The following is a 1153433-nucleotide window of genomic DNA, read 5'->3' on the forward strand; positions in this document are numbered from 1 at the left end:
AGGAGGTTCTATTCCGACTAGCGCTGACAGTACCCCACCCCCTGTTGGTTGCCTGTGCCACCCCCTTTCCTCCCATCCCAGTAAGTGTCTGTAGCTGCCTGCCATACCTTCAGATATGCTCCTCGTTGCTGCCTGTTGATTTGAAACCTATGTACTAGTATGTACTTGCCAACCTCCAATATGGGACTGGCCCCATGCTATGCTATGCTAACATTATCCATGCATTCATGTGGAGCTTGCCTCCTCCGTATCCTGTGCCAGGCACTACGCACTTACCCATTGACCCTGACCACGCATATATGTGTTGTTGCTGCCTTGCAACTTTCTTGGGTGGCATCTGCATATGCTTACTAATTTTGACCACGCAACTGTTTGTAGCTGCCGCCATGCAACATGTGGCTGGCACCATGCCCTTTCTTACTGATGCTGACCCCGCAACTTTATGTATCTTATGCCATGTAAGATGTGGCTTGCACCATATACTTGCCCCCAATCTATGTAACCATTGTTAAGCACTTATTGGAACTGTTGAAGCAACATGTATGTATGTATGCCTTCTAATGCACTTATGTAACTAACAAAAACAGTAATTGTTCCACCTGGTGGATGTGCTGCTAGCTCACAGAGTATGATTAGTTATAACTAGTAAGCGATTGCAAATATCACAATTGTCCAAGTCAGTGTAGAAGAGTACTTCTCAAGGGAGACGCGAATAAATATTTGATTCTATTTTATTCTATTCGTGTTCAATTGCCAGAGTGATTTGCCAACACGTGTTTCGACCTCCACAGGTCTTTTTCAAGGCAAAGCTCAGATGTTTTGTCCCTCCATTGTATGTATGGACGTGGTCAATGTAGAAAAGAATAATCAATCAAGACTCTGATGTCCTGTACGTATATTTGTGCTAATGTTTCTGCTAAGCCAATCAATGGCAATCATAAACATCTAGCCCATGAGTGGCATGATCCCAAATAGTCTAGCGTCTGTTTGCACCATCCAAAACACACCAAGTCGCTTATGTAACTAAGTAAGCCTTCTTAACATCGCCACGATGCCCGAGTACAGTTTGGCGCTTTACAAATTCAAATAGATAAATAAAATAAAAAATATATGCAAAGAGAGAGTCAGTTCGTCTCCACCTACATCAATTGTCACACATTTAGGGAAAGACATTATGTTCTTAGGGGAAAATCTAATGATTGCAACCTACTCACACCAGGGATAGAGGTTTCCAGGACATGGGCCTTATATCTCAAGTTGAAACATTTCTAGGCCTGTACAGAAAGTTCTGTAGTATGTTCTGACCTTGTGGGGAGATCTCACTAACTTAGTACATGGGTGAGGCTTGGCTGTGCTCTGATCCGTGTACTGATCAAACTGACTGGCCTAGCAAAAAAGTGCAGGACCCTGTCACACACAGATCTCTAAGCAAGCAGGTATTTGAAGAGAAACATGTACAATTCTACTGCATCCAGTCCTGTGCTGGAGAAGTAGAGTGAACTGGCTCAGGCTAATGAAACCCACAGCATTTCTTATTTTGTCTGGTGTACAGTCATCTGTCCAGTTTCTAGTGCCTAAACCATCCTTGGTGCACTAAACCTTCTAGGGGCTCAGACAAAACAAACCTTCGGCAGTCTCTCTTCAGTGGCTTGCCAGTGCGGTTCAGGCCTTGCTCCAGTGTTGCAACTAGCGTTGATTAGGGTACCGTCTTTGCTCTAGCAGGTGGGGAGCCGGGATCCTGAAAAACATGGAGGCCAACTGTTACTGGCGGATCATAAGCTCTTATCTACTCAGGAACCTACAAGAACTCCAATCCACACACCTCCATGCTCTTCTCAGATCTTATAGCTCTCTTCTGCCACAGTTATCCAACAATGGCATGGGCCAATCAACCCACCTTCTCAAACAAACCTGCCTCTTACAGTGGGTATAACATCACAACTGATTCTGCTATGCTGGGCCGGAGGAAGCACACCTAAGCCCTTTCTCCCAAGCTCCTTTCTGGCTGTCACCTCTTGCTCTTTAAATACGGGTTCCATATTTTGTCATGGAAATCATTTACTCCCAAAACATTAGGGGCCTCATTACAAGTGAGGCGGTAAGGGGTTAACGGCGCCGGTAAAGGTGCCGGCGCCATTAACCCCGTACCGCCTCATTACGAGGTTCCCTCGTGGGACCCGCTCTGGACGTCTGGTCAGACCAGACGTCCTTTGCGGGTCCTGCGAGGGGACCAGCATGCTAACAACGGGCCCGTCATTAACGGGGTCGTAGTTAGCATGCTCCCCATTCCCATTGAGCCCTCTGAGGGCTCAAATGGGAATGGGGATGGTTCGGGTCTGTGTTCCCTGAATGGGGAAATACTGGGCCCTCCAAGGTCGGAATGCCCCGGTATTTCCCCATTCAGGGACCACAGACCCGAGTTTGGAGGCAGCCATGCCCTTATTAAGGGCATGGCTGCCTCCAAACTCGTAATGAGGCCCTAAGTGTGGAAGTATTTTGACTTACTGAAATGTGAACACTATTACATTTTTAGGCTTGGAATTGTATTACTCCATCTCCAAAAAAGTTAACTGAAGCCCTGATTGACCCCATTAAATATATGATCAAGTAGTAATGCAGTTAAAGTTCTGACCCCACCGAATGTAGTTTGCCTACTGACCCTACTGAATGCAGGGTCACCTATTGAAGCCATTGAAGGTATGGTCTCTTAAGAAACCCACTGAATGCATGTAATGCCCAGGTTGAATATAGGGTCACTTACTGACTCAATTGAATGTACTTTTTTTTATTTTATTTTTATTGTAATATATAGTTTATTACAAACTTTATTACAACGTTTCTCTTCCATTACTTTCATGTATCCCATTTACTCTAAATTCAAAGCATTTCAAATCTAATATACTATTTAGGGTCGGCCAATTTTTTCAATTTTTCAGTTCAGAATTTTGTCCATAAAGTTTTTAACTGATCATGTTCGATACACCGAACTCCCACTTAAAATACGAAGCCACCATTCATCTATATTCATGTTCGTTGGTGCAAATTTCACCAAGATGGAGGGATCGCTGATCTTTAAGCAACGTGCATTCTGTTATTAGATGTTTTATAGATTCTGTTTCAGCCAAACAGAATCTACAGCAGTCGTCCTTCGTATCCTGGTCGTGTCTCATCATCAACATTTCTTTAGATTTAACGGCATTCAATCTCAATCGAAGAAAACCATTGCGATGATGTCATGACGGAAATTGTAGTAGGTACAAAGGCATTTTATTCAATTTGTTCATTGTTGGACCAAGCTTTGGGGCTGTTGCTAATCATTCGAACTTGGCCACGTTTTGGATCCATGACCACTGTTATAACTTTCTTTTCGCAATTTGTAGCTGCATCAACAGGGTCTCCATCGGTATGTCGGCCGCTTGTAGGATCGCTTTTAACCGTTGGAACCATAGCATTAGTAAGTCTAGTAGCCACACCTTAACTGCGCCACCGAAATCAATTTGTATCCAAATATGTTTCCTTAATCCATGTAGTGGTTTTCAAGTGAAATGTATTGCTTGCTTTTGCCCATTGATTGTTTACACGTGTTTCGGTCTCTCCAGGGCCTTTTTCAAAACAAAATATTAAGGGCAGGTTTGTTCATATCCATATTCTTGTGAAAAATATACACACGTCAATCAGGATATTACATAAATAAAAATAAATAATAATGAATAATACAATTTGTAATTATTTGTACGGAGTGGAGAGGCAAACATAAATAAGGTTAATAGGCACCATTAGTTATTGGATCATGTATCACACACATGACAATACGGAAGACAAAATAGGGCAAAACAAATAAAGACATAAAAAGAAAACAAATAAATATATCTGTAAATATATGTACATATTAGTTTGCATCCAAATTAAATCACAGTTCCTTACGTTGATTTATATTTCACATTTTTTAAACCCATTCTACTAAAGTAATATTCTGAAATCTTGATCTGGCTTGATAATTAGTGCCCCAAATGTTAACCCATATAGGTTAGTAGTGGGCTTTGTTCCATGTAGGTGACCCCGCAGCATGCTGCAAATGGTACAATTTGAATTATGGTATGCACTTTTTTCTTTTCTATTTAGGAGTGATGTAAAGAATAGAGCCTGCTTATCATTTTGAATTTTAAGTCGGTCACAGGATAATCCCTGTAAAGGTCTGACACCTGAAATGAATTTTCATCACAGTATTTTACGTCCAATCTACTGTGTATAGCGTGCATGTCAAAATAGTTGTGAGTAACCTTGTTAGCAAGGATGATCCGCTTGGATCGAGCGTGTCCGTACAGATTTAGTTTCTGTTACAGAGACGCGGTATTAGTCATGTACTTGTATGTAAAAAGTATATTCCATTACCTGTCTGTCTCACGCGTGTCCGTGCAGATGTTAACTCTGTTACGGAGACACAGAGACAAAGCCCTTAGCATTTGTTATTAGCGCATGTCCAAAAATACAGGTTGCGGACAAAAATATACATCCTCCAGCCCCTTCTTACCTGTCTCGTGTACGGGCAAGTTTTCTAACGTGTCGGTCTGCTACTGCTGAAGGCACAGGCTGACGCGCTCCTCAATGTATAATAGTTGCACAGCAACAAATGTAGTCCCTCTTTAGTGTCTAGCTTGGATTTACTTGGTCGCCATGTTGGAAGGAGGAAATATCGTAAATATACCATATAGAAAACAACTTCAAAGCTCCTGAGCGGCTGAATAATGGAGTTTCTGTATAGTCAGTAGTTCCCAAATACGGCTAATCGAATGAAGTATACTAATATTCCTGAGTGCCAACAAGTTTCACAGTTGGTCGGGTTCCACAATTTCTTTAATTCTCTTTGGGGGTCATTACGACCCAGGCGGTAAGTACGCCAACTTTACCACCATGGTGTAAACTACGTTTACACCATGGTGGATGGCGGATTTACCGCCCCATTCCAAGGTGAGTGGGGCGGTAAATCCCCATTTCCCATTTTACCCTTCCCCATTCCCATTTTTGCCCCATAGGGAATAATGGGAGTGGGGAAGGCGCTAATTACGCCACCGTAAATTACGGTGGCGTAATTAGCACCAAGGCGGTTTAGCGCCATGGATTTTAACGGCTGCTAAAAGCAGCCGTTAAAATTGGAATCAGGCGTTAAGGGTTAACGACGGCGTTAACCCTTAACGCCTGAGTTGTAATGAGGCCCTTTATCACCATTACTTAAATTTAAAAATAAGCACTTTAGGTTCCTCTTAATAGGAAAAATTCAATATTGATGTATAATCCTCTGGTCGTGAAGCTTTCTCATTTTTCTGATTATTGTATGTTGAAAATGTTTTGTAATTGTGTACCACCAGTATGCGTGCTCGCGATGCGGAGTCCCTTTACCTACAATATCTAAATCTTGAAGGCATTAGTCCAACCTCTTCCCATTTTTTCATCCATAGTGAGAAACATATATATATGTATGAGAAGGGGAAAATTCAGAAATAAACAGGGAATGGGAAAAAGGAGAGATAAAGATGATAACTGTAAAACACATTACCATTTTATGTAGTGTGATCCTGTGGTGTGTCTGGATAGTCCCACTTGTTGGTTTTACCTATACATTCACACTTAATACATACACATAAGGATAATATGCATACTGTATTACAGTGAAAAAATATTTTTTTGATAGTGCCATCAGTTAACTAGTATCCAGTATATAGACTATACATTAATAGATTGTTGGGTACTAGTCCTAATACACCAATATCTTTTATATTCCACTTATATATCACAGAACATGTATCATCTCATTGTCTTGATTCAGACCAAAATCAATTGATCTGAATTTACATATAATTCTTGCTTCCATCTATCTAAGCCTTTGCTCTAGGTTTCCTCCTCTTCTGCCTAATTTGACTTTCTGTAGACCAATGAACTTTAAGTTCTTTTTTATCATCCATCTGATATTTGAGTTGCCAGTGTTGAGCTAGCGGCAGAGTTGGATCCTGGCTGCCTACTGTTGCGAAATGTTCACGGATACGGATTCTTACTTCTCTTATTGTGCTTCAAATATATATTTGCTTGCATACACATATTATAGCATAGACTATATATTTAGAACGACAATTTATGATTTCTTTGATCTCCATGAGTTCCCCTTTCATCCATGAAACTCGTCGTTGGTTCGTGGGCATAGAGACACATAGTACATGTCCCACATTTTCGAAAGCCTGTTGCCTTTATTCCTAGCCAAGTACTAGTAGGTTCCGTGTTTATTTCCGGAGTAATGAGGGACTCACAACCATCTTTATCGTTTTAACTTTACGAAAAGTCATCCTGGGTTTTTCCCCAATGTATTTTACAAGATGCGGGTCCAATTTCAAAAGGTGCCAATTTTTGTTGAGTATTTTCTTCAATTCAATGTTTTCTTGACTAAAAGTAGTTATGAAATGTATCTAATTCTGTTCCTTTGTATTTGAGTGCAATATTTGTTACCAAAGTTTTTTCCCAAGACATTTTTGTTGCTTTTTGTCTGGCCGCTTTGATACATGCTTTGGAATAGCCCCTTTTTTTAAAACGTTCTTGTAGGAGGTCACATTCCGCTTGAAAATCTCTATATCGATTACAGTTTCGTCTAGCTCTGATGAACTCCCATGTTGGAATATTCCACTTCACTGGCCTGTGATGGCAGCTCTGTGCATGTAAGGTGGAGTTGACCTCCGTTTCCTTGCGGAAAGTCCATGTAGACAAATGATTTCCATCCACAAAAATCATCAGATCCAAAAAATAGATTTGAGTTGCACTTTCATGTCCCACAAATTCAATTCCCAGTTCATTTTGATTAATTCTATATTTGAATTCATTTAGCTCAGTGCTTGTTCCATCCCAGATTAGAAGAACATCATCAATGAATCACATCCATAATTTCACATTCTTCGTATAAGCCCCATCTAGATATACTTGCTTGTCTTCGTACATCCCCATGAATAGGTTTGCTAGGGCTGGAGCATATTTGGTGCCCATAGCGACCCCTCTTCTTTGCCTGTAAAATTGGTTATTGAACATGAAAATATTATTGTCCAGTGTGAATGATAACATTTCCTTGAGCATCTGAACATGTTGTTAATGTGATGCAGAGTCATCTTTAAACTCATATTCTATAGTCTTAATAGCTGCCGAGTGCTCAATGATGGTGTATAGAGAGCGTACATCCCAGGTTGCCAATAAATACGATGATTTCCAAACCACTTTGTTAATGATCTTGATTGTATCTTTAGTGTCTTTGATGAAGGCCTTTAATTTGGGCACCCTTGGTCTTAAAGCATTGTCAATGTACTCAGAGACACTAATTTTTTCACTGTAATAAAGTATGTATATTATCCTTATGTGTATGTTTTAAGTGTGAATGTATAGGTAAAACCAACAAGTGGGACTATCCAGACACACCACAGGATCACACTACATAAACTAAATAGAAAAGAAAAAAGTGCATACCATAATTCAAATTGTACCATTTGCAGCGTGCTGCGGGGTCACCTACATGGAACAAGGCCCACTACTAACCTATATGGGTTAACATTTGGGGCACTAATTATCAAGCGAGATCAAGATGTCCGATTATTACTTTAGTAGAATGGGTTTAAACAATGTGAAATATAAATCAACGTAAGGAACTGTGAATTAATTTGGATGCAAACTAATATGTACATATTATTTATTTATTTTCTTTTTATGTCTTTATTTGTTTTGTCCTATTTTGTCTTCTGTATTGTCATGTGTGTGATACATGATCCAACAACTAATGGTGCCTATTAACCTTATTTATTTTTTCCTCTCCACTCTGTACAAATAATTACAAATTGTATTATTCATTATTATTTATTTTTATTTATGTAATATCCTGATTGGTGCGTGTATATTTTTCACAAGAATGTGGATATGAACAAACCTGCCATATTTTTTTTTGTTTTGAAAAAGGCCCTGGAGAGGCCGAAACACGTGTATAGAATCTATGGGCAAAATCAAGCAATAAATTTCACTTGAAAACCACTACATGGATTAAGGAAACTTATATTTTCTTATTTGGAGACAAATTGACTTCAGTGGTGCAGTTAAGGTGTGGCTACTAGACTTTGTAAGAAACCAGGGAGGGGGGGATTGGCCCCTCCTAAAAAAACAACACACAAACGCGACACAACCCATTAAGGTGGTACATTTAGGTCGCTGGCATAAGAAGTTGTACCCAGAACAAACCCCCAAAATAACTACCTTAATCATAGCATTAGTAATCCAGCATACGGACAGGAGTCACTCGGAGCGAGTATTTCATAAGCTGGTTCTGGCTTTGGCATAGTCATATTCCTTAAAAGTGCCATGGATTTCCAGATAACAGTTACATACAGCTCATCTATTGCCCCTCATGTCTGATGGTTGTCATTGATATATGTTTTGGCAGCCTTAGTACTCGTTTCCAAAAAGTCCCTTCCAGTTGAGACCAAATTCTAAGATCTAAATTCCACGCTGCTTCAGCTCCAAAGGTTATAGCAGGTATTACTTTTTGTAAGTAGAAGATCTGTACTGGATTTAGGGTAAAATTTCCATATAAGATGTGGAGTTGGGCGCCTTGTAATGCCAGAGTTCTCATACACCGAACAATATCTTGCACCCAGATCCATTCTCTTATGGATTTATTAATCATTATCCCTAGGTATCAAATTTCAGCAATTTCTTCGATTACTTCATTATCAATCTTCCAGCAGAAGTTTTTATTTTTTCTTCCTTTTGTTGGACCAAATCTCATGATTTTTGTTTTTTTCACATTTATTTTGAGTTCATTGTCATTCATGTAGAACTGCAGTTTTAAGAGCAATCGTTGCAGCCCTATCTGGGTGGAATCGACCAGAACTAAGTCGTCAGCATAGGTTATACAACTAATGTGATGTCCATTAATTTTTGGAGGGAAGCACTTTACTTCATTTAGAGCCACAGGCACATCTGCAATTAACATCTTGAATAGACATGCGGCAATGGGGCAGCCCTCTTTTACCCCTTTGTACGTCTTGATTGGCTCTGATAGTTCTCCTTTTTCATGTATCCTTAGACTGATTGATGTCGTTGTGTGGGGTGCTATAATCGGCTGTAAAAAAAATTCCGGGCTGTCCCAGTTTTTTATTTTTGCCACAGCAACTCACGATTTATAGTGTCAAAGTCTTGATGAATATTGATAAATGCCAAAAAAAGGTTTGTCCTTTTTTCTAAAGATTCCAGTTTTAACAGGTTTACCAACATCAAGTTGATTTCAGTCCCAACACCCTTTTTAATACCTTGCCAATTGTATCACGAAGTGCAATCGGGCGATAGTTGGCTGGATCACCCCGATTGCCCTTCTTGAAGATCAGAACAATTATCGCCGTTATCCAAGAAGATAGTATTAACCCAAGATCTTCAATTCTGGAGAACAACTTTGCGATGAAAATGGACCACTCATATTTGTGTGCCTTGAGCATCACATTGACTACACCATCAGGCCGAGCAGCTCTCGAGTTTTTTAGCTTTGCAATCACATCACTTATCTCTTCCACAGTCTCATCAATGTCCGACCTTACAGCAGCTTCCTCTGGGTCAGTTGAAATTGTTTCTTTTTTCTTCGAAAATAATTTGTTGAAGTGTTTTTTCCAATTGCCTTCAGCCACACCACTCACCATAGAGTCAGCTTGGTTTCTGGAACCTCTTTTCAAGATGCACCAAATCTCTCTAGAGTTATTTGATTTTATTAGAGACAGCATCACCTTGCCCTGTACTTGGTCACGGAAAAAAGAAAAAGCTTTTAACCAATTTCAATATTTTTGCTTCCGTTGTTTGATCTGCCCTTGAATGCCAGTGCCTCTTTGTGCTTTGAATTTTCACATATCCTTATACACTTTGTTTTCCTCGTTTACCCTCATACTCCATTCATGAGTGATTGAATGTACTGTTACACATTTACCACACTGATTCTGGTTTCACCTATTGACCCAATTGAAAGTATGCGCACCCACAAGATCATGTTCCCATTCCCAGTCTACATATTTTCCCCTGCTCCGATAGCTTGTAACCTGCAAAACCTCTCATGGGGCATAAACTCCTCTAGCTGTTCTGGAAGTACCACTTACAATTATTCACCGTACTCCTGTGATTCGTCACAGCAGTCCCCCTCTGCCCTTACAGTGCACTTATATGTCCTCCCTCTTCCACCAGCCAAGTTATCTTCCACTTTGGATTAGCAATTGACACACCATCAAATAGCCTAAACGGAGTCCAACAGGCACCTCAACTTTTTGTCACACCCTTGCAAGCTGACAGATTTGCTGTATGCTCTTCGGCCTGACATCCACAGTGGGCATATTCCAGAGACTCAATCAAGCAGCAGTCATTTGGTGGAATGCTGGGCCCATATGTCTTGCAAGATGATATCCCGAATACAGGAGAAACAGAAAAGAATCTTTATCCAGATGAAGTGAAAAACATTGTGATGAAGAAGGGACTGACATCCAACATTAAGAAGTGATGAATTAAGGTACCTGAGGTTACATATTTGGGCCACAATATAAACCAGGACTTCAAACCAAGGAAAAGTCTTAAGAATATCAAATTGTCAATTCTTGAATCAAGCAACAAGGTTCAAGTCTGTTTTTGATTTTTGGTGTAACTGAATATTGATAGAACAAGAACGTTGAGGGTATTTCTGAAGAAGGTGACAAAGAAGGGGTAGCCTTTTATGGTCTGGTCGAAAGAATTGTTTCCTCAAAGGTAGAGTGCAGGTAGTGATAGTGAGCAATCTCAAATGGAGGGCAGTTTTGGGCAAGGCAGTCGCTACCTGCTACTTTATTCCACATGCAGTGATGGGAGTTGACCCTTCACCCTCATGTGTGGGGGCATATTGACAAACATAATCCACTTTGGATGCAGAGGAAACCCACAATCCATGAAGATTTGGATGAGGTAGTGGACAAAGTAAGGTGACAGAGGCGGATTAAAAGCAAAGTGTACTTTGGTCTTAGACTCAGACTAAATAGATTTAGCATGGCGCAGGCTATAAGAGTGAAGGATGCCAGCTACAATGCTAAAAGTATACCAAGGTGAATGGCAGGAAAAAAATCATATGCATGGGACAGTGCACGGCTACTGTAGAGGGTGGAAAATCATGAAGAGAAAGCATGACTGCAAAGGTAAGGAATATCCCTATTCCCCAACCCCGGGAAGCACAGCCACATTTAGCACCTATGCAGCATAGTTGTTTAGTTGCGCCACACCACGTTAAAAGGGTGAGGAAACCACCCATGAAGCTCAAAGACTACACTTTAGCCATACATTTCTTCCAACCCTGTCTGCCTTCTTTTTGCCAGATCTAGCATGCCCAACATGCTCCCTCTTTTTGTGGCTTAGCGGGGAGATGTTATACTATTGGCCTTTGTTCTACCATCTAATCAGCGTCAGCACTCCAGTTGGTGTTCTCCATTTCCTAACATACTAAATGTTTTGTTATGTCACCTGCCTGAGATTCCAGAAGGGTCAGATGGTACTGGAAGCTCTTTGCGTTCACACCAGTAAAGGTGCATGTAGTGCATACTGGCTCAAGACCATTACAATATATCTCTTCTCCCCTACTACACCAAGCTAACACCTCAGACAGGTGTCCTTTAACCAGATCAAAAGTACCTTGATGTCAATGACCTATGTGACTCCCACCTATCTGAGTTCACAGCCTTCTCTCCCCAGAAACGTCACTGGCTTTAACTTTCTTGACACTGCCCAGCAACCCAAACTCCCCAGTACTCTTAACCCCATTGACCTTTCTGCAGCCTTTGACCTACCTTCATGTATTGCCCACCTCCTGAAATATAAAAATTTCTGATCCCACCCATCTCCAAGTGGGGGTTCCCCACATCTCTGTCCTTGCCGCACTTCTCTCTACCTCCCACACCTTTTAATAATCTCGTCTACTCATCCCAGTTCTCTTGCCACATATTTGCTGATGCTCCTTAAACCTGTTTCTATCTTTACCCCATTCTCTCTTCTCGAGTCCCTTTTTGTCGATCGGTCATCCGACTTTGTTTTCTTATGCTCATCTCAAGCAATGCCATTTACTGCCATGCTTATCATGTACCACCCCTTCTTCCCACCATCACATTGTTTCCCTCTGATGTTCTTACACCAATGCACAACCTCTGCACCTTGGAGCGTTCTTCGACAGCAATCTCAAATGACATGTGTTTCAGCTCCACTATGACCAATGCAAAGCTTAATGTGTTAAACATCATGAAAGCCCACCTTTTCTCACTTACAACTCCACTATTACTCCTATCTCCATCATCAATCGTTGTTGACTCACCTAATGGCCAAGTTTCCTCTTAAGCATCTCTCTTTACTTTTTTGCCTCCTTTAGAAGGATTCTGGCTCATGGCCTCCATGCCAGCTGGCTCTCCATGCCTCATTGATCACTCTTCAAATTCCTTCTGCTTATCTTTAAATCTGTCCGTGGCCTAGTCCAAACTATCGAGCCAACACCATCGCCCACTACTCCCAACCTCATACCCTTTGCTCTAGAGCGCTACACAATCCCTTGTTCTGGATTTCGTGTGCTGCCTCACACTTCTGCACCTCTTTTCTCTTGTCCCTCTCCACATGAACTCACGTGCCTTTTATTGAAAATATCACTGCTATCCCTTCATTCAGATCTGCACTTGAACTCCATCTCCAATTCCTCGAAAGCCTGCCCTAAAAAATTCCCAAAAATATGAAATTGGGTTCTTCATGCCAGAGTCCAGCCTCTAAGCGTGAGACCGGCTTTTGAACCTGTACTCCTTGGCGGTGTAAGCGTGTTGCCGCGGAGCTATCCTACCAGCCCTAACTTCATGTGGATACGATCCTCTCTCCTGTTGTAAATATTGTATATTTAATTACGGACTTGCATATTAATATCTGATGATCATGTATATACTGTGCAAAAAGATGCTGTCACTCTGTACTAGCCCTTGTCACCACTAGAACCTTCCCCATCTAACACCTGAAGCATATCACCGACCATTCTAAATTACCCTGAAATGGATTGCTCCGCTCATTGGTACTGTCCACATATACAGCGTTTTTGTTCAAAACTCTCACCTCATGACTGACTAAATTCAAATGTGAAACCCGTCACAACTGGCAGACGGTGAGAGCAGGCTCAGGCTGCTCTGCTCCACTTTCGCAATGATGCTATGTGGGCAATTCCAGGTAACGTCATCAGCAGAGGGTGGAAAGATCTAGAAGCGGAAGCGGAAGACAGGAAACTCATCTTCATGCCAACAACCTCCCACGTCCTCCTGTTTTGCCGCATGTGCAACGGCCACCGGCATCAGTTCTCAAAATCTTTGCAAGTAGAACGTGACCTGAGAAGGATGCGCCTGGCAACCAGAAGCTTCATGAAAAGAGCAGGCAAAAGAGTGAAATACGTAACTATGCCCATTGTCGAGAATACTCAACAGCAGCGCATCCTCGTAAACATCAAGAGCTGAGCCCCCAAATAACTGCACCTAGAGCACAGAAACGTGCAGCATGGCCCTTGTGAAATGAGAAACATTTATTGTGAATCTTGTTTTGTGTAAATACAGATTGTGAGTGCTCAGCAACTCGTGCAAGAAAGGAAGCTGCAACATGGACATCACTCAAGGGTTTATGCAGTCCGTGAATTACAAAACTATGTATTCACTGTAAATATTGCAAGAGATTAACTACTTATTTAATAAAAAGAAATTAAACGGTGTCTGGTCACAGTTTTCTGCAGACTGGTGTTTTCAGGTAAACCTCTGGCGGGAGGAACCGCTGGGACCTGTTCCCTGAAGAACGCTTGATTTGATGTAAAAGGCACCGGTAGAAAGGATGCCAGACGTGCAATGGTGCAGGGGAAGGTTCTGGCCTCCATTTGTGACTATTTCTCCTCATAGTCCTTTGGATAGATACTAGACAGAGAAGAGTGCTCTGTGTCTTTGGGAGAGAAGTACAGAGTCCGAGCACCTGTTCGGCAAGTGGCATCCCTGTCCTTTCCTCTTCCCGGGGTTGTCCATCAGTCTATTGAAATGAGCCGTGTTTCTTGTAACTGAGTCCTGGTCGCTGCAAGTGGTAAGAAGGGTTCCTCATCAATTGCAGACTGTAAGTGGAGTGGTTTCAAATTGCAGACTTGTCTTTCCTTGGAAGTATGTGTTCTTAACAAGCACAGTGTCCCCTACTGCAATGTGCGCGACTGTGGCGGGCCAGGGTTCATGGGTTCATTTTGGTAAAGCAACCTTTCGTTGACTTGTTTTCTACTTATGGTCGCCGGAGTCCTTGAAATCTGTCACGGAATCATTGTCTTGATGGGACGTCCATTCACACATGTGGCTGGGGCACACCCAGTGGAGGAGTGGGGAGTGGTGTGATACTTGCGCAAGAAATGATACACTTATTGCTTACTGTCCGTTTTGCAGGCAATCCAAAATACTTTTTTCAGGGTGAGTACGAACAGCTCTGCGTCACTGCTAGATTGAAGCCAACAAGCAACGATCACCTGTTGTCCAATGTCTAGGTGCTCAGTGTAGTCACAGAATTCATGCTATCTTATTGCCCTAGGCGAGGATCTTTAAGTTCGTTGGTTGAAGGGAAGGATTTAGTAAGATACGATGGAATTTTGACACATGGAGAACTTGTGTGTATGACTGCGGAAGCTCACAAACCATTTATCTGGACTCTGAATCTGCGGGTTTTGGTCTTGCTCATCCTGTTACATTTCATACACGAAGAAGAATTTGTTGTCCTTTAACTCAATGGGCCTCATTCCGAGCATGGCGGTAAGGGATAGCGGCCACCGCTAACGAGAGCGGTGGCGGTAATCCCTTACCGCCATACTCCGAGTTCCCTTTGCGCCATGGTGGTTTTAACACCTGCTTTTAGCAGGTGTTAAAAACCATGGCGCTAAGGGACCTTGATGTAAATTACGCCACCGTAATTTACGGTGGCGTAATTGACGCCTTCCCCACTCCCATTATGCCCTATGGGGCAAGAATGGGAATGGGGAAGGGTAAATGGGGATTGGGGAATTACCGCCCCGCCAACCTTGGAATGGGGCGGTAATTCCGCCATCCACCAAGGCGCTGCAGGTCCGGGTACGGCGTCAACCAAGGCGTTAATAGCGCCATTGGTTAGCGCCGTACTCGGAATGAGGCCCAATGGCTCCACTTGCCACTTCATCATCTGTTGCAAGTTCCAATCTTCGAACACTCGGTTGTCTGTTGGAGGGTCTACATGCTGAGCACTTTGAACGACTTTCAAAGCGATTGAGTTTCATACGGTATTGCAGATGTAGCCACTGGCAGGGCAATTCTTCAGGTCATGGACTTCTCCGCCACAGTAAGAGGAGGCCTACTGTTCGCTTGGGGGGGAAGGTGTTGTTTTTTACTCTAACCGCATGTCAGCCCTGTGAGATGCATACAGTTGGCGAACTGTTGATGATTTGTGCTGGTTAACTGCCTGTACCTTTTCAACCACTGGTACTCTTTCAGCTACCTGCTTCTCAAATGCAGTGTCCATATCTGATGGATGTGAGCCTGTGTTATGAAAAGCCGATGGACCTGGTCGATTTGGCATTGCTGGCGTCACATTTCATCAGTCTATCGGACTACTCCCAAGATGGCGTTCCATACTCCCAAGATGGCGTATCATACTGAGTGTCTCATTCCAGCCCTGCAGGACGGAATACGAGAGGCACCTCCCTCATACCCGGAAACAGTATTTCTGAACCAGAAGCCAGGACCGCAGTGCGTTGCTACTGCTTATTGTGGTTGCGCTACGTGAGTTATCGAAGAATAGTTTCTGAACATTCTACTGAATCCTTACCTTTCTTCCCGACATCTTTCGTTCCTTACCTCCCTTTCTTTTGTGCTTCCAGGCAATCCCCTTCCACGCGTCTGCCGAGCTCGGACGCTAATCTTGCCGTTCCTAAGAGAACGCTGACCCCTATTCCGAACGTAGGTGCAGTTCCTTATCAAGTATCTAATCTGCGTCTTGCTGGTATCCCTCATTCAATAGTTTCTTCACTCTTGTGTTAGCTTCCTTCTCTTCAAAAGAAGACCAGTGGATACAAAACTACAGTACCCAGAATTCTTTCCACTCATGCCGCGGACGTTCTCCTTAGCGCTTTTGGTAATCGGAGGTTCCTAACAGATTAGTTATCGAGTCAAGCTCCCCCTGCTTTCAAACCAATCCTTTCCCTTTTCTTGTTCCTAAAGGAATCGACCGTGTTTACAATCAGCAAGACTTCCTGCCAGACTACACTCTTTTCAATCATATCCATATACCGGAAAGGTACCTTAGTTTCTCTCTCCACTCTTACGGTCCCATATTGGAATTGCCCTATTAACTCTCCTTTTCTTATTTTAGTTCCATCCTCGAGAATTAGAAAATACCTAGTCCTACATCTTTCCATTCCAAGGGGGAAATCAACGCTCACTAGCGACGATGCCTATTCCTCCAGACCAGCGCACTCAAGCCACACAGGGTTTTTTCCCTTTCGAGGGTTTCCCTGCTGTGGTCTCTTGTTGCTTCATATGTGAGCGCAAAGAGAGTGCGGCAGGTGAACTTCTCATCTCTACTAGCAGTTTCGAAAGCAAGGTAAGCTACATTTCTATTTGTACTGTCTATCTGCCAACACTGAAAGAGCGGAGTCATTTGACAATAAAGGTTGAAGTAAGATTGAGATAACAGCCTGCTAGGTCAGGGTTTTGCACCATTTAAAGGATTTTCTGTTAAGTTCCCATAGAGTGTTTCGATATTGGACCTGCACACTTGGCCACCTTGGCCAACAAACTCATGATTGGCATCGCCCAGTTTGCAAGATTTAGTGAGGTGACAAACATGTGCGTGGAAAGTGTGGAAAGACTCGCCACGTTGGACTGACGCAGGTTGAACTTCTCGTAGTACAGATTGATTTCAGTTTGAGCATGCACTGTCAGCACAGCTGCTACAGTGGTGTAGTCATCATCAGTACCAGTGTTGTGAAGTGAGTCAAAGTTTCATGGGTGTCGTGAACAACAAGATGGTGATGGGTGGAGTGCATTACTCAACAGTCTGTATCACTTATGGCTTTAAGACAGATGCTTAGCCTACTCAGCCGTTGCTCCCGCTTGGGACCCTGTGAGGACACACCTGTGATCATGTTGAATGGTGGCAGCAGCGAAAATCTGGAATTGTGGGCCTTCCTGCCAATGGCAGGTGCCACAGCAATGGCAGCAGCGTGAGTGTTCTCTTCCAGGCCAGACACAAGGAGGGTGTGCCAGAAACTCTACAGATGTTTCAGGTATACAGTAGTGCATGGCAGGCCGAAAGGTGACAAACACTGCTGTCAAGTAGATTCTAAGTGATCCGACCGCAGCTGAATTTGCCGCGGCCGGAACGTTTGCATGAGAAACGTGCGAACTACCAAAGGTTTGCACCCTTATCATGCAAACACACATACATACTCACACCCACACACACAACACACCCATAACACACCCCACACCCTCAACACACCCCCTACATAAACAAACCCTGCTTACCTTCTTCTTCACGCTGGGTCCCTGCAGCACAAGTTTCCTTTCACTTCCGTGATCGGGAAACGGCGCTGCAGGGTCCCTTTCTTTTCCTTTTTAACAGAAGGCTGTGGGGGTGTCCCCGGCAACCCCTGTTCACTATACTGTAAAGTATAGTGAGCGGGCGATGCGGCGGACCGCCCGCAGCCCCTGTTTTTTTAAAGGTTTTTTTTACGGAAGGCTGCAGGGGTGTCCCCCGCAACCCCTGCTTACTATACTATAAAGTATAGTGAGCGGGGCGATGCAGGGGACACCCCCACCGCCCCTGTTTGTTTTTTCTACAATGCTACCACCAAAGGATCGAACTTTTGGTGTTCGAACCTTTGGTGGTGGAATTTTTAGACCTAATGGTTCATGCGAACCATTAGATTCGGTCAAAACGACCAATACCGTCAAGTAGAAGGTGGCTATGGTTACCTGTGATGAGGGCAACAGCATTTGGAGACCTGTGTATGTGGCAACGTTCAGAGATGGCTGAGGTGGTGGTATCCAGTCATCTTCGCCACCAGATGTTCAGTCGTTGGTATAGCCACTTTGTAATTAGCGCGCGCAAACTACAGTAGATGGGGTATGATGTTTGTTTGTTTCCTGTATACTGAATCACGCGCACAAGTGCAAGGGCTGGCCCTTTATCATTATGGATCAGGATGTTCAAGCATCATGAATCATGCCGATGTGCAGGCATATGTGTATGCATCATGACGGCTTTCAGAGGAGTCCATCATTACTATGGGCCATTTATTTATTTATTTATTTATTTATTTGTACATTTGTAAAGCGTGCAAAGCCCAAGGCAACTAACAAAGTAGCTGTTTGTGATGAGCACCATGCAGTTTCATGGAGCAATATTGCCTTGGTCTGCACTCATAGGTGATTACCAAGCCAGTCTTTGCTGCTTTGGCAACACTAATGCGAGGTGCCTTGGCTGCTCTGCCTGAAACCCATTGGATAAACGTCATTGTTAAATCTGATGGAAATAAGGTTCCGGACTGTGAGTACACTGCTCAGCAGATGAGTTCATTAGGTGAAAACCACCCATGTCACATGTGGGCCTCCTTACAAGTTGGCTGGTGCGGTAATAATGTGCCGGTAATAACGTTTAGGTTACCTCACTGGCCAACTACAAGTTTGCCAGCGGGGCACCTGATTTACCTCCAGCTAAGAACTGGAGGGAACTCAGGTACATTACCTGCAAAAATCACTAGTTTTACCGGCACCAGTGTTACCTGTGCCGGTAAAGTCAGCAAATCCCTCATGGAGTCCAATGGGACTTTCTGGAATGGGGATTTACAACCGTTGCTGCCACTTTAAATCCAGTGGTAATGCTGCCGGACCAAATAGCAGTAACGTTACTACAGTTTCATGGTATCTGGGCAGATTTACTGCCCAGCTACCACCAAACTCGTAAGGAGGCCCATTGTCTGAGACAGCACTGCAGTGTGTTGGAAAACCTAAAGTATCTAAATCAAACTGAGTACCGATAAAGTATACAACTCCCATCCCCACCTAAAGATCTTTTTCAAAAAAATAAGCAAGCCCTATTACATAAAAATGAATTATATGCAAAATAAGCACTGCACACAGATGTTATGCCGCAAAAAGCATGTCATATCACTTAAGGATTTCACTTCTAGCAAAGTTTGCACATTCTTGCTCTGCGCATGTTAAAGTGGTATAGGATGTGTACTGTGCTATGCCCATCTCATCTCAGTTACATCCCAAAGGAGCACATATTTTAACAAAAATAAGCGTTGGAAATCTAAATAGTTTCAGCGTGTGCTGTTGTTTATCGCATTTTACATGTATAGGCAAGAATGCAGCAAATACTCGCGACCCACATATCAGTGATTCCAAACATGCCTACAAGTTAGTGTTCTAGACACTTAACATTATTAGCACTAGACATAGAATAAAGACGTAAGTTCACTGCGGTGTATGGAAGTCTTTTTACTATGTCTATCACTAATATTATGTGCTTGCTAACACTAACCTGCAGACATGAATGGAACTTCCAGGTGTATGGAGGGATTTTATATGTAATTATGGTGATTTTAACAATGTGCTTGGAAGTTGGTAGGAGTTTTAGATAGGCATGTTTGGGTGGATAGGGGCAAAGATTCTTGATAAAGGGTGGACGTAGGCAGTTGTTGGGTAAGATATGGCTAGGCAGGTGTGGAGTAGGGATGGGGTAGGCAGGCATGGGGTCGGGGATTGTAGGGTAGGACATGGTGCAGGTAAGAATGCATTATAATGGGCGGGGGAGGGAGGCACAGGGTTGGCAAATGTGGGGTAGGGTGGGACCAGTTAGGGTGGGGAAGTATGCGGGTAGGCATGAGATCGGTTGGGTGGAAGTAGGCAGGTGTGGGGTACAGAAGGGGTAGGCAAGCATGGGGCAGGATGGAGCAAGGTATGATTAGGCAGGCGTGTGATAGGGTGGGTAATTGCATGTGTGGGTTAGCATGGGGGCAGGGTGGGCAAAGCAAGACATGGGGTAGTGTGGGCAGTGGTCGAAGTGTTCGAAAAGAAGTAGTGGAACTATGTTCCCTACTGGCCTGCACCGCTCCCCACAGACCGCATCGCCGCGCCCCCCCCCCTCATGCACAATGAAATCCCCAAAACACATGTGCCTGCTCTTTAAGGAAATGTCCTGTGCAGGGCACTAAAAGTGCAAGTTCCAACCTCTTCCTACACTTTTATTTTAAAACGAAACCGTTCCGGAACGGTTTCTTTTTAAAATAAAAGTATAGGAACGGTAAAACTTAATTAAAAGAGGTAGAGGAGCACCGCTCCCTACCACTCCCGCCCACTTCGACCACTGAGTGTGGGGGAGTGGAAGGCAAGGCTGGGTGAGGTAGGCAGGTGTGGGGTAGATGTAGGCAGGCATGGGGTAGGGTGGGTGTAGGTAGGTGTGGGGTAGGGGTCAATAGCAAAGTGGAGAGTGGGGTAGGATTATGTTATATTATCTTGAATTTGTATAGCAGCTCCTGCTATGGGCCCTGTTTGTCTGTCAGAGAGCAACGGAGTAGTATGATAGAACATTATGTAGTGGTAGGGAGGAGTGAAATCGGGCAGATATTTGGCTTCAGGTTGAGGGATAGATGAGATGCTCAGGAGACATTGGAAGGAAAAGATGGAGGAGCTATGTGTACAATTGGACATAACTTATTGTGGGACTCAACTGTATTCTGTGGGGCGCAGCACTGAAAGGATAGACAGTTGGAGAAAGGTGTTTGCTGCGCCTGGGCATATGTCTGGAATTCACTCATTGGTGAGCAAAGGCATGTTGAAGCCATGCCCAAGAAGATACAGATGGCAAAGCCCTTCTACTTCCTTTCCTATGCCCCCAACAAACATTTGAGAGAGATTGCATAGCAGAAATCATAATTTGCCAAATTTGAACAAAGCTCCCAGAAACGTGAGAAAAGTTCAGCCGTGTTGTTTGATGCCGCAGAGATGCAGGCTTGAATAAAGACAATTTTTTTGTGTGGATGCAGAGTCGATACTCCCACCCTATCCGACCCTATGAATGCCTACCCTTACCCTAACCCAAGCCTACATTCCCCCTCCCTCCTCTGTAATATTCCATCACTGCCTACCCCCACCCTACTGTATGCCTTTTTACCTGAACCATGCCCCGTCCTACATACCCCCATGCCTGCCTAGCCCCATTTTACCCTATGCCTGCCTACTCCCGCCATACCTCATGACTTCCTTCCTTACTCAACTCCTCATCTGCCTAAGCCCCAGTCTGCCAAAACACCTTTTACCCTGCATCTGCCTAACTGCACCCTGCCCTACACTACCAAACCCCACCTGGCCACGTACATCCAGAGACACGGAAACTGATCTTCTGAACACATGTGAAGACCTGATCTGAAATCTTGACCCCAACACTCCCTCTGTCCTCATTCTTCTTGGCTTCTCCTCTGCCTTTGACATGGTAAACCACAACATCCTGATCACACCCCGGGAATCACAGGTCAGGCTCTGGCATGGTTAACCCCCTTCCTTTCCGACCGTCCATCCAAGGTGGAACTAGGGTCCTTTCTCTCTACTATCACTCTTTCAACCTGTGGTGTTCCTCAGGGTTCTAACCTATCACCCTGGTTCTTCAATGTCTACATGGCTGTGCAGGCACGTGTTACTGCCACTTTGTCCTCTAACGTCCAGTGTTATGCGGATGACACATAACTCTCCTTCAGGCTACCCTCAGCCACCTCCTCTTCCTCACTCATATCTAACTGTCCGCAATTCAGTCATGTTGTGCTGCAAACAACCTCTGCCTCAATGCCAGTAAGACTGAAATTGTTCGCATTGGGACTCGTACTCCCGCTTTCCCATTCTCACTCTGGCTGGCCTCACTTGGCCCTGCGGCCGCACCCACCTGCAAGGAAAAAAACCTTGGGGTCATCTTCGACTCCACTCTCTCCTTCACCACTCACATTTCGGACATTTCTGAAAAGTCTAACTACCAGCTGCACCTCCTCAGAGGTACTCCTCCTTTTCTAACCTTCCCCCAGTGGCTCACTGTCTCCAGAGCCCTGGTTCTCTCAAGGCTGGACTACTGCAACAGCCTCTTTCTCAACCTCCCTGCCTCTGCTTTGTGCCCTTTGCAACTCATCCAGAACAGAACCACAAGATGTCTCCTTGGCCTCAAGCCCAGGAACTGCATCTCTCCAGCGCTGAAATACCTCCACTGGCTCCCTGTGGCTGCGAGGATAAAGTTCAAGATCATCTGCATTGTCCACAAGGCTTTCTGGGTCTTGGGACCTACCTATCTGCAACAATACCTACCTAAATACTGTCCCTCCCGAGCCCTCCGCTCACCTACCTCCAATCTTCTGCGAGTGAGCCTCCTTCTGGAATAGCCTCCCTGCCACCCTCTGTCTTGAGCCTGATCTCCTTAAGTTCAGGAAACTCCTTAAGACATTCCTTTTCTCATCCTCCTTCTCTCTCCCTCTACCCTTCCAACCTCTCTCTCTGCTCTATCCCTCTCCCCTACTTTCCCAAACAGCTTGCTGAATGGCTGCCTGGTGGACCGCAGAGTTTCACAGGTCACCGGCACCCTCGCCAGTCCTCTCGCACTTGCCTCTGGGCCTGCAATTGTCTCATCACTACTGCACTGGTCAATGACCCGCGAGAGTGCATCTCTCATCACTTACCCCAGTCTCTGACTGACTGGGCACACTAGGACTCTACCCCCCGCAATTTGTTCCATTCCCTCCCCGTTTAGATCGTGCAAGTGCACAGACAGTACCGGAGAGGTCCTGTACTGTCTGTGCACTTGCACAATCTAAATGTACCATGCCTTGAAAATGGTCTATTTTCCCTGTCTTCCCTCCTTGCATGGTGGCACCTAAATGCTCTTGGAAAAACTGCAGAATCGTCGCCAGACTATTTGCTGTTATCTACACTGTTAACTGTACTATATGCACTTCTCTGCCTGTGCAGACTTGTATTGTTCAGAAATTCAAGGGCTCGGAATGACAGTTGTGTTTCCCCTTGTTCCCTCCCTCTTTGAGCACTTTGAAACACTGGCCTTGTGTATAGGCACTTTACAAATAAACATTACCATACCATTTAGGGTAGACAAGCATGAGGTAGGTTGGGATGAGAGAGTGGAGCAAGGTACGCATACGCAGGAGTAGGGTTGGGTTGGGTCAGGCAGGTATTGGGTAGTGCATGGTGGGGAAGGAGGCATGGGGTTGTGTGAATCAGGGTGGTGTTAGGCTTAGGGTAGAGTAGTGTAAGCAAGTGTAGATTAGGGTGGATGTAGGCAATGTGGGGCAGGGTGAGGGAAGGCAGGTGTGGGGTAGGGAAGGGTGGATGTAGGTAGATGTGGGTACAGGTGGGAATGGGATACGGTGTGGGTTGGAAGGTGACAGGGTAATGTGGGGGTAGCAGGCATGGGGCAGCTTGGGTGTAGGCAGGGGTGGGGCAAGGAGGTGTAGGGTGAGACATGGAAGGCAGGTGCATTGTAGGGTGTGTTTAGGTATGTTTAAAGTAGGGGACACCATAGCAGGTGTGGGGTAGGGTAAGAGTGGCAAGCATTGGGTAGGGTTTTGTAGGGAGGGGTAGATTGGCATGGGGTATGATGTGTTAGGGTGGGACTAGGCAGGTATGGGGTAGGATGGGTGTAGGTAGGTGTTTCGTAAGGTGTATAGGGTATGTGTAGATAGATGTGAGGGAGGATGGGTGTACACAGATCTGTGGTACGTAGTATAGGTAGGTGTTTGAAGGCTTGGGGTAGACATGTGTGAGGAATGGTGGGCTGGGGGGCAGGAGGATATGCAGTAAGGTATTGGAAAGGGGGTGGGTGGATGGTTAAGCAAGGCTGATGTGGTAAGATGCATGTAGTCTGTGCTAGGGAATGGGTAGGCCAGCTGTGTTAGGGATGTGATCATGATGGATGAAGTGCTAGAGTGGTGGCAGAGAAAGTGAGGGACAGAGGCTGTTTAGTGGCAGGGAAAAATGTTAGCGTGAAGGCAGATGAGAGGTAGGTCAAGAAGGTAACGCAGAGGTGAGGAGGTAGGCTTTCAGTTTGGTTTTAAACAAATCAGTATAGACTGTTTCTCGGATGTCCAGGGGACGATAATTCCATACATGTGGAGCAAGTAGAGAGAAAGATGGAATAGGAAGAGAAGGCACAGGGAGCGTAAGGTGCAACAAGGGTAGTCGAGGAGGCAGAGTCGAGATTTTGAAGAAGGCTTGTAGAGTTGGATAGAGGAGGATAGATACAGTGGTGTCTTATCGTGGATAGATTTGTAAAGCAGTAGAATAAATGTAAATCTGGCCCTGTTTTACATTGTCAGCCATCCAGCCTGGTGACGGTAAGAGGAAGTAGGTGTGAAGTTAAGGAGTTCAAAGCGTCTCCTAGTTGCAAAGTTAATGGTCTTGTCAAGAGGCCAGAAAGCATAGTTGGGGAGACCAAAGAGGATGCTGGCACAGTAGTCCTGTTTAGAGAAGGCAAGAGTGGTTAAGAGATGATTGGCAGTGTTGAAAGGAAAGAGGTGCCTGATTTTCCTAATATTTAGGAGGTCGAGTCGAGCCGCCATTGCAGTTTTGGAGATGAAAGTACAGAAGGTGTGAGAAGGGTCATAGATGATGCTAAGGTTGCTAGCTGAAGAGGAGTAGGCGAGAGTGTCAGGTGGGAACTGGATAAGCAGGGGAAGAGATGAGAGAGAGTATTTGGCAGGGAAGAAGAGCACCTCTGTTTGGTTGAGTTTACCATCAGAGAGTCTGAAGCCATCCAATATTCAATGGCAGATAGACGGTTGAAAGTTTTGATAGAGAGATCAGAGGAGAGTTCAGAAAAAGAGAAGGAGATTTGGGTGTTATCAGCAAAGAGTTGGTACGCAAACCCAAAGGAGGAGATAAGTGCCCCAAGAGCAGACAAGTAGAGTGTAAAGAGGAGCGGACCCAAGACAGAGCTTTATGGAACACCAACAGTTAGAGGAGTGAGTTGAGAGGTGCTGTTGTTCCAGGAGACAGAGAATTGGTGAGGTGCCAAGTAGAATTTAATCTATGCAAGGGGTTGATCGCAAATCCAAAGAAGAGAATATTAAGAAGATCAGAGTGATTGGCAGTGTCACAGGCAGCAGAAAGGTCAAGAAGAATTAATATAGAGGATAGGTTGGAGAGCTTAGCAGAGGCAATGAAGTTGGAGACATTCATTTGTGCAGTTTCCGTAGAGGAACAGGAGCGGAAACCTGCTTGTAGGAGGTCTCGGAGGTTATGGATGTTTGAGAAATGTGTAAGATGGTTGAGCACAACCCTTAACAGCACTTTAGAGTAGTGTGGAAGGAGAGACACAGGGTGAAAGTTAACTGGTAGGTGCGGGTCAGCCCCTTGATGTTTTAGAAGAAGGAAGAACATGGCCATTTGAAAATAGAGAGAAAGCAAGCAGAGTCGAAGGACAGGTTGAAGAGTTCAGTGAGGTGAGCGGCCACTAAAAGGGGAAGCAGAGGCATCTTCAGTCGCTGTTGATTTTGGTGTACAGTAGGGGACCTGTATCTTGCCGTGCATCTACAATATTTTCATGGTGCCCTTCTTCACTCTGTTGGATCAGGAGGGCATCATGTTCACCAACTACGCCGACGACAATCAGTGTGTCGTCCCTGTGACAGGGAATCATACCAGTGATGAGGCTCAACTGAACAGAGTATGCATTGTTATTGAAAATTAGATGGCCAAGATCAACCTGGCGCTGAATAAGGGCAAGACAGAACTCTTGTTGGCTCCTCACAGATCTGTACCAAGCTGGACCTTTTGTATGCGAGTCTCCATCTCAGTGACGTAAAAATAATCCCTTTAAAGAAAGTCAAAACACTGGGTGTTGTTCTCGATCAACAACTCACCATGAAGGCCCATGTGGGGAGTATTGTATCATCAGCAGTCTACTATATTGAACTTTTAACCCATCTCAGGCCCTTCATTAGACTGGCCAAAGCCAAGGCTGTAGCCAGAGCAATTATTGGTGCAAAAATTGATTATTGCTGCAGCCTGTTGGCCTCCATCAACAAAACAGAGTTAAAAAGACTCCAGGTCTTCTTGAATGGGGCTGTAAGGGCCGTGATGGAGCTCTCCCGCTGGGACCATGTGTCCGCCGCGAGAAGAGGGCTTCATTGGCTCCCGGTGGAGGCCCAGGTGCACTATCGTCTTCTAGTTACCACCTTTAAGTGCATCCAGGGCACTATGCCCTGCTACCTGCAACATTGTATATTTGAGAAAACCCAAAGCAGATCTCTTAGATCAATCCACTAGAAATTCCTCTTTATTCCTAGATGCAGAACTAGAATGGCTGAAAGGGGTGCATTTTACATCTTAGCACCAAAGGCCTGGAATGAACTCCCCCTGGATCTTAGATGCCAGCCTAACCTGGCTTCCTTCAAAAAGAATCTGAAAACCTGGTTGTTCGCCTAAGTCTTGACTCTTTTCCCTCCATTTTTCTTTGGCTCAACTCTGGCTTTTGCTTTTCATGTTTGTCAGCGCCCTAATGCCTCCAGGTCCAAGGTCAGCGCAATATGAATGTTTTAAAGTAAAGTAAAAAGTAAATTAAAGGGGCAATAGGCTTGACTAGTTGAGGAGCAGTATGTCTGATCGAGCACAAGAGGGGTTAGCCTTCATCAGTAGAGCTAGGACTTCTTGAGTATTGTTGTGGCGAAAGTGGGAGCCAAAGGCAGAGGATGATGGTAGATTTGGCACAGTGTAGAATGTTGAACGAGGGAGTGTGAGGATGGTCAAGAAAGAGTCTCTACATTTGGAAATGTTTGCAGCAAAGTATTCAGTTAGGTTATTAACTGTGAGAGGGAAGTTGATAGTAATAGGTTTAGGAGGAGTCCGTTTCGGGTGCCCTGTGGCCAGCAAGGATGGTTCGAGTAAGAGTCATTGAGGGTGAGGTAGCATTCCTTTTTCGCTCTGTCACGAGAGGTAGAATTGCAGGTCCTCATGCAAGTGGGGACACCTCAATTTGTGCAGCAACCTATGCATATCTGTGAGGAGAGAGCATATAAATGGGGTGACCCAATGTTGAGCACACTAACTGGTTGCGGTTGATAACTGGTTGAGGTAATCCATGGTTGAGGGCACTGAGACAAGAAGGAGTCATATAGTAGGGACTGGACGCTGGAGAAGGCAGCATTAGTGAAAGACGCATTAAAAGTGTGAAGAAGAAGAGAGAGAATTGTAGGTCAGAGAGAAAGGGAGGAATGGCAGGTTTAAATTTCCTTTTAGTAACAGGTGAGGAAAGTGGCAAGGCGAGGTCAGAGGGTGGAAAGGAGATGGTGCTGGAAACAATGGAGTGATCAGATAGGGTCAGTTGAGTAAACCCTGGCATAGATATACATCTCTAATAAGAAAATGAAAAGTGTATTTACCTATCTAATGAAAAAAAAAGAATAAAGTATTACACGTGATAAGCAAGACAATTAAGGTGTAATTGAAACAAATGATCTTGCCTTAACAACGCCTTACTCACATGTGAGGTTGTCTGATGGATTTGTTTGTGCTGAAGGCAGGCAATTAGTACTGATAAGGCTACAGTCGCAAATGCAAAACTACTTTGGGTTTGAATCGAATGTTCCGGTACAGGAAGGACTGACAGAATAGCTACCCCATCAAAGGAAGGCCTGAAGGTGGATATCCGAGAAGAGTTCCTTAACCTTCTGGTGAAATGGGATTATGGCACTTTAAATGACCCTCTAAACACCCCCACCACCTTTATCATATCCAATTGCAAGATGGTAACTCAAGTGATTGGTTCCACAGTGCTGCATAAACCACTGTAAACACTTTATACGGATATGTGCTGTTGAATGTTGTATAATTCTTTTCAGGTGAATGAGCCTGAAATAGGAAGGTGTATATGTAAACCATGTGCCCGACAAGTTGATGTAAAACGAAAACACAGTTCGAGAATGTGGGGTTACAGCGATGGTGAAAAATCATAAAATACAGACAAAGGGCCTGATTCTGAACGATTTCAACTGGAGCAAATTAAGAGATACTTGTGAGCATCTCACATTTGCACCTGCCACCTCATGCCCGATTCTCAAAGGCTTAAACCTGAGAGAATCTGGAGATGCCTGGAGCATCTCTGGGATTCCCTAAGCAAGCACGTGCGGATCTCATGTGCACGTGGGCATCTCCTGGATGTTCCAGGGATAGCCATAGTTGCGCCAGTTTTAGGCTTTGAGGATCAAGGTAAGTCAAAGACCGTCAGTGATTTTCTCCAGTGCAAATCTTTTAGAATACATCCCCTAATGCCTCAGCATGTGAGCATGGAAATGCTGCTGTACACAGGAGCAAGCACCGGTTGGTAAGGTAAAACAGTCTGCAGATGGGGAGGTGGCCAGAAAAGAGATACACTCTCACCTCTCACCAACACACTCAGTCTCGGCTGCCCTGGTTCCCTTCTCTGCAATTCAATGAGTGGCCCCGGTCAGCTGAGCATGCACCAAAGCCTTGTAGAGCATGCATATTTGGGCCTCATTACGGCTTTGTTGATGTGATAAAAATGTGGCGGTAATTCCGTTACACCCAATGTTTTGGGCAGTAACTGAATTACTGCCCCGTTTATCGAGTTTGGAGGTAAAGTGGAGGATTCGTGAATCCTCCACTTTAAGTTCAATAATTGACAGCCATACCACACAGAACTACTGTTCACTGTAAATCGAGCAAAAATCTCCATGGACTCCTTATAGACTTAAAAAAAAAATGGGATTTACACCTCCATATCACCACTCCTCATCCTGTGGTAATGCCATGGGACAGAGTGGTGGTAACGATAGACAAGTTTGCGGTGAATCAGAGACGTAACAAGGCCATTAGTATTATTTTTCTTTAAAAGGGAAACACTTCAGAAATACTCTTTAGGACTGTAACTGTGAAGAGGTTACCCTCAGCTTCCTTCATTTTCTTCAAAGCATCCTTTTTATAACTACCTTGCACTCTACTCTTGATGAACGGTCAAGCCATTTCAATTTCAGTGCAATGTAATATTTTTCAATGTACATTGAAGTGCAATGTACAATTTCAGTACTATTCATGGGGAAGCCAAACGTCTGATTTTCAGAAAGATATTAAAACATGGCTGTACAGACAACCAGGTTTCTAAAATCACGACTGTGCTTATCTCTTTTTTTCCCATTGGCCGGGCAGTTATGGAGGGTCTTGCTTTGTCAATGTATTTATCAAGGTGTTCAACATGGCATGGCTTTAATGCACCAAGTGACCGCAGGGCCGTCAAAATATAAGGGCGATTCTAGATGATGTGGTGTATGCGATGTGATCCTGGTCACATGAGCGAGGGGAGACCTGTGCCATTTGACAGGAAGGGAAATTAAAGACGGCTTTGCCCCGGAAGGGCTAAGTCGAGTACACCTCCACCAGCTCGAAAGTGTCTTCTTTTGTGCTCCGATGTGTGAATGCCGAGTGAATGTGCGAGCACCATCTGACCTCCAAAATTGCACTGGAGACGGGATTAGAGTACATCACAGATGACAGCCCAGTTCATCATGCGAAAAGAGGTACCGTTTCTGCTATTAGAGATCAACAGCCTCGAGGTCATAACAGTAAAAACAAGTAGCATTAAAAAGGATTCCTATATTTAAAATACCAGCTAATTCCATGTTGTGATGACATGGAATGTTCACCCCATAAAATAATGTGTGGAGAAAATAGTCCATGTTTACCTGTAAGGAAGAGCGTTGTAACTAGAAGGTGTCGTTGTCATGTGGCCATGGGGGACATGGCTGCAGCAGACCACGTGGGGGAGAGATGACATGACATGATAGGTTATTTATAACACGCTTAATACCCAGAGGTTTCTAAGCGCAGACCCAGGGATCGAACCTGTGTTGCTGCGTGTCGTCTTGTTTTCAAGGCAAGCACATTGCCGCTGAGCTATCCTCCCGAGACAGAAAGCCCCCAAGGCATACTGCTCCAGGATAGTGCCCACGGCCTGCATGCCCAGAAGTGAACGCAGGTAGGATGTAGTGAGTGTGGGCTTCTGCACAATTGCCAACGAAGCATACCACCTGGTGGCATTGAACAAACACACAAGGTACCCAGTGGTGGAACCAATCAAGTCCACAGATGCAGCTTCCATAACAACAGCACTGGAGAAAATGTTTGCCGTCCACGGCATTCCCTCATCGCTCAAGAATGACAACGGCCCACCATTCAGAAGCAGAGTTTCAGCAATTCCTCAACGACATAGGGGTTTGACACCACATATCACACCGTACTGGCCTCAAGCCAATGGAGACACTGAGAGATTCATGGCCTCCATCAGCAAATGCATACGAATCGGTAAAGACCGAGGATGACCTTGTCTACCAGAACTGTATTATTCCTCAGGTCATACCGACAAACGCCTCACTCGGTCACACAAGTGAGCCCAGCGGCCCTCATGTTTGGGGTGCCCATCCAGGTAGGACTTCCTCTACACCACTCCTGGTGCCCCCCCCATGCAGACCTGGACCGAATGGAACAGAGGAGGCGAGAGCATAACGCAAGAGAAGATCGAACGAGGAGAGCAACACCAAGCATCCTGCAGGTTGGAGATACAGTGGTGGCCAAGAAACGAGTCACTCCATGCAAGATGACACTCACATTCGAATCAATGCCCTGGACAGTCGCTCATCGAGACCATGAGCTGATAACTGCATACCGAGACTTGGAGACAGTCACGAGAAACGTGTTCCACTTCAGGCAGATACCAATCACCACGTGGCAGGAGAAGCCCCGATGAGAGCAGACCCCCGGACTCCAGAACAGGTGCCTACGGTAGAAGGCCAGGAAGAGCCCACGGAAGCACTGAGGAGAAAGCCTGAGAACAGATGAAACTCCAGCAGACCTCACAAGGCCTGACACCCCGCAGAGAGAAGGCGAGGGAGGATACTCGCTCCATCGACGACTGAAACAATACACGGGACTGCGTGGATTCATCCTGAATGGTATATACCGGAGGACCAAAGCCGGGGAGAAGAGCAACAACCGACCATAAGACTCTAGTAAAGCTAGTTTCAAGAGCAGCCTCCGGACATGTGACTTGCGGCAACTGTTAAAATGTTTAAAATGTCTATGTTTGTTATCCAAGTTGGAGAGGGATGTGATGGTCATGTGACAACGGGGACGTGAATGTGGGAGACCATGTGTGGGAGAGATAATAAAAGAGAGACAGAAAGCCTGTGTGGAGTACTGCTCCGAGATCGTCAGCCAGACATGTGTGTCTCCGTTATTTTTCTGAGCGCGGGGCCTGCATGGTTCCGCTCGCCACCGCACTTCACCACAGAAGGGTGGTGATTCAGCGTAGTGCAAAAGCATCGCCACATAACATAATGAACCCCCAAACATGGTGCAATTTTAAAAGGGTGGCGGGTGTAGGAGAAGAAGCACAAAAGAACAAGCGCCCCAGCGTCAATAATCAAGCAGGCGCCCTCCGCACAGCTGTAACGGAGCCGCATCCTGGTGCTCTAAGGGTGCGTGATAGCAGTCCGTGGGGCTTGTGTTTGTACAGTGCTGAATTGTTTGCAGCTCCAAATATTTGTTCAATTGAGAAGTCTGAGAAAAGTTTATTTAGCTCCGTGTCACCTGCCCCGACACTTTCAGTTGCTGCGCCATTGTTCAGAACAAAAGATCGCGAGGCACCCAGGAAAACAGACGTACGTGATTTATTGGCCACAGAAATGCGGGCGAAACCATATCTCTCTCTGCGACAATGGGGCACTTGAAATATCACGCCGGTGACTTATTGGCAGCGGCGCCACCAAGGGCTGATCCATGGCTGTTTATTGGCTACGATTTCTTCGTCCTGCGATGAAATGCGCAAGATTGAGAAACGCCTGTGCAATTCTGAAAGGAAAGGAGGAAGGAATGCAGGAACCTCTTCAACAGGGTAGCTTTGGAGTGAAATGTTTGAAAACAAATGTTAAACTGCTGAAACGTGTGCATTCTAATGGCAGGCCCTGCAAGAATGTTGTGTTCATTTCATGTGACAATGACTTCAGGGCATCCATTTTACACGATGTGAGGGGATTAACTGTCTAAAGGAGCCCGAGGAACACGTTTGCATGTACAAAACAAGCATGGCCGAGGCGCTCCCACTTTGTAGTTTATTAATTAACCTTCCTCAGTATTTCGACTCGAGGAATAAAAGCTGAATATCAGGGCACAAGTCCTAAACAAATAAGCATTTGGCAAAGCCAGCAGTTTTGGCTTTCGTGTACGCATGGGAAACGCATTGGTCGGGCACACTCATAATGTTACTACCATAGCTGGCAAACCTCTCGAGTCAGAAGGGCGGGTGAAAACACATCATTCCGTTTTGGGAGGGTGAGAGTCCATTGAAGAGAATGGGCAGATAAGAAGTTTGGCGGGTGAATGAACACTTTCTGGTGGGTGAGTTGAGAGGTATGTATTACTTGCTCATTAGATGGTAAAACATCTGCAAAAAGATATGAGTTCCTGGGCACATGCTAGCTGTGTCTGGCACATGTGTAAACACAAGCCAAAGCTCGTGGCTTTGCCAATGCTTGTTTTACTACGTTTTCAGTAAAACGGCATGCATACTGCATATAAATAAAGAAGCTGAAGCCACACTTGGTAAAGACATTTTTATTATATCAGTAGCAAATGTATAGATGCAATTAAGCCATTAACTCATTGTAGACTGCTTTGACAAAACACAAAGTTTGACATTACTGATTGATAAAGCTATCCCAAAAAAGAGCCTAGGAGCATGTATTTTGGGCATGGAGAGGTGGGTAGTGGATGGAAATGGCTATAGGGATGGCAATGGGCTGTCAATAGGTGGGTAAATAGCCAAAGAGCAACCACAATGGTCAATCACGCCATCCTGATCAATCGACTCTGTGAGAACCTGGGCATCACAGATCAGGCCCTGGATTGGCTGACCGCCTCCCTCTTGGACTGCCCCTCCCAGGTCCAACGTGGTCTCTTTCTCTCAGCCACCTCTCTCTTCACTGGTGGCGTTCCCCCGGGCTCTATCCTCTCACCCTGGTTTTTCAACCTCTCCTTGGCCCCTTTGGCCCACCGGACCAGTACCTTCTCCTCTAACCATCAGTGTTATGTCAACTTTCCTTCAGGCTCCCCTCAGCCTCCTCTCCTTTCTCGCACATTCCTGACTGTCTATCCGCAATTCAGGATTGGTGCGCCTCCAATGATCTCTGCCTTAATGCCAGTAAAACAGACATCCTTCTCATCGGCACACCTTCACCCCTCTTTAATGCCACCCTCTGGCTGGCCTCCCTTGGCCCTCTTCCTTCGTCTTCCTGCCAGGCAAAAAACCTTGGTGTCATCTTCGACTTAACTCTCTCTTCCTCCCCTCACATCTCAGACGTCACAAGAAGTCCCACTACCAGCTGCACCTCCTCAAAGGGACTCCCTTTCTCACTTTCCCCCAGAACCTCACTGTCTCCAGAGCCCTGGTTCTCTCTAGGCTGGACTATTGCAACAGTCTCTTTCTCAATCTGCCTCCATCTACTCTCCGCCCTCTGCAACTAATCCAAAACAGGACTGCAAGACTTATCTTTGGCCTCAAGCCCAGGGACTCTATCTCTCCAGCCCATACATCTCTCCACTGTCTCCCGGTGGCTGCAAGGATTAAGTTCAAAACCCTTTCAATTGTTCACAAGGCTTTCTGGGGCCAGGGCCCGCTCTACACCCAACGCTCTCTTCCAAAATACCTTCCTTCTCAAGCCCTTCGCTCAGCTACCTCCAACTCTCTGCGGGTTAGACACTTCTCCAGGCAGAGAGTGGGGGGTAGATTTCTCTCCTTTGCAGGTGCCTCCCTCTGAAATGGCCTCCTTGCCCCTCTCAAACTTGAGCCCGACCACTTGATGTTTCGGAGGCAGCTCAAAACTTTCCTCTTCTCCTCTGCTTTCTCTCTCTCCCTCCCCTGCTGGCCTACCTGACCTACCTCTCTGCTGTACCGACTGGTTGCTTGGCTGCCCTCAGAATCTCACTGGGTACCGGCTCTTTCTTGATCAGTCACCCCTGCACCGCCCCGGGCCTACCACGCACCTAGGGGCTGTAACTGTACCCCTACAGTCCCTTGTTCTCCTTGCATTACCCAGAGCCGCGCTGTCCTGGCTGCACTTCAGAGCATTGCTGCCGTTTTCCCCTCCCCTCTCCCTTGCACTTTCACCGCCTCTCCCTTTCCCATTGCACTTCTCGTTCTCACACTTGCACGATATGAACAACACAAGGCCTAGTAAGATCGTTTGTCTTCTCCTCGCTCTGTCTTCCCTCCCTTGTCTTCTTGTGCCTAGAAACGCTTGTGTACAGGCACATTATAAATGACTTATATCATATCACAAGCAATGTGTCCCTCCACATATTCCACCCCTCTTCTAGCTGTAATTGAATCCAAAAGTTTCGGCTTACACTTATTATCCACAATTAAAAAGTGGGGGACTCATTAACCTATGTAATGACAAGTGAAACAGGCAAATGTCACTCAGATGGTCTTTCCCAATAAAATTAAGACCACAGGAAAAGTATGCATTCTCTCACAAAATTAATCAGGAACACCAGAAAAATAACCCAACAGAGAAACGTTTCCAATATTGTTGCTGCCAAATTATAAAAGGTGTGCACCTCTAGGACCAAAAAAGATGGTGAAATCCTAATATTTTCACTTTCATGAACATACCTTTATGTGATCTAGTGGGAAAGAATCTTGCCCCTAAACTGGACAATATTGGTTCTAATCCGGCTTCCGCACAGTTTGAAGCAGGTAAAGTGCTAACTGGCACTCCTACTTAAGCTGCGCACCGTTATACGGCTATGCATAGAGAGATTCACCTTCTATCAGAATGTACAAATTTAACACAACCTCCGGCACCCCTTCCCACTTTCATTCACATACGATGGTGTTACTGCCAACCGAACCAACCAACAGTATATGCATGTCAGCTGACCTCTGGTGCTATATCAAGTCGACAATCTGCTCCACAAACATTCTGTAAAGGTGAGGAGTAAGGCTTTTGGCCATGCACTCAATAGTCTATGCCTTGCCCACACCCACCCCAACGTAATGCAGCCATGCATGGCATCATGTGCTCACCTAACACACTGCACACATGTACCGCAGCCACTGCCACTACTACCCAACCTCCACACCGCAATACAGCTATGCATGGAAAAATAACACATCCTCCGGCATCCATTGCCACATTCATTCACATAGTATGTCTCCCAGCTCTCTATTCAGTACCCAAAAGCAATACGTCTTACTGCAGTACAGTAGTCGCCACTCCACACAATGGACACTACGCAATCCTATGCGATATGCCTTTTATCCCGTATCCACTTCTATGCACACACTATTGAAGAATTGCAGCCACTTCACACACTGCAGTATCCATGCACATAGAAGGTGCACTTCAACCCTACCCTCTCCGATACTGTCAGTATTACAACACTGCACTCAGTGGACTGTTCACTCCAGTAGCTGCAGCCATGGAGTAAACACTGTAGGATGTGCCACGAAGCACCACACAAATGGAACAAACCATCTATGCAATGCTGACGAACCACAAACAGAAGGGAACAATGTGAAACCTAATTCCAACCACGGCACATAGTTGTCGCTGCAAGTCCTCCATCCACGCAACACACCGGAGTACATGCTATCTTACAGTGTGCATATTACTGAAACTGCACTGAATCTGCATCAGGGCCACTCACCTACCCCGGTCCGTGGCCCTGCCACGCTCCCCTGCACTGCCTACCTGGCAACCCCTGCACTGTGGGACTGTCTCTGTATCCCTACAGCCCCTCCTCCCAGCACTTGTCTGCACTTATCTTGCACTTGCCACCAGCTGGCCGTTATTATTTATTTTTTCTACTAAACCTGTACTGCATTTCTCCTCTCCCTTTCCCCCTTGCACTTTTCCCTTCCCCCCACCCTGCACTTGCGCGATCTGAATGACACCTGGCCTAGCAGGATCGTTGTCTGTCTCTCCTTGCTCCCCCCCGCCTCGTCGCGGCTTGAAACACTTGTGTATAGGCGCGTTATAAATGCCAAATCATATATCATATCATATAATATCATATCATGTGCAATGCACTCCCTTTCTGCAATTGAGCTTCCACCAGTCACCACGGAAAGAGGTCTCTGCGCCAGCTATCGTGCCATAACGAAGCTTGCCTGCATGCAGCACACATTGGAGTTGGCAGCACACATGGGAGTTCACTGCGCAGAGACCTGCGAATTGGCGCTGTATGCAAGGACACTGCAGGCACATCAACGTCTTCGTCCACCTATTGACATATCTCAGATGATTCACTTCTCACTCCCCCACCCTCTCCATTCCTTCTTCCCATCAACACATGGCGTAATATATGTTTTGCAATGCCCTCCCCGTCTGCTATTCAGGTACCACCAGTCAGCACGGTAATAGGTTGCGGAAGGCTGTCTGCATTCACAACACATGGTAATCGACTATACAGGGACCGGGGAATTGGCACAGTACGCACGGATACTGCAGGCACACCAGCGTCTTCGTCCACCTAAGAATCACCTGTCTCTGATGAACCACTTCGAACCACTTCTCTCTCCCCCACCCTTTCCTTCCCCTCTTCCCACCACCACATGTGTACATTATGTTTGTCAGTCCCTTTCAGCGCCACACTGTCCTCCGTACACCATGGCAGCGTTTCACCAAAAACACTGACGCACAGCACGCTTCCCTCCAGCCAACCATCGGCCGCGTCCAATGTTCGCCGCCAGCACGGCATATTGCAGGCCAATGAACCTTCTGTCCGCGGAGCAAACAGGGAAATGGGTCAGCGGAGCGGAGCCAGATATCGCTCATTTTTTGAGACGTACATTTCAGTTCTTTGCAACAAAAGTACTAGTCGGATTTCCACCAAACACACAAAAGCACGCTTTCTGACCCAAGCCCCCGCTCCTGCCGCAAATTTGGTGCAAATCCGTCCAGCCGTTCGGCCTGTAGCCGTGTGCAAGGTTTTCCCATTCAATCTATGGAAAAAAAACATTTAAGGACCCCCCTATAACTTTTCCCCCCCTGCACAAAACCTCACCAAACTTGCCGAAAACCTTCAGAGCGGGCCATATACTTTTTTTGCAAAGTTTGGTGAGGATTCCTCCAGGGGGAGCGAAGAAATAATCTGCCGAAAAAGTGGTCTTCCTATGAGTTTAGTAACTTAACCATAACTACACGGCCCCTACCGCGAGCCGTGTAATATATTAATATATAGTACACACATTCCAAATTTCGTTTTGGGAAGTTAGGGCAGACATGCCCTTAAAAATGTATTAATATAAACATAAAATTTGCTGAGAAATTAAGATTTTTCTCCAGGAAAAAAGTTGTGATGTATATATTATAATATTGTTCTAAAATGTTAACTGTCATGAAATGCAGAAAGGGCTGTTTTGAAATCAATTGGACCAACACTGACACACATACTTGCAAAGTGGATTAATTAAAAATGTGAACAAAGCCTGTGTTAAATTCTGCTTAGCAGTTAGATTGCTGAACAAATAAGGGTCATCACATTTAATCAATTTACAGTTGACGTGATCCAGGCTTCTCGGGAACAGTCCCAGGCTCCACACTAGTTTCATTTGTATTTTCTGATGCATTCAAATTCTCATGCCATCATCCCCAATCCTTTATTAAAAAACTAAACTAAACAGAACATTACATACAAAGGGAGGTTCTCAGGCGCGACGCATTCTTACTTCGGCACTAATGAATCAATATGTCTTTTTATCATAAAAATGTACTGGATTTAACGTGACCCTTTTTTCAATTAAAACATGAAAACAGCGAAAGGGGAATTAAACAAAGTTAAAAGAATGTGGGGTCTATTGGACCCTCCATACATAATAAAAAAACTTTAAAAATGGTATTTTCTGCTGATAAAAAAAGCAGTGCCAGCAAACTTACCAATTAACCGTTAATAGAAACCATTATGACCTTTCCCCAAATGCTCCAGCCGTCAGTCTGCTCTGCCACAAGGATTGGGTACAGACAGCTATACTTGGAACATAACAAGTGCTGCTGATTGGCTAAGCGCACGCACTACGATAGAGGCAATGAAAAAAGGAAGGACTAACATTCATGGGACAATTCGCTCTAACTCTTGCCTTGAGTAATTGGGGAGTTGGGCGCCCATTCCATGGAGGGGCGGTACTAACAGTAAATCCTTACAGGGATCGTGGGGTCCTTCTGTGAAGGGTTCGGGAGGGAAACTGTACATGGGGCATGCTGCACTTTCTGCATCTAGCAGCTGGACAATTCAGAAGTGTTTCTTCCCCGTTTTACAGCCATTATGCTATGTTCTCGTAAGGTATGCTATGCTACGGATATGTGCATTGTCACCATATCCCATTGATATGGCCTTTCAGGAAGATATTCCTGACCAGGTGTGCGTGCCTGTATTGCATGCATTTGCCACAAAACGAACTGGCCTTCTGTCTGAAGCCTGATGCTTGACATAGACAAGCATCAGCACAGCCAATCGTTTTGTCTTTTGTAGAGGTGTTGTAAAGGCCTCCACCAAGCACTGTTCTGCCATGACCTGACGCTCGCACCTTATGCCTGGATACTACGTTCATTTGAGAGTTATTGTCATGCTATACTTGTGTGCCCACATCACAAGCCAAGTATCGCTATCACATATCAGCATTTGCAATTCTAATCACTTGTTCCCCCATCATTTCCAGGTATTTCCATAAAAAACACAGATCCCGCTATTCCAAGTTAGCTTAGAAAGGCTGGATTCTGATATATCCTCTTAACTCACCACCATCTATTTCCATTATTCCCAGCAAGCACAGTATTGCCCGATTTGATTAAGCCCGGTTAATAAATGGTATTACCCAAATTGTTCGTTTACAATTGTTCGAATGAACAATTGACCGAATTTAAAGGGTCACAATTGACCTTTTCACAATTGACCGAATATATATATATATATATATATATATATATATATATATATATATATATATATATATATATATATAGGGGTTTTGGGGGTTTTGGCGTTGGGTGGGGGGTTGTGGGGGGTTTCCCCCACGTATATGGTACAATTGAGCTTCACATTTCGGTCAATTGTGAAAAGGTCAATTGTCATTCGAACAGTTGTAAAACGAACAATTCGTATACAACCTTATAAATACAAGGCAGTACAACCCTGATTCCAAACCAAAAGGTAAACATGGTTCACTCAATTGCCGGTCTCGCTTAACGGCAGAACCAATATTGATTTTATGTTTATTTTATTGCATTTGGACGTTTTGTAGTGTGCAAAAAAAAAAAGCACCCCTTAAAGGCGCTGATGTAAACAATTGAACAACACAGCACAAGTAAAACAGGATAACATAGTAATCAGGTGCCAGAGATTGGGCTGAGTATAGAGTGACTTTGAAGTGATGTTGCAAACCAATCAGCCCTCAATATAGGAGAGACTCATCCGGGGAGGGTTGCACGCCTGACTGTTTCATTCTATCCTGAGGCATCCCTGCATCTGTAAGTAACTGTACTTTTTAGGAGGAGGCGGAGAACAAGGTACACATCTGATAAACTATAGCACAGCCGTAGGAGACTGATTCCATGTTGCCAGGGGGTAAAAGGGCTATGGATGGGAGAGTAGCGTGAGGAATTGCCATCTGGCAAGGGTGTGGAAAGTCTGGCTTTTTTTGATTTTTGTTAATTAATCAAATGAGGCGGGTAATTCCACCGCTGTAAGGGTAATCTGTCAATCGGATTCCTCTTTTATGAGCTCCCTGTCAAAAGTATGGTGTACACCCGTGCCCTGCTCCATCAGTAGGCTGATTTGTAGCACCTTCTCTACCAGTGGCACAGAACAGATCCAGTGGACACAGGTGCCCACTTGACAGCTGAATTTACATCCAATTCTCTAGAGCGCAGGCGGTGCATTTAAGACTTGCACCCGTGTACCAAACCCCATAGTTATGCGAGTACGGTCCTGCTGGCAGAATAATCTCTACAAATAAGCCGCATCTGAGTTAAGGTATGGTGGATGGTATTTCAGATAAATATTACAGATACATCAAATTAGTATCACACATGTGTCAGCCCTGGCAGCACTGCTCAGTTGTGACAGGATTATGTGTATTTCCCCCAAGACAGGATGCCATGCTGGGGGTTGCCTCCCTCTGTTCCTTTGTGAGAACAGGTAACACTGTCCCCAGAAAGACAGTCACTCTACAGGAAGCAGTTCTGGGCGCAAGAATCAAAGGGCACACCCACTCACAACAGGAGTATCCTCACACTAGGATATTGCATCCCAAAGGGACCTTTGTTCCTGTTGAAAAGGGAAGGGGTTGGGGTTGGTGTAGGCAGCAGTTGCTCTTTACGGTTGGAGGAAGGTTCCACCATCTTGTTTCTCTCTACCTTTTTCTTTCCTTCCTGTCCCCTCCACTTCCTGTAGCACAAAGCACTTTGGGTGTGATGTCAGAAGGCAATGCCCACTTGTTCAAAGGACAGGGAGTGGGTCGCTATAGCAGGGTAGCTTTAATCCAATCACCTGGAGGCTCTTGCCTTTAAAAGAGTGGGTCTGTCGCCACTTTTCAGATTCACTTTGGAACAAACACCTAAGTGGAATTTCATTCAATCTCTGTTGGGAGAGTTGACTTTCCAGAACCCTCCACCAGTGAGGTGAACGCTGAGTGTCCAATACAGAGGAGAGCCTACTCATCCCCAGGGCACATTGTGGGTGAACCTGCCGCTAGAACAAGACCTGCATCACTGCCAGTGACAGTGCTGCCCAGGACCTTATTGTGGTGAAATAATGTGCACAATCATCCCTTGCTGGGAGCCCGAGAACAGGTCCCTGAGACCCCTGAGATGGATTCACAGCAACTGAGATGCCAAAACAGCCAGGATCCCTGTTCTTCATCACATCGAACCGGTCGAACTGCCGTAGAACTGAGTACACCGCATCTCAAACTACCATGACCCTTCACAGCTAACCTTGGCACTCTCTCAGCTCCTTGTTGCATTTGCTGCCTTTGAACCACCACTCGTCCCGCTGTATCTTCACTGCCAATCATCATCACCAGTCTAAACGACCCTTTGAGTCCATGAGCCCAGACCATTGGACGCTACATCAAATCACTCGAACTGAACCTGCACATCCAGTCACCGTCCACTTCGCTGTCTACCCGCCCATCTAACAATCACTGGTAGCCCTCACAATCCGCAGCTCCTCAATGGCTTCATCAAACTGATTGCACAGACTAGCACATCCAGTCTCCAGACTCCTTGAATTAACCATCAAACCGAGCATAGTGGCCATCACAATCTATTTTTCTTCAAGCATTGCTTACAAACCACAACAAACTCCCGTTCAACCCTGCTCACCACTGCTCACCATCTACAGCAACACAACCTCTGTACTCAAACAACCTCAACCACACAAACAGCACTGAAAAGCTTGTTTTGCCAAAGTCAAAACTCCAAGAGGGTACTATTGATCTAAAACTACCCTTTTGGTCCATTTGGGTCTTTGAGACTGGTTAGGTCACTTGTGCACAATTGTCCTCAAGACATATCCTTTTTCACAGGACATTGTGGTAATAGAAATTGCATTTCACCACTGTATTGTGCAGCATTCTCTTCTTTCTGCATATTCTCTGTTCTTTCCACAGGGATGGGTTTCAGTACAATTGTTCTATTTAGTTTTCAGTGACAAAGCAATGCAGATGGCATTTTCAATTTAAGTATATACTTTTATAAAACCTTCATTGGGCATTCCCTTCATTTTAGGCTGTGATACTTTGCTGTTTGGCTAACGTCTGGATCGTATTCACATTCCTCTTGACAGTATAGCCTTCCCTCAGCAAATGTTAGCACAAAAGGCAAAGGAGGTATATCTCTTGATTGTCCTTCTTTTACATTTATGATTGGGATCCCTGTTGGTTTGTACAGGTGTGAGTGCTGAGAAAATGGCTTTTTTTCGCTACTCAGCCCCATACTCCTCCAGAGCATAAGCTGTTTCATCACAGATAGTGCTTTGAGGGGTGTAAGTGCTGCCTTTAGAAGTTTAAGTGCCCGTGCCTGTGCCAAGTCATTAGGTTTAAGGACTAACAGATGAGGAAAGGAGAGGTATTCATTTACTGACCTCTTCTATTAGGTGAGCCAAGTGTTGGGTGATATCTTGAAACCTTTAACATTGGATTCCGTTTGTAGATGAGGAGTAACAGTCAGGCTTATCGGGAAAGCCACCTATACCGACCGAAACATATGTAGACTGTGTTTATAAGCCTTGTATGAGACTTAAGAGATATACATACCATTAGTTTTGGATATATGTGAAGAATTCAAATACCTTTTAGGTCTTTGTTAGAGGGTCTCATAGAAGAGAGTACCCATATGTATATTAGGGTTGGCATTGGATGTGTGTGAATGTGAATGTGTATGTATGATGGAATGAAATTGATGATGTCAAATGCAAAGAGATTTAATGTGATTTTTCTGACAAACAGTATTGTTTTTTTCATGTTTTCTAATAAATATATGTTGTGTATGAACAGTGTATGTTAGTATTATCCTGCCCACCTCATTGCCAAGGTCCATTTTCTTGTTTATTATTGGTATGTGAGGGTTCAGTAATAAGAGGCTGACAACTGTTCGAGGATTTATCAATATATGCCATTTTATTCTTAAAAGAAATATGTTTAAAAGGCCTCAATATCACTACTCTGCTGGGGATCTCCCTACCCAACCAAAGCTAAGGGAAAACACTGTAACGCAGTATAACTGGCCCTCACAATAAGCAACAAATACACGTAGAAAATATATGGCAATACAACATAACATGAACAGCATTGACAGTCTATGAATAACCTTCTAATGTCCTGGGGATTTCCCTTCCCCAGGATTCAAGGTCAGTTCGGTTAGTGTTCAACCAAAGAAAGTGTAAAGGTTTGTTAAACAAAGTTCCAATGATAGAAAATCTTTTCTCTTTGATGAAATATCCACTTTCCACTTCCACGTAATAGCCCCAATGGTAATCCCAGTCACAATGCTTTGTTACCTCTTCAAGAAGACTTGCCACAGTTCAAAAGAAAAACAATATCCACAACTGTCAGTGATGCACAGTTTTTGGTTAACAGTGGGTATTTTCTTTGCTACCGTTCTAGAATTCACAATGGTGTATTTGTCCGGATGACTGCTCAGTGCTGCTACTTTCACTTCAACACTTCATTTCTATTTGATTCACTACAAGATCAGTCACCTTTGTCTCACAGTACACCGCTTTGTTTAGACTGCTACATGGTTGCATCTCGTGACACTTAGATATAACACCACAGCTTTGCTTTAGTACTTTGGACTACTACCACAGTGTCAGTGATGTATACATCTAGACAGGCTTCGACAAGACATACTTCAAAGTACTTTAACAATGTATAATTGGCAAGGCACTCTTCCTCTGAATAACTCTCTTCAAAAGGGACAGCCTCTTTGCCTTTGTTGTCTGTCTGCCACAATAACAACCCAGGTTGCCTTTAAGATTCACTTCTCTCTGTCTTACACAATCTCTGGCACTACAGGTTGTGTCAACTTCAAAATAGTCTTTACAAGCAGCCAGTTTCCCTTCCCCAACTTCACCTGCACCTTTCTGCCAGTTATCAGCCCAAGTAATTACCCAGAAGCCGTGTTGCCACTTCCTTAGCTACAGGTAATGCTTGCACACTTGTATCTCAAGACAATGAACTGTTATTAACTTCACAGTACAGTTAGATTGCTCTTTAACTCTGAGAAAGGTGGATTTTACTGTTAATATGAGGAGACTCTTGGCTTGGGCAATGCTTGTTCTCTTCAATAGTGTATACATGTTGACTTCTTATAAATGAAAGGTATGCCACATTACAGTAAAGAATAGGATTCAGTCTTTCTTTAAAAATCATGATTAGGCACATGCAACCACTTCTTAATGTAGTTGTCAAGGTTTAAAGATTAGTATAGAATTGTATTCCAGTGTGACTGAAGGATAGAGTTCAGTCCTCCTTTGGGAATCACAATTAGGCACACCCACCAACTCCTTGGTGTCGTTTTTTTTAAAGCAAAGGTTTCAACAATGGTATTGTCAAAGTTAGATATTCAGTAATGGTCTTTGCAGTGTTCACCCTTCTTAATTAGTGACAGGCGACCACTCCTTTAGACAGTAACAGGCTTTTAAAGATTGAACAATGGGTTTAAGTAGCATTAGCTTTATAAGCAAGTAAAAGGTACTTTCAGATTACACACAATTGCTACATTTCCATTGTTCTAGTATTTCAACTTCAACAAACAACTTCTATTCACTTTAAACCATGCATGAGTGAAGATGGACCAGGATACTGTTACTGGCAATGCTTGTGCAAGGTATTATAACGCTGTACTTCACTTACCGGCTCCTTTAACACTTGCTCTGTGGGTTGCACTGCTTTCCTGACTTCTACCACAACGTCTACTGCTTCTGGCTTCTTAGGGACCCACACCCTTCCTTTGTGAAGGTGCATCCAGTCCAGCCACACGTTTCGGCAGCCCCTCTTACTCCTGAGACCCAAGGCTTGACAACTGCTTCTCGCCTCGTTCTCCAGCCCGTTCACTGCATGGCAACCACAGCAATCAGGTTCACATGGCGAAAGACAGCTCTCCTGGATGCCTTCCGCTGCACAGCCTCTGCACTTCAGAATTTGGGGCAACCGGACCCACTCAGACTAAGCAGGAGAAATATGCTTTGTCCACGTTCTGTTGTCCCTTTTGTTCTCCCACTTCTTCTTGGTTTGCCATCCTTGTGCCTTCTTCCTTCTGCTACTACTGCTACAGCTCACATTCCAGTAACATTTCCAGCTCCTTGCACTCCTTCCAATCGCCTGCACATGAGGGGGCCTTTAATGCCTCCCAGGTTCCTTCAGTCGTGGGCTGTTAGACTTAATTGCCTGACTATTGCAACTGCATGCCTCTTCAGCTTTCTTCCTCCTCCCAGTACTCCTGGGATTATGGGTCCCTTCAATAAAGGTGTTTCCATCAACATTCACTGCAGGCAGCCGACGCGAGGTGAGAAAGGCCATCCGGGCCCTGCACACCTCTATTGGTTGCAACTAGGCCCCCAGACCCCCGGCGCATCCCTCTCCCACCCCGCACCCTCTTCCTGTGTCCCGCTCCCCTCCCGCCTCCCCTCCCGCCCATCCCCGCTCTGATTGGGCCGTGAGCCCTGGCTGAAAGGGTCTAGCGACCCTCCTCGTGCCGGCCCCTGCATTCACTGCAGGCAGCCGACGCGAGGTGAGAAAGGCCATCCGGGCCCTGCACACCTCTATTGGTGGCAACTAGGCCCCCAGACCCCCGGCGCATCCCTCTCCCACCCCGCACCCTCTTCCTGTGTCCCGCTCCCCTCCCGCCTCCCCTCCCGCCCATCCCCGCTCTGATTGGGCCGTGAGCCCTGGCTGAAAGGGTCTAGCGACCCTCCTCGCGCCGGCCCCTGCATTCATTGCAGGCAGCCGACGCGAGGTGAGAAAGGCCATCCGGGCCCTGCACACCTCTATTGGTGGCAACTAGGCCCCCAGACCCCCGGCGCATCCCTCTCCCACCCCGCACCCTCTTCCTGTGTCCCGCTCACCTCCCGCCTCCCATCCCGCCCATCCCCGCTCTGATTGGGCCGTGAGCCCTGGCTGAAAGGGTCTAGCGACCCTCCTCGCGCCGGCCCCTGCATTCACTGCAGGCAGCCGACGCGAGGTGAGAAAGGCCATCCGGGCCCTGCACACCTCTATTGGTCGCAACTAGGCCCCCAGACCCCTGGCGCATCCCTCTCCCACCCCGCACCCTCTTCCTGTGTCCCGCTCCCCTCCCGCCTCCCCTCCCGCCCATCCCCGCTCTGATTGGGCCGTGAGCCCTGGCTGAAAGGGTCTAGCGACCCTCCTCGCGCCGGCCCCTGCATTCACTGCAGGCAGCCGACGCGAGGTGAGAAAGGCCATCCGGGCCCTGCACACCTCTATTGGTGGCAACTAGGCCCCCAGACCCCCGGCGCATCCCTCTCCCACCCCGCACCCTCTTCCTGTGTCCCGCTCCCCTCCCGCCTCCCATCCCGCCCATCCCCGCCCATCCCCGCTCTGATTGGGCCGTGAACCCTTCATCACTGGTCCTCCCAAGGCAGCCCTCTGCCCGGCAGCCCCAGCGGCTAAGGGCCCCATGGCCAAGGGCGGCTCCAACCGAGGCGGCTCCAGGAAGTGTCAGCAGGTGTCCGCAGGGGACGCCAAGGAAGCCAACAGACACCACCAAAACCGTGAGTGTGGTATGGGTAGGGGAGTAGAGCAATCACTCCACTCCAGAAAGCCCATGCCACTCTATCTTACTAGACGGAATTGTGAAAGTTAGCATGTCCACCCTAGAACTGTGAAAGTTAGCATGTCCACCCTAGAACTGTGAAAGTTAGCATATCCACCCTAGAACTGTGAAAGTTAGCATGTCCACTCCTAGACGGAATTGTGAAAGTTAGCATGTTCACTCCTAGACGGAATTGTGAAAGTTAGCATGTCCACTCCTAGACGGAATTGTGAAAGTTAGCATGTCCACTCCTAGACGGAATTGTGAAAGTTAGCATGTCCACTCCTAGACGGAACTGTGAAAGTTAGCATGTCCACTCTAGAACTGTGAAAGTTAGCATGTCCACTCCTAGACGGAATTTGTGAAAGTTAGCATGTCCACTCTAGAACTGTGAAAGTTAGCATGTCCACTCCTAGACGGAATTGTGAAAGTTAGCATGTCCACTCTAGAACTGTGAAAGTTAGCATGTCCACTCCTAGACGGAGTTGTGAAAGTTAGCATGTCCACTCTAGAACTGTGAAAGTTAGCATGTCCACTCCTAGACGGAATTGTGAAAGTTAGCATGTCCACTCCTAGACGGAACTATGGAATTTAGCATGTCCACTCTAGAACTGTGAAAGTCAGCATGCCCACTCCTAGACGGAATTGGGAAAGTTAGCATGCCCACTCCTAGACGGAATTGGGAAAGTTAGCATGTCCACTCTTAGATGGAACTGTGAAAGTTAGCATGTGAAAGTTGCATTTAGAAAGTGTGCCCTACAGCCTCTCCTTCAAGCTTAGAAATGTGCCCAATAGCCTCTCTGGTAAATTGAATTTAGAAATGTCCCTAATAGCCTCGCTGGAAAACTGAATTCAGAAGTATCCCCAATAGCCTCGCAGGAAAATGAAGTTAATAGTGCGCCCAGTAGTCTCTGTGGAAAATTGAATTTAGATATGGGCCCAATATCCTCTGTGAAAGCGGCAATTAGAAGTGTGCCCATTAGCCACGCTGTGAAAGCTGCATTTAGAAGTGCTACCAATAGCATCTGTGAAAGTTGATTATAGAAGTGCATCCAATAGACACCCTGGAAAGTCTCAAGTAGAAGTTTGCCCAATAGCCTCTCTGGAAAATTGAACTTAGAAATGTAGCCCAGTAGACGCTCTGTGAAAATTTGCATTTAGAAGTGTACCCAATAGCCTCCGCGAATGTTACACTTAGAAGTGTGCCTAATAGCCTCGCTGATAAACTGAATTTAGAAATGTTCCCAATAGCCTCTGTATGGAAAATTGTACTTAGAAGTTCGCCCGGTAGCTTCTCTGGGAAAGTGATTTTAGAAGTTTGCACATTGAAAGAGCATATAACCATTCTTACCACACCCCACGCTTACTCTCTCCTTTACATCACCACTCAACTAGAACACAGAGATACTATGACACCATTCGGTATAACTGTTCCCATACGAACATCCACCGCTTACTCCACATCATTCTATGTAAACACTGCTGGTCTCACACCCCCAGCCAGGCGTTTTCCTCAGGCCTAACGCAGCCACATCCGTTCCGGATAAATCCTGCCAGAACGAACACATTCTCCTGATCTCTCAACCACCACACCTACCAATAAGAATCAGCTATTACATGTGTACCGCACGAGCTGCACACATATCCGGTGCACACACGCACCTTTTGACTCTCCCTACTCTCTCTACTGATCTGAACTTCGGTTCCCAAGGGCGTTCAACCTACCAGCGCCTTCAGACCATACCAATAGTATATAAGGCGCTATATAAGTGCAAAATAACAATAACAATAACAATAACAATAACAATTGAGTTAATTATCAGGGCAGATCTACTTCCCTTAAACTCATTAAAAGATGGACTGTCAGAATCCGTTGTTACAGAGGAAGACATTTGATTTAAGGCATTTTGTCTAGATCCTTTTTGATTATACCTTTGGGAGAAAGGAAGGTGTTTATCCTGAGATACTTTGAAACAACTCTCTGTTAATAAGGCTTGCTCAGATTTAACAGAACTTGTTCCACAGGCCACAGATCTTATATGTGGGTCGGGGACATTATGATGGGAAAATGCCATTACTTGTTTTGGCAATCCAGAAATTCACTTTCTGTTAGAGGACAAATGCTGTGTCTCATCCCACCGGATCTCCTCACCACCCTGTGTCCTGTGTTCTCCCAGGTGATCCTCCTGCAGTACACTACCCCCAAAGTCACAATCAGGAAGCGTCTGCCTATCCCTGACCATCTGGGAGGAGACTTTAGGCAGGGTTTCAATGAGGGATCTATAGGATTCTTCACAGATAGAAATGGCAATAATACCATTACTGCTCCTTTTTGACGGCACCACCAAACTGTTAATAAGGCTAGTAAGTGTTTAACCCATTTCTCAACCAGGAGCTATTAGAGGGATTTCATGGTGTGACCCCAGGGTTTGAGGCTGAGGACCCATTTTGCAGCCTTATTTTGGATCAACTGAAAGTGCTGCTGGTGTTTGTTGAGACCTAAACAGAGGGAATAACAGTAGACAAATTGTGATACTATCAGGGTTTTGATTACCTCCGTTGTATATGGTGTGTTAAGGTATGGCAGTGCTTTCCCATGGATGTTTCTATGGTGTTGCTCTGAGGTTGGGAGGGGGTTTGTTCTAAAAAATGAAGCCCAGGTTCTTGACCTTCCTTTTTCTGTCTGAGGTTGGGGCTTGATGCATCATGGGATGCCATGAGAGAGGTAGGTTGGATGGGTGGGAATAAGGAAGACTAGGATTCGGTTTTGTAGGCTTTGAAATAAAGGATTGTCTAGTTTTGATATTTTTGGAGGAGTGCAGTAATGTGTTTATTGTTGCCGTTCTGAGAGTCAAGGCTCAGGATGACTTATATGCAATTCGCATAAAGTTTAAATGATAGAGTGAATGGGTCATTTAGATCAGCCAATGGTTGTAAATAGACAATGAAAAGCCAACACAGATATAGATCTGTGGGGGATCCCACAATAGGTGGGGAACATCGCGAATTCAAAATCTCCGGGTTTCACTCTGGTAGTACGCTCAATGAGATAATTAAATATTCACTTGCGGGCTGTGCTTTCAATGTCCATTAGGGATTAGAGCTTATGCAGGAGGATGCAGTAGTTTAACATGTCATAGGTAGGGGGGAGGTCAAGGAGAATAGGAACCAAGGATATATCACTGTCGAGAGTTCTCAGGAAGGAATCAGCAGTGGATTGTGGAGGCAATTTCTGGGGACAGTGAGGATTTGGCTAGAGAGTGAAAGTGGAACGGCTGTGTGAGTGTGAGTGTGAGTGGCAAGGCTGGTTAGGAATATTAGTGTATGGAGTGAGTGTGAAGTGGAGGGTAATGAGCGAAATGAGAGTGTTTGAATGGTGCGGAGTAGGAATTAGTAGTGTGGAGGAGGGAGTAGTAGTGTGGAAGAGGGAGTGGTAGTAAGAAGAAGGGGGTGGTAAAATCAAACAGTGGAAGCAGGGTCGAGAGAGTGTGAGAGACATCAGAGGAGCTGGGGAGAGTAAAGGCGAGATGAGTGGAGAAATAGTGTTGAGAGAGAGGAAGACATCTGGGAAAGGAGAGAGTGAGTGTGAAAGGCAACATCAAATCTAACAGGTTGTCTGCAAGGCACACTTCCCAATGTTCCTTTGGAATGCTAAGAATTGGTTAGAGTAGGGAATTTTAGGAGTCCCATGAGGGAAAGCAGCCAGATAAAGCCAAAGACCTTTAGGTTAGCATCGCAAATTACCTAGTGATTTGTCTAGTAAGGATGAAGCAGTCACTAGCACTAACCTGGGAATAAAGAAGTCTGGGCTAGGGAGGAGTTGTAAGCAGACGAGAGGGAGAGAGAGACGAGCCTTGCTCCATTTGAATGCTTAATAAAAACCCTTGATGTGCCGTTGAGCCTGGGAATGATTCTTGTGTCATCTGTGCCAGTCGAAAAGGGCAACCTCACTGCCGCTTTTGTAGGTTATTTTTGAATTAACCAATTTGTATCCATTAGGGAGGAGGGTGTCGACTGAAGTGGTGTAACTATCAGTACACCATGTTTCACGAAGTCCAGAAGGGGAGTATTGTGCTGTGCAATGCACTGTTTAACGTTAGTAGCATTTTATAATAGTAGATCTATACTTGATTACATCAAAGATGGGGAGGTGAGGGTCCTTTTTGGGGTGGCCTGCAGAAGGCATGAGATGTGTTATGTGGAATCAGGTACCATTCGTCAATTCTCCAATTGGCTATTCACTATTTTCTAATGTGGTTAATTACCTGTGCCCCGTGATAAGCAGTTCTAGTTGTCTGGGGATTTGGTGCATGGGGGACTTGCTCTTTGTTGGAGAGTGAAGGTACAGGGTTCAGAGGGAAACTAACATTCCTGAGTAAGTTACTTAGGTTACACAAGACTTTGCCTGTATCATAACTGTCCAATTACTAGAGATGCTAACCGGCATCTTATCTGTATTGTCGTACAGGGTTCTCACCCCCCATTCGGGAGCCAGAATTTAAGGGATCCTTAAAATGCACACTGTGAAAAGGTTCTGGGATGAGCCGCCATGTGTCTATGTTGATAGTATATGCAAGTACGTCCGTGAACCATTCCTTGTTTTTGATTACCGAGTAGATGTCAGCAAATGGTTTATCTGGATTTGAAAGGAGTATTTCTTTCTTGAACTTTTCTTGGGTTGTTATGATATCTGAGCCATGACAATGTTGTTATGATATCTGAGCCACACAATAAGTGGGGAACCCTGGGTGTAGATTGAGGAACAAGATTAGTATAGCTCGGGGGATTACAGGTGTCAGAACAATGCAGATTAATGTATACACATCATCGCCTTGGCCTAGTAAAAATTGACAAAGGTTAAACAGCAGATCAGATTTCAATATACAATTGGGTAGACTATACAATCTGTAGGGTGGTAACTCTGCCTAAAGGAATAGAAATTGTGACATGTCCGCCCCATATCTAAAGGCGATTAAAAATCCCCAGAAATGGGCCAAGTATGCCAAGAGGATGTAGACGTTACCATTAATCAATGAGGTAATTAACACATTAAAAAAACTCTAGGATGCAAGTTGTTCTCGGTGTATGGGATTTAAAACTAGTCAGTTAATCCTAAAACAACAAATTCAAAGCATATGAACTGGAACATTAAGACAAAGCAGATCATTGTGAGGGCAGTCCAGGAGAGAATCATGTGTTCAGAATTGAGAGAATCTTGTAATGTGGTGGGACCCACCTGAGAGGAACTATTCTGAGGGGATTGTTGATGTAGAAGGGGCACAAGGAAATTCTGTGGGCAGGCTGGGTCAAGGACCTTGCTACCACCTGCATACAGTGATTAAGCCAGATCTCATTTAGCCACAATGTTTCATTATGTTTTACATGTGTGTCTTATCAAAAGGAAGTACAATAGATCTTTCAATTAACTGCAGGAATAGCTCTCACAAAATGGCAAGGTTTGATTTAATTGGCACTCAGATGTTCTGAATAATTTTCAGAATGGCCTGGTTAATCACAGACACCCACGTTATCACATGGGAATCGTGTACCATGAAATTATGTGCAGACTTTTGTAAATAGCTTTCTTTTTTTATTTATTAACATTTCAGTCGAGCTCGGGCATGGCGTTAAAATGGATTGGAGTGGAGTACAATAAAGTACATAAGAGTACAACAATTTATGAAACAAGCTAAAGAAGACACCATTCAGCAAAAGGGCCACTCTAAAATACAAGAGCCAGAAGGTTTAAGGCAGTTTACACTCTATCCAAATACATGTTCTGTTAGAGACAAACAGGACGCTTGTAAAAGCATGAGACAGTGCTCCGAGAGTGGTATGGTCTCAAGGCGAAAGATCTAAAATATATGGGCAACATTGGTCAAAGATCCTCCAACTTCAAGAGCCCCCAGAAATCCTGATTTTAGAAGCCAGAGCTAATGGAGTACCAGAGTGAATCGGATTGCTGGCAATTTAGGAGACTTTGAAACAAATGCCAGCATTCAGCGGGAGCCAGAGGAGCTGTCCCAGAATCCAGGAAATGTGCCTGAATTGTCTGGCCCTCAAAGCCAACTTGACTCCAACATAAAGAACATCTTTCAGTGGTGAGAGAGTGCCCTCTGAGATGCCCTGCACAGCCAAGTTACCAAAATCAAGGCGGGAAAGGACTGAGATTTGAATGGGAAAATGAAACTTAGAAACAGTAGCATAAGGTAAGGGATAACTCACGAAACCAGGACATTGATACCAAGAGAAAAAGAAAAGCAGGAAAAAAAAGAATTTCTGTTTGAGATGTGTTGAGTTTAAAAAAGTGCCAAGCCAACCACAACTCTATCTTGTGTAGGCTGTGCTCCAACTGATGGATGTTTTGAAGAAAGAAGCCACAATAGAGGGAAGTTTTGAGTTCTGTGCAATATGGCGGCAGTGACCTGTTACGTGTAGACTTCCTCATAAGCGGGACCCTGCTGCCAAATTTGCACTCCGCCGTGCAAATTGAGTAATCGCTGCATGGCACATACGCATGGCAGGCAGCATTTACAGTGGATCCCTATGGAGATCTCCTGCTTTTCGCTGAGGCAAAAAGCCGGCAGACTCCATAGGGATCCCCAGCATTTGTGCAGGCATGAAAATCCCTCCTGGCACAAATGCTGGAGTATTTGTATGGCGGAGACCAAGGGAGGTGGCGGAAATGTGAGTAATGTTCCGCCCCTCCTCTCCACCATACAAATTGAAGAAAATTAACCGTAACCGGAATCAACAGCATAAAAGCCACTGTGTGCAATTCACACATTGGTACATAGGGATGCTTTGGGTCACACCCTTTGTTCAAAGAATCCCCACAACCTCCAACAGATTCTAAGGAAGTCTTCAGACAAGCTGGTGACATAACCAGACAAAGGCTTCAAGGCCATCCAGGTGCCAAGGTTAGAGTTCAGAAACACCATAAAAAGTACTGAGTGCACAACTTGCTTCGGCGACTCTGGGCACATGTGACCCATAGGGCCTCATTAAGAGTTTTCCGGTATCCTGCCGGTAATTCCGGCGGGATACTAGGAAACTGCCCTTTCCGTCTCTGCCGCCCGATATTCTGATATCACCAGGATATTATGGACGGCAGAGTGCTGGTAAGTTCCCATTGCCATGGAGTCACATAGGACTCCTTGGGATGGGATTTCCTGAATCACCAGCACCATTATGAAGTCAGGCCTGATCTGTGGCCCCCACCGGCAAATTTGAAGTGTGCCGGTCTGGAAAGTTTTTCCAACATTTTTTCCAGACCGGCACACTCCTAATGAGCCCCATAGACAATGGAAAAGTTGCAGGGAGTAAAAAGATACTTGTGAGCTTTAAAGTCAAAAGCAAGTTTTGATCAATATTGCCAACCTCGAAAAAAGAATTGTGTGTTATAAGAAGGCTAGACCGTTACAGATTGTAACAGAATGACAGATTGTTGTGCATGGTGCCACCATTTCACCAGCACATTGATAGAGGTTGGACCACACTTCACGGAGCCATGGTTATGGCAGTACACCCGACAGAGCAGGATTTATCCCCACTCCGTCCAGGACTTCACATCTAATTTTCTAGACAACAGCTTTGGCTGGCCTACATAACCTAATCATTGGCAAAGCATCGAGCCACCGAGCAATCTCTCAAGAGTGAGGGGCGGGCCACTAAGAACCAGTGCAATAGAGACGCCACAGTAATTCAACCCACTGTGATATCAGCTTCTTGGTCTCCCAATGTAATTTCTTCCCTATTTGGCTCCCGTATGTCCCATTGTAATATGCGTAGTTCACTCCTACCTATCACACTGTGACCTTTTCTGGCATTTTGTTGGTCCTTAGGAACCCCACCAGAACTCTGTCCTCTATGGCTTGCCCAAGACAAGTCATAGAGCTCTTCACTGGAACTATTTCACCCTCCATATGCTTAATACTCAAGGCTGCCTGATCTGTATATCTTCCTTCTTCCTCATATTTTCTCACTCTGTTTCAGGATCGGTCGTTCCACGCTATCCTCTGCCAAAGACACCAGCCCCACTAGAGTACTCAGGATGTCTCCTAACAATTACCTTATCTGAAGGACCCCCATAGCAGCGACCCCCAATGGGCACCCTAATAGAGTCACTGCCACAGCCACACCGGATGGTTTCTCCCAAGTAGCGCATCGGACCACCACTAAACTATCCCCAATAACATTCTGAATTACTGTCTTCAAACACACCAGATACATACCAAATAAGCCATCGATAAACAAGCATTGAATAACTCTCCCAAAAGACATCAGAACACCACACCTCTCCAACCAACTCCACATATCACAGTCCTGACCAATACATCTAAGCACCACCAACTGCCTCAATGCCTTCATGACAAAGCATCCAGAAACAGGCCCGCCTACAGTAGTCATGTGCCTCTGAACTGCATGCCTCAACACCACAGCAAAGCGATCTTGCATGTTCTCACTCGCTCTACTACCCTAACCCACCACCCCACTTTTTCAGAGCCACCATATCACCAAGCGACCATTGAAATTTCAGGGGACGTTGTATAAAGCCCAATAGCATAACATAACCTTATCGTATGAAATGGTAATTAGGTCAAGCATTGGAAAATCCAACATTTCTGACTTTTCTACAGTAAGGCATGTTCCCCTTAGTCACATATTTTTAGCATTACAACTTTTATATATTAGAAGTTTACACAAATTATCTCAATAAAATTAGTAACATGGTACTTAGTCTTTACAGTTTCTTTACAAAACATTATAGCATTTTACTAAGTTCATACATGTGTACTCGTCACTAGTCAATCATGAGTGATGATTGACTCTTGGCGAGTACGAAATGGTTTGCTCTGTGCTGTCTGCAGGTGGAAAAAGGAGAGTGAGAGTGGCTTTTAATGGATGACTAGTGACTTGTGTAACCCCCCTCATTAAAACATGAGGTAACAAAAAACCTCTGTTGAGCCTGTATGCAACCCCTGCAGCATGAGAGACGCCTCTGCACAGACACAAAAATAATTATTTTAGTACCAAATCATGTACTTTAAATAAATGTTAGGATTATGTAATTAAGCTATGAGCCAATAGAATAGAAAGTACCCTGTAAGAGGCCATGAGGAAGGCCCTCATTTAGACTGGTAACGCGGCTGGTAAAATGCCCTGTGCAACACATAAAAAAGGAATAGGTAATTGATAAGTTATCAGGTCAATTCATGTAGTAATATCTTTCTAGAATTTGGGGTTACCAGATTCCTTTGCTAGATGCTAAAATATGTAAACATCTCACCCATTACCAACCCATTAGAAACCTGCGATCAGACACTGCACTCCTCCTTGTCATCCCTCACTTCGAATCGAAAAGAATAGAGGACTCCTCCTTCTCCCTTCAAGCTCCCACAATCTGGAACGGAGTTGCCCTTAGCATCTGCCGCTTGGAGGATTACTTTGTCTTCCGGAAGACCTGGCCTCCCCCCACCTCCTGGCGAACCCATGCCACACTTCAGGTTATTTACCCCCCTGTTAGATAGGCAGCAATGAACCTCCTCATAGAACGTACTGAGCGACCGAGAGAATAAACCCCAGCAGATCACGGGACAGAATCTACACCACATCTACGAAACCAAGAAACCAGCCAGGACACATGGGTGCCTATCGCACTCCAAGACGATGGAAGATAGTCACATGCACGGCCACCCACTTGTACGCAGCTGCTATTAGGAAAACAAAAGATACAAATAAATAGGTCCAAGGATGCTAGGCTCAGAACAACACCTCCACATGTATTATCAAACTCTGCATTGCTAAGGAAGGAATCACTCTTCAATAGTATGTTGTAGAGATAAATCTCATTTTTTTTATATTAAAGTTGTGTGCAAAAAGACATAAATCCAACATTTAGAGAAATTAACCATCAAAATGGTTTGCTAAAACAGAACAATCAGACAAAAAAACAGAAAGGTATTTACAACACACAGTGCCAAAAAAACATTTTTTGGGACAATCTCCAAATTGTGTGTGTGCAACAAACCCGACTCCTATTAGGATTTGCCAAGAAATTCACATATTGCAGTGTACATATTCAAGTTAGCATTTGTGGAAAACACATAGAACAATGGTGGGTACACAAAATTATTTTTCTTGCGTAAAGAGCATTAATGTGCTGTAGTTTTGGGGGGAGTAGTGCTGCTGCTATTATACACTATTTGAAGACACACCGCACAATAGCTAGACACATAATCATTCTCCTGCACTCGCATACTTTCCCAACAACCATCCACAAGCCAGGTCGACATAGGTCACACTCAAGGTTTTGGCCACCCCCACCTATTGTCGTATTGGCTAAAATACACACATGCATTCTAAATTCCTCTGACAAATCTGCCATACCTTGGACATTGGTCCCCTGAGGGCTTTCACCTACAGCGCTTTGAGGCAATACCAATGGGAAAAGGCACTATACAAATGACATTGCATTGCATTATACGGTTTGAAAATGGTACATTCCTCAATGCTGTATGAAACAGAGCTCAAGCCAGGATCCCCACCACAAACATTTCTGCAAATGGAACATTCTGAGCTGAAGGACAAAAAGCGTTTCTGAGCCGAATTTGTCAATTGACAGTTGGTGAGGCAATGGCTGACTGATGGTGACAGTGTGGCCTGGTGAAGTCCTGTTGGCCTAGATTCCTATGCTGATCAACCAAACTGTGGAACCAGCATTCCTACACCTGGCTGCATCAAGGTAGTCCCTCATGCTGCCCATTCTGCTCCATTACTGGGACGTCAGATAGGTAGCACCTGTGCTGCACTGGCCATTGGGCTGGTGAGACATCTGTGAAGCTGTGAGGGAAACAGCTCCAGAATAAAGATATCCTTTAATTTGTCATTGGAGCTGCAGAGTTGTGTTGCTGTGTCCTCTGGAGCCCATTGAAGTTCAGTGATATTCTACTGTATGGTTATCTGCTCCCAGAGCTCCGCAGTTGCCCATCTGAGGTGATCCGAGAAGATGAGCAACTTTGGAGCACCTGGATCGACAGTTCTTGAGGGCGGGAGTGTCCAGGTTAATTTGTGTACCTTGTTGTTGTCAGGCAAAAGGTGTGCCTGCAAGGCTGCAGGTGCAAGCCCACTTTATTTTTGGGCATAAACCTCATTTATGTATTTATTTATTTGTTTGTTTAGTTTCCAAAGACACTTTACAAAACACATAAAACACATAAAACATAACACTGTATATAAAAACGTTATTAAAAACATACACACCATCATAAGCTTTTACCTAAATAGTCAATCCATAAAAATATTAAAAGCTTTAAATTGACAACGCATTTGCTTTATCAATTAATACTTATTCTTCTAGGCGTTTTTGTGATAATTAACCACAGTTGATACATGGCAATATGGACTTTTTGACTGTGTATTAAGGCAATACGCCCAAAAATCATCACTCTTTATATAATCATGCTGTCATGATTCCTGCCCCTCATGTCCCCAGCCCTCCAAGATGTCAGGCTGGAGCCAGGCCACAATCACCTACATGGCCCTCAAGGGCCTCTCCATCCCTCCAAAGACCCACTTGGAGTTAAACTTGGAGTTAGACTTGGTGCTTGTGGCACCAGACTCAATCACTCCCATAGGATAACATTGGGGATTGGACTTGGAGTGCATTGATGGGACAAGATGGATGCCCCCACATATTTCGGTTCCCAGAACTGCATGTGCAGTCTAGTCTTTTGGGTGTGGTTCAGCCCAGAGACACCTGGGATACCCAGAGACTATTTAAGCCACGCCCAGGCTGAGAACCATGCTTTGTGTTTTCTGCACCTGCAGCGTGACACTCCCCGTGTTCGGATCGGTCTCCAGTAGGCCTGCATCTTTCTTCTGCGCTCAGCTCCTGCAAGAACAAGAACACCGTTAGGAACCGCCTTACCTTGCGGCACTTCTGCCCATCATTCATCGCTCCTTCTGTTCTGCGGGCATCTTCGGCGGTGTCATTCCCATCCCGGCACGCTGCTTCCTAAGGAAAAGGGAAAAGAACAGAAAAAAGGCATTAGTAAGCATTCAGCAAATCTTCGCTTATTTTTAAAGACTGTACGAGCTTCAAACGCTTACCTGAATCCCAGCCACTCTGGGGAAACTCTGTCTCCGGAACTTCTCATCCATCTGCAAGAGGGAAAAGACACTCCAGGTTAGTGTGGAAATATCTAGAGGCGCTGGATACCGCGCTTACTCACCGCATTTCTTCTTCATAACCGGCATCCACGCTGAAAACGTTGCGGCACCTAAAAGACACAGAAAAATAACTCAGTTCAATACAAACATGAAAGGGTCGCATTGCGCATCGCGCTCTCACTCACCTTCAGTGCTACTCATCTCAGCAGCACTTCGCCATCCCCGGATGCCGGCCATCATCTAAGGAAGGAAAGGAACGAAGTTAGAGAACTGTTCAAAAGACTCATTATACTTACCTGTCGGACTCTTGCCAGTGAAGTAACTAGGCAGCAACGAGCCTGCATCAATCAGCGTGCCCCCGCGCTGAAAGCAGGCTGGAGAGCACACTTTCCAAGAAAACAAGGTGAGCTGTGGATCAAAGGGAAGGGTTGGACCCCAGGGAAGAAGAGGTTCAAGCACACAGAGACAATAGGGAGTTAAACTCTACCAATCCTGTGTTTCAGGCCCAGTCTCCAGTCGAGTAGACTCCAGGGAAGGGTTCGAGGTCGTAAGAGGTCAGAACAGGCTGAGTGACGTCCCCGTGGATACCAGGTGAGCGTTACAGAACACAAAGCCTCACATCAAAATCCACCTGGGTGTCATGGAAACGTCAGAAACTGACCAGTTAGCCCACATGTTGGGGCAGTGACGTTCCAAAGTACATGCAGCCAGGCAGGAGACCAACACCCTGAGGAGAGAGCTGATAGTAGCCAAAGAACGCACTGATGATTTAAGCCGGAAACTTCTTCAGTCACAAGCAGGGCATGCACCATTGCCGGGAAGCGTGCCCTCGAGGCCAGCACCATCAGCCAATCCTGTTCAGATAACCCTTCCTGGGGCAGTTCTCTTGGCCCCGCCCGAACGATTTACGGGGGATACCAAGAGGTTTGCAACGTTCATGAACCAGTGCCGCCTGCACTTCCTTTGTAGACCAGAGGCCTTTCCGAATGACCAATCACGGGTCGCTTTTGTGCTATCCTACCTGAGTAGCAGTGCGGCGGACTGGTTTGTACCCTTTGTGGCCCAAGACAATCCTTTGCTGCATGACTTCAGGGTCATTCAGCAGGAGGTGGAAAAGCTGTTCGCCCATCGTACTCATGGGCAGGCATTAGACAACAAACTTCTGTCCCTACGCCAAGGGAATCAAGACCTATTAACATACATAGCCACGTTCAATAGACTCGTAGTTGAAGCAGAATGGCCAGTGGAGAAGAGAACCACGTTATTTCATCGGGGGTTGTGGGGGGAGCTCAAGGATGTTCTCGTACAAGTAGTGAACCCCCCGAAAGACTGCTCAGAATTCATTGACCTTGTTGTTCAACTGGATCATAGGTTGCAGGACCGAAGAGCAGATCGAACCAGACCGGACCATCGCCCTATGTATGTGCGTTCAAAGGACAATATTGCCCACACAACAGAAGGTCCAGGAGAACCAATGCAAATCGGGGGGGGTCAGATCCCCCTTGACTAAAGCGGAAAGGGATAAAAGGATACAGCAGCAGTTATGTCTGTACTGTGGAAGGTCAGGTCATTTCCTTAAAGAATGCCCTGTGAAGCCACCGAGGAGGACGGTAGGGGCCATGGACAAGGAAGATACCATCAAGGAATCGGAAAACTCCCCAGCCCGGCAAGTGTAGGGGTCCACTGGTCGAGAGAAGAAAATGAACTACAGACCTCCCATTTTGCACTATCTGTGGTCTTGATCAATCACCAACAACAATCTCGTATGCACGCAGTAAGAGCGTACATTGACAGTGGAGCCGTTGGGAATTACATCGACCAGGATCTTGCGGCAAAGATGGGGCTTCCGTTACACCCTAAATCAAACACCAACACTGTTACCACTGTTGACGGCACGGAAATAGCTTCTGGTCTAGTATCCCAATGCACTGCAGCTTTAACCCTTCTGTTCCAGGATGGACACCAAGAATCTATCGTTTTTGACCTCATTAAGGCACCACAGTTCCGGTTGATTTTGGGAATGCCATGGTTGGTAGCTCACAATCCTCGAATCGATTGGCGAGCAAAAGAATTGGCCTTTCCCAAGACTTGCGCCCACACATGTTATCGCCAAGAGAAACAACCAATAGACACCAGAACCTCCATGCTTGCAACTGTGGCAATCGGCACCCTACCAAGTGAATACCAGGACTTTCAAGATGTCTTTCAGAAAGAACAGGCTAATACCCTGCAGTACCCTCGGGCCAATTGAACTAATATACAATGTTGGATTCATTGTTCAAATTTACTTGGTTCACTTTTTAATATTATGCATATTTGTAATTATTTTCAGACATTATATTAACATATATTATTTGAATTTGCGAGTTTTGACTAGGCGCAAACTTTTTATGCGACCCGCGGGGGAACATGTGTCCCATACCACGGGATCGCAACTTTCTCCTTCTCTTCTTCCGGGACTCACGCACGGCGCCGTACACGTGACCTAAGATCACATGTACGGAGGGTGCTTTACTCCTTTTCTTCTTCCGGGACTCACGCACGGCGCCGTACACGTGACTTAGGATCACATGTATGGAAGGTGCTTTACTCCATTTCGTTTCTACTTCTTTTCACGAGGGGACGCGGATCGCACCGCGTTCTGAATATGACACGGGCTGAATAAAGGGTGCACACAGACGAGAGATCATGCGGGTAAGAAAGCGGTACACTGCTTTATGTTGAGCGCATGATGCAATATGGAATTTGGTATCTGGGATTTGTTCTACCTTAATAGAACATCTGGTTTATTCTAACTGACAGGCTAATCCAGGTGGGACGTTGCTTTGAAGGAGAATGTGCCAATTGATTTACACTCATAAATTTTGGAATGGGAAGGTAATGGTCTACATTTATTAACACTTCTACTGGTGACCTGGGGTTGCACTACTTCGATCGAGCCATTTCACTTTCTTCCAGAAATCTCGGGCTGTTTAACACATCCAAGACGTCTATACACGGCTTTCAATAATGGTATTTTATCTTATTTGACTCTGGGAATTTGTCACAAATTGGTGTTAGGGAATTGAATTTTAATTTTTGCTGGGTCTACGGTTCCTAATGAGTTTTAATAATCTGAACACTGCATGAGACGATCTTGATATAGTTCAAGGTTCGACCCATTGGGTGCTGTATTGTGTGCAGTGCCGGTTATGGATTGGCACCTGTTAATTACATGCACGAATGAAAAGAGGGAAGTGATACACACTGGTGTAATGTGGCATGGAGAACCACATGTATACAGGTTACATGTTACTGAGGACAGTTTTGGGTAACACACTCATGTCACTAATGGTTTTGAACATGACTATAGAAGGTATTTTTCTTATTAGTCTAAACATAAATTCACAAACTGTCACATGAGGTATTTACTGTCAGAATTTTCGGACTTAATTCTAAATCGTGTTAATTATTATCTTTCATGTGCTGTCTTTGATTATACTATATCCAACCTGCCGGTAACGTATATTTACATCTTTTAATAATTTTGCTTGTATGTGCTTTCTGTACTTTGTGTCCTGGCTTATTGATGGGGACCTTTCGGCATTACAATATTGTATACACACACATGCTGTACAGAGCTTTGCCTTGAAAAAGACCGAGATAGGTCGAAACACGTGTTGGCATTTTTACTCTGTGACGTTACAACATACCTCGGACGCTACGAAGATTAAACTTATGAAACCTTCATTTTAGTGGCATTTCAGAACATTTACTGTTAAGGAAGTTTGCAAGAGGATCACCTCTTTTTTGAAGTGTTTTGGTGGGAGCGCATCCACAAAGTGGGAATACCTAATGTCATTAATACCCTGCCACCGCATAGACCATACGATTGCCAAATCGACCTGATACCCGGTGCACAAATCCCTTGTGGGTGAATTTACGCACTCACAGAACCAGAAAACCAGCACCTGAAGGCCTATCTTGACCAATACCTGGCCAATGGGTTCATACGTCCCTCGAAGTCTCCAGCAGCCAGTCCTCTATTCTTCGTACCGAAAAAGGTGGGGGACTTGAGAACGTGCATCGACTATCGCGCACTGAACCAGATTACCGTAAAAAAACGCTACCCCCTGCCACTGATCCCTGAATTGCTTGATCAAGTCAAAGATGCCCAAATCTACACAAAACTAGACCTGAGTGGGGCATATAACTTTGTTCGCGTAAAACAGGGGGACGATTGGAAAACTGCTTTTCGCACCAAATACGGCTTGGACGAATATCAAGTAATGCCCTTTGGCCTTTGCAACGCGCCTGCAGCATTTCAATACTTTATGAACAATGTCCTACGGGAATTGATTGATGTCTGTGCTCTAGTGTACATCAACGATATTCTAGTATATTCCGCATCAAAGCAGGACCATTTTAAACACGTCCGATCCGTATTGGAGAAACTCTGTCAACACCAGCTCTACGCCAAACTTGAAAAGTGCTCATTCCACGTCTCCTAGGTGGAATTCCTGGGCTTTATTCTCAGCCCAGATGGAATCCGAATGGATGTACACAAGGTAGATGGTATCCTGAACTGGCCATCCCCAAATTCATTCAAGGGGGTTCAAAGTATGCTGGGTTTTTCAAACTTCTACTGCCGGTTCATTCCAGGATTTTTGCAAATCGTGCATCCCATCATGTCATTGCTAAGGAAAAGCAACAAAAAGTTCCAGTGGACAACAGAAGCCGAGGAAGCTTTCCAGGAACTCAAAGCAAGATTCACATCTGCCCCAATCTTACGCCACCCTCGCCCTGATCTCCCATACCTGGTGGAAACAGCCGTCCTCTCACAAAAGGACCCCGAAACGGGCAAGTTACGCCCTGTTGCCTTCTGGTCGCGTAACTTCACACCCCCTGAACTCAATTACGCTATCACAGACAAAGAACTCCTGGCCATTAAGTCAGCCTTTAAGACATGGCGGCACTACCTCTTGGGCACCAGACACACAATCACTGTAATAACTGACCACCGGAACCTCGAGTACCTAAAAACGGCAAAGGGCCAATCCTCACGACAACTACGTTGGGCTCTTTTTTTTGCTGAATATGACTATGTGATTACATTTCAACCAGGGGTGAAAAACGGGAAGGCCTATGCCCTTTCCCGTATGGGGTGGAAGAGCAGGGGTATCAGACCCCTGACCCAATAGCAATCATCCCGAGTGACAAGCTCCTAGGAATCACAGCAACCATAACTCAGAAAGAATTACATGAAGAAATCCAAAACCTGATGAGTCCGGAGCAATTACAAGCGTGGAGTGCACAAGGAGAACATTACATGATAAAAGATCAGTTGCCCTACTTCAGGAATCGTTTATTCTTACCAAACCAAGAACTACGAGAACAAGTCATGTCCGGTTATCATGATTCCTTGATCGAGGGCCACCCCGGAATCGCTAAAACCCTAGCCAAGGTAAAACAAAATTATTAGTGTCCCACGTGGCGTAAAGACATTATCCAATTCATCCTATCTTGTGGAGTGTGTGCTCAAAACAAGTCACCCAAGCAGAAACCGGCTGGGCTATTACAACCATTGGAAATCCCACCAGGACCCTGGCAAACGTTGTCCCTCGATTTTATTACTGGCTTAGCACCCAGTCAAGGGTTTAACATAATTCCTGTGGTCGTGGACCTATTTTCAAAAATGGCACATTTCATTCCCCTCAAGGGGCTCCCAAATGCTTCCACTCTGGCAAAGGTATTTCTTAAAGGGATCGTACGGCTCCATGGGTTTCCTTCAGTTTTGGTATCAGACCGAGGTACTCAATTCGTATCTAACTTCCACCAGTCACCATCCCCAAACGGATGGTCAAACTGAGAGGACAAATCAGACGCTCGAGCAGTATTTGCGTTGCATGTTACACCAAGCTGAAGGAAGCTGGTTCGACCTATTATGGATAGCTGAATATGCTTATAATAATTCCCTACACACCAGCACTGGGCAGACACCCTTTTATACCATGTATGTCAGGCATCCACGTACTTCTGAGTTGGATGTTCCTACAGCCCTCGAAATGCCGGCAGTCAAAACCTTGCACACAACCTTTTCTCAGACCTTTAAAAGGGCAGCTGAACACCTACTTCAAGCTAAGAATCGCCAAAAGAAGTTTGCTGATCAACACCGAGCTAAGGCCCCCAACTACCAAATGGGAGACAAAGTCTGGCTGGCGTCTAAACACGTGTCATTAAAGGAACCCAAACTTTCCGTCCAAATTACCTGGGTCCATTCACCGTCACCTCCATGATAAATTCTGTGACAGTCAGATTAGCTCTGCCGTCAAACATGCAGATTCATCCTGTGTTCCACGTGTCTCTCCTTAAACCTGTTTAACCTGGGACCCGGGTAGCAACGCCAACGCAGCCAGTAGTAGTCGCCGGGGAGCCAGAATTCGAAGTCAAGGACATCCTGGATTCAAAGTACGTCAGATCCAAATTATACTACTTAGTAGACTGGAAGGGGTATGGTCCACAAGACAGGACATGGTAGCCTTGTGAGTACATCCATGCACCTCGCTTGCTTAGACAATTTCATCAAAACCATCCAAACAAACCAGGGCCAGACAGAAGAGCCACCTTGAGAGGGGCCTTGGGGGGAGTGCTGTCATGATTCCTGCCCCTCATGTCCCCAGCCCTCCAAGATGTCAGGCCGGAGCCAGGCCACGATCACCTACATGGCCCTCAAGGGCCTCTCCATCCCTCCAAAGACCCAATTGGAGTCAGACTTGGCGCTTGTGGCACCAGACTCAATCACTCCCATAGGATAACATTGGGGATTGGACTTGTAGTGCATTGATGGGGACAAGATGGATGCCCCACATATTTCGGTTCCCAGAACTGCATGTGCAGTCTAGTCTTTTGGGTGTGGTTCAGCTCAGAGACACCTGGGATACCCAGAGACTATTTAAGCCACGCACAGGCTGAGAAACATGCTTTGTGTTTTCTGCACCTGCAGCGTCACACTCACTGTGTTCGGATCGGTCTCCAATAGGCCTGCATCTTTCTTCTGCGCTCAGCTCCTGCAAGAACAAGAACACCGTTAAAAACAGCCTTACCTTACGGCACTTCTGCCCATCATTCATCGCTCCTTCTGTTCTGCGGGCATCTTCGGCGGCGTCATTCCCATCCCGGCACGTCGCTTCCTAAGGAAAAGGGAAAAGAACAGAAAAAAGGCATTAGTAAGCATTCAGCAAATCTTCGCTTATTTTTAAAGACTGTACGAGCTTCAAACGCTTATCTGAATCCCAGCCGCTCTGGGGGAACTCTGTCTCCGGAACTTCTCATCCATCTGCAAGAGGGAAGAGACACTCCAGGTTAGCGTGGAAACATCTAGAGGCGCCGCATACCGTGCTTACTCATCGCATTTCTTCTTCATAACCGGCATCCACGCAGAAAACGTTGCAGCACCTAAAAGACGCAGAAAAAGAACACTGTTCAATACAAATACGAAAGGGTTGCATTGCGCATCGCGCTCTCACTCACCTTCAGTGCTACTCATCTCAGCAGCACGTCGCCATCCCCGGACGCCGGCCATCATCTAAGGAAGGAAAGGAACAAAGTTAGAGAACTGTTCAAAAGATTCATTATACTTACCTATCGGACTCTTGCCAGTGAAGTAACTAGGCAGTAACGAGCCCACATCAATCAATGAAAGCAGGACGGAGAGCACACTTTCCAAGAAAACAAGGTGAGCTGTCGATCAAAGGTAAGGGTTGGACCCCAGGGAAGAAGGGGTTCAAGCACACCGAGACAATAGGGAGTTAAACTCTACCAATCCTGTGTTTCAGGCCCAGTCTCCAGTCGAGTAGACTCCAGGTAAGGGTTTGAGGTCGTAAGAGGTTAGAACAGGCTGAGTGACGTCCCTGTGGATACCAGGTGAGCGTTACACATATTGATGTACCAATGGTCCTAGCAGAATCATATATTCTGAAACCAGCATTTTACATTCAGTTAAAATGTGTTTAGCTGTCTCGGGATGTGCCGGGTTCTTGCACATACGACACAATCTGTCTTTCTTTGGAATACCAAGCTGTGGTCCAATTAAGGTGAGGATTTGAAGCTGGTTTATCCTTAACCTTAATCTAAAGGCCTGCATACCCATATTAGGGCATTGTCTAAGGTACCCCTGGGGCTGGCGATAGTTATGCACAACACCTGCTATATGTGTATGGCTCTGAAGGGACTCTACATACCTGTAGTTTGCACCCCAGTCCCACAGTCTAACTTTTTTTGTAATTACTCTGTTCAAGGTCTCATAGGATGTACCCCTTGTAAAATCGGGGTACCATCCCAAGTCCTCAAACAGGTCATTTACCAGGCTACCAAAACCGTCTTTACCCTGGGCTGGGACTGCCATTAGACTAAGTAGTTGGCATCTAGGGTTTATATAGGTTTTAATATGTAACAAACCTCTTCTTCTCAACAATTCCGCTTTAAGGGAAGTCAAACCAAATTCTAGTCTGATGTACTGTATTGTTGACGAGGGCTTAAGTCTCAGCAGTTGCTTCCAAAAACGGCCCTCCACAATATCTAGCCAGGATAAGTCGGCCATGGCCAGGGCTTCTAATCCATAGAGCACTGCTGGTCAAAATTGTGTTTATACAACAACATTATTCCCTCAAGGGAATACCCTGTCGTGCCCCTGACAAATTTACAAATTGATCGAGTCATCCTACGGGCTTTTATCTTTTTTGTTTCAACAATTTGCCTGTAGGTTGTGGAACTATCGATGTCCAACCCAACCCCAGGTATGGGTAATGGTCCACATACTCGATTATTCCCAGCTCACGTTTGAGTGTTGGCCTTTTCTCCTTCTTTGCAGATACTGCCAGAACTTTGGTCTTTTTCATGTTTATGGTTAGATTATTAAGTAATGCAGGCTCTAGAGTTTTTCATCTTTAGAAGTGCTCTTTTTACCTTCTCAATAGTGAATAATAAAATAATAAAACCTCTTTTTATTCCCTCATCATCTTACACTTGTTTTCCCTATTACCAGGTGAAGAAAGGCTGTCTTCCATGAGCTGAGGAGACAGTCTCTAAAACCACTTATGACGCCTAAGACTCAACAAGGAGTTACTGGAAAGTCCTGGGAAAGAACTGCATAGATTAAACCTCTGAGGCATCTGAAAGGGGTTATGTGTGATTTATCTAGAGTCACTGGTATCCTCAATGGAATCTGTATATATTTGTTTAATAGTAATGCTCTAGCCCTTCTTCGTGTTTATGGTTGTGTCATACAATAAAAATACAATGTTTCAAACGGCCATCCTGTGTAACATTATTTGTGATCCAGAGTCTCTGTGTCTAGCGCTGTGGTTACTTGTAGAGCCCCTCAATACTCAAAAGTGGGGGTAGGGCATACACTCACCATGGGGTTTCTAACATACCAAAGAATTCATGTGGTATACCTCTGTTAGGGTATTAATTTAGCGCAGACCTAGCTTACAATGATAGGGGGAAGAATAAGGTTAGGGAGCATAGAAACAAGGGAGTAGCGATCTAACAACAGGGGAGGGAGAGCAATAGTCAGAAATGAATCTACAAGTAACAAAGGGAGGAAACAGTCAGGATCAGACTACCCAGTCTCGGGTTCGGTGGGGAGTGGACGGTGTATGGACCGATGTGTTAGGGGGAGCCATTCCTTGAAGAGGAGGGTCTTGAGCTCCTTCCTGAACTTTAGAAGCGAGTGGGCGAGTCGGATGTTGATGGGGAGGAGGTTCCAGATTCTTGGGGCGTAGACACAAAAGGCCTGTCTTCTGTTTTTTTTCCTTCCTGCACTGGCAGAGTTCAAGTCTGCACATGTCCTGACTTCTGGTGGATCGTAGGCCTCTGGAGATGCTGAGTTTCTCAGTGAGGTAGCTTGGGGATGTGACAAATCCTACGGATCCCACACTAAAACTCTGTCTAAAGTCTCCTCCCAGGTGGCCAGGGAAAGGCAGACACGTCCTAATCCTGACTTTGGGGGTGGAGTACTACAGGAGGATCACTAGGAAGGAGACAGGGCCCAGGGTGGTGAGGCGTCCAGTCGGATGAGACACAGTATTTGTCCTCTGAATGAGTCGTGCTGCAGCATGCAGGACACTTCTCAGGGGAGCAGGGGTGGGTGCCGGAGGCCTTCCAAAAGGGCATTGCCACCATCCAGGTGGGCGGGGATCAAGGCTTGAACATCACATCTGAGATTAAAGACTTGATCTTGATACCCAGCCATTTGTATCTTCCTTGCTATGTGCTGTTTGAATGAGCGGTGTCTGTCGATGTCAAACCCAAGGGAATTGGGACAGGTGGCGTGCTGGGGTGTGAAGCCCTCGAGGTGCGTGGCAGAGACAGGTCTGGATATCTGGGTGTTTGGTGTTGTTGGTCAGCAGTAAGAATTCAGTCTTGGAGGGGTTGAGCTTCAGGTAAGCACTGGCCATTCATGACCGGATCAATGGCCTTCAGCTTGTGGATGTCTTTGATGGAGGATATATTGAGGTAGAGGTACTTATCATCTGTGTATTGGCGGATGTGGATGTTGTATGGAGCAAGGAGGGTTCCAAGTGGTTCCATATAAAGATTGAAGATCACATGGGAGAGGATGGGTCCTTGCAGAGCTCCATAGGAGATGGGGAGGGTTGGTGATCTGGAGGAATCCATTTGTATAAACTAGTGGTGATTTGCAAGGTATGATTTGAACCAGCTGAGGATGATCTCGCTGATCCACATGCAGCGAAGTAGATTGTTGTTGAGTATCTGGTGATCTACTGTGTCAAATGCTGCTGAGTGGTCAAGGAGAACCAGGAGGCACGGATGGCAATCATCAATGATTTTAAGGGCATCGTCGATCACCTTTACAGTAGCCATTTCTGGGCTGCATCTGGGTCTAAAGCCAGACTGGTAGGACTGAAGGAGGTTGTTGGCTTCGATATGTTGAAGGAGTTGCATGGCTACTGCTTTCTCAAGGACCTTACCTAGAAATGGAAGATGGGTGATGGGGCGGTAGTTGCTGAGGTCATCAGGTTTCAGTATTGGTTTCTTGAGAAGCGGGATGATTTGTCCGGTCTTGAGGGTCGAGCAGAAGGTGCCTTAAGTTAGGGAGCTGTTGATGAGGAAAGGGAGGAGTGTTTCAGCCAGAAGTGTCTTGATTACAGAGGCAGGGAGGATGTCGTCCGAATATGATGTGGCCTTGAAGGATGCTAGAATGACAGTAATGTCTTCCACAGTGAGTGTATTCAAAGTTGTCCAGCTGGTTGTGGTTTTGCAATATGGAATGTATAGTGTGCTGCCAGTTGTAGCGTTGGTGTCTATGGGCCTCATTACATGGAATGCGGTAAGGGTTTACCGTTACCGGTAAGGGTACCGGTACCGGTAAACCCTTACTGCCTTACTACAAGGTCCCTTTGCGGGACCCGACCTCAACGGCTGGTTTTACCAGCCGTTAAGGTAGGGCCCGCAAAGGGACCTTGGAGGCAATTGCAGTACCGCAATTTGCGGTACCGTAATTGCCACATTCCCCATTCCCATTTGAGCCCTATAAAGGCTCAAATGGGAATGGGGAAGTGCCATGGTGAATGGGGAATTACCGCCCCCACACACCTTGGTACATTCACCATGGCGGACTCGGTACGGTACCGGCGGCAACTATGGCGCTAATAGCGCCACGGTTACCGCCTACCATGTAATGAGGCCTTACGTGTTGGTAGATTATGCTGATCTTATTAATGAAGAGGGAGTTGATGGCAGTGGCTTTCTCAGTAGAGTGCAGTATGGTTGGGACAGGCAGAGGGTTGATGCAGTGCTTGATGGCTTTGACGAGGGCTCTGCTTTCATTGTTGGCCTTGGCTTTGGTGTTTTGCTAATAGTTGGCCTTGGCAGTGGAGGCCAGTCATCTCCGTGTAGCACAGAGTTCCTTGATCAGGGCGAGGTCAGATGTGCTGCAGGATTTTCACCAAGTCTTCTCTTGTTTCCGATGGTTCGTTTGTTGAGTTCTTGAGTGTACCAGGGTGCAGAAGGTGTATGCTTGAGGGTGCATTCTTTCACTCGGGCATGGCAGTTGATGTTGGTTGTGAGGGTGGTGTTGAGTTCTTGAAGGAGCAAGTTGCAGTCCTGGTTTGTCAGAAGTAAATCAGCCCATGTGAAGTGGAGTTTGGTGAGGGCTTCCATGAGAGCATCCACTGGGACGTTTGTGTCAAGAGTGGCACAGGGTACCCAGGTAGGTTTTGGGTGGCTGTGCTGAAGTAAGGTAGCAGATAAGCACACACAGCAAGAAGTTCAAAAGAAAGAAGAGTAGGAAACTGTAGCTGTGAGCCAAAAGGGGCAAAAGATACAAAGGTACAAACAGACTGGATTCCCTCTTGGGGTGTATGCTGAAATGGAAAGAGTGTTCCACGAACCTTAGGAAACTCCAGCCTTCTGCACAGATTGCTATAACAGAGGCACACGCTGTATGCTCATGGCTGGGAACAACAGCAGTGGGTGTCTGTAACATTGAAAACGCGACAAGGGAAGGGGCAGAGGTTGCCTGCGGGAAACCAACAGGCAAGCTCTGTACAAAGGGATTATATAAGACACATGAGAAGACAAGAACAGATATATCCAGTGAAAAGGAAATCAATGAGCAATCTAGCAGAAGGAAATGAAGGAAAGGCAGTTAGACTGAAGTAGATAACCTAAGGTGGAGTACAGAGGACTCAAGGAAGAGAGCAAGGGAGCAGCAGTCAGGAAAACAGAAGGGCTGCAAAGTAGGAAGCAGGTCTGCAGTCAAGAGTGGGACTAGGTGCAGGCAAACTCTAGTGGACTGCGGAGGACTGTACTAGGCTGCAAGGCAAGGTTTCCAGAAGAACAGGACAGAGAGAGATTGGTAGGAGGCGACAGACAGAGAGCCCAAAAGAATAGGGCCGCAAGGTAGGGAGCCCAGAGGAACAGGGCTGTAGGCAGCTAAGTGTAAAACAGGCTGTAAGGCAGAGGAGTGTAGCAAGCCGCAAGGCAGGGAGCCCAGAGGACAAGGGCTGTAGGCAGCGGAGGGAGCAGGCTGCAAGGAAGGAGCCCATAGGACAAGGGCTGTAGGCAGCGAAGAGGTGCAGGCTGCAAGGTAGGGAGCCCAGAGGATAAGGGCTTGGAGACAGCAGAGGGTTGCAAGCTGCAAGGTAGGAAGCCCAGAGGACAAGGGCTGTAGGCAGCCGGAGTGAGGCAGGCTGCACGGCAGGGAGCCCATAGGACAAGGACCGTAGGCAGCCGGAGTGAGGCAGGCTGCAGGGCAGGGAGCCCAGAGGACCAGGACTGTAGGCAGCCGGAGTGAGGCAGGCTGCAAGGCAGGGAGCCCGGAAAGGGCACTGGATCAAAACAGGATAATTCAGCAACAGGAACAGCATACAAAGTAAAGGGTCAAGGCAAACAGGAGCGGGGAGATCTCAAGATGCAAGACACTGTGCTCCTGCAGGCAGCTGCTTATATACAGTCCTGCCCTGTTCTGAGGCAGGCTAATTGACAGCACCTGGGGCAGCACACCTGAAGACAATCTGCCTCCTCCCTCTCTGGTCCTGAGCAGTTGGAAGCAGCACTGGCCGCTAGGGCTTCTGGGGATTGTGGTCCCAATAACGATGAATGAGAATAGCCAGGAATTGAGGACTGTAGCCAGGTACATTATTGTAAATGTAGTTAATTGAATAAAATAAGAAAGAACCAAAGTTGAGCAAATGGAAATAAAAGACCAAGGCGTGAAAAGGAGTTGTTCAAGGAGTATTAGGAGGATAAATGAGTACCAAGTAGTCCATGATGTTTGCCAATGCGTGTGCCAGCGGCACGGGCATGACAGTTTGTGAATGACTTGAAGGCTTGTTTGCGGGGTTTGCTGGACTGGTGTGGTGTGACTAGTGTCAATGGGGATAGCCAGGTGGTCTAACCAATCAAGCAGGATTGAAGAGATCTGATGAAGGGTGGGCGGAGTGGTAATGATGAGGACGAGGATATTACCTTTCCTTTTGAGTTAGGTCTTTAATGTGCTGCGTGAGGTTCAGATTGTTGCGTGAGCAGTGGTGATCTTCATTCATTGACTTTGTATCTGGGTTGCCAGGGATGTTCAAGTTGCCAAGGAAGATGTTGTTGGCATGTGTGAGAGACATGGTGATGACCAAGTCCATGAAGTCTTCGTTGAAAGAGGTGTTAGGCTTGGTTGGTCTGTAGATGAGGTAAAAAACGGGTGGTGGGCGGAGCAACTGAGTGGCAGTGACTGGTCACATAACCAGCAGCCTCCTCAATGCTATCTTGGTTAAAAAGTTTCAGTACACCAAGAAATGCTTAACAGCTATAATTAACAAACACCTGTTAAACAAATGCTTTTGAAGCCAGAAAGTTGAATTTAAATCATCTTACTGCGACAATGACTTAGAGAAAGACCTTGGTTGATATACATAATTCTCTAAGGATGTCTATGCATGGGTACTGCACATGTGCAAAACCATTATTTCCATCTCCTCTAAAATTCTGTGAGTGAGGCCCTTGGACTCGAATGAAGTGACATATTTCATAGCCTTTTTATCCTCACGTGTAAATCCTTAGGCTGTCTGAATTAATAGATACGATTCTTAGTGACAAATACTTTAATGTTCGGGTCAGTGTTCAGCAGCAAGCCCAGTGTTCATTATGTTCACTGAATGGTCTTTAATTTCGTGCAAATAGCTAGTAACCCTGATTGGTGCCATGTGTCCCCTTCCCCCTTCCAACAGGGACATTTCAAAAGAGTACAATAGGAGTGTAGCTGTTATTCCATCTTGGGATGATAACCTTTTATCAGAACAGAAAAGTATGTATATGGTTATTCTAAGTTTTAATGTGATATGCTCCGCTCCTTAAGACACGTGTGACATTTTTACTATGACTACACTAGAGGCGGTCATTAGAAATGTAACATTGTTAAAAGAGCCATTAAGTATGTTAGTAGAATTACATTATTTCTTTCTTAATAGAGCCTTTTGTCGAACTAAACCTGTGCATTAGTTACATTATGGAAATTACACAAACACTAATAATTCCCAAAAAAGAGAAAGTAAACACAGTTGTAGACCATGCAGCCCAGTCCTCCGGTCCTCCACAAGGTCTTCCAGAATGCCAGCATCCTCTGCAGTGGTGTCTATTCGCAGCCCCATCACCTTCATCCCTATACAGGACAATGCCCCCTCAGTGTGGTGCTGAAATTCCGGTAGCAGATGCAATGATAATGTATGTCTCCAAATAGCAAGCCGGCCCCCATCTCGGGGCTGGAGGCGGTGTGCTGCTGCTGCCCTCATCCCACTTGGACCCATTAAAAAAAAGATCACAGCACCCCCACATCCTCTTCAAGAAATCTGTGCTGTTTTTGATGGACCCACAACTGTCAGGAAGGTTGGGTTGGCTCTTGCAAGCATGCATCTGACACTGTAACTCTCGCCCACAGAGTGAGAGACAGAGAGATGGGCCTCATTACACGGACGGCGGTAACCATGGCGCTATTAGCGCCATGGTTGCCACCGGTATTTTACTGAGTCCGCCATGGTGAATGGCGGAATTACCACCCTATTCCAAGGTGTGTGGGGGCGGTAATTCCCCATTCTCCATGGCACTTCCCCATTCCCATTTTTGCCCCCATAGGGCTCAATGGGAATGGGGAAGGCGGTAATTACGGTACCACAAATTGCGGTACCGTAATTACCTCCAAGGTCCCTTTGCGGGTCCCGTCCTTAACGGCTGGTAAAACCAGCCGTTAAGATAGGGTCCCACAAAGGGACCTCGTAGTAAGGTGTTAAGGGTTTACCGGCACTGGTACCCTTACCGGTAAACCCTTACCGCCATCCGTGTAATGAGGCCCATTGAATGAGACAGAGAAAGGGTGCTACACCGGCGTCCATTATCTCAGCTGTGGATGCAGAACTGAAGACTCTCTTCCCTTACACACCCTAGTTTGTACTCCATCAACAAACCCTGACCCTATTCACCGCTCGCTGTGCTGAATCATTTGTGAATACCTAAAATGTCATGCTTGCGTCACCCCAGCAGGGGTCGCCCTAGAACTTGCGGGTGCTCGGGTGGAAAGAAAGTTCTTGGCCCCCTCCAATTTTCACATGTAGTGACGTCATTGGAAGGGACACAAGAGGCATATGCGCTGTAAACATGCAAAGCTGTTAATTTAATACAATGAAATGCAATGACCAAAACAGCATTTGCACATCAAGATAAAACCTTTTGGGACTTTTTGTAGCTGAAAGCATCAATCATGCCACTGTAATGCAAAGACACAGCAACATCTCCTTCTATCGAGAGAAGGGTGAGTCCTGACAGACATTCCTGAGTCATTTTTGAGCGCATGTATGTCTTTATTAGCTTCATGCGAGAGAAGCAACAGTCACTGGGTTCGTGAGGAGTGCACAATTTCGATGAAATGTCTTCTAGTCTGTTCTTGTAAATGTAACATCTAATGCATTCTTTTGCTCAGGAAGAACAGCAGCAAGTAAGGAAATCTCCTGAAACATGTCGGTACCATCTATGTCAGACAATCCAGGAACAGCAGTCAAAAGAGCTTTTTGATCCATACAATGATTCTGTGTGCCATTAGAAAATACTTTATGTTCCAACTTTAAAAAAAAAATGAATATAAAAGTCCCAGATGTCCCTGGCTTGAGAGAACAGTTTGCACTTTGCTCTACTTTTTGCTTAAATATGTGTCCCTATTTTATATTATTAACTGTATTTATTCTTATCAGTTATAATAGTCTACTTTCTTGCCTATCACTCCTACTCTGGTCCAGCACTCTCTGTATAACCCCCCCCCCTCCTCGTGTCCTCTCTGCTTTCTTGCCCACATTTCCCACACTAGCCAACTGCTGCCCTTATGCTTTATTTCCCACTGCTCCCCACCTGACCCACTGCTCCCCATCTGGTCCACTACTCCCACTTGTGGGCACCAACACTCCTTGCCCTCTGCTCCCACTGTGCACCCACCATTGCCTCTCCCTTACTCATTTTCCCCATGATATTGTGACGTTATTTTTTTAAAGAAAAGTTGAGTTTGGTGCACATCAAACGTGTTTGCAGGAGTATTTTTAAAATGCAGATTTGGGGTATTTTTAGCTATTAGCAGGGGGTCTGAATATAGTACATTTATCATCAAAAGGCTGCTTATTCTAGAGGGGGGAAGGACACTTATTGTGGGGACTGAATTCAGACTGAATTCAGGTGTGGATAGTTTTATTTTTGTTTTCTTCCAATGGGAGATGAGCTCAGCCCGAGCACATCTCCCATCGGAGAAAAAAAAAGTTTTTAAAAATGGCCCCACCATTAAAATAGAAAACGCACCAGGTCCCTTTTTGGATGACAGCAAGCATGGAACACATGTTCCAAAATGGCTGCCTAGTCCCTTTTCTATTTTTATGGCAGCAGACATTTTTTGATATTTTATTTGAATCAACGTGAGGGCGGTGAATGCACAATCGCTCCTGGGAAAGGCAGATTGCGATTGGTCAATCTGCCTTTCTCAGGTGCGAATATGGTTTCCTGCCCAAGTATTGTTTCTTCCTAAATGGAGGCAGATGTGATAGATGGGGGCTCTGATGCACTCTGAGATGTAGCAGTGGGGGCCTGTGATGCTTTTGGAGATTTGACAACAGGGAACATGTGATGCGTTCAACCATGAAACTGCACTCTTTTGTAAGCGGACGCAGCCTGCTGAAAGGTGCTTTTGATTGTGATTGCAGGCTGCGCATTTATTTTGATCAAAGTGCATGAGTTAGATGCCCGCGAGTCCCCTCAACCCCCGCGCCTGCTGCAGGGCCCTGTACCACTGCATAAAGTGCCAATGCCACAGGCCAGCTCTGCACCCCAGTAGGTGGGTTAAATCCCAGTGTCCCCATGCAGGAAGATTGAGCTCGGGTGTGGAGTCATCGAGACACAATCAGATTTTAACATGGACAGCACCAAAGCAGTGGCAATGCCACCCAATGGCGTAACGCCCCCCCCCCCCCGCGTTGTGGGGGCCCCACCAGCACATGCCCTGGGAGGGGGCCTCACTTGGAGAGAAGAAAAAGGACATTTTTTTTTTCAAAAAATATATATATATTTTTCTTTTTGATTTCACTTTGCATTCATAAAGAAATTATTTCTGTAACAGAAATTATTTCTTTATGAAGGCAGAGTGACTACAAAATTAAACTTTCTTTTTGAAGTCCGAGGGATCAACCCCACCCCATGCAATGGAAGACCCTAAGCTAGAGGCCTCCATGTCATGGGGTAGGGAAGCCCTATGACTTCTTTTTAAAGTCACTCTGCAGTCATAAATAAATAATTTCCGTTATGGTTCGGTCCTTAACGAAAATAATTTCTTTATGAAGTCAAAGTGACTTCCAAAAAGAAACAATTTCTTTTTGAAGTAATAGGGCTCCTCTCAACCCCATGATGGGTGCGTGTGTGAGTGTATGGTGAAAGGGTGTACACTTAAATGTACGGGTGACTACCTGGGTGTGCCTGCATTGTGAAAGGGTGCACACTTAAATGTATAGGTGGCTGCCTGTGTGAGTGTATGGTGAAAGGGTGCACACTTAAATGTATGGGTGGGTGCTTGGGTGTGTGTGCCTGTATGTTGAAAGGGTGCACACTTAAATGTGCGGGTGGCTGCCTGGGTGTGCCTGTATGGTAAAAGGGTGCACACTTAAATGTATTGATTGTGCCTGTATGGTGAAAGAGTGCACACTTAAATGTATGGATGGCTGGGTGTTCATGTGTGTATATGGTGAATGGTGTGTGTGCTTGAGTTCAGGGGTGCAACAAAACCTGCATTTCGGGGGCTAACCCTTCAAATGTTGGGAGAGGAGCTAACTTCACAGGCGGTAGGGTAGGGGCAAACTTATTTGTGTGGGGGCATCTAATGTCTTTACGCATTTTAAAGAGACTATTCTAGTGCAGCTTCAATGTTGCACGCAGTTAACTCTCTCCTTTAAGGTTGAAAGCTTCCACTGATGGACAGCTGTGACAATTGAGTGGTCTCCTGTTCCCTCTCTACCCGTTCAATCACTCCCCTGGCATGCAAGTACTAAACCCACATCACGGTTTCAATTGCCTAAAAAATGTGACATTTGACTGCAGGTACTAACAGTGAAATGCTTTATGTTCGTAATTGCGGAGCTATTCCTAACAGCGAAACCCAGGTGCCATTTAACATCTTTGTCCTGTTCTGTCCGGCAACTGCTCTGAAGGTCAGCCAGGTTGAGTCAACATAGCCCAACATTTCGTGTGGGGGGGGGGAGGGCAGAGTTCTGAATCCCAGTCAACTCAATGGTGTTGCACCACTACTTGTGTTGAATGCCTTGATTACTTATTGGTAATCTTCATTACTCCTAGCCCTATTCTTCCTCGTCCCAGTACTGTGTATGAGGCACTTTGCCTCATACACAAGTACTGGGATGAAGTAGAGGCACATGGAGGTACATGGAGGTAATGCCTGACTTAGCTACCTGTAATCTTCATTACTCCTAGTCCCACTCTTCCTCATCCCAGTACTTACCTATGAGGCAAGGATTGTGCGACAAATCATAAATGTTGTCTATGTCCAAGCTAAGCAGGCATGATATGTGGTATTAGTGGCTAGAGAGGCATTTGGGTGCAGCCAGTCTAGTCATTGCTCAGTTTGGTGTGACTTTTTTTATAACTGGGAATTTCTGATAAAGGAGTCCTGCTATGTGTAATTACCTGGCTAGACTGGCATTTGGGTGCTGCCAGACTGGTCGTTTCTTAATGGGGCATTATATATTTTTCTGGGCATCAGTGATAAAATGATATAAGTCCTTTATCACGCGCCTGTACTCAAGTGTTTCTAGGCGCGACAAGACATGGGAGGGAAGATAGAGGGAGGACAAGACAAACAATCTTACTAGGCCTTGTGTCATTCAGATTGTGCAGGTGCGAGAACGAGAAGTGCAAAGGGAAAGGGAGGATGGAAGTGCAAGGGAGAGGGGAGGGAAAAACATGGCAGCAAAACGCTGAAAAGTGCAGCCAGGGCAGTGCGGCTCTGGGTAGTGCAAGGAGAACAAGGGACTGTAGGGTTACAGCCCCGAAGTGCTTGGTAGGCCCAGAGGCAGTGCAGGGGTGACTGATCACGAAAGAGTCTGGACACAGTGAGACTCTGAGGGTAGCCCAGCAACCAGTCGGTACAGCAGACAGCTAGGCCAGCAGGGGAGGGAGAGAGAGAAAGCAGAGAAGAGAAAAATGTTGAGCTGCTTCCGGATCTTCAGGTGGACCAGCTCAAGTTTGAGAGGGGCAGGGATGCCTTTCCAGAGGAAGGCACCTGCATAGGTGAGAGATCTACCCCTCCCCCACTCTCTGCCTGGGGAAGTGTCTATCCTTAGAGAGTTCGAGGTAGCTGAGCGAAGGGCTTGAGAAGGAAGGTGTTTTGGAAGAGAGCGTTGGATGTAGTGTGGGTTCGGGCCTAGAAAGCTTTATGGACAATGCAAAGGGTATTGAACTTGATCCTTGCTGCAACCGGGAGCCAGTGGAGAGATTTCAGCGCTGGAGAGATATGATCCCTGGGCTTGAGGCCAAGGATAAATCTTGCAGTCCTGTTCTGGGTTAGTTGCAGAGGGCAGAGAGTAGAGGAAGGTAGGTTGAGAAAGAGGCTGTTGTAGTCCAGCCTAGAGAGAACTAGGGGCTCTGGAGACAGTGAGCTTCTGGGGGAAAGTGAGAAAGGGAAGAGGCTGTTTGAGGAGGAGCAACTGGTAGTGGGACTTCTTGGCGATGTCCGAGATGTGAGGAGAGAAAGAGAGAGTGGAGTCAAAGATGACAACAAAGCTTTTTGCCTCGCAGGAAGGCGAAGGAAGAGGGCCCAAGGCGGGTTGCCAGAGTGTGAGAGGGAAAGCAGGGGCAGGGGTCCCAATGAGAAGGATTTCCATCTTACTGGCATTAAGGGAGAGATCTGTGTATGCGCACCAATCCTGAATCGCAGATATACAGTCAGGAATGAGAGAGAGAGCGGAGAGGAGTCTGAGGGGAGCCTGAAGGAAAGCTGAGTGTCATCTACATAAGACGAGAAGGTAGAGATCAGGTGGGCCAAAGGGGCCAAGAAGAGGTTGAAAAACCAGGGTAAGAGGATGGAGCCCTGGGGAACGCCACAGGTCTGAAGAGATGTGGCAGAGAGAAAGGAACCAAGTTTCACCTGGGAGGGGCAGTCCAAGAGGAAGGAGGTCAGCCACTCAAGGGCCTGATCCTTGATGCCCAGGTTCTCATGGAGTCGATTGATCAGAATGGCGTGGTTGACCGTGTCGAAAGCAGAGGAATTATCAAGTAGGATGAGGACAAAAGGAATGCTGTAATCAAGGTTACAGAGCATATCGTCACAGGTGTTCAGGAGAACAGTTTCCATGCCTCTGGCAGCTCTGAAGCCAGACTGATGGTCATGGAGACAACCAATAGATTCAATGTGGAGAGTAAGCTGGAGGATGGCCATTTTTCACCAATAGTTTGCCCAGGAAAGGGGTGATGGAGATTGGGCGATAGTTTGCAAGGCAGGCAGGAAAGGCATACGGCTTCTTGAGGAGTGGGTGCACAAGGGAGTGCTTAAGGGGAGGGGGGAATGTTCCAGTGGTGAAAGAGTGATTACAGAAATCGTCCAAGGCTGGAACGAGTGTGTCAATATGGTCCTTGATGGTTCTAGAGGAGCAGGGGAGCACCTGTTTGGACAACACTTTCATAGATCGGACTTGTCTAGAAACCTCATCAGGTATTGTCAGAGAGAAAGAGGAGAAAGGAGGAAGAGAAGTAGAGCTGTCCAAAGGGGGGCCAAGAGAGGAAGAAGGAGAGGAAGAGGAGATGGGGGACAAGATGTCCTGAGTTTTAGCAGAGAAGTGAGAGAACAGAGCCATACAGAGAGCCTGGGAGGGAACAGGAGAGGTAAACACTGCAACAGGATTGACCAGTTACTTGTAGATTTTAAAGAGTTTGGCCGTGTTGTTACATGACACAGAGACGCAGGCTTGAATGTGTGTTCTCTTCTTGATGAGTGTTATTGCTTTGACTGGCATTTTTGTGCAACCAGTCTAGCTATGTCTAAATGTGGCCTGGCATGCTTTACTGTAATGTTATTACATGTCTACACTGGTCTACCTTGTGCAGCCAGTTGGATATGTTTTCATTGTGGTATGGCATTTTTAATAGCAAAGCATTAATGTTCCTGTGCACTGTTGGTGACTTGCATGTATTGGATTTGTGTTACCCTACAAAACCATTGCAAACACTCTGGCTTTTTAGCCAATTTTTCTTAGAAAGTGTGCTGTATATTGCATTAAAACACATATTTATATCTTTCTCCTAGTGCAGTGTGTGGCATACCCCTTCAACAGCACATTGTTGCGTATTGCGCAAGCGTGATAATCTAGGCCGGCCCAGAGTGTGGCACGACCCGTGCTTTGTTGCTGAGTCGGGGGCGCCCCCTCAGCATGGCTCGCAGGGGGGGGCCCACATTTTGTGTTTCTCCACTGATGCCACCCATTGTGGAAACACGGGTGCTTCCCTCCACACTGCCAGACAGAACTCTTAAACACTGGGGTGTGGCCTTGACTCTTCAAATGACAAACGTTCTTTGCTTCCACAATGAGGTCTTTATAGAAGATTAAAGCAGAGTGTTTTCTGCTCTCTGCCTCGTCACGTATAAAAACAACATAGAGCAATACTGTTCTTCAGGCCCAGAGCTATCACCCCCAGTGCACAATAAGGATCCCACGTTACAGTCACAGGATTGCATAAGCCAGTTGCCAGTAATGCAACAGAAGCTCAGAGTAAGTGTTCACAAGCAGGAAGCAGCTCTGTTATCAAGTCATAAAGACAAAGCAACGAACCACAGCATTTCCCCACAGAACAACCGCTCAAACGAATCCTGAGCACGGCTTCATCACAACGTTCAAAGTCACATCATAAAACCATGTTAAAATTGTGCAATTCGAACTTCCGTCACTATTCAGTAATGAAGCAAATAATGATGAAAAATCATTTTAAATCATTTAAAAACAATGTAAAAGCTCTATTCAGACGTGTCAGTCAAAGAGAATGGGCCTCATTACGAGGTGGGTGGTAAGGGATTACCGGCACCGGTAAGGGCACCGGTGCCGGTAATCCCTTACCGCCCTACTACGAGTTCCCTTTGCGGGTCCTCACTTAACGCCTGGTTTTACCAGGCGTTAAGGACGGGACCCGCAAAGGGACTTTGGAGCTAATAACGGTACCGCAATTTGCGGTACCGTTATTAGTGCCTTCCCCATTCCCATTGAGCCCTATGGGGGCTCAAATGGGAATGGGGAAAGGCCCTGGTGAATGGGGAATTACCGCCCCCGCCAACCTTGGAATGGGGAGGTAATAGCTCCATTCACCAGGGCGAAGTCGCCCTGGTGAATGGATTTGGAGGCAGCCTTGGCGCTAATGGTTACCTCCAACCTCGTAATGAGGCCCAATGTACCTTTTTTGCCATGTCATAATTTAGACCAATGCATTGCAATTATGAAAAATTCAGCGGCCATCAAAATAGCATTCTCATTAAACCTGGATCCCAATTAGATTTGAAAGAGCCCACATGCATGTCCCAGGTCAAGGCTATCTGTTATTGGGGTGCTGACCACGGCATAAAGCATTTAAAACTGGGCAACTCTGCACTAGATAAAACCAAGATTTCAGCACCGGGATCAAATAGGACCTTTTAATATCATTCAGATCTTGGGCAAAAAAAAAATTATAGCGTGATGAATTGAGTGTTTTCCCCATACTAATATGTGGGGGAAATGAACCACCAGCGACTGGACTGGAGTGGTCCAGCCGCTAGCCAATGTGCTTCCCACAAGGTGATTGAGGAGGGATCCCGCCAGCTCGCTGTCCCCTCAGAGACGTGGTAGTAGTACATCCTCAGAGGCGAGATGGCTTGAAGGAAGCCTTGCTAAGCGTTCCCACACCCCCGGCACTGGAGCACCAAACATGGAACCACGAGAAGAGTATTCCGCGAACCCAAGATGTTCTCGGGTCATGGAGAAAGAGGATCGAAAACCTGTCTCAAAGGGAGTGAGCTACGGAAGGCTTTCATACTGCACGCTACAGGGCTCAGAGCGCAGCATGATGCCCGACAGTGTGGAGAGACCACATAAACTGCTGAGCCACTCACTGTCTGGAGAAGAATTCCAAGATGGCACTGCATGCCACAGGCAGCTTTGAAACCTTGCCAGCCCACATTAACTGCAAAGAAGACTATCAGGTAATAACCCAATATTAGTGTTGAACTAATAATAGAATAATAAGAGGGATTATGGATTCCCCAGGGAATAACCAATTAGGAATAAGATTTCAAAGAAGAATGGGGAATGACCTATTAAGAATAACATTAGAAGCCATGCCCCAGACTAAGGAGTAGAAAACAAGACTGGTAATGTGAGAAGTGGGACTGGAAGCAGCACCGATCTGGAGGCCCTGAAAGGAGAAGCTGACCCGGGTGATTGGAGAACACCTCTCAAACCTTGAGGGAATTGGAAATCCAATGCCTAATCCTTTTCACCAGTGACCATAAGGTAAAAGGGAGAGGGGCCTGACTCCTGGCTGGAGGTTGACCCAACATCAGCTGTCTGATGAGGATCCTAATGAGGGGACCAGGGGATACCCATTCCTTTGAATGCTAAGAAACCCAAGAACTAGGAGAGACCTACAGTGAATGTTTAGAAACCCAGGATCAAGGAAAGACCAACTTTGAATCCTGCGAAATACAAGGTCTGGAAGAAGTCTCCTCCGAACCCACAGAAAAACAAGGGCTTGTGTGAGCATATGGGGGTTTATTCAATGCTCAGGAAAAGTTTGAGAATTGCAAGCAATACGGGTTGAAACTTGGGCGAGGACTTGACAAGAATTGTGAAAACAGAGTGGCCTGAAGGAGAGACCAGACTGTGAGTAACAACTGCAAGAACCTTCCCTGAGGAATACTTCAGTTTTGTTGTGTTAGACTAGGGTTGGACTTTGAAGACTAGGTTTTCTGAACCTTTTTGTTTGTTTTGGAACAATCCTTGGACGATTTGCCTTGTTAGCTTACAGTAACTATGAGGCTAAATGACTTGTTAAGCTAGGGGTTCGAACATTTTCATGGGTCATCTATTTTGAGACATTGCTTTGTAAGATAGGGCGTCTCAAGGTTTTTTTTTTTACCTTTGATGGATTAAGAATAAGGAATAAAGCTTTTTTTCTACTGCCCCTGGCATTTTTTCGTACTTTGCATGCCATGCGGCACAGTGCCCACCTTCTAGGTGATTGACATTCACTTCCTTTTGGTGTTTGACTTGTAAGAACTGGTTGAGAACTATATAATTTACACCAGAATGTACAAATGTGTTTGTCACCTTGAGAAAAAAAAAAACTTTGTGTTGATCAACCCTTTTAACTGTTTGCTGTAGGCCAATCCTTTTTATTTATAGTGTTTGCCATACAATCTATAGGTATTTACCCAGCCCTCACCTAGCCAAGCCCCCTAATGAAGATACTCTGTTTAACCACAACAAGTCATTGTCACAAGAGTCATTCATGGCCTTAACCCAATGTCAAGACAGGTGTCCCCAAATCAAAGAAACCAAAAAACTGTCTCAACAACGGACCTTCTCCTATACAAGGTTAATGAGCTTGCATCCATCTGGGAAAAGTTGGCCACTTTGATCAGCCTACAGACAGGCGGGAAGCCAACATATTCAATGTAGTTGTTTAAAAAAGCAAAAATGCTTCATTCAGTTGCATTTCTCTGGCTTGGCCATATACTGATTCACAAAGATAATTTTTGATAGTGTTTGCAATCATTAGCTTCTGGTCAGTATTTCAATTATGTCTGCTTAGAATAGGTTTGACTGCCCCAAGTAGTAAATCATGATCAACCATGGGAATTCAACCACTCACCTTTTTAGTTATAATATCTTCAACGATTACTTTCATCATTTGAGCATCTGTGTTGGTCCAAATTGAATCCCAAATAGGGACCAACCATAGGCACTGATTAACATAAGGTACTCCCGGGCCCCTACCTAACAGTTCTTCTGTCATGAACCAATCCCAGGATAGGCACACCCCCACCTGTACTTCAAAGGATACAAGTTGAAGGTCAGACCTCAAAGATGCATGATGAAGATATCCAAATCTGTAGATATCTGAGCCCAGACGGTGGGAGTCTACTACGGAGAGACTTGATCAATATCAGACCTTCCAATTGATAAAACCCTCTGTCTGATATGAGTTACAGGCAGAGCAAGTGATCAATGGAAAGGGCAATGAACATGAGTAACCACCAAGCTGTGAGAAAACAAATAACACTATGAGAATGATGTGTGTATAGTTCAATCCATTAACAACCCCCTCTGAACCCACACTAACCTGTTGGTGTAGTCCAGATAGCATCCACGTAGAACTCCAAGTAATCCGTATGGGAAATCAACGCCAAGGAAGGGAAGGTTAGTGAGGGATCTATCCCGAATGGCACAAGGGTTGCGCTAGTGCCGGGTTGGTGCACCCACGGATAGCGTCTCAAATGTCATGTGCACTATAGCTATAACAGGAGAACAAAGTCCAGAGTGGAATGAGTTTTAATCCTCCCTTGGAGAATAGTTTACCATCTGAGTAGGAAGTTCCAATGCCCTTGAAGAAATTAATCCTTGAATCCAATACCAAAATATATTAGGCACAACCCAATACTGCTTGTGGAAGAATGCCAAAAAGGATGCCAGAAATAAACAGAATAAATCAGGCACAACCCCAATACTGCTTGAGGAAACTGCTGGAACAGAAGGCCAACACTTGCAGCTGCTGGTTCGTCTCCATCCAAAATAATGAACAACAAAGGCAGCAGGCCAAATGCCAACCATGGAATGCTTACTTGATGATTCTGGTCGGGAGACCAACTCGGGATACACGTTCGAGGAAGAGGCAGCGCACAGAACACTGCTGGAAAGAACGTGAGCAGGAACGTCCAGCTTGAACTGGAAATTGACAGAAGAGGGTTTCCAACGAGTCCCGGTCCACGGCAAACAGAAGGAAACCCGGAAAGGCTGAAGACAAAGGAAATGACTCTACGAGCCGAGGCTTCAATGTTAAGCCAAACGAAACAACAATCAGAAGCAGTGATCAGCTGAAGCCGTACGCTTAAGTACGTGCGATTACAAAGTCACGTGATCCGAACATGAGTCACGTGAACTTAGCGGCGTATCCACTGCTGATGCTGCCGCCTACCAGGAAGTGCGTCAAAGAGATGCCAGTGGGTGTAGAACAGTCTAGCCGTTCTATCTGCTGTGCGCATAGTTTGTTGACAGGTAAGCGCTGGAGCTGCATGAACAATGTTACGAATAGGCACAGTTGTGACATTTTTAGTTGTGATGGTGAAGACCATGTGAAGATATCTGAGGAAACTTTGTTCCTCTTTTTGTAATTGTGTGTATATATGGTCACAGGAAAATGAATCCGCCCCATTTGGCTCTATAAGCATTTAGTGCCACCAGTTGATTGGGACCGCCTGACACTTGCACTGATTCAAGTTCGCTCAGTGACTGATGTATTCTTTATGGTGCCTCTATTTGAAAGACTAATCCCACTGTAATCATCTGTGTTTTCCTCTTTTAGATTATTTGCCTCTGGTAATATACTCCTTTGCGTTCTTCTATTTGTTCCCAGCTACATGATGATTGAATTCTTGATGTTAATCTTTAGTTTCCTTAACTCGCCTTAAACTGCATATCCTGAAACAAATTTCTGGAGGAAGACCAGAGATCTTCATCACCTGCATAAGATTAAAGAGGTGGGGTGTCAGCCTGCAATTGATGGCATATCTGCAGACACATTCATTGGAGCTTTACCAATGCCATTGACATACAAGAAAAACAACAGGGGTGCCAATAGGGATGCCATCTTACACAACCACCATTCTGAACTTGACTGAAATTGCTCTGTCGGGCTCAAACCTTACTGACACCATCAGGTTAATGTACGACTGCAAAACAATGCTGCATAGAACCTCATCAAGGGGCACATCCCTAATCATTCCCATTAGATGCCCCTAGCAATAAGGTCAAGCACCATGCTTGAGTCCATACAGGCCAGCTCCAAGATGGAATTTCTCTTCATAGTTTATTTCTCCACAATAAGATGCAAGTGTAGGCACTGTTCTACTGTGCCCAAAGTCTTGTGAAGGTAAATACAACAAAATGGACCAGTGAGACCGAGGATGGCAAGAAACTATTCAATCTTGATTACAAAAAAATTATCAATCTATTTTCATACATCACAATTATTTGGTGATACTCAACCAACATAGGTTCTAAAATATTCAAATAGTACATATATATATATATAATACCTCATACTGCACTTAATCTACTCCATCTAACATACTCACTCATACATACACAAATTGTGCTACTCCACAGTACATTTTAATCGGTCATGTAACATACAAGACATATAGCAAATGTTCATAAAACATTTTTTCCTACCCTTTCCTCCCCTGTGTATACTGGTCTCTCTATCTCTTCTACAACCAATGTTGTTGTCGACACGTGTTTCAGTCGGAGTGGGCGGGCTTCTGACTGTAGCCCTCAATTTTATCCAACCTTCTTCAGGACGGAAGTTGATAGCTTGTTGGGCCCAGGGACATCATTTCATCAAAATGCCAGGTATAGCGGAAGTGACATCACGTGAGCCTTGACCCCCTGATGACATCACAGGAAGTGATGTCATTTGACCCCACCCCAAAGTGATATCGCGGGAAGCGATGGAACACGACCTTTCACCCGTTGACAAAACAGGAAGTGGCATCACATAGCATTCTACACTATGTAAAATATGGTTACGATATCACTGTAATGTGTACATTTCATTCAAGAATGGAACGCCACATGTATCGTTAAGATCAGTATGTATATGCCCATATTACCAAATTACTGTGAATGCAAGCAGACGTCCATGACCAAATAATAATGATGTGTTATTATATAGCACTTAGGCTTAAGCACTTTATATAGAAAAAAATATACACCCAATATCACCCAACCTGTGTTAGTACTCATTTATCGACCTCAGAAGGATGAAAGGCTGAGTTGAGGATTTTAAGAACAGACAAAATCAGTGACTCACCCCCTGAAGTGTGCCTGAAATAAACCTTTAATGAGTCTAGCAATTATTGTATAGAATTCCAGAAAGACGCATTATTTGGTTTTCCTATTCTTTCTTATTTAGGGTCAGTGCTGAAAGTGTTAGACTTGTGACACTCATGTTCTTATTTTTCTTCTTTTTTAAGGGGCCTGAACAAGAAAGCCAGCCACTCCAGAAGTAAAGAGCCACATGGTGCTGGCCACAGCCCAGGAGCTTGAATTACAAAAAAAAAAAAATGTTTTGGGTGTTTTTTTTTTTAGAGGTTGCAAGGGAGATCACAGAGGTTGCAAGGGAGAGCTCAGAGGTCGTGCGACCTCTGGCGAACCCCAAATGACATCCATGGTTGTGCCTCACTTCTATATCTATGAGTTGGAAACATCATCTCCAAACAACATTCTTGGAGGAGGTTCAAAACTATGGACCCAATCCTCAATGCTCATGCGACCCGATCACTTCTTGGCAGAGCTAGCTTCTAATGGAGAGACTGGTTATGAACTGTTTCCCCTTGCTTCCTTGATATTTCATGCACTGGCTACCAATGACATCCTCACTCATCAGCCGGAGGGTGCCAGAGTGGTGAGACAATCATATGCCTAAATAATTCGAAAAGAAGAGGAGTGTGCTCCCTCTGTCGTGCAGACTCTCAGCAAATTATGTTATTGTCACCAAATTTTACAAATGGTCTGAACTCTACTTTCCAAGCACCATTCATGGTTGAGCTATATTTGCAAACTCTAATAGTCCATCTTATTAGTCTTGTAATATTCATTTATTCAATGTCCGTTAGGGTACATCCTAGTGCCACCTGGCATCCCACGGGGTTTCGCTCCAGCTCTTTAGCTTACCTGGAGGACCGTGAGGGTACCAGGTACCCTTTATTTTGTGATCAAAGTCCTGTGAAGCCATATTGCACATCAAACAAGATATCCCCTCTCTGACACTAGTGCTCAATGTGAAATGCGGGACCTTTTACCATAACCGTCAAAGTGGAGCCAATCTTGGACATGGGGCGCCAGAAAGTGGGGTTCTTTCGATAGCCCTTTTGAAAAATGGGTACAATGACAGCTTGTGACCGTATGGGTGACAAAAATGGCTGTATAAGATTTGCTTCCAAAAGTCACCAAAATTCTACATTTTCCTTAAATAGATTCACTCTGGGACTGGAGTCAAATTACTTTTATGGCTAGAAATTAGTTTAAATATTATTTTCTTATTAGCCAAGGCACTTAATTATTGGGAGCTATCCTCAAGGAGCTGGGGGAATATTATCAATTTAATCACCTCTATTATAAAGGGAACTAAAATGATCTACTCACCCTTCCAGCGAGATCATTGCACCAGCAGGGATTGCTTCATTTCTTACTGGCTGACCAAAAGGCAATCAGGCCAGTGCTGTCGCTTTTACATCATTCCAAAGGCATGCATTATGTGCAATCTTCGCTTTTCTTCCGATTTCCTTGGGCATGGCTCTTCGTCTCCTAATCTCTGCAGGTTCTTTGGTGAGATCTTCATTGACAGCTAAATGATCAGACATAAATTGGCAGAATGTCCTTGAGTACCAGCCACGTTCTTGTCTAAGGCCTCCCTATTTCAAGACAGCAGTTGCCCTCCTGCAAGGACCTCAAATCTCTCCACCATGTACATCAGCTTCCTCATGATTAGTGGCTAGACTTGTGTAGATGTCCTCTCTGGCAGTGATAATCAAACGTTTGACATTCTGGCCTTCATCCTGGTGATCTGAACTGTTCTGTGCAAATTTGTTCTGACACTCAGCTCCCAGGTATTCCCAATTAATACCATGGGTTTTTTAAACCAGTGTCACTTCATAATGAAGATCAGAGGATCATGGTCGCTCTCGATCCTAAGTTCCATCACCATGTCCACAATCTAGTCCTATTGCTCAATTGTGCTCAGAATAGAGTCTATCAGGCTGTTGGCCCCAGTGCGATTAAATGTCGCCATAGCAGTTTGTCGAAGAAAGCATTTACTTTTCTAAGAGACATTAGATGTTCTGCCCCCAATAGTTGCTCACTGTCTATATCCTGATTCTGTCCCAACATTGTCCTTACGGATATTCCTCTGATTTAACTGTATAACCGATCATAGGAAATTGTGTCCTCGGAACCCCCCCTTAGCATTGGTACTACACACCCACTTCTCAGCACTACCATTGGTCACTTTCACAATTCATCATTACACACCTTCTTCTCGCCATAGAGGTTATTGTAAACATTTACCACAAAATGGACTGTTTTCATATTAAACACAGTGAAAATTCTTCAGAAAAGGTTAAATTCGAATGAAAGAGCTACCCCAATTTACAGAGCCCCATATTTTCAATTCATTTTAGCTTTGAAAGCGGGATTGTGGGGGCATGTTCGTCCTCGAACAAGAAGCATTCCTCTGCCCATGTTTCCTGAAGTAGGATATGCCACGTGGAAGTACTTTTGAAGTGCTGTTAACTGGCGCCGGGTGCTGCTGAACGCCTTTTAGAAGCTGCCGGTGTTTGTATAAGAGCTGCGTGAGACTTTGGCTTCTGGACCTGCCAGGAAGTCTTTATTGGTTGCATGCGTTTGCCTGACCAAAGGAAAGAAAACAAAGGGTTGTTCTTGTGATGCTTCCTGCCCCCTGTTGAGGGCACGCCCCCTGGCTTGCATAAAGTACGAGCATCCAGCGCACCCGCGCGCGCACTATGAAAGTACTTTTGAAGTACTGTTAACTGGTGCCGGGTGCTGCTGAACGCCTCTTAGAAGCTGCCGGTGTTTGTATAAGAGCTGCGTGAGACTCTGGCTTCTGGACCTGCCAGGAAGTCTTTATTGGTTGCACGTGTTTGCCTGACCAAAGGAAAGAAAACAAAGGTGACTGTTTGTTGGCTTACTAGAACTACACCCCAAACGAGACGAGAGACACGAAACGTAGTGCACGCAGTGACTCCTCACGTTGTGTGCGGGGACTTGGCATTTACAACTGCATGCTGGGACTTGGCATTTACAACTGCGTTGTATTTACGTTGTACTCACGTTGTATTTACGTTGTACTTGTGGGAGGGGGCACAGCTCGAGGGTGTTTAGCCTCTTCTTTGGATAAGAAACGCCTCCTCTTCGACAGTCATGATTGATGCAAATTTTTAACACAGTGTCCAACAACTAAAAACCCTTCTCTTTCCTTCCTTCTTTGAAGGTGTGCTCTTGTGACGCTTCCCGCCCCCTGTTGTGGACACGCCCCCTGGCTTGCATAAAGTACGAGCATCCAGCGCACCCGCGCGCGCATCATGGAAGTACTTTTGAAGTACTGTTAAGTGGCACCGGGTGCTGCTGAATGCCTCTTAGAAGCTGCCGGTGTTTGTATAAGAGCTGCGTGAGACTCTGGCTTCTGGACCTGCCAGGAAGTCTTTATTGGTTGCATGTGTTTGCCTGACCAAAGGAAAGAAAACAAAGGTGACTGTTTGTTGGCTTATTAGAACTACACCCCAAATGAGACGAGAGGCACGAAACGTAGTGCACGCACTGACTCCTCACGTTGTGTGCGGGGACTTGGCAACTGCATTGTATTTACGTTGTACTCACGTTGTATTTACGTTGTACTTGTGGGAGGGGGCACAGCTCAAGGGTGTTTAGCCTCTTCTTTGGATAAGAAACGCCTCCTCATTCGACAGTCATGATTGATGCACATTTTTAACACAGTGTCCAACAACTAAAAACACTTCTCTTTCCTTCCTTCTTTGAAGGTGTGTTCTTGTGATGCTTCCCACCCCCTGTTGTGGACACGCCCCCTGGCTTGCATAGAGTACGAGCATCCAGCGCACCCGTGCGGGCACCGTGGAAGTACTTTTGAAGTACTTTTAACTGTTTACGGTTTGCGGTGCGCGGGGCGCTGGATGCTCAACATTCTTCTATGCCGATTAATTGTTAAAATCCATTTCCACAACTTAAAATTGAGGCTGCTACCCAGGGCAAATTGGAGGTTGGTAAACTTTGACCACAGGTTTGAATGGCTAACATAGTGTCCAATTAGGATTTTTCTTTTGAGCCCGCTTTCCCACTTGCAGAGGTTTTGCATATAACACGTATTATTGTATCCTCTCGTAATATCCAATTTTATAAATTGTCGACATTGAGGCTACGCTGTAGTCCCAGTGGATGAATGGTAAGATTTGGTAAGATAATGGTAAGATTTCTAATGATGGAGGAAATATTTATCGCATTATGCTAATGGATGGTTTGACTTGTAAAATACACATCCTTTCAACATAAGAGTCTTGACAAGATCAAATTAACCTTAAGGGCACTTGACTATTTGCAGCATAGTCCTTATGGTTTACTCCTTACACAGTGGCTGCCCCCCCTGCAAAACTGTGGTCAATAACAAAAATTCTAAAAAACAAAAAAAAATAGTCTTGCCTAATTGTTGTTGAGACGGCAAACATGGACCAATATCAGGTCGTACAGAGTATTCCAGCCGTTTGGCCATCTGCAGCGGCAAATGACATAATCTGCCATGAAGTGGCATTTGCATATGCACGATTGCAAGCGGAATTGGAAACTCCAGCCATGCCTAAATTGATAAATGCTATTGGGGAGGGTGCTCCGGCTCGTCCGTCCTCTTCTAGGAAGAGTTTCATGAGTATGCGAATGGACGAACCATCAATTACGGGGGGCGGATCAAATGACCTAGCGAATACTTCACCATCCGATAACTCCATCCTTGCCCCGGCAGTTCTTGCGGCCCTTGAAAAACGGGTCTGCCTGTCGGATGGTTCCTCTACTCCGGTTACCCTGCCTAGTTGTAAACGAGCTGATGTTCATTTGTATTGTAGAGAAAAGGCGTCCCTGGATATCTCTAATATCTTTCCCTGCTCAGTGATGTCCAGTAACCCTCCAGTCTTAACGGAACCGCCCATGGAGTTGCCTCTGTTGTTTAAAACAGATTCAGCCCCATCGGCTGCTGCGGTAGCCTTTTCTCCTACCTTGAGGCCTCATATGCCTCCTTTGGGCTTTGATCTCTTGGATCCTTCAGACGACCTGCAGTCCTTAGAGGCCTCGTATCCAGTTTTAACACACATACTGAACCTACTTGATAAAGGTCATGATTATACCCATTATGAGCTTAGGGATTGCAAGTCGTCACTGAATCAAATACTATTCAAACTCAACAAATTGGAGGGCTTCATTTTTGCTGAATCTCTCCGAAAGGAGGGTTTAAATCCCAGTAATGATACACAATCACCTGTATTAACTGACAACGTAACAAAGGTAGAATTTGCAAACATAGCTACTCAAACTGAATTGAATGAACAAGTGGCATTGTCAGCTAACATGCCCTCAACTCGGTTGAATACCTACTCATTTGCGCAATCCTTTGCCCAAACGGTTGCCGCTCCCGTGGCCCCTGTTCATCACCACATTCTGACTCATGCCCAGTTATGCCAAATGGTCAGCACGAATACAGAGAAGATCGAACAATTACTCTTCTTTGTTCAGAACAACCCTGCTGAATGTCTAACGGGATGGGAAGTGATGCAAGAGGATTTGGAAATGGATGCAATTTTTCATCCGGATAGTCCTTCTGCCTTGACCAACCTTTTTCTGGAGTCTGGGACCGAATTAACGGCCCCAGATGAAAAAATCAAGGCAAAGATTGGTGATTCAGCCAGTGCTGGCCAATTCTTTACCTCTCGTAAAGAAAAGCGCCTATTTCTCAGAGCCCTAAAGAGGAAGGAAGATCGGCAGCCTCTGTTCTCTGTGGTAAAACCACCTATCTCAAAAACAAACAAAAAAAGAAAAAATGACAATAAAAAAAATAAAAATACTGGTTCTGTGCAATTTGATAGTATTGCACAGGAAGCTAAACAGTCTTCTGTAAATGATCCAGGCACTGCCACACATGTTTCCTCTAATGCAATAAAGGAAGCCTCACAGCCTCTCCTTGAAAGTACAGCGACGGGCATGCCAATTACAAGTCACAAAGGAAGAAAACATGCGTGTAATCATAAAGAATCAAAAGGGCCTACTCCGTATGGCCCCCCTGTGCAGCAGGCTAATACACTGATTACTGCTCAAACGCAGCTATCAGCTTTCTTTAAGCCTATTGCGAGTAAAGCAGTACAGGCAGGTAACAAACCACACCAACCTCCCTCCCTTCATGAAGAAGTAGAAATGCAAAATACACAGTTTGATGAAACAAATGGTCGCCCACATTCTATCCATCCCATGGGAAGGGACATGAATCTTGAGGATCATGATCACACAAACATGCAGAATGTCTCTCAAATGGAAGGTCAACTTATAGCAGAGATGCCACCTGACCGTACGGATGCCTTAACGTACAAAAATAAAATCACTACATCGTATCCACTATCCTTGTCTGGGAATCTGATCCAAATATATGTGGAAATAAGCGTCTAAATCGATCTGCCTTGCTGAAAATACTTAGGTAAATTCCAGCCCTTAGGACGCTTCATTCAGATGATATAGAATGGATCATCTTGCCCCAAACCCAAAACTACAGGATGGTGTGCAAGGTGCAATCCACTATCATCTCCAACCTGATATGGCAACACAGTAGCGAACTTCTTACGATCGGCCTTCAACCGACACCATTTGAAATCCTTGATGAGGCCATAGTGTTCAACGAAACACCTTTGAGAGAACCCTCTCCAACCCCAAAATTGAAATAGCCCATAAAGATCAGGGTGGTATCCATCCGGAAGTAATTAGCCAACTGGTTGCCCTTTCAAATGCTAGCAAGGATTGGTCATGGCTATGTTCACTGGCTACCACATTAAATCCTGCTATGGGCAATACTCCCACCTAACAAGTCCCATAAACTTACCATATTCTCATGGAACTCATGTGGTTTTTCCAATCTCCTCTCTTGGTTTAATAAGAAACCCGATGGTATAAACTGTGACATACTGTTTTGTCAAGAAACAATGGCAATGTATAATATCACACTGCATGGTTTTTTAGTGCCCCAAAAAGTGGTTGAGCGTGGTCCAAGTGGATGCCCGTACGGTGGAATTGCAATTTGTATAAACACCAAATTGCATTTCTACATTCATGAAGTTTATGAATCTTCATTGTTTATAGCTGCTGTTATATCTTTTCAATCTTCTACAGGGGAATACTTTTTATGTGTATCCCTATATCATAACCCAAATTGTTCCAAAATTAACAGTGCCTTTGATCAGTTAGACACACTTTTAGACAAAGTACTCACCAAATACACTGCATGCTGGATAATTATTGGCGGCGATTTTAACGCTGAATGTGGGAAGAAACCGGATAACATCATAGCCAATGAGTCACCCCTATCCTCATACGGAAGGGGAGTAATGTGGAACCTGCATCTAGAATCCTGGGATCTAACATTTCTCCCTAAGCAAAATATACGGTTTGATTACACCTGGAAGAGAGGATCATTTAGATCCTGTATAGATCTATCTCTGAAAACCTTCTAGAATGTTGTACTGATACTCTTACAACAGATCCGGAATGTGGAGATCATATGCTAATTTCATTAACCATTTCAATAAATGCTGCTGAATTAGCCCAGGATCCGAATCAGGGATTATTAGAAGTTGACAGACCACATCTCACAATAAGATGGAATAATCGTTTAGGCGATAGAGTCAATGCTTACATGGATAAATGGCTTGAGGGTTCTCGGGACAGTTTTGGAAAGTTGCAATTAAATTACAAAGATCCAGCCAAGTACCTGCAGATGTTAACGTACACATTGGCTAGGACCCAAAACGAAAACAGCAATTTGAATACAACAAACCAACTAAATGCAGAATTGCGCATTCTAAAAAAAATCAACTGTACTGCAGACGAATTTGCCAAGATGAAAACATCGATTTGTACTACATATCGGAACAAATGTAAAAATATTAAACGTTACACACATAATCTGGTTAATCAACAGATAATTAACTCATTATGTCGAAATGATCGTAGATCAATATGGGCAATTTTGAGGTCAGATGCTTGTAAACTTGATAAAAACCAGGCTTCCACGATACTTGCCGCAATATGGGAAAACTATTATGAGAACAAATATGCAGTCACCCCATGTTTTTCAATTATAAACTCAATTATTCCTCCGACTCCAAAACTGCCAATAATCCCCTGGTCACTCCAAGACATTGAGTGTGCCATCAATGCTCTGAACTATTCAAAGGCAGCTGGCCCGGATGGGATTCCTCCCTGTGTTCTGAAGCGACAACCATCACTTTGGGCTGACCTATTGAAAAACCAGTTTGACAAAGTGCTTTCGTCCTTAGTTATTCCATCTTCATGGCTGGGTTCTATTATTGTTCCCATTCCCAAAAAGGGGGAAAGGAGCAATCCAGCGAATTACAGGACTATTGCACTGATAGATGCGTCTGCCAAAGTATTTGCCATCTTACTTTTACGGGAACTTCAATCATTTTTGAAAATCAACAACATCCTATCCCACTTTCAGATCGGTTTCAGAGCACAGATGGGACCTTCCCTTAATGCTACATTGATGGCGCATATACTTGCTAAATCGAAGATTCCAGATACAGGGCCAATATACATGGCTTCAGTGGACTTAACTGCGGCCTTTGATAACGTAGTACGCGGTTTGCTTTGGCAAAAAATGCGGACGATGGGTATCTCTGATCATCTTGTCTACTTAATTGCCAAATTGCATACCAACACCGTATACTTCATCAGAGTCAATATGGCTGGAGCTACTACGGGACCTATTTCGACTGCATTAAGGGTCAAACAGGGGTGCAACTTGGCTGCTACCCTGTTCAACTTATATCTCTGCAGTATTAATGAAATATGGTCGCAACAAATTAGCTATCCAGCCAGACTAGGCCAACTAAAAATCCAGTGGCTAGCATTCGCGGATGACATAGTCAACTTCGATCGAACACCGTCGGGCCTGCAAACGAAGCTTTCACTGTTCGCCGAATATTGTTTATCCCATAATCTGCAATTTAATGCAGGGAAGTCAAATATCTTTTTATTTAATAACCTAAAGAAAAGGATATGCCCTAGAAATTGGACTATTGGCTTTAGCTCCTATTCCACGGACGGCCACAATCCGTTATTTGAGCTACTTGATATCCGACTCTACCGCATTATTAATGTGGAAAAATACCTTGAATCAAAAAGCAAAAATACTAACAACACAAATGTGCCTGATACTAGCTAAGTATTGTAAGTTCTCACTGTCTCTATTATTTGAATTTTACACTCTTAAAGTCGTGGCGATATTATTATACGCCCTTGACATGTGCTTGGCCAAAATAAATCAATTTTTAGACCAATTACAGGGTCGCATTTGGAAGGACGTTTTGCGTCTCGCTAACGCACTTCCAAATGCGGTACTAAGACAGGAATTAGGATTGATATCACTGTCTGCCCGTTACAACTGGCGACAATTAACAAACTATGCAAAAATGCTTTATCCCCTCAATAATTCTTTATACGAAGATTTGGGGAGGATGATTAAAAATTGCAATCCACCTTCCATTGAACAATATCATAAAAAAATGGAAGCCCTTTTGGACGAGATGGCGCTTACTTCTGCCGACCTAGAATATCGCCAAGCACACGTCAAAAATCGACTATTCGCCCATGATTGGTGTAAAACCCTAAACGCTATGGAAAAATATAAGTTATACAAAGAATCTGGGAAATTCGCCACGGTGCTTTTTCCACGCAAGTCTTATCTTCAGCAATTTCCTTGTCCCATAGCAAGAGGCATCTATCTAAGATTCAAGCTAAACCAATTGCCAACATTACAAAGAACAAAGAACAAAGAACTGGATAAATTCAGAGGAAACTGGGTCTGGTGACACATGCAGATTATGCAAAGTGATGGACTCACATGAAACACTTAAGCACTTGACCATTCACTGCACATATTTCGAACCACAACGTAATGAAATATTCGAAATCCAACACGTGAATGATACAGTTGAAAGTAGAGAATGGCTGTGGATAGCATGTATGTGGGGATTAACAACTAAAGTTATTTTGAGAACTACGCGTTTTCTTACTTTAGTGAATGTTCAATTAGAAAAACTACAACTAACTCAAGTAACCAGTATGGGCCTAAAATAATATAAAATAAAAAAAAAATTTAATATCAAAATAAAAAACTTCATAAACACAAATTATAAATCTTTCTGGAACTGGAAACTTGAAAATAGGTCCTTACGATTGGTGGTATAGACTCCATATTGCATTGTTTATCTAACTTTAAACCTGAGGGTCATGAATGGAGTATTGTCTTTATTATATTGGATAACTTTTATGTACTGCGATAAACTAGAGTGTTTTTCTTTTAAGTTTGTATTGTTTAACGTGAATAATTTGAACTTTTAATTGGAAAGATTGTCAAAGAGAAAAAAAAAATTGTATGGAAATTGTATGAAAATTGCATGGAAATTGTGAATTGTAAGAAAACTATGTTGTAAAAGTTTGGTAATCAAACTATAAACAACGGTTTGAATTAAAAAAAAAAAAAAAAGAAGTAGGATATGCCACAGTCACTTAGGAACAAAAGCCAATCATCATCATCCCCAATCTTCTTCATCAACCTGCGACACTCCATGATCCACTTTCGCTGGAGACCCTCTATCGACTAGTATCGGCTGATGTGGCGAAATGACCAGGGTCGGCTTGGCCCCTCGGCCTTTTGGCCCGTGGCTGGGCCGCAATCGTCCCTGAGGAGTGGGGGCCGGTTTCTGGCCCTGGCTGGGCCGGTTTGGAAGAAAATAAAATGCCTTTCATCCTTCTTAGGTTGATAAATGAGTACCAACACTGGTTGGGTGATTTTGTAAGCATATTTGTTCTATAAAAAAGAGCTTAAGCGTAAGTGCTATACCATAACATATTATCATTTGGCCTTGGACGTCTGGTTGGATTCACAGTAATTTAGTGTACTTTGGAACAATGCTATTTGATGCCACTTCCTCTTTTGTCAAGGGGTAAAAGGTTGTGTTTCATCGATTCCCGGGATGTCACTTTGGGGTGGGGTCAAATGAAATCACTTCTGGTGATGTCATCAAAGGTCAAGAGTCATGAGGCGAGGGGTGGGGCACTTTTTTGAGGCAAGGGTTGGGCCACTTTTTTTGGGTGACCGGGCCTATTTCTTGTCCCAGTCCGACCCTGGAAATTACTAGTACTCTGCATGAGTACAAGAATGAGTAGTGACTAAAAAATCTGTTTCAGTGATCCCAGTCATGAAAGGAAAACAAGGCACAACGCAATAGTATACCTCCTTCTCCTCTTATGGTAACATGGGCCGATGGCAGTCTATACTCTTACAAGGGCTGCGAGCTGGCACAGAAGTGACCCAAACAGCAGTAGTACAATAACCCAAAAGGAAAGAATGTCCAATCAAAGTCCTAGAAAAATAGTAATATTTAATTAAACTAAAAATACAACCAACTAATAAAGCCACTAGCACCCCCACCTCTGTAGGTATGAGCAGAGAGAATACAGACTTCATAGCAAAAGGGGGAACTCTTGGCATTGAAGACAGGGTCAGACAGGCCAAGCTCTGCAGCAATGTCTGAGTTTAAGGATACATATTTGGGAAAGGTATAGAGTGATTTCTAACAGGTCACTAGGGACAGGGACAATGCAAATGCCTTGTTTACTTGTCATTGGGGCTCAGCAATGTCGGGCCAGGCTTCGAGGTGCTATACTGCAGTGGCAAGTCGATTGACTCGTGATTGGTTTCTGTGGGCTGAGTCAGCATCGAGATGAATTGAAGATGCAGGCAAGCAAATTGAAGCACTAAGAGTGTCAAAAGCGACACCACAGGGTCCGTGGTAACTTGAAATGTGTAGAGCATGGTCAAGCTTGCTGGAAAAGTGTCTAGATGTGAAAACTGGGTTTTGGGTTGCCTATGGCTTCATAGGTGCTGGGACGCTCATACCAGGGTCGCCAAGGTGAGTCCTCAGTTCTGCACTTCTACTCTGGGAATTGTGTCTAGCGCCTGCGGGGGTCCTTCTCCTCCAGTGAGCAGGATCCTGGATCCAGTGCACAAGAAGCAGATAGGTCTTACAGGACAGCACCGTCACCCCAAATGTTCCTCTTGGATGGTGAGGGCAGCAACTTGCCTCCTGCTTGAAAGACTCTGGTCTTCACCTCTTTGGCAGAGGATATTGCAAAAGACTGTATTCACAACCAGGTTCCTGGGAATCCTTTTTCTTCCTTCAAGAGTCCAAAGATGAATAAACTAAGGAGATCCCCCGACCCTCCTTTTATACAGGCGAAATGTCACAGCGGATTTGTTCACTTCTAGCCTTCTGTAAGGGCTCCAATTAGGTATGCTGTGTCCTTAAGTCCTTTGCCCTGTGATGTAATACACAGAGTGCTCTGCCTGCAGGAAGTGGGGAGGGAGGGATGGAGGACATTTGGGGAGCCCCAGTAAGCTCCAAGATGGTGAAACACATCTGTAACCCTATCCCGCGCTATGCTAACTCCTCCCACTTCTTGTTTGCCCACTTAAAAGATTCTGTGCTGATCAGCACCCGGGTGAGTGTTGGCCATTGTATCCAGGCAGGCTTCCTTTGAAACACAAATTCCCAGCTAACCCCCAGAGTAATATGCTGCTCTGGAAAAGATGTGCCAACCATTCTCAAGAGGTTGAAATGGAGGGCTTCCTGCACTACACCCAGATGGTTCCTGGGTGAAACTCAGCTGAGACAAACTGAATACACACCCACCTCTGTCAAACAAGGGTCACTGTCCACCAAGCTGAAAAATTACAACAAAGGCGTGGGGCTTATAGCTGTGTAATCTCAGGAGCCACCATGTCAGACCAGACACGGCTTATCTATAGAATGTCTGTGCACCAAGCCCAGAGGTCACACAGTTCTGACTTTAGGAAAGCAGTGCCTGTGATTACAAAGGCAACCTCCTCCACCCACCCCACTCCCCACTGGAACTTTGGGCTGCAGCAGGTTGCATTCAGGAATGCACATATGACCTTTGGCCTGTCCTGTTGCCACTGCAAGGCAGTTGCCGGGGGTTATCAGTTTTTTGGCATGGAACAATTATGAAGGTGATTCTGATTTAGCAGAGCTCACTTTCAGAGGCCAAAATACCTGTAACATTTTATTAAATAAAGATTAAATAAAAGTTCACACTATAAAGTCCTCACATATTGCAGTATGTCACAGTCCAATAGAGAACGGGTTACTGGTACAGCTCTGTTTCCAAATGACTGCGGAGTAACCCCTTATTAGATGTCAGTCGATCAGCCCGATTGATTTCATCTCCCTACGTCATGGGGGCAGACCTATGTGTAAGACTTGTAGGAGATTGTGCTTGATCTCCTCTCGACAAGTCAGTTTCATTATATCCTTCCCGGGACCTCCATTCAGGAAATTAACCAGTAAAAGAAATATTGAATTTCAGGTGGTATACTACGTTTGTGTGTGGGAGATTAGAAAGAACCTAATTGGAGCAGTAACATGCTTCAACAAGCAAAATGTCCTCTGTTGACTTAGCATCGGCGTGAAACATGCCTGGAACTGACTTGGGATCATTAAAATGAAAACTGCATAATCATTTGGAATGCTTTTATCTTGAGTCCCCTGCGAGGACACCTTGCTTACCCCCAACAGGTTCCTCGTGATGAATCATGTGTGGCCTGGTGTCAATGGTAACCGATGCAGAGTTATTCTCCTAAGTCTTAGGGTTATAGTCTTGTTTATGTGGATCAAACGCAGAGACATGTGTGAGGGCCGCCGCATAAGCTGGGGGCAAATATCAAGTGATCAGTGGCCTGGCGGGGTTAAGAGTTTCTAAGAAACCCCGCCTCCATTGTCGATGGCCTCCTGCGTCGCATTCCTGCCTTGATTCACAGGATGGCGATAGCTGGACCTCTCTATCCTCAAGAAGAGGGCTGTACTCTCGGTCTGAGCCCCCATGCCTTGATGTAAACATGATTTCCCACGGAAATATGTTTGCTCCAATAGTAGGGTTTCCACAGTATTCAGGTTCACACATGCCCCTCACAATTGATTCAGATGACGCCAAACTCGTATCAATATAAGACTCAATGGGGGTTTCCTTGTGGCATTATATAGGGAATTAGAATGCATTTTCTTAAGGGGAAGTGAATATCATAACATTGTGTGCAGCGATTTTAACTGTCGCCTTGGTGCCCTTAAACCCCTTCCCTCCCCCTTTGGTCCTTCATTTTACGCTTTTATGCTCTGTTTCTTTGCTCAGCTGTCCCGACGGTTGCCAGTCATTTGGTCAAAAACAATTGGTCGACTGGACAACTGGTCGAATCAATTTGGTCGAAAACCAAATGGTCGAATTTTTTTATTTTTTTATTTTTACCCCTTTTTTGGTTTTTTTTGGGGGGGTCCCCCCCAACCCCCTTTTTTTCCTTTCTTTTTTTTTCTACACGAAAACCCACAAAACACATATATAAATAAAATAAAAAAATTCGACCATTTGGTTTTCGACCAAATGACGTCGACCAAATTGCAGTCGACCAGTTTGTAGTCGACCAAATGACTGGACAGCGTCCCGACTTTGGATGATTTGATGGGATGCATTTTTTTTTTTTTAATACCACAGTTTATTGGTTTTTTCGAAATACAAAACATACAGCCCCACACAGTGGGGTAAACAAAACTTCCCATACCCGCCCGCCAACAACTCCCCGCTGTGGTCCCTTACCAACGAGCTTCAAAAACATGCCACAACATTTTGTCCCTTTTGTATTACACCCACCAGTCCATCTGCAAGTCTCTGGGTAGCGTAACGGTACAGTATTCTTCCCAACTTTGCCATATTTTTTGTGCTTTTTCTGGGAACCCACTGGCAGTATAAACTCTCTTTTCCATCGCGATGCAAATATCCACGTCCGTGATCCATTGTTCAAGGCTCGGTGGCCTCTCGGAGCCCCAAAGTTGCGCTATGTTCCTTTTGAGTATCGCAGTGGTGGTAGATAAGAGCGCTCTCTCATACCTCGTTAGATCATTGTCTCCTTCTATCCCCAGCAATAATTGCTTTGGATTTACAAGTATCCGCTTGCCCATTACCCTTGACAGTTCATCACAGCATTGTTGCCAGTATTGTAGAATGATGGCACAGTCCCACAGGATATGATAATAGGAGCCTTCCTCCCTCTTACATCGCAAACAGTATGGATTAGTAGCCTTTCCCTTCTTGAACAGTGCCACCCTTGGGTAATAAATCCTATGTAGTATCTTCAGTTGAATTAATCTAAGCCTGGAGGAGATTGTTGATTCTCTAGGGTACATCAACGCAGTCACCCATTCCTCTGGGAGTATATCACCTACCTCCCTCTCCCACTTGGCTTTCAGGCTCGACAGTTCTTTCGTAGCAAAGGAGTTAATAGCACTGTACATTGTCGATGTGACTTTATGTTTAAGCAGTTCTGGGAATACATTACGTTCTAGTGGAGAGTAATCAGGTATGTCACTCAATTCAGGGAGATGGGCCTGCAACGCATGTTTGAACTGGATATAGTGGTATTGTTCGTTGGGTGGGAGTGCAAAGGTTGGTCTTCCCAACTTTGCCATATTTTTTGTGCTTTTTCTGGGAACCCACTGGCAGTATAAACTCTCTTTTCCATCGCGATGCAAATATCCACGTCCGTGATCCATTGTTCAAGGCTCGGTGGCCTCTCGGAGCCCCAAAGTTGCGCTATGTTCCTTTTGAGTATCGCAGTGGTGGTAGATAAGAGCGCTCTCTCATACCTCGTTAGATCATTGTCTCCTTCTATCCCCAGCAATAATTGCTTTGGATTTACAAGTATCCGCTTGCCCATTACCCTTGACAGTTCATCACAGCATTGTTGCCAGTATTGTAGAATGATGGCACAGTCCCACAGGATATGATAATAGGAGCCTTCCTCCCTCTTACATCGCAAACAGTATGGATTCGTAGCCTTTCCCTACTTGAACAGTGCCACCCTTGGGTAATAAATCCTATGTAGTATCTTCAGTTGAATTAATCTAAGCCTGGAGGAGATAGTTGATTCTCTGGGGTACATCAACGCAGACACCCATTCCTCTGGGAGTATATCACCTACCTCCCTCTCCCAATTGGCTTTCAGGCTCGACAGTTCTTTCGTAGCAAAGGAGTTAATAGCACTGTACATTGTCGATGTGACTTTATGTTTAAGCAGTTCTGGGAATACATTACGTTCTAGTGGAGAGTAATCAGGTATGTCACTCAATTCAGGGAGATGGGCCTGCAACGCATGTTTGAGCTGGATATAGTGGTATTGTTTGTTGGGTGGGAGTGCAAAGGTGGCAGCTAGATCCGCAAATGCTATTATTCCATTTTTTTTCATCACATCGCCAATTTTCGTAATACCTAGTTGGGCCCATGCTTGCCATTTAGGGAGTTTGTTCACCTCCGGGAGATGTCTGTTGTTCCAGAGTGGTTGTGCTAGAGTTAGTTTTTTATCCCAACCTAGGTATTTATGTGTATCTCCCCAGACTAGGGTTATATGCGACAACATGGATGGGTCAGCGGGTCGCTCCTTTTTCCGGTAGAGGAGGCTCATGATGGGTCTTTCCTGTGTGTCAGTGGGCCTCATTACGACCCCGGCGCTAAACCAAGGTGATATTAGCACCATGGTCCATGCCGGGGTCCGCCATGGTGAATGGCAGAATTACCGCCCCATTCCAGGGTTGGCGGGGCGGTAATTCCCCATTTACCATGGGCCCTTTCCCGTTCCCATTTTTGCCCCATAGGGCTCAATGGGAAGGGGGAAGGCGCTAAGTACGGTGCCGCAAATTGCGGCACCGTACTTAGCACCAAGGTCCCTTTGCGGCACCCTACTTTAACGGCTGGTAAAAACAGCCGTTAAGGTCGGGTCCCGCAAAGGGACTTCGTAATCAGGCGTTAAGGGTTTAACGGCGCCGACACCTTTTACGGCGCCGTTAAACCCTTAACGCCAGGATCGTAATGACCCCCATTGTCTTGTATTATGTTATGCAGTAGAGTGGTATCCCCATGCAATTTATCATTCACTATTGCCATTTGACTGGCCCGGTAGTAGGTCTGTAGCCGGGGGAGTCCAATCCCGCCCTCCCATATGGATCTTTGTAGGGTAGAAAGTGCTATTCGTGGGTGCCCCCCTTTCCATAACAACCTCCTAAGTGTTTGATCTATCTTGTGGAACTCATTGGGTGCTATTGGTAGTGGTGCATTTTGTAGTACGTAAAGAAAACGGGGAAAGGCCATCATTTTGAACATTGCCGCGCGTCCCAGTAATGTGAGTGGTAGGGTGATCCAGTGGCGAACATCATCCTTGAACCTGGTCGCCACTGGATGTAAATTTTTCCCCACATAGTCCATTAGTTTGTGTGTGATTTGTATACCGAGGTATCTGAATTGTTCCCTTTCAATAGGGTAGGGGCACACATCTGGTATCGCAATGTCCATATGCTTCACCGGGAATAGTATGGACTTCGACCAGTTGACGCGGAGTCTGCTGAACGCTCCATATCTCTCTAGTAAATGCAACACAACGGGACAGGAAACCCGCAGGTCCGCCAGATAAATTAACAGATCAGCCGCGTATAAAGACACTCTGTCTTCCCAGCCGTCTGCCCACCTGAAGCCACTCCATGTTTTCGTGGATCTTAACAGGATTGCTAAAGGTTTGATTGCTAACGCAAAAATCAAAGCTGACAGGGGGCAGCCTTGTCGCGTGCCCTTACCTAGCTGGAAGGGTTCAGAAGTATACCCATTCACTCTTGTTACTGCTACTGGAAGGTGGTATAGTAGTTTAACCCAACTCATGAAGTAAGGGCCTATACCCATTTGTCGCATTATTTCCCAAATTGCCTCCCAGTGCACAGAGTCGAAAGCCTTTTCAAAATCTATGGGCAGTAGGGCTAGGGGGTTTGGTAGCTTAGGTGTTTTTTCTAGTGCTGTGTGTAATCTATATATATTTTGCCTGGTGGATCTTTGTGGCATAAATCCGCATTGGTCCGGGTGCACTAGTGTATGTATGATGCACTCATACATACACTAGTGCAGCCGATTGGCCAGTACTTTCGCCAGTATTTTAGCCTCGCAATTAATAAGAGAGATGGGTCTGTAGGAACTGCACTTGTCAGGTGGCTTATCTGTTTTGGGCAAAACTATTATTGTAGCCTTTCTGAGGTCAGGGGGGAGGCAACCCTGCGAGCGCGAGTGTTGAAAAAGGCACAGTAGTTGTGGAGAGATTATGTTTGCACCTATTTTCTTCTATATTTCGACAGGAAAACCGTTCGGGCCTTGGGTCTTCCCTGACTGAAGTTCTGACATTGCACAGGTTACTTCTTCCTCTCTGATTTCTAGTTCTAGTAGGGCTGCCTGTTGCTCGTCTAGGGTAGGAAGGGTAATTTCTTCTAATATATCGGTCGGTGGCAGTGCAAGTGGTGCACTGTACAGTTCAGCGTAATATTTAGCAAATCCCTCCGCTATGTCCTGGTCTGTTACTAGTGGGTCTGGTTCTTCTGTCGTTAGTTTCCTAACTTGGGTGAGGCCTAAGTCCCTGTGCTCCAACCATGCCAGAATTTTCCCCGCCTTGTCCCCAGTTTCATATATTTTCGCTCGCATTGCTGCATGCGCTTGTTTTGCATTGTCTAAGGCTATGTGCTGTAGCTGTTTCTGTGCTAACTGCAGTGCACGTTGTGTCTCGGGTAGGTCATGGACCAGGTGAGCAGATTCTGCATTCCGTACCTTGGCTTCAGCTGCATGTATCGTTTCAAGGTGTTTTTTCTTGTGGGCTGCAGTCCAGGCTATGATTTCACCCCTCAATACTGCTTTTAGTGCCTCCCATAACGTTGTTGGGCTGTCCACAGAGTCAGTATTTATTTCAAAGTATGTTTTCGGTAACTTTTTGTATGTGTTCCACCAATTGGGGAAACCCCAGGTAATAACCATTCAGTCTCCAACTGGGTGGGGGGAGTGGCCTGCTGGTCTTAATCGTTAACATGAGTGGGGAATGATCTGAAATACCTCTGGGGAGCAGTTGTGCGTCACATGCCTCATGTATGTTACACATTGGTAGGAAGAAGTAATCCAACCTGGATAGCGAAGCATGTGCACCGGAGTGGTACGAATATTCTCTTGTATCGGGGTGTAGGGATCTCCATGCATCATGTAACCCCAGTGCATTGGTAAATGTGGCGAGTTTAGTGCATATATCTGGGTTTCTGGATCGTACGTGTGTCCTATCCAACTCTGTGTTCATGACTTCGTTAAAATCTCCTCCAATCAATGTGAGGCCTTCAGTGTTGTCAACAATTAGGGGTATAATATCGTTAGTCAGGGGGGTTAGGAGGTTAGGTGGTGCATATACAGCAATCATAGAGATGGTGCGTTCCCACAAGGTTCCCGTCGTGTGTACATATCTACCTCCCTGGTCCTGGGTGACTGCAGTGGGGCTATAGGGGAGTCTTTTGTGTACTAGGATCAATACCCCACGTGATCCCATGGTGAATCTGGCATGAAAGGCTTGTCGGTAGTTTGTGCGTCTAAACAGTGTGCATCTTGTGCCCACCAGATGTGTCTCTGTTAAGAAGGCCACATCCGGTGAGTGACGGTTCAGTGCTTGTAGGACTAGGAGTCTTTTAATACTATTTCCGAGCCCGTTAACGTTCCATGTCATCACCCGGATGACTCTGCTTTTATCTATATTGGTGTTCTGCGCCATGTAACTTGTGCATGTGTGGTGTCAGTGTATTGTATATCTAAGAGTGTTCCATGATCCACCAACCCGGGCAGGGATTGAGCTGGATCGTACATCTGTTGGTTCAATGTCGGGACTCGTTTGCTCTTTCGTTCCATGCGGGTCAAACGTGAAGGAGTTATTGCCATGCACTTCCTGAACTTGATGTAACTTTTAACATAACAACTCACACCCTCCCACCCCCACCCTATACTCCCCCAACCTGAAGCATCTGTCGCCCAATACAACAATCAAACATCCTGTCAAACTGACAGGTAACTCATTAACTAATAATCATTACCCAAGTCTCTGTGCTTTTGCTTTAACCAATCTCCAACTGTCTTACTTTGTTTGTTCCATTGCCAAACTGACTGTTCGTGGTCACAGTCTAAGTTGAAGTTCAAGTTCCTGGGAGGTGGCCTCGGACGACCGCCGTTGCTATGTTGTTTTTGTGATGTTATTTGTGGTTTGGAGTGAGGGTGCATCATCCTGGCTGGTGCTCGGCGGGCTCCACTGCTTGTTCTAGAGCCACTGGTTCCATGTCCGCCGGGGGTCTCCCCCGGGGGGCCCGGTTCAGGCGGGCCGGGGTCTACCTTCCTGTCTCTTTGGTCGCGCCGGCAATTCGCCCTCAATGTGGGTCTCCGCCAATTTCCAGGCCTCCTGAAGGTCAGTGAAGTGTGTGGTCGTACCTTTATGATAAATCTTGAGCTGAGCCGGAAATAGCAGTCCGAATTTCACTGTCATGAGGGATAGCTGCCGCTTCAGTGGTTCGAATGATTGTCTTGCGCGTTGCACTTCTTTCGTGTAATCAGGGAAGAAGGCTATCCGGGAGCCATTATATGTGACCGTTCCCTTCGCACGGGCCATCTGGAGCAGCGCATCCCTATCACGATAATTAAGGAGCTTAGCAATTACAGTCCTAGGCAGCATTCCTGGGATGGGCTTGCCAGAAGGTATCCTGTGGGTGCGTTCTACTGAGAAAAATTTGGAAAAGGAGCGAGGGTCATAAATGTCTGCTAGCCACTGTTCCAGGAACAGTTCCATGCTCGGTCCCTCCGTCCCCTCCGGGATTCCAAGGATACGCACGTTGTTGCGGCGAGACCTGCCCTCGCCCTCATCCACTCTGGCCTCCAGGGTCTTCAACCGGCGCAGTGTCTGTGACAATTGTTGGCTGATATTGCTAATGTTGTCCTCTGTACCTGAGATGCGTTGTTCTGCTTCACCCATGCGAGAAGTGAGTTTTTGCAGGTTGTGGCGGAGGAAGGACACATCCGCTGCTATACTGTCTATTTTCATTTCCATGGAGGTGCGGGAACTCGCAATGGCCGCCATTACATCTTTCAGAGAGAGGGTGTCCTCCGCGTCCGGAGAGTTTGCCAGCGGTGCTTGATCCGTTGGTTGAGATGTCGTGGCAAAAGCATATTGGTCCATTCTGATTTGTATGCTCGATTTCCACGGTTTGTCTTTCCCCATGACTGGGGCGAAGTGGGTTTAATGCTTCGTGCTTTCTGGTGCGCTTCTGTGCCTGTTTCGCTTCTCGGTAACTGCTGAGGTAGAAGTTGCGTTTGAGTGCTTTCAGGAGTGTCCCTGCAGGCGCCGGTTCCGGATCTATTGTTGCCTCTCTGCCCAATCTGTGGAATGCAGATTTTCTCCAGTTCTCCTCGCGGGGGCGTGAGGCGAGGATAGGATGGGCCGTAGGCCGCAAAGCCAGTGCCACTCACGGGGGGAGGCCGCCTCACGCCAACTTGAGTCTCTTGCCTCGTCCCCAGAGCGGAGTCCCAGCCTCACCGCCAATCCAATGGCGAGCCGTTACTCCAACGAGGTTGGGGGGGAGGGGAGAGAAGTCGAAAGGATGTTCTCCGGTCCGGAGGATCGCGCACTCCAGGTGAGGGAAGGGGGGATCCGTCTGCTCCCTCTCGGAACAGCGTCCCTTTCTACCGGGAGGCACACGCAGCGTTGTGCTGTCCGCTCCGCGTATCGCCCGCCACTCCCGCTGCTCCTTGCGTCTCTCCCTCTGTCCTGGACCGTAGCTCTGCACACGTTGCCTGCCTCCTCGGTGTTGGGCACACTAACCGGGCGATGGCACAGCCACGTTCCCAGCCTCTTCGTGGACGCCACAGCTCTCTTCTGCAGTTCCACTAAGTTGCGGCGGCCACCTTGGTTTCACGCTTTCACGCCCGATCGGGTTTCATTGTCGTTGAATATCTCGGTAAGAGGCTGGCTTTCTGCTTTCAGGCTCTGTGTACCTGTGCCACACCTTATCCTCTTCGCCACAGATGTGTTTGAACCCAGATATGTTCCACCGAAAAGGATGTTTAAACAGGATTTCGTCGGCGGCCGCTGGAGCTCCACGGACTCACGTCCTGCCTGCTCGCATGCTGGCCAAGCCCTCCGATGGGATGCTTGACATCTTAATTTTTGGAAAACATTCTCTTAGGGGACACTGTTTGTGCTGCTGTGGCACCATGTATTCTCATTGTACATCAGGGGTCTCCTTTGCTTGTTTCCGGTGCATGGCGATGTCACGGGCGCGACTTGAATTTGCGCCTGCAACTGATGCATCTCTTTCAACACCTGTGTTGGCTAGTGAGCTCTGACCTACACACCCCTCTCTACTCGCCCCACCCCGAGGTACATCCCTCGAAGTGTAAAATGGCGTGATTTGGAACTGTCTGCTTCTTTGGGCATTTCTAACTAAAGTATCCAAATTAGACCCTTATTATGGGTTTAGTACTGCTGCTCATTACGAATTTGGTGGTATCTCAATGGTAATACCACCGAGATACCACCAAATGCTATTACTGTTACTGCCATTTGGTTTGGCGGTATTACCACTGGCAGTATTACCTCTGGCGGTAATACTGCTGGATTACAGTGGCAGTTTGGGGGTGTAAATGCTCATTTTATGGAGTCTATTGGGGATTTTTGGCAGTATTACCTCTGGCGGAATTACCAGGTGGTAATTCTGCCACTTTTTGGAGGTAAAGTGGAAGAGTAACCTCCAGCATGAAGCTGGGGGTAACCTGTCTTTACCTCCAAATATCGGTGCTATTACCACCCGGTAATTGCGCCAAAGGTAATACCGCTGTGCGGGAAAAATTGAGGTAACAGAACTTCCTCCACTTTTTCCCCCACACTGCCAAACTCGTAATGAGCCAGAGTCTTTGGAAGTACCGTCCGTTTGACTGTCCCTCCCATTAATGAGTTTTGCCACCACAAACTGGAAAGTCTGCCTGCTTTTGTGTAGAAGTAATTAATTCCACACAAATGCGGTAATGGATAATGAATGACACAACGCGGTATTAGCACGTGTTGTAATACTGCATGAGCCCCAACGTAGTCCAGTAATACGCCAAACTCATAATAATGCCCTTAGAGGAGAATTCATTGCTTCCATGTCCTTCCATAACTGGGGCTGCTTGTTCCAAAACGTGCGGTTCCAAAGCTCCGCAGGCGCAGGCTTCCCTTTCTGCCTCCCTATTTCCTTGCTGACGTTCTTTCCCGCGCGTTTTCCCTTACCAGCGAGTCGAGGGCGTACAAGGCAATGAAGAGTCTTCTGATTAAGGACATCATGGAACATGGCTGGCAGCCATTATCTCTGCATGAGCTATTGAAGCAATTATTTCCAGCCACCCCTGTCCATGTTTACCAAAGAACTGCAAATATCACATCGATGCACGTTAAAGCAGCGGGCCATGAAAAAATGTAGAAGCCATTTTTGCAACTCCAAAGAAATTAAACAGTAGCCACATTTGAAGCACAAACATTTGTAAAACCAACAGTTTGGGCTTTTCAATAGGCAGACATGCATTGAAGAATGTGAATAGCCTGTAACAGGTCTTCTACATTTTATATGGTGACGTATTATATGTCATGTATGTAAGTCTTGTGTTATACAAAGCCTGTTTGCCTACAAGTATATCTAATAAACTAAACTTTGAATTGACATGTACTGTTCAGCTATTTTTAACATTGCAACTTTCATGTATTGTGCCATTCTAGCAATGATGCCAATAAAAAGAGTGGCATGTTACGATAGGCCTTTGCGTGTTCTTTACCCAATGAAACAATAACATCATGTGGCAACTAGTCTTCGCATTGCCCATAAAAAAGGAACAAAATTGAGGCAAGCTTACTGATGTAATTTAGGGGTGTGTTATGGAATGCTGCTCTGCTTAAAAATCAAGTGACTAAAGGCACACCTGGCTAAGATCTTGTATTACTCCAGAGGGCCCTTGATAGGTAAAATTAACCCATTAACTTCCAGACAGATGTTTTGCAATCAGAAGTGGCTGTTTTAAATCACTTAAATAATCTAGATATGGTGCAACTGAGTGGCCACAATTAACCCACCACATGTGAGGCAGCTGTTTTGGCAGGCACAAATGACTGTTAGAAAAATTTAAGGATGGCTGGAAGGTTTTGAATTAATTATAACCACTGGCATTTGTCTGGGCCAGACCTGCCCAGCCCCCCCAGACCACAATCTTTCAGACTGCCATGGCATTACAGAAGGGGAAAGATCATATGCAAAACAGGCTTCGTCTCACCCAAAAAGGGGCCGTTCATCCTGATCTGCTAGGTCACATCTTTTCTGCACGTGACCATCAGTAACCCCAAAAATGTTTCCAATAAAAAAAAAGATTTGGACCTGACCCATATCCCTGATTGACTCATTAGCAAAAATGTATGCAAAAGTCTTATCATGCTCTTTGGAAAGATAGGTTGAAGAACACAACATCCTGTCCAATGCGCAGGCAGGCTTTAGGAAGGGAGTGTCAACTATCGACCAGGTCTTTAGGCTGGATCTTATTTTGCAAACATGTGTTACTTTTCAAGACTCTGGGTAAGGCTCTCGTAACTGTGACTAATGTCCGGCAGAGGGACTCCCAGGACCCCCTTGTTTTTTGCATATTTGAGTAACTTTGGGTCTCACCCTAAGTTACATGGGGAATCCAGGCGTGGACCCCTTGCTCACAAGTCTTAGAGAGGCACAGCTCCACCCAACTGATGAGATCCAACCAGACCGAAACACGTGTCTAGGGTTGCTGTTGGTACTCTTGTTCAGAGGAGAATTGCCTAGCATTTCGGTGCTGGACTGCCCCAGGGCAGGACAAAGACTGATATGGTTTGGATATTTCTCCTCTGTGAAAGATAGTGAGCTAAAGAACCTGGGTAAGGCTCTCGTAACCAAAACTAATGTCTGGCAGAGAGACTCCCAGGACCCCCTTGTTATTTGCACTTTTCAGTCCCAACCCATCTAGCTGGCATTTGTGGACCTCCAAACGGCCTTCGACACTGTACCTGGAAATACATTGTGGAAGGTCTTGGCTGATCTGCAAGACCCTGTGTTACTTAGTAAACCCATTAAGACTTTTGTATTAAGGGAGTGAACTATCAAATTCATGCCCAATTGAGATAGGTGTAAGACAGGGCTGCTTATTGGCCCCTCTCCTGTTTGTATTATATATCAACAGTCTAGGTCATGACATGTTTGTGTTATCACTGGATGCCCCGTGATTGGACCTGTTAAATGGATCCTCCTACTTTTTGCAGACAATGGAGTGCTCCTATCAAAGACCCCTGTAGGTCTGCAACACCAATTGCCGACCTTTGGATCACTCTCCGGTTAAAGGCCTGACCATAAATACCTCCAAAACAAAGGTTATGACGTGCCGCCCTACAACTTGCCCACTTCGAGCAAAGCCTACATTTCATCTGAATAACCTTCCGTTGACGTCTCTGGAGAGTTTTGAATACCTGGGAATAACATTTGGCAATAACTTGAAATGGATTAACCAGATTGAGAAGAGTTTTCTAACAGCTGCCAGGCAAGCAGGTTCGGTGACTGTGTTCTCAGCGCGATTCTGAGGTAGGTCAATCTCCTCGGCTATGACAGTAGGCAGGTCTCAATCGTTCCTGGCCATAGTTCGTGGAGCAGGACTGTGGGGCTACACGTCATCTGTTTCTCTTCAGATAACAGAAAACACATTTCTGAAGCGTCTTCTGGGTACTCCTGATAGTGCTCCACCTGAGCCATTGGCCTTTGAAGTAGGAGATGTCGAAATCAAATATATATAAGGTGTTGATTTAGCCCTTGCTGTATTGGCTCAAGATTTGGGCTTTGGATGAACGTGCCGCATAACAGAGAGGGTTCGGTAGATGGTTTAGCCCTGGATAGTGCAAATGCTCTGCCGTGGCTGAAACATGTTGAAGTGGGAGAATGGGAGAAAAAGCTCCCCCCAATTTCCTCGCGACCATGGCCCAGAGGATCGCGGCCTAGACACCCACCACGAGATGAATTCGCCTACCTACCAGACGACCGAATACCCTGGTTCAAGAACATACGGATATGCCCACCAGCCTGCCCACCAGCCTGCCCTACTCAAGCCGACACCTGCGGCATGGATGAACTCAACTAAGACCTCAACAACAAGCACCCACATTGTTAGAGATGCCATGACGACCTAGCCAACTGCCAAGAACACACGTGCCACCATGCACACTGGACACTCACACACCAACCCACACGAAGAATATAATCAGTGCTATGACGTAGGTGACGGATACACCCACTGACGCGCATCTTTATTATTTTTCACATAGGTTTTCCGAAATGCAGAAACGCAAGACGCACAAAGCACTCGCTTACACGCTTGCTGACGCTTCTCCCGACCCTTGCATCGTGATGAAAATATAACGAAGGCATGATACTGCCTATGAAGCCATGTCGCACCGCAACACAGGTGCCGTGCATTACACATCCCCACCTATGAACCAGGCCCAAGTAGGCCGCAAGCAAGAGCCGCCATGAACACTGAACGAGCAAGAGTACAAGTGCTGACCATGCAGAACGAGCCCAGCGAGAGCTGACAGCCAAGGGAGCGATGTTGCAACTTGTATGCTACCAGCCGACACCAAGGTCACACCTGTAAGCAAAGCCAAGCACGCAGAAGCAAATACAACTTTAAATGTGCAGAATTCTGCCTCAGCCACGGTCTCTCCTCACGTGACCAAGCCAACCTGACAAGGTGCCAGACCCACGAGGGAGAAGTCGCCTGGGTCCCACGTCTGGGACACAGGCTGCAACAATGAAATGACCCAATGGACACCTACGGCGATGGGAATGGTCTGCTCTCAGGCCTATGAGCAAATCTGCGCATTGTCTGCACGAACACATAGTTACATATTGTTGCTAGTGACAGGTACACTGCGAGCTGGGAACAACGATGGTCCCAGGCTGGGGGGCTCGCGAGTGGACCAATCAGAACATGGGGGCACTCATCACTGACGCCACTAACATTAGCCAATCATTAGGGGTCTTTGTGTAACAATTTTCAAGTATCTAATAGACAGGACAACCCAAGTATACCACCTGACTGACCCTCAACCACTAATAATGTTCTCTATATGTATGCTATACTAACCCTACCACTCGAGGAACCAATCCAGAGTGGTGATAGGTTTTTCGCTAACTTTTCCCAGGTGACGCAAGTAGCGCGTCATACTGAGCCCCACGAACTTTGAGAGTCTGGACGGACGCGTACGATCCTAGACCCATCCCTGCCGTTGTTCAATAAACAGCAGAACCACCTTGCTTCTTGCGTGTGTCTCATGCTAATTTTTGGGGAACACGGGAGTTGGGGCCTCCCAGCCCGGAGGTCCGCAGACGGCCCAGCCGACCCCGGGAGAAACACCCCGACAAGTTGGAGGCACTGCTGAGATCTGATTACGATCTACCTTTTTATTTTTTCCAAATACTCTCGTTGCGAGGAGGCCCAGCAGCGTGGCCCCCTCTGCCGCTGCCCCCTTTTTGAGGACTACAGGACCATCGCGGAACTGCGAGAAGACCGGACAGCGCATTCCGGATATTGGCCCTCGGGAGCCGGTTGAGAAGTATCCCGCCCGCGGTTGGCGAGTGTCCAGACGTGGTCCAGACGAGGGAAGGTGGCGAGCCGCTTGGAGGGGTGCACGCAGTCGAGCGGCCCCGCATCGAGAGAACTTGGTGAGTATGTCACACCCAACAGCAATGTGAGATTGTGAGGGAGGGGGGAGGAGTGAAATAAGGGCGGTGGGAGGTGTTACTAAGGTGTGCGGCGAAGATTTGATAAATTAGTGTTGACGGTGAAGTGAATGGTAGCTGGACAGGCGCGAGAGCCGTCCGCTACGTCACGGAGAAGGGTGGGCAGAGCAAAAAAACATCACGTGCGGCTGCTCGTAGACACTGATTGGCCTAGGTCGTGACCACCTGTAAGGGTGTGTGTGTGTGTGTGTGTGTGTGGCTTCCAACGAATTGGCGGTTATTGATCAATGAGTAGATGAGGATCCCTATTGATCGAGCAGCGAAACTCGATAGATAGATGACGTTTTCCTGTAGGCGGTAGCTAACTGTTTGCCTAATACGGAAGCTAATTGGCTGGTTAAGCCCTCCTGTTGAGGGGCGTATCACACGCGAGGCGACGCAGTGTGCGCAGTCTGATTATATTATTGGTTACCTTGTTCCAGGCGTGACAAGAGGACAGCTGTGGGGTTAACGGGGACAAATAGCAAAACTTATTTCGAGCTTTCTGAAGTGTAAAAGATCTTACCGATAGTTTTGGAAGAGGTCGGTGACGTCACCCGTAGGGCTTTCATAGGATACCTCGACCACACAGAATTGTTGAAGAGTGGTGGGGAAGTGAATAGTGGTGAGGGGGTGGGCACAGAGGTTGACGGCCACGTTAAATCCGGGACAGGTGGAGAGGGGGAAGTGACCGTGCACGGAGAACGCCGGCCACGACGAGTGAGGAAGGAGGAGGAGGGGAGGAGAAAAGTGGGACGGCTGTATAAGCACGTCACACAGGGCACGCAGCCGCAGGGGGCTTCGTGCGCCTTGGCCGTAGGGGGCCGTAACAGTATTAAGGAAGAAAAACAAAGACAGCATATTTGCAAGCGTTATATTTGGCTGTTTTTCTTTTAGCGGACGGTCGCAAGTCCCCAAACTACGGGGCCAGGTAACGACTACTATACTGAAGGGAGCTAACAACACAGTGTAACCATGTCATATGGGTTAGGATCGGGAGGGTGGGGGAACACCCTCACTACCCCACTACAGCATATATGTAAAACACTATCAACCCATAGGGAAAAACTGATCAAATACAGCATAGAATGGACACAAGGGACGGACAACAAAATGACGACACCCTGGCCGCCTAACGGCAGTTTCGACCCATACGTCCAACACTCGCTACTGACACATATACATAACACATACAAGGGGAAGAAGTTGACGCACCACGTGGAGGTGTTTAACCTATGGAGGATGTTCCAGGGGTCCCGACCAGGACCAACCGGAATGTTCACTGTGGAGGAAACGAAGGAGGAGAAGAAGATTAAGGAGGAAGAAGGAAATGGGGAAAAGGAGGTTGAAAGCGCACAGTGCGCGGGAAGAGGCCGAGAGGGGGAGGAAAAGCTTAGCATCTTAAATGAAACAGAAATAAAAAAGGAACGGACCGACGACATGCCTTTAGCGAAAGTAGTGAAAAAGGAGGAAGGGGGCTTATATCCTGTAACGGAACTACGAGAAGTGGTAAGGAAACAACTAACGGCGGCTGAGGAGTATTCGAACCCAGCGTACAGCCCACCACCATATACAGCTACAAGTGGCTACACAGGGGGGGAGGTGACAAGTGCGGTAGGCCCAACATATACGAAGATGCACGCAAGGGAAGGGAAGACTAGTGAAGAACCAATCCCAACCATAGGACACGACGAGTGGGTAGCTGCGCAGGTGCTGCTAAAATTGCTAGGGACATTAACGGGAGAAGAGAAGGAGGTAGTAAGGAAAATGAGCGAGGACGATGAGAGTAGCAGTGAAATAAAAGGGGAAGAAGGTAAAAAGAAAGAAGGGGAGCTGTTACGAGCAGAGGAGGAGATGTTGGAGGAATGATTGGCAGAGTTAAGAAATGAGCAAAACGCCCTGATCAAACAGCTTGAGAGGGAGGAACGAGAGAGAAGGAGGGAAAGGAAGGAAAGTAAGGATGAGTTAGAAAAAATGAGGGAACGAACTGAAGAACGGAAGAGGGAAGCTGAAAGGATGAAGGCGATAGCAGAAAGGGTATCTCGAGCAGCACAGCGTGACAGGAAAAGAGAGGAAGAAGAGAAAGAAAAGGAAATGGAAATATGGAAGAGGAAAATACTATCAGAAACCACCAAGAAATACGAGGAAGGGAAGGTAATAGAAAGCATATTAGACAGGGAGAGAGAGAGATGGGAAAGGAGGAGAGAGGAAGAAAATATATTAGAGAAGGTGAGTAGTGAGGTGATGGAGGAATTAAAAAAGAAAAGAGAGGAAATAGGTGGTGAAATAGTAGAGAAAAGGGAAGGGGAAAGAAGAGATAGGAAAGGAGAGAGTGGGGTAAGGAAATATGTACGCAGGGACGCAGAAGTAGAAACAACATCAGCACAAAGGGGAGCAATTGGTAAAGAAGAAGTGGGAGGAACGGATTTAATAGATTTAAAAACAGTGACGATTAGGGGGAAAAAGACAGATTGGGGGTTGTCGCTCCTGGATGATTTTTGCAGCGAGGAAGAAGAAGGAATGGGGGGAGAAGGAAGAAGCGGCGAAAGGGAAAGCTTAGACAAATTGTACATCACCCGCACCAACAGGGAATCCCCATGGGCATGCAGAAGGAAGGAAGAGCTGGGGGGGGAGTGAGGAGAAAGAACAAGGAATGGCGGGAAGGCAAACACGTGCAGCTACACCCGCATCATCCCGTCCAACATGTCCGCCCACACCCGCTCCTGAACACACCCCCTACGCCGGCAGGCTTAGAGATCTCCCCGGACGCAGGCAGGAAGAACGGACACACACACCCACATCAAATAAAGGAAATAATAAGAGAAGGGGAAGAGATGAAGGGGAAACCGCAATGAGCGGGGGAAATATGGACATAACAGATGACGTAGACGACACAGAAGAAGAGGAGGGGTATACGGACTCTACACCGCGGCAACTGGGGGGACAGATGGGACACAATCTAATGCCAATATTGGAGAGAGGGGGGGTTAGACCACAATACGTCCCTTGGAAGCATGCAGATAAGGACAATATAAAGTGTAGGCTCCCATCACTAAGTGGAGGAGCGGGAAAATGGATATATGAGATGGAAAAACACACTGCAGGACAGAAACTAGCAGTAGGAGACCTGAAGGGCCTACTAATATCAATATTAGGGGATGCGGCAGATGACATCTGGAAGAGAGCGGGTTTCCCCGGGGTCACAATAACGAACACATCACATGCCGGGGCGCCATTTGCGAATTGCAGGCATGCATTATGGCAAGCACTGAGGGTACAATACCCAGACACCTCAGACATAGGAGCAATTACGTCACGCAAGATGCGTGAGAACGAAGATCCTGTTGATTATATCCAGGAGATTCAGGAGAAGTGGCGTATGGAAACTAGAGAGCAATGGGACAAGACACCGGCAATATTTTACCACATACTAATACGAGGGCTCCCGGAGGCAGTACAAAAACAATTGAAGAAAGTAGTGGGGAAGGAAGCAAAGGCTTTGCCGGAAATACAACTGACAATAGTACACCATTGTAGGACGTGGCAAAAAAAGATGAAACAAAAGGAAGAAGATAGAAAAGCGGAAGAGGCTAAATTAGTGCAGAAAAAACTGACTAAGTACACCATGGAAGGTGCCCTAATAACTACACCAACAACAATGACACCAAACCCCACGCAAGTAGTGGCCGCGCAGGATCCCTCACAAACACAAACACCACCACTACCACAATCACCACGAATTATAACACAACAGCTGCCACCACCCCCACCATACACGGCTAACATGGGAGGAGGATACATGGCATCAGGAACTGGATATTATAATAACATCAGGGTAAGGGGAGGAATGATGAGGGGGAGGGGATATGGCTATCCTGCACAACAGCAAGGGGGAGGATTCCGAAGCTTCTACCCCACTGGGCAACCAGTGTACCAGGATAATGCAGGAAGTTTCCCATGGCAGACCAGGGAACCACCTGTATGTTGGGTTTGTGGAATGTTAGGACACATGTCACGTACATGTAGAATAAGACCCTCCACACCAGCATGGCGGGAACAAGGACAACAAGGGCCTACAAGGGAGCTGCAGGGTTACCAACAACTGCAGGGGCTGCCACAGAGCAGCACACAGCAACAGTTAGTAACACAACAACAGCCACAGACATATTCACTACCGCAACAACAGGTAGCAATAACACAACAACACCAAGTGCAGCCAGTGCAGCAGCCCACTCAAACACAGGACCATAAGGTAACCTCCACCGATACACAGCTACAACAAACACAATTGGGAAGGGTGACTGTCCTGGGACACAACCCTTACACAGGAAGTGGTCAGTCATTATACCCACAATAGGACAGCCCACAGACATCCTTGGTGTGTCCCATCCTGTCGATAACACCTAATAGTGCGGAGGAACCACGCATTGAGGTAACGATAGGTGACAAAAAATTATCATTCCTTGTTGACTCTGGGGAAACCCGGTCTTGCATAAGGGAGGGTAGATTTAAGATGTCAGGTGAGGCCATGAACACCCAAGGATTCTCTGGGGCTAGGGGGTTGGTTCCCTTTACTGATAACATCTCCTTATCTATTGGAGATTATGACATGTCTGTCCCGCTCCTGTATTCAAGGGAATCACCAGTGAACATACTCGGGAGGGACATAATGAGCAGGCTAAATATGACAATCTCCTTCACGGAGGATGGCATAATTTGTTCCACTCAGGAATAAACATGCTCACTGCACGACAAATACTGCAAGCATACTGTGGACAGACAGTAACTCGGGTTGAGCCAGTGGATGGCGAACTGTTCCAGTATGGAACGGACATGGCATTCGCCTGGATGCCAGGAATAGAAGGAAAGATCTGGAGGAGGCCATCAGCATATTTGTTCAGGCCCGAGACACCAGCCAATGAACCAGAAGGGAAGGTGATTTCGGTGAGCATCGAGAGTATTATAGTAACTGCTGATTATATCGCAGTACATGCCCAAGACCGGGAAGGGAGAGCATGGAGGGCAGTGATAGCCCTGGCTGAGGGATGCAGGCTCACCCAGGTGTCTGATGAGGAGCTCTTTTCAGAAGACAAGGAAGAAGGTGAAATGGTATTTATGATGAGTGTAGATATATGGCTGACATATAAGCAAGTGGCACAGAAAATGGCCATGGCACTTGAAGCACCCGCATCTACCCCAGTTCCCTTTTACGAGGAAGATATGGCAAAAGTTCCAACATCACTGTGGACCACCAGTCCCTATGACGTGGGCTGCATAAAGAGTATCGGGGGAGTAAGAATAAAGCTGAAAAAAGGTGCAATACTACCTAGAATGAAACAATACCCACTATCAAAAGAGGCAGATGAGGGCATATACGAAACCATAACGGCCCTAATAAATAATGGCATATTGGTACCATCAGAATCACCATGTAACACGGCCGTGTACCCAGTGCGCAAAGCTAAAGGAGGGTCTTGGCGTTTTATCCAGGAACTCAGACCCTTGAACAACATTGTAGAAGCAGAATACCCCATAGCAGCAAACCCGGCCACAATATTATGTGGAATTCCGGCAGAGGCCTCACGGTTCACAGTGATTGACCTCAAAAATGCCTTTTTCTCAATACCCCTGCACCCAGATTCACAAGACTTGACAAGCTTCACATACAGAAACACAAAATGGAAACACACCAGGTTACCACAAGGGTACTGCGAGTCACCCTCAATTTTCAACAGAGTAATACAGATGGACTTGGGAAACGTTGAATTGGAAAGTACGGTGCTGCAATATGTTGACGATATAATAATTTGCAGCACAAGCGAGAAAAGGTTTAGGGCGGACTCATTGAAAATGCTGACAGTATTGGCTGAAAAAGGTTACAAGGTAGACAAAGAAAAGTTACAGTACTGTCAGGAACAGGTATTATACATTGGTCAACTAATATCCCAACACGGAAGAAAGATTGCACCACAAAGAGCACAAGCTATATCAAACACGCCACTACCACAAACGGTGAGGGGGCTGCAGCAGTTCCTGGGATTGTGCAACTACTTTAGAGCATGGGTTTTTGACTACAGCTCATACATAGGACCCCTACTTGAAGCATTGAGAGAAGCACACAAAGGGGACAAAACATTGGGGTGGACAAGGGAAATGAAGGAGGCATTTGACGAGTTGAAGCACGCCATATCCACTGCTCCGGTACTAGCCACCCCAGATTATGAACGGCAGTTCTTTATCTTTTCACATTGCAACTCAGCAGTAATGAAAGCAGTATTGACTCAGAAAACCAGCATGGGACACAAGCCAATAGCGTTCTACAGCGGTCACTTGGACCCTGTTATGTTAGGTCATTTCCCTTGCGAACAGAGTCTCACCGCAGCTGCATTTGCGGTAGAGAAATCATCATCCATTACAATGGGGTGCCCAACCACACTATTTGTGGAGCATGCGCTGTTTGCAATATTGAATAAGCCTAAGTCCACACTAACCACGCAGAGGGTGTCAGGTTATGAGATCATTTTGTCTAGACCTAAACTGTCAATTGTCAGATGTAGTACAGTTAACCCAGCAAGGTTTATAGCGGAAGTTATTGAGGAAGGTGATTATGCTCACGATTGTACACAGACTATCGAAATGTATTCATGCACTAGAAAAGTTGAAGAGGATGCACTCAACGGTGGAGACATTTTGTTTATTGATGGGTCATCAACAATAGACCAAAGTGATGGGATAAGGAGAACTGGGGCAGCAGTTGTAAAAATGACAGAAGATTTGATGTATGTCCCGATGAAATGTGTGCAGTTACCACAGCATTATTCGGCTCAAGCAGCAGAATTGGTTGCACTGATCTTGGCGTTGAAGGAAAGTGTTGGCAAAAGAGTTACTATATATTCTGATAGCGCATATGTCACGTCAACTGTCCACTCGAGGTTGATAAAATGGCAGAGAAGGGGGTTTAGGAGAGCTGATGGCACCCCAGTGTACCATCGCTAGTGGTGCCCCAAAAACATGTGAATATGGCCAACTTCCCCAAAATGGATGAAGGGAACAAGAGGAAGAAGAGATCTGTACAATCACAGGAGAGAGAGAACAACAACAACAACAATAATGTCCTAAACAGGAAAAAGAGACAAGGAGAACCCCTGACAGGAAACTACCTGTGGGGAAGGTCGGAAACAGCACTCACTTCTATCCCACCAGAACACAGGTTATTTAGCAGGGCTGCTATGTTCTTCTCGTCAATAATACACCCTGGACTACAAGCTTATGCAAACGCTAAATTGCTCCAGATAACCCGATGGGAACTAATGATGACGATTAATTCAACAGTAAACGGATTCAATGCAATAAAAGAGGAACTGCGAGCGGTGAGAATGGTAGCACTACAGAACAGATATGTATTGGATCTCCTCACAGCGATGGAGGGAGGAGTTTGCGCAAAGATAGTACAATCATGCTGCACATTTATTCCTGCTAACGATGCCGATAATGGTACACTCACCGAAGCAGTATCACAACTGGCCCAGATGCACTCCAAGATGATGGAAGAAAGTAAAGGAGTAAAGAAGGATGATAGATGGTTTTCATTGTTATGGTCATGGATGCCATCATGGCTGTCGGACGGGCTGAAGATAATAGTTGGATGCATAATACTGTCTGCAGCTGTATTGATTGTAATAAGGTTTTGGAAGGCCAGGAAGGCACACACTACAGACAAAATGATCGAAATGGTCGTCATGCACCCCTTGATGCCAACTGACGATGACCAGCACACAGACGTGATAATAAAGGAAAGAGAGAAACTGCGCAGACAGATCATCGCCAATCACTTAGACCCACCATCCGTAAAGCTTGAGAACCCAAGAAACCTGAGGAGCTATATTGGAAGATGGGTATACTGCAAACCGGGAGGGGGCTGTGTATACATATACTGGTCATTTGAAGACCATGTCAACCACTATGGACACCTGGGAGGAGTGACTAAAATATGGAGAGTAAGAGGAGATAAAGAAAAAGATATGTTTGTGGTCGACAAGTCGACCAGAGGGGGGACTGAAGTGGGAGAATGGGAGAAAAAGCTCCCCCCAATTTCCTCGCGACCATGGCCCAGAGGATCGCGGCTTAGACACCCACCACGAGATGAATTTGCCTACCTACTAGACGACCGAATACCCTGGTTCAAGAACATACGGATATGCCCACCAGCCTGCCCACCAGCCTGCCCTACTCAAGCTGACACCTGCGGCATGGATGAACTCGACTAAGACCTCAACAACAAGCACCCACATCATTAGAGATGCCATGACGACCTAGCCAACTGCCAAGAACACTCGTGCCACCATGCACACTGGACACTCACACACCAACCCACACGAAGAATATAATCAGTGCTCTGACGTAGGTGACGGATACACCCACTGACGCGCATCTTTATTATTTTTCACATAGGTTTTCCAAAATACAGAAACGCAAGACGCACAAAGCACTCGCTTACACGCTTGCTGACGCTTCTCCCGACCTTTGCATCGTGATGAAAATATAACGAAGACATGATACTGCCTATGAAGCCATGTCGCACCGCAACACAGGTGCCGTGCATTACACATCCCCACCTATGAACCAGGCCGAAGTAGGCCGCAAGCAAGACCCGCCATGAACACTGAACGAGCAAGAGTACAAGTGCTGACCATGCAGAACGAGCCCAGCGAGAGCTGACAGCCAAGGGAGCGATGTTGCAACTCGTATGCTACCAGCTGACGCCAAGGTCACACCTGTAAGCGAAGCCAAGCACGCAGAAGCAAATACAACTTTAAATGTGCAGAATTCTGCCTCAGCCACGGTCTCTCCTCACGTGACCAAGCCAACCTGACAAGGTGCCAGACCGACGAGGGAAAAGTCGCCTGGGTCCCACGTCTGGGACACAGGCTGCAACAATGAAATGACCCAATGGACACCTACAGCGATGGGAATGGTCTGCTCTCAGGCCTATGAGCAAATCCGCGCATTGTCTGCACGAACACATAGTTACATATTGTTGCTAGTGACAGGTACACCGCGAGCTGGGTAAAACGATGGTCCCAGGCTGGGGGGCCTGCGAGTGGACCAATCAGAACATGGGGGCACTCATCACTGACGCCACTAACATTAGCCAATCATTAGGGGTCTTCGTGTAACAATTATCAAGTATCTAATAGAAGGGACAACCCAAGTATACCACCTGACTGACCCTCAACCACTAACAATGTTCTCTATATGTATGCTATACTAACCCTACCACTCGAGGAACCAATCCAGAGTGGCGATAGGTTTTTCGCTAACTTTCCCAGGTGACGCAAGTAGCGCGTCATACTGAGGCAAAAAGGGCCTGCGAGCCCCACGAACTTTGAGAGTCTGGACGGACGCGCACGATCCTAGACCCATCCCTGCCGTTGTTCAATAAACAGCAGAACCACCTTGCTTCTTGCGTGTGTCTCATACTCATTTTTGGGGAACACGGGAGGAGTTGGGGCCTCCCAGCCCAGAGGTCCGCGGACGGCCCAGCCGACCCCGGGAGAATCACCCCGACAATGTTAAACATTTGTTCACGGTACCGGATCCTGACTCCTTGAGGTGTGATCCTTCCAATATTAATTCACAATCCAAAGCAGCTCTCGAAGGGACATTTTATGATTGGGTCTTGGGGGGCCAGACTAGATGTTTGCTACATTGGTCGACTGTCAGCAAGCTATTGGGTGTTTAAATCTGACTTGGCCATGGAGTTATAGCTAGTCTACCCAGTGGGAATGACGAGGAAATCTTTGTTTATCAAATTCTGCTTGGGTGTCATCTCCCCCTTGCTAAATTTATGAGACACTAAAGGAAGGGATCGACTGCGTTTTGTCCAGTATACACTACCTTAGTGGAAGATTCATTGCATTTTATGCCTTCTTGTCCATTGAATAAAACCTTGAGATGCAAGTGCCCATGTGATTAGTACTAGGCAAGAGGCTCTTACAGTTATAAAATTATATTGGACACCTTGGACTTTTAATGCGGTTTCTATGTATTTATTTACTGCTTTTAAAAAGAGGGAGATCTTTGTAAAGAGTGTCTAGATAATTAGGCTTTTTAGCAGAACTGTTTTCTGTTTGTATAAAGATGGTCCGCTTTGTCGGTTGGCAGACGTTTTCCCTAAAAATTGATGAAATAGGATGTTGGAAATCAAGTTACTGATATCTCTGTGAAAATCGATTATTAGGCTAACTGGATGGAATTGTGCAAATATTTTGTTGTGTGATTGTATGATCTGAATGTATAAATGTTTGCTTTTATGGTGTACAGCCGAAATAAAGCTGATTTGATCGACTGGTTTCTGACTCTGTTGGCATCGGCAGTGAGGTGACGCTTGGGTTTTTAAGTGCAAGCCATCATGCTTCCGCCTGTCATGCCATTACAGAGAGGGGGCAAGACAAAGGCTGGTTTGCGTGTCATCTTTCAGCTCCTGTGATGGCATGGCAGGCTGAAACACAATGCTCTGGAGGGATGTCTAGAGTGTTGTCAATGGCTTTTGATTCAATCCGAACCTTTCAGCCATCACTCTTGAGTATTCCAGAAATGATCGTAACACCATGGCCAGACAATATTACAAGGGATTGGAGATAACAGAGTCTACTTGTAACTGCCCTTTTACGACAAACCCATGCCGATGTCCCTGACTGCTCCGTGCACTGGTCACCTGGCTACCCTCTGAACTCGGTCCCAGGCGCCTCCTTGGCCAGCTGCCCTCACACTGCCTCCGGGCTCCCCCAGCGCTTAGGGTCTGTACCTGTAACCCTACAGTCCCTTTCTCTGCACTTATGAGCCACCTGCTGCGGGCACTTACTATGTACCTGCGCTTCGCCCCTCCAGCCCCCGGCGCTTCTCCCCTCCATCTTCCCTGCACTTGCGCGATGTGAATGACACAGGGCCTAGTAAGATTGTTGTTTTGTCCTCTCCTTTTGCCCCCTCCTTGTCTTGTCGCGCTCTGAAACACCTGTGTACGAGTGCGATATAAATAAAATATCATATCATATCATTGAAACACCTGCGTATAGGCGTGTTATAAATGTCATATATTTCAGATCGTATCATAAGAGAGTGACATAACATAGGCTTGATAAACATGATCAGAGCACAGTGTCCCCCTACAAGTGTCATGAAAGAGTGTCACTCTACTACACAGTTTTCTAAAATGTAGTTGTTTTTTTCTCTTAGAGTGGCCACTAAAGCGAAAACTAACATGGGAGCATAGTGCGTCATCCACATACTGTGACGAAGATCTACACGTGACATTATGTTGCTGGTGATTCAAGTGCTATTCTTTACACTGTTAGATGCCCCCGTGGTAAATATTATATTGGCTACCAGCTGGGATCTCTTCCTTTGCAGCATATGGCAGCTGGCGGTCCACACCTCCCCCAACTCTCACTGTGTGCATTGCCGCCTGCGGCATTTTCCATAATGCTGCGTTTTCCCTCATTCTTGCCATATTACCACTTCTCTTTGGAAAGGCGCTGTTCACGATGACCTACTGCCCTCCATAAGTGAGTTAAGGGTCAACTAATGACCGGCATTGCCTGCACTCCGTGGGTGCCAAGTCTTTCACAACCCGAAGTACTCAAAGCCTTAACATCCACCGAGGGCAGGCAACGCCGGCCATTAGTTAACCCTCAACTCACTTATGGAGGGCAGTAGGCCATCGCTTTGTTCAGTGCATTGAATAGACCATTCTGGACACCTAGTTTTGGAATTTCCAGTACCTTCAGGGGCTAATAAATGGAGCATGAGCTACATGCCAGGCAGGGGTGTTGCTGGGTCTGGAAAAGATCTGGGGCTGCGTTAATGTCGGGACTGTCGGGGCGTAGGGCCACCTAGCCTTTTTGTTGCAGCCCATCAGCTTCTATCCGGGGCTACAACCAAAAGACCTGGGGCTATAGCCACGAGGGCACCCCTCTCCCCCCCCCAACCCAGCAACGCCTCTGATGCCAGGACTGTGGATGTGGACTTTCTCTTATAGTCTTTCAATGTCGACATCTGCTTTCCATTTCATTGTAGCTCATCTCCTGTCAGGTTGTGCCGATAGATCGTTTGGTTCACTGTTGTGGTGAAAGTACCATTTGGTTATCTTCACTTGGACCTGTACGTGCAATCCTCGCTCATTAAGACTACCAGTGTCACCAAGTCAAGTCACCCAGCCACGTTCTGCAAGCCCAACATCTGGAAATCATGACTTTCAAAATCCATGCCTGGTCGGATGGAAAACCTGGACAGGATCTGGAAAAGTTGACCCTGGATTCAGTTAGGCTGGGGAATGCTACAGAGTAATTCCGTCCGGGTCCCTAAAGCGTGAGAGAATATTTACCATAATGTCATAAATTCAAATTATACATATATGGCTCACGAATCACATGGTAGACCAATATGTCTTCCATAAGACCCCTTTCCTACTGAAGGAAGACTCGACCAGACCAAAAGGATGTAATTGCCAGTTTGCGGTCAGGAAGAGCATGAAGACCCGAGTATTTACAAACCTGGTGAAGGACCTTAGCAGAATTCCAGCCTCCCTCCCCCAGTGAAACCTCTGAGGGCATCAGCAAGTGCAACCCCTTCCTGCAGTCAGACCAATGGGAGAAACATTCCAACTGATCTACAGGCAGTAAAAGGGGTTATTCAGCCTCCCCAACCCTCAATCGGAGGATTCAGCCCCCACCTTGGGTTTGCAGGAGTCAGTCCCATCGAATTCCCAAGAGGGAGAATCTTCGGCAGTAGAGATGAATAGAGTAGCTGCCACTCATTCCGTGTAAAAAGCATTCTGGACTGTATTTCAAGATGGCTGCTGGTCACTGTAAGGACTTTCCCAGAGGCGCAGGTCTGCAAAGTCGCCCTGCCATTGTGCACACTATTCAGATCCATCATGTGACCGCCCCAATCAGACGAGAGACATTCAGTACGAATTCGATGTAAGAATTGGCACCCAGCACAGCTTTGCAAGAGAGTTTTGTAGCTGAAGGCTGGTGTTGTGTACGTAGTACACAGTATGCGCATGCGCGGCGTACACGCCGCGCATGCGTAGTTGATAATAAAGGCGGCGCCCGGCAGTTGGGGCCGGAGCGCCGGGACGAGCAGTCGCCTTCGTGTCTGTTCCTGCGCAGCGTTGCTGCGCGCAGGGCCTGTACGCCATAGGGGCCCGCATGACACCGGCGGCCCCCCCGATCATCACACTGGCGACGAGGAGGAGCCACGGCCCACTCCCGTGCCCGGCTGCAACGCTGTGTTAAGCCCGCCGCGTCACGGACTAACGACGCACCGGCGGCCATTTTTTTTTTTCTCTTTGATCCGCTCCCCGTCACGTGCGGCGACCGTGGTTGCGGCCCAACAGGGTGCTCGTGCGCCACTCGCCGACGGCGCTAGCAGAGAGGAAAAAAAAAAAAAAAAATGTTTGGAACACCCACAGTCTTGCTGGTGCAAGGCTGTGGCACACAAGAAGAAAGAAGAGGATTTCGCTCCCACCACTACCACAAGGCCACATCTACCACCTGTGAGTACCTAGCAAAAGAAAATGGGTGACGGCGCAGACGATGAGGGTGCCGCAGCCCCGATTCCCCGCAGAGCCCGCAGCTCCCTAGCCCCCATGCCAGAGTTTGATGCCACTGGACCCCCTTCCAAGCTAGGACCGAGGTGGCTGCTGTGGGTTAAAAGACTGGACATGTTCTTCAGGGCAGCAGGGGTTAACGACGATGATGAAAAGGTTGCGACCATGATCTATTCAGCAGGCGCAGAAGTCCACAAGATCTATGACTCCCTGACCATCCCCGTGGTCACTTATGACGCCGTCAAGCAGGCACTTAAAGACCATTTCTTACCCATGGCCAATGTGGATTTTGACAGGTTCGTCATGGGCGCTGAGAAACAGTTAGACGATGAACCCCTGGACAAATTCTGCGCCCGCCTGAGACACCTGGCGACCTCTTGCAGATGGGCCGACGAAGAGGAGATGGTCCGCAACCAATTACTACAGGGGTGCAGCTCCAGTAAACTTCGGAGGCAAGTGTTGAGGGAGCCTGGCCTAACCCTCCAGCAGATCCTGGACCTGGGCAGAGCACACGAACTAGCAGAGGCCAGAGGCGCGAAAATGGACGCTGCCTCGCGACCAGGGCACAACGAAGACGCATTTGCAGTAGGACGGTCGGCTGCGAACAGGTCAAGGTGGGCGCCGAGAAAGCCCGACACCGCGTCCGCTCCAAGCACCGCCCCATCGTGCTCGAACTGTGGGTATGACCTCCCCCACAGCGGTGACTGCCCAGCCAAGTCAAGAACATGCGCCCGGTGCGGTATACCGGGTCACTTTTCCAGAACGTGCCGTGCGGCTGCCCCTGTCACAACGACGAGAGGACCGGAGAGAGTGGGGCGAAGCAGTTCCCGCAGAGTGAGAGGCATCTCCTCCATTGATCAAGGCCTGCAAGACCTAGATCTCGCAGAAGAAGAAGAGGAGGAAGAGGAAGAAGTCTTCTTCATCTCCAGCATCGCGAGATGTTCCAGCACAAAACGCCAACCCAAATGCACCGTCGACATCAAGGGCACTCCCACCCCCATCCTCATCGACACCGGGGCTTCAGTCTGCGTGCTAGCCACCAAACACTACGTAGCCCTGCCAGGCCCACCAGAACTGTCGACGTCAACAGCGAGGATATATGCATTCGGTGGCGACACCCCCTTACCCATCCAAGGTGCATTTATTGCCCCAGTATCGCATGGACAGAACTCCATCAAGGCAAGATTCTTCGTCACCGACGTCAGCCCCCATTCGCTGCTAAGCTGTGCGGCGTCAGAAGCGCTCGACATCGTGCATTTCACATTTGGGGTATACCATGCAGATCTTAAGAGCATGCTACACAAGTTCGCGAGTCTCTTCAAGGGTATCGGCAAGCTGAACGCAGACCCCATTCGCTTGCACATCGACAAATCCGTAAGGCCGACAGCCCTCAAGCACCGCCGGATTCCATTTCACCTGAGGGCACAAGTGGAGGCGGAACTGCAACAGCTAATGGACCGAGACATCATCGAACGGGTAGAAGGGCCCACCCCGTGGGTTTCACCCATCGTAGTGGCCCCGAAGCCGAAGCAACCAGGGGCTGTACGCATCTGCGTAGACATGAGGCTACCCAATGCTGCCATCAAAAGAGAGCGCCACCTCACGCCCACCCTGGACGATATCGTTGGAGAACTCCAAGGCGCCAAGGTCTTCTCCAAACTAGACCTCAGATCCGGCTACCATCAACTAGAACTGCACCCCGAGTCGAGGTACATCACTACGTTCACAACGCACGAAGGATTGTACCAATACAAGAGACTCAACTTCGGGATCTCATCCGCGGCTGAGGTCTTCCAGAACGCAATAAGAGGAGCGTTGTCCGGCCTGAGGGGTGTCATTAACATGTCCGACGACATTCTGGTCTTCGCCAAGTCAGAGAGCGAACACCTTAAAAGGCTGGAACGCACGTTTGAGAGACTCCAGGCGGTAGGTCTTACACTACACCAAGAAAAATGCGAATTCCTGAAAGATCGGCTGGAATTCTTTGGGTTCACCTTCCATGCGAACAGCATTTCACCTGACCCCGGCAAGGTAAAAGACATAAGAGATGCGCCTCCGCCCACATCTCCTGCAGAAGTTCGGAGCTTCCTGGGGATGGTCAATTACTGTGGCAGATTCATCAAAGACCTAGCCTCCCTATCAGAACCATTGAGAGCACTCACCAGGAATGACGTACCGTGGCAATGGACAGCGGCAGAACAAAGATCATTCAATGCCATCAAAGAGGCCCTGTCAGAGCAGGAGACGATGGCCTACTTCCACCCCAGCCGGGAATCAGAGATCGTGGTTGACGCCAGCCCCGTAGGTCTAGGGGCAGTCCTCATGCAGGCCGACGAACTGGGAGCGATGAGACCCATTGCCTACGCCAGCAAGGCCCTCACCGACACGGAAAGGCGCTACTCGCAAATCGAGAGAGAGGCCCTTGCCATCCTGTGGGGATGCAAACACTTCAGGATATATATCCTCGGCAAACCCGTCGTCGTGGTCACTGACCATAAACCCCTGATTCCCATCCTGTCAGGCACCTCCTCAAAGCCGCCTCCCCGGATCGAAAGATGGATGCTATCGCTCATCGAATACAGCGTCAAGCTGGTGTACCGCCCGGGCACCCACAACCCCGCAGACTACCTGTCCCGCCACCCCGGCACGAGGGACGCCCAGAATCCGGTAGAGCTATCTGACGCGGCGGACGCCGTGCATCTCGTCGTCGAGTCAGCCCTGCCAGTGGCCCTGTCGAGGGAGAACATTGCAGATGACTCGAACTCTGACGAAGCATTCTTGCGAGTGAAAAGAGCGGTTGCCACAGGGGAATGGCGAGACGTCCTCCTGAACAACGCCAGAAGACACCCAGAGACGCAGAGGGACCTGCAACTGTTGTGGAAGGCTCGACATGAGCTCTCAGTGTCCACGGATGGCCTACTGCTACGAGGTGACCAGATCGTGATCCCCAGATCCCTGGTCACAAGGGTTCTCCAGCTAGCCCACACAGGACATCAAGGCATGGCCAAGATGAAGGCGCGCCTGAGGCTGAAAGTCTGGTTCCCCGACCTGGAACACCGAGTGACCGAGTTCGTAAAGGCATGCATCCCTTGCCAAGCCGCGAGTCCGGCTGAAAAGAGCCCGCCCATCCAAGCCATGCCACGGAGCGACGTGCCGTGGGGTACTGTCCACGCAGACTTCGGCTCGACCGGCAGAGGCCTACACTTCGTAGTGGTAACAGACCAGTGGTCAAGGTACCCGGAGGTGGAGCTAGTAGAATCCACCGCCAGCGATCACACCATCCTGGCCATGGACAAAATCTTCGCCACCCACGGCTTCCCGCTCGAGATCTGTTCAGACAACGGCGCTCCATTCCAAGGGCAGCGTTTCGCCAGATACTGCGTAGAACGAGGCATCAAACACCGTAAAGTGACCCCACTGTGGCCAAGAGCCAATGGAGAGGTTGAACGGTTCATGCGGACCCTTAACAAAATTTTTCGCATCTCCGTCAATGGAGGGGAAGACCTGCGCCATAATCTGATCGAATTCCTCCGTGAGTACCGGTCCACCCCACATCAGTCCACCGGGATCGCGCCCGCCGAAGCACTATTCAAGCGCATACCCAGAGGGCTGATACCGGAAGCGGGAGAGCGACGCCCGGGGGTGATTGATGACACACAGGTGGCAGCGGACAGGGCCGCGAGGAACGAAAAGGAGACAGTGAGGCGGAGGCTGCCGGGAAAAGAAATAGCGGTAGGAGACACCGTCCTGGTCCGAAACAGGAGGCCAGAGGGGAAACTCTCAATGACATATGAAACACACCCGATGGGTGTTACCCACGTCAAGGGATCCATGGTCACAGCGGCGAACGCGCGTGGGACAGTGACCAGAAATGTGTCCTTCTTCAAACGCATAGGACCAGTAACCTCTGAAGAAGAACTGGACCCTGGCCAAAGGCAGGCGGCAGAAGCACCACCAGAGGACGTCGACACGCCCGGAGACCCTGCGGAGCCAGAGAATGTCGAACGGGGACCGCCCAGGTACCCCCGCAGAGAGGGGCGCCGCCCTCCACAAAGGTTCCAAGACTTTATTATGGACTCAGCGACCTGAGCAACAAAAGTCTGTTAAGTATACAATGTTTGAGCCACGTTGGCCCCATGTTTGATGGTTTGTTGTTTTGGGGGGAAAAGGAGGGATGTTGTGTACGTAGTACACAGTATGCGCATGCGCGGCGTACACGCCGCGCATGCGTAGTTGATAATAAAGGCGGCGCCCGGCAGTTGGGGCCGGAGCGCCGGGACGAGCAGTCGCCTTCGTGTCTGTTCCTGCGCAGAGATTAGAGTAGAAGCATTGGAGGAGATGGAAGCATGAGCAGAAGGACTCGGGACAAGGGGAAGGAGGCTGGAGGGAGGTTGCCAAAGAGCCAGAGATGAGGCTGGAGGTGATAGAGAGTAAGGAAGTGTTTAAGAAAGGGTGTGGAGGCACACAAAAAAGAATCAGGCAGTTGGAGGGACGGCCAAAGTTGGAGAGAAAGGAGAGAGAAGTACAGAGGAAATTATGATTAGCAGAGAGGAGGGAGAGAATTTCGACAGGGAGGATCGAGGTGACATCAAGCAAAGGAGAAGCAATGTATTACCAGGGAGGTTGGAGATGACAAGGGAAGGGAGTGGAGGAGTATAGTCAGGAGAAAGTTAGAAACGACAATAGAAGAGAAGCAGAGAAGGGTGTTAAGGAGTATGTTACGGACGAGACTCGAAGGTGTGTTGAGGAGTAGGAGTGCATTTAGGAGGTGGTTGTAGGAGAAATCAGCGAGAGACATAGGAGTGTGTCAAAGAGAAGGTTGGAAGAAGAGTTAAGGAGGAGGTAAAGAACCAAGAGAAACTCAAGAGAGGGAATTGCACCCTCAGCAAAGAGACTGAGACAGGAAGCTGGGTGGAGGTATGCACACATGGAAGAGCAAGCACCAAGGTGATGGTAAGGCGAAAGAGAGGGAAGGCGAGTTGAGGAGTGGAAGAACAGGTCACCACAGGCATAAGACCATTGCGACTCATTAAAGAGGTAGATGAGGATGGGGTGAGCCAAGACCCTATGATCAGGAGGTGGCAAGGAAAAACACAACCAGCCTATAGAGTAGTTCTATTGTGCAGCCTCCTGGTGTAAAATGGTGTTATATTGCCTGCTCCTGATGTTGCCAAGGCTAACCATTCAAGGCTACGTATGGCTCAAGAACCAGCCAAGAATTATAAGCTGAGGAGCTAACCAAGGACCTAACAAAGAAGAATGGAGAATGAATGACAGACAAGGGAAAATATCAAGAGAAGGTATCCATGAACTGGGGATTTAAACCACAGAGACATTTACATAAAACCCAGAGACCTTTAGTTGGTATATAGAGAATTATTTGGACCCAGAGAGTTTTATTTGAGCCCAAAGACATTTGTCTGAGGCCCAAAGACTTCCAGTTGAACCCAAGAGACTTTTCTTTCCACCTTTTTCCAGTACAACTTCGGGGAGGACACTCAAAACCACCCTAACATCTTGGATAAACAATTTGAAAACTACTTTCATGCTGTGTCATATGTATCATTAATTAAATATTGCACTTGTACACCTCTTTGGAGTTAAATTACAAGCTCTTTGATTTCACAACTACACCTCTGCTCTGTTCAACAATATTTACCTCTGAACCAAGATGTATAATTGGTTAAGGTGATTACTGTTTTAAAAGACACCCCATCGCAACAATTCTTAGGGCCTCATTATGAGATGCCCGCTAAAAACAGAGTCATTACCGGCATGGAGATATTAGCGCGTCCGTGCACCCTTGATGCCACTAATAGCAGCTGATTACGAGTGCGCCAGCATGCGCAAACCCCATGCCGGTAATGGCTACATCACCATGCGCTAAAGGCCCTGCAACCCCCTGATAGCGCCATCACGGGACCCGCCGATACCGCCTCCGCCAAGGAGCAGCCCCTTAATAATGACCTGGTAATAACAACATGCTAATACCGGGGTCGTAATACCGGACCCGGAAGTAACGTCATCGCGTCGGAATGGGAAATGCGCCGTCGGCCATCTTTAAAAACACAATCCATTGCAATCCTCTCAATCCAGCAGTGCTACAGAGGAGGGAGCAGGGCCATAGCATCCATCATGTCGAAGGCTAGCCACAGAAAACGACCCCACCGCCTGAGCAAGAAGCGCTTCTCCGATGAGGAGCTAAACATGCTGGCTGATACCCTTGCAGCCCATGCAGATGAGGTTTTTGCTAATAACCTCAAAAGGGAGGTCCAGCTGAGGAAGAAGGAAATCTGGGAGTAGGTTGCACACAAGGTGTCAGCGGTTGGCACCACCCCAAGCACAGTCAAAGACTGTAAAAAAAGATGGGACGACCTCCGTCTCAGGGTCCGGAGCATCTTGTCCAGCAATTGCAGGGAGGCCGTGGCCACCGGCGGAGGTGCCCACTCACCAGTGAAACTGATGTGCTGGGAATAAACCTGCAGCACGACCATCCAAATGGAGTCAATAGAGGGATTTGGCAAAATGGAGACGGGTGCCGCGACATCGGGAGATGGAGGTGAGTGACCCTGCAAACCCCAGTAGGCCAAACCATGACGTACTACAACTGATGTGAAAGTGAGCCAAGCCAAGGCAATGCATGACCCATTATACATACACACATATACAGAGCCATGTCCAGATGGAGGCCCAAACCCTGACACAATGAAATGCATGCTGTGTGCCAATCCCATTACCAGCAGACACCCAACACACAGGGACCATTTTCATGTCATACATCACACAAACCTCAATGCAATGGCATGCCACCTGGTACGCATTAGTGCCAAATGGAGACGCCACGGCTTATGCCAATATGCCCCCCCCCTTGAAACTACCTATAAGATTGCAATCCATGAGAAATGAAATACTGTACAGAACAACTCATGGATCTCGCATGTAACACCATCACTGATGCCCTGCATCTCTTCTTCCCGTACAGGCACTGATGCAGAAGGTGAAAGTCAGGACCCTGCCCCAAGGCCATCTACATCCTGGGCCAGACCACAGGGCACTGGCTATTCCACCTCAGGGGCAGCACCGCAGCCCACAGTGCAACCCAGGGCATGTACACAGGCCAAGTAGGCTCATGAGGAAACCACAGCAGCGGACGAGACTGCGATTACTGAGCTGCCAACAACAGCTGAAGGGGAGGCTGATGGTACCCAGTCCGCTGCCACAGGTTCAGTGGGTGAGGCAGCAGCCACAGCCCCACTCAGTTATGTGGATGTGGAAGCGGAGGAGGAGGTGGACCTTGATGGCACAATCCATGTGGAATGTCCCCACACCCCAAGCCCCCCGTCCACCCCCCAACACACCACGCAGGGCACACTGTCCAGCCCCATGCTGGATTCTGCAGTTCAACTGCACAGTCCAGATCTCACAACCACTCCAGAGGCCAGCCCTGCAATGGCCCACCCAGCCGCAACATCCTCTACCTCCTCAGCCCCCACTGACATGGAGGCACGCCTGTCAAGGGTAGAGGCCCGGCAGGACTCGATGATCAAGCTGGTGCGCCAATATGTGGCTGACGGCAAGGACACACGCTGAGAGATCCGTGGCAGTTTGGGGGCCGTCATACAGGTCCTAACCAGCATGCTCCAACACATGCAGCGCCAACAACCAGCACCGGCGGTGCAAATCCAATCCGCATCCACCCCGTCGTCCACACCTGCAAGCTCCGCTCCCTCCAGCCCTGTGCGGATGACGAGGCACAGTGCAAGGCAGACAGAAATGCTCCCCCGGACACAAAAAAAACCCAGAAATAATGTGGGATGACAATGGGTGAGGGGGAGGTGGTGCTGGTGGTGTAGAGGTTATAAAGGGGGTGTTTATTGGGGGTTCTGGGGTGTTTTGGGGGGGGTATGGGGTGTCTTGGGGGCAAGGGGTGTTTGGGTATTTTGGGGGTAGAGGGGAGGGCGTGTGAGTGGTGGAGGGAGGAAGCACTATTTTGTAATTTTTCTTAATACACCCGTTGTGATCAAACTCATTTGATGCCTGGACATTGTTAATTTCGTGCGTGTCCATTCAAATCATGACAGCGCACAGTGCCCAACTCCCCACACACCCTGTGTCCATGTCCACACGGTCCCAGTGCTCAGTGTAGCACTGGCACATAACCATCAACGTCCCTGTGGTTCAGAAGTAATTGTCAATTAGTGATTAGCGTACAGCACGGCCATCTTGTGCATCACGTACAGGCAGGGGTGCTGCTTCTCCTCCATCATCATCCTCACCCGGTGCATGCATGTCAATGTTAGGTGGCAGTGGTACATTTCTCCGGATGCACATGTTGTGCAGCATGACACAGACCATGGTGATATTTGCCACCTTCTCAGGGTCATATAGGAGTGCTCCACCAGACCTGCTTAGGCAGCGGAACCGTGCCTTCAACAAGCCAAATGTCTGCTCAATCACGACACGGGTACGGGTATGAACCCGATTGTACTCCTCTTCGTGCCTGTCAGGCGGGTTCCGCACAGGGGTAAGTAGCCACGGCTTCAAGGGATAGCCCCCATCACCTGCATGAGAGCACAAAGAGGTATGTGTGAGTCAATCTGAGCTGACACCTTTAGGATTCACAGCCATGGCCGCAGCTATTTGGTGTTGACATGCACATGTCGCTGTATGTATGCACACAGATTGATTTGATGCATTGTGTACTGCAATATGGTCTGCTAGTGTGGATTGCGTTGTACAGATGATGCAGGGTGTTCACTTGCATGCTGATGCGGATGTACTGTGGATGCGGAACGATGTCTTGCCACCCATAATTGCAGTGTATGCTACTCTGAACCTAATCACACTAGCGACATTGGCACACTTGTAATCATGTTTAGTCATGCATCGCTTGACATACCCATGGTGGCCTGCTTGTGTGTCTTGTATGTTGTCATTGATGTACGGCATTGGTCTTATGTATGGCATTGATGTGTCATGTTCGGGTTGGGATGTTCAGGTCAACAGTGTTTAGCTATGAGTGCATTGTCCACTCACCGCCCATTCCCACCCAGGTGGAGTATGTATCCCGACAATCCCATTCAGGTGGAGTATGCATCCCCCCAATCCCACCCAGGTGGAGTATGCATCCCCCCCACCTCACAACCCCGATGCACTTCCATCGGCCAGTCAGGCAACTCACCAAGCAGCCAGGCACGTCGTCCAGCATGTCGCTCCATGTAGCGGGGTAGCGTGGAGTTACGCAGCACCATGGCATCATGTGTAGATCCGGGATATCGGGCACAACAATGTGATGATCTTGCTCGAGTCACATACCATCTGCACATTGATGGAGTGGTATTGCTTGCGATTGCGATACACCATCTCATTGGCATGAGGGGCCACCAATTCTACATGGGTGCAGTCGAGGGCACTGACGCAATTGGGCATGCCTGCAAGTGCATGGAAGCCTACTTTGGTGTCAGTGAGCTCCTGGCCAGTCCGTGGTAGGTGAATGTGGATGCTTGCATGCTTCAGGAGGGCAGCATGTGGGACAAGAGTGGTTGTGATATGCCATGCAGCTGGCCCATTGTGTGCTGGTAGGTGCATGTGGCCAGGAAGTGGAGCACAGACACCACCTTTAGTAGAGGGGGGATGGCAGTGTGGATTTCTATCAGGCTGACAATGTCGTTGTGTATCATGTCCACTATGGTGGTGATGGTGTCCCGGTCCAACCGTACAGGGTGTGGATCTGCTCAGGGGTTAGATTGAATAGACTGGGTCTGATGCGAGGGATTGGTGGCTGCCTACATGTTACCACTTGCTGCACTGGTGGAACTTGCTGGGCCTGTCTCACCCTCCTTCTCCTCCTGCGTCTCCTCCGTGCTGCCTGTTGTTGTAGCTGTAGTTGTTGTTGCTGTTGTTGCTGTTGTCGCTGTTGTTGTAGCAGTACAGGCATGTCCTCCAGCCCCATGATTGCAAGAGCTAGTGGGATCATTTTGGTGTAGGAAGGAGTGTGGTGTGTGGGTGTACTCCTTTTGTACTGGGACAGGCTCCATTGACTCCACCTGTGGTGATTGTGTGCACCTGTGGCAGTTGCCTGCACTGCAGCTTGCTATTTGCGGGTGGTCTGTGATGCCTGTATTGCCGCCGTCGTGCGGGTCCTAATTACCACCATCGGGATGCCGGTAAGTGCATGCCTGCATAACTTGTGATGTCCTCCTGTTAGCGGCATCCCGGTATTGGCGCCGTGAAGGGGCGCGTAAGAAGGCATATGCCGGTAAGAAGGGGCACGGTATGGGCGGTGGCGGTATTGGCAAGTTGTCGGCTCGCAATGGCCCGGACCCATTAACGATGCCAGTAATGCCATTCCGCCTTCCTTTTTTCGTTACCTCCATACTCGTAATGAGGCCTTTAGTCTCAAAGTACAGCATTTGTAGCATGGACATTTTTGATGAGTCATTTGGGGTGTTGCGATGATCTGCAGAATTTTCTGTGGCTGTGGAAACAATTACACAGATCTTGTTTGTCACCACTGTACAGTGGTTGTCCATGATTTGATCGAATCTGAAATGTCAGAGGCACCCCCCGCACACCCCTACTTACTTTTTGGCGGCACAATTCAATGTGTGCCGCTGATTACTCCATTCCTCAGCAACGCCGGTTCCCTTCATTTACGTGCATGGGAACCAGCGCCGCAAGGGTCTTTTTTTGTTTTGTTTTACTTTGCCCCCCACTTTCCTTTTTCTGGAAGCAGGGGACACATCCCCCAAGTTCCATAATGTCGATCAAGAGAAGCAGGGTACACCCCCGCAAACCCCACTCACCTTGATCGACATTATGGGAATTTGGTTATTTTTCCTGTGCCGAATTCGGCATTTTTGTCCATTCGTTGTTTTTATGGTTGAATATTTTTACGGATACCTTGTACAGTTGCTGGACAGATTGGCAGTACAGTAGTGATCAATCTTGTCTATTGGACACTGTACCTGTTTGCAGCAAACGTGCCAAAAATCCATAAACATTGCATATTTGCACTCAACAATTATCAATGTAACAAGAATAAACAGTTTCTAGAGATTTTATGATACAGGTGATACTAATCTCCATAGTTTTGGAAAGCTCCACCCAGTAGCTCCAAGGTATCCAAACAAGGCTTTACTCGAAAATGAAGACATTTTGGAGAACGAAGAATGGAGTCAAAGGGGATCCAGTAATAATAGGAGAGGAGGTGAAGAGAAACCATTTTGACAATCCTCAATAACTAATTGGAAATAATCTATTCAAACTAGCTTTGTGTGCCCTCCAACATCACTACCAGCAGCCACAACTCCACGACTGACCATGCAGATTTAAAGTTCCACAACAGCCACCTGCCTGCCCATGTTAATCCTAACCCCAGTAAGTAGAGGAAATTGATCCGTCTGTTGGATAAGTCTATGAAGGCCTTACTTGCATCCACACATGATGCCCTTTTGATATTTTTTCTGACACATTAATGAGTGACATAGGCTATAGAAGCTTTATAGAGTCCGCCCCAGAGCCCGAATGGGAATTAAATGCCCTTGCCGCACTCTGGCCTTGAATTGCTCGGTAAGGCTCTGGGAGTGGGTCTATAAAGCTTAACTGAAACCACCTATTACAGGTGAGTTGTGACCTCAAAATGCCAGCTGCCAGAACCAGTACACAGAGTGAAAGGCTGGCAGAATTCCATTGTACAATAAAACAGGTAAGGTCTCATTATGATTAGTGTGTTAAAAGTAGAAATAGTAGTTTTTCGGAATACTGTTTTTTTTAATGCTACGCACAATTATAGGCAACTCATATGCAATGACAACCACCTATTTTATGTTGGAGCTATTACCTCCACAAAGAGTAGTGATATTGCACAAAGAGATATTACTACGTGCAGTAATACCGCATGTCCCCAAAGGAGCCTAATGTGACTCCAAAGTGGGGAACTTTAGAGTCGCAGTAGTCTAAATTGCCAGCAACAGCAAGGAGTGAAATTGAGATTAGATAAACCAGAGCTAAAACCAGCTCCTGGGTATCCAGCATTAACCAGTGACCAGAAGCTACCACTGGAGAACCAGAAGCTAGTGCATAGTCTCACGCAAATCTAACTTCCACATAAAATGCAAACTTTTCATTCTGTCCCTTATTAATGACCCATCATGCTTGAAATGTTGTATAAATGTGTCTGAATGTTTATTTATAGTTTGTCCCAAACAAACAGAGTTAAATTCATATAGGTGTGTTTGTTCGGCATCAGTTGGCTTGGGGAGCCAAAAGTAGCTCATGGTAGCTGTTGTGTCAAGCTAACCAGGCTCTCCTAGGCTACAAGCAGGAGCTAAATAGCCATCAGAGCCCCTCAATTTCGAACCTTGCAACAGTAATGGAGAGTAATATTGCGAAACTCATAAAGAGGTCCTCAAAGGGATGACTAAATTCCTTTCTTCTGAACTACTTTTCTCCCACAATCCAGGGTCATTAGTTGGCAAGGAGATATTTACGGTATAATGGTTATTCAGTGCCCCACTGAAGATTATGACAACAGACCAGGAATCTGTATGTATTTCACCACTTTATTCAAAACCACAAAGGTTGCTTTTAAATGTATTTGTATTAAACTTCTTAAGCAAATATTTGCAACACACTACAAGCTGGTACATATCTGTGTGTTGTTTTTTCTAACCATACACATTGTAAATCTTGTCTTTCTTTCTACAACTGGAAGATGTGCTATTTCCGAGTGTGCAAGGGGCCAAGTAGCAAAGGGAATAATGGGGTGCAAATGCACTATAACGAATATCGAGACTTCCCCCCAGCATCTCCTCCCACTCCCTGTACTTCTCTACACCACCCTCCTTGGCCCCTTCTAAAGGGACCTGCAAGGACCTGCCCCAAGCATCTGTCCCCAGTTTCTCCCCCTACTCCCTGTACTCCTCTGCACCCACTCCCCCTGGCCCCTTCTAAACAAAAAAAAAACACAGACACTCTTTTCTATCACTTGGTTTCATTTTTCTCTGGTCCTTTGTGTGAGAGGTAAGATTTTCCATGCTTTTCTCTGCACTTTGTAATGTGATTCTGAGTTGATGTGGAGGAATTAATGGACCGTGGTGATAGGCATACCTCTACCTGGTGCCACAGAGATCAATATGCTGAATATGCTGAATATGCAGTGCAAAGTTGCCTAATTTATTTAAATGTTTAAAGTTTGGTATAGCACGCGTTTTGTATATATGTACATATGTATATATATATATTCAAGAACAAGACTTTAGTTGCAGGAACGTTAAGGTGAGAACTTAACACAAGAAAACTGCTGAAATTCAGCTAAAGCCACCTTAACTTTGCACTCACTGTTGCGCAGCCTATGACCACAACAATGACATCACAGATCACATCCCTGATGACATCACTAATTACATTGCAACAGTAACTGCCATTAAGCATGGCCTTCAGCAATGGTCACTGTGCATGGCCAAATATATTTGAATACATGAATGTGTACTAGTCACGCCCTTCAGTTATGGACAGTGGTCACGACCTTCACCCATGTTCACTGAATATTTAAAACCACTAATAGGCTACCTACCATAGATTTTGGCCATTACCAGTAGATACAGATTTCAACCATGTTCACTGCATATTATATACACAGGTCAGGCCGTAGCCGTGGACTTTAGCACAATACTGGCCAGTGGCCACAATTCTAAAATATAAATGAGCCACTAGCCATGGCATTTAACCTTGATCAGGTTGTACATCTTTTGGCCATGTCCAGTGTATTTTTTTAAATATAAAAAATGAAATAAGCGATGGCCTTCGGCCGTGCCGACTGTATATTATATACACTAACCAGCCACTAGCCATGGTCTTCAACACTAGCCAGTGGCCACAGCCTTTGGTTGTGCCGACTGTATATTCTAACATATTAATGGGCACTAGCTATGGCCTTTAGCCATGGCCACTGACTACAGCTTTCAATGTTGCCCACTGTATATGTTAAAACAGTGATGGGCTACTATGCATGGCTTTTAACCATGCATAGTGGTATTTTTGAACACTAGCCAACCACTAAGTATTGCCTTTGGTGCTGGCCAGTGACCCTAACCTTTGTCATGGCCAAGTCCACAGCCTAAATTCTTATTAAGGTAATCAAAGATTTCATGAGCTAACATAAATGAGGTTATTTCTAATTCCATTATTGATGTAATCAGTTATATTCAATGTAATTAGTGTTGTCACCAGTGATGGCATCAGTGATGCGATTTATAATGTCATCAGTGTTCTCATACAACATCTAATTAGTGATGTCATCAGTGATGTGATCTGTGATGTCATCATTGTGTTCATAGGCTGCCCAACACGGGGTGCAAAGTTAAGGTGGTTTTAGCTACATTTCAGGGGTTTTGTTGCATTGAGTTCTCACTTTAACGTCCCCGCAACTGAAGTTTTTCCTTGAATTTCAAGGGTTTTGTTACAATGTATTGCTCACCTTAACATCCCTGTAAGTAAAGTTTTTTCCTTGAATTTCAAGGGTTTTATTACAATGTATTGCTCACCTTAACGTCCCTGCAACTAAACCTTTGTCCTCGAATTTCAAGGTTTTTTTTTACAATATATTACTCACCTTAAGATTCCTGCAACTAAACTTTTTTCCATGTATATATATATATATTTTTGTAATGTTTTATAGCCGCACCTACCAAAGATGCATGAAATGAGCCAATAGGACGTCGACCTCACTTTAACGCGGCTACGCATCTTCACGCCTAATCCGCCAGCCAATGAAATCCCGTGCTGCGGCTCCATGCCTACACATGACTTTTATGCATGTCAACGAACGATCCAATAACACATTGCGATGTATTTACGTGTTTACGCCGTTGTCGTTTGACATAACCCATGCGTGCAAAATGAGCCGATAGGACATCAACCTCCTTTAACGTGGCTACGCATCTTCGCGCATGATGTACCAGCCAATGAAATCACGCGCTGCAGCTCCGTGCCTACATGTGACGTTTATGTGCGTCAATGAACAATCCAATCACACATTGGAATTTATGCACGCGGATACGCCCATGCTGTTTGCCGTAATCCACACGTGCAAAATGAGCCAATAGAACGTCAATCTCCTTTAACGCGGCTGCGCATCTTTGCGCATGATGCACCAGGAAATCATATCACACGCTGCTGCTCCACACATACATATGGCTATTATCCGCGTGAACAAACTATCCAATCACACATTGCGATGTATTGATGTGGGTACGCCCATGCTGTTTGATGACATCTGCGTGTACAAGACTGTCCAATCAGCTGATGCGGCAGTCTGTAGCTGCAAATAATCACCACACCCACAAAAAAGAAGTTTACTTTTATCATTGCTTTCTGTACTTGCTAGTGAAAGGGTTTCTGAGTAACTGCAAGAACTTTTGGCACTTTACCCCTTAAATTCTTCAACCTTTTTTTCGAGTTTTCCCCTAATCATATTTTCCATTGTCTTGTGATTTGTTGAGTTTGTCTATTTTTTATCAACTTTTTTTTTCTTTAAAAAAAAACCTTTTCAGTATTTTAAGGCATTGTCGTGTTGTCATTTTTATTATTTTACATATCCCTCCCTCTTTGGACATTCCAACATGTCCAACCATGACAGTAACAGCAACACAGAGGAAGAAGGCATCTGGAATGAAAACCACTGCTGACAGTTGGCACTTCTTCCAAGTCAAACAACACTGTTCTAGAAAAAAGGCAGAGGAGGTTCTTTTCACATTCTGCAATAAAACTCTACGCTGTGGACCTTCCAATGTTCCAATTCAAAGCCTAGGAATAGCTATAATGATTAACCATCTAGTGCAAGTACACTGGGATGATGTTGATGATGAGTATCGGAAAGCGCATGAAAACCATTTTAAAAAATGGATGGGTCCCATTCCTTGTGTAGACAAAAATCAGCACAACCTGCAGAACCTCCATCCACCAGTGCAACAACATCACCAACTGGAAATGAAGCCTCAACTTCACCAGCAGTGACAACTGCAGAGACTGTTCTTTTACCAACTCCCGATCTTTCCATGATGCACGGCATGTGCAAATGATGCCCCGAATGGATAGTCAAAGGAGATTGTTAGGACCAGGCTCCATCCTTGGTCTCTACTGGATAGGTGATGGGTTTTCCGCCAACCAGGAAGAGCAGCTCTCCAATCAAGACATGGCGACGGCCTTCTGTGTTTTGTCAATCATTAAGTCAATCCATCTTCACCAAACAAAACATGGTGCTACCCAGGAATCGTCAACCAACAGATCGGACCAGATCCGCCCTCCACAACATGGCATCGGAACTCCAGTCTAGTACGGAGCCCTCGGGAGAGGAGGCACCTCTCAAACCACTGAGATAAAGCAGTCCTCCTAGAACAACGGGTTGCAACTTATCCCCTATGTGGTAACGCTCCCTTGTCTTCCGTGACTACTTTTTCCTGTTGTTCCAGTTTCTTTGCCTTCACGCCCTGCTCATCGTTACCTCCCTTCTCAACTTTCCCATTCTTAGTTTAACAGTTTTTCTGTTGTAATTTGTGGGTACTTCCAGAATGCGTTTGCCTCCATTCCCGTGTCCACTGGACTACTGTACCTGTGGTTATACTCAATCCAGCCTTCAATTACTGCTTCAGCCTCAATCCTGTGCAGCTTCTTTCTGCTCATCCTTCGGGCTTCACAACACCTCCAACTCCGCCAAGTGTTTTCGCTCCTACTGAAGTTTTTCTGTGGGTTTTTACTTCTCATTGCCAGCTTTGTCTGTGTTCAACCAGACAACCCTGGCATCGAGATAGGAGAGGCCTTATTGGCACCACAGAAAGACTGCTGAGAAAGAACCTTGTAAGCAAAAGTCTAATAGTGATGTCACAATTGAGCAATGGCAGATGAAAATCGCTGAACATCAAGTATGATATGATATTATATGATATTTTATTTCTAGCGCGTCCATACACAAGTGTTTCAGGGCACAACGAGGCAAGGGAGGAAAACAAGGGAGGACAAGACAACTATCTTATTAGGCTCAGTGACATTGAGATTGTGCAAGTGCAGGGTAGAGGGAAGGGGAAAAGTGCCAGGGGCAGGAGAGGAGAAGTGCGAGACATAGGATCAAGACATAGAAACAAGACATAGAAAAAAGTGCATCTATCTGGTGCTAGTGCAGGGAGTTAAGTGCGCAGAGCAAGTGTTAGTTAAGTGCAAGTAGGGGGACTGCAGGGTTGCAGATACAGCCCCAGTGCAGGGTTGCCAGGAGGCAGTGCAGGTGCAGCTGGGAGGGCAGGGACCTGGGTCTGTGTTTCAGAGGGTAGCCAGGTAACCAGTGCAGTAACAGACAGGAGATCAGCAGGGAAGTGGAAGATGGAAGGCAGAAGCAAAGAAGAACATCTTGAGGTGCTTTTGGAACCGGAGATGGTTCTACTCAAGTTTCAGAAAGGCAGGGAGGATGTTCCAGAGGGAGTCACTGGCCAAAGAGAGAGGTCTGCCACCAACTCGTTGCTTAGAAAAGCAACTGACCCTCAAGGAGTTGGAGGTGAAGGAGCGAAGAGCTCAAGAAGTAAGGTATTTAGGTATTTCAGAAGAGAAAGCTGGAGATATTTTGGTGCCAGGCCCCAGAAGGACTTGTGGATAATGCAAAGGGTCTTGAATTCTATCCTTGCAGCCAATGGGAACCAATGGAGACATTTCAGTGCTGGATAGATACGATCACTGGGTTTGAGGCCAAGGACAAGTCTCACAGCCCTGTTCTGGATGAGTTGCAGAGGACGGAGAGTAGAGGCAGGTAGATTTTAGGTTGTTACAGTAGTCAAACCTAGAGAGAACCAAAGCTCTGGAGATAGTGACAAACACAAGAGTGTCACCTCTGTTTCGTTGCGCAGCCCAAACACAAGTGATTGGATACAAAGATAGTTCAATATCAAAATCCGAGAACAGTGTAACGAATCATACTGTACAAGAAAACCATCTTCAGCCAGCGGGCTTTATGAAAAAGATTTTTTATATAGTCCAATATAACACAGAACTGCCGACACGTGTTTCGACCCTAGACAACGGGTCCTTTTCAAGGCAAAACTGTTCATAATGTGAAAGGAAAATCACATGGAAACATGTGCACAAAGTACATTTGAGTCAAAAAACACAAAATGTCAAATTGGAGAATTATTTTGGTCAAAATATAGACAACAAAGGAAGGGATGGGGCCAGAACCCATCAGGAGAAAGCAAAAAGAATGCATATGGATGCTAACCATAAGAAACAAATGATGAGATAACATATAGACAATGTAAAATTAAATAAGGTGTTACCATTAAAAATCAGACATTCGACGGTCAGGGTCCAAAGATGTAGTGTCCGATATTGCAATCATGCTCTGGAGATAGTGAGCTTCTGGGGTAAGGAGAGGAAAGGAAGAATACCTCTAAGGAGGCGCAGTTGGTAGTTTGACTTCTTAAAGATGTTGGAAATGTGAGGAGAGAAGGAGAGTGTGGAGTCAAAAGTAACCCAGAGGTTCTTAGCCTCACAGGTGGGAGCAGGAAGAGGGCCAAGGGAGGCCAGCCAGAGGGTGGCATTAAAGAGGGGTAAAGGTGTGCCTATGAGAAGTATCTCTGTCTTACTGGCATTCAGACAGAGATCATTGGTGATGCACCACTCTTGAATTGCAGATAGACAGTCCGGGATGAGAGAAGGAGAGGAGGCGGCAGAAAGGAGCCTGAAGGCAAGCTGGGTGTCATCCGCATAGCACTGGAAGTTGGAACAGAGAGCAGAAATGTGGTGGGAAAGAGGAGCCAGGTATCGGTTGAACAACTAGGGAAAAAGGTTAGACCTCTGGGGAACACCACAGGTGGAGAGAGAGATAGCAGATAGGAAGGACCCAAGTTGGACCTGGGAGGGTCGGTCAAAGAGGAAAGAAGTCAGCCCGGCCAGAGTCTGATCAGTTATACCCAGATTATCACGGAGCCGGTTGAGCAGGATGGCATGGTTGACAATGTAAAAGGCAGAAGAGAGATCAAGTAGGATACGTACAGAGGGGAGGATAGAATTAAGGTTAGAGAGCAGGACTTCACGGATGTTCAGGAGAGCAATTTCCATGCTTCTGGCTGCTCTGAAGCCAGACTGATGGTCATGGAGACAACCAACAGATTCAGTGTGAAGCTTAAGCTGGGAGATGGCCAGCCTTTCCAGGAGTTTGCCCAGGAAGGAAGTGATAGAGATCGACGATAATTAGCCGGAACATAGGGGGGCTGAGGGTTTTTTGAGAAGATGGTGCACAAGTGAGTGCTTCAGGGAGGAGTGGAAGGTTCCAGTGGCGAAAGAGTGGTTGCAGAAGTCAGCCAAGGCTGGAGCAAGGGTGTCAATGTGGTCCTTGATGGATTTGGAAGAAAAGGGAAGGATCTGCTTAGATGGGGTTTTCATAGATCAAACTTGTCTTGAAACCTCATCAGGAGAGAAGAGAGGAAAGGCAGTGAAGGAGGGGGGTGGCCGCAGTGGAGCCAAAGGAAAATGAGAGAGTGGAGGGGGAAGCAGAAGAAGCTGAGAGGGTGGACAGGATGTCCTGGGATTTAGAGATGAAGTGAGAAACAAGGGCCATGCGGAGTGCCAGGGAGGGTACAGGGGAGGTAGAGACTGCGGCAGGATTGGCCAGTTCCTTGCAGATTTGAAGGAGGTCAGCCGAATTGTTAGATACCGCAGAGGTGCTGGCTTGGATGTGAGCTCTCTTCTTAGTGAGGAAAGAGAGTCGGTATTGCCTTAAGATTTCCTGTCATGCTTAGTTTTATTTTTTAAGTGGCAATTATTTCTCTCTCTCTTTAAAAAAAAAAGAAATACTAAAAAATAAAAAATAAATATGGTGCATTTTATTTTACTTCCCTATGTTATTTGTTTCATCCTTGTGTGTTTTCCTCCCCTATTCCACCAGTCTCTCTTTCCATCCCCCAAAACACCCCTTTAAGGGCCACCTTTACATGTTACAAATCAAATTGAACACGGACTGCAAAAATATATAACAACATTGATTGTAATTTATTTTATGTAGTTGCAGTAATCAAAATCCCCCAATTCTTTGTCTGTAGCCACGGTTATACTGCTAACAGGTGAAGCAGTTTAGCTGCGAATAAAATCACCCCAGTCGTTGCTCGCTTTAGCCGTGTAAGCAAAATCCTGTAATTCATTGGCTGATGCTGTAGCTGCGACTACAAAAAATAATATAAACAAAATATTCAACTCTGTGTCTGTACATATCTGCATTATAGATATATATGTATATATATATATATATATATATATCATATTTATCAAATAACTTACCTTTATTCATGTTCTCTTCTTTCTTCCATATTATCAACTCTGAAACAAAATGAAATGAAGTTTATAACAAAATGAAAACAACATTATTTATGTTTGTTTTTACATAATGGTACCAAATGAATACTGATTATATTCCCAGTACACAACCATTAACAGGTTGTAACCATTAATCATACTATATACGAAAAAACTCTTATGTAAGAGAAATAAATCTTCTGTTCAATTATTTTAACTATTTAACAATAATTATATATACATACACAAAGTATACACTATCACACTTTCTACAAGTATATGTATATAATAACATGTACAATACAAATGTAAACAATTAAAAAAGAAACATTGTATCAAAACACACCCTTCACAAAATAACACTTTCAAAAACGAAGAGCTGCTACAGTGCAGTGTAGGAAGAAAATGTAGTATTATCACTTCAACTATACTAACCATTTAGGTAACTACGAACTGAGTTTTGCATCAGCAAATTCTAAAAAGATTTGCCCACAACATCAACAGTTCAAACACAGATAAAGCCATTTCACTGCAATTTAGATATGTTAAAATACCGTACAAGCATTATTTAATATTAAATTATGACAAATTCACAGATTAATTTATGCAACCTTAACCAGGAAACCAAGACTTATAACCTATCTATGTCTTCAGTTTTACAATTAAATAACTGGAGACATGCCAAGGTGTAACATTAGTTTGAGTATTAATCTTTTTAAAGTATAGCCATGCCTATAATTCACATAATAGGTAGAGAATAAATACCCTAACAAATGTCATTTCTATACTTCTCATCAAATCTTTGTGCGTCTTTTGTTTGGCCATCTACACACATAAGAAGTAGAAATGACATTTTATAATGTTCACATCATATTTAAATTTCTTAAAAACTATGAATTTGTATTTAAACTTCTATTGGTACTGATAGTTGTATGCAGTGTGCAATATATTTTTTACTATATGAATATGCATTCTAAATTATAAAAATGATATCAACAGTGCCATTTGATAACGTCTTTCATAATTTGGGGTGCGGCCTCTTTGGCCACCTACACACCTAAGGAGCTAAATACAATTTTCTTAAACCTACCATACAAAATAGAAAAACATGCACAGTTAAATGCCTGGATTGATTGGACAACTTTTCTGAAAACTTCACAATGCATACAGAAGACATGTATATATATAACAAACTAAGCCTTTTTGTACTTTATGGTTTTTGTATCTACAACCTACAATTTATTTGTTTCATACACTCCCTCACACTCGAAATAATGTACATAGAACCATGTATGCAACCTACCACTTCTAGGGAACACTTGTACATATTATAATATACAGTGTTTTATACAATAAAAACAGAAGTAGAAGATTGCAGAATGCTGTTTTCTCTTTTGGTTTATATACTCTTCAGAATATTACATATACATTTATTTTGTATAATTTTTATAAAGTACAGTTTAGTAACAATCCATCTCCTACTTTGTATAAAACACGTATTACCATATTCTTCCATTTCAAACTTTTATTTTGCACGTTCATATTCACAAAGCATATTACACATATATTTCAAAACTTTGGTTCTAACAACATTAAGGAAGCATTCTTTAAACTTTTTGGCAATCTAACTTGGTGTGTTACTATAGAGTCATTACAAACAAGCCAATCTACTTTTGTACGCACCCATGTCGTGAAATGTCCACATTCAATGTATGCCCCTTCATGAAAAATAATTGCACATGTTTTAAAAGTCTGTTTACTAACATAAACTTGACCACATTTACAATTCAGTATTGATGTGTTAATTTCCCTATCATGTACAGTGTATCTTTGAAACATAATCAATGCATACTTATTAAAAACAACATTATGCAGTGTTGATTGTAGATTACAGCCACAGTCACTGCATTGCACATCATGCAATGCTTTATGTGCAAGATCAGAAAAGTGTTCATTTTTCTGATTAGGGATATGCACATACACACATCTTTCACAGAGATCTAGAGTAGCATAACCTTTCTTACATTGTGGACACATATGATTCCACTCGTAGCTAATTCCGACATACCCATCTACACTAACAGTTTTCTTCACTAATAAATCAAAGACAGTAATGAAAAATTATTGACTATCTTCCTGTGTATTTTGAGAAAATTGTTGATTTCCACTTGCAACAGCTACTACATTTCGGATTGACATTGCCAAATGTAAACTGTGCGGTTTTTCATCTACAGATATTTTAAGAAATGAATGTTCCACACATAGCTGCTGTGGAGGCTATATCTTGCATCAATGGAGTCATTTCAAACAACATACACAAAGCTGCATTACAATAACATTCAACTCCTGTTTCATTACTAAATCTGCAATGAGAGTATGTTATAGTTGAACAACTCTCCAACTCTGATACATTATTTTTTTTGTTGTTTTACAAGGACTGATTTCATTTGAATGTGCTTTCATTGACTCCTTATGTTTCCTGGATGAGTGCTTTGCAGGTGCAGGTATAAAGTTCAGATGAGGAGCATACAGTACACATAACCTATTATATTCTTCAATGCAAGAATTGTTATTAAAAATAAAACTTCTATATTTTATTTTTCACACGTGGCAAAGCTACATATGACATTCCTTCTTTAACCACTGTATGACAAATGTCAGTAAGTGCTGCTTCTAAAGTCAACCGTTGTGATTTATGAATAGTTATTGTATAAGCAGAGTATAATGGAAACGGTGCTCTTTTCACAAAGGTATCCTTAAAAAGCATGAAACGTGCAGATGTCTGAGACATCAAATGAGTTTGTTCTACACGATCAAACTTCACTTCAATATGGTCAATAATTGTACTGTGAGGAAAGGTGTGAAATGCAATCACTCTTCCCATGACTTCATTGACTAGACAAATTACCACATTCAAGTTTCTCTTTAACATTACTTGTGCATTGATGCACAGTTTTAAAACTCCTTCCAGACCTGCTATTTTAGAAATTGAATTCTCTGGTTGACCTAATCAAGCTTTTGCTCTCTTATCCAACTATGAAGGCATAACATGACCATCTAAAACATCACATGATTTTATCTCCATAATATTTTGCTTCTTTGACAGTAGCATTGTAGAGTTAAATAGGTTACACTCTGCAAGTGTGCACTTCAAAGCAACACAAGAAAGATTTATTTCCTTAAGAGTCAACATGACATCAGACTAACTGCAATCTGCATGAAACATGTTAGAAATCAGTCTCCCCTTTAATACTGATTTCACATTTTCCTCAAGAAGAACTATACGAATCATATTAATAATTTTTGCATACTCTAAGTCTGCAGATTGCCTCATATTAATTGTAAGCTCCTGGAATTCAAAACAAGTCCAATGGTTAAAATAAACAATACTTCCTATACTTTTTTTTGTATCCTTAGATTGCAGCATTCTGAAAACCAGTTGACCTTTCACAGGAGTTAATTGTAACAAGTATCCAAAAACAAGTACATGTTTACCTCCAAACAAAACGTTGTAGTCAGGCTTTAAAACTACGTGTGCTGCACTTCATACAAGTTTCCGATACTGTAGTTTGTTATCATGTTCTACTGGTAGCATCAATAGGCAATGTAAAGTAACACCTCCTACATTAAATGCTGCTAAACCTACTGGAGCAGTTACAATTAATGGCACAGAGGAATCCATTTCATTTTGGATCATAGCTCTTATTGCATGAATTAAAAAAGATGTACCTGTCCCTGCTTCTCCACTAACATAGAACAATACAGGTTTGCATTGCACACAAGAACATTCACACTTTTCATCCAGTAAACCATGTAAAAACCTATCTTTAATTTTTATAATAAAGTTAATTTTGCTCTACATTAAGTTTACTAACAATTTCATCACAATTTGCATCTGCATCTTTACTTTGTTGCATTGCACTTTCTACTTCCTCCATGAAAAGCTCAACATCAGTTTGAATAATTGGCTCACCAGGCACATTTTGACTTCCTACTGCGGACTCTTGGCTTCCCTTCCCCTGGCAATTCAGCTGCCAAAAGTTCTTCTTGACATAGTTCTTTCTCCAGTAACTTCAAGTACTGCTCACATTTTGAATATATAATTAAGCTTTTTTTTAGCAAAAAAATATTTTTCATAAGTTTCAAAACTTCCATGCAAATCACTCTCTGCACACCATGTGAAAAACAACTGCAAAGGATAACAATAAAATAATTCCATTTTCTGTGCAGTTTGGCAAAACAGTTTCATGTGGTTAATGAGACTTGCCTTGAGACTTGCTTCTCATATTGCACTAGACAACCACTAGATCCATGCACTTTAAACTGTCCTCTGTCACTGTCTGCTTCAACACTTGGATATGAGTAGTGTTGTGCTACTTCATATAAACAAAGATCCTCCAACATTTCAAATCGATTGGGATAATATGTATCAATCAAGTTGGTTTTCAAAATCTCTGTACTGTCAGGTACTGCTTCAGCTAACTGCTCAATTTCACTCAAATGCTTCAATACCCGATTTCTAGTACTAGCTGGTCCAAGCCTTAACCAAACTATGTTAATGCTACCTTCATACATAGGCAGACTAGTTAGCCGATCTGCAGCTTTGTAGCTACCACACTTTGTATGTGAATGCATCTTCAAACCAAAGCTTGGAAGTTTCTGACTAAGACTTTTATCTGCAGATAAATCTGCCCATACTTCAGCCACATTGCTCTTTTCAGCTTTCATCATGTATGCTGTAACATAACAAGCAACAGCTGTTGAATCATCAACAATAAACTGTACATCAGTATTTGCATTCCACAGCTGAGTAATGACAGGATTGTAATCATTATTGGATTGGCATTCCTTACTTTTTTTAAATTATATGTATTTCTTGGTAACTTACCTGTAACATGGTGTCGAACAGATGACATTAAACTGTTGACTCGGCCAACTGGTGTCAATGGCCTTGGAAAACCAAATCTCCACTAAGTATGGTACTTGTCTTTACTGGATGAGGGGTCTTCAGGGAGTGGAAGTGGGACAACGACGGTCGAGATGCAGTGCCCCCTTCCTTCTAACCCCTTTTCCCCGTCCTACCCCGTAGGATACTTAGAAGCTTTACCCCAACCCCTTTTCCAATACAAACACTTTCCCACACCATGAAAGACAATGGGCTAACACCGGAACCATTTACCTGACATGTCCCATCAGAAGGATCAGGCAGAATCAGGCAATTGAGAATGACTACACACACCTCAATGCCTTTTCCCTTCTCTACAGGGATAAATGGCAGAGTATGAGAGCACACTTTGAGCAACGTCCAAGGCACGAGGAAACAGCTACACCGGACCGGCAGTTCAAACGGAGGAGAAAGGCTGCGAGACCTGGAGGGATGCCGAAGGAGGAACAGCCCTTGCCCTTTCCAACTCAGACCTGCGAAGCCTCCGAAAGGGAAATCATAAGATCGGGAAGTCCAGCTGGCGTGTTGTGTGACAGGTGTCAATGGAACACAGGGCTCCCCCGTGCTGATAGCCAAAGTGGGAGGAAGCGCTTGCTGCTGTGGTGCTGGCCTTGACTCCCAAGACAACAAAACCCTGACAGTTCAGCAGAGCTGGTGAGTCGAAGAAGATAGATAGTAAAACCAAACTATGCTGGGCCCAAGGTTGCAGGCAGCAGTCTTGTTGAACAAAGAACTTGTGTAAATGAACTTTAAAGAAACCCTAGTAAGAGCGTCAGCAGCAGAGTAGACAGGCATCACGGGTCGTTCATTTGAAGGACTCTAACTGAAGCCTTTTTTTGGGTTGTGTTTTTTTTTTTGTTGAAACTACGAAAGCCAAGAGGCATCAGAGAGGCCAGAGAGAAGTGTCAAAGTGGTCCTACGAGGGTCGAGCAAAACCCCTCCAACACTCGAAAGTCTTTGACATATTGTAGAAAAGTGATAGAGCTGTAAAACTGGCAAATGTTAACCCGTCTGTGAATTGAGGGTAAACAGTGATGTCCCCGTGAACATTTTGACGACAAGTGTGAACCCGGCTGAGGGATATCCACAATGAATAGCAGTTTAAAAGACATTGAGACTTCTGAATGATACGCTTTTGAGTGAAAGGCCGTACTGAACCCGATTGAGGGAGGCCAACATTGCAAGAGGGATCAGAGCCTGGCTGAGGGGGATCCAAAGGGGTGAAGAAAGATTACCAAACAAATCTTTGTCTGTGTATTGTTTTTGGCACAGCCGGCCTTCTAAGGCAAGAGGCTTTGCAGGAAAGAGACTTGGCCTGAAATTGTAATAGAAGAAAATTATATATTTTTAATAAGAACACAGTCTCTGGTCCTCAGCATGCAGTTTCTGCAATACATTTATTGAGTTTTTCAGCATATTGGGCATCACATTTGTTTAGCATAAACAGATGACTAAACACCCTTGAACTGTGATCACTTGTGTCTGTCTTTACTGTTGCCATCATGAGTTCCTTACAATATAAAGTGTAACATTGCTAAAAATGTGTGATGATTAAAACGCGATACACTTACAGGATCCATAGAACACAATTCTCCTGGTGTTATGTGTTCTATATTTTCTTTCTGTGGATTAGTTTCACGAATCCACTCTGCAAGATCATCCCAACCATACTCAGCCCAACTTAAAGTCACAAACCAAGTTGGAGGTCCCAAGTTTCTGATCATGCATCTAACCTCAGAGTGTCTCCTATACCAATATTCTTTAGTTTCTCTCGTTGTAGCAAGAATATTCAGAGGTTTACCCTCTAACACTTCATTTTATCTTTCACCTGTTGCAGCATCTCACAAACAGAAAGATTTTGAAATCCAGTTCCGTTCTGAAGTGTATGAGCAAGAGCATAACATCATGTTGACAATTCACTTTCGTACAATAAGTGAAAATATATATTCAACATTGGTGCAGAATCGGGAATCTTCCGAATACATTCTTGTACAACGATATTCTGAAGCAGAGATTTGCACCTTCCGATCATCCAATCTTCCTCCAGTTGAAAAAAGCATTGGGAAATAACGGCTTCTAATGTCTTTTCCCAGATAGTGATTGGTGTACCTTTTGTTGCTTTCATTTCAAAAAATTCGAAACTATCGCCCATGATTTCACATGAGTGTAGAGGATGAATAGTCTAATGTTCAAACAAACAAATCCCTTCTGCAACAGATAGACGCAGAAACTGACCGTCACTACTTTTGTTTGTTGACTCATCATCAAGCATAGACAAGTCTGGTACAGTCAGACTACCTTTGTATAAATCATTGTGCTCCAATAGAAACGCCAATGCGTTTTTGACTTTTCCAATATCTATAAGCGGTTGCCAAATGCTCTTATCTTTAGTGGCAACACCATTTACTAAAACAAAAAAAGAATCTGCAATGTCACGCTTCACTACTAGAGTGTTCACATTTTCTTCCAAATTGAGAGGTAAATACACAACTCTGACTCTCACACCTTGCACTAATGATTTCTTAGGCAGATTTGACATCTTTGTTTGCAATCTAACAATAACTTGAAAAGGATGAACAGTTTGCAATGCAATCGCTTCAAACATGGCTGCCGTCTCCTGGAAGAACACAACAATTATGTCCTTGGTCTCACCGAGACATGGTTCACAGCCAGCTCTGTCACAAGCTTTGACACTCCTTTCTGATGGCTACAAGAACCTCTCCGCGCCCAGATCCAACCGCTCTGTTGGGGGGTGTTGCCTTGTTCTTCCCTGAGTGCATTCCTGCCTCTATCATTCCTATGCGGGCCTACTCTTCCTCTGAATGCCTGGTCTGTAGGCTTTCCCTCTCTCCTGGCCACACTCTCTCACAGTGGCTACTATCTACTGGCCACCTGTTCATATCACCTCCTTCCTCTCCGAGTGATCTGACCTCTCCTCCTCCCTCCTGGCCTTGACCACTCAATTCCTCCTCCTTGGAGTCTTCAACATCCACCTAGATGCTTCCTGTCCCACCACAAGACTCTTTCGTAACCTTTGCGACTCTCTCTCTCTATATATTCTTTGATCTGGCCCGACTCAGCCATCAGGGCACACTCTTGATGTTCTTATCTCCTCTGACCTCCCCCTCACTAGCCCTCTCACCACTCCTCTCTCCTGGAGTGAGCACTTTTTCCTCTCCTCTCATTTCTCGCTTTCTTCCCCACAAGCCAAGCCCACCCCAACACCGCCACCCACCTTCTCAGTCATTTGACCCATGAAGTGTGTGTCAGTTGAGGCTTTCGCCGCCTCCTTCTCTCCCCCTCCTGTACCTCTGGCTGACTCACACCCTGACACAGCCCTTACCCTGCTCCACTCTGCGATCTCTGATACTCTCGACATACTTGCCCCTATCATGAGGATTCGCATGAAGTCTAAAATCAAGTGCAACTCCTGGTATGACTCAGAGCTCATCACCCTTCAACGCAAGTGTAGGGTGGCTGAGAGGAAATGGTTGGCATCCTGTACAGCCTCTGACAAACTGGCCTAACGCCTGCTCCAAAGGCAATACCGACTCTCTGTCCTCACCAAGAATAGAGCGCACATCCAAGCCCACGTTTCTGCGGCATCTAACAACTCGGCTGAACTCTTTAAAATCTGCAAGGAGCTGGCTAATCCTGCTGCAGTCTCTACCACTCCTGTGCCTTCCCAGGCCCTCTACACAGCCCTGGCTTCATCTCTAAAACCCAGGACATCCTGTCCACCCTCTCAGCTTCTCCTGTCCCTCCTGTAACGCTCACCTGATTACCGTAGAGGCGCCGGTCTTGACTGGGCGTATACCGTATCTTAAAAGGTGATGTGCAACACACGGCTGGCTCTTTGGGCTGGACCTCTGTGCACTGTATGTCTGACTTGAAGGGTGAGATGTCTGCAGATAGAAAATATGGGATTAAGGAACTGGGTTATTGAATGTCTCTCTCTTCTTCCCTTTCTCTTCTCCTGTAGAACCCCAAAGGTTAACGCTCTCACCTTAGGTAAGTGAACGCCATGCTCTCCATCTGCCTCGGGGCAGGGTGCTGTAACCAGTTTCTTCACTGGATAAGGGGAGCAGGCCTCTTGACTTCAGAGGACTGCTGTCCGTCGTTTACTGCACGAACGGTAAGTTTCGAGTAACTCTAATGTCTTTAAAGTCTTTAGTAATGATGTTTCTTGTTTTGCAGGGTTCCGGCGATGGCGGATGACGGGCTGAAGTGAGTTGAAGATGGAGCCCGTGTGATGAATAGAAGCGCCTGGAAGCACGTAAGTAAGCGCTTGTTGCCTGCTTCACGATGCGCTCTAACTGTCTTTTTATTTTGCAGGTACAAGTTCGGAGCGGCTGCCGGGTGCCGGAATACCCACTGGGTTAGATGTGGAAAGGAGTAATGGCACGTGAGTATTAAAGTTCCCCAATGTCTTTAAACGCACCTTGTTTTGTCTTTCAGATGCGGGATGCAGCGCCGAAGGCCTCCGGAGCGCACGAAGAGTAGGTAAGCCTTTGTCCTTCAGATGCCGGAATGCACCGCGAGGCGTTGGTGACAGCCGATGGACCAGGTAAGTGAAGAGCTGTCACTGAAGACCGTAATGCTAACCTGTTCTTTCTTGTCTTTATAGGTGTTGCTGAAGACTGGATTCAGGATGGTAAGCCTTTTTCCTTAGGCTCAGGATCAGATGCAGAAGACATGATGAGCGTTCTGCTGCAGAGGATGCAGAATAACGCAAAGCAAGATTCATCCATCGGGTGTGGTTTAAATTGCCTCCTGTAGTGCTTAGGTATCTCCTTCCACAGCCACGCCTAGTAAGAAAAGAGTTCCTGCTTTCCAGAAGAGTTCCAGTGTTCTGAATCTAGGGAGTGGCTCCTGCCCCACCCAACAGGAAAAGTAGTTCCAAACAGAAGAGGATCAGAGGCTCAACTGGCAGGCAAGTAAGCAGCATGGTCTGCTGCAGGTAAGTCCACCCAAGCATTATGAGCCCGGCGCTTCCAGCGCTGGGACTGGGCATATTTATGAGCCTGGTGCCACTGGCGCCAGGACTGGGTCCAAAAGGTCCCAATTGGGACTGGTTGGCACTCGGAACCTGGGTTATGGATCTGCTTCCATGGGAGTTGGGAAAACCCTGACCTTTTGGAAGCAGAGATCATGACACCTCCTTCCACTCTCTCCTCTTCCTCCGCCCCCCCCTGCGGCCACCCCCTATCCTTTCTCGGCCTTTCCTCTCTTTTCCCTGATGAGGTTTCAAGACAAGTCCGATCTATGAAAACTTCTTCTAAACAGGCTCTTCCCTGTTCTTCAAAAACCATCAAGGACCATATTGACACCCTCGCCCCAGCCCTGGCAGACTTCTGCAACCACTCTTTCACCCCCAGTACCTATCTCTCCCCCCTGAAGCACTCCCTTGTTCACCCCCTTCTCATGAAAGCCTCAGCCGACACCTCCCTTCCGGCTAACTATCGCCCAATCTCTATTACTCCTTTCGTGGGCAAACTCCTGGACAAGCTGACCATCGCCCAGCTTAATCTTCACACTGATTCTGTTTGTTGTCTCCATTACCATCAGTCTGGGTTTAGAGCAGCCAGAAGCACGGACACTGCTCTCCTGAACATCCATGAAGAACTGCTCTCTTACCTTGATTCTAATCTCCGCTCTGTCCTCATACTACTTGATCTCGCCTCTGCCTTTTACATGGTCAACCATGCCATCCTGCTCAACATGCTCTGTGATAACCTGGGTATCACTGATCAGGCTCTGGCCTAGCTTACTTCTTTCTTCTCCGACCAACCCTCCCAGGTTCAACTTGGGTCCTTTCTCTATCTCTCTCTCCACCTGCGGCATTCCCCAGGCATCTAACCCTTCTCCCTGGTTGTTCAACCAATACCTGCACAGCTTGCCCACCTCATTGCCGCTCTCTGCCCCAATTTCCAGTGCTATGCATATGACACCCAGCTCGCCTTCCAGCTCCCCTCTGCCGCCTCTTCTCCCTCTCTCATCCCATATTGTCTGACTGCAATCCAGGAATGGTGTGCCGCCAATGATCTCTGCCTGAATGCAAGCAAGACAGAGATCCTCCTCATCGGTGCACCTGCACCCCTCTTTCCTGCCACTCTCTGAGCAGTCTCCCTTGGCCCTACTCCTGCTCCCACCTCCGAGGCTAAGAACCTCAGGGTTATCTTTGACTCCCCTCTCTCTTTCTCTCCTCATATTTCCGACTTCTCTAAGAAGTCGAACTACCAACTGCACCTCCTCAGAGGTATTCTTCCTTTCCTCTCCTTCCCCCAGAAGCTCACTGTAGCTAGAGTTCTGGTTCTCTCTAGACTTGACTAATGTAACAGCCTACTTTTAAATCTGCGTGCCTCTACTCTCCGTCCTCTGCAGCTCATCTAGAACAGGACTGCAAGACTTGTCCTTGGCCTCAAGCTCAGGGACCGTATCTCTCCGGCACTGAAATCTCTCTATTGGCTCCCAGTGGCTGCAAGGATCAAGTTCAAGACCCTTTGCATTGCCCACAAGGCCTACTGGGGCCTGGGACCAAAATATCTCCAATTTTCTCTTCTGAAGTATCTTCCTAGTCGAGCACATCGCTCCTCCACCTCCAACTCCTTGAGGGTCAGACACTTCTCCAAACAACAAGTTGGGGCAGATCAGGCTCTTTAGCTGTTGCCTCCCTCTGGAACAGCCTCCCTGCCTCTCTGAAACATGAGCAGAACCATCTCCGGTTCCGGAAGCAGCTCAAGACTTTCCTCTTTGCTTCTGCCTTCTCTCTTCTGCTACCTTGCTGATCTCCTGTCTGATACTGCACTGGTTACCTTGCTACCCCCTGTACCACGGGCCCAGGTTCCTGCCCTCCCATGTTGCACACCTGCACTGCCCCCTGGCAACCCTGCACTTGGGACTGTATCTGTAACCCTACAACCCCTCATACTTGCACTTATCCATCACCTATTTGTTCTGCAATTAACCCCTGCACTGCCACCTGCTGGTCACTCTTCCTGTTTTCAATGTTTGATCCTATGTTTTGCACTTGCTCCTCCATCCCCACCCCTGGCACTTCGCCCCTTCCTTCTCTCCTGCACTTGCGCGTTCATTCTCAATGTCACTGGGCCTAGTAAGATCGTTGTCTTGTTCCCTCTTGTTCCCCTCCCTCACATCGTCGCGCCTTGAAACACTTGTGTATAGGCGCGATATAAATAAAATATCATATAATATCATGTTCAATTTTTTGAAGCACAGAAGGGATATCAGGCACTACCATATCATTCAAAACACTTCTTGGAGGAGTACTTCTTTGATTATAAAACCCAACACAGTGTCTACAAACAAAGTGCCTCTCTTGTGACAAATCATTCTTCTACAAATAAATACCAATAACGTTCTTTCCAAACATTTTAAGACTTATAAAAAAGTGCATCGACAAGATACGCAAACAATGTCAGGTCTTTCAGTAGAAGACAACTCAAACATTGCAATACTTCTTTTATACTGTTGTAAAATCTGATCCATTGAAAGCATAGGTTCATCATTTCCACTTCCTGTAAGTGTTTCATCTACATACACATAGGGCCTCATTCCGAGGTTGGTGCTAGTCATGGCGGTATTAGCGCCATGACTAGCATCATTACCGGTACCGTGTCCGCCCTGGTTCAATGAGGAATTACCGGTCTAGTCCGACCTTTGCGGGACTGGTAAATCCCCATTGAAAATGTCAATCCCCATTCCCATTGAGCCCCAATAGGGCTCAATGGGAATGGGGAGGGTGCTAATAACGGTACCGTAAACTACGGTATCGTTATTAGCTCTGAAGTCCCTATGCGGGTCCTGTCCTTAACGCCTGCTAAAACCAGGCATTAAGGAAGGACCCGCAAAGGGACCTCGGAATAGGGCGCAAAGGGATTACCGGCACCGGTGTCATTACCGGTGCCCGGTATCCCTTTGCGCCCGGGTCGTAATGACCCCCATACTCTTTTCAGAGTTGGACTTGGACAAGAAATAGGCCCGGGCACCCAAACAAAAGTGGCCCACCCCTCGCCTCAAAAAATTGGCCCAACCCTCACCTCAAAAAGTGGCCCACCCCTCGCCTCAAAAAAAGTGCCCCTCAAACCATCATCCGTGAATCGCGTCAATTCATGACTTTACAGAAAATGCTACTTATGGAGGGTTCATGTGTCTGTTGCATGTTATGTTTTGTGTAAACGCTTGAGAAAGTGATAACATTCCTTTTGTTCTTTTGTTTTTAAAAAACATCTTCACATAGCTTAATACTTATTTTGCGGAACCAGACTCAAAGCATGTCTACTCGTTGCCACCAGTAATGAAAATAGAGGTGCATTTAATAAGCAGTACAGCTCAATGCTTACAGAATAATGGTTGCACTATAAAGCCTTTCTTTTTTTCTAAATATGGGGCAGCATTCAGAGTCTGTTATGAACGCATTGAGTAGTAAACCAACATTTGGGGCACTTGGAGCTAGAGACAGACCTTTCCTGGAACAAGTGACAGGAGACCCTTGCACACCCTCGTGGCAGCAAGCAAGCATTGCAGGACATTCACAGCGGAGATGAAAATGTGAGCATTTGTAATGTACACATTCACATCTGCTTTGTGAAAACATTATACGCAGTAGCTGTAGCAAATGATTCTGAATGTGGAGGGAAATACATACGCCTATTAATAAATGTAAGCTTTTCTCTGTGTGTTTGTCCAGAAAGGTCACCTGGCCCAGAGGTGCACAAACTGGTAGCTGTGGGATTTGCATGCAAATGACGGATATGAAACAGTGGGTGGTATGCACGCAAGACTCACTCCTTTATAATAGCTGAAAATTGCTCAGGCAGGTTTCATAGTGTGACTGGTGCGTGTGACTGGTGGCGCAGTTCTGGGCGTGATACGGTGAAGTGTGAAGAGTGGCAATGCACAGAACAGGTGTATTTGTAGAGTGCTAGTCTTGACACACATTTTGTGTTACCCAACTCAATGATATTCACTGCATGGACCCCGGAAGGATGACGTGCCAAAGAGGCCTGCTGAGATTGGACTCAGTGGCCATGGGCTCAACACAGATCACAGATGTATTCAGTCATTAGGAATGGGATGACATATTGCACCCCGGTAATTCATTAGTAAGGCCACACAACTGGGCCTGTCAATGCTCCTCAATGGAGATTAGCAGCAGCAGCAGGCAGCCATGCAAATCCATCACTTTGGCCCATGCAGAGCTCTGCACTCCACTGGTTTGTTTAACCCTGACTTTTAAACCCTTCTCCACCTGCCCCTGACTCGCCACTATTTTATAGACTCCGACAATTAATCCTGACTTTCCGCAACAACACCGGTGGTTACACTACTTAGACCACACATACAATTTACCACAGAGCCATAGCCTTGGGTGCCTCTGCTACTTCAGCTAATTGTTAAGCAATGCTTTATCAGCACGCGCCTCAATCGCGCAACCTCAGGCCTCACCTGCAATGGGATTACTAGAACTGTACAGACAGAGCGCTGGCAAAGCACCTAATTCCCGACATACAGTACCCCATTTATCTCCCACAACAATCCCACACAGTCCCCTTCCCTCCCCTCTGCACAGCCTCAGGAAGAACCCTTCTTCTGCGCCTTCTCCCTGACTCCCTCCCCTCCAGAGCACTCCAGCTGAGTCATGTTCCCTTTCAACACTTACCCCCTGGGAAAACTCACCCCCATTCCATGCCCCCTTAGCCTAGCAGGTATACTGCACCCAGCCCACCATACTCACCTTTTAGACACATTCCTCGACCTGACAACCTCCCCTCTCACATTTCTATCCTAGAGCCCAGTGGGTAACTCCAGTTACTCACTGTCATGTTGTCTAGTAACGCAAAAACATGTTTACGAATAAGCTTATAAAGAATCGCCTTCTCATTGGCCCAAATAGTCAACCACAAATCATGACATAAAGCAGTGTTATGTACGACAACTTGGATGGAAGCTGAGGAAAACTCCCTTAAAACCAAAACGTGCAGTTTTGTTAAACAATCCGAATTGGAAAGGGAAACACAACTCAAGGATGCAACAGGGACACCTATGTGTATGGGTCGAATGCCAACAAGGGTCTGTTGGAGCCCCCCAAATAAACGGAAGGCGTAATCGTTTTAACATTAAACGACATGGAGGCCAACATTGCTTTACATGTCCCATTAGCTTAATATGACATAGTATACAATTAGCATACAAATATAACAGTGTATACCAAACCTAAGAAAGAATAGCGTTTTGCAGCAAGGTAGAGCATTAGGAACCCAGTAGCATAGCACAACTATGCAGAAAGAAAGCTGGCCCTGAGCATACACGCATGGCAGAGGCCTCTAAATCCTGTAGCCGGTATCTTGCAGTGCATTGTTACGGTTTTCTAATGATATGATTGGTTATTTATAACGCGCTTAATACCCACAGGTTTCTAAGCGCGGACCCAACATGTGTTGATCTGTGTCGTCTTGCTTCCACCTGAGCTATACTCTCGTGACGGGACAATGTACATTGTATTCAAATCCGTTTGCATCCACATCATGCTGAGAACTACTGTGGCCTTGGGAGTTGGGACATGAAGTCAAAAGCCAGAATGAGAACTGAATTGCAGGCTTTATAAAAACAAGGGTTTGCTGCTGTTCTTAATCGCTGGCATCATGAGATTTACCCACCCTTGATCCTCCCACTGTCCTTCTTACACATGAAGTTCCACCTAATGCCTGTGGGCTGAATTAGGTTACTTCATATACTGTAAAAATCTAGGGGGTCTCAGGAAAACAGCAGGTGATGGAGCAATGCTCTGCTGAGTGATGCACTCAGTGCTATATTACCACGTACGATCTGGCAATCATTCCTGCTGATGGTATAGAATTGGCAATGGTAAATAAGAGTGATGATGAAACTACCACCAGCATCACGGCTCTTCTTGCCTGTATTTAATTAATTAGGTATAATGAAGTTGCCTTCCCAGCGCTTGAATAATGCATGCAATTATGACCAAACTCTCAATATCATTCGGGGTATTAAAATCGGAAGACTAAAAAACGGAGTCAGCCATAATAAGATTAAAATTAAGCCTGTGGCCCGCAGCACATGGATCTCTTCAGTGAGTGCATTAGACCACTGAGCTATTTTTCCCAGACATTCACCTGTTGCCCTAAAGTTACACGCCAGTAAGTGGGCGCTTAGAAACCTTGCATCTGCAATTACACTCAGGTCCCTGCAGCTGGCACTCAACCCACAGTATGAGAGTAGTCACCACCACTCTGGCTTGCAGGTCGCAATTAGCCTGCTGGAGATCAGATAACTATGTGTAATCTGCTATTCAGAGGTCTGAATGCTATAATAGCTCAGTTATTGCGTGCCTTCTGGAGAGATCGATGTGCAATCTTTGGGGGGGGTAAAGGGTTTTGTTCCAGGCATGATAGTTCAGTTGACTGAGCTGTGCCAGGCCAGCTGCAGAGATAAGTGCATAACCACCAGCAAGTGCTCAGCAAGCATTGTGACACAGACATGGTCACTATAATGACAAGATGAAAAGGTTGCAGAAAATGACAGCTCTTTGGGACTGGGGATTGGTTTATTTCTACCCAAATGCATAGCAGCCCATTATTTTAATGTAAGCCCTACATTGCCTGGCAGGGCATGCAACACAAAGCATAACCTGACATCTATGGTCTGACCTCCCCCCACCCATAGTGAACCCCTGAATGGGAACTGGCAAACTTTAGACACACACAATACCATTACTGACTACCGACTACCGAGTGATAAAATGTAGTCACTCTTAGGTGCACAATGTTAATGGGAAACATTGGTACGTGCCCTGGCTCTGGCCCTGACGGATCAATCTTACCTGTGATTTGTCACGACTCACGAGTCACAAGTATCTATAAAAATGTAGCCCCCTCCGGTCAACAACTGATGCAACCGGCCTGTTGCTGGTGCTGGGCTGGCTCACTTCGGTCTACTCTTCGGGCCGGGGTTGGGTCTGCTGCTGCTGAGCTGGCTCCTGGCTGTGGATGATACAGTGCAGCAGTGTCGTCGTCTCGTCAGTCTTGGCACACACACTGCTGGGCTTGCTGCCTCATCGTGGCCAAAAAATAATGCTTATCCTGAGAGAGAGTCACCACGTGTCCACCGACTCCACCACTCCGGAATTGTGGTGGCACAGAGTCTGTGTCAGCCCCCCCAGCCCCAGGTACAAGTTGCTTTCAACTTTGCAGGGCAACAAATTAGTTGTTGTTACTTCCTGCAAAGTTGAAAGCAACTTGTTGTGTGAACTTGGGGGGCAGCCCGCCCTGAGCACAGCCCTGCAGGCAGGAGGATACAGAGGGAGCAAGCAGCCCAGCCCGCCTCCTGCTGCAGTAGCTGCTGGTGTTTGTATTAACACATCATCATGGGCACATGCTCACAGGGCCACAGCGGCCTGTTGATGCCGCCGCCGGCCTGGCTCGGCCGGCCCTCTACAACATATGCATGCAGTATGATACATCATGCATGCATGCATCCTGATTTCGATGCATGCATTTGCAAATCATCAAAGCAAAGTAACAACGTGTATGTTGTTGTTACCTTGCTTTGATGAATAATTATGCTCCCTCCAGGTCAGGACGGGACCAGCATCTCCAGGCTCCAGCCACTGGCTGGCCCCCCAGAGAGAGTGTCAGTTTCTTTTCCGGCGCCCGAGGCGACCTGCTCGGGCCACCCCCAGGCCGCCACGGCACACACACTGAGAGCATCTCGTGAGTGAAGCACATCAACAATTCATTTTTTTTTAAAAAGGCCCAACTTGGGCCGCGCGGCCCGCAGCAGACACACTAGTCTCAAATAACAATTACATTTTTTTTAAAAAGGCAAAGCTTGGGCTGCATGGCCCGCAGCAGACACACTAGTCTGCAAATATGTTTTAATAAAACAGAAAAAAAATGGCCCCCAGGTACTCAAAGGTCATCGGCCAGTGGCCGATCGACCGATACCGCCAGTCTGACCCTGACTCTTTTAAATGCATCATATTTATCATTTGCATTATAGAAACTAAACTTTCTACAGTTCCAGTCAAAAGTATTTGATTTAAAACTGCAAGAAACATACTTGGTGTTTAGCACTCATACAGGTTAACTACAAGTTATCTCATTTTAGTATTATGTGCAGCCAGCATCTGTGTATGATGAAACTGACTCTTACATCTACTTTTATCAAGACAAGCTAAAGAATGACCCAAAAGTCCTGTTTTTTCACAAACTTCTTTTGATCTGTCTTTGAACATTATCATTTTTGTGCAAGACTTGCAAAAATCTCTTTAACGCTTTACAAGAAAACATATCGATATTGCACAAAACATTGCACGTCCATACCTCACAATTCTTCTTTGGTTTTTATTTCTGACTGACCTACACTTTCCATTTCTGTATTATCACACTGTACAATTGCTTCTTTTTTAGAAATCACCCCATTTCAGGCTTCATAGCTACATCCACTCTTATCAATAGCTGGGGGAACATTCTTTTCTTTAATGTAACTCTCCTCAATAAAACATATTTCCGTATGAGAAGTGTATATCCACTCTCCAGCAAACACGTCACAAAATTTGAGTAGAATGGTGTAGTCACCTGAAGTAATTTCTTAAGTTTAAATACGAAAATGAAAAATTTTCTTTTCATATCAAAAGCTTTCTTAATTATTACATCTACTTTTTTCATTTGCAAAAAACGATTTACCACATATCTAGATTTTGGTTTCACACTTCTCCAAAGATGTGTAAAACCTCGAGAGTGATACATTTTCCTATATATATCTTTATGCTCTGTTTCAAATTGATTTCAACGCTGCGGGATGTAAAACCCTGTGTCCACTCATCAGCCCAGGCGTAATAATGATTTGCATCCTGGAATTTGCCTGAGATGCGAATAATTTTCTTGTTTTAATTTCTGTGCAGCACATCACTCATCAGCAAAAAAAACATTTAAATCAAACTAGGTCCCTTTTCATATGACAGCGGCCATGAAAATCCTGTTCCAAATTGGCTTACATCATTCGAAAAGGGACCTTCAGACTAATCATTACTACTGCTACTCAACAAAACCTATCAGCATGTACATCCTCCCTCCACTACCCATCCCTACCTTCACTAGAGTTTGAATGGCCAAGTCCCCTGGACAGCCCCATAAAGCTACCTACCAAACCTAATCAATAATACCGTAATCCCATATCACTATCATTTCTTAATTAATACCTCACATACTCTACTCATAACTTCTGAGTACAATTCCCAAGAAACTTCCAAATAGATGAAATGTTCACTGGAATAAAACATGACAAAAATTGCTGTCATTTCTTCATTCACATTCATCAAGGTGTTCCAAAATAATATGTAATACATCTTTGCTTTCATATACCAACCAACTATTCATTCATCTCTGGTCTGTCTTCAATTCATGAGAAAGGTTTCACGAGTAAAGAACTGCAAAATAATGCACTGGCACTTAGTCACTCCACCCAGCTCCAGTGTTCACACCTTACAAGCCTTTCCTTAAGAACTGTAGGCCAACTCCACACAAACAGCATTCAATCTACTGCTAGTCAAATAACTGTGCTCTCTCACAAACATACTCTCTTACTCATCCTCATCATATAACATGCAAAGTCAAGCACCTCACCAATTTCTACCTATTAAACAATCATAGGGCCAATGGCCTGACCTACTATCGTACATTTCACCCACAAACTAATCATTACTAGTACTACTACTACTCAACGAAAGATATCAGCATTTATGTCCTCCCTTCACTGCCCATCCCCACTCCACTAAGGTTTCAATGGCCAAGTACACTGGCCAGCCCCAGAATTCTATCTTAGCAAACCTCATCAATAATACGGTTTCCCCCAACCCACTGTGCACCCCCATTCATTTTACATCTCCCTATGTCAGTGCATTGCGTAACAACATATTGCATTACATACCATGACACCCAAACAGATTCCCGCCCTTCCAAACCACACCATTTCCAAGCAAATGGTAAAACTGCCAATATGGTGTTGATTATTTCTAAATTACTACCAACAATTACATGAGAGTGGACAAAATGCCCCATCTACACCTCTCCCTGAAGGCTTCAATAATGTGGAATACTATTCAACATCTCATATAGCATAGATAACCTAAGAAAAGTAGAGTTTCATTAACTGGGCTTTAAGTTTGCCATGTTGCTTATATATCTGTGCTTGGGACCATACCTTTTTGAATAATAGGCCTAAATGAAAAGTTAGCTATTCTTATAAACCACAGTACCCATTTCTAACATAACATAACACATCTTAATAAAGCATACACATATTAAAAGAAATATATGCACAAACCATATGATGTACGACCTCATAGCTATATAGAATGATTCAGACACATTTGATATATTACTACACAAAACCTGAAATACAAAAGCATGCTAACTGAACCACCTCACCTGTTTCCACCTATGTAAACATCATTAGCCAATGGCCTAACCCACTATCATACTTTCACCTACAAATCAATCACTACTACTCAACAAAACATATCAGCAAATATGTCCTCCTTCCACTACTCAGCCACAATCAGGCTAGAGTGTTAATGGCCAAATGCCCTGGCCAACCCCACAGAGCTATCCTAGCGAACCTCATCAATGATACTGTTGCCCCATCCCACTATACATTTCTTCAGTAATAACTCACATACCCTAACCATAACTTTAGACTACAATTCCCAAGCAACTTCTAAAGAGAAGAAATGTTCGCTTGAAACAACATAATATAAATATGCATCACTTCTTCATTAACATTCATAAAGGTGATAGGAAATATTTTCTAACACATTTTTGCTTTGAGGTAGCAACCAACCATTCATGTATCCCTAGTGTGTCCTCAATTCATGAGAAAGGTAATCATAGAAAAGAGCTGCAAAATAATGCACTTGCACTTAGTCGCTCCACCCAGCTCCAGGTGTTATACCTTATAAGCCTTTCCTTAAGAACTGCAGGCCAACTCTAGACAGACAGCATTCAGTATACTGCTAGTCACATAGCTGTGTCCTATCACAACCATACTCCTCCTACCACCCAGTTAATGAGTCCTTCTTAATCATCCTCATCAAATAACATGTAAAGTCAAGCACCTCACCTGTTTCTACCTATTCAACCAACATAGGTCCAATGGCCTGACCCACTATCGTACATTTCACCTACAAACTAATCACAACTACCACTACTCAACATATGATACCAGCATGTATGTCCTTCTTTCACTGCCCACCCCCACTCCACTAGGTTTTCAATGGCCAAGTACCCTATGGAGCCCTAGAAAACTATCTTAGCAAACCTCATCAATAATACTGTTTCCCCCAACCCACTATGCACCCCCATTCATTTTACACCTCCCTATGTCAGTGTATTGCATAACAATGTATTGCATTACACAGCATGAAACCCAGATTCCTGCCCTTCGAAACCACACCATTTTCAAGCAAATTATGAAACTGGCAAATATAGTTGTTGATTATTATTTCTAAAAGAAAAGCAAGTTTGCATTCACCAGACGCACTGCCTCATAAAACTTCTCAATTTTAAAGCCACATTCAAACACTTCCCCCAATTCGAATACAGTACAAAACCAACACTATAGGGTCACAGAAAAACATCTTAATATTCAACTACAAAGCATAAACAAAGCCACAATATTTACTCCTTGGTTCACACTAGGGTTTCTAATACACCCGCATTCATATCACATCTTCCAATGTCAATGAGAAACGACCTTTATTAGTAAATATATTTTTTGTCACACATAAGCATAGCATAAGATGTCATACGGTGTCATCACTCTCCTAAACACTGGAGTAAGATAGGGAAAACCCTACTTTCCAAACAATACTTATAAACTTGACTAAATCAAACCCCTAAACATACTTCATTTATCTTAAAAATACAACAATTCAAAATGTACATAAAGTATATAAAAACACACTATCACTCACCGTCATCTGCTCCAATTACTGAATACATCTTCATAATAGCCAAACACAGAACATGTCTACATTCTGGAACCAGAATGTGAAAAGTTCACCAAAAGGTCACTTTTATAGCTTTCATAAATCAATAGCACAAAAAGAGAACTGTAGAAAGCAAGCAAGTAAAATATGCAACACATTTTTATTACAAGCCATATCAATCAATAAACCCCAACACAATACTTTAAAAGAATACTATATACAACATTTACAAACTATATAAAAACAAATGTTTTTCCCCCCTAATTTACCAAATTACATAACTGCGGTTATAACCCCGGTTACATGACGAAAATCCACCTATAGACGTGGTTACACGTACATTTTTCAAATGTGCTGAAAAACAAATATTACAAAGGTTTCAAAATCAAATAACACTAGCCTTCAGGTAAGAACATCCAAACAGAAACACATGTTCATCCATAATATCAATCATCCATAATATAATATGATCACTGCACCAAAATACAGACATGTATAACCGGGGGTACAACCAACGGGTTTATACCTGTGACTACCAAAGCCTGCCACAAAGTACGATGTATGATAGGAGCATTCATAGCCTTCGATCAAGTCAACTGACAGTAATTGCGGCTACCTGTAACATTTTTACAGATTCAAAAAGACATATTAACAAGGTGTATCAATTGAAACAACATATAAAGGTACACATGAGGGCATAGAATCAGAAACACATGTGGAATTGTGTAGTTTAAAATCAATGCAACAACATGATCAATGCACAGAAATTGGAATCGCCAAGCTAATGCGATGGTCATAGAAGCAGCTACACCCGCCACAAATACACAATATCCCATTGGCTTAGTGGTACTGTGGCTATACTCCGTCTGACAGGGCACAACGTTTTATTGGCTTCTGTCGTAACCGCAGCTATTTTAAAAAAAGGCATCAAAGGTATTTTCTTTTTCCAACATACACATTCTTTGGGTGGCTCTTAAAAGAGCCATTGTGTTCTTTTACCAATATATAACCAAACAATATATTTTCAATCTGAGAAATACTCTTCAGCTCTATTAAAAATTCAATAATCTTGGAACATTTCTCTATGCTCTTTCTTTGGATGATTCATTCATTTTCTTTTCCCGTAGAGAAAATAAATGTACAATCCATCTAAAATAACATTATAGAATCAAGAAAACCTTGTAAGCAAATGCTTTGAGAACACATCACCTATGTCCTCAACATCACTATGAACTCCATTCTCAAAATTCTCAAACTCCCCACAATCTTCTGAACAATGAAAATCCTCTCCTTCTAAAATTGACTGCATGTTTCAAATATCCAATCAAACAATAAATATACCCCAAAAATACCACAATCTCCTACAACTACACCTCACACTCAAGCAATAAAAATGTACTGTGTAGTGTGAGAAACCAAAGGTTATCTCACCTATTAGTCCCCAGGGATATCTCTCTCTCTCAGGTGGCCTGGGATATCTCTCTCTCAGGTGGCCTGGGCACAGCCATCGCCTTTTGATACAGACCCTGTGGGTTGACCAGTGCAAGAGGATCACCTGGGTGAAGGGGTCTTCGGGAATAGGGGTGAGACAACCGATGGTGAGACGGGGTATTCCTCTGTTTCCCATACCCATGAACCATCCTATTGTATAGGATTGTCTAACATCCCAACTTCCCCCCTTTTTCTACACAAACACTGAGCCGAGGAAGAGGGTGACTGAAAGTAAAAGGCTAACCCTAACACGTCTCATTGGACATGTTCTGCTAATTAGGTCAGGCAAAGTCAGCGACTTGACTTTAACTACATACATCTGATACCCAATAGCTCTCCCCACACGTATAAAAGGCAGAACATAGAGACACACTCTGAGTAAGGTGGAACACAAGAAGGTGCAGAACTTCTGGGGTGAAGGCAAACCTACTGGAGCAGAACAACCAACAGAGGGATAAGAGCAAACGGTAGAAAACCCCAAGAGATCCCTGCAGGAGGTTGTTGTCTCCAAAGAGCCATGAAGGATACACGGAGAAGGCCAAATCCTTGATAAGAGGACTGCATTGTGTTTCAAAGGTGCCAGCGGCCCTCCCTGGTGAACGGCAGAGTTGGGGAGGTGGGACCAGCCTGTAGTAATCACCTTGACTCGTGAATTGAAATAAAAAAGACAAAAAAGGAATGCAAGCAGCTGGTGTGTTGGCGAGCAACATGAAAGGCTGGTGTGTGTCAAGGAAAGATTGAAAGTGCAACAGTATTTCTCACAATTGAAGGCTGCACACGTGCGGGTGAGAGACGAAGGAAGGCAGACATGTGGGGAACTTTTAATGAACGATAACTGTGTAGCCACTGATACAGCGTAGCGTAGTGGTCTGGCGAAAGGAAGTTGCCCACTCGGAAATCTCTGCGAAACGTGAAATGTTTTGTTATAAAGCGACAGTGGATGAACTCTAAAATGTGTAATGACCAAGAGTAACCCTGACAAAAAGGGAAGTGAAAAGTTGAATGTTGGACTTTTGCGCTGTGATACTGAACTACCCATACCAAGAGACACTGAGTAAAAAACGCAAGTGCCTGAGTGGAAGCGAAAGTCAAAATGTGCCCTCCCCTAAAGAATGTGAATTAAGCTTGGGGAAGGGAACCCCTACAAGTGCTGTGATTAAAAGGTCCCTGCCCGATTGAGAGAGACCCATGTGGACCTTTGCTTTGAAAGGTCCGAGCCCGAAGAAGGGAGACCGATCTGAACTTTTTGTTGAACTGTGAAAGAATTGGTGAAAGCTGGAATACATGATTTACTCTGTGCTGTCAAACATGGGAAGCAGAGCTGACTCAGCCACATTGATTCTTTATGTTTTGACACTGATTTTCCTTTGCATACATATTCTCCTTTAGACACATTTTGTATCAGAGCTAGGGCAGGCATTGGGTTTTTGATAGTCTCTAGGCCATCTTTGATTTCACAGAGACTGACTACGACTGTGTTTTGTTTATTATTTGATGGTAAAGAATACTCCCATTCTAGCTACAGGACAAAGTAGGAGTGTTTCCAAACCCGAAAATTGAATGAAGGTTTGAAATGTAATCTGTAGTGTCAGTGTCATACTTATGATACCATGCCTCCCTTAGAGTAGACACACTCTTAATACAATAATACATTAAAATCTAGTTTTATTGACATATATAAAAATCACTCAAGTAAATACATTCTCTGATAGGTTCAATAATGCAACAGCATCTGAGGTACTTGACATCCTATTGGCAGCCACCCCACCACACAGACAATGAACAACCAATCAGAAAGAACATAAAATATTCCACCTTCGCTCCTCGTGTACTCGTCCTCCATTGATTCTAATATCTGAAGTGACAAGCAGTATTTCTTTCGACCACACTAAAATGGAAATCTACATACTGGAGGAAAATTATCCTACAGAGAAAGCCATTAAAAAAGAAGATGCTGAAGAAAATGAACCAGAAGAAAATGCACCACATTCAGGATTTTGTAAATTCATTCTTTATATTTATGTAAAATGAGACTAAAAATAGCAGTTAAAGGAACAAATATCAGTCACCAAACAGATATACTTTATCTATCTACTATCAAATGTGAATACAACCAACACAATATTTTAAAGTGTTTTATATCTTCAATTGTTTAAAAATATTTTAAATACTTTCAAACAGATGAAGAAGTCATTCAAGTTTCAAAAAGAATAAAGCAAGAAGCCCCACAAATAATACCCACAAAACTAATCATTGATTCATTAACAGCATTAAAACAACTATTAATTAATATTTAAAAAGAAGGACAATCAATGAAAAGGGACAAATTATGACAAATCATGGACAGAAAAAATCCAGATGCGGCTAAAGAAGAAGATGTATCATGTGACCCAACTAAAATAACAAAAAAACACACAAGCACATCCCCCCAAATAAATCTGTTTTCAACAACCTTTGTTTCCATATTTATTTACCTTTTCAAATATGTAGCCTCAGTTACAAAAAAATCCAATGATGCCCCAAATCTTGTAGCTGTGGCTATAAGAATACATGTGTTTCTTTTCCTAAACCTAGTGTAAAATGTTAATTTCAAAAGAAACAGTCAAAAAAGAGTATATAAAGAGTGGACTTTTTGCACATTACTGCTAATGCCTTGGGTATAGTTAATCAAGACTGTGTCTAGGAAACCCACCTAGTTGTTGCTGAGAGTACCCCCACCTCGATCATCCAACAGCCCATTGGACTACACCGCAGCTGCGGTTATTCATCCATGTTTAAAAAAATAATAATAATAACCTTCTATCTGAAAAAAGAAAACATAATCAGTTCAAGGACACACACACTTTCATAAACACAATTTAATACACATTTTTATGACCCTCATATTTTGTATGCAGTGCATCACATGCACAATATAAAATACAACATTCATGCATTAAAATACTGTTGTTCTCTTCGCACATAGTAATCATTGAAAAAAAAATCCAACTTGGATTAAAAAAACAATACAACAATATAAAAAAGTATAAGAAATTACCACTACAGGAAACAAACAGGTATATATAAACTGGGTGAAAATAAATAAAGAACATTATTCTTGGAAGTTGCGTACAAAATATGGGAAGGTTAAGTAAACTTTGAGAACCAGAGAGAATAGGGTAGGATAAGTACACTTGGAGAACAAGGGATAGAAAAGAATAACACAGGTAAAAACACTAGTACTATAACCATGATAGGTAACAGCAGTAATTACATTATCGGTTTGGTTCTGAATCCGCCACCATCAAGGAAAACGACAACTGACAGGAATCCACTGCTGACAGCTGGCACTTCTTTAAAGTCAAAAAACACTGTTCCAGAAAAGAGGCAGATATGGTGCATTGCACATTCTGCAACAAAACTCTACGCAATGCACATTCCATTATTCTGTCTGCAGCATCTCCATCCACCAGTGCAACAACATCACCATATTTGACTTACATGTCATCTTCCCTCATCACTGGAACTGTGAGCGGTGGTTGTACAAAATCAACCACCACACATTGAAAGTGCTGCTACCAACAGTAGACCGGTTCACACATGGAACAGTGATCTCAGAGGAAGAGCAAGATGTTACATTTGTTTTTGTTGCAATTGCCTCCGGCCCAAGCGTGAGAATGCAACTACAAAACTTTCAGACACATGAGAAAAGGTGGGAGCCCTGTGCGCGTTGTGCGCAGCGCTGCTAAGGGGAGGGAAGCCTTTTTTTATTATCGCAATGAGGCCTACTTCAAAAAGATGGAGTTTAGGGTGCACAAAATGGATGCCATGATTCCCGCGCAACAGCCCCATCTACGCCAATGTCAGCATAAGGCTGATATTAACATAAGGGCAAGGGAGGCGTCCCCCACCATTGGGAGAGCACATGGTCCAGGCTGTACTGAATATATGGTGGGGGGCCCCAATGACCCCTCACTCCCACACATTCCCCCCTTTCGTTGCATCTAAAGTAACACACTATTTATTATTCTTATTTCGATAATACTCCGCGTCCGCAACCACATCATCCCAAGCAGGTGTTCCTTTTATTGGCATCCATGCCCTACACACGCTTCTTAAGCTATGGCCCTTCCTTGTGTATTCATCTGGGGTGCATGTCATATAAATGCCTCCATCCCCATCCAGGTCCACCCACACTTCCCTGTACCATTGCAGCTCCATTGGTTCTTTTATGATGGTGTGATATAGATTATCTACCCTGTCCCCGGTCTGGCGATATACAGCTCTCATGCGATACTTTGGTGGGTTTGGTTCTTCAGTTTGCATTTGTGCATCTATCATAGTAGCCACCGTTGTCTGTCGGCCCATTGTTACCATCATCATTGTTGAGTTAGGCATAGATTTTCCACAGCATCGGGTACCTAGTTGGCACACACAGAAAAATAGTAAAATAAAAACGATGACAGGAACAAATATTTTCATCACAGTTTTGAACCAGGGCGGTATCCAGTTGAATATATTGTCAAACAGGTTGCTTGGCTCTATTCCTCCATCTTTCGACATCCTCTCCCCCAGACTGTGTACTGCTGAGATCACGTGGGAAAGGGTACCATTATCTGCATCTTCAGAGGGTACGAATGTACAGCATGCGCTCCTGATTTTTCGGCAAACACCGCCGTCCATCGCTGTGAGAAGGTCTAGGACGTACCAGTTCTGCATTGTCATTAGGCGCAAGGCGCGCAGTTCCACCTTGATCACATTGAATCCGTCTTCAGTGTCATTGGCCAGTTGAATCAGCTCCCAGCTGACGAACTATAACCATTTGGCGTTTGTTCACGCCTGAAGTCCTAGCGTTAGGAGGAAAGCAAAGAATGTCTCTGTAGAGTTGAAAAGTTTGTACTTTGACGGGATCTCAGCGAGGAGAGCAGACGATTCATTGGAGATGTAGTTCGGTGACCTCTTTTTGCGAGAGAGTCTGTCCTTTAGGTCACTTTCTGACAACAGATCGTACGAAGGAGGTTCTGTTATTGCTAGTTGGGGCGCTGCCGATGTGTCAGCCAATTGCCCTGCTGCCGATGTGCCAGCTGAACCATTTCCTCCTTGGATATGGCTTTCTGGGATTACCATCAGAGCTGAATGAAGGGTGGCCAGGGCACATGTACCTCTCCATGATGCCGGTAAATGCAGGTGGGCTTGTTTGCCACAGACCCAATACATGTCCATTAAAGCGGCTGTACCTTTTTTCATGTTCGGGATAATGATTGTTTTGTTGCACTGCTTGTTGACACCCATGGGCACCTTCCCTTCTCCGTGAAAGCAAAGCTCCTGTGGTATTTCATTTTCGGTCTTGATGGGTTTTTCTAATGCGGTGACCCAGGTGAGTTTTGCAATGTGCTGCAACCAGACAGGAGCACACGTTTCTTTGACCCATTGAAAGTTTTCTTCAGTTAGTCCCCTGAGTGCTTCAGCTTTGCACTCGATTGTATCGTCATGCCATTTGTTTTCTGTGAATCTTGTTGCTTTTATGACGAAGAATGGTTCTTTGATGCATATTACTCCCTGGCGTCTGCTTGTGCATGTTTTCTCGTTCTGCAGCAGTTCTATTGTAATCGTGTGTGCCTGGAAGGTGCTCCGAATTCTACATAATACGAGATGAATTAAACACTGGGCATCTGACAAGGGTACTTCTTGTGGTACAAGTATTTTGGGTGTGCCTGATGCATGCGGTATGAGAGTGCAGACATAGCAGCTCTCGTTCGTGGCTTGTTTTGCTGTAGCACTCTTGTCTGAATACCATTTATTTGACTGGTCTGGGTGGCAGGGGTCTTCTATTTCATCTAATCCCAGGCCATGGTAGATGTCATATATTTTCCCTCCCGCCCCCCTTTTCTGCCTCCTCCTCCTCCCCCCTTCCTGGTCATTCATTGTTTTCACTTTTCGATAATTTATGGGAAAAACTCCTGCCCATGCTGTGTCATTGAATTCATTCACAGTATACCCAACCTGTAGTTCTGGGGCCTCTGGGGTAGCAGCAACATAAAAGTGCATTATAGTTCCTTGTGGGGTAGGTTCTGTGGCTGTCCGCACATCAACATTTATCAGGTTGAATTCATTCTCCCAAAAGTAATCACCATCATACTGATTGGTTTCATTGTCATTACTTGGGCTTATAGCAGCAAGTGGAAAGAGGGGGGGCTGTTGTTGTGCGATTAATGCGCAACGTAGTGAGGTTTGTATTAACTGAATAATTATTAACAGAATAATTATGTTTCCACATTGTTTTCACACCTGCCCATATTAGTATTGATCCTTCTCGTATTAGCTGTGCCCCGCACTCCCCCTTTTCCTCCACACTGAAAAGTACAGTATAGTACCATGCCATAAAAAATAGCATAATCGAGAACAATATTGCAGAATATTTTATGCCACATTCTAAATTATAATATTTATTAGCTCTGTTAACTACCCTATCACTAGCTAAAATTGTGCTGTTATCTGTGATTGCACTCCTTTCGGCTATTGTGTTACCTAGAGGGGCAATGTGAAATTGTTAAGTGACAGCCATACATTTCATTATTCATTTCATTACTTTTGTCATTTTATCAAAAATATCTACTTGTTGCTAAATAATACTTTCTATGGTGTGCACACCTTAATGCTATTTTTCTAAATTTCTCATGCATTCCATTGCTATTATATTTCTTCGTAATTAACATCATTTTCTTTCAATACTTAGCATCATTTCTTTATACAGGCTGTTAATTGTAGTTTAATTAAATGGATAAAGGAAGAAAAAGGAGTGTGAGAGAGAGAGAGAGAGGGGGAGAGCGAGAGAGAGAGAGAGAGAGGGAGAGAGAGAGAGAGAGAGTTATAACTATTTTTTTCTCATTGCTTTTCAATTCTTCCTTTTCGTCATTTTGCTCTTTTTCATAGTTCCTTTCCTACCCACTAGCAATTTCATTGCTGCTAGTCTGCTCGCATTGAGGGATTGCACTATCATGTGCTCTTCTCACATCTGACAGATGCACCCAATATTTCAATCCCTTAACTGTCACAGCAGTAGGTGTGCAATAAATCACTTTGTAAGGGCCATGAAATCTTGGAGAGTTCCACCTCCGAACAAAACTTCGAACAAAACTTTGTACATACACATTTTCTCCTGGCATCAACTGACCTTTTGGACTGTCTTGGGCTGGTATTGCAGTGTCTATTGCAGCATTTCCAGTAAAGGGTGGTGCAACTTGTCGTGCGCGTGTCAGCTGAGTAAGGTATTCCTTCAATTCTTCCCCTAGCACTTTGGCAGCTCTGTGCGCATCTGAAGCTTTTCTTATTGGGAAGAGAGGCATATGAATACGCCTGCCCGTCACCATTTAGTGCGGGCTCAAATGGTGGTCTTTACTTGGCTGCGTTCTTAGTTGGAACAGTACTAGGGGCAAGCAATACACCCGGTTCTTTTTGAGCGTGTTGCACAACTTTGATAACTTACTTTTCAGTAGGCCGTTGATCTTTTCCACCATTCCATTAGCCATTGGGTGATAAATCGAACACAGTTTCTGCTTGACCCCCAGTAATAACGTTACTTCCTTGAAGAGGTCATTCACAAAGTGCGTGCCATTATCTGATATTATAACATCGCATATGCCCCACCTTAAGAACACCTCCCGCAAGAACTTCACAGCACACTTCGCATCTGGGTGGGGGCATGCTCCAGCTTCTACCCATCTTGAAAAGGGACACACTATCACAATTAGGTATCTTGCTCCATTACACCTTTCTCCCATATCTGCGTAATCAGTATGGAGCTTTCTGAACGGGCCCACAGGACACGGTAATGTGCCTCGTAGTGTTCTCAATGACATCCCTGAAACTGTATGTCTGACAGATGGTACATTCTATAGTGAATTTTGACAAATGTACAAATGTAGGTTCGGAACAAACCAATGTTCTTGTATGTCTGCTGCAATATGTTGCTTAGTTACATGTGTCAGGAAGTGTAGCTGTTGGAACGCCACTTCCAGCAACTCCACTGGCCTCACCACCTTCCCTGTTAGTTCCTGTCTCCATATTAAATCTGTTGATGACTGCTTGCACCCTCTCTTGGCCCATAGTTCTTGCTCTTCTACTGGTGCGCACCTTTGAAGCTCTATTATTTGCAATATTGGTGTATGGTTGTATCCCTCTTCTAACGTGTCTGTACTCAGTGTTTTGATGATACATTCAATTGCTAGTGGGACATTGAAATACGTGGCGTCTTTCGCTGCTGCGTCTCCCAATGAGATCACGTCTGTGTTATTGGTATGGGCTTGGCATTTCACCACTGCTCCTACTGATGGTTCTGCTAGTGCATCTACCAGTTCATTTAGCAATGCACCATGTTGTACTGGTGACCCATCTGCCCTCCGGAACCCTCTCCGTTGCCATCGTGACAGCCCTGAGTGAACTGTTGTTGTGGCGTATGCCGAATCTGAATATATCGTTACTGCACATCCTTTAGCAGTGCGCAACGCCTCAATTAGTGCAGTCAATTCTGCCGCTTGTGCAGAGTACTGAGTGGGAAGGCGTTTTTGTACAATGATCTCATATACCTCTTCTTTCATTCTTACAACCGCCACTGCCACATGTTTTTCTCCTGTGTCACTATCTATTGATGCTGATCCATCTATGAAGTATATCTCTCCTTCATGTAGTACATTTTCACTCGCTTTTGGAATGTCATCCTCTTCTCCCTCATATGTCGCACAATCGTGTTCCTGCATGTCTCCTACAGTGCATGGCTCAGAAATGAATGTGGCGGGGTTTACTGTTTTGCACCTGACCACATGGACATTTGGACTGGATATTATTATTTAATAGGATGTCGCCCTTTGTGTCGTTAATGTTGATTTTGATCCCTCTAGAATAGCAAAGAGTGAGTGCTCTGCATATAGGGTCACTGAGCATCCCATCACAATGGTGGCGCTTTTTTCGATTGCAAAGGCCACTGCAGCGAGAGCTTGTTCGCATGCAAAGTGTCCTTGAATTACTGAATCCAATGTTCCGCTATAATAAGCCAGTGGCTTGTGACCTAGAGATGTTTTCTGTGTCAGCACTGCAGTCATTAAGGTACCATTGCAGTGTGAAAACAAGTAGAATTCTCTGTCATAATCTGGATTCGCGAAAACTGGTGCGTGTGCAATGAGATCTTGCAATTTGAAATACTGTGTAATCATCTCATTTGTCCATTTTATTGGGATATTATTCTTTTGAGCTTCCTTCAGCTCTTGTAGCAGTGGGCGTGTGTATGCCGCGTAATCAAGTATCCACGCGTGGCAGTAATTACATATGCCAAGAAATCTTTGCATGTCCTTTACTGATTTTGGTATTACCATATGGCGTATGGCTGCTTCCCTGTCAGGCAATATCCTCTTGCCATCTTTTGAAATTAGCTGTCCCAAGTAAAGCACTTCTGCTAGGCAATATTGCAGTTTGCTTTAACTACTTTGTACCCTTTCGTGGCCAACAAATTCAATGATGTTATGGAATCGGCCCGCACTGCTCTTCACTCTTGCAGCAGACAAGTAAATTGTCTACGTATTGTATTATTGTGCTTTCTACATCAATTTTTCTGAGATCTTCATGCAATATCCTATTAAAAATGCTGGGGCTTTCACAATATCCCTGCGGTAGTAGTCTGCAATGTTCATATCTGTTTCCCCCCTAGCGTGAACGCTGTGAGGTACTGGGAGCTTGGGTCAATTGAAATTGAGAAGAAGGCATTTTTCAGGTCCATTACGGTGAAGCATGTGGCATCTTTACGTATGCTACACAATATTGATGCCGGATTAGGTACTAATGGGAATTCTTTCTGCATGACGCCATGAATAATAATAATAATAATAATTTGGCATTTATATAGTGCTACAAACCCTCAGGTATCTGAGCGCTGCGTATTATTACCCACGGTGTGTGCTGCTCATTTATTGACCTCGGAAGGATGAAAGGCTGAGTTTGGCCCCGCCGGGATTCGAACCTGCATTAGCAGGCTCTGCACAGGTGTCAAACGAGCGCTCTACTCGCTGTGCCACTTGACCAGCTTGGAGTGGGCACTTAAGTGGGCGTAAGTCCTGGATCATCCTCCAGGCCCCGTCCTTCGCTATTTTAATTGGAAAAATCGCTGTATTATATGGTGAATTGGATGGCACTATTATCCCTTGTCCTAGCAGGGTGTTTATTGTTTCTCATATTCCTCCCTCTGCCTCCCTTGATAATGGGTACTGTTTTACTCCAGATGGTATGGCTCCTGGCTTTAATTTTATTTTGATTGGTGTAACTTTATGTAATAGCCCTACATCATGGGGGACTGTGGTCCATATTTCTGGCAGCACCTTCTCCATGTCATTCTCAAATATGGTGGGTGGCAAGTTAACATTAGCCATGGGAGGATTGTGTATTTCCCTATGCTGTATCACGATATCACAAGGTATGCTTATCTCCATTATTATTTCCCCTTCACTCTCACTGTCAGTAAACAACTCTTCATCAGTTAGCTTGCACAACATTATGTTTGGGTCTATGCACAGTACTGTTCTCCACTCGCACCCATGTGTGTTCAGTCCTTTTACTGCGATACGTTTACTTGAGACCTGCACCCCCTCTAGGTCAATAGACAAGTGTTCCTGGCACAATGTCTGTATTTACAATTGGGCGGAAGACAAAATCTGAGGGACCTCCACTCTTTCCTTGTTATTTCTGGCACCACTCGTGCTAACACCTTTATACCGTAAATGAACATATCCATGTCAATGGACACCCCTCTTACTGCAACTTCGTTTGTCGTTGTGCTGATCATCAGCATCGCCCGTATAGGGCACACTCCTGGGGTTGAACAAACTATCCCCCGCTCAGTAAAGGAGATCGTCATGTTTAATTTACTCAGAAGGTCTCTTCCCAACAAATTCACTGGCGCGTCTTCATGATATAGTAGAGGTGCGCGCACTGTTTTTCCCCCTACTGTTATATCAAGATCTTTTGTGTAAGGAACTTTTAAAATAGCCCCAGAGAACTCTTGCATTTACAAATTTCTTCCCGAGAGCGGGAACCAGCCTTCCATGAGGCATGGTTTTCAGCTCCAGAGTCCACCATAAAGATGAATAGTTCATTGCCTTTCTCTGCTTCCACTAGAGGTTCCTCTTCTGCACGTAGGGTAGTGGATAGGACTGGACATGCAAGTGCTTTCTGTGGGCTGTCCTAATCTGCATATGTCTCCGGGTGCAGGTGAGCCATTAGCGGATGTTGTAAAAATGTTATTGTTCGCATTTCCTACAGTATATTGTCTTGCCATTTGCTGTTGCATACCCCTCTGCTGTGGTTGTTGTTGGGGCTGCTGTCTTTGTTGCATTTTGGGCTCATTATAATATTGCTCGTTTTGTCCACCCCCTCCCATAGGCAATCCATACGGGCTTCCTGGATGTGGGTGGCCATGCTGTTGTTCATTTCCCATAGGAGGCCGTCCTTGGTAATAACTCATAGGTCGCATTCTGCATTCTCTTGAATAATGCCCCCACCTCCCGCAGTTCCAACATGACCCTTGCGGTCCTCCCCTCATCCCGGGTCCTCCAAATCCTCTATTTCCCATTCCTCCGAATCCCCCTCTTGATCCTCTGTACTCACCTCGTCATCTTGCTGGTCTCCCTTGCCATTGGGCCCTCCGTACTGTTCCTCTCCATCCCACTGCTCTTGTCCACTTGTAGCCCATGTTACGGCCATTCTGGCTGGTACGCTTCACACCCCCTCTTCTCCTTCACCGTTCCTGTCGGTTGATGTTGTTGCATTCAGTGCTGCAACCTTCACTAATTTATTTTGTACTAACTTCGCCTTGTCTGCCAACCTTCGCTGTGCTATCTCTTTTTCTCTCTCTTTGATCCTCCTAGAATGGTGCACAATTATGCTTTGAATCTCTAGCCAACCCTTGGGTTCTATCCCACCTATTTAGTCCAAGGCCTTCTGTACCTCCTTCGGAAGCCCTTTTTTGATTATGAAGTAGAACAAGGCGGTAGATTGATCCCACGCCGTACCCGTTTCACTTCTCCACAGGTCTTGCACCCGGAGGATGAATTCAGTAGGCTCCTCCTCCTCTCCCATAGTGCTCTGCATCACTAAGTGTAAGTCTGGAATGTCTGGAAACATTCTCCGCAATGCATCCCATACTTGTGCTCTAACGTTGTTAAATGGCGATCCGTCATGGCGGTCACAGCTCATTGTCACTCCCGGTAACCCCGCCTTCACCCACACTGCGTCTGCCTGATCACAAACAGCAGACACCACCAAACTTTTCACATCCCCTATTGCCAATGGTACTCCCGCTGTGTTCTTTTCGAATGCATGTATCCATTTCCCCGCCTCACCTGAAAGTGGAGGGAGAAGTTTCAACAAGTCATTCTTATCCATCTGTGCCCACGGTATGTAGTGCAGCCTCCCTGCTCCCTTATGTATCAGAGGCATTTGTAGCTTTGTTTTCCCTCCTTTCTTACTTACCGTTCCCTTCTTTGTTTTACTTACCAGCATATTTCCTACTCTTTGCCTTAATCTCCCTTGCCATCTTGGTGCGGCCCTTTCATCTTCTTGGTCGAATGGGAATGTCAGCAGAGATCCCGCCACTGCCGCTCCTCCTTCATATTCGTCTAGATCACTCCAAACTTCCTCTACGTCCTCCTCCTGTTCCCTTCCTTCTTGGTCATCCCGTTTCTGGCTCTCTAGAGTTGCTCGCTGTATTATTCTCACAGGTTTGCCATTTAAGTGGAACAGAAACCCACCTGATTGCCATTCTTGTTCTTGCCCTTTTGGTATTGGTGCTGACGGTGGTGGCGGGGTTGATGTGGATCCCCCTGTGCCACTTGGCGGAGGTGTGAGGTCGCTCAATGTTAATGGTGGTACTTCCCCTCCCCCTGGCAACATCTGGCCCCTGTCGCACAAGGCTTGTAACCGCGTTATCTCCAATTGTGCATGCGCTAGCTGTCTGTCTAAATCTCCTGTTAACCATGCCAAATTTCCTGGTGGGGCACTTGTTCGGCCGTACAGACCCTCCTCTTTCATACCGGGGCAGTGCAGTGGCAGATGCCGTTGCCGGGGTCATTGGTGTGGTGCATGTTGGCACATGTAGGGGCTCACTGTATCCCACTGCAGGCCTTGTCATCAACGGGTATATTTTGGTGGGGTCATTCTCTGTTGTGATTGTCGTGCACTCTCCCCCTGTAGCCCCATCTCCTCCCCCCGGCACCTTCTCTTTTTCGACTATCGCGTCCTTACTTACCTCACCGGTAGGTGTTACTTCCTCGAACATTCCCCCCAGATCTAACACTTCCCGTCTGTCCTGCAATTGCTTTCCCCTGTATTTCGCGAGTAAGTTTGTGGATACTAGGTCCAATACCCTCTTGTCAAAGGATCCTCCCTCCGGCCATATAGGCGTTATGCTGTCTCCTTTTATTTCCACCACCCATTGATCATGATACTTTTGTATTTTCTCACTATACAAAGGGAGATCCTGACAAATGTGTGCAAATGGTGTTGTCCCTCCCATGATAGCGTCTTTGTACTCTTGTTTTTGGTCACTTCACCTTCTAGGGATAAATACACAATCAATCAACCAACAATCTCTATTTTGTGACACTTCTTAGTCCACCTTGTGTAACCTTTTGGCTCCAACAATATTCCAACAACCTTTTTACTTACACCACCTTCCTGGGACCACAAAGTATGTCAAAAAGCATTCACCATTTGCCAATATTCAAAATTTTTATCATATTACTCACACATTTCATTACCACTTTTCTTGATCAATCTTAATTGTTTTTGATTCACAAATGCATAGGCACTTACTTAACAGAACAACATGTAACACTGTCACACATAAACATAGAACACATAAACATATAACATGAACTACCTTCGCTTTGCTCCCTTTCTTAATTGTTTCAGTTTATACCTCTCAACCTTTCTTTCTCATGCACTCCCCACCTCTAAGCCCCCTCAATCTTCCTCACCAAGAGTTCTGCTCACACGAGGAAAAGAATATTCTAAATTACTACTCTGAGTCTACTAAATATATGAGACTGCTACTGTTTTCTCTTTATCTTCACTTATTTACCTGCAGTGGACGAGACAATGCTACGCGGCATCGCCTTCTACCCCCTTCAGGCTAGGATCCCTTATACTTCTTTACCTCTTTTTTCTCCACAAAAAAACTAATGGCTGTATAAAGGATAGGTAAGAAAAAAGCCTCAGTAACATTCACACAGACCCTTACTTCGCCCTAACATTTATCTTCCCCACTTCGTTATCTGTTCCCCTTCTCCTAAACCCTCTTTTCTCCCTCTGAAACTTTCGCAACCGGTACTCACGTGTTCAGTCGAGTGGTCGAGAGCCACCATTCATGGTCTATCCACAATCTGGTCCGCACCCCAACCAAGCCGTGGCCCGCCTCGGCGAGCAGTTTTTAGTTGGGTATTCGGAAAATGGGAACCCTTGGACCCTCTCGTTGTGCGCATGGGCTGGTCAACCGCGGAGGCGATGGTTTTGCTGGGGGGCATCCCGGATCTTGACGCACGGCACAGGGCCTCGGGGCACCTGTCCCAAATTACGTTGTGGGGGGTCACCAAATGTAAAGGCCCATCTCTGTCTTAGCACGTGCAATATAAATAAATAGACACACCCCAATCGGGAATGAGACTAACAGAACAGGTTGCGAGAGTTAGTCTTTTTTTATCAAGAATTGGCATCCAGAGAACTCTGCTGCCTGAGAGCGCTCTGGCAAACATTACAATTACATCAGTTTATCAAGGCAAAAATCGTCATCAATGACATCATGATATAAGGGATTTCACAGACACAGGATTGGATAAACATTAGGTAACATATGTGGCTTTAGGCTCTGCTCCATCCGGATTGGCTGCTCTGTTGGCGGGAGGGGGAGCGTTACGAGGTCCGTTCGTGTGTGTCCAGGCGGGGTGAGGGTCAGGTCGCTGTGAAGCATGGTGGCCCCTAACTAAGCTAACACGAGATACTAGCATTAGTCATGCACTAAATAATAGTCACTACTGCTCCTTTGAACAAATCATCATAAACATATAAGTTGTATACATATGATTACACCATAATTTATTAAGACTTATATGGAGTACCGGGCTCAGGGGTCTTGACAGGTGTGATTACATCGACCGTGGCGTGGGTCTGAGTACATCAAAGAAACTAGGGGGCATGCTGACATTTTGCTAGTTTGAGGTGCAATTTACTGTGACAGAGGTCTGATTTTAGTTGGGGGCACACCGGGGTGGGCTTCATGGCAGGGTCGCATGTCTGGCACATCAAGAGAATACCTTGCAAGGACACAGGGTTACACTGGCAGTAATTTTCCAACAGCGAGGGTGAGGGGGAACGGGCAGGTTTGTGGAGATGGATAAGCTACAAGGTCTGGCTCAGACCGGTTCACACACGGAACAGTGATCTCAGAGGAAGAGCGTGATGTTACATTTGTTTTTGTTGCAATTGCCTCCGGCCCTAGCGTGAGAATGGAACTACGAAACTTTCAGACACATGGGAAAAGGGGGGGGCTCTGGGCGCGGTGTACGCAGCGCTGCTAAAGGGAGAGAAGCCTTTTCGTATTATCGCAATGAGGCCTAGTTCAAAGAGATGGAGTCGAGGGTGCACAAAATGGATGCCATGTGTCCAGCGCAACAGCCCCATCTACGCCAATGTCAGCATAAGGCTGATATTAACATAAGGACAAGGGAGGTCTCCCCCACCATTGGGAGAGCACATGGTCCAGGCTGTACTGAATGTATGGTGGGGGGCCCCAATGACCCCTCACTCCCACACAACATCGATACAGCTACAATAAAATACAAAAACAAGAAAATAACTAAAAGGAACTTGCAAACCACCATCAATTCAACTACCTCACAAAACACTCAAAAGACCTAAGAGTACTGCATACCTGAAAGGAGAGAAAAATAAAAATGAATATAATCAAATAAACCTTCAACCTCACTAACATAAATACAAAAACTAAATTCCTGCATGTAAATGTCATTAATTCACAAACTGATTGTTATAATTTCATATTTCTAAAACCTACAAATATATTAAATCCCTGCCACACAATCAAACCAGATGAACAAAATCATAATGACCAACTGATACCAGTGGTAAATTTAAGTAACACACACAAAACTGGAACTAAACCTTAAAAACTTTAAAAATACATTAACACTTACTTACACAGCAGCCACACTCCTGCCATGTGCACAGTGGCGGTTCTGGAATCAAAAGGACAAAACTGCAGAAAATGGTGGCTTTTATACTTTCCAAAATGAATACCAAAAAAAGAGGACTATATTCTAATAAATCTACTAAAATGGATGACACATTTTCCCTAAAACCTATCACAGACAACAACACAAATAGAAAGTACCAATAACCAATAACAAACAATGAAACTCACAGAAATAAAATTAGAGAACACCTAACCAGATCAAATACCAAACACAAATAAAATTCTGGACTGTATCTTTCACATAACAATATGATAATTGCACAGAAAATGAATGTTTATGGACGTGGCTGCAAATATAACAGTGGCTATGGGTAAAAGCAATTAAATGACAATAAGGGTTGACACAACTATGCACATGCTATTCATACACACGGTTATACAATAGCCCTCCATGGTCGTTTGCTGATAGCGGCGGCTTTTTGCAGAAATTATGGATTTATAAATGTATTTGCACTCCACCAAACTCCAAACAAGTGTCCCCAACATGCCTAACAGCCCCCTCTCCACTTCTCATGGTCCTCCTCCACTGCCCTAGTCTCTTACAATCCTCCAAAACACTCACTGCATCTAAGATGCTACCCCACTCAACATTTCGGATAACCGCGGCTACCACACGTCCACAAACGCACGACATGCCATTTGTCCTCATATAGCCACAGCTGCACGGGGACCCGTACCTATCCGTGCTTAGCAACGCCACGTGTTGGGTGGCTCCTGGATAGCCTTGAATAATTACAGCAGTGCCATCAACCAATTAGAGACTACAAAACACACACATCCTACAAACTCTGCTCAAACAAACTACTAGAAATTCAAACTACAAATAATGTTCCTGGAAACAGAGAAAGCCTGCAGATATCATGGCTGCTTTGATAACTGTGTGGATGATCGAGACAGTTGGCTGTTTTGGTTACTGTTTTTTGTGAGAAACAAAATATTATCATGGACCTTGGTATGAGAGATTTTACAATTAAATGGTTTGGTTTGGGGGGAATGCGTTGATTCCAAGTTTTTTCCAAAATTGTTCAGTCTGAAAAGTACAGGGAACCCAGACATCATGCTAATTCATTCTGGAGGCAATGATTTGGGGAATGTACTAAGTGTGCCCCTTTAATGATCAAACAAGACATGGCAAAACTAATGGAACTATTTCCTGCTTCATATTTTAGAATGTGACTCAGAGGCAAAAAGGGAGGTGGACCACCAGATTTAATGGTAAAATTGAGAAATCCTAGGGAAATGCTAATATAGCAGTTTCAGCATTCATGAGAGACCACAACCAATTATTGATTTCGAACAACAACATACAGTACTACATGACCAATTTCTATAGACCTGACGGAGTACACCTAACTGATGAAGTAAATGCAGTGTTCCATCAAAACATCAAAACAGCAGTTCCGATGTGCTAAAATACTGCAATCAGTATACCCCAAAACAGTCCTTTTAAGGACTTATTATGACATACAAATACACAACTACAATACCATTTTTAAAAGGAAGTTTTTTATTATACCTGCGGTTACATTTCATTGACATTTATCATAACCGTGGTTACAAAAATTGGTTAGGAAAGGGGCTCACTTTAGGTTTTATAATACAACACAACTTAAAAGATCAATACAGTACAACACTACTCATGTACTTATGTAAATCAGCTGAAAATAAAACAAGCAGAGAATAATACATAACAGTAAACTGGGTAAACAAACATTTCACAGACACACAACATGACATCATAAGTAAGACCACACAACGTAAAATACATTTTACGGGGCATATAAAAATACAATATGATTGATTCTTTTTATATTCATTATGTTAAACTAATTTCTTCTCCTTTTCTCCAAAGTCTCACATATTCAAAGGCTGAAAACACACAGCCAAAATAAAAAAGAGTCCCAAATAAAGGCCATGGTCAGTGATTTTTCACCCCTGACGTCACCCTACCTATACAAATAACTTTCAAAAGAAATGAAACATTGACACCCCAAAATATACAACTGCGGGAACAGAACGACTCGTACCTGTGATTATCTGTCGTCCTTTGTAGCCTCGGATATAGCCATGAATATCAGCAAGACGGCCGGAAAGAGAAATGCTTTCCTGCTCCCCCAGCACCTCACCAATTCCACCTCATCTGTGCCACCTACCCCCTCTCCAAGGATGGCTCCTCCTCTACCATGCCCTTTCCCTTTCCCCCCACAACACTGTTTGTGTGACATAGATTGCTTTCAGATGTCGGCTATTTGCAGCTATAGCTGAGGCTACAGAAAGCTTTGTGTTTCAAACTCAGTCCTTAGACAACCACCAGAATTTCACTTGGTGACCTCTAGCCACTCCCACCCCACCTCTAGCCGCAAGGCATTTCTATGTTTTTTCACCTGCAAATAGCCTTTTTCCTGCATTTAATTTTCCCATATCCTCGGCTATAGCCATGGATATCGGTTTGCATCGAGAGAAAAACAAGATGTTCGCCATTACATTTCTAATTCTATTTTTGGGAAGGGGGCACCCCCTTCTCCGTCAAATATTTAAATAACTACTGCGCAGAATAACCCCAAACTATGCATGGATCGCGAGTCAATGCTTTGTGCCCAACTTGTTTCAGACCTGGTCCAAATCTGTCTAGCGGTTTGGGCTGTACACTTTGGCAAAAATTGACCTTGTTTGTCTGTGGGAAAATGAATGAGAAGTAGGCCGCACATTTGTTTTTTTTTGTTTTTTAAACTTAATAACTTGTTTATTTTTTAATGAATCTTTACAAACGTTTGCAGTCTGGGGGGGTGCGGGTCTTTAATCACTTTTGAAATTTCGGCCAAAACCATTACACAAAATTTATTAATGATAGATTTTTGAGGAGTTCCTATGGGAGTTCGAGTCACCTTAACTATAGGGTGGAGACCGCCGCCCTATGAAATATATATTATATAGATAGATAGATATAGATATATATATAATTTTGAATGTGTTGCAGACAAATTGTTTAAGCAGTTTAATAAGATACATCTAATAATATTAAATATGTATATGTAATATGTAAAGCTTGCCACAGCTTTAATTAAGTGATGCAGTGACAGCTGGAATTCTATTCTGTGCTGGTCCAAGCAGGAGGCATTATGATGTCACAACTGATGGGTAATAACTGATTACAGAGCAGTAGTGATGCCACTTTCTTATTTCAAATCAGTAGTGATGGCAGAACTAGCAGCCTGTAATATGTGGGCTAACGTACCTCCTACCATACATTGTAAGGATATTGCATGTCACCAAGGATTTTCGTGACCAAATAGAGCAACGAGGCTGAAGGACGAGTTCCTTTATAATGTCACAGAATTCCAAAGTGACTTGCAATATCCTTTTTATTTATGGTAGGGGCATTTTCTACATTACTAGTGTGAAAGCGAAAGTGCGTAAAGAAAAGAATTTTCACAGTGTTAATATACTATGTGGTACAACAGCTCCCTCTAGCGGTGACAACAGGCGAATTGGGCAGTCTCTACTGCATAGGACAAACCTACATCTGGCCTTTTATTATATAGGATAATGCCTGGCCACACACTGTCATTCTCCTTAATACCTCGTCTCTTCTCTTGCATAATATAATGTAACAGATCTTCTATGTGCTGATCTATATAATCAATATAGAATCTGTTTGGATTTGAAAAAGCAAAAATGCAGCTTTTAATGTGTTGCAGAAAAATAGTTTAAGCAGTTTAATAAAATGTATTTAAAAAATGGGGTACTTTACATTAGTACCCAGCACTCACATCCATGGGATTACACTGAAAGGTGATTGCCTCATTTCTGAGCCATACCTCAGTGTAATCCTGTGGACGCACCTACGTGCACTGCCTACGATCGTTCCTGGCGGGGGCATGGTAGCCCCTTAGCCAATGAGGAGGCTGAAAACAGGCAATCCCCGCTCCGAGCCTCCCCATGGCTGGAGGCAGCCTTCGTCCCCTGCTGGGGACTCAGGTACGTTTTATTTTTTCCTGCACCCACCACCCCTGCAAACTACCCCTTCCCGCCCTCCCAACCCCACTTACCTTCTTGTTTCTTCTTTTCTCGGTAGTGAACACACTGGGAACACTTCTGTTCCCAGCCCATCCACTCCCGATGGCCGCCATGGAAAGGGAAAACGGACTTCATTTTCCCTTTCCTAGTGGCCATTTTATTTATTTATTTTGTTCTGTTCCGAACCGCGGCAGCGGTTTGGAACAGAAAAACATGCAATTAGTACCCCGGGCCGGGGTACTAATGGCAATAAGCTCCTCCACAGTGGGCCAATACAGCCCACAGTAATGCCCCGGGGCCTTGGTAAGGTCCTTGGGATGCTCGGGCCTGTAACTACAATGCCCCTAGGGTGGTATTGGCCCGCTGTCTCGGGGCTTATTGCCCCAATAAGTAATAGCATGCAGATTCTTGCTCACATGTTTTAAACTCCAGCAGTTTACAAATTAAACATTCTACCATCAACTGCTCCTTGTCAATGAATGGCTGTAAAGTGACAGAGAAATATATTCTGCCAGCAAGGAATTTGAAAAGCTTTTCAGGGCTTTAATTCATTGCTGCACCGACAGCTGGAATTCTCTGTGCTGGCTCAAGCAGCAGGCATTGTGACGTCACACCTGAAGCGTAATAACGGATTACAGAGAAGTAGTGATGCCATTTTCTTATTGCACGTAAGTAGTGGTGTCACAACTAGCCTGTAATAAGACCATTATTTACAGGCTTTTATACGGGCATTGTAGACTGACCTGTATTATATTCACATTTATCCTGGGCCTGTATTTACCCCTTACTTGCCATTGAATTATACAATCTCAGTTATCACAGTATCCTGGGGCACCTGCATCCGTGTATAGTAATCGAGAAGCATGTTTATCCTGGAACTGTATTTGCCCATTACTTAACAGTGAATGATATAATCTACTTAAGATACCACAGTATCCTTGGTCACGTGCATCCTGGTACAGTAATCGAGAAGCATGTTTATCCTGGAACTGTATTTGCCCATTACTTAACAGTGAATGATATAATCTACTTAAGATACCACAGTATCCTTGGTCACGTGCATCCTGGTACAGTAATCGAGAAGCATGTTTATCCTACTGACGGGCTCTGCAGTGTGTCCTGGCACACTGTTCTAAGGGCATTCTCTTTCTACAGCATTACTCCCAGGCCACATTTATTTTGGCACACTAAAAACATATTTCCTGATTTAGAGTTGTGCTTGAATCCTTTGTAACCTCGCTCTGAGGCTCATTTGGTAACTATAACCTTTAGAGGTATCCTGGCTGGTAGGCATCTGTTTGATAATTGACTTATAGTGTATCGTTAATGCTATGCATGTGAAATTACATGAACACGCCTGGCAATCCATTTATGTTGCAGGAATAGCTAAGCATTGGATGGAGGTGTAAATATGTGTTGCATTGGTTGTTGAAATGTTTTTTAAAATGTGAAAACACACACACACACACGATTATAATAATTATAATCATTTGAGTTTTCATATAGTGCTTTGTTTCTCATTTCCTCTGCTTCCAAGAGCTGTAATCAGTGAGTGTTCTTATTACTCACTTCAATGGTGCTCAGTTTTCTTCTTCTCCTGCCCGACCGCCAATCTCTGCCGCGCTGTCAAGCTGCCTTCAACACTGGTACTAAAGCCATCAGCTAGAGAGCAGGTTGAAATGTAAGAAATGTCATTTTTGGGCAAGACATAGAAACACTGTTAATGACACCTGAAGTAAATAACTGATTTTTTGCATGAAATGTGTATTCCAAGAAGGCGGCCCCTAAGCTTTGGAATCAGCTTCCCCCAGCTTTACGAAGCCACTCCTCCTTGATGGCTTTCTAGAAAGACCTAAAGACACTGTTATTTTCTTAACTCACAGGTGCCGTTGACTTCAATATCTCTACCCATAGTGCCCCCCTTCCCAATGCTGAACATCTTTTTTTGTTTGTTTGTCTTGTAAACCTGGCCGCGCCCTAATGCCCATGGGTCCAAGGTGCCGACTGCAAATGTCTTAAAGTAAAGTTAAGTAAAGTAATACCTAATAAGAATTCAATTGGGTCCACATATTTTTGCTCTGCTGGACTCCGCTCTTGTGGATGTAGGAGGGTTCACGCATGGCTGCATTTTGAATGCTTTCGTGGAGACGGAGTTACTCGGCCTGAGTCATTCTTCTTGGATGGAGCCAGTCAGTGTGTGATTGTTTCCGGGTGAGAAACAGTATCACAGGCTATACAGTCGCTGGCTTGGTGTTCCTCTGCAGGTCACACGTAGAGAAACACAGCTGTGAACCACAGAGCTCCTGGGCACTCCTCATCTTGGAACCTTATATGCTTGCCTTTGGGATATGCTTAGAGATCAATCACAGATTCGATAAACAAATTAGTGTATGAATATCACTTCTATGGATCAGCCATTCAGGGTGATACGCCTTTTCAGAAGAGAGTACATCTTCCACGTAGTGTCTTTCTGTTGTAAATAATCCAAGTGATTTTCTCAACAGGCACATCCTATGCAGGGCCACGAGTATAAAAAACACACATCGCTGTATTGTACATTATGGAGGTCCTTGTAACTCTTGGAACTACATGAGGACAAGGGAACACACCCACCGGCCATCCTTAGGTGTACCATGCCATAGAACACACACGCATCACCCCCTAGTCAACACTCACTGAGCTGTCATTTACTCACAGGCACCAACATTCTGCAATCAGGCTGGGATACCCAGCCGGACACTTGCGCAAGACAACTCACATCCACCTCCCAAACAAGAAGCGACACGCTTGCCTTCCTTTACAATGGAGAAGAGAGCACGAGCCACAACAACGTCGCCACAACACATCCACACCAACCTCGAGGGGCAGTCTTAAATTACAAAGCAAGATGTAAGGGCAGAAGTAGGTGAAAAAGGGAGTAAAGTACCAGCACGCAGTGGTATGCCCAAAAAGGAAACTCTCTGGCTCATCGCTACGCTACAGGAGAAATATGCTTGTGAGCCTGTCCCCCACTCTGTCCATGCCATTTCCCCGGCTCACTCCTCTGGGACGGATCCTTTCACTGCTCTTTGTTCTGTCCTTGATCTTTCCCCTTCTCCCCTGTTAGGGATCTAGCAAAACAAAGCAGAGCATGAACAGAAAAGGGCAGCAAAAGCAGAAGAGATTGTGTAGGAAATGGCAGTATTCAGACCTGTACATCTGGCTGGGAGAAGCGGGTGATCATGTTGCTTCTAGAATGGCTGGCCTTTTAAGAGAAAGAAAGGTGGGCAGAATCAGCAGGCATGATGGCAGGGGACTCTCTTACTGCAGGCAGTCATTAGGCTCCATTGCTAATGACCAAATATTGAGGATGCCAAGGAAGTGGTCATAAATAATATTTGGATACCTTTCTCGCCCTGAATCATAGCAAGACAGAGTCATTGATTGTAGGTAGTTCTAAGGCGCTTAATAATCTTAATCAAGCCTATAGCTCCTTCAAACTGGGAGATGATCTCATCTCTCCTTTATCTAAAGCAACATTTTTAGGGGTAACTCTGGATCCGACTCTGAGTATGAAGGCTCATGTCTCTACAGAAGTGGCGTGTGTAGTATACTACGTTAAACTACTGGCTCACTTGAGGCCTATGATTTCTCAAGAAAATGCCGAGCCAATTGCCAGGACAATAATCGGAGCAAGGCTGGACTATTGCTGTAGTCTACTGCTAGGTGTTAGTCAGCTAGAACTGCGGAGGCTGCAGGTAGCTCAGAACTACTGGGCAGTCAGAGTAGTTCTCAGACTTCCTAGGCACAGCCACGTAACAGAGGCCTTGCGATCTCTTCACTGGCTTCCCATTGAATCCCGGATCTCTTTTAGAGTATTAGTTATTACTGTCAAATGCAGGCTACAAGTTATGCCCGTTTACCTACAAAACCATATAAAAGAGAAATGTAATCAACAAACCCTCAGATCAGGAAAGCAAAATCTGATAATTCAGCCTAGATGTGAGACTTCCAAGGCTGGAAATGGGGTGTTTAATGTAAAGGCACCTTTCCTGTGGAATAAACTGCCAGTCACACTAAGGAGCCTTCATTCCCTCCAAGTCTTTAAGAAAGGAACTGAAAACTCTCCTTTTCTCCTGATACCGTGACAATCCGGCTGCTACCAGGACTCAGGAATCACATCTCTCTGATTCTTGTTTACCAGCCTTAAAATAATGCCCTGCTCTGGTATCCTGTGGGGGACCCAGTTAAAATCTCTTGGGTCTTCTACTTTTCGTGGGTTTTTTTCATGTGTTTTGTTGTCTGTCTACACTACTTTGTCTTAGTCTGCACCTTCATGCCTGAGGGCCAATAGTGCGCATACAAATGTAATGTAATGTAATAAATGGCTGCATGCTATTTGCACCACTGGAGTCTTTTCAATGATATGGCGTGGCAGTGCTAAACACATGCAAAACACTCTTGGACAATAAATATGGCCAGATCTCTACATATTGGACTGTGCTAGAGAGCCTGCCTCTCCCTCTCTCTCTCTTGCCTGAGGAGGGGCTGCACAGTTCACCAACATGTCCCGTTGCGTAAGGCTGCTCCACCCCCTCCACTCCTGTCCCCCATAAGCCACCTCTATGGTACATGGCCTGGGAGTTTTTCCTCACTGGCCCTCCCAACATCACTGGCACTCTTAAGGACCCTGGTCCGCTCCTGACATACGCGGCCTGGGAGTTGCTCCATATGACCACTTTCACCCTCCTGCACTGAAAACCAGGACTGCTCCTGCCATACGCGGGCCAGAGCATAGAGGTTTTGCTGCTGCCACCCTCTCAGTGCTCAACAAAACACAGGCTACTCCTGACATGCATGGCCAGGGATTTCCAGAGATTCTGTGGGTGGCAACTCTGCCAGTTGTAGGCTAGAGCCCCCAAAGACAACCCAAAACGCTTCCTGCACTGGCAGCCCACCCACAGGTGTAGGGCAGGGCTGCAGGACCACTGCCAGGAGTCATTCTGAGGAATGTCTGGGACAACGAGCAGCCCTGAGCAGGCTGCCAATGCCAGGACATGCACAGTAAACTGGGGCGTATCAAGTCTAACTTGTTTTTCATAAACGTTGTACTTTTTATTATTATTTACATTTCTGCAGGTTATTTACCAGGTTATGACTGGAAAATATAGATGTTTAGTAATACATTTAGGTAAGATTTCTGGACTTTTAAGGACACCGCAGTCCTGAAATGTATATGGGGCCTGTCATATACCCAGACTTAAAAACAAAAAAAACAACTTGCTCACTCTAAAAGGCTTTGCCCTCTTTCCATTTAGGAAAAAGCTGGAGACTAACTTGTGTTGGGAACCGGGGGCGATCGTCCCAGGCCCCCAAAAGGTTTTGGATGTGGAAAAGGCCCAAGACTGTTTGGTAGGTGCTTGCAGGGAATACAGGGGTGCATTCATAGGAGTTTGTATTTAGGGGTACGATATAGTGAGAGTGGATGTAATCGCATTAGACACAAAATGCCGTTTTGGGAAGCAGCAGCCCTTTTTAAATTGAGACCTGGTGCCGGGCTGCAGCTAGAACACTAGGCTCGGGCGTGGGGCATAGCGGTATGTGTGTGAATGCAAGAGCAGGTTGTAGCTGGGGCGGGAGTGGGACAGGCCAGTCTCACACAGATCCATAAGCCTCTCATGGTCTCAGATCATTAGCACATGTAACCTAGAAGGAATGCGCCCTGCAAGGCCATGAGGGGCCCAAGAGCTCCCTCCGAACAGTTATCCCATAAGAAGGAGGGCGCAAGCCTCTGCCTAGTCCAGCCCAAAACTCTAAATGATGGTGACTGCTCGATCCTAAGACCCAAACATTCCAGAGTATCAGCCCGCCCAAGAAACCAGACCATAAATCTGTTTCAACACCTATTTGTTATAAAGATCGTCAAAGAATATACAAGGACCCTGTGATTTGTGCTGTGAGGTGCCAGGAAGGGAAAGTAACACATTTAACGGCAAGGGTGGGAAGACTTGAAATGGTGCTGAGGTGTCTGATATAGAGCTGGGGTTTGCTGAGATGAGACAACCTCGAATGTAGCCTCTGCACCCTTGCCTGCTGTATCAGGTACACACTAGGCCACTGATAGAGCAGGCAGTGAATCCCATTCTTAATGAGCAATTATCAAGTCCAGCACCCGATGACGTCGTGAGAAGAGTCCCTCGTGGAAGAAAATGGACAAGAAAAGCTGTGACCAATGACCTGGCATCCTATATGGAGCAGGCTGCCTTTGTATAGGGTCACGCCAACCAGCTCAGTGGATTTGTACACTATGTGATGTATGTCATTATGACGCCTTTTGCCCATATAAGCTGCCGTCCATGTAGGTTTCGTTAGAGCGCGCTGAGTTCTTTGCTATCGCGTAACTGACTTTTATGAGAATGAAGACTTGTTCTCTTTCCAAGTGGTGCATTGGGCTTTATTTCCCTAGCCGGTCATATTGTTTGTGGTGCAAGCATGAGGATATTCTCTACACTTGCCAAAAAGTTCACTAAAAGAGCAGAATACCAAAATTGAAGTGGCCTGTATGTTTATTCGGTGCTTTACTTAAAAATACTGGGCTTACATTGTGTTTTTTTGTATTGAGGTCAGTTGAGAACTCTTTCCTGTGCCCTACCCTATCATTTCGCGCATGTCCCTTCCTCCACTGCCCCTCCATCATTCCTTGGCAGAATCCCTGGCTGGTCCATGGACATCAGGACCAGCAGGATTGAAGAGAGACAGGTAAGAGTTGGGGCAAGGATGAAAACTGTCAATGAGGAAAAGTTTTGTTATCATTATTTTGCCCGTCAGCACCTGTCTCTAGCTCGGCGCGAATGTGCTTCCCACTGCTACTTTTCCTGGAGGCACTGCTGAGATTGCCAGGTGGCATTGTGCTCACATACTAGTCTTCGCTCACTTTGTTTTACCTTTTACTTCTCCCGCTTCTCATTGTTCCTTATTGGGGTTTGTACAGTTGTAAGTAGATACTGTTAAGCTTCTGTTTTTTTTCCTGAAACAAGTTATTTTGTGCAATACATGGTAGTATTTGAGGATTGTCTTGTATATGTTGAATCATTGTGTTTGACGTTTACTGGATTAAAACCTATGCCAATTTAGACAGTTACCATCCTCTTGGATTGGCTTTAGTTCAATAGTTAGGCAGAGGGTAAAGGAGTAAAGTCAGACTGTTGCTTTATTGTAGGGGAAGTCCCATGGAGCACACGAGCCAACTCTTTGTTCTAGTAAACTCAGTCCCTTGAATCCCTCATCCGTCAGGTGAAGAGCCTAGACCGAGCACCTTGGTGTGCTAAAGCCCCAAGGATGTCGACCGAGTAACACTGCCTCTACTATCTTAGGGGGAGACCCAATTGTGACTGATCTTCTCTTGTGTGAAAACTATCCGGACAGCTAGTCCACCGCCACCACCACCACTTAACTCAAGCCCTGCATTGCCCAGCACTTCTACTGCCCTTGCATCACTCACTGTACTTACGTTCATGACAGTGAACACTAACACCACTACCATGGACATGAATAGTGCATACACCAGCACTCCCTCCGAGGATAGGAACGCTATACTGATTGCTTCCAATATGGCCAATGCCTTCAAGTTCATGCCGCAGGAGACCATCTCAACACTATCAAAGCATGACCTCTACATCCACATAAAACCCTTTTCTGGGAATTAGCCTACCTGAGGGGAGAAGGTGAATATCAGATTTAGGTGTACCAGACCACACAGATGTTCTACGGCTGTAAAGCCCCTAATAAGGAGTAACAGAAACAGTTGATAGACAGCCTACAGTGTCCAGTGCTACATGCCATCTGGTCACTCCATGCTATTCATCCAGACCTCTGATTGGCTGACATCATGTACACCCTGGATGAAGTGTTTGGAGCCACTGAGTCATGGACAGAATAAAATTGTTAGGCACTACACCATCCAGCTCCAACGAGGTGAGAAGCTATCCGAGTACTCAGCTTGTACAAAATCCATACATCTGCTGGTTTTTCAACAGAAGGGGTTTGAGCCACACATTCTGAACCTGTTCAGGCTGTAACAAGTCCTTCCCACAAGTCTCTGATGCTTGCACAACTGTGACTCAGAGAGCAGACCCAGAGGCCATCATCCTTCTACTGACACAGGTTTCCCCTTTTCTCACCTGTTTCCTTTGCTTTGCGGAATCCTTACCCGGGGTCTTCTTCCGTGCAGTTCGGGTCTTGTACAAGCCCGCTCGGCCATCTTCGGATTCCAGGATTCGTTCAGCTACTTTGTCCGAGATCAAAAGGAAACTCCAGGAAACTTGGAAAGATGGCAGCACACGGAGGCGGTCTGCGCGGAATGCGGAAAGAACAGGATCAAGGAAGTAGAAGGAATAAGAATAGGAGGAAAGTCCGGGAACCAGGAAGCAATACAGTTTCAAGAGTACGAACTATGGCACACGTCAAGCCACAGCTATCGGTAGCGTTGAGACGCTCGGAACTGCAGGGAAGTGGCTAATTTATAGAACGTGCAGCATAGGACTTAAGCTCGATAGACCGCGTTCCGTATATACGGCCATGTTGGGTGTACTACAGCGAGTAACCCCCGACGTGCCAGGGACCAGGAAGACCAGAAGGGGCGTGATCGATGGATCATGACATCTACGGCCTGATCTGAAATGTGTGTGCACTGGAGGGAGAGATGGAGGGCACAGCCTACAGTAAGCCCAGTCAGATGGTGACTCCATCTCCAGCCCGAGGGTGTGACCTGAGGCATCGGGTACAAGAGTTGTAGCAGGACATCCGAGCCATGCAGCTACAGAGGGCACATATGGCAACACCCAGTCCATCAGAGAGAGCACAGGAGAGGCTCTGCACCACTATCACATGAGAGGGAACATCAGCTTTTCCGACATCCCCAAGAGACCAGGCAGCCCAGAGAATACCAGCCATGTAAGAGTTGTCAGCCACAGGTGCAGGAGCTGTCCCTCTAGCTGGCAGTTATCAGGAACTAGACCAAGACAGGAATGTAGACTGCCTAAGACCTCCAGTTGAGGTTGTACCAGCCTCGTACTACATCATCAAAAGTCTTCATGCCGTGAAGAGATTCAGCTATCCCAGCTAAAGTATCCTGGCATCACCCAGTGCCTCCAAGCTAAGACCGGTGGAGCAGATGTGCCCATATGCGATCAGCGAAATCCTCAATCAGTCCGCCTTGCAAGAGAGAATACAAGCTGCTCATACAGAAGGGTGAAGTTCTGCATAAGGAGATCCTGACATTTAGTACACTCAAGATTCTATTGGCCATGACTATTTGCTAAGATAGTCGGCAGCAGGCAGCTATTGCATCTTTTTGGTATGCGGCCCGTGGGGAATCATATCCCGTAATTGTGCACAAAGCACGCATGAAGGCCCTAAAGGAGTTGATGGCAGGCATCCAGCTTTGACATTGGGAGGGAGGATTGCTTTAAGCCCCTCATGACACCGGCGGTGAGGCCACTAGGGCAATCAGTGAAATTGCACAGGCTAAGCAGGCAATGAGGGCTTGTTTGGGATTTGTATTTGCCCAACAAAACAGCATTTAGTAACTCCCTGACTGACGTCAGTCGGTATCATGAATTCGGGACGACGCCCTGCACTAGCAGAGAGGGAGCTTGGTCACTCCATGGTGAGGAGGCCCTAATTCCCAGTTCTTGCACAGGCCCTTACTTTCTTCTTGCAATAGTCACTCTTTCAGGAAGACACAAGACAATCCCCTCTTGCAAAAATCCCACACCCGCTCTGGACTCAGACGCTTAACACCTTCCCAATATCTGGACATGCTGATAGCCTGGGTCTGTCCAGGGTCACTCCACCCACCTTCTCTCACAGACGAGGCCTGCTGTTGGGGAAACTAAATGTTCTTTACCGATACAGAGTAGAAACCTAGATCGGACAAGGCCAACCCTTTCATTGCTGGAACCCCTCAATACCTGGTCCAACCCGTGAATGCTGATTGCACAGCATAGAGTCAGATTTCTCATCTGCTGTATTAGCTTCCAAACAGGGAGTTTCAGTCCCATCCTCAACAGATCAGCAGAAGCACTGGCATACAGGCTGAGTTAGACATCTGTGCACAAGGCCAGGCAGGCCACATTAGTGATTCCAATATGACAGCAAGTGGTAGAATGCTGTGGATCTGACCATGGGACCAATAGATCAGTCACAGTTCACTTACCTGACACACAAGCAGGCCAACTGGGACTCACCCATGGATAGGTTTTCGTTTCATTTGAAATGGGGCAGAGTGGGAAAAGGAAATGTAAAAGTGAGGTGTTGTGCTTTTACACTATATTTCCTGGTCTGCCACATTTTACTGCACTCACAAAGCACGGACAGACACAATGCAGATAGGATGTCAGCAATGCTCACCTTACTAAATACAGAGTGGCATCTCACAAAGCTAGGAGGGACACACAGCAGAGATATCTGCAATGCTGACCTTTCTAAATACCGAGTGGTATCTCACAAAGCTAGAAGGGACATGCAACAGAGATAAGATATCTGCAATGCTAACCTTACTAAATACCGAGTGGCATCTCACAAAGCTAGGAGCGACACACAGCAGAGATATCTGCAATGCTGACCTTTCTAAATACCTAGTGGTGTCTCACAAAGCTAGGAGGGACATGCAGCGCAGATAAGATATCTGCAATGCTGACCTTACTAAATACCGAGTGGTGTCTCACAAAGCTAGGAGGGAAATGCAGTGGAGATATCTGCAATGCTGACCTTACTAAATACTGAGTGGTGTCTCACAAAGCTAGGAGGGACATGAGGCGAAGATAAGATATCTGAGATGCTGACCTTACTAAATACCGAGTGGTGTCTCACAAAGCTAGGAAGTACATGCAGTGTAGACATCTGCAATGCCGATCTTACTAAATACTGAGTGGTATTTCACAAAGCTAGGAGGGACATGCAGCAGATATAGATATCTGCAATGCTGACCTTACTAAATACCGAGTGGTGTCTCACAAAGCTAGAAGGGACTTGCAACGCAGATAAGATATCTGCAATGCTGACCTTACTAAATACTGAGTGGTGTCTCACAAAACTAGGAAGGACATGCAGCGGAGATTAGATATCTGCAATGCTGACCTTACTAAATACCGAGTGGTGTCTCAAAAAGCTAGGAGAGACATGCAGCAGAGATATCTGCAATGCTGACCTTACTAAATACTAAGTGGTGTCTCACAAAGCTAGAAGGGACATGCAGCGGAATTAAGATATTTGCAATGCTGACCTTACTAAATACCGAATGGTGTCTCACAAAGCTAGGAGGGACATGCAGCAAAGATATCTGCAATGCTGACCTTTCTAAATACTGAGTGGTGTCTCACAAAGCTAGCAGGGACATGCAGTAGAGATATCTGCACTGCTGACCTTACTAAATACAGAGTGATGTCTCACAAAGCTAGGAGGGACATGTAGCGTCGATAAGATATCTGCAATGCTGACCTTACTAAATACTGAGTGGTGTCTCACAAAGCTAGGAGGGACATGCAGCAGAGATAAGATATCTGCAATGCTGACCTGACTAAATACTGAGCGGTGTCTCACAAAGCTAGGAGGGACATGCAGCCGAGTTGAGATATCTCAATGCTGACCTTACTAAATACTGATGGTGTCTCACAAAGCTAGGAGGGACATGCAGCCGAGTTGAGATATCTCAATGCTGACCTTACTAAATACTGATGGTGTCTCACAAAGCTAGGAGGGACATGCATCAGAGATACCTGCAATACTGAACTTTCTAAACACCGAGTGGTGTCTCACAAAGCTAGGAGGGACATGCAGCAGAGATAAGATATCTGCAATGCTGACCTTACTAAATACCGATTGGTGTCTCACAGATCTCGGCGGGACATGCAGCAGAGATTGGAAGTCCGCAATGCTGACTTGGTGTCTCACAAAGCTAGAAGGGAATGCAGTGGAGATATCTGCAATGCTGACCTTACTAAATACTGAGTGGTGTCTCACGAGGAGCATAACAATTTTTCTTTTTTTTTTTAATATTCCATAAATAGCTCAAGTACCTGCTAGTGCTTCGAGGGAATCGTTGATTTGCGAAGGTGGGGCGATCCATGTAATCAAAAATGGATTATTCATAATTCAAATAATTCTTAAAAACAGCAGTATGGTACACAATTACTTAACTGACACATATAAATATAGCAATGAATGACATATGCAAGTGTTAAGCAAACACAGACAATAGTATTTACAAATGTCCAAAAAACACAAATACATCTCTGATGTAAAAGATCATACCACATGTGCAAAAAACGATGTAATCAACTGTTATGCCAAGTTGCGAGAGTGCATAAAGCATGTCTGTGAATGAACCAGTATGCATTGATGATGGATCACCCCTGCGCATCTGAGTGCATTTCGTGGGTTTTCCAAATTGTTATCTTTTTTTTAGTGTATGTTGTGTGCCATTGCTTTTCCTGCCTCCCCTTCCGCACTTCCTGGCTATAAGATTATGTGGATCGCCCCCGCCTTCGCACATCAATCATTCCCTCAAAGCTCCAGTAGCTATTTCAGCTATTTATGGAATATTTTAAAAAGATTGAAAAATTGTTATGTTCCTCATGAGACACTACTCCATTTGTAGTGTTAATATCCTCCCCAGGTGTCTACGAGTAACGGGACACCCATCAACAAGTTTATAGTTGGAGTGCTGAGTAGAGGGGCTCCCAGACCTTTTTGTGCATTTTTAGGTACTTTGGGATTCACCCAAAGTTACCCAGGGTAATCCAGACATGGATCCCTTGGCTCACTGTGCTCAGAGAGGCACAGCTCCACCTCGCTGATGAGGCCCGACTAGGCCGAAACATGTGTCTGGGGTTGCTGTTGGTACTCTTGTTCAGAGGTAAATTGCCTAGCATTTCGCTGCTGGACTGCCCTTGTGGGTGGGACAAATACTGATACGCAAATGAATATTACTCCTCAGTGAAAGGTACAGTGAACTAAAACGTGGTTGTAGACTCTCGCTACTGGGCATCTTCCCATAGAACAGGTTGTGTGGCCATATTCGTTCTCAGTAGAGCGGCTCCCAGACCTTTTTGTGCGTGTCTTGTCTTACTCCTGCATGACATTTTGAGGCAAGCATAGGAATCGGCTTTGGTGTTGCACCTGCTAAAAACCACGATGATTCCACTGAAATTGACTGGTAAATGCCACCTGCCAAGCGTATCTTACAGGCGCTATTTATTTCTTTGCGAGATTCAGAGGAAAACTAAAGAGTAAACAGCAGTATGCCCCGTTTACTCTTTGCAGTGGACAGCGGTAAGCGACTGCGTTGATGGACCCCTGCATGAAGTGTGCATTTGATATAAAATAACACTATATGAATTACAATTTTAAGACATCAAACGTTCAGTTCCTAAGGGGTCAAGTACTAAAAATTAAACTGGGGGTACTTATCAACAAACGCAATGGGATGTGACGTCACCAGAAATTAGCATACAAAGGTGAAATATGCACATTTCATTAAAGTGGCTTTGAATAGCCACCCAAATTGAACAGGACGAATGGCAATTGCTTTTCATAAAATCAACATACACACAATACCAAGAAAGGATATTTTCGCCTGATAGTGTTTTTGAAAACATTAAAAGGTGTGCATGTTTTAAACTCCAAGAACCAATATAAATGTTTTTCCTGGGACTTGCAGTACTGAAATAGGAATTTTTCACCTTTAGTTTTGTTTTTTTACATCCGGTTATATAGTGCAGTGGTGAAGTGTCCGCCTACAAATCTGACGACTGCGTTTTGATCCCCGAGGTCGGCTTTAATTCATAAATTCGAAGAGGACATCCAATGTTTCTCTTTTAGCTGGGGGGACTGAGTCTACCCTCTGAATAAATTGGGTGAACTCCGTCCCCCCGCGTGTACCCTTGACTTGAGCCCTGCATAGAACCCTTTGTAAATGGCTTACTTCAGTGGTCAGTTTATACACAGGTTGAGCAGTTCGTCATAACTGGATCAATTCTTTAAACTTAACAGCTTTTTGACCCCACTGCGCCGTGGATCAGAAGGGTGTTCCGTGGACACCCACCAACGGCATTTTCAAATGTTCAGGCCAATGTAGGGGTTAAAGGAGCGTGTCCTATACTTGTGTCAAAGGAGTCCTCCCTGATAGCCATTTTATAGTTTTATCCTTCATAACTCCCAAAACAGCTTGAAATGTTTTACTACCTCTGAGTATTCCAAAGAAGGAGGCCACTGCTCCTATTGCAAGACCTGGAGTCATGAGAAGGCCCACTTTTGTTTCATTGGGCCTAGGCCGTGGAAATCCCCACATGAAGAGGTGCAACTGCAACCGGGCAGAAGCTTCCCCCCAATGCAGGACTTAACTGCTTGAATGCTAGGTCAGCACATTATTCTGCCTGTTCATGACCTCTGTTGGCTACCCGGCAGACCTGGATCAAGATGAAGCTGGGGGCTAGAAGGTCTTGTAAGGCTATGCCCTCCCCATCCATAGCCCAAGTAGGGTATCCCTCAAGATCGGCGCAACTGTCCGTTAGGGCCCAGACACTGGCGCTTCACCCCATTGTCTGTTGAGCCGTGCCACGGGGTGGTGACTTGATCAAGTGCTTAATCCCACTGTCCTTTCTGAATCCTCAGGAGTTCCAATGCTTGTGGCATTTCTGGTTATTTGGTGGTCCTGATAATATGTTGCTCTGATTGTTTAATTGCCTCCATGTCAAGGTCTCCCAGGCACTGTCCATTGAAAGAAAAGATGCCCCCTTTATGATTATTTATTATAAAAATGACATAACAATATTGGGCATCATTATGAGTGACCCGGCCTGGAAATAATGGTGCAGGTAACAACTTTACTGCCACCTTTTCCAGACCGGGTCATCCCGAGTTTGCTGGTAGGGGCACTGAACATCCGGCAGACCTGACCTGAGTCAACAATATTAACAAACGTTGCCCTGTAGAACTCTTTAATGCTGCGACGAAAATGTATGCCATTCTCTCTTGCACGCACAGACTCACTTCCACCCATGCTCACATGAATTCACTCTTGCGCAAATACACACACAAACACAACATTCATAACACGGATGTATACAAGCACATTCTTTCTTTAATTTACTGTTCCACGTGGTTATGGAGATCTCTCTAGTTCGGGGATGCCTCTTTAGGAGAGCAGCAGTTAATTTAATCCAGTCCGTCGATGAACGCCATGAAAGGGGGGAGCACCAAGAGGGGGAGTCTAAGAAGGGGGCCATTGAGGTGGAAGACAATAGTTTATGCTAACTCTATGCTGTGGCCAGCGACTATGTGCCACCAGCACCCTTCAGTTTCGGGCATGCATGCAACTCAGCCATATAGGTAAATTCCCCTGGACCCAAGAAGGGCCTGGCACGGAGGGTGCGACACACTAGTCAAGTGCTTGCATGAAGGTGTAAATACATGTTTGTACTATGTGCCCCTTGACTGGCCAAGTGGGAGGCACACCGGGGACATGAAGTAGAGCCTGGAAGGGGCTCCCGCCTCTTCCCCCTTCTAGCTGCACCAATTTGCTGGGCCTGTTTGTCGAGGAGAGATGATTGGAGACGGAGTAGGGGCTTGCAAAAGCGCGCCTAGCCTGTTATGTTATGTTATGTTATGTTATGTTAAAAGAACGTATAAAGCACACGTTCACCCTAAGGCATCATGGGGCGCACAGGCACCTACCAAGACTGATGATCTGACAGGCGAGATGAAAATAATATTAAGAGGAGGAGAGTGTTGTCCAAGAGCTGCTAGAGGTCATAAAAGCATTGGCAAAGCCAACAGTTCTGTCATGCTTGCTCCCATTCCATGTGACATAGTTTACAATTATATATTGTATACATTACAGTTTTCTGCAGAGCAGCTCAGTACCCTGGTCGACAGGTCTTTACATTTCCCATGCAAAAGAAAACCAATCATTGGCAAAGCCAACAGTTCTGTCATGCTTGCTCCCATTCCATGTGACATAGGTTACAATTATATATTGTATACATTACAGTTTTCTGCAGAGCAGCTCAGTATCCTGGTCGACAGGTCTTTACATTTCCCATGCAAAAGAAAACCAATCATTGGCAAAGCCAACAGTTCTGTCATGCTTGCTCCCATTCCATGTGACATAGGTTACAATTATATATTGTATAAATTACAGTTTTCTGCAGAGCAGCTCAGTACCCTGGTCGACAGGTCTTTACATTTCCCATGCAAAAGAAAACCAATCATTGGCTAAGCCAAACATTTTGGCATGGCTCAAGGAATCACCTTTGGTCAGTCAGGCTGCTTAACAGAATACCGTCTAGGGAGGGATGAGAGAACTGGCCTGTGTTACAGAAGAGTCAGTGATGCCCTGTCAACTAGGCTTGACATCACCAAACCTGTCCACCCTTGGAAGGCAGCTCCCTTGAGGAAGGGGAGGTTGGAGACTTTGCCTGGCCTATAGGCCTTGCATTGCATTACCATATTGGGCGGTGTGCAAAGTCCCAGCAGGGTTCATTCTGGGTGATGAGACTGGGGTGACCTTGGGGCCAGGTACCACCACCAGTTCTGTGATGCAGGCCCCACAGTGTAGGGGTGTTGCTAGGTCTGGAAAAGATCTCAGGGTACACTAATGTCGGGACTGTCGGGACTCGGCGATAGCTAGACTTTTAGTTGTAGCCCCTGAGCTTCTATCCGGTGCTACAACCAAAAGACCCGGGGCTATACCCTCCTCAGCGCCCCTTAGCAACGCCTCTGCCACGTGGGTCCCGCTCACACATACAAACACGTGGCAAAATTGTAGTTAATCCAAGCGAGCGCCTATTACAAAACTCTCTCGAAGACCACAGTCAGCCTCGAATTGTCAATCATTTAATGACATCGCTGGGCTCTAAAAGGGTGTATAAAAGAGGGCAGAGAGAAAAAAGGAGTGCTGAAGTTAGGGGCTAGAGAGGTGTACAGTGTGTGGGGGCTCGAAAAGGGGGAGAGTGACAGGAAGGAGGAAGGATAGGGAGGGGAGGAGCAGTTTGGAGAGGGGGATGAGACCATTGAGTGCCAAGGAACAGAGTAACAATTTGGTGGGGAGCAGGAGACCATCAAGAGAAAGTGTAGGAGAGGATGTGACCGGGGATGAGGAGAGGAGCAATTCGGGGGGGGTTGGGGGGGTGGAGCAGGAGGAGTAGAGACCATCACTAGTGAGAGGTGGATGAAAGGAGACAGAGGTAAGTAGGAACAGATCGAAGGAGGGTGCGGGTGGGATTACTATTACAGAGGAGGAGAAGACCAGAGAAAGATGGGGAGGAGGAAAAAAGAAGAGTATTGCTGAAGGTAAAGGAGGAAAAAGAAAAAAGTAGAGCGGGAGGGAGCAAAGGTCACCAAGGAGCATAAAGTCGATATCACAAACGGGAAGGTGATCAAGTAGAAAGATAAGCAAATAAAAGACTTGTGAAGCCTGAAGCCACTAGCAAGCTCTCTGGCTTTGTGGGGGCCATTATATCTCAGGAAGAATATAGTAGACTATGGTAGACCACCTAGAGCGTAACCCTACCAGCCCCATGGCCATCACTGTCCTTGAAAGGAGTTCACAGTGTTTGATGTCTGGTCACTGTTCAGGTGGTCCATTTGTTTATAACAAATTCACTAATAACGAAAACGGTTACGCCTAAATGATCATCAAACAAAAGGTTTCACTGAGGAATTCCGAGTCCTATCTAACAAAGAAACAACTTTGACAAATTATGCTATGATTCTGCCTTACCAACAAATGAACATCACTATGTTTCTAAACAACAGGAAGCCACACAAGCATGAGTGGAGCAAACAAGTTAACAACCAAAAGATATTGCTAAATAAAGAAATAAGAAAATTGAAGCGAAACATGGGAGTGAATGCAGCCCTACGAATCAAACAACGGCGACAAAAATACCGAAATTGGCTCAAGTCATTTGCCTTTATAAGAGATCGAGAACGTGGAGATTTGATGTTATCCTTGATTCAATCCAACAATCCGAGAGAGATTTGGCGGATCCTAAATAACAACAATGCAAAGCAAACTGGCATGCTTGCTAGTGGAGTTTCTGAGGGAGCGTGGACACAACACTTCACAGGCGTTTTCAATCAATCTCAACAAGTCTCACCAATAGACACGAATTGTGAGCTAACTCACTGGGAAGTTGCAGAAACTGTGGAAGATATACAAAATGCTATCTCCAAGTTAAAAAACTCCAGAGCCACACGGCCTGGCGGCATATCCAACGTACTGCTAAGGTCACACAAAGCCGAATGGTCCATCTTTACTGCTATGCTGTTTGAAAGAATTGCAAACCAGAAAACACTCCCGGAATCATGGACGGAGGTGATTGTTGTACCAATATTCAAGAAGGGGGATCGGGCTGATCCAGTTAATTATCGGCCAATCGCCCTTCTTGATATTATTGGGAAAATAATGGCAACTTTTCTCCAACAAAAATTAACAACGTGGGCAACCGACCAAGAAATCACGGACTGTTGTCAGAGTTGGGACGGAGATAAACCTTACCATTGTAAATCTACTGAAATTGGAAGCCATGTCAAAAGGATTAAATCTATATCTTGCCTTTGTGGATATGCAACAGGCTTTCGATACAATAAATCGAGATCTTCTGTGGAGAAAACTCAAAAACTGGGGATGCCCAGCAAACATTCTACACCCTATAATGGCCTTTCATGCGAAAACTTCTATTCGTGTAAGGATAAATGGTGAAGGCGAATTAACTGAAGCAATAACAACGACCAGAGGGGTGAAACAAGGCTGCCTGTTAGCTGCAGTCTTGTTCAAACTATTTATTGCTGACATCCCGAATGTATTAACTAACATACATCGTTTTTCTCCAAAAATAAACAGTCACCAAATCTGGTGTATAACGTATGCAGACGACCTGGTTTTGCTTGACCGTACGGAAAAAAGGGTTACAGCGGTTACTACAGAACCTACACCAATACATGAAGAAAAACGAATTAAGAATTAATGTAAAAAAGACCAAAATAATGAAGTTTGGATCTGCAAAAGGAAAAAGAAATCGAGATTTCAACTGGAAGATAGATAACGATGAAATCGAAGCTGTCACTGAAATACGTTATCTAGGAGTGACAATAAATAAGTCAATTCATGAAAATAATTGGGTACAACACCTATTGCAACGAATGACCACGTTCTCTTTACAAGGAGCGAGAATCCATACCTTGTATGGAAAGTTCAGTCTAATTCCAGTGCGGCAGTTCTATGTGCAAAAGGTGGTTCCTGGAATTACATACGGCTCAGAAACAGGGTGAAATTTGGACCACAAAATCTGGGCAAAACTAGAGGGCATCTTTTGGCGAAGAGTACTAAGACTACCAAACTACATCTCAATCATTGCAATAAGGCATGAATTGGCGTTAGAAGAACTCTATGGCAGTGTAGTATGGAAATCGCTTGCGATGCTAAGAAAAATGCAGATTGCAAATCCAGTACCTGCATACAAGCTATTTGCGCCAAGAGACAACTCGGATTATACAGGACTACTCAAGAGCTGGGTACAAAAGATCGAGGAGATTCTAAAAGCGAGTGACATCAAGCTTGAAACACTATTAGACCAGCCGCAAATCACAAAAAAAAAGATACAACAATGGTTTTGGATAATAAACAGGTCCAAACTTAAAGATCTCTCTTCAACACTGGACCATAGTCAAGCAATGAACAAATTAAACAATCTGCCCCAATACCTGCAGAAATTTCCTTCGAGATACCATCGAAATGGATTCCTGAAACTGCGTCTAAACGCAGTTAAGACAAAACAGATGCTAGTAGCACGTCATATCGAAAAAACAGACGATAGTGGTTGTAGATTCTGTAAATCTAATATAGAATCACTCAAACATCTAGTAACAGAATGCCCAGAACTTAAGACTTTGAGGTCAATCTGCCTAGCTCAATTTGCGCCTATAAATGACAACATGAATGGTGGGCGGAAGCTCAATTCTTCTGACGTGTTCAGCAATAAACTTTCTGGACGCCTGTTTGGACACTGTAACTTAAGTCTGGGCTAGTGAACTGAATTGGAAGATGTTTGTTTTCTTAAAAAAATTGTTGTGATAAAAGTTTGATTTAAAACTAAAAATCTCAATTAAAAAAAAAAAATGAAATGAATACCGAAAACTTTTTTTAGTGAATTAAAAATAACAGAAACATATTATTTTTTTTCTCTTTGGGTGGTCCCCCCAACACACCCTGTTACCCTCACGGAATTACCCCAGCCCAACTCCCTCCCTCCCTTTTTAATACCTTACCCTATCACCTACATACTTTTACTCAAAAATTCGATTATTGTTTGCTCTTTTTTATTCACTGAAAAAGTAATTCGTTATTTATTTTTCCTTATTCTCACTGTGTAGCTGTTTAGATGACCCAAGGCTCCAGGGCAGCGGTGTCAGTATTTTCTCTAGACGATGTGTAAGATTCCGACATCCCCAAAAGTCAAGATATCTGCAGCTACTGCCCAGAAAGCAGCGGGGGGGGGGGTCACTTCGGATCTCAGGGACTGTGACGCTTTCTTTTCCCGCCGGGAAGGTGGTGCCTAAGGGAGCACCAGGGTCCTATACAGGAGCTTATATTATCCTGTGTTGAATTCTCATTTGGTAACCTCAGTCAAAACCTAATCCCTTAGTTTCTGCTATTATAACAAAGACCCTTGAACCACACATTCTGGTCTCGAGCTCCCAGTGGATCCTGAGAGAGGACAAGACAGACACCTCTGTGAGAAGCAGGATCCAGACACAACTCTCGGGATGTTCCACTTCCGGTGAATATATGTCATTCCGGCCTGTTATTTCTTTTGAATTCTTGGACTTGTAGCTTGGCTTTTGCCACATTAAATGTATAACTACAACTCCCACAATGCAAGGGCCACCTGGAAGTCACCAAACCATTGGAGAATTTGCAGTAAATGTATGAATATAAATCACGTGTAACGCGGGGCCACCTGGAATCTACAAATGGGACGTCACTGGAGTAAGCAGCACCTTGGGTAGTAGGAATGTGTAAACAAAAACACAAAATAATAATTAACAACGTAATAATGCCAACTGCTGCAACACTTTAAAGTTTAATATGTGCACCCTGAAATTAAGTTGAGATAAAATAGGACACGTGGTCCTTGGGTGTCAACTGGGATTCCCTACTGGCTGCTTCTCCCGAAAATGACTTTGACAGTTGGCACAGTGGCTGGTGGCATTATTTTTTCCGATTCCCTATAATATCATATGATAGTTGACTTATAAAGTGCTTAATACACAAAGGTTTCTAAGCGCGTTCCAGGGATCGAACCTGCGTTACTCTGCGCCGTTTTGCTTCCACGGCGAGCACGTTGCCCCTGAGCTATACTGCCGAGACCGAACCCAAACCATCTCCTGTCCGAATGTGTGATTAATATCAAGGGGAAGTTGAATTCTATTCAGACACTGAGGTAGAAAGCATTGAGAAATATTCCTCCACCATGAGCAAGCAGCACGCCCATCAAGGATTACTTAAGCTTCCAAACATGAAGAGGCCATGTGGAATGCGGAGATAAATCAGTGGGCTAATGCACCTGCTGCAGAAATATGCGCGAGCCAGCATTCTGATGGGATGTGTCAGCTTTTCGTCTTTCAGAAGTTGATTTATTTTTATGTATTTTATTTATTGCATGTGTTACACGCCCAAACCCGGAGGTATCAGGGCGTAGGTTACATGGAAAGCTGATCTGGCTGTGCTGGTGTTAGTTACAATACAGGTAGAGCATTTCAGGATACAGTGATAGCAATATGCACAGAATGGAGGGGGTCCAGTGGATGCAAACCAGTACAATGAACTGGGCAGTAGGAAGGCCTGCTGACGGTAGCGCACAGTCATATGCCTGCGTCAGCGGCGCTTGATTGGAAACGAATTATTAGGCTCATTAGTTCCATGGGCGCGCTGACGTAGAACCCAGGGAGACCCAATGTCCCACCTGAAACGTACGCACCTGTACTATCACACCCATAATCAGTAAGGTTTGAGCTAGAATGTTAAAACATGATAGAATGGAAATTGTGCAATAAACAACTGACTTGTTAGATGATGATAGATTTAAAGAACGGCCTGTCACTTCTCACGGTACCTTTCAGAGATCTTTAACACTGTTAACAGGCGGGGAGTCCAGCAGACAAAAGACAAACACGCATTGTAAAAACCAACAGTGTTGGCTTGTGTATTGGCATGGGGAGGCATTTTCCAGGCACTGGCATGATGGTAATATCTAGCCATAAGATAGCAACAGCTGGCAAATGGGGTTAGCACATCATAATATTATGAGAGTGCTGGTACAAGAGGCACACATATTGCCCATGCCTATGCTTATTAACATAAATTCAGTGCAAGGAAAAAATGCAAGGACACACATATTGATTATAGATCAATGCCTGAATGAGCACTCGGTTGAGACATTTTTATTACACCAGGAGCTGGTTTATAGATGCATATACACCATTATCTGACAGAAGGCAGCGCTAGCTGAAAGAGACCCTGGGCAAGGGTGTTTTTGATGGGCAGAGGCGGGTATCGGTTGAGAATGCTCATATGGACTAGCATGGCCATGGGTGGTGTGTGGTCACATCCAATCTCTCTCCTAACCTAACTCCCCATGCCAATAGTTGCTGCTTTTTGCCAGCGCTTAAAGTACCACATAATTGCCAAAACCTATCAACATTTGGGGAATCATACCCTAAGTTCTTTATCTCATTATTGCGCAACTTTTTTTAGCTTTTGAATCCAGAGCTCTCAAGTTTCAAGCAGCCATGCCACAAGTCTTGGGACTTGCAGTTTTTTGTTTCCCATTTCAAATTCAGGAGAACTACAGGTCCCAGAATTCCAAGCAAAAAAAGACTAGCTGGCTTTCTCACACATAGCCACAGGAAACGTGGGAGCTCTGCGATTCATGCTTCCCTGACCACCTCAAGAAAGTTAAAGATTTACCTGGGACTGCAATGTTATCAGTGAGCTTGAGCGTGCGTCATGAAAGCATTTTGATTTGCCTCTGTCTGCAAACCAATGGTTAGAGTGGTATATTGTGATTAGCCCTTAGCCAATGTTCTACTCCAGGCCACCCAGTCCAGTCTCTAAAACAGGGCCAAGTGAAAATAAATGGAGTTGCTGTAAGTATTTCAGGAAAGTTTATGCAAATCCAAGGATATGACATGTGGGCACTAAAAAAGCAGTCACAGGTAAGGGTGTGCGCAGGCTTAGAGTAACTAAGAATGGACATGCAGAAAACACATTGGCATTAAACTATGAATTAATGAAGGATGTGGAAGCATTTACCGTTTCATTGCTCGCACTGTGCCAATGTCCCAGTTGGAACAGTAACATATCTGTTTACAAATGAGCAATACTCTTTCGAAAATCAATTTCGTGGCTTTTCTCAAACATCACCCACAAAAGGTTTGGAGCAATAATTACCAAAGATTTTCATGTAACAAAGGTGGTGAGTGCATACAACATGTTAATATTCCATTATCTCAATCTCTTATTTATTGAGAAACAAAGTGACGATTGGTTAGATGTGAAAAATGCATCACTCACTAGAATGTACTGATGCTGTGCAACGGGCAGCGCTGGGTTACAGCTGCTCACTCGCACTCACACTTCAGAACATTACTAACAAGAGTGGGAGCCCTTTTACTGAGAACGAACGTGGTTCAAATAACCAGTTCTACAGAATTTCTTTCACCCAGGAGGGTCTACAAGCACTTTTCCTCCGTCGAGTTGCTCCCACACTTTGGCAAATGTTCTAATACTTGGTGACACATCCCACAGACCAGGTTCTTTGAAACAGGTTCGACCTCAGAAGAGGGGCTCCCACTCTTCTGTGAACAGAGGAGAATGTGTTTGTGTACCCAGAATGCATGCCTGTTCAGCACATTTTAAGGTAGGGTTTCTGCCTTATGAAACAGTCAATGAAATCACATTAACTCTCAGCGTACTGCTTACAGATGGCACTGCGAGGTCAACTGATGTTACTGCTTGACAAAGCTAGCTCAAAGAGATCCCAGGAGGCTGTGTTTTGGGCGGAGAGGGGCAGAGACTGGGCGGCAATGGCCATTGTCATTAGTATGGCTATGGGCAGTCAATGGGTGGGTAAATAACCAAACAACAGCCACAAGCTGTGTGTCCATCCTCACATGTCATCTCCTTCCTACCTATACTCCGATGCAATAGTTTCAGTTTATAGGTGGTGCTTAAGTGCCACTTACTAGCCAAAACTAAAAAAAGAACGAAAGCGCACCGTGTGAGGCCAAAGCTCAGCAGGTTACAGGCACAAAAAGGTGTCATTAGGTGCACTATAACTCCAATCAGGAGCTGATGATCTAAGCCTCATTTGTTCTCTCTCGTGTTCCAAGGGCAAGACAGTATCAATGAGCCTCCGACTTCCCTAGTTCTTACGGTACAGCCCACACCGTTGCTTTATTCATCATGCAGCTAGCAAAAGCCAAACATGTCTATGCGCCCGCTGCTCATCAGGTCACATTTCACCCCCAGGGCTGCAAACATGCAGAATCATAAACATGGGCACCTTTGAAAAGAAGGCTCACATGTCAGTTTAACCAGCAAAACCGTGGTACACGAGCTACTGAACAAAGCCCGGGCCGCCTATCAGCATTTGTAATGCAGCAAAGTGACTTTTCAATGTGCTTGTAACCCTGGAGATGAGACAAAGAAGCCCCTACACTGTCCCTTGCCACAATATATACAAATCCAGACAATACTCCATTACATTTGGGCTTTGTTTTATATATAACATTGTACAGGTACAGTCACAATAAAAGCAGCCTAACCAGTATTAAGCTTTTCAGCTAGCTTTTAAGAGCTTACTTCTGTCATGTGTGTTCCATGATATGATAGTTTATTTTTATAGCGCCTGTACACAATGTGTTTCGAAGCGCTTATCCATCTGATGCGTTCCATTACATGGGGTAATAGTAACATCTGCATGGGAAAGCCATGGCAGCAAGTGCTATGCACAGATAAAACACAGCCGTTTCACTTGTGCATCTATGGCTTCCATTTGTAGGCGGTGCAACATAGATGTCATTTCCCGCTCAGGCCTCGAGTAATGGCATCATCCTATGAGTTTTCTCAAGTCCACCTGGGAAAGTGTGGGCTTGCACGCCATGCTGACCTGCTCTGTGGAGGATGGGCCTAGTACTTATGTCCTGCGCCCCCTGTCCCTCCTCAATGTTCACCACCCAGCGGCATTATTCATAGCAGCAGATCAGCAGCATGCAGAGTGAGGGGAACTAAAAAGGCAGTGCAACAGAGGAAAGAGGGGTTGAGGGACAGAAGTGGGCCAGTTTGAGAAAGAGAGAAATAAAGAATGTGTGTAAGTGACAGGAGAAGGAAAGGCAGAGAACATCATGAAAAAGCTATGAAAAGAGAAAGCATAACATGAACGAGAATGCAAGGCAGGAATGAAATAAAGGGAAGGGGAAAGGGAAGAAAATGGGGGAGTGAACTAGTGAGCAGGAAGCAAGAGTCGCATAAGAAGGGGAGCAGGAGACAGGCAAAAGCAGAGGAAATCAAGCAGTGGTCGAAGTGAACAAAAAGGACTAGTGGAACTATATTCCCTGCTGGCCTTTCCCTGAACTCCACAAACCCCATCGCCATGCCCCTCCCCCCTCCCACACACCATACAAAGCCCTAAACAAAAGCGCCTACTGTTTGAGGGAAGGCAAGGCTCAGTGCAGTGCACTGAAGTGCAAGTTCCTACACCGTTATTTTAAAACAAAACTATTGGTTTATTTTTTTTTAAATAAAATTATAGGAACAGTAAAACTTAATTTAAAAAAGTGGAGGATCACCACTCCCAACAGCTCCTGCCCACTTCGACCAATGAAATCAGGGTAGTGAATGAAAAACAAAAGGAAGGAAGAGTGAACTAAAGAAAAGGAATTGAGGAGAGAAAGAGAGAGGAAAGACTGGCAGGGTAGGAGAGCGCTGTAGAAGGGGACCAGGAAAGAACTCACAGTACACCAAGAAAGAGCGGGCAAGATGAAGACAAGCACATATGCACAGCGAGGATGGCACAGCGGTGTAAAAAGGGTTCTCTGAAAGAAAAATAGAGACGATATGGCGTTATCAATTGGCAGATCAGACAGAAACCTAGGAAGGAAAAACAGGAAGAAAAACAAGGGCGAGAGATGATGGAAGTGGTGGAATATATACAAGGGTTTGAAGTGTGGTGAACAAATTGGAACCTAATAAAGTTAACAGGGAAATAGACTGACAGGTGTGATAGGAAAAAATAGACTATGAAACGAGAACAAGACTCTAGAAGGAGGCGAGTCAGTTACCATGAGAGCTGGTGGAGCGATATAAAAACTTGGAGGAATGTATCTGAGAGTCTTACAGTGAGGCGCATGGTGGTCAAGCAAAAGTGAGAGAGGTACAGTTAACAGTACGGTTTGCGGAGGAGGTAAAAGTCAGACCTGGACAGAAAGAAGCGGTAGAGGAGATGGTGACTGAGAAAGATAAAGTTGAGAAGTAAGACAAAGGTGGAGGTAGGAACAAAGGAGATAAATACATTAAAACAATAGTGGATAGAATGGGGGAGACAAGGTCAGATGTGCTGGAGGTGTAAAGGAGCCTGCACAGGAAGGATGCCTAGATGGAAGCAAGAGCCAATGGCGAGGGTATGACAAATTGGATTCCGCCTCGTAGGAATACAAGGAGGAATAGGGGTAACATGGCCCACTCAGCCCTCACACTTCTACAAACCAAAACACAACACAATCATAAAGGTGAAACAGGGACAATCAAGAGATATTCGCCTTGTGTAGTGATGCAGGCCCAGGCAAGGCTAAACTCTTCAGAGGGGTGTGAAAGTGAACCGGTAGCGACCATAAAATTCAGTATCACAGTCCAAAATAAAGGGAATGTCCAATCAAGGTTCTATAAACACTTTAATAACAAAGAAACACCATCTGCAAGTAGAATGAAAAGAAATTACTATACAACAGCCCACGCCAAAGAAAAGAACAGGAAGAAGCAACAGAAAGTAGTACTCTGGGCATAGTTCCAGGGGTGGTAGGTAGGGTACGATCATAAAAAGGCTATTGGGTTAAAAACTGGAGGATCATGACCTAATCAGTCTCTAGAGTCCAAGTGGACCGTGGGGGCAGTTGAGTGTCACAGTACCTGGTTTCAGTTCTTGGTGGGCTGATGCATCAGACTCAGGTTCAAATGATGATGAGAGCTGATCAGGCTCAGGCGGACACGTAGGATCGTGGAGGCCCTGGCAGCAAGCGGGCATCAAGCAGGGCGAATACAGGTGTTCTGTGTGTTCGAATGGCAGCGGTTCAATGAGGCAGGTTGGGGTGGTCCCAAGAACGATTCACAGTTGGCTAGGCCGAGTCGGGCTTTGGCCGCTGGGAGAAGTCAGTGAGTGACGCTACAGCGGTTCGAGTCGGCGTGTGACAGTTGTGAAGTGGTAATCAAGGGTGTGTCGATGTGCAGTCAATGAGGCAGCGGTTCTCAGGCTAGCTGGGCCAAGCCATGTTTGTAACTCCCAGTTAGAGTGGGCGAATGACCCTCCAAAGATTCAGTTTGGGTTCCGATGTTGAGAAGTCACTTTGTGTATAGCTAGTGACGTGCTTTGCTAGGACACAATGCAGTGCCGAGCTGGTTTAGATGAAGTACAATAGTTCGGCTGGTTGGAGGAATGCAGACATCAGCACCTTCCCTGTTGTTCAGGATACAGGGAACATGGAACAGCCACTTTGGTGCAATAGAACAGGGAGTTTTGGCTGGTGTGGCCCTTGGGTTGCTGTGAGGCTCTCGCAAAGGACTTGAGGACAGGTTACTCCAGGTCAGGGTCTGCTCTTCTGGCACAGAAGAACTGTTGCAGAATGTCTGGTCCTGGTCCACAGCAATGGTCACTCCTGATGTGCCCTGAGAGTGGTTAGGGGACAGATCTTCCTTCTGTCTAGGAAAGCTCCTTCTTCACCTCCGACAGAGCGCTTTGGACAGTGCAACTGTCCCGAAGGAAGTCCAGGTGAGAACCATAAGAACGTCTCTTCGGCCTTAAAGGATGTTCAAGGAGGTGAGGGAATTATGTTGAAGGGGTGCGAGACCCCTCCCTTAAAGGCACAAGTTCTCAGGTGATTGGTCTAAAGCTAGCCTGCTTTAGGGGACCAATCCCTGCTCCAGGCTGGAGGGGACCTTGACCTGTTGATCTTGCACCCAAAGTGCTTTGCTCCAGAGAACATGGAGGAGACCGGGAAGGGGATAAGAGAGACAGTAAGAAACAAGATTGTGGAAGGCTTCTTCCAGTGTGCAGAGCACTCCTGCCTATCCTACTCTCAACCCCTTCCCTCCTACTGGCAACAAAGACCTTTGGATATGGAGCACCCTGGTGTGAGCCCACTTCTCCTGAATGGGTGTGCTCCTTTGATACCTGGGTACAGGACAGCTGCCTTTTGTTCAGCTGTCTCTGGGGAAGGTGGTTACTGGCCCTCACAAAGAGAATCAATGAGAGGATGGGTCCTCTGGTTTTCTGTCCTGCCGTGTGGTAGTATCGGCACAAATACACAGTCCCTTCCACAGCAGAGCTGACTCACATGAGCTGACACATATACAATACCAATTGGGACATGACGGCCATGATCATACGTTTGGCCATACACTATGCTTTAACTCAGGCACAGCTTATTCTTAGAGATTACCCTGCCACCAGCATAAGGTACTCATGATCATTGTAGTTTGGGTACAGCGAGCATATCCTAAATGTCTCGCCCGTTCTACAGTGACTCTGTGGTTGCTGTGGCAGTTGAGTGGGCATCTTGCAACTTTTAAACCTGCTCTAACCACGAGCAGAGTGGGTGCTGAAGACAAGGCTACTCAAGCAGTAGGGCACAAGTGCACTATGCTTTCTGCATGGAGTTGCGACAAAGGGAGTTCTGGTTAGCAGATTACCTCTTTGGAGAAGGAATCACCCTACAAATGTTATGTATTAATAAAAATTAAAAAAAGACAGGGCTTAGCACCATTGCCATATGGCAATTCCTCAATGGGGTGCGGGGGGACTGAGACAGACAGTCGATTGAGACAGTGACAGGCTATACGAGAGTAGTGGGTGCAAGAGAAAGCTTTGTGATAGTGATGTAGAGGGTTATGCAAGTGCTAGGATGGTTAAAGAGAGAGGCTGTATGTGTAATAGAGAAGGAAGATATGGGAAAGTGACAGAGCGGGTGGGGAAGACAGTGAGGGATGAAAAGGTTAATAAAAGATAGGGGTACGTGCTTGAGGCAAGATCAAGAAGAGCGGAAGAACGGGAAATGAGAATGAAGAGTGGAATTAAAGGCTAGAAATGTGGGAAGAGTGAAAAGAGAGACAGGAGTTAGAGATCAGTAAGGGGTTGGGGAAGGAAAGCAGAAGGAGATGGGAGGAAGCAAACAAGCGTAAATAAAAGGCCTGGGCCCTCATTACGATAATGGCGCTAAACCATGGCGCTATTAGCACCATGGTTGGTGCCGGTATCGTAACGAGTCCGCCAATGTTCAATGGGGAATTACCACCCCATTCCAAGGTTGGCGGGGCGGTAATCTCCCATTGAACATTGGCCCTTCCCCATTCCCATTTTTGCCCCATAGGGCTCAATGGGACTGGGGAAGGCGCTAAGTACGGTACCGCAAATTGCGGTACCGTACTTAGCACCAAGGTCCCTTTGTGGGTCCCTACTTTAACGGCTGGTCTAGACCAGCCGTTCAGGTTGGGTCCTGCAAAGGGACCTCGTAGTAAGGCGCTAATGGGTTAACGGCGCCGCAGCCTTTTACGGTGCCGTTAACCCATTAGCGCCAGGGTCGTAATGAGGCCCCTGGACAGTTAATGGTATGAGGTATTGGTTTGGAAAATGAATTATTGACTCAAGCCAGGTACCCCTGTTTTTTGTAGGTTGCCTCTTCCAATAGAGCCACTACGCTCTCATAACCATAGTCTAATACTAATTGAGGTTTAGGAATACTCTCACAGCATGCTGGATCTAGGACCTTGTACTCCACATGAGGCTGGATTATTGCTTGGCTATGTTCTATTTTATCTACTCAGTGGTGGTGGTTAGATGAAATTAGCTGTGGCAAAATGAAACATGAGTTTTTTTTGCCTTTTGCGTGTGACCTTTCAGCCAATTAGGGGCAACAACGTTTTGAGGCTCCCGAATTGGCTGAAATGTTGCATTCCTAAATGCCAAAGCAGACAAGATGAAATCTCTGGCCTGAAAACGGCAGAAATTGATCATTTTGCTCTCCGGCAAAAGGTCTGCCACCTGGATTTTGCCTAGAATTTGCCATTTATTCCACTAGGTGGGATTTTGCCATTTCATCCTACCCTAGTAGTGGCCCGGGTACGTTTGAGATCTCTGCCCTATCTGATTATTAATGGCCTTGGTGTTCAGGTTGGTTCTCTGAAGTTCCTGAAATATTTTTAGATGAACCATGAAGTCTTAATGTGGCACTGGAGACTGCCATGGGATCTACGTATGGCACGCTAAATTCATCTATGCCAAACAGCATTAGGTTGGTTAACATCTGAAGACGATCAGGACATGTTCCAGCCCAAAATATGTCGTCCCACGCTACACAAAAAGCGGTACACATCTGCGATTTAACGAATTGCAGTATTCTCCATACATAATGTTGATCATTTGTGTGGTACATATCAAAGGCTGAATTGTCCCTTGGTTCACTCATGGCATCATCACTTATGGGGCATCGTCTCATCCTAACAGAAAGGTGGGGCGAATGATATGCTGCACAGGTTGGCGGGTGAGAGTGGGGGAATCTGGCTGGTGCTTGGTCCTGGTTTGGGTGGTGAGACTGCCTACACAAATGCTTTGGCCAGACTATAGGCCTTTCAGCCTGTAGTTGTGGATGTTCTATCTTCTGCCAAGATGGTGCCTTCGGCCAGAGGGGTCCACTGATCTTGAGCATTACTTCGGGGAGAGCTTGCATGGCAGATATGATGAAAACAGAGCAGTTATACAGACAACAGTAAATCATAGATAAGCCAACCAGAATTCATCACCAACATGCTCCAAAAAGAAGAAGACACCAAATGCAAGTTATTTAATTCAATGTCATTCTACTTTCATCATTAAACAAAAGTAAATGTAAGCGACATATTTTATACAAACACCTGATACATAAACTCCATACTCTAGTTCCATCAAGCTTTAATCTTGGGGCCTAACTGTATCTTTATCCAATAAACTAATACAGAATTAAAACTCAAGCAAGGGCTAAAACCATCCTACCATCAAAACACACTGTAAGTGCAGAGTTTGTTTTAGCATATTAGTGGGATGGAAGTGCCATAGAGTAAGGATTCGATGTAAATCACCCGAGCATGCACAAGTTTCGCCTTCAGGATACCCACCAGAACATCTCGCCTGTTCTTTATGCCAGCTGCAATCAAAAATGCTCTTTACATAAGTCCAGCAAAACTGGGCACATGAGAAGAACATGCTCAAAGCTATCATTCCCACAATATGGGCAACATGTATCGGCCCCATCACCAATAAGGCTCTAAGTTCTTTTTTGCTTTCATTGGCAGTTGTTTTAGACTTGCTCTGGTAACTAATCTGCACATCCTTGGCGAGCGAATCTTGCAAAATTATTTAACTCCTTCTGATTGGAGCATTAAATCATAATACAGATCTAGGGCCTGATTTACACAAATGTTTTCAATGGAACTTTTCCATGTTAAAACATTTTTGTTACCAGTCCCCTAGTGTCTGGAGTGTATCAATTGACATATTATTTGCTTCAATATTGTTTTCTTTAGTGGTCTTTTACAGAGTTACATTTTCGTCAGAATATATGCACTCAGAGTTTACAGTTCCACTTCTCCAAAACCTCAGATACATGGGCATATCACCATCATTACAGCTGCACTTCCCCAAAACCTCAGATACATGGGCATATCACCATCATTACAGTTCCACTTCTCCTAAACCTCAGATACATGGGCATATCACCAACATTACAGCTGTACTTCCCCAAAACCTCAGATACATGGGCATATCACCATCATTACAGTTCCACTTCTCCTAAACCTCAGATACATGGGAATACCACCAACATTACAGTACCACTTCTCCAAAACCTCAGATACATGGGCATATCACCATCATTCACTTCTCCAAAACCTCAGATACATGGGCATATCACCATCATTACAGCTGCACTTCCCCAAAACCTCAGATACATGGGCATATCACCATCATTACAGTTCCACTTCTCCTAAACCTCAGATACATGGGAATACCACCATCATTGCAGTTCCACTTCTCCTAAACCTCAGATACATGGGCATATCACCAACATTACAGCTGCACTTCCCCAAAACCTCAGATACATGGGCATATCACCATCATTACAGTTCCACTTCTCCTAAACCTCAGATACATGGGAATACCACCATCATTACAGTTCCACTTCTCCTAAACCTCAGATACATGGGCATATCACCAACATTACAGTTCCACTTCTCCAAAACCTCAGATGTATGGGCATATCACCATCATTCACTTCTCCAAAACCTCGGATACATGGGCATGTCACCAACATTACTGTTCCACTTCTCCAAAACCTCATATACATGGGCATATCACCATCATTACAGCTGCACTTCCCCAAAACCTCATATACATGGGCATATCACCATCATTAGTTTCACTTCTCCAAAACCTCAGATACATGGGCATATCACCATCATTACAGTTCCACTTCTCCTAAACCTCAGATACATGGGCATATCACCAACATTACAGCTGTACTTCCCCAGAACCTCAGATACATGGGCATATCACCATAATTACAGTTCCACTTCTCCTAAACCTCAGATACATGGGAATACCACCAACATTACAGTTACACTTCTCCAAAACCTCAGATACATGGGCATATCACCATCATTCACTTCTCCAAAACCTCAGATACATGGGCATATCACCATCATTACAGCTGCACTTCCCCAAAACCTCAGATACATGGGCATATCACCATCATTACAGTTTCACTTCTCCTAAACCTCTGTCAGGCTGTTCGCCCTCACCACCCTTCTCCTTACCTGTGGCTTCCTCTTGTTTGTCCTTGGAGTGCTTGGAGGGTCTTCGGGGAGTCCTGGTATCTTCCTTTGTGGGCTTGTCTCTGGACTTCCTGTCATGCAATTAGGGCCTAGCTCCCTCGGAGGCCACCTCGACAGGAAGTGGGACCTGTCTTGGGGGCCCCGAGGAGCCAAGGCCCTGCGACAGGGAAAAGACCAATGGACGGTAAAAAACCCTGTGTAGTCTTCCTGAGATTGTACTGAGTAATAGACTCTCCAATAGCGGATGTGGTTGTGAGTGATCCGGAGTGAACCCGGGAAATAGTGGATCAGGTAAGTTCGTTCTATCCACCAATTTGAAGATAGCTTGAGGAAAGGAAGGCAGGATCCGATCCGTGAAGACTTGGCCGGATACAAGGTAAGTAGCAAAGAGGATAGATGAGGGAGGTAAGAGAAGAGGGAGTGAGCCCGGAACAGGGAAACGGTCCGAGCAGAGTGGGATAGGTAGGAATAGAAGGAGAAGCAGTTAAAGTCCCTACTTACCAGAAACGGTTGGATCCATGAAAGGCACAGGGAGGAACACGTAGATACGCGAGGATGGCGGCGGGCCGCTAGTACGAGTGGCAAGGTGCCGAAAGCAAAGGAAAAGACTGGGAAGGCGTAACGGTCGAGAGCCGTGAAAGGACTAAGGAAGTTGGTAGAAGACAAGTTAAGTGGAGAGTAAAGGCAAGCGGGTAGGGGTAAACACTGCAGGAGGCACTGAAGGAGCTAAAACGGAATTTTAGCCGAGCGCTGGTATCACAGGAAAAAATAACACAGATACAACGCGCCGGGAGGTGGGCGGGGCTTGCTTAAATAACACAGGCAGCCATGTTGGATGAGGACTGGACTGCTAACTGAAGGTTTTTCACAGCGATAACTTCCACTTCTGCCATAGCTTCCAGGGATGGATCCTGACAGTATAACCCTTCTCCCCCCGAAAGCCCCCTGGTTTTCCTGGGTATCTTTGGTGAAACTCTCTCAGTAACCTTGGAGCATGCAGATGGTGTCTGGGTTCCCAGGTTCTTTCTTCAGTGGAGAAACCCTTCCAATGGACAAGATACTGGAGACTGCCTTGGTGATATCGAGAATCCACCAAGTATTCCACTTCATACACTTGTGGTTCTACTGTGGTCGGAGTCTTGGCTTTCCGAAACTTTCGTGAGAAAGGATCCACCTTATATTCTTTAAGCAGTGATGTGTGGAAAACAGGGTGAACTCTCTGGAGGTTCTTAGGCAGGCGGATTTCGTAGGCCACTGGGTTTATTTGTCTCACAATAGGATAAGGACCCAGATATCGTGGAGCAAACTTGCCGGTATGTATCCATTTGGGTAGATACCTCATGGATAACCAGACCCTTTGTCCGGACTTCCAATCTGGAATGGGTCTTCTGCTTCTGTCGGACCACTTCTTTTGTGCTAGTTGGCTGTCCTCTAATGCTTCTCTCGCCAATTTATGTACTTTCTTTAGTTCTGATAACCGGTCATCTATGGCAGGAGATTTGGTGGGTTGTATTCCAGACCAAGGCATCTGCTGAGGATGGTAACCATAAGTGCAATAGAAAGGACTCATTCTAGTCGAGGTGTGGTAGTTGTTGTTATAGGCGAACTCGGCCTGCGCGAGGTAGGAAGACCAGCTCTCTTGTCTATTGCTGCAAAAACATCTTAAGTACTGCTCAAGTCCGGCATTAAGTCTTTCTGTCTGGCCGTTGCTCTGTGGGTGAAAGCCGGGCGACAGTGCTCGGTGAATCCCCAACTGTTGACACAACGATGTCCAGAACCTGGAGGTAAACTGGGTACCTCTATCCGAGACTATGGTTCGAGGCAGGCCATGCAAGCGTACTATATCCCGGAGGAAGACTGAAGCCGTCTTTGGAGCTGACGGAAGACCTTCTAAAGCTGAGAAGTGGGCCAGCTTACTGTGTGAATCGATAGTTACCATGATTGCGGTCATTCCCTCTGATTTCGGTAGATCGACAATAAAATCCGTAGACACATGTTCCCAAGGCTGGGTGGGTAGAGTAGGTTGCTGCAGTTTGCCCAATGTTTTGCCTGTTTGGTATTTGTTGGTAGCACAAATCGGGCAGGCCGAAACGTATCTCTCTACGTCCTTGTGGAGTTCTGGCCACCAGAACCTTCGGCTTACGAGATCCTGGGTCTTCTTGATACCGGGGTGTCCAGCGAGGGGGGCATCATGACACCAGGAGAGGATCTGTTCCTGAAGTCCTTTTGACAGGAGAAACAACCCAGTACCGTGGTAGTACAAACCATCGTTGGCCAGATTGACAGTGGTTGGAATCGTTGATAGCGAACCGTATTGGTTGGTAAGTTCTTGCAAAAAGAGAGAGACACCTGCCATGATCTTAAGGTTGGGAAACAAGAGATTGTGATCTTGATTATGGTTGGTTTCTTCTCCTTGACATCTGGAGAGGGCATCTGCCATTTTGTTCTCTGACCCTGGTAAATAAGAGATGTTAATGTCATATTGAGAGAAGAAATATGCCCATCTAGCATGTCGGGCATTAGTACACTCCATCTGTTGTAACACTCTGAGGTTACAATGATCAGTTCGTACTTGAAATGGGTGCGCTGCTCCTTGTAACAAGTGCCTCCACTCTTGGCATGCCAGTTTGATGGCCAGTAGTTCTCTTTCTAAAACGGAGTAGTTTCGTTCGCTCTTGGTCAGGGTTTTGGAATAATACGCTACTGGATGCGTGAAACCGTCTTCCGCCTCTTGCAATAGAATGGCTCCCACTACTCCACCCGAGGCATCAGTTTCCATTATCAACGGTCTTGCTTGATCTGGTTGCACTAGTATGGGAGCGGAGGTAAACAGCTCCTTGAGCTGTGAGAAGGCTCTTTTTTGTTCTGGTCCAAAGGAGTACTGAACCCCTTTTTTAAGGAGACCTGTGATGGGTAACATCACGGTAGAGAAGTTGGGGATAAATTGGCGATAGAAATTAGCCAGACCTAGGAAAGACTGGACCTCCTTGACACTTCTTGGCTCCTTACAGTCCAGGATAGCCTTTATTTTTCCGGGTTGCATCTTGATCCCTTCCTTCGAGAGGACATAACCTAGATAAGAGACGGAGGTCACTTCAAATTGGCACTTTTCTGGTTTGACCAGGAGGTGATTTGCTCGGAGCCGATGTAACACTCTTTTGACTTGTTCACGATGGTCCAGTAGCTCTTGAGAATATATCAATATGTCATCTAGATAAACGACCACCGAAACAAACAACATGTCGGAGAAAATCTTGTCGATAAACCGCTGAAAAACTGCAGGTGCATTTACCAGGCCGAAGGGCATAACCCTGTATTCATACAATCCGAATGGGGTCCGAAATGCGGTCTTCCACTCGTCACCTCTCCTCACTCTGAGGAGATGGTAGGCTCCTCTAAGGTCCAATTTGGTAAAGTAAGAAGCCCCTCTAACGGCTTCTAGGATGTCCCTTATGAGTGGCATAGGGTAGCGATTGCGGATAGTGATCCGATTTAACCCTCTGTAGTCTATACAGGGACGTAGATCGGTGGTATCCTTCTTAGGAATGAAAAACAGTGAAGCCCCCCCTGAAGACCTTGATTCCTGTACTAAGCCGTTCTGCAGGTTGTCATCCAGATATTTTCTTAAGGCCTGTTTTTCGGAAAGAGATAGAGGAAACATCCTGCCAAATGGGACAACAGACTCCGGGGTCAGTTCAATGGCACAATCCTCTGGCCGATGAGGAGGTAAGAGTTTGGGTGTAGTGTCTTCAAAGACCTCAGCATATTCTTGGTACTGACGGGGAACCGATGAGACCACCTTGAGGAGAGGGGTTCCCTTGTCCTTGTTTTATTTTTTTACTTGAAGGGCTGATTGGCAATGCTGTTCACAGTAGGAAGAATCAAAACGCACACAGTTGGTAGTCCAGTTTATCTGCGGATTGTGTCTTCTTAGCCAGGGTATCCTATCACCAAGGGAAAGTGGGCAGCTCTAATGAGATCGAATACCAGCAGTTCCTGATGCTCTCCCAAATCCAAACGTAAGGGTATCGTCTCGGATTGGATTGGGCCTGAGGACAGGGGGGGTACCATCCACTCCTTCTACTGGAATAGGCCTTTCCTTCTGCCTAAAGGGGATCTGTTGTTCTCGAGCCCATCCTTCGTCCATAAAGTTCCCTGCGGCACCGCAGTCCAGCATGGCTAAGACCTCCAAACATGAAGTTCCGGTTGTCCAGAGTTTGACTCGAAACACCATCAGGCTGTTATCCTCTTTTAGTTCTGTTGGTCTGGTAAGGTTGCAAGGACTGTGTCTTGTTCCCCCGAGACCTCCCTTGCGAAGGACCGAGGGTGGATGTTTTCCTTCCTTCTTGGAGGAACTTCCGGACAATCTCTGAGGAGGTGCTTTGAAGAGCCGCAATACATACAGAGGCACGATTCCCTGCGTCTTTTGCGTTCTGCAGGCGTGAGGGGGCCTCGGGCTGCCCCTATCTGCATAGGTTTCTCTTGGTTGGACGGTTCCTTTGCAGGGTGAGGAGCCGGGCGGGATGAGGGCTGGCTGGGACGAGGCCTTCTCCTTTCCTGGCGTCGTTCGTTGAGACGATACTCTAACTGTAGAGTGAGTGACATGAGATCCTGAAAAGACGGAGGTCGGGCCACTCGGGCTAACTCATCCTTCAACTCATCCTGAAGTCCCCTCCGAAAGAGCGTCTGTTTGGCAGATTCTGGCCAATCTGTCTTCGCCGCTAGTCTCAGGAAGCGAGATATGTAGGTCTGTACATCCGTGTTTCCCTGTTCTACATCTAGTATTGCTTCAAAAGAGGTGTACAGAACCTCAGGACGATGGAATCTGGCCTTGAAAAGGTCCACAAATAAATCATAATTAGCCAGTGCAGGATCATTTATTGTTACCAACGGGGTGGCCCAAGCCAAGGCATTTCCGGTGAGATTGGTTATGAGAAACCCCACCTTAGCTCTGGCGGTTTCAAAGGCGTGGGGACGAAAGGCGAAATATACGTGGCAGGCGTCTAAGTACTCCTTTAGACCACCTGGATAGCCATCATATTTTCCGAAGGATAAAGGCATGGGTGGTAGGTCTCCTTGGTCGTCCCTATGTAGGACCACTTGTTGGCGCAGGGTGGCATTTTCGGTTTTCAGGGATTGGACTTCTAGGGTTAGCCCCTGTAATGCTGCCACCAGCTCTTGATACTGTTCAAGGGAAGCCATGATTCTGTCTGGGAGTTGTATTCTGTCAGGCTGTTCGCCCTCACCACCCTTCTCCTCACCTGTGGCTTCCTCTTGTTTGTCCTTGGAGTGCTTGGAGGGTCTTCGGGGAGTCCTGGTATCTTCCTTTGTGGGCTTGTATCTGGACTTCCTGTCATGCAAGTAGGGCCTGGCTCCCTCGGAGGCCACCTCGACAGGAAGTGGGACCTGTCTTGGGGGGCCCCGAGGAGCCAAGGCCCCGCGACAGGGAAAAGACCGATGGACGGTAAAAAACCCTGTGTAGTCTTCCTGAGATTGTACTGAGTAATAGACTCTCCAATAGCGGATGTGGTTGTGAGTGATCCGGAGTGAACCCGGGAAATAGTGGATCAGGTAAGTTCGTTCTGTCCACCAATTTGAAGATGGCTTGAGGAAAGGAAGGCAGGATCCGATCCGTGAAGACTTGCCCGGATACAAGGTAAGTAGCAAAGAGGAGAGATGAGGGAGGTAAGAGAAGAGGGATTAAGCCCGGAACAGGGAAACGGTCCGAGCAGAGTGGGATAGGTAGGAATAGAAGGAGAAGCAGTTAAAGTCCCTACTTACCAGAAACGGTTGGATCCACGAAAGGCACAGGGAGGAACACGTCGATACGCGAGGATGGCGGCGGGCCGCTAGACCGAGTGGCAAGGTGCCAAAAGCAAATCAAAAGACTGGGAAGGCGTAACGGTCGAGAGCCGTGAAAGGACTAAGGAAGTTGGTAGAAGACAAGTTAAGCGGAGCGTAAAGGCAAGCGGGTAGGGTTAAACACTGCAGGAGGCACTGAAGGAGCTAAAACAGAATTTTAGCCGGGCGCTGGTATCACAGGAAAAAATAACACAGATACAACGCGCCGGGAGGTGGGCGGGCTTGCTTAAATAACACAGGCAGCCATGTTGGATGAGGACTGGACTGCTAACTGAAGGTTCTTTGCAGCGATAACTTCCACTTCTGCCATAGCTTCCAGGGATGGATCCTGACAACCTCAGATACATGGGCATATCACCAACATTACAGCTGCACTTCCCCAAAACCTCAGATACATGGGCATATCACCATCATTACAGTTCCACTTCTCCTAAACCTCAGATACATGGGAATACCACCATCATTACAGTTCCACTTCTCCTAAACCTCAGATACATGGGCATATCACCAACATTACAGTTCCACTTCTCCAAAACCTCAGATGTATGGGCATATCACCATCATTCACTTCTCCAAAACCTCAGATACATGGGCATATCACCATCATTACAGTTCCACTTCTCCAAAACCTCAGATACATGGGCATATCACCATCATTACAGTTCCACTTCCACAAAACCTCATATACATGGGCATATCACATCACTCCGGTGGTGATAGTGCGCGGTACAAATGTCCTTTAACATTAACATTACAGTTCCACTTATCCAAAACCTCAGATATATGGGCATATCACCATCATTACAGTTCCACTTCTCCAAAACCTCAGATACATGAGCATATCACCTACATTACTGTTCCAGTTCTCCAAACCTCAGATACATGGGCATGTCACCAACATTACAGTTCCACTTCTCCAAAACCCCAGATACATGGTGATACCACCATTATTACAGATCCACTTCTCCAAAACTTCAGATACATGGGCATATCACCATCAACACTTTCCTAGTTTTGTTTTGAAATATGACAGATAAAGCAGAAAAGGGATAGAAACAAGCCAAAAGGAAACACTTTATTATAAGGGAAGTCATATGTAATTATGCCCAGGGAGCCACACCTTACAACTGAGACAGTGCCCCTATACATCATCCATGCTATTGACAAAGGAATGCATGCCAACATGCCCTGTTCCAGTCAGGAGATGCCAGCCCAGTTCTGGTTTTAACTTTTCATTCTGGGATTTGTAGTGCAGTGTAAGGCGGAAATCCTGCACTACAAGTCCCAAAATACAACGTTAAAACCAGGGTGGGACTGGAATGGAATGGAGCATGCTGGCATGTATGTAAAAGTACTCTGTCTATTCACAGACCTGTGTAATTCCAAAGTAAAACGGATAACATAAAAAAAGAGTCATACAAGTAAGTCTCTCCGTTGTCTGGGCAGAGAAAAACACAGAGCCATCTTGGGAACGTATAGAGTTGTTATGCCTGGACAATCAGGTGCAAAGCCGGCTACACATTCTGGGGGGCTTGGAGACAGCTTTAAAAGTGGATCATAAGTGGGACTGTCAACCCCACTCCCCTTCTTCTGTGCCCGGGAGGCTGAATAGCTATTACACCTTCCGTTGGCCCATTAGATGTATCTTGCATCCCAGTTTAATGGATATTTACCTCCACAAAGAGATGCTAACCATTGGAGGCGTGGTCCTCTAAACGCTGAGTTGGAGCACTCCATTTTTTGGCTTAATCATTGGGGGTATATTGATATCGCCTGGGCAGGCTTTTGTCCTCTGCCACTCTAGGTTTGCTGCTGGTGCGTTAATGATTGCTTGAACATAAATACTCTGCTCTCCCAAGTTAGAAACTAGACAGGCTCTTGCGGGGTAGCACTCCTTTCACATTGGCTCCCCTGGGCTTGAGAACCACAACAGAGTGCTGCCTTCTGCCTGCCACCTCCTCAATGTGATGGGACGTAATCCCTCCCAAGCCAGGGCTGCCTCCCCCCTGACAGACACACTTTCTGCACTGCCAAACCTTTAATGTTATCCAGCATGCATGACATGCTCGCAGTCATCTCAACAATGAGCATAGCTTCATCTGTATGGGGGCGTGATATGAAAAATGAGACCCCCTCTCAATAATCACGCGTCACAATGCAAAAGGCAGTTGAAAAACGCCTTCACCTGTGTAACGTCCTCTCTCTGCGTGCTTAGGAGAATGGAAGGAGAGGAGACTGACTACGGAAGGGGATGGGAGCACAGAAAATGAAGGAAGAGAAATAAAGAAAATGGGTAATTGAAAGCTGGCACCGTATTTGATTGTGCGCCTGCCCCTCATTCATTTCTCAGCGTCAAACATAACACTGGCGACGAAGTGGACGCTCGTCCATGTGTGCCTGCAGCCAGTGGTTGAAGTGTTAAAAAAAGTAAATAGTTGAACTATGTTTCCCTGCCCGACCCCTTCTACTCCCACACCAGCCGCCCGCCCCCCGCTCCCCAGTGACCCCATACTCAACCCTGCCCACAATGCAAACACCATACCTTCTTTTTCTCCGACACGCAGAGACGGAGCAAATGCTAACACGTCTTTATTCCCTTGCGTACCACTTAACTCTGTCCCTTCATTCTACATCCCTTCCAGACCAGCCCCTTTCCCCAGAACTGCACCCCTCAACATGGCCACCCCCCCAAATTAAACAGTTGCTTACGTCTTGAGGTATGTTCACACCCCATCTCTCCAATGAGTCGTTGTGGTCTGTTCCTGGCCCTTTGTGGTTGTTTTCTCTCTCTCGCTCGTCGCTCCATGATTTCGGTGTCCATCAGCTCTGCCGCCTCAGCTGCACCAGACTCTTCTCTATCCCCTTGATAGGAGCCATCTGAGGAGTAGTATTCTTCTCACTCGGGACTGCCACAGGGCCAGAGTGACTCATTCAGGGGTAGTCTTTTGAAATGCAAGGAGTTTCTCGTTATGTGTCGATGCTCCCCTTCTGCAGTGATCATTGGTCCGTTGCCAGCTTTTATGATGAGCGGATCTTCATGGAACTTGGCAAGGTATTTGCTGGTCTGGGGCTGTTTGACCACCACCACTTCCCCTACCACAAGTGACAAGTCCTTGGCTCTCCTTGTCGTGCCTGCGTAGTCCTTCATCTTTTGTTTTGTGTGCCTGTCATTTTCTCTCATCTCCTCATCCACCGGATGGCCCTGGGTTGCGGGCTCACATTGTGGCAACCTTGTGCGAACAGTCCTCCCAAACATTAATTCCACTGGGCATTTCCCCATTGAAATGTGTGGGGTGCTCCTGTAGTACCTCAGCAGCTGATGGAACACCTGTTTGTAAGGATGTTCTGTGAGGTGTGCTACCTGGAGTGCTCATTTTAGGTTGGCCATAAATTGTTCAATCATCCCGTTGGCCTGTGGCGAGAGGGGCGTTACCTTTCGATGTCGGAATCCCATATATTAGCTGAACCTATTGAAGTCTTGACCTGTAAATGGCAGTCCATTATCCGAGCTTGACTTATCTTGGTATTCCGTATGCTGTGAATATATGGTCTTGCACCGTAATGACGTGGTGAGCTACCGTGGAGGACACGAATTGGGCCTCAGGGAAGCGCGAGTATTCATCCATAATTGTGAGCACGTACTTTCCTCCTTCAATGGGCCCGAAGAAATCAGCCGCCACTACTTCCCACACCCCTCCTGGCAGTTCAGACATGTTCAGTGGTTCAGGATGTCTGTTAGGTGTAATGAGACAGCATGTGAGGCATTCTCGCAACATCTCTTCCACCAGCGAGTCCAACTTCAGGAACCAGACCTTTTTCCTCAGCATCTGCTTAGTGGAGACAAGGCCCCTGTGTCCCTCAAGTGCAATCTCCACGACCTTTCTTTTCAGTGTGGTTAGAATCATGATATTGTGCCCCTTGAGCAGTAGTTTCTCCTCTGAGAGTGCCAGCTCTTCTTTCACCTGTAGCAGCCTTTCCACCTCTATTCTTACGTCATTGTTCTCTAGTCTGCTCCTTTCCTTCGCTCTCCGCCACTGCCCCGATCTTAGTCCTTCAAAAGTACAAGATTAAAATATATGTTATGTTATGTCAATGGGCATTTGTATAGTGCCTTTCACCATTGGTATAGTCTCAACGCGCTTGTAGGTTGAACACCATCAAGGACCGGAGTCCAGGTCAGTGGAGGTAGTCAGAGCAGTAAATAGTGCATGTGTGCACTCTGTATGTGTGCAGTAGACCAAATTTTTCGTGGTCGATAGCTGCATTCTAATTCTGAAAGTGGTGTGAAGGGTATGTGAGACAGGTAGCATGTGTGCAGCTAGGCCAAACTGTCATGGGGGTAGCTGCATTCGAGTTAAGGTGGTGCTAGTTTGTGAGATTATGTGTGCAGCTAGGCCGAATTTATCGTGGGAGATCGCTGCATTCTAAAGGTTGTTGCAGTGTGAAAGATGGTATATAGTTATGTGTGCAGCTAGACTGAATTGATCGTGGGGGATAGCTACATTCTAGTCTTGTAGGTGCTGAGTGGAGAGTCAGGGTAGTGGGAGGTATGTACACATATCCGTGGGGTTGCAAGAGGCCTTCCTCTCCCGGATTGCCTTCCTGTGCCTACTGAATTAACTATGCCCCCCTTTATAGGCGTCTGGTGCTTCAGGAACCTCAAAGTCTGCAGTACATGGCCAAACCTTCCCGGGCCTGGTACTTCAAGCAATGCTGTGTTAGGCCACCTCCCACCTGTAGTAGCTTCCAGGTGCAGAGGAATGATATGATATGATAGGTTATTTATAACACGCTTAATACCCAGAAGTTTCTAAGCGCGGACCCGGGGATCGAACCTGTGGTGCTCTGTGTAATCTTGCTTCCAAGGTGAGCACGTTGCCCCTGAGCTATCCTCCCGAGACAATGTAGAATGCAGACTAATCTAGGTCCGGGCATGGCTAGGGCTGCTGAGTGCAGTAACAATGCTAAGGTGATGTTAGTGCAGTACTGGACCAAGATGTTATAGATTTTCTGTCTACCATCCCTGTGTCTATCTGATTGGGTATTGCTCATAGATTATAGGCTTCTGGAAAGGCAGATACGTCCAGGTCAATGCAAATTTTGAATACTTCCTGCAATACGTGGCTGGATCCTTCAAGTACCCAGAAACTCAAGCATTGAAACCAAGCCATCCTCTTAAGTGTTGTGCGTGTCTGAAGCGTTCAGGTGCAGCAGATGGCTGAGTATTCTAGGTGCAGTGCATGGCTAGAGGTTGCTAACACATAGTAGTGAAAATGCACCTAGATGTGAAACACCAAGCAGTGGACAAATGCACCGAGATTTGAAACACACAGCAGTGGAAATACAACTGCACCTAGATTTGAAACACAGCAGTGGAAATACAACTGCACCTAGATTTGAAACACACAGCTGTGGAAAAAATGCACTTAGATTCGAAACGCACAGCAGCTAGATGTGTGTTAAGATGTGCTCTAGGTGATGAAGAAGTACGTCAGAGCCACAGGTAGGGAACAAGCTTCTTTACTGGGTTCCAGGTTACAAGATGACAAGTTCATGGGTAAATAAGTAGAAGGTACAAGAAGGCTACATATGAAGCCATCCACTGGCCTCCACTCTCACAGGCAGCCCACTCTAACTGACATTCATGGAACACACAGGGGCACTCACACCATAACAAGGCATTCCATCAAGCAAGCATGCACACAGGGCCAGAGCAAGGAGACACAAGACATAACATATCTCCCCCTTTACAGAAACCAAAGGATGGGCACAGAAAGGAGCACATAGGGATACCACAAGGGATTGCGACCAACGATAATAAAAACAACTCTGGCCACAACCAACCTCCAACTAGGAAAATCCACTCCACTTCGCAGAACAATTAGCCAAAATGTTCCCACCTAACGTGTCCCCTCAACGATTTACGGGGAAGCCAAATATCCACACAGTAGACTCAACATCTGTCGCAGCCCTCAACAGACACACCAGCCAGGGAACCAGCACTGACACACAACACTCGACAATGCCACCAAAACTCACAAATCAACACCAACCATCATCCAACCGCCAACAACTATTTGCTGTGTCTCAATTGTTAATTTGTTTTATATGCACTTACTCTGCTTATGCAGACTATTAGCATCTCAGAATTTCAAGGGTTCTGAACGACTGTTATTTTTTCCCCATGTTCCCACCCTCATTGAGCGCTTTGAAACACTTGCCTACGTATAGGTGCTTTATAAATAAACATAACCATACCATACCAGTGAGAAAATGCCACCTAGATTTGAAAAACACAGCCGTGGAAAAATGCACTTACATCTGAGACACACAGCAGTGGAAAAATGCACCTAGATTTGAAACTCACATATAATCAACAGCATAATGAAGACCACTTTTATTCAAGCTTTGGCAGCCTAGTGAAATACTGGTGAAATCGTTCGGCTAGATGCTAGTAGGTTTGAGGTCACTATGTAATAAGAGTGGTGGGGTCTTACTGGAGTGCAGCACTGGCTGTACTCCCTGCCCACACCATGCGGATAAGAAGGTGCCAAACAGGCAACCATCATTGAAGTTGACTGTTCTACTGAAACATCTCCAACAGAACAAGAGAGTGCCTGCCTTCATCCCCTTTCACAATAACAGGCATGCAGGGGTCCGTGATTTCTGTGGGACAAGATGTAATTCAAATCACACGAAATACATTATTATTCAAGAAGGCACCAAATGATATTAGGAGTTAAGAATCAATGTGATGGGTTATTTATAATGTAAGCACGGACCCGGGTTTTGAACCTGTGGTGCTCCATGTCGTTTTGTTTCCAAGGTGAGCACGTTGCCCCTGAGCTATCCTCCTGAGACAATGTATATGTAGATGAATCTGACGTGAACAGCTCTGATGATGTTGATGGTGATATCCATACTGGAAAGATGCAGTATGAGAAAGACTACCCTCTCATTTTGTTGTGCGTCTGCCCCTCATTCCCTTCTCAGTGACAGGGGCATTTTTGCAGCAGAAAGGCTGAACAAAGGAGAGAAGGGGTGTGCTATTTCCACCTTCTGTAGTCCAAAAACCTAGTCTGAGAGGAAAAAAAGACTCCATCTAAAGAAAACGGATTCACTAGCATTCATGCAAAGTATCTGTTGCAGGGCTTTAAGTGGGCTGGGGCCAGCCGGAACCAGGCCACTACAGTCTCCAGAAAGGGCTACCGAGCTCGGACCTGCGGGGGCCCGCCCCCTAGCATCAGCCAGCCGACACCTCAGGCAGCCCGTGTAAGAAGGTGCACGGTTACACAAGCTGCATGCAGGTGTCAGCACTTCAGTTTAGAAAAAAGAAAAGGCATTGGGCCTCATTACGAAGTAGGAGGTAGCCATGGTGCTGTTAGCACCATGGCAAGCCCCTTACCACATTCCGGGTCCGGGTTCCCGAAATAGGGACTTACCGGGTCATTCCAACCTTAGAGGACCCGGTAAGTCCCCATTCCGGGAACCATTCCCCATTCCCATTCGAGCCCCCATAGGGCTCAATGGGAATGGGGATGGAGCTAATAACGGTACCACAATTTGCGGTACCGTTATTAGCTCTGAAGTCCCTTAACGGGTCCCTTCCCTAACGCCTGGTAAAACCAGGCGTTAGGGAAGGGACCCGCTAAGGGACCTCGGAATAGGGTGGTAAGGAATTACAGGCACCGGTGTCCTTACCGGTGCCGGTAATCCCTTACCACCTACCTTGTAAGGAGGCCCATTGCCTTTTTTTTCTAAACTGAAGTGCTGACACCTGCAAGCAGCAGGTGTAACCGTGCAGTGCGGGCTGCCTGATGTCTATGTTCTCGAAACAGAAGGCGGACTGGACTGCTCAGCTCTCCTTTTGTTTAGAGTAACTAGCCATCATAAATAGTTACTCGAAACAAAAGGAGAGACAGGGCCCTCCAGCCCTCCTAATGTTTCAAGTACAAAGACACCAGCAGCAGGCAGACCTTTCATTCAAGGAGCCCGTGGTTAAAGCAGGTACCTTAAATGAAAGGACAGCCTGCTGCATGCGAGCTGGAGCACACTGGTATCACACCTTTTGGTGCGCCCAGACCCTTCTTTTGTTTAAAAGGAGGGGCTGGGCGCATCAAAGGGAATGACGCCAGTATGCACCAGCTCCACCTCTTTTACCAGCCGCCGCCCCCGTCCTTAATGGACGGGGGGGCTCTCGCTAGGGGGCCTGTCCTTAGGCCACACCCCCTAACTAAAGCCCCCTCCTCGATTTCCAATCCCGCTTAAAGCACTGGTTATATGCGTGTTAGTACTTTGATGCAGAACCTTCATAACCTGCCCAGTATTTGACTGATTCTATGTCATTCCATCGCCAGGGTTTATTTCGCTGAGTTTTATGATGCTGATTTTTGGCTGAAAAAACAAATCAAATTTTTGTTTTTTTAATTTCCCCTCCCACAAACCACCACGTTCCAGTTTAGTACTACCTATTCCCCATGCCCCCCTACCGCTTATATCCCTTACCTCCTCCACCCAACCCCCCTCTCCCCCATATTTTCCGATTTAGATTTTTGCGGCTGGAAAAAACCCAGCAAAACAAAAAAACCTGTCGATGAATGAACGTTGTACCATTTGACTGACAATGTAATCCCACCTCTGAGCACTGAGTGTGTGATGTAGCCAATAGGAGATTAAGTAAAGCCCTACTGGAGGGTCCGGTATTCTGGTCAACTTGACTCCTTTCTGTTGGGAGAGCTTGCCTGCCATTGCCAGCGGCGCACACACCTTAATTGTGCAAGTGTTTTTCTTTGACCTGTTTAAATGTGCCAAGAATTCCTAATGCATGTAAATTACCATAATCATGCAGTAGACATTGTTACCACGGGAACATTTGGATGACTTACTTGGCAAGAGGAGATCATTGGCGTGCCCTGCTGTGAGAGTGTGCGCAGGAGGAAGGTGCGCAATTGTGGTACCTGCAGGTCTGTTCTCTGACACCTGCTGCTAGCAAACACTTCCTGCTTGTAAACATAGAGACAGGGGTGTTGCTAGGTCTGGAAAAGACCAGGGGCTAAGCTAATGTCGGGAATGGTCGGACTCAGGGCTATCTATAGCCTTTTGGTTGTAGCCCCTCAGCTTCTATCCGGGGCTACAACCAAAAGACCGGGGGCTATAGCCCCCTCAGCCCCCCCTAGCAACGCCTCTGCATAGTGAGCAGGACGAACATTGCATTGTCATTGAGGTTATTGCTCCGGAAGTGAAGTTCAGGAAACATAGCTTCCTCTGATCAGGGGTGGTATGCAGGGGTGGACTGGCATATAGAGAACTCTGGTGATTTCCCGGTAGACCTCTGTACCCTGGATCACTTTTGTGTGATACTTAGTTCAGTTTATTATTTACAAAGCGCACCTAACCCTGAGGTAACTGGGCACTGGAGCTTACATGAAGTTGTGGATACATACAAATAGGAACAAAGATAAGTAGGCTTGTCAACAGAAGTTACAGGTTGGTTGACATACATATATATACATATGAGAACATAGGACAAAAGGGCTAGTTGACAAAGGTTACAAGTTGGGCGACAGGCCCGCAAAGACAAGAGGCGATTGCAATAGTCCAAGTGTTTATTAGGCTTGCTTGGCAAAGAGCCAGTCTTTAACTTTGGATCTAAAGGACCAGAAAGAGGGTTCAGCTCTAATGGTTAGAGGGAAAGAGTTCCAGTCTTTAGTGGCCAGAACCGGGAAGCTAGATCTACCTGCAGTTTTTAGTTTGTACTTCGGGATGTTGAGCCAGTGTGAATAGTATGATCTAATAAGTCTGGACGGTTGGTTCCTAGAGAATTTGTCCGCCAAGTATTTGGGGGCTGTGTTAGACAGGCACTGTCATTCTAAAAATTGTATACACTGTATGTGTGTAAAATACACAAAAAGTCTTCTTGAAACCAGTCAGACCTCTTTTTACATCTCCTTGACAGTGTGCAGGGGACGCAGCTTTCCAAGATTTGGATTTCTTCTGTTCTTTAGACAGGCATTTCCACATTTTCTCATAGGAGGAAAAGATTTGGACTTGCTGAAAATCTGTAATTTAGGGCAATTCTGAAAATGATTTCCAGTGCATCTTTTGGTTCCCAGTCCCACACCCTTGCTGGTATGCAGGGTCGGACTGAGGCATCCAATCAATCCAGGCACCTATGAGAAAGTGGGCCACAATCACACATTGCAATTCATTCCTATCCAGAACAGACTGTTTGAGTACTATCCATGGGGGATTGGGGAGTGAATGATTTAAAATATGTTACAAATAATGCATTTGAAAACATAAACATATTGTGCTCAGTAACATTGGATAAAACTAGGGTAGTAACTTTTGAAACTGGCCCCTTTGGGCCAAAAAAGGGGTCCATGCTAGTATAAAAAACATGCCTAGAATACTAGAATCATGCGATGGCACTTCGGGTATTGCCTTGTTGACCTATAGGCCAGTTGGAGACTGGTGGTCTTCAGACTCAAAACTGTGCTGAAAAGCCACTTTTTATTTTAGGCCGCAGAGAACACATAATCATCACGCTCTCTTTGGGACAGGGCAATTTTCCAAAACGATTTCGCAGGACGCTTTGCACACATAGCCCTGTCATCATTGGATGTAGGCTGGGGCACTTCCCAGAATCCTTATGCTATGATATGTTGTTATGTTAAGGTAACTTGTTGAGCGCAACGTTCACCCGGAGGTATCTTGGCGCTAGAGAGGAGGAAGACTGCAGAGGTAGTCAGCGAAAACAGCCAGGGCCCTAGAACAGAATGGTTTGGAGTGTTCTCCTAAACTGTAACTGATTAGACACACACATTCTTGACTGTCCCTGGCAGGTCGTTCCACATTTGAGCTGCAACGACCGAAAAGGCACAACCACCAATACAAGATCTGCGGAACCTCAGGACGACCAAAAGGCCGGCAGCAGCAGAGCGAAGGTGGCGGGCAGGTAGGTAGCGGGTAAATTTGGATTAAATGTACTCGGCCCCCTGCCCGTGTAAAGCCCTGTGAGCAATGCACAAGGCCTTAAACCTTATCCGCTGCATGAAAGGGAGCCAATGGAGGGTGCACAGCACAGGGGAGATGTGGGCCCCAAAAGGGGGCCCTGTGGCCACCCAGGCGGCTAGATTCTGAAGACGCTGCAATCACTGGATGGTGCCTTTGGGCTAAGCCAGATATAGGGCATTATAATAATCAAGTCTGCTCAACACCAAGGCAGCCACCACATGGGGGTGAAGAGTCACAAGTAACATAGGGAGAACCTTTTTTAAGATTGTTAAGTGGAAGTTACCCACTTTACAGACAGCGGACACTTGGTCTTTCATTGAAAGAGAATATGAAAGAATTACTCCCAGGTTTCTGACCTTGGACACAGGGATAGGAAGGACACCAAGTGAAGAAGGCCAAAACGAGGACACCCAGAGAGTAGGATCAGGGGGCACCAACCACCAGCACCTCTGTCTTGTCCCCATTCAGTTTCACAGTTTCAACCAATTGCGACTCATCCACTCACCCATGGCCGGCAGGCACTTATGAAGGCATGACAACACCTAAGTCCAATCAAGATCTAAACGCATCAGGATCTGTGCGTACAAATAGCACCTGACGCTGAGGGAGTGGATGAGACAAATCAATGGCCCGATACAAATGTTGAAAAGAAATGGGGGACAAGGTGGATCCGTGCGGGACACTGCATGATAGGCGGCAGGGGCCTGAAAGGAAAGAAGCCAGAGAGAGCACCTGAGTGCGATCAGCCAGAAAAGAAGAGAACCAAGATAGTACATGGCCTGAGATACCAATTTGAGATAGGCGAGTAAGCATTATACCGAACACTTGTCAGCCACAGTCCCGTCAGAAATGTTTTATTGTGTTACATCACCTTGGGGGAGAGTCTGCATCATTCTCCTGGGGTATTTTGGTAAAATTCAATGGCAGCTGGTGAATGTTTTAATTGGAGTTGTGGAAATATTTGCCCCAAATATGTTACAGCCCCCAAGTGTAGCAAAGGAGTCTAAATCAAGCAAGTGGGGATTCGGGCCCCCCTGCTTCCCCACCTGTGAACTTCTTTTGAATAATGGGTTAAGATTGTGCATTATACTGCACACTTTCTGTGAAAAATTGGGTAAAGGGGCAGACAGTATGCAATCAGTGTTATAGGGTAACAGATGAAAAAATCCAATAGATGCAAGACACCAACAGTGCACAGGAGCATTTCCAAACGCCTTTTATGATTCCTTTCCTTTATATGCCAATATAAAAAACATTTTTACACTGGCTGCTCCCATACAGTTCCCTGCTGGCTGCACCTACATATCCCAGTATTGCCATATAAGAACTGACAATCTAACTGTGGGTTCCGGTGGAGAAATCCTGCTGCGACAGTGATCCGTGAATCAGTTTGGTGTGACAGAAAACAGTGCTAGCTTGCCTGTTGCATCATGTGTGGGCTTGGAGTGCTCCCACTGCTCTATTAAATGTGATAAATCAATTCAATGCCTCCAGACAAACGCCAGTTCAAAATGTTTTATTAATTAATTTTGTCCGTTGGTGACACGTGTTTCGGCCCTTGGCCTTCATCTAAACCAGACAGTTAGGTGTTAGGTTCTCTCCGCAGCAGCGTTTAAAGAAAGTTTTCTTTAAACGCTGCTGCGGGGAGAACCTAACTCTGTTTATTGTCGATACAGGGATTTTGCCCAGTTTCTAAATACTGCACAGGATTACATTTTGCAAACTCCAAGATACCCAACTTTGCTCATTAATTGGTGCAACTGCCCGGTTTTGAAGAAGGCCAAGGGCCGAAACACGTGTCACCAACGGACAAAATTAATTAATAAAACATTTTGAACTGGCGCGTGTCTGGAGGCATTGAATTGATTTCCCATACTCATGTTTGCTTTGCGCATAATGCCAGTAATTATGCTATAAGAAAAAACATTCAAACTGGCTATGCCAATATATGCCAGTCCACCTACGTAAGAACATACTCCTGTTGCCTTTGCCCTTAAAAATGCCCTGCCACAATAAGGAAACATGTCCAAACTTGCTGCACCAATTTAGGACACTCTAGACACTGTTGCATCCTAGAGGGCCGCCGCAATTTCCCTCAGACCTCAATAAGGCGAAAGAGCTAAATGCAAGATGATTTCTACTTGCACCGCTCAGTGGCCCTCTCAAGGTGGGGAGGATTAAGTAACCTTGCACCATTTTCTGAGTGAGCTGAGAAGATACAAAGACACAATTAGGGATTGTGCATATAACACACGTACAAGCAGCCACCATAAGAATCACTGTGTAATGGTAATGGACAGAGCACTATACCTGTCCATATTCCGGGTGATGCTTAGTTCAGCAACAGATTTTTACTAAACTAGAAAGACAGCAATACAGGTGAAGGTCCAAAAGGAAAGCACAGGAAGGATGTACTGGCAGCACAGAGACTGTATGATACTTGGCAGTTCAATAATCCACATACAAGGAAAAAATCACCCAAAGGAACAATCCAAATACAATCCAAGAAGAAGAAACCAAAGGAAAACAAAAGACCTACCCGAAAAGTGCCACACAGAAAAAAACGAAGAAGTCCCACGAAAGAGAGTCACATGAAGTAGAGTCCACAGAGAAGGAGACTCCAACAGCGGAAACAAAACCCCCCACGAAGAAGGCCGGCTCTATAACAGGACACCGTAGAGTGAAGCATTGAGGAGCACTGAACAAAACAGGGAAGCCACTGATATGCCGTTCGGTTGGCCTACGTCGGCAGCGTGGGATGCCGTGCTAGACGGGACGTGATGACAATGACTGTCACAGACTTAAGGTGCCTGGGAAATGTAGTTGCTGTCAAAGTAGTCATCCTTTTTATTCTTCCTTTGCCGATTTCCCATTGTTGGTTGGGTTATAATATATGCCTTATCCCATTAGGAGTCATCCTTGTCGGGTTCCTAAAACCCTTGATTCTGACAGACATAAAATAACACTTATCATGTTTACGTTATCATGATGGCCAGTAAAAAAAAATGGCATGCCACAGTAGGATATGGCTGGGCTTGCAGCATGAAAAGGCCAGCCTAGCCACATAATATCACTTGTCATGCTTGCCTTATCATAGATAATTAGTAAAGAAAATATCATGTCACAGTAAGAAATAGATATACTGGGTGAACTAAAATGCCAGACTAGCCACGTAAGAATAACAATCATGCCTGCTTTATCATAGATGCCCACTAAAGAATGTCATTCCGCAGTATGAAAGAGCTTAACTGACTGCACCAAAATACCAGTCTAGACATGTAATAACACTTATCATGCTCCTTTCATTATAGGTGCCCAGTAAATAATAATATCCAGTAAGTCTCCCTAATCCTCCCCCCACCCAAATCTGCACCATGGGCCTACACTAACCAAACACAAGCACATTCACTTGCTCATTCCACCACACATTCATGAAACATTCATACAGCATTCAAACAGCATTCACACTGCATTCACTCAATCAATCACACATGCACTCATACACTTGTTCATTCACATGCGCACCGAACCACCCATACATCATGCACTCACTCATTCACACAGAAAAAACAAAGAAGTGATGGCTGGAAGGTTTGGAATTAATCTTACACCTCTGGCAATTGCTCCAGGCAACCCTTCAGACCTTCGTTCTTCGGCTGCCAAGCCATTACAGAAAGGGGAAACACCATATGCAAATCAGGCTTGGTCCCACCCACAAAGAGGCAGTCCTGAACTGCTAGGTCACATCCCTTTTGCATGAGACCACATGCATAGCCAGACATGTTTCGGCCTTATTGGGCATCATGAGTGAGGAGTAGCTTGGGTCTCTAGGCCCAGCAGGCACGGGACCCACGTTTGGGCCTACCCGTCCCACTCGGGGTGACAAAGCAAAAACAAAGAGATGATGGCCGGAAGGTTAAGAATTAATCCCCTTTCTGTAATGGCTTAGCAGGCGAAGAAGGGACTTGAAATGTGCTAGGGCGATCCCAAGAGCTTTTGAGACTTATTTTCTCTGGAATGTCTTTAACTTATACCACATGACAAACTACAGTGTTAATTCTAGGACTGCCAAGTCCGAGGGCCAAGCATGGCCTAGTCAGGAACGGACTGTTTGTGGATTAGTAGGGACCAGCTGACTAAAAGTCAGGTTGACAGCCTGGAGGCTCGAAGGTGAGAACCCATTGTTTGGGAATACTTTGTTCCTTTACCCCAGAGTGCATGAGAGAGCTTAAGCCGTGAAAGAGTCAGTTGCAAACTCACACTAGAGCGGACTATGGTTTGCATTTTCGCACTCAAAGCAAACATTCCTTAGATGTACATGATGTGTCTGATCCGTTTGGGCGAAGTGGTGAACTTTATCTTTAAACACCTCCACCTCCTCGGTAAGAACTGGAGCTTTACACTTCACTGTTTCACTTTTCTTAGGCATCATTCCTCGTGGGTATTCCTCGCTGATAGCAAGGGGCTACTTTTGGACCTCTAAAATGTCTTATTTGTTCATTTATTTTTAATTGATATAGCTGACATCAATCAACTTTTCAATGTTATTTAACAAAATATAATTTACATAATTGAGAATAAATTAGTAATAGATGATGCAAAAAAAAGGCGTCACCCCTCATCGCTATACTTTTCTGTTAGCGATGGGATCCTTATGGAACTCTAAAATGGCATAGACCTGTATGCACTATTTCTGTTATGAAATGATACTCAGCAAGTGCCTATTTTTAACGCATATTGTTCCAGTAACGTTGGTTAACACTGAGCACGCTTTAAACTTTAAAGGGCGAGGTGTTTGCTTACTATGAACATTCTAAAAAAAAAAACATTGTATTGCCCTTGCTACCACCATGTTCCTTTTTTTTTCGCCCCATAATAAATAGCAGGAGTTGCTTCTAGGCACTTTATTGACTTTCGGAAGGATGACAGGCACAGTCTGCGCACCCGCGATTCGAACACCTGTCCTGCAGATGGAATGCATAGTAAGCCTCAGCAGCATTTGCTCACCCATACTTGAATGGCTTTCTTGAGTGCTGGTCACCTTTATGATATGTTGGGCCTCATTACGACCCAGGCGGTAAGTTACCGCCTGGGCCGTGACTTTACCACCATGGCGTAAACTACGTTTACGCCATGGTGGTTGGCGGACTTACCACCCCATTCCGAGGTTGGCGGGGGCGGTAAGTCCCCAATCCCCATTTACCCTTCCCCATTCCCATTTTTGCCCCATAGGGCATAATGGGAGTGGGGAAGGCGTTAATTACGCCACCGTAAATTACGGTGGCGTAATTAACTCCATGGTCCCTTAGCGCCATGGATTTTAACACCTGCTAAAAGCAGGTGTTAAAAGCGCCATGGCGCTAAGGGACCTCGTACTCAGGCGGTAAGGGTCGGCGCTGTTAACGCTGCCGTAAACCCCTTACCGCCTGGGTCGTAATGAGGCCCGTTGATACCAGAGTATTCACATCATGGAGGATGATGCATGCGTCTTTGAACCAATGTAAAAGGGCCTGTAGAGTCATGTACCACCAACCGTTCCCTGGTCATTCACCTTACCGGAAGTCTTCATAACTGTGATTCATCCTTCCATGTCCCAGACCTCACATATCTTCAAGTGAGTCCACAACACAAGACATGCGCCTCCCCCAGCAGCCTAAAGTACAAAGACCATGAGGTCTTGCTCAGCCGACCCACCGAGTTCCGTCCTATTGACAGAGAGAAGCCATGAGGTCCACTCATCCCCTCATCCCCAGCCACTGCCCCTACTAAGAGGGCTCAATGTAAAAGAGTACGGCATAGGAGATGTTTTCCCAAGTACTGAGACGAGGAATGGAAGACACAGAGTAATTAAGATGAACCGATGGTAATTGAGGCATTACCCGTCCATCTGTTCCCTCATCCCAGATCTTACAAATCAGGTGACTGTACAAGGCATCATACTTTCACCTTTAACCCACAGACCAAAACAAATCTATGCCACACAGTAGTCAGCTGCTGAGTCCTTCTATTTAGAGATGAAGAGCTCTGGGCATGTTGACAGATTGCCAGAATCCTAGAACTCACATCCAGCCCATAGTTTAAAACTAAGGGTAAGTGGGAAACCTAAGGAGCAGCCCTAGACTTGTCCCGGAGAGGGGCCACCTGAATCTTCCTTAATATCAGGACAGGAAGGAGCAAGACCTCCCGTTGATCTGCCTTGAGTTTAAGCAAGTAAAGCAAACCATGTCCATAGCGCTCTACCCATGGAAATCGCCATCCTTTTCCAGCTACCCATTGTGACGGAGGAAGGCTTAAGTCCTATTTGGCCAAACTGAAAATAGATGAAAGACCATCACATTGTCTGTAGGATGCTCAAAGTTGAAGGTAGATCGTCACAGCTGTGGAGGTGCACAGGAGGTAGGGCATGGCTACCTCATCTGAGGTTGGATTGGGAAAGAAACAGTAGTGATCTCTTGTTTGAAAATAGTTGTAGAAACCCCGATATTGACACATGTTAACAAACCTTTGACCAAGACAAAGAGCCATACTATCAAGAAAAATGCAGAGGTTGCGTGCATCTGGCTGGACATCATCAGACCCAAGCCACCGACGTCTCTGGCCTTGGTTAGAGACACTAAAAAACACATATCGGGTTATTTGCACTATATTTGTGCATAGCAGTGTATTTAAGACAAGAGTCGCTGTTTGGCTCTCGTTGACACAGCCCAGTTTCCTCCCGGCTGTACGTGGCTTGCCCCTTGGCCTGTGGGCCGTGCAAGCCTCTGTTGTCCAAGAATGATTCTGGTTTCACAGAAGAAAAGTGCAACGTGTTATTAAGGCAGTTAGATCCTGAGTCTCCTGCCTGGATGGCCTCCCCTCTGAGCGTGCCACTTCTTCTGCCCTCCACTGACCTCTACTGATCTTACCAGTGGTGAGGCACCATTCGTAGCAGGCGTACCGCACAGGCATTTTACAGCCTTGGGGCTCCCTTGTCGACGTCCTGCTACTTCCCCCTGACCTGTAGACGTTCTCTGTCACCTTCACACCCACATATAATAGAGGAAAAGACTGATTACCCCTCTCTTGGTCCGTTTATATTTGGGTTGGAGGACCACTAATTAACCTTTAATAAATGCCGGTATCTCACATCATCTCCACGGCCAGTTATTGTAACAAGAATTAATCAAGGTGGGGTTAGTATGTGACTTGAGTCCTTCTTCAAACTATATAGCACTTCTTACAGTGATCATATAAGACAACAAATGGCGAAAACAGAGCTGTTCACACCCATCCCACATCTGGCCTGGTACATGGCCTGGCAACGTTGGTGATTCGCGCTGCTTTGCCGGATTGCAAACCAGATCTGCCGGCTCCAGCCTCACTTGCTCCCCCCTACGCCTCTGCTCGCACACAGGGCCCAGGAGACTCAAAAACAAATTTCCCGGTGCAGAGTTGTGGTACAAGGAAAAGAAAAGAGAAAAGCTGCCAAAAGTTCTAGACTCGTGGCTTTGCCCTTTTACAGTCTGGGAAAACTGACCATCAAAGTCTGCACTGATACAAAGACCAGTACTCGAACACTTACTGTTGTGACTGTGTTTATGTTGTCTTGCTTGGGGTTGACTTCACTATTGAGCATAGGTCACGTCCCCAGCATAGAAATGCTCATGGTTTGTCCCAGATGTAAAAGCAACTGAAACAGGAAATCCATCCATGGGTAGATTAAATCCCCCCTGAACCTGGTCGGGCGGTGGGGGGGGGGTGAGAGTTTTGTTTTTGCTACTTTCTCTGCTCATCTATTCTTCATCTATTTTGGGGCACTGCTCATTCCCTATGGCTATCAGTGCAGGAGTACTCTGTCCCCCATTACAACATTCCGTGTTGTTATATCAAGCTGCATCCATCGCATTACAGTGACGTGCACCAGGAGTACTTTGCATCCCCTTTTCGTTTGTTTTAAGTAACATTACTGTTACATGCTCTAAAAACCTTCCTTTATACATGAGATAAAGGAAGAAGAAAAAAGCTATTTATTTGGTCGTTTTCTTGGTTTCTTGCTTGCTTCTTCACTTATGTTTTATTCCTTTTCTATTTGTTCTTTTTTCTCTTTGTACTTGTCCCCCAGCTGGGCCTTTCAGAAAAAGCACCAGGATACCTCTGGGTCGCAGTGCGCTCTATGAATGCTACCAGCATAACATACATGCATGATAGGCCCTTTACACTCCACATCCTGTGAGGCCAAAAATCTTGGGGTCATCATTGACTTTGCTCTCCCCTTCTCCCCTCACATCTTGGACCTTGCCAAGAAGGCCAACTTTCAGCTTCACCTCCTTAGAGACATTCTCCCTTTCCTCACCTTTCCCCAGAAGCTCAACGTCTCAAGATCTCTGGTCCTTTCTAGGCTGGACTATTGCAACAGCCTCTTCCTCAATCTCCCCCTTTCCTCTCTAGGTCCCCTTCAGCTAATCCAGAATAGTGCTGCAAGATTTATCCTTGGCCTCAAGCCCAGGAACAATTTCTCTCCAGCCCTATAATCTCACCACTGGCGCCCAATGGCAGCTAGGATCAAATTCAAGACCCTCTGCATCATCCACAAGGCTTTCTGGGGCCTGGGATCACACTATCTTCAACTGTCCCTCCCTAAATACCTCCCTTCTAGATCCCTCTGCTCCTCTAACTCCAACTCTCTACTTGTCAAATGCTTCTCCAAGCAGAGAGTGAGGTGGCAGGTGTCTCTCCTCGTCTGGTGCCTCTCTTTGGAACAGCCTCCCTGCCCCTCTCAGACTTGAGCTGGACCTTCTTAAATTCTGGAAACTTCTCAAAAATCTTTGGAAGTTGTCAGAAGTGTCCCGGGACCACTCTGTGGCCTCAGCATCTTCCTCCTGGGCCTCTTTGCAGCACCGGTAAATGTACATGTCTAATTCTACCCCCATTCTGCCATAGAGTTTAATGGAGACAAAGTCCTAACCCTATCTCTCCCTTACCTGGTCGCGATTGGTGGAGTTCTGACCAAAGACTCTCCCCTGGGCTTCCCCTGGTGTGGTAGAATTGGCAGAGAACCCCTACAGAACTTTGCCTACATCTGCTCTGGCTTTCCTGGAACACTTGAACTCTCCTGCTGGGATTGTCAAAACGTGTCCAAACTTGTTCTGCTACTTTAAAAGGGTCCCAACTCCCCAAAAAGTGGTAACTTTGTGACTTGTGACAGTTGAGGGCCCTCCACCCCATCCTCTTTAGCAGGGAAGGCCTTTTTAAGTGTGAGGGCTTCATATTAGAAGGCAGTGTAAACATGTTTTAACTGTTCTTCTGTTAATTCCCTGGTTCTACAATACTTACTTGGTTTTTATTCAATTACTTTACTGCATACAGTTTACTTGTGTTTCTTAACCAAACTATATTTAACTGTCTAAAAAGTAAAGTAATGGCGCTCTTTAGCGCGAGCACCCCGTGATGAATGTATACGTGTGCATAGTGTGAATTCAGTGATATTAATTACCTATTATTTTCATTGCAGACTGTTCAGACATAACGAATGTTGTATTGTTATACTTTACTGTCTAACTTGTGTTATTCGAGTGCTTTTTGTGTGTCTCATTGTACCATTCACCACCCCCACTCTCTCCAGAGTCTAGGCCACACCGCTCAGTCACCTACCTTGACAGAGTTTGGCTGGACTTTAGAGTTTTTTCCCTCTTCACTATAATATGGTGGCCTCTCAGACTCTGCCCACAGGGTGGTTTGTGAAAAGCCATGGGATGCGCGCATTTCTGGCTCCTTCGTCCCCCTTCACTACCTCATTGGATTACTGACAGGAAGGACATGAGCTCAGAGGAGGCGGTATGTCAATTTGAGGTCCCAGTTCCTCGACCATTGGTGTCAGATCCCGCGTCTGGTCACTCGGGGTGCGGATGCAGGTAATGATGAGGAATGCAGCCGCAATGCAGGTGTGCATTTCTTTACTTTCCCTGTTAAGTAATTACATGGTTTGGTCTACTCATGTGGAGCTGGTCTCCATACCTTCGGTCTCAGCGGTTTTCTGGCGTCTTCTGCCCTTTCCCACACTACTTCCTGCCCAGTCCTGGCCACAGAAAGTGGGGGATTACTAATCTTGACCCCTGTATGTCTCTCTTTTCCCTGGACAGGCTATCTCATTTGTTTAGATTCGCAATAACTTTATTTTTTAGAGATTTACATTTGTCTTTTTAATTGATATTTGTTATACCTGTGCATACAAATATTGCAATAAACTTTGAATTTTAAAAAAGGGTCATTTTATTACATGGCTTTGCAAGTAAAGAGTTGAACTGATTGCTTGATGGCGTGGGAAAAAGTGCGCTTTTTTTGGTTTTTGAGTGTTGTTTGCATAATGCACCAACACACAGAGGGCCTGATTCACAAAGTGTTTTCCACTGGAACTGCGCCATTATCAAATGATGTTGTGAATCAGGCACAGAATCTCCCTCTCTCTCTTTCTGTGTCTCAGTCTCTCCCTAATGTGAGACACAGGTAACCTATGGTGAGTGCTTCTTTCCAATAGGCATCTCAGTAGTTTCCCTTGCCTGCTCTTCTGGGATCTTGCACCTGCGTCTAGGAGCAGGGTGTGATTGTTACGACTGGTTGCTTCTTGGCTCAAAGTCTGCAAAGAGGTGTGCCATCAGTCATCCCGTTTGCCCTCTCATGAGCGACTGTTGACATTGGCGCACTTCCCGTTTCCGCCGCGGCCATTGTTGCTAGACTACATCCCATTCCTCATCTGCCTTTTGAAGGTAGTATTTATGATGGCCAACTCTCACCCCTCGGCCCATGACCAGATTCCAGAACTCCAATCTGTGTGCCTGTTGATTTCAGCCAGAAGTGCACAGTTTACCACTCTCACCGGCTCATCAATGTGTGTTATTATGATAAGATGGTTTTAACCATCATATAGGTTAAGTAACATAATTTAAGCAAGATGCCCCTGGCACAGTTGAGACTTACGAAACCTATGAAATGACATAGATTTCGCACGTCTTTCTTTCTTTCTTTCTTTCTTTCTTTCCTTCTTTCTTTCTTTCCTTCTTTCTTGTCACTAGGACTAATTGGGGCCTCATTACAAGTAAGGCGTTGCAGATAAAATCGGAGATAGTGCGCATGTCTGTCGTATTACCGCACCACCGTGCTACAGGTTTGTTGATAAGATACGGAATTTAAATCCAGCAAAAAGCTACCGCTAAATCCTCCACCTAACCACCAAACAGCGGCAAAATCAGCAGAATTACCGGCAACAGTAATCCCACCGAAATCCCCATGGAGTCCTGCGGACTCCAGAAATAGAGATTTAGACTGCCCTCCCATTACTTGTAATCTCGCTGACAATCTGCGGGACCAAGTGAAGTGGGGGTAATGGTAAATGAGGCCCTACATTAGTTAATGTGCCTATATAAAAAGGGAAAAGACTTACATTTTTTCAAGTTTTCAAATTTTCATTATCGCTACTTGGCAATTAGAAGGAAGGTTTTCCCTGGATTTTGATTTAATTGCAAATTCACCCAATATTTCAAAAAGTGGTTATTTTTTCTATCAAATAAATGTATCAAGCATTTTTTGTTCGAACTCTAGTCAATGTTACTAATCTTAATCAGGATGTTGCCTATCAACAAAGGGGGTGCAATGTAAGGGGGCCAGTGTGACACTGTTTGGATACCGCTTGCCATGGTGTTATGCTTTGGTTCGGGATGCTCCTACTTTGACCCAGTTTAGTTTTTTTTAACATGTTTATGTTTTTTCATGTTGTATCATTAATTTGCATAAAAAGCCTGGACTGTAAAAGCAACCACTAGCTAAATCCATGTAAGTCTGGATGCAGAGCACATTAGGACTTGGGAGTGTTGTACTGTGCTACATGGATAATACAGCTGCACTGGGATGTAAAACCAGAAGGTCACGTGAGAGACAGAGGAAGGGAAATGCAAGGAGGAGAGAAGAAGGTGTGGAATTATTCGACAGCAGACCATTACATTTTTTATCTGGAATGGTCTAGCTCACCTTTGCAGAATGGCAACTCTGCTGAGGTCGGTTGTGCATCATTTTATTTTTACCACAAACAGGTAAATGGTAAGTTGGGGTACGGTGTATCATGGGACGCCCTGATGTTTGTGGTTAAAAGAAAGTCACCAAAATCCAGAAAAACTATTCTGCCAAGTTGCCAATAGATAAAAAATAAAAGGATAAATTAGGAATACATGGATCAGTTTGGTTAGGCATAAACATGGGGAGACATGTCGAAGGAGTACAATTTTCAAAGCCTTCCTAAATGTGTATTTATTTATTTATTTATGTATTTATTTATTTATTTATGGATTTATTTATTATTGGGCTTGCTTTAGCAAACAGCTTTTCACACAACAGTATAAAATAAAAAGACATATTGTACACTATAATGAATATACACAACAACCACATACGATGTTACATTTAAGAAATTCATCTAATACAATATTAATATCATTCAATAACCATTCCTTAGTTCAGAGTTTAATGTCACGTGTAAAAAGCAGTTTGTAAAATTCCTCCTTCTACATTTAAGGAATCTTGATTGCCAGGGCTAGTATAACTTCCCAAAATCTCATTAAGGCGATCGTAAGCAGTGACATTCTACCTTCATGCATCTACCCGACAGCATCGTTGTGGCCAAGATGTCACTGTTATGCACCAAATGACCCAGGAATTCGATTTGCCTATTGAGTAGTGTTGGACACTGGGAAATTAGATGTCTAAGTGTCTCCGCTACTCTTTTGTCTTGACATAAGCAACACAACCCAGATTCCCGTGCCATATTCATAAGAGCCAAAACACGGCAGCTGATTAAAGTGTGCCAACACAAATGGCCTCCTAAGCCAGAGGCTGGGAAACAAGTAAATATGGCTGCAATCTACCTGGGAGGTATGTTCCACGCATTCCTGTGTTGCCCGGTAACCTTTAAGCAGCTCTATATCATGCAAAAGTCCCATGTTATCGCCTTAAAGATGAACTATTTGTTTAATTGATGCAAATCTACTGACCAGTCGATGTTCCAATCAATTTCCCCAAAAAAGGAAAGACAGATGTCTCTGTATCTACATAGTACTTTATTGTCCTGTTCACCAACTTCTTTACCCAGTAGGGCATACATCGGGACACAGGGCTGATCTTCTAAGGTTTAGCATAGTATACAAGGAAGGGAAACCTAACTCTAGACTAAGCACACAGAGAGGTACGCTATTAGATACAGCAGGGCTACGCCTTAGTATGGTCCCTTCTAGTCGGTTAAGCTGCTTTTTACTAGTCCCCACACAGGACTCAAGCCCAGATGGAATTGTTGGACTGTGCTTTGTTTATAAAGCAAAACAAGGCCACTTATAAAAAAACCATTATGTGTTCTGATGAAGTTCATGATAGCCCAAAGTTTCAAATGGACTTTTAGCTCAATGTTAGCCATACGGTGCTCCTCAGACTGCCCTCTAGAGATAAGGGACTCCAAATATATATATATATTCCAAGGCTAATTCAATCTTTCATTGCTCTACCCGCCAGATATCCGGAGAGGCACGCTTCTTGGCCTCAAAATTCATAATGTGCATTTTGTTACAATTCATAGATAGATTGTTCGGTATTACCCACCTATGGTATTGGTCGTTTTGCTTTGATCGTTTTGCCCTCTTGACCTAATTTATAATGTACAATTTGATTTTCTTCATTTTTGACCTACTTACCTCAAAATGCGGAGCGGGGGTTGCGAGGGTGTCCCCTGCACCTTTAACAATGGAGGCAGGGGGGCAATAATTGCTCAGGCACCTATTTTCAATGAACGGTCAAAACAGGGGACTAAGCAGTTTTACTGCGGCCAGTCTGCCCGTGAACAAAACGCTTGTGGGCAGATCACATAAATCTGATTGTTTTCCTCGGAATAACTCAATTATGTTTTCATTGATCTCAAGCACTGGCACTTTCCCTGGACCAGTCCAGCCCCAGCTCCTTATATGAAAGCCAGTATTAGTTTGAAGGTAAGGAAGAGGTTTGGGCCAATCTCTATTTGACAAAAGCAGTGCTTTTGGCTAGGCCCCGGTGAGAATCTGGGCTTCCTGTGCTAACTAGGACTTCTGGGATTTGAGATGGTTTCATAACTTGACAAACTAGAATATGTGCTAACTGGGCATATTCAAATCTCTCCTAACTTGCATAACTGGCATACTGGAATCCGCCCTAACTGTGCCAACATGGCATAGCGAAATCTGTCCTTGCCATGCCAATAGGTATTCTGGTAACTGCCCTTTCAAGCTGGACCTATAGAAGTCCATCCTACTGTACTAACCTGGCATACTGGATTCTGACTGTAGTGTGCTAACTGCCATTACTTTTCTAACGAGCCATTCTAAAATCTGCCCACACTGTGGCTGGTGGGTAGGCACAACTATGCTTTTACTGTGCTAAATGGAAATAATGAAAGCTCCCCATAATGCTCCCTACTTTGCCAAGCAGGCATACTGAAATATAGTAAGTAGTAGTGAATTGTTTTTATTTGTGCGTATTTTGGATAGAATCTGCAAAACATAAACAAACACAGCACAACACTACAAAGAATAATGGTTACAATATATGTATCAAAATATAGAAATTAAAACATCACATCAGTATATAAAATTAAGAAGATAACATTTGCAATCTAATTCTCAAAGTGCGAGGAAGATATCTCCTTTAAGCGACCAACATGCTAGGCACCCTGAGATCTGCCCTTACTGGGATTGCTGTGCAGAAAGGGATACGTCTTCACTGTATTAATTGTGTATAATGGGATCCAAACTTCAAGTGATGACTTGGCTTAATGGAATCTGGGACTGCTTTGCTAACTTGGAATAGTTGAATCTGCAATACTATGCTAACAGTGCCTATGGAATCTGGCCTTTCGCTGCTAAATGGGCATACTGGAATCGGGGCTCACTGTGGTAACTGGGCATACTGGATTCTGGGCTCAATATGCTTACCAAACATAATACTATGTAGGCTTACTGTGCTATTGGGGCATAATGGGTTGTTGGCCATTGCTGTGCTGAGTGGAAATGATGGATGGTGACTATGGCGGCAAAAGCTGGCGAATGGCTTGAGAACTGGCTGATGCCAATGCTTGATCAATACATATGTGATACCTCTACATCAGCCAAAACAATTAGCCTTGTCTATGCTTGTTTTGCTCCGACATGGGAAACTGACACTTGGCCTCACTGAAAGATAAAATACAGGTGCAGCATTTCACAGTAACATGAAAAAGAGTAAGCATATGGTCCATGCTTTCACCAAAGAAAACTCCTTTGGTGAAAGTTTGGACCATGTATTGTATTGTATTTGTCATTTATACAGCTCCTTTTACAATGAGTATAGTCTCAATGCGCTAGTGTTGGGAATGCCCTCTGGGACCCAATGTCAGGAGAGTTGGAGATCATTGAGTAGGATTAGAATGTGTGCGGTCATTATAGCCACAATAAGCCTTAACAGGGCTGGCCAGGCTCCAGTAGAAAGCATGTGTATTTTGGAGTGTATCCCGGCTGGGAGTGTATACTGTGAAGGCATCATGAGTAAGACACAGACAACAGGTTAAAGTTCATTAGCAAATCTTTCAATAACTTTAAAAGTAAGGATGGAATAATGCCTAAATAGCCCTATTCTAAGATTGGATTTCTCTACTTAAAGAAAACTAAGGATAGTCTGCATCAGTAAGTCCAACAAAAAGGTCTAGCTGTGTCCAAAAAGTATACTTGCCCTCGCAACTAACTGTAAACAATGTGTAGGGATGCCAGCAACAAAATGAATAGTGTTCAAAATAAAGTTCTGAGTTTCTTCCAGCTCTTGGCTTGTAATCAGCTTTCCCTTCCCCAAGTTCAAAATAGTTCATACAACACAGGGATTCCCTTCCCCAAGAGTTCAAATATTCCAGCTTTCAACAAAACAACAAAAGGAGTTTCCATCCCCAAGAATTCAAGTCCTCTGACTTCTATAAAACCACACAATTTCTTGGGACATTTCCCAGCTCATTTGATATCAGTACTTTTCACAGGCTTACATAGATATGTTCTGTTTCTTAATGTTCAAATCACATAAGCGGCTGTTGCAAAACACAAGCTTCTTTATGGATACTTTCCCTGGCTTCTCCATACAGGGGAGCACTCGGACTAGGTGCAGTTGTTGGACCACACGGTCCACCCATTTCAGGTCACGCAACCAATGCCCCTTCTTTACTGCTTTCCATCAACAATTGGGCACAGCCTTCCTTTGACACTGAAGTGTGGTTATTTCATCAGTGTCACACTCTTCTAACACTGTTCTGTGGCTTGTTGGGCCACCATGCACTTTGTTACCCTTTTTCTAAATTCTGTTGGCTCTTGCCAATACAGGCTTCCTGCAGTTCCTTGAACTCTTTTAGATTTGCCCAATAATTGGTATCTCATCTCATACCCTTCTTGGTGTTCTCTCAACTTTTACCCTTCCTTGGGTCTCAAACAATGCATTTTGTGGTATCTGCCACATGTACCACCTCTCCTTCGCTCCACCCACAAGTGCTCATAACTTGCTTTTCCTCTGGGTGGCATTCAAAAGTGCTTTTAATGTCTTTAAGTTCGTTTGTTATTCAAAAGTACTTGTTTCAGCATTCACAATGGCTCACAATAACTTTCAGTTCATTCAGTGTTCAAAAGTCCTGGCTTTCAATTTCACCAGCATTTGCTAAAAAGTTATTTCTTTAAAGACATTGGTATTCACCTGACCTTTAATCATGCTGGCGCTCACTTGGTCCTTAATAGTTATAGAGTAGTTCTCACATAGTTCTCAATAGTATTCATATTTGCCTTTATTATGTCCCACACTGAAAAGTTTCCTGAATACATTGCACCGATGGACAAAACCACCCTCTTGCTGTATCCGGGTCCTCTTTCCCAGGTGGACTCACCCGATGTCTTTCACTGCCCTTCTGCAAGGCCCCAGGCAGCCACAGTCTTGCTTTTTCTTTGGGTGTCTCGCTGTAGCAATGCAGTAGTGTAATGTGGCTTTGCTCCCACAGTCAGCGTGCTGTCAGCGGGTTCAGGTCTTGGTTCTCCAGTGACTCTCGTGCCACAGCACTCTCTCTCTGCTTCGGTCAAGGAAGTTGCTTTGGCTTCTTCGCCTTCCACTCCTGCTACCCAGCTAATCTCCATTAAGCTCTTTAAATCTCCTGCACTGAGGCTTGGGATCATTATAGCTAGTCCGCTCACCTTGAAGCAAGTCACATGTAGTTTGCATGAACTCCGGACTCCTCTTCGTCCCAGTATGAAAATGGTGTTTGGGGAAATTTGTTTTAATAAAGGAAGTGTGCATAACTCTGTGTTGTCTCCTCCTCGTCCCAGTGTTGAAGTTGTGTTTCTGCAGGACATTTTGAGGGGGAGAAGAGGGAAAGGGCTGACAGTAGCCCACAAAGGCTTGAGGGATAGAGTGTTTATTCTGCAAAGGGAATGGGGGATATAATGCCTCACCTAAGGACGTCCTCTCCCCACTCCCCAAGTTCCCTCCATCCAGGTGATCCCCCAGGGTCGGGATCCAAAAGTGATGACATTTCCATGGCCACCTGAGAGGAGGATCCAGGGGGAAAAGAAGTAAGGACACCCTCAATTTCCTCACAATACGTATTCCCAGGCAAGGATTGTTTCTATTTTTTGGTTTGTATGTTTGTTTACATACACCCACCCTCATTAACATGAAGGATATTTTTGATAAGTGAAGCAGTATAAAGCTTTGCTACCCCCTCCCATATCAGGGAGATGCTGTCACATTTGGTTGCCTCTTTGCTGTACCTTTTCAGTGTATCTTGCACTACTGCTGCAGAATATGTCTTCTTTACTTCTTCTATTTGGGGAGTTTATTTAGCACAAATTCAGCTTCGGGAAGCAAGAGAGGGATGTACGTTGGTCGGGGTAACAAGATAATAAAAGATGGTAGAAGCAGGGAACAGCCATTATAGCATAGCACTCATTACTGGCACAGCATTTAAAGTAGCAGGGAGTAGTCAACATTTACAGTTATTGGGGAACATGCACCATTGCTTAGGGGCATTGTCGGGGTGCACCTGGATTCAGCATAGTGGTTAGGTGGGATACTGATTGGGTAGTCACAAACGTGTAACTTACAGGGTGTGAAGAAGTTTCTCCTTGAAGAGGTGAGTTGTGGTTTCTTTTCTGAATTGCATGAGGATGGGATCGAGTCTGATGTTGATGTACATTGCGTTCCACAGCCTTGGGACATAGAACGAGGATGTTTACTGACTCTTACTTTATTGCATTTTTGCGGCTCTTGTGTGGATATCTTCTGGCTTCTGCTGATGTGACGATCACCAGAGATGGTCACTCTTTCTGTCAGGTAGGAGTTATCCTGCAATTTGACAACTTTATTTATGATGCAGCTAGTTTTAAAGGAGGTTCTTGCTTGTTCTTGCTTGTATGGCTATCCCTGAGGTCCGATGAGGTAGGCTCTGGGCACACTTTTTTAGAGGTTTGAGATAGGTAGAGGAATAGAGGATGCTTCTCATAGGTCCTTTGGTAATCTGTGTTTTTTTCACCAGTAGCTGTCTATGAGGAATCTCAGAGACTTGTGTCTTGGTGTCAGCTGCGGGATTACACCTTTGAGGTTCATGGTTCATGGGGGACAGCCATGTATTGATGTAAGCGTGTTCGGTTTAGTTGGTGAAGCGAATGAGCTCCGTCTTGTTGACGTTCAGTATGAAGAAGGCACTGGAGATCTAGGTTTAGATCAGGCAGAAGCAGGCCTTGCGATGGTGGATGTCATCAATAGATGATATTTTCATATTAAGTTTGGTATCAACTGCGTATTGGTGGATGAGGATGTTTTGGCTGGTGAATAGGGTTCTCTTTGTAGATCATGGGTAAGTTGATGGCTCCCATTGGTGATGATGATGTTAGAGATGGTGATCTGGAGGTATCCATCAGGGCAAAGAGAATGCAATTGTGTAGGTAGGAGGCAAACCAGCAGAGGACTGTCTACCTAATGCCCAATTGCGTGTGCAGTATGCTGATAAGGACTTGATTGTCAATGGGGCCGAAGGCTGCAGAGAGGCAAGTGTACCAGGAAGCAGGAGTGTTCAAGGATGCAGACGGCATAGTCCACCAGTTGGGTGGCAGCTCTCTCAGTGTTGCATCTGAGTCTGAAGCCTGATTGATGGGTCTTTAGAAGGCTGTTAGCATTGATTTGTGCTTGCGGTTCAATGACTATGGCTCTTTCAAAAATCTCGCCTAGGCAAAGAAAGTAAACGTAGTGTGGTGGTAATCAAAAAGGCACCTATTCTGAGAGTCCAACTTGGAGCAAATTGATTTGTATTTTCCCAGGTTTGGATGTAATTCCGCCAGAGATGTTACATGGTTTGTGTAGAATTGCCAAGCATATACATGGTCTAAATGCTCATTTCTCCTGCTGCTGTAAAGATACCTTTTAAAGCAAATGCATTTGTGGATAGGCAGGTTCTAATGCTAGCCCGCTTCTGTTTTTTTAAAAGGTATTCCAAATGTATTGCCTGCCCCATCATCAAATCTCTGAGTCCATTTTGGAGTTCATTCATTTGTGTTGCAATCCCACATGCTCCCAGATTTGTGGCCTAAAGACTGCCCCGCTGCTCACCCATTTCAGACCACTTGGAAATCTCGCTGCACACAGGGCATTAACTTCTCAGTAATTTAGTGGAATATAACCAAACCACTCACAGGGAACAACCTATTTTCCAATGGTAGCCAAGTATATTTGAAACATGGAATTTGGTCCCCTCCACTCACACCCACTCATAATTGACCTTCCCTTGTCTCCTCTCACCCTTGTCCCTGCCTTTTTGTTGGTCAAGTACAGTGTTATACAACGAGTATGTTGTCTACTAAATTGAGTTTTCCCAAAGTTATCTGGGTTCACCATACTGCCATCTGTTAATCACATTAGGCAACTGCAGCAAAGGGAATTGGTTGGAAAGTGGTGGTTTACATGGGGCCCAGACTATGCAGAAACCCAGGAATCCCCATAGGTTTGCTGACAGAGCCCAATGACTGGTCAGGCAGTAGCTTCACGGCTGTTTCGTCATCAGGGAACATACATATTGAATGCCACCCTAACATGGAAGTGTCTCTAGGGTCACCTAGTTATCTCTACTATAGACCTGGCCATTTGGGGCTTAAGGGTCTTCAAGCGTAGGCCTTTAGGCACAATGGTGCTTACAGTGTTAGCCTGTGGGCTAAAAAAACACCTTCCAACATCCTTACTGTGAGGGGTCAGAAATGCGAGAATGACACAAAGGTATAGTTTTCTCAATGTTTGCCATTCATTAAAATAAAAAGGGGGCGATAAACACCGATCTTTCCCTATCCTAATAAGAATATCGATACCTAGGAAACTAAAACTAAAGAAAGATGACCTAGTGTCCAAACGTCTCTGACCCTCACACTAATGAATACAACAAAAATGTACGAGGAATATTTGGCTGTCAACAGTTCAACAAAACAGTGCAAAAGTTCAAACCTATAGTTTTTAGAAAGTACTCCTTTTAAAAAGGGTTGTGCTCCCTTCCCCTGGATCAATTCAGGAATATCCTTGGAAAAGTTCTGATTCAACAAACTTCTGTTCAGTTCTGTTGGTGAGGGGAGATAGCTCAGGAGCAACGCGTTTGTCTTGGAAGCAAGTCAATGCAGAGCAACACAGATTTAAATCCTGATCCTGCGATTAAAAACCTATCTCTGGTATTAAGCTTGTTATAAAAGAACAATAATAATAATAACACAAAATGTCTTTTCCTTCCACTTGGTAAAGTAATTGTCTCTTTGACAAAACACTAGTTCATAAACCACACACTGTCCTTCTCAGGATTTAAAGCAAATATTAGCATATCACACATTTTCTTCAAATGAAATGCTTTTGTCAGGACAGCACAGCAACTACCTTTGGTGATTTTATCTCTTTGTTATAGTCTCTATGCTGTTGGCAATGTGAGTTACAAGTTTCCCCAAGTTGACATCTTATAAGTGGAGAATTGCACCCTTTTTGCACTCTTACTTCTTCTGGATAGCCTCTTGGCTGTTGGCAATGCGGGTTACAGGTTTCCCCAAGTTGATATATCATACATAGAGAATTGTGCCCTTTTTGCACTGTTACTTCTTCTGGGTAGCCTCTTGGCTGTTGGCAATGTGGGTAACAGTTTACCCAAGTTGATGTTTCATAAATGGAGAATTGCGCCCTTTTTGCCTTCTTATTCTACTTCCTCGGTATTAAAAATAGTCTGATTTTAGCAAACGTTCAACACGGAGCACCCCGGGATCAGCTTCTCTTGAAGGCCAACTCACCGCTTTGTTTGGCTTTTCGTGTTGCTCCCTGCTTCTGCGGCAGACCCTTGGCGGATTGGTACTCCGCTTGATAGCTCTTCTGTACCTGCCACAACGTGCATTGCCCCTCTTTTGACCCCCGCTGGACCGCTAGGTCTACCTGTCCTTCAGCACCTCTCGGGAACTTATTTCGGGTTGGGAGAATGTCTCCTACACAGCTGGGCTTCTCTTCCTGTTGCTGATCCCCACTCTGCTTCCTGCTGCGCATACTCTGTAAAACCGCACACCTTCTCTTCCCACGTCAGGTTCTGCTGGAGTTCGCGCTCCTGCTGCAGCTCCGACCGCTTCAGTGTTGTTCCTGGCTGCTTCCGTCTCTGCTGCTCCTTTCCTTCTCCTCAGCTGTGGTCCATTTGCCAGTTTAAATATCCCACTCAGGTGCCTTGCCTCCAAACAGACTGCATATTCCTTTCAGTGGCATCTTTGATCCTCATTGACTCTTGGTTCTTCTTCCTCTTCCCAGTACCACAGGCATTATGGTTTCTGAAGTCCATAATGGGTTTTGAGTCTTCTATGTCTATTCATTTCTATTTGATTGTTGAACCGGATATTTAGGAGATGTTATATGAGTGGTGTGTGATTTAAGATTAGGGCTAAGACTTCCACCCAAGACAGAATCATGGCACATCTGATTCAGGAATTCCCAAGATATAAAACTTATTCTGTCCAGTTAACTTTTCACAGAAGTTTCCTTGGGTTTCCGCATGAGAGGGACTTGTGCAATAACAGCATGCCATCAGATATTTGGGAAATACAGGACACCCATCCTCACAAGAAGATGTGTACAGCGTCTTTCCCAAAGGAGTCACCAATTCCCCTGCCAGCCATCTCGTCCCATGTGATTCTCCCTCATGATACCACCCCCAGGGTAAGGATCAGGTAACGTCTGCCTTCCTCTGGCCACATGGGAGGAGATCTTAGGCTGGGGTTCAGTGATGACTCTGCAGGATTCATCACATTTATTTATTGGACATTTGTGTGGTGCCTATAAACAAGTGTTACAAGGCGCCCCAAGACAAAATGGGGGTAGAGGGTGGAGGGGGTGGAGAAACAACAACAATAAATGGTCCTACTAGGCCTTGTGAGATTCGGACCATGCAAGTGCAGTGACAATAAGTGCACGGGGAGGGCCAGGTCATGGCGGAAGGGCTGGGATAAGGGGAGTCGGGAGGGGAGAAGTGCATGAAGGCTGGGGTCCATGGGCTGGGCGAGTACCAGGGGAAACGGGTAAGGGTCAAAATAGTGCGAGGACCAGGTGGACCAGAATCAGGCTAGTCAGAAACACTTGTATATAGGCGCGTTACAAATACCATATCATATCATAAGGGTGTCCAAGGAAAGTGCTGGTTAAGGGGTGCTGGGGTCAACTAGATGAGGAGGGCCTGGCCCCTGAAGGCACATAAGGAACCAGGCACCAGTCGCGGCAGCAGGGGGACATTAGCAAGGGAGGGAAAGTGGAAAGAAGGAGAAAAGGAAAGTCTTAAGAAATTTCCGGATCTTAAGGAGATGCGGCTCAAGTCTGAGAAGGGCAGGAAGTCCGTTCCACAGGGATGCTCCTGTCGAAGAAAGAGATCTACCCCCACTCTCTGCTTGGAGAAACGTCTGATCTCCAGAGATTTAGAGCTAGAGGGCCGAAGGACTCTAGCAGGGAGGTATTTTGGGAGAGAAAGTTTGATCCAGCGGGCTCCCAAGACCCAAAAAGCCTTACCCCCTCCCCTCACATAACCATCAGTGCTATGAATTGGGCTTACTGTAACATGAAGCACAAAAAAAGCAAAACGTTTGACATAACGTTATGTGAGCACAGTTATGTAACAAGAGCATACGCCTGTAGAGGAACCCTTAGCTGTACAGTGACTGCACTTTCAGACAATATATTATCAGAATATCACATTACTACCTCCCACTGGACCCGTTTCTCAGCATGTGGCCAGTCTTGTATGGCAATCACGGAGGACAGTCCACACACCCGATTTCTCTCATCCTGTGTGTCCACCTCCTTCGTCTTGCACACAGTCAACTCTGAGCTATGTCACATTTGACAGTCAGCAGGTAAATCCCAGATTACCCTCTCTGGCGTCAACCAGATTATGATAAATCATGAAGGGCAATAAAGCTGCCATGCTTCAAGGGTACGCTGGACCACATCTGAAGCCTATCATGCAATTACTTACTGACTAATTTCAATACTTCCCTATATAAATATGGGCATCTGCCTGTTCACAGAAGCATTCAATATTTGCCCTTTTCTCATCAATGCTGTGCTTTGATCATTCTACGCTCAGTCTACAAACATGGCAACTATCACAAACTCTATGCCTACCTCTCATTCCCTTTATTGCCTGAACAAGCTTTTCATGTGCTTTTAAGCTTTCGTCACCTTTAATTTTAAGATCCTTTGCTGCCCCTTTCTATTCTCTCGCAGATCACGGTCTGAATACCCCTGGCAGCGCTCAAAATTCCACACTCTGGACAAGCCTCGGCACCCACCACAATACCCATACAAGGTGATGTCATACAACCAACATTACTAGGGTGGGTGGTAAGGCTGAGCAATGACATACTTGGCCCTTTTTATATTTTTATATAACAATGTGTTTTTCGATCAAACAACTATCGTCCGAGTGGCTACATCTATAATTAATGGGGGCAAAACTATTATAAACAGTGTCAGGAATGGATCAACACAGGTTGATACTGGTCTGATATACCACACCATTGTAAGGTTCCAAACCTACTCTTGCAAGTCCTTGTCCCTCCTTGAAACAACCTATTATTCATAGTCAAGTTCAACAGTGTGGCCAAGAGAAAGTGTTCCCACCATGGGCCTCATCAGGTGTTGGGCGAAGCAGCAAAAATGCGGCGGTAACCCTATTAGAGCCGCATTACCATTTCGCTCAATTCTAAGTTTGGGCAGAAAGCTGGAGATTTACCTCCAGCTCTGAGCTGCATGTAAATCTCCAGCTTTCCACCCATTTTCAGCGCTACTACCGCCGGCGCTATCACCAACAATGGTAATGGCGCTGAAAATACCCATAGAGTCCTATGGACTCTCTGAAAAATGGGGAATTGGCGGGACGCTTTTGCGCTCGATCAAGATGGGAGAGGAGCTCCGGAGCACGGTATCATTGCACAGCATATATCCTTCATCGCAGGGTGCAAAATAATGTGCAGAACAACTGCCTAACCCTTGGAATACCCAAGCGACAAAACTACCCAGCCTGGCTCCCACCGGCTCCCCTGTGACACAGCTGAGGCCCTCGGCTCCCCCGGGGCCACGTGTGCGAAATGGCCCGGCTGCCCGATCCCGCCTCCTTTCTGTAAACCTGCCACTGCTGTATTGAGGCATGCCACGCAACAAGCCCTGCAAGGCAGTTGACATCCACAGCAGATGTCACCAAAGCCTGGCAACACCAGCACCCATAGACCCTTACACAAATATACTCTCCAGACTGCCTCCTTACACATCTAATCCCGCCCACATCTTCTAAGATGCCCGGCGCGTCCCCACTGGTGCATACGTGGATGAGCTGACTGCATCGACCACAGTAGTGATGGTGAGTGAGCCGCACATTGCGCAGCAAGACTGGTGAGTGATCTCTATCCGTGACAGCCTGGATCAGGTCTGGCATAGACAGCGGCGCGGAGGAGCCCTCTCCACTCCCTGCAAGGGCCTAGTACATGCAGCATCCACCTGTTTGGCCCCTTGTATTGCTTCCCAGCCACTATTACCCCGACGCTAGCATTTCCATCCCCACCAGTGAGTTACAACTGGCCCTCGCGGCTAACCACTACGTGCAGCTGAGGCACAGATTTCTACACCCTTGCGACCATCCTTGTGCTGCTACGATGGGGGGGGGCATCGCCATTGCTCCATCTCAAACTACCTGCATACTGGAACTGGTGGACCAAGAGGACCCCACAGTGTGCCACTCCCCACCCCTGGGAGCTGTCAGAACTGTACCATCACCACACACTATCTATATCATACTATCAAAAATGGTGAGCACCGGAAGAGATCACAACGGTTAAACGGCAAACCCCTCTCCCAGCACATATACCGCAAAGCCCGTTTGGCAAGCACTGGTGGCTGTAACCAATTCCATGCATGCGCACTGCAACTACGTGCAACAGAACCCATCGCTGCTTCAATTCTGACCACCTGCACGTCTAATATCAAACTAGTGACTGTGGGGACTTTGTCGTTGAAAATCCCCAGCCCTCTGTTGTAAATGGTGCAGCAATATCTCTACACACTGCCTAACTCATACTCAACAGACCGTAGACAACGGAAAGGCCCAAAACAAGTGCATAACAACCCTCTATCCCACTGCATACATCACAGAACGTGATAGATAAGCACTAGTAGCTGGGATCAACCCTATATCAATGCACCACAACGATGTGCAGCAGAACTTCTGAGCTGCCCAAGGGAGATCAGCCCTGCCACCACGGCGGCCCCACTTCGGGTCCCCCTCAGCACTACTGTCACACCGCGCCTCTGCTGCAAATTAATGGCACAATGACAAGAGGAGTTGCTAGAAAACAGAGCTCGATTAACATGTTCGTTAAACCCACGGCAAAGGCTGCGGAGGAAACTGCCGATACCAATGAAGCATTAGGTGCTGTGGCTGAACAACATGAGCCCAGTGAGCTGCACTGCATGATGGAATACATGTGAGAGGGGTTCACTGCTCTACACGCTAAACTGGACTATATGAGCGGTACAATTAGCTCAAAATCTCGAATGAATAAATCGGATGCCCGCATCACAGAAGTAGAGAACAGAGTGGGCACAACTGAAGATGAGGTCAGAGCCCTAAGAGCAGAAGTCACCTCATACTCGAAGCAGGACTGTCTATTGGCAAGAAGAACGACAACCTCGAATCCAGATCGCAACGCAATGACCTGCGAATAATAGGTGTGCCGAAATACAATGTTGCAGGACCTATACAAGAATATGTGGAACATAGCCTAATGTCATTGCTCCATGCCCCTAAACTATCACCACACCTTGCGATAGAACGGGCCCAGCGCACACTTGCTCCTAAAACCAAATCTGGTGCCCAACCCCACCCGATAATAGCTTGCGTGCTACACTACCGAGACAGAGACGCGCTATTGCGCGCCGCAAGAGCCAATGGGGAACTACTGCTTGACTCCAACAGGATCCACCTATACCCAGATTTCTCAACATTGGTGCAGCAGGAGCACAAGTCCTTCATGGCTACTAAAAAAAGACTTTATGACCACAACGTGAAATATGCCGTGCTTTACCCGGCTAAACTGATAATAGAACACTGTTATAAGGTATACTTCTTCACTATGCTGGAAGAAGCCATGAGGTTCATAGACGAACATTTCCCAGGGTGACTTTGGCTAGTGTTCTTTCATTTTGCCAAATTCGTATCCACAGATCCTAATTGTTACACTGCCGAGAACGGCGATCGCCCCCGAGGCACCATTTTATCTACTCTATGATGTCCCTAGTATTCTCCTACTTGGTGATGGCACAATGGAAGATGCAATGTTAAGCTGTGCTGATGCCGGGCTGTAATCAGTCCACAACCCCCTATACAAGGTTGCAATTGTTGTTGGGATGTTCGATGAGGGTTGTTCATTCCTCTGATTGGGAAAAGGGTGAGGGAGGAGGGTGGAAGTTTTGGGCTAGTTCAGAAAAATGTGCTTGACATGTGTGTTTCTGTTGATAGTAATTGACGGTACTGGGCAGCAAATCCACTGAAACTGTCGACACCTACTACAATTAAACTCAGTTACTACATTACAATCTTGCTCAATGGAAGCTAAACCAATACATTTTATGAGGTTTAACGTGCGTGGGCTGGAACACCCACCAAAAATGCAGCAACTTCAACTATACATTGAACGACATAGTGTGCACATTCTGTTCCTACAGGAAACTCACACGCTTGCTATGAGCAATGGAAGATTTGCTAAAAACTGGGGCAAAAAGCGCTACTACACATCATATTCATCTCATTGCAGAGGGGTCATGACCATTATCCACAAATACTTGCAGTACACTCACATAAAGGCACACTTAGACCTACTGGGACGTTATGTGCTACTACATGGCGTTCTATTAGGCCAGGAAATAATCCTGTTAAATGTGTACAGACCCAATATCGACAACCCCGACTTTTACATGGAACTAATGGGGCTACTAGCACTCTACCCCTTAGTGCCTGTGCTGTGAGGAGGAGATTTTAATACCATAATGGATATATACCTCGACAGGTCAGGTCCCAAAACCTGTCAATTTACAAGAGCTGCCCTGGTGTTGTGGAAGGGCCTGTGTGAAAGGGGGATGGTAGACGTGTGCAGAATACTCAACCCCACATTACTTAAATACTCCTACTACTCTACAGTACATGACTCCCATTCCCGAATAGACTTGTGGTGGGTGTCTGTCACACTAGTGAGCCATCTTAAAGAAATCGACATATTGCCCAGGATGTTCTCAGACCACTCTCCAATTACACTAAAACTGTCACTGGGGAGACACTAGAAACAAGAAGGCAGTAGAGATTCAAGCCAGAATCACTACTAGACCCTGTCTTCGAAAAACGATGGATGGAAAAACGAGTCAACGAAAATGTTGAGGCGAACACTGGCTCTGTTGATAATCATGCGACCCTATGGGAGGCCTTTAAGCCGTATATACGCGACATTGCACTAGCAACGGAATCAGGTATACTTAAAACAATACACAGGGACATCCACACCAGCAACACCAATCTGCACCACCTAGAGCAGACATATGCAGCTGTACCAAACAGAACGGTTCAGGGAGAAATAAAAATCGAACTGGACAAATTCCAGGCACATGTGGAGAGGGAACTGAAGTTCATAGACAACCCAGGCCTGGCGAGGATGTATGGTGAGGGCGAACGCCCTGGTAAATTACTAGCCAGGATGGTGCAACAAGCAAAAGGAAATCACCATATCCCATTAGTGCAAGACACATCAGGGCAAACCATCCACACTATGTCAGAAGTGAACCAGGTGTTCCTCTCCTTCTATTCCGCGCTGTACACTAACTCAGACGCAGCGACCCTCCCACATATAGAGGGATTCCTGGATAGCCTCCCACTGTCGATACTATCCCAAGAAGCCAGGGCAAACCTTGACCATCCCATTACCGCCGAAGAAATATCCTGTGCCCTCGAGACACTCCCATCCAGCGAAGCCCCTGCCCGGCTTCGAACACTTCAAATCCTGCCTTATTCCCAGACTAATCGCTCTATTGAAGGAAGCATGTACACAGGGATACTTCCACCCCACTACATGAAGCAGTGATTATCGTTTTACTTAAGCCCGATAAGCCTCCTGAGCAATTTGGCTCCTACTGTCCCCTCTCACTTATAAACTCTGACGTTAAAATATTCGCTAAGGTGGATTCCAAGATGGCCGCCAGTACGTGAAGGTGCACAACTCCAGTGCTGCGTCAGGGCGGGTAAAACAAAGGTGACATAAGCAATGAAAGACTGGAGTTCTAGCTATCCTTGATTCCTAAGAACTATATTGCAAGGTGACTGAAACGGTGGTGCGCCCAGGAGCTGTAGCGAATCTCTATCCGGCAGCCTGAGGAGTGGTAAGGCAACGCGGAGGACCCATAGCAGGGAGACTGGGGGAGAAACACCAGGCTGTGGAATAAATGAGAGAGATGTCGCCTGCTCGAAGGCGAAGCAGCGACCTGGAGACAGACTGCGAGGGACATTGTCACCCGACACCGCAACAATTCCTAATCACAACGTATCCCGTGGAGGGGCTTCCAGCAAAAGCAGAGCGGAAAGCCCAGGATAAGGCAACAGCAGCGCGGGGGACCGGAACGGCAGATCTGCCCGTGTAACAAGGAGGAAGCCGGAGTGCAGGAGGTGAGTGAAGCACCCCAACAAGATCACAGCAATACCAGGAGCGGCGTGGAGGAAGCGAAAACGGGCTCCAGCCCACCACAAGTAAGGCACTAACACTGAGTGGATGTAATCGTCTGACCCATAGAAAGGCTGCAAGGGCACCTGTAGCACAAAGCGTGAGAGTCACCGGCCTGGCTGAGCACGTGGCCAGCTAACAGACGGATGATTCTCCACACCGAGCGCACACAGAGACAGGGGAAGCCCGGCACCGCTCGCATATATGATCCCTGAATCGCCGGGTCCCCCAGAGACAAACTGCTAGTTAACAAAAGGAGAGTGTGTTATAAAGCGTAAGGAACATAACAGGAGCAAGCTGGGAGAGCTATGCAGCACTGTTCTAAGCTAAGGGGCCAGCGGTCCTCACATAAGGAGCAAATCCATATAAAAGAAAGCCTGAAGATAAGCAGTGGGATAAAGACCCGGAACTTAGAACAGTAAAGGCAAAAGCTGACAGAGGCAAAGTAGATTAAAACCTAAGCTACCACACAACGCAGAGTGCACACAAGTCCAACCTAGGTATCCCACACACCGATATTAAAACTAGAAGTAACAGAGTCCCATAGACACAAAACCAATCTGGAACTGAGGAACCCAGTAGCACCTCGACGTGGGACAGTGAGGGGGCGACCTGGGACCACGAAACACGGAGAGGGGCAATTACGGCAGGAGCCCAGAAATGGTGGGAAAAAGGACTCCAAACACCTGGACCTGGACAGGTACACATAGAGATATTTGAGAAACGCCTGCGCCCCATCCGCACAAGGAAGCACCAAAAGGACACGCACTGTCAGCCCCATCTAACAGATGCCAGGGGCTAAACCCAAGACTACCCCTACAAGAGCCAAAGGCACAGCTAAAGGACAAGGGGGACAGTTGGAATGTTGCTGGAGACAGCACTGACTGGAAGAACTACAAGAGGTGGACGCGTCAAAAGAAGTGGACAGGATCGAGAATACGGCAGAGGAAGTCACAATGGCTATAAACAAGGATGAACTACAAGAGTGCTTGAGTGGGATGGAGGGTAGAATGATGCAATCCTTCCAAGAACAATTTGGAAAAAGGAAGGAGGAACTAAAGACCTCACTAAAGGAGGTCAGAAAAGAGGTCATAGAACTGGGAAACAGGGTAATCGTTACAGAAGACGGCCTGTCAGAGATTGCAGAAGAAACGAAACAGAACAGTGTCCTCTTCGAGCAGGTGGCCAGAGCAGCACATAACCTGGAAATCCAAGCGGAGGACCTTGAGAATAGATCATGTAGATATAACATAAGGGTCAAAAGCTTGGATAAGACTATTGCGGATAAGGATCTGAAGGATAAAATGCAGCACTGCTTCAGCAGCCTACTGAGTGGCACACAACCAGAGGTTTTACTAATCGACAGAGTTCTGAAACAAAACCCAAAAGGAGATGGTTCCAGACTGTGGGAATGGTTGACAGACAGGAAGAAGAGACGGAGGAAACCCATCTCACTTAATGGCCCTCAATCGTGAAGAAACAAACGTAAGACACTATTATATAGTTGTTGGGGCCAAAAGAGGGGAGAAACTAGGGGGTCGGATTAAATGTGAGATGGCAGAAGAGTGCCCGGGCGGGCAGGCGAGAGGGGGCACCCCAGAATCTAACTCATGGTATGGAAATATAATGGAGTAGGGGAGATGGAGGACGTACGGGACCCAACGCCCCAGGAAGGATCCGGGGAGGTTCTAGGGAATCTTGGTCCAAAGGGAAGGAAACAAGGGAAGAGGAAGTTCAGAGATATAGGGCAGCATCGAGGTATGGTTGGGGAGACCAATCGGGAAAAGGTAAAGGTAGAGTGAGGAGACTAAGTAGATAATCGGAGAATCCCAGATGTAAGGGGTATGGCTGAATTGAACCCTGAATGTACAGGGCCTAAATTTGCTGACAAAACGAATTTCCATACTAGCGAGACTAAGAGACCTACAGGCATCGATATTCTTTTTGCAAGAGACACACCTCCTCCCTGTAGATCAAAGGAGGATGACCCACAAGGCATTCCCTAGACAACACTATGCTACGAGCTGTAAAAAAAAACAAAGGTGTGGCAATACTATTGAGCACCAACGTGAAATTTAAAAAAAATAGATAAGGAATGCAGATATCTGGTCCTCAAAGGCAAGCTGGAGGGACAGATGTACACACTGGTAGTAATATATGCTCCCAACGAGAAACAGGACCTTTAGCTTGGGCAGATTCTGCATAAACTGGGGGGTTGGTGCGAAGGTCAGATAGTGACTGGCACAGATTTTAATTTTGTGATGGACCCAGCCCTAGACAAAACATTACCACCCACTATTGCTGATGGGAGAAACAGGCAAGCATTGGGGAAACTCTTTAGGGATTTGGGGGTAATAGAAACATGGAGATTCTTCCATGAACAAGAAAGGGAATTCACCCATTACTTGGCAGTACATAGAGGATACTCAAGAATTGATATGTTACTAGTCTCAGCCACATTGATTTCTCAGGTGTAAAAGGTACAGATAGGAGTTAAATATCTCTTCGATCACGCTCCAGTGATAGCTCAAATCGAAATGGCAAAAGATACGGTTAAAACACACAGGAACTAGAAGCTGAACGAAATGATATTGAGGGATTTAGCTCTGAGGGGGCATATGGACAAGGTAATAAATAACTATTTTAAAGATAATGACAATGGGGAAACGGACTGGAGAACAATTTGGGATGCTGGAAAAGCAGTAGTTCAGGGGGAATTCATATCGCAGAGCACAGCATACATGAGGGAAAGAGGGATAACCAGAAAGAAACTTGAATCAGAGCTACAGGAGGCGGAAACGCAACACAAAACCAGGCAAACGCAAAAATCACTGTGAGAACTCTGTAAACTGAAAGCTCAGTTAGAATCACACATGGCCGGCCGCACGGCACATACACTATTAAATATTAAACAGACATATTACACTCAGGAGGGGAACCAATAGATTCCTGACCACCAAGTTAAGAAAACAAAAAGCCGAAATTATATCTCTCAACTTAAAAACGAAAGAGGGGAACCATGTGTATCAGAGCAGGGGAAATTGGAAATAATGGAGAGATTTCATCAGGGTCTGATGAAACAGGAAGACCTGGACCCAAACTCCCAAGCAAAGTACATGTCGAAACTTACTCTACCCCAAATTACCAGAGAGGATAACGATATACTACAGGGTCTCATAACAGCCCAGGAAATAAGCGACGCAATAACTTCTCTTCCCCCAGGCTAGGCAATGGATACTATAAGACGTTCTGAAATCAACTGTTAGGTCCATTAACAAGCTCTTTAATCACATAAGAGAAAGCAGTAAGGTTACAGATGGCATGGGATGATCCATCACAATGCTAATACATAAGCCGGGCAAAGATCCCTCAGACTGCACTAGCTACCGACCAATCTCACTGCTAAATAGTGATGCTAAATTATATGCTAAAATCCTGCCAGCAAGGCTTACAAAGGTACTGCCTGGGATAATCCATGAGGACCAAGCAGGTTTTATAACAAGGAGACATACGCAAGACAACATAAGGCGGGCGGTGGATGTAATAGACCAGGGAACCAGAACGGTGCAGAGTTTCTCCATGGCAGCATTAGACACGAGGCGGGCCTTTGATAGCTTACATTGGTGCTATCTGAGATTGGTTTTGGAGAAATTTGGCTGCGCCTCAGCCTTCATTAGGATGGTATTAGTGAATTTCCAAGTGCCTACTACGACCTTTATGGTCAACAGGAGAACAACATCTCAAATCCAAATATGGAGAGGTACACTACAGGGATGTCCTCTTTCCCCCTTAATATTCGCCATGTCAATGGAACCGATATTGGAGATAATAAAACAGGATCAAGGGTTGCTGGGGGTGGACTGGGGTAAGGAGACAGACACAATAGCGTTGTACGCAGACGACATTATGCTCTTTATAAAGAACACTATGGATACACTACCCAAAGTAATGGAGAGGTTACAGGAATTTGCCATGGTGTCGGGATTCACCTAAATTATAATAAATCCAAGGCATTAAACATAACGGAAGAGAAGGGAGGGGTCGATAAACTGCGTGCAATATACCTCCTGATATGGGAAAGTAAGGCGATAGAATACCTGGGGATACAGTTGACGAAGGATTTGCAAAGGGCTGTATGGGGCAAACATATTACCCCTATGGAAACAACTGAAGGAAGACTTGAACAGGTGGGCACCCAGGAACTTGTGTAAGGCCTTACAGAAAGACATAACTATCTTTGTGTGGCAAGGGAAAAAGCCCAGACTACAAAGGAATGTGCTGACAAGGCCACCGATATTGGGAGGACTGGGGGTTCCTGACATTGAAAGGTATATACTGACAGCACAAGTAGCATCAATGATGAATTGGGTGGGACAGGATAGATTAAAAAGCTGGATGGGGCTCGAACAAGAGGTAACATCCACTGCCCTGGGAACGCTACATGCTCTGAGAGCGAGGTCTGAGAGCGAAGTCCAGAGGGGTTGAGGGACAATTACTAGAGGCCACCAAAATATTGCTTAGGGGATGGGATCGAGCTCTTAGAAGGCGGAAAATCACACCAAGATTAGGACCCCTCACCCCAATGGCACACAATGCAGACTTTACCCCGGGCAAGCAGAGGAGGTTCTGGGACAACTGGTCGCAGGCGCAGACCATTCATTTAAGGGAATTCTTCCAGGTGGGAACTCCCATTCTTTTCAAAGAATGCAAACAGAAATTCGGCATTCCAGAAAAGGAGAGATATAAATATGTACAGATCATGCACTGGATATCCCAGAAGGCGGTCAGGGATGTGATACAAGATCCGTGATAGGAATGGAACTGACGCTGCAGGAAGGTGCGACGACAAGGGCAATATCTAGACTATATAGGCTGTTGGATAAAGCACAAGTGGGGATAAGCTCGCAATCAAGGACAACTGGGAAAAGCACCTGGGTACACCTATTAATGAGGGGGAATGGGGACAGACTTGGAGGAGTGCGCAAAAGACATATAAATGTACAGTCATTAAGGAAACGGCATATAAAATGTGTTACAGATTGTACCCCCTACCGGCTACAACATGTTGGAGACAATGCGGTGGTAAAGGGGATTTATATCATATGTGGTGGTCATGCCACAAAGCTACCATATACTGGAAGGAGGTCTTAGGACACATAAAAGAGATTACCGGGAAGTAACTGCCAAACACATCCAAGGTAGTGCTACTAGCGGTAGAGGGGGAAGGGGCTTACGCAGCATCTGGTAACAACGCCGCCCTCATTACTCACTTGCTAATAGCTGCAAGGATGCCCCTAGCGCAAAGGTGGAAAAGCGTGGAAGGTCCCATAATAGCGTGCTGGTGGGTCAAAATCTGGGGGATAGTGGCTATGGAGAAAGTAGGGACCTTAAAGAGGGCAAGTACCAGAAGTTCCTGCCGATGTGGAATCCCTTTTTAGAGTATGTAAGGAGAGGGAAGACCAGTATTATAGACCAACCTTACTGAGAACTCTACAGAGCTGATAGGCTAGGAATTGGGACTGAGAAAACTAGAAATGCACACGAATGCCAAAGGAATACCTACATTACATTAGGAATATTAAATCTCCACTATACCTGTTGGGGTTAGTGTTATAGACTTGATGGTCGTGCAGAGTAAGGATACCTCCGTCCCCAAGTACCGCACAGACAACACCAATAATACTGCCTGCACGGTCTTTGAGGCCACAGGTGAAGAAGTTTGTTGACCTGGACTCGGGAACAGCCGGAAAAGGACCCCCCGATCGCTGCAAGGCAATAGGTTATAGGTATAGGTAAGCACAGAACAATTGGCAAGAGTATAACAACAGGGTAAGGATCCTAATCGGCTTACCTATGTGTCAGTCAAAGAAGTGTAATCCCAGCAGGCGTTGGGAACCCCAAATGGTGGAGGGCAGATGGTATGTAAGCGGACAGGCAAGCGCCCAGCGTGAGGCCAGAGGCCAAGAATCCAGGAACAGAAACACAATCCGTAAGACAAAACCAGGGACAGTCCAAAGGTCAGGCAGCAATAATCCCAACAGTTCCGGGTCGTGGTAACAAGAGGCGAAGGGCACGAGGAATCCAATGTAGAAAAGGTGGTCCGGCAACTGGTAATCCAAAGGTAAATGTTTAGGGCAAGACAGAGGCAGTCCGTGGTGCAGAAAACGTGGTCCAGAAGTTTCGTAGAGCAGAACAAGAAAACGAGCGTCGCAGAATCCCGTTGGAAACAGCTGTGAAGCGACGCTCATTGATTTCCGGACACTTTTATCCAGCGAAGACGTATCACGTGATGAGGACGACTGAAATCACGTGATACGGAAGCATTTCAGTGGTGGAGAGTCACGTGACACGTGACGAGCGGATCCTCCTAGGTCCATTCAGGGCACCTCGGTAACCTGGGAGCCTCCATCGCAACTGCCAGGAGCGGGAGGGAAGGTAGGTGCCAGGTGTACGAGCAAAGCCCTGGGTATGATGCCCGAATGGGCGCCTGAAGGTGCGTGTATTTGGGTATATGTGTGAGCGAGTGGGACGGCAGGAGGCCGAGGGTGGGGGCGTGGCTACCTCAGAGATGTTGGCAGGTGCAGGAGCCGTAACAGAGTCCCCCCTCAAAGGCCCACGACCACGTGGGCAGGCAGGGCAGTCCCTATGAAACCGAGCAACAAGGAGAGGGGCATGGACATCAGAGGAGGGAACCCAGGAGCGATCTTCAGGGCCATAACCCACCCAGTCAACGAGATATTGAAGGCGCCCCCTGTGAAAACGAGAACCCAGGATGGCACTGACCTCGAACTCATCAGGGGCGGACAGTGACACGGGAGCAGGAGGCGCAGTGAGACGGGTAGGGGCGAGAAAGGGCTTGAGGAGGGAAGTATGAAAAACAGGGTGGAGACGCCAGGCAGAAGGGACCCCAAGACGAAAAGCAACAGGGTTCAGGACGCGAGTGATCCTGTAGGGACCAATAAAGCGTGGTAACAGCTTGCGACAACCAGGGATGCGTAGATGCCGGGTCGACAGCCATACCCGATCACCCACGCGATATTCAGGGGCCGCAGCCCGCTTCCTGTCAGCCTTCGATTTCATGACCGCTTGTGCCTCATGAAGATGGACCAGGGTCCGAGCATGGACTTCTGCCAGATCGCGAACACAGGCATTAGCAGCAGGAGTGGCAGAAGGGAGGTCAGGTAATGGGAGAGTGCGGGATGCTGACCGTACATAGAATAAAAAGGAGAGTAACCTGTAGCAGAATGTCGGGCATTATTATACGCAAACTCAGCGAGATGAAGTAGGTTAAACCAGGAATCTTGATACTGGAGGGTCAAACATCGCAGGTATTGTTCCAGTGCCTGGTTCAGTCTCTCCGTCTGCCCATCGCTTTCTGGGTGATAGGCAGAAGAAAAGTGAGCAGAAATGCCTAGGAGCTTGGTAAGGGCACGCCAGAAGCAGGAAGTGAACTGCGACCCACGGTCTGATACCATAACCTGCGGAAGACCGAAAAGACAAAACACGGTCTTAAAAAACAGACGGGCAAGGGTCGGGGCTGAGGGAATGCCGGTACAGGGGATGAAGCGGGCCATTTTAGTGTAGGAATCGACTATAACCCATATCGTATCATAGCCCTGCCTGCGTGGTAAGTCAGTGATAAGATCCATGGAGATGGTATGCCAAGGCCTGGGGGGAACAGGTAGTGGTTGGAGTAACCCCAAAGGACGTCCTCTACGTGCCTTACATTGAGCACATACCGAGCAGGTGTTAACATAGTTAACTATGTCTCGTCTCATGGATGGCCACCAACACCAACGGTGTAACAGCTCAAGAGTGCGATGTTGCCCTGGATGGCCATTGATAGCCGCGTCGTGGGACCAAGCAAGTGCCTGATTGCGGACGTCGATCGTGGGAAGGTACAATCTACCCTGAACGAATGGTAACCCCTCCTGAAGTACGATATCCCATTCACTAAGTGCATGCGGATGTTGGGAAACCCATTGCCTGATGGTCGTAAGCATAGTTGGGGATGGCGTACATAGACATATGACATGGCCCTTTCCTAAAACCGTGTCTGGGAACAGAGGCGTTGTTTCCCCCCCAGGGGAGCGAGAAAGGGCGTCAGCTTTGCCATGGACCGAACCTGGCCTGTGCTTAACCACAAAGTCAAACGCAGCAAAGAACAGGTGCCAACGCACCTGTCGGCTATTTGCACATTTGAGCGAGGCCAGGTCCTGGAGGTTCTTATGGTCTGTGTACACGATCGTCTGGTGCTTTGCTCCCATAAGGTGGTGCCGCCATACCTGAAGGGCATCTTTTATGGCAAGGAGTTCCTTCTCAGTCACCGTGTAGTGCGATTCGGCTGCGGAAAATTTCCGCGAATGATAAGCAACTGGATGCAAACAGCCTGTGGCAGGGCATGGTTGGGACAGCACGGCACCTAGGGCAAACGACGAGGCATCTGCTTCTAGTACATATGGTAATTCTGGGTCAGGATGCTGCAACACGGGGGCTGAGATAAACCTAGATTTGAGTATGTCAAACGCCTTCTGGTGTATGGAGGTCCAGATAAAAGGGACAAGGGGGCTAGTTAATGCAGTCAAGGGAGATACAATGGAAGAAAAGCCTACTATGAATCGTCTGTAGAAATTAGCAAAGCCGAAAAATGATTGCAACTGTTTGGTGTTGCCAGGGATCGGCCATTCCGTGACAGCGCGGACCTTGGATAGGTTCATCGATAGCCCCCCAGGAGAAATATGGAAACCCAGGAAGTCCACCTCTCTGACGTGGAACGAGCACTTTTCGGGTTTTGCAAACAATGCGTTCCTCTTCAGTCGTGATAGGATTTCCCTGACATGAGTGACGTGGTCCTCCGAAGAGGAAGAGAAAATCAGGATGTCGTCTAAGTAAACCACCACATACGTGTCCAAGATATCAGAAAAAATATCGTCGATGAAACGTTGGAACGTAGCAGGTGCATTACAAAGCCCGAAGGGCATAACGGTGTATTCGAACAACCCCTGTCGGGAACAAAACGCGGTTTTCCATTCGTCACCGCGCCGTATTCGGATCAGGTTATACGCCCCTCTTAGGTCAAGTTTAGTATAGATCGTGGCCTTAGTCAGCCTATCCAGGATTGTGGAGATAAGAGGGATAGGATATCGGTTCTTTATTGTGATGGAGTTCAATCGCCTGTAATCCACGCAAGGGCGCAAATCGCCCTCTTTCTTGGGTACAAAGAATATCGGACTGGCAGCTGGAGAGCAGGACGGCCGGATATGACCCAAACGCAAGGCCTGTTGTATATAGTCCTTTAGGGTTTGTTCCTCGGATGGTGATAACGAGTAAACCCTTCCCTTGGGTATGGGAGCTTCCGGAAGAAGATCGACAGGGCAATCATAGGGCCTATGCGGAGGTAGGCCTTCCGCTACGGCTTTATCAAAGACCATGTGGTAATCTTGGTAGTCCCTAGGAATGCCTGCCATAACGACTCCCACGGTGTGTGTTGACGTGCCGTCGGGTGCCGTATCGCTGATGTGGGAGGAAGCCATAGCGCCGAGAATGGAAGCAGGAGATGAGTGTGACTCTGGTTCTATGAGACAGAAATGTTGACATTCTTCTGACTCAAATAGCACTTGCCCCGTACCCCAGTTGATTAACGGGTTATGGTGTTTCAACCAGGGTATACCTAGTATGACCCCGAACTGGGGCGTGGAAATAAGGTCGAACGACAAGTTTTCCTTGTGTACACCATGTATGACCACTTCCAAGGGCGCGGTTTGGTGTTTAATCGGGCCGGATGCTAGAGAAGTGCCGTCAACAGCCTGTACCTGTTCGGGGCGGTTCTTTTGAATTAGGGGTAGATTCAGACGATGTGCTAGCGCAATGTCCATAAAACAACCCGTGGCTCCGGAGTCTATCACTATTTGAACAGCGTGTATGATGTCTCTGGTGGGTTTCAATAGAGCTTGTACTGTAACAGGTCTGATAGGGCCAAACGTAGGGTCAGCGGGGGTCGTGAATGGGCTCGCCCGTGCCCCCGATATCATGGGCGAGCCTTCTGAAAACCCGGCGCTTTGTTCCTCGGTCGGCGGGGGCATTCTTTTACATAATGTCCGTTTAGACCACAATAGAAACAAGCGTTGTTGGTTCTTCGACGTTCACGTTCTGATTGTGTTATAGGACTGCGGATTCCGCCTATTTGCATGGGCTCAGAACCGACGGAAGAGGGCGTTGGATGGGGCTGCCCAAACGCGGATTCCACCCTTCGTTCGGATTTGCGGGCGTCCACCTGTAGGGCAAGGTCTACGAGATCTGTGAAAACAGAAGGGAGTGCAGGGACCACTGAAAGGGCGTCCTTCATAGCACCACTGAGTCCTCGGTAAAACACGATCGCCTTCTTTTCCTCAGGCCAAGAGGTTTCAGCGGCAAGTTGGTTGTACCGGGTGATATACTCAATCAATGATTGTTTGCCCTGCGTAAGGTCCAGTAGTTCCAGGTCTCTTGCCTGGGCCTTGTAGCGGGTATCAAAAACTTTAGCCATTTCTGTGACCAGAAGCTCAAAGTCATACAATATAGGATGGTTGCCCTCTAAGAACGGATTCGCCCAAGTGGCCGCTATGCCTGATAGGTGAGATAAGAGAAAAGCGGCTTTCGTAACTGAATCAGGGAAGGCTTGAGGTCTGCACAAGAAGTGGAGTCTGCATTGGTTTATGAAAGTGCGGTAGGACCGTGGGTCTCCCTGAAAGCGTTCTGGGGCAGCAAGAGGAGAGGTGGTTGGGATCAAAACAGGGGCAGGAGCGGAAACAGGTGCGGCCTGGACGGGAGGGGTGGGATCCCTACGCTCGATGTCTGCAGACGGGGACTGTTGTGCGCTTTGTAGGAGGTCTAAACGGTGGTGAATGGCGGCTGTGGCTGTGGCCATGTCAGTCCTGAGGGCCGCTACGGCCTGCATTAAAGCGATCACGGGGTCCCCGGCGGAGGGATCCATACTCTGACGGCCAGAGGCTTCACAGTCTGTTATAGACTTGATGGTCGTGCAGAGTAAGGATACCTCCGTCCCCAAGTACCGCACAGACAACACCAATAATACTGCCTGCACGGTCTTTGAGGCCACAGGTGAAGAAGTTCGTTGACCTGGACTCGGGAACAGCCGGTCGCTGCAAGGCAATAGGTTATAGGTATAGGTAAGCACAGAACAATTGGCAAGAGTATAACAACAGGGTAAGGATCCTAATCGGCTTACCTATGTGTCAGTCAAAGAAGTGTAATCCCAGCAGGCGTTGGGAACCCCAAATGGTGGAGGGCAGATGGTATGTAAGCGGACAGGCAAGCGCCCAGCGTGAGGCCAGAGGCCAAGAATCCAGGAACAGAAACACAATCCGTAAGACAAAACCAGGGACAGTCCAAAGGTCAGGCAGCAATAATCCCAACAGTTCCGGGTCGTGGTAACAAGAGGCGAAGGGCACGAGGAATCCAATGTAGAAAAGGTGGTCCGGCAACTGGTAATCCAAAGGTAAATGTTTAGGGCAAGACAGAGGCAGTCCGTGGTGCAGAAAACGTGGTCCAGAAGTTTCGTAGAGCAGAACAAGAAAACGAGCGTCGCAGAATCCCGTTGGAAACAGCTGTGAAGCGACGCTCATTGATTTCCGGACACTTTTATCCAGCGAAGACGTATCACGTGATGAGGACGACTGAAATCACGTGATACGGAAGCATTTCAGTGGTGGAGAGTCACGTGACACGTGACGAGCGGATCCTCCTAGGTCCATTCAGGGCACCTCGGTAACCTGGGAGCCTCCATCGCAACTGCCAGGAGCGGGAGGGAAGGTAGGTGCCAGGTGTACGAGCAAAGCCCTGGGTATGATGCCCGAATGGGCGCCTGAAGGTGCGTGTATTTGGGTATATGTGTGAGCGAGTGGGACGGCAGGAGGCCGAGGGTGGGGGCGTGGCTACCTCAGAGATGTTGGCAGGTGCAGGAGCCGTAACAGAGTCCCCCCTCAAAGGCCCACGACCACGTGGGCAGGCAGGGCAGTCCCTATGAAACCGAGCAACAAGGAGAGGGGCATGGACATCAGAGGAGGGAACCCAGGAGCGATCTTCAGGGCCATAACCCACCCAGTCAACGAGATATTGAAGGTGCCCCCTGTGAAAACGAGAACCCAGGATGGCACTGACCTCGAACTCATCAGGGGCGGACAGTGACACGGGAGCAGGAGGCGCAGTGAGACGGGTAGGGGCGAGAAAGGGCTTGAGGAGGGAAGTATGAAAAACAGGGTGGAGACGCCAGGCAGAAGGGACCCCAAGACGAAAAACAACAGGGTTCAGGACGCGAGTGATCCTGTAGGGACCAATAAAGCGTGGTAACAGCTTGCGACAACCAGGGATGCGTAGATGCCGGGTCGACAGCCATACCCGATCACCCACGCGATATTCAGGGGCCGCAGCCCGCTTCCTGTCAGCCTTCGATTTCATGACCGCTTGTGCCTCATGAAGATGGACCAGGGTCCGAGCATGGACTTCTGCCAGATCGCGAACACAGGCATTAGCAGCAGGAGTGGCAGAAGGGAGGTCAGGTAATGGGAGAGTGCGGGATGCTGACCGTACATAGAATAAAAAGGAGAGAAACCTGTAGCAGAATGTCGGGCATTATTATACGCAAACTCAGCGAGATGAAGTAGGTTAAACCAGGAATCTTGATACTGGAGGGTCAAACATCGCAGGTATTGTTCCAGTGCCTGGTTCAGTCTCTCCGTCTGCCCATCGCTTTCTGGGTGATAGGCAGAAGAAAAGTGAGCAGAAATGCCTAGGAGCTTGGTAAGGGCACGCCAGAAGCAGGAAGTGAACTGCGACCCACGGTCTGATACCATAACCTGCGGAAGACCGAAAAGACAAAACACGGTCTTAAAAAACAGACGGGCAAGGGTCGGGGCTGAGGGAATGCCGGTACAGGGGATGAAGCGGGCCATTTTAGTGTAGGAATCGACTATAACCCATATCGTATCATAGCCCTGCCTGCGTGGTAAGTCAGTGATAAGATCCATGGAGATGGTATGCCAAGGCCTGGGGGGAACAGGTAGTGGTTGGAGTAACCCCAAAGGACGTCCTCTACGTGCCTTACATTGAGCACATACCGAGCAGGTGTTAACATAGTTAACTATGTCTCGTCTCATGGATGGCCACCAACACCAACGGTGTAACAGCTCAAGAGTGCGATGTTGCCCTGGATGGCCATTGATAGCCGCGTCGTGGGACCAAGCAAGTGCCTGATTGCGGACGTCGATCGTGGGAAGGTACAATCTACCCTGAACGAATGGTAACCCCTCCTGAAGTACGATATCCCATTCACTAAGTGCATGCGGATGTTGGGAAACCCATTGCCTGATGGTCGTAAGCATAGTTGGGGATGGCGTACATAGACATATGACATGGCCCTTTCCTAAAACCGTGTCTGGGAACAGAGGCGTTGTTTCCCCCCCAGGGGAGCGAGAAAGGGCGTCAGCTTTGCCATGGACCGAACCTGGCCTGTGCTTAACCACAAAGTCAAACGCAGCAAAGAACAGGTGCCAAAGCACCTGTCGGCTATTTGCACATTTGAGCGAGGCCAGGTCCTGGAGGTTCTTATGGTCTGTGTACACGATCGTCTGGTGCTTTGCTCCCATAAGGTGGTGCCGCCATACCTGAAGGGCATCTTTTATGGCAAGGAGTTCCTTCTCAGTCACCGTGTAGTGCGATTCGGCTGCGGAAAATTTCCGCGAATGATAAGCAACTGGATGCAAACAGCCTGTGGCAGGGCATGGTTGGGACAGCACGGCACCTAGGGCAAACGACGAGGCATCTGCTTCTAGTACATATGGTAATTCTGGGTCAGGATGCTGCAACACGGGGGCTGAGATAAACCTAGATTTGAGTATGTCAAACGCCTTCTGGTGTATGGAGGTCCAGATAAAAGGGACAAGGGGGCTAGTTAATGCAGTCAAGGGAGATACAATGGAAGAAAAGCCTACTATGAATCGTCTGTAGAAATTAGCAAAGCCGAAAAATGATTGCAACTGTTTGGTGTTGCCAGGGATCGGCCATTCCGTGACAGCGCGGACCTTGGATAGGTTCATCGATAGCCCCCCAGGAGAAATATGGAAACCCAGGAAGTCCACCTCTCTGACGTGGAACGAGCACTTTTCGGGTTTTGCAAACAATGCGTTCCTCTTCAGTCGTGATAGGATTTCCCTGACATGAGTGACGTGGTCCTCCGAAGAGGAAGAGAAAATCAGGATGTCGTCTAAGTAAACCACCACATACGTGTCCAAGATATCAGAAAAAATATCGTCGATGAAACGTTGGAACGTAGCAGGTGCATTACAAAGCCCGAAGGGCATAACGGTGTATTCGAACAACCCCTGTCGGGAACAAAACGCGGTTTTCCATTCGTCACCGCGCCGTATTCGGATCAGGTTATACGCCCCTCTTAGGTCAAGTTTAGTATAGATCGTGGCCTTAGTCAGCCTATCCAGGATTGTGGAGATAAGAGGGATAGGATATCGGTTCTTTATTGTGATGGAGTTCAATCGCCTGTAATCCACGCAAGGGCGCAAATCGCCCTCTTTCTTGGGTACAAAGAATATCGGACTGGCAGCTGGAGAGCAGGACGGCCGGATATGACCCAAACGCAAGGCCTGTTGTATATAGTCCTTTAGGGTTTGTTCCTCGGATGGTGATAACGAGTAAACCCTTCCCTTGGGTATGGGAGCTTCCGGAAGAAGATCGACAGGGCAATCATAGGGCCTATGCGGAGGTAGGCCTTCCGCTACGGCTTTATCAAAGACCATGTGGTAATCTTGGTAGTCCCTAGGAATGCCTGCCATAACGACTCCCACGGTGTGTGTTGACGTGCCGTCGGGTGCCGTATCGCTGATGTGGGAGGAAGCCATAGCGCCGAGAATGGAAGCAGGAGATGAGTGTGACTCTGGTTCTATGAGACAGAAATGTTGACATTCTTCTGACTCAAATAGCACTTGCCCCGTACCCCAGTTGATTAACGGGTTATGGTGTTTCAACCAGGGTATACCTAGTATGACCCCGAACTGGGGCGTGGAAATAAGGTCGAACGACAAGTTTTCCTTGTGTACACCATGTATGACCACTTCCAAGGGCGCGGTTTGGTGTTTAATCGGGCCGGATGCTAGAGAAGTGCCGTCAACAGCCTGTACCTGTTCGGGGCGGTTCTTTTGAATTAGGGGTAGATTCAGACGATGTGCTAGCGCAATGTCCATAAAACAACCCGTGGCTCCGGAGTCTATCACTATTTGAACAGCGTGTATGATGTCTCTGGTGGGTTTCAATAGAGCTTGTACTGTAACAGGTCTGATAGGGCCAAACGTAGGGTCAGCGGGGGTCGTGAATGGGCTCGCCCGTGCCCCCGATATCATGGGCGAGCCTTCTGAAAACCCGGCGCTTTGTTCCTCGGTCGGCGGGGGCATTCTTTTACATAATGTCCGTTTAGACCACAATAGAAACAAGCGTTGTTGGTTCTTCGACGTTCACGTTCTGATTGTGTTATAGGACTGCGGATTCCGCCTATTTGCATGGGCTCAGAACCGACGGAAGAGGGCGTTGGATGGGGCTGCCCAAACGCGGATTCCACCCTTCGTTCGGATTTGCGGGCGTCCACCTGTAGGGCAAGGTCTACGAGATCTGTGAAAACAGAAGGGAGTGCAGGGACCACTGAAAGGGCGTCCTTCATAGCACCACTGAGTCCTCGGTAAAACACGATCGCCTTCTTTTCCTCAGGCCAAGAGGTTTCAGCGGCAAGTTGGTTGTACCGGGTGATATACTCAATCAATGATTGTTTGCCCTGCGTAAGGTCCAGTAGTTCCAGGTCTCTTGCCTGGGCCTTGTAGCGGGTATCAAAAACTTTAGCCATTTCTGTGACCAGAAGCTCAAAGTCATACAATATAGGATGGTTGCCCTCTAAGAACGGATTCGCCCAAGTGGCCGCTATGCCTGATAGGTGAGATAAGAGAAAAGCGGCTTTCGTAACTGAATCAGGGAAGGCTTGAGGTCTGCACAAGAAGTGGAGTCTGCATTGGTTTATGAAAGTGCGGTAGGACCGTGGGTCTCCCTGAAAGCGTTCTGGGGCAGCAAGAGGAGAGGTGGTTGGGATCAAAACAGGGGCAGGAGCGGAAACAGGTGCGGCCTGGACGGGAGGGGTGGGATCCCTACGCTCGATGTCTGCAGACGGGGACTGTTGTGCGCTTTGTAGGAGGTCTAAACGGTGGTGAATGGCGGCTGTGGCTGTGGCCATGTCAGTCCTGAGGGCCGCTACGGCCTGCATTAAAGCGATCACGGGGTCCCCGGCGGAGGGATCCATACTCTGACGGCCAGAGGCTTCACAGTCTGTTATAGACTTGATGGTCGTGCAGAGTAAGGATACCTCCGTCCCCAAGTACCGCACAGACAACACCAATAATACTGCCTGCACGGTCTTTGAGGCCACAGGTGAAGAAGTTCGTTGACCTGGACTCGGGAACAGCCGGTCGCTGCAAGGCAATAGGTTATAGGTATAGGTAAGCACAGAACAATTGGCAAGAGTATAACAACAGGGTAAGGATCCTAATCGGCTTACCTATGTGTCAGTCAAAGAAGTGTAATCCCAGCAGGCGTTGGGAACCCCAAATGGTGGAGGGCAGATGGTATGTAAGCGGACAGGCAAGCGCCCAGCGTGAGGCCAGAGGCCAAGAATCCAGGAACAGAAACACAATCCGTAAGACAAAACCAGGGACAGTCCAAAGGTCAGGCAGCAATAATCCCAACAGTTCCGGGTCGTGGTAACAAGAGGCGAAGGGCACGAGGAATCCAATGTAGAAAAGGTGGTCCGGCAACTGGTAATCCAAAGGTAAATGTTTAGGGCAAGACAGAGGCAGTCCGTGGTGCAGAAAACGTGGTCCAGAAGTTTCGTAGAGCAGAACAAGAAAACGAGCGTCGCAGAATCCCGTTGGAAACAGCTGTGAAGCGACGCTCATTGATTTCCGGACACTTTTATCCAGCGAAGACGTATCACGTGATGAGGACGACTGAAATCACGTGATACGGAAGCATTTCAGTGGTGGAGAGTCACGTGACACGTGACGAGCGGATCCTCCTAGGTCCATTCAGGGCACCTCGGTAACCTGGGAGCCTCCATCGCAACTGCCAGGAGCGGGAGGGAAGGTAGGTGCCAGGTGTACGAGCAAAGCCCTGGGTATGATGCCCGAATGGGCGCCTGAAGGTGCGTGTATTTGGGTATATGTGTGAGCGAGTGGGACGGCAGGAGGCCGAGGGTGGGGGCGTGGCTACCTCAGAGATGTTGGCAGGTGCAGGAGCCGTAACAGTTAGGGAGGGAAGAGGAGGGTGAGAGGGTTTGAAAGGTTTGAAGGAGTTGTTGTTAAAAGACGGACGGAAACTGTCACGACTTACTGGCACCGGCGTTCCCTGTGGCAACGCTGGAGATTGCGAGCACTCTCCGTTTCCCCCTCTTCCAAGATGGCTCCCATCCTTTGGGTTACGGTGCAGTGTTTCCACGTTCGCATGGCAGACGTCCTCTGACGTCATCTCGTTCTCTCATGGATTCCGGATATGGCCCAGCAGAGCCGAAGCTCAGTGCGTCGCTACTCTCTACAGACGCTACGTGAGTTCGCATCTAGGGAATTTATTATTCTATACCTTATTCCTATGCTTATCTTTCCTTCCTGCTCTTTCCTACAGCCTTGCCTTTCTGCCCAGCCTTCCCGTTCCGCTGCTCACGGGTCTACAGGAAACTCCGGTAGCCTCCCCTTCCAGACACGTTAGGTACAACACCAACCATTACATTGATTCCTCTCGTACCTGGTTCCTTCACTCATCTCTTGTTTACTTATCTAGAATCCGGACTTCGCCGAGATTCTGTGACCAGATCCAGTGAATCCTGTAAACTACCAGCGGATAAAGCAACCGATTCACCTCCACATCCGTTCCAGCAGGGTTTTTTCCCCCAGGAGGGTTTCCCTGGGATCCCTCGCACAACCCTTCGCTTCCCTCTCAGGGAGGAGGGAGGTGTTAGGGGCCTCAGGGGACTCTCCATTTGCCTCGTTGATTGCTGCACGAGTCAGGTTAGTGTTGAATCATTACAGAAACATGAAAAATCCACAATCACGGCACCCACCTGGAACACAGTTAAATCGAAAATAGGAAATGAGCCTGTGGGACACTTAAGAGTAACAATGTCTGCATGTTTTGTAAACTGTGATTGTGTATGAATAAAGAAAGTTTTGAAAAAAAAATATTTACTAAGGTACTGGCACTGCGTTTAGCCCCCTACATGGAACATATTGTTGACCCCGATCAATATGGCTTTGTTCCTGGACGCTCCACAGCACTCAACCTGAGATGCCTTTTTAATGTCTTGGCAGAGACGCAGGCAGTTGCCGCAGCCCTAAATGTACAAAAGGCCCTCGACTCAGTATCCTGGCAATTTATGTGGGCAGTACTAGAAAAATTGACCCTCTTGCATTCTACTTTGATCAGTTATTACAACCTCTGATACAGAAGTTTCCAAAGTATCTTAGAGATACTACCGATTTTTTGAATTGCCTCCAAGACATCACAGTCTTAAATCAAGACTGTATCCTATTCAGCATGGATGTTTGCAGTCTTTACATGTGTATCCCGCACAGTGAAGGAATTGAATCAGTAGAGTGGCTCCTGCTTGATTCACCAGAACCAAGGGGTAATCCACAATGTATCCTAGAACTTCTCACATTAATACTATACAACAACTATTTCAGATTCCAAAGCAAAAACTACCTACAAGCAACTGGAACATCTATGGGGTCAGCGATGACCCCGTTATACGCTAATACTTTCATGTATAGGTTCGAACAACAGCATGTACTGGATCACCCGATATGGTCCTCTAAAGTGTTGATCTGGAAGCAGACGATGATTTTGCAATCTGGTGTGGCACTACAGAAGAACTAACTTCTTTCTTGAATTACCTGAACTCAGTGCACCACAGTATTAAATTTACTATGGAAATAGGAGCACCGACTCTGAACTTCCTGGATGTCAGGTTCAGAAATCAAAGAGAGCACAATTGCCACCACTGTCTACCACAAGCCCACGGATGCTAACAATCTTCTACACTACACTATCTTCAACCCGAAATCGATGTTGAGGAGCTTACCATATAGTCAGATGAAGAGAATAATTTCAGATCCAGTAAGACTAGGCATGGAATGTTCTAAACTGGTGGAGAGATTCGAATCAAGGGGATACCCGGAAGAAGTATTGGAAGAGGCTAAACAAAGATCCAGCTTGATTATCAAGGACCATCTACTTACAACTAGAGAAAAAAGCAAGGACACTCCACTTCTGTATATTTCTAAATGTTCTCACCAAAGCTTCCAAGTAAGCAAATCCATCAGAAAACACTGGAGAATACTGCAGAATGATCCCATTCTACATAAGTTGTTCCCTAAATCACAGATGATGGCTTTTAAGCATGGACGTAACCTGAGAGACACACTGCTAAGGGCTGAAAAAAACCAAAGACTAGCAACTGGTCTTGAAGACAAGAAAGAAGGGAACGTTCCCGTGTTTAAGTTGCACACATTGCAACAAGGTGGACAAAGGAGACTCGATCTCTCACCCCCACACAGGGAAAAGAATTAAATTGAGAGACTTTGCAACTTGTCTCACCCTGGGAGTCATTTATTCCATCCAATGCCCCTGTGGTCAAATGTACGGGGGACAAACCACTAGACCTGTCAAAGACAGATGGACAGAGCATAAATCGAACATCAGGTGCAAGAATGGAAAGTCACCACTGTCAAGACACTTCATGGAGAATCACCACACAATAGCCCAACTTAAGTTTCAAGTCTTAGAGGTGGTGAAACGCCCATACAGGCGGGGGGGGGGGGGCGGGTGATTACCAGTCCCTCCTGTCAAGAAGAGAAAAATATTGGATTCATTACCTTGATACAGTATATCCCAGGGGTTTTAAGGACGAGTTCTCACTCAAATGTTTCATTTGAGGACCGTGTTGGAATTCATTTTACCTTACAGAGTATGGAAGGAATCGAGTTACAAAGTTATGATACTATTGGTTTTGCCATGTTGATCACGTAACAAAGTCTGTAATCATTATTAGAATATATATGGGTAAAGTGCATTTAAGGCACCAACGATATTAATACTGTTTCCATTTTGAGTATATTTTAGAAACTGTAGCAACACTGTGTATCGTACTACACTACGATGTATATAAGCCGAGATTCATTAATTGACTGGTGCTTCATAGTGAGATTGTTCATGTTAAGTAGATTGTTATACTGCATTTGTAAATGTCCTCAAATGCATTGTAGATAGTTGTTCAGTCATCCATGTTAACTATTTAAGGAAAATACTACAAAAGGATGTGGATCGACGAGTCTCATAATACACTGGTGAACTTTTCCTTTTTCCCCGCACAGTTACTTATACATTTTACATATATATTTCAGTGAGTTACCCAAACTGGGGCTTTTAGATTCTCAACACTACCGTATAAACCCCAACGTGACACATTATATTCATGCCGTACCAGATCTATTACAAGATGGATGCCAGGTTTCAGAGTTAGGATTGTAGTCCCTCGTTGCTGACAGTCAATGTCAGAGAGTTTGCTTGTTGAGCCATGAGGGCAGACGTTCGATTCCCAGCATATGCAGCCATCATTGTGGCAACCAGAGCTAGCATCGGAACGCCGTGGAGGGGATTTTGCAGACCTACTAGTCCCAGGTATGAATAGTTTAACTGAGTGAACGACTATCTATCAGTAGAGACATGGATAGGAATCAGTCACTGAAAGTGCTATTTTGTCACATTTATGTCAGCCTGAGCACACGCATTACCGCGCATTCTCATTCACTCGGTAGAACACGTATTCTCTTTTTGAACATCTGGTTACACTAAGGAAAAACAGGGGGACCTGGTGTGGATCACACTAACGTAGAAAGTGAGATACCCGTATACTCGCTTCTTACTAACAACGTAATGTTTGATGTGCAATCCCTAGTTAAAGAGCTGGCTTTGACAATACAAGGTTACTTTACAGTGACCACAGATTAATTCCATAAGAAGACTAGCGCCCTTAACTGCTCACTTAGAATACTATTGTCCGAGGACCCTTTTGACAGGAGATTTGAAGATTTTCCCTCAAGGCACACAGTGGGATTAGAGCACCGCGGAGGCGGAGAGTACTACCAGGATTTAGTAGGCTCTAGATTTATGTGTAAATGTTACGATCCTCGTTCACGAGAGTAAAACAATAGATCACATGTTGGCTTTCTCTCGATTTGTCTTGCACAGGGGACTTGACATACAATACTTGCCGCTATGTAAAGATTAGAAAATTCTCGATTACCCATGGAAAAAAGGAGCACTGCAGTTTAAAGGAAAGGTATATATCCATTTAAGATGGGTAATCTAAATGGAATTCACATGTGATACACTGATGTGAATGGAATATGATAACATATGGTGATGACAATTTGTATTATCACAGCGTGTGTCTATAATATTGGGAACTCCAGGCCCTGTAGGTATTTGAGAGTCATACCTCAGTGAGTTGTGTATCTTTTGTAGATACGTACACAACCGTATTTTATAAGGGGTGGATCCACATCCCTTGTTGTATATTCACTTGAAAAGGTGTTGATGTAATTGGATGGATATTGCCTGATTGACCCATGTCAAATGTTTTCGACAGATTACTTTGAAGATGTGTTATGAATATCTAGATTGACAAGCATCCTTATAGTATTTCCTTTTGTATCATTTGTTCACAGTCCAATTAGGCTCAAGAAGGAGAGAAAAAATCTCAAAACGCGTCAGCCATAGATACTGGACACCAGTACAACTTTGTTGAAAATATTGTGTATTCATTAAATATTTCTCCTTTTAATTTAAAAAGATTGTCTCTATGAGCATTGTGTATGTAGACATTGAGTATAATTGTTTATTTATTACTCTATATTTTGAAATGCTTCTTTAACTGTCTCATGACGGTAGATAATAGTGTGCAAGGGACGTGAGGGTTCCAATCTAGGATCCTCTTTTCTTCTTTGTTTTGCAAATTTGTGGTTCTGTGCCAGGACCATCTTTCCTCCCATGCACTCTTATATTGATAAAGATATTTTCTGAATTGAGATTCTAGCAGTAGGAGTGCACCAAAAACTCTTCTTTTTGTCAGTACTAGAAAAATGCAACTTTGGACCTGGGATCATATTGCGGGTGAAACTGCTGTACACGATGCCCACTGCCAGAGTTAAAGTAAGCAGAGTTCTCTCGGCCCCCATAGACATAAGTAGTGGTATTCGTCAGGGCTGTCCACTGTCCCCCCTACTATTTGCTATAGTAATGGAACCATTCGCAGATGCAATCCGCTGTAGGCATGCACAAAAGTGGGTCCGACTAACAGGCGAACCAGACATTATTTCACTATACGCAGACAACGTCCTACTATTTATCTGCGATCCAGTAAAACACCTGGCACCAATTATGCAAGAAGTTCTCTCCTTCGGAATCCTGTCTAGGCTGCGAATAAACCGCTCCAAATCAGAGCTATTCCCACTCATTGATGCCACCATCCCCCCACCAGATCTTGTGGGCCTTGCCTGATCACCACTGGAAATTAAATACTTTGGGGTGATTGTAATGCGTCACAAGACCTCCCTCTATACACCCAACTGTGGTGTATACCTACCCCAACTAACAGCCAAATTATACTCTTGGGTGAATCTCCCACTCGCACTAGCAGGCCGCGTGTCACTTCTCAAAATGACTATCCTTCCAAAATGACTATACTATTTTTTTAATATACTGCTGTGACCTGGAGCAATATTCTTTGATACACTAAAAGCAGCGATTAACAACTTCATGTGGCACGCTGGCGCAGTCCGGCTTAAATGGGCCGCCTTGACGAGACCCTATACACCTGCACCTGGCGGCCTAGCCGCCCCAGACCTTGTAAAATACTGGATTGCTGCACAGGCGCATTACGCAGCTTACTGGCTCGACGAAGACTCAAAACATCCACATCTAAAAATGTAACGACTTGCAGGTTGTACTTGCGATGTCCACTTGCTGATACTACCACCGCAACCGAAGGACCCTGAAACCAATGACCCAGTCCTCATGACAGTCCTGGCCTGGGGTAAGATATGGAAAATGGTGGGCAACCCCCATCCATACTATAGAAACCTTCCACTGTGGAACATTTTCCCATCACTCCCTAACAAAAGTAAAATAGCAGCACGACAATGGGCAGCAGATGGATACATAACTATGGGCGATATGTACAACATGGAATCTTTTATTAAGTTTCAGGACCTACCAGGCCCTCCACGTAGACAAACACTACATTGGCTACAATTTCAAAAAATCCTGGACCGAGTTCCCAATACAACCACCTGATGAGCCGCTGCTAGATGCAATCATGAGAGGGACCGCCACACGGGGAGGAGTAGGCATACTATATATGGTGTGCTGCATAGCCGCAGCAGCAAGCCATTGATTAAGCTCCGGGAGGCCTGGGCCAGGGACCTAGAAATAAACATCACTGATGACAACTGGGAATCTATGTCCCTACAGACCTGTGCAGTATCCTTCAACTCCAAATTGCGACAAATACAATTCACGGTAATACACAGATTCCACTACACCCCAGCCAGACTACACCTGTTCTTACACACCCACTCTGATCTGTGCCCCAGGTGTCACCCTGTAGGAGTGGGTTCCCTCAATGTTCTTTGGAATTGCCCGAAACTGGGAGAATACTGGAATGGGGTTTGTGATACCATGTCAGATGTCAGAGATGTTCAATTGTACTATAGAACCCAGCCTGTCAAACTGTTTGTTCCATCAATTCAAACAACTACAGTGTATCTTTCACAAATTGGCAAGCTTTTGTATGTTACTAGCAATTCGTGGTGTACTGTTGTTGTGGCTTCGCCCCACTTGCCCAACCATGGCACAATGGCTGTGGACCGTTACATGGGCATCGGATATGGAAGAACGCTGGTCCTTAGTGCAAGCCATGAACTGCAAACGTAAAGACATATGGTCCCCTTTCCGCAATTACTTGTTATCAACTCAGATGTATGTACATGATGCCCAAGCCCCACCAATCGACTAATGCCAGACTTGCTGGTCCACCCGCTTACGAATTTCTGCTCACAGCATATCATGTTGTAATCACCGTAGAGTTAATGCTAATGACTAGGATGTAATGTACCTACTGCTGTCTAAGCTGCTGTCTTCTATCTCTGTTGAAATGCCAAGCACTCAATAAACAAGGTTTTAAAAAAAATGAGGAATTACTGCCTTACCACTTTTTGGGATCTGTTGCTAATAGCACCGGACCGGGTAGCGGTAACGCTAATAGCGTTGGTGGTATGCCGTCACAATTACCGCTGGGATACCACTAACGCTATGATGAGACCCCTAGTCCTAATGAGTCCTGAACCTTCTGGCTCCAATAGATTTATTTGTAAATTTGGTTTTATTAGTTTTACAGATACAAGTCATGCAAAGAAAGGATACATTAAGTACACAATTAACTATCTCATAACGGAGCAGCAAACCCTTACATTTCGATGTATTTAGTGTCTGTCCTGCAAACACATTCTTCATACATAGGGTTCGTGCAAAAACATGACCTTGCCCCCCTCCCTTTTCCCGCCCCCCCACCTCCTGGTCAGAACCTGTATTGCAGGTCAAGCAGCGTTCATCGTGTGGCGAGCAGAGTCAGTGTACAATGCCGAGATTGCGTTGGTCATGAGAGTGTCTGTTGTAAAGCTCAACTTATATGTTGCCTAGGTCAATTCTTGTCCCTCCATCGCCGTGGTAGGAGCATTGTTACGAGATAAGCCGGTGGGCACATATATACTTTTATATTCCATCCATAAGTCTTCGGTCTGAGACAATTTTCCATGTAGCGATGCCGTTATATGTTCCATTATGCATATATTAGAAGAAACATGGATCCATTCGTTTTTCGTGGGAGTTGTAGGCACTTTCCACCTCATTACTAGTGTTGCCCTAGCGGCTAATAGCAGTTGTGGTGCTAGATCCTTGATCTTGACCCAGCCATCCTCATCTTTCTCGAGGGCAAACAATATGAGATAGGGAGTAGGTGTTCTGTCGATACCATCAACTTCTTTGATCCAGCCCAGGACCTCCGACCAGAACACTTGTATTCTGGGACATCCCCACCACATGTGCCAGTAGTCTGCTCTGTTTCCGCATCCACGCCAGCATTCCGGGCTTGTAGTCTGAAACATTTTAGATAATCTGACTGGATCATATTGCCATCTATGCAATAATTTGATTGCATGGAGTTTGTATTGGTTCGAAATGGATATCCGTGTGGCTGCCTGGCATATCGTATCCCATAGGTCTGGAGAGAACTGTTCGGCGAAATCTGTTTCCCATCTGCTTTTTAATGAGTCCGTGGTCACCCCCTCTCCTTCTATCAGTGTTTTGTACATATCAGATATTAGGCCTTTCATTACAGTTCTTGAGTCCAGTATTTTCTCAAAAGGTGTGAGTTCTCTCATTAATTTTGGTTTCCACATGGCTCTTGTCAAAACCCCTTTTATCTGCAAGTATTGAAAGGTGGATAATGGGCCTATTCCGAGGGCTTCGGTTAGTTCAGGGAGCGAGATGAAGGAGTCTTTCTGTTGCAGTTGCCCTACTCTCTCCAATCCAGCCTCATACCACGATTGGAACCTTCCGACCTCTGGGATATGGTCGTTGATTCCTGGGTACCATAAGTGGCTGAGGGGAGTCGGCCAGGTAGTAATGTTCTTGCCATGTGTCCAGATATCCCAGATGGTCATTAGTATCGGGTGGTCTTTGAGTTTTCTACAGATTCTTTTTTTATGTGCCCATAACCATTCAGGTACTGTGGCTGGTGTAAAATAATGGTTGTCCATATTGACCCACTGGGTGTCGGTTTGATTACGCAGGTGTAGAATCAATACTCTAAGTTGGTAGGCTTCATAATATTTTTGAAAATTGGGAAGCCCAACTCCACCTTTATCTTTTGGGAGTGTTAGGGTCTTACATGGAATTCTTGCTTTTTTCCCTTGCCATAGGAATTGGAGCATGGCCCTTTTGATCTCAGTAAAAAAGCTTTTTGGAATCCTAATGGGTATCGCTTGGAAAGGATATAGGAACCGGGAAAGGGATATCATCTTAATTGCGTTGAGCCGGCCTAGCCAGGATATTGTGAGCTTATCCCATCTTGTCAAGTCTAACCTAAATTGCATCAATAGGGGAGGGAAGTTTGCTTCAAATAAGTCACTTAGATTCTTTGTTATTTGTATCCCCAGGTATTGTAGTTGTGAGTGTTCGATATTGAGACCGAATGGGGAGAATCTGATGGTATTCTCGTCTTTTTGACCTTGGAGGGGAAAGAGTGTGGACTTTGTCTTATTTAGTTTGAACCCTGAGAGTTTACCATATTCTTCTATTATGCAGAGAGCTCGGGGGATGGAGACGGAGGGGTTTGTGACATGGAAGAGGATGTCGCCTGCGTAGAGGGCAATTTTGTATTCTGTTGTCCCCAGTCGAATACTTTCTAGTGTAGGGTCTGTCCTTATTGCGATTGCCATGGGTTCTAAGGAGAGGGCAAAGAGAATCGCCGAGAGGGGGCATCCTTGTCGGGTTCCACGCTGCAGGTTGAACCACTGTGAGTATTCCCCGTTCACAAATATAGATGCCTTGGGGTCTGTATAAACTGCGTGTATCGCTCTCCTAAATCTAGTGCCCATTACCACCTTTCGGAGTACTGCCTCAAGGAACCCCCATTCCACCGTATCAAAGGCCTTTTCCGCGTCGATGGAAAGTAGGGCCGGGTCATTCTCCATGGTCTGGGATGCGTGGATCAGGTGCAAGGTTTTGCGAATTGTGTCTGCCCCTTGTCTGCCCAGTATGAACCTGACCTGATCGGAGTGTATAAGTTGAGGAATGAGGGTTTCGAGCCTCGCTGCCAAGATTCTGGTGTATATCTTTGCGTCAAGGTTAAGTAGTGAGATGGGGTGGTAAGAGGAACATTTCATAGGATCCCTCCCAGCCTTGGGGATAACAGTGATCAATGCCTTGGTAAAGGAGTCTGGGGGCTTCCCCGTGTCCATTATTTAATTGAAGAGGAGTGTCAGGAAGGGGGCCTGCGCGATGATGAAGGTTTTATAAAATCCGGCGGTGTAGCCGTCTTCGCCCGGGGACTTGCCCAATGTTAACCTTTTTATGGCGGCCTGGACCTCTAGTTCTGTAATAGGGGATTCTAGTGATTCGACCTCTAAGTCAGGAATACGGGGTACATCTATTGAGGACAGATAGGACTCTGTCTGTGATCGCTCAGGGTCTACCTCAGAGGAATATAAAGTTTCATAAAAGTCGGCAAAATGTTCTGGGATGGTGGTGTAGGGGAGGAATCGTCTTTAATTTCTAATACTCTTCGCTCAGCTCTTTGTTCTCGCAGCCTGGCGGCGAGAAGTGGGTCGGCCTTATCGCCCTTCTCATAGAATTTTCGTTTTAAAAATCTCAGTTTACGCACGACCTGTTCATGCTCCAGTAGTTTCAGTTCATTTCTTTTCTCTCTGGCTTTGTTCATTTTCTGAGGATCTACTTCTTCGCCTATTTTGGGTGTGCTTTCTAATTGGCAAATATCAGTTTGGAGCCTATGTTTAATAAGATTACGGTCTCTCTTCTTTGATGAGCCTTCCCTTATCAAAATCCCCCTCCAGGTGGCCTTCCCGGCCTCCCACACTGTTTGGATACCTCTCCATTGTCGTTTGTTTTGAAGAATTCAGAGATTTCTGTCTCCATTTCAATTCTGAAAACGGCATCCCTCCAAAGGCTCTCATTGCAGCGCCGTTTCCCACTATTTTTAGGTAGGTCGGCCCACTGAATGTCTGTGAGGACCATGTCATGGTCGGACCAAGTGATCGGGGTTATCTTTGCCTGTGATGTTACCTCAGAGAGCTCTCTAGGGAGATACATATAATCTATGCGGGTGTACGTATTATGGGGAGCAGAATAGAAAGTGTAGCCTTGTTCTTCCGGGTGAAGAGCTCTCCAGGCATCCACCATGTTATACAGTTCCATCATATGAGCTAGCTCAGTCGGTTCAGGTCTATTCTGATGAGCCGTGGTAGGGTTCCCAGGATTCCGGTCTGTGGCCGGGTTTGCCCATTGATTAAAATCCCCCCCAAGATGATGTGCCCAGTGGCTTCCAGTAGTATCTTAGGAATTGTTCTGGAGAGAAATCTAGATTGGCCTGTGTTCGGAGAGTACAAGGTGGCAATTGTGACGTTCAGATTACCTAGTTGCCCATTTACTAACATTGCTCGTCCTTCAACATCTGACCATGTCTTGGTTAGCACAAACTCTATGCCTTTTCTAATGAGGATTCCCACCCCTCCCTTCCTGAGTGGGCCAGAGCCCCAAAATTCAGTCCCCACTCGATTCCCAAGAATCTGTCGTTCATCTCCTTTTATGTATTTTGTTTCCTGGAGCAGGAGAATATCTAATACGCTTCTACGAAATTCTCTGGCTACAAGGGACCGTTTTGTCGGTGAATTGAGCCCTTTAACATTGAGTGTTCCAACTCTTAAGGAGACCGGTTCCCTTATATTAATGTTCGTAGCCATAGTTCTTTCTCGCTGGGAGTTGTCTCTTTGTATACACTCGACAAAGCTCTATGCTCACAAGTCGCACGCTGCACTGACTGTTGTGGTTCGTTATGTTTGCTGCTCTGACCTCATTTTTTTCATTGACTTTTCTCTCACCCTCACCCCCCCCTTCCTTCTTCCTAATCGATGGCGTCCGATCGGGCCCGGTCTGTTGTTCCAGGTCGACATCGGACCAGTGCAGGGGTATTTACTTCACGCCCCTTGACCAGAGTAAGTCATCTTAGTCCAGAATGAGCCCCCTGGTGGTTCCACCCTAATTATCTTCATTAGAGTCCAGGGAATGTGTGTGCGTTAGTGCATCCATATCACACTATTTACATACTTTGATTGGAATTGTCTTACCAGTGTCACCTGGTGTCAGTTGTCCATTTCTGGGGAGAGATTGCCTCTCCTGAATTTTCACGACCCTTTGACTCTCCTTCTCCGGGGGCCCTGGAGTCGCCATTCTCTTCCTTCCTTGTTTGTTGCTTCTTGATTAGCGTCTTCTCCTTGCGTTCCTAAGAGGTCAGATATGCACGATTTTATTTCTTTCTATGATCGCAGTCTGAATCTGGTCCCCTCGTATTGGAACGTGAGGGAGAAGGGGTAACCCCATCTATATCGAACATTCTTTTCCTTGAGCATCTTCGTCAGAGGACCGCACATTTTTCTGAGGGTTAGGGTCAAGGAGGAGAGTTCTTGGTAAATGGAGATTTGTGCTCCGCATAGCGTAATCATCTCGCTCATCCTGGCTTTCTCAAGAATTCTAGCTTTGTCTCTGAATTGGTGAAATCGGGCAAAGACTGAGCGTGGTTCACTTGCTGGACCTCCTGCTCTATGAATTTGTTCTGTTACCGGTTCATCCACCTCATCATCCATTGTCAGAAGTTTGATGATGTTGTGAAGTGTCTCCTTAAGGTCCGCTTCCGTTTCCCCCTCTCTCTCAGGAATACCAAAAATGTGTATATTATTCCTCCTTTCTCTATTTTCCAAATCATCGAGTTTAAGTTTAAACTCGTATTCACGTCATTCCAGTTCCGTCATTATTTGGTCGAGTTGCCCTTCCAGTGTGTCAATGGAGGCCTGATTGTTTTCAACTCCCTCGAGTCTGTCCTCCATGCTATCGAGTCGTTGAGTGATCCTATCTATTTTGCCACCTATATTTGTTCCCAGGTTCTTAATCTCCCCAGTAGGGCAGCTATGTCTCCTTTCGTAGCTGCAGCCAGGTTGTCTCCTGGAGTGGCGCAGTTTGCCATCTTGGCGTCAGAGGTTGTAAGCGAGGTGGGGGTGTAGGCGAAGTGAGCTAGCTTATGCTTAGTACTCATACAGATCACAGATGGTGGGCCTGGGTAGAAACTGCATGCGCTGTGATAATCCACGCCTCACTCGTTCTAAAGGTGGATGATGACGGCCTACTCCCTCAAGTTGCGCTGCGGGTAGATTGCGGATGAGGCAGCGCAGGTTCTTGTGTGGGCCTGGGTTGGTGCTGTGGGCGGGCAGGGAGTCGTGCTGGGCAACCGGCCCCTAGGGCGGGTAGGTGCTGTCCCCTGTCGGGTCCGATTATGAATTCTGCCTCTGGTGGGGTTCGCGCACCATTTTTGGCCCATACAACTCCGCCGTTGGGTTCACCCGGGAAGTCGCGGGTCTGTGAGGGCTCCACTCGGCGGCTTTCCCCAACGTCACTCCGTCATAGGTTGGTATGTTCGCGATCCGCAGTTCGCTTCTTCGTGCTGCACTTATTTGTGCTCACCGGGTCAGCTGGCTGATCTCACGTCCTCGTGTGAGGGTGTTTCACTTCGGGAGCCGAACACATGCCTTCCGGGCCTTCTAACGGTGAGAGACACGTAGTTGGTTTCGATTTCCACGTGTCTCGGAGGCCCCAATTTTCCCTTGCGTTTTCTGAGGCCGTGGAGGGCCGATTTACATCAGGATTTTTTCTCAGGGTGGGGGGGACGTTCACACCAAGAAATCCTGTATTTGTTTGGCGGGGGGTTCCAAAAGACGGGGGCTCATTCCATCTTCCGGGGTACTGGTTACGGAGCTCACAGAGAGAGCATGCTGATCTCTGCGATCCCTGTTGGCCATCTCCAATAGATTTATAACACAAACGTTTCCAAGGATTAGAAAAATCAAAGTAGCAAACCTAGGGCCTCATTACAAGTTGGGCGGTATTTCAGCAGTAAATCCACCAGAATACCGTCCAATGGGATTATCGTTACTGGCACTTGGTCCGGCGGAATTACCACTGGATTGCAAGTGGCGGTGGCAGAGTTAATCCCCATTTTGTGTGCGTCCATTGGACTCTGCAGCATTTCTGGCGGAATTACCGTGGGGGAATTACTGCTGTGATAATTCTGCCGATTTTCAGCAGAAAGTGGGAGGATTTACCTCCAGCATAATGCTGGAGGTAAATCCCTCACTCCATGGCCATACTCATAGTATGGCGGTGCGGGAAAAGTGGCTGTAATTCTGTTACCGACAATGAGCCCTCTAGTCCTTTGTATTCCAGCCATACTCTAACACAAAACAGAAAGATTTCTTCTAGGAAGGTTTTGATGGCAGTTACTCAAAGTCTCGTCTTCTCATCAGACCTCTCTGCTTTTAGGGTCTCCTCAAAGGCTTATCTCAGGTGCTTCATGGTTCACTTGTTTCCAGGTTTCTCTCACCCTTAGAACAACCAATGCAGGCCTTCCTCCAGCCCTGGGGTTTCCTTCTGATTTCTGTAGGTTGCTCAACAGCCTTGTTCTTGCTTCTCACTAGGCCCTTCATTAATCTTGACTCTCCTTCATGTTTCACAATAGGTCCCTTCTGGACTTTGGTTCACCGTAGGTCCCACATGGGCCTTCAACTTTATTCTGGATTCACAGTAGGTCTTTTGTGGACATAGGGCCTCAATACATGTTTGCCAGTCCGGAAACAAGGGTGCTAGTAAGCTCACTGGCACCCTTGTTTCCGGATTGGCAAACTGCAAGTCTGCCTGCCTGAGCCGCTGTGCCCGACAGCTCTGACCCTGCTGGGCACAGTGGCCACAGTAGGCAGACTTGTCACAGGAGCACCGGCACTATTGTTAACGGTGCCAGTGCTCCTGTGTCCCCAATCCCATGGGGATTAACAAATGTACCAGTGCCTGACTTCCCGGCCACCGGACTTGTAATAGCCTGTTGGCACGAGGAAGTCAGGCAACAGTAAATTATTTTGGGTAGCGCCGACAGGGTTACAGCCGGACCCGTAATGAGGCCGTATAGTCTTTCTTCTTCCCTCTTCACATTGGGACCCTCATGGACCTTATCTTTCCCAAACTTTATCTCTAATCTCATTATCAGAATTCAGTGTTGTGCCAACGGGAATCCCCCCTATCAGCGTCCTTGTCAGGGTGTCAATATTATTTTACCATCCTGCCAGAGGTGGTTAGGTCCTCCCCAGTTGCGCTAGAGACCTCTGGACCTGGTGTTCCAATTCTCTCTTGGTGCAGGAGCTTCTGGTTCCGTAGCTTGCTTGTCATCTTCTTTCAGGATTTCCAGGTTGTTGCTGCTTCCAATAGCTTTCTTCAAGATGACTCTGCCTTCCTCCAGGCAGAGCTGTATTCCAGTTTCTTCCTGAAAGTGTCTCCCCTTGTAGCAACGGGAGCACAGACAGAGATGTCTGTCTACTCCAGGTTTCGCTCCCTTTCTAGGTCTGTCCAGCCCTTTGAATACTCCCTGTGCTGCGCCCTGATTCCTGTTCTTGTCTCAGATTGATTATTCCTCATTCCATTTTGAATTCCACACCCAAATTGGTAATTTTCTGATTTTTGCTTAATTTACCTTGTTAGAATATTATTAGTGAGGTTTTCACATTTGTTGATTACTTTATAGGAGCCATTACTGCTAATGGTGGTTAGCAAGGGCTTAAAGTAGTGTGTAGTGTGCAACGCCATCTTGTAATTGTTATCCACATGGAGCGTGGCTCTGCAGTGATCTGCTGCCTGATCACATCTGCAAGAACGTGCTTGCCCTTTTTTCTGTAGGTAGCATTGCTTTTGGTTTCACTTCAACTCACAAACAATACAGTTTAGAAAACTCCTTGTCTCTGTTGATAGCCTTTCTGTGACTCTGGTCTCCACCTCAGTATTACCTCTTGCAAGGCTTTCTGGATATTGTGGTCCGGACAAGTAGGCTCCTCTAGTGGTTAACCAACAGGGGCAGAACCACGTATCGGGGGAGAGTGATCCTGCAGCACCGCTCCTCACCCACCATCTAGGAGGCACCTTAGTTAGTAGCTATACCAGCCCAGTCTCTAGCCACTCACTCCCCCCACATACAAGGATGGGGAGTTCAGACAACTCACCACAGGAACCAAGACAAGAACAGTATCCTGTAAGCCTGACCTCCTTTCACTCCTCCCCTCATGTGTCTTTACAAATTCACCTATCACAAGGCCCATCACGGACAGGACCAGCCATGGCCCTCTGGCTTCTCAGTACCAGTGTTACTATGCTGCTGTTTGTTTTGGCCTTCTAAAATAACATAAGCCTCCATGTTCACAATCTTAATGCTAGACAATGGGCCGCTTGTAAGGGGCCCCACAAGGGAAAGAACACCCAGGAGGCCAGCTTCAGGCAAGAGGAGCTAGAGCAAGGAGGGGATTGCAACAGCAAGAGAGAGGCGAGGGGAACAAGAAGAGGGGCCAATGTGGGAGGAGCACAGTGGGCATGGGAGAGAGCAGCAAAGGGCACAGGGTGGCAGAACTGAAACAAATGTATTATCTGCTAGAGAAGTTGTGACAAGGTCTTCTCTTCCTATTCAAAGGAGTGTGTCTTTCATCACAGGATGTCATCATAGAAAGGGAGGTAGGACAAACATGTCAGGCCTACTTGATGCACAAGCTTGAAACAGAGTCAATCTCATATTCACCTGTGGGGATGCCAGCACCATCTATGCACAACACCACACCGCCACATGAAAGTATCTCCTATCCCTGAGACTGGGGCACCCAGCATCCAACAGGGAGCATGAAATAACTTTAGCACAAAGCTGGAGTATGCATACAAGATGTTGGTTCTTAGGAACAATCACAAGGGGAGTATCCCTTACAGTAAATCAGGTATTGTAGATGCCCTGATTCATCCTTAAGTCACATAGCAGATATTCTGAATGCTGGGACCCCGTCTTTCATGAAAGGCATAATCAGACTAGTGCTCCATATTGGGCAATCACTTGCTTTCTACTACTTGAGAAGAGACACATGAAAAACAGGGTGAATCTGGCACCAAGTACTAGGCAGCAGGATACACAGGGGAGGTGGGGGAATTAGACTGAGGACCAAAACACCCCCTAATTTTAGGAACACCTAAAAAAACAAAACTAAAAATTGATCCTCAGTGGGGTCTCACGGTATCACATGTCCAACCTCACTGACTGGAGGGCTAGAGAAAGAATACCCAATTGGGCATAAATCTAGGCATACATGCTAGGCATTATAAATACTTCACAAGAAAAATAGAACCAAATATACAATATTCATTTTATTGAACCTTCAATGGCAGATATAAAGTTTAAAAATGCCAACATAACATAGTACAGTATTCAAAATAAAGCTGGCATAATCCTTAAAAACTTTTATACATTAAAACAAGAAAATAAGAAGAAAAAAAAGGAGAAAAACAGGAAAACAACCAAATCACACCAGTGGCAATGTAAGTATGCCAGGAGACAGAAGTGCGCGTGTAGACCTAGAAAGCCACAAAGTTAGAGGTTACAATCAACACAGAAATATCTAAATCAATTAATTACTAATAAACCTAACCACTAAGGTGGGGTTAGAGAAAAGCAATAATACTACTAAAATAACTGATAACTTTCACACTACTTCACTCCCATTTACCCCAACATGTTTCATTCCTCACACATATCATACACACACAGTCAGGGGAAATTCATCAGGGGTGTATACTAAAAAGCACGGTGTGTCTCAATATGTTGTTTAACACGGCGGAACTGTAATTGCCGCCTCACAGTCTGGATACTTTAGGAGGAATATTTAATAATCCACACCTGTTTTACATGCTACCGCATTGAAAGATATGTAAGCACTGGCTTTAATAAAGGCACATAGGCCCATACAATTTACAGTTCATTCAGAGGTAGACTATTGAAGTCTCTGAAACGGCAGCGGTTAATTTCTTGGAGTTAGAATAAAATTCAGGCTACTCTCCAGCGAAGAGACGGACGCGCGATACCTGTGGACAAACAAAGGAAGAAAGACCAAACGTTATAGTCTCTCTTTCATAGATCTGTTAACGTTACAGAGTCACAACGGAGCTAACAAATGCTCTAAACATGTCAACATTATGTGTCTGGTCAGACAAAACACGGGCTCTTTATATAAAGACTAATCTCCACTATATATCGAAAGAAAGTGTGGAACAAGGCCCTCTCTATAAGGCTTAGTATCTCATACATCAGCGTAACGTAGAGGGGTGTCAAAAGAGTCTTAGCTCATCATAATTCTTACCTTGCGGTGGCTTGCACAATCCTTCAACACATGGAAGTATATGATGAGTGTCTGGATAATTTCCAGAAGCCTCTATCTGCTTAATGCGCAGATTCCACTGTGATAACGCTTAAAGGTATCTATTGACCTAATTCTTGGGAGAGGGAAAAGGGAAGAGAAATTTAAGGAACGTGGTTGACTCTATTACCAAACTATTACTACTATGAGTATTAATGCCTTCAAACGATCACTCTGTCTTACCTTAAGTTAGTAGCATTATGCATACCTCAAATGCATTTATGCGCGTAGGAAAAAACGAGATATTTTCATGTTGCACCACCCAGTCAAGTCTGTCTACACGGATAGGGAACATATAAATACGTCCAATTCAGTAGAACTAAACATGCTTCAAAAGTAAGCAACCACCACATAATTCCCAACTTTAAGAAGCACTGTCCATAACGAGCTCACATAAAGTTCTAAGGATAAGCAACAATATATATGGTTAGCTATTACGGGTACAGCTATCAGAGAAGTCTTGTGCACAAGCGTCTACCGTCTTTCAAACCGATTGACAATTCATACGTACCCGTAGTTTCTAAGTACGAGGAAACATACAATAAGTTAGCCTCCCCCATTTTAGCTCGTTAGCACGACAGCACTCGCAGGGAATAGCTAAAGTAAGTGTCAGGCTCGCAACGAGCGAAACTTACCGTTATAAAGTCGTCATATTTTCGACACAGCTCGTAAGCTGCTAGCGGATCTTCAGGTGGAATGTAGCCCAATTCGGTATCTGTCACGTTGCATTGTATTAATCAGCGAGGGGCCAGCAAAGAAACTCTGCTCAGCCCTTTCATTTAAATAGGCGTGTCCAACATTACCCTCTGGGCCTCACTGAATTAGCGGCAGCTGTGATCGCTGACATGCCCGGAGGCGTCTAAAACTAAGAGGATAAAGGGAATTGTAGTCCCTGTTTAGCGCTAGAAGTTTTCAATTCAGCAGTTTAACAGACTATTCCTAGAGCGGTTCTAAACGGATGGTAACAAAAAACCTCGTATCTATTGCGAGGAAAAAAACTGATTTTAAATTAGTTTACATGGATATTAAACCAGTGCGTCAACCTGACTCAGAATAACTATAAAGAATCAGGGATGACACACGGTTAACTTTACAGGATTCCCTGCCTTGATTTAAAGGAGCCTGCCTAATAAAAATGCCTCGAGCCCCCAGAGAAATCTACGGGTATCCAGGCGCGTGCCGGGATCTGGACTCCGAGGTAAAGTCATAAGATATATATGGTGATACGCAGTTGTTACAAACTAATGAAACCCACAACTAAAGAAGAAAGTAATACAGCGGAAGTGCAGAATAACTAATCAGAGGGGTCCCAAGGAATGGAAGACTGACAACATTGGCCCACTGTTATTGACAGAGGTCATTAGCCGCATCCTAGGACAGGCTATTACCAACATATAACTACAGATCATGTTATGGATCGTTGTATTGAAATCTTATGCTAAATGCCAACCTAGTTAAGCCAGTCGAGTCTCTCATTGAGACCTGTTACTGAACTCTTTGTGAGGAAAATCATGTGTTGTTCCCTCTGCAATAATCTTAATTTATCGCGATTAATGTCACCAGAGGGGTTGATTTTCCAAAGAACACTCCACTGTAAGTCTTCTATTTTATGTGTAAACTCTACCCAGTGATCCACCAAAGGGGCATTCTGGGTCCTATTCCTAATACAACTCTTGTGTTCACCTATTCTTATTTTAATTTTCCGCTCGGTTTTACCAATGTACAATCGGTTACACGGGCACCAAATTGCATAGATAAGCATCGTGGAGTTACAATTACTGAAATGTGTTTGTCGCCACGGGGTTTTCAATCCCAGATTCACTTCTGTGCTTCTAGAGGTAGAGCTGCAACAGGTACAGTGGCCACAAGCTGCGTGGCCAGCTAGTTTCGAAAAGCCCCATTTCTCGGGGAGTGTGCTCTGTTTTATATTTTTCAAACTCACGTCATTACGTGTGATTAATTCCTTTAGATTACGACTCCTTTTGAAAGCGACTATAGGTCTTTCGAGTGGTTTTTCACCAGACTCAAGGACATTCCAATTTTTCAGCATGATCTTTTTAATCTGATTAGAAAGATGGCTAAAGGTATTGACAAATACCAGTTTCTCATCATCCTTGGTCTTGGCATTAGTTTTATATTCCAATAGTGCTTGTCTATTGTTGTTAAAGGCTCGCTTTTTGGCAAGATAAGTAAGTTTGGCTGGATAGCCTCTTGTAATTAGTCTTTTACTGAGGCCCTCTGCTTCTTCTTTGAAGTTAGATATAGAGGAACTATTTCTTTTCAAACGTAAAAACTGACCCAGCGGCAAATTATCTTTTACGTGCTTGGGATGAAAACTCTCATAGTGTAGAAGGGAGTTTTTGTCAGTTTGCTTATGGAACGGTTTAACACTAAGCAGTTGAGTGATAGCGTTCGATGTTATTGTAATGTCTAAGAAGTTCAATTCGACATTGCTGTGACTCATAGTAAACTTCAAAAACTGATCTTGTACATTGAGCCACTGGAAGAACTCAACTAATTCTTCTACAGTCCCATTCCATATGACGAAAATATCATCTATATACCTTTTCCATGTTCTAATCTTATGTCTAAAGGTATTGACTGTGGATAGAATTCTATGGGTTTCAAACTGCTCCATATAAAGGTTGGCCACACTCGGTGCTAAGGTGGCCCCCATAGCAGTACCCTGAATTTGCCTAAAGTACTCACCGTTGAAATGGAAATAGCTCTCCGTCAGAGCCATTTCAGCGCACCATAAGACAAATGACATGGGTACTGCAGAATCCGGATATTCAGACAGTAAGCGTTCTTCCAGCATTTCTAATGTGGCTTGTTGCGGTATACTCGTGTAGAGAGCCACAACATCTAGACCCACTAATAATTCACAGCTTGGATCAAAAGCTAGATTTTCAACCTCATTGATCATCTGTATCGTGTCCTGTACGTACGATTGCATTTTACGTACAAGGGGTTGGAGAAAGAAGTCGGTAAACCTAGAAAGAGGTTCTAGAACTGAGTTCACCCCGGAGACAATAGGTCTTCCTGGTGGGGGAGAAATATTTTTGTGGATCTTTGGCAGTGTATAGAATTGCGGAATCTGTGGTTTCACCGCGCACAAGAAGTCAGACTCTTTCGTTGTGATCCAACCACGTTCTTTAGCCTTCATAACTTTTAAACGGATCCGTTGTTGTAGTTCTAGCGTGGGATCACCTAGTAAAGGTGTATAGCACTGTAAGTCAAGAAGTTGTCTATAGCATTCTGCTAGATAGGATTCACGATTCTGAAGTACTATTGCACCTCCTTTATCTGCTTTGCGGATAATAATAGCTTTATTCTCAAAAAGATCCCTCGTTGCTAGCTTTTCACGATTATTGATGTTATGGAAAGTAGACCTCTTCTTCGCCTGTGACTCCAGATTTATTAAATCACGCATTACTCTTCTTTCAAAGACCACAGCCTCAGCTGTCCTCTCACTGGTGGGTACACTGAAATTAGATTTAATGTGGAGTCCTGTGATTCCATTATCACTTTCAAATTGTTTATCTTGGAAGTACTGTTTTAAATGGACTTTTCGCATGAAGGCAAAGAATTCTTGTCGAAAGAGGAACTCATTGTGCAAGTTCGTAAAAACGAATCCCATGCCCTTCTCTAACACTGACGTTTCATCGTCTGTGAGTTGATGGGAAGAGAGGTTCACCACAAGGCCTGCATACTTCTTGTCACTCGTGCCTCTGGTTCCCAGCCCATTTGGCCCAGGTCTAAAAAAGAAGAAGAAGAGGAGGCAGAACCAGGGGTTTGTAGGATGTTGCTGCCCCTGTTCCCGCGAGTCCCACGATTTCCATTGTTTCGCCCACGGTAGTTATTTCGCCTATTGCTCTGACCTCGTTTCGAGCCCCCTCGAGTCGTTCTGGGGTCGCCATAATTACTTCCATCACTCGAGCTGAACGAGGTATTACGAAAAGTAACCCGTTTTTTGTTACCCATTGCGGATGGATTAGAAGTGTCGTCTGGTTTATAATCATCAGCTGTATAATAGAATGCTTTATCGTGTGTGAAATTCTGAATATCTTTATTCAGTCGCCTTACTCGATCTTTAAGGGTATCTTCCTTAAAGGCATTCATTTCTGCTAAGAGGGACTCAGCTTGTTTTTTATACAGGTCAAGAGGGATTACTTTTTTAATCTCTTCTTCCAATGCCGAGAGCTCTATCAAGATTTTCTCTGACATCTCATTAGCCGTGTCGATGATCAAAATCATCCAATCCCTTCCACATTTAGTGGCAACATAGCTCCATTGTAAAATGAAGTTTTTATTATCAAGGAAAAGTCGCGGTTCATTTCTAACGACCAGACCCTGTGGCAAGATACCCTTTCTAAGATATTCGAGCATAATAGACCCATGGAGCTCCGTCCGGATCAGTCTTTTCTTAATCTGGGAAAGTTCATCCCATTTTGTAATATTTGCTGTTAAATCTGCTGTCCCTCCCAATAACGAAGATTTATTAAGGAGTTCGGTAACATATTCATCATTGTAACTTCTACATCGTTCCAACGCCATCTTCCCCCAACTGGAGGAGCAAGGTGGAATAAGGAAAGAGAGAGCACAGAGAAAAAGTGGGGAGGGAAGGCTAAAACCCGAGAAAAAACTGGACGTTGGCTAAGTAGGGAAGGGGGGAGAGAAGGACTGGAGATCAAAAGAGCCCGGTTTAGAATTGACCAATCACATAATGAATTGAACTACCTCACAGCCTATTGGCTGTGCTAGAACAGCAGGATACACAGGGGAGGTGGGGGAATTAGACTGAGGACCAAAACACCCCCTAATTTTAGGAACACCTAAAAAAACAAAACTAAAAATTGATCCTCAGTGGGGTCTCACGGTATCACATGTCCAACCTCACTGACTGGAGGGCTAGAGAAAGAATACCCAATTGGGCATAAATCTAGGCATACATGCTAGGCATTATAAATACTTCACAAGAAAAATAGAACCAAATATACAATATTCATTTTATTGAACCTTCAATGGCAGATATAAAGTTTAAAAATGCCAACATAACATAGTACAGTATTCAATATAAAGCTGGCATAATCCTTAAAAACTTTTATACATTAAAACAAGAAAATAAGAAGAAAAAAAAGGAGAAAAACAGGAAAACAACCAAATCACACCAGTGGCAAAGTAAGTATGCCAGGAGACAGAAGTGCGCGTGTAGACCTAGAAAGCCACAAAGTTAGAGGTTACAATCAACACAGAAATATCTAAATTAATTAATTACTAATAAACCTAACCACTAAGGTGGGGTTAGAGAAAAGCAATAATACTACTAAAATAACTGATAACTTTCACACTACTTCACTCCCATTTAACCCAACATGTTTCATTCCTCACACATATCATACACACACAGTCAGGGGAAATTCATCAGGGGTGTATACTAAAAAGCACGGTGTGTCTCAATATGTTGTTTAACACGGCGGAACTGTAATTGCCGCCTCACAGTCTGGATACTTTAGGAGGAATATTTAATAATCCACACCTGTTTTACATGCTACCGCATTGAAAAATATGTAAGCACTGGCTTTAATAAAGGCACATAGGCCCATACAATTTACAGTTCATTCAGAGGTAGACTATTGAAGTCTCTGAAACGGCAGCGGTTAATTTCTTGGAGTTAGAATAAAATTCAGGCTACTCTCCAGCGAAGAGACGGACACGCGATACCTGTGGACAAACAAAGGAAGAAAGACCAAACGTTATAGTCTCTCTTTCATAGATCTGTTAACGTTACAGAGTCACAACGGAGCTAACAAATGCTCTAAACATGTCAACATTATGTGTCTGGTCAGACAAAACACGGGCTCTTTATATAAAGACTAATCTCCACTATATATCGAAAGAAAGTGTGGAACAAGGCCCTCTCTATAAGGCTTAGTATCTCATACATCAGCGTAACGTAGAGGGGTGTCAAAAGAGTCTTAGCTCATCATGATTCTTACCTTGCGGTGGCTTGCACAATCCTTCAACACATGGAAGTATATGATGAGTGTCTGGATAATTTCCAGAAGCCTCTATCTGCTTAATGCGCAGATACCACTGTGATAACGCTTAAAGGTATCTATTGACCTAATTCTTGGGAGAGGGAAAAGGGAAGAGAAATTTAAGGAACGTGGTTGACTCTATTACCAAACTATTACTACTATGAGTATTAATGCCTTCAAACGATCACTCTGTCTTACCTTAAGTTAGTAGCATTATGCATACCTCAAATGCATTTATGCGCGTAGGAAAAAACGAGATATTTTCATGTTGCACCACCCAGTCAAGTCTGTCTACACGGATAGGGAACATATAAATACGTCCAATTCAGTAGAACTAAACATGCTTCAAAAGTAAGCAACCACCACATAATTCCCAACTTTAAGAAGCACTGTCCATAACGAGCTCACATAAAGTTCTAAGGATAAACAACAATATATATGGTTAGCTATTACGGGTACAGCTATCAGAGAAGTCTTGTGCACAAGCGTCTACCGTCTTTCAAACCGATTGACAATTCATACGTACCCGTAGTTTCTAAGTACGAGGAAACATACAATAAGTTAGCCTCCCCCATTTTAGCTCGTTAGCACGACAGCACTCGCAGGGAATAGCTAAAGTAAGTGTCAGGCTCGCAACGAGCGAAACTTACCGTTATAAAGTCGTCATATTTTCGACACAGCTCGTAAGCTGCTAGCGGATCTTCAGGTGGAATGTAGCCCAATTCGGTATCTGTCACGTTGCATTGTATTAATCAGCGAGGGGCCAGCAAAGAAACTCTGCTCAGCCCTTTCATTTAAATAGGCGTGTCCAACATTACCCTCTGGGCCTCACTGAATTAGCGGCAGCTGTGATCGCTGACATGCCCGGAGGCGTCTAAAACTAAGAGGATAAAGGGAATTGTAGTCCCTGTTTAGCGCTAGAAGTTTTCAATTCAGCAGTTTAACAGACTATTCCTAGAGCGGTTCTAAACGGATGGTAACAAAAAACCTCGTATCTATTGCGAGGAAAAAAACTGATTTTAAATTAGTTTACATGGATATTAAACCAGTGCGTCAACCTGACTCAGAATAACTATAAAGAATCAGGGATGACACACGGTTAACTTTACAGGATTCCCTGCCTTGATTTAAAGGAGCCTGCCTAATAAAAATGCCTCGAGCCCCCAGAGAAATCTACGGGTATCCAGGCGCGTGCCGGGATCTGGACTCCGAGGTAAAGTCATAAGATATATATGGTGATACGCAGTTGTTACAAACTAATGAAACCCACAACTAAAGAAGAAAGTAATACAGCGGAAGTGCAGAATAACTAATCAGAGGGGTCCCATGGAATGGAAGACTGACAACATTGGCCCACTGTTATTGACAGAGGTCATTAGCCGCATCCTAGGACAGGCTATTACGAACATATAACTACAGATCATGTTATGGATCGTTGTATTGAAATCTTATGCTAAATGCCAACCTAGTTAAGCCAGTCGAGTCTCTCATTGAGACCTGTTACTGAACTCTTTGTGAGGAAAATCATGTGTTGTTCCCTCTGCAATAATCTTAATTTATCGCGATTAATGTCACCAGAGGGGTTGATTTTCCAAAGAACACTCCACTGTAAGTCTTCTATTTTATGTGTAAACTCTACCCAGTGATCCACCAAAGGGGCATTCTGGGTCCTATTCCTAATACAACTCTTGTGTTCAAGTACTAGGCAGACAGAGAGGAAAGGCAGAGAGGAAAGGCAACCGAGTTAATCTTGGAGAAAAGGTCTAAAATAATGTGGAGCCATCTTGGAAAGTGCACAATGTTTTGGCAGTTGTCTGCATGAAAGCCAAACCATGTCCCGATCTCTGAATCTTGAAGTGTCCCCACGTCTGCAATCTGCCATTTCCTTGTAGCATTGCTGAGTCTCTTTGAAATTGAGCAAGAACTGTTGGTGCTCTTCATGAAGGTCTTCTAAGAGCCGGTTCAATGAGAGAATTGTTGTGATCGGATGAGGGGCCACTGCAAAGGCCATAGGCTGAAAGATTGACTATATCCTGTGAATGTGTGGGAGGAGCTGCTGTAGGAGAATTCTACAGTAGGAAGCACATTCAACCAAGTTATCTTGGGCAAAGGAAGAGAAGCAACACAGACAATTGTCTAGGTTCTGGTTGAGTCTCTTTGTCTGCCCATTGGACCATGCTGGTTCCAGGAGCCGAGGGCCCCATTTAGTACCCAATAATTACAGAATCCAGAATGCAAAAGTGTATTGGTATCCCCTATCAGAAATGATTACCAAAGGAAGACCCTGTAGTCTGTAAAAATCATAGATCCAGAAATATACCCCAGATACCTTCACATAAGTCTCTTTTTTGTTTCTACACAAGATCAACCTTTTATTTTTTACATCTGTACCAGATCCATCATTCAGTCTGAAACAGATGGTGTTTGCTCACTTTTCCAGTTCCTTAAAATAATGTTCTTAGCAGATAGTGAGGCTCTGAAGAACCAACATCTTTGTGGAAATGAAAGACCTTCTCCAGTTGATCCTGTCTTGCCCGTCTTGTTCCACTTGCACCTGATGCAGTTCATTCCACCTGGTTACGTGAGGATGTGCGCATTATAAATGCTATAATTCAACTCAACTCATAATATATATGTGTGTACGTGTGTGCGTGCACGCGTGCATGTGTGCGTTTAGCTGGTATTGCCTATACTAGTGCCATAATTGTTTGTTGTGTGTGAGAAAGGCTTGGAATGCGTGTGCCTGTGTTCTATCTGTCCTGGGCCCCCCTCAAAGAGCACTTGCTTATCTGTAATTGTTCTCACACTGTATGCTTCTGTTCTCAGGTTTCCATGTTTTCTGTTTTTCCATGATCTTACTTGCTTCAAGAGTTGCATTGGAGGCTGTTTAAATGCATTTGATTTGTAGGCACCTATAAATACAGCTTATTTCGTAAAAAGGCTGCTATGACTGGGGAAGCTTTGGAAATGCTGCATATTATGTTGTGCAAGTGATGTGTGTTACTCACACAACCATGCACCACAGTGATTAAGAAGGTGTGTTGACATGGCAATTAGACCCCCCACACCCATTAAATTCTTGGCCTCTATACTCAAACTTCAAGGAAGTGACATTGCATAGCAGCTCTGATGTTCTCACATTAAACAAGTATAGCAGTCTGCTGAGGAGTGCTGATACTGGCTCATTAAAAATGCAGTCGCTGATTATGTTCCAGTAGCTCAGAGGTGCCCCCATTAGAAGTCCAAACTCACTGACGAATGGAATTGGACAGGGCCTCGCCCCTCCCCCAGTTGGGGTTAGAAGTTCTCTCCATTTCCTAATTCTGCTTTCTTTTATAAGCATCTGCGAACATTCTGTCCTTGTCTTATATCGATTGTGTCTACATTCCCGTACAGACAGTGAAATCTGTGTATTCGGATTCCAAAACGCATCAAACAACACAGAAAAACAAACAATGCAATTGGTCACACCTTGACCTACAAACAGTAAAGCAAAACACATATCACCAGGGAAAGCTTAAAACGCAATTAATTCATTTCCACGATCTGCATTAATCAATAAAAATGAGGCAACATGATATAGATTACTGACGATCATTTCATTGTATAACAGCCCCACGGCACAGTGTGATTCTTCTGGCCAATCAGCTTTAAAAAAAACAAGCACAGGCAAAAGCAATTCCAAGAGTGGGGAGGGACAGTAAAAACAGGAGGGAGGTTCTCCATTCTGGAAATCCACTGGACATGAGCACATTTAATAAATACCGTTTACAAAGGTCACTGTAAAGAGAACAAAACTTCAGTGTTTACATCTCCCGAACAAACAATGGCCATCCCCCACAATAAAAACACCAGCCTATTTGCAAGTAATAGTGTTAAAATGCGAGACATTTAACCGGGCCCTAGTTAAGACTCTGGTGGGTATTTGTAACTGTGGTAAGATACTCAACTATGCCACCACCCGGGCTCAGCAGGAGGCACAATCCGACAGACGCTTTGCCCTGATTTTCATCCTCTTGCAGATTATTATGAGCAGAAGAGAAATTGGATGTGAGAGACTGAATAGACAGGCTCTCAATCTGTTCAGGGTTATTGAAATAGCAGGCCGGTGCCATAGTGCCCAGTGCCTTTTTGATAGAGGACAGCCAACCAATTTTGTGAAAATTCCTGAAGCTCGGGAGGTTCTTTAGACTCTAGACTAGCAGTCTAGTCAGAGTTCCCTCTTTGGTAACCCACACGGATCGCCACATCAGGATCCTCCTTAATCTCAATAGGTGTGCAAGAAAGGGTTGTATCTGTCGATGTAGTTGGGACCACACCAAGAAGGCGAGCAAGGAAAAGGTTTTCCCCCATCTGCAATGTTGCCCAGTTCCCATAGCCTCACAGCTCACACCCATACGACCTGGTGCCAATAACCTTTCCCTTGTAGATTTCCATCATGAGGACTGCCTCAAGGACTTTGCGAGTTGAAACAGACCTCCAATTACTTAGTTCATTTTAACCTCTGCCTGGAGATATTAGTATTCCAGGTGTAGTGTTGGTTAAAGCTAATCCCTACCTAGGCAAAATCTAGACAGGCCTGCAACCTTTACCCATTCAATAAAATATGCAGCTTCTGGGGGCATCCTGTAGTCTTCGAGAAACGCATAACCACGTATTTCCCAGAATTTGCAGTCAGACCTCTGTCCGGCATATAGCAACTGTAAGAGTCGACGAGTGCCTGAAGTGATTTCAGGGTACTGGCAAGTAAAACTACGTCATCAGCATAGCTTAGAATGGACAGCCTTCTGCCTCCACATTGGGGAACATTAGCATTTGTAGCAGCAAATGTTGATAATATGGAGTTGACATATGAATAAAACAGGAGAGGTACAAGAATGCACCCTGCCTCTCTCCCTTCCTCACCTCTATCAGCCTACTTAGTTCACCGGCAGAGCCAACCTGAAATCGTGAGTCGGTATGTAGAGAATCCAACATCTGAATCAGAGGCCTGGGTATGCCCAACTCATTGAGGGTTACCCAGTTCAGTCTCCTGTCCATGTGGTCGAACACCAAACTCAAGTCCATAAAAGCCACGCAGACAATAGACAACAGCAAGAAAACATATTTGGACAGAACCAGGTATAGGTTAAGACACTGGGCTTCATTACGAGTCTGGCGATAGCCGTGCCAGAAATACCGGCAGGCTGCTGCCGGACCGGTAATACCATTCCGCCTTCGTGATTGCCGGAATCACGGGGCATTACAACCCCAGTGACCCGGTAATTCTGGAGGCGGAATTCTGTAAATCCCCATTCCCATGGAGTCCAATAGGACTCCATGGGGATGGTGACCATGGAAATACTGGTTCCGTCTATGACGGAGTCAGCGTTTCCATGTCCGCCTGTAGGCGGTGGTGTTATTTCCACCAGGTCAGACATGGCAGGAGTGAAACCTCCCGCCTGCAGGACTCCGAATCAGCTGGTCCGGAAACAACGGTGGCGGCGGATTTACCGCCACCGTTGTTTCCGGACCGGCCAACTTTTAATGAGGCACACTGACTCATGGTTCTCAAGCCCACCACGAAGGCCAGCTGTCTATCTTTCAAAAGGATGTGGTTCGCAATCCAACCCTCCAGTCTGTTGATCAAATTTCCTGTAAAAGACTTGGATGTTCCGGCCAACAGAGCGACTGGTCCGATATGAAGAAGCACTGGCCTTATCTCCTTTCTTATAAATCGGGACAATGATACCAGTCTCCCAGTTGTTTGGAATGTGCTCAAGGACAAGAAATGCATTAAAAACTTAGATTAAAAGAGGGTCCCACAGATCGGGATTAGCACAAAATAAATTGTTCGGTAATCCATCTATACCAGGGGCTTTGCATGATTGTATTTCCCCAATACCATTAAGAGTTCCCCAACCGGGAAACAAGGCAAAGTCTCTGTAAACTCAATAGGGAACTCCTCCCTTGGCCCTTTAAAATCACTGCATTCTAGTACAGATTAAATGCTTGTATGGCCACTATTCATTTCAGCATCCATAGCGTTCACTATTTAGCGGATGGGTCACATTACACCCACCATTGACGACATCATATCTGACGTGCAGGCAGCCACGTTCTTTTCCAAGTTAGACCTTCGAGCAGGCTACCATCAGCTAGTCTTGCACCCAAGTCTAGGTACATCACCATCTTTTCGACCCACAAAGGACTCTTTAGATATAAAAGGCTCAACTTTGGGATATCCTCAGCCACAGAGGTTTTTCAGAACACTATTCCTGGTGCCCTTGCTAGCCTGTCAGGGACACTAAACATCAGTGAGGATATTCTTGTGTTTGCCCGATCGGAGTCTGAACAGCTGAAGTGCATGAACATGGCACTAGAATGCATATGCGCGCTTGGACTGACATTGCATAAAGAAAAGTGCGAGTTCCTAGAGAGGAGGTTCATTTTTCAGGAGTGAGGTGTTGCCGCTGACCCTGCTAATGTCCAGGACATTCAAATGGCCAAGGCTTCAGAGACTGTGTCCAAGGTGAGAAGTTTCCTCAGGATGGTCACCTACCGTGACCATTTCATTAAAGACCTGGCAATATCCACTAAGGAGCGCCACCCAGAAAGGCAACAGTAGGGCAATGGACGCCACTAAAACAGCAGGCATTTGACAACATTAAGGAAGTCCTGTCGGAATAATGCACCTTGGCGTTCTTCGATCCCTGTCAGAAGACTGAGCTTGGCGTAGACACCAATCCTTTCGGCCTGGGGGGCGGTCCTCACTGAAATCACCCGGCAGGGTGATGTCCAGACAATTGCTTATACAAGCAGAGCCCTCAGTGTCACTGAACTGTGCTACTCCCAAATTGAGAGGGAGACGTTTGAGGGAATGTGGGGCTGTCGAGATTATCATTTATACATTTAGTGGCAAGTCAGTGCAGGTAGTGACCAGTCATAAGCTTCTACTCCCCATTACATGCAGCGCATCTGCAAACCCCCCAAATAGAATTGAAAAGTGGCTGCTGGCACTGCAGGAGTATAGTGTGTTTCTGGTGTACAGACCAGGTACGGTGAACGCTGCCAACTACCTATCTGCTGGGAGGTCACCACAACAGGATGAGGATGCCGTTTAAACTGAGGAGTTTGCGAGGCTGGTCACAGCTGGGGCCATGCCAAACTCAATGGAGGTGGAGGAGTTGAAGAGAATGTCTGAGAATGACAAGTGTTTCGCCATACTTTGGGATGGGATGCTACAAGAAGAGTGGAAAAACATCCTAGGTAACCTCAACAAGCGCATCCAGGAAGCTAAAACCCCACCAACGCACCTGTGACATGTGCGGCATGAACTAACCTTCACAGAGGATGGCCTCCTGCTGCGGGGCTCCATAATGGTTGTGCCAACTGCGCTGGTGCAGAGGGTCATACAACTGGCTGACCATGGCCACCAGGGAGTTGCAAATACCAAGGCCTGTCTCCGACTCAAGGTGTGGTTTCCGGCGCTGGAAGATAATGTTCAATCATTTGTGACAGGATGCGTATGGTGCCAGGCAACTGCCCCCAAACACGCTGAGATTTGCATCGAGTGCATGGAAAGGAGCGATGCATCATGGGAAATGGTACACATGGATTTTGGCACCAATCACAGGGACACTCACTTTCTGGTCATGGTGGACCAGTTTTCCTGATACCCGGAGGTAAATGTGTGCCGTCGACAGCCCTACAAGATGTAATCCCTGCATTGGAGAAGATATTTGCAGCTCATGATTTTCCCAGCATGCTGTGCTCGGACAACGAGTCTCTGTTTCACAGCGGTGGGTTCCGAGAATTCCTGGAAGAGACAGGAGTGCGCCATAGGAAGATCACCCCTGTGTGGCCACATGCCAATGGTGAAGTGAAACGCTTCATGCAGACACTGAATAAAGTCTTTTGCATTGCCCATGGGCAAGGCACATGCGGGAAGAGGGCTCTATTTAAATTTTGACTGGAGTACTGCACAACTCCACACTGCTCTACGGGAATGGCACCTGCTAAGCTCCTCTTCCAACCAGGGCGCCACCAAGGGGTGGCCAAGGGGGGCCATAGCCACCCTTATAAAAATGCTGGCCGCCCCATCGGCCACCTTGCGAAAAACCCCCAAAAAAAAATGTTTTCGCACTGAACTGTGCATGGGCAATAACATGCCCAGTTCAACTGTTCAGTGCGAAAAAAACGGGTTTTTTTTGCTTTTTTGCCGCAGCCGGCCTGCGATGGTCTGGAGTCAGGGGTGGACGGACCCGGAAATAAACACAGCCTGAGCCTGGATGCGTGCATTTCGGCTCGCACTTCAAGCTGTTTATTTCCGGGTTTCCAGGCTGCATGTAGGCTGTGCCGGGCTAGATGCTTCACACAGAGGTTAACAGATTCCTAGCCCACAGAACTAAAGAGCAGCGCAGAGCCGCACTTTGATCTTCGCCTGGCTTCTGCGTGAGATTTGGAAAGGTTCCACCACTCCTCCTGTCACTTATCCCCACCAACCCTCCCTCTTCCATCAGTACAATTAGCGAGCCTCGCATCTCCGCCGTGTCAGCCCGTTTCCATTCACTGACCAGACTCTCGCCTTGCTGTAAAATTGCCTGTTTCTTTGTTGCATATCTGAGCACGAGTTTCTGAAGATAGCTTTAACCCTCATATAAAATTCTAAATATAAATACCGACAACAACAGATAACATCCTGGGAGAGAGTCATTTTTTGCTTTTTCATCTTCTTTAGAACACGCTCCTCTTCTGTCATTTGAAAAGCTTCTTAATCCCAGTTGTTCCCCCTCCAATACAATACCGAATTTATAGGACCCAGTGTTTTCTTTTTGTGTATTTCTTGTGAGGATGAGCAGCTTTTCATCCTTACTGCCGGCCCGTGTGCAGCACACACGCTGCCAATATTTTTGTATTGGCAGTGGCACTGCATGCAAAGGAGATCCTGGCTGCAGCACTGAGAGATTCCACCAGGCAGGCAAGCAAGCACTTCAGAGCTCCTGAGACGTAAGCAGAGTGTGTCTGGAGATACTACACAAAGCACCACGTGCACAACGTCATTGAGCTAATCCCCAGTCACCTTGCAAATCTGTGACAGTTGAAGCAAGCAACACAATAAAGCACCCTTTGAAATACTTGTTCAGACCCATAATGTCTAATAGCTTGATTTGCTAAAAAGTAAAGATTGCATAGATGTCCTTAGTTGAATGTTCTTAAACCATACATAACACGCTGGAGGTTTGTGACGAATCTCCAAACCTAAGTGAGTTTACTACACAACTTCTTTTAATGTGCGTCTTAAAGCGCTGAAAATAAAGTGGGAAATAGATAGTTTGCCTTTTGCATTTTATAGTTTTCCATTCAGGATGTGGAAAATAAAGGTACTCTGATATTATTTTATCTCAACATGCTGCTATAAGGATTTACATGTTGTCATGATGCTTTGTTATGCAAATTGTGTATTTGGCAAGTAAACTCTATAACACTGTGTTATTGTAGGCCTCGAGTCGACTCCCAAAACTTTATTATTTCTTCCAAGTAAAGCGTGGAAGAAGGTGGTGGTGCCTAAATTGGAGATTGTGTTAAAACCCTGCTTTGCTGTTTAGCATAAGCGTGGGATCCTGGGCAAATAATGCAATCTCAGACTCACCCTGACTTCAACTGCAAAATTGGAGTGCTTATCAGTGATTATGTTTCGACCTTACAATAGGACAAGTGTAGGGACAAATTGGTGTACCCTAGTGCTCCTCTGCTAGTGGCTCCAATACAGTCACATATCATTGAATGATTGCTGCACTGGCCCTCCCCCAGTCTCCAATCACTTGATTTGACAGGCAGACAGTCTCAACAGCTAGTCAGTGCACCAGAGTTGCTAGTAGAGCAGACTAACTGTGGTTGACGCAAGGTTACGTTTTCTCCCCTGTTGCTCCCAGCCACTGAAGTTGCTTGTGCCGTGCAGAGTACTGCCCCACACTCGGCAACGTCCTGTTATGCTATGATATTGATTCTTTCATTGCACACCATCTGCCATTTTCACACTTTCTAGGAGCTTCAGAATCTGCAAGTAATAGGGTAGGGGGCTAACACAGTAGCAGAGTGATCAGGCCAAGATTGCTTTGTTACAACATTGATGTTTCCAGATCTTAAAAGACATGGCTCTGTACGGTGAACGTTTTAGATATTTTGTCAGCTGAGTGGAGCACTGGTTATGTGCGTTTCAGGTACCTAAGGTACTTGTTTGTATGATTGACAGAAAATGTAAGCGTTTTGCTTCTTGTTTTTGCCACCAACTCAACAGAGAGCCAAAGACCAAAGGAGGGATGGACCAAAGGTTCACCTGCAAGGGAGCCAAGGACCAGAGGAGAGTTCACCAGAGCAGCCAAGGACCAGAGGGGCAATTGATCAGAGAGGTTCACTTTTACCCTAGTTTTACTTTATTCTATTTTTAATTTTTGCTGTAAAATGAAACTATTGAACTGGAGTACAATTAGGAAGGACATGACTTGTGAGGAGGGACACATGAGGGTGTTTTATTTACCAGCCCATTGACTGCCCATGGCCATGCTAATTCCCATGGCCAAGCCCACTAACTACCTGAAGAGTAAGAGTATTCCTAATAAAGTCTAAATTTTGAACTGCCTAGGGTTTTTTTTATGCACACTTGCGGGTGGTGTCTTTACCTGGGTTGGGTTCTCAGTGAAACAGAAAATATTAATGGAAAGATGTGTTGCTCAAACTTACAAGTACCATTCTGAAAACTAATTTAGGGATAGCAGAAGAGCTGCCATTTCAGAAACTGAAAATAAGCCTTTTGGTAGACCCTCATCTTACCATCAACCTGTCTTCCCTAAAATTCTTTTGTGGAGACCAATGCGTAAAATGTACCACTGGGTGCATTCCCATCGTAAATGCAGTCCAATGGCAAGATACATCTAGTATTCTATTCCTACATAAGTCAGACCCTGCTGAGTGCACCATATTCCATAGACATGTTGGCAATTAATAACTCGTGAGAGAGGATTTAGAGGATTCTCTGGTTATGACATGATATGATATTTTATTTGTATCGCGCTCATACACAAGTGATTCTGAGCGCGACGAGGCAAGCGAGGGGGAACAAGGGAAGACAAAACAACGATGTTACTAGGCCCAGTGACATTGAGAACGCGCATGTGCAGGGGGGAGAGAAGAGGGGAAAGTGCATGGGAGCGGGGAAAAGTGGAAAGTGCTGATCAAGAGGTACAACAATACAAAAGGTAGTGCAGTCAGCAAGTGGTGTCTGGTAAGTGCAGGTAAGCGGACTGTAGGGTAACAGATACAGACCCTCAAGTGCAGGTGTTGCCAGAATCAGTCAGTGTGAGTGGCTGGGTGAGCATGGACCTGGGCCCAAAAGCAGTGCAAAAACCAGGTGCATTGTGCCAAAGCAGACAGATCAGCAGGGGGTAGGGGGAGCGAAGGTAGAAGCAAAGAGGAAGGTCTTGAGGTGCTTCCGGAACTGGGGAAGGTTTCCTAAAGTTTCAGAGTGGCAGGGAGGTTGTTCCAGCAGGGGAGGGGGAGGCTGTTGAGGAAAGGGATCTGCCACCAACACGTTGCTTGGAGAAGCGACAGACCCTGAGGGAGTTGGAGTTGGAGGTGGAGGAGCGAAGAGCTCGAGTGGGAAGGTATTTACGGAGGGTAAGTTGAAGGTATTTTGGACCCAGAAACTATCAGAGGAGAGGAGATACCCGACTCGGGAATCCAGGCACCGGCCGGCATACATGTGAGACTATGTGACAGATGAGTAGTATTATGAAGCCATTCTGTCATGCCTTCATTGCAATGTTGTTGTGTGTTTTGTTGTTTAGTTATGAAAAAGGAGGAGTGTCATGTGGCAGGCTTTAATGCTTGGTGACATGTACCACGTCAGCTATCTTTAATGCATGAGAGGGGGCGTGTTAGTTATACTTCTCCGTCTCCCCACTTATCCAGGCCCGGGGCCTGGGTAGCACCGGCCCCCAACTCCCCCCGGGACATAATCCTGAGCAAATTATCACATCCTTCTGGCTCTCAAAAAACGTACAAAATGTTAAGCAAAAACTACAAAATGGAAATTCTGCCCTGACTTGAATTGCTTAGGGGTAGTTAATCCTGCTATGTTGAAATATGTGCAAGTCTACTCACTTACAAGCTCACTTGTAGAGTAAGATGTGTAATGAGAAATAAATAACGTGCATTGCCGCAGGTTCCTTATTCTGAATAGGAAGCAAGGTTGGAGACCCTGATATAATGAAGCTAAAGAAAATACTCAATAATCACAAATATGCGACACCAGTCACTTTTTAAATCCATGCCCATTTACTCAGCTTTATGGACCACTGACTTAATTCACCTTATCTAAAGAATTGTTTCACGTAAATGTGATTTTGCAGTTGTAGAAAAAAAACTCTGAAGCATTTTCATTGTAAGTGAACTTGGCAGCATAATGAAAACAAACAAAAAACGTTTTAAAAACGGAACCTGTACAGTGACCCATGTACATTTTAAGACCAGTCACACCTCCAAGGCTACATCTGTTGTGACCTTTATTCACATTTCCTCTTCGGCTCAGGTGTAAAATGTCAGTATATTTACATACCGTTTAGTGTCCAATCAATCATCTGAATTTATTTAAACAACTCTTTATTTGTTCAGCAAGTTGGTATTCGTTGGAAAACACTAAGGCAACATGCCTATTAATTCCGCCGCAGCCATTCAGTCTGGTCCACTATTCACGGTTGCTCACCTCAGCACACCACTACTGACTCACCCGCTTCAGGTCTATGTTTTAATCTCTTTAGCCCTGATTTCCTATGTAAATTGGGTACGGTGACCAGACGTCCTGGTTTTCCCGGGACAGTCCAGGGTAATCGCCCTCCGTCCCAGGGTCCCGATAGTTTTTTTATTTTGCAAACCGCGTCCGGGGTTTGCAATGGTGGGTGACCACGGTCACTGTTTGTGCCGGGACGCGATTTCGAAATCCCGCAACTCCAACTGCGAGAATGGGGGCGTGAAAAGCATTTCACGGCCCCATTTCCTCCCCCTTCCTGTCCCCTGCCACTTTCCTCCAATGAGAGGGGTGTGCATGTGAGCACACCCCCTCCGAGCCCCCGCAACAGGCCATAGACAAAGACGTAGGACTGTATTTTTTATTTATTTATGTTAGTCCTACTTCTATGTCTATGGTCTGTCCGGGTTTTTTGTGTGAAAAACCTGGTCACCCTAAAATTGGGACAATTATATATGCCCTCAGCAGTTATGGCAGTGGTATGCAACCAGTGGCTCTCCAAAGGCTTTGGACTAGAACTCCCATGATCCCTCATTATTGACATTGACAGGGCTTAAGTTCAAAACATCTGGAGAGCCAAAAGTTGCCGACCCTTCGCTTAAGGAGTTAACCGTTATTACTACCCGGCGGGGGTGTGCCCAGTCCTCCCAGCAATGAGGAGGCTCAGAACGGGAGCTTTAACACATGGCAAAGCCCCTGCTCTGAGCCTCCTCAGAGCGTGAGGCTGCCATCTTCCCCCGCCAAATGTAAGGTAAGTGATCCCCACGCCCAGCATCCTCATCCCTGCAACTCCACTCCCCTTTTCTACTTATTTTGTCCCCCGCCCCCACTTACCTTTCGCTTCCTTCTCCCTCGCCTGCGCCCGGAACAGTAGGGTTCCCAGCACTTACCCGACACACGACTGGCCGCCATGGAAAGGGAGAAGGCACTATGTGTAGTTCCCTTCTCCTCGATCCATGGCAGCCAATTTTCTTTTTTTAGTCATGAAACGGCAAGGATGTCGTTTCACAACTTAAATATTATTAGTACCCCAGTACAACGTGCCGGGGTACTGATAGCAATATTACCCAATCAGGGGGTAGGGAGCACTATGGGCCTGGTAATGCAGCAGGGCTATCGTTAAAGCCCTCACTTTGGTCAGGTTTGATCTCATAGAATACACGTGTAACTGCGCAACTAAAATGTCCACTGGGTTGTCCACTCACCTGTAGTCAACATTGTCAAGCCTATCATCCCGTGGCCTCCGTAACACTTGACTGAGATATTTAACTATTCGAAAACTATTAGTAGCTGTTAGCATTGAAGTGACAATATGGCCACTACAATAGGTATGTCATGTGGCTTTATTCCTGGCTAATGTGGTATTACATCAAAGGCACACCCCATCTAATTACAATATCGCCTGCTTTGCTGTTGCATTTATTTATACTTTTATAAAGGTAGCGGGCGCCCCTCTCTCGCAAGAACAGACATGATAACCTGTTCAGTGGTTATTAACCACTTGAGAGTTCGCAGCCACTGCTTTTACTCACTGTGCCTTTCACAGATGGGAAATATCCATTTGCATATCAGTCTTTGTCCTGCCCAGGGGCAGTCCAGCACCGAAATACAATGGCAATTCCAATCTGAACGAGAGTACCACCAGCAACCCCATACACGTGTTTCACCCTTGTTGGGGATCATCAGTGAGGTGAAGCTGATGCCTCTCTAAGCACAGTGAGAGGGAGACCACGTCTGGTTGCCCCCAGGAGACCTAGGGTTACCAATCCCAGGTTCCTTAAAAAATAGTTTTACAAAGGTAGCGGGCGCCCCTCTCTCGCAAGAACAGACATGATAACCTGTTCAGTGGTTATTAACCACTTGAGAGTTCGCAGCCACTGCTTTTACTCACTGTGCCTTTCACAGATGGGAAATATCCATTTGCATATCAGTCTTTGTCCTGCCCAGGGGCAGTCCAGCACCGAAATACAATGGCAATTCCAATCTGAACGAGAGTACCACCAGCAACCCCATACACGTGTTTCACCCTTGTTGGGGATCATCAGTGAGGTGAAGCTGATGCCTCTCTAAGCACAGTGAGAGGGAGACCACGTCTGGTTGCCCCCAGGAGACCTATAAAAGCATTTATTTATACGGCTTCCGGGCGTGGTTTGTAGCTGTTTGCTATTTTTCCCACCTATATTTATTAATAACGCACTCGTAATTCCAGTGGCGCAACTCACTGTGAGAGAACTTGACTCCAATGTGTAGAGCATGGGAATAACATATAATTAAATGCAACATAGAGCCAGACTTTCAAAAGCGTTTTCCCCATTAAAAAATGTTTTTGTAAACCAAGGCCATAAGCATAATTGTCAGAAAATATGAAGTGTTATGCCTCTTTATTTTATTGTCATGCTTTGTACTTCGGAGGAATGCACTGTATTTTAAGGTGATGGGAGATTCTCTTCACGTTCCTTTCACTACGTTCTATCTTCTAATCTATTGTCCACCATTATTACACTAGCTGATAGAATACACGCCTGCTTGGTGCCAGTGCTTAATTATTTGGAGTGTTTGCCAGGGCTCAGCCCAAGGACCTATTTCTGAGTCTCATTACTTATTTTCTCAGACTCATTCTGATTATGATGTGTTGTGGCAACTTTATTAAATCTCATTCAGCAGTTGTCACACAACAAGCAACAACAGTGCGCACTGGCCACGTTCTCTTCACCCTGTGTCGGTGCATCGTTATTGGTGGTCTTGCACTACTGTAATACGCAGCAACACTACAGCATGATTGTGGGCAGGCAGCTAGAGGACAGTCACCAGCCAGCAGCCAACACAGGGAAAAGGCCACTGCCTAACAGCAGGCCCGGCACCAGCAGGGGGGCCAAAGGGGACAGCCCCCCCCCCAGAGCCAGCCTCTGGCCCCACCTAGAAAGGAGGCCATCTCAGTGGTGTTATACACCTCTAGTAACCGAGGGAGTCGGGGAGGTGTCACTCTAAACATTCAGCAGCATCCTCAGAGACATCATTCCGAGAGGCTGAATTGCAAGAGGCCTGGCCAGGATTTGTTTTCTTGCCCTGGAAAATGATTTATGCCCCACAGCCATGAAAGTACAAATGACCAGAGAAATGGAGGGCCATTCACACCTCTAAGTGAGGTAGCACACTTATTCAAGGAGGCTGCCTACAACTATTTTCTCAAACCTAAAATCAACAGACTTTACCGTATACAGATACATCAGACAAAGACAAGTCAAGAGTCAATAAGCTGAAGTTTTAACTATCATTAGATTTATGGATTTTCTTTCTTTCTGAAAACACAATCTGCTTTTCTTTGTAAAAATCTTTTTTGATTAAATACAAATAAAAAAAAAATGTTGGTTTGTGTAATTTAAAGTATGTTTGTTTTTTGTGGGAATATACTGGTTTTTCACATCATGCTTAATAAAATGGTTAACTATATCAAACAATGACAGGTAAAGTTGCTTGAACACAGATTTCTGCAGAAGGTGCGTCAACTGACGGGGGCCCTTACAAATTACAATCAAAGTATATATTCTGCTGCATTAACTACTTGAGTATAAGTGAAAAGATAAGGTTGGTAGTCACAAAAATGTCATTCTGGAGGGGAGAGTGTAGTAAAATCAAGAAGTGATGAATTAAACATTACCACTACCGTTGCTCTGTGCAACCTCCCATGCCACAATTCTGTAGTATATCTGTGCCATTAGCGAAGGGGACAAGCCATTAGCAAATGACTTTTGATGCTGCCACCAAAAGGTGCAGTTGAATCTCAATTGCTAGGCCGTGTTCCATCTGCACTTGAACACAAGCAATCACATGAATGTTTTGGCCCTGTGGTCTAGCAGTTTTGGACGGGCTTCTGACATTAGTGACAGGGCCAAGACTGATATACAAACAATGGTATGGAAGGCTGGCCAGAACAATGACAGTGGTTCTAATTGATTCAGAGACTTTTTACCTATTAGGTACAACCAAAACGCATGCTGTGGAACACAGATAGGATGGCAATAAATTGTGATAAACACACATCCTATGTGTGTGTCTGCTCATTTATCCACCTAACAACTAGCCATGGCTATGTTAATGCCTCACCACCAAAACCCAACCTTTTTAGAACTTTTTGAGCAAGCTCTATCACAAAGTAACAACAAACGTGTTGCTGTATAGGGCCTGCCGGTGTTATAGCTGAGCATTCTTTGAGTGTTTAATTACTGAATTGCCTCTGTAAATGAGCTCCTAGTTTAGTAACAATCTCTTAATGTGTGTCAGCCAGTTGATTTTATAAGCAATATATGTGTCAATGCCTCTGTGACTTGCACTGAAGTCCTGTCTTAAACAAGCAATCACAAAGCCAGCAGTTTTGGCACGTGTATAGATATTTGCAGACATTTGCCATGCCATCATATGCCCAGTTACTGACACCATTTTCCAACTTTTCCCATCTTATTGGCCAGGTGGTACCCTTATGGCAGTGCCCGGAAAATGTCTATCCATGCCTAATCAAAAGCCCAAGCTGTTGGCTGGGCCAATGCATGTTGCCTTGAGTTTGTCTCCCTAAATGAACATGTATATGCCCAGTTGTGGGTGTCTTGCTTGCTACGCCTAGGGAATCAAGCTGCACCTCATTGAGCTGGTCCAACAAGGCCCTATCTGAAAATGATAAGGCTAGGTTGGCAAGTATCAGATCTTCTCATGCATACTTACCAGGGGGCCTCCGATCTAAATAGAATGTATCTTTGTTTGGAAGCCTAGTCTACACTGACATAACTTTTCATGATTGAAACTGATAAGTACTGACTTAATAACCGCATTCTGTTTGAGTAAATTTACAGAGTTTGCATGCAAACAGAATATGTCATGTTTGTTGTGGGATTTGTTTGGAAAGTATGATGTAAATCCTGGGTGCTGGGTATTTAGGCAGTGCCGGAAATGAAACATGAACATCCGTAAAATAACAAAAAAGAAGAGCGTTTTCTATAATGTTACGGGCAAAGAATAAAAGGTGCACATCTTTCATAACTAAAAAGCAGTATTTAAATATTTTCTAAAGAGTGCAATCAGAAGTGGATTTAACATTTGGACAAGGGACCAAAGCCAATGCCCCCCCCTGCTCTACTCTCTCCCCTCAAATACAAACAACAGGGATGAACAGACAGGCCTTACCAGTGAGATCTTATCTTTTTAACATGTCTCATAGGCAGATTTTACAACAGGAAGTGATTAGAGATGAGAAAAGCTAAAAAGGCAGTGACCATTGATGTGGCACCTTAACAAAAGAAATTATATAGGGCTTTATGAAGCTATTTAAGTGTGATTGTTGGGTGATTAGCAATTAAGGGGATACAGAACAAGCTGTGTGAAACAATAACCTTGTCATGCATTTCATTTCACTTTGTGTCTGTATGAGATGTTTTAAGTTCTCATTAATTGCTATGCTGGAGCTTGTAGGCTTCCATTCAGGATGGGGAAAATAGTGCTACAGTCAGAGTATAATTTTCCAGGCAAAGCGGAGTAGAGGAAGTGGCACTAAATGCATGTAGCTCCACTTTTTATGAGCTGCAGGATTTTGTATGATTTGGCAGGGGAAGTTGGAGAGCAGATTCGACTTAACAAGGTCCCCCTGCCAAATCCAATTGGGTATTCCACTAGCATGTATTTTTACGTTGGCGGAAAACCAATGGAGTCCCATGGGATCTGCCTGACTATTACACCTGGTAAAAACTAGCAGAGTCCAAAGGAATACATTGTGGATGGCTCCCACAATTGTTAATTTTGGAAGTGATTTACACTTTTCCAGACACGTAGTGGTAAAGTAAATAACAAAGGCAGTTTTTGCCTGTGTTTTACTCTTTACTTTTCCAGTACTTGGTGGAAACAATTAAATTTAATGAATGGCCCCTTTTGCAAAAAAGTGCAAACAGGAGAATTCAACTATGTGCAATTTAAGATTCAAAACAAAATTCCCGCCCTCCCTAATTTTTTCATCACATGTTTCTACAATGATGAATACATTGTCAGGCTGGTTCATCATGTGACTTGTGCATTTAATAAGCTGTATAACATTTAGTATTATTTTAGATATTCAAAGCCAAACTTCGACACATATTTGTACCAACTTCAGCTCGGAAGATGTGTGGTCAAGTATCTAAATTTCAGGCCAGGCTCAAATTACGGCTTTACCACTTGACCAACGTGTGTGATCCTTGGCATATTTTTTAATTTCAGTATGCCTTACCTGTTAAAATTAGGTGCCCCTAGAAGTGTTTCAGTTCGCACTATAAGCTAATCCAAAAAACCTCACTTGTGATTTAATAGATGGGCTGCCCAGGTATTAGGACACGCACATACATCTAACTTTGAAAATATTCGGGCCACATTTATTGAACAAAATGGTGTCAATCAATAGCAAATCAAAGTATACACATCAAACAAAGAGTCATTACAAACAGTTGCATAGTATAACCAGAATGTAAACAGTATGTACCAGACAATGATGTACAGGATCACGCCCCACCAGGAGCGATACCAGTAGGTCACAAACCCCTCAACCAGCACTGTCTGCCTCCTGATGCAGCCCGAGCACTCTCTTGCACTCTCCACTCAATTTAAATGTGCTGCAAAAATGCAACAAAAAATAACTTTTTGTGTTTAAATTTGGACATGAACCATTGATGGGAGACATTCAGAATGGGACTATTGTAGGGGTTCAGTTGGAAAGGAGGGGGGAGGAGGTTGTGGAATGGGTGGGTGAAGGGAGGATTGTATACAAGTGTAGGTTATTGGAGGATATGTTGTTGCGCTCCAAATATTGTTAAGATCAACAAGGTTACCTATATTAATTGGACATGGTATGTTCTGTTCTTGAAATTGAAAGAAGTTTGAAATAAAGTAATTTTGTAGGAAAATCTCCTATACCTTGCTTCAGTATTCTCAGAGGGTCTATCTTTCACAAAAAGATGGAGGGAGCACAAGCATCTCGTCCGGGGCCTGCTGGGAGCAGCCACAGTGCTCAGGAAGGTATTGTTGGGCAGACACCATCTGAGATGGTACAAAGACTGGGGGACTCACTGCTCAGCCCTCTTAGAGGAGGAAAAGGAGGCATCACCCTCAATTCTCCCAAGCCAGGCCAGGAAAGGCAAGCTGGGTGCTGGTGTGAATAGGTGGGAGGGGAGGTAAATGGGAACAGTAGTTAGGGCAGCTGAGGAAAGGTGACTGGACGGTGAAAGGGGAAGGAGGATCAGATTTAACAGAAAGGGGACAGCAGATGTGAAGGGAAGATAGGTAGATTGGTGTTGCAACACTATTTTCCTTGCTTCTCTTTTGCTATGTACTGTTTTTTATAGAGGGTGCAAATGTATTTTTGCAGATCTGGGAAGACTTTTTGCTAGATCATGGATCTGGGAAACCTAGATTAATGCCAGCACTTTGTTTAGGGTACTCTTAGACCCACACCCAATGGAATGTGGGACCCCCCTGATCACAACCCTGGCCCATCCAGATGAAAATTCCTGGAACCGGGCCTGACACACAGGTTTTACTGCAATGTTTGACAGACAAGTTTAACAGTTCAGTAATCCTTTTTTGTGCATTTGTCTGTCAATTAAACCCTTATAGGAACGCAGGTTTGCACGTTTTTCTATGGATCAAGATGTTCCAATAGCCACCTATACAATCCGAGCAAAATGTCATCAATGATGATATGTTCAAAGAAGCACTTAAACATTTGTCTTAAACTAGTATGTTATGTTATTGTATGTTGTTTGGCCTCTGTAAATTGCACATCTGCCATAGCTTTTGCATCCATCACCCAAAATACCCAGTAGGAGTTGCACCGTTAACCCTTAATATGCAGGCAATGTGGGGGAACAATCTAGGGTGTTGGCAGCAGTGGGCCAGGAGATGCCACCTCGATGGTTCCCAGGTGCCCCTGAAAATATTTGGGCCCTGGCGCTTATTTTTGTGCAAATTAAGCACTGGGTGCGGCCCTCCGGTGAGGGCTGTCTTGGGCTGGATGAAAGAGTCAATTGCCAGGAGCGCTGGTACCTTGAGGGCCAGGGATTAAGTCTTCCCATCTACTGCTTGGAGAGCACCTTGTGCGGTCTGTTGCTTTTTGTGATTTTTTCAGTTTTGTATTTTAACTACAAAGGAACAGTGCTGTTTAGTTTTAAGGTGCCATTTTTGCACCACCTAGAAGTCGAAACTAATTAATTGGATTAAAGCTAGGCAGAAATGGCATATGAGGAGGGACACAATGCTTTTGGGTGATGTTCGGTTATTAACCCACCCATTGGCTGCCCATGGCCATGGTAATCCCTATGGACATTCGCACCCACTTCCTGCCCCTACCCGCCCAAAACACCCCCTCCTGGGATCTCTTTGATCTTGCTTTATCAATCCTTAAAATCAAACTTTACACTCGAAGTGCCTGCCAGGATTGTTTCAAAGCACTCTTCTCAGAGTTAATGGTTTAATTGGTGCTGTGAACGTGCTACTGGTGTAATAAAAATGTCTTGACTAGGTCTTTCTTCTGCCACTTGATTAATGGGAAGTATGTGTTTCCTTTACTGAACTCCTGTTAAAAACGAGCATTGGCAAAGCCAACAGTTTTGGCTTGTGCATTGGTGTTAGTTTAGCATTTTCCAGGCACTACTATCATATGCCCAGGTATGCGCACCATTTTCCAGCTGCTACCCTTAATGCCTAGTTAGTACCATTACAACAATTCCTGGCAAATACCTTTTCCATGTCTATGCAAAAGCCAAAACTATTGGCATTGCCAATACTTGTTTTAACATGACTTAGTAATTTTTGGTATACAACAGCAGACACAGCAGTGAGTGGGTCTCAGAGACTGGCGTTACTTCAGGGGGTTCTCAGGCCTTCTCTGGGAAGCGGAAGGGCCGATCTCCCCATGCAGTCACCGCGTCCCCTGATGGAAACAGGGGAAGGGAGAGGCCACCCTATGAGCACAGTGCATGGAGGAAAAACCTTATGGAAAAGACAAAACCCCCAACAAATTAAAATCTGAAGGACCTAGGAACAATGATGGTGGAGTGTCCACAGTATGCAGGTAGAGTCCTCGGGTGACAAAGTGGATGTAACATGTAGGTCCCTGCAGAATCAGAATAAATGGAGTTAAACTAGGAATGAAAGAATAGGGGCAGCGGAGCAATAGAAGAAACACAGGCAGGAATTACTACAGCAGAGTGCGAAGGAGGAAATCAGAAGCGAGGAGACAGGAACTAAGAATAAGGGAGTGTCAGTGCAACAGGGAGAAGCAGAGTTGTAATACAGGGCTTACCAGAATCCAGTTTCGTAAATCCTTCCGGTGTTCCTTGACTCTGGCTCCTTGCTACGCCAGTGGGAGCCATATTGACGCATAACTTGGGCATAGTTACATCCGCAGCTGCCATGTTTGGAAAGTCGTTCTGATGTTCTGTGGCGACATCTTACTTCGGGTCTCCACAGACACCATTGTTGACATGGGAAACAGCCTGTTTGTCTTCCGCATCTGAACGTGAGGCTGTGTCTGACAGCATGCCCCTCTCCAAGCTTCATTTTCTTCCAGTTTCCTGGAAAAGCAAAGGTGAAATTGCACAACCAATTTAGAGGCATGTAAATTGTTTGCAGGTCCTCGGGATCTTTCACAGGCTGCATGACCCTTCCAGTCCACCAGGTACTGTAGAACTCTCCTATAAAATCTTGAATCACAGATCGTGTATACCATGTACTCTAAATGATCATCGACCTGTATAGGAGGAGGGAGCATGTCCTGTTTTTAGTCATAGTCCGACCGACAAATGGTTTTAATAATGACACATGGAATACAGGATGAATCCTGTGCCAGTGTGACAGTAGATATAACTGAAAAACTACAGGATTGATGATAGCCTTAATCTAGAAGGGACCGAAGTACTAAGGAGAAACCTTTGTCAGTGTCAGATGTTTGGTAGGTGCATAGCCTATAACCACAGGAGATCCCCCTTGCAGTCGCTCAGAGCTGCTTTTTGTTGGCGATCTGGAAATATTTTGTTGCCGAATTGTGCTCTCTGCAAATTGTTTAATGCTAGTTCTTGAGTGTCCAGTATTGTTTGTAGGTTTTCTTACACCGTTGGCACAGCTGACATTTGCATGGGTAATGCTTTGAATATACACAATAAAAATGACTTATTTTCAAGGCAGTATGTCATGTATTGTTATATGAAAAGTGTACTACCAGAAATAGAGTAACCAAATCTTCATAGGTGGCTTTTGTAAAGTATCTTAGATATTTTTGTATGGTCTAGTTTGTACTCTCAGTTTAACCGTTTGTCTCTGGGTGGTAACCAGATGAGAGGTCCTCTTAGATTCCCAGTCCCTTTCACAATGCTGACCAAAATTATGGTGTATATTGTGACTCTCGATGAGACATGATTACTTCAGGCAATCTATGTAATCACAAAATATTCTGGATCAAGACATGGATCATTTCTAGGGCTGTTAGAATCTTTGCCAAGGGGAGTAGGGAGCCATATTTAAGAAGCAATTGACAGGTACCATAATCACTGTACAGTTTTCAGATTTGGGAAGATTCTACTTGTGTTCATTTCTCTAGCGGTTGGCACATGGGTGCCTTGTTTTGAGCACATACTTTGCATTTAGAACTATGTTTGCAGATATCGACTTTCATGTTAGGGAACCAAAAATATTTCCTTGTCAGTTCCATAGTAGCAGGGACTCCCCGATGTCCTGTAACTTTGGTGTCATGCGATAAGGAAATGATGTCCATTGGTAGGTTAATAGAGGGCACATAGACTTGATGCTCTCGCAAAAAGAGTCCCTTCTTATGCACTAAATTCCATTTTACACAAAACTGCGCTGCTTGGGGAGAGTTCCTGGTCCTGTCTTGTAGACGTTGAAGAAATGGTTCTACACCAACAAATTTAGCATTGGGGACTATCTTTCTCCAAAGGGGAGGATATTCTTAGTCGTTCATGTCCTTTCTAGACAGTATGTCAGCGATGATGCTTTGAGTTCCTGGGAGATATATCAGGGCGAAATCGTAGTGGTAAGAAATTGGCTCAGCTAGCCTGCCGATTGTCCTGGCAGTCATAATTCTGTTATTAGCAGAAGGGCCAAAAATGAGATACCGGGACCTGCGCTAAACTGTAACTATTGTTCACACAAACAATGAACATAAAACCCTTACCTAGAAGCGAGATATTCTCTGAAAAATAGAAGTAAGCGTTGATCTTTGATGCTCTTTGTTTTCTAGGCTGGACCATTGCAACAGCCTCTTTCTAAATCTTCCTGCCTCTACTCTTCAACCTTTACAACTTATCCAGAACAGGACTGCGAGACTTGACCTTGGCCTCAAGCCCAGGGATCGTATCTCTCCAGCTCTGAAATCTCTTCACTCGCTCCCCGTGGCTGCAAGGATCATGTTCAAGACCCTCTGCATCATCCACAAGGCTTTCTGGGGCCTGGCACCGCTCTACCTCCAATTTCTCCTCCAAAACATCTTCGTTCTCAAGCTCTCTGCTCATCGACCTCCAACTCTCTGAGGGTCAGATGCTTTTCCAAGCAGAGATTTGGGGGCAGATCTATTTCCTTGGCTGGGGACTCCCTTTGGAACAGCCTCCCTGCCACTCTCAAACTTGAGCACAACCACCTCTGGTTCCAGAAGCAACTCAAGACCTTCCTTTTCGCTTCCGCTTTCTCTCTTCCTCTCCCCTGCTGATGCACCTGACTGCTCCATGCACTGGTCACCTGGTCACCCTCTGAACTCGGGCCCAAGCTCCTGCATGTCCAGTTGCCCTTGCGCTGCCTCCGGGCTCCCCAGCACTTAAGGGTCTGTATCTGCAACTGTAGAGTCCCATCTCTCTGCACTTATAAGCCATCTGCTGGCTGCACTTGTGAGATAAACTGCACTTTCTGCTTCCCCTCCCCCCTGGCACTTCTCCCTTTCCATCTTCCCCGCACTTACGCGATCTGAATGACACAAGGCCTAGTGAGATCGTTATTTTGTCCTCTCTTTGTTTCCCCCTCCTTGTCTTGTTGCACCTAGAAACACTTGTGTACAGGCGCATTATAAATGCCACATCATATCATCACATCGTATCATGCAATGCAATAGCTATGTGAAATCTGACACGTTTCTTTTTCACAGATATTAATAGCATATTATATGTGTGTATCTGTTTGTGTCTCTTTTGCAGCGGCCAGTGGCTAATTAATTATGCCCCAGAAAACTTTCCCCAGTTATGGGTTGGACAGTATAAGCTGCCATCCATGTTAACAGATAGCTTGGAGCCGTGTAATCAAGAAGTATTTGCCTCGTTGAGATTTATCCATTCATCTAAACACGGCCTTGCCGAGAATAAAAAGCTGTGAACTATGTTAACAGGAAGTAGGTTGCACAACACTGGTTGTAGTTGTTAGTCATTACGGTACTGAAGAAGGTGATCATTAGTAGACTTGTGTCACTGAAACCAGTCGACCCACAATAATGGATATTTAAAATCAAAACCATACCCTTATTTAACAGATAATTCTAAGTATTTGAATGACTTCTGTTGTTTTTGAAACTTGGGTTGTGATACTTCTCCAGGAACTACGAATGAGGGGAAATACATATTAAGCTCGTTGAAGAGGGTTTTCTGTTTAAAACTCTTTAAGTAGCACCATTGTTTGATTAGTAGTGTTCTGTGTGTCTGAGGTATGCGAATTTGTAAAGAGGATTTAAAAAGTAAAGGCCTTATTTAACAGGCACATATAGATACTGTAAGAGAAGATTGTATGTCCTCTTCTCTTCCCTTTCTTTTTCTATCCACTATCATAGATAGAGGTTTATGGTCTTTCCATCGCAAGGGTTGCCAACGAAAATTTTGCATCGAATTTATTTGCATTTTTTCAAGGGTATGCCCCCCAAACTCTCCTTTTTTCCCTTAGGACCCCATCCCAACGAAAAATAACCCTTTACCCCATCCAAATATACATTCGATGCAAAAGAATGTGCATTTGATGCAAAGATAATTGATGCAAAATTTTCCTTGGAAAGGGTTTCGATGCAAACCTTTTCGATGGAAAGACCAGCTACCTATTTAGGCAGCCCGCCAAGGTTCCCTAAGGATAGGTGATGTTGCTGAGAGGGACAGTTAGCTTTCTCTGTCTCCTTTGAAAGGGAACACTGGAGTTTTTCAGAGGTTTTTGATTTTCGTAAAAAATACTATACTGATAGGGGTTTCCTGCCCATTGTTTGTGTGAACAGTCATAATTCTGCCATAAACAGTTGCAAATTCCAATGGTCTATATGTATTTCGTTGTCCATCGTGCCCCAACTATAGATGTCTCCACTCTTGACAGACTGACTTGATGGCCAAAAGCTGTTTTCCAAGAATAGAGCCATTCTGTTCAGCGGTGGAGAGAGTCTTGGAAAAATAGACCACAGGATGGACCAGGGTGTCTTCTTGAATTTGTTTTAATACAGATTCGATTGTTTGCTCAGAAGCATCTGCTTCCAAAATAAAGGGTACCTCCGTATTGGGTTGTCTCAGTAAGGGTGCAGTGGTAAAGATGGTCTTTAACAGTAGAAATGTGTTTTTTGCACTCTCATTCCACTTGAAGGCTACCTTTTTTTAATAATGAAGTCAATGGCCAGACCAACTGGGGAAATCCCTGTATAATTTTGCATTACAATGTGCCAGTCCCAAGACCTATTGCAGTTCTTTCGAGGATTTTGGTTCCTTCCACTCCTGGATAGCCTGTGCCCTCCTAAAATCCATTCACCCTCTTTGTTTGGAGAATATGTACCCCAAATACGCCACAGTAGAAACGTGGAATACACACTTTTCTGGTTTGGCTCTAAGTTGATATTCTTGTAGTCTTTGAAGCACTTCACTCACATGTCAATGATGTTCTTCAGGCCCCTGGCAGAAGATCGAGTTGTCATCAAGATAAAAAAAACTACGTAATGAAGGAGGAGATCAGTGAAGAGATGGTCCATAAATCATTGGACAATGGAGGGCGTGTTGGCTAACCCAAAGGGCATAACATGATATTGGTAATGCCCCCAAAGGGGTGCAGAATGCTGTCTACCACTTGTCTCCTTCGTTTATCATTATGAGAGGATACGCTCGTCTCAGGTCAAGTTTTATGGAAATACTGGCAGACCTAATTGATTCCAGTATGTCTTGAATCAGTGGGAGCAGGTACTTGTCTTTGAGGGTAATGCAATGGTGACCCCTATATTCGATACATAGCCAGAGCTCGGTATTCCTGTAAGGTCTACTTTTCTTTAGGGGATAGGATGTGCATGCGGCTAAAAGGTACAGCTGCCTCTGGAATATGATCTATCGCACATTTGCCTGGCCTATGGCAAGGCAGGGTCTTTTCTGTTTACTTCTTAAATACATCCAAGAATTTAGAGAGCCTTTCCAGAATAGTGCACAGGATGTTTACTTCTGTAGTTTCTTCCGTAGAGGTTGTGGTTGTTTTGTGACTGGTTGTCTGCAGCAAACACTCATGGACACTGTGAGACAGGCATGGTATCAAGAGATGACTGAGACAACAGATGTAACAGTTCTGTAAACCTTTATTACAATGTCAGGATTGGTGTAATGCCTAACTTCCCCTATAGCTATGGTGGGGATTACCTTACCTAAAGAAACTAAGGAACATCTATGTGCAGAAGTCCAAAACAAAACTACGTCTGTGTGTGACAATGTGAATACCTATCTGCATAGTGTTACAGTCATAATAATAAAAAGCCTAGGTTATACATACAGGAAGTCCTTCATGTATGGACTTTCCTCTAATGATTGCCTTTGCTTTGGTTGCCTAGGAAACCAGGGAAGGAGCTGAGGAAGGGGAGTTGGACCATTACAGCTGGGCTTACTGAGGCTGTGATACAGGAAGCTGAACAGATCTCGACTCCCAAGGTTTGTGGGCCGTTACGTTCAGACGGAGAAGTGAAGTTATAATAACAACCTGGCAATCGTGGTCGCCAAGGGAAGTCCGTGTTTTGTTGCGCCGTTGCGCACAAGGAAGTGATCAAAGTAACTACGAGGGGACCGTTGTCTCAGTGTTTATAAACTGTGAGTATCCCTGCGAGGAATGGGGAGAATATTTAAATGAGGAAGTGAACGCTGCCGCACAGAGTGGCTGAATGAATGTTGACTGGCGTGTGAAGACAGAGTCCTGCCAATAAAAAAAAGTGGCGAACGTATCGCCAGCTGAACTCTATGAAGACGGGCGCCGTTGCGCTCGGAGGAGACGTTGAGTTGTGGGAAATCAGTGATCGTTGTTGCCAGAAGTGCTTTAGTAATTAGCGCGGTTGCGCTCTGCTTTAGGAAGTTTAATTGAGGCAAGGTGATCATCGTCGAGGTGTGAAACGAAGTTTTAGGTGCCGTTGCCCTCTACATGAAGAACGTTGTCTAGAGAAAGGCGATCGTTGTCGTCAAACATGATGAAAGTGAATGTGCTGTTGCCCTATTCTATGAACAGTTAGTGATAACGGGCTGCAAGGGAGAAGGGTCATTAAAACGTGTGTGTGCAAATGAGATGAAGATAGGTAACAGGAAGACCCGTAGGCTTATTTTGAAAAGAACTCTTGTCAAAGAAGCGTCAAGCTGCTCAGGGCACACATGCTGTATACAATTGTCCAAGGACAGTAGGAACAAAAAGGAAAAGAGAATAGATTGACAGAACAAAGTATACTGAGAAGGAAAAGAACCAAGAGAAAGGAGAAAAACCCTTAGAGACTGTTCTATATGAAAGCGATGAGAAAGGAGAAGAAAATCTGAAAGAAACAGAGGACAGAAAACAATTAATATAAAGAAAAATCCTTACCTGAAAGTTTCTTCAGTTGACATCCTGTTAATATAAACCTGAGAAGGCCACAAGAAGTCGTATCAGTGAATCGGAAAGAGAAGAGAGTATCTGTTAATAAAAGAATTGGGTTCTCTTTGAAACTCATGGAAACTACTTATTGACTCAGAGTTTTATTTATTCTGATTAAGTTTACAGTGACATTTGGTGTAAGAAGTGGGATTCCGAGAACGCCATGGAGGACCTTATTAAGACTCTAAGCGAGGGGCAACAACTATTACAACAAGCGTTACAAATTCAAAGCCAACAAGCCCAGGCAGACAGATTAGCATTCCAGCAAGCCTTACAAATGCAACAGGCTCAATTACTGGAAGTTACCAATGTTACAAATAACCCTCAAGTCCTTACTTCAGTTTTGCAAAAATACTTGGCTGGTGAGGACCCCGCACATTTTTTTGTAAATTTCGAGAGAGTGGCTCGAAACGCACAGTGGCCCACCGAGAGATGGTGTCATTACATCACACCATTAATGACAAGTGAAATGCAATGTGCTTACCAGGCTGCAAACCCAGCAGGAGACACCAACTATGGGGACATGAAGAAAGTTGTGCTGGAACGAATGGGGCACGATGAGGAGACATATCAAATTAAATTCAGAGAAGTTAAATTGGTGGGAGAAGAGACTCTGAGACAATTGTTTTACAGAGTAATAGAACTGGTGGAGAAGTGGCTACAACCTAATATGTCTTCTACTGGTGAGATAACAGAAAAGGTGATCTTGGAATAGTTTATCGAAGCTCTTCCCGGTCTTGTACAAAGATGGGTCAAACAGCATCATCGATTATCACTGAATGAAGCTGTAGATGTAGCCTCAGCTTATCAAAAGGCTGGGCAAGGCAAGGTGTTGTCCTATACGACCATTCTAGCCCTCATACCTTTGTGAATAAAACTATGTCTCAACCAAGGTGGCCACATTCAATGCTGAGCAAACCAGAGGGAGAAAATATATTATCCAGACCTAACAGCGAGGGTCCTGTCAACTATCGTCAAACACCAATAGCAGTTTGAAGGCCTCAGTGTTTTGATTGTGGAGACTGGGGACACCTTGCCAGATTTTGCCTGAAGAAGCCAAAAACTGAACCAATGGATGTGGGGGTTTTTGAATCCGTAAAGGAAAATGAATCTTCTGAACAAATACCAGGAAGGCAGTTACAATATATGTATACTTGTGATGCTGAAGTAGATGGAAAACCCACCACTGCGTTGGTCGATTCAGGAAGCCTACAGACAGCTGTAAGATCGTAGCTGGTAGTTTAAGGTTATTATTCCTCAGGGGAAATACCTATTTGTTGTGTCCATGGGGATATAAAGGCTTATCCTTCAAAGAAAATACAGATTAAGTTGGCCGGGGAAACAATGGGGGTGAGAGCTGCCGCATTACCTAGTTTATCCAAACCCTTACCAATTGGTTCAGACGTCCCGAAATTTTCTAAGTTAGTCCATGAAATTGAGAAGAGCTGGTTGGAAATGGCCCCTTTTCATGGAGAAGAAATATCTACCATGTCTCCTAAGGCACAGAAAAGTAAAAAGAGAAAAAGATTAATGAAGCAAGAATGGAAAGCCAAGAATGTTTTCCCGGTAGCTGTTGACTCCGAATTAGACGAGGACGGAGATAGCTTTAGATCCGCTCAAGACCTGGATCCGTTACTACAATATGCCAGAGAACGTGCCTTAGAAGACTCGCTGGGGCAAGGATCACGTTTCATAAAACAGAATGGATTATTGTACAGACTGAGTAAGTCTCGGAGCGGAGAGGAACTGAAGCATTTATTAATTCCCAGGAAGCACTACAAGACCGTGCTGAAGTCGCTCACTTACAAGTTGGGGAAGGACACCTGGGATCTGAGAAGACGACTAAAACATTTCTAGACATGTTCTACTGGCCAGGAGTATATAATCAAGTAGTTTGATTTTGTCAATCATGCGAGGAGTGTCAAAAGAAGAACAGAGCCAACGTGAAGAAGGCACCACTGCAACCTATGCCACTTCTCTTAGAACCTTTTAGCAGAATAGGAATCGATATTGTGGGACCAATAGATCCCACCAGGAGAGGTCATACATATATCCTTGTCATTGTAGACTATGCCACCAGATATCCAGAGGCCTTTCCCTTAAAAGCCACAAATACTCAACAGATTTGTGATGTGCTAATTCCCTTTATTGGTCGAGTTGGAATTCCTCTGGAGATCGTCAGTGATTGTGGTTCAAATTTCATGTCCAATATCCTTAAGCAAGTCTGTGAAACGCTGCGAATTGAACATCTAAAGACAGCAGTTTACCACCCCCAGACTGATGGTTCAGTGGAACGCTACAATCAAACCATTAAGCAAATGCTAAAGAAAACTACCTCTCCAGAGAATAAAGACTGGGATAGAGTCTTGCCATGGATACTGATGACTCTAAGAAACACTCCTCAATCATCGACAGTGTTTTCAGCTTTTGAGCTACTATTTGGAAGGCCAGTACGAACTCTGTTAGATATACTGAAAGAGAAATGGGAGGAACAACCAGATCGTGAAATAACCCTGACGGAGTATGCCTCTCAATTACAGGAAAGAGTTGAGAAATTGCAGACCATAGCCAGAGATAATCTTCTTCAAGCTCAAATAAAGAAGGAGAGATATTACAATCAAAAATCCCAATTACATACTTTCAAAACAGGAGAACAAGTATTAGTGTTATTGCCCACGTCAGAAAACAAAATGCTAGCAGCTTGGAAGGGACTGTATGAAATTCAAGAAGTACTAGGTCCTTTAACGTATAAAGTGAGACAACCTGGGAGTAAGATACCTTGTCAGACGTATCATGTAAATCTTCTTAAAAAATGGATACCTCCAGTTCAAACCGTGGCCATGATAACTCTTGATGCAACACCAGAAGAACATTTTCCACAATTCAAGGAGAAAATAGGACTGGAAAGTTTGAACATTAACTCCGAATTAACGTCTGCCCAAAAAACTGAATTATCTCACCTGTTACAAGGTTTTTTCGGAAATATTCTCTTCTTTACCAGGAAGGACTAAACTAACCTATCACCGCATAGTTACCAAGCCTGAGACCATAGTAAGACTCAGACCATACCGAATACCTGAGACAAAGATAAAGGCCATTAACCAAGAGGTTCAAGAAATGCTAGATTTAGGGATCATCAAACCGTCCCTTAGTGATTGGAGCTCACCTGTCTTCTTAGTTCCAAAGCCAGATGGCAGTGTGAGGTTCAGCATGGACTTCTGGAAATTAAACGAAATTTCTAAATTTGATGCTTACCAAATGCCAAGAATAGAGGATTTGCTAAATAATCTAGGAAAAGCAAGGTTCCTGACCACTATTGACTTAACCAAGGGTTACTGGCAAATCCCATTGTTACCCTCAGATAAGGAAAAGACAGTGTTTGCCACTACTACTGTACTATATCAGTTCACAGTGTTACCCTTTGGTTTACATGGGGCTCCAGCAACATTTCAAAGATTAATGAACTACATTATAAAAGGTCATGAACAATATGTCAGAGCCTATCTTGATGACATCATAATTTACAGTCACACCTGGCCGGAACATCTGCAGCATTTAGGGAATATACTTGAAACACTAAAACAAGCAGGGTTACACATAAATCCCAAGAAAACTCATGTTGCAACCTTCCACACTAAATATTTGGGATATTATGTGGGTCAAGGGACTATTAAACCCCAAGAGGAGAAAGTAAAAGCTATCAAGCAGTTGAAATTCCCAGAAACTCCAAAACAAGTACGAGCCTTTTGGGATTTGTGGGATATTACATGAGGTTTATCCCACACTTTTCTACATTGGCTGCCCCGCTAACAGATTAGCTGAAAAAAACCTCTTTGACAAAGAAAGCTTGGCAAACAACCAAAACACTAAAAGCCTTCAACGATTTAAAAGAGGCCCTGACCAATAGGGCTGTTTTACATTGTCCAGACTTTAAGGCCCCATTTTTCCTTCATACTGATGCCTCAGGCACCGGCATCGGAGCAGTATTATTCCAAAATCAGGGAAAAGAGGAAAGACCGATACTATTCATAAGTCAAAAATTACTACATCACGAGTTAAGTTATCCAACAATAGAAAAAGAATGTTTAGCAGTCAAATGGGCCATTGATGCTCTGAGGTATTATCTACTTGGCAGAGAGTTTACATTAATAACAGACCATGCCCCTTTAGTCTGGCTCGCTCGCAACAAAGACTCAAACCAGAGAGTACTCAGGTGGTTTCTTTCCCTCCAGCCCTTCTCTTTTAAAACTATTCATAAACCTGGAAAGTTACTAACACAAGCTGATTATTTATCCAGAGCTGAAACCCTTCCCGAGCGTAAGGGCTTAGTAGAGGGGGTGTGACAATGTGAATACCTACCTGCATAGTGTTACAGTCATAATAATAAAAAGCCTAGGTTATACATACAGGAAGTCCTGCCTGTATGGACTTTCCTCTAATGATTGCCTTTGCTTTGGTTGCCTAGGAAACCAGGGAAGGAGCTGAGGAAGGGGAGTTGGACCGTTACAGCTGGGCTTACTGAGGCTGTGATACGGGAAGCTGAACAGATCTCGACTCCCGAGGTTTGTGGGCCGTTACGCTCAGACGGAGAAGTGAAGTTATAATAATAACCTGGCGATCGTTGTCGGCAAGGGAAGTCTGTGTTTTGTTACGCCGTTGCGCACAAGGAAGTGATCAAAGTAACTACGAGGGGACCGTTGTCTCCATGTTCATAAACTGTGAGTATCCCTGCGAGAAACGGGGAGAATATTTAAATGAGGAAGTGAACGCTGCCGCACAGAGTGGCTGAATGAATGTTGACTGGCATGTGAAGACAGAGTCCTGCCAATAAAATAAAGAGGCGAACGTATCGCCAGCCGAACTTTATGAAGACGGGCGCCGTTGCGCTCGGAGGAGACTTTGAGTTGTGGGAAATCAGCGATCGTTGTCGCCAGAAGTGCTTTAGCAATTAGCGCTGTTGCGCCCTGCTTTAGGAAGTTTAATTGAGGCAAGGTGATCATCGTTGAGGTGTGAAACGAAGTTTTAGGCGCCGTTGCGCTCTACATGAAGAACGTTGTCTAGAGAAAGGTGATTGTTGTCGTCAAACGTGATGAAAGTGAATGTGCTGTTGCCCTATTCTATGAACAGCTAGTGATAACGGCCTGCAAAGGAGAAGGGTCATTAAAACGTCTGTGTGCAAATGAGATGAAGATAGGTAACAGGAAGGACCGTAGGCTTATTTTGAAAAGAACTCTTGTCAAAGAAGTGTCAAGCTGCTCAGGGCACACGTGCTGTATACAATTGTCCAAGGACACTAGGAACAAAAAGGAAAAGAGAATAGATTGATAGAACAAAGTATACAGAGAAGGAAAAGAACCAAGAGAAAGGAGAAAAACCCTTAGAGACTGTTCTATATGAAAGAGATGAGAAAGGAGAAGAACATCTGAAAGAAACAGAGGACAGAAAACAATGTTAGAAAACTCCGCTGATGTGTCCGTCTCCCATGTCTGACTCCTAGAAACACTTGTGTACAGGCACGTTATAAATGACATATCATATCATATCCTCACAATAATCTATCTCAAGAACCATCTAGGTCAAATTCTCAAAGGCAGATGGACGAGGGCCACGTGGCAATTCATCTTTCAAGTCCTCCAAAAGACCCTATCAGTAAAGCGTGAAGCATGCTTCTTCTGGCCATGCCGTTTGTTGTACTGGTTGTTGGAATTTTGTGCTATAGGTACGTACATCTAAACTTCCCTGTACGAAATCCAACACATCTGCTAATCTTTGGGCATCCCTCTGCATGAGTGGTGGTCCGCCCGTCACCAATGCTGCTCGCGATAGCCTCTTTAATTCTTCTGTGTGGCCCGATTACTATAAAACATACTTAGATGGGTTGGGCTTGCTTGCAATACATGTTATAAGACTACTTTGAAAAACATTTCAGGGCCACTTTTGGTTCACAGTTCACCCATATCGAGCAGGGCTATGAGTGGTTGTAGATAGTCAGGGTGGCAGTTCAGATGGCACAAATTAGAGGGTTGCCAAAAACCATGAGTTAGCAGGGAGAAAGTCCTGTAACAAATTTGGGTTGTATCTAATCTGTATGCACGAAGGAGCATATCTGATGGGCAAAATTAGATCCATTCATTATCTGGCGGTGTAGATGGCCTGTGTGCATGTGTTTTCTTTGATGCATGTTAAGCGGCGACTGGTGTTCCATGCCACGTGATAACTGACAACAAATAAAGGACCAACTTTTGTATCCTGACTTAATTTAAAAACAGATTTTGATTCTTAAACATACAAGTAATATAGCAATTATCAGATGTGCTAACATTATAGTTAATGATGCATAGGGAGAAGCAATGCCAAAATGAAGCAGATCGGGAATGACACAGTGATATATTATATGCAAATCTTGCAATTGTCTTTTACAACCTGTACATAATAATAGTTGTCTAATTCACCTGCAGGTAGTGCATAGGGTTGATTCTTACACATAGAAAATCAGAACACTTTTTTAATTGTCTGAAAATATTTTGTACACAATGCGGAAAAAAACATATTTTTCTCTTTTGTCCAAGGAAAAAAATTGATTTCCCTGGTTCCAACTATAGAAAAAAAAACTTGGCCGACAAGTGTTTCACATATTGGGTTTCAGACTTAATAATAACCCATCTATTGTGAGCTCCTTCAGGGAAAAAACATACTTAAAAATCAATCCAATAATCAACAATCAAACACAAATTTACTTCTGTGTCTGTACTTTACTGCATATCTTAAAAGATTTGAAAATTCCTCCTCAGTCATACATGTCAATGATATTCATTCATTCTTCTAAGAAAGTCGCTTGCTTCCTAAGTATTCCCTATCACTCACGGTGGGTCACCTCATATTGGGGGTTCAATTCTGTCCAGTCCCATGTGGGAGAGGTGTGGGAACAAAATTCAGTTAGTCATTGGGGCTCATTATGACTGTTGCCATGCCGCAACATTATGTGTTTGCTCGCAGGTGCCACTCTGGATGTCTGGTCAGGCCAGGCGTGCAGAGCGGCACCCGCGAGCAGACCATGATGGTAGCAATGGTACCGCTATGAACGGTACCGCTGCTACCATCCTCCCCATTCCCATTCAGCCGTATGAGGGCTCAAATGGGAATGAGGACGTACTGGCTCCGGGTCCTGCAAAAAGGAATTACCGGGCCCTCCAAGGTCAGAATGGCCCAGTAAGTCCCCTTTTGCGGGACCCAGAGCCGGACCCAAGTGTGGGGGTAGCCATGCCCTTATTAAGGGCATGGCTAACTCCAAACGCGTAATGAGGCCCATTGTGTATGAGGTGAAAATGTGCATGGTGAAGGTGTTAGATTTGAAGGAATGTGGGAAAATTAGGGAAGTCCCTGCCTATGATGACCTCTTCCCGAAGCCCTAGGATAACAGCTCATGAAATAGGTGTTGGTTCCCCTCTGTTATTAATCGACATGGGTATTTTGTAGTAGATTTTGTTGCCCTGATGAACACAGGTAACCCTAATTAGGGTTGACTTCTCAAAACTAGATCGGCTCTTACTGCGGTCAGTTTGCTAACGGAATCTATTAAAGCTTTTACCACCTTTCTGTTAACCAAAGTCGTTTCATAGTTGAATTCTGTTGGTGATTGACATAAACATACGCTAACTGATTCTGTCATTTCTTCCGGACCTTCACATTCCTCACCTCTCAAACATCCTATCTCTATAGGTTCTTCCCTTTGCTGATTTGGACAGTGTCTTGCCATATGACCGGTTTCTCTGCATGAGAAACAGATAGGTGGAGGAGGTTTAATGCATTTTGGCTCCTCTCTTCTGGTCTCCTCTCAAAGTCTAGGTTCTAGTCTTTTTAATTCTACCCTTTCTTTTATCGTCCATTCTTTTGGTTTAGAAAGGTTTCCCCCTCGCTCAGATATGTGTAGCAGAGAGCGATAAAATGGTTTTTGATATTTTCCATCCTCTCCTCCATGCAAGGCATGGAAGCATTTCAAATGGGATTGGGATGTTTCAGCGGCTAGCGTGAAACTTGGTCTATTTAGTTGCAACACCGCCTTTTGTAAATATGGAGGTAAAGAGTTAACAAATGTTGCTGGTCTGACCTACTCTTTTAAGAAGTTCTTCTTTAATCGAGGTAAAGATGGCCCCCTCTGGGAGATTGAGTAACTGAAAGGTAGTTTGTAATTCCCCTTTCAGCAATGGTCCCAGGTAACACATTTTTTAAAATGTTCAGGCCATCCGAATTACTCTGCTAGACGGTCAAAATTCAAAAAGAAATTCCCCAGATCTTCTCCATCTTGATATGGTTGCAATACACCCTGAGGTAATAGGGGTTTGGTCTGTAAAGCCAGTAATTGTTCTAAGCTTGACTGGAGACGGTTTTCCGCTTGCATCTAAATGGCTGCCAGTTGTGCTAGCACATCTTCTAGTGAGGCCATATTATCAGGGGGTGTGAGAGTTCCCTCTGTCGTACCTTCAAATTCAGAAAAATAAATGGTCTCAACTTCTTCTGAGGAAGTTTCAGAACATTCTAGACATTCAGGGCTTGATTCTGATTGAGAAGGATTCCTCAGACCATTGGGATTTATACCTGCCAGGCCTGATATATAGGGTAATTCAGCGTTAAAGAAAAAATATTCCTGGAAAAGGGGGGTTCAATGCCCTAGGTCTAATAAAAACTTGATATGGTCTTACTTTTAGGACGATTCGATCCCACTGCTGTATGCAGTAATGAGAAAGAGGAAGGGTATCTAATAAGACTTGGTCTTGAAAGAATAACTCTTGTTGGGTGATAGGGATATGGATTTGGGAACACAGAGCCCCTTTAATGCTGTAAATTCAGTCTGAGCTCTGAATTTCAATAATTCTTGTGTCCCCTCCTGGTGGTATCACAAAATTCAGCATGGGTTTTCAACTTTTATCAATTGAGTAGTATCCCACCACTGACACCATATGTAAGGGAGGCATGGTATCGCAAGTGTGACACTGGCACAAGAGTTAAAGTTTTGAAACCTTTATTCAATTTTCTGGGTTTGGAAAAACCCCTATGTTGCCCTACAGTGATAATAAGAGTAGTATCTGCCATCAAATAATAAAGAAACCACTGTCCTAGTCAGTTTATGTCAAATGAAAATGGCACATACTAACAAAACCGGATTCCTGTCCTATCTCTAAAACAAAAAGTGTGAAAAGGGGAATGTGTATGAAAAGGATAGTCAGTATTATAACATAAAATATCACAGTGGCTGAGTCAGCTCTCCTCTCCCTGTTGGACAGCACAGAGTAAGCTGGCCTGGCTAACAGGATGACACCTTCTGGCTCAGCTTCTCAAAATAAAGGCAGTTCAAAATATGGGTTGAGGCCTGCTTGGCCTTCCATGTTAAAGTCACTTATTTTCAGTTCACCAAAAGTTTTTTCACAGTTCAACAAAAAATCACATAGGTCTCCCTCTGCTGGGATCGTACCTCTCAAGGCATCAACAGTTCATGTAAGTCTCCCTCAGTCGTACTCGTACCCCTCCACAAAAAGTACCTGATTCAACGTAGATCTCCCTCAGCCGGGCTCAGACCTCACAATCACAACACTTCCAAGGGTTCCCTTCCCCAAGCTTTATTCATATTCGTTAGGGGTTCCCTTCCCCTAACCTATTTCATATTCCAGGTCTCCCTCGGTTGGACTTCGACCTTTCACTGATGTCAAAGACTTTCAAATATGCAAGGCTTTTTCCATAGACCTCCGCAGGACCACTTTGACTTTTACTTTATCTTTTCCTTCTGTTATTTTCCCCAGTGTCTCTTGGTCTCGGTAGTTCCATAACACAATCAGCAAAGTTCAAAGAGATTGTTTCTCCTAAAGCAATCACCCTTTTAAATTCCCTTTTCAACTTTGTTAATCTTGACCATTGCGCACTTCAAAGTTCATTCACCTTGTCGCTTTTCAACAAGACATTACACATTTTGCAGAGACTTTCGAGTGGGATACATCCTTTCGGCCGGACCACTCCACTGCTCTGAATCACTGGCTTCACAGTTATCTGAGTCTTGAAAGTTCACTACTGATTTGCTTTCTTTTGCATCTCATCAGCACCTGCGCAACCTTCAATTTTAAGAATCAGTGTTGCGGCTTCAATCTTTCCTTGACAGAAACCAGCCTTTCATGTCTTTCACTAACTCACTGGTTATGTGCATTCCTTCCTTCTCGGCTTCGATTCAAAATCAAGGTTGATACCACAGGCTTGGCCTTGCCTCCCCAACTCTGCCATTCACCAAGGAGGGTCACTGGCGTCCTTGAAACACAAAGCAGGCTTCTTCTCGTCTGTGATTCGGCTTTCTTTGCGTGTCCTTCGCAGTTTACCGGAGACAACGTCCTCCTACAGGGATGTTCGGGGTCTTTATAACCCTTGCTGGAGTCCCTCAATCGGTCCTTCTGCTCCAGGGGGTTTGCCTTCACTGTGGAAGATCTGCTCTTTCTCGTGTGTCACCTTGCTTAGAGTGTGTCTCTATGTTGTGCCTTTTATCTGTGTGAGGGGAGCTAAAAAGTATCAGATTTATGTGATTAAGGTCAAGTGCCTGAATTTGCCTGGCCTGATTAACGGGACATGTCCAATGAGGTATGTAAGGGGTGCCTCTTTACTCTCAGTCGTCCTACTCCTCTGCCTAGTGTTTGTGTAGAAAAGGGGGGCTATGGGACGTCAGAGAATCCTAAAAAATAGGATAAGGTATGGCACGGGAGAGGGGGAATACTCTGTCTCACTATTGGTTGTCTCACCCCCACTCCCCAAACACCCCTCAGCCGCACTGGTCCACCCTCAGGGTCTGGATCCAAAGGCGATGGCCGAGCCCTGGCCACCTGAGAGAGAGATCCCCAGGGACTAGCAAGTGAGACACCCTTTAGTGCCTCACCCACGCGTCCTTCTGTTATATCATTTCAAGTATTGTTTAGTAATTCTTGTTAATGCTGGTTTTAGATATTTTCAGTATATTGCTGTTTTTTCTTCAATACAGGGGCGCGGCATGATCACCACGCGGTATACCGGGTCAAGTTCTTTATACAACTTAGTAAAATACCAAAAACTCTAAAATAACTGAAAACTGGGATGAGCATGAGACAAAAAAAATGAATACAAATAAAGTCCGAAAGGGCCTCAATTGAATATCTACAGTCTCCTCATTGGACATCTCCATGCTTAGAAGCAGTCCAAACCTGCAGAAAAATATGTGGGAAAAAACATAGAAAGAGTTATGAAATCTTTGCATGGACAAAAGGGTAAATCCGGAAGGGGGAACATAATAGACAGAAAAGACAGTAAGAATGAACATTCTTATCCCTCTATTTAATACGAAAAAGAATGGAATAAGTTACAAGAAACATTTCTCCGTCTTATGCAATCAGTGCCTGGCATGTTGCAAGCCTATGTGCGTCTGTGGGCTCTTTATCTGCCTGTAAAGGCAGGCAAATAGGAACATTCCCTGGGCACACAGAATAAATATGAGGGAGAATTGAAAAAAACTGTCAGGACCTTCTGTGCACATTAAGATATCGGGCCTCATTCCGACCCTGGCGTTAACCAAGGCGCTATTAGCGCCTTGGTTGACGCCGTTATCTTTCCGACTCCGCCATGGTGAATGGCGGAATTACCGCCCCATTCCAAGGTTGGCGGGGTCGGTAATTCCCCAGTCACCAAGGGCCCTTCCACATTCCCATTTTTGCCCCATAGGGCTCAATGGGAATGGGGAAGGCGCTAATTACGGCACCGTAAATTACGGTGCCGTAATTAGCTCCTAGGTCCCTTTGCGGGTTGGTTTTTTAACGCCTGCAAAAAGCAGGCGTTAAGTACCAACCCGCAAAGGGAACTCGGAGTAGGGCGGTAAGGGTTTAACGGCACCGGTCTCGTTAACGGTGACCGTTAATCCTTACCGCCCGACTCGGAATGACACCCATCAGCATTTTTCTCAGAACAAATCTACACCTCAGATGTGGACTCTTGTCTATATGGTCTTATAGGACTGCTTGAAACAAGAATCTGTGAAAGGAAAATGCATTTATTTAGTTATTTGGGTGTTTTGAAGAGAGCTGCCACATTTAAGCGCTTGTCAGCAACATGGACTTGGCGAACCAGGACGTTTGGTCCTCGTGTTCATTAGCCACCATGACGACCCGATCTACCGAAAAGATATTTCATCTGAAGTTTGTTTGTAGGACAGTGAGCTAGGGAGCGATCTCTGATTGCTGAGGCTGGTCCCTTAGTCGAGGATGAACTGTTCCCGTTCCGGTCTACTATGCCATGAAAACCATGATTCAGCAAGGGCAAATTCAAGCAGAAAGGTGCAACAAGTGACATCTCTTACCCGCACCATTGGTCACCATGAATCTCTGGTAAGCTCTGGTGGGAGGAACTTGGGTAGAGCAATGCACAGGGAAGAGTACAACCAGATTCTACTTCAGGAAATCTGGCTAGAACTTCAGCAAGCAGGAGCTTTGATTCGTGGCCCCTGTGAGAGCAGAGGCCTGCACCTGGCTGCTTGCAAATTCCCACGGTCTTCTCAGTTGCAATGTGTGAAGCTGGAACCTAATTAGGCTGAGTCTAGGATCCATTGGAGGCATTTCCATTTACCTCCACTACCGCTGCTGTTATCTTCATCTATTAAAAGAGTGCGGCTTCGTGATCCTGGAATCCATGGGGATGTGAGGTGAGCTTGACAGACGGGGCAGAGAGAATGGGGTGAGAAGGGCTTCTATGTGCTGAAGAAGCACTGAAAAGCAAGGGGAGTATGTTTTACAAAGGGCTGTTGCGCGCTCTATAAATGCAAATAAATAAATGGTAAACATGATCTTTTTAAGTGTGGAGAAGCAATTCTAACTGTGTGGGGTGGAATGCATGACCTAAAACATGTTTGGGGTTTGGGGTAGTTGAGGATGTAGAAGTGCAGGTTGACAGACATGCAGGGAGAAACAGCATGCCTGCTCCTCCATTACACACACACACACACACAGACAAACACACACGTATGCCTTGTACCTCCAAACATATCCCTTTCCATGGTAGGCCGGTTTCCTACTGGCCAAGAAGAATGGGTTATGCTAGCAGTTAAGAAGGGAAAAACAAAACTAAGACAACAATTCAATGCCAATGTAGCCAACCCTTACCTTCATCAACTGTGTGTTGACAACAACAGAAATCCACGGTTGTGAGCCTCACATCCTAGGTTTTGTGGGTGGCCCTGACTTCTCTCCCAGATCTTAAAGCAGGGGCAAGTAACATAAATAGGAACTGAAGCCAGGCTGCTGTGACAGAGCACGGATGTAGGTGATTTTTCCGAAAATAAGTGATCGAAAGTGCACAGTGTTCTAAAACGACTATAGATAAGTGATCGAAAAGGTGATAATTTCGAAATTACCCATAATGTGGGAAAAAAATCATGTATACTTATTCTTTAAATACATAAATAATACATTTGGGATACATGCTACACGAGACAAATGAACGGCAGGCGTTTTCTCTGGCGCACGCCAAACTGAAACAGTGCTAAATTATCCCAATTTAGGAAAATAAGGCAGAGTGAGCCAATTAGCCCTGGATTACACGATCTGCACGTGGGGTGCCGGGATTCATAACCTGGTCTTCGTTATACCAAACTGCACGAGCTGGACAGCAGAACAAATGATCTGTCACTTCTCAAAGGTCTCAAGAGCACAACAGACATAGCTTGAAAGTGATTAAAAGATTGTGCACGGGTTAGCATATGTGTAGCTTAGTAGAACATCAAAGGTAAGGAAAGGAGAGCAATATGTCTCTTTAAATCTGTGAGTCAGGTTGATACACCAGGACTGCCTCTGTCAAGTCCTCTATACTGTACACCCATGTATCAAACAGTCGCTGTACTGTTAAGATAGCAGATCAATGAGGCTTCTTATCTGCAGGCTCTGTTCTCATGTTGCTGTGAAGGTTAGATGGGTTTAGTCACAGATGGCTGGTTTAATATGATTTAATCTGTGCTTGAAACGTCACACTTTTGATTATAAAACAAAGGGGGCATGGCGGAATAAAGAGTATATCAATACAGGAGCGCACATATCACAGACTTGGAATAGAAGATCAGGTAAATATTCGAAACCATTGTAAATTTCGAATGAATAGTTTTCGGACAAGTGGAATTCGGTCAAAGTGCATTCGGTATCTTATACAGAAACGCCAGAGCACCATTCAGACTGACAAGAGTACATACACCCAGCTTTAAACACGTCTTTTGCTAAGTGTCTATGATACATATTCAGGGGAAGTTCACAGGCAGTGTTAGTGCTGAGAAGCCAAGTGGAGTGTCCATGCACCCAGGAAATAGCCTAACATAGCATAATATAGCAAAGCATGGCATAACATATACAATGCAATGCCATTGAATAACAAGATGACATGACATAGCAGCAAATCAACAAAGCATCGAAAAGCAGAGCATAAAGTAGCATAGCATAGCCCAAACAGCCTAACAAGGTAGCTCAGTACCAGCGACTAAAATCGCATAACTCACAGCCTAACATAGCATAACATATACCATGCAATGCCATAGAATAACAAGATGACATGACATCACAACAAATCAACAAAGCATCGAAAAGCAGAGCATAAAGTAGCATAGCCCAAACAGCCTAACAAGGTAGCTCAGTACCAGCGACTAAAATCGCATAACTCACAGCCTAACATAGCATAACATATACCATGCAATGCCATAGAATAACAAGATGACATGACATCACAACAAATCAACAAAGCATCGAAAAGCAGAGCACAAAGTAGCACAGCATAGCCCAAACAGCCTAACAAGGTAGCTCAGTACCAGCGACTAAAATCGCATAACTCACAGCCTAACATAGCATAACATATACCATGCAAAGCCATAGAATAACAAGATGACATGACATCACAACAAATCAACAAAGCATCGAAAAGCAGAGCATAAAGTAGCATAGCATAGCCCAAACAGCCTAACAAGGTAGCTCAGTACCAGCGACTAAAATCGCATAACTCACAGCCTAACATAGCATAACATATACCATGCAATGCCATAGAATAACAAGATGACATGACATCACAACAAATCAACAAAGCATCGAAAAGCAGAGCACAAAGTAGCATAGCCCAAACAGCCTAACAAGGTAGCTCAGTACCAGCGACTAAAATCGCATAACTCACAGCCTAACATAGCATAACATATACCATGCAAAGCCATAGAATAACAAGATGACATGACATCACAACAAATCAACAAAGCATCGAAAAGCAGAGCATAAAGTAGCATAGCACAAACAGCCTAACAATGTAGCTTAGTACCAGCGACTAAAATCGCATAACAACTCACAGCCTAACATTGCATAATATAGCATAGCATGGTATAACATATACCATGCAATGCCATAGAATAACAAGATGACATGACATCACAGCAAATCAACAAAGCATCGAAAAGCACAGCATAAAGTAGCACAGCATAGCCCAAACAGCCTAACAATGTAGCTTAGTCCCAGCTCCTAGAATTGCATAACAAATCATAGTCTAACATAGCTGCATAGCATGAACACATAACATCTGCCGTAACAGTGAGGGCACCATGAAGAAGGACACAAACAACAGAGTCAGAATTCAAAACAGTTTTATTAACGTAAATGTCAGGATGGTAGAAGGCCTAACTGGCCCTATGCTAATATAGGATTTGCCTCCCTAAATAAAACTAAGGAAAGTCTGAGTCAAAGGCCCTCATTAGAACCCTGGCGTTAACCAATGGCGCTATTAGCGCCATGGTTAACGCCGGTAACTTACCGAATCCGCCATGGTGAAATTGGAAATTACCACCCCATTCCAAGGTTGGCGGGGCGGTAATTCCCCATTTACCATTGGCCCTTCCCCATTCCCATTTTTGCCCAATAGGGGTAATCAGCTTCAAGGTCCCTTTGCGGGTCCCTAACTTAACGGCTGGTACAGACCAGCCGTTAAGGTCGGGACCCACAAAGGGACCTCGTAATCAGGCATTAAGGGATTACCGGTACCGATACCGGTAATCCCTTAACGCCAGGGTTGTAATGAGGGCCAAAGAGTTCAACTGAGGAATCTGTCTGCATCCAAAACCTATACTTGCCCACACAACTAATTTATACAATGTGTAGGGATGTCAGCAACCAAAGCGTCCAACACAATGTCCGAGCCTCTTCCAGCTCGCAGCTTCCTTTCAGTTCCCTTCCCCAGGTATGAAGCAGTTTTAGCAAAAGTCTCAAAGTTGCCTCTTTTGAATTTAGAATAATGTAGTTTTCACCAGTGCTCAGGGTTCCCTTCCCCAAGTTCCAAGTAACACAAATCAAAGTACCAATGAATTGTGAGACTTCATCATCGAGTCTACAAAGGATTTAAGTCTCAGGGTTTCCTTCCCCAAGACTTACATTCAACAACACCAACATTGTCTTTTGTCTCTGCAAAAGGTATTTGCTACTCGTTAGCCTTCTCTTTATATCATTAATGGATCAGGCATAAATTCTGATTATATTCAAAAGTAACTTCAAAGTCTTAAAAAAGTAATTATTTGTAATATGCAGTTTTTAACTTCACTTGCGAAGATTTCACTCAGTTCGGTTTTCAATAAATGTGGAATTGTACTTGTGAAGATTTTGTTCAGTTTAGAATTCACTGAACACGGGATGCAATTATAACACACGTTCCCTTGTTACATGTGACGAAAGTTTGTTGTTCAATAGTTGAGGGTTGCACTCAAAACACATTTACTATTCAGCCCGCTGTGCAATACTTCCTCAAAATTGTTCAATAAGTACGAGTTACATTCACAAAACACTCGTTGTTCAGCCCGTGGTTTAATACTTCTTTATTCACTAAAAAATGGAATGTCCAATGCTCGAAGACATTCAAGAACGTGTCATCTCTCACACGTGACGACTCTGATACAATGTATTCCTCTCGGAACGTTAATACTTATTTATTTACTTCAAAATGGAATACCCAATGCTCGGAGACCTTCTGAAACGTGTTATCTTTCATATGCGACCACTCCTATACAATGGGCCTCATTACGAGTTTGGAGGTAGCCATGCCGTCATTACCGGCATGGCTACCTCCAAACTCGTGTCCGGGTCCGGGTCCGGGTCCGGGTCCCAAAAAAAGGGAACTACCGGGCCATTCTGACTTTTGCGGGCCCGGTAATTTCCATTTACGGGACCCAGACCCGGTACGTCCCCATTCCTATTTGTGCCCCCATAGGGCTCAATGGGACTGGGGAGGATGCTAACAATGGACCCGTTAATGATGGGTCTGTTGTTAGCATCCTGGTCAGCTCGCGGGTGCCGGTATGCATGTCTGGCCAGACCAGACGTGCATACCACCACCCGCAAGCAAACTCGCAATGTGGCGGCCCGGTATGAACGGTGCCGGTACCTTACGACCCTGGCGGCCGTGGTATGAACGGTGCCGTTCATTCCACAGCCGCCAGGGTCGTAATGAGGCTCAATATATTCCTCTCGGGAAGTTCAAACACTTGCATACCGGGTTTTTCCTTCGTTAAAAACATACTGGTTGTGTTTAAGGACCTCCCAGCAGCGCCGATCGGTCGTCCATCGGCTTTTCAGATCAGGGTTAAAATTCCTGCCCCTAAGGTACTCCTGTGTCACCTTCTGAATGCAGGGGAATGAGCACTTCCAAATGCATGAAATGGGACAGCCTCTCCGCAGGGTTCCCTTCCCAGCACTCGATCTGCTCCACAGGGCTTCAGCTGTCATGCCGAGCTTCCACAGGTCATCTTCCTCGGCATACCTCAGCGTCTCAGCGTGACTCTTCACCACAGTTCCCTGCTGCTTCTCTTAGCCTCTCAGCTACTGTTGCTTCAACTCCGCCTCTGCTTCTACCTTCTTCCTCACACCTTGAATTGGGGTCCTTTTATACACCTGCAGCCCTTTGACAGGCTGCAGGTGTGAATGTTCAATTAGCCCTCCATTACCACAGTTAAAGGGTCATCCCTGACCCTTAAAAGTCTCAGCAGGCATCTTCCTCGTCCCAGTGCCAGAGTGGTAAAAGAGCATAGCCTTCATTGCTCTTAGTTACTTCTTCGTCCCAGTACTGTCAATTGTCATGGGTGAAGGAATAAGAGGAGCTGACTTAAAATAACCCATGAAGGTTGAGGAAGAGTTGGGTTGGTTGTCACTAGGGAACGGGGGATACCATGTCTCACCCAAGTGCACCTTACTCCCAGTTCCCAAGGATCCTCCACCCAGATGATCCTCCCTCGCCTTTCCGCCCCCAGGTCGGGATCCAATAGTGATGGCCTTTCCCGGGTCACCTACGCAGTCTAGGAGTGAGAATACCCTCAGGTTTCTCACAGTGCATACAAGATGGATACATTGAGGCCACACTACATAGAATCGCATGTTTTAAAGAAGTGCAACCGTACAGGACCTGTGGCGTTACATGAGCATCATTATGTTGGGCAATGTGTGTTATAAGAATATAATTGCACAGTGAAAGTTGCAGTATAGAGGTGCTGCATGCACCACGCTATGTGTGTTGAATAAGATTCTGAATGTGTTTTAGGAATGTACATTTTTTGTGATATAGGAATGTAAATAACCTGGGCCACATAGCCCTGCTACCACCTACCCCTATTGAGCCATCTGATTGGTTCCCCGTGAGATGAAAGCACCTGCATCCCCGAAACCTGAAGACGGAGCTGGCCTCACACAAAGGCTTCATACTAAGGCTCACTGTGATTCCTGTCTTGGCCTGTCTGGGACCTGGAGGGGATCCGCATGGACGATGTCTGTCGGGCTCACCTGGTGCAAGGCTTGCGGAGCAGTGCTGGACCAACCATTGCTCGTTATCGTACTATACCTGAAGGTAAGAGCACACAAACGTCCGTCCCTCTCCCCTTCTACTGTGATGATCACCCCCTTTTTACCTATGCGGGGCCCCTGTGCCTCTAACCGACTCTGGCCCCATCTCCGTGCTGTGCCTAGAATGATGAGTTCAGCCACGCTTCACCAAAGACTGCTCCCCTAACCTTCTGCTCGACCCATCCCTCCCCAACGTTATTGCTCATCCTGCCGATCTAATTCAATGTGCGCCTAATCAAACCGCCGCAGTGAAACTCTGCACTCTAGCCAACATGCAGACTTTCGCACCTAGATGGGGCCATTCCACGTTTCTTGACTCTTATTCTACTGTGATCAACATGCTGCCGATATACATACGACGATACTCTGCGTTGTCCCCACTTAACCGCCTTCATTTATTGTCGGAACCGCTTGAAATGTTCTCTTACCCATTATTTCACACCGCTCCATTTGTTAGTGACCTGAGTTTAGACGCATGCAATAGCCATCGTTCTCATTACTCATGCCTTGGCTATCCATGCTTTCATGCATATTATCTGCTAGTAGAACTGGTATCATGTATAACTCAATTAGCCCCCCTCTTCATGAGGTGGGGAACTACAACTGCAATAACATGTGAACGTCAAGCCTTTGTTCCTATCAGAGTGTCACTTTTGCTGCTGCTACACCTCCCGTAGATACTTTCCACTTTACATTATTGTACACCCCTACCCATGCCCCATTTATGCATGTCGGATGTAGCTCCCCGGAACATGGGGAGAGGCTGTACTGGTCTGTATTTTCTGCATATTCTCTATCAAAACACTTCTGTAACTAGCGCCTAGACACCTGGGGGTATTGTGCACTGTAAATAAATGCCAAATAAATGAATAAAATAACTAAAGTAAATGCACATGGTTATGGACCTTATAAAAAAATCACTAAACCAAACGCCCCCTCCGGCACAAACCCTCCACCTCATGTACCTCACACTCTCTCACTGAAGGCCAAGCTTCCTCCAAGACACAGAGATTTGCTTTACAAATCCCACGTTACATAACATACCTTAAAGTAATCTCACTGCACACAGCTGTGTGTTTTTACAGCAAATACTTACATAGGGTGGTGAGAATGTGTGCGTGTGTGTTTTAAAGTAAATTGATTTTGGTGATTTGTAGCGCACTACAATGTCATCACCGAGCAATGAAGCCTCATTGGTTTTACAAGGGCACAATGCTTCTGCTCGTCTGAAGCAAATTTACCCTCTGCAATCAGGTACGTGCTGCAGTGTGGGATGTACTGACCCACTAGGCACTGCCCTGCAACATCCCTGTGTGCTGGTGGCACCAGAACCAGCAAAATGGCCGCAAAAAGCCCTATGCACGCTAAACTTATGAAAATTGCACAGTGAAACCGGGAAAGATGGCAGCCAATCTACTTTGCCTGTGTCAGGGGTGGAACAGGAGACCACACTGCTGAAACCTGTCACTGGGCTGCCCACAGAGTGAAAATGGAAACTACATGAAAGGCAGTGCTTTATTGCAAGGAAACCCAGAAGTGCTCTGAAATCCTTCTTTTCCTTGGTTGCTGAGATTACATAATAATGGCTCCAACATCAGTAAACATCCAACATCCTTGCTGGGTGTTACCCGTCACCTTATTTAAGGGATCCACATGAGCACACATGTCAGGAAAAGCAGAATCTATCACCAGAAAATCCACATTAAAAAGTGTGCTTGTCTGTGCAAATCTGTCAAATATGGGCACAGTACCACCTGTATGGCAGCTGTCATTTAATTGCCTTAGAAGCTTAAACTTGTGCAGTTAAAATCAAATGGTTGGAATTAAGTGACTTGCCATCAAAAGTAATCTAGGTTGAAACTATTTAGCCTCTATGTTTTAAAAGACCGGAATTAGAGTTCTGTTTACCTGTTTTGAAATTATACGTTTATTTTAATCAAAGAAAAATTTAAACAAAGTGATTTTTAAAGGAACCTAATTGGCTACAAAGCCAATTCCACAGCTGGCCCCAACAAAAGTCACCTCCCTTCTGCTCTCTGGCCCAGGAAATCACATTCAGGTGTCAATGAAGAGGGGAGGGGATTTGGGCTGCTGTTCCTGGGAGAGACAAAGGACTTCCTTGATTGAAAAGATATGCAGATGCAAGTGTCAACAGATCCCCTGCCAGAGGAAAGAGGCAGAGATTACTCTTGAGCCACCAGAAACTTTGGGGGCGCGAACAGACAGTTGTGATTATTCTTAAAGCACAGAAAAGTATATTTTTGAAAAGGACTGACAAAGGACTGTGCGAATTTGTAAAAATTATAAAATTACAGTATCGTTAATGTGGAATTTTTGGGTATGTTTTAAAAGTACTCAGAACTCTGTGCTATGTTCAGGGACACAACTGCAGAAATTGTGGTTTTGTAGCAATTGTGTTGATGCCAGAAACATGAAACTTCATATGATTATGCCCATGTATCATGCGCACATATGTGTAAAATTGTGGACGAATCCGACATTGGGTACCAGAACAAAAGTGTGAAAAATTGCCAAATCTAGACCCAAGCTCTCACCGCGACGGGGCTCGGATGAATACTTGCTCCACAAAATATGGGATAGAGATATGCTATTGCTATCAAGTTTGTAAAATTGTAAATATGTCTTGTATGAAAAGTAGATTTCATGTACAAAAACAGGGGGAGGTTTTCCCTGGATCATAAAACACATCGTCATGATGACACTCTGTTTTGTTCTCAAATCAAGAGAGAGGAAAGACCCTAACCAATAGAATACCGAGGCGGTGTGCCTAGTAGAATTCAGCATACCCACCCATTTAGGAAATGCATAAATAGAGAGCGCTCAGGACCTAGAAAGACACACACATTCACCGACCAACCGATTGCTGGCGGAGCACTTTGCATGAGAAATCCATATTCCAGACTCCAGACTCCAGAACTTTGAAAGCAGAAAGGCCCATTTCCAAAGCTGAACCCTTCTCAGCTTGGCCTTTAAAAATCCAGAAACCAAATTTTATCCCAGAACTCTAAGAGGAACAAAATAACAGCCTGGCTGTGCTGTGCTGCTTTCTTGCTAAGAATTCTTGCCAGAATCCAAAGATCCAACCCAGTAGAATCGTGCTGTGACCAGATAGCTGCGAACCAGAACCCTTCAGATCCAGTCCAGCCCCACCGTGCGGTGTCCAGAGTGCCTTGCTGATTGCAGAACCAGAGCACCTTGAGTCCAGTCCGGTGTGCTAGCAGAATTCCTATCCAGAAAGTATCCCTGACGGGTCCATTCCAAACATTGGTAGTGAGTATCCATAACATAGGATTGTCGTTAGCATATGCATTATCCACAAGTCATCCCTATCCAACCCTATTCTCTTATATACAGAACTGTATTGCTATAACATTTTGTCTTGCCTGAACTCTTTCTCTTACCCTATAGTCCTTTGTAATAGTAGTTTTATAATCATCTTTGTGCTGATATATTTTCCGAAGAAAGGCGAGCGTCTCGGCAGGCCAAACCACCCAGTGATATCCTGGGCTGGTGGCTGTGCTGTTGTGTAGTTTGCATCTTCATAGTCCACCCCTAGTGTAAAGAAACCTTGTTTATTAATTTTTTAAAAGCGCATTCTTGTTTTGCTATTTTGACTCTCTCTGAAAAAACGACCTCCACAAAAACCTTCATGACTTGTGTTATAAATTTAAGTGTCTCATTGAAGCTAACATCCTCAGTTTTCCAATGAACCAAAAACCGCATCTCAACTCCTTATAGTTTTTCCGCAATCGCGCTTACTGCGCACTGAAAAGTTTGCCGCAAATTTTTCATTCGGCTCAAATCTATCATGTGTGAAATAGCTGTTCATTTGATCCGACCTCAGAATTAAATTTTCTACTTGCTAGTTACTCAATAATCATTGCTAGTGTTTGTCTGATACCATATAAAGCGTCTCCCACTAGTATTGAAACCATTTTAGTGAATTAAATCCATTTTCAGTGTTTTTACCACTCATGCAAAGCCAATTTTAAACCATTTTTGACAAGTTTGCAATCATTCCTGTTTCTCTCTCTGTGTTTGCTGGGGGAAATTGGGATTGATACTCCTGTGTGGAATTCTGTATTCGTGAAACCTGTTTTCTCTCCTTTCATCTCTTTATATTGCATATTGGAGGGATTGAGTAGTGTGCAGGGGGAAAGAGTAATCACCTTGCATTTGATTGAACACACAAAAGTATTATTCTATGCTGCATTATTTTTCCTATCATTACTCCTTGAGATTAAAGAGATTATTTATTGTGACATCACCCCATTGGGGATAATTGTATAACCATTAAAATAGTGTGATATATATATTGTGAAATACATAAAATAAATATTTTTAACTTTGCAAAACAGCCGGCTTCCTGGTTCAGTGTGACCGGGGGGCGGGGGATTCAAAGAGAGGGGCGTGATATAAGGGTACATCATTCAGAAATGAAAGAACTTATAGACATAAATAAATAATTAAGGGTTTCAATTGTGCCTCTCACGCTAGGCATTGACTTAGGTGAAGTGCCGAGTTGAAATCACTTACAGGAGACATGGGCCTCATGACAAGTTAATTGGTGCAGGGTAAAACTGGTGGTAATTCTGTTACTGCCACTTTTTTGCCAGTAACTGAATTGCTGTCATTTGTCCCCACAGCGCTGTACTCCACGTTTAAACTTGAAAGGGTGGATTTCCCTCCAGCATTAGGAGGTAAATCTGCCACTTTAAGGCCAAATATTGGCAAAATTACTGCAGCGGAATTGCTGCTCGTGGTAATTAAACCAAAATCCCCATTAAGTCCTATGTACTCAAAAATAGGGATTAACACTGTCTTTCCACCACTTGTAATCCTGTGATAAACCCACGGGACCAAGTGGCAGTAACGCTAAACAGGTTTGGCGCTAATTCGGAAGATTTACCACCGCATTACCACCAAACTCATAAGGCCCAGGGCACAAACCTAAGTGCATGACTGCTCCTAACTTGAAGCATATAAGTGACATTCATTTAGAAGAGCCACGCAATGGGACTATGGCATCTTCCATTCAGTCACAACTGGTGTACTTGCCCAAAAATATCCGAATAATAGAAGAGGCAAAGTACAATTAATGAAACAACGGGACAGCGATATAACAGGGCTCAACAGTGAAAGGTACTACCTTCTTAAGTCGTATTTTAATGGCCTAATTACTCCAATTGTTTATGGCCGGGCTATAACAGCACTGTGCTGGCAAACTGTGATATCAAATAAACTGGTGTGATATATTAAGATCTGGAATTTGCAAGCAATACAACAAATAAAGTACTCACTAATTGATAACAGTCAGAGAAAGGGGGAGAGCACCGGGAACATTTGGCTACCGCGCTGGAGTTGTTCAAATCAGAGCTTTACGTAAAAGCAGCCAGTTGCAGGAATCCGATGGGGCGGTGCTCATGTGCCCCGAGTGAGGGATTAGAGAATTTTTGTTGGAATCCCACGAGTTGACACTGTTGTTCAGTCCGATCACAGACCGTGGGAGACTCGTACAGCTGAGACACCTTGCCTCCTGAGAAGCACTACTCAGTGCACCATACCAAGAATAACTCCAGGCATCACACCTCACCAGTCCAACACCCCAGAATAACCTAACCTTCCATGATAAAGACCCCCGTGTGGTCGCAACACGTGTCGGCACCCATAGTAACAATAAAGACCCAATGGCACAACATGCTCATTATTTAACCAATTCTGATCAAACAACTCTTGTGAACACCAGTAACCTTTAATAAACTGTGTACGCAGCACCAACTAATTGATAACAGCCTGAAATTGTTAACCAGAAACTTCCGTAATTCTACTATAAGTATCCTGGACAGTGCAATTAATGTTTGCCGAGACCAGGGAGCCGCCGTGTTTGAAATATCTATGGTCTCTACTCCTTGGTGCCCCAAGTTAATCAGTTGCCCACTTTAGATCGCTCTGTAGTGTCAATAGTCAATGGATTCCCGCCCTGATGTTGCACCCTGTCTCTATACGAATTGTCTCCCTACTGCAACATTACTCTCGGTGTTCAAGTTAATTGCTGTCCCTCAAAAACTGTTGCTCTACTGTGATATTGATCACTGGTACCCATATTAATTGTGTCCTAGTGTCCTACTGTGACTTTGAACCCTCGTGCCCTACTTGATGCCCCATACTAATTGTTTCCTGGTGCTATTCTGTGTCTGCAATGCCTGGTGCCCTACCTTGAGCACAGTCCCTTTCTTATCCCGAAGACCAAACCATGTAACGGAAGTAAACAACCAACTAACCCATCAAACATCATAATAGGTTTACCTTCCAGAACCTCTGAAAACGTCAGGAGCTAACCTACAGCAGGGTCGCATCACGATGAAGTGGCAAAAAGATACCAGATGCAAGGCGAGGATGAAACAGAAAATCTGCAGAGTCTTCCTTCAAGACACCAACAAATGAATCACTGAGAAGCAGTTGTGGTAGTCCCAACAACCCAACTAAAAGATCTCCGACATCTTTCCTCTTAAGGTACCTCGTCTGACGCCTGCCAGGACCAGAACAAATGACCCCATTCACCTCAAGCCATCAACACAACACATGGGAGAAATCAACAATGCAAAAGAAACAACACTGATCCACGAAGACCACAGCAATGACTTTCAGATGTCTAGTATCAGACGGGCAAAAACCCAAAAGCGCTTCCGCCAAGAATCTGCACAGAGTACTCCTTTTATTAAAAAACATCACTCTGCCATCAACGGTCACTGAAACAAATACAACCAAAAAGATCCCAGGAAAACCTTGATCAGTCTCCTTAAAGATGAATGCAACACTCCTGTGTCTTTTGAAATACACACCCCAAAGCAGGAACCACCTGCACAATCCTGACACCTCAGAGGAGCTGCAAAGAAAACATTGAAACCTAATTTCTTCTCACAGTTCTATAGCCGAACACTCCTCTGAAATCTATGGCCTTCTCTGGGAGGACAGGATAGACCTATTAGTCATCACAGGGACCTGGCTCACATAGGGCTATAGAATGGTTATAGATAAAGACAGAAAGACATTCCCATAGGCTATGGGCCACATCAGGGGTTCGGGCGGAGCGGCAAAAATGCAGCGGTAACTCTACTGCTGCATTACCGCCCGCCCAATACTGAGTTTGGGTGGAAAGCTGGAGGCAAATCTCCAGCGTTCCAAACATTTTCTGCACTGTTACCGCCAACACTTTTACCGCCAGCGGTAATAGCACCAGAAAAAACATAGAGTCCTATGGACTCATAACAAATCGGGACTAACAGCGTCCCCGCAAATCGGGATGGGGAAAGATTGCGCTGGACCAAGTTGTGGTAACGCTAGTTCTATTGGGAAGTATCCTGGCGCAATTACCGCCGGGATACCGCCCAACTCATGATGAGGCCCTATAGATTAAACTAGCCAACAGAATGAGCAAGCGAGGAGGAGGCACTGCACCTGCATACAAAGATGATATTGATGTTAAAATGTCAGCATCTGAAAACATCACAGACTGGGACCCACTCCTACTCTGTTCCACCTCCTCACCATCCACCTTGAGCTTCCTTGTCATCTACAGCCCACCCTCATCCAACCCATTCTTCGCGGAGAACCTCACAGACATGGCCACTAATGTTTTGGTAGACTGCCAATACCTCAATATACTGGGAGACATCAAACTATGGCTGGAAAAGAAAGGCACCACAGCTGAAACATCACTCTCTGCAACTTGTGGTGGCTTACACCTCAGGCAACTGCTTCAAGCAGCCACACACAGAGCTGGGCACACACTGGATGACGTCTTTTGGAAAATGAATGTCAGCACTGGCTCCACCACACGTTTCTTACCCTCGGGAAACCAGCTCTCTGTCCATTTCAACATCTGTGCATAAGCACCAGCCCAGCCAAAGTCAAACAAAGCCCTGTCATCATTAATTAGAGAATGGAAGGAAATCAAGTTGGACATGCTTCTTGAAATAGTCAAGCCTCCAGTCCGGAGTCTGTGAGCTGAAACCATGCGAGTAACACCAGATGAATTACTTAACAAAATTCTTACTAGGATATCACAGACCCTCTATACTACGCCTCGAAGAAGTCTTTCAAATGTTCACAAACCAGGTTGCCAAACGGTCCACCTTCAAACTGTATCTCACTCAATAAAATAAATGGAGGCCCAAGCAAACCTGTACAGAATGGCACCTGCCACCAGACAAAATGGCCCACCACTGACAGCAGCAGATATACAGAGTGATAGTGGTCAAAGCGAAAAAGGCTCATGTAAAGAAGGTGTAATGTGCCCAGAAATACGTTTTCGAAATTATCCAAAAGTTCAAAAGCCCTGCAGCCTGTAACACAGTATCACCGCCACATCAAGAGATCGGCGACTGCAGTGCAGCATACTTCGGCAACAAAAGTGGACAAATCCAGGACTACCTTGATAAGTAAAAAACAACACCAATCTCAGAAATGGAAAGACCAACCCCCGATTGACCCATGCACCCACTAACCTTTACACAGCAAACATGAAGTAATCCAAATTAGAGCTCTCCTCTTTCATTAGGTTCTCAAAGCTTCCATCGAAAAAATCATTATCCCTGACACTTTCAAAACAGCCCTAAAAAACGGTTCCATGCGTTAATATCCCTGCAAAAATATTGCCATACAAGAATGGCACCCTATTTTTGCTGTGATATTAACACATTGAACCTGCGGGGGACACCTCCACAACGCCCATATTATTTTTAAAGGGAGCGAAGGACACCCCTGCACCTCCCACTCCCATTTACCCCAAAAAAATATCCCCACTAATGTCACCTATGGCCGTACCCAATGATCATATGTATGGCGATATTATTGGTGGGGATAATATTACCTGATACCTGGTGAATCCCAACGATATAACAGACTACCGACCAATCTCCAACACACCACGCACTGCACAAAACACTCCGCCTTTCTTTTTCAAAACCTACAGAAAAACAAGTGGCAAGCAACAATCTACTCCACGAACCAACACACGGATTCAGGCCGACTAGAGCAAGAGAATCCATGCTGTGCCCTACAAGGGACACCTTGAAAAATTCCAACTCACCTAGTGTTCCTACCCCACCAGACTTCTCTGCCGCTTTCGATACTATCAGCCACAAGATTCTGCTAAAAATATTACAGGACATCGGATTAAAAGGAATCACTTTACGCTGTATCACTTAATTGCTTACTAACAAGACAGAACAAATACACACATTGATCCCTTCACGTCAAGTGCCCGCAAACTCACATGTGGAGTACCTCAAGGATCCAGTATCTTCTTTTTTAAATCTAAAGGACCCCCGCCATAACTAGGTCCTCGCAGCACTGATTCCTGCTGATCAACTATGGGCTTCCACTTCTAAAAGAAACACACTATCAAAGTTTTCTGTAACTATGTTCATCTAGATTATAGACCCACGCTGGCACTCGATCAAGCTTGCAAGCATCAACACCGCAAGATTTGCATCCGCATCTCCTTCCATCCCAAAAACGTCACTCTTTTCTTGCAGCGCCAAGCATAGCAGACCGTTTCACAACACACAGCAGCAGATTTTCGATTCCATTCCTCTTACTGTATTTCTTTGAGTATTCTGTGACTCGTTTCTGTGCTCAGGTCAGCTACCTTCGTTGCTTGAAGCCCGTGTGAACACCTGCACCATCGCTATAAATTATTTTAGTTTGTTTACCACACAATGGCTACAACAATGCCCTACATCTACGAGTATACTGAGGAGGAACTACTCGAAAGGGAAACACGCGAAAACGATGGGGCTTTGGGCGGCAGTTGGCAGGATGAATCAACGGATGAAGACACTGGACCTAGTCGCATGGACGGTGTTTCCACCTGGTGCACATGCAATCGGTGCGAGCTAATCCCAACCGAGGAGGAGAACTGCTGCTGCTGTGAAAACTCGGGATGTGTGGCCTACATCTCGGAAGGCGAGCCACGACCGCAATGCATCACCGAGCTGCCAGACTTCAGGGCAGCCTGCCTCACACGGTCCATGTTGAGGATAATGATGGTGCTTATGCAAGAACTTCGCGCAACTGTTCGTCCTCGTAATCCAAGTAACGAGTAAGTATACTCTGCTTGTGATGCCACTCCTATTTCATGGTCTTCGACTATATCCAAAATTACATATACATATCATGTTAACGCATGAAAGTCGTTCAATAGTGTGCAGTCTCTAGATAGCATTTGTCCAAGCAGAATGCCGTTAGTTACAAGAATTGTCATTGACAACAAACGTTTAATAAACTTATCTTGTTCATTTAAAAACAGTTTGTATTATTCTTTTTCACAGGTGGTACCGGCTGGTGGCCTATCGTTCCTTTACATGGTGGCTTCACAGGAGGCTTGGCCACCGCTTTCGAAGAGTAATACCCGCCTGTGCCGTTTGTGCCATAAGAGAAACGTTCCCGAGTGACAGAGGTAAAGTACAGGGGATTTTCCCTCGCTGTGCTGCAACCTGACCTGTACAATGTGTAAAGTCTTGTATTTTTGTGCCATCAGAATAAGATACAAAATAAAACACCACATATATTTCAACAACGGTTGTTTCGATTTTTTAAATGAATGAAGTGTGTCTCCATTCAAGGATGGACGTCAGACATCTGTGCTCCGAATGGGTGAAGGTCAGGTCGCTGTGAAGCGAGGTGGTCACTATCTAAGATAACATAATATATTCTCAATAATGCATGCACTAAATAACACTTGTTCAAAGTCTTTCAGTAGGTTATGTCTCTATAAAAGTCACACATATATCTATACTATCAATTAACACACTGGTTGAAGTGTGGGTCTGTGCTCACAAGAATCTCCGGTATGTGTCATTTGTTATTGATAGGCAACGGTATACTGTGGTAGAGGTCTAATGTTAGTTGGGGATCTGCTAGGTGGGCATCATGGCGTGGTCAGTGGTCTGGCACATGAAGAGAATACCTTGCAGGGACACAGGGTCAGAATAGCAGTAAGTTTCCACTGGCGAGGGTGCGTGGGCAAGGACACGTTTGTGGAGATGAACGAGCTATGTGCTTAGTTCAGGCTGGTTCACATGCAGGACAGTGATTCCGAGGAAGAGTGATGTGTTACATTTATTAGGTGTTATAAATACCTCCAGAGTTTTCCAGTCAGAGTGGGAACGAGGGTGGGGGCCATGTGCTCTGCACTATCGCAGTGAGGCCTGGTCACCAAGATGGAGTCGAAAGGGGGTACAAAAATGGATGCCCTGTGTCCTGCTCAGTGGTCCGATCTATGCAAATGTCAACCAAAGTTAACATCACATAAGGGCAAGGGGCGAACCCACTACTGGAGGCACTTGGTCCGAGTTTCTACTGAGAAGTAAAGGATGAGAGGGGCTTGATGGCCCCTCGCTCCCACACACTTGCCTGCACACCCACCGGCCCATCCATCCACCTGTGTCTGCAGGCAGGCCTCCCCTGAAGCAGGCCGCCCCCCCTGCAATCCACATAAGTGTGTCTCCATTCAGCAGTCTTCCTGTGCCTTGTCTGCACACCCACCGGCCCATCCATCCACCCCCCTCCCATATCAAAGGCATTTCGCACCCGTGCATGAGCGCTGCCATGGTGTGCTGTCAGGGGCGATAACGGCCAAGGTGCCAAACACCATGTACACTTCAAAAGGTATCCCACGCCAAAGGGGCAATCGCTCACATGGCCTCCTCAGACCCCGTGTCTGCAGGCAGGCCTCCCCTGAGGCAGGCCGCCCCCCCTGCAATCCACATAAGTGTGTCTCCATTCAGCAGTCTTCCTGTGCCTTGTCTGCACGCCCACCGGCCCATCCATCCACCCCCCCTCCCATATCAAAGGCATTTCGCACCCGTGCATGAGCGCTGCCATGGTGTGCCGTCAGGGGCGATAACGGCCAAGGTGCCAAACACCATGTACACTTCAAAAGGTATCCCACGCCAAAGGGGCAATCGCTCACATGGCCTCCTCAGACCCCGTGTCTGCAGGCAGGTCTCCTCTGAGGCAGGTCGCCCCCCTGCAATCCACATAATACCACAACATACACACGTCATTCATTCACAAACACACCCCTGTTTCTAATACTTTATAAACCACTTTATATGTCTCATGAGAACATCTTTGTGCTTTGCAAATCAACTCCTGAACGTTCTACCTGAGAAGCACTGAGATCTATGCTAATCTGCTCGTCGTCGTGCCATCTGTGACCGCTTCGAGCAAACTCGTCAGTGTGCTACCTGTGGCCATCTACCTGTTCTCCTGCAACATACTGCTGGACCTGCTGAATCCAACTGTTTGTTGGTCAAGGTAAGGCCATGTATCCTAGTCATATTTCGGTCATTTTTAAATTTCTATCTATTTGCGATTAGAGTAGCCAATAGTGCTATGTTCATTTGGCTCATTGCTATTGACTTGAGTTTCAATTGGTATGCTATCGATAGATCTATTTATTTTCATCTGTGTCAATTGTCATCGAATTGCATCCTTCGGGGGTCCAGTCTATAATGTAAGCATGTTTCCTTCTCGTGCAAGACAGAACATCCAAGGGACGAGTCACATGTTCAGAGTTTAGTTACATCATTTACAAATTTCTGCAACTTATGCAAACACTAAGTATAGTTCCGGCGAGTAAAACAAACTTTGCATTGAACATTGTATATTTAATTTACTTTTGTATCACATTTTTATTCATCAAGATTGTTTAATAATGTCGATATTTACTTTTCAGAATTTTCAACAATGCCTGCTTGTTCGATTAGCGGCTGCTCTTCGAAGACCCATGCTAAATCTGAAGGCACTACAATGCATGTATTCCCGAAAAACTGTTGATCGAATAAGAGAATGGGGCAGACATTGCGGATATCCACTGCATGAGCTTGAAAGCAGAGTCCAACAAGTCTTTAAGGACAATAGGGGTAATCGATACCGTATCTGCAGCCGGCACTTTCCCTCGAACATGTACGCCACATCTTGGGTAACAAAAAAGAATAAACGGTGAACGTCACGAAAATTGCTCGCAAACGCTATTCCCACTCTATTCGTCCACATTCCGCCACTGGTGAGTCAAGTGTCCGTTTTTAGCTTTAGGCCTTGCGGTAGTGTGTAGGTAGCCGAATGGATTCATTGATATTTTAGGTTTTTTTCCAATTTCTAATACTTTCGACATTGATATGAGTGTATAGCTTTTTGAATAATGAAATTTGTCAATATATTATTTTTAGATTTCATAACCCACAAACGAAATCTATATATGGGCATGGGGAACTGTGCTATATTGCGCATTTTCAAATGCATTACTCAAGTATTCTGTCTCCTTACATGGCAATTTTAAATATTGGCATTTCATTATCAAACAATAATTTACCTTTACAACTGCTTGACTATCCCTTGACTCTGAAGCAAGAACATTCTACTTCCGTGACATGCTCGCAGTTATCAACCACTTCTAGCGCGTATCAGGTAATCTTACTTGGCTATTCCACTACAGACTTGTTTTATGCATGTCAAGTAATAGTTTTTATGTATAGTGTGCTTATTTTACCAATTGTTTGGTTAGTGCTTTCCAATTGATATAAACCTTAGTTGTCGTCCCCTGGTGTTTGTTTTCAGTTATAATTAGTGTTATCCATACTAATGCAAGTACTGTCTTTCAGGGAGATACTGAAGCGTCCACCACATTGACAACAGCCCTAGATGTTCTTCAGCAGCACGAGGTATGGATACTGACAGCTCCATCGAACTAGATCGTCAGAGCTGGGAATACTTGCCGTTTGATTGTTCTACATAATGTTTCATTCATGGTTAGCCATTGATATGTACCTGTCTAGTCGACCCCAAGTGTGTGTTATGTTTTCAATATTGTAATCCTTACTAATGCAAGTACTATATTTCAGGCAGTTGTTGAAGCGTCAACCCCCGCACTTGATGCAGAGCCTAAATTCCAGGGGAAGTGGAAGCGGGACCATGCAGATACGAATCGGCGCAACAGCTTTGGGAAGTGTGCACTACATTTACAACATCCCTAGATATTCTTCAGCAGCACGAGGTATGGATACTGACAGCTCCATCGAGCGTGATCATATAACGTGATTCCATTTGCTATACTTTCTTCCCTATTAACGCAAGTACTGTGTTTTGGGGAGACGATGGAGCTTCCACTACAATCACAACATCCCATTTAGATGATGCAGATGTAAAGAAATTGCAGAAATAAGTCGATTAAATCTGATCATATTTAAATATTCCTTGATTCTTTTAGACAAAGCATCATTTGTGGTTATCTCTTTATATGTACCTGTGCCGTCGACCCCAAGTGTGTGTATGTTTACAATATTGAAAACCATACTAACGCAAGTACTGTGTTTCAGGGAGTTGCTGATGCATCCTCTCCAATACAATCATTCATGGCAGTCCATGCAGAGCCAGAGGTATGGATACTGACAGTTCCATCGAACTAGGTCATCAGAGCTCGAATACTTGTCGTTTGATTGTTCTACACAATGTTTAAATCGTGTTTAGCTATTGAGATGTACCTGTGTGTTCGTCCTCACATGTGTTTTATGCTAACAATATTGTGATACATAGTAATGAAAGTATTGTGTTTCAGGGAGTCGATGGAGCCTCAATCCGTGCTGTCTATGCGGATACAGAAAATATAGTCGTTGCAGCGCAACAGGAAGGGACGAGATGTGGAAACGAATCGGAGCTACAGCGTGCAGAGGTTGAAGGTCGAGTCAAGAAAGTTGCAAAGAAAAGAAACAAAAATAAGGTTAGTTACAATCAGTTCATAACTTTAGAAAAAAAATGATGTTTTTTTCCATTCAATTGTACTATACTTTATCTTGTGTTTAAACTGAACATCCCTTTTCCAATCTGTCCTCTAGTTACCCGTGGCGGTACGAACTATACATACACAGACAGTGAAGCGAATGAGAGATGTTCCTTCCCAGACCATTTACACTATGGAGGAACTATTAAATCAGACGCTGCGTGTTGAGATTAGAGATTCTCATGTCCAATGGCCAGAACATGAATTGAATGTGTCCGGAGAATCCAGTAAAGTTGTAATGGACCATTGCTACAGTGCGACTGCAACACCACAAGAAGATGATACTGAATGTATTGAAGATAGCTCTGAAGTAGTCACAGATCAATTCACACAATCTACACCCGCCAAAAAAATGCCACCCAAAAAGTTGTTGACAATGCTGTGTTCTCCCATCAATGTTGAAGTAACAGATGTTGAAATGACAGAGAATGAACCAGCAGCAGCATTCACCGACGCATCAGAACCTGATATCGGCGATATTTCTTTCAATGCTGCTTATATGTCCTCAACGATGCAGTCCGAAACAAGTGTGATACTGGATGACAGTCTAATGAAAGAGGGCAAATACATAGTATTCGACAGTTGTTTGATGGATATTATAAGTATGCTGAAATGTGGGCATTCCGTCAGAGGGAAAGTATGTGGGAAGCCATTGATTCATGTGACTCGTCAAAAACAAGGCAGTAACGTCACAATACATGCCGCCTGTAGATTAAATCATACGTTCTCATGGTCTGCACAACCGATGCTGGGGAAACGGCCAGCAGGCAATCTACTGTGTGCAGCTGCATCACTTTTTAGTGGCTCCAGTTTTAGAAAGTTAAAATCTTTCTTTCAGTTTGTGGGACTCCATTTAATTTCGAAAACGCAGTACTACAGATACCAACGTGATTATCTATTTCCGGCCATTAGTGATGCTTGGAAAATTGAACAATTGTCTCTAGCAAGTACATTCCAAGGCAAACGATTCAGGCTAGCCGGCGATGGACAGTGCGACAGCCCTGGATTTTCTGCCAAGTACTGCACCTACCACTTTCAGGACATGGATAGTAAGAAAATTGTGAGTTTGGTGGTCGTGCAGGTGTCCCAATGTAAATCCTCAGTGGCCATGGAGAAACTAGGATTTATAAAATCAGTGGAATATCTACAATCAAGGGGAATGCACATCGACCTCATAGCCACAGACAGACATGTTTAAATTGCCAAGACAATGAGAGAGCAGTTCCCACATATTAAACATCAATTTGATGTATGGCATCTTGCTAAATCAATCAATAAGAACATCTCGGCATCAATCAATAAGAAAATCTCGGCTGCAGGGAAAAAAAAAGGTTTGGAAAGTATTTCACAGTGGTCCCAGTCTATCAGCAACCATCTTTGGTGGAGCTCCAAAACTTGTGAAGGGTCAGTGGAAATCCTACTTGAAAAATGGCGTTCACTGATGCACCACTGTACCAACGTTCACTGCTGGACAGAAAACCTACATTTCCACCAATGTGAACATGGCCCTTTTTCCCCAGAGGAGGCACGGAAGAGGAAGTGGTTGGTTCCATCTTCGCCCATACACAAAGCCATTGAGAAGATTGTTTTCGATAAAACTCTATCAAGAGATTTGAGGGAGCTGACAGAATTCTGTCACACAGGAGGCTTGGAAGTGTTCCACAATATGTGCCTAAAGTACAGGCCAAATCGCTTGCATTTCAGCATGGAGGGCATGAAATATAGGACTCTACTTGCGCTCTTGGCCCATAACGAGAATGTGTGCCGTGAACAATCTAGAACTACAGGTAATGTAGGGATGCTTCGCTACACTACGGCCTTTGCAAAAAGAAGTAAACAATGGGTGATCAAACCAGTCTATGAGGAAATGGAGTTCGACTTTGTTAAAGGCCTTATTGTTGCTGTACTCGAGAAGCAGAGATATGGAATTTTGAGGGTTTCTGTGCAGTGCACTGATGCATTGCCACCAAACATTGCCACTGCGCCATGTCCACCCAAAGCAGAGCTCGTTGAGAAGTACAAATCCCGGTTTAAATCATTATAATCTGATTCTCTTTTTGTAAAAATATGTTATTGTACAGTGTACATACAAAGTATGCAAACCCTAACCCCTACCTTCACCATCCTGGGTGGCGAAAAACCTGGGTGTCATCTTTGACTTCTCTCTCTATTCACCTCATATCGCTGACCTTGTCAATATGTGTATGTATATATTTTTGTTGATGTAACTAAGTTTCGCAATCTCATGTAAATACTGCGCACTGTTAACCAAGTGGAGGCTTGCGTATTGCAAATAATAAAACAAACAAACAATAAATCTCACATTCAACTCAACTCCTCTGGTACTTTAAACTTTCCCTGACCTTCCCCCAAAAAGTCAATATCCCCATAGTTATGGTTCTCTAGGGCTGCAAAGCTCGCGGACAACAAGGACAAAATTGGGGGCCTTAGAACGCGCCAAGCGAGCCGTTGCAGATGGGAGAGAAGCCAGTTCGCATTTGCACATTGAGGCCCAGTACATAGATGGATTCGAAAGTTCTCACAGATGGCTTTACTACGGGATGTTGCAAAGTAAGAATGTATGCTCATTTCGAGTGAAGGTCAGCGGCTTTGATTTTCAGCTCGAGGCCTGAAGACGCCCACAACTCGCACTGGCATTATAAGGTTCTATCGTTTTTTTACCTTGAGAGACAGGCACCATGCCGAAAGGGCTTCATTTGAAGGAGGTGGGCAATAACGTAAGAGACGATAAGGCAGAAAATTCGGAAACTAGACCGAGTTTCATGTTAGTTCAGTATACGAAAAATCGTTGTCACGAGCACAGTGGGATTTACGGACTGCATTACACAGAGACACAATGGAAATTACAAATATAATGTAAGTAACTCTTTATACGCTATTATACCGGAATGAAGAATTTATGAATGGATGAATGAATGAACGAAGAGCAAGTAAAACGTTTGTGGGATCGTCTTTGTACCGGGCACATGGGCATGCAGGTCCACATTCCACACGCATGTAGACAAACAGTCATTTCTCATTGTGTGTTAACCTCAATTTATTTAGTTAGTTTTCGCATTGATTTTAGAGCCGAACATTCTCCATTGCACTATCCTTGCAAGCAAATAGTTTCTGATCGGCCGTAATAAATAAAATGAATAATAGTAATAAAGATCGGCTGGCGAGACTATTTATAGTTTTTATGTTTTCAAAACAGGTATATCCTACCCTACTGCTACTGCAACCAGTTTCAGATCCCGGCAGATTGTTTTTTCAACCGCCAGCTGCAGCTTATCGTAAACAACTGCACCACTTTGACAATCTTATGGGACAATCGCCAAGGGCCCATATGCCCTTACGCGGTACTATCGGCTAGAAGCAACATATCAACCTTTACGATGGCCTAGTGCCTAGTTGATGGAACAGCCTTGTGGTTCACCGTGCGACCAAAGTGCTTCTTTTAACGAAAACCAACACCCTGTGTACCATAAAGGAACAGCGCGTGACTCACGATAAACTTTTACGGATTTGCGGATCGAGAGAAAAGAAAAAAAAATCACATTCTGATTTAATATGCAAATTGATGAATATTCTATAAACATTTAATGTCAAATAAATGTACTTTACCAAATGTACCCTGTTGCTGTTTGATTTTAAAGTACAGTTTCATATTCCGAATTGTGGCGCGCCGTGTTGTGAGTTGATCTGTGTTGGTTTCCGGGTTCTGTGTGAAGTCGCGTAGAAGACGACTGGGCGTGTTTGCCTACGCAGCACAGTAACGTCACGGAGAGAGGCGGGGAATATGAATGTTTTGATAATCTCACTCTCAGGGGCGGGGGATATGATTTAGTGCCGCAAAAGCAGGTCAGCCAGGGCGATGGGGCAAGTGATAGGATTATCACAAAATGGCTGCGCCCTGCTGCCTGTTTTCGCGTGCGTTTAATGGACGAAAACTCGGGTAAGGTCCATAGGAAATTTTTGAAAATCGTGCGACTTAGGCTTAAAAACACATGGCTGACCCCTAGGGACAATAAACATTTTTGACCGAACCATTCCTTTAAATATAAAGCCTTTAAGATGTTTGCACCTTGGCCTTTGCCGCTATGAACTAGTTGTTGAGCTGTACATAATGAGCCATCTCAGAGAGCAAGGGGTACAGGGAGACCTTGGATGGCTTAGCAGTAAACAGTGACTTCGAGACAGAGAGAGGATCAGTGCCAATACGCTGAATTCATGGAAGAAGAGTCAGCAGCGGAAACAGTCCGCTTAAGGCACCAAGGGGTTATTGCCAACATAGGGAATTCGTAAAAGCTACAAAGCTACAAGGAAACTCAAGAAAGATTTCAAAAATAGAAAATCAGGAAAACAGTCTAGCAAGAACAGGGGGAACTTAGCAGGCAAGAAAGCCTGAAGGTAAGGCAGAGAGATGAATCTGATCAACAAGGGCAGAACAGTAAACACGCAAGGAGATTCAGAGTCTGCAAAGCAAACCAGCAAGAAAGAAAGGGCAGGAAGCTGCAAGGACAGCACAGGAAACAAACAAGGGGCTGCAAAGATGTCCGCATGCCAAAGGGGCCGGATAACCAGAGAGATGGAGACTGGAGCTCCAGGCCAAAACTGCAAGGAAGAGCCCGTTGATCAACACTTACATCAACTGGAGGTAATCTTATGTTAAGCTCCTCCAGACAATAGCTGTGCCAGGCACGGCATGTGGCAAACCGTCATATATGAGAACACCTAATATCTGTCCTCCCCATGTCACCCTACATTCACTGCTACATCTGGTAGAATGCAGGAGGCGCATAAACACTAAACCCATTACAGGACAAGGAATTTCTATCAATGGCCAGGGAAGACATGGAAATAAAATATAGGTGTGTGATAGATACTATATTTGTATTCATAGTGCAGGCACGGTCTCAGAGGTGTCCAGCGGGCTTCTCCTGGTGGCTAGTTGGTAGAGCCACGATTGCAGTGATTATGGAAAAAACTAATTAAAAGTGAAGCCTCAGGTAAGTGTCGAGGAAGTAAATGTAAGGGAAGGCAGAGGGAATGAGAAAGCAGGATTTTGATAAAAAGAAAAAGAGCCATGGAAAAATTTAAATTCGACATTTTATGTTTTAAAGAATTAAATCATATAAAATGGTTGCTCGTCCAGATCACAAACACAGGAAGACACCATATACGGCCTGACCATGTTAAGGTCATCAGACACCACCATAGGTCAGGCAAGGCCCCAATTGGCCATGTTATGCATGTGAACTCACTCCCAGGAAGCAGCCCCCTGAATCTACCCGACCATAAGCCATCCACCGACCCTCACCATTCTCCACACCAGTGCATCCGCCAGCAGTAGCCCAGTGCTGACTCCTCAGGAGGAGGAGGAGCACTGCGCCAGAAGAGCTCCTCAGAGGGCCCCACCATACCCGGATTGATGTTTTCTAGGTGACCGGCCACTATGTGTCCAGCCAAGACTCCAATTGGCTGTAGTCTGCATGTTGCCATCCCAGAAAGTGGCCCCCTGAAACTACCACATAAAGCACCCACTGACCTTAACTACCTGCCTCTCCAGAGGCCCGACCAGCAGCAGCTCAGCACTCACTCCTCTGTAGGTTGTAGAACACTGCACACCATGAAGAGGTCCTTTTGATTCATCAAATCCCCTTCCAGGGACGTCATTTAGGGGTCGCCAGAGGTCGCAAGACCTCTATGAATCTCTTGCGACCTCTGTGGCAATCCGCCAATTAGATTGCTGTGGGGGCATGGCTATGCACAGGCCGCACAGCGCTTCTTGGGCTCTGTTTTGTTTTCACTTTTCCTCCAGCAGCAGCAGCACTGCACGTCTCTGGCCAATCCCTTGCGAGCCCTCGAATCAGAATGCAGATATGGGGCGGTGTGGCTGAATTGAATGGCGGCTCTGCACGTGCCGCTTTCTAGGCCAGCAGGAGGACGTGTCGTGTGTACTGTGAACAGCAATGCTGCTGCTTCAAAAATGAAAGGTAGGTTAGTACTAGAGGGCTCTAGTCTGTGTTGGTTACATGCAGGCCCAACCATGATGCGGGCCATGGGGCTGTGCAGCACCTGCACGCCAGCCCTTGGTCCGCATCATGGTTGGGTCGGTGCGTCATGGTTGCCCTCAATTTTTGTGGCAGGCACGGGCCATGTGTGTCTGGCACGGCAGAGGCCGGTGTCCAGGTTCTTGGAGTCGGCAGCTAAGGTTATTGTACGGTCAGCTGAATGGTGTTAGAATAAATACACTTTCGGCTAGAGGCAGCGCCACGGCAGAGAGTTTCCAGTGCTATGTTAATTGCAGGGCAGGCATACACGGCTAGCACAGAGGCTCAGAACAGAAACACTCTAGCCCTCCCCCACGAGTCCCAGTGTGCCTGGTCTCAGCTGCAGCCCTGAGCCGCCATACCGGAGCGGAGGAGACCCTTGCCCCACAGTCTCATGCCCCAAAGCAGCACTGTGTCAGTCTCGGAGGAAGTGTACTGACTAGTATGGCTGTAAGTCTGGGACAAGGACTTGGTTAAAAATCAATTTTGATCAATTCTACTGTTTTATCAGGCAATTGGGGTGCTTGCCGATGAGCTTGTACAAGACTGCGCTTGTCATTTGACTGACTCCCGCCACCCCCAGTAATTCCAGGCTTTCAGGGAGCGGCCTGCTATGGAATTGCAAATGGGTAATTATCAATACAGGACTATTTTACACTGAATGCTTCTGTTTGACATCTTAGACCACGGGAGCATAGCGGGCACTGTCAATGATGTTATGCGGAACACGGAGAAAAGAGAGCGTTCTTGATCTCTGCCCACACACACTATTATGTTGTGTATGCAGATGGTTTTGCTGCTGTAAAAAACATTTTGTTTCTATGCAACCGCCGGCCCTGCCATTACAACGGTCTCTTTTTCATGGCTTGGGTGCTGACCCGGAAGTGGAAAAGTTGTGAAGACTCGCCACAGGTTGGGCTGCACTCAGTGAGCTGAGTGCCGAGTAAGCACTGGTCGGAGGCTGTCGGCATTTGCAGCAGCCATGGAAACCAGAGACTAAGACACCTCTGCAATGCACACTCATTTTAGTCTTGCACTGATGTGACATCGCACTCGTGAAAAACCTGGTTACGTGTCACAGGCAGGTGCTAGGTAGAGAAGGCTGGCAAGGGAAATACTCTGAGCGGCACACTGGGCATCAGCACTCCCGAGGAGATGCACTCCAAAATCAGTACAACATTCAACCATAGAACAAGGTTTCAATAAGATGACATAAGCAACGTAGGTACCCACGTAGAGACTCCTCTTCATGGGACCCGCAGGGATGGGGGGACCTGCAACCCCTTCACATTGTTTTTCATGACTGTGCCGCACAACGCTGCGAAGGTGTGCAAAACATTAAAAACCCACCTTCCCACCCCAGTGGCCACAAAAGGGGCCTTAAAGAATTAAACACCTGGTTAAAGGCATAGTAGGGTAAGAAGCGTTAAAGCAGTAGACACAATGCCAGAACGCTGGCAGCATGAATGCCTCCATCCCTCCCTCCCAGGGTTGCCAGGAATGGGCACACTAAAAATAAAAACGCTTGGGAATTTTTCAGGAGCTGGAGGCACCCATGTTTCCCTAAAATGGAATAAAAAAAATAACGGGTGCTCCCATCCCCAGTTGCCAGAATAATGGCGCAATGGCGAAAATTGCTTCGGTTGCTGGAGGTAGGGCGGGGGAGTCTAAACAGTTGAATGCTAGGATCAGGTTTTGATTTCTGATAAAAATCAAGCCAGGGGGCACGTGCTTGATAGTGGAATTGGCCAATTTGTCGACATTAGGTATGTCGATAATTAGTGCATATCAAGGGTCCACTGTCCCGCTGTGGCTATTTTTGGTGTTGAGATTTATCTTGGGGACATATTTGGGTCCTACTTATGACTGATGCCACGCCATGGGATCAGAAGCGAATTCTAACTGAAGCTGTACAACAAAAACTCTTGCTTGCAGGGGATGCGGAGAAGAGAACGTTTTAAAACATAGGGGGTCATTCCGAGTCTGGAGGTAAGGTACAAACCATGCCGGTATTGATTTACCGGCATGGTTTTCCGCTCCATGCCATTCCGACCCCTCAGACCGTAAATTACGGCACCGTAAACTACAATGCCGTAATTTACGGTCTTGGGTCGCGCGCGCGCACAACCATGGCGAAATTAACGCCATGGCGTAAACCGGAGCTGATTCCAAGTAAGGACCACACGTAAATTACGTCCTCCTCAAGGCGGTAAAGTACCTTACCGGCATGGAGTACATACAGGCATCTCAGAGAAGGAGTAAAGAACCCTGAGCAGTGGGACCCAGAGCCACAGGTGCACACATGCAACACAGACGGAGGCCAGGAGTCTGGCATAGTAGAAAAGGAACACAACCACACACCACCACCCTCCCACACCAAGATGACACCAATTGAACAATCAAGCCCACAACCACACAAACCTCTGCAACAACACCAGGCCCCCCCACTGAGGAGACACAGGGGTAGAAGGAGGGGGGAGACAGGCCCTGCATGCAGCACCAGTGCATCCTCCGTTACCACCCCTGCAGCCCCCATGCACACGTAGCATGACTTGACGCTCTAGGAGAAGGCCTACCAGACAGACACCCCTGACCACCTAGACTGTGACACCGTCACCACCATATTGCGGCACAGACACAAGACAAGCGAGCACCATACAAATGTACAGTGCCAACCCGTCACAAGTGATGGTGTTGCCTGTGCCCCACACCCATGCCAAAGGCACCCACCAGCACACAGTGGCATGTCACAACCGTCCATTATGCGGCCACATATCCAAGTGCCCTTACACCCCCCCAAACACATCCCCAAACACACAAGGGTCCACCGATCCCCAACATGGACCACCCATGAGACACACAACAGTAAAGCTGGACCAAAAGCAAATGGAGGCATGGCAAATGACAATGTTTCCCCTGACAGCACCCACCGGTCGTATGTGGACCAGCTTGGCATGCACGTTGCGGACATCAACTGCAAACAATACCACTCCCCCTACGTGCAGATGGAATGCAACACTACCAAGAACCGCACACATGGGTGGGCCCGACACCAAACAACTACGCATGACTCAAAGGACCTGCTGAAATGACATGATATGGCATTTGGAACGCGCCCATACACAAGTGTCTCAAGGCGCGACGAGGCAGGGAGGGGGGAACAAGGGGAAGACAGACAAAGATCCCACTAGGCCAGGTGTCACACAGACCGCGCAAGTGCAGGGGTAGTGAGAATGGAAAAAGTGCAAGTGCAAGGGGACGGGGGAAGTGCAGTACAAAGTAAGTCGAATATCCAAAAATAAATTAATAGGGCCAGCTGGTGGCAAGTGCAAGGTAAGTGCAGACAAGTGCTGGGAAGGGGGGGCTGTAGGGATAGAGAGACAGTCCCGCAGTGCAGGGGTTGCCAGGGAGGCAGTGCAAGTGGAGAGTAGCTGGGCCCAGGACCGAGGTCGGCGAGAGTGGCCCAGATCCAGATCCTGTGCAGTTTCAGTGAAGAATTCAGCAGGGGAGAGGGAGAGAGAAAGCAGAAGCAAAGAGGAAGGTCATGAGGTGCTTCCGGACCCAGAGATGGTTCTCCTCAAATATCAGGGATGCAGGAAGGCTGTTCCAGAGGGAGGCCCCTGCCGCAGAGAGAGATCTACCCCCAGCTCGTTGCTCTGAGAAGCGGCTGACCCTGAGTGAGTCGGAGACGGATGAGCAAAGGTCTTGGGAAGGAAGACATTCAGGAAGAGAGAGTAGAAGGTATTCATGCCCCAGGCCCCAGAAGGCCTTGTGGACAATGCATAGTGTTTTGAACTTAAGGGAAGGAGGGAGTGGGTGTGCCGATGAGGAGAAACTCAGTCTTACTAGCATTAAGGCAGTGTCCATTGGCTGCACACCATTCCTGGATATCAGACAGACAGTCAGAGATGAGGGAAGGAGAGGAGGACGCCGAGGGTAGGCTGAAAATTTGCCGGGTATCGTCCGCATAGCGCTGAAAGTTTGGGCAGAGGGTGGCGATGCGGTGGCCAAGGAGTGCCAAATACTGGTTGAACAGCCAGGGAGGGAGATTAGATCCCAGGGGAACACCACAGGTGGAGGAAAAGATGTCAGAGAGGAGGGCCCCAAGTTGGACCTGGGAGGGTCGATTGAAAAGGAAAGAGGTCAGCACGCTACCGTGCCACATGGCCCAACATGCAGGATGACCTGTCTGGCTGGCTGTTGAGTCGTCTGACTGTGTCATGCAAGTGCACTGGTGCGACAGGGTGGGTGCCTGCATGTACCAACTGCGTAGAAATGATGGAGCCATTGTACGTTGTTCACCCTGACAACAAACCTGCCAAAGAACCAGGGCAACGGCACATATGAACATATTTTCACTTTGCCAGAATAAGGCACCCACATCACACTACATCTACACCAACTGACAAGGGATAGGCACACTACACCAGCACCACTCATTGGCGGACACCACAACCGCAAGTGCATATCCGAGGGCACACTGCACATTCACATTGCGGCATCCCCCAGCCTGGCACCACATTGGAGACCCACCCCTGGAAGTGGAATTCACGGAGGACAGCAGGGGTACGATATCACGTCACCGGCATGGCACCCCCATAGGAGTGTTGGGAATCACCATAGAATGGATCAGAGCTGGATGATGGACATGATACACAGCCAAATGAGAATGTACACAGTACACAGCACCAGAATGATCCGACATCAGAACAGCAGCATGCGACAAAGGAACATGTACCCCAAGATGTCCACACCACCGTTCACGGACCATCATGTAGACACGACACCCCACAGCATTACATTGCATCGGACAGTCTCTGATCGTGCCGAATATATCTATGTACATGTACATATGGTCATCATCGAAAGCCTGCCATGACAGCCAAGTACTGTTCACCACCATGACAGTCCACACACCCACCTCATTTTGCGACACATGCAGCTGTTGGTGGATGTACCCTAACAGCAAGCCACATGACCCCTGTCATGAACCCCCTGAACAGACCCATGGGGCAACCAGACTATGGCCATACCCGTGCATGCGTGTAGATACAGCAGTCACCAGGTTTGCGTGATGCACATATGTGCCCGCGAACCAGGACTGGTGGCTGATCCCTCCACTGATATCTGGTGTCGAATGGGCCCATGCCATATGTGCAGATGGACAAAAAGTGCAATGAAGAATGTCCACAACGGTTCAACTTTGCAACACCAATTGTGTATTGAGATAACAAGAAATGAAAAAACAGTGCTTACTTCAACAAATGCCCATGCCCCCTCCCCCCTCCCCCCAACTCCAGAACACAACATCACCCCCCTCCCCCCAACCCCAGAACACAACATCACCCCCCTCCCCCCAACCCCAGAACACAACATCACCCCCCTCCCCCCAACTCCAGAACACAACGCCACCCTCCTCCCCCCTCCCCCCAACTCCCGAGCAGTCGTCCCATGTAGGATCTGGGGACCACATGTGGCAGGAATGGCTAATGTCCCTTGGAGCCCTTGTCTGGGGGAGGCAAATCCCGTTTGCGCAAGGAACGCCGGAGGCGTCTCTCCGGGCTGCCTTGCGTGGCCTCACTTGTCTCGGACGTGCCCTCCTGCTGTTGCTCCGTATTTTGACTCCCTGCCTTAAGGGCATTAGCAATGCGGTTGAGGACATGGCATAGCCGGGTTGTATTGTCCGTCAGGGAGTCGCACAATCTGGTGGTGCAGTCGTTGAGGGACTGGCGCATTTGATCGAGTTCCTCATGCAGTCCAGCCCTGGATTATCCTCAATATAGTTCCCTATGAGATCGCTCAATTGCTGAACTCTGAACTGGTCAGGTGAAGGGGGGCCATCGGATGATCTACTTGCACCAGCATGCTGTGCAGGGGGTTGTATGGGTGGACTGGGGGGAACGACGTCACACCCCAGCGGGTCAAGTTCAAGGCTGTGCACTGGTGATGGTGCATCCCCGGAGTCACTGCATGACGCCAGTGTCACGAGGCATGGTTCCAGCATTTGCATGCTCTCCTGGTCGTCCTCCGACATGGGCCCCTGGATGGGTGGCGGGCTGGGCTCCCACTCATCTGCTGCGGTAGCGGCAGCCTCCCCTGAAATGCTCGATTGTGCTGAGGTAGGGGTCTGCTCGGCTGCTGCCGCGGATGTTGTGTGGCTTGCTGGTCTGCCAGCTTCAAGTGGCCTTTCCGTAGGCTGAGGGGTGGTTTTCTTGGCTGCTGGCTTCGGCCTGGCCCTGCCAGTACCCGCAGAGGTGCTTGGCCGGCTTCCTTGGGGCTCTGTGCTGTCATGGTCTATGCCTGTGGGGGTAGGAGAGAGGGACAACATTAGTGTATGTGCTATGTCCTATTTGCATACATGGTTGCATGGACATTTCAGTCATTCACGGGTTGTTCAGTTTGGGGGGTAGCTATGGCAGTGGTACATGTGCATGGTGATGACATAAACACATGTTTGGGAGTGATTCGTTGTGCCCTGTTCATGTACATTTCGGCAGGTACTATGCCTACCACGCTGGACGGTGTGCATGATGGGCTGTGCAAGTCAGTCCAGTATGGTTGATGTGCGTTATGTACTCGCACTTGGGCCAGCATTAGGCGGCACTTGCCTCAGCATTTGTTGGATGGGGGGATGCGTTGGATGGGGGGAGGGCAACACGAGAGGGTGCCTTCGATGGCCCCTGGGTCAGTTTACATGATGCAATGGACATTGCCAGTGTGCACTGTCAACACTCACCTCCTTCTGCAGAAGTCGTTCCGCCGCACTCCAGGGTCCCCACGCCCTCTATGGATTCCGTGCCAATGAGCTGCGCGCAGGTCTCCTCCCACGGCTCTAGTTGGACCTGTGTACTTGGCCCACCTCCTGTCTGCAGGGCCTGGCTGCGGTTGGTGGAGAGGAGGCCCCGCACCCGCACCCGCAGGTCGTCCCACCGCTTGCGGCAGTCCCTTGGGGAGCGGGGGGTGCTTCCAACAGCGCTCACCCTCTGTGCCAGTTCCGCCCAGATGGTCTTCTTGCAGAGGGTTGATTCCTTGCGCATGTCGCCGCTGAAAACTACATCAGCATGCTCTGCAAGGTAGTCTACCATGACCTGCAGTTCATCGGTGGAGAATTTCACCTTGCGGACGCGATCCGCCGCCCTTTTTGGTGCTTTCGGCATGTCCTGCGGTGCCTGGTCCGGTTCACGACTTTACTTTCCTCACAGGGCTGCTGGCAGCTGCGGGTGGCAATGGATTGTGTTTTTAAAGATGGCCGCCGCTCTCCTTCCCGTTCCTGTGCGATGTCGTAATTTCCGGATCCGTTTTTCGGCGGAGACCGTAATTTACGGTTTCTGTAAATTACGGTCACCGTAATTTACCGTCACCGTTATGCACTGTCGCTAATGCTTACAGGGCGGTGTAGTACTTTACGTGTCGGTTGCATGCCGGTAGGGGTTTTTCGGCAGGCCGCGCGGTCCTTTTCCGGCATGGCTGAAAGCGCGTGTCCGTGAGCTCGGAATGGGCAGTAATTTTCGGACTTAAACCAGCACGGTGTCGTACTTTACGCCATGCCGGAAAATACAGATACTTACCGGCATGACTCGGAATGAGGCCCATATTCTTTTGCATGATAATACAGATGTGCACAATTTGGTGCAAACGCACGGATTACAGAACAACACATAAAGTAAAATATTCTGACTGAGGGATGGAAGGGCATGCCCACCAACGAACTATAGCAAAAGCCACTGCCAGCCAACATACCAGCAATGGTGGACACAGGACCTGGGTGTCAATAGACGAGAGAACGGAAAGAACTGCACAGGCGTCTGTTTTTCTATTCAGTGGTGTAACTGCCCTGCCACCTGCTCAAATGCATCAATACGCTCCAAATCGCATACAGGTTACCCATGGTAGGTGGCTGTGACTCTCCATGCGTCTAATTTCAAACAGCTCAGAATTGCCTGTATTTAACACTCCAACCTCACTGTCATTACACACGTACCACAAGCGCACGCAAAAACCTTGACATAGTAATAGTAGTAGGCAAAGTGAGATAATAAAACTTGCCAGGCATAGTATTGCGACTACTCTCCTTTTCAAAATTTGGGTAAGGATGCAGTACTAGAGTGGCAAAGCAGAAGCCCTCCATAAGTGGAATAACAGGTTTTCAATGTTAGTAATCAGGTTTTGTAACACACTAAACTTCTAAAGACAGATCTTGTATGTTAGGATGTGTGCATGAAACAAAAAAATTATAATTGTTCTAAACTGTGAGAGTGTGATACTAGTATTGTATAGAAATAGGAACTCTTGAGTTATGCAAGCACTTTGAAAAGATACAGGAAAAGATACAGGAAGATGATCAGGCAGCAGTATTTGCCAATACACTAATCAAACCCATTTTAAACTTAGCTCTAGGTTCTGAAGGAGATGAATATCAGAGACCTCTGACTGCTTTGTGCTGGAATAATGAAGTCCATCAAACAACCGTAAACAGTACAACACAATACATCCTACTGAGAGGAAACCCTGAAGGTAATTTGTCGAATCAGAAAGAAATGAAGACTGTGGATGCCATTGACCATAAGAACACATGTCTGTGGTGAAATATTCTCCCTCTCCCCTTCTATCCTGCCTTTCAACTATCTGTGTGCCCGCCCAGACCCCCAGAATGTGATTTCGCTCTGTAGTCATGTTAAAATAACAGGGCAGATCCACATAAAGAGGGGATTTGGGTTCATACAATTCCCATGGTGACATGGGCCTTGACACACTGATAATAATGCTATATATGATGATCCATTCTTGTATGAAATGTCACATTACAGTGATATCGTAACCATATTTTTCTTAGTGTACTGAGGGACGATGCCACTTTCTGTGATGTCAAGTGGTGAAAGGTTGTGTGCCACTACTTTCTGTGATGTCATTTTGGGGCGGGGTCAAATGACAGCACTTCCGGCAAGGTCACTGGGGGCAGGGTCAAATGACATCACTTCATGTGATGTCATCGGGAGGTCAAAGGTTGTGTGATGTCACTTCTGCTACCCCTGGCATTTTGGTGAAATGACGTCCCTGTCCCCTCCCCTACACCCTATCTCCTCTGTACTCTGCCCATCATGTTCCTACCAAACCTACTCCTTTGCCACACTGTTCTTTCCTACTCTCTCTCTCCCTCCCTCTCTCGACCTCTACAAAACCCCTTCTTACCCCTTCACTCCCCTGCCCACCTCACCCCATTCCTATTCTTCATTCTCCTTCCAACTGCCATCCTGTCTGCTCTTCTATCCTCTTCCCACGCACTACAACCTCCTCCACCATGGCCACCTCTCTTCATCTACTCATGCAATTAGCCCCTCAACCTCTGACCCCTCGACCACTCACCCTGAGCCTCTGTAAAGCAGAATCCCTTTGGACAAAAATACTTCCTTCTCACATATTGCTTTGATTCCCATCGCCCCAAACTCTCAGTGATGTCTATAACTGAAACCTGGATTCCCAGCCAACAAACCCTTCACCCAGGCTGATCTTGACAACAACCTTGCTTCCTTTTGTCACTACATCATTACTCTAAAAAAGTTGTTGTTGTTGGTCTCATGATCAACAAGAACACACCATTGGTCCCCCTTCTCTTCTTTTACTCCACTCCCTTTTCCTTCATGCACATCTCTGACCACCCCCTGCTCCCACCCCTCTTAGCATACTCCTCATCTATGACCCACCAGGCCCCATTACCATCTTCTTCTCTGATCTTGACTTCCTCCTTGAAATTCTCCCAGCGGATGTGCCTGCTGTCATAATGGGGGATCTTAATGTCTCCAGTAGGGCTAAGGCCAATCAGCTTCTACTTGACTCTACTCTCTCAGACAACTCTCTATCCAATGCTATGTTAAGTGGGGTTATAAACCACACTGAACTGACACTTCCTAATATGTAATTGATACAAATGCCTTTCTAGCAGAACAACGTAGACAGAAAATATATGTCTTAAACTGCTGTATAAAGCTGAGATGGTTTTCAGAAAGTCGCAATTCCAAAGGGAGGGAGTCCATAGATTCTCTGCACATACTGAGAAGGCGCTTTCAAACAATCCCTTGCTTTCTGATTCTAACTACAACCAAAAGAGGAAGAGAGGAATTTCTCAAACATCTGAGAAGGGGTATATTTTCACATAGTAAATATATTCAGCGCTATTGAATGAGTCTGCCCAACTTTACTGGACTCTTCACTGGCAACCATTGCAAGGAGCACCGGGCTGGAATCACGTGATCGACCAGTCTGAGCTTCATTATGGGATCGGCTGCAGCCTTCTGTTCTGAGACATCTTATCGATGTCTATAGATGGCCCAAGAGCAGTGTATGTCATCGACGTATTTGTATGCTGTGAGACTAAATTATCGTATTTGACTAACTAGGGGCTGATACAGAGGTTACACAGGAGTGGCAAGAGTATGCAGTGCCCTGGTGGACTTCCGCACTGTAAGTCCCAGTTTTATTTTTAAAAACTATGGAAGTGAGGCCACCCTTTGTAGATCAGTCAGGAAAAATGAGACACATTGTAGGACTGCGTGCATCTCAACAGCCAATTTGGGCCAGTCTGATGAGTAGCAATTGTGACAGGGTCAGACCCTATCTGTGGCAAACTGTGGCCGCTCCCAACCTGAGGTAGACAGCCTATCGGCACGCATGCCAGAGGCAATCCTACCCCAGAGACGGGATTAAGGAGTTGAGGGAGCCCAGTTCCTGAAACCTTGAACGTGCCTGGCCGTCCTGAAATCTTGGTATCCCTGTCTGTCTCGCCATGCCTTCCAGTCTTGTGTCGGGCCACAGTTCTTTCTTCTTTTGCAAAACTCTGGCTCATGAATGCAGTTATAAAACATACATTGGAGGCTGGAGGGATTTTATAGACCATACAAAGCAGTCCCTCTGTAATAAACTATCAACACTTATTGCTGCTTTGATGGTTTTATGTCGTATTAAGTATCCACCACAATACTACCTGATCACTCCTCACTTAGAAGCAGTTATAACTTTCAAAAAGCAATATATATCTTAATATACATATTCCAATGGACTCATTTTTGAATTATGACTTCATTCTATAAACACATACTGATACATTCGTTACTCTCCTTATTGTACAATTTCATAGGGACCAGTGGTTTTACGATCAACAGTGCAGACAGAGTTTTCTTTTTTTTTTTAACCTCTTTATTTAACCTTTTAAAGAACAAGATCCAATACAATAATCAAAATGCCTTAATAAATTGTACAAATCGCAAAACTCATAAAAACAGCAGAACCGAAGACAAAGAATGTCGAACAGTATGGACCTCAATAACAATCACAAAATAACATTTTCAAATTCTATAAAAGATTCATGACACACAACCACAAAGACAATACAACATAGAAACCCACAACCAAACAGTCCATTACCACCCCCCACTCAAAGAACAGGTCATCAAACCCTGGAATCTACACAGTCAACCATACATGTCATTAAAAGGCCCCCAAATCCGAGATAACGCCCCTCCCTTCCTTGACCAAAAAGCATAACCCTATCATATTTCGACAAGATTTGCATGTCAAAAAGCCATTCCTCCACACCAGGTTTGTTTCTAGACTTCCAAACTCGCAAGATCTATTTCATCGCCAAAACCAAACCTCTGTTAATCCAATCCACATCCTTCCTAGCCCTATCCCCTTACCCCCTTGTTGGACAGCAATATGGTCGAAAGGAATGTACGCGGAAGTTTCTCCTCCAACACAAGATCCAACCTGTCCAATACAGAAATCAGAAACTCTCGAGCACAACCATAACATATGCATCAAAGAACCCCCACCACAACCACATCCGCAACACAATCAGAGTCCGAAAGACCCAACCTGGCCATCTTAGACGGAGTCCAATATAATCTATAGAGGATCCTCTGCTAATATATCTCAGCTGCAAATCCATCTTCGCTTTTACCCCCACCTGAAGTAGATAGGTCCACTCCTTAACAGGGATAACCTCACCAACTTCATCCGTCCAGGACAGGCGGAGTCTATCCCAAGCCCTCACATCCGCCGCATCCGACGGCATTAAACCCATGTACGTCGAAACCACATATGAAGCCGAACGGAGAAGTTCACACAATGAGGGTCTCTCCTCCATAACCCCACCGTCCAACATTCCTGTCCGTTCAGCCAATAGTGCATTCAAAGCATTATAGCAACTTCTCTCTCTAGCACCAATCCCAAAAGACGTTCTCAATTGGTCAAAGGGAACCATTCGACCCTCCAACCACACATGACGAATACGAAGAATGCCCCTATTGATCCAGCTCTTCCAGCATAAGGGTTTGTTTGCCAAATGTAAACACGCATTATGCCATAAAGAAGCATCATAATGCATCCAAGCATTACCCCCATTAATTTCTATAAAGCGCAATATCGCCTCCCTAGTAGCACACATTGTAGGTAACTTCTTCACCGAAAACGGTACTCTCAACATAGTATATATATCCTTAAGGGCATAAGGCAAAAACTGGGAACTCTCAATAATATTCCAATTGGGAACATAGTCATGGACAGTAGAGAAGTATGAGGTCGACTTTTTCAATAGAAAGCCCATACAATACTTCTGCAAATTTGGGTAACCAAACCCCCCATCCTTCACAGGACATGTCAGAATATATTTAGGAACTTTAGGCCGTTTACCAGTCCCCCAAAGAAAACCCTGGAATGCCTTTTCAACAGGATCTAGCATTTTTTTCGTGAATTTTAGGGGGTTGGATTGTATGACGTAAATAATTTTTGGCAAAAGAACCATTTTGATTGCATTGATCTTGGCCCACAGCCCCATCTTCAATTGGTTCCACTTCAAGATGTCCCTATTAATTACCCCCAATATCCGTGACACATTAAAAGCTAACATTCTTTTCAAGTCCCGGACCAAGTAGACACCAAAGTACTTCACAGTCCCCATCTCCCAGTGGCAGTGCGAAGATCCCAAAACACCACGTGGGACATCGACATCCAAGGGGAAAGCCACAGTTTTTCCCCAGTTTGTTTTGTGTCCCGACAAGCGACCTACTTCATCAAACATCTGCTTGAGCCTCACACATCCCTCAGCTGGGTTAGATAAAAGAATAGTCATGTCATCAGTGTAACACAGAACTTTTATCTCATTATCTCCGAACTGAAGACCATGAAGGCCCTGTTCCTGAATCAAGTACAAAATGAGGGGTTCCAGTGCCAGATTAAACAGGTACGGAGACAATGGACAACCCTGTCTAGTCCCCCTAGATAACAAAAATGAAGAGGACATAGCTCCATTAACCCACACCTTCGCACTAATATCAGAGTTCAAGGCTCGTATAGCATTAACGAATGTGGTACCAAATCCCATCCTCTTAAGAGTGTGGTAAAGAAAAGACCAATTGACCCTGTCAAAGACCTTTTCCGCATCCATAAAAAGCAACAGGGTATCTCGAATTTTTGTCTTCGGTAAGCTCATAACATCAATCAATGTCCTAATATGGTCATAGCCATACCTACCTTTCATAAACCTGACCTGCGAACTACCAACCAATTTACCAATACACCCATCCAGTCTATTAGTCAAAATTCTAGTAAAAATCTTGAGGTCCACATTCAGAAGCGAAACTGGCCTATAATTATCACAATTTTTACCATCTTTCCCTGGTTTCGGAAGGACAACCACACAAGCCTCCTTCATAGTGGGGCAAATCACCCCGTCTCTCAAGAAACCATTGTAGAGGGTGCATAGGAATGGTATCAGCACCCCACGCAGCGTCTGGTAAAATTCTACCGGTAGACCGTCCATTCCTGGTGACTTACCCACATTAAGTTGATTAATTGCCATCAACAATTCCTCCTCTGTAATAGGACTATCTACCATCACAGACTGATCTGCACACAAACTCAGCATGGCAATCTTATCAAAAAAGGAATCCATGTCAGCCTGAGATGGGAATTGATCCTCACGATATAACGTTGCATAACATTTCCTGACAACCTCACAAATCTCACCGTTCTTGATAATATGTTTACCATCATCGTCTACCAGTTTTTGAACAAAAGAGTTATCTGTTAGGCCCCGCAACCTATTCGCCAGAAGTTTCCCTTTTTTGTCACCTTGCTCCCAGAACTTTTGCCTCATAAAGAACATGCCCTTGTCATATTGTACATCCATTTCTTGTTTGAGCAGTTTCTTGAGTTTTCCAACCACCATCCTATCATTCGTACTCTTAGAAACTGCAAGATTCTTCTGTGCCACCTCTAAATCCCCTTCTAATTTCCGAAGCTCAAGCATACCTTTCTTCCTAGCCCGGGATCTAACATTCATCAGCTCCCCTTGCACGGTAGCCTTATAACTTTCCCAAACCATGATACCAGAAGCCAAGCCAACATTAGCATCAAAAAAGTTCCTTGTAAAAACCTCCAGAGATTCAGCAACCCCCTGTTCCTTCAAAATATAAGTTTTGAGTCGCCACCGGGAGAACTCTGTCCACTCATGTCCTACATTCAACTGCAACATCATCAAAGAGTGATCTGAAATACTCCTCTCCCTAATAGATACATCCTGCAACATACTAGCCAACCTACCAGAAACAAAAAAATATTCTCGAATGAGAGTCATGCACTGGCGAGTAGAATGAGAATTCCCTCACATCCGGATGAACAAACCTCCAAGCATCAATTAAATTTAAGCTATCCACAAACTCCCTAAAGGATTTACTCGCACTTTTCCGGCAGTACACCTACATTGAGCTGAACGGTCCATTTTCCTGTCGATCACACAATTGAAATCACCCCCTAATATCATATATTCCCCGGCCATCTCCCTCAAAAGCCTATTCTGATCATCTTATCTTCATATTTACCATCTAGAAGAAGTATCCTCCCTTCCTCATCCATTACTACCTTTTCAATCTGAAGCATTAAACCTTTCCGTAGGAGTACACCCACTCCCCTAGATTTCGAACTGTGGCAATTGTGAAAGGACTTCGCATACCATTTATTCTTGAACAGATGAGTTGAATCATTCAACAAATGAGTTTCCTGAATAAGTGCAATATCAATCTTCTTCCTCTTCAGCCTGTGCAACACCTCCTTCCTTCTCCTTGGAATGTAAAGGCCCTTGACATTCCAGGAACATATCCTCAGGTCACCCATTAACACACTTTATCCAACCTGAATCCATCATAATGATCCCAGAAACATATATGCGAAAGGGCAAAGGAGAGTAGGTGATATGACCGAGTTGTGCAAACATTACAAGACAACACATAACAATACAAACACACAAAAACCGTGAAGTAACATATATGAAGTCTAACAGCACACCCTGCAAAACAGTAGGGTGATATTGAGTGCAGTTATTTACAAAAAAAACAAAATCTTGAACTGTAATCGCCCCAGAACCTACACCCAAACATTATGTAGCAATAATAAATAACAGTAACCTTTCCCATACCACCTTCAAAAATATTCATATTAGCCTAAGAACATGAACCCCCACCTTCACACTCCCATACCCCGCCCAGAACCCTTCCCTATTCAAAAACAGTAATGAAGAAGCCAAAATGCACACAACACAATGTTACCTTTCGAAAAGTGTGATACACTCTTCCGTAAATCCTGCAACAGTCTGACAATGCAAGGTAATCTTCCAAACTCCAAATGTAATCCCCAAAATTATACATACCACATCCACCCCGCATCCATACAGTGCCAAAAGTATCCTAGTCACCCACCCCTCATTTCAGCCTCTCAACTAACCTGCCAATGTGCGCAGTCAATACCCCCCTCATCGGCACCAAGATCCCACCCATCCCGCCATATACATCCTCCAGTAGGACTCAGCGTGAGAAAATTGGGCAGACCACCAGACATAGCCCTCAAGTCACCCTCGGAAAATTTACGGGCCTGGCAATAACAGGACATCCAATCAACCATGTCCCCGACATATCCACACCTCCAGTACACCTCCTGACCCCACCACACCAGTTCCAAATCAGCCCCATCCATGTGTAAGCACCCACAGGAACCACATACCCATATCTCCTCCAAGAACCGAAAATCAAGCAAACCGAAAAAGCATTTTTAACAACGAAAATAGCCCCAAAGCAATAACAGAGGGAAGGCAATGGAGATGAACACAACTTGAAAGAATATGCAGGGACCAAAATGGAGATCCATAAGACATATCAGCCAACATATACATTCCTTATTATCAATGCCATATTCACAGCTGTCCAATTAAGTTCACTCCAGATATTAGAATTAAACCACCGAACCACCCCGATTTTTTATGCATTACTATAACATTTTCGCTTCCAAGGACACACCATTGTGCATTGTGGTTGGTAAGCCCCTTTTACAACCACTGTAATGAGGTCACACTGAATGTAGTGTGGTACAGAGTTTTGGCACACAGCTTAACCTGTGCTGCAACTCATTCTTCCACCCAGGACCAACAACAGCATAGAAACTTCAGCAGCAGTCGAGCAGACTGGGGGTGACCTTTGCAACAGGTCACAGGCAGTGCAAACAGGGTTAACGGACCCAGCCCAGCAGCTAAGTCTGTCCAGGTATCAGGAGCGGCAATAGGGCCTCGTGCAGTAATGTCCCTCGAATGTCAAAGAAGAGCAGCAAAAAAGAGCAGCGCAATGTCTAACAGTACATTATTTCCTAAATCTGTGCAGTAAAAATACTATATCAATCATTCTCACGTCCAAACGTATCATTCAGTCTCATTGCATTTATCCCAACATGTTTCATTCCTTCTATCCGTTTGCTGAAAACAATTTATAAGGAATTTCTTCAGGGGAGCACTGTCCGCTTTTCCAAAATCCTTTTTCTACCAACTAGTTTTTCACACTCATATATTGTTTAGGATGCTTGTTCCATCTGTCAAGCTTCTCGATGAACTGATTGTAGCATTTCTGTCTTTAACATCACGTGCTCAGATCTCATTTTGTAAAGTGGTGACACGTTGATAGCGGTTTAATCGCCCACTCCTTTTGCAAAAGATTCATCATATCCTCAATTGTTTTTAATTATCGTTGTGCATTTCCAGGATATTACTGGTGCTTCGGGCCTCTATGTTTTCCTGTTATGCTCCACGTGGGTTCGTACAGACTGGAAATCAGAGGAAAGTGTGGGGGGAACACAGCACCTTTCTTATTTCTCCTGTCTTTTATTAACTGAACTGAATGGCTCTTAGCAGAGCCGGCCTTATGGCAGGGCGGGCCGGGCGACTGCCCGGGGCGCCATGCTCCCTAGGGCGCCATTAGCCCCCTATCACACCAGCTTGGGGGAGTCTTTCAAGGGATCCACCGAGCTGGCATAGTGGGAGAAGGCGCGGCAGGTGCACTTTTGTTATTAAATGTGCCTGTGGTGGCGGGGCACATTTAATAACAATAGGGTGCTGATGAATCAGCACCCTATTCAGATGATTATCTACCCACTCCGACGCGGGAGTGAGGCGGTTTGCATTGTAATAGGGCACTCATGCACTAGCATGAGTGCCCTATTCCAGTGATTACCTCCCTGCCAGGTGCCGGAGCGGGGAGTTGGAAAAACAACGTGGCGCCAACCCTCCCCCTGTTGATCAGGGGCGGGCAGGGAGGCGGGGCACCAATTCGCCCAGGGCGCTGCTGCCACTAAGGCCGGCCCTGGCTACTAGTATCATATTCGTTTCTTATATCTATGTAAACATAGAAAGATTAGCGACATCCTTTTCAAGTCCATTAGGATATATACCAGTAGGAAATATAGACCAAAGCCACGGACACAGGTGAGATGGGGCAATGGCAGGACTGCAGCAATACATGTAGATATCCAATAAGGAATCAGCAGTAGCCACGTAAAGTAACGGCTTATAATGGTAGTTACTGGCGGTACGCGGTAGCTTTCCTTATGGAAATAACCGAGTCTGGTAAGAGCGAACCGACCTATTGGTCTTTGACCCGTTCCCGCGTAGGGCGCGGTGTGGCCTAGTAGGTAGCATGAATGTAAACTTTCAGGCATCAGGAAACCCGTGAGAAAGGGATATTCTTGAATGGTTAACAAGGCCTTCAAGAACGACCCCTGAATATTAGGACCGCTATACGGTAGCCCTGATTGTTTGATTACAAGGACAAGCTTTATGGCACCGGTAGGGGGCGTGAAAGAAAGATAAAAGGGAATGGCCAAGGTGGGGAAGAATAAAAAGAGACGTTCTGGAGATCAGTGTAGGAACTTTAATTAGTGAGTACTGAGAAAAGATGGAGGAACCTGTGCAATGGTGATTACCGTACTTAACATGGTCATTATTTGGCGATGGGGCCCTTTGAGCAACGGCTGTAGAGGATGCCTTGCTTCTGCGGGCAGAGGTCTCCACAGTGAGGTGTGTGGACGGAAATATTTGAAGAGCTTCGGACCTAGACTGCAGTCTCATACTGACAGTGGCATCGCAGTCCACCCAGGCGTACAGTAACCGCGTGTGGAGGCACTCCGACACCCTCTGGGTAGGGCCAGCACTGGAAATGATTCATTTTGGTTTTGACACTCAGTGCCTGCGTTCCTTCTTTTAACAGCTATGATGGCTTGAGTCACAAGCCAAGCAGCGTGGTCTGGGGTGTGAGCGCTATCCGTTCATCTTTTGGAGTAAGAACCCTGAAACGTTTCCACAGTATCTCGTGGCAGTTTCAAGTTATTCCTGCGCAGGAACATATGTATGGCTGGATACTTTCATGCGTGAGTCAAAAATCCATGTTTGTAATTTGGTTAAGCGTGACTTTTCATGTGTCATGTGTGCAAAGCACTTTTCCCTGCACACTGTTTTAACTTTTAAGTAGTAACCTTCATTGGATGCAGTGTGCAGCAGTGCATGGAGATGGCTCAGTGGGTTAAGTGATTGCTGCTAGTAAATGTATGCATCCTACAGCCCGTTCCAGGGGTTGAATCCCAGCAGGGCTGACTCCGCCTTTCATCTACCCTATGCTGATATGTTTATATTGAGTAGCATTGAGTTTAATAATACTAGGATCTGACATTTAGAATGCTAAAAATGGAAATAATTATGTTAGCAAGTGCTGTATGGGCAATCCAAAAGAAGGAATCGTACGTGTTATAGAGAGCGCTTTTCTGTGACGATCCCTTTCATATTGTCAGGCCAATTTAGCATGTGGTTCAGTACTTTACAAATCAGCCTTATTGAATATAGACAACAGGGTTTGCACCTGCAAATGGATAGTGTGAAACCAGTACACCTGGGCACAATTCCAAGCTTCCCTATTTGACCAAATTGTGTGATCCTGGGCAAATCCTGTTTCCTTGAATTAGACCACTTAAAGGCTATGAAAATTGGCTTGCTCTATTAAAAAACAAGTTGAATCATTTAGACCAATATTAACACACCCAAGACCACTCAAAATCTTCCTACCCCAAAGCACGTGCCCATCATCTGCCCCTCCTCAACACTGCAGCCCCTTTTGACATGTTTGCCTATGGGACGGTTCGGTCTTGTATCTTCCACTCCTGGTGGGGTATGGTGTCCTATTAACAGATGGCTGTGCCTGGACAAAAAAGCTACACTTGGTGTATGATAGCAGCACCCACCTGTGCATGAAAGCTGTATCTTGCATATGATGACTATACCCGGTATATTTGGCTGAGCCTGGCACAAGATGGCAGTACTTGAATGATTGATGCTGCACTTGGCCTATTGTGGCAGTGTTTGAGCATTTCAGACCGTACCTTGCATATGATGACTATACCTGGCATATCTCATGTTATGTTCATAAACATTTATGAAGCACCCATCATCACTGTAGTGCTCTTGCAGCACTGAGGCTTGTTCAGCTAGTGGGAATGGGGGTAGAGCACTACACTATACAGATCCCTGCGCTGATCATGATGGTTGGGAGTGGGTCCTGCTGCCAGTGAGAGGTTCTTGGAAGATGGTGCTCTTCCGTCTCAGTGAGTTATGAGTGGGTTTTTGGCAAGAATCCTGTTCACCTGGGCACTGGTGTACTGGTAATATTGGTTGTGACTTGACTTAAATTGTCAAGGAATACACGAGGAGTCTTGTCACTTGTTTCTCGGGTATAACAGTGATTAATTCCATGCTTACAGCCAACACGTGTTTCGACCGACGTGGGTCTTTTTCAAGCCTGTGGTGAGTTTACATAATGTGCAAACGTATTCATAATGGTTTGTGAACATTCGAGTAGAGAAAAACCAAGGTGTATTGGTTGTGTTAGGACATATTGGCGCACACACAGACGTTGCTTGGGGGGTTGAGGGGACTATAGCCACAGGTCTTTTGGTTGTAGCCCTGGATAGAAGCTCAAGGGCTACAACCAAAAGGCTAGCTAGCCCAGAGTCCCGACAGTCCCAACATTAGCAACGCCCCCAATCTTTTCCAGACCTAGCAACACCCCTGGGTGCACAGATGAGATGTGATGATAGTGACAAGAAACTGCATGACATAAGAAATTAATATATTGCGTGACTGTCATGGTGATAGTTCTGAGTGAATAAGAATTTGAACAATGCATTATGAGTAAGGCAATATACATTTGAGAGTTTAAGTTACATTGCTGAAAACATGTGAAAGGCTGTGTCAAATTGGCATGCGGCACCAAGGAACAAGAGGAGAAAAGAGGGGGAGATAGTTTGCGTTAGTTGTTGCAGGTTTGGGTTCCGGGCCATGTGTGGCCTAGGAAAGAAGTTAGATGATTAATATGGTTCCTTACAGTGTGTGTTATACATCGTAATGTTTTGTGGGTGTGAGCTCTGAGTAATGACTCTTGTTGAGTAACCTGTGGGGTAAACATAAATGTTTTGCGGTTAGGTACCATTGTCGAGAAACCCACTTTTCCAGATAGTGCTATATTGTGCCCTCAAGATGCGTATAGCAAACAGTAGTTTGTGAGGAAAATGAAAAGGGTGAAGGTGAGGGTGAGAGGGCAAGAGAAGCAGGATTTGAATGTAGGTGAGGCGACAATCTGAAAGGTACAGGGAAGTTTAAGGGGAGGGTGTATCAGTGCGATAGTAGGTGTGTGTGTGTGCTTGCGTGCGTGTGTGCATCATAAAATCTGCCCTTGATGCAGAGCAATTTGAAGTGTAGGCCTTTCCTAGTACTGTGATTTTGTGTTACTAGAATTAGTGAACATGTGGTTGTGTGATGGACTTGAGATATGCTCCTGCGAGCCCTTGAAGTGTAACAGCTTTTTCGTCAGGTAACTTTTTGTATGTCCCTCCCCGTAAAACAGGGAGGATAATCTGGGGAACCACACGGACTGACAGACTTGCCAAAGTCAAGAGGTGGCAGTGTAAAGGTGAATGCAAAGAACGCAAAGGGAGAAGCGGGGGGAGGGTACATCTTGGTCCTCCAAGAGCCATACCTGCTAAGCCACTTGAAGGTGATATGTCGCCATCTACAGAGGCGAAATAGAGCATGGACTCCCTATGCGTGCAGGAAGCCAGCTCTATTATATCATCCAGAGGACACAAACAGCAGGTTCACAGCTACTTTGGAGATGTAGACCCAAGTGGTTTGACATGGCATAACATAGCACAACCTTTTTATATGAGGATGCTATCATATTAACATATTATGGCATGTGAGGGCATGGGAGGCTGTTTGCAATATGAAGGCAGTTCCCGTGTTCAATAATGGATCTCTTCAGTGTTCCCTTGGCAAATCATGGCATCGTCCATGGCATATTGTGGCAGCACCCCGGCTAGCATAGAGTTGAAAGCTAAAATAGACTTTTGCCTGCCTTAGGAGTATGCGTTATTTAATTAATCTTACTCGTGTCGTTTTTTTTTTTTTTACCTCTGTGATGTCTCATTGTGGGGTCCAAAAGTCAGGTGACATCCCAGCCTCATGTCATTATGGTCAAATGTCACGTCATGACGCTTCCTGTGATGTTATTGGATGTATGATGTCACTTCCGCTACCCCAGGCATTTTGCTGTCTTGACGTCCCTGAAAAGAAATTATAAAAGAAACACTTTTAACTGTGTCGAGGTTTGTTCTAATGACCCCAACACCCGTGACAAACATGAAAACTGTGTTTCTGAAATCTACAGGGAACAGTTTTAAGGTTTACAAAAATTCAGCAGCCTTCGCAGGACATAGAATGATTCTGAGTTGCCAGAACGGAACCAAGCAATGGTCGAGTGGGATGCACAGCGTGCAACTGAGGTCAAGGAGTAGCACGTCGACGTTGCAGCAATCAGATAAAGGCGGGTAGTGCTTGGCGGTTTGCCACAGTATCCTGCCTTGAGAATAATGCATTTCTTTCAGACTAAGTGTTCGTTATGTAAATGGTTTAACTTTTGAAACGTGTCAATTGGGGAAGTGGATTGGCTGGTGTGAACGTGGAGTACGCATGTGATAAATGCACTAGTTAAGAAAAAGGGATTCACACTTGGCAACCGGTCCAATAGTTTTGAGAGGGGACTTTGATATATTGTACTTTCGCCCTAAAAATAATGCATATTTTTCCACACGCTTCTATGGGAGAATATGACATGCCAATGTGTCAAGATGGCTGCTCGAATACTGCTTTTTATACCACGAGGCTGCTTCAGAGGGTCGTGAGTGCACTGAGAATGGACAGAGAGCACAAAAGGGGAATAACAGGGAAGTGGGAACGTGCATACCGGGAAAGAGAAGAAGGCACGAGAATCTTGTCACTTCCTTTTGTGGCACACATGCTGCCTAAAATACTTCGGAAAGGGGAAAGCAAATATGAGGGAGTGAGGGAGCACCAGGTTATGATGATTTATTAGTTGGTTGCAACCAGTGGTGGAAATGGAAAACATTTGGAGGGGGATCCCACAAGGGCAGAGTTTGGAGGAGGGGGCAGAGTTCCCAGGAGGCGGAGTTTAGAGGGGCGGACCTGGCAGTTGGCCTCCGATCAAAGGATATGTTCAACATAATAGTTTAAAAATGGCGCAATTTCTTTCTTGCTGCTTCTTTTTCAAAGTCCACACTGTATATCAATTCCACTTTAAACCACTTCCATGAGAGTGGTGCACCCAAAATATGTTACTAGCACGCACATGACCACAATCAGGTAAAAATAACCACAAACTCCCACCAGCGTCAGACAGCTTTGTTTCACCAATGGATGGGTCAGCCGCCGATTCGCAGTGGGCACATCCAGTTTGCATGGGAAGAAGTGTGCTACCATTGACCGGGGTGGCCTATGCGCCTCTTCTATGAAATGTAGACTGTGTGCTAGCTTCACGGAAAAGCAAAAGAAATATATGTAAAAGTTCAATGAAAACCACAAAGATATAGGATAACTAGCCTTTTCCATCAGACTATGTAAAGTTTAAATTCCACTACCGTAAATGTGCACTTTGCCGAGAAAATTGCATGCACAGAGCAGATGATCTCTGAACCGAGACCCCCACCTTCGCAGGCTCAGTGATGTAATCCGCTCTGTCTACGCATAGTGCACTCGCACAGAGCAGATCAGCTACATACCGTAGTGCGGCAAGCACATTGTTTTCTTTTAAACAATCGTGCACTTTGGTTTCTTCAATGGGTTGTTTTGGCTGAGGCTGGCCGGATCCCAAGATCTGGCTACACAGCTGATGCCGGATCTCGGATCCAGCGAGAGCCGGCCCATTGTCCAGCGCTAGTTGCAACGCATACACTACACGCAGAAGCACGTCTGCCCTCAGGTCAGAGCATGACACTAGAGAGATCTGGGGCTGGCCAAAAAAAAATGGGATCAGTAGTGAGATGCAGGCTAAAAAGAGAGAAAAAAGAGCTGTTAAATTGTAGTGTTTATCTCCACCTCAAGTGGTCGAAGTGTAAACTAAAAAATAGTGGAACTGTTCCCCTGCCCTGCCCCTTCCACTCCCGCACCAACTGCCCGCCTCGACTCCCCAGCGACCCCACACCCAACCCCCCACAATACAAACACCATACCTTCCTTTTCTCCACTGCACCCCACACTGCTGTGATTGACAACAGTACTATTAAGACAGACGAGAACACAAGAAAAAAAATGCATCATTTTAATAACAACCATTAGTTGGTCATTGTTCGCAGCCTCCCCCTTCGAATATTACGCCTTTCGCGCCTCTTAAGGGACACACCTAGGGCCATGGCGACACACCCTGCCCATTACCTGCACAGACACTGTGTCTGCAGCAATCCATGATTAGTTGCAGAAGGTACATAGGCGTGCAGAGAATGGGGCTTTGTGACTTCTTAACAATGAGCGTTATGTCCCACGCAACCTATGCAAAGGCACGAGTGCCCAATGCATCCAACAACACGTCTGAACTCTTCAAAATCTGCAGGGAACTTGCCAAACCATCTGCAGCATGTTCTGCCCCTACTCCTTCCCAGGCCCTCTGCAATGCACTTGCTTCTCACTTCTCTTCCAAAACCCAGGACATACTGAACAGCCTTGTCACGTACTCTCCCTACCCCACCGTCACCCCTCTGCCCCCTACCATTCAGCCTCCTCCTTCCTCTCCTTCACTCTTGTCTCCCCTGAAGTCACCAGAGTTGTTAACTCCATGAAGGTCTCATGCAAATAGGTTACTCCTTGCTCCTCCAGATCCATCAAGGAAAATATCGCCTCTCTCGCCCCTGCTCTAGCAGATCTTTGCAACCACTCCTTTGCTACTGGTTCTATTCCATCTTCCCTCAAGCACTCCCTTGTGAGCCCCCTCCTTAAGAAATCCTCTGCAGACCCCTACTGCCCAGCCAACTACCGCCCCATTTCCATCACCCCCTTGTTGGGAAAACTGCTTCAGAAGCTGGCCTTCCCACAACTCAACTCTCATACCGAACTTGTTGGCGGTCTACATGACCACCAATCTGGATTCCGAGCATCCAGAGGCATGGAAACCGCACTTCTGAACACCAGGGAAGAACTGCTTGCATCTCTTGATTCCACCTCCTCTGCTGCCTTCTTGATCTCTCTTCTGCATTTGACACAGTGAATCATTCCATGCTGATAAAAAGGCCACATGACACCCTTTGCATCTCGGAACAGGAACTGGACTGGCTTACCTCCTTCCTAAATGACTGTTCCTCCAAAACCATTTTGGGCCCTTTCTCCTCCCCTTCTTCCCCTGCTACCTGTGGCGTCCCCCAGGGCCCCATTCTTTCGCCCTGGCTCTTTAACATATACCTTTCTCTGCTGGAACGACTCATTTCCTCCTTCTCCCCCAACTTCCAGAGCTATGCTGACAATATACAACCTTTCTTCAAACTTCCCACTGATGTCCTTGCACCCTCCTTCACCCCTGACTGCCTCTTTGCCATCCAGGCCTGGCGCACTGCCAATGAACTTTGCCTCAATGTCAGCAAAACACAAATTCTCCCTATTGGGTCCCCTGCACCATACTCCTTCCCCGCACTCTGGCCTTCCTCCATAGGCTCCCCCCCACCAGTGTAGCTAGGAATCTTGGAGTCATCTTCGACTCCTCCCTTTCCTTCATCCCTCATATTCAGGACATTATCCAAAAGTCCCACTTTCAGCTCTTCCTTCTCAAAGGGACTCGAACCTTCCTCACCTTCCCCCAGAGACTCAATGTTACCCGTGCTCTGGTTCTCTCCAGGCTAGACTATTGCAATAGCCTCCTCCTTAATCTTCCTTCCTCCACCCTGCAAGCCCTGCAGCAAACCTAGAATAAGGCAGCAAGACTTATCCTTGGGCTCAAGCCCAGGGACCCCATCTCTCCTGCCCTACAAAGCCTTCACTGGCTCCCGGTCTCAGCACGGATTAAATTCAAATCTCTCTGTGTCATACACAAGGCTATCTGGGGCTGGGGACCACTTAATCTTCAATGCTTCCTGACAAAGTACTCTCCTTCTAGACTCTGCCGTTCCTCTGGCACCAACTCCCTCAGGGTTAAGCGCTTTGGTAAACAGAGAGCTGGTGGGCGATCATTTTCCTAGGCTGGCTCCCTCCTGTGGAACAGCCTCCCTCTCCCTCTTGAGCAAGACCTCCTTACATTCCGAAAAGACCTCAAGACCTTTCTCTTTACCTCTTCCTTCCCCACCTCTCTTCCATGCTAATCCTACAGCAGCGTGACTGATGTGCAGGGCCCTTATGTGCCCTAGGGGCCTTGACCACCCACATTTCGCATCCCAGCCGATGTCTGCTGCTGCACTTACTTGGGCTCACCCTACCCACGGGTGGTTGCACTTACGTTTCTTCTCCTCTTAGTACTTACCCTGAGCACTTCTATATCAGCATTAAAGCACCTTTTCCCTCACCCCTCCGCCCTCTGCACTTGCACGTTCTGAACACTCACGAGGCATAGTAGGTTTGTCTCCCCTTCCCTTTATTCTCATTATTTGTTTGTACTATTAATGCATTTATTTATCCTTGCTGTAATTTCATCGTCTACCCTTCCCTGTCCCCACCCTGTTTGCCATGTGGGCTCTTTGAAACAGTTTTGCTAATTGTATAAGCACCTAATAAGGGACCAATAAATAAATAAACAGCAGCCGGTCAACACCTGCAAGACAGCTCAGCATGGTGTGACAGTGACACTGGAGTGTTACATGCACGACCCAAGTTCAAATCCCCAGTAGGGAAGAGTTGTCTGAATAGATAATTAAAGGTGTCCTTCACCATGTCCTGGAACTGTGCTCAGGGTTAAATAAAGTAAGGGAACCATCAATGATTTCCCAAAAAGTAAGTGAACGTTGTACCCTTGTGTTCCTGCCCACTTTGACTTCTGCCCTCCCAGTGGTGGAAACGGAAACAATTTGAAAGTGAATCCCACTGGTGGCGTATTTTGGAAGAAGAGGTGGAGTTCCGAGTGGGTGGACATGGCTGTTGAAGTACGCTCAAAGGAAATGTTCAAAATAGTAGTTTTAAAATGGTGCAATTTCTTTCATGCTGCTTCTTAACAAACTCCACACTGTACATCAATTCCACTTTAAATCACTTTCATGGCAGTGATGCACCCAAAATACTGTTGGTACTGCAGTGATGTTCAGTACATTAAGGGATTCATAGACACACGCTCTACAGTAGAAGTCTTCTAGGGTAGCTCAGGAGGTTAAGTGACCTTTGCTGAGATGTTATATATTAAAAAACTGGTTGTTAATCATATGACTTTTGCAATTCCTTATAAAAAAAACAAGTGCTATAAAATGGGCTTGGCCAGGTCGTGGGTTCGGCTGGTCGCTTGCTTACATTCAGGGCAAAGGTGGGGGGATATTTCGGGTATAGGGTATTTCGTACCCTAGTTTAATTTCCTAATAGCTGCTGTCAGCATAACATAAGCATTTATTTGTGATTGTGCAGTCTGTCAAGCATATAACATCTTTATAAATATAACTTGTGATAAAACACAAAGGAAGGGGCACATACATTGCAGGGTATTTTTGCGGTAGTCCGACGAAAAAAAGAAACACATTTCAAAGAAAACTAGTGAATGCAATTTTCAGCAGCATTTCTGTGATTGGAAATTACTTTTTTTTTAATGAAAGTGTAAGATGCACATTTGGAAAACAATAGTATGCCCAGCATGAAGAATGCCTGCTTTTAACAGTGATGGCTCTCACCCCGGTGATAATCATGGCCCATTGATTCCCGTGGTGTCCCTTTCATGCCAGAAGAAAAAAAACAGGCTAGGCAAACAGAACCTTCAAACGGGCGACTAAAGGCTGGGAAAAGGAGCACAGAGCAGATTCGATCACGGAGCCCCTCGCTTTCCTCAGCGAAGCTCTGGGCTCGGCAAAGCCTGGTCAGGGCTGAGGCAGGCCGGGTCCAAGATCCGGGGGTGGGGGGAGACATGTGATGCCGGATCTTGGACCCGGCAAGAGCTGGCCCATTGACCAGCGCTGTGCCCGCCCCATACCTCGGCAGATAACCCCTCTGCTGATACGCTTACTCCCTCGCTCTCTCTCCTCCTCAAACAGATACATTTGCCACTGTGCAGAGCTTGGTCTGGGAACGACCACAAGGGAGAGTAACCAGAAGTAGAGCTCCTTGGTAGCTCCCAATATTGCCTAAGCGATAAAGGTTCTGGAAGCCTTGAGATTTTGGAGATTGGTGGGCAGGGCTTCCTGTGATCTTCTTTGAAAGATCACTATCTCAAGGTTTACAGATGGGGATTTAGGTTTGGAAAGAACAAGAGGGAAGGTGACGGCCTAGCAGTTGTTTTAAGTTTCTGAAGGTGGAAGTGACTGCACAGAATATCCATATTTCATCGTGTATAAGACTTCCCCCCAATGATAACAGAAGTTAAATCAGTCAGAACAGTTTCAGAAAATATGGGGTTGGGGAGCAGAAGAAGCAACATCAGAGAGCCATACATGGCGGCACCAAAGGCACTTTCCCGGTACTTTTAGGTGTTACGTCTGCCTTCTAGCGATGGAGGAATGGTCTTAAATAGTGTCCACAAATGAAGTCCTTCCATAATGGGACGGTAATTTAAAAAGTTCAGCTTTCAAGGCCTTTCTGCGCCTGATGAGCTCTTCTCATGTCTCACTTCCCACAGTTCGTTCACTCATAGGATGGTGCCCTGTCAGGCGAGACGTGCCATTCCTGGCACTCGTTTTCCCTTTGGGGTGTGGGAAGCGAGGAGGCAGTGCCGAAGTCTCTACCAGTGGGGTTTTCTCTAAGTGATTCTGGTAGGATTCTTAGTGGACGCCTTGTGATTCTTTTACAAGAAAATCGTTAATCCTATAGGTGAACAGTGGGAAACCCCTGCACTACGATTCTTATGGGACATTCTCATAACATGTTCGTTAGAGCTCTTATAGGAAAGCCCCATGGGTGTTTTCCCTAGTGATTCCTGTAGGATTTCTAAAGTATTCCTTGTAAATTCCTGATATGTACTCCTACATCAATAAGAAAAAAAACGGCTTCTCCTAGCCTTCCAAGCTTGAACTTGTTTGGATAGCTCAGTGAATTGCGTGCTGCATGCAGGAATCTTTTAAGCTGCCGATCATGGGTTTGGAACTCACGTGGGCTGACTCAGCCTTCATCCTCTCAAGGTCAGTATATTGAGGACCATTACATTAGTTGATAAGTACACATTAGTAGTCTAATCACTACAAAATGGCAGGACAAGCTGCAGAGTGTTCTATATTAAAGAACACATGAATCTTATCATTATTAGCACTGTGCACCTAATGACCTGTAGCAAACACATATCATTTGGGTTTTTCTTCAGGAAGTCCTAGAACAGTGGTTCTCCGGGTGTTTTGGACTCTGGCTCCCATGATCCCTCATCATTGACTATCCTGGCGAGAGTTGATGGTAGTAGTAGTCGAAAAAATCTTTAGAGTCAATAGTTGTAGTGTAAACGATCTTGAGAGTTAAAGACTGCAGACCCCCTACCCTAGAAGATAAACATAGAAAGTGTAAAAGGCATGCTCAAAGGACAGTCTGTCTTCAGTCTCAAAACTAATTAGAAAGACGCTGATAGTTATAGCGTGCATGTGGTCCACTTTACATTAATCCATGTATTCAATTTATTGTATTCTTAACATTCCGAGTATGCTCATAGTGTCTGTGAATAAAATAGGGCTTGGGCTCTCTTCTGTACTCAGCATGCAATCAACCATCATGGTTAGCAAAACCACACCTCAATAAACAAAATAACATCCTTTTACTAGACATAAAGAGATGTATTCAGTCACATTAAGCAATTGTCATCATTTATAGTTCTTAAAGATTTGCATACAAGAACATCCTCCGGTCCAGTACGCCTCACTAATCCTTGCAAATGGTTAGAAAAGCACTGCACTCGTAGGACTCGAAATACAGCACGGCATCCACCATTTTGATAAAAAGTGAAGAAATCTTCACTAAGTTATCAATTCTATATCGCGGCCAAAATATGAGAGTAATTGTATTTTTTTTATTAGAAAAAGATGCTTAGGAAGGATGGCGGGAGGGCTTCGTGGGGTGGCCACAACAGCCAACAGCTTGCTTTGCGACGCAGGCTTATATCATGAATTCCCATCAAACAAATTGGTTGGTCGGCAAGTGTTCTAATAGAATTGTGTACACATCCTATCAGGAGGGTGCAAAGGTGAGCCCACGCCTGTATTGTGCTTCCTGTTTCCCATGGAAACAGTTCCGGGCAGCATGAAAGGTGAAGCAGTACACAGTCGTAGGTTTAGTGGAAAAATTGCAGGTCGGACCTGCATGGTCGTGAGGGAGCCCGTGGAAGGATTTGCTGTTACAGCTTGGCTAATGATTGCGAAATAGGTCATGAGTGTGTGAGCGTCAGATATGAGAGTGCAGTATCAGGCAGTGGCCCCTCAGATTGCTCTACAGTCCTTCTGGAGTGAGATGCTTCAAGTTAAGGGCACTGCGCTGGAGGAAGCCTACTGAAAAGAACGCTGATGACCGCTCTTACCTTTTGAGGGGATTCTGCTGGTGGAGAAAGTCTTAAAATGCCTCGGGCCTCATTGCGAATTTAGTGGTAGTATCAAACATCCGATATTTCTGATTACCAGATATTGTACCACAGTGCTAAATTCTGAGTTCCAGAACTGAAACTCCTCAAAACCACCTGCTTTTGTGTGGAGCAAACTAACTCCATACACACGCAGTATCGGGCGTGATATTACCACATGCGGTAATACCGCCTGCAGAAAACACGGCATTTCCCCAGGGAGTCCCACGGAATGCCAAAATGGGGAATAGCTGATTGGTCTGCATGACTGGGAATCGTGCAGACTGTACCCATTATCAGATTCTTACTGCATTTCATTTTTGTATTTGAATGTTGCAAGTATTTAAAAGGGAACATTCGTGTACAATTTTCTTATTGCAGCTAAAGCCAAAATGGGTGCGTGTGAACTTGGCACAATTTCGCACTGTGTTGGTCACTGTTATGTATTGGGGTTTGGCTCTGATCATCCACACACATACCAGCTGTGGAGCCATAAGATTATATCCAGGTCAGCTTTATTGTACATATTTACAGTTGTACAGGAACCAGTTTCTCGACATCACAGGATACAGAGACAGGTAACTATATAGAAAGAGAGACCCACCGGCCATCCTTACACAACCAGCTTGGGCCCCCAACTGACATTCATGGAACACTCAGTCACAGACCCACTCAACATTCTCCTGAGCTGCTCATCATTCATGCATCAACATTCCAATAGCATGCACTCCTGGCCAGTGACAATACAAGACTACATCATAACATCTCCCTTCCATACACAGCACGCATCATAACAGTCGCCCTGTCAGCTAGCACGACCAACAATCCCCAGAAACAGCTCTCTAGAAATATCAGGTGACTGTTGCAGCTTCTGTTTGCTGCTTTGTACTTTGCAACAGAGGCGGGACTGTTTCATACTGGGAGGAACGAGTCTGGTGAAGGCACGGGGCCCAGGCGAAACAGGCACATGTCATTGTACAAATATAAAATGTAATATTGATTACGTGTCAAATCAAGTCAATACTTAAACAAAATGCTCATGAATGGTGAGGAATCCTTTGAGGGAACCCCTCAGGACAGGCGGAGCAGGTCTATGGGCATAGGTCATGCCAATATATTGGCAGACTGGTTTAATTGTCCTGAATTACTGGCAGCTGGAGGCACTAGCCAAGGAAGAGAAAGATGAAAAAGCGAGAGCGATAGAGAGAAACTGTTTAACAAGTACCATCATTTGAAGAGCATTTGATTTGATGAACAGAGGATAGCACAGGGGCAACGCACTGGTCTTGGAAGCAAGCTCAACAGAGCAACAGAGGTTAGAATCCCGGATCCACGTACAGTATTTGGTGAGTTATAAAAAAGCAATCCAGCAGTATGGTATGTCAGACTTGCCTTTATGTCCATTTACCTAAATAGAGTGTAATAGCCATTAAAGAATGTACCCAGGTGGGACGTTTGGAATGTACATATCTCTTTGGGTTTCTATGAACCAACATATGCACTGCCCTGCCGAACCTGGAGGAAGAGAGGATGACATCATTGCCACAAATGACATAGTTAAGGAGCGTTAAGAGGGCCATCACAATTAACGGCACGTTACCTTAGCCGCACATGTTACCTTAGCCAACCAGGCTAAGGAGGCCTAGGGTTAGCAGGCCAGTTTTGATTTAGGAGTGGAAAGGTGACTTCAGAGTTGCCATTCTGCATAGGGATAGCTGTGAGTGTCCTCCAGTGTAATGTGTGCAGTGTGTTGTCTCTATTAGTTTAATAAATCATTTGACGCATACTTACTTTGCCTGCATACTGTCTGAGCACAGGAATCACACTAAGATTAAAGATGCACGAAACGTAGCATATTTGGTGTGCCTCGCCACCCAGCTATGCAGGTGGGTGCTGGGTGGCTAAGAGGCCACCCAGCTCTGCAGGTGGTGTGGTGGGCAAGCCCGTGCCTCGGGCCGCCCGTGGTGAGCACACACGCACACGCACTCGCACAAGGAGACACGGGACACGCGTGTGTGTCGTCCGGAGTCCCGGCGGCAACTGCCGCACGGACGTTCTTTATTACTAAAGCGAATGCGCGACCCAGAGCGAGGCTCACGCATGCGTCGTTCGTGGCTGCAACATCACATCCCTTTTTTTCTTTAATAAAAAACAACACAAACATGGATAATGCAAAAACAGTGCAAACAGGAACTACAGAACATGTGACCCAACATGGGCTGTGGAACGGCTGTAACCTCGGCTCAGTCTCTAGAGTCCAGGACGTAGTCCTTAAAACGAGCAGGTGGTCTGCGGTCTCTATGCGCGGGATACCGCGGGGTACTTGAGGGGACTGCGCTGGGACCCTCTGTTAGCGGAGTGTCGTCCAGCACTGCATCCTCCACAGGTTTCTCTTGGACGGTTTCGGAGGATGTGCCTTCGCTGGGATCACTCGCGTCAGTTGACGTGTCCACCTTCTTAAAGAAGGACCTATTGCGAGTGACCGTCCCTCGTGCACAGGCCGCCGTGACCATCGTTCCCTTCACGAGTGACTGTCCACGGGTGAGGTTCATAGGGAAGAGACAGTTTGCCTTCTGGTCGGCGGTTCCGTACCAGCACGGAATCACCCACGGCTACTTCCTTGTCTTGTAGGCCCCTACGTTCGCTCTCCCTCTGGTTGCGTGCTGCTCGCTCTTCCCTTACTTTATCATCGTCAATGACCCCCGGTCCCCAGCCTTCTAGTTCAGGTATCATTCCGTGGGGACAGCGCCCGAAAAACGCTTCTGCGGGAGCGACACCAGTTGACTGATGAGGCGTGGTCCTATACTCTCTCAGGAACTCCACTAGCTTCTTCTGTAGGTCCTCCCTTCCACTTTTAGATATCCTCAGCACCTTGTTGAAAGTGCGCATGAGCCTCTCGGCTTCCCCATTTGCCCAAGGCCACAGAGGCGACACCCTCCTGTGCTTGATGCCCCTCTTGGTTAGGTATTTGGCGAATTGACTACCCGTAAATGGAGGTCCATTGTCCGAGCACAATAGTTTGGGGAAACCATGTGTTGCGAACATTCTATCCAGGGCCCTGGTGGTGTACGCAGTAGCTGTGCCTTCCACTACCTCCACCTCGGGGTATCTCGACCATTGGTCTACCACAGCCAAGAAATACATGCTGTGCCCCGTCGACCCAAAATCCACATGGACAGTTCCCCAGGACTTTTCTCTCCGTTCCATCGAGCTGATAGGCGGGGCTTTCTCCCCCGGACTCGCTGCTTGGCAAGGTAGACACCTTCTCACAAAGAGCTCAACCATTCCCTCTAGGCCGGGGAACCACACTTTGGGTCGGAGTCTCGCCTTGGTCTTGCGACCCCTTGATGCCCTATGTGGGCTAGTTCCATTACACGAGTTCTCAGCACCTGTGGGATCACGATTTGCCTCCCTCTCAGCAGTAATCCATTGTCTGAAATGGACAGTTCGTCCCTCACCCTCCAAAGTGCCTGAAGATCTCTTTGGGCCTCCGCCTGCTGCCTCGCGTTGTTCTGAAGCACCTCTCTCCAGTCACCACTTCTCACTGCCGTTCTGATGATGTTAAACACTTCATCCTTGGGCGATTCTGTTGCTATGGTGAGCCTGGACAGTGCCACTGGCAATGCACCCTCCACCACGTGACACAGCAGCCCTTGACAGTGAGAAGCCTCCTTGGTCGGTTCTGCCTCCTCCTGGTTTGGGTGGCAAGACAGATAGTCCGCCAGATTATTGGTCCCCGGTCTGTACACGAGCTTGACCCCATATTCCATGAGAGCCAACATCCATTGTTCTATTCTGGGCGGTGGCTTTGATGACACTCCCACCAAGATGGGCAGCAGGGGCTTGTGATCCGTCACGACCACAACGGGCTTGCCCAAGATGTATAGACGAAAGTGACGACAGCCCCAAAGAATCGCCAAGGCCTCTGTTTCTATTTGCGAATACCGCCTTTCCGTGTTTGTGAGCGCCTTGCTCGCGTAAGCGATGGGTCGCATATCCCCTCTGTTGTCCGCCTGCATCAGGACCGCCCCTACACTCACCGGGCTGGCGTCAACAACAATTTCGGATTCTGCAGTGGGATCAAAGTACGCCATATTATCCCCATCCGACAGGGCATTCTTGATGGCCTGAAAGGCCTCCTGCTCCTTCCTATCCCACACCCACACAGCGTCATTCTTGGTTAGCGCCCTGAGGGGTTCCGACAAGGAGGCCAGGCCCCTAATAAAACGCCCACAATAGTTGACCATCCCCAAGAAGCTCCTTACCTCCGTGGGGGACTGGGGTGCTGTGGCCTCACAAATGTCCTTGACCTTTGCAGGATCGGGTGACACGCCGCTGGCATGAAAGATGAAACCGAAAAAGCAAATCCTGTCCTTGAAAAACTCACACTTTTCACGGTGTAGGGTAAGACCCAACTCCTCCAGGTGTTCTGCTTCAGATTCGGCAAAGACCAAGATGTCATCGCTCATATTTAATACACCTTTCAGTCCCGCTAGCGCCCCTCTGATTGTGATTTGGAAAACCTCTGCAGCATATGAAATGCCGAAGCTCAGGCGCTTCAATTGATATAGGCCATCATGCGTCGTAAACGTTGTAATATAACGTGAATCTGGGTGGAGCTCAAGCTGGTGATAGCCCGACCTCAGATCCAAGTTCGAGAACACTCTCACTGTCATGCACAACAAATCAGTTACACAACTACGCACCACCCCGCCTGATACCCCGACACACACTGCTAGACTCCCCGGGTCACAGTCCACCTCCCAAGCCATCCCTTCACCTATGGTGCGAGGGAGTCATCATCACCGGCGGATTCAGGCCGTGCGCAGAGGCCGGCCCGGTTTGTTGCCTCATTTCCATTGGCAACTCCCGTGGAGACTGCGTTCGGGCTGGAGCACCCGATCGCGGTTACTTCCTGGTTCCGCGACGGCTTCCCGATCACATGCTCAGGTTTCCGCTCACGTGACTGGGAGCCGGCGCACGTAAAAGCCGGGAAGTTCGAGTTGCTCACCGCTTCACAGCTGTTTCACGACTCTGTTCGGCGCTTTCAGGATTTACGTTGTTTGCTGCATCGGATTTTGGACTCAGGCTTACGAACCACGGATTGGCTTTCTTGCTCCACGGATACTGTCACTCGGAACTCTGCACAGATATTGGTACTTTGGACTCTTTTGCTACACTCAACGGATTGCTTTCGGATTTCCCCTTCTGGCTTTTGATCTTCCGACCATTGGCTTTGTGATCAGTTTCAAGTTCCCTTCGGCTACGGAAGGGCTACAGGTATCAGCCGGTACCTATCATCTGGGACACGGCTGCCCGGATCTTTGACGCTCCCTCGCATCTGACCCCAGGCACCCTAGCACCATCCCGCTAGACTTAGGTAAGAAAGTTTTGCACACTCTTTCATATCAGAGTACTGTGTTTGCCTGTGCTAACCCTAAATTCCTTTTAACAGCCTCTGGGGTCCTCGGCGTCATCAGATCCGGTGAACCATCAAACCACCTGTGGCCTCAAAGCTCGCACAGGGAGTTCCTTTACTCTCTCCCTGTGGGTGATTTGTGGACAGAGGCCCATTTGCTCTTCACTATGCAGCAAGTCACGACAGACTGTGAAGCCGTTGCGTTGTGATGAGTATGGACCCTGCAGTTGAGGACCCCGTGGCTGCCTTGGTACAGGCACTCACATTGCTAAGGGTGCCGCCACTGCTGCGATACACCAGGGGCTAGACTTGATCCAAAGCACACAACACCCTCTGCCCGCTGATGCTGAGTTCGGGGAGGCTGCTGCCGCGGCACAACCCCCAGCTGTCCAGCCTATTGTTCCCCAGCCTCCTATTGCCCCTACAGCACCTCAGTTGCCAGTACTCATGCCCACGCTTTTTCCCTTGGCTGCCCCAGAGAGGTTCCACGGTGACCCTAGAAAGTTTTGCACCTTTATAAACCAGTGCAAAATACACTTCCTCTGCAGACCTCAGGCTTTTCCCGACGCCACCACAAAAGCAGCGTTCACTTTGTCTCATTTGGCCGGCACCGCTGCAGCATGGGCTAACCCCTTGTTGGAAAACGACAACCCTGTTCTATATGACTTTGAGCTGCTGATCACAGAAATGTCTCGTGTGTTCGACACACGTCACAAGGCCCAGTCCCGGGACCTCGAGCTGTTAGACCTGACTCAAGGAAAGGGATCCCTCATAGAATACATTGCTCGTTTCAATCAGCTAGCTGCTGAAACGTCCTGGCCTGAACAAAAAAAGGCAGTTGTCTTCTATAGAGGGCTCAACAACACCATGAAAGACGCTATGGCTGTCATGCCTTCCTTGCCCATGACCCACACCGATTTAGTGGACCTCGCATTACAAATTGACGCAAGGCGTTCCGAACGTCCGTTCGAAACAGGAGTCCCCAATACCACTTTGCCTTTCTCTTCCTCTGATACAGGCGTCGAGCCCATGCAAATAGGTGGTATTCGCAGCCCCATCACACAACTAGAGAGGGACCGCAGAAGAACCGACCACGCTTGTTTCTACTCCGGCCTGAATGGCCATTTTGTAAAGTCATGTCCCAGACGCCCTAAGCTCAAGAATCCGGTTTTTCGGAATGCTCGACCCTAGACCCGGGGGCCGGCTCGAGCAGTACTTCCATTTCCCCGGACAGAAACCCCACCTTTGGCAGGATTAGGCCAGTGCTGGTACAGGCCACGTTAAAACCAACACCCAACATTGTTCACGCTGTCTCGATTTACTTAGACTCAGGCGCCACGGGCAACTATATTGACATTAAACTGGCCGGGTCCTTAAATCTACCTCTGCTTACCAAGAAACATCCAGAGCCGGTACAGGCGGTGGATGGCACAGCACTGATTTCAGGCCCAATCAAGCAACAGACCGCCCCGGTCACCCTAACTATCCAGAACACGCATCAAGAAGTTATCTCATTCGACCTGATTACAATGCCACAGTTTGGGATCATACTGGGTCTCCCTTGGTTACATAAACACAACCCTTTGATTGACTGGAAGTCTGGACAGGTTCATTTCGAATCTGAAACGTGTCAGAACTATTGTCTCACCGCAACACTGAATCACCCCCACGAGCCCTAGGGGCCATAGCGCAACTCACACTACACAAAGACGTTCCTATGGCCCTGGAGCCACATGTGGTGGGGGCTGTTGCCATTGGTTTCCCTACAGAATACGGGGATTTCCATGAGGTCTTTGATAAGGGTTCCTCGTAGGTGCTGCCACCACATCGTTCCTACGACTGACCCATCGACCTGCTTCCTGACTCTGTGATTCCCTCAGGCCGCATCTATTCCTTGTCTCCCTCGGAAGAACAAGCATTAAAGGAGTACATACATGTAGCCTTGAAGGTCGGTCATATACGTCCCTCCACCTCACCGTCGGCTAGGCCTATCTTCTTTGTCCCCAAAAAGGAGGGCGATCTGCGTCCTTGTGTGGACTACCGCCGACTAAATTCTATTACCATCAAGAATCGATACCCGATTCTTTTGATTACCCCATTATTGGACAGGTTAAGCCACGCTACCATCTTCACAAAACTCGATCTCCGCGGGGCCTATAACCTGGTCAGAATCCGCTCCGGAGACGAGTGGAAGACAGCCTTCTGTACTCGCTACGGATTGTTTGAATATGTGGTCATGCCCTTCGGGCTTTGTAACACCCCTGCTACCTTCCAACGTTTCATGAATGAGATTTTCCATGACTTGTTGGATGTGTGTGTAGCAGTATACCTGGATGACATCTTGATATACTCACAGAACATGAAGGACCACATATCACACGTCCGCAAGGTACTGTCCCGTCTCCGCCGACACTCACTCTATGCCAAACCTGAAAAATGTCAGCTCCACACTGAAAGTGTGGAATTTCTGGGTTTCCATATCACCCCTGGGGGTTTGGCAATGAACCAGTCCAAGGTCCGTGCAGTTTTGGACTGGCCGAAGCCCTGTAACATTAAGGCCCTGCAATCATTCCTTGGGTTCTCGAATTTCTACAGGCGCTTCATCCAGGATTTCTCGTCCCTTGTAGCCCCCCTTACTGCCCTGACTAGCCCCAAGTCACCTTTTGTCTGGTTGGATGAACACCAAGCGGCTTTTGACGCCCTGAAGTCAGCATTTACTACAGCCCCTGTCCTGAAGCACCCTGACCCAGAACTCCCGTTCATCATGGAGGCTGATGCTTCCTCCTTCGCCCTTGGTGCGGTCTTGTCCCAACGCTGTCCTTCTTCGGGTCAGTTACACCCGGTAGCGTTTCATTCCCGGAAGTTATCTGCTACGGAGTTGCACTACACCGTCACGGAGAAGGAGCTGTTGGCCATCAAGGATGCCTTCCAGGTCTGGCAGCATCATCTGTTGGGGGCAAGGCACGCTGTCACTGTGTTCACCGACCACCGTAACCTCCAGGACTTGGCCTCGCTAAAGTGTATTAACAGTCGGCAGGTGTGGTGGCACTTGTTCTTCGCAGCCTTTGACCTCCAGATCAAACATCGGTCCGGTCTGTACCATGGGAAGGCGGACGCGTTGTGTCGCTCTCCGGGTCGGGTATCCTTGCCTGTTTTACCGGAAAATCTATTAGACCAACATGTCATTTGTCTTTGCACTCCTCCTCTGCCTTTGTTGGATTCCATTCGCAAATGGGTTTCACTACATCCTGATCAGGTTACCGAGTGGGATCCGGTGTTTCATGACGGGCTACCGTATATCCAAAACAGATTGTGGTTACCGACAACTGACGCTCGCAATCTCGCTCTGGAATGGTCCCACGATAGCGCCATCAATGGCCATCCCGGACAAAAACGCACGTTGGACCTCCTCAGACGTTGGTGTTGGTGGCCCTCCATGAAACACGACGTAGAAGGATACTTTAACACCTGTGCGATATGCGCCCAGTGTAAGCACCGCAGAGGGCGTCCGGTGGGGCTCCTGCTTCCTTTACCCATACCCCCCAGGCCCTGGCACACGGTATCCATGGATTTCGTAACAGACCTACCCCGAACCAAGGGATTCGATACCATTTGGGTGGTGGTCGACTCCTTTTCCAAAATGGCTCGTTTTATTCCCTGTTCTGGCATCCCTTCAGCCCCGGCCTTGGCCGATCTTTTCTTTAAATCGGTCTTTTGCCTCTTTGGGTTACCCACGGTTATCGTCTCAGATAGGGGACCCCAGTTCACTTCCCGTTTCTGGCATGCACTCACGGTCCTCCTAGGTATCGATTCCCGTTTTTCCTCCGCAAACCATCCGGAGACGGACGGCCAGACTGAGAGGGTGAACCAAGCCATGGAGCAGTATTTGCGTTGTCTGGTGTTGCAACACCAGCAGTCCTGGCTGGAATTGCTACACCTCGCTGAGTTCTCCTACAACAATGCCATGCATTCCTCCACTGGCTCTTCTCCTTTTTATGTTTTGTATGGTCAACACCCTCGCACCTTGCCTATCCCAGACCTTGCACATTCTGATAATCCTGCTGCTGCTGCCTGTGCTTGCGACTTGTCGGCCGTTCAGGCCCAAACCCTTACTCACCTTCGGGAGGCCCTGGAGACTACGAAGGCTGCAGCGGATCGGAGGAGGGCAGTGGCACCTTCCTATGTTGTGGAGGACAGGGTTTGGCTCTCTTCTCGCCATCTCAGGCTTCCTGGTTGTCGCAAGCTACTCCCTCGTTTTGTGGGCCCTTATAGGATTTCCGCTGTGATCAAACCTGTGGCCTATCGCCTCTCTGTCCCTGCCTCCTGGCTCATACACCCTGTTTTCCACACCTCTTTGTTGAAACCTTGTCCGGCCCCTACCCGTCTCCGGTCTACGCCTGGCCCTGTTTCAGTGGGTGGCTCGGTGGAGTATGAGGTCTCGGGTATATTGGGTTCTCGTATGGTTCGGGGTGGTCTCCAGTACCTTGTGGACTGGGCGGGTTTTGGCCCCGAGGAGCGCTGTTGGGTCCCCGCATGTGATGTCCATGCCCCGAGGCTTGTTTCACGTTTTCACCGGGAACACCCTTCTTGCCCACGTGGTCGTGGGCCATTGAGGGGGGGCTCTGTCATGCACAACAAATCAGTTACACAACTACGCACCACCCCGCCTGATACCCCAACACACACTGCTAGACTCCCCGGTTCACAGTCCACCTCCCAAGCCATCCCTTCACCGATGGTGCGAGGGAGTCGTCATCACCGGCGGATTCGGGCCGTGCGCAGAGGCCGACCCGGTTTGTTGCCTCGTTTCCATTGGCAACTCCTGTGGAGACTGCGTTCGGGCTGGAGCACCCGATCGCGGTTACTTCCTGGTTCCGCGACGGCTTCCCGATCACGTGCTCAGGTTTCCGCTCACGTGACTGGGCACCGGCGCACGTAAAAGCCGGGAAGTTCGAGTTGCTCACCACTTCACAGCTGTTTCACGACTCTGTTCGGCGCTTTCAGGATTTACGTTGTTTGCTGCATCGGATTTTGGACTAAGGCTTACGAACCACGGATTGGCTTTCTTGCTCCACGGATACTGTCACTCGGAACTCTGCACGGATATTGGTACTTTGGACTCTTTTGCTACGCTCAACGGATTGCTTTCGGATTTCCCCTTCTGGCTTTTGATCTTCCGACCATTGGCTTCGTGATCAGTTTCAAGTTCCCTTCGGCTATGGAAGGGCTACAGGTATCAGCCGGTACCTACCATCTGGGACACGGCTGCCCGGATCTTTGACGCTCCCTCGCATCTGACCCCAGGCACCCTAGCACCATCCCGCTAGACTTAGGTAAGAAAGTTTTGCACACTCTTTCATATCAAAGTACTGTGTTTGCCTGTGCTAACCCTAACTTCCTTTTAACAGCCTCTGGGGTCCTCGGCGTCATCAGATCCGGCGAACCATCAAACCAACTGTGGCCTCAAAGCTCGCACAGGGAGTTCCTTTACTCTCTCCCTGTGGGTGATTTGTGGACAGAGGCCCATTTACTCTTCACTACGCGGCAAGTCACGACACTCACCCCTTGCAGCTCTCCAATAATGTCATCCAGAGTGGGTGTTATATGCCTCTCCCTTTTGATAGCCGTATTCGGGAGGCGCATATCGACACAAATGCGCACCGCTCCCGGCTGTTTTGGCTTGGGAGCTACCACTATGGGCGAGACCCAGGGCGTCGGACCTTCCGCCCTTTCAATGATGTCCATTTGGATTAATTAGCGGAGCTCTTCCTCTACCTGATTCTGGAGATGGAACGGGATCCGTCGATGTTTGAGAGCTGTATGCCTGATGGTCCCGTCAATGTGCAGCCGTACAGGAGGAGCCTTCAGCTTTCCCACTCCCTTGAAAATGCCTGAAAATCTGGTCAACAACTGCTCAATGTCTACTTGATAAACTTCAAATGCAAAGTGTACAAGGTCCAATGCCTCTGACGCCGTGCAACTGAGTAAAGAGTGGGGGCTAGCGACGGTGACAAAAAACCAGGCTTTTATGGTCCTGTTGCCCCTGGATACGGGTGCCACGAACACACCTTGAATGGGGAGTGGTGTGTCACCGCCAAAAGTGAAGATCTTCGCCCTGGAAGTGTCCAATGGAGGTGGCCCCGGGATTGACTGATAGTGATCGGCAGCAAGCACGCACACCGATGCTCCCGTGTCAATCAGCAGTTGTGTCGGCACCCCTTAAATGTCCACAAAACACTTGGGCTGCCTCTTTTTCTTTGTCCCTGTCTCTATATTCGAAATGAAGAATACTTCATCTTCCTCCTCTTCCTCTTCGGCGATATTCAGGTCTTGCACATCCTGTTCCAATGTCGCAATGCTTCTTTGCCTCCTTGAACCGGCGCCTACCAGCCTGGCCGGTCCCCTCTGTATAGCTATAGGTGCCGGAGCACGACACATTCGGTCATAGTACCCTTGACCGTTGCACCTGCCACAGGATCTTCATTTGGCGGGACAGTCCTCAGAGTGCGGTAAATCATACCCGCAGTATTGACATATGGACGCGGCTCCATGCGTTGGACCCACCTCCTGCCGTTTCTCGCTCCACCTCGCCTTCGACGACGACTGCTTCCCAATTGCGAATGCCTCTTCTGACCTGCCGGGACGCACCGCTGCATCCATTTTGGCACCCCTTGATTCAGCCAGTTCATATGTTCTCCCACTGTCCAGTATTTGCAGCAGAGTCCAACCCGGTTCTCTCAACACCTGCCTGCAAAGCTTGCCTGAGCTGCAACCCTGGATTACTTGATGTCTAATCATGGCCTCATCGTTGTCCCATCTACATGTCGTGGCCATTTGTCGGAGGCGCGCACAGAATTGATCAAGAGACTCCTCTTCCCGCTGTTTTTCGCCACTGAAAAGGAACCTCTCATAGTCTACGTTGGACAAAGGAATGAAATGATTCTTTAAGGCAGTTTTGACTGCATCATAGGTTGCCACTTGCAGGTTGAGAGATTCATAAATTCGCAGAACTTCCATACCTGCTGAGTATAGCAGAGTCGCTCTTTTTGCGTCGTCGTCGGTTTCTCCTGTTGCAGTAAAGTACATGTCCAATTTCTTTATCCACAACAGCCATTTCGGCCCTAGCGTCGAGGGAGGGCCCGATGTGTCGAATTCTTGCATGGGTAACAAAGACCCCTGTTGTCTACGCACCACCACCTGCGCTGCCTCTGCTTCTCCTTCACTTCCCGCCATGTTCACAGGTCGTACAGGCACCTCCTACCTGGGTCAGAGTCTGCAAACCTGACTCGGACACACGAATGGACGTACCTCGACCCACTGCGCCGTGAGGATTAGCGTAGCCGTCGGACCTTCCGGTTTGTTTGGTGTTCCTTCAAAATGTGGGCAGCACACAAGCACCTTTCCAGGCCACTACTGAAACACATCCGTTTAGCTTGCATTGGATTCCGGGAACACAACGGTATCACGTTGGCACGTAGCGTTGTGTGAACGAAACACTCCGTTCGCATCCCGCTTCGCCGCCAGATGTGGTGGGCAAGCCCGTGCCTCGGGCCGCCCGGGGTGTGCACACACGCACACGCACTCGCACAAGGAGACACGGGACACGTGTGTGTGTCGTCCGGAGTTCCGGCGGCAACTGCCGCACGGACGTTCTTTATTACTAATGCGCATGCGCGACCCAGAGCGAGGCTCACGCATGCGTCGTTCGTGGCTGCGACATCACAGGTGGGTGCTGGGTGCGTAAGAGCTCCTTGTGCTAAAATGCTGTCAGCCAGGGATCGATGGATGAATAAGTGACCATTTTCTAAAACTAAATACCCGCAAAACCAACTTCCTGTTTCTCACCAAACCTTCCTCTAGCATTCCTAGTGAGGCTTGGATGCCTGGTCTGGCCAGAGAGGGAGTTCTTTCTGCAACTGCTACCTGTGCCAAGTCTTGTGGCTACTGCCTAGACTCCCACTTAACCTTTTGAGGCTGCAATCAGATGTGTAATGTCTGTACATTTTCATCTCAATGCCTTGCATTCATCCTGGTTATTCATTTTTATATTTTGTATTTTTGTATTTTTAACGCGCAGCCAGTCACAATAAACTGCATTTAGGCCCAGGTCGTAATAATTCAAGTTATTCTCAAAGCTATGAACTGAGTAGTCAAAAGGAAGGAATAATTCAAATAGATACGTTTTAAGAGCTTTACGGAATGTCAGTAGAGAGGGCATGTTTCTCAGATTGAGGGGCAAGGCGTTCCACAATTGTGGACCCCACACAGAGAAACGTCTTTCTCCCCTTTGAATACAGTGGGAGGGAGGTGCTACTAACACATTTTTTGTCTTCGTATCCAAGTGATCTGATTGGCTGCTAGGAAGATATACAATCTGGTAAATATATTTACATCCATTTACACATTTATACACCAGGCATAGAATTTTAAAATCAATTCTTTGGCCTACCGCCAACCAGTCAAAGAGTTGACACCAATGTACACTTAGGTAGTCTAAACATCAGCCTATCAGCTGCATTTTAAGCTGATTGCCGTCACTGCAGTTGATATTTAGAAATGCCGGTAAGAATAGTATTAGCATAATCTAGTTTTGAGTTAAGCAACGAACCCACTACCACTGGAACATCTCAGGGGTCCACAAAAGGGAGGACTGATCACAGTAGCCACAGAGTACAATATACTGATTGAACTTTAGCTCCTACTTGGCCATAACAATTCAAATCACATTGCCAATAGCAGCCTAAATTCTTGACTTTGGAGTCAAAGATGGAAGGTAGGCCAAACAGGCAAGATGCTGTAATGAATGTAGTGGAATCTTTTGATAGTCGTTTAGGACCCAAAAGTATGATTTCTGTTTTAGTGGGGTTAGGTTGTGATGTATTCTTTGTCATCCATTGTGCAATCTCCTCTGTGCATTGTATGATGTTTGAAAAAGACTCAGAAGGGTCTTCACTCCGCAGGTATAACTGAGTATCATCTGCGTAAGAATGATATAAAAAGTAAAATTTAGTTAAAATGCTCATCAGAGGCTGCATGTAGATTTTGAGCAAGATTGGGTACAGTTGTGCTGTTTGGGTAAAATGTAGCAATGAAACTGTATACTGAATTACCGCACCGCCCAACTATGAGTTTGGCGTTCAGTTGGTGGACTCACCTCCAGCTAACAGCTGGAGGTAAATCCACCACTTTTCCACCAATTTTCGGCAGAATTACTGCCTCTGTAATTCCGCTGAATTCTCCTAGGAACTCCAATTAAATCCGGCAGTAATAGCGCCGGACCAAGTGGCGTTACAAGTAATTTCGTTTGTTGGTATCTCAGTGGATTTACTGCCAAGACACCACCAAACCTATAATGAGGCCCAATAAAGACCCCTCAGGCACTCCACAGTGAATACGGGTTTCTTGTGGTACATAGTTGCCCAGTTTAACACCTTAGCGGCGATCCGTCAAAAAAGAGTGATTCAAGGCCAATGCGTGATCTGCCAATCCAGCCATGTGGGTAAGTCTGCAAAGCACCATGTCGAAATCTATGGGGTCGAAGGCTGCAGAGAGATCATACATGATCAATAGTGCACCTTCATCAGCATGTTTAACATGTCTTCCAATACTGCAACCAGCACTGTTTCTGTCCCATGTAACCGGCGAAAGCCAGACTGATAGTTGTGCAGAAAACAATATTTCTCAACGTGAACCTGCAGCTGGAAAGTCAACACCTCTTCCAATATCTTAGCTGGCCATGGCAAGCCTGCCACTGGGCGATAATTCTGTAGAATATCTGGATCTAGAGATTTATTTTTTTCCAGCAATGGTAAAAGAGTGTTGATTTTTAGGGCAGGGCGTACACTGCCCTTGTTTACGGAGGAATTGACAAAAGCTGTCAAAGTCTTTCAGATGCAGCGCATTGTTCTGAGCTACATAGGCAGAGGCGGGGTGTTTGGGAGTGTTCCTTGTGGCCAGGACTCTGTTGGATTCTGTTGGCTTGAGTAACTCTACCATTGCCATTAACAAAGGAGGAAGAGGAAGAGGAGGAGAAATTGCTTAAAACCCCCTTACTCACGCAGAGCGTCACAGAGTGTTTGGGAGTGTTCCTTGTGTTTGGTGTGCGCGGCGTGGGTGGCGAAAATGGAATCCTACTTGGAGGCCCACTGCCCCTCACCATCAACGCCGTTCCCCTTGACATGCGCAGGATTGCGGCGCCTTCGATCGGCACCAGCAGGAGCTGGGTGCAGCCTCAACATGGCTTATCAACAGGAGCTCTGCGGTATGTACCCTGTCTGCAGCGCACAGTAGCGTACAGCCGCCTGTCTGTCTATCGTCTCATGCTCCTCCTGCTCATGCTCCTCCTGCGCTCCCTCTCGAAACTCTGAACCTTTCTGTCCCCCTATCGCTATCAGCATTGCTTCCCACCCGGTTTACCGTGTCTGCTGCGCACGGGCAGGACGATGCATCCGCCGAGCTGTGTTTGTTGGAGAGGGGATCCGCGACTGACTGCATTGGCATTGGCACATGCGCGTCCCGGTTGCACGGTCCCGGCCTCAGCATCCCGTGTGGATTGGCCTTAGAGTGGGAGGGGGTTTCGGAGAGGGGTGTGTCTTCTGCTGGCGACCCCAAGCCAACAACGGCGTGTGTGGCAGGGAGGGCCGACAGCGCTATTGCACTGCATAAACATTTCAACCAGCTACAAGATAATCAGCACAAATAGATGGGAACGTTGGAAAACACAAGACACGCAATACTCCCTTCCCTTAGGGTACTTGCCTGGCGTGTGCTCGAACATGACAATAAAGTTCCAAAACTGCATAAAAAAGAGAAAACAGTTGAAAATGCTTACCTGCCTAATGATTACCAGAAGCATTTGCAAACTTGTCAAATCTGCCAAGAGGCGGAGCTATGCCCTGTGAATAAAACTGTTATCACTGTCAACGACAAAACTGGTATTCTCAATAATAACATATCACAGCCAATGGACGAGGAAGTCTTCCTTACAGTAAGCGACTCTATCTTTGGGTCAGCACCAAAACAAGATCATGACCCATTGATGGAGTGCTTACCGCCACAATGTAATACACGCAATGACAGGCGGAATTCGCTTTTTGTAGCGGATAAGTTAATAGAAGACTTAAGGAATATTAATGCGAAGCTGACTGGTCCCGCTATGACGCCCATGAAAACTGCTGAAAAGGATAACACAGCATGCCCTCTGCCTCAGTCTAAAGAAACAGAAAATCCTAAAAGCAGCAAATCTGCAGAGCTGGATGTACTGGCGCAAGGTGGGGCACCACAATCTTACTGTCCTATCAAACGCAGAAGGCTTGCGTCCAGTACTAGTCCAAACACTTTTGTGGCGTGTTCGCAGAATATCAAAGAACTAATTAACTCCACACTAATAAAGCATGAGGCTCCATACTCAAAAACGAAGAAAATCAGAAATGTTGGGGGCAGAGCTCGAAGACGTCTTACATCTGACTCTTCTGAGGCAAGTGATGATAGCTCCTCGGATTCCGATTCATCTATAGTCAAAAGAGAATTCCCAAAAGTCAGACGGCAAAATAACATGATGCAGCAAAAAAACCTACGAAATTCTGCTGTCGCTCTGTCTGAATGTTTTGAACTGGTTGAAGAAGTTATTAATCAACTCAGACCGAACATAATCTCAGCCTTAACAATAACAGTTGCTCCTTTGATAAAGCTATATGAACATTTAAATGAGAATTGCAAAGACCAAAACACCCTGATGGCTCTGGTCAACTCAAAATTAATAAACATGGAAACTTTATTACAGGAGGTGAGAATCCAAGCATCAAATGATCACAAGAATAATTAAGTCTTTGCCACTCAAGTAAAGGACCTACTAAAAAACAATGCTGAAGATAAGCGCCTCTTGGCAGAAGTGGCACAAGAGGTATTAGCAATTCTAAAAAAACAGCAATTTCTTAACAAAGGAAAGCAGCAAGCACTTAATGAAGAAAAGGCTGCTATAATTAGCAAGCTAAGAACTGAGAGCTTGGCTAATAATGAACCAATTAAGAAAGGGACGATGCCTATTCTCTCACCAAATGTCAACGAAGGAGAGAAAATAATGGACCACGAAAGCATGAATTAGCTGCCGACAATGATTGCCGCTGACACATCTAACATTGGAGAAAGTGCTAGAGGAAACTTGTTGAGTTCCTCGGCAGCCGTACCTCCATCCACTAAAACGGCACATACAATAATTAATAATGATGAGGAAGCTGATCTTGTCTGTCCATCAACATCTGCTAATGCAGAAGGAGTCATAGGCAACCCTCTCTCCTCTTCAAAAGCTAATCCTGTGATCATAATAGATAAAAATGACACGTTTGCCATTTTTGACAAAATAAAAAGAGAGACTACGAAGAAGTGTGGCGCAAAAACACAACTGCCCTCTAAACAAATAAAGAAAACAAAAAATATGTCCAACAAGAAAAAGGTGAATTCCAAAAATTCATGCAAATTCTAACGGAACATTAACGTGTTAAATGTAACGATTCAAACAGTGCCAACCAATTCATGAATAAGCACTCATGTGGCTTATACCCGTGTTGACATAGAAGAGCCGGAGAAACCACAGGAAAAAGAAAAACAGACATTTGATCTCACAGAAAATGATGAAGATGATGATGATCAAATGATAGAAGAATTAGCAAACCTGTCTACATATGAGACAAATAGTGTGGATTTAACACAGAAGGCAGACGAGATTGATGAGGAGAACTTAATATTGCACTGGCACATTAACAGTTAGGCTCTGACCGCACAAAATGTAAAATTGATTCAAACAAGAATGTTCACAATAGAGGTTACGCCTGATAAAGAAAAAAACGGAGCATCCAAGCACAAGAACTTGAAACAGCACCAATAACAACAACAAAAATGTTTGAAGTTAGATGACAGATGGGCGCCGGCTATCTTGAAATCGTCTGAAGGCCTGGAACAACTGAAGACAAAATTACTTGATCGAAGTCCTGGAAGTAGAAATTGGAAAATTGAAGAAGAAGCGATTACTGAGGGCCCCTTCAAAAACAAAGGAAAAGCTGAGGCAAGAAATGTCGTGAACAGTGAAGAATGGAAAGAGGACAAGAGACTGCCTTTAAAAAGAGCTAATCAATTAGCTAAGAAGAAACAGGACATAGCCTCAAACTTCTGTCTCTTGCTCGAAAGAACTTTCCTGTCTGAGGATGGATTAATTTTAAACAAGTACAATGTCCTACAACTCATGAACCAAATTCATCAACTTAGATCCATAACAACGAACGACATAAAAACAGTAGAATTCATACAAGATTCAGTAACGGATTGTGTATTATTGCACATCTACTCAAGAGCGATAAGAGACATCATCGTTGAAAACATTCCTGATCTCCATTCCTTGGGATTCAACATAACTGAACCCTGGAGAGACGCAAGCTCTGTAAAAGCTAAGGTGCGACCAAATCAACAATCTAAAAGAACCGATGAGAGTAGCCCACAAAAAAGAACAATGGCAAAACAAATAACCCACTCTAAAACAGCGGTCAACCACGATGAGGAATATTGTGGCTATAGTCGCCGAGAAGACGCCAGAACAGAAGTAAAAAAACAGATAAAAATTACATTTGCCTGCAAAGACAAGAATGGTGAGTTGCCAAGAAGTGTTGGAAATACTGCAAACAAAGAAAATGACGGAAAAATGTGTAGTTGGGTGTCAAGTACATTAAATTCGCAATGCAAGAAATAATGCCAGAACAGCAATGTATATCAGCATCTACAGATGGGTACTTGGAACACAAGAGGATTTACCCACCTGTTTAATTATAGCCTAGGATGTATACAAACCTTACATATTATCTGCCTCCAAGAAACTTGGCTCGTGACTCAACCAGCAGTTGAAGTCTACGAAATAGCCTGGAATCCAGCGATTAAGCAGGCTAAAGGAAAGCCGATGGCTGGATTACTAACCATGGTCAAATTAAAACATGGGCTACGAATCATACACGCAGTAAATCTGACACCATACATACAACATGTGACGATTGAAACAAACAGGAAAAGCATGAAGAGAATGCCAACCTGCATGCAATCAACTTATATTGGCAGCATAAGGCATCTGATGAGTGGATATTTTTGGACTCAATAGGAGATTTCATAGACTGTATATTGATATCCGAGAAGAATGCTGAAAATATATTATGTGGTGATCTTAACATGGAATGTTTAAAATTGCAAAATCCTATAGGGTTGACATGCCTAAAATCGAACATAATGAAAGATCGCTTAATAGGGGCATGGGAAGAAGAGATGGAAACTCGAAGAATGTCTCTTTTGAATGGAAATCTTAAAGGGGATATTCCTCCAAATCCTACCTGGCAAAACGATAAATCCAAATCAATTTTGGATTATTTCTATGCATCAGTAAATCCCTTTGGAATGATCATCGATTTAAATGTAATTACCATGCCACATAGTGACCATGATCTTGTTAAAATATGCATTCACAATCTAAATTTAGATAAAGAACAGACATGGAACCACAATATTTACATCACCTCCGGTAGAAATCGTCTGCGACTGGAGGAGAAACAGAATAAGACAATGTCCAAGCTGCTGTCTGGCGATGAAAAAAATGAAACCATGGACCTGATAAAAGATCCTGCTAGACTGCAAGCTTATACTGAAATAAAGAAAGAAGGGAAGCTAAATAACTTTAGAAAGAACCACGTTTATGATAGGAAAATTATTGAAAAAAAACGTGAACTAAGAAAATGTATCCAGGGCCTGCAGAAAGATCCGGTCAAAGACTACATGAAACAAAAAAACAAGGTGAAAGCAAATGATAAGAACTTGCTGCGCTCCCATCAAAAATATCATGGTTCAGAACAATGCTGAAAACATGCTGAAGATTTTGTCATCAATAAATGCACGCTCGTTATGGGAAGTGATTACAAATCTTGAAACACTGCAGCAAGCGATCCAAAATAACATGGTGATGGAAATGCAATGGATAAAACATTTTACAGAGCTCTTTATGAAAAGTACTGAGATAGAATACCATGAACAAAAAGCAAACATATCCTGGGACTTTAATATCACCAAGAATTACATCTTTGAAAACATCAGAAGGCTGAGCTCATCAAGATTCTCCAGACCAGACGGCCTTACAAATCAGATCCTGAAATTAAATCCCAACGCGTGGGCTGAATTTTGTTTCAACTTGTTCAAAAACAGAATTGAAGAAAAACAGATTCCCGATTCATGGAAAAGTGCAATAATCGTGCCTGTATTCAAAAAAGGAATAAGAACCGATCCTAAAAAGTACAGGCCGATTGCACTCCTAGATGTCGTGGGGAAAATTTTCGCTGCTCAGCTCCTATTACAACTAACTGAGTGGATAAAATTATCAGGTGTTGCTGATACTCGCCAAACTGGATTCGTAAAGGGTGTCGGATGTGGGCTAAATCTATTACTAATCAATCTATTGAAAATTAAGGCTATAAGAAAAAAACCAAAGTATATTTAGCCTTCATAGATTTAGCTTACGCATTCAACAGCATTGACCGTGAGCTTCTATGGACTAAATTGAACAAACGAGGATGCCCAAAAGGTTTACTCGCTGCAATAAAAGAACTTTACTCAAAGACCACCATAAGAGTTAGACTGGACCAGCAGGGAACTCTTTCATCGGACATTATAACATCTAGAGGAGTGAAACAGGGGTGCCCTCTTGGAGCAACTCTATTTAGTGCCTTTATCTCGGATATGGGAAGTACGCTAGAGACAACAAGAGCTTTTGCCCCGAAGATAAACAGAAACAGACTGAGCTACATCTTGTATGCTGATGACATCGTATTAATAGATGTCACCCAAATTAGCCTACAGAGAAAATTGACGGCACTAAAAGAATACACCGAGGCAAACGGTCTTGTGATTAACCCGACAAAAACAGAGATATTGGTTCTCCAAGACCTAACGGGTTCAACACGAAGAAATTTGGAAAAATGTCAATGGGTCATCGGAAAAAAAACAATCAAACTTACTATGAAGACCCAATATCTAGGTGTAATCATAAATTCACGCATCAAAGCCGATCAAATAGTGGAGAAAATGAGTCCGAAATGTAAAGCTTTGGCAGCCCAAGGAACCGTAATAAACAAAATGTATGGTAGTTTCACTCTGAAACCGACAATACAATTCTATAAAGCTAAAGTCATCCCAGCATTGATCTTTGGTGGAGAAGCAATGCTGGGTTGCCCGGCTGCTCTTTGGTCTTGGTGCGAAAATACATATTGGAGCAAAGTGCTATCGCTCCCAAGAGGGACACTGATTGCCTGCATTAGATATGAGTTAGGTTTAACCTCGATCAATGCAAAGGTGATGTGGAATATGCTTTCAGTGTACAGGAAAGTACTGGGAGCAGACGATTTACCTCAATACCAAATTCTGCACACTGACGGAAATTATTTCGATGAATCCATATTGAGTAATTGGAAGCAAAACTTTGTGACAACGCTAAAACAACTGCAAGTAGATCAACTAATGCTGATCCAAAACCCTAATGCAGTGAAAAAGAAATTATGGCACCAGGATCGGTGTGAAAACCAGGACCAGAGAGCGCACCATAGGTGCATGGCACACGTTGCCCCAGAAGCAAGAGCTGTGAACACTCTCCCAAAATATCTCCAAATCTTTCCATGTAGAAAAAAAAGGAAAATCTTTATGAAATTGCGCATGAACCTGTTTCAAACTAAAACTGTCACCAATATAAAAAGTAAGGTCAATAACTTGGATGATGAGTGCAGGTTCTGTAGAGCTGAAAAAGAAACATTGAAGCACTTGGTGATATACTGCAAAAAACTCACTGAGCCTCGAACTACCCATCTAGGGCTAGAAATTACAAAGAGACCACTCCTCAATGGAGAAGATTGGTGGAACTTGATGAATGAGGGAACGGACATGATAGTAACCTTTGCTTTAATATTTTATTTGGAAAAATTAGAAGGAATCATGGCAGAAAACGACTGAGTAGATTGTTGCCAGTTCTTATTTTAAATGAATCATACGAATCATAGAGGTATAGTAGATAATACAATATAAACAATGATCATTATTTGTAAAAACAAAAGACAAACATATGTTGATTAATGATCTTTGTTGAATTGTAAATGCAAGGAAGTGATTTGGTTACTAATGTATTACATTTTAAAAGTTTGTAATGAACTATAAAAAAAAAACATAGGCAGAGATCCTATCAAACACGTGTCTAGTAGATTTAAAAGGAGCCCATACATAGTGTCTGAGAACACCTTAGCAAATTCAAACAGGAGTTTGACTGGCCCATGCTCCACACATCTGGGGTAAGTTCCAATGCTTTTGGACTAATGGCCTGTTGATTCCTCTCTCCAGTGGTGGATCCTTTGTTAGGGCGGAAGGATGCCGCCCTCTTGCTTTCGGTGAAGAGATGTACGTTTAGATGAACATTCTAATATAAGTTTAGAATGTTAATCTAAACATACATCATCTCTCACCCAAAGAACAGTGTCAGGCAGCCCAGTCAACCCTTGTGCTTTGTTTGCATGCAGGACTCTGCTGCCTGCCTAAGGGTAGGGGTGCATTCCCTGCTACGTATTTTTATTTCTTTGGGCTTTGTGCAGGAGACATAAAGCACAGTAATAAGAGGGTGGCGGCGTTTAGGAAATCGGGGACGCCAACTCTCAGTACTGTGTTAACAGTTTATGCGTGCAGCAGCATCATTTGGAATGCCAGGAGATGGCTCCTCTCCTGTTAGTCAGCGTGCTCAGAGGAAAAGAGGGGCAGGTGCTGGGCTGAGGGTGCAAGCAGGTAACTTAGGTATTTATTCATGTGTATGTAATGCGTTCGTATGTTTTTATGCACATGTGCATGCAAGGGGGCTGTATGAGTGTGCTTGTATGAATATGTGTACATGTGAATGTCTATATGTTTGTGTGTTTGTACGTATGCGTACATGCAGTGATGAATGAATGCGCAAATGAATGTGTTTTTAATGTATGCGTGTGAAAGAGGGCATGTATGCTGTAGGGATGTGTGTGCCTGGGTAGCGTGCCTCTAAATTTAGGGGTGTGTGTTGGATACTTGTACAGAAGGACAAGGCTAAGGTAAACATGATAAGTGTTATTAGATCACAAGACTGGCCTATATTGTTGCAGACAGTCTAGATATCTTTTTTTTTTTTATTGTGGCATGGCATTTCTTTTCATGAATTTGTGGTAAAGCTAACATGATCAGTGGTGCATCCAGTTTGGATATATGTTCTTACTGCGGCATGACATCTACATTTGGGGGGGGCTACTGGATACTTGTATGGCATGGCATTTTTTACAGGGGATCATGGGTAAAAAAAGGATAAGTGTTGTTATGTGGCTAGTCTGGCCTTCATTGGTGCAGTCAGTCTGGATATATTTTCTATTGTGGCATGGCATTGTTTACAGGGCATTTAGGGTAAAGCAAGCCTTTTGAGTCTTCTTATGCGGCCATACTGGCCTACATTGATGCTGCCAGTCTGTAAATATTTCTTTACTATGCCATGGCCATTTTTACTGGCAAAGCTAGCAGGAGTACTTTCTTTTATGGGAATAGTGGCATACGTTAGTGCAGCCTTCATGGACATGTATGGGCACAGTCAGCATGAAAATGTGTTTTATATTGGCAAATATTGTAGGAAATGGCATCATGAAAATCCATTGGAAAATGCTCCTGGGCACTTTTGATGACTTGTATCTACTGGACTTTTCATGCACTACCATACCCATCTTTTAGAAAACAGTGTAGCTTTTTAAACAATGTTTCACAGAAGGTGTCCTGTAAAACCCATTATTTTTAAACATTAATAATCTATTTTGGGTGTTTTGGGCTTACTCGCTATGCTCGGTCCTTGACGCTTATTTGTGGCAAACATTGACACCCCTTCAATTAAACCATTATACCATTCACCACTACCTTTCTACTAATCTTTGCACACCAGGCCATCATCATCTACAGGATCGATACATAGAACTGGTTCTTAGTTGTTCTGCCCAAAATCCCCCCCCCCCCCCGATTGCCCTGGTTTAGAGTCCATCATGCCACTGTCACGCCGGTATACAGGTCAAGTAGGCTCGCCCGCACGCATCTCTTGTGTACAGAATTAGTTCTGCTCCCAGGCTTGTTTGCTCTTCACACCTGGTCAATAAGTTAAGTTTATCTGAAGGATCGAAGAAGCACATTTGATTTTCGGTGCATCCTCCACTTCTTTCTCAAGCACTGCTCTGTGTTTTAGGAATCTGCTGCCAACTTCTCTGAAACTATTTGGCATTAGCTCTTGTTTAGGAAGCACATAACATGCTTGATATCTCAGTCTCTATATATATGAAGCAGAAAATCAGGTAGTTTGTTCCTTATACACTTCCACATCGTTCCACCAATCTGCACCACATTTTGCATAGTTACCTGTTAGGACCCTCCAGACATTACTGGCTACATGACATTTGGACACCCACCCCTTCCACCAGATTTCAGCCCTTCACACATGAAACAGTTGCCTGAAATTGGAAATAAAAGGACCGGGCAAGGGTGATTTTAAGCATCTCGACACAAGGACCAGCACTCAAAGGTCCCATAGTAAACCATGTTTCAAGTCACTAAGATGCACCATTTTTTAGATATTTGCACTGTAACGAAACGCGCCACGGTGGGGAGAGCGCACAGAAGGTCCCAACAAACAAAACTAGGTGTTACTAACCAACAAGGACGAACAACCAAGAGTACCAAACAGCTGTGCTTTTGTAATTGTGCATTAATCTAAACCAAAGGTGCACCAAACAGTGTGATATACTATTTTATTTTAAAATCAGAAGGTGCTATGGTTATCAAGTGGTGCTGCCATGAGCAAGTCAACAGGCAAATAACGTTTCTGGTGTGAAATATATTAATGGCCGCCATTATTATGGTCTATGAAGCAGCACCATGAGTGACGCTTTTTACAAATAATGTACACTGTGACCTGAAATCACATCAAGGGACAAGGAATGTTTGCATATAAGGCACAATGTGATAAACATTTTTGCACATAATCACACACTTTTGTTAAGTGATGAAGCAGAGCACACTCTACATAGCCACATAACTAAACAGCTATTGTTAGTAAATATACTTGTTAAGTTTTGGCTTTATGATATATTGTATTCGTATCGCACTCATACACACGTGTTTCAGAGCGCAAAATTTAAAATAATATCCAGGTTGATTGGGATATTTAAAATAATATCCTCGTGGTTTGGGATATTTTAGAAAGTACACAAATCACACAATAAACCAACATTGTATTGTATTGTATTGAATATTTATATAGCGCTCTTTCCCCACTTGTGTGGCTTCAATGCGCTTTTTTCCTTGGTTGAATGCCACTGGTGACTGTAGTTGGTGTGGTTGGAAAGTTCGAGGAGGTTTAGTTTAGTAGATGTGTGTGTGCATGTTGCCGTTCTATGACTTGGGTGGCTGGCAAGGCACGACTAAGCAGCCCAAGAGAGGACAGACAGATGGGTGGGTGCTGGTGGGGGTTAGAGATAGTTTGTTATTGTTGTGAGAGGCTATGTGTGGCCAGCTATACCAAAGTTCATTCGGATGGTGGTCGCCGTATCCTAGTGGCAGGGGCGTTGAGGTACGTCACATGTTTCAGTCTGGGCGGCTTGTGTGCACTAGACCGGATGCAAAAAGCCGTAGGCGTGTTCTATCATGCATGGATGCTTGTCCGTGCCTGCCGCCCATGTCCACGCTATTGGTGTGCGGATATACGTACCTTAGGCTGCGGTTTTCCTCTAGGTCTATGCCATGGGGGGGTGGCTTTCATGATGTGGTAGATATCCGGATATATTGAACCGAGATGGAGGCTACAGATGGAATTCGAGAGTCCTGTATAGCGCGAGAGATGCCTACCAGTACAGTGCGAGTAAAAGGCTAAGCACAGCCAGATACTACAGGCCTGCCCAATGGGACAGCGGCTCACACCCAACAGTGCATATTAGGATACAGGCCTACACCTCACAGTACACTGAATCACCCAGCACAGCCAGATAATAGAGGCCTGCCCAGTGGGAGGTAGGCCTGCACCAGACAGTGCATATTTCGATACAGGCAAAGGACAGCTAGAGATGAGAGTCTCGTATGGTGAGTGGGAGGCCCTTTTCCAACAATTCAATTTGTGTGCCAGGCCTTGAGAATCCTCAGCAGGAACTTTGAATCCTGTACCATTTGAAGGAAAGGCCACACCATACGGTTTTAATATGTCTCTCATGTGGTCTGGTGGCCAGGGTCGGGGAGAATAGGATGCGAGTATAGCCACAGCGAAGACTGCTGACTTAGCTCGGGTGCTTGAAGGGTTGGAATGTTGTTGCGGGAGGGGTGTTGGTGGATCAGGAATGCCGCAACGAAAGCTGGCGTACTTGGAGTTCTAGTAAGGGGGCAGTGTTGCTGAGCGTTAGGTGGAGGTGTGTCAGGTGAAAACCGCTGCGACAGCTGCCGGCCACTGAAATATGATTGAAGCGGTGGATTTTGTTAATGGTGTATTCAAGGGTGGAGTGGCTTAGGAGAGTATAGGGAAGAGCCAGGTTTTAAGGGCCTTCCTTGCATTTAAGGTGGTTTTCGATCTTGCTAATGTGTAGGGGGATGGAATTCCAGATGATTGGCGCTTGGACAGAGAAGGAGGAGCTGCCAAGTCTTGTCGAGTTGTGCGGTGGGATCACTAAGTGCGTTGAGAGATCTGAGGTTCCCGGATGGTCGGTAAGGGACGATTTTGTCTTGCAGGAATTCAGGACCTGTGTTGTGGATTGCGCAATGGGTGTTGCACATGGCTTTGAAAGCAGTGCGCCAAGCAATAGGGAGCCAGTGGAGGACTCTAAGGGTAGGGCTGATGTGCTCTTTGGCGGGCAGATTGATGAGAAGGTGTGCTGCTGCATTTTGGCTTCTTTGGAGTTTCCGTAGTTGGGCTGCCGGGGCTCCTAGGTAGAGACAGTTTGCGTAGTCAAGGCGGGAGAGGATGATGGAGTTAATGGCCGAGAAATGGTGGGGATAGGTGAGGTAGGGGAAAATCCTCCTGAGGATACGTAGGTGAAAGAAACAGGTCTTGGATACACTGGTGGTGTGTTGGGTGAGGGATAGATCTGAGTCTAGTTGGCATCCAAGATTTTCGACCACGTTAGAGGGTGCTGGTGCTTGTCCTAGTGAGTCGGCCATGGGATTGGTTGGGGAAGGAGACATGTTTTCCGACAAAGCAGGATTTCGGTTTTCCCAGGGTTGAGGATGAGATGGTTGGTCGTCATCCAGTGATCAATATTGGAGAGGCATGACGACAGATTCGGGCAGCCGGGTCCTTTGGGATTTGGGATTTTGAGGTTGATCTGGGTATCATCTGCGTAGTTGTAGCAGGTAAGGTTGTATGAACGGATGATTCCGGGAATGGTTTGTATGTAGAAATTGAAAATTAGCGGTGACGTGGAGGCTCCTTCGGGAACCCCTTTGCAAAATTGGATGTGGCATGGATGTGAATTGGTCAAGGTGCATGATTTGGGACCGGTTAAAGATGAAGGAGGAGATCCACGAGAGGGCTGTGCTTGTGATTCCAAGAGTTTTTAATCTAAGAGAATCATGTGATCGATGGTATTGAAGGCTGTGGAGAGGTCTAGTAGGATGAGAACAGCGCAACCCTCTGCATCAGCTGTTCTTTTTAGGTTATCCCAGATGGAGACTAGGGAGGCTTCTGTTCCCCATAGTGGTTGGAAACCCGATTGTGCTGGGTCTAGGAGGTTATTGGATTCAGCAAATTGTCCGAGCTGTTTGTAGGCCGCACGATCAATCAGTTTGGCGATGAAACGCGTATTGGAGATGGGTCAGTAGTTTTGGGGAAGAAGAGGGTCAAGCGTCGGTTTTTTCGAGGATAAGTTTATTGCAGGATGTTTTTAGGGCTTTCAGGAGAGATCCTGAGGTGAGTGAGTGGTTAAGGATTGCGCAGGCGACATTGCCTGCACAGGTGGTAGTATTTTCTTGAGCAATGAGGGTGGGTATGGATCTTCTGTGGAGAGCCTGACGGGCGGCTGGCCGCTACCAGTGACAGGAATTCTTGGTGTGTGATGAGAGAGAAGGAGTCGAAAGAACATGATAATATATGAAATTTTATAGAACTTTGTTAAACAAAATCTTTGTGATTAAAGCTTTATTTGCCATATGCTGGATGGAAGAATACAAATATCAGAATGCAAAGTAATGTGAGCCCAAAAAATCGCCATTGCCTTTTATCACTTTACTTATATTGCACAAGGCAGACAACCGAAAAAACAGTGTGATTATGACCACCTGCTTCTACGCATTATCTGTCAAAAACGTACAGCATTCCATTATGCATGATGTTAAAAAAAATCAAACCCTTTTATTTTTGTGTCAAACCAGAAGACATCTGGTATATAAACTGGACAGTTAAAAATAAATAAATAAAAAAATGGAGTTCATTTTGTAACTGAGTTGAACTGCCTTGGAAGAAGCTACAGCTGTTGGAAGCTAACTGGAGCTGTGTGCAGACTTTGTAAACAAAGGAACCTTTCACAGTTCCAACACTTGCTGATAAAGAATCAGAGGGCTTCATTAAGAATTCAGTGGTATGGGAAAAAACGTGTAGTAATTCCTTTACTGCCACTTTTTTAGGCGTTAACAGAATTACGGCCATTTTACCACAGCACCAAACGATAGGTTTGACCTTAAAGTGGAAGATTTCCGCCAGCATCATGCTGGAGGTAAATCCGCCACTTTAGGGCCAAATCTCGGCAGACACCGCAGATTTACTACTGGCGGCAATTCCACCGAAATCCCCCGATATCCTATTGACTCTAAAAATGAGGATGAACACTACCATAGCACCACTTCTAATCCTGCGGTAAACCCACAAGACCAAGCTGCTTTAACGGTAAGCAAGTTTTGCAGTAATTCAGCAGATTTACCGCCGAATTACCTTTAAACTCCCAATGAGACCCAAATGTGTCTTACAAGTGTTTGCTGTGTTAGAAAAGGATTTGCGGAAACCTTATGGTGCAGGGTGAGCGGTGTGAAAGGGCTGTTCAGCACCATCATGACAGCTCTGAGGCAACAAAGATGAGCGTGGGCTGCTGGGAGTGCCCGTCTTGAATTCTGTGGCTGGGAGAATGGAGAGCAGGAACCCAGCAAATGCCCAGTACCTGCCAGTTCCAACCATTGGAAGTCAGGACACTGTCCATGGCACTGTGAAAGGCTGTCACTCAGTCTGCAAGTATGAATTGCAGGAGGACTGGACAATGATTGGCTGCCTCGGCCCCCCTCTGTCATCACAAAGTAGAGGATCTCCGTGCTCTCCCTCAATCTCTACAGATCATTCATGACACACGCGCATCAGGGTATGCCTCCAGACGCTGCAGTGGTACACGTCAGGCCGGGCACAAATTGTACCAATGCTGCAGGCACCCCCTGAGTGCCACTCTCGCCCCACCCTCGTCACTACACCCCTCCCGGCAGCTTATGTCTCTTTTTGCACTTGGGTCTTTTGTTATACTGCCTTTCTAGGCCAGCTGCCACCATCAGCCCAGACAGGCATTTTGCAGACCAGGCATGCCGACCCAATGGGGTACGTTTGCCCCCTTTCCTCCCAGCACAGCCGGCCTCTTAGTTAGGGTAACCAGATTAAAAAAAAGGGGGGCAGGCAATAGACATAGAAGTAGGACTAAAGTAAACACAAATAACATGGTAGTCCTACCTCTATGTTGCTGGCCTGTTACAGGGGTGGGGAGGGGGTGTGCTCACAGGCATACTCCTCTCATTGGAGGAGAGTGGCCAGGGAGGGCAAAGGCGAGGAAATGGGGGCGTGAATAAAGCATTCATGCCCCCCATTCGCGCAGGAAGAGTCGCACTGGGCCCTATTTTGGGATTTTGAAATCGGGTCCCGGCAAAAACCGGACAGTAGCCACCCACCCTTGCAAACCCGGGACAGGGTTTATAAAATTAAAAAACTCCCGGGACCACGGGACAGAGAGCGATTTCCCGGGACTGTCCAGGGACGTCTGGTCACCCTATTTTAGTGGCATTTGTAACAGTGGATGGCACATTAACAAGTTCTACCTTCCACATGCGAGGTTCAGGTTTGGTGGTTGGGTTGCAGGGAACTCTGATAGTTGAGCCCATCCATACATGGGAAGCAAACTCATTAATTGCTAATGAAAACGTGCGGGATATTCCAGTCGCACATGATGTCAAGCATTCGGTGATAGAAGTGTACCAAAAAAGTAGTGTAACTGTGAGGGGGTAAGGGGGAGGGGTGGTAACTGTGATAGGGGCGGGGCACAGAGTAGGAAGGAAGGGAGCAACGTGCAACACATTTTTCAAGGGTTGCAGCCATGCTGGTTGACAGCCAATTGAGTTGAAACAGATTTCAGTTTAGCTGATATCCTGTGGTACAGTGGAGAAGAGTGCTTTACCTTCATAAAAAACAGTTCGGGAATGGTGAAAATGGTTGCAAAAAGTAGAGGAGCTGTAAACTGTAAGAAATAAAAGAAGTGGAACACCGCTCCCGACCGTTCCCGCTCACTTCGACCAGTGTGAATTGTCCCTAAATCTGTGTGTGGTGCAGACACCATGATGTATTTTCAGACCTGTTCAGAACCCATGCTCAAAGTATGGAAAATAAGGTTGGGCCTTTAGGCTCTCAGGTCTGTAGCTTTGTGGTGCTTGTGCACAGTGCTTCTATTGTTCATATTTGCTGCACTCACCCATAATTGGGGATAGTAAGTGCATTTGGCTAGGACTGTATGTTACACAGTGATTCATCATAATTAACGCTTAATAGGTTAACTCAGCAGTATGCCAAAATAGGCAGATTGGACATTACAATATTATATATAAGTACAATTATAACTCGCACAGTTGATTATATAGGAAGAATTGTAATTTCATTCTAATAGCAAGCACCCATGTCGTTCACACCCCCACAGTTAAGGCAGGATCAAGCCGCCACTCCTGTATTCTTATAAGTGCCATTAGCCTCACTCTCCTATTCCACATGTATACTGCTAAAGAAAGATACAAGGAAAGGTAAAGAGTGGTTGGAGTACTATATGTAAATGTTTTATCCCGCCCTAGTCCGAGCAGGAAGGAATTGTTTAAAGTTATGTGCCTCAAGTTTGATGGTATTTCGGCGTAAATCCACCAAAATACCACCAAATGCATTTACCGTTACCGCCATTTGGTCTGGCAGAATTACTGCCATATTACAAGTGGTGGTAGGTGGTGTAAGTCCCCATTTATAGGAGTGCATAGTGCTCCATAAGGATTTCAGTGTAATTACCACCAGCGGTAATTCCGACAACGATAATACCACCTATTTTGCTGATTTTTTGGCAGCAAGGTGGTGGATTTTCCATCAGCTTTTAGCTGGAGGAAAATCCTCCACCTCGCCGCCAAAGTTGTAGAATGGCTGTGTGGTAATGCAACGCTAATGCAGCGGTAACAGAGTTACCACTGTTTTTCCTGCACCGCTGTACTTGCATTGAGGCCCATACACCTGTGTCCCTGGGGGTGAAGCCATATGAAAGGTTTAACACAACTGGTGCGCTCAATGTGGACGTTGGATGATTAGGCTCTTCTTGGTAACCTTATGCACTAATTCTGCGCTGTAAACTGGAGCAATCGTGCATTTATATAAGTGTGTATATGAACAGGAGGACCACAAGGGGTAGCAAAGTCATCCACGCTGTGCTCGCGCATGTGTGCATTTAGGTGTGTGGAGCCACAAGTTAGAATCATTCCAGGAACCCAGTCCCTTACCCCTATCTTTACATGTAATAGAAGCTTACCCCCATTCCAGTGGTGGGTACATCATCAAAAAGGCTGTTAAAGAGATAGAGATAGCACCTAGCTACCTAGGCGCTATGAGGAGGCAGAAAGCAAGGAGTGGCACTATCTTCACCCACTGAATGCCACAATGAAACTCCACTTGCTTAGCAAATGTGTATGTATGCTGCCTTTTCAGAACGCAACATGGATTTGGTTTTTAGGTGGCATTATCTAAACTAGACATCTGCAACAACATGCTCATAGGTTCCCCCAGAAATCTGTGCAAACAACTTTTCCAGAATGGATCAGGCACACTAGCCCTGTGACTTAAGTGTTTGATGAACCAGACAGCAGTTCTTTTTCTCCATCACCAAATAGAACAGAGAGTGCCCTTTAAGATGCAGTGCCGTCCTTAAAGAGGCTGTCAAGCCAAAGGTTCACAATACCTAGCCAAACTGAAACACCACAAACCTTCCAAAAATCAGAGTACCACACCATGTGGAAAAATCTCAAGAGCGGCAGTAGGCAGGTACAAAGATGTAAAAAGATACAGAAACATAGCTGTTGTTGGTAACAGCCAAGAGGCATGGAACATATAAAACACATTACAGTGGGTAATCCACGCTTTTCGACTAAGCCTCAGATGCTTGGAAACTACATGAACGTGAATTTGTGATGATCAGGCCTCATAACAAGTGTGGCTGTCTGGAAATAAGGTTTCCGGTAGCACCGTACCAGCACATGTTCCAGACTGCCACACTACAACTCTGCCTTCCTGGGCCGTTGCACCTGGTGCCAGTGCTTCTGTGTCACCATTCCCATGTGTCAGACTCCATTCGAAAGGGGACTAACATTTTCTGGCGCCTGACTTCCTAGTCCTCTTTGTCAATCTATCATACTTCAGGCGCAACAGCGATGTCCAGCTCACACCATTTCTTCACTCTCTTCTTACCCCATCTCTTCTTTGTTGCCCTGGAAATACCGTTATCGGGATAGTAGATGTTATGCTTTCAAGAAGACCTTGATCCCTTCTTCAGGCAGTGCTCATATGACAAGCTACCACCCTTCTTGTTTCCGGATTGTTTACAGCCTGCTTGCTTTTTTAAGCACACTGTTGTAATGGGCATTTGTCTGTATGTGGTGAATGGCGTGATGTCACATGGAGTCTGGAGTGTTAGTGAGTGATCGGGTTCTATGTGTTCTGGGAGTGTCAGTTAGAGTCTCCTATAAGTCTCACATATGAACTTGCGCTTAATTGGCCCTGCAGAGTTTCCAACTTGTGGCGCGAAGACTGGTTCAGTATCAGAGGGGAGTGCTCGCATCGTTGAGCTATTCAATCTGACCTTGTGCATTGTACAGTCACCAGAAGGAAGATGCAGGTTCACATGTTCATGTGCTAACTTCCTTTGTCAAGCATATGTCCCTCCCTAATATATCGTCAAAATAGCACATCCGGTGTAATTATGCCTCTAATAAGCAAATATGCATATATAATCAGAATCCTGTGCATAATCTTGGCTACAGGCTGTGGTGGCTGCTTTTATTACATACTAAATGGATTGGCTGAACATTGATCTTTAGCTTACCTCTGACACAATGAAAACAAGAACAAATCCACAGAGATATGTTAAACAGCAGTAGTGGCATACAAGTAAGAAGTCAGCAGTCTGATAAGGATGCCTGCCCATTACTAACACTTGGTGAAGTGAGCAGAGAGGTGTGCCATCCTTGCAGTGATGTTTCACTTCTGAGAATTTCGAGACAAGGTGAGTGTTGGGCCCAGGAACTGTCTCTTTATACAGCCTCATGTTTCAGAGGAAAATCGCACAGTGTATGTGAGCCATGTCTCCCTTCTGTATCTGGACACCCAAGGGACACAAGGGCAATTCCAGTGGTACCAAAGGGGAAGCCAGTGGTAGAAGCTGGTAGCCCCAGCACCACCCAAATTACATCCCTGCACCACCATTGCCAAACAGCTTCATAACTGCCACTTTGACCAGGAAGGTGAGTTTGGTGGTACACTTGTAGAATTGGACACAGCACAGGCCCTCGGAGCTTTCCAGTCGGGGGAGACAGAGCCAGTGTGTTTGCTTGACATCCTGGATGAAGAATCTCTGGTCAGTTTAGTACGGAGAGTCTTCAGAGTACTGGCAGCAAAGGGGAACGCCATTCTGGATCCAGGAAAGCAGGCATGGTCAGGAGCGTCTTCAGACAGGATCAGTGATCTAGTTGTCTTCATCGGATAAATCTAAAGGAGCACCACAGAGGGTTACATCTGGTCATCTGGAGAGGCAGAGCTTCACCATCGAATTCGTCAGAGCTTCAAAGGATGCTGGTGCAGAGCTTTGGCCCTTCCTCAAGCAGCAGGCCTTCCATGATGGAGGCACAGAGTTCCATCAGTAGAAAGAAGGAGTGGGTGAGTGGCTCTGATTCTATCCCTCCTGGGGTCAGTGAGTGAACACAGCACCCAATCACACACCAAAAATCATTAAATCAGAGAGGTAGTCAGTCAATGGGCCACCATCCCTACAAGCAAGCACACACATGCATTCTGGAAGGTTCTCTCGTAAAAATGAATGAATCCACACTATCCCAGACAGGCATCATCATATGACAGACAGAGCTGGTTTGAGGCTTGCTACAGTCCCCTAGCCTGGGATGCAGGCTTCCAGTTGTCCTATGTAGCCTTGATTCCCGGCCCTGGTCCGTGCAGGGGTGTACTCTTTCCTTCCCCGGAGCAGAGACAGTTCCCATGGATACCATCACCCCACCCCCATCCTGCGGGGTAGGGAGGGGTACTGCACCTGCCAAATAAAATTGCTGTTAACAGGAGAAGGGCTACACTCTGAGTTCTTTGATGACTAATGGACACAGACACCAGAGTGCATTTTGTATATGGATACCAACGGGGACCCCTTTTTATTATAAACCTTTAATCTTTAAACCTTAACCCTAGGATTCCCCTGATGTGAGCTCCCATCTAGGCGGGGAGCGGCAACGTCAGCTCACCCTTCCTTAGAGAGGTCTCAGGGAACCTAAGGCTGGCTTGCTGCAACCATTCCCCTTCCTAAACTCAGGTACCACCCACATGGAGTGTGAGGCCAGAGGATGGCCTCTGTGGGTGGTCCCATCTTGCAAGGCAGCCTTGGGTAGGCCGCCAACCTGTCTCACTACCTCATGCCAGGGTGCCTCCCCCTACCCCCTTCTTAAACTAATGCCATCTATATAACATCTTATTTATGCCTACTTAACAGTTCCCCTACTTAACATCCCCACTAATTTTTACCCCAGCTCCCTAGCTTCCCCTACTTAACAGTTAACCTACTTAGCTAGTGACACAGAACCATACACATAACATATATATATATATATATATATATATATATATATATATATATATATATATATATATATATATATATATATATATATATATAAAAACACTATGTCACAATGGGGTGACTGCTGCAGACAGCCACACCTTCACAGTACCTCTAGGTCTGTCTAGGGCGCTGGCTCTGGAGGAATGAGTGCAGGCCGGCTCCTGATGGAATCTTGCTGATGACTGGGCCTTGCCCCACAGATGACAGATGGGGCCTGGCCCCCTCTTCTTCCAGGATGGCGCTGTCCACCACGTGGGACCACCGCACAACCTGTGCCCTTTAGACTGTTCTGGGTGGCCCCATGCACGCATGGGGTACCACCCATCCTCATATTCACACACCCACAGTACTAAACATGTTCAGGGTGGGCCCCATTGTCTGGGGGGGCCACCATATGTCACTGCCACATCCCGCAGTGTTTTAGATTCAATTGGTAAGCCCCCTTATTAGGGGGACCACCCAACATCTGCACACGGCCGGGGTACAATTTTTTTATTTTCGGCAGTGTCCCCTGGACTGCCCCCTCAGCAATGTATTGTAGAAACACAGGCCGCTGGCTGCGTCTTCACTGGGGCCCCACTGCTGTGCAGGCCGGGGCTGCCTTTACCCGGGCCGTTCAACGGAGCGACCCAGGACTTCATCACTGCATCCCCTTCACCCGGGTTGGCTCCCGAGGTCAACCCAGGGCTTCCATCATCACCGCTCCACCCTCCCTCGTGGAGCGGGCTCCCGCTGCGTGCCTCTGCATTCCCTGCGGGGATGCTCTTGACATACGCAGCTCGGGAGGATTTCTTTGATGACAGGCCTGACTTGCTGGCCACAAGGTGAGCCTTTGGTGGCACGGCCGGGCAGCCCGGTCAGGGCCATCCCCCACATGCGGTCCTGGCCGGGCTGTTCTTGATGGGTCTGGGCAGCCACCGCCACGCTGCCTGGCCGACAAATGTCTCTGGGGCCTATCCGGTCTGGCCCCCGGGCACGCCAACAAGTGCCATGTCCCATGGGCAGCCCAGCTGCCCCTGTCATAGCAGCTTGGCCCCCATGGTCATAGTTTCTGGGGGCACCCCTATGCACCGCCTGGCACTATTCAAAGGATTAAGGCCCCAGGGGGTGGCTCAAGGCAGCGACCCCCCAGGTAAGTCTCTCTCTTTCTCTCACCTTTTTCTGTCCTCACAACTGCCTTTTTTCAAATCCTTCAGGATTCTTTTTCTCTCCCCAGCACAGCCCATTCATGGGCATGGTAGTAGTCATTTTCTTTTGTTCTTTTCCCTTTCTCTCTTCTTTTAACATTCCATCCAGCCCCATGGTGGACTGGATGGTTTAATTTAAGATAAAACACCCACACACTCACAGACAGAACACATGAGTAAAAACCACTACACTACACGTTCTAAATAAATCTTTATTACCCTGGTGTCTGCGTCTTTAATTCTGGGTGTTCCCTCAGTTGGCCAGCATGTAGCCCCATTAGCCGGGCCCAGTTGGGGCAACAGGCTACACATTCATGGCCATTTCCTCTCACACACACACCAAGAGAGACAAGCGATGGCTAGGGTTCGTAAAGGGACTCAGCCAGGCAAAATGGAATTCCACCATACTAAACCATTTTACACAGGTGAAACCTTCACCACCAGCCTAGCCACCTGGGTAACAGAGACGGGGCACCTTCTCTTGGACACAAGGGTGCTCTTTTGGATTACCCCAGGCTTAGGAGTCATAACTTGAAACACTTGCCTGTGTATAGGCGCTATATAAATAAACAATACAATAGCATACCATACCAACTACTCTTATGACAGGCCCTTAATACCAAACCATACTCTCAGTCAAGCTTGGAATAAAACGAGGCTGGGACAAAAATGAAGTCCAACGCCCAGAAAAGGCATGATAAAGTACAGAGGGCCCCCCTTTACATGAGGTAAAAGTAGGGGTTTCTGCCTAACAGGTGGGAAAGTAAGGAGTAGGATTAAGAGGAGGGAATGGCATGTGGGATGGCATACAAATCATAACATACATGACCTTCAACTCAGAATTGGTCACAGTGACAGGAAGTGAAACGGACATGGGGCAGGGAAGACGAGGGGCATGGGAATGGCATTTTGAGCATGGGTGGCTGAGGTGTTGGAAGAGCAGGTGACAGGCGCGTTTCACAGCATCAGGTATGACGTGGTTTAATTTAAGTGCTTAGCCTGGCAGTTAAGGGGTTAACTGGCTGTGCCGAAAAATCCCTTGCATTCAGTCTACTGCCCCAATAGAGTGAGGAAGTTCGAGAGGGTGGATCATTTGCCACAGAAGTTGGAAAATACACACACACAGAATAGACTTGAAGGTAGCTGCAGGCATTAGCAACTAAACGGTGTTAAAAAAAAAACCCTAGCCTGTTGTAGATAATAACGGCAGAGCATACTTGTTCCCCAGCTCTGTGTCACGAATGTCATCTTGTGACTAAATTCCAGATTTTGTTTTAAGAAGTTCTGATTGTGTAAACCTCAACTGTTGGGGTCATTACCTCAGCGTGTCATGTCACAGGATATTGCATGGTTCTTGCTTAAAGCAATATCTGCATTATCTCTTTTCTGCATCTGAGCAGTGGGTGTGCCTTTGCACACAATGGGAAGGATGGCAGTGCAGTTTTTCTTCTTGAAAAAGGAGGACAATCGGTCCCTCCCCCCTCCTTGGCCAGTTACACAGCGCCCATCTTGTTTTGTTCTTTAGCCAGAGGCGCCTCTTCCATCCTGTTGCCACTCCAATGAGGGTGAAGTCAAATGTTGAACGGAAGTAAACCATTTATTTATTTATTTATGTATTTGTTGTTTACAACCTCAGAGGTTTTAACAAAAGGTTGCTGATTTCCGTTTAGATCCTTAGCCCGCTACGTAGCGACACCACTGTCAGATGAGAAAGAATTTAAAGTGTTGGTGTTAGTGTGTTTTGGTGAATTTGGGGTGTGCTTAACGTTTCACTTTGGACAACAGTGACTTTTTTGAGTACCACTTCAAGAAATTTGGCCGCAGCCCTAGACCATCTGGCCGAGTCTCCTGCTATCATTCTACACCAACAAGTTTCTTCGTCGAGGCTCGCAGACTGGTCGCTCAGTGGTGTGAAAAAGGCGTGCCTTTCCTTTGTTAGACCTGGGCAGGATATGAGGAGGCGGCGGATTGATTCCACTTCGTTTTGGATAGCGCAGAAATGACAGTCTTGGGTCGGTGCAAGAGCTCTGATGAAAAGGATTTCTCTTGTAGGAAGTCAATTTAGACGAGCCCTCATGAAGCTTTTCCCTAACTCTTTTTCCAGGAATCTCTCGCAGTATTTCAATGGGACTTTCAACCGGTTGTGCGTTGCCGGTAGGTAAACCATTTATGAAGGGCAGTGCAGGTTTACCAAAGGACTGATTCAGCCACTCAAGGTTAATGAAGCTTGGACCTTTCGAAAAGAACTGTGCAAGAGGGTGACACTCCTAATGTCTATTGGGAGGCTTTGCTAGTTTATATGATGATTAGGGTTCCCAAGAGGGTGAAACCCGCCAAATAAGGGTGAATTGTGAGCTATACTTTAGGGTGCAAAGACCAAAGCAGTATGTTTACGACATATGTTTATTTGCCCATGGCATGTTGTGGTTATTTACAAACAGACCAAGAGTATGATAGATGACTTCATCTTTAATTCACAATGTGTCTCTTTGTCTGTCATAAGTCCCTTATGTGGATACATTTTGGCACTATTTTGGCAGCTACAAATCGCCTGTCCGTGCACCCGCTACACTCACGGATGTGTGCCATCCACAGGCCATTATGGCCTCAATGCTACACCCAAAATGCTTCCGTGCTCAATGACATTTAGCCATTGTTGCACAACATTCTATTGTCACTCATTGTCATTGCACGGATAGTTTCGGTTGGAGAGTGGTGGTTTGTGCATTAGTCAGGAGTGCCTTGCACCCCTCCTCATTGTCCCATTGAATGCTCACTGTGGCATCCTTCAACAGGCACTTATACCCCAAAGTATCTGAAGCATCCTGTTATTTCTTCTGTTGCCCTGTTACCACAGCTTGTCTTCTGATCAGGGCTCAGAAATGTATCAGTTTGCTTGGCAAGACTTACCTGTGTGCCATTTTATGTTAACTGTCTTCATGGCAGGCCAGAGACCAGTGGTGCTTTGTACTGTTTCCCCTTGATCCCTGAGCAAACACTAGGAGGATTTTCCTTGCCTTGGAGCTCTGGGCTAACAAAGACCTGAACTTCAGGTTTGAAACAGGACCTAGAAAATGCACGAGCCTCCAAAGGAAGGCCCGGTCAGCTGTTTGGTCTTCTTGGCATTCCGTTGCCTGCAGTAGCGTTGGCAGCATGACTGTTCCAGAATCAGAGAAGGTCGGGACCCCATTGTGGCAGCATGAGAGCTAGAACGGAAGCTTCCAGGCACTATCCTTCTGTTTTCCCGAGCAAGGCCAATAATAGTACAGTCAGAGATGCATCCGTTTCAGTGCATTCCCCAGAGTATTTGCAAAATGAAACTTTGGGTTTAAGTGCCGAGTCTCCAGGAGAATTCATGGGCATCCAGTGGATCATGGCTACCGGGGTCCCGCTGGTGAGCACTTGAGGAACTGCCGAGTTTGGTTGGTTTATTAGTGCTTTGCTTGCCTAGTTTCTATTTCTATATGATAACGGAAAGGAGGACCATTATCGTGCTGGTATTCAAGCACAAAGCAAAATGTAGTAACCTTATGTGTCTGCTGGGCCACGGGTTCGTTTGAACCTCTAAAGACGTATCGGGCTGGTACTGTGTTGTGCTCTTCTATAGTGCTACATGCTAGACCCTAAGTAATACATTCACAGTATACCAAAAAGTAGTGACTGGAACTCTGACCTTTATTTATAACGCGCGTAGTACCTGAGTTCAGTTTCTAAGTGCGGATCTGGGATTCAAACCTCTGTAGCTCTGCATGATCTTGCTTCCAAGACCAGAACGTTTCCCCGGTCCTAATTTCTCCCCTCTTCAATTAAACTCGTGAGCCCCTGACTGCAAGTGCTCCCACCATCACAACCGTCTGCGGAAGTAAATGATGACTCTCCTATTTTTTATTTTCCGGTTAGTTGGGCCTAAGCATTGGAGGCAGAGGAAGGAAACAAAAACAGTTCTGAACTAGGCAGGATCTTTATATGAAAGGCAGTTAAGAACATTGAGAGCAGCACAACATAGAAGCTCTTTCCCCGTGACATCACCAGCAGCAACATCTGCTCCATCCTTGAATGGGGAGGCCTACCGTGGAAATCTACATTAAGGAAATGTATACTCACACAGACAACAGAACCCGGAAAATCAGAACAACTTCTGCCTTCGCTCCTCCTCTCCCCTGCTGATCTGTTCTCTCTTGGCACCGTGCACCTGGCCACCCTCTGTCCTTCGGGCCCAGGTACCTGCTCACCCTGCCACCCTCCCGCACTGCCTCCGGGCCACCCCTTGCACTGGGGTCTGTATCTGTACCCATACAGCCCCCCGCCACTTTTTCTTACTGCACTTATCAGACCTACCCTGTCTGCTGCCTTACACCTAGCACTTGCAAATTGCTGGCTGCATTGCCACTGTTTGTTGCCTTTATTATTTATTTATTGTTATTTATCTGTTTTTCCTCTGCTTCGCACTTCCCATTTCTCCCCCCTTCCATGCACTTTTCCCCTCCCCCCTCTCCCATGCACTTGCGCATTCTCAATGTCACTGGGCCTAGTAAGATCGCTGTTTTGTTCTCCCCTGTTGCCCTCCCTTACCTTGTCGCGCTCTGAAACACTTGTGTACGAGCGCAATAGAAATAAAATATCAATCAAAGAAATTACCCCAAATCGCTATCTCCCTCAAAATCAAAAGCCCAGTCTAGCACCTCCTTCCCCAATATCCTGCTGACCGCACCCGAGGAGCATGCACCACCTACATTTTGTTATCACGCCGTCATTGCCTATCGCCATCTACAAACATTTGTTACATTGGGTCCCCATCACTCAGAAAATGGTGTTGGGATTTAAGTGTGTTCATGGCCTTTTCCCACAATATTTGGCTGACAAGATCCGTTGGTACCAACCTTCTATGTCATTTAGATCTCAAAGGACCAGAGGTGATCAGCAGTTCTGAGAGCTGTGTCCTCGTCTCTGGAATTCTTTGCATGTGGCAATCTTTATGACAGAAAGTCGTATGGTTCCATTAATTTCATTTCTCCCACCCGAGGAGACATTAATCAATCCACAAGGTTGTTAGCTTTGGTATGTACTAGAAGTCTCAAGGGAGAAGGACACACTAAGGGGGCATTTGGGTGGGGGAGAAGCATTGATGTTTTGGAAAAAACATTTGTCTCAACATTTAGACTGCCTCACTGAGCAATGAATGGAACAAGGAGAATTAGAACTTGGAGTGATGGAGAGTGCTAGGGCAGAATTCCATGTCTGGGAATCTGCAATCCCTTTTATGATTAATGTATTCATGTATATAATGACTGTAACTATCCTTTCTGTAACCTGAAAATTGAAATTTACCTGTAATGCGCCCAGATAACGAAGGGTTTGGCGCACAATATAAATAAATAAACAAACACACCTGAAATATTTGCTCTTTTGCCCTTTGGTTTTTAGGATCTCTTACCTATTTTTTGTGGTTGTCAGAGAGGCTTCTATTGAAGTTCCCTGCCATTACAAACACTTTTTAGTATATGATCCTATGTTAAGCCATATACCTCTTAGGACAGCAGTGCTTTTAAGTACCTCATTTTGGTTGTAGGGTAATTATATCACCCTACCTTGGTTTTAGAGAGTAGACTGGTGGCAGCTTTAATTTAGTTTTGGCTTTACCGGGACTGCAAGCTTATTTACTGCATTAGTAGCCCAATGTATTTTATTGGCAGCCATTTCTTTTAAGTCCTTCTCACTGACAATTTATTTTTGTGCCTTTCTTTTGCAACCACAAGATAGGCTATATGGACATTGTGCAAGATATTAGGCTCACTCTAAAACCAGCCTTTCAATCTCTATAGTGGTTTGGATCAGTTCCTAGCTCTAGACAGGCCAGTAGACATACTTTGTGAGTGGACCTCTATGTTTGGTGGCATTTAAGACCAGCTTGATTGCCTGGCTGCCTAAGGCTTTGCTTGAGTGCCCCCGGTATGACTGAAGGGCTGACATAGGCCATCCCGTGAGTATTTGGGTATATCTAGCAGAGACCCTAAGCCTGTCTCAATTTGGCTGGGATTTTGGTGGGATGATTACCTGACTGCACAAGATTCTTTCCACAAAGCTGCTACTGCTGGAATTTTTGCTCTGATTTTGTGGCTGCTGTATATCCTTCCTGGTTGTCCTCGTCCGTCCTGTCCTTCAGGCTGGATGGGCTGGGAAAACTGTGCTGCGAATATTGTATTGTGAGGCGCACCTCAATGATCTTTAGAACGCAGCTATCCCCCACAATGAATTTGGCCTAGCTCCACACATAATCTCATTTACAAACACAACCTCTGCTAGAATGCAGCTACCCCCAAGATAATTCGGCCTAGATGCACACATACTACTGGTCTCACACAACCTTCACACTACTCCTAGCATTAGAATGCAGTACCCACCACTTACTACCCTACTTTCTCCACTGACCTGGACTACGGTCCCCGGGGGCGTTCAACCCACAGCACGTTAAGATCATACCAATGGTGAAAGGCGCTATACAAACACCCAATAACATAACATAGCTTAACACATTTAGCTTAGTGGTAGGTTGGGCCTTACTGTTTTAATACCTACAGTGATATTACTATTTGTTATGTTCAACCCAAGTTACCTATTTAACTTACTAGAGATTCTATGCATGATTTTACAATAAAGTGTTTATTTTTCAGTATACCAATGTAGTGCAGTCTTTGAGGGTAACTGTTGAGATTAACTGTACTTTGGAACCTGGCTTTCTCTCTTTCCTAGGTTAGGTCCAACTGCTGCTCCACAGCTACCACTACAGAGAGGTCTGATCTTTACTGATGGTATGAACCCTGGTTTCCCTTTGGAGACACCACAGAGCTCTAGAACACTCTAAAACAAAGATTAGCATACATAGTCAGGACAGTATGGATAGTACAAAGCAGGGAAGACCTTCGCTCGGGAACACTCGGAAACACCACTGCAATGTTCTGAATCCCCAACAGAAACGGACTACAGTGGAAGTGAAAGCCAGCCACCAGCTGTCATTCTTACATATGAGCCCTATCAATGTGTTTGTCCCACTGCTAATCCATGGAAGATGATCCTGGTCTGACAGTACTGGGAGGAGCGTCACTAGCAGGAAGTCAGGAAGGGAATCCTTGCCCACATCCAGCAGCAGCATCTGCTGTGCTTGAGCATGTTATGGGGCACAGGGACTTCCTGTGACACACAATTATGCACTAAAATGTTTGGTGGGTAATTTCACTTTTCTTCTGCTACTGACAGATGTTTTGACTAAATGGAGCACACCTGTGTGCCATAGAGCATGTCGCTCATAATCACGTATTGTAGTGCCAGCAGCACTATATATCTTCTGCTAGAGACCCAACCTGAGACAAAGCAGCGAAGGGATGCACTGCCTGGGAAAGGTTCAATCCTCTGATTAGTGTGTGCACAACTCTCACTTAAGTTGTGCGAAGGAGTTGCAAAGGGTAAGAGCTTATCCAGACAATGGGCCTCATTACAAGGTTGAGGGTAACCCACTGGTGTCACCAACGGGTTGCCGCCAATCCTGTAACACCGAATCCGGCACCTGACTTCCCGGTGCCACTGGCTCATTACAAGACCTGGCGGCGCGGGAAGTCAGGCGCCAGATTTTGTATGTCCCCATTTCCATAGAGTCCCATAGGACTCTATGGGAGTGGGGAGATAGAAGCGCTGGCACCATTGCTAACGGTGCCAGTGCTTCCGTGACGAATCTGCCTACTTGGACTGCTGCACCCGCCAGGGTCAGACCTGTCGGGCGCAGCGGCCCCGGCAGGCAGGCAGGCTCGTAGTGTGGTGGTTCCAGAAACAAGGGTGCAGAAGATTCACATATCAGGGTCACAAATGTTGAATGCTGTAGAGAGGAGCACATGAATACCCAAATCCGTTTTTCATTTTCTATCAAGTTTTGTGCTGAGTAAACTGGCACAGTCGTGTGAACATAATGTAAGAAAGTTATCTTGTGACTAGCGTGTTAAGTGGGATAAGAAATGTAGGATGGGCCTCAGCGAGTCCCAAGACAATATTTGAGGCAATGCCTAATATCACTTCCTGCAGCCATTTTGGATTGGTGGCATCACTTCCTGTGGCCATCTTGGATTGGTGACATAGTTCCTACTGCCATCTTAAATAAGCCCACTCTTCAGCCGAAGGCCCAAGTGACTCCTCTGGGAACACCAATCACAAATAAATTGCCTCATGCCAGCAACACCAGGGCCAAAATCAGAGAGACCAACCACTGATGGGCTAGGTGATCAGGTGACGAGAACGTGTGTCATTCTGTCTGGTTTTTGCTTCACTTTCTGTCTGTAACTTCACTTCCAGCAGCCATCTAGGATTGATATCACTTCCTGGGGCCATTTTGGATTGGTGACATCACTTCCTGGGGGCTGTGGATTGGTTGGATCACCTCATGTGGCCACCTTGGATTGGCGGAAACACTTCCTGCAGCCATCTTCAATCAGCCCAATCTCCATCTGAAGGCCACAGGAGAAGAAATTGCCTCATTCCAGCAACACCAGGGACAAAATTAGAGAGACCAACCACTGATGGACAGCCGATCGGGTGAAGAGAAGAGCGTGTGTCATCCCTTCTAAACTCCCTACGAGCGTCCAGCCAGTTGTGTCCCAGTTAAGGGTGGCACAGTGAAGAGTGAAAACCAGCAATTGGCCAGCCTCTTTGCCTCTTTGCCTATGAGCCTTTACTTTGCCTGCTACATGTCTGCAAGTACACATTAATGCTTCTTCTCATTGTCACTCTGACCATGCAATTCTCATGCTCTCTATTCCCTTCCCTTCTACTTCTCTCTTTACTTCCCACTGCTCAGAACCATCTCAACTCTCTTCCCATCCCTGTCATCTCTTCTCCTCGATGCCACCTCTCTTTTAGCTCCATTACTCACTCTATTCCCAAAACCTACCCCAACCCTAACCTCCATTACACTTTCTGTTCTCGCATCTACCCCCAGCGCCTCTCTATTTCTCAGACTCAATGGGCCTCATTCCGAGTGCGGCAGTAAGGGGTTAATGGCGCTGGTAAGGATGCCGGTGCTGTTAACCCCTTACCGCTGCATTCCAAGGTCCTTTATCGGGTCACGCTAAGGGCGGCTGGTAAAACCGGGAGCCGCTAAAGGACAAGGGAGCTAATAACGGGCCCGTTATTAACTGGCCCGTTTATTTATTTTTATTTATTTGCATGCTTCTATAGCGCCGAAAGCCCGCAGGCATCAGGGCACTGTGACACAAAACACGTACAGAGCTAGATGGACATACTAATCACTGACCCAGAGGGTAACAGGGGAAGCTATTTGAAAAGGTGAGTTTTCAGGAGTTTTCGAAATTGGAGGTGGTTTTCTTGGCTTCTCAGTGCTAGCGGAAGGGCATTCCACATCGGTGCCGCCTTTACTGTGAATGATCTGCCCATACCTGATTTGAGCCTGTGCTTCTGTTAAACTAGTAGGTTTTTTCCTGCTGAGCGAAGCTGTCTCTTTGGTGAGTAAAATTCAAAAATGTTCTTCAAATAATAGGGCGCTTTCCCGAAAAGGCATTTGTGCACCACGGTAAGAGCTTTAAATTCGATCCTGTCTTTGACTCTGAGCCAGTGGAGAGACTCTCTGGCTGTATTGACATGGTCTCTTCTAGCCAGTTGTTTTCCAATCCTGACAGCGTCATTTTGTATGACTTGGCACGGATGTAGGTTTTTGGCACTTCCCCCTATCAATAGGGCATTGCCATAATCTAACCTAGATAGCACTACTGCCCTGGCAATGGTGGCCATGTTATAATCGTTCAAAAAGGGTCTAATGGCCCTCATTAATCGCAAGTAATAGGCTGTATTCCTATGTAGGAAATTGGCCTGGGCCTCTGAATTAACCGAGGAGTTTATCATCATGCCCAGCGTCTTCACTTGGGTGGAAACTGCTATGGTGGCCTTTTTAATCTCAAATGTTTTGCATTCCCCACCCAATTTGTCCAGTTGGCGGTTGGAGCCGAATAGCATCAGTTCCGTCTTTGAGTCATTGAGGCAAATCCAGTTGGATTGCATCCATTCGTCAATTTTACTGTATATTAGGCCTAATTTCTCGCTGTCTTTCTGATGTAATCCCTCTAACTCTATTATAAGCTGCGTGTCATCTGCGTAATTGGAGAAAAAAACTCCAAGTTCTGTCAGTAAGTCACACAATGCATGCATTTACAGGTTGATGAGCATGGGTGAAAGACTCGCGCCCTGTGGCACACCAAAGAGAATTTGGGTGGGGTCTGAAAAGTTGTCACCCCAGTGAACTCTGGCATGGCGGTTGGTAAGAAAAGATACAAGCCACTTCAAAGCCAAATCCGAACAGCCCACATTGTCTCGAAGTGCTCTGACCAGCAATTCGTGGTCCACTAGGTTGAAGGTCGCACTAAGATCTAGTAACATCAAAATCCCCATTTTCTCCTTGTCCATAAGACCCAACATATGATTCTGGAGATCCAGCATAGCTGTTTCCGTGCTATGAGCAGCTCTGAAACCTGATTCCCGGTGGTGTAAGGGCTCGTATGTTTCTACGTGGTCCTGTAATTGCTGGGTAGCTAGTTTGTCCAGAATTTTCAAGATGAAGTTGGTGTTTGTTAGGGGTCGTAGATTCCCTGGGTCCTTCGTTTCTAGCCCCACCTTTTTGATTTCTTACGGGACAATGCATTCATTAAAAGATGCATTAATGATCTTTAATAGTATTGGGGCAAAATGCTCCTTATGTTGCAGAATGATGTCAGGGGGTAGGACATTTTCCGCACAAGATGTGGGTTTCATAAGGTCGAGCAATTTTAATAGCTCTGGTTCCGTTATGGGAGTGAATGTAAACGTTTCCTGCCTATGTTTCGTTTTACACTCATGGGTGCTGTCATTCCTTTTTTGTCTAGCCAAGATGATGTTTTTCCTGGCTTTGGCTATTTTTGCTATAAACACATTTTGAACAATGTTACAATCTTCTTTGGATGGGGATAATGATGGTGTGAGAATTGGGGGTTTCTCCACACTCTTTAATATTTCAAAGAGTTTGCTAGTTTTATTGTCTGCTGACTCAATTTCCTTATTAAAGTAGTCAGCTTTAGCAAACTTAACTTTTTCCTTGTACTTTTTATTGGCTATTTTCCACCGTTCTTTATTTTCCATGGTTTTATCTGCGAGCCATTTCCTCTCAAGGGCTCATTTCTCAATTTTGAGGACCTCTATGTCTGAGTTGAACCGTTTTTTATGGTTACTGTTTTTCCTGATTAACTTGGTTTTGAGAGGCGCGATTTCATCTACCAGGAGTTGTATTTGTGCGTTATATACCTTAAGCATTGCCTCACAACTATCTTGTTCCTGAAAGGAGGAAAGTATTTTGTCTAGGCATGGCTGGATATGATCTATTGTCAGTTTTTTAAAGTTTCTGCTGGTGACCTTCGAGTGAGAATTATCATTAGTGCAAGATGCCTGGAGTTCAATATTTAGGGTGACCAAATAGTGATCACTCCATATGCATGGTTCTGTCTTGCAGCTAGAGTGTTTCAGGTTATTGGCTATAATCCAATCCAATTGATTTCCTTGTGGTGTGGTTGGAGCCTCATTTATAATACTAAAATCCAGATTGGTTACTTGTTTCTCCAAAGAAATGGCTTTGTGGTCCTTTTTATTTCCACGCCAAAGATTTATGTCCCCCACCACCAAATTAGATACATTTATGGATTTCAGCATAGCTAGTTGGGAGCATAATTCATTGGAGAAATCTGAACTCAATGAGAGGGGGGTATATATGACAATTATATTAAGGCAGTTATTAGAAGTGAATGTTAGTTTCATATGAATGGTTTTGCAACCTTCGCAGCTAAAGGAGGCCTTGAACAGTTTCCGTGTCTCCTTTGCTATAATGGCAACCCCACCACCTGCTGCTCCCTCTCTGTTAGCATTGTATATGATGTATCCAGTAGGGACTGCTATTTCGCATGTGGGGACAATGGGGTCTTTCAACCAGTTTTCGGTCACACAGCATAGGTCCAGATCTTGTTCCAAGATTAAATCATTTATGTCATGTGTGTGTTTTACCAGTGAACGGGTGTTGAGCAGACCTATCTTTAAAATGTAATGTACCTCAGTGGGTGTTTGCTTTGTTTTCTGGGTGTACAGATTTTTCTCATGCAAACTACTGACACCGCCCTGCATACGATCCATACCTATATCATGATTAGTCATAATGACTTGTTTAACACAAGTATATTCAGGAATAGTAAAACAATTACCTCCAGACTGAACGAAATAGGGGGTAGCAGAGCAGAGCTCACCCAGAGCTAACCGGAGTAAACCGGCTTAGACGCGCTGGTGCTGATGCACCTGACGTGTCTTTTAGAGCGCACGTGGAACTACAAATGAACAAGGGAGTTGTAGTTCCGACGGCGCTTGATGCGTGCACGTTGAAAGGAGTCTCCTAGTTTCACTCGTGCAAGCCTATACGGAAATTACTATGACTGCTTCTGGCTAAAAACACGTAATCATGAGTACTTCTAGCTAAAAACACATAAAATAGTTCAATTGCAAGTCACACAAAATAAAAGCGCCCAAATAGCGGTTCCCCTTTTAAAATGATATGATTCCAATTCCAACCCTTAATCTACATAAAACAACCCTAGTGCGGTCGTAGAGGTATCAATAAGGATCGAGTACCCAGCACAGTTTAAATACCAGAGTAAACCGGCTTAGCGCGCCGGCAGTGGCGCACCTGACGTGTCTTTTAGAGCGCACGTGGAACTACAAATGAACAAGGGAGTTGTAGTTCCGACGGCGCCTGATGCGTGCACGTTGAAAGGAGTCTCCTAGTTTCACTCGTGCAAGCCTATACAGAAATTACTATGACTGTTTCTGGCTAAAAACACGTAATCACGAGTACTTCTAGCTAAAAACACATAAAATGGTTCAATTGCAAGTCACACAAAATAAAAGCGCCCAAATAGCGGTTCCCCTTTTAAAATTATATGACTTCAATTCCAACCCTTAATCTACATAAAACAACCCTAGTGCGGTCGTAGAGGTATCAATAAGGATTGAGTACCCAGCACAGTTTAAATACCAGAGTAAACCGGCTTAGACAGCTTAGACGTGCCGTTATTAGCTCCCTCCCCATTCCCATTGAGCCCTATGGGGGCTCGAATGGGGATGGCTTCCCTGAATGGGGAAATACCGGGTCCTCCAAGGTTGGAATGACCTGGTAAGTACCCATTCAGGGAACCCGGACCCGAGTTTGGAGGCAGCCATGCCGCAAATAGCAGCATGGCTACCTCCAAACTCGTAATGAGTATTAATGTCTCTATGCTTCTACGCCTCACTCTCTTTCCATTGCTCTTTGGAATGCACAGTCTGTCTGCAATAACCCTCTCTTTAGCTCTGGCTTCTTCCATCTCATTCTCCTTCTCTTGACCTCATTACCCTCACTGAAACATGGGTCTCTCCCTCTGACTCTAAACCCTTGCTCCCTTCATGGCCCATTGTACACCTTCTCTCACCCTCCCCACCCCACTGGCAGGGGTGGTGGGGTAGAGCTGTTTTCATCCTCCAAACTTCCTATCTCCTGCTAATTCTCCCTCATTCGAATACACTATCTCCACATTCACTGCTTCCTATGGAATACATATTATCTCTTTCTACTGGCCAACTCCTCCATTAGGCCAATTCTTCGACCACATACCTCGACTAATTGACTCTCTCCCTCCGGATCATCACCTCATTGTCATTGGTCACTACAACCTCCCCTCTCTCTCAGGAGAGAACTTCAACCTTAGCAGCCAGGATTGCACATCAATAAGGTAATTGACCTACACTGAGCGAAACCACACTGCCTGTGAGAAGCTTTGAGTGATACCAGCTAAACCCAGACATATTTTGACAAACATTGGGCCTCATTACAAGGTTGGAGGTAGCCTTGCCGGTAAAACCGACAAGGCTACCTCAAAAGTTGCAAGAAAGTCCAGCACCCGCGAATGGGCAATTACCGGGCTATTCCAGCCCCGCCGGACCCGGTAATTGCCCTTTCGCGTGTGCCGGAATTGGGTGATCCCCATTCCCATTGAGCCCTATAGGCCAGCCTTTCATCTTTAAAATCTCAATCGTGTCCTGTGTGTTGAAGTGCAAAAGCAGCTTCTCCCGCAGAGTGTCGGTGAGGCTTGCAACTGCTCTGTGTCCTGCTAGAAGGCCGGGACGTCCACTGGAAAGAAATCACATTGAGAGCTCAAAGTGGTCATCCTTACTCTCTCATTATCAATACCCAACTCCTGCAGGTTCACACGGACATGGGCTATGGTAGTTACCTTTGCCTAACATACAAAATTATTTTATAGGGCTCAATGGGAATGGGGATACCTGTAGCACCGGCACGGTTCATTACCGTGCCGGTGCTACAGGCAAGCTGTGCTCACGGGTGCCTTTCATTCCACCAGTTCAGGTGCCTGGTTCATGAAATCATGTGAAAAACGTTATAGAAGGCAGTGGATGCATTCTGTGCAGCAACATGCACAGTGCTGACTCTCTCAACAGGCACGTCCAGGGGGACATGCTAGCGTTTTGAGGGTGCAGTGGCACATCAAAACAGGAAGAGAGCATATGGCTGTCGCAGAGGTGAAGGAGGTTGGGGTCCATCTTACAAGGGCAAGCCCATCTCTCTGAAGGCTCGTCATCTTCTCCTTATACAAGTTGGATAGGTATGCCACAACCTCCAGCCTTCCAGGTCATACAGATTGACATCAGGCACATCATACAGACATGTACTTTAATATTGCTCTTTAATTTGATCGGGAAACCGCAAATATAAAAAAGATGTGGAGACAATGCCTACTTTCAGGTTAATTATACAATATAAATAAAAAGGCAATAAGTTATCCAATGGTGCCTACTCACATATTATCATACACAATAGTCAAAAATACCTTTTATTAACATACAAAAATATATACACTGCAATATCACAATTTCATAAAACATTCTATACATTCACATTTATAATTTTACATTTTTAGAACTCTCCAAACTCCCAAATCAGCAATGTAAAAGGAGATCCTCCAATCTGAAACATAGATCGTTCCACTGATTGCATGTACAACTGTCTAGAATGGACTCAAGATCAGGAGTACACTTGAGCTATGAGTCTCGATTCAAACAAACAAGATAATATTCAAGTTTTAACCCAACATGTTTCAGTCCTATCCAATAAACGCTAGACATTCTTTAGGGGTGATAACACATAATGATCTCTTCTATTCATTAGTAACACGTCTAATGGGAAACTAATGATGTGAAGTGCAATTCTTCAATGTTGTCTTTGCCAAATCTTTGCACACATACAGATCACAATATCTCAATTAGGACTGCATCAACCCAGAACTTCTTTCTGTAATTACTTCAAAAATGATGAATGGTCACAACATCATGATTATGTTGACACTCTCAAAATGTCTACTTCAAAGACATCTAAGATTCCTACAGTCGTATCTCTTGCTTGCATCACACGCTTGGTATTCCGGGGCAAAATGTTTGCTCAAACAAAATCACTGTCCAAGTCAAAACGACTCAACCTTACTGCTGTTACATTAGCCCGACGGTAGCCCACCCATTTGTGTAAATTCTAACCCGCTCCACAACAATATCACTCAACACAAGCAGCTGGTAGTCATTCACTTCTGTGTGACACTGACATTTCAGCATACCACTGCACGGTTGTGCGGCAGTTCAGTCAACAATCAATGTTGTGCTGAACCAGGTCCTGGATGGCATCTTTCCACATTCCCAAAGGAACACCCCCGCCATCAGACAGGTAGAAATAAACCCAGCCAAAATCTGCTTCTATGACATTGCCTGCTTTCCCAATGTGCGAGAGGCACTTCTGTGCACTATGTGACAGAGTCTGACAGCCAACACCTTCACTAGGCTTGTGATGAATATGGCCAATCCGTCCCTTATCCCCAGAGGGAAGCCACCCCCTGTGATGCTATTTATGTACTTATAAAACGCCGAAAGCCTGCAGGCATCGGGGCGCATCACATAAAACTGGGTTACTACAAAAAGACAACACCGATTACTGGTAGTGATCTCCCTACTCATGGTGACCATCGATCACTTGAATATATGTGTTTTTAGACTCCTTGCTATGGAGGTGAGCCCACTCCACAAGACCTTCCCAGCGCTCTGAAGCCTGCGGGCGAGTTAGCGCTTTACAAGAATAGAATAGAATAGAATAGAATAGAATAGAATAGAATAGAATAGGGGTCTGGGCAAGTGGGACCTCACTGGGAGTGACTCCCCTCTTGGGACAAGGACTCCCAGTCTGAGAAGGACCTCCCAGACCAGACTACCGTGTCTGCCTATATGGGACTGGAAGAGACTGACTTTTTAACTACAACACCCATATATCCTCCTTCCACCCTATTGGCTTCAGGTTGGCGTTCCTCTGAGCGTCAATATTAGTGAGAAAGTGCACATCCGCTTTGTCCGTGATGATGAAGGAACTGTGATCAAGGAGAAATCTCCTACACAGGGAGGGGAGTGTGTCCCATGCAGAGATGAACCTCTTCGGAAGAAATGTCCTGGAGAAGAGGTGCCACGCTAGACCGCGGAGTCAGCAGTGCCATAACAAGCAAGCCGAACGCTAGCTGAACAGTGGGAGACAGGTGCGCCATCCGACTGGGAAGCCAGGGTTGGAAGGAGAGGTGGGTGGCGGGGAAGCACCTTTTTCCTCTGGTGGCGCGACCACAAGGAAGCCTTGGTAGGCCAGGGGTCTAGCAACCGACGCTGGGACCAGATCACCGGGAAGGACACGAATCACCAAGCTCCATATGCAACATACGTTAAATACTGAAGGATGCAGTGTTAGGGAAGCAACCACTCCCACGGTGTACCATCATGCTGTGACAAATACCATAAGCCAAAGCTGGGAGGGCTTGAGAAACCTGAATGGGCAAGCGTCCTGTATGAAAACAAACAAGGAAAATATAAACACTTTGAATCAAAGTTAGGAGAACCAATGAGGTTATGGGAGCCTGAGAAACCTGAATGGGCAAGAGCCCTGTATAAAGCAGAACAAGAAAAATACAATCCCTTTGCGTTACAGGTTGGACGAACCTACAAGGTTACGAGAGCCTGAGAAACCCAAACGGGTAAGCGCCCTTGTGAATCTGATTGATAGAGATGCAGACTCTAGATAAGCAGGGAAAACCGACAAGGTTACAAGAGCCTGAGAAACCCGAACAGGCACGCGCCCTGGTTGAATCAAATTGAGTTGAATATGAAAATGTTACATCCAAGCTGGAAAAGCCGGTGAGGTTACGGGAATCTGAGTAACCTGAGTGGTTAAGCACCCTATGTGACGTTTATACCAAGAGTGAACAAATCTACCAGAGAGGCATAAGACTTTGGGGAGTGCAAGAGTCACAGACTTGTTTTCAAGAGACTTGTGGTAGTAGGAAACGTATGGAAGAACCTTTCTTTTCAAATAACGTCTGCAAGGGAGATGTGAGCAGTTGTCAATGTGTACCTTTCTTTTGAACCAACGTCTAAAAGATTGAGGTGATCTGTTGGTGTACTTTATGAACTATTAAAAGCACTCAAGTGTTGGGCCCGGAAGAAGTCGAACCCAGAGACCATGTCTTGGTCTCCTCCTTTTGTTTTTTTTATTCTAAAGTGGTAGGGCCAGTTAGCGGTTAGGATTCAGACAGAAGACTTTTATTTTGGACTTTGACAAGCACCCTTATTTTTAGTTTTATAGGTAGGGAACTTCCTTCATAGAAATAGGGCAAGTTAGATGTTTCCCTTCATGTTTGAATAAACGATTTTGAACATGTCACTAAGTCGTCGGTCTCTTTGTTTTGGTTCACCACAAGATGCAGCGAGATATGAAAATGCCAGAGCAGGCGTAGAGGTGGAAAGAGCTGAAGATTTAGGAGGAGGCTGAGGTGTGGAGAGAAATGAAAGCGCAGGAGGAAGTGAAAGTGCAGAAAGACCTAAGTGAGCAGGAAGGGGTGAAGGTGCCAAGAGGATACAGAAAGTAGGAGAAGGTGTACGAAAAGTGAGATTAGAGGCTGCATGTGGGATTGGAAGTGGATAACATCCAGAAGGAGAGGAAATACAGAAGTTGGAAGAGGAGATGCATGAGTGGCAAATACAGAGGTTGGAGGAAGAGAATATCAAAAAGGAGTAGAAAGCACCACAGAGGCTGGAGGAGGGAAACTTCCAAAAAGGCAGGAGATGCAGAGAAAGTTAACAGAAGAGAACATGACAGAGGAGGGGAAGAGCAGGACGGGAGAAGCGAGAAGAAGGTAAAAAGAGGGTTTGATAGAGAAAGAGATAGAGAATGACAGGCCCGGCTGACAGATCCCTAGATGGAGGAAACGTAGAACAGGGAGCCAGGCAGAGGAGCTTTGTGGGAGGTTCAGTAACATAAATCCAGTAAGATAGTGTCCATCTATTAATTGTCTGGGGGGAAAGTAGGAGGAGGAAGTACCTTGTAACAGAACAACAAGGAGGTTAACTGATCGATATCCAGAGGATCAGAGCTGAGTTCTAGACACAGGCCTCCAGGCATTAGTCAGCATCAACTTGGTGAGAAGGATAGTGAGGTGGGCTTGGGTAATAGTATAAGACTCCTGGGACCGGGAAGCATAAAAGTACCTGTTCAAGCACCTAGAAAACCTGCTAGCCTACACATTTGGAAGACACAGTAGAAAAGGTTGAAACTTCAAGAAGAGTATTTGTTTTCCCAGAGAAACACTACCCAATATGTGGCCACAGAGGAGAGGCCCACTGGGTACCAGGGTGTCACCCAAAACATCTATGTTGTGTCCTAGAGAATGTGACAAATTCTGGAGAGAGACCTCAAAAGAGAGACTAGTGTGGTTGAGGACTTTGGCTTGTTTCTTCTTCCTGGAGCCAGTCAAAGAATAGACTGGTAAACATGTTGAGATTTCATCAATCTCCATCACACCGAGGGCTAATCTCCATCACACAGCAGAGGAATTGGTAATGATGATTTGTTGCAGTGGGGAGTCACTATGAAGGAGGACACCATTATTGCGAGCTTCTGGTGTGGGAGCAGGAAAGCCAAGTGGGATGGAGTTAGGAGAGGGAGGGTAGGAATGGCATTGCAAGCTGGTAGAAAGATGCCTTCCATTTATGAAGAGTTCAGCATGAGGCAGCAGAGAGACATCCAGTGACGAATTGCATTGAGACAGTTCGTAAACCGTTCCGAGATGGCTGGGGTGAAGGAAAGGAGAACGATATTTGAGTGTCATCAGCAAAAAGGGTATATTGAAAGCCAAAGGATTAGAAAAGGGTTCCTAGTGCAGAGGTATAGAAAGTGAAGAGCAGAGGTCCAAGGACTGATCCTTGGGGGACGCCACCAGAGAGAGGGGTGGGGTCAGAGGTTCTCAACAGCAACCCTGGGGCAGCAAGTAGTGGCCCTGGCACCCTCCTTCTGGTGTGGATTACAAATGTTAAGCAAGGCAATACATACATGTGAAGATGACTTGTGGGAAAGAAGCAGCTATGCCCAATAGCCCTGGGAATGGATCCTGAGAAAAGAAGCGGATGAACGCTAGATCATTTTGACTGTGAACCAATGTGAGGCTAGGTGGTTTATACCAGAGACTGTGTTGTCTTTTAGAGATTCTGGGGGAGACCAGTATCCCCATGATCAGGAATACCTGGACACTTTATCCTTTGATCCATAGTGGCACTGTTTCTGTAAATCTATCCCAAGGAGGGAGACCTTGTTTTGTTTTGATAGGATGCATATGCCTCATAGGTGTGTACCCAAATCCTTCCTACCAGTAAGTAAACCTTACTTAAATCTTGAAATATAGAGTCACATGTTTCTGTTGATCTGCCACCATAAGTAAAACCTTGGATTCCCCCTCCAGGCAATGGAACAGGTGTTTATGAAGCACAAAAAGTAACACTCCCTAATCTGCAGATGAATTGTGATGCTATCGTGTGCATCACACACTGCTGTACCATCTTTCCATGGCCATAGTACGACTCCATGATCCTGTGGAACAGCACTATGTTCAGGTACATGGAGAAACACAGCCAAACCTGAACAAGCCAGGGAGTTGTGCATCTGTGGCGACACACTTTCAGTCCCACTCCTACCCTTGCAAACCACCACAGTCCTCTCCATCCCCACACTCCACCGCTCTCCCATGACGTGAAATGTGGAAAGCAACGCCAAGCCAATACACAGGGATGAGTGGTGACGCTAGAAGGCATTTACAACCACTGCATGAACAATGCACCTGATTAAGACTACATGTCTGTATGTGGTGCTACCATGACAATATACAACCGTACAAGTGACTTTGGATTCCCATTACTACCATAGCTCCTGCATCAAGAGAAGATCTATGATCATGCACATTTTCTGACCTATTCCCCCCTAGAGTGGGCTTATGCCTGCATCGTACAGGCAGTGCACTGATGTGCAACCCCAAGAAGGTTGGCAAGATTATCACCTGTTCTGAGGCGATCAGGTGCTGGGTATCCATACCATGACTTGGACAACAGGATCCTAACAGGCCCCTAAGGGAGGAGGTGGATCATCATTTGGGCAGTATGATACACAATGATAGCCTAAAGTGCCAGAATCATTTGGACAATTATCTTTTAGAAGTACTGTGGCAGGTATAACCCCATTAATGCACAGATCATCAGTGGGAATCCGAAAATGTTGCATGTTTTATAACTAATTTATGTGAAAATATAGATGGGGTGAGGTTGTGGCATTCATTAAAGTGAATGGGGAAGGGCTGCAGGGGGTCTCCCCCCCGCATTTATTTTCACATAAATGAGTTCCACACAATTTGACATGCTCTGGTTCGCAGTGATGGATGCAGTATTTTCACACAGATCCCTGTGGCAAAGCCAATACATGGCAAGCAGTAACATTTGTTTTTTGTCCGACACTGCCGACACCACCCTTTAACTGCAAACATAACCACGGACACCAGCATTTTGCCTGCAGAAGATGTAGTAACCTGACAATAATCCAAATCTCTAACCCCAGACCACCAACACCGGCTACTTCCAAGCAACGCCCACTTAGACAAACAACGTCCTTCCCCAAGAACACAATCCTATCACACAAGGCATACAACACCACACCTACCAACATCCCTAGCCCATCATCAACATCCACTGCCTAAAATCACTCTCCTGGCAAATAACAGCCCTGTTGACCAAAACAATAATGGGTCACAACACCTCCTCATATCTATACATCCTTTATCCCCTGCCAGGTGGAGTAACAGGGGCAGGCAATCAGCCTGTGTGGACTGCCAGTGGGGTCTGAGTCTTGTGAACTCCTATGTGGTGGAAACCAAGGGGGTAAGTATTTAGAAAAAGTTCCTCGCCATGAAACTCTCATCATGGCACGGGATCATCCCATGAACCCACAAGCCAGACAACCGCTCGAAGGTATGGACTTTTAAAAAGCCCTCCTTTGAGTTTAACAAATGTGAGAGAAATATGGTAACAGTACAAAAGAAGTGGCAAAAGGGTTAGGGACTGCCAAACAGCCTTCAAACTGTACTTACCGAGCAGTCTGACACTGGGTTGCTTCTTACCAACACTTTTCCGTGGGAACAGACAGGGAATCCAAGATAGCTTCCAGGCCTCATATAGGTTTGTAAAGCCTCCTTCTACCCCACGTGATCCCAAGGTACCCATCCAATCACATAGCACTTCTATAAACAGGTCACAAGTGCAGACTCTTACCCAAAGGCCATCACTGGGGGAGGAGGTTCCTTACTATATATATCCTGGCTCCCAGTCAGTAGGGGGCAAGGCGTTGGAATAGACAGTCTGGAGAAAGAAGAATAGCGGAGCTCGGAGTAGAGATATTTCTGGAGTTTAGAGGAGAGACTGGAGCTGGAAGGAGAAGGCACAAGGTATTTGATGAGCTTGGAGAGTTTAAGGGTTTAAGGCGGGGGTTGAAGGAGAGATTGGTGATTAAAGGGGGGGGGGTGTGTAAGACCTGAGGGGCAATCATGAGTGAAAGAAAATGTGTTAACGCCAGAGGAGGAGATGGAGACACAGGAAGTCTTTTTAAGACCTAGGGGCGGATCAGAAGTGAAAGAACAATTGTTAAGGCCAGACGGCGAGACAGAGATAGAAGAAGAACTTCTATGGCATAAGGGGGGGGGACAGAATTGAAAGGAAAATTGTTCACCCCAGAAGGAGAGATGGGGATGGCAGGTGAGAACAAGGGAGGCGATGGAGCTGGAAAGAGTTTGTGAGACATAAGTGGGATACAGTATTGGAAGGCGAGGTGGTGAGAATATAGGGCGAGACAGGCCTGGTGGTCCAGTTAGAGATCAAATGGAAGTCAGAAGGTATTGGAGGCAGAGCATGTCATCAGGAGGCGGTTGAGAGCAGAGAAGACATTGGAGGTGTAGGACGTCACCAAGGAGAAGAGGTTCGAATTAGCAATAAGACTAGAGACAGAGCATGCCAAGAGGAACATGTTAGGGATACAAACGAGAATGGAGACGGAACAGGTCCAGAGGAAGAGATTGAACAAAGAGAGAAGAATGCAGGCGTAGACTATCATGAGGAGGATGTTGGGAGTATCATTACGAGTTTCGCGGTAGCCGTGCCTCTTTTACAGGCACGGCTACTGCCAAACTCACTGCCGGCACCGCCACCCACGATTGGGCAGTAACCGCCCATTACGAGTTGAATGGGCTGGTAATTGCCTATAGGGTCCTATAGGGCAGAATGGGGGTGGGGAGCATGGTTGCACCGGCACCGCTGATAACGGTGTCGGTGCAATTACGAGTTATGCTTGTGGGTGCTGCACAGCACGCCAGGTCAGACCTGGCGGGCTGTAAGCCACCCGCAAGCAGAATTCGTCTGATTTAAGATAGAGAGCAGAGAGCAGAGGAGGCATGAGGTTGAAACCAGAGAGAGATTTGGCTATGAGAGGGATCAGTTGAAGGAGCTAGGAGCTTGGAGCAAGGTTGGAATTTTGAAAAGAGAGAAACCAGAGGGCAGAAGTTGGATGGAGAAAGAGAAAGGACAGAGAGAGCTATCAAAAAGAAACGATTGAGCATAGAAATGGGAGTGCTGGAAGTAACATCACTGGGAGAAGATTAGTCACCAAGAGGAGGACGGGTCAGTGAGCCAGCTAGGCCCAAGGCAGGTGAGAGAGGCAAGAGGAGGAGCAAGCAGGGACAGGGAGCCTAGAACAAGCATAAGAAGGAAGTGATCAAGGAGAAAGAAAATACCTCAACTCAGGTATGAACAGGTGAGGGAATCCTCCCCTGTGGCTAAATAAAGCTCACTCCAGACGTCCAGCCAATACCCAAAGCCAGAGTCAAGCATCGGCCTGCGGGAGATATTTCAGATTTACGCCTTCTTCCTTGAGAAGATATAGCAGTTTCAGAGTCAGTTAATTTCGGATTTAAAATAATAATCTATAAAACATAGGAATAGGCATAATATATGTTATGTTGTTATGTTATTTTAGACGCATTTCTAGAGCGTACTAACACCCCAGGGCACCCTGGCGCTAGGATGAGTACAGAGCTATAGCACAGTCACAATGGTCTTAAAAAAGTAACAAGCAATAATAACACAGTAGTATTTACAATTGTTAAATTGGCACATCGTGCATATCCACACCAGGGACAAAGACATAAACGTCAACATATCAGGTGATTGTTAGCATGAAAGACATTAATCGTGTTCTCTTCGCCCATGCGTTCCTCAAATAACAAGCAAGGGCAACTTTGCCTCGGATTATACTTGTAAAACGAGAAAGCTGGTTTATAAGGTCTAATACAGCGTTCCCTTAAAATTCCCTGTAACCATGCTTTCCTAATCTCTGAAGATACAGCAAAACCTACAGGGTGGGGTTGGACGTGCAGACACCCTCAAAACGTTGATCTACTTACAAGTTTGGCACAGTGGTAAAAAAAAAAAAAGCGGTCGTAACTCCATACCTGCCACTGTTTTGGTGCTAACGCAATTACTGATGTTTTTATCGCTCCACCAAATCCCGAGTTTGACGTTGAAGTGGAGGATTTACTTCCGGCTCAATGCTGGAGGTAAATCCTCCACTTTAGAGCCAAAATAATTGGAATTACTGCATCAGAATGACTTACGGTAAGTCTCCCAAAAAGAAAAACACGACGACCCACAGACTCCCAAAATGGGGACTAACACAGCCCTACCACCACTTGTAATCCCATAGTAAACCCATGGGAACAAGTGGCGGTAACAGTAACCGGTGTTGGCAGTAATTAATCTGGATTTCTTTTGGACTTTTTGTTGCACTAATCTAGATAGGGTACGGCCCCCCCCTGGAAAACTTGCTATGCACGGAAAAACTAAAAAGAGATATTGAGGGTAACCTGGGAGGTTGAAACCCCAGGACGTAAATTGTTTAACACTTCCCACATTTATTATTTGGGCACAATTTATGTTAAGAATTAAAATGAAGTTTAAATTGACACCCTGATCTTGGCTGGTGCTTCAGATGTCACGCTTTGTGATAATGTGAACCTGCCCTGCCACCTTGCTATCCAAGAGACTTCCCCATCCTCTCCAGGATGCCGCAGAGAAGGGAAATACCATTTGGCATGACCACCAGTCCCCCCCCTCATTTACTCACTATAGACTCACTGAAGCCACCACAGAGATCTGTGCCCTGCTTTGGGATGACATGAGGTCGGATGTACACGTTGCTGCATTAACAGCACTAGTCCTAGTACAGCAGATGTGAATATGACATGTACTCGCCACTGGAGGAGGGTCCCCCTGCCCTCACCTCCTGGACCACTATGCCCTAAACACTAGCCATGTCCAGGAACACACAATACCCTCTCCTCCCTGGGCACAACGAAAAGCAGTGGGAAAGGACATGTTCAGTGGCCATGGACCCCTTGCGATGATCAACCATGCGAGAGAGACCAGATATGCCACGTGAAGTTGTTCTACCACTTTTTGTATTCATCTATGGTACTGGGGTGGGAGAAAACCGCCACCACCTTGTATCGGCTGGATACTCAGTGCTGGGTGTGCTTCTGGGGTAGTTTGGTACATGAGGTGGCCAACCAGTCGGGGTGCCTCGTTGGCAACTTCCTCTTCAGGTCCTGCTCAGCAAATTTACTTTTACACCAACGGTGCTCACCGGCAACTTGCCCTCCTGCCCTGGATTGACTTTTACTGCTCATCTTGGCTGGAGGGCAGCAGGAAAATGTTGATTTCAAATGGATTGGAAAATCCAAAATGTCCACTGCTATGCGTTTTGTTTCATGCGCATGTGATAACAGAAATTCCACATGTGGCAAGAGTCTTCCAATGACCGCATGTACATTTTGGAAATGTTCTGCTTGTGGAGATTACTGCTACTGCACATCCACCGTTCAAGCAATAATCGTGTTGAGGTCTTCAGATCTCCACAAGCAGTAACATTTAGCTGTAAATATTTTCTCTCATAATGAGGGCCATTCTGAAGCTGAGTAGGATTACAAATAGGCAGACGCAGAAAGGTATTGTTAAATTAGCCTTTAATGGGGAATTTACAGGATTTGGCCAAATGAACGATGGAAGAAATTACTTAAAACAATATCAAACTTCCTTATCCTTTCCTCATCCTTAGCTTCAAACGTTCTTGGATCATCCTATCACAATCCAGATTCCCTTCCCAGAGATGTTCCCAGTCATTCCCAATCCAGGGATTTTGAGTGTCCCTGACAATTCTTTCTTGTCTCCTAGGTGCTTCTGGTCAGGTCACCAGGTCTCCACTGTTGATGTTGCAGGAGGTCTGTTTCAGGGACCTCCAGATCCAAGTGAACAGGCACACCTGCAGTGGACTCTCTCCTTGCCACATGGTGCTATCTCTGTTCCTGAAACCCAGCCCTCATCTACCTTCCCAGGCAATTCACAACAATCTCGGTCCTAAGGGAGTCTGTCAGTGCCATCCATTCCCCTCCTTTCTCCCCAATTCCATCTCATGCGTCTCCTTAGCTCTGACTTCAAACTCTCTTGTCCTCTTCCCCGATCTTTCGACCACCTGTTCCACTGCACTCTCCTCCACTTTTCTCCTTATTTCCACCTTAGTGCTCCCTCTCTTTTCCTCTCTCTTTTCATAACACCTTCTAGCTCTCTCCTCACTTCCTTTGCCAACATCTTCTTTGACATTCCTTCTACCGATCTCCACGTAACTCCTGATAACCTCCTGTTTCGAGCTACTTCCCACCTTCATCTCATCACTTTGGCAACACCCTTTTTAATCCTTCTGCTCCCTTCTTCTCACAGCTTCACCCAATCTCCTTGTGACCACCTTTTATCACCTGCTGGTTGTTCCTTCTATCCTTCCTTTCGGTTCTCTCTCCTCCTTCTTTTCCCTTCCTTCCTTCAGCCTTCTGCAGTAACTTCCCTTCTGCCACCAGCTCGTATGCGCCACATCCCCCATACCTCTCCCGCAAACCCCCAATGTCCACGGCTCGAATGAGCAGCTTGCGGCTGACACCCTGTCACTGTCCTTTGCCACAGAGATAGCGTATGGTCAGGTGGTCCAGTGGATGCCCCACCTTCACGCCTAGCATTATGCTGTGGATGGTGGCACCTGTCCCCCGACCCCTCTCCATCCAGCAGTCCCATGGATAGGCAGGGGACCACGTCACAGGGTCGAAGAATGTGTTATGAAAAACGTTTTGATTATTTACAATAGCATTCTTTGCCAAAATCTATACATGAAGTTAAAGCAAAGAAACGTTGAAAGGTTGCTGAACATTTTCAAGTTTAAAATACCAGGAAAGTGTCTGGAGATTAAGGGGTTCCAGCTGTTTTCCAGGATTCTGTGCGACTTGGAGAACTCAAAGGGTCTCCATGGGATACTGTTTGAAGCTCTCGAAGAGTCTCATTTAGAGTTTGGAGATGCGGTAAGAAGGGGGCTGTAACAGGATTACTGCCACTTTTACCTCACCACCAACGTTAGTTTTCAATTGTAATTCTCTAAAAACCACCTAATTGTGTAAGGTGGACATTTCTTTCACACAAAATTATGACCGTATTTATTAATTACCGCATGTGGTAATATGCAATCCCTGTGAAGTCTGACGGAACTCCAACATGGGTTATAGCGGAAGGGTCTGCATGACTGAATCATGCGGACCCTTTCTGTTATCTCATGACGACCTTTTTGGTTTGGCGATATGTCAAAAGAGAATAGTACCAAACTCTAAATGAGACCCTTATTCTAGCAATGACCTTTAGGCACACCTCTGTCACTTCAGTCCTCAAAAGGGACGCATCTCAGAATAATTGTGAATGCTATTGACCAATCAGCCTGCTGGATTCTTCCACCCTGCTCTCCCTCCCTCCCCTCCAGCCTACTTCTGCAGGAGTCCGTCCTGATACATTCTGGTTTCACCATCACTGTCTTGTGGCCAATGCTGGATTTGACTTTTATGGACTTCATTGATTCACGGTGCGTCACCCTTTCTCATGGTGGCCCTGAATCATGCTGTTCCCGTCTTCATCTTGTATCCAGGCTTGCAACATTATGTGTTACTACTGACTTCTGCAATTGTATTCGCTCTCCCCTCTTGCTTCTCCACTCTTTTTGACTGCTTACTCTCTGTTCTCTGCTCCTCTTCCCTTAACCCTTTTCCTATCTACTCCCCTCCTCCCCTTACTTTCTTCTATGCACTTCATCAAAATTGTCCCTGGGCCTAGTATGATAGCAACCTCGTCTGTCTCCACCCCCCTTGTTTGTCCCCCCCCCACTCTCCAGCACTATCTGAAATGTCGTCAGGTCTAGTACAATAGTCGCTTGTTTTGTTTCTCCCCCTCCCTTTCTGCACCCCTCTCCCTCGTCTTTTGTTTTTCTTCGGCTCTACCAGAAATGACATCAGGCCTAGTATGGTAGTCGCCTGTCTGTTTCCATTTCCTTTCCACTCTCCTCCTCCCTTCCTTATCTATGTCTTAGCTCTTGCACTGTCAGAAATGTCGTCAGGCCGAGTATGATAGTTAATTTCACATCCTTACTGTTCATGGCCTGTAAGAATGTCATTGTATTTTCCCTTGTTCCCTCCCTTGCCTTGAAGCGCTTTGAAACACATTGTGTATAGGCGCTACATAAATAAACTATCATATCATATCATTGTAAGAACAAAAGATAATGGCATCGCAACAGTCATCGCACGTTGCCTCAAGAGAGCCGTCCCTGGTGTCATCTATGAGGTTCTGGCCACAGCTGCGTGCGAAGAATAGACTTGTTGCCAATAACATTGGACAATTGCTCCTTACTATTTAGAGTGTGTGCGGGTTGAGCATACTGTTGTTTCATGGCTGCTGGGTGAGGAGAATGCATTTGATTAAATTCAAGTACTTTATCTGTTCACAGCTTTGAAGCAAATGAGATTTTGACCGGTCTTGAAAGACTTGGTTAATCTCCTATGCAATCTCCAATCACCTTACTTTAGACCAGGCTACTCCCATCAACCCACTGTCCTCTTAACAGGGGAACCAATCAAGGATGGCTTTAGAAATAGTGATCAGAAGTGACCCGGGCATGACAGAACTTCACCATGCTAGCATTAAGCCAAATATCTGTCTCTATATAAATATGCAGCCATGTCTACACGAAGTTTGGTGCTCAGATCTGCACCCTTCGCTAGCATATCAAGGTGAAGGATTTACTGATTTCAATAAACACCGGGATGCATGGAGAACAAAAACAGTAACATTTACAAAAACACTTGAAATCAAAACGCATTTTATTTTTTAAAAAATAGATCCAAAACACAGGGGGGCTTAAGGGTGGCAGCGTAGAAGGTAGTGGGTTGGGAGTGCCAGTACCTAACGGGGGTCATGGTGTAACATGTAACTCATTAAAAGAAGGAAACTACAAAACACACATAAAAACCCAAAAATATTGTTTTCTTTTTTCAATTTTTGTATTTGATTTAATTCCATTGCAATTTTTACAAAAACAAAATTTTAAATATCCTCGTCATCGTGATTGCCAATGTGAGCTTTGTCCACCTAAAATACCAATATGGTTTCACATCTCTGGTTAATTAGGCTCCTTTGCCACTAGTCAATCGAGGTTTCCCAAACTGCTAAAGTAAGTATTTTTTCCGGTTTCAGTTTCACGCCCCTTTGTATCTCGATTCCTTTTGGGGTCTTGGCACCTCGTTGTTTCTCAACCGGCACTGCACCATTCATCCTGAGGGGAGGACTTTCCGTATAAAGGAAATGGCTGCGATGGCCCAAGTTGTTTTTTCTCCATTTATCAGTGCGGCCCAACAGCCCTCTTTGTCCATAGTTCTGAACTTTCTCGATAACAGTTTTAGGTATTTTTCTCACTCCCTGCTCAACCCAGTACATTTGATGAACAGGTGTTTGATTGTTTCTACTTGGTCCAGTTCTGGACAGAACCTGCAGAGATTGTTTTCGCAGGTGGTACGGATTGCGTTAATCTCGTTGGTTTGTATCACATTCAGTCCCATTCTCATGAAGGTGTCTCTGTAAATTCTGTTTGGGAACTTTAGTAGATATGCTCGCAAGTGATTTAACTTTATGCTGTTTACTGGCAAGTTCGCTGGTGAGCTTACAGGCCCCAGCCTTCTCCAAAGTGGAGATCCAATCAAGCTCCATAAGTTTCCTTTTGACTCTCATGGGGTTCGAACTTAGGTCCCATTCTGAGCAACCAAGATCTGCCAATATCTTCCTGGTGTTAGCGGCACATTTTGTTAGTAAGGTCCTTGATCGTTTAATCATCTCCAAGTTTATGATCTTTAGGACCATGGGACTTGTTGGGAGTATAATTTTCCGGAACAACGCCAGCCCTTTCCATTCTACAGTTGCGTTGAGTGATGGAATACTCAGTTCTATATGAATTATTGAAATAGATGTTGAATTAGGCAGATTGAGAAGTTTCCTCCAGAATATGCCTTCAAGTCTTGGCCATATACTTGGAGGAATCTCCGGCGTTGCCTCCACGCCATATCTGAGAGTAGGGACTACCTTACCCTTGTAGAAGTTTATGGCTGCTGCCAAGAAAAAGCAACCATATTTCTTATCCATTCATTTGGCTTGAACCGCCAATGTTTTCGCTTTCCCTAGTGAAGCTTCTTACAAGGGGGTCTCAACAGAGCTGTTGTTTAAGGTGACTCACAGGTAGTTGAATGTTTCAACCCGTTCTATCCTTTTGGGACCCAAAGTCCATTTTAAGGGTTCACACTTTGTGTTTCCTTGTTGAAAGCACAGTATTTTGGTCTTGTCTTGGTTTATCTCCAAGAGGTTTAGGTTTACAAATCTCGATAGACTGTCCAGCTGCCGTTGTAGGCCGATTTTGGTTTGATCGATCAGTATGAGATAATCTGCATACAGCAGTCTTGTCACTTTCTTGTCCCAGATGGTTGGTGGGAAAGATCTCAACTGTGGGTCTAAGTGCTGGATATCTGAGATAAAAAAAGTTGTAGATTGTGGGCCCAAAGGGAATCCTTGCTTTACGCCTCGATGCGTTGGGATCGCTGTTGATAATATCCCTGCGCGATTTAGGCGGACTGTTATCATGGTGTCTGAGTGCAGAGCGATCAGGGGTTCCATTAAGTTCTCTGGGCAGTTCCTTTCTGCCAGTTTCTTCCAGAGCAGGTTACGGTCCATCCGATCAAAGGCCTGCACCAAGTCTACAAACGCAATGAAGATCTTCGATCTGCCTTGGTGGGATTGCCCCTTCAAAATGCTGAGTTGCATTATATTTGCTGACGTTCCAACGGTTTTGACAAATCCAGTTTGGAATTGATCAATACAGTCTGCGGCTTTTGTTCAGTCGAAGAATTTCCCCAATAAGAGGGATCCGAAAATGTTGCCTATCACATCCAGTAATGCGATCGGCCTGTAGTTCTTGGGATTCTCTTTTCCTCCTTTGTTGTAAATGGGGACTATTGTAGCTGTTTTCCATGATTTTGGTATTTGTCGGTGCTGTGATACTTTCTTAAAAATTGTATGTATAAAGAGCAGCCATTCTTAAGGATTTTCCTTCAACATTATGCTGGTGAGACCGTCAGGACTGGGCGCTCTTGATGGATTTAGTTTTTGTATCTTTTTGAGGATGTCCGCCACTTCCTAGTGAAATGCCCATGGAGTCTTTTTATTCGCTGTTGTTAAGGTTGACTCGGTTGGTATTGGTCCCCAATACAGATTTGAGAAGTGTTCTTCTCAGGCCAGCTCACTTACATAGTTTTGTTGAATGTCATGAGCATCCGATGATGTTTGTTTTATTAGGGACCAAAAGTCTATGGACTTTCTTCCGCTTAGTGCCCTTAGCATTTGTTCTGAGTCTTTTTGCAGCATCTTGTGTCTTCTGGCAATTATCCAGGTTTTGTATGGCTGCATGTCTTTACTGCTTGTTCTTTGAGGTCTTCCTGATTAGATCTAGCAGCAATTTGCTTTAGTCGCCTCATATGTCTTCGGTTTTCTACCAGGATAGGATCATGGGTGTGACAAGCAAGTTTTCCCACCTTACCATCTCCATACTTTTTAGTTGTGAAGTGGTCCAGTAGTGGTCTCTAATCTACGGTTTTAGTCACCTTCCCGGCGCCTTCATTGCCTACGATGTAACTGTTGGTTAGGGCTATGATGTCTTTGGTCTTTAGACTCAGGCAGTTCCCACCATTGTTCACTTCTACTTCTTTCTTCATGAGTTGCTCAGATGGCTTCAGTTCGGTCAGCAGTGCCATAAATAGGAGATTGTGGTCACTGTTAGCTGTTCTGATTACTTCGTATCCATTGATGTGATGTAACAGTTCTCTTGAGATGTAAATGTGGTCAAGATTGGCCAACTGGTCCCCTCGTTCCCAGGTTGGGGCCACTGTAGTCAGTCAGTTTTAACTGATGTAGGTCCCGCAAGTTCATCAGTGACGACCAGAGTTTCCCTCTCATTACTGCTGGTGGATTCTGCTTTTGGTCTCTCTTACTCAGTAATATGGTTTTCATGTTTTCCCCAATATTTCTTTGGTACTAGTTAAATAGAATCCAATTTAAAAAAGTGATATAAGCATTTGAAAACCAAACCATTTTGGTTTTTATTTTTTCAGGATAGATTTATTTCTGACTAATTACAAAAAAAATGTAAACTATTACCACTAAATATCCATTTGTGTATTAGGACTTTAATACACAGCCACGAAAATATTTGCCGTATGGGTTACTTTAGAGAGAGCAGAGATAATTCTGCGGAATTTTGCCAGTTTAGTGCCGTAAAACAAAATTGCATTGACAAGCGGTCGTTGCTCAACTTCTTCCGCTGGAGATGGTGAATCTGTCAAAATGAACATTGTGATAATAATTAACTATCTTTCAGCAATGCTTCCACTGCCTGCTTCCAAAAATCTATTAATAAACATTGACCATATGCTGCAGACCTTCTCATGGGATAAATACTCCAGGCTTGGCCTTGTGGTAAACCCAACAGTCTAGTAGTTGCTTTGTAATGAGCTTTGACTGCACTTTTATCTCTACAAGTAGAACCTTAACCAGCAGCATGAGAGGGTCAAAGCTGGGGCAGCTCACATCTCTTGGCAGACACCTCAAGCTATGCCAACCATCAAAAGCAGGAAACAACAGGACAGACAATTGCCTCGTGAATCACTCATAGAACGCTAGCGGGAAGCTAGGTAGAACCATTTCTATTTGTTGGAGCACCAGTCTGCTTGAATCCTGAGGCTAAAGGCGATGACAAGTTCATTTTATGCCAAAAACGGAACATGTGAGGCATAAAACACATCTCAAGTGTGGAGATGGACGATAAGGAATATTTACTTTCTTGTTATTCTAGGTCTTCATTCTGGGTATCTTCATTGAACTCAAAAACAATGACTATCTGCCCTCGCATGGAAACCCGGAACTCTTTTCACTGTCATTCCTCTGATGTTGGAACCTAGGAAGGGAATTCTCAAAAGGGGATGACACCAGAACAAGAGAAACCGCTCTCTGAACCCACACAAATGAGGCCCCTTGCATTGCTGTGTTCCCTGTCCACAAGCTAGTGAATGCCTACATTGTAGAAAAGTGTGGGTATGGCGTACGACCTCCAGCCTAACCGCCACCCGTGAGGAATAGCAAGAAGGGAGGAAGCAGGATGAAGAGGGTATGTGTGCCTCTGAATCAGAGAGACTGCCGCCACTTCCTCTTTGGCAGAAACCTTAGAATCGGAGCAGGATGAGGAACTGTCAAGAATGATGACCAAAATAGCACTCCCTCAAGGTTCCCCACTTTGAGTGATCAAGTCATCAAAAATTCTTGGGAAGGAACATCTTAAACAAGAGGGCACAGTCCACCTAGGTTTGGCAGACTGCACACTGTGTGAAAGAGTGGCGGAATACGTTACAGTACAATTAGGGGCAGTCAGAGGCAGCAACTGCTACCCCCTGGTACTGTCTTTGTGATCGCTGATCTATTGGGCAACACACAAAGACAAAAAGTGTTACACTGCATAGTGAAAAAAAGACAACTTAGGAGCTCACTTCTGACTCCATGTAATGAAAACGAAACGCATAAAAGCCTTGCGTAAGGCTTTTACGCATTCCATTTCCATCCCAGCAAATTTTCAATGGGAAATGTGTGGGCAAAAGTGAGTGTTTGAACCTAAAATTATCTCGTGGTGTGAACAGATTGTACAGTCAGTTATCAGTAGCCGGGATCAGATTCCCCCATTGAGCATGGGCCAGCCAGATACAGGCAACAATCCAGGCAACAGAATCCTTTCTTTCTGACGAGAGGCTGGGGCAGGGGCTGAGGAATGCCCAAGCAACCCGCAATAACTGCGGGTGAGCCTTCCGCGTTCCAGCAAAGGGCCAGCAGTGGGCGACAGGGTGGCTTTCTTTTTGGAGGAAAGGAGGAGAATCTCTAAAGGTCTCTAGGCCCTGGGGATGCAGCTTGAGCCACGACCCCCAGAGAGCCGAGGTGTGTCCTGCCTCCTTTTTCATGTTCTTCTCCCAAAGTGTTTTTCTCAGAAGGGGTTTTCTCCCGTCCCAGCCTACTCTTGGGCAGAGGAGCTCAGTCCTTTTTTCTCTCTTCGTTTTACATGATGGACTTGATGGTTCAAACCATGAAAGTCCTTTGCACAAAATACTACATACACATTAAATAAAACTACCATTTTAAATAAGCTATTTTTCCCACTACCCTGGTGTCTGTCTTTATTTCCTAATTTCCCTCAGGGGACAAGCATGTCGCTCTGCCTAGCCCGCCCCAATTTGGGCCACAGGCTACATTACTCCACCACTTCAGGAACTTCCTGTCTCTGGAAGTGCCACACCCAGTGATGGTTGAAGGCGTGGCTATGCTGACACGCCCACACCACCGCCCCCCACCCCACGGAGCCATCCATGGCCCAGCTCATCTCAGCATTGCCTCCAATGTAGCCCCTGATTTCTCCGGCTCAAGCCCGGGCAACGGGGTGCACATCCCTCAACCCAGACCTGGTACCCCCATAGCAGCTGGAATGGAAGGGATGCAATCAAATCGATGTCAAAACAGAAGATGGGATATGCAAGAGTCCTTACCTGATTCATTGAAATGGAACGCAGACACCAAGGTGGATTTCTTTAGGAATCCCAACGGGGAGCCCTTTTTAGTTATAAAAACACTATATCTTATTAAATATTTCCTCCGATCAATACAACCCTCTTCTCCATTCCCTTGGCACGAGTTGTGTCTGAGAGATCTGACACTTCCTTAGAGGGGTCACAGGTAGACCAATAGGGTGGAAATGACAGAACGGACCCCCTTCTTTCTACATGACATGGTAGAGGGGGCAGCAGATGGCCCCAGTGGGAGATGCAAAGGGTTTCATGATGGGCTACAGTAGACCCCAGACAAAAGTAATCAAAAGGTCTCTGTGATTCCCTTGGTTTGAGCGATTCAACAATAATAGTTATCTCTCTTGTATTAGAAGATGTGGGGATATTAAGCTTCAGTGATGCTCTCTCCTGAACAACTGCAAAATGGATGATGGCATCTGTGGGTAAGATTCTGGTAAGCAGTGACGATGGTGAAGTAGCCCTATAATCAGATCAGTCTGAACTGGAGGTGTATGGACTCCGAGAGGTGACACACCCCTTCGAGGAAAATATTCTCTACAAGAGGATAAGGTTATGAAGTGGTCCTAGGTCTTGTCTGCATGGAGAAAGGTATCTGCAAGTTTTACAGGTCCATATTTGACAGTGTTGACAACACTACAACATTCGATAGACTCTTCCTGGGCCTGCGTGGTCTCTCTTGATCTTCTCAATATGTTGCTGATCATTTTCACACTTTTAAATGTTAAGGTTGAGAATCTCAACCTCGCTATTGAAATCCTTGATAGTAAGGACATGAACGTCAAGGGTACAACACTGAGAAAACTCCCAATGCTGAATCAACTCGCAACAGTGAACAAGACAGTGGCAAAGCACTCAGTGTCAATACTCTCAACGTCGAAAAGTGATTGCAGACACAGTGATGATATTCTGAGAGGCCAGCAAAGATTATGGAATAAGCCCAATACAAACCCTTAGATCTACAATCATTCCTTTTTTGGAACCGTTCTCAAGGTAGAGCCTATTCACATCCACAGCCTAACCCCTCCCTTTTCCTTCAGCCTCCTGTGTGACATTTATGTACAAACTAAACACTCCTACAATGGTGTGGTTGTCCGAGAGAATACCAATGCATATGGCATGGTCATCTCTCTTAGAGCTCTTAAAACCACAGGAACCGCATTTGTCAAATAATGACATATGGGGAGCGTGTCCTACTCATGCCAGGGAAACAGGTGAACATATATATTTTTTAAATGTGCCTGCCTTTGGGGAAAAAACACATCTGTAACCACTGGGTTGGGGATTGAAGAAAGGATAGCTGGCCTGTGAAGCCGCACCGGGATCCCAAAATAATAAACAAATAGAAAATCGTTTCCCCCACGCAGGGCGGGCCGGGGGACTCGAGATAATTTTTAAAAAAAGACAGTCGGATCCCCAATGCGAGCGGTGCCAGGGACCCAGGAAAAAAGAAAAGGTTAGAGTAAGGGACCCCTGGCGTCTATAATTACTGGCGCTCCCCATAGCTGGGGACCACCCAATGTGTTTTGAGCCTCCTGGGGCTGATATTAATTCAAGGGGCCACCGCCCCCTGACAGGTGGCCCAACTACACTCCCTGGGCCACACCTGGCAGATGACACGCAGGTGGAGTGGAGTTGGGGGTCACGCTGCATAGATTGCTAGGTTGCTGCTAGCCCAGTCCAAACAAGGACTTTGGGGGTCCCCCACACGGTTACTGCCTGCTGCCTTCTGCTGCCATCATCTGCCCCGAAAGCCATCAAAGAAGAGCGCAGGAAGACAGACGATCAAGAGAGCAGTAGCACCATGAGACAGTCCTGGCCAGGTTGTCTTGCAAGTAGGGTCTTTATAAATATTTTTTTATATATTTGTTTTAAAGACTCTTTTATATTTTTAATATTTAAAGGACTCATGTTATACTTTTTCTTTTTAGTTACGCAGCTGCTAGGTTAAGTGTAATCTGTATATAGTGTCTTGTGGTAACCCTTTTTTATACAAAAACCTGCAATACCCTGCTGGTGTACCGGAAAACTATGTAAGTGAGGTTTTACCAACTAAAAAGAACTATACACCAGCATTCCACCAGCATTCCTTTGTCCAACTTTCCTTTTGTACGCCAGTTACTCTAACCTTGTGTTTTCTCCTTAGGGAAATTTTGGGGAACCTACCTGTCCTAATCTCTTGATCTTCCCTATCCTTACCACCTTCAAAGCAGGGTACACCAGGATGATCTTGAACCGAGGAGAGTGGAGTTTGGAGACAGGTAAGAGGCGTGTCAAGTTATAAGTGAAAGGTTACTCTGTTTATTGTGTGCCCGCCTACACCTGTCTCCCAATAAGGTGCCTTCGAAGATCACCCCGCTACACATGTAAATGTTAGCAGTCAGTACAAGAGGTAAAATAAAGGCCAACATCTCTAAAAACGGATAAAAGAAATAGAAAAAATGCTTAACAGCAGGAGTAAAGTCTATTACGAACCTTCCAATGTAGGCCGGTCCACCCACATAATAACACTTATTATGTTCTGTTTACCATTAATGCCCATTAAAAAATGCAATGCCACAGTAAGACAATATAGGCCAGTCTAGCTATGTAATAACACATACAATGTTTACCCTTGATACCCAGCAAAAAGGAATTCATGCTACAGTACGATAATGTAGGTCACTATCTCCAAGTAAAAACATGTATAATTTTTTCTCCGCCATTGATGCCCAATAAAAAATACCATAACATAGGAAAATATAGACATGCTGGCTGTACCAAAGTAGGCCATTCCCGCCACATAATACCACATATCATGTTTGCTTTACAAATGATTCTCAGTACAAAATGCCATGCCACAGTATACAAATATAGCCATACTGGCTGCACCTAAGTAGACTAATACAGCCACATAACAAATATGTTTGCTTTACAACTGATGCCCAGCCAAAAAATAAATGTCACATTAAAAAACAGAGCTAGGCAGACTAGCTGCCAAATGAATCCCAGTGTTCCCCAAATCACCATCTTCTGGGCCAGTACAGAAATCAGCACACATACAGCATTCATGCCATCATACATACAGGATTCACTTGCTCATTCATACACCCACCCATACAGCATTCACTCGCTCATTCACATGTGTACCCACCCATACACCAAACACTCACACTTCCATACACAAACCGACACATACATTATCCTTTTTTTCTTACCTTCTGCCCAGGTCTGCACTTTGTTTATCCATTTTCATGCCATCTGCCATGGGTGCCCTGCCAGAGTACTCAAAACTCAATTCCCCAATCAGTCTGAATGTGAAAGGAAGCGAGGAGCACCCCTACACAAATTCAGTCCTAGAGTCCCACAGCCTGCATCCGCAATATGCTATCCAAGCCTGGCTAAGCAAAATGTCCCTGGCATTTCATGGTCCAGTGGACAACTGTGCTGGGGTAAAGACATTGTCAAAGGGACACAGCATTTCCCTTTGACAGTTAAAACCTGCCCAGGAGTGCTCCATGAGCAGCTTGCTGCAGTTTAGGGAGCTTTCATTGTTTCCACTGTACTGACATGGCTCGTCAAGAATGGGTGGTGGATCGGAGCCCTGTCGCCCATTATGACGAGGCACCATTAGTCTCTGGCCTTCCAGCAGTTACTTAACAAGTGATTATTGAACACTTGACCGCTAATTTTGTGAGAGCACATCATTCAGCGCTGGCAGCCCGTTCTGTGTAGACATACAGGTAGGCGGGTCCATGCCACAGAACTTTGGTCATTTGCATGGCGGAACACAACACAAGCATGTACACTGCATTTTGCCCTGCAATTTTGTACCATGCCATGCAAATGAAATAAACGCTGCCTGCCATACACGCTGGTACAAAAAGCCGGTGGGCTCCATAGGGATCCCCAGAATTTGCGCCCATGAAGATGTATGCAGGTGCAAATGCTGGAGTAATTGTATGGCAGAGCGGAAGGGAGCGGCAAGAACACAAGTTGCGTTCCTCCCCTACTCTCCGCCATACAAACTCACAAAATGGGGTGGGGCGTGGCGTGAATGGAAGGCGTAAAAGCCTTACCTGAGGCTTTTACACCTTCCATTTACATTATGCTGAGCCAAAAATGAACCCATTGTTATATTGAGAGTGCTCTACGAATAGGGCCATCAAGTGCAAATATCTAGGGTGTCAGAGCTATCAAACAAAATGTTTAAGCATAGTCTATTGGACTCAGTTGAGCATGTTCAGCAGAGAACACAGATCTAGATCCTTGCTTCAGATGTGCAATTCAACACCCTCTCAGATGCTGTGGACCTGCCATTGACCAAGATGTTCTGGCAACAAGCTGCTACTGGCATAAATTACATTTGGGATGCAAACACATTGGGCCTCAATACGAGTTTCCGGGTACAGTAACAACGGTACCGGTAAGCTTGCCGGTACCGTTGTTACCGTGCCGGCAAACTACGAGCTCTGCTCGCGGGTGCCTTTGCAGCCACCAGGTCTGACCTGGTGACCGTACCGGCAACCGAGAGCAGAACATGGCAGTAGCAGCGGTACCGTTATTAACAGTACTGGTGCTACCACCTTCCCCATTCCAATTGAGCCCCACTGGGCTCAATGGGAATGGGGAAGAATGTTTTCCGGCGCCCAGAAAAGGGCAATTACCGGGTCCGGCAAGGTCGTAATGACCCAGCATTTTCCCTTTTCTGGGCGCCGGAAAAAAAATGAATACTGGCGGCAGCAGTGCCTGTATTACAGACACGGCTACCGCAAGCCTGTATTTTTCAGTCTTCCCGCTATGCAAAGACTGAAGCCTTCAAGCTTCATCACACGATCTCGGTTCTCAGGAGTGCGATGATCGCCAAGGAAATGATATTGAGACGGAGGAAATCATGTGCTGGCATTGGGGGTAGATGAGCACGTAAATGAATTCCTGACTGTACCTGTCATCGCTAAAGCCATCACCAAGTGCAAGGGAGTCACAAGCTGCCTCGCCTGCCTGCACGTTTACGGATGACCCTTCACTTTTGTCTGTACGGTAGGTTTTCACCATTTATAGCATAGCCTATTTTCACTCATCTGCTTTGTTCAACTGGCTTGTGTATTTGTGCCAAAGAGTTCACCTGTTTAACTGCTTATTATCAGCAGTCGTATTCTACTGAGCTCACAGGACTTCAAGTCGATCCGTGCCCATTTATCCGATATCATTTTTTATTTTAAGAAATGCGTTTTAAATGTGGGATGTGATTTTTTTTGTGTGCAATTTAATGAAAACATATCAACTCAAAAATAAAACATTTGAGGACAAATGAAAGGTACAGCCTCAGGAAACATTCATCTCAAGAATTCACCTCCAGAATGTTGCTGGAGGTAATGCCTCCACTTTACCTCCAAAATCTGGTTAATTTACTATGCAGTAATTCTGCCGGTGGTAAAGCCACCAAAAATCCTGGTGACGGTAATTGAGTTTGGCAGTATTTCGACGGATTTACCTCCAAAATACCGCCAAACTCGTAACGAGGGCCGATGTTTCCTTGGGTTATAGTGATCATAGTTCCCAGCAGATGGGGATAGATGGACCGTGCCCCAAGAAAGTTTTTTGCAGGGACCTCCAATCGGAAGAGAGAATACTGACTTAGGGTATGTAGGCCTGTTCTAAGAGAAGACAAGACCTATAATACTCTGGGTTCAGACACTCAGAATGGAGAACAAGGGAAACAGGAATGGGGGGGAGGGGGGGGTGGCGCTAACCCAACTGTAAAGACAGCTTCAACATTCTGGGACCTTCAGACCCCCAATCAGTGAAAGAAGGTAGAGGGACCTCCTCCACAACTAAAACACTTTCCAACAGCTATAACTGTGTGTTAGTCCTTCTGTAAAGGAAAGGTTAGAGCTAACTTTAAATAATATATACATCCATATGCAGAAAATTGCATCTTAAAAAGGAAAACAGTCCTGCATCCATAAACACAGTCAATAAGTGCCCATGTAGGGATAGACAAAGCGCACCATCTCAGCTAAAATTGTGGGAGGCCATGATGCTTGGATCAGAGCGACCATTCCTTAAGGCAGGCGTGCCCAAGTGCAGTTCCCAAGAGCAAAATGTGCTCATTTTTTTCTGGACATCAAGACAAAATATAATGGGCCTCAATACGAGTTCAGTGTTGCAGTAAAAAAAAGTGGTGGTAATTCTGTTACCACCACGTCTTATGGCAAAAATGGAATTACTGTCTTTTTTACCACACTGCCGAATCCAGAGTTTGGAGGTAAAGTGGAGGGTTCACGTCATGCAAAAAGCTGGATGTGAATCCTCAACTTTACTGCCAAAAACGGATGGAATTAGCGCAGCAGAATTACCGCCCACAGTAATTCAACCAAAATCCCAATGAGCCCTATGTACTCCAAAAATAGCGATTTCCACCCCTCAGTGGTAACAGTAAATGACTGTGGTGGTAATTTGGCAGATTTAGCACTGAATTACTGCCAAACTCGTAACAAGGGACAATGACCCGAAATGAGAGTCATTTACATCGTAAGTAGTTGTTTTTGAGAGAAAGGAAAAAAGACACTTGATCTTGGCCAACTCCATATTTTTGTCTGCCAGCTTTCAAGTGGCAGTTATTTACATAGTCTCCTCTGGTTATCCTGAAAGCCTGGTCTAGTTGAAGCTTTCGAGGATTGGACATGGGAGACTAATTCTAGCTTAGATTAACCCCGTAAGTGCGATGAAAGAGTATTTTCTTCCTGAATTCCCATAAGAAATAATTGTAAGCTCCGGCCACTCCCGCATAGCTCGCACCTCCCTGTCGGACCCCCGGTAAGCAGAATGGCAGTTGTCTCAAACTGCAGGGAGAGCTTGGATTCCTGGATCAATGATACGGTTGAAGTCCATCTAGAATGATTCTTAACTCCACACAAAACAAGATGGAGCAGTAGAGAAATAGAGAAATTATGTTATGTTATGTCATAGGGCATTTGTATAGCGCATAATCTAATGGCATTGGTATGGCCTCAAAGCGCTGTGGGGTGAAAGCCTTTGGAGGACTGAAGTTCAAGGTATGAGAATTAAAAGGAAACATTTAAGAAATTGTGTGCATTTTAGCCAGAATTAGGGTAGGGAACGGTGGCTAAGTCCCTGCTAGAGACCCACAGAGATCTGGTTAGTGAATGGGTGTTATGATAGACTATCATGGGAGTAGGTGAGGCAAGGAGACTGATTATGCGCCCCGCTGGACCACATTCTTTTTCGGCGGACTCAGCTGCATTCTAATGGCAGAGGCGATGCGTGCGATAAGAAGTCAAGTAGTGAGTTGTTGCAGATGTATACGCGTGAGTGGCTGTGCCCCCGGAGGGAATTCCTATGTTTCATTGAGATGGAGTGCTATACGTACCAGAAAAAACACGACTGATATCGAGTTGCGAAGAGGGTATGCAGATCATGTCATTCTAATGGCAGAGGCGATGCGTGCGATAAGAAGTCAAGTAGTGAGTTGTTGCAGATGTATACGCGTGAGTGGCTGTGCCCCCGGAGGGAATTCCTATGTTTCATTGAGATGGAGTGCTATACGTACCAGAAAAAACACGACTGATATCGAGTTGCGAAGAGGGTATGCAGATCATGTCACACGGACCGAATGGAATCCTTTCCATGCAGGCTAGGTACTGTCTTGTAGTCCTCTCAGGTGACTCAATGGTGCCCCGACCTCCCTGTGCGGGGGTGATAGTTCACCCAGGAGGTGGACTAGATCAGTCAAGCTGCAGAAGGGAAGAGCCAGGTCTTGACTGCCTTCTGGAAAGCGAAGTGATCCTCTATGCTACAGATGCTAAATGGAATTGAGTTCCAGATGGTGGGAGCTTGGACGGAGAAAGAAGATCCCCCTATTCTGGTCGATTTTGTGCCTGGGATTACAAGGAGGAGAGGTATGCCTGATCTCAGGTTTCTGGTGGGCCTTTAGGGTATGAGCTTGTGTTGTGATATTTTGGTCCTGTGTTCTGCAGCGCTAGGTGGGTGATGCACATTGCCCTGAAGGTGGATTGTCGTCCGATCAGCAGCCAGTGAAGGACACGGAGAGCAAGTGTGTATTCAGGCATAAAATGCAGCACTCCCTGGGCTGTCAATCGGCACTTTGCTGCTGCACAGCTTCTGAAAGCGCATAGAGGGCGTTAACCTCAAGCAGCTGTAGTAGAACGTGGTTTTTCATTGAATGCTATCTGCTTCATTAATCTCAAATGGCCTTTAAGGCCAGGAGGAAACACACCACAATCAAACTATTTATAGACAAGAGAGCAGTTCACAGCATAAGTGCTGAATATACTACTAACCAATGTGAAAGTCTCTGTAGCTGCAGGCTGTAAATCAGGGCCAACCATTTTAAGGGTATTTTGTGCCGGGAGCACAGACGCATTTAGGCCACCACAAACAAAAGAAATGAAGGGATCCAAGAATCCCTGTTCACCTCCAACCTCTTTGTTCCATTGTCAGCTTGAGAGGCAGCCCTGCCAGTGATCAAAATTAGCGTGACCACTCCCTCTATCCATGCTGGAAGCAGAATACTGAACAAGTAGCATTTCAAAGACAACTTTAACAGCCCACAGCAAAGAGGGTACTTTTGTTCTAGCAAAGTTGCAGGACACATTTCAACATCATCCACCATGAGGAATCTACACAGGCAGTAGTATAGATGCAGGACACAGACCAGTAGCAATATAAAAAATAAATTATACATATCCAAGAATGGCTACAAAACTCAGATTTGGAGGCTCACAGTAGTACAAGTGCTCAAGCATGAATACAGGAGACAGATTGGAAGCAATGTGGACGGTACATATGACATATCATAGATAGAAGATAGGTACTGGAAGTGATCATGAAGGGCTGTATGTTAGAACATAGACTGAGATTAGGGGTGGGACATGTTTTTACATGAGTGTGACAATGACCAAATAACATTGTGTTATGAACTATATGTGCGTGGTGTGAGAAACCAGAAGGTGTCTCACCCACTAGTCCCCGTGTATCTGTCATCCAGGTGGCCAGGACACGGCCATCACTGTTGGATCCAGTTCCTGGGGGTGGACCAGTGCAGGAGGACCACCTCAGTGAGGTATCTTCAGGGTGTTGGACTGGGACACTGGATGGTGAGACACTGTATCCCCTTCCCTGTAACACCTTTACCCCATCGTACCCAGTGGGATATTAACAAACGTCTACCCCCGCCCCCCTTTTACAACACAAACACTTTCTCATGGACAGCCTTCTATAAGACAGCCTAACACCCGAGCCGTGTACCTGACATGTCCCAATAACTATGGTCAGGCAAGGTCAGTTAATTATCGACAATCACTCACACTTCCCCACACGGATAAAAGGCGGAGCATGAGAGCACACTCTGAGCAAGACAAAGCACACATGGAAACAGCCATTTCAAGACGGCAACTGAGCAAGAGAGGAAAGATGGCAAAACCGAAGAGATCGCAAGGAGGGAAATTCCCTTGACCTTTTTGACAAGGAACTGTTACTTTCCAGAGACCTGGAGAATAGAAAGCGCAAGACAAGGGAACCAGGCTGAAGAAAACTGCATTGTGTGCCTGAGATAGTTGGGGCCCTCCTGCATCAATAATCAAGGCAGGGAGAATCACTAGCCGCTGTGGTCCCGTCCTTGGCTCCAAGAACAAAGCAGCTTCAGTGACGTTAACACAGCGGTTAGTTGGGGAGACCGATACAAGACTGGTCTGTGTTGAAGCCAAGGTTTCAAGCAGCAATATTGTATGGCGAGCACTGGAACAAACTTTGTTAAAACGAGTGTGATAAGAGACACAAGTGAAGTTGAACTGCTGATGAGTGATTGCACTTTAAAGCAAGCTACAATACCTTTGAAAGGGTGGTCCAGCACCGTGTGGGTGCTCAATCAAAGGTCTCTGTAAGGTATCCAGCTGAGAAGTGACAACAGTAGAAACATTTGGTCTGAGCCGGGTGGAGGGAGACCAATTGAAAGTGAACGAATAAATGGTGGTCCTGCTACGTCTCAAGCAAAATCCCAAACACAGTCGAAAGTCTTCGATTTTGATGAAGTAGCAAAAGTTTGAAATGTGCATGAATTTGGTCCGAGCCTGGCAGAGGGAGACCAATGGAATGTTTTGTGTGCAAGTGGGTCTGAGCCTGGCAGAGGAGGGTGCGGAGTGAACAGTAAATCACCCGAGAAGTTGTACAAGTGAAAATCCTGAGAAGGCAGTAACTTTAATGTTTTGTCGTATTGCATCAGGCCCTCTGAAATGAGAGACTTGGAATGGCAAAGAGACTTTGGCACAGAAGGCCCTGATGCAGAATTTTGAACTGCATCCTCATGATAAAGAAGCCAGAGAGTGTGCTAAGATCGAGTGTGCTGCCTTGTCCCATGCTGAAGACATGGGCAAGGGAAGCCAACGGCTTGAACATCCTGACATATCATTTATTGAACACTTTTCTTTTGCATAACATTGTTTCCCACACTATTATATTTAGTGAATGGATTTGTTATATGCATACTCCGGCAACCAGAGAATGTCTTTCCAGGAGTTTTCAGATTGTTGTAACATGCATCTTAAATACTGCTCTAGGGTCTGGTTGGTTCGTTCGGTCTGGCCATCGGTTTGAGGGTGATGACTTGTGGACAGCCGAAGGTCGTTTTTGGCAATTTTACAACACCTTCTCCAGAATGCTGAAACAAATTGAGTTCCACGACTCAATATTAATACCGATGGGAACCCATGCAGTCGCACAATCTGTTCCAGAAACACTGTCGTGAGAGCAGAAGCGGTAGGGAGTCCTTTCAAAGGAATGAAGTGGGCCATTTTGGAGAACAAATCCACAATTACCATATGGTGTTGCAACCATTGCAGGAAGGGAGATCTGTAATAAAATCCATGGACAGAGTGTGCCAAGAAGCTGGTGGTACCATCAATGGACGTAGTAGACCAGCAGGATTTTTCTTTTGGGATTTGTGTTGAGCGCAGACACCACAGGTCGCAATGAAGTGGGTAATGTCCTTTCTCCAAGTGGGCCACAAATAGTGTTTCTTTACTTTAGCCTGAGTTTTTGCTATTCCTGGATGTCCTTCCACCAAGGAATCATGATAGTTGGCGATGATTTGGTTTTGCAGTTTCTTATCTGGAATGTACAGTCGCCCTTGGAAGTATGGTAGATCGTCTTTAATGGTGTATCAGTCTCCTTTTTGAAGCCATTCCTGTTGGGCAGATTGACTCATCTGGCATTGCAAGTCGGAATGTAGATCGTCTAGACAGGTAACCGCGACAATCATATTTTGGATCTGCTCTTCAGGAATGAAAGCCACTGGATCTGCTGTAGTGAAAGCTTCTTTTTCCTCACTCATGTGGGAGAGGGCATCCGCTTTCCCGTTACAAACTCCTGGTCTATAGGTAATGATAAAGTCGTATTCCGCAAAGAAGAGGGCCAAACGAAGCCTCTGGGGACCAGCAGAATTGTTTGTTTTTTCAAAGCAGAGAGGTAATAGGATGGACGATCTGAGAGAAACCGGGTATGAACCGATTATAGAAGTTGGTGAATCCGAGCACACTTTGTACTCCTTTTGTAGATGTTGTTGAGTGCCATTGAAGGTTGGCGTCCACTTTGCGTGCATCCATGCAAACGCCTCGTGGTGTGAGAATAAAGTCAAGAAATTCGACCTCTGTTACATGGAAAAAACACTTCTTCAACTTGGCAAACAGTCGAAGTTGCCGAAGCTTTTCTAGAACTGCCCGACCAATATGCTCTCCTTTGGAAGTTGAATAAATGAGAATGTCATCAATATAGACAAGTGCGCAAACGTCCAGTAAGTCACGGAGCACGTCGTTCATAAATAACTGGAACGCCGCGGGGGCATTACATAGTCCAAAGGGCATCACCTGGTATTCATAGAGGCTATATTTAGTAAAGAATGCCGTCTTCCACTCGTCTCCTTCTTTGACCCTTACAAGGTGGTAGGCCCCTGGTAGGTCCAGTTTGGTGTAAATCTGAGTGGTTTTTACCTGATCCAAGAGTTCTGGGATAAGTGGTAGCAGTATCTATTCTTCACTGTGATCTGGTTTAGTGCTCTATAATCAATGCAAGTTCTTAAGTCGCCCTCCTTTTTAGGCATGAAAAAGAGCGCTGAGGAGGCAGGGGATTTGGATGGACGGATGAAGCCATTGGCTAGGTACTGGTCTAGGTAAGATTTTAGATGTTGGTTTTCCTGCACAGTTAGAGCATAAATCCGACTGCAGGGTATCTGGGCTCCGGGTACGAGATCAATTTGGCAGTCGTAAAACCGGTGCGGAGGAAGGACGTTTGCTTGTTCCTTTTGAAAGACATTCTGGTAATCTAAGTATTCGAGTGGCAAGGAGCCAGTGAGACCCAGTACGATTCCTTTCTTAGTCTTCGGGTTGGTGGGGGGGGGGGGTCAGAAGTATTATACGTACTGGGTTGGTGGGCCTTTGAGTGTAACAGGTGTCAAAACAGTCTTGGGGAAAGGTCAGAACTCGTTTTCGCCAGTCAATTTTAGGGTTGTGGGTCTCCAACCAAGGTATTCCTAATATCATCTGGAACTGAGGAGCACTGATGAGATCGAAGGTAATGTCCTCTTGGTGGCCGTCCTGACACAACAGCTTGACTTTTTCGGTATAATGTGCTACTGGGCAGGATGAAAGTTGAGATCCATCTACCGATGTGACATTTTCCGATTTCTGCTTCTACCAAGAGCACCGGGATGACTAGATGTGAGGTCTGTACAGGTTCCTTTTCACCGCTCAACAAGTGGACCCCTACGCTTGCCGGGCATTGGAGTTTTCTGAGTCTTGCTCTCCTTCTTCGTCTTTGTCGGTTGCTCTGACTATTTTCCTGGGTGGCCTCACCGGGCATTCTCGAAGAAAGTGACCTGCTTTTCCACAGTACAAGCAGAGTTGTTGTCTCCTTTTTTCTCGTTCTGCCTTGGTGAGTGGACTCCGTAGTCCCCCAATTTGCATGGGTTCGGTCTGTTCATGTGACCTGGGTTGATTATCATAAGGCCGCACATAGAGCGGTCGCCCTTCAGCCCTTGTTCGATCCATTTTTCGATCCTGCAGTGTGTGATCGAGCTGTACAGTTAGGTTGATGTATTCCGCACAGCCCTCTAGGGGATTTACCACTTGAGCTAAAACATCCTTCAGCTCTACACGCAATCCACGGTAACAGAGCATAGTCCTTTTTCCTTCTGGACAATTTGTTTGAGCTATAAGACGATTGAAGGAGGCGGTGTAGGTTAACAAATCCTGATTTCCCTGTCTGCGTGACAGTAATTTGTTGTCCAGGGCCTGTCCTTGAGTGTGTCGTGCAAACAATTTCTCAATTTCGTGCTGAAAACCCCTAAGGTCCCAAAGCAAAGGATCATCTTGATTTACCAAAGGTATTGACCAGTCCTCTGCACTGCCTCCCAAATACGAGAGTATGAACGCCACTCTGGCTTGGTCGTTGGGAAAAGCCCCAGGTCTGCACAAAAAATGTAAGCAGCATTGATTCATAAATATGGCGTACTTGTTAGGGTCGCCTGTGAAACGTTTGGGCGGGGCCAGAGGAACTGTTCCTGGAAGAACCACCTGAACTGGTGGTGACTGGTGCGGTGTGGGAGTAGGCCCGGGCAATGGGACCTGGCCAGCTTGTGCCTGGAGTAAATGTCTTTCCAAACCATCAGTACGCTCTCGGTTCACAATAAGGTCCCTTCTTAAGACATTGGTTTCCTGCCTAGAAGCATGAACTTCAGCCCGTAATTCACCCAAAAGTTGGGTCAGTCTCTGAGGTATCCATAACGCCCAGGCAAAGATTCGTAGTGGCTTTGCGTTCTGTTACAATCTCCTGGTCTCTGCAGGGACATAAGGTCACGGTTGCAGCCCTCCCAGGAAGTAGAACACCCCTGTCTGCTTTCTCCCACTGCAAATAGGCTGTGGGCTGCTGCGATGAACTGGAACACTGCTCCTGCATAGATATGAGAGGACGTGAGTTTGCTGGCCTGTGAGTGAATTCCCTCTCAAACCCTTCTTCCCTTAGCGTGGTTTCAGTGAGCATGCATCGACCCATTAAGGCTCACCTGTACATCATTAATGGTGAGCTCTCCGTCCTGCTACTTCTGGCAGGAGAGCATTTAGGATGAGGACCGAGTTCCTTCACTGGTCCTTCTTACGTGGTGTCCAGTCCAGCTGCGACTATTCCACGCCTTTCTGGTGAGTGTCTTTCAGTTTTCTCTTTGTCTTGAAGTATTTGTATTGTCTTTCTCACAGCCTGTTGTCAGCTCTGTAATAATGTCTATCTTTCTCCCAAATAGGTGTGATTGCGGTCCAGCAGAGCTACAGAGCACAAGGCGGCTACAGATGAGGAGCGGATGATCCTGCGGTGGTCCGGCAGCAGGTAATTGAGCTTTTAAGGATAAGCACAAAGAATTTAGCAAGCGCGACCCCAAACTGAAGGTTCGTAATGTCTAACCTTGCCTTTTGTCCTTTTACAGGGTCCGCCTTCGTGGATGATGAAGATGTCGTGCTGGGGTGGCCAGAGCTGAAGTCCTGCGTTCCGGAGGATGAAGAAGATGTCGTGCTGTGGTGCCCAGCGCTGAAGTCTGCGTTCTGGAGGATGAAAATGGACACCAGGCTCAGCGGTGAAGAATGCAGGTGAATGCTGACTCCAGGAGGTAAGCGTATGGGCAGGAGACTGGATGCCCAAAGGTAAGTGCTGCTTTATCCCAGGCGGTGGTGAGCGTTACGCTGCATGCAAATGCAGATTAACGCGAAGCGAGCGCCTTGGGGTTGTGTTGGCTTTTATAGCTGAGCTCTTAAGGCCACGCCCGCTAGTTCTGTTCTACTTGCCACACCCTGCCACTCCTTAAAGTTGCACGTGCAGCTTATAGATGGAAAGTTGCACTTGCAGTTCAAGATAGAAAGCCACACCCGGACTGACTGTACACACGTGGACATTTCCTGAAAAGCACTCCTGTCCATAATAAAGAGTCTTGCTTATGTTTCTCCATGAGCCTGGCGCAAAAGGCGCCAGGACTGAGTCCAACCCGGCCCCCTGTGTATAAACGTCCCAAATGGACGTGCGTGAACCATGCTACCCCTTGCTCCCACAACCTGATGGTGCAGCTCCTGTGATCCTGGGAAAGTGGCCATGACACTATCCCAATCAACCCGGTGGAAAGCTGCAGATAAGTCTATTGAAGCCACATAGGTACACCCGCCAGACTCTGACCATGCCAATTCTCTAAGGGTTTTCAGTATAAGGCCATTTATGTTTGTTGGATGGCCCTCACGAAACCTGGTCTGGAATTTATTCAGGCCGTGCATACTGATAGCCCATTTCTCCAGATGGATCAGCAAGAGAGAATTAAATATTTTGCAGTTGGCATCAATTAACGAGATAGGACGGTCATTTTTAGGATCAGACCTACATCCCCTTTTAAAAATAGGGACTATGCGAGCCATGCTCCAAGAGTCTGGCAGCAATCCAATATTGAGGATACTCCCGAAATGCAGGAATAGAACATTTGCCCAATTGCAAGGGTCAGCCTTAAAGGTATTATTAGTAAGGCCTTACGGCCCTGGAGCTCTACCCCTCTTACATTTAGCTATATTAAGAACCGACTGCGCTCTTCTCGCACTGCGTCACCACGCCCTTCTCTGAATGCATGACATCATTTTATGCAGAGGCGGGACAGGAGAGAGAGGAGTTTGGAGGTTGAAGTGGAAGGACTGGAAACCACGCAACACGCTATGTAGTTTCACAGGTGCTGGTGAATGAATGATGGTGATACAAATATAAGGTGAAGAGCAGCCAACCAGTGTGTGTGCATTCAACCTTTACGTCACTGCAGGGCTGAAGTCGAGGGTACACGCGGTGGACAAGTCCCCCCACTTTTTTGAGAAGTCCCCCCACTATTTTCAGAGGCCACCTTGATATGCTATTTTCTGGTGACACCACATTGAAATGGAATGTTAATGAGCCCCCCACTTTTTCTTTTTAGGTTTTGGCCCTCGCTGCACGATGTAAAGAGTCACTACTACCCAGATTTTCTTGCAGTCTATGGGGTAGCATCCGATTCTGTGGTCCCAATGGCAAGCAATGGCATTTTCCTAGGAATACAAGCCTGTGCTACTGTGCAACGCCCTGCGCACAGAAAGTCAGAGACGTTTTGCACTAGCCAGGAAACCTGATGGCTCTGCACATGATGATGTGTTCTGCAAAGCAAAGGCACCCTTAGAGGGCAGATTATGGCAAGTCCCTAGGGCTGTTGCATGCTTTACAAATACGAATAAATACCTGACATTGTTTTGGAATGCCAGAAGTTCTATACACATTTGCAAGCCCGCTCAGAGTCCATCCATGACGTTGTTACTATCTTGAAAGAGCTAGCGACAGGGGCGTTGCTAGGGGGGGCTAAGGGGGCTATAGCCCCTGGTCTTTTGGTTGTAGCCCCGGATAGAATCTCAGGAGCTACAGCCAAAAGATTAGCTAGCCCCCAGTCCCAACAGTTCCGACATCAGCTTAGCCCCGGGTCTTTTCCAGACCTAGCAACTCCCCTGGCTAGCGAGCATGTGTGCTTGTGTGAACATGGCGGATCAATTTACCAAGGATCGGCTCATAGTGCTCCGGTATGACTCTAAAACTTGGGAAGCATTATGGATGAGCAAGGATCCTACCCTTGAGCAGGCAACCATGATAGCTAAAGCAGTTCAACGTTCCATTCACTCGACAAGAGAAGTCGAGCACACACTAGTCAAGGAGGAGGTTTGCATTGTGAGATAATGCCATCCAGTATATGACAGCAAGAAGCCGCCCTGACTTCAAACCTGCAGAAAAGAACCAACACAGTCGTTCATTCAACCCCAGACAGAGAGCTACAACCTGTGAGTGTTTTCCGATATTGTGATCGAAATCATCTTGCAAATTACAAGATATGACTAGCCAACGGGCACAGAGTGCATGGAATGCCACAAAATAGGACACTGCGAATTGATGTACAACCTCAGATGAAGATGCACAGCAGCAGACATACAAGACGACTCAGGCACAGAAGAACCAGTTGAACAGCTAAGCTAGAGTATCCAGTCCTCTTAGTTCACAATGATGCCCAATCAAAACGGAAACCGTTCTATGATGTTGAAATCGACAGCATCACACCAGGCCTTCTTGCGGATTCTGATTTCAACTACACCATTCTACCACAAGATGAATATTTTAAATTTTTTCCCAGCCACATGAACCTGGCATAGGAGCGCCAGCAGCCCATGGCTGGCACAAGATCAAGTTACTAGGTTATCTTTTTTTTTTTTTAATTTTATTTGTTGTAGCTGAAATTAAACAGCCTTTCAAATGTTACAGCATATGAAAGAAGAAAACAATGTCAAAACATATTTTAAATATCTTATGTAGACCATTGATTTTCAACATCTGAAGTAATTTTTTAAATAAAAATACAATTACATTCAAAGCACTATACAAATAAATTTCTGTCAACAAAGCAACTTAAAAGTTATCTTAATTAAGTAATAACTGTAAAAACATCTTGCTTTTTTAGATTTCCATCTTGTATATTTAAGGATTGCATACATTTCACCACAGCTATGTTCATCGAAGTTCTTTGACAGTCAAAAGGGTCTCTCCATAAGTTCTCTGCAGTTATTAGACGATAATCCTGAAACATCTGATTAAAGAAATGTGGTCTTTAGGTTACACAGCACTACGTTATCAACAAAGCTACATTTTCTTCAAGTATAGTCCTGCAGTTGTAAAGGTGTATATGGTTTTCCTCTTGCTTCTGCTCTTTCTCTCTTCTTGCACTCCACTTGCATGGAATTCGCTTCCCTTGGACATCCGCAAAACAGTCCATGTGGATCTGCTCAAAACCAAACTAAAAGCCTACCTCCTTGCCTCCGAGTTACCATATTAACCTACCTCTCATCCGCCTTCTAGCTAACATTTTTCCCACGCCTGTAACCTGCCTCTGTCTCTCACTTTCTCTGCCGCTACTTTAGCACTTCATTCATCATTGCCACATCCTGAGCACAGGTGGCTGTACTGCCTGCCTGCACCTAAACATATATACATTCTCAATCAACATGGAAATGTATTTCATAAGGCAACAGGGCTCGCAAGCAGCTTTTGCATAGACAATAATCAGTTTTAAACATAATACACACAGTCAAAGGTACACTATACATATATAAAGTGCAATGTGCAAAAGGTGCATATGGTGCCTCCCGAATTCTAAAAGCCTAATGTGCAAAAGATGCCACCACCTCCTTATCAATAAGGACAATGGAGTCCCTGCATTGATTCACAATCTGAAACACCCAATAATAAAAAACAGGCAAGCAAGTTTGATTATACTGCAGCCATACAGCATATTCTCATGGGAAAAGGTCTACAAGGCGAGACAATAAATTGCTGTAAAATGGTCTTTCAGTGTGTTCTGAGATCTGTAGGAGGATCTCTTGGGGTTCCCTCCTTCCTAGTTTCAACAGTTACCCATGTATTCATTGGGAATGTTTTCCTCAGGACTGGCTGCCCATGCCTGTTAAGAAATCAAACACAATGCTAAATGACCATGTGTTTAACTGACAGTTGAATTCCTGTAATGCTTAATTCAAAAATAAATAAGTAAAGAAAAAATGTAGTCGCACTTATTTCCTTCTGTTGTGCGAGGACCATATTGGCTCTCAAAAGTCGCTGAATACACCTCACCCCCCCAAACAATGCATAAACACGTTAGTTGTCTCTCTGAAAAGAGGTATATCTGTACCTACCCTCCCTGAAACGATAAGTAACACTTACAATGTCTCCATGTGAGATCATGGACGCATAATAATGTGTTTTCTGGGTTCCATACATCGATGAGGTTCGAAAAGCACTGTATGGAGACAGAAGAGAGGAAAAGACTAGAAATAAGTCTATATACTAGCCGCCATGTGCCAATTCATAAAAAGTATTTTAAAAGTTTAGAATGGAAGTTAAAGTAAATATAAATCTAAAGCCTACCTACTAATGAGATATAAATGGCAGTCCCACGCACGTGTACTTGTGACCCTGGAACATCTCAACAAGGCCGTGGCATGGCAGAACAGATGGACGCCTCACATTTACTTTATCATAATGATGTTCGCGAACACCTGTGACTGTAGATGGAAAATTCTGTGAATCATGTGACCGCTGTCATATGTTCGCTACGCTACTGCCTGCTCTCTTGCTCGGAAAGACTAGACCGCTAAGGACAGAATCCGGTTCAGTTGCAATGAAAAAACCAACTGCGCTTCCGGCTGGGCGGAAACACTGTATGCAGGACCCACAGGATCTCCAAGCGCATCAAACATTATATAATGAATCGCAATGGAAACATTATATAATGAAACACAATTGAAAGGAGTGCCAACATGGGGGGGAAATACAAAAATGGATGGTGCAAAATGAGAAAGAAATGATAAAATGTGATTGTATGAGATGGTGATGACTAAGGTTGGGAAGGAATTGGTACATTTGAGACTGGACTGGGAAGCGGAGGTGGGAACCCCGATAGAGGATGGGATGTGGGAACGTGTCTTGGGATACCACAAGAAGGTGTCAAGAAATGCCAGATTAAAACAAATACAGCTGTATATAATGCACAGGGCATACATGACCCCTCTGAGGATATCAAAGTTCAGAAACGCTGGGCGCCAGGCGTGTCCTAAGTGCGACAAGGAAAACGCTGACATGACACACATGTTTTGGTCATGCCCAGTAATTGAGTGTTTCTGGGGCGAAGTGGCACAAAAACTAGCAGAGAAGGGGGTCACGCTCGTCATAGACACAGCCTGGGCCTGCTTGCTGGGAGGGTTCCTCAGATCACAGAAATTTAAACATGTTGGGAAACTGAAAGATTTGGCATATGTGCTCGCAAAACGAAGGATTGCTATGGGATGGAAGTAGTGTCACAAGCCACGGGTGGAGGTATGGTGGAAAGAGTTGCAGAAATGGGCGGAGGCTGAAACGATGGTATGGCAAGAGACGAGCAGCATGGGTGGGGAGGAAGAAGTGGGCTCCCTGATGGCATGGAAATTATTGATAGTGGAAATGTTTGGAGTAATATTGGATCCAACAGAATCCGAGGGCAGCGAAACCCTGCCACATGAAGTAGATACTGAATGCGAAGAACAAACAGGCTCATAAAGGGGGGTGGGACTGGGGGAGCTGTGACTAAAGACTAAATGTGTTTAATGGAACTGTTATAAGTTGCACTGCGTGTTTGGTTTGTATTGTTTGGTTTGAATAAAATTAATTAGAAAAAATTAAAAATGATAAAATGTATTTTTTAAAAATGTTTAAGCCTTCCCCATAAACGGTCAAGTTGTGAGGAAAGTAGTGTGTGCACCCCAGTATCTATTCTTAAAGCATCTCACCTGCTTAAGAAAACAAATCCTGCATTGGGGCTCTGTCAGTCAAACAGGGACACACATTTCTCATGGATACAGCAATCCGACCCAATGGAACTCAATGAGCATAATGGCACCTCTTAAACATGACCCCCCAAAAAGGGGGGGAGAGAATAGGAAAAGGGTTGATGTGTTTGGAACTCAAATGGTAAAGTACAACTGTTCAGTAAATAACATATGTGGTGTGCAAGCAGTATATAAAGAAAACAAGCAACCAATCAAAAGAGTTCAAAGAATCAATACAAAAACATGGAATGTGTTCATTGAACAGAGCATGTATAGCTCCACATTCCTTTCTGGAGAACTACTTTCAGTCAAACTGACCTATATCACCGACAGCCTCTCTGAACATTCACCTGATCTACAGGCCGCCTGGTTCGTTACACTCATTTGAGGACGACGTGGCTCAACTGCTGTCAACAAACCCTTTTTCTGGGTGACCTTAACCTAGGTTTTAACGATCCGAAAGATAACAATGCCTTAGCCCTCGCAAACACCATCTCGGCACTAGGCTTCACGCACCAGATTAAGAATCCCACACACGTCAAGGGTCCCATACTAGACTGGCTAGCTGACTTCAATTGCAATACCTACATAACTTCCAGCGCCCAATGTCCTTGGTCTGACCACCATATCATCAAGAATTCAGGCCCTATCAACCTCCCACCGGTAGCAGCGAATGCCTTATCCAGAAACAAACGTAACATCAAAGCAAACAATATCTTACCTCTACTGCACCCTATCCTGGCACACTACGACACAGTAACCAACAATCTCTCCACTATGGTTGATCTTTACAACCAAACAGTCCTCGCTACCACTGACAAAATATCTCCTCTCTGCATGCGCAAAGCTAAGCTAGTAGCGCACATCAACTCGAGGTACACGCCGACGCTAAAGACTCTGCGAAACTCAAAGAGAACGGCTGAGTCCAACTGGAAAAAATTACCAAATGAACTAAACAAAGTAAAATTCGTCAAGCTGGCCAAAAATTACTAACAGGCTGTCATCAGACGAAAAGTTCCACGTACGACGAGAGAAATGCCACATCGAGAACAAAGGAACTCTTTGCTATATTGAGAGAACTAGAATCCCCAGTACCACCGCTAGAAGTTTGCAACAAAGAAACAGACCGGTGCACCAGCATCCAGCAAGCACTACACGATAAAATAGCGCTCCTATGAACTAAAATTGAATTGAAAAATGCCACTATTCAGCCCACCACATCATCCCAACAGACTCCCTCTCACTCGGGTAATAGCACCAGTCCTCAATTTGAATTCACAGCTGTCACCAATTCGGAAGTCCTACAAATTATCACTAGTCTCAAGCCCTGAAGGTCCCGGCGGCAGCCATCAAAGACTGTGCAACTGATCTAACTCCCTTCATCACAAGGCTTATGAACACCTGCTTCAAAAATAGCACTGTCCCAACCAACCTTAAAAATGTGTGGGTACTCTCATTACTAAAAAAGCCATTGCTTGACCCTAACATACCAACAAACTATCGACCCATTACTACAGTGCCATTCCTGCTTAAAATATTAGATAGAGTAGCATATTTCCAGATCCAAAAGTACCTGGAAGCCAGCAACTTCCTTTACCTGCAAAAATCAAGCCTCCACCCTAGACATGGACGGAAACAGCTCTTCTGGATTTGAAAATTCAAATGGACGAGTTCAAAGACAAAGGTAAATTAGCTCTGCTCCTCCAACTCGACCTTTCTGCAGCATTTGATCTGGTCAATCATAACATACTCTGTAAACATCTATCATCAGCGGCACCACTTCTCATTGGAAGACATTCAATGGATACAATCCTTCCTCATGCACAGAACAATGAGAGTTTTCTCACCCACTGCAGCAGCACAGCCAAGCCCGGTCACCTGCAGTGTTCCACAAGGCTCCTGTGTCTCACCGACACTATATTTACAAAACCTTTATTTGACCACCTGGATGACTTGGGTGGCACCTACACTAACTATGCAGATGACACCCAAATCCTCATTCCTATCATTGACTCTCATGACATCGACTCGGCTTCTCTCAAAGTCATCTACCAAACAATCCAAACGTGGATGGCCCACCATGGTTTATGCCTGAATGATGAAAAGACGGAACTTCTTCTCTTAGAGTCACAACTCTGCCTTAACAAACTTGACGTAGCCTTTAAGGCCTTCAATATGGATGGTAACATCATAAAGGTATCTAAAGAAGTAAAAACCCCAGGCTTCTACCTTGACTCAGACCTCACATTAACCAAGCAAGTCAACGCTACAGCTTCAGCAGCAGCCTACACATCCAAGCTGATCAATGCCTGCAGACCGTTTCTGTCTTCGGACAGCTGCATCACATTAGCCAGAGCACTCGTCCTGTCTAGATTGGACTATTGTAACACCCTCTATGCAGGCACCAAGAACCACAATATCAAGAAACTACTGGTGATACAAAATAAATGCCCTGAGAGCAGCTCTTAACATACCAAAAACTCCCATATCTTCACGTTAAGAAGGAATGCCCACTGGCTTCTGATGCAGGAGCGTATAGTCTTCAAAACGTTCACCATGACACACAAATGCCTTCACAAATCAGCTCCTACTTACTTAGCTGACAAAGTCTCTAGAACGCAATCTAACAGGCACACGCGTTCAGCACATATGCACTTACTCTCCACGCTGAGATTCAGATTACAGAAAGCCAAAGGCAGTTGCTTCCCTGCTATAGCCGCTAGACTTCGGAACACGGTACCAGCCAAACTAAGGTCCAAAGACTCATTGTGGACCTTCCGAAAACAGCTAAAAACTTGACTCTTCACTCAAGAATTGTGGATCTACGTCATGCTCACTAGATAGTAACCCTGCTATACTTGTAAACCCCCAGTTAAGTTTACATTACAGTTTAGCTCGTATTAGCATTCTGTCTTCCATACATGTAACTATGTAAATATGTAAATATGTATTAATTATGAAAATGCTTATGTGTAACTACGCAACTACTGTATTAACTGCTCTCAAAAACAGCGCCCAGATGCCTACGGGTTCAGTGCACTCTACAAATTGCAAAAATAAATAAATAGCAAAACTAGAAGCTAACCACAAAGAGATAGCATGGCCAATGTAAAATCATGACAGGCCCAGAGGCTGCCATTCTTCCTGTTGATTGAGTCCAAATGTATAGCTGTGTAGTTTATACATCCACAATTGTTCTTTCCATGAAGGTCGCTGTTCTGTATTTCTTTTGTCTGTTCCAATCATTTTGTCAATCAACCCCTAAGCAATATCATCCTCAATGTGGGCCATAGCCAAGAAATCTTCCGCTAATGGGGCCAATACCGTTCTAGTTCTAATTTTGGACCTGTCTCTGTGATTCTGGTCCTTACTTGCCTAGTAGTCTTACCGACATACAATTTCATACATGGGCATTGTATCACATAAATTACGTTGGTACTTTTGCAGGTACTTTGGAACTTGAAATTCCATTCTTTGTGGTTGACTTCAAAATTCAATTTAATCATGGTGAATTTACAAGTATTACAGCCACCACATGGGTAGTGTCCTTTTACTGGTGGAAACCCCACAAATGATCTCAAATTAGCTTGCAGTTAAACCCTAATCCTATCAGCACTAACCAAGTATTGTTTGAGGTGTTTACCTCGTTTCAATGCAAACGTGGAGGATCCCATATCCAAGTTATTAAGTTGCAGAATGTGTACATTGTTTTGAATGGTATTACTTTGGGGACTAAAGTCATTTTGATTTATTACAAACCTTTTTGAAATTTCATCCAGTCATCAATTAACAAAATTAATCATCCCATCGAGTTTATCATTAACACAAGTTTAAAATTCTAAAATACAAAATATAGCACGTAGCCCTTGTTCATCATTATTTCATCTTTGATTTAAAAGTAACATTTAGAACCAAAACGGTTGCCAAAGAGGTATTTTCCCCTACTAATTAAAAGCAACCACCAATCTTCTGCCAATAAAGTGCTGTGTGCTTCCCCTAAAGACTTATAAAGTGGATTGTTCTCAGTGCCATTCACTCCTGACAGAAAAGCAGTAAGTGATTTAAGTTTCCCTCCACCCCCTGCTTTTTACAGTGGTTGCAAGTAACCGCTCTGAGTCTCAAATTCTTTCTCCCTGACAGTAGCTCCGCTGTGGGCATTAAATTAAATCTAATCCTCGTGAATTGAGATCTGAAATAAGCATTGGGGAATTTAGAATAATATTTTGGCAGAGACCCAAATGCCCTCACTTCGTGTCTCAGGTGATAAAATAATTTCAACCCGTTGGCTTCCTCTGAAGTTAATATCCAGTTTGTTCTGCAGACTTTTATTTTTTACTTTGTCAGGGTTGTTTTTTAGTTCTTCTTCCGAGAAACCAACTGTGTCCAAAAAAAAACCTAAATAGAGGAGGGTTAACCTCTAGGATACATTTTCTAAAGAACGTCAAACGTGGCCAATTGATCCTATCCTTCAGAGAAATTAACCCCATCTCTCGCCGTTTGATCTGGAAAGGCACTGATCTGGGGAGGCATAGCTGTTAGGGTACCTACCACTGGAAAACTCTTTCGGCCCTGGCGGTTTTATCCTAGGTACCGGCTGGCAGGTGGAGTGGTTCCCCGACGGTCTTCCGTGCTCGTTGTCAAGAGATGCGGACGCCTGCTGGGGAAGGCAGACATTGGCAACGCAGGCTTGCGTGTCAAGCCTCGTTCCGCTGTCAAGGGAGGTCGGCGCTTGCGCAGTTCGGCATGCGCTTCAAGCCTCGGTTTCATGCCGAGAGCTTCTTAAAGCGTTTGAGTACAGGAACAAATCGCGTCTTAATGTGGTTCGTTCCTGACCCGCCGCTGCGCTCTCCTTGCTGTTTGGTGTTGCTATTTTTCGCCTTTGGTGCTGGTTCCCAGCTGCCTCGTGTTTTTGCCCCGCTTCCCATTGGGTTCACCTCAGCCATCAGGGGGTTCCACCCCATTGCCCACCGGTTTCTCTGGGTCCTGCTCTCCCCGGGGTTCTTTCCTTTTCCTTCTGGGATCCTGATTTTCCCCTAGAGTACCAACCTTCCCAGGGACTTCTGTTTGTCTGGTTTCCAGCTCTTCCTTGGTCCCGTTTAGTTCCCTGGTTCTCTGCCTGTGTCCTTGGGACGGGCTGCCAGCTCCTGCTTGCTGTTGTTTTCCCATGGGTGTATTGGAGACTGCTGGCCATCCTCCTCTGCAACTTCTTAAGGACTGTGAGTTGCTGGCCATCCTCCTCTGCGACTCCTTAAGGACTGTGAGCTGCTGGCCATTCTTCTTTGTGACATCTGAAGGACTGTGCACTATTGGAAAGTTTCATCTTATTCAAGGAGCATCCTTTCTTCAGTCTTCAGACTTGGACATTCAGAATCATCTACCTTCCCTGTCAGTGCTTGCACTGTCTTGGCGTCACGTTAATCCGCAAGGAAGTGGCGTCAGGAGCGGATCCCCATCCATCCCTGTTCTATCAGGACTGGGTGGAGGTTGCTTCCTTGTGTCACCTTAACATCTTTCGACTTCCTGCAGCTACAGTATGGCTTCTCCGGTTCGGCCGTCTTCTGGAAATACAGGTACGCAACGTTCACGCGACGACCACCTTAACAATAGCACCCTTTTCCAGAATAACCCTTCCAGCTTTGCCCACACCCTGTCTGAGAAAAAGAGTGTGGCATCTGCCTCGTAGAACAGTGAGGGGGGTGACACAAACTGTCCGTGAAGTCTCCTTCTCAGTCTCAGACTTCTCCAAAAGCATAGATCTAACCAGATTTCTGGCTCTTTTTTCAGGTTTTCTAAGAGAATGACTAGGGTACACTCTCTTGAGAAACCTGTTGAATGCAATGTTGGCTTCTTTTTTTTAATTGTGTTGTAGAATACAATTTCTCCTGATACAGGAGAATTGGCCAAAAGGTATATTTTCCTAAGGGCTTTAGGATGATAACTTTGATTGTGAAGAATGTGTTGCGGTCAGTAGGCATTCTGTAGAGGCTTGCACCAAGGGTGCATTCTATTGCTTTATTTACCAAATCCAGAAACAGAATATGTGCTGCACTTTTAGCAATGGGTAACTTGAGATGTGAGTTAAGAACATTGATCCAGTTGTAAAACTCATGAATATCTGATAATCCTGTGTACCAGATGATGAGGATGTCATCAATGTATCTCTTGTACTTCAGCCCAGTAGTAAGCGCAATGACCTTGGTTTCATGTTCACACTTGACCCTTGTCAGATTTTTGGTTTTTGATTTCAGCTATCTCCCCATTTGTTTTCTTTTTTTCTTCAAGCTTTGAGATGTAGCCTTTACTTTAAAATACTGAACAAGTACTGAAAACAATTTGGTTTCAGAAAGTCTGTATCAGACTTCTAATAATCTTGTGGGGTTGTGGGGACTATTGCAGCTATGAAGCCAATGAGGAGATATGGCTTCCGTAGTGAAGGCTTGAAAATGGGAAAGTGTCCAAGGACACCTATTATGTCTAACAGCAAAATTGAATAAAGCGTTTCATACAAATAGAGCAAAAAGGGATATACCGCCCAATCAAAAATTAGTGGGTTTTCTATGGGTCCTATTGCTACACTGCCCTTGGAGCTTGTTCCAGCTATTGCCACACGAGCAGTATAGCAAGCTCCCCCCACCGAGCTGATGACTAATTCTAATAGCAGTTCAACACACAGTCTACATTCCATTGACAATAATGGTTCTCTTCTCAGACATGTGCAAGAATCGAAACTCTTGGGGACCGACTGCGGGCAATCTTGAGTTTACAGTTGGCCCTATTAATTCAGCAAGCCCTAACCTGGAAGCACTAGACTCAGAGTCATTCTGCTCCGAAGATAGCTTTGTTGCTCGACACATCCCCTGTTTTTGGGAGAATTGACTTTGCCTGCTTTGAACAACTTAATTCTATCAAAAATAGAAGATCACGTTACTTACCCATGGTAACATTCTTTCGACTGGGTGTAGCTCCCACATAGTCCTCATTTTATGATAGCTCCATATCCAGCTTTAGCTGCTCCTGAATTTTTTTTGCAACAGGGGCGCTGTGCGTCGATGCCTGTTGACTCGATGTTCCTCGAGGGCCTCCGTCTCAGTGTCAATGTCATTGATGATATATAGCACGCGCAGCGACCATTGGCTTCAGTTCCATTTTTACATGTATTGGTTTATCCTATGCCCGACAGCTACTCACCCTGAAACAGTGTAAGCTGCAATGACATGGAAATTCTACTGTGGGGTAGGTTGGGAGGGGCGAAGAAGAGTATGTGGGAGGAACATCCAATCGAAAGAACGTTACCATGGGTAAGTAACTTGCTCTTATTTTATTTTATTTATATTTGGATTTGTAAAGCGCACTAGAACCCTAGGGCAACGAGGCGCTGTAAGAAAATGAAAGTAGGCTTGCTTCGGGGTCACAGGTGAGCGGCCCCAGTTAGATACAATTGCTTCAAATGGATTGTGTCCTCCCACGTATTCCTAATCTTATGATAGACTCCCAAAGCACTATTTGCATCTTTGGAGGAGGGAGTCTGAATGTACAGTTTCCAATTCCAATTTAGGAGTTACCTATTGGTCTGTATGCGCAGAATGTAAAAATGCCTTCCCAAAAACATCTTCCCGGCCTGAGGAAGAGTCCAGACTATAATGCTTGGTGAAAGTGTGGACTGAGGACCATATTGCAGCCACACAAATATCCTTAATTGGGACTCCCCTCTGACAAGGAACCGAAGCATGTCGATATTCCAAAGCGATAGCTCGCGTTGAAAAACAGAACTGAAGCCAATGGTCGCTGCGTGCGCTATATACCATTGATGAGGTTGACACCGAGACGGAGGCCCTCGAGGGACATTGAGTCGACAGGCAGCGACGTGCAGCACCCCCTGCTGCAAGAATTGCTTCCAGAGCAGCTAAAGCTGCATATGGCGATATCATAAGATGAGGAATAAGTGGGAGGACACAATCCATTAGAAGCTTTATTGATGCTTTGTTCAAATGTGGCAGCTGTGCAGCAGGCACTAAATCTAATTGTTGCTAGGATGGCCAGAATTATTTTTGGTAGCAGCCAAGATGTTGAAGATGATGTAGCCAATGTGGTTGATGCCGCAGATGCAGTAGTGAGCCCGAAGCTTCTAGGAATACTTGGTGAAACCTGCCAGCCTAAGAGTTTTGAGTACGTTAAAGGCATAACGGACTAACGAAAGACTGTGGAGGTCATTACAACCTTGGAGGTAGCCATGTCGGTATTTGCGGCATGGCTACCCCCATTCCGGGTACCGGGTCCGGGTTCCTGGAATGGGGAAATACCGGGCCATTCCGACCTTGGAGGGCCCGGTATTTCCCCATTCCAGGAACCCATCCCCATTCGAGCCCCCATAGGGCTCAATGGGAATGGGGAGCATTTTAATAACGGGCCCGTTGTTATTATGCTGGATTGCTCGCGAGACCCGCTAAGGATGCCTGGTAAAACCAGGCGTTCTTAGCGGGTCCCGCAAGCGGAACTTGTAATGAGGCGATAGGGGGTTAATGGGGCCGGCAGCTCTACCGGCCCCGTTAACTCCCTATCGCGAATCTCATAATGACCCCCTGTGTCTCACAGGACTCTCCACATTATGGCTGTCACAGAGGAAGATGCTGTTGAAGCTTTGCGCAATGAGCAGCTAATGATAGCTAGTCCTCCCAGTGTCTGGGAAAAATGACAACTAGCCTCCAAATCTTGGCGAACCCTTAAGAATGTGGTATCTGCAGATGGGATCACTTCTGGTGTAATCGCGAATTCCTCCAAACCTAGGGTGCCGTTTCTAAACTCTCAGAAGGTGACTATCACCAAGGCTCGTAGGGATGGAACTGCCAGACATTTGACGCTTCAAGGGCCCCGAGCTATGCAGGGTTCCTTTTGTGAAGCAAGCTTTCCTACCATGGAGCCAAATCAGTTTCATCCTTATTCTTTACAAAGAGAAGTTGAGCTCAATCAGGCACCGAAAGGTAAAATTCTGTCTCTCCCAAGTGAAACCACATTTGCAAAAGGCTCACCTGTGACTACATTTTCATCTAATTACTGCCCAATGGCATATACAGACCAGAGTATAGACTCTCGCAAACGTCACTGTAAGACTCATGATAACACTTTTGTTTACTAGGATGGTGAAGCTAGAGGAACTCTCACCAGAAATGGACAAGTCTCTTTTTTAAGCGCTCTTTTCTTCTTAAATCATGGGGGAGTATCCCCTGGTTATCACAAATTAGTAGCATTGATAGTTTTTGTATAGAACTTCCTGAGTGGAATTGTGCCTCTAATTGGGCCGTAGTTGAGCTTATATCTCCTATGAGTGTTTCATTGTTGCATGCATGCTCTGGAATGTTCTAAAAAAATGGGATACAAACTTATGGTATGTTGTAAGCGGCCCGTCAACATGCATTCGTATTCAGCCCGATATGGCTGTGCTAGCAACCCAGATCTGCATGCTTTTGGTCCACGGCCCAAGATCTGTGAATCTTCATCCATCCTGCTATTGGTCTGTGATACACGAGCAAGTGAAAGCAATCAATGGGTTCCTGGTTTTGACTGGCATAAACAGGCTTTTAACTCTGCTGATCTGGAGGCAGTTGTTTGACTTGGTCAAGGTGGGATGGGCAAACAGGGGTTTAGTTTGCTTTATTGTAATATGGCAGGGGTGAACAGACTTTCGGACGATCCCACATGGAGCTGCTTTGTACAGAGACAAATGTGATTGCCTTACAGGGGACCTGGGCTCTGGAAACTGTCATATTACATGGTTATCAGTCTTTTTGTGTCTCTGCGCTAAAGGGTTTGAAGGGCAGACTGGGGGAGTATTGCTGGTATGCATTGAGCTCCCTTTGGGTTGGGAGGTGAAGACAGTTGAAACACACTCTCAAGATGTTTTAATGCTCATTATTAATGTCAGCAAAACTGAGTTTTTACCTCTAATCAATAACAGGCTGTCAGGTTTAAATGGCCTGGCTTGTCTCGAAAGCCTCAAGACTTTGTTGTTGCTAAATGAGCCTTCACCGCCACTCAATTGTTTTACTATAGGGGTGAGTATAGTGGTGAGTGACTTTGCTGTTGGAACCAATTAATGCTTTGGCAGGGTTGTGGGATAATCAAGACCAGGCCTGGGACATTCCAGGTCTGGTGGCAAGTCGCCCATCAACATTGAATCCTCTGGCTTCTCAATCATCTGCCATTTTGTTTAATCTAAACATAAGGGCCTGTAATGGCAGAATTGCTGGCGAACATCAAAAAAGACGTTTGTTGGGCATATGGGCTCCACTTTAATTGATTATATTTTCATCTCTGCATCAGGTTGGGAAAGGGTGGATGACTTTAGAGTCCTTGATAGGATTGAAAGTGATCATCTTCCTTGTTTCACTTATATATTGTGGGATTCAACTGGGATTGGTCTGAGGGACTCTATCTCAGGCCAACAAGGAACTGTGACCAAGGGCACTGTCCGCAGGCCGCTGTAGTGGGTCCAGGTCTCGCAGTGTGAATCGAAACAGAATATATGCCTCAATCTTGGCTAATATTGAATTGATTTGCAATCTGGGTTTTAGGGTGCAGCAGATCTAAAAGAGTATGAAAAACTTAAGGCCAATGTTTTACTGCATGTCTCAGACCCTGGCATAGTATTAAAACACAAATCTTCAGGCAGGGTGGAAGGGTTTGATGGGGTTTGTTGAGCCGTAAAAAGAGACCTAGTAAGGTGTGTTAGAGATGCAAAGGGTGTTGACAGACCTAAGCTGTGCTTCCTGAGAGCCAAATACAAACATTTACACTTTTTACCAAGAAGCAAGAATATCTAGCAGGCAAAAGGGAGGGTTTATTCAATGCCTCTCAACCTGGGGATAATGTTCGGTTCTGGAAGTTGGTGTCAGAAAATTAATCTAAAGCGGATGTCCATCCAGTTTGTGGCAATGGAATGGAGGAATGGGGGAGCATTTTTCTAATATGTATTCTTCAGTCCCTCATTTGTCCCTCCTCACAGTCACCTGTCGTCAAACATATATACATATTTATATATATATGCCGCATATTTCCATCAGAAAAGTGGCGGATGTAATTGTTACAGCAAAAATGGTAAGGTGGCAGGGACAGACTTTATCCCGACTGATCTTTTTAAAGATGAGATATTTATCAGGGCTCCTATGCTGTTCCATCTTTTCAATGCAATATTGTTTACACAGAAGAAGATACCAGACCCCTGGCGTAAAGATGTTATTGTCCCAGAATATAAGAAGGGAGGAATAGACATCCCGGCCAATTTTAGAGACCTCTCTGTTAGATGGGGCTGGGATGATAATATATACAACTGTGGGCTGACAATTAGTGTGCATCAGGCAGGATATCAAAAGGGTCATGGGACGGTGTACCAATGTTTTATGCTCTCTCTCATAGTCCAGAAGTATACCATCCTACGGAAAATGCGCTTATATGTGCCATTTATTGACCTCAAGACTGCGTTTGATTCCATGTCCCGCAAAGAACTTTGCGAGTATTGGCAGAGCATAAGGTGTCAGAGTATTTAATTACTATAATATTGTTACTTTATTCAGACTCAGAATCTTGTGTCCGTTATGGTCTAGCCGGAAGACAAACCACTTTCTTCAGGTTAGGTGTGGGTGTAAGGCAGGGATGTGCCACAGCCCCATTTTTATTTAATATCTACATACAGGCGATTATAGATGTGTTGCTAATTGTGTCTCAGGACTGCCCTAAGATCGCTTCAATTGGGTTCCCGGCACTATTTTACGCGGATGAAGCGGTTCTGATTTCAACAACACCTCAGGGCCTGAAGCAATCTTTTTCAATCTTCCTAAAGAAATGCAGAGAGCTTAATCTCTGGGTTAATGTGACTAAAACCAAGTCAATAGTTTTTAATCCACTTTTTTAGGAACAATATCTCGATTAAGATGATAGACGATCTTCCAATACAACAGGTTCATAGTTTCGACTATCTTGGAGTGAGATTCCAGTCAAGATGAGGATGGGACTCCCAAATAAATAGGGCAGCTGCCACACTAGATGCATTCAGTGGTGCTATTTTATCCTTCTTTACCAGTCTTGGGAGTGGTGCTATTTCACCTGCATTGGAACCATATCAAAAGCAGGCACTGTCAGTAGCACTTTACGGCTCAGAGTTAGGGGGATTTCCAAGGTCGGAGCAGTTACCTAGGAGAGAAAATAACTTCTTGAAGAAGCTGTCACTACTACCCTCCAGTGCACCCATCGCTTTAGTTCATTTAGAATATGGTAATACTGCTGTAAGTGCTGAAATTATGTTTAGGCCTGTGTTTTTTGGGGTAAGAGTATGGACCCAACCTGGCTAGGGGTTGTGGAGAGCTGCAATGTTACATATTATGGGGGTAATTCATAGAATCCATCGCAGAAGTAGCGCATGCGGCTGGCGCAGAGAATGAGCGCGCACCAGCCGCATGCGCTAAATACCATTTCCACGCACCATGTATTCATGGATTTCCTAAGCCATTTGCAGCCGTGGCACAGCAAACATCCAGAAGCGCCAGTTACGCCCCCAAGAATGCCCCATGCGCCAGGAGAAGCCATAGAAATCCCCAATACGGCGCAAAAGGCCACGCTAACCCTGGACCAGCTTACAGGCCCCCTACACTGTAATCGCGTGAAAAAACTACGCATACCCCGCTCACGGAAGCCAAAATGAGTGAAAATCTACTCGCACACCCCCTTGAATACGCGTACCCCGCTCGTGGCAGCCAAAATGCGCGATAATGTACTTGCGCACCCTCTTGAATACGCGTACCCCGCTTCCGCCTACAAAATCACTGGGGGAAAGGCCTACTGTAACCCGCGAATACACATACGGTGCACTGGCAGCCAAATTGCGTGAAAATCTTCTCGCGCACCCCCTGCAATACATGTAGCCCGGCTGCACCAGGCAAATCGTGTGGAGAAATTCCCCCCTGTGGTGTGGGCTGCCTGCACTGCATGTCAGGGGTGATGGGCTGCCTGCAGTGCAGGTCAGGGGTGATGGGCTGCCTGCGGGGCATGGTCAGGGGGGATGGGGTGTCCCCTGTGGTGTGGGCTGCCAGTGGGGCATGGTCAGCGTTGTAGGGGGGTCCCCAGTGATGTAGGCTGCCTGAGGGGCATGGTCATGGGCTGTCTGCGGGCCATGGTCAGGGTTGTAGGGGGGTCCCCAGTGGTGTGGGCTTCCTGCAGGACAGGGTCAGGGGTGATGGGTTGCATGCGGGGCATGGCCAGGGTTTTATGGGGGTTCCCAGTGGTGTGGGCGGCCCGCAGGGCATGGTCAGGGGTGATGGGCTGTCTGTGGGGCATGGACAGGGTTTTAGGGTGGTCCCCTTTGGTGTGGACTGTCTGCGGGGCATGGTCAGGGCTATAGGGGGTCCCCAGTGGTGTGGGCTGCCTGCGGTGCATGGTTAGGGGTTATGGGCTGCCTGCGGGGCATAGGCAGGGTTGTAGGGGGGTCCCCAGTGGGGTGGGCTGCCTGCAGGGGGTGCATGTGGCTCCTCACCACATGGGTGCGCGAATATGGGGGTACGCGAGCACGCTTTTCACGTAGCGGGTATGGTATGTGTATTCTGAGGTACGCGAGTGCGCTTATCACGCGATTATGCTGGTACGAGTGGGAGTACGTGTATACCGGGGTATGCGAGTGCGCTTTTCACGCAATTAGGCTGGCACAAGCAGGGTACGTGTATTCCGGGGTACACAAGTGCGCTTTTCACACGATTAGGCTGGTGCAAGCAGGGTACGTGTATTCCAGGGTATGCAAGTGTCCTTTTCACACGATTAGGCTCCCTCCCCCCCTCCCCATGCCCCACAGGCAGCCCATCACCCCTGGCCATGCCTCGCAGACAGCCCACACCACAGCAGGCCCCCCTTACAACCCTGACCATGCCTCACAGGCAGCCCACACCACAGGGGACACCCCATCACCAGTGAGCATGCATTAGGCAGCCCCCACCACAACGTAGTCCCCCAACGACAACCACCTGCCAGCAGGCCCCGACTCATGTCCCCCCACCAGTGACGGCAACCTACCAGCAGGCGTCGATTCATGTCCCTCCCACTTCCACCAGTGACGGCAACTTGCCAGCAGGCCTCGATTCATGTCCCTCCCACCTCCACCAGTGACGGCAACCTGCCAGCAGGCCTCGACTCATGTCCCTCCCACCACCACCACCAGTGACGGCAATTTGCCAGCAGGCCCAGACTCATGTCCCCCCACTAAACCCATAGTCATTACATAAAACCATGTATCAAATATCCCCCAAAATGGCTCCACCCGTTGCCCCCCCACGCAACTCCATACCCACCCATTGCCCCCACAGTACTGACCCCATGGCATGGCATGGCATGCCATACCCAAAACCACACATGCATGCATATAAATGCACAACATAGCCACACAGCACTGACACATGCCTGAGCCAGGAGCAAATGACACATGCAACAAACACATGTGAGCACTCAACACTGTGATTGCACCAAATGCAAATGTATTGTGAAATCAGAAAGTACACCTTACAAAAATCAAAAATGCAATGAACTGAAACAAAAGAAAATGGCAAATCCAAATGAAGTATAAAATCAAAAATATCCAAGTAAATGATGAAAATGCACTTCCACAAAATAAATGGAGTCAGTTCCAAATAGTGATAAAAAAAGGAAACCCCTTACTCCATGGGAAAGAAAAAACTTTTTTTTAAAAACCACACAAGTCCAACTATGTACACAAAATGTCAAAGGGTCCATGATCCCAAACTGCAGACCTGTCAAAAAAAAACTACCTACAAAAAAAAGAACTATATACAAAAAGAGTGGAGCAATGTCCATGTCCTCCAAAAAAAAAAAAAAAAAAAAATAGAAAGTTCCTTAGTGTTAAGTTTCCTATTTACAGTGGCGGCGGGCTAGTCCTACGGCTCACTTCTTGATGTTAATGTCTTTGGCCAGGGCATCATCGAACTCCATTTTGATGTCCCGGAAGCAGGCCTGGGCACTGTCCTCGAGGGCTCGCAGGGACGTCGCCATGGTCTCCACCAACTCCCTGCGAGTCTTCTCAAGGATCACTGCCCGCCTCAATGCCCAGCTCATGGAGTTCTCCGTCCTGACCACCGAGTCGCGGCCTCTCCACCTGCAGCCGCAGGGTCCTCCTGCCCTTCGTCTGATGCCTGCCCCCGTGATGTAGATGGCCCCGAGGCCTGATGCCTCCCACGTCGAGCCGGCCGTCGCCTCAATGTCAACTGCCTCTGCAACCACGACTGCCTCAGTGAAGATGGAAACACCCGGGGCCGTGGTGCACATGCCCTAATTGATGGTGCCTGCACATCCTCCACTGGATGGGGTTCAGTTGCTGGGGTGACCACCTCTGCTGGACCTCTGACTCCCGACTGTGGCAGGGATGGGATCTCCACCAGTGTGGCCGTGGTGGCTTGGGCAGGTCCACAGGGGGCCCTGGTGGCCTGTGGGCCAGAACACAGCATGGAGGACGACTGGCACATAGTGAGTATAGAGGAGGAGAGGGTCTCAAGAGCGCCCTGCACATGGAGGGAACCCCCGACCATGAGCCCTCCCAGCTGGCACACATCTGTTCGAGATGACGTGCGTGGTCCCCCCAGGAAGCACGCACATCATCACGAATGTCACGTGTGTGCAACATGACACCGATTAGGACAGGCCAAACCCTGTCACGGATTGTCACGTCCGCAGGTAGAGGAGTGCCAGTTGACGTGGGCATCCCCCCTACCTGCGGACAGGCCTGGGACGGGGCATCCCTGCTGGTGCATGCTGATGCAGACTCAGTATTAGGGACAGGAACATGCACAGGCCCCTTCACTGCGACCTGTGCTGCCTCCTGCCCCTGGACTGCACCACTTGCACCAGTGGAACCACCCCCACCAGGCCCCATGTGTGGGTCTGATGCGGCCTCCTCCACCACCAACCTGGATGCCTCAGCACCGTGTTCTGCTGTGAACAGCCCCTGTCGCTGCTGAGGATCCCACTTCCAACCTCTGCTCTTGGGCTTCCGCTCGGTAGGCCCGGCCTTGGAGGCGGCACCAGTCCCCTCGCTCCCGGAAGATGACATGTCCTGGGAGGGTGACCGGGCCTTGCGTCCCCGCCTGGTGGAGGCATCCCCGCCGCTCTGCTCCACAGCGCCATCTGCGCCCTCTTCCTCAGTCGCCGCTGTAGACAGGGAGAGATTGAACACAAGCATCAGGGTACTGAACAATAGTCTCCTAGACACAAAGCAATTGCACATGAGTGCCACTGTCAAACGTCACTTCCATCATCACCCTCCACACACATGGATCAGTACAAGCAACACACATGCAGAAACCGTCATGTCACATGCAACAGACATTTACATCCATGTCCAAGGCACTGTTGGAACATCCAATGGGGCGGGGGATGAACCTCACATGCATCATGGGACCTGCTGATCACATGCAGACACACCACCGGACAGTCATGCATCTGGCCATGTCTACATCCCGACATAGTGCAGTCATGGAGAACTAGGCTGCATCAATGAATTCACACATCGTCATGGACATGTGTCATGTATCCTTGGCGTTTCCCAGTCTCACACACACACTACTCATACACACGCACAGGGACACAATGCATGGCCATGACAGTGACAGCAGCATCCATGTCTCACACCGCAAACATGGCCAGGTACAGACACAGGCCTGCAAACATGTGTGCATTCTCACATGCTGCTGTGGATTGGAGGCAAAATATTGAATATTCTTCTTTAAAAAACTCCTATTAAGATCATTTATGTGAAATAGTTCCAAGGCAAAGGCCACAAAACATATTATACAATATCCTTAAACACACAGGGGCAACCACAGTGGGAATAATACGTGCGTGACTCACCGTCTGCCTGGAAAAAGTAGGAAAAAGACACGCATTTGTGTGCGTTGGCAACTCCCCCGCCAAAACAATAAGTAAGCTCTGCCGTAGTAAACAAGAAGTACGCACTGCAACCATTGTGAAGTAATCGCGTGTAAACCCGCAGAAGTAGAAGAGTCACATGCTCGCTCTCCACAATAAGCACATACAGCAAACTGGCGTACAACGTGCACCGTTATTTTTTGTGTTTCTGGGTGCCACAGCGTACTGCGGGACCTTATTTCCACGCACGTGGGCTACCGAGGGGTCATGTGCATATTGTGCCTGAGCGTTGCGTGACCCGTCATTTTTCCCCAGGGGTCACAGACAGCCTTGCAGGAGCACAGGGGTACCTATTCCATCTAGTACCCTGCCCCCATCATCCCAATTACTCAGGACCATTTTTTTCTGCACCTCCCATTCGCACAAGTACATCAGTGCCATGGTTGGGAGGCCACAAAGTGGTAAGGGAGGCAAAGCTGTGTGACCTCCCAGAGGTGTCTCTGGTAGGGGACATGGTGCCAGCGGTGGGCGACGTGGGCAGGGTGACCCAAGAGGGCAGTGTGTCCAGGACCATTCAGGGACAGCTATGACCCACCCTGTGGGTCAGGGAGTTGCAGCTGACACCATCCCAACTCAGGCCCTTCTAGCCCGGCCCGGATTGGTCACAGAACAGGCACGGGATGATTCACACGCTGACTTCCGTGTCACGAAGTCCAAGCCACGTGTGGCAGTGAAAGTTGTCACCAGGCCACGTGAATTTGGGGCAGCAATGTCTTCTGCTGCCCCAAGCAGCCAGGTTGTGGAGGCTGCAGGGGCAGCTGCAGCTGACACCACCCCAGGGGTGAGTCACCCAGCCGGGACAGTGTTGGTCCTGGCCACTCACACCGAGGCCGTTGTGGCGCTTGGTCCTGGCAACAGCACCCAGCAGCCAATGCCTGCAGTGAGACCTTTGATCATCATGCCAGTGCCTGCTTCCAGTGGCCAGTCCACCTGCGCTTCAGCCCCTACAGACCGGACTGGCATAAGCCACTCAGGGTCAGCACCACCTCTCAAGAGGAAGCAGCTTGCTCTTGTGGAACAGGCTGGAACCCCAGACATGGTTCGGCCCTCCGGCACGTCAAGGAAGCAGAGTTTCAATAATGTGGAACTGGACGCACTTGGGGGCTACATGTCGGAACACGGCCGCGACATGCTGGTGACGGCAGAGTGCAAAACTACGCCTGCTCAGCGTAGGGCCCACTGGCAGTGCATGCGGACCACATTAGTTCCTTGGGATTTGTGAAGTGCACAGCTGATGATTGCTCGAAGCGTTGGAATGACCTCAAACACGGAGCTAAAAACAAGCTGGATTCTAATTACACCTCTACTCTGCTGACTGGCAGTGGGTCACCACCAAAGGAGGATGAACTTACAGAGCATGAGGCAATTACTGGAGAGCTCAACGCAGAGGATCAGATCCAAGGCGTGTGAGACCTCCCAGATCTTGAGACAATGGGGGGTCATTACGACTCAGGCGTTAAGGGGTTAACGGCGCCGTAAAAGGTTGCGGCGCCATTAACCCCTTAATGCCTTACTACGAGGTCCCTTTGCAGCTCCCGACCTTAATGGCTGGTCTGTACCAGCCGTTAAGGTAGGGACCCGCAAAGGGACTTTGAAAGTAATTACGGTACCGCATTTTGTGGTACCATAATTACTGCCTTCCGCATTCCCATTGAGCCCTATGGGGCAAGAATGGGAAGGGCCAATGGTAAATGGGGAATTACCACCTCGCCAACCTTGGAATGGTGTGGTAATTCCCCATTTCAACATGGCGGAATCGGTAAGTTACCAGCGTTAACCATGGCGCTAATAGCGCCATTGATTAACGCCGGAGTCGTAATGAGGGCCAATGTCCAGTGAGTGTCCATGCGTGTGTGTCCAGGCCATGTGTATGTTGCTTGGGTGCTATCATGTGATCGAGTGCCAGGTCAGGGTATGTAGTCATCACTGCCATATGTGACCCATGTAGTGCCTCCAAGCCATCCCCCGCCCTTGGGTTTGGGGTTCACTGTATCCCTACTTACCACAGCAAACACTTTACACATGATGACTGCACTTGCCTTTAAACTGCCATCATCACACAACATTGTAATTATGTTTTTTTTAATCTTTATTGACTGATGAGGACCTACAAATGTACTGCACCAGCTCACTTCTAAACCCTGCTTCAACCTTCAACATGCCAATTGACTTGTGTCATGTCAAAGTGACCTACCTGTTAGAAAGCGGCAGCAGACTCGTGGTGCATCCCAGCCGAGCCTCTCACCTTCCAGTTCACAGCAAGCAGTCCCAGCTTGCAGAGTTCCGCAGAGACCAGCGGTCCGCCCACTGTCACATCCCGTTCTTGTTGGAAATTGCCATGGCGTTTATATGAGCGCTCTTCAACACACAGAACCCACTAAACTACTATTCCCATCTTCCTACTATGTTAGTCACGTGACTATGTTAGTCACGTTGCCGTGTCTTCTGAAGACCGTATTTAATACTGTCTGTTCGAGTGCCCAGCGCTCCTAAACTGTGTTAGTTTCGAGCGTTGTTTCCTGACTCCTGTTTGATCTTGAATCCTGTGCTGAATCCAAGCCTTCGCCCCTGCCCTTTCCTTCCTGTTTCCGACGCCCGCCCCTCTTCGACTGATTTCCCCGGAATCCTTGAACTCGCCAAGCATCTCGACCTCCACTTGTTAAAGTCCTCTGGCTGTGACGCTTTTTTCACTCGAGCATGATAATAAAGGAACTAGCGTGAAGTAACGCTTATTTCCTTTGCCCTTAATTTTGTTTACTTCAACAATCATTGTTTGACACTGTTTAATTTCGATGTTTTGCTGAATTCTCTTTGAGTTATTTCTGGGTATTTTTTGGACGCTTTGCTGAATCTACTATTGGTTTGCTTTGGACATATTGGGACGCTTTGCTGAAATCGATTTGGATCACTTTGGGATATTCTTTGTGACGCTTTGCTGAGTCTACTTTTGAACACTGTGGATATATTCTTTGGGACGCTTTGCTGAGTCTACTTTTGAACACTGTGGATATCTTCTTGGGACGCTTTGCAGCACTGAGGTCCTGAGGCACTGGCGCACTCCTCCTTCACCGTGGATATAAGAATTCCCCTCTTTGTCCATTACTAGTAGGTTACTGGTACATTTTTGCTACGGAACAGGTAAGAGTGGGTACTTGTGGGGTGTTGTTTGCTGTTAATTCGGCAATACCTGGCTGCATTCTGAACGTCTGCTCTGTTCTTCCCTCCTTTAGCTCTGCTGAGTCTGCTCCTGCCTTTTCACTCAAGCCCTCAGCCTGACAGGTGGAATAGATTCATTGTAGGCTGAGCTCTTGGGGGGGAAGTCTTTGGCATATCACGTTAGAGACTTTCGTGTTCGAAGACAGAAGGATACTTTTTCATAACTGGGAGAGTAGTATCTGTGGCAACTGGGATACCATACCTAGGCTGCGACAGATTTAGGAGCCTCAATTTTAACCGTCTCTCGGTTATGGAGGCTGCATCGGACCCATTGGCAGCCCTCATGCAGGCTTTTCCTGCTCTTCGTACCGATATGGCATCAGCACATGCGACATTACATCAACGCATGGATGTTTTACAGAGCTTTGTGCAGCCCTTACCCCATGACGAGGAATTCGGTGACGCCGCGGCTGCGGCGTCTCCTCCTGTACCACTTGTACCACCTCCGGCTCCAGCTCCAGTAGTCCTCCCTGGGCCATTCCCTTTGGCCCCACCAGAACGCTTTTTGGGTGATCCCAAAATGTATCGGAACTTTGTGAATCAATGTCGCCTTCATTTTCTTTGTCGTCCCTTGGCATTTCCTGATGCTACTACAAAGGCGGCATTTGTTCTTTCCCATCTGGGTGGCACTGCTGCAGCATCGGCTAATCCATTGCTAGAAGCAGATGACCCGGCTCTGTATGATTTCGATAGATTAATCCAAGCCATGAACAGTGTTTTTGATATGAGATATAAAGCACAGGTCCTCGGATCTGGAATTCTTGGCTATTAGTCAAGGCAAGTCGGATCTCTTGACGTATCTTGCCCGTTTTAATCAATTAGCGGCTGAAATCACATGGCCAGAACAGAAGAAATCGGCTGTGTTTTATAAAGGTTTGTCAGACGACCTGAAAGATGCCCTATCAGTGGTACCTGCTCTTCCATCTGGCTTCCCCGAATTGCTAGACTTAGTCTTACAAGTCGATGCTCGACTCCGGCAAAGACGTGGTGAACGTCGCTATCCCGATATTCGCAACACCCCTCGACCAGATGGAAGCACACCTGTTTCTCAGGGAGAAGCTGAACCTATGCAAATCGGGGCAATTAGGGGCCCATTGTCCAAGACTGAACGAGAAAGGCGGGTGGTGAATAATCTATGTTTCTACTGTGGACAGTCAGGTCATTACATCCGTCTGTGTCCTAAAAGACCCGCTAAGTCGTCGGGAAATGCCAGGACTCGCCCTTGAACCGGGCCTTCCGGACGAGCCAAATGATCCCAGGCCCGGGTGAGTGTTTTCCGTCTTCGCATGTTTACCTTGCTATGTCCTTTACGGCTCCCGGCGTCATTACCTTTTCCAATCCGGTAATGATAGACTCAGGGGCTAGTGGGAATTATATGGACCTTAAGTTGGCCAAACGTTACGGACTACCTATATTTCCTAAAGCAAGACCTGAGGAAATACATGCGGTAGATGGTTCACGTTTAATATCTGGACATGTGACGGATCAAACAGGTCCACTACAAATGTCAACATTACAAGGACATTCGGAATCCATCACTTTCGACCTTATCACGGCCCCTCAATTTGGCATCATTCTGGGGCTTTCTTGGTTGCAAAAACACAATCCTGTAGTTGACTGGGTTGAACAAACCGTACGGTTCTCCTCCTCTTTTTGTATACAGAGGTGCTTTACGTCCCGTAATGTAGCGGTATTGTCCCCTTGTCTGGCGATGGTAGATTGCCTCCCTTCTATCAACGCCACGTCATCTAACCCCGTTTCGGTCCTCCCTTTGGAATACCAGGAATTTTCTGATGTGTTTAACAAAGGACTTTCAGAAAGACTGCCCCCACACAGATGCTATGACTGCCCCATCGACCTGATACCTGGAGCAACAATTCCCCATGTCGAATTTACTCCCTTACACAGAAGGAGGAAGAACATCTACGGAGCTATATTGACAACGCCTTACGTTTCGGACACATATAAGTCCGTCCCGTTCACCAGCGGCCTCCCCAATATTTTTTGTGCCAAAGAAAGAAGGGGATCTGCGCCCCTGTGTGGACTACCGCGCCCTTAATAAAGTCACAGTGAAGAACCAGTATCCGTTGCCACTTATTACTGAGCTCCTCGATAAAATGACCTCCTCCACTATCTTCACCAAGTTGGACTTGCGGGGGGCATACAATTTGGTGAGGATGCGAAAGGGAGATGAGTGGAAGACTGCCTTTAAGACAAAATATGGGCTTTATGAATATTGTGTGATGCCCCTTGGGCTTTGTAATGCCCCGGCGACATTTCAGCATTTTGTAAATGACATCTTCAGGGATATGCTGGATTGCTATGTTGTTATCTATTTGGATGACATTCTAATATATTCAGACACTTTGCCCCAACATATACAGCATGTGTGCTCTGTTCTACTTCGTCTAAGGGAATACTCTCTCTTTGCAAAACTGGAGAAGTGTGTGTTCCATGCATCATCTGTAGAGTTTCTGGGGTTTCAGATTTCCCAAAAAGGAGTACTCATGTGTACCTCCAAGGTTCGGGCAGTTTTGGATTGGCCCGTTCCGAGCTCAGTAAAAGCTCTTCAATCCTTCTTGGGTTTTGCCAATTTTTATAGGCGTTTCATCGCCTCATTTTCTGAAATAGTAGCCCCATTAACTCGGTTGACTAGTCCTAATGTTCCTTTTTTGTGGGATGAAGAAGCGCAAACAGCATTCCAGAACCTGAAGGACACTTTTACCACCGCTCCTGTATTACAGCACCCCAATCCAGCTCTCCCATTCATTGTGGAAGCAGATGCCTCTGCTATTGCAGTAGGGGCCATCCTTTCGCAGGTTTGCCTCGCTACTCAACGCCTACATCCAGTGGCTTTCCACTCTCGAAAACTTACCCCAGCTGAACGTAATTATACGATTATGGAAAGAGAACTCCTTGCAATCAAGGTGGCGTTCAAGGAGTGGAGGCATCATCTCTTAGGTGCAAGACACCCGATAACTGTGCATACAGATCATCGAAACCTTCAGGCCTTGTCGCACGTGAAATGCACCAACGCCAGACAGATACGTTGGCATTTGTTTTTTACCATGTTTGATTTCACGGTGACGTATCGCCCTGGTCCATTACATGGAAAGGCAGATGCCTTTCGCATGGTACTGACACGGAAACTGTCAAACAATCCACCCCGGTATTACCATCAGGGGCTGTTATATGTGTTTGTTCGGTCTCTCCGTCAATTGTAGTCAGTTTACGGAGATGGGCCAGGGATCATGTTTCTGTCCTGAAGGAAATGGACGCTGAACTGATCTCCGGACTTCCCTACGTTAAAGGTCTACTATACCTACCTGACAACCAAACCAGACGGAAGGCTCTTGAATGGTCCCATGACCTCCCGTTAGCAGCCCATCCTGGCCAGGCGAAAACCTATGATCTTTTGCACCGTTGGTGCTGGTGGCCTGGAATGAAGAAAGAAACCGAACAATACGTCCGTAGGTGTGCCATATGTACACAATGCAAAAGACAACCTGGTAAACCCGTTGGTCTTCTAATGTGTATGCCTTTACCACCGCACCCATGGCACACGGTGACCCTGGATTTTGTGGTAGAACTCCCCTGTATCGGGGGTATGTCCACAATTCTTGTGGTAGTGGATGTCTTTACCAAGATGGCTCGGTTCATACCATGTTCGGGAATACCAACTGCTCCCACATTAGCAAACTTATTCTTTGACCATGTGGTACTCTTTTTTGGTCTGCCTACGATTCTGATTTCCGACCGGGGGTCTCAGTTTACCTCGCGCTTTTGGCGCGTTCTCACTTCCTCATTGGGTGTTGATGCCCGCTTGTCCTCGGCCTACCACCCCCAAACGGATGGCCAGACTGAACGTACCAATGGCACCATGGAACAGTTTCTTTGATGTCTGTGTCTACAACATCAATCAAATTGGCTGTCGGTTTTAGGTGCCGCGGAATTTGCCTACAACAACTCCCTGCACTCTTCGGTTGGCTGTTCTCCGTTCTATGCGTTATATGGGTTGCATCCAAGGACCCTTCCACCTGTTTTGCCTTCCCTACGGCAAGTTCCTGCAGTCAATGCAGTTAGGGATTCATTGATTGCCATCCGTAAATCCGTATTGGCACATCTACAAGCTGCACAACATCGCACCAAGATACAGGCGGACAAGCGGCGTGCTCCGGCTCCTCCTTATTCCTGTGGGGACCGCGTATGGCTCTCAACAAAGCACCTGGCCATTCGGGGTAAACGGAAACTTTTACCATGTTTTGTGGGTCCTTACACGATCCTGCGGTGTCTCAACCCCGTTGCTGTTCGTCTGGACATACCAGTACATTGGAGGGTGCACCCGGTCTTTCATGTCTCCTTGCTTCAGCCTTTTGTACCTGGCACCCGATTGCCTCCCATCCCGGCCCCACTTACCGTCCGTGGCGAGGATGAATACGAGGTGCGGGCCATTCTAGACACCCGCCTCTGCCGTGGGGTTCGGTCCTATTTGATTGACTGGGTGGGGTATGGCCCAGAGGACAGGTCCTGGGAACCAGCCTCTAATCTGAATGCACCCCGTTTGTTGCATGCTTTCTGGTTGCATCGCTTGCGCGGGCACTGGAGAAATCGCCCTTTGTGGAGGGGTACTGTCACATCCCGTTCTTGTTGGAAATTGCCATGGCGTTTATATGAGCGCTCTTCAACACACAGAACCCACTAAACTACTATTCCCATCTTCCTACTATGTTAGTCACGTGACACGCACGCACCACGTTGCCGTGTCTTCTGAAGACCGTATTTAATATGTCTGTTCGAGTGCCCAGCGCTCCTAAACTGTGTTAGTTTCGAGCGTTGTTTCCTGACTCCTGTTTGATCTTGAATCCTGTGCTGAATCCAAGCCTTCGTCCCTGCCCTTTCCTTCCTGTTTCCGACGCCCGCCCCTCTTCGACTGATTTCCCCGGAATCCTTGAACTCGGCTTGCATCTCGACCTCCACTTGTTAAAGTCCTCTGGCTGTGACGCTTTTTTCACTCGAGCATGATAATAAAGGAACTAGCGTGAAGTAACGCTTATTTTCTTTGCCCTTAATTTTGTTTACTTCAACAATCATTTTTTGACACTGTTTAATTTGGACGCTTTGCTGAATGATCTTTGAGTTATTTCTGGGTATTTTTTGGACGCTTTGCTGAATCTACTATTGGATTGCTTTGGACATATTGGGACGCTTTGCTGAAATCGATTTGGATCACTTTGGGATATTCTTTGGGACGCTTTGCTGAGTCTACTTTTGAACACTGTGGATATATTCTTTGGGACGCTTTGCTGAGTCTACTTTTGAACACTGTGAATATCTTCTTGGGACGCTTTGCAGCACTGAGGTTCTGAGGCACTGGCGCACTCCTCCTTCACTGTGGATATAAGAATTCCCCTCTTTGTCCATTACTAGTAGGTTACTGGTACATTTTTGCTACGGAACAGGTAAGAGTGGGTACTTGTGGGGTGTTGTTTGCTGTTAATTCGGCAATACCTGGCTGCATTCTGAACGTCTGCTCTGTTCTTCCCTCCTTTAGCTCTGCTGAGTCTGCTCCTGCCTTTTCACTCAAGCCCTCAGCCTGACAGGTGGAATAGATTCATTGTAGGCTGAGCTCTTGGGGGGGGAAGTCTTTGGCATATCACATTAGAGACTTTCGTGTTCGAAGACAGAAGGATACTTTTTCATAACTGGGAGAGTAGTATCTGTGGCAACTGGGATACCATACCTAGGCTGACACCCACAGAACGGCATACACAGACTCGCATCTCCAGGGTTACATCACTGCCGATATTACCAGCGCCGACTTGGGGTGTTGCCTTGGTGACTCGTGCAGCAGACGCTCCGTCTTCCACTTGGTTCCCCATGTTCCCGATCACGTGTCCACAATGTTGCCGGAACACTGCTACTTAACTCCGCCCCCCGCTCTGCTCAGTGCGTCTGATCCCATATTACGATACAGACAGCAGTGTTTTCTTCGTATGGTTTTCTTGTTTACGGACTATGGCTTGCTTCTTGGAATGCTCCTGTTTTGCCCTTTCATTGCTGCACGGACTCGGCGTATTGATCTTGGACTGTTCTGGACCCGCTTTCCCGCTTTGCAGTTTTATTGCTGCCTGGACTTGGTGTATTGACCTCGGACTGATCTTGGCCTGCTTTCATGTTTTGAACTCCTCGTTTACCTTTTTGTTTCCGGCTGTTTCTTGGACACTTCCTTCACGGATTTCCTTCTCAGCCAACCCCGGATTGAATCACGCTTGTCTTTTGGATCATTAACTATCTCAGGATCGTTTAACAGGCATCCTCGTGCCAGCGGGTATAGGGAACAGTGCTGGACTAGAGACTGCCTCAGCACTCTAAGCGTCCTCGTGCTGGCGGGGCTAGGCTTCCTCCTACTGAATCATCATTTAACGGACATATGGACTCTGCCTCCCCATAGAAGGACAAGGACACACCCCTGTGGTACCTCCTGTTGAACACACAGTGGAAAGAGTACACATTCATCACTATCCCTTCTTCTGTCTGCCTTCAGCCATTTCCTGAATTAAATCCAATTCCTTACTACCCACAGATCTACCACCTCCCTTGGTGGCTGGTTATATTGGTACAACAGTTCTCCTTGGCATTCACTGCAATCCTACCTCAGGTTGGTCTCTTTGGCTATTTTATGTGTCTGTCTTGCCATTGTATTATACAAGTGTTAACCACTCGCCTTTTCCCCTACAGCCATCAGGGTTTCCAGTGTGTCCATAACATCTTTCAACCAATTGGTTTCTCATTCTGTCCTATTGTACCCCTGAGAATCTCATTGATGGGAAGAACTCGCTACTTCACGACGAGGTCAACAGTACTCAATTTGTCTAGGATTCTGATACTACCATTGATGTATCCATGTGCCTCCCATCACTGTTTTTGTATACACTGGCGTTGTTGCAGCGTGTGACACATGTTTGTTTACTCCCACTCTTTTGCATGTTCTGTTTGATGAAATACATTTTACATGGATGGGGGACAGTAGTGCTTCACTCCCATCTGGGTGTCCTTGTCAGTTCTGCTATGGCTATGCTACGTGCCATCTGTGTGCTGGCATCTGTCATGTTTGTGAATGGTCCATGCCACTCACAGGCTTATGTGTGATGCAGGTGCTATGAACCATGCAGCACATGTGTTGCTTATCCATTTTAGAGTAATCAGAGTCTGCTTTCAGGGTCCCCTTCCACTTCATTGCCACTGCATTCATGGTTGAGTTTGTGTAATGTGTGAGATGTGTGATTAATGTATTGGATGTCAACATTGTGATGCCTATGTGTGTGGGCTATGCTGTTCACGTGTGTGTTCATTACTTCTTTTTTATTTTGTGCAGGTCATGAGGCACTGGAAGCTGTGGAGGAGGAGATGGCGCAGGGGCAACTCAGAGCCCCAACCAACCACCAGTGGAGGACATGGGGTGGTGCTGCACGAGAATCCATTGCTCCTACAGACCATCCTGTTCACGGGTGTCTCTGGGTACACCTCTGATGATCTATGGCTCAGGTGCTGAATCAGATATTGACACACATTTCCCGTCGCAGGTGAGTGTTTCTGGCAGGGATGCTGTTCTGTCCAACGCACCTGCACTGGGGGTAGATCCCTCAATGGGCCATTCAGTGTTGGTTTGTCCACCTGTGGCGGTTACGGATGCAGGTTCACACTCCACACGATTTGCTCCTGTTCCTGGTGCAGCAGATCAAAGGAGGAATGCAGCCCTGCAGCCACATGCAGCGCCAGCACAGCAAGGTGCACGTCTCCTTGGGCCCGACGGGTGTCGTGTCCGGCAACGCAATGGCCATGCACCACCAGGCAATACTGTGTGGGAGAACTCCATTTATGCAATTGCACAACAACAGGGGGCATCATGTGAGATGATGGCTCAGGCTGTGGATAGGGTAGCCACTTCCACCCCCCGCGAAAGCCAGGTGGAGCTCCAGCAGCAGGCAACGCGGTCAACGTGATGCTCACACAGGCAGGACATGTTGGCCGCCAACAGGCTGAACTGAGGGCTCTGCGCACAGCCATATGTGCAGAGGCACAGGCCCACAGGGATGCCCTGAGGGAAGATAACAGCTCCCTCAGAGCTACTCTGGGTGCACTTGAGATGGCCCGGAGTAGACGATCAGAACAGCAGCTGGAGCAGCTAACACGCTGAGGAGATCCGTGCATCTCGTGAGATCTTGCCGGCAGAACTCTGCTACACGTGAGGTGCTGCATGGGAACCTCTGGGCCATCATCCTGCAGAACCAAACCTTTCATACCTGCATGCTTGCTGCCATGGAGGAGCATGCCAGGGCTTTGCGTGGTCTGCCTCCCGTACCACGCACACCTTCTCATATTCCACCAGAGGGTGACGACAGCGACTGCAGTTCTCCCACGATCGGCTAGCGGTGCAGGCCATGAGCCCATGGAGGTGTTTGTTTTCTCAATATCCACGCATGTGGGTGTTGAGGTGCACCCTGCACCTCCTCCCTCCTGGGTGGTCCTCCCCACCCCTGGTCAACCATGGCCAATTTTTATTTTTCTCTTTCTTTTTTCACTTTTTCTGTCTATGTTGCATTTTTGTGACAGTGTGTTGTTTTGTGTGGCACCCAAAGGCATCCACTGTGTGTTCCAGCTGGGTCCATACAGGCTTGTCTTGTGTTTGAGGCTTGGGGTCCAGACACATATGTCACTCCTGCTTCCCCTTTCCATGGGCTTGCAAGGATGGCACCGTGTGACAGTAACTTACACAGAGGCATTGGGCTTCCATCAGTTATGTGGCCAGTCTGCAGTCCAAACTGTGTGGATTCATGATGGCTTCTCCACTGCATGGTTGATATGTATATTGCTTTTGATATTGCTCATTGTGCATATTTACATGCTGCTTGTTCATGTGTTAACTTGCCTCTCTCCATTGCACATGCAGTTCATGCTGTATGCGGTACCCTGCCACATTTACCTACCAGCAACACACTGAAGATGGCAGGGGTCCATGTGGTGGCTTTCACAGATTGTGACACTTGGGCTATTGTGATTGGTCACTATCTGACGTTGCCACTGTTGGGTCCTGTATTCATGATTTCTCATACAGATAAATATATGTTCATGTGTACAGTTTCATTTTGATATGTGAGAGGGAATTGTCTGTGGCCTGTTTCCATTTCTGATGGTGCACTTTGTGACAGTTGTGTCATGTGTTGTGCATTTATTTGGTTGCTTTAACATTGCATGCCATGGCATGGTGTGTTGGGTGGGTGACATGGGATTTGGGAGGGGTTAGGTGACATACCAGTATTTGGCTGTGCTGATTTGCAAGGGAGTAGTGGATTATGCAGCATGAATGTGTGCCTTTTGGTCACACGGAATTGGGTTTCTTTAAGTAGCTAGGGATGCACACATTGTAACACTTCCAGGGACAAATTCTCAGGTTGGTAAGGTTGTAATAGTTCACTGTCCCTTTCTCATCATCGATTATCACCTGGTATGTGCCAAGCCTGTGTGCACTCTGCAGGGGTGGGATTTTAGGTGAAAAATGTAGCCACAAGCTGGGTACGGGCTGCCTCGCCACGTGCCTTTTCCCCTCCCATGCGCAGGGGCCGTGCATGTGGTTGGGGATGTGGGGGCACCACCATGTTCACCGGTATGCCCCGCCGGGTTGCAACATTGTGCAGGACATATGCTGCCACAAAGATCCTGCACACTATCGGGGGCGCATATAGTAGCTGCCCACCAGAACAGCACTCCGAATGTGCGCTCCACTATGCCCCGGGTTGCAATATGGGCTGCGTTGTATCTTACCTCAGGTGGTGGGGTTCCGTATTAGCGTCTTCATGTTGGTGCTCAGAGGGTAGGCACTGTCCCCTGGGGAGATCATAATGGTTGTGATTAGTTGGGTTTCTCCATTTCTCTGTGTGTGACATGCATGTGCAACAGCATTTTTACTCACCAATGAGACATGTGTCACCATGCCTCCCAGCTTCCAGGTCCCGGTTTAGAAGTGACATTCTGAATATTAAACTATCATGGGTGGACCCTGGATAGTTTGCATAGACAGAGGTGATTATTCCCTTGGCATCGCATACCACCTGCACGATGAAGGAATGCCAGTGCTAAGCAGTGGAATAAGCAGATTGAGGCCGCACCTAATGCAGCCAGTAAGCTTTTTGATATTCTCAAATCGTATGAGAAACCTAAATCCATGTCTCCCCCATACACTCCCACAGAGGAGTACTGTGAAATTGTAAAAAAGGCCTTTGGAAAAAAAACTCAAAAAGCCAGAGAAGCCATCATCCTGGCCAGAGAAACCGTTAAGGAATTCCATCTTCCTAACGCGGCTAATTTACAGCCCTATGAATTGGACAATTTCAAATTTGACCAATCTCAGAGGCTGAGATGGTGAAGGTGCTGGCTAAGAGAAACCATCTTCCTGCGTGGAAACTTTAATCCCCCCACCCCAAAATTATCGTGGAAAACAAAGAACTGTTTGCTCCAGTGCTATCCAAGATAATTAATGCATCTTTCCATGACGGTAAGATTCCTAAAGCCATAAAAAAGGTGACCATCACACCGCTGTTAAAAAAACCAGACCTGGATCTTAAAGATCCTAATAATATGCGCCCTATCACTAATACCAATTTTGTACCGAAAATCATGGACAAAATTGCTACAGGACAATTGCAGGCACATGTGGAAGCCAACAATATTCTGCATGAGCAACAGTCAGGCTTTCGTGCTGCTCATAGCACGGAAACCGCAATGTTGGATCTCCAAACACACAAGCTTTCCATAATAGATTAGGGCAAAACAGGGATCCTAATGCTTTTGGACCCAAGTGCTGCCTTTGACCTTGTCGACCATACACTTCTACAACAAGTTTTGGAGAAAATAGGGGGTGCTCCAAGGCAGCCCTGGCATGGTTAGCATCCTTTCTCACAGACCGTGTAGCCAGAATACACTGGGAAGAGAACTTCTCAACATCTACTCCTATAAGCACAGGTGTACCGCAGGGAGTCAGTATCTCTCCTCTTCTCTTCAACCTATTCATGAAATATCTATGTGTACTCCATTGGCGTTCATTTTACTAACTACGCCGATGATACACAGCTGGTGTTTGAATTGGAGGGAAACTATCAAATAGATAAGGAAAAGATTACAACCATCTACACCCTAATAGACAAATGGATGGAAGACAATTGGATGTGCTTGAATAGCAAAAAACCAAACTCATGATTTTCGGTTCAGGTCAAGCGAGGGGTAAGCTTGGTAAAGATTTTGAACAAATTACTATCAAAGACTCATGCATTAAGGTGGTCCCCCATGTGAAAACACTCGGGATGATGCTGGAGGCATCCATAGGATCAGAATCCCAAACCAACTACCTTCATAAAAATAACGCATACTATATCAGGCTACTGAGAGCCATACGCCCTTTACTAACAGAAAACAATGCAGCCACAATAGCCAGGGCCATTATACTGGCACGCCTCGACTACGGCAACTCACTGCTGCTGGGAGCATCTAGAAAATGCATCAATAAATGCCAGATAATGGAGAACAATGCAGTTCGGATCATAAAAGGGATCGATAGAAGAAGCCATGTGACAGAGGCCAGAAGATCCCTCCACTGGCTCAGAGTAGAGGATAGAATCCTCTTCAAATCCATGACTCTGGTTCACAGATGTTTATATGGAGTGGTTCCATCTTATCTTAGAGCCAACTTTAAACAATATCTCCCTAATAGGGCACTAAGATCCCAAACACTAGGCAAGCTACAGATACCTCAGGCATCCCGAACCACCGGTGCTGGGAAATAATTTACGGTCCCCGCTGCTGAGCAGTGGAACAATCTTCCAGTTACTCTGAGAGCAGAACCAAATCTGTTAATTTTCAGGAAAAATGTGAAGACATATCTCTTCAAATAACGTGCCACCTCCTAGCTGCCCATCCATCTCTTGCCTAACATGAATCTGTCTCTCTGCGCCCTGATGCTTGCGGGTTACCGACGCATTACAAACAAAATCAATCAATTGCTTGCGGCTGCGATTGATGTGCTCAGTGGCCTTAGGTGGATGTAGAGCCACATGGGTGCAATTAAGGGCACCAAGCACTTTGGGGAAGTGTGCCACCCCGTAAAAGTCTTGGAACACAGCCTGCCTTTTTGCAGGTGTTCTGGGCATGTACATGTGCCTGCGGACTGAGGGGCGTGCAGTCTTGATTGTCAACACCTGGTGTAGGCAGCGTGACTGCGTGGGCTGTGAGACACCCCCAACTATGGCAGTTGTCCACTGAAATGACCCAGTGACCAAGAAATGCAGTACATTCAGCACCTTCCCAAGGGGCTCAGTGCTTGGGACACAGGATGGGTGATGTGAGATCATCCTCCCACTCAGTGACCAGGTCTAGGATGATATGGGGTGGAAACCTGTACCTTCCATAGACGTGGTCATCAGGCATCCCAAAAAGGTTGGTCCTGGGCAAGAGAATGCAGGGCCTGGCTATCCTCTTCCTCCTCCTGCGGTGTCCCACGACCACTGCTGTGAGGAACGGTACATTCATCGTAGCGGTATGAGCTTGTTTGCGTGCACTTTTATGCTGCGCGGGGGCGCTTAAGCCTGCTTTCGGCTGGCATACGTGTTTCCGGCGTAGCGCATCTTTTGTGGGGTGCGGTTTTCACCTGTTCGATTCCATGAATACGTGTTGTTAGCGCACATATGGGCATTGCAAGGATTTTGCTTCAGTACTTCCCCCCGTACCGCCCACATTTTCATGTGTTGTTACCCATTCCGTGTGATCCACCCCCTTTTTAGGTGTGTGCGCTGGCCGGTGTGTGCCTTCATTTGGTGTCTTGCACACAGCTTTCGGGATGTCGCAATGACGTGTGCGCCACATGTCGATTCGGCGCAGGTCACAGGTAAGTTTTTCACACTTGCGCATCCGTTTTCAGCACACATTAATTCCATTAATTACCCCGAGAGTTTGCTTTCAGTACGCATGCGCATTCACTGTAATCCATCTGATAAATCTATCTTCCTAAAACTTGTTTTGACACACAAGTGCGACTCACTTTTCATCAAATATTGACTCGTAGCTGCCAATCTGCGTCATTATGTTTGCGATTCAGACGCCGGTAAAATCACAACATACACTATTCTTTCGGACTACAACCACGCGTGTAGGAAGACCTAATGCCTGACTCCGCAGAGACAAACTACGATTGTGCATTCGCCGAACGAAAACACCATGGATCTATAACGCGCAGGGGCTTAACTAGTCAAACACGTTAACTACTTTGTTCTAACCCTGAAACACTATTCCCCTACGCCTGCGCACAAACGCTTAAAACAACGTTCGGCACTGTTTGTCTTTTCATCGGAGCCTGAAATAATTGACTTAAGTTCCTGAGACAACTTTACCAACCATGCGGTTAAACTCTACAGGAGTTCTTAAGAGTTATATTTACTTTTGAAACGTTTATCAATTACGTAAGCTGGCAACCCAGGGGCAAGAGTCTTTCAGCTTGAGTTTTCCTCCAGAAAGCAATTACCTAATTAAATACCTAAACTAAACATCCTTTAACGCTTTTTATGAATTTCAATTAACAGTCGCTCCTCAGAAACAAATGAAAATGTAACGCTCCCACCAGAAACAACAGGTTGTCTTGTCCCACGCAGAAGTAGCTCTGAATTTTCACGTTGGAGAGTCAGGAAAGCTATTTTAACAAACATTAAATTACTAGAAAGTGGGAGAACTTAATATACAGGACCTTCCTGGAACAGACTGGATGATGAAAGGCAGTTTAGAATGTTGCCAAGTCCACCAGGTGACTACTTGGACCAATCAGCACTCTGCCCCTCTCCTCCATGTTGGATTGGTTTACTCACACTCTGAAAACACTGTAGTTAAGGCCAAATAAAACATCTCCAACTAAACAGATTCACACTTCTAACATCAGAATTACTCCCATTCACAACAGAACCAGACCTGACAATGGAAAAACAAGGTGTGATTGAGAGGGTTGATTCATCAGAGTGGGTTTCTCCTTTGGTAGTTGTGTGCAAACCCAAAGGAAAATTGAGACTGAATCGACTTGCGTTCAGTTAACTAGTGTATTATTCCAGACAGGCATCCTTTACCGGACACTGCAGAGATGTTGGGTACCATTAAGGAAGTTTTAAAGTGCAGAGTATGCTGGACTTGAAATCGGCGTACTGTAATAAAGATACAAGTGCAACGCCTTAAGAAGGAACACACTTTTCAGCTGCGAGAGTAGCACTGTAAAAGGGGAGGGGGCTCATCCTGATGTTTGCAAAATAAAACCCATACTAAAACTAATCCATGAATACAGTGGCATAGGTAAGTATAATCAAAACTTAGTGGTTGGACGAAATGTGGTAAATAGGGTTTAATAGCTTGCTTTGTAGAAAACATTTCTCAGCATTTTAGGTGCTGAAAATGTCACTGTGGTTGGTGACATAGTGCAGAGTCCACGATCCCAGGCCAGTGCTGAAAGAAGTACACAGTGGTTGTTATTTTGAGAGGTCATAGATTAGAGCCCACAGGTCCCACCAACGAATAATGAATGCATGCCCATTTTATAATTCAAAATCACTTGCAATTTACGATTTTCTGATGGACCCGAAAAGAACCACAGCGTTTTCAAATTGCCCCTCAGTACAGTTTCACTGGGAAAGGGTTATAGTGTCCCCATTATGCAACATGTATGTAACAGTGCGTCTGTGGTTCAAGTCTCCGACAGCGACATGGTGGTTAGCTCTTCCCATGAGAATCAGGACGAGGCGAACATGGCAGTTGATTGAAGTTATGCTGGTCATCTCAAATGTTTCAATGAATGAACTTTGTGTTGTGGGAATCGGGGGTGGATTGTGACATCACAAGTCGTAATTGAGGGCGATGTGGGAAGGATCATGGACCCAATTATTAAATGTAATGCATGCTTTTCTATAAGGTTTCAAAGTGCGAAAGCCAATCAGCTTTGTGTGGGGGAGATTTTTTAATGTTGCACAATCATGAATATGAATTACTCTGCATTGTATAAAAGTTCTAACTTTAGGGGTGTTTCTTTGACAGCACCTTTTCATGCAGTTCTGTTCCGCGATTTGTTTGAATTTGCTGTCCCAGCTAGGTCTGGGGCCCTCAATAGAAATGCCTAACTTCTTGCACCAGCGTACTCCTTTTTGACTACTTTTGTAATTTCTTGGTTTTTCCAGGCGACCCCCAACTCAGTACCATCAGATTGTTTTGCATACATCATCTAGGAATATTGCTGCTTTCATTACACGAAGAGGGTTATTTCAGTGCAGGCATATGCCCTTTGGTCTAGTGTCATCAGCGTTTTTTTTTTTGCAATGTGTGATGTGCCAGTCGTTTCACAGTGGGGGGTGGGGGGTGCTATGCTTTCAAGAAGATATGTTAGTGTATGGCAAGAGTGTGGAAGAACATGATGAGAGGTTGAATAAAGTGCTGGACATTTTGAAAAATGCGGGTTTGATGCTCAGTAAAGATAAATGTAATTTTCACAAAGGAGCGATCCAGTATTCAGGTCATGAGATTTCAGAGTTTGGTATCCGTCCTAAGAAAGGGTTGGTTGACAATATTTTGAGTTTTTCCAGTCCAAGCAGCAAAGAGCAGTTTGTGTTGTTCCTTGGAATGGCGGAGTATTATTCTAAATTAATGCAAATTCTTGCGTCCAAGACTCATAATATAAGGAGATTGGTCAAAAGGGGTCTGAAGTTTCAGTGGGATGCAAAATGCGAAGCCGAGTTCCAGGAAATCAAGTTTGCTTTGAACAAAGCTCCTAATCTCAGTAATTTTGGTCCTATGCATATTGACCACTGACGGCAGCAATAAAGGGTTAGGAGCTGTTCTTATTCAGAGGTGTGATGGTAGAAGTACACAGCAGCATTTGCCTCCAGAGTTCTTAAGGATAGAGAAAAAAGAGATGTCTGTGAAATGGGCAATTGACAAGTTCAGACCTTTTTTGTGGGGTGCCAGATTTACTGTTTCCTCTGACCACAAGCTGTTGAAGGAGATAATGACTACCAAAGGTTTGGACAAGGCCTCTTGCTGAATAAGAAAATGGGTTGCAGGTTTACAGGAGTATACCTGGGATGTGGAGTAGGATCCAGGTATTAGGAATAAGGCAGACAATTGTCTTTCTCGCATAACCAATGTGGTAGAGGAGCAGGATGGGAATGAAGAGAGGGAGGTTCAGATACTGGAGGTTGATCAGGAGGTAGTATCAGAAGAGGGATGGGAAGATGCCATGGTTGCAGATACCACAATGATGTATATAAAGCAGAGGTTAGAAAGTGGTTTGAGGAGTGAGCAGATACGGAAAGGGATGTTACCAGATTCTGCGAGGATGATCTTTAAAGAACTCGACCTGAAAGGCTAGATGATTTTGAGAAGCGACAAGCTGCATCCCTCTGTGGAAGTGAAGGACAGAATTCTTTAAATGGCTCATGAAGGACCTCTGGGAGTGTCTAAGACTAAACGGTTAATAAAGCAAGACTATTGGTGGCCGGGTATGGATGTACAAGTGGAAGGGTTAATAAGAGAATGCAGTGTGTGCAAAAACTCTGCCAATAGGGTGTGCAAGCAGAACCAAGCCTATGTTGATGACAGTTCTATCCATACCTTGGGAACGTGTGGGACTGGACATTGTGGGTCCTGTGAGAAGTCAAGGGAATCTTACATTTTGCATAGAGTTAATAGATATGTTGTCTCGAATGGGTAGAAACATCTTGGGTACAGAACATACGTACCAGTGATATTATTTGTTTTGTGGGCACCATTTTCAAGAGGGAAGGATATCCCTCTAAGCTGTTGACTGAAAATAGGGTGCAACTAGTGTCTGAAGAGATGGAGACACTTTTAAAGGGAAATGGTATAGAGCATCGCACCAGTGCGGTTTATCATCTGGAAACTAATGGTATTGTGGAGCACTTCAATAGGGTAATTAAGAACAGGATACGGCAGCGATTTCAGAAAGGAGAGATTGGAGGAAGGCTGCAGATAATACGGTAGTCGATCACAGGTGTGTCTCCCATTGAGATGCTTAGAGGGAGAATGCCAATACTAGAGTGTATCCGCTATGGCTAGGAAGGGCTAAGTTGAGCAAGATTAACATTCATACGGTTAGGGAGAAGGTTCAGAGGCCACAACAGGGTAATAAGGTTAATTTTGATTTGGAGGAAAGCTGCCAAAGTAAAAGGTTGTTGGTGTAGGAGATTGGGTGCAAATAAACGTCCTCCCCAAAGGAGAAATGCAGGTTTAATGTGGTCTAAACCGGTCACTATTGCAGAGATTTTGCATGGAGTAGTAAAGACATTGGATGCCAGAGTTTGGAATGTGAATTGAGTATGCAGGCAGTCTGGAGTGAGTAATGCAGGAAGGGTTTCGTCACGAGAGGCGGTAGGAAGGGAAGGATCAAAGAATTATTCCCCCAAAAGGTAATGTTTCAAACCCGGCTACTTGAGAGAGTATGTGGAGTGAATTTACAAATGGGAATGTCTGTTTTTGGCAAACACTGAATGTTACCAATGGGATTGTATGTTTTGGAATCAACCTTTTTTGTGTTATATGTTCTCTGTGTTCTATAGGTCTTGTCAATAGTTACACATATCTAGCATTGGTTATTTATTCTTTAGTTTTCACCATTGTTTAACAAGACTGTACATGGTTCATACCATGTTGAGTGTTGGGTCACAAGGAAGGAAGGTGTCTAAAATTCTCTTCTATGCACAACCAGAATGGGGAACATGGAATGTGGCAGGAGAGAGAACAAGAGGAGGTTGAGAGAAAGCAGAGAGGGCAAGGAGGAGCCATTGAACCAAGCTACCTTTTTTCAGTCACCTAATGTAGCCTTGCTGTGGGCTTCATTCTGCTACCCTTGCACTCACACATTCAAGCTTCATCACATTGTCATTGATTTGCCCATCCTTGTAGTCATTTGCCTATCCCTACATGCTTACTCAATAATAAATTCAACCAGTCTCTCGCCTAGATACGAATGCCTATTTGACTTTGATACAGGCCACTTAAAAACAGATACACACACAGTACTCGGGTACTTCCAAACTACACGCAACAAAACAACACAAAAGCAGCAACGCTATCTTGCATTTTCCTTCTCTCCCTCCTGACTAACCGAACCCAACCCCCTTCTTTTTCAGATCTGCCAGAGCACCTGCAGACAATCAAAATGGCAGTTTTGCCTCTTAGAATTCCAGTAACACAATCTATCACACGTATCTGTCCATAAATCCTCACACTATCATATGCCCTTAAACTTTCATTCATCTTCAAAATCTGTCATTCGTCCCTCTCGCACCATCATACCCTTACAAACTTTAACTATCCTCATACTCATTCACACATCCTCCCTAAATCTCATTAATGTATCAATACTCATTTGTATTCATTCATCCACCCCTCCTGCACACTCTGTCTTCCTCTCGCCTCACATCTCCCACCGTGTTTGTAGCATTCTTTTCATGCTGTCCCATCCTTTTATCTTCAGTTTGCTAATTTTCTCATGCATGCCAACATTATCCATTGCATTACATTAGGAAGACACTAGTACAGTCCAGGTTTTAACTGTGCATTCTGGGACTTGTAGTGAATGGAGGATTGCAGAGGGGTAATGCTCTGTTCTTGGAAGCAAGACCATGCAGAGCAACAGAGGTTTGAATCCCGGACCCGCGCTATAAAAAAACAATGAAATAAATTAAATAAAATAGTCCTGGGTTTCCCCCACTATAAAACCAGGACCACAAGTCCCAGAATGCAAAGTTTAAATAAGGACTTGACTAATGGCTCCAGAAGGGAATGGATAATTTTGCGTGCACGTTTTATTTCCTCCTGCAGACTAAGGTGTGGATACTTCTGGTGGGGGAACAGTACACTATTCCAATTGTAAACCTATATGCTCTGAAACCAATTCAGTGATTTGGCTCAGAATAAATGCTTACTGATATAACATACTCCTGTCTCACTAAACATTTATGTGCGCATTGTTACGGTGACCGACGTGTGCCGTGTTAAATAAAGGGGGAGGTATTTCCGCCCAGGGACAGACACTCCCAGTAACCGCACCAAGACGTATCGCGTCTTTATGCTGGGTCCGGAGCTGCACGACGCAGGCCTACAACAACTGGCGATGAGGACGGGAGACCCCAGGTGTGCCGTTCGGAGCAGGAACTCGGCACTCCTCGGTGCTCCACGCGCGACAGGAAGCCCCAGCTGGCATCACACACACAACCACAGCGTGAGAGCCGGTGCGAGGCGCGGCTTCCAGCTGGTCATCCCCACTCGGCGCAGCAGGGTAGGTCCAACCCCAAAGCTCGTCCCACATTCATATCGAGGCGGCATCTGAGGGCTGAGGCCTCTAGGGCTGTTGGGGGGGAGGCACCCCTGCCACGAGGAGACCCCTCCCCAAAATAAAAACTAACAGGCAAAGCAAATGGGTGCAATCAGCCTGAGGGAGGTGGTGGCAACACACTGCCCACCCCCAAGAAGAAAAAAAATATAAACACCATCCAGGCCAATCGAACCCCCACAACAATGTGTCCCCGCAAGCGGCCCACCAGAGGTGCTCATGCTGCGGGGAAGGGGAGGGAGCAGGCCCACCGGGACCCAACCGTCACACCCACTGCAGGCGCACCGCCTAGCACGTTCATCCGATCACTCCCACCACAGGATAGCCTGGTGCTCGGCTAGCGGCCCCAAGGTGTCAACAGGGGTGCTCTTCCCGCCAAGGGAGGCTGCGTAAGGGAGAGGTGAGCACACGAAGGGAGAAGTCACTCTGCTGACACGGGGGACGAGGATCTTGGCGGTGGAGTGGGCACTTCATTGATGGCCAGTCTGTCTGTGTATGCATCCCAGAGTGAGGGGTACAGGAGCTTCGGCACAGCCTGCGATGCACCACGCTGTTTCACACAGTGTCCAGTACCAGAATACGAAGTCACCGGTGCCCCTGCCACCCTTGGGCCACGCTGGGTATTGTGGGTAGAAAGGCTGGAGATGTACTTCGCCATGGCCAAAGAGGACGGTGACGCGGCCAGAGGGCAATGCTCTTATTCTACACAGGCAGCGAAGTACACCAAATTTACAAAACATTATGACCTCGAGACGACTCGTACAGGGCAGCAAAGGAATCGCTGCAGGAGTACTTTCGACCGCTGGTCAACAGGGACTACGAGAGGTTTCACCTGAGGCAGGCCCACCAGGAACCGGCTGAGTCGCTGGATGTGTACCATGCGCGCCTATGCAGGCTAGCTATGACCTGCCGGCTTGTGGATGAGACTGAAGAGATCAGGCCACAGATGGAAGAGGCATCGAAAGGAGGATGCCAGGAGCTTGTGCAGGCAGTGTCGATGAAAGGGTCAGCACGGTCCTGCAGAAGGCCCAGATGGCAGAGTGTGCAGAAGGCCGCAGAGGACTGCCAGAGGCCATGAGATGTCTGCGGCAGGCCTGCACATCATGACCAACCATGCCGAGCAGCAGGAGCCACGTGCGGGCGGTGTGGCAAAGTCAACCATTACGCCAGAATGTGCAGGGCACCATGGCAAGCTGCCCCGGCATCCCGATTGCGCCTGACACCACCCAGACTGGGGTACCGGCAGGTGGCTACAGTGGAGGACGATGGGAAGCCGGGTTTCGCCACTTTGAAGAGGTTGGAAGCAGCAGGTGACAGAGGATGCGTTCTTCATCTTGGCAATATCCTTGGACTGGAGGCAGCAGCGAAGGAAGCACTGCTGATTGATCACCATAATGAACACAAGAATGTCAATGCTGGTGGACACTGGAGCGTCGGTCAACGTGATGCCGGTGGACGAATTCAGGAAGCTCTCATCTGTACCTCGCCCGCTACACGGCCGACCATTTGCATCTTCACATATGGGGGATCCTCACCCTTACCACGGGACAGATTCTTTGTCACAGCGGTGCAGCATGAAGATGTCACGGTGCAAGCCAAGTTCTACATGATGCCGGTGATAAAAGGGACTGCTCAGCTACGCAACCGCAGAAGACCTAGGACTGGTGCATTTTGCCTTCCAGGTATACCGCCAAGACATAGACTGCCTGCTGTCACAGTTCCCAGTCCTGTTCGAAGGAGTGGGCTGACTTAAAGGACAGAAGGTGCAGCTGCATGTCGACCCGACCATCCAACCAGTGGCCATGCGCCACTAACGTGTATCACTATACAGGCAGCAGAAGGTTGAGACTGAGATTGTCAAGATGGAAAAGGCTGGAATCATCGAGAGAGTTGAAGTGTCAACGCCCTGGGTATCGCCGATAGTCGTGGTGGCCAAGCCAAAGTGCCCAGAAGAGGTGCGCATCTTTGTAGATATGTGGCTGCCCAACCGGGCGATCAGGAGGGAGAGGCATCCCACGCCCACACTGGACGACATCCTTGCCGACCTACGGGGAGCAGAGTTCTTCTCGACGTTGGACCTCGAAGTTGGGTACCACCAAGTCCCACTGCACGTGGACTCCAGGGACATCACAACGTTCTCCTCCCATATCGGCCTGTTTCAGTACAGGGGGGAGGTCTTCCCGCCCGGGGACAGACACTCCCAGTAACTGCAACAAGACGTCTCTCATCTTTATTGCTGGGTCTGGAGCCGGCTGTCCCAGACCCACAACACGCATGAACTCAGAAAATGTTTTCACCATACAACAGCCAAAACTATTGGCTTCATCAATGTTGGTCTTTTTTCCCATGGGCCCAGCTGATCCTTTGTCAGCATTAAATGTTGCTTATATTTACAACATCCCCATTTACATTAGATTGGTATAAAGGTGAAAATTGCAACGGGAAGATCATACAAACGCAAATAGTTTTACATATTTGAGAACTCCAATCTTGGATGAGAATAGGCAGAAGAAATAATCGTTCTTTTGTCAAGCAAAATGTGAAAAACAGAACGCCAAAATATGGAAACGCTAACTTTTAATTTCTAAATGCTTGTTTCCTTTGATCACCAAAAGTTTTTTAAAAATTACTATTTTCATTAAATAACACGTTCCGTGGATACCTTCCAGTAAAAAAAAAGTCGGCATCTGGCGATTCCCACGCATGTCTTTCAGAAGTACCAAAGTAAAATAAATTAAAAATGGCCATTGAATTGACCTTATATAGAGTACGTCCCCGTGGAGGAGTTCGTCGGTTGGTTGGGGGGCTACGAAGCGGCCATCTCCAAGGAAAAGCGGGTAGGGAACGTTACGAGGACGAAAATGGTGGCCAACGGGAACAAAGTAGGCGTGCACGCTAGAATCGATGTTCTTTGAGGGAGGGGGCAGATGACGATCATTTGCATTGTGACGAGCTGCCACAGCAGCCAAACAATATTCAAGGCATCGACAGTCAGCCACTCAGGAGCAAACGGGGCTGGGCAATACCGCCCCATCGTTGTACAGTGGGGGTGTCTTTTTCTGAGCGCGTTGAGTTTTACCAGCAGTGTGTGCAGCTGCAGTGAGATCGAAGCGCACGATCTTCACGCCGGTAACACTACCAAACACCAGCTGGCCGAGTTCACAGAAGCTGCCATGCAGCAGGAGGACGATTTTGTGACAGAACCAGCCATGGAGCTGACCGGTGGACAAGATGAAACGCAGCAAGAAACGCAGCAAGAGCAGGGGATAAGCGAAGAGGCCGGCGGCTATGAGAGCCAGGCCAAGCGGCTCAAGACCGGCGTGGAGGACGGCGAAGAGGCGACCTACACGGCTCCTCCGGAGGAGGGCGAGCGACGCAACCATCGGGTGAGCCACAGGGAGGTGGGATGCCAAACCGGAGGAGCGACAAAACCTAGGCTACGGACCATGGGCGAGCAGAAACCCGAGGGAAAAGAGGGGCGCACTGGGACCTCTGGGAAGCGGCCCTGAGGCTTGGTTTTGAGGGGGTAGTTGAGTCCGGGCAGGTGAGGGTCGTTGGCTTTCAACAGAGGTCTGGCACGTAGGGCGGGCAGTTTAAAACATGCGACCAACTGTCTTGAGTTGGTTGCTGCCCTTGGATCTCTGGCAAATTGCAAGGTTCAGAAATAATTGTAATGCAAAACAGAATGTATGGTAAAAAATGCTAACCCCCCTTCCGCCCCCTACACGAAACCACATTCTCGTGTCAAGCGTGTCGCTCGGAGTGCTTCCTGGAGTATAGGCTGCACCATATGCACCGGGCTGCTGCTGCGCTCTTGCGACATGGTGTTGCCACTGATCCCGTGACTGGCGCTATGGCTATGCTAACATAAGCCTGGAAGTGTTTTTGTGCTGGGGAGTGGCATGCGGGTGACACGGATGGATGACAAGTGCACAATAGATAAGAAATCAGATTTGACTGAAGTGTGAGCTTCTTCCAATGGGGGGGATTGGAGGGGAAGCTTGACAGGCACTCTGACCAGGTTGTGGAAGGGAGTAAATGGAACAGTCCCAGGGGACAATAGTATACCTCAAGTGGCGGGCCTTGGGGACAGGGCCTAAGGCCATATACAATACAGTACCTTTTCATAGAACCCAATCCTGTGGATTTGCATAAAAACAAATAACATTATGGGTAAATAATGTCCCACAATTTTTGAAACTTATTATAGTGATTGAGAAACACTTGAGCGAATAATGGAAGGTGGGCTCTGCAGTCTTTATTGGTTATACTACTCGCCCTAAGAAAAAAAAAACGTATGTACGTTACAGGACATATGTACCAGTTTGAACAGCTGCAACAACTGTGCATGGCTTTGGCTCTCTCTGCATTCAGTTTCCCGTGCCAAGTCCACAGAAGTGTCTGCTTGTTGAAATGTGGATTGCTTGTGCATGTGATAACCCTGCTTCAGGACAGATCTTGCTGCGAGTATCCTGTTCTACAAGCAACCCACGCTTCAACAAGCAGCGCACCAACTTTCATCCAAGAGAGATCGATGAACTTTGGAGACCTGCCATCTCAATACGCAGCCCACCAGAACTTACATCCCGAGTGCTGTTGGCTGTGTTGGCGATTTTCTGCTGGATTGGACTTAACCTACATTGGATTCGCCATTGAATGTATATACCTGGACACATTTTTGCAGGGTCTTTAAAGCCATGCCCCCTTAGAGCGGGAAGCAGTACTCCAGTAAAGGGCCGCGCGCATCCAGAGTGCCAGATGAGTGCTGTTGGCGGGGGACAGGGGTCACTAGCCGGTCAAGTAGCACAGCGAGTAGAGCGCTTGCTTTGACATCAGTGCAGAGCTTGCTAACGCAGGTTCGAATCCCAGCAGGGCCAAACACAGCCTTTCATCCTTCCGAGGTTGATAAATGAGCACCACTCACCGTGGGTAATAATAAGCAACGCTCAGATACCTGAGGTTTCGTAGCGCTATATAAATGCGAAATTATTATTATTACTAGTCTGTATCAGTATAAGAGGATTTTTGATGGGTTCTGGGGCGCTTGGAGTGTAAAACGTAATATTAAATTTGACACGTCTAGAATGAGAAGAAAAGGCAAATACTGCCAGAAGGATAATTTGTGCGGCACCACTGATGTTCACTAGATGACGGGACATTATGTCTCGGGCATTGGAATTACCTCTCCTGCCTTCACCCACCTCTCTGGTAGCACAGTTCAAACATCGAGAATCGATTGGGGGAAGTGAAGAACGGCAGGGAGTCTCTGCAATTGGAGGATCAGGGCATGGCTGGCTTTCCGCTACTACTGCAGTCGCAGGTTTCTCCGAATGTGCCACAAGATTCTCTGGAGCAGAACCTGGGGAAAGAGGCCTTTGATCAGGTCCTAGCAGTGACAGTCAGGAAATGCCTCATTTCTAAACACGCCTCAAAATTTTTGTTGCAGGCTTAATCACTCGGCTGGTTCTCTTAGAGTACCCCCCGACTATTGAATGGTGGGGTAGAGTCCCCCATTGGCTGAATCGGGTGGATGCGGCTGGATGGATTCAGACACACTTCATGCATAGATCCTGGAAGTTCACAAATCTGTCAATCTGCGACAACCTGTTAACATTTCAAATGATGTATTGCTCCTGGTTAGCCTCATGGAGTTGAAAGATGGGGAGTGGATCCTTTGCCAAAGGAAAGGCATAATTGGTCATGTTTTCCAGGTACAGGTGTTGCATGCTCGCTTGAGGCAGCCATTTGTTTATCTGAGGATCATGGAAAAGAGCAGGTTCCAGAAATCAGGTTGCAGCAAGATATGGAGGGAAGTTAATGTTAAAGGATATTTGTACCGCGCACTATCCCCACCGGAGTGGTCCCCTGGCGCCTCTGAAAAAGGGGATGGGGGGGTGGGTTAGAGGGAATAAGTTGGAAAAGTGCAAGAGAGCAGTGATGTGCTGTTGGCAGCCTCAGCCCGGTGGGTCAGTTGGCTGGGCTTGGGGTGTTTTACGGTCGGTAGTCGTTGTGTGCTGTTGTGCAAGTCTGTGTGGTTTGTTTTGTTGTTGCAGTGTTGTGAAGTTTGTGCGGATTGCTGCGTTTTAGGCTTGTGGTTGTGTTTGGTTAGAGTTTAAGAGGTGTATGCAGAGGGATGAAATTGTTGGTTGTTTATTTGGCATTGCTGTCCTTGCAGTTATGGGATTCCATCTAGGTGCGGTAGCGGTAAATGCCGACATTCACATTTCTATCGAGATGCGATGCAAGCTAAAGTTAAGAATTCCATACGAGCGTGGCACATTCTAATCATCACATTTGTATCTAGATGCAGCGCATGGGATGCATGGAGAAGGGGGTGGGGGGGATGATGGAAGGAATATCGAGAGACATCACAAAGAAATAAAAAAAAATCAGTGTTGCAGGTTGATTTCTGAATGGCCTCCAGCAGATCCTCCTGTAAATATTTTGGGGGTGGCCTGGGAGGACTGGCAGGATGATGAACATCTTGGGCAATCCGAACAATAGTGACTCTGCTGACGGGGAGGATGGGGCCGATTTGGTGCCCCAGTTGGACTCATTCAATTAGATGGGGGAGTTGGCACCAAAGGTGAGGGGGGGAGATTGCTGGAAGTGTTTGCTTAGGGGATAAGTCCAATGGGCTAATAAATGCAATGAAACATAAGGGAATTAGTAGAGGATGGATAGAGTACCACGTTCCTAGGTAGGTCAAGCGGCTAAGTTGTCTGAGGCCTTTATAAAAACCAAGGGTGGGAAAGAACAAAAATGAACAAGTAGCTTGGAAGTGGTAGCATTGTTTCCCCAAGTGTTTAGGTTTGGACCTGCGTGTGGAGGGGGCAGTGGGATGAAAAAGTGGATCCTTGGCAACACTGGAGGGGGGCATTGTCTGTTGCTTCAATGTGTGATCATGTAAGATTGACTCTAAAAAATGTTAGAACAGTTAACCCATAGAGGTCTTCGGGGGGGGGGGGCGGGCGGTAAGCCTTTGGTGGAAGGTTCAGGCGAAAGGTATAGAAAGAGGGAGCTGTCGGAGGACATGGAGTTTGTGGAGTTAACTAGACCAGTTAAAGTTCTTGAGACGAGAACATCAGGACGAGGGAGTGGATCTAAGGGCAAGATTAATGCTTGGATAGATGATAAATATGCACTAGACATAAAGACTCCAGGGGAAGTGTGTTTCCAGAGGAGAACAATGATGGTCGAGTCTACCCATATGGATAACCTTCATCCCAAAATAGCAAGTGATGGCAAAATCTGGGACAAGAAGTTGAAAGGCATGCAAGGGAGAGACTTCCCACTTTATAGATCGCCCTAGCTTGCTTCTATATGTTCGAATGTGGGGGGCGCATTCACTTAACAGGGGGCACGTGCTGGCTCTCCTGAATGAAATACCAGCACTGATGCTTGTCTCATCCAAAGATATAAAGTAGGTGGACTTTATTCACCCTGAAAGATCACCATCTTGTATGAGGTGTTGCTAACAGAAATCCATCGTTTTTATCAAGCTGGGCTATGAATTAATCTTATTCGACTTGTTGAACTAGGAATGCACAGGTCAGGATTGGCCTGGGCTAACAAAGACCTCTGTCCTTCTGGGGGTGGGGGTCGGAAGAGAGTTATCTAAACAGAGTTCAGGTTAGCTAGAGGTGGTTGACGATGACACTTGAGGATTTCATCTCCCAGCTGAAGGCTAAATAGCTTTAGCAAAGTTCTTAATTTGTCGTTATTTAGGGTTCTTTGAAATCTTTATACAGGAGACTTGGTTACTAGGTCACCCCGTTTTAGATGGCTATGAAATTCGGGTAGGGGCGGCAACAGTTACACAGCTTAGTTTGTCTCATGGCCTGGCCACGGAAGCCCTTCTTTTCTTCTGTTATATGCTACTTCTTGCTGGTATATCGCCCCCTTGGCCCCCCCATGGAATTTCCCTTAACTTTTTACTGATCTACTGGCAGACCTCCAGGTACAATATAATCACTTAGTGATACTTGGGTATTTCAATTTGAAATTGTATTTCCCTGGGTCTATGGCTTTGAATATATTCGTTGGTTAGCTTGATGGATCTTGAATTGCATCAACATATATTAGGCCCTACCCATACTTTGGCCAATACATTGGATCTGATTTTGCTAAGAGAACTTCTTTGACCTTTCAGTCAGTAGAACATGTTCTATGGTCTCATCATTTTTTGGTAACATGTGAGTGGGTAACTGCTGAGGTGCAACCTAAGATTCCTGCGGGCAAAGTCTTGCAACGCTCGTGGCGTATGTCAGATATGCGAGGCATGGCTGCGACGGTCGCCGCTAAGTGCAACCTGGCTCCAGTTACCAACTGTAGCCCGCAACCGCGGTTAATGCAGGGCAAAAACCACAGGTGGCAATTGGCATGCGTAAACGTCACTTGACGGATGATTTGGAGGTGTCGAAACATGCAAAAGCAAAGTCATATTTTAACAGAAAAACACAATAAAAAGACACATGCAAATCTCTCGCTCCTGCCCCTGACAACGTGCCACAGTATGAGGAGGCTCTTTCCCCTTTGTTCCAGTCTCTTCGGAGAAAGAGCCCTAGTGAAGACCCAGAGGCAATTGTGTTCCCCTTACCCGGAACACCTAGAACAGGGACTTGGACAAAAGAACACTTTGAGGAGACGATGGACAAAATTTCTTCTTTTATGGACTTTATAAATGCATTTCCCGTTCGACAAAAAAAAACATTAGAATTAGAGATGCCTCATCCCTTGCAAAAATCCCCATGGTCCCTTCCTTCACCCATTCATGGGTGCCTCCCGTGACTCCTTACAAGGGGATGATCGGGCAGATGGGTATGAATGGTGTGTGGACCAAGATGATCCTAGTCGGTACCCTGATGAATTTGACCAAAATGTCCAGGATAACCCAGATGTCACAATTGACACCCCAGATGTTGTTGCACCTGAGAGTGGGCCAACCTCTCCAGTTGACTATCAATTGTTGTACATTGACTTACTTAAAACCTTACTTGCACCTGGCTATCAAAATGGAAGATCCATTAAACATTGATAAATGTGAATCCTTAAGCGTAGTATTATCAGTAACCCCCAAAACAAACCTGAAATCCATACTTCTATATAGACCACCACCCTACGATGCAGCCTTCGTAGACTCCTTCAATGAAGCAATCACCATCCTAGCCATCAAGCACAATCATCTGATCATCCTCGGAGTTTTCAACATCTGGTTCGATGATGAAACTACAACCGCACACAAATCTTTACTAGCAGCCATGAATCTACAACTAGTGAAAGGAGCAACACACTCGCTAGGGCATACACTTGATGCAATCTTCGCCAATAAAGAACTCATTACCGCGGCACCCCCAATTCAAAAACTCTGGAGCGACCACCGCAGCATCCCACCATAATCACAATGGCCGTTAAAATAAACAACCAACACGATAAATCGCTGATGACCATGAATGACCATTCCAATCTAACTGACCTGCTCGAAATCGGCAAACCACAAGCAACCATTATGGAAGAAGCTGACCTGGACAAAAAAAGTAGCTTTACTGCACACCTGGATCGTAACAACCCAAGACGACATCACCAAAGAAAAACCTTTCAAAATATTTTAACCCACTACTCGGTGCCATGAAAAGAAAAAAACGAAAACTAGAATCAGAATGGAGGACTAACACTGCAAACGAACTAAAATTTCTACAACAGATCCGCTCATTCTAAAAGGAAATGCAAAGAGGAACCACTACGACAACCGAATCTTCAAAGCACCAAAAAGACCTCCTCAAAATCCTAAATGAAATTTAAAAAACCACTGGGATGCAACAACACGCCAATCCCATCGATGAATCTATGTAGTGACCTAGGAGACTACTTCAAAAATAAAATTACCAACCAACAAAGCAGACTGCGCAATCACATGACAGACCCCACCTATCCTCACGAGAAACACCTGAACAAACTACAAAGCTTTCCCGAAATATCATTGGAGACTTTCGTCAAACTGGTAAAACGAAGTAATGCATCTGGCTCTCCCGAAGACCCCTGCCCCCCCACGGTCCACCCCCCCGTCCCACCCAGACATATTCAAATCAATTCTCAAACGAGGAACTCCGATGGAATACCATAGGAATGCCCAACCACTCTATCACGACAGGCAAAGTACTGCAGGCCTTCAAATCGGTGTACATCAGGCCGCTACTCAAAGATACAACAGGAAACATAGACTTATCCAACTACAGACCCATTTCCAATATCCCGTAGATAGCCAAACTGCTAGAAACTTAAGTTTTACAAAACAACCCAAAAATTCATAGAAGAGCACTGCATACTAGACCAGCACAAGTTGGATTCGGACCATTGAGGGGAACGGAATCGGCTCTCCTCTCAATATCGGACGACCTAAAAACAAACAGTACTGCCCTGATACTTCTAGACCTATCCGCGGCATTCGACACTGTCATCACGACATTCTCCTAAGTCGATTTGAAGGACTAGGAATAACAGACACCGCCCTACTTTAGATCAAATCCTTCCTAACAAACAGAACGGAAATGAAACCTTTGAAGTTCAACCCAAGAGACTCCACATGCAGAGTACCACAAGGATCATCTTTCTCCCCGCTTTTATTCATTCTCCCAGCTTTTATTCAATAGCTACTATCAAAATCATCAAAGGACATAGCCTCACCTGATACAACTACGTCGACATCTTCAAAATACAAAACATCCAAGAAGGAAACGCAACACTAGAGAACGGCCTTTTGTGATATTTTCAATTGGATTAACTTGAACCACCTAAAAATGAACCCAGGCAAAACAGAGATGATGATGGTCACAAGAAACGTAGGAGAAAAACTAATATCCCCTGGCCAAGAGAACTCTGTACTACAGCAGCGCCATAGTCGACTGTAAAAAAAACCTGAGGGTCTTGATGGACCACAATCTTTCTCTAGAGCCACAAGTAAACGCTCTACTCAAGAAATGCTTCTTTCTCCTGCGAGCAGCAAAAAGGATCCTACCATTCCTGACATTCGCCAACAAAACACCATCACTCTGGTCATGTCCACAGTAGACTATGCCAATAGCCAATACCTGGGTATGCCTGAACGACTGCTTAAAAAAAAAAAGTTAAATGCATACAAAATACGGAAGCCAGACTCCTTCCCAAAGAGAACACATCACACCTGCTCTAAAAATACTACATTGGTATGAATTGTATTTGTTTTATTGGTAGCCAATGTGCATCACGCACAGAGCAATACACAACCAAGGTACAGAATTCCTGAGAGATTACACCTACACCAGCTGACAAGAATGCTCGAATCAAGCAACGACATCCACCTGGCACCGAAACCCCAAAACAGAAGCAAACTCGCAGGATCATGCTTATTTCACCAGGCACCGAAACTTGGGATGACCTACCAAAGAATATACAGAACACAAGAAAACACCTAGTATTCAGGAAACTGCTCAAAACCTGGCTCTTCGATGCGTAACTAAAAGACCACCAAAAAGAACACATACACTGCTAAAACAACAAGGATGGAAGACACTGATTCCCGGCTCCCACCAAGCAACCAAATACGAACGGAATCCACTAAATGCAGCATGCCATTAGACATAACGAGAGATGGGCACAAGAGGAGGACACTATAGACTGAACACATAGACCAAGACGGATGCACTTGGATGACTCATCCATAGCATCCCGGCCCAGTACCACACCCGAAGTTCCAGCAGACAATTCACATAGATAGTAGGGGAAGAGGACACCACTTCTCCTGCTCTGACACCCAAGGGGCAGTATAGACACTCCAATCTCACTTTACATAGTTCACTAGAATACAAAAACACAGCTCATTAGAATACAAGAGGAATGCGCTGCGTAAAAAAAACCCTATGGCTCTGTTGGGTATAGACCCCTTTCCCAATGTGGGACTCTCAAATCTGGCTGTGTTTTAGGATTTTACTGAACTATAAAATTGTTTCTCAAACCCAGCTGTGTATGGTACTACACTCACTTGTTCTGTTGGGCATGGGCCTCTCTCTCTCACCAGTCACGACTCGCAAATCTAGCTGTTTTCGCAGGATTCCCGACTAGGCTTTTAGCCATACTGTGAAGATTAGCTGAAAAACCTACAACCCACTAACCAAAAAAGCTCAAACTCTCTGCATACTTATCTCCCTCAAAAACGAACACAACCACCTCTCGCACCGCAAGCACTTGACCACAACACATAAACCGCACCAAGAGCACACGTGGACTCGCATCGCTCTGATACTTGCACCAAAGCTCAGCGCACAGTGTGTACCGAGATGCAGCTGCCAACAGAACACCATTCCTCTCACTATCCTACTCCCTCTTCACCCTACTAACGCATCCCGCCTTCTGGTTTGCAGATCAGCCAGAGCGCCTGGGGACCAAGTCCGGTGGTGGCGGTGTGCGGTACAAATAACTTAACATTAAAAGTTCAGTCAAACAGTCCCATATTCACACCATAGAGGCAGTAGTTGACAGCACTGACTTCCTGCCAGACACCCTAAATTAAAAGAAATTCATTAGCTAGGCCATTCCTTTGCTAAAATACATTAAGAAAAGAATTGCCCAGCCACTTACTACACCCTCCCTTACCAGGGCAGAACACACAAGAGTGGAAAACATATTCAGACATCTCCATCTGACTCTTTATACATTAGAGGACATTTAAAAACGGACTCCCTTGTAGTCGCCACCACCAGAAATGGAGCTGGTGTTCCACTCTAGTTCAGAAGCACCCCCCCTATAAGGAATACAAGTGCCTATATACTGTAGACCAACGTATGGGCGTATATAACTAGAATTGGAAACCATACCACACTGCTTGCAAGTTAAAATATATGCAATGGGACGAGGTACAGTTGCTCATTCATGTGCACTGTCCTAAATTGATTTCAACAGTGGAAAAATCGGGCACCAGGCAGAAAAGTCTGTTGGGGAGAATGCCAGTTTCTGTGCTAATTCCCTTCAACCATGGAGAGTGAGCCCTTTTTCTCACACTCTCATGTATTTTGACCTGATTTGGATTATGTTTTTCCTTTTTTTGTTTTTTGAGTTTGACAAACCACACCTTCAGTACAGTATCACAGAAATCCTTGCATACAGTTTAAATACCTTTTCTTGTGTGAACTACTGTTCCCAAGAATAGTAAAGTGAAATTGACTTTACTTAAGTTTTTCTCTTTGTGGGTCCAGCACACGCCATCTTATGTGGAGTGCTGGGGAGTTACTTAGTAGCCCCTTATCCTAACTACTCATGGATTATTATTTTTTAATGTTAACCTCACTACTTTAACCCCTACAGTGTGAAGGACGAGAGATCTCGTCCTTGGAAGTGCATGTGCAGTGCCAAGGACAAGATAGTTCGTCCTTTTTGGCACCTTGTTTTGTGTGATTGATTTTTTTTTTTTTTTTTTTCCCCCCTCACTGGCAGGTGGCTGGTTTACCTTCAGTTTCACGTCGGCGTGCGTAAAGCAAGTCGGCGTGAATCTGAAAGTAACATCTCTGCAGCAGCCATTTTCGGCTACTGCAGTGAAGAAAGAAGGTAAGAGCCCTTCTTTCTCCGTGTCGATCTCCGCTGTATTACAAGCCGGAGATCGAGGCGGGTTTCGTTGGAAAGGGGAGGTTCTCCCCTTTCCAGCGATACCCATTATTATGTGGCATTTCTGCCCACGGATCGGGCACGGGGCGCGCAATCCGTGAGCAGCAATGTCACAGGATCAATACAGATCCGTTTGTGACGCGCGGGGGGGAGGGGGGATCGCTTACTAGGTAAGTGCCCCCCCCCCCCCCCCCGTGGCCCCAAACCATGGGGCCACAGCGCTGGAGACCCCTGGGGCAAATGATAATCTCCCCTTTCCAAGGACACCCATCTACATGAGGCATTGCTGGTTACGGATCGGCGCAGAGCGCTCGATCTGTGACCACCAACCCACTGGACCACCATGGAAACGTTTGTTACGTGGGGGGATGGGAGCACATATGTGCACAACCCTGGGGGCAGATGGCTGATAATCTGCCCTCAGGGAAGGGGGCAAAAATAAATAAATGAATAGAACGGGGGTGGGAGGGCCTGGGATTTTTCTGCCCCCATGAAATGGTGGTGGCCCTCCCACACCAAGTGGAAAGGGGGGGGGGCACCCCTTGTAGCCCTCCCTGGGGGCAGATTTATGGCCCCAGGCAGGAGTACATGAGGTGGCCCCCCATCCAATTGAGGGGTGGGGGGTACCAGGAATTAGTGTGCAGGCCCCCCAAAGGATGGGGCCTGCAGGTTAGGCCCCCCGGGGGCAGATGGCTGATCATCTGCCCCCAGGGAAGGGGGCAAAAAAAAAATATGAAAATAAGAAAATGGAATTTTGGGTGGGATGGGGGGGCACTAGCCACCAGGGATATATTTTACAGAAATCGGGGTGGCCCTCTCCCCCTCACCCCAAGGGGAAATGGGGCCACCCCTTGTAGCCCTCCCTGGGGGCAGATATCTGCTCCTATGAAGGGGCATCCGACTCCAGGGAGGGCTCAATGAGATGCCCCCTCCTGCATTTGGTGTGGGGGAGGGTAGAGGGTCACCCCCACTAAATTTAGAAAATTACCTGGCGGTTTAGGGGGCCCCTCAGCCCGCCCTAAAGTGTAGTGTACCGTTTCCATTTTTTTTGTTTACAAAACTTGCCTTGGCGCAGAGGGGCACATTGGTGTGCCAATCTGGCGTCAGGGTGCCCAAACCTTACTGCCCCACTCGCTGGGGGGCCTGTCCCAACATTTTTGGGGGCCCTCTCCCCTGCCACCCCAAATGGAGGGGCGGGGGGTGTACCTCACGCAACCGTTTGTAGGAGGCCCAGGGAGGCCTGCATGAGGTGCCCCCGCCACCCATTTGGGGTGAGGGGGAGAGGGCCCCCAAAAATGGTGGGACAGGCCCCCCCCAGTGGGTGGGGCAGTAAGGTTTGGGCACCCCGGGGCCAGATTGGCACACCAATGTGCCCCTCTGCGCCAAGGCAAATCTCGTAAACAAAGAAAAAAATGGAAAATGGTGGAATGCATTTTGGGGGGGCTGTGGGGCACCCCAAAGGGTCTGGGAATTTTCTAATGGGACGGGGTTGTGACCCCCGTCTCCCCCACCCGCAATGGAGTAGGTGCCATGTCATGCAGCCCTCCCTGGGACCAGATATCTGCTCCTAGGAAGGGAGGCCTGAGCCCAGGGAGCAGTGCAGGACAGCCCCCCAACTTATCTGCCCCTGGGGAGGGCTACATGAGATGGGCCGCCCCTCCAATTTGGCCATATGTGGATTCTCACGGGTGTCCTCTTTTGGGAAATGCATGGGGTTCCCCGTTTTCCTTGCTGGCTTCGACACCCTAGGCCCAATTCTGTAGGTTGCCCACATGAACCAAATGGTCAGTGGCGAAAGGCTTGGTGTTCCAGTGGGTTACCCTTTTCCGCCCCCGGTAGGTGCACCCACACATGTGAGGTACCGTTTTCATCTGGACACCTGTGGGAACGCACAAAGGTATAACATTTGTTGTGTTTGTGTGGTTATCATAAATAACATTTTTTCCCCATTTGCTGGTGCCCTTTGTCACACAACCCTTTCATTTCCCAAATGTGACCTACATTTAGTTGGCACCATACACTTTTGTAACCTGCACAAGTCACCTACCCTTGAAAAGGTCTGCCTGTGCTATTTCAAAAAATGGATGCTTGCCGTTCCTCACCACATTGGTTTTCCCGATTTACACATGCTAAGTGCATCTGTTCAGGCCGTGAGCATAAAACTCCTGTGTACCATGGCTCAGTGTTTGGCTTGTGGTATTGCTTGTTTTGTAAAACGCTACAAAAAATGTGTGCTTTCCTAACTGCAAGAGTCGGGGGAATGTAGCGGAGCATTGCTTTTCTCAAAATTCATAGAAGCCATTGCCGAACCAGGCCAAACATGTCCAACACTTTTTTTTTTTTTCTGTAATTTTCCCACTTTTCCCCCCAATCCATGGCATTTTCCACTACCTAGTTGTTGCCTGACCTACGCAAATCACCCCTTCCTAAACTTGGAATTTTGTCTACTTTTCAGAAATGTATGCCTTTCTGTCCTCCAATTTGGCTTTCCTACCCTTTTCTTCCGTTCCGTCCATGCATGTCCGATTGGCAAAAAATGACCAAAATCGCAACAAAACAGTTGATAACCACATCAAAATATTTTTTTTCCGTTTCCACTCAACATGTTCTTGAAAGCCAGGGAATTGGGGAAGTCAGCACAGCAAACCATTTGTTCTTAGCTCTTACAAGGAAAAAAACCACAGGCTTCTTTGTAAATCATTTTATTGGCATTTTTTGAAAAAAACCCAACATGTTCGCCCTTTTTGCTTATTTTCTCACCCTCCCGCTCCTGCCCCTACAGCAACCTAGGATTCCTGGGTGGCGTTACGGCCGCCTACATGTGGGGGTAAAAAAGGAGCCAAATTTGGCCGAGATATCTCATGTAACAAAAGTTACAAGGCATTGAATGGCCACATACCGAAATCACCAAAAAAGGCCCTGGCACTGGTGGGGAAATACCCATGGCAATTAAAGGGTTAAATGGCTGGTGGCAGTGGTTTAATTGTCCTACCATTGTGCTTTTCTACCGCAGGCTGAATCCTCAGCTGCACTATACAACCCATGGGTGACCATTTTGTCAAACTGGCCTGGTCTTTTTTTCGCCATTTTCTGTTTGTGAGGTCTTTCTTAGGTTTTACTCTGCGTGCCAAGCCAGGTTTGAGCCCTTTGTTTGTTTTGCTTTTGGCAGTCTTCAGTACTGAAACCCGCCTCTGGCTCCAGTGTGTCTGGAAGGGCAGGAAGTGAGGGAGGTTCCCAAAACTCCCCGGTCCTTATGTCTTTAGGAATGCCTGAATGCACCCAGCTCTGATTGGATGGCTGGCTGTCCTTTTAGGACAGCCACCCTGCTGTTTGAGTGACAGCTAGGATGTGCATGAATAGGAGAAACCTGCTTAAAGGGTCAGGGTTTTGGGACTGGAGGCATCGCTGGGAAGAACGACCCAATGTAGAACCCGTGAACATAGTTTGCTGCATCCTCCTGGACCTTTGAATTGCCCGGTGAAGCCCTGATGCTGTGCTGAAACTCCTTTTTCTAATCGACAAGAGAGCAAACAAACGGGAGCAAACAAACAAGTTCTTAACCAACTTCAAACCTTGCAAAATAATGCATTAAGAACCACCCCAGGCATTCCCACAAAAGACCACATCTATGAAACAAGAAGAAGCCACAAATGGTTCTCTATCCAGGATCGAATCTACTTTAAACTTGTCTCTATCTCCCACAAATGTCTGCCCCTAAATACTTGATAGACAAAATTGCCCTAAAACTTCTTCCAGACCTACTAGAACAGTTAACTCCTTCTGCATTATCTTGCCACGCTTCAACTTAAAAAGAGCCAGAGGTACCAGCTTCCCGGTACAAGCATCTCTGGCATGGAATGCCCTCCCACTTAATCTACGTACTGACCCAAACCTCCACAGCTTCAGGTCCTGACCCAAACCTCCACAGCTTCAGGTCCAACACCAAAAAATGGCTCCTCACCAATGACATCACTGCCTCATTTGCCTGAATCTATAAACTAGATTCCACCGGCCCCCTGCCAGTACCTAGGATAATGTCTGCAGACAACCTCTTTTATGAATCGCCCTTCTCCTTGACAAATGTATCGGTGTACGTTGAGTTGTTTTGTGACCATTGTACTTACTGTTTTGCCTCCATGTTCATACTAGCTTTTTGAAATTCTAATCTGTATCAATTTCCACTTGTATGTACTTATATATCCTACGATGTCTTGTAAAGTGCCCAGATACCCTACGGTGTGGCGCGCTGTATAAATAATAAACAAACAAGCTCCAGAGGGAACAACTTCTTCCCTCGGGTTAGTAGGACCAACTAACCCAGAGCTTAACTTCAATGGACCATCTTCCCCCGACTGGCTGTACTTTGCTGCTGCAGGAACAGAGTGCCCGGGGTTGAGAAATCTGTAGTGGAGTGCAACGTCTACAAGCCGGCCAGAAGCTCCAGGAGTCTTCCCAGGACCCTCCAGAAGCAGGACAACCAGAGCTCAAGCCCCCTCACCAGAGTGCATGACTGAGTGAAGGAAGCCCAACTGGTGTCCAAGATCCACGATGGTACTGTTTACTGAGCACTTAGAACGTGAAGTGCATATGACCTGAAAAGAGCCCACAGCTGTTGCCGACCTCTGAATTGCTGCTGTAGGAGTCCTCCAGATATCCTCTTCCTTGTTCCCACGACTGAGACCCAGGTACCCAGGATCTGCATCACTGCAACCAGATAGAAGCCAGCTGGACCACTCTTCTAACCAAAGGTACTGTTCTGACTTGGGGTACTTACTTCATGTCACTAGCGTTGCTCTTCTCAGTTGAGACTTGCAGTAGCTGCTTTGCTAGAGTTGATTTCAGCTCTACCCTTCACAAGTGTAACAGCTTGTGACCCTACAGGGATTTTTCTTCAAGAAACTCTCTAACTTTGTGCAAGACATTATTGTGTAAGTGGTGCCTCGGCTCCATAGACTTTGCTCCAATTGACTTAGGCTGTCCTGGCTCCCTGCAGACTCTTCCAGTCCATTTGACTTTGATATTTAGTGTCACTTAGAGGTGATAAATAGCTTTTTAACTATTATTGCTGGGAAAGGTTTTTGTCTGGACTTCATTGGAAGACTGCAATAGCCACACACCACTACCAAATCATTATGCTTCACAAACCTAACAACAATAGCTCAGACTCTCCACAATGCTCGAAGGGTACATTCATCCAGATAGGGTCAGGACTAGCACGTTTTATATTGCCCTTACCATGCCCCACCCCATTTTTGCCCTACATGCCAGCATTCATCACACCACCCATTGCCCTCCATAACACACACCTCTGCGCCTCTTCTAGGAATAGCTCACTGCCTCAGACTCTCCACAGAACTTATACCTCCTGCGCATGCACTAGACCCATACTAGGAACCCTAAGAAAAGCAAGACTATCCTCTGCACCACCAAGAACCCCATCATCTCCCACGCCCTCAGACACATAGCCAGATACCAAGAGACCGGCACTCGCTTAACCCCCAACATCAATTTACTGTCCCATCCTAAACCCAAAATCAATCACCAGAAAACTCCATGCATTACCCCACTTCCCCCACCATTACCCACACCAGCTGTTCCCCACCAGTCTCAGAACCCTTAAAGGGTGCGCTACTCCATGTTGTTGGATCCCTAGGTGCACACGCCATTGACGTACACTACTTATTCTCAAACACAAATCGGATTTTCTAGTAATAACCGAAACCTGGCTCCATGCAGCATCAGGCCCTTTGCTCACATTAGCGATACCTCCTGATTATACGTTATTTAGATCAGATCGCCGGGATGCCACCGGTGGAGCAGTTGCCATAATCTCCAGTTCGGAGTATGTAAAACGGAAACCCTACCAGGCTACAAACTCCTAGCCCTTAAGCCAGCCATAGACCCCAAAACCACCATTGGCTTCTTAGTGTACAGGGCCCCAGCTCTGCCAATAACCCTGATATTGAACCCTGTTCTTTTCCCCACTCCTCCAACCCGATTCTTCCTCCTAGGGGACATTAATCTATGGTATAATGAACAATCTAACCTCAAAGCCACAGCCTTGCACAATGCATTCCTAGAAATGCAATTTAAACAAATTGTTAATGCCCCAACACACTCAAAAGGGCGAATCCTTGATTTCTATTCTAACACTGAACACCACTGTCCTCCTAGAAGACATCACAGAAATGTCCTGGACCTATCACCTCATCAGATTCATCACAATGAGGGACCCCACCCCACCCGCCACCCCTGCCCTACCTATACTGCTAAGAAACTCGCCCCTGAAAAAACTCCATTGCTAAACAAGTTCATCAATACCCATCCACCAGCAGATCCCAACCCTGATGCCCTCTCATTGCATTACAATACCTGCCTGAAGTCAGCCATTGATGAAATAGCCCCTCTCAAATCTAAAATTAAGCGAAGTAACACATGGTTCAATGATGACCTCATCGAACTTAAGGGGGGGAAAAAAGAGCTCTAGAACACCTCCATAGAAAAACACCCCACCAGTGAATCCAAAAAAGAAACTTCAGCTAGCATCCAAACCCTAGAAGCTGGAAGTATATGCCCAGAAAGCGAACTCACTAAACTCGCGTATCACCAATGCATCCTCAAATAGCAAAGAGCTGTTTGCCATCATCAAAGAACTAGAAACATCCATCCCTCCTCCTAGCATAGTCAAAGTAAGCAAAGCATGATGTACCACTATTCAGGATGCACTAGCCTCCAAAATAAATACTCTGCAAAATAAAATTGATGTTCAAAAAATAAACTACTAGCAGCCATCACAGACCCCTCTGATCTGCCTTCAACAGATACCACAACTAAGATACCTGAACTCCATTTTACCCCAGTAACCACAGATCAAGTACTAAAAACCATTGCTTCACTCAAACCCTCCAACTGCTAAGGAGATAATTTTCCTGGCAAATTAGTAAAGGACTGGCTGCTGCTTGAGTTTCTAGACACAAGGGATACAAGGTAAAAGCACGCTATTGTAAGATGGGGTGTGCTGAGTGTAGGAATTGAAAGACTAGTAAAACTTATTCTGGGAAACAGTAGTTTATCCCAGAGAAGGCATTTAAATCTTGGGAAGCCTGAAAAGGTTTCCCTGTGCCACTGCACTGAGGGTGGTGTGTGACACAAATGAAAAGCTGATGCCCATGGAGTTGTCTAAAACCCCATAGCCAAAGTAAACACAAACGCATTTCAAAACGCATGAGTGTGGAAAAAGGGTCTCGCACTCTCCAGGAAAAAGTTTTCAAAATCCAGCAAAGTTGCTGGGGGTCTCTAAGGTGAAGGGAATTGGCGCATTTTTTAGAATTCCCCCTAACACTTGCCCACACCCCCAGAATAAGGGAAAGGAGGATTTAATCCACCCCTGGATGAATCTCCTTACACACTCCAGTTGGTCATACATTCTGGAGAGACCCCCCCTGACCTGTGTTCAATGGTAAAATCAAACCCCTGTAGGCTGATTGACAATCTTACAATTTAGGATTTTCCCCTTCATCTGCATTAACCACCTCAAGGGTTGGTGGTGTGTCTGAATCACAAAAGTAGATCCATACAAGTATGGTCTAAACTTCTTCAGAGACCACACAATGGCAAAGCAAAACACTCGCGTTCTGTGGTTCCCCACCATGTCTCAGGTTCCTTCACCTTCCTGCTGATGAAGCAGATGGGGTGTTTGCTACCTTTCTCATACAGCTGACTCAGAACTGCACCTATACCTGTATTGGAAGCATCTGTTTGCACAATGAAGGTTTGGCAATAGTCAGGAGCTCTTAAGAAATCCTGTGTCAAGCTCCAGTCTTAAGTCCTTGACTTAGTGCACTCCTCATTACACCTGACCGTCTTGGGGATCAAGGGAGAAGCTATGGACCCATAGTTCTCTAAGTTTCTATAATAACCAGTGAGACCTAAGAAGGCTCTCAATTGGGTTTGAGTAGTAGGGGTGGCCCATTCTTGTACAGCTTGTACTTTGCTAGGCAATGGCCTTATTTCACCTCCTCTTACCTCAAGGTAGACCACTGCTCCCACCAATTGGACATTTACTTGCCTTTATGGTTAGATGGGCCTGCGCAAGAGCCTGCAATACATAACCTAGGTGGTCAACATGTTCTTTCCAAGTAGGGCTGAATACTGCGATGTCATCCAAGTATGCCATGCAGAAGGCCTCCATCCCATTCAGAACCTGATTCACCATACTTTGGAATGTAGCAGGTGCATTCTTTAGTCCAAAAGGCATTACCTTGAACTGGTAGATGCCTGCTGGGGTCGAAAATGCAGTTTTCTCCTTGGCATGATGTCAGAGCTATTTGTCAATAGCCTGATGTGAGGTCAAATGTACTGAGGTACTTGGCTGAACCAATCTACCGGTTCATCTGTCCTAGGTAAAGGATGGGCATCAGTCTGTGACTGCATTAAGAGCTCTATAGTCCACACAGAATCTCAACGACTTGTACCTTCCTTTGGCACTAGTACAACTGGACTAGACCATGGACTTGTAGATGGCTCTATTACCCCGAGATCAAGCATCTTGTGGACCTCTTCCTTTATGTGGGCTTTTACATGGTCTGATATCCTGTAACCTCTGCTTTTAACAGGTAAACGGTCATCAGTGAGAATATCATGCTAGGCCCAAGGTGTCAAGCCTGGTGATTGTTAAATCAGTTTGCCTCCCTGTTTTCACTCAGATTTGCATTCCTCCTGTTGTTCCAGTGTCAGATTAGAAGAGAGATTAACTCCTATCTTCTCATCTAAAGGTTGTACCCTGAGGAGGTCAGGTAGAGGTTTACTCTCCTCCTCCTGAGCAGAGGCTAGAAGCAAAGCTCCCACTTCTGGTCTAGAGACATAGGCTTTGAGACGGTTGGTGTGAAAGACCCTGGGGGCCTCCTTAGGATTGCCCAAGTCCACTAGATAATTGTCCTCCAAGTTTTCCCACAACCTTGAAGGGTCCAATCCATTTGTCTTGTAAGGCCCTCTGCCTTGTAGGTACCATTACTAGAACTTGCTGGTCTTGAGTACACTCAACCATGACCTTCTGGTCATGCCAATGCTTCACCAGAGCCTGACCTGCTTTCAAGTTATCAGAAGCTTCTGTCATCATGTGTGTCATTCTCCTTCAACACATAGTCAGTGACTCTCACTGGTTTGGGGGAAGGAGTACAATCCAACCCCTCCTTAATTGGGGCCAATGGCCCTCTGACTGGATGACCATAGAGGAGCTCAATGGGACTAAATCCAACTCCCTCCTGAGGTACCTCTCTATAAGCAAAGAGCAGGCATGGCAGTAGAAGGTCCCACTTTATTCTAAGGGGTTCTTCTAAAGCACCTATCATGCTCTTCGTAGTAGGGTTAAACCTCTCTACCAATCCGTTCATCTGGGGATGGTAGGCAGTTGAGAACTTGTACGTTACTCCGCAGATTTTCCACATGGCCTGCATGTAGTGGGACATAAAATTAGATCCCCTGTCAGAGGTAACCTCCTTAGGAAACCTACTCTGGTAAAAATACCAAGTAGGGCCTGAGCAGTAACAGTCCTCATAGGTATAGCTTCAGGATACCTAGTAGCATGGTATACTACAACCACTATAAATCGATTGCCTGAAGAGGTTTGACGGTCTAAGGGACCAACAATGTCGTTTCCTACCCTCTGTTAGGGAGAATTCTCATAAAAGTGCTAATTCCCTTCACCTTGGAGACCCCCAGTTACTTTGCTGGATTTTGAGGACTTATTTTTTTTCCCCCCACCCTCTCATGTATTTTGATGTGTTTTACTCTTGTGTTCTTTGATTATGGTCTTTTAAGATCACTCCGTAGGCATCATCTTTTCATGTGTTAGACAGCACCCTCAGTGCAGTAACACAGGGAAGCCTTTCTAGGCTCTCCCAAGGTTTAAATACCTTCTCTGGGGTAAACTACGGTTTCCCAAAGAATGTAAAGTTAAATTGACTTTACTAGTCTTTTTAAATTCCTAGACCCAGCGCACACTATCTTACAATAGAGTGCTGGAGGGGTTACCTAGTATCCCCTATGTCTAGAAACTTATGAGCAGTCAAATGCTACCCTTTCCTATCAGAATGGTTGGTGACAGTGGTTTTACAACGAACTACCATGATTTTTCCCGACCGCGAAAACTGGTAGCTAAAAATCGCAGGAGCCATGTTTTCAAGATGGCGCCTAAGCCCCCTTTGTTTAAACAGGTCCCAGTCTTTTTTTTTTTTTTTTTTTTTTTTTTTACCATTTCTTTTTGGAAAGGTCCTTCTAGAGTTTGCTTCTGCGTGCCACTAGGTTTGGTCACTTTGTTTCTATGCCTTTGGCTGGCTTCAGGACTGAAGACCGCCTCTGGTGTCTGAGTGTCTGGGGTGGGCAGGAAGTGAGGGAGGTGCCCGACTCCCTGTGCTTGGTCTCCTAGGAGACTCAAATGCACTCTGGTGTGATTGGCTGGCTGCCTGTCCAGCAAGGACAGCCACCCTGCTGGGTGAGTGGCAGCTAGGCTGGAATGAAAGGGAGAAAACTGTATAAAAGGCGAGTCTCTCGGCTTGGTAGGCAGTCGACCACTAAGAACTGAAGAGGACGGCTGCTGCAACTACTGGACCGTTGGTTTGCCCAGTGAAGCCCTGCTGCAGGTCCGAATCTCCAAGTTCATCTCGACAGAGAAGCCCCTTCAAGGACGACTTCTTCCTTTCAGTTTGTAGGACCAATCAACTTGTAAGCCACCTGGATACCATTCTCTGAGCTGGTTAGGATTAACCAGGGAGAAGGACACCAGCTTGTGTGGTTGAAGAACAGCAACCGGAATCAAAGATTTACCCATTTGCCGGCTTTGTGATCCGTCCCCGTGCAGGAGTCGTCCCCACCCGACGTCCTCCCACTTGTCACCACGACTGAGGCTCAGGAACAGCGAGATCTGCAGGAACTGCCAGGAACAGAAGTCTTCAGCTGCATCTTTTTCTTCAATATAAGGAACTGTGAAAACCTGACCGAGAACTTGCCTTTCACCGCAAAGGGTTGTGGAACTTTGGCAACTTGCAGGCCTAGTCAGCTTGGGACCCGACATTTTTCTGTGAACTACTTCTAGGAACCGTGGCGAAGACTTAATACCAGGACCGTTTTTACTTATACAAGACACTAGCCCATTGATTTTGGCCTACCTATTGCATTGAATCAACTCCTATGGTGTACTCAAATTATTTGCACTGTTTTAAAGTAACTGTAATATTCGTTTTGATCAATTTATGCCTTTTTGCTCCTACTTCAATGCTATTTGGCTCTGACTTCAGGAGAGCTCAACTGCTTAGTAATCGGCATGGTAGTTTTATTTTTGTGTGATATTGGTTGCCTCATTTAGTGAATGCTTTAAAAATGATTGCGTAATAAATTAAGAAGTGTTTTACCAAGAAACCTTGAGTATAAGTGCCTATCTGAATACTTGCAATTGTAGACCTTTGTGTAACACCCTTACAAGCTCACATTCCCCCTTGAGAGGAGCCTGGCTGCTCAGCTCGCTACCAAAAACGGTGTGGTACAGACTTATACCAAAGGTTGGTTTTGCTTACACCTGTAGTCTTAGTTCTGTGTAGTGGTCCAAAGGGTACTGCATACAAACTTTGCCTAACGCCTGTCCAAAAGGGACTCCCACCACAGAGAGGCACCAAAGGTGCCACATTCTTGGCTCCACTCTTGCCAGATGTCTGACAAGTGTGACAGCTCCTACAGAATTTATCTACATCAGACCCCAACTTAGGCTAGTAGAAATAAAGAGAAAGCCTTTCCTTGGTCTTCTTAAAGCTTAAGTGACCAGCCAAAGGAATCTCATGGGCTAAGTGTAGGAACTATCTCTGGAGGTACTACAAGTCTTCTGTAGTACCCTGGGATAGACTCAGTAGGTTCACTGTAGAAGAGGCCATTCTCCCAGTACAACTGGTGCTTCCCTGGCTCTTGCCCGTCCAGCTACGAAGCTGCCTGTTGGCAAAGTCCTTCAAGAGTAGGACATTCTTGACCTCTGCTGAAGTCTGCCCTACAGGGGCTACCTTCTGTCAGTAAAGACTGCAGCTCAGGATGGTCTTTAGGATTCAAACGGGGGGGATGGGGGGGGGGTCTTCTTCAAACTCTGAATCTTCAGCAGCTGATGCAACCTCTCCTCGTTTCTCACACTCGGCTAGTGGAGAAGTCACAGCTGTGACTTTAGACAGTCCTCTCGGGGATGTCCTAGTTGGATGCACAGGAATGCTAGCCTTCTTGTTTCCTGAGACCTTGGGTTTCCCCTTTTGTCTCCTTTTTCCTGGAAGTAGAAGTTGGCATTTCCTGTGGACTGGGTGTTATAGGTTCTCCTTTAACAACATCGAGAGTCATTTAGGATGATCTCTCTGGCCTTCCTGGTCTGCTCCCGTTTCCTTTTACTGGGAGTCCTGGGAGTGCTTGATACAACGCCAAGAGTTTTTAAGTCATTCCCCAGCAGGACTCTCCCAGGCACCTCACTTTGTACACTAACAGGTATTCTGACAGTCCTGTTGTTGCAGTGGATGAGAGCTGGTAGTCTCTAGCATTTGGACGGGGCCTCCAGCCAGCTTAGTGAGGCCTTTTTGGGTGCCTTGGCAACATTCTCAGGTTTGAAAAAAGTTTCATCCACCACTGTAATGCTGGCCCCAGTGTCTCTAATGGCAGGGGTCTCCTGACCATATACAAGTACACTGTCCTTGTAATATTCTTTTGTGTTATCTGGAATAGAATTCTAGACCTTTAAAATCTGCGGTTTCCAGGGACACTAAAGAAGCACTGCCAGAGACTCCAATGGGTTCTTCAGCCAGTAGTTGAAAGTGTCCAATAGCCATATCTACTTCTTCCTCTGGGGAGAAGGCTGGGGAGGCAGTGTGGACCCCTGAAGGTTTACCCTTGCATCTGGGATCCCCTTTCACACGGTCAGTTGACCCACAAGCATAACAATTTCCAAATGTTTTGACAAATGGGGGTTTCTGCTGACCCCCCCTCTGGTTTGGCACCAGAGGTCTCACTAGACTGATTTGGTTTCCCTTGTGGCTTACCCTTTTTCTGTTTGGGGCACTCTTTTGGACTGGGGGTATTAGAATTCTCTTTGCCATCTTTCTTTTGCTGCTTCATTCATCCTTTTTCTGAGTTGCCCCAGAATCCTTGTGAATAGCCCTGTTGGCAACCCACAAGCAGCTTTTGCTAGCTTCTTGGGATCAAGCTCTTTAGAGTCAGCCAAGTGCTGTCTCGGCTCAGGAGAGCAGGCATCAAACATAGATTGCAACATAAACGGATTTCTCATTCCTTCAAAAGTGTCAAATTCTGCAACCCTTAACCCATCCATCTAGGTTTCTGGACTCGGTACTGGACCTGGTAGGGTCCCTGTGGCTAAAGGTTGAGGCCTAAGAGCTTGTTGAGGTGCAGAGGGGCGCACCTCCTGAGACTCCTCTAACTCTTCTGACTCTTCAATAACTTCAGAGTTAGACTCTGAATCATTATCATCCTCGTCAACATTTTCCACATTTGCTGAAGGAGTAGGGGTGACAACCCTACTTCTCAGACTTTGATAATTCAACAATCTTTCAATCAATTCATTTTTCTTTCAAGGAGATTCTTGTCCTTGCACATCTTTCAGTTGATCTACTGTTAGAATTATCAGGGCTTCCTGTCTGAAGGTATCCATCCTGTCTGAAGTTATCCATATCGGGCATCTTAACATTGTTTTTCTAGTGGTGCTTAGCCTTGTGAAGGTTACTATTTGAACAAAAGTAAAGCAGAACTCTCAATGTAACAGCTCTACAATTTATCTTCACCGCTTGCCAACAGTGTTAGGCAGAGTTTGTATGCAGTACCATTTGGGACCACTACATGCAACTATTACTACAGATGTAAGCAAAACCAACCTTCGGTATAAGTTTGTACGGTTGGAGTTGAAGGGAGAGCCGGTTCCCTGCGCAGAAAACTGATTGCTAATGATTTTTGGTGGTCTGGCCTGCAGCCTGGCACATGGTTTGTCATGGAACCAAAACTCAAAAGTTCCTTGAAGTGGTTGTTTTTGGGTGAGCAGACAAACCTAGTTGTTAGGTGCTGGCTAATTGAAGTTTGATCGATATCTGGAGTGTTGCCATTATCTGACTTTATCAGAATTATAGGTGCATGCTTCCCGTTTGTGCTTCAGTAACAATTTTAAAGGAGCAAGTGCACATGTGTTGATGTCGGGAAACATATGCTCACTTCACTTGGCATATGTTGCACGACATCATCACATGTACATTTAATCCATTAAAATTGTTACTGAAGCACAAACGGGAATCGCGTGTGTATAAGTCTGAAACTCAGATAATGGCAACACTCCAGAAATCGATCAAACTTTGATTAGCCCGCGCCTAACTCAACTACGTTTGTCTGCTCACCCACAACCTTTTGGTATAAGTCTGTAACACAGTTTTTGGTAGCAGAGCCGAGCAGCCAGGCTTATCTCAAGAGGGAATGTGAGCAGTAATACTGTTATAGAGGTCTACAATCACAGGTGTTCATAAAAACTCTTACACTCAAGGTTTCTTGGTTAAACACTTAATCAACTGGCTGACTGTCTGGCAAGGACAGCCACCCTGCTGGGTGAGTGGCAGCTAGGCTGGAATGAATGGGAGAAGACTGTTTAAAAGGCGAGTCTCTTGGCTTGGAAGGCAGTCTACCACTGGAACGAAAGAACCAAATACAGGCTGGAAGAGGACGGCTGCTGCAACTCCTGGACTGTTGGTTTGCCCAGTGAAGCCCTGCTGCAGGTCTGAATCGCTAAGTTAATCTCGACAGAGAAGCCCTTCAAGGACGAATTCTCAACTCGTAAGCCACCTGGATACCATTCTCTGAGCTGGTTGTATTTTCCTCAGAGTAGCAGGAAACCGAATAGACGGGGAGAAGGACACCAGTTTGTGTGCTTGACTACAGCTACCGGAATCGAATATTTGCCAGTTTGCCAGCTTCGTGACCAGTCCCCGTGCAGTGCAGAAGTCCCCACGACTGAGGAACAGAATTCTTCAGCTGCATCTTTTTTTCCACATAAGATGCTGTGAAAACCCGACCGAGAGAACTTACCTCCCACTGCTAAAGTGTGTGAAACTTTGGCAACTTGCAGGCTTAGTCAGCTTGTGGCCCGACATAAAACTTCGTATGTGAACTACTTCTGAGAACCGTGGCAAAGACTTTAACTACCAGAACCGTTTTTTACTGATACAAGATTCTAGCCCAATGGCTGTGGCCTACCTTTTGCATTGGACCAACTCCTTTGGTGAACTCAAACTATTTGCACTGTTTAAGAATACCTCTACTATTAGTTTTATTAACTTATGCCTTTTTGCTCCTTTTGTTCCTCCTTCAAAGTAGTTTAAATGCCTCCGAATCGGGTATTGGCAAGGAGTGTAGAATATTTTTGTGTGATATTGATTACCTCCTTTTTAGTTAAATGTTTGGTGAATGTTTTCTAACTGTGTAATAAATTGGTAAGTGTTTTACCAAGAAACCTTGAGTATAAGAGTCTGATTGTAGACCACTGTGTAACATCACTACAGCTCACATTCCCTCTTGAGATAAGCCTGGCTGCTCAGCTCGCTACCAAAAATTGTGTGTTACAGACTTATACCAAGGTTGGTTTTGCTAACAAGTTGTGTCTAGTGGTCCTAGAGGGTACTGCATGCAAACTTTGCCTAACAGTCACAGTAACAACTTGTGTAGTACAGGCCTAAACCAAAAGGGGGGTTACCCTATAACAAGGACAAGTGTTGTTTAGTCTCCCACAGGGTTACTACATCAAGACTTGGCTAACAAAGGAATCTTAAGCAGTAGCAAAGTTATTTGGCCAAGATCAGAGGTTTATTTTGTAGCCATTTTGGCAAGTCCCCATTTCCTCTCCTTTTTTTTTTTTTAATGTTCTAGTACCCCATCCTGGTGTGCACTTAATTTCTATGAATGTTCACATTATCATGCAATCCTATGGGATGCATGACAGTGTTTGAAGGGGTTTTCAAGCCCTAAATGGTGTTTTGCTGCTGTTGTAAAAATGATTACCTCACAAACTATTACCTCATGGGGTATTTTTCAACTACAGAAAGTTACTTTAATGGAAGTATTGTTTTTCTATTTCTTCCTGTGTAGTGTGAAGTACTGCTGTAGACGTCCCTTTCAATCTTGTCATCATTGTCCACTAGCAGGCTTTTTTATTTGTTTGCTGCCTTTCGCAAGCGTTCAGGTTTACGTGTTCCTTTTGTTTCTAACAGTTTCTTTTTTTTACTACTTTAGGATGGGGGCGGGATCCACCACAAAGTCTCTGTTTCTCCTGTGGTTCACGTGCGTGGACTCTGTGAATCTGTTGTTGAGGCTGACTTGACGGATGCACTACAAAAATTTGGACAAATAAGGTACAGGAATTTAAACCAGTCATTTAACAGAACATTGTGATGGCCTTGTCAAGTGAGAACAATCAAACAAATAGAAACTGCACATTTGTTACTTTTTTAAAAAGGTTTATTTGTAATACGCACCACACCCGATAGTATCTGGGCGCAGCAGTTACAAGCATACTTTAGGCATGGGTTACAAGGTTACAACAGGGTATACAAGAAATTACAATGATAAACATATTAATATACATAGAAAGGACTCAATGTGCAGGCAATTACAGTAATTATGTACATGTGCAGTTATATACAGCATGAGGATGATTCAAAGTGGTGTGGGATGGTCGGGCAATGGGATGGGTCAGCGATCATTGGCTATGAGCCAGTTTACAGTATTGTGCTTGAATTTATGGAAGGTTTGGTCCACTCTTAGTGTAGGGAGGGCATTCCATTGTTGTGCTGCCATGACTGGAAAGCTGCTTCCCCTGGCTTTTTTTTTTTTTTTTTTTTTTTTTTTTTTTAAATCTGGGAACTACCAGGCAGAAGGAGTTAGCTGTCCTAGTAGGGCGTTCTTTTCCTGGTGATTCTCTCAGAGAGGTAGAGTGGGGCAGCTTTGTTGAGGCATTTGTGGGTTAGTGACAGTTTTGAGCAATATTTTGTCTTTTATGGATAACCATTTGTTCTGTCTCCTCAGCTCTGAAATGTGTTCTCTTCTTGGTATGCCTTCTTGGTATGTGCTGCGCAGTTCTGAGGGCATCATTTTGGAGGATTTGGATCTTAATGATAATGTGCTTGCACCCAAATACAAAGCATCACAATAGTCCAGCTTGGAGAGAATAAGGGCTGTGGCTAGGGTAGTGCAGCTGGCCTTGTATAGGAATGGTTTACAGGCTCTGATCAGCTTGCATGTTTATGCTGTGGCTGAGGCCATGGCATTGACCTGTTTGCCAAGTGTGAGTTGAATCCTAGAGTTTTTACCTCTTACCACTTTGATGTGGTTACCATCTATATTGAATGAAGTATATTTGGAGTTGTTTGTTTAGGTTGACTGTGGTTCCAAGGAAGAGGATCTCTGTTTTGTTGTCATTCGGGCATAGGCCATGGGCAGCCATCCATGCCTGTATGATTTGTTATTTACAAGGGCAGTGTCCTTGCCGTAGTCCTCTGTGAGGGGGGGGGGGGTATGATGATCTGGGTGTCATCTGCATAATTAGTGTAGGTGACATCCAGATGGTCCAGATCATTGAAAAATGGCTTTGTAAATACGTTGTACATTGTTGGCGAGACCAGGAACCCTGCGGCACACCACATGTAATCGGGATGGGGTTGGCTGCGGCTGATGGTGAGAAAACTCTCATAGGCCTATTGTTCAAAAAGGATTGGATCCATGCTATGGCTTCCTGTGAAAAGTGAGTGGTTGAGTCGAGATGTTTGCATAGTATTATGGTCCACCAGATCGAAGGCAGCGGAAAAATCGAGGAGCAGCGGAGCTATTTTTTTCCTTTTTCTTTAAGCTCATCGATCTGGGTTTTGAGATCAATCGGCGCCGTTTAAGTACCATGTGGAGGCCTGAAACCAGATTGGCGGACTCCCAGGAGGTGATTGGTCTATAGATACTTGTAGGTAGACTACTCTGTCTAAAATATTAAGAAGGAATGGTACTGTGGTGATTGGCCTGTAATTGGTAGGCATGGCTGGGTCTAGAGATTGCAGGAGAGGTAGGACCCAAGACTCCTTTAGATTGTTAGGGACGGTGCCGGATGGAAAGGAGGAGTATATTAATTTAACAATGAAAGGTGCCATGTCTCTCGTGGCATCTTTGATAAGCTGGGCTGGGCTGGGCAGCTGTCTGCCTGACAGTTTTTTTTCTACCTCAAGGATGGAGACTTGTGTGAATCTGAAGCGATGAGGCGGTTTGATAGATTGCGTTGTGGTGCTGGCAAGTGAGGGTGGGATGGGTAAGTTCTCCCTTTTGTCAGAAATCTTGTTCTGGAGGAGGGTGATTTTGCTTGAAATGGCATTCTGGATGTTGGCACACCAAAGATTGTTTTTCAGGCAGTTGTCTGTGGGCGGTATAGGGGCTTCCATCTCCCTTTACCATCACAAAAAGCTCCTTGGTACTTGAGCTGGCCTGGTGGATGATATTATTATGAGTCTCTTGTTTGGTACGTATGATTTTATTTTTTGTATTGGGCATAGATATTGGTCAAGTTTGTTTTTTCCTCGGGGTGTGAATGTCTCCTGAGGAGTTCAAGTTTTTCTTTTCTGTTCTCAGAGTTTTGAGTTGTGGAGTAAACCAGGAGTTCAGGTGAGCTCTAGGTTTGCTTTTCCACAGCTTTAGTGGGGCGATGCGGTCTAAGGCTTTAGACATGCTAGTATTGTACTACTCTACGAGAGTGTTTGGGTCGGCTGAGGCTAGCAAAGAATTGAGCGTGGGTATTACTAGGGGTAAGATTTTATCCGCCGTAATGTTCCTTTTATTCCTAGTGAGGAGAGGAGGGGCTAGGGAATTAATCTTCGTGGTGGGCTGATTAGCTGCCACGGTGAAAGACAGGAGGAAGTGATCAGTCCAAAGTTGAGGAGTGATGGTGGTTATAGAGGCATTGCAATTTAAGTCAGTCACCCAGTTCAGGGTTCTGCCTTTGTGATGGGTGGGCTGGGTCACTCTTTGGATAAAGCCATGTTCTGAGAGCATGTTGGCTATTGCTAGAGCTTGTTGATCCTTGGGGTCATTGTAGCCAAGGTTTAGATCCCTGAGCAGTAATAGTTGTGAGGAGGCCTTGGTGTTGTCAGATAGTATTATGGAGATGCCCTCCTCGATTGTACCAACAGGACCTGGGGGTCTGTAGATAATGTGCTGTAAGAGTTCGGGAGTCAGAGATGGGCAGTTTAATAGTAAGTAGTTTGCAGGATTTTACCGCAGGTGATGGGGCTAGTTTAAGCCTCCCCCTCTGGCGCCAACTCTCTCTGCTCTAAGAATGGTATAATTGTCAGGTACTGCTAGTAGGAGAGCAAGGCCTGAAGCTGCGTGTAACTTAGACTCTGTAATTGCTAGGAAGTCGTAATCTTCAGCCTGGATCAGATCAGCGATCTCAATTGCATGTGCCACCAAAAATCGGGCGTTGAGTAGTGTACCCTTAATGTTGGGAGGATTAGTCTATAGTATGTCCTGCCTAGTTAACTGAATAGGTATGGCAGAGTTAGGTTGTGGCGTTATTTTTATTACTGGGATACATTTTGGCAGAAGGGTATTTCTCTGGAGGGGAACATGGTTTATGTAATGTTCTGGCTTGTGGCTCATGGAGTCTAGTTAATCTAGCGCGTAGTCTTAAGATTTCTCGCTAGATGGAGCAGGGTAGGTAGGTTGTGGTTGAATTGGTGTTTGCGAGTGGCAGATGGTCTTGTAGCAAGCAGCTGTTGTGTACCGTTTAAGAAATTCGGTATCGGTAATCGGCGCGGGTAAAAATCTGGTAGTTTTAATTGTCCCAGCGTTAAGACTTCAACAGGTGCAGGCATGGTGTAAGTTTGGAACCCACTATAGGAACAGAGTTTGCCATAGTTTGGTGTTGTACGAGTGTGGTACCTGTGGCCAGTTGGCGTATTGCCAGAAGGGCGCACAGTAGGTATAGTGTCCAGTGGGTAGTGGTGTTCATAGTGCATATATGGTACCAGTGAGGCTAGATTGGGACGCAGAACTAAGACAGATTTGTGTAGTAATGCGTAGCGGCCCACGGCAGAGTGAGATCAAATGTGGGTGAGGGGCACAAATCTGAATAGATTGTCAATGGTTGCCAGTGGGCTTAAACAAGAATAACGTCAAATTCGGGATGCCACTGGGAGTGACACAGATCGGTTACCAAGACGGAGGAGGGCATGAATAGCAATCAATTGTATGTATGGTGAACTATCACATTTGAGATGAGTGGAAAAGTGCAATAAGCAAATACGTTCACAATTCGCACTGGGCACAATACGGATGACATTTGCAGTTTGGCAATGGGCATACATGCATATGTAACGAATACAGGTTCACCGTTCATGCTGGGCAAGATATAAATGACATGTATAATCATACATGAAAAATCAATGGTTGACAGTGTGCATATAAAACGAGTTGCTACGGATAAAGAATGTAGCTAGTCTTGACACAGATCAGATGCTGGGACAGAGGAGGGCACACAAACATTTATTGTATGTGCAAAAATACAGTTGGCTTGTATCTCATTGAGAAACTGGAACAAAGCAATGCAATGGGCACGGAGCAAGTTTGAGTCGGAGGGCAAATCGAAATATTAGGTAGCTACAGCAAGATATATCTAGTAATGATGCAGTTACTCCCGTAATGGTAAGGCGCTGCAGGATAGCCTGAGGTGGCTCAAGAACATGCGGCAGATGTAAGGGCACGTGTTGAGCTAATGCTGTATATCAGTTCACGTTCAGGAAATATGTGGAGGTGGGTCAGGATCGGCTCGGGAGTGAGGCGAACCACCGCCTGATACTTGGGGCATGGCGATCAGGAGGGATAGGTGTGCAGTTGCGGGCGGGGATACACTTAATTAAGGCTAGGCGGCAGGGGTGCAAAACAGTGTAGGCGGTGAATTTCTAGTAATAAGTATTGCTAACATCGTTGGCGCGCACGTTTGTAGAACAGGTAAAAGTATTTCAGTTACACGCACTCACAGAGCAGGTAAAAGTTTGAGGATAGTTCAAGTGAGGGGCTGCGCTTACCCGACCGCCATGGTTAGTCGAGGGAATCAGTGAGCATAGTCAACGGTGTAGGCTTGCCTGACTTTGATGGGTGGATCCTGGGGGGGAGGAAATGGGCAGTGACGGGCCTTGGCCTCCGGAAATTCTGGACGGCTTCGGGACAGGAGCCTTTTTTCTTGGGCCTTAACTTGGCACAGCGTAATTGGATGAAGTAGCAGACTCTAGCCAATCCACACGCTCCTATTGCCCATATGGACTCTGGCACTGGGTAGGGTCGCTGGAATTCAATGCGGCGGCCATTTTAGAATGGAGTGCCCCTCGTGTGTCTTAATGGAAGTGGCTTCTTCTCAAATCAATATCAAAAAGTGCTGCCTTGTAAATGCAGGCGCTGGTATTCGCGGATCACTTTGGCAAATATTACTACAAGATGGAGTAATTATCGTGGCAGGTTGAAATAATCACATAAGTGGCTTTCAGGCACACAGCAATTGTGCCCAAAGCGTACCTTTTTGATCCTGACGCAAATTCTATGTGGTTGGTGCTGCTCCTGCAGCACGGATGGCGCAGGGTGAGCTCCTGCTCAGGTGGAGGTGGTCTGTACAGCAGTATCCGCGTGGTGGTCAGTATTCTTATTTTAAGGGATTCTACATTCACATTATACACTTAGTTTCTTATGTTATACGAAGAAACTTTTTTTTTGCATTTTTCAAACAGTACAAATCATGTGATGTGGAGCGAATCCAATAAATTATCTCACACAAAGCACACTGCTTAAGTTTATACCACTTGTATATCTGCTGAGAGTAGTCTTGCATTTGAATATGGTGTATATGCTAATACTTGTAACTGAAAACATATTCTATAGGTAACATGGCCGTGCATTTAACGTAAAACCTCATAAGATGCAAAGTAGCCATCCAAACTTTCTGCGTTTCTACAGGAGACTAATGCAGTCTTCTCATATAAAAAAAAACTACTTATAACCCATAAGTGCAATTGACTTTATGGCATAGAGCTAGAGACCACACTTCACAACACCGTGATTGAGTTTAAGAGGGCGTGATTCCCCGAGAACACGTTATTCCTCCTTCCAAAATACCCTCCACTTTCAAAACTTCCAGAAATGGGGAGCCCTTCTGAGAACAAATGGTTCAAATAACCATGTTCTGTTGGATATATCTCACTCGGCATGTCAACAACCGCGTTTAATTTCCTTGTACCCTTCAGAGGAGAAATATCATTTTGAATATCGGCCTCATCCCACCCACAGGGCAGTCCAGCACCAAAATGCTAGCCGATTCTCTTCTCGACCAATACTAGACATGTTTCAGCCTTGTTTGGTCTTCATCTGTGAGGTGCAGTTGAGACAGTGAGCAAGGGGTCCACATCCCGATTGCCCTTAGTGACTTTAGTAAAACCCTAAGTTTTACAAATGTACAAGTGTGAGAGCCCCTCCGAGAACGAGCATGGTTCAAATCACCATTTCTATGCAATGTATCTCGCTCAGGAGGTTCTGCTGCCACGTTGTAGCTCACTGTACACTTCACAAAGGTGAAATAATTCTGCCAATCCGAATGCTAGAAACTTCTTTTTGACCTTTTTCAGGCACTTTCTTTTAGTATATTATGTGCATAGTCCTGGACGATGTGTATTTCATGGTGCTTCTCGTAGCGTAGTGGGGTTCTCTTTATGTGCTGCCAAGATTCCCTCTTTTATCCTTTTTCCTGTAATGTAATATGGCATTTGTATGATGCCTTTTACCATTGGTATGGCCTCCGGAGGACCGAACCTGAGGTATGTTAGTGCACGGTACAAATATCCTTTAACATTATCACTACTGGAGTGTTCCTCAGGCTGTTCTGGGGGGAGGGTACGGAGGGGCGGGGGTGGAGTTAGTGGGATGAGCTGGAGAAGTGCAAGAGAGCAGTGATGTGCTGTTGGCGGCCTCAGCCCGGTATTCCGTTGGCTGGGCTTGGGGTGTTATACTGTCGGAAGACGTTGTGTGCTGTTGTGCTGGTCTGTGTGATTTTGTTTTGTTGTTGGAATGTAGTGAAGTTTGTGCGGATTGTTGTGTTGTAAGATTGTGGTTGTTTGGTTAGAATTTGAGATGTGTATGGAGAGGGTGAAGTTGTTAGTGGGTTTGTTAAGTGGCTGCCTACGTGGCCTCTGTTTTACAACTCCCTTTGGTCCATGCCCCTACCAATATCCACAGCTTAATTAGTGTGGCAAGTGCTAATGTTCACCCAACTTTATACAGGTATGATCTGTAGTAGCATTTATCAGGTGGGTGAAGGTTGTTTGTTGGGAGTTGGCTAGGGACGCTGGCTTCTGTCCTTATGGGTGTCGTTTGTGTCCTAGTAGACGGAGTCGTCTCACTTGTTGTAGTAAGAGCCTCTTTATTTGGTTCTAGATGTTGTCATTGTTGTCCTAGATTTGTCCTCCTTTTCACTGTTTCCTGTTTGGTTTTGTTTTTTCAGTTTTCATATGTGATGTTGAAGAGCCAGGTTTTCATACATTTTCTGAATTTTAGGTGGTTTTTGTTGTTTCTTATTTTTTTTGGGATGTTCCAGTTTTTTGCGGCTAGGTGGGAGAAGGAGCCCCCAAGTTTTTTTAAGGTATAGTTTTTCTTCCAGGCAGATTTTGTTGTTTGATCTGAGGAGTCTTGTGGGCTTATAGATTGTTAGTTTCTTTTGCAGGAATTAAGTTCCTTGTCCGTTGATTGCCCTGTGTGTTATGCACATTGTTTCTAAGGTGATCAATGTTTGACTGGGAGCCAGTGCAGTGTTTCTAGGGCTGGAGTGATGTGGTCTCTTCTGGATAGTTTTAGGAGGAGTCTGGCTGCTGCATTTTGGATCTGTTGTAGTTTCTTCAGGAGGTATTCTGGTGTCCCAAGAGAGAGGCTGTTTGCATAGTCTATTCTCGACATGATTAGGGCGACGATTGTGAGTGTTTTGTGGGTGAAGGAGAGGAAAGGTAAGATTCTTCTTACCACTTAACACTGCACTTAGTTCCACAACCCGCAAACTTTGAGTCATGCAGACCCTGTGTATTGTTGGGAAGGAAATTCACCTTTTCCACCTCCCTAAGGCGGATCCCATAACCACACTTGCGATGTACCAGGGTGGAGGGGGCTGTGATGGAGAAACTCTGAACGGACACAATATTGGATATAAATGCATAGATGTATTGTACACACATCAACAGCGTGCCGAAATACCGTTATCTGATTTATCTTTTCTGTCTTAAGACCTTGCAGGCTGCCGCCGATCTGGTGGCCCCTCTTAAAACAACCTGGCAGAAGACCAATCCATCTGTACCTTGGCACACGGATGAGCTCGAAACAGCCCACCTGAAAGCAAGGCGAGCTGAGCGCAAGTGGCGCCTGTCCTATGACCATAAAGCAAAACTGGTCGGTCAACTCACTTGCGAATATCGTGCACTTATGCGTGCCGCAAAGCAGTCTTATTTCACGTCTAAAGTGAAATCTGCACTTAACCAATCCAAATATCTTTTCTCAGTGGTTGAAGACTTTCTCTTCCTTCACTAGGTTTATTCCTACCGCAGCACCCACTCAACAACTCTGCGACTGGCTAGGAGTTCTTTGTCACTAAGATTACGGCTATCCATAGTTTTATTGGGTCTTCTGCCCCAATTCCAGCTAATATTACTGTAGTTGATGGTTCCACTTCTCTATCTTCAGCATGGTCTCATTTTCCTGAGTTTGCCATGGAAGATGTCTCTAGAGCAGCGCCTACTGAAGTCGGCAGCCTCCTCTGACCTGGTGCCTTCCAAGGTACTTAAAGCTATTATGCCCTCTATCATTTGAATGTACACACTTAAATCAGGGATGCCGGCCATCTTGGGTGTATCAAGTGCTACATTTCAACTAAAGCCATTAACGCCTAAAGCCTCCCCCATGATAGCGCTTAAGCACAAATTAAGCGGACATTCCACGCTCACTCATGGCAAGAAAATGGGTTCCGCTGACATTCGTGATTTTTATGCAGTATCTCAGGACTCCAATCACGATATTGAAGGTGAGCCTACTATACCTAACGCACTTGTGGCCATTGCGTCCCCAGGTAATCCATGCACAGACTTAACTTGTCTTCCGTTGAAGGTTTTGAACACTTCAATCACAGACTCTCAGATTATTAAAAATTCTGTCTTACTTGTGCCTGAAGTAATGAAGCCTGCTGTTTTATCAGCAGAGCCAAATGACGTTGATCATGTTGTTCACGATATTTCATCCATAGCTCCACCTCATGAGGTTATCCCTAATCCATCTTTTGAATCTAGGATCCATACACCCACCTCTACGCAGAATTCACTCTCTAATGATACTGCTGCTCAAATTGTATTGTCTCCATTGGATCCAACAATAAATACTACGCATCATGTTGAATTAGAGTGTATGTCCCCGGTAAATCTTGAAGCCTCAAAGATTCATAACGGGAGTCTATATTTTTTCCCCTAGCCTATTTGATCAGAAAAACGATAATTCTATCGCCTTGTCAGCTTCTTTTCTACATCCTACTCCGAGGAGACCGTCACAGCTTCCAGTTTTGCCCTTCCCTGTTGCTTCTGCTTTGCCGCCCCTAATGCATTAACTGAAGTTGCTCTTGCGGCTATTAATTCTTCAGTTAACTGTATGCTTAAACTATATGAAACTCTGGATAATAGAATACTACAACAATCAATTCAGCTTCACACTCTTGTATCTGCACTCAATATAAGAACTGCATCACAAAGCACTCAAACTGATGAATGTCTTCTTTCCCCCTTTGTAGTAGATTCCAGTTGTTTTCTTATAAACCCAGACCATACACCAGTGACCATCCGACGGTTAGAAGCCATTATTCCAGCTCTCCCGTCTTTTCCGGAAATTATTCGCCCAGTTGAAGCTTCAGAGTCCTCTACATCTGAGGTTCCCCTTCCGGTAGCTGACCATACTTCCTCTGTTTCTGTAGACAAGCCTACAACTTCTGACGCTGTACCGGTTTTGTTTAATATATTTAATGCCCATTCACATGCCGATGCTACTCCTCAACCTTCAACTACTAAGAGTCGATCAAATTTAGGTGCAAACACCAAGCAATGCATCAAACAGTTACAGCACATTCAAATGGTCCATAGCAACAGAAACAAAGTAACTAAAACAAAGCGTAAAAACTCCCGAAAGTCATCAAGATGCAAAACTGAGAAATTTGGTCCTCGTAATGATGACCATGAACCTTTAGATCAATTACTTCAAGCTATCGTTACTCAATCTTGTGAGCCATTGGACTCACTTCTTCCTTCAACCGAAACTGCACCTGCTAATGACTTGATTCCTAATCTTTCGCCTACATTGAATACATTACCTATTTCTAAACCTATTTTACAAGAGAAACCCGTAGTAATGACTTCAAAAACCGCTCCTGCAGGCATTAAGTCCCAAACTGATATTATATTAGCAGATGTACGGGCGGAGATTAAGAAATCCATGGAAGAATACTTGAAACTCAAATCATTATCAAGCCAGCCGATGCTCTTGCCGGCATTTAAGTCACCTCTCATACTATCAACTACATGTTTCGAACCTTCTACTTTCGAGTCACTAGAATACTCGAAACAAACTCCTTCATCTTCCTTGTCGCAGACTGACACCATACTGGCGGATGTACGAGCTGAAATTAGAGACTCAATAGAAGAGCTTTTAAGCTATAAATCTTCAGCAAATAAACACAATCAACCTTCCATCCTAAGATCTTCAGCCCCCTACTCTCAATCACATGACCCACAATCGATCCCAATACATAGGGACTGTAATAACTGTCACCTCCCTGACAATATTGAAAAAAATCGCAAGAATGAATGTATAAATGATGCATGCCCTCCATCTAAATCTAGACATGCTTTATCGTTCAATAAACATCATCGCTTCATTCTTAAATGTCGAGATGCCCCATTTCCTTCCTATGATCTATCAAGATCTAGTGTACTAGCAATATTGAATGACATAGACTCATTAAGTGGTATCTCCACACAGGACATCTCACAGGTTGAATTTTTGAATGATCAAGATTGGTCAATGGTTCGCATTTGGGTATCATCTGCACTTATTCGTAACTCCTTATGGCAAGCCAAGATGAAGCTCTTTGCAAGGGGCTTCCTATTAGCTCTTGACCCAATTGATTTAGAAGATTCGACTAATACAGCCCCTTCTTTCAACACCCCAATAATAAAAAAACTGAGGTTGTATTCTTCCTCCAAACCTTTTGTGCACTCACAAGGTCATCCTAACTCTAATCCAAGACACGAAACCAACTCACAAGTCTGGTATCAGCAGAAGTAACCACCACTGCAAATGCATAACATTGAACATCGAATTTGCAGCTGGAACACACGTGGTTATTCCCATCTGATGACCACTATGGATGCTACTTTATTGAGTCATACGATAATTGCTTTCCAAGAAACATGGTTGTTGGAAAGACCTGTATGGAGTGGTTATGATGTAATTTTGAACCCAGCTAAAGCTGGGATTACGGGTCGCCCGTCCTCAGGCCTAATGGTCGCTTTGAAATGTGGTCTGGGCTTCCAAATTAGTCCTTGGCTTGCTCCAAATCATTTTTTACAATTGGTAAGAATTACTTTTCAAGGGGGTGCTGTTGCTCTAATAAATCTTTACCGTAATCCGGTTGCAAAACTAGATTCCATTTTTTTCTTTGAATTGGAGAACTTACTTGATATCATCTTACAGGACAGACAAATTAGCCATTTGTTTGTAGTTGGTGATTTCAACATAAATTGTCTCCCGAATTCAAAAAGCAAATCCTTACAAGATTACTTGAAATGGGAACTGCTAATGAAATATCGTGGCCTTATTATGCTAAATGGTGCTTGTGATGGTGACATTCCATCTCACCCCACGTGGCATAGAGGTGCTTCAACTTCAACTATAGATTTTGTATTAGTCAATAAGCACACTTTCTCGGAAATTTCTAATTTTGAAATAATTAAACTTGACACTAGTGATCATGATCTCCTATCTGTTAGGTGGAACTTATCTTCCGCCTCCCCCGTTTTCAGAGAATCTACTTATATTACTTCTGTTGTGGTTAATAATGCTCGCACAAGATTGCGCTGGACGCCTAAAAAATTGGACCAATTTAAGCAGCTTATTACTGCTGAACGAACTATAAACAAGCCACAGGAGTCGTACACCACTCATCTGGCATTGTTTCGCTCTAAAACTGGTCTCAATTCCCATTTTCATCATATTCACAAACATACCTTTGATCATGAGATACAAAATCAAAAGAACTGGGTGAATCTCCAAAAGCGTCGTGCTGCGCACTTACCAACTGCCATTAGACTTGCTACCATAAAAACTATTAAATGCAAATACAAACATTGGTTGAGGTGCTATAGATTCACTCAATTGCAACATGATGGTGAAGCAATGCTCTCTGCCATTACCGCCAAAAACCTTTCTGCTATATGGTCCTTGCTAAATTTGTCAAATCATGATTCACAGGCCCCTGTACAGATAAATGGTGTACTGGAACGCGTTTGGATTGAACACTTTAAGAACTTGTATGCCCTGCCGGAAGCATTCCAAGCCCCCAACCCTCCACCTTCAACAACTTATGAACAAATGGAAATCTCGGATGAGGATATTCTATTTTACATTCAGAAATCTAGCTCCTCCAGAGCTCCTGGTCCGGATGGCCTGTCCAATTACACTTTCAAGCAGTACCCGCTTGAATGGACCTCCATATTGCACCGTATATTTCATCAAATACTCAAAACTGGCGTCATTCCTGAGTCTTGGTGCCAGTCAATAATTGTTCCAATTTTCAAGAAGGGTGATCGGTCTAATCCCTCGAATTACAGGCCGATTGCCCTTCTTGATGCTCCTGGGAAGCTGTTCGCACGATTTGTCCTGCGAGACTTTAATTTATGGACGCATCGAAAATTCAAGCATGATCCGTGTCAAACAGGATTCATACAGGGTTTGGGAACTTCCATCAATCTCTTCTCCCTAACATCTATTCTAAACGACCATTCTATAAAGCAACAGCCGCTCTACTTGGCTTTTATTGATCTAAGAGCTGCTTTTGACTCTGTCTCGCGTGAATGAATCTCGCAGGCTGTCCAGCGTACTTAATTTCTTTAATTCATGCCCTACACACAGGGACAACAATTCAGATCAGACTGACTTGTGAAGGTACATTAACCCCTCCAATCAAAACCTATAGGGGCCTGAAACAGGGATGTGTGTTAGCCTCATCAATATTCAATTTTTTCATCTCAGACATTGGTTTAAGTTTTGCACATAGAGTGGGAGATCCCCCAAAATTAGCATTAAAACCAACTCCAGCCTTGCTTTACGCGGATGATCTTGTTCTTCTCTCAAAAACTCCCTCTGGCCTTCAACACTTACTTGACGGAGTAGCCTTATACACTCAAAAAAATTTGTTATCCGTTAATCTTTCTAAAACTAAAATTATTATTTTTTCTACAAAACAGCAAAAGCAAAGCAAATATTTTTATTGGCATCTTAATACATGTGAAATTGAAGTGGTCAATCAATACACCTATTTAGGTGTGACCATTTCTAATGTTAGAACTCAATCACATTGGCATACCATCACTGGGAAATTGACCCAGATGCTTGCACAAATAAAGATCATCCAGGCAAGGCTGGGGAAGTTTTCCATCATCCCAGCAGTAACTTTCTACTGTCAAAAGGTCACTCTGATTCTCCTTTATGGTTCAAAAACACAGGAACTAATGCCTGAATCGTCTTGGAGTAGACTGGAGAGTCTGTATTGGAGACGATGTCTAGGACTTCCAAATTGTATTTCTATCTCTTGGATTAGACCCGAGTTGGGCTTGATTTCTTTATACACTCGACACCTCTGGTCCATTGTTAGTTTTGTTTCGTAAATGCATAATGACCATGGACACTTTGATGCTGATAGGCACCTTGTCAACCCACATGTTTACTAGCAAAGAATTATACATGTCAAAATGGCGCCAAACTGCGATTAATGCACTAGCAGAAGCAGATGTGTCACTGCAAACTCTAATTGAAAACCCTAATAAGGCAAAAACCATGATGTTTGATGCTGATTGGATTAGAACTCGAGAGCATTGTGCAAAATTGTGACTTTAAAAATTATTTTCTGTTTCATAAAAAACATGGTTCAATGGAACCATATTTACTTAAGTCCCCGTCAGTTGCACATCGAATTGAATTTTCTAGGTTGAGATTCAATCTGTGCCCAACACGCGAGATATCAGAGAGACGGAAATTGTTGTTTGATAATAGCTGTAGACATTGTGACGATCCTGGTCAAAAAGAAACACTTAAACATCTACTCACTGAATGTACTTCTTTGCATATGAAACAAACTCAATTTCTTAAGTCTACTCTCAAAGAATATGTTAACTTGTCTTCAGATTCATTATGGCAAATGATACTTGAAGGTAAAAATATGTTACTCAGAATCAATGTTATTCGTTTTCTACATGATGTGAACCTTCTAGAATGCCTTAAAGTGGGAGATCTAAGTTAATTAAAAACTTATTTCTTATTTTTTTATATTTTAAACTCAGCAAATGAATATGACCGGATGAGCCAAGTTAAAATTAATATTCATTCTGTTTTATAAATTTCTCTTTTTAAGAAAGGAGGGGGGAAGAAAAAAAAATGTGTATAGAAATGTACTTATTGTGCTTGTCACTTTTTGTATTTGAACCTGTTTTTATTTGTTTAGTTTTTTTTTCTATTTTATTGTACATAACATGTTGTTTTTAAAAGTTGATTAAATTCAGCTATAAAAAAAAAAATGATGCCCTCTATCATTCCCTGGGTTACCAAAGCAGTTTATCTTTCTTGCCAATCGGGCATCCTTCCTAACAATCTTAAGCAGGCAATGGTTATCCCCCTACTTAAAAAAACACCCATGGATGCTTCTGTTCTTGCTAACTATCCTTCCATTTCTTATTACACTGTTGGAATGTTTGGTCTCTCACTACTGTGTGCTTTTCTTGAGTCCCCTCTTCGACGCCTTTCAGTCATGCTTCTGAGTGGCATGTGGAACAGTGTGTGTCCTGGTGTCCTTGATGATCTCACCATGCTGGTCGACCGGGGTGTCGTGGGTGCCCTGATATTGCTTGACTTGTCAGCGACCTTTGACACTGTCGACCACTCCATTCTTGTGTCCCGCATGGCAGCATCAGGCCTCTGTGGTCCAGTCCTGGTGTGGCGTTCATCCTTTCTGTCTGATGGGGGCCATTTTCTGTCTCTTCCTCCATTCCTTTCTTTTTCCTCCCCTGTGGCGTCCCTCGGGGGTCTGTCTTGTCCCCTATACTATTCAACATCTGTTCAGCCATTGATTAGTCTCATCCGCTCCCACGGCTTTTGGTGCTATGCGTATGCCGATCAGATTTTGGTCCTTTTCGATCTTGACCAGTCTGAGGTGTCCTCCCGGCTATGTGAGTGCCTACTGGCCGTGAGGGGCTGGATGAACCGCAATTGAAACTTAATGGGGACAAGACTGAGATCCTGGTGGTGGGTTCTTCCCTTCCCCCTCACCCCCACCTGACTATGCTTCTTGGGCTTCCTCCTTTTGGCCCACTGCTTTTGGTGTCCTACCCCACTGATGGTGGTTAAGAATCTGGGGGTTTACCTCTCTGCCTCACTCTGTCTGCTCAGGTGAATGCTGTATGCAAAACAGGGCACTTCTAACTATGTTTACTTTGTGGTGTTCTACCGTACCTACCTAGCCATCTTCGTCCTCTGGTTGTGGCCTCTATGGTTACTAGGGAAATGCAATGCCTTTTTTGTGGCTCAGCCTCTTGGCCTAATTCATCGGCTACACTGCCTTCAGAATCTGGCAGCTAGGGTAGCCACCTCTTCCCCGTATGGGTCGCACATCAGTCCTGTGGTCCGTTCCCTTCACTGGCTACCAGTAGCAAAAAGGATCGAATTTCTGTGTCTGATGCACAAAGCATTCTACCATCAGGGTGCAGAATATCTACAGGATAAGTTTCAGCCCTATTTGCCTGGTCGAGCCATTCGTTCCGCAGCCGCGCACTTGGTGGCTATCCCCAAATTCCGCCTTTCAAGAACTGGGGATCGCGTCTTCTCAGTCTCTGCGGCTAAACTATGGAATAACCTACGAGCTGCTCTTAGGCAGGTTGAGAACCATTTCCTTTTTCTCCATCTTTTAAAAACCCTACTTTTTTAGTCTGTTCCTAGCCTTCTGCTGATTGTGTCCTGCGCGCCATAATACCCTTGGGTGACTGTGCGCGATACAAATTCTGAGAGCGTAACATGTCCTTGACAGCCGATTACTTCAGGTCCAGTCCTTTGGGTCTATGGAGTCTTTTCTGTGCACCCTCTGTACTTTCTTGGAGTGACTTATCGATGCCCCAGTCTACCTTTCTGGGGGTGAAATTCACCAGAGGTGGATTGGGTCAGTCTAGATGTGGGGGGGGGGGAGGTGAGGTGATCCTCTATGCGGCGGATGCTTTTAATATGGCCCTGTCTATAGTGTCGGGGAGGCACACATTCTTCCTTGTATAAGCAATGCAGTGGTAATGACACATGTTGGATTGAAGAGCACCACTTGGCCTTCTACTCCAACGGTGGAAATGGGGGGGGGGGTAAGGGGTGGTCAAAGGTAACTTGTGATGGCTATTGCAGTGAAGCTAACCAGCCTCGTCTAGGCTACGAATGGAGGCGAAGTAACTTCCAGCAGTCACAACTTTAATTGTTTATTCAGCTTTCACATTTCCCAAATCTGTTTTTTTTAAGCCTGTATAAACCAACATAACTTTGTTGGTGACCGACATTTATTATGAGTGGTGTGGAATGAATACGAGTTGGGGATTAATTTTACTTTTGCCTATCCTCTAAAAGTAAGCCCAACTGCTCCTATCAACAGAGTGCTTGGGTCTTACTTGGTGGACACCCTGCTTGCCACATAAGATTGGTCACTTCACACCCCCCCACCCCCCAGTCCTGCATACTCTCCCAAAGAAACTTTTCCCACACTCCATGCATCAACGTGAAAGATTTCCCACTTTGAGGCAAGTGTAGCATGAGCGAGTATAATTAAGGGGGGCGGATGGGGAGTTCATTAAGAATCCTGTAAATGAAAAAACCCAATTTCTGTGTTTCACCTGGATTTTGCAGTTGTGCAAGATTTGCATCACTGCCCATTCGAGTGATTTTTTTTTTTTTTACGACCGGATTAGCAAAAATGACCAGACAAGATTGGTAAAAACTTTCAATCGGAATGTACTCTTTACTCACAGCTAAGGGTGTGTCCGGGTAGCCTTTGCCAGGTGGGCCCTTAATCCTGTATCAGCTGTCCACAAGTGAGGTGGTGTTGTCCACATTTAAATCCAGACAGTAATTTACACAGCTACTGCTCTATAAAAGCAGTTTCTGGTGCTTGTTTATCTGGTTAGAATCACATGCTGTGCATATGGTCCGACATCCAGTGGTAACTGCAGAGTATTGCATCTTGTCTTTCGAGGATCGAAAGGGGAAGTCGGCATAGGCATGTCTGTAACACTATCTCTGACGTGTAGTGTACCCAAAATCCCTCGGATTGTTTTTTTTCTGCCCAGATTACTGGTCGCCCTAAGCGGAGCGCTTGCATAGAGATCGCGTTATTGTCATTATCGACTATAGTTTTTCCCATTAAGTCACTTCAACTGTTGAATCCTGTGAAACCACGCCGAAGACTGCTGTGGACTTTCGACGCCTGTTGCTCCCGGCGGCGCTGCCGTCCATGTAGCCGGGCCTTCTGGCCGGCCTACACAGTAGGGAGAGTGGGGTCGGGGTGGCCATATCTTTTAAAAGTATGCCTTTCCTCTTTCACCCTCTCTGCTCCCTGGGTTTCCTCATCGTTCTAATTGTCTTCCGCTATGGAAAAGACGCCATTCAGATTTTGTCCCTCGTGCAGGGCCAAATATCCTTGGAAGGACGAGCACGCTGCACGCTCGGTGCAACAATTGTCTGCCCCTCAACCACAAAGAAGCGAGTTGCGCTGCCTGTAGACTCCTGCTCCCTAAAACGCTTAAGGAGCGCAGCATGTCGCAGGCCGAATAGTCCCCCCCCCACCACCCCTGCTGTTGCAACTGCTTAAAGTTATGTGGGAAACTAGCGATGACCAGGCCTCTGTGTCAGAAGCCATTGACCTAACTGCGGACCACTCTCAGTCCACGACAACCGACCCCGCCAGGCGTGACGCAAGTCACGCTATGGGGAAAACACCCGGCGACAGGGGCGCACACGATCAGAACACCAACACACGACCCAAGGTTCTGCTTCGGCTACTGTGTCGAAGCGCACCAATGAACCGTCAAAATCTTTGGGATCCTCTGATCGGCAGCCTTCCCCGCAGTCGCGGCCTGCAACTGGGCTATCCAAAGTCAAGGGCGCTAACACTAAAAGGCACGCAGACTTCGAAGCACTCCAGGAGGACGCGCAGACGCCTCTTAATGGCCTGGGTCGCGGCAAAATCCACTGCTCAGCCCCTAGTTCACCGCTCTCAGCATCCGGTTCAGCCAGTAGACCGCCTGGATTCTACTACCATTGCCGACAGCATCGCTAGGATTACTTTGGCAGTTAGATTGAAGGAGCGGTCGAAGGAGGCCTCATGGACCAGGGAGAAATTTGAAGGATGTATGGACAGATTAGAAAAATGTGTCTCCTATTCTGAGGCCCTTGCTCCCAAGAGACCTCAAAGACTTTCCTTCTACCCCTGTACCAAAGTTTCGAAGGACCTTGGAGGTGGAGCCACATGAAGTGTTTACTTGCGTCCTCACAGATGAGGATGTTATGGACACTTATGATCAGGATGAAGATGGCACCTTTCTGGAAAACTACAATGTGGCTGATCAGACGGGTCTTATGGACAATTGGGAGGACAGCCGTCCGGTTGATGCTCAGCCCTGGACGTCCCCTACTCCCACCCAGGCCCCCGATGTCCTGTGCTTACATTCCCCCCCCACCCTTTCCACTCCAGATCGGCAAGCCTCCCCAGTGGACGATCAGATGGCGTTCAACGCCATCTTGAAGGAGGCGGCTGACCGTTTTCTGATCGCCACTCAAGAGGCCTTACCAGATTCTGATTTCGTGGAGGATATACTCCAAGAAAAACCTCCGGCCAGCCATGCCATCCCCTAGTTGAACTCCATTAAGAGGAGTTTGGCACCTGCTTTGTTGACACCGGCCCAGACCAGGTCGGTAAACCCTAGGGTGGAGAAGCTGTTTCGGCCTACTCTATGCACTGGGAAAGAGAATAACAACGGCTGCTGCGTTTACCACCCATATTGCCAATAACGCCATGCTATTGGCCAGGTATGCAACGTCTAGTGGAACCTTCTACAAGAAGGCCTCCAGGTAGTGCCAGAACCTGCAAGAACCAAGTTGCTCGCCATAGTTTTCGAAGGCAAGCAGGTGAACCAGAATGTGCTCAAGAACACTGGACGCTGCCGAGCCGGCCGGGAGAACCCTGGCACAAGGTACCTTGCTCAAGAGACCTGCATGGCTAAGGAACTCCAAGCATCACTAATTAACAAACCTGTTGAGGAAAGCAACCTGTTTGGTAAGGCAGTGGACGATGCTCTTGAAACCGCAAGATAGAGCACGAGACACTCAAGTCCCTTCAACCGATTACCCAGAGACCCTCTCCTCAGAGAGGAAGTGGCAATCCTAGTTTTTCCTAGACCCAGTATAATGCAGGAAACTACTGGAATTCGGGACAAGGGTCTAACACCGCCACCACTTATCCACCCAGAGGTCAGTGGCGTGGGAAAGGTAGAGGACGAGGTTCCAACCCCAGAGGCGCCCCAACCTCTGGTCAGAAATGACCTGCAGATCCAAGTCCCCTCCAATGCAACCCCAGTAAGGGGGGGGTGTATAACATCTTTCCTTATCGCATGGGAGGGGATAACCGACCAATGGGTACTAAAGACGTTCACCTACAGGTACTGTATAGAATTTGCCCGACCAACCCAATACAGACCGCCAAGATCAAGTCGCCGGACCACCTGCAAATCCTACTGCAAAAGGTGCAGACCCTTCTAGGAAAGGATGCCATAGAAGCGTCCCTATTCTACAGGTAAACGAGGGTATTTATTCAGTGTACTTCAATGTACCAAAAAGGGATCTCACCATGCGCCCTGTGCTAGACTTGCGCCTAGCGAACAAGTTGGCAAACCTCAAAAGTTTCGTATTCTCACTTTAGAGGAAGTAATCCCGCTGTTGAAACAGGGGGATTACATGGCAACACTGGACATGAAAGATGCATACTTTCATTTTCAATGTTGCCAGCGCACAGAAAATACTTAGTGCTTGTCCTCTATCATGAATCTATCAGTTCAAAGTACTCCCCTTCGGCATTGCCTCTGCACTGAGGGTGTTTACAAGGGTACTGACATTAGGGGCAGCACACCTGCGCAGACTATCCGTCCTGGTTTACCCTTACACGAGGACTGGCTCATAACAGGGGGTCCTAGGAAACATGCCTATTGAACACTCCGAAGAAAATACACCTCTTATTCAGTCCATCGAGAAGAAATCCAGCCTAGAAACCAATCAAGTCTAACAGTTTCTAGGGGCTCTAATTCAGACAAGACTGCCTCGTCTTGCCCTCCAACAAGAGGGTTCAAAACATGCTGTTTATGATCCGTCAGTATGTAGCCAGTCGAGACGGTACGCAAGGCCATGCGACTGTTGGGGATGATGGCGTCCTGCATTTACTTGGTTCCTCATGCTCGTATGCGTCCCATGCAAGAGTGGCTCAACAGCTAGTGGGGCCAGGCCAACGGACAATGGTAAGATCTGGTAGTTGTCTCGCCAGCCCTCGTTTTCTCTGCAGTGGTGGTCGAGGGAAAACCTCTTTAAGGGGAGGATCTTCACCACCCTCGCAGTAGAGGCCACTCTAACGACTGACGCATCACTCACAGGATTGGGGGGGCTCCTCTGCTTCAGCAGACGGCTCACAGCATGTGGTCCCCACAAGAAGCGTCCAACCACATATATCTGTTGGAGCGATTGGCGGTTTTCAAAGCACTGAAAGCCTTTCAGACATTTGCAGGGGAAGACAGTCCTGATCTTGACAGACAGCAGCACAGCAATGTACTACCTTAACAAACAAGGGGGCAAACTCTTCAGGGCCATCCAAGCTGTCCCAAAACATTTGGATATGGGCTCTCAAACACTGGATGTTCCTTTTGTCCCAACGCGTTCCAGGGGAACTCATCTTCTGGCAGACGTGCTCAGCAGAAATTTCCCACTGCCGTAGAGTACGAATGGCGACTACACGAAGACATAATTTCCAACGTCTTTGCAGAATGTGGTTTCCCAGAGATCGACTCTGGAGAATGCTCAATGCCAAGATTACTCCTCCAGGTACCCACAGAACCGCTCCAAGGGGAACGGGCTCTGGATAACATGGTCAGGGAAATTTGTTTATGCCTCCCACCCCCCTGACTCACTTACTCAACAAGATTGTGCACAAGATGCCCCAAGAGCCAGTCACCATGATATTGGCGGGCCCACATGTGGGCCCGCCAACCCTGGTTCTCTCATCTGATGGAGATGTCCCACTCACCTCTGTTGAAACTGCCCTGCCCGTACAACATGTCCCAGGACAGGGGAGAGACACTGCACCCATGCCCGCAAACTCTGAATTTAGCGGCCTGGCTCCTGAGGTCATAGAGTTCGGACAACTTCCTCAGAGATGTATGGGCATACTCAGGGAAGCGAGAAAACCAACACCTGATACTGCTATTCCAGTAAATGGAAACACTTTATCTGGTGTAATGCCAAGGGCGTTGCTCCCATTGACTGCTCTCCTACTCCCATTGTATTGTACCTGGCCCACTTACTGGATTCGGCCTGGTTTTTAATTCCCTAAAGGTTCACCTAGCTGCTCTCTCGGCCTACACTACGTCAGAGCAAAAGGTGTCGTGGTGGAAGATACCAGTTATTAAGGCTTTCATGGAAGGGGTTAAGAGGATTCACACTCCCCCTAACCCCCCCCAACCCGCCCCACCCCCCAATTTCAAACCCAGCTCCCGGAAGGGACTTAAATGTGGTTCTGACTAGACTCGTGGGGTCCCCCTTTGAGCCTATGCACAAGGCAAGTCTAAAATACCTTACCTATAAGACAGCGTTCCTAGTGGCTATCACTTCTAGTAGAAGGGTTAGTGAGCTACAGGCCCTTTCAGAAGTAGACCCTTTCGTTACTTTTCAGAGATAAGGTGGTTCTGCGCACTCACCCTCGATTTGCGCCTACATTTATTTCCAAGTTCCACGTGAACCAATCAATGGAACTGCCCACTTTTTCCAGAACCCCACTAACATTGCCGAAAGGAGCCTACACACGTTAGATGTGCGCAGGCAGTCATGTTTTACCTGGAAAGAACAAAACCACTGAGGAAAACCAACCCAATTTTATGTTTCAGTGGCAGCTGGCAGAGAAGGAGGGGATCATGTCTCTAAGTCCGCTATCTCAAGCTGGATAGTCAAATGCATCACACTTTATTAACTGCCCTTCAAGCCTAGAGCACATTCTACTTGAGGCACTGGGGCTTCCATAGCATTCATTGCAAATGTTCCCCTAGAGTCCATTTGCAAAGCGGAGTTCTGTACATACGTTTTACAAAACACTATTGCCTAAACACTCATTCTAGGTCTGATTCTAAGGTGGGACAAGCAGTACTAAGACATCTTTTCACTACTGTTCCTTCTCACAACCAACCTCCAACCCCGGGTACTGCTCGCTAGTCTATGCACAGCATGCCATTCTAAGCAGATTAACAAGCATCAGAAGACCTGCATTACTTACTGTAATAGCATTTCTGATGATTGTATCTGCTAATATTCACATATGCGGCCACCCTTCCTCCCTGCTCGGGTGGAAGGAACATAGACGTCTTACTACTTTGTCTCTTTTCTATACTCAATCACGTTAGCCTTGGGCTCCTTCATGGAAGAAAAAATACAATCAGAGGCACATCGACGTGTGAGGTATTTTGGGTACATTGCACCTCACGTTAGGGATAGTGTTACAGGCACGCCTATGCCGATGTCCCTTTTCGATCCTTGAAAGACCAGATGCAATACTCTGCGGTTACCACTGGATGTCGGACCATATGCACAGCATGTGAATTGAAGCAGATACAATCATCAGAAATGCTATTATGGTAAATAATGCATGTCATGGCTTTTAACACTCCTATACAAAAGTGTTTCAAGGCGTGACGAGGCAAGGGAGAGGGAACAGAAGACGGACAAAATCTAGGCCAGGTGACATTGAGATCGCAAGTGCAGAGGAAGGGGGAAAGGGAAAGTACGGGGGAACGGAAAGAGGGAGGGGGCAGTGCAATACATAGGATCAACAGTAAATGGTAAATAAAAACAATAGGTAAAAGTGCAGCCAGCTTGTGGCAAGTGCAGGGTAAGTGCAGACATCAAGTTTCGAGAGCTGGAGGGGATTGTATGGATACAGAAACAGCCCCCAAGTGCAGGGTTGCCCGGGAGGCACTGCACGCGTGCAGCTGGCGGGGGAGGGAACCTGGGCCTGAGATCGGAGGGTAGCCAAGTGACCAGTGCAGTATCAGTCAAGAGTTCAGCAGGGGAGAGGCGAGAAAGCAGAAGCAAAGAGGAAGGTCTTGAGGTGCTTCCGGAACCGGAGATGATTCTCCTCAAGTTTCAGGGAGGCTGTTCCAGGGGGAGGCCCCAGCCGAAGGAGATCTGCCACCGACTCGTTGCTTGGAGAAGCGACTGACCCTGAGGGAGTTGGAGGCGAATGTGCGTAGAGCTCTGGAAGGAAGATCTTTATGAAGAGAGAGTTGAAGGTAATGAGTCCCCAGCCCCCAGAAAGCATTGTGTACAATGCATAGGGTTTTGAACTTGATCCTCGCAGCCGCTGGGAGCCAGTGCAGAGATTTCCATCTTGGAGAGATAAGATCCCTGGGCTTGATGCCGAGGACAAGTCTCGCAATCCTGTTATGGATGAGTTTCAGAGGGCGGAGAGTAGAAGCAGGCAGATTTAGAAAGAGGCTGTTGGAGTAGTCCAGCCTAGAGAGAACCAGAGCTCTGGAGACAGTAAGCTTCTGGGGGAAGGGAGAGGAAAGGAAGAATACCTCTGAGGAGGTGGAGCTGGTAGTGCGACTTCTTAGAGACGTCAGAGATGTGAGGAGGGAAGGAGAGTGTCGATTCGAAGATGACCCTTAGCCTCACACGTGGGAGAACAAAGAGGTTAATCTCCCTCTGTTAACCTCTAGACTCATGTGGCCTGTGGTTTAATCTTGACCAATTTTTCAGATACTCTGTCCTGTATTGTTACTTATTTTCCATCCCTTCTGTTCTTTTGGCAGCGACCAACCTCTATTTTTTTTTATGTATTCAAGTTCTGCTGAAAAGGCAACAGAAGGGTGAGTTGCATTCTTTTGAAGTTATGCGTTTTCAAGACAGGAGTTGGAATGATAACAAAACCTTTTTTTTTGTTTTTTTTTTGTAATTGGTCCATCCAAAATGTATTTCAAACCATCAACATATGGTGTTCCTGCCCAAAAAAAGAATGAGGTATTAATTCTTGAATTTGGCAGCATAACTCGTTTCGCGACTAACGCGTCGCTTTTTCACATACATATATATTTTTTTTTGTTTACCTTTCTGACCTAATCTGACATTTTCTCGGTCCATCAGATTTCCCCTCCTATTTAAGTAGTCAACCGTCTAATCTGAAGATTCCTCAATTCTTCCAAGAGTATCGAGCTCTTGGTCTCTTTGGGGGTACTGGTGGAACGACCTGGATACAGCCTGTGCCATCACTTCACCACTGGGAGAAAGTCACTTGTCTATCTTTATTCATGCTTCTCCTAGGAGTGTCGCTAAACTGATGCCCCACAGGTCCAAAGCAAGCCTAAGGTACAAGATTTGGCTTCTGAGAATAGGGTTGTCTTCGATAAACATCAAGGATGTATGACTATTGAAAGGATGCAACTGCCAGCTCTACCTAGTTTCAGGCTGATGCAGCCTTCACTCCTGGTATAAAGGCATACATTGGCTCAAGATGGCTACTACCTCTCAGATACCTAAAGAGGGACAAGGCATGGCCTTGTGACCCATCAGGTCTTGGAGGCAATCCACGAACCATCTATATTGTGGGTGCCCATTTGGGCCCATAAAATTACCAAATAAAAGGTGCAGCACATCTTTTACTCTAATCGCCATACCCTGTGTGGACGTTGTTACTTACCAGTCTTTGCTATTGTTGGCTGCACTCCACACCAAGCATTTCTCCAGAGTCTAAGCTTTACTGCTTAGCCGTAACACCATTGAGTGTTTGTTAGACAGTAAACCTTGTTGCATGACTAATTTTGCTTCTCAGAGCACATCCCTGAAGAAGGTTGTGAAAAAACAGCTGCTTCTACTCTGTGCTTCTTGTTTTATCAGATAAATGTGTACATATGTAAAATCCTTATTCTCTCATTACATATGTGTAAACATGTTATTCTGCCATTTTAACCTTGAACGTTTGTAGCCCATGGAGTGTACAGTCTAACACATGCCATTCTGGAATGGAACATTGTGGTACTGTTGTTGGAGAGCGATTTTAGGACTTCAAGGAAGAAGGCAGACTTAGGCAGGTTGGGGCTGCTTACTATGTTACTTGTAATAAATATTTACAATTACCTCAATGTGCCTAAAGTGTGCATCTCATTACTTTTTGTTTTTCTGCCAGGTTTTTAACAAATTTACCATAATACTCCACGAGACCTAAATATGAAGATTCCTGTCTCTTGGGTGTTTCATCCTTCTAATCGCCTCTACCACAGACACTTTGGGTTTTATTCCTTCAGGGGATAATTTATGACCCAAATATTGTACATTTTTCACTCTGAACCGGCATTTTTCCATTGATAGTCCAATTAGCTTCGTCCATCCTCTTCAAAAAACAAACTTTTCAATCGTTCATCATGTCCCTCTACATCCCTTGACCACACTAGGATATCTTTTATTTATTTATTTATTTTTTTCCATTTAGTTTATATAAACTTTTGAAAAAGAGTTTCCAGCTTACGGTTACTTGGTGTCAGAAAAGCAGAGATAAATTAGGGTACATCTTAATCTCAATGGCTTATGCAACAATTTTAATGTCCTTTGTTGTTAGCCTTCCTGGTTCAATTTTCCAGTCCTTGTTTGGTTTATCAGTTTGTTTCTTCAGATGTTATAATCCTCCAGGTTTTATTATTCTCCCTTATTCAGTCTCTGCTTCCATGACACATCTATGGCGTGTTTCTCTACAGTGCTACTCACGTTAATATAAGTTTATAACACTGACTCCAAGTTTTGTAGAAAATTAGTCAACCCAAAAAGGTCCTTTTCTCGCAGGTTGAACAACTTTCGCCACAGTTCTTCTCCACACAAGATAGGATATTGTTTTACTAAATTTCCTAAATGCACAGATCTCATATCTTTCAGGCTTTCGCAATACAATGTAAGATGTTTAAGCGTCTCCTGCTCTTTATTGCAGAAGCGGCAGCTTAATACTGCTACCACATTCAGAGTTCTTATTGCATAGTTTACCCTTGTATTGAATGGATTCATTCGAAATTTCATGTACAGAAAACGATGTCTAGCACTTGGTGATTTCATCAGATATTGCAACATTATGTTCCGATCCTTGGCTTCAGTTGCGGCATCTTTCATCAGATTATGTCGATTTCGATCATCCACTGTTTTGCACCAATCCAATTCCCATAACTTTTTCTTAACGAAATCTGGATTGGTTTCCAAGGTTCTTTGATCAATGCCCAACTCCGCTAGCTTATTTCTGCATCCAATTACCCATTTGCACAGAACTGATTCTGAGTTTCCCATAAGGACATCCTGTAGTATTTGAAACTGGGGGGAGCAATCGGGTATGGTTATCTTCCTGTGTATAGATAGCATGTTCCATAGTATTCGGGCTTGCATAGATATTAGATTGAGTTCATATCTAATGCAGGCACTCGATTCCCTTTTGTAGATGTAATACTCGCCTCCAACATTGATTTTCCAGTTCAGGCCATTGGGTTGCAGATACTCCCAGTGCGCTTTCTGCGCTATATATCAATGTTGGTAGCCCTTTCTGGTTGTAGTGGGCCAGAACAGGTAGAAGTGAGAATTTTCCAAATCTTTTATTTATAATCACTCCTTGACTTGATAGTTGTTTGCATTTCTGTTTTACATTCTCTACCCAAGGGGTATCGTTTATGTTGCTGTTGATCCACATTCCTAAATATTTTGCATTTTTCACACATTTCAAGCTGTCATTGTGTAAACTCCATTTAGGTATTCGATTTTTGTTTTGTTTGTTATTTCTTGTTAAGTCTTGCAGGATTATTATTTCTGACTTCGCAGAATTAATCTTTAGTTTGTTTTTCTCCAAATAGCTTTCTAGAGCTCTCAATTTTCTTGTCAGACCAATTGGCGTTAGATCTAATATAACAATGTCATCAGCGTAGAGCATCCAGTTTATCCGTGATCCATTGATTTTTGGTGGATCGGAGATTGTAGACTCTAAGCTTTCTCCAATATCGGATAAGAATAGGGTGAACAACGTGGCTGCTAAAGGGCAGCCTTGTTTCACGCCCTGATTAGTTCGTATAGCCTTTCTCAATGTTCCATTGGAGTCTAGTCTGACCTTAATTTGTGTGTCTGTGTGGAGTGCTTTTATGGGTTCGAGAAGATTTTCGGGACATTTCCATTTTGTCATCTTACTCCATAGTAACTCTCGATCAATTGTATCGAAGGCACTTGATAGATCCACAAACGCTACATAGATTTTTTTTATTTTGGCGGATCGCTTCCATTTTTAAGAAATTCAGAATCGTCAAGTTCAGACTGCATCCAACCCCTTTAACAAATCCTGATTGATGTGGATCATATTGTTTGGAATCGTATATCCAGTTTGTTAGTTGGATTTGAAGCTGCGAGGCAAAGATTTTCCCCACCACATCAAGGATCAATTATTACCAGAACCAGTGATTGCAGAAGAAACATTTATTCTAAGTACTACAAAGGAAGAGAATCGGCTTCTTAAAAAGATTCAAAAGGAATTACCAGAAGATGAAATTCAATCTTGGTTAGCGGAGGATTCTGGAAGACATTTAATTGAAGGATTTCCATGTGTCCATTCTAAAATTTACCTTCCAAGCAAGGAACTGCAAAAGGAAATTATGCAAGAATGTCATGAATCCAAGTTGGTGGGTCACCCTGGAATTCATAAGACTATTGAACTGGTTGAAAGAAAGTTTTGGTGGAAAGAAATGAAAAAAGATATTGAAGATTATGTGAAAACATGTGAAGTCTGCTCGAGTAAAGTCAGGAGGAGGAAAACCATCTGGGTTATTAAATCAGTTACCAGTACCCCCTAGTCCTTGGTTTACAATCTCTATGGATTATATTGTAGATCTTCCTAAAGATCAAAGTTATACTACAGTATTAGTAGTTGTGGATTTACTAACTAAAGCTGGGCATTTCATTCCCATGAAAGGAGAGGCTTCTGCAAGGAATCTGGCAAAAAGTTTTTTGCAAGAAGTGGTACGATTACATGGTCTACCAACACAAATTGTATCAGACCGAGGGTCTCAGTTCATTTCTAAGTTTTGGGGAGCTTTCTGTACAGAGTTGGGAATTGAGGTAAAGCTTTCTTCAGGTTATCATCCACAGACCAACGGCCAAACAGAGCGAGTAAATCGGGAGTTGGAAAAATATATTAGAGCTTTTTGGCAAGAAAGAGGAAGTTGGGTAGATCTTGTTTGGCTAGCAGAGTTTAGTTATAACAATTCTGTCAAGGATTCTACTAAGTATTCTCCATTTTTTAGCAATTATGGTTTCCACCCACGATTTTTGAAAGAAGTGTTGCCATCTGAGTATTCCAATCCAGAGGTTGAGCAGCGATTGACTTGTATTAGAGATGGTTTAGTGAAAGCTAAAGAAACTTTGGAAAAAAGTAAGCTAAGATTTAAGACATTTGCTGATAAGAAACGTCGTAAAGCACCACATTATCAGGTGGGTCAAAATAGTTTGGCTGTCCACAAAAAACCTACGTTTAAAGGGAAGAACTAAATTTAGTCTGAGATTTATTGGTCCATTTGAAATAGAAAGAATAATAAATCCTGTAGCAATCAAACTGAAATTACCCGCAAGTGTCAAGTCACCCTAAATTTCATGTCAGCTTAGTGAAACCTTGTGTGTCAGGAACTAGATTGGGAAAACCACCACCAGCAGTTTACACAGAGGAAAATGACGAAGAGTTTGAAGTAAAGAAAATCTTAGATTCCACGATTGTTAGAGGTACCTTGCAGTATCTTATTGACTGGAAGGGATACGGTCCTGAGGAAAGGTCTTGGGAGGATCAAGTAGATGTACATGCCCCTCAATTGATAAAACAGTTTCACAAAAGGTTCCCTGCTAAGTCAGGCCCTGGGACAGGGCTTTGAAGAGGGGGTACTGTCAGGATTGGCCGGGTTAGTAACAGTAACAAGATTAACATTGTGCCTTCAGAGCTGGCTGGGTTAGTTGGGCTTTCAGAACTGGCTGGGTTAGTAACAGGAAAAGTTTGTACATAGAATTAACATTGTGCTTGCAAAAGTCAAGATGGAGCAAAAGAAACTTAATCTGATTGGTTTAAGGAACAATGATATGTTTGGTTTGCCTGATTGGTGGAGAGGACAATGGGTTTGATTCTTGGGAGGTGAGCAAGATTCTAAACTGCCTTTCATCCAGAGAAATTCAGTGGCTGGTTGTACATTAGTTAAGCTCCTTAAGTAAGGCCTTTTCAGAGCTCAGCAAATCTACCAAAGAAGTAAGAATATCGTTTGCTGATCCAGTTTGAACAAGAAGTCATCAGGTGGGATTGTTCTTTTAAAGATTTTAAGATTGTCACAGTGAACTTTCATTTTCTTTTATAAGTTTCAAATTCATTTGAGAAAAGAGACATTTACAGTTAGTTATTATAAGGAAAACAAGCTTGAAGATAGTGCGTAGGAGTTTAAAGTTTATTAACTGCGTGTAATGTTCTTCAAGACTGTTTAATGTGTGCGCGAGCTCGCAAGTCGTCGTTTACGTGTTTTTGAAAGCGCGCGTGTACATTTTTAACGTGAAAGACGTTTCCTGAGAAAGCGCGTGTGGTTTTGCGATAGAGCGCGTGCCCAAAAGAATTGCGCGAGTGAATTTTAGCGCGTGTACATTTTTTACGTGAAAGACGTCTCATGAGAAAGTGCGTGTTGGTTTGCGATAGAGCGCGAGTCCATTTTAACCAGCGCGTGTTTTTTATCGCGTTTACGTATTTTTTCACGCGTGCGGGTTTTGTAAAGAATCGCGTGTGTATTTTAAACGCGAGGACAATTCTTCACGTCTTCTGATTTCACGTGTTTATCGCACACGCTTATTAAGGAAGAAACTATACGTTCTTTGTGTAAATAAGGAAACAATTCACACGCAGAAAGAAAGCAGTATTCCAGGAAGTTATAGAATATTATTTAAAGTAATTTATGCAAATGGAATTCAATACTTCCAGAGAAAGACTGCAATTTATGAAAGCATTGAAAACTACATAAGGTTAAAAGAACTTTGAAGCAAGAAGAATATCTAGTTCTGAAAAGATGTTGCAAAGGCCATCACTTTAGGATTCTAAAGAGACTTGATTGGCTTGAACTATATGCACAACACAAGATATATTTACAAGATATTCCACAAAGATTACTAACCTCTAAGTCTTTTACTGAGGTTTAAGAGGTAAAGAGTTTAGAGTTTATTTAGAATAATTTTAGAAAAGAAGTTTTCTTATCATATAAGTAACCAGGTGTATTTGTTTACCACAGATACCAGAGCCTACCAGACGGTTGAAGGGCTGCAGTGTCTCCGTTGTTGTTTTCTCCAAATTCCCCTTTCCCTTTCTTGGGGTTTTCAGCTCAGCTTATATTTAAGGGTTGAGAGGTGAACTCCTGGTGAGGGTCTGTGGGGCCAGCATCAGCGGACCCTGACACTTTTTGAGCCATCATAGTTCTTTATTCAGTTTTTTTTTCTTGTCATTGAGTTCTTCATCCCATACATGTTGGTTCCTGAAGTTTGATTTGGTTTTGGAGAAATTCTTCTCTCGATATTTCTCTAGAAAGTTTGTATATTCAATTTTCTCTACCACTGTTGTTTCTTCCAATGATTTTAGCAGTGAGTTCACTTTGGTCGCGTTTAGTCGTAAACGATTACGCCCCGGTTCAACCGCTAGATCATTTTTGGCAGTATCAGGGAGATTTCTTAGATGGTGAGTCTCCGAGTATATTTTTACTAGGCTATGGTCACTATGTTTCATTTCAATGATTTTTAACTGTGTGACTTCACTTTTCAATCTTTCGTTTACAAACATGTAATCTATTGTGGAGCTTTGCTCATTTCTTCGCCAAGTTGGACGAGGCGGAATATCTACCACCACTTCTCCATTCAACATCTGTAGGTTCCATGATTTCATTTAGTTTACCCACAGATCGGTCGCATAATCTCTGTTTCCTTCCCGTCTCGTCCACTTGGCAGGCAATTTATGTTGAGGTCTCCACATATTAAGATATTTGTCTTTCCATCCTCTTAATGTTGCTGATAATTTCCGAAACAGATTCGATGAATGCCTCGGCTTTGTTTGCGGCATGTTGCCAATAAATATTCATCAGCATAAGTAAATTCTCGTTTTTCGTTGCACTCGTCGGTATTTTGATCCTGGATATTTGTATGTACGATGAAACATTAGTTGTGGATAAGATACGTATACCACTTGTAATTTTTGCTAATGTCAACATTCCTGACATGGGACGTCCCTTGTTCTTTTTTTTATTGCCTGATTGAAAGCAATCTCAAAACCATCTGCAATAGGAATATCAGTTAGCCAAGTCTCTTGTAGGCATAATAAATCAATATCTTTTAGTTCACTTGGGATTTCACTCAGCAAATGCATATAGCTGTCACGAGTGCGACGCGGAATTGGTCTGTGTGGCGCCGTTGGCGGTATGTACAAGGGGTGCGAAGTTATCCTTCCAAAATGGCGCCCAGTCCTTCGTGCGCTGGTCCAGTCTTTCGGTCAGATCAGGAGGGTGTGACTCCTCCCCGTCAGCACGGAAGAGTATTTCCCACATCAACACCGATGGACCAGCGCGTTGCTACGACTATCGTGAGCCACGCTCCGTGAGTAATTTAGGATTCATTTGGATATCCCAGACCGCTCTACGTAACCTCTTCTTTTCCTACTTTGCTTGCTTAATCCCTTTTTTTTCTTGTTCCGCTAGTTGCCTCCTCGCGGACCAATTCACAGGCCAGCCATTCCCGACACCCAACTCTTACTTAGTCATTTCGGCACTTGCCTCCCAGTAAGTAAGCTCATCGATTCTCACAACTCTCCCCTTCTCAGTTGAACCCGCAGTTAACCTTTTTTCTCTCCCACTCTGTATTAGCAAAGGCAGACACATTCCACCTCTTGAACTACAATACCCAGACTCCTCCTCTTCCAAGGAAGTCACGACTTCTCACAGAAGGAATTATATGCTAGGGTAGGTACGCTACTTATCTCCCGCTCTCTTAGATCAGTCAAATAGTACTCGTTACTTATCTTTACCTTGTATATCTTCAGAACGAATTCCAGTAATCCCTTCTCAGACTGCCGAACGCCAGCCACCTTGTTACCAACACCTGAAACCTTTTAGAATTCCTCCCAAGGTACGAGATTCCTTTCCTCCCCGCTTTTTGAGTATCTTTTACCATAAAAGACAGAACACTTACCTTTCTGGTTTGTATCAACAGTCAGAGGCAAAAACACGGACACCGACACCCTCGACTCCTTCGTACCTCCGGGGATTGTCTCCCGACGCTCATGAGCCGCGACAGTCCTCGTCGGGAACTCTCAACGATCCCCAGCTACAAGGGTTTTTCCCGACCAAGGGTTTCCCTGACGCCTCCACTCCACGCCTGTTTCCTTAGGCTGGGAGAGGGGGACTCAGGTATTTCCCTAATATCCACATTGAGTTTGAAGACAAGGTAAGAGAGTTTGCTGTTATTCTGATTGTCTACCTTTACCGAGATTACCTTTGCCTTAAAGTTAGAAAACCAACTTCTTTGATCGTTTGTTTGGAGCTAGAAAGATAACAATAGCCTCTTGTATTCCATGATGCTATGCATATCTTTCCTGACTCGTATGACTCTTGGCATTAACTGATATCGTGGTTATTGATGGTTTTCGCAACCCATGTCCAGTCGAGGTCCTCAGTTCTCAAATCGAGTTTCCTCGGACTTTGGACATCCGAGTATCTACCTCTTGTTCTAGTTGGCACAATCTTCAATTCTTCGTTCTCATCAATTTCCCTCTCAGGGGAGACATGTTTGTTTTTTGGGACATTTTCTTCTACCTCGGTTGCGGATCTTTTATGTTCAGCTTGTTTGTTGTCAGAGAAGGATCTATTTCTCCTTGATAATTCTCTCCTTTAGGTCACCAATCTCATTTATGTCAAACCCTAGGGAGTTGAAGATATCACTAGTCTGTAAGAGGGAATCTTGAATGAGTTTGGAGGCTATGTGGAGTATCACACGGTCATTATATTTTTCATCCTCAAATTCGACCACTTGGATATCTTCAGAGGTCACTGTTCTAAGTTGCGGGATGTGATATATTTGTCTCATCACATTTTTCCTATTTAGTAAGAGACCATCTTTTTCTCTCACTATTCGCTCCACTCATAGAAGATATTTCCCTGGTTTCGTGGGGAGCTGATTTTGAGGACAGGGCTCCTTCTTGGGTATTTTATTTATTTTTGCGTTGGTCTGGGTTTTCTCAGACATTGCTTGGCGTAAGTCAAAAGGTATCTGTAATTCCATCATCAGTCTCTGCGATGGAATTGACTCAGTTAAGTTATCATCTTTATCTCTGGAGTGTATTTCCGTAATAATCTTAGGGGCGATAGGTCCGGCATCCATTAGGGTCATCTTGGCTTCCAGAGCCTCAAATTCTTGTTCATACTTCCACAGATCCTGAATTCGGGATGGACGTTTTGAGGTGGAGTGTTCTCGGTTGTTGCTGGCTATGGTTATCGCTCTTTTCTCCTCTAGCGTTATGCATTCTGCTGGAGCTTTCGCTGTAAATTTTCGAAGGGTACTATCTTGCTTTGCTAGTTGCCTGATGACACATTTTTGCTGATGCTCAGATTCATTCATTATCGCCCCACCGATTATACCAGTTGGAATATTTTGGGGGATATGGGGCTTCTTGCAATTTTTCTTGCCCTCAGATAATTTCTCTTCATGCGATGTTGATCTGAGGTCAATGTTAGTTACAGCTTCTACTGTTATAGACTCTTGGGATTGAATTAGGAGTCTCAACCCTGCTATCACTTTCGCCCTGCTCGTATGTCGAGAGATCTAGTAGATTTTCTAGAGAATTTTCCTTCTCCGTCATTGTGCTTTTTTCACCTTCATGGCTCACCTGTTGCTCAGCAGGTGGATTTGGCTTTTGTGTGCTAGGGGGATCATTAGTGGCGGCTCCAGAGAGTTGTTTAGTAGTTGTTGTAATACTGAAGCCTTTTATATTTCTTAGAAAAGAATGCACGCTGGATCGTTGTTGGTTTTTACGATTTCTCATGTTCTTTGTTTTTTTCGCGGCTATCATCGCCTGTGTTTTTTTTTTTTTTTTGGATCTCTGATTTTTTCGGCTCGAAGATTGGAAATGCAGCTTTAGCACTGGTTAAGGACTGTTTTTGTGGGGCTGCTTCAGTATCTTTCAAGTCGCTGCCTGGGGCTGGATTTAAGAGGTCTTGCTCCGTCAATATGGGCTGCTTTTGTAAGGCTGCTTCAGTATCTTTCAGGACACTGCCAGGAGCTGGATTGGGATGTACCTGATCCGGCGAGATAGCTTTAAAGTCTGGCAGTTTTATTGATGGCAGGTCTTTATTGGACTGGGTCAGATCTATTTCCTCAATGGGGCTATCCCTGACATGTTGCTCCAGTGAAGCTTCCTGGACTTTTTTCAAAGAGGCTGCCGGAGAATGGACTAGATCTGTATTATCAGTAGTGATAAATCCTTTCTCAATTTCTTTGGTTCTTTTTAATTTTTGTTTACATTTGGACGGAGGCTCATTCATACATACATTGGCCTGACGTGTCTTTTGTGTATTTAAGTTTGAGTCTTTATTAGTCTCAATTTCCACAGTTTGTTTGACCTCTTCTAGTATATTAAGTACAGATGTTATCTCCTCGTGCATGTCAGTACATTCGCCGTTCTGTTTCACTGTCTGCTCCATCAAAATGGGGTTCGTTTTTTTGCTGTTTGAGCAAGGCAATCGCTTCTCGTGCTACTTCTGCAAACAGTCTTTTGTCAGTTGTGCTGTTCTAGTATAATCTTCACATTTGCCTCAGATTTTATATTTTCATTTGATAGCATTTGTTGGGTTCTCGTCAGGTCTTGCTCTACGGTTCGCATTTTGGTGTTCATCATGGCCAGGAGTGTTGTTTGGTCCTTTATATTGTCATTCAATTGTTCGTATAGCTTCATGTATGGTGACATCGATATCGTATGCGCAGCCATTATTAATGTGTTTAATTCTTTGGTAATTTCTCTAGTTAGGCATTCTGCCAGGTTTTGAATCTGAGGTTTCTTTTTTTTCCTTGCAGTCTTTGGTTTCTTACTGTTTTTGACTTTGGCTTCCAGAGATCGCTTCCTTTGGTAGAGATTTTATCTATATTGGGACCAGCTGTCAGGACTGATGTTAAATATGGTTCGTCCCCAAGTTCTTCTCGACCAGTTAGATGTCTTTCTTCAGTATGTCTCTTCTGGGATACAAACAGTAGATCAGTTAGATCATCATTTGAAGAGTTGGATCTTTTTCTTTTCGTCATGGGTTTTAGCCACGGGTGCCGTTTTTCAACATCTTCCCATGTACTCGGTAACTGCTTTGGCATATTCCTCGGTAAAGACATATTTGCCTCTACAACTCTCTCGGGCGCTGTTGGAAATCCCGTTGATGATATTTTTACCTCATTATGAGAGGTTTGCTGGCTTGTCAATCTCGAGTTTATTTCGATTAAGTCTTTGAGTATTTTATCAGCTGTGGCTATCGAGCTTCGCCGGTTTGGGCTCCTTGCTTCCTTGTTAGTTTTGTCAGTAGTACCTGATAATTCCTGTGTTTGTGTTTCAACTACCCTATTACCAATGTCGGTTTCAAGATCAGCTGCCATATTACTATTATCTTCTGCCAGATCGCTTTTCTCGGCTCGAGTTGGAGGGCTAGGATTATGCAAGTGTAGCTCATGGCTACTAAGTAACTGTCCTACGGTGCCAACATTGTCAGCTTGATTGCACTCCTTCGCTTTCGTATGTTCTTTGTCCTGATCCCGCGTGCAGCTCCCTGTGACTGATGAAGATCTCGTCGCCGTCTGCTCTACATCTTCATATCGGTGAACTTCTATTGTGGCAACCATTTGATGGATATTTGGGTCTATGTCACACTCCGTGACAGCAGAATCAAATTCTGAGAATGCTACCGGATGAACCTCCGGATGCATCTCGGACACAGTTTGATTTATAGTCCTTAAAGTATCTTCTTCTAGGATTGTGCCATAGGGAAAACAGGGGGTATGGACTGTCTTCGGTGTTCTAGTGATATCATGTGGGGGCGAGTTGTTTACTTGGCAATCAAAGACATTTTCCGAACTGGATGATGAGATTGAGGTACATGTTCTTTTACGAGATCTGTAATCACTTACCAGGGGTGTTGTGAGTAGTTCGACAGGCTCGATTCCTCCAGCGGCCAGAAAACGACGCTGCCGTCTGGTGAGTGGATGTACTCCCCCCATCTTCACTACTAGATTGACACTGAATAGCGACTTCAGTCAATAAAAGCCCTGAGGGTCCCGGCTCCATCCTGGACACTCGGGGCCTAATGAGATCGATTGGGATCAAAGAGATAAACTCTGCAGTCTCCCAAACTATTTCGAGCCACCAGCGCCTGCTTAACGCCGCAAGGGTGGACTGGCCCTGTTCTTATGGGCAGAGAGCGTCACGTGAGCAGTCACCTGACCACCGCAATGCTCCGCCCCCTCCTGGAAGCGAGCGTTCAGTAGGCGCGAGTTCAGAGAAACTCCCAGCGCTGATATAACACACAGCAGCAGCAGGTAAAAGTGTTCGTATCCTGAAATGAACTTCTCAATCAACAGGAAACAGGCCCAGTCTTGCTGGCAGATGTCTAGTTTAACTTGCTCCTTTAGACGGGACCGCCCATTGTTTTGGTCTCTCCACTTAACACTGGGACGAGAAGCAGCTTAATTAGCTCTTCTCAAACGGTTTTCACCCAGTAGGTGTGCTCCGTCCCATCCGCCGTACTTTCGTGTGTGCTGTCTCCACCTTCTAATGCTCAAGGGAGTCTTCAGGACAACAATCGACAAATCTACTAGGATATCTTGATAACACCTTACACCTTCTATTCCCTTGAGCAAATTATTCATTGAAATACGCTAGATGCATAAATCGGACCAAATGGCATCCTCCTGCACCTATATACAAATGGGTAGTATAAATGCTGTAGGATCCATAGAAGGGTGTAGCTTGACCTGATGGTAAGCTGCTTTCACATCTACCGTTAAATACCTTTCCCCTTTCAATTTCTGACAACCATCAATCAATCTTTGGCAATGGAGACCTATTGTCACGACCCGTGACCCAGAACCCCACTGGCATGGCCACATGCCAGGTAGGGTCAGGACTCCGGGTTCATTTAGGGCCCGAAGGGCCTTGCATTATCATCATGCTCTCCTGGAGTCAGTCCAGGCTCATGTTCAGATTGAGACTTTACCTTGAAGGGACTTAACCTTGAAGGGGCTACTTTTCCTGTGAATGCCTGCAGCCAACATGGAGGCACCCATACAGTCTAGTTCCTAGGAACCAGGATGTGCAGTGCAGTGTTTTAGGGTGTGGTAGCCTGGAATACTTTACCTGGACTACTTTACAGAGGGTTATATAAGCCGCACCCAAGCTACAGAACGTGCTTCGCATTATTCTGCAGCCAGCAGCGTGACGCTCATCGTGTTCAGAGACCAGCACCTGGCGATCCTTGAATAGCGGACCTGCAGAGGAGACAAAAGAACATCATTAGCAGTCTCTTCTTACCTGCAACTTTCCATCCGTCGTTTCCTGCTGCTCGCGGTCTTCCATCCAGTTGGCAGCATCATCAGGACACCACTCTCGCACCGGAACGAAGCACCTGGAGGGAGAGCGAAAGAAGGACAACGTTAAACAGGTTACTCACGGCATTCACGGCAGTAATCACAAGATCCTCACCTGGCTGGGCATTTCTTGACTGGTTCCGCTCCGGAAATCTTCACACACCCATAAAGACCATCGCGACCTGAAAAAGAATAAACAATACAGGTTAGCAAGAAAAGACATTACCGCGTTAAACCTACCATCCATCATACGCTCCTGCGTCCATTATCCTGGCAGGAGCCTGATCCAAGTAGCGCACCCACCGAACCTCTGTGCACCTAAAGGGAAACAAACAAGAAAATACATTATTAGCAAGAAAGGGTCAGCACCAGTTAAGTTAACTCGGTCGCTTCAACCCGCAGAAGACTGCGCCCCCCTGCACAGAAGGCAGGAGGGAGAGCACGCCAGACATCATAACGAGGTGAGGAGTGGGCCATCAGGTCGAGTCCAGGGGGCTGGTGGGAGGAAACTAAGTCTGTTCCTAAGTCCAGTCCTCCTGTGTTTTCAGGCCCGACCGCCCCAGAAGAAATCGTCCAGAATTGGGAACGTCCAGGGTGAATCCGGCAACCAGGGCATAAGGGCCTCCCCGTGGATACCAGGTGAGCGTAACACCCATCTAGTAACGCATTCCTATTCACCCCCCTCGGGTCAATGCATAGTCTCACACTTCCATTAGACCTGCATATTACGACTATGGGGCTTACCCACTCTGCTGCTTCAATGATCCTTTCACTCAACGTACGTTCCAACTCTTTTTCGACATTGGCACGCAACACCAGAGGTATAGTGCGTGCATTGGCCTTCAGCGACATTGGCACCTGATTTCATCATTATTGTACAAATCCTTTCAAACAACCAGTTTTCTTCTCAAATACTTGGAAACCATCATTTTTTTTGAATTCTTGTTTTTTTTTCCTTTTCCACTAACTTTTCCTGGGTATTTTCATATCACCATCACTTGTGTTGGCTGGTCAGGGTCGAGTCTCAGACCCAAATCAGCCTGTGCGTCCCACGACAGTAGGTTCCCTCCTTTTGCCGTGACTCACCATCCCTTGAGCTTTACCTTCACCATACTTGAAGTGCACCCAGAGCTCCCTTACAATGTCTATCAGTATGCCTCGATGAGCATGTGCTTTCACAGTGGGTTCATGTAGTTTGCACAGGTTAAACTTTTCCTTCCATCTGTCAACATTCACAAGCGTGTAGTCTGCTCCGCTATCGATTAGTAAATTCACTGGAACATTATTTATATCCACCAATGCATCTGGCTTTATTCTTCTCGGTTTCGCATCAATTGCATTCACCACACGTTTCGTCTTGGTTTGTACCACCATGCTGCCATTAGCTTGTACATTCCCCACTTGTCTTGATTCCTCCTGGTTTGCTCCAATGCTTGCAACAGCGAGTAATGTGACCCTTCCTGTCGCACGCTCTGCATAATATATGATGTGCAAAGAATTGTTTGTTCTTGTTTTACTTTCATCTTCTTTCTCGGTGCTGCTCTCACCTTCTTGTTCACTGACTGTTTCCTTGGTACCATCTTCTCTATCACGTTGGCCGCTGGTACATCAATTGTACCGGCCTCAGCATCCAATGCTCATATGGATCTTTCCGTGTGTTCTACCATTTTCGCTATTTCAATGTTTTTTCCAGCATTCTATCTGTGGTGAAAGCAGACTGATGAAATGGCAGGTTGGGGCTACTTACTATGTAACTTGACGAGGATTTGATGGAAGATAAATGCTTACAATTACCTGAATGTGCCTCAAGTGTGCATCTCATTACTTTTCAGTGACCATTGGTGGTCTGTGATTTTGTTAAACTACACTGTGAATGGGATTCTCATGTCAGTGGGGGGGCAGGGGAAGTTTACACCTGAGCAAAGAATCACAGCTTCAGTGCACTGCTAATTCTCTACAAACAACCAGAAAAGAGGGTCTGAGCCGAGTCCATCCTGGACTGTTATTGCCATACAAATCACCTGTACTGTGTTCCCAACCTACATCTCCCTACTGTATGAGATGTAGTGCCGGGTCTTTGAAAATGGCTCTGACCAAAGATCGGTATAGGAACAGGAGTATCTGCACCATACTTCATTAATATTTTTAAATTAATTTTCTATTTTTGTCTATCGCTGGACTCCTCCCAAAGCAGCTGGAAGGACTGGACCAAGGACTGGAAGGACCTGCTGGACCAAGCTCAAATCGGTTTCAGACCAGCGAGAGGAACAGAAACAGCACTACTATCCATCTGCAACGACCTCAAAACTAACGCAGATCCAAACACTACCTCAGTCCTTATTCTGCTCGACCTCTCCGCATCCTTTGACACAGTTGGCCACGACACCCTGACCAAAAGACTAGAAGACCTAGGCATAACAGACTCAGCACTACGCTGGACCAAATCATTCCTAGCAGACAGAACAGAAACCGTATGGATAAAACCTTTCAAATCCACTCCACGAGTTAACGACTGTGGAGTGCCACAAGGATCCTCCTAATCCTCCTATTCCCACTATATTTCAACATCTATCAGATTCCGGTCATCAGAATCTTCAAACAATACAACATTACATGTTACAACTACGCAGATCATCTACAAAATCAAAGACAGCGACCATTCAACTCTAACCGACTGTCTAAAAGAAGTCTTCAACTGGATGGATGCCAACAACCTGAAAATCAACCCAGGAAAGACCGAAATCATGATCGTATCCAAAGACCAAGAGAACAAAACTACCATCACATGGCCTATGGAAATGGGAAACGCACCAACACCATCGAAGGTAGTAAAAAATCTGGGAGTCCTAATGGACAGCTCCCTAAGCCTGGAACCACAAATAAATGCAACGGTGAAGAAATGCTTTTTCCTCCTCCACACGGCAAGAAGAATTCTACCTTTCCTCTCCTTCACGCACAAAACACTCACTATCGCCGCCCTCATCATGTCAAAAATCGACTATGCAAACAGCCTCTACCTCGGAATACCTCCTGAAGAAACTGCAACAGATCTAAAATGCAGCAGCAAGACTACGCCTCAAACTATCGAGAAGAGACCACATCACTCCACCCCTAAAACACTACACTGGCTCCCAGTAAAACATTGCATCACCTTCAAAACAATGTGCATAACGCACAGGGCAATCGGCGGACAAGGAGCAGAATTCCTACAAAAGAAAATTAGTCTACAAACCGAGACCCCTTCGATCAAGCAACAAAATCCGCCTGTAACTCAAACCATACCTTAAGAAAAAAACCTGGAGGCACCTCCTTCTAACACTTAGCCGCAAAAACCTGGAACAACATCCCAAAAGAAATGAGAAACACTGAAGATCACCTAAATAAATTAAATAAAATAAACAAACAAAACAAACAAACCTAAAATTCAGGAAATCGCTAAAAACCTGGCTCTTCAACACAACATACTAAATCTGGAAACCAAACCAGAAAAAGGAGGACCAAACCGGAAAGGAGACGGACCTCCCCGACCCGAGAGGGTAACTCCCACGGGACCTGGACGGGTGACACCAGATAGACTGGAACACAGGCGGCATGCACGGAGACCGAGTCAACTACCTCAGACAATCCCACCAACTTTCCCCCACCACTTAGTTACCGCCAGGTATCACAGTGGTGTGGAATTGTCGAAATATTGGCAATCTCCACATGATGAGGTTGACATCGGCAGGTGCACTGGCCACAGGCGTATGAAAGGAGGATAAAGGGAGCTATAAGAGAACATGTTAGAGGTTGCCTGAGGAGTAAGGAACCTGTATGCCAGTCGGACCCAGATCAGGACAGAGCCGCATCAGGGGAGACTACGCAAGCCGAGCGCCTCAATTCAGGATAGAGACGCAAACTAACCAACCCCACTAACAATTTCCCTTTCTGCATACACCTCTCAAACTCCAAACGAAACACAACCAAAACCTACAGCACAACAAACCACACAAACTTCACTACATTGCAACAACAAAAAAAACACACACACAGTCTTGCACAACAGTACACGACGACTACCGGCCGCACCCCAGGCCCAGCCAACGGACCCACCGGGCTGAGGCCGCCAACAGCACATCATTGCTCTCTTGCACTTTTCCTGCTTCCTCCCACTAACTCAACCTCCTCTCCTCTTTCAGAGCCGCCAGAGCGCCAGGGGACCACTCCGGTGGTGATAGTGCGCGGTACAAATGTCCATTAACATTAAGGAAGATTAAAGCTCTGCTCCTGCATTCTACTATCTGATGGTGAGATACTGCTGTTACCTGCTTACACCACACCTCCCTTAAACACCAGAGGGGACTGTTAGGCAAGATTGTGTGCAGTATTCTTTGGAAGAATACAGCAACCTTGACCTCCTGGCAATAGGAACCCAAACTTTGGTATAAATCTGTACTACACAGGTTGGTAGTGTGGCTGAGCAGCCAGGCTTCTGATGCTTGTTAATTTGCTTAGAATCACATGCTGTGCATATGGTCCGACATCCAGTGGTAACCGCAGAGTATAGCATCTTGTCTTTCGAGGATCGAAAGGGGACCTCTGCATAGGCGTGTCTGTAACACTATCCCTAACGTGACGTGTAGTGTACCCAAAATCACTCACGCGCCGAGGTCCCTCAGATTGTTTTTTTTCCACTCAGATTACTTGTCGCCCTAAGCGGAGCGCTTGCATAGAGATCGCGTTATTGTCATTATCGACTGTCGTTTTTCCCATTAAGTCACTTCGACTGTTGAATCCTGTGAAACCACGCTGAAGACTGCTGTGGACTTGACGCCTGTTGATCCCGGCGGCACTGCTGTCCAGGTGGCCGGGCCTTCAGGCCGTCCTACACAGTAGGGAGAGTGGGGGTCAAGGTGGACATATCCTTTACAAGAATGCCTCTCCTCTTTCACCCTCTTTGCTTCCTGGGTTTCCTCATCGCTCTAATTGTCTTTCGCTATGGAAAAGACGCCATTTAGGTTTTGTCCCTCATGCAGGGCCAAATATCCTTGGAAGGACGAGCAAGCTCCGTGCAACAATTGTCTGCCCCTCGACCACAAAGAAGCGAGTTGCACAGCGTGTAGACTCCTGCTCCCTAAAACGCTTAAGGAGCGCTGCTTAAAGCGGTGGGCAGCCTACGGCATGTCAGAGGCCGATGTTCCTCGCCCGCTTTTGCAACCACCGAAAGTGATGGGGGGAACTAGCCATGACCAGGCCTTCGTGTCGGAAGCCATTCACCTGACTGCGGACCACTCTTGGTCCACGACGCCCGTCTCCACCAGGCCTGACGTGAGTCACGCTATGGGGAAAACACCCGGCGACAGGGGCACACACGATCATGACACCAAACGCACAACCCTAGGTTCTGCTTCAGCGACTGTGTCAAAGCGTACCAAAGCGCCAACGGAACTGTTGAAATCTTTGACAGGATCCTCTGATCAGCAGCCCTCCCCGCAAACGCAGTCGCAACCTCCGACTGGGCAGTCTAAGGGCGCTAACACCAAAAGACACATGGGCGTCTAAGCGCTCCAGGAGGGCGCGCAGATGCCGCTTAAGGGCTGGGTGGTGCCGAAATCCACTGCTGAGCCCCTGGTTCACACCCCCCCCCGGCCACCCCTGTTCATCCGGTGGTGTCAATCTTCCACTCATACTCCGGTGGTCCTGGCGGTGGCAAAATCCTCAGCTCAGCCTGCAGTTCAACCGGTAGACCGCCCGCATTCTCCTACCATTGCCAATAGCATCGCATCGCTATGATTACTTCGGCAGTTGGGCTGAAGAGCGGTCGAAGGAGGTGGCGAAACACAACGAACTGGCGAGAGACACGCCACAATGCCCTGAACCCCGCCAGGACTACGTTGAGAGCCCTGTGCCTTTGTCAGGCACATTAGGGGAGAAATCTCAACGTCGCAGGGAAGAAGATGAACCCTTTCCTCCCCTAGACCCCTCTGGTTCATACTTATGGACCAGGGAGAAATTTGAAGGATGAATGGACAAATTAGAGAAATGTGTCTCCTATTCTGAGGCCCTTTCTCCCAAGAGACCTAAAAGACTTTCCTTCCACCCATATCAAAGTTTCGAAGGACCTTGGAGGAGGAGGATCCACATGAGTTTACTTGTGTCCTCACAGATGAGGATGTTATGGACACTTATGACCAGGATGAAGATGGCACCTTTCTGGGAAACTACAATGTGGATGATCAGACGGGTCTTATGGAAAATTGGAGGACAGCCGTCAGGTTGATGCTCAGCCCTGGACATCCCCTACTCCCACCCAGGACCCTGATGTCCTGTGCTTAGAATCCACCGTCCCTCCACTTTTGCTCGGCAAGCCTCCCCAGTGGACGATCAGATGGCTTTCAGCGCCATCTTGAAAAAGGCAGCTGACCATTTTCAGATCACCACTCAAGATGCCTTAGCATATTCTGATTATGTGGAGGATATACTCCAAGAAAAACCTCCCGCCGGCCAGCCAGGCCATCTCCTTGTTGAACTCAATCAAGAGGAGCACCTTCTTTGACACCGGCCCGGACCAGGCCAGTAAACCCTACGGTGGAGAAACTGTTTCGGCCTTCTCCAACCGACCATGTCTATATCAAGGGTCCTGCCATTTCGGATTCATTATTGGTTACCACCACTAGGTAACCGACTGGTGTTCCCCTGTCTACAGGAGAGGCACCACCCGATAAGGAATCCAAGAGGCTTTATGCACTGGGGAAAAGAATAACCATGGCTGCTGCGTTTACCATGCGTTTAGCCAATAACACCACGCTATTGGCCAGCTACGCGGACGTCCAGTGGAACCTTCTACAAGGCCTCCAGGAAGTGCCAGAACCTGCAAGGACCAAGTTGCTCACCATAGTTTCCGAAGGGAAGCAGGTGAACCAGAATGTGCTCAAGAATACTCTGGACACTGCCGAAACGGAGGGGAGAACCCTGGCACAAGGTACCTTGCTCAAGAGACATGCATGGCTAAGGAACTCCGGTTTCAAGCCAGAGACCCAAGCATCTCGAATTAACAAACCCGTTGAGGAAACCAACCTATTTGGTAAGGCAGTGGACGATGTTCTTGAAATAGCCGAGAAAGATCATGACACACTAAAGTCCATTCAACAGATTACCCAAAAACCCTCTCCTCAAAGAGGAAGCGGCTCCCTCCAGACCTTTCGCGGGCAATCCCGTTTTTCGAAGCCCCAGTATAATGCAGGAAACTACTGGAATTCAGGACACGGGTCTACCCCTCTGCCTCTTACACACCCAGAGGACAGCGGCGTGGGAAAGGTAGAGGATGAGGGTCCAACCCCAGAGGCACCACGGCCTCTGGTCAGAAATGACCTGCAGATCCAGGTCCCCTCCCATGCAACCCCGGTCGGGGGGGGGGGGGGGAAGGCGTATAACTTTTTTCCTTATTGCATGGGAGGGGATAACAGACCAGTGGGTTCTAAAGATGGTCGCCCACGGGTACTATATAGAATTTGCCCGTCCACCCCAATACAGACCGCACAGATCAAGACGCCCGACGCCGGACCACCTGCAAATGCTACTGCAAGAGGTGCAGACCCTTTTAGGAAAGGACGCCATAGAAGCTGTCACTCTTCTACAGGTAACCAAGGGTATTTATTCAGTGTACTTCCTTGTACCCAACAAAGGATCTCACCATGTGCCCTGTGCTAGACTTGCGCCCAGCAAACAAGTTTGTCAAACCTCAAATGTTTCGTATGATCACTTTACAGGAAGTAATCCCGCTGTTGAATCACGGGGGGATTACCTGGCAACACTGGACATGAAAGATGCATACTTTCACAGTGCTCCAGATAAGATTTTGAGGTGGGAGTATTTTACGCATGATTTTTCAAATTAGAACGTAAATGCAATTTCAAGAGTAAAAATTAGTTTTCTCCTCTGCAAGAGAGTAAAACTTATCCAACACATACTTTATGGGTATGAACACATTTTAAAAGGGTGCGTGCTTTGTGTTGCTCGCTCACCATCATGCATAAGAAGGCTATGTGCTGACAAAAGAAATGCTACATTGCCATCTAGTGGTGGAAAGTATGTTTTTTTTTTTAATGAATAAATCAAAGCGTACACGGTATGCAGCACAAAATTAAATGTTCCGTATTTGCCACATTTACATGCGTAAAAGGGCAAGAAACGCACGTTAACTGGTGGCTGTACTTTCATATTTCAATGTTGCCAGCGCACAGAAAATACCTAGGTTCATGATAGAGGACAAGCACTATGAGTTCAAAGTGCGCCCCTCTGGCATTGCCTCAGCACTGAAGGTCTTTACAAAGGTACTGGCAGTAGCGGCAGCACACCTGCGCAGACTATTTGTCCCAGTTTACCCTTACCTCGACGACTGACTCCTAACAGGGGAGTCCTACGAAACATGACTATGGAACACTCGGAAGACAATAGACCTCTTATTCAGTCTGGGATTCTCCATGAACATGGAGAAATCCAGCCCCGTCAAGTCACAGTTCCTAGGGGCTCTAATTCGGACAAGACTGCCTCGTCTTCCCCTCCCAGAGGGTTCAAAACATGCTGTTTATGATCCCTCAGTATGTAGCCAGTTGGGAAGTGACTGTATGCAAGGCCATGCAACTGTTAGGGATGATGGCGTCCTGCATTTACATGGTTCCTCATACACGTCTGCGCATGAGTCCCATGCAAGAGTGGCTCAACAGCCAGTGGTGTCATGCCAGCGGACAATGGGGAAGATCTGGTAGTTGTCTCGCCAGCCCTCGTTCTCTCTGCTGTGGTGGTTGAGGGAAAACCTCTTGAAGGGGGAAGACCTTCGCCACCCCCGCAGTAGAAGCCACTCTTAACGACCGGCGCATCACTCGCAGGGTGGGGGGGGGGGCTCATCTGCTTCAGCAGACGGCGCACAGCGTGTGGTCTCCACAAGTAGCGTCAAACCACATAAATCGTTGAAGCGATTAGTAGTATTCAAAGCACTGAAAGCCTTTCAAACACAGTTCCAAGGGGGAAGACTGTCATGATCTTAACAGACGGCACCACAGCCATGCAGTACCTGAACAAACAAGGGGGCACACACTCTCCAGGGCTTTCCAAGCAGTCCCAAAACCTTTGGATATGGGCTCTCAAACACAGGATGTTCCTGTTATCCCAACACATTCCAGGGGAACTCAAATCTTCTGGCAGACGTGCTCAACAGAAAATTCCCACTGCCTGTAGAGTACGAATGGTGACTACACGAAGACATTGTCTCCAACATTTTCGCAGAATGGGGTTTCCCAGAGATCGACTTGTTTGCAACTCTGGAGAACGCTCAATGCCAAGATTACGCCTCCAGGTACCCACAGAAAGGGGAATGGGCTCTGGATAACATGGTCAGGGAAATGTATGCTTTCCACCCAACCCCCCGGACTCCCTTACTCAAGAAGAGGCAGTCTTCATGATATTGGTGGCCCCCGTGTGGGCCCGCCAACTCTGGTTCTCCCATCTGATGGAGATGTCCCTCTCCCCTCAGATGAAACTTCGCTGCCCATACAACATGTTGTCTCAGGACAGGGGAGAAACACTGCACCCATGCCTGCAAACTCTGAACTTAGCAGCCTGGCTCCTGAGGTCCTAGAGTTCGGACACCTTCAACTCACTCAGATGTTTTGATCTACTCAGGGAAGCAAGAAAACCCGATACTGCTATGCCAGTAAATGTAAACGCTTTATCTGGTGTAATGCCAAGAGCGTCAATCCCATTGACTGCTCTCCTACTCACATTGTATTGTACCGGACCCACTTCCTTGATTCAGGCCTGGTTTTTAATTCCCTAAAGGTTCACCTAGCTGCTCTCTAAGCCTACACTACGTCACAGCAAAAGATGTTGTGGTGGAAAATACCAGTTATTAAGGCTTTCATGGAAGGGGTTACGAGGATTCGCCCCCCCCCCCACATTTCAAACCCAGCTCCCGGACGGGACTTATATGTGGTTCTGACTAGACTCATGGCGTCCGTCCCCCTTTGAGCCTATGCACAAGGCAAGTCTAAAAGACCTTACCTATAAGACCGCCTTCCTAGTGGCTATCACTTCTATTAGAAGGGTTAGTGAACTACAGGCCCTTTCAGTACTAGACCCTTTCGTTACTGTTCAGAGATAAGGTGGCTCTGCGCACTCACCCTCGATTTGCACCTACATTTATTTCCAAGTTCCAGGTGAACCAGTCAATAGAACTGCCCACTTTCTTCCGGAACCCCCCTAACCTGGCCGAAAGGAGCCTACACGTGTTAGATGTGCGCAGGGCAGTCCTGTTTTACCTGAAAAGAACAAAACCACTGAGGAAAAAAAATGTTTTGTGGCAGCTGGCATAGAAGGGGATCCTGTCTCTAATTCCGCTATCTGAAGGTGGATAGTCAAATGCATCAAACTTTGTTATTCTTGCTAAAGGAGAACTGCCCTCAAGCCTAGAGCACATTCTACTCGAGGCACTGGGGCTTCCATAGCATTCATTGTACATGTTCCCCTAGAATCCATTTGCAAAGCTGCAATCTGGAGTTCTGTGCACACCTTTACAAAACACTATTGCCTAGACATTCATTTTAAATCTGATTCTCAGGTGGGACAAGCAGTATCATCTGAGCGCCTGGATATACACCTTGGAGGTGAAATAGGAGTCCACAGCCTTTCAACTGCTTTAGGCATTGAGACACAGTGCTTGCACCACAAAAAGTGCAGCGCATGAAAACGCACGTATGGGAGCAAGCAGCTTACCAAAACAGGGAGTCAACACCCCTTCGTTATGAGTAAAGTCCTGATGAAGATGACCTAAACAAGATATGGTTATGAAACCGGTCGACCTCGATATAGCATGAGCTGGTCTCATGCATTTTTACGATCTGTGTACAGAAAAAACGGGCATAGACTGAATTAAATCAATTAGACCTGTGCTTCACACCAGGTCTCGCATAAAACTTCCGTCCGTACATTTTTAGATGTTGTAAGAGGACCTTAGAGTTAAGGTGCCCTATATGTATTGTGTGTTATTAGTACAAGTTGTTGGACTTTTCTAGTGGCTGGCACTACATTGACCAATAAAGTTACATACACTGTTGTGCAGATATAGCTCTAGAAAATTCAAAGCACCAGGCATGATCTAATGTAAAATGCCTATATTTTTTCTGAAACACTTGGGTCTAATTGTTCATATTGTGATTGTATCAATAGGCAGTAGGTGATTTCCAACCTTTTCCTCTCGGCTGTTGATAAGTGGTGCATTTGCCCATGTTGGGAATAGCCCACTGAGATACAGAAGTTTTTATTGCTATGTGTGATAGATGCAATGAGCATACATATAAAATATGTTGAAAAGAACGATTCCTCTACAGACCGTGATTGTGTGTGACTACAAGCAGTACTAAGGCATCTTTTCTCTAATGTTCCTTCTCGCAATCCACTTCCAACTCTGGGTACTGCTCGCTAGTCTATGCACAGCATGTGATTCTAAGCAGGTTAACTAGAATCAGAAGACATGCGTTACTTAATGTAATAGCATTTCTGATGATTGTATCTGCTTAAATGTACATGCGCCCACCCTTCCTCACTGCTCGGGTGGAAGGAACATGGACGTTTTACTTTCTTTCTTTTATATACTCACGTTAGCCTTGGGCTCCCTCATGGCAGAAAAAAATACAATCTGAGGGACCTCGGTGCGTGAGGGATTTTGGGTAGAATACACGTCGCGTTAGGGATAGTGTTACAGACACGCCTATGCCGACGTCCCCTTTCGTTCCTCGAAAGACCAGATGCAATACTCTGCGGTTACCACTGGATGTCGGACCATATGCGCAGCATGTGATTCTAAGCAGATACAATCATGAGAAATGCTATTACAGTTAGTAATGCATGTCTTATCTCGAGGGGTCAATGTAAACAGTGGGGTTGTAACACAGTTTCACAGTGACAATTTTTTCAAATAAACACAAGGTTTCTTGATTAAAAAATTATTAATTTAACAGTTTAAGATTTCTTCAGAAGGGAGCAAAACATGTAACAATTATAATACACTGCAAAACACACTTAGTTTCTCTAAATCAGATTATACCCATTGGGGATGGCACACAGACACTTCCTACACCCTCGGGTGACTTCAATAGCTAGAACACTGTGGACATTGATTTATCACTGGTAGATTGAGAGCATTACTGAGTTTGGTGCAAAGGTTCGATATAGGAATAAAACAAAGGTTAACAAAAAATTCATAAACAGGTAAGTACTTTTTAAACCTTCCATTGTCAAGTAAATTTAACCCTTTCCTGTGGGAAAGGTAAAGGCACAGAGTCAAAGGCAAGAAGAATCTCTCGGGGAGCCGGGACAGACAATGTTAGTTGAACAAAGTCTAGGGGAGCTGAAGATCTTCTTTGCAGGCAAGTAAAAGTCTTGCACAATGTTTTTAGAAAAGTTTGTCGAAATAAGATGAATTTGAATGGCTACAAGCTGGGAGGCTTGTGAGGGGCAAAGCTGAAGCAACTCTGCAAGGGCAACCAAGACGGGTCTCAACTGAGAGCAAATAAGGCTACACAACAAGAGGCAAGTTCTCTTAGACTTTACAGTACCTTTTTGTTAGAAGTGGTTACAGCTGACTTCTGTTCCTGTACAGCTCTGCAGATCCTTGTGTTCCTGGGCCTCAGTCGTGGGGACAAGAGGGAGGATGTCTGGGGACTCCTACACTGCAACGGGAAGGTCAGTTGCAGCAATGGGAAAACTTCAATTCAACGGCACTTCAGTGTTTCAGTTCCTCGCGTCTGACAGCAAATGGCAACACCCAGGTTTTCGGATACAACTTCAGTCTTTCCTCGCATCTGGGGTCCAGCACTCTGTTGAGGTGGCTCAGGCTTGGTCAGTCCTGCTTCAGGGAAATCCGGCGGATATTCCTGGCGCATGGGTCCGACTTAAAATCGATCCACTCAGTTTGGTGATGCTCTCCCTGGCACTTCGGTTCCAGCAGCAGTGGAAGTACAGCCAGCTTCGAGAGGCTGTCCAAACAAGTTCACTTTGGAGTTGATTGGTCCCACCAAGTCAAGGGGAGAAGTCATCCTTGCAGGGCTTCTCTAGTCGAAACTAATTCAGAGCTTCAGCACAGCAGCAGGGCTTCACCGGGCAAACCAACGGTCCAGGAGTTGGAGCAGGCGTCTCTTCCAAGTTCTTCAGATTCCTTTGTCCAGTGATCGACTCTGCCTTCCAAGCCAAAAGCCTCGCCTTTTTATGTAGGTTTCTCCTATTCATTCCAGCCTAACTGTCAATCAAACAGTAGGATGGCTGTCCTTGCCGGACAGACAGCCGGCCATTCACCTTTGGTGCATTCCTGTAACAAAGGGGATGAAGCACAGGGCCCCTGCTAGACATACAGTAGCCAGAGGCGGGCTTCACGCGTGAATCCTGCCAAAGACAAAACAAACAAAGGGACCAAACCTGGTTTGGCGCGCAGTAAATCTCAAGAAGGACCTTTCTGAGAAGAAATGGCGGAAAAAGAAGATGGGGCCATTTTGATGAAATGGGCACCCATGGGTGCCTTGCTGAGAACGCAGCCCACGGTAAAAACACAATGGTAGTAAAAAGAAAACCACTGCCACCCTCCATTAATTGTAGAAAGGGCAACATAAAAATGTTAGATGAGAAAGTAGACCACAGTGGATAGTAAGTAACCCCTCCAGCACCCTATGGTAAGGTAGTGTGTGCTGGGTCTAGAAAGTTACCAAAATGTAAGTCAATTTCACTTCACTGCTCTTGCAAACAGTAGTTTCTCAAGAGAAGTTATTTAAACCTTTAGGAAAGCTAATCTAAGACTTACCTGTGCCCACTGCACTGAAGGTGGTGTGTGCCACAATGCAAAGATGATGCCTATGGAGTTTGTCAGACTCCAAGTCAAAAACAGTACAAATCGCAGAAAAAATACATGAGTGGGGAAAAAGGTCCCATTCTCTCCAGGTTTAGAGATAAAGATCCTAAAGTCCAGCAAAAGAGCTGTAGGTATCTAAGGTAGAAGGGAATTAAAGAATTTCTGAGAATTCTTCCTAACCGGGACCATATCCCATGCCCCCTTCCTCTCACTCGACGGGCATATCTAGGCTATTGAGTTCCGAGCACAAAGGTGAATAGTCGCTGAAGAGGCTTAACTGGTGTCTGGGACTTCAGCTGTCCTGTAATGCATCAGCTTTAGGTAATGTCCAACACCTACGACTGCTTCCAAATCATCCATCCTGCATTGGAATAACTTGGGCCTCTGCCTGGGCCGTCTTCCCTAATGCTGCAACTTTGCCTACTGAGTAGGTGCACAAGCTCTGGCACCTGGTTAATCTCTGGTGAGTCCAGCAACTGCTTCCAGGATCCTTGTACAATCCTGCTTAGCTGAGGCTAGTTACTGCTAATCGTATTCACTGGACCATGACTTTGTCACGTTTGTTGTTCTTGTGGGGGAACCTTTGACTGTACCAGAGCACGACGACGACAGTCTGCTTGTGCTGACTGTGCCTCCAGTTTGATGGCTTTTTTTTTTACTTATCCCGAGCCTATTTATTATAATTCTTTTTTTTAATCCGATTGGTAAATTGGAAATTCAGTGATATTTTTTTACCCAAGTAAAACACATACCAACAATTTGAGCGCTTACTGACTTCTGATTAACGAACTATCCCACCACACTAAGTTCGCTAATATAGTGCTCAGACCCGGAGGCCTGAGCATGTATTGTGCCAGGATCTAGAAGATAAACTAATTAGGGGCAACTCTGAGGTATTCAGATACACCCTGCACCAACAAGCCTTTCGTATTGACACTTAAAATTTGTGAAGTAGCCAGTCTTCAAGAGTGTAAATTCTAGGTGGTTTACAGAAATCCATCTTGACCACGCTCTCCACGGTTCCATGTGTTAATATTCCTGCAAAAATATCGCCATACAAAAATATCCCCATATTTTTGCGGCAATATTAAGGCATGAAACCTGCGGGGGACACCCCCGCAACACCTGCATTATTTTTAAAGGAGCGGGGGAAATCGCCGCTCCCAAAAATGATCCCTATCGCCTATGGCTGTTCCAGACGACCATATATACGGCGATATTTCTGTTGGGGATAATATGTAGTGATACCCTCTCCACTCTACCTACCCGCACGGGATAACTTATTAATCTCCACCCGTTTCTCTCTCCTTTTTTCGCTCTCCTTTTTCTCTTTTTTCTCTCCTCCCCCTTCTTCCCTCTCTCTCCCCTGTCTCTGCCACTAATACTGTCACCCCATCCATAATCTGATCAGTCAATTGTTTCCAACACCATCCCCTTTCCACCCTCTGACCTTTCCTCACCACTTGCTTCACCCATTACTAAAAGTAAAAGTAACCCTTCTGCCATTCCCCACTCTGTTCTTTCCGGCCTCCAGTTCCCTCTCCTCCTTCACACCCGATGCCTCTTCCAACACTGCCTTCTCCAGCTTCCAATCCCTACTATGACTCCTTCTCCTCACGCTTCCCACTGCTTACTTTCACCCCCAAGTCTCAGCATCTTCAGCCATGTGTCACCCCATTCATACGCTCTCTGCACAGACATGCACCAGCTGCTGCGTATATGGAGGCGTATCCTGTCGCACGAGGACTTGGAACTCTCTCTCTGCCCTGAATTCTCGATAGAAAGGGAATTCTACCTAACCCTCATTGACTCGCTCCAACCATCCTCGCTGGCTACAGGGCACTGTAAACTCACTCCCAAGTTTGACTATTAACTCCACTCTTGCAGCTATTGATGTAGTTGAATACTTTGATGCAAACATTTCCAGAATTGGTCTTTCCTGACTGTTCTCACACTCCCTTTCCTACACTTTACACTGTGACTACTCTACCATCATCCTCTACCTCCCACTTAAGTCACACGAATACTGACAAAGTGCTATCTCTACTGGTGAAGGCCAATCCCTCTTGTGCCACATCAGACCTCCTCCGATAGTCCAGCCTATTGCACCTTTAGTGGCCTCTCACCTTTCTGAACTCTTCAACCTGTCCTTGGACTTTTCAAAACTGCCATGGTCATCCCTCCTACAAAAAAAGGGTTGTTGAACCACACCTACTGGCTTACTGTTTGGCCCTGTGTCTCCTTTCCTCATTATTCTAAAGAGCTTGAAAGGGTTCCGTTAGACAGTCTTAATTTCTTAAGACATCCACAACCTTGGAGACCTCCTTAATTTTAAAGGATATTTATACCGCGCACTATCGCCAACACAGTGGTCCCCTGGCGCTCTAAAAGCAGGTTTCCGCTCACTCCAAGGAAATTGCTCTCATGAATGTGTCTAACTAAGCACTTCAACTTATCCTTATCCTAGTTCTCCTTGACCGGTCTGCTGCCTTTGACACTGTTGATCACTTTGATCTCCTTAATACTCTTTCTTCTTGGGATTTGCGATCAAGCCCTTTCCTGGATTGCATCCTACCTTGCACCCTCGCAATTCTGCCTCCTTGAGCAGCAACACCTCTCAACTCACTTCTCTAACTGTTGGTATTTCTCTTTACACTTGTACCTCTGCTCTTGGGGTACTAATCTCCTCCTTTGGATTCTTGTGCAACTCTTTGACACCCAAATCATCTTCTCTTTCTGAACTCTCCTCTGATCTCTCTATCAAAATTTCCAACTGTCTCTGCCATTAAATATTGGATGGCTTAACACACCAAAACAGATGCTCTTCTTCGCTCTCTGGTCTCTTTCTCTGTCTATCCGGTATACACACATTTCGCCGACCTATTTTTGGTCGTGGTACTTTTCATCGCCGGATTTTACATCGCCAGAAATCGCATTTTTTTTTTTTTATTTTGGGGGGTGTTTTGTTGAGGTTGGGGTATTATTATAATAGTAAGGGGGGGGGTCTGGGGGAGGAACCCCCCACAATAAAAAAAACAAAAAAAAACAGGGTTTCTGGCGATGTATAATCCGGCGATGAAAAGTACCACGACCAAAAATAGGTTGGCAAAATCACATAGCACAGTCTATCCAGTTCCCACCCGACTCTCCCCTACTCTTTTCCAATTCCGCCCCACACCTGGTACAAAAAAAATCACTACGATTCACTGAACCAGGCCTACCAGAAACCCCATGCACCCAGAGAGTTGTCCAGAGCAAATTCCAACGTGCCAGAGCAGGAGGGACTAGCTTCCCAGTCATTATGGAACTCCCTCCCACATGCGCTAAGAGCAGAGGAATCCTGCTGGGCCTTCCTCAGAGCCCTCAAAACGTGGCTGTTTGCCTAAATCAGCTAGACATGTGACCCCCTAGTCATAATGCCCATTCTGTATCCAACTGTCATGCATTCGTCTAATCTTCACTGTGTTCACTGCCTCCGGGCCACATGTAACCGTTCTCTCTTCATCGCCCTGATGCCTTAGGGCAGGGGTGCACAACTGACTTTGACAGAGGGCTGAAAGTACCTTACATGAGGGCTATAGTGGGCCGAAAAGTAAATGTGGGCGGGGCGGTAGGCGGGGCGTGGCAGGAGGCTTTTTAAACCCCCAATTTGTACTAAACACATGGAAAAAGAATGTTTTTGAGGGGTAACGATTTTTATTTGCATTTCAAACTTACATTTTGTACTACACATTTTCCATTGTTATAATTTATTTCTATTTAGTTATTGTATCTCGCCTGTTTAACTTATATATATTTTATTGACCCTAGATACACTATGCCCCATGGCCCCCTCACCCCCAACCAAACACTATGCCCCATGGCCCCCTCACCCCAACCAAACACTATGCCCCATATGTCCCTCACCCCCAACCAAACACTATGCCCCATGGCCCCCTCACCCCCAACCAAACACTATGCCCCATGGCCCCCTCACCCCCAACCAAACACTATGCCCCATGGTCCCCTCACCCCCAACCAAACACTATGCCCCATGGCCCCCTCACCCCCAACCAAACACTATGCCCCATATGTCCCTCACCCCCAACCAAACAATATGCCCCATGGCCCCCTCACCCCCAACCAAACCCCCCACCCCATGGCCCCCTCACCCCCAACCAAACCCCCACCCCATGGCCCCCTCACCCCCAACCAAACCCCCAACTCAGCACACACACACACAAACATGCACCAATACAGACCCGAACCCCCACCCCCCAACTCAGCACACACACAAACATGCACCCATAAAGACCCGAACCCCCACCCCCCAACTCCAAACCCCCCAACTCAGCACATACACTCAAGCATGCACCCATACAGACCCAAACCCCCCACCCGCCAACTCAGCACACAAACATGCCCCCATACAGACCCGAACCCCCCCACCCCCCAACTCAGCACACACACAAACATGCACCCATACAGACCCGAACCCCCCCACCCCCCCAACTCGGCACACAAACATGCACCCATACAGACCCGAACCCCCCAACTCAGCACACAAACATGCACCCATACAGACCCGAACCCCCCACCCCCCACCCCCCAAATCAGCACACACAAACATGCACCCATAAAGACCCGAACCCCCCACCCCCAACTCCAAACCCCCACCCCAACTCAGCACACTCAAGCATGCACCCATACAGACCCGAACCCACACCCCCCAACCCAGCACACGCACAAACATGCACCCATACAGACCCGAACCCCCACATCAGCACACACAAACATGCACCCATAAAGACCCGAACCCCCCACCCCAACTCCAAACCCCCCACCCCCAACTCAGCACACACTCAAGCATGCACCCATACAGACCCGAACCCCCACCCCCAACTCAGCACACACAAACATGCACCCATACAGACCCGAACCCCCACCCCCAACTCAGCACACAAAAAACATTCAAATCTAAACATTCATACACATCCGACACCCCCCCACCCCCGCATCTCAACATACACACAAAATACATACAAATACAAACATTCATACACATCCGACACACCCGCCCACCCCCGCATCTCAACATACACACAAAATACATTCAAATACAAACATTCATACACATCCGACACCCCCCCTCCCCCCCGCAAAACACACACACACACAACCCCCCCCCCCCCCCCAAAAAAAACAAACCCGACACACAAACAGACCTCTTACCGGAGACGTGCTGGAAGGCAGGTAAGCTGGAATCGTACTACGGCTGGCGTGGTCCAAGGCTGAAATGCCTTCCGGCATCAAGCCTTATGGACCACGCCAGCCGTAGTGCTGGCACTCCATTGGTGCAGCACATATGCATTACGTGGCTCGTAGGAGCGACGTGATGCGTGTGTGTGCTGAGCCAATGAGGGCCAGTGTTTTCACTGGCCCGGAAGACAACAAAGACTTTCCTAATGGAGGGTGGCCACGGGCCGCCCTCCATTAGGAAAGTCTTTGTGCCTCGCGGGCCGGTCAAAAGGGCATGGCGGGCCGCAACTGGCCCACGGGCCGTATGTTGTGCACCCATGCCTTAGGGTTTGTGTGTGCTATACAAATGCAAAAAATAAATAAAATAAATGGAAACTTCGCCGTTCTCTATGACCCTTCTTTAATTTCATCTCCAACACTGGAATAGCCGCTCACATCAACCTCCTCAATATTAGGAAAATCGGGCACCTCTCTCCTTTCAACAACGCCAATGATGTCATTTATAACGCGCTCCTGTACACAAGTGTTTCTAGGCGCAACAAGACAAGGAGGGGGAAAACAAAGGGAAGACAAAATGACAATATTACTAGGCCTTGTGTCCTTCAGATCGCGCAAGTGTGCGGAAGAGGAGGGCAGAGAAGTGCCAGGGGGGGAAGGACAGGGGGGCAGGAAAAGTGCAGGTAACGCAATAAGTGCAGCCAGCAGGTGGCTAAGTGCAGAGAAAAGGGATTGTAGGGTTGCAGGTACAGAACCTTAAGTGCTGGGGGAGCCCAGAGGCAGTGCAAGGGCAGCTGGACATGCTGGAGCCTGGGCCCGAGTTCAGAGGGTAGCCATGTGACCAGTGCGCAGAGCAGTCGGATACATCCGCAAGGGAGAGGAAGAGAGAAAGCGGAAGTGAAAAGGAAGGTCTTTAGTTGCTTCTGTAACTGAAAATGATCTTCTGAAGTTGAAGAGAAGCAGGGAGGCTGCTCTAGAGAAGGTGGCCTCAGCTGAAGAGAAATATCTGCCCCCATCTCACTGCTTGGAGAAGCGTCGGACCCCAAGAAAGTTGGGTGAGCGGAGAACTTTGTTAGCATGAGAAAGTTGGAGGTCGAGCGGGCCCAAGCCCCAGAAAGCCATGCGGACGATGCAACTGGTCTTGAACTTGTTCTTGCAGCCATGGGAAGCCAGTGAAGAGATTTGAGAGCTGGAGATTGTCGGTGGTGAAGGAGGGAAATGAGGAGAGGCAGCCACAGATGTGCCGGAGGTGGTAGAGGAAGAGAGGGTGGACCGGATGTCCTCCAGGTTTAGTGGTGAAATGAGTGGTCAACGCCGTGCAGAGGGCCTGGGAGGGAACAGGAGAGGTAGAGACTGCAGTAGGATTGGCCATCTCCTTGCAGATTTTGTAAAGTTTGGCTGAGTTGTTGGGTTCTGCAGAGACGCAGGCTTGGTTAAGCTTGCCTTACAGAGGACAAGTGTCTGCACTGCCTTTGGAGCAGGCGGCAGGCAAGTTTGTCAGAGGGTGTGCCGGATGCCCTTCCTCTCAGCCGCCTTACACTTGTTTAAGGGAGTTGAGGTCGGAATTGTACCAAGAGTTGCACTTGGATTTGGGCTTCAAGCGGATCCTCATGACTGGGGCAAGGACATCCGGAGTGTTCGAGATGGAGGTTACAGAGGGCTGTGTCAAGGTGTGAGTCAGCCAAAAGTGCAGGAGGCGAGAAAGTAGTGAAAGCCTCAACTGACACATGCCTCATGAGGGAGAGGGAGAGGGAGATTGACACACGGGTTGAAAAGCACCAAAGAGGGGCTAGTAGCATCCAGGTGGATATTCAGCAGGTCTCCAAGTGGAAGTTGAGAAGTAGAAGTAAGGTGGGGGGAGGAGGAGCGGTCAGCACACTGAGAGGAAGGGTGACTGGGCCAGGCGGCCTGTAAACAGTGGCCACAGCGAGAGAGGGGTCATGAGAGGTGGAGAGTCTGCAGACCAGGCATTCAAAGGAGTAGTCCTGCATTGGAGTGATAGAAGCAGGGATCCACTCTGGAAAATCAAGGCTACACCCCCACCGACAATTGGTTCTGGTTTCGGATAGGATCTTGTAGCCATCAGGAAGCAGTGTCAAAACTTGGGACAGAGCTGGCCGTGAACCAAGTCTCTGTGAGTCAGAGTACATCCAAATCAAGCCCTTTCAGGAGACGGCAGATGTCGGCGGAGCGATATGGAGCAGATTGCCACATTTGAAGGATTTTCCATGGAGGGATACAGGCCAGAGGTGTGCCCTGCAGAATTGTTGGAGGAGCCCGAGGCTGAGTAGAGGAGGTAGTAAGAGAAGGCAGGGTAGTCGGAGGGGAAGAAGTGCCAGGCGGGTTGCGGAGGAAGGAGGCAACCGGGTGGCCAGAGAAGCAGCAGAGGGTGCCGACGAGGTGGCTGAGGAAGGAGGCGGCAGAGGGGTATGAAGGGATAGCCACAGAGGAAAGGAAATTGAGGCCTGGGAAGTATCTATCAAAAAGACGATTGGCCTGAGGGCCCTGGACCAAGACGCTGCCATTTAAGTAGACATTAATGATGGTGTTATGGGAGTGGAAGGGGGCCAGGAGGGAAAAGAAGGGAGAACAGAGACCTTATGGGGGTCCATAGGCCTGGCGAGGGAACGACCAAGGGGATATCGGTAAGGGTCTGTCTGGAGGAAGCACTGGTGTAGGTATGATAGGGAGGCCTGGGTTGGAGACTAGGATATCACTTTTGAGTTTCTTCCTGCCAGATAGAAAAGCAGTTAGATTAGATGGGTGAGACAGAGCACCATAGTGGAGACACTTGCCCACAAGATGCATAAGATCATCAAAACACATGCTCGTGTTGGGATTTTGTTTTCTAGGGAATATTTCACTAGGTTGCTGTTACGAAGGCTGTTCACCCTTAATACTTGGCCAGCGTATTTAATGAAAAATTTCCTCTGCAAAGTTTATTTTTTTTGTTGATTACTTTTTTTGAAAGGTAAATGCTCTTGTCTGGTGCACTTTCAAGTGAACTAAATTTGTATCTTTCACTTTAAGATATGTTCACTTGCTGTGCGTATATTGGGTGCCAGCTTTTGATTTTCGCTATGGGGGGAAAAAGTTCCCACGCCCAGTGAAGCGCGAGGGATGTGCTCATGCCCATGTCAAAACACCACATTCACATGTTTGTGCAGGAACAGGAAAGAAGACCTGATTTTATAACCTCTCAGCAGCCGTCCTCCAAACTGCTCAGTTGCAACTTTCTGCTATAGGATCCATTGCTATTGTGCACCCAGCAAACAGTTTAAGCCTGCTCACCCTTTCCAATCAAGGCACAGGGTGTGCATTAATGAGGCTACCATTTCCTTGGCCTTCCCCCCCCCCCCCCCCCACCTGCGGGGCTAAGAACATCAGGGTCATCTTTGACTCCACACTTTCTTTCTCTGCCCACATCTCTGATGTTGCTAAAAAGTAAACTTACTACTGCACCTCCTCAGAGGTACTCTGCCTTTCCTCTCCTTCCCCCAGAAGCTCATGGTCTCCCAAGCTTTGGTTCTCTCTTGGTTGGACTATTGTAACAGCCTCTTTCCAAATCTACCTGCCTCTACTCTACGCCCTCTGCAACTAATCCAGAACAGGACTGCGAGACTTGTCCTTGGCCTCAAGCCCTGGGACCGTATCTCTGCATCTCTGACATCTCTCCATTGGCTCCCAGTGAATGCAAGGATTAAATTCAAAACCCTCTGCATTGTCCACAAGGCTTTTGGGGCCTTGGTCCAAAATACCTTCAGTTATCCCTCCGCAAATACCTCCCCCCTCGAGCTCTTCGCTCCTCTACCTCCCTCAGGGCCAGTCGTTTTTCAAAGAAACAAGCTGGGGTAGATCTGTCTTTGGCTGGGGCCTCCCTCTGGAACCGCCTCCCTGCCACTCTAAAACTTTAGGAGGACCATCTCCGATTCCGGAAGCACCTCAAGACCTTCCTCTTTGCTTCTGCCTTTGCTCCCCCTCGCCCCTGCTGATCTGTTCTCTCTTGGAACCGTGCACCTGGCCACCCTCTGTCCTCTGGGCCCAGGTACCTGCTCACCCTGCCACCCTCCAGCCTTGCCTCCGGGCCACCCCTTGCACTGGGGTCTGTATCTGTACCCATACAGTTCCTCCCCTTTTTTCTTCCTGCACTTCTCAGACCGACCTTGTCTGCTGCCTTAAATCCAGCACTTGCCAATTGCTGGCTGCATTACAACGGTTTGTTGGCTTTATTATTTATTATTATTTATCTGTTTCTCCTTTGCTATGCACTCTCCACTTATCCCCCTTCCATGCACTTCCCCTCCCCCATGCACTTGCTCGTTATCAATGTCACTGGACCTAGTAAGATCGTTGTTTTGTTTTCCCCGTTTCCCCTCCCTTGCCTTGTCGGAAACACTTGTGTACAAACACGATAGAACATTTCTGATGCTTGTTAATCTGCTTAGAAACGCATGCTGTGCATATGGTTCGACATCCAGTGGTAACCGCAGAGTATTGCATCTTGTCTTTCGCAATCCGAAAGGGGCCGTCTGCATAGGCGTGTCTAACACTATCCCTATCGTGACGGGTGTAGCACCCAAAAACCCTCACGCGCTGAGGTCCCTCATATTGTTTTTTTCCGCCCAGGTAACTGGTCGCCCTATAGCGGAGCTCTTACTAGAGACATTGTTTATCTTACCGAATTGTCGGTTTATTCCCCACTAAGTCACTTCGCCTTTAAGAACATCTTCGAAGACTACGGGGGAATCGTCTACGGCTGTGGATTTCGGCGCCTAAGATCCGGCGGCTGGATTTTCCACGTGATCTGGCCCTCTGGCCGGCCTATACAGTAGGGAGAGTGGGGTCGGGGTGGCCATATTGTTTAGTATGGCTTTCCTCCTTTTCCCTTTCGGTCTGGTCATCCTTCCCTTTTGCTATGGAAAGGACTCATTTTAGATTCTGCCCTAAGTGTAGGGTCAGATATCCTTGGAAGGACCAACACAGGACGTGTAACGCCTGTCTCCCCCTAGAGCACGACGAGAAGCGGTGTGCGGCCTGCAAACTCCTTCAGGAGCGCTGTGTAAATCGGTGGGCCGCGTATGGTATGTCATGCGTGGAGCCCCACCACAACGCCAGCCGAAAGTGGCAGGGGTACTTCGGATGACCAAACGTCCAATGCGGATGTTCTAGACCATGAGGCGTAAACTTCTAGGTCCGCCACGCCCATCCCTGACCCTTCCAGGCTCGACTCTGGTCTTGCTACAGGGACTACACCTGGCGACAGGAGCGTACAAGCGCCTCGCACTAAGCACACAAACCCTACGCCAATTTCGAAAACTTCGCCGGTTCCCTCGGATCGCTCAGATCCAAAGCCTTCCCCACATCTGCAGCAGCGTATTGCGACTGTGCAATCAACACAAACCAAGGGCGCTACTCTTAAACCTACACGCGTCGAAGTTCGGGATCTCGACGCTTCAACGATTTCCAAGGCCTCAGTAGGCCCGAAAACTAGGGCTAGGCCTCTACCCAGAAAACCGGCCGCTAGAACTCCTGGTGTCCCAGACGGTATTTCTACTGCCGATAAATCATCGGAGCCTTTGTCTCGCGACGATTCGGCGACTACCTAGAGTAGCATCGGAAGAATCGCAGCAGTGGTGGGCCTTACACCGGTTCCTCTTAAAGTTATGGGCCAAGCCACGGAAAAGATTTCGACAGATTTGATCCTCGATTCCGATGAGACCTATGTAGATAGTCAAGAGCCCCTCTCCGACACCCTGAGAGGTTTCTTGCGACGCCACAGTGCAGAGAACGTCGTTTCTCCTTGCGTAGGCATGTTTGGGTCCTCTAGGTGGACTACAGAAAAATTTGAGGGTTACATGGATCGGCTGGAGCAGATTATCGAGACATCTAATGAAGAAGCTTCTTTTCTCGAACATTATGAGGAAGATCAACAGGATACGATGGACAACTGGGAGGAAACCCAGCAGTAAGGTCAAGACCCTTGGACACAGCAAGATCAGGACTCTGATGTTTTGAGCTTTTGTGCCTAGACTCTCTCCGTCCACCCCGGCTCGCCAGGCCTCCCCTGTGGATGACCAGATGGCTTTCAACTCCATGTTGGAAAAAGCAGCAGAATACTTCAAAATTGCCACTAAAGAGGCGGTACCGGAGCAGGATTTCGTGGAGGATATTAAGGAAAAACCTCAGGCGAGTCAATCCATTCCACTCCTTAACTCTGTGAAGAGACGGGTAGCTCACTCATTGGTCACACCTGCTCAGACACGGGCGGTGAACCTGAGTCAAAAAATTATTTCGGCCTTACCCCTCTGACCCTCTGTAAATCAAAGGGCACGCCATCCCGGACTCACTGGTAGTGACTACCACTTGAAAGTGGGCAGGGGTACCCCTTGCCACGGAAGAATCACCACCGGACAAGGAGTCTAAAAGGTTGCATGCCCTAGGGAAACGTGTCACGTCAGCAGCTGCATACACCATTCGGGTTGCTAATAATACTACATTATTAGCAAGGTATGCTGATGCCCAATTGAACTTACTCCAAGAAGGCCTCCAGGAGGTTCCTGAACCCGCCAGAACAAAGCTTCTCGCCATTGTTTCAGAGGGAAGACTGGTTAACCAAAATGTGGTGAAGAACACCTTAGTCTCTGCAGAAACAGCAGGCAGGACTCTTGCACAAGGTACTCTTCTGAAAAGACACGCATGGCTGCGTACATTGGGCTTCAGACCTGAGACTCAGGCCTCCCTCATTAATAAACCGATTGAGGAGACTAACCTCTTCGGGAAAGCAGTGGATAAAGCGTTGGAGACGACTATAAGGTCCTTGCACCAAATTACTTTGGAGAGAAAGCCTGTGCTGGTCAGAACTACATCACGGGTAACTTCAACACAATTCAATCATCCGGAAGTCTTACTACCCCTCAAGGGGTCAAACGCAGCAAAGGTAGAGGCAGAGGCCCCAATCCCTGAGGAGCCCCACAGCCTCTGGTCAGAAATGACCAAGTCCAGGTCCCCTCCCATGTCGCCCCGGTCGGGGGGGGCAATTAACATCTTTCCTCAAGGCATGGGAGGGGATAACTTCCAACCAGTGGGTCCTAAAGACGGTCGCCCACAGTTATTGCGTGGAATTCGCCCGACCTCCACAGTTCAGACTGCCGCGCTCACGGCGTCTTTCACCAGACCATCTGGAGATCCTGATCCAAGAGGTGGAAGCACTGCTGGGCCATAGAAGCCGTCCCTATTCTTCAGGTAAACAAGGGTATTTATTCAGTGTACTTCCTTGTACCCAAAAAGGATCTCACCATGCGTCCTGTTCTATATCTGCGCCCAGCGAACAAGCTTATAAAACCCCAGAAGTTTTGCATGGTAACACTGCAGGAGGTGATCCCGTTGCTAAAATAGGGGGACCATGGCAACATTGGACATGAAAGATGCATACTTTCATATTTCAATGTTGCCAGCGCACAGAAAATACCCAAGGTTCATGATCCAGGACAAACGCTACCAATTCAAGGTACTCCCCTTTGGCATCGCCTCGGCGCCAAGGGTGTTTACCAAAGTCCTGGCAGTGGCAGCAGCACACCTGCACAGACCATCAGTCCCAGTTTACCCTTACCTCGACGACTGGCCGGGACTGGGGGACTCGTTCGCTTGTTTTTCGAACACCCTAAAAACAGGACCTCCTCTTCAGCCTGGGTTTTTCAATCAACTAAAAGAAATCCAGCTTCGTCCCCAGTCAAAACAATTTCTGGGAGCGCTAATTCGGACGGAAGACGGCCTTGTCTTCCCTTCCTGCGAGAGGTTTCAGAACATGCGCTCTCAGATTCCTCAATATGTAGCCAGTCGGGAGGTGACGGTACGCAAAGCAATGCATTTGCTAGGGATGATGGCGTCATTTATATACTTGGTTCCCCACGCACGGCTGCGCATGCGTCCCATGCAAGAGTGGCTCAACAGCCAGTGGTGTCAGGCCAGCAAACAATGGGAAGATCTGTTGGTTGTCTCGCCAGCCCTTGTTCTCTCTCTGCAGTGGTGGTCAAGAGAAAACCTCTTTAAGGGGAAGACCTTCACCACCCCTGCAGTGGAAGCCACTCTCACGGCAGACGCTCTCTCACGGGGCGGGGGGCTTACCTGATTCAGCAGACAGCACACAGAGTGTGGTCCCCTCAAGTAGCGTCCAACCATATAAACTTACTGGAGCTACTAGCGGTGTTCAAAGCATTGAAAGCCTTTCAGGTGCAACTCCAAGGGAAGACAGTGCTGATCCTAACCGACAGCACTACAGCAATGTATTACCTAAACAAAGAGGGGGGCACTCACTCTCCAGGGCTATCCAAGCTGTCCCAAAACATTTGGATATGGGCTCTCAAACACAAGACGTTTTCGTTGTCCCAACATGTTACAGGGGAACTCAGTCTTCTGGCATATGTACTCAGCAGAGATTTTCCTCTGCCAGAAGAATACGAATGGCGACTGCACAAAGACATTGTGTCCAACGTCTTCGCAGAAATGGGTTTCCCAGAGATCGACCTGTTCTCTACTCAGGAGAACGCCCAATGCCAAGACTATGCCTCCAGGTACCCCCAGAACTGATCCAAGGGGAACGGTCTCTGGATAACTTGGTCGGGGGAAATGTGTCTACGCTCCCCCCTCCCCCGACTCCCCTTCTCAACAAGATAGTGCACAAGATGCACCAGGAACCAGTTAGCATGATACTGGTGGCCCCCAGCCCGCCAACCCTGGTTCGTGCATCTGATGGAAATGTCCCTCTCCCCACCAGTCAAGCTGCCCTGCACGTACAACATGTTGTCTCAGGTCAGGAGGGAGACCCTACACCCATGCCCACAAACTCTGAACTTGGCAGCCTGGCTCCTGAGATCATAGTTTGGACACCTGCAACTCCCTCAGAGATGCATGGACATACTTGGTGAAGCGAGAAAACCTAATACACGTTATTGCTATGCCAGAAAGTGGAAACGTTTTGTCATCTGGTGCAATTCCAAGGGCGTCAATCCCATCGATTGCTCACCCTCACACATTGTGTTGTATCTAACCCACATGTTGGACTCTGTGTTAGTCTTCAATTCCCTAAAGGTTCATCTGGCTGCTCTGTCAGCCTACACCACATCACAACAAAAAATATCGTGGTGGACAATACCAGTGATTAAAGCCTTTATGGAAGGGGTTAAGAGGATTTATCCTCCCATCTCTCACCCAGTCCCTTGATGGGATCTGAATGTGGTTTTGACCAGGCTCCTGGGAGCTCCCTTTGAGCCTATGCATAAAGCAAGTCTAAAAGACCTGACTTATAAGACAGCCTTCCTAGTGGCTATCACTTCTATCAGAAGGGTTAGCGAACTACAGGCTCTTTCTGTCTTGGACCCCTTTGTTACAGTCCACAAAGATAAGGTAGTTCTGCGCACACATCCCAGGTTTGCGCCTAAATTAATTTTGAAATTCCATGTGAACCAGTCAATCGAACTACCCACTTTCTTCCAGAACCCTACTAACATAGCCGAAAGAAGCCTTCACACACTAGACGTGCGCAGGGCAGTCATGTTTTACCTGGAAAGAACTAAACCACTAAGAAAGACTAAACAATTCTTCGTTTCAGTGGCAGCTGGTAGAGAAGGGGATCCTGTCTCTAAATCGGCTATCTCAAGGTGGATTGTCAAATGCATCACACTGTTACACTCTTGCTAAGAGAGAACTGCCCTTCAAGCCTAGAGCACACTACTCGAGGCACTGGGGCATCCATAGCATTCATTGCAAATGTTCCTCTTGAGTCCATTTGCAAAGCAGCAACCTGGAGTTCTGTACGCACCTTTACAAAACACTATTGCCTAGACACTCATTCTAGGTCTGATTCTCAGGTGGGACAAGCAGTACTAAGGCATCTTTTCTCTACTGTTCCTTCTTACAACCCACTTCCAACTCTGGGTACTGCTCGCTAGTCTATGCACAGCATGTGATTCTAAGCAGATTAACAAGCATCAGAAGACATGCATTACTTACCGTAATAGCATTTCTGATGATTGTATCTGCTTGGATTCACATGCGCCCTCCCTACTTCCCCGCTCTGGGTGGAAGGAACATAGACGTCTTACTACTTTCTCTCTTTATATACTCACTCACTATAGCCTTGGGCTCCCTCATAGCAGAAAAAATACAATCCGAGACCTCGGCGCGTGAGGGATTTTGGGTACTACACACGTCACAATTGGGATAGTGTTAGACACGCCTATGCCAACGTCATCTTTTGGTTCCCGAAAGACCAGATGCAATACTCTGCGGTTACCACTGGATGTCGGACCATATGCACAGCATGTGAATCTAAGCAAATACAATCATCAGAAATGCTATTACGGTAAGTAATGCATGCCATATCAATTTTGTGGTGAGCAGCACTTGATAAACAGTTATTTGCTATCGATTTTTTTTTTTTTGACAGTCAAAATAATCCTCATCTGTAGCTTCTGAAATAAAAGCATATTACTAATTTTAACGGTATGCCCTAATATACATGCAATAAAAATAAACCATCGTGGAACTTCTGCAAAAACAGCAGTTGGTTTCAGTTGGCAAAATAGAGTCAGCATATTTTTGCAAGGTCTTCCACAGATCGTGTTTTTAAACCAACATTTCAAAATACCTTTTGCTGCAAACGGTATTTCTATCAATTACATCTTGGAAGAGATGTGTTAGAATTCCTGAATTGCAGATTGCTCTCAAATCTGGCCTGCGCCTCTTACCCAAAGTGAGTGCTCCTGCAACTTTTATCATTCTATGCCTTACATGACAAAATAATTAGAAGTCTGTTCAAGGTATTCCGCTGGCTACTTCCAAAAAATGCCCCACTCCTGATATTGCCACATAGGTAAATGCTAATATTGACAATGCATATACCGGACGCCACAGTGGATGTGCCTACTACCTTGCGCATGGCAACATGTTTTTAATTTAACTTCCCATGATACTTTTTTCTCCGAAAGACTCATTCTGTGATGTTGCTATTTATGCAAATTAGTGGGCCCACACATCTTTTGCTGCCCAAGGCAGCGCAACTCCTAGGGTCGGCCTTGTATGCAACACACTTTTTTTTTTTTTTTTTTTAAATGTCCCAGCTTCATTTTGCAACGGCTCTGCTTCACTAACAATTATAACTGTAGGCTGTCACGCATTATTAACGAGTGTTCGGATAACTTCGCGATTCCTCACTTCATACGATTATGAAACGTGCATTGATAAAGTGGAACCGGTAAAAATAATTCGGGGCTCCAATGAATCCAAGGGTCACGGAGAATGCATGTGCAGCATTGATTGCTGGAACATCAAACTATTAGAAGACGCAGGAATCGACAGCAAACCTCGCACCGGCATACCTAGAAAAGACAGCAGACTCCCCTCTTCTGTGCTGCTGTCCAGCCATTCGTGCTCGCCAGGGGAAAGGCAACTCGTGCTGCAACCAGAAGTGGATCTTTGCTTTATCAAGCACATCAATCTAACTATTGCGGCAGAGGAAGGGTGCAGGCAAGCACAGCGCCGAATGCCATGCCTGGAGGATCGATTTGTAGAGGACCAACAAGAAAGAAAAGGACTAGGCTTTAGGGCTAAACATGGCCCAAACGAGGCAAAGTCAGGGCTTGGAAGATCAGAAGTCTGGACGGCATGGCGTCTGCACATTTATATCCTTGCAATAAGTGTTCCCATCCACAGCCGATTTCTGGTCCAGTCCATCGCATCAGGCAATATGTGGGAAGAGAGCATCCCTCCATCCACAGCTGCTACCTTTTGTGAGAAACAAGTGACTGCATCCCCAGGACCTCAACTTCTGCGATAGGACAGATGCTGCTCTAATTTCCTTTATGCAAAGGTTCACTGATCAATCTCTGAACAGCAGCCATGAAAGATCCTCCCGTTCCACTGTGACCTACCCACCCCCCCCCCCCACGCACCCCCTTTGCAGGAGGGCTGCATTGATCGACCATAATGGAATCTGTTTCCTGGCAGCCAACAGCGGCATTAGGGCTATTCGAAGAGATCCCACTTATTACACTGAGAGCCAGACTGGTCCAGGGCCCAGCACGGATTCAGATGGTCTTCAGGAGGGAGTAAAGACTGGGCTAAATGTGATGCAAGCCAGAAGGAGAGCGAGAAAGATAGAGAGGGCGGCTGGGTGGTTAAGCATCTCTCAAACCACCCTTGTCTTTCCTAAACTAGAATACTGTGCCAGCATCCTCTTTGGTCTCCCCAACTATGCTTTGTCCTCTGACAAGATCATTTATTTAGCTACCGGGACTCTTTGAACTCCATCACTTCACACCTACTTCTTGTACTGTCACCAGGCTGATGACGCAAAACAGGGCCAGATTAAAATGTCTCCTGGTTCACAAATCTACCCATTGTAAGGCACCACTGTATCTATCCTCTATCCAACTCTGCAAGCCTTCTCGTAATCTCCGCTGTCTCCTTGATTACCCTTGTGGCTCCTCGCTGTGCTTCCTCTGGCTTGCGCTCTTTCTCTCTTCTTGCTACACTTGCATGGAATGCTCTTCCCCTGGACATCCGAGACGTAATCCACATGATTGGTTCAAAACCAAACTAAAAGCCTACCATTTTCCCCTTGCTTCAAACTTGCCCCTGCCCCTCACTTCCTCTGCCTCCACTCCAGCACTTCACCCATCATGATCACATCCCAAGCATAGCAGGCCGTACCGCCTACTTGGACTTAAAAATGTCCAATGTTCATTGTCCTTAATTTATGTATTGTCCCCAGTGACTGTTCCATTTACTCCCTCCACAACCTGGTCAGAATGCCCCTCAAACTCGCCCCATTGTAAGAAGCTCACTGCTTCTGTGAAATCTGATTTCTTATCTATTGCTCTTTCTTTTGTGATCAAAAGAGCATTGTTCCTCCTGTATATAAATAAATACAAAACAATCTGAGAGGCCAAGTACTTGGGAGCAATCTTGTATACGTATTTATGAGCTCAAGTGACCAGCTTCAATTTTATTCTAGTCTCGAAGACCAATGAATGTAAATGATGATTGGTGTAGCGTGAACTCGGAGCAGTGCCTTGGTACCTATGTGGGTCCACAAATTCGAACGGTCTTAATTCATGATAAAGTATCCAGGAGCTCCTGTGTAAAAATAAAAAATTTTAAAAAAAGTGCAGTTCATATTGGGTGCTCTAGATGTTCATCCACGAAATAAGGATGAATGTGTCTAAATAGAATTATTAACGCAGTTAACATGAAGGCTGCTCGTTAGGGAGGGTTCCATTACCACCACAAATGTCTTGCTTTGGGGCCATGGGCAAAAGATGGGAATCTAGAGTACTAGCGAGCTGAGCTTGGTTAGCCTTTCTAAATTGAACTGGCGCACCTCAATGCAGCGCAAGTGCACGTAGGGACTGACTGGCCGGAAGCTGCGGCGAGGAAGATGTCTGTTGAGGCGGGTATGTTTGTAGCATCAAAAGGAGGGAGATGGGAAGAAGGTAAGTGTTTTTGCGTGGGGGTTGAGGAGTGTGTGTTGCGAGGGAGACAGTGGGTGGGTGGGTGATAGGGTTTTTGTGTGATTGAGGCCAGGGGAATGGAGTGTGAATGTCAGAGGCACGAGGGCTCGGGGGCCAGGTGGGGGGGCTGAATTAGTGTGGTGGGGTGTTCGTGATTAGGGGTTTTGGGGGTGGTTGAAGGCCTCCCGAAATAGTAGTAATTCCCAATATTGAAGGCCGCATCAATCTTTTTTGCGTGCAGACTTCATTATTCAATCACCTAGAACCCTTGAGTGCAGTCTTCACTGTTCATCCGACAATAACCGCTTGGAGATTTGGGCAATCTACTAAATGGCGATATAATAAGGTGTGTTTTTCTATTACTGAAACTTAGAAATGGGGTTTAGAAGGTCCTTTCTGTCAAGTTTGCTTCGTGAAAAATGTTTAGAACGATGGATGACTTGAAGCATAAATGTGCTAGTATATACATTCTTGCTTTTATATATTCTTGTTGCGGTTAAACGACTACCTTGTGGATCAGTAAAGCATTTTTAGGAGTTTTTTAGTTTAGTAAATCTTAAAATATTCTTGTCACAGGACTTCCACAAAGAGTGCAGAAATGTCTTATTAATATCTACATTAGAAAAATGCATTTTCGGTCGTCTTTTCCACCTAGTTGACAGCAAATTTTTGTGTTTGGAACAAAACGGACAAAGCGACATTTCGGAAACGGGGGGGCTTTGGTGTGAAAGTTAATGTACAAACCAACTTCAGAATGTTATTAAAGATACTTCACACTTACATCTGAAGGTAACTACATTTTGCTATGTAAGGTATTATATTGGACTGTATTTGTGCATATCATCTTGTCCAATTACTTGGAGGTGTGATGAGGGATTGATATAGCTTTTACACTGACAGGGTTATCTTGAAAATAAATTAAATTGTGTGTCCCTCTCCCGCCTCCTCTTTTCCAGCTACGTTATGATGATGCCATTCAAGCGCCAAGCTCTAGTGGAATTTGAAAACACAGAGTCCTCCCAGGCATGTGTTAACTTTGCAGCTACTGAAGCAGTGCTTATAGCGGGGCAACAGGCCTACTTCAACTTTTCTACAAGTAAACGGATCACCCGCCCTGCAAATACAGACGACCCTTCGGGAGCCAACAAAGTTCTTCTTTTATCCATCCAGAATCCCCTCTATCCGATAACAGTGGTACGTTTCTTCCAGTAATGGAGAACGGTTGGGCCAAGCTTCTTCACATAAGACAATGGCTACTTTTTGTGTTGGCATACTGTCTATTGAGACTTATACTCCTGCATGATCTTGCATGGGTGTTAAAATGTAATATCTCTGTGGGCTTTTGGATTATAGCAATGGATTATTTAACAGTACGATTGAGCACTGTGTTTCTATTCAATGAAAGCTAAGTAATGATGCAAAGACAGTGTTGTAGCGAAGTTTTAACTTGTTTTGTGGGCACTTAAAATGGCAAATTTGTACAAGTACTATATCGCAGCATACTTGTCATTGGGATAGTTTGGGGGTTGGGGAGAACTTCTCTAGGCACTGGCACAGGTGGAGATCAGGCTAGTGTTGTAAAGGATTACTACAAAATGCAGGCTTCCCATTTTTGTTTTTGAACCCCGTACTGTGATACTTTCAAACAAGTTTATCTTAAAAAGGTAACTCCTGTTCAAACGTTGCAAAACGTCCTAAAAAGTCTTAAGGCGTTTTGTGTTGCAAGTGTTTTTTACTATGTGCTTTTCTAACAAAAAAACATGTTATCATTTCTAGCTTTAAAACAATTAATGGAATATTACACAAGTCTTCAATCGTCCTCCATTCTTCCCTTTCATCAAGTACCTTCAAAGTCCAACCCACACCACCCTAAAAGTCACCCAGCCATAATTGCATATTACAACTTCAACATGATTTCGATTGTCTTAAAGGGCCCTGTTAGGCAAGAATTGTTGTAGTGACATAACACTTTGTGAGACTATACAACACTTGTCGACTTGGTATTAGGTAACCCACCTTTTGGTATAGGGCTGTACTACACAAGTCGGTAGTGTGACTGAGCAGCCAAGCCTATCTTAAGGGGGACGAGGGGGGGTAATTGTGAGCTGTAGAAATGACATTGGCAAATGCAGGTAGCCAAGTAACACTTATACTTAAGGTTTCAGTTGTAAATGGATATTTAACATCAATTTTTAAATAGGCGTTCTTTAAAAAGGGCAAGATTTGTAACAATTAAATATATTTTAAATTACTTTGCCAGAATCGGCATACGTTTAGTGGATACTCTTAAGATATGCTTTTTATACACTTCCTACACCTTATATATCACCAGTACACTTTGCAGATTCTGAGGTTGCATAAAGGAAGGAAAAAGGTTAAACAGGTTTTCAGGATGTGTGAGTATACTTAAATCTTCCTGTGAAGTCTAGACAAAACCTTTCCCAGCAATAACAGTCTAAACACAAGTCCTCACCTCTGAGGGACAGAAAGTCTCAGTCAATGGACTAGAAGAGTGTGCAGGGAGCCAGGCCAGCCAAAGTCAATTGGAGCACAGTCTATGGAGCTGAGGCACTTCGTAGTTAATACAAATCTTGCACACAGTTGGAGAGCTTTTCACTTGTAGGGTCACAAGCTGTTACAGAAATCAACAAAGTAGCCACTGCAAGTCTCCACTGAGAATAGCAAAGCTAAAGACACTGAGGTAAGTGCCCTAAGTCAGAACAGTACCTCTGGTTTGAAGAAGAGGGGTCCAGCTGTATTCTGTCCTGTTGCAGCAATGCTGACAATGGGTTCCTGAGCCTCCGTCGTGGGGACAAGAGGGAGAGGACTCCTGCTACAGCAATTTGGAGGTCGTCGGCAGCTGCGGGCTCTTTTCAGATCAGTGGCACTTCGTGGTTTCAGCATGCAGTAAACGGCACCACCGCAGCTCTTGGATACCGGTTGGGCTTCCTTCACTCCTTGAGTCCTGCACTCTGGTGAGGGGACTCGAGCTCTGGTTGTCCTGCTTCTGCAGGGTCCTTAGACTCCTGGAGCTTCTGGTCGGATTGCAGACGTTCTTGGCTACGGATTTCTCAACCCCTGGCACTCGACTCGGTTCCTGCAGCAGCAAAGAAGTACAGCCAGTCTGGGGGAGCTGGTCCAGTGAGTTAGTCTCTGGGTCAGTTGGCCCCACCAACCCAAGGGAAGCGGTTGTCCCTTCCGTAGCTTTTCTTGTCGATCAGAAAGTTCAGCACAGCAGCAGTGCTTCACCGGGCAATTCAAAGGTCCAGGAGGATGCAGCAAGCTTCGTTCACGGTTTCTTCGTCAGGTGTTCTTCCCAGTGGTCGACTCTGCCTCTAGTCCCAAAACCCTCACCTTTTTAAGCAGGTTTCTCCCATTCATGCACAGCCTATGTGTCAATCACACAGCAGGGTGGCTGTTCTGAAAGGACAGTCAGCCAGCCAATCAGGACTGGGTGCAGGCACTCCTAGAGATAAAGGACAGGGGAGTTTCGGGAACCTCCCTCTCTTCCTGCCCTCCGGACACACTGGAGCCAGAGGCGGGTTTCAGGACTGAAGCCTGCCAAAGGCAAAACCAAAAAGGGGCTGAAACCTGTCTTGGCACGCAGTGTAAAACGCAAGAAAGACCTCGCAAACAGAAAATGGCAAAAAAGACAAGGGCCATTTTGACAAAATGGTCACCCATGAGTGCTATACCGCATCTGAGGGTTCAGCCTGCGGTAGAAAAGCACAATGGGAGGTAAATTAAACCACTGCCACCAGCCGTTAGTAGTTAGGGCAACATAAAAATGTTACATGAGTAGGTAGGATAAGGGGCTAATAAGACACCTCCCAGCACTCCACATTAGATGGTGTGTGCTGGACCTACAAAGAGAAAAGGGTAAGTAGTATTCTTGGGAACAGTAGTTCACTAAAGGATTTCTCTGTGACACTGCACTAAAGGTACATTCAAAAAGTAGATGCCTATGGAGTTTGTCAGACTCCAAAAACAAAGGAAACGCATTATCCAAATTGGGTCAAAGCACATGAGTGAGTGAGCAAAAGGTCTCACTCACTACAGGGTTAAAATTAAAAAGGCCTCCAGTCTAGCAAACAGAGCTGGGGGTCTCTAGGGTTGAAGGGAATTGGCGCATACATGAGAATTCTCCTCAACAGGCCCACTCAGTGCTTTAATCCGATAACCCATAACCATGTTCCATCTAACCCTGGGTCATTATTTCAAGCTTAATATCATGTTTGTATCTAGTGCTTAATGTTGGATATCTTAAGTGCTTATGTGACTGTTATTATTACACAGACTAGTGCAAAGGTAACCTAATGTAAATTGGTCTCATGTAGTGCATCCCCAACTGTGGTAGTCTTGTAGCGGCTGGTGACTTTAATTGGAGGGGTGCAAATTGATCCCCCAAAAATGCTTACACGATCGAGTGTAGTGAGGGAGCTCACACCAGCCAAGGGGAGTTTGAGGTGGTTTCCGCCACAGAGGAATATTTTTCAAATAATGGTTAGTGCGTTTTAAAAAATTAGGTCAAAAGCCACAGTTTACATCTGGTTTTGTGGGGTAACATATCTAAAAGATTCAACTCACCAACAGGGCACAACATTTTCCAATTGCTTTTCAGGATAACTTTGTAGACAGTATAAAATACATTGCCAGTATGAAAACCATTTCCATGCCACTTGTGCCCATGCGTCCATGCATGCTGCATCAATACATACTAGAAGGACTATATAAGAACATGCTCTTCGTGGCTTTTTCAGTTAAAAAATGCCATGCTGCAGTTTGCAAATCTATTCAGACTAGCTTCAGCAATGTATGGCTGTCTAGCCATATAACAACTATTATTTTTGCTTTAACCACGATGCCCAGTAAAAAGTGACATGCAGAGGAAGAAAACGTGACCAGATTGCTGCATCAGTGCAGGTGGGTTTGGCTGCGTAACACCCACCATGTGAACATGAGTGTTGTTGCGTGACTGCATTTCTCTAGCCAGTATGCATTGCATTTTTCATTGGACATCATGGTAAAAGTAAACCTGGTTTGCTTTAACATTGATGCCCAGTAAAAAATGTCTACCACAGGACTATCGGGTCCCAGTTCTTATTTCCTGCAGCAGCTGACGATGGCCTCTCAGACCACCTAGATTCACCCACTCTGCAAGCCTTAAACTTAAAATTGCAGAGCTGACCATTCAGAGAGGAAAGGGGAAGTGGATAAAATAAAAAAAACAGTTGCTGCTTGTTGTCCTGAGGTGCCTTGCAATTGACTTTGATGACTCGTTAAGACCTTTGGAAAGAACATACAAAAGGTTACTTATGTTATGTTATTTTGCACATATATAGCGCCTTATATACCATTGGTATGGTCTGAAGGCGCTAGTAGGTTGAACGCCCTTGGGAACCAAAGTTCAGGTCAGTAGGGAGAGTCAACGGCGCGTGTGCCCACCGAGTATGTGTGCAGCTGGTGTGGTATACGTGAAATAGCTGCTTCTTAGCGGTAGGTGTGGTGGTTGAGATCAGGGGTATGTGTTCATTCTGGCAGGATTTATCCAGACCGACTGTGGCTGCGTTAGGCCTGAGGAGAACGCCTGGCTGGGGGGTTTGTAACCAGCAATGTTTCCTTAGAATGGTGGGGAGTGAGCGGGAGGTGTTGGTATGAAAACAGTTATACCGAATGGTGTCATAGTATCTCTTTGTTCTAGTTGAGTTGTAGTGTAAAGAAGAGAGTAAGCGTGGGGTGTGATATGATGGGTTACATGCTCTTTCAAACGTTTCCTGCATTCCAGACCATACTATGTACTTCGCGCAGTTCTATGCGCTCCAGTCCGTTCTACGGACTTTTGTTCATTCCATGCGTCCCCGACAGCGCTGCGCACTCAGGTCTGCTCGACGCACTCATGCATTCCAGTCCGCCCCGCGCGCTCCTGACTGCCCCACGCATGCACTGCTAACTGCCCCACGCATGCACCCTGTCTGCGCTTGTATTTCGCATTCATCCATCGTGCGCAGTCACCCGCTCCCCCGACTCACCCGCTCTATCGTCATCCGCTCTATGTACTCATCTGCTCTATGCGCTCGTGTTTTCTACGCATTCAACTTGTCCGCTCCCGCACTCATTCGCTCGCTTCACTCATCTTCGCTCAACAGCTCCCCGTATTCCTCCGCTCCCCGTATTCCTCCGCTCCCCGTACTCATCCGCTCTATGCACTCATGCTTTCCCCGCATTCAACATTAATATTCACTCATCAGCCCCTTAGTCATTCGCTGATACGCAGTAATCCTGTTCTATAAATTCATCTGCTCTCTACACTCATCTGCTCTATAACCTCATCCGCTCTACACGCTCCTTCACTCTACACGCTCATACGTTCTGTACAATCATCAGTTCTACATTCGCTTCTCTGTATTTATACCCTCATCCGCCATACGCGCTCGTCCGATCTACATACCCAAACACTCTTCACACTCATCCGCTTAACATGTTCATCCATTCTATACCTTCCGATCTACATACTCATTCAATTTACACACTCATTCGATCTATGTAGTCATCTGTTCCTCCACTCAATCATTCTTCCACTCAGTGCATTCAGCTGTTTACACTCAACCACTCCACACACTGTTAGGCAGAAACCTGTGCAGTTCTCTCTGGGACCACTGCAAAAGATTTAAGACTACATGCGTTTGGCAGTAAACCCACTTGGTAGCAGTCTGTACCACACAGATTCACTTGGTAGCTGTGGCTCAGCAGTCAGACTTCCCTCAAGAAGAGTTAGGCAGTATACAGAGTATTCACAATAGGTCAAAAGAACACAGTAGAACAAGTAAACACTGACCAGAGCTTGGTGTAAAAGAGATATAATTATATATTTAAAACCACATCTAGTAAAACACACAGGCACTAATGTTAAGCAGTTCAAAAACACGGTCACTAAAAGATATGCACTCCCTTAAAAGAATATTAGACAATTCTTAAGTAAAGCCTCACTTATTTTCAGACAGCGGTGAGCGCTTAACGCAGATGGCATTCTAATAATTCGTTTTAAAAAGGGAGAGAAAAGCAGAGTATAATTTGAAACAGATCCCAACACTTCCACAAGAACACAACAAGAGAGGAAGGCAAAGTAAAACCGTGAAGTTAGAGTTCAGAAGGCCGGATCCACTTTAAGAGGATCAGAACGAAATGTGTCCAAGGTCACATGGTTGAGGTTCACGCAAGTCTTGAAAAGGTTCAGAAAGAGTTGGACCAAAGAAAGGGACCAGTTAGATGGTCAAGGCGGCCAGCCCAGTCCAGAAGGTTAAGGGATTATTATTACCTTGTAGCAATCTTTTTAGAAAGGGAGGCCTGGCTGACACGGTACCTTAAAGTGGTGAGAATACTCCAGCGGGGGCAGTTGTCCCTGGCAGCGGATGTAAGTTGGTGCTTCGTCCGGGGGAAGAGGGGATCTCGTCAGGGAGGAAGACAGGAGTCCGTTGCACTGCCAGAGAAGAAACCAGCCGCGGAGTTCTCAGGTAAAACGAGCGGTCCTTTTATTCGCGGTCCAGTGGTAAGTGGTTATCCGGTTGCCGGGGTGCTTGGCACGGGCAATTCGACCACAAGACGTCCTGGGATGCGAGGAAAAGAAGGTAAACTGGTTGTGCCCACCAGTCAGGGGAAGAAGCCTCTCCAGCAGGGAGATCTTCTGTCGTTGGGAAGTGGTGAGTCGGTTCCGCAGGGCTCCACCGGTGGTGTCGTTGTGGTAGGTCGGCTCAGCTTCTCCCTTGTCGGATTCTGGGGTCCTGTGGCGACTTCTGAAGTTCCAGTCCCCAAAGCCCTGCTTTTATGCAGCACACCCCCATTCACTCAGCCTAGCTGTCAATCAAACATGCTAAGTGGTGAGCCGGCCGGCTCACCATCTGGGCCAATCACACAAGAGTGCGACTTGAGTTGCCAAGGTAACCCAGTCCAGGGAGCCTAAAAGCCCCCCCCCCCCCACACCCCCTGTGGTACCCAGACAGAGTGGCACCACTTTTGGAGGCTTTTGTGGAGAAGCCCGCCAAAAAGTGGAACAACGGGCTCGACTTGGGTTGGAGTCATAGAAGAGAACACAAACGCCATTTTAGAATCGAGTCCTGGCAAAAAATAACCAACCGGCGAATTAATAAATAAACCAGCGGTATGTTCGAGGCTATGAGAATTAAATAATTAAAGTTGGTAGCCTCGAACAATGGGAAAATCCCATAGGGATATATTCGCGGTCGAATATAAAAAGTAGTATCCACTGCCGCCAGCCAAAACTCGATCAGGGGGGACGGAAACGTGCCCCCTCGACTAACAGACCCCGGGGCAATCGAATTGCCCCGACCAGTACGTTTCTACTGGTTTCTGTACATAATTTGGGACTAGTAAAGCAAATGGTGACTTTACATGCTCTGGGAGACAGTAGTCAGTCCCAGGTTATGGAGTCTATGGTGGGGTGTCACTATGACACCCCTGTGTCACTGCACGGAGGGTGCTGTGTAACACACATAAACACATGAGGCCCTATGGGGTAAAGGACCCCATAGCCCATAAAACACAAACAGTCAAAGGAACACCATAAATCATGTCCAAGAGTGGTAGAAAGAGTCTCACTCTTGGCAGGAGAAAAAAACAAACTCCAGAAATCCAGCAAAGCTGCTGGGGGACTCACTAGGTTAGGAAATTCAGCCTAAAGAGAGAAGTCTCCCTAACACACACTCAGCCGCTTAACATGTTCATCCATTCTATACACTTATCCGATGTACATAATCATTCGATTTTCACACTTATTCAATCTATATAGTCATCTGTTCTTCCACTCATGCATTCTTTCATTCAGTGCATTCATCTGTTCAACACGCTTCATCCATTCTATTTCATCGACGCCATTCACTTCGTTCCCTCCTCATGCATTATGTGCATTTCAGCAGTTTACAACTCCTTACTGTTTCCCTATGATTTATTCTTATTATCCACTTCACTGTTTTGTTCTACTTGTTTAATTCTGTTTGTCTTTCTAGTTTATATTCGGGGTTATTAGCTGTCCATTTCTCGCCTCAGGTAGTTTGTTGGGTTGGTGTCGTTCAGATGCTATTTGTCTGTTTGGGTTATTTTGGTTACCGGTTGGTTTTAGGGGAAGAGCCAGGTTTTCAGCAGTTTGCGGAAAGATGTTAAATCCTCAGTTTGGCGGATGTGGGGTGGGAGTGAGTTCCACAGGGTGGGGGCCAAGGATGAGAATGATGATCCGCCTAATCTGACTGAGTTTGTCTTAGGTATGACTAGGAGGCCGGCTGAGCTTGATCTTTGGGTGCGAGGGGGGTGATAGGGTTTTAGTTTGTCTTGAAGATATTGAGGTCCGGTTTTATGCAGTGCTCGATGGGAGATGCATAATGTTTTGAAAGTCACCCTTCGGGCTACTGGAAGCCAGTGCAGCGTCTTAAGGGCTGGGGAGATGTGGTCTCTTGGGCCGAGCGCAAGTAGCAATTTGGCTGCTGCGTTTTGTGCCCTTTGGAGTTTATTCAGTTGGTATGCGTGGATTCCGAGGTATAGGGGGTTTGCATAGTCCAGTCTTGACATAACGATTGATTGGACCGCGGAGAGTCTGTTAGGAAAGGAGAGATATGGAAAGATGCGCCTAAGGGTTTTAAGGTGGTAGTGGCAGGATTTTGAGACGTTGACTTGGCGCGAGAGTGTTACGTCAGAGTCAAGGATGCATCCAAGATTTTTCACTGATTTGCAGGGGGTTGGTGAGCTGGCCATGGCAGGTCGCCAGGGTAGTGGTTGTGGAAGAAGCTCGGAGTTGCCATATACCATGATTTCCGTTTTGGAGGGGTTTAATAAGAGGTGGCTTTGGGTCATCCAGAGTTCTATGTCGAGGAGGCAGTAGGCCAGGTCAGGTCGGGAGTTGGGATTTGAGTTCATTAGTTTTAGAATTAGTTGAGTGTCGTCAGTGTAGTAACAAAGGATGTTGTGTGAACGAGCTATTGGAGGGAGGGTGATCAAGTAGAGATTGAACAGGAGGGCAGATAGGCATGCTCCTTGTGGGACTCCTGTGTCGACTGGTCTGGCTTGGGAGGTATTGGTGGAGAGTATCGATATTTGGTACCTATCTTTGAGGAATGAAGCTATCCATTTAAGAGCGGTTCCACGAATTCCTAGGGAGTGGAGGCGGTCTCGGAGGATTGAGTGATTGTGTCAAAGGCGGCGGATAGGTCAAGAAGGATTAGTGCTGCGCATCCCGCGGAGTCTGCCATCATTTTAAGGTCATCCAGATTGAGGTTAGGGTGGTTTTGGTTCCGTGACGGGCTCTGAAACCTGATTGTGCAGGGTCTAGGGGATTGTTGGCTTCTACAAAGGCATTTAGTTGGCAGTAGGCGGTTCGGTCAGTGAGTTTTGCAAGGAATCTGGTGTTTGAGATGGGGCAGTAGTTTTTGGGCTGGAGAGGGTCGAGGGAAGGTTTTTTAATTGGTGGTTTGACATGAACCGTTTTGAATGAGTCCGGAAAGATACCAGAGGAAAGGGAGGGTTGTGGCCGGGCAGGGGTCCAGCGGGGAGCCAGATGGTTTGCGGGCAGTTGGAAGTTTGAGAAATTGTTCTGGTGAGATTGGACTAAAGGATTCGAATGTGGTTGCGTAGTGGTCGCAGCTGGTGGGCTGGCCGCTAAGGGGGGGGGGGCGAGTATTGCCTGGTGGATGTAAGAGCCAGTTTGGTGGCTAGAGTATTTGTTCTTTCGAAAGCCGTGGTGTAAAAGTGGAGGGAGAGTGAGTCGCACAGTGATTGTGAGGGGGTCGGGACGGTCGCAGTGCAAGCCGGTTTGGTGAATTCAGAGATGATTTTGTGGAGTTCCTTGCTTGGGTTTTTGCAGTTTAGGATTCGGGAGTTGTAGTGGGCTTTTTTTGCTTTCCGGATTTTGGCCTTGTACTGATAGGTGTCGGGCCAAGATGGCCCTGTTCTCCTTGGTTTTGTCTTTCTGCCATTTGCTTTCTAGGTATTTATATAGTTGTTTAGTGGTCTTCAACTCAGAAGTGAGCCATCTGGGGAAAAGGCCATGGCGGGATGACGGTTTACAAGGGGGTGTGAGTCGCATCAGAGATGCGTTGAGCCATGAGTCAAAGACATCCGGGGTTAGTTGTTTAGTCAGTTGGCAGGTAGGTGGTGGAGATTGGAGGAGTGTCTCGGCTAGGTCCGGGACGATTATTCGTTTTTTCCAGCATTTGCGTAGATTTGGTGGTTCAGATTAGAGTACGGGAGTGGGGTCGGGTGAGTGAATGGCGAAAGAGAGAATGAAGTGATCGGACCAGATGATGGGGGTGGGTGGGTTTAAATGAATCCGGGTGTTGGAGCTAAAGATGGCATCAAGAGTATGTCATTTATAGTGAGTCGGGCCATTTATGTGGGGTTGGAGGTTAATTGCGTCTAAACCGTCAACCAGAGAGTGTGTCATAGGGTTGGTGGGGATGTCGAGCCATATGTTGAAGTCTCCAAGAAGGGTGAGGTTGGGATGGTTTAGTTGAAGGGTGGCAATTGAGTCGCAGAGGTTGTTTGCGAATTGTCTATCGTAGCCTGGGGGCCTGTAGATTATTAGGAAGCTGTGCGAGAGCGGCGGGGAGCGGGATAGTTTAACGAGGAGTGATTCGCAGGAAGGAATGGAAGGTTGGTTGTCGATGATTGAGGCGTGGAAGAGAGACTTGTAGACGAATGCGACTCCCCCTCCTCTAGAGGGACGGTTCAGTGGGATGAGGGAGTAGTAAGAGAGGGAAGGCTTCACTGGCGATTGGAGCGAGGTCGTCGGAGAACCAAGTTTCGGTGATGAAAACCAGGTCTGGATTATCAGGTGAGGAGGTCAAAGATGGAGAATCTGTTTTTTGCTACGGATCGGGCATTAAATAGGATGCAGTTCACATCGACAGGCGAGGTTGGTCTCGGGGTTGGGGCGGAAGGGGGTAGTGGTGGAGAGAGAGGAAGCTGTAGAGGGAGCTGGGTGGGTGACGATCGGTTATCCCAACTTATCCTTCCTGTCTTTCTAATGTGATTTGTAATATTTCCGAGTTTTATCTGAAAGCCTTTGCTTTCTACTGAAAAGCTATTATCTTTGATTCATAACATGTCTTCTCTTACTCAGAGCTTTTCTGATGTGCTTGTCTCCTTGCTACTTCAAGAACTTGGTTTAACTGGAAACTTTCCTCACATTGAACTCCTCCCCCACCTTGTTTTCTGAAAGATTTCATGCCAGAATCTCTACATTGAATAACTTGAACTTTTTGTTTTCAAACTAAACGGTATATAAACCGCAGAGTCTTTTTGTTCTTCTTCAAATTGCCACTGTAAACCCAGCTGTATTGTCTAAAAGAGTCACTTAGCTTTTGGTTTTCTTCAATGGTGTAATTCCCTCGCACTGTGCTGCCTTTTAAAGTTCCTCACACAGTTAAAGTAAACCCAGGATATGCCACGGCTTCATATGAGGGAAATTCACAGCCCGTAACAACGCTTCCTAAAAGTTCTGATGTGCCGCGCATGCTACGTTTGTGTATGTTGGGTCCTTTTCTCTTAAGGCCTTGCAGCGTTTGTGCGCATTGAGAATTCAACAAGAGTTCAAAAAGTACTATGGCTCAGCTGCCTCGCGCCCAAAAAGTGAATAATTGGTGCGCGTGCATCACGCAAGCCTTGTCGTGTTAGTACTTTAGACTTTTAGAGCACATAAGACGTCTGTAGTATATACGCGCGCAGTATACATAACGTCTTCAAAGTTAGTAGTTTTAGAACTGTGGCCACTCGTGCTTGAAACCTTCTATTAACATCCGCGCAAGGCTACAAAGCCAAAATATTCCTTGGCATTCACTGGCTCTCTTTCACACCAAGTACATGAACTGAATGACTAACATGAATATTTACACATCTCTCATACTCTTTTGCTATTGACAAGATTCTTCACTTGGCTTCTGGTTGGCGAGATTGTCTGTGCCGCCTTCTTTGGTTCCACTGCGTTTCTTAGATTGACTCTGTGTTCACAAGTTTCTTTAGAATGAGTGTGTATGTATTTATTTTCTGAGCTTAAATAACTGTGACCTTCTCTGCTGGTAGTCTGAATGAATGGCAGTTTAGAACCTCTCCCAAGGTTCCAAACTACCTCACAGAAGCAGTTGAAACAATCGAATTGCGGGCCCCATCATGAACTAGTACAACACCTGTATCCTATAGTGTACATGTTAAGGAAATCCCAATGGAAACCTTCAGAATAAATAAAAGACGTTTCTAAAATCCAGCTTGCTTCTTGCATTTCACATCTGCCCTGAGCTGCCTGGTACCTTTCCTAGCTTGTTCGTGAAGGGAAACATGACAACCACACTGCCAGAAGTGCGCTCACTGTGTTGGAGAAAGGGCTGCTGATTTAGGGGCCCCCTGTCCACAAGTCAGAGGCCCTCTCACCCGTCTGATTGAGGGATGCAGCAGAAGGGGGAGCTTTTTTCACACTACTAACCATGCCCATTCACTCGTGCACCCATACACATGAACAGCATTCATAACTTTCTCATGACACACACTTTCACCCACACAACATGCACTTTTATTCAAGCACGCACCCAAACATACATTCGTTGCTACAAATGCACACCGTGGCACACAATTTCTTTTCTTGCCTGTAGTTCTGTTGCAGAATCTGCTCTCCTGCTATCAGGACAGGATCCTGCGATGGCTGTCTGGCTCACATGCAACATAAACCAGGAAGAACGGAGAGCTTCCTGGTTACTGCACATGCATGTAGGAGCCGGAGCACCACATGGAGAATGCCCCAGCAGCTCTGAATGTGCCGTGAGGCACAGTGCCCCCTTACACATTCAGAGCTGCAGTACCCCAGCCTGCATGCCCGATGTGCCATGCAAGGCGCTGTCTCCAGAGGTTTCTTATAAAAATCCTCTGATCTTTAAGTGCATTCATGGCACAGCACCCGGCTAACTTGCATCAAAAATCTCTCTACTGCTTTTCCTGCACACTTCAGTCCGTCGGGCAATATCTTTTCTGTACCCTCTTCTAACTTTGTGCACCGTGGAGACAGAACTTTTTCTATTGGCGGTCCGTGACCTTGGAACTCGCTGCCCACTGATTTATGGAAAATTATTTCTCCCCTGAAGGATTTGTTCCCTTCAGTTCTGTGCCCGTTTTAAAACGCCTGTGCCTAGATAGTCTCTGCTTGGTTCCTTACGGACCTGCGCATTATAATTCTCAAATCAAATCCTTCCCAGCAGAGCTTCCAAAAATGCATAGTTGGAGGTGGTAGACCGCTCACCTTTAAATAATATGTAGTATAAAAACAGTCAGTGTAACAGAAGAGATCACGCATACCTCAGTTTCAAATGATAGCCAAAGGCAGTCCATTTAACAGATGAAATATCGCCCATCGGCACCGACTACAGGGGGAAAGGTAGAGAAATCCTTTCTGTGGTTTTCCTTAGTTCTTAAGCAATGGTTGCAGGAATCTCACATTCGCGCATAGAATGTTTTCAGTTTATGGCTGGGCATCCTAAATGAATCTTTGTGCAGTGGCTGGAGATTAAATAGTTGTAAAGTCCTGTACATGAACTGCGGTGGTTATTAGCTAAATCAGGGTTCTGTAGAAAGCTACCAGGGTAGTTCAACAGGTTAAGGGACTTTTGCTGAAATATTACATTTTATGGCTATTTGCAATTCCTTATTAAAACAAGTGCTATTAAATGCATTTGGTTAGGCAAGGGTTTGGAATGAGGGTGGAGGAATTTGTGCCTCCATAGTGAATCATAGCTCGTCCCCATGAAGGCACAGCTCAGTTTTCTGATTCTCCCCTCAGCACGCTAAAGGCATTTACTTGCAATTACACAGTTGACCAGCAAATACCATCTCCTGTGATAAAACGCAGAGGCACAAGAATCGCAGGGTTCGAAATTGAGGGGAGCTATTCAGCTCACGTTTCTAGCCTAGCGGCGCCTGGTTAACTTCAAACAAACAGCTACCAGGAACTACTTCTAGCTCCTAATGCCAACTTGTGCCTTCCAAACATGTTGTCCGGTCCTGCAGGCTCTTGTCCCCGGAACCTGCACACACCCCACAGTCCCCCAGAAAAGTGTGGTCAACAACTGAATTTTAAGAACCAGCTGAAATCCTCACTTCTCGAGGGGAAAGGGGAAGTGGAGAAAATAAAAAAAACACAGATTCAGGTCTTCTGTTAAAGACCGCAATCTGCAAGATGTCAGAAAACCGATTATCATTCTACATTCCTTCGTCCTTCCAATCCCAAGAATTAGTTATACCTCTTATCCTCTAAGAGCAGCATGGAGGATTTAAAAATAGTTAATAAACGTCTGAAGAATCCTTACAAGTAGATTTGCCGTTTCCTTCCACAAACCTTTCTTGTGATATCTTTCCATAATATTTTCTCAAGATGAGTTGAACTTTGGTTGCTTAGCTTTGGAGGACTTATGTCTGGTCTCTAAACTTGAAAACCAACCTTTTGAGCTCCTTTCAAAATTGAACTTGCTGGTAATTGTCCATCAAGAACTGAGGTGGAAGCACTTGTACTTTAGAAGAACAGCATGAACTAACTTGAAAGAACCCTCACGTCTCCAGTTAGCGGTACACACTTATACTCTGGTTATAGTCTTAATTGCACAGAGAAATAGAGAAGCGCTACAGTTTCTCCCTCTTATCTGCACGCTGACTTTTAAAACCTCTGTTAATTTATTGCTGGAAAAACACTATTGTCCGCGTAAGGCGCATGCGCACTAGACCTAGACTGCTCTGTAACTAAAAGGGAAGACAATATTTTACGCCTTCCATGCATGCACGCTGGGCAATTGTCGGGCAGAACTAAGAGGCGAAACGTAGCAGTTTCATTCTCGAGCATGCACGCATAGAGGAACTTTATAAGATAAATCTACTCACCGGAAACACTCTAACAGTTTTAAAGCATTAACCAGAGTTATTTATCCAAAGGACTTGGACTCCTGTTACAGGATAACAAATCTGAATGTATATTTTCCTTTCATGAAACACGCACTGGGTTTCTGTGAGGCGTGCATGTTTGACTCTTCTCACTCTTCTCTTCGCGAGATCGCACTGGTCCGTTTCCTCAAACGGAGCTTGCAAAACTAGAGAACCTTAACTTAATACCTAAACTAGCTTATTTTACTGTTACAAAAAATGTATCTTTTCATAAGGCACATTTTCTTTGCTGGTGTTTAAAGAAACTCTGCGCTCCCACCAACTTAAAATGGCTTGACTTGTCCCACGCAGGATCCAGTCAAATGAATCTTCTTACTTTGGTTCTTAATTCAGTTACCTTGTCACTAGGCCTTAACAGAGGAGCTTACATAAAACGGGACCTTCCTGATCTTCAGTGGACAATAAAGGACAACAGGACCCATCTCTGCACCAATCGGCGTCAAGCTCCCTCTCCACCATGATGGATTGGTAAAATCTCATTCTGATGCACATTTGCTTAGGCCCAACCAACTTGTCCCCAATCTTGACCAAAATTACAATTGTGAATCATAAAATAATTAGAACTATATTAGAACGACGAATGACCTAACCCAGACCTGACAAATGTAAATGGGACATTAACGATCAACAAGCCTAAGAACACATGAAAATAAAGGACACGCATTTAAAGGAGCATCTCTGGTAGCTCCTGGCTCCGCTACAATATCCACACATTTTAAAGAAAACTAGTGAATCTACATTTTTAGAAGCATGTGTCAGTTTGTACATTCAGTTTCTTTGAAGTGTAAGCTGCACATTTAGAAAACGATGTGCCCAGCATGTGGGAAGCCTGCTTTTGGCATGAATGTCCTCCACCCCAATGCTATTCGTGATTTGCCATTAGAATACAGCGATAACCTACAACAAATGTGGTCTAGCTGGGTACATAGCAAGTCCCTTGCACTAGCACGCTGCCGTGACCTCCATCAGCACCCACCCACGTGCTTGGCATAGCCAGCCCTCCCAAGTACTAATGTGGCCAAATGCACACATGCATCTTAAGCCTCCTCTTCAGTCCCTGGGGGCTTTCCTACCACAGTGCTTTGAGGACATACAAATGGGAAATGGCACTATATAAAGGACTACAACAATACAATACAACCCACCTATTCCCATTGTGCCTGCTTCAGCCCAGAAAAAGAACACATGCTAAGTAAACTAAGAAGGTGATGTGATTGTGTGCTGGTAAAAAGAGCACCTTTAAGACTCCTGAAGAGTTATTTGCCATAGAGGACATTTCCCCCCTCTAGGGACGCCCATGTTGCTGCTACTTGGTCACCCCAACAATTTCTAAAACCATGTATTTGTCAAATCTCCAGGAGCTGCAAATCCTTTTCCCAATTAACCTTTCTCAGGCTCACCTATTTTTCCTATCTCGCTATTTAGACCTATTTTTCCTATCTTGCGATCTACAACTCTGCATTCTCAGACGCATCTTCCCTTACTCCCCTACCCTCAGTCACAGCAATCGTTCATGCCCATTTGTTCGCAGGCACATTTCCTCGAGGCCCACTTGTGCATTTGTTAAACACATTTCCTTGCCAGTATATGTGGGGGGTATGGTTTGGGTAATTAATTATGATGGGGAGGGGGTACGGGGGGGTGTTTGTGGGGATGTTGCAGTTGTGCCATCCAAACCCCCACACACATTTGACCTGCGGTTAAATGTTTTGAAAAGAAAATGAGCACAAATGGGCCTCAATGAAACCTCCACAAACAATCCTAGACCCACAGCAATCATGGCTATCGCCCTCTCTGCCTAGATTAAGCTAATTCCCTTTACCTAGGCGCCCCTGCATATCCACTCAAAGCCTCAATGGGTCCAAAACACTGCAGCTAGGCTCCTCCTAGCCCGTGGCCCCAGAGAAAACATCACACCCTCCCTCTGTGTCCTCCACTTGCCCTGTCGGGCAACTGGCCACTTTCAAAGCCTTGTGCATCACCCACTGTGCCCTCCACAATTTGCGTTAACATCCTAATAGTAACCTGCAATCAGCCACTGACACTCTTCTTTGTGATCCCTCCCTTCAAATCAACAATGGGGGGATCCTCCTTCTCTATCTAAGCCCCCTCAATGTGTAACACAATGCCCTTCTGCATCCACCACATAAGAGGATCACCTGGCTCTTCCCACCTGCATCTTGACAAACTCTTGCCACACTTTGGCTTTTTTAACCACCTCACAGATAGGCCGGGGCAGCCACGAACCTTCCATAAAATGTACTGAGCAACGGAGAATAAACTCCAGCAGAACACAGGACAGAATTCCAAGGAAGTTCTTGAATTGGGTAGAACTGGGGAAATCCCTCTAATAAATAATGTCTTCGCAAATTCTTAGGTTTGCTCAAAAGCAAAATACTCACGTAGACTACTTGGGGAATGTCTACTAGATTAGAACTATTGGTGCTCTATTACTCTTGCTCTAGTAACGTCTTATGTAAATGAACAATTACTACACACAGAGAACCATTTACATTTTCCTTTTTTATTTTGTCTTCTGTTCAGTTTTAAATGGATAATTTGTCTTAAAGAATTAGCCAGTCTCTATTTTGTTTTGTATTTTTTTGGACTCCTGCAGGAAGTTTCCAGAGTCACTAGTTTCTCCAGCATGGGGTCTGGCATGGATTCACATGCTCATGAATATTCCCCGTCGTCAGGCTGGGAATCCTCGGTAAAGAAAAAACCAGTATCAGTTTCGTTTCTGATCTGTCTTTCGTAGTAATAACCAATCACTGGTCTCTGCGTCATACTGACCACAGCCAATGACTGCCCTCTACCTAAGCACCGCCTCTGGCAGCCATCGTCAGATTTTTACCGCACGTTCATGTGTTGGGATCCTCGTGCTATTGCTCTCGAGCGTTAGTGCTATTTTTCGCGCTTTTTCACAAAAAACTTCGATTCTTTCGGTCAAAAGAGCCTCAAGCTCCACCGATCCTACATCCGATCAACGGGGACCCGTGTCGGATTCATCTGTGCCCCTCAAGGGTGAAGATTTCGTCGAGCTACACTTCGGAGGACTCCAGAAGCTTCTCAGGCCCGGTCTCGGAGATGGCCCAGGAGAAGGGAAGCTCGACGCCCGGAAAGCTGTTCAGGGTCTGCCCTGGATGCCAGCTGCAGAACGTCTTTAAGGAGGACGAACACTCTTTCTGCCTTTACTGCCTTCATGAGGACAAGACGCACGTGGAGAAGGACTGTGCGTTTTGCGGCAACATGTCGGAACGGACCATGAAGGACCGCCATCAACGTCTCGCCAACTGGCTGGAGGGTAAGAGCCCGTCTGGCGAGAAGAAGAAGAAATCCGAGCGGTCTTCTAAGACCTTTGAGGGCGCCCCGGCGACGGGGGCCCAACATAAGGCCAAGCACCGCGAGTCCGCTGGCACCGGGAGCGCCGAACGGTCGGGCTCTACGGGCGCCAGGCAGGGCGCACCCTCCCCGGCACCATCAACCACGAGCCAACGCTCTAGGTCGGGTAAGAGGAAGGCCGAGCACCCGGCGAAGCTCCTGGAGAGGCCCCGGTCGAGCTCTAAGGCAGAGGAGGAGCGTGGCAGTGCCCCCTCCCTCAAGGATAAGGCGGTGAGCGCACCTAAGGTGGTGAAGGCCTTGATCCATCCGACCAAGCCCTCTATCGAAACGGTCGCGGCGGCCCTGGCTCAGCCTGTGGTGGCTGCACCAGTGGTGGCGACCTCAGGGCCCAGAATCTCCCTGCCTCCTCGGAGGGAGTCTTCTTTTGTGCCCATCGATAGGACCCCCGTGAAACCCTCCGTGGGGAAGAAGAAGGGGGGGCAGGGCGTCGTCGTAGATTCGGCCTCAACCTCAGAAGAGGAGCTGATCGAGGTCTTAAGCCACGGCCTAGGCGTGGAAGAAGGCCAGCCCGTCGGAATGGACCCCGACGCAGGTGACGACGACGAGGATACCGACGGGGCCCCTGCTCGCCCTTCGGATTCCCCTCTGCCAGCGCCGCAAGACAACTCGGCGGCCATTTTGTTGGCCATACAGTCCTTATGCTCCGAGATAAGGACGAGGCTACCGTTACCGACGGAGGAACCTCTCCCGTCGGGGGATCCAGAACCGGGACCTTCTGGTGTTCCCCCTACCAAGAAAAGAAGGATCCATCCACCACCTCCTTTTCAACCGTCGCGCCCCGTCCAGCCCTCCTCCCCGTCCACCCGAGGGGATGATACGGGGACTGACACGGCAGCGACGGGTACGGACGACGAGGCATACGACGAGGATATTCCGTCGTCGCCTCCCGCCAGGGCTTCTCCGCCCGACGAGATCGGATCTTTCCACTCCATGATCTCCAGGGCTTCCGAGCTTTTCCAACTCTGCCCTGAGGAGAAGAAAAAGGAAGGCTTCCTTTATCAGCGGCGCGAGGCCAAGAGGAAGACGGTCCTCGCAGTGCCTCTGTTGGACGACATTTGGGATGAGGGCCTTTCCCTCCTCAAGAACCCTTCCACGACGCCAGCTAGAAGAGACCGGTACGAGAAAAAGTACCGGGTCCCGGACACGGCCCCCCTGTGCCTCCGGGCGCAGCCTACCCCGGATTCCGTCGTCTCCGCGGCAGCCAGGAAGAAAGCGGGGGGGGGGGTGCGACCTCCACATCGACTTCCCCGCCGGACGGCGAGGGAAAGAAATTGGATGCTATGGGACGTAGAGTCATCTAGTCGGCAGCGACGACGATTAAAGCGGCCAACGCCTTGGCTATCGTGGCTCGCTACGACAGGGAGCTCTGGTACAAGATAGCTCCCCTGCTGGATTTTCTGCCGGACGACAAGAGGGCGGAGGCCCTGGAGATCCTGCAGGAAGGTGAGGTGGCCTCGGACCACGCCATCACCGTGGCGACGGACATCGCCGACACTGGGTTCCGCCAGCTGGGCAACGGCGTTTGCCTTCGACGTCGTGGATGGCTCAAAGCTACGGACTTCCGGCAGGACGTCCAGACCAGAGTCCTGGACATGCCCTTCGACGGGAACAACCTGTTTGGGAAGACAGTGGACGATTCCCTTCAGGCCATCAAAGCGGATACTGAGACGGCCCGGGCCCTTGGAGTTCTGCAGCAACGACGGACGCCCTTTCGGAGCAGCGGAGGCAAGGGCGCCTCCAAAGGTTCCGGCGGCGGTTTCGCTTCCTACCGTCAAGCGGCCCGCTCGTCGTCGCAAGAGGCCTACAGAGGACGAGGCAAGTCTAGCGGACCCCGCCGTCGTCGCCAAGGAGGTCAAGGCGGCAAGGCCGCGTCCAAGCAGGATTGAACCGGCCGTGGGGTCGGGCCCCCACCGAAGCACCCCGGTGGGAGGCCGGCTGGCGGGCTTCGTCAGCGTGTGGGAGTCCATCTCCACCGACCGTTGGGTGCTGGACGCCCTGGCCCGGGGCCACGCGCTCGAGTTTCAAAGAAGGTGCCCGCGCGTCCCCCCCGTGGCCAGGAAAGAACTTCACGTCCCTCAACTTCTCCTGGAGGTAAAGGCGATGCTCAGGAAGGGCGCCATCGAACTCGTCCCAAAGAGGCTTCGGGGCTCCGGAGTCTACTCGAGATACTTCCTCGTGAAGAAGACGGGAGGATGGCGCCCCATCCTAGACCTGCGACGTCTGAACAAGTTCATCAAGGCGCAGAAGTTCCGGATGGTCACCCTCCAGCACGTCCTGGGTCAGCTGGAGGAAGGAGACTTCCTATCGTCGTTGGATTTGGAGGATGCCTACTTCCACATTCCCATCCTAAAGGTGCACCGAAAATTCCTCAGGTTCGTGGTCCAAGGGCGTCATTACCAGTTCAAAGCCCTTCCCTTCGGACTACGGTCGGCACCCAGGGTATTCACCAAGTGCCTCGCACCGGGGATTCACGTCTACCCCTACCTGGACGACTGGCTCATCCGCGCCAAGACGAGGGAGCTCGCCGTGGTCCACACGGCAAGGACCGTCCAACTCCTCACGGACCTGGGATTCTCCGTGAACTACGCCAAATCCCACCTGGTGCCCGCGCAAGTCGCACTGTTTCTGGGAGCGAGGCTCGACACAGTGTCCCTTCTGGCCTCCCCGTCGGAGGAGAGGACCAGGACCATCTTGGGCAAGGTGCAACGGATGTTGGTGGCCGACGCGGCCAAAGTGAGGTCCATCAAGTCCCTCCTCGGGATGATGTCTTCCTGCATCTACCTCATTCCCATGTGCAGGCTCCGGATGCGCCCGTTGCAAGAATTCCTGGATGCGCGCTGGATCCAGACGACGGGCAGCTTCGAGGAAAGGATCAAGCTCGACGAGAGCTTCCGACGAGCGATACGGTGGTGGGGCACCCGCGCGCATCTGACGGCGGGCATGGACTTCCAGACCCCAGCCCACCAGGAGACTGTGACCACGGATGCCTCCCTGGAAGGGTGGGGAGCGCACACCGAAAATCTGCACGCAAGGGGACTCTGGCTCCCGACGGAGAAGTCCCTGCATATCAACGTCCTGGAGCTCCGTGCAGTGTTTTGGGCCCTCAGGTCCTTCCTTCCGTCCCTCAAGGGCAAGGTGGTGAGGATCTTCACCGACAACACCACCACCATGTTTTACATCAGGAAACAGGGCGGAACCAGGTCCCCAGCGCTGTCCAAGGAGGCGCAGGACCTGTGGCATTGGGCCGTCGCCCAAGGGATTTTTCTGGTGCCGTTTCATCTGGCAGGGATAAAAAACACCATCGCCGACTCACTCAGCAGGGAGCTGCGCTCGTGCCACGAGTGGGAACTACGGCAGGATCTGGTGGATCGCCTCTTCCGACGGTGGGGCACACCCCAGATCGACCTGTTCGCGACGGCGACGAACACCAAGTGCCGGAGGTTCGCCAGCAGGTTTCCCCAGACGAGGAGCATGGGCGATGCTTTCTCGTTCCCCTGGGAGGGCCTGTTCCTCTAAGCGTTCCCTCCCTTGCCTCTGCTAATCCGGCTCGTCAACCAGCTCAAGAGGTCACGGTGCAGGATGATCCTCGTCGCACCTGCGTGGCCGAGGCAGATATGGTTCCCGGACTTGCTGGACTTGTCAGCGTCCCCGCCGATCAAGCTGCCGGCGGACGCGGATCTACTCTCCAGGGAAGGAGGCGCCATCCTCCACCACGACCCGAAGTCGCTGAACTTGCAGGCCTGGCTCCTGCAGCGCTAGAGTTTGGAGGATACGACATACCGGCCGATTGCAGAGAGGTTCTTGCAAAGGCCAGGGCGTCCTCGACTCTTAAATGCTACGGACACAAATGGAAGAGGTTCTCTGTCTGGTGCCACGCACAGAAGATTAACCCTCTACGGATTACGGCTCCCCAAGTACTGCCGTACCTGCTGACGCTGGCCAAAGCTGGTCTGGCACACGCGTCCATCAAGATTCATCTTGCTGCGATCTCCCGATACACCAGAACCACGGGGCGGACGTCCTTGTGGTCTCATCGTCTGGTGAAAGAGTTCATGAAGGGACTGTTCAGATCGTTCCCGCCGGTGAAGGCTCCGGCCCCGGCGTGGGAGCTCAACGTGGTGCTGACCAAGCTCATGGGACCTCCGTTCGAGCCTCTGCACTCGGCCCCGTTGAAGTTTCTATCGTGGAAAACAGCTTTTCTTGTGGCCATCACCTCCGCACGACGAGTGGGAGAGATCCAGGCCCTTTCCTGCAAGGCCCCGTACTTGACTTTCCACGACACGAGGGTAGTGCTCAGGACGCACCCCTCCTTCATGCCCAAGGTACCGTCGGACTTCCATCTCAACGAACCCTTGGTGTTACCTGTGTTCTTCCCGTCGCCTTCGTCGCCGGCTGAGAGGACTTTGCACTCGCTGGATGTAGCTAGAGCGCTGAAGTTCTACGTGGACCGCACGAAGGGTTTTCGGAAGACGTCACAACTCTTTGTGAACTTTGGACCTGTCAATCAGGGGAAGGCTCTCTCGAAGGCTTCCATCTCCAGATGGCTCTCCGGCTGTATCATGTGCTGTCACCGGTTGGCAAACCGACCGCTGCCTGGCCGTCCGAGAGCCCATTCCACCAGAGCGATCGCAGCTACCACGGCGTTCCTATCTGGTGTGCCCCTGCTGGACATATGCAGGGCTGCTACGTGGAGGTCGACGCACACCTTCACGAAATTCTACTGCGTCGACCGGGATTCCAGGGAGGAGTCCAGGGTCGGCCAAGCAGTGCTGCGCAACCTGTTCGCCTGAGGTGAGCCTGGTGAGGAGGTAAGATGCTTAATGTTGAGTTGATGTGATGCTTAATGTTGAGCCTTTGCCACCTCCCGTGGTTGTGCATGTGTGTACTGCTATGTATTCTTTATTCATGAGCATGTGAATCCATGCCAGACCCCATGCTGGAGAAGGAACAAGTTACTTACCTGTAACTGTTGTTCTCCAGCATGGGTCTGGCATGGATTCACATGCGAACCCTCCCGCCTACCCCTCTGCGGCTCTTCACTTGGTCATACTGCCACTTCACGTGCTTCCAAATCTGAAGATGGCTGCCAGAGGCGGTGCTTAGGTAGAGGGCAGTCATTGGCTGTGGTCAGTATGACGCAGAGACCAGTGATTGGTTATTACTACGAAAGACAGATCAGAAACGAAACTGATACTGGTTTTTTCTTTACCGAGGATTCCCAGCCTGACGACGGGGAATATTCATGAGCATGTGAATCCATGCCAGACCCATGCTGGAGAACAACAGTTACAGGTAAGTAACTTGTTCCATCACCAGTGTCCATGCCCTTGTAAATCGGTGGGACTTAGATCACGGTACATTTAGCCCTACAGATAGCTGCTGCTTTACCCCCCAAAATTGGCAAATGCTCCCAAAAAAGCATGGAGTAAAAATACTCCCACCAAAAATAGATGCGACACATTTGCCTGAAACCTCGCTCCCGCCCCACCCCTCTTTCATACACCCAGCTCCAAGTACATGTTGCGATCAGTTGTACACAGTGCCACAGGATGAAGCGCTACTATTCTTACTGCTTTATCTGACGAGTTAAACATTTATCTTAATGACCATGAAAAACTTGGTGCAAATAAATATTTATTGCAAAACATGTCTATTTGCAGTTCAGACCTAGTATTGACTGCTTATTAAACACCCCGGCCCCTTGGGCATGTGACTTACTTTTTTACTCCCTAGAAATGCTCCCACTGCCAAATCTCATCTTGAACACTTGGTACACTACTAACCTTGCCATCGTTGCCTGCTTCTAGAATTTCACAGTACTTGTTGTAGGAAAAACGTACACTCTGTTGGTATTGGACTGTGAAGCTGTAGTGAAAGGCCTGCTGGAAGGAAAAGGGTGAGGAACGGTAGGCTAATTCTAGCATCTGTACGCTCTGTGGCTGAATCGACTGATCCTGAGGGCGCACATGGAACAAATGTGGTGCAATGCTAATCCAACCTGCATGCAAGCTTTACTAGTATGGAGTCTGTTTTCTGGGAGTGCACGTTCACCTGTGTAAATAAGACTGTTCTTGTGAATTTACTGTTTGCTGACTCCTGCGCTGAAAACCGAGTGCAGAGTAGCTAGCTTGGTAGTGCAATCCGAGAAGGGCTGACTGCGGTGAAGAATCTTCAAGTCTGAACATCCCATTTTAACGTGCCAATCCACCCAAATATCTCCTTCAAAAATAAGAGAATCTGAAGCAAGTCCAAAACTTTTTGCAGACTTAACACTGCACTCCCACCGCTCCTCCTGATGGAGTCCAGCACTGGCTTAAGCTGCTCTGGATTCTTCTGGCTTTCTCCTGATTCCGGCCTGCTCAGCGAAGATCCGAGGATGAAAAATAGTTTTAGGACTGCGAGCAGGGGTTCTAATTTTCATGGAAGTTCTAGATCAGGTTGCGTCCTAAAGGTTAAAGTATTTATATAGCGCACAGTTGCCAACGGAGTTGGTCCCGAGGCGCTTTGCCGATCTGCAAAACAAGAAGGTGACAGGTAGGGTTAGTCTGGTGAAGGGGAAGTATGAGAGTGGAAGAAGTGGTGTGCTGTTGGCGGTTTCAGTTCTGTATAATGAGCTTCGGTGTCAGTATCGGACCAGGCGAGACCTTGTGTGCTGTTGGTGCTGTTTGTGTGTGTTTGTTGATGCGGTGTGGTAAGTGCTTGCGGTTTGCTGGCCGCGATATGGTTGTGTGAATTTTCAGGTGGGTTGGGTATGCAAAGATTTGAAAGTTGGTTTAGTGGAGGGTGTATCCTGGTACTAGTACAACTTATTCCATTTAAATTGTATTCCTATGGATGGGGTTATTGCTGATTTCCTTTGTTGGCCGTCTGTGTGTGAAGGCGCTGTGTACTAATGAACTTTGTATAATGTGATAGGGTATGTCTAGTTCTCTCCCTCTGGTGTAGGAGATGAGTATTGGATGCTCCCTATTCCCTTGCTATCTATTGTGACCTAGGTGTGTTGGGGCTCGGGTGTGGTTCAGGGCCAGGTCATCCTAGTCCTTCTGCCTATGTATTCAGTCTTTAGTGTCCTCCTATCATGGCTATCTGTTAGTCGTTCGGTATGTCATGGAGCGTCTTCCACCCATCGCAACAAAATATTTCCTAACCAAGATGTGAACACCCCCATCTCCTGTGCATACATGTGTTGGAAATTTGCAAGACTGGATACTATCTCCCCTACATGTCTCATGTTAAATTGTATCCTCTATCTGTTTCAAGAAAGCATCTAAATGAATCTTGAAAGCTTAAGCTATACATTCCTTTTCCTGTCTTTAAAAAATACAGATCCTTCCATGAGTCCACTGTGACTGTGCTCTTCCTTATGGCCTTTCATTCTGTTCTCCGCAGCCGCCCCTGCCCCCAGCACTCTACTCTGATGGATCAAGTGTTCTTTACATTTTTTCTCCCACCCCATCTTCTTATTGCTAAAATGGATTTCTAGAATCTGGCCTGGTGGACAATATTAGGCAACCACCCTATTTATAGTGAACAGGGGAACTCTTGAGAGCGTTGCTGAAACCCAAAGTAGCAGTGGAGAGCAGTCAAGGAGAGAAGGTCTCCGGAGAGGGGTCTCTCGGGGTAGGTTTTCCCACCGTTGGTTCTAGTGAGTGGTGCCCAGAGCTATGGGTGCAAGGGTTGTTCTGGTGAGTTCCAGGAGCAGAGCGCAACCCTTCACAATGAGAAAATGTAGAAAGCAACGATGCAGACCTCTTCAGAGCAATTCACCAGACCAGGGGCAGAAGGGGGTCAGTGGGGCTTGAGGGGGGAGGAGTTTCAGCAACACCCACTGCGCACAGGTGTCAGGCTTTCTTCCAGAGGCGGGTGAAGAACTTTCAGAGCAAGATCCCTTGATGCTGGGAGGCTGTAATTCGGCAGGAAGGTTACCTGCACCACAAGTTGGCGACCACTGGATTTCCGGCAACAAACGTGGAATGGTAACTGTTCTAGAGAGTAGCCCACTAGAGAGCTAGTCGGTCCGAGTGGTCCAGGGGCACTTCTGAAGGCGCAGGGCAGCTGGATCCTTTAACGTGTTGGCATTGAGAGACCAATCCAGGGGTAGAAGCACCACTCTGGACCTTCACAGATCAGGTAATAAAGCAGGTCTTCACCAGGCCAAACGCAGTAAGGGATGCTGGGCTTCTTTCGGTTCTTCTGTCAGCTGTTCTTTTACACCGTATCCTTGGCTCCAATGCTGATCTGAAGAATAGCTGCAGGAGTCCTTGACGGAAATTCTGCCTGGAAGCAAGACCAAAGGATCTGCACCATTCAGACAGTCAGCAGTGATGCAATCGGGGGCCACTGTGGCTTTCACTTATGCCCCACCCTCGGACCTTCAGGCACCACAGTTGTGGAGTAAGACCAGGCAGTCCCACTCCCCTCCTAGACACAGGCACACATGTATCACTAGCCCACGAAAGCTGCACACATATATCACTAGCCCACGAAAGCTTGGGCTTTCTCTGGCAAGTTTGACATTTATATGGGCTTTCCTGACCTGGGAAGGCAGGAAGAAGGCCAAAGAACAAGCGCAAATCTTGTGGCGTGGCCATTTTAGGGCACTAGCCACTGTGAGGAATCGGGAATGGAACTCGGACACAAGTTAGCCATGTTTTTGGTTAAAGACTAAAAGGATTTGGGAAAATGCCTCTGACCCTGCTCTAAGAGGAATTTCCCTACCAAATCTAAGGATCGGTCTGTCAGGATGTCAAAGTTAAACTGTCCTTGTGTCTATTCTTTTCTGAACCTCACATTAAAACTAAATTGTAAAGATGAAAAGGGAAAGGTCTTTAACCTGTGAAGCTCTTTAAAAGGTGTTAATAAAAGAATTAATAGTTCCACCACAAGTTCTTTATATACGAACAGTTGCTTGTTCCAAAAATAGGGTTCCCTTTCCCTGGATCTCTTGTCAATGAATACAACAGTTCCTTGGGTCTTTCTTGCCCCACAAAAACCCCATAGCTTTGTAAATAATTCTGTCAGGACTTTGCTTTTCCTCATGTGCTGAACACAGTTCTGATATTCCTCTGCTTACACATTCTTGTTCCCTACACACTTGCCATTGCCTAGAAAACACTTCTGTTCCGGCTTCTTGTAGTGCAGCCTTTAGCGTCTTGTTTCTGTCCTTTACATTTCCTGGGCACAGGTTTCTGCAGCACACTGGGTTTTTGGTTTCACTCACTCTGCATTACGCTGTCCCTCTTCTTCGTTCCAATACTTTAGTGATTCTGGGACAAGAAGTCCATTTTTGGTGATGGATTTCCAAAACTTGACTAATCACTTTCAATAGTTTTTTAAATGGCAAAGTCCTTTTGGATGATTGAAAAATGGACTTGGAGAAGCCGGTCTTGTGATTTTTACAGGACACATCAAGGTTGGAGGTTTGGCTCATTTGATGTGTGGAAACGTTTTCCCTAGTCTTCAAAGGGGGAGGTGCTGACTAATGACAATAGGGCATAAGGGTCTTAGGCACAGGAGTGTTATCTTCATGGGCAAATGGGGGATACCATGACTCATACAATGAAGCCATCTCTACTCCCCGTAGGTGGTCTCCTCCCATGTGATCCTCCCTCATTTAGCCGCATCGGGGGAGGTCACCCTGGGAGATCAGTGATGACTCCATTGTATTCATTGCTTCACGTTCAGTAGCCATAATTTGTAAATGCGAATGTGCACACGAGAAATGACACAAATTATTAAAATATATTTGTTGCCACCTGCTTGGCTTTAGGCACATATAAATGTAACAAAATACCCAGTGTAAGACTAGGGTGATAATGTATCAGCACTACATTGAAAGATGCTTTGGACAATGTTAAAAAGTTAGCAAAAAGGTAAAAAGACAAATGGGAACATAGTTTCCCAATATTGATAGTCTGGAGGACTGATCAGTTCCCCCATAACAAAATTAGCAAAAGGCCAGGGGAGCGGGAGATAAGCTGAAGGCTTCACTTCCCTGTAAAAAGTTATGGCAGGTCCAAAAGCAAAAGGTGGGAAGAGCTTACCTAACTGGTATACCATAACTAGATCTAGCACAGGTTGCATCATTTGTTTGAGCTCTGTCAAAATGTTGATGGTTTGGAAATTGACACCTTGTGGTACACAAGGAATGGTTACATTTGTGACCCATTCTTCTAGAGCTCTGCTTTAAAGGTCGCTTGAGGGAACCTCTCTCATCTCTGAAGTGGTTCTTTAAGCTGTGGCCTTACTACGAGGGGTTCTAAAGTATGATATGGCATTCATAATGCGCCCATACACAAGTGTTTCAAGGTGCGACCAGTCAAGGGAGGGGGAACAACTGGAAGATGGACAACGATTTTACTAGGCCAGGTGACCTTGAGATTGCACAGGGGAGGGGTAGGGGAAATGTGCGAGGCGACGGGGCAGTGCAGTACATGGGATCACACAGTAGTACAAATAAATAAAAAGGGAGGCCAGCTGGTGGCAAGGTTAAGTGCAGACATCAAGTGTCAAGTGCTGGTAGGGGACTGTAGGGATACAGAAACAGACCTAGAGTGCAAGGGTTGCCGGGGGTGGGGCAACCAGTGCTGGAATGCAACTGGCGGAGGGGACTTGGGCCTGAGATCAGAGGGTACCCAGGTGACCAGTGCAGTTTCAATTTCAACCAGGAGTTCAGCAGGGGAGCGAAAGAGAGATCGCAGAAGCAAAGAGAAAGGTCTTGATGTGCTTCCGTAACTGAAGATGGTTCTCAAGTTTCAGAGGCAGGGAGGCTGTTCCAGAGGGAGGCCCCAGCCGGGGAAAGGGCTCTACCACCAACTTGTTGCTTGGAGAAGCACCTGACCCTGAAAGAGTTGGAAGAGTGAAGTGCTTGGGAAGGAGGATATTTACAAAGATCCCAGCCCCCAGAAGGCCTTGTGGATAATGCAGAGTGTTTTTTACTTAATCCTCGCAGCCAATGGGTGCCAGTGAAGAGATTTCAGTCCTGGAGAGATGGAATACCTGGGCTTGAGGCCAAGGACTAGTCATGCAGTCCTGTTTTGGATGAGTTGCAGAGGGCGGAGAGTAGAATCAGGCCGAATTAGAAAGAGGCTGTTGCAGTAGTCCAGCCTAGAGAGAACCAGAACTTTGGAGACCGTGAGCTTCTGGGGGGGGAGGAAAGGAAGAATACCTCTGAGGTGGTGCAGTTTGGTAGTGTGACAGACGTCGGAGATGTGAGGAGAGAAGGAGAGTGTGGAGTCGAAGATGACCCCAAGGTCTCACAGCTAGGAGCAGCAAGAGGGCCAAGAGGCCAGCTAGAGTGACCGGAAAGGATGGAGCAGGTGTGCCGATGAGGAGAATCCGTCTTACTGGCATTAAGGCAGAGATCATTTGAGGCACACCACTCCTGGATAGCTGACAGTCAGAAATGAGAGCTGGAGAAGAGGTGGCAGAAGGGTCCCTGAAAATGAGGAGTCAGTCTCCGCATAGCACGGAAAGTTGGTGCAGAGGGCGGCGATGCGGTGGGCAAGAAGTGCCAGGTATTGGTTGAACATCCAGGGGGAGAGGTTAGACCCCCACAGCAACACCGCAGTTAAAGAGAGATGGAGGAGAGGAAGGACCCAAGTTGGACCTGGGAGGATTTATCAGAGAGGAAAGAGGTCAGCCAGGCCACGGCCTGATAGGTGATGCCCAGATTTTCACGGATGTGGTTGAGCAGGATGGCATAGTTGACAGAAGAGGGATCCAGTAAGATGAGGACACAGCGGGTATTAGAATCTGGGTTGGAGAGCATGTCTTCACAGATGTTTAGGAGAGCAGATTCTGTGCTTCTGGCGGCTCTGAAGCCATATTGAGGGTCATGGAGGCAACCAACAGATCCTGATGCTTGAACTAAGTAAATAATGAATTTGTGAGAATGGGTGCATCAGACTTTCTGATGTTTGTTAATCTGCTTAGAATCACATGCTGTGCATAGTCCGACATCCAGTGGTCACTGCGGTGTATTGCATTTTGTTTTTCGTAGTCGAAAAGGGGACGTCGACAAGGCGTGTCTGTAACACTATCCCTATAGTGACGTGCAGTGTACCCACAATCCCTCATGCGTCGAGGTCCCTCAGATTGTTTTATTTCTGCCCATATATTGGCCGCCTTTACGCAGAGCTCCTCGAGAGACCTTGCAAAGTTACTCGACCACTTGGTCGTTATTTAAAATTATTGTTCTCCAGCATGGGGTCTGGCATGGATTCACATGCTCATGAATATTCCCCGTCTTCAGGCTGGGAATCCTCGGTAAAGAAAAATCAGTATCAGTTTCGTTTCTGATCTGTCTTTCGTAGTAGTAACCAATCACTGATCTCTGCGTCATACTGACCACAGCCAATGACTGCCATCTCCCTAAGCCCCGCCTCTGGCAGCCATCTTCAGATTTTTACCGCACGTTCAAGTGTTGGGAGTCCTCGTGCTTAGCTCTCGAGCTTTTGCTGCGTTTTCGCGCTTTTTCAGGTGAATTTTCACATTTTTCGGTTAATCGAGCCTCAAGCTCCACCGTTTCTACTCCCGTTAACGGATACCCGTTGCGAGATTTTCCTACGCCCCTCAAGGGTGAAGATTTTGTCGAATCAACCTTTTGGAGGATTCCAGAAGATTTGCGGCCTACTTCGAGATGGCCCAGGACGCGAGTTCGTCACCCGGACCCAAGCTGTTTCGCAGCTACCCTGGATGCGGGCTGCAGAATGTGTTTAAGGAGGACGAACATTTGCGATGCCTCTGTCTTCATGGGGACAAGACTCCTGTAGAGAAAAACTGCCAGTTCTGCAAGAACTTGTCGGAGCGGACCATGAGGGACCATCGATCCCGTCTCGCCAGCTGGTTGGAGGAGGGCTCAACGGGTGAGAAGAAGAAAGGGTCCGAGCGGGCTTCTAAGTCCTGTGCAGGCGCCCCGGCGAGGGGGGCCCAACACCAGGCCAAGCACCGCGAGTCCACTGGCTCCGGGAGCGCCGAAAGGTCGGGCTATTCGGTCGCCAGGCAGGGCGCACCTTCCCCGGCACCGTCAACCACGAGCCAGCGCTCCGGTTCGGGAAGAGGAAGTCTGAGACCCCGGATAAGCTTTGGGAGAAGCCCCGTCCGATCTCGGGAGAGGGGGAGCGAGGCGTCGCCCCTCCCCCTAAGGAGAAGGCCCGGGACGCACCTAAGGTGGTGAAGGCCCCTACCCAGCAGGCAAAGGCCTCTATCGAGGCGATCGCAGTGACTCTGGCCAAGCCGGCAGAGACCCCGCCAGCGGAGACTGCCTCCGGGACTAGAGTTTCCCTGCCGTCAAGGAGGGAATCCTCTTTTCAGCCCATCGTCATGGCCACCATGATGGAAGAAGCGAGGGGGGGCACGGTAGCCTCCTCGAGCTCAGAGTCAGCCTGGGAGGGGGAACTGACCGATGTCGCGAGGAATCTCGAAGTCCAATTCGAGAAGGTTCGATCCCGTAAGGAAGATCCTCGGGAGATAACCGAGGAAGACGACGACGGCGAGGAAGAGCAGCCTTCCCTTCCGGCGCAGCCGGAACCTAGGCCTCAGGATAGCTCGGCGGCCATTTTGTCTGCGATCCAGTCCTTATGCTCCGAGATAAGGAAGAGATTACCACGGCCCAGGCCGGAGGACCCGCAACCTGGCCCGTCGGGAAGTCCTCAGAGCAAACGACGGAGGACCCAACCCTCTCCTCCACTCGCCCCCGTAAGGCCTACAGTTCCCTCCTCATCATCCCACGAGTCGGGAGATGACGGTGCGGTGGGCTCGACGACGGGTTCTGAGGGCGATGACGACGACGGAACGGGTCTCGCGTCGCACGGGCCTCTCCGCCCGACGAGATTGGCTCATTCCATGCCATGATCGCCAGGGCGTCCGAATTGTTCCAGCTCTGCCCGGAGGAGCAGAAAAAGGAAGGTTTCCTCTATCAGCGCCGGGAGGCCAAGAGGAAGACTGTCATCGCGGTGCCTCTAATCAATGACAACCCGGAGGAGGGCCTGTCGGTACTCAAGAACCCCTCCACGGCACCAGCCAAACGGGACCGGTACGAGAAGAAGTACCGGGCCCCCGAGACCGCTCCCCTGTGCCTCAGGGCCCAGCCAACGCCAGACTCGGTCGTCTCGGCGGAGGCGAAGAAAAAAGCGGCGGGGTCAGGAGCCTCAACGTCGAATTCCCCTCCGGACGGCGAGGGTAGGAAGTTGGACGCCATGGGGTGACGGGTCATTTCGTCGTCGGCGGCGACGACGATCAAAGCGGCCAACGCCCTGGCGATCGTGGCCCGTTACGACAGGGAGCTCTGGTTTAAGCTGGCCCCCATATTGGACTTCCTACCGGACGACAAGAGGTCCGAGGCCCTGGAAATACTTCAAGAAGGCGAGGTGGCGTCGGACCACGCCATAACGGTGGCAACCGATATTGCCGATACCGGGTTCCGCCAGCTGGGCAACGGAGTTTGCCTACGACGACGGGGTTAGCTCCGGGCGACCGACTTCCATCAGGACGTCCAGACCAGGGTGTTGGACATGCCGTTCGACGGCAGCAACTTGTTCGGGAAGGCGGTGGACGAATCCCTCCAAGCCATAAAGACGGACACGGAGACGGCCCGCGCCCTAGGAGCCCTTCAGCAACAACGGCCCTTTCGGAGCTCTGGAGGCAGACAGGGGGCCTCCAGGGGATCCAGCGGTGGCTCGTCGTCCTACCGCCAGGCGGCACGCTCCTCATCTCAGGAGGCCTACAGGGGTCGCGGCAAGCAGGGATCGCCTCGCCGCCGTCGGCAAGGTGGCCAGGGCGGCAAGGCCACCACCTCCAAGCAGGACTGAACCGGCCGTGGCATCGGGCCCCCACCGAAGCACCCCGGTGGGAGGCCAGCTGACTAATTTCGTCAGCGTGTGGAAGTCCATCTCCACCGACCGTTGGGTGCTGGATACCCTGGCAAGAGGACACTCTATCGAATTCCTGAAGAAGTGCCCTCACGTTCGTCCCGTAACTGCTGTTGGAAGTACGGGCGATGCTCAGGAAAGGCGCCATCGAGCTCGTCCCGAAGAGGCTCCGGGGTGTACTCAAGGTACTTCCTCGTCAGGAAGAAGACGGGCGGCTGGCGCCCCATCCTGGACCTTCGTCGTTTGAACAAATACATCAGGTCACAAAGGTTCAGGATGGTCACCCTCCAGCACATGCTGGGACAGCTGGAGGAAGGCGACTTTCTATCATCGTTGGACCTGGAGGATGCATACTTCCACGTTCCCATCCTCAAAAGTCACCAAAAGTTCCTCAGGTTCGTCGTCCAGGGACGCCACTACCAATTCAGAGCACTGCCGTTCGGATTGAAGTCGGCCCCCAGGGTCTTTACCAAGTGCCTAGCACCGGTGGCGGCGCGGCTGCGCCTGCAGGGGATTCACGTCTACCCCTACCTGGACGACTGGCTCATCCGCTCAAGGACGAGGGAAATCGCCGTCAAACACACTGCGAGGACCGTCCAGCTACTCGCAGACCTGGGATTCGCCATAAATTACCCAAAGTCCCACCTGGTGCCGTCGCAGATGGTCCTGTTTATGGGAGCGAAGCTCGATACAGTGAGGCGCCTGGCGGCACCGTCCGGAACGGACGAAGACAATTCTGGGCAAAGTGCAGTGCCTGATAGCCACGGACATGGCCAGGGTGAGGTCCATCAAGTCCCTCCTGGGGATGATGTCCTCTTGCATCTACCTGGTGCGCCTCTGCAGACTACGGATGCGCCCTCTTCAAGAATTTCTCGACGCCCGTTGGATGCAGGCGACGGGCACCTTCGAAGACAGGGTACCCCTCAACGAGGTGTTCCGGCGGGCGATTCAGTGGTGGGGCGTTCGAGCGCACCTCACGGCGGGCAAGGACTTTCAGACGCCGGCGTACCAGGAGACGGTGACGACGGACGCCTCCCTGGAAGGTTGGGGCGCCCACACCGGAGATCTCCACGCAAGAGGCCTCTGGCTCCCGGAGGAGAAGCTCCTGCACATCAACGTCCTGGAACTCCGAGCCGTGTTCTGGGCTCTCAAATCGTTCCTCCTGTCGCTCAAGGGCAAGGTGGTGCGGATCTTCACGGACAACACCACGACAATGTTTTACATACGGAAGCAGGGAGGCACCAGATCCCCAGCCCTATCCAAGGAGGCACAGGATCTGTGGCACTGGGCGGTCGCCCAGGGGATGTTCCTGGTTCCCTTCCACCTGGCAGGAGAAAGAAACACCATCGCCGACTCGCTCAGCAGGGAGCTGCGCGCGTGTCACGAGTGGGAACTGCGCCAGGATCAGGTGGATCAACTCTTCCGACGATGGGACAAACACCAAATTGACCTGTTCGCAACAGCGACGAACTCGAAGTGCCAGAGGTTCGCCAGCAGGTTTCCCCAGCCGAGAAGCATGGGCGATGCGTTCTCGTTCCCCTGGGACGGCCTATACCTGTATGCGTTCCCTCCGTTTCCGTTGCTGCTTCGACTCATCAACCAGCTCAAGAGGTCCTGGTGCAGGATGATCCTCGTCGCACCGGCGTGGCCGAGGCAGATTTGGTTCCCGGACCTTCTGGACTTGTCAACGTCCCCTCCCATCAAGCTGTCGGCGGACGCGGATCTTCTCTCCAGAGAAGGAGGCGCCCTCTTCCACCACGACCGGCGTCGCTGAACCTGCAGGCTTGGCTCCTGCAGCGCTAGGGTTTGGAGGGTACGATATACCGGCCGACTGCAGAGAGGTTCTTGCAACGGCCAGGGCGTCCTCGACTCTCAAATGCTACGGTCACAAGTGGAAGAGGTTCTCTATCTGGTGCCGAGCACAGAAGATCAACCCCCTATGGATTATGGCCCCTCAAGTGCTGCCGTACCTGCTATCGCTGGCAAAGGCTGGGCTAGCCCATGCCTCCATTAAGATTCATCTGGCGGCGGTCTCCAGACATACCAGAACCACAGGACGGATGTCCCTGTGGTCCCATCGGCTGGTAAGAGTTTATGAAAGGACTGTTCCGGTCGTTCCCGCCGGTGAAGGCCCCGGTGTGGGAACTTAACGTGGTGCTGACCAGGCTCATGGGGCCCCCATTCGAGCCGATGCACTCCGCACCGATGAAGTTTGTGTCGTGGAAGACTGCATTCCTGGTGTCCATTACCTCCGCACGACGAGTGGGAGAGATCCAGGCCCTATCCTGCAAAGCACCGTACTTGACTTTCCATGCCTCGAGGGTGGTGCTTAGGACGCACCCCTCCTTTATGCCCAAGGTGCCGTCGGACTTCCATCTTAACGAGCCCCAGGTGTTACCTGTTTTCTTCCTGTCTCCTTCGTCGCCGGCCGAGAGGACTTTGCACTCGCTGGATGTGGCTAGAGCGCTGAAGTTCTACGTGGACCGCACGAAGAGTTTTCGGAGGACATCACAGCTATTCGTGAACTTTGGACCTGTGAATCAAGGGAAGGCTCTCTCGAAGTCTTCTATTTCCAGATGGCTCTCCGGCTGCATCATGCACTGCCACCGGTTGGCTGACCGACCGCTGCCAGGCCATCCGAGAGCCCATTCGACCAGAGCGATCGCTGCTACTACGGCGTTCCTATCTGGTGTGCCCCTGCTGGACATCTGCAGGGCTGCTACATGGAGGTCGACGCACACCATCACGAGATTCTACTGCGGCATTCGGGATTCCAGGGAGGAGTCCAGGGTCGGCCAAGCAGTGCTGCGCAACCTGTTCGCTTAAGGTGAGCCTGGTGAGGAGGTAAGAGATGCTTAATGTTGAGTTTTTGTATTGCTTAATGTTGAGCCTTTTGCCACCTCCCGTGGTTGTGCATGTGTGTACTGCTATGTATTCTTATATTCATGAGCATGTGAATCCATGCCAGACCCCATGCTGGAGAAGGAACAAGTTACTTACCTGTAACTGTTGTTCTCCAGCATGGGTCTGCCATGGATTCACATGCGAACCCTCCCGCCTACCCCTCTGCGGCTCTTCACTTGGTCATACTGCCACTTTACGTGCTACCAAATCTGAAGATGGCTGCCAGAGGCGGGGCTTAGGGAGATGGCAGTCATTGGCTGTGGTCAGTATGATGCAGAGATCAGTGATTGGTTACTACTACGAAAGACAGATCAGAAACGAAACTGATACTAATTTTTCGGTACCGAGGATTCCCAGCCTGACGACGGGGAATATTCATGAGCATGTGAATCCATGCCAGACCCATGCTGGAGAACAACAGTTACAGTTAAGTAACTAGTTCCTTACATTAGATCCCTCCTTCGACAAAGCTGTTCTCCGCAGAGCAAGATCTTCGATGGCGGTGACTCGATGGAGGCGATCCTTCGGCGTTGCCGAACACCTGGCCTCGCCGGCCTAAAAGAGTAGGGCGAGTGGGGTCGTGGGACATTTCTTGTTCTAAGAATGCCTTTCTCTTTCCCCACCCTTTCCTTCGGGGTCGTCATCACGTTTGACCGTATCCTCCGCTATGGAGAGGACAAATGGTGTAACCGTTGCTTGCCCCTCGACCACAAAGAAGACGGCTGTGCGGACTGTAAGCTTCTTAAGTCTTAAGACTTTAAAGGTCAAGAGGTGGGCAGGGTCAAGAGGTGGGCAGCCTACGCCATGTCTAGGTCTGATTCCTCGCCCGCCGCTGCCGAATGTGACGAGGATAGTGATAACCCGACCTCCGCTTCTGAGGTTGTAGACCTCTCTAGGGAGCGTTCACGCTCCTAGTCTGTCCCCGGCCCCGACAAGCTTGGCTCACGCCCTGCTTACGGGGATGTACACCCCGGCTACACTGACGCACACAAGAAACGCACACGACCCACGGCTCTTCATCGTTGAAGACGAAGAAAGCAGTAGCGCCAACGAAGACGCAGGTTTTACCGGCGGCCTCTGCAGACCGTAAGGGTCTGATGCCCCCCTCGCAACCGCAGACGCGACTAGCGACTGGGCTACCCCAGATAAGGGCTCTATCACCAAACCGCCAGATGACGTGCCCCGTCAGAGAGCGCCTATCAGCGTAGAGTACGAGACACAGGTAACGTTGACGCCAGAGGAACCCTCGACAGACAAATTAGTCGGCGAGAGCTTGGCGCCTATAGTTTCCACCGATAGCCAGAGACGGATGGCAAAAGATATGCTGAATACCGCTCACAAGGCCAGGGAAATTCCGAAAGGCTCGGAAGGAAGGCAGGGACTGCCCCCTCGTCGAAAGGGACTCCTAGCCTACTAGAAGGCTTCTCAGAAGGCGAGGGGAGTTTATCCTCGACATTATGGGATAGGTCAAAGCGTTTACAGACCGAAAGCCTTCCTTTTTCCCCCCCCCAGACGGCTCTGGGTTGCCACAAGGGACCCTGGAGAAACTCCAGTTTTGTATGGACAAAATGGAGAGGTTTATGTCTACTCCAAACCTACCAACGCCCAAAAGACCAAGAGAGGGACCTCCGGAGGATCCCAGGGCCAAGTACCCTAGGCTGTTTAACCCCCTCCAAGAGGATGCAGATTTATGACCTCACTGAAGAGGACTCTTACTTTCAGGAAGATGAGGAGTTCCTAACTAACGAAGGAGAACAAAACCTAGACGAGGAAGGTTTTGAGGACAACCCAGACATGGGTGGTGAGTTCTTCGAAGAAGACCCAGAAGAAGGTGCTTCACAGCCCTGGCAGTCCACATCATCGTCAAGAATACGTCAACTATAGACGACCAACCTACCTTCAATGCGCTGCTATGCAAAGCAGCAGCGTATTTTGAAATTGAGACTGGGGAAATTTCTCCTGACATAGACTTTGTGGAAAAGATCATCAAGGAGAGACCCCCTGTTAGTCAAACCATTCCCCTCCTCGGTAAAGAGACAGATCATTCCTTCGCTATCTACACCTGCGTTGGTCAGAGGGGGTCAACCCAAGGATAGAAAAATGTAGTCCCTCCATCGGACCCATTATACATCAGGGGCCACTCAGTACCAGACTACTTGGTATTGACAAATACAAGGAAGAGGGCAGGGGTCCCGCTATCAACCAGCGAGGCACCACCTAATAGAGGGTAAAAAGCTGTATGCCCTAGGGAAGAGGATTACAACCTCTGCAGCTTTTTCCACCAGGATTGCCAACAACTCCTTACTGGCAAGTTATGCAGATGCCCAATAGAGTAAATTACGCAAAGACCTGGAGGAGGTACCTGAACCCCTATGAACTCGGCTTCTGGCCACAGTTACTGAAGGAACCTTAGTGAACCAGAGCATCATTAAGAATACTCTAGATGCTGCGGAAACAGCTGGCCCTTCCCTAGTCCAAGGGATCCTCCTCAAACGTCATGTCTGGCTCCGTAATTCAGGGTTTAAACCTGAAACACAAGCGTCTCTCACTAACAAACCAATAGAGGAGGCCAACCTCTTTGGGAAGGCGGTGGATGACGCACTAGAGACTGCAAAAAAGGATTTTGACACCATTAAAACCTTAGATCAGATTTCAAGGCCCCCCAACTAGCGAGGTTATAGAAACAAACGCTTTTTTCGAGGCCAATGCCAGCAACAACAGCAGCAGCAATACTCTGCAGGGAACTGGTCCTCTAATCAAGGAACCAGTGGACAATACACCCAGAGAGGACAGCGGCATGGCAAGGGAAGAGGTCGGGGCTCCCTCCCTAGAGGTTCCCAAGCCACCAACACCAAATGACCCGAAGATTCGGGTCCCCTCCCGTGCATCGCCGGTCAGGGGCCGGTTAACATCCTTTCTTCCAGCATGGGAGGGAATAACAGACCGCTGGGTACTCTCAACTATAGCCCGCGACTACTATATAGAATTCAACCGCTCTCCTACGTACAGACCCCCAATGGGACGAAGCCTATCACCAGAGCACCTCGCCATCCTTCTTCAAGAAGTGGACCAGCTACTAGAAAAGGGAGCTATAGAGGTTGTGCCTCTATCACAGGTAACGGAAGGTATTTATTCAGTGTACTTCCTTGTACCCAAAAAGGATTTAAGCACCCTGTACTAGATCTGCGCCCAGCGAACAAATTTGTAAAACCTCAAAAATTTCGTATGGTGACATTACAGGAAGTAATCCCCGTTATCTCAAGGGGATTACATGACAACACTGGACATGAAAGATGCATACTTTCATAGTTTAATGTTGCCAGCACACAGAAAATATCTCAGGTTCATGATAAAGGGCAAACACTACCAGTTCAAAGTGCTACCCTTCGGCATAGCGTCAGCACCAAGGGTATTCCCGAAAGTACTGGCATGGCAGCGGCCCACCTGCGCAGGTCTTCCGTCCCAGTATACCCTTACCTCGACGACTGGCTCATAACAGGGGATTCCTACGAGACCTGCTTCTCAAATACCCAAAAGACTGTAGACCTTTTTGTTCCAACTGGGCTTCTCCATCCACGAGAAGAGGTCCAGCCTAGACCCCAGTCAGATCAAGCAATTCCTATGGGCTCGAATTCGAACAAAGGACGGCCTCGTCTTCACCTCCAACGAGAGGGTCCAAAATATGCTGTTTCAGATCCCTCAGTATGTAGCCGGTCGAGAGGTGACGGTACGCAAGGCAATGCGATTACTGGGAATGATGGCGTCATGTATATAATTGGTACCTCACTCGTGTCTTCGCATACGCCCAATGCAGGAGTGGCTCAACAGCCAGTGGTGTCAGGCCAGCGGACAATGGGACGATCTAGTGGTGGTCTCGCAGGCCTTGGTTCTCTCGCTGCGATGGTGGTCGAAGGAAAACCTCATAATAGGGAAGCCATTCGCCACCCCTGCAGTGGAAGCCACTCTAACCACAGACGCATCCCTCACAGGATGGGGGGCTCACCTATCCCATCAGACTACACATGGAGTTTGGACTCCGAGTGTAGCATCCAAACACATAAACTTGCTGGAACTACTAGCGGTATTCAAAGCACTGAAGGCTTTCCAGGCACAACTGCAAGGGAAGACAGTGATGGTCCACAGACAGCACCACAGCCATGTACTACTTGAACAAACAAGGGGGCACTCACTCTCCAGGACTGTCCAAGCTGTCCCAGAACATCTGAAAGTGGGCTCTCAAACACATGTTCCTGTTGTCACATGTACCAGGGGAACTCAATCTGCTAGCAGACAAACTCAGCAGAGACTTTCCTCTGTCCTCGGAGTAAGAATGGCGGTTACACGAAAACATCGTCTTCAACGTTTTCACGCAATGGAGATTCCCAGAAATAGATCTGTTTGCAACACTGCAGAACTCCCAATACCGAGATTATGCCTCCAGATACCCCCAGAACCGCTCCAAGGGGAACGGTCTCTGGATAACATGGTCAGGGAAATTTGTTTATGCTTCCTCCCCCAAAGCCCCCCCCCCCCAACTCCCCTTCTCAACAAGGTAGTACACAAGATGCACCAGGAACCAGTCACCATGATACTAGTGGCCCCGGCAACCATGGTTCGCTCACCTGATGGAGAGGTCTCCATCTCCACCGGTGAAACTACCCTGCCTGTACAACATGCTGTCACAGGTAAAGGCAAAACACTACACCCATGCCCACAGACCATGGACTTAGCAGCCTGGCTCCTGAGATCGTAGAATTTGGTCACTTAAAGCTCCCACAGAGATGCATGGACATTCTCAAGGAAGCTAGGAAGCCTAACACTCGACACTGTTACTCTAGCAAGTGGAAAAGATTTGTCATATGGTGTAGAAATAAGAGCATCAACCCGGTTGACTGCTCTCCCACACAAATTGTTCTTTACCTGACTCACCTACTAGACTCAGGATTGGTGTTTAATTCTATTAAAGTCCATTTAGCTGCACTTTCCGCATACACCACTTCTCAACTTAGTGTCATGGTGGAAAGTCCCAGTTATTAAAGCCTTCATGGAAGGAGTTAAAAGAATACACCCTCCCATAGCTAACCCAGCTCCCAGATGGGACCTAAATGTGGTACTAACCAGACTCATGGGCTCACCCTTTGAACCCATGCACAAAGCAACACATAAGGACCTCACCCTTAAGACTGCTTTTCTAACAGCTATCACCTCCATTAGCAGAGTAAGTGAACTACAAGCACTCTCTATTCTAGACCCCTTTGTAACAGTTCACAAAGATAAGGTGGTTCTACGCACACACCCGAGGTTTGCACCAAAATTCATTTCTAAATTCCATGTGAACCAATCTATAGAACTACCTACGTTCCTGCAAAACCCTTCAAACTTGGGAGAGAAAAAAGCCTGCATACACTGGATTTGCGCAGGGCTGTTATGTTTTATATGGAAAGAACTAGACCACTGAGGAAGACTAATCAGTTCTTCGTCTCTGTGGCAGCAGGAAGAGAAGGAGATGCAGTCTCAAAATACACTATATCTAGATGGATTGTACAATGCATCACTCTGTTTCTCTCTTGCTAAGAGAGAACTACCCTTCAAGCCAAGAGCACATTCTACTCGAGGCACTGGGGCTTCCATAGCGTTCATTGCAAATGTCCCTCTTGAGTCCATTTGCAAGGCGGCAACCTGGAGTTCTGTACACACCTTTACAAAACACTACTGTCTGGATACCCACTCTAGATCTGATTCACAGGTGGGACAAGCAGTTTTAAGACATCTTTTCTCTACTGTTCCTTCTCACAACCCACCTCCAACTCTGGGTACTGCTCGCTAGTCTATGCACAGCATGTGATTCTAAGCAGATTAACAAACATCAGAAGACAATGCATTACTTACCGTAAAAGCATTTCTGATGGTTGTATCTGCTTAGATTCACATGCGCCCACCCTTCCTCCCCGCTCGGATGGAAGGAACATAGACATCCTTTTTTCTGATGTTTGTTAATCTGCTTAGAATTACATGCTGTGCATAGGTCCGACATCCAGTGGTCACTGCGGAGTATTGCATTTTGTTTTTCGTAGTCGAAAAGGGACGTCGACAAGGCGTGTCTGAAACACTATCCCTATAGTGACGTGCGTTGTACCCACAATCCCTCACGCGTCGAGGTCCCTCAGATTGTTTATTTCCGCCCAGCTACTAGTCGCCTTTACGCGGAGCTCCTCGAGAGACATTGCAAATTTCATCTCCTCGACCTTTGGTCGTTTCTCATTAATATTAAACACATAATCCCTCCCTCGACGCAGTTGTGAAGCTGTTCTCCGCCGAGCAAGATCTTCGACGGAGGGTACGAGCGGAGGAAATCCTTCGGCGTTGCCGAACACGTGGCCTGGCCTCGCAGGCCATATACAGTAGGGAGAGTGGGGTCGTGGGACATCTCTGGTTCTTTTCTGAGAATGCCTTTCCTTTTCCCCTTCCTTTCCCTTGGGGTGGTTATCACGATTTATTGCCTCGGCTATGGAGAGGACACCCTTTAGATTTTGCCCGCTTTGCAAAGGCAAATTTACTTGGAAGGACAAGCATTCACGGTGTAACTGCTGCTTGCCCCTCGATCACAAGGAGGAAGGTTGTGCGGCTTGTCGGCTTCTTAAGCCTAAAACTCTAAAAGACCGTAGGGTTAAACGGTGGGCGGCCTACGCGATGTCGAAGGCCGAAGGTTCACCCGCCGCTGCTACCACCGACAGTGACGAGGAACGCGATAACACGACCTCCGCTACGGAAGTCGAAAACCCCTCTAAGGAGCGCTCGCGCGCTTCGTCGTCTGTCCCCGGCCCCGATGGGCTCGGCTCACGCCCTGCTTATGGGGATGAACACCCCGGCGACATTGACGCACACAAAAACTCACTTAAGCATACAACCCACGGCTCTTCTTCGTCAAAGACGAAGAGAGCATCAGCGCCCAAGGAGACGCAGGTTCCACCGGCGGCCTCCTCGGACCGTTCGGGTTCGAAGCCCCTCGCAACCGCTGCCGCGACCAGCGACTGGGCTTTCGGCAAATAAGGGCGCCGCCCCCAAACCATCGGCGCATCAACAAAAGGCGCATGCCGCCGTAGAGCGATAGACACCCGTAGCGTCGAAAACGCAGGCCTCAGCTGACAAACGAGTCGCCGACAAACGAGTCGCCGAGAGCTTGGCGAGGATCGCTGTAGCCGACGCCCAGAAGTGTACGCCGAAGGACACGTCGAGCGCTACGCAAAAGTCGAAAGACACGCCGAAAAAGCCCGAAGAAAGGCAGGGACTACCCCCTTCAGTCGGGGGGTCACCCAGCACACCTGAAGGCTTTTCGGAGGGCGAGGGGACACTTTCCTCGACGCTTTGGGAAAGGTCGAGCCGTTTTCAGCTAGATGTCTCTATTTTTCCCCCGCCAGACCGCTCAGGGGTACCCCATGAAACCATGGAAAGACTCCACCTCTGTATGGAGAGGATGGAAAGGTTTATTAATACCCAGACCTCTCAAACTCCAAAGAGAACTAGAGAAGGGCCTCAGGAGGACCCCAGGGCCAAAATTCCGAGGCTAGTCAATCCCCAGCAGGACACAGCCTCAGACTTCCATGATGTGTACGACCTCACTGGGGAGGAACAATACTTGGAGGAGGAGGATGATTTTATGGACGATGAAGAGGGACAGAACCAGGAGGAAGGTCTAGAAGACAGGCCAGACATTATAGGAGAAGGCTTCGGAGAAAACCCAGAAGAAGGACCTTCGCACCCCTGGCAATCCCCATCAGTATATTCCGACACTGATGTCCTAAACCTAAATCCTCCTGACAATTCACCGGTTAGGAACACGTCTCCAATTGACGATCAGCCCACTTTCAATGCCCTGTTGCGCAGAGCAGCAGCACATTTCGAACTGGACACTGGGGAGCTCTCTCCAGAGTTAGACTTTGTGGAAAGAGTAATTAAAGAGAAACCCCCGGTCAGCCAGGCCATTCCCCTCCTCGCTTCAGTGAAGAGAAGAATCATCCCTTCGCTGTCTACTCCCGCATTGATCAGAGGGGTCAATCCAAGAATTGAAAAACTTTTCACTCCTTCACCCTCAGACCCGCTCTACATTAGGGGACATTCCATTCCGGATTCCCTGGTAGTATCTAATACTAGAAAGAGGGCAGGGGTACCACTTTCCACCAGTGAGGCACCCCCTGACAAGGAGGGCAAGAGGCTATATGCCCTTGCTAAAAGAGTAACTTCCTCGGCTGCCTTCTCAGCAAGAATTGCGAACAACAATTCTTTGCTTGCTAGCTATGCAGACGCGCAGTGGGCCAAACTGCGCAAGGATGCCAAGGAAGCACCGGAGCCATTACGTACACGCCTGCTTTCAACTATTGGCGAAGGAACCCAGGTGAACCAGAGCATTGTCAAAAACTCTCTGGACGCGGCAGAAACAGCGGGACGTTCCCTGGTGCAGGGAATACTCCTAAAACGCCATGTATGGCTGCGCAACTCAGGGTTTAAACCGGAGACACAGGCGTCTTTAATAAATAAACCTGTGGAAGACTCTAACCTCTTTGGAAAAGCGGTGGATGAAGCTCTAGAGATGGCTAAAAAAGAGTTCGATACTATCAAGACTCTTGACCAAATCTCTAAGCCCACTACCAGACGCGGCTATGGCAACAAACGCTTTTTTCGTGGCCAACGCCAACAACAACAAAGTCAGCATCAACAGTACCCTGCCACCAATTACCAGACCAATAGTGGGCAGTACAGCCAAAGAGGCCAGCGCCGGGGTAAAGGGAGAGGTCGGGGATCCACCCCCAGAGGCTCCCAAGCCCCCAACAACTCCAAGTGACGCGAAGATTCGCGTCCCCTCCCATGCAACACCGGTCGGGGGCCGGATAACATCCTTTCTTCCTGCATGGGAGGGTATAACGTCAGACCGTTGGGTACTTTCCACCATAGCCCACGGATACTGTATCGAATTCAACAGTTCCCCATCCTACAGACCCCCGAGGGGACGTCGCATGACACCGGAACATCTTGCCATCCTTCTCCAAGAAGTACAACAACTGCTGGAAAAAGGAGCCATAGAGGTCGTGCCTCTATCTCAGGTAACGGAAGGTATTTATTCAGTGTACTTCCTTGTACCCAAAAAGGATCTAACCATGCGCCCTGTATTAGATCTGCGCCCAGCGAACAAGTTTATCAAACCCCAAAAGTTTCGTATGGTAACCTTACAGGAAGTGATCCCACTGCTTTCACAGGGAGATTACATGACAACATTGGACATGAAAGATGCATACTTTCATATTTTAATGTTGCCAGCGCACAGAAAATACCTCAGGTTCATGATAGAAGGCAAACACTACCAGTTCAGAGTGCTACCCTTCGGCATAGCATCAGCACCAAGGGTATTCACGAAGGTGCTGGCAGTGGCAGCGGCCCACCTGCGCAGGTTGTCCATCCCAGTTTACCCTTACCTCGACGACTGGCTCATAACAGGGGATTCTTACGAAACATGCTTCTCCAATACGCAAAAGACGGTAGACCTTTTGTTCCAGTTGGGCTTCTCCATCAACGAAAAGAAGTCCAGTTTAGACCCCAGTCAAATCAAGCAATTCCTAGGGGCTCTAATTCAAACAAGGGACGGCCTCGTCTTCCCCCCCAAAGAGAGGGTCCAAAACATGCTGTTTCAGATCCCTCAATATGTGACCGGTCGAGAGGTGACGGTACGCAAAGCAATGCGCTTACTAGGAATGATGGCGTTGTGTATTTATTTGGTACCTCGCGCGCCTGCGCATGCGCCCAATGCAAGAGTGGCTCAACAGCCAGTGGTGTCAGGCCAGCGGACTATGGGAGGATCTAGTAGTGGTCTCGCAAGCCTTGGTTCTCTCGCTACGGTGGTGGACAAAGGAAAACATGGAAAAAGGGAAACCCTTTGCCACACCCGCGGCGGAAGCCACTCTAACCACAGACGTATCCCTCACAGGATGGGGGGCGCACCTATCCCATCAGACTGCTCACGGAGTGTGGACTCCGAACGTAGCATCCAAACACATAAATCTACTGGAGCTACTAGCTGTGTTCAAGGCGCTAAAAGCCTTCCAGGAACACCTACAAGGCAAGACAGTAATGGTCCTTACAGACAGCACCACAGCCATGTACTACATCAACAAGCAGGGGGGCACCCACTCTCCAGGCCTGTCCAAACTGGCCCAGAATATATGGAAGTGGGCTCTCAAACAAGACATGTTCCTACTGTCACTACATGTACCCGGGGTACTCAATCTGCTGGCAGACAGACTCAGCAGAGATTTCCCCCTGCCCGAAGAGTACGAATGGCGCCTGCACGAAGACATCGTCTTCGATGTCTTCACACAATGGGGATTCCCAGAAATAGACCTGTTCGCAACCCTGGAGAACTCACAATGCCTAAGTTACGCCTCCAGGTACCCCCAGAACCAATCCAAGGGGAACGGTCTGTCGATGCAATGGTCAGGGAAATTTGTTTACGCTTTTCCCCCGACTCCCCTTCTCAACAGGGTGGTGCACAAGATGCACCAGGAACAAGTGACCATGATACTAGTGGCCCCAATGTGGGCTCGACAGCCATGGTTCGCTCACTTGATGGAGATGTCTCTATCTCCCCCAGTGAGACTCCCCTGCCCGTACAACATGCTGTCTCAGGACAAGGGCAGGACTCTGCTTCCATGCCCCCAGAACATGAACTTAGCAGCTTGGCTCCTGAAATCCTAGAGTTCGGACATCTACAACTCCCGCAAAGATGCATGGACATCCTCAGGGAAGCCAGAAAACCTAACACTCGCCACTGCTATTCTAGCAAGTGAAAAAGATTTGTCATCTGGTGCAGGAGTAAAAGCATCAACCCTATTGACTGCTCTCCCACACATGTTGTGCTATACCTGACCCACCTATTAGATTCAGGTCTAGTGTTTAACTCCATTAAAGTCCACCTAGCGGGACTTTCTGCATACACCACTTCCCAACTCAAGGTGTCGTGGTGGAGGATCCCTGTTATAAAGGCCTTCATGGAGGGAGTAAAGAGAATACACCCCCGATAGCTGACCCAGCTCCCGGATGGGACCTTAATGTGGTACTTACCAGACTCATGGGCTCACCATTCGAACCCATGCACAAAGCATCTCTTAAACACCTCACTCTTAAGACTGCTTTTTTAATAGCTATCACCTCCATTAGGAGAGTAAGTGAACTTCAGGCTCTTTCTATTCTAGACCCCTTCGTTACAGTTCACAAAGATAAGGTGGTTCTACGCACTCACCCTAGGTTTGCTCCGAAATTTATTTCAAAATTCCACGTAAACCAATCTATAGAACTACCAACGTTCTTTCAAAATCCTTCCAATTTGGGAGAAAGGACTCTGCACACACTAGATGTACGCAGAGCGGTCATGTTCTACATGGAAAGAACCAGACCACTGAGGAAGACTAATCAGTTCTTCGTCTCGGTGGCAGCAGGAAGAGAAGGAGATGCAGTTTCAAAGTCCACTATTTCTAGATGGATTGTTCAATGCATCACTCTCTGCTATACTCTTGCTAAGAGAGAACTGCCTTTTAGGCCAAGAGCACACTCTACTCGAGGCACAGGGGCATCCATAGCATTCATTGCAAATGTTCCCCTTGAGTCCATCTGCAAAGCGGCTACCTGGAGTTCTGTGCACACCTTTACAAAACGCTACTGTCTAGATGCACACTCTAGATCTGACTCCCAGGTGGGACAGGCAGTATTACAACACCTTTTCTCTACTGTTCCTTCTCACAACCCACCGCCAACTCCGGGTACTGCTCGCTAGTCTATGCACAGCATGGGATTCTAAGCAGATTAACAAACATCAGAAGACAATGCATTACTTACCGTAAAAGCATTTCTGATGGTTGTATCTGCTTAGATTCACATGCGCCCACCCTTCCTCCCCGCTCGGATGGAAGGCACATAGACTACCTTTATATCTCTCTTTTCTGTACTCGCTCACGTCTAGAAGGCTCCCTCAGGGCAGAAAAATACAAACAGAGGGACCTCGACGCGTGAGGGATTGTGGGTACAACGCACGTCACTGTAGGGATAGTGTTTCAGACACGCCTTGTCGACGTCCCTTTTCGACTACGAAAAACAAAATGCAATACTCCGCAGTGACCAATGGATGTTGGACATATGCACAGCATGTGAATCTAAGCAGATACAACCATCAGAAATGCTTTTACGGTAAGTAATGCATTGTCATCTTTCTTTTCTGTACTCGCTCAAGTCTATAAGGCTCCCTCAGGGCAGAAAAAATACAAACCGAGGGACCTCGACGTGTGAGGGATTGTGGGTACACTGCACGTCACTATAGGGATAGTGTTAGACACGCCTTGTCGACATCCCCTTTTCGACTACGAAAAACAAAATGCAATACTCCACAGTGACCACTGGATGTCGGACTATGCACAGCATGTGAATCTAAGCAGATGCAACCATCAGAAATGCTTTTACGGTAAGTAATGCATTGTCATCCTTTTCCCGGACCGGCTAACTATACGTTTTAGCTGGAGGTAAATCGTGCCCCCATTGGCAAAAAACAGCTGGTATTTGTGGCACCGGTATTACCGTTCCCGGAAACGCCAGCAATCCACTCCATGCAGTCCTACCATGGAATGTAGATTTACTGCTGTTGCCAGCAGCTGGAATATCCCAGTAATAAAGAGGTATCGGACGCCAGTAACTGTAGGTCTGTTTCCTGGTATCCCGCCGGAATTTTCGCGTGGGTGGGATACCTGGCAACTCGTAGTGACCCTCCAAGCCTGAGGAATTCAAAATTGCGCTGATGCAAACAGTAAATCTTGTGCACCACTTTAATAAGTTATCAGCAACCAGCTACTAAGGACTCTCTAACCCTGCAACTCCTCAGGGTTAATAAGGCCCTTTTGGAAACCCCAAATGTGATCTACTCTTCTCAAGAGTACTATGTTTTGAAAATATTCTTGCCAACTCCAGCCCTTAATTTTCTTTGAACCGGAAATGATTGCGTACACCTGTCCCTGGTGCTGCTTGAGGCGCACACGTGACAAGTGGTTAAACCATAGACCACAGGGCATGGTCCTTCAATGCCTGTAATTGAAGCAAATATGAACTTGTCACACAAATTCAAAACAGCGCTGTTTGTTTACCTATTGTACTACAATTGATTTCATGCGAAACATTTAGCCAGCCCTATATATTTACTTATGAATGTGGTGTTCTGAATAGGAAAATATCACTTACATAAGTAAACTTGAAGTGTTGGAATTTCATTTGTTGGAGGAGCAAGTATTTGAAAACAAAATGTTGCAGAAACGTTCGTTTCTTAGAAACTATGCTAGCTATTGTAGGATGAGCCAGTTTTGCATTAAGTGAACCCGTATAATGGCTACGTTTTTTTAAGTGATTCAATTCAATGCCTTAATGCTTTGTGAAACCTTTTGTAGGCCTCCAGTAGCATCCACACAAGTGATGCAATGCGTTTTTGGTTCTGGTTTACAACAACTTTTCGAAACATTTTAGTTTTGTTGGAGAGTACAGATTGAGTGTAACCCTGAGGTCCTATTGACACGATTGATTTGCAGGTTAAGACAGATAGTGTTGTGAATAGCTATTGATGACACATGGAAGTGCATTACTGTGTTTTTTGTTTTTTTATTTTATTTTTTTAATTATTATTTTTTAAGAATCTTAACCTGTCTGGTGAGCTGGCGCATTATAATTAAAAGAAAACTAGGGTCATTTAGCATTATTAAGTAATGCTACCTAACAAACTGTAATTGTCTGACATGTGGGATATCCAACATTTCAGCTATCTGCATAACATCGCACAAGAGCAATAATGACACTTGTTTCTTTTTTTTTTTGTAGGACACTTTGCACACTGTATGCAACCCTGTGGCTAAAGTAATGCGTATTGTGACATTCCGGAGAAACGGAATGCAAGCGATGGTAGAATATCCTTTTTATAGCAATTGTTATCCATATGTAAACAAGCATTTTGTCTAATGAAATATTTTAGGTGTATATATTGGGGGGTGGGGAGGGTAAATAGTTCAAGTTGAAACCTCTTAGCCAAGCAGTCAGTCACTTGGGCAACCCCTCTGACTTTCTTATTCGTGTTGGTTATTTTTGAGCCCTCTGATATTTATTTAACTTAGCAGACCTTATTAACTGTTTAGCGCAGAAAATGCACTCCACCTCTTCTGTATTAAAAAAAAAAAAAAAAAAAAAAAAAAAAAAAAAAAAAAATGTTCACTGTACTGACCGTGTTTCCTTGCAGCCATTTTAGGATGCAAAATTATGATTTGATGTATTAGCATGATCTCAAACCGGCTCCATGGGATGAGGAATTACCCGGGAGCTAATGCATAGCGCCAGGGTGCGAAATTTGCACTGGCCACGAACTCGTGATAATTGACTCTTGGTGAGTAAGTGTAGAGTTTAAGTGGCGAGTGACTTTCTAGGCTGGCTAGTACTTTTCAACTTGGCTTTTTTAAGCTTGCAAATCTAGCTCCATGAGCCATCTGTTACCATGGGGAGCCAAATGTAGCTGTTAGTGTCAAGCTAATGGAATCCCAGCATTTTTTAACACAGTGTTTAATTCCGTTCGTAACGGACTGGAAACAAATAAGAGCCTTGTATTAAAACGAGAGAAATTTGAACCTTCCTCTTGTTAGTGGCAATTCCTATGGTTACACACCTTTTTAGTATGCGCTATTTGATCAGCTTACATGTTAACATTGGGGTGGGGGTTAAAAGACGCTAGGTTTTTCTAAATTACTAGGTAACGTGTTTTTATTTTGTTTACACATTTCGATACATTTTTATTAGGTCGGGCTTGTCTAAAATGGTTGCCTCTGTGCATACTCGGCGTTCACAAACGACTTATCAGACACATTTGTGAGCGTATTACATGCACATTCAGTATTCGCAAAATATGTTGCTTTAAGCCACGAAACTTTGTAAAAGGTTTGAGCTTTCTTTTGGGGTAGTTGGGTCAGATACTATACGAAATACACGTAATGTTATCGGAGAATGGTTTGTTTTTTAACATGGATAAAATACTGCCAGCAGTCGTCCAAATCATCGCTCATGCTATATTAATTACTGAGAAGTGACTAGATAGAACCCCGTTTTTGTGTGCAGTAAATGGTTTGATTTGTGTGCCGTTTTTCTTTAACAACGTACGTTTGAAAACATTCTTGGTGCACAAAAGGCCAAATCGGCGTTGAATGGAGCAGACATATATGCTGGATGCTGTACACTTAAAATCGAATATGCTCGGGTAAGATTCCAAAGATGCATAGATTTCCTTTTTTTCTTAAATTTACTTGCATTTAGTTTGACGCAGTTATTACTTTTGTTTCCTAATAGCCAACCCGCCTCAATGTCATAAAAAATGACTCTGAAAGCTGGGACTACAGTAAACCTGCACCTGCACCTGGACCTGGACAAGGTAAGCCTTTCTTAATGGGTGTCCAAATTTATAATGTAGCTGTTTTGTGAATCAAATGTTATGAGGGTAGTCGGAGGGGTGATGTGGCCACCATGAAAACCAGTAACATTTAGTTCAACATGAAGCCCTCACATACAGGCACGTTTCCATTTCAAGGACTTGCATTTCTCCAAGCAGTCTTGCTCTGTGGACAAGAGGAATTTGATTCAGAGTACCCACTTCTAAAGTACAAACTTGCACGCTCCATCTCAACGGAAAAGACTTGTTGCACCACAGTTGGACATGGCATTGAGAAGGCTAGAGGTGGACTCCAGCAGGCTGACTCTCCACTTCTTCATGCACCACATCGGCATCAGCAAAAGGCTATCTGCAAAAAAACTGACTTGCAACTCACCTTGACTGCATTCTGCATGCATCAATAACACCACGTTTTTAAAGGAGGACATGCACAAGAGCTTCAGATTTCACGGAAAGAACACTTTGATAAACTGTCCAGCTACTAGATTGCATCCCCTTTACCTGAAATTTGTTTCTTGAATTTCTATTGGAGTGGCAAGTACATTTTTTGTTTTGTTTCAAAGCTTTTAAAACAATCGTGTATGTGGCTTTAAATTAATTGCCAGTCATGCTGTGAGCAGTGTCGCATTTAATTTGATTGTATATTGTTAAGATGTTACATTGGGAATCTAACTTGAATTTTTGGGAATCTAGCTGGAATTTACCCTATCTACTTGATGCGTGCAATTGAGGATTGAAATCTGGGGAACTGTACATCTATAAAGCGAACTAGCCTGATTAATTTAAATTGCATTCAATATGTTATGAACCTGTGAACCACAGCCTTGCTGTGGCCCTAATTAGATATTTTTCCAGTGCCAATTCCAAGACTAATCTATCGTCTTATTTGTTAGATGACCAAATGTATGCAATTATTAATTGGGGTGTAGGAGGGGTTGTTCACAAGAATCTATTCAGGTCTTCTGTTTTTATTTGGATTTTTTTAACGAATAATTTGTCATGTCTGATTATAAGCCTGTAAAAAGCTAACCAGGGTCTGCAGTAAGGTGAGCTATTTTGTTCTGCTTACCGTTTAGTGTAGACTTGTCGTTCATGACAGTTTGGTACGTTTAGTGAACAACATTAAATTAACATCTTAGTTTTTCTAACTCATTATTGTACCACTCTGCATTAAATTTAAAACCAGACACAGCCTTCGGTTTGATCAACGTTGCCCAGCATATCCAACAACTGCTGACCCATGGCTATCTTTGTTGTAAATGTGGCTGTGCTGAAGGAGCTGCTCATTGTATAAATTGAGGCATCGTCCGTCCGTTTTATTAACTTATTAAAGACACTATGCACCTGTCTGTATCTCAATTTCTACACAGCATTCCTTTAGCACTCGCCAAAATTAATGTGCAATTACTGTAACTGTATAAATACAATATCGTACTCTGTATTTACGGATTGTGAAACTGATTGTGAAACCATGTAATACAGGTTGTTTTCGCTTATGCTGAACCTTCTTGAAGGGAGCCTTCTTTGAAAATGTGTTGCTGTTGAAGCTAATAGTATGATTCAGGTACTGTCTTTCAAAAAGTACTGCGCTAATGTATCTTAAAATGTACAGAACAAGGTTACTGTAGTTTGTTTGAAATCTTGCACCAGTTTCTTATCACAATAATTACTTTAAATCAATGTTTGTTAAACCCATTTAGTTTAGTTGAATTTGTCACCCAGATAACTCATTAAGTTAGCTATGTAGTCCCATTTTTAGAAAAAATAATGTATGCTCATTTAGTCAGGGTTCCAATTTTTAAACTAATTACATGCAAAAATGTGGTAAAGTAGTCCCATCACTATGGGGCATGATTATTGGGTAGAATTGCAGCTCTCTTCAGTTTATTCCTTCCCTGCCTGCACTCTTAAAAAGCTGGGCAAGATGATTGCTGAACGACTAATTGGTTCAATTGGTAGGGTGGAGTAAGCTAATCTAGGTGGGGCGGGGGTAGGGCTCTGCATGTTTCATTATAGAGTTGGAGAGCATTGGAATCTTTTACTGATGTTGTGGAAAGAGTAGCTCCTACAGGAGCATGGTTGTACCCATGTTAAATTGGACCTATTCATTGTTTTAGGTCGACAAAAACAGGCCATTTTGGGAGACCACCCGGCATCCTTAGGACAATCCTTTGGAGGATCTGCTCCCTCTTTTGGCTCCAACTACGGTTCAAACTATGGATCGTCGTATGGAGGTTCATATGGCTCATCGTATGGGTACGATGGGTTTGGTAAGTTAATATAGTCAATGTTTTATTTCTTATGGCTGCTTAACAGTATTACTCTTCTCCCAATCTACTGGCTTCAACTTATGAACCCAATCCTGTTTAGCCTTTCATGAGTTCCACTGGCAGAGGGACCCTCCAAGTCCAGTTTACTTTCACACCGACCATCTGTTCGTTTTCACACCGCATGTGATTTGTGTTTCTACTTTGCCCACACCCCCATTATCTTCCCAAAGTCCCACCTAATAACTGTGCTGGGCATTCAATACAGTCTGTCCACTCTCTCTCGAAGGAAAGCAGGCACTTAACCTACTAATTGTATTTAGTGGTGGAAATTGTGTCAAGTGTTTGAGGGACACTGCACTACAAAACTAGAAAAAATGTAATACTGATATAATATGTCAGAGATCAAAACAAACTTGGTGGATTGGAGTTTCCAAGTAACGGAAATGTGTTGGTTATTCTTGAAAGCCCATTGAACATGCAATATATTTTTAAAATATTCAATGATTTAAATACCATTATCATGAGGGGTTTCCCGATTCTACTGAAGATATTTTGGCTGCCACTTGTGTGAATTGGTTGATTTTAAAGCACATGGGCAAATCACATTTAGTAATATTTGAACAGTTGCAACTATCTGTGCTTTGTACGTTCTCCCTCAAGGAATACATTGTGAAAAAGGAATTGCCTAAATATTGGGCATTTTAAAGTCGGCAATGCAGACCAAAAATTAATTGGATATATATATTTTTTTTTTTAAGGAACAGTTTTTACAGAAGTTGGGACAACTTATAGACCTTTTTTATTTCGTAACTCAATGCATTTTAAGGCAAATTAGAGTGCAGTAGTATGCATATATAACCATTAAATGCCATGTTTGGCTTTACTTTTTCATTTAATGCTCCTCTTGGCATATGATGGGAACACGTGACTGTGAGGCTGTAGAGTACCTTGCATATGGCATAAGCATGTTGGGCATTAACTGGAATAGGATGGTGTTACTGAATATTTTAAGGATGTACTTGTTAGGAAGATTTTTGCACAACCCTCTGGTGAGAGCAGTGTAATCATGTAACCTAATGGTGAAGCAGTAGCGGTGCATCACCCAAAATGAAAGACCAGGCAATCCAATGGTAGTTGTAGCAGAGCAGTCAGGCTTATTTTAGGAGAGAGAGGGCTGTAGCTTTGTACAAAGAAATTATAGCATACTTGCGGTCCAAAGAAAAACTGATACTATGTATTGTAAAAAATAAAAAGGGTTTATTTAAACACAAGTAGGCCAAGATAAATCTTGGGGAAGTAAGCACTATAACATATCACATAAACACAATTATATAAGAAACAACTCAATTTTCATGGGTTACAAACCAAATTATAGCCTTATTTGGATTACGGTCGGCAGTCAAGGTGAGTCAAACCTACAACACATTCAGAATGGCAGTCGGCAATACATTTCTGAGGCTTGTGGAATCTGCTTGGATCACATGCTATGCATAGGCCGACATCTAGTATTGTTTTTGAAACTCGCAAAAAGGGACGTCGACAGGGCGTGCCAGTAATACTATCCCTAGTGTAACGTCCACTGTACCCATAGTCCTTAACGCAACAAGGTCCCTCAGATGGTTTGTTTCTGACATCGTGAGCGGACGCTTATCGCAGAGTTCATTTTCGGCTTACGCCATTTGCTTATGACAAATAGTTTACTCTTGCTGTCCTTTTCCTTCCGACTTCGACAAGTTTATTGATGCGGTGGAAAAGACAGCCGTTGGACGGATTCAAGATTCGACAGACCCTTTCAGCCTTGGAAGGCTGCACCGGGCCTCGGCCCTTGAAGTAGGGAGAGTGGGGGGCGGTCATTGTAGAATGCATTTCCCCATCTACTCCCTTCCTCGCCTGGCTGCCCTTCCCAAACATGGATAGAACACCTTTTAAATTCTGCCCCACGTGCAATAAGAAATTCCCGTGGATAGACAAACACAGTGTGTGTACTTGTGTCTAAACCACGACGAGGGGCATTGTCGAGCCTGCAAGCTCTTCAAACCCAAGACTCTTTAAGACCGAAGAACCAATCGCTGGACCGAGGCAGCCATTGGCGCGGAGAGAGCTTCCAGTGCGGGCAGCATCGCCGCCTTTTTGGACGGCGACGGGGAACAATCAAGTTCCCAAGTGCGGGCCCCCGACCCCAAGAGACAGGCCAGTGGCTCTCTAACGGGGATGACACCCGGTGGCAAAAGCACTTCCATTACCCCGCCACTAAACGCACATCCTGGGGCGATGAGCCGGCGTCGTCAACCAAGCGTCCAAGTACGGCATCAAGGGGAGTTCTGAATCCTGTCCTCTGGGCACTCGAGGTCCCGATCACCGCATGACAGGCCCCGGAAATCGAAAGACGCTGTCCCTAAAACGCCATCTGCCGTATGCCGGCTGATGAGGCAGAGGTCTGCGCCACTACCGAAAGTCGACCTCCTCATACGTCGAAATCGGCGGTAGGGTCGAAAAACGCTGTTTTGATCTCATTTAGTCCAAAACCCGTCCCAGAGAGCGTTTTAAAGACTAAACTCTCCAAGAAATACTCCTCCAAGAGTCCTAATCATAGGGATACATCTCAAAGACAAATCTACCCCTGTTAGGGAACCTGTATCTGTCGCACAAGAGGAGGGTGATTTGTCTGAAGCCTTACAGAACAAGGGCCTAGCCTCTCCTACACCCTTACTCCTCAGTACACTGGGGTCATCGCCAGTTCAGCCCAATGGACTGTGAGGCTATAGATAGGGTAATGACGGGTAATGACAATCATGGCCAATTTCTTTTGAAAAAAAAACCCTCCGGTTTACCAAAACATTCAGGTTAAACTTCCTACCACCGAGGCTTCCAGCTCAGAGCCCCCAGCTTCAAGCTCCCATCCCCCAACAAAAAGGTCTAGTACAGAATCCGTACCATTCCAACCAGTACTAGCTGACCTATATGACGTTCATACAGATACTGAAGGTGATAATGAGGACCATCAGCACTCTGATCATTACTATGATGGTGCTGATGAAAAGAGGTAGAGGTGTACACTCTGGCCTCACCTTCAACAGGACTACCCAGTGCCTGATTTGCCAGTGGATAATCGGTGTTAGGGAGAATTCTCAAAAATGTGCTAATTCCCTCTACCTTAGAGACCCCCAGCAACTTTGCTGGATTTTGAGGTTTTTATTTTTTTTAACCTGGAGAGTGAGACCCTTTTTCCCACTCATGTATTTTACTGTGATTTTATACACTATCTTTTTGGTTATGTAGTCTAACCAACTCCATAGGAATCCTCTTTTACAATAGTGTCACACAGCACCTTCAGTGCAGTGCCACAGGGAAGTCTTTCTCATTTCCCAAGGTTTAAATACCTTCTCTGTGATCAACTGTTTCCCAGAGCAGTGGAGGGAAATTGACTTCACTTAGTCCTATAAAATTCTAGACCCAGCACACCCTATCTTACAATAGAGTGCTGGAGGGGTTACTTGGTATCCCCTATGTCTAGTTACTCATGTATCATTCATGTTACCCTTTCCTCTCAGAATGGCTGGTGGCAGTGGTTTTGCGATGAACTACCATGATTTACCGCGAATTGTTCGCAGCTCCGGTAACGTTAAATCACGGGAGCAATGTTTTTCAAAATGGCGCTGAGCCTCCTTTGTTAAAATGGTCCAGTCTTCTTTTTTTGCCATTTCTTTGTAGAAAGGTCCTTCTCGAATTTTTCTCTGCGCGCCAAACCAGGTTTGGTCTGTGTTCATTCGCTCCAGAGTGCCTGGGGTCGGCAGGAAGTGAGGGAGGTGCCTGAAATTCACTGTGCTTAGTCTCCTAGGAGACCCAAATGCACTCTGACGATTGGCTGGCTGACTGTCTGGCAAGGACTAATCTATTGCTCCCTTCAAAAGAAGGCTTTATAACTGCCTGATAAGGTTTCTTGCATAAACAATTAATAATTTGAGTGTAAGAGTTTTGAATAAATGTAACTGTGAATCTTTGCGTAACTACACTACAGCTCACTTTTCCCCTCTTGAGATAAGCCTGGCTGCTCAACACGCTATCAAAATTGTGCAATATAAGCTAAGGTTGGGTTGCCTATACCTGTAGTCATAGTTGTTTGTAGTGTTCCCAGAGGATACTGCATTCAAATATTGCCTAACACTGGTGTCAGGCGGTGAGGATATATTGTAGAGTTGTTACATTTAGAGTTTACGTTACCTCTGTTCAAATAGTAACCTTCACAAGGCTAAGCTCCACTAGAAGAGCAATTGTAAAATGCCAGATATGGATAACTTCAGACAGGAAGCCCTGATCATTTTGACAGAGCAACTGAACGAAATGTGTAAAGTAAGGTCTCTCCCCGTTAAATGTTAAAGGTATTTGTACCGCGCACCGTCACCAACGGAATTGGTCCCCAGGCGCTCAGGCGGATCTGCAAACGATAAAGGTGGGATGGGTTAGTAGGTTGAAGAAGGGAGTAGGATAGTGAGAGAAGTGGTGTGCTGTTGGCAGCTTCAACTCAGTATACACCGGGTGCTGAGCTTTGGTGCAGGTATCGAATTGGAGTCAGTCCACGTGTGCTGTTCTGGTTTATGTGTTGTTGCAGTGTTGTGAAGTGCGTGCAGTTTGTTGTGCGAGAAATGGTTGTGTGAGTTTTTGAGTGAGATAAGTATGCAGAGTTTGAGCTTATTGGTTAGTGGGTTACCTGACCTTTACCAATGCTAGTACTCGCGGTTCTGGGGAGAGTGGCACTTGTTGGCCCTCGCATTCCCATCTAGGCGCGGCGCAGGCCAATGATTGGGGCTCCATACTGGTGTGATCATGCCAACATTCACACTTTTATCTGGTCGCGGCGCAGGCTAGTGTTTAGAGATCGGTCCAGGAGTGGGCAAGCTAGCGTTCACAACTCCATCCGAACGCCACGCAGGTTGGTGTTCACGGCTTTGATTGTGGCATAAGCTAGCATTCACGTTTCCTAGGCGCGGGCGTGTTATCCTTCGAACAGTCCTATCCACATGCGACGCAGGCCAACGTCTATCTAGATGCGTCTGCCAGTCTGGCTGTGTTTGTCCGGTGCGTAAGAGCGGGAGAGTGTAGGTCTAGGTTTCGTCTGGGTCTAGTTAGGTGGTCAGTCTCTGTAGCCTTCCTTTGCGGCTGTCTTCCATGATGTCTTATGCTCTGTCAAGTGGTTGGTTCTTTGGCTTGAGCGTTTGTTCAATTTGAGAGTGGCCGAAGTTGGGGTTATTTTCATCATTGTTTTAGTGTATGGGCATTCCGGTGCGTCTCCGTGGTGGTTACGCTTTGAAGAGCCATGATTTGAGGAGTTTCCTGAATGCTAGGTGGTTTGTTGTATTCCGTATATTCTTAGGTAGGTCGTTCCAGGTTTTGGGTGCCTGGTGAGAGAAAGACGATCCTCCGAATTTTTTCCTGTTGTAGGGTTTTGGTTCCAGGCGTATGTCTGTGCTTGATCTTAGTGTTCTTGTCGGTTGATGTAGGCGCAGTTTTGCGCTTAGGAATTCTGCGCCTTGTTTGTGTATTGCTCTGTGCGTGATGCACATGGCTTTGAACTTTATTCGCTGTTTCAGCGGTAGCCAGTGTAGTATTTTTAGCGCGGGTGTGATGTGTTCTCTTCTTGGTAGCTTGAGGAGAAGTCTGGCTGCTGCATTTTGTATGCGTTGCAGTTTTTTTAGAAGTCGTTCGGGCATGCCCATGTATAAGCTATTGGCATAGTCTACTCTGGACATGATCAGAGCGATGATGGTAAGTGTTTTGTTGGCGAACGACAGGAACGGTAGGATCCTTTTTGCTGCTCGCAGGAGGAAGAAACATTTCTTGATTACTGAGTTTACTTGTGGCTCCAGGGTGAGGTTGTTATCCATCAGGACCCCCAGGTTTTTTACCGTAGATGAAGGTTCTGGTGTGGTGCCGAGCTCTCTTGGCCATGGGATGTAGTTGATGTCTCCTCCCTTTTTTGACACAATCAATCAATTAAAGTAAAGAAAAATGAACTAATTGTTAGAAAATCAAAGTCTGGGTAGTAGGTCTGTCACACCTACTATACCAGAAAATTATGAGGATGATAATGATTCAGAGTAACTCTAATATAGTTGAAGAGTCAGAAGTTAGAGGAGTCTCAGGAAGAGAGCCCCTCTCTACCTCAACAAGCTCTTAGGCCTCAACCTTTAGCCACAGGGACCTTACCAGGTCCAGCACTGAGTCCAGAATTTGTCTCTCTTGAAAAGAGGAGTTTAAAAGATTACAAATCCAAGCTGAAGCCAAACCTCATGATCCCAAATTAAGGGAAATGGAATTACAACATGCTCTTGAAATAAAGAAATTGTCTCTTGAAAATGTTTCTAGCCCAGAGTCTTCTAGGTCTTCCAGTCCTAAGAGACCTTGCATGCTTAAGGAAGCTGTGAGTATGTATTAGGTGAAACTTGATATTTTGGATTGGTTGGGTGCTTTTGAATATAACTATGGGGATTCAGGGTTTCACAGGAAATTAGTTGATTCCTTGGCTTTTGTCTAAGCTCCCCCAGGTTGCAACTGATGCTGTAATGGAGGTGGGGGAACTTGAAAGATTGGAGTATGAAAATGAGAAACTAGCTTTGATAGCTAGATTTGGGAAACTCCTTAAGGTACTGACCTTAAGAGGTTTAGGACCCTCAAAAAGACTGGTACCCCTTGGTCTACCTGGGTGTGTGAATGTTTGAAAAACTTAGATGGTTGGGTTAAGGGTTACAGAGTGAACTCTTTTGAAGGAATGAGAAATCTGTTTTTGTTAGCATCTATTTTTGATGCCTGCTCTCCTGAGCTGAGACAGCACTCTGCTGACTCTGAAGAGGTTGATCCCAGGAAGCTAGCACAAGCTGCTGACTTGTGGGTTGCCAACCGGGCCACTCACAAGGATTCTGCTGGGGCCACTCATAAAAAGGATGAAGGAAAGCGGCACAAGAAAGATAACGAAGAGAATTCTAAAGCCTTGCATCCAAAAGAGGGCCACAAACAGCAAAAGGGTAAGCCACATGGGAAACCAGGTCAGTCTAGTGAAACCTCTGGTGCCAAACCAGCGGGAGGTCAGCAGAAGCCCCATTTATCAAAACATTTGGAAAATGTTACGCTTGTGGGTCTACTGACCATGTGAAAGGGGATCCCAGATGCAAGGGTAAACCTTCAGGGGTCTACACTGCCTCCTTAGCCTTCATCCCTGGGGGAGGAGTACATCTGGCAAGTGGAAACTTTCAACTATTTGCTGAAGACCCCATTGGAGTCTCGGCCATTGTTTCTTTAGTGTCCCTGGGTCTGTGGGAACAGCAGAATATAGATGTGTATAACTCTATATCAGATAACACAAAAGAATACTACAAGGAAAGTGTACTTGTAAATGGTCAGGAGTCCCCTGCTATTAGACACTGGGGCCAGCATCACAGTGGTGGATGAACACTTCTTCAAACCTGAGGATGTTGCTAAGGCACCCAAAGGCCCCACTAAGCTTGCTGGAGGCCCTATCCAGGTGGTTCCAATACTACCAGCTCTCATCCAGTGCAACAACATGATTGTAAGAATACCTGTTAGTGTACAACATGAGGTGCCCGGGAGAGTCCTGCTCGGGAATGGCTTAAAAACTCAAGTTGTATCAAGCACCCCCAGGCCTCCCAGTAAAAGGAAGCAGGAGCAGCCAAGGAAGGCCATAGAGCTCACTTTAAGTGACTCTGTGTGTTACAGAAGAACCTATAACACCCAGTCCACAGGAGAAGCAAACCTCTATTTCCAAGAAGAGACAAAGGGGAAAACCAAGGGATCCGGAAAGAAGAAAGATGGCACTCCTGTGCATCTAATAAGGACATCCCAGAGAGGACAGTCCCAAGTCACCCCTGTGACTACTCCACCAGCTGAGTGTGAGAACCAACCATGAGACGCTGAGTCAGCTGCTGAAGATTCAGATCTGGAAGACCTCCTCCCTCCCACCCCCGCAGCAGAGGTCAGAGTGTCCTACTCTTGAAGGACTTCACCAACAGGCAGCTTCCCAGCTGGAAGGGCAAGAGCCAGGGACGCACAGGTTATACTGGGAGAATGGCCGGCTCTACAGTGAACCTACTGAGTCTACCCCAGGAGACTACAGGAGACTTGTAGTGCCCCAGGAGGTGAGACCTCAGTTCCCACAATTAGACCATGAGATTCCTTTAGCTGGTCACTTAAGTTAAAAGAAGACCAAAAACCAAGGAAAGGATTTATCTATATTTCTACTGGCCTACGTTGGGCTCTGATGTAGATAAATTCTGTAGGAGCTGTCCCATTTGTCAGACATCTGGCAAGAGTGGAGCCAAGAATGTGGCACCTTTTGGTGCCCCTCCCAGTGGTGGGAGTTTCTTTTTCAGAGGGTAGGAATCCACATTGTTGGTCTCTTAGACCCTCCCACATCTTCAGGCAACCAATTTATATTGGTTGTGGTAGACCATGCTACCAGGTATCCTGATGCTATGTCCAGTCGTGCATCCTTGCCCGTGGAAGCTGCTGAGCCCACAGACCTCCAGAGCTGTGCAGTTAACTACTGGATGAAACAGCAGAAGTCTTAACAACTCCAGGGGAAAGGGGAAGTGCAGAAAATAAACGACACAGGTCACATTTCTCAAGTAGTTGAGCACCTGCAGAGGATAGAAATAAAATTGTATTTTCTTCCTAACTGAATTATTCCCAACTACTCCCCTAGAAATGTTTGTATACCTGTGTAGCCTCCCTCATGAGCTGGAAGGCCAGATTTGAAATCCCTTCTGCATAAGGCTTGAAATCGCACAGTGGAAACTCCTGGGTATTTTCTAATACAGGTAGAAATTGTTCTGTGATTTTAAAGTAGTAACGTTCTTGAAGAAACCTTGCCAGGAACGATATTTACATTTATACTCCCGAGAATTGAGATTCTCCAGCTAGGGAATTGGGAAGGTAATTATTTGTCCAATTACTTCCAAGTGTCACTTCCCTAAAATATTGAACTCTGTTTTCTTAAGAAACCTCAGATTTAACTGTGGCAATTTTATGCTTACTCATTAACTCAAGCATAAAAACGGGTTGCCGTAACTGTTCCTTTAGATCGGAATTTTTTTTCAGAAATACTGTGAGTGATGCTTCTTATTCAAATGCAGTGAAGGTCACTAATCTCTTTCGCTGCTGCATGGAAACCAAACCAATTAACTCTCAAGGGAGATCAGTTGTGATTCAAACACGCATGTGTACCAATAACACTAATCTCCTGCACATGCACGCAGCGAGTAACTGAATAAACACACTCGCTGCCGCGTATGCTACCTTTTACTTTCACAACTTTTACATTTAATCATTATCTCAGCGCAGAAGATTGGATCTCTTTTCTAACAAGCATGTGCATTTGCGGAGTGAAAAAACAAACACTCCCGCAGAGCGCGTGCTTCAATGGAAACTCACAACAGTGCATGCGCGAGCGAGCATCTTCACTCCGCTTGCCGCTGCGTGTTAACTATTAAATCTTTTCACTTCAGTTTTCCCCTCTACAGAGTTCTACAAGGTAAGAACAAACCTACCGGAGCACAAACAGGGCATAAGTTATATACACATCTATATTTACAGTTTCAAAGAAGGAATCTTCTGATATGTAAACTTGCTTTTTCCTGAAGCTGCGCGAAGTTAAATTCAAAGTCTCACTCAGAAAAAACTCCTTTCCTCCTAACTAATTACCTAAAATAACTGGGAAACACTTAAAGCGCTCATGTTTTAACAGATCCTTGTTTAGTCCTGAAAGTTGGCTGTTCAATAAATTGTCTCTCTTAAGTTAATCTAGAGCGCTGCGCTCCCACCAAATTATCTGCATGTCTTGTCCCACGAAGACCCGTCACCAAACCTGCTCCTGGAGCTGCCCGATTACAATTGCAAGGGAAAACATAAGGCCTTAACTTACATTAAACAGCAGGACCTTCTTTGTTAAAGGTTGGACAATGAAAGGCAGTTTACAATAGAGCAGCAACTCCTTTGTCTCCCAATCATCTTACTGCTCCTTCAAGACCAATCAGATTCCCGCTTCATTACCACCATGCTGAATTGGGCCACTCTCCCTCTGACATAAAGAAGGTTAAGGTTCCAATAGCAATAAAGCATAACATTAGAGATGACCTGAAAAGATGTAAGGAAAAGGAACCGAGAGATAACCTGAAGGGAATTAAGGAAAAGTAAGGCACGGATATAGGATTTAAGGTACAGAGATAACCTGAAAGGATGTAAGGAAAACCAGACACGCTATACCTAGGAGGACTGTTACTGCTCAGGCAGTTGCTAAGGCACTACTTGGTATTTTTACCAGGGTAGGTTTTCCGAAGGAGGTTTTCTCTGACAGGGGGGGGGGGTCTAATTTTATGCCCCACTACATGCAGGCCATGTGGAAAAACTGGAGTGATCTACAAGTTCTCAACTGCCTACCAGCCCCAGACTAATGGGTTGGTAGAGAGGTTTAATAGAATTATGAAGAGCATGATGGGTGCTTTAGAAGAGCCCCTTAGAAGAAAGTGGGACCTTCTACTGCCATGCCTCCCTTTGCTTATAGAGAAGTTCCTCAGGAAGGGGTTGGATTCAGTCCCTTTAAGCTTCTCTATGGTCATCCAGTTAGAGATCCATTGGCCCTAATCAAAGAAGGGTTGGAGAGTGCTCCTTCCTACAAGCCACTGAGAGTCACTGACTGTGTTAGGTATCCGAAGGAGAATGACACAAATGGCAGAAGCTGCAGATAACCTGAAAGCAGGTCAGGCTCTGGTGAAGCATTGGCATGACCAGAAGGCCAACATGGTTGAGTTTAATCAAGACCAGCTAGTTCTAGTTATGGTGCCAACAAGGCAAAGGGCCTTGCAGGACAAATGGATTGGCTCCTTCAAGGTTGTAGGAAAACTTGGAGAGGTCAAATATCTGGTGGACTTGGGCAATCCTAAGGAGGCTCCCAGGGTCTTTCACACCAACCGACTAAAGGCCCATGTCTCTAGACCGGACCTGGGTGCTTTGCTTTAAGCCTCTGATCAGGAGGAGTAGGAGAGTGAGCCTCTACTTGACCTCCTCGGAAAGATAGGAGTTCATCTCTTCTGATCTGACACTGGAACAACAGAAGGAGTGCAAAGCTCTGTTAAATCAGTTTGCCCCTCTGTTTTCACTATCACCAGGCTTGACCCCTTGGGGCCAGCATGAGATTCTTACTGTTGACCTGTTAAAAGCAGAGGTTACAGAATGTCAGACCATGTAAGAACCCACATAAAGGAAGAGGTCAACAAGATGCTTGATTTCGGGGTAATAGAACCATCTACAAGTCCATGGTCTAGTCCAGTTGTACTAATGCCAAAGGCAGGATCCAAGGAGTTGAGATTCTGTGTGGATTATAGAGCCCTTAATGCAGTCACGAAGACTGATTCTTTACCTAGGACCAATGAGCTGGTGGACAAACTTGGTTTAGCCACGTATCTCAGTACTTTTGACCGAACATCAGGCTATTGGCAAATAGCTCTGACAGACCATGCCAAGGAGAACTGCATTTTCGACCCCAGCAGGCCGCTACCAGTTTAGGGTTATGCCTTTTTGGATTAAAAAATGCACCTGCTACATTCCAGAGGATGGTGAATTGGGTTCTGAATGGGATGGAGGACTCCAGCATGGCATACATGGATGACATTGCAGTGTTCAGCCCAACTTTGAAAGAACATGTTGACCACCTAGGATATGTATTGCAGGCTCTTAAGCAGGCCAATCTGACCATAAAGGCAAGTAAATGTCAAATTGGTCTGAGTAAAGGGGTCTACCTTGGACATGAGGTTAGAGGAAGTGAAATAAGTACATTGCCTAGCCAGGTGCAAGACTGGGCCACCCCTACTACTCAATCCCAAGTGAGAGCCTTTCCAGGTCTCACAGGGTACTATAGGAACTTTATAGAGAACTATGGGACCATAGCTTCTCCCTTCAATGTGGTCTCCTCACCCAAATTCCCCAAGAAGGTCAGGTGGAATGTGGAGCGCACTGAGGCATTTGAAGGACTTAAGCAAGCCCTTTGTCAAGCTCCAGTCTTAAGAGCTCCTGACTACAGCCGATTCTTTATTGTACAGACAGATGCTTCCAATACAGATAAAGGTGCAGTGCTGATTCGGCTGGATGAGAAAGGCATGGGACACCCAATCTGCTTCATCAGCAGGAAGCTGAAGGAACCGGAGACAAGGTGGGCAACCATAGAACGAGAATGTTTTTCCATTGTCAGACACTCCAGAACAGCAACTTAGAACAACCACCATAGACTGGACCCCCACAGACAGGAACACAAACCGAAGCAACTCTGAAAGAAGAAAAAAAATCCCTCTACCTAACTCCATACCTCGCAGACAACTGGCCACCACGGAAATCCAACCCAACATTAGAAGCAGCAACATCAAACAACCTAACGCGAAGCAGCAACATCAAACAACCTAACGCAAGCAAGTAGAAGAAAGATGACCAACACAAACAACAAACCGACGCCGACACAATAAACCCCTACATCACCAAAGCAAGAGGAACTTCCAATCAACAACCACAACTCCCAGAAGACGAACGTGAAAAAAACGCAAAAAACCCAAGACAAAATCTAGAAGAACTTTTCAAAGACGCTGACACCCTGAATCCCACAGCCCAACAAATGACCGACTAGGAAGGAAGCCTCAACACCGAACAGAAGACGACCTCGACAAAGCCCAAACCAAACAGCACCTCCAAACTTCACTGCAATCTAATAAACGCAAGATCCATGTCAAAACACTCAACAATGATCTTCGACCTACTCGACGTCAACAGCATTGACATCCTTTTCATCACAGAAACATGGCTGGACGACAACTACAAAATCGCACTCCAAAGCTGCCTTCCGACCGACTTCAAATGCCTATAAATAAACAGGAAAAACAAAAAAGGAGGAGGCATCGCTATAGCATTCAAAGAACACCTGAAAATAAAACGGACGAACCACTCAACATCCTCAACTGCAAACCATGGTAATACACCTAACGGCGAGCCCAAAAACCAATATCACATTCATCCTGGTATATAGACCGCCAACATATGATGCAACATTCGTCGATAACTTCATAGAAGCCATCACCAACTTGGCCATCAACCACGAACACCTAATCATCCTGGGGGACTTCAACATCTGGTTTGAAGACAGCCACGCCAACTCCCAAAACTCACTAATTGAACAGCTCAGCACCATGAAACTACGACAACTAGTCAAAGGAGCAACACACTCGGCAGGACACACCCTAGACGCAATTTTCGCCAAAGAAAAACTCATCACCAAGGCACCTCCGATACAAATACTATGGAGCGGCCTTCTCATCATCCCATTCGTGATCACTCTGCCTACCCAAGCCTACATCCAACACCCGAAACTCACAACCACCACCAAAAGAAACTGGAAACACGTCAAAGAAAGCAACCTATTCGAACAGCTGGAATTAACGAAACCCTCAACTACAGAACTGGAGCTAGCGGACCTAGACGGGAAAGCAGAGATACTGCACTAATGGATCGCGGATACAATAGACAAGATCGCCCCAGAAAAGCCGTTCACCCCATCAAAAAAAAGAGCAATGGCAAAATGGTTCACCCCATTATTAAACGACATGAAAGAGGAAAACAAAAAGATTGGAATGGAGGAAAGAATACAACCCAGGGAAAAAACACTGTACCAGAAACAAATCCGCGCACACAAAAAAGGAAATTCAAAAGGCAAAGAGAAGACATTACGATGACAGAATCAACAATGCCACCAACACACCAAAAGAAATGTTCAGCATCATTGAAGAAATGAGAAACCCACCCCAATCTCCTCAGAAAAACTATGCAACGACCTGGCAGACCACTTCAAAAAAAAAAAAATCAGTGACATCTGACAAACCATACAAAAGCAACCAACCAACCACCCACAACACACAACCCAATGAACCTAACACGGAACCACAGCACAAACTCCAAAGTTTTCCTGAAATATCAGCAGAGGCATTCGCAATGCTGGTAAAACTGAGCAAGAAAGCGGGATCACCCATGGACCCCTGTCCCCCAGACATCTACAAATCAATCCTCGCGCAAGGATCGCCGGCAGAACACTACAGAAACCTTCTAAATCTATCGCTATCAACAGGGATTGTACCAAAGATCTTCAAATCGGCATACATCAAGCCACTCCTGAAAAACACAAGTGGTGACGTGGATGACCTTTCCAACTACAGGCCGATCTCGAACATCCCCTACCCAGCAAAACCTCTAGAAACCTACGTATATAAACTAACCCAAGAACACGTAGAAAAACACCACCTGCTGGATCAAGCTCAAATTGGTTTCAGACCAGCGAGAGGAACGGAAACTGCACTACTATCCATCTGGGCCGACCTCAAAACTAACGCAGACTGTAACACTACATCAGCCCTTATTCTGCTCGACCTCTCCGCAGCCTTTGACACAGTTAGCCACGACACCCTGACCAAAAGACTAGAAGACATAGGCATAACGGACACAGCACTACGCTGGACCAAATCATTCCTAGCAGACCGAACAGAAACCGTATGGATAAAACCTCTCAAATCCACTCCACGAGTTAACGACTGTGGAGTGCCACAATGGATCCTCACTATCTCCACTATATTTCAATGTCTATCAGACTCCGGTCATCAGAATCTTCAAAAAATATAACATTACATGTTACAACTACGCAGATGACACTCAGATCATCTACAAAATCAAAGGCACCGATACCGACCATTCAACCCTAACCGACTGTCTAAAAGAAGTCTTCAACTGGATGGATGCCAACAACCTGAAAATCAACCCAGGAAAGACAGAAATCATGATCGTATCCAAAGACCAAGAGAACAAAAACACCATCCCATGGCCTACGGAAATGGGAAATACACCAGCACCATCGAAGGTAGTAAAAAAATCTGGGAGTCTTAATGGAGAGCACCCTAACCCTGGAACCACAAATAAATGCAACAGTGAAGAAATGCTTCTTCCTCCTCCACACGGCAAGAAGAATTCTGCCTTTCCTCTCCTTCACGCACAAAACACTCGCCATCATCGCCCTAATCATGTCAAAATTCGACTATGCAAACTACCTCTATCTCGGAGTACCAGATTACCTCCTGAAGAAACTGCAACAGATCCAAAATGCAGCAACAAGACTACTCCTCAAACTATCCAGAAGAGACCACATCACCCCAGCCCTAAAAACACTACACTGCCGCCCAGTAAAACATTGCATCACCTTCAAAACAATGTGCATAACGCACAGGGCAATCAGCGGACAAGGAGCAGAATTCCTATAAAAGAAAATTACAGTGTACAAATCGACACCCCTCCGATTAAACAACAAAATCTGCCTTGAACTCAAACCATACCTTAAGAGAAAACTTGGAGGCACCTCCTTCTACCACTTAACCACAAAAATCTGGAACAACATCCCAAAAGAAATAAGAAACAATAAAGATCATCTAAAATTCAGCAAATCACTAAAAACCTGGCTCTTAACACCACAGACTAAATATGGAAACCGGAAAAAGGATGACTAAACCGAAAGAAGACGGACATCCCCGACCCGAGAGGATAACTCCCACGGCACCTGGACGGGTGACTCTGGATAGACTAAACACAGGCGGCACGCACGGAGACGGAGTCGACTACCCCAGACAATCCCACCAACACTTCGCCTGCCCCTCGTTACCGCCAGGGACCACAGTGGTGTGGAATTGTCGATATATTGGCAATCACCACACTACCTGAGAGGTTGACATTGGCAGGCCACAGGAGCAGGAAGAGGAGATAAGGGGAGCTATGAGAGAGCCTGTTAGAGGTGGGGGCCAGAGGAGTAAGGAACCTTATATGCCAGTCGGACCCAGATCAGGACAGAGCCGCATCAAGGGAGAATACGCAAGCCGAGCGCCTCAATTCAGGATAGAGACGCAAATTAACCAACCGTACTAACAAATTTCCCTTTCTGCATACACCTCTCAAACTCCAAACCAAACACAACCAAAACCTACAGCACAACAAACCGCACAAATTTCACTACATTGCAACAACAAAACAAAAATACCGTCTTGCACAACAGTACACGACGACTACCGGCCGCAAACACCCCAGGCCCAGCCAACGGACCCACCGGGCTGAGGCCGCCAACAGCACATCACTGCTCCATTGCACTTTTCCTGCTTCCTCCCACTAACTCAACCTCCCCTCCTCTTTCAGAACCGCCAGAGCGCCAGGGGACCACTCCGGTGGTGATAGTGCACGGTACAAATGTCCTTTAACATTAACATTGTGTGGTCTTTTTGAAAAAGTTTAGGCCGTACTGATATGGATCTACTTTTGGCATTCAAACAGACCACAAACCCTTGAGATGGTTAATTTATTTTCAAATTTGTTTATTGGCATTTATCATAAAATCAGTAGCACATAGCCGGTCAATCGTGCCAAATGATGCTAACTCTTTGCAGTAATATCTTAGTGAACAAAGGTGAGGGGGGGATGGGAAGAGGGGGGGGAAGGGCGAAAAAAGGGGGGGGAAAGCAGGGGGGGAGAGAGAGAGAGAGAGGGGGGGGAGGGGGGGCGCGGGGAAGCAATAGATATAGAATGAGGGAGTGTTCCAAACAATAAACAGTAAACTGATAACATTAACATAAACTGTCTCCGTATCCAGTCTTCCTCGTGCATTTGCCAAGGCTTCTGTAGAGGGTGGTATAGGGGGGGGGGGCTCTTGAATGCAGCAGTTTCCATAGGTGTTTGGGGGCCTCCCACATGAGTTTCTAGGTTTTGCAGTTCAGCACAATCTAGTTAGTGCCTGTTCACGGGGGTTTATCGTCCGAGGGGTATGTTATAGTTCTAACTATCTCCCTCCATGCTTCTAGGGTGGAGCTGGACTCATCGGTAGATCTGGAAACGCTGTCTTCCCAAGCCTTAGTTTCTGCATCGGCCCATCTGATAAGTTCGCTGTGCCAGGCGCCATATCTGGGCCCTGTTGGCTTTCTCCAGGACATGGCGATATGTCTTTTGGCCAGAAGGCACGATAGGTCCATTAGTTTCACCAGGTGCTTAAGTTTGGCCGGTCTAGAGTACGTTCCTAGGGTGCATTCTTCAGGAGTCCATCTGTATTTGGAGGTTCCTGCCTTCTCAAGTGTTAGCTTGACTTTTGCCCAGAGGGATTGTACTTTGTTGCACTCCCAGAACATATGTATGAGGTCAGCCCCTTCTGCCCTGCACCATGGACAGTCGGAGCTCGCATTCCTGTTGAATGTCGCCAGTCTGTGCGGGGTGAGATATGTCCGATGCAGGACATTTAGTTGTATAAAGCGGAATCTGTGGTTTCTCGACACAGCCTTAGGGAATATTAGCGCCCTGGACCATTCTGCCTCCAAGAGTTCTCGGCCAATGTCCGTTTCCCATTTGTTTTTCAGGGTCTCTCCCTTTGGGTTGGGATTATCGTTGAGGTGGCTGTATATTTGGGAGACCGGCCTTTGCCCCTCGCCTAGGTTATATAATAAAGTTGTGAGAGGATCAGATTCAGGTTCTTCTGGCCAGGTGTCCCATTTGTGTCTTGCTATTTCGCGTATCTTTCGGTACCACAAGTATTGACTAGTGGGTATCCCGTCTACGTTGTGTAGTATGTTGAACTCTTTAAAGGAGCCTTCTTCATAAAGATCTCCCCACTGGTAAACCCCCTTCTTCTCCCAGGTCCTGAGATGCAACAAGTCCAAGTCTGACCTACACAGGTCCCAGATCAGTGGTATTTCTGGGGAGTACAGGTGTGTTAGATTCCTTAGTGATTTCGTTCTTTGCCAAATTTGTTTCCCCAGAGTGGCTATGAAGGGTGTGTCACTCAGCAGGTGTTGTGGTGCCCAAATGAGTTCTTTAAGTTGCAGTGGAGAAATCAGAGACTGTAGCAGGGGAGTCTCGGATGTGATCTCGTCAGCTAGCCATTTGGACACAAAGCTGAGCTGGGCTGCCAAGTAATATTTTTCGAAGTGCGGGAGTTGGGTTCCACCTTGAGCGTGTTGTAGAACTAGTGTGGAGTGTGCTATTCTGTGCCTGCCCCGCCCCCAAATAAAATCTCGTGTTATGGACCCTAAGAGGCGGAAAAATGAGTTCTTGATGTAATACTGCACATTTTGGAACCTATACAAGAGCCTAGGGAGGACTATCATTTTGGTTACCGAAATTCTCCCCATTGCCGACAGTGGGAGCTTTGCCCAGAAGGACATTGATCTGCGCAGCGCAGGTATTGCTGCATTGGTGTTATTTTCGTGCATCAGTTGGGGAGTGTGCATGATCTGGATGCCCAAGTAGCGGAACCTGGTGGTCTGCCACTGTATCCCTAGTGTTGGAAGCTCCTCCGAGCATCTGTCCCTATGGCCAGCTAGTGGGAATAGGCAGGATTTTGCCTTGTTGAATTGTATGCCTGAGACTTTGGAAAAATTATCAAGGACGTCCAGCATGGTTGGGACATTGAGGTGGGGGTCCCTGACATACAAAAGCACATCGTCCGCGTACAGTGAGATTATGTGATCTGTCGTCCCTAGCCTTATTCAGGCATCGAAAAATTGTTTCCGAAAATAGATAGCTATGGGTTCTAATCCCAGTATGTAAAGCATGGGGGATAGCGGACAGCCCTGACGGGTACCTCTGTATATCTCCCAAGCTTCCGACACATGTCTCCCAGTTTTTACCCGTGCTCTTGGTTCGGTGTATAGTATTTGGATCCACCTGATAAAGCGTGGGCCAAACCCGAATTCCTTCAGAACTGCTAATAGCCACTCCCAGTATATGGAATCGAACGCCTTGATGGCGTCTAGTGACAGCAGGGCGTAGGGTTCAGTGATCGCATCAGTTTGTGCAATAACGTGTTGAAGTCTGCGTAAGTTCATGGTCGTATTTCGGCCTGGGACAAACCCACACTGATCTGAGTGTACGATGTCTCCTATCTGTCTGGACAGTCTCTGAGCTAGGATTGTGGTTAACAATTTAACATCGTGGTTGAGCATAGCCAGCGGGCGGTATGAATCGCAGTGCTCCGCTGGCTTGTTCGGCTTAAGAACTGGGACCACTAGGGTTTCCTTCATGCTGTCGGGTAAGATACCTCGCTCGTATATTTCCTGGAAGACCTCATGTAAGAGAGGTGTCAGAGAGGAGCTATAAGTTTTGTAGAATTCCGAGGGCAACCCATCGCTCCCCGGAGCTTTAGCCGCAGCTTGTGCCTTGATCGCTTCGGCAATGTCCTCTGTTGTAATATCTGCCTCTAGTTCTTCGGCCTGCTCCGGGGAGAGCCTAGGCAGCCCTATCTCGTCTAAGGTGTCCGCTATGTAGTCCCCAGATATTTCTGTTTCGTGGGAGTATAGGTGTTCGTAGTAATTCTTGAAGGTGTCATTTATTTCCTGCTGAGTCTGGTGTGTATTGCCCTGTTCATCTTGGATCAGGGTAATGGTGTGTCTGGGGTGCTCCTTCCTGCAGAGCCAGGCCAGGAGCCTACTAGGTCTATCTGCTTCTGTGTGCCTCCTGTTCATTCTGGTGGCAAAGTCGAACTTAGCGAGCCTGCTCCAAGCATTCGAGCATTCTCCGCGGAGTGTACGAAGTCTGCCTTCATGCTGTTGTGGGTCTATGGGGTCCGTACTAAGCTTCTGAATCTCCGCCTCGCCCAGCTCTAATTCTTTGCGTAGCGATCTTCTGATGCCACCCGCTTTCGCCAGTATCTCTCCCCTGGTCACCACCTTTAGGGCCTCCCATGTCGTGCTTACATAATCTACGCTTCCCTTATTTAGCTCTATGTAGTCGTCTATCGTATCCTGCAGTTCGTCTCTGAATGCCTGGTCCTTCAGGGCCGTTATTAGCATGCGCCACATAGGGATGGGGGGCCTGGGGCCAGCACGATTCCAATTTACCATTAGGGGGGAGTGGTCTGAGATCGTTCTTCCTAAGTATTCTGCTTCTTCCATCTGGGGTAGGTGTTCCCTGCCGACAAAAATGTAGTCTAGCCTCGTGTGGAGGCCATGTGGGGATGAGAAGTAGGAATAATTCCGTGTATGGGGGTGTAGTTCTCTCCATATATCAGCCAGTTCTAGTCTGTCTATCAGCGTGTTTAGTGCTGTCGAGGCTGCCATAGTGGTGGTAGGCGGTGGTAGCGACCTATCTAGCATGGGATCTCGTACACAGTTGAAGTCACCACCCCAAATAAAAAGGCAGTCTCTATGTAGGGTGGTTATGTCGTACATCGAGGCCAGGTATGCCGGGATGCTGATGTTGGGTAGGTAAGAATTCACTATGCATAACTCTTGTTGTTCGATGTGTCCCCATACAATCACATACCTGCCCTCAGGATCGGTAATAAATTTGGATAGACGGAAGGGGAGCTGGGGGTGGATCCATGTGTATACCCCTCTAGCATATTTCGAGTAGGCAGTACCAAATCCCTGTCCCCCCCAGTGCTCCTGAAGTTTGTCCATAGATGTCGTTGTGCAATGCGTCTCCTGCAAGAGCGCTATCCCAACCTTCTTCCTCTGTAGATATGACTTAATTCTATTCCTTCGGAGGTAAGTACCAAGACCCCTCACGTTCCATGTCATTATTTTCACATTTCCCGCCATTTTGTTTTAGGTTGGAGGTTACTGATCTCAATGTTTCGCAGGGAGGTTACCCCCAGGGTGTTGCCCCCTCCAGCCCTCTCCCCCTCATTCAGGTTGATACATTCTGGAGACTTACCAACGGTTGTAACTTTCATCTGAACGGATGAATAACCAAAAATGTTTAACTGCAAACTGCCCCCAGCAGTTGCTTCTAACTTGCAGCGCTCAGGGGCTCTCCAGGCCTTTCTGCGCGGGTGGTGTGTAGGCATTTGACCTGCACCTGCCGTGAAGGGGCGTGTCAGCGGTGTATTTGCTCGTGGTTCTTCGTGGTCCTGCCCGACGTAGCTATATTCTCAGTGCGGTCCCTTGTAGTATCCGGTTAAGTGTCTCATCACCAGTGTGGGACATTTCATGGGTGTTCATTTTGTTGTCCATTTCGCTCCTATTTGTTTTCTTGAGGGTCCTCTCCGTTCCCGGCCAAATTGTTGTGCTCCATCCACATGGTTGCCGCCTCTGGGGTCTCTAAGAAGATTGCCTTCCCTTTGTATAAGACTTTAAGGCGAGATGGGTAGAGCAGCATGTATTTTATGTTAAGCGTTCGTAGCCTGGCTTTCACTGGTATAAAGGAATTCCTGGCTCGTTGTACCGTAGGGGTGTAATCAGGGTATACGACTATTCTGGAGTCCTGTCTTCTAATCGCTTCGCCTTCCCTGGAGTGGCGTAATATTGTTTCCCTGTCGCGGAAGTTGAGGATTTTTGCTATTATCGGGCGCGGGTGCGACCCCGGGGGGGGCGCTTTTGGAGAGATCTGTGGGCACGCTCCACTGAGAACCCCTGGGAAAGTTTCCCCGCCCCGATTTCTTGTAGGAGCAATGTCTCTACAAAGTCTGTGGGGTCCGAGCCTTCCATGTCTTCCGGGACCCCCAGGATCCTGACATTATTGCGTCGTGCGCGGCCCTCCGCATCCTCAGATCTCGCCTCCAGCCTCGCTACTTTCAGTTCCAATTCCGTTACCTTTGCCTTCAGGTCTGAGGTGTTAGCGACGTTGTCTGGCAGGGTAGCTTCATTCGTGTTTACTCTCTCCGTTAGGTTGCGGGCATCTTGTCGCATGAGTTGCATGTCCGCCCTCATTTCCCCTATTTTTGTTTCGATAGAGGTGCGCAGTGCTGCGATAGCTTGAAGGACCACTGTGTCCTTGGGTTCCGCCTCCGGCTGCGGCTGCGACTGCGCTGCATTGGGGTCTGGGGCCTGCTGTAATGGCTGTTTGGGCCTGACCGTCGTGTAGGAGTCCATTGTCGTCGACAGTTTTGTCTTCGCTTTAGTTGGGGGCATCTCTGGCTGTAGGTCCAGTGTTAAGTAGGGTACTAGCTTGCTTTGAGCCACGATTTAGTTCCACTTGTGGGTTTATGCGTCGCCTCAGAATGTGACTGTGGGGTGCAATCTTCGTTTGCGTGTGTGCAAGCCACCCGGTTGCAGTGGGGAGAAGCTGCTCCGTAGGTGTCGCGAGCCTTTTCCTGCCCGTGGCAGTCAAGGGATAAAGTGTGGCCTCACTGGGGGTGGGGGTGGCGGGGGCCGCAGCTTGACCTCCCCGGCGGCCGCACGGACCCTGGACTCACCTCCCTGCGCGGTAGGCCTCCGCGGACGCCGCAGTCCGCGTTCCGTTCTCCAGCTCCAGGCGCCTCTCCTGCTCCTCCTCTGGCTCAGCACGACGAGGTCGCGTGGTGTGTCTCCCAATCCTTTCAAGCGGTACCGTTGTTTCGCCGCCTTTCGTTCGAGGTAGGGCTTCCGAGGACGCCGGTTGAGGAGAGGGGTACCCGCTCGCCCAGGTGTCCGCCTCTTCCTCTCAATTCACACCGCGGCCCAGCCACACACTTAGCCAGATCTCCAGCAGTTCGGGGGTAGGTCTTCACAGCGCTAGGATGGGGCAAGCGTGAGGTGGTCTCCGCTGGTCCGCCGGGGTCTCAGAGTCTCTTCGTCCGGGAGCTCCAGTCCCCCTCCCCCACCAGCGCCACGGGCGCCGCCATCTTGTGGGGCCGAGGGGCACCTCTTCGCCGGTCCCGTTCTTGGGCTTGCCCGGCTCGGTTTTTCTTGGGAGCAGGTTCCAGGTAGGGGGGAGAGGCTCCCCTTTCCGGATATGTTATTTTTGGGCGCTTATGGGGTTGTTTGGTCGGCGCAATTTCACCCGTACCAGGATCGCGGGCAGGAGCTTCTCGAGCACACGTCCTCACGGCATGCTCGCTGGCCACGCCCTCCCTTGAGATGGTTAATGCAGATGAAGGGGGAGAATTTTAAATTAAGATGCTCAATCAGCCTACAGGGGTTTGACTTTACCATTGAACACAGGTCCGGGTTTAATCACCAAAATGCTGATGGTCTCTCCAGGAAGTATGACCGACTGGAGTAAGGAGATTCATCCAGGGGTGGGTTAAATCCTCGTGTCCCTTAGTCTGGGGGGGGGGCGAGTGTTGGGAGAGTAAAAATTTGCTAATTCCCTCTACCTTGGAGACCCCCAGCAGCTTTGCTGGATTTTGAGGACTTGATTTTTTTTAACCTGGAGAGAGTGAGACCATTTTTCCCACTCATGTATTTTACTGTGATTTTATACACTGTTTCTTTTTGGTTATGGAGTCTAACCAACTCCATAAGCATCATCTTTTACAATTGTCACACAGCACCTTCATTGCAGTGCCACAGGGAAGTCTTTCAGCTTCCCAAGGTTTAAATACCTTTAAGGTCCTTCGAGTTTTTCTCTGCCCGCCAAACTAGGTTTGGTCTCTTTGTTCATTCGCCTTCGGCGGGCTTCTGGAGTGAAACCCGCCTCTGGCTCCAGAGTGTCTGGGGTAGGCAGGAATTGAGGGAGTTGCCCGACTCCCTGTGCTTTGCCCCAGGAGACCCAATTGCACTCTTGACGATTGGCTGGCTGACTGTCCGGCAAGGACAGCCACCCTGCTGGGTGAGGCGCAGATAGGCTGGAAGAAAGGCGAGTCTCTTGGCTTGGAAGGCAGAGTCGACCACTGGATGAAGGAACCGAAGAAGAGCTTGAAGAGGACGGCTGCTGCAACTCCTGGACCGTTGGTTTTCCCGGTGAAGCCCTGCTGCAGGTCTGAATCGCAAAGTTCATCTCGACAGAGAAGCCCTATAAGGACGACTTATCCCTTTTGAGTTGGTGTGACCAATCAACTCCCAAGTAAGCCACCTGGACACCCATCTCGGAGCAGGTTGCATTTCCTCAGAGTGCTGCAGGAAACCGTAGAGCCAGAGAGAGGGACACCAGATTGTGTGCGTTGCTTGTAATCTGGCTGAAATCTATTTTGGAAGATCCTCCGGACTCCCACAAAGCAGGACTGACCAAGCCTGCTGACCCCCTCATTTGAGTGCGGGACCTCCAGATGTGAGGAAATTGCACCTTGACAGCCAGGAACCGCTCTTATTATTTGCTGTACTTCAAGGAGCTGAAACGCGAAACAGCCACTGAAAGTAAACTTTCCGGGTTGCCAGCTTTGACGGTGCCAATACAGTGCAGGAGTCCCCCGACGTCCTCCCTCTTGTCCCCACAACTGAGGCAAAGGAACATTGAGATATGCAGAGCTGCACAGGAACAGAAGTCTTCAGCTGCATCTTTTTCTTTACCAGGGTACTGTAAAACTAGCCTAAGAGAACTTACCTCTTACTGCGGAAGTGCTTGAAACTTCTGCAGCTCAGCTTGTGGCCCTACATTTGGTTCTTCTTTTTATCAAAGACTCCTACGAACTTGTGCAAAGACTTTTCCGTTTACTTACCTGAAGTGCTGCATCCTATACAAAGACTTTTACCCATTGACTTTGGCTAAGCCTATTGAATTGAATGACTCTTCTCTTGTTATCTGAAAGTATTTGCCCTGCTTAAGAATATTTGTAATTGCTTGTGTTCTAATAACCTTTGCCTTTTACAAACTATTGCGAGTATTCTGTATGCCAACAGTATGGTATTAATGTCCCCAGCACCCTTGTCACGGAAGTCAGCTGTGGGTGTAGGTTGTGTCTGTGTGCCATCCCAAAAGGGCCTTGTCTGATCCAGAAACTCAGTATTGAAGTATATTTGTGTGTTACTATTCTATTACTCCTTTCTAAAGAAGGCTTTATAACTGACTGATAAATACATTATTAATTGTTTATGCTAGAAACCTTGCGTGCAAAACATTTTGAATACCTGTAACTGTGGATCTTTGTAACTCGACTACGGGTTCACATTTCCCCTCTTGAGATAAGCCTGGCTGCTCAACACGCTACCAAAACTCTGTAGTACAAGCTTATACCAAAGGCTAATACCTGTAGTCCTAGTTGTTTGTAGTGTTCCCAGAGTGTAATGCATTCAAACTTTGCCTAACAATCAGCCCCTCCATAAAGACGTATTAATCAAAGCAGCTGAGCACTTAAGTATCCAAACACAAACTCAGCAAGACAAAGACTTTGTGGAGGATATTTTGGGGGATAAGAATGCTGCCACCCAACTAATCCCAATTTTAAAATCTGTCCAGAGGCGAATCCAACCTTCACTGGAGACACCTAACCAGACTCAGCGGTTAACCTGCGAGTGGAGAAACTGTTCTGCCCAGCGCCTTCTGACCCACTGTATATCAGAGGCCAGCTTAAGCCGGATTCACATGTGGCGACGACCCGTAAGAGGGCAGGGACACCACTAGCCTCTTCTGAGGCACCCCAGACAAGGAGAACTCAAAGCTCTACTCTATGGGAAGGAAGTTGCGACCTCAGCGGCTTTTCAGACCAGAATCGCAAACCATTCTACACTGTTGGCAAGTTATAATTGCCACAAATGGGATTAAATAATTGCCTTAATAGCTTCAGTTCCCAAACCTTTTAAATCACAACTAGCCCTAGTGGCGGCTGACGGCAAGGCAACTTCAAGCTGCATCCTTAAAAATAATCTCGATGCTGCAGATAATGCAGGCGGGATTATCGCTGTGGGCACTATAATTAAGCGCCACGCTTGGCTACGCCAATCTGGCTTTAAGCTTGTGACCCAGGCTACGTTACTTAACATGCCAGTGGAACCTTCAGTCCTTTTCGGTAAAGCGGTGGACGCCGCCCTAAAACATCTTGAAGTCTCTGGGCCAGTTGACAAATAAACCACCAGGCCAGAGGGGTGTAAAAACTTTTTGCCGCTTTCGTGGCCAAAACTCACAACGAGGCTCCAGTTACGGACCGTGTCAATATTCCTCATGGCATAACAACCAGGGTCAAGCCTCACCGGGCTACCAGAGAGGCCAGCGCAGATCACGTGGCCGGGAAAGATCCTCCACATCCAGAGGTGGAGGAACACCTCGCAAACAATGACAACCCGCTACAGGTATGCCTCCCCAGTAGAGGGACTTATTTCATTCTTCACCTATGCATGGGAGGGAATAACCACGGACAAGTGGGTGCTATCAACAGTAGCAGGAGTTTGTGTGGAGCTCTTTCAAAGACCATCACATCATCTCCCGCGCCAGAGAAGGACAATGAAGGAAGAACAGCTCATCCTTCTCAAAGAGGTCAATGCGCTGCTTCTCAAGGACGCCATAGAGGTTGTACTGTCCAACAAGGTAATCCGGGGTATTTATATCGTACTTCCTTGTGCCAAAGAAAGATCTGTCTATGCGCCCAGTGTTAGACTTCTGCCCTGCAAACACTTTAAAGCCACAAAAATTCTGCATGACAACGCTTAAAGAGGTAATCCCCCTGCTAAAGCAGGGAGATTACATAGCAACACTGGATATGAAAGATGCCTATTTTCATATTTCAAGGTGCCCAGCGCACGGAATGCTCTTGCGTTTCAAGATAGCAAACCAGCACTACCAATTCAAGGTGCTACCCTTTGACATAGCATACGCTGTATTCACAAAGGTACTAGCGGTGGTGGCAGCGCACATGTGCAAGGAGGCAATCCCAATGGACCCCTACCTGGACGACTGACTGATCACAGGGGAGTCACCCCATCTTTGCAAACCACACGCAAAGAACCATAAGCCTTCTCTCCCAATTGGTCTTCTCAATAAATGAGAAAAAGTCAAGTCTTGTACCAAACGCAACAAAACAGTTCTTAGTAGCTGTCTTAAACACAATAACAGTCTTGGCCTTTCCATCCATGGAGTGCAAAACATGCCTCGGCAAATACCACAGTATCTAAGCGTACGCAAAGCAATGCTTTTACTAGGTATAATGACGACGTGCATATGCCTGGTCCCCCACGCACGCACACCTGTGCCCCCTGCAGGAGTGGTTGGTGAAAATGGTCTCGGACAAGCGGTCAGTGGGACGATCTAGTGGTTGTTTCGCAAACACTAGTTCAAAACCTACCCTGGTGGACAAAGGAAAACCTGTTCAAGGGAAAACCCTTCCACAATCTGGAAGCGCAAGCGATCGTTCCAACAGACGCATCACTCTCCGGATGTGGGGCTCATTATCTTCACCACACACCACATGGTCTGTGGACTTGCATCATGGCACTGAACCACATCAACCTGCTGGAACTACTAGCAGTATTCAAAGTGCTACAAGCATTCGAAGCGCAGCTGACAAACCCGTCGGTTCAGATTCTAACAGATGGCACCACTGCAATGTTTAATATAAGCAAACTGGGGGGGGGGGGCAGCCCACTCTCTAAGTCTGTCCAGGTTGGCACAGAAAATATGGAGATGGGCACTCAGACGGGGGACGTCCCTATCCTCTCAACATGTTCCAGGGGTAATCAGCACTCTAGCAGATTCTCTTAGCAGAGATCCCCTACCAGAGGAACATGAGTGGCAACTAAATGTCATAGACCACATCTTCTCACAGTGGGGTTACCCCCACACTAGACCTGTTCGCTGCAGGAGTAAACAAGCAATGCCCAGACTTTGCGTCCAGGTTCCCCCAACCAGACTCCAAGGGGAACGCCCTATGGATGAACTGGTCAGGGAAATTTGCTTATGCCCTATTTAGGTTTGGCCCCTCTTGCAGGGTCAGATACCTGTGCAAGGACGAGCACGATAAGTGCAGTAATTGTCTGGCCCTTGACCACGACCAAGCGCGGTGCACGGCTTGTAGGATCCTTTGACCTAAAACTCTTGATGTGCGCTGCGTTAAGCGGTGGGCCACCTACGGCATGTCGCAGGCTGGATCTTCTTCCCCCACCGCCAAAAGTGACAGGGGCACTAGTGATGAACAAGCATCCGTATTGGATGCCATAGACCTGACGACTGACACTTTAGCCGCCACGCCCGTCCCCGACCCCCTCCAGGCCTGGCGCAAGTCACGCTACAGGGACAGCACCCGGTGATGAGGGCGTACAAAAGACCCACACTAAGCACACAACCCCTTCCCCGGTTTGTGACTGGGCCATCGAAAACTAAGGGCACTACGTCAGAATCACATTTGGCCGCCGAAGCACGCTCAGCTGACGCTCCGCCACCCGCTAAGGCCCCGATAGGACAAAAATCAACCGCTAGGCCTTCTATTCAATTGGTAGGGGAAAAGTATTCCGCTAGGCCTCCTAGTCGTATGGCACGCCTAGATTCACCGGACATCGCCGAAATCGCAAGGATCACTTCGGCGGTGGGGCTGATGCCGAAAGACTGCGAAATGCAAGGAACGTGCTGCGGCCGCGTCTAAAGACGCGCCACAGCACCCCGATGCTCACGAAGACTACGAAGACAGTCAGGAGCCTTTGTCTAGCGCCATTAGCAATACATTTCAGCATCAAAGGGAAAAAAATGAGGATTTTCCACCGTTTGCACCTTCTGGCTCGTCTAAATGGACCAAGGAAAAATTTGAAGGGTGCATGGACCGCTTGGAAAGTTTTCTAGCTTTCAGAGCAACCTACCCCTAAGAGACCTCGGGAAGATCCTTTTCTGTGTCAAACTTAAGTTTTCCTGGAAATTTAGAACCTTCTCAGGAATGTTTCACTTCTCGGCCTGAAGAGGAAATTCACATGGACACTTATCAAGATATTTGTGATAAGGAAGAAAACACTACCTTCCTACAGGACTACACTGCAGATGACGAGGCGGATGCCACAGACAATTGGGAGGCCACTCGTCAGGTGGACACGGAGCCATGAGCGCTCCCTACTCGTAATCAGGACACAGATGTCCTATGTGTGGACTCCCCTCCCTCCACCCCGGCCCGCCAGACTTCAGCAGTAGACGATAATACCATCTTACGGAAAGCAGCCGATAAGATCGCCACCCAAGAGGCCATACCTGAACAAGATTTTGTGGAGGACATTCTTAAAGAAAATAACCCTCCAGTCAAGCCATTCCTTTCCTAAATTCCGTTAAAAGGAGATTGGCTCCTTCTCTTGTCACTCCCACCCAAACAAGGGCAGTAAACCCAAGAGTGGAAACATTATTACGGCCATCATCTACTGACCCTCAATATATTAAAAGCCACGCCACCGCCCTCCCCACCCCCCGACTCGCAACGGGAGAGGCACCTCCCGATGAGGAATCAAAAAGATTGGATGCCCTGGGTAAACTTATTACCACGGCAGCTGCTTTTACCACGCGCATAGCAAACACTACGCCGCTTGCCAGTTATGCTGATGCGCAATGGAACCTTATACAAGAAGATCTCCAAGAGGTAGCTGAACCGGCAAAGACCAAATTACTTGCCATTGTGGCTGAGGACAGGCAGGTAAACCAAAATGTATTAAAGACTCTGGATATTGCGGAAAGGGCAGGTAGATCCCTAGCTCAGGGCGCACTGCTTAAACGGCATGCCTGGCTCCGAAACTCTGGTTTCAAGCCGGAGACCCAAGCAGCCCTTATTAATAAACCCATCGAGGAGTCGAATCTCTTTGGTAGAGCAGTTGACAATGGGCCAGTAGACCCAATTCACAATGGCTGTTCAGCCTATCACCAGCAGTGGGCGGGTCGGGAGTTGGGAGGGGGGAAGCAGGAAGCGAATTGGTGCGGGGTGGAGAGACTTCCTTTCTTAAAGATTTAAAATCAGGGCGATTTCAGGGCCAAGATGGGCCCAGGGGGGCTGCAGGCACTCACCTGATCGGGGTCACAGCAAAGACTACGGCCGCGGTAGCCCGAGTCAGTAGACTCCATAGATACCCCACAGCTGGCATTGCAATTAAATGCAGTGCCTGAAGAGGGTTGGGTGGCCAGTTTCATTAGTCTGTTTTGATATCTTCTCTAATTGCTTTTCTATTGACTATCCTGCTCTCCTCACTAAATCTAGTAGGAAAAAGTTTAAAAAGGACATCCTGGTCTCCAATCCAGGCCTCCCTATCGCTGACACCTACAACAGTGCCTCGTCCAAGGAAACTCTCACCGACATCCTCTTTTTCGTGCCCTCACCTGACCTATGGACCCTTCATATGGTCTCTGCTCTCTCCTTTCTCCTCTTCTCCCATTAATGGTGGCACCCGTTGGGATGTCCTCTTGGCCTCCTTCCACTCCTCTAAAGCCATCATTAATGTCTACTCTAATGGGACCGTCTTGGTCAAAGGCCCTCAGGCCAACCTTCACCTCTTTGATAGACGCTTCCCGTGCCTCATCAACTTCCTTTCCTCTCCTGCTGTCCCCCCTCCTCTGTCCTCGGCTACCTTGCCTCCATCCTCCTTCCCTGCCCCCTCTCGTGTTCCTTCCTCACCTCCGCAGGGCGTACCTCTGATCTGTACCCCTCCACGGAAGTCCTTCAAGGATGGCAACCTTCTCCACATTGCCACTCTTAACTCTCGCTCTGCCGTCAAACATTCCTCTGTCACCTTCTGGAGGAACTGGACCTTGATGTCCTTGGTCTCACTGAGACATGGTTCCCGGCCAGCTCTGTCACCAGCCTTGACACACTCCTACCTGACGGTTACAAGATCCTCTCCGTGCCCAGGCCCAACCGTGCTGGGGGGTGTTGCCCTTATCTTCCCTGAGTGGATTCCTGCCACTGTCACTCCTACGCAGACCTACTCCTTTTTTGAATGCCTTGTCTGCCGACTGTCTCTCTCCTAGCCATTCCCTTACCATGGCTACTATCTATCTGCCACCCGGTCAAATTTCCTCCTTCCTCTCCGAGTGGGCGGACCTCCCCTCCTCACTCTTGTCCTCAACCACTCAACTCCTCTTTCTTGGAGACTTCAACATTCACCTGGATGCCTTCTGCCCCACCTCTGGACTCTTTCGCGACCTCTGCGACTCTCTCTCTCTCTATTCTCCCGTCTGGGCCTACTCATTCGGCAGGGCACACTCTTAATGCTCTGATCTCTTCTGACCTTCCCCTCTCTGTCCCTCTCTCCACTCCTCTCTCCTGGAGTGATCACTTTCTCCTATCCTCCCACCTCACCTTCCCTACCCCTCAGGCAAAGCCACCTTCATCACTGCCACCCTCCTTTTCGGTCATCCGACCCATGAAGCGCGTGTCAGTTGAGGCTTTCGCCGCCACCTTCTCGCCCCTCCCCCCCCCTCTGCCCCCTTCGGCTGACTCCAACCCTGACACAGCCCTCTCCACTCTCCACTCTGCTATATCTGATACTCTTGACATCCTGGCCCCTGTCATGAGAATCCACCTGAAGCCCAAAGCCAAATGTAACTCCTGGTATGACTCGGATCTCGTCACCCTAAAACGCAAGTGCAGGGTGGCAGAGAGGAAATGGCATGCTTCATAATCATCGTCTGACAAGCTGGCCTGCCGCCTGCTCCAAAGGCAATACCGGCTCTCCATTCTCACCAAGAAGAGAGCCCTTATCCAAACCCGCATCTCTGTGGCATCTAACAATTCAGCCGAACTCTTTAAAATTTGCAAGGAGTTGGCCAACCCTGCTGCAGTCTCTACCTCTCCTGTCCCCTCCCAGGCCCTCTGCACGGCACTGACCTCTCACTCTCACTTCATTTAAAAAAACTCAGGACATCCTTTCCTCACTCTCCTCCTATCACCTCCTCCCCTCTATTCCCTGCTCTTCCTCTGTCCCTTCTGCAGCCACCCCTCCTCCCTCCTTCTCTGCCTTTCCCCTTTTTTCTGCTGACGAGGTTTCCAGATAAGTCCGATCTATGAAAGTCTCGTCAAAACAGGTCCACCCCTGTTCCTCCAAAACCATCAAGGACCACATCGACTCCCTGGCTCCTGCCCTGGCTGACTTCTGCAATCACTCCTTCGCCTCTGGAGTCTTCCCATCCCCCCTTAAGCACTCCCTTGTGCACCCTCTTCTTAAGAAACCCTCTTCCGACCCCTCCTGCCCGGCTAACTATCGCCCAATCTCCATCACTCCTTTCCTGGGCAAGCTCCTGGAGAAACTGGCCATCTCCCAGCTTAATCTCCATGCTGAATCTGTTGGTAGTCATGACCATCAGTCTGGCTTCAGAGCTGCCAGAAGCACGGAAACTGCTCTCCTGAACATCCGCGAGGACCTGCTCTCGAACCTTGACTCTAACACTCTGTGTGCTCTCATTTTGCTCGATCTCTCTTCTGCCTTTGATACTGTCAACCATGCCATCCTGCTCAACCGTCTCTGTGATAACCTGGGTATCACTGGTCAGGCTCTGGCGTGGCTGACCTCTTTCCTCTCCAATCGACCCTCCCAGGTCCAACTGGGGTCCTTCCTCTGACATCTTTTTCTCTACCTGTGGTGTCTCCCAGGGATCTAACCTCTCTCCCTGGCTGTTCAACCAGTATCTGGCACTCCTTGCCCACCGCATCGCCGCTCTCTGCCCTAACTTTCAGTGCTATGTGGATGATACCCAGCTCATTTTCAGGCGACCCTCGGCCTCCTCTTCTCCTTTCCTCATCTCAGACTGTCTTTCTGCTATCCAGGAATTGGTGCTCCGCCAATTACCTTTGCCTTAATGCCAGTAAAACTGAGATTCTACTCATCGGCACGCCCCCTCCCTCCTTCCCTGCAGCTCTCTGGCCAGCCTCTCTTGGCCCTCTGCCTGCTCCTACCTGCAAGGCAAAAAACCTTGGGGTTATCTTCGACTCCACTCTCTCCTTCTGTCCTCACATATCCGACGTCTCTAAGAAGTCACACTACCAGCTGCACCTCCTCAGGGTATCCTTCCTTTCCTCTCCTTCCCCCAGAAGCTCACTGTCTCACGAGCCCTGGTTCTCTCGAAGCTGGACTACTGTAACAGCCTCTATCTAAATCTGCCTGCCTCAACTCTCCGCCCTCTGCAACTCATCTAAAACAGGACTGCGAGACTTGTCCTTGGCCTCAAGCCCAGGGACCGTATGTCTCCAGGACTGAAATTGCTACACTGGCTCCCAGTGGCTGCGAGGATTAAGTTCAAAACCATCTGCATTGTCCACAAGGCCTTCTGGGGCCTGGGGCCAAAAATACCTTCAACTCTCTCTTCCTAAATATCTTCCTTCTCGAGCTCTTCGCTCATCCGCCTCCAACTCCCTCAGGGTCAGCCGCTTCTACAAGCAACGAGTTGGGGGTAGATCTCTGTCCGCAGCAGGGGCCTCCCTCTGGAACAGCCTTCCTGCCTCCCTGAAACTTGAGGAGGACCGTCTCCGGTTCCGGAAGCACCTCAAAACCTTCCTCTTTGCTTCGGCTTTCTCTCCCCCTCTCCCATGCTAAATTATTGAAACTGCACTGAATCCGCTACTGGGCCACTCGCCGATCTTGGTCCTTGGCCCAGCCACTCTCCCCTGCACTGCCTCCCTGGCAACCCCTGCACTGCGGGACTGTCTCTGTATCCCTACAGCCCCCCTTCCCAGCACTTGTCTGCACTTACCTTGCACTTGCCACCAGCTGGCCCTTATTATTTTATCTTGTATTCTACTAACCCTGTACTGCACTTCCCCTCTCCCTTTCCTCCTTGCACCTTTCCCTTCCCCTCTACCCATGCACTTGCGTGATCTGAATGACACCTGGCCAAGTAGGATTGTTGTCTGTCTCCCCTTGTTCCCCCCCCCTTCCTGCCTCGTCGCGCCTTGAAACACTTGTGTATAGGCGCGTTACAAATGTCATATCATATCAATGCTCTGGAGACTGCCAAAGAGCACGAGACCCATAAGTCCCTGCAGCAAATCGCAAATCCCCCCCGCCCCCCCTCCAAAGGGGGAAGCGGTTCCCGCCGGTCCTTTCGAAGCCAGTCCAGTTCCGCCCAAAACATGTACAACACGGGAAACAACTAGCACTCTGGACAAGCATCCAGCACCCCAGCTAACTATCCACCTAGGGGTCAGCGACACGGGAAAGAGAGGCCCCAACTGCAGAGGAGCCACAGCCTCTGGTCAGAAATGCCCTGCAGATCCAGGTCCCCTCCCATATCTCCCTGGTCGGGGAGGGGGCGATTAGCAACTTTCCTTTCGGCATGGGAGGGGATTACATCAGACCAGTGGGTTCTAAAAACGGTCACCCACGGGTACTGTGTGGAATTCTCCCAACCACTACAGTTCAGACCGCCCAAGACCAGACTCCTGATGCCAGACAATCTGCGAATCCTGAAGCAAGAGGTGGAAGCACTTCTGGAAAAGGACGCCATAGAAGCCGTGCCTGTTCTTCAGGTAAACAAGGCCATCTATTCAGTGTACTTCCTTGTACCCAAAAAGGACCTCCCCATGCGACCTGTACTAGACTTGTGCCCAGCGAACAAGTTTGTCATACCTCAAAAGTTTCGTATGGTGACTCTACAAGAAGTAATTCCACTGACACGGGGATTACATGGCAACATTGGACATGAAAGATGCATACTGTCATATTTCAATGTTGCCAGCGCACAGAAAATAAGTTCATGATAGAGGACAAGCACTATCAATTGAAAGTACTCCCCTTCGGCATTGCCTCGGCACCAAGGGTGTTTACGAAGGTCCTAGTGGTAGCAGCAGCACACCTGTGCAGACTATCTGTGCCCGTTTACCCTTTATTTATTTATATATTTATATTGCGCGCCTAACCGAGAGGTAGCAAGGCGCAGAGGCATAAAGAGGATTGCAAAGCTTGGTTACAAACATAGGTACGCGGTCCAGCTGTGGTTACAGTGCTGGCCGCGTAAAATAGAAACAATGCACGCTGTGGAGGCATAAATTATAGCGATAGACAATATAAGCAATATTCTATACAAGATGCCGGTTGTCTCATGATAGATATCTACGCCGAGCAACCTAAATGTACATCTTTACAAACATAGTGGTGTGGGACATCAGGGCAGCAAGAGAGCAGGCGGTCTTTGTGTCGTGAGCCTTGAGCCAATAGATGGTCTTAGATCTGAATTGGCGGTAGGGAAGGTCCTCCCTGCAAGTAGGAGGAAGGGAGTTCCAGAATTGTGCTGCTTTTACCGGAAAGCTGTTCCCTCCAGACATTGTACGTTTGAACCTGGGCACCAGAAGGAGATTAGAGTTGGCCATTCTGGAGGGTCGAGAGGAAGTAGGTCTGGTGAATCTAGTTATAAGGTATTGAGGAGCTGCTTGGTGGAGACATTTGTGAGTCAGGGAAACGGATTTGAGGAATATTTTGTCTTTAGTGGATAGCCAATTGAGGGATCTTCTAGAGTCAGAAATGTGGGCTTTCTTCGGGATACTGAGGGCCGCTCTTAGGGCATTATTTTGAAGGATCTGTATCTTGTTAGTGATATATTTGTTGCAGCCTACATATAGTGCGTTGCAATAGTCCAGCTTGGACAGGATCAACGCCCTGGCTAGTGTCATGCAATTGGATGGAGAGAAAAAAGGTTTAGCTGCTCTGATGAGCTTGCATGTGTAGGATGTGGCGGATGCCATAGCATTAACTTGTTTTTTGAAGGTGAGGGTAGAGTCTAGGTAGAAGCCGAGGGTTTTGACCTCCTTGACTACCGTGATCTTGTTGTCCATTACGAAGGAGGAGTAATTTTGGTCCAATTTGCTAAGATTATGTGGCGATCTTAGAATGAGGAGTTCTGTTTTGTCATCATTCAGGCATAGACCGTGTGAGGCCATCCATGCCTGAAGGATGAGGTACACTCTATTGACGAAGGCCAAATCCTTGTCATCATCCTCTGTCAGCGGGATGAGGATCTGGGTATCATCAGCTTAATTCGTGTAGGTGATACCCAGACCATCTAGATAACGCATGATCCCTGGGGCACGCCACAGGTGATGGGCGTTGGGTCGGCTGCTGCTAGTAGGGAGAAGACTCTCATAGTGCAGTTATTAAGAAAGGATTGGATCCAATCAGTAGCCTCTTGAGAGAAATGGGCTGCTTTTTGAAGGTGATCACCTAAGATCTCATGGTCGACTAGGTCGAAGGCAGCTGAGAGATCAAGAAGTAGCAGTAGTGCAGTCATACCCTGATCTCTCAGCTCATCTATCTGTGCCTTAAGGTCTATGAGTGCGGTTTCGGTACCATGTTGAGGCCTGAAGCCCAATTGTCTGACTCCTAAGAGCTGGAAGTGCTCAAGGTGGTGTTGGATTTGTTGGTATGCTACTTTGTCGATGATTTTAAGAAGGAACGGTACTGTGGTGATGGGGCGGTAATTAGTGGGAGTAGAAGGGTCTAGATTCGGTTTTTTGAGCAAGCACCCTTACCTTGACGACTGACTCATAACAGGGGACTCTTACAAGACATGCCTAAAGAATACTCAAGACACCATCGAGAATAAATCCAGCTAGGCCCCCCAGTCAAGTCAAGCAATTCATAGGGTCTCTAATTCGGACAAAGGACGGCCTAGTTTTACCCTCCAATGAGAGGGTTCAGAAGATGCTTTCTCAGATCCCTCAATATGTAGCCAGTCGGGAAGTGACGGTACGCACGGCCATGCGCCTACTATGTATGATGGCGTCATGCATTTACTTAGTTCCCGACGCGCGGCTGCGCATGCGTCCCATGCAAGAGTGGCTCAACAGCTAGTGGTGTCAGGCCTGTGGACAATGGGAAGATCTGGTAGTTGTCTCGCCTGCTCTCGTTCTCTCTCTGCAGTGGTGATCAAGGGAAAACCTCTTGAAGGGGAAGACCTTCACCACCCCCGCATTGGAAGCCACTCTCGCGACAGACGCCTCTCTCCAAAGGGCGGGGGACTCGCCTGTTTCAGCAGACTGCGCATGGAGCAAGGCCCCCTCAAGTAGCATCCAACCATATAAATCTGTTAGAGCTATTAGCAGTATTCAAAGCACTGAAGGCCTTTCAGACTCAGCTACAGGGAAAAACAGTTCCGGTCGTGACCGACAGCACCACAGCCATGTATTACCCAAACAAACACGGGGGGCACACACACTCCAGGGCTATCCAAGCTATCCCAAAACATTTGGATGTGGGCTTTCAAACACAATATGTTCCTATTGTCCCAACCTGTTCCAGGGGAACTCAATCTTCTAGCGGACGTGCTCAGCAGAGATTTCCCACTGCCCTTAGAATACGAATAGCGTCTGCACGAAGACATCGTCTTCGCTAAATGCGGCTTCCCAGAGATCGACCTGTTCACAACTCAGAACACCCAATGCCAATAGTACACAGTATGACATCCTTTCATTGCGGGATGTTTTTTTTCTGCTGTTTTTTTACCGTTTTTTTTTTCTCGAAAATCCCCGCGAAAAAACATCCCGCAATGAAATGACATGGAACGGACTACGCCTCCAGGTATCCCCAGAACTGCTCCAGGGGAAACGGACACTGGATAGCATGGTCAGGGAAATTTGGCTTTTCCCCCAGCTCACCTACTCAACAAGATGGTGCACAAGATGCACCAGGAACCAGTCACCATGTTATTGGTGGCACCCATGTGGGCCCGCCAACCCTGGTTCGCTCATTTGATGGAGATGTCCCTTTCTTCCCTTGTAAAACTACCCTGCCCATACAACATGTTGTCTCAGGACAGGGTGGAGACTCTGCACCCATGCCCACAAACTCTGAACTTAGCAGCCTGGCTCCTGAGGTCTTAGAGTTTGGACATCTGCAACTCCCTCAAAGATGCATGGACATACTGAGGGAGGCAAGAAAGCCTAACGCACGTTATTGCTATGCCAGCAAATGGAAATGTTTTGTCATTTGGTACAGTTCCAAAGGCGTCAATCCCACCGATTGCTCGCCTTCACACATTGTGTTATATCTAACCCATCTGTTGGACTCTGGGTTAGTCTTCAATTCCTTAAAGGTTCACCTAGCGGCGTTGTCAGCCTACACCACGTCACAGCAGAAGGTGTTGTGGTGGAAAATACCTGTGATTAAAGCCTTTATGGAAGGGGTTAAAAGAATGTATCCCCCCATCACTCACCCATCCCCTGGGTGGGATCTAAATGTGGTTTTAACTAGGCTCATGGGACCCCCTTTTGAGCCTATGCATAAAGCTAGTCTGACTTACAAGACAGCCTTTCTAGTAGCTAACACTTCTATCAGAAGAGTTGGCGAACTACAGGCCCTCTCGGTTTTGGACCCCTTTGTTACAGTCCACAAAGATAAGGTAGTTCTGCGCACACATCCCAGATTTGCGCCGAAATTTATTTTGAAGTTGTCATGATCCATCGATCACGCCCTTTCTGTTCCCTGGCACATCGGGGGTTACTCGCGGTAGTACACCCAACATGGCCGTATACACGGAACGCGGTCTATCGACCTTTACGTCCTAGGCAGCACGCTCTATAAATTAGCCACTCCCCTGCAGCTCCGCACGCCTCAACGCTACTGTTAGTTGTGGCTTGACGTGTGTCGTAGTTCGTGCTCCTAGAACTGTGTTGCTTCCCAGATTCCCAGAACCCATTCTTTACTCCTTTTCCTTCCCCTCTCCTTGTACCTTATCCTTCCGCGTCTCACGCTGTTCGCCCCCCCGAAGGTTGCCTTCCTTCCTGGTCTTCCTTGATCCCGGATGAAGAAGGTGAACGAATCCTGGAATCCGAAGACGGCCGAGCGGGCTTATACAAGACCCGAACAGCACGGAAGAGAACCCCGGCGAAGGATTCCGCCAAGCAGCAAAAACAGGTGAGAAAAAGTGAAACCTGTGACGGATTGAGACACCACCTGATTGATTTTGATACGGACATGGAAGCGGCCATCCAGGACCTTATGCGTGGTATGCAAGAGTTGAGACCGAAGTGCAGAATTTAAAGGCTGAGAACGCCGTTTTAAGGCAATTGGTGTTATCCCGTGAATCCGCCACGAAAGAGTGTAATACTGGGCGGCGGCGTTAAATATGATGGTTCCGCAAAGAGCCTTCGTGGATTCCTTGATGCATGTTTGGTCCACTTTACCTTTAAGCCCTATTATTTTTCTACGCCCAGGGCTAAGGTGGGGTTTATTATCTCGCATCTTTCCGGCAATGCCTTGAACTGGGCCACCCCACTAGTTAACTCTGGGGATGCTCTCCTGGATGACTACGACGGCTTCAGATAGGCCCTTAGGACCATGTTTGACCGCCCAGAACAGGTCTACAGTGCCCAGGAACGTCTACTCGACTTTCAACAAGGTACCCAGGGCATGCTCACGTACGTCACTCGCTTAAAACAGCTGGATAAAGAAGCGGATTGGTCCTCTGAAGCTTGTTTTACTCTATTCCGAAGAGGGCTAAACAAAGACATCAAGGATGAACTAGCCAGAGTGGCACGCCCGAGTTCCTATCATGCCTTGATGGACCTCGCCCTACAGATTGACTTTCGCATCCAGGAAAGAAGGGCAGAGAAAAAGAAAAACAAGGTACCACTCCAGAAGAATCCCATTGGAATACCCTTCAACCCCGAAGGCATTTCTACTTCGAGCAACGAGCCTGAACCTATGCAGCTAGGGGCATTCCGTGGACCTATATCCTCCCAGGAAAGGATGCGTAGGATCCATACCGGATTGTGCATGTATTGTGCATCAGATAAACATTTAGTGAGTGCCCAATTGCCCCCCCCCACGGCGTTCGGGAGACGCCAGCTCCCAATCCTAAATGGAGCACAGGTTCGGGAGAGAGATGCCTGCTCCACATCTATTCCATCCTTGAACTCTCCTGGACAAAATTCTTTGGTAATCTTACAGGCCTTCTTATCGCCATCCAAGAAGGAAACATATCCCATCCTGGCACTGGTGGACTGTGGAGCTATGGGGGTGTTCATAGACCAAGAATGGGTCCTTAAACACCATATTCCTTATGAATCACGGACTATAATGCAACCTGTAGAATTAATTGATGGAAGACCGCTTTCCTCAGGACCCATCACCCTTCAGACTAAGGAAATCGAGCTTGCTATCAACCACCATTGAGAAAAGATAAGATTTGACATCAAATCGGCTCATTACCCAATGGTTCTGGGAATGCCCTGGCTTCAAAAACACAGCCCGTTCATCAATTGGGCAGCGGGTTCCCTGTTCCTGGGTTCTGAGTTTTGTATGTCCCATTGCATAATTTCAGACCTTGTCCCGAAATCATCAAGGTACAATTTCAGTCTCAAACATTATCCGGTTCCGGAGATATACCATCTGATGTTTTCTCCTCTGCGATTGTCCAGGCGCTATCTCCCCATAGACCAGAAGACTGTTATAGAAACGGAACCTTCCGCTGTGATTCCCTTTGGAAGGATGTTCATCCTTTCCGAGCCAGAAAAGAAAGCCCTTCGAGAATACCTGTATATAAATCTTGCAAATGGCACCATACGACCCTCTAAATCCCCAACAGGGGCCTCAATGTTTTTCGTTCCTAAGAAAGACACCCAGGAACTCAGACCGTGTCTGGACCATCGAGGTCTAAATCAATGCACCCTTAAGGATCGTTATGCGTTACCCCTGATCTCGGACATCCTGGAGGCAGTAAGGGGCGCAGTTGTTTTTACCAAGTTGGACCTCAGGGGTTCCTCCCATTTGAACCGTATTAGGGCAGGAGACGAGTGGAAAACAGCCTTTCGAACACCCTTTTGTCACTTTTAATACTTGGTCATGCCCTTTGGACTTGCTAATACCCCAGCGGTCTTCCAACGCTTCATGGATCGGGTGTTCTCAGACATGTTATTTGTTTTCGTGATTGTCTATCTGGACGATATCCTAATATTTTCGAAGGACCCTTCCAAGCACGAAGAACGTGTTAAGGCTGTGATACAGCGGCTACGCGAAAACAAGCTCCTGGCAAATGTATCTTCCATGCTTCTACTATACACTACCTAGGATTTGTCCTTAGTCCAGAAGGCATCGGTATGGATCAATCCAAGGTTAAGGCTATATTATCCTGCTTGGGCCCCATCTCTGTGAAACAAATCCAATCCTTCCTGGGCTTGGCAAATTTTTACAGGAAATTCATATCTTCCTTTTCCGAGATAGTCCAACCAATCGTTGCCCTGTTAAAGATGCTCCCTTCTTTTGGACCACAGCTCAAGAGAAACCCTCCCAACGGTTGAAGACTAAGTTTACCCAGGCCCCCATCCTGGCTCAGCCTGATGTCAACCGACCATTCATAGTGGAGACAGACCCTGCAGCTACGCTATTGGAGCCGTGCTAAAACAGCTATTCGGGGACAGGATGGAACATCCCATCGCCTACCTTTCACGGACATTAACTCCTAGTGAAACCCATTACACAATCTTGGAAAAGGAACTGTTAGCCATCCACCAAGCCCTCACAGAGTGGCGTCATCTACTCCTCGGAGCGAAACATCCCGTCCAGGTCCGCACAGACCATCGAAACCTAAAAGTACTGCAGGCCTTGGAATGTAGGAATAGCCGTCAAGCTCGGTGTGCCTTCTTCTTTGCCCAATACCAGTTACAGATTTGCCACGTTCCCGGAACACAAAATCTAATAGCTGACGCCCTCTCTCGACGTCAGACTACGAGCCACCAGGAGATCGGGTATATCCCAAGATGTTTCCTCATACAATATTATTAGCTCAAGCAAACAATCTCCTGGAAGACATTCGTATGCAAACCCAGACTTCGGAACTCTGGAAGAGTCTTTCAGAAAATAATCAGTTGGATCTGAGAACCAAGGACGGATACTTGTTTAAAAATACTAAACTGGTCATCCCCACACAGAACTACAACAAGAAATAATAAACCTCTGCTGTGATACTCTTCACTCTGGTCATCGTGGCATTTACAACACCCTCCGTCTAATACAGAGACAATTCTGGTGGCCCAGGATGAAGGCTGATGTTCAACTATACATTCGATCTTGTTCTGTCTGTAATCAAAACAAACATGACAATCGGAAACCAGCGGGATTCTTATTACAGCCTACTCCACCAACAAGACCTTGAGAAATCATCGCTACAGACTTTATTGTGGAATTATCGCCATCCAGAGGATACACCACTATCATGGTCACCATTGACTTGTTCACTCATATGGCTCAATTTACACCTCTGTATAAATTACCATCCTCGTCAGAACTTGCTGGAATCTTCCTGGAACACATCTTCCGCCTGCATGGACTTCCTTCCAAGATCATATCGGACAGAGGACCACAGTATATCTCTGTTTTGGAAACATCTTTGCAGGATACTGGGAATCAAACGAGCCCTATCCTCGGGATATCACCCCCAAACCAGTGGAGCCACAGAACGAGTGAATCAAACCCTTGAACAATACCTTTGTTGTTTCTCTACTAAGGTCCAGGACGATTGGTCGCTTTTAATACCAGTGGCTGAATTTGCCTACAATAATTCGGACCATTCGGCTGTTGAGACTAGCCCTTTTTTTTGTAGCCAAGGATTCCATCCTTCGGTCTTAGCTTCAGTCCTTCCGCACCCTACACCAGTTCCATCAGTCGATTCCTGGATTGAAACACTCATCAATGTACAGAGAGAAGCCAAAGAACATCTAGAAAGGGCACAAATCCAAACCGAGCACTATGCAGATTCAAGAAGACCAGGGCCTTTTTATACTATTGGGGATAAGGTATGGCTATCCTCGAAACTACTGCCCCGACATCTCAGACCGAATAAGTTGGCTCCCCGTTATTATGGACCTTTCCCTATAAAAGAAATCATTAACCCTGTGGCCTTTCGACTAAACTACCAGATTCCTAGAAGAAAATACATCCAGTTTTTCACAAATCTCTATTGAACCCTTACATCCAATCCACCCAGACTAATCTTCGAACCAGTCCTGTGATTGTCAATGACCAGCTGGAATACCAAGTATCTCGAATATGTGACTCCAGATATAGACGAGGACAACTTCAATACCTGGTGGAATGGAAGGGCTATCCACCCAGTGAACGTACCTGGGAACCAGTCTCAAACCTAAATTCCCCCAGATTGCTCTGAAATTTCCATCTAATACATCCAGGTAAAGCCGGTGGAACGGGGTTTAGAAGGGGGCATGCTGTCATGATCCATCGATCACGCCCTTTCTGGTCTTCCTGGTCCCTGGCACGTGGGGGGTTACTCGCGGTAGTACACCCAACATGGACGTATACACGGAACGCGGTCTATCTACCTTAACGTCCTAGGCAGCACGCTCTATAAATTAGCCACTCCCCTGCGGCTCGGTTAGTTGTGGCTTGACGTGTGTCATCGTTCGTGCTCCTGGAACTGTTGCTTCCCAAATTCCCAGAACCCATTCTTTACTCCTTTTCCTTCCCCTATCCTTGTACCTTATCCTTCCGCGTTTCACGCGGTTCGCCCCCCCGAAGGTTGCCTTCCTTCCTGGTCTTCCTGGAGTTCCTTGATCCCGGATGAAAAAGGTGAACGAATCCTGGAATCCGAAGACGGCCGAGCAGGCTTATACAAGACCTGAACAGCACGGAAGAAAACCCCGGCGAAGGATTCCGCCAAGCAGCGAAAACAGGTGAGAAAAAGTGAAACCTGTGACAGAAGTTCCATGTGAACCAGTCAATCGAACTACCCACGTTCTTCCAGAGACCTGCTAACGTGGCCGAAAGAAGCCTTCACACACTAGATGTGCGCAGGGCAGTCCTGTTCTACATGGATAGAACTAAACCACTGAGGAAGACTAAACCATTCTTTGTTTCAGTGACAGCTGGTAGAGAAGGGGATCCTGTCTCTAAATCAGCAATATCAAGGTGGATTGTCAAATGCATCACACTGTTACACTCTAAAAGAGATAACTGCCCTTCAAGCCTAGAGCAAATTCTACTCAAGGCACCTGGGCATCCATAGCATTCATTGCAAATGTTCCCCTAGAGTTCATTTGCAAAGCGGCAACCTGGAGTTCTGTACACACCTTTAGAAAACACAATTGCCTAGACATTCATTCTAGGGCTGATTCTCAGGTGGGACAAGCAGTACTAAGACATCTTTTTTCTACTGTTCCTTCTCACAACCCATCTCCAACTGCGGGTACTGCTCGCTAGTCTATGCACAGCATGTGATTCTAAGCAGATTAACAAGCATCAGAAGACATGCATTACTTACCGTAAAAGCATTTCTGATTGTATCTGCTTAGATTCACATGCGCCCTCCCTGCCTCCCCGCTCGGGGTGGAAGGAACATAGACTTCTTACTACTTTCTCTCTTCATGTACTCACTCACTATAGCCTTGGACTCCCTCATGGCAGAAAAAATACAATCGGAGGGACCTCGGCACGTGAGGGATTTTGGGTAATACACACGTCACAATAGGGATAGTGTTTCAGACACGCCTATGGTGATGTCCCCTTTCAGTCCCCGAAAGACAAGATGCAATACTCTGCGGTAACCACTGGATGTCGGACCATATGCACAGCATGTGAATCTAAGCAGATACAATCATCAGAAATGCTTTTACGGTAAGTGATGCATGTCCTATCATTGCCTGTAGAGGTTGGAGCAGGAGCTCCCTCTCCCACCCAGCTGCTGAAGCAGCCCCATGCAGCCCAAGCTCTGGCTGGCCAAAGGTAAGCCTGGAGGCTGCACCTTTGGTATTAGGCTCTGCCCTAGCAGTACTTTGCAAAATCGTCATTTCTACCTTCTAATTAAGGCTGCTACTTTGTGCTGCCTTCAGACCCATTCCTAGCCCCTTGTGGTGTTTGGTTAAGAAACGTAGTCCACAGCACCTAAATTCGTAATAGCAAAAACACAAGGTTTTTGCCCCTCCAAGATGGCTGCCGCTGCATTTCTGGCTGATTCAAACTTTCCTGAAGACCAACTGCTGATAGGCTGGCCCTGGCTTGATAGCCAATCGGGGAGCACCGGCAGGCGTTAGCCGGCCCCCGACAAAGACAATCCGCAAAAGGCTCCCACTGACTGAGCCTGACCGAGCTTGAGCGTGCTCGAGTGGTCTGCTCGATGTATGCTCCAACCTATCTAAGGTGAGATCCCCTTCCCCTTGGTTACTACCGCCTGATTGACACACTCCTGCCCTTTACTACCCTGTTAACTACTGTGGCCCAGTCTGAGTACCCTCCCGCTTGATCTGTTCACCTCCTTCCCCCGTAAAGGCTTCCTATCCGATCTGGTTCCCTGCAGCCTCCCCCCCTCAACACCAGCTGACGAGGCTCTTGCCTCGCACAAAACACCATGCTATTCAAGCCCTTAGTTATCCGTTGCCGCACCTCTCGCATAGCTGCCACGAGCAAATCCTTTGCCTTCGACTTTCGCAGTATGGAGTCTGCGAGCCAGGTCCTATCCAACGCCTGGTCCATTGCTCTTCCTACAACCTTGGTACAAGAACGCTTCTAACACTGCATTCCACGAACACCCTGTGAATGAGCAGTTGTTTTGCCTAAAGCATAACTGGCCTGTTCACCTGAGGAGCGTACCCGATTGGTAATCAGTTTGCTCCACTGTATACTCCCTAACGACTGTGTTACTGCCCGCAAGGTCTACCTGCCTAACTCGAACTGCGGTTATCCGTACCTGCACAGCATGCCCACCTTTATGCTCAGTCGTCTCAGAGGCTAATGCCCTTCATCGCCTGCCTGCCATAAAATAGATTTGCATATGTTTGTACCACGCTCTAATTGCTTGTTCTTGGCTGTTCTCAGCTAGCGCCCAGCGCCCCTCAATGCCTGCCTGCCATGACCCAGTTTATATAAATGCCTGTACGACGCATGATGCTTACTGATTCGATTGTAGCTAGCGCCCTTAATGCCTGTCTGCCATGTGCCAGTTTTCATAATTGCCTGTACCACGCATTACGCTTGCTGATATGATTGTAGCTAGCACCTTCAATGCCTGCTTGCCATAAACTAGCTTTTATAATGGCTTGTACCATGCATTAACTGCTTGCTCCTGATTTGATCTTAGCTAGCGCCTCTCAATGCCTGCCTTAAACTTGACCTGCATATGTTTGTACCAGCCATTGATTGCTTGCTCCTGATCTGACCTTAGCTTGTGCCTAACGCCCTTCGCTGTCTGGCCGCCACAAACCAGACTTGTAATTGCCTGAACTACACTTTCATTGCCGGCTCTGGATTCGATCCTGGCTAACGCCTCTCTATGCTCACTTATCTATGGCTCTATAACCGCCCAGTCAATAACTGACTGCCCCAATTAGCGCAGTAACTGCCTGTGCCTTGCACCAACTTGCCTGCTAACTGCTCATGAATCCTGTTTAAGTTAGAGGCTAGCGTCTCCTTACTCACTGGCCCTATCTGCTTTCTCCCCTGCTGATTGCCTGCCTACCTCTCCTGAGAAATCTGCACTAAGGCCAGTTAAACTCAATGCTTGCTTGCCCTAACCTTTACCATGGTGGCTCATGCTTGCACTGACATGTGGTGTCATATACCATAGTGCCTACTTACATAGGTATTGAATGATTGCCAACTTCATGCCTGTATTGATTGTCTGCCCTCCTAGCAAAGATCGCTATGAAGAAGTGTGGCCAGTGCCTCTCCCTATGATTGTTGCTTACCATTGTCACTATTTACCTCTCAGAGCTTATGACTGACTGTTAGTCCAAGCCCTCATATGGTGGTTTGCACAGTACTGAAAGTGCCCCATCACTTCTTTAGCATGACCCTTCTAGCCGCTAGCCACATTGCCTGCATCACAGCCTTCATACAAAGCACTACACTCCTCATTATGTTACTACACGTACCCACCTTGACACATACCTCTACCCCTTACAATACCACAACCTCCAGACTACTCCATGACATGAAGGACACTAAATTCCTGCTACCAAGTTACCCATGCCGAACTACAGCTAGGAACCTACGTCTTAGAGCTAGATTAGCCAAAATGTATGAGCCTCGATTCCTAACACATTAGGACTAAGATACATGGCATCTCGGCCCTGCCGAACCAACACAAATGCTAACCCAGCCCCTAACGCAACCGTAGGCCTATAAATAGCCTAACCAAGCACAGTAAACCTAAAATTTCACAAGTCCACCACTCGACAACCACTACCACCCCGAACCCTCAGATCAAGGGTGCCCTACTCAACTCCAGATCTCTAGAAGCACATGCTACAAAAATTGCTGACTTGATCCTAAACGAGGACTTAGATTTCCTAGCCGTCACCGAGACATGGCTACACCCTGCAGCAGGCCCTATGCTCATGCTCTCAGTCCCAGACGGCTACTCCATATTTTGACATGACAGATCAAAATCTAGGAGGTGGCATCGCTGTTATCTACAAATGTAGCCTCTCCATGAGACTGGCCACTCCGATTGATGTCCTCTCATGTGAACTGCTATCTGTTAAAGTTCCAATTTCCAATGCCCAAACCATTAATATCCACTTGATCTACCGCCCCCCAAACTCCCAGGAACATTCGAGGATGACATTAATACTATTTTGTCCAGTAACCTCAAAAGCTCTACTCAAGTACTTGTACTTGGGGACCTGAACATGGGCTTCAATGACCCACTAGACCACCTTGCCCGGACTGCACTCAACACTCTTTTAGAACTAGGCTTTACCCAAAGAAGTAACGCACCTACCCACAATAAAGGTAGAATACTTGATTGGATGGCAGACTACAACTGCCAAGCCAATATCCTCGTATCTCACCTCTAGCTTGGACCGACCACCACTGTGTCATTCATGCTGTCCACCAATAGACCCCTGCCATTCTCCAGCATGGGGTCTGGCATGGATTCACATGCTCATGAATATTCCCTGTCGTCGGGCTGGGAATCCTTGGTAAAGAAAAAATCAGTATCCGTTTCGTTTCTGATCTGACTTTCGTAGTAGTAACCAATCACTGATTTCTGCGTCATACTGACCACATCCAATGATTGCCCTCTCCCTAAGCCCTGCCTCTGGCAGCCATCCTCAGATTTTTACCGCACGTTCAAGTGTTGGGATCCTCGTGCTATTGCTCTCGAGCTTTAGTGCGTTTTCGCGCTTTTTTCATAGGAAAATTCTCTTTTTTCGGTCAAAGAGCCTCAAGCTCCGCCGTTTCTATATCCGATCAACGGGGACCCGTGTCGGATTCTTCTACACCCCTCAAGGGTGAAGATTTCGTCGAGCCACGCTTTTGGAGGACTCCAGAACTTTCTCAGGCCCATCTCGCACCAGAACTACGGGACGGACGTCCTTGTGGTCTCATCGTCTGGTGAAGGAGTTCATGAAGGGACTGTTCAGATCGTTCCCGCCGGTGAAGGCGCCGGCCCCAGCGTGGGAGCTCAACGTGGTGCTGACCAAGCTCATGGGACCTCCGTTCGAGCCTCTGCACTCAGCTTCTTGTTCTTGTCGTGGAAAACAGCGTTCCTTGTGGCCATCACCTCCGCACGACGAGTGGGAGAGATGCAGGCCCTTTCCTGCAAGCCCCCGTACTTAACTTTTCACGACACGAGGGTAGTGCTCAGGACGCACCCCTCCTTCATGCCCAAGGTGCCGTCGGACTTCCACCTCAACGAACCCTTGGTGTTGCCTGTCTTCTTCCCGTCGCCTTCGTCGCCGGCTGAAAGGACTTTACACTCGCTGGATGTGGCTAGAGCGCTGAAGTTCTACGTGGACCGCACGAAGAGCTTTCGGAAGACGTCACAACTTTTTGTGAACTTTGGACCTGTCAATCAGGGGAAGGCTCTCTCAAAGGCTTCCATTTCCAGATGGCTCTCCGGCTGTAGCATGTACTGTCATCGGTTGGCAAACCGACCGCTGCCCGGCCGTCCGAGAGCCCATTCCACCAGAGCGATCGCAGCTACCACGGCGTTCCTAGCTGGTGTGCCCCTGCTGGACATCTGCAGGGCTGCTACGTAGAGGTCGACACACACCTTCACGAAATTCTACTGCATCGACCGGGATTCCAGGGAGGAGTCCAGGGTCGGCCAAGCAGTGCTGCGCAACCTGTTTGCCTAAGGTGAGCCTGGTGAGGAGGTAAGAGATGCTTAATGTTGAGTTGTTTTGCTTAATGTTGAGCCTGTTGCCACCTCCCATGGTTGTGCATGTGTGTACTGTTATGTATTCTCTTATTCAGGAGCATGTGAATCCATGCCAGACCCCATGCTGGAGAAGGAACCAAGTTACTTACCTGTAACTGTTGTTCTCCAGCATGGGTCTGGCATGGATTTACATGCGAACCCTCCCTCCTACCCCTCTGCGGCTCTTCACTTGGTCATGCTGCCACTTCACGTGCTACCAAATCTGAGGATGGCTGCCAGAGGCGGGGCTTAGGGAGAGGGCAGTCATTGGCTGTGGTCAGTATGACGCAGAAATCAGTGATTGGTTACTACTATGAAAGTCAGATCAGAAACGAAACTGATACTGATTTTTTCTTTACCAAGGATTCCCAGCCTGACGACGGGGAATATTCATGAGCATGTGAATCCATGCCAGACCCATGCTGGAGAACAACAGTTACAGGTAAGTAACTTGTTCCTTACCTACCATCAGGGCTCCACCTACGTTAACCAGAAATAAAGAGCATTACTGCAGACAGGCTTATCCCTGCCTTACTCCCTACTCTCAACACGCTCCCAGACAATACAGATCCTGAGATCTTGGTTGAAGAATATAACAAAATTATGACTGCCTCTTTAGATTTGATTGCCCCCTCTAAACTCAAACCAAGTAAGCGTAAAACTCACTTGAACAATTGGTTTATGCCTTTCCTAAAAACCCTAAGACAACAAAAAAACTGCGAGGCTGCCTGGAAAAAGCTACCCTCAGCAGCCTACAAACTCAAATTCACCAAACTTTCTTCCCTCTATAAAAAAGAAATATGTCTAGCCAAACTAATCTCTTTTGACACACGTATATCCCAAGCTAAATCCAATATGAAGGAACTATTCTATATCCTCAAAGAAATAGACCCCCATAGAACCACTTGACACATGCATTAAAGACAAAAAAGGGTGCTCGGAGATTCAAAATGCATTAGCCAACAAAATTTCCACCCTACAACATAAGATTTCCAGTAAAAGAGCCTCCTTAAACGACTCTCCCCCACCTAAAATAACGGAGAGTATGACTGCTAACAAATCTACCCGATTCAACTTCTCCAAAGTGTCTATCCTGGAAGTGGAAAGAATCATCCTGTCCCTGAAATCATCTAACTGTCAGGGTGACCTCTGCCATGTACAGCTTACCAAGGAGGCAGCCCGAGACCTCTCTCCCTTCTTTACAAAGCTTGTCAACACGTCCTCCTCAACTGGCACCATCCCCAATCATCTTAAACAATCTTGGGTATTTCATCTGCTAAAAAAACCACCCTCGACCCATCCATACCGACGAACTACCATCACGACCGTACCCTTCCTCCTAAAAATTCTGGATAAGGTTGCCTATGTACAAATCCATTTACTAGGAGCCAGACCATCAGGCTTCCGCGGCCAACATGGAATCGAGACAGCTCTCATCGACCTTAAGACCCAAGTCGACGAGTGTAGAGATAAGGACAAAACTGCCCTACTCCTCCTCCTCCTAGACCTCTCTGCCCCTTTCGACTTGGTCGAACACACTATTTTATGCAACCATCTCAACTCAGCTGCACACTTTTCTGATAAGGCAATTACTCGGATTAGATCCTTTCTAACTGGTAGAACCATGAGGGTCTTCTCGCCTACTGCAGCCGCCAACCCCATACCATCACCTGTGGCGTCCCCCAGGGTTCCTGTGTCTCGCCTACGTTGTACAACATTTTTTACCAAGTCCCTTTTCGATGATCTGGATCCACTAACTATGCAGATGACACCCACATCCTCCTGCTTTCTGGGGATTATGATACATTTGGCCTTGGTGAATAGAATGTACATCATCCAGGCATGGATGGCCACGCATGGACTATGCCTGAATGATGGTAAAACTGAACTCATCCTGGGCACTACCTCATTCACAATTGACGGCATTAGTATCAAAGTAGGACACGAGGTAAAAACGCTAGGCTTTTACCTTGACTCGAAACTCTCACTTGCCAAACAGGTTAATTCTCTAGCGTCCTCCACGGCCTATACGTGCAAACTTATCCGCACAGCCAAACCATTTCTATCTGATACTAGCTGCACTACCTTGGCCAGAGCCCTTATCCTGTCTTGCCTGGCCTGGACTATTGCAACGCCCTCTATCTTGGTTCACCTAAAGCTGCCATCGGAAAACTCCAAACTCTACAAAATAATGCCCTTAGAGCGGCATTGGGTATCTCCAGAAGAGACCACATCACTGAGAGTAGCCGTCAGAATAACTGGCTCCCAACCAAGGATAAAATCCACCTAAAAACTGTCACTCGCACACAAATCCCTTAATAGCGCTGCGCCTTCTTAACTGGTCAACAAATTCCATAGACGGATCTCCCTGAGACCTACTAGAATAGCCTATGAAGACTGCCTTTCTTGCCCTAATTTCAATCGCTCTACAATCGGTGGCAACAGCTTCCCGGTGAAAGCAGCAAAATTGTCGAACTCCCTACCTCACACATTAAGAACTGACCTTCCCTACCAAAACCTTAGGACCAACACTATCCTATGGTTGAAAGCGAGCGCTCCTTAAATATAGCGGTGACTGAAAGTGATTGCTCATCAAACCTGTATATTTTGCTATTGTAAATGATGTATTCCTGTTCCCCCTTCTATAATTATGATCTTTCTGTAATTACCTTTTATACTTAATACCTGTATGTAAATATGAATGCTGTGTAACTAAGCTTTGCATATTCCTGTAACTGCTGCGCACTGTTACCCTAGGGTATGTTTGCGCATTATAAATAATAAAAAGAAGCATTATTGCCTAGACACACATTCTAGATCTGATTCTTAGGTGGGACAAGCAGTATTAAGACATCTTTTCACTACTGTTGCTTCTCACAACCCACCTCCATCTCCGGGTACTGCTCGCTAGTCTATACACAGCATGTGATTCTAAGCAGATTAACAAGCCACAGAAGACATGCATTACCCACCATAATAGCATTTCTGATGATTGTATCTGCTTAGATTCACATGTGCACTCCCTGCCTCCCCGCTCTGGGTGGAAGGAACATAGACGTCTTACTACTTTTTCTCTCTATGTACTCACTCACAATAGCCTTGGGCTCCCTCATGGCAGAAAAAATGCAATCGGAGGGACCTTGGCGCGTGAGGGATTTTGGGTACACTACACGTCTCAATGGGGATAGTGTTGCAGACACGCCTATGCCGACGTCCCCTTTCGGTCCCCGAAAGACAAGATGCAATACTCCGTGGTTACCACTGGATGTCGGACCATATTCACAGCATGTGAATCTAAGCAGATACAATCATCAGAAATTCTATTACGGTGAGTAATGCATGTCATCCTTAACCACACTAGATGAATCTGACAGCTTGGCTCCTGAGGTCAGAGTTCGGCCACCTTAATCTGCCTCAACTGTGTATGGATATCATTAAGGAGGCTCGCAAACCAAACACCAGACACTGTTATTTCGACTAGTGGAGAAGAGTTGTAATCTGGTGCCAGTCTAAACAAATAAACCCCATAGAATGTACTCCATCCCACATTCTAAATTATATGCTCCACTTGTCTTCAACTCCATAAAGTTCCACTTGGCGGCTTTGTCCGCTTACACCCCCTCTCAAAATAAAGTATTGTGGTGGAAAATCCCAGTAGTTCAGGCATTCATGGAGCAGGTAAAGAGACTCCACCCACCATTCTAATCCACCGCCAGGCTGGGATCTCAATGTTGTACTAGCTAAGCTCATGGGGCCCCGTGGCTATTACTTCCATAAGAAGAGTTGGTGAACTGCAAGCAATGTCAGTGCAGGACCCTTTCGTTATTACTCATAAAGACAAATTGGTTTTACGTACACATCGTAGGTTCTCTCCTAAGTTCCTCTCCAAATTCCACGTGAACCAATCCATTGAGCTACCGGCTTTCTTTCAGAATCCAACTCGGCTGAGGTAAAACTCCACACACTGGATGTGAGGAGGGCAGTCCTTTACTATGTAAACAAGACCAGACCGCTAAGGAAAACAGGCCAGCTGTTTGTCTCCATAGCACCAGGCAGAGAGGGAGACCGCATTTCCAGATGGATAGTCAGATGCATACAACTGTGCTATTCATTATCAAACAAGACTTTGCCTTTCACACCAAGAGCTCACTCCACAAAGAGTACAGGAGCTACGTTGTCCCCTCAGACAGCATTTGCAAAGCAGCTTCATGGAGCTCAGTACACACTTTCACTCGGCACTACTGCATTGACCCCCATTCTAAAGCAGATACACAGGTGGGACAAGTGGTTCTAAAACATCTATAGCTCCTTCTCACAACCCACCACCTTCTCCTAACACTAATCTATGCATAGCATGTGATCTAAGCAGATTTCCACAAGCCTCAGAAGGGATATATTACTCACCTTAATCCGATTTCTGATGCTTGTATCTGCTTAGATTCACATGCGCCCACCCTTCCTCCCCTGAGAGAAGGTGCATTGATGTTTTATGAGCTTTGTTGATAACCATATGCTTGGATACACCTGCACTCTCACACACATCATGCTACCTCTTGTCAGAAACAATCTGAGGGACCTTGACGCGTGAAGGACCATGGATACAGTGGACGTCGTACTTGGCACGCCCTGTCGACGTCCCTTTTTTGAGTTTCGAAAAAGCAACTGTAATACTCTGCAGCTTCCACTAGATGTCAGCCTATGCATAGCATGTGAATCTAAAAATATATAAGAATCAGAAATACAATTACGGTGAGTAATGTATCCTATATATTTAGCAACCGTGTAGTTATGGTTAAGTTGCTAAACTCATAGGAAGAGCACTTTTTCGGCGGCTTATAACTTCGCTCCCCCTGGTCGAATCCTCACCAAACTTTGCAAAAAAAAGTATATGGCCGGCTCTGAATTTATTCACCTAGTTGTGCGGGGTTTCATGCGGAGGAGGGGGTTATGGGGGGGTCTGAAATGTTATTTTTTTTCCCCCATAGACTGAATGGGGAAAAACTTTGCTCACGGCTACAGCCCGAAGGGCTAGATGGATTTTCACCAAACTTGCGGCAGGAGCGGCGGTTTGGGCCAGAAAGCGTGCTTTTGTGTGTTTGGTTGAAATCCGGCAAATCATTTCTTTGTAAAATACTGAAATGTACGTCCCAAAAAAATGAGTGCTATCAGCGTTCGCTGTGCAGACCATTTCCCTGTTCGTTCAGCGGACAGAGGTGTCATTGGATCGCGGTACGGTGTGGTGTCGGAGAAGTTTAGACGCGGCCGGTGGTTATCTGTGGGGGAAGCGTGATGTGAGTCAACATGTTTTGGGAAAGTCGCCATGGTGTATCGGAGGACAGTGCTGTGGCGGAAGGGTCTGGAAAATGTACCATACGCATTGTGTTGGCAGCAATAAGGGAGGGAATGACCGGGGGAGTGAGAAGTGGTTCATGTGACATATGTAGGTGAGTATTTTCTGTCGTGATTGGAGGCAGCTGTCGTAACGGCCCCATAGCTTCTGCCGCGACCCGTTTGCAGCGAACACTTTTTGTGGTGAGTGGTGGCAGGTCATTTGCAGAAGGGGAGTGATTTGCGCCTGACATAGGTTGGGTGGGAGCCCGGGTGGCGGTGCGCTGCGGATGGAATGTGGTAGTTGGGCACATGGAGGCATGCATGGGTAATTGAAAGTGTGGTGGGTCTGTGGAAGGATTACACTATTGTGTGCATGACCGAAGGGGCATGCACTGAGGAGTGTAGGGCTGCAACGTACACACCGCAGTAAGGCATGTTTCAATCTGTATCCGGTACAGGATGGTGTGTGCGGATTGGTTGCAGTAGCCTTAGTGCTGCAAACTGAATCTGGGTAGGTTGGCAGTGACGCAGTACTTTGTGAATGGGAGTGGGTACTCCCATAGTATGTGAATGAAATTGTATAGGGGTGCAGGAGAGTGTTTTCTTTCTACATTGTGTTAATTGTTGCAATTTGTTGCTGCATAGCTAAATGGTGGTGCGAAAGGTTGGGTAGGACTGCTGGTGGCAGTGGTGTGTATGTGGATGGTCGTAGTTGTGAAATGGGGACATGAATGGTGGTATTATGTTGATGTAGGTGTGTTCAAGGCCTATGCTGTGTGCAGAATTGTTGAAGTAGGCCGAATGTTGTTAAACTGTTGTGGTTAGTGACGCAATACTTTGTGAATGGCTGTGGGTAGAGGTGGTGGAGGATGTGGTATGTTTGTGCATTCTGGTAAGTGCAACCTGTGTTTGTGATTGGGTGTTTTATGGTGTGGGGAAGTTGGGGTGTGAAGTGTTGCTACCTACATGTGGCACGTTTGTGCAAAATGGTGGCTGCCCACATGGCTATTATGTTAACTGTTGCCATTTGTTGCTGCTTAGCGCCATGGCGGTGTACAGGTTGGGTAGGAGTGTTGGTGGCAGTGGTATCTATGTGGATTGTCGCAGTTGCTGATATGGAGACCTGCATGGTGGCATTACGTTGCCGGGAGTGTGTTCAAGTCCTAGAGTATTGGATGTATGGCCAAAGGCTGTAGGCCATGCATTCAAGACCCTAGGCCTTGAGGCCACGCACGGCAATAATGCATTTTTCATTGTGTATCATTTAGTGGGTGGTGACTTGCAAGGAATGGGTGTCGTTAAGCCGTTAAAGGCCACGGTTGGAAACAAATTGTGGGTAGGTTGGCAGTGGCACAATACTTTGTGAATGGTAGTGGTTACACCCATAGTATGTGATTGAAAGTGCAGAGGGATGCAGTAGAGAGTCTTGTTTGTACATTATGGTAACTGTTGCAATTTGTTACTGCATAGCTCCATGGCAGTGGCTTGTGGTTGGAGATGCATCATTGAAAAGTCACGCTGTGTGGACAATAGGTGCAATGCTTGTATGCTATCAGTATGTTACAGGGTATGGTTGAAGGGCAGCTTATATGTGCTTGCATGGTATGTTGTGTGCACAATGCTTGCAGTATGGGCAATGTTGTAAACATGTAGTGGTTACGTTGGCAATGAAACAATCCTTTGAGTGGAAGTGGGCAAGACAATAGTATGTGAAAGAAAGGGCGTAGGGGTGCCGGAGACAGTGTAATGTTTATACCTTATGGTAACAGTTGTATGTAATGATATGCATGTCCATTGCAGTGTCAAGGCTGGTTAGGAGTGCTCGTGCCACTGGTGAGTAGTTGATGATCTGCTGACATGAATTGTTGAATTGTAGTGGGGCGAAGGTGTGCAAGGAGCAGACCCGCTGGAGCAATGCAGGTTTGCGAGTGTATGAGGCACAGGGTGCTGATCTTTGGAGACTGCGTGTGGAGCACATTGTCGATGTGCTACAACAGCAAGAGGTATTGTGCATTCTATGGTTGTGGTGATAGTGGAACATGCTACAGTAATTGGTGTGCGGCGGGACATGATGCAGTGTGAAGTTGTGTAGTGTGGCTACAGGGTGCAGTGCGTACGTAATGTGGTTATGGTTGAAGGGCAGCTTATATGTGGTTGGTTACTCTGCTGTGTGCAGATTTATTGAAGTAGGCCCAATGTTGTGAAGGTGCTGTGCATAGGTTGGCAGTGACACAATAGCGTGTGAATGGTAGTGCGTATGGGTGGTGCAGGCTGTGCTATGTTTGTGGCTTCTGCTCAGTGTGACATGTTTTCGTGAATCTGTATTTTATGGTGTGGGGGAGTTGGGTACAACTGCTGCTACATATGTAACGTTTGTGCATAACGTTAGGTGCCCACATGTTCGCTGCTTGGAAAGGGAAGCAATGGTGTGTGCATAGCCAAAGGTGTTCTGGGTGCGTTTTAGGATGTTTGTGGATGCTGCAATAGTGCATTCTTTAGCAGAAGTTTCTGGTGGAGGGGCTTTGCAATCAAACGGAATGTGTACTGAGAGTATTTAACGGTAAATAAGGAGTGGTGTATAGAAATGACAGTGTGCAATGCAGAGGTATGTGACGCATGTTTTGGTGCACGCATGTTTTGTAATGTGACAGCACCCAGTTGGGGGAGTGCTGCAAAAAGTGACAGTGGAAGGGAAAGAATTATTGCCAGAGCTTTACTGGGCCATGGCCCTCTCTGTAGATGGGGGGGGAAAGTGCACAATCTCCTATTATGAGCAGGGTGGAATTGGAATTGTGGGCAATTGGGGAGTTTAGGGCATGGTTCATAGGAAAGGGCGCTACCATTTCATCACAATACTGTGTCGTGAGGGTGGGCGACATGGAGAGACGCACAGTACTTATCGTCGGTGATACCTTTGTGCGCCATCTGCACAGGTGTTGCATGCAAAGAGGCGTTGCTGGTAATTTCGGGTTGGAAGGTGTGGACGCTTTCTGGGCCTGTCAGGGTGACCGTTTCAGCGGGATGCTTCGCCTTTGCAGATATCTGGCATCCGTCACGATCCTGGACTGTCGTGGTGCACTATGGAAGTGTACATTTGGCTTACATGTCGTGTGGACCATTAATCTGTCTCCTGAAGAGATTGCTGACCGCAGTGATGCACATTTTTCCTACTGCCAAGGTGGTTTTCTCGTGCATAACACCAAGAGCAGTGTGGGTCCATGATGGTGTAATTTGTCCCCAGCCAGAGGTTGGAAGGTGTTATAAACAGAATTATGCGTCAGTTTATGCAGGCTGCTGGCATGTTCTCCACCTACTATGAGATCATGAGGTTGCAAAATATGCAGTGGTTCCGTAGAAATGGCATTTATTTGAGCGCCATTTCCAATGCTGTTTTCTTTTACACTGTGCAAGAAGCATTGACCAGAATGTTGTAAAAATGTGAGGAGAGACAAACAAACGCATATAAAGAGAAAATACCAAATAATTGTTTGCACGTAACAAAAAAAACAGAAATTTATACATACACGCTGGAAAACTGAATCCCCTACCCAGTTTCATATTGTTTACCACCCATTCCCCCCAACTTCACTATCACGAAAAGGTAGTGGATTACGTGGTACTTTCAGGATTGCACGTGCCACATCCTGGGGGTGCTATGTGGATGTATGCGGATGGAGAAAATCGTGCATACTTCATTGAACTTTGTAGTGTGCTTTGGAATGGCACAACATTTGTACTGCAAGTGTTGTATAGGAGTGACGGTGTTCGATGATGGCGGCATAAATGTGATTGGTGAATGTGTTTGTGCCTATTTACTAGTAACCCAATGAAGTAGAGCTGCAGAGATGGTGTAAAGGGAAGGACTGCTCCAGTTTTACAGGGGTGCGGCACACGCGCTACTTTGAGAGGCGCACGTGCCAAAGGGGGTCATTACGACCCTGGCGTTAAGGGTTTAACGGCGCCGTAAAAGGTGTCGGCGCCGTTAAACCCTTAACACCTGATTACGAGGTCCCTTTGCGGGACCCGACCTTAACATCTGGTTTTACCAGCCGTTAAAGTAGGGTGCCGCAAAGGGACCTCGGTGCTAATTACAGTACCGCAATGTGCGGTACCGTACTTGGTGCCTTCCCCAGTCCCATTGAGCCCTATTTGGCGAAAATGGGAATGGGGAAGGGCCATGGTGAAATACCGCCCCGCCAACCTTGGAATGGGGCGGTATTTCCCCATTTCAACATGGCGGACTCGTTACAACACCGGCACCAACCATGGTGCTAATAGCGCCATGGTTTAGTGCTGGGGTTGTAATGATGGCCAAAATCTGTTATTTCTGATGTTTGTTAATCTGCTGAGAATCGCATGCTGTGCGTAGGTCCGACATCCAGTGGTCACTGCGGAGTATTGCATTTTGTTTTTCGTAGTCGAAAGGGGGACGTCGACAAGGCGTGTCTGTAACACTATCCCTATAGTGACGTGTGTTGTACCCACAATCCCTCACGCGTCGAGGTCCCTCAGATTGTTTTTTTCCGCCCAGATACTGGTCGCCTTTACGCGGAGCTCCTCGAGAGACATTGCAGATTTCATCTCCTCGACCTTTGGTCGTTTTCCTATATTAATGTATCGATCCTCCCCTCGACGCTGTTGTGAAGTTTCTCCGCCGAGCAAGATCTTCGACGGAGGGGACGAGCGGAGGAGATCCTTCGGCGTTGCCGAACACGTGGCCTGGCCTCGCAGGCCAAATACAGTAGGGAGAGTGGGGGTCGTGGGACATCTCTAACTTTTTTCTGAGAATGCCTTTCCTTTTCCCCTTCCTTTCCCTTGGGGTGGTTATCACGTTTTATTGCCTCAGCTATGGAGAGGACACCCTTTAGGTTTTGCCCGCTTTGCAAGGGCAAGTTTACTTGGAAGGACAAGCATTCACGGTGTAACCGCTGCTTGCCCCTCGATCACAAGGAGGAAGGTTGCACGGCTTGTCGGCTTCTTAAGCCGAAGACTCTAAAAGACTGTAGGGTCAAAAGGTGGGCGGCCTACGCTATGTCGAAGGCCGACGCTCCACCCACCGTCGCTACCTCCGACAGTGACGAACGTGATACCACAACCTCCGCTACGGAAGTCGTAAACCCCCCTAGAGAGCGCACACGCGCTTCGTTGTCTGTCCCCGGCCCCGACGGGCTCGGCTCACGCCCTGCTTATTGGGATGAACACCCCGGCGACACTGACGCACACAAGACCACACATAAGCACACAACCCATGGCTCTTCTTTGCCAAAGGCAAAGAGAGCATCAGCGCCCAAGGAGACGCAGGTTTCACCGGCGGCCTCCTCGGACCGTCGGGTTCGAAGCCCCTCTCGCAACCGCAGCCGCGACCAGCGACTGGGCTTTCGGCAAATAAGGGCGCCGCCCCCAAATCATCGGCCGGAGCGCATCAGCAGAAAGCGCATGCCGCCGTACAGCGTTCGACACCCATAACGTCGAAACCACAGCTCCCCGCTGACAAACAAGTCGCTGAGAGCTTGGCGAGGATCGTGGTAGCCGACGCCCAAAAGCGTACGCCGAAAGACACGTCGAGCGCTACGCAAAGGTCGAAAGACACACCTGAAGGCTTTTCAGAAGGCGACGGGACACTTTCCTCGACGTTATGGGAGGTCGAGCCGTGTTCAGCTACAAGACAACAATTTTCCCCCGCTAGATCGCTCAGGGGTACCCCATGAAACCATGGAAAGGCTCCATCTCTGCATGGAAAGGATGGAGAGGTTTATGAATGCCCAAAACCCTCCCACTCCAAAGAGAATAAGAGAAGGGCCCCAGGAGGACCCCAGGGCCAAGATTAGTCAATCCCCACCAGGACACAGCCTCAGACTTCCACAGTGTGTATGACCTCACTGGGGAAGAACATTATTTTGAGGAAGAGGATGATTTTATGGACGAGGAAGACGGACTGAACCAGGAGGAAGGTCTGGAGGACAGCCCAAACTCGGTAGGAGAAGGCTTCGGAGAAAATCCAGAAGAAGGACCTTCTCACCCCTGGCAATCACCATCAATATATTCCGACACTGATGTCCTAAATCTAAATCCTCCTGACATTTCACCGGTTAGAAACACGTCTCCCATTGACGATCAACCCACATTTAATGCCCTGTTGCGCAGAGCAGCAGCACACTTCGAACTAGACACTGGGGAGCTCTCTCCTGAATTAGACTTTGTAGCAAGGGTAATTAAGGAGAAACCCCCGGTCAGTCAGACAATTCCCCTCCTCGCTTCGGTGAAGAGAAGAATCATCCCTTCGCTGTCCACACCCGCACTAATCCGAGGGGTCAATCCTAGAATTGAAAAACTTTTCACTCCTTCACCCTCAGACCCGCTGTACATCAGGGGACATTCCATTCCGGATTCCCTGGTAGTAACCAACACAAGAAAGAGGGCAGGGGTACCACTTTCCACCAGTGAGGCACCACCTGACAAGGAGGGCAAGCGGTTATATGCCCTTGCTAAAAGAATTACATCCTCGGCCGCCTTTTCGGCAAGAATTGCTAACAACAATTCTTTGCTCGCTAGCTATGCGGACGCGCAGTGGGCCAAACTGCGCAAAGACGCCGAAGAAGCACGGGAACCATTACGTACACGCCTGCTTTCAACTATTGGCGAAGGAACCCAGGTCAACCAGAGTATTGTGAAGAGCTCTCTGGATGCGGCAGAAACTGCGGGACGTTCCCTAGTTCAGGGAATAGTCCTAAAACGACACGTATGGCTGCGCAACTCAGGGTTCAAACCGGAGACACAGGCGTCTTTAATAAATAAACCTGTTGAAGACTCCAACCTCTTCGGGAAGGCGGTGGATGAGGCTCTGGAGATGGCTAAAAAAGAGTTCGATACAATCAAAACTCTTGACCAAATCTCTAAGCCCGCTACCAGGCGCGGATATGGCAATAAACGCTTTTTTCGTGGCCAACGCCAACAACAAAACCAGCAGCAACAGTACCCTGCCACCAATTTCCAGACCAGTAGTGGCCAGTACAGTCAAAGAGGACAGCGTCGGGGCAAAGGAAGAGGGCGAGGGTCCACCCCCAGAGGTTCCCAAGCCCCTAACAACACCAAGTGACGCGAAGATTCGCGTCCCCTCCCATGCAACGCCGGTCGGGGGCCGGATAACATCCTTTCTTCCAGCATGGGAGGGTATAACGTCAGACCGCTGGGTACTTTCCACCGTAGCCCACGGATACTGCATCGAATTCAACAGTTCCCCAACATACAAACCCCCGAGGGGACGACGCATGTCACCGGAACATCTTGCCATCCTTCTACAAGAAGTACAGCAACTGCTGGAAAAGGGAGCCATAGAGGTCGTGCCTCTATCTCAGGTAACGGAAGGTATTTATTCAGTGTACTTCCTTGTACCCAAAAAGGATCTAACCATGAGCCCTGTATTAGATCTGCGCCCAGCGAACAAGTTTATCAAACCCCAAAAGTTTCGTATGGTGACCCTACAGGAAGTGATCCCACTGCTATCACAGGGAGATTACATGACAACATTGGACATGAAAGATGCATACTTTCATATTTTAATGTTGCCAGCGCACAGAAAATACCTCCGGTTCATGATAGAAGGCAAACACTACCAGTTCAGGGTGCTACCCTTCGGCATAGCATCAGCACCGAGGGTATTCACGAAGGTACTGGCAGTGGCAGCGGCCCACCTGCGCAGGTTGTCCATCCCAGTTTACCCTTACCTCGACGACTGGCTCATAACAGGGGATTCTTACGAAACATGCTTCTCCAATACCCAAAAGACTGTAGACCTTTTGTTCCAGTTGGGCTTCTCCATCAACGAAAAGAAGTCCAGCCTAGACCCCAGCCAAATCAAACAATTCCTAGGGGCTCTAATTCAAACGAAGGACGGCCTCGTCTTCCCCTCAAAAGAGAGGGTTCAAAACATGTTGTTTCAGATCCCTCAATATGTGTCCGGTCGAGAGGTGACGGTACGCAAAGCAATGCGCTTGCTAGGCATGATGGCGTCGTGTATTTATTTGGTACCTCACGCGCGCCTGCGCATGCGCCCTATGCAAGAGTGGCTCAACAGCCAGTGGTGTCAGGCCAGCGGACTATGGGACGATCTAGTAGTGGTCTCGCAGGCCTTAGTTCTCTCGCTACGGTGGTGGACAAAAGAAAACCTAGAAAAAGGGAAACCCTTTGCCACACCCGCGGCGGAAGCCACTCTAACCACAGACGCATCCCTCACAGGATGGGGGGCTCACCTATCCCATCAGACTGCTCACGGAGAGTGGACTCCGAGCGTAGCATCCAAACACATCAATCTTCTGGAGCTACTAGCGGTGTTCAAGGCGCTAAAAGCCTTCCAGGAACACCTACAAGGCAGGACAGTGATGGTCCTTACAGACAGCACCACAGCCATGTATTACATCAACAAGCAGGGGGGAACCCACTCTCCAGGTCTGTCCAAACTGGCCCAAAACATATGGAAGTGGGCTCTCAAACAGAATATGTTCCTCGTGTCACAACATGTACCAGGGGAACTCAATCTGCTGGCAGACAAACTCAGCAGAGATTTCCCCCTGCCCGAAGAGTACGAATGGCGACTGCACGAAGACATCGTCTTCGACGTCTTCACGCAATGGGGATTCCCAGAAATAGACCTGTTCGCAACCCTGGAGAACTCACAATGCCAAAGCTACGCCTCCAGGTACCCCCAAAACCAATCCAAGGGGAACGATCTGTCGATTCGATGGTCAGGGAAATTTGTTTACGCTTTTCCCCAGACTCCCCTTCTCAACAAGGTGGTGCACAAGATGCACCAGGAACAAGTAACCATGATACTGGTGGCCCCAATGTGGGCCCGACAACCATGGTTCGCTCACTTGATGGAGATGTCACTATCTCCCCCAGTGAAACTCCCCTGCCCGTACAACATGCTGTCACAAGACAGGGGCAGGACGCTGCATCCATGCCCCCAGAACATGAACTTAGCAGCCTGGCTCCTGAGGTCGTAGAATTTGGACACCTACAGCTCCCGCAGAGATGCATGGACATCCTCAGGGAAGCCAGAAAACCTAACACTCGCCACTGCTATTCTAGCAAAAGGAAGAGATTTGTCATCTGGTGCAGAGGAAAGAGCATCAACCCAATTGACTGCTCTCCCACACATATTGTTCTATACCTGACCCATTTATTGGATTCAGGTCTAGTATTCAATTCCATTAAAGTCCACCTAGCGGCACTTTCTGCATGCACCACTTCCCAACTCAAAGTGTCGTGGTGGAAGATCCCGGTTATAAAGGCCTTCATGGAGGGAGTAAAGAGAATACACCCCCCGATAGCTAACCCAGCTCCCGGATGGGACCTTAACGTGGTACTTACAAAACTCATGGGATCACCTTTTGAACTCATGCACAAAGCAACTCTTAAAGACCTCACTCTTAAGACTGCTTTTCTAATAGCTATCACCTCCATCAGGAGAGTAAGTGAACTACAGGCTCTTTCTGTTCTAGACCCCTTCGTTACAGTTCACAAAGATAAAGTGGTTCTACGCACTCACCCAAGGTTTGCTCCAAAATTCATCTCAAAATTCCATGTAAACCAGTCTATAGAACTACCAGCGTTCTTTCAAAATCCTTCCAACTTGGGAGAAAGGACTCTGCACACACTAGATGTGCGCAGAGCGGTCATGTTCTACATGGAAAGAACCAGACCACTGAGGAAGACTAATCAGTTCTTCGTCTCGGTGGCAGCAGGAAGAGAAGGGGATGCAGTTTCAAAGTCCACTATTTCTAGATGGATTGTCCAATGCATCACTCTCTGCTATACTCTTGCTAAGAGAGAACTGCCCTTTAGGCCAAGAGCACATTCTACTCGAGGCACGGGGGCGTCCATAGCATTCATTGCAAATGTTCCCCTTGAGTCCATCTGCAAAGCGGCTACCTGGAGTTCTGTGCACACCTTTACAAAACACTACTGTCTAGATGCACACTCTAGATCTGACTCTCAGGTGGGACAGGCAGTATTAAGACATCTTTTCTCTACTGTTCCTTCTCATAACCCACCGCCAACTCCGGGTACTGCTCGCTAGTCTATGCACAGTATGTGATTCTAAGCAGATTAACAAACATCAGAAGACAATGCATTACTTACCATAAAAGCATTTCTGATGGTTGTATCTGCTTAGATTCACATGCGCCCACCCTTCCTCCCCGCTCGGATGGAAGGAACATAGACATCTTTCTATATTTCTCTCTTTTCTGTACTCACTCACGTCTAGAAGGCTCCCTCAGGGCAGAAAAATACAAACAGAGGGACCTCGACGCGTGAGGGATTGTGGGTACAACACACGTCACTATAGGGATAGTGTTACAGACACGCCTTGTCGACGTCCCCTTTTCGACTACGAAAAACAAAATGCAATACTCCGCAGTGACCACTGGATGTCGGACCTATGCACAGCATGTGAATCTAAGCAGATACAACCATCAGAAATGCTTTTACGGTAAGTAATGCATTGTCTTACACCACATTACCTAATCCCCACACTGCCATGGCAATTGGGCAATCGGGTAGTGTGGGTGTGGTTAACAGGAAGAGGAGGTGAACGGTTGTACATTATACTGTGCGTACTGAGGGTGGTTGACATGGTGAAATGTATTGTGTTGACTGTAGGTGATCCCTTTGTAATTGATCTGCTCAACTATGCCTGCAAAGAAACGTTGACGGCAAATTTGGGTTGTAAGGCGTGGACGCATTGTGGAACGCTGTGTATGAGTGCAATTTCTTCGATATGCATGCACTTTGCAAAGACCTTGCCAAGTTTCCAGTAGTACATGTCATCGTAATTCATTACGGCGGCATGCATATGGGTTACCTGTCTTGCTTAGATTTGTTCCGTAGACTGAGGAGGTTGCTGGATGTCGCAAGGACGCTTTTTCCCACCGCCAAGGTGCTTTTCTCATCCATAATACTTCAAAGACTATAGCCTACTGCTCATGGATGTTCCGAGCCAGACGAAGGAAGCTGTCTCATCAACATAAGCATGTATACTTTTTTTTATTATTATTTTATTTTTATTTTTTTCCCCGCTTGTGGAATGTTCTTCTGCAGCAATTACCTTATTACTTGTGGAAATGCAGTTTTTCCAAGAAAATTGCATTTTGTTGTCATCCATTGGCAATGCAGTTTTGTTTGCTCGTCTACAGGATGCAGTGAAGAGTTTTACTGAACTAATGTGCGTAAAAGAAAACAGAAAAGCTACTAAAACAGACAAAAAACATGTTTTTGCAGAAGAATCTACAACAAAAAAAACACTGTTGCCCCTTACTACGAACTCCCCCTGCCCTGGTTGCAAGTTATTCCCGCACGCAGCAAGAAAGCCACATGCAGGGATTTTGTGGGTGGCGGCTTGTTGGGATTGTCCAATGAGTTGGTTAGGATGTGCGGCAATAGTAAGAGGGACTCCTGCTGCTTTGGGGACTGGCCCTCAACGTACTTGGGGACCCGCATGTGCCACATTCGACGCTCTGCACCATGCTGGCCTATGGAAATGGGACTGTAACGATTGTCGTATCAGGTGCTGCTCAGGGTGTGCATCACAGCAAAGGGCGCCAATAGGAAGGACTCCTCCTCTTGCTTTACTGGGGTGCAGCCCTGGCGGTACTTAGAGAAAGGCACGTGCCATATTATGTGCTTGTGAGCATGCTGGCCAATAAAAATGGGACTATGGCATTTGGCCAATCGGTTGTTTTGGGTGTGCGTCACAGGAAAGGGAGGCATTCACTTTCCCCATTGCTTTGTGTACTGCGGCTGGCAAACATGGCAAGACGTTCAGTTTTTTGTGATGGGTGAAGGCTTTGTGGAAGATCTGTGTGTGTATGCCCTCCAAGAAGACCTGTCTGGCAATTTCGGTTTGGAGGGAGTGGACGCTTTGTCGAGTAGTGTCACATTGTGCTGTTTTGGCAGACTGCTTCTATCTAGAATGTCGACTCGTGGCCTCTTCGTCAACTGTACATGTAGTGATCAAGCACTTTGGAGACGCCTTTATGGGTTACATGCCTTGTTCCCGTGTGTTAAGTCAACTGAAGATGATGAAAGCAGTGCAGCGCTTTTCTCCTACTGCGAAGGTGCTTTTTCTCAGGTATACCCCTGAGAATAGTGTGGAAGTATTGCAATGATTCCTATCACCAGCCAGAGGTCGGAAGGGGTCTCATCAACAGCAGCATGTGTGACTTAAGTGCTGTTGGGATGTTCTACTGTGAGAATGACAACATTGGTTTGCGATACATAAACCTTTTCATGACAAATGGCATGCCTTTGTCGTACAGTGGCAATGAAGTGGTGTTTTGCAATCCACACGCTGCACTGAAGAGCCTATTGTAAGAACAGCAGAAAGTGTTTCTCGGGAAGCACCTTTTTTAAATAATTTTTTTTTTTTTTTTTAAAAACCACCAACCAAGACCCCAAAGGTTCTTTTCAGAGCCACCACAGCTAACGACATCCGCTGGTTCAAAGTTATTCCCCCACTCCTGCATGCGCTCAGCACAAGTCTGAGAATATCGCGATAGTTGCAGGGTGGCACGTGTTATATACGCCTCTTTTGCAGATGACGCTAATAGCAATGGACCTGCAGAGACTATGGGATTGGGTAACAAAGTTTGTGGGTGTGGTGTGTATGGACAGACTGCTATAGCCTACACAGTGTATTTGTGGATAGAAATGCAGAGGGTGCAGCCATGGCTGTGTTTCACTAGGCGCAGCATGCAGGTTTTAGGCGATTCCGACATACATTGACTGAAGTGAATGGAAAACAATGTGCAGTGGCTACTCATTTTGCAATCTATGATGTGAATGTGTACTGCTATGGAGTAGCTACAATGAAGTGCCTGATTTTGGTTTCTTTGTGTGACACTTTGGTAGCAAACAATCAAGCCGATATTATTGTTGGTGATTGTGCAGGGAAAATTGCACCCCGTGACACGAGTTTCAGTGTTTTTTGCGATGAAGCAGGCATTTGCCCAGTTTATGCGTTTGTTTCTGATCTTTTGCATACGTTTTTACTGCATTATGCAGTCACCGATGTGGTAGCGTTATTTTCTATTTGGTCCGTGAATGCAGACAGCGCGGTACGTTGCAAAGAAGTGTTCTTCTGCCTTTCTTTGACATGTGCCAATGACTTACTTTGCCCTTGAGAATCTTGACGTTTCACAGCAGGAATACTTTTCGTGAGCTATAACGTTCATCTTAGCATGCCAGCAATCCCGATTTTTACACCCCATCTACATTGGTTTGGTGCCCTTCTTGAAACTATTAATAATTTTTTTGTAGTTCTTGTTGCGCTGTGAGTCTCTTGAAAGCGCTCTGCAACACGTAAAACCTATTTGTACAGGGACCCCCCCCACCCTCCCCTTTTAACCGATTCCACTACAGTGTTTACCGCACTGCCACACGTGTAGCCGTGCAAGTGTGCATTGGCAATTCAGTTGATCTGTGAATGGTGCTTTCGTTATTTACCTTTTTGTTCCTTTTTCAGTTAATTTTCATTTATCATGCTGTTCTCACACAGAAGGAATGACGGCACAGGCCAGGTACAGAAGGGGAAGCACCTACCTTGATACTTAAGGGGACGTGCCAGGAGACAGAATTATTGGGTGGCCCTCACGTGCATAGGCGCCAGTCATTGTAATGCTCCCGTAAGGACCGTTCCCACGCACTTCGCAGTACCTTCCCTCTGTACAGTAGCGCGTTAGAGTACATGCACAATCCAATGCCCTTTGCCGGGTAAGGGTCTGTTGTGCGGCACATGGTTTGCTAAGGTTGTTTTAGAGCTCCGCTGTCCTACAGGAGTGCCCCGTTGCCCGTAACAGATGTGGGCAATGCTGTATATGAAAGTAGGATACGTAATTGTTGGAAGGGCAGTAGCCTGCCCACTGATCCCCCTGTGCTTTCATTTCAGTTGTCACATGCAGTATAAACACTTTATGCTGCCCCTTTAGTGTTTGGGGGCATCATTCACGGATATGCATACATTGTGGAATATAAGAATGTTTACAACAACGGGAAACCGCTTCATTACGTGCAGCAGGAAGCCATTTATTGTGTGTGACCCATGCAGGTAACGCGCTTTTCTAACCACCACTAAGGTTGTTTGCGCTCTGCATATCCTGCAGTTTTTCGATTTGCCTTTACATGGATGGCCACACATGGCCTTTGCCTGAATGATAAGACAGAATTACTCCTAGTCGGACCATCTAATAACCTTCTCAAACTAAGTCCTCACTACACAAACATAATCATCGATGGGAATAATATGCCCATTGCCAAACATGTAAAAACTCTAGGTTTCTACCTCGATGCCCAGTCTAACCTGATTAAGCAGATTAACATGACCTCATCGGCCACAGCCTACACAGGCAAGTTGATCAGAGCCTGTAGACCTTTACTATCCCCCACCAGCTGCCTTACTCTGGCGAGAGCGCTCATACACTCTAAATTGGATTATTGCAACAGCCTTTAACTAGGAGCAAACAAAACCATTTTAAACTCCAGATCATGCAAAATAACGCGCTTAGAGCAGCGTTGAATATTCCCAAGAGAGCACATATCGGAAGCTAGAAAGTACCATAGGTGGCTCTCTATACATGACAAAATTGCCCTGAAAACTATCTGCCTCACTCATAGAGCGCTTAACTACCAAGCGCCCCCCTACCTAACAGACAAGTTCACATGGAAAGTATCCCACAGAATCACTAGATCTTCCAACATACCATGTCTGGCGGTGCCCAGATACAATCTAAAAAAAGAGCCGGAGGCTCTAGCTTCCCGGTATTAGCCGCCCAGCTTTGGAACACTCTCCTCAGAATATTCAGACTATTCAAACTTTCGACAAATTCAGAAACCATGTTATCACATGGATACTCGACAAAACATAAAATAACAGCTCTTGATATCACTAACCGCTAGATTGTCTGCACAACTAGTATGTCATACTTCATATATTACTGCTATCACCTATGTATAATGTGTATAATGTTTATATGTATATATGTACCATTGTAATTTTCCTTGAGTGTTCAAACTGTATTCATGTACACAAATGCCTATTCTATGCCTGTAACCATTACTATCCTCTAGCGCCCAATTACCTCCGGGTCAGGTGCGCGATATAAATAAATAAAACAAACAAACATGCACTACTATGTGTGTGAGGAAGGTGCACCAGCTTTGTCATTTCGCAGACTTAGTACCAACTGGCCCACCTGCAGTTACTTGTTTTCTTCAACTGCACGACCGGTAGGCGACCTCTTGATACTTTCAGTCACACTGCTGAGTGCACATTTAATATATCTGTATAACTGGTCATGGAAAGGCAAGCTGCAGATAAATCAAAGTAATGGAACATTTACCACGCCCACGTGACACTGCCGGTTGCTGTTCATTGTTCACCAATGGCTGTTGTACAGTTAGGAGTACTTTAGCCACACATTGGTAGGTTTGCATATCCACCCAGGAAGTCAGCAGCAGTACTTGAAATGCGGTAGCCTACTGCATGAATCTGTGGGGCTAGCGACAGGGGCGGTGTTTCCAGCATACAGTTTGACCTATACATGGGTCTAGGTGTGTAACGGAAACAGGTGCCCTTCCCCCAACTACTTACAAGTCCATTGGAAGATGTGGACATGCAGCCACTAATGGAGTCCTACGGATAGCTGCAGTGTGATTGCACATACGACAACTAGGTGCTGTCCCTAGGAAACGTCCATATTGCTCACTTGTAGTTATCTCGGACAGTAGTGTGCTGTACAGATTTATCAGGCACTGTTAAGAAAGCCTCCTAACACACTAAACAACATTTTCTATGTACATCTGTAATTGGTACGATGCACCAACTCCATTCGGAAAAGTAAGGGGTAGCGCAAATGGATACATACAGACAATTTGCCCTTTACACACGTTTATCCTGAGGGCAGGTAAGGAATCCGTAACAAACTGTTAACGGGGCGTTATGGTTATGTTGCCGTACCAAATACCTATCCTCTTTACAGAAAACGATATGCTAAAGCAACGTTCTGCTTACAGTACCCTACTAAAAACCTATGAAATTCACTAACAAAAACATTGTTAAAGGGACGTTATAGTTACAGGTAAAAATGAAAAACCCACAAAATTTTGTGGGTTTTTCGGTTTTACCTGTAACCATAACGTCCCTGTAACATTTTTCCATCGTATTTCATAGGTTTTTTTTCTAGTGCAACTTAACCATAACGTCCTTTTAACAATGTTTTTGTTAGTGATGTACATATAAATATTTTTAGAATAAAATTCAAGGGTAGTAGTAGTCGTCCCTGACGGTCATTCCGTGACATTCGGTTACGGAAATCACTTAATAAACCAACCCAGTAACAAGTTTACAGCTTGCAACAGATATTACTTTGTAGAATACAGTTCAGAGCTAGTAAAGTAACTAATCTGGTCTGACCTCTGTGCCATCCCTTTCGAGGGGAATGGGCCCTCCGATGTATTCCATATCTATGACAGTAATCACCACAGCTGTGCTGCTTCGGAAAATCTTTCTGCGTCCTGCGTCGATGACGTCAATACGCCGCCCTCGAGGACCTCCTCCGACGGCCGACATCACTGGATGTTGTAAGTAGGACGCACGACGCCCGTAGCCTCAGTTCCGCGCGCCTCGACTCTTTGGAGTTTCTGTTCTTTCGGTTCTTCGAACCTGTTAGTTTGTGAAGTTGAAGTCCTTCGTGATGTCTTCCTCTTCTTCCACCCTGCATCCGGGCTTCAAGAAGTGCAGGGACTGCGGGTCCAAGATGTCGGTGACGGACTCGCATGACGCCTGCCTCTGGTGCCTCGGGGAGGCCCATGAAACGGATGATTGTGTCGACTGCCAGTCGCTTACGTCCAAAAACTTGTCAGTCGGTAAGGTGTCCAAGCCCCGGAAGTCGAGGTCCGCGGGGCTTTAGACGGACGATTCGAGGGGCGACTCTCCGCATCGTCATCGGAAGTACAGTGGGTCTCGGTCCCAGAGTGGGTCCCGCCACTCCTTCGAAGCACTCCTGGAAGCGCTGTCATCGGTTGCCTTACCCGTCCTCATCCGAGGACTCTGCCCGTCGGCAGGTCGCTTATCCCACCAAGCATGCAACGCCGAAGGAATGTGCTTCCTTCGATAAGAAAATGCTAGCGATTCTTGAATCGCAGGCCCCGGTCCGTCCATGCCTCCGAGAGGGGTCGGTCATGACCGTACTGGAGACACCGCTCGTCCACCTTCGGGCTCGGGTGGTCGGCACGATTCGCGGGAGAGGTCCCGCTCGGACAAGAGGAATCGTTCCAGTCATGCCCGTTCAAGGTCCCGGTCCTCGACGCGCTCAAGCCCGTGTGCACCTGTGAAGTCTTCGAAGAGGACGTCGACGGACTCTCTCGAGGCTCCGCCTCCGAGGAAGTCGTCAACGCCATCAGCGCCCAGGCTGTCAGAACGACACGCACGGGGCTCCGCCCTCGAGGCCTCTGTCGATGCTGTCAGCGCCGCACTCGACGTTAACGCTGTTTCACTCGACGCCTTTCGGGGCTGTGGTGTCGGAGGTACCCGTGGCACGGGGGAACCCCCTAGAAAGGCTATGGCCAAGGTCAAGCATGGCTTTGTTCCCCATTCTGTGCCCTCTTTCCACCCTTTTGAGTACATTTCGGAGGTGGATGAGGGCTCTGATGCCATGGTTCCTGATACGGTGTCAGATGAGATTCTCTCGGGCCATAGCCAGTTTGAGGACTACACGACGGCAGTGGTCTGGACACATATCCGGAGGTGGCTTTGTAGGCCTGAGCCTGGCACCCATGCCGACTCCTCGTAGCGGCGCCTTATGTCTGGGGTCACTGAGTAATTGGGGTGGTCTGCTCCCCCAGGGGATTTTCTTCAGGATGACCTCACGGATATCCTCGACCAAGGTCCACCAACTGACCCGGTACTGCCATTCCGTATGGCTCTACAGAGGAGGGTGGCAGCGGCTTGGACTGCTCCAGAGTGTCTCCCGGCAGTGGGCAAGTCTTTGCCACAAAAATACTGCCCAGCCAGTAGCGACCCCTACTACCTGACAAAGCACCCCATTCCGGAGAGTTTGGTGGTGCAGGCGGCGACGGCCCCAGCAAAGCGGGCGTCGTATCCTACCATCCCTCCTGATGGGGACGACCAGCGTTTTGATGGTTGGGCAAAGAAAGTGTTTTCTTCAGGGGGTATGGCTCTTCAGGCAGCCAACTCCGTATGTGCCTTGTCACGTTTCACGCACACTCTGTGGAACGGTTTCCTTAGCGGCTGAACATATTCCCGAAGGGGACGAATGGGATGGTTTTCTTGCTATGGTCCAGGATGCCATGTGTGAGGCCGTTCAGTTGGGTTTGGACATGGCAGATTGCGTCAGCCGGTCCATGGCGGCAAGCACCGTAATACGCAGGTTTGCATGGTTATGGAAGTCGGGGTTTGCTCCTGATGTGCAGGTCCGGCTCCTCAACATGCCTTTTGACGGTGAACATCTTTTTGGCAGCAAGGCTGATGAGAGCCTTGAGGTTGCAGACCTCCAAAGCTGCAGCAAAGTCATTGGGCGCTGCAGTTCGCCAACCTCCACCTTTTCGTCCTAGGGGACAGCAATGGAGGGGAGGTTCCTTTCATTATTACTCCTTTGGTAGAGCGAGAGGAGCTGCCAGTCAAAGGGGCCACCGTAGGAGTGCCAGGGGTGGAAAGCAGGGTACTCGAGGTGCCAAGGCCGCTCGGGCAGTTGCCTCTTTGCCCGCAGGCAACGCCGCAGCCGCTTCAGCTCATTCATGAGGCCATGTCCCATGGTTCGCCGGTTGGGGGAAGGCTGGCACAACATCCTGTTGAATGGCATGCCATTACTTCAGATGTGTGGGTTCTGGAGTTCATAGCCCACGGCTACTGTCTTCCTTTCCGGCAGAGGCCTCATGACAATCTACCAGGAAATCTCTCTTTGAAGAGTCCGGATCCGCTCCTTGCGCAGGAAATTCAATCCCTGCTGGAGAAAGGTGCCATAGAACTGGTGCCTGTAGCGGAGTGGAACAAGGGATGGTATTCCCCTTATTTTTTGATTTCCAAGAAAGACTGGGGATTGAGACCCATCATGGACTTGCGCGGTTTGAACAAACTCCTCAGGAAGGACAAGTTCAAGATGGTTACTCTCTCTCAGGTCCTCCAGGCCCTTCAACTTCAGGACTGGTTGGTGTCTCTCGACCTCAAGGACGCTTATTTTCATATGTCGATCCATCCCAAGCACAAGAAGTACTTGAGGTTCGCGGTTGGCGACTCGCACTTTCAGTTTCGGGTCCTGCCGTTCGGATTGACCTCCGCCCCGAGGGTCTTCACCAAGCTCATGGTAGTGGTGGCAGCGCATCTCAGGAAAGGGGGGATTCACGTCTACCCCTACCTGGATGATTGGTTGATCAGGGCGCGCTCTCTCGAGCAAGTCTTGGATCATCTGTCCATCACCTGCCACTCCCTTCACAAGCTGGGCTTCTCCCTAAACTTAAAGAAGTCCCACTTGACGCCAACTCAGAGGCTCCAGTACATCGGAGCAGTGCTCGACACACCCTTGGGGCAGTGTTGTCCTCCCCAGGTGAGGGCTCATCACATCCGGCAGATGGTGCACAAGTTTCGACATGCCCAGTGTCTCCCGGCGTTCGAATTCTTGGGGTTGCTCGGCCTCATGGCATCCTGCATTCTCCTGGTGCCAGAGGCCAGGTTGCGGATGAGATCTCTGCAGTGGGCTCTCAAGAGGCAGTGGTCGCAGTCCTCTGGCAGGATGTCGGATCCCGTTCAGGTGCTGCCCTCAGTCGCCCAGGATCTTCTTTGGTGGGCCGTCGAAGGCATCTGTTGAAGGGGGCTCTGTTTTGGCTAGCCTGGCCGGATAGTAACGATCATGATGGACGCATCCCTCACGGGATGGGGAGCTCATGCCAATGAGTTGACAGTCAGCGGTCGTTGGTCTCCGTCGGAGTCCAGACTCCATATCAATCTGTTGGATCTGAGGGCCGTCAGGCTAGCCCTGAAGGCTTTTCTGCCGTCTGTGCAGGGGAAGAATGTCCTGATTCTGACGGACAATACAGTGGCCAGGCACTACCTCAATAAAAGGGGCGGGCAGGGTCTCTCCCACTGTGCAAAGTTGATGCAGCTCTGGTTCTGGGCCATCCAGTAGGAAATTTCAATCTTGGCAGTTCATCTGACCGGAGACGAAAACGAGGCAGCGGACGCTCTGAGCAGGCAGAGCACGGTCTTGCACGAGTGGGAGCTGGCTCCGGGAAATTCTTCTGGAGATCTTTGCCCTTTGGGGGACCCCACAAGTGTATTTCTTCGCCACCAGTGTCAACTGGAAGTGCGAAAGATTCTGCTCGTGGGAATTTCCTCCCAGAGGAGCCTTAGGGGATGTGTTCGTAGTGGAGTGGTCCTTCCCACTTCTGCACGCGTTTCCTCCAGTCCCCGTCATTCTGCAAGTGCTGCAGAGATTACGGAGGTTCGGTTCCCGAATGATCCTCACTGCTCCGGTATGGGCCAGGAGAGCGTGATACCCGGACCTTCTCGACATGTCCATCTGCCCTCCACACAGTCTTCCCAATCGAGACGATCTGCTCTCACGGGGGGAGGGTCAGGTTCTCCATCAAGAGGTCAAGTCTCTCAACCTTCATGCTTGGTTTCTGAAAGGTTGAGGTATAAGGATTGGGACCTCCCTGAAGACGTGATGGAGGTGTTGCTTTCGGCCAGAAGGCCCGCAACTAAGTCCCTGTACCGTTGCCGTTGGAGAAATTTCTGCGACTGGTGCAGGGTAAAGAATGTGGCTCCTTTTTCATGTGCCATTCCTGTGGTTCTGTCTTTTTTGCTTTCGTTAGCCCACAAGGGCCTGCAAGTGGATACCGTTAAGGGTTATCTGGCGGCACTGTCCATATTCGTCTGAAGAATGCTCTTACTTTAAGATTCCTTTGATTTCTCAGTTCCTGAAAGGGCTAACTAATGTGTTTCCACCGTCGCCTTTCCAGGTTCCCGGTTGGGTTTTGAACTTAGTTTTGAAGTTCCTAATGGGAGCTCCGTTTGAGCCCTTACATTCTTGTCCTTTGAGACTGTTGAGCTTTAAAACTGTATTTTTGGTTGCGCTTACTTCCGCTCGCAGAGTGAGTGAGTTGCAGGCACTATCTGCCAGGCCACCCTTCAGTGTTCCATAAGGACAGGGTTGTCCTTAGGGTTCGTCCTTCTTTTTTCCGAACGTTGTGTCGGAATTTCATTTGAGCCAGAAGGCCTCCTCCGCATCCTGGTAAGGAAGAGTAGAGGCTCCACGCATGTCCAGGGTCAGAGTGGACGGTCAGCTCTTTGTAGGATAAGCTGGAAGGCCTTTGGGTCAAGCTGTTGCTAAGCAGACCTTGTCCAGATGGATTATCTTGACAATCTCTGAATGTTACTGTTTGGTGGGTAAGGACCCTCTGGTAGGCTTACGGCCCATTCTACTAGTGGTGTGGCTGCCTCTACTGCTCTGCAGAGGGGTGTTCCCATTCGTAACATTTGTGAAGCAGCCACATGGGCCTCTGTCCATACTTTTGTAAAACGCTACTCCCTGGATTCTATCCATGGGCAAGATTTGGCCTTTGGTAAGGCAGTCCTCTATTCTGCAATTTGATTGGGCATTCTGAAATTGTAAATTCTTTTCCCACCTCTATACGTTGGTACTGCTTTGGGAGTCTCTCATAAATGTGGAATACGTCGGAGGACACAATCCCTTCAAAGAAAAAGTTACTTGCTTACCTGGTAACGTTCTTTCGATGCCTCCGACGTATTCCTCATCGTACCCTCCCAGCCTGACCCTCTACAGAATTTCTTATGCGATTGCATCTTACGTTTCCGTAAGGCTTTCTGTAGTCATACTGGCAGAAGATTGGTGCCACAGAAGATTGGTGCCACACGTTCTGGGAAAAAACTACAATTGAGGCTACGGGCGTTGTGCGTCCTACTTCTAACCTCCGGTGACGTCGGCTCGACGGAGGCCCTCGAGGGACAGCGTATTGACGTAGGACTCCGAAGACGAAAATGTTTCCGAAGCAGCACATCTGTGATGATTACTTGTCATAGATATGGAAATTACTTGTCATAGATATGGAATACGTCGAAGGAACATCCCTTCGAAAGAACGTTACCAGGTAAGAAAGTAACTTGTTCTTCTACCACATCCAATCCCATGGCCCCCTTCCCCCATCCCCCCTTCTCTCCCCACCCACTCAGTTAGTGAAAAACCTAGGCTGCACTATCGACTCGGGCCTGACCCTCTCCCATCAGTTCAACAACGTGTTGAAATGCTTTCACTACCACCTCAAACTTCTCAGTCGCATTTTTCCCTACCTCTCCAAACCAAAAATAGTTGCTGCAGTTATGTCTATTGTGATGTTGAGACTGGATTATGCCAACTCCCTATAACTAGGAGCCCTGGCATACCAACTCGACAGAGCCCAAAACGCTGCTGCAAAACTGCTCCTTGCCCTGGTTCAAAGACCACATCTCACCAGCTCTCCGAACCCTCCACTGGCTCCCAGTCGACGAAGAGCCACATTCAAGACCATATGCATCACTAGCCGAGCAGTGCACAAGACCGGCCCAATATACCTACAAGAAAAGATGAAATAATACCTCCCATCCCACACCCTAAGATCAAGCACTGTCCTCCCTGTGATTCCAACCTCTAACTCTGTCAGAATCGGAAGTTCTGCCTTCTCAACCCTGGTCCCAACTCTGGAACTCGCTTTTTCCCCTCATATTCGACACACCCAAGACTATGGCTTTCCGCAAAGCTCTAAAACGTGGCCCTTTCCATAACACCAACCAAAACCTTCTTAAACGTTTGAACCCTAGCAACCTGATGACTAATGCTCAATGAGATCCCGAACAATGTCATCGCTGAATAAGCTTATTAATTCGCTATTAAGCAACCGCACGCATGAAATGCAGAATATCGATCTCCTTGGATCATAATTCCATGCAAACACACTCCTCCCATATCACTATGCTTACTCTCTACTCTACACCATCACACAATAGAGTGCAGCTACACCCCTCGATCAATTTGCCGTAGCTGCTCACATACGAACACTACCCCATGAACACCTCATTCTAATAAAACGCAGCTATATCCCACGACAAACCAGTCTATCTGCACACAAGCATCCTACAGGCATAACGCAGCCGGAACCCAGTCTTGGTGTCCACCGGCCAGACTTCAGACATTCAACCGATATCTATCAATACCACCACACCTAGGATGCAGCTACCATCAGACAATTACATCAGCTGCACACACAACTGGTGCACCCAGGCACCCTACGACACCCTACACTCAACTGACCTGGACTACGGTCCCCCAGGGCATTCAACCTACCAGCACTTTGAGGGCATACCAATGATATACAGAGCGCTATATAAATGCCAAATAACATAACATATGCTTGCGGGACCTCAAGCTACTCAATGATGAGTAAGAATACTCAATAACAATTTTGTAATGCACTAAGCAATTCAGGGAAATCAAAACCCCAATGTTGCCAGTTTAGAAGAGCAGCAGCTGTTAAAAGACCATATACTTTTAAGAGGGGCTACAAGCAACTCAAAAGTATTGACTTCAAGACTGTTTAGAAATGCACTAAGCAGATTAGGGAAAGCAAAAAGCAAAACCCACTGGGGCACTTTAAGAATGACAATCTGTGATTCAAGGTAGGTAATCCCTATTGGTAATACACACTCATTCAGTTAAGAATAATACAGTACCAACACGTATTACATTTTAGAAAGGGGGGGAGATGCAATTAAAAACAAGGTAGGTAACTTTTTAGAGGTGCAGAAGGCAACCTACAGTTAAGTATTAACTTTTAGAAACTTAAACTTTTCTATTGCAGAGATGGTTACAACACTAACTTCTTTAGCACGGAAGTACTCACACTTGTTATAATTTTCTGGAAAGAAGCCTTCTCTTTTAAACGTCCATCCCTAGTCTCTAGCATGAGTATTCCCAGAGGCAGAAGAGGGACCCTAGTGGTCTAGGAGCCAGCTGTAGGCAGGTCAGGATAGAGTTCAGTTGCAGGAAAGTCATTCCATGGGAGAGCTTCTTAAATCAGTACGTTTTCACTTTAGAATTAGTTGCACGTGTTAAGTGAATTCACAGAAGACTCCCTATATGCATTCCAGCATTAGACCTGGGCAAGTGGTATGGGGAAACTCCCAACCACACGAAAACCCACTCAACTTCACAGGATTCACACAATACTTAAGGTAAGAATGACCAAAGCCAATTTAGTACCTTAGGAGAAAAGAAGAGCTTCTGGGTGGATGCCTTCAGGATGCAGCAGCACAGGACCCGGTCCCTGGATTCTTGGTCTGGAGATAAAACTGGACAGTGGATGGGAACTGGCAGCAGCAGTCATCGGAGGAGACTTCCAGCAAAGGTATCTTCACGGATTGTCGCAGCTCTGTGGATTTGGCCTCCTTTTACAAGAGCCAGATGAATAACCAATATCGCTGGTTGGATTCTCTTCACTCTCAGTCCTGCACTCTGGTAAGGGGAGTTCAGGGATTTCAATAGTGTCTCTGGAGATCCAGCAGGTATCCACCAAAGCTTCGGACGGAATCTGATTTCGGAAGACCATACACCACACACTGGCTCGAGGTCCCAGGGTATTGGCGGTTTGCAGCCCAGCGATGGCTCAAAATGCAGGTCCTCTTGAGACTAGTGGATCTCTCCAGGCTCTGGGTAGGAATCAACAAATTCGGAATGCCCAGGGCGATTGGAAGGAAGGGTTACATCAGGCTCTGGTTAAACAGAATGCTCTCTGTTCGCTGGAAATGGCTACAGACTTATTTTCTTCATCTTCCTCTTCGGATTCAGCTCCAGTGATCGACTTGTCAGCAGCTTCCAGCACAACCTCTGCAAACTTTCCCTGCAGTTTACAGTAAGTGGCTCTCTGGCGCTGGTTCCTTTCAGTCAAGGTGAAGGATAAAGGGCTACATATTTCTCGCCTCCTCCCTCACTTCCTGCCATCTCGGACACTCTGGAACCTAGGTGTGTAATACAAAGGATTCCTGCGGAAGATCAAAGTTCTCTGCCCACCCCCCATCCCCCCGCACCCCTGAGGTCGTTGCTGTCTACAATGGCAGAAGGCCACCTCAAACAACAAGAAATGGCATAAAAAGGAGCACACCATTCTACCAGAATGGTGGCCCTCCTGTGCATTACTGAGACTGATTTGACCGCCTGCAAGTAACAGACTAAAAGTGATCAAGGTAAACCACTGCCACCAGCCATTCAAGCAAACTTGCAGTTGTAACAAAAATGTTCCCAGGTAATTAAGAAAGGGGATACATTGTATCCCCCCAGCACTCCACATAAGGTGGGGTGTACTGGCTCACTTCAACCAATGTAAAGGGGATGTGAATCCCACTTTACTTCTTGGGAACAGTAGTTCACCCAAGAAATAAGAGAATTAAAGGCAGCCACTGCATTTAAACTGCTGTGTGCTACGGTAGTATATTAGTCTGTCCAAAGTTATAGGAACCTACAACTCCAATCACACACAATATGGAGAGACATAAAAAGGTCACCCATAAAAAAAGACTAGGTGGGGGGGTGGGGGAATTCCAATCACCTAGACAAGGTAAAATAATGACCAAGTCCAACCAAAAAAGTTCTCTGTGACACAGGTCAGTAAGATATATCATTAATATGAAAATCTTACCCAACACTATGTGCCTCCTACACACTCCACATAAGGTGGGGGGGGGGTTCTTGGGGGAGCTCACTTCCATTAAATATCAAGTAGTGTAGTTGCATATTTAGTCATGTAATGTTACTTTGACATTGGTACTGTTGATGTTAGGAGTGTTCGCTCATGGAACCTGTATTGCTGGCCAAGGGTTGAGTGTGAGGCAGCTCTAGGTTCCACGAGGGGCAGCTGATGGGTGCTGGGCTAGGAGGTCGCTGCTCAGGACCTCTTACCAATAAAAGCTATAATTGGTTTACAATCACTTTGACTTGCTAGTCATCCTTTTATCGCCTGCAACAACTGTTGACGAGATGGCTGGGGAGCGGCGACCTCCGGCTGGATTTGGAAGTTTGCAGCCTCTTCGGGGACGTGGGAAGGGCTGAAGAAGGGGAGAGTGCCAGAAAGTGTGGAAGTGGCCCTCTGGGGAAAGCGGTACACTGTACAGGCCAGCGTTGACCTGCCAGAGCCTTGCAAAGGTCCAGAAAGCGGTGTTTCAGTCCACCACTGACTCCGGTTGGAGGGCAACCAGAGCGTTGGAACCTCGAGTGTCCCTGGGCACACAACAGAAGAGTGAGATAAGGCGCAGCAATCTAGCGGCAGCGAGATCAGCTGGGGCAGTGCGACAGAGGGATAAGGGAGGACAAGATACAGCAACGGCAGACACCGGAGTGAGAGCCACAAGCTGCAAACTACTGCATTTGAGTAAAGCACCCTAATACGTGTGTGTGTGTGTGTGTGTGTGTGTGTGTGTGTGTGTGTGTATGTGCGCGCACACAGCCATTTTGGATACCAGTATCAGTAAGCGGTAATCTTCACTCCAGCGGTTGCCTCCTCGTCACAGTAATTCTACTTTTTTTCTTTTCCTATTCCTTTCTCTTCCATTGTCCAAGGTTGGAAATCGGAGAGAATAAACTGCTGTGGAAAGAATTTAATATGGCCAATGTTCCAGGGCAAATATTTTTTCTGTCATCCCTGGGTGAGCCAAAAGTTGGGCAGAGTGACTGGTGACATTTACTAAATATGTTCTGGCAGTTTGTGGGCCAAATTACTCCAATGAAAGGAAGGAAGCACTATTTTTCAATTGTTTGGGGTCAGCAAGTCAAGATGTCTTGGAAAAAGCTCCCAGAACCGACAGGAATTGGTCATGTGGGTCCGTATGAGAGGAGCATTGCCAAATTGGACAAACATTATGAAGTCCAGGAAAATATAATTCTGGCACAATATCACTTTGATACCAGAAAACAGGAGGATCAATTGAAGAACTGGTCACCATTTTGAGAGCACTAGCAGTGATGTGTCACTTCACACACTGTCAAGAAGAACTCTTACAGGACCAATTGATGATAAAGTGCATGAATAATAAAATCGGAGCAGAAATGTGGAGAGAACGTAATCCCACGTTATAGCTATTAAGATTGCCAAAAATATAGAACACACTGAGTAATGTATCTGGGAACTCCACTCAAAAAAGAGTGAGGAAGGACGCAAAGGAGGACTGGCAAAAGAACGGTCAATAAAATGACTAAAGTAATTCAAAAGAAAAGTGGAAGAAAGACGAAGAAGCCAAAGGAACCTGCAATGGAGGGTGAAGTGGTTCCCAGGGGCACCAGGAGCTGTGGTCGGCCGTGGGGCCCGGCCAGATCGGAATCCAGATTCATGTAAGGCATAAGATGCTATATGTGCGGAAGTAGCACCCATTTGGTGAATGACCAGGAGTGTGTGTAGCAGTGCATATAATTTGTCGTGAATGTGGGCAGAAAGGACATATATCACAGTGCTGCAAGAAGATTAACACATTTGGCCAAGTGAGAAGTCCAGGAAGAAGAAGACTGGAGTACATGGGGAAGGAAGTCGTTTTTTTTTTTGTGCAAGCAATCTCTGGTAAAGTGAAAAGGAAGACACCATATGCACGTGTTGCAGTGAATGGGGGTACAAGTCTCCATGTTGATAGACAGCAGAGCAGATTATTCCCTGATCAGTGAAGGAATCTGGAAAGATAGTTTCAAATGTTGTACGTTGATAAAAACCAAAGTGAGACCGACTGCCTATGGAGATGTCCCTATAGACCTACTAGGACCATTTGAAGCAGAGTTGCGGTTCAAAGACAGGAAGACAATCAGTACTGTTTATGTGGCAAAGAAAGGTGGGGAATTGTTGTCCTGGGATGAACAAGGAGCGTTATCCATTAGATTTGATGCTAGCCACCCGGTATGTGTCACTTCAAGGAGAAAAGTATAGCGAAGATGTGACATTATGGTACCCAGCCGTATTGAAAAAAGGACTGTCATGTGTTTTGTACAGCGGATAAGACTCGAGAAAGGAGCAATTGCAGTTTAGTCAAAATTGCGTCCAGTACCATTGGCCTTACTGGCAGAGGTGGAGTTGGAAATTAAAACACATTGAAGGTGACGGGATCATCGGGAGAGGGGATGCTGCGGAATGGGTTGGCCCAATTGTAGTAGTGTGAAAATCCAATGGATCCATGAGATTGTGTATCGATCTCAAGAATCTCAAAGCCGTGGTTGCAGAGAAGTTTGTTACCCAGGATCAATGATCTGCTGGCAGGAGTGGCCGGAGCTAAAGTGTTCTCTATACTAGATCTAAGAGCGACGTATCACCAAATAGAACTGCATTGGGAATCTATGGTTTGACCACTTTCATAACACCTGTTGGTTTATATAGATGCAGTCGTATGCCATTTGGACTAGTGTCGGCTGCCAGTGTGTTTCAGAATGTAATGCACAGGCTGCTGGGGAGTGAAAAGGGAGTATTGTTTAATCAACATGATGTGGTGGTATAGCAGAAGAAAATGGTCGGCTGAGGAGAGTGCTTGAAATTCTTAAGGAGTCGGGGTTGACAATTGCCAGGGAAAAGTGCACGTTTAGAGCAGAGAAAGTGACATACTTGGGGCACAAGATATCTGCATGTGGTGTGAAACCAAAGAATGACACAATTGAGGCCTTCTTGTCTCGCTATCGCCCAATTTCCATTACTACCTTTCTGGGCAAACGCCTGAAAAAGCTGGCCATCTCTCAGCTTAACCTTCATTCTGATTCTGTTGCTGTCTCCACGACCATCAGTCTGGCTTTAGAGCAACCAGAAGCACGGAAACTGCTCTCCTAAACATCTGTGAAGATCTGTGAAGATCTTCTCTCCAAACTTGGCTCTAACACTCACTCTGTCCTCATCCTACTTGATCTCTCTTCTGCCTTCGACAAGGTACACCTTCCCATACTGCTCAACCATCTGTGACAACCTGGGTATCACCAATCAGGCTCTGGCCTGGCTGACCTCTCTGATGGACCCTCCCAGGTCCAAATTGGGTCCTTCCTATTATCGATCTCCCTTTCTACCTGTGGTGTTCCCCAGGGGCCTAACCTCTCGCCCTTTCTTTTCAACCAATACCTGGCACTCTGACCCACTGCATTGCCATTTTCTGCTCCAATTTCCAGTGCTATACTGATGACCCTCCACTCCTTTTCAGGCTTCCCTCTGTCACCTCCTCTCCTCTCATCTCTGAATGCTTAACTGCCATTCAGAATTGGTGTGCCGCAAACTGTCTGTCTAAATGCCAGCAAGACAGATCTTCCTCATCGGCACACCTTCACCCTTCTTTCCCCTCACCCTCTGGCCGGCTTCCCTTGGCCCCTTCCTACCCCCACCTGCGAGGCCAACAGCCTTGGGGGTCATCTTTGATTCCACTCTTTCCTTCTCTGCCCACATCTGTCTCTAAAAAGTCAAACTTCCTACTACACCTCCTCTGAGGTACTCTGCCTTTCCTCTCCTTCCCCCAGAAGCTCACTGTCTCCCAAGCCCTGGTTCTCTCTAGGTTGGACTATTGTAACAGCCTCTTTCTAAATCTTCCTACCGCTACTCTCTGCCCTCTGCAACTAATCCAAACAGGACAGCGAGACTTGTCCTTGGCCTCAAGCCCTGGGATCGTATCTCTCCAGGCCTAAAAGCCGCAAGGATTAAATTCAAAACCCTCTGCATTGTCCACAAGGCTTTCAGGGGCCTGGGTCCAAAATACCTTCAGCTATCTCTCTGTAAATACCTCCCCTCTCGAGCTCTTCGCTCCTCTACCTCTTACTCTTTCAGGGTCAGTCGTTGAGCTGGGGGTAGATCTGTCTTCGGCTGGGGCCTCCCTCTGGAACAGCCTCCCTGTCACTCTGAAACTTGAGGAGAACCATCTCTGGTTCAGGAAGCACCTCGAGACCTTCCTCTTTGCTTCTGCCTTCGCCCCTCCTCTCTCCTGCTGATCTGTTCGAAGGGATTGTGTCCTCCGACGTATTCCTTATCTTTGATAGATCATCTCCAGCTTGCTGGCCTCGGAATTTTTTTTTCAGTAGAGGGTGCTGCGCGTCGACGTCCCTCGAGCCGATGCCCCTCGACGGCCTCCGTATCGGCGCCGACGTCACTACGCGTATAAATAGACTTGCGCAGCGTCCGTTGCTCAGTTCTTTTTTTCCGCGCTTCGTGGGGCCTCGGAATATCATTGCTCAGTTCTTCAGTCAAATATACCGATATATTCCTCGTGAATACCGACTCGTACTCGATGGCTTCCTCACCTTAACCGACGACTCCACGGTCCGGCTTCAAAAAATGTTGAGACTGTGGAAAGAAAATGTCGTTGACGGATCCTCACAGGATCTGTTTGTGGTGCTTGGGAATCGAGCACCATTGTTCGGAGTGCTCGAGAGAGGTAAGGCAGTTAAAACTTCTTCGAAAGTTTCCTCGGCGGAGTCAAGACATTTGTCTCCTCGCCATCATAAGACATTCTCGTTCGAGATCTCGAAGCAGTTCCCTTCACTCTTCGAGATCTAAGCATTCAAAAAACAGACGTCGAAGATTCCCTTCCTCATCTTCTTCCGTTTCCCCAAAAAGGGTCTCCTGTCCCACAAAACATAGCTCTTAGGCTGAGTGGGAGGAATTCAGGGAAAAGAGGCTAAGCGTCTTCGAGAAAGCAGCCTCGACCCCCTCGAAGACTGCTGAGGGTGATACCCTGGGTGATAGACCGGAAAAATCAAAAAGCCGCGAGTCGCAGTACCCGGCGAAAGAAGCCACTCGAGAGCGTTACGAACCCCCGAGTAAAGGCAGAGTTGCGTCTTCGCCGTCGTCGAAGATCCCTTCGACTCATAGATCTGCGTCGTCGATGCCGTTATGGAAGGGTTCTTCGACGCACAGGTCAGTCGAGCCGACGCCGAGAAAGGACAAACCCACGGCCACCTCACAGCCAGTGGCCAGAGCCTCGAGCACGAGAATGTCGTCGACGACCTCGAGTAGAATCCTGATACTCTCGAGTTCGAGGCCTCTACCACCTTTCTTGACACCTTTTTCGATGGCTTTGAAGCCTTTAACGTCTGCTTCGACGACGTCAACATTTTCTCAGCCAATCATGACAAATCTGGCTCCTTCTGCTCTGGAAATGGGATTTATACCATTTTCATGCCTGACCACTCCAGGGTCTTATCTTCTATTTATGAAGGAGAGGATTCAGATTAGGAAAGGCCTTTTGAGTTGCAGGGATCTACAACTCCTGCACTAGAGGAATTTCCCTCTGAGGAAGGTAGGTTGAAAGACCTCCATGAATCCCTACAGGAAGCAAGTGGGTTTCCCTACAGGAAGCAAGTGGGTTGGACACTTCCCCAGAAGTGGAATTTGCCACAACAGACCCAGGGGAACATGCTGAAACCCCTTATAGAACCTTGATGGCAAGGATAATAGAGTTTATGGGATGGTCCACACCCTCACCTGCTTTTCAGCAAGACGACCTCCCAGACATCTTGGTCAAAGGTCCACAGGAGGATCCTGTAGTGCCATTTCATGCGGCATTACAAAGGAGAATATTGGCAAACTGGGAAACACCTGCGGTGATCCCAGCAGTTAACAAACTATCCGCTAAATATCGGGTGTCTTCTGCTGACCCTGAATATTTATCCAAACACCCAACTCCGGAGAGTCTGGTTGTTCAGGCAGCTACTTCAGCAGGCAGTAAATCGGCTTACCCTACTGTTCCACAGGACAGGGATGAGAGATATGACTCTATGGCCAAAAAAGTATTTTCCGCATGTAGCATGGCGTTGAAATCCATCAATGATACTTGTACGCTCGCAAGGTTCAGCCACACACTTTGGGAGTGTGCTTCATCAGCGGCTGACTGCCTCCCAGAGGGAAAAGAAAGGGAAGCGTTTCTCAACATCATTAAGGATGATAAGGACGCAATGTGTGAATCCCTTCAGACTGGCATTGATTCTGCTGACAGTATCAGCAGGGCCATGGCGGCAATTACAACAACCAGGAGATTTGCTTGTTTGCGAAAGTCTGGTTTTGCTCCAGATGTGCAAAACAGACTCTTGAATATGCCCTTTGACGGCTCTTCTTTGTTTGGTAAGAAGGCGGACGACAGTTTAGAAAAACTACAAACATCAAAGGCAGCAGCAAAATCTTTAGGAGCTGCAATCCGTCAGACACCATATCGCCCCTCAGGAACCTCTTGGAGAGGTAAGTCCTTTCGCTTCTATTCCGCATTCGGAAAGGGCAGAGGACAGCCTGTTCAAAGGGGTCAGAAGAAATTCACCCGAGGTGGACGGGGTAAAAACACAAAAGCCACAGCAGGTGCCTCTTTACCCTCAGCATCTGCATCAGCCGCCTCCAAACCGCTCTGAGGACTCTCTTCACAAAACACCAGTAGGGGGCAGGTTAACTCAACATCTGACGGAATGGCATGCTGTTACGTCAGATGCTTGGGCAGTGGAGACAGTTGCCCAAGGTTACTGCCTGCCTTTTCTACGCATCCCTCAGAGTCATCCACCGGGGAACAGCTCTGAGTTCCAGATCCGCTCCTCTTGCAGGAAATTGTCGACCTAATCGAGAAAGGTGCCATAGAACCGGTACCTGTAGCGTAGAGGAATAAGGGTTGGTACTCCCCCCTACTTTCTCATACCGAAGAAAGACGGAGGATTGAGACCTATCTTGGACTTACGAGAATTGAACCAGTTCCTCAGGAAGGACAAGTTCAAGATGGGAACTCTCTCTCAGATCCTTCAGGCCCTCCAGATCCAGGACTGGCTGGTATCTCTGGTCCTCCAGGATGCTTATTTCCATGTGCCAATCCATCTCAAACACAGGAAATACCTGAGGTTCGCAATTGGCGGCTCTCATCAATTTTCGAGTTCTGCCATTTGGGCTGACCTCCACCCCGAGGGTCTTCACCAAGCTAATGTTGGTAGTGGCTGCAAGTCTAAGTAGGGAAGGGATCCACAACTACCCCTACCTGGACGATTGGCTGATCAGAGCTGTATCTTCGGAACAAGCTCAGATCCAGCTAGATTATGTCTGCCACTTCCTTCACAAACTGGGCTTCTCCCTCAATTTAAAGAAGTCACAGATGATACCATCAGAGATTCCAGTTCATTGGGGCGGTCCTGGACACGTCCCTGTGAAAAGCCTCGCCACCAGAGGTGAGGGCTCAAGATATTCTGCAGATGGTCACCAAGTTTCAAAATGCCCAACGTCTCCCAGCCTTCGACTTTTTGAGGTTGCTAGGCCTCATGGCATCCTGCATCTTCCTTGTGCCAGAGGCTCGCCTGAGAATGAGATCTCTTGAGTGGGCACTGAGAACTCAGTGGTCGCAATTCTCAGGGAGAATGACGGACCTCCTTCAGATTCCGGACAAGGTGGCTCGAGACCTTCAGTGGTGGGCCTGCCAGAAAAACATCTTTAAGGGGGAACTGTTTTGGGAACCATGGCCGGTGATAACAGGAGTCAGATTCCTCACTCACGGGGTGGGGAGCCCATACCAATGACTTGACCATCAGCGGTCGTTGGTCTCCATCGGAGTCCAGACTACATATCAACCTGTTAGAGCTGAGAGCAATCAGACTAGCGCTGAAAGCTTTTCTGCCATCAGTACAAGGGAACATTGTCCTGATAATGACGGACAACACAGTGGCCATGCACTACCTCAACAGAAGAGGAGGCGTAGGATCACTACCACTGTGCAGGCAGGCGATGCAGCTCTGGTTTTGGGCAATCCAAGAAGGAATCTCACTATCGGCAGTCCACCTAGCCGGAGAGAAGAACTTGACGGCGGACGCTCTGAGCAGGCAGGGCACAGTCTCCCACGAGTGGGAACTAGCTCAGGAAGTCCTTCAGGAGATCATCGCCCTTTGGGGAACCTCTCAAGTGGATCTGTTTGCCACCAGTACCAACAGAAAGTGCTATGTTTTGTTCTAGGGAATTTCCCCCAAGAGGAGCTCTAGGGGACGCTTTCGTAGTGGACTGGGAGTTTCCACTCCTGTACGTGTTTCCACCAGTCCCTGTCATTCCTCAAATGATCAGGAGGTTGAGAAGATTCCGGAGAACCATGATCCTAATTGCCCCAGACTGGGCCAGGACAACGTGGTACCCGGACCTTCTGGACATGTCCATCTGCCCTCCAATTCGTCTTCAACTCAAGGAGAATCTTCTCTCACAGAAGGGAGGTCAGGTTCTCCATCCAGACATCAGAACCCTCAACCTTCACGCCTGGCTTCTGAAAGGTTGAGATACAAGGATTGGGACCTCCCTGATGACGTCATGGAAGTGTTGCTTTCGGCCAGAAGGCCAGCAACAAAGTCTTTATACCGCTGCCGTTGGAACAAATTTTGCAGCTGGTGTAGAGAAGAGAATATCGACCCCTTTTCATGTGGTACACCAATGGTGTTATCCTTTCTACTCTACCTAGCAAATTCTGGCCTCCAAGTTGGCACTATCGAGGGCTATCTCGCAGCGCTATCGATCTTCAAGCGCACTGCGGAGGAACCTTCGTATTTCAAACTACCCTTAGTAATACAATGTCTAAAGGGATTAACTAATGTCTACCCTCCAAGACCTTTCCAGGTTCCTTTATGGGACTTAGTCTTAAATTTCCTGATGGGTACTCCTTTCGTACCACTCCACTCTTGTTCGCTAAGATTTCGCGCCCTTAAAACTGTCTTTAACATCTGCTAGAAGAGTGAGCGAATTACAAGCTCTATCTTGTAAAAACCCCATCATACAATGAAGCCTAATTTCTTCGCAGAGGTGGTTTCTGAATTCCACATCACTCAGAAAATTACCTTACCTTCATTCTATCCGCCTCCCCATCCGGGGGAAGAGGAAGAAAGGCTACATAGGCTGGACCCAAGGCGGGCTTTAAGCTTTTACATCAGCAGACTTGCTAGGATTAGACGAGCACACCAACTGTTTGTGGGCTACTCAGGGCACAAGTTGGGACTATCGATAACAAAACAAACCATTTCCAGATGGATTATTTTGGCCATCCTGGAATGTTACAAACTGGCAGGAAAAGAGCCTCCTCAAAATCTTAGGGCTCATTCAACTAGGGGTATCGCAGCCTCCTCGGCCCTCCAAAGAGGGGTTCCGGTTCAAGACATATGTGCAGCTGCCACATGGTCGTCCGCACATACCTTCACAAGATTTTACAACCTGGATTCCTCCTCCAGTCAAGAGACTAGGTTTGGCATTCGGTTCATTCCTAAAAGGAAAAATGGAGTTTTACTCCCATCTCCAATTGCACACCACTGCTATGGGAGTCAATCAAAGATAAGGAATACGTCGGAGGACACAATCCCTTCGAAGAACAAGTTACTTCTTACCTTGTAACGTTCTTTCGATGGGATGTTCCTCCAACGTATTCCTTATCGCCCCTCCCATCCATCCCCGCATTAATACTTCCCTTGTGGTTGCAGCTTACGCTCCTTCAAGGTGAATAACCAATTAATGTAAAACAACTGCTAACGTCAAAACTGAGCAATGGACGCTGCGCGAGTCTATTTTTACGCGTGATGACGTCGGCGCCGATACAGAGGCCGTCAAGGGACATCGGCTCGAGGGACGTTGACGCACAGCGCCCTCTACTGAAAAAAAAATTCCGAGGCCAGCAAGCTGGAGATGATCTATCAAAGATCAGGAATACGTCGGAGGAACATCCCATCGAAAGAACGTTACAAGGTAAGAAGTAACTTGTTCTTCTCTCTCGGCACTGTGCACCTGGCCTACCCTTTATCTTACGGGCCCAGGTAACTGTTCACCCTGCCACCCATCACACTGCCTCTGGGCCACCCCTTGCACTGTGGTCTGTATCTGTAACCATACAGTCCCCCCTCCTTCTTTTTTTCTGCACTAATCAGACATCCGTGTCTGCTGCCTGAAAGCCAGCACTTGCCACTTGCTGGCTGTACTCCCACTGTTTGCCATTTATTATTTATTTCTATTTATCTGTTTTAATTTTTCCTTTGCCCCGCACTTTCCACTTCTCTCCCTGCTCCCTCCATGCACCTTTCCTCTTTCCCTCTCCCATGCACTTGCACGTTATCAATTTTACTGAGCCTACTAAGATTGTTGTTTTTTTCTCCCTTGTTCCCTTCCCTTGTTCTCTGAAACACCTATGTACGAGCACAATATGAATAAACTATCAATATTAGGAAGATGCCAGTACCGCAGAATAAAGTTGAAGTAGTCTTTAGTAGAGTTTTATAGCAAGTTATTTCAGAGATTTGAAGCAAAGACACAATATCTAAGGAAACTCATACTGAAGGGAGCGAGGAGTGCACCAAGGAGTTTGAGGACGTCAAGCAGTGCATTATTGAAGCTCTGGTTTTAGCTTTGTTTGAAGAGTAGCAAAACGGTGGTATACACAGATGGCGAGTAATAGTGGTCTTGGCGCAGTGTTACTGCAGGAGCAAGATGGGGGGGGGGGAGGGAGTAGGTTACCATTGCATTTGCTTCAAGGATGTAGAGAGGAGATACTATGTAGTAGAAAAGGAGGCATTGGCATGTGTTTGGGCGGTTGGAAAATGTAAGGTGCATCTGTGGGGGTGAGAATTCAAGGTGATAAACCAATAGTGAGCATATTTAATAAGGGTGGTTTGGAAGGTGTCGGGGAGGATCAAGAAATGGGCGAGCAGTTGCAAGGGCTACAGTTTCAGGTGGAGCATGTTCAAGGGAGAAGTAATGTGGTAGCAGATGCATTGTCAAGATCAGCGGTTCACTCCGGTGTGGGTGATGGAGTGAGTGAAGAAGGAATTTGAAACTGGCACGAAAGCTCCAGTACAGGGGGAGATGAGAACGTTGGAGCGTAAAGGAGAGTGAAAGATGACTTTTGTTAGTCTTATCTTTGTAGGAGGCATAGGTTGGTGGTTCCTGAAGAAGGGGCTCCTGTTCTGGAATTGAGTCACAAAGGACATTTGGGTCTGGCAAGGACTAAGGCACTATCGGAGCTGACGGACGTTATTAGGATTGCAGTGGCTACAGGTGGGGATTGGATTAGAGCGTTATGCAGAGGACATTCCAGCATAGGTTGGCACTCAACAGTGTCACAGGGGTGGCACAGTTTGAGGTCTTGAGAGGGAGAAAACCCAATACCCATCTGTGCCCAGGTTGGTGTAACAAAATCTATGTTGAACCAATCCGAGAGAGGATGAGTTTGTCTGGTGAGAAAGCCAAAGAAAGGTTAGATGCGAAGAATAGTTGTAGGATGGTTGGAATGAGTCTGGGTGATGTTAATGTTAAAGGTATTTATATAGCGCACTGTCACCAACAAAGTTGGTCTCCAGGCGCTCTGGCAAATCTGTAAACAAAGAGGTGGGGTTGGGTTAGTGGGTGTAGAGGGCGTAGGAAAGTGAGGTGGTGACCTGTTGGCAGCTTCAGTTCGGTTTTCACCGTGCGCTGAACTTGGATGTTAATGTAGGATCAAAGCAAGTCCTCGTGCTGTTGCGATCCATGTGTTTGTTGTTGCGGTGTGGTGAAGTGCGTGCGGTTTGCTGGGAGAGAAGTGGTTGTGTGGGTTTTTGTGTGAATTAAATATGCAGAAATTTGAGGTTTTCGTTACTGGGTTATATGCCACTTAATCCATGTGGTTTTGTTTACATATCCAGTTGTGATACTGGGTCGGTATATTCTTTTTCTTCTCCTGACTGTCTAGTTTCTAGGGTGATGGCGCGGCTGGTTCCCAGCTAATTTTAAGATTAGTACACCCGGGTGGGGAAGCATTATCCTTACTTGGGTAGTGGTGTTATATTATCATTCCCCCGCTCCTTCCCATCTATTTATTGTCTGTGGTCCATTGCTGCCTGTGATTACAATGTGGGCCAAGGTGTTACTGCTAGGTCATACGTGGCCATCTTTCCCGATTGATCTGTGGATGTACCCAAAATCCCTCACGCGCTGAGGTCCCTCCGATTGTTTTTTTCCACACAGATACTGGTCGCCCTATAGCAGAGCTCTTCATAAGAGACATTGTTTATCTTTATTTCCCCTTAAGTCACTTCAAACAACCTTGACGGAGACTACGGGAAGTTTCAACGGCGGTGGATTTTGGCGCCTAAGATCCGGCGGCTGAGTCATCCACGTGGCCCTGTGGCCGGCCTGTTGGGAGAGTGGGGGGGGGTGAAACATATCTTTTGTTATGTCTTTTCTCTTTCCCCCCGTTTGCCCTCTAGGTCTGGTCATCTTTGTTTATACCTTTCGCTATGGAAAGGACACCATTTAGATTCTGCCCTAAGTGTAGGGTCAGGTACCAGTGGAAAGACGAGCACAGAACGTGTAATTCTTGTCTCCCCTTAGAAAACGATGAGAAGCGGTGTGCGTCTTGTAAGCTCCTTCGGCCTAAGACCCTTATGGAGCGCCGTGTAATGGAGCCCTGTGTAAAGCGGTGGTCTGCGTACGGTATGTCGCGGGGTGAACCCTCTTCCCCCACCGCCACACCCGCCGAAAGTGACGGGGACACCTCCGATGATCAAACATCCGTATTGGATGTCGTAGACCTTGAGGCAGACCCTTCTAGGGCCGCCACACCTGTCCCGACCCCTCAAGGCCTGACGCAAGTCTCGCTTCAGGGACAACACCCGGCGACCGGAGCGTACAGAAACCAGGAAACACTAAGCACACAACCCCACGACCGATTTTGACGGTTCCGTCGAAAAAGGTGAAAGCGCCAACAGGGCTGTCGCAAATTTCGGCAGATTCCTCTGATCGGGTAGATCAGCGGCCATCCCTGCATCCGCAGCAGCATCTTGCGACTGGGCACTCCAAAAACAAGGGCGCTACTCCGAAGTCAGGTTTACAAGCCGAATCGTGGTCATTCGATGCTCCGGCGGCTCCTAAGGGCCCGGTAGGCCCAAAATCTACTACTAGGCCTCTTAGCCTTTCCCCAGGCGATAAATGTACCGCTAGACCCTCTAACGCTGCGGTAGGCTGTAAACCTACAGATAGGCCTTCTGACCCGTTAACTCACGCCGATTCGGCGGAGATTGAAGAAAGTATTGCGAGAATTACTTCAGCCGGCGGTTGGGCTGGTATGGTACCTACACCGTTGAAACGCATGAAGCGTGCCTCTGACAAATCTAAAGACACACCATGGTGCCCTGATACTTGCAAAACTTATGAGGACAGTCAGGAGCCTCTGTCTAACACCCTGGGAGACAAATCTTGATGCCAAAGAGCAGAAGATGAAGTTTTTCCGCCGTTGGGGCCTTCTGGTTCCTCTAAGTGGACAAGGGAGAAATTCAAAGGGTGCATGGATCGTCTTGAAAGGATTGTCTCGCTTTCTGAGCATCCTTCTCCTAAGAGATCTTGTGAAGACCCTCTTTTGAGATCAGCTTCACGTTTCCAGGAAAATCTTGACTCTCGGCCCTCTGCTTCTGTCCACCATGAAGATGTGGTCCAGATAGACACTTACCGGGGCATCTACAGCAAAGAAGAGCATTATTTCCTGCAGGATTACCCTGAGGACCATGTGGCTGCCATGGACAGCTGGGAGGAAACCCAGCAAGTGGAAATGGAGCCATGGGCACTCCCCACTCAAAATCAGGACGCTGATGTTCTATGTCTGGACTTGCCTCCAACCACCCCGGCTCGCCAGGCCTCGCCTGTAGACGATCAAATGGCCTTCAATGCCATTTTAAGGAAGGCAGCAGATCACTTTCAGATCACTACTCCGGAGGTTGTACCCAAACAAGACTTTGTGGAGGACAGTCTCAAGGAGAACCCCCCCCCCCCCAAAGCCATTCCCCTCCTAAACTCTGTCAAAAGATTAGCCCCCTCCCTGGTCACGCCAGCTCAGACCCGGGCATTGAACCCAAGAGTGGAAAAACTATTTAGGCCTGCTCCTTCGGCCCCTAAATATATTAAAGGCCACGCCACCCCGACTCCTTGGTAGTCGCTACCACCCGGAATTAGGAATCCAAAAGGTTGTGCGCCTTAGGTAATCGGGTTACCTCGGCAGCTGCATACACCACACGTATAGGGAATAACACCACACTACTTGCCAGTTATGCAGACGCACAATGGAACCTTGTACAAGAAGGTATCCAGGCTTCTCACCATCAAGGCCGAGGGCAGGCACGTACATCGGAATATAATCAAGAACACTCTGGACACTGCTGAAACAGCAGGTAGGTCGCTGGCCCAGGGCACTCTATTCAAGCGACACACTTGGCTTCGCAACTCGGGGTTGGAGCCAGAAACGCAGGCCGCTCTTATCAACAAACCCTAGAAGAGACCAATCTCTTTGGGAAAGCAGTCAATGATGCCCTGGAAATGGCCAAGAAAGAGCATGAGACTCCTATGTCCTTGCAACAAATAACTCAGAAACCTTCCCCCCAAAGGAAGGAGGTTCTTGTTGGTCCTTTGGAGGGCAGTCCCGTGCAGGTCAGAACTACAAAATGGAAAACTATAGCTCTGAACAAACATCAGGAAGCCCCACCAACTACCCACCTAGGGGTCAGTGACGTGGCAAAGGCAGAGGCCCCAATCCCAGAGGAGCCGCAGCCTCTGGTCAGAAATGACCAACAGATCCAGGTCCCCTCCCATGTCACCCCGGTCGGGGGGCATTTAACATCTTTCCTCACAGCATGGGCGGGGATAATTTCAGACCAGTGGGTTATAAAGGCGGTCGTCCACGGGTACTGCGTGGAATTCGCCCAACCACCACAGTTCAGACCGCCACGGTCACGACGCCTCTCGACGGGCCATCTGCAGATCCTGAATCAAGAGGTGGAAGCGCTGCTGGGAAGGGACGCCATAGAAGCCGTCTCTATTCTTCAGGTAAGCGTATTTATTCAGTGTACTTCCTTGTACCCAAAAAGGACTTCACTATGTGCCCTGTTCTAGACCTGCGCCCAGCAAACAAATTTATAAAAGCTCAAAGGTTTCGTATGGTAACGCTACAGGAGGTGATCCCACTATTGAAACAAGGGGACCACATGGCAATATTGGACATGAAAGATGCATACTTTCATATTTCAATGTTGCCAGCGCACAGAAAATACCTAAGGCTCATGATAGAGGACAGGCATTACCAATTCAAGGTGCTCCCCTTCGGCATTGCCTCGGCGCCAAGGGTGTTTACGTTCTGGCAGTAGTGGCAGTCCATCTGCGCAGACTATCCGTCCCGCTTTACCCTTACCTCGACGACTGGCTCATAACAGGGGATTCTTACGACACATGCTTTTTGAACAGCCAGAAGACAGTAGACTACCTGTTCAGTCTGGGATTCTCTATCAACGAGAAAAAAATCCAGTCTAGTCCCCAGTCAAGTAAAACAATTTCTGGGGGCTCTAATCCGAATGATGGACGACCTCGTCTTCCCCTCCAACGAGAGGGTTCAGAACATGCTTTTTCAGATCCCTCAATATGTAGCCAGTCGGGAGGTGATGGTACGCAAAGCCATGCGCTTGCTAGGTATGACGTCATGCATATACTTGGTTCCTCTACGCGTGGCTGCGCATGCGTCCCATGCAAGAGTGGCTCAACAGCCAGTGGGGTCAGGCCAGCAGACAATGGAAAGATCTGGTAGTTGTCTCGCCAGCCCTTGTTCTCTCTCTGTAGTGGTGGTGGAGGGTAAACCTCTTAAAGTGGAAATCCTTCACCACCCCCGCAGTGGAAGCCACTCTCACGACACTCATCCCTCACGGGGTGGGGGGGGGGGCTCACCTGCTTCAACAGACAGCGGATGGAGTGTGGTCCCCACAAGTAGCATCCAACCATATAAATCTGCTAGAGCTATTAGCAGTGTTCAAAGCCTTTCAGATGCAACTTCAAAGGAAGACAGTGCTGGTTCTGACAGACAGCTCCACAGCCATGTATTACCTGAACAAACGAGGGACCAAACACTCTCCAGGGCTATTTAAGCTGTCCCAAAACATTTGGATGTGGGCTCTCAAACACAAGATTTTTCTGTTGTCCCAAGACGTTCCAGGGGAACTCAATCTTCTGGCAGACATGCTCAGCAGAGATTTCCCACTGCCCGCAGAATACGAATGGCGTCTCCACGAAGACCTTGTCTCCAACGTCTTCGCAGAATGGGGCTTCCCAGATATCGACCTGTTCGCAACTCAGGGGAATGCCCAATGGCAAGACTACGCCTCCAGGTACCCCCAGAACCGCTCCAAGGGGAACGGACTCTGTATAACATGCTCAGGGAAATGTGTCTACGCTTTTCCCCCCGACTCCCCTACTCAACAAGATAGTGCACAAGATGCACCAGGAACCAGTCGCCATGATATTGGTAGCCCCCATGTGGGCCCGCCAACCCTGGTTCGCTCATCTAATGGAAATGTCCCTCTCCCCACCAGTAAAACTACCCTGCCCGTACAACATGTCGCAGGACAGAGGGAGACCCTACACCCATGCCCACAAACTCTGAACCTAGCAGCCTGACTCCTGAGGTCATAGTTTGGACACCTTAAGCTCCCTCAGAGATGCATGGACATACTCGGGTAAGCTAGGAAACTCAACACCCGCTATTGCTATTCCAGCAAATGGAAACGGTTTGTCATCTGTTGTAATACCAAGGGCGTCAATCGATTGCTCACCCACACACATTGTGCTGTTCCTAACCCATTTGTTAGACACAGGGCTGGTCTTTAATTCCCTAAAGGTTCATCTTGCCGCTCTCTCAGCCTACACCACCTCACAACAGAAATTGTCATGGTGGAAAATACCGGTGATTAAAGCTTTTATGGAAGGGGTTCAGAGGATTCATCCCCCCATTTCTCACTCAGCTCCTGGATGGGATCTAAATGTGGTTTAAACCAGACTCATGGGATCTCCCTTTGAGCCAATGCATAAAGCAAGTCTAAAAGACCTTACTTACAAGACGTCCTTCCTAGTTGGCTATTACTTCTATTAGAAGGGTTAGCGAACTACAGGCCCTATGTGTTCTAGACCCTTTTGTTACAGTCCACAGGGATAAAGTAGTTCTGCGCACTCATCCCAGATTAGCGCCTACATTTTATCTCGAAGTTCCATGTGAACCAATCGATTGAACTACCCACCTTTTTCCAGAATCCCACTAGCATGGCCGAAAGAAGCCTACACACACTAGATGTGCGCAGGGCTGTCATCTTCTACCTGGAAAGAATGAAACCACTGAGGAAAACCAACCATAGAGTTAGAGAAGGGGATCCTGTCTCTAAATCAGCTATCTCAGGGTTGATTGTCAAATGCATCGCACCGTTTCTCTCTTGCTAAGAGAGAACTGCCCTTCAATCCTAGAGCATACTCTACTCGGGGCACTGGGGCTTCCATAGCATTCATTGCAAATGTTCCCCTAGAGTCCATTTGCAAAGCGGGAACCTGGAGTTCTGTACACACCTTTACACCCATTCCCTAGACACTCATTCTAGGTCTGATTATCAGGTGGAACAAGCAGTGCTAAGACATCTTTTCTCTACTGTTCCTTCTCACAACCCACCTCCAGGTACTGCTCGATAGTCTATACACAGCATGTAATTCTAAGCAGATTAACACGCATCAGAAGACATGCATTACTCACCGTAATAGCATTTCTGATGATTGCATCTGCTTAAATTCACATGCGCCCACCCTGCCTCCCCGCTCGGGTGGAAGTAACATAGACGTCTTACTACTTTCTCTCTTTATGTACTCCCGCCTTGGGCTCCTTCATGGCAGAAAAAATAGGGACCGCAGCACCTGAGGGATTTTGGGTACACTACATGTCACAATAGGGATAGTGTTACTTCTATTATGGTCAAAGGCTTGGGGAATGCGGGATACGTTCCTCTCCCAGCCTAGCTCCGAGGTGGGGGACACCTAGAGTTGGCTTTCGTGTACAGTGGCAGAGAGTCCCAGATTTCACAATGTAGTTCAGGCACAGAGGAGTACGCCTAGGTCTAGTTTGGTACATGAGAACACACCCAGATGTGAGTTCTGCGTGGTGGGGCGGCCTAGGTTCTACAATGCAGCTTGGTACGGGAGGGAACACCCAGACTTGAGAATCCTGTATTGAGGTGGAGAGGCCTAGGTTTCACGGTGCAATTTAGTACAGGAGAACACAGTGATATTTGAGAGACTTGTACAGTGGGATAGAGCCCTGAGCTTTACAGTACAATTAGTACGGAAGACACACCTAGAATGGGGTCCTGTATAGCGGGAGAGAGGCCTAAGTTTCAAAATGCAGTTTGGTACAGGAGAACACACAGATATTTGAGAGTCGTGTATAGTGGGAGAGGGGCCTAATTCTCCAGCATGGGGTCTGGCATGGATTCACATGCTCATGAATATTCCCCGCCAGTCTGGGAATCCTCGGTTAAAAAAAAAAAAATGTTTCCCTTCTGAACCGTCTTTCTTCTAACAACCAATCACTGGTCTCTGGGTCATACTGCCCCCAGCCAATGACTGCCCTCTACCCAAGCCCCTCCTCTGGCAACCATCTTCAGATATTTACTGCACGTGCAAGTGTTTGGGAGTCCTTGTTATAGCTGTCGAGCTTTTACAGCGTTTTGTGGTTTTTCTAAGAGTTTTGCTCTATTTTCGGTCAATCGAGCCTCAAGCTCCATCGATCCATCTTCCGATTAACGGGGACCTGTGTTCTGATTCTGCAGCGCCCCTCAAGGGCACATTTTCGTTGAGTTTCTTCTTGGAGGATTCCAGAAGCTTCTGCAAGGCCTGACCTGCGTGGACATGGTGGACGAGAAGGACTCTGCACCTCTTTTCAAGGTTTGCCCCTGGTGCAACCTGCGTAATGTGTTTTCGGACGATGGGCATTTCCTGTGCCTTTACTGTCTGCACTCGGATCCGACACACGTGGATGATGACTGTGTCTTGTTGGGAGATGGTGCCCTGCACGCTGAAAAATCGTCGCAGGCGTCGCAACGAGTGGCTGCAGGCCAAGGCCTCTGCTCTGGGTTAGTCCCGGCAGCATGCCTCCACTGCCCAGAAGAAGAAAGCGGAGCAGTCTTTTAAGACCTTTGAGGACGGCCCTTCCGTGGGGGCCCAACATAAGGCTAAGCACTGGGAGCGCTCTTGCCATGGGCTCCTCAGTGGCCAGGGCGAGTACAGCGTCTCCAGCGCCGTCGACCACGACCCAACGCTCAGGATCTTCAAAGAAGAGGAAGTCTGACCATCCAGTCAAGCTCTTGGAGAAGACCCAGACTGGCCCTGCAGAGAAGGCCAAGGGGCAGCGGGGCTCTGATCCTCCCCCTAAGATGAAGGCCGCAGACTCTGCCAAGGTCCTGAAGGCCCAGGTGCATCAGACAAAGGCCCAACCTTCCATCAAAGGAATGGTGGCGTCCCCACGAAGGCCGCCATGGCGGATCTGCAGGGCACGGCCCCAAAGGCAAGAGCCAGGAGGGAATCCTCTTTCCAGCCCATCGAGAAGACGTCGGAGAAGATGCCTATCATTTCACCGAAACAGTCTCCCATAGTCGCAGAGAAGAGGGGGGTGGCCACGGTAGCCCTCCATGGCACGGACATCTCCTTGGAGGAGGAGGAGCTCACCAACCTCCTGCTCCTCCAGGAGGGACAATGTGTTGAGAGTAAGCCCTACTGGAGGGATCCCGACGAGGGCAACTACTAGGAAGACTAGGAGCAACAGGGCGTTGAGGGCTCGGAGGACCATCCTAAGCCACAAACGCCCTCGCCTCTATCACCACTGCCACCTCAGCAACCACCAGGAGATATCTCGGTGGACATTCTCACTGCTCTGCATCCCCCCTGGGATGAGACGGATCCGGACACGGCGACAACGGGCACGGACGGCGGCAGATTGGGGGATCTCCCGTCTCCGCCTGCCAGATCTTCACTGCCCGACGAGATGGGCTTGTTCCACGCCATGATCTCCAGGGCCTCAGAGCTATTCCAGCTCGTCCCGGAGGAGAAGAGGGTTTCCTATACCACAGGGACGGGGCAGCGAAGAGGAAGACTGTGCTTTCGATCCTGCTCCTGGATGACATTTGGGACGTGTGGCTGTCCCTCATGAAGAACCCTTCATTGGCCCCTGCGAAGAGGGACCATTATGAGAAGAAATGCAGGGTGCCGGACTCTGCGCCCAAGTGCTTACGGTCCCAGCCGTCTCCGGACTCCGTGGTTCTGGCAGCTGCCAAGAAGAAATCTTAGGACTCCTCCTCGGCGGTCTAACACCTCACCCCGGCCGCCCCCCCAACCCCGGACGGTGAGGGGAAGAAGTTGGATGCCATGGGGCGAAGAGTTGTCACGACGGCAGCGACAACCATCAATCGCCATTGTCTCGTTACGACAGGGAACGTTGGTTCAAGGGTGCCCCCCTCCTGGACTTCTTCCCAACAAGAGGGCAGAGCCGTTGGAGATCCTACAGGAAGGCAAAGGTGGCGTAGAACCACGTCATTACAGTGGCCACTGACCTTGCTGACACAGGGTTCTGCCAAATGGGCTACGTCGTTTGCCTCCGGCGGGGCTGGCTGAGGGGCACTAATTTCCACCAGGATGTTCAGTCGAAGGTGTTGGACATGCCCTTCCACGGGGACAATTTGTTCGGAAAGACTGTGGACGAGTCTCTTCAGGCCATCAAGGCGGACACAGTCGGCTCGTGCCTTGGGCACGCTTCAGCAATGACGGCCGTCCTTTCGGACTTCTGGAGATAAATCCCAATGTTCTTCCAAAGGATTCGGAGGAGGTGCTTCGTCCTACCGTCAGCCCTCCCGCTTCTTGGCCCCGGAGACCTACAGGTGCCAGGCCAAGTCTGGAGGTGGACTTTGTCATCGCCAAGGCCCCCAAGGTGGCACTTCGACGTCAAATCAGGATTGAACCGGCAGTGGAGTCAGGCCCCCACCTGAGGACCCCAGTGGGAGGCTGGCTGGCCAAGTTCGCCAGCGTGTGGGAGTCCATCTCCACCGACCGTTGGGTACTGGATGCCCTGACCAGCGGGCACACTCTGGACTTTCTAAGGAAGTGTCCCCGTATTCCATCTGTGGGCAAGAAGGAAAACCACGTCCCTCAACTTCTACTGGAGGTACGAGCGATGCTAAAAAAAGGGAGCCATCGAACTTGTCCCAAAGAGGCTCCGGGGCTCCAGAGTGTACTCGCGATACTTCCTCGTAAGGTAAAAGACCGGCGGATGGCGGCCCATCCTGGAACTTCGTCGTCTAAACAAGTACATCGAGTCCCAGAAGTTCCGGATGGTCACCCTCCAGCACGTGCTAGGACAGCTGGAGGAAGGCGACTTCCCCATCGTTGCTGGACTTGGAGGATGCCTACTTCCACATGCCCATTCTAAAAGGACATTGAAAGCTCCTGCGAATCGTGGTCCAAGAGCGGCACTATCAGTTCAAGGCCCTTGTCTTCGGATTGAAGTTGGCGCCCAGGGTGTTCAAGTGCCTAGCACCAGTGGTGGCGCGCCTGGAGGGGATCCACTTCTACCCCTACCTGGACGATTGGCACAGCAAAGACCGTCCAACTGCTCATGGATCTGGGATTCTCGATCAACTTTGCAAAATCTCACCTGGTACCATCGCAAGTCGCTCTGTTCCTGGGAGCCAGGCTCGACACAGTGGCGCGATTGGCTTCTCCGTCAGAGGAAAGGACGAAGGCCATCCTGGGCAAGGTGCAACGGCTGTCAACCATGGATGCGGCCAGGGTGAGGTCCATCAAGTCCCTGCTCGGCATGATGTCCTCTTGCATCTACCTTGTGCGCCTGTCCAGGCTGCGGATGCGTCCGGTGCAATAGTTCCTCGACACCCATTGGATGCAAGCAGCGGGCAGCTTCGAAGACAAGATCTCGCTCAATGAGACCTTCCGCCAAGCGATCCGGTGGTGGTGCTCCCGCGCGCATCTGGCGGCAGGCATGGACTTCCAGACCCGGCACATCAGGAGCCCTTGACTGTCGGATGCCTCCCTGGAGGGATGGGAAGCGCACACCGGAGATCTCCACGCAAGAGGTCTTTGGCTCCCGGAGGAGAGGTCACTACACATCAATGTCCTGGAGCTCCGAGCATTGTTCTGGACCCCTCAGGTCGTTCCTCCCATCCCTCAAGGGCAAGGTGGTAAGGATCTTCACCGACAACACCACCATGATGTTCTACATCTGGAAGCAGGAAGGCACCAGATCCCCAGCCCTATCCAAGGAAGCCCAGGATCTGTGGCACTGGGCCGTCGCCCAAGGGATGTTTCTGGTACCCTTCCATCTGGCAGGAATAAAGGAATAAAGAACACCATCGCTGATTCGCTCAGCAGGGAGCTGCGCTCGTGCCCCGAGTGGGAACTGCAGCAGGATCCAGTGGATCTTCTATTCCAACGATGGGGCAATCCCCAGATCGACCTATTCGCGACGAACACCGAGTGCCGGAGGTTCGCCAGCAGGTGTCCCCAGCTGGGGAGCGTGGGCGAAACCTTGGCATTCCCCTGGGACGGCCTGTTCCTGTATGCGTTCCCACCGTTGCTGCTGCGACTCATCAATCAACTCAGAACGGTCCTGGTGCAGGATGATCCTCGTTGCACCAGCGTGGCCGAAGCAGATCTGGTTCCCGGACCTTCTGGACATGTCGGCGTCCCCCCCAGTCAAACTGCCGACAGACACAGACCTTCTCGCCAGAGAAGGAGGCGCCATCCTCCACCACGACCCAGGGTCGCTGAACTTACCGGCCTGGCTCCTGCAGCACTAGAGTTTGGAGGGTACGATATCCCGGCGGACTGCAAGCAGGTGCTTGCAAAGGCCAGGGCGTCCTCGACTCAAGTGCTATGGACACAAATGGAAGTGGTTCTCTGTCTGGTGCTGTGCACAGAAGATTAACCCTCTGCAGATTACGGCCCCTGCTGCCGTACCTACTGTCGCTGGCTAAGGCGGGGCTTGCTCATGCCTCCATCAAAATCGACCTGGCGGTGATTTCCCGCTACACCAGAACTCCGGGGCGATCATCTCTGTGGTCCCATCGCCTGGTGAAGGACTTCATGAAAGGACTGTTCGGTCATTCCCGCCGGTGAAGGTTCCAGCCCCGGCGTGGGAGCACAATGTGGTGCTGAGCAGGCTCATAGGGCCGCCATTCGAGCCTCTACATTCAGCACCGTTGACGTACCTATTGTGGAAGACAGCGTTTCTTGTGGCCATCACCTCCACTTGACAAGTGGGAGAGATCCGGGCCCTATCCTGTAAACCTCCATACCTGACATTACACGAGACGAGGGTAGTGCTGAGGACGCACCCCTCCTTCATGCCCAAGGTGCCGTCGGACTTCCATCTCAACGAGCCCTTGGTGTTACCTGTTTTCTTCCCGTCGCCGGCCGAGAGGACTTTGCACTCGCTGGATATGGCTAGAGCGCTGAAGTTCTACGTGGACCGCACGAAGACCTTTCGGAAGACATCACAGCTGTTTGTGAACTTTGGGCCTGTGAACCAATGGAAGGCCCCCTCGAAGGCTTCCATTTCCAGATGGCTCTCCGGCTGCATCATGCTCTGACTGGTTGGCAAACTGACCGTTGCCCGGCCGTCCGAGAGCCCATTCAACCAGAGCGATAGCTGCTACCACGGCGTTCTTGTCTGGGGTGCCCTTGCTGGATATCTGCAGGGCTGCTACGTGGAGGTCGACGCACACCTTCACGAGATTCTACTGCATTGACAGGGATTCCAGGGAAGAGTACAGAGTCGGCCAGGCAGTGCTGCGCAACCTGTTCGCCTGAAGGTGGGCCTGGTGAGGAGGTAAGAGATGCTTAATGTTGAGTTGATGTAATGCTTAATGTTGAGCCTTGCCACCTCTCGTGGTGTTGTGCATGTGTGTATTGCTATTTATTCTTGTATTCCTGAGCATGTGAATCCATGCCAGACCCCATGCTGGAAAAGGAACAAGTTACTTACCTGTAACTGTTGTTCCCCAGCATGGGTCTGGCATGGATTCACATGCGAACCCTCCCTCCTACCCCTCGGCTGCTCTTCTCTTGGTCCTACTGCCACTTTACGTGCTACCAAATCTGAAGATGGCTGCCAGAGGGGCTTAGGTAGAGGCCAGTCATTGGCTGGGGCAGTATGACCCAGACACCAGTGATTGGTTATTAGGAGAAAGACAGCTCAGAAACAAAACTGAAACTGATTTTTTTCTTTACCGCGGACGGGGAATATTCATGAGCATGTGAATCCATGCAGACCCATGCTGGAGAACAGTTACATGTAAGTAACTTGTTCCATCCTGAAAAGGCCTCTGGGCCTAGGCCTAGTAAACTGGAACCTCAATCTTGACCAGCTCAGCTGAATGTTGACAATGAAAGGCAATTGAGAACTTCTTCCAACAGAACAAAAGGAATTCTCAACCAATCAAATCGCTTATCTGTCCCTCCATCTTGGCTTGGGCAATTGTTAACACTCTAATACACTAGGTCAAGACCCAGCCTTTAGAGTCTGACAAATTCACACAAATAAGATAATAATAACCTTATCCCAACCAACCACCTCCCAATGTATTAAGCAATGTGACCTTATAAGCAACCCTGACAGTTACTTCAATTTCAGAATCAAAACTATTCTCCTAATATTGATGTCATTTTAACTTGTTCTCACCTGCGACACCACTTCTAATGCCAAGAGGTAGAATTTCAGATTTAGAACTCTTGAAATCGGCAGAGAAGTTACTTGGTATTGAGCTTCTTAGTCGATTTCTTGCTGCATTAACCCAACTACAAATTCTAACTACCTAAACTAATTTAAACTTACTTATTGTGAAACATAAATGTGCTCTTTGACTCTGGAGAGAAATAAATCCTTTGTATCTGTGCTAAACTCTTGCAAGTGCTGAAAACCAGTAGTTTGTCCTCTTGATTTTGCGCATGCACAATGACTGACTAACTCACTGCCTATTTAAATCCTTTAATCAGTTCCTTATGCTTGGAAGGAATGAAACGAGAGGTTGTTGTTTACACGCATGCCCAATGGCTTGTTGCCTTGTCACGTTGCTCTCTCTCTCTCCTGAAAAGATGCCTACTCCTTCATGTGGGACTACGGAGCTGCTTCCATGAATGTGCACCAAAAGAAATGACGGCTGAAAAGGCGAGCCATGCCCCAAAGTGACCGTGCGGAATACTTACTCGCACATGGCTTCAAGAAAGTCAGGTGTACTGACTGCTGCAAGGTCTCCCTTTCACTGCTGCCTCGCTCTGAAACTCACTTGCACACTGTGGCAACGATCTTCATTTGCATGAATACCCAAAGCCTTTTTCGTAAAACGGGTGAAAGTTCTGAATGTATTTAAACACACTTACACTGTCCAGTAGCCTACTAGTGTTTTCAGCTGTAAATAAAGGGCTGCTCAAGTGAAAGTCTCCAATTATTTCTCAGTTGACAGCTTATTCAAATAACTTAACTTGTAACTGTTCATATACAGGCTCACAGTATGCTGCGCTCCCACCTGAATTGTGTTACTGCAGCCTCAAACTTCTTCCTTTTCATGGAATTAAGTTCTTCTTTGGGCCTAACTTGAGGGAATACTATAATACGCAACCTGACTCTTCAACAACTTTGATGAAAGGCAGTTAAGATTCCTTCTGTACATTCCACAGTGATTGGCTGAAGATCAGCTTCCCAGCTATGGTTCTGCCATTTTGGCTTGGGAGACCTGTGCAGCTTAAGGTTAAGGATGAGACAAAACACCCTGCCCATTACCTTTTTAACATCTCTTCCTAACAGCATCTTCCCACCCTGTCTACTAGAACTGGCCACCAATCACCCCTGCCATTAGGCAACCTGTTGCCAACCCTGACACCCCTGTATCACCACCACCAACGCTGCCTCCTCCCCTGCAGTCACCTGTCGATGACCAGGGGGTCCTTCCGGCACCTATGACCCAAGATCCGGACTCTCCATCTGCCAAAAAGGATGGGGCGATGACTAACCGCCTTTGGAGTTGGTGTTTCATGAGTCTTAAGGGCTTTGCAGAGTATTTGGGTGTTCCCCAGCTAGAGCAGGCCCCCCAGGAGTCGGGCGAGGTTCTGGCCCGGCGAGCCACAAGCCTTTAGGGCATCCCCTTCCAGAACGATGTCCTGTCTGTGGCTAGAAAGATCTCGGAGGAGCTGCGGCCCAGATTAACAAGAAATTGGATATCCGTTTTAGGCTTCTGAATGGGGAACCAGTCCTCCTGGCCTCCCACACTCCTAAGTCATGGCAGCGGATTCCTTGTATTCCAAGCCATCATCCTAGTCATCCATGGCAGATGCCGCCTCCAGTTGTTTCCAAGGAAAGTAGACCAGGTCCTTAGTCTTTTGGCAAGCGTTCTCTTAACGCCGGACTACACTTGCGACAGGCCAACACTGATGCCCTCTTAGCCGCGGTGAACCAGAAGCTGTGGCGAGCGATCGGGCAGTTACTACCTGACCCTCCCTCTGGAGAGACAGGCCTCCTTCAGGGACAGCCAGGCGGAGGTCCTTGCTCTTGTGTAGGACCTCATGGAGTCTTCGGTCTCTGACATCGACATCCATCAGAGGGCTGTGCCTGGGGGTTGAGATGCAGCAGACGGCCTGGGTGCATGCCACAAAATTATCCTCTTGTGCACCGGAGAGGATCCTGGATCTTCCTTTTGAGGGGACAAATCCATCCACGGATGGTGAATTGACGAAAAAGGCCTCTACGCAGAGTCCTTGGCCATCCTGACCAAAGCAGGGCAAAAGTCCTTCCCTCAGATCAAGGGCAGACCCGACTTAAAGCCCTGCGCTTTCAGTAACTTCAAGGGGTTTAGGAACCACAGTGCACTGCGGCCAGACTGGTCCCCCAACGACCACAGGAGGAAGCAGCAGAGGAAATCGCGGGGCGTTCTCAGCTCCCGCCTAAGACGCCAAAACGCAATGACTTAACGGTCTGGGAACACAGCTGGTCTGTATGGGGCTGGCTCTCTTCACGGACATCTGGAAGCGTTGTTTCAAGAGTCCTTTGAGTCTTTCGATCGTCTTCTCTGGCTTCAGTCTGCCTCTTCCTTTTCCCCTGTCAGGGTTCCTCACCACACTGTTTGGGTCCCACACTACAATTCACGTTTAAAGAATTATTTCTGGAGATTTAGGCGTGGTGGGCAGTCTAAGGTTTAGGCTGGTACTGAGTGTGAGTCTTGTTCTCGATGGTGATGAATTGAGTATGTGTGGTTTTTCCTTCATGTTTCCTTCAGGAAGCCGGTTTCCCCAGGCCAAGATGGAGACTCGGTTCAGCAGCATGCAGCCTTTAGCTCAAGTAATTAAAGTATTTAAAACCCTCTATAGAAGTACAGTTATCTTTATTTTAGAAAGGTAACCTATGCATACCCATCTGAGAATATAATAGAGAAGGTGCTGGCAGCAGAAATCATCTGAAGCATTTCCTAGGAATAAGAGGAGACCAGCCTGCTGCGAAGAGAAGACCAAGCTAAGTGCAGTTTGATTTTTTTATTTTTATTTATTTTTTCTCTGAAGTTTCCAATTTGCCCTTTCAGAAGAAAGACAGGTGATTAAATGCATATGTAGGTATTTTCAAAGAAAAGACTCTTAACAGTGCAGTATTAAGCAGAAGAGTATTCATTGCAGTCTTTTCTTGCGCAAGTAACATCTAACAGTGGTGGTCCTTCGACTCCGTGAAAGACTTAACATTTAGCAAGATATACTTTTTTAAAGGTAACTCTGGAAGCAGCATATGTTTTTTGGTTCGCTGTTGTAAGCGCAAGAGGTTTTCCGTCGGGCACGTTAGAGGAAAGGACCTCAAGGAATGGCGTGCCTCGCTCTTTCGTCCAATCAACTGTTGAAAAGTCTGAAGCTTTCAGATCCGTTGCGCGTTAGCCGACGGCAACAGTTCTTTTCCATATTTCATGTTTTCGACTCCACAGCTGAGAGTGAAGTGGAGTACTGAGAGTTATGAGAAGTAAGCAGACTTTAGCTTGTTGTAGCGCGATTTTGCAAAATTAAAATTTGAACCACGAGTAGAGAGTAATATGTTTTTGATGAATTTTTAGGTCTTCTACAGAAGATTTCTTATCAAGGCGGGATCAGGAGACCAGGGCAGTAGAAGATTCTGCGTTTATTTTCTCCACTTCCCCCTTGGTTTGCCATCTTGATAGTTGTTACTAAAAGATTGTTAGGCCGGTAGGCTTAGGGAGTCTGGTGGGCTATCATCACTTCTGCAGGAAATTCCAGGCTGACCCGACATCCCCTACTTTCTCCTCTGCTTCAGATATGGTCCATGGCGCTGTTGCAGGAGATCTTCTCTGTTTTGGATATGCAAGTGGTGGAGCCGGTTTCTCAGTCAGACAGGGGCTCCGGCTTCTACTCAAGGTTTTTTTCAGTACCCAAGAACCACCAGGCTGGCCTGAGGGGTGGTCCTGGACCTGCCATTCCTAGACCTAGCTTTACTGCTCATACACTTCAAGATGATCACCCCAGCACACATAGCAGAGTCTCTTTGCGCCGGGGACTGAATGTGTTCCCTAGACCTCAAGGATGTGTATGTACACATCCTTGAGGTCTAGGGAACGCATTTGATAAATGGGAACATGAAGGTTCATGTTCCCATCTTCCAGCCGCATCAGACATTTCTGCGGTTCACAGTACAAGGTGCTGCCTTTTGGCCTCAATTCGGCCCCTTGTGTGTTCACAAAACTCATAAATTTGGGGTGGCTGGTCTCCTCCGCCTGAAGAGCCATCACTTACCCCCCCCCCCCCACCCCCCCCCACTTGGACGACTGGCTAGTTGGGGCAAGCTCGGCCAAGGGGGGCAGGGGGTGTGCACTGGCAGACGTTCTTCACCAACTGGGGTTTTCCCTCAACCGGCGGAGGACGCAGTTGACTCCCGCTCAGGACCTGGTGTTCCTTGCGGTTCACTGGGACAGGACTGAGCAGCTGGTGTCACTCCCCCCTGTCCCCCCACGTCCAAAAGGCTCCTGTCCTCCGCAAGGCGATGGGGTCACTCAGCCACCTCGGCATGGTGGTTCCAGCACCTTCTGGGCCTGACTGCGGCTTGCTTGCTCACAGTACGGCACGCCCGCCTCAAGATGAGACTCCTCCAGTTCCACCACGACTTATCCTTGGCTTCAAACCCAGGTACTGCATCTCTCTGGTGCTGAAATCACTCCACTGGCTCCCTGTGGCTGCAAGGCTCAAGTTAAAGACCCTCTGCATTGTCTACAAGGCTTTCTGGGTCCTGGGACCTACTTATCTGCAACAATGCCTACCTAAATACTGTCCTTACCGAGCCCTCTGCTCCTCTAGCTCCAACCTTCTGCGAGTGAGCCGGTTCTCCAAGCAGAGATTTGGAGGGAGATCATTTTCCTCAGCAGGAGCCTCCCTATGGAATAGCCTGTTGGGGAGAATTTTCATTTCGAAGGTATTGTGTCCTCCGACGTATTCCTCATCTTAGATATCTCCTTCCAGCTCTGCTGGCCTCGGAACATTTTTTCTCTCTAGAGGGCGCTGCGTGTCGACGTCCTTCGAGTCGATGTCCCTCGACAGCCGCCGTATCGACGCCGACGTCATCCTGGCTATAAAGGCCGCGCGCAGCGCCCGTTGCTCAGTTCCGTTTTTCCGCGCGTACTCAGTGCCTCGGAATACCGTTGCTCAGTTTTGTCAGGTTAAACCTATTTACCTCGAGTTATTCGATCCGTACTCGATGGCTTCTTCATCGGAACCGACAACTCCTCGATCCGGCTTCAAAAAATGCCGAGATTGTGGGAAAAAGATGTCGCTGACTGACCCTCAGAGTTTGTCTGTGGTGTTTGGGAGCTGAACACCATTGTTCAGAGTGCGAGGACTGTATGACCATGACAGCTAAGGCCCTGAAGGAGCGTAGGGGGAAGCTGGAGAAAGGTAAGACTTTTAAAGCTTCTTCTTCGTCGACGAAGTCGAGACATTCGTCTCCTCGTCACCATTCGCGCTCCAGATCTCGGACTGGGTCTCATCACTCCTCGAGATCGAAGCACTCGAAGAGGAGACGTCGAAGATCCCCTTCTCCGTCTTCCTCTTCCTCTGTTTCGCCAAAGAGAATCCCGTGCCCCACGAAACATAGTTCCCGGGCTGAATGGGAGGAATTCCGCAAAAATATGATGAGCGTCTTCGAGAATGCGGCCTCGACCCCCTCGAAGACTGCCGAGAGCGATGCTCTGGTCGAAAGACCTGAAGGTCAAAAACGCCGCGAGTCGCAGCACCCGGCGAAGGAAATCTCTCGAGCGCGTCACGAACCCTCGAGCAGGACTATGACCTCCAAACCTTCCTCGAAGGTGCCGTCGACGAAAGGTCCGTCGAGGTCGATGTCTTCGACGCTGTTGTCGAAGGGACCTTCGACACACGAGTCTGTCGACTCGACGCCAGCTTCGACACCGGTGTCGACGCCAAGAAAAGTCACGGTTACGACACACCCAGTGTCTATCCCCAGATCCTCGACGTCGATGGCTTCGAGATTGTCGAGTAGAATCCCAATTCTGTCGAGGTCTTCGAGGCCTCCGCCTTTGTTTTCGACGCCACGCTCGAAGCCTTCGATGTCGGCGTCGACGTTTTCGAGGCCGATTATGACAAGTTCGGCACCCTCTGCCTTGGAAATGGGGTTTACACCCTTTATGAGTTCAGAACAATTGAGAACTATGTCTTCAATATTGGAAGAGGGTGAATTGTCTGAACAGGAAGACACATTTGAGTTGCAGGGACCTGTAACCCCAATTAGAGAGGAATTTTCCTCTGAAGAACGCAGGCTAAAGGATCTTCATGATTCCTTACATGAGGCAAGTGGGTTAGACACCTCCCCTGAGGTGGAGTTTGCTAGGCCAGAACCGGGGGAACATGCTGAAACCCCCTATAGAGCCTTAATTGCCAGGATCACAGAGTTTATGGGGTGGTCTACACCTTCACAATCTTTCCAACAAGATGACCTCAGGGATATTCTTGACAAAGGCCCACAGGAGGATCCTGTGGTGCCTTTTCATAAAGCTCTTCAGAGGAAGATCATGACAAACTGGGAAACCCCAGATGTCGTACCAGCAGTAAATAAAAAACTGTCTACAAAGTTCAGGGTATCCTCTACAGACCCGGAGTTTTTGTCTAAACACCCATCCCCAGAAAGTCTGGTGGTACAGGCAGCATCCTCTACCGATATCAAGATGGCTTATCCTACCGTCCCACAGGACAGGGACGATAAAAAATATGATGCTATGGCAAAGAAAGTCTTTTCGGCATGTAGCATGGCGTTAAAATCTGTTAATGCTACTTGCACCCTTGCTAGATTCAGCCATACACTTTGGGAGTGTGCTTCTACAGCGGCTGACTGCATCCCGGAGGGAGAAGAAAGGGATGCGTTCCTGAATATTATACAGGACGGTAAAGACACTATGTGCGAATCCCTCCAGATGGGCATTGATTCGGCTGACAGTATCAGCAGAGCAATGGCGGCAAGTACAACAACCAGGAGATTCGCTTGGTTGAGAAAGTCTGGTTTTGCCCCAGATGTGCAAGCCAGGCTCTTGAACATGCCATTCGATGGCTCTTCTTTGTTCGGGAAAAAGGCGGATGACAGTTTAGAGAAACTGCAAACTTCAAAAGCAGCAGCAAAAGCCCTAGGAGCTGCAATCCGTCAGACACCTTTTCGTCCCACAGGAACCTCTGTGAGGGGCAAGTCCTTTAGCTTCTACTCCGCATTCGGAAGAGGTAGAGGACGACCGACTCAAAGGGGACAAAGAAGAACTACCCGAGGTGGACGAGGTAGATATTCAAAAGCCGCAGCAACAGCAGGTGCCTCTTTACCATCTGCATCAGCCGCCCCAAAACCACTCTGAGGACTTCCCTCACAGGACACCAGTAGGAGGCAGGTTGACTCAACATCTGGCGGTATGGCAGGCTATCACGTTAGATGCTTGGGCATTGGAAACAGTTGCCCAAGGTTACTGCCTACCTTTCCTACGTATACCTCAGAGTCATCCACCGAGGATCAGCACTCGGAAAGCTCCAGATCCGCTCCTCTTGCAGGAAATTTTAGACCTGCTAGAGAAAGGTGCCATAGAACCGGTACCTGTAGCGGAGAGTAACAAGGGCTGGTACTCCCCTTACTTTCTCATTCCGAAGAAAGACGGAGGACTGAGACCCATCTTGGACTTGCGAGAATTGAACAAATTCCTCAGGAAAGACAAATTCAAGATGGTCACTCTTTCTCAGATCCTCCAGGCCCTTCAGTTCCAGGACTGGTTGGTATCTCCGGACCTTCAGGACGCTTTTTTCCATGTGCCTATCCATCTCAAACACAGGAAATACCTGAGGTTCGCAATTGGCAACTCTCACTATCAATTTCTAGTGCTGCCATTTGGACTGACCTCCGCCCCGAGGGTCTTCACCAAGTTAATGTCGGTAGTGGCGGCAAGTCTAAGGAGGGAAGGGATTCACGTCTACCCCTACCTGGACGATTGGTTGATCAGGGCTGTTTCTTCGGAACAAGCTCAGATCCAGCTAAATCACGTGTGCCACTCCCTTCACAGACTGGGCTTCTCCCTCAATTTAAAGAAGTCACAAATGATACCATCGCAGAGACTCCAGTTCATAGGAGCGATCCTGGACACTTCCCTGGGAAAAGCCTCGCCACCAGAGGTGAGGGCTCAAGATATTCTACAGATGGTTACCAAGTTCCAACATGCCCAACGTCTCCCAGCCTTCGACTTTTTGAGGTTGCTAGGCCTCATGGCATCCTGCATGTTCCTAGTGCCAGAGGCTCGCCTGAGAATGAGATCCCTCCAGTGGGCACTGAGGACTCAGTGGTCACAATTCTCAGGGAGAATGACAGATCTTCTTCAGGTTCCCGACAGAGTAGCTCGAGAACTTCAGTGGTGGGCCTGTCAGGAGAACATTCTGAAAGGAGAACAGTTTTGGCAACCCTGGCCGGAGATAACAGTAGTCACGGATGCCTCACTCACGGGGTGGGGAGCCCACGCCAACGACTTGACCATCAGCGGTCGTTGGTCTCCATCGGAGTCCAGACTACATATCAACCTGTTAGAGCTGAGAGCCATCAGACTTGCGCTGAAGGCGTTCCTGCCAGCTGTACAAGGGAAAAACGTCCTGATAATGACGGACAACACGGTGGCCATGCATTACCTCAACAAAAGAGGAGGCGTAGGATCACTACCCCTGTGCAGAGAGGCGATGCAGCTCTGGTTTTCACCTAGCCGGAGAGAAGAACTTGACAGCGGACGCTATGAGCAGGCAGAGCACAGTCTCCCACGAGTGGGAGCTAGCTCAGGAAGTCCTTCAAGAGATCTTCGCCCTTTTGGGAACCCCTCAGGTAGATCTGTTCGCCACCAGCCTCAACAGGAAATGCGATCTGTTCTGCTCAAGGGAATTTCCCCCGAGAGGAGCTCTGGGAGACGCGTTCATAGTGGACTGGGAGTTTCCGCTTCTTTACGCGTTCCCACCGGTCCCTGTCATTCCTCAAATGATCAGGAGGTTGAGAAGATTCCGGAGAACCATGATCCTAATTGCCCCGGATTGGGCCAGGAGAAAGTGGTACCCGGACCTTCTAGACTTGTCCATCTGCCCTCCAATTCGACTTCCACTCAGAGAGAACCTACTCTCACAGAAGGGAGGTCAGGTTCTCCATCCAGACATCAAAACCCTCAACCTTCACGCTTGGCTTCTGAAAGGCTGAGGTACAAGGATGGGGACCTCCCTGATGATGTTATGGAGGTGTTGCTTTCGGCAAGGAGGCCAGCAACAAAGTCTTTATACCGCTGCCGTTGGAACAGATTTTGCAGCTGGTGTAGAGAACAGAATATCGACCCTTTTTCATGTGGTACACCAATGGTTTTGTCCTTCCTACTATATTTGGCAAATTCAGGCCTTCAAGTTGGCACCATTAAGGGCTATCTCGCAGCGCTATCCATCTTTAAGCGCACTGCGGACGAACCATCCTATTTCAAGTTACCCTTGGTAATACAATTTCTTAAGGGGTTAACCAATGTTTTTCCCCCAAGACCATTCCAAGTTCCCCTATGGGATTTAAACTTAGTCCTAACTTTCCTGATGGGCACACCTTTCGAACCACTCCATTCTTGTTCGTTAAGATTCCTTACCCTTAAAACTGTTTTATTAATAGCACTTACATCTGCTAGAAGGGTGAGCGAATTACAAGCTCTTTCTTGTAAACCCCCTCACACTATCTTTCACAAAGACAAAGTTGTCCTGCAAGTGAAGCCTAATTTCCTCCCAAAGGTGGTTTCTGAATTCCATATCACTCAGAAGATTACCCTACCATCTTTCTATCCTCCTCCTCACCCGGGGAAAGAGGAAGAGAGGTTACACAGGCTAGACCCTAGAAGGGCTTTAAGTTTTTACATCAGTAGACTAGCCAGGATAAGACAGGCAGACCAGCTGTTTGTAGGTTACACAGGTCACAAGCTGGCGTTACCAATAACTAAGCAGACCATTTCTAGATGGATCATTCTAGCCATTCTGGAATGTTATAAATTGGCAGGAAAAGAGCCCCCTCAAAACCTTAGGGCTCATTCGACCAGAGGTATTGCAGCTTCATCGGCCCTCAAAAGAGGTGTGCCGGTTAAAGACATCTGTGCGGCCGCTACATGGTCGTCTGTCCATACCTTTACACGATTTTACAATTTGGATTCCTCCTCCATTCAAGAGACTAGGTTTGGAAGGGCTGTTCTATTCATCAATAGAAGACAGCATGAAGTCAGTACTCCCTCCTCCAATAATAGAATACTGCTATGGGAGCATATCTAAGATGAGGAATACGTCGGAGGACACAATCCCTTCGAAGAACAAGTTACTTCTTACCTTGTAACGTTCTTTCGACGGGATGTTCCTCCGACGTATTCCTCATCGACCCTCCCATCCATCCCCGCAGTTCTACTTCCCTTGTTGTTGCAGCTTATGCTCCTTCAGGGTGATTAGTTTAGTCCAGAAAGCATTATTGTGGGCTACAAAACGGAACTGAGCAACGGGCGCTGCGCGCGGCCTTTATAGCCAGGATGACGTTGCCGTCGATACGGCGGCTGTCGAGGGACATCGACTCGAAGGACATCGACGCGCAGCGCCCTCTAGAGAGAAAACATTTTCCGAGGCCAGCAGAGCTGGAAGGAGATATCTAAGATGAGGAATACGTCGGAGGAACATCCCGTCGAAAGAACGTTACAAGGTAAGAAGTAACTTGTTCTTCTGTGCTAATTCCCTTCAACCTTAGAGACCCACAGCTCTTTTTTGCTGCACTTTGACTTTTTAATTTTAACCCCGGGGAGTGAGTCTTTTTTTCTCACTCTCATGTATTTTGATCTGATTTGGATTCTGTATTTCCTTTGTTTTTGGAGTCTGACAAACTCCATAGGCATCTACCTTTTTGTATGTTGACGCACAGCACCTTTAGTGCAGTGTTGAGAAATCCTTTAGATTTTTCTTAAAGTTTAAATGCCTTCTCTTGGGTGAACTATTGTTCCCAAGAGTAGTAAGGTGAAATTGACTTTACTTACCTTTTTCCAATGTACGTCCAGCACACCCCATCCTGTGTGTGAAGTGCTGCGGGGGGGTTACTTAGTGGCCCCTTTTCCTTCTTACTCATGTAATATTTTTATGTTACCCTCACTACTGTAAATGGCTGGTGGCAGTGGTTTAATTTTCCTATCATTGTGCTTTTCTACCGCAGGCAGTATAGCATCCATGGGTGACCATTTGTCAAAATGGCCTTGGTCGTCTTTTCTTCACCGTCTCCTGTTTGTGAGGTCTTTCTTGGGTTTTACATTGCGCGACAAACCAGGTTTAACCCTTTTGCTTTGCTTTTGGCGGGCTTCAATACTGAAACCTGCTTCTGGCTCCAGTGTGTCAGGGCAGGAAGCGAGGGAGGTGCCTGAAACTCCCTGTCCTTAGTCTCCTTGGTAACCTGAATGCACCTAGTCCTAATTGGCTGGTTGGCTGTCCTTGCAGGACAGCCACCATGTTGTGTGAGTGACAGCTAGGATGTGCATGAATGGGAGAAACCTGCATAAAAGGTGAGTAATCTTGAAGTGAAGACAGTCAACCACTGGAAGAAGCATCCGACGAAGGAATCGTGAAGAGAAGTTTGCTGCATCCTCCCGGACTGTTGTACTACCCGGTGAAACCCTGTTGCTTTGCTGAAACTCCTTTTCCCAATTGACTAGAGAAGCTCCGGAGAGGACGACTTTTTTTCCTTGGGTTAGTGGGCCAACTAGCCCCGAGACTAACTTTGCTGGAAGACCTTCCCCAACTGGCAGTACTTCCTTGCTGCTTGAACCGCGTGCTAGAGGTCGAGAAATCCATAGTCAAGTGCAACGGCTTTAAGTCGGACCGAAGATCCGGGGGACCCTCCCGAAGCAGGAGAACCCAAGCTCCAGTCGCGCCCCTTCCCCCCTCCCACCAAGTGCTGGACTCGAGGAGTGAAGAACGCCCATCCAGTGTCCAAGATCTTCGGTGGTGCGATTACCAGTAGCTGAAACCGCGAAGTGCTGCTGAACTGAAAAGAGCCGATGGCTGCCTTCAAACTGCAGTGCAGCAGTCCTCCAGACGTCCTCCCTCTTTTCCCCAGGACTGAGGCCCAGGAACATGTTAGGGAGAATTCTCATGAAAGTGCTAATTCCCTTCACCTTAGAGACCCCCAGCAACTTTGCTGGATTTTGAGGACTTGATTTTTCTACCTGGTAAGAGTGTGAGCCTTTTTTCCCACTCTTTCATGTATTTTGATGTGTTTTTTACATTTGTGTTCTTTGATTATGGAGTTTTAGATAACTCCATAGGCATCATCTTTTCGTGTGTTACACAGCACCCTCAGTGCAGTGACACAGGGATGTCTTTTTAGACTTCCCAAAGGTTTAAATACCTTCTCTGGGATAAACTACTGTTTCCTAGAGAATGTAAAGTGAAATTGACTTTACTAGTCTATCCTAATTCATAGACCAAGCACACACCATCTTACAATGGAGTGCTGGAGGGGTTACCTAATAACCCCTGTGTCTAAACACTCATGTAGCAGTCAAATGCTACCCTTTCCTATTGAAAAGGCTGGTGGCAGTGGTTTAACAACAAACTACCATGATTTTTCCTGACCGCGAACAGTGGTAGCTAAAAATCACAGGAGCCATGTTTTTCAAGATGGCGCCTTAAGGCCCTTTGTTTAAACAGGTCCTGGTCGTCTTTTATCGCCGTTTATTTTTGGAAAGGTCCTACTAGTGTTTCTCTCTGCGCCAAACCAGGTTTGGTTCCTTTGTTCCTGTGCCTTTGGCGGGCTTCAGGACTGATGACCACCTCTGACATCTGGGTTTCTGGGGTGGGGTGGGAGTGAGGGAGGTGCCCGAAACTCCCTGTGCTTAGTCTCCTAGGAGACCTAAATGAACTCTGGCGTGATTGGCTGGCTGACTGTCCGGCAAGGACAGCCACCCTGCTGGGTGAGTGACAGCTAGGCTGGAGTGAAAGGGAGAAAACTGTTTAAAAGGCGAGTCTCTTGGACTGGAAAGCGGAGTCGACCACTGGAACGAAAGAACCAAAGACGAGCTGGAAGAGGACGGCTGCTGCAACTCCTGAACCGTTGGTTTGCCTGGTGAAGCCCTGCTGCACGTCCGAATTGCCAAACTCCATTCGACGGAGAAGCTCCTTCAAGGACTGCTTCTTCCTTTTTCAGTTGGTAGGACCAATCAACTCATAAGACACCTGGATACCATTCTCAAGGCTGGTTAGGATTAACCAGGGAGAGGGACACCAGTTTGTGTTCTTTAATCTACAGCTACTGGAACTGAAGTGACTCCATCTTGTTTGCTTTCTTCACCGATCCCGTGCAGTACAGGAGTCCCCTAATGACCTCCCTCTTGTCCCCGCGACTGAGGGTCAGGAACAGCGAGATCTGCAGGACCTGCCAGGAACCACGACTTAAGCAACATTTGTTTCTTCATACAAAGGTACTGTGCCAACCCGATTGAGAGAAGGCCACTCTCGTGGTGAAAGTTCGTAAAACTTTCCCGACTTGCAGGCCTAATCAGCTTGTGACTTGACAAATTATCCTTTTTCGTCCAAACTACTTCTGAGAACATTTGCAAAGACTTTACCGTTTGATACCAGGACTGCTCTTTCCTATCCAGAACACTAGCCCATTGACTTTGGCCTGGCCTATTGACTTGAATTGGAACACTTCGGGTGAACTGAAACTATTTGCGCTACCTAGAAAGTATGTGATCTATTGTACTTAATTTTTGTCCCTTTTTCTCACTGCTAAGTAACTGAACTGCCATTTGGCTCCTATTTCAGGGGAGCTCAAACTGTCTCAAAAGCTTTACAGTTTTGTATTGAAGTGTATTGTTATATAATAAGTTGCGTTCTAGTGAAATATTTTCCAAATGATTGTGTAATAGTGTTTTTACCAAGAAACCTTGAATATAAGTGTCTACTTGAACCACTGTGATTGAAAGTCCTCTTTGTAACTACTTGTACTGCTCACATTCACTCTTGAGATAAGCCTGGCTGCTCAGCTCGCTACTAAAAACTGTGTGGTACAGACTTTTACCAAAGATTGGTTTGGCTAACACCTAGTCCTAATTGTGTGTAGTGGTACCAGAGGGTACTGCCTGCAATTATGCCTAACGGAACACAGGATCTGCATCTCTGCAACCAGGACAGAAGCCAGCTGGATACTCTTTTTCTAACCTAAGGTACTGTTCCGACTAAGGGGTACTTGTCTGTAGCTTGCTTTTCTCAGTGGAGACTTGCAGTAGCTGCTTTTCTTTTTGCAAGACCTTTTGCTATCTAAGAAGTGCCTCAGCTCCATAGCCTTTGTTCCAAATTGGCTGTCCTGGCTCCCTGCAGACTCTTCTAACCCACTGACTTTGATTCTAACTGTCCCTCATAGGCGATGCATTGGCTTTTAACTAATATTGCTGGGAAAGATTTTATCTAGGCTTCATTGGGAGATTTAAAAGCGCTCGCATGCTCGGAGAACCTGTTAACCTTTTTTTCCTTCCCTTAACCTTTCCTTTCTACCAACCTCAGAATTGTACCACGTGCAAAAGCGATATATAAATGCCATTACTGACCTAGCAATTGAACTCACCCCAGGGTGTGTATGAAGAGTATCTACTTGCTTATCTAGATTCTGAGAACGTGTTATGAAGTGTATTTTTATTGTTGCACATTGCCCTTTTTAAAGAATGCCTATTTAAAACTGTCAGTTAAATACATTATTTTACTAGAAAACCTTAAGTGTTATTTTGGATACTTGAAGCAATGTTGAACCTTTTAGGGGGGTTTTCCTATAGTTGGACCTCAGCGCCATTGTGTCTACTTGATGATTGCCTTTTCAGGGTCGCATGGGAGAGTAACAACGGAGTATCTGGTTCCTCGACTCTGTTTAATTAAAGGACAAGTTCATGTGGTTACATTGACATGTTGCCCATGCGCCCACGTTCTGCCGAGAAAGAAGACAAATGACCCCTTTCTCAGTGTTCCAATATGTTTTTTTGGTTTTAATTTTTTGTGATTTTTTTCAAAAATATTGCGCATTTGACAGTGCCCTTTGGGATTACACGTGTTTCGACGATATCCTTGTCTTTCTCAAATCAGGGCTGGTCATGTTTCATTTGCAAATTATAATTTCAAAAAGTCATATTTTGTATATGAAAAATAGCATTCACATTATTTGTATACTTGTATGTGTAGATTTTGATGCTGCAGCTCACATTTACCCCTCTAGAGATAAGTCTGGTTGCTCACAATATCAACTTGTGTAGGACAGACCTTTACCAATAGGTGGGTTATCTAATACCAAGAGGACAAGACTCGTGTAGTCTCCTGCAGGGTTACTGCATACAATCTCGCCCAACACAGCCTCCCTCCGTCTTGAGCCCAAACTCCTTACGACATTCCTCTTCTCTTCCTTCTCCCTCCCTCTACCCTGCTAACCTCGCTACGTCCTTTTCCGCACAGCCTGCTGACTGGCCGCCAGGTGTACCTCAGTCTCGTATGTCCCTGGCACCCTTGCAAGTCCTCTCGCACTTGCCTCTGGGCCTTACACTTGCCTCCTCGTTACTGCACTTGGTCAATGACCCATGAGAGTGGCATCTCTCAGCACTTAACCCAGCTTCTTACTGGCTGGGTGCACTTGGACTCCTCCCTACCCCCACCTGCACTTGTCCGCCTCCCCTCTCCTGTACCGTCTTGCACTTGTACAATCTGAACGTACCATCCCTGAAGATTAGTCTGTCTTCCCTTGTTCCCATCCCCCTCCTTCCATGGCGGCGCCTCAATGCACTTTGAAAAACTGCAGAAACGTTGTCTGATCCATTTGCTGTCTTCTACACTGTTCATTGTATTATATGCACTTACTCTGCCTGTGCAGATTTGTAGCGTTCAAAAATCCAAGGTCTCTGAATGACTGTGTAAAAAAAAAAAAAAGGTCCCCTTGTTCCCGTCCCTCCTTGAGCGCTTTGAAACAGTTGCTTTGTGTATAGGCGCTTTACAACTAAACATTACCATACCACCTGGCGGCCAACTGGGACCAGCAAACAGGGTTACAGTTGGACAAAATCCCTATTCGCCCCCTAGTCCCCGGGTCCCTCCTTCCGGATCTTCACTGGTGGCTGTTGGACTTCATTGTGGCAGTGGGAGCTCCTTCACCCTGCCAGAACCCACTCTGGTGGTGACAACTGACTCCTTTCTCGTAGGGTGGGGGGGTACTCTGGCGGGCTACTGGCACATGGTCCAGGGCGGACGGCTTCCTGCATATCCATCTTCTCAAACTCAGGGTGTTGGGCCTTGCGCTCTGGGCATTTCTATTGCTCGTCAGGGGCAAGGCAGTTCTGGTCATGACAGATGATTCCACAATGTTCTACTTGAACAAGCAGGGTGCCCCCCCCACCCTCTCCTGTGTATGGAGGTCTCAATTTGGGAATGATCCCTGTCGGAGGGGACATGGATCTCCTCAGTCCATCTCCTGTGGGATGGCAATGCAAAAGCGGACCAGCGCAGCCATCTGGGGTTCAGCTAAGCCGCCTGGGGTTCAACACACATGAATGGAAGTTACACATCATCTGATTGTTGCCCCGGTTCCAGAAATGCATGGTGGGTTTCTGGATCAGGACTAATTTGTTTCTCCTTTGAATTTCAAGTGCCCTCGGTTTGCTGCTTGAGCTGGACGGTGTCAGGGGTCTCTGGGGGGAGGGCAACGGGACAACACGTTCCAGCTCAGCTTGCATGGGTGCAGGGGGCCTTTTGCCCCGGCAGAGCCTCTGCATATTAAAAGCCCTGGTGGGCTGCTGCCTCATCCTGATCATCACCACCCCCTGCCATCAAGGGCTTGGTTCTAGGATCTGCTGCAGTTGTGCTCCCTGTGGCCTATCCATCTTCCGATACCCAGCAGGGGCTTCCTGACATGCAGGGCAGTGCAGTGGAGCTTCTGGACCCAGCAAAGGCTGGCTCTCGCGGTCTGTTTCCTGACCAGTTGAGACTGCACCATTCCCAATTCTCAGACGACAACTGAGACATTGTACAGGTAGCCGTCTTTGCGCTCTCTGTACAAGAGAAAGTGCACCAAGTCCTGCCACTGGGCTCCCGACAAGGGGCTGGACCCCATTACTTGCTCCCTGCACGACGTGCTGGCTTTTTCTGCACATCTAGCTTATTCAGGCTGATAACCTGCCACACCTATTTGGCGGCCTCTGTTCCACAAGGTAATCTTGCACACTAATCCAAACCTCTTGCCCGCAAAGTTCTCTCCGTTTCATTTGAATCGGAAAATCTGCCTGCCGGTGTTCTTGCCAAACCCTGAGGCTGAGGCAGAGAGGGCTTTGCGTTCCCTTCACCTAAAGAGTGCTAAAGTTTGATCTCTCCCGGACAAACCTTTTCAGGAAATCTGAGGCATTGGTCATCACATTTTCATCCAAAGCTTCTATTGCCTGTTTGATTGTCAAGGTCATTTCTGAGACTCATGCGGCCATGGCGGTTCCCGCTGGGATCCATGCCCATTCGTTGAGAGCAAAGGCCATGGTGTTTGCCTTTCAGAGACCTGCTTCTTGGGAAGTCGTCAGCAGGGCTGTTAAGTGGGCCACTCGGTCTGCGTTCTGTAAGCACTATTACCTGGATACCAGCTCCAGGCGGGATGCAAGTGTTCGGTCAGGCGGTTCAGAAGAACCTTTTTTCTGCTTATTAGTTATGAGGCAGGTTGTCACAGCTCCACCCAAGGTCTTGTCCGGTGAAATCACCCACAAGGATGGAGGAAAGGGGATGGGACGTATGAGCAATTAGTTGCTCACTGTAGTGACTAGAGTGCTCGTAGTCCTTAGTCCTTAGTCCTTAGTCCCCTTTCCTCCATACGTCCCACCCACCTTCCCCACTTTTAGGGAGAATTCTCAGAAATGTGCCAATTCCCTCTACCTTAGAGACCCCAGCAGCTTTGCTGGATTTTGAGGACTTGATTTTTTTAACCTGGAGAGAGCAAGACCCTTTTCCCCACTCATGTATTTTTATTTGATTTTGTACTATTTCTTTTGGTTGTGGAGTCTGACAAACTCCATAGGCATAATCTTTTACATTGTGGCACACAGCACCTTTAGTGCAGTGACACAGGGAAGTCTCTTAGATTTCCCCAAGGTTTAAATACCTTCTCTGGGATAAACTACTGTTTCCCAGAGCGGTAAAGTCAAATTGACTTTGCTTACATTTGTAACTTTCGATACCCTGCACACACTATCTTACAATAGGGTGCTGGAGGGGTTACCTAGTATCCCCTTTTGTCTAACTTCTCAAGTAACATTTTTAGGTTACCCTCTCCTCACTGAATGGCTGGTGGCAGTGGTTTCGTGTTTTTACTACCGTGGTGTTCATTTACCGCGGGCTGCGTTCGCAGCTGCAGTAAAGCACCCAAGAGTGCCATTTTTATTAAAAGGGCCCCAGTCTTCTTTTTTCTCCATTTCTTTATGGAAAGGTCCTTCTTGAGATTTACTATGTGCGCCAAACCAGGTTTGGTCCCTTTGTTTGTTTTGCCTTTGGCGGGATTCACGAGCAAAGCCTGCTTATGGCTCCATGGTGTCTGGGGCAGGCAGGAAGTGAGGGGGGTGCCAGAAACTCCCTGTGCTTCTTCTCCTAGGAGACTCAAATGCACTCTGTGATGATTGGCTGGCTGACTGTCCGGCAAGGACAGCCACCCTGTGGGTGAGGGGCAGCTAGGCTGGAATGAAAGGGAGAAACTGTATAACAGGTGAGTCTTTTGGCTTGGAAGGCAGAGTCGACCACTGAACGAAGGAACCGAAGAAGAACTTGAAGAGGACGTCTGCTGCAACTCCTGGACCGTTGGTTTGCCCGGTGAAGCCCTGCTGCAGTGCCGAAAAGTCAAGTTTGCATCGACAGAGAAGCCCCTGCAAAGACGACTTCTCCCCTTGAGTTGGTGGGACCAATCCACTCCAAAGTAAGCCACCTGGACATCCATCTCTGAGCAGGTTGAATTCACACAGAGTTGCTGCAGGAAACCGTAGAGCCAGGGAGGGGAACACCAGTTTGTGTGCGTTGCTATTAAGTTGGCCAAGAGCTCCAGAGTGCGGGACTCCAGAAGCAAGGAAAGGCCTCCTCAACAGCCAAGTACTGCGGTGTTGCTATTTGCGGTAGACGCAAGGAGCTGAAACCCTGAACAGCCACTGAAAGTGAAGTTTGCCAGTTGCAAGTTGTGACCGTCCCAGTGCAGTGCAGGAGTCTCCCGACATCCTCCCTCTTGTCCCCACGACTGAGGCCCAGGAACAGCGAGAGCTGCACTGGAACTGGAATCATCTGCTGCATCTTTTCTTCATTTTAAAGGTACTGTACAAAGTCTTAAGAAATTACCTATTGCTGTAGAGTTGCTTGGATCTTCTACTACTCACAGGTCTAACAGCTTGTGGCCCTACATTGATTCATTGTTTTCTTCAAAGACTTCTGAAACATTGTGCAAACACTTTTCTATTCCCCATCAAAAAAGTGCTTTAGCCCATTAAGACTCTTGCCTATTGACTTTGGCTTAGCCTGGTTCAACTGAATGACTCTTATTGGGGGGGATCTGAAAGTATTTGCCTGCTTAAGAAATATTTGTGGTATCTTGTTTGCTCTAATAATCTTTTCCTTTTTTCTTGCTCTTAACGAATTCTGAATGGCAACAGTAATACATTTATGTCAACAGCACCCTAGCAATTGAAGTCACCTGTAGGTGTAGGTCTCAGCTGTATGCCATCCCAAATGGGTATTTACTGATTCTGAAGAGATTGTGTAAATTCGAAGTGTATTTGTGTGGGGTTTTACAGTGCTCCCTTCAGAGGAAGGCTTATATAAACTGACTGGTAAATAAATTAATAATAATTTTATCAAGAAACCCTGTGTGTAAGTGTCTGCTTTAGAACTTGTCACTGTGAACCTCTGTGTAACTCCCCTACATCTCACATTGACCCCTTTTGAGATAACCCTGGCTACTCGTCCACAATTCCAACCTGTGTAGTACAGACTTGCACTAAAGGTTGGGTTACTACTGCCAGGAGGTAAGGGTTTTTGTAGTGCACCCTAAGGGGGCGAAACAATAAAGGGCAATGAAAACCTTCTTTTTTGTTAATGGGGGGGCTTGACTCAAGAAGGCGACTATTACATGAGAGAGAACAGAAAAGAGTCAACAGCTACCCCTTGTCAACCGTGTACGGGAAGGTAGGCTCAAGAGAATGCAGGTAGCTAGTTTTTACAAATACTTAGCTATTTCAGGTCATAAATTGTAGAGGGGTAATATGATAAATCAGTTTCTGATGTTTGTTAATCTGCTTAGAATCACATGCTGTGCATAGGTCCGACATCCAGTGGTCACTGCGGAGTATTGCATTTTGTTTTTCGTAGTCGAAAAGGGGACGTCGACAAGGCGTGTCTGTAACACTATCCCTATAGTGACGTGCGTTGTACCCACAATCCCTCACACGTCGAGGTCCCTCAGATTGTTTTTTTCCGCCCAGCTTCTGGTCGCCTTTCGCAGAGCTCCTAGAAAAACATTGCTAATACTTACCACGGACCTCGGTCCTTAATTATACTTATTATATTGTTAACGATCCCTCCCCTCGACGTTAGCTGTGAAGCTGTTTCTCCGCCGAACAAGTTCTCGGCGGAGGGGAAGAGGCGGAGGAGATCCTTCGGCGCTGCCGAACACGTGGCTTGGCCTCGATGGCCAACATACAGTAGGGAGAGTGGGGGTTCCAACTTTTATCTTCTCTTTGAGAATGTCTTTCTTTCTCCCCTATCTTTCCCTTGGGGTTGTTATCACCAGCTATTATTGCCTCAGCTATGGAGAGGACACCTTTTAAGTTTTGCCCACGCTGTAGGGGCAAATACACTTGGAAGGATAAACACAAGCTCTGTAATCGTTGCTTGCCCCTCCATCATAAAGAGGACAGCTGCGCGGCCTGCAAGCTCTTGAAACCAAGAACTCTCAAAGAACGAAAGGTTAAGAGGTGGGCGGACTACGCTATGTCGAAGTCAGTTTCCTCACCCGCCGCCGCTGTTACAGAAAGTGATGAGGAGGGTGATAACTCGACGTCCGTCACGGAAGTCATGAACCCCCAGAAGGAGCGCTTGCGCTCCTCGACGTCCGGCCCCGACGGGCTCGGCTCACGCCCTGCTTATGGGGATGAACACCCCGGCGACAAGGACGCACATAGACCCCATAAAACTAAACACACAACCCACGGCTCTTCTTCGTCGAGGACGAAGGAGCCATCAGCGCCGAAGGGGACGCAGGGTACTCCGGCGTCTACCTCAGACCGTAAAGGTCTCAAGCCCCACCCGCAAACGCAGCCACGACCAGCGATTGGGCTTTCATCAAACATGGGCGCTACCTCAAAATCATCCGACGTAACGCTCCATAGAGCGGCCGTCGAGGAACAACACGCAACGCAGGCAACGTCAACACCAGAGCCCTCGACTGACAAACTCGTTGTCGAGAGCCTAGCGAGAATTGTCTCCGAAGACAAACGTACGTGGACGACGAAACAAACGTCGAATACCGCGCCGAAAAAGCACAAAAGTAGCCAGGAACAGCCCCTTTCATCTAAGGGCACTTCTGAACTACCGGAAGGCTTTTCAGAGGGAGATGGAAACCTCTCCTCGACGTTGTGGGAGCGTTCTAAGCGTTTTGAAGGTGAAAACACTGATTTCCCCCCTTTAGACTATTCAGAGGTACCCCATGAGACCCTTGAAAGACTCCATTCTTGTATGGAGAAAATGGAAAGGTTTCTGGGAAGCCAAGACCCACCCACTCACAAAAGACAAAGAGAATGGACCCAGGATGACCCTAGAGTCAAGATTCCTAGGCTGTTTCCCCCCTTCCACAGATGTATATGAGCTCACTGAAGAGGAGCAATACCTACAGGAAGATGAGGAGTGTTTGGGTGGAGAGGAAGAACATGAGGAAGAGGGGTTTGAAGATCTTTACACTACTGCAGGAGCTTTTGAAGAAGATACAGCTACCTCGCAGCCCTGGCAATCCCCGTCAGTGCAGCCTTGGCAATCCCCATCAGTGCACTCAGACCCTGATGCCTTTCACCCTTCTCCTCTCAAGGATTCACATATTGGGAACTCCTCTCCCATAGATGACCAACCTTCACTCAATGCACTATTGCGCAAGGCAGCAGCGCATTTTGAGATAGACACAGGGGAAACTCTTCCTGACATAGACTTTGTAGAAAAAGTTATTAAAGAAAAAGCCCCTGTTAGCCAGTCTATTCCGCTCCTGGCTTCTATTAAGAGAAGAATATCTCCTTCCCTTTCCAATCCAGCCTTAGTAAGAGGGGTCAACCCTAGAATAGAAAAGCTCTTCAGCCCTTCATCCTCTGACCCTTTGTACATCAGAGGACATTCTATTCCGGACTCCCTTGTAGTTACTAATACAAGAAAAAGAGCGGGGGTACCACTATCCACTAGTGAAGCACCACCTGACAAGGAGGGCAAGAAGCTCTACGCACTTGGGAAAAGAATCACGACCTCCGCCGCCTTCTCAACTGGGATTGCAAATAACAATTCCCTACTAGCTAGCTACGCAGATGCACAGTGGAGCAAGCTGCGCAGCGAAGCGGAGGACGCACCTGAACCCCTGCGTTCACGCCTGTTAGCTGTAATATCAGAGGGAACGCTTGTAAACCAGGGCATCGTGAAGAACTCCCTAGATGCCGCCGAGACGGCTGGCCGCTCCCTGGTTCAGGGAATACTTCTCAAACGCCATGTCTGGCTACGCAATTCAGGGTTTAAGCCAGAAACCCAAGCCTCCCTCATAAATAAGCCCATAGAACAAACACATCTGTTTGGGAAAGCAGTTGATGAGGCCCTAGAACATGCGAAGAAAGAGTTTGATACCATCAAGACTCTTGACCAAATTTCTAGGCCCCCTAACAGACGCGGCTATGGCAATAGAGCTCCTTTCGTGGCCAACGCCAGCAGCAGAACCAACAACAATTTTACTCTGCTACCAACTGGCCCTCTAACCAGGGTAACACCCAGTTCAGTCAAAGAGGCCAACGGCGTGGCAGAGGAAGAGGTCGCGGCTCCAGCCCCAGAGGTTCCACGCCCAATACCAACAAAAGACCCGAAGATTCGGGTCCCCTCCCATGCATCACCGGCCGGGGGCCGGTTAACATCGTTCCTATCGGCATGGGAGGGAATATCGTCAGACCGCTGGGTATTATCCACCATAGCCCGCGGATACTGCATAGAATTCAACGGTTCCCCGAAGTACAGACCCCCACGGAACCAACGCATAACACCGGAACAGCTCACCATTCTTCTTCAAGAAGTAGAAGAACTACTGAAAAAAGAAGCTATAGAAGCTGTCCCCCTATCTCAGGTAACAGAAGGTATTTATTCAGTGTACTTCCTTGTACCCAAAAAGGACCTAACCATGCGCCCTGTATTAGATCTGCGCCCAGCGAACAACTTTGTCAAACCCCAAAAGTTTCGTATGGTGACCTTGCAGGTAGTAATCCCACTGTTATCACAAGGGGATTACATGACAGTGCTAGACATGAAAGATGCATACTTTCATATTTTAATGTTGCCAGCACACAGGAAATACCTCAGGTTCAAGATAGGGAACAAACACTACCAATTCAGAGTACTACCCTTCGGGATAGCTTCTGCACCAAGGGTATTCACAAAAGTACTGGCAGTAGCAGCGGCCCACCTGCGCAGGCTATCCATCCCAGTATACCCTTACCTCGACGACTGGCTCATAACCGGGGATTCTTACGAGACATGCTTCTCCAATACCCAAAAGACCGTAGACCTTTTGTACCAACTGGGCTTCTCCATCAACGAAAAGAAGTCCAGCTTAGACCCCAGCCAAGTCAAACAATTTTTAGGGGCTCTAATTCAAACAAAGGCTGGCCTCGTCTTCCCCTCCGAGAGGGTCCAAAACATGCTGTTTCAGATCCCCCATTATGTAGCAGGTCGAGAGGTGACGGTACGCAAGGCTATGCGATTGCTAGGGATGATGGCGTCATGTATTTATTTGGTACCTCACACGCGCCTGTGCATGCGCCCAATGCAGGAGTTGCTCAACAGCCAGTGGTGTCAGGCCAGCGGACAATGGGACGATCTAGTGGTGGTCTCGCAGGCCTTAGTTCTCTCGCTGCGGTGGTGGACAAAAGAAAACCTGTTGTTAGGGAAGACTTTTGCCACACCCGCAGTGGAAGCCACTCTAACCACAGACGCGTCCCTCACAGGATGAGGGGGCTCACCTATCCCATCAGACTGCTCACGGAGCGTGGACTCCGAGCTTAGCATCCAAGCATATAAACCTGCTGGAACTTCTAGCGGTGTTCAAAGCACTAAAAGCCTTTCAGGAACACCTACAAGGAAAGACAGTGATGGTCCTCACAGACAGCACCACAGCCATGTACTACCTCAACAAGCAAGGGGGCACTCACTCTCCAGGACTGTCCAAGCTGTCCCAGAATATATGGAAGTGGGCTCTCAAACACAACATGTTCCTACTATCACAACATGTACCAGGGGAACTCAATCTGCTAGCAGACAAGCTCAGCAGAGACTTCCCCCTGCCCGAAGAGTACGAATGGCAATTGCACAAAGACATCGTCTTAGACGTCTTCACGCAGTGGGGATTCCCGGAAATAGACCTGTTTGCAACTATAGAAAACTCACAATGCCAAAGTTACGCCTCCAGGTACCCCCAGAACCAGTCCAAGGGGAACGGTCTGTCGATTCAATGGTCGGGGAAATTTGTTTACGCCTTTCCCCCGACTCCCCTTCTCAACAAAGTGGTGCACAAGATGCACCAGGAGCAGGTTACCATGATACTAGTGGCCCCAATGTGGGCCCGGCAGCCATGGTTCGCTCACTTGATGGAGATGTCCCTATCTCCCCCAGTGAAACTTCCCTGCCCGTACAACATGCTGTCACAGGACAAGGGCAAGACACTGCACCCTTGCCCTCAGACCATGAACTTAGCAGCCTGGCTCCTGAGATCGTAGAATTTGGACATTTACAACTCCCGCAGAGATGCATGGACATCCTCAGGGAATCCAGAAAACCGAATACTCGCCACTGCTATTCTAGCAAGTGGAAAAGATTTGTCATCTGGTGTAGAATTAAGAGCATCAACCCAGTTGACTGCTCTCCCACTAACATTGTCCTATACTTGACCCATTTACTGGATTCAGGTCTAGTGTTCAATTCCATTAAGGTCCACCTAGCGGCACTTTCTGCATACACCACTTCCCAACTTAAAGTGTCGTGGTGGAAGATACCAGTTATCAAGGCCTTCATGGAGGGGGTAAAGAGAATACATCCTCCAATAGCTAACCCAGCTCCCGGATGGGACCTAAATGTGGTACTTTCAAGACTCATGGGCCCTCCTTTCGAACCCATGCACAAGGCAACTCTTAAAGACCTCACTCTTAAGACTGCTTTCCTAATAGCTGTCACCTCCATTAGGAGAGTAAGTGAACTACAGGCTCTTTCTGTACTAGACCCCTTCGTAACAGTTCACAAAGATAAAGTGGTTCTACGCACACACCCAAGGTTTGCACCAAAATTCATATCGAAATTTCATGTAAACCAGTCAATAGAACTACCTTCGTTCTTTCAAAACCCTTCCAACTTGGGAGAAAAAAAGTCTGCATACACTGGATGTACGCAGAGCTGTCATGTTCTACATGGAAAGAACCAGACCACTGAGAAAGACTAATCAGTTCTTTGTCCCGGTGGCAGCAGGAAGAGAAGGAGATGCAGTTTCAAAGGCCACTATATCTAGATGGATTGTTCAATGCATCACTCTGTTACACTCTTGCTAAGAGAGAACTATCCTTCAAGCCAAGAGCACATTCCACTCGAGGCACTGGGGCTTCCATAGCATTCATTGCAAATGTTCCCCTTGAGTCCATCTGCAAAGCGGCTACCTGGAGTTCTGTGCACACCTTTACAAAACACTACTGTCTAGATACACACTCTAGATCTGACTCCCAGGTGGGACAGGCAGTATTAAGACATCTTTTCTCTACTGTTCCTTCTCATAACCCACCGCCAACTCCGGGTACTGCTCGCTAGTCTATGCACAGCATGTGATTCTAAGCAGATTAACAAACATCAGAAGACAATGCATTACTTACCGTAAAAGCATTTCTGATGGTTGTATCTGCTTAGATTCACATGCGCCCACCCTTCCTCCCCGCTCGGATGGAAGGAACATAGACATCCTTTTCTATATATTTCTCTCTTTTCTGTACTCACTCACGTCTAGAAGGCTCCCTCAGGGCAGAAAAATACAAACAGAGGGACCTCGACGCGTGAGGGATTGTGGGTACAACGCACGTCACTATAGGGATAGTGTTACAGACACGCCTTGTCGACGTCCCCTTTTCGACTACGAAAAACAAAATGCAATACTCCGCAGTGACCACTGGATGTCGGACCTATGCACAGCATGTGAATCTAAGCAGATACAACCATCAGAAATGCTTTTACGGGAAGTAATGCATTGTCTTATTCATAAATTCACACAAACATCTAAAATCAGTAGGTTCACAAAAAAGACAGTGAATGAACCTTTAAAAACACACATTTTAGGCCCTATTGGGCGTACACACGAGTTGCAAATTGTTTCATACACTACAGTTGAGTGAGTTGGGGTTAGTAACAAAAATATATGGTGTAAATTAAAGTACAACTTTTGTATCGATATTTAGTTAAATTTGTCGACACATAGTTATGTTTCTGGTTCGGGATAGAGTCATCCTTCACTGTGATATAACTTGTCGCAGATGAAGGGTCCGAACTGTCATCAGGACGTGCTTGGCCGCCTAGTGGGACAGAAGGGGGCAGTTTTGGAAAGATTGACCTTCTACAGAGGTATTTTTGTTTAAGAAAAGACTGCATACTGAGTGCCTACCTTAATAGTATCAGCGACTGAACATTGCGTTGTTTAGATGGCTGCGTTTATTACTGGCAGTGGATCCATAGTAAAAATCTACAGAAAACAAGGTGTAGCGAGTTACCTCAATGTTATGCTAGTCATAAAGAAATCCTTGATTTAAAACATATTTCCGGGGCATACCTGTTTTTGTAGATATGCTGCTTCTGGTGTAGTCGCAGAAGTAGGTGTGGGTATGGTGCTGAGGGACCCAGGACTTAGTTCATCAGGATTGATGGTTTGTTCAAAAACCTCGCTAAATGAGGAAAATGGAGGAAGGCTAATCAGACATAGCCAGGATATTGACCATGAAAAAGCGTGATGATTTGACTGTGAAACGATGGGGTTAAAAAAGCCTGGTGCCGCTTAAGAAACCATCTTAAGCCGGTCTTAAAAAGAAAATACTATACTAAAAATACGTGCATCTGTATTCCGGGTGGAAAAAAGATTTTATAACGTTTGCCGGTATATTCAGAGCGTGAATGCGGAACTAAATGAATAATCGTGCTGGGAGAGGTGAGACCGTTGGCAAATTACATGACTAAAGGGGACCGTGATCAGTGTTCACAAGCCGAGCTGGACAGCTTACCTGCCAAATGTGAAACCGGAACAGTAGTGGGTTCGGGCTGAGAGCTGTGGATGCTCTTGGATCAGGCTGGGGAAATGCTGTTTCTTTATTTGGTGCGCACGCGTAGTGTGGCCTGTTGGAGACATTAACTAGAATGGAGAGCCGCGCATGCGTGACCCGTTGCTGACGAGTCACTGAGTGTAGGCAGACGTGTGCGGGCACCTAATTGGCTAACAGGTGTCTAGATTGAGTGCGGAAATAGACCTGAAATAGCTAAGTATTTGTAAAAACTAGCTACCTGCATTCTCTTGAACCTACCTTCCCGTACACGGTTTACAAGGGGTAGCTGTTGACTCTTTTCTGTTCTCTCATGTGCACCCTAAGGGTACTGCATACAATCTTGCCTAACACCCACTTATATGCCAGGGGCTAATATATTAAGCATAGCCAGGTATTAAAGCATCCAATGTGTTTATAAAGGTGACTGGGATGAGGAGCCAGAGGGCGGGTGTCTCGGTGCGGGGGGGGGGGGAAGCAGGGAACACCCCAGCGCGCTATACTAAATTTAAAGGGGAAGCTTGCTTTTTCGCAGCCAAAGGTTCTGGTACCGTCCCCATGTTGGGGGAGGAAGTCCACAAGAATGCAGGAAAGAGGAATAAGGACTACGAGTACTGTAGTCACTACAGTGTGTAACTTTAATTACATGTTTGCCCAGGTCAAACCCGTGTGAGCTTACAGGGAGACTTCTTAGAAGCTCCTCACCCTTTTCCCAGCAAAGACTGTTACTTGCTCGCTACTGAGACTGCCTCTGGAACCTTTAAACTTTCTACAGCTGTGCCTTACCTGATTTGCCCTCCAAACTCACTCTGAAACACAACTGGTTAGGGGTACACTTCTAAAGTATTAGCCCTCTGTGAAAGTATTGTCAAGTATTTACTTAACTTGAGTTGGTTGGGTTCCATTTATCTTCCCTGAAACAGTTATTACAAATGTATTTTACTTACCTGTTGGATTGTAATGGTTTACTTACTGTGAATGAAGCATTGTTTTTTCTAAAGTTTTGTGTGTTCTTGTACTTAACTTTTTTAACTTTACCTTAGTCTATAAAATAAACCATAATTCTTTTATATAACGTGTGTCAGTTCTAAAGCCTTGTTCTCCCTGCTAAGGTAAGCCTGGCTGCTCAGACATTTCTACCAAGATACTGGTGTGGTTCTGGCCGATGTGTCCCAAGTGTGCGTCTTGTAAAGCCCTACCTTTGTTGGAATTTTTGCTAACTCCCTAACACCTATCCAATGGTCCTCTTTATGCCTGAGAACTGGTGGCCATCTTTATCTGCTAGATGCCTGGATCTCCTGCCTGGAGGCTGTAGTCTGCCTGAAACCTGTTCTGACTGGGATAGTGTTACATTTACAATTTCTGATATTACCAAATAATACTCCTCTGGCCTACAGGAACAGTTGTTTGGAAATCTTCAATTAGTTGTGGAGCTCCTCTTTACCAACCCTTTATTCCTTTTCTAAATGTTTGGTGTACACAGGTCTACAAAACATACCAAGCTGCCAAAGTAGTGCTCAAGGGAATTGTTGTGCAGCGTTGAGTCTGTGCTTTTCATGGATTACTACCTCTTGCAATGGTTAAGGTAGCAAGAACAACTGTCGATGCGTGATTTCCTGGTTGTATTTTCAGTCTGCGTCTGTTAAGACCTTTATTTTTCTTTTAGGAACACAACAGGCTCCACTGTTACCTTCACCAAACCGACAGAAGATGGGATCTCGTGATGCTCCTGAGTTGGTATCTTACCCACTGCCCCAGTCATACATGTATAGACCACATCCTACTGGCTCAGTAGCTATGGTTGGTGGTCTTCTTCCACCAAATATGAACTGTGCCAGGACCTTTAACCTCTTCTGCTTGTATGGAAACATTGAAAAGGTACCTGCATTTTTCTGTAAATACTTTAAGATTTATTGCTTACTTGCTACAGTTTTTCAGTAGCACACATTCAATTTGTGCAATTGCTTTTAAATCCTGATCCGCTTTCCACGCACAGTTTAAAAAATGCGCAGTCTTGACTCAAGTCAGAAGAAGTTTGTAAATTGGCAGTTGTGCACATGGAATGTTGTGTTATCAAGTACTGTGAATACTCTGTCCATCAGGCTGTGAATCCATGTAAATTTCAATATTTTACCATGTGGTCAACATGATGAGTAACCCCTAAGAGCCCTTCTACTGCAACCACAGGCTCCTACTCTCCACCTGGTGCTGAGCAGCTAAGCCCAACTTGCGAAAGGAACCCCAGGGAAAAATACTCTACATTGATCACCTATTTTGCACCCAGGCGTTGGCCCACTAGGAGGTTTGCATGGTTATATTCGCTATGACAGAGTACCCCATTGGGGGCCTCGACTGCCTGTACCCCTCGATAACCCAGTTGAATTTTACTTTCCTCCTTAAACGATGTACATGGACTCAGCTAATCCTGTACAGTAACTGAAGTGTTTGGTACAAAGTCTACATTCTACCTGATGAGATGGCCCCTTCTACTGCTTGCTGGCCTTTCTAACTTTTGGAATTATTTGCCCAGTTAGGCTTAATCCAATGGTTGACTGACTAAGGCTCTGTGTGTGCTTTGCCTTAAGTCCGTATGACTCTAAGGCAGGGGTAACTCGAAGAAAGTACCCCATATGGTCTCAGGCAATGAGGTACTTTTTTACCTCAAAGACCTTAAGGAGGAGGGTGGGGAGTGGGGGTCACATGGCTCTCCACCCTCCCTTTTGTTTGAGGAAGTGGCCTTCTTGGGCTACTGGATGCCTGCCTGCATAACAGGACTGGGGGGGCATGAGGCGGGTGGTGGGAGGGGATGATGATGATGATGATGATGATGATGATGGAGGTGGTTATGGTCGTGGAGTTCAGACTAAGGGTTGAGCTGCCATTGGCTCACCACAGCTCAGTTTAAATGATGGTTGCTTCTCTTGGGGGATCCCCTTGCCTTCTGCAATTCTCTCTTCCCTGGCTCCCAGTGGCTGCAACGATCAACTTCAAGACCCTCTGCATTGTCCGCGAGGATTTCTGGGGCCTGGGACCGCTCTACCTCCAACTTTCTCTTCCAAACCATCTTCCTCCTCGAGCTCTCCGCTCATCCACCTCCAACTGAGGTGCTTCTCCAAGCACAGAGATGGGGGCAGACCTATCTCCTCGGCTGGGGGCCTCCCCCTGGAACTGCCTCCCTCAAACTTGAGCAGAACCACCTCTGGTTCCAGAAGCAACTCAAGACCTTCCTTTTCACTTCTGCTTTCTCTTTCTCTCCCCTGCTGATGCACTTGACTGCTCGTCGCAGTGGTCACCGACGACTCCACGGTCCGGCTTCAAAAAATGTCGGGACTGTGGAAAGAAAATGTCGTTGACGAATCCTCACAAGATCTGTTTATGGTGCCTGGGAATCGAGCACCATTGTTCGGAGTGCGAGGACTGCATGTCCATGACGGCGAAAGCCTTGAAGGAGCATACGGGGAAGCTCGAGAGAGGTAAGGCAGTTAAAACTTCTTCGAAATTTTCATCGGCGGAGTCGAGACATTCGTCTCCTCGCCATCACAAGACATTCTCGTTCTAGGTCTCGAAGCAGTTCCCATCACTCTTCGAGATCTAAGCATTCAAAAAAGAGACGTCGAAGATCCCCTTCCTCGTCTTCCGTTTCCCCAAAAAGGGTCTCCTGCCCCACAAAACATAGCTCTCAGTCTGAGTGGGAAGATTTCAGGAAAAAGATGCTAAGCGTCTTCGAGAAAGTGGCCTCGACCACCATCCTCCCCCACCCCCTCGAAGACTGCTGAGGGTGATACCGTGGGTGAAAGACCCAAAAAATCAAAAAGCCGCGAGTCGCAACACCCAGCGAAAGAAGCCACTCGAGAGCGTCACAAACCCTTGAGTAAAGGCAAAGTTGTGTCTTCACCGTCTTCGAAGATCCCTTCGACACATAGATCGGCGTCATCTACGCCGTTATCGAAGGGTTCTTCGCACAGGTCAGTCGAGTCGACGCAGTCTTCGGCGCCGAAAAAGGATAAACCCACGGCCACCTCACAGCCAGTGGCCATACCCAGAGCCTCGAGCACGAGAATGTCGTCGACAACCTAGAGTAGAATCCCGATACTCTCGAGTTCATCGAGGTCTCTATCACCTTTCTCGACTCCTTTTTCGATGGCTTCAAAGCCTTTAACGTCCGTGTCGACGACGTCGACGTTTTCTCGGCCAAACATGACGAATTTGGCTCCTTCTTCTCTGGAAATTGGAGTGATCAGGTCTTGAAAATGGTATAAATCCCGAGTCTTATCTTCTATTTATGAAGAAGGGGAGGATTCGGACCAGGAAACACCTTTTGAGTTGCAGGGATCTGCAACTGCTGCACCAGAGGAATTTACCTCTGAGGAAGGTAGGTTGAAAGACCTCCATGAATCCCTACAGTAAGCAAGTGGGTTGGACACTTCCCCAGAAGTGGAATTTGCCACACCAGACCCAGGGGAACATGCTGAAACCCCTTATAGAACCTCGATGGCAAGGATAATAGAGTTTATGGGGTGGTCCACACCCTCGCCTGCTTTTCAGCAAGACAACCTCACAGACCTCTTGGTCAAAGGTCCATAGGAGGATCCTGTGGTGCCATTTCATGCAGCATTACAAAGGAGAATATTGGCAAACTGGGAAACACCTGAGGTAATCCCGGCAGTTAAACAATTATCAGTTAAATATAGGGTGTCTTCTGCTGACCCTGAATATTTATCCAAACACCAAACTCCGGAGAGTCTGGTTATTCAGGCAGCTACTTATGCAGGTAGTAAATCTGCTTACCCTACTGTTCCACGGGATAGGGATAAGAGATGTGACTCTATGGCCAAAAAAGTCTTTTCCGCATGTAGCATAGCGTTGAAATCCATCAATGCTACTTGTACGCTCGCAAGGTTCAGCCACACACTTTGGGAGTGTGCTTCATCAGCGGCTGACTGCTTCCCGGAGGGAGAAGAAAGGGAAGCGTTCCTAAACATCATCAAGGATGGTAAAGACGCTATGTGCGAATCCCTTCAAACTGGAATCGATTCTGCTGACCGCTCAGCAGGGCCAGGGCGGCAAGTACAACAACCCAGAGATTTGCTTGGTTGCGAAGTCTGGTTTTGCTCCAGATGTGCAAAGTAAACTCTTGAATATGCCCTTTGACGGCTCTTCTGTGTTTGGTAAGAAGGCGGATGACAGTTTAGAAAAACTACAAACCTCAAAGGCAGCAGCAAAATCCCTAGGAGCTGCAATCCGTCAGACAACATATCTCCCCTCAGGAACCTCTTGGAGAGGTAAGTTCTTTCGCTTCTATTCCGCATTCGGAAAAGGCAGAGGACAGCCGGTTCAAAGGGGTCAGAAAAAATTCACCCGAGGTGGACGGGGTAAAAATACAAAAGCCGCAGCAGCAGGTGCCTCTTTACCCTCTGCATCAGCCGCCTCCAAATCGCTCTGAAGACTCTCTTCACAAAACACCAGTAGGGGGCAGGTTAACTCAACATCTGACGGAATGGCAGGCTATTATGTCAGATGCTTGGGCAGTGGAGACAGTCGCCCAAGGTTACTGCCTGCCTTTTCTACGCATCCCTCAGTCATCCACCGGGGAACAGCTCTCTGAAAGTTCCAGATCCGCTCCTCTTGCAGGAAATTGTAGACCTGCTAGAGAGAGGTGCCATAGAACCGGTACCTGTAGCGGAGAGGAACAAGGGCTGGTACTCCCCCCTACTTTCTCATATCGAAGAAAGACGGAGGACTGGGACCTGGACTGGGACCTATCCTGGACTTAGGAGAATTGAACAAGTTCCTCAGGAAGGGCAAGTTCAAGATGGTAACTCTCTCTCAGATCCTTCCGGCCCTCCAGCTCCAGGACTGGCTGGTATCTCTGGACCTCCAGGATGCTTATTTCCCTGTGCCAATCCATCTCAAACACAGGAAATACCTGACGTTCGCAATTGGCGGCTCTCATTATCAATTTCGAGTTCTGCAATTTGGGCTGACCTCCGCCCCGAGGGTCTTCACCAAGCTAACGTCGGTAGTGGCTGCAAGTCTGAGGGAAGGGATCCACGTCTACCCCTACCTGGACGATTGGCTGATCAGAGCTGTAGCTTCGGAACAAGCTCAGATCCAGCTAGATTGTCTGCCACTTCCTTCACAAACTGGGCTTCTCCCTCAATTTAAAGAAGTCACAGATGATACCATCACAGAGACTCCAGTTCATTGGAGCGGTCCTGGACACGTTCCTGGGAAAAGCCTCGCCACCAGAGGTGAGGGCTCAAGATATTCTGCAGATGGACACCAAGTTTCAAAATGCCCAACGTCTCCAAGCCTTCGACTTTTTGAGGTTGCTAGGCCTCATGGCATCCTGCATCTTCCTTGTGCCAGAGGCTCGCCTGGGAATGAGATCTCTCAGTGGGCACTGAGAACTCAGTGGTCGTAATTCTCAGGGAGAATGACAGACCTCCTTCAGATTCCGGACAAGGTGGCTCGAGACCTTCAGTGGTGGGCCTGACCGAAAAACATCTTGAAGGGGGAACTGTTTTGGCATCCATGGCCAGAGATAACAGTAGTCACAGATGCCTCACTCACGGGGTGGGGAGCCCATACCAACGACTTGACCATCAGCGGTCATTGCTGTCGATCGGAGTCCAGACTACATATCAACCTGTTAGAGCTGAGAGCAATCAGACTAGCGCTGAAAGCTTTTCTGCCATCTGTACAGGGGAAAAATGTCCTGATAATGACGGACAACACAGTGGCCATGCACTACCTCAACAAAAGAGGAGGCGTAGGATCACTGCCACTGTGCAGAGAGGCAATGGAGCTCTGGTTTTGGGCAATTCAAGAAGGAATCTCTCTATCGGCAGTTCACCTAGACGGGGAGAAGAACTTGACGGCGGACTCTCTGAGCAGGCAGAGCAGTCTCCGAGTGGGAACTAGCTCAGGAAGTCCTTCAGGAGATCTTAGCCCTTTTGGGAACCTCTCAAGTGGATCTGTTTGCCACCAGTACCAACAGAAAGTGCCATCTGTTTTGTTCAAGGGAATTTCCCCCGAGAGTAGCTCTAGGGGACGCGTTTGTAGTGGACTGGTAGTTTCCACTCCTGTACGCGTTTCTACCAGTCCCTGTCATTCCTCAAATGATCAGGAGGTTGAGAAGATTCCGGAGAACCATGATCCTAATTGCCCCAGACTGGGCCAGGAGAACCTGGTACCCGGACCTTCTGGACATGTCCATCTGCCCTCAATTCGTCTTCCACTCAAGGAGAATCTTCTCTCACAGAAGGGAGGTCAGGTTCTTCATCCAGACATCAGAACCCTTAACCTGCACGCCTGGCTTCTGAAAGGTTAAGATACAAGGATTGGGGACCTCCCTGATGACGTCATGGAAGTGTTGCTTTCGGCCAGAGGGCCAGCAACAAAGTCTTTATACCGCTGCCGTTGGAACAAATTTTGCAGCTGGTGTAGAGAAGAGAATATCGACCCCTTTTCATGTGTTACACCAACGGTGTTATCCTTTCTACTCTACTTGGCAAATTCAGGCCTCCAAGTTGGCACTATCAAGGGCTGTCTCGCAGCGCTATCGATCTTCAAGCGCACTGCAGAGGATCCTTCGTATTTCAAATTACTCTTAGTAATACAATTTCTAAAGGGATTAACTAATGTCTACCCTTCAAGACCTTTCCAGGTTCCTTTATGGGACTTACATGTAGTCTTAAATTTCCTGATGGGTACTCCTTTCAAACCACTCCACTCTTGTTCGCTAATATTTCTCACCCTTAAAACTGTCTTATTAGTGGCTTTAACATCTGCTAGAAGGGTGAGCGAATTACAAGCTTTATCTTGTAAAACCCCTCGTACCATTTTTTATAAAGACAAAGTTGTCCTACAGGTGAAGCCTAATTTCCTTCCAAAGGTGGTTTCTGAATTCCACATCACTCCAGAAAATTACCTTACCTTCATTCTATCCGCCTCCCCATCCGGGGAAAGAGGAAGAAAGGCTACATAGGCTGGACCCAAAGCGGGCTTTAAGCTTTTACATCAGCAGACTTGCTAGGATTAGGCAAGCAGACCAACTGTTCGTAGGTTACTCAGGGCACAAATTAGGACTAACGATAACAAAACAAACCATTTCCAGATGGATTATTTTGGCCATCCTGGAATTTTAAAAACTAGCAGGGAAAGAGCCTCCTCAAAATCTTAGGGCTCATTCAACCAGGGGTATCGCAGCCTCCTTGGCCCTCCAAAGAGGGGTTCCGGTTCGAGACATATGTGCGGCTGCCACATGGTCGTCCGCACATAGTTTCACAAGATTTTACAACCTGGATTCCTCCTCTAGTCAAGAGACTAGGTTTGGCAAAGCCGTATTACATTCGGTTCATTCCTAAAAGGGAAACATGGCGTTTTACTCCCACGTACAATCGCACAACACGGCTATGGGATTCTATCAAAGAAAAGGAATACGTCGGAGGACACAATCCCTTCGAAGAACAAGTTACTTCTTACCTTGTAACGTTCTTTCGATGGGATGTTCCTCCGACGTAGTCCTTATCGCCCCTCCCATCCATCCCTGCAGTAATACTTCCCTTGTGGTTGCAGTTTACGCTCCTTCAAGGTCAATAACCAATTCATGTAAAACTGTCAACGTCAAAACGGAACTGAGCAACGGCACTGCGCGAGTCTATTTTTACGCATGATGATGTCGGCGCCGATACAGAGGCCGTCAAGGGACATCGGCTCGAGGGACGTCGACACGCAGCGCCCTCTACTGAAAAAAAAATTCTGAGGCCAGCAAGCTGAGAGATGATCAAAGATGAGGAATACGTCGGAGGAACATCCCATCGAAAGAACGTTACAAGGTAAGAAATAACTTGTTCTTCTCCCTTCCCCTCCTCACTGGCACTTCCCCTCTTCCCTCTTCCCCACACTTGCGCAATCTTAATGACACAAGGCATAGTAAGATTATTTTGTCCGTCGTTTCCCCCTCTTCTTGTCACGCCTAGAAACATTTGTGTACAGGCGAGTTATAAATGCCACATCATATCGTCTTAGAGGGGATGCTTCTCGAGGAAGGGCTGAGGCCCTGCATCCTTCGTTCTGAAGAATTGGATGGCAAATCTTTGCCTCTCTAGGATGACCAGAAGGAACACACAGCTACACTACTTGCCCCTGATCTAGTGTGACCAGATGTCACGGTTTTGCCGGGACTGTCCCTGGATTGGACCTTCTGTCCCTCTCACCTGAGAGTTTATTGTGATGGGGGAAAAAAACTGTTTTGGGAAATAGGAGGGTGACCGCCCTGTGTAATTTTGTTTTTAAATCGCCAACAATTCTAAACTAAATAAACATTATACTTTCAGAAATGTGCCATCTGAGGATGGGCTCGAACCCCCAACCTCCATGGTACTAGCTGTATGCATTAACCGCTTGCGCCACATAGACTGGCTAAGAGACCGTAAATGGCAAGGCATGTAATGTCACAGCTCCTTTATTTACTTGTTTACATCAACCGGCAAAACCACACATTTTGTATGCAGATGCTGTGGGATGGGGTTTCTGGTTGGTGGGGGCTGGGAGGTGCGTGGGGGAGTACTTTTATGTCGGCCATCCTGTGTTTATTGATTTTTTTTGGCTTGGAAATCTGGTCACCTTACCCTGACCTTCTGGGGACAAATAGTTCACAGCTTCTGCTTGAAGGCATTATCGCCTAGAAACGTGACCGTGCCTGCATCACTGGCTCCAGAAATGGGTGCCACTTTGCTGCCAGAACTCGCAGTATGAGCTTCTGATCTAATGTGTCTTTGCTAGGCAGATTTGGGACAAGAAGCTGTTCATAGTTGGAGATTACTTGCCAGTTTAAATAGTGCAGATCCTTAACATTGGTGGGCAGGAGAAAACCTTGGTTTGAATTTGAGATAAAAAAAATACCCCCCCTGCTCCAGGCATTTTTGTGTGATTTGAGCCAAGACACCTACAAAGATTTACAGCCTGCTGAAAACCTGAGGACCACGGTTAAAATATCCAGCGTTGGCCACAACCAAGTCTAGGAGAAGCAGTGCCTCTCTGGATCGATAACGAAGTCCCTCATCTGTGCTTCAACCCTTCAATGGGTGGGACCAACCAAGTCTGAACTCTGCTCTAATAAGTCTTTAGAAGGTTCCCGTAACATCCTGTGGGCTTACTATCTTTATCCAGGCCATCTCCTGTGCATCCGTTCCTGTTCTGAATGCTGGCTTTGAACTTCTCAGGTTGCCAGCTTGAGGCACAGACCCGCCTACAGCTGCTGCTCAACACGTAGAGTAGCCTTTCTGGAGAGGTTTTTTCATGCTGCAACTAAAGTGGCTGCCACCCCTGATCCGGGTTTTCTGTTGCCAGTCTGTGTGCTGGGGGCATGAGGGGGGCGGTATCCTGTCATTGTGGGGTCTGCAGTGGTGGTAGTCCTGAGGTGCTTGGGTCATCTAGCTGCAGGGTTTCTGCAACTGTTAAGTCAGAGCTCTGGATCGCTGCCTAGCTGGGCTCCGTTCCAATGCTGACAATTACCACAGCCCATGGACCCCTGATAAGGAACCAACAACTAAAGCAAGTGTGCCCACTGAATTTAGGAACCCTGCCGTGGCTTGTAGGTGAATCCGAGCAGGGTGGGGGGGATGCCGGGGGGAGGTGAGAATGGGGGGTTTGATTATCAGTTTCAAGTCTTCTCATTTTTATGCTATTATACAGAGCCCTTCGTGGGAATGCTTCTGCCATCTTTAAATGTTATTGCAAGTAATTTCTGATCAAAATGGACATCCCTGTTCTTCAAATAAATACACATTAAAAAAAAAAAAGCTAGTTGTAACTGGTAACCCAAGAGTGAGCAATGTTCTCAATGATATGAAGGTAATCCATATTTAAAATCACTAATTGAAGTATTTTAATTGCAGATAAAATTCATGAAGTCCATTCCAGGCACAGCACTTATAGAAATGGGTGATGAGTATGCTGTAGAAAGGGCAATAACACATCTCAATAACCTTAAGTTATTTGGCACGCGACTAAATGTGTGGTAAGTTTCCATTTAAATGTATTGTTCTAAACATTTTAATTGTAACATTTTTTATTGTCATAGTACATTTGTTGCTTGGAGGTGATCAAAGTCCTCATATTCACTATGCCTCAAGAAATTGTATCTAATTTTTTTTACGTTTTCAGCGTGTCCAAGCAACATTCTGTGGTTTCAAGTCAAGTGTTTGAGCTTGAAGATGGCACTAGCAGTTATAAAGACTTTTCCACAAGCAAGAACAATCGTTTTACGAGTGCTGGCCAGGCTTCCAAGAACATTATTCAGGCACCATCTTGTGTTTTGCATTATTACAATGTGCCACTGACAACGGATGAAGATACTTTCCAGGAGGTGAGAACCATTAACTTTTTGAGTTGTTATTGTGATGGATCTAAAAGGGGAGGGATTTGGGCTGGTTAGTTAGTAGGGTTGAGAGGGACAAGCGCTCACGAGCTTTGATGTGGTGTTGGTACCTTCAGTTAGGAAAAAGGGTCATTGTGTGCTGGTAAGGCTCTAGTTGATTGTCATTGTGTGATGTTTTGTCCGTGGTTGATGCGCGAGTATCATGTGGGTGTTGAGGGAAATTGGTAGAGTGCTTGCAGTTTGGGTGTTTTGTGGTGAGGGTTTGGGCTGGGATGTGTGTATTCCGAGTGTTAGAAAGTTATTTGTATGGTAGGTTTGAGGTTGAGTCAGTTGTTTTTGCTATGGGGTAACCCTTCAGCTTCTTTTGTTCCTTTTTGGTTTTGCATATATTTCTTTGGGTGGTCTGGTTTCGTAGTGTTAATGAGTTGCAGTGGAGGGGTTTCTCTCTGGTGATTTCTCCAGCTTGGTGTGTTAAAGAGCCATGTTTTTAATAGCTTCCTGAATTGTAGGTGATCTGTATTTCCTTTGTGAGAGAGGTCAATAGTGTCACTGCTCTGCTGATCACCCACATTTTTGTGAATTTTGGTTTGAGGCCTATATCTTTGCTGTATCTTACTGTTCGCAGATGGTGATTTATTTCCTGTATGAATTTCGCTCCTTGGCACTGGATCGCTCTGTGTTATGAAGAGAGTGTTGAAGATTTGTTTTCTGACTGGCAGCCATTGCAGTGTTCTTAGTGCTGGGGGTGTGTTAGAAAGTTTTTTCTAAGGGCTTCATAAAACCATACATCTGAAACAGACGGTACATAAGCTCCTGTTGGTATAAGGCTTTATCACCTGAGAATTTTAGTAGCATGGACAGAGCAGCCAGGATTTCTTAGGGAGAGAGGGCTGTAACTTGGTACAAAGAAATTGTAACCCATATGGTTCGAAACACTGTGTATTGTAAAAATACTGGGTTTATTTAAATACAAGTAGACCAGATTGTTCTTGGGTTTGTAAGTACTAGAACATTATTTAAACACAATCCTAAAAACCAACTCGATACCTACGGTATACAAACCAAGCTATAAACTTATTTCTGATGTTTGTTAATCTGCTTAGAATCACATACTGTGCATAGGTCCGACATCCAGTGGTCACTGCGGAGTATTGCATTTTGTTTTTCGTAGTCGAAAAGGGGACGTCGACAAGGCGTGTCTGTAACACTATCCCTATAGTGACGTGCGTTGTACCCACAATCCCTCACGCGTCGATGTCCCTCAGATTGTTTTTTTCCGCCCAGTTACTGGTCGCCTTTATGCAGAGCTCCTCGAGAGACATTGCCAAATCATTCCTTCGACCTTTGGTCGTTTATTATTATTAACATGGATCCCTCCGACGCAGAGCTGTTTCTCCGCCGAGCAAGATCTTCGACGGAAGGACGAGCGGAGGAGATCCTTCAGCGCTGACGAACACGTGGCCTGGCCTCGCCGGCCTTACACAGTAGGGAGAGTGAGGTTGTGTGGTCTTTCTTTTCTCTTTGAGAATGCCTTTCTCTTTCCCCTCCCTCTCTTCCGAGGTCGTAATCACACTTCTGGCCCTCAGCTATGGAGAGGACGCCCTTTAGGTTTTGCCCGCTTTGCAAGGGTAAATATACCTGGAAAGACGAGCACAAACGGTGCAACCGTTGCTTGCCCCTCGATCACAAGGAGGACGGCTGTGCGGCCTGTAAGTTACTGAAGCCCAAAACGTTAAAGGACCGCAGGGTCAAAAGGTGGGTGGCCTACTCCATGTCTAGGCCTGACTCCTCGCCCGCTGCCGCCGCCGAATGTGATGAGGACAGTGATTACACGGCCCCCGTAACGGAGGTTGTAGACCTCAAAGGAGCGTTCACGCTCCTCGTCGTCCGTCCCTGACCCCGACAAGCCCGGCTCACACCCAGCTTATGGGGATGAACACCCCAGCGACAAGAACGCACACAAAAAAGCACAAAAACACATACCCCCCGGCACGCATTCGTCAAAGACGAAGGCAGCCATAGCGCCAACGGGGGCGTCGGGTCCACCGGCGTCTTCCGCCGACTGTAAGGGTCGTCGGCCCTCCCCGCCACCGCTTCCGCGACAGGCGTCGGGCATTCTAAAGATAAGGGCGCTAACACCAAATCCTCCGGCGACGCGCCTCGTAAGAGTACTCACGTTACCAGTAAAGACTCGACGTTACCTAGCGCGACGGCGACCGATCCCTCGGCAGAGAGAATGATCGCCGAAAGCCTCGCGCGTATATACATTAAAGACGCCCAGAGACGGACGGGGAGCGATACGCCGAAAACCACGCACAAGGCCAAAGAAACGCCGAAGGCGCAGGAAAACAGGTCAGGACAGCTCCCGCCGTCGACGGAAAGCCCAAGCCTGCGAGAAGGCTTCTCAGAAGGCAAAGGTTTGCTTTCTTCGACGTTATGGGACAGAACCAGGCAACTACAGGGAGAAGAAAATCCTTTTTTTATTCCCAGACCGCTCTGGCCTACCTCAGTGGACCTTAGAGAAGTTCCAGTCCTGTATGGATAAAATAGACAGGTTCATGGCCATCCCAGAAAATAGGGCACCCAAGAGACCAAGGGAGGCACCCCAGGAGAGTCCAATGGTTAAATACCCAAGGTTTTATAACCCCATACACGAAGACATGGACTCTTATGACCTCACTGAGAAGGACACTCACTTCCAGCAGGAAGATGAGTTCATTAATGATGACCAACAAGAAGGGTTTCATGAGGACACTAACATAGGTGCGGAGGGGTACGAGGAGGACACAGGCGAGGGTGACCCAAATCCCTGGCAGTCACCAGCTAGGTCTACAGACAGACAGCATAGTCATCAGGTCTACTGAAACTACACCAGTCAGGAACCCTTCGCCTGTTGATGATCAGCCCACCTTCAATGCGCTACTGAAGAAGGCAGCAGCACATTTCGAACTCAAAACTGCAGAGGTCACCCCAGATACTGACTTCGTGGAAAGGATTATCAAGGAAAAACCTCCCACTAGCCAAACAATTCCCATCCTCGCCTCAGTTAAGACGTATTACCCCCTCACTGTCCACTCCGGCACTGGTGAGAGGGGTCAATCCGAGAATTGAGAAATTGTTCTCGCCCTCTCAGTCAGACCCACTATATATTAGGTTTTCATTCAATCCCGAACTCCTTAGTGGTGACCAACACTAGGAAGAGGGCTGGGGTCCCACTGTCTACCAGCGAGGCACCCCCAGATAAAGAGGGGAAGAAGCTTTATGCCCTGCCCAAGAGAATCGCCACCTCTGCAGCATTCTCAACCAGAATTGCTAATAATACATTATTGGCAAGCTACGCTGATGGGGGAAGCTTAAACAGGACATCGAAGAGGCCCCTGAACCCCTAAAAACTCGATTATTGGCTACAATTAATGAAGGCTCTCTGGTCAACCAAAGCATCGTTAAGAATACCCTCGATGCAGCAGAGACGGCTGGCCGTACTTTGGTACAGGGAATTTTGCTGAAGCGTCACGTCTGGCTTCGCAATTCCGGGTTTAAGGCAGAAACGCAAGCGTCCCACATTAATAAGCCCATTGAAGAGTCTAACCTCTTTGGAAAGGCAGTTGACAACGCTCTGGAGAATGCGAAAAAAGAATTTGACACCATAAAGACCTTGGACCAAATCTCAAAGCCCCCTAACAGGCGGGGATTTGGTAACAAGCGCTTTTTTCGTGGCCAATGCCAGCAACAAAACCAGCAACAGTATACTGCCAACAACTACCAAGGTAATAGTGGCTAGTACAATCGGAGAGGTCAACGCCGTGGCAAGGGGAGAGGCCGGGGTTCCACCCCTAGAGGCTCCCAAGCCACCAACACCAAGTGACGCGAAGATTCGGGTCCTCTCCCATGCATCGCCGGTCGGGGGCCGGTTAACATCCTTTCTTCCAGCATGGGAGGGAATAACATCAGACCGCTGGGTACTATCCACCGTAGCCCGCGGCTACTGTATAGAGTTCAACAATTCCCCAACATACAGACCCCCGAGGGGACGACGCATGACACCAGAACACCTTGCCATCCTTATCCAAGAAGTGGATCAGCTACTGGAAAAAGGAGCTATAGAGGTCGTGCCTCTATCTCAGGTAACGGAAGGTATTTATTCAGTGTACTTCCTTGTACCCAAAAAGGATCTAACCATGCGCCCTGTATTAGATCTGCGCCCAGCGAACAAGTTTGTCAAACCCCAAAAGTTTTGTATGGTGACCTTACAGGAAGTGATCCCACTGCTATCACAGGGAGATTACATGACAACACTGGACATGAAAGATGCATACTTTCATATTTTAATGTTGCCAGCGCACAGAAAATACCTCAGGTTCATGCTAGAGGGCAAACACTACCAGTTCAGAGTGCTACCCTTCGGCATAGCATTTGCACCAAGGGTATTCACGAAAGTACTGGCAGTGGCAGCGGCCCACCTGTGCAGGTTATTTATCCCAGTATACCCTTACCTCGACGACTGGCTCATAACAGGGGATTCTTACGAGACATGCTTCTCAAACACCCAAAAGACTTTAGACCTTTTGTTCCAACTGGGCTTCTCCATCAACGAGAAGAAGTCCAGCTTAGACCACAGCCAAGTCAAACAATTCCTAGGGGCTCTAATTCGAACAAAAGACGGCCTCGTCTTCCCCTCCAACGAGAGGGTCCAAAATATGCTGTTTCAGATCCCCCAATATGTGGCAGGTCAAGAGGTGACGGTGCGCAAAGCGATGCGCTTGCTAGGAATGATGGCGTTGTGTATTTATTTGGTACCTCACGCCCGCCTGCGCATGCGCCCAATGCAAGAGTGGCTCAACAGCCAGTGGTGTCAGGCCAGCGGACAATGGGACGATCTAGTGGTGGTCTCGCAGGCCTTGGTTCTCTCGCTGCGGTGGTGGACAAAGGAAAACCTGGTAATAGGGAAACCTTTTGCCACACCCGCAGTGGAAGCCACTCTAACCACAGACTCATCCCTCACAGATTGGGGGGCTCACCTATCCCATCAGACTGCTCACGGAGTGTGGACTCCGAGTGTAGCATACAAGCACATAAACCTACTGGAGCTTCTGGCGGTGTTCAAAGCACTAAAAGCCTTCCAAGAACACCTACAAGGGAAGACAGTGATGGTCCTTACGGACAGCACCACAGCCATGTACTACATCAACAAGCAGGGGGGCACCCACTCTCCAGGACTGTCCAAGCTGTCCCAGAATATATGGAAGTGGGCTCTCGGACACAACATGTTCCTACTGTCACGACATGTACCAGGGGAACTCAATCTGCTAGCAGACGAGCTCAGCAGAGACTTCCCTCTGCCCTCAGAGTACGAATGGCGGTTACAAGAAGACCTCGTTTTCGACGTCTTCACACAATGGGGATTCCCAGAAATAGACCTGTTCGCAACTCTGGAGAACTCACAATGACAAAGTTACGCCTCCAGATACCCCCAGAACCAGTCCAAGGGGAACGGTCTGTCGATTCCATGGTCAGGGAGATTTGTTTACGCTTTTCCCCAGACTCCCCTTCTCAACAAGATTGTGCACAAGATGCACCAGGAACAAGTCACCATGATACTAGTGGCCCCTATGTGGGCCCGGCAGCCATGGTTCGCTCACTTGATGGAGATGTCCCTATCTCCCCCAGTGAAACTTCCCTGCCCGTACAACATGCTGTCACAGGACAAGGGCAGGACACTACATCCATGCCCTCAGACCATGAATTTAGCAGCCTGGCTCCTGAGATCATAGAGTTTGGGCATCTAGAACTCCCGCAGAGATGCATGGACATCCTCAGGGAAGCTAGAAAACCTAACACTCGTCACTGCTATTCTAGTAAGTGGAAAAGATTTGTCATCTGGTGTAGAGGGAAAAGCATCAACCCGGTTGACTGCTCACCCACACAAATTGTTCTGTACCTGACCCACCTATTGGACTCAGGTATGGTGTTCAATTCTATTAGTCTACCTAGTGGCACTTTCTGCATACACCACTTCCCAACTTAGTGTCGTGGTGGAAAATCCCAGTCATCAAAGCCTTCATGGAGAGGGTAAAGAGAATACACCCTCCGATAGCTAACCGAACTCCCGGATGGGACCTAAATGTGGTACTTACCAGACTCATGGGCTCGCCCTTTGAACCCATGCACAAGGCAACTCTTAAGCACCTCACTCTTAAGACTGCTTTCCTAATAGCTATCACCTCCATTAGGAGAGTAAGTGAACTACAGGCTCTTTCAGTTCTAGACCCCTTTGTAACAGTTCACAAAGACAAGGTGGTTCTACGCACACACCCAAGGTTTGCACCGAAATTCATCTCGAAATTCCATGTGAACCAGTCAATAGAACTACCAACGTTCTTTCAAAACCCTTCAATCTGGGAGAAAAAAGTCTGCATACACTCTATGTGCGCAGAGCTGTCATGTTTTACATGGAAAGAACCAGACCACTGAGAAAGACTAATCAGTTATTTGTCTCGGTGGCAGCAGGAAGAGAAGGAGACGCAGTTTCAAAGTCCACTATATCTAGATGAATTGTTCAATGCATCACTATGTTTCTCTCTTGCTAAGAGAGAACTACCCTTCAAGCCAAGAGCACATTCTACTCGAGGCACAGGGGCATCCATAGCTTTCATTGCAAATGTTCCCCTTGAGTCCATCTGCAAGGCGGCAACCTGGAGTTCGGTGCACACCTTTACAAAACACTACTGTTTAGACGCGCACACTAGATCTGACTCCCAGGTGGGACAGGCAGTATTAAGACATCTTTTCTCTACTGTTCCTTCTCATAACCCACCGCCAACTCCGGGTACTGCTCGCTAGTCTATGCACAGCATGTGATTCTAAGCAGATTAACAAACCTCAGAAGACAATGCATTACTTACAACCATCAGAAATGCTTTTACGGTATCTGCTTAGATTCACATGCGCCCACCCTTCCTCCCCGCTTGGATTTAAGGAACATAGACATCTTTCTACATCTCTCTCTTTTCTGTACTCACTCACGTATAGAAGGCTCCCTCAGGGCAGAAAAAATACAAACAGAGGGACCTCGACGCGTGAGGGATTGTGGGTACAACGCACGTCACTATAGGGATAGTGTTAGACACGCCTTGTCGACGTCCCCTTTTCGACTACGAAAAACTAAATGCAATACTCCGCAGTGACCACTGAACGTCAGACCTATGCACAGCATGTGAATCTAACCAGATACAACCATCAGAAATGCCTTTACGGTAAGTAATGCATTGTCATTTAGAGGAACAAGCAGCAAGGTGAGTTAAACCGAAGGTTATACATTCAGGATAGTAATAAACTAATTCTTGGGGAAGATCGTTATATATAAATTTAGAATCAATCAGTGTTTCAACAGTTAGTTGACCAAGTCAGTCATGCCGTGACACCCAGTTATGAAATCACATAATATACCAACCCTGTTACAAGTATACACCTTGCAACATTACTTTTTAGAACTCCGTTCAGAACTAGTTAAACAAGGGGCCTCAAGCCACTTAATGACGTGTATGGACACTCAATACCTATTTTAGAATGCACTCAGCAAATCAGGGAATTACGCTTTAAGACACAATGCATTTCAAGGTAATTAATTGACCCTATGACTATTTTAGAAATGCTCGAAGCAGTTTTAGGGAAAGCCAACTCAGTGTCACAAGTTTAGACGAGCAGCAGCTATTCAAGGTCAGTAAAGAACCATTTCCTTTAAGGGTGTTTTAAGAAACTCATAAAACGAGTATTAACTTCCAGATTGTTTTAGATCTGTATAAAGCAGAGCCCTGGTTCTCTAGGTTGGATTGCTGCAACAGCCTCTTGCTAAATCTACCTGATTCTACTCTCCGCCCTTTGCAACTCAGCCAGAACAGGACTACAAGACTGGTCCTTTGCCTCAAGCCCTGGGATCGTATCTCTCCAGCCCTGAAATCTCTTCATTGGCTCCCAGTGGCTGCACTGATTAAATTCAAGACCCTTTGCATTGTCCACAAGGCTTTTTGGGGCTTGGGTCCAAAATACCTTCAACTCTCCCTCCGTAAATACCTTCCCTCTCGAGCTCTTCGCTCCCCCCAACTCCCGCAGGGTCAGTCGTTTCTCAAAGAAACAATCTGAGGGTAGATCTGTCTTCGGGTGGGGCCTCCCTCTGGAACATCCTCCCTGCCACTCTGAAATTTGATGAGAACCATCTCTGGTTCCGGAAGCACCTCAAGACCTTCCTCTTTACTTCTGCATTCTCTCCTCCTCTCCCCTGCCAATCGATTCTGCTTCGGCATTGTGCACCTGGTTACCCTCTGATTTTGGGCCCAGGTACTTGCCCACCCTGCCACGTACCCGCACGCTGGCAACCCTTGCAATTGGGTCTGTATCTGCGCCCGTAGAGTTCCTTCCCCCCCCCCCGTGCCCCCTTCCCCCGCTAATCCGACTGTTAGGCAGAGTTTGTATGCAGTACCTTTTGGGACCACTCCACACAACTAAGACTACAGGTGTAAGCAAAACCAACCTTTGGTATAAGTCTGTACTACTGTGGTAGCATTGCTGAGCAGCCAGGCTTATCTTAAGAGGGAATGTGAGCTGTACGGGTGTTACACAGAGGTCTATAATTACAAGTATTCAAAGAGATTATTTTCTGATGCTTGTTAATCTGCTTAGAATCACATGCTGTGCATATGGTGCGACATCCAGTGGTAACCGCAGAGTATTGCATCTTGTCTTTCGGGGACCAAAAGGGGACGTTGGCATAGGCATGTCTGTAACACTAACCCTATCCTGACGTGTAGTGTACCCAAAATCCCTCACGCGCCGAGGTCCCTAGGATTGTTTTTTTCTGCCCAGATAACTGGTCGCCCTATAGTGGAACTCTTACAGAAGAGACATTTTTTATCTTATACCGACTTGTCGGTTATTCCCCGTTAAGTCACTTCGGCCACAAGAACATCTTCGACAAAGACTGCAGAGGATTCGTCTACGGCTGTGGATTTCGGTGCTTAAGATCCGGCGGCCGGATTTTCCACGTGGTCGGGCCCTCTGGCCGACCTGTACAGTAGGGAGAGTGGGGTTGGCGTGGCCATATTTTCGGTATGTCTTTCCTCCTTTCCTCCTTTCCCCTCTTTTACCCTTTTGGTCTGGTCATCTTTCCCTTTGGCTATGGAAAGGACTCCTTTTAGATTCTGCCCTAAGTGTAGGGTCAGATATCCTTGGAAGGACGAACACAGGACGTGCAATGCCTGTCTCCCCCTAGAGCATGACGAAAAGCAGTGTGCGGCCTGCAAACTCCTTCGGCCTAAGACCCTTAAGGAACGCTGTGTAAAGCTGTGGGCCACGTACGGTCTGTCGTGGGTGGAACCCACACCGCCACACCCGCTGAGAGTGACGGGGGCACCTCAGATGACCAAACATCTGCTGTGGATGTTATAAACCTCGAGGCAGACACTTCTAGGTCCGCCCGTCCCCGACCCCTTAAGGCATGACTCTGGTCTCGCTTCAGGGACAACACCCGGTGACCGGGGCGTAGAAACGCATCACACTAAGAAGACAACCCCTACACCGTTTTCGATGTCTTCGTCGAAAAGGGTAAAAGTGCCAACAGGGCTGCAGAAAACTTTGACTGTTTCCTCGGATCGCTCAGATCCAAAGCCTTGCCCGCATCACCAGCAGTGTCTTGCGACTGGGCAACCAAAATTAAGGGCGCTACTCCTAAAACTTCACACGTCGAAGCGAGGAAATCCGACGCTGCTGCAGTCCCGAAGGCCGCGGTAGGCCCATAAACTACGACCAGACCACTAATTGAAAAACCGACCGCTAGGCCCTCTAGTGCCGTGGAAGATAATACACCTACCGGACCATCAGAGCAACTATCTCACGCCGACTCAGTGACTATTGAAGACGGCATCGAAAGAATTACGGCGGAGGTGGGTCTTACCCCGGTTCCGCCTAAAATCATGGGACAAGCCGCGGGAAAATAAAGATCAGCCTTCTGTCCCCATCCAGCAGGAAGACAATGTCAAAATGGACAGATATAGGGACATTTATAATGAAGAGGAAGAAGCTTCATTTCTGCAGAATTATGAGGAGGAACAGCAGGGTACCACAGACAACTGGGAAGAAACCCAGCAGGAAGGAACATACCCCTGGACACCACAAGATCAAGACACTGATGTTTTGTGCCTAGATTCCCCTCTGTCCACTCTGGTTTGCCAGGCCTCACCTGTAGATGACCAAATGGCCTTCAACTCCATGTTGAAAAAAGCAGCTGAACACTTTCCAAATCTCCACTCAAGAGGCTGTGCCTGAGCAATATTTTGTAGAAGATATCCTTAAGGAGAAGCCTCCATCTAGCCAAGCCATCCCGCTCCTTAATTCTATCAAGAGAAGGTTGGCCCCTCCTTGATATCACCAGCTCAAACTCGGGCAGTGAACCCAAGAGTGGAGAAATTGTTTCGCCCGTCTCCTTTCCGACCCTCTATAAATTAGAGGGCACGCCATCCCAGATTTGTTGGTAGTGACTGCCACCTGGAAAAAGGCAGGGGTACCCCTTGCTACTGGGGAAGCACCTCCAGACAAGGAATCGAAAAGACTGTGTGCACTAGGCGAACGAGTCACTTCGGCTGCCGCATACACTACGCAGATTGCTAATAATACCACACTATTGGCAAGCTATGCTGACGCGCAGTGGAACCTGCTCCAGGAAGGCCTCCAAGAGGTTCCTGAACCCGCTAAATCCAAGCTTCTCTCTATTGTAATCGAGGGAAGACAAGTTAACCAGAATGTGATTAAAAACACCCTGGACACGGCTGAAACAGCTGACAGGTCTCTGGCCCAAGGGACCCTACTTAAAAAAGACGCTTCGCTGCGTACTTCAGGTTTTAAACCTGAGACACAAGCCTCTCTCATCAATAAGCCATTGAGGAATCTAACCTTCGGGAAAGCGGTTGATGAGGCCTTGGAAACCGCTAAATAAGAGCATTAGACTCTTAAGTCTCTGCAACAGATCACACAAAAACCTTCCCCCCCCCAGAGAGGTAATAACTTTTGGCGGTCCTTTCGAGGGCAAGCCCGTGCTGGTCAAAACAATTATGGCACGGGGAATTTCAACACAGGACAAACTTCGGGAAGCCCCGCATACTAGCCTTCAAGGGGTCAGCGACGCGGCAGAGGTAGTAGAGGCCCCAATTCCAGAAGAGCCGCAGCCTCTGGTCAGAAATGACCACCAGATCGAAGTCCCCTCCCATGTCACCCCGGTCGGGGGGCGATTTAATATCTTTCCTCACGGCATGGGAGGGGACGGTCGCCCACGGGTACTGCGTGGAATTCGCCTGAATAAAGAGGTGGAAGCACTGCTGGGAAAGGATGCCATAGAAGCCGTCCCTATTCTTCAGGTAAACAAGGGTATTTATTCAGTGTACGTACTTGTACCCAAAAAAGGACCTCACCATGCGCCCTGTTCTAGACCTGCGCCCAGCGAACAAGTTAATAAAACCCCAGAAGGTTTGCATGCTAACACTACAGGAGGTGATCCCACTGCTGAAACAAGGGGACTACATGGTAACGTTGGGCATGAAAGATTCATACTTTCATATTTCAATGTTGCAAGCGCACAGGAAATATCTAAGGTTCATGATGGAGGACAGGCATTACCAATTCAAGGTACTCCCCTTCGGCATCGCCTCAGCGCCAAGGGTGTTTACCAAAGTCCTGGCAGTGGCTGCAGCGCACCTGCGCAGACTATCCGTCCCAGTTTACCCTTACCTTGACGACTGGCTCATCACGGGGGACTCATTCGACACATGTTTTTCAAACACCCAAAAAACAGATCTTCTCCAGTCTGGGTTTCTCAATCAACGAAAAGAAATCCAGTCTAGTCCCCAGTCAAACAAAACAATTTCTTGGAGCTCTAATTCGGACGGAAGACGGTCTCGTCTTACCCTCCAACGAGAGGGTTCAGAACATGCTTTTTCAGATCCCTCACTATGTGGCAAGTCGGGAGGTGACAGTGTGCAAAGCCATGCGCTTGCTAGGAATGATGGTCTCGTGCATATACTTGGTTCCCCACGTGCGGTTGCGCATGGGTCCCATGCAAGAGTGGCTCAACAGCCAGTGGTGTCAGGCCAGTGGACAATGGGAAGATCTGGTAGTTGTCTCGCCAGCCCTCGTTCTCTCTGCCGTGGTGGTCAAGAGAAAACCTCTTGAAGGGGAAGAACTTCACCACCCCTGCAGTGGAAGCCACTCTCGCAACAGGCGCATCTCTCATGGGGTGGGGGTGGATCACCTGCTTCAGTAGACTGCGCACGGATTGTGGTCCCCTCAATTAGTGTCCAACCATATAAACTTACTGGAGCTATTGGTGTTCAAGGCTTTGACGGCCTTTCAGGTGCAACTACAAGGGAAGACATTGCTGATTCTAACAGACAGCACTACAGCCATGTTTTAACTGAATAAACAGGGGGGGGGGCACTCGCTCTCCGGGGCTATCCAAGCTGTCCCAAAACATTTGGATATGAGCTCTCAAACACAAGATGCTTCTATTGTCCCAACATGTTCCAGGGGAACTCAATCTTCTGGCAGACGTGCTCAGCAGAGATTTTCCTCTGACCGAAGAATACGAATGGCGTCTACACGAAGACGTGTCCAACGTCTTTGCAGAGTGGGGCTTCCCAGAGATCGACCTGTTTGCTACTCAGGAGAACGCCCAATGCCAAAACTATGCCTGCAGGTACCCCCAGAACCGATCCAAGGGGAACGGTCTCTGGATAACATGGTCAGGGAAATGTGTCTACGCTTTTCCCCCTGACTCCCCTTCTCAACAAGATAGTGCACAATATGCACCAGGAACCAGTTACCATGATACTGTGGCCCCCATGTGGGCCCGCCAACCCTGGTTGGCTCACTTGATGGAAATGTCCCTCTCCCACCAGTGAAACTACCCTGCCCGTACAACATGTCTCAGGACAGGGGGGAGACCCTACACCCATGCCCACAAACTCTGAATTTAGCATCTTAGCTCCTGAGGTCAGATAGTTTGGACACCTACAGCTCCCTCAGAGGTGCATGGGCATATTCGGGGAAGCTAGGAAACCGAACACACGTTATTGCTATGCCAGCAAATGGAAACATTTTGTCATCTGGTGCAATTCCAAGGGCGTCAATCCCATCGATTGCTCACACACTCACATTATTGTGCTGTACCTAACCCATCTGTTGGACACTGGGTTAGTCTTCAATTCCCTAAAGGTTCATCTGGCTGCTCCGTCAGCCTACACCACATCACAACAAAAGGTGTCGTGGTGGAAAATACCAGTGATTAAGGCCTTTATGGAAGGGGTTAAGAGGATTTATCCTCCCGTTTCTCACCCAGCACCTGAATGGGACCGAAGTGGGCTTTGACCAGGTTTATGGGAGCTACCTTTGAGCCTATGCACAAAGCAAGTCAGAAGGACTTGACTTATAAAACGGCCTTCCTAGTAGCTCTCACTTCTATCAGAAGAGTTGGCGAACTACAGGCACTTTCTGTTCTAGACCACTTTGTTAGTCAACAGGGGTACAGTAGTTCTGCACACGCACCCAAGATTTGCGCCCAAGTTCATATCGAAGTTCCATGTGAACCAGTCCATTGAACTACCTACCTTTTTCCAGAATCCCTCTAGCATGACCGAGGGAACCCTACACACACTGAATGTGCGCAGGGCAGTCATGTTCTATCTGGAAAGAACTAAACCACTGAGGAAAACAAACCAATTTTTCGTTTCAGTGGCAGCTGGTAGAGAAGGGGATCCTGTCTCTAAATCGGCTATCTCAAGGTGGATTGTCAAATGCATCACACTATGTTTCTCTCTTGCTAAGAGAGAACTGCCCTTCAAGCCTAGAGCACATTCTACTTGAGGCACTGAGGCATCCATAGCATTCATTGCAACGGTCCCCGAGTCCATTTGCAAAGCGGCAACCTGGAGTTCTGTACAGACCTTTACTAAACACTATTGCCTATACACTCATTCAAGGTCTGATTCTCAGGTGGGACAAGCAGTACTAAAACATCTTTTCGAGGGGATTGGGTCCTCCGACGTATTGCATATCTGACATGTAATCACCACAGCTGTGCTGCTTCGGAAACTTTTTTCGACATCTGTGTCCTGCGTCGATGCGCCGTCGTCGAGGACCTCCTCCGACGTCATCCGATGTGATAAGTAGGACGCACGACGCCCGTAGCCTCAGTTCCATTTTTTCCGCGAACGTGTTGCTTCGTGAATCTCGGTTAACGCCTCGACTCTTTGGAGTTCTGTTCTTCTCGGTTCTTCGAACCTGTTCGTTTTTGTGAAAATCCTTCGTGTGAAGATGTCTTCTACTTCGTCTTCGACCCCGCGTCCGGGTTTCAAGAAGTGCGGGGAGTGTGGGTCCAAGATGTCGGTGCCATACTCGCACGACTCCTGCCTCTGGTGCCTCGGGGAGGCCCACGACACGGATGACTGTATCGACTGCCAGTCGCTCACGTCCAAAGCCTTACGCGAACGTAAGAAGTTGTTGTCGGTAGGTCGGGTGTCCAAGCCCCGGAAGTCGAAGTCTGCGGGGCTTTTGACGGATGATTCGAGGGGTGACTCTCCGCGTCATCGTCGGAAGTCTCGTGGGTCTCCTTCTAGGAGTCGGTCTCGCCACTCCTCAGCCTCTTCGAGGCATTCTCGGAAGCGCCGACACCGGTCGTCTTCCAGGTCCTCTTCGGAGGACTCTGCCCGGCACGTCGCTTACCCCACCAGCCGTGCGACGCCGGAGAAATGGGCTTCCTTCGGAAAGAAAATGCTGGCGATTCTTAAGTCGCAGGGTACTAAGCCGTCTGCGCCCCTGAGTGGGGTCAGTCGTGAGAGGTCGAGACACCGCTCGCAAGAGTGGTCGGCACGAGTCACGGGAGAGGTCCCGTTCGGACAAGGAGACTCGTTCTCGACGTACCCGTTCCAGGTCCCGGTCCTCGTCGCGTTCGAGACCGTGTGCACCTGTGAGGTCTTCGAGGAAGACATCGATGACTGAGGCGTCGAGGGCGTCGACAGGCTTTCTCGAGGCTCCGAGGAAGTCGTCGAAGCCGTTGACGCTCAGGTCATCGAAGGACACTCTCGGGGCTCCGGCTTCGAGGGCTTTGTCGACGCTGCCGATGCTGGCGGCGCTGCATCTGATGACGCCGATTTCCTCGACGCCGATCCTCTTGGCGCCGATGCCTGTTCTCTCGGCGCCGATTCGCTCGACGACATCGATGCCTTTCGTGTCGGAGGTACCCCGTGGCACGGGCGAACCCCCTAGGAAGGCTCTGGTTAAGAGCAAGCACTCTCGGGTGCCTTCTTTTCGCCACCTGGAATATATTTCAGAGGCGGATGAGGATTCTGATGGCCTGGTTCCTAGTCAGGTTCTAGATGAAATTGTCTCGGGCCATAGTCAGTTTGACGATTTGAGGCAGTCACTGCATGATGCCAGTGGACTGGACACCTCTCCGGAGGTGGAGTTTTGTAGGCCTGAGCCTGGCTCTCATGCCAATTCCTCGTACCTGCGCCTTATGGCTAGGGTTTCTGAGTACTTGGGATGGTCTGCTCCCCCAGGGGCGATTGTGCAGGATGATCTAACGGACATCCTTGATGTTGGTCACCCAACTGACCTGGTACTGCCGTTCCATATGGCTTTACAGAGAAGGGTGGCGGCGGCTTGGACTGCTCGGGAGAGTCTCCCGGCGGTGGGCAGATCCTTGTCGCGAAAATACCGTCCAGCCAGTAGCGACCCCTGCTACTTGACCAGGCACCCCACTCCGGAGAGTTTGGTGGTGCAGGCGGCCCCGGCAAAGCAGGCGTCGTACCCTACCATCCCTCCTGATAGGGACAACAAACGTTTTGATGGCTGGGCGAAGAAAGTGTTTTCTTCTGGTGGTATGGCGCTTCAGTCGGCCAACTCCATTTGTGTCTTGTCTCGTTTCACACACACTCTGTGGAACTGTGTTGCGTTAGCGGCTGAACATATTCCCGAAGGGGATGAACGGGATGGTTTCCTTGCTATGGTCGAGGATGGTAAGGATGCCATGTGTGAGTCCGTTCAGTCGGGTTTGGACTTAGCTGAATGCGTCAGTAGGTCCATGGCGGCGAGCACCGTGATACGCAGGTTTGCGTGCTTGCGGAAGTCGGGGTTTGCTCCTGATGTGCAGTCCCGGCTCCTCAACATGCCCTTTGACGGTGAACACCTTTTTGGCAGCAAGGCTGACGAGAGCCTTGAGAGGTTGCAGACCTCAAAAGCTGCAGCGAAGTCGTTGGGCGCTGCAGTTCGCCAACCTACGCCTTTTCGTCCTATGGGACAGCAGTGGAGGGGTGGTTCCTTTCGCTATTACTCCTCCTTCAGTAAAGCGAGAGGAGCTGGCAGTCAGAGGCCAACGCAGGGGTACCAGAGGTGGACGACAGGGTACCCGTGGTGCCGAGGCCGCTCGGGCAGTTGCCTCTCTGCCCTCAGGTAACGCCGCAGCCGCTCCCACCCAGTCATGAGGCCATGTCCCATGGTTCGCCGGTTGGGGGAAGGCTGGCGCAGCATCTTGTAGAGTGGCAAGCCATTACTTCAGATGTGTGGGTTCTGGAGATCATAACCCACGGCTACTGTCTTCCCTTTCGGCACAGGCCTCGCGACAATCCACCGGGGAACCTCTCTTTGCAGAGTCCGGATCCGCTCCTTGCGCAGGAAATTCAAGCCCTGCTGGAGAAAGACTCCATAGAACTGGTGCCTGTAGCGGAGAGGAACAAGGGATGGTATTCCCCTTATTTTTTGATTTCGAAGAAAGACGGGGGATTGAGACCCATCATGGACTTGCGCGGTTTGAACAAACTCCTCAGGAAGGACAAGTTCAAGATGGTTACTCTCTCTCAAGTCCTTCAGGCCCTTCAGCTTCAGGACTGGTTGGTGTCACTCGACCTCAAGGATGCTTACTTCCATGTGCCGATTCATCCCAAGCACAAGAAGTACCTGAGGTTCACGGTTGGCGACTCGCACTTTCAGTTTCGGGTCCTGCCGTTCGGATTGACCTCCGCCCCGAGGGTTTTCACCAAGCTCATGGTGGTGGTGGCAGCGCATCTCAGGCAGGGGGGGATTCACGTCTACCTCTACCTGGACAATTGGTTGATCAGGGGGAGCTCTCCCGAGCAAGTCCTGGATTATCTGTCCGTCACCTGCCACTCCCTTCACAGGCTGGGCTTCTCCCTCAATTTAAAGAAGTCCCATTTGACGCCAACACAGCGGCTCCAGTACATCGGAGCAGTGCTCGACACTTCCCTGGGGCAGTGTTTTCCTCCCCAGGTGAGGGCTCTTCACATTCAGCAGATGGTGCACAAGTTTCAGCATGCCCAGACGCCCCCAGCGTTCGAGTTCTTGAGGTTGCTCGGCCTCATGGCATCCTGCATTCTTCTGGTGCCGGAGGCTCGCCTGCGGATGAGGTCTTTGCAGTGGGCACTCAAGACGCAATGGTCGCAGTCCTCTGGCAGGATGTCGGACCCGGTTCAGGTGCCGCCCTCGGTCGGCCGGGACCTTCTGTGGTGGGCCGTCGAAGGCAACTTGATGAAGGGGGCTCCATTTTGGCTTCCCTGGCCGGAGATGACGATCGTGACGGATGCATCCCTCACGGGATGGGGAGCTCATGCCAACGGGCTGACAGTCAGCGGTCGTTGGTCTCCGTCGGAGTCCAGACTCCATATCAGTCTGTTGGAGCTGAGGGCCGTCAGGCTAGCCCTGAAGGCTTTTCTGCCGACTGCGAGGAAAGAGTGTCCTGATCCTGACGGACAACACAGTGGCCATGCACTACCTCAACAAAAAGGGTGGGGCAGGGTCACTTCCTCTGTGCAGGGAGGCGATGCAGCTCGAGTTCTGGGCCATCCAGCAGGAAGTTTCGATCTCGGCAGTTCATCTGGCCGGAGACGAAAACGTGACGGCGGACGCTCTGAGCAGGCAGAGCGTGATCTCTCACGAGTGGGAATTGGCTCAGGAGATTCTCCTGGAGATCTTCGCCCTTTGGGGGACCCCTCAAGTGGATCTCTTCGCCTTCAGTGTCAACCGGAAGTGCGAAAGGTTTTGCTCACGGGAATTTCCTCCAAAAGGAGCCTTAGGAGACGCGTTCGTGGTGGAGTGGTCATTCCCGCTGCTGTATGCGTTTCCTCCAGTCCCCGTCATCCCGCAAGTGCTGCGGAGGTTACGGAAGTTCGGTTCCCGGATGATCCTCATTGCTCCGGCGTGGGCTCGGAGGACGTGGTACCCGGACCTTCTCGACTTGTCCATCTGCCCTCCACGTCGTCTTCCCTACCAACACGATCTGCTCTTACGGGAGGGGGGTCAGGTTCTCCATCCAGAGGTCCGATCCCTCAACCTTCACGCTTGGCTTCTGAAAGGTTGAGGTATAAGGATTGGGACCTCCCTGAAGACGTGATGGAGGTGTTGCTTTCGGCCCGAAGGCCAGCAACAAAGTCTCTGTGCCGTTGGCGTAAGTTCTGCGACTGGTGCAGAGTTCAGAATGTGGATCCTTTTGCATGTGACATCCCCATGGTTCTGTCCTTTTTACTTTCTTTGGCCCACATGGGCTTGCAAGTGGGTACCATTAAAGGTTACCTGGCGGCGCTCTCCATCTTTAAGCGCTCGTCTGAAGAGTGTTCTTACTTTAAAATCCCTTTAATTTCACAGTTTCTGAAAGGGCTCACTAATGTGTTCCCTCCGTCACCTTTCCTGGTGCCCGGTTGGGATTTTAACCTTGTTCTTAAGTTTCTTATGGGTACTCCATTTGAGCCTTTACATTCTTGCCCTTTGAGGCTGTTAACTCTGAAAACTGTGTTTTTAGTTGCGGTTACTTCCGCTCGCAGAGTGAGTGAGTTACAGGCACTTTCAGTTAAGCCACCCTTCACTGTATTTCACAAGGACAGGGTTGTCCTTAGAGTTCGTCCTTCTTTTCTTCCGAAGGTAGTGACGGAATTTCATTTGGCCCAGAAGGTTGTTCTTCCGGCATTCTATCCTCCTCCGCATCCTGGTAAGGAAGTGGAGAGGCTCCTTAGGCTTGATCCTAGGAGAGCTTTAAGCTTTTATGTTTCACGCATGTCCCGGGTCAGAGTGGACGATCAACTCTTTATTGGTTACGCTGGAAAGCGTTTGGGGCAAGCTGTGACGAAACAGACTTTGTCTCGCTGGATTATTTTGGCCATCTCGGAGTGTTACCGCTTGGCGGGTAAGGACCAACCGGTTGGCTTGCGGGCCCATTCTACCAGGGGTATGGCTGCATCTACTGCCCTGCAGAGGGGTGTTCCTATTCGCAACATCTGTGATGCAGCCACCTGGGCTTCAGTACATACATTTGTACGTCACTATTCCCTCGATTCCATCCGAGGACAGGATCTGGCCTTTGGCAAGGCGGTCCTTTGCTCTATTTGATTGGCTATTCTAAATTTTGATTCTAAATTCTTTCCCTCCTCCTTGCTCTGGTACTGCTTTGGGAGTCTGTCATAGATATGGAATACGTCGGAGGACCCAATCCCCTCGAAGAACAAGTTACTTTCTTACCTGGTAACGTTCTTTCGATGGGATGGTCCGACGACTTATTCCATATCGCTCCCGCCCTGCCTTCCCCGCTGCAGAATTCTTTTGCGATTGCAGCTTACGTTCCGCAAGGCTTTGTGTCTGACTGGCAGTTGACTAATGTCACACGTTCTGGGGGAAAAAACTACAACTGAGGCTACGGGCGTCGTGCGTCCTACTTATCACATTGGATGACGTCGGAGGAGGTCCTCGACGACAGTGCATCGACGTCATCGACGCAGGACGCAGACACCGGAAAAAGTTTCCGAAGCAGCACAGCTGTGGTGATTACAGGTCATAGATATGGAATACGTCGTCGGACCATCCCATCGAAAGAACGTTATCAGGTAAGAAAGTAACTTGTTCCCTCTCACAACCCACCTCCAACTCCGGGTATTGCTTGCTAGTCTATGCACAGCATGTGATTCTAAGCGGATAAACAAGCATCAGAAGACTTGCATTACTTACCGTAATAGCATTTCTGATGATTGTAGCTGCTTAGATTCAGATGCGCCCTCTCCGCTCGGGGTGGAAGGAACATAGACGTCTTACTACTTTCTGTCTTAATGTACTCACTCACTATAGCCTTGGGCTCCATCATGGCAGAAAAAATAAAATCAGAGGGACCTCGGCGCTTGATGGATTTTGGGTACACTACACCTCACAGATCCTCGAAAGACAAGATCCAATACTCTGCGGTTACCACTGGATGTCGGACCATATGCACAGCATGTGAATCTAAGCAGATCCAATCATCAGAAATGCTATTACGGTGAATAATGCATGTCATACTCAAGGTTTCTTGGTAAAACACTTATTTTTTTCACAGTCTGTTATAAAACATTCACTAGGAGGCAATCTATCACACAGAAATCTACTTCAGTACTTCACAATATTAGATTCTGAGGCATTTAAACTACTTTGAAGGACTACTTTAAAGGAGGAGCAAAATGGCATTCAGAGCATTTGAAGTAGGAGCAAAAAGGCATAAGTTAATAAAACAAATATCAGTTACTCTAAAACAGTGCAAATAGTTTGAGTTCACCAGAGGAGTTGATTCAATGCAATAGGTTAGGCCAAAGTCAATGGGCTCAAGTCTTGTATTAGGATAACACCGTTCTGGAGCTCAACGGAAAAGTCTTTACCAAAGTTCTCAGAAGCAGTTCGTAAAAGAAAGATTCATATGTTGGGTCACAAGCTGACTAGACCTGTAAGTTGCCAAAGTTTCAAGCACTTTGCAGTGAGAGGTACGTTTTCTCAGTCGGGTTTTCACAGTACCTTACAATAAAGAAAGATGCAGCTGAAGACTTCTGTTCCTGACAGTTCCTGCCGATCTCGATGTTCCTGAGCCTCAGTCGTGGGGATAAGAGGGAGGACATCGGCAAAGGCAAATCTTCAATTCCGGTAGCTGTAGTCAAGCACACAAACTGGTGTCCTTCTCCCTGTCTATTCGGTTTCCTGCAGACCTCTGAGGAAAATACAACCGGCTCCGAGAATGGTTTCCAGGTGGCTTACGAGTTGATTGGTCCTACCAACTGAAAGGAAGAAGTAATCCTTGAAGGGGCTTCTGTCGAGATGAACTTGGCGATTCGGACCCGCAGCAGGGCTCCACCGGGCAAACCAACGGTCCAGTAGTTGCAGCAGCTGTCCTCTTCGGTTCTTTCGTTTCAGTGGTCAACTCTGCTTTCCAAGCCAAGACACTAACCTTTTAAAGAGTTTTCTCCCTTTCATTCCAGCCTAGCTGCCACTCACCCATGAGGGTGGCTGTCCTTGCCGGACAGTCAGCCAGCCAATCACGCCAGAGTGCATTTGGGTTACCCAGGAGACTAAGCACAGGAAGCTTCGGGCACCTCCCTCACTTCCTGCCCACCCCAGACACTCAGACGCCAGAGGCGGTCTTCAGTCCTGAAGCCCGCCAAAGGCATAGAAACAAAGGGACCAAACCTAGTTTGGCGCAGAGACAAATTCTAAAAGGACCGTTCCAAAAAGAAATGGCGAAAAAAGACCACCGGGAACTGTTTAAACAAAGGGGGCTTAGGTGCCATCTTGAAAAACATGGCTCCTGTGATTTTTAGCTACCAGTGTTCGCGGTTTGGAAAGATCATGGTAGTTTGTTGTAAAACCACTGACACCAGCCATTTCGATCGGAAAGACTAGCATTTGACTGCTACATAAGTTTCTAGACACAGGGGATACTAGGTTGCCCCTCCAGCACTCTATTGTAAATGGTGTGTGCTGGGTCTAGGAATTTTAAAAAGACTTAAGTTAGTAAAGTCAATTTAACTTTACATTCTCTGGGAAACCGTAGTTTATTCCAGAGAAGTTATTTAAACCTTGGGAGAGCCTAGAAAGGCTCCCCTGTTTTACAGCACTTAGGGTGCGCTGTAACACACATGAAAAGATGATGCTTTTGGAGTTATCTTAAAACACCATAATCAAAGAACACACAAGTAAAAAACACATCAAAATATGAGAGGGTGGGAAAAGGCTCTCCAGATAAAAAAATTAAGTCCTCAAAATCCAGAAAAGTTGCTGGGGGTCTCTAGGGTGAAGGGAATTGGCACTTTGATGAGAATTCTCCCTAACACTGCCTTCCTATCCCAGCCTCTCCTCCCTCCTCTCCTACAGGTTGGGACAGCAACTCTTTTGGCGGATATCCGGTCGCTCGTAGAGAGCCAGGCAGTGGAGGAAGTCCCAGCAAGGCTTTGATTATACTCCAGGATTTTTGCCATTCAGAAGAACCACCAGGCGGGCCTGAGAGTTGTGCTGGACCTTACCGCCCTCAACGTCTTCTTACCCCTGCAAAAATTCAAGATGTTTACGCCAGCTTTTATAGCGGAGACATTGGACAGGGGAGACTGGATGTGCTCCCTGGATCTGAAGGACCCGTACCTACACGTCCCGATTTGACAGCCCCATCGTTGTTTCCTAGGGTTCAGGATCATGGGCTACCATTTTCAATACAAGGTCCTTCCTTTTGGCCTCCACTCACCCCCACGGTCTTTACCAGACTCATGAATGCGGTGGCGGCCCTCCTCAGAGCGCAGGGCATCCGCATCTACCCATACCTCGATGACTGGCTTGTCAGGGGTACATCTCCGGAAGCAGTTCACCACTCTTCCCATGCCCTTATGAACACACTGCACGATCTGGGCTTCTCGCTCAATCTCAAGAAGTTACAGCTGCAGCCAACGTAGACGCTGACGATCTTGGGCCTCATCTGGGACACATGCTCCGAGACATTATTTCCATCGGAGGACAAAATCTCGTCCAAGACGGCCACCGCCCACTTCCTCAGCAGAGATGTGACCGTGGCATGGTGATACCAACATCTCCTGGGTCTTCTGGCAGTGGTCTGATTAGCCATTCCGCACATGAGACTAAGGATGAGGATGATTCAACAGCACTTCGCAGCCTCATGGAACCAAGAGCGGGCTCTGAATCCGAGACCATCAACGTTCCTCCATCTCTTTTCGCCCGGACCCGACTTGGTGGTTCAGAGACTGCAACCTGCAGAGGTGCAAGCCCTTCCGGCTGCCCTCGCCACAGATTCCTCGCTCGAGGGCTGGGGAGCTCCCCTGGACGATCTCACGGTCCACAGTACCTGGACTCGACAGGAGCAGGAATACATCAATTGGCTAGAGCTGAATGCCATCTGGCTGGCGCTCACGGCATTTGTACCACTTCTAAGTGGCAAGGTTGTCCTCATCCATACGGACAACTTGACCAGCATGTACTAAGTCAACAAGCAGGGAGGCACCAGATCCCCTCCTCTGTGCAGACTGGCGATCAGCATGTGGGAGTGGGCCCTGGAAAACGACATTTACCTCACGGCAGTCCAGCTCCCGGGGGAATCCAACCTGGAAGCAGACATGCTCAGCAGACTGGGAGCAGACAATTACGGGTGGCATTTAAACAACCTCGTTATTCAGGAGATTTTCAACAGGTGGGGTCACCCCCAGGTGGATCTCTTTGCTACCTGCCACAACAAGAAGTGCCCCCAGTTTGCATCCTGGCAAGGTCAGGGCCCCGGCTCTCTGGGCGATGCATTTCACCTCCAGTGGACCGGCATGGAAGCCTACGCCTTTCCGCCCACTCCCCTGGTTCACAGGGTAATTTGCAAAATCAAGGAGTCTCGCCAACTCCTAATCATTCTATTAGCACCATGGTGGCCGGCCAGGCCATGGTTTTCGGAACTGCTCCAGTCTCTCGGAAGTGCCCCCGATTCACCTCCCGACAGGCCCAGCATATCTTGGCTCAACAGGGGGGGCAGAGTCATCCAATCAGTGCCAGGGAAACTAGCCCTCACAGCGTGGTACCTGAGCAGGTAACGCTGTGCCACCTTAGCCTCTCGCAGGCCAATCTGGAGATCATACAGGGCGCCAGGAGCAAGGCTACCAGGGCCCAGTACAAAATCAAATGGACCAGATTCTGCCACTGGGCAGACTCAAAGGAAATCTACCCCCTGGCATGCAACGTGGACGACGTGCTCTCCTTTTTCGGTGCACCTCGCTCATTCAGGCGTGAAGATGGACGCCTGCCGCACATACCTCGCAGCCATTGGGGCTTACAGGAACTCAGGAGGGCATTTTCTCCTCCTCCAACCCAATTGTCAAGAAACATCCGACGGGACTTGCAAGGCTCTACCCGCCCGTCAAGAGACCGCAGCCGGTGTGGGACCTTAACATAGTCTTGGGCGCCCTGGCGCACAAACTGTTCGAGCCAGTGGTGTCCGTGGACATCAGGCTGGTTACCATCAAGACGTCCTTACTAGTCGGCCTTACCTCGGCTCGTAGAGTCAGCAAAATCCAGGCGCTGGTCGCCTCTGAGCCATGTACCACCTTTCACAGGGACAAGGTAGTCCTGCGGACACACCCGGCATTTCTGCCCAAGGTTCCTTCTGCTTTCCACTTGAACGAGGAAATTGTCCTTACTACGTTTTTCACCCGATCCCAAGGACGAAGCACAGAGTGCTGCACTGCCTGGATGTCGGGCGTGCCTTGAAATTCTACTTGGACAGAACCAAAGACTTCCGCAAATCTGACGCCCTGTTTTGTCACTTTCGGGGGCTCTAGACCAGGCTATCGGGCCTCTAAGGCTTTAATATCCTGTTGGATGGTCTCTGTCATCAAAGAAGCGTATGAGGGCCAGCACAAGACGCTCCCGTCCAACATGCATGCCCACACAGTCGGGGCCAAGGCAACGGCCATCGCATTCCAGCGCCATGTCATAAGCGGGGCGGCCACTTGGGCCTCTCCCTCGGTTTTCTGCAAGCATTACTGTTTGGATGCCGGCTCTTGATCTGATGCGGCTTTCTGACAGGTGGTTCTCAGGAACCTATTTGCTTAAGGGGGGTCTCCTCTCCACCCTGGGGCTACAATCGGTTGTAATTGCCCATACAGTATGGAGAAAAGGGGACGGGACATAAGTCATAAGTTACTCACCGTAATGACTAACGTACTCTTAGTCCATAGTCCCCTTTCCTCCATACGTCCCACCAACCCCCACACCCCCTAATAATACTGGTGTCATTAGGCAATGTTAAATCTATTGTCGACGCGTCAATGGGGACTGAGGTGTGGCGCTGGAGGGCGGAGTCAGGGCAGCGCATGCTCCCTAGGCCGCACCCCACGCGCCTCCTGAATTTAAAGGGAAGGTTTTTTCTAGTGAAAAAGGTTGTCTCCCGTCCCTTGGACGGGACGCCCATACAGTATGGAGGAAAGGGGACTATGGACAAAGAGTACAGTAGTCACTACGGTGAGTAACCTATAATTTATTCACTTTCAGAATCACCTAATTATATCAATATTGGTTTCAAGGATATCTTCCAACTTCTTATGAGTGGATTCAGTTGCACCACCAGAATTATTTTTAAGACCACAGTTCAGAGCTAGTAAAGCAACTCGTACTTTCTGGAGGAGCCTAAAGCTACTCCAGTGTTAGTATACACATAGTAAACTCTTAGACTTACACTAAGCAATTCAGGGAAAGTAAAAACCCAATTGCAGTTTAAGAAGAGCGTCAGCTAATCAAGGTCAGTATGAATTGGTATTTGAACAATCCACTACCTAATAGCTGTTTATACCAATGATACTTTTCAGAAGTGTAGAATTCAATTCTAAGGTAAGTAAGAAGTTTATGACTATTTTTAGAAGTGTTGTAAAGCAATTCCCAATGATGCACTTTAAAACCGTGTATTTCAAGACAAGTAAGGAGCCTCATATTTTTAAGAGGGGGCTACAAGTAACTCAGAAAAGTATTAATTCCAAGACTGTTTGACTGTTTTAGAAATGCACTAAAGCAGATCAGGGAAAGCAAAACCCAATAACACATTTAGAAGAACACACAGCTAATCAAGGTGGGTAATTCTTTTGGAAGGCTTTTACACTCATTCACTTTAGAAATGATTAAAAACAGAATTCAAAGCTAGTGGAACAAGTTAATTAGCTGTAACAAATGTTCTACAGCATGGGTCTATCATGGATTCACATGCTCATGAATATTCCCCGTCAGGCTGGGAATCCTCAGTAAAAGAAAAAAGTTTCACTTACAAAACTGTATTTCTCCTCTAAACCAATCACTGCATTCTGGGTCATACTGCCCCCAGCCAATGACTTCCCTCTCCCTAAGCCCCTCCTCTGGCAGCCATCTTCCACTTTGGTAGCACGTAAAGTGGCAGTATGACCAAGAAGAGCCGCAGAGGGGCCGGAGGGAGGGTTCTCATGTGAATCCATGCCAGACCCTCGCTGGAGAATAATACATACAGGTAAGTAACTTGTTGCTTCTCCAGCATGGGTTCTGACATGGATTCACATGCTCATGAATAAAGAATACATAGCAGTACAGCATTACACAACCACGGAATGTGGCAAGGCTCAGCAGAAGCAAATACTCTTACCTCCGGAACAGGCTCGCCTTCAAGCGAACAGATTGCGTAACACTTCTTGGCTGACCCTGGACTCCTGTCTGGAATACCTGTTGATGCAGTAGAATCTAGTGAAGGTGTGCGTGGACCTCCACGTAGCAACCCTGCAGATGTCCAGCAGGGTCACACCAGACAAAGCCGTCGTTGCAGCGAACGTTCTGGTGGAATGGGCTCTCGGACAGCTGGCCAGTGGTCGGTTTGCCAACCGATGACAGTACGTGATGCAGCCGGAGAGCCGCCTTGAGATGGAAGCCTTGGACAAGGCGTTCCCATAGCTCACAGGACCAAAATTCACAAACAGTTGAGACTTCTTCCGAAAACTCTTTGTGCATGCCATGTTGAACTTCAGAGCACGAGCAACGTCCAGCGAGTGCAAGGCCTTTTCAGCCAGTGACAAAGGCTTTGGAAAAAAACACAATACCACCAAAGGCTTGTTGAGCTGGAATTCCGACTGAACCTTTTGGCATGAAGGAGGGGTGCGTCCGCAGCACCATGCTCGATTTGAGAACCAGATACGGCTGTTTGCAGGATAGGTCCTGGATCTCACCCACCCTCCTGGCAGAGGTGATTGCCACAAGGCAAGCCGCTTTACACAAAAGAAACTTGAAGGGCCTGATACATAGGCTAGAAGGGGGCTGCCATGAGACTTGTCAGCACCACGTTGAGTTCACAAGCCTGGGCAGTAGCCTTCTTGACGAGATGAGGTACATGATGAGAACATACTTTGTCATAAGATTGTGGTTTTTGGTGCCTGAAAGCATAAGGTAGCCTGAGTCCCATTTACAGTTGTATCGCAATTACATGAATGAATGCATTACCAAGCAACAATAAGGCTAGCACAGGGGCCGTAACGGGAATATAGCATAATGCATGATTGAGTAAAGGTAGCCTAGATGCAGTTAGTTGTGGAACAAATGCAAGAAGCAGGCAAAACCAAACAACCGGCGTTAAACAGGTGCTGATACAGATGTAACACAACTGTCTTAATTGGGAGGCAAGACCAAGTATGTTAATGGTCTGGTGTGTGAGCAATGGCAATCCTGTTTGACAAGTGGGGGGCAGTGTGTTGGTGGTGATTGCGAGTTTAAGCGAACAGCTGAGTTCCAAGTGTTTTCCAGAAGGTCCAGTAGGAATTCTCGGCCCTCTGGGTGGGTGGGTGGAAGGTCATTCCATAGTTTGGCTGCGAGTTATGGGAAGCTTTAGCCTCTGGATTTGCATCTCTTAACTTTGGGAACGGCTAGTCGATTGGTCTAGGGGGTCCTAGTGGTTCGTAAAGTGTGAGCTTTGTTGATTCTTTGACTGAGGTATTGGGGCGCTGTTTTGGAGAGGCACTTGTGGTTAATGGAGAGAGTTTTAAAGGATATGCGCTCTTTGATGGGGAGCCAGTGAGCTTCTCTTCTAGCTTTGTAGATGTGTTCCTTTTTGGGATGTGGAGTGCAGTTCTCAAGGCATTGTTTTGGACCACTTGCTGTTTCTGGATATTTCCAGAGGAGGTGCCTTTGAAGAAGCCGTTACAATAGTCAATCTTGGGGTCTACGAAGGCACAGGCGATTGTGCGGCAGTTATTTTTGGTGAGGAAAGGTCTGGCTGCGTGGAGGACCTTAGTGGCATAGCCTGCCGATGAGGCAATGGCACTTACTTGTCTAGACATAGTGAGTGAAGCGTCAAGGTAAACTCCAAGCCTCTTTACAGAGGTAGAGACTGGAATTTTGTAATTGCCATCTGGAAGACGGTGTAACTAGAGATTTGAGGTCGTTGGGTGAACTAACAATTAGTATTTCTGTCTTGTCGCTGTTCAGGCATGGGTGATTAGCTGCCATCCAGGCCTGTATAGTTGAGGAGATGTTAAACGTGGCAGAGTAGTCTGCGTAGTTGCCTCAGAGCGTTTTCAGGATTTGAGTATCATTGGCATAGTTGGTGTATGCTGAGAGAGTCTAGGAAGATGTTCCAATCTTTCACCATTGATGGCAATCCCATAAAAGTGGCCAAGGATACCAAGACGCTAGGTATATACCTTGATTCCACCCTCTCCTTATTTAGACAAACTAATGCAGTCCCATCAGCTGCATCTTACACATGCAAGCTCATCACAGCATGCCGCCCTTTCCTGTCCACTGCCAATTGCACTACACTAGCCAGGACATTGGTCCTTTCCAAAATTGATTATTGGAATGCCCTTTATCTGGCCACTGACCAATGCAATAGAAGAAAACTTCAAATTATTCAAAACAATGCAATTAGAGTGCCCCTTAACATTCCTAGGACCTCACACATCGTGGAATACAGAAAGCACCTCCGTTGGCTTTCAGTTACGCAAAGAATCTCTCTTCAAGCTCTTGCACTCACCCACAAAAGTATTGCTAACCAAGCCCCCAGCTACCTTACCAACAAGTTCACATCCCACACGGCTGCGAGACCACTCAGAAGTGCCCAAACTAACTGCCTCATCATCCCGCGCTTTAGCCTCCAAAGATCAGGCGGCCGCTGCTTCCCTGTCCTGGCAGCTCAGCTGTGGAATGCTCTACCCAACCTGCTCAGAGCTGAACCCTCTTTCCCAGCCTTTAAGCGCAAAGCCTGGCTGTCCACCCACGATTCTGCATGTCACTGATTCCACCTTCTACCCATGGTAGCTTAGACCTTTTGTATCATATCCTTTACCTATGACTTTTTGTACTGCCTTGTGTGACATGCCTACCCTTGTTTATGTAATGCTTATATCCTGTATATTTAATATAAATACTTCTGCCTGTAACTAAGTAATGCGCCCAATTGCCCTCAGGCCTGGTGCGCTATACAAATAAATAAAATACAAAATACAAAGGGTAGGGGTGATGCAAAACCCTGAGGAACGCTACAGGTGATTGCTGATGGCGAGGAAAAGACCCTTGAAGCTCACATCCAAACCTGCGTCTCTGCGGCATCTAACATCGCAGCCAAACTCTTTAAAATATGCAAGGAAATGGAGTCTGCACCCTGTCGTCCAATTATGAACCCTACCTGGTCGGGATGGACGAGATGGGGCATGTGGACCTCTAGCCTGGCTGACAGGACTCTTGTGTAAAGTTTGGCATCAGGGTTGAGCAAGGATATGGGGCAGTATGATCCGCAGCATTTGGGGTCTCTGCCTTCCTTGGGAATGACTGATATGAGTGCTCGGGCGAATGAGTCAGGGACAATCCCTGTGTCAAGGATCTCATTAAATAGGGTGGTCAGGACTGGAGCCAGGAGGGTACAAAATGTTTTATAGAAGCCGGCAGTGAATCTGTCTTTGCCAGGGGATTTGCCCAGTGTAAGACGTTTGATCGCCTCGTGTAATTAGTCTTCAGTAATGGGGGATTCAAGATGGGCCGAGTCAGCGCTTCGAACTTTCGGAAGAGCAATGCTAGCGAGGTAGTTGTCTATCTCTTGTGAGTGTGGGTCTACTTCTGAAGTGTATAGGGATTCGTAGAAATTTGCGAACAATTCTGGGATGGGGGCACAGGTTGTGCCTGGTCAGGGGTTGGGTCTGTAATCTTTCACCCTACGTTCTGCCCGTTGCATCCTGAGTCTAGCCGCGCATCAGCCTTATCTCCCATTTCATAAAATTTCTGCTACAGTAGGTGTAGCCTACGTGCTATCTGACCATGTTCTAGGTGGCGGAATTCTTCCCGTTTTTTCCTGGCCTCTTGGATCTGATCAGGGTCCGTGGTGTCCCCCACCCTAGCTTCTCTATTAAGATGACATATTTCACTCCGGAGCTTATTCTCAAAAAGGGTTCTTTCCCTTTTCTTCCGTGGCCTCTCCCGTATGAGGAACCCTCTCCAGGTTGCCTTGGCCGCCTCCCACACACTCTGTTTAGAGACCTCCCCGGTATCGTTGGCTTTAAAGTATTCTTTGATCTGTTTCGAGTTCCTCTTTGGAGACGGGGTCTCTCCATAGGGTCTCATTACATCTCCACTTCCCGCCCTTAACTGGTAGATGTTCCCACTGTATATCGACTGACCATGTCGTGGTCGGACCACGTTATCAGGGTAATACCCGAGTATGAGGTGGTGGTGTTCGGTTCTCGTGAAAGGTAGATGTAATTTATTCGGGTGAAAGTACTGTGTGGAGGTGAATAAAATGTATACCCTCTTTCATCAGGATGCATCATCCTCCATGCGTCTACTAGCACATAGAGCTGCATCATGTTTGCAAAATCACTGCTTTCTCCTCTCACAGATACATCGACGTCTGGGTGTCCCGCTTTCCGGTCTGTCGTGATCTGCCCATAGGTTGAAGTCTCCGCCTACTATAATATGGCTGGTGGCTTCCAACATTATTTTGGGCACAGTTTTAGAGAGGAATCGGAGCTGCCCTACATTGGGAAAGTAGATTGTGGCAATCGTTACATCCACCCTCCCAATAGTCCCCACAACTAGCAAAGCTCGCCCTTCCGCGTCTGACCAGGTTTTGGAGACAAGGAAATTAAGTCCCTTTCTGAAAAGGATTCCCACTCCACCTCTTCGCAATGCTCCCGAGCCCCAAAACTCCATGCCGAAACTTTCCCCAGAATAGACCTCTCCTCCCCCTTCATATACTTTGTTTCTTGTAAGAGTAGGATATCAATGTTAGCCCTTCGGAATTCCCGCAGGACTAACGACCGCTTGGTAGGTGAGTTAAGGCCCTTGACATGAAGCATCTCGACTTTCAAGGGGCCTTGTATGCTTGCATCAGAGGTGGCCATCAATGTGACAATGCGATATTCACAACAATGGCTCGCCATATCTTGTGTTCCGTACCCTCAACCAATCTTAGTGTTTTTCTGATCCCAGCAGCGAGTAAAAGTTCTGTAATAGTTGTACCCTCCCCCTTGTCTTGCAGATCCCTCCCTCTCACTCCCACGCACCCCTCTCCTCCCCCCCAAACGTCGGCGTCCGAGCAGGTCCAGTTAGATTCACTGAACTAGCAGCAAACCACCAATAGGGACCATCGTTGCGCGGTCCTTTAACAATAAACAACACATAAATCTGAGCCCCCCCCCCTTTCACCTCAACTTACAACCATCGAAAATAACTTTAGTGTTGGGCCGAAAGCGGCCCTTATCTCAAACATACTCAGTGTCAAGGTAGCTGCCGCTGATCTAGCTCACTTGTCCCCCTCTGGGGTGTTGTTACCTCTCCAAAACTTTCTCGACCCTTTGACTCTCTGCCTCTTAGGTCCCCGGAGTTTCCAATCTCGCCCTTCGTTTCTTGGAGTGTTTTCATCCTCCCTTCGTTCACGGGGATCGACAAGATTGGAGATGCAGGGCTTTATTTCCCTCTCCGACTGTAGTCTGATTCTCATGCCATCATGTTCAAAAGAGATCGAGAAGGGGTATCCCCACCGATATCGGGTATCCCGCTCTTTCAACCATTTTGTTAGGTGATCACACATCCTTCTCAGCGCCAATGTCATGGCAGATAGGTCTTGATATATGGTGACCTGGGCACTGTTGAGTGTGATCACGCCTCCACGCCTTGCCTTCTCGAGAATCTTTGCTTTTGTCCTGGTATCTGTGGAAGTGGGCGAGGACCGATCTCGGGCCTCCAGGTGGGCCACCCGCTCTGTGGATCCGTTCTGTTCTTGGTTCATCAATCTCATCTGCCGCAAAGATTTTGATGATATCGTGAAGTGTTGCTTTCATGCTCTCCTCCGTCTCCCCATCCTGTTCCGGGATCCCAAAAAAGCGTAAATTGTTCCGCCTTTCCGATTTTCCAGATCATCCATCTTAAGTCTGTATTCCTCTTCCCGCTGTTCGAGATCCGTGATCCTGTGTTCGAGTTGTGGTTCCAAAGTATCTATGGAGGCTTGATTGTTTTCTACCCCCTCCAACCTGTTCTCAATCTTATCTATGCGTTGGGTAATTTTGTCAATCTTGCCTCCCATGTTGGCCCCCATATTCTTTATCTCCGTCAGCAGGGCCGCTATGTCACCTTTCGTGGCTGCTGTCTCTCTGTGTGCCACGGGTTCCGTCGCCATCTTGGGGGTGATGAGGGAGTGTAAGCGTAACTAGCCAGGTTTATTTTGGCCTGCATATACTTGGGTGCCTCACCTCCAAGTCTCAGGTTCGGACAGGCGAGGGTAGGACGTGAGGGCTTGCCCCTCAGACTATAGCTGCGACCCCACACGGTTCTTAGTCATCTGTTAGCGGTGATGTGCTCACCCTGCAGGAGGGACAAGTTGGCGACATGCTCCAGCAGATAACCTTGGAAATAAGCAGGGTCCCTGACGTAGGGGCAAAGTTGGAAGGTGGTCTCAATTCCAATCAATACCAGGGATCCGAGGAGGCACACGCCCCTGTTTCGGGGGCCCTACCCTCAGTCCGAAGGATCCTTGCCCTATGCATTAGGAGGAGCAGATGATCTGCAGGGCCGGAAGGCTATGTGTCCAGAAGGAGGGGAGGGGCGGTAAAAGACTTGCGTTGTTGGGATTCACCTCACCCGTGCTTCTCCATTTTGCATGTGGTAACGTGCGTTGTAGGTGTTCAGAGAAGTTATGGTAGCCCTAGAGCGCGCCTTCCACTTAGTACCTTTGAGGGCCGGGGCCCTGCACGTAGGCCGCAGTGTTCAGATGTACCGCGGTCGCGACGGACAGTGTGGGCTGCGTATAGTGGAAGGCGCAGCTTACCTCTCGGCGGGGCCTTCCTTATTTTCCGATGATCCGGGGGGGCGTGACTGGTGGGGGTCCACGCCGTGGGTCATTCCGGGGCACCTCAAGGGGATAGCTCTGAGGGCCGAGGGGAGGCTCGCTGGTCAGCGCCTCACGGGGTGCGCGTCGCTCTCCCGCTGGGCCCACTCGCTGGTCCGGCCAGTTTGCTTTCGATTTCGTGCCGTCTCCGGCGAAGAACTTCACTCGAAGTTTACTTGGGCTTCACAGATCCGATTTCGATCGTTTTTTCTCCAGGATGGTGCAGGTGTATTCCGATGCACAATTCTCTGCTGTTTTCACTGTGGGGGGGTCGCGGGGTGGGAGCTCAGGTCGCCTCGCAGACCTACAGGGACGGAGCTCACACGGAGGACACCATCCGTGTGCCCCCTCATGGGGTATTTTTAATCTTGCCCCATTTCCAACAAATACTGAGACGAGGAAGATGCAACTAAGATCACTGAGGATTACCCATAGGAAAAGCATTTGGAAACGAGACTGGGCCTACTACTATAACCTACCACTAGACTGCCCCACTATTAGTTAGGCAAGGTTAGGCTCTTTATCCCAACTGTGCACACCGGACTCCACCCTACACTGTAAAAGGTAGAGTTCTGCGAGAAGCAGCGAGCAAGCTGGGGATGCTTTCCGGACCAGAGAAGCCAAGGAGCAGAGAGCAGCAGGCGCTGAGGCCTGGAGGAGAGCAGCGTGCAGAGACGCTGGCCCGGTGTTTGTGAGGGGCTGCATCGTGTTCTGGGAGCCATGCCTCCAAGTAGCCAGAGTGAGGCAGCCTGCATCCTGCTGGCAACGGTCAGTGAAGTGCTCATTCCCTTGGCACCTGTGCTAGTGGTCCCAATGGTGCCTGTGGGACAGGTGGTGAGACCCTGCCCTCAACCCCGCGTATCCAGAGGGAGACTGCCTATCAACGTGACGCTGCCCGGTGAGGTTCGTGAAAGTCAGAGAAACTGCAGCGTGCATTTGACCAGAGCGGGAGAAAGGCACTGTTTGCAAAGCGGAACAGAAAGCGAGAGAAAGCCCGAGTAGTACAGAAAGTGTAAGAAATAACGGAAAGGGGAAACCACAAAGAAGGAAAAGGCGTTAGCGGAGCTGAAGGAAAGTAAAGCAGATTAAAGGAATATCAATCAATATCAAGTGTGCAAGAGGCACGAGAAACGAGCACAGGTGCAAGTGTGTTCGATAAAGAAAGGAAAGTGTGCGAGAGGCACGATACAAAGATCAGAAACCAAAGGGAGGTCCAAGTGTGCACGGTAAAGAAAAGTGTATGGTGAAATAAAGGAAACTAAGGAAAGCAAGAAGGGGTGCAAGAAGCACTTGAATTGTTTGGCATTTATATAGCACTTCGTATATCATTGGTATGATCTTAAAGCGCTTCTGGGTTGAACGCCCTTGGGGGATCGTAGTCCAGGTCATTCGAGAGAGTAGGGTTCTTGGGTACAGTCAATATGCAAGCAGCTGATGAGATTGCCTGATGGTAACTGCATCCTAAGATTAGGTGCGGTGGTATTGAGAGATCAGTTGAATGTGTGCAGTCTGGTGGTTCGCATCCGAGACTGCATTCTGGCAGCATTAGGCCTGTGTAGGACGCTTATGTGTGCAATTAGGCTGTTTAATTTATTCTTCGTGGGGTATAGCTGTGTTCTAGCAGGATGTTGAGGTGTTCATGGAGTATTGTTCGTATGTGCGCAGCTAGGCCGAAATTGATTGAGGGTTATAGCTGCGCTCTATTGTGTGTTGTTGTAAAGTAGGGAGTGAGCATAGTGATAGGAGAGGTGAGTGTCTGGAGTGGGTTTTATTCTTACAAGCTCACAGTTCCAGAATTGCATTCTCGTGTTTCGCGATAGCTGCACAGCTGGGAGCCGAGTATATGTTTGCTCGGTCAGAGGGTTATTATTTTTAGGCTCAGCACTATGCATTTTAGGGGCCTGGCTTCCGGGTCACTGGTTGTGGTTTATGGTGGGTTGCAGGATAGAATTAAGCAGGATAATTGGTTATAGGGCAGGAGCTATCTTGCACCAATGTAGTCGCATCAAGCTCATTTTCCTGGTCTCTGGTTGTCGTTAATGGTGGGTTGCTGGGTAGGTCTAGGCAGGATGGTTGGTTATAGGGCAAGAGTTATTTCTCACCAACATAGCAATAGGATATTATCGGCTTGGTCTTGATAGGCCTGTGTAGTAGACTCAGGAAGCGGATAGCATTTATATATCTTAGCGCTTGCAGGAAGCTAAGGTTGCCATCTATGGTATCCATTTCCTAATTCTGTATTGGTGACTTAATAGTCGCTTTCTGTAGTCTCTTTGCTTGGTACCTCCTCGAACATTTGTCCGCAAGCTGTGATTACTTTCCAGTGTAATCTCATTGAAGTTGCGGTCCATGATTTTGCTGGGTTTCAGCGGCCCTAGATGCTCCTAATCAAGTTTACGTAGAGAGACAGGTTTTTAGAGCTTTGCGGAAGGACATGTAGTCTTGGTTGTGTTGAATGTGTGGTGGGAGTGTTCCACCGAGTTGGAGGCAAGGTTGAGAAGGCAGACCGTCCAATCCTGGCTCAATTGGAGGCTGGAATAACTAGTAAGAGGGCAGTGCGTGATCTTGGGGTGCGGGGTGGGAGGTAGAGTTTAATCTTCTCTTGTAGGTATGTTGGGCCGGTCTTGTGCACTGCTCGGTGGGTAATGCATAGGGTTTTGAAAGTGGCCCTTTGTCCCACAGACAGCCAGTGAAGGGTGCAGAGAGCGGGGGAGATGTGATCCCTGTGTCCCAGAGCAAGAAGTAGTTTGACAGCAGTGTTTTTGGCTCTTAGAATTTTAAGTTGGTATGCCGGTGCTACCAGGTATAAGGAGTTAGCATAGTCCAGTCTCGACAGAACAATGGACATAATAGCAGCGAGTCTGTTGGGATAGGTGAGGTAAGGGAAAATGCGTATTAGAAGTTTGAGGTGGTAGTGACAAGATTTTGATACATTATTGATCTGACGGGTTGGGGGGTGCCATGAAAGTGGTTGTAGGAGAAGGACACACCATGATCTGGGCTCATAAGGTAGTTTCTTGTCATCCATCGGTCAATATCAGAGGCAACCTTCAAGTTCAGGACGTGGGTTGGAGCTTGTTTTGTGAATTCCTAGGATAATTTGGGAATCGTCCACGTAGTTGGAGCAGGTGAGGTTGTGAGCGCAGATTATTCCTTGTAGAGTGGTCAGATAGAGGTTGAAAAGGAGAGCAGAGAGGCAGGCACCTTGGGGTACTCCAGTATTCATGGTGCGAGCGGTTCAGACAAAAGGGGGAGGAAAGTGATTTGTTTCTTTTTTGTTGAAGGAGGCAATCCATTTGAGTGCCGGGCCTCAGATTCCTAAGGAGTGGAGACGGTCAAGGAGGATAGAATGGTTAACAGTGTCAAAGGTTGCTGACAGATCAAGGAAAATCAGCGCTGCGCAACCCTCTGAGTCTGCCGTGACCTTGGATTCTCCGAAGCGGTTGAGCTGAGGGTACACAGCACCATCAATGAGTTTTGCGAGAAATCAGGTGTTGGAGAGCAACCTGTAATTCTTAAGGTCGAGGGATGCCTTTTTTAGAAGCGATTTGACATGCGCCATTTTAAAGGCTTCTGGAAAGATGTTAGATATGAGGGAGTAGTTTAGTATGGACCTTGCTTGTTCTCCTGCGCAAGTAGAGGAGAATATTTCTTTCAGGATTGAGGCGGGAAAGCGGGCAGGGGATCCGGAGGGTCTGCTGCTTAATAGTAGATCTAGGAACTCATCTCTCGAGATGGGGTGGAAAGAGTCCAAGGCTGGCATTGCGGTTGTCGGGGCAACGTAATCGGGAGGGGTAGGTGTGGGGCAGAAGGTGAGGGTGAGAGTGGAGAGTTTGGTATCAAGGGTTACCATCCTGTCAAGTGCTGTTGTTGAAATGCAGCAAGAGGGAGTCTCAGAGCGTTTGTGTGGGTGTGGTTTGGGCAGAGGTGCAGCTGAAGGCTTCACTGCACTGTAAAAAGTTCAGGTTAGATTGAAAAAGAAAAGCAAAAGGTCTGGGCGTCCATACAAATGGAGGGAAAGGTGCTGTAAAGAGATCTTTCCTAGCAAGGTGTTGGTGTGTTGTTGCACGTGGATGGGTTTATTTTGTTTGTCAAGGTTCTTATACTGCGCACTGTTGCCAAATGTTTGGTTTCTTGGCGCTCTGGCAGATTGTAAAGCATTGGGTGGAAAAGTGACACCGTTCACTGAGTGTAGGTGTGTCTTTCGGCTGGTAGCCTCTGTGCTGTTGGGCGAGGCATCTGTGGTTTGTTTGGTTGTGGTGAAGTGCATGCAGTTTGTTGGGCTGTAGAGGTATGGTTGTGTTTAGTTCAGAGTTTAAGAGATGTATGCAGAAGGGTGAGTTTTTAGTAGGGTTGGCTAGTGGTAGGACCCTTTCCTACCCCGGCTGTTCTGACTGAGGCCAATATCCCTTCCCCTGTCACACATTCTGGTGTGCTGCAATTGCCACCCCTACAGTTTATGCAGAAGTGTGGGTTTTTACTAAGGTTATTTGGTGGCAGTACCTTTTCTAGCCCCAGTGTTCGAAGTGCCGCCAATATCCCTTCCTCTTTAGTACATTTTGGTGTGCAGCAATTGCCACCCCCACGGGTTTTTCCAAGGGGTATGTATTCCATGTGCCTTTTGGTCCATCGGTTTTTGAGATCAGGGCCCATCTCATTCCCCGTTTCTCCTTTGACCTTCTATAGGGAAGGGTACACCCTAGGTTCCCCCCCCTCCCATTTAGACGCCCCTACCTCTCCCTGCGGCCCACTCCCTGCTCCTACTCAGTTGTGTACTGGAACACAGTGCTAGAGGGGAAACATCTAAAATTGGAAAAAACAGCAATTGGACAACCCATAAAAGTGGAATAAAGCAGCCAAGGGATCAACAACTACATTTGAAACACAGAAGCATTATGTGAACACCTACAACTGGGACACCTTGCTGGAGAGGAAATGCAATATAAATGAGAACTACAATACAAACATGGAAGGCCAGAACGGGCCTCCCATAACTTACCAGAATGAGAGGTAAAGGTAAAGAAATAAAGAATACTTTTTGCATTTCTCAAAGAATAAAAATGGTGACCTTATCCAGCAGGGAGATGACACAAAGTTTACATAATTGCCAAATATACAACAAAATCACAAGTCTCATTTAGGGGGAAAAAATAAACTGAATTGCTCACCATGTGTCTACAATATCTCGGAAAACTGTGCAGGAGAGTACATTGAAAGTTCTGTGTAAAGCATAGACGGCTCGCAGATATAGCTGCAAAGATGAACTTTTTGTTCTCTCAAGAGGTGCAATGTTAGTTGGGATGTCCTTCTAGTACACCAAGGTTGGGGGTGCGTATCTTGTGGGGTTGCTTGATTTTGTTTCCCATTCGTTGTAGTGTGCTTTTTTACTTTGAGTAGTTCAGTTTGGTATGTTTTTTTTTTTTGTTGGTTGTTATTGTTATTTTGCATTTATATAGCGCCTTATATACCATTGGTATGGTCTGAAGGCGCTGGTAGGTTGAACGCCCTTGGGAACCGAAGTTCGAGTCAGTAGAGGGAGAGCAGAGAGAGTCCAATGGTGCGTGTGCGCACCAGGTATGTGTGCAGCTGGTGCGGAATTCGTGTGGTAGCTGCTTCTTAGCGGTAGGTGTGGTGGTGGAGAGATCAGGAGTATGTGTTCGCTCTGACGGGATTTATCCCGACCGAGAGTGGTTGCGTTAGGCCTGAGGAGAAACGCCTAGATGGGGGTGTGGAGCCAGCAGTGTTTACTTAGAGTGATGGGGGGGAGGGGGAGAGATGTTGATATGAGAACAGTTATACCGAATGGTGTCGTAGTATCCCTGTGTTCTATTTGAGTGGTGGTGTAAAGAAGAGAGTAAGCGTGGGGTGTGGTATGATATATGCTCGTTCAAATGTTCCATGCATTCCAAAACATATTATGTACGTCACGCATGCGATCGGGTTCGATCTGTGGATTTTATTCATTTCAGGCGTTCAAGATTGTCCTACACACATCCGTCTGCTTGACATACTTACACTCTCGAGTGCGCCTTGCGTGAAGTGGTCTATCTCTCATTCTCCAGTGTGCCGCTGCGCGTGCTCTCATGGATTCCACATGCGTGCGCTATGCATTCTTGTCCTCCCCGCGCGTGCACTCCAGTCTACCACGCACATGTACTCCCGTCTGCCTATGCACTCATCCGCACTGTATACTCGTCCGATCTGTATACTCCTCAGTTCTGTACGCTCCTCCGCTCTGTACCTTCATCCGGTCTACACACTCATCTGGTATACATATTCATCCTATCCACACACTCTTCCGTTCAACATACTCATCCGTTCAATGTACTCATCCGCTCTACATACCCATCTGCTCCAAACACTTGTTCGTTCCATGCGGAAGTCCGCTCCACACACTTATCTGCTCCATACGCTCGTCCGCTCTATATACGCTCATCTGCACCATATACGCTCATCTGCTCCATATACTCATCCTTTCCACACCCTCGTCCGCTCCACATATTCGTCCGCTCGCTACACTCAGCCGCTCCCCCCACACTCGTCCACTCCCCCCACACTCGTCTGCTCCCCCCACACTCGTCTGCTCCCCCCACACTCGTCTGCTCCCCCCACAGTCGTCTGCTCCCCCCACACTCGTCTGCCCCCCCCACACTCGTCTGCCCCCCCCACACTCGTCTGCCCCCCCCACACTCGTCTGCCCCCCCCACACTCGTCTGCTCCCCCCACACTCGTCTGCTCCCCCCACACTCGTCTGCTCCCCCCACACTCGTCTGCTCCCCCCACACTCGTCTGCTCCCCCCACACTCGTCTGCTCCCCCCACACTCGTCTGCTCCCCCCACACTCGTCTGCTCTCCACCCTTGTCCGCCCTGGTCCGCTCTCCACGCTCATCCGCTCTCCACGCTCATTCGTTCGCTCTTACACGTTCGTCTGGTCAAGACGTTCATATGGTTGATACGTTCGTGCGTTTAGTGTAGTCATCAGTTCTACACCCTTCTGCGTTGTAATTTCTTCTGTGTTTACGCATTCATCACCTCTGCACGTACTCAACAACTCCACACGCTGGTCTGCTCACACCAACCACTCTACACACTTATTGGCTTTAGTAAGTTCATCTATTCCATCCGATCTCCATACTCATTTGGTCTTTCTAGTCGTCTGTTCTTCCATCCATGCGCTCTTACACTTAGCGCATTCATCTGTTCTATCCACTTCATCCATTCTAACTATTTCATCTTCCTACTACGTCCCTCCTCATTTATTGTGTCCATTTCATCAGTTTAGATCTCCTATTTTCACACTGATTTATTCCTATTATCCACTTCATTGTTTTGATCTACATTACTCGTTTAGATATGTTTGTCTTTCTTGGTTTACATTAGAGTTTATTAGCTGTCAATTTCTCGCTTCAGGTAGTTTGTTGGGTCGGTGGTTATTGTGATGATGCTAGTTTGGAAATCGGTTGGTTTTAGGGGAAGAGCCAGGTTTTCAGTAGTTTGCGGAAGGACGTTAAATCCTCAGTAAGGCAGATGTGGGGTGTGAGGGAGTTCCATAGGGTTGGGGCTAAGGCTGTGAATGAAGATCCGCCTAAACTGACTGAGTTTGTCTTAGGAATTACTAGGAGGACGGCTGAGCTTGATCTTAGGGTGCGAGTGGGATGATAAGGTATTAGTTTGTCTTGAAGATATTGAGGTCCAGTTTTATGCAGTGCTCGATGGGAGAGGCATAGGGTTTTGAAAGCCACCCTACGGGCTACTGGAAGCCAGTGTAGTGTCTTAAGGGCTGGGGATACGTGGTCTTTTGGACCGAGCGCAAGTAGCATTTTGGCCGCCGCGTTTTGTGCCCTTTGGAGTTTATTCAGTTGGTAGGCATGTATTCCGAGGTATAGGGGGTTTGAGTAGTCCAGTCTTGATATAACGATTGATTGGACCGCGGAGAGTCTGTTGGGAAATGAGAGATATGGAAAGATGCGCCTAAGGTTTTTGAGGTGGTAGTGGCAGGACTTTGAGACATTGTTGACTTGGCGCGAGAGTGTTAGGTCAGAGTCCAGGGTGCAACCAAGATTTTTCACTGTGTTGCAGGGTGTCGGTGAGTTGCCCATGGCGGGTGGCCAGGGTAGTGGGTGCGGGAGAAGATCGGAGTTGCCACAAACCATGATTTCTGTTTTGAAGGGGTTTAACAAGAGGTGGCTTTGGGTCATTCAGCGTTCTATGTTGAGGAGGCAGGATGCTAGGTCAGGTCGGGAGTTAGGTTTCATGTTCAAGAATTTTAGAATTAGTTAGAGTGTCGTCGGCGTAGTTGTAACACAGGATGTTGTGTGAGCGGATTATTGGTGGGGGGGTGATCAGGTAGAGATTGAACAGGCGGGCGGATAGACATGCTCCTTGTGGGACTCCTGTGTCGACTGGTCGGGCTTGGGAGGTAAAGTTGGAGAGTGTCGTTATTTGGTGCCTGTCTTTGAGAAATGAAGCTATCCATTTAAGGGCGGTTCCACGTATTCCTAGGGAGTGGAGGCGGTCAAGGAGGATTGAGTGATTGATCGTGTCAAAGGCGGCCGATAGGTCAAGAAGGATTAGTGCGGCGCATCCCGCGGAGTCAGCTGTCATTTTAAGGTCACCCCAGATCGAGGTTAGGGTGGTTTCAGTTCCGTGAAGAGTTCTGAACCCTGATTGGGTGGGGTCTAGGAGATTGTTGGCTTCAACAAAGGCATTTAGTTGGGAGTAGGCGGTTCGGTCAATGAGTTTGGCAAGGAACCTGGTGTTTGAGATGGGGCAGTAGTTTTTGGGCTCGAGAGGGTCGAGCGAAGGTTTTTTAATTAGAGGTTTGACGTGCACCATTTTGAATGCGTCTGGAAAGATGCCGGAAGAAAGGGAGGTATTTATGATAGATCTTGCGTGTTCTCCTGCGCAGGTGGAAGCAAACATTTCTTTAAGGGTTGTGGCTGGGCAAGGGTCCAATGGTGATCCAGATGGTTTGCGGGCAGATAGAAGTTTGAGAAATTGTTCCGGTGATATTGGGCTAAAGGATTCGAATGTCGGTTGCGTAGAGGTCGACGCTGATTGGCTGGCCGGTACGGGTGGTGGATTGCCTGGTGGCTGTAAGAGAGCCAGTTTGGTGGTTAGAGTTTTTTTCCTTTCGATAGCTGTGGAGTAAAAGTGGAGGGAGAGTGAGTCACACAGCGATTGTGACGGGGTCGGGACGGTTGTGTTACAGGCCGGATTGGTGAATTCGGAGATAATTTTGTGAAGTTCTTTGCTTGGGTTTTTGCAGTTTAGGATTCGGGAGTTGTAGTGGGCTTTTTTTGCTTTCTGGATTTCGGCCTTGTACCGATACAGGTGACGGGCCAAGGTGGTCCTGCTCTTGTGGGTTTTCTCTTTCTGCCATTTGCGTTCTAGGTATTTGTATTTGCGTTTAGTGGTCTTCAACTCGGGAGTAAACCATCTGGGGAAAAGGCCACGGCGGGTTGATGGTTTGCACGAGGGGGTGAGCCGCGTCAGAGATGCGTTGAGCCATGAATCAAAGGCCTCAGGGGTTAGTTGGTTGTTGGGACGGCAGGTTGGTGGAGGAGACTGGATGAGTGACTCGGCTAGGTCCGGGGTGATTATTAGTTTCTTCCAGCATTTGCGTATATTCGGAGGACTAGATACGAGTACGGGAAGGGGGCGGGTGGGTGGATGGTGAACGAGAGAATGAAATGATCGGACCAGATGATAGGGGTGGGCGGCTTTAGATGAATCAGGGTGTTGGAGCTAAAGATGGCATCAAGAGTGTGTCCTTTATAGTGAGTCTGGCCGTTTATGTGGGGTTGGAGATTAATTGCATCTAAACCGTCAACTAGTGAGTGTGTCATTGGGTTGGTTGGGATGTCGAGCCATATGTTGAAGTCTCCAAGAAGGGTGAGGCTGGGATGGTTTAGTTGGAGGGTGGCAATAGAATCGCAATGGTTGTTTGTGAAGTGTCTATCCTAGCCAGGGGGCCTGTATATTATTAGGAAGCTGTGTGACGGCGACGGGGAGAGGGATAGTTTAATGAGGAGAGATTTGCAGGATGGAATGGAGGGTTGGTTGTCCATGATTGAGGTGCGAAAGAGGGATTTGAAGACGAATGCTACCCCCCCTCCCCTGGACGGACGGTTCAGTGGGATGAGGGAGTAGTCAGGGAGAAAGGCTTCATTAGCGATTGGACCGAAGTCGTCAGAGAACCAGGTTTCAGTGATGAAAACTAGGTCTGGTTTGACAGAGGCAAGGAGGTCAAAGATGCAATGTTTTGCTACAGATCGGGCGTTAAATAGGATTCAGTTGTAGTTTTTACTCTTTCTTTTTCGTGCTTCCTGTTGGGATTTTCAGTGCTTTGAGATGTGGCGTGAACCACCTTGCCATCGTTTTCTTCAGTGATGGGGTTAAATGGTTTTTCCGGTGCAATGTCAGTGTTTTGTGATCCGTTTTTGGATTCTGTTATTTAATCTATGATGGTTGAGTCTAGGATGGCGATTGCAGGTTTTGCAGCTTCCAGTCTTGCGTCTAGGTCCAGTGTTAATGGCTCTCCAGTTTCTTTTCAGAATTGGTGGTGTTATATGGAGGTTATCAGCGATTCGTGCTGGCGGTTGGATCACAAACGGTACAATGAGTTGATTGCGACAGAGGATCAGTTGTAACCAGGTTTTTGTTGCAGAAGATAGCATTTAATGTGTGACCTACTGTATGTCTCACACTCCTTTCACCAGTTGTAGATGCATTGTCGCTAGTTTATCAGTTAGTGCTTTGGGTGAGTTGTTCTCGTCTTCGAACCATATGTTGAAGTCTCCAAGTGTGATCCAGGGATCGTGTTTAATGGCCATGTTGGTGATGGCGTCCATGAAGGTGTCTACGAATTTCGAGTTGCAGGTCGGTGCCTGTAGACAAGTAGGAATGTTAAGTTTGGGGGTCTGCGGTGAAGTGTAGAATGAGTGATTCGCAGTTTTGGGTGATTAGCGGTGGTGCTCTTTATTTTATTTTTTAGATGGTCCTCGTATGCAACCACAAGTCCTTGTGGTTTTGGGTTAGCCAGGTTTCTGTGAGGAATAGCACGTCTATCCCTCAATCGCGTAGCAAGTTGAATATTTCTGCTGTGTGCTTGGATATTGATCTGCTGTTGACTAGGCTGCAGTGTTATCTTTCTGTTCCTTGTGGTCTGTTTGGTCTTTGGCAGTGTATTTTTGGTGTTTTGTGTTCATCATTTTTTCCCCCAGATTGCTCTTTTGGGTTTGACGTGGTTTCTTCATTGTGTATTGCATTCGTCATTTATATAGCACCCTTTCCCCATTTGTATGGCCTCAATGCACTTTGTGGTTGGAACGCCCTTGGTGACCGTAGTCCATGTGCTCTAGTTTCTAAGAGTTTAAATTAAACATGCTTGTGTGCATTTTTCCAGTTTAGGACTTGGGTGTGCTGGCTAGGTTCCAGTAAGCATCCCGGATGTAAGGCACATGGGCGGGTGGGTGCTGTCGGGGTTTTAGGATAGCGTTCTAGTGCTGTAGATTAAATGTGTGAACAGCTAGACTGAATTTATTTAGTTGGTTGTTGCTGTATACTAATGGAAGAGGTGTTGAGGTACGTCAGGGGTTTCAGTGTGAACGGCTGTGTGCTGCTAGACCAGAATAGCATAGCACAGCCATAGCTGCATTCTAGGGTGCATGGATGGGTGGCCGTGCCTGTGTCCACAGACGTGGTTTAAGGTATATGTACCATAGGCTTGGCTGGAGTTAAACTGCAGTGTTTTATTTTTGTAACTTTTTTTTTTCTTGATCCAGTTTGATTGGCTGGTCTTACTATTCGTGGTCTCCCTGCAACAGTAGTCTGAGTAGTGGGAGAAGGCCCGCAGGGCAGAGGAGAGGACAATAGTTGTCGGGTATGCTGCTGCGAATGCTGCCGGCATACGCAGGGTATTGGCGGATGGGAGTGTTGTGTTTGGGTCAGGGTTTCTGTGTGCCTGTTGAGGGTGCGTCCCAGTCTACACCCTCAAGTGGAGGGAGGGAAGAGCCAGATTTTGAGGGCCTTTCTGAATGGCAGGTAATTGTGAATATTGCAGATGCTCAGGGCTAGGGAGTTCCATATGATCAACGCTTGGACGGAGAGAGGATCCAATGTGTCTGGAGGAGTTGTACTATGGGGTTACTAGGAGAGATGCTATGCCAGATCTGAGACTCCTTGAGGGGTGGTAGCAGGTGACCTTGTCTTGAAGGAATTCCGGCCCTGTGTTATGGATGGCCCTGTGGGTGTTGCGCATGGCTTTAAAGGTAGTGCGTTGGCCAATGGAGGACTCTGTGTAGCGCTGATGAGTTCTCTTTTAGGCAGGTTAATGAGCAGGAAGGCTGCAAGGTTTTGGATTGTTTGCAGTGTCCTTAGCTGACATGCTGGTGCGCCTAGGTAAAGGCAGTTTGCAACCTAATGTGGCTCCCTGTGCAACCCATCTCATCTGTTTTATGAGTAACACCTTCTGTAACTACTGTGAACTGGATGTAAAATGCAATATGTAAAATGTAAAGACCTACGCTAACTGTTCATCTATGCAAGTATCCTGTAACAGCACCACACTGCCTAAGGGCTGCTGAACGCTTTATAAATGCAGATATAGTCTAAGCATGAGAGCATGATGGAGATTGGTGAGAAATGGTGAGGAAAGGTAAGATGGATGCGTAGGTGGAAAAAAACAGGCTCTGGAGACAGTTGACTTGTTGGCAGAGGGATAGATCTGTATCCAGTGTGCATCCAAGGTTTTTCCCTCGAGGTTGCCGGTGTGGGAGGTGGGGGGGGCAAGGGATTGTGGGCATGGAATCTGTTGTGGGTGGAGTGATGTTTTCCTGCAGACAAGGATTTCCGTTTTCCCAGGATTGAGGATGAGCTGGTTTGTAGTCATCCAGTAGTCAATATCAGAGAGGCACGGTTGGGGCCTGGCGATTTTGCGATTTTAAGGATGATCTGTGTCTGCGTAGTTTTAGCAGGCAAGATTGTGGGAGTGGATGAGTACGGGCAGGGGGTATAGATAGATGTTGAAGAGCAGGGACGATGGGGATGCTCCTTTTTGGGGACCCCTTGTTACTGGTTGTGGGGTGGAGTTGAACACGCATGATTTGTCAACGATTTGAGATGAAAGGAGATCAGAGAGGGCTGTGTTTGATTCGTAATGATTGTAGCTTGTCTAGGAAGATAGTGTGATCGATGGTGTTGAAGGCGGCAGAGAGCTCAAGAAAGTTAAGTACAGCGCAGCCTTCTACATCAGCTGTTTTTTTAAGGTCGTCCCAGATTGGCACTATGGAGGATTCTGTTCCTCGGAGCGGTCTGAAACCAGATTGCGCAGAGTCCAGGAGGTTATTTTCCGAAAACAGGCCAAGTTGCTTGTACGCTGTGCATTCCAGGAGTTTGGCCATGAAGCGGTTGTTGGAGGTTGGCTGGTAGCTCTGGGGGGGAGGAGTGGTTCGAGTGTGGGTTTTTTCTGGGTCAGGCCAGGTCAGGCTTTTAGGGCTTCGTCGGATTTCTTTCATGATTGGTGTCTTCTTCAAGATGATCTTCCTGTTGACGCTGATGCTGCCTTTTGTCATGGCAGTTTTTTGTGATGACTGGTGTGTTTCTTTCTGGTTGCATTCTGTGCATTTCCCATTTTTCCCCTAGGTTTCTGGTAATCCTGCTCATGTGCTTATGGTTCTCGAGGATAGATGGTGGTTTGATTGGGTGGTAGGTTGACTGGTAGGATGGTAGGTTGGGATATTTTGGTCTTGTTCAGGCGATTGGTACTGTTTCCGTTGAACATGTGGGTGCGTTATCCCTTGTTATGTGTGCGTCTGTCTTTCCTGGTGCGTGGCATTTTTGTGATGGTCTGTTCTGAGGGTGACTCTATCCCAGAGGGAGTGGAGGTGGTGGGGGGCGGGATGTGACGGACTGTCACAGGGTCAGGTTTTTCCCAGGGTTGGCCTGACCTGGCAGTAACTAACCCTAGCAGTCGGGGCCTAATCTCTGACTAATTCTAATCCTATCGCAGACTGACCCTGGTGGTTTGGTGGCAGTCAGGGACTAAATTCGGGTGGTTAGTTGTATTTGGCTCCCAATAGTGAGAGCCTCCCAGTGGGGATTTTTGGTGGTCTGCGGTTAGGTGTTTCCTTGAGGGTTCCTGTGTGGCTGTCTCTCCTTGTGGTATCCTGTAGTTCTTTTGTGGTAATTGTATCTGGCTGTGTCGGGCTCACAATGGTGTTGACCTCCTTGTGATCTGTGGTGGACTGTGGGTATATATCTTTCCTTTTCAGGTCATGCGTGGCTGTCCATCCCTGTGGGGTTCCTGTTTTGTAGATCTATTTGTATCAGGTTCAGAGTTGGTTTGGTCTTCTCTTGTGGGGTCATGTATAGTTCTCCCTCTGTAGGCTCTTGTATTTGAATTGAATTTGAGTTGACAGTGGTCTAAGCCTCCCTGTGGTTAGTTCTCTTGTGTGGACCTAAGTGGCTGTCTCTCTACTTTTGTGGTCTTGTGGCTTTTTAGTTGCATCTTGTTCAGAGGCGGTGGCCTTCCTGTGGTTTTGTAGTTTTATCGGGTTCACATTGGCGGAATCCTCTCTGTGGTTGTTTGCGGTTAGGTCTTCCCTTGAGGGGTCTTGTATAGTTGTCTCCCTTTGTGGGCCCTTGTAGTTTTGTATTTGTATAGTGATGAACAGCGGCAATAGCACCTGTGATGTGCTGTGGTTAGTTCACATGAAATCACCTGTAGCTATACTCCAGTATTTCTCCTAGATTCAACAATCACACTTCTCTTATGCTCTGAAGGTTCGCCTAGATTTAACAGTGGCTATATTATGCTCATTCTTCTAAATAGTGTTGTATTGTAAATGTCACATGTATTCAATCGAGGCTATACTCTGTTCAATCTAAAATGGTCACAGTATAGACGCTGTTGAATCTAGAACTCTGAGGGTATATTGCAGGTGTTGCGTGTATTCAACAGTGGTTATAATCTGAAACTTGCCTAGATTCAACAGCGATTATATGGGACGTTTTGTCTTGATTCAACAGCAAATATGTATTGTGCGTTTGTAAGGCGCTTATACATCAGTAAATTGTGTTTCAAAGCGCCCACAGGGCAACAGGGAGGGACCATGGAAAATAAAAGCAAATATAACAATGAAAGGATGTACATGTTGCATGTATTAAACAGTGGCTATACTCTGAAACTTCTAGATTTGGTAGTGGTTGTAAATGTTTGACAGTGGCTGTACTCTAAAAGGTTCTCATAGATTCAACAGTGGCTGTTCTGAGAGTTCACCTAGAATCAACAGTGGATATACAGTAATGGTCCAATTAACAAAACATGGGTGCAGCAAGATTTAAAACCATGATATGCGTGAACACAGTAGCAAAACCATAGAGCGCAGCAAGATTTAAACCAATTCCAAGAGTTCAGAACCATAGAACGCAGTAAAATTTAAACCGGTGCCAGGAAAACACAGTAACAAACTAACATTGTTGACTGCATTTACCCCGAAAGACATTCAACCGCAAGAAACGATGCTGGTAATCCATTCTTCACTTGACACCCCGCACCATACACCACAACCCCACAGCAGGAACAAAGATGTGCTAGACCCCAAGAAGAACCTAAGCCTCTTAGAATCTCAAAGCCTTAAAGTTTAGCCCTGGGGAAACTGAGAGCAACCTTGAACAACCCAAAAGCACTGGCCCAATTAGCCGAACCCACCCAGAAATGACAGGCACAAGGGGCCACCTGATGCATGTTGCAAGCACTCCTGACATTTTTTACCTTCTTTACGAAGACCACATTGACTTTCTTTATCACAGAAACGTCTCTCAGATGATCAGTCCCCGGTTATCCACGAGAGTAACCCATCAGAGTTAAAGATCCTCTGTGCTAATGGCAACAATGGGCGAGGAGTTGGCATAGAGCTGGTGCACAGTGACTCCATAGTCTCAACCCCCATTTGACCCAATCCCATACTGTGAATCTCTATCTCTGTTAGGCAAGATTGTATGTAGTAACCCTGTGGGGAACTACACCAGCCTTGTCCTCTTGGTAATAGGTAACCCACCTATTGGTATAGGTCTGTACTGCACAAGTTGGCAGAGTGACAGAGCGGCCAGACTTCTCAAGAGGGGTAAATGTGAGCTGTAGAGATGTAACATAGAGATTCAAAATTACAAGTATTCAAATAACACTTGTATTCAAGGTTTCCAAGTAAAATAATGATTTAACGGTTGGTTTTAAATAAGCCTTCTTTAGAAAGGGCAATATGCAACAATGGAAAATAAACTTCACAACACGTCCTCAGATTTAAGTTAAGCAAGTAGATACCCTTTTGGGATGGCACGCACACACTTCCTACACCCTGAGGTAACTTCAATTACTAGTACACTGTGGAGATTGATATATCACTTTTGACACTTAATGCAATACTGAGGTTGTGGAAAGGGGTAGGGAAGGAAAAAGGTTAACCGGTTCTTACAATATGTGAATACTTTGCAATCTTTCTAATGAAGTCTGGGTTATACCTTTCCCAACAATAAAAGTAAAACCTATGTACCACCTATGAGGGAAAGTAAAAACCAAAGTCAATGGGTCAGAAGAGTCTGCAGGGAGCCAGGACAGCCAAAGTCAATTGAAACAATGTCTAGGGAGCTGAGGCACTTCAGATAGCACAAAAGTCTTGCACAATGTTATGTAGAGAGTTTGTAGAAAAAGAATGACTGTTGGGACCCAAGCTGTTAGGCTTGTGAACGGCAAAGATGCAAGCAACTCTGCAAAAGGCAGCTGCTTCAAGTCTCCAGTGAGAAAAAGCAAGCTACAGACAAGAGGTAAGTACCCCTTCAGTCGAGACAGTACCTTCGGTTTGAAGAGGAGGATCCAGCTGGCTTCTGTTCTGGTTGCAGTCCTGGGTTCCTGGGCCTCAGTCGTGGGTACAAGAGGGAGGACGGACGTCTGGGGGACTCCTACAATGCAGTTCGAAAGGTCGTCGTCGGCGGCTATGGGTTCTTTCCAAATCAGCGGTTTCAGCTACCGGCAAATAGCACCGCTGCGGTTCTTGCACACCTTATGGGGTCCCCTTGCTTCTGGGGTCCAGCACTCTGTTCAGGTGGCTCAGGCTTGGGTTGTTCTGCTTCGAGAGGATCCTCTGGATCGTCCGGGAGTTTGTGTCCGGCTTAAAGACGATGCACTCGTTTCTGGTGTTCCTGACCCCTTGCACTTGGTTCCAGCAGCAGCAAGGAAGTACAGCCAGCAGGGAGAGGGGTTCCAGCAAAGTTCATCTTGGGGTCAGTTGGTCCCACCAACCCAAAAGAAGTTGTCTGTTCCGGGCTTCTCTAGTCTATACGAAGTTGGAGCGTCAGCACTGCAGCAGGGCTTCACAGGCAGTTCAACATTCCAGGAGGGTACAGCAAGCTTCTCTTCCAAGTTCTTTCATCGGATGTTTCTTTCAGTGGTAGACTGTGCCTTCTGTTCAAGAGAATTAGCCTTTTATGCAGGTTTCTCCCATTCATTCGGAGTATAGCTGTCACTCACACCGCAGGGTGCCTGTCGTCCAAGGACAGCTAGCCAGCCAATCTGCACTGGGTGCATTCAGGTAACCAAGGAGACTTGTGAGTTTCGGGCACCTCCCTCGCTTCCTGCCCTGCCAGATACACTGGAGCCAGAGGCGGGTTTCAGCATTGAAGCCCACCAAGGATAAAATGAGCAAAGGGGTCAAACCTGGTTTTGCGTGCAGAGTAAAACCCAAGAAAGACCTTGCAAGCAAGAAATGGCTAAAAAAGACGACCAGGGCCATTTTGACAAAATGGACACCCATGGGTGCAATACTGCAGCTGAGGATTCAGCCTGCGGTAAAAATGCACAATGGTAGGAAAACTAAACAACTGCCACCAGCCATTAAAAGTCGTGAGGGTAACCTCAAAATTGTTACATGAGTAGGTAGGAAACGGGGCTACTAGGTAACCCCCAGTACTTCCACATAAGATGGGTTGTACTGGACCTACATAGGAAAATCAGGTAAGTAGTCAATTTCACTTTACTACTCTTGGGAAAAGTAGTTTACCCAAGAGCAGGTGTTTAAACCTTAAGAGAAATCCAAAGGACTTCTCTGACACTGCACTGAAGGTGCTGTGTCACAATACAAAAGGTGATACCTATGGAGTTTGTCAGACTCCGAAACCAAAAGAAACAGAGTCCTTATCGGATCAAAAAATACATGAGGGAGTGAGAAAAATGGCTCACTCACTCAAGGATAAAAATTAAAAGTCCTAAAGTCCAGCAAAAGAGCTGGGGGTCTCTTAAGGTTGAAGGGAATTGCACAGAAATTAGAATTCTCCCTAACACTGACCTGCTCCATCTCTCCCATAGCTACACTAAGCTTCCTCTTAATCTACAGACATTCCTCCTACAGCCCTCCCCCTAAACCCAATTGACCACAACCCAGACTGTGACTTGTTCGCTGTGACCTGCTCCATCTCTCCACTCCATCTCTCCCACAGTTATACTAAGATTCCACTTAATATACAGACCCCCGTTCCCCCCCCCCCCCCCCCCCAGCCCTAACTTTGCTGACAAACTCGCTGATGCCATCCTGTCCATTGATAGTCAACTACTAACTATACTTGCGGTCTTATCTAGCACGAGAAAGAAGCCGAACATATTACTAGGTCACTTGGAGCAAACCTTGCTGTATTACACCTTAAACATAACCTATTGGGGGATCACTTATCTATCCCGTTCACAAGAGACCACACCTTGCAGGATCTTCAAAACAACCATGGCCAGATCATGGAAATAAATACACATCAACTCTCTATTAGAAAGACCAACCACCACAATGGATGCAAAACTACATTGCTTCTAAAAATAAAATAAAACATTTACAGAAAAACTTTCAAAAACTGTCACAAAAAGAAATGAGCCATATGGTTCACCCCATACTTAATAACGTTAAGCAAGGAAAAAATCGGAAACTGGAGAAAGAACAATCTACAAACTAGCACATTTGCCTACCATCAACAGTTATGCCTTTACAAGGGCTGAAGTACTGAAAGCAAAGAAGGCGCACTACTCCAAACATTGATTTAGCATATCACAGCATATGGGACGGTTGAGGAAATTGAAACGGCCATTGGTAAATTGAATGTGGGGAAATCCCCTGGCCCGGATGGGTTCCCTGTCGAATTCTATCGATTGTTGCCGCAATCGGCAATTCGGCTCTTGAGAGACATGTATCTGGAATCGTTTTACAAAGGTAGCGGGCGCCCCTCTCTCGCAAGAACAGACATGATAACCTGTTCAGTGGTTATTAACCACTTGAGAGTTTGCAGCCACTGCTTTTACTCACTGTGCCTTTCACAGATGGGTAATATCCATTTGCATATCAGTCTTTGTCCTGCCCAGGGGCAGTCCAGCACCGAAATACAATGGCAATTCCAATCTGAACGAGAGTACCACCAGCAACCCCATACACGTGTTTCACCCTTGTTGGGGATCATCAGTGAGGTGAAGCTGATGCCTCTCTAAGCACAGTGAGAGGGAGACCACGTCTGGTTGCCCCCAGGAGACCTAGGGTTGGAATTGCCATTGTATTTTGGTGCTGGACTGCCCCTGGGCAGGACAAAGACTGATATGCAAATGGATATTTCCCATCTGTGAAAGGCACAGTGAGTAAAAGCAGTGGCTGCGAACTCTCAAGTGGTTAATAACCACTGAACAGGTTATCATGTCTGTTCTTGCGAGAGAGGGGCGCCCGCTACCTTTGTAAAACTATTTTTTAAGGAACCTGGGATTGGTAACCCTAGGTCTCCTGGGGGAAACCAGACGTGGTCTCCCTCTCACTGTGCTTAGAGAGGCATCAGCTTCACCTCACTGATGATCCCAAACAAGGGTGAAACACGTGTATGGGGTTGCTGGTGGTACTCTCGTTCAGATTGGAATTGCCATTGTATTTCGGTGCTGGACTGCCCCTGGGCAGGACAAAGACTGATATGCAAATGGATATTTCCCATCTGTGAAAGGCACAGTGAGTAAAAGCAGTGGCTGCAAACTCTCAAGTGGTTAATAACCACTGAACAGGTTATCATGTCTGTTCTTGCGAGAGAGGGGCGCCCGCTACCTTTGTAAAACTATGTATCTGGAATCGTTTGCTAATGGTGTTTTACCAGAGTCCACTAGGCATGCCATGATTTCGGTCTTTCTGAAGAAAGGGAAGTATGTAACTCAGCCTGCGAGTTATAGGCCTATTAGTCTTTTAAATGTGGATAACAAAATTCTGGCAAACTTACTGGCAATTCGGATTGAAAAGAGATTTTCTCTTTTCGATTTTGCCTAGAATGGGCATTGGTGAGAAATGTGTTTCTCCAGCATTGGATCTTTCATGGATTCACATGCTTAGAATATTCCCCGTCGTCAGGCTGGGAATCCCCGGTACATTATATAGACCCTTTCCCGTAGGAAAACTTTTTCGACGCTTATGCGTCCTATCCACCTCGTTTTGTATCATGCGTGCCCGCGCCGTCAGGGCGTCATGATATAAATACAGGCCCCGCCCCCGCGCTCCCTCAGATTTCAACCGTCTTTCAAAGTAGTGGGATCCTCGTGTTTTACTACTAGTGAAAACTAGGTTGTTTTTGTCTGTTTCGCTTCGGCGAAGTTCAAATTCTGGAGAATTATGTCTGGAAAAGCGTTATTTCGCCCGTGTGCAACCTGTGGCCTCAAAAAGGTTTATGAAGGTGATGGCCACATGGACTGTATCTACTGTCTCCACCCGCACCACTCGGCGGATACATGTGAAATTTGTCAGGGTTTCTCCCAAAAAACCCTTAAGGACTGAAAAAGAAGGCTGGTCGACTGGCTTAATGACGGAGCAGGGGCCTACCCGGCTTCAGAAGTTGGCTCCACGGCCTCCAGGGGTAGGTCGGAACCTCCATCGAAGAAGGTACGGCCAGCTGAAATGCGCTCTGAGGACAAGCATAAGAGGAAACAGGATGGTTCCTCCTCATCACATAAAAAGTCCTCCTCCTCCTCATCATCTAAGACGGAGAGGCTAGCGCTGTCGAAATCCTCCCCAGGGGACCGTCCCAGGTCTTCCATGAGTCGGGAAGCCTCAGCCGGGAAGTCGGCATCCAAATCGACGACTAAGTCTAAGGGCTCGACGACGACGACGACTTGCTCGTCGACCTCGGTGTCATTGACGATGCCTATTACCGTTCAAGCAGCAGCGGTGGGGATTCCCCCGTCGACGGAGACTCAGTCCATGGCTTGACTGCCCGAGGTCTATGACCCGATCCCCCCCGGAGGTCTTACTGCAGCCAGACACAGCCGGCTCGGCGGAAGGAGAAGGTGATCTGGTTCTGCAACCATCGGATTTAGGCTTACGGCCTTCCACGTCGACTACGACGGTGACGAGTGCAAACGGGGGTGTGGTACCGATATCGTCCACGTTATTGACCCCCCAGACGGTTTTGTCTCTGGATGTGCTTAATACTCTTCAGAAGCTCCTGCAGCGGCTGGATACGCAGTTCCCTCAGCCCGGGACGTCATCGTCACTTCTGTCTGTACCTTCCGTCGACGAGCAAACTTGCACGGCTCGATCGACGACGAAACACCCATCGGCTCCCCAGGCAGTAAAAGATCGTCCTCGAGCGCAGGAGGAGGGTGAGTTGTCGGAGTCCGATTCTGTACTGGGTGACTCAGGGTCCGACATCTCCCTGTCACCTTCGAGGGACCCAACATGGAATTCGGATGTAGAGGTAGAGTCTACGAGGAGCCAGTCACAGCCATCTCCCCCGGATGATGTGGGAGCCTTCCATGCAATGATGGGGAAAGCTTGTTCCGAATTTGGCTTGATTCCGGAGGAGCAGAAGAAAGACTGTTTCCTTTTTGACCATATGGGTCAAAGGAGAAAATCGGTTTTTGCCATCCCAATCCTGGACCACGTGTGGCAAGAAGGTCTCAAAACGATGCGCCATCCGTTCTCGGAGCCTGCCATAAAGGGACGGATCGAGAAAAAGTTTAAAGCTCCGGTCCACTCCAAAATGTCTAACATCACAGCCTCTGTCTGACTCGGTGGTGTCGGCGGCAGCGGCTAGGAAGGCCAGGGTCCAGCAAAAATGTTCAACGCCACCTGAAAGCGAGGCTAGGAGACAGGACGCCTTTGGAAAGAAGGTGCTCTCGGTCGGAGCGACGACAGTAAGAGCAGCCAATTCCTTAGCGATCATGTCACGATATGATAGGGAAATGTGGCACAAATTAGCCCCTATCCTAGAACACCTGCCAGACGAACACCGGAAAGCAGCTATGTTGCTGGTGCGGGATGGCGAAGAGGCCTCGAACCACGCTATCAATATCGCAGTTGACCTAGCAGAATCTGGGTTCAAACAAATCAACCATGGAGTAGTGCTTCGTCGGCAAGCGTGGCTCAAATGTACTACTTTCCGTCCTGAAGTACAGTACAAAGTCCTTGACATGCCATGCGAAGGGGAACACCTGTTTGGCGAAAAGGTTGATGAAGCGCTGAAAGGGATGAAAGAAGACCCGGATACTGCTAGGTCCCTCGGCGCCCTGCAAACGGGTAGAAATTTTCGTTCTTTTCGCCCCTTCAGGGGTGCTTCTGGAAACTCCCGCTTTGGAGCCTCGAGGGACCGTGGATTCAACAGGCCCTCTTACTCTTCACAAGGGTTCAGACGAGCGTCCCAGTCGGCTCGTAGAAGCAGGGATTATCAAGCCTCCAGACGGCGAGGCTCAGGTCAGTCGTCGACGAAGACCAAGCAAACCAACAACCAATGACGGCCTTCGGAAAGTCCTGGGGGGTCGAGTCTCTCATCACTTCGACCGATGGAAATGCATCACCACAGATCGATGGGTCCTAGACACGATTCGCATGGGTCATGCGCTGCAATTCAAAGACAAGCCTCCGCGTCTTCCTCCTTTATTCTCGACACAGCCCCTCTTCCGAGTCCTACGACAAGAGGCGGCGCTTATGTTGCAAAAAGGGGCGGTAGAGAGAGTTCCTGTAGCACAGGAAGGACAAGGAGTTTATTCCAGGTTCTTTGTTGTAAAAAAGCCAAACGGCAAATGGAGGCCCATTCTCGACCTGAGGGTACTCAACAAGTGGCTAAAGAGCCTAAAATTCAAAATGCTAAAGCTCCAAGAGGTTATCAGGTCGGTGCAACCCATGGATTATCTATCATCACTAGACCTTCAAGATGCTTATTTTCACATTCCAATACGCCCACGACACAGGAGATATTTAAGATTCGTCGTCGGGGAAAAAGCATTTTCAGTTCAAGGTCCTCCCTTTCGGGCTCAAGTCCTCCCCCAGGACGTTCACCAAGTGCTTGGCCCCTATAGCGGTCCATTTAAGGAAGGACGGTCATCATGTCTATCCATATCTAGACGACTGGCTGGTCAGAGGTTCATCCAAGGAACAAACACGAGACAGTCTACGAGCCACAATGTCCCTCTTACAGGAACTGGGCTTCGCAATCAACTTCAACAAGTCCTCCGTAGAGCCTTCGAGGACCTTGGTCTTCCTAGGAGCGGAGTTTCATACACACACAAGCCTGGTGAGACCATCCAGCGAAAGAATTCAGAAACTTCAAAACAAGGCGTCGGAATGGAGAGGCGGTACCAAGGTCTCAGTGCGCAAGTACATGTCCCTGCTAGGGACCATGTCGTCCTGCATTCCGCTAATAAACAACTGCCGTCTGTTTATGAGGCCTTGCCAGGAATTTCTAGCGGACCGTTGGGCGCAGAGCCGAGGTCGCTGGTCCGACAGACTGGTCGTCGACGAACAACTAGTTCAAGCACTCGGCTGGTGGAGAGTGTCTACTCATCTAACGAAAGGGATGCCTCTTCTGGAACCAGAGTTTCAAAAGACGGTGGTGACGGATGCATCGCTGAGCGGATGGGGAGCTCATCTGGATATGTTACAGGTACAAGGCCGGTGGTCCCTGCAGGAGTCCTCCCTGCATATCAACCTGCTAGAACTGAGAGCAGTGCGATGGGCTCTAAAATCTTTTCTTCCGCAACTGAGGGACTCGGTGGTGCGTGTCATGACGGACAACACCACTACGATGTTCTACTTGAGAAAACAAGGAGGGACACGTTCCAGATCCCTATCGACGGAGGCACAGAAAATCTGGCATTGGGCCATACAACACAACATGAAAATCTTAGCGTTCCACCTACCAGGCGTGAGAAACGTGGAAGCAGATGCCCTCAGCAGAGAAATCAACGAAGTTCACGAGTGGGTACTGAACGACCAGCAACTACAACAAGTATTCAAGAAATGGGGACACCCGTCCATAGACCTGTTTGCAACGAAGAACAACAGAAAATGCCATCAGTACGCAAGCAGATGGCCTCAGAAGGGCTCTCTGGGGGATGCGTTCTCCTTCCCATGGACGAACAATTTCATGTACGCATTCCCTCCATTTCCCCTGGTCCGGAGGACATTGCGATGGATCCTCAGGTACCCATGTCGTGTAATTCTAGTGGCCCCATACTGGCCCAGACAGGTGTGGTTTTCAGACCTGCTACACTTAGCGGCGGCGGAACCGATGAGATTCAAGAAGACCCCCGACCTTCTGTCTCGACAGGACGGTGTTGTTTGGCATCATGACCCGGACAGCCTCCAGTTGACGGCCTGGCTCCTGACTTAGCCGAATTTGGTCGGCTAACGATTCCGGAGGACTGTCGGCGTATCCTACAAGCGGCAAGAGCACCTTCCACAAACGCCTCAAACGCGTACAAATGGAAAAGTTTCTGTCAATGGTGTGAGGATCAACCAAACTTGGCCCCGCAATCGATTAAGCCAGAACAGCTCCTTCCATACTTGCTGCTCTTAGCTCAAAAGGGCCTGTCGGTATCTTCAATAAAAGTACACCTAGCAGCCATTTCCAGGTTTACTCGTCGACGGCACTCGGCACCTTTGTTCAGCGACCGCCTGATTAAACACTTCCTTAAAGGCCTCTTTCGGAGTTTCCCGCCAGAGAAGAAATTTCCGCCGGAGTGGAGCCTCAATCTGGTCTTAACATCTCTTATGAAGCCTCCTTTTGAGCCAATGTCATCATCGTCTCTAAAGTTTCTGTCGTGGAAATTGGCCTTCCTAGTGGCCATCACTTCAGCACGACGTATTTCAGAAGTTCAGGCTCTAATGGTAGACCTGCCATACTTACGATTTTTCAAGAACAAGGTAGTCCTAGCCACTAACCCGCAGTTTATACCAAAAGCTCCTTCGCTGTTCCATAAACACTCCTCTATTGTGTTGCCTACGTTTTTTCCGGAGCCATGCTCGGGAGCGGAGCGCATGCTACACACATTGGATGTAAAAAGGGCCCTTAAGTTTTATCTCCATCGTACGCAACCGTTCAGAGAAACGAGACAGCTGTTCGTGGCCTATGGTTTGGGTGCTAAAGGAAAAGCCATTTCGAAACAAGGACTGTCAAGATGGGTGTCATCTAGCATTTCGTACTGCCATTCTAGGGCAGGGAAACCTCTTCTACGACGGCCATGAGCTCACTCAACTAGAGCAGCGCATCGTCGACGCCACTGTGGGCCGGAGTCCCTCTGGGGGACATTTGCATGGCGGCTACCTGGGCGGCTACACACACCTTTACCCGCCATTACTGCCTGTCGCAGCAACATGCCGAAGATACCCGGATGGGGCAGGCGGTGCTTCGACACCTATTCCAGTAAGGTAAGCCCCGCCTGAGGGGTTGCATCCTATGGAATTTGTGACTGTATGTGGTTCGTTTTCCTGTGTTAACTATTACTGATGTATACATGATCATAGGGAACGGGCTCTGCGAACAAAGTATATGGGTTTGCATGCACGCCTCCTCTTTGGGGGTGGTACTGCTGTGTAATCTATTCTAAGCATGTGAATCCATGAAAGATCCAATGCTGGAGAAGGGAATAGTTTCTTACCTGTAACTCCATTTCTCCAGCATTGGTATCTTTCATGGATTCACATGCTCCCACCTGCATCCCCTGAACATGCAAACCGGTTCCCCCACTACTTTGGGGGCCGAAATCTGAGGGAGCGCGGAGGCGGGGCCTGTATTTATATCATGACGCCCTGACGGCGCGGGCACGCATGATACAAAACGAGGTGGATAGGACGCATAAGCGTCGAAAAAGTTTTCCTACGGGAAAGGGTCTATATAATGTACCGGGGATTCCCAGCCTGACGGGGAATATTCTAAGCATGTGAATCCATGAAAGATACCAATGCTGGAGAAATGGAGTTACAGGTAAGAAACTATTCCCTTCTTGGGTTAGGTTGCTGTACGCTGTACCAACTGCTGTGGTTACTAATGGTTTGAGATCTGGGAGGTTTGTGCTGGAGAGGGGGACTAGACAAGGGTGTCCTTTGTCGCCGCTATTATTTGTGATTGCCATGGTACCATTGGCGGAGGCTATTAGGTAGGCTGATGAGGTGGTGGGACTTTCGAGTTGGGGTTTGAAACAAAAGATTTGGCTGTTTGCGGACGGTATGTTGTTGGCTCTGGTAGATCTGGGAAGGTCTGTTCTGGCGCTTATGAGGTTGATGGCAGATTTTCAGCTTTGCTCGGGCTTCAAGATTAACTGGTCTAAATCGGAGGTAATGCCGTTGACACATTTTGTGGACAAGAGGTTCATGGTGGAACTGGGATTTCGATGGTGTCCTGATGGGATGCTGTATTTAGGGGTGTGGTCATCTCCTGTGATTAGAGATTTGATCTCGGAAAATACGAAATCGGTGTGTAGTGGGTTGAGAGTTGAGCTGGACAGATGGAGTATGTTGAATCTCTCTCTTTGGGGCAAAGTAAATGCCCTGAAGATGATCTCGGCCCCGAAAATTAATTGTTACGAGTATGCTACCTTTTGTTACCATTGTCATTTTGGAAGGACTTGGATAGAATGCTTCAAGAATTTTTGTGGGACAAGAAGCCACCAAAATAAACTGCCATTGAATGAGGGTGGTTTAGGGGTTCCTAATTTCAGGGCTTACCACTTGGCCTTCATGGCTGATTTTTTTGGTACCGTTTGTGAATGAGCAATTAGATGTGTGGGTGGAACTGAGACTAGCTTTGTAGGACCATTAACTCCACGTGCGGTCTTCAGTTTCAGGAAAAAGTTGTGCAAAGGATCCGCTGGTTGAGACTTTGAGGTGCTCATGGAAAGGTATTTGTGAATCTTTGAAAGTGGACGCATTTAAGGGGCCTGGTGCATCGTTGTGGCTTAATCCTGCTATTAGGATTAATGGTAATGTGGTTTTTTGGGTGGAGTGCTGTGGGTGGCTGATCTGTTTGAAAATGGTGTTTGGATGACAACAAGAGAATTGCAACAGCGCTTTGACATAGAGAATTTTAAGATCTCAGATTATGTAAAGCTTAAGAGCGATTGGAGATGTTGATTTTGAAAGAATTGATCTGGGTTTGTTTACTAGGAAACCAACTGGGAGGGGGGGAAGGTGGATTGGCGATTCGGATGTATAAGGAGATTGTGTCGCATTACGGTGGTAATGACTTGCTTAGGGAGGAGTGGGGTAGGAGGATAGGTTCGAATATTTCTGAGGATTTGTGGCGGCGGATGTGTGGAAATGTTAAGTTATGTTCTTTGGGGCTGACGGAGAGGTCGAGGCAGATAAAAATACTTAATCAGGTTTTTTGGTCGCCGGAGAGAATGGCGAGTAGAGGGATGTCTGAGAGCTCGGATTGTTGGTGTATTCATGTGGAAGGTACGTTGGAGCATATGCTGTGGGATTGTAGGTTGGTGAGGTTGTTCTGGGATGTGTTTGGTCTGGTGTGTGGTGAGGTGATTGAGGGTTTACCTGCCTTTGACTTTAAAATGGTGATTTTGGGGGATGATGAGTCTCTGGAAGGTCTTACTATGAATCAGAAATGGTGGTTGTTCAGAGGGACAATGATTGGTAAGAACATTGTTCTGCGAAACTGGAAGACTGTTTTGACTCTGAATGTTGAGACGTGGATGACAGATGCAAGATTTGGCAGCTATGGAAAGGTCACTTTACAGAATAGAATGGAAAATGAGCTTATTTGAGAAGATCTGGGCTAAATTTCTTCAGCTATGCTAGACTTGGCATTGTACTTGTGTATGTGGGGGTTGGAAGGGGGTAAAAATGGGTTGTTGTGAATTTTATTGGGGTTTTATCTTGTAATGTATATAGTTTTGTGAACTGTTTTCATATTTTTGGAATTATTTTCTGGATTCTCCAGATCTGTGAGATGTTGCTGTTTTTGTACATAAACTGTTAAAATAAAAAGTTTAAAAAAATAAAATCGGAGAATTAAAAAAAAACCTACAGCCTCTAATGCAACTCCTACCTCTACACAAGTTCTTTGACCAGATTGCTTCATATTTAACCAAATGATCCTAGACATCCAGGATCACTGACAAAAAAGGACGCTCCCACCTGCACGTCACGGAGATCCCACCAATACCTCACACTGGACCTCCTCTCTATTCTCTTTCCACCTTCTGTCTGCAGAGAACCTACAAGCTACCATAGAATCATGCTACCCATCAGGATCTCCTTAGGAGCCATGTCCCCAATCTTTACAAATCAATCATGAAATCTCCAGACTTGGCGCCCATCTTCCTAGCCCCCCTCAACGACTCCATCGGCAGCGGAAGCGTCCCAGCTCAGTTGAAATCTGCATACACCACACCTTTACTCAAAAAGCTCAGAGCAGACTTGTATGGCCCAGCCAGCTATTGCCTCATCTCGAACTGTCATTTCATTGGGAAATGTCTGGAAAAATTGATGAATCGCCAACTCTGGACCTATCGAAATGAAGTGTTAGGTATATCTACCTCACTTGTGTGAACCCCAGAACTTTTTGCTGGGCTGCAAGATTTATCCCTATACCTCAGTGATTGGGAACCTTTTTTCACACTCACAGATCCTTTTACTCTTTTTATGGGTGTCATTTTTAAGACTCTCCATAGTGTCCTTTTTATTTTATCCTGACAACTTTTGGTATATACTTTTTAAAAAATTGTTAGTTGCCCTTTGGGCTCCCCTTTTACTTTCTCTGGCTAACCTCGTGAGAACTACAGTTCCCACGGGTAGAAACGATAGTTCTTTCTCTTACGTTTTGTTAGGTGAAACCAGCACAGCCCCGATCTTATGTGGAGTGCAGGGGAGATGCAAAGTATCTCCTTTCTCACTAGCACTGTAACAATTCTGTTACAGCACACGCTTGCCTTATGGCTGGTGGCAATGAACCTTTTTACAAATTCGGTGCACCTTTACCACAGGCTGTTTTTCACAGCTTCAGTAAAGGCACATATCTTCCTTTTTTGCCATTTTTGCACTTCTTGTCCCTTCTTGGATCTTCCCCTCCCCAGGCTCTAGAGTGTCTGTGAAGGCAGGAAGCGAGGGCGGAGTCCAAAACTCTGCAGCCCTTTGTCTTCCAGCCTGCCTGCGAGAATCCAGTTCAAACTGGGAGACCGACTGTCCTGAAAGGACTACCAAACCCCCAAGTTTGAATGTTGCACGTCTGTTTGATTGTCTGGGTTCCTGCAGAAGTCTGATCCTGGAAGCTGAAGAGCAAGTCTACCACTGGACCTGAATCCGAAGAGGAAGATGAAGAAACCACACTCAGATGATTTCCAGTGACCGGAGAGCCTGCTGTGTAACCCGAGCCTGCTGTTACCCTCCCTTCCAAGTGACCTGGGGACTCCAAAAATGACGATTCAGAGCCTGGTGAGCTCTATTGGACTCAAGAAGACCTGCATTTTGAGCCTTCCCACATCATGCTGTGACCTTGTAGGGCTGCAATACCCTGGGACCTCGAGCCTGTTAGGAAGAATTCTCATTTCTGTGCTAATTCCCTTCAACCTTAGAGACGCCCTGCTCTTTTGCTGGACTTTAGGGCTTTCTAATTTTAACCCCGGAGTGAGCGAGAGCTTTTTCTCACTCGTGTGTTCTACCTAATTTGGATTATGTTTACTTTTATTTCTGGAATCTGACAAACTCCATAGGCATCTACTTTTGGTGACGGACAGCACCTTCATTGCAGCGTCACAGAGAAATCCTTTAGATCTCTTATAAGGTTTCAATACCTTTTCTTGTGTGAACTACTGTTCCCAAGAATAGTAAAGTGGAATTGGCTTTACTTACCCTTTTTCTTTGTAGGTCCAGCATACCCCATTTTATGGGGAGTGCTGGGGGGTTACCTAGTAGCCTTGGGAGGATAGCTCAGGGGCAACATGGTCTCCTTGGAAGCAAGACGACGCAGAGCAACGCAGGTTCGATTTCCGGGTCCGCGCATAGAAACCTCCTGGGTATTAAGTGCATTATAAATAACCAATTACAATCCTACCTACTCATGTAAGCCTCACTACTTTAAATGGCTGGTGGCAATGGTTTAATGTTCCTACCATTGTGCTTTTGTACCGCAGGCTGAATCCTCAGCTGCAGTATAGCACTCATGGGTGACCGTTTTGTCAAAACGGCCCCGGTCTTCTTTTTTTGCCATTTGCTGTTTGAGAGGTCTTTCTTGGGTTTTACCCTGCACGCCAAGCAAGGTTTGAGCTCTTTTTTTACTTTTTCTTTTTGCCTTTGGCAGGCTTCAGTCCTGAAACCCATCTCTGGCTCCAGTGTGTCTGGAAGGGCAGGAAGTGGGGGAGGTTCCCGAAACGTCCCATCCTCTCTAGGAATGCCTGAATGCACCCAGTCCTGATTGGCTGGCTGTCTTTCCATGAGTGTCACATTGCTGTTTGAGTGACATTCTGGGCTGTGCATGAATGGGAGAAACCTGCTTAAAAGGTGAGTGTTTTGGGACTAGAGGCAGTCGACCACTGGGGAAGAACACCCGATGAAGGAACCATGAACGAAGTTTGCTGCATCCTCCTGGACCTTTGAATTACCTGGTGAAGCCCTGCTGCTGTGCTGAAACTCCTTTTTTCTGGTCGCCAAGAGAAGCCATGGAAGGGACTACTACTTCCCTTGGGTTAGTAGGCCCAATTAACCCCGAGACTAACTCCACTGGAACATCTTCTCTGACTGGCGTACTTCTTTGCTGCTGCAGGAACCAAGTGACAGGAGTCGAGAAATCCATAGTCTGCAATCTGGCCAGAAGCTCCAGGAGTCTCCCGAGGACGCTCCAGAAGCACGATGACCACAGCTGGAGTCCCCTCACCAGAGTGCAGGACTCCAGGAGAGAAGGAAGCCCAGCCAGTATCCAAGATCCGCGGTGGTGCTGATTACTGCGCAGTGCTGCTGATCCAAAAAGAGCCCATAGCTGCCTCCAAATTGCTACCGCAGGAGTCCTCCAGACGTCTTCCCTCTTGTCCCCACGACTGAGGCTCAGGAATCCAGGATCTGCATCACTGCAGTAGGACACAAGCTAGCTGGATCACTCTTCAAACCCGAAGTACTGTTCCAACTTGGGGTACTTACCGCAGTGTCTTTAGTTTTGCTGTTCTCAGTAGACTTGCAATAGTTACTTTCGTTAGAGTGGATTTCAGCTCTACCCTCCACGTGTAACAGCTAGTGACCCTACAGTGATTTTCTACAAAACTCTCTAACTTTGCAAGACTCTCATTAACTACGAAGTGCCTCAGCTCCATAGAATGTGCTCCAATTGACATTGACTGCCCTGGCTCCTTACAGACTGTTCTAGTCCATTGACTTTGATATTTTCTGTCCCTCAGATGATTTGGTTTTAGACTGTTATTGCTGGGAAAGGTTTTGTCTAGACTTAGATTTAAGTATACTCACATGCCCTGAAAACCTGTTTAACCTTTTCCTTCCTTTAACCTTTCCTTTAACCTTTCCTTTCTGCAACCTCAGAATCTGCAAAGTGTACTAGTGATATGTCATTGCTGTCCTTGTGAATGAAGTCACCTCCAGGTGTAGGAAGTGTGTAAAAAGCATCTCTAAAGAGAATCTACTAAACTTGGGCTGATTCTGGAAAAGTATTTGAAAGTATATTTGATTGTTGCATATCTTGCCCTTTTTAAAGAACACTTATTTAAAAATTGATGTTAAATATTTATAACTGAAACCTTGAGTATAAAAGTGTTACTTGTCTACTTGTATTTGCGAATTTCATTGCTACAGCGCTATTGCTCACATTTACCCCTCTTGAGATCAGCCTGGCTGCTCAGTCACACTTAACAACTTGTGTAGTACAGGCCTATACCAAAAGATGGGTTGCCCAATACCAGGAGGTTAGTGTTGTGTAATCTCGCACAGTGTTACTACCTCAATCCTTGCCTAACAGAGCCATTGTGTGGTGCACAGTCTTCCGAATCGAGCTGAAACTTTGGCGGAATCCTGCTAGACCTCCAGGTACGTGAATCAAGCCTGAAAACTCCCCTCGCCAGAGTGCTGGCCCTTCCAAGTGACAAGAATCCGACCAGTGATATTTAGTCTTCTTCTTGATCCTGAAAAGGGTGCCAAAACCACAGAGCTGCATCCAGCGCGAAGAAACCTCTGCCTGGAGCCTTGCTGCAAAATCCCTTCCAAAGTCCCGTCTTCGTGACAAAGGAATCAATCGACTGGGTTTTGGGCTGCAGATCCTGAAGTCTCCCCTGCTGCAACTCTTCTGTGCTCGGATACTGTTTTGGCTGGGGTATTAACCTACCATAAGTCTTTGTGATTCCTGTGTAACTTTGGGATGTTTGTTTGGATTGGGAGTCCTCCCATCCAGTTCACCCAGGCCCACTGCTGGAATCCTCCCAGGGTGTCTTCTCAAGTCCCTGGACCCTTTCAAACTAAGTGTAATACTTTGTTTGAACAGTCTTCCTTAGGAACTCTGACTTTTGCTAATTTTGTGCCTTCCTGGACGGTCTGTTGGATACTAGAGACCTCCCACACCCCCTCTCCCGTGTGCCACTAAGAACACCCATGCTGCAAGAATAAGGGAAAGACTTTCTAAGGTTTGGGCCTGTTGCCTAGAAAAGAAATGTTTAAAAGTGTACTTGTTTGTAACTTAGTACGTTGGTAACTGTATGAGTGAGCAGTTACAAAAGGTCTTACTTGCCTTGAATGTGTGTTGTGCCATTCTAAAACGTATATGGAAGGTTATTTTACTCACCTGTGAATTGGTCGTACCTCTTCCCAAAAGTAATGCTGTTAGCTTCACTAACTTTTTTCTTCCACAATACTAGTGTGTAAGTTCACCAACTGGTCTTGCTTCCCCATACCTGCTGTATAGCCTGTCCAAACGAAGCCTGCCTGGGGTTTTACCTACCTTGAGTAACATTGGATCATTCTTATAGTGTAACATTGTGTTTTGCTTTCACTGGTCTGTTTTATAGAGATGCTAAACCGTTTATACCTACCATTCCTGCCATCTCCAGCAAGAGAGGGGGCCGCAGTCTTCTCCCTTAATCTTCGCGCCTCAGCGCTTGGAGAAGGGAACCCCCTACAACAAACGTAAGACGCCGAGATCATATATTTTTGTCATCGGTTTCTCGCTCCGCTTTACGTTCACCAGCCACTGTTCATTTACAAAGTGCACCACGCTTCAACAAAAGATTTAGCCCAGTGATCGGCCTTTGGAGCAGTTTCAATCTGCTCACCAATTTGAATCTCCTGCATTTTCCAAGATGGCCGCCATCATCCAGCCTCTGAAAGAGGCATCTTCATTGCAACTGCCTCCGGCGCTGATTGGCTCCCCGCTCCCATTTGGCCCAATAACTAACCGTCAGGCGGAAGCTGGCCTACCTTCAAAGGGCTGCTCCTAAGGGCCCGTCTGTGCCTGTCTGAGTCGCGCACCACTGGCCTTTCGGCACTTGATTCTCATCCACCGCCACTCACCCACTCTAATACTACGGCATAGTTCACAATCCTGTGCCGACATGCTGAACACCCCTGGCCGACCTACTCACAGTGGCGAGGATGGTGACTACCGTACGGCAACTTCCGTCCGATAGACACCTGTAGAGTCACTCGGTAAGCTGACAAAACTTTATGCTTTTGAGAACTCACTTCTAACAAGCGGCTCCTAAGAGTGCTACTATTGCCTCATGAACTATACTGAACCTAAATCCTTTACCAACCCTACTGTGGTGTTCACTTAACACAGCTGCTGCTCATTTTGCAACTTTAAGTCTACCTTGCTGCATATACATAATTCCAACTGTTGACAATGCCACTGCTACCATGATCGTATGCCTCAACCTACACTGTCACGTTAAGGATAGTTGTTGTTTATATCACAATGTTGCTTATCAGTTTAATAACAGTTGAGGTTAATAGTTGATGCCTTATAACTTTGTGCTATTGCTGCATTTCACATTAATGACAGTTGCAGCTTTTCGATATTGCGCCATTTGTCCGTGACCAGACGCGTGCCCTAACCGCCAGTAGATACTTTACTTCTTACACCTAGCTGCATGGTTTATCAAGCCATGTCTAGTTCCACAACCAATCTCGCAAGTATACTACCATAGGTTTCTCATTGTATGCATGCCACCTTCACCCACCACTACCCCTATGGCTAACTACCAAACATTTAGTACTCTGGTATCAGCCACAATGTCTACATTTCGGCTCCCTCTCACGATGACCAGCCTACTACCAAATTCAGATTGCATCACACCAACTAAATTCTTGCCACCATTTCAACCCAGTCCTGTGATGCCCACTAAAGATAAACTACTTACATGCCACACCTGCCCATTATCACCACTCCAGTCGATCCAAATGTCCGCCATGAGGCCCACACCAAACCATGTCCCGCGACCTCTAGAAATCTCAGGCTCTGCTCTAGACTAAAATTGCCATTTCAACCATTAACCAATGACAACCTAATACCTTAAGTTCACCAAAAAAGAGACCTAAACAAAAGTTAAACAATACGCCAACCATCAAATTAACACGTCAGAAAACTATACGCCATCCAGCTAATTTACCTGACATTGACACTCACCATATTAAAGGTGCCTTGATAAATGGCAGATCCATGGTAGCCCACGCATTAGACATTGCTGACATTATTGCTAACCAACTAGATTTCTTAGCCATAACTGAAACCAAGCTTCCTGCAGCTGAAGGCCCTTCCCTCTCAATAGCTATACCGGACAACTTTACCTTAAGACAAGACGGAGAAAATGCCTGAGGAGGCGGCTGTTAGGTTCTCCGAAATATGTAAATTCCCTCCACCTTAGAGACACCCAGCAACTTTGCTGGATTTGAGGACTTGATTTTTTTTTTTTTTTTTTTTTAACCTGGAGAGAGACTTTTTCCCACCCTTTCATGTATTTTAATGTGATTTTGAACTCTGTTTCTTTTGGTTATGGAGTGACAAACTCCATAGGCATTATCTTTTACATTGGGTCACTCAGCACCTTCAGTGCAGTGGCACAGGGAAGTCCTTCAGATTTGCCAAAGGTTTAACTACCTTCTCTTGGATAAACTACTGTTTCCAAGACCAATAAAGTGAAATTGACTTTACTTACAATTGTATCTTTCTAGACCCAGCACACACTATCTTGAGTGCTGGAGGGGTTACCTAGTATCCTCTTTGTCTAGCTTCTCATGTAACATTTGTTACCCTTTTCTCACTGAATGGCTGGTGGCAGTGGTTTTGTTTTAACTACTCTGGTGTAACTTTACCGCGGGCTGCGTTCGCAGCTGTAGTAAAGCACCTAAGGGAGGCATTTTTGTCAAATTGGCCCGGTCGTCTTTTTTCGCCATTTCTTTGTGGAAAGGTCCTTCTTGAGATTTACTCTGCATGCCAAACCAGGTTTGGTCCCATTGTTCGCTTTGCCTTTGCTGGATTCAGGAGTGAAGCCCGCTTCTGGCTCCAGGGTGTCTGGGGTCGGCAGGAAGTGAGGAAGGTGCCCGAAACTCCCTGTGCTTAGTCTCCTAGGAGACCCGAATGCACTCTGTGGTTATTGGCCGGCTGACTGTCTGTCGAGGACAGCCACCCTGCTGGGTGACTGACAGCTAGGCTGGAATGAATGGGAGAGAACTGAATAAAAAGCGAGGCTTTTGGCTTGGAAGGCAGTCGACCGCTGGGCGAAGGAACCGAAGAATTACTTGGTAGAGACGCCTGCTGCAACTCCTGGACCGTTGGTTTGCCTGGTGAAGCCCTGCTGCTTTGCTGAAACTCCAAATTCGTATCGACAGAGAAGCCCCTGCAAGGACGACTTCTCCCCTTGAGTTGGTGCGACCAATCAACTCCAAAGTAAGCCACCTGGACAGCCATCTCAGAGCTGGTTGAATTTCACCGAGTTGCTGCTGGAAACGGTATAGCCAGGGAGAGGAACACCAGATTGAGTGCGTTGCTTTTAAGCTGGCCTAAAGCTCCAGGAAGATCCTTCAGACTCCTAGGAAGCAGGACTGTCTGAGCCTGAGCCCCCTCAACAGAGTGCAGGACCCCAGAAGCAAGGAAAGTACATCTCGACAGCCAGGCACCGCAGTGTTGCTATTTGCGGTAGACTCGAGGAGCTGAAGCACTGAACAACCACTGATTTGAAGATTGCCGGTTGCGAGCGGTGACCGTCCAATTGCAGTGCAGGAGTCCCCAGAAGTCCTCCCTCTTGGCACCACGACGGGGGCTCAGGAACAGCGAGATCTCCAGAGCTGCTACGTTCTAATTAACATTTTCCTTTGACTTATGATTCTAAATTCAACAGTGATATATTAATGTCCCCATCACCCTAGCAATTAAAGTCACCTGAGGGTTTAGGTAGTGTCTGTGGGCCATCCCAAAAGCATATCTACTTATTTAGAGATTAAGAGTGTGTATTTCATGAAGTGTATTTGAGTGTTACTGTTATATTGCTCCCTTCTGAAGAAGGCTTATTCTAACTTACTGATCAATTAATAGTTTATTCAAGAAACGTTGGGTGTAAAAGTTAATTTGAATACTTGTCACTGTGAATCTCTGTGGAACTCCCCTACAACTCACATTGACCCCTCTTGAGATGAGCCTGGCTGCTCAACACCCTACCAAAACTGTATAGTACAAGCTTATACCAAAGGTTGGGTTTCCTATACCCATAGTCAGTTGGTTGTAGTGTTCCCAGAGGGTACTGCATACAAACTTTGCCTAACAGCGGCATCGCCTTCATTGCCAAAACTAACCGAGGATTAAGGGTCCTCCCACACCTCCACTTTGTTTCAGGAGAGCTATTGACAATCAAATTGCCTCTCGCATCGTCGTGTACTGTCAACATGCACCTTATTTACAGACCACCTGACCCCATTTCAACTTTTGAGGAAGACATTACATCTATACTCGCCTCAAATACCAAACCTACTTCTCAAATCACAGTACTAGGCAACCTTAACCTAGGGTTCAACAACTCTAAAGAGGACCACGCCACTACTTTAGCCAATACTATTACTGAACTTGGCTTCACCCATTGTATTAACTCCCCATCTCATACGAAAGGCAGAACGCTAGACTGGCTAGCCGATCTTAACTAGAACATCAAAATCAGATCCAATGAACCTTGTGCCTGGACGGACTACCACCTCATCACTTTCACTCTACAAGACAGCCCACATCTCATTTTGGTGAGCCCAGTGGCTCCTCCAGCATTTACTATAAACAAGCGTAACCTAACAGCAGATAACTTACTGCCACTACTCCAACCTTTTATCAACCCTACATCTACTTGCTCAGACCCCACAATTCTTTTTGAACTCTAAAACCACACAATCAAGCTATGGACAAAATAACACCCTTAAAACTGCGCCAAGGCAAAACCCAGTGCTCATTTAAACACTTGGTATACCCTGCATCTCAAAGCACTGCGTAATGAAGAAGGAAATGCAGAATCTTCTTGGAAAAATAACCCTACCGTGGAGAACGAAGAAAAACTTGCAAATATCTCCAATAGGTTTAAATCAGAAATCATTCAAACCAAAAAAGAAACCTATTGCAGAATTAATAAAGCTACCTATAACACAAGAGAACTTTTCATTATTTTAAGAGAACGAGTCTCCCCTGCCTCCTACTGACACGTGCATCAAGGACAAATCCTGGTGCACAAACATCCAAAAGGCCCTATTTAACAACATCGATCTCCTACAAAAGAAAATTGAAAACAAAAGACTTGATATCTCTGAGGACATCCCCTTACTGAAGCCATATACCATCTGAAATCTTGTCACAGCTTTAAATTCACCCCAGTTACCATCCACGATGTGGGGGACATAATAGCCTCTCTCAAACCATCCTGATGTCGGGGAGATATTTGCCTGGCACCAATTATTAAAGAATCAGCTAGGGGAACTAGCGCCATTTATTCCAACACTAATAAACTCATAATTTGATACATTCACTGTCCCGACTAACTTACGACGCATGGGTCTTCCCGCTATTAAAAAAAACCTAACCTCGAGCCTTCTATCCCAACCAACTACAAACCAATAACCACTGTCCCATCTCTGTTGAAAACATTGGACTGGCTGGCCTATCTACAGATTCAGGCCTTCCTAGAAGCCAACAAGCTTCTTGGTCTGAGACAGTCAGGCTTTAGACCCAAACATGGAACAGAAACAGTCTTATTAGACCTGAAAAACCAAATGGATGACATTAGGGACAAAGGTAAACTTGCCCTCCTGCTGCTCCTTGATCTCTCGGGGCATTTGATTTAGTGGATCACAAATTGTCTTATGGAAGCACTTAAAATCAGCTATCCACTTCTCCGCCGAAGCCACGGCCTGGATTAATTCCTTGTTAGATAAGCGTACCACAAGGGTCTTCTCACCAACTGCCTCAGCTGAGCCCACACCTGTCACCTGCGGAGTAGCGCAAGGATCATGGGTCTCCCTTACAATGTACAACATCTTCACTAAGCCCCTTTTTGACTATCTTGACAATTTGGGTGTCACATATAATAATTATGCTGATGGCACCTAGATTCTCATCCCTATCACAGGTGTCTACACAACGGACTCAACTGTGCTCAACAAAATCTATCTCAAGTATGGATGGCCACTCATGGCCTCTGCCTGAATGATGAGAAGACAGAGCTCTTGCTCATTTGGTCCACAGTAATATTAAATAAACTTAACCACCAATTCAAATCATTCAATATCGACGGGAACAGAAGTCTCCATGGAGGTGAAAACCTTGGGCTTTTATCTTTACTCTGCCTTAAACCTGAAAAGGCAAGTTAATGCCACAGCCTCTGACACGGCATACACTAGTAAGCTAATTAACGCGTGCAAACCATTCCTCGCCACCAAATTGAATCACCTTGGCTAGGGCTTTAATCCTGTCTAAAATAGACTTTCAAATGCATTGTGTCCTCGCACCTATTCCTCATCTTGTGATAATCGTTATCTCCAGCTTCGCAGCTTCGGGAAAAAAAATTCTCGGCAGAGGGTGCTGTGCTCGAGGTCGTGGCGTCGATTGTCCCTCGACGCACTCCGTACTCTGTCGACGTCACCAATGGTATAAGTAGCTCGAGCCACGCCCGTTGCTTCAGTTCCGTTTTTCCTATCGCTTCGCTATCGAGAACGGCGCGCTTCTATTTTCTGTGAAGAAAATATCATCTTCGACACCCAGGACTGGGTTCAAGAAGTGTGCAGATTGTGGATCTAAGATGTCGATTACCGATCCCCACCGGATTTGTCTCTGGTGTCTCGGTTCCAGTCACCGAACCGACGACTGCGGCTCCTGCCAATCGATGACCGAAAAAGCTCTTTGTGAAAGGAGAGTTAAACTGTCGGTGGGGAGGGAGGCCTCAAAAAAGGTTTCGTCAAAAAAACGTAAGAAAACGACCGATTCTAAGGGATCGGATCGCCATAGGCACTCGAAGAGATCTCGATCTAGAAGTAGATCGAGACATTCTTCGTCATCGGAAAAAAATGGAGACATAGATCTCCCTCATCATCTTCTTCATCAGAGTCGACAGAAGAAATTTGTTGTCCCACTAAATCGGATTCTCCCAGTAAGTGGGAAGAATTCCGCAAAAAAATGATGGAGGTTTTCGAGAATGCGGTCTCGACCCCCTCGAAAGAACCTCGAAAAAGCCATACCCCTAAGGTCGCTCCGTTGGACGACAAAGGGAAGTCCAAGGCTACTATGGCTAAGACCAGTAGCGTCGAGGAGTACCAAAAACCTCGAGTCGACGTAAAACCGTCGAAGAAACCTCGAGAGTCGAGCACCTCTCCAGTGCCGGCCAAGAAACACAAATCGTCGAAGACTTCGACGCCCTTGACGTCGATAATTTCGACACCAAAACCACATGCGTCATCAACGCCATTATCGAAGTCCTCTTCGAAGACACCCTCAAACTTCGAGGGATTTGCCATTTCCTTCGAAGCAGATGGAAGAGGAAGAAAGGAGATTCACTCCTTTGCCCAGATCAGACTTTTTCAAGTCTGTCTGCAATTTATGAAGAGTCTGCTTCAGAAGAAAACGAAGTTACTCCTTTGGGAGTTACTTATGGGACAAGACAAATTCCTGAAGAACTTATTGACCAGGAATCCAGAATGAGAGACCTGAGTGATACTCTACATTCTGCCAGTGGAGTTGACACATCCCCAGAATTAGAGTTCGCCAAACCTGATCCTGCAGAGCATGCAGATGCTGGGTACAGGGGTCTTATGACCAGGGTAGTTGAATACATGGGTTGGGGTAATACTTCACCCATTTTTGAACAAGATGACATGACGGATATTATCGTCAAGGAACCTCAGAAGGATCCTGTTCTCCCTTTTCACAGGGCCCTTCAAAGGACTGTGGAGGAAAAACTGGGGGAAACCAGAAACCATTGCTGCTGCAGACAGCACTTTTCCAAGAAAATACAGACCAGCTGGATCAGATCCAGAATATTTGAATAAACATCCGACTCCAGAGAGTTTAGTCATTCAAGCAGCATCCACTTCGAAACAAACTGCTTATCCAACTATCCCTCCAGATAGGATAAGAAAATTGACGCCTGGGCACATAAAGTTTTCACATCAGGCAGTATGGCACTTAAGTCGGCAAATGTCACCTGTACCCTAGCCAGGTTTACCCATACCCTGTGGCACTGTATTTCGGCGGTGGCTGATCATATTCCGGAAGGCGAGGAAAGGGAAGGCTGCCTGAATATAGTCAAAGACGGGAAGGAGGCAATGGGCGGAATGCCTCCAGTCTGGACTGGATACTGCTGATAATATCAGCAGATCCATGGCTGCAAGCGTTGTGCTACGCAGATTTGCGTGGTTGAGGAAGTCGGGATTTGCACCGGATGTGCAAGCTAGACTCCTCAACATGCCCTTTGATGGCTCGAGGCTCTTTGGCAGAAAGGCTGATGAAAGCCTTGAAAAACTTCAGACCTCGAAAGCGCCAGCTAAATCACTTAGCGCCTCTTTGCGCCAGCCTCTAAAACCCTATTCCGGCTCATCTTCCTGGAGGGGTCATTCTTTTCGATACTACTCCTCTTTTGGTAGAGGAAGAGGACAGGCCTCTCAAAGGGGCAAAAGGAACTTCCCTCATGGAACACGGGGAAGAGGTGCAAAATCAGCCTCAGGAGCGGCATCTGTACCCTCAGCCACTCCTGCAGCCGCCTCCAAATCCCTCTGAGACCTTGTTACACAAAACACCAGTGGGAGGCAGGATCTCTCAACATCTGAAGGAATGGCGGGGCATTACCTCAGATGCTTGGGCACTGGAAACAGTAGCCCAAGGTTACTGTCTCCCCTTTCTAAAAAGGCCTCAATCATCCACCGGGAGCCAATTCCGTCAAAATTCCGGATCCGCTCCTGTTGCAGGAAATTTTAACCCTGCTGGAGAAAGGTGCCATAGAACGGGTACCTGTAGCGGAGAGGAACAGGGGTTGGTACTCCCCATATTTTCTCATCCCAAAAAAGGACGGAGGACTGAGACCCATCTTGGACTTCAGAAACTTGAACAAGTTCCTCGGGAAGGACAAGTTCAAGATGGTGACTCTTTCTCAGATCCTTCAGGCTCTCCAACTCCAAGATTGGTTGGTATCATTGGACCTTCAGGATGCTTACTTTCATGTGCCAATCCATCCAAAGCACAGAAAGTACCTGAGGTTCGCGATTGGCAATTCTCATTATCAGTTTTGAGTTCTGCCATTCGGGTTGACCTCCGCCCCGAGGGTTTTCACCAAACTGTTGGCGGTTGTGGCAGCAAGTCTCAGGAAAGGAAGTATTCACATATATCCCTACCTGGACGACTGGTTGATCAGAGCAAGTTCTCCAGAACAAGCTCAGGAACATCTTTCGATCACCTGCCACTTCCTCCACAAACTTGGCTTCTCTCTCAATTTCAAGAAGTCCCACATGATACCATCCCAGAAACTCCAGTTTATCGGAGCAGTCTTGGACACTTCATCGGGAAAAGCCTCACCTCCCGAAGTGAGATCTCTCCACATCCAGCAGATGGTAACAAAATTCCAGAATGCCCAACGTCTACCGGCCTTCGATTTTCTCAGGTTGCTCGGCCTCATGGCATCTTGCATTTTTCTTGTACCAGAGGCCAGATTGAGAATGAGATCCCTTCAATGGGCACTCAGAACTCAGTGGTCCCTGTTCTCAGGGAATATGTCGGATCTTCTGCAAGTCCCGAGCGCAGTTGCTCAGGATCTTCTATGGTGGGCTTGCAACGACAACATTCTCAAGGGAGAGTCTTTTTGGCAACCATGGCCGGAGATAACGGTAGTGACGGACGCCTCACTCACGGGGTGGGGAGCACACACCAACAATCTGACAATCAGCGGTCGTTGGTCTCCATCGGAGTCCAAACTACACATCAACCTATTAGAGCTGAGGGCAATCAGACTAGCTCTGAAGGCCTTTCTGCCCTCTGTACAGGGAAAGAATGTTTGTTACGCTCACCTGACTCCCACGGAGGCGCTGGCCTGGTTTGCGCTGCTGTGACCTCTTCTAAGGTGATGCGCAGGGTTCGGAAGACGGACTGGACCGGGCCCCCAAATCTGGCTTGTCTGGCTCGCAGAAGTATCCTTCTGTGGGCGAAAATAGGGGATTAACTGTCTGTGGGGTAATGCAATCGGCCTCCCACTTTCCCCTCTCACCCTCCTCCAAACCCTTCTGTGATTTCTCGTAGCGTCTCACCTTAGGGTCTGGAAGGACGAGCTCTCCATCCTGCTTCTGATGCAGGGGCGCGTTGGTATCCAGTTACTTCACTGGATTTTCGGATTGGTGAGAACCAAACTTGCTTGGCTTCCAGGTAAGTTTTTTGATAAGAGGTTCCCCTTGTGTCCATGCATTAATGTAAAATGCTAGTGTCTTTTTCCCCGTACGGAATGCCGGGGAACAGGCACCGACCCGAGATGAGAGGTGAAATCCTTGTAGAAATCGGGTAAGTCTTTAATGAGCGTTTTTTGGTAATGTCTTTTCATTCGCTCATTAACGCTGATATCTTTTTTTTTCCCTTAGGGGCCGGGGTCCAGAAATGCCAGGATGCGGCGCGGACCCGAAATGAAGAGGGAATGAATCAACAGGTAAGTCTTAACATGGAGATTTAGCTTTCCTTATTCCCTTCTCTCTCTCACCTTTTGTTCTGGTCTTTTTCTCCCTAGGCGCTGGGGCGTGACTGCGAATCCGGATGATCGCTGCTGAACATGGAGGCGCCCTGTAAAGATGAGTGGAATGCGGCGCTGCAGCGATCGACGCAATGAGCTTTTAAATTAAAGTCTTCCTTTTCAGGATTGTCGGCGAGATGTCTCCGGGATGCGGATTTAGCAGGTAAGGACTTTTCCTTCTTCTGTTCTCTTCTTCTCTTCCTTTGCAGGTGATCCAGGATGCTGGCAGGCGTGGCAAAAGTCAGGATGCAGGAGCAGACACGGTGAGCGTCCAGCTGCTAGATGCAGAACACCGCGAAGCACGTGTGGCTGTTCGGGTGGGGTTTAAATAGCCTTGGAAGAAGTTCCAGGTATGTATCCTTCCTCCAATCAGGTATGTATCCTTCCCCGACCACGCCCGGATGGTAAATTAGTCCCACAGGTAAAGTAGTTCCTTTCAGGCCTCAAGGAGGCCGGGATCCTGCAGCATGGTCTGCATCAGGTAGCGCACCCAAGCACTCCCATAATGAGCCTGGCGCCTATGGCGCCAGGACTGATGTCTTTTATGAGCCTGGCGCCATAGGCGCCAGGACACTGTCCAAAGGGCCCCTATATGGGGTTGCTGGGTCCTTCCTTGGGGACTGGATGTCCGCTTTCGGGGACGCAGGGCTTGAACCGGCTCCCCAGGAGCGGGCATCATGACAATGTTCTGATAATGACGGACAACACAGTGGCCATGTACTATCTCAACAAGAGAGGAGGAGTAGGGTCACTGCCACTGTGCAGAGAGGCAATGCAGCTCTGGTTCTGGGCAGTAAGAGAAGGAATCTCTGTCAGCAATTCACCTAGCCGGAGAGAAGAACACGGCGGCAGATGCTCTGAGCAGGCAGAGCACGGTCTCTCACGAGTGGGAGCTGGCTCAGGAAGTCCTTCTGGAGATCTTCGCCCTTTGGGGAACCCCTCAAGTGGATCTGTTCGCCACCGCAATCAACCGGAAGTGCGATCAGTACTGCTCAAGGGAATTTCCTCAAAGAGGAGCTCTGGGAGACGCATTCGTAGTGGAGTGGAAGTTTCCACTGCTGTACGCGTTTCCCCCAGTCCCCGTGATTCCTCAAGTAATCGGGAGGTTCAGCAGCTGCCCTCCAATATGTCTTCCGCAAAGAGAGGATCTTCTCTCGCAAGATCAAGGTCAGGTTCTCCATCCAGAGGTCAAAACACTCAACCTTCACGCATGGTTTCTGAGAGGTTGAGATAAAAGGATTGGGATCTTCCGGATGACGTAATGGAAATCTTGCAACAAAGTCTTTGTACCGATGTCGCTGGAATAGGTTTAGTAACTTGTGGAAAGACAAGGATGTGGACCCTTTTCAATGTGGCACCCCAATGGTGCTTTCCTTTCTGCTACATCTAGCTAATCTGGGGCTCCAGATAGGAACAATAAAAGGATACCTTGCTGCGCTATCCATTTTCAAGCGCTCCTCGGAAGAGGTTTCATATTTCAAAATACCGTTAATAGTTCAATTCTTAAAGGGGCTCACTAATGTATACCCTCCAGTCCCTTTCCATGTACCAGCCTGGGACTTAAATTTAGTATTAAAATTCTTGACTTGCATACCTTTTGAGCCTCTGCACTCATGTCCAATGAGGCTTTTGACTCTAAAAACTGTCCTACTTGTGGCCCTATCATCAGCCCGCAGGGTTAGCGAACTTCAGGCTCTCTCATGCAAACCACCATATACTATTTTTATAAAGATAAGGTAGTCCTTAAAGTTAAACCTTCATTTTTGCCAAAAGTAGTCTCGGACTTCCATTTGTCACAAAAAATAGTACTTCCTATCCTCCTCCTCATCTGGGCAAAGAAGAGGAGAGATTACACAGATTAGATCCCAAGAGGGCTCTTAGTTTTTACATATCTAGGATGGCTAAATTGAGACAAGATGACCAACTGTTTGTGGGTTACACTGGTCAAAAATTAGGATTATCTGTAACGAAACGGAGCATTTCCCGCTGGATCAGATTAGCTATAGTTGAATGTTACAGATTAGCGGGAAAAGAACCACCAGATGGGCTTCGTGCCCATTCTACAAGGGGAATGGCTACTTCTGCGGCTCTAAAGAGGGGAGTCCCGGCAGCAGACATTTGTGCAGCTGCAAACTGGAAAACAATACATACCTTTGTGAAACATTATTGTTTGGACACTGCCTCCTCTAACGAGGGTTTATTTGCAAGGGCAGTTCTGCATTCTGTCCACAAACTGAAATGGTACTCCCACCTCCAAAAATTGATACTGCTATGGGAGCCTATCACAAGATGAGGAATACGTGGGAGGACACAATCCATTCGAAGAACAAGTTACTTACCAACTGTAACGTTCTTTCGACTGGATGTTCCTCCCACGTATTCCTCATCGACCCTCCCATCCAACCCCACAGTACAGTTTACGTGTTCTAACACTTTCCTTTCACGAAGAATGTATCGGTCATGGGACACGCCTGGGTGTTCCTCCTATATATATTTCATCGAAAAAACAGAACTGAAGCAACGGGCGCGGCTCGAGCTACTTATACCATCGGTGATGTCGACAGAGTACGGAGTACGTCGAGGGACAATCGACGCCACGACCTCGAGCACAGCGCCCTCTGCCGAGAAAAAATGTTTCCGAAGCAGCAAAGCTGGAGATAACGATTATCACAAGATGAGGAATACGTGGGAGGAACATCCAGTCGAAAGAACGTTACAGTTGGTAAGTAACTTGTTCTTTGCAACGCTCTATACTTGGGGTTGAGGAAACAAAACGCCAATAAACTGCAAATCCTCCAATACAATACAATGCATTAAGAACTGCTCTAAATATTCCTAAAATGCAGTAAATTGCTGATGTCGGACGTAACGCCAAATGGCTCTCGGTGAAGGACAGAATCAACTACAAATCATTAACCCTCACCTACAAATGCCTTGCCAACTCAGCCCCAAAATACTTAGCGGACAGATTTTCCAAAAACGCATCACAATGACCTACTAGAAACTTACCCTCATTGCCTTAGGGTTCCCAGCTATAAGCTCAAGAAAGCAGGTGCAAGCAGCTTCCCCCATACTGGCATCCAAACTATGGAACTCCTTGCCGGTGGCCTTAATATCTGAACCGTCCAGCCACAGTTTTATAAAGAATACAAAAAACTGGCTTGTCCCTCTTGATATTTAACCTTGCCACACTGTAATTGTACATACCTGTAATGGAATCCTTTAATTCCGTTTTTTTCTGCTATCATAACATTGTAATGTAAATATTTTTCCTGCATCTGTTCCTCGTTTATATGTAACTTTGTAATGCGCCTCGCTTATATGGAACTCTGTAATGCGCCCAGATACCTTTTGGGTTCAGCGTGCTATATAAATAAACAGTAAGTTGCTGATAGCGTCTTTAGTATATGGGTTTTACTTGGTCTGCCTTGGACCACCCTAAAATAAGTTAGAAAGTTATTGCTTACTGTTAGGAAAGATTTCGTAATTGTAGGTAATTTTCCTTCCATGTGGCAACCCCTAAACTTTTTGCTGTTGTTTTTCACCTTGTTCTTGACTTTGCCAGAGAAGTGCAGCCTTCTGCCGCACTCCTCTGGGCTTTCGCTCCTTTCTTACGGGGAAACTGACATGCCCTTAAGACAGTCAGTACCGGGGAACGCTCTTTCCCGTAGTTTCTTTTATCATGTTGCGGCTTTCGTGCAACATGACACAAGAGGGCACTGTAAGCTAAGTTACAGCTCTCTTGGGTCTCTAGCCTTCTACAGGCCCTAGATACTCGTTTAGGATTGTATCTGATCGGTGCAAGTGATTCAGGGACGGGAATGGTGGCAGCGATCGTTTCTTGTGTTTTGAGCTCCTTTTGGCATTCTAAGCGCGTTTCTCGCGCTTAACCCAAAATGGTGGCCTGGCTCCCAAAATGGCCAGACCACGAGGCTCCTTTGTCCTGTCCGCTGACCGTCTTGCTCCCTTCACCTTCCCCAGGTCGAGCCGACCCGGGGCCTTCCTTATTTGGGCATGTACTTTCCTGCGAAACACGGATGCTTTCGCGGGCTTCTACATGTCTTGTGTGTGCCTCCAGGATGTGGGCTGGGATGTCTGGTCCCAATACACATCCTGGGTGCCAGAGAGTCTAGGGTGGTGTGAATGCCTGGGACCACCGTGGTCCGTGATTGGTCCATGAATGGTGTAGTGTTGATGAGCGGATCTCCCATTGGGTCCCCTCCGTTTTGGCGCAAAGGGAACCGTGGATAAGAGGGGGCTGGAAACACCACTACCATGTCAATCTCCTGAGTTCTCACGAACGAAGGAATACAGGAGCCAAGTATCCTGCAACCAAGAGGCTGGACCGAGGAATTGCTGGTGACCCGCTGAAGGACTTCTCCTCTGCACTGCTGTCTCCTTGTGAAACCCTTTTCACCTTTGATCGAACCAGAAGGCCTGTGCTGGTACTTCGACTCTTGGAATAGCGGGAACAGCTATTCTCGGCATCTTCACCATCTCCTGCCAGTAAGCCTTCGGAAGCGTCCCTGGGCCATCCAGCTGACTAACCAGCTTATTCAGGAGTCTTGCTCTGTAAACGCCGCCAGGTTGTGTAGTATTTCGAGTCCTTGTCACTCTCACACGCTTCGTACACTTGGCGTTCCCAGGTCTGAAGTGAGTAGTGTACATTTGGCTCAGATACACACGGCCGCTCCGTTGCCCTGCTGTGGTAACAAACTGTGCGGGTTCCTTCAATTGGGACGTCTTTTTACTCAACACGACGACAAGGCTCTTCTGAACCTGCCAGCTGCTGAAACGGACGCGGAGAAGCCTGGGTCTGCTTGCATCGGGGACCGGTGAGTAGCATAGCTAGGATCTGGTCGCCCTCCTGCAGGAGCCCATTGCTTTTCCCCGCTGTGTCAAACAGCACCCTTTTCCGTACTCGCGCTCTGCTTCTGCCCACTGTGGAGGCTGCGCTTGAGTCGCGGAACGTGTTCTTCTTTTGTGCACTAAACTGAACTGCCTGATTTCCCTCAAGAGCTTCTCCTTTTGCCCGTTGGCACCAGCGCGTGCAGGTACTTTTGAGCACAAGGCTCCACTCTTCGCAGGGCTCGGACTTCCATCTAGTTAGGTGCCTCTGAAGGCGAACTGGGACTAAGCATTATTTCGCACTGCCTGTCTTCCTTCCCTTTTAGGTGGACTACCCATTTCATGCATCTAACGCTTGAGACTGTCGTATTTGTATATATATTGTGTTGATATGGTATGTGTTGGTTTACTATCGTTATATTGTGATTTTCTCGCTACGGTCATTGTTTTAAAGGCCTTGGAATAATTGTGTATATATTTTTAATATAACAACTGTTTGGAGTAGTTTGTAAGTGATCTTGCTTTGTGTGCTCATTGCGGGCTTTCAGTCACCCTCACCCCTCTTGAGACCTAGTCTTGACCGCGGCGATCGCTACCTTGATTCGTCTGGCTCGTCCAGAGGTTACCCTGTTCCAAGTAATTAGGTTGGCCTTCTGAACTTCTGCGCCACCAGGACAGAGTTCAGAAATCCGTCTTAACACTTACCTTAGTCTGTGTCCCACTAACTTAAAAAGCAACCGTATTAGTATATTACAACATTAGGTTTTACCTGCCCAGAATAGATGTGTGCTATTCTTCGTGTTGTGTAGGTGTAGCTGACCTTGGCCTGCCTGGTGCGATCTTAAATTAGTGTAATTAGTTTTTGCTTACCCTAGTGTTCCATTGAGCTGAAAAGCAACTAATTGTATATTACACCAAAAGGTCTTACGTAGTATAACTGCATATTATTCTGAATGTGGTTATGGGTTTCTACTGTTCCTTGAATGAGTGTTCCACTATTCGGAAAAGTATACTTGCATTACTAAGTGATTTTCTTTTTTTTTTCTTGTTTCTTTTTTTTTTAAACTGTCACTGCACAAGTGCCAGGGTCTACTACCGCTGTATTACTGAAAGTAATCAGAAAGTAACTTGTGGTTTTACGCCCCATAAATAGGTGTGTCCTATACTAAATGTGTTTGATTCGGGCTGACTTGCCTGGAAATACTGTTTGTTTTCTAAACAAGGTTTAGGCTTTGGTCTGTGTACTTTAAAGCATTGTGTTGTGTCTTTATATTGTGTTCATAATTCTATGACCAAGTACTTAACCCAAAAGATGTATCTTTGCCCAACTTGTATTAATAAACCTTTTTCTGATGCTTGTTAATTTGCTTAGAATCACATGCTGTGCATATGGTCCGACATCCAGTGGTAACTGTGGAGTATTGCATCTTGTCATTCGGGGACCGAAAGGGGACATCGGCATAGGCGTGTCTGTAACACTATCCCTATCGTGACGTGTAGTGTACCCAAAATCCCTCACGCATCGAGGTCCCTCGGATTGTTTTTTTCCGCCCAGATAACTGGTTGCCCTATAGCGGATCTCTTACATAAGAGACATTGTTTATCCTAAACCGACTTGTCGGTTATTCCACCTTTAAGCCATTTCGATGCCAAGAACAACTTCGACAAAGACTACAGGGGACTTGTCTACGGCAGTGGATTTCGGCACCTAAGATCCGGCGGCTGAAGCATCCACGTGGCCGGGCCTTCTGGCCGGCCTTTACAGTAGGGAGAGTGGGGTCGGGTGGCCATATTTCTGTTATGTCTTCCTCTTCCCCCTCTTTACCCTCTAGGTCTGGTCATCTTTCCCTTTTGCTATGGAAAGGACTCCTTTTAGGTTCTGCCCTACGTGTAGTGTCAGATACCCGTGGAAGGACGAACACAGGATGTGCAACTCCTGTCTCCCCTTAGATCACGACGAGAAGCGGTGTGCGGCTTGTTAACTCCTTTGGCCTAAGACCCTTAAGGAGCGCTGTGTATGGTATGTATCCCACCGTCACACCTGCCGAAAGTGACGGGGGCACCTCCGATGACCAAACATCTGTTGCGGATGTGATAGACCTCGAGGCGGACACTTCTAGGTCCGCCACGCCCCTCCCGACTCTGGTCTTGCTTCAGGGACAACACACGGCGAAAGGGGCGTACAAGCGCATTACATTAAACACACAACCCCCTACACCTATCTCGACGGCTACGTCGAAAAAAGTGAATGCGCCAGCAGGGCTGTCGAATATTTTGGCAGATTCCTCTGATCGTTCAGATCAACAGCCTTCCCTGCATCCGCAGCAGTGTCTTGCGACTGGGGATTCCAAAACAAACAAGGGCATTACCCCTAAAGCAGGTTTTCATGTCAAAGCGCGGAAATCCTACGCTACGACGGTCCCAAAGGCCTCGGTAGGCCCAAAAATCATAACTAGGCCTCAAGGCACAAAACCGACCGCTAAGCCCTCTAACACCTCGGTAGGCAGTAAGTCTACCGATAAACCTTCGGGCCCACTAACTCATGCCGATTCGGCAGTAATTGAACACAGTATCGCAAGAATTACTTTGGCGGTTGGGCTTGTTCCTGTTCCTCCAAAAACATGGGGTGAAGGGGCCCCTGAGGGACCCTCGGATGTGGAAACAAGGCACAGTCCCCACACACGAATAGATACGCCAAACACGAGGTTCTGTTCCCAAAATCTAGGGTTTATTGCAATACAAAATAGTCCCAGTTAGCCAAGTGGTCCCATGCCCCGCGACGTGTGTCTAACAGACCTCGCGGGATGCAAGTGAGTGCGAGACGTACATCAGTTACATATATACAAACAGAGCATCTTACAATCAGTAACATTTGATGCCGCCCCAATTCATTTCCCTTTGATTTGGAGGCGATGATTAACCAGTGTGACAAATATGACACCTTAGACCACCATATTTAGTAACAGTTTGCAATCTCCAGTTTTACAGACACCATTCTATGTTTGCGAGAACACAGCATTTCTGTTTTTCATGGGCAAGCTGCGCGTAGGAAACTGGCACATACCAGGCCTCACTATCTCTAAGTTTCGATTCTCGCTCTAGAAGTCAGCCCGTTCTCTGGGGCCTCACTGGGCTCAGAAAGGGGGGCCGTAAAGAAGATCATAATTCAACTCTTTAAATGCTAGTTTCGTACATTGCTATTCTTTCAGGAGACTCGCTGGCTTTCGTGTACTGACTAAATGCCTTGCTCCCTGTCTTCAAGGATACGTGAGGGAGGGAATCGGGCATTTCTGTCTGGCTCTCCTGTGTAATGTTTCAACATTTTTCTTAGCCTTGGACCATTGAAGCGAAATAATATCTACAGCAAAGCAGTTTTACATGAGGCAAAGTGGCAACGTTAGAGAGAGAAAGCAAAATGGCGATTCTGGTCATCTTAAAATGGCTTCACTCTAGTTAAACTAATAGCTACGTAATAACTAATGAATATATATTCTTACACTGTAAATGAGGCTGTTGGTCTTCGGCCAACCAATTATCATTCATTTCCGGACCCTCAAGGGGTGTTTGGTTTTTCTGGACTGACAGGGGCAGGCCGCGGACAAATCTTTAGATACGCCATGGTGCTCTGATTTTCACGATACCTATGAGGACAGTCGAGAGCCTCTTTCCAACACCCTGAGAGACAATTTTTGGCGCCAAAGGGCAGAAGACGACACATTTCCACCCGTAGGCCCTTCTGGGTCCTCTAAATGGACAAGGGAGAAATTTGAAGGCTGTATGGACCATCTTGAGAAAATTATCAATTTCTGAACATCCTTCCCCGAAAAGATCTCGTGGAGAACCTAATCTTCAATCTGCTTCACATTTCCAAGAAGATCAGCCCTCTGTCCCCGTCCATCATGAAGACATTGTCCAGATGGAAACTTATCAGGACATTTACAGTGAAGATGAGAACCTTCCTTCCTACAGAATTGAAATAAGGACCAGGCGGATGCCACGGACAATTGGGAAGAAACCCAGCAAGTGGGGACAGACCCACGGATGCTCCCCCCAACAAGATCAGGACACTGATGTATTGTGCCCGGATTCTCCTCCGTCCACCCCGGCTCGCCAGACCTCGCCTGTAGACGACCAAATGGCCTTCAATACCATGTTAAAGAAGGCAGCTGAGAATTTTCAAATCTCTACTCAAGAGGTAGTGCCTGAGCAGGACTTTGTAGAAGATATTCTTAAGGAGAAACCACCATCTAGCCAGGCCATTCCCCTCCTTAATTCTATTAAGAGAAGATTGGCTCCCTCCCGGGTGTCGGCAGCTCAAACCCGGGCAGTGAACCCAAGAGTAGAAGTTATTCCGGCCAGCTCTTTCAGACCCTTGATATATTAAAGGGCATGATGCACCCCCGATTCCCTGGTGGTGACTACCACCCGGAAACGAGCAGGAGTACCCCTTGCTACGGGGAGGCACCTGCAGATGGAGAAGCCAAGAGGTTATATGCCTTGGTAAGCGGATTACCTCGGCTGCCGCATATACCACGCGCATAGCGAATGACACTACGCTACTGGCGAGTTATGCTGATGCTCAATGGAACCTAGTACAGGAAGGTCTCCAAGAAGTCCCAGAGCCCATCAGGTCCAAACTTCTCACTATTGTGGCCGAAGGCAGGCAAGTGAACCAGAATGTAATACAGAACACTCTGGACACGACTGAAACAGAAGGCAGGTCTCTGGCCCAAGGAACATTATTTGAGAGGCACGCTTGGCTTCGTACCTCAGGGTTTAAACCTGAAACACAGGCCTCTCATCAATAAACCAATTGAAGCTAACATGTTTGGAAAGGCTGTCAATGAGGCCTTCAAACAGCCAAAAAAGAGCATGAGACTCTTCAGTCCCTGCAACAAATGACTCAGACCTCCCAACCCCCTCCCAGAGAGGAATTAATTCTCGGCGGTCCTTTCGAGGAAAGCCCCGTGCAAGTCAGAACAACTATGGCACGGGAAACATTCATGCTGGACAAACATCAGGAAGCCCGGCATACTACCCACCAAGGGGTCAGCGATGTGGCAAAGTCAGAGGTAGAGGTCCCAATCCTAGAGGAGTGGCAGCCTCCGGTCAAAAATTACCATCCGCTCCAGGTCCCCTCCCATGTCACCCTGGTCGGGGGGCAGTTAACATCTTTCCTCTCGGCATGGGAGGGGATAACTTCAGACCAGTGGGTCATAAAGGCGGTTGCCCACGGGTACTGCATGGAATTCGCCAGACATCCACAATTCAGACCACCGCGCTCGCAGCGCTTTTCACCGGACCATCTGGAGATCCTAAATCAAGAGGTGGAAGCGCTGCTGGGTAAGGACTCCATAGAAGCCGTCCCTATTCTTCAGGTAAACAATGCGCCCTGTTCTAGACCTGCGCCAGCGAACAAGTTCATAAAACCTCAAAGGTTTTGCATAGTAAAGCTACAGGAGGTGATCCCACTGTTGAAACAGGGGGACTACATGGCAACATTGGACATAAAAGATGTTTACTTTCATATTTCAATGTTGCCAGCGCACAGGAAATATCTAAGGTTCATGATAGAGGACAGGCTGTACAAATTCAAGGTACTCCCATTCGGCATTGCCTCAGCGCCAAGGGTGTTTGCGAAGGTCCTGACAGTAGCTGCAGCACACCAGCGCAGGTTATCCGTCCCGGTTTACCCTTACCTCGATGGCTGGCTCATAACAGGGGACTCATACGACACCTGTTTTTTTAACACCCAAAAGACCGTAGACCTTCGGTTCAGTCTGGGGTTCTCCATCAACGCGAAGACATCCAGTCTAGTCCCGAGTCAAATAAAACAATTTCTGGGAGCTCTAATCCGGACGAAAGAAGGCCTCTTCTTCCCCTCCAACAAGAGGGTTCAGAACATGCTTTTTAAGATCCCTCAATATGTAGCCAGTCGGGAGGTGACGGTGCGCAAAGCCACGCGCTTGCTAGGAATGATGGCATTGTGCATATAATTGGTTCCCCACGCGCGGCTGCACCTGCGTCCCATGCAAGAGTGGCTCAACAGCCAGTGGTGTCAGCCCAGCGGATAATGGGAAGATCTGGTAGTTGTCTCGCCAGCCCTCGTTCTCTCTGCAGTGGTGGTCAAGAGAAAACCTCTTAAAGGGGAAAACCTTCACCACCCCTGCAGTGGAAGCCACTCTCACGACAGACACATCTCTCACGGAGTGGGGGGGGGGGCACACCTGCTTCAGCAGACAGCACATGGACAAGTAGCGTCCAACCATATAAATTTACTGGAAATTTGTCTACGCTTTTCCCTCGACTCCCCTCCTCAACAAGATAGCGCACAAGATGCACTAGGAACCACTTACCATGATACTGGTGGCCCCCATGTGGGCCCGCCAACCCTGGTTCGCTCATCTAATGAAAATGTCCCTCTGCCCACCAGTAAAACAGCCCTGCCCATACAACATGTTGTCTCAGGACAGGGGGGAGACCCTACACCCATGCCCACAAACTCTGAACTTAGCAGCTTGGCTCCTGAGGTCATACCTACATCTCCCTCAGAGGTGCAGGGACATACTCAGGGTAGCTGGAAAACCTAGCACATGTTATTGCTATGCCAGCAAATGGAAACATTTTGTCATCTGGTGTAATTCCAAGGGTGTCCACCCCATCGATTGCTCACCCACACACATTGTGCTGTACCTAACCCATCTGTTAGACACTGGGTTGGTCTTCAATTCCCTAAAGGTTCATCTGGCTGCTCTTTCAGCCTACACCACCTCAAAAGGTGTCCTGGTGGAAGATACCGGTGATTAAGGACTTTTGGAAGGGGTTAAAAGGATTTATCCTCCCATTTCTCACCCAGCTCCTGGATGGGATCTAAATGTGGTTTTGACCAGGCTCATGGGATCTCCCTTTGAGCCAATGCATAAAGCAAGTCTAAAAGACCTGACTTATAAGACGGCCTTCCTAGTGGCTATCACTTCTATTAGAAGGGTTAGCGAACTACAGGCACTTTCTGTTCTAGAACCTTTTGTTACAGTCCACAGGGATAAGGTAGCTCTGCGCACTCACCCCAGATTTGCGCCTAAATTCATCTCGAAGTTCCATGTGAACCAATCGATTGAACTACCTACCCTTTTCCAGAATCCCATGGCCGAAAGAAGCCTACACACACTGGATGTGCGCAGGGCAGTCATGTTTACCTGGAAAGAAAGAAACCACTGAGAAAAATAAACCAATTTTTCGGTTCGGTGGCAGCTGATAGAGAAGCCTACACACACTGTCTTTAAATCGGCTATCTCAAGGTGGATTGCCAAATGCATCACACTGTGTTATGCTCTTGCTAAGAGAGAACTGCCCTTCAAGCCTAGTGCACGCTCTACTTGGGGCACTGGGGCTTCCATAGCATTCATTGCAAATGTTCCCCTAGAGTCCATTTTGCAAAGTGGCAACCTGGAGTTCTGTACACACCTTTACAAAACACTATTGCATAGACACTTTCTAGGTCTGATTCTCAGGTGGGACAAGCAGTACTAAGACATCTTTTCTCTACTGTTCCTTCTCACAACCCACCTCCAACTCCGGGTACTGCTCGCTATTCTATGCACAGCATGTGATTCTATGTAGATTAACAAGCATCAGAAGACCTGCATTACTCACCGTAATAGCATTTCTGATGATTGTATCTGCTTAGATTCACATGCGCCCTCCCTACCTCCCCGCTCAGGTGGAAGGAACATAGGCGTCTTACTACTTTCTTTCTTCATGTACTCACTCACAATAGCCTTGGGCTCCCTCATGGCAGAAAAAATGCAATCGGGGGGACCTCGGCGCGTGAGGGATTTTGGGTACACTACACGTCACGATATGTATAGTGTTACAGACACGCCTATGCCAACGTCCCCCTTCGGTCCCTGAAAGACAAGAGTCAATACTCTGCGGTTACCACTGGATGTCGGACCATATGCACAGCATGTGAATCTAAGCAGATACAATCATCAGAAATGCTATTACGGTGAGTAATGCATGTCATGTGTTTTACATAGACTGTCTTACCTGACTGTACCATGTTCCCCACCATGGGGGACACATGGAACCTTGAGGCTGAAGGACAATGGCAGATCTCCCCTGCCAAGCAAGAGAGATATGGACTGGGCTCAGATGGGAGAAAAAAAGAACCGTTGGAAGTGAAAAAAAGGCAGCACAGAAAGGAAAAGAGCCGAGTTACCTGAGGGGTTGCAGCCTCAAGCGGCCCCCTGGTGCCCTTTGATGGGATAGGGCTGTGTCTGCCAGCTGCAGCCCAGCGTTGAGAAGTTCTGGGGCCGTGTGTGCAGTGCATCCCGGGTGAAGACCATGGCCGTGTCAGGAAGCCTGCCCGTGCCGCGTATGCATAGCGGACCCAGAGCGAGAGCGTGGCCCAAGAGGCATTGACAACCCGGGCGGGCTAGAAGATAGGGGGGGGGGGCCCAGACCGCGTGCACGGTGTGGCCCGTGTGAAGATAACACCATGGCCGTGTGTTGCCGTGAACCGGAGCGTGGCCTGAGGGCTACAGGCCTCCCGGGGGCCAGTCCGGGCGGCCCAGAGGTATGAAGTACTGGGCTGCATGTGTGCAGTACAGCCCGGGTGAAGATCACGGTTGAGTTAGCAAGCCTGTCCTCCCGTAGACAAGCGGGCGGTTGGTGAAGAGGAAGAAACGCCGACGGCGGGGAGAGGACGAGTCCGCCAGCACCCCCGGGGGTCCTGCGCAGCATCCGTACTCCCCGGTGCCACACGGGGAGAGCAGAGAAGCAGAACTTACCTGGAGCCTCGGTTGCAATGTCTAGTGCGACCAGGGCTCAGTGCGATGTGCGCTGGCTGGGCGCTTACTCCGCCCAAGTGGGCAGGCCTGGGTGGAGTCAAACAAGGACTTTTCCCCGCCTGGGAATTCACTCCCACAGAGGAAAACAAAACCGCATTAACCGCTGCGCTGCCAACAGGCAGTGCAGTCTGGGCTCATAAGTCCAAACAACATTTATATGTTGATGTTAAAGGATATTTATACCACGCGCTATCACCACCGGAGTGGTCCCCTGGCACTCTAGCGGATCTGAAAAAAAAGGGGGTCAAATTGGGTACGTTGGTAGGATAAAGTTTGGAGAAGGGGCAAGAGAGCTCCGATGTGCTGTTGGCAGTTCCAGTTTGGTTAACACAATTTGCTGAGCTTCTTGGTGTAGTGTACGGTCGTTATCCATCATGTGCTGTTGTTTAGGTGTGGTTTGTTTGGTTTATTTTAATATGCCAGAGCCTTATTAAAATAACACTGCCATGGAGGAAAAATAAACAGAGGGCTCTCAGCCCTAGAATAGTGTGTACACACCACCACAGAGGAAATTGAGCCCTGCAATGAGTCTGTGGGCTCAAAAGCCCCAACTAACAGTTAGGGTTTTACTCTGCATTTTCACCCCCACAGAGGAAATATGGTCTTGTAAGCCCCAACATGATTCAAGGGCTCCCAAAGCCCAATATGAATGAAAGGACTCCCAAAGCCTGAGGGGAGAAATTTGCACCTGCTTCTGCCCTGCGCCCTCTGCAACTCATCCATAACAGTAAGACTTTTCCTTGGCCTCAAGCCCAGGGACCGCATCTCTCGGTGCTGAAATCTCTTCACTGGCTCGCTGTGGTTGCAAGCATCAAGTTCAAGACCCTCTGCATTGTCCACAAGGCTTTCTGGGGCCTAGGTCCTACTGATGTGCAACGTTGCCTACCTAAATACTGTTCCTCCCAAGCCCTCCTGCAAGTGATTTAGAGGTAGACCCTTATCCTCAGCAGGGGCCTCCCTCTGGAATAGCCTCCCTCCGTCTTGAGCTGGATCTCCTTAAGTTCCGGAAACTCCTCAACTTCTCTCTGCACTTACCCCAGTCTCCACCGACTGGGTGCACTTGGACCACCCCCCCAACACCCTGTAACCGTCCGTGCACTTGCACGATCCGAATGCACCGGGCCGAAAGATCGCCTGTCTGTTCGTTCTCCCCTGTCTTCACCCCCTAATTGCACTTGGTAAAACTGCAGAATTGTTGTCGGGCCTATTTGCTGTAACATCTCCTGAACTAACATCAGCTTTATTTGCTGGTTGCTCGGCGCTCGACCTGAGCAGCCGGTCTGGGATGGTGCGGTGGTGTCAGTGGGTTTGTTCCTGGCCTGGAGTAAGTGCTCACCCAGGCCAGGAAAAAAAGAATTGGGTGCTACAAAGGTACTGATAGTCTTACAGACTGATCTGGTTCCCCATATGAATGATGATAAATTAAGGAAAGTAAAGGCGAGGGCTTAACTTGCCTCCAAAAATTCAGGCCTTCAAACCATAGCAAAAAGAATGGGTGTCCCATAGAAGTGTATGGGAGGCAAGCAGCAAACGAAAATCTTTCCGGACATAAGCTAAAGAAAAGGAAAAAATGTAGGACTCAAAGGGATTTCAAGGAATTCCCCAAAATGGAACTGTGCCATAACATGGAGGATTGTGTACCAAGTACTTTGAGGCACAGTCTTTGGGCACCCTTAAAAAGAATGCACCAGCTACTGCTCTAAAGTCAAGTAGCGCCAGAAGACTCAGTGGTGAGGAGTGCATGAGGCACATGTCTCCTTGTCTGTTGTGTGGGTTTAGGACAGTCACATCTATGGGATAAGGGATCAAACACTCTAGTGCAGAAGAAAGGGACGCTAAAAGAAAAGCTGCCTGTTGCTATCAAAACCTGGTGGACCATTTGGCTACTCAATGTTTTTTCTATTTGACTCTCTTCTCTCTACCTGGGGATAGTGAGGATGCAAACCATGCAGTTTTTCAGGGCTGCAACATGGGGCATTTTGAGTCTGGTGCAACATCTGGGTCATGTAGAATAAATTACATTTGCTAACCAAAGTCTGTCCGCAAGTGACAACCTAACATGTAACCCCTGACTCGCCCATTGGACCTGTTGATGCTAGTACCTGCTCATGGCAGACATGCTAAAATCTGGCTCGGTTGCTGAAATTAATGTTCTTGTGATTCGGTTGCCTCTTCTGCCCCTTATCACTACCCCCATCTCGTGCATCACTCTGCCCCTGTCCCACACCGACCCTCTCCGTTTCTCCAAACCCCAATGTTTGTGCATTGGGAAAGTCACAGCCCCTATAGCCCCTCGAAGTAGCCTTTAAACTGCCAGACAGGATTTATAAATGTAAACTAAATGCTGCACCTTCCAAAACTGTCTGAAAAGTTTTTGTATTTTCTACCCCCTTACTAATTTGTCATTTGTTTTTCAGCTGTGTATAGAAAATGATGTGCCCATGTTCGTCAAATGCAAAGTGTTTGATGCGAAACGTAAGTATGCCTGCATGGTTTGAATTCTGAAGTTTTGAATAATTGGTGCTTTCATAGGTCAGTGACTTTTTTCTTTTCCCATTTTAGCTACTGCTAAAACACTATCCGGTCTGTTAGAATGGCAAACCAAGACTGATGCTGTGGAAGCCTTAACTATATTGAATCACCACCAAATAAGAGTTGCAAGTAAGTCAAAGGTCCATGTCGTGAATATATTTGGCTAGCATGGCTAGAAATGCAATCAATAACGGATTGTATTCCCATAGAGCAGTGATTTCCCCAATGTGTAGCTTGTGAGCAACACATAGCTCGAGGCATCCTAAAGTGTTGGTCCCCAATTGCTCTGGGCCCTGGTATGGAGACTAAAGGGGAGACCCTGAACGGATGAGACGGCTCTGTCCGGTTAGCCTGAGCAAGGACTCTGCGTGATTGCTAACCAATCAGCCTGCGGGTAGACGTGTTGTGGTGGTATCCGTGGGGTGGAGAGAGTTGTATGATTTTGCAGTGTGCGAGGAGGCTGCCTTAGGGCATCTTAAGGCTGCAGATTGACACCATATTAGTGCTGTTGAAATTGCAACTTACGATCTACTGGAGTATCCATGCTGCCTGGGCCATGTGGGCATGTAATACACACAGAAGTAGCTTGGCATCAATAAAGGGGTACCTGAGGCCCAACTATTAGACTGGTCTTATCAAGTGACGACCATAATAATGCTTCTGTAATGAGCATTAAAAAAGTATCCACCACTGAACCTGCAATTACTCGCCCAGACCCACTCAACATTCACTGCATCACTAGGAGCTGCAGTACACCATGAAATGTGCTACTGACTGGAGCAGGTACACCATCTATGCTGCAATTGTTGAAACCAACCAAGCATTCCCAGGATGCACTAAAGTAGATTGTAACAGGGCTATTTGCAGGAGCATGACAAGTATATAATGGGAAAATAATTTACATGAATGCCAACTTGTCAGCAGTTATAAAGTTTACATTGGCTCAAGCAAGATTGCGTGCAACTTTAAAAATGTTAGATACTCATCGCATTATTCTTGTGAAAGAGACCCATCTTCTATTAACTTGCTCTTCTAAAAAGTTGATAGGCAAAACAATTGAGTCATCCGATGTTGGTACCCAGGTGAAAATTGCCATTTTCTGTTCCTTTGCACAGCTGGCAAGTGCTCAGTGGCCTAATACGATGTGCGCATGCCCAACTATTCTGTATTTAATAATTTGCTTGTACCCATTTTTGACCAGATGAAGTTTGTGTTTGATACTACAATGCATATGATTTGTCAAAAATGTTACTACTCATTGCAGTATCCTAGTGGAAAAATGGTTACCTTCCCATGAGACACATGGATTGTTATGCAAGAATTGATGTAGTAACCTTGGGGGAGACTACACAACCCTTGTCCTTTTGATATTAGGTTACCCAACTATTGGTATAGGTCTGTAAGTTGGTAGTGTGACTGAGCAGCCAGACTTGTGAGCTGTAGAGCTGTAGCAATGAAATCCACAAATACAAGTATTCAAGTAACTTACTCAAGGTTATCAGTTAATATAATTAACGGTCATTTTCAAATACGCACATTCTTTAAAAAGGGCAATATATGTAGCAATCAAATATACTGTAAAATACTCGTTCAGGATAATCAAAAAGCTAGTAGATGCGCTTTAGGGATGCTTTTTACACACTTCATACACCCTGAGGTGACTTCACTAACTATGACAGTAATAGCATTTATATATCACTAGTACACTTTGTAAATTCTGAGGGTTGTAGAAAGCAAAACTTAAAGGAAGGAAAATGGTTAAACAGGTTCTCGGAGCATGTGAGCACTTTAAATCTTCCAATGAAGTCAAGATAAAATCTTTTCCCAGCACTATTAGTTTAAAACCAATGCATCACCTATGAGGGACAGTAAGAATCGGTCAAATGGAATAGAAGAGTCTGCAGGGAGCCAGGACAGCCAAAGTCTATAGAGCGGAAGCACTCCTTAGAAAGTAAAGTGTTGCACAAAGTTAGTTTGTTGAAGAAAAATCACTGTAGGGTCACAAGCTGTTACCCTTGTGAAGGGTAGAGCTGAAATCGACTCTAGCAAAGTAGCTACTGCAACTCTCAACTGAGAAGAGCAAGCTACAGACAACTCAGTTAAGTACCCCAAGTCAGAATAGTACCTTTGGTTAGAAGAGGGTCGAGCTGGCTTCTGCCTGGCTGCAGCGATGCAGATCCTGTGTTCCTGGGCCTCAGTCATGGGGACAAGGAGGACGTCGGGGGACTCTGGCAGCAATTCGGAGGTTGGCGGCAGTTACGGGCTCTTTGCAGAACAGCAGCACTTCGTAGTTCCATCGCTCGATGAACAGAACCACTGCGGATCTTGGACACTGTTTGGGCTTCCTTAACTCCTTGAGTCGTGCACTCTTGTGAGGGGGACTAGAGCTCTGGTGGTCCTACTTCTGGATGGTCCTGGGGAGACTCCTGGAGCTTCTGGCCGACTTACAGACTTTGCACTCGACTATGGATTTCTAGACCCCTGGCACTCTGTTCCTGCAGCAGCAAAGAAGTACGGCCAATTGGGGAAGGTGTTCCAGTGGAGTTGTGGCGTTAGTCTCAGGATTAGTTGGTCCCACTCACCGAAGGGAAGAAGTTGTCCCTTCCGGAGCTTCTCTTGTTGATCAGAAAAGTTTCAGCACAACAGCAGGGCTTCACCGGGCAATTCAAAGGTCCAGGAGGATGCAGCAAGCTTCGTTCACGGTTTCTTCGTCGGGTTGTTCTTCCCAGTGGTCGAATCTGTCTTCAGTCCCAAAACCCTCACCTTTTAAGCAGGCTTCTCCCATTCATACACAGCCAAGCTGTCACTCAAACAGCAGGGTGGCTGTCCTGTAAGGACAGCCAGCCAGCCAATCAGGACTGGGTGAATTCAGGCATTCCTAAAGACAAGGGACAGGGGAGTTTCAGGAACCCCCCTCACTTCCTGCCCCTCCAGACACACTGGAGCCAGAGGCGGGTTTCTGTACTGAAGCCTTCCAAAGGCAAAACCTGGTTTGGCGCGCAGAGTAAAACCCAAGAAAGACCTCAAAAACAGAAAATGGCGAAAAAAGATTGGGCCATTTTGACAAAATGGTCACCCATGTGTGCTATATTGCAGCTGAGGATTCGGCCTGTGGTAGAAAAGCACAATGGTAGGAAAATTAAACCACTGCCACCAGATATTTAAAGTAGTGAGGGTAACATAAAAAATGTTACATGAGTAAGTAGGAAAAGGGCTTCTAAGTAACCCCCTCACCCCCAGCCCTCCACATAAGGGGTGTGCGCTGGACCTACAAAGAGAAAAGGTAAGCAAAGTCAATTTCACTTTACTATTCTTGGGAACAGTAGTTCTCACAATAAAAGGCATTTAAACCTTATGAGAAATCTAAAGGATTTCTGTGACACTGCACTAAAGGTGCTATGTGTCGCCAAAGTAGATGCCTATGGAGTTTTGTCAGAATCCAAAAACAAAGGAAGCCCACAATCCAAATCAGATCAAAACACGAGAGAGTGAGAAAATGGGCTCACTCACTCCAGGGTTAAAATTAAAACTGCTCAAGTCCAGCAAAAGAGCTGGGGGTCTTCAAGCACAGAAATGAGAATCCTCCCCAACAACTCACACCCACTCCCAGTATAAGCCTTACCGCTCTGCTACCTACTCGATTGTTTTTTGTTGATTTATACTGCTCACAGCTGCCTTTTTTATGGTCTCCAAGCGCTTTTGTTCTGAAGGGGAAAAGTGGGGTGGGATTGTTAAGGGAATAGACAGGCATTGTATTCGGCTGTTGATGTGTGTAGAACCAGGAATAACTGCCGTCTGAGTGAGTTTTCTTGGTGTTTTGTTGTGTACACTGCAGGCATATTGTTGCCAAATGGGAGACCTCCAGTGTTTGACTTGTCGTATGTTTGTGGTTGGTGTGAAACAGGGATCCGGGGGTATAAGTTGGTTTCAGAGATGTGCGGTTCAATGAGTGGGTTGTGTCTAGCCCTCTGGGTTGTGTATGGTGAGTGGGGGTTGTTGAGTCAGAATTGTTGACTTTCCAGTTGTGGATAGCTACTGGGCACAGTCTAACTATGATTCGTCTTTGTATTGTATTCATTTATAAAGCGCCCTTTCCCCATTTGTGTGGCCTCAATGCGCTTTGTGGTTAGAACACCCTTCGTCCATGTGCAAGAAGATCTAAGAGTTTTAATTAAAGATGCTTGTGTGCATTTTTGCCAGGTTAAGGCTTATGTGGGCTGGCAAGACTCCAGTAGGCAGCCCGCAGGTCGGGCACATGGGTGGCTACTGTTGTTTTTTTTAGGATGGGGGTCCTAGTGCTGAAGCCCAGCTAAACTATATTTTTTTTCTGTTGCTTGTCTCTCTATACGAATGGCAGAGGCGTTGAAGTACATCAGGGTTATCAGTGTGGACGGCTGTGTCCTGCTAGGCCGGTATAGCATAGCCATAGCTGCATTCTAGGGTGCATGGATGGGAGCTGTGCCAGTGTCCAGACATGGTGTAGGTTACACATACCATTTCCTTGGATGTAGCTAGGCTGCCTTCTTTGTCTCTTTCAGTGGGAGAGGGTTGACGGGCCGGGGTTGAGGGAGGGCAATAGTTTGATATGGTGTTCCTCTGTGAATGCTGCCGGCGTGCAGAGGGTTGTTAGCGGATAGGAGTGTTGTTGTGGTATGGGATCTGCGTTTGTGTGTGTGTGTAGAGGGGAGGGTTTCAAGAGAAGGGAGGGAAAAGCCAGGTTTTGAGGGCCTTTCTGAGTGCCAGGTGATTGTCAATATTGCGAATATGTAGGGGTAGGGATGGTCTGTGCTTGGATGAAGAAAGAGGATCCGGTGAGTCTCGAGGAGTTGTACTTTGGGACTAGTAGGAGAGATGCTGTGCGAAATCTTTGAGTCCTTAAAGAGGCACATCACCTTTACATAGGCATGGGGAGTTAGTAGTTTCACTGGCTAGACTTTGGTGTCTTTCCTGTTAGTCATACTAGGTGGCCTCAGAAAATCCTTACTTACTATTCCTCTTCTGTTTATTTTACTCTTTCACTCTTTCTCACTCGCATATTCTGCTTCTTGATTCATCCACGTTCTCTACTCTTTCTCACTCTTCTGCCACTTCTTGCCATCTCCCCCCATTTGGTGTACACATCTCCCTGTTTTTCACCTTTCTTTCAGTTATTTCTCCCTTCCCCTCTCACATGCTGCTCTACCCGTTTTACCTTTCCATTTCCTATTCTTTTCACTTGCTACCTCACGCCTCTCCCTCGCTGCCTTTCCCTTCAGTTCTTTACCCTTTTTTTTCTGTTTTCCCTTTTAACTCTTTCGTCTTGTCTGTCTAACCTCTAAGTATTCTGCTTCCATCCTCTGCCTATTCACCCTTTTTTCTGTTCTCTCCTCATGCACTACTGTTTTTTTTTAATTTACTCACTACAGGGAGACTTCATGGTGCCTGCCTCCTCCATGCCAGGGGTGTGCTGACTGCAGCAATGTAGAAAATTAACAAAGCTGGGAAGGTGCTTCCTGCCTGTGTTTATTTTCTCAAGTCCTGCTCTCCCTAATTCCAGATGCTCCATTCACCCATGAACTCTGATACCGCAATTAGGCTTGGCGACTGGCAATAGGACTTCAAGCTGTGGAATTTTATTCCCATGCATTGTTCATTGGAACTTCTATAATCTTGCAATGCTTTACTAAGCTCTGTCCATCTCATGCTGTGACTATTTGACATTTTTGCACAATTGCATTTGATGCTCTGCAAATATTCAGAGTAGAATAACATTCATTATGACATTACGTTTTGTTAAGCTTCTCTTTCACCTCCTTCCAAGTAGTAGATATTTTTTTTAATGAATGGTATATTGCATACTAAATATTTCTTGTTTCCAACAGATGGCTCAAATCCATACACCTTGAAGCTGTGCTTCTCTACAAACTCTCATGTATAAAAAGACTGAAAACAATCGTCCATTGCTGTTTGTTTCTGTAGAATCCTTGAATATTGATGCAAATTTTCCATTGTCTCAAGATCATTCAGTTTCTCTTTTTTAAATTAAACCCAAGTGAGAATGCAAACTTTTTTATTTGCTTTGCAAGCCCGAGTTTGTTTGGGATTGTCATTTCACATGTTTCTCAATAACATTGTAGAATAACAATGTGCAGAGATTGTTTTTACCTACAGAGATTTCCTTTACAATGTCTTATTGGGATTTTATGGACCGGCAAAGTGTATTCCCTCGGACAGAATTAAATGGATCCGTGTAAAATATTTGTTATGTATTTAAAGAATGCTGCAAATAAAAAAGGAAAAGACCACACACTCTGTATATCAGTATTTTCTTTCAAGAGACTGTTGATTAAACATGCTTTATTTCTGGTTTTAGTTAAGTGGAAGTGCCAGAATAAATGTTGAAAGGCTTGTCTAGTAAACAGGATACTAGATTATAAATACAAAATGATAATGGGAAATTCATCTTCGCTACTAAACCATTTAACATACTAATACGTGATGAGCTATGCTGGAGTGGAGAAGTATTTCGCTGAGCTAGGATTGATTTTCAGCATGAGCAAATAATTGTTACAAGAAGCAGTACGCGTAAGGAAAGAACAGTTATGAAGGCATGGTTGTAGCTGAAAAAGGAAGTTGGTCAAAACAAGGGTCATTGTACTAGAAAGCAAGGAGCTATAGTGCAAGATGTAAACATGAGGATCTGAAAGAACAAATGTGATTGGTATGGAAAAAAAGGAAAACCGCAAAATGGGTATAAGATGAGTGCTGCACAGAGAAAAAAAATAGATCAAGAATATTGAATGGGAGTTTTTTTTTTTTTCTTTAGACTGGGTCTTACAGAGGCAGTTTGGCTGATGGGAGAAGGAGCTTACATTTGTGACGCATTGAGCCGTATTCGGCCTCTGAAGGGACAAACTTTCTGTGAGCTAGGCCTGCAGTTACGCAAGATGCGGAAGAGTTGGCAAAATGCACATTATTGAAATACTTTTGAGATTAATGCGTTGAAAATTTAAGACATATTTCTCAGTTTAATGAGTAATACATCAATGCTTATTTTTTTATAAATGGTGTTGATCACCTAACACTTAATTGAATGATTAATTGACCAGTCACACACTCGATTTGTGATGGTGTTTTCTTTTCCATAAAGGTTGCTAAATGATGTGTGGTCTATGGCATAATAAAGAGAATTTAAAAAATGAACGTTTAGCTTGAAGTCAAAGTATTTTGGAATGTATTCATTTTTGCATTTATTTCAGCACGCAATGCCCTGAGGCATCTAGGCGCTAGTTAGAGTAAGTGCTTCATACATGACAATGAGGATACAATATACAGACTGGGAAAAGCTACTCCTCCTGTTACGGGGAGCTACATCAGGCGTGCATACGTAGGACATGGTAGGTGCAGATAGACAGGCTGGTAAATCTACTCCTCCTGTTACGGGGAGCTACATCAGGTGTGCGTACATAGGACATGGTAGGTGCAAATATATAGTTAAGTAGAGGTGGTTTGTGCATATGCAGGGAGATGTAACAGATTGTGTCCTCCTTATAGGATCTGAGGATTGTGGTTTAATATGGCTGGGTTATGGCGGAGTCGAAGTTGAGTAGTATGTTTAAGATCAAAGAATCTGTTGTATCGGGTTGAGTGACAGAACGTTGCAGTTCGGTGTGGAACATGGGGGACATCGGGAGGCGCGTGGATAGCGATACTGAAGGAGTGTGGGGTGCAATTGTGGTTTGTAGCTGGAGCACCGGATACATAAGCAGACCGTCTGCTTGCACAGGGATTCAAGAGGGGAGCACAATAGAGGTGGCGATGAGTAGGTAAGATAGGGAGTGCATGGGCCGATATAATCGGGAGGATTGGGCAATCGGGACAATATAGACGGTCAGAAACATATGATTATGCAGTAATAGGTCCCCAGTGGACCGATAGGTGTGCCCCTTAACTTGTGAGTTGACATTGAGCCCCAGGGTCTTCGTATGTGTGAGTAGGGTGCAGGTATAGGTGAAGGGAGTGTCGCACTGAGCCGCCATCCAGTCCTGGACAGGCAAGACGCCTTTCCCTGCGGCCTTCCCCGGCGGACTGAATCGGCTTCTCCTGACTGCTTCGGGGAGGCCCGGGAGTTGTAGAAACTCTGGACCAATCAGGATGTAGTCATCGGGCACTCCTCCCAGCAGCAGGAACAGTGCTGGGGTATGTCGATGGCTGCGGCCATCTTAAGGAGAGCATCCGCTCGATCTTCAGGGCTGTATGCACAGGTAGTGGAGGAATAAATAGGAATCCTGGGCTGCCTGATTATAGATCTCAATTTATAGCATCCCAGAGCCTGGGCTAAATTAATTAAAACTTCTCTGGGAATTGATATCTTACGGTACAGGGCTGAAAAGATCCTCTTTCAATAAATGCAAAAAGACAATTGGTTTAAACATTAAAGCAAACAATTATCCTCCCTAATCCCTGCAGGTAAATTAATTGGTGGCCGCGAATGGGGATCTCGTGACAGCAGTCATTAAAGCACACCCAGAAGATTTAGAAAGCATTTACAAAGGAATCAATAATTAGTTGATTAATGAAATGTGTGCAATTGAGCATTTATCATAAGCATGCTGGTGATATTTTTTCAAATGCTTATACAATGTTCTTCTTTCACTACAGCAGGTACTGAGTAACATTTTAAACATGTTTTCTGCGACTACCGTACACTGCATGTTTTCTTTTTGCACTATAGAAGGGTCAAGAAATTAAGTGGACATTCCAAACGTGAATAAGGCTGACAAATGAATGCTAGTATTTTATTTGTGTTCCAATTAGCCTAAAATAATTGGTATATTGGTGGGACTCTATTTCTGAGGCTTGTGGAGCTGCTTCGAATCACATGCTTTGCATAGGTCGACATCTAGTGGTGCCCATGTTTTTTTAAGTTGGGACAGGGATGTCGACTGGGCGTGTTTTATAATATTATCCCTAGTGTGACGTCTACTTGTACACATGATCGACCCCCCCCCCCCCCAACACACGTCTAGGCCCCTCAGATTTTTTTTCCCCACCATCGTGGTCGGATGTGCTGAGCGGAGTCTATAACGCTGCAACTTCTTTTGACGGTTGCAGTTCGATGCACGTTTCAATGAACATCCTGAAGATCTTCCGACTGCCAAATCTGACGAGTCTTGATTCGACGATAGGCTTCGGCCTACACCTGTCGTCGGACTGGGAATCCTCAGTAACATATCAGCTTAAATTTAAACTGAAATTCTCAGTCTCTTTTGTGCTCTATTATAGTCCTTTTTGGGTCATACTGCCCACAGCCAATAGGAACACATCCCTTAGCTCATCCCGTCGGCCATGTTCAGATTATTTACTGCATGTTAGTGTTAGAAGTCCTCCAAAAATCTTTGAATTTTCTATGAATATAGATCAAGATAACATTTTATTTCTATGAAAAATACATATTTCGAATGGATTGCGTCCTCCAACGTATTCCTCATCTTTGATAATCATGTCCGGCTTCGGCTGCTTATGAAAACTTTTTCAGCAGAAGGCACCCTGTGTCGATGCCGTCGAGTCAATGGGCCTCATTACGACCCTGGCGCTAATGGGTTAACGGCGCCGTAAAAGGCTGCGGCGCCGTTAACCCATTAGCGCCCGATTACGAGGTCCCTTTGCGGGACCCGACCTTAACGGCTGGTCTACACCAGCCGTTAAAATAGGGACCCGCAAAGGGACCGTGGTGCTAAGTACGGTACCACAATTTGCAGTACTGTACTTGCGCCTTCCCCATTCCCATAGAGCCCTATGGGGCGAAAATGGGAATGGGGAAGGGCCATGGTTCAATGGGGAATTACCGCCCCGCCAACCTTGGAACGGGGTGGTAATTCCCCATTGAACCATGGCGGACCCGTTACAATGCCGGCACCAACCATGGTGCTAATAGCGCCATGATTTAGCGCCGGTGTTGTAATGAGGGCCAATGTCCCTCGAAGGCCTCCGTCGAGGGTGACTTCATCGGATGTTTTAAGTAGCACGCATAGCGCCCGTTGGGCCTCGGTTCTATTTCTACACAAACGTGCTTGGTTCGGAGATGGCGCGCCTCACTAGTTATTTTGTCTATGCAGTTTCAAAAAAATCCTTGTTAAGAGGTGTTCGTCCTCCACTCTGACTCCTTGCACTGGTTTTGAAGTGTAAGGAGTGTGACACAAATGTCGATCATGGATCCACGTCGGTCTTGCCTGTGGTGCTTGGGGGAAGACCATGACATTGATTCCTGCTCAAAATGTCAAGCTATGACCAGAAAAGTCCTGCGAGAACAAAAGGGGAGGTTACAGGTAGGAAAGTTGTCCAAGCCTCCTAAGACCCAACCCGATTGTTCCTCAACCGCCGAGTCGAGAGATCGTCCTCGATGCAAGAGAGAAAAAACGATTGAGGTCCCGTAGTGGCTCACGCCATTCTTCGTCATCAGTGAAGCGATGGAAAAGGAGGCACCATCGGTTGCCCTCCTCTTCATCCTAGTCAGGCTAAACCCCTGAGAGAGTAAAGTGCCCCACCAAACAGTCGACACCCGCGGACAGGGGGCATTCCGTTTAGAAATGCTCAAATTTGAAAAGCAGGGTAAGCCTCTGTCCGCGCCTTCTATTGAAACCAACCAGAGAGGTCTCAACTCGACACCTGCGTGACCTCGAGCCGGGTGTTCGAAAGGATACTAATCGAGAGCCTTCGAGTACTCAGTAAAGATCACTCGAGACGTGACGAGCGTTTGAGGCCGTCGAGGCCTGCTGAACCCACGAAGGCAAAATCTTTGAAGGGGTCCGTTGATTCATCGACATTATCCAAGCCTTCAACGCCATTTACATTGGCGCCTCTGTCGACGCCAAAAATACTGGTAGTTTCAACTCCGCCTCCAGGTCATGAGGAAACTCATAAGAAGGCTAAATCAAAATCTTGTAAGCCGACAACACCTGGGAGTGCTCCTGAGAAATCTTTCACTCCTTTGCCAAGGAAGGAGTATTCCAAATCACTTTCTTCTCCAGCATGGGGTCTGGCATGGATTCACATGCTCATGAATATTCCCAGTCGTCAGGCTCCTCGGTAAAGAAAAAATCAGCATCAGTTTCGTTTCTGATCTGTCATTCTTAGTAGTAACCAATCACTGGTCTCTGAGTCATACTGCCCCCAGCCAATGACCGCCCTCTCCCTAAGCCCCGCCCCTGGCACCCAGCCTCAGATTTTTACCGCACTTTCAAGTGTTGGGAGTCCTCGAGCTGTTACTGCGTTTTGCGGGTTTTTTTTTTCAAGGAATTTAATCTTTTTCATTCAATCGAGCCTCAAGCTCCACCGTTTCTACTTCCAATCAAAGGGGACCCGTTTCGGAATTTTCTACGCGCCTCAAGGGCAAAGTTTTCGTCGAGTTACGCTTCTTGGAGGATTCCAGAAGATCTGAGGCCTACCTCGTGGACATGGCCCAGGACAAGGGAAGCTTGACACCCGTATCCAAGCTGTTCAGGAACTGCCCTGGATGCAGATTACAGAATGTTTTCAAGGAGGATGAGCATTCGAGATGTCTCTACTGCCTTCACGAAGACAAGACGCACCTGGAAAAGGACTGTGCGTTTTGCAAGAACTTGTCCGAACAGACTGAGGGATCGTCGGATCCGCCTCGCCAGCTGGCTGGAGAAGGGCCCAGCAGGTGAGAAGAAGTCTGAGCGGTCTTCTAAGTCCTGTGAGGGCGCCCCGGCGACAGGGGCCCAACAGAAGGCAAAGCACCGCAAGTCTGCGGGCACCAGGAGCACCTAAGGGTCGGGCTCCTCTGCTGCCAGGCAGAGGGCGCACTTTCACCAACGCCATTAACCACGAGCCAACACTCTGGCTTGGGGAAGAGAAAATCCGAGAACCCGGCTAAGCTTCTGGAGAGGCTATGGTCGATCTTGAAGGCATCAGCCGAGGGGGAGCGAGGCGGTGACCCCTTCCCCAAGGTGAAGGCCTCAAGCGCACCCAAGGTGGTGAAGGCCTTGATTCACCCAGTTAAGGCCTCTATCGAGGGAGTCGCGACAGCCTTGGCAAAGCCTGTGGAGGCTAACCCAGTGGAAGCTACCTTGGGGCCCAGACTTTCCCTGCTGCCACGGAGGGGATCCTCTTTTCAGCCCATCGTTAAGATCCCTGTGAAGAACCCAGTGGAAAAAGAGGTGGGGGCCGGTGGCCATCATGGACACGGATACAGCCTCTGAGGAGGAGCTGGTTGAAGTCGTGAAGGGCCTCAACAAGAGGTTCGAGGAGGTCCGGTCCCACAGCGGGAACCCCGAGGAGGCGGACGAAGAGAGCGACGGTGGCGCCGACGAGGCTCCCGTGGAGAAGGAGCAACCATTGCGCCCGTCGCAGCCAGTGCCCGAGCCTCAAGACAACTCGGTGGCCATTTTGATGGCAATCCAAACCTTATGCATGGAGATAAGGACGAGGTTGCCCCAAACCCCAACGGACGACCCAGCAGAACCGGGCCCGTCGGGAAGCCCTCCAAACAAGCGGAGGAGAGTTCACCCCCCAATCCCCTGCCTTTCCAGCCCTTGCGGCCTGCTCAGCCTTCATCTCCTTCTCCTGATCCTAGGGATGACACAGTAACGGATACGGCCATGACGGGGACGGATGACGACGGTGCTGACGGGATGGGCCTTCCATCACCACTCCCTTGGGCCTCCCTGCCCGACGAAATTGGCTCCTTCCACGCCATGATTGCCAGGGCATCCGAGCTTTTTCGGTTCGGCCCTGAGGGACAGAAGAAGGAAGGTTTCCTCTATCGGCGGCGCAAGGCCAAGAGTAGGACGGTTCTCGCGGTACCGTTGGTTGACGAAATCTGGGTGGAGGGACTTGCTCTCCTGAAGAACCCGTCCATGACGCCTGCCAAGAGGGATTGGTACGAGAAGAAGTAATGGAACCCCGATTCCACCCCTTTGTGCCTTAGGGCACAGCTGACCCCGGATTTGGTCGTCTCGGCGGCGGCCAAGAAGAAAGCGGCGGGGGCGTCATCCTCAACCTCCCCATCTGATGGCGAGGGAAAGAAGCTGGACGCCATGGGACGAGTAATCTCGTCTGCGGCGACGACAATTATGGCGGCCAACGCCCTAGCGATTGTGTCCCACTACGACAGAGTTTTGGTACAAGATCGCTCCCCTGCTGGACTTCCTACCGGATGACAAGAGGTCAGAGGCCTTGGAGATCCTGCAGGAAGGTGAGATGGCGTCGGATCACGCTATAACGGTGGCCACAGACCTCGCTGACACTGGATTCTGCCAGTTAGGCAACAGTGTTTGCCTTCGGGATGGCTCAAGGCAACTGATTTCCGCCAGGACGTGCAAACCAGAGTTTTGGACATGCCCTTTGACGGGAACAACCTGTTTGGAAAAAAAGTGGATGAGTCGCTTCAGGCCATCAAGACCGACACAGTGACGGCTCGGGCCTTGGGAGTTTTGCAGCAATGACGGCCGCCCTTTCGGAACACCAGAGGCAGACAGGGTGCCTCCAAGGGATCCGGCGGCGGCTCCTCGACCTACCGCCAGGCGACCCGCTCCTCATCGCAGGAGGCCTACAGAGGATGCAGCAATTCAGGAGGATCTCGTCGCCAAGGAGGCCAAAGGCGGCAAGGCCGCCTCCAAACAGGACTGAACCGGCCGCAGCATCGGGCCCCACCTGAGCACCCCGGTGGGAGGCCGGCTGGCGAAGTTAATCAGCGTCTGGGAGTCCATCTCCACCGACTGTTGGGTGCTGGATGCCCTGGCCCACAGGCACACTCGAATTTCTAAAGAAGTGCCCCCACATTACTCCCGTGGACAGGAAGGAAAATCACGTCCCTCAACTACTGTTAGAAGTAAGGGCGATGCTCAAGAAGGGTGCCATCAAGCTCGTCCCAAAGAGGCTCCGGGGTATACTCAAGGTACTTCCTCGTCAGAAAGAAGGCAGGCGGTTGGCACCCAATCCTGGACCTGCGGCAGTTCCTGGAGTCGCTGAACCTGCAGGCCTGGCTCCTGCAGCACTAGAGTTTGGAGGGTACGATATCCCGGCAGACTGCAAGGAGGTGCTTGCAAAGGCCAGGGCGACCTCAACTCTCCAGTGCTACGGACACAAGTGGAAGAGGTTCTCTGTCTGGTGCCGTGCACAGAAGATTAACCCGTTACGGATCACGGCCCCTCAAGTGCTTCCGTACCTGCTGTCGCTGGCCAAGGCTAGACTAGCTCATGCTTCTATCAAGATACATCTGGCAGCGATTTCCCGATACACCAGAACTACGGGACAGTCATCCCTGTGGTCGCATCGCCTGGTGAAGGAATTTATGAAGGGACTATTCCGATCGTTCCCGCCAGTGAAGACTCCGGCCCCGGTGTGGGAGCTCAATGTGGTGCTGACCAGGCTCATGGGGCCGCCATTCGAGCCTCTGCATTCGACACCGTTGTAATTTCTGTCGTGGAAAACAGCGTTCCTTGTGGCCATCACCTCCGCACGACGAGTGGGAGAGATCCAGGCCCTATCCTGCAAGCCTCCATACGTGACTTTCCACGAGGCGAGGGTGGTGCTGAGGACGCACCCCTCCTTCATGCCCAAGGTGCTGTTGGACTTCCACCTCAACGAGCCCTTGGTGTTGCCAGTTTTCTTCCCGTCGCATTCATCGCCGGCCGAGAGGACCTTGCACTCGCTGGATGTAGCTAGAGCGCTGAAGTTCTACGTGGACCGCACAGAGTTTTTGGAAGACATCACAGCCTTTTGTGAACTTTGGACCTGTGAATCAAGGGAAGGCCCTCTCGAAGGCTTCCATTTCCAAACGGCTCTCCGGCTGCATCATGCACTGGCATCGGTTGGCAAACCGACCGTTGCCCGGCCGTCCAAGAGCCCATTAGACCAGAGCAATCGCTGTTACTACGGCGTTCTTGTCTGGTGTGCCGCTGCTGGACATCTGCAGGGCTGCTACTTGGAGATCGACGCACACCTTCACAAGATTCTACTGTGTCGACCGGGATTCCAGGGAGGAGACCAGAGTCAGCCAGGCAGTGCTGCGCAACCTGTTCACCTGAAGGTGGGCCTGGTGAGGAGGTAAAAGTTGCTTAATGTTGAGTTTATGTAATGCTTAATGTTGAGCCTTGCCACCTCCCGTGGTTGTGCATGTGTGTTCTGCTATGTATTCATGAGCATGTGAATCCATGCCAGACCCCATGCTGGAGAAGGAACCAGTTACTTCCCTGTAACTGTTGTTCGAAGGGATTGTGTCCTCTGACGTATTCCTCATCTTTGTAATTCATCTCCAGCTTGTTGGCCTCGGAAATGTTTTCTCTGTAGAGGGCGCTGCGTGTCGACGTCCGCCGAGTCGATGTCCCTCGACAGCCACCGTATCGGCGCCGAAGTCACCATGCCCATAAATAGCCACGCGCGGCGTCCGTTGCTCAGTTCTGTTTTTCCACGCTTCGTGGGGCCTCGGAATATCGTTGCTCAGTTCAGTCAGATAAACACTCTACATTTACTCAAATATACCAACTCGTTCTCGATGGCATCTTCATCAGAACCGACAACGCCGCGATCCGGCTTCAAAAAATGTTGAGACTGCAGTAAAAAAATGTCTAACGGATCCACACAGGATCTGCTTGTGGTGCTTGGGAGCCGAGCACCATTGTTTGGAGTGTGAGGACTGCATGTCCATGACGGCGAAAGCCTTGAAGGAGCGCAAGGGAAAGCTCGAGAGAGGTAAGTCGGTCAAAACCTCCTCGAAAGTTTCTTCGGCTGAGTCGAGGCATTCGTCTCCTCGCCGTCGAAAGCATTTCCATTCTAGATCTCGAAGTAGCTCCCACCATTCATCGAGATCGAGACACTCAAAGAAGAGACGTCGAAGATCCCCTTCCTCGTCATCTTCTGTTTCCCCAGAAAGGGTCTCCTGCCCCACAAAACACAGCTCTCGGGCTGAGTGGGAGGAATTCAGGAAGAAAATGCTAAGCTTCTTTGAGAAAGCGGCCTCGACCCCCTCGAAGACAGCTGAGGGTGATACCCTGGGTGAAAAACCCCAAAAATCCAAACGCCTTGAGTCGCTGCACCCGGCGAAAGATTCCACCCGAGAGCGCCACGGGCCATCGGGTGAGAAGGCACCGTCTTCGCCGTCGTCGAAGATCCCTTCGACGCATGGATCGGCGCCATCAACGCCGTTGTTGAAGGGTTCATTCGACTCATCGGTCGATTGACTCGACGCCATCGTCGACGCTGACATCGACGCCGATGAAAGAGAAAACCACAACTACTTCAAAGCCAACGGTGATACCAAGAGCCTCCGGCACGACGCCGAGACCGTTGTCGACATCCTCGAGTAGGATCCCGATCCTCTCGAGTTCTTCGAGGCCTCTTCCAGTTTTCTCGACGCCGTTCTCGGCGCCTTCGAAGCATGTCACATCGGCGTCGACGTTTTCTCGCCCAATAATGACGAGTTTGGCTCCTTCTGCCTTAGAAATGGGTTTTACACCATTTCCGAGGTCCGAGTACCCCGGATTATCTTCAATTTATGAAGAAGGGGAGGATTCTGACCAGGAAACCTACCTGTTTCAGAGGATTTCACCTCTGAGGAAAGAAGGTTGAAAGACCTACAGGAGTCATTACATGAGGCAAGTGGGCTGGACACTTCCCCAGAAGTGGAATTTGTTAAACCAGACCCAGGGGAACATGCCCAAACACCCTATAGAACCCTGATGGCAAGAATTATTGAATTTATGGGTTGGTCTGCGCCTTCGCCTGTTTTTCAACAGGATGACCTGACGGACATATTAGACAAAGGTCTACAGGAGGATCCTGTGGTCCCCTTCCATGCAGCCTTACAAAGAAAGATTTCATCTAATTGGGAAACTCCTGAAGTTATCCCTGCAGTCAATAAAAGATTGTCAGCCAAGTATAGGGTAGCTGCGGCTGACCCTGAATACTTATCAAAACACCCGACTCCAGAGAGCCTGGTGGTCCAAGCGGCAACTTCATCAAGCAGCAGGTCCGCTTACCCTACTGTCCCACAGGATAGGGATGACAAGAGGTACGATTCTATGGCAAAAAAAAGTATTTTCTGCTTGTAGTATGGCGTTGAAGTCCATCAACGCCACCTGTACGCTCGCCAGGTTCAGTCACACACTGTGGGAGTGTGCTTCATCAGCGGCTGACTGCATACCCGAAGGAGAGGAAAGGGAAGCCTTCCTTAACATTATTAAAGATGCCATGTGCGAGTCACTTCAAACTGGCATCGATTCTGCTGACAGTATCAGCAGGGCCATGGCGGCAAGTACGGCAATACGCAGGCATGCGTGATTGCGAAGTCTGGCTTTGCTCCAGATGTACAGGCCAGACTTTTGAATATGCCCTTTGACGGCTCTTCTTTATTCGGTAAAAAGGCTGATAACCGTCTGGAAAAGTTGCAAACATCTAAAGCAGCGGCAAAATCGTTAGGAGCTGCAATCCGCCGAACTCCTTTTCGCCCCTCAGGAACCTCTGGAAGAGGAAAGTCCTTTCGCTATTATTCCGCATTCGGGAAAGGCAGAGGACAGCCGGCTCAAAGAGGCCAAAGGAGATCCACCCGAGGTGGACGGGTCAAAAGTACTAAAGCAGCAGCAGGTGCCTCATTACCCTCAGCATCTACATCAGCCGCCCCCAAACCACTCTGAGGTCTTTCCACACAAAACACCTGTAGGGGGCAGGTTAACTCACCATCTGACGGAATGGCAGGCTATAACGTCAGATGCTTGGGCATTGGAGACAGTTGCCCAGGGTTACTGCCTACCCTTTCTACACATCCCTCAGTCATCCACCGGGGCACAGCTCTCTAAAAGTTCCAGATCCGCTCCTCTTGCAGGAAATAATAGACCTGCTAGAGAAAGGTGCTATAGAACCGGTACTGTAGCGGACAGGAACAAGGGCTGGTACTCCCCCCCACCCCCCCTCCCGCCCCCTACTTTCTCATACCAAAGGAGGACGGAGGACTGAGACCCATCCTGAATTTACGAGAATTGAACGAGTTCCTCAGGAAGGACAAGTTCAAGACACTGACACACAAAAAGAAATGTTTAGCATCATTAAAGAAATGAGAAACCCACCAGGCTGTGATAACACCCCAACCCCCTCTGGAAAACTATGCAACGCCCTGGCAGATCACTTAAAAAAAAAAATCAGCGACATCCGTCAAATCATACAAAAGCGACCAACCAACCACAACATACAACCCAACGAACCCAACTCGGAACCACAACACAAACTCCAAAGCTTTCCTGAAATATCAGCAGAGGCATTCGCAATGCTGGTTAAACGAAGCAAGAAAGCGGGATCACCCAAGGACCCATGCCCCCCAGACATCTACAAATCAATCCTTGCGCAAGGATCGCCAGCAGAACACTACAGAAACCTTCTAAATCTATCACTATCAACAGGGACTGTACCGAACATCTTCAAATCAGCATACATCAAGCCACTCTTAAAAAACACAAGTGGTGACGTAGATGACCTTACCAACTACAGACCGATCTCTTAACATCCCCTACCCAGCAAAACTTCTAGAAACCTACGTATATAAACTAACCCAAGAACACGTAGAAAAACACCACCTGCTGGACCAAGCTCAAATCGGTTTCAGACCAGCGAGAGGAACGGAAACAGCACTTCTATCCATCTGGGATGACCTCAAAACTAATGCAGACTCAAACACTACTTCAGCCCTTATTCTGCTCGACCTCTCCGCAGCCTTTGACACAGTTAGCCACGACACCCTGACCAAAAGACTAGAAAACATAGGCATAACAGATACAGCACTACGCTGGACCAAATCATTCCTAACAGACAGAACATAAACCGTATGGATAAAACCTTTCAAATCCACTCCACGAGTTAACGACTGTGGAGTACCACAAGGATCCTCACTTTCTCCACTATATTTCAACATCTACCAGACTCCAGTCATCAGAATCTTCAAAAAATACAACATTACATGTTACAACTACGCAGATGACACTCAGATCATATACAAAATCAAAGACACTGATGCCGACCATTCATCCCTTACCGACTGTCTAAAAGAAGTCTTCGACTGGATGGATGCCAACAACCTGAAAATCAACCCAGGAAAGACAGAAATCATGATTGTACCCAAAGACCAAGAGAACGAAACCACCATCCCATGGCCTACGGAAATGGGAAACGCACAAACACCATCGAAGGTAGTTAAAAATCTGGGAGTCCTAATGGACAACAACCTAACCCTGGAGCCACAAATAAATGCAACGGTGAAGAAATGCTATTTCCTCCTCCGGACGGCAAGAAGAATTCTACCTTTCCTCTCCTTTGCGCACAAAACACTCACTATCGTCGCCCTAATCATGTCTAAAATATACTATGCAAACAGCCTCTACCTCGGAATACCTGAATACCTCCTGAAGAAAATGCAACGGATCCAAAATGCAGCAGCAAGACTACTCCTCAAACTAACCAGAAGAGACCTCATCACTCCAGCCCTAAAAACCCTACACTGGCTCCCAGTTAAACATCACATCACCTTCAAAACAATGTGCATCATAACGCACAGGGCAATCGGTGGACAAGGAGCAGAATTCCTACAAAAGAAAATGAGTCTACAAACCAACGAGACCCCTCCGATCGAGCAACGAAATCCGCCTGGAACTCAAACCATACCTCAAGAAAAAACTTGGAGGCACCTCCTTCTACCACTTAGCCGCAAAAACCTGGAACATCATCCCAAAGGAAATCACTAAAAACCTGGCTCTACAACACCACAGACTAAACCTGAAAAACGAAACTGGTAAAAAAGGATAACTAAACCGAAAAGACACAGACATCCCTAACCGGGGAGAGTAAAGCCCACGGCAGCTGGACGGGTGACATCGGATAGACAGAAACACAGGCGGCACACACGGAGACTGAGTGAACTAACCCAGACAATCCCACCAACTCCTTCGCTCGCACCGTAATTTAATTACCGCCAGGTATCACGTTGGTGTGGAACTATCGAGACATTGACAATCCCCCCACTACCTGAGAGGTTGTCATTAGCAGATGCACTGGCCACGAGTCTAAATGGAGGATAAGGGGAGCCATGAGAGAGCATGTTAGAGGTGGGGGCCAGAGGAGTAAGGAACCTGTAGGCCAGTCAGACCCAGATCAGGACAGAGGCGCAACAGGGGAGACTACGCAAGCAGAGTGCTTCAATTCAGGATAGAGATGCAAACTAACCAACCCTACTAACAACTTCTCTTTCTGCATACACCTCTCAAACGCCAAACCAAACACAACCAAACCTACAGCACAACAAACCGCACAACTTCACTACATTGCAACAACAAAACACACATAGCCTTGCACAACAGTACACGATGACTACCGGCCGCAAACACCCCAGGCCCAGCTAACGGACCCACCGGGCTGAGGCCGCCAACAGCACATCACTGCTCTTGCTTTTTTCCTGCTTCCTCCCACTAACCCAACCCCCCCTCTCCCTTTTCAGAGCCGCCAGAGCACCAAGGGACCACTACGGTGGTGATAGTGCACGGTACAAATGTCCTTTAACATTAACATGGTAACTCTCTCTCAGATCCTTCAGGCCCTCCAGCTCCAGGACTGGCTGGTATCTCTGGACCTTCAGCATGCTTATTTCCATGTGCCAATCCATCTCAAACACAGGAAATACCTGAGGTTCGCAATTGGCAGCTCTCATTATCAATTTCGAGTTCTGCCATTTGGGCTGACCTCCGCCTGAGGGTCTTCACTAAGCTAATGTCGGTAGTGGCTGCGAGTCTAAGGAGGGAAGGGATCCACGTCTACCCCTACCTGGACGATTGGCTTATCGGAGCTGTATCTTCGGAACAAGCTCAGATCCGGCTAGATTATGTCTGCCACTTCCTTCACAAACTGGGCTTCTCCCTCAATTTAAAGAAGTCACAGATGATACCATCACAGACTCCAGTTCATTGGAGCGGCCCTGGACACTTCCCTGGGAAAAGTCTCGCCACCAGAGGTGAGGGCTCAAGATATTCTGCAGATGGTCATCAAGTTCCAAAATGCCCAACGTTTTCCAGCCTTAGACTTTTTTGAGGTTGCTAGGCCTCATGGCATCCTGCATCTTCCTTGTGCCAGAGGCTCGCCTGAGAATGAGATCTCTTCAGTGGGCACTGAGAACTCAGTGGTTGCAATTCTCAGGGAGAATGACAGATCTCCTCCGGATTCCGGACAAGGTAGCCCACGACCTTCAATGGTGGGCCTATCCAGAGAACATCTTGAAAGGAGAACTGTTTTGGCAACCATGGCCGGAGATAACAGTAGTCACAGACGCCTCACTCACAGGGTGGGGAGCCTACGCCAACGACTTGACCATCAGCGGTCATTGGTCTCCATCGGAGTCCAGACTACACATCAACCTATTGGAGCTGAGAGCGATCAGACTAGCGCTGAAAGCTGTACTGCCATCAGTACAGGGAAGAAATGTCCTGATAATGACGGACAACACGGTGGCCATGCACTACCTCAACAAAAGAGGAGGCGTAGGGTCACTGCCACTGTGCAGAGAAGCAATGCAGCTCTGGTTTTGGGCAATTCAGGAAAGGAATCTCTATTGGCAGTCCACCTAGCCGGAGAGAAGAACTTGACAGCGGACACTCTGAGCAGGCAGAGCACAGTCTCCCACGAGTGGGAGCTAGCTCAGGAAGTCCTTCAAGAGATCTTCGCCCTTTGGGGAACCCCTCAGGTGGATCTGTTCGCCACAAGCACCAACAGGAAGTGCGATCTGTTCTGTTCAAGGGAATTTCCCCCGAGAGGAGCTCTAGGAGACGCGTTCATAGTGGACTGGGAGTTCCCACTCCTTTACGCGTTTCCATCAGTCCCTGTTATTCCTCAAATGATCAGGAGGTTGAGAAGATTCCGGAAAACCATGATCCTAATTGCCCCGGACTGGGCCAGGAGAACCTGGTACCCGGACCTTCTAGATGTCCACCTGCCCTCCAATCCGTCTTCCACTCAAAGAGAATCTTCTCTCACAGAAGGGAGGTCAGGTTCTCCATCCAGACATCAGAACCCTCAACCTTCACGCTTGGCTTCTGAAAGGGTGAGGTACAAGGATTGGGGCCTCCCTGATGACGTCATGGAGGTGTTGCTTTCGGCCAGAAGGCCAGCAACAAAGTCTTTATACCGCTGCCGTTGGAACAAATTTTGCAGCTGGTGTAGAGAAGGTAATATCGACCCTTTTTCATGTGGTACACCAACGGTGTTATCGTTTCTACTCTACTTGGCAAACTCAGGCCTTCAAGTTGGCACTGTAAAAGGCTATCTCGCAGCACTTTCAATCTTCAAGCGCACTGCGGAGGAACCATTGTATTTCAAACTACCTCTAGTAATACAATTTCTCAAGGGATTAACTAATGTTTATCCTCCAAGACCATTCCAAGTTCCCTTATGGGACTTAAATTTAGTCTTAAACTTCCTAATGGGTACTCCATTCGAACCACTCCACTCTTGTTCGCTGAGATTTCTCGCGCTTAAAACTGTCCTATTGGTAGCACTAACATCTGCTAGGAGGGTGAGCGAGCTACAAGCTCTCTCTTGTAAACCCCCCACATACAATTTTCCATAAGGACAAAGTTGTCCTACAGGTGAAGACTAATTTCCTCCCGAAGGTGGTTTCTGAATTTCATATTACTCCGAAAATTACCTTACCTTCGTTCTACCCTCCTCCCCATCCAGGGAAAGAGGAAGAAAGGCTACATAGGCTGGACCCAAGGCGAGCTCTGAGCTTTTACATCAGCAGGCTGGCTAGGATTAGGCAAGCAGACCAACTGTTCGTAGGATACTCGGGTCACAAGTTGGGACTACCCATAACAAAACAGACCATTTCCAGGTGGATTATTTTGGCCACTCTGGAATGTTACAAACTGGCAGGGAAAGAGCCACCCCAAAATCTTAGGGCTCATTCAACCAGGGGTATCGCAGCCTCTTCGGCCCTCCAAAGAGGGGTACCGGTCCGAGACATATGTGCGGCTGCTACATGGTCGTCCACACATACGTTCACAAAATTTTACAACCTGGATTCCTCCGCTAGTCAAGAGACCAGATTTGGAAAAGCCGTATTACATGCGGTTCATTCCTAAAGGGGATACATGACATTATTACTCCCACCTCCAATTACATGCCACTGCTATGGGAGTCTATCAAAGATAAGGAATATTCCGGGGGACACAATCCCTTCGAAGAACAAGTTACTTCTTACCTTGTAACCTTCTTTCGATGGGATGTTCCTCCGACGTATTCCTTATCGCCCCTCCCATCCATCCCCGCAGTAATACTTCCCTTGTGGTAGCAGCTTACGCTCCTTCAAGGTCAATAACCAATTCAGGCATGACTTATCTTATGCTACAAAACGGAACTGAGCAACGGATGCCGCCCGTGGCTATTTATGGGCATGGTGACGTCGGCGCCGATACAGTGGCTGTCGAGGGACATCGACTCGACAGACGTCGACGCGCAGCGCCCTCTACAGAGAAAAAATGTCCGAGGCCAGCAAGCTGGAGATGAATTATCAAAGATAAGGAATACGTTGGAGGAACATCCCATCGAAAGAACGTTACAAGGTAAGAAGTAACTTGTTCTTCTCCAGCGTGGGTCTGGCATGGATTCACATGCGAACCCTCCCTCCTTCCCCTCTGCGGCTCTTCACTTGGTCCTACTGCCACTTTACGTGCTACCAAATCTGAGGATGGCTGCCAGGGGCGGGGTTTAGGGAGAGGGCGGTCATTGGCTGGGGGCAGTATGACCCAGAGACCAGTGATTGGTTACTACTAAGAAAGACAGATCAGAAACGAAACTGATACTGATTTTTTCTTTACCGTGGATTCCCAGCCTGACGGGGAATATTCATGAGCATGTGAATCCATGCCAGACCCATGCTGGAGAACAACAGTTACAGGTAAGTAACTTGTTGCTTCTATCTTTGAAGAGGAAGAATGGTCGGATGGGGAGGATGCCCCTTTTGGGTTTCAATTGGGGAACCCCAAATATGCCAGAGTGCCTCATATCAGAAGAAAGCAAAATGGAGGATCTTTGTGATACTCTACATAATGCCAGTGGCATTGATGCCTCTCCTGAATTGGACTTTGGCAGGCCAGAACCTGGAAAGCACGCTGACTCTTCATACTGGCACCTATTGTCTAGGGTGCTGGAATACCTAGGTTGGACTAGACCTCGGTACAATTTGTTCAAGATGACCTAACGGATATTCTGCACCAATGTCCACCTACAGACCCGGTTCTACCTTTACATGTGGCTCTACAAAATAGGGTGGCCAGAAATTAGGAGACCCCAGACACCTATCCTGCGGTGGACAAATCTCTCACGAAAATACTGCCCTTCCAGTAGCAACCCTGGCTACCTGTCCAAGCACCCCACTCTGGAGAGTCTGGTGGTCCAGGCAGCCACCGCTACATCGAACAAGGCAGTGTACCCTACCATCCCTCCTGATGGGGACGACAAGCGCGTGGATTGATGGGCACAGAAGGTATTTTCAGCTGGAAGTATATCCCTAAAGTTGGCCAAGTCCACATGTGCCTTAGCAAAATTTACGTACACTGTATGGGAGTGCATATCCAGGGCTGCGGAGCACATTTCCGGGGACAGGGTAGGTTTCCTAGCTATCATTAAAGATGGCAAGGAAGTCATGCGCAAGTCTCTTCAGTCTGGATTGGACAATGCGGACAGCATAAGCAGGTTCATGGATACAAGGACTATAATGTGCAGATTTGTGTGGTTGCGAAAGTCAGGTTTTGCACCTGATGTGCAAGCTCGTCTTCTCAACATGCCATTTGGCGGGTCTCACCTTTTTGGCAGCAAGGCTGACGAGAGCCTTGGGAGGTTGCAGACCTCAAAGGCGGCTGCCAAATCTTTAGAGGCTGCTGTTAAACAACCTCAACCTTTTTGTCTGACGGGACAGGCATGGAGGGGGCGATCCAATTGCTACTAATTTGGAAAGGCGAAAGGAATGGGCAGAAAGAGGCCAACGAAAATTCCCTCGTGGTGGATGAGGTAAAGGGTTCAAAGCCAGCTACCTTGCCATCAGCAGCTGCAGCAACCGCTCCAAAACCACTTTGAGAGCTTGCGTCCCAAGTCGCCAGTGGAGGGCAGATTGTCTCAGCATCTTGAAGAATGGCGAGCCATTACTTGATGCTTGGGCTCTGGAGACAATAGCCCAAGGTTACTGCCTCCCTTTCATAACTGTCAGGCTGAGTCTTGACCGTAGATCTGTGGAAGCTGCTGAACCCCAACAGACCCTCAAAAGCGTGGAACACTCAACTACTTAACAGCTAAGCTCCACACCCCACTCCCCTGGGGAAAGAGGAAGTGGAGACAATAACAAAGTAACAGACTCCTTCTGGACCCTCAGGAAGATCTGCAGCAAAGGAGGGAAGAAAAGGTTATATTCACTGAGTTCCTGGTAACAATTAAACATTAACAAATGACCAAAGTACCTGTTATTCCTCTGCTCCTAGCCCAGAGGATGAAATGATCTCAATTTGTACTGGATTTTGAGAATTCTTACAAGGTTAGCTGCGTTACTTGAGAGTAGTTAATTCCTTCTGAGTTACAAATATCTTAAACCAGACTTTGTACCAGAACTTGTGCATTGTGCAGACTCCTACACCAACGGGACATATACACTGATGCTTGACTCTTCAGTAGTGCACGGCTTTTCCTTAGGAAGACCTCCTGTCAAATGTGCTAGGAATAATACCTCAATTATGTGAAAGATTTAAGAGTTAATTTGTTCCCAAAACTGACTCTGTGCAACCTAGTCTTTGTAAGTCTCCGCGCTCCTATCTCCGCCATATGGGAATTGTCACTGTGCTTACAAATGGGCCAGATGCTTTCTCAAAAAGTCTTACAGGACGAAATATTGTTACTTGTCACTGTGCCAGATGACTGCAGTTCAGATCAGTTCATTAAAACGGGTGCAACGATTTTATAACACTTAAACTATTTACATTTATTTCTCAAAGTTGCCTCCTTTCTGTTTCATTTAGAAAGGAAAATAAACTGGTGCGGCCGGCAACTGCAACCTGAAAATTAAATACAATGCATACGAGCCGCGCTCACGAAGAAACAGCTGATGGCTGTCAGTCGGAGCCCGACAAAGGTCCCCCTCTCAGCAGCTGCCGGGGATAAAAAATAAGCATTTGCTTTTTATACTATAGCTCCACAAATAACGCGGCAAACATTTAGGAAATTACTTTTTGAAATAGGCGGAGCATTCTTTTTACGCAAGCTAACCTGTAATACTCAGTTTGTTGAGATCACGCACGTCTTGAAAGTCTGCACGCAAGGAAATAAAGACTTTCTTTTACGACACTCCACACACTAAAATGAATGCATTTTCAATCTTTCACAGTTAGTGCGTAATACAAATATCCTTTAACATTATCACCACGGGAGTGGTCCCCTGGCTCTCTGAGGGCTCTGAAAAAAGGGAGGGGGGGTGAGTTAGTGGGAATGAGCTGGAAAAGTGCAAGAAAGAAGTGATGTGCTGTTGGCAGCCTCAGCCCGGTGGGTCCGTTGGCTGGGCTTGGGGTGTTTTAAGGTCGCTAGTCGTCGTGTGCTGTTCTGCAAGTCTATGTGCGGTTTGTTTTGTTGTTGCATTGTAGTGAAGGTTGTGCGATTTGCTGTATTTAAGGCTTGTGGTTGTGTTTGTTTAGAGTTTGAAAGGTGTATGCAGAGGGAACGAATGAGTGGGTTGGTTAATTGGCATCATTCACTATTAGTGGCACACGCTAACATTCACAATCCTGTCTAGATGTGACGCATGCTAAGGTTGAGACTTTCAGCTAAGTGTGGCAATTGCTAACCTTCACAATTCTATCTAGATGTGACGCAAGCCAACCTTCCCAATTTTATCTAGATGTGACGCAAGCCAACCTTCACAATTCTATCTAGATGTGACGCAAGCTAACCTTCACAATCCTATCCAGATGCAACGCAAGCCAAGGTTGAGAAATTCCATCGAAGTGTGGCACTTGTTACCATCGGCTAGTATGTTAGTGTGTTGTGCCATACAACATTTACAGTCCATCCAAGAATGGATTTAGGCGGATGGTTACAAATCTCTCTAAATATGCATGTTGTAATTCTATGGCAATCTACGTTATGGAGAGGTAAGGTAGAGGGACAAGGGTTTTCTGCAGTAGAGTAATTGCTCTACACCCCACCCATGCCACTCTGTTTTGTTGGTGTCTATTGGCTGCTGGCTTCCTTGGCTTCCCCTTCTGACACTTCTTGGATCCGCCTCTGTTGGAGCCACCCTTTGCCTTGGGGCCCTTAGCTGCAGGGGCTGCCGGGCAGAGGGCTGCCCTGGGAGGAACCTTTAAGGCCAGGGAGCCAGCCAATCATGGGGGGGGGGGGGCTGGGAGGCGGGCTTTGGGGGGGACCAGGAGAGGGAGCTGGGGCTGCTAGGCGCAGCCCTGGGGGCTACAAAACTAAGGCCCAACATTTAAGAGGCCAGAGGCTCCAGTGGACTCACCTGCTGACGCGGGATGCCGGAGGTAAAGGTGAGATCCCCTGGTGCAGCGAGCACTCTCCAGTGCCTGAATGCAAGCAGGCAATCGCGAGGAGGCTGGTTTTGGGACGGGGAACCAGGAGAGGGAGCCGGGGCTGTTAGTCAGCACATGCAGCTCTGGGGGCTACAAAACAAAGGCCCAAGATTTAAGAGAGGCCAGGGGACTCACCTGCTGACCGGGGGACGCCGGATGTAAAGGAGAGATCCCCCCGGTGCAGCGAGCACACTCTCCAGGCCTGAATACAGGCAGCCAATCAAAGGGTGCGGGGGGGCCAGGAGAGGGAGCCGGGGCTGCTAGGTACATGTCACCACAAACCCACTTGGTTTGTCACACTGCCGCCACCGAGAGGCAAGCCATGCAGTGAAACTGACATTTTCTGCAAAGTGCATGTTAAATGAAAGTTTCAAACATCCACTGCAAATGGCATTTGACCTTCACAATCTACCCTAATATTCAAGTGGGCAAAGAGACTTTGCGAGCCCTGGAAGAGTGCCGATAAAATGTAAAAGGTTAGCTGCAAGATAGGGCACATATGATAAAGGCTCTGAAAACAGGTGCTAATGTGAAAGGCAAACCTAATCACAGCAAAGCAAGCACTGGAGGTTAAATGCATAGTATGCTAGGGCATGTGTAGACTGGATGGAACTATTGAGCACTACTTTGCTTAATATCTAGTGAGCATATGTATTCATTATGTAAGAGGAAAGAAAGTAAGAGACTAAGAAGATTGGCGTAGCAAGCAGAGAACTGGGCAAACAAGGTGGAATATTTTAGTTTGCGGCCATCTCACTTTCAGGGAAGCTGGTAGAAAAAGCTAGAATTTCAAGGAGTATGGGATCAGCTCATGGGCACCAGTTGCACAATGTAGGAAACCAGCAATTAGGTTTGCCAAATACATTTGGGTGTGTGATCATGTACATTTTCAAGGGTTCACCCGTCAATATGATGCATCTTCCCCAACAAAATGAAATATACTTGACAGATTTAGATCCACAAACCTAAACGTTCCTGTAAACCATTGAGACAATGCAGTGTTTTACAGTAGCAATACTGTAATTATGCATTATGTAAAAACTTATTTAGGAAAGCAATTGCATGACAAAAAAAATGTCTTTGCCATACAGGATATAGTTAGCTTATTAAAAGTATCATCTTGATTACTTCTGGTTTGCAATTATTTGAAAAAGTAAAGAAAACATTCTTGCATAGCACTCCCACACAGGTTGTTGGCACTTAAGATTGGAGGCTACTGCACTCTCTCCATTAGCCCCTTTGAACTTAAAGAGAAAAGAGTAGAGAGCACTGAAAGCAAGAGGTGGATGCAGGGCCAGCTGTTAATTTATTGAACAGGGCAATTTAAAAAGCGAAGTAAAAATGTGTATGTGATTTCCATCGGAGCACGGTGAGTGTTGCCCCTGTCTGCTTGTATTGGGCGAAGGCCCGAGACCCCTAGTAAACCCTCTCCCACCCTTCGCCCTCTTCCTGCTTCTCCTTCCCTCCCACCCCGCCCCCCCTGCTCCCATTGGTCCGTGGACCGTGTGTGTGGCAGTGTAGCAGCGGAGCAGAACTCACTGACTCCATTTCCATCGGAGCATGGAGTGTTGCCCATGTCTGTTGCTGCCGTTTGGTAAATTTTTTGTGTATTGGGTGAAGGCCCGAGACCCCTAGTAAACCCTCTCGCACCCCACACCCTCTTCCTGCTTCTTCCTGCCTCCTGACCCGCCCCCTTGCTCCCATTGGTCTGTGGACCGTGTGTGAGGCAGTGTAGCATCGGAGCAGAACTCACCGGCTCCATTTCCTTCGGAGCACGGTGCGTGTTGCCCCTGTCTGCTTGTATTGGGCGAAGGCCCTAGACCCCTAGTAAACCCTCTCCCACCCTTCGCCCTCTTCCTGCTTCTCCTTCCCTCCCACCCTGCCCCCCCCTGCTCCCATTGGTCCGTGGACCGTGTGTGAGGCAGTGTAGCATCGGAGCAGAACTCACCGGCTCCATTTCCTTCGGAGCACGGTGCGTGTTGCCCCTGTCTTTTGCTGCCGTTTGGTAAATTTTTTGTGTATTGGGCGAAGGCCCGAGACCCCTAGTAGATCCTCTCCCACCCCGCGCCCTCTTCCTGCTTCTACTTCCCTCCTGCTCCCATTGGTCTGTGGATCGTGTGTGAAGCAGTGTAGCAGCGGAGCAGAACTCACCGGCTCCATTTCCATCGGAGCACTGTGAGTGTTGCCGCTGTCTGCTGCTGCCGTTTGGTACATTTTTTGTGTATTGGGCGAAGGCCCGAGACCCCTAGTAAACCCTCTCCCATCCCACACCCTCTTCCTTCTCCTTCCCTCCTGCCCCCCTGCTCCCATTGGTCCTCTCTGCCCTCATCACAGCTCCTCCCAGGGCTGCCCTCTGCCCATGCAGCCCTGCGGCTAAGGGCCCTAAGGCCAAGGGCGGCTCCAACAGAGGCGGCTCCAAGAGGTGTCCGCAGTGGAAGCAGTGACCAGCCGTCAACCATCAACTACAAGGACCAGTAAGGTAGGAGTGGCCGGGGTAAGGAGTAAGGGCAAACACCCTATCCTAGATTCCGAACCACTTACCAAACCCATAATATACCTCCCACAATAGGTGAATCCAAGGTTACATGGCTCCTCTACGCCGACGACATAATCTTGTTGGACCAAACTGCCATTGGTCTGCAACGCCAATTAGACAGCCTCTCAGCCTAACTAAAAAAAAACAGTTTGGATATCAACACAAACAAAACGAAGATTATGATCATTGAAAAGCCAAAAACATCAACAAAAAAAACATAATTGGTTCGTAAATTCAGAAAAATTGGAAACCGTAGAAAGCTTCACATACCTGGGAGTCAAAATCTGCCGCAGCAAAATTGAAATTTCTATGCAGGAACACCTCTTCGCAAGGACAAAAACTCTTGCAGCCCAAGCCCGGACTCTGGACAGAAAATACAGCAAAATTTCACTTCTTCCAGTGATAAACTTTTTCAAAACAAAAGCCACGCCAGTGATAACATACGGAGCCGAGGCGATGTTACAGCTTCCTGCCACACTGTGGGACATACTCAAGGGTCTATTTTGGCGTAAAGTACTGAAGCTGCCTATTCCGACACCAATAGCAGTAATCAGACATTGGCTAAGTCTGTCATCAATGAAATATGTGATCGAGAGAAACAATCTCCTATTCTTGGGGGAAAATACTGAGAACACCTTGTCCGCAAATCTTAGACATCATCTACAGAGAAATGACAAGTGAAAAGACCCATATGTTGACTGTCTAGTACAAAAAACAACTCTAACTGGCAGAAAAAAATCGGGGGTTCGGAATGGTACATTGAAAGAATCCCGGGAAAAATCAAGGACTGACTGAAAACTCAAGATTGGATCGAAACACTTGATAAAGCAAGTGAATACACATCCTCGTCACACCCGACATTCAACACCCAAAAAATAGACGAGTTGAGAACTTACCTAAAGAAATCTCCGAATAAACATCTGTGAACAATCTTTTTAAGAGCACGCCTGAACGTCCTAAAGACGAACAAAGTCTTACATTTCTGAAAACACGTCGTTATTGCTCAGTTACACAAAACATCGAGACAGTGCAACACCTCCTTCTTCTCGGCCCAGGAACCGACAAATTAAGAACAATCTATCTTCGACCACACAGACTCACATCAGATGATAACTGATGAAGTCTGGTGGAACCAGATGCTGAGCGGCGATTCTAAATCGGACACTAGCAACATTTTTGCATTGTCTGGATTTAGATGGAAAGGCCGAAGACCAAAACCCATATGAAGAGGACACAGCAGCTTGAGGACACATTTTTAGCAAGGAAAGGAAATGTTACAACAAAAGAAAATCTGCACCAAGTTTGTAAAAATTGTTAACCACGATTAAACACAAATTAAAAAAAAAAGGTGATTAGTCCCCACTGCATCTCTCTCATGTATTACTCAATACTGTACCAATCTGACCAGCTAGGCACAGACCACCTCACATCTATAAAGACCTATACAGGTCTCAAGTCTGGTAGGGTTTTGTGTCCAGATTCCACTATATAATATTTTTAGATTGCATGGATAGGCGCCTCACCCACTATACAGGTCTCTCAAATCTAGTAGGGGTTTTATCCCCAAATTGCACTGTATATCATCTAGATTGCATTGATAGGCCTCTCTCCCACTATACAGGTTTCTCAAATTTAGCAAGGGTTCTTTCCCCAGGCTACGTTGTGTGATATTCAGATTGCATTGATAGGCCTCTCTCCCACTGTACAGGTCTCTCAAATCTAGTAGGGGCTCTATTCCCAGGCTACATTGTGTGATTTTCAGATTGCATTGATAGGCCTCTCTCCCACTATATGTCAGGACTGGCGTGACGTATTCCGCAGGAGCTGATGTTGATCCCACAGACCCTCACCAAGAGTTCCCAGCTCAACTTAACTAATATATATAGCTGAGAAGAAAACCCCAAGGAAGGGAAAGGGGTAGTGGAGAAAAAAACAAACGAGAAAACTGCAGACTCTCAACCTCCAGACTGTCCTTGGTATCTGTAGTGAAAAAATATGTACCTGGCTATAATCAAACTGTATAACTAATATCTTTTGGATTAATGTTACTTAAATGAAAGACTTCCCCGCTGAGCCTCTGCTAACTGCTTAGAGGCTGAATTGTTCGCTTTAGACTTTTAACATGTAAAATGAGTTTCCAGTTTTCCTTCTGTACAAAAAATTGAGTTCAAAGGTTTGACTCTATACACATAACATCAAAAACTGGATTAGTTCTGTAACTGTGCTCTTCAACCAGAATGAGATTGTAGAAATTGAATACTCTACTTATCTTTTGTTTATTAAGATGAGCAGCCAAAGTTTTTTTTTCTTCCTACTTCTGTTGAATGAACTCTTGTTTTCTGCTTAACTTCTCTTTTGGTAAATGCATAAGTAATGTCACTTAATTCTTTTCCTCTTGAGAATAAGAAACACTTTTTAGAATTGCTGTCCTCTTTCTATTGCTCTGCTTTAATTGGTCAGTCTTGCAGAATTCTTTACAAAGTATCTTGCCACTGCAGCATTTTTATCCAGTAGATAAAAGTATATGAGAATTTGTTTGCACGTTAAGTTTATAATCCGTGAAAAGATTGCGCGCAAAGCAAATCCTCTCGAAGAAAGAAAACCGCGTGCTACTTAAAATAATGTTCAATTTACACGCGCCTCTTTCTCGTGCTGTTAAAAATCATAGCCTCGTGCTCACGACGACCCATACTCCTACGTCCCGTCCCCTTTCCTCCATACTTGTGGGACATCTCTGCGTCCTGTGGGACGGGACCGGAGCACTTTTTAAAAAGCATCCAAATTTTTTTCAAAATGTTTCCCTCCTCTTTCCTGCGCAGGGCCTGGCACGCGGCCGTTACCCCGCCCGCCTTGGCTCCGCCCTGCGCATCGCCCATCAGTCCTTTTCTCTGCACGATCGGGGCCGGACGCACTTGCATCCTCGGAAGACTTTCTTCCCTGTTTTCCTCTCTGGCTCTCGCTAGCGTTAGTTTACTAGTCTGTCTATGGGCCTCATTACACGGTGGCGGTGAACCATGGGGCTATGGTTCATGCCGGTAAAATACCGGCACAGCCCTGGTGGAAAGGGGAATTACCGCCCCATTCCAAGGTTGGCGGGGCGGTAATTCCCCCTTCCACCATTGCCCTTCCCCATTTTTGCCCCATAGGGCTCAATGGGAATGGGGAAGGCGCTAATTACGGTACCGCAAATTGCGGTACCGTAATTACCTCCACTGGTCCCTTTGCGGGTTGGTTTTTAACGCCTGCAAAAAGCAGGCGTTAAATTCCCCAACCCGCAAAGGGACCTCGTAGTAAGGCGGTAAGGATTTACCAGTACCGGTAAAATACCGGTAAACCCTTACCGCCTACCGTGTAATGAGGCCTTATGTCTTTTAAACTAGATTTTCCAGACTGTTCATCGTTTCACCGTCGCTTCACGCAGGCGAATCCCCATCCTCTTTGTTTAGAGTGTTCGGGTCCGGAACACCGTTGGGACTCCTGTTTTTACTGTGACTCCCTTTCGGTCCGGGCACTTCAACGTCGGTTGGAGCAGTGGGAGGAGGTGTTCGGACGAACTCCTCCTTCTCATTTTCAGGCGTTCATCGATGAGAAGAAAAAACGCCGGGTAAGTTCTTTACTTTTCAGAGCACCCCGGCCGGGGGATACCTTTCCGGGTTCCTCTCGGGCCGGGAGGGGCGTTGATCGCTCTGTTACCGGGATTCGCCTTGAGGTGCCTGTCGGGCCTAATAATTCTACCAGAGTTTTCTCCGAGGGTCTCCGTAACGGGCCTGTGTTCACCGGAGTACGCTCCGAGGCCCCTCCTGTGGGGGCTGTGTGTAGACCCAGTTCTACTGAGTCGTGGGGTACCGGAGCTTGCTCTGAGGCCGCTCTTTCGGCTTCCCTCAAAAACAAAACCAGGGTGCGCCCCGAGGTCTTGGCTGGGCTTGAGGTTACCGAACGGATGTTCGAGGCCTGTGCCGATAAGGCTTCTACCGGGTCTAGGTCTGAGGTCCCTTGTACAGAGGCTAAGGCTACCAACAGTTCTGAGGGGCCGGGCAAGGCCCTGTCGGTGAAAGCGGTTGCTCACCGTTCCCGCTCTTGTGGTGACACCAGATCTGTTGAGGGGGCAAAGAAGAAAGTTTCTTCTTTTACCGGCAGTGCCGAGGCCCTTCCTTCGAAGTCTCAGTTGGCGGTTGGTATGTCGCAGAAACATTCCAGGCCTCATAGTACCGGCCGAGGTTTCTTACGTTAAGGCTAAAATTAAGACCCCTGACCCATCGACGGGGACCCCTGCCTCACTTCCTCACGTGCTGCAGTTCCCCTCAGATGAGGACAAAATCGCAGCCTTTCCCTCCACGACCACGGCGGCCATTTTAGGTACTAACCCCTACAACTACGCCATCGGCCCCTGGTGTAGGGTTCGGTCCTTTGGGTGAACCTAAGGTCCCTTGTGCGCATCCTTACCGGCCGGTTTATGATTGGAACACCTGGATGCCTCTTCTGCACAATGTTTCGTTGCCCCCGGGGGCGGCTCCCTTGATTTATGTGGATACGTCGGCGGAGGGGCCGGTGTGGCACCCTTCCCCGTTACGTCCCTGGATTTGTCCACCTCATGAGAGGCCTCCTCAGGTTCAGAAAAAAATCTCCTGAGGACGTCTTTTTTGGTAAATTTCAAGCGCTTATGCGCACCGACTCCATGAGGGAATATTTCAAAGGGCTTTTCAAGGAGATATGTCCACCTGTGCCTCCGGCTCCACCCGTTCCGCCGGTGGTCCCGCCGGCGCCTCCCTTGCCCCTGGTGCCTCCCCCTGCACTTCTGCCTTTGCCACCATTGTCCCCAGTGGACAAGGCAGTGCCTGACGCGGCTCAGCAGGATCCTGACCTGTCAGATGACCCTCAAGGTGATCAGGACAACAAGGACCTTCCCCGCTCTATCAGAGCTTTCCATGACTGGGTGCTGGACATGATAAGTTTCTTAGATGTTCCGGTGCCCGAGTAAGCCGCTACGCAGGAGGGCGTGCTTTCTGGGGCGTTCACCTTGTCTCCTTTGGAGCGTACTGGCCTGTTCTTGCAGAAGGACGTTCTGGCCGAGGCCCGAAGAGTTTGGGAAAAGCCACACTCGGGACTTTTTGTCAATAAAAAGATTGACGCGAGGTACAGGCTGCGTTCTTCGGAAGAAGTGGCCTTGTCGTCTTGTCCGCCTCCCTCTTCCACAGTGGTGGCTGCAGCTACGTTTCAATCCAGGCCTGCAGCATCCTCCTCCGCGACGGCTACTCAGGTCTTGGGAAAGGAGGACAAGCTCCTGGACTCCTTAGGGAGAAAAGTGTTGCCAATTCGGCCTTACAGCTTTGGCGGGAGCTAACATGCGGATGTGGAGAGATCTGTCGGAGTTTGAGGAGCACATTCCGGTCGAGAAGTTGGAAGATTTCAGAGGGGGCCTTTCCGATGCCAGGGTCTTGGCCCAGGATCTCCTCGAGGTTGCAGCTCATCACGTAGACACCTCGGCTCGGGGCCTGATGCTTGGGGTTGATACCTCGCGGCAAGCGTGGCTGCATGCCACTAAGTTTTCGAAGGAAGTGCCAGACAAGGTTCTGGACCTTCCATTCAATGGTAATGAGCTTTTTCACTCTTCTACTGATGTAGAGCTCACCAAAACCAAAGATAGCACTCAGACGGCTAAATCATTGTCTGTTCTGGTTAAAGCTCCTTTCAAGTCTCAAAGACCGTTGTCGCAAAGTCGACCTTCCTCTGGTTTTAGGGGCTTCCTTGACCGCAAATCTTGCAGAGTGGATACTCCTGCGGGGAATAACCGATGTAGACAACAGCGTACGTGGTTTTTCTCCCGCTCCTCGGCCTCCTCATCGGGTTCAGGTGGCACCGCCACGATAAGCCTGCTAAATGAGGGTTTTCTGCGCTCGCACGAGACCCCGGTGGGTGGACGCATTGCGTCTCATTGGGAGCCGTGGCAGACCATCACAGAAGACAGATGGGTCTTGTCAGCCGCTCGAGCGGGCTTCCGCTTACCTTTACCCCCTACCACACCCCTCAACCTTCCTTTTCAGCTGTCGGGCTCACCCTCCCTCAAGGCCGAGGTTCAGAAACTTCTGCACCACAGAGCTGTGGAACCCGTTCCCCTTGTGGAGCGAGGGGAGGGTTTTTACTCCCAGCTGTTTACGGTGACCAAACCCAACCAGTCTCGCCTGCGCACCATCCTAGACCTTTCCCAGTTCAATCTTTTCCTACACCAAGAGAAATTCAAGATGATCACGCCCGGCCAAATTCACTCCTCTTTGCAGATGGGCGATTGGCTCAGCGTGGTGGATCTTCAGGATGCGTACATGCATATCCTGATTTGGAATCCACACAGGAGATACCTCCGCTTCTCTTTGGGAGAGGAGCACTTCCAGTTTCGGGTGCTTCCTTTTGGCCTCAGTTCGACGCTGCGTGTCTTCACGAAGATGATGTTGGTGATTGCGGTCTATCTTCGTCTCCAGGGTATCCATGTGTATCCCTATTTGGACGACTGGCTCCTACGCAGCCCTTGTCCGTTGGCAGCAGCGGGCAACCTCCAGTCTCTCCTTCAGCTCCTGTTCCATCTTGGGCTGTCGGTGAACTGGCGGAAATCCTCCATGACGGTCTCACAGGACCTGACTTTCCTGGGTTTTTGTTGGAACACGATCGACTGCCGAGTGTATCTGACCGGGGACAGAATGGCAGATCTGTTGGCCACGTGTCAGATGTTTGCGCAGTCGGGGAGCATGTCGGCCTGGTGGTTCCAGAGGCTTCTGGGCCTCATGGCCTCGTGTGTACTGGCTCTTCTTCTTGCTCGTCTCAAAATGAGACGGACCCAGATGGCTCTTCGGAGTTCCTGGTGTCAGGATGTGGACACGGATTCCAAGTGGATAATGATTCCGGATTCCATGAGAGTGGACCTGGACTGGTGGTCGTCTCTCAGCAACCTGTCAGTGGGCGCGAGGTTTCAGGACCCAGCCCCCATGGTGACGATCACGACGGACTCCTCCCTTTTGGGGTGGGGTGCGACGTTAGATCTTCTTCAGGTCTTGGACCTCTGGTCGCCTCAGGACAAGCTCCTGCACATAAATCACTTGGAGGTTCGTGTGTCGGTGTGTCGGTGTGTCTGCCAATCAGGTTACCCGTAACTCCTGATCTTCTTCACCAAGGGGAACAACAGATGTGGCACCCCTCCCCACAATCGCTCAACTTGGCGGCATGGTGCCTGAGTTCAAGTCTCTAGAGCGTTTGGGCTTGTCTGCGGATAACATGCATATTATCCAGGCATCCAGGAAACCCTCAACCAGATACAAGAGTAAATGGCTCAGGTTCTGTCATTGGTGTTTGGAGAAAGAATTGGACCCGAGGGTGGCAACGATTGACACGGTGCTGTCCTTCGTATCCTCCCTATCAGAGTCAGGGGTTCATGTTCTGTCTTGCAGGACTTATCTCTCAGCGGTTTCCGCTTACCTCTCTACAGACCAGTGTTCTTATTCTTTAACTAACCCGGTGGTGAAGAGACATTTTGCTGGCTTGACACGCATCTATCCTCCGGTTCGTAGTCTGCACCCGCTTTGGGACTTAAATGTAGTCCTGACGGCGCTGTGCCATAAATCTTTGAGCCAATGGCTACGGTTGACCTCCGGTATGTGTCCCGGAAAGTGTCCTTTCTGGTCGCCGTTACGTCAGCGAGGAGAGTGAGTGAGCTCCAGGCATTGTCGGTGGAGCATCCTTTCTTGGTCTTTCACAAGGACAAGGTAGTCCTTCGGACGAACCCAGCTTTCCTACCAAAGGTAGTGACCGAATTCCATCTGAATCAGTCGATTTCCCTTCCGGTCTTTTTTCTGAACCCTGCCTCGGAGGCGGAAAGGGTTCTACACTGCCTGGATGTCCGAAGAGCTCTTAAGTTCTACCCGGACAGGATTTCCGAGCTTCGGAGTTCTTCCCAACTTTTTGTGACCTTCGGTAACCCTCAGGGCAGGCCGGCATCTATTTCCAGATGGATTGCCCCCTGTATCACGGAGTCTTTCACCGTCCAAAAGCTGAAACCTCCTAAAGGTATCCGTGCACACCTGGTGCGGGGCAAGGCAGCCGCGGTTGCTTTTCAGAAGTATGTTCCCTGGGAGTCCATCGCTAAAGCGGCTACTTGGGCCTCCCCATCTGCTTTCTGTAAGCATTACTGCCTCGGTATGAGCTCTAGAGCTGACGCTCAGTTTGGCCAGGCTGTGCTGAAGAACCTGTTTCAGTAAGAGGTATTTCCATCAACCCATAGTTCCTGTAAGGAGTGCTTGGGAATCTCCCATAAGTATGGAGGATAGGGGACGGGACGTAGGAGTATTACCAGGTTACTCACCGAAGTGACCACTTTACTCCTAGTCCATAGTCTCCTTTCCTCCATACGCCCGCCCACTGTCCCCTCTAATAAGGTTCCTCTGTTATTGCTAATGGGTCTTTGACCCTGCAATAGAAAAGGGCTGATGGGTGATGTGCGGGGCGGAGCCAAGGTGGGCGGGGTTACGGCCGCGTGCCGGGCCCCCCGCAGGAAAGAGAGGAGGGACACATTTTAGAAAAGAAATTGGATGCTTTCTACAAAGTGCTCCGATACCATCCCACAGGACGGAGAGATGTCCCATAAGTATGGAGGAAAGGACTATGGACAAGGAGTAAGGTGGTCACTACAGTGAGTAACCTGGTAAAAAAATGAACGCGCTTAATAAACATGCGCATTTAATTCTTCCAAACTTGTGCTGATTGTCTGATGAAGCACACGCACGTAAAACACACGCACTACTCTCTCGCACTGCCAAAATAACGTAGCCTCGTAGTCACGACGGTTCAAAAATTCACGCACTCCCAAAACACACGCATTTAATTTGTTCCGAACGCGCACTCAATCTTAGATGAAACATGTGCACGTAAAACACACTCACGTGCATGTAAAAAACACCCGCTACTCTCTCATGCTGCCAAAATAACATTGCCTCGCACTTGTGACGGCTCAAAAATTCACACGCTTCAAAACACATGCATTAAATTTGTTCCGAACTTGCGCTCAATTTCAAATAAAGCACACACTTAAAAAACACACACGCTTAACGTTTCATATGAATTCAAGACTTGTCAATGTATTTACAGTAGATTAAACAGTAGCTGCCGACCACAAACTTCTCAGCTTCAGTCTCTTTAAAATATACCTTTCAGTTTCTTATACTCTTAAATTAACTCTGATCTGGTAGTGAGATTATATTACTTCCTCTGATTAATTGTATTCAAAGTAACGCTCCCACCTGCAGTCTTTAGGAACACGTTTTCCACAGCTACTGTTGATTTCCTACTTGCTTTCTCTGGTCTCTGGATAAGGCCTTAAATTAAGGAAAACCTTAATACACAACCTGTCTCTGAGATTCTAGGGAATGAAAGGCAGTTATAGAATCCTGCACACTAACCAAGTACCCAGTCCATTGTTCTCCCAGCCAATCAGATAAGGTCAGCATTCCTCCATTTTAGCTTGGGATTGGGAACCCCTGCATTCCTCTATCTTAACTTGAAACAACCTCCTATCCTGTGGATCACTACAGGCCTAGTCCAACCCCCAGCCCTGACACTATACAGGTCTCTCAAACCTGGTAGGGACTCTATTCCAAGCTACATTGGGTGATTTTCAGATTGCATTGATAGTCCTCTCTCCGACTATGCAGGTCTCTCAAGCTTAGTAGGGGTTCTAGATAGTTTAGTGCGATATTCAGATCTCATTGACAGATCCTTAGACAGGTCTCTCAAATCCCGCTGATCAACTGCCCCCTAAAGGGAGACAGAACCCACCAGTGTATTACTGTGAAGTGACACCCTGATTAGAGGCTCACACGTCATAAGTCCTAGCTGTGCCCCTCCAAATCACCCTTCAACTAGTAGATATCCTCCTTAAGCCCTCACTGCTTGCTCACTGCAGTGAACCACGTATATGGACACTAAAGAGAGCCACCGAGAACACCTAACGATATAACCCCTAACCCACCTCCCTTACCCCTCTCAAGACAGCAACTGAAAAAGTCGACAACATCAGCCAGAAATACCACCCACAGACAGAGACCGAACTGTTAGTGGACAGCCCTCCACACACATTATGCCCCAAAACCCACACCTCAGCAAGAGAAACCCTAGCACCGATCAGAAGACGACCTCCACAAGAAAGTCCAAGCTAAACAACACTTCCAAACTCCACTGCAATCTTATAAACGCAAGATCCATGTCAAAACACTCAACAGAGATCTTCGACCTACTCGATGACAACAGCATTGACATCCTGTTCATCACAGAAACATGGCTGGACGACAACTACAAAATCACACTCCAAAGCTGCCTTCCAACCGACTTCAAATGCCTTCAAATAAACAGGAAAATCAAAAAAGGAGGAGGCATTGCAATAGCATTCAAAGAACACCTGAAAATAAAAACAGACAAACCGCTCAACATACCCAACTGTGAAACCATGGTAATACACCTAACAGCAAGCCCAAATACCAATGTCACATTCATTCTGGTGTACAGACCACTGACATAAGACGCAACCTTCGTCGACAACTTCATAGAAGTCGTCGCCAACATGGCCATCAACCACGAACACCTAATCATCCTGGGGGACTTCAACATCTGGTTTTAAGACAGTCACGCCAACTACCTAAACTCACTGACTGAAAAACACTCTACCATGAAACTACGACAACTAGTCAAAGGGGCAACACACTCGGCAGGACACACCCTTGACGCAATTTTCGTGGAGGAAAATCTCATCACCACGGCACCACTGATACAAATACTGTGGAGCGACCATCTCATCCCATTCGTGATCACTCTGCCTACTCAAGTCTGTATCCAACCCCCTAAACTCACAACCACCTCAAAAAGAAACTGGAAAAATGTCAAAGAAAGCAACCTATTCGAACAACTGGAGTTAACCAAACCCTCAACTACAGAACTAGAGCTAACTGACCTAGACGGGAAAGCGGAGCTACTACACAAGCGGATTGCAGACGCAGTTGGCAAGATCGCCCAAGAAAAACCATTAACCCCATCAAAAAAAGAGCAATGGCAAAATGGTTCACCCCACTATTAAGCACCATGAAAAAGGAAAACAAAAAAATGGAACTGGAATGGAGAAAAGAATACAACCCGGACAAAAAAATACTGTTCCAGAGACAAATTGCGCATACAAGAAGGAAATTCAAAAGGCGAAGAGAAGGCATTGATAACAGAATCACCAATGCCACCAACACACAAAAAGAAATGTTCAACATCATTAAAGAGATGAGAAACCCACCAGGCTGTGATAACACCCCAATCCCCTCAGAGAAACTATGAAACGACCTGGCAGACCGCTCAAGAAAAATTCTACGACATACGACAATCCATACAAAACATACCAACCGACCATGCATACTACAAAGCGAACCCATCACAGAACCTCAGCACAAACTCAAAAACTTTACTGAAATATCAGCAGAGGCATTCGCATTGCTGGTAAAACACAGCAAGAAAGCTGGATCACCCATGGATCCCTGTCCCCCGGACATCTACAAATCAATCCTCGCACAAGGAATGCCAGCAGAATACTACAGAAACCTTATGAACCTTTCTCTAGCAACAGGAACTGTACCAAAGACCTTCAAATCGGCATATATCAAACCACTTCTGAAAAACACAAGTGGCGACGCAGAAGACCTCTCCAACTACAGGCCGATTTCAAACATTCCAGCAAAACTCCTGGAAACCTACGTATATAAACTAACCCAATAATAAGTAGAAAAACCCCACCTACCAGACCAAGCTCAAGTCGGTTTCAGACCCGCAAGAGGAACGGAAACAGCACTGCTATCCATCTGGGGCGACCTAAAAACCAACGCTGACTCAAACACAACCTCAGCCCTCATTATACTCGAACTCTCTGCAGCCTTCGACACAGTTAGTCATGACACCCTAACCTAAAAACTAGAAGACATAGGCATAACAGACACAGCACTACTCCGGACTAAATCATTCGTAGCAGACAAAACAGAAACCATATGGATTAAACCCTTCAAATCCACTCCAAGAGTTAACGACTGTGGAGTGCCACAAGGATCCTCACTATCACCACTGTACTTCAGCATTTACCAGACTCTGGTTATCCGAATCTTCAAAAAGTACAACATTACATGCTACAACTATGCAGATGATACCCAAATCATCTCCAAAATCAATGACACCCAAGCTGATCATTCAACCCTAATCAAGTGTCTAAAAGAAGTCTTCAACTGGATGACGGCCAACAACCTGAAAATCAATCCAGGAAAGACAGAAATCATGATCATATCCAAAGACCAAGAGAACAAAATCGCCATCCCGTGGCCAACGGAAATGGGAACCGCACCATCACCATCTAAGGTAGTAAAAAATCTGGGAGTCCTGATGGACAACACCCTAACCTTAGAACCACAAGTAAATGCAACAGTCAAATGTTTTTTCCTCCTCCACACGGCAAGAAGAATCCTACCTTTCCTCTCCTTCACGCACAAAACGCTCACTATCATCGCCCTCATCATGTCAAGTATCGATTATGCAAACAGCCTCTACCACGGAATTCCAGAATACCTCCTGAAGAAACTACAACGGATCCAAAATGCAGTCTACTCCTCAAAGTATCAAGAAGAGAACACATCACTCCTGCCCTAAAAGCACTATACTGGCTCCCAGTAAAACATTGCATCACCTTCAAAACAATGTGCATAACGCACAGTGCAATCAGTGGGCAAGGAGCAGAATTCCTACAAAAGAAAATAACAATCTACAAGCCAACAATACCTCTCAGGTCAAGCAACGAAATCCACCTGGAACCCAAACCATACCTCAAGAAGAAACTGGGAGGCACCTCCTTCTACCACTTAGCCGCAAAAACTTGGAACAACGTCCCAAAAGATATAAGAAACACCAAAGATCACCTAAAATTTAGGAAATTACTAAAAACCTGACTCTTCAACACCACAGACTCAAACTGAAAACCAAAACAGAAAGGAAAAGGGATGATTAAACAGGAGTGGACACGGACAACCCCCAGTACCGACTGTGGACATATCCCTATGTGAAGAAGCTCCAACGGCACCTGGACGAAGAACGCCGGTTAGAGGGGAACACAGGCGACACCTAAACTGAGGTGGAGTCAACATCCCACCCAACACACGCACTTGCCCCTAGTTGCCACCAGGTACCACAGTGTAGTGGAATTATTGGGATATTGGCAATCACCACACTATCTGAGCTGTGGACATGGGCAGGTGCGCCAGCCGTATGATTGGGAAGGGAAGACTTGGGGAGGAGGGGGCCAGATGTGAAAGGGACCTCAAAGGCCGGATGGACCCAGATCAGAACAGAGGTGCATGGGTGCTCTCGAACCACACCTGGGGAGATTACAGAAGCCCGGCGCCTCAATTCAGGATAAAGATGCCAACTAACCAATTGCACTAACAATTTCCCCCTTCTGCATACACCTCTCAAACTCCAAACCAAACACAACCACAAACCTACAGCACAATAAACCGCACAAACTTCACTACGTTGCAACAACAAAACAAAAACACACAGACTCGCACAACAGTACACAATGACTACTGGCCGCAAAACACCCCAGGCCCAGCCAACGGACCCACCGGGCTGAGGCCGCCAACAGTACATCATTGCTCTCTTGCACTTTTCCAGCTTCTTCCCACTAACCACTCCTCCCTCACTCTTTCAGAGCGCCAGGGGAACTCTCTGGTGGTGATAGTGCACGGTACAAATGTCCTTTAACATTAACATATGGGTCCAACCCCTTGAGAGTGCGCTATGACCACTTAAAGTCAATGAAGCGGCAAGCTGCGTCACCAATTACACAAGGTCTGCCCATAAAGACCTCAGACATGTGAAACAAAAGATAGATGGTACTGGCTAATCACGCTTTGCCTCTGTAAAAATAGTTGTACACAAATATTATAAAGACAAATCAGTCTGGTCAAGTCTGCTAATGATTTATTCCCAAAGATCAGTCAACACGTGTTTTCACCCAAGTCTGCCTCAAGGCCTTTATAGCGTGTCAGATCACTAGGCGCAGCACCCGGGATTCTAACCTGTTGATCTGGATCAAGGCCAACCATTGAGGTACCAATGAGGAGACTGATCCAATTTTGGGATTTAACCCTGCAACACAAGGAACTTGCTAAGACAATTTCAAAGACTATCTACTTAACCAGTGCACCACATACTGGATTCACATAACTAGCATTCGAGATAAAGGTATTTTATCTCGAATGCTAGTTGTTATGCGACACTGCTTATTTTATGCCTTGAACCGTACTAAAAACTCATTCTGCATACTTACCCTTCACACTCTAAACTAAATATAACCCTACATCTATCGCACCACAAACCACACACTTCACGACACCCAACATGAAACCGAGTACAAGCACACACAAAAGCACCCATGCACAATTGTCACCAACACCACATGACTGCTACCAACCAAAAACACACCAACGTTCAGTGACTGTTTTTTCTGAACTGAAGCACCAACCCTGCTTCTATTGCAGATCCGCCAGAGCTCCAAGGGACCATGCAAGTGGCAACAGTGTGTGGTCAAGGCCACACAGCATCTGTTGTGGTCCCTTCTATAGTGAAATTCACCATTTAGCAATCACTTCAGTTTGGCAGTAGTCACCCACGGTGGGATTGTCTGCCCAGATGTGGCCTCTGAGCTTACTATGACAACTCTCGACTGAAAAACCCAATGAGCCCAAAACATGTCAGAGGTTGCTTTTGGCCTCAAGCAGAATGGGGATGACCGAGCAGTTTAGTAGAGAGTCAGATTTGCATTTGATATTTCCCATGCTGTAATGCCATGGCAGGCTGAAAAATGACTGTCTGGCGGAGGGCTTCCCAGGGGAATGCCAGAGGCTATGATTCATTGAAAGCCTTCCAGCCATCACTCTTCAGTTTTGTACAGCAGCATTATTTTGGTGGCGTTAGTCCATCCAATGCCATGAAACAGGTGGTTCAGCTTTATAGCGTCCCCAGGGACATCTAGAATGGCTGCCCCTCAGATGCTCTAGACCAGACCAAGCAAATGTATGTGTTTACAGGCTTCACATGAACCAAACTTCTGAGTTATTTGTACAACACAAACTGCAGACTGGACCACCACATATCGGACAAGAGCAGTGGCCTAGACTACCTGCTGAAAAGAATTTCAAATAAAGCACTGAAAATTGGTTTCAGAGAGCAGACTGAAAGGCAGTTTTTTCCTTTGACTAGGGTCCAGACAAAAAACCGAGTTGCTCGCTGAAGCAGAGTTGGCAAGGGTGTAAGGCTGAACGTGATCAACCAGATAACTGGTATATAGCTGACCGTGATTGGAGATCAGGCAAAGAGCCTTACATTGCACTCAATCTTCCACAGTCAGCCAGTGGAGTACTCTACATGCTCAGACACATGCTTTCTAATAGCCCAAGAACCAAATCAACAGATGCCACCTTGCCCTGGTTAAGCTACAACCAGTTCAGAGACATCCAGGTCTGTCTGCTTACAGTCCAGATCAGACTCTCGATCTGTGGACTACGAAGGGAGAGGAAGTGATGTGAACGTACAACCAAGTACAAAGTGTTGTCAGCACATAATCGATAGTGGATGTCAATGTCTTTCATTCATTCATTGGCAGGTCAGTGGTGGACAGATATTGAAAAGTAAGAGAAAGTAGATCCTTTTCAAACCCCCACATCAGATGGAAGAAGCCAATCCAGACTTGGTAAGGAACCAAATAATTTGAGAGCATTATGAGAGACAAGGAACACCCTGTCCAGATGGTCTCCCAGAAGCTTTTAGACAACTGTGCTGAAGGCCCGCACCAGTCGCGTTGAACATACCCTCACAACCCCCTAAGACAGTGTTGTCTCAGTTGCATGTCACAGGCGAAAACGTTCCAAGATAAAGGCTTCAAGTGGTCTAGGAACAAATGAGCCAAACAGCTTGGTGGCTTAGCAGGGATAAGAGGTTCAGTATAAACTTCCTTTTTAAACTAGACATACCAAGGCAACTTTTAAGCAATCGGGGAATAGTCTCTCTAAGAAGGAGGCGTTAAAATATTTGACAGATGAGAACAGAGCAATAAAGGTTCTGACTATCTAGTAGGACATGAGTTGGTTTAAGGGAGTTGTGGGCTTGAGAACAGACTCCTACCTAAAGACCTAGTGGCCAGAGGGTAAACATTTTTTCCGGTTGCAGCAATAGGTTTCACCCTCTTGGGTACCATTTGGAGAAAAGTCAAGCTTTTTCCCCCCATATTAGCACCACTGCTACAAAGCCCAACCGTAGGAGAAAACATGTACTTTCGAAGGGGCATGCTTACTCCGATCTGTTGTTAGCATGGGTGTAGATGAAGCGAAGCCTATGTTTCTCTACTCAGCATGCAATATTCCTAGGCTAGGTAGTGACATTGAGGTGTACCCAAGATGCTTTGAGCTTTTGACTTGCAGTGAAGAAATCCAAGTAAAGAAGCAGCTTTCATACATTTTATTCCACAAAAGGGAAGGGGCACATTGTAGCCACAGACACTGCCGAGGAAACTCACTAATGACCATGGCCAACTATCACCTTATCATGCACCCCCTTTACTATGCAAAATAATTACAATGACAGTTGCCAGCTGCAAATAAGGATTACACTGCACATAAACTTTGTTGGGAAGGAGCTAGTGTCTTCCCGCAACAGCCCCCCCCCCAGCACTTTAGAATGAGGCAAGCCTTATTTTGACTTCTTGTAGGCACTACAAGGGAACAGGGGTGGGGGGGCACTGGGAAAGCTCTCATGCAAATAAAATCATATACACAGACATGGGCAGACACTGAAAAAAGTAAGTTATTGTTTACATATATGGTGCATTCAACTATTAGCTGAATAGATTAGTAATGTCAAATCCTATGCATTTCTAAAATCTTAGCACGGTAGAGGCAAGTTCTCTCCCGGAAAGAATGCAGCCTGTGCTAAAAATAGGTACTACAGGCTTCTGCTGTGTTCGTGCTAGCACAAGCAACACAAATTCACTGATGTCGATGCAAACAATGCAGAATTACGTAAATAAGGTTTAAAGGAGATTATAGGACTAGATAAAGACATGAGTAGAATGGGTGAAATGGGGTGAGAATGACAGGAAAATGTTTTTGTACATAAAACAGTCATAAAGCTCCAACACATACAAAATAAGGCCATCAGGATTATCAAGCAGAAACCAAGACCGAACACATTAAATTAGTAATGAAAGAAGGGAACTTCATTGGCTCAGAGTGGAAGACAGGGTATTGTTCAAGGCCATGACGCTGGTCCATAAATGCCTTTATGGGAAAGCCCCAGCATACCTCAAATCAAAACATTTCCAGATATGTTCCAGGCCGCTCATTAAGATCTGAACACAGAGGCCAAATCACAGGAGCTGCCCACAAAAGATCCAACGGAATGGGCAAGTCCTTTCCCATATCCGCAGGTGTCAAATAGAATAGTCTGCCTGTAGATCTAAGACTAGAAACCAACCTTTTGTGCTTCAGGAAAAAGCTGAAAACCCTCCTCTTCAAATAACTCCCAGAATTGCACTACCGTCTTTATATTGTCTCGTCTCCATGTTAGTCTACTTGTTGTCTGATGTGGCACCCTGATGCCTGAGGGCTACTGCTGTGATTACGAATAAATAAATAAAAATAAATAAATAAGGTAGCAAAATGAAGGAAAGCATGAGCTACAGTGTATTTTTGCATATTCTAGGAAATGTATAGCTTGTCCTGACAGAAATCGCTGACAAGTAAGAAAGGAAGACATTGGAGCATCCCTTGTATGGAAGCAGGACAGTTTGGGATGGAGCCATGGGCCAGATCCAGTGACTACTGCAACAAGCCTGGGGTATATAAACCTCTGCCTTGCATCACTTTGGCAGGAGAAAGGAACAGGTAAGGGAAGAAGAAGACTGTTCAGGGAGCAGAGTTCTTTGCTCCCATCCTCATTTCTGTAAAATTAAATGTGTTATCCTTACAAGATAGACTTGTGACCTTATTTCCCTAGAAGGGTGTATTTATTCTGGTGTGAGCGTAATTAGGGACACCCTTACAATTAGGGACACCCTTACAATCAGGGCCACCCTTTCAACCTACAGAACACCAATCTGGATTCAGAAACTATTAACTTTGAAGTACAGAGCCCACCACCTTCCAAGTTATCCACAATGCACTCAACATCCTGGACACACAGAAATCCCCCTCCACTGCAGAGGGGCTACAGCCTTTAGACCCGTTGACTATAAAGCCAACTACCACATCCTGCATGGATTTCCAAGTAACAGTCATACAATGGTTTCCCGCCCACAGACATCAGCTCATCCAGAGATCTAAGTAGTGCTCCATATAAGATTTTGAAGTGCAAGTATTTTACTCCCTATTTTGTTTTAAGTTGGGAGTACAAATGTAAGTATTTACCACAGGGGAATATTTTATAAATCAACATCTCCAAAACTCAAAATACCCCGAGCCCTACAAACAGTCACATATGTAGATGAAATACATGCAGCTTCACAAGGACCCAATGCATCAATGGCATTCATCAACTTAGTCAGCACTCCTCCCTCATCCTGATGTCAAGAGTCTACAATAAATTCAGACAGACCCAATGAGGAACTCTCACAAAGCATACATAAGTCAATAATTGACAGAAATTGGAGCATGGAGGACTCTCACTGAAACTGTAAAACCCACCGCAAAAAATCTCTGCACTACCATCAACCACAAGCAGATCGAAAACAATATTAAAGCAATACCTATTAATGTTTACGGTTCAGTCTCCACAAGTTTGCAGATGAAAAACAAAGGGCAGATTTATTCACTTATCTCAGAAAATGAACGGTCCACAGCATACAGTATGTCTTGCTCTTCTGCTCTTCTTAAATAGTTTCTTCTTGATACCCTAAATCCTGGTTAAGCCCTTGGATATAGGCACAATAACTGGAACTTCACTACTCCTGACCAGCTCAGCCCAAGGTTGACAATGAAAGGCAGTTGAGAACTCCTTCCAACAGGACAAAAGGAGTTCTCAACCAATCAGATCACTGACCTGTTTTTCCATCTTGGCTTGGGCACTTGTCAATGCTCTAACCAAGTTAAGGCCCAACCTGCATTATGATACAATTCACAGATAACATTATCTAACCATTTCCCAACCAACCGCCATCCACAGTATTAAATAATGTGACCAAAATATAGCAACCTTGACAATAACGCAGCCTCACACCAATCCACCAGGGAAACACTCCAGATCCGCTCCTTGTGCAGGAAATATTAACCCTGCTAGAGAGAGGTGCTACAGAACCGGTACCTGTAGTGGAGAGGAACATGGGTTGGTATTCCCCAAAATGTTTGATCCCCAAGAAAGACGGAGGAATGACACCGATCTTGGATTTTAGATACTTGAACAAGTTCCTCAGGAAGGACAAATTCAAGATTGTCAAACTTCTCAGATCCTTCAGGCCCTCCAGTTACAGGATTGGTTGGTGTCATTGGACCTTCAGGATGCTTATTTTCATGTGTCAATCCATCTCAAGCACAGAAAATACCAGAGGTTCGCTGTTGGTGGTTCGCACTATCAGTTTCGAGTCCTGCCATTTGGGTTGACCTCTGCCCGAGGGTCTTCACCAAGCTGATGGCGGTAGTGGCAGCAAATCTCAGGAGAGGGGGGGGGAGTCATGTCTACCCCTATGTGGACAATTGGCTGATCAGGGCACGTTCTCCTGAACAAGCCATGGATCATCTGTCACCTGCCACTCCCTTCACTGACTGGGCTTCTCCTTCAATTTCAAGAAGTAAAATATAACACCTTCCCAGCAGCTCCAGTACATCAGAGCTGTACTAGACATATCGTTGGGAAAGAGTTCCCCACCCAAGGCGAGGGCTCAAGACATTCTTCAGATGGTTACCAAATTTCAAACTGCCCAGAATCTTCCATCATTCAATTTCTTGAGGTTGCTTGGCCTCATGGCATCCTGCATTTTTCTGGTGCCAGAGGCCCGTCTGAGAATGAGATCCCTTCAATGGGCTCTAAGAACACAATGACCCCAATTCTCAAGAAAGATGTCAGACCGACTTCAGGTTCCAACCAGGGTCTCGCAGGATCTTCTGTGATGGGCCTGCGAGGGCAATTTTCTGAAGGGCGAACACTTTTGGCAACCATGGTTGGAGATTACAGTAGTGACGGACGCCTCACTCACGGGGTGGGGAGCCCATGCCAACAATCTAACAGTCAGTGGTTGCTGGTCTCCATCAGAGTCCAAACTACACATCAACCTTTTGGAGCTGAGGGCAATCAGACTAGCGCTGAAGGCCTTCCTGCCCTCTGCACAGGGAAAGAATGTCCTGATAATGACTGGCAACACAGTGGCTATACATTACCTCAACAAAAGGTGGCCTAGGGTCACTACCACTGTGCAGAGAGGCAATGCAGCTCTGGTACTGGGCAATTCGAGAAGGAATCTCTGTATCAGCAGTTCACCTAGCCGAAGAGGAGAACACAACGACGGATGCTCTGAGAAGGCAGAGCACAGTCTTCCACAAGTGGGAACTAGCTCAGGAAGTCCTTCAAGAGATCTTTGCCCTTTGGGGAACTCCTCAAGTAGACCTGTTTGGGACCGGAATCAACCGGAAGTGCGAAAGGTACTGCTCAAGGGAATTTCCTCCGAGAGGAGCTATAGGAGACGCGTTTGTGGTTGAGTGGGAGTTCCCACTGCTATACAAGTTTCCACTGATCCCCGTCATTCCTCAAGTAATCAGGAGGTTCATTCCTCAAGTAATCAGGAGGTTGAGATGGTTCGGAAACTGCATGATCTTAATTGCCCCAGATAGGGCCAGAAGAATATGATACCCGGACCTCCAGGATAAGTCCATTTGTCCTCCGATACATCTTCCACAAAGATAATTTTCTCTCGCAAAGGGAGGGACAGGTTCTCCATCCAGAGGTCAACTCTCAACCTTCACGCGTGGTTTCTGAAAGGTTGAGATACAAGGATTGGGACCTCCCGCATGACGTGATGGAGGTGTTGCTTTCGGCAAGAAGGCCTGCAACTAAATCTCTGTACCGTTGCCGCTGGAATACATTTTGCAATTGGTTCAGGGAAAAGAATGTTAAATCAAAAAATTGTTCTGCCAGCGTTTTATCCCCTGCTGCATCCCAGTAAAGAGGAGAAGAGGCTCCATAGATTGGACCCTAGAAGAGCTCAAAGCTTTTATATTTCTAGGTTCTCCAAATTGAGAGTAGACAACCAACTCTTTATTGGATACACTGGATGAAAATTAGGACAAGCTGTTTCTAAACAGACTGTCACAGCGGATCATCCTTGGTATTTCAGAATGTTAAAGATTGGCGGGCAAGGACCCACCAGGGGGTTTGCGGGATCATTCTACCAGGGGCATAGCCTCTTCCGCAGCCCTGCAAAGAGGACTACCCATTAGATCCATTTGTGATGCTGCAACATGGTCTTTGTTGCATACGTTCACCAAGCATTATTGCTTGGATGCTTCCCACGCTCAGGATGTCGCTTTTGGTAAAGCAGTGCTTTATTCTGCCTTATAAGAAATTGTCAATTCTAAATTCTACACCCTCCTCCAATCCTACGTACTGCTTTAGGAGTCTATCAAGGATGAGGAATACATTGGAGGACACAATCCATTCAAAGAACAAGTTACTTACCGACTGGTAACGTTATTTCGACTGGATGTTCCTCCAGCGTATTCCTCATCGCCCTCCCATCCTACTCCTCTGTAGAATTTCCTATGCTGTTACAACTTTCGTTCTCGCAAGGCTGACTACTGCCTGCCTGTACTGACGGCTAACACGTGAAGGGGGAAAAACAGAACTGAGGCCAACGGGTGCCGTGTGTGCTACTTATAACATCCAATGACGTCCCCCTCGACGGAGGCCTTCGAGGGACATCGACTCAACGTCATCGACGCCGGTAGCCCTCTGCCGAAAAAGTTTTCTGAAGCAGCCGAAGCTGGACATGTTTATCAAAGATGAGGAAGACTTTGGAGGAACATCCAGTCCAAAGAACGCTACCAGTTGGTAAGTAACTTGTTCTTTCAACATCTACTCAACAACGGGCATCTGCAGCGACAGTGCTACCTCCGTGGACTTTTCCCGCCGCCGGTAATCTTCGATGCTTCGTCTGCGCAGTTGGGCCTACTGGATCCACGAGGAAGAGCCTGTTCAAAGCCTGTGCCCGTTGTGTACTGAATAATGTCTACATGGAGTATCACTATGATGGCTGTCTCTATTGCCTTCACACTCGCCATGCTGAGGGATCGTCTGGCTCGAGGACGTCGGTGGGGCCCTGGATTCTGCATCTGTATGGAGTCATGCCTCGTTAGTGTGGGGCAGGACGACCCAGCAAACCACCTCTAGTATGAGATCTAGGTTGCATGAAGTCCAGGCCACCAGCAAAAGGAGGCATTAAGAAATCTCCGGCGACAAGCCTAGATAATCGCACAAGGGCCAGTCTTCACCAAAGGTCAGTGTCAAAGGGAAGTCGGCAGAGGGGGGAGCCATTGCCTTTTCCATCGCCCCAGGGAGGTGACCACTCTTCGCCTCAAAGGTCGAAAACTAGCCTGTTGAAATTGTCGAGAAGCTTGTCATCAACGACCAAGTCTGACTCCAGGTTGTCTACTCCTAGACATAAACACCATCCAACGGGGCACCGTCGATGACTACCTCATCGGTGAAGCAGTCATCGGCCACGACTACTTCGTCATCGACGAAATAGACTACCACATCATCAGCAAGAACGTCGATGACTACGTCCACGAGGGTCTTGTCTACAGCATCTCCGTCCATAACAGTCATAACGTTGACAACCTTGTCAAAGGGCAAAAAATGATTCCTGCCATGCAATTTTTACCACTGCCATTGTCACTGGCGTCTAACACCCACACCAGCGAAGCAGTGTCTGCAGTAGTGGCCCGTCTACGGGCAACATTCCCTGACCTTGGGGTGGCCTTGCTGCCAGGTGGTATTGTGGTACCAGAGTCCAGTCTATCCCAATCAGACATAGATGAAGCAGAGGGAGGAGGCCATCATGTCACCACCGTAGTCTCTGGCCAGGACATAGGCTCCCAGGGGTTGAAGAAAGTCTGATGAGGCTACCTCCCTTAACCCCTCTGTAGTCAGCACAAGCCATCCAACAAGAGCCATCTCTGCCTCCACAAAGAGACCTGTCACTGGGCATTTTATCTACTCTGACCACTTTGGTGGCAACCTTAAAACAAAGGCTACCTTTACTGAACCTATAAGGCGACCTCACCCAGATGTCCCCGGGTCTTCTAGGGAGATGGATGAAATTCCTTGCCCAACAAGGAAGGAAAAACAGCATTCAGTACCAGAGAGGCTAGCAGATAGTGGAAAATACACTGATTGCGACGGGACCGCTACACACTACCTACACTGAGTTTGACGATTTCATCACCGCTGATGGGGAACCGGATGACGTTCCCGCTCAGGTGCTCATCCCCGGGGCCTTCCATGCACTCATGTCTGGGGCGGCCACAAGGTACGGCATTGCACCGGAGGAGCAGCAAAAAGAGTGTCCTGTACCAACGCAGGGAGCAGTGCAGGAAATCTGTTATGTCTATACCGCTGCTAGAAGACATCTGGGAGGATAGCCTAATCACCTTGGCGCATCCCGCAACTGCCCTAGCTAAAAAAGACCAGTTTGACAAAAAGTACAGAGCCCCAGAGCGCTGCAGCCTTCCGCCGCGCTCAACCCACACCAGATTCTGCTATCTCAGCGGCTATCAGGAAAAGGTTGGCTAACCCATCTTCTTCCTGTTCTGTTCCCCCAGACAGAGGGAAAATGTCTCGACGCCTTCGGTAAGAGTATCATTACCACTGCTACCACGACTAGCAAAGCGCAAATGCAATGGTCAACCGTGAGTTGTGGTAAAACTTGGGCCCCTTACTGGAGTTCCTGCTGGATGACAAGAAGCAAGGAGCCTTGGATATCTTCCATGAAGGCGAGTTTGCATCAGACCATGCCATTACTGTCTCTGTAGACATCGCCAACACTGGTTTTCGCCAGCTTTGCAATGGTCTTCGCAGACACTGGTTTTCGCCAGCTTGTCAATGGTTTTACGTAGGCGGGGTTGGCTCAAGCCCACAGAATTTTGGCCCAATGTCCAGTCCAGGATTGTGGAGATGCCTTTCAACGGCTCCTCCCTGTTTGGGAAGAAGGTGGATAAGGACTTACAATCCATACAAACGGACACAGAAACTGCTTGCACCTTAGGCACACTAAAACAAAGGCACCAGTCCTTTAGTTCAGGAAAAGGGCGCTATGGCAGGACTTTGCGTGATAACAAAGCTACATACCAGTCCTCCGCCTCCTACAAGACCATCTATTCATCAGGGGACCAGTACAGGAAAAGGTCCCAGTCCTACAGGGGTTCTCGGTGGCGCCATGGCTCTTCCCAAACTAAGGGCCAGTCTGGCAAACGAGCATGACCAGCCTGGGTCCAGGTCCTCCCACTTGGAACACCCCAGTGGGAGAACGACTGTCAAGGTTCGTCAAAGAATGGTCCCACATAACCGACGAATGGGCGTTATCCCTCCTCAGCATGACCACTCGCTGGAGTTCATGGACTATCCACCGGACATTCCTCTCGTGCATAAACCAGAGAAGGTGCGACACCTTGATTTTAGGAAGTGCAAGCACTGCTGCAGAAGGGCATAGTGGAGAAGGTTCCCAGGAATGAGCTGGGCACAGGAGTATACTCCCGCTACTTCATGGTAAGGAAAAAATCACTGCACAACAAGTCAGAGGGTTGGAGACCCATATTAGATCTGAGGGTGCTCAAGTTCCTAAAGGCATACACATTCTGCATGGTCACGCTCCTGCAGGTGTTGTCCCAGGGGTGGTGTCCCTAGGAGACTTCCTACCGTCCCTCGACCTCGAGGATACATACTTACACATCCCTATTTGCATCTCACACAGGCGCTTCCTAGGCTTCTTGGTGACGGGGGCATTATCAGGTCAAGGCCCTTCCATTTGAGTTGAGGTCTGCTCCGCAGGTATTCACCAAATGCCTTGCGCCAGTGGTGGCTCGCCTGCGGCAGAGCAGTGTTCAAGTCTACCTGTATCTAGACTGGTTTGTAAGAGCCCCCTTCTATTCGCTGGCAGAAACCAATACTGCCAGCACCATCCAGTTTCTACAGCAACTGGGGTTCTCCATCAACTTCCCAAAATTGTGCCTGGTTCCATCTCAACAAGCACGCTACCTTAGAGCAAGGCTAGACACAGAGACCTGCACCGCCAGATCCTCAGACGAGAAGATAGCTGCCCTTCTGCACAAGGTGTGCACTGTCTCAACGGCGCCCAGACAACGACTGTGTGCAACTACAAGTCCCTTCTGGGGATGTGATCCATCATGCATCCCATTGGTCACCAACTGCCTGTTGCAGATGAGACCGGTGTAGGAATTCCTGGATGCCGGTTGGATCCAAGCCTCAGGGTCCTGTGACGACCGCATTGCACTGACTCCAGTTTTCAGAAGGAGCCTTCGTTGGTGGACGGTTCGGGAAAATGTACTACATGGTGCCCCTTTCAGGTTACCGGACCATCAGGCCACCGTCACAACTGATGCTTCACTGGAGGACTGGGGCGCCCACTGTCAAGACCAACATACCAGAGGCCTTTGGTCGGAGAAGAAGACCCAGCACATCAACCTGCCCGAGCTATGGCTGATATTTTGGGCCCTGAAATCCTTCCTCCCACTCCTGACAGGAAAGATGGTTTGTATTTACACCGACAGCGCAACATCTGTTTTACATCCACAAGCAAGGAGGAACGAGGTCCCCACAACTTTTCAAGGAGACCTAAGCCCTATAGCATTAAGCCTACTGCACGACATGTTTCTTATTCCCCTCCACCTGCCGGGGATTCAGAACACTCTGGTGAACTCCCTCAGCAGGGAGTTGCGCTCTTGTCACAAGTGGGAATTGCATGACGACCAGCTTTGCCTGTTTCAGACGTGGGGCACTCTAGCGAACAACCTTTTTGCCACCTACGACAACAGTCGCTGCAAGACCTTCGCCAGCTGCTTTCCCCAGCTGGAAAGCTGGGGGGGGGCATCTTTGCGTTTCCGTGGGAGGGGAAGTTTCTGTATGCATTATCCTCCCCCCCAATTCCTCTGGCGTCTCAATTCCTACACACTTTCAGACTATTGGTGCAAACTGATATTAGTGGCCCCTGCCTGGCTGAGACAGTTTTGGTACTCCAACCTCCTTGCCCTCTCGTCAGTAGCGTTGATCAAGCTGCACCTGCACCAATTGCTCCTGTCCAGGAACCAGGCGGCTGTCCTGCAACATGACGCAGCCTCTCTCAATCTGACGGCCAGGGCTCTTTGCCTCTCAAAAGCTTGCCAGGAGGTCCTGGTCAGGGCAAGAGCTCTGTCCACCTTTAGTGCTACAAGAGCAAGTGTAAACTTTTCAGGTATGGTGCAGGACCCATCATCTGCTCCCTCACACCATCCGGCCGGAGGAGTTATTGCCTCTATCTGTTGTCGCTGGATGAATCTGGCTTGACACATTCCTCAATTTAAAGTGCACTTGGCAGCGATCTCCAAGTACAACCGCTCCACAGGGGTGCTTTCACTATGTTCTCACTGGCTGGTGAAGGAGTTCATACGTGGGCTGTTCTGGTCTTTTCCACCTGTTCATCGCCCTGCACCAATGTGGGAGCTAAATGTGCTACTAGCAAGGCTCATGAGGCCACCTTTGGAGCCCATGCACCAGGCATACCTCAAACATCTTTCATGGAAAATAGCGTTTTTGGTGGCCATGGAAAACAGCGTTTTTGGTGTGGTGGCCATAACACCAGCCAGGTGAGTAGGTGATATTTAGGCGTTCTCTTCCATACCACCCTACTTGACATCTAACAAGGCCATTCTCTGTACTAATGTCCGTTCCTGATGGTTTTGGACGTGGGTGCTGGTGAACCCCACAGACCCTCCAAGATATTTGATCAACTACTGATAAATGAACAGCAGAACTTGCAACACCCCGGAGGAAAGGGGAATGGAGAAAATAAAAAACAGACTTCTGTCTTCAACTTGGTGGAGAATCTGCAGAGGACGAGAAAACAAACAAGATTACTTCTTCCTTTCCTCTGGCCCTCGTTACTCTCCTTGTTACCACCAGTACCTGTTCTACCTCCTCGTAGAGCCGAATTGCATTGCATTGTGTCCAGAAGGTAGTAAAGAGTGCTTGACTTGAAATGAGATGAGAATTACTAGACTAAAACTCTCCCACATTCCACAAACCTCTGACTTCAGTTGTAAGATATCTTTCTAACTTCCATTTTTCCATTTATACTTTAACTAGTAAGATATAATATTCTTTATATATTACAAAATAATAAAGAATGTTGTAAATTGGAGTGTTCCCAATATGATTACAAGATGTCTCTGCTGTGCTTCATCCTCCGCTTACACCAGGCTTAGGAGTTTGAAAGTTAGTGTTGCCTCCGTTGAACGTATTGCAGCTTCCCCCTTGACTTCGTAGATTTCAGTATTGCTTTCACTTCATATTCTTCTTAGTCAATTTCTGTGACTACGGGTTGAGGAATTGGACATAATCTAGTTCTTTTAATCACTGGTTTCAGTAAACTGACATGAAAGGTCGGGTGGACCCTTAAACTTTGAGGCAATTTTAATCTGATTGCTACTGGGTTAATTACTTTCTCTACCTCGGATTTCTGCAAATCTTGGATTAAATTTACTTCCTCCCTTTTAATCTCAAGAATTTTGTGGAAAGCCAAACCAAATCTCCCTTTCCATACCTAATGTTAGATCTACCCTGCCTAGCTGCAGATTTTTTATAATTGTCCTTTCTTTGCTGCAGGGATTTACTTACTCTTGTCAACCCCTCTTTCATGGTTTGTAATCTCTCCTCCACTGCCGGATTTGACGTCTCTTTGACTGATTCTCGCAGGAAACGGGGATGGAAAGATCTGCTACAAAAAAAAGGTGGACATTGAAATCCAACCTTTCTTAGAATTGTTATAAGCAAATTCAGCCATCCAAAGAAAATCTAACCAACCTTTGTCCTCCTGCCAGTAACATTGTAGATATTTCTCTAGTTCTTGGTTAACTCATTCCACTCGGCTGTTTGCCTCTGGATGGTATCCTGAGGTTAATTGAATGTCAATCCAGAGTTCTTTCCAAAAAGGCCCCCCAAAACTATGCCACCTAACTACTCCCTGTAGGAAGTTCTGTGCAAGTTTGCACCCAGTGACTTGTCCCTTGATGGGAATAAAATGTGCTTCCTTAGTTAAAAAATCTACCTCCACAAGAATGGCTGAACAGTCCTGATCCACAATAAAATCTAAAGGAAAAGTATGCCACGGACGCAGTAGGATAGGTAAAGGCTTCAATAATCCCACCTGCTTGCAGTCTTGGATTTGGCACAGACTTTGCAGGTCTTCTCAAAATTCAGCATGTCCTCTCATAATTTTCCACCAGAAATGCCTCTGCACTAAATCCAGCGTGTTCCGAAATCATGGTTGTCCAACCAAATTAAAATCATGACATTCTTGTAGAATCCTTTCTTGTAATTTTTCACTTGGAAGAAATAGCCTGGTGCCAATATAGGGTAAACTGTCAAATTGACCAAACAGAATCGACGTGCCCACTCCTTAATCTGCTCTATGGTCATACTTTGCTGAATCTCCTGCTTCAGATCTTCATCCTTATGTTATGTTATTTGGCATTCATATAGCACTCTATATATCAATGGTATGACCTCAAAGTGCTGGTAGGTTGAACACCCTTGGGGACCATAGTCCTGGTCAGTAGAGCGAGTAAGTGTTCTAGGGTGCGTGGATGCACGAGTTATGTTTGCAGCTAATGAAGTTGCCTGATGATAGCTGCATCCTAGTGTTAGGTGTGGTGGTGATATCGGTTGAATGTGTGCAGTTTGGTGGGTGGACACCCAGACTGGGTTCTGGCTGCGTTAGGCCTGTCAGACGTTTATGTGTGCAGCTAGGCTGGTTTGTCATGGGATATAGCTGCGTTTTATTAGAGTGATGAGGTGTTCATGGGGTAGTGTTCGTATGTGAGCAGCTAGGCCGAATTTATCGAGGGGTATAGCTATACTCGTGTGATGGTGTAGATAGATGAGGATGAAAAAGCGTTTTTAGTGAAACAACATTTATTTATTTTTTATTTTTATTTATTTGCATTTATAAAGCGCACAAAGCAGCCCTTGGGCATCGTGGCGCTGTTACATGAGAATCTTACTTAGTTACAAGGACACAGAAAGGAAAAACACAGGGAGCAGAACATAAGGCATCCTGTAAAAGGTTAATGGTTACAGTGAACTCATGCAGGATAGTGAGATGGGGAAACAGTCAGTTGCTGTAGAAGGGTGTGATCAAAGAAAAACATACAGGGGTCACACAAAATGTACTTGTGGATATGGGTTAAGCGGTTGTGAGTCCAATACTTGACAAGAAGATAAAGTGCTAGCTGGCCAACTTGAACCCTGTATCATGTACCTCTAGTTAAAGAACTTGGCCTTGAGGGATTTCCGGAAGGTGGTGTGGGATGTCTGATTTTTGAGGATAATTTGGAATGCATTCCATAATTTGGGAGCAATGAATGGGAAGCTGGCGCCGCCAGCTTTTTGGACGGTAGGGATTTTCAGCATGTTGGTGTATTTAGTTTTTAGGTCTGGAGTAGTTGGTTTTGACAATTTGTTCTGAGAGATAGGCGGGAGCTGTGAGAGCGAGACATTTGTGGGTTATAGTAAGAGTCTTGAATATAATACGCTCTTTGACGGGGAGCCAGTAGGCATCGCGTCTAGCCTGGGAGATGTGCTCTCTTTTGGTTATGTTTAGCGCATGCTCTGAGCGCATTGTTTAGAAAAACTTGAGTATATGTATGTTTTTGGACGATGTGCCAGCACGGAGAGCATTACAATAATCCAGTTTGGTGCCAATGGTGGCTCTAGCTATTGAGGGGCAATTTTGTTTGGACAGGAATGGCTTGACTGAGTTGATTTCTTTAGTGGTGAAGTATGGCACTCACCTGGCGTGTCATGGAGAGTGTGGAGTCGAGATATAGTCACAAGGTTTTTACTGATGAAGAGACTGTGATTGTTGTTGTTTATCATAAAGGAGCTGTATTTAGTATCTAATTTATTGATCGTTTCCCTTGGGCCAACTGTGAGGATTTCTGTTTTATCCCCGTTGAGGCATAGCCCGTTAGCTGCCATTCTGGTTTGGATGGTCGAGTAAACTTGGTGCAGAGTCTTAGTATCTAGATCGTAGGAACTGGAGAGAGTAATAAGGACCGGAGTGTCGTCAGCATAGTTTGTGTAAGCTCTACTGCTTGCGTCAAGTTTGTCGAAGAGTGGTTTGGTGAAAATATTGTATAAAGTGGTTAATGTGCATGAGCCTTGAGGGACACTGCAGTGGATATTTGTGGGTGAGGCACAGGCCTGGTCTGAAAAGACTTTCATGGCTCTTCCTCCGAGGAATGAGGTAACCCGTTTAGGGGGTTGGAGGGAGAAATTAGCTGATTTAGAGAGATGTTTGCATGGAATATTGTGATCAACAAGATCAAACGCGGCAGAGAGATCGAGGAGTAGGAGGAGGGGAGGGCTTGCCATCATCCATCATTTCTGCAAGTTGATTTTTTAAATCTAGTAGGGCAGATTCGGTTCTGTGTCTTGGGCGAAACTCTGTCTCGTCCCAAGGATGCTATTGGGACAGTAGTTATTAGGGGAGGATGGGTCTAAGGTTGTTTATTTTTTTAAGAGGGGGCGGGACCATGCCAGAAGTAAAGGAGACATTAATAAATGCTGTTAGAAAAAGTGCCATAGGGTCAGCGCATTCTTTGACAATATTGGCTGGACAAATATCCCCTTTACATTTAGATGGTTTCACGTGCTTTAGAAGGGCTACGACTTCAGATTCAGAGACATCTCTGAATGAGAGTAGGTTATTATCCAGGTGGAGAGTGTTTATGGGATATTCTAGTGTTATAGGAGTTGTCTTTAGCCTTAATAATGGATTTTTTTGTATTGATTGGAGAGTTTGGGTTCTTCCTTGAGCTAGTCCAGTGGATGCTTTTGCCATTTGGTGAGTGTTTTTCCTTTGAGGGTGCGTAGTTCTTGGAGCTCTGAGGAAAACAATGAATTTTCATGATTGACAGATTTGGCTCTTTTCTGTTCTAGTTGGGGCTATTGTGTTGATGGCTGTTTTCATGGTGCTATTGTATGATTGTGCTAAAACCACTGGATCTCTGGCGAAGGGAGGCCTGAAGCAGGGCCCTTCTAGGAAGGGGCAGTAGGTTAACTTTAGTAAGTTTACGGGCACTCCTCACTAGTGAGGGGTGTGCGGGAACGTTGGGTGTGGTAGGCGAGGGGGTGGGGATGGTGACTTGAAAAATGTTATGGTCAGTCCATGGGCACGGGGAGTTGGAGATAATAGCTAAGGAGCAATTGAGGTCAGCAACCCAATTGAGGATGCGTCCTTTAGAGTGTGTGGGGTCAGTGATGCATTGCACGAACCCCATATCTTCAAGTTCTTTGGTGAGGGCTTTAGCTAGCTTGTCTTTACGGTAATTGAGACCCACATTGAGGTCCCCAATAAGATTGTTTTTGTGGTGGTCTTTATGTTCTCGGCTAAGAGATGGAGAGGGCTTTCCTGAAAATCTGTTCCTGGGCCAGGGGGTCGGTAGATAGCGTGAACGGTGATCGTGCAGTTATGGGAGAGGGAGAGTTTAAAGGATAAGGAATCTGCATTCCCTGCCAGTTTAGAGTTTACTTGTCTGACAGAAAGCAAATCCTTGACAATGATGGCTACCTCCGCTCCCATCCTCCCCTTCCCTTTCATAATTGTTCTATTCTGAGGATGGTACACCCTGGTGACAGTGTTGGGGAGATGGAGGGTCCTGCGGCTTCATGGAGCCAGGATTCGGTAATTACCAGTAGGTCTAGGTCCAGGTTGGTGATGAGGTCATAGATATCAGTGGCGTGGGCATGAAGCGAGCGGGCATTGAGGGCACATTGCAGTGTGGGAGGGCTGGGTTGAGCAGTGGAGGGCCCTGGTGAGTTAGCCTTGCTGGTGTGGTGGGTGGAGCGAGATGGGTGGCCCTTGCACCTGTTAAGTTTCTTTACCTGTGGCAGAGCAGGTTCCAAAGCTGATTTTTGTTTGGTGGAAACGGGGTGCTGTCGGGAGGTGGTAGGATTTGGTTTAGTGGGCGGGATCAGGTGATGAGGGGCAAAGGGACATGATGAGCACACGCCCAGTATGAGATTCCTCAGTGCATACGGCCTCGGACAAACCTGAAGTTGAGTTGGATTGGTCCGGGCTCTAAGCATGGTCAGTCTACGGGCCAAGAGGTTTGGGGCGCTGACTCTGGCATCATCCAAATGCGTATTAGGTGGTTTGGGTATGCTCGGAGTGGCACGTGGCAAAGGTGAGTGTGCCGCCTTCTGCCCTCAGAGTTGAGATGCCCATGTGCAAAAGGTTGAGAGGCGGGTGGGTGCAGGTAGGAGGTGCGATTGCAAGCCGGAATATATGTTTAGAAGCGTAGGATGCGGCCAGCCGTAAATGAGGGACAAAACTAGTAGCATGCGAGTCGGTGTAAAGTATCGTACTGCATGCATGATGGATAATCTCAATTAAAAAAGCATATGCTGAAAGAGCATGGGGCACTGTACGATAAAGAGCTATGCAAGGTTTAGCTTTCACTAACCCGAAGGTCAGTACCTGTAGGGTAATGTAGTGATGTATGTTTCTTGGGGGCGGGGCTTGCTGTGCTTAAGTGTTGAAGTTTGAGATAATCTAGTGATATTTTTTGTCTCCTCAGATGTATATTGATTATCATCTTTAGTCTCGCTTGGGTTGCGTCATCCAAATTATTACGGTTTTCGGCACCATATGCGGACCAATTGAGGTGAACATGTACCTCTTTTTTCCTTGTTCGCTTTTTAATGTTTAGATCTGTTGATTTGTAAGAGGCTCAGTCATTTTTATTCTAATGTGTTTTCTTTTGTTTTGTTTTTTCTCATTTGTTGTTTTATTTTGTTTTACTATGGGTTGATGCCCTTAATAGATTTGAGACCGACAATCAAGCTTTGGAATCAACCAATGTTTCATCTACGAGAACTACTGGGTCATTGATAAATTTTACATGAATTCTAGTACCAGTATGTTTTCAGTTCAATTTGTACTCCACAGTGCGCCCTGACGAAGGCGACTACTAGCTCATCTGATTGAACTAGATAGATTTCAGTCACCGAAACTGTAATGACATTTTAACATCTTGTATGTACAGTTTGCATTTAGCACCTTCTTGCACTAAGCACTTTATTTTGCTTGCAGTACTTATTTGTGACAGCATCTCCATTATTGAATGAAATTTAACAATACGAGATGGACATGAATGACCACCATTAATATTTGGTCAAGAAATGTGTGAACTAAATTGTCGTTGTTTATGTAAACGTGTTTGACACAAGGATTGTTTGTACTAATATCGATCAAAAAATTATTATTCTTTTTTTTTTAATGTTGATATTTCGCTAATGTATTTTATGTAATTATATAGTGTTCTTTGATATATATTAAAATATGAAAATATGAAGTTTTTATGACTGGGCCTCTTATCTGTCCACCTCTATTCTACGATTTAAGTACTTTTAACTAATCTAGTACTTATCCATGTGACCCCATATTTTGGTTTTTGTTCGCTTTCACGAGGAACATTGATGGTAAACTACACTTAACACATTAGTGAAGCAACACATTAGTAAAAAATATAAATTACTGTTGTGTCATGAATGATAAACTGGCCATTACACATTAGTGAAAAATATAAATTATTGTTGTGTCATCAATTTAATGAGACGCGCGGGGTGTAGTTTAGAGACATGTAAGACTATGCCTGCCGGTCGAGGGGATTGGATAAAGGCAGGGCAGGTGGCCCGTAATCACTTGGCGGTCATTTTAGCAGGACAAAAACACATTTTGCTTTGATGCGAAGTCATGCGGTATGGCTGGGCATACGCAGTAGCACTGCTCTACGCAGTGTGCTGGTAGAGGATCAGGATGAAGGTGATGTGAACTCACCGAAAGTGATGTTTTGTAGCAGAGCGCTACTCAGCAGGCAAAGTATCTCCATGAGGGCTTTCCTTGGCACAGCGTGCTGCTCCTGCAGCGACACGGCAAGAAGCCATCCGAGGATACACATCCCATGATACCAGCCTTTTACTGTTTGCTATTTTTATTGTTTGCCAAAGATTCACAAAAATGCAACACATCCACCAGGGCGACCCATCGTCTCGGCAATTAGTTAAATTCTCAAGCCTTTATAAATTTATGCGGACCTTTTTCTGAGACCATTTGTGTACCAAATGAAATCCTAACTCCAAGATACCCCCTCCATGATCAAGATATTGGACAGTGTTGTCATCGGCAACAACAACATCTTAGTTACACTGGAGGAAGTGCTGTATACCAGCATTCCACAGCTGGCCTGCACACATGATATGCGCTCTTATCTTGACAAAGACGAGATCCTAAAGTTCCCTCCGATTTCATCATGAAGTGCATCAGATTTGCATTAACCGAAGAAAAAAGAAATTCTATATTAAGGCACATATTGCCAACAACACCACGCCACCAGCGTGGGTGCCACTTTTTTCCCGGATCTTGCTAATCTTCATATGGACAACTTTGAGCAGGCAATTGTCTTTAATATAGACAACCCGTTCCAAGATCACATCACCACTTGGCATCGATATATCAATGATGTTTTCATGATCTGGAGTGGAGACCAGGAAGCATTGGGTACCTTTCTTAAGTGGCTTTACCTCCAAGATAGATTTATCAATGTTACCATGTCGTCTGACCTAGACAAAATTCCATTCTTGGATCTTGAAATCTATGGATCCACAGATAACAAACTGGGCACCAATTTGTTTAGAAAGACCACAGATAAGAATACCCTCTTAGCAGTTAGTAGCTTCCATCCACAAAGTCTGAGAAAACCTTCTGTTTGGTCAATTCTTCCGGATACCGCGCAATTGTAGCGAAATGGAGGACTTTGACATCAACAGTAAGGAACTGAGTGCTAGACTTAAAGAACGAGGCTTTCCATCTCACATTATCCGAAGAGACCATAAAAGAGCTCGCAATATCAATAGGCAGAAATGCCTTACAAAACAACTTAAACAACAAGTGGAAAAGATCACCTGTGTGACATCTTTCTCACCCAAAGGCCACTATCTGAGATGCATCATCCTTAAAAAATTGGGGCATATTACATACGGACGACTTCTCAATTAACAAACCATGCTTTGCTAAAGACAGGTTAGTACATAAATACGAGCAGCCCAAAGTAAGAGAACCTTTGGAACCTACTTTATGGGACCTACCGCCAGTCATAGGTCATTTTAAATGCGGAAAGTGCTCTACATGTATTCTGACTAAGGACATGAAAGGTGTGGTTCTGAAGGGCAAACCGTGAAAATTGGACTTGTTCACGAATTGCCGGACCAAATGGGCAATATATGGGATAAAATTCCCATGCAATCTATCATACATAGGAAAACCCAAAAGAGAAATTTGTCAAAGGATCTGCGAGCATCGCTTGTCTATGAAAAATCAAATCGCTGACAAGCAACCCATTTTAAGGGAGGCAAAACATAAACACAATTATTTTCTATGGTTTGTCATTCAAACAGTAAGATGCCCCCCCACGAGGTAGAGATTGAGATCTCATGTTGAGAAAACTCGAGTAAAAATGGATCTTCAACCTAGATACAGTAAACGGCCTAAACATCGCCATAGAGTGGAATTTATTCTTTCATTAATCACCAATCGGTGTTGGATTCATGAAGAGGTTCTCTCATAAATAGCCAATTACTCTATCTGCATTTGTAAGTTTTAATCTTAAACTGTACAAAACAGAAAGACTAGTAACATCACAGGATACTATGTGATATTCTAGTGTATTCCCTTATCCAGACTGTGACATTAGAGCAGTGTCATCAAAAGACATATGGACAGTCACAACCTGAAGCCGGGATGCCTTTCCAAGATGACAACCCTAGAGGTCAAATGGCGTCTAATTACTGCGTACTAGCATTCTGCAATTTCCACTCTTTCCACTCTCTGATTAGGGCTTCAGTAACTTCATTCAGAAGTGTTTTCACTCCCCGCACTACACTCGCACAACATTCTACGAAGAAAGCACAAGGAAGATTTTTATGGTTTACCTCGCGGAAACAGTATAACTGTATACATCACGTAATTCTGCCATCAGTTTAGTTTATCCTAAGATTTGAACAGATTGGTAAATTGAAAACGCGGTGTCTTCCTTCTTTCTAGTACTTGCATAGTACAACGTGCAGCGTGGCTTGTAGGTGTTTGGTAATTTTACGCCACATCTGAACAATGCTCTATGAGTAAAGTGTAAAGAAAACCTGTATTGTTTACCTTGCGGAGACAATACAGGTAAGCCTTGCACATCATGTAGTTTTGCTCACCTCAACTTTCTAGGTGCTCTGATGTGCTATTTTTTAACAGATCAGTAGATTAAAGACGCGGTGGTTTTTCTTCTTTTTTTCTCTACTGCCTACTTAGGACAATGTGCAATGTCGCCCGCCAAGAGGCCATATACGCGTTTACTACTCCCTTTGAAAAAATGAAAACAAGACATCAAACATTTTTCGCTCACAATGCAGCAATAGCACATTTCTCTTAATGAGAAAGGTAAAACATATATACTACCATGGTCTTTCATGACACATGTGTATGAACATATCCCTGAGGATACATAAATATTGTTTGTGCCTGTTCTGCTTTATCTGCAGTAATACAGATTATCTTTCTGCACCAGTGGATGACGTGCACTAAATTTCAGCCTCACACACAATAAAGAAATGAAAGGTGGGTGATCAGTACTGTAGTTCTAGTTTTGCTTTTATAGTGGTCAGTTTTTAAGTGTTTTCGTTATTTTGTCTATGTAGTTTCCTTAGTGCTTAACAGCACGTGATGGAAGAATAATTCTCCAATCTCCATTATATTCTATGAACAGATGCAAGTAATATTGGAGCATTTTTTGTGATTAGTCTGATGTGTACGTTACAATCACTAGTGCTGTTGCACCACGCAGTATATTCCACGTTGTGCGGTTTTTCAAACATGTTAATTTTTTTAATAAAATGTGTTTTAAATGACTGACTTCCATATATCTGCTGATTAATACATTGCAGGTTCATATTGATCACACTGATCTTGACTCCCTCTCTGTGTGTAAAGTTGGGGTAGCTTGTGGGCCCTTGCTTACACAGAGTAAACAACTGTACACCAAAGAAGGGAAAGAAAGGTTCAGCCTCATTATCATCCCGCACCTCCTTCCTTAGTGTGCCGCTCCACGCCCTGGACATGTAATGCGCACGAGAAGCAAAAATGAGAGGAAAGCAGCTGGAGCTAGAGGGTACGGTGTAGCTGATGTAGGACCAGTCACGGGATGAGGGGAGAAACAAGTCACGTGATGTGGGTGGGAAATAAAGGTTGCCTGGAACTACGTCAGTCCAGTGCAAGTAACCTCACTGTGGGGTTACAGTCTTTTATTCCTGCGTTGCATGCCTAAGGCCCGTGCAGGCCTCTGTGTGAATCTGGACCTCCTTTCATGCACCTGAGGTCACGCTTGACACCGGGAGCTACAACCAGGGGACAGCATACTGGTAAAGAATCGGGCACCACAAAAGAAAATGACACTGAATTATGAGTCCCGCCCGTGGGCAGTCCAAGACACCAACCATAGCATGATAACGGCCATGCAAGGGACTGAAATAGTGACAAGGAACGTGTCTCACTTCAGAAGAGTCCCAGAAACAATGTGGAAGGAACAACCCGATCACCGACTAAATGGCGAGAATCCTTAACCAAGATGTGAAACACCAGAGCAGGAGGAGGAAGTTTCCTCATCACAGATGACGAATGAACAAGCTCCACAGCAAGACATGACAGCCCTGGGTTCCGCAAAGGACGGAAGAGCTGGGGAGGGCCCATCACTGATACCAACTGAGAGGCCAAAACCATCATCCTGTCTCCACTGGTACGTACTGCAGGGAATATACCACCAAAGCTGAGAAACGGCAATGAGACTATTTATTCACAGGAAAGTGATGCTTAATATTCTAAGTTTTGGGAGGAATGTGGTGTAGCCGATGTAGGCCCAGTCGTGGGACGAAGAGAGACCAAAGTCACATGATGTGGGTGGGAAATAAAGGTTGCCCAGAACTATGTCAGTCCGGTGTAAGTAACCTCAGTGAGTGGTTGCAGTCTTTTATTCCTGCGCTGTATGCCTGAGGTCCGTGCAGGCCTGTGTGTGAATCCAGACCTCCTTGCATGCACCGGTGGTCCAGTAATTCCAAACAGAACAGAGGGAGGGGAAAAGGCAGGAGAGTGTCAGGCTGAGTCTTGCAAGATATCCACGGCTTCTGAACCCCGACAGACCCACAAGACTGTGAGGCACTCAACCTTTGAATTCATGGCTAAGCACTTAACATCCCCGTGGGAAAGGGGAAGTGGATAAGATAAAAAACAGGAAGAGATTCACTGGTGCCTCTGGAAATCTGCAGCGAAACAAAGACACATTACACAATAACCAAACTGAAAACATGCATGAACTACATTACATTTTCTTATGAACCGTGTGCTCAATTTTACTTGTTCACCCTCATCTGATGGCCTTGAAGGATGCCAACTAAATGGAAGAGGTTTTGCAGGCCTTGACTGCTTCGCCAGAATTTTCCTACCAAAATTAGTCTTTAGCAACCTTCACAGCCTCCAAGTAGAGTATTCAAAATTTTCCCTGGAGTCTGTACTTAGCCAGCAACTGCTGTTTTGATTTGATATTTTTTTTAATACTCACATCCTTTTCTGTTTACACCTTTTGCTTTTCTTGTGGTGATTTATATTAAACAGATTCAAAAGTCTAAAATTCGTACCTTCTTGCTTTGAGAACTTAACTTTATAAAGTTCAGTGCTGTCTCTGTAAAACCGCGCCATCTCCGGTCTCCACAGAGGTACTGAAATAGTCATTGCGCTTCTCATGCAACCGGCCCATTTAAAAATATAAGCTGCATTTTACCTGGGATCTTCAATGAGAGTTCATGTCAGGATTTACTGGGCTCTTGTTGCTTTGAACCATGCTATACATGCGCTGCTTCTGGATGGCTGCACAAACATATGGTGGACAAAGAACTGCGTTGAGGCTCTTCACTAAGAGCCAACACACTAATTATTGACCGTGGCGGCCGCGCGGCTTACAACGGCGGGCGAACGCGCCAGGAAGGCTGGCATGGCGGGCGCCACCCCTTAGTGGGGGCGGTCCAGGCCGCCCTTCCCCCCCCCCACGCCTGTAAGAAATAATGCGCCGGGGGGCGGGATGATGGCGTAATGCAGGGCCCGCCCCCCCGGAAGGGCGCGAAAGCTTTGGCGCAGGGCGGGAAACCGGGGAGAAGCCGGTCATAAAAGCCCGGACTTGTGTGAGCAATCACACATCCTCCCTCGGTTTCCCGTCTCGCCGGAGCTGCGTTCGTTTTCGTGTCGCAGGCAGCCAGTCGGAGCAGCGTTCGTTCCGTATCACAGGCAGCCATTCCGCATCGTGTGCAGTGGACGCGAGGTTGGGGATAGGGCCGAAGGTGGTGACGGTGGCGTTCTAGCGTCGGCAGAAGGAGGACGGGTATCGCGTCGGTACAGGAGGTCGTGGACGAGTTCGAGGAAGTTCCCGGTGCTGCAGCGGTCGGTTCGAGGAGCAAACGTTGGAGGTAGGTACTGGGGATATATGTTCGCGGTGATGTGGAGGTGGGGGGGAGCGAGTGGAGACGGTGTCGGGCCCGGTTCTGGGGGGGAGGGGCATTTTCTGTAGTTAGTGGACGCCGTGCCGCATTGAGGTGCCTCTTGTGTTGTTGCCGCGTTTATTTCAAGTACGATTTTCAGGTGGTGTCGGTTTATACAATGGCCTCCGAACTGCTGGGAGGTCAACAGGGCCACCGTTCGTCAGTGTGCCTTACATGGGTGGCTCTTTTATAGAAGGCGCCGTGCCGCGTGTATTTTAAGCCCAAAGAATTTCTGGTGTTTGGTGTAGCTTCGTTGGTCTGTTCTGCGAGCTAGAATCCCGGCGGCGGGCCAAACTCAAACTTTTGCATCCGCGGGTACCCAGAGGGTTCACAGCACTACAAGTAGTCCCAATAATATTCTTTTTGAACAGTACGAGTGGCACAGCGAGTAGAGTAACGCTTGGACATCCATTTTATCCTCGTGTTCATGCCAGAATCTCCCGACGCGGGGCCGGACTCAGCCATTCATACGTCGGGAGTCTGCTGACGCGGGTTCGATGCCGGTGGGGCAGCCATTCGTCCTCCCGGGGTCGATGGATGGGTGCCACACACCGTGGGTAGTGGTGGGGCAGCGCACAGAGATCCAGGGTTCATAGTGGTATAGAAGGCGAAATGATTATTATCTAAACTGGTTCCGTCAATCTACATAAGTGGTGGGTTGGAGACGGTGTCAGGCCCGGTTCTCGGTGGGGGGAGGGGCATTTTTCTGTCTTTATTTGCCGCCGTGTCGCATGTAGGTGCCTCTTGTGTTGGTGCCGCGTCTGTTTCAAGGACGATTTTCAGGTGGTGTCTGTTTTTACGATGGCCTCCGAACTGCTGGGGGGGTAACAGGGCCGCCGTTCGTCAGTGTGCCTTACATGGGTGGCTCTTTTATAGAAGGCGCCGTGCCCAGTTTATTTTCAAGCCCAAAGTATTTCTGGTGTTTGGAGTAGCTTCGTTGGTCTGTTCTGCGAGCTAGATGCTGTAGGAGCTGGTCGAGTGGCGCAGCGAGCAGAGCGCTCGCTTTGATATCCGTGTAGAGCCTGCTAACGCAGGTTCGAATCCCGGCGGCGGCCCAAACGCAAACTTTTGCATCCACGGATACCCAGAGGGTTCACAGCACTACAAGTAGTCCCAATAATATTCTTTTTGAACAGTACGAGTGGCACAGCGAGTAGAGTATGCTTGGACATCCATTTTATCCACATGTTCATGCCAGAATCTCCCGACGCGGGTTCTGGTCCCGGCGGGGCCGGACTCAGCCATTCATACGTCGGGAGTCCGCTGACGCGGGTTCGATGCCGGTGGGGCAGCCATTCGTCCTCCCGGGGTCGATGGATGGGTGCCACACACCGTGGGTAGAGGTGGGGCTGCGCACAGAGACACAGGGTTCATAGCGGTATAGAAGTGCGAAATTAATATTATCTAAACTGGATCCGTCTACCGACCGAAGTGGTGGGTTCGAGTACCACCCCCACTCCAATTTTAAGGGCCCCGCGCCTCGAGTAACAAATATGTCTTGTCTGCCCCCCCCCTTGGACCCCTGACCATAACCTCTTTTGTCCTGGTTCTAATACTTCTAATGGGCCCATTGCGCCTTTTGTCACGTGGCAGGGAGCATGTTTGTACACTTATCAGCCGCTGCGGGAGTACAGGATCGGCTTAGGCACCAAAGAGTGGCGGGGACACTGTAATTTGGGTTGTGAATGTACTGTGTAGCTGCGCATTACCTACATATTATGCCCAAACAAGTATGTTGTTGCGGGAAGTGCATGCTTACACGGGGTCGCCGGCTCATGGGTTGCGCAATGGTTTTGTGGCATCATCGCTAGGGGAGGAAGAAAGGCGCCGGGGGAGGGAGGCGTCTAATTGTAATGCCATCATTTTGGTCTGGTGGGATCGGAGGATGCATGCATTTGGCAACAGTCTGTGCGAGTCGTGTGGACTTCGGGGGGGCATGCGGGGAATGCCACGGGGCTGCCAAGCTGCTGGTGCTCGGGGGACACATGGGGTTCATGTCCTTTGTCATGGCACTGGAGTGGGGACTCCGGAGACATTGGTGGCCGTGCAGGCTTTGTTGTGCCTGCCACGAACCTCGTCTGTAACTCGTTCATTCCGTTCTCGGATACAGCGGCGGCGGAGCTCCGGCGGTCACCCGGGGGGCTCTAACGAAGACTCCCTCCCAGCCTCGGTGGCCATGGCGTATGCTGAGCGCATGAGACACACTGGTCTCGGAACCGGCAAGGCAGTCAGCCAGCGGAGCCCTGTATTGCGTCACCTCCCCGCCCCTCCCTCCCCCCGGTGCGTTGTTTCTTGCGGGGGGGAGGGGAGGGCGGCCTGGACCGCCCCCACTGGGGGGCGGCACACGCCATGGCAGTTTCTCTGGCGCGTCGCCCGCCGGAGTGGGAGGCGGAGGAGGGAGAAAGTAAATGGGTGTGCTGACACCTGCCGGCTGGAGGAGTTGCGGAATGCGGAGTTGTTCCCAGCTCGGCTCCAGAGAGCATGTTTTACCAGTGCACAGACACCATTTTTAGGTTCAGCGTCCTCTTGGTCATTGTAAATTCAATGGGTTTACGATTTCACTTTGGCGGGCTGGCTGCCAAGCTGCCAGGTATTATGGCTGAACAATGTAGTTCAGGCAGGCTAGTCGCCTTACTGGTCGGCTGCTGGGATTAAACAAAGATGGTGTTAGGGGCTCGTAAAGGGAGTTGCGTAACGTATTTGACACTACCCTGCCAAAAAAAAAAAAAAAAAGAAAAATTGGGAGTGGAAATGGTTTTGGTCACTGCAAAGCAGTGGCAATTCCTACACGGTCGAGTGAACTGGCCTCTGGGGAGGCCCCTGCGCCCCGGGTTTTGTGAGGCACTAATTTTAATTTCACATATTCTCATTGGCTAAGGTTGTGGCTTGCTGAAAAGGTGTAGTATGGGCCACTTTGAACATTAGTGCCAGGGCCTCTTTGGGTTCCGAGTCCACCAGCGTTCACAGTATAAAGTCAATGGGTATTGTGTATTAAGATATAATACTACTCTTTAGAGCGGAAAGTGGTTGAACGGCATCATAGGAGCAGCAGTTTCCTAGTGGCTACTTCCTAGCGCTGGAATAAAAGGGCGGCAGAGAAGGACAGGTCACGGGAACAGTGAGAAAACATGCCTTCAATTCATGCAGAAATGCTGCAGATCGGGCCTATGGTAAAGGAGAACTGGGGGGGGGTGTCTGCATGTAGCATGATCACAAATTGATCAGGCCTTCATGCATCAATGGCATAATTGATTGAGCCTGTAGACAGAAGTACGTTCGTCTAGGCATATGTTCAGTAGAGTGTGCCTGTGTGGCTGGTGGTGAACTACAATACTGTAGGTTGAATGTACTGCACGCTTTAAACAGTGGACGGCACTACACTAGACTGTGCCTGCGTGGCAGGAAGAGAGCGGTATGACATTAGGCAGAGTTTTGGTAAGTTTCTAAACATGTGAGGTCAATGAAGGGAGTGGCTATTCGGGTAACGGTCAACTAAGGGAGAGGTAATTCGGGGTATGGTTACAAGTGGTACGCTGGGCAAGGTAAGAGCGCGCGGCGTGCTGTGGACGGGCATCGATCAGGCATTTATTTTGTGAGGCAAGGTTTGCTAATAAACGCCACATGAGTCTATGCAATAGGGAATTTATAACACGCGTATACACAAGTGGCAGTATGTTTAGTGTTGAAGCCGATGACACTACGAGCCCCCTCACCCTGAGCAGAGAGTCGCTGGGGAGTGGGGTGCTCGGGGGGGGGGTGGGGGGGGCCAAGCCGGGGGCACATAATAGTGTGCACACGCCGGGGGGCTACAGGCCATCGTGGCCGGGGGGCAAGACCACACGGAGCACCACACATTCTAGTCCACTCACCCCGAGCAGAAAGTGGCTGGGGAATGGGGGTGCTCGGTCTGGGGAAACGGGGAGTAAGGGAGCCATAATATTAAGGGGTACAGATCCTGACACAGCGAAGTGGGGGGGGCAAGGGTTAGGGCACAAATAACACTACCGAGCATGATCTGTTGTTGCCCCCCTCCCACCTCCCATCTCTCCCAAACAGCCACACGAATGAACAAAAGGGGAGATGGGGGGGGGGCCATGCTAGGGCAAAACAAATACTAAAGGGGAAGTGCCCTGTGCCGGCTGGGGGGGAACTCTCTGCCGCCGGCAGCCAGCAGAGAGTCTTGGAGGTGTCACAGGCCAATCCCTGAACAAAGCACTGCCAGCAGACCCACAGGGGAATGAGCAGCCAAGAGTTTAGATACACGGCGCCCCAAGAGCAATAGGCTTGGGGGAGGCCCTGGGGAAAAAGGGGAGGGATGTAGGGGACTTGGGAGACAATTCCAAGACCCAAATTGCGGGGGGGGGGGAGGGAACGAACAACAAACTAAAAGAGGGCAGCAAGTGAAGCTGGTTGGGGGGGAACAAGAGGAGAATACGGGGGGGTATGCTACCGGGACCAAAAATACAGCAGGGGGAAGTCGTCACGAAGGGGGGGGGCAAGTGGGGGGGGGCTGGAGGAGGGAGTAAGAAAGGTAGGAACATCGGGGGGGGGGAGCTCGGACAACGAGGGCCAGCAAGGACAGGAAAGAGGGGGCCTGGCGGGGCGCAGCATAAGGGGACCGGGGGAATGGGGGAGACAGTTGGGGAAGGAAGATAGTACGAGGGACAGGGAATCCGGAAGAGATATGACACCAGCCAAGGGGGGGGGGACACCTGCTAAGGCTGCAGTTGGAGGGGGGGGGTGCCTTTAGTGAGAGGGAATTGCGATGTTTCTGGGGGCTCGGGGACACAGGAGGGAGACCTGGGGGGGGGTTTTGCATAGCGGGGGTAGGACTAGGATGCCAATAACCGGAACAACGCGAAGGCGTAGGGGGGGCTGAGTAGAGTTTGGTAAGAAAAGGTTAGATGGACGTCGCAAGCGACGGCCAACTAGGCAGGCAGAAAGTGGGGGACGGCATCGGAGGGCGGTGCCGGCCCAAATACGGATACGTAATTAAATTGTAAGGGCACTTGTGGTGGTGCCGGTATAGAAAAAATTGTAAGGGCACTTGTGGCGGTGCCGGTATAGGAACCTGAACATTAGCGAGGCACCGCGTGGCTGCCGGTTTTAGCTAGAGGAGCCCGATTAGGACACGGGGTAAGTGTGCGGGGGGGTCGGGCATCCGCAACAAAGACCTAGCAAGGGGCAGGGGGAAATGGGGGAAAAAATTGACATCAACAACGGCCGGGGTAGAGAGAGGTGGATAGCCAGGGCCGGGCTCAATCCGAGGCGTCCACCGGACGAGGACGATGGGGGGGGGGGGGGGGAAGCCCTAGGTAGCCGCACTTGGAATAGTATATCAGTGACGGTGAATTACGGATCGCCTGTAAGATAACTCCAAGACTTTATGCAAATAAAGCTGCTGAGGCATGTTAACCTTCCAATCACAACTGGTGTCGTGTCAATTTTTGCTTCCGCCTGCATGGGATGACTGATGCGGAGAGGGGGTAGTAGGGATGGGGGGAGGCCAGGCGCTGAGTGCCCACGCTAAGCTCTGACTTCAAAGAAGTTTGCGCTCGTGTCAGCCTGGACTTCCCAAACGCTGGGGTCACTTCGGAAACGGGAGCCGGAGGGAACGGCAATGCAAAAGATAAATTATGCAGGCAAAGAGACGTGCGTACCGAGAAACTAAGAAATACCAGCTGTTTATTCTTCCGCTCCATCATGAACTGAAGCTATGAAAATTCATGCTATCCTGAAGCGCTGATGAGTAGTTCGAAAAGAATGTTCGCACTGCCTGCTAACGAAGGATTTTCTTTACAAAAACAAACTCACTGCTTCTTGGAAGAGTTCCAGTAATTCACACATTTATGAAAGGCAACTAGTTTAAATCTCCTGTTATTTCTAAATTCAACTTGCTATTCAAGAAGAGTAACGGATTGACTTTGCCTCATTAAATACAATTTGACTTTTTACTTAGCTCAGTATCTTGAAGGACTGCACAGCCTGTTTTATCTGCTCCAAAGTGTTCCTCAGCAAACATCAAATCCTCAAATTGGCCGCTGTTTTAAGGCCCTAAAAGTTGAACATCCTGAAAAACCTCCTACTCGGCTGTAGTTCTAACAATGAAAGGCAGTTAGCTGAATTCCCAACTGACCTTGATAACATTCCAGCCAATCAAATCACTGACTGAGCCCTCCATCTTGGCTTGGGCATGAGCTCACAAACTGAATGAAACTGTTAAGGCCCGAACAGGAACATGACTAACAACAAATACAAAAGTTACTTTCCCAGGCCAGACCACCACTCCAAACGACCCCTGGCTACATAAGTTACTGTCCCCAACCAGAACATCTCTCCAAGATGAACCCAGGCGAGGCAACCCTGACAGAGAGACCAGAAAGAGCAGTGCTGACCCTATCACCGTTCCCCAATTTCCCTGCGTGCTGCTTATTAAATACACAACTTAATGCGACTCCTCAGTCTCCTGCAGTCTGCCCAGGTTGTGTGTTCCTGCGTGATTATAGTATGCAGACCTGAGAGACAGTCCATGCACTGAAATGCCACATCCCGCAATGAGTGTGGGAAAGAATGTGTGTGGGATGGCTAGAGAATTGCAGACATTTTTGCTGATGAGGAAATAACGCCTCTAGACTGATGTTCCGAGTGAGTGCTCCTATCTATGATTTCCCTCGGCAGGCCAAGTTGCTTTTAACTTCAAAGGTGTTACCATCGATCTCCCAAAAATGGATCAGAAAGGCCACAGTTCGAAGGAGCTGGGCAGCTCTATGGCTACTTGTTAAAATGGCAGGGAACTCAGCATAGGGCTGGGCAACAGGGAACCACATTAAGCAATTTACTTTGCAAACAGTTTTCTTTAGTTAAACTGACCCGCCCTATTATCTCCTCCTTTTTTAGCTTTTCTCTGCGGTACATGAAAGGGTCATTACTCCCATGTCTATATTCCTCCTTACAGACCTTATATGAAGCTCGAGCTCCAGACTTCTAGTACCACCCTCCCAATCAAACATGGTGAAACTACTGCATTGCGTTAGTCTTTTCTCTGTCTGATTATTCTTTTTGATATAGAAGTCTCTCCCCACAACCCCTCTTGTAATTTCTGTCCAGTACTTGCCCTTCCCAGCACGAAGACCACATGAGTGTGATTACTATGTTTACAAAATGTTGTTTATTTTGTGATATGCCTGGGTATTGCTGGGCTCCCTACACTTAGATGGTGTGCCTGGCATGCTCCACAGCACTCCACAGTAGCCAGGTAGACAAGTTGACCAGAGCCTCATGTACTGCAGGGCAGGTGGGAAAGTGCAGTGATCTGGTTTTGCAGGCGAGGGCAGCCTCAGCAAGCTCTCTGCCCCGCAGAGATAGGGGTGTAAAGCACCACAGCTCCTTTTTTAACCTAATGAGCACTGAGCTCTCGCAAGAGCTGGGTCTGTCTAACCAGAAAAAGGCAGAATTGCCAGATATGCAATCTGTAGCAACATGTAGCCAAAGCGATGCAAGTGCATGTAGAAACGTTGTCGCACAGAGCGCATGAGCTCCCTCCACTTGACCCAGACTATACCTGTTCGTTCAGAGTGTACATCTCAACCTCTGTAATGATTATGGAAGAGAGGGCAAAGAGGTACACTCTGGTGGTCTTTGATGTGGACTTTCCATTGGCCCTAAATTGGATTCCATATCATGTAATATCCTGTCCCAAACATCAGTTTCTTCACAGAACGCAACTCCTTCTGACTCTATAGTCGAGAGAATTGAGGTGTCCCTTTAGCGGGCATACTCGGGGGCCAATTTGTCTATCAGCACTGGGCCCCATGCGGCCTATATAGCCCAGACATTGGCGTGGGACTTTAAGCAGGTGTTAGAGACATCCAAGAGCAAGAAGACCCTTCTGATCTACTTGCAGAAATTGAGCTACAATGCAAGATTTTCTTGGATGTGACATTTGATGGATCTCGGCTGGATCGCAAGTTCCACTCTGTCGGGGTGGCGACAACTCTACATGGGGCCTTGGAAAATGGAAGTTAGCCGGAACAGTCTGCTCCTCGATCTCCCTTTGCAAGGTTCCAAGCTGTTCAGGTCTTAAATGGAAGACCTTATGAAAAGATTGTCCGAGGACAGGAACACTATCGTACAGTTCAGCACAGTCACGGGGGGGGGGGCTCCCAGAATACTACAATACAGGCTCCAGTGATTACAAATCCGATTGCCCTTTCAAGAAAAGGGGCTGAGGTCAGGCAGCCCTGGCATCAGGTCATCACCGACCATCCACTACATCTGCTCTCCTGCCCCAAACTCGTAACTATCCACCTTGTGAAGCAAACAGGGTCCAGTAGAAGGTAAGTTAAGGGCATTTGCAAGGATTTGGGAATTATCCACTAAGGACCAGTGGGTAATGCAAACTCCCAGGGAGGGGTGAACTATAGAGTTTGTACTCAGTCGCCCACCCACTGCAATGATCCTTGCGTGTTACCCACTGGAGAAGACATTTTGGAAGGCATTCAGTTTCTTATTGAGAAGATGTAATTATGTTGGTGCCACATCAATCTTATGGAATGGGATGTTATTTCAGCCTGTCCCTTGTTCAGAAGCCCTCAGGGGAATTCAGGCCAGTTCTGAGCTTGAAGCAGGTCAACAAGTGAGTGACATACATGCCTGTTAAGATGGTGACTCTAAAGTCATCCAGCAAGGGGGCTCAACCTCTACATGTGGATGTAAGGTGTGTCAACCCGAGCTGAAGATGTTTGCCTACCAGAACCAGTTTAAGAGGCTGCCAATTGGCTTGGCTTCAGCCCACAGGTCTTCAAGAAGATGCTGGCACCGCTGGTATGTATTTTGCATGCAGTGTGCATTTCAGTTTTTCCATATTTAGATGACTGGTTAATTGCAGCTCCATCTTTCTTTAAGCCTGAGACGGAAGTCAGAAAAGTGTATGGACCTCATTACGAGGTAGGTGGTTAGGGATTACCGGCACCGGTAAGGACACCGGTGGCGTTAATCCCTTACCACCCTATTCCGAGGTCCCTTAGCGGGTGCCTTCCTTAATGCCTGGTTTTACCAGGCGTTATGGAAGGGATCCGTTAAGGGACTTCAGAGCTAATAACGTTACCGCAAATTGCAGTACCGTTATTAGCTCCATCCCCATTCCCATTGAGCCCTATGGGGGCTCGAATGGGAATGGGGAATGGTTCCCGGAATGGGGATTTACCGGGTCCTCCAAGGTTGGAATGACCCGGTAAATCCCTATTTCGGGAACCCGGATCCGGAATGCGGTAAGGGGGTAGGCATGGTGCTAACAGCACCATGGCTACCTCCTACCTCGTAATGAGGCCCTATGCCTTTCTCCAAGATCACAGCTTCTTCATCAGTTATGACAAGGGTCGCCTGGACCTGGCCCAGTCCTTGACATTAATCAGAGCGCATTTCAATAAAGTGCTGGGCCGTTTCTTTCTAACAGAGGACCGAATGGTGAAGTTACAATCTAGACTGTAGGACCTGAAGACTCTGGAGCCCCCCTCAGCCAGGCAACAGTTGAGTGTGCAAGGGGACATTGCGATCACTACCCATGTGGTTTCTTGGGTCCGGGCTCATCTCAACCCCTGGGTTCTGTACATTCTGTCGCAATGGTCCTGTGAGGGCGTGGGGAGATTACAATTCCCCAATCTCTCTGTCCCTTCTCCTCAAGGCCAGTATCAGATGAGGGCTTGATCCCTGTCATCTTCTGACAGGTGTTCCTCTTGACCCCTTGACACCCAATGTACTTACAACAGATGCCAGCCATTTGGGGTGGGGGACTAGCTTAGAGAAAGCAACAGACCAGGCAAGATGGGCCCCACTAAAGTCTCTTCAGTCCTCCAATTGGCCTGAGTTGACAGCCATTTACAGGGTCATCCCCCATTTTGCTCCTTGTGTCCTGCACCAAGCAGTTCCTGTCTGAACTGACAACTAGGTAGCCAAAAGGTACATACATCGCCAGGGAGTCAAACAGGTTAAACCGCTGGTGTAAATGGCATGCCACATTTTTCAGTGAGCAGAGGAGAAGGTGCTGTCCTTAATTGCAGCATATCTTCCGGGGTAGGAGAACATGCATGCATATCTCCTCAGCAGGACCTTTTCCTCATAAGTCCATTTTCAGCTCATCCTCCCCTATTTCAACAGATTTGTCTGCGGTTCAGAGAGCCAGCAGTGGAACTCTTCACCGCCAAACTGGACCACTTTAATGCTGCATTTTGCTACAACCTCCCCATCTTCGAAGGCCTTGAGGGTCAATGTCCTCTCTTTCCATGGGACAAACGAAGGCTGTATGCTTTCCCACATCTTTTCCTGATCCAGAGGGTGAGGATGAAGATTACAGAGGCGAGGGCTCTAGTGCTCATCCTTCTCTCGCCTAGGCGCCCTTGGTTCCCGCTCCTCACCAACATAGTTCAGACAGACCCATGGGTCTGCCACTGGTCTTTTCCCTCTTTGTTCACTAACATTTTTATTTCATGAACCAAAAGCAAACAACAATAAGATTTGACAAAAGTAATACAGTAAAAACATAACCAGTAGAAGCACTGCTGGCAAGCAATAGAAAAATTACGTTATAGCAAGCAGGACAATCATGACGCCAAGGTGTGAGAGAAAAAAAAAACATGCACATAGCATATACAGTAGGACCCCAATATAAGAACAACAGTGCAACCAAAATTAGATGGTTGAGAAGTTATCAGGAAGAACATCTCAAAAGCATATCAGCCATGTACATGCAGGAATAGTCCCCATATGTCAGTACATTTGTCTATCTCTCCAGTCTGCTCTAAAATTGCCCTCATTGCTCATTTACCAACACATACGCGCAAGCGGTCTTCCGAAAAGAAAAGGGAAAGAAGACCGTTTACACTGCGCATGCACTTTATATTCTCACTGCCTGAAAATCATGCGCGCAGCAGAGAAAAGAAACTATTAGTCTGCCGCGGCGCATGAGCAAAACGTGAACACTTCTAACAGTCCATGGAGGAGTTTTACATTTGACTAACAACGCGTAGTCCGACACACACACAAAGGAAACAAGTGTGTGCGTGACAAAAGTTACGAATACTCTTGAACTGAAGTGAATCACTTGAATATTAAAACGTCTTTACCAAATCAGAGTCACGTGAAACCTGATAGAAGGTATCTTCTCAGTTTTAAATTCACTCAACTAACTAAATACCTAAACTAAGGAAGCATGAAGAAATAGTTTCTTGTCTTGACATGAAGCTTTATCGCTGACTTCTTAAGTCTCTCTCCATAGATAATAAATGCTGCGCTCCCACCAAATATCTGCTTTTCTTGTCCCACAAAGTCTTAAATTCAAACCTGCACCTTCCTCTGCCTGGAACAAAGTTAATTGGGTTTACAAATAGGGATTTAACTTGACATACACTAGAAACAGGACCTTCTTGTTAAGGAGAGGACAATGAAAGGCAGTTTAGAACCTTCTCACTGTTCCCAAGCCCCTTTAACCTCCAATCATCTTACTCCTTCTTCATGCCCAATCAATGTCCAGCTTCCTCAGCTCCATGCTGGATTGGGACACTCTCCCTCTAAAATAATGAAAATTAAGGAAACTGATCAGCTGAAATGTAGTTAAAAGATTAAACAGGAAATATTTACAGTTTTAAAGTGACTAAAAGTAACCGGAACCTGACAAATGCAGCTCAGAAGCAGCCAGATTTTCTTTGAAAAGGGCAAATCCACTAATAAAGACACACCACCAAGAATCAAAAGTGAAGCTTTCCTGAGAATGGTAGAGATCAGCACCAGGCTCAACCTCTCACAGACTCCTTCCCAAAAGTCTCTGGTCTTGCTGCAACACCAAAGTAAGTGGCTCAATGTACCCCTTGCCTGCTTACATTTCCAGCATTGTTCACTCTCCGAAAGGTGTCTCTTAAACATTCGTTCCGGGGTCCAATATTTCCCTACGAGAATTTTAGTTTGAGATTCCCTCACACCCCAGTCCATGCTGGCCATACATACATTGTTATAGCATCTCTGCCAGCAGCAAGGGTCAATTGTCTCACCCAGTTCAACACCCGAGCCATTGGCATGCTCAGAATCGCCTTTGCGATTAGACACAAAAGGACTGTACATAGTGGCGGCTGGATTGGCTGTTCGCTCACAAAGTTCTAGCGCTTACCAGGCCACACTCTGCATTTTAAATGACTGTGCAAGAGCAAGCTTTGCTGCAATGATCCCCCTTAGCTGCAGGTATTCCGCATAGCTGAAATCTCTCAAATCACATTCTCTGCACAGATGTGTAAAGGGAATCCATGTTCTATTCTCAAACAGGTCATTGATATACCTAATACCACCCAGAAACCAGTATGGTCAGAATACGACTTTCCCCAGTATAGCCAAAGCCGGGTTCAGCCAAATGAATGCTTTATGGAACAAGAATGGTTTGCTGCCCAGACGTTGCGATATGCAGCACCAGCACCTGTGCAAATAAGCTGTAAGAGGACTTAACGACCGAGAGGCCATTCGAGAATGTTGACAACAAGGCCCTGGGTTCTAGTTGAGATACACTGTTAGATTCCAATTCATCCCACTTGTCCAAAGTATTCATCGAGACAAAAAACACACAGAGGCTGTGGTACCCTCTTTTTGGTAACGGGGGGCCTGACTCATGAGGGTTGAAACAGTATCAGAAGAACAAAAAGGCTGAGTCAAAGGCTACCTCTCCCTGATAGCGCTAGAGCAGTTGTTGACAAGATTCTAAAGCCTAGTGTAACATAATTAGATTACACCAGTAGTGCACAGAAATAAGGTAAACATTATTTTATTCTAAGAAATATAGACAAATTGAGAACATTTAGACAATTACAATTGTGTTTAAAAATGTGACCACAATAGCTATTGAACAGAGGTCAGATATACTGTGGGTTTGAAACATGACAAAGGGTTTGATGTTAACATTTGTTTATAAAGTGCTAGAAGCATTAACTTTCTATAATATTGCGTAATGAGCTATGATTGAATATATGGCTCATATCAGGGTTTGTCGACACCGTGTTAAGTGTTTCAAGTTCGGGTTGTTATTAGACTATACTGTGGTCGGTGGGTAAAGTCATTCACAGAATAGTTCCAAACTCTCATCAGGACCTGACATCTTGTCTTGGGGGTAGGTAGAATATTTGGTTGATAAATCAAAGCATCATCTAAAAGCAATACAAACATAGAATGTCAGTGGGTGTTCCGCCAAAGAATGGCTGTACTCTAATGAAATAGTGCAGAAAAGGGATGAAACTTGTCAATGTACCGCTAGTCGGTTCGTTGTGCTCTCGGGCTGTGGGCGACAATCTGGATTGGAAAGCGTCACGTGTGTAACTACACAAGAGACCTGTAATAGTCAGGTATGGTTTTATTTATAGTTCATTTGAATCAATGGAACGATAGCTGAAATGCATAATATTAGAAGGAACAAAGTACCTGTGAATGATGACTTGAAAAAAATTAGTCCACCAAGTAATGGGAAAGTTGTTGAAGCAATCATGTACAAATGCCGAAAGCCGGCAGGTGTGGAAGAACGGGTCAGTGTTTTCGATGCGCGCATGTGTGCTAGGGGTCCAGGTGCTTACGTGATATCTTACAAAGGAAAGGCTCCCACTGCTATGGGAGACCAGGCACGTGAGGGCGTTGTCTGCTGTGGCCAATAGCAGTGCGTCCTACGACAACACTGAAGCCCGTAACTGGCGATTCGAAATGAGTACGCAAACATTTCTAAATAAAAAGAAACATGAACGCCGCTCAGAGCGGTATATGAAGTGAATTAGTCGAAAAGGATTATGCCTGCCTGTTTAGTAATAGTACAGCATGGCTATGGGAGACAGAAGGCAGCGGTACTGAGTCAGAAGTGGGTAAGAATATGTCAGGTTCAGTAATGTGAAAGTCAAATCAATAATTCCAATTATTAATACGATGTGTATTATAAAAAAGCTAACAAATGTACATGCTAACATTTTGCGAACATAAGACAATCATTCCAGTAATTGACACAATGTGTGTTGCATAAAAAACCAAATGTACATGCCAACATTTTCTGAAAATGTTTTCACGTATTTTCACTTGCACCAATAAAGTTGCACGGTAAACAATGGAAGGAGCTAGGTCACATGATGAAATGTGCATGCCAGTAGCTGTGAAGGCAGTGTTATACATAGTCTCCAAAAGAACAATTCATGTAAACAGCGGGCCAATGCCTAATTTGGTAGATTCATTTGCTCACCTTTATGACCTCTAAACACATTATCAGGGCACGTCAATGGACTAGAGTACAGTACATGCAGACAGTGAAGCATTGTATTAAGATTTTTCTTGTTTACATATTTGGCAAAATCTGAACAGTTTAACAGATTAAGACAATGTATCATAAAGCTTAGTTCTTACAGAAATGTAGTTGGTACGCTGTAAAAGAGAAAATGACGGTCAGAATATTATGGAACATACAAGGCTGTTTGAGACATTAGCATGGGAGGGAAATTAATGAGAAAAGAAATTAATGAAAAAAGAGACTCCATTCTATTGAAATATTGAGGCCTTTCTTTACTGAGTCAAGACGATGTATCCATTTTTGTTCTAGTTTTTTCAGTAAAAGATCACGAGAAGGATTTTGTACTGTTTGTATTACAAACCACATAAAGTCCCTGTGCTTACAACTGAGGGCTTTAAAATGTGCCACCATTGGTTTATCTTCAATCCCATTTTTGAGACAAGACCGATGCTCACTGATTCGTTGGTGAATCTCGCGTTTGCATTTTCCCAAGTAGATGAGACCACATGGACATTTTATTCCATAAACGGACCACTTTGTTTTGCAGTTCAAAAAATGGTGATATTGCCAACTGATTCCATATAGATCACTGATCTTAAGGTCCTTAGTGAGTGAGCAAACTGAGCACGAGCCGCAACGGAAATGTCCAATAACTGGGGGCATGTGCCAGAGAGTAGTTTGGAGTTCACTGGAGCCTTAGGTTCTTCAAAGGTGTGGACTAACCTATCTTTTAAGTTCTTAGATATTTTAAATGCAAGACGAGGTTTCTCGGGTCTGAAGGAATCGGTGTGTAAGATTTGCCAATTTTTAAGCACAGTTTTTTCCAGTTGATTACTAATTGGCGTATATGTGGTAACGCAAGTCATTTTGTCTGTTTTCTCTTTTCTGGGACGTGGAGTGAGGCATTCTTCTCTGTTAGTATGTTTGGCTCTTTTGTAACCTCTGCAAATAATGTATGCTAGATAGTCCCGGTCTTTAAGGCGAGTCGTCAGGTCTGACTCTCTGGCACATGCCCCCAGTTATTGGACATTTCCGTTGTGGCTCGTGCGCAGTTTGCTCACTCATTAAGGACCTTAAGAACATTGATCTATATGGAATCAATTGGCAATATCACAATTTTTCAAACTGCAAAACAAAGTGGTCCGGTTATGGAATAAAATGTCCATGTGGTCTTATCTACGTGGGAAAATGCAAACACGAGATTCGCCAACGAATCAGTGAGCATCGGTCTTGTCTCAAAAATGGGATTGAAGATGAACCAATGGTGGCACATTTTAAAGCCTGGGTGAACAGTGTCTTCTGGCACATATCTCCCACGTAAGTATAATGGGGTTAGTCTCAACGAGGGAATTCTTCCAGCAGGCCTTCCAATGCCAAATGTTATGGACAGCTTATTATATCTGTGGCGTTATTCAAAATGGGTTTTCCTCTTCGATTGGTGCAATGCCCAGTTTACAGTACTGATTACTCTCACTGAACACGCTGGATTGCAGTCATGTCCCAACCACATGGGTGTCTTCAACAACTGCACTATGTGGTGTGTTATGTCACCCACAGTGTGTTCCTTCTACAGCATCCAGGTAAATTTACAGTGTGCTGGCTGCTATTGGCTCCAATCAACCTTGATGTTGCACAAAGCAGGCAAAATCACGTCCTCAGTGAGAGTAATCAGTACTGTAAACTGGGCATTTCACCAATCGAAGAGGTAGTCTCAACGAGAATTCCCTCGTTGAGACTACCCCCATTATACTTACGTGGGAGATATGTGCCAGAAGACACTGTTCACCCATATATTGTTTAGACCAGACCAGAGTTGAAGTCTGTGTTGATCCTGAAGAAGGTTGTGGAATAATGGGTCCATCATGCAAGGGCCGACTAGACAACTGAAACATATGTAGATCCAGCAAATAAGCTGTGGAGCTATTTGTTTTATACATACACTCGAAGATTGGTCACATATGTAATTGAAATTGTATAAAGTTAGAGTTTTGTTGTGATAGGAAATTGCTTCCTGGACTTGTTTTGTTAGAATGAATCAGTAATGGTATGGAATGAAAGAGTATGTGACGGGTGAAGAAACTGAAAAGGTGTCTAATACTGTGATATGTTTATGTGATTAATGTGTAAACAATAACTTGAGGTTATTTTGAACATAATACATTTATTTTTTGATATGAAGACTGTTTAGTAATTACATATTGAACTGGTCTAGCCCCATCGCCAGGGTCCATTTCTTTGTATTTCTATATATACCTTACCTGGAGGACTCTGGTAGTACAGGTACCCCCCTTCGTACATTTTAAAGCCCTCAATCATAAGCACACAGACTTGATGTGATTTGTAATACAAACAGTACAAAATCCTTCTCGAGGTGGCAATCGTGATCTTTTACTTAAAAAACTATAACAAAAATGGATACATCGTCTTGACTCAGTAAATAAAGGCCTCAATATTTCAATAGAATGGAGTCTCTTTTTTCATTAATTTTTTTTCTCATTAATTTCCCTCCCATGCTAATGTCTCGAACAGCCTTGTTTGTTCCATAATATCCTGACCGTCATTTTCTCATTTACAGCGTACCTACATTTCTGCAAGAACTAAGCTTTATGACACATTGTCTTAATCTATTAAACTGTTCAGATTTTGCCAAATTCTTACGCTCGCCTGGTCTCTGCAGAGGCGTTGGGGCGCACGGTTGCAGCCCTCCCGGGGGTGAGGTCGCTCGGGTCCAACTTCACCCTCTGCGCTTATGTGGTGACTGGTGGTAATAGGTGATGCTGCTCGGGACTGCTCCTGCATGGAGAATAGGGGGTGTGAGTATGCCAGCTTGTGCGCCTGATCCCCTTCCAGACCCCTTCTCCCAAACCGTGGTACCCGTGGGATGTGCTGTCCCTTGAAAACTCACCTGTTGATTATTTCTGGCAAGCACTCTGTCTTGCTGCTTCTGGCAGGGGCCGTTTGTATGATCTGGACTGAGTTCCTTCACTGGTCCCTTGCACGTGGTAGTCCATTTCTGCTGCGACTAAGCCACTATACTTCAGGTAAGTGTTCCTGTTTGCCTTTGTCTTTCCTCAGCTGTTTTTGTTGTATTGTAAAGTTTGTTGTCTTGTGTTGCTGTCCGTTCCACTTTTGATGTTTGCTCTTTTGGTTTCTTCCCTTACAAGTGATGTTGCCGACCCGGTAGAAGCTGAGGAGCTCGAGTCGGCAGCCGGAGGGACTGAGGAACGAAGCTGCAGTGCTACAGTAGCTGGTAAATTGTTAACTAGGGGGCGCGCAGGGTTCAAATGCGGCGTGGCCCTACGATGGATGTTCTAACCTTGTCTTCTTCACAGGGTCCTTGTTCGTGGATGCGAAGTGCGGTGCTCCGGCGTCGGGATCAAGATCACTGGATGTCAGGAGATGAGTCTGCAGATGAAGCGATGAAGCACCGGTTTCCTGGAGGTGAGTATGCAGGAGAACGTCTGGTTTCAAAAGTAAGTAAACTGGTCCAAGCGGCGGTGAGCGTCATGTTGCACACGAGTGCACAGTAACGCAAAGCACCAGCCTTAAGGATGGAGCAGCTCATTTATTTTCTTTTTTTATTGTAACATTAGTTTAATACAAAAAAAGATAACTTTACATTACATTCCACCAACATGTTCCTCTTCAAATTCAAGGCTCTTGATTGGCTAACATGAAGGCATCCATAAGGTTTATTATAGCACAGGTCAGCCGAGTGTTAATGCCTGCAATCAAGTAACTCCACCATGCTTCCATGTTTGTGTTCGGTCCGGTCTTCCAAGTCTGCAGAAGATGCTGAGCCCCACAGATCCCTCAGGAACGTTTGGTCAACAACTGTCTTTCAACCCAGTTGAAGAACTAACACCCCCAAGGAAAAAGGGGAAGTGGAGAAAATAAGAAACGACAGACGCCTACTCCTGGTGGACTGCAATCTGTAGAGGGAAACATTAATGTTTATTAATTAACACATTCATTAAATTCACTTAGTGTTAAAATGTCAAAATTTAAATACTAATCCCATACCTGTCTAATATCCGTTAGAAACTTGGAGATTATTTAACTCTGGTTCCACAATTAACACTTGCGATTTATTAAACAATAGGAATCTTGCAGAATCAGAAGTTGAAATGTGAGAATAACCTTAGCTCTTTACTGAATTGCTCAAAAATGATGAGTTCAGTAGTATTAATCCTTCTTCAGATTAACCTTGAGTTCATAGGTAAAAATCCTTTGAGCATTCATTCATCCAAACTCTTAGGAATTTCAAAAGTTAGTACTTTCTATGCACTAGCACACGACTAAGAGTTCTGGTGCTTAATGAACCTTTAGTGCTCAAGTGCTCAGTCATTCAATTCAGATACTGCCTGTACCTTCTGTGCACAAGCGCATTGCATTGAGTTCAGACACTATCTTAAGTGTATGGTGCGCATGCGCAGAGTTCGACAATACGACTCATAAAATGATTCTTCTGAGTTTTAAACTAAATTGTATTTGTCTCTTGTAAGAACCTTTCCATTGATTAATTTATCTCGCACGCTCATTCCGAATCTGAATAGGCCTGGAATCAGATCGGATACGAGACGCGGAAGACAAATACACAGACACTGTTTTATTTGCTCTTGCGCAGGATTAAACGGATAATACTGATCCTTCACGCATGCGCGAGATGAAATGGATGGCACTGTCCCTTCGCGCATACGCAGAAAGAAATTGAAGACACTGAACCTTCGCACATGAGCGTGATGAAAAGGATGACACTGTTCTTTTCGTGCATGCGTGGAATGAAAAAGATGATACTGAAGCAATCGCTAATCCAATTAAACTGCGCAGTTCATCAAAAAGACGCTTCTTCCTTCAAACTCGAAACCGGCACTTCAATCATAGTCAATAAACTGTTAACCCATAAAGCGCCAACAAAAACTAGCGGTCTTCTAATTACTTCAGCATCTTTAGAACTTGAAACACAAAAATTGAAACAGTTTTCTTGCAGTCAGTTTTAAAATGAATTAACTACTGGTAATCTGGAACAAAATGTTTCCTTGTCTTTTAATTTACGAATCTAATTACCTAAACTAACTAAATACCTAACAGAAATAAAATGATTTGAGTTGAATAACTTTTCTCCTGCTTGACAAAACGCAGCGCTCCCACCAAAATTATTGCTGAGCTTATCCCACGCAGATCAGGATTCAGGAATAATATTTATCACTGTTGTCTTCACCAGAATTTCACCAAAGGCCTAGAAGCAGGAACTTCATCAAAACAGGACCTTCCTTCTTGAAGGTGAACAATGAAAGGCAGTTTAGAATTTTATGAAGGGGCTGAAGTTCATGAACCCTCAAATCAGGAATCAGCACTACTGCCAACATGTTGGCTTGGGGAGCTGGCACTCTGATGAACAGAAGTTAAGATCAACAATCCAAAAACACTTTTCAACAACATATAATTTAAATCTATAAATTTATTTAATTCCAAAATTAGAACCCTGAATAAACAACCTAGCCTGAAACCTGACAGTTTGCAGACTGCGGTGCAAATTGCTTTAAGTGTAGTGAGCGCTGTGCAGAAATCGCCTCGTACTCAATGATTAGATGTTTCACAGACTTGGACGTTCGGTTGCAAAACCGACACTGTGAATCATGAATGAGGGGATCACGCTTCAGCAGTTGTATCTCTTTAGTTTTGTATAAGTTCAGGCCTAGCCACAGGAACATATTCCGGTGATAGCGTGATGGAAATTTAACCAAATACTTTGGGATTTCATCGAGTTTATTCATGGCAGTGCCCAAATCAGTTGATATTGCAAATTTCTTTCGATTTTCTTCGTTTATAATCCAGTTACGTAAGCACAGTTTTTTTAGCCTCTTGTGGTCTTGACAAGACTGCTTCAAGGGAGACGTCGGCATCGGCTATTATGCTCAAAATGTTTGCACTCCACTCATTCAGTAGATCGGCAGAAGGATACTTAGTAACAGGATTTAGTATTTCATAAGGTCTTACAACTGGATTAAGTCGAATTTTGTGAAAAGCAGACATTGATTTCCACAGAAGGGTACCATAAAGCGAATCAATACACAACTCATAACGTATTGCAGTGATTGAGGTGTTTTGAGGTAATCTTAAGACTTTGCGCCAGAATTTCCCTTCTAGCTTGGCCCATAGATCATAGGGAATATTCCAGCTTGTCTCACTCCCAAATGTTATCGCAGGTACCATTTTTTGGAGTTAAAAGGATAGAATTGGCTTCAAAGTGAATTTACCATAGGCTGCATGTAGTTTCACTCCCTGTGTAGCAAACATTTGCATCCGGACGATCAGATCTTGCATCCATTCCCACTCGCTTATTGATGTATTAAAAAATATACCTAAGTACCGTATGCTTCTTGTCACTTCAAGGAGTTCATTATTTATTCTCCAGGCAAACTTGTTGTTTCGCCTGATGCATGTTGGACCAACCGCAATGATCTTTGACTTCTTGATGTTTATTTGTATGTCATTTTGCAAACAATATCCTTGAAGGGCATTAAGCAGTCTCTGAAGCCCAATTGGAGTGGTGTCTAGAAGCACTATGTCATCTGCATAGATTGCCCAACTTATTTGGTGACCATTTACTGTTGGGGGAAGACCCTTTGACCATTTAAAGTGATTGACAGATCTGAAATGAATAGTTTAAATAATTGGGCAGCAAGAGGGCAACCTTGCTTCACACCTCTCTTCGTTTGGATTTCTTCAGACAGATCGACTTGCTCATTTAGCCGCACGCAAATCGACGTATTTGAGTGTAGTGCAATCAAGGGAGTCAGCAGCTCACTTGGACAGTTCAAAGCATCTAATTTTGCCCATAGTAGGTTTCGATGTATGCTGTCAAAGGCCTGACTCGAGTCTATAAAGGCGATGAACAACTGTCTTTTCCACTTTAATGTGTCTAACTTCATAGTATTCAGGAGGAGCAAGTTTAGCTCAACGCCAACACCCTTCGTGAACCCTGTTTGACGTATGTCAACCGCAGCGACTTTATCGGCCCAAAGCGCCAGACGTCTCTGGAGAAAGGATGCAAATACTTTACCAATTGTATCAAGAAGGGCAATTGGGCGATAGTTGGCGGCATCATCCCGATTACCCTTCTTGAATATGGGCACCACAATTGCCTGCAGGGAAGAATCAGGCAGAGCCCTTTCGGAAGCAATTCTTTCGAAGAGGGCAGCCATAAAGTTTGCCCACAGGGCACTGTTGGCTTTTAGCATTACATTTGAAATGCAATCCGGGCCCGCTGCGCTTGACGACTTTAGCTTGTTGATTGTCCATTCGATATCCTCTTCAGAGTCAGCGACGTTCCACCTTCCCGCTGTTACAGGTAATTTTGGAACGTCAGTACAACCTTGATCATCAAATACTTTCGAAAAGTGCTCAACCCATTTTGAGCCATTCACTCCATTCGACATTGAATATGTATGCTTCACGGAGCCAGTGTTTATGATCTCCCAAATATGCTGTCCTTTTGTATAATTAATTGCAGCATCTTTTCTGCTTGCTCTTGATCTCTAATTATGTTAATGAACTTTAGCCAATTTCGATATTTAAGTTGATGATTTTTCATCTGCGCAAGATGGTCATCAAGTTTGGATTTTTTCAGCGATCTTAAATCATTCCGAAGTTCTTTCTTTGCTGCACTTATCACTGAACTAAAGGGATGTTTCAATGCAATATTGTCACCATTGTGGAGTTTTTTGCCCACTTTATAATGCTGTAACAACGATGGATAATTTATCATTGCAGTGACAGTGGTGGCACTTTTAAAGTTCACTGTCATCTGAGTTAACTGGAAGGCACTTATATGAAGCCGGCTCGCTCTATTATTTATCGTGAGATTGGCAATATGACTACTGTGTGGGGTGTTTGGTGTGTTGCACCAAGTCAGTGCCGGCGCATCATGATCACTCTTTTCAGTCTTTATGACAGCGAGATATGTGATTTTATCTAATAGGTTCCATGAGACCCAGATGTAATCAAGTGTCTTCTTGCTCTCACCTCGTTGCCAGGTATACCCTGGAGGAATGTCTCCTCGTGTACATCCGTTCAACATTGAACAATTTCTCTGAGATATCTCGTTTATCCAACGATCTCCACGATCTGTTGATTGGTCCCCTGGCTTTTTGTCATTTGATTTACTATTCATCCCTTGGGTATTAAGCCATGCATAGTTGAAATCTCCACATATTATGACTGTAGGGTCGATGAAAGAAACTAGACAGTCGTCAATTGCGGACATTACAGCTGCAATAAAGGTAATTTGTGAGATCATTGCCGAGTTCCAATATAAATTAATTATCAACATTACTTGGTCTCGTGGACTCGTAGGACGACAACCTTGGAGTGTAGTAGCTTGCACAAACATGTTGGGGTTTTTAGATGACAGTATCTTCCAATCACAACTCTTTTTAATCAGAGTGACTAGCCCGGAAAATGGACAGCCAAACAGGTTCTTCCCTGCAGGATTCGGAAGAACCGTGTATCCGTCACATACCAGTGATTCATGGAGCCATGTCTCTTGCATACACAATATTGAGTTTTGGGCTGAAAATTGCCATTGATCCTGGAAAAGATTAACAAATCGCCTGGTGTTCCATGACATTAGCTGGTAAGGGGGCGTGTTGTCAACTACACTATGCTAGTGGATTTTCTGATTTCTGACCTTTGAGCCGGGCGTATGCTTGCCGTTCAAGTGAGCCCATAGCTCTTCTCTTCTTTGTTCGTTGGATGTTAAGTCCACTATCCCCATCAGACTGTTCTCTCGTTCTTTTTCTTGATCCTCCACCAAGAGCACTTGGAAGCCAAAAAACAACAGCTCCTCAGAAGCTTCTTTTAGTGCCATCATTAGCGACCAAGATTTAATGTGTAACCTTACCCAATCCAGATGAGCCTCTGACATATATTCGACCACCACTAGATCTTCTGATCTTGTTACGCAAAGCGTTGGAATGCAATGTAGTAGCTTTAGTATATTCCGTCGATTCAAGTTTACATCTTTTTGTTCACTCAAGATGTTTTTGATTTGAGCTCTCCATGTTCCATTTTCTTTTCTTGAGTTTGGCTTTTTACACCAATCATTTGTACATCTCTCAGGTTTTTCTGCTTGCGCTCTAGTGTGTTTTGGGTTTAATTTCTCACTCAAAACATTTTATTGAACAGGTGAGTTTCTAGAGTGTTGAATCAGAGCTTTTATTTTCATATCCACATGGGGCATAGTGGTATTAGTCACTTTTTGCTTTTTTGCAGGTGCTCCGATTCGGGGAACTACTTCATTTTGCTCGTCAGACTTAGGCGAGCGCGCATTGCCATTAATTGCGACAGGGGGAAGAGGTTCACCCACGGGGGATGGGGAACCATCCACCTCGTCATCAATCGAGTAAGTCGAAAATTCACATAGCTCTATGGAAGCTTCAGAGTTTACCTCTTCTTCAGATTCAGAGACTTCTCTTGCTCTTTTGGGACACTTTTGTGGCATATTATTTTGTCCCGTTTCAATTGTGGTTTTTTGTGTTTTCGAGGGAGCTTTCTCTGTACGTACAAATATATTTGGTCGAGGAGGAGTTGTAAGATTTCTTATGAATTTTTTGGCATCATTTGTGTGGGCTCTTTTAGCCGCTTGTCTCGGATTTGTTCGTTTTGGCTGAGTTTTTAAACCGCCATTTTTGAGATGAGTTGTCCGCTCTCTCACTAGATCAGCGCTGGAAGCTTTTTTAAATATCCCAAAAGACAGTTTCTTAGTCAGGTTTCCAGACTCAACATCAACGGAACTCAGCACAGATGTCCTTGCACCAAGTAAACCATGAGCTGGCTGCGTCGTAACTGGCAAGACGATGCCGTTACTTAGTGAGTCGTTCACCACAGGTTGGGGCGTGGCTCCTTTGGAGCAAGGGAGCGTTTGGGAGTTGCCTGCTTTAAGGTTCGTAGGACCTTTACTAGAAGTTGTTGCCTTTGCATTTGGCAGCTTCGTTGTTTGAATATCGGGACAACCAGGCGCCGCATCACTTCCATTTTCACAGCCGATCACTGGAAGAATGGTGAGGTCCTCCCGAGACCCAGTTGTTTTAGGTCTTGCAATGTATTTGGTGTTGGAGAGATCACCAGGCGCATCACCCCAGATGCGCGTTGTTGTCGTGATATTTTGGCGCATCCATTTCGTGCATTCTATTACTGCTTCAGACAAGGTAGCTTTGTCACCATTCATCTGTTGCGCAAGATCGCTTAGTCGACCTTGCCATTTAGAGGATGTTTCAGCTTCATTATCAAGTCTTTGGGCGACGGTTTGCGAGAAAGATTCTAGGCACAGGATCTTGCTGTTGACATTCGCTAGCAGGGACATTTGGTGACGGACAGCGTCATTCAATGATTCGTAAAGTTGCATAAAGGGCAGAAGAGCAATTGAAGTGGCGGCAAAGACGTTGTTATGAATTTGAATACCTGCCGCCGTTGACAATGAACCTTTGGAAGGCTGCTCATATTCTGCTCCTGCTGATGCCACATTTCTCTGGGAACCAGTCAAACTATTCTCATTTCAGAGCCCAAACGAACTTAAGTCGCCAATTAGAACTCTTTTCTCTACCTCCTTGATAGCTGAAGTGTCCATGCCTCCAGTTGGTATAGGAGACAATGAAATGCTGTTCTGAGGCGAGTTGAGCTTTACAGATGCATTTACGTTTGAGCTCGCCTTTCTAGAGATCATCCTTCCGGCTACAGAGTGATTGTTTTGAGTGAAACTGTCATTTAGATGTTCGTACATTGTCAGGAAGTCGGCTTTAAGAAATTGCTTCAGAAGGAGGAAGGCATCTTGGAGTTTCAATAATGTTCCCCGTTGAACTGAGAGGCTGTTTCTTGATCAGGCTGTTTCCTATTTCGACCTCAACTCTGTCCTTGGTGATGTTCGGCGTAGTGTGCTGCACTATGGCGCTTCCCTTTTTCTTGAAGGTGGATACGGGCTCAGGTGAAGCACCAAGAACGCGTGTCTTGGAGAGAGTTGTTGCACCGCTTCCAACCTTCATGCTCACAGACGACGGCAGAGGCACCACCACTGAATGATTCCCCACTGCTGGAGGGGCACTCAGCACATGCGGCTTGCTCGAGGCCCTTGCCTTACAATGGAGACTGAGGTGGCATATCGTCATAGATTGTGACGTTTGGTAAATTAATTGCCATCAAATTGGAGTCAGTAATTTCAAAAGGGGATAGTTGCATGAAGTCACTTGCATTAATATACACTGACGGGGAAGGGAGTAGGGAAGCATCCTCCTCACTGCGCTCAGTGAGTTGGCAGTGGGGAATGCTGGGAACCGTAGTTTCAGTCTGTTTTCCTATGTCATTAACAACAATATGCGACACAACAGATGAAACTTCCAATAGCCTTGTTGTCAGGGCGACAAGCGAGGGCACTACACCTTTGATAACAGGGATTTGTGCTGAGTCTGTGGGCCCACAAGCGCCGCACTCCCAGCCACCATTACACCAGTCGAGTCAGCGGCTCGGCGACTGAGGGGTGGCTCGAGGCTTGCGACGGCTGGAGGCTTTTCAGTGGCCCTGCTACAGTGGCTTGGCGGCAACAGCGTTCGGTGGACTGAGGTAGACTGAACTCGTCACTGAACTCTGTGCCGCACTCCAACGCGGTTTTTATGGGGAGGGACAAAAACTAAAGGAACAGTAGTCACACGGGCTCCACAGTCGCAGTAGCAGCAGCTCCTCTCAGGGTTAAAGCAAACAGAGTTCTGAGGTAGACTGAACTTGTCACCGAACTCCATGCCTTATATAGCTGAGCTCCTGAAGCAACACCCTCCAGGTTCAGCCTGCCTGCCACACCCTGCCACACCCGATGAGTCAGCACATGAAGACCACACCTAGGAAGCCACACTGGATGAGTCAGCACATGAGTATGTTCTCTAGAATAAAGGCTTTCAGCTCCTGGAAAGTTCTTGTAAAATAAAAGCATTCCTGCACTGAAATAAAGTAAAAACACTCCTGCACTGAAATAGTGTTCCTGCTCACATCTCTATATGAGTCCAGCCAGGGCCCCTGTGTTTATGGGTCCCAGAGGGACATAAGTGAGTCAAGTGACCCATTGCCCCTGTCACTAGATGGTGTGGTTTTTGTGTTCTGGGGCCTGTGGCCATGACAGCACTACCCCTCAAGGCCCCTCTTATGGGTGGTTTCCCCCCTGGCCCTGGTTTAGTGGGGTTATTGCAGTGGAACTGTCAGATTAATCGTGGAGTGTGTACATGCTCACTGGGTTACTAGGTCTAATCTTGGGGTCAATAACCTTTCCTGTCTATAAGGTAGTATAACTTGGACCTGACCATCTTAGAGTCTAGGATCCTTTTAACTTCGTATTCTGGTTCTCCTTCAACTATTTTGGGATCTGGTGGAGTATCGATCCGCATACCTGGTCTCAATGGTTTTAGGAGGGTGACATGAAACACCGGGTGGATCCGCATGTGGGCCGGTAATTCTAATTTCATTGCTGCAGGGTTGATCACAGCCTTGATAGTGTAGGGTCCCAGATATCTGGGACGGAATGCCCCTGGTCCTTTCAGGTGAATGTTTTTGGATGGTAACCAAACCTTGTCTCCGACTTGGTAGTTGGGAGCTTCCCTTCGGTGTTGATCCGCAAACTGCTTCTGTTTCTCTTTGGCTCTGGCAAGATGCTCTGCTGCTTCCTTGGGGGATGAGTGATGGTTTTGTGTAAGGTCGTTACAGCAGGCATTTCTAATGATTCGAGTGGGTCGAAAACAGATATCCGTGGATGTCGACCGTACACTATGTAGAATGGGCTTTGTCCCGTACTGGTGCGATTGGAGTTGTTATATGCGTATTCTGCTAACCAAAGTATGTCCTTCCAGGTATCCTTGGTTTGTTGCAGCATACACCTTATGTATTACTCGAGGGTCTGGTTAGTCCGTTCGGTCTGGCCGTCGGTTTGGGCGTGATGGCTTGTAGATAACCGGAGGTCGATTTTGGCAATTTTACAACACCTTTTCCAGAATGCCGAGACAAACTGAGTTCCTCGGTCTGATATCAATATTGATGGGAACCCGTGTAGCCGAAAATCTGTTCCAAAAACACGGTAGCCAGAGTAGAAGCAGTTGGGAGACCTTTCAGGGGAATAAAGTGGGCCATTTTGGAAAACAGATCTACGACGACTAAGATGGTATTGTATCCGTTACAGGAGGCAAGGTCTGTAATAAAATCCATTGATAGCGTATGCCAACGTGCTGGGGGTACTTCTAAAGGACGTAGCAGACCTGCAGGACTTTGTTTTTGGGACTTGTGTTGTGCACAGGTGCCACAGGTTGCAATGAACTGGACAATATCCTTTCGCCAAGTTGGCCACCAGTAATTTTTCTTTATTTTAGCTTGGGTTTTGGCTATTCCCGGATGCCCTTCTACTAATGAATCGTGATAGTTTGCGATGATTTGATTCTGTAATTTCTTATCCGGGATGTACAATTGTCCTTGGTAGTATGGTAGGTTGTCCACGATCGTATACCGGTCTCCCTTCCCTAGCCTTTACTGTTGCGCTGGTGGACTCATCAAGTGTTGCAGGTCAGATTTTAAGTTGTTTAGAGTGGTGGTTGCGGCAATCATGCCTTGGATTCGTCCTTCAGGGATGATGGCCACGGGGTCTGGTATAGTGAATGCCTCTTCTCCCTCACTCATGTGAGACAGGGCGTCTGCTTTTCCATTGCGTACTCCGGGTCTATAGTTGATGACAAAGTCGTATTCCACAAAGAAGAGAGCCCAGCGGAGTTGGTGTGATGATTGCACTTTAGCGGTCTTCAGATATTGTAGATTGCGATGATCCGTGATGACGGTGACCGTGTGTCTAGCTCCAAGAAGATAATGTCTCCCGGCTTTGAACGCTGCCTTAATTGCTAGCAGTTCTTTATCAGTGATTGCATAATCCAATTCAGGGGCTGAAAACTTGTCAGACCAGAATGCCACCGGATGCAACTGACCTGTTTCAGGGTCTTGTTGTGACAGGACTGCTCCCATTGCTATGTTGGAAGCATCAGTTTCGACCACGTATGGTAGATCTGGTTTGGATGCCGTAGAATTGGGGCTGTGGTAAATGCTTGTTTTAGCTCCTGGAAGGCTTTCTCTGCCTCTGCGGACCAATTAAATTGTTTATTTTTCCGTAGTAAAGAGGTGATTGGGTGGACGATCTGGGAGAACCCGGGAATGAACCAGCGATAAAAGTTGGTGAACCAGAGTACACTCTGTACTCCCTTTATGGATGTCGGTGAGTAGCGTCTACCTTGCACGTGTCCATGCGTACGCCCCGTGTGTGCGAATAAAGCCGTGGAATTCTACCTCTGTAACATGAAAGAAGCATTTCTCCAATTTGGCATATAGCCAATGTTGCTGCAGTCTCTCCAAAACTGCCCAGACATGGTTGACGTGGTCCTCCTTGGTGGTCGAATAGATAAGAATGTCATCAATATAGACAAGAGCGCAGACGTCCAACAGTTCGTGGAGCACGTCATTCATGAAAAATTGGAACGCCGTTGGGGCATTTCATAGTCCAAAGGGCATAACCTGATCTTCATAAAGGCCATATTTTGTGCGAAAGGCCGTCTTCCTCTCGTCTCCTTTTTTGACCCTTACTAGATGGTAGGCCCCTCCTAACTCTAGTTTTGTATATATCTGAGTGTTTTGACTTGATCCAAGAGCTCGGGGATAAGCGGTAATGGGTACCAGTATTTTACCGTGATCTGGTTAAGTGTTCTGTAGTCAATGCAAGTTCTCAGGTCTCCCTCCTTTTTAGGCACAAAAAAGAGGGGCGAGGATGCAGGGGACTTGGACGGACGAATGAAGCCATTTGCCAGATACTGATCGAGGTAGGTTTTTAGATGCTGGTTTTCCTGTTCTGTTAGGGCGTAAATCCAACTGCAGGGAACTTGAGCTCCAGGTACCAGATCAATTTGGCAGTCATACGGTCTGTGCGGAGGTAGGGTGTTTGCTTGCTCTTTTTGAAAGACATTTTGGTAATCCAGGTATTCAGGTGGTAGTGAACTGGTGAAGCCCAGTATGGTTTCTTTCTTGGACGTACCTGGGTTGGTAAGACCTTTTAATGAGAATCCCTTGCTACCCCAGGTGTCGGCACAGTCTTGGGGAAAGGTCAGAACTTGTTTACGCCAGTCAATCCTGGGATTGTGGGTCTCCAGCCAGGGCATTCCCAATATCATCTGGAACTGAGGAGCACCAATGAGATCGAAGGTGATGTCCTCTTGGTGACCGCCCTGACACAGAAGCGTGACCTTCTCGGTGTAATGCGTTACTGGGTCGGATGATAGCTGAGATCCATCAACTGCTGTGACGTTTTCCGAAACCTGCTTCTGTCGGAAAGGAAGGCCTATCCGGGTAGCCAGATCTTGGTCCATGTAATTTCCCACAGCCCCACTGTCAATGTATGCCTCCATGGTATGTATTTTCGACGGTTGCTTGTGGTTTACCAGGAGCACAGGGATGACTAGATGTGAGGTCTGTATAGGTTCCTTTCACTGTTCGACAATTGGACCCCTATGCTTGCCGGGCGTTGGAGTTTCCCGAGTTCTGTTCTTCTTCTTCACCCTTGTCAGTTGCTCCAACTGCTTTCCTGGGTGGTTTCACCGGGCATTCTCGGAGATAGTGACCTGCCTTACCGCAGTACAAAGAAAGCTGCTGCTGTCTCCTTTTCTCCCTTGCTGCCTTGGTGAGTTGGCTCCGCAAGCCTCCGATTTGCATTGGCTCGGGCTGATCGTGTGATTTGGTTTGATTCTCACGGGGTCGCACGTAGACCGACCGCCCCTTGGCCTTTTCCTGATCCATCTTCCGATCCTGCAATCTGTGATCGAGCTGCACTGTCAGGTCGATGTATTCAGCACATCTTTCCGGGGGATTTACTACTTGGGCTAATACGTCCTTAAGTTCCCCTCGCAAGCCTCGGTAAAAGAGCGTAGTTCTTTTCTCCTCTGGCCAGTTAGTTTGTGCTAGCAGACGATTGAAGGAAGTGATATATGTTAGAAAGTCTTGATTACCCTGCCATAGTGATAACAGTTCATTGTCCAGAGCCCGCCCTTGAGTATGCCGTGCAAATAGTTTCTCCATTTCACGCTGGAAACCTCCGAAGTCTCGAAGCAAAGGATAATCCTGGTTTACCAAGGGTATTGACCAGTCTGCTGCACTACCTCCCAAATATGAGAGTACAAATGCCACTCTCGTTTGATCGTTGGGGAATGCCCCAGGTCTGCACAAGAAATGTAGGCGACATTGATTCATAAAGATGGCGTACTTATTCGGATCGCCGGTGAAGCCTTCTGGTGGGGCCAGGGGAACCCCCCTGGAAGAACCACCTGTACTGGTGAGGGCTGTGGAGGCACAGCAGGAGGGGCATACCCCGTCAGTGTTACCTGGTCTGCCTGTGCCTGGAGCATTTGCCTTGCTAGTTCATCTGTCCGCTCCCGGTTCACAATTAGATCCCTCCTTAGGGCATTGGTTTCCTGTCTTGAGGCATGAACTTCAGCCTGTAACTCTCCCAGTAATCGGGCCAACTGGTCCGTTTCAGAAGTTTCCATAACGCCCAGGCAGAGATTCGAAGAGGCTTCACGTTCTGTTACGCTCACCTGGTCTCTATAGTGGTGGCACTTTTAAAGTTCACTGTCATCTGAGTTAACTGGAAGGCACTTATATGAAGCCGGCTCGCTCTATTATTTATCGTGAGATTGGCAATATGACTACTGTGTGGGGTGTTTGGTGTGTTGCACCAAGTCAGTGCCGGCGCATCATGATCACTCTTTTCAGTCTTTATGACAGCGAGATATGTGATTTTATCTAATAGGTTCCATGAGACCCAGATGTAATCAAGTGTCTTCTTGCTCTCACCTCGTTGCCAGGTATACCCTGGAGGAATGTCTCCTCGTGTACATCCGTTCAACATTGAACAATTTCTCTGAGATATCTCGTTTATCCAACGATCTCCACGATCTGTTGATTGGTCCCCTGGCTTTTTGTCATTTGATTTACTATTCATCCCTTGGGTATTAAGCCATGCATAGTTGAAATCTCCACATATTATGACTGTAGGGTCGATGAAAGAAACTAGACAGTCGTCAATTGCGGACATTACAGCTGCAATAAAGGTAATTTGTGAGATCATTGCCGAGTTCCAATATAAATTAATTATCAACATTACTTGGTCTCGTGGACTCGTAGGACGACAACCTTGGAGTGTAGTAGCTTGCACAAACATGTTGGGGTTTTTAGATGACAGTATCTTCCAATCACAACTGTTTTTAATCAGAGTGACTAGCCCGGAAAATGGACAGCCAAACAGGTTCTTCCCTGCAGGATTCGGAAGAACCGTGTATCCGTCACATACCAGTGATTCATGGAGCCATGTCTCTTGCATACACAATATTGAGTTTTGGGCTGAAAATTGCCATTGATCCTGGAAAAGATTAACAAATCGCCTGGTGTTCCATGACATTAGCTGGTAAGGGGGCGTGTTGTCAACTACACTATGCTAGTGGATTTTCTGATTTCTGACCTTTGAGCCGGGCGTATGCTTGGCGTTCAAGTGAGCCCATAGCTCTTCTCTTCTTTGTTCGTTGGATGTTAAGTCCACTATCCCCATCAGACTGTTCTCTCGTTCTTTTTCTTGATCCTCCACCAAGAGCACTTGGAAGCCAAAAAACAACAGCTCCTCAGAAGCTTCTTTTAGTGCCATCATTAGCGACCAAGATTTAATGTGTAACCTTACCCAATCCAGATGAGCCTCTGACATATATTCGACCACCACTAGATCTTCTGATCTTGTTACGCAAAGCGTTGGAATGCAATGTAGTAGCTTTAGTATATTCCGTCGATTCAAGTTTACATCTTTTTGTTCACTCAAGATGTTTTTGATTTGAGCTCTCCATGTTCCATTTTCTTTTCTTGAGTTTGGCTTTTTACACCAATCATTTGTACATCTCTCAGGTTTTTCTGCTTGCGCTCTAGTGTGTTTTGGGTTTAATTTCTCACTCAAAACATTTTATTGAACAGGTGAGTTTCTAGAGTGTTGAATCAGAGCTTTTATTTTCATATCCACATGGGGCATAGTGGTATTAGTCACTTTTTGCTTTTTTGCAGGTGCTCCGATTCGGGGAACTACTTCATTTTGCTCGTCAGACTTAGGCGAGCGCGCATTGCCATTAATTGCGACAGGGGGAAGAGGTTCACCCACGGGGGATGGGGAACCATCCACCTCGTCATCAATCGAGTAAGTCGAAAATTCACATAGCTCTATGGAAGCTTCAGAGTTTACCTCTTCTTCAGATTCAGAGACTTCTCTTGCTCTTTTGGGACACTTTTGTGGCATATTATTTTGTCCCGTTTCAATTGTGGTTTTTTGTGTTTTCGAGGGAGCTTTCTCTGTACGTACAAATATATTTGGTCGAGGAGGAGTTGTAAGATTTCTTATGAATTTTTTGGCATCATTTGTGTGGGCTCTTTTAGCCGCTTGTCTTGGATTTGTTCGTTGTGGCTGAGTTTTTAAACCGCCATTTTTGAGATGAGTTGTCCGCTCTCTCACTAGATCAGCGCTGGAAGCTTTTTTAAATATCCCAAAAGACAGTTTCTTAGTCAGGTTTCCAGACTCAACATCAACGGAACTCAGCACAGATGTCCTTGCACCAAGTAAACCATGAGCTGGCTGCGTCGTAACTGGCAAGACGATGCCGTTACTTAGTGAGTCGTTCACCACAGGTTGGGGCGTGGTTCCTTTGGAGCAAGGGAGCGTTTGGGAGTTGCCTGCTTTAAGGTTCGTAGGACCTTTACTAGAAGTTGTTGCCTTTGCATTTGGCAGCTTCGTTGATTGAATATCGGGACAACCAGGCGCCGCATCACTTCCATTTTCACAGCCGATCACTGGAAGAATGGTGAGGTCCTCCCGAGACCCAGTTGTTTTAGGTCTTGCAATGTATTTGGTGTTGGAGAGATCACCAGGCGCATCACCCCAGATGCGCGTTGTTGTCGTGATATTTTGGCGCATCCATTTCGTGCATTCTATTACTGCTTCAGACAAGGTAGCTTTGTCACCATTCATCTGTTGCGCAAGATCGCTTAGTCGACCTTGCCATTTAGAGGATGTTTCAGCTTCATTATCAAGTCTTTGGGCGACGGTTTGCGAGAAAGATTCTAGGCACAGGATCTTGCTGTTGACATTCGCTAGCAGGGACATTTGGTGACGGACAGCGTCATTCAATGATTCGTAAAGTTGCATAAAGGGCAGAAGAGCAATTGAAGTGGCGGCAAAGACGTTGTTATGAATTTGAATACCTGCCGCCGTTGACAATGAACCTTTGGAAGGCTGCTCATATTCTGCTCCTGCTGATGCCACATTTCTCTGGGAACCAGTCAAACTATTCTCATTTCAGAGCCCAAATGAACTTAAGTCGCCAATTAGAACTCTTTTCTCTACCTCCTTGATAGCTGAAGTGTCCATGCCTCCAGTTGGTATAGGAGACAATGAAATGTTGTTCTGAGGCGAGTTGAGCTTTACAGATGCATTTACGTTTGAGCTCGCCTTTCTAGAGATCATCCTTCCGGCTACAGAGTGATTGTTTTGAGTGAAACTGTCATTTAGATGTTCGTACATTGTCAGGAAGTCGGCTTTAAGAAATTGCTTCAGAAGGAGGAAGGCATCTTGGAGTTTCAATAATGTTCCCCGTTGAACTGAGAGGCTGTTTCTTGATCAGGCTGTTTCCTATTTCGACCTCAACTCTGTCCTTGGTGATGTTCGGCGTAGTGTGCTGCACTATGGCGCTTCCCTTTTTCTTGAAGGTGGATACGGGCTCAGGTGAAGCACCAAGAACGCGTGTCTTGGAGAGAGTTGTTGCACCGCTTCCAACCTTCATGCTCACAGACGACGGCAGAGGCACCACCACTGAATGATTCCCCACTGCTGGAGGGGCACTCAGCACATGCGGCTTGCTCGAGGCCCTTGCCTTACAATGGAGACTGAGGTGGCATATCGTCATAGATTGTGACGTTTGGTAAATTAATTGCCATCAAATTGGAGTCAGTAATTTCAAAAGGGGATAGTTGCATGAAGTCACTTGCATTAATATACACTGACGGGGAAGGGAGTAGGGAAGCATCCTCCTCACTGCGCTCAGTGAGTTGGCAGTGGGGAATGCTGGGAACCGTAGTTTCAGTCTGTTTTCCTATGTCATTAACAACAATATGCGACACAACAGATGAAACTTCCAATAGCCTTGTTGTCAGGGCGACAAGCGAGGGCACTACACCTTTGATAACAGGGATTTGTGCTGAGTCTGTGGGCCCACAAGCGCTGCACTCCCAGCCACCATTACACCAGTCGAGTCAGCGGCTCGGCGACTGAGGGGTGGCTCGAGGCTTGCGACGGCTGGAGGCTTTTCAGTGGCCCTGCTACAGTGGCTTGGCGGCAACAGCGTTCGGTGGACTGAGGTAGACTGAACTTGTCACTGAACTCTGTGCCGCACTCCAACGCGGTTTTTATGGGGAGGGACAAAAACTAAAGGAACAGTAGTCACACAGGCTCCACAGTCGCAGTAGCAGCAGCTCCTCTCAGGGTTAAAGCAAACAGAGTTCTGAGGTAGACTGAACTTGTCACCGAACTCCATGCCTTATATAGCTGAGCTCCTGAAGCAACACCCTCCAGGTTCAGCCTGCCTGCCACACCCTGCCACACCCGATGAGTCAGCACATGAAGACCACACCTAGGAAGCCACACTGGATGAGTCAGCACATGAGTATGTTCTCTAGAATAAAGGCTTTCAGCTCCTGGAAAGTTCTTGTAAAATAAAAGCATTCCTGCACTGAAATAAAGTAAAAACACTCCTGCACTGAAATAGTGTTCCTGCTCACATCTCTATATGAGTCCAGCCAGGGCCCCTGTGTTTATGGGTCCCAGAGGGACATAAGTGAGTCAAGTGACCCATTGCCCCTGTCACTAGATGGTGTGGTTTTTGTGTTCTGGGGCCTGTGGCCATGACAGCACTACCCCTCAAGGCCCCTCTCATGGGTGGTTTCCCCCCTGGCCCTGGTTTAGTGGGGTTATTGCAGTGGAACTGTCAGATTAATCGTGGAGTGTGTACATGCTCACTGGGTTACTAGGTCTAATCTTGGGGTCAATACCCTTTCCTGTCTATAAGGTAGTATAACTTGGACCTGACCATCTTAGAGTCTAGGATCCTTTTAACTTCGTATTCTGGTTCTCCTTCAACTATTTTGGGATCTGGTGGAGTATCGATCCGCATACCTGGTCTCAATTGTTATAGGAGGGAGACATGAAACACCGGGTGGATCCGCATGTGGGCCGGTAATTCTAATTTCATTGCTGCAGGGTTGATCACAGCCTTGATAGTGTAGGGTCCCAGATATCTGGGACGGAATGCCCCTGGTCCTTTCAGGTGAATGTTTTTGGATGGTAACCAAACCTTGTCTCCGACTTGGTAGTTGGGAGCTTACCTTCGGTGTTGATCCGCAAACTGCTTCTGTTTCTCTTTGGCTCTGGCAAGATGCTCTGCTGCTTCCTTGGGGGATGAGTGATGGTTTTGTGTAAGGTCGTTACAGCAGGCATTTCTAATGATTCGAGTGGGTCGAAAACAGATATCCGTGGATGTCGACCGTACACTATGTAGAATGGGCTTTGTCCCGTACTGGTGCGATTGGAGTTGTTATATGCGTATTCTGCTAACCAAAGTATGTCCTTCCAGGTATCCTTGGTTTGTTGCAGCATACACCTTATGTATTACTCGAGGGTCTGGTTAGTCCGTTCGGTCTGGCCGTCGGTTTGGGCGTGATGGCTTGTAGATAACCGGAGGTCGATTTTGGCAATTTTACAACACCTTTTCCAGAATGCTGAGACAAACTGAGTTCCTCGGTCTGATATCAATATTGCTGGGAACCCGTGTAGCCGAAAATCTGTTCCAAAAACACGGTAGCCAGAGTAGAAGCAGTTGGGAGACCTTTCAGGGGAATAAAGTGGGCCATTTTGGAAAACAGATCTACGACGACTAAGATGGTATTGTATCCGTTACAGGAGGCAAGGTCTGTAATAAAATCCATTGATAGCGTATGCCAACGTGCTGGGGGTACTTCTAAAGGACGTAGCAGACCTGCAGGACTTTGTTTTTGGGACTTGTGTTGTGCACAGGTGCCACAGGTTGCAATGAACTGGACAATATCCTTTCGCCAAGTTGGCCACCAGTAATTTTTCTTTATTTTAGCTTGGGTTTTGGCTATTCCCGGATGCCCTTCTACTAATGAATCGTGATAGTTTGCGATGATTTGATTCTGTAATTTCTTATCCGGGATGTACAATTGTCCTTGGTAGTATGGTAGGTTGTCCACGATCGTATACCGGTCTCCCTTCCCTAGCCTTTCCTGTTGCGCTGGTGGACTCATCAAGTGTTGCAGGTCAGATTTTAAGTTGTCTAGAGTGGTGGTTGCGGCAATCATGCCTTGGATTCGTCCTTCAGGGATGATGGCCACGGGGTCTGGTATAGTGAATGCCTCTTCTCCCTCACTCATGTGAGACAGGGCGTCTGCTTTTCCATTGCGTACTCCGGGTCTATAGTTGATGACAAAGTCGTATTCCACAAAGAAGAGAGCCCAGCGGAGTTGGTGTGATGATTGCACTTTAGCGGTCTTCAGATATTGTAGATTGCGATGATCCGTGATGACGGTGACCGTGTGTCTAGCTCCAAGAAGATAATGTCTCCCGGCTTTGAACGCTGCCTTAATTGCTAGCAGTTCTTTATCAGTGATTGCATAATTCAATTCAGGGGCTGAAAACTTGCCAGACCAGAATGCCACCGGATGCAACTGACCTGTTTCAGGGTCTTGTTGTGACAGGACTGCTCCCATTGCTATGTTGGAAGCATCAGTTTCGACCACGTATGGTAGTTCTGGTTTGGATGCCGTAGAATTGGGGCTGTGGTAAATGCTTGTTTTAGCTCCTGGAAGGCTTTCTCTGCCTCTGCGGACCAATTAAATTGTTTATTTTTCCGTAGTAAAGAGGTGATTGGGTGGACGATCTGGGAGAACCCGGGAATGAACCAGCGATAAAAGTTGGTGAACCAGAGTACACTCTGTACTCCCTTTATGGATGTCGGTGAGTAGCGTCTACCTTGCATGTGTCCATGCGTACGCCCCGTGTGTGCGAATAAAGCCGTGGAATTCTACCTCTGTAACATGAAAGAAGCATTTCTCCAATTTGGCATATAGCCAATGTTGCTGCAGTCTCTCTAAAACTGCCCAGACATGGTTGACGTGGTCCTCCTTGGTGGTCGAATAGATAAGAATGTCATCAATATAGACAAGAGCGCAGACGTCCAACAGTTCGTGGAGCACGTCATTCATGAAAAATTGGAATGCCGTTGGGGCATTTCATAGTCCAAAGGGCATAACCTGATCTTCATAAAGGCCATATTTTGTGCGAAAGGCCGTCTTCCTCTCGTCTCCTTTTTTGACCCTTACTAGATGGTAGGCCCCTCCTAACTCTAGTTTTGTATATATCTGAGTGTTTTGACTTGATCCAAGAGCTCGGGGATAAGCGGTAACGGGTACCAGTTTTTTACCGTGATCTGGTTAAGTGTTCTGTAGTCAATGCAAGTTCTCAGGTCTCCCTCCTTTTTAGGCACAAAAAAGAGGGGCGAGGATGCAGGGGACTTGGACGGACGAATGAAGCCATTTGCCAGATACTGATCGAGGTAGGTTTTTAGATGCTGGTTTTCCTGTTCTGTTAGGGCGTAAATCCAACTGCAGGGAACTTGAGCTCCAGGTACCAGATCAATTTGGCAGTCATACGGTCTGTGCGGAGGTAGGGTGTTTGCTTGCTCTTTTTGAAAGACATTTTGGTAATCCAGGTATTCAGGTGGTAGTGAACTGGTGAAGCCCAGTATGGTTTCTTTCTTGGACGAACCTGGGTTGGTAAGACCTTTTAATGAGAATCCCTTGCTACCCCAGGTGTCGGCACAGTCTTGGGGAAAGGTCAGAACTCGTTTACGCCAGTCAATCCTGGGATTGTGGGTCTCCAGCCAGGGCATTTCCAATATCATCTGGAACTGAGGAGCACCAATGAGATCGAAGGTGATGTCCTCTTGGTGACCGCCCTGACACAGAAGCGTGACCTTCTCGGTGTAATGCGTCACTGGGTCGGATGATAGCTGAGATCCATCAACTGCTGTGACGTTTTCCGAAACCTGCTTCTGTCGGAAAGGAAGGCCTATCCGGGTAGCCAGATCTTGGTCCATGTAATTTCCCACAGCCCCGCTGTCAATGTATGCCTCCATGGTATGTATTTTTGACGGTTGCTTGTGGTTTACCAGGAGCACAGGGATGACTAGATGTGTGAGGTCTGTATAGGTTCCTTTCACTGTTCGACAATTGGACCCCTATGCTTGCCGGGCGTTGGAGTTTCCCGAGTTCTGTTCTTCTTCTTCACCCTTGTCAGTTGCTCCAACTGCTTTCCTGGGTGGTTTCACCAGGCATTCTCGGAGATAGTGACCTGCCTTACCGCAGTACAAAGAAAGCTGCTGCTGTCTCCTTTTCTCCCTTTCTGCCTTGGTGAGTTGGCTCCGCAAGCCTCCGATTTGCTTTGGCTCGGGCTGATCGTGTGATTTGGTTTGATTCTCACGGGGTCGCACGTAGACCGACCGCCCCTTGGCCTTTTCCTGATCCATCTTCCGATCCTGCAATCTGTGATCGAGCTGCACTGTCAGGTCGATGTATTCAGCACATCTTTCCGGGGGATTTACTACTTGGGCTAATACGTCCTTAAGTTCCCCTCGCAAGCCTCGGTAAAAGAGCGTAGTTCTTTTCTCCTCTGGCCAGTTAGTTTGTGCTAGCAGACGATTGAAGGAAGTGATATATGTTAGAAAGTCTTGATTACCCTGCCATAGTGATAACAGTTCATTGTCCAGAGCCCGCCCTTGAGTATGCCGTGCAAATAGTTTCTCCATTTCACGCTGGAAACCTCCGAAGTCTCGAAGCAAAGGATAATCCTGGTTTACCAAGGGTATTGACCAGTCTGCTGCACTACCTCCCAAATATGAGAGTACAAATGCCACTCTCGTTTGATCGTTGGGGAATGCCCCAGGTCTGCACAAGAAATGTAGGCGACATTGATTCATAAAGATGGCGTACTTATTCGGATCGCCGGTGAAGCCTTCTGGTGGGGCCAGGGGAACCCCCCTGGAAGAACCACCTGTACTGGTGAGGGCTGTGGAGGCACAGCAGGAGGGGCATACCCCGTCAGTGTTACCTGGTCTGCCTGTGCCTGGAGCATTTGCCTTGCTAGTTCATCTGTCCGCTCCCGGTTCACAATTAGATCCCTCCTTAGGGCATTGGTTTCCTGTCTTGAGGCATGAACTTCAGCCTGTAACTCTCCCAGTAATCGGGCCAACTGGTCCGTTTCAGAAGTTTCTATAACGCCCAGGCAGAGATTCGAAGAGGCTTCACGTTCTGTTACGCTCACCTGGTCTCTGTGGAGGTGTTGGGGCACGGTTGCAGCCCTCCCAGGGGGTGAGGTCGCTCGGGTCCACTTCGCCCTCTGCGCTTATGTGGTCACTGGTGGTAATAGGTTATGGTGCTCAGGACTGCTCCTGCATGGAGAATAGGGGGCATGAGTATGCCAGCTTGTACACCTGATCTCCTTCCAGACCCCTTCTCCCAAACCGTGGTACCCATGAGATGTGCTGTCCCTAGAAAGCTCACCTTTTGATTAGTTTTGGCGAGCACTCCGTCCTCCTGCTTCTGGCAGGGGCACTTGTATGATCTGGACCGAGTTCCTTCACTGGTCCCTTGCACGTGGTAGTCCAGTCCTGCTGTGACTTAGCCACTATACTTCAGGTAAGTGTTCCTGTTTGCCTTTGTCTTTCCTCGTTTATTTTTGTTGTATTGTAAAGTTTGTTGTCTTGTGTTGCTGTCCGTTCTACTTTTGATGTTTGCTCTTTTACTTTCTTCCCTTGCAGGTGATGTTGCCGACCCGGCAGAAGCTGTTGAGATTGAGGCGGCAGCCGGAGGGAATGTGGAACGAAGCTGCAGCGTTACAGTAACTGGTAAATTGTTAACTAGGGGGCGCGCAGGGTTCAAATGCGGCACGGCCCTAGGATGGATGTTCTAACCTTGTCTTTCTTCTTATTCACAGGGTCCTTGTTCATGGATGCGGAGTGCAGTACTGCGGCATTGGGATCAAGATAACTGGATGTCAGGAGATGAGTCTGCAGATGAAGCGATGAAGCACCAGTTTCCTGGAGGTGAGTATGCAGGAGAACGCCTGGTTTCAAAAGTAAGTAAACTGGTCCAAGTGGCGGTGAGCGTCACGTTGCACGCGAGTGCACAGTAACGCGAAGCACCAGCCTTAAGGATGGAGCAGCTTATATAGCTGAGCTCCTGAAGCCACGCCCACCAGATTCAGCCTGCCTGCCTGCCACACCCTGCCACACCCGATGAGTCAGCACATGAAGACCAGGCCTAGGGAGCCACACCGGATGAGTCAGCACATGAGGATGTTCTCTGGAATAAAGGCTTTCAGCTCCTGGAAAGTTCTTGTAAAATAAAAGCATTCCTGCACTGAAATAAAGTAAAAGCATTCCTGCACTGAAATAAAGTGTTCCTGCTCAAATCTCTAAATGAGCCTGGCGCCAAAGGCGCCAGGACTGAGTCCAGCCAGGGCCCCTGTGTTTATGGGTCCCAAAGGGACATAAGTGAGTCAAGTGACCCATTGCTCCCATCACTAGATGGTGGGGTTTTTGTGTTCTGAGGCCTGTGGCCATGACACAAATATGTAAACAGGAAAAATCTTAATACAATGCTTCACTCTCTGCTTGTACTGTACTCTAGTCCATTGACGTGCCCTGATAATGTGTTTAGAGGTCATAAATGTGAGCAAATGAATCTACCAAATTAGGCATTGGCCCGCTGTTTATATGAATTGTTCTTTTGGAGTCTATGTATAACACTGCCTTCACAGCTATTAGCATGTGATTTTCATTGTGTGACCTAGCTCCTTCCATTGTTTACCGTGCAACTTTATTGGTGCAAGTGAAAATACGTGAAAGCTTTTTCAGAAAATGTTGGCATGTACATTTGTTTTTTTATGCAACACACATTGTATCAATTACTGGAATGATTGTCTTATGTTCGCAAAATGTTAGCATCTACATTTGTTACCTTTTTTATAATACACATTGTGTAAATTACTGTAATTATTGATTGACTTTCACATTACTGAAGCTGACATATTCTTACACACTTCTGACTCAGTACCGCTGCATTCTGTTTCCCATAGCCATGCTGTACTATTACTAAACAAGCAGGCATAATCCTTTTCGACTAATTCACTTCATATACCTCTCTGAGCGGCATTCATGTTTCTTTTTATTTAGAAATGTGTGCGTACTTATTTCGAATCGCCACTTACGGGCTTCAGTGTTGTTCACTGCTATTGGCCAGAGCAGACAACGCCCTCACACGTCTGGTCTCCCATAGCAACGGGAGCCTTTCCTTTGTAAGATATCACTTAAGCACCTGGGCCTCTAGCATGCATGCGCGCGTCGAAGACACTGACCGGTTCTTCTGCGGCACAAACAAGGTAAAGCTCCATTGCTTCGCCTGCCCATATTTTTCCATAACATTTTGTAGCGATCTGCCTGTAATATAGACACCAGGCACTGTGTGTCTGCTCACCCCTTTGAAATACTTACTCTAGATCATTTTGTTATTGGTCCGAGCGAGCTATGTATGTAGCCACCTATTACACATCCATCTTCTGGACATTATCATTGATTTCAATCAAGTATTGCCCTATTTCCCTAGGAAAATAATGCAAGCTCCAGTCGGCCATTTTTCCCTCTGCTGCAACTGACTACATTACAAACGCTGGATGTCTTACTGATGTTACAACAGTCTGCAGTCCACCCTGCATCCATTCACACCCTGCTTACCAGGTACCTTACCTTTCTTCAAATCCTTTACCTAGTTGTTACATCTTGTGGACAGAGTAGTTAGTGAACCTTGCTCTGACCTTTTCAGGTTGTTGAATTCTTCCACACCTGCCGGGTTTCACCATTTGTACGTGATTGCTTCAACAACTTTCCCTTTACTTGGCGAACTAATTTTTGCAAGTCATCATTCACAGGTACTTTGTTCCTTCTAATATTATGCATTTCAGCTTTCGTTCGATTCATTCAAATGAACTATAAATAAAACCATACCTGACTATTACAGGTCTCTTGTGTAGTTGCACACGTGACGCTTTCCAATCCGGATTGTTGCCCACAGCCCGAAAGCGCACCGAACCGACTAGCGGTACGTTGACAAGTTTAATCCCTTTTCTGCACTATTTCATTAGAGTACAGCCATTCTTTGGCGGAACACCCACTGACATTCTATGTTTGTATTGCTTTTAGATGATGCTTTGATTTATCGACCAAATATTCTACCTACCCCCAAGACTCTAAAGACGTCAGGTCCTGATGAGAGTTTGGAACTATTCTGTGAATGACTTTACCCACCGACCACAGTATAGTCTAATAACAACCCGAACTTGAAACACTTAACACGGTGTCGACAAACCCTGATATGAGCCATACATTCAATCATAGCTCATTACGCAATATTATAGAAACGTAATGCTTCTAGCACTTTATAAACAAATGTTAACATCAAACCCTTTGTCATGTTTGAAACCCACAGTGTACCTGACCTCTGTTCAATAGCTATTGTGGTCACATTTCTAAACACAATTGTAATTGTCTAAATGTTCTCAATTTGTCTATATTTCTTAGAATAAAATAATTTTTACCTTATTTCTGTGCACTACTGGTGTAACCTGATTAGGTTACACTAGGCTTTAGAATCTTGTCAACAACTGCTCTAGCGCTATCAGGGAGAGGTAACCTTTGACTCAGCCTTTTTGTTCTTCCAAAGTATTCATCGCCCTGCAACCCAGATGCCTAATGGTGAATGCAAGGATTTTAGCCGATCTACAGGAGACGGAGATGAAACTAGAAGAGGCTTTGAAGGGCGAAGAGGATACAGCAGAGAAGTTAGAATTGATACTCATGTTACAGCAAATATGCGCAGAATGTTGGGATAGATTGTGCAACTTCAATTATAAAAAATATGTAGAGATGCAGCATGTGGGAGGGGATAAGCCAGGAAGACTCTGGCGTGGCTATATAAGAGCGAGACCCCCAGAGTTACAATCAGAACTATAGAGAGAGACGATGGTAGCGTAGCAGATACCCAAGAGGGAGTTAATCAAGCATTTGCAGACTATTATAAGGTATTATATGGGGATGGTGGTGTGAGCAGTCGCACTATGATAAGAGAAACATTGGAGGACATAGGATTGCCCAAGATAAGTGAATAAGAGAAAGAGGAGCTAGATGCACCAATTACTTTAGAAGAGCTAGGGGAGGTGGTGAGGCAGTTGCCTACTAGCAAAACCCCGGGGGCGGATGGACTTCCAAGTGAGTTTTATAAAGTATACATGGAGGAGGTCCTCCCCGCTCTGCTAGAAATGTTAAATGAAACGTTTGAGACGGGAAGTTTACCAGAATCACTGAGAGAAGCAATCATAATACCGCTTCCCAAACCTAATAAGCCTGGGCACAGCTGCAGCTCCTATAGACCCTTGTCCATGCTGAATCAAGACAGCAAGATATTGACTGCTGTCTTAGCTAATAGATTGAAGAGGGTGATTGGCAGACTAATACACCCTGACCAAACGGGTTATGTCCCAAACAGAAACATCACCAATAACCATAGACAACTTCAGAGAATTATTGAGCGCGGCGGCGAAAATGATGGTGAAATGGCAATTGTGTCCTTGGAAGCAATAAAGGCCTTTGATTCAGTTAAATGGCCATGGCTGCTCAAGGCTCTAGAGTGCTATGGGTTGGGGCTGGGATATGTACGATGGGCAAATATATTGTATAGCAAACCACTGTCTAGAGTTAAGACAGGATCAGTGATATCGGGAAGGTGGCAGCTCAGTAGGGGCACCAGGCAAGGATGTCCGTGGTCTCCAATGCTCTACATACTGGCCCTAGAACCTCTAGCAATATATTGAGACAACAATATGATACCATAGGTATCGAGGTGAAAGGGGAGCGACATTTGATCTCCCTATACGCAGATGACATGCTACTGTACTTGCGACACCCGGAAGAAAATCTCCAGTACATTCTAGAAGTGATGAGAGATACGCAGAGCTGTCCGGTATAGCGGTGAACCCCCAGAAGTCCAGCATGTTCCCATTAGGGGGGTATATGGGGATCACATTGGAGCGCTTGCCCGTGTTGCAAGTGCCATGGGCGGTCAGCACGTTTCGGTACTTGGGAATAGACATATACCACACGGTGAAAGAGGAGCATAGGTTCAACACAGAGGTAGCCATTAAAAAAATCGAGAAATGCATGCAATTCTGGGTTAAGCTACCCTTGGCAATGATGGGGCGGGAGCAATGCTCAAGATGGTGGTTCTGCCTAGGCTCTTACACTACTTTGGAAATATACCATACTTGATCCCTAATAAGCTCTTCATTAAACTGAATAGTATGTGCAGGGATTTCTTGTGGCATGGCATGCGGAACAGAGTGGCGCTGTGGAAACTGCAGAATTTCCACGACAAAGGAGGGATAAAATTGCCCAACTATGAGGTGTACTATGTAGCAAGCCAGCTGCAATATGTTGCTAAATGGCTCTCTGATGAAGAGACCTCTGAATCCAGGCTGTTTGGATGTGACTGTGCACCATCTTATTTGAAAGAGATGATGTGGGTACCCAAGGCGGAAATGGTAGGGCGCCCTAAGATGATGCTATTAGGGTGGAAGATGTGGCGTAAGGCTTGCCAGATGATGGAGAACCCGTCCCCCTGCTCACCGTAGGTACCATTGGTTGCATAAACGGGAACAGATGTACAGCTAAGGAGGATAATTAGAAACCACTGGGAACCTGTTGGGGTAGCAACAATGGGTGACATTTGGCGGGAGGGCTCTAGTATTACTTTTGAGGGGCTGCGGGAAGAAACTGAGTTGCACGAGGGACAGTATATTACATACTATAGAATGGTGCAGAGAATCAAGAAAATATGGCCCGAAACTGTGCTGGAGGAGGAGCCAGATGCCATCACAGACACGATATATGATATAGCGGAAGGGGGTCATGAGATATCCAGAATACATGAGATGTTGATGTCCAAAGTGGGGAAGGAGGTCACACAGTTGAGATCAGAGTGGGAAACGGAAGTTGGAGCCCCGATGGAGAACGGGATGTGAGAAAGGGCACAGGGATATCATAAGAAAGTATCTAGAAATGCGAGACTGAAACAGATACAACTGTATATTACGCACAGGGCGTATATGACGCCCCGCAGGATATCGAGGTTTGTGAATGCGGGGCGGCAGGCATGCCCTAAGTGTGATGAGGAAAACGCGGGCATGGTGCATATGTTCTGGTCATGCCCGGTCATTGAACGCTTCTGGAGCGAAGTAAAAGAGAAACTGGAAAAAAAGGGGGTCCAGCTGGTAGTGGACACGGTGTGGGCCTGTCTGCTGGGGGGGTTCCCAAGATCACAAAAGCTTAGGCATGTGGGCGAATTGAAAGATCTGGCTTATGTGCTTGCTAAAAGAAGAATTGCCATGGGGTGGAAGACTTGCCATAAACCAAGAGTGGAGGTGTGGTGGAGAGATTTGCAGGAATGGGCGCAGGCAGAAACCATGGTATGTCAAGAAACGAGCAATGCAAGGGGGGAGGAGGAGACTGAGTCCCTGATGCCCTGGAAATCACAGATAGCCGAACTGTTTGGGTCAATATTAGACCCGGCAGAACCTGTAGTAGGGGAGACTGCACCACAGGATGCAGAAACAGAATGTGCAAAGTTATAGACTCGTAAAGGGGGGTGGGATAAGGGAAGTAGAGGTTAGTAATTAAGAAGTATGTTGAAACTGTTGATATATGCACTGCCTGTTTGGTTTGTATTGTTTGTTGAATTAATTAATTAATAAAATGTTTTAAAAAAAGAAATGTGAATGCAAGATGATAATCGAAGAAATTCTGCAAATTCATACCACCCTGTTTCAATGGGAGTTGCATCTTCCATAGGGCCAGCCTGGGCGGTTTGCTCCCACAAGAATTTCTGTATATGCGCATGAATTTCCTTGAAGATACATTTTGGCGTCTTGAGTGGAATCATTGAAAGGATATAATTGACCATCAGCACCATGTTCATTTTGATGCAGTTAATTTTGCCCCATAGTAAAAGTTTCAGAAGTGACCATCTGTCTATATCAGTCCTCAGCTTAGGCAGCATGAAATCAAAGTTGATCTTGGGCAACAACTTCACCAATCCAAACACCCAAGTAGTTCATCTTCCCAGGACACCACATAAACTCCTGCTGGTCAATCATGTTTCACATGCATGTTCCGGTGATAGGAAGCATTTGAGACTTGCTCCAATCGACCTTGTAGCAAGATATTTCAGAGAAACCCCAGATGTCATCCATTAGATGAGTAATGCTAGATTCAGAGTCACACACAACAACCAATAGATCATCTGCGTAAAGCCAGATCTTGCTAGGGAATTCCCCTCTTCCAAGGTCACGAATATTTTCATTAGTCCTCATCATCACTGCCAATGGCTCCATTGCCAGAATAAATAACAGGGAAAGCAGACATCCTTGCCTTGTCCCCATTTTCAGCTGGTAGGAATCGGAAACAAGACCATTAGTGAGCACAGTAGTGGTGGGGTTTGCATACAATAGCCCCATCCAACGCATGAAACACTGACCAAATCCCATTTTCTTTAGGCATTCAAACAGGATAGGTCACTCAATCCTATCGAAAGTCTTCTCTGCATCTAGAGAGACTGCCGCCACAGGAAACTTCAGCTTACTTCCTTTGCCTCCTCATGTTATCCGCCACCGACCTTCCTGTGACGAAGCCCATCTGGTTCTTGTGCACTAACAATGGCACAACTGACCCCAAGCTTTTGTCCAGTATGTTTGCCAACAGCTTACAATCCATACTAGTCAGGCTAATCTGCCTACAACTCGCACATCGTGTTGGAGACTTGTTTTTCTTCAACAAGACAGTCACTAGGGCATGCTTAATGCGGTCTGGCTGTGTCCCATTTTCCTCTTTGATTTCCTCTGTTGACACAAGACACATACTTGACCCTTCACCTGGTGGCGTTAATATGAAAGGGCAGGGCTTGGTTGCTCCAAGTGGGTAGCACTCTGTATTCAGGAGGCTAGAAAACCTGCCACCTTGGAGGTGTACCTGTGGCACTGGCAACACTTTGATCATTGGTGCAGAGGGAAGTATTCTTCCCCGCTATCCAAAAACACTTTTTGGATCATGGATTTCCTTTTGGAAGGGTTCCTGATGAAACTGTCCCCTTCCACATTGAGAGGACACTGGACCGACATTCCGGAATTTCACTCCATATGGGGCTAGGTGGCTGACCTAGAAACGCTAGTGTTAAAACTGCTGTAGAGTTTTGAGTGTAGGCAGCCTCTGGCGTATCCTGGGGTTCCCTCTTGGGATCTTCCATTGGTGCTCAGAATTCTCAGGAGGATCTATCTGAGCTGCTCTAAGAGGACCTGCTTAATTTGCTGTTAGCCAAGGGATTTAATTCTCGTTATCACCTCATGCTGTGGACAAGGGGAAATTGCAGCATTTTTGTGTGAAAGGCTGTACCTCCAGTTTTTTTTACAGATAATGTCATTCTGCGTTTCCCATTATCTTTCTGACCCAACCTCATGTCAACTTTTTATATGGAGCAGGAGCGGATGGTCCTACCAGTTTTGTGAGGAAAAAAAATGGGGAGCTTCATGCATTAGAGCTAGAGCTCTGTCCATTTACATTCAGCGTACAGAGGATTTTGGATAGTGTCATTCTCTTTTGGTTTCCCTTGGGTCCGCTAAGCAAGGCGTTAAGCCATCTATTTCCACAATTAGTTAGTGGATTAAGCTGGCAATCCCTACCACACACAAAAGTAACCATGGACCTTTTTTTCAAAGTGGCCTTATATTTTATTGAACGAGCGAGCGCTGCGAAAGAGCCCAAGCCTTGTACATGATCCAGGATTTTCTAGAGCCACACAAACCATTTCTTGATACTCATGGTCATTGAAATATGAGTTAGGGCAGCTGCTCTATGTTTATAATGATGATGGGGTATCCAGTGATGTTACCAAACAGAAAACTGAGAATAACATTTTTACCGAAACGGAAATACTAGAAAAAAATCACATTTTTAATTAAAATGTATGGGGGGGTGGCAAAGGGGTGGAAGGGTTTAGAAGCAGAGGGAAATGGGGGGCGGGGGATGTTTGGAGGGGAACCCCCAAATAAAAAAAATCAAATTATTCCATATTTTTTCAGTAAAAAAAAGTTCAGATAAAACGTATTCTCTGAAATGTCAATTTGCTAACATCACATAAATCATCAGGAAACGAATGGCAGATTGACAGATTGGCAGATTGACAACAAGTGGGAACAACACAGGCAGGCATTTCAGGAAGGCATTTCCAGGCACTAAGCTAGTCTGATCCTTTTTCTAACTTCTGCTTCACACTTGCTGTATAATTTATAACATGGACCCGGGGATCGAACCTGTGTTGCTCCACATCGTCTTGCTTCCAAGGCGAGCACGTTACCCCTGAGCTATCCTCCTGGGATGTGATCCATGTTTCATATGGGGTTTTGCATATGGTCTTGTCTGGGTTCAGTACTGTTCTGTGCACTAGTTATGAGTAACATTTGTACTGCAGGCATATGTATTTGGTGTGTATATTCTAGAGGAAAACAAACTATTAGGGGCTACCAAGTCCGAGTGCTTCATAGCCGAGGCGTGGTATAATGTCAGTGCCCTAAAATATCTCAGACTGCGAGTACCACACATCTGTATTTAGCTTGAAGGACACAGGTTTAAATACTGACACAGCCGACCCAGACCTTCAAGGTTGATAAATGGAGTACAATTAACCTGGAAATTAAAAACACCAATTACAAGAAGCATTATATAAAAATATGACACTGATATATGCAGCAGAACACACAGGACCCCCTCATTTGCATTGGCATCATCACAAGTAATGCCATTACAAAGGACATTCGTATCATCACTCACAGTATTAAATATTCAAGGATGTTGGCATTACAAGACGTAATCCAAGAGATAAAGAACGCTGATTACATATTGAGCAACAACATTATTGACTAGCAAAACATAATTGTTATTTGGCATTTATATATATATAGCGCTCTATATATCATTGGTATGATCTCAAAGCGCTTGTTGGTTGAACGCCCTTGCAGACCGTAGTCCAGTTCAGTCGAGGAAGTAGGGTACAATACAGTGCTTGGGTGGTTTGTCTCGAAGACTGCATTCTGGCAGAATTAGGCGTGTGTAGGATGTTTATGTGTGCAGCTAGGCAGATTTTCTTTGTGGGGTATAGCTGCGTTCTAACAGGTTGTTCAGGTGTTCATGGATAATTGTTTGTATGTGCACAGCTAAGCTGAAATTGATCGAGGGGTATTGCTGCGCTCTATTGTTTGTTGGTGTAAAGTGGAGAGTGAGCATAGTGGTTGGAGAGGTGAGTGTCGGGAGTGGATGCATTACTCATAGGAGCCCACTAGTCCTGGTTACTTTCTGGGTCTGGACGAGCTGGCAGTGATAGTCCTCATGTTTCCCAGTAGTGGAACTCTGAGGTAGATTCACAGGCTGGACCGGAGTAAGTTATGATTTGCACGGTCAGAGGGTCATTATTCTTCAGCTCAGCACTATGTGACAGGATGCCCATTTTCCAGGGTCCCTGGTTGTGGTTTATGGTGGGTTACAGGGAAGGTTTTGACAGGGTACTTGTTATCGGTCAGGATTTACCTCGCAGCAACATAGTCCTACAGAGTCCAGTGGTGCTAAAGGACAGGCTGGACAGAGGTAGTATATAGCCCAGTTGCTTTAGTGCCTTGGTTGGGTTTGTATCTTCGGTATGTAGTCGAGCAAGGTAGGGAGTGAATGGGTATGATCAACTAGATAGCACGAGAGGCTGCTAGGCCTGTGTAGTAGTATCGGGAAGCGGAGAGTCAGCAGATACATATCCTAGAGCCTGCAGGACACTAAGATTGCCAGCTGTTGCTTCACAGTTCCTAATTACGCCTTGATGTCTTATTGGTCAGTTTCTGTGGTCCCGTCCCTCGGTATCCCAAGGAACACTTGTGGGCCGGCTGTAATTACTTTCCAATTTAATGCCGTTGAACTCTTGATTCCATAATTTTGCTGAATTTTGGCAGTCTTAGGCGGTCCTAATCATGGTTTATGGGAAAAGCCAGGGTTTTAGAGCTTTTTACGGAAGGCCATATAGTCGTGGGTGTGTCGAATGTGAGGAGGAAGTGTGTTTCACATAGTTAGAGCCAAGGCTGAGTAGGCGGACCCTACTATCCTAGTTGAATTGGAGGCTGGAATCACTAGTAAGAAGGCAGTGCTTGACCATAGGGTGCGAGATGGAAGGTAGGGTGTAATCTTCTCTTGTAGGTATGCTGGGCCGGTCTTTTGCACTGCTCTGTGGGTAATGCACAGGATTTTGAAAGTGTCCCTTCGTCTAACAGGGAGCCAGTGAAGGGTGCAGAGAGTGGGGGAGATGTGATCCCTGTGTCCCAGTGCAAGAAGTTGGCATAGTCCAGTCTCGACATAACAGTGGACATAATAGCAGCAAGTCTGTTGGGGTAGGTGAGGTAAGGTAAAATGCGTCTTAGGAGCTTGAGGTGGTAGTAACAGGATTTTGATACATAATTGATCTGATGGGAGAGGGTTAAGCCCGAGTCCATAGCGCAGCCAAGGTTTTTGACTATGACTATTTTTGACTATTTTGGAAGTAGGGGGGGTGTGCCAAGGGAGGAGTACCATGGGCTGTGTTGCCGCTCACAATGATCTCAGTTTTATCTAGGTTCATAAGGAGGAGGTTTCTTGTCATCCATCAGTCAATGTCAATGTCTCTGAGGCAAACTTCAAGGTTGGGTTGTGGGTTGAAGCTCTCAGGATAATTTGGGTATCGTCAGCGTAGTTGTAGTAGATGAGGTTGTGCGTGCGGATGATCCCTGAAAGAGTGGTCAGATCGGCTTTATACAAATAGTTCAAGCCCCTACCCATAACCTGGGACATACCCTGGACTGAGTAGCAGTCATTAACAGTCCTTATCATGACGTATCGGTATCTCCCTGTCCATGGTCGGATCACAATGCCGTTCACTTCTCGATCACTGTACCTTTCGTCACTATAGTCCAGTCAGTCCGCTCGGAAGCGATCTCATATCGCAACACCAAATCCTTAACTTTGGATAAAATAGAAGCCCTCACTACTCAGACCCTACATATTCTAGAGACAGATGATTTTGACGTTCTCTCAAAGAAAATTAGCTCTAATCTTAAACTAGTGGCTGACTCTCTCTCGCCCATGAAAGCCAAAAAGAAACCATCAGAAAGGAAATTAACTAATCCTTGGTTTTCGCCTGAACTTCAATCCCTTAAAGCTTCTTCCCTCAAACTATTTTACATCTGGAAAACTAATCAATCATTCATAGCATTATCCACCTATAAAGAAGCTGCCAACAACTATAAAAGAGCTATCACGGAAGCCAAGAAATCTTATTTGGACTCCAGAATCTTACAGGCAACCTCAAATTCCAAAGAACTATTTAGAATTTTGAAAGAACAAGAGGCGGTTCCAGAACCTGTAGTATCTGTGATCACCAAAAATGACGATTGGTGCTTGGACATCCAGAATGCCATGGCAAATAAATTGGATGGTATCCGGGAATACATAGCCACAAAAAAAGTGTTTCTGACACACAGGGCACCCATATAGTCAGTAATACTTTACTAGGGATCCAGACATCCCTATTTTTGACCTCACACCCATATCAGAGGAGGAGCTAGCTTCCATCATCAACAAACTTAAAGCAACTAACTGCACAGGGGATCCATGTGCTTCTACTATCATCAAAACATGTCCCCCAACTCTGGTACAGGCCATATGCAAATTTGTTAATGCCTCACTTTGGAATTGTACGGTCCCAGACGACTTGAAGCAAGCTTGGGTTAACCCTTTACTGAAAAAACCCAACTTGGATCAAAACGTACCTACTAACTATAGGCTGATAATTAACACCCCGTTCTTATTAAAGATATTGGACGCCTACATTCAAATAGCTCAACATCTTAAATCCCACCCCATCCTCAATCCTTTCCAGTCAGGGTTCAGACAAGGCTTCGGCACCGAGACCTCGTTATTGGATCTCAAGTCACAACTGCTCCAAAGAATGGATACCCAGAAGGTCTCTCTCCTTATCTCTCTGGACCAATCAGCAGCGTTTGACCTTGTCGACCATGCCATAGTCGCAGATAGACTCATGTCTGTAGCCAATTGTTAGCGGGCCGCTGCCAATAGGTTGCTCTCCTTTCTATCTAATAGATCCAGTAGAGTATGTGCTAACAATGCTAAAGCACCAGCAATCCAGATACTTTTTGGAGTGCCACAAGATGCTAGCTTGTCACCGTGCATTTATAGTATCTTCATGACTCCTTTCTTTGCCCACCTTGCCCAGGAGGGCATACTTTTTTCTAATTATGCAGATGACACTCAATGTGTCATCCCTCTTACGGGCCAGCATGATCAGGATGAAAGAGAACTCAACCGTATATTCACCATCATTGAACAATGGATGATGTTGAACAATATCGCACTTAACCATGGAAAGACGGAACTTATGGTTGTGGGATCGATAGCATTATAGCCAAATTAGACCCAGCTCACAAACAGTTTCAGCTGGAGACGCCTTAATCCCCACTCTCCCCAAGGTAAAGATTCTGGATGTGGTTCTGGACCAATCGTTCAACATGAAGTATTATGTGGCCAGTACTGTGTCCTCTGCCACCTACTACATTAAACTGCTGTCCCACCTGCAACCATTTATTCCTCAGCCTAATGCAGAGTCCATCACTCGTGCTATTATAGGATCTAAACTGGATTACTGCTGCAGTCTATTAGCAGGTTCTAGCAAAAAAAAACATTAACCATCTCCAGGTGGTTCAAAATGGGGCGGTTAGAGTGGTTTCTGGACTTGCATACAGGGCGCATGTATCTGAGGCACGTCGAGCATTGCATTGGCTGCCCGTGGATTCACGAATATCCTTCAGACTCATGGTCATTACCTATAAATGCCTCAAGGGCAATAGGCCCACCTAACTACAAAGGTACATAGGAATAAAACCCTGTTTTAGAAACCTTCGCTCCAATAATCAGAACCTGCTTCACCAGCCCAAAGTGAAAAGTAAGAAAGCACAATGGGGCGCCTTTGCTTTCGCGCCGCCGGCTCTCTGGAACACCCGGCCAGATCAGTTGAGAAACTCAGCAGCCTTGGGTAACTTCAAGAAGGGCCTTAAAATCTTCCTTTTCAAATAGTAGCCTCGATCCTTTTAGTACCATTCCTACGGATCGCCCGGTTTCTTCAATTCTTTTTTTGTCTTGTCTGCGCCCTCACACCCATGGGTTTATGGTTGCGCAATTTAAATGTAATAAAGTAAAGTAAAGTAAATAGAGGTTGAAAAGAAAAGCAGAAAGGCAGGCGCCTTGTGGTGCTGCAGTGTTCACGATTCGAGCGATTGAGAGAAAAGGGGAAAGGAAGGTGATTTGTTTCCTGTTGTTGAGAAATGGGACAATCCCTTTGAGTGCCGAGCCTCGGATTCGTAGGAAGTGGTGTCGGTAAAGGAGGATAGAATGGTTAACAGTGTCAAAGGAGGCTGACAAGTCAAGGAGAACCAGCACTGCACAGCCCGCCGAGATCTTGAGACCATCTCAGATCGAGATTAGAGTGGTTTCTTTTCCATGGCGCGGCCTGAAGATTGATTGAGCAAGGTCGAGTAGGTTGTTGGATTCTATGAAACGGTTGAGCTGTGAGTATGCAGTGCGGTTAATGAGTTTCACCAAGAATCGGGTGTTAGAAATCGGCCTGTAATTCTTAGGCTCAAGGGGGTCGAGGGATGCTTTTTTCAGAAGAGGTTTGACATGCGCTTTTTTAAAGGCCTCGGGAAAGATGCCAGAGGTCAGGGATTCATTTAGTATGAACTTTGCTTGTTCTCCTGCACATGTGGGAGAGAATATTTCTTTCAGAAGAGAGGCCGGACAGGGGTCAAGGGGGATCCGGAGGGTTTGCTGCTGCATAGTAGATCAAGGAACTCGTCTATCGAGATGGGGTTGAAAGAATTGAAAGATAGCATTGCGGCGGTCGGAGCAGTGGAATCAGGAGGGGCAGGTGGTGAGGGTAGAAATGTTGGTATTAAGAGTTGCCATCCTGTCTAGTGATGTCTTGTAGAAAAGCAGTGAGAGGGAGGCGCAGAGCGTTTTGTGGGTGTGGTCAGGGAAGAGATGTAGGAGGGTTTGACGAATTCGGAAATGCTCCTGTGGAGCTCTTTGCTGCTGTTGCAACAGTTCAGGATTTGTTTATTGTAATAAGCCTTTTTGGCCTTTCAGATCTCGAATTTGTAATTTGGCCTTTCAGATCTCAAATTTGCAATTTGGCCTTTCAGATCTCGATTTGCCTGCCACCAGGCAGATCGATATTTGCCTGGTGGCAGGCAAACATCGATCTGCTTAGAGGGGTTTTTGATGTTCGCCATTTGCGCTCAAGAGAGATATTTTGGCTTTTGAAGATCTTCAGGTGGGGAATGAACCATTTGGGGACTGGGCCTTTGTGAGATGCTGCAGGGAGTGAGGTGGTGAGAGAAAGTAGTGTTTCTTTAAGCCAGGAGTCAAAGGATTCGATGGTTGATGGTCTATCTGAGGTCAGCGGTTTTGGGAGACTGTGTAGCAGGGCTTCAGCTAGGTCAGGGAGTACCTTGACTTTGTTCCAGCATTTGTGGTCATGTGTGCGGGCAGGGTGAGCCTTGGGTGGTGGAGGTGTTGGGGTGTGGACAGAGAAAGGGATGGCAGAGTGGTCTGTCCAGATGAGCGGTTTGGGTCTAGATACAGAGACGAGGTCATAGGAGCTGAAGATTGCATCAAGGGTGTGACCTACAGAGTGGGTTGGACCTGTGGTATGTCGGAGAGGTTGAGTGCCTCTAAACTGTCGACCAGGGGTTGGGTCATGGAGTTGTTTGGCACATCAAACCAGATATTATGTCCCCCCACTAGTGTGAGTGCTGGGTGGCTTACCTGAATGGTATCTTACGAGTCACTGAGATTGATGGCAAAATGTCTGTCATATCCGGGGGGTCTGTATACGAGTAAAGCTGTGAGTGAGTGTTGACAGTAGAGAGAGTTTCACTAGAAGGGATTCACAGTTAGCATTGCATGGCTGGCTTTCAGTGAGTGAGATGGAGATATGAGATTTATAGAGGATTGCTACTCCGCCACCTCTAAAAGGTCTTTTGTGAGAGATGAGCGAGTAGCCTGGGGGGAAAGCTTCATGCGCGACTGGTGCAAAATCATCAGAGAACCAAGTTTCAGTGATGAAAATGAGGTCAGGATTGTTATAAGATAGGAGTTCAAAGATGCTTTGTCTGTTTCTCGCCACAGAGCGGGCAGTGAAAATGAGGTTGGTGACTTCATGAGGCATGGCGGTTTTCCTGACGCTCGTGGCTGGGTGGGCTTGGTTGGATTGACAGGTGGTGGGTAAGGTGTCAGTCGTTGTGATGCAAGGTGTGGTCGGAGCAGCCTGGGTGGCTGCGGCTGACCGAGGGGTGATAGTGGGGGTCTGGGACACAGGTGCTCTTTGTGGGGGAGGGGTGTGATTGAGTGGGTCAGGTCAGTTGGGAGCGGGAAGAGTAGGTGGGCGGTGGGTATTCGTGAGATGTGGTGAGGTGGATCAGGGGAGGGAAGGTAGGGGGTGAGTGGTGCACGTGTGGTGTGTGGGGTTAGGTGAGTTGTTGAGTGTGGTTCATGTCTAGAGGGAGTTGGGGGTTTAGGTGCACTGGGTGAAAGGTTGTGTTAAAAAAGGTGGAGACGGAGTGGCAGGTGGGGTGGGCCTGATTGTAGGGCTGAGAAAGGATGGGAGGTTGGACTGATGAAGTAATGGAGAGGTATGGCGACTCGAGGGAGAGGGATGGTCACGCTTTCCACATTTTTCATGTTTGGCTGCAGAGGGGTGTGAGAGAGTGTCGGAGAATCAGAGGGGAAAGGGGATGAAGCAACGTTTTTAGAAAGGGCAAGACATGCTACTTTGAGAGAAGGGAAAGGATTTGAAGGGGAGGTCTCTTGGGTGGCAGTCTAGGAGGAGCTGAGGGTGCGAGGAAGGGGGGCAAAGGGGTAGGCCGAGAGGTATTCAGAGATGAAGCGGGGGAGTCGCTGAGCTGTGCAGAGTTCGGAGGGTGTGGAGGTCCTAGTGGGTCTTTGCTGTCAAGGAGATGCTGGGATTTTGAAGGAGTGGTGTTGGAGGTTAGGAGGTGTGGGATTGAGGTGGGGGAAGGATGGAATGCATGTTGGCGGAGGGTTGACGACGATGGTGCGGCATGGACCTCTGGGCGAGGGTGTGAATGTTAGTGCAGGGTTCAAGGGGGTTTTGTCAGGGGCGGGGGGACTGAGGTCTGGGGGGAGTTCATGCGTGACCGCACCAATGCCGAGGTTGGGGTAGTAGTGGGGAGCTTGTGTTGTTTCGAGCGCCAGAGTGCTCCTCTAGCTTGTGAGTTGGAAATTTCGCTGGGTGTAGGAATGGGGACAGGGGGTTGTTCTCAATGGATGCCCAGGGGCTGAGAGAGAGAGGGCGGGCGGGTGGGAGGGAGGGATGGGATGAGGTGTGGGGGAGGTGGGTAGGGGGTAGGTGGTATTTGGCACGCCAGAGCGCTCCTCTGATCTTAGAGTTAGAGGGGTATGGTTATTGGGGGAAGGAGAGGGGGCCAGAGTGTATGGGTGTTCGAGTGCAGAGGTCGGAGATGGCGGGGTGAAGTGGCATGCAGGGGGAGTCATGAATGAAGGAGCTAGTACGAAGGACATGAGCCGGTGGGTTGCAATAATGTTTGGCGGGGGTGGAGGTAGTGCAGAGGGGGCAGGGTTGTGGGGGCGGAGAGGCAGTCTTGGTTGTCGTGGTATCTCCGTCAGGCTGGACAAGTCAGTCATGGTTGTGGGATGGAGTAGTGCAGCAGGTGAGCGATGTGGTGGTTAGAGAGTAGCTGCAGACAGAGGGTTACAACAGAAGGTATCAGGTTCGATGCATCTAAGACTAAGATAGCTGCAGATGTAGTGAGAGTTAATGCAATAGCAGCAGCTAGATTTAAGACACCTGGATAGAGGGAGAAAGGGGCAAACAGAGGGGCGCAACAGTAAATGAAAAAACAGTAAGTGCAATAATAGCAAATGGAGTAACAGTAGATGCAATAGCACCTAGAATTGGGACACCTGGATAGAGGGAGAATGGCCTAACACGGGGGCACAACAGTCAATGTAATAACAACTAATGCAATAACTGTAGATGCAGAAGCAGGACCTAGATTTGGGACATCTGGGCAGAGGGAGAAAGGGTCCAAGGCTGGGGCCCAACAGTAAATGCAATAACAGTAGATGTGATAGAACTAAATGCAATAGCAGCGCCTTGATTCGGGACACCTGGATAGAGGGAGAAAGGGCCTAACACGGGGGCATAACAGCAAATGGAACAACAGTAAGTGCTATAACAGTAGATGTAATGGTGGCACCTAGATGTGGGACACCTAGATAACGGGAGAAAAGGCCTAGGTTTCACAGAATGGCAGGCAGTAACTAAATACACCTAGATAACGAGGGAAAGGCCTAGGTTTCACAGAATGGCAAGCAGTAACTAAATACACCTAGATAACGAGGGAAAGGCCTAGGTTTCACAGAATGGCAGGCAGTAACTAAAGCACTTAGATTAGAGAATGTATCGAGACAGGCCAAGGTTTCACAATATGATCTGTTTTTAAATAGTTTGTCTTCACAGTGGATTTCCTAGTGTCGATGAGGGGTGTGAGTGGTTGGTGTACTTCTTTCCGGTGGTTGTGTTGTATGGTGGGGTGAATGCTAAAGTGCTTATTGGTACAAGTGTAATTGTGTGAGAATTGCACCTACCTTATCTGTTGGGGCTGGTCGACGGCATTCGGTTCTTCGTTTGACGTGTCTGGGTACTGCAGCCGGTTGCTACTGCTTTTTCGCGAGTGGAATTATGCCTTTGCAACCACCATGCTGAATGTGGTTGTACCAGGGAAATGTTAGCTGTATTTAGAGGGAACAGTAGGAGTTTGACACTGCACCCTGGGGCTCAGGTGGGAGCACTGCTGGTCTTTTTACATGAGCTCAGTGTGGAGAATGTGCTAGGTGATGGAGCACAGTGGGTCTGTTTGGTTGTATGTGCCGCTGAGGTATTGAGGGTTAGTTGGTAGTTTAGGTTTGGTTTGTTAGTGGGTGGATGCTTCCCCTGTTGACACCTGCAGACACAGTATGGAGCCGTCCCTGTAGGAACCGCCCTTTGCCTCGGGCCCTTACCCGCTGGGGCTGCCATAGTGCTATGCTATTAATGGGATTCTATGAGCCAATCGGGGGGGGGGAAGGAGCATGACACGAGGCGGGGAAATGAACACGGAAGGGGAGGCAGGGAGATCAACAAGGTGCTAGGGCACTTCTAAGCAGTACAATCAACAGAATGCACATACATTATCTATCGGTTGCAGGGGGCCTCACCTCAGCATTGCCAGGGACCAAAGTGGCACACTGGAGGTGGCTCGATGAGGGACTAGGTCTACGTTCGAGTTGCTGGAGGAGGAATGAACCAATCAGGGGAGAGGGCGGGGAAATGAACACGGAAGGGGAGGCAGGGAGATCAACAAGGCGCCGGGGCGCTTCTAAGCAGAACAATCAAAAAAATGCACACATATTATCTGTCGGGTGCAGGGGGCATCACCTCAGCATTGCCAGAGATCAAAGTGGAATACTGGAGTTGGCTCGGCGAGGGACTAGATCCCCGTTCCAATTGCTGGGGGAATTAGCCAATCGGGGGTGGGGGCGGAACACGAGGAGGGGAAATGAATACGGAAGGGGAGGCAGGGAGATCAACAAGAGGCCGGGCAGTAAAATCAACAGAATTCACACACATGAATGACAGTCTTTTCTGAGAACTGAATCACTTCCAAGCAAGGAGCCCCAACTTCAGCAGATAACCCCAATAATAGGAATGATTTGCCCAGAAACGCATCCTTTTGTGGAATTGTTGCTGGCTGCAGTCAGATGTTTAATGCTGGCAGAATGGTGAGAACGATCCTGGGAAATGTTTGCAGGAAGCATGCTCTAACAGTGAGATGGGAGCGTGGAAATAATGCCTGCCCATGTCCGTATGGGGCCACCACAGTGTGTGAAGAAGGTCTCTTGGTGGAAGGCGAGAGACCTGCTGCTGAAACCCAAAAAGTGATGGGTAGAAGGTTTTGAATTCATCTCAACCACTGGCACTGCTCTGGGCAACCTTGCACGCCACCGTTCTTTAGCCTGTCTGCGCCATTGCACATGGGGTCCAGCCATATGCAAATCAGTCAGGTACTGTCACCAATGGGAGCAGCACTGCCCGAACTGCCAGGCCAGGTCCCCTCTGCACGGAAACTCAAGCAACACCAGACATGCCTCGGCCCTGCACATGAAGGTGAGGCTGGGCAGCAACGCAGAACTTCTGTGGACATTATGATGTCATACAGTGAAAATGCATAGTGTGCGGGGCGCTGCGTTTATTGTCAGGATGCAGAGGCGGAGTTCACAGGAGGACAGCAAGTATCACCAGCAGACATGATCCCTCCGTCTGATGCTGCAAAGCATCCATCTAACCGTGTAGGTTTTAAACGGTGAGGTGCAGCATTTAAATGCCTTCTGGGAAACTGAAGCGTGACCATGGCTTTAAATGCCCACACCACGCAGCTCTGGCATTTCTTGCCGCCAATGTGAAACCCGAAAGACCTGACAGATCTGGTCATTTGATCCCAATGTATGGAAGGTCCCTGGAACCTCTGTAGGCTAGAAAACATGGCGTTCATGTTTAAATAGGCTTCAGTAATCACTTTCCAATCACTGCAACCCACTCACTGCAGTTAAGCAGCAGTAGAAGTGACACAAATAGAAATGTGTGTTTTAAGTGTCAAAATTGAACTACACAATAAGAGGGGATACCAAAATGTCGACTCTAAAATGAAGACCGGTACAATTGCTGCTCTTTTGCCCCTTACCAAAATTCCGACTGAAGTCGCAGTCAGAATTTTGGTAAGGGGCAAGAGCGGTATCTATGCCAAAAAAAAGAGTCCCATTAAACCGAATAAGGGGCGCAGAGGTTTCAGGGGTGTCCCCCGCTCCCCTTGTTCAGTCTAGTGGAATTCGGGGTTTGCGGGAGAGCGGGGGATGATAAAGTAAAAAAAATAAATAAATAAATAAAACAAACCCTTCAGCGCCAGTTCTGAGCCACGTTAGTGGAAGGGAACTGACTCTGCAGGGACAGAGATGAGTTGGCGGCACACACATCAGTGTGCCGCCGAAAGGTTAGTAGGGAGGGTAGGGGTAGACGTGTTGTATGATCTCTGTACCGCGTCAGCATTTTAAAAGTCGATATTATGGGCGGCGAAGTGATCATCTAGATCCACAAGAGGCTGGGTGAGTGGAGCAGTGTAGGACTGAGAAGGGAGTGCTAAAATGCAAAAACTGAATCCGTGCAAAAAAGAAATGAAAAAGAGGGTCTGGGAGAAGGGTGGTTGGGCAGAGGAAGGAAAAGCGGGGATTACGGTGTTCTCTGCAGCCCGCTCCTACTAAAAAATGCTGAGCAAAAGGGGAAAATATACCCTGCGACCACAAAACTGAAACATTAGAAAATGATTAAAAAGACATTGCTGTTCCAAAATATGAATGTTTTGTGCATCACTAGTCTAACGTCAAGCCACGGAAATCATGAATATGACATCACTTTTGAGAATTTAGTAATTGACTAAGAAAAGGTGTTTTACTTGATGTTTCTGCCTGACAGTAAAGGCACTCTCTAGCCCAGAGAGTAACTTCATATTTATCTACCGTCCCATCCGTCTACCTCTCACAATAGCTCGATTTATATACCTATATGTCTATTTATCTACCTATCTTCCTATCTATCTACCTTTCACCATATTTCTACTTATACTATGTTTGTCTATCTACCCATCTTTCCTTCTCTGCCTACCTGTCTACATATCTATCTTCCTAACTACCTATCTTTCTACCTATCTGCCTATCTATTCACCTACCTTTTTATCTACCTATCTATTTTCCTATCATCTTATGCATCAACCTTTCTATTTACCCATCTGTCTATCTACCTATGCTTCTACCTCTCTATATTTCTACCCACTTACCTATTTACCTACATAGCTGCCTATCTACCTATTTTTCCATCTGTCTACTGATCTATCACCATATCTCTAATTATACTTCTATCTACCTATCGTTTTACCTATCAAATATCTTTCTATCTACCTTTGAATCTACCTATCTACTCATGTGCCTACCTATCTCTCATCCTATCTACCTAGCTATCTATCACCATATCTCTACTTATACAAGCCGCTCTCTCTTCTCACTGTGTGCACGACTGTAAATGTGTGTGTACACAACAGTGTGCATGAAGCTATGATATATGAAAGACAGCCATGCTCCTTGTTAGGTATGTGCATGTCGACACTAAGCAGTACTTATTTAGCCCAACCTGTCACCTGCAGTCCCCTTCGGACCCTCCTTCCACTTTTCCACTCCATTTACATCCATCAAGATCCAGGAGATTAAAGAAATGCAGGTTGATGCATTTCACACGGGGGCAGGTGCTCCTGGGGAGAAGGACAAAGAAAGGCGGTAGGTAAATACACTAAGAGTGGACCTCAAAGGGAATGGATTAACTACCAGGGGTCAGCCTGACAAAGAGGAATAATCCATTCTGATTCAAATCTAGAGGAGCGGTTTTGTTAAAGAATTTCAGGTCGGGTGCCTGGTTGCAGCTTCCAGCTTGCGTGGGATAGAGAGGGGCGGTGGGGGTATGAGGAGAGCTTGATAAAGGGGAAATATAGAAAAAGTGTTTAGGCGAGACAGGCAACCCCGATCTCCTTACCACACCCTGATCTTTCTCTGGTGGTGGTCGCTGTTGTCACTCGTGGGCCTGCTTCTCCACTTGACTCTCCTCCACCTCAGCGGACTCCTGTCTGCCTCAGCCTTTCGCTGTTCCTGTGGTCTTGGCTGAGAAGGCTGAAGCGTGGGCTAGGGCAGAGACATCACCTGCATATTGCTAGAACAGCCAGCGCACGTGCAGTGCCAGTGTTTCAATGCAATGCGCAGGTGCATGCAAAACCACACCCTGTCCTGTACCTGTTTTCATATCGGCCAGAATGAGGTCGTTAAGCACGAGAAATAGAGTGCTTGACTGAGGGTCCCTGCTCACAGTGTCTTGGACCCGTCCGGTTGGAACTAAGAACTTAAGAACTCACACAAGCACAGATTTTAAAAAAAAAAGAGAGGGACGGGGAAGCCTACTACCCACTATCCCTCCTACCAAATTCATGACAAGGAAGAAGGCCAGGAAACACCGCAATCACCCATTCTATTTTGGATGAATTGCCTACAGACCTATGATTGGCAAGTATGTCGAGAGGTATCCAATCAGCCAGCCATACCGACCGGGGGCAGTGCAAACCCATCCCTGTGTGGATGAAGAGCCACAGGCCATGATCAGGAACACCTCTATTGACAGCTTGGACTAAGCACCAAGAAGCCATGTTCCTGACGTTCTTAGAGACACCACAACATAGCAGTTAGACATGAAGCACACGTGCCATCTGCACTTCGGGACACAAGCACACACTCGAATACATGAAGAACACGAGCGTACAGTTCTATCGTTAGTGAACAGAAACATATACATACTGTCATTGCTTTTATTACTTTTGCCATTAGCCAAACGCAGCAATGCAGAAACCACAAGAGACCAGAGATCCTGAGCCGAGCTTGCAGATGCTTACATGGGAATAACACTATCGAACTGCAGGAGCACCTATGCAACCTGACGGGGCCAAGTGTGACTAACCTATGGAAATGTAGTATAGCCTGGACACTGTAGAAACCGCATTATAAGGTTTAGGAAAATTACAGCAGGCCTTGAGCCTCAAAACAAGAGACGAGCTGAGCTGATTCAGGCTGCACAGGGAGCAAAAAGTGTGAGACAGGACCCGCAGCCAAGGCCAAGAGATACAGATGACATTCCAATCCCCAGACGAGAAAGGGACCAGCTGCAGACAATGCTAATAAATCCTCATAATTTAGAGCTGCACAGCTGAAATTTGTGGTCCGTGAACACGTGACGCGGCTGAAGCAGACAATGGACAGCGAGCAGCGGTGGGAAAGAATAGCTGGTCTCAGGCCGGCCAGACACTGACAGCGACAAGGATGCAACAATATGTAACAAGTGTTGCGCCGATCAGGAGAGCACTCTCATAAGCTAAGGTGGTACACGAGTTACAATGCAGACACATAGTCATTCTTTTTACCTTGAAGAGGTACACGGCGAGCTGAGAACCATTGCAGATCCCAGACCTGGTTACGTCAACTCTAGCCAATCATAGTTTAGTACCCTAGGAGAAGGTTGCAACGGGCAAGAACCAATGGTAAGTCCACCACACTGCAACAATGTTATAGATCGTGACTTGGGGATGGGCCAGGCCAGCCACCTGACATGCGAGCGCCAGCAGAATAACCTCTATACTGTACACTATAGGTGGTGGCATACACAATACCCAATCATTTGGCCGGATAGGTTTTCTGAAGAAGGGCCCAGGGTGTGACGTCATGATTACAATATGTGGTAGTAAAACTGGCCTGCGAGCCGAGGAGGAGTGAGATGTGCATGGAGATTTCCTGTTCCTGTGCTGCTCCCTGTTGGTTTTGCATGTAATAAACTGCAGTTTGAACTTGCCGTTGACTGAGTCCTCCATGTATCCTGGTGGGAGGTAGTTGGGCCCTCCAAGTCTGCGGACTTCCAGTGTCCCTCTGCCCCCCCTCCCCCTCCAACAACACTAATGACAGCATGCACTGCAGGAAAGCAGAAGTAACTCAGGTATTTTTCCACATGAAAGAGAGGCCCCAGGTCAAGAGGCCTACCGGGAACCCTCTCAGTATCCCGCCTTCTCAGTCCAGCACTGCCTCTATCAATCTCGATCCAAGGTAGGTCAGCACAGGGGGTTGCCACCTCTTGGGCAAAGTTGGGTGGTACTTTATTTCAGGACATTTGCCAGGTAGCTTCCTGCTCAGTTTCCCTTAAGCACTGTGAACTGCAATAGGGCGGGTAGGCATCCACTCAGTTTGGGTCAACCCTGTAGGTTGTGATGAATCACGGATGTATGTCAATTAAATCACTTGGTGTGCAGCGACTCTTGCTGTGGACCTCCTTTTTTTTACAAGTAGGGGGCTTGGTAAATCCCCATACGGTAACGAATGTGACGAGGAAGATGGACGAAGGGTAGTGGCCGGATAACTTACAGGTAATCTTCATAACTCTGAGACCTAGTTTTCCTCATCATAGTCCTAAATTCCCTCCCTCCAACCCAAGTCTCGGATCAGTTTGACATCATAACAGGCGCAGGGGGAGGGGGGCGAGCTCCTTTATGTAAAAAAAGATCAAACATAGTGAAAGAACTAAGGCAATGCAGTGGGTTCCTCCATATTTTTGTTTGGGAAAGTTGGTACCAGAAGTCTACATCACGAGACTAACCGTATGTTTTAAGGACGGTAGAAGAGTAGAACTTGGAGTAAAGAACGTCACCAGTAAGTAATCGGGCCATTTTTTTAAAAAGTGTTAATTCGAAGTTGGTCACTACCAATGTTAGCATGTATCTGTTGTTTGTCATCTGAATAACACTTTCAACATTTACAGTACGGAGTGTAAAAATTATAGAGTAAAACCAGATGAAATGGACTTTACTGTTTGCTTTTACACTCTGTTTTAAAAAGAAGTCTGCCTGCAAATTATTGTACTGTATTTTATATGGACTTGTAGAGCACAAACTATGGTCCTGAGGCCTCAAGGCGCTACCAACCAATGATAGGGGAGGGAGAGCTACTCAAGAGAGTCGAGAATTCCAAAGAGATCTGTTTTCAAATTCTTTGGAAACTGGAAGTGGTCAACAGTATGCTGCTGGTGCATCGAACGAGAGTTCCACATAGTGGGGGCCAAAACTGGAACAAGGCTTATTTAGGGTAAGCTTGGGGCAAATATATTCCACACCTGTATTGCGAATGGCTCAATGCAGCAAACACAGTATTTTAAACTTAATCCGGCTAGCAATCGGAAGCCAGTGAAGCTGGTGAAGTATATCCAAAGAATGAGAGAGCCTTGAGGCTCCCAACGCCAGTCGAGGGGCCAAGTTTGCAGAGTCTGCAAGCGCTGAAGCAGGCCTAATAGGCTGCCCAAGTTAGATGCCATTGCAGTAATCAATGGAACCCATGATCGTAGAAGTGACCACCTTAGACCGGAAATCAGAAGGAAGAAATAGAAGAACCTTTCTCAGCACTTTTAGCTTAGCAAAGCCCATCTTGCACACAGAAGAAATATGGCCATCTCAGGAGCCACTAGCAGGAAACTTGACCCCTAGGCTTCTAACCGCCTGTACTGGCTCAAGGCACGGCCCCAAAGACACAGGCTAGTAATCAGTGCTCCATGAGGCCCCAGCAGAGGGGAACCCACCTCTAGGACCTACATTTTGTCACTGTTTAATTTAAGCCAGCTCAAGGCCCTCCATTATCCAATGGAGGACAAGCAATTCCTCAGTTTAGAAGGAGGATCTGACACCCGGGCATTTAGCCGAACCAGGACCTGTGTCATCAGAATTCCATGATCAATTGTGTCAAAAGCTGCAGAAAGGTCAAGGAGAATCAAAGTCCAACCTCTGTGCGGTCTTGAAGCAAAGTGATGCCATCAAGAATAGAGATCATCGAGGACTCTGTGCTGCCCATACAGGGATGGAAACCAGACTGAAACGGGTGAAGATGACCATTGGATTCAAGGAATTTGGAAACCATGGCCTCCATCAACTTGATAAGAACTGGCAGAAGCGAGATGGGTCGATAGTTCTTAGCCAAAGAAGGATTAAGATGGGTCTTCTTCAGCTAAGTAGAGACAATTGCATGTTTTAAAGACTTGGGAATCATCCCAGTTTACAATGGAGTGATGTAGTCCAGCTGTGAGTGGCATGCAAAGGAATCGGGTCTATAGGGGAGGCTGTCATTCTCTGTTCTCTTCCCATAATCCTCCGCCTGTGCTCTTCCAAATTCCCTGCTGTGTCCTTCTCGACGGCCACATCCAGCAGCCTTAGCAGTCCTTAGCTGTTTCCGTAGGAGGAGTTTATGGGAGACGGAGTGGGGGCACGTGGTTTCCTGCCAGCATGCATTTTCATGCTGGTGGAAAACCAATGATGGCATCCTCCTTACCCTACAACCTTTTGAAAGCGATCATTTTTTCTTACGGATCCACTGTAAATCCCTTCTGCAAAGCATCGTTTGCGGGTGGCATTTACATCGTTCACAAAATGGAGTGGAACATTGAAGAGCATTTTAACTGTTTAATCTTTGCATTTCCAATCTATTTTATAACTGAACAAAATTGCACAAAGGGGGCATTTTGCACGTAAGTGCTCTGTGAAAATAGACACAGCCTCCTCTAGTGTAATTACTTAATTTTCTACAATGACACATGTGTCTTATTTGTTCACTTCGGGGCTTAGAAAATGGGCCCGTGGCAGAGCACACCTACATCTCTGTCTCTCTTAACTCCACAAACCTTTTTAGGGTAGTACTTCTCACTCGTTTGTTAACATTCTTAAATATCAAATTACTCTTGGAGAGGCCAATTACCAACACTGTCTTCAATTGGTACAATAACTGCAGGCTTCTCTAGGTGTTCTGGGAGCGAGGACTGCTTCATCCGTTAAGAAAATAATGTTAAGACGTTTGGGGTATACAGATCATAAACACACAACAGTGGGTCGTGTCTGCCCTCTTGTGGCTAAACAGTAACACGACAATTGAATTGTCAAATCAACATGGATTCGCTGGCTGATTGCACCAATATATGCCACGCTAGGCGCCTAATAACATATAATGTTTGCTTTAATCTTGATGTTCAGTGAAAAATGCCATGCCACACTAAGAACGTGCAACCAGAGTGTCTGCAACAGTGTAAGCCAGTCTAGCTACATAATAACACTTATGTTTGCTTATTCCTTGATGCCCAGTAAAAAATGCTATGCTACAGTGAGAAAACGTAACCAGACTGGATGCAGCAATGTAGGCCATTCTAGCCACATAAAAACTAGAGCTGGTTGAGCCCGGCCCGGCTCGAGCCAGCCCAAGCCCAGCCCAGCCCAAGCCCCACCTAGGGCTCTGGCCTGACCCCCTTCACCGGTTGCTGGCCCACTGCTTCCATTCAACAACAACAACAAAAAAGACGCACCCGAGAGATTACTGACCAATTGCCCTTCTCGACGTAATGGGCAAAATCTACGCGACCCAACTACAACAAATGCTAAAATCTTGGTCAATTGATAATCGCATTAATGACCCATGGCAAGCGGGCTTCGTCAAGGGCGTTGGTTGCGGTCTTAATACCCTCTTGCTGAACCTTGTAAAAATGGAGTCAATAAGAACCAACACTGCTATTTACGTGGCATCTATTGGCCTCTCACATGCTTTCGATAGTGTTGATCGCCACATTCTATGGGAGAAACTCAAAGGCTGGAATTGTCCACCGGACCTCGTAGATGCAATAAAAGAGCTGCATTTCATTACCACTATCCACATCTGATTAGACCAAGGAGGATCCTTATCACCCTTGATCCAGACCTCTAAAGGTGTGAAACAAGGTTGCCCCTCGGCAGCAATTGTCTTTAATCTTTTTATTTCTGATATTGGTCACTCATTAAATGAGGTAGCAGCCTTTCCACCAAAAATTCACGGATCGCAGCTGGGCTGGCTTTTATATGCCGACGATCTATTACTCTTGGACGCCACACCTGTTGGTTTGCAGCGAAAAAATTAGATGCCTTGGAAAGATACGTAAACAAAAACGAGCTCTGCATCAATAAGAAAAAATGCAAAGTTTTGATTCTACGTAACCTGGCATCTCATAAAAGAGGACCAACACAATATGTTTGGCACTTGGAAAAAACATCTCTTCGCACTTCTCCATATATAAAGTACTTGGGATCCCTGATAAGTGCCAACATAAATGACAACCCTTGGGTTGAGGCAACCAGGAGAAAGTGTCAGCAGCTAGCTTGCCAAGCCGCGATCATAAACAGAAAATTCAGAAAATTTTCCATAAAACCCTTGATCAACCTTTATAGACAAAAGGCCATACCGGCTCTTATTTACGGCGCTGAAAACATGTTTGGTTGCCCACACGAGCTGTGTAATACACTTGAAAATAACTTCTGGACTAGAGCGTTGCATCTCCCTAAAGGGTGTCCGACAAGTAACATATTTTTTGAGTTGGGCTTGACATCTATACAAGCGAGAGTATGCTCGAATGCATTAACTCTATACAGAAAGACCCAGCTCTCTAACCCAGCTCCACAATTCAAAATCTTACACAAGCCGGACACAGATGCAGAGTATACAATTCTCGCCAAATGGAATCAGTTATCCACAGAAATTCTTGATGCAAATAACATTAAAATCACAACTTTACTCGAAAATCCTAATAAGGCGAAATCAAAACTGTGGAGTTCGGATTGGCACCAAACTTGTGTCGACAGAACAAGCTCTCGCCTTCTAAAAGATGCACCACCTGAAGCAAGAGAGTTGGATAAACTACAACCTTACTTGCTACAATCCCCTGATCAGAATTCAAGATTATTATACTTGCATTTTCGACTTAATCTCTTCCTGACCAGGGATCGTACAAGTACTTGGGCATCTAAGGAAACTTCTGATCTGACTTGTCGTTTTTGTGAGCACCCCACAGAGACTTTAAAACACTTGACCTTGTTCTGCCCAAAGTTTTGCTCCTTACGAACAAAGCTGTTCGGAACTCTCTTCGAGGCCCGCCGCACTTACTCGGCTAATGACTGGTGGAAATCCATGTTCGAAGGCTCTGATCGTAAAGTCATGTTTGGTCTAGTACTGTTTCTGAAAGACTTGAAAATCCATCTGGCTGAATCGATTCCCACACCAATGAGGAATTCCTGAGAAATGTATCAATGACAAATGATGTGGATTCGTATGGAGCGAAGTAAATGGAAATGTTTTCTTTATCTTCTTTTTAAAGGTTTTCTTTTGTAAACCATATAAAAATGTTTTTTTTTAAAAAGACGCACTTGCTCTTCCGAATTCCCTGCTGTGGCCGTCTCGATGGCCACGTTCAACAGCCTCAGCAGTCCTTAACTGTTTCCTGTTGCATCTGACTCTGGTTGAAAGCCTCCAGCACTCTCTAGCAACAATTGTCTTCAGTCAAACGTTCTCCAGCAGCGATTCCATCTTCGTGCCGGCGACTTGTGGGTTTCCCACCTGGAGGCCCCCCCCCTCAGAAAATGGAGGACTTCCCTGGTATCATCCTTCACCACCTGTTCCACAAAGTGTTAGCAGCGTGAACCACATGAAGCCTGCTTGCATTCTGCAGGAAGGCATCCCACAGGTGAGCTAGTACGCAGGTGACTGTGACAGCCACTGAGCATTGCATTATGGGTATTCAAATTGGCTCAAAATAATGCACTTTGCTCCAGAAAATTGTCTTTTGTCTTACAAGGGAGTGCTCTTTTTTTTTTTTTAAACTTTTTTTTATTAGCATTTTTATATTAGAACAAACGGGTATGAAGCCTTTTCAGCTGAGATAAACAAACTGTACTTGTAACAAGCCCGGTAACCCCCCCCCCACCCACTCCTCCCGCGAACCCACCCCCACAACCAAACTTAGTCCCCTTTACGCCTTTTAAGGAGACGCGTAGAGGGCTCAATGTATCCGGAGCTTGAGAAGTAGCCAGAGCGTTGACTGCTTGTGTGGCTGTGTAATGTCCGCCGTCTCCCGGGAGATGGGCGCCCGTTCCTTCCGTGACTCTACCCTGTGGATCAGTGAACGTCCCATCCCCATGTCTGATGTACCCCGTACCAGTTGGCTTGGAACGTGCCCAGACCATTGTTGATCATAGCCGTAAGTTTATCCATCAGGAACATGTTTTTGACCTTTTTTAACCAGTCCTCCTTTGAGGGGGTCTCCGGGCTCTTAAATTTCTGGGCCAGGGCCACCCTTCCCGCCCTCAGCATTGTTTCCCACATTCTTGGGTATCTGGCTATGTCCACGTCCTCAGGGGGGAGGCCCAGTAGCATTGTTAGGGGGTTTAGGGGGAGCAGTTCCTCTGAGACTTCCGCGATCCAGCCTCTAACCTCCGCCCAGTATGCTTGTGCTTTCGGGCAGTGCCACCACATGTGCCCTTTTGTACCGACCTGGTCGCACCCCCTCGGGCATACGGGGGACACTCCCGTGAACATCTTTGACAATTATGCGGGGTCTCTATGCCACCCCTGAAGGATCTTAAGGTTGTGTTCCATGTCCGCTGTGAATAGATTCCCATGGAAGGCTATTTTAAATATCCTTGCCCAGGCGTCTTCAGAGATCTCCTCCCCCGCCAAGTCATTCCAAAAGGCACGGAATCTCCTCCTTTCCCCCAGGTTAACAGTGTTCAGTATTCTGTACATCCCTGAGACCGCCCCCCTCCTGGTGGTCGCTGTATCCAGGAATTTCTCAAAGGGGGTCAGCTGTCTTTTCAAATTCTGTCCCCAGGATTGATCGCATAGAATTCCCTTCAAGTGGAGATATTCAAATATGGTGAGGGACCCCTGCCCCAGGGCCTCCCTCAAATCCTCATAAGGCAGAAACTCTCCTTCCCTAAACAGTTGCCCTGCCCACTCCATTCCCGAGTCGGACCAGGACTGTGCGTTGCGGAATCCCCTGCTTCCCAGTTTCAGGGGATGACCCCAGAGCGAGGACATTGGTGACAGCCATGTCGTTAGGTGGGCCGTCTGGGGGCCTTCTTTCCAGATCGCCCAGAGGACTCCCAAAGTTGGGTGTGATTTGAGTCTACTCGGGATGAACTTGCTTGGGGCCCATAGGAGGTCCCGAACCTTAAGTGGGTGAGCATCCATGTCCTATAGGTACGACCAGTATGTGCCCATTCCCTCTTTCATGTGTTCCAGAAGTACACGTAGCTGGGCAGCGCTGAAGTAAAGTTGAAAGTCTGGCAGCCCAAACCCTCCCTTCTCCCTCTGCAAGGTCAGAACGGCCTTTGCGGTTCTCGGGGTCCTGCCCTGCCATATGAATTCCCGCACCGCGTTCTGGAGGACCCTGAAGGTTTGGTCGGGGACTTTAGTCGGGAGGGCGGTAAAGAGGTATAGTAAGCGTGGGAGTATGTTCATCTTCACCGCCGTCATCCGATCATACCACGACAAAATCATTGCCCCCCACCTCCTAAGATCTGCAGTGACCCTTGATACAACGGGATCATAATTGGCCTGGGCGAGGTTGGACAGGTCCCGGGTGAGAAGGACTCCCAGGTATCGAATGGAGACCTTCCCTATTGTTATCCCTTCCAGGCTGACCAGTGGGTCCAGGACTGGGTCCAGGGGTCTCATGGGGAGCAGAACCGATTTAGAGGCATTAATCTTAAGGCCCGAGAGGCGACCAAAGTCTGCCATCAGGGACATGAGGGGGGGAAGCGAGGACACTGGGTCCATCAGGTAGGCCAGGATATCGTCCGCGAACAGGGAGAGTTTGAATTCCACTTCGCCTCGCCTTATCCCCCTTATGTCCGGGTGAGCTCTGACCGCAATGGCCAGGGGTTCCATGGAGAGGACGTAGATCAAAGGGGACAGTGGGCAACCCTGCCTTGTTCCCCGCGAGAGGGGGAATGGTTCTGACAACCTGCCGTTCACTTGGACCCTAGCCCTTGGGGCCCTATATAACGCCGCCACCCATTCTCTAATGTGTGACCCAAAACCCATTTTCCGGAGGGTGAGTTCCATGAATCTCCACTCCACCCTGTCGAACGCCTTTTCCGAGTCGAGGGACAGGACGCTTGCGTCTAGGTCAGACACCTGGGCATAGTGGAGTAGATCGATAGTTTTACGGATGTTATCCGAGCCCTGTCTTCCCCTGATAAACCCCACCTGGTCACCATGTATCAGTTTTGGCAGGATCCCCTCCAACCGCCCCCCTATCACCTTGGCCAGGATTTTTACGTCAGTGTTCAACAAGGAAAATGGGCGGTAAGAGGAACACTCCACGGAGTCCCTGCCCTCTTTGGGGAGAACCACTATGATTGCCTCCATCATGGAGTCCGGGAGGGTCCCCCCCTCTAGCACCGCGTTGAACACCTTCACCAAGTGGGGGGAAGGGTCGAGCGGAACCGCTTATAGAAGTAGACCGAGTAACCGTCCTCCCCCGGGGAAGTGCCCACTTTCATACCTCGGATCGCCCGTTCCACCTCGTCCTCAGTCACCGGACCCTCCAACCCCTCCGCCATCTCTCTGGACAGGGCCGGGATCTGTAAAGTATTTAGGAACCCCTCAATCTCCGCCCCCCCATTGTATTCCGAAGAGTATAACGTCTCGTAGTATCGGCGGAAGGTCTCGCCAATGTGGGGCGTATCGTGGCCCACCACCCCTGCCTCGTTCTTCACTGCCTTCACCAGTTTACTTCTCTGCACCTCCCTCAGTTTCCAGGCCAGGATCCTGTCCGCCCTGTCCCCCTTTTCATAATACTTTTGTTTGACCAGTTGGAGACTTCTCTCCGTCTTGTGGAGGAGGAGGTCCTTCAGCTGGAGCCTGTAGTCGGCCAGAGCGGCCATCTGAGCACAGTCCAGTGGGGCCGTGGGAGGGCCACCCGGTTGGAGCTGGGCAATCTTCGCCCTCAAGACCTTTTCCTGGGTCTCCCTTTCCCTTTTTTTCTGGGCTCCCATTTTGATCAGGACTCCCCGAAGGGTGGCCTTAAAGGCGTCCCATAAGATATGCGAACCTACCTCCCCATTATCGTTGATTTCGAAGAAGTCCGTGATGGCCTCGAGAACCTCCTGGGCTAGGACCTCGTCTTTCAACAAGGAGTCATTGCACTTCCACCTCCCCCTGCGATCGCTTAGCCCTCCCCTCGCTATAGTGATGCGGACCAGATCATGGTCGGACCAGGGGACCGGGTCAACCCTGTGGCCAGAGATGAATGGGTGCAGGATCTCGTCTGCCAGAATGTAGTCAATCCTGGAAAAAGACATGTGGACCGCTGAATAATATGTGAAGGAGGGGGCATCTGTTCTGGGGGTTGGAATCGTGTCCATCAGGCCCAGTTCTGAGTTGACCCTTTGGAAGTTATGGGCCATGATCTCGTCTGCCGCTCTGGAGGGCTGGGGTCACGCGCGTTTCCTATCTCGGACAGGGTCTAGGACCATGTTAAAGTCTCCACCCACCACTACCGTGCCCTGGACAAAATGCTTGAGTTTATAGCTCACCTCCTCCCAGAATTGCGTCTGGCCCTCGTTGGGGCCGTAAATAACGGCAAGGGTGAGTGGGGCCCCCTGCAGGGATCCCCGCACTGCCAGATAGCGGCCCCCTGGGTCTTTCAGAGTGGCCTCGTTCTCGAAGCCCACGTTCCTCGCTACTAAGATAGCGACCCCCCTTTTTTTACATTTGTGGGAGGCGCTGAAAACCTCCCCGATCCCTCCTCCTCGCATCTTGGGTACCTTCCCCCGTGGCCAGTGGGTCTCTTGAACAAAGAGAAAATCGAGATTTGCCCGTCTAAATTCCCTGCAAACCAGGGATCTTTTCGTAGGGGTGTTCAAGCCTCGTACGTTTAGGGAGCCCACCCCCAGGGCGGGCAGACTATCAGCCATTATCTAGACTTTCCTCTCTATCGGTCAACTTCTTGCCATAGCTCTTCCATGCATGCTCCCATTGGATAGTGTTTTGTTCCCCTGCGCCCCCTTCCCCTACCCCTCGGGTGGGCCTAGAATGACACCCCAACTGCCCCCCTTCCCCAAACCCTAACTGAGCAACCCCAACTTTTGTGTACCCCCCCACCCCCCCCCCCGGCGTCCAGCCAAGTAGTTCCGCCATCACTGGCTTTTGGCCGAACCACCAGCCTGCCCACCTCGGCCAGGAAATCCACGTAAGATGCTCATTCCCTTGAGCCCCCCAGAACCCCCCCTCCGCTGCGTCCCGCATGTGAACCCATCATACTTGCTGTTCAGTTGGACGGTGTAAATAGTGAAATCTCAGGATCTGCACACATCTGTCCAGGACCCTATCGGTCGTCTCCGTTTCAGTCTTCCGAGTCCTTCCATTCTCCGTCTTTCGCTGGGGAGGGGGTGTTCATTTTCCTATATTTCCTCGCGCCGGTGCGCTTTCTTCTTTCACCGGACGGACCCGGGCCATTAGGTCTGCCAAGGTCCGGACCCGTTGGGCCCTTCCTGGGGTTCGAGTCCACTATGTACTCCTGGATAGCCCCCCTTATATCCTCTTCCGTGGTCAGGGTCGAACGTTGGCCCATGTATTCAAAAGTTAGGGAGAACGGATATCCCCATCTATAGCGTATGCCCTTTTCCTTGAGCAGTTGCGTGAGGGGGCGGCACATTCTACGCTTAGCCAGCGTGTAGGCCGAGAGGTCCTGGTATATGGAGATCTGGGCGTTATTGTAGGTGATTTCCCTAGCCTTTCTGGCCTCCTCCAGCACTTTCATTTTCTCTGTATAGTAGTGGAACCGGACCAAAATCGATCTGGGGGCTCCCACTCTGCCCCCCGCTCTGTGTACCCTGTCGAAGGTGGGTTCGGTTGTCATCTCTTCTGCGAACAAGAGGGTGATGATCTCGCGCACCACTCGGGTGATGTCCCTCTCCGTTTCCCCTTCTGTCTTGGGCACACCGAAAATTCTGAGGTTGTTTCTCCTCTCCCTGTTCTCGAAATCGTCCATTTGCCGAGCTCTTTCCTTGTCCCTCTTCTCCAGGGCCGCCAGCCTCATGTATGTTTGTACGTCCTGGGCTGCTGAAGACGATTGGTTGGTCTCGACCTGCAGCAGTCTGTCCTCGACCTTGTCCACCCTTTGGTCCATTTTCTCAAATTTCTGGGCTATGTCGGACCGCATGTCCCTGATTTCCTGTAAGATCGAGGCAAAGCCCCTTTCCATTGCAGCCGAGGACGGGGCTGCACCCTCCGAGTGGGCCATGGTCCTCTTGAGGCTCGTGCCCCCGCTGCCCCCCGCGGTGTCCCGGAAGCGATATCCCTGCAGGGCTTCCCTCCAGTTCATCTGACGCTGCCCTGTGCTCTGCAGGCGAATGTTCCGCGGTCCCGAGCGGGGGCGGGGGGACCAGTCCTTGGCAGCCCACACGGGCCGGTTGGGGGGGGCTTGCTGGGGGAGAGGAGGCGCAGTCCGTTCACTCCTCGCCCGGTTGAGGTCTTCACCGATGCCTCCTGGGGAGTCTCGTGGTCCGGGGGGGCGGGCACACGCCCCGCCTGTCTGCCGGCGGGGGCCTCACACCCTGGTCAAGTTCGACGTGCCCGGTTGGGCCTCCTCTGGTCTCCCCGGGAGGGGGGCGATGGCCCCTGGAGGGCCCCCGCGGCCAGGTCAGGTGGGTTTTTCTCGCTGGGTGGGGGGGGGTGAGGGTCCGAGGCTCCCACCCCCAGCACGCGGACACTAGATTTGGAGATGTGGGGGGAGGGGGGGTCCACCCCCGGGCGGGCACACGCCCCACCCGCGGCCGGCGGGGGCCTCACACCCGGGTGTCCCCCACGTTGAGGTGCGCTGGCTTCCTTTCTCCAGAAAAAAGGGGGGGGCGTCCAAGCAGACAGGGAAGGAAAGGCACCCCCCGCCTCTGGCCCGCGGTTCTCCAGAAAGTGGGGGGGGTGAGGGGGCCACCTCCGGGCAGGCACTCGCCCCACCCTCCACAGGTGGGGGCCTCGCTCCCGTGCAGCACCAGGGGCCTGTGGCCCAGTTTCCGGGGGGGGGGGGGCAGCGCGTTCTGCTGATGACCTGCGGCCCCCACCGAAGCTCTCCAGGGGTCCCGGACACTCCACGGCCCACCCGCCACGTCACTGCAGCGCCATCCTGCTCTCGAGGTCCCCGGAGGGGGGGGCCAAAGCCACGCTGTCCCTGAAGATCGGGGGGGGGGGCCCAGGTGCTGAGAGAGTCCCCGACCTCCGCCTCTCCGAGAGGACCTCGCGTTGTGCTGTCCGGGTCAGGGGGGAGCGGGGGGGTCCCGTACCGTCCTGTCCCCCGGGCCGCCGCGGCGTCTCCGGGCCCTCGGGGGTCCGGCTTCTACCCAGGCCGGGTCTCCGCTCTCGTCCAGGGGCGCCGGCCGCGGGAGGGGGACGGACCAACTCAATGGAGCCGAAGAGCGCGTGGGGGGACCGCCCCTGCTCCGGCTCTGCGGCCGCCCTGCAAGTCCCTCGGAAGGCCCGGGTCCCGATCCGCGGTTCTCCGGGGACCCCGAGCGCCGCTCTTTCGCCTGGTGGGTGCCCGGGGGGGGGGTCACCAGGCGGATCCGTAGAGTTGGGCCTGCCGAGGGGGTTGATGGGGGGGCTCAATCCCCTACGATGTCCCAGTCGAGGCGGGAGCTGTGCACTCAGGCAGCCATTGCCTGTGCGCCCCCTGGTGCCTGGGGAGTGCTCTTTTATACAAAGATATATCAACCCAAGACAGGCATATATAGTGACTTTTTGTTAGATCATTACAATCATACAGCAACAAATATTGCTCGCTTATTCTTATTATCCGGTCTGTGTCATGTTTGATGTCCCTCTCCACACCAATCCTTTTAAATGTGACCTTTATTGGAATTCTAGAACCTGGAATCAACGAGGTGGCAGCTGAGAGTTTGAGCTTCCACAGGCTGGGCACTCTTGAGACTTAAACTAACCGTTTTGAGGCTGGAGTCCGCTGGCCTTAAAGATGGCCGCAGTTGCAGAAGCTCCTTCGCTGTGCTCCACTCATCAGTGTGCACCTAGGCTCTCAGCCAGTCTGAGGAGGAAACTTTGGCAGCCGTTCGGTCGAGCAGGCGGATGGTGCCGATGACACTGGTGAGATCCCAGCATTGGAGAAATAGAGCAGCATTGGATTTCCACCTCTCAAATCGTGTGCAGGAGATCAGGGGAGAGGCTGTTGCAGGGCTGTGCAGGGCAGAGGCTGTGGAGGTAGTGATCGTGATATGAAGTGCAGGATAGCCCCTTGGTTCAACCGGGACTTCAGGGTTATGAAAGATGTGCCGAAGATGTACAACGGTATGCAGTGATAAAATCGCAGCAAAAATGTCACCTGTACAAAAAATCGCAGCAAAAATGCTGTGGTTTGACCCATTTAAGGTGTACCCCATTACACCATTTAAGAGGAGTGGGGGTGTCTCCCGCTTCCCTTATATGGTTTAATGGGGCTGAGGGGGTGTCCCCCGCATCCTTTACATGGATTGCAGCGGCAAAACCACAGCCTTTTTGCCACAATATTTTGTGTCCACTGCCATTTTTGCCGCGATTTTAACACATGGAACCCGTACAATGAGTTGAGGATATAGCTCTGGGACCCAATCCGAACCCAACGTCAGGACCATGTTGATAGTGATGCCAAATGAGGTGTGATGTTTTTTCAGTAATTTCACTTTTGAAATGTGACTAGATACAAACTGTGCGGGTCAGCACCCTAGTAGTGGGAGTATGTGCTCACTAAAAAGAGATTTCCAACTGCGTTTCCCCTCCGCTTGCAGTGGTTCCCTGCAGGTGGTAGACAATATGGTGGACCGAAAGATATCTGATCCCGTTGCTGAGTTTTTCAAATGTAAACGGTCCAGCAGTAAGAGGGGTGATGCTGGTGAGGTGGAAGGACACACTGACCTGTCTGAACCTCTTGTAAGAGCTGGTGCTGAGAGAATCCTTCCACCTCTACGTGAAAGCCCATGCGCAAAAACGCAGCAGAGCAAAAGTGTCCACAGACAGTCGCTAATAAACTCAAAACAACCAATATTGTTGACGCTTCAAGAAAAGCCCACGCAAAGGCACCTGTAAGATCTACGACATTTACATCAATTTGGTGGAGGACTAGTTTTCTACTTACACCAACATTATAGCCCATTACTGAACAAAATATGGCCTGCGGGCTAAGTGCGGCCTGCCATGCTCGCCTTTCTGGCTCGCAACGGTTAAACAATTTCTAATGGAGGGTGGCCCGCAAGCAACAACAGACCGCCCTCCATTGGGAAAATCTTCATTGCCGCGGCTGTGAACAATACTGGCCTTGATATGATATGATAGCTTATCTATATAGCACATATACACAATGTGTTTCAAAGAGCTTCAAGGCATGGGAGGGAACAAGGTAAAATACAATGACATTCTTACAGGCCATGAACAGTAAGGATGTGAAATTAACTATCGTACTCAGCCTGACAACATTTCAGATAGTGCAAGAGCTAAAACATAGATAAGGAAGGGAGCGGGAGAGTGGGAAGGAAATGGAAACAGACAGGCGACTACCGTACTAGGCCTGACGACATTTCTGGTAGAGCCGGAGAAAAACAAAAGGTGAGGGAGAGGGGTGCAGAAAGGGAGGGGAGGAACAAAACAAGCGACTATCGTACTGGGCCTGACGACATTTCAGATAGTGCTGGAGGGAGTGCGGGGGGGGTGAAAACAAGTAAGGGGTGGGGGGAAGAGACAGACGAGGTTGCTATCATACTAGGTCCAGGGACAATTCTGATAGAGTAAGTGCACAGAAAAAAGTAAGGGGAGGAGATAGGAAAATGGAGAAATGGCTCAGTTGGCTCAGTTCATGCAGTAGGTGGCTCATAAGACGGAGGCATGTCAGCCATGCCATGCTAGCTGCATTACAAAGGTTGTCCTGATGTGCTGCTGTCATCTACAGAGGCCAGCCTGCCTACTTGCATGGTAAGTTCTAGTTTTGATGGGGTGGGGGGACATGGGGAAATGCCGATTGGAGGTGGTGGAGGGGGGACATGGGGAAGTGCTGTTTGGAGGGGTTGGGGGAACATAGGGAAATGCGGTTTGGAGGGGTGGGGGTACATGGGGAAAGGCCAATTGGAGAGGGTTGGGGGACATGGGAAATGCTGTTTGGAGGGGGTGGAAGTAGGGGGACATGCAGTTTGGTTGAGGGTGCAGGAGACCTGGGGCATGCCATTTGGTTGGGGGGTAGGGGAGCATGAGCCATACCTGTTGGTTGGGGGTGGGGGACATGGGAAATGCTGTATGGAAGTGGTGGGAGTGGGGGTGCAGGGTTCAGGAGCATGCCGTTTGATGGGGGCTTGGAGTCTTAGGGGCAGTCCAGGACCTTGTTATTGGTGGAGGTAATAGGGTGGGGTCCAGGGCTATGTTGTTCGGTGGTCGGTGGTGGCCATGCTGTTGGTGGGCTGGGGGATAGATGGAGGTCAGTGCCAAACTGTTTGGTCGGGGAGGGAGGAATATGGGGGGAATAGGGGTGACCAGGACCATGTTATTTGGTGTGGGGATATGGGAGACCAGGGACCTGCCATTGGTGGGGGTGGGGAGGAATAGGGGGAATAGCGGGGGGCCAGGCCCATGCAGTTTGGTGGGCTTTGGGGGGACATTGGGTTTGCTGTTTGGTTGGGGATGGGGAGTCCAGGAGCATGCTATTTGGTGGAGGTCTTAGGGGTGGTCCAGGGCCATGTTATTGGTGGTAGAAATATTGTGGGGGGGACATGCAGTTTGGTGAGGGGCTGAAGGGACCAGAGCCATGCCGTTGGTGGGGGGGGAATAGGGGAAGGCCAGTGCCATGCTGTTTGGCGGGGTGTGCAGGGGATATGGGGGACCAGGGCCATGCATTGATGGGGGCAGGGGGAATAGTGGGGACCAGGGCCATGCGGTTTGGTGTGGGTGGGGAGATATGGGGGAACAGGGCCATGCCATTGTTGGGGGTAGGGGGAATAGTGGGGACCAGGGCCATGCAGTTTAGTGGGGGTGTGGGGATATGGGGGGAACAGGGCCATGCCATTATTAGGGGTTGGGGGGATATGGGGAACCATGGCCATGCTGTTTGGGGTGTGGGTATATGGTGGACCAGGGCCATGCCATTGGTGGGGATGAGGGTAATAGAGGTGATGAGGGCCCTGCAGTATGTTGGTGTGGGGGGATGTGAGGGACCAGTGCCATGCCATCGGTGGGATTTTGGGGTATATGGGGGACCATGGACATGCTGTTTGGCTGGGTGTGGGTATATGGGGGACCAGGGCCATGCCACTGATTAGGGGTGCTGAGGGGAATAGGGGGGACCAGGCCCCCGTGTGTAATACAAATTTGGGGTTGAAAATGTCTCCTGCCACGCCCCCGCCTTACTGCGGCCCCTCCCCAAACACATTTACTTTCCGGCCACTATAGGTAGCATGCAGGGTACATTCGACCCTCTTGTTGGGACCAGTCTCCATCCGTGGTCTCTACTAAATACATGGTGGGTTTTTTGCCAGCCAAGAAGAACAACTCGCCCATCAAGACATGGCGCCCGTCGTGCTTTGCCAACCATTAAGTCAATCCTTCTCGGCCAATCACAACATGGCACTATCTAGGAAACTCCAACCAACAGATTGGACCAGATCCACCCTCCACAACATGGCGTCAGGACTCCAGTCTGCTGTGGAGCCCTCGTGAGAGGAGGAGCTTCAAACCACTAACAAAAGCACTGTTCCGAGAACAACGTGGTGCGTTGCAAGTTACCCCATGCGATAAAGCTCCCTTGTCCTCCGTGACTACTTTTCCTGTTGGTTACACATTATCTGCTTTCGCGCCCTGCGTGTCCTTACCTCCCTTCTCTGCCTTCCCTTCTTGGGTTCCCGGTTTCCTGTTGTAATTTGTGGGTTACCCAGCCTGCGTTAGCCTCTATTCAGTGTTCGCTGTGACTTAACTACCTGTGGCTATACTCCATCCAGCCTTTAATTACTGCTTCAGCCTCAATCCTGTGGAGCTCCTTTCTGCTCATCCTTCCGGCTTCACTACACCTCCATCCACGCCAAGGTTTTTTTCACTGGTATGGGAGTTTTTCCTTGTGTTTTTCCTTCTCAGTGCTAGCTTTGTCTGTGTTTATCCAGACAACACTGGCATCGGGAGAGGAGAGGCCTTATTTGCACCACCTGAAGACTGCTGAGAAAGAACCTGGTAAGCAAAAGTCTAAAAGCTCTGCCAAAATCAGTTGTGCCTATTACTGATTATATTTAAAATCAACTTAACTTCGATGCAAACATATCTATGGTCCACAGATCTCAAGGGCCACCAAGTGGACGGCCAGCTGTTCTGTATATCAAGTTTTATGAAATTGCAGGTCTTAGATGCACTTCTATACACCGAGCAGCAGAGAAAATATCATGATTTGGGAGATTTTTATGCACATGAAGCATCTCTTTACAGACATGGAAGCGCACTGGCTATGTGGGATTGTTGTCCAATAGCACTTGGTACTTGGGGCCCACATAACACTCACAAATACTAGCGCCATGAAGTGCATGCCTCCAAGCGACTCAGCATTCATTTTACTGGCAGAATAAAATAGTCACTTGTTTCTTGATTGTGTCCAATGCACAGAATATTTTGATTTTAGGTCCCCCCGATACTCATTCTCTACGGTGCGTTAGCCTTTCTCTCTTAATCTGAAAAAGTTGTGTTTTTGCTTTTTCTGAAAGAACATGCTTGTAGTCATTTTTAGTTTTGGCCCATTTAGGTGGTGCTCTGATGCCATTTCTATGAGTGAATGAATGCCACAGATGTGCATAAATGAGGGTTTGCATGTGGGAGCCAGATGTAAATCCTGGGTTTTGTTTGTCTGCACTGCCTTGCGTCTCATTTGCTAGACAATTTAGGGTATCATTTGGTATTATTTCTTTTGATGTAGGTTTTTTAGACTTAGGAAGTTGGCATGCACACTGGCTCCATCAGCAGCAATGACCAGTCGTGGCTGACGATCGGTGACAAGGGTTGACCATCAATAACCAAGGGTGACTATGGTCGTCCCATCGCTCAGCATGGAAATTCATCGCCAACCACAGCCAACCATCACTGACCATGATTAACCGTCTTTGCAACCACCCAAATCATTGTGAAACACGATGGAACATCACCAATCAGGTTTGACCATCAATAGCCCTTTCGGTGTCAGCAACACGAGACAGGAACCCAGACTCTTATCTGACTGCCTCCCCTCACTCAACCCCGCCCCAGACCTATGGCAGGAGACATCTGTACCATTCCACGTGCAGTTTAGATTTTGCTCTTTTACTTCACTACAGCTCGATACGGAGGCAAGGTATTTTCTGTTTATTGTCCTCCATTATAGCTCCGTTTATTTTTTATGAGTGTATGCAGAGCGTGGATCTATGCGAACGGCTGGTCTGTGGAGATGGGCAGAGCTCTATGTTGGCCCAAAGAGACCTTTATCCAGAAAGTACCAATTCTACCCTAGATTTTTGTATGTACAACCACAAGGGAACCCAATCGGAAAAACACTGGATACACCAGCATAAGTTGCTGGACACTGCATGAACAGCCACGTTGCCAACAACCACGTTCATGTACCAGTGACAGTGATTGCAAAAGTGCACCTAGAACGTAGGCAGTGGTAACAACACCTGGCTCCAATTATAATCTTTAGAAGCCATGGGGCACATACATATTCAACTTTGACTCACATGTTCAACTTCCTTTTCTTCCCCACCCTCTCTTTTAGATGGAATTGCCATACATGCTGTGCTAAAATTACTGGCACACTATGAATGTGCTAAATGAATAGTATGCAAAAAATGTTACTTACCTAGATTGGGTGCAAACAGAAAATAGCAGGCCCATTGTGTCAAAGACAACCATATTATAAAAATAGACAGTGCTGTAAAGGTCAGTGACCTGTAATTCTAGTCTTGACAAAGCCAATTAATTGGCAAAACATCAACGCACGCGCACCAAGGGTGATTGTTGGCTATGCACACCAAATGCATGTAACGTATATAGAATGTCACAGAAGTCACACAGTTAAATGTCTGTTTCTTTGGGATATGAAGTAATATTCCAAGCATAATACAAAATAAAAACAAGCAAAAGGAAATATACAATTCAAGGTACAAATTATTTGTCAAGACATAACAGGACAACGATCGCACTATTGTTGGAAGAAAATCGTTTTGTACCCTGTCCCGAGGCTACATCTATCATATTTTTCTATTATCCTTTTTAGCATTCCTTTTATGCATACGCAGGAAGGGCACTTTCCCACTGCATTATTTTCCACCGCTCAATGTTCACCTCTTTTCTCCTCACAGCCTTAGGTGACCCTCCCCATTTCAACATGTGGCTCAGCATTTTCTCTGTCCCTTTCCCTATGAAGTGGAACTGGCTGCATTTTTGCAGAAAACATCCTTCCCCATTCGGCTCTCTCACCCCCATCATGTTTTATGACGGTTTCATTCCTGAGCTCTTAATGCTCACACCAGCAACACGATACAGGGGCCCGGGCTCTTATCTGATTGCCTCCCCCTGCCCAACCCCACTGCACACCTACGGCAGGAGACATCTGTACCATTCCAGGTGCAGTTTAGATTTGAGTCTTTTACTTCACTACAGCTCAATACGGAGGCAAGGTATTGTCTGTTTATTGTCCTCCATAATATAACGATTAATTTTTAATGAGTGTTTGCAGAGCGTGATATATGCGAATGGCTGGACTGTGGAGATGGGCAGAGCTCTACGTTGGCTTGAAAAAGTACCAACTCTGCCGTAGATTTGGGTATGTATATATACATACATATATACAATACACGGGCTGCGGTAGCAGCCATGAAGTTATGGTTGAGTTGTTCAACCCAAATGAAGAGCACTTTTTGGGCGGCTTATAACTTTGACCTCACTGGATGAATCCTCATGAAAGTTAGCTAAAAGGGTATATGCCCCGTCAAATTGATCCTGCGAAGTTTGGTGAGGTTTCGTGCAGAGGGCAAAGTTATGGGGCGGGTTTTTCCCATAGACGCAGTGGAAAAAATGTTGTGCTCACGCCTATAGCCCAAACTGCTGGATGGGTTTTCATCAAATTTGCAGCAGGAGTGGCAGCTTGGTCCCGAAAGCGTGCTATTGTACATTTTGTGTAAATTCATCTAGAATTTATTTTTTAAAACGCCCAAAAAGTAGGCAACAAAAAATGTATGATATCTGGGTTCCCTGTTCAGTCCGCGGACGGCCTCTGATTGGTCCAGATATTGGCGTGATGTCCAAGGACATCGGACGCACCCGCTGATTGTTCAATAAAAAATGTGAGGTGCGTCATATTTTCTGAAATGGCTGTGTTGTTGGATTCGCTGGATATATCCCGGAGTGCGTGTATAGTGCAGTGAAAACATATTAAAGAACTCAACATTGCACTTGTTAAACTAATGAAATAATCTCTGGGCAGGTGAGGGGGGAGGAGGATGGGATGGGATATGGCTATAAAAAGCCAAACAATGGGTGATTTGCCCTCTCCAAAGTCCATGAACAGTTTGGCTGTCTGGGGCAGCCCTGCGATATCCTCGGACATCTCAGATGTTCGGGGGCATGTATAGATATTTCTGCATTGCAGGGTTGGTGAAAAGCAGTTTTTGGATGGCTTGTAACTTTGACGCCACTCAATTAAACTGCATGACATTTTGCAACATCATTTTGGACCTGACCCTGAATGGTTCTGTAATGTTTGGTGCTGTTTCACCGGGTGGGAGTGAAATTAGAGTGAGAGTCCCAAAATATTTGAAAGGCTTCGAAATTTGGTGCCGTTTGACTAATCTGCAGAAACGTTTGCTAAAAGATTTTAGACCCAGATTTGTGATGTCATCTTCGATATCCTGGATGTTATTCTTAGAAGTGCACAGTCGTGGCGCGAGTTATGGTTTCTTAGCTTACCATAACTGGCGAATTTCAGCGGTTTTTCGGTTTTATTTGTAACCATAACGTCCCTTTAACAACGTTTTTTCATTGAATTTTATGGGTTTTTGTTAGCGCAACTTAACCATAACATCTTTTTAACAACAATTTTTCAGTGACTATATATATATAACTATGCACACCATATGAAACATAACTAAGAAGAATAGACTACAAATTCCCACTTCTGTCAAAAGAACACAGTATATGGAAAGACAGAAAGATGCAGCACTCTGGGTAATGAAATATGGGTGAAAGGCAATCAAAATTCCAAATGTTCGTAAAAAAGCTTATGCTCCCGTATGAGAAAAGGGATTAAAGATGACCTAACCAGTCCCCAAGGCACAAAGTTGGACTTGAGCAGCATCGAAACGGGCTTCTTGGCACAGTGCTAGCAGTTTAAACCCAGCTCAAATGCGGCAGTCGCAGTTTCCTGACGGGTAGCAGTGCTGAGTAGGAGTTGAACTGAAGTTCACTCCGGTGAAAAGCAGGCCTCGAGGAATGCAGATCATGTGGGTCACTGGGGTTAGCTTGGGATTGACGAATTGTAAAAGCAAAAAGAGAATATCGAGGCTGAGTACCCCAAAAGGAAATACACCAACACGGGCTTACAAAGGTACTTTTTTCTACAACTGAACAGTTTTCAAAGGACAAAGCAACAGATAGCTATCAGGCCCTCAGTACAACACAGCGAATACCAGCCCTGTTCGGTGTGTGAAGTGAGTGGGACTGCACATCAGAATGTTCGTGCTTTCATACAGTTCTCTACATGATGCCCAGCCCATCTGCAAGTTAACCATTCCTCGGGCTAGGGATTCATGCCGAGTTCGTGCCTAATTTATGCATCTATACATTTATGGATTATCCTTAATACATACTCCAATTGGTTACAATTGCAACAGTGTGGCTTTTGATTCTACATTAAGCCTTCGTACATATTCTATACAATGTAGTCAAACAAGTGCTGACATTTAACATTCGAACAGTATTGTGCTTAATATATGTTCGTGGATTAGTATCGTTGGCACAGGTAATCCTCGATCTACAGGTCAACGAAGGACAAGGTCTCATTACATGACCCTAACATTTGGCCTACGGGCAGTTTAAGCATTAACTCATGTACAGAGGTCAAGACAGCCATGTTACAAGCAGAAGAACACAGTCCACCATCTTAGAACACAGGGTGACTTTGGAGTGAGAATCAAAATGGCGGATGAACCCAAAATGGCAGCTAAAACCAATTCTAAGGTCAGACCCTTGCGACATGGATTTCTTTGCAGAGCGACTGGGCTTAGGCCAATATATACAATAAGGAGGCACAATATGATTTCCCGTCTAACAAAATGGTTCGACAGCAATGGCAATTCCTCAGGTGGCACTTCAGATTTCTGGCATGGCACATTTACACCATAAAAAGCCAACCCATTGGCATTGTCAATGCTTGTGAGTCTTGTAGCAGTGTTGCCAGGACAGTCAATAATTGTGAGCGTAGATAAGCGTGTGCTGAGATGAAACCCACGTAGAGCCCCACAGTGTCATTTATATTCACCTTGCACTGATGGATACAGATGTAGATTGTTTCATATAGCTGGTCCCCCCCTACAATTTACAAATCGATCCTTAAACAGGGTACACCATTGGAAAACTACCAAAACCTCTTCAATCTATCACTTTCAACTTGAAAAGTACCACAAGCCTTCAAATCAGCCTACATCAAACCGCTCCTCAAAGATACGTTGGGTGATTTGGAAGACTTCTCAAAATACAGACCGATCTAAAACATTCCTTACCTGGCAAAACTAACAGAGACCTATGTCTACGAACAAATACTGGAACACGTCGAAAATAACGAACTACTGGACCAGGCATAAATAAGCTTCAGACCATGAGAGGAACAGAGATGGCACTACTCTCTATATGGATGACCAAAAGATAAACACAGACTCCAACACAAACTTAGCACTGATACTACTCGACATCTCTGCAGCATTCGACACAGTCAACCATAACACCCTTGTCAAGAGACTGGAATAAATAACAATTGGTGACCCTACGCTGCTTTGTATGAAATCTTTATTGTCCGAAAGAACAGAAGCAGTATGGCTAAAATCATTCTAATCCACACCTCGGGACACCGCTTGTGGAGTTCCACAATGCTCCTCGTTATTCCCACCACTGTTAAAATGCTTCTTCCATCTTCACACGCTCGAAAAGATTCTAGCCTTCCTCTCCTTTGGAATGCCCGACTACTTAGTGGGGAAACTGCAATTAATGCAGAATGCAGCTTCCAGACTTCTCAAACTCTCCTGAAGAGACCACATCACACCAGCACTAATGATGCTGGATTGGCTGCCAGTCAAAAAACGAATCACCTTCAAAACAATGTTCATCACACACAGAGCGATCCATGGGCTAGGAGCAGAATTCATACAAAAGAAAATCACCATCTACAAACCAACAAGAACACTTAGATCCAGCAATGACATTCGCCTAGAACCTAAACCCTACACAAGAAAAAAATGTGACGGATCAGCCTTCTCTTGCATAGCCGTAAAACTCTAACTCCCTACCACGAGAAATACGAACTACGGAGGACCGTCTAAAATTCAGAAAACCTCAAAAAACCTGGCTCTTCAGCTATGAGTGGGATGAAAACGACTGAACAACATCCATGCACCACGAAAAACGAACAACTACACAGAAAAGCAGCCCAGCAAAGCCAAGGACGGAAAGAACACACCTGACATGTACATAAACCGAGAACGAGCAAAGGAACCAACCTCATCAAAGCAATCCAACAAGCCAAACAAAACAAAACCCACCAAGAGAAACAAGCCTGAAAAAAGGGGAATACAGCCACTAAAGCACCCCGGGAAGCTCCCCATTTGAATAACCTGTTACCATACTCCTACCGGCAGTTAACCTTCCCGCATAGAACGGCCTCATCCAGCATACAAAATATTTGTGTAAATCAGCAACTTTCGCACTTAGCTTGTATCGGCAGGTTATCCTCCTCACGTCCCAGTCTAATATTATAGTGAAGCCATCTGCTCTTGCAGCACCCAAAAATATCCTGTATAACCTCTACATCGTGCAGAGCCAGTCAACAGGGATTCATTGAGATGAGAAAGGCTTAAAACCTAACAGACTGATGGGAGCAGGAATTGTTACAAACCCATATATATGAATAAGAGTGGGGAGTGTGACGCACTAGAGTGAAGGGCAAGGGAGAAGAAAGGGGTCTTGCTTGTAGTTGGTTGAAGACCAGAAGTGTTTTCCACCTGGATAGAGGGATGAAGGTGGAAACAGGGGAAGGAGATGTGTCACACCTAATCGGACCACCAAAGGTGTGAAATGCGTCACACATAAAGGAATGCATTTTGAGGCAGAAACCGTGCAGCACATGGATTGACCTCAGCGCACTGGGAACACATCTCTACTGGAGGAACTTGTGGGGGTGATAATTACAACGCACTAGAATGCCAAGAACTAACCGTACTAAAAACTCACCCTTTTGGATACGCCTTCTCAAACTTTGAACTAAATACAATCATACCTCTACAGCATCACATACCGCACGCACTTCACAACACTGTGACAACGAAACAAACCATACATAATCTCACCCCACACCACACAACGCCTACCAACCGAAAAACACACCTATGCTCAGTGACCGGTTTCTTTAAACTGAAGCTGCCAACAGCACATCACAGCTCTCTTGCTTTTTTTCCTGCTCAGTCCTACTAACGAACCCTACCACCCTCCGTGCAGTACAGATCCGTCAGAGCACCAAGAGACTGTGCAGGTGGCAACAGTGCAGGGTACAAGAACCTTTAACATAACATAGCATAACATTGTTATTTAATGTTTAGTCCCTGATGCCAGATGTAGCCAAATACTTAACTGAAGTCTGTAAAACAAGCAGATATTTCACCGCTGATTGCGTTCCCCCCCCCACATTTGAATATAAGTGCCTGTGGGGTCAAGATCAGTGGTTCAGTGTTTAGGGAGGACAGGGGCGCAAGAAAAACCTACATTTCGGGGGTGCCTAACTGGTGATGGGAGGGGCCACTTCAAAAACTGGACCGGGCAAACTTAGCGGCTTCGCCCCCTCTTTTCACTTGCGCCCCATTCACTGTACACTCGCTCATTTACCTGCGCACCCAGTCCCCCATTCATCATGCACGCCTTCACACACATTATACACATATACATTGGAGCTCCTCTCCTCTATCTAAAGTCACTGGTATACCCATGTGCCCCCAGTAGGCCCTTGCGTTCAGGAAACCAGGGTCTGATCAACTGCGTAGCCCACAAACGGTGCAATGGCTTTGGCAGGTCTTTTACCACAAGAGCCGCTAAGGTCTGGACCACTCTGCCGACTGCTCTGAGACTTCAAAGAAACAATTTAAAGTTCTGCCGAGCTTTGGAGGCCTTCCTAATTAAGCGAGCATTTGTGAGAGCCTTGTTCCCACTTGTTCTTTCTGTGTGCGTCCCGTTTACTCTTTTGTCGTCCTTGGTCTTTATGTTAGCGCCTTGATGCCTGCGGTGCCCTCCAAATCTATAAATAAGTACATATACAGTCCTTGCACATATAAATACATAATGAGCTAACATGATCTGCTTAACAAAAAGGAAGTGCGCACATCAGCCCCCTCCCCTCGGATAAGAAAGAGCATGCTGACTCCCATCCGTGGGGAGGGGGCTGGCTGATGTGTACATTTGATTTTTGTTAGGCAGAGAGGTGAGGGAAACCTTCGGGTTTGAATTTTTGCTCTCTCTGTGCAAATACATTATTCTGCACGAACACAGTAAAACTTTAACACTACAAGTTTCAGGAAAGGCTTCTCTCACCTCTGCTTAACAGAAAGTAAGTGCACACATCAGCTCCCTCCAGGGGTGCACATAGGCTAACATATAGGGAGGGGGGTTGGGGTGGGGTGGGGCCTAACCCTTCAAATCTTGGGAGAGGCACTGAATATTCAACTTTACGTATTCTGAGACCAGTCTAGTGCCTCATCAATGTTACAAGCAGTTAATTCTCTCCTTCACATTCAAAAACATAGCATCAGACCCTCTTCCTCAGAGCAGGAGCTCTGACTGCTCCCCCTCCGAGCTGCAGGAGCAGCATTACCTTCACCTTCACCCTGCTGGGTGTAAAGGTAAGCTCATGGGCATTTCCACAGCAGCCCAAGCTATTTTCACGGATGAGCCGCATCCTGCGATTTTTGCACCACTAGGTTTGCAATCCTGCCTACATTGCAATAGAATCCTGCTGATTCAAATTAAAAACGAATTTTTCCCTTTATTTTCGGAATAAAGGTGCATCCGCCATTGCCCAACACGAGGACATCCACCTTCCAACATGGCCGCCCCATGCATTGCAACCCTCCCCTCCTCGAGCCTCTGAGCCCTGCAGTACCCGGATTGGCTGCTAGAATCTTTTCTAGCCAATCATCTCTCGCCAGAAGGCGAGCGCCGGCCCACGGAGGAAGGCACACGGAAAAAGGCTCCTGACTGAGCTGACCGAGCTGGCCATGCTGCCTGATGCTCCAGGTCTCTTACTCCTACCTCCTCGACCCCTGCATCTGCTATCTCCTTAGCCTTTAGCCAGCCAACCCAGCCTGCACGATAAGCCTGCTAAGGCTTCCACGGTGAGACTGTAAGCTTTATGTACAATTGTCCTATTCACTGCAGCCACTGACATGAGTCTTAAGCTAGCTGCCTCCTGCTGCAAATACTATCGTACCTGGTGCACAGCAACGCCCTTATCACTTCATCACTTCAGACAGGCTATAATCTCGATCTTAGCCTGTGCCTACCTGTGATTGCTTCATTTGAACTGCCCTTTTGCACCTTAGCTATAATCTCGCATTTAGCCTGTGCCTACCTGTGATTGCTTCATTTGAACTGCCCTTTTGCACCTTAGCTATAATCTCGAATTTAGCCTGTGCCTACCTGTGATTGCTTCATTTGAACTGCCCTTTGCACCCTAGCTATAATCCCGCATTTAGTCTGTGCCTACCTGTGATTGCTTCATTTGAACTGCCCTTTGCACCCTAGCTATAATCCCGCATTTAGCCTGTGCCTACCTGTGATTGCTTCATTTGAACTGCCCTTTGCACCTTAGCTATAATCCCGCATTTAGCCTGTGCCTACCTGTTATTGCTTCATTTGAACTGCCCTTTTGCACCTTAGCTATAATCTCGAACTTAGCCTGTGCCTACCTGTGATTGCTTCATTTGAACTGCCTTTTGCACCTTAGCTATAATCTCGCATTTAGCCTGTGCCTACCTGTGATTGCTTCATTTAAACTGCCCTTTGCACCTTAGCTATAATCTCGCATTTAGCATGTGCCTACCGGTTGTTGCATCATTTGAACTGCCCTTTTGCACCCTAGCTATAATCTCGAATTTAGCCTGCGCCTACCTGTGGTTGTATTACTGAAACTGCCCTTTCTGCACTATAACAGCAATTTCAATCTGTAATTGAAGTTGCCCGCCTCCGCACCACACCAGCTAGCTCGAACCTAGCCCCTGCCTACCTTGCTGTGTCAACAACCAAACTGGCCACTCTCTCCTCAATTCCAATTATGATCCATTGGCTCATACTCACCATGTTCCCTTTCTGTATCTTAAACGATAACACTCCATGTAGCAACAACAGCTACATACCATACAACAATGGACTAGCCAAACTAGGCTGCCCTAGGCACCACCCCATCCCCTGCCCCACACCATTCCTCCCCTCACTTCCACCCATCACACACACCCCTCACCAACAACTCATCGCTAAAAGCAAGGCCACACCAGCCAACATCCTACCTAACAGTACCAACTCAACAAATGCCAACCACACTGCCTCCAACCCTCTCCTTCCCAACCCATTAGATCACTGCCCCACAACCTACCCCACCCTCCAAGACCGCAATAATAGACTCAGCGCTAGACTCCCCACCACATCTAGCAAATTGCCTACCAAACCTATGACTAAGACCTCAACCACTAAGGATAGCGCTAAGACCACTAACGCAACTTCTCTAAAAGGTGCACTACTCAATGTTAGATCTCTAGTAGCCCACCCCACCGAAATCGCTGACATTATCCTCTCAGGAGACCTCGACTTCCTTGCTACTACAGAAACTTGGTTACATGAAGCAGCAGGACCCTACCTCACTCTTGCCGTCCCCGACAACTACTCCATCCTCAGAGCAGACAGACCTAATGCTCGCGGAGGAGGTGTAGCTATCATTTTCAAATCCTCACTCGACTTCAGACATATCACCTCCCCCCCACTAAAGTCCTGCGAGCACCTCACCTTCAAAGTACAAACCACCCCTAAGAGTACCATTACCGTGCAACTAATATATAGGCTCCCAGGCCCCACAGGATCCTTTGAGGAAGACATTACCACTCTCCTAGCAGAGAACTCCAAACCCCACTCCCAAAATATGATTCTAGGAGACTTCAATTTAGGATTTAATGACCCTAACGACTCTCCAGCTGCTTCCCTGGCCAACGCCTTATCCAAGCACGACTTCATTCAAGTCGTTACACTACCCACCCACCAGAAAGGTAGAACCATAGATTGGGTCGCAGCCCACAACTGCAATATCACCTGCAAAGCCCCACAACCCCTCGTATGGACTGACCACTCCCTCATATCATTTGAAATCAACCTAAATAATCCCAACCCCAAGCAGCGCCCCTATGCACCAGCCTGCCTGTCTAGAAACAAGTGCAATATCTCTGCGGAGACCCTCACACCTCTGATCCTCCCCTCTCTAAACACACTCCCTGGCACCGCCGACCTTAACCTTCTAGTCAACACCTACAATGATGCCCTCACCAGCGCCATTGATGCTGTTGCACCCCTAAAGGAACGCAAAGGTAAACCCATAGCCCACTTGAACCCTTGGTTCACACCAGAACTCAAATCTATAAGAAAAAAGAAAGCCAAGATGGAAACCTTATGGAAATCCAACCCCACTGCAGAAAATAAATCTAATCTCAAAACCATTTCCTCCTTCTATAAGAAAGAGATAATACGCACTAAAAAAGAAACCTACAATACTAGAATAAATAATGCCCAATCTTCGGCTAAAGAACTCTTCACCATCCTGAAGGAATTAGAAAACCCTAACCCTCCTACCGATACCTGCGTGAAGGACAAGCCCTGGTGCACCAGTATCCAAAATGCCCTGGCCAACAAAATTACTGGTCTCCAAAACAGAATTGAGGCCAAAAGACTACAACTCTCAAACAGCAATGCCCTCATACCTAGCACACCCACCCCGACCAGTAACACCTCCGGCTTTACTTTCAAACCGGTTACTATACCTGAAATCCAAAAAATCATAGCATCCCTTAAACCTTCTAATTGTAAAGGGGACAGCTGCCCCGCCCAGATCATCAAAGATGCTGCACGAGACCTAGCCCCCTTCATCTCCAAACTAATAAACCTATCTTTCTCGACCAATTCTGTACCTAACAACCTGAAACAGTCCTGGGTTCTCCCCCTCCTAAAAAAACAATCTCTCGACCCGGCCATACCCACCAATTACAGGCCCATCACTACGGTCCCTTTGCTGCTAAAAATCCTCGACAGAGTCGCCTACCTGCAAATCCAAGGTTACCTGGAGACCAATCAACTGTTAGGCCTGCGTCAATCTGGGTTTCGTCCTCAACACGGAACAGAAACGGCCCTTGTTGACCTCAAAAGTCAGATTGATGACATCAAGGACAAAAACAAAGCAGCCATCCTACTCCTCCTAGACCTCTCAGCAGCCTTTGACCTGGTTGACCATAAAATACTCTGCAACCACCTCTCTTCTGCTGCCCACTTCTCACCCTCTGCTGTCACTTGGATACAATCCTTCCTAGCCAACAGAACCATGAGGGTTTTCTCATCTGTGGCTGCAGCAGACCCCATCCCCATCACATGCGGTGTCCCACAAGGGTCCTGCGTCTCCCCTACCCTCTACAATATCTTTACTAAACCCCTCTTTGACAAACTGGACCATCTGGGTGTCACCTACACCAACTACGCAGATGACACCCAGATACTCCTCACCATCACTGGCAACTACAACACTGACGCCACCAGGATCAACGAAATCTTCGCCATCATTCAGGCATGGATGGCCACACACGGCCTCTGCCTGAATGATGAGAATACCGAGCTCCTCCTGGTCGGGTCCCCCAATAACCTACAGAAACTCAGCCCTGACTACTCCAAATTCATCATAGATGGCAACATCATTCCAGTTGTGAATCATGTGAAAACCTTAGGCTTCTACCTTGACGCCAATACCAACCTCTCCAAACAAGTTAATATGACCACCTCAGCTACCGCCTACACGGGAAAATTAATTAGGGCTTGTAGACCCTTTCTATCTACAAACAGCTGCCTCATTCTGGCGAGGGCCCTCATACAATCGCAGCTTGATTATTGCAACAGCCTCTACCTTGGTGCCAACCAAGCTATAATCAAGAAACTTCAGATCCTCCAGAATAATGCGCTGAGAGCAGCACTAAATATTCCCAGGAGAGAGCACATCTCCCACATAAGAATATCTTGTAAATGGTTATCTATCCAACAAAATATCGACCTGAAAACACTCTGCCTGACCTATAAAGCCTTAAATCACCGTGCCCCCCAGTACCTCACCAATAAACTCTCCCTCAAGCCTAACACAAGACTTCCCGAGTGGGACGGGTATGCCCAGACGTGGGTCCCGTGCCTGCTGGGCCTAGAGACCCAAGCTACTCCTCACTGATGAGCCCCAACAAGGGCGAAACATGTTTGGGGATGCTTGTGGTCTCGTGCAGAAGGGATGTGACCTAGCAGTTCGGGCTGGACTGCCCCTTTTGGGGTGGGGCCAAGCCTGATTTGCATATGGTCTTTCCCCTTCTGTAATGGCTTGGCAGGCGAAGAACGATGGTCTGGAGGGTTGCCCCGAGCAATGCCAGTGGTTAAGATTCAGTCTAAACCTTCCAGCCATCACCTCTTTGTTTTTGCTTTGTCACCCCGAGTGGGACGGGTATGCCCAGACGTGGGTCCCGTGCCTGCTGGGCCTAGAGACCCAAGCTACTCCTCACTGATGAGCCCCAACAAGGGCGAAACATGTTTGGGGATGCTTGTGGTCTCGTGCAGAAGGGATGTGACCTAGCAGTTCGGGCTGGACTGCCCCTTTTGGGGTGGGGCCAAGCCTGATTTGCATATGGTCTTTCCCCTTCTGTAATGGCTTGGCAGGCAAAGAACGATGGTCTGGAGGGTTGCCCCGAGCAATGCCAGTGGTTAAGATTCAGTCTAAACCTTCCAGCCATCACCTCTTTGTTTTTGCTTTGTCACCCCGAGTGGGACGGGTATGCCCAGACGTGGGTCCCGTGCCTGCTGGGCCTAGAGACCCAAGCTACTCCTCACTGATGAGCCCCAACAAGGGCGAAACATGTTTGGGGATGCTTGTGGTCTCGTGCAGAAGGGATGTGACCTAGCAGTTCGGGCTGGACTGCCCCTTTTGGGGTGGGGCCAAGCCTGATTTGCATATGGTCTTTCCCCTTCTGTAATGGCTTGGCAGGCGAAGAACGATGGTCTGGAGGGTTGCCCCGAGCAATGCCAGTGGTTAAGATTCAGTCTAAACCTTCCAGCCATCACCTCTTTGTTTTTGCTTTGTCACCCCGAGTGGGACGGGTATGCCCAGACGTGGGTCCCGTGCCTGCTGGGCCTAGAGACCCAAGCTACTCCTCACTGATGAGCCCCAACAAGGGCGAAACATGTTTGGGGATGCTTGTGGTCTCGTGCAGAAGGGATGTGACCTAGCAGTTCGGGCTGGACTGCCCCTTTTGGGGTGGGGCCAAGCCTGATTTGCATATGGTCTTTCCCCTTCTGTAATGGCTTGGCAGGCGAAGAACGATGGTCTGGAGGGTTGCCCCGAGCAATGCCAGTGGTTAAGATTCAGTCTAAACCTTCCAGCCATCACCTCTTTGTTTTTGCTTTGTCACCCCGAGTGGGACGGGTATGCCCAGACGTGGGTCCCGTGCCTGCTGGGCCTAGAGACCCAAGCTACTCCTCACTGATGAGCCCCAACAAGGGCGAAACATGTTTGGGGATGCTTGTGGTCTCGTGCAGAAGGGATGTGACCTAGCAGTTCGGGCTGGACTGCCCCTTTTGCAGTGGGGCCAAGCCTGATTTGCATATGGTCTTTCCCCTTCTGTAATGGCTTGGCAGGCGAAGAACGATGGTCTGGAGGGTTGCCCCGAGCAATGCCAGTGGTTAAGATTCAGTCTAAACCTTCCAGCCATCACCTCTTTGTTTTTGCTTTGTCACCCCGAGTGGGACGGGTATGCCCAGACGTGGGTCCCGTGCCTGCTGGGCCTAGAGACCCAAGCTACTCCTCACTGATGAGCCCCAACAAGGGCGAAACATGTTTGGGGATGCTTGTGGTCTCGTGCAGAAGGGATGTGACCTAGCAGTTCGGGCTGGACTGCCCCTTTTGGGGTGGGGCCAAGCCTGATTTGCATATGGTCTTTCCCCTTCTGTAATGGCTTGGCAGGCGAAGAACGATGGTCTGGAGGGTTGCCCCGAGCAATGCCAGTGGTTAAGATTCAGTCTAAACCTTCCAGCCATCACCTCTTTGTTTTTGCTTTGTCACCCCGAGTGGGACGGGTATGCCCAGACGTGGGTCCCGTGCCTGCTGGGCCTAGAGACCCAAGCTACTCCTCACTGATGAGCCCCAACAAGGGCGAAACATGTTTGGGGATGCTTGTGGTCTCGTGCAGAAAGGATGTGACCTAGCAGTTCGGGCTGGACTGCCCCTTTTGGGGTGGGGCCAAGCCTGATTTGCATATGGTCTTTCCCCTTCTGTAATGGCTTGGCAGGCAAAGAACGATGGTCTGGAGGGTTGCCCCGAGCAATGCCAGTGGTTAAGATTCAGTCTAAACCTTCCAGCCATCACCTCTTTGTTTTTGCTTTGTCACCCCGAGTGGGACGGGTATGCCCAGACGTGGGTCCCGTGCCTGCTGGGCCTAGAGACCCAAGCTACTCCTCACTGATGAGCCCCAACAAGGGCGAAACATGTTTGGGGATGCTTGTGGTCTCGTGCAGAAGGGATGTGACCTAGCAGTTCGGGCTGGACTGCCCCTTTTGGGGTGGGGCCAAGCCTGATTTGCATATGGTCTTTCCCCTTCTGTAATGGCTTGGCAGGCGAAGAACGATGGTCTGGAGGGTTGCCCCGAGCAATGCCAGTGGTTAAGATTCAGTCTAAACCTTCCAGCCATCACCTCTTTGTTTTTGCTAACACAAGACTCACCAGATCATCCAATACTCTCTGCCTCACCGTGCCCAGATTCTCCGCCAAAAGAGCGGGGGGCTCAAGCTTTACTGTCCTGGCCCCTCAACTCTGGAACACCCTGCCACTGAGTATTAAATTGACCAAATCCTTCCAATTGTTCAGAAGATTAGTCATTAGTTGGCTTCTGGAGAAGGAAATCCTCAGATAAACTAAGCTCAGTCCCTACTGCATTTATTGTACATACTTTGAATAGATTGACTAAGATCAGTACCAACTGTATATATTGTACATACTTTGAAATGTTCCTACTACCTGCCTGTACATATTATATTTGGCATCTTAACGTCACAATTGTATAACTGATTATTTACTGTAACTATGTAACCTGTCCTTAAGCGCCCATTTACCCCTGGGTCTGGAGCGCTATACTAAATAAAACAAACAAACAAACAAAACAAACAAAACAAACAAACAAACTTAAGGACTGCTTTAAGAATGAGCTTTATACTGGGCAGGAACGCCCAATTCCAATCATTCCCCTGGCATTCAAGTACTAATCCTACATCACGATTTCAGTTGCCTAAAAAAGTACACATATGAATGCAAGTGCTAACAATTAAATGCTTTAGATGCAGGGCCTTTGTTAACTGCAAAGCCCAGGCGCCGTTTACTGTCTGTGTCCTGCTCTGTCCGGACACGCCTCTGTAGGTCAGCCAAGTTGAATCAACATCGCCCAAAATTTCGGAGGGGTTGGGGAGGAGGGTACAGCCCGTTCAGCTCAATGGGGTTGCGCCACTGGGGAGGGATCATTTTTTTCTGGTTATGGGGCAACCGCTTGTGTGATGGAACTTCACAATATTCGGTTTCTTCCAACCGTAGTAAAGTGAAATGAAGTGAAGAACACTGAATATCCGCTAGAGGGCAGAATATGGCAATAAAATCATATTCTATCCGAAAACAAGCGGTTGATGCCACAAATCAAAGTAGTAGTACTCAGTCAGCTCGGTCATTGGTGCTTTACACTTAACTTTGTAAGTTCCTACCTTTTGGGAAATAGCCGAGAGAGAGGTCCTTTTAATTTTCGAAGTAAACTGTGTTTAAAGTGTGCACAGTTCTCGGTTCCCTTTGGTATGCATGAGACGGGCATCCACGAGCCAGCCCGTGTTTCTATTATACGTCTGGGACTTGTCTGTAGTGTTTGTCCTCCTTTTTAAATGTATAAAAAAGACAAGTCTCAGAATTCTAAGAAAAATAACAGGACTGTGTGGCCTTCTCGAGTATAGTAAAGGGAACCGTGAGAGCTCGGCTTGTGTGTTTTTTTTTCCATTCAGATAAGCTTATGGAAGAATACATTTCACGCTTCAGCATTTCACAACGCAGGCTATTCTCTCCTTGCACATGTGAAACCTCGAAGTAAATGGCCAGTACCAGTACATGTAGAACCGTCCTGCTCCGTGAGCACCGCCGCCGGTAAAACACCAGGCCCCCCTCACATGACAAAGGGAACACGTGAGCACCGCCGCCGGTAAAACACCAGGCCCCCCTCACATGACAAAGGGAACACGTGAGCACCGCCGCCGGTAAAACACCAGGCCCTCCTCAGCACCGCCGCCGCTAAAATACCAGGCCCTCCTCACATGACAAAGGGAACACGTGAGCACCGCCGCCGCTAAAATACCAGGCCCTCCTCACATGACAAAGGGAACACGTGAGCACCGCCGCCGCTAAAATACCAGGCCTTCCTCACATGACAAAGGGAACACGTGCCCTTGTCCACTCAATGACTTTAACATTTGCACAGTTGTCTCCCTTGGTGCTGTACTGTGGAGAATGACGTAGCTAATCCAGCCTTGTAAAATAGCTCAGTGGGTTGGGCGCTTGCTGAGGCATTCTGTGTATGATCTGCAAGTGGCAAGGTTGACTCATCCTCTCGAAGTCGATAAAATGAGTACCGTTTTCGATTTGGTAATAATAATTCTATTTAAAAAATGTTCTATGTAAAGTGCTTTGGATAAAAGTGCTATATAGATGACACGTTATTATTATTAATCCATGCACTTTTCTGGATTGCCTTACAATACTTTTGCAGAGGGGCGTTCTGTGGGATGCTCATTTGTCCTGTCAGAATCTATATACGCGTATTTTGACAAACAGGCTTTGTTAAAGAGTTCTTATACATTGTCAGGCTGGTTTGCAAACGGCTTGGTGCTTTGCAAGTAACCGAACACTGTCACAAAGTACTGGTTTGGATTTGAAAGAAAACTATGCAGAATAAATAGTACGCTAGTGTACAACAGTCAAATCACTAAACAGCTGCAGACCAGGCTACCTGGGTGCAAATCCTGGATTGCCTAAATGGCTAAACTATGGGATCCTGCCAAATTAGTTGACATTACTGAGCCTTTAGTAAAAGACCCATTAATGATTGGCTTAATATGCTACACTTTGGTTCCATATGTAAAAAAAAATCATAATAATATGGACCACAGTCTGTCCCTTTTCTCACTGATGTCAATATTTGAGCAATGGGTGTTTGCTCACAGATTTTTTTTTAAATACTACTTTAGGTTTTTATATCATGCTTCATGGCGGAATCCAGCCTCGAACACTCACAGAGTATCAGACCCAGGCCCCTCAGCATTGTCTTACTTCTAAGGCAAGTATGTTACCCCTGTGTTACCCCCCCCAAACAAGGTAACTCAAATACATGATACTGCAATGTTTGGCGGGTGGGGGGGCGGGGGAGGTGGGTTGGACCTTGGAGAGTTCCATGCAGAATTCTTGGTTGGTGGCATGAAAGGATTTGATTATGACAAAAACATTCATCCTGCAAATGTAGGGCAATACAATGGGAGATATAAAGGCACTAGATATGTATCAGAAGATATGCCATTTGAGCCATTTCCAAGTTTGTACGAAGGTGCTGGTTCCGAAGTCCTGCAGGCGGCATAGCTTGTTGGGGGAAATCTCGGACGCGCTGCCCCCGCACCGCCAAGCCATTTTGCCCCGAGCTATCTTTTGACTGTAGATTTCGGACTTCTTCTATGATCAGGCGTTTGACTTCCATGGGATTCTGGATGCCAGAACCAGATCCGGAATCCCAGCCCAGTCGCATAGTGGTCAGTGTCACCGCGGGTAACATCTGCAGAGCAGAGTTCAATTCCCAAAGAGGGAGGCAGGAGCTCAATGTCTTATGGTTGATGTGTATTTTATGAGATCGTTTACGAATTGTCCTACGGTCATTGCAAATGAATTAAGCTATAGGCAAAGTGAGGGCCTTAATGCCTGGCCCCAGTGTTGGTACGGGCAGATCCAGCTCGACCACCCTGGGTATTAAAGCTATTAGCACCATGGGCAGAATCAAGAGGTGGTGATAGTGTTTTCTTAAAGAAATAAAATGTACCCTAGGTGTGCAAGCAGGTCGCAGGGGAAATGTTCACGGAAATGGAAGACGACCTCCCTGCAAAGCCCATCTTCTGTTTCTGTTATGTGAGCGACATGACCAGCGCGGATCTGGGAGCAGAGGCAGAAGAACAGGTAAGTGTGAGACGAGTAATGGGGCGAGAGGGTCTTGCGGGGGAGTCCAGGCAGGTTGGGGGCGGTAGTGGGGAAAGCCACTGGGGGCGGCGGGACCTGGCGGACCCAGGGAAAGGTGCCGGCCACAGGGTGGAATGCGGGCGTATGCCGTTCGATTCAGCCCACGTTCCTGACAACCTGATTGGCTGGTGCCTTCTGCACGAATGCTTATATAGTGTACCTAACCCGTTCCACAGGCCATACCGGGGGTAACGGCGCGAGCGAATAAAGGGTGGTTAACAAAGGCGCTGGGACGTTACCCCCAGTATGGCCTGTGGAACGGGTTAGGAACGCCATTAGCACCCTGGGTTCCCAAAGCATTAAACCGTGGGATTAATAAAAAAGCATTTTCATTCATTGAATGGGGCCCGCGCGCCTCCCGTGCAATGAATGAAAATGTTTTGCCAAGATGGCCACCATGGTAGTAGAAGGCTGGCACGGTACCGAGCCCCTATTCCATTAACATGTCGCCTGGAAAAGGAAGAGGCAGGGGAGCTGAGGCGGCAGGCGGTGCATGCCAAATCAGGTAAGTGGCATTGGGGAGGCGTGTTGGGATAAAAAAAAAACAGAAATTTAAAAAAAAAAGGGAACGGCGGGTGGGGGGGAAGATATCTGATCAAAAACTATATCAAGTCAGTGATCCATCAAGAGTGAAGTACTAAATAACTCCATATGTCTCTTTCCATCCCCTCATCCCGTTCTATCACTTACAGGTGGGGTGATTTATCATCAGAAAAAATCCTGGCTCTCCCTTTTTGACAGCACGTAAGATAGTGCAGTGGCCCTGAAGAAAGTGCTAAAACAATATACACTACTGAAACCGGTGGACCCGATTTTGACCTTTTTTTTTTAAAGGAATAGACCATTGGGTTGGTAAAAGGTCTTTGTCCAGCTCTCTGTTTAGAGGGTGAAAAGATATTTTTTGGAAACATATCAAAACAATCTACTCCCTCATCTTCTCCCCTCTCTTCTACTACTCTTCTCTCCTCTTTGGACTCCCTGTCTCTTATCTGACCCCCCTCAAATCCATCTACCACTCCTCTATCCGTAGTCTCTGTCCCCTCGCGACTCTATTTCCTCCCTGCTCTCCCACCTTGGCTGGCTTCCCTTCCTCTCCCAACTTAAGTGTCAATTCCTGTGTCTGGCTTTCAAATCTCTCCATGACCTTGCTCCCCCCTACCTCTCCTCGCTCCTCTCATTCTACACTCCCTCTCGCTCTCTCCGCTCCTCTGATCTCTTCTTACTCACTGTACCCCCTTCACCATGTGCCTGCTCACGCTTCCGTTCCTTTCAGCTCTTGGCCCCCCTACATTACAACTCCTTACCTCTCTCTATCCGCTCCATCCCCACCTACTCCTCCTTCCGCACCACCTTCAAAGCCCTCCTTCTTCACTCCCCACTTGACTATCCTTCTTTCCTCTCTCCTCCCTTCTCCCCTGTCCCCCCAAACCCCTTCATACCTTCCTTTCCCCCCCTTTTTCACACCCTCTGGAATTTAAATCAGACAACTGAATTTTTGTTCCCCCTCCCTGGATACCCCCGAACCCTTTTCCCCTCAACCTTCCCTCGCCTCCTCCATCTAAGGAAACTGTTCTACGTATTGCTACACTGGTTTGTATCATGATTGCAAATATGCTTCTCCCATTATTGTACCTTGTTGTTATATTGTAAAGCGCTTTGGATTAAAGTGCTATATAAACCTAATAAACATAAACATATCAGAAGAACTAGAATTATATAATTTGGCGGTGTTCAGTTAGGAACATGTACAAAACTCGGTTTATTAACCATTGAGAGTAGACTCATGATATTTTATTGTTTGTAATTGCGAAGCAGAGAAAAAGAATAAAGTGGAATAGATTTCATTTGCGAAGCAAACAACACATACCTACAACATGTGTTTTTAGAATATATGGTGACTATAATAGAATAGTGATAGGGCCAGTCTCTTGACCTAGTCCCTCACCCTAGATAAGCGGCCCACCAGTGCAACCTAGGATTAGCCATCTCACAAGGGTTTAATTAGTTCTAATGGAGGGCAAGTTAGGCGAGTGTTACACGATTGGTAACGGTAAAAAACAAAAGTAATTGTTAACTATAACCTGAGATCTTATCGTGTTTTATGAATACAAGGGGAATTGTCAGGTGTGAAACCCCCTAAAAGTCCAAAACGTGTGTTTTTGGGATGCAGAGCCAGCATCAGATGGCTTGGAACGCGGGCTAGGCGGTCTAGATCGGGAGTATTAGCCTGTGTTTCCAGCTTCTTGATTGGCTGGCTCCCATCCGCACAGTACTAATGTTGTTTAATGACAATTCCTTTGGCAGGTGTTGGATCAATGTTGTAGCTAATTAATGTGGCGTTTCAATTAACGTGATGGTTAATTTGAGGACTTAATTTGCACTAGCCTTTTATGTTTTTGTAAATTTATAATTGATAAGGTGTGTGATTTTTGTAATTTGAAAAAAAAGACTTCAGGAAAAAATATATGCATTTTTTAACAAGTGGTTTTTATGATTCTGTGTAATTGTTTTCCCCTTCATTTTTATGATCATGATTAATTCATGTATTATTTGAAGAGCAAACAACAATTTTCCTATTTATAGTCTTTTGAATTGATCTCACCAAGAATATTGTTGGTAAAGTATTCAATTCTAGGTAGGCAACATGAAAGGATTTGATTCAAGCAATAACCTTTGCTATTAATATCCCGGCAAGTTTATTGGCATGCTTATTGGGGTGATTGAGAAACAGTGCAGTTGCCGTTCCTCAACTTAACAAAAACCTACAAAACAAGAGGGCCACCATGGTCAAGTGAGAAAGGAACTACAAATAGTCCCTTCTCCCTTTCCATGGTGGCCATTGCTCGAGCAGACAAGCGCTGGGACAGTTCCAGATGCTGGCAAGGGACGAGGAAGCTGCAGGTAAGTGGGGTAGGGGTTTGGATGCAGGTGGGTTAAGTACAAACAAGCTCGCTTACCTGTTGGACAGCAGGGAAAATGGTAGCCTCCCAGTACATAGGGTGCTCAGACCATGGACATTATCATGAGGTAAAACCCCTATTATGAGCTTCCTGATTGGCTAAGAGTCCATCTCAAAGCCCCTGTGGGGTGCTTATCTGACTGAAACATTCATCCTGCAAATGTAAGGCAATACAATGATGGAATACATAAAGCTACAGAATTTATCATAAGATATAACTTTTGATCCATTTCAAAATATGCACTTAAGTGCCGGTTCCCAAGTCAGGTCGACTGCATAGCTTGTTGAGGAAATCTCAGAATTGCTGCCCCCATCTCACCACCCCGTATTGCCCTTAGTTACCTCGGGCTGTAGTTCTGCGGCTTCTTCTATGTTCAGGTGATTGCGCTGATGCTCCTTGACTTGCATCGAATTCTGGAAGCCTTCGTGTCACTGGATTGACAATGATGCCACCTTCTGACTGCGCCATTAATTCTGATTTCCTGGGACACATGTTCTGGTGTGTTTCTTCCCTCCATGGGGGATTACAGTAGATCAGGGGTCATAATCCTTTGGCTGTTCAGATGTTTTGGACTACAACTCCCATCAGCCATAACTAGCAAAGTCAATGTTGAGGGTGTCATGGGAGTCTTAGTGCAAACATTGGAGAGCCAAACGTTGCAGAACCCTCAAGTGGAAAGACCTGTTGTTCTTTCTCACTGTTGAAGGGTGGGATTACACATGTTTCTGTCACAATAATCACCATTGATTCAACATTATTCTGAGAATAAGGAATCTTTAAGAGTTACATGTTATCCCTAACATCTGTTTTTCATGTGTTCCCTACTCCTATAACTTAACTAGCATAGGTCCTGATTGCTGGGTACTGTCTGGGAAAGTGATACCTCCCAACTAGTTTAATCCTAATTGTCTTTACTTGCAGCAAGCCAGCTTCAGGCTCATTGTGATGTCTGTGGTAATTGGCAGACGGAATCTATTGGGCATCATTGTAATGCCGGCCACCCTGCACGTACATGGCAGCCCGCTTGTTTAGTCTTAGAGGTGTAACAAGTAACACAAACCTGTGACTGCCTGGATTCCAGTACCTTTTTTAGACCCCTGTCTCAAAGATATCGAAATTGCACAGAGAGGGCCGAAGCCATGCAAGTGTTAGCGGGGGCAATCCTCCCTGTGCCGTTGGTTTTGACTTAAAATGCCCCCCTTATGTTCTGCTTCTTCCCCCAGATTCTACAATACTTTTTCTATGCTTTTTGCATGTTCAGATCACAATGTCTTACCCCCCACCACCCAGTCCACCCTTACAGCTACTTTATGCATAGTTGGTGTGGATACTTATGGGGATTTTATCTACCATACTCTCATATAATCTTTCTTGGGGTTGCCATACATTCAGTGGCAGTGCCAGAGCCAAGTGGCAGCAGGGGGGTGGTTGCACCCCTTAGCCCTCCTCCATTCCCAGTGCAGCCCCACCTGACGCTCACTGGGCTGGACAGCAAAGCGCTGCCTTTAAAAGAAATGCCATGTCAGCACAAACAGCGTTCATTTGATGGGTACTGACACCTACTGGTTGCTAGGTAACCAAGCTGGAGCCAGTGTTGGCACCTGAGATAGTCCCGATCACTGACATTGCCCTGCCCAGACTGACAGACCACCGAAGCAGCAGCATGTGAACTTGAAGGTAAGTCAAGACAAACAAAAGTGTTTGTTTCTGTGTGTGTTTTAATATATGTGCAAGATGTTGAATATGTGTGCTTGAGTCTGTGTGTATCTGTTTGTCTATTTATCTCTGTACAAGTGTTGTGCACATTTGTTTACCAGATGGGATGCTAGAATTTATAGTGGCAACGCCGGCTTATTTTGTTTGTGCAAAATCATCAAAGTGCCATGTTATAATAATTTACAATAATTTGTTATTTGTGTAGCACTTTTATACAAAGTGCTTTACATAGAACATTTTTACACACAATTATGGCCCAATCAAAATTGGCATAGATGGTGACCACAGCTTTGGGAAAGTGATTTACAGTGACAGTAATGGAAAATATTGTGACTGTAGCTTGATGAAATTGATTTACGGTGGCCATACTGGCATAGATTGCGGTTGCAGCTTCAAGAAAGTGGTTTACAGTGAACATAATGGCCCAGCTTGTGGCCGGAGCTTCATGGATGTGATTTACATCAATAATACCAGCATAGATTGTGACTTTAGCTTCATGAAATTGATTTACGTTGGCTATACTTGCATAGATTGTGGTTGCAGCTTCATGAAAGTGGTTTACAGTGAACATACTGGCCCATCTTGTGGCTGGAGCTTCATGGAAGTGATTTACATCAATAAATACCAGCATAGAATGTGATTGCAGCTTCATGGAAGTGATTTACATCAATAATACCAGCATAGATTGTGATCGCAGCTTCAGGAAATTGATTTGCATTTACCATAATAGCATAGATTATGGTCACAGCTTCATTAAAGTAATCTAGAGTGAACATACTGGCATGGATTATAGCCAAGCTTGAAGAAGGTTTTTCACAGTGATCATACTGAAATAGCTTGTAGCTGCAGCTTCATGAATATGAATTCCAGTGTACATACTGGCATACATAGCGTCCTCAGCCTCATGAAAGTGATTTACAATGCCCACACTGGCATAGAATTTGGCTGCAGATTAATTCAAGTGATTTACAGTGTCCATAGTAGCATAGCACTTGGTTGCAGCCTCATGAATGTGATTTACAGTGATGACACTGGCATAGATTGTGGCCTTAGCTTCATGAACGTGATTTACAGTGAACATACTGGCATGGATAATTGGCTGCAGATTCATGGTGATATTTTACAGTGATCACACTGACATATATTGTGGCTAAACCTTCATGAATGTGATTTATAGTTACCATCATGCTCTAGGTTGTGGATGCAGCTTCAGGGAAGTGATTTACAATGCCCAAAATGCCATAGAATTTGCCCGCAGCTACATGAAAATGATTTAAAATGACTATACTGGCATAGATTGTGGCCGCAACATCAAAGTGATTTGAACTCGGAATGGTGGTATATATTATAGGCAGAGATTCAGCTGCCTGAAAGTGATTTACAATGACAATGCTGGAATATGTTGTTGATGCAGCCATCGTTTTCTGGGTCCTGTTCACTGGAAAAAGAGTCATTAAACGTTAACCACCACTTTTTCCAGTCTGTGGGATTTTCTTTAATTTGGCAGACAGAATTGTTCGGGTCAGTCTGCCAAATTCATTTGGTTTTCTACCAATAAGTATTTTCCTGATGACTGAAAATCAATGGATTCCAAAGTAACCCATTTACATTTTTCAAAATTCAAATAGGAAAAATAAAGAATAAAGTCGATTTCACCTGTTTTACTTTATACTTTTGAATTAAATGGTGGAAATGTTTAAAATTGGCCACATGGCTTCCCATCACGTTCTACGGGCAGAAAGAGCTGACCTTAACAGATGAGGAGAAAAGAGCATTGTGCTGCAGACCCGTGATGTCCAGGGAAGTTGCAGCAGTGAGCCACGTTAACTCCCAGGCCCCGCGCTGCTCCATTTAAACTGAGTGGACGATTGGGGGTTTGCTCTGGTCTAAGCGACATATGCCTCCGGAGCGCCAGCGGGACTGCGGTGCGCCAACCACTATTCGCTCACCCACTGGGCCAAAGTGTCACTGGGAAGCCCGGCGAGCCCGATGGACCTTGCGCTGCCCGCGCAAATCGAATGGTCCCAGACTGCATGCCATACGTGGATCCTGTCATGTCGCAAACAGTGCTTGTCACCCGGGGTACACACCGGTATGCTGTGGCGATAGTCTTAACATGACCGGCGACCCGGCCCGAGCAAGACGCAGTGAGTAAGCAACGCCCGATCTCGCTAATCATGCATGCCCCCTGGGTTTTTTTGCTATCACCATGCTGACAAGCCTGCAGACACATCCCATGTGACACACCTTGGCGAGCCACCCGCAGCAATGGAGGGGAACTCCTAACGGTGCAGATACGAGTGTGGAACTGAAAACATAGTTTTACATGTGAATCGCTACATATGCACGAAAGACGTTGAGTATAGACTCAAATACCCCAGACTCTTGTGAACCCGGCGGACTGGAATTAAACATTCTTGACATTCCCACTGGCGGTGTGGTACAACAAACGCACGTGCCCCCGCCCTCTCATATCTAACTGGAGGAGAGAAAGGGAAAAGGGTAGAAGGAGCATCTTTGTAGACAGACCAAGGCATATACCCACAGACCTGCCTGAGATATACTGTGGGGTCCACCCTAAACACTGCTATAGTGCTGGCGGAAGAGGCACTCCCATGGAATGACAAAGGGTGATCTACAAAATCAGCAGATCTCATCCAAGTGATAACCTGAATGGTGCACCACTCCTCCTCAACCCTTGGGGACACCCTATGCGCTGGATTGGTGTGCACCTCCAGCCCCTCAATCCTGGAATCAGTCTGAAGAAATCTGTCTTCCTTTTGCTGCAGCAGTGGCCATACAGCCTCGAATCACTATACGAGAGAGGGGCTGAGATCCTCCCTGAACACAGTGCAATAACGTATAATAAGGCTGGATTGTAGGAGACCGCGTTTCCATCCCATGACATGAAGGTACTCTCGGTTCGCTACTGACTCTCCACATTATCCACAACGCTGCCAACCAAGACAAAGGGAATGCCATGAGAGAGCTCGTAGCTCCCCGACAAGCTGAACACTCCTGCATGCACCCCTTTGGAATCCCTTACAAAAGGGCTGTACCCTGACCCCACGGTGTGAGCGCCCATTACACGAAACCACCAGGTCTGATGTTCATACATCTCGCGGCCTCTCGTGACCCTCATGTTTCACTACTGGACAGCATCAATCACCAGGAACTGACAAGCACCCACTGAGGCACGGTGAAAGGTCGCAAAGACGTACTGTTTCTTTATAGGACGTAGTGATAGAGGGAGGAATACTAGTCCCCTTCGCTGCCCTTGACCCCACACACCACTGGGAAGGTAGGACCTCCTCTCCGAAGGAACGTACCTATGCCTCAATCCACACACAAGGAAGACAATAGACCTGATTCCGAGGTGCTTCCACACGGCATTCACAATACCCTCTTCTCCAGCACAGTGCACTCTGAGCACATGAAAATTAAAGAAAAGCTTGCACACTACAAGTTTTCCCCACATCTTACCTGCGATGCTCACCTTCCCGGGGTCGAGATGGCATCTTCGGGACCCGAAGCTGCTGCAACTAAGGCAGATGTTGCCGACGTGTTATCCAAAATGAAGAGTATGCGGGCCGATATCAGCGGAGAGATAGACAAAATAACCCACAGAATTGATAAAATGGAAGGGAGGCTGGAAGAGGTAGAGCACAATCAGACCTCTTTGTCCACATTAGAAATACAAATGCACATCAGGATCACAGATATTGAAATGAGGAAGAAAGAATTCTGTTTGAAGGTCGATGACCTGGAGAACCGCGAACGTCGCAATAACATACACGTTTTTGGTGTTCCTGAAAGAGAGGGGGAAACGGAACTCGATCTAAAAAGAACCCTACACACGCTGCTGAAGTTATTATTCGAGGATGATTACGTGGATGAGCCTAAACTCGACCTCATCCATCGAGCGGGTGGCTCGGCAGGGGGCCCAAGAACGATGCTGGCCCAATTCCACAATTACCCTGACAATGCTTTTGTTCTTGAAAAGGCCAGACGCGGCACACAGATCCTCATGGATGCAGTCAATATATTTATCTATCAAGACCTCTCCTCGCTTACCCTGGCCATGAGAAGGAAGTGCCTCCCGCTCACCAAATTCCTAAAAGATAAGTCTATTCGGTATCGATGGGGATACCCCTTCTTGCTGACTTTTGAATGGGAAGGGAGTACAATAAGACTCAGAACTGAAAAGGAAATTAGCAGCTGCATTATAGACTTGGTTGGAGGGCAAGAAGGAGGTTAGGTCGCTGAAGATGGAAGGAATAGAGATAGGGGGTGGAGGATCAAAGGACCAAGGTGTAGAAAGATTCCCGGTTCGGGGAAGTTCAGGAGGATGAATGCATCCCCAGACATGGAACATTGAACTCATTGTAACAAATCAACGATGTTGTGGTCATGTTGACCCGAGAAGAAGACTTTTCCCTCTCGAGGTCGAACGAGGCGAGGAGTAAGACTGCCGAAACCGTCAAAAAGTAAGACTACCATGGGACAACAAATGGGGTGAATTCAGGGGGGAAGGGTGATATCAGGAGGGGCTCACTTTTATTAGAAGAGTTATTCTAACGGACCAAAAGGGTATGGTCTTCACTGGTGGTCCGAGGCTAACTGGGTTAAGTTAACCCAGCTGGATCTGACGCCGCACTGGAAGGAGGGGGGGATGGGGGAGGAGAGTGGGAACTGGACATGGAAGGTAATTGTACTGATGCATACAGAGGCATAATTTTGAGGTTGAAAGGTTCAATGGGTAGGGCCTATAGATGTACATCCAAACAGCAACTATGCCTATGACAGCCGATAACCTGGCAGGCAATCTGGGATTCCTTAAACCTGGCACTCTAAAAGTTAAGGGACTCAATTCCCCCACTAAAAGGTTGTTTGTTCACGGGAATTCAGGAGGGCCAACCTAGACATACTCTTTTTACAAGAGACCAGGTACACACGTGATGAGGAATGAAAGGTTCTGTATGGCAAAATGGGATATGAATACTGGGGTCGGGCACCTTGCGGAAAGCAGGTGTGGGCATTTTGGTCAGGAAAGGTCTCAAGTTTGAAGTCATGAAGAATTGGTCGGACACAGTCTCAGTCTCACATCTCTCTATGCACCTAACACAGGACAATCCCGCTTTCTTCAGCACATGATCCAAAAGATTATGCTTGAAGCCGAAGGGGAGGTCATCCTAGGGGGTGATTTTAACATGTGGGCGGACCCCGCACTTGAAAGACAAGCCGGCAACCCAGCCTCTAATGACCCGGCTGATGGAGGTCATACTGCAGTAATCAGAATGTTGGACTTATACGGTTTACATGTAATATGGCGCCAGCTCCACCTTCACCAGCCGGGCTCCACATTTTATTCGGCCCTGCACTCTACATTTATGAGAATTGATTACTTATATCTCACCTTAGGGTTGAAGGAAGCAGCATCTGCCTCAGAGATCTCCCCGAATTCCTGGCCGGACAACACTATGGTTGGTTTATAGTCATAATTTAGAAAACAATAATGTCGAAAGTCATTTTTTAGAAAAAAAAATGGCAAATAATAAAATGTCGAATTTATTTTTCAATACGTTTTTTTTAAAAATTTAAATGGGGTGGTTCCCCCCAACCCCCTCCCTTTTTTTTATTTTACCCATTTTTTATACTTACCAAAGCCAAAAAATACATTTAAATAAAAAAATAATACATTCGACATTTTTTTTTCGACATTATTTTTTTGACATTTTTGTCATTCGACATTATTTTTTCTAAATTATGACTGACCACCACTATGGTCACCACAGATATAAGCCTCCTGGCTCTGCCACACAAACATTTGAGATGGTGATGTAATGAGTCACTGTGGAAGGACCCTGTCTTTCATGAGCAGCTGGCGAAAGAGATCTCCAAGTACTTTGAGCGAAAGGATAAGTGGGAATTACCAAAAAACACATTCTTGCAGGCTGGGAAAGAGACATGGAGAGGCATATTGATCAGAGAAGGGGCGGACAAGAAGAGAGAGAGGGCGTTAATAGAGAATAGGCTCAGAAAAGAGATTGCACAGTTCGATCGTCGGGCGCAGTCCAGTGATGAGAGAAGAAGGGAAAGGATAGCTGAGGCGGTCCAAAAGAGGGAAGAACTCCGGCATCTTGAGGAAGGTCTAGTCATTTGCAAACTTCAATTCCTAAACCAAAAACACTACGAAAAGGGGGACAAGGCCGAGGCACTTCTGGCCACTAGGCTGAGTGGGCAACAAGCTGAGCGGTGGGGTGTAGCTATAGAGGGTGAGGACGGCTCACCACCCGTAGACTCTAACAGTATTCCCGACGCCTTTGCAAATTTTTACGTACACCTCTATAAGTCTGAAGACAACCAAGGGGACTTGGAAATTGACTGATACATGGATGGGGTAAACATGCCAAAACTCCCACAAGATACAGTTAAATCATTAAAATCCCTGATAACTCCCGAAGAGGTTGAGAATGCTATCAAACGGCAACCAGTGGGGAAAGCTCCCGGGAACGATGGGTATACCACAGGTTTTTGGAAGACTTTCCTTGGTCCCCCTCCTCCCCTTCATAGTGGACCGGTTTAATCACATTCTACAGACGGGAATAGCTCCAGAATCCTTTTCGCAGGCGCTCTTATCCGTTATCCCAAAAGAGGGCAAGGACCCCAAACAGTGTGCATCCTACCGACCTATCTCGCTGCTTAACTTCAATGCAAAAATATACACGCGTGTACTCGCAGCAAGGCTAGAAACCCATATGCCGGCCCTGATACACCCTGACCAAGTCGGTTTAATTTTAGGTCGACAAGGGGCTGACACCACCCGTAAGACTCTACATTTAATATATGAGGCACTGAAAATGTTGACTGTTCATTTGCTACTGTCCATAGATGCTGAGAAAGCATTTGACGGAGTGGAATGGGGTTTCCTAGAAGTGGTGCTCCACTGAATAGGCCTCGGCTTGACAATCAGAAGAGGAATTAAAGCAGTGTATACATCACCCCAAGCGTCAGTTAGGATAAACTCATATTACTCCATGTGGTTCACCTCGAATGAGGCACAAGACAGGGCTGTCCCCTCTCTCAGCGATTTTGTTTGCTCTCTCACTGGAACCCCTGGCCCTAACACTTAGAGCCGATGATTAGGCTTGAGGGTCCAGGGCAGAGAATACAAATTAGCCCTATACGCTGACGATATTTTACTCCATATACAGAATCCATTAACTTCTGTGCCCCGGGCCATCTGGCATTTTGAGCCTTACGGCTCCTTATCAGGGTTTAAAATAAATGGATCCAAATCTATTTTGTTTCACCTACACAAGCCCACTCCCGAGTCCTTCAGAGAACTTTCCCGATTGGGTCTGGTGAAGGGGGGCCAAACACTGCGATACTTAGGGATCAACCTAACCAGGAATCTTAATGAAATATATGAGGCCAACTTCCCACAGCTCCTCTCAGCGTTCCACGCAGATCTGGCAAAATGGCGACCCCTCACAATATCTTGGATGGGGCGGTTGAACGCGATTAAAATGGTATGCCTTCCTCGCTTTCTATATCCCTTCCAGGTCCTCCCCGTGAAAATACCAGACATGTTTTTCAAGGAAGTGAAAAGCGCCATGTGGCGCTTCTTATGGGATGGAAAGAAACCGAGAATATCATATGAAATCCTCATACTCCCAAAAGATAAAGGTGGGGTAGGCCTCCCTGACCTCAAATTATATTATCAAGCAGTCCAATTGCGAGTACTGATCCCTCATTTAAGGGATAGGAAAGATCTACAGTGGGTCCAACTAGATAATGGTAACTTGACCCCGGCCTCGGTATCGGAATGGTTATGGGTTCCCCAGACCAAACTCTTACAAAGACCCCGAAATCACCCTATTCTTGGTGCTATTTGGAATATATGGAAAGAGGGGGCGGATATGGTCGGCATCACCACGTGGCCATCTCCCTTAAGCCACATATGGGTCCCGGGGATACTTGAGGAGATACCCGATCATTCACAATAGCAGTCTTTGTTTGATGCAGGCCTAGAGAGAGTTGGACAGCTATGGAGGGATGGCGTATTCATCACAATCCCAGAACTTGAGGAAGCACTCCACCTGAATCCAATTTAAGTTTTCCTTTATTTACGACTTAAAGTTGTAATATCTAGAGAGGTGTGGCCAATGAAAATACAAAGGGAACTGACACTGTTTGAGAAGCACCTTGATATGGTTGCCGAAACCAAGGGTTTAATTTCACACATGTACCGAGCGTTGTTAGACGCTGGCTCAGGTTCAGTTACGAAACTTAAACGCAGGTGGCAACAAGATTTCGGGAGAGAATTTGACCATCACATGTGGGCTCGAATATCTAAAACATCTTCACGAGTATCAATTGCTGCACAATACAAACTACACGCTATTAAATTACTACACAGACGTCAATACGATCCCTATAGACTATCCAGAATATTTCAAACCACTAGCCCTATGTGCTGGCGGGAGTGTGGAACTAGAGCCACCTACTTGCACATGTGGTGGGTTTGTCCCCGGGTGCAAGTGTACTGGAGAGAAATACTGGGCTGGATAAGGCGGGTGGACAGTATCGCTAGAGAAACAACGCCCCTCTTTGCATTATTTGGTCTAAAGGAGGATGAGGATGGAGTGTCGGCGGTCTTGCAGCCCCACTACTACTTGCGGCACGAGCCTGCCTAGTGATTAGGTGGAAGGCACAACATCTCCCCACTAAAAAAAGAATGGATTGGAGTAGCTACAAATATATGGACAATGGAAAGAATTACAGCCGCCCTCTACGGAAGGTCGGCCCAACATGAAACACTGTGGAACGATTTTGTAAATACATATATTGCTGACCCTGTACGATATCCAGCATGAACATCACAACAGTTGTTGATGATACATGTCCCATTATTAAGTCGGACTGCACTGGGAGGCTCCCAGCAATCTCTGAAATGCCAAGTCAATACTGATGAGACTTTCTGTAATGTAATACATGTCGGACAGGAAAGATAGATGGCCCTACGTGACATGGAAATGCATGCATGATAATGTGTTCCTACTCTGCCATTAACCAGCTACGGAGGGAGGCGGGAGGGAGAGGGGTTTGTTAAACCATTGATGTTGGTATGGTATCTCTCGAGAACAATGTAAACCTAATATTTGACAAGCGACTGTAATCTGGTACTTATACCATAAATGTGCTGTTATTCTTTGTTTTGTGTAAAAAACAATAACATCAAATTTGAAAAAAAAAGAATTGCACACATGATCTTTTTCACAAAAGTGCAAATAGAGCCGATCCCCCAATGCTCTTTTTGTTTTGGGTAAAGTGACCGGCAGAATATTTTATAAAATGGAATGGTCCAGAACCAGAATTAGCCTCAAACACCTCCATATGTGGCATAAACGGCATCTGTTTGAGAATTACCTCCAGAGCAACGATTCCTTAGCATGGACTGGACATGACACCATTCCTGTTTCTTCAACACCAGACGAAAGGCATAACACAAAATGATGGCGGGGGGCTGCAAAATGTGTTCACTTGACCATGAGATGACTCCCATTCAAAAAAATACCCCAGCCTTGGGCTAAGTAGGCGGGAGTGAAGGGGGCAGAATGGCCAGTTTTGCATCCTGAGCATTTTACCATCTGCGTGGGCTGAGTTTTGGAAAAATGTACATATAATGAATTTCAGCTAACCTTATATACACTTATTTTGTAAATTTAGCAGGCATTTCCCATTGGGTGGGGCGGTGAGCCTAGCCCTACTTTGGCTTCAGTCGTTCTACTCATGAGCCCAGGTGTGTGGGTTGAGTACGAGTCCTGCGATTCGCGTGTGACGCACTTCCTAGCCGGCGCCCTTTTGAATGCTGCATTGTGTTTTCATTAAGAAGGATGGAAGATTAATACAGTGGACTATCGCCATTTCTCGAGGCGCTCGTTGTGCCACTCCCACGTCATCTGGTGATATCACCATTGCTCATAGCCTGGTGCATTTCACAACACCAGAAAGTAGGTCGCATCTAATTATCTCTAGCAATTTCTGCCATGCCCCATTTGGGTTACTTAATATTTTATATGACTGTCCCAATGGCACAGCAACATACCAGCAAATACGTGTGTTAGCCTTACTAATGACTGGGCGAAGAATGAGGCTGGCACAGGGCCAACATCACAAGGCAATCCAGGAGAACTGCCGAGGGCGCAAGAAGCAGGTGGAAACAGGGGTGTGACATTAGTCATTTGACCTACAAATCTGCCCCCCCCCTTGCAAGGCGGCAGGATGGTGAACACACCTGCACGTTGCTTCAATCCTTGCACTGCCCCAGGGCTTGTGAGACCCCAAAAGAGACAGTCACATTACAGGCACAAAACCACAGCTCTGTCGCACTGAACAACCTACCACATCAACCGCCAGCCTCGCTCTTCTATGAAAACACGAATAGGGGGCGACCCAGCGGTTCAAGCTTCATCATCGGGGAGCAATGGGTCTGCAATCATTGCATTCACAAAAGTAAGAACCGGAAATCGATCGACATCAGAAATGACATGACAACAATAACAAACACAGTTTAAAACAGCTACACATGTACGGAATCAACATGATTTATTCAACAAGTACAAAACCAAATTAAGAAGGGAATCTCATCAGCGATTTATAAGAGTACTTCAGCCCTATAGACAATAACATACCTCACATCACAGCACCATGTGTGAAACCATCACCTTTTAGATCAGAACCCTCAAATGAAGACAACAGCAAGAGTCAATTGCTCCAAATGTACTCTCCTATTCTAGCTTGATAAAGCGACATTACAACAGTGGTCGAAGTGTACGAAAAGAAGTAGTGGAACTATGTTCCCTGCTGACCTGCCTCCACTCCCCATAAATCCATCGCTGCGCCACTCCCACACGCAATCGAACCCCCCAAACAAACGCTCGGGAACATTCAGTGAAGTTTCAACTTCTTCCTACGTTCTTATTTTTAAACTAAGCCATTCCGGAATGGTTTCTTTTTAAAATAAAAGTATAGGAACGGTAAAACTTAGAAAAAGTAGAGCAGCACTGCTCCTAACCACTCCCGCTCACTTCAACTACTGTGTTAGTCATTCTGGTTGCATGTAATAAAACATCTGGCTTGTGTCATATACTTTAGTCCAAATCTTACTCCGGCATGAAATCCAGCAGGCCAATTTCCAAGGGCCATGTACAGGGACGTAATTTCAGCAAAATGCCAGGGGTAGTGGAAGTGACATCACACGACCCTTGACCTCTAATCACATTACAGGAAGTGATGTCATTTTACCCCGCCCCAAGAGACATCACAGAAAGCGATGGCACACAACCTTTCATCCCTCGACAAAACAGGAAGTGGCATGACATAGCATTGTTCCTCAGTAGATTAAGAAAAATATGGCTACGATATCACTGTAATATGATAAACATTTCATACAAGAATGGAGCAGCATATGTATCATTAATATCAGTTTGTATGTATAAATCACTGTACATTTAAGCAGACGTCCAACACAACAACCTTGACTATTGTACATCACTCTGGCTAAACTGTAAACAGACAGGGCATCTCGAAGAGGCCTAAACCCCAAAGCGCAGACATCCAGTGCCTGCCACACGTCTGGCCCCAGACTGGAAACAGCAACTGACCAACACTATTCCTACCAGAAAAATGATGGTCTGGAGGGTTTCCCATAGCTGTGCCAGTGGTGATGATTTATTTGAAACCTTCCAGCCATCACGTTTATGTTTTGCCTATTTGGTAAGTAATCCACAGTTTTATATGTTAGATGGGAGAGATGGAAGGATGTGTTGCAGGTCACAGTTATTGCGGGTTTTTATTAATTTTAAAATGTAAACAGCAGCAGCTACATGACATCATCCCTAGAAAAGGCCCATTTTATTATTTTCTTTTGTCCTTTTTATCTTGCTTAATGCCAGCCTCCTCCATGTTCTAAGCACTGGAACTGGAACTGAACCCATGTTGCACTGCAGCCTCTTATTCCCAGAGCTAGTGCATTGCCCCTGAGCTATCCTTCCAAATATGTATATATTTTTGATTGAGCAAGCAACAGTTGGTTTACTTCAAAGGCAGCGGGCAACTTCGTGTAAATTAGTTATCTCAACTTGCATCTATCTACAGTGTGACTACGATGCAGGTCTGGCAGATCTGGGTAAGGTCACACAGAGCCCAGGCAGGCTTTGTGGCAGAAGCCACTCGGGCCCACCCCTATCATCATAGGCCCAATGGCTCACTGGATGTGCAAAGCAGACAACGAGAAACACTAATGAAATTTGCGTTCATGCTCTGCTGTCACTGAGTACTGCAGACTGCTCTTACCCATTCCCAGCTACTAGGCGTAGCTCCCCATACCCTCCCTGTTGCTACAGGGCTGGGTATGAGCTGCACAGACAGCCCCGCCTCTCATCCCAACCATTCAGGTGTGCTTCACCAATGGACTGCCAACCTGTTAGTGATGCTGGCTTCATGGTTTTTACTGCATCCCTGTTATTTCTCCCGTGTACGAGATTGAGATCTAGGTGAAAAAAGCTGTGGCACATTTAGCTGCATTTACAGGTGCAATCGCCTTTTTCATTTACATACAGCCGCCTTTTTCAGGTGCAACACAGATATCTGCTCTTGGCACTGCCTCTTTTTCCAGTGGCCCAGGGGTCTCAAGGACAGATCTAGGAGTAGCAGAGGGGGAGCCAGGGCCAGGGGTAGCAGCTGCTACCCCTAGCAACTCCCAAATGACGTCTCTGGCCATGAAGTTGCCTTTTGTGGGAGTATCTAGCGCATGTCTCACCTAACAACAAAATGCATCTAATCTAAGAATATAATAGTAGGCCAGATGTATGTTTGTCCCTTTATGTTTGTCCGATGCAGTAGCTTCACCTGTTGTCACCACTAGAGGGAGCTATTGCCTTAAGATATGTAGTGGTCCTACTGTGTCAATGAAAACCTGCACGTTGGCCTGTGTACACAGGCTCTTACACTAGTAACAAAATAATACAACAAAACCTAAGGGGTGCTATTAGATAAGCCACTGCTCCAAAGAGAGGAAGTGGCGGCATACTAAATCAGGGAGGGTTTATAGAGGAGAATCCCTCTGTGCTGGTGTGGTACAGCTGGCACATGAGTGCCACCAGGTGAACAGCAGAGTACCGGCCCATCTAATGGTCTCCGTTTCACAGCAATTGGTAAAACGGCTGTTTTGCCAAATATTTTGCCTTGTTTCTGGATGCTATGCTCCAACATCCATGGCTTGTGAAATCTGGCATTTCGTTACAGGGCCAGCAAAGGTGAGGGGACAGTGGGACGGAACTCATTACTCCGTATTGCCCTCACTGCAAATGATCTACACCTGCAGTTAAGTGTACACTCACTGCCACGCCTCATATAGTGAATGAGGCAACAGCACTCCACTAGCACGGCAATGCTATTGCGTCATTTGGGTAATGTGACATCGCATAACATAATATTGGGCCCCGTTCCATATGTTACTGGCCAGTGAAGGGGCGCAGCATTTGCGTTACAGGAATGCTATGTCCAGGTGGTGAGGGAATATAGAAGGTAAATGCTCTCCGCAGGTGGAGTAAACATGGAACCCACGGGACGCTGAGCCACTGAGCTACTACCCACCCGCGTCAGGCTCTATTTGTTTCGCGCTTCACCTCCACAAACACTACTCACTTTTGGCAGGTGCTCTTTCTGGAGATGCTGGTCCAACTTCTGCCGGATGTAAAAGGGTGGTGGACTACACCACTGGTGGTGATGACGATGAGGGACAAGGGACATTTCTATGCAGGAACGCCCTCATGAAAACGATTCTCACCCTTCAGTTGGCCATTACTGCTGTAGGGGGAGCACCAAGGACCGTAGGTCCACATGCTCCTACACATTTTATGGAGTGTATTATAAAACATTGCACCCATTGAAAACCCATTTCAGCAGTTATTATTATAATTATTTATATTTATGTTTATTGAGCGTGGACCTAGCTTCGGGAAGCAATGGAGCGCTTTACAATCACAGGGGGAAGAACACAGTGAGAGAAGCAGGCGAAAAGGGGGCAGTGAGGTATCAGGGGATGTGGTCAATTGGCAGCATGGGAGCAGATCACTGAGTCTCCTGAGTCTCAGGTAAGGTGGGGAGCGTAGGGTGTGTGGACCTTGGTGTTAACGTGGGGCCATTGCCTGCAGTGGAAGCTATCCATCCCTTAAGGGTTCATGAGCAGCTGATATTTAGCCTCCGTGGTGCACTTCAGGGTGGGGGGGGGTCCCAAGAGCATTGAATAAAAGCAGGAAGAATGTAGGTGGGGAAGAGACTAGTCGGTGGACTACGGTCAGACGAGGGTATGCTTTGCAGACTCCACTGATAAAATGTAGCATAATTGACACACCCCATCCCACGTGACATAAAATGGAGCACTTGGAGGGGAGCTCTCTTTCTTAGCTCCCTAGAGTAAGCAGCATTCACACCAGGGCTCAAGTCGAGGGTACACGCAGGTGGATGGGTTCCACCCACTTTTTTTCAAAGGGTGGACTCAGCCCCCACCTAGTTAAAATGAGAAACATTGAACGTCCTCTTTAAATGTAGGAATTGTAGCCGACTTCAGGGATCAAACCACAGTCGTTAGCTTTGTAGGTCGTACACTTCACCGCTGCACTATATAAACTGATGAAGAATAGCAAATTCTGAAAAGGCTCCCGTGTGGTGATGGTCACACATAAGGGGGAGGGACAAGTCATTGACGTACCTGCCTTTACAGCCAGGAATCGGATCACCTTTTATTATGGGCTTGTAAAAGGGCATTCAGGGCTATCTTTAAATTTCATGTTCCCAACATGTTTCATTCCCAACTTAAATACTACTTTCTTTGTTTAGTTTTTACATCTCTTTAAGGGATTGCCCTTTCTTTCTTTCTTTCTTTCTTTCTTTCTTTCTTTCTTTCTTTCTTTCTTTCTTTCTTTCTTTCTTTCTTTCTTTCTTTCTTTCTTTCTTTCTTTCTTTCTTTCTTTCTTTCTTTCCTCCGTCTCGTTCTCTTCGTCCCTCCTGTCTTTTCAGGCTGAATGTCCCCCCGCACCTACTGTGCTCGATCCCGTTTTCATTCTTTTCAGCTCCTTGCTCCTCTTATTGGAACAGGCTCCCCATGTCTCTTCGTTCCATTACTACTTACTCTTCGTTCTGCTCTTCTTTGAAAACTCACCTGCTTCATTGCTCTTGATTATCTGTTACCAGAAGTGTTTGAATTGTTTTTTTTTTAAACTTTTATTTTTTCCGGCAGAGGTTCACAAGGCACATACATCAAGGCAACACATTTGAATGACATGTTATACTAAAGCAACATAGTAATCATAACACAGTAGACATAGCAACAGCACCAGGGCAAGTCTTAGGCAGAGGCTATGGGGTTTCATGGTGTAGGGGGTATCCTTTGTGAGGCAGGGGGCGAGTCAGTCGTGGGTGTAGAAGTGTTTGAATTGTTGACAACCACTATGTATCATTCATCAAATATGGCCCAGGCTTATGGGTACAGCTGGTCTAGTTGGCGACTCAAAAAGAAATTTAAAAATTGAACAAGTCTTTCCAATTAGTTATAAAGGTATGGATAGGGGGACAGCAGGTCCCTTCAGTCTTGATAATAAGTTCAGATGAGGTTGCAGGTCACTGAATAGACGGGAAGCCTGGGAGAACCCGTCATAAACAATCAGAGCAAAAGGGAAAAAAGATCCAGGACAGTGCGCCCAATAAGGTGCAAAACGTATTTATTAGTAAAATAGCCCTTGGTGACACGTGTTTCGGCATTACATGGGCCTTCTTCAAAACCGGGTTTATTGCATTCCTTGTATGGTCATAAAGTTAACAAATGCAGTATATATATATATATATATATATATATATATATATATATATATATATATATATATATATTTATATTATATATATATATATTTAAAAATACACATGTGTGAAGGAAAGTTGTAGCACTACAAAAAACCCCCAACAACACCATGTGGAAAATAAACCCTGCACACACGACCAAACCGCTTGCTCAAAAAAAGTCTTTTATTGCATTTCAGTAAATCTCGTGCAACCAACACTGCCCAGTGGCTTAAAAAGGGCAGACATCATGACCATGCCTCCCTTGCTGACAATCAGGTTTAAAAAGAACACTCACCCCACCAGGGCGGAAACCGCCACGCGTTCCGCTTGATTAACAAGCTTCCTCAGGCTTTTTACTTCCCAAATACGTGAAAACACGTGAAAACACATTTCTTGTATAAAACAGGAAACGGGTCAGCATCAGTGTTAGGCTCCTCCCATTTGTTTTTAAATACCCGATCATGTGATCGTGAAAGACTGTAATATACAAGTTAGCGGCCATCTTTGAAAGTGTTCAAAGTGACTAAATTTCGATTAACGCTAATTCTATATAAGCAAATGCTATGGTATGGCAAGTCTCATGGTACAGCAAAAAATGGACAAACTTGAAAAAATAAAGAAAAAAGAAATTTCCAAATGGTGGGAGGCAATGACACTTCAAACTATTTAGAGGTTCAGCGCATTCCGAGAGGGCTGAGAATCCTCACGATCCCTACTTTTGAGTACATTGATCCCAGGTTGATAGAGGAATGGACGCAACATACTAATCAATGTTCCTTTAAAATGATTGAAAGCCTTATAAAATATGCCAAATTGGACAGAATCAAGCTCCTTAAAGACATAGAAGAGATGGAAGAGCATCTCTTTTCATCAGAAGATGGAGATGAATGTAAAAAGCGTATGTCTAGAGTTGAAGAAAATTTGGAAAGGCATGAGAGGGAAATTCGGATGAGAAAGCAACACAAATTTAAACGTGACCGGTTGGACTATGAACAAGGTAGAATATACACGTTCGCCAGACGGTTTGATGCCCCCATCAAAAGTAGACTGGAACAAATTGCTACAAATAACCAACCTTCAGCTATCGCACTAGAAGAACCTAGCAGTTCCGATGTGGAAATTTCAGAAACAGAGGGTCTTCATCAAAAAGGCTCACCTTTTTAGAAGAATTCAAATTACTGTACTTAGACAGCAGAATGGAAAAAAGAGGGAGAGGCCAGCCGTCCGGACAAGGAAGAGGCACTATGGGCAGAGCAGGAAAAACAAGACAAGGAGGGGATGCCAACACAAACAACCCTCCCAGCGTGATCACACGCTCTGGAAACAAACCGAGAGGGAGGCCGAGAGGCCAGAAAGCTTACAAATAAATATTTTCAATATCTCGAACAGAACTCTATCTAAGGATGAGACAGCAGTACTATCTCTAGGGTTGTCCTTCAGCCCCACATACAGCTACGACTACACGGCAACCAGGGTGGATCTCTACAAATTCCTTAGAAAACTTAAATTGACTAAATTTTATGCAACCAAGGTCAATGAGGGACCAAGATATAAGGACATGCCGAAAGAAGAAGTATCTCCCTTAACAGGAAAAGATATGACTAGTTTAATCTGTCTAGCCAACATGGAACAGCAAATGGGACTGGAGATAGAGAAGACACAGACGTATGGCTACTCTACACTAGAAGAGCAATTTGGGATAATTAAGGATATAGCTTGTCCCAGTCATCTCAAACCTAAAACGATTTTCTGCCCCAATATTGCATGTGGACCGATAGACACGTTTGAGAATCTTGTTATGCAAGACCTGAAAAAATTGTCCCTTAATATACTGCCAGCCACTAGGAATTTGAAATTCATGCAGTACAAAGCGCTGGAGAACTTGAAAAATGATCATTCCATAGTGATACGCCCCTCCGACAAGGGGGATGGAATAGTTGTCATGGACAGTGTTAACTATAAGAGAGAAGCTAACAGGCAACTGAGTATGACTGAGAATTATGTGGTGGTAGATAACCGAGTACTAATGGAAACACAGACCATATATTTTTCTATGTTACGTAAATGGTGTGACCATGAACTGATCAGTGATGAGGAATACTGGTATCTAAAAAACCAGTTTCCGGTTACTCCATTAATGTACTTTAATCCTAAAATTCATAAGAGTCTTGTAGACCCTCCTGGTCGTCCTATAGTATCCTCAATGGGTAGCCTCCTTGAAAACACCTCGAAATTCCTAGACCATTTTTTGCAGCCATTTGTAATTAGCCTTAGTTCACATATTCAAGATACCTCAGACCTGCTTATGAAACTTCATGACATTAATTGGGACCCAGGGTATCTGCTGGTATCCTTAGATGTGGTTTCTTTGTATACGTCTATTAAACATGAGGCAGGCATTCAGGCATGCAAATTTTATCTAGATACGAGATCTATCAGCTATAAACAACATAATGATATGCTTTTGAACATGTTGCGGTTTTGTCTAGAGCACAATTACTTTTTGCACAAGACCTCTATGTATAAGCAAACCCAAGGCACGGCCATGGGGTCCTGCATGGCTCCGACCTACGCCAACTTATATATGGGGTGGTGGGAGTCGCAGATAGCATGGGCTGAAGAAAAAGAAAGGTTTACCAAACATATAGTGGTGTGGTACCGCTTTATAGACGACCTTTTTTTGATATGGGATGGGACTGAAGATCTATTACTTTCCTATGTCAATACACTCAATGAGAACGATTTGAATCTTGAACTTACATCTGTTATTGACAAAAAGGAATTGGTCTTTCTAGATGTTAGATTTACTGTCATGAACAACACTCTGACTACTAAACTTTTTCGTAAAGAAACTAGCTCTAACTCTACGCTCCATGCTCGGAGCCATCACCCTACAACTCTCAAGAATTCGATTCCCTATGGAGAATTCTTGAGAGCGAAGAGAGCTTGTAGTACAGAATCTAATTATAATCAAGAAGCCCGACATATAGGCCAAAGGTTTGTGAATCGTGGTTATAAAAGGAAGGTCGTAGCTGATTGCTATGATAAAGCTAAACAAATCAATAGAACTGATCTGTTTAAAAAACGAGTTACTGAGAATAAGGAAGATATCAGATTTATCACTAATTTTAACCATCAGGCCAACAATGTCAAAAAGATTATGAGAAAACACTGGAAGGTACTTCTATGAGATCCAGACCTTACTAAAGTATTAGGTACTGTCCCAGTGTTGCTTACCGCAAAGCCCCCACCCTCAAAACCATTATATCCCCTAGTATGGTTATCACAGATACTCACATGAGTTCAAGTCATTTCATGACGCAAGAGGTTGGTGGGTTTCGCAAATGTGCTAACTGTAAAATGTGTAACTTGGTCTCAAAAAAAACATTTATAAGTTGCAATGGGCTGAAATGGAGACACAAACACAAAATTACCTGTACTACTAAATTTGTAGTTTATGCAATCACATGTGAATGCGGGTTACACTATATTGGATCAACTATAGGAGCCCTTAAACTGCGTATACTTCAACATTACAGAGCTATTAAAAACAGAGACCTCACTAATCCCCTAACAGGGCACTTCATTGAAAAACACAAAGGTGATGTCAGTGCTATGACATTTGTTGGGCTTGCTCATATCCCAGTACACAAAAGACTGGGTAATCGAGAGCTAAAACTGCGACAGTTAGAAGCCACATTAATTTGTAAACTTGACACACTGAGACCCCTGGGACTGAACATTGACCCGGAAATGTATGTGTTTCTATAATTATTGCATATTATGACATTTGTGGATATATACGGTTGCACCTGCATGCTCTTGAGCTATTGGATGCCATTATATACACTTATGTGATATGTTTAAATTTATGAATATGCACTGGCACTTTACGAAGCAACATTTGCTCTATGAGTTGGGAGTTATCGCTGTTGTTTATGCATCATGTACTTTTCTATTTTAGCCGACCTGGACTGCCATGCATACTTATGTGACTTGTTGTGACTTTATTATGATGCACTGGAACTTTATTAAGAGTATTCGCCTTTTAAGGGGGGAGTCATTGCTGCTATGTATGCACCATGCACTTTCCGGTCTGCTGTTTACCTGGGCATGTATGCTGCACATGTGAGTTTAAATCGGTTGAGTTCCTTTTAAACTATTACAGTTTCCATTGCTTGTGTACTATTAAGTGTGTAGCTTTTTCAAATAATGTTACATATATAGAAAGATCATGTGAGATAACGTGGGTGAACACAGGAATGCGCTGCACTCCTCTCTGGCTTCCGTCAAGGACACTCCGTACCATGGAGTGTAATGGTTTGTGGTTTTCATCATGTAGGATGAAACCAAACCATTTAATGATATTTTAGTGCATTTGCGCTCATAAACACATCATTATTGTTTTTAATGTTTGTTCAGGAATTAGAGTATGGCATCTGGTGTGTGCCTTCTCCCTCGCTTTTCTATTAATTTTCTACCATAGCATTTGCTTATATAGAATTAGCGTTAATCAAAATTTAGTCACTTTGAACACTTTCAAAGGTGGCCGCTAACTTGTGAGCTGACTATTACAGTCTTTCACGATCACATGATCGGGTATTTAAAAACAAATGGGAGGAGCCTAACACCGATGCTGACTCGTCTCCTGTTTTATAAAAGAAATGTGTTTTCACTAGGCAGTGTTGGTTGCACGAGATTTACTGAAATGCAATAAAAGACATTTTTTTGAGCAAGCGGTTTGGTCGTGTGTGCAGGGTTTATTTTCCGCATGGTGTTGTTGTTTTTTTTTTGTAGTGCTACAACTTTCCTTCACACATGTGTATTTTTAAATCTTTAGAAATCCGGCCAAGATTTCTGTCTCTAGCACCGGCTACGAGTAGGCTGAGCACTATTTTTGGCATATCAGTTGTTTTTTTATATATATATATATATATATATATATATATATATATATATATATATATATATATATATATATAGTAACATAATAATTATTAAGGTCGTATAGGTATCCAATACCATGCCAAACATTTAACAAATACCATTCGGCAAATGAGACAGAAATCATAAGCAACATTGCAATAATTCCTAAAAATTATTTCCATAAATGCAAAAATGTGAAAGTAAATGATATACAATTCAAACCGAAATTTGAGGAGAGGAAAGGAGAAAGAAATCAAACAAACGAAAACACAAGACAAAAGACATATTTTGTTAATAATCATATTTCCAATTCTGTTTTATCAGTTGAGACCATATTGTATGTTATATTGCTTACCCTCTTTGCGAGATAAAATATTCATCTCAAAATGTTCTAGGGATTGTTCCCATAGCTCTCGGAACTGTTGTCATAGTAATTGAGAAAGTGAAACCATTAGTCATGGCTAACGCCTAAGTCATATTAAGGTGCTTAGTAGATGTGTTTAGTTCCAGGACATAACAAAGTCACTTAGTAGTTCTCGCGTCATCACAAGACACTAATTCATTAAACCTACGAATAGTCCTCTATATTCGTGAACAATTGGGATCAAAAGTATGTGGCCCGCTATAAAAGGCATTACAGTAAAGCACAATAATTGTAATGTCGTTCGCTCGAGTGTTGTTAAGAATCACAAACTCCACGGTGTTAAACCCATATGATGGAGTACCGTCATAAGAAAGCATGATGCCAAAAATCGTGAACAATTGGGATCACATGTAAGTGGCCCGCTATAACAGGCATTTAATTGTAATGTCGTTCGCTCGAGTGTTGTTAAAAATCACAAACTCCACAGTGTTAAACCCATATGACGGAGTACCGTCATAAAAAAGTATAATACCAAAAATCGGAAAAGAAGAACGTAGTTGAACTTACTTATTCATACGTGTTGGCTTGATAAGTAAATGTAATGCGGGCTGGCACCATCTTGGGACTATTTGTTTACTAGTTCCCAAGGTGATGCGTCGCTCATTCCGCCGCTGCGTGCCGATGCTAAGCAACTGGCACGACTGTTCCTACTTTGTACGATTAGCTGAAGAAAACGAGTACTTTCAATTCTGACTTATTAAACTGACGTTGTCAGGTGACTAATGGGTTTCAGACCTCAAGAACAGAAAACTTTATTGTTATAAATGCCATAAAATGAAAAAAGCAAAATTGTGTAATTCTCCGCTGAAACGAATAAACCTCGTTCAGATCGCTACCATGGTAACCACCTGAAAAAAGGGAATATGAACAGAAAAATGATGGCATATTTACCTGCTATATTTTAGACTGTTGATAGAAATCTTAATCTGTATCACAAATGAGCCTCGTTCGGATCGTTACCGGGGCAACCACCTAAACAAATGGAATATAAAAAGACAAATTGTGGCATATTTACCTGCTATAATATAAGCTGCTATTAACCTCTTTATGTCTATAATGAAAATGATTAATTTTTACGTACAATTCTGCAATCACTCATACTAATCCAATTAGACATTGAACCTCACATAAGTACTCAGAAAGTGTTATAGGAATGACGCCCTTTCCGTGTCTAAGTTTAAACCCAACATGGTTGTGTTAAAGTGACAAATAAGTCTAGCCTCTGCTTGACAAAGTGCTAGGACACTGTCCCCACCTCTTTGACTCATTTGGACCTGCTCTAGCCCCACAAATTTGATTGCAGCTTTGTCATCACATGGATGATTTTTCTGCCAATGCACTGATAGAGGCAGAGTCGGGTCCTGACTTCCAATTTTGCTTAAATGCTCACGGATCCTAATCCTTAGTTCTCTTTTGGTACTACCAATATAAAACTTGTTACATATACAAATATTCACATATATGACAAACTTTGATCTACAATTTAATGTCTGCTTAATCCTGAACATGTAAGGCCGAGACACGTGTCACCAAGTGCTATTTTACTAATAAATACGTTTTGCACCTTATGGGGCGCATTGTCCTGGATTTTCTTTCCCTTTTGCTCTCACTATGTATCATTGCTTTGTACCGTTATTTTTATCTATGTAAAGCGCTTTGGACAAAGGTGCTATATAAAGTACAATAAAAATACAAATACAAATTAAAACAAAGAATTACGGACATGCATAAACGAATTAAGGGCATCCATAGGTTAAATGCCTTCCATATTATGCTCTGGAGAACCTCTACATACAGATCCCAGTGCAGCCCCTGTGGTAAGCTCACTCGCTGTCTGTTATTGGGCAATCCGTGCTCCAGGTGGGGCGCGATGCTACTGAGAACTACAGACCTCTTTTCTACTCGCTTTCTTTACGGGTAGGAGGCTTTGGTTATTGTGTGAGTGCATCTGTCACGTGCGCAGTGCTATTAAAAACAGACTCCTCACCTATCTACACTTCAGATGTCTAATCCTTAAAGACGGCCCATGGCACCGCTTGCTCCCAAATGGAATAGAACTCCCAGCTGCTTTCTGTGGGTGCTTCAATGCAGACTCTCAGGTGGGCTACAGAATCCGCAGGGGAACATGAAATGCACAAAGACATGTGTGCTTTGCCATAGTGATTGCCAACCTGCTCATGGTATCATGTTTAGCCAGTCGGCCCTTTTTCCTTTTCTTTGCTTTAGATAATAAATTCAAAAATGCAAAGGTTTCTAGACCCTAGTGTATGCCCTAGGCGTAAATTAACGTACTTTGTGATGTAAACGTCTTAAACTTTTTTTAGTTTCTTGTTGATTTAGTTATTCTATTCTAACTAAAGTCTACCACTATGTAACTCAATTTGAGATGCACGTCACACACCTTTCTTTCTCCAGGAAAGCATGGTTCCACGATACTGTCCTTGAGACTGACATTTGTAGACTGCAATCCGCTTAAATTGGTTGCACTGACCGTCCCACCGATGCATTTATCTGCAATTCTGAGCCCAACTCATCTCTGTTGTATGCCGGGCACAGCCTCCCAAGATGTTGTTTATCATTTGCCCACTAGTTGGCTATTTGTATTCATCCTGGTCAAACCATCTGCTCCTTCATGCCTCATCCTGGCCACAAACACACAGCAAAGAGGAGGAGAGTGGGACATCGACACTCGTTCAAGCACATAGACAATCAGGTCCCCAGGGCCGCGAGTATACAGGAACACAGGTTCCAGGTTGCGTGTAGAAACCTCTGGGTATTAAGCGTGTTATAAATAACCAATTACAATTACCTGTTGTTCTCTGCGGTATGGAAAGCTGTGGGTGTTGTGAGTCTACCTGGTGTACCCATGATAGACTGGGGACCAGGCAGGATTGTAACCTAGTGTGCAGGGATGTCATTTAGGGGGTCACCATCAGTCGCAAATGCGACCCCTGAGGTCTCCCTTGCTACTCCTAAAAAAACCCCATTTTTTTAAAAAAAGTGTCCTTTTAAAAAAGAAATGTTTTAATGCAAGCTCCCCTGGGCTGTGGCGAACGCCATGGGGCTCTTTGCTTCTGGAGTGGCTGGCTTTCTTGTTCAGGCCTCTTAAAAAATAAAAAAGAACAGGATTTCCACAAATGTAACACTTTCAGCAGTGACCCTGAATAGGAATACCAAATAATGTGTCTTTCTGGAATTCTGTACAATAATTGCTAGACTCATTAAAGGTTTATTTCAGGCAAACTTCAGGGGGTAAGTCACTGATTTAGTCTATTCTTAAACACCTCAACTCTGCCTTTCATCCTTCTAAGGTCGATAAATGAGTACCAACACAGGTTGGGTTATATTGTCCACGAGGATTTAATTTCCGTGATGGCCTGCAGGATCAGTTGGTCTTCCCGTGGCGGGGCCGGCGTGTCTTGCGGGCCAGTTTTCACTTGTGCTGCAATGGTCGGGGTTTGCGGTGGTTTAGTAAAAATGTCCATCGTTGGTTGCTTTATTTTGGTCTTGCCACTCTTTTGCGCCATTGTCTCTGTTTCTCGCCAGTTGGCTTCTTGCCGCGCAAAGTCTTACGCCCTTACTGCAGTGCTTTTCCTTTGTTAGGCCACAGTCCTCCTGCTGCTAGTGTTTGGAGTTTCCGGTGGAACAGTTACCTGGGTATTGCTTGTTCTGTTACCCTTCTAGGGGGAGGGGGATTTCACCGTGTGTGATGGTCTGCTTCTCACTTGTGCTGGGCCACCAGGGGCTCAATAAGTGCACTGCATGTTCTGATCTCCATTCATCTAATTGTTTCTTCGTGTTGTGGTTTTTGCCCAAGGCGTGCGGCAGGATCACTGTAGGATGTTCGGGAGACCACCGGGATCGCAGCCTACTTCATGGCTGCCAAGCCACGCCCCCCCCCCTAGCAGTATACTTTGTTAGCTTCTTCTCAGTGGCGCACAGCTATGGTGGCCATCGTTAGTTTTAACTGGCGCTAGTATTGTATCCGTTGCTCCGACGTCCTCTTCTCTGTTGGGCAAGCAGCCCTCCAGGGGGGACAACCCAGCTCCAGCTGCAGCACGGCGATGATTGTGCACTGTTGTTTGTTGGCCTCTCACTCCAGTGCTAGGCCTGTTTATTAGGGCAGTGGTGTGTCTCCACTGTTCGGGGCTGCAAGTGCGAACAAAGCAAACAGCAGTAGGGTTCGTTATTTGCACAGATCGGGTGTCTGATCTGGGTATATGGCTGACCTGCTTCAGATCATCGGGGCTTAGCATACAACTGTGTGTATCCTTGCAGCCACGTGGGGATTGTTGTTTGGCGCTGCAGTCCGCCCTTCCTTACAGTTTGTAATCTGTATATGATGGGCTATCCGTTCACGTTCACAGGATCATCTTCTGGGCTAGCAGGCTAGCGTTGATATCAGTTGCGGAGGGTCCTAACATGATGCGTGTGTGGTGAAAGGAATGTACCCGTTGTATTACAAGCAAAACCTTATGTGGAGCTACTTTACAACTGGGATGACATCTGCCGGTATAGCAAATCCACTTTGTACCTGCATTTGTGCGCAAGCTTTTTGGATGCCTTTAGGGACGTACGTTAATTGTTTGTTCTCAGCAGTAGGCACTCGCTGTACCTCCGAGCTTATCGTTGGTGTTGCGCTGATGCAGATACAATGTGTCTCAGTATACTCCTTGAACTCATGTTGTTTGACAGTTTCATTTTTCCCGGGAGACCCGCCGCAGCCCTCCGCTCTTGCTGTTGTAACGGCTTAGATGGTCTGATGGTGCCACCAATTGATCTTGACGAATTTAGAGTCTATTACAGCAGAGCTGTGAGTATTGTATGGTCCGCACGTTTCGACCAGTTGGGTGGGCAGCACCTATCTACCAAGGCGCAGTCCACCGCAGCAAGATGTACAAGGATCCGCGATATGTCCGTCTGCTTCTTCCCGTGCTTCATTCAACATACAGTTCAGCTGGGGCCACCAGACTGGGCTGCCGTTTGTGCCCAAGCCCCTTTCCTGCACACTGGGAAGGAAGGTCTGCCCTCGTACTGCGTCCGCCTCATTGATGGGGTGCCATACGTTACTGTCTCTGCCGGAGGCTTACGCAGGTTTGCAATATGTGCTGGGCTTAGGTGTAACTTGTATATTGCAATTATGCACCGTTCCCAGTCGTCCGCTACAATGGGCCGACCCGATCTCGTATCGGTACAGCTCCGTGTCTCTTCAGGCGTCCACCATTATCCTTTCTTCGTAATGGGCGTCATCTTTTGAATTTTATCTCGGGATTCGCAGAGAGCAATTTTTGTCACACCTGCAGTTCCTTACCACAAATCTTTACCAGGACGCGATCCTGATGTGCCACACATATTCCCACACCACCATTTTTGTTTATAGCCTCAGCATGTCTGTTTCAACATCCATATATGGCAGGATAATGACGGATCATCAGGAGCTACTCGGAACTGCGACTTATCCCATGGCTCTCTATCCACGCCCCCTCGGTTGGGTTATAGTGTATGTATATTGTTTCTATATATAGCACTTAAGTGTAAGTGCTATATAATAACACATTATCATTTGGCCATGTACGTCTGCATTCACAGTAATATGGGCCTATAAACACTGATCTTAATGATAAATATGATATGGCATTTATAACACGCCTATACACAAGTGTTTCCAGGTGCTACGAGGCAAGGAAGGGGGAACAGAAGGAAGACCGAGCCAACAACGATCTTACTAGGCCAGGTGACATTGAGATTGCGCAAGTGCAGGGGAAGGGGGAAGGGGCAGTGCAGTATATGGGATCGACAGTAAAAAAAAAATAGAAGAAATAAAAGCAAAGTAAAAAGTGCAGCCAGCAGGTGTGAAGTGCAAGTGTAAGTGAAGGCCTCAAATGGCAAGTGCTGGCAGGGGACTATAGGGATATAGAAAAACAGTCCCCAACTTAAATTGGTTGAATTGATATTGTAAACATATTTTTCGTAGTGTAGGTAGGAACAATAATGTGATGCCACTTCGTGTTTTGTCAAGGGTGAAAGGTTGTGCTCCATCGCTTCCCTCGATATCACTTCCGGGCAGGGTCAAATTGCATCATTTTCTGTGATGTCACCGAGGTCAAGGGTCATGGGATGTCACTTCCGCTATCCCAGGCATTTTGGTGAAATGAGTCCCTTAATATGCTAAACTGGAGATTCCCCCGCCCCCTCTACACCTCCAAATAGAAGCAAAACACGGACATAACCACAAACCCTTGAAAAACCATGTTACCCACTATAGACTGCTGCTCTTGCATCCGATGCCAGCTTCGTCAGCCATCTTACTCCCGCGTCAGTGGCAGTCTGTCAGCGAGTGAAATATAAATACAATAAAATGGCCGTGTGTTCGCTGCACTGGCGCTGCCCGTGGGGGCTGCTTTCGCCACTGCTGCCCTGCCATTGTCTGCCTGCCCTGCCACGGCCTGTATCTTTCCCGCACAGCGCCTTATCTGCCCTGCCACGGCCTGTGTTTTGGCTGCACTTACCTATCTGCGTAGCACAGTCTTATGCATAAACCGAGAGAAAGACTTGTGCAGCTCAGGCCAGAGTACAAAAAGAGGACATATATCTCATGAGAGAGATACTGGGACACCAAGATGTCTATATTTGCACACCTTAATTATACTTGCGTAATAAGGTTAAAGGCGTGTGCCACTTACATTCTTTCCGTGTATTGCTGGGGCTGTTGCTGAAAGTACGAATGAGGTCACAGACACCTCAAGTCCTGCATGACTGGTCAATTAGACGTGTGCTCCATCCTCTCTTTCCCCCTTTACAATGCAGTGGGTTTATACCACGCAATGACAAAGGAAAGGCAAAGAAACGATTGGCGGGGTTTATTTATTTATTTATATCGCCAGTGTTAGAAGTGTACCAAAATAAGTAGTGGTACTGTGACCCCTGGCGGGGCACATGGCAGGGAGAAGGCAGGACACTGCCCTCATTTTTCAAGAGTTGCAACCATGCTGATTGACAGCCAATTGAATTTAAACATATTTCAGTTTTTCAGTTTAGCTGTGTCTGCCATCGGGTAGCTAAGTGGAGAAGAAGTGTGCTTTCATTTCACACACAAAATGTTCTGGAACGGTGCAAGTGGTTGCAAAAAGTAGTCGAACTGTTAACAGTAAAGAATAGAAGTAGTGGAACACCTCTCCCGACTGTTCCCGCTCACTTCGACCACTGTATATAGCACACCAAACCCTTAGGTATCATTTGGCATATAGTGCGCATCTGGGTTGCACACCCATCTTTTGCTTGCTATGCCTTTGTCATTTATTGGTAGAAACACATCCCTGTGGCCATTTATACAAGATTTTCCATTCACAATGAAGTCACACTCAGGGGGCCCAATATACTATCGCAATGAATATTATCATGTTCTAAAACCAGCAGCTTCTGGGGTTCATATAATGGCAATGATTGCAGGCTATTGCCAGACTCATGACTCCAACAAGCCTCCTCCATATTTAGGGCAGCTGCGGATCGCCACAGTGGGCGATACAGGGCCACTGCCAGCACTGGGGCGTTCGCGGCCCAAAGGAGACATTCCCAAGTGCACCCCTGATGGCTGCAACGAAGACCCCGCAGTGGTCTGGCCCAGGTTCTTTCTTTCTTTCTTTCTTTCTTTCTTTCTTTCTTTCTTTCTTTCTTTCTTACTTCCTATTTCCACCCTACTGTCATTTCTTCTTCTCGTCCGTTGCAATTTTTCTTCTCATCTCCCTTTTCTTGCTTTATTTATATCTCTCTTTTATTTTGCCATTTCACCCTTTTCCTTTCTTCTCACTTCTTTATTTATTCTCCCCCCTCCAGCCCCCTCTATTTTTCTGTCTCTCACTCCCTCCGTGTTGTCTGGGGTATGTGGTCATTGGTGACCTTTAAAGCCTCACTGTGATTCAGTCTGGTGCAAGTCCATGATGCAGAGTTCCTGGAGTTGATACTTCCTCGTTCCCATTTACTTGTTCTTATTTACTGATCATTTCCCGAATTCCTGAATTTCGAGCTTGCGACCTTGTTCTGTATTTTCATGCCTTTTGGGCTTACATTGTTTACCACCCATTGTATCTTGAGGCAGAACGACCATTATCCTTGAAACAGCAAAGAGTATCTAAGTACTCCAGTTTCTACATCAAGCTCAATATTGCAGTGTACCCCTGGTTACTGTTCTTTGAGGGTATTCCTGCTTCCGGCTCTAGTTCCCTTCCCCGCCCTTTCCATTCCTGGGAGAGGTGTGGGGTGGATTGGGTTGTTCTTAGTTTTTCCCTGCTCTTCCTTGCTCGGCTCTATTTTCTTAATTGGGAACTGCACACTATTTTGTTTGCATTCCTGTTGCTGTATGATTGCATGTTGTTCTCTTCTGTCCTGTTACACATGCACTATTCCTACTTTCCTCCTGGTTTAGCATGTCCATATATTACATATATTACATTCCCCACCCTGTTGCAGCCTTTTGTCCCTGTGTTGCAGGTGATGTTGCTTGCCCTTTGTGAGTGTGTACCTTTTCTAACATCCCTCGTTGCCATCTTTACAGAGTCTGTGGTGCTCATCTGATAAGTGGTGCTAGGTCATAGCGTATCAGTAACAGCCATCATGGGCGAGGAGCTTGCAGAGCTTCAGTGTGATTGGAAGGGAGTTTACGACACACCCCCTTTAGAATTTCTGTAGTAACCTCCTAATTGACAAATTGAATGCTCGTCTGTATGCTATATTGATTTCCGAGTGTTAGTCTGTATGCTGTATTGATTTCCGAGTGTTACTCTGTATGCTGTATTGATTTTTGAGTGCAAGTTCTTTATGCTGTATTGATTTCTGAGTGCTCGTCTGTATGCTGTATTGATTTTTGAGTGCAAGCTCTTTATGCTGTATTGATTTCCGAGTGTTAGTCTGTATGCTGTATTGATTTCTGAGTGCTCGTCTGTATACTGTATTGATTTTTGAGTGCAAGTTCTTTATGCTGTATTCATTTCCGAGTGTTAGTCTGTTTGATGTATTGATTTCTGAGTGCTCGTCTGTATGCTGTATTGATTTCCGAGTGTTAGTCTGTATGCTGTATTGATTTCTGAGTGCTCATCTGTATGCTGTATTGATTTTTGAGTGCAAGTTCTTTATGCTGTATTGATTTCTGAGCATACGTCTGTATGCTCTATTGATTTCTGAGTGCAAGTTCTTTTATGTTGTTTGGATTTCTGAGTGTTCGTCTGTATGCTGTATTGATTTCTGAGTACAAGTTCATTTATGTTGTATGGATTTCTGAGTGCTCGTGGTATACTGTATTGATTTCTGAGTGCTCGTCTGTATGCTGTATTGATTTTGGAGTGCAAGTTCTTTATGCTGAATGGATTTCTGAGTGTGAGTCTTTATGCTGTATTAATTATTGAGTGTTTGTCTGTATGCTGTATTGATTTCCCGGTGTTAGTCTGTATGCTGTATTGATTTCTGAGTGTACCTCTGTATGCTCTATTGATTTCTGAGAGCAAGTTCTTTTATGCTGTTTGGATTTCTGAGTGCTCGTCTGAATGCTGTATAGATTTCTGAGTGCAAGTTCTTTATGCTGTATTGATTTCCGAGTGCTCGTTTGTATGCTGTATTGATTTTTGAGTGCAAGTTCTTTATGCTGTATTGATTTCCGAGTGTTAGTCTGTTTGCTGTATTGATTTCTGAGTGCTCGTCTGTATGCTGTATTGATTTGTGAGTGCAAGTTCTTTATGCTGTATTGATTTCCGAGTGTTAGTCTGTTTGCTGTATTGATTTCTGAGTGCTCGTCTGTATGCTGCATTGATTTTTGAGTGCAAGTTCTTTATGCTGTATTGATTTCCGAGTGTTAGTCTGTTTGCTGTATTGACTTCTGAGTGCTCGTCTGTATGCTGTATTGATTTCCGAGTGTTAGTTTGTATGCTGTATTGATTTCCGAGTGCTCGTCTGTATGCTGTATTGATTTCTGAGTATACGTCTGTATGCTCTATTGATTTCCGAGTGCAAGTTCTTTTATGCTGTTTGGATTTCTGAGTGTTCGTCTTTATGCTGTATTGATTTCTGAGTACAAGTTCTTTTATGTTGTATGGATGGATTTCTGAGTGCTCGTGGTATGCTGTATTGATTTCTGAGTGCTCGTCTGTATGCTGTATTGATTTTTTAGTGCAAGTTCTTTATGCTGAATGAATTTCTGAGTGTGAGTCTGTATGCTCTATTGATTTTGGAGTGCAAGTTCTTTATGCTGAATGGATTTCTGAGTGAGTCTTTATGCTGTATTAATTATTGAGTGTTCGTCTGTATGCTGTATTGATTTCCCAGTGTTAGTCTGTATGCTGTATTGATTTCTGAGTGTAACTCTGTATGCTCTAATGATTTCTGAGTGCAAGTTCTTTTATGCTGTTTGGATTTCTGAGTGTTCATCTGAATGCTGTATAGATTTCTGAGTGCAAGTTCCTTATGCTGTATTGATTTCCGAGTGCTCGTCTGTGTGCTGTATTGATTTCTGAGTGTTCATCTGTGTGCTGTATTGATTTATAAATGCACGTTCTTTATGCTGTATGGATTTTTGAGTGCAAGTCTATATGCTGTATTAATTATTGAGTGTTCGTCTTTATGCTGTATTGATTTCTGAGTGTTCGTCTGTATGCTGTATTGATTTATGTGTGCAGGTTCTTTATGCTGTATTGATTTCTGAGTGCTTGTGTGTATGCTGTTTTGATTTCTGGGTTCACGTTCTTTATGCTGTATGGATTTCTGAGTGTGAGTCTGTATGCTGTATTGATTTTTGAGTGCAAGTTCTTTATGCTGTATGGATTTCTGAGTGTGAGTCTGTATGCTGTATTAATTATTGAGTGTTTGTCTGTATGCTGTATTGATTTCCCAGTGTTAGTCTGTATGCGGTATTGATTTCCGAGTGTACCACTGTATACTGTATTGATTTCTGAGTGCTCGTCTGTATGCTGTATTGATTTTGGAGTGCAAGTTCTTTATGCTGAATGGATTTCTGAGTGTGAGTCTTTATGTTGTATTAATTATTGAGTGTTCGTCTGTATGCTGTATTGATTTCCCAGTGTTAGTCTGTATGTTGTATTGATTTCTGAGTGTACCTCTGTATGCTCTATTGATTTCTGAATGCAAGTTCTTTTATGCTGTTTGGATTTCTGAGTGTTCGTCTGAATGCTGTATAGATTTCTGAGTGCAAGTTCTTTATGCTGTATTGATTTCCGAGTGCTCGTGTGTATGCTGTATTAATTATTGAGTGTTCGTCTGTATGCTGTATTGATTTCCCAGTGTTAGTATGTATGCTGTATTGATTTCTGAATGTACCTCTGTATGCTCTATTGATTTCTGAGTGCAAGTTCTTTTATGCTGTTTGGATTTCTGAGTGTGAGTCTGAATGCTGTATAGATTTCTGAGTGCAAGTTCTTTATGCTGTATTGATTTCCGAGTGCTCGTCTGTATGCTGTATTGATTTCTGAGTGTTCGTCTGTATGCTGTATTGATTTATAAGAGCACATTCTTTATGCTGTATGGATATTTGAGTGTGAGTCTATATGCTGTATTAATTATTGAGTGTTCGTCTTTATGCTGTATTGATTTCTGAGTGTGAGTCTCTATGCTGTATTGATTCATGTGTGCAGGTTCTTAATGCTGTATTGATTTCTGAGTGCTTGTCTGTATGCTGTTTTGATTTCTGGGTGCACGTTCTTTATGCTGTATGGATATTTGAGTGTGAGTCTATATGCTGTATTAATTATTGAGTGTTCGTCTTTATGCTGTATTGATTTCTGAGTGTGAGTCTCTATGCTGTATTGATTCATGTGTGCAGGTTCTTTATGCTGTATTGATTTCTGAGTGCTCGTCTGTATGCTGTATTGATTTATAAGTGCACGTTCTTTATGCTGTATGGATATTTGAGTGTGAGTCTATATGCTGTATTAATTATTGAGTGTTCGTCTTTATGCTGTATTGATTTCTGAGTGTGAGTCTCTATGCTGTATTCATTTATGTGTGCAGGTTCTTTATGCTTTATTGATTTCTGAGTGCTTGTCTGTATGCTGTATGGATTTCTGAGTGTGAGTCTGTATGCTGTATTGATTTTTGAGTGCAATTTTTTTATGCTGTATGGATTTCTGAGTGTGAGTCTGTATGCTGTGTTGATTTCCCAGTTTTAGTCTGTATGCGGTATTGATTTCTAAGTGTACCACTGTATGCTCTATTGATTTCTGAGTGCAAGTTCTTTTATGCTGTTTGGATTTCTGAGTGTTCGTCTGAATGCTGTATAGATTTCTGAGTGCAAGTTCTTTATGCTGTATTGATTTCCGAGTGCTCGTCTGTATGCTGTATTGATTTCTGAGTGTTCGACTGTATGCTGTATTGATTTCTAAGTGCAGGTTCTTTATGCTGTTTGGATTTCTGAGTGCTCGTCGGTATGCTGTATTGGTTTCTGAGTGTTCGACTGTATGCTGTATTGATTTCTCTAAGTGCAAGTTCTTTATGCTGTATTGATTTCCGAGTGCTCGTCTGTATGCTGTATTGATATGAGTGCAAATTCTTTATGCTGTAATGATTTCTGAGTGTTCGTCTGTATGCTCTATTGATTTATAAGTGCCCGTTCTTTATGCTGTATGGATTTTTGAGTGTGAGTTTATACGCTGTATTAATTATTGAGTGTTCATCTTTATGCTGTATTGATTTCTGAGTTTTGGTCTGTATGCTGTATTGATTTCTGAGTGCACATTCTTTATGCTGTATTGATTTCCGAGTGCTTGTCTGTATGCTGTATTGATGTGAGTGCAAGTTCTTTATGCTGTATTGATTTCCGAGTGTTAGTCTGTATGCTGTATTGATTTCTGAGTATACGTCTGTATGCTCTATTGATTTCTGAGTGCAAGTTCTTTTATGCTGTTTGGATTTCTGAGTGTTTGTCTGTATGCTGTATTGATTTCTGAGTACAAGTTCTTTTATGTTGTATGGATTTCTGAGTGCTCGTCGGTATGCTGTATTGATTTCTGAGTACAAGTTCTTTAATATTGTATGGATTTCTGAGTGCTCGTCAGTATGCTGTATTGAGATGAGTGCAAGTTCTTTATGCTGTGTTGATTTCCGAGTGCTCGTCTGTATGCTGTATTGATATGAGTGCAAGTTCTTTATGCTGTATTGATTTATAAGTGCACATTCTTTATGCTGTATGGATTTTTGAGTCTGAGTTTATATGCTGTATTCATTATTGAGTGTTCATCTTTATGCTGTAATGATTTCTGAGTGTTCGTCTGTATGCTGTATTGATTTATGTGTACAGGTTCATATGCTGTATTGATTTCTGAGTGCTTGTCTGTATGCTGTTTTGATTTCTGGGTGCACGTTCTTTATGCTGTATGGATTTCTGAGTGTGAGTCTGTATGCTGTATTGATTTTTGAGTGCAAGTTCTTTATGCTGTATGGATTTCTGAGTGCGAGTCTGTATGCTGTATTAATTATTGAGTGTTTGTCCGTATGCTGTATTGATTTCCCAGTGTTAGTCTGTATTCGGTATTGATTTCTGAGTTTACCACTGTATGCTCTATTGAATTCTGAGTGCCTGTCTGTATGCTGTTTTGATTTCTGGGTGCACGTTCTTTATGCTGTATTGATTTCTGAGTATACGTCTGTATGCTCTATTGATTTCTGAGTGCAAGTTCTTTTATGCTGTTTGGATTTCTGAGTGTTCGTCTGTATGCTGTATTGATTTTTGAGTACAAGTTCTTTTATGTTGTATGGATTTCTGAGTGCTCGTCAGTATGCTGTATTGATTTCCGAGTGCTCGTCTGTATGCTGTATTGATTTTTTAGTGCAAGTTCTTCATGCTGTATGGATTTCTGAGTGTGAGTCTGTATGCTGTATTGATTTTGGAGTGCAAGTTCTTTATGCTGTATGGATTTCTGAGTGTGAGTCTTTATGCTGTATTAATTATTGAGTGTTCGTCTGTATGCTGTATTGATTTCCCAGTGTTAGTCTGTATGCTGTATTGATTTCTGAGTGTACCTCTGTATGCTCTATTGATTTCTGAGTGCAAGTTCTTTCATGCTGTTTGGATTTCTGAGTGTTCGTCTGAATGCTGTATAGATTTCTGAGTGCACGTTCTTTTTGCTGTATTAATTTCCGAGTGCTCGTCTGTATGCTGTATTGATTTATAAGTGCACGTTTGTTTATGCTGTATGGATTTTTGAGTGTAAGTCTATATGCTGTCTTAATTATTGAGTGTTCGTCTTTATGCTGTATTGATTTCTGAGTGTTCGTCTGTATAGTGTATTGATTTATGTGTGCAGGTTCTTTATGCTGAATTGATTTCTGAGTGCTTGTCTGTATGCTGTTTTGATTTCTGGGTGCACGCTCTTTATGCTGTATGGATTTCTGAGTGCGAGTCTGTATGCTGTATTGATTTTTGAGTGTTCGTCTGTATGCTGTATTGATTTCCCAGTGTTAGTCTGTATGCTGTATTGATTTATGAGTGTACCTCTGTATGCTCTATTGATTTCTGAGTGCAAGTTCTTTTGTGCTGTTTGGATTTCTGAGTGTTCGTCTGAATACTGTATAGATTTCTGAGTGCAAGTTCTTTATGCTGTATTGATTTCCGAATGCTCGTCTGTATGCTGTATTGATTTCTGAGTGTTTGTCTGTATGCTGTATTGATTTCTAAGTGCGCGTTCTTTATGCTGTATGGATTTTTGAGTGTGAGTCTATATGCCTTATTAATTATTGAGTGTTCGTCTTTATGCTGTATTGATTTCTGAGTGTTTGTCTGTATGCTGTATTGATTCATGTGTGCAGGTTCTTTATGCTGTATTGATTTCTGAGTGCTTGTCTGTATGCTGTTTTGATTTCTGGGTGCACGTTCTTTATGCTGTATGGATTTCTGAGTGTGAGTCTGTATGCTGTATTGATTTTTGAGTGCAAGTTCTTTATGCTGTATGGATTTCTGAGTGTGAGTCTGTATGCTGTATTGATTTCCCAGTGTTAGTCTGTATGCAGAATTGATTTCTGAGTGTACCACTGTATGCTCTATTGATTTCTGAGTGCACGTTCTTTATGCTGTATGGATTTTTGAGTGTGAGTCTATTTGCTGTATTAATTATTGAGTGTTCGTCTTTATGCTGTATTGATTTCTGAGTGTTGCTCTGTATGCTGTATTGATTTATGCATGCAGGTTCTTTATGCTGTATTGATTTCGGAGTGCTTGTCTGTATGCTGTTTTGATTTCTGAGTGCACGTTCTTTATGCTGCATTGATTTCCGAGTGCTCGTCTGTATGCTGTATTGATTTATGTGTGCAAGTTCTTTATGTTGTATAGATTTCTGAGTGCAAGTTCTTTATGCTGTATTGATTTCTGAGTGCAAGTTATTTATGCTGTATTGATTTCGAGTGCTCGTCCGTATGCTGTGTTGATTTCTGAGTACAAGTTCTTTATGCTGTATTGATTTGTGAGTGTAACTTCTTTATGCTGTATAGATTTCTGATTGCTCGTCTGTATGTTGCATTGATGTCTAAGTGCAAGTTAATTATGCCGTACTGATTTCTGAGTGCTCGTCTGTATGCTGTATTGAATCCTGAGTCCAAGCTCTTTATGCTGTATTGATTTCGGAGTGCTTGTCTGTATGCTGTTTTGATTTCTGAGTGCAAGTTCTTTATGCTGTATTGATTTCCAAGTACTCGTCTGTATGCTGCATTTATTTCTCAGTGCAAGTTCTTTATGCTGTATGGATTTTCGAGTGCTTGTCTGTATGCTGTTTTGATTTCTGGGTGCACGTTCTTTATGCTGTATGGATTTCTGAGTGTGAGTCTGTATGCTGTATTGATTTTTGAGTGCAAGTTCTTTATGCTGTTTGGATTTCTGAGTGTGAGTCTGTATGCTGTATTGATTTCCCAGTGTTAGTCTGTATGCGGTATTGATTTCTGAGTGTACCACTGTATGCTCTATTGATTTCTGAGTGCAAGTTCTTTATGCTGTATTGATTTCCGAGTGCTCGTCTGTATGCTGTATTGATTTCTGAGTGTTTGTCTGTATGCTGTATTGATTTCTAAGTGCACGTTCTTTATGCTGTATGGATTTTTGAGTGTGAGTCTATATGCTGTATTAATTATTGAGTGTTCGTCTTTATGCTGTATTGATTTCTGAGTGTTGGTCTGTATGCTGTATTGATTTATGCATGCAGGTTCTTTATGCTGTATTGATTTCGAAGTGCTTGTCTGTATGCTGTTTTGATTTCTGTGTGCACGTTCTTTATGCTGCATTGATTTCCGAGTGCTCATCTGTATGCTGTATTGATTTATGTGTGCAAGTTCTTTATGCTGTATAGGTTTCTGAGTGCAAGTTCTTTATGCTGTATTAATTTCTGAGTGCAAGTTCTTTATGCTGTATTGATTTCGAGTGCTCGTCTCTATGCTGTGTTGATTTCTGAGTACAAGTTCTTTATGCTGTATTGATTTGTGAGTGTAACTTCTTTATGCTGTATAGATTTCTGATTGCTCATTGCTGCATTGATGTCTAAGTGCAAGTTAATTATGCCGTACTGATTTCTGAGTGCTTGTCTGTATGCTGTTTTGATTTCTGAGTGCAAGTTCTTTATGCTGTATTGATTTCCAAGTACTCGTCTGTATGCTGCATTTATTTCTCAGTGCAAGTTCTTTATGCTGTATGGATTTTCAAGTGCTTGTCTGTATGCTTTATTGACGTCTGAGTGCAAGTTCATTATGCCGCACTGATTTCTCAGTGCCCCTCTGTATGCTGTATTGATTTCTGAGTGTTAGTCTGTATGCTGTGGAGATGAGCGCGTAAATACACACGTGTGAGAAGAATCAGTCTGCAGGTGCCCTTTTGATGAAATTCCTAACCGGACCACACAGGTGCCTAGTGGACTTAAGGTGAACTGCTTGATTGGGGAAGAGTCGATGGCGAGGGACTCGAGCTGAGCCACAGATGTAAGTAGAACATCGAAAGTGGCAAAAATAGGGTGAGGGACTGTATTGCAAATATAGGTTTAGAAGTACCAGGATTTTTGGGGATAAGAAAGAAGAGAAATAGATACCTCGATTCCTGGTTCCAAGAGATGGGCGGAAGGGTATGCACTAATGCTCCAAATGTAGGGGTATTATTTAAGGATTCCTGAGGCAAGGCCAAAACGGAAAGTGCGTATCAAACCCCAAAATGGAGTAAAAAGTGAGATGAGATACATTTACTTAAGATAGTAAAGAAAGACGAGCAAATAAAATGTAAACGTGCACATGTGTATGGAGTCATAAATATGCCAGTATAAAACTTTTATTGTATCTAAATTAGGAGTTATAAAACAATAGGAAAAAATTAAGGTGATAATCAGATTTTTAAATCAAGAGATTGACAACAATCAGGAGGGAAAAAATCAAAGGAGAATAGTAATAAAATAAATATAGAAGAGACTCCTAAAACATCAATAATAAAAAAATAAAACGTTTAAAATTGATAGAAAGTGTAAAGGAAGGAACCAAAAGAACATCATTGCATGGATTTTTAAAGTGGTTAAAAAATGTTTTTTTGGTAACAAGCAGTGATTGATGGTGCCTGCTCAAACTAATCAGTGTGGTATACTTGATAAAATAAATAAGAGAATAAACGATCTGGTAAGTATTGACAGTCAAGAGCGACTTGTCATCTTGGGATACACTCCTCTTTTACACCTATGCAGGACACAGCCGAGATACAAACCCAAGATAAGACAGTATCATGAGGAGTGCGTCAGAGGCACGACTAATAAAACACTCATGCCGTGGCCTCAAGAGGTTTTGTTGCCAAAAATAGTATTGAGACATATGATAACATATTTACATGCTACATACAAGGGGAAGAAGTTACAGAAAAGATTGGCTGTTTTGAGTTGTGGAAAATGTATCAGAGTGAGAAAGAAGATCTGCCTGAGAAGGAGTGGATGCTTAATCAGAATAAGGAGGAGTATATAACACCTTTGGCATCTCTTTTACCTCCTGAAAAAACTCCTCTTTGCCCTTCTGAAAACAAGAGAGCAGATACTGAGGAACAGGGACTTTATCATTTAAAGGAATTGAAAGCAGCAGCGGGGTATGTTAATCCGACATACGAGCCCCCTGTTTATAACATTGAGGATAATGCAGAGAAGAGCAAAAGTAGAGAACTCAAATATATATTGACCCCTAATGAAAGTAAACAGCGTGATTGGAGAAAAGACAGACTGGACAGACAGCTGGAGATAGAGGAAGAGGCAATGAGACAAAGGGAAGTGAAAGATAAGGCTAAGGGAGTACCTATAGTACACAATGAATGGATGGAAGGACAGATATTACTAAAGTTAGATGATAAGGGCATTGATGGGGTTTGAGAAAGGGAAGAAAGAGAAGAGCGGGAAGAGAACATGAATATGAGAGAGCATTCAAAGAAGAGAAGGACAAACAGAGGAAGCAAAAGGAAGAATGAAGAAGATATGAGGCAAGGAAAGAAAATGAGAGACTAGAAGCGAAGAAGTGGAAGGAGATAGAAATACAGAGAATACAAGTACGCAGCTTGCAAAAAGTGCAAGAGGAAGAAGAGAAAAGAGAGATGAGAAGAACGGAAGATGAGATGAATAGAAGTAAGGGACTAAAGGGTGATGAGATAGATTATTTATTTCATACAAGTATAGTGTTGATCGAAGCACAAGAACGATTTGTGGAATAGAGAGGGTCACTATAGCTCCACATGGTGCTGCAAGGGATACCGAGAATACAGACATGGGCTGATGAGCATTCAGCAGAAAACATAGGGAAGAGGATTGGGTATTTATATAGGCAAATTACAGATAAAGATGGGAATAAAACCCAAGAGGAAATTGAAGGATCTTTATCGAGGGAAACAGGAGGAGGGTCAGGTGATGCATTAACAGGATAGCATAGAATGCTATCTTTGAGAAGTCTAGATCTTCATGATATGGAAAGGGATTGAAAGTGATGAAAGTCATACAGGCTGCGGCAGATGACAAAGGGAAAAAAGCGAGAACGCTCAATGAGAGGCCAAGGAGGTTTCTTGAAAAATGTGAGTGTAGCGAAAGGGGTAAAATGGTCAGACTTAGAGGACCCTTAAGAAAAATCACCAGAACCGACACCATACACTGAGCGACCACAAGCACGGTCGCACAGTGCCGGGGATGCATCCCCGCCGTATGTTAACAGATTAAGGTCACTACCAGGACAGAGACAAATGGGTGAGACTAGCCCCACCTGGAAGACACGAAGCATAGGTGGGTATGATTATGGATCAGGGTTTTCACAATTTCCATTATTAGAGAATCAGGGAGGATGACCACAATACATACCGTGCCCACAAATGGACAAGGATCATTTGAAATATAAATGACCTAGTTTGACTTCAGGTGCAGGAACATTGATTTATGAGTTAGAAAGAATGACATCAGGAATGATGTCAGCTATAGGTGGCAAAAAGCCCTGCTAGCAGCCATCCTAGGGTAGAGGGCTGACGACATTTGGAAGTGAGCAGGATATGTAGGTGTGACTGCACAAACCACGACACATGATGGAGTGCCATTTAATAATTGCAGAGCAGATGTATGCCGAGCGCTCACAGTACAATATCCTGATATATCAGATATGGGTGCGATTATGACTAGGAAGATGGGTGAGGATGAAGATCCTATTGCCTTTATTCAAGATATTCAAGAGAGATGGTCTCTCGAGACGAGCGAACCGTGGGGCAAAACGATTGTTAAAAGAGAAGAATAAGAAGAGAGCCGAGAGTAGAAAGCAGGAGGAAGCGAAGTAAGTTCTGAAAACTGTGTCAAAACTAGCCATAGAGGGAGCGGTATTGACAAGTAATGAGGGTGTGGAGACACAAGAGATGCAACCAGTGCAGCAATGTAATGTACTATACCCTATGGATCAGAGTGGTTAACATTTTTGGCCAAGAGGGAGAGGAAATG

At 46.7% G+C, this 1153433-nt stretch overlaps 1 protein-coding gene across 4 annotated transcripts; it reads left to right on the forward strand.

Moving 5' to 3' along the window:
• Positions 1-293332: 293332 nt before the first annotated feature.
• HNRNPLL (heterogeneous nuclear ribonucleoprotein L like) lies at positions 293333-942534 on the forward strand. 4 transcript variants are annotated; one of them, XM_069607810.1, is made up of 16 exons: positions 293333-293430; positions 341578-341830; positions 390830-390952; positions 486444-486558; positions 574277-574395; positions 645919-646156; positions 696004-696089; positions 697324-697420; positions 697510-697591; positions 699727-699879; positions 833623-833834; positions 842861-842982; positions 843129-843330; positions 936134-936191; positions 936279-936377; positions 942110-942534. In XM_069607810.1, exons 6-16 carry the CDS (start codon positions 645926-645928, stop codon positions 942163-942165), a joined length of 1398 nt encoding a protein of 465 aa, XP_069463911.1. In that variant the 5' UTR covers positions 293333-293430; positions 341578-341830; positions 390830-390952; positions 486444-486558; positions 574277-574395; positions 645919-645925; the 3' UTR covers positions 942166-942534. The 4 variants fall into 4 exon arrangements, with proteins under 4 accessions (XP_069463911.1, XP_069463913.1, XP_069463912.1 ...); XM_069607812.1 differs by lacking the exon at positions 486444-486558; XM_069607811.1 differs by lacking the exon at positions 341578-341830 and having other exon boundaries at positions 293357-293430.
• Positions 942535-1153433: the final 210899 nt, after the last annotated feature.

This window comes from Ambystoma mexicanum, chromosome 4q, assembly GCF_040938575.1.
Source record: "Ambystoma mexicanum isolate Mex_15411 chromosome 4q, UKY_AmexF1_1, whole genome shotgun sequence".
Lineage (NCBI taxonomy): Eukaryota > Metazoa > Chordata > Amphibia > Caudata > Ambystomatidae > Ambystoma > Ambystoma mexicanum.

Excerpts from the sequence above, each read along its gene's own strand:
- HNRNPLL (XM_069607809.1), top strand. The coding sequence starts at position 547,525 with ATGCAGCAGGAGGACGATTTTGTGACAGAACCAGCCATGGAGCTGACC. Across the intron at positions 547,738-574,276 it reads GCGAGCGACGCAACCATCGG|GATGGGGGCGGGATCCACCA; the intron begins GTGAGCCACAGG and ends TTACTACTTTAG. Across the intron at positions 574,396-645,918 it reads CAAAAATTTGGACAAATAAG|CTACGTTATGATGATGCCAT; the intron begins GTACAGGAATTT and ends CCTCTTTTCCAG.